Consider the following 1,153,433-nt stretch of genomic DNA (forward strand, 5'->3'; position numbering starts at 1 on the left):
AATAAAAATATTTATTGAGAGACCAATCCCTTTTACGGACCAGTAGAGAAGAATTCCTTCTCACTGGTAGACATTATCTTGGTCACAGAAGAAAAATACCAGGAGTACTGAATATAATACAAGGTTGAGCGGGGACGGCTCAACAATTTATTACATGCACGCTGAATAGACATAACGGCGGATAGGGTTGCATAACTACTAACTCACGATAACTACGGTGGAGGAAATATCACCGCGGAACGGGTGACATGACTCCTGCAAACTACAGCTCTTCGAGCGTCGGAGTGAGGCTCGAGGAGGTTTATTGCGGGTGGCGGAAGCGTATATAATACAAGTGACCAATATCCGGGATCGCACAGGACTGACTGGGACTCCTCTAGGCATCGGACTCACTATCAAACTCTTCATCCAAGAGATCGCCTTCGTCAACATCTGGCCAAATCAACAAGCCAGGTGAGTACTATGAAAGTACTCGCAAAACAGTTCGGACATAAGATATAACAAATGTAAACATGAAGCATAAGAACAGATTAACAAATGCGTTCAGACATAGAGATAATAATGCATGGGAAAATAACAGAGAAGTCGGGCGGTAGTCCTCCCGAAATCCCAAAATAAATACTGGGTGCCAAACGAGGGTCTGAATGACTCCTCGAGAGGAAAATACAAGGATAACAATGCCGCAGTCGGGCGTCAAGGCGACACCACATAAAGGGCTTATAATAGAATAAAAAAAAGCAGTGCGTGCCACAGTCGGACGTCTGAGCGACATCACATAAAGGGCTTATATTGAAAGAATAAACAACAGTGCATGCCACAGTCGGACGTCTGAGCGACATCACATAAAGGGCTTATATCAAAAGTAAATAACAAGAGTGCCACAGTCGGACGTCTGAAGCGACATCACATAAAGGGCCTAACTCAATAATTCAGTAACCCAAGAATATAAATCATTACAAGTACAAGGTAAATAAAAGGTTAGTCCATCCACAGGAATAATGTTCAGCCAATATTACTACTTTAACTCACTTGCCGGGAAGAATAATATATCACGAGGTTATGACATAGACGTGGATACGCTGATCTCGATACTCGACCTTGGATACGATGACTCGGAAGGATTTGACTCTGCAGAGTTTGTACTTTAACCACAGCCAACGGATTTCAGTAATCATGGGGACTAGTTCCGTCTACGGTGTTTTGGAAGAAACACGTCTAACCAGTACACACCCATTCAACAATCCGAAGCCAGGAATCACCCTCGGCAACGTTCAAGAAAAACCTTGAGACGGGGAGGCTACAACCTCGCGTAGCATGGGATCAAATTTCTATACGCGCGCTCTAAGGGGTGCCCCCCTCTCGGTCCCAACCGGAAACAACCATGCCCCCTGACCGGATGACTGGCTTTAATCCAGGGCCATGGAACCATCATCCCGGCCCCTCTGTTCGGTGTGTATGTGGAAAGAGGTTACCAACTTACTAAACCGCATTCTGGCAGAAAACCAGTGGTAGCACGGAAGGGGGAAGAACGATAACGTGACTCCATCCACGTTAACGTTGGAATTTGTCAGATGACGCAAGGCTGGTATGCTACAACAGTACCACCTTGCTGCCCTTCATGTCACCACATGATTAGGCCATCTCTCACCAGAGATCATCGCAACTTTGGAACATGCGGGTAGTTGCCTCACAAGCAACGAGGTACTCACCGACACTCATATGCCACGCACAAACTCTCACGCAAACATGCAAAACACCTATCATATCAAAGGTTCAAACATGCTTGCCTGGTTCGGAGAAGTCGGAGTCTAGCTCGGCGAAGTTCGCGGCTCCGTCACCTCTTTCGAAACCTACGGTATAGCGAAGAAGCATACTAATGTGAAAACCAACGCGTGCATAAAAGTTGTTCCAAAAAATTTCCAAATAAATCCAATAAAAAACTAGACAAAATTATAAGATTGTCAGTAAAAGAATCACTCAAAAATCACTTTTTTATTAAAAACTTATAAGGGTTTCTGTCCAGGGACTCATCTGTAATGAAACAGAGAAGTTCCAGGGGCTTAACTAAGAAAACAGAAAACGCTTCAGAAAGAAACGCGCCAGCTCAAAGGGAAAAAGTATTTGCCCGAAGGCGCCAACAGAAAACGTTTCGAGGGAGAAGAGAATAGAGGCTGACAGGGGGGTCCACATGTCAGGTTTAAAAAGTTCGCCGGCGCCCGAAGACTGCGGTGGTCGCCGGCGTCGAACCACGGCGAGACAGGGAGATCGGAGTGTACCAAGAGCTTCAGCGTGTCCTTCCGCGTCGGTGGGTGGTGGACTCGACCGACGGAGAGCACCACGTCGACGGCGACACTTTCTCCAGCGGACGGTGGCTCGGGTGATGGTGGAGAACTCCGGTGGGTGCTGCAAACTCCGAATTGAAGCGCGGGTCAGGAGAGTGGATGCATAGGGAAGCTACTGGCAAGAGTTGAAGGGTGGAGGTGCACGCACGGGAGCGAATCGAGCTGGATCCCGTGGCGGGTCGCGGCGGCCGGAGTCGGGGAAGAAAGCTCCCTCGGGGCTCTTCCAGTGGCTTGGTGTGGTCTAGGTGGAGTGCAGAGGCGGTGTGGGTTCGAGTTGAAGCTCGGGGCCTCTATTTATAGGCGGATCGAGGGGGCGGCCGTGAACGGGATCGCTCCGGCGAGCAATTACGGCGAGGCAGTGTCTTGGCAGGGAGCTTAAGTGGCCAGGCAGCATCAGTGAGATGTACTGGTGCCATTCCCCCGCTAATCCCAGTTGGTCTTGGCGTAATGGCGCCGGTCCACGGTGGGGTGGTCGCACGGGCACGACAGCGGCAGAGAGCGCGCTCCGCACCCAGCAGTTCACGATGAGGGTGGCAGTGCGCACTGGGGAGTGGGTGGCCACGCGGCGGCCTCCGGTGGCTTGCGCGGCGCTGGGTGGCGCCGTCTACGCTGCGCCCCTCTCTGGCGGACGCAAAGCCGCCGCTGCCGTCGGTCACGGGGCGGCGCACCTCCTCCTGCCCGTCGCCGACATCCGCAAGGTTCCAGGGGATCGTGCGGCGCAGGAACAAGGGGGAGGGGACGGGGATCAAGGCGACATCGGGGCACTGGCGAGATTGAGATCGAACACTGAAGAAAACGACAGTGGTTTGAGACACTGTTAACTGAACTTGACTGAACTTGATAGCAACAGTGTCCACCAGGTGTTCGATGAAATGATTTGGCAAGCAGAAAAATTTTCCTGGAGCTGGGACTTGGTGAGGTGACCTCTCAATGCACCCAGAGGCTGTCTGATTTTTCTCAGATTTTTAGGAGCAGGATTTGAATGAATTTCATCAAATTTGACAAATCTGGTCCAAACTTGCAGCAAGTATAGTTTGAAAAATTTGAACTGAAGACCAGTGGATCTTCATGGATCTTGGTTGAGGGTTCAAAGGACTAGGAAGGGAAATTGGTTTGGGGGCAAGACTCAAAACAGAAATGGTAGCTCCTTTGTAAATCTCCAAGGGCTAGAATAGAAGACAGAAATTGTTTTGATAAGATTTACATGGAAAATAATCATATGGGGAGGTTCAACTTGCTGGATTTGATGCAAATCATGATCCAAAGATGAGGGAAGGTTTAGGAGAGTGGATTTGCACTAAGGTCATGGCAAGAGAGAATTGTTGAAAGTGGTAAAGGATTATTCCAAAAGCTATAGAGTATTTTCAAAGGAATTTCCAAAAGGCATTTTTCCCAAGTGAAAAGCATTTTTGGTTTGAGTCCAAACAAAAGAGAGAACCTCCAAGACCAACATCAAATCTTGGGTGAATCCAAATAAACTCCTTGCCAAATAAAATATTTTGAAAGGGAGGGTTCTTTTGAAGCAAATTTTAAAACACCTCCCTCAAGTCAAATAAATTTTTTGAAAAGGCCAAATAAAATTTTGGTGTCATAACACCTACCCCCTTAGGAAAAATCTCGTCCTCGAGATTACTGCTGATCCTCAAATAGATGTGGATACTCTGCCTGAAGAAAATCTTCTCTTTCCCATGTAGCTTCATCCTCAGTGTGGTTGCTCCACTTAACTTTGAAAAATTTAGTGTTTTCTGTCGGGTCCTCCGTTCAGACTCCTCCAATATCTTTACTGGCCGCTCTTTGTAGCTGAGGTCTGGTTGCACATCAATGCTATCATGGGATACATGCTTCTCCGGGCTACTTACACATTTTCTCAATTGTGAGACATGGAATATGTCATGGACATCTGACAGCTCCTTGGGTAGGTCTAGTTGGTAGGCTACCGTGCCTCTTCGTGCAATTATACAAAATGGCCCAATAAATCGCGGGGCTAGCTTCCCCTTAATTTTGAACCATTGCAGGCCCCTCATAGGAGACACTCGTAGGTATACGGAATCACCGGGTTCAAAGCTGACCTCACGATGTTTTTGATCGTAGTAGCTCTTTTGTCGGCTCTGTGCTGTCTTGAGTCTGTCCCTGATTTGTTTAACTTTCTCCTAGGCCTCCTTGAGCATGTCTGGGCCGAAGATACGACTGTCGCCTGTTTCTGACCAATTTAGTGGGGTACAACACCTCCGTCTGTACAATGCTTCAAAGGGTGCCATTTGCAAGCTGGCTATGTAACTGATGTTGTAAGCAAATTCGGCATACGACAAACTCTCTTCCCAACTGGATCCATAGGTGAGCACACAGGCTCTCAGCATATCCTCTAGGATTTGGTTTACACGTTCCGTTTGTCCATCAGTCTGAGGGTGTTATGCTGTACTGAAAACTAGTTGCGTGCCCAGAGCTTGTTGTAGGTGATCCCAAAATTTGGAGACAAATTGGGTGCCTCGGTCGGATATTATAGTCTTTGGGACTCCATGCAAACAAACTATACGAGAGAGATAAAGCTTGGCCAGCCTTTGTGTGGAGTAGGTAGTCTTCACGGGAAGGAAATGAGCAACCTTGGTTAGTCGGTCTGTGATGACCCATATGGCGTCATTTCCGCGTTGTGATCGAGGTAATCCGACAATGAAGTCCATTCCTATTTCATCCCATTTCCACTCCGGTATCCGGTTTGGCTGGAGTAGCCCTGCTGGCTTTTGATGCTCGGCCTTGATGCGCTGACATGAATCGCAACAAGCGATAAATGTGGCTATATCTCTTTTTATACCGTGCCACCAAAATCTTTCCTGAATGTCTTTGTACATTTTGGTTCCTCCAAGATGGATCGAGTATGGAGCGGTGTGGCTTTCGGTTAAGATTTGTTGCTTGAGTTCCTCAATGTTAGGTACGCAAAGTCTGTCTCCGTACCATAATATTCCTTCACTGTCTGTGACGAACTCAGAAGCCTTACAAAGGTTCATTTTCTTTCTTATTCCTTCGATGCTGGGATGTCCCTCTTGAGCCTTCTTAATTTGTTCCACTAGGGTGGGTTGTATCTCCAGATTTGATATGGTGCCCTCAGAGACTAACATCATGTTGAGCCTAGCGAACTCTTGCTAAAACTCAGGCCTCAAGTTTTGGGGACCGTCATTGTCCGGGCTGGGATTTCGACTAAGGGCATCGGCCACTACATTTGCTTTCCCTGGATGGTAGTGAATACCAACATCATAGTCCTTGACCAATTCCAACCAGCGTCGTTGGCGTAAGTTTAGCTCCGGTTGAGTGAAAATATATTTAAGGCTCTTATGGTCCGTATATATTTCACAGCGATTTCCCAACAGTAAGTGCCTCCACTCCTTGAGTGCATGTATGACTGCTCCTAGCTCCAAGTCATGTGTTGGGTAATTTTCCTCATGTTTTCGCAGCTGCCTGGAGGCATACTCGACAACTTTGCCATCTTGCATTAGCACACACCCGAGACCCTTTCGGGACGCGTCACAATACACTTCAAAACTCTTGTGTATGTCTGGCACAGTTAAGACCGGTGCGGTTGTCAGCTTCTTCTTGAGTTCTTGGAAGCTTTTCTCGCATGCTTCCGTCCATACAAATTTCTTGTCTTTCTTGAGCAACTGTGTTATTGGCTTTGCCACAGTGGAGAATCCTTCAATAAATCTTCTATAATATCCGGCCATTCCCAGGAAACTCCGCACATCTGTCATGTTGGCGGGCGGCTTTCAGTCAAGTATGGCTTTGACTTTCTCTGGGTCTACGGCCACGCCTTCTTGGTTTAATATGTGGCCTAGGAAACCAACTTGTCTTAGCCAAAATTCACACTTGCTAAATTTGGCATACAACTGATGATTCCTCAATTCTCCCAAAACAATTCTGAGATGCTCAGCATGCTATTCCGATGTCCTTGAGTAAACCAGAATATCGTCAATGAACACCACATCAAATTTGTCCATGAATTTCATGAACACTTTGTTCATGAGGTGGACGAAATATGCGGGGGCGTTCGTTAGACCAAAAGGCATCACTGTGAATTCATATAATCCGTATCTGGAGGTGAATGCTGTTTTAGGGATATCTTCTGTCCGTACTTTCAGTTGATGATATCCCGATCTCAAATCAATTTTTGAGAACACCTTGGCTTGTGCGAGCTGGTCAAACAAATCATTTATCCGTGGCATCGGATATTTGTTTTTGATGGTGACCATATGGAGAGCTCGATAGTCTATACACAGTCTCAGTGTCCCATCCTTTTTCTTGGCGAACAACACTGGCGAACCCCATGGTGAGGAGCTGGCTCGAATAAATCTTTTGTCCAATAATTCCTTTAACTGCTTCTTCAACTCCACCAATTCTGAGGGTGCCATTCTATAAGGTTTCTTATAGATGGGAGCGGTGCCAGTGCTAGTTCGATGCTGAACTCTATCTCTTGGTCTGGTGGCATGCCTGGTAGTTCTTCAGGGAATACATCAGGGAACTCACATACCACTGGAACTTTACTCAGTTCTGAAATGTCCACTTTGTTCAGCTTTGGTTGCCGTGACCGTGGCCTTTCTTGAGCTGTAACCTTTATTGTCTTGGCGTGATGGTGGGTGAGAATCACGGTCCGATTGAAACAGTCAATGAATCCTTTGTTGGTGGTTAACCAGTCCATCCCTAAAATGACATCCAGTCCTTTATTTTCCAACACGATGAGATTTGCTTGGAACTGTAGTCCTTCGAACTCAATGATTACTCCTTGGCAGTAACTCTGAGCGATTTGCTTATTTCCGGGGGACTTGATGATCATAGATTTTTCCAAGGGAAGTATCGAAAAACCATGTTGCAAAACAAAACTCTTCGAAACGAACGAATGGGAAGCTCCAGAATCAAACAAAACCGTGGCAGGTACTGTGTTAACAGGGAACGTACTGAGCACGATGTCTGGGGCATTCTGCGCTTCTTCCCTGGTCACATGGTTCAGGTGACCCTTCCTGTGGTTGTGTTGGGATTGAAATTGTTGCGCTTGGGGGCTGGATTATTCCCACCATTGTTTGGCTTGGGGGCCGAGTTCCTCGGCTTTGGGCATTGTTTAGCATAGTTCCCTTCTTCACCACAAGCATAGCAGGTGACCCCTGGATGGTACGTGAACTCCTTGTCCCTGGCATGAAACTGCCTGACGGGCCTTAGAGCAGTAGTCGTGGATTTCCTTGCTCCTGTCCTTGGGACCTCAGTCTTGCTTCGGTTGTTGCGAGCGAGGGTCGTCTTGTCCCTTTTCCGCTTACGGATATCTTCCAGGCTGCGGCGCTCATTCTCCAAGGTGATGGCCTTGTCAACCGGAGTTTTAAAATCCAGGAAAGTGTGTACCACCAGCTGGCATCTTAGGGCTGGTGCCAGACCGTCCAGGAATTTTTCCATCTTCTTGTTCTCAGTCATATGCTCGTCGTAGGCATAACGAGATAGCTGGGTAAACTGACCATTGTATTCTGTCACTGACATGCCTCTCTGCTTCAGGTCATCAAATTCTCTCTTCTTGATTTTTATGATGCTCCTGGGGATGTGTGCCCCACGGAAGCCTTCCTTGAACTCCTCCCAGGTGATGTTGTGTTCACTGGGGTGCATGTGTAGGAAGTTTTCCCACCATGCTGCAGCTGCTCCAGTAAGGTAGTGTGGTGCATAAAGCACCTTCTCATGATCTGAACACTGAGCAATAATCAGCTTCCTTTCGATGTCGCGAAGCCAATCGTCGGCTTCTAGCGGCCTATCGGTGTGAGCGAACATTGAAGGGCGAGTTTTCTGTAACTTAGATAACTTGGAATGAGGCTGATAGGGTTCACGGTGGTTTCCCATATTGATGACGTGATTCATCATCTCTTGGTGCTGTTGCTGGCTTTGTTCGAAGAGACGACATACTTGAGACAGGGCTGCTTCGCTGTCCTGTTGACTGGATTGACCCTGAGTGAAATTGTTGCTAGTCTGTGTCCCATAAACTTGTTCTGGCTGATTGGGCATGGAGCGAGTCCACGGACGAGACATTTTTCCAGTCTAGGGGTATTATTTTGCAAAACTCATGAGAAGAACTGTGTGTTACAAGGAAAATCTTGTGAAGGCAAAACTTAAAAGACCTCAAGATTTTTCAAGAAATCATAAACGATTTTGCATGGAGACGACTGGCTTAACCCAAATCTTACACGCAAAAAGCAAACACACGATACAGCACTCAGGATGTGCGTACACAATCCTGACATGTTATTTAGACCAGCGTACTCCTCTGGAAAGCAGCAAACACACTAATACGAACTAGCGTACAGAGAAAACACATCATACAAGCAGACATAACGCGCGGCTACTCGGCTCTCTCAGTCGGAGATGGTGACGATGTCCTTCCCCTTGGCGAGGGCAACACTCAGCGGTGCAGGGGATTCAACCTCCGCCTCCTCTCTAGCAGGTTCCTGGCGCGTAGCACTGCACTGTGGTGACAGTGCGGGGGCGACAGGCGGCAGAGCGGGTGCGGCAGGCGGTGCAGCTCTGACTGGAGTAGGAGCGATGACTCGGTCGAACTCCTCAGTGGTAGGCAGACGGTGAGCAGTGGCCAAAACGGCCGGTGCATAAGAGGCTGAAGACGAGACGAATGTCAGAGGCAGTGCTGTGAGGAGAAGCTCCTTCCTGCTGGCAGTACCGCCCCGGACTAAGTCCATGCGGGCAGCCACAAGATCGTCTACGAGGTTGTCGAAAGACTCCTTTAGAGCCTTGAGATACTCCACAACCATCTCGATGGCTTCATCTCGCTCTCCCCGATGGCAGGCGAATGCATAGTGACAAGTGTAAGGCACATGGCATGGGAGGTAGCGGTAGCGGCGAGTCTTCATCATAGGAAGAATATCCCGAAGGCGAGCTATCGCCTCACGGGGGGCCACCTGCGTGGCATGCCTCTCCGTAGGCATGGCCCTTCCCACAAAACGGAAGTGGCGAGACGCGGAACATCCTCCCTTGAATTGCACCACGGCCTGGTGCATAGACACATCGTCGCTGAGCTTCTGCTGATAGAGCGTGAACTCCGGACAAGTCGCTGGCCCAATCGCGAGCTTGGTGATGGAGACGAGGAGTTTGACAAACCCCTCGGGCACATTCGTGAACACTCGAGTCTCGCAGCTGCTGCCAGCCATCTACAAAAGTGCTACAATTGCAAAATGCTGAAAAGCACAAAAGACGCTAATAACCGATTAGCGATCGCACCTAGTGGCTTCCTACAGTCAGCCTGGCTCTGATACCAAGCTTGTCACGACCGGTTTTTCAATAAAAATATTTATTGAGAGACCAATCCCTTTTACGGACCAGTAGAGAAGAATTCCTTCTCACTGGTAGACATTATCTTGGTCACAGAAGAAAAATAGCAGGAGTACTGAATATAATACAAGGTTGAGCGGGGACGGCTCAACAATTTATTACATGCACGCCGAATAGACATAACGACGGATAGGGTGGCATAACTACTAACTCACGATAAGTACGGTGGAGGAAATATCACCGCGGAACGGGTGACATGACTCCTGCAAACTACAGCTCTTCGAGCGTCGGAGTGAGGCTCGAGGAGGTTTATTGCGGGTGGCGGAAGCGTATATAATACAAGTGACCAATATCCGGGATCGCACAGGACTGACTGGGACTCCTCTAGGCGTCGGACTCACCATCAAACTCTTCATCCAAGAGATCGCCTTCGTCAACATCTGGCCAAATCAACAAGCCAGGTGAGTACTATGAAAGTACTTGCAAGACAGTTTGGACATAAGATATAACAAATGTAAACATGAAGCATAAGAACAGATTAACAAATGCGTTCAGACATAGAGATAATAATGCATGGGAAAATAACAGAGAAGTCGGGCGGTAGTCCTCCCGAAATCCCAAAATAAATACTGGGTGCCAAACGAGGGTCTGAATGACTCCTCGAGAGGAAAATACAAGGATAACAATGCCGCAGTCGGGCGTCAAGGCGTGCCACAGTGCGTGCCACAGTCGGACGTCTGAGCGACATCACATAAAGGGCTTATATTGAAAAAATAAACAACAGTGCATGCCACAGTCGGACGTCTGAGCGACATCACATAAAGGGCTTATATCAAAAGTAAATAACAAGAGTGCCACAGTCGGACGTCTGAAGCGACATCACATATAGGGCTTAACTCAATAATTCAGTAACCCAAGAATATAAATCATTACAAGTACAAGGTAAATAAAAGGTTAGTCCATCCACAGGAATAACGTTCAGCCAATATTACTACTCTAACTCACTTGCCGGGAAGAAGAATATATCACGAGGTTATGACATAGACGTGGATACGCTGATCTCGATACTCGACCTTGGATACGATGACTCGGAAGGATTTGACTCTGCAGAGTTTGTACTTTAACCACAGCCAACGGATTTCAGTAGTCACGGGGACTAGTTCCGTCTACGGTGTTTTGGAAGAAACACGTCTAACCAGTACACACCCATTCAACAATCCGAAGCCAGGAATCACCCTCGGCAACGTTCAAGAAAAACCTTGAGACGGGGAGGCTACAACCTCGCGTAGCATGGGATCAAATTTCTATACGCGCGCTCTAAGGGGTGCCCCCCTCTCGGTCCCAACCGGAAACACCCATGCCCCCTGACCGGATTACTGGCTTTAATCTAGGGCCATGGAACCATCATCCCGGCCCCTCTGTTTGGTGTGTATGTGGAAAGAGGTTACCAACTTACTAAACCGCATTCTGGCAGAAAACCAGTGGTAGCACGGAAGGGGGAAGAACGATAACGTGACTCCGTCCACGTTAACGTCGGAATTTGTCAGATGACGCAAGGCTGGTATGCTACAACAGTACCACCTTGCTGCCCTTCATGTCACCACATGATTAGGCCATCTCTCACCAGTGATCATCGCAACTTTGGAACATGCGGGTAGTTGCCTCACAAGCAACGAGGTACTCACCAACACTCATATGCCACGCACAAAATCTCACGCAAACATGCAAAACACCTATCATATCAAAGGTTCAAACATGCTTGCCTGGTTCGGAGAAGTCGGAGTCTAGCTCGGCGAAGTTCGCGGCTCCGTCACCTCTTCCGGAACCTACGCTATAGCGAAGAAGCATACTAATGTGAAAACCAACGCGTGCATAAAAGTTGTTCCAAATTTTTCCAAATAAATCCCATAAAAAACTAGACAAAATTATAAGATTGTCAGAAAAAGAATCACTCAAAAATCAATTTTTATTAAAAACTTATAAGTGTTTCTGTCCAGGGACTCATCTGTAATGAAACAGAGAAGTTCCAGGGGCTTAACTAAGAAAACAGAAAACGCTTCGGAAAGAAACGCGCCAGCTCAAAGGGAAAACATATTTGCCCGAAGGCGCCAACAGAAAACGTTTCGAGGGAGAAGAGAATAGAGGCTGATAGGGGGGGTCCACATGTCAGGTTTAAAAAGTTCGCCGGCGCCCGAAGACTGCGGTGGTCGCCGGCGTCAACCACGGTGAGACAGGGAGATCGGAGTGTACCAAGAGCTTTAGTGTGTCCTTCCGCGTCGGTGGGTGGTGGACTCGACCGACGGAGAGCACCACGTCAACGGCGACACTTTCTCCGGCGGACGGCGGCTCGGGTGATGGTGGAGAGCTCCGGTGGGTGCTGCAAACTCCGAATTGAAGCGCGGGTCAGGAGAGTGGATGCATAGGGAAGCTACTGGCAAGAGTTGAAGGGTGGAGGTGCACGCACGGGAGCGAATCGAGCTGGATCCCGTGGCGGGTCGCGGCGGCCAGAGTCGGGGAAGAAAGCTCCCTCGGGGCTCTTCCAGTGGCTTGGTATGGTCTAGGTGGAGTGCAGAGGCGGTGTGGGTTCGAGTTGAAGCTCGGTGCCTCTATTTATAGGCGGATCGAGGGGGCGGCCGTGAACGGGATCGCTCCGGCGAGCAATTACGGCGAGGCAGTGTCTTGGCAGGGAGCTTAAGTGGCCAGGCAGCATCAGTGAGATGTACTGGTGTCGTTCCCCCGCTAATCCCGGTTGGTCTTGGCGTAATGGCGCCGGTCCACGGTGGGGTGGTCGCACGGGCACGACGGCGGCAGAGAGCGTGCTCCGAGTCCAGCGGTTCACGACGAGGGTGGCAGCGCGCACTGGGGAGTGGGTGGCCACGCGGCGGCCTCCGGTGGCTTGGGCGGCGCTGGGTGGCGCCGTCTACGCTGCGCCCCTCTTTGGCGGCCGCAAAGCCGCCGCTGCCGTCGATCACGGGGCGGCGCACCTCCTCCTGCTCGTCGCCGACGTCCGCAACGTTCCAGGGGATCGTGCGGCGCAGGAACAAGGGGGAGGGGACGGGGAGCAAGGCGACATCGGGGCACTGGCGAGATTGAGATCGAACACTGAAGAAAACGACAGTGGTTTGAGACACTGTTAACTGAACTTGACTGAACTTGATAGCAACAGTGTCCAGCAGGTGTTCGATGAAATGATTTGGCAAGCAGAAAAATTTTCCTGGAGCTAGGACTTGGTGAGGTTACCTCTCAATGCACCCAGAGGCTGTCTGATTTTTCTCAGATTTTTAGGAGAAGGATTTGAATGAATTTCATCAAATTTGACAAATCTGGTCCAAACTTGCAGCAAGTATAGTTTGAAAAATTTGAACTCAAGACCAGTGGATCTTCATGGATCTTGGTTGAGGGTTCAAAGGACTAGGAAGGGAAATTGGTTTGGGGGCAAAACTCAAAACAGAAATGGTAGCTCCTTTGTAAATCTCCAAGGGCTAGAATAGAAGACAGAAATTGTTTTGATAAGATTTAAATGGAAAATAATCATATGGGGAGGTTCAACTTGCTGGATTTGATGCAAATCATGATCCAAAGATGAGGGAAGGTTTAGGAGAGTGGATTTGCACTAAGGTCATGGCAAGAGAGAATTGTTGAAAGTGGTAAAGGATTATTCCAAAAGCAATAGAGTATTTTCAAAGGAATTTCCAAAAGGCATTTTTCCCAAGTGAAAAGCATTTTTGGTTTGAGTCCAAACAAAAGAGAGAACCTCCAAGACCAACATCAAATCTTGGGTGAATCCAAATAAACTCCTTGCCAAAAAAAATATTTTGAAAGGGAGGGTTCTTTTGAAGCATATTTTAAAACACCTCCCTCAAGTCAAATAAAATTTTTGAAAAGGCCAAATAAAATTTTGGGTGTCACAGAGACGGCGTCCGTGAAGCGCGCCTGATCCGGTAGAACTCTGTGTCTGTGAGGCACGTCTGTTGCGGCGGCCGACGTTGTCGGTGGACCACCTGGTGCGGTGGACGAGGGCGTAGATGAGGTAGCTCCGGTGCGGTGGTGAAGCGCGACCGTCGTCTTCGTCGTTGTTGTCCGGCACCGAGGTGGGGAACGGTGGGGAAAGAGACGAGATGAGGGGCGATTCGAGGGTTGGCAGCGAATTAGGGATTTGAGCAATCTGGGAAGGGAAGGGTTGGTGGAGAAGAGCGATTTTGCAGGGCTGGAATTGGGGCCGCCAGATATTTCAATCTGAAACGTGGAAGCGCGAACTTATATTGGCGTCGTCCTTTTTTTTGGGGGGGAGGGGGGTGGGTGGCTAGGTGCTACGCGTCCGTCCGACAGACGTGACCACCCCGACAGGACTATGCTTCGGTGCCTTAAGGCGCCTGCCTTTGTGTCCATGACATGTGGGCGCAACAGGTGGCTGGCCCACATGTCACTGACCCAAAGGCAGTTTCCTTTAAGGCACCGAAGCAGCGTACACCCCGACACGACCCTGGTCAGCCTGGTGCGCCTACATTTGAGAATGCAAATGAATCTTCTTTCATTTCCAAACGAATCTGTATATATTACCATGCCCGTGTTTTCCTTGCAATAATTAGTCATTAGAAACGAGATACTCCATCCGTTCACTTTTGTAAGTCGTTTCAGACAACTTAAAATGAACTGTTTTGCACATTGTCTAAAATGTCTTCAAGGTCTTATAAAAGTGAACAGAGGGAGTACTATAAATTAACTAATGAGGAGTTATTTGAAAAAAAATCGAAACGATACCCACGCTAACATGGATTAGAGTGTGTGTCACGTAATTAGTTATTTGAATTAGAGTGTGTGTCACGTAGTTAGTTATTTGAATTAGAGTGTGTGTCACGTAGCGATCACCAATTCTAACGTGGATTTCGCATTTCACTGTATCCACGCTACTTTTTAATACAAATTCATATGTATATGATGAACACCATGGTAGTGAGAAAACTTTTGGATGGATTCAAACATATGACCTACAAAATAGCAAAACAAACTGAGTCAATGTCAACTTTCCGAAACTTAGTATGGCACGAATTCGAAATAAATACCCGTATGCCTGGTCCTCGGTTCAAATCTTACAATTTACACTGAATTGAAACATCGATATTAAGTCTCGTACTATGTACATTTAAATGTTGTTAATAGCCCCCCCCCCCCCGCACAAACGCTACATACTTGCTGTATCGGTCAATCTTCCTCTCCTAACCACCTTAGGAAGCTATCGGTTTCCAACACACGTTCATTCTTTCTCTCCATGTTTCGATCTCTAAGTCTCTCAACTACACAACCCCTTTTTCCACTCTGTTACCAAATGTATTTACCTCACACACCCGCCATTGCACCCCATGCCGAGCTCTCCCCCTCTCCCCCCTCTCCCTCTTACTCTCTCGCGCTAAATACATGCATTGCCTATCTAGCCCCCCAACCTCTCGTGCGCACGCACGCACGTTGTATATCTAGGTCACTCCCTCGAGACTCTCTCACTCTTTCTTCCGCACGGCGGGCCACACTCGCTCAATCTCGCTCTCGTTATCTAAGTCTCATTTAATCTCGTTTTCTTTCACACACAAATGATATATCTCCCTGTTCGGGCCTCGATCGACACACTCTATACTCTCTCAAGCAGATTGTCTATCTAGGTCAGTCCATCCAAGCCGCTGCCACTCTTTCGACCTCATGGTGGGCCACGCTCACTCAATCTCTCTCTCTCTCCGTATGTCTCGATTGACCCAGCTATTTCTCGGACAAAAACGATATATCACCATGTTTGAGCCCAATTCGACCTATTCACATTGTATACTCTCTCACGCACATCGTCTAACTAGGTCACTCTCTGCAACCCGTCTCACTCTTTCGATCGCACGGCGACCCTATGTGATCAGTTGACCTTGCTTCCTCCCACGCACAAAATATATCTACACGTCTGTGACTGGATCATCTCTCAAGCTCTATCTTACAGCCCTCACCCTTGCCAAAAAGCTCAATCGGACAATATCTCTCCAGAGCATATATATTTGTTCAATGAATGTCGGACCACACTCACTTTGTCTCTCTATCTATATGTCTCTCGATTGACCTCGCTTTCTCACACCGTATCTTCTACGCGTTCAAGCTACTACCTCTCCATCCCTCGCAAAGCTGGAGCTATTTACATTGCGAGGGGCACTCCAACCTTGGATTAATTTGTGTAGGCATTTATTCCGGTCGGTTTAGATTATATTTTCATAGCACTCGGCCCACAACTACTCCAAACACAGTTGCAACCCACGCAACTCCCCTAGTTGATTTCCCTCTGGCTCGGTCATCTCTCTCTCGAACGTCCTTTCTCGCCTTCAACGTCGCACCATGGTATTATTGAAAAAACTATGTTGTTATCTATAATTATTATAAATAAGCTACGAAACTACACACCAATAGTCCACTTGGAATGGAACAAATTTCGACCCACAAATTAAAGTGCTACAAACTACACACCGATGGCCCCACATGTCATGAAATAAATTTGGACCCATATACAAATTAAAAATAAAGGACGAGGATCGAACATGCGACTGGGATTTCAAGCCGCACGTCAATAGGCAACATACGTAGAATAGCAATGTTTGTTGTACCCCCTTTGTTCACATAATGTTTTTATATTACCACAGCCTAATTAATGGATAACATGTAATATTATTTTTAGTACTATTCGCCTTCACTTACGGGTGGGTTCCATGTGTGCTCTCTCTCTCTCTCTCCTCCCCTTCTGCGTTTAGACGCACGGGCAAACAGGAAGAACTCGCTGGCGATGTGGCCGTTGACCATGTCTGGACGCGTTCACAAGTCACGGCACTAGTTTCATGTACTAGCAGCACTAGTCAGTGTGTACGTCCAATGCACGTTAATTTGAAAGTATATTAAGTGCATGCAGATATTAACTACTAGGATAATATTTGCGTGTTGTCATGTGATTAGCACTATTTTTGGCATGAAATTAACTACACGCTAAACGTGTTGAGCGCTCGACATTGAAGCAGTCTAGGTCGTTGGATGACAAGGAATATATGTGGCTTGATGACGTTTTATATTTAATTTGATATGGCTCTAGCAGAACATTCAATCGATCAAGCCATACATTTCGTTCAGTCTGACTACGACTTTAAATTATACGACGATCGATATAAAATAAACGGAAATGATAAATGTTCGGATTTTAAGCATGGCAATCTGAACGTTTTTCATGGCAAATTAAGATTACGCGGCGGCGGCGGGGGCGTCTCGCGGTGGGAAGCGGCTCCTCTGCCGTGCTCTGTGTGTCGTCGGGCCACTGACCGACGGCGACGGCGGCGTCTTGCGCTGTTGTTGGCGTACTCCTGGACGTTGGCCTAGCTTCAACAAAGGCCAAAATGTTCTGAACTTCGGAGCAAGTCAACTGGCGGGAGGAGGCGACTGGCGTTGGTGCAAGGAAGCGGTCGACGGCGGCCATCCATGCCGCTAAGGGGGGCACTGGCACCCGCGCGCGGACAGGCGCTGTCAACGGCACGGCGGAGACATTCATGTGCACGGTTACGGGTGCGCATGTCAGTGCACGTGCAGCCGCATGCGCTGGTAGGTGCCCGGGCACCGGCACGGGCGTGCACGTCAGTGCACGCGCAGGCGCATGCGCTGGTAGGTGCACGGGCGCGTGAAAGTCAGCGGGGACCTCGTGGAACCCCGTGGGGTCAAGCTCGGCGACAATGTGCGGCTCCCAGCCCATCAATGCCACAGGGATGGGCGCTCGCGCAGTCGGGGCGACGGGAGCCGGAACGGGAGCGGGGACAGGCACGGCGTCTTCCCGCAAGGCCAGTTCAAGCTCGTCCCAAAGCGCCTTATGTTCTTGAGAATTCGGCTGGGTGTCTTCCTCCGGAAACTGGAACACTAAGGGCAGACCATCGTGATGCGGCATGGCGTACGTTTAGGTCAGGCTAGTTGGAGGTAGAGGACAGGAGAATCGGAGAGGATGAGAGAGGATTGTAGCGATACCGGGTAGTGCGGGGTTGATTTTAAACTGCGGCGCCGGCGACATTGAAAGTGGGAGCAGTTGGGGCGACGGTGGGTGGCGGAGCCTGGTCAAAGGGCTGGCCTCCCGGTGAGCCCACACAGCGGTCTGCTCGCACGCCCCCCTGACAGCCGGTGCAGCGGTCTGCTCGCACGCCTCCCGTCGACTCACACGCTTGCTTGGACGACACCTGCCAATGAGAAACGGGGACTCGTGGCGGCACGTAAACGCCCACGGTTTCAATAGTGAAAGCGTTCGCCTTAACGTGACAGGTCTTTGTTCCAAAATACCTTGGCTCTTCATTTGTGCAACTTGTCATAAGCAGCTTGTCTCAAATTGAAGAAAAACTTCCGAAGTAATATTTGTGCCATATCACGTGACCATGCTTAGTTTCAAGAATTTATGCTCACTTTTGGATTTTCTGAAATTTAAGATCCAGGATTCGAAACAATATCATAACCTGCATCATGTAATAAATTCTCAAGCCGTACATCTGTCCTGTTGTATTTCTTAAGAAAGGATTTGGTCAAACATTTTGCTTAGTTAGACTTCAGACAAGTTATATATGCAGAGTAAAAGGATAATCCCTCCGTACCAGTGCATTTCCTGATATATTAACTCAAGTACTAGGCACGAACAAACGGGCTCAATTATGTGCTCATCCTGGCGTAGTAGTAGTAGTAGTACTAGGCAATGCAGTTGACGGGTGACCTTGACGAGCGGCGACCGAGGGAATTGAACCGTGCTCGGCATGGTAGGTAACATTGTCTAGTTACTAAAGCATCCCTTCGTTGTTTATCGGTAGTCATTATGGACCGGGGACATGAGGGGAATTTCCTAGGGCTGGAATTCTGGCCGCCAGATATTTCGACTTGAAACGCTGAGGCTCGACTGGTTGGGGTTGCCTAATGTGCGTACCACGCACGCCATCGAAGGACACGAGCCCAGTTTTTTTAGGATCAACACGAGCCAAGGTCTGGCTGGTATCCCGTTGGGTCCTAACATTCGAGAATACGAAAGGAACCTTTTAAATTGCCGAACGAATCTATGTGTATTACAATACCCGTATTTTCCTTGCAAATACTAATCTCAACGTGGTAATTGATTTATGACGAGTTGTTGAATTAGAGTTTGTGATATAGTGATCTCAACGTGGGTTTCACATTTCATGGTATCCCTAGTAAGTTTTCCAATGCAAATTCAAATTTAAAAGATGAACAATATGGAGGTGAGAAAACTTTGTATGTATCAAGCATATGACAACACACACACACACACAGAGACACACACGCACGAACACAACAACAATCCAATAAGTATAGTGCATCTATTTTTCCAAACCATGCATGTATGACACGAATTCAAAAATACTCCTTCTATTCCTAAATATTAGTCTTTTAGAGAGTTCAACAAGTGACTACATACGGATCAAAATTAGCGAATCTAGACTCTAAAATATGTCTATATACATCCGTATGTGCCTGTCCATTTGAAGCCTCTAAAAAGACTAATATATAGGAACGAAGGGAGTAAAATGTAACACATGCATGGTCCTCAGTTCAATATTTAAAATGAACATGAAACTACAACATGAATATTAAGTCTAGTACTACAGTACAAGCAAATGTTGTGTTTAGGCGGAGCTATGATTGTCCAGGGTCAACCCCTCGACCTTAGATAAAATTGTGGAGCTCTATTTAGGATTGTTTAGATTATATTTGTCCCCACCCTCCCAACCACCGATTGGTTGTGCACCCCCACCCCTCCTCCCCGGGAGAATATCATGCGCCCCCATACCTTAGATGCTATATGCCGATACGAGTTGCTTGGAGCTTGTAGATCTGAGATATAGCAGCTCGCATGATGTGTCTTAATATTTTTGCAGGAAACCTTGATGAGTTTGAGAATTGCACACAATTTGTACAAAAACTACTCAGATGCCCTTTGATCCCGTATCCAACGACCTCGAAGCTCGTATCACCGTAGCAGCTAAGATGAAGGAGGACAACATATTCTCCTGTATGTAAGAATATCATGTGCTACCACACCTTAGATGCTTTGGTGATACAAGCTCTTCGGAGGCGTTGGATTTGTGCCCCCACTACTGGAATCAGCTAATTTGCCATCTGCCAGCACTTTGCCATCTGCTAGCTGACGGCAAAGAAGCTCTTTGCCATCAGCTACCCAAAAGCAGACGGCAAAGAAATGGCAGACGACAAAACAGGTCTTTGCCATCTGCGAGCTCTTTGCCGTCTGCTAGCGGACGGCAAAGAATCTTTGCCGTCCGCTAGCAGACGGCAAAGAGAGAGGTGGCCCCCACCCCCCGACCGTTTGGAAAAAACTTAACGCCCCACCTCTTTGCCGTCTGCTGGCAGACGGCAAAGAGACATAAAGGCGGACGACAAAGATTGGCGGACGGCAAAGAGGAGAGTACCTAACGGCCCCTACCCCCCCCGCCCGTTACTCTCTCTTCTCTCCCTCTCTCCTCCCCGACGCGCTCCGCCACCACATCCCACCCCACCGACGCCGCCGCCGCCCCCGCCCCCCGCCGCCGCCCCGTCGCCCCGCCACCCGCCGCCCGGCGCCGCCCCGTCGCCCCCTCCGCCCCATCGCCCCCACCCGCCGCCCGGCGCCGGCCCGTCGCCCCCTCCGCCCCGTCGCCCCCCCACCCCTCCGCCCCGTCGCCCCCTCCGCCCCGTCGCCCCCCACCCCTCCGCCCCGTCGCCCCCTCCGCCCAGTCGCCCCCACCCCTCCGCCCCATCGCCCCCACCCCTCCGCCCCGTCGCCCCCTCCGCCCCATCGCCCCCCACCCCTCCGCCCGGCAAACGCCACCCCGCCGCCCCAGAGTTGTGGCCCCGTCGCCACCATCGCCCGCCCAGCGCCCCTCCGTCGGCGAGCAACCCCACCGCCCGGCGCCCCTGGGCCCTGCCAGCGTGCCACAGGCCTCCCACCCCTGCCGCAGGTGAGCCCCGGTCGCACCCCTCTTCTCCTTTTTTCTGTTTTTTCTGTTTTTTTAGTTTAGATTACTTTTAGTTTAGTTTTAGATTTAGTTTAGTTTAGATTACTTTTCGTTTGGTTTTATATTTAGTTTAGTTTAGATTACTTTTAGTTTGGTCTTAGGTTTAGTTTAGTTTTAGGTTTATGTTTAGTAATGAAAAAAACTAAGAATAATTAGAAGAAGAGGAGGAGAAGAATAATAGCTAGGTTTAGGTGTAGTTTTTTCCTGTTTTGTTTAGGTTACTTAGTGCTAGGTTTAAGCAGCGGAAAAAGGAGAAGAAGAAGAAGAAGAAGAAGAAGAAGAAGAAAGAGGAGAGGAGGAGGAGGAGGAGGAGAAAGCTAGAGGAGAGGAGGAGAAGAAGAAGACCACCGACACCCCGACCCCGACCACCGACACCCCGACACCTGACACCCCGACCACCGACACCCCGACCCCGACGACCGACACCCCCACCCCGACGCGACACCCCGACACGACACCCCGACCCCGACACGACACGACACCCCGACACGACACCCCGACACGACACGACACGACACCCCGACACGACACGACACCCCGACCCCGACACGACACCCCGACACGACACCCCGGCACGACACCCCGACCCCGACACCCTGACACCACACCCACCCTTACCCCGGCCACCGACACCCTGACACCACACCCCGACCCACACCCCGACCCCAACCCCAACACCCTAACAGGGTCATATATTTGTGAATTATTAGTTAGGTCATATATTTTTCAATTTTGTTATGAAAACATAATATATAATTGTGTTGATCGGGTAGATTTAAATGTGCAGTTGTTTCATCGCTGCGAGGTTTGGTGGTCGACGACTTCGCGTGCGTTTGACGAGCTCTGCCCCTTCGTCCGTGGGTGAGCACAAATGACATGTCCTCCTCCACCGTTAATTATTTGCTCTATTCCGGTGTTCGTGCCGATGAAACTTGATAGCTAGCTATATATGTGTCTTGAATCATCAGTATGCGTAACCAATATGTGTCTCCCGTTCGAAAGCGTCATAGTTATAAATATGCATGCATTTGCATATTTATAACCTTGATTCTTTTGAATTGTCCAACGCTATCCATGGACAGCCCGAGTATGTTTAGATTGGGTTCGTTTTCCCATATGCTTTGCTCCGGATCTGACGCATTAGTTTCGTCAGTGCCTCCCCTGTTGTTCTCCGGGTACACATCCTCTCTGTTTATTGCAGAGACGTGTATCAAGAGAACAGCGGGGAGGTGCTGCCGAAATTTTGCGTAGGATCCGGAGCATAGCATGGGAAAATGAACCCAATCTAAACATACTCGGGTGGGATTAGGACCTATCATTATCTATTAGAGTGTAGGTTGCATGGACGTAATAAAATTGACAAAGTAGATCAACTGATGAATATATACATGGTGAATTATATATATATATATATATATATATATATATATATATATATATATATATATATTTGTTGTGTGTCTAGTAGCTCTGAAAGTCAAGATGAGTGATCATGCGTGGATGTACACCGGTCACACTGGTCAGAACAAATGGAGCACTGAATGGTTCACAAAAACCAAGGGGTTTGTGCGAGCCGCATTTGCAAATGGCCAGAGGAAAACCTGGTGCCAATGTTTACGGTGCGGCAATTGGGAAAAGAGGACAGAGGCTGAAATGGGAAAACACCTGCAGAAGAGTGGTTTTATGCCCGATTATACAGTGTGGACATTTCATGGTGAGTCTGCCCAACATGACCGAGCTGAGGTGGATCGTCGTTGCACCGACGAGCATGGTACCGGGATGGAAAACATGGTGCAAGACTTCGATGATGCTCGGGATTCGGACGAGGAGATGGAGGAATCTGCAAAGGCCTTCAATGAAATGTTGGAGTCTTCAAAACGTCCGCTCCATGAGCACACTAACCTTTGTCAGTTGGATGCCATCTCACAAGTAATGGCTCTGAAGGCTCAGTTCCACTTGGGCGGAGAATGCTACGATGCAATGATGACAGTATTTGGACGCTTTCTACCCAAAGGCCATGTATTGCTGGCAAACCTGTACCAGTCGGACAAAATCCTCCGTGCACTGAAGATGCCCTATGATAAGATACATGCCTGTGAGAAAGGATGTGTCTTGTTTAGGCTTGACTATGCGGACTTGAACTATTGTCCCGTTTGCAAGTCTTCCAGGTATGTTGTGGTAGACAACGGTATGGGCGAGAAGACACAGACCAAAATCCCCGTTAGTGTTCTTTGGTATATGCAATCGTACCAAGACTTCAACGTCTTTTCATGGTTGAAGAGACGGCCAGACAGATGACATGGCACAAAACGGGCAAAAGAACCGAACTAGATGCAGATGGGAATCTGATGATTGTACACACATCGGATGGTGTTGCGTGGAAAAAGTTTGATGAATTACATGCTGACAAAGCGGCAGAACCGAGCCATCCTCGAGTCGGCATCAGCACGGATGGGTTCGGTGTGTTTGGTATGACGGCAGCCCAATACAGTTGTTGGCCCGTATTTGTCTTTCCACTCAATCTCCCCCCCGGATAGATTACGCAAAGAAAGAACATTTTCCTGACGTTGATAATTCCAGGGCCCAACTATCCGGGGAAAAATATGAATGTGTACATGCAGCCGCTTAAGGACGAATTGCAAGAAGCCTGGGATAATGGGTTCAAGACATACGACGCCTATAGCAAACAGAACTTCATAATGCGTGTCTGGTACATGTACTCGACGCATGACTTGCCGGCGTATGCGCTATTCGTTGGCTGGTGTGTGCATGGAAGGTTCCCGTGCCCCACATGCAAGGGAGCTCTTGAGTTTCGTTGGCTTCAGGCCGGTCGCAAGTTTTCTTGCTTCGACATGCATAGACAGTTCCTGAATCCTCGCCATAAGTTCAGGAAAGACAAGAAGAACTTCATCAGAGGTAGAGTTGTCAAAAACTCTGCACCACCTGCATTGACAGGCCAACAGACCCTGGATCAGTTAAACACTCTCGAGCCAGATCCAGAGCGTCCAGGGTACTTCAAGGGGTATAATTCTAAGCACGCATGGACTCACAAAACATGCTTATGGGATCTGCCTTACTTCAAAGACCTCCTTTGCCCACACAACATCGACGTGATGCACACTGAGAAGAATATCACCGAGGCACTTTTTGGTACATTGTTCAGCATAGATGGGAAGTCAAAGGATAATACTAAGGCTAGAGTCGATCTGGAGGCGGTATGTGATAGGCCATTACAAAACATGAAAGAACCGAAAGGAAAGCAGAACTGGACGAAGCCAAAGGCATGGTTCAATCTTGGAAGGCCAGCTATGAGGGAAATTATCTTGTGGGTGAAAATGCAGTTGATGTTCCCCGATGGGTATGCAGCGAATCTAAAGAGGGGAGCCAGTCTTGATAAATTGAAGATATTTGGTCTCAACAGTCATGATTGGCACATATGGATTGAGCGGGTAATGCCGGTGATGTTGCGTGGCTTCATCCCTGAGGATGAATGGCTAGTACTGGCAGAACTCAGCTATTTCTTCCGTGTTCTTTGTGCGAAAGAACTATCGTCTGGCGTGCTAGAAGAAATGGAAGAGTTGGCGCCGGAGTTGATCTGCAAGTTAGAGAAGATCTTTCCACCGGGCTTCTTTAATCCAATGCAACATTTGATTTTGCATCTCCCGACCGAGACAAGATTGGGGGGGCTTTGCAAAATCGTTGGTGCTACCCAACTGAGATGATGCATAAGACACTTCGACAAAAATGTAAAAATAAACGTAGAATTGAAGCATCGATGGCTGAGGCATTCATCACTGAGGAGGCGGCAAACTTCGTGACAGCACACTACGAAGCCAAAAATCGTCATTTTCATAATCCGAAGCCTCGGCACAATTCTGACGACCCTAAAAAGGGTGGATCCAACCTCAGCCTATTCAAAGAGAATCTCGCACCAGCCAGTGTTTCAAATCCAGTATCTTTGGATAACGAACAATGGCGGACCATTTCGTTGTATATCTTCAACAACCTGATAGAAGTGCGGCCGTACATCGAGTAAGTTCTCGGTACATTGTTTCGCAACTTCTATTTCCTTTGAACTGCTCTTATTCCTGGATATTTCATACAGTCGATACGTCGCCTTATTCTTGTATGGAGCGGTGATCCAAAAGGATTCTGTCCAAGAGTATGAGCTTCTCGCAAAGCAAGGAGGCGGCTATCCCGGTTTCATCTCTTGGTTCAAACAAACGGTAATTTCTATTAGACAATTTCATTTCATTCGCTAATTTGTGCGTAATGCAACAATCCTTTCATATTAAACTCGTAGGCTAATTCAAAGTCTATGGACGCCGAATTGAGACAAGTCGCTAATGGTTTTGACTATAAGGTCCGTTCATTTGACAAATACGACATCAACGGGTATCGCTTTCGTACCTATGGCAAAGAGCTATCTATGGCCGACCGAAAGTCTACAAATTGTTGTGTATCTGCTATCGGCGAAGGAGGTACCGAGTATTATGGTAGATTTGAAGCAATTTATGAACTTCTATTCTATGGTGAAAACCCACCGAATGTCGTAGTCTTCAAATGTTATTGGTTTCAGCCGAAGGAGACTAGAAGGACTCATGAACATATAGGGCTAGTTGAAATCAACCAAAGCACCCATTTAGATGTTCCTGATGTCTATATTACGGCTCAACAGGCGACCCAAGTATTCTATCTACCGTGGGCCTGCCAAACTAATCCAAATCTGAAAGGTTGGGATGTCGTTTATGAAGTGCCGCCACGTGCTAGACTATCTCCCCCAAAGGAAGAGGATTATGAACCTCACATTAACCCAGACACATATGAAGGAGAATTCTTCCAAGAGACACGTCTTTCCAAAAAGCGTTTCAAGAACCGCTATACTTCACCCCAAAACATTGAAGTAGACAGCGACAGTGAATCCGACATCACCCCGGAGGAGGAACAAGAAGAGCCGGAACAAGAAGAGGTTACTGCTGCGGATGACCTGTCATTGCTTGACCGATTACGTCAAGGTGGCCTTCCACATGTTGATGCCACTGAACCCTATGAGCCCGTCATTGATTATAGTGATGATGATGATTATGCATTTATTGATGATACTGATCGAGATTATTAGTAGTGTCAGGTATTAAATTTTTTATGTTGTACTTGATGATGATACACTTAAGTGATACACATATTATTATTCATGTCAGTCTTTTTTCTATGTTGTACTAATTTCGTTTACTGTTTGTCATGGCAGGTGTTGAAAGATGGTGGGCGCTGGTCGGGAGCGCGCCAAGGCCCCTTCTTCGTCGGCGCGTGGTCTGAGGTCTTCCATTCCAGACGCACCTCTCCGCCGAGCGTTGCTGGACAGTATGGCGACACCGCTGGGCCATTCTTCGACGACCGCGGTGCCCAGCAGGGGACGAGGTAGGAAGAGAGGAGGTGGGGCACGTGGTCGCGGGAGAGGAGGTAGGGTGACTGCTACGGCGCCTTCCTCGCCGCCACCCCCAGCTGTTTCACCCGAGCACGTGACTGCTAGGGTGGACTCGTCCGAGGAGGAGGCTACACGGACTCTGGTCCACGAGCCTCCGGTCCACGGGTCTTCGGCCCACGAGCCTCGGGTCGACTGGCCTTCGGCCCACGAGAGTTCGGCCCACGAGACCCCGGAGGAGCACACGTCCGGATGGAGTACCTGGCCGGATCAGCCCGAGGAGCCGAGTGGCCATGCTGATGATGGCGGGGAGCCGACTGATATTGAGGAGGAGGGGGGCACCGTCTACCAGCGTGGTGCTACACGCCTGCCGTCCGTGCCGGCGACCCGTGAGCAGAGGTGGTTGATTTTCCCTGATGGGGAGAGGTACGTAAGTGCATTTAATATTTTTGTACCTTCTGCATTCACGTTTCTTCAAATAACTAATGCGTTGGCCTTGTCATGCTGCAGGGGTTGGGACCACCATCATAGTGTCCGCCGGCCCAACTCCGTCCTTGGAATTCTTTGCCGGCAAAACTTCCCGGGGTTTGTCACGTTGCCTAGTGAGGGTCGGCTTCTAGAGCTTGGATTGAGCTGGGAGCACTACTTGGCTGCCCCGGCCCCGCCGGATGAGATTATCGACGGTGTCTTGTGCGACACGAGGGGCAGACATGGTGATCAGAAAGTTCTGGGTAATTTCTCCTTTACACAGTTAAAAATCTTCAACTAGCTAGTTATTAATTGTACTAATCAATATTGTCTCATTTGATTGCAGACATTCTACAGGTGTGAGGAGGGATACGAGGAGGACGCGGCACATGTTATCGAGAACGTCTGCAAGCGCCTACTACAGAACTTACGGCACGAGGCTCGGGTGCAGGCTGTTCGAGACTACTACGCCTTGCGTGGTATCAAGAAGACCAAGCCGGCGTGCCGCGATAAGTTCCTGAGTAAGGAGCAGTACATGAAGGTAATTCTTAAGGCCTTCTACTTAAGTTCCTTCATTTAGTAACTCTTAGCCGTAGCGCTCAAGTTTCTATTTGCTAACTTAGGCACCTCCAAGATGGTCTGCGGATCGGATGGATTGTTGGGAGGTGTTGGTCAATGAGTGGTGCTCAAAAGAATGGCTAGCCCTCCACAACGAGGCCAAGGACAAACGTGCCGAAATGGAAGGTGTGCCACACCATCAAGGCAGCTCCAACTTATATCAGTTCGGGCGGAACTGGGTATGTGGTTTGCTTCATGATTCATGCAATTTATTCATCATGCTAGCTTGAGCCCTTTAATTACTAATTTACATTGTTTCTCTCTTTCAGGCACGCCACAATAAGGTGGATAAGGTGCCAGAGGTGTACGACCTGTATGCCATGGCCCACACTGCCTCTTTCAAGAAAGTCAAGGCTTTCTCTCAGTCTGACCTCGATGATGCAAACAACTTCACCAACATCTCCTCCCACAACAAGCTCGTGAGATATAGAGATGAGGGGAAGGCGAGGAAAGGGGAGGACTTTAACCCGAGCCAGGGTCCCATTGATCCAGAGTTGGTGATGATATCTGGTGGCGGGAGGTCCCATGGCTCCATAGCCATTGGAGATGGACTTATCCGTTGTCCTAGAACTCTCCCGGAGATCAAGGCGCGCCAGTCGAGCTCCGCTCCTGAGATAAGGCCTCATGAACGGCCAGTGCAACTCGCCATCAAGGTTAGTGATACGTACTCAGCTATCTTTCTCCATTACATTGTGTGCGCTTCCATCAATGATTACAAATGGTCATGTGAGTGCTGTTGCAGGCTGCTATACAGAGTGAGAGAGATAGAACGGAGAAACTTCTGGCGGAGGCGGCGGAGAGGCAGCAGGAGTTGGAGGAGAGGACGACAAAGATGTTGGAGGAGGAGAGGGCACGGAATGACATGCAGGCAAGGGCCATGTACGAGCTCCTTGTGGTAAGTTTCTTCTGCAGATTAGCCAAAACATTCATGTAGTGTTTGTCTCATTACTAACTAGTATGACTGAGTCGTCAAAACCAAATGTGCAGTCTGTGTGCGAGAAGACCGGTCAGACCGCTCCGCCGATGCCAGTGATTGCTCCTGGGAACACGGTGAGTTTAATTTGAATGGACATTACTTGCTAGTCTTAACATTTGAGTGTCATCATGCTAACAAGACATTGGAAATGATCTTTGGTGTAGCGTAACTCCAGACAAGCATCGCACGATCCTTCTCCAGCTACCGACACGAGCCAGCCCGCTCCTACACCTCCTGGATCATGGTAAGTTTATCTAGTGTTTTCCTTAACACATGCATAAAGACCTAGACTTAGCTTTATTTCCTCCAATGCTTACCATAATGACCTAGACTTAGCTTCTTCTCCTCCAAAATGACTTAATAAGCTTACTGACCTCCAAAACCATCCATTTTACCTAAGTTAGCTCTAAAACGATCTGTACTTAGCTTACTTAGGTCAAAAATTGCATAATTAGCTTAGTTAGCTCATAAACGATCCATTTTACCCAAGTTAGCTCTAAAATGACCCATTTTACCTTGGTTAGCTTATAAATGACACAGTTCATCCAACTTAGCTCAAAAATGACCCATTTTACCTAGATTAGCTCCTAAATGATCCATTTTACCTACGTTAGCTTTAAAATGACCCATTTCACCTAGGTTAACTCCAAAATGACCCATCTTACCTAGGTTATCTCATAAATGATCCATTTCAACTAATTTAGCTCATAAACGATCCATTTCACCAAGTTAACTCAAAAACGATCCATTTCACCTAAATTAGCTCTTAAATGATCCATTTCACCTAAGTTAGCTCAAAAAGATCCATTTCAACTAAATTAGCTCATAAATGATTCATTTCACCTAATTTAGCTCAAAAACGATCCATTTCAACTAAGTTAGCTCATAAATGATCCATTTCACCTAAGTTAGCTAAAAAACGATCCATTTCACCTTAGTTACCTCAAAAACGATCCATTTGACCTTAGTTAGCTCATAAACGACCCATTTCAACTAAGTTAGCTCATAAATGATCCATTTCACCTTAGCTAGCTCATAAACGACCCATTTCAACTTAGTTAGCTCATATATGATCTGTTTCACGTAAGTTAGCTCATAAATGACATACTCTTCTTGTTCTAGTCTTCTTCTTGTTCTACTCTTCTTGTTCTAGTCTTTTTCTTGTTCTACTCTTCTTGTTCTAGTCTTCTTATTCTAGTCACCTATTTCTCACTTTCTTATTTTGCCATTTTGCAGATTTCATTCACTTCATGGAAGCTAGCTTGCTATGGAGTGCTTGTTTATGTATGGATGGAACTTGTTTATGTATGAATTGATGGATGGAACTTGCTTATGTATGAATGGATTGAACTTGCTTATGTATGAATGTATGGAACTTATGTGCTGGATATATGTGATATGAATGCCTGTGAAATATATCTATATATGTCATATATATTTGCTGTGAAAATTGTTGGATTTAACAAAAAATAGAAAAAAAGAGCCAATATGCAGGCTCTTTGCCGTCTGCCACCGACGGCAACGGGCTCTTTGCCGTCAGCCGCGGACGGCATAGAAGCCACGTGGCATCCAGCTGTGCTTCCTGGGAGCTGACCCATTTGGTCAGTTTGCCTACAGTGGCAGACGGCAAAGAGTAAACAATTTTGCCGTCAGCGGCGGACGGCAAAAGCCTGCCATGTAGTGACGGGTAGATGACATCATACGGCGGACGGCAAAGACACTAGAAAGTTTGCCGTCTGCCGTGGACGGCAAAGGCCTGCCGTTAGCCACTTAACGGTCTGACAGCGCAATTATTGCCATCCGCTCTCTTTGCCGTCTGCGGCAGACGGCAAAGGGCCTTTGCCGTCAGCCGCCCGGAAGCAGACGGTAAAGTAGCTCTTTACCGTAGCCTACTTTGCCGGAGCCTTTTGCCGTCCGCCGTTCATGCCTTTGCCGTCCGCCATGGCAGACGGCAAAATAGCTGATTCCTGTAGTGCCCAACACCTCCTCGGTGGTTCGAATGGTTTTTTGCAGAAAATCCACAAAAGAGTTTGGCTACTGCTTACAAGCACAAAGACTGCTCAGATGCCATTGGATCTCAGATCAAACGACCTCCAAGCTCGTATCACCGTAGCATCCAAGCTGCGATAGCACCTTATGTTTTCTCGCACGGGAGAGTATGAGGTGCTCCCGCACCGTAGATTCTATGGTGATACGAGTTCACTGAGATCTAACAGCCCACAGTAGGAGGTTTGAATGTTTTTGCAATATACGACTGATAGAGTTTGGGAAATGCGCAGAAAGTACAAGTACTACGCATGTGCCATATGATCACTGATCATACGACCTAGATGCTCATATCACCGTAGCGGGTAATTAAGCTACGGGGAGCACCTAATATGACCACCGGGGAGCCGTTGGATCGAAGATGCAGCGGCACACACGAGGCCTGAATATTTTATTTGCAAAAAAAACCTTTGGAGAGTTTGGAAATTGCGCATAATTACAAAGACTACTCCCAAGCCATTGGATCTCACTTCCAACGGTGTAAAAACTCGTATCACCATAGTATCTAAGCTGCGGGGTGGATGTGATATTCTATGCCGCTGTCATTTTTGTTCGTAAACTTGCAAAATACGTGTAACTCGTGTCGTTACTTGTCTAACCGCGCAAAGTGTTTGTCCAAAAAAACCATCCTACACTGAAATATCGGAACAACACACGGGGGTCCCACTTGTCATTAGCAAATTTGGACCTAAAACTAACAAATCTGAAAGACGAGATTCGAACTGGCAACCTGGACTACAAAGCATAAGTCGATAGCCTGAAAAAACGAACGGTTGTTGGCTTTGTCCCATAACTTGATTTTATACAGTACTTGCGTTGAGTAGAGTAGAGGGAGTGCCTCGTCAACACGTGCATGACCGTTGTCTCACTTACTGGTGGGTCCCAGGTCTGCGATCTCAATCCCTCTTCTCTCCATTGTCTAACCTTTGCACGGGCACACACGAAGAGCGGTGCTAGCTTGCCATGGTGCTATTACAACTAAAACAAAAGCTTGGAAAATAGAAGAATCGCCTAGAACAAGAAACGTTGTGGCTGGTCGAGACGGAGCTAACCACATCTATCCTCCGTGCCATGTTTGCATGATGAAGCTGTGGGCTAGTGGGGTGTTTTTGACCGACTGGCTGGGTCCCGAGGTCGAACCATAGGTACTACGTCTGATACAGTATATTTTACACGCACATTTTTCCTCCGTGCCGAGACGTGGCACACCCTACCGCGTGGTTTCGGGGTCCTCCCGGGTGGTGCACGCATTTATTCTTCCTGACGTGGGATGCCCTACCGCGCGTTTTCTGGGTCCTCCTCAGTCGTAGCGCCGAAGCAAGTAAATGAGTCATCAAATCACGAAAGACCACCTTTCCCGCAGAGTACATCAGTGAAGCACGGTGGCTAGCTAGTTGGGCTAGTTTGACCGATTAGCTAGGCCGCCGCCACATTTGTTTTTTCACCCCTTTTTTATCTACTTGCCGGCAGGTAAATTTAATTATCCACCGCGGCGTTGCTCTGGTGTTTGGGTGCGGCAGGATTTAATTTTTTGATTGACTGGAGCAGGCGCGGTAGGATTTTTAATTTTTTGATTGACGGGAGCAGGCGCGGTAGCAATTAGTCACGATGACTCCGCCTGGAAAAACCCACTGCTCCCTGATGTGAGAAGTCGTCGACTAGTGTTTTACCGTGGTGAAACCCAAAAGATTCCCTGCTCCCTCCGCCTTCCCGTAGATTGCATTGCCTTTCAGCCGTTTCACCCACTTTGCTTCCTCTCCCCATTGCTTCTACCTGGTGCCATGGCGGCGCAGCAGATCACGGAGTCCGAGGTGAGGCGCCTGACACAGGAGCTCCATGTCAAGGATGCGGAGCTCAGGGCCAAGGACGTGGAGCTCCGTGAGCTCAAGGAGGAGAGGAGTGCCATGCTCCTCCGTTATGTGCGGGAGTTCACGGAGCTTCAAAAGCGGCAGGCGTCCACCACAAAGATGCTCGAGGCGTCGCCGGTGTTGCTGCAGAAAGCGGGAGATACGATAGGCCGTCAGGGGAGCCGGTTGGAGCGCGAGCGGGCCGATTGTGACAAGGTCCAGGATCGCCTTAGCCACTTGGTGAACCATGTTGCCACACACGTGTTGCGGCTGTGCGATGCCTACCGTCATGCCAGCGCGATGATGCCGGCCGTCGTGCTAAACCCGTTAGACCACCCGGTCGACTTCAACGAGTTGAGGCTTCCTGACCTGGTCTCCTTCTTCACCTATATCTCCGAGGAGCTGAGCCGTCTCCACGCGATGGTGGGGGCTGAGCTGGACAAGGAGGGGTTGCGGGCTGCCGTCGCCGTTGCCGGGCGAATCCTTTCAGGGCTCCGTCACCGGAATCCATTTGTGCCATTGGACGCCGTCTTTGACGAGCTGGCTCCCGTCGACCGGGAGCGGGCTCTGCGGGCGGTTGCACCCTGCATCACCAACGTCGTGCGCCTCGAGAAGCAGAGGGACTTCGGTGGTGTTTAGGCGCCCCCTGCATGGGCATGTCCATGTCTCGGGGCAACATGACCGTTGGATCAAACTCAGACGGTACAGATCAGTCACCGTAGCACAAAGCGTGTGGGTGTGTTTGGTTGCATTCTCATCTCAATATAGTTGTTTCCACTTCGTGTATTTTTGTCAACCTACTAGTGTGGACTCATGCACCCTTCATGCACTCTGCCAAACACCCAAAAGTGGGTCGATAAGGGAACTTTTGCTCCCATCCCGTGCACCCTTCATACACCCTGCCTAACACTATTCGTGCTTCATATGGTTCATGTTTCGTAGAGTACTATAGCACCATACTCTCCGTGCGCTGTTGACCTAGTTCTGTTAACATTGATCTCATCGTTCATTCTCGACCGGACAGTCGAAAAAGCGGTACTATGTTACATATAGGAGTAGTTGACATGCGCACAACATCATTTGTTATCCTCATATCTTACTACACTAGCAACAAGATTGTGTAGTACTGACGTACGAACCACTGCACATGCCTAGTAGTAGGAGCACTGTGTATGTTCAAGTGGTTGCCGCGTTTCGCACTCCTCCGTCGTAAGAGTGGAAACGCTTGCTATAATCATTTTTCCTTCAAAAAAACAGTGGACACGCTCTACCGTGCGGATCCTCCTCCAGCCATGCACTAAATTGCTCACTTTCGTCGACGTGTGGGACAGCCAGCACCTGGGTCCACCAGCCATGCCCTAAATTACTCCGTAGTAGAGTGACGGTAGACTACCCCGATCGAACTGCCGCAGTAATGCTCAATGAGCCGTCAAATCACAAAACCCCCTCCTTTCCAGCAGTAAATTGGACGGACAAAGCAACCATCATTTCAGTCTTCTCTCTCAGCTTCCTCTCTTGAAGAAAACCCCCACTCGCTTCACTTCTTCCTACTCTCGTTCCTCCTTTCACTCTTCTCTCTCAGCTTCCTCTCTTGGATGGACGCTGCAGCATCGGCCGACGTGATGTCTATGGCTCTGGCCAAAACCGTCGAGGCTCATGGTACGAAGAAGCGCAAGCACCCCGCCGAGACTACCGCAGACAAGCTCAAAGCCATCGCCCTGTCCAAGCCCCCCTCTCCGGGATCCCTCATTAGCCAAGTCTAGGTAATGTCTCTTGTTGACGATCTTTTTCTCGATCTTGATCGTGTTTTTTCATCTAACACGCAGTACTAGTACTGGTAGTACAACTTTCTGGGTGATCTTGCATGTGATTTTAGTGTGCCAAATGACGGTTCTAAATTCCTCTTTTGACCAAAAAATGCGAGAGGTTGACACTGATTTCTTATAGATTACTTTCAACTACTCCCTCTGTCCCCAATTTCTTGTCTTAGATTTGTCTAGATACGGATGTATCTAATACTAAAATGTGACTTGATACATCTGTATCTAGACAAATCTAAGACAAGAATTTTGGGACGGAGGGAGTACTTTATGCACATCAATGCTACCTTTTAAGACGGTATATTTGCCTCAGTAACTTGTGTTATGGATATTGCATGTAATCCCTCTGCTCTCATGCCTTTGAAGACATGTTCTAGTGTCTTTGTTCACTCATTTCTGTGCGTATATGTAGTCATATATGGAGTATAATATCGAAAATCATCTTATATTTCTGAACGGAGGTAGTAATAAAATATGGTTTCTGTTTGAATTAGAACCAGGTCCGCGGTGGAGATGAAGTTCTCAAAGTCCTGCCGTGTGAACTGGAAGACCTGGTGAGTTATACTGCTGAACTACCAGCTGCTGTGTCGTTGTCGCCACGTGTCCTGAACTAGTGTTTTCCTGTAACATTGTTGTCAGGTGTGTTCTCGAGGTTGTACTTGACCACAACAATTTCCTGGTTGTGCCTTCGATTACGAAGGGTGTGGTTCTTGTAAAGCTTCCCAACAAATCTGATGCGGCCTGTCTTCATCATCATGTTTATGAGTGGAAAGACCACTCAGTTAGGTTCTCCAAGGTTGACAAGATGCTGATGGTGCATGTAGACATCTCACACGAAGTCCATGGCCTAGTCAGTTATGCGGGGTTCATCCCGTAGGTCGGTGGCAAGAAATAGTCTGCAGAGTTTAGTTAGTGCAACTTTTCTTGTCTGTAGTAAGTGCTATTGTTCAGTACTTGATTTGTGTTTGTGAACCCTGTATTGTTTATTAGTACTGCCGCTTTTGGTGTGTGAACGGTCTATGTTAATGTCTATGTTAGTGTCTGTCCACTCAATTCAGTCTGTATATTTTAAAGTATCCAGATCACATTTTTTGTGAGGACGGTTTATCAATTATGGTTACACTCCAATATCTGTATGCATTGCAGGGTTTGTCGCACCCACCAGGATTTCCAGTCCCATGGATGTTCGGTCGATACGATTTGTCACGACCTTTGGACTGTCCTGCTTGTGGGAGTAGGCGGGGCCCCTGCATGCCACTCGTAGTTGGACGATCAATCTTCTGTTTAGTACTTCACATAGTGATTTCCTGGTAAGGATTCACTCATGTCACATCAAGTAAATCTTATTGATTTACTGTCTAAATCTTATTGATTTAATGTCATGTTTTCTTTCTTTTCCTGCAATTTTACAATGCAGGTTTTGCCATGTGACATTCATCACAGAATAAACCGTTTGTTTATCTCTACGATGGCTCTTTTTGCAGGTTTCACTTCTTATGTCGTGTCAGTAACGAAGGCACTGTCCATCACTTATATTACTGGAAAAAATTGGATCAGTCTGTTGTCTGAGTACAAGCTGAATCCCTATGATGAACTGCAGTTTGGTTTAACAAAAACGCCACAATTAGTCCTTCTCGTGTTTAAAAGAAATGAAGAAAAAAACTGGATCACGGTCACGGATCCTAGTCAAGTTAGAAAGCTGATCATAGCAGACCAGACACGATCGCCGCTGTCTCGCACAGAACGAGCACCAGCAGTTGCTCTAGCACTGACAGCGGCAGCAGCTCAGTCTGATCCAGCTGAGGATTGGGCACCGACCACGTCAGTGGATCAGTCTGATCTACCGGAGGATCGGGCATCGACACCGGCACCTGCTCCGACACCGGCACCAGCTCTACAAGGAGCACCATCTCCTGCAGCAGCAGCGGCTTCAGCACCTGCACCAACACTTGCACTTGCATCTGCTCCGGCCCGTGCAGTTGCACCGGCAACAGACTGGGCTGCAGTTCGCACTTCATATACCAAAGTCCTTACAAAAACCGACATGTCCACCTTCTTGGTAAGCATTGGCCGCCCAAGTGCATCGTTCTTTTTTCTTTCCTTGTTGTTTCACATGATTCACTGTGTTGATCTAACTGTTTGGGTATGTCTTCTTGTTTGCAAACAGAGAATTCCTAGAGCAACGAGGGAGTGGTTCAACAATCCGGGTGACCGCGGCCAAGTTTCTCTTACCGTGCGCAGCCTTGGTGTGAATGAACCTGCTCAATATACCGTAAGTACAAAGGATGGTCGCATGATGATTGATGCTAAAGGATGGTCAAGGCTCAAATCTAAATCATATCTTGCGGTAGGGGATGATGTCAAAATCGAACTTTCTCGGCAAGGAGAGCTGGTCCAAATCAACTTTGAAATTCTTCAGTAGCCGCACGCAACTGCCGAACTGATCTATCCTCCGAGAGATTTTGATGTAATAATCTCGCATGGTGAAACAAGTGTCCTCTGTGTATAAGTGGTACGGCAGTATTATTTATCACATGGTATATCGTTGATAGAATTGCAACTCTGATTGCTGGTTAGGAACTGTCATTCGATTTCATTCCAACAGCTGCCGTGCTTTATTCAATTTTGTGTATTCGCCTTGCGACAGCATCTAAAACCAGCGCCGTACCAATCGCTTGCAATATGAAAAGCGCTGAGGTAGAACACATGGGCCCCCAAACATACAGGGTCGCCCTGCGTCCCAAAGTCCAGAACCGTGAGCCTATCTAAGTATTATATTCTCAGCTGAACCCCCATAAAAAAAGCTGAACCCCCATAATGCCCGTGCGTTGCAGAGGGAGTATATTTCTCGGCAAGGTGAGCCTGTGATGTAAAAGATTTGTATATTTCTTTACAGAGGGAGTATCTCTCTGTCAAAATATATATTTATGTGTAACTAGTTACTCCTGTCTTTCTACTTCCTTTCGCTGATATGTGGGGCAACCGGCAACGGGGTCCACGTGCCATATGCACAAATTAGAGTGCACAACTTCACAGTAGACACACCCCGGTCGTAGCGCCACAGTAATGCCCAATGAGCCGTCAAATCACAACCCCCCTTTCCAGCTTTAGCAGCAAGCTGGACGGACGAAGCGGCAATATTTCACTGGGCCTGAATCCCCTTCTCCCTCATCTGCTTGTTCAGAGAAAACCCCCTCTCGCCGATTGCATAGGGTTTTCTCATGGAGAACCAGGTACGAATTCTTCATCCATCCCCGATAAATCCAAGTCCCTTGGTTGCAGGTAATCCTAGGATGGCAGCCGCCGCCGTTGATGCATTTTTCTTCCTACTGAATCTAGTGTGTTTCATTTGCAGTGCCCAAAGTGCGAGTACCCTACAGGTTTCTGCGCCCTCGGCGAGACGCCACACTTGTTACTTCTCATCCTAACACAGCATTTTGAAACGCGCACAGTATGTTCCTAGAATCCTCTTTTCTATCCGGGAGGGTGGGGGTTTTTTGAACATGCTGTGTTCTCATATTATTTTTCCTGCAGTGTATTATTTGCTCTGCCAGAACAAATGTACTCAAGATGCTCGGCCTTCCCATAACTGAATACACTAGTTTAATGGTCACAGTGAAGACAAGCCATGGATGTAAGTTCCGAGTTGGGTTCATGAACCAAGAAGATCGCTGCTTTTTTATGGCCAAACTTGGATAAACTTTCTCAAGTGTTACGGACTGAAGGTTGGCGCATGAATGTTGATCGAAATAGCAGAACCTGGTCTCATCTTCACTGCGATCTTCCAATTGTTCATCCATGTTAGTTTTGTATCTGGTTCTTGCTTGTTGCCTCGATTACTTCTTAATCCACCTCTTCTGTCTAACTAATCACAATTTAACTTTAGAAGTAGAAACGAATCACTCACGAAGAAGCTAATTCTAACTAATATTTTCTTATAATTGGTGGCACGTGTAGGTTTTTTCAGAGTTAAGCAGTCTACTCGTTTGTTACTCTGTAATAACTCGGTTGTTACTAATGGCACTGAAGTTGACTGGATCGACATCCACAAGTTCCTACACTTTATTGATCGTCTTGAGGTCCTTCTGGGGCGTCTCAATGGTGGAAGGCCACGTGGGATATGTGTGCCACTGCTGCACTCGTTGAACAGGTCCAACTGTGTCGAGAAAATTATGGTACGAGCTGTTTTCTGTTATCTATGTTGTTCATAAACTATTGCTTATACACAGTTTTACAGCTGTGATCTTCTTGAAACAGGAACAACCGAGTTCTATTGTTCCTATACAGATGCCTGACCATGGTCGGGTCAGACTTGCGCTTGGTCACAACATGATGTTTATGTCGACCTACTCAATTCCCCTTGGAGGTGAAAAGATACTTATTCATGGGTGGTCTCAAATAATGAAGGCCCATCCATCTTGGAGAATAGGACAGAAGATTATGTTCATGCTTTTCCATGGCTCCAAAGCGAATATCCTGTTTATTGACACGTTGTGAGATGAAGCCGCTTTCAGAAGGTTGTGGTTGCACGGGGTGGTGCCTGGGCCTTGTCCTGGGGCTTGGCGGCCTCACCCTTGGTTAGCTGTAGGCAAAGTAGCACTGTTCGAGGTCTGCTTTGTACGGTTGACCCTGTATAAGTACTCATCCTGCTTTCAAATTTGGTTGTTAAGTGCCCCTGCTGGTTTCAGTTATGGTTGTTAAGTACTCCTGCTGCTTTTACAGTCTGTCGTGTTTCTTCAGTCATGACTTCCTCCAGCCGCCAAAACCAAACCAGCGTCGGCGGGGCCGCCTGCTTCCGCCTCCCATGGCTGGCTGCGCCTCAGTGCATGCATCGCCGCCCCACCGTCTCCTAAATCGTTAACGCCGACGTCCTCCGCGCGCTTTGGTGCGCTCGCCTCGGCGCCGCCCTCTCGGGTTGTCAACATGGTCAACAAACAACAGGAATCGGCAGAAGTACGTGGAGAGGATGACAGTAGGGGCCCGCCACGTCAGCGTATGGAAAAATAAAATGCTTCCTCCTAGTGTTTTCCTGACATCTGGGACCCACGACATTGTGAGCGTATATAGTCAATAGACAAGAGAACAGCACAAGATCGGCTGACACCTGGGACGTACCTACTCGAGCAGTGTTTTTTTTGTTTGGTATTGTTGAGACGGAGCAGGGTTTGAACTGGGCTGTGGCCCGTCTAGACCAGGCTTATATTTTATGTTCACCATGTGACCAGCCCAGCTATTTTTTCTTTCTGAAAATGAGCCCAGTTTATTTTTTCTGAAGAATACCCAATCCAGGCCTACTTATTTTTCTACGCCCTGATGGGCTGCAACTCTTTCAAGACGCCTGCAAATCTTGAAAGTAATATGAAATGGGTTGTAAATATAAAAATAGATGACAAATTGACAATTACTTTATAATTTGTGATTTTCTTCACATTTTCAGATTCCTATTTCACTGGGCATTAACCTAATTTTAATATATCTTCAAAGTACTTTAAATCTGGCTCGACATTTCGATATTAAAAATAGGTTGGAACCCACAGAAATATGCGAAATTGACCCTGGCCAACCAAAAAAACCACTGCAATAAATTGCATAAGAAGTTGCCATGAGCTATATATAAATTATTAAAAAAAGAGGGAGTGGTCTGACTTGTGGGCCTGTTTAGTTGACGCGTATGCAAGATTTTTTTAGTTATTATATACGTCAACAAACGATTCTAGCGGACGTAACCGTTGGATGTCAATCCAACGGCCGTCGTATTTCTTCAATCTCTGATCTTCTTGCTCCAGCCGCCAAAGCAGCGTCGGCGGGACCGCCTAATCCCGCCTCCCGTGGCCGGCTGTGCTGCCGCGCAGGCCTCAGCGCCCCCTACTACTCCCACCGCTGGCCAGGGCATCCCTCTACTCACCCACACCCCCTGTTATTCTGCGGCGACGGCAGCCTCACACCGCAGCCGAACCGGTGAACCCTCGTACTCCTCTCCGTGCGGACTTCCACTGCCGTGTCTTCCCCGGCTCCGCGTCGTCCCCTTCCTAGGCCTCGCCGTCGTCCACCACCATGGTGCTCTCGGCGCGGCATGGTCAATGTGGTCAAGGACCGACTTCCATCGGAAGAGTACTGTTCGTTGAGAGGCTGACAGCTAGGTCCATGGCAGCCGCAAGGAAGTGCCTCCTTATTACGCGGAAAATAATTATTCCTCCACCTGACAGCAAGGACCCACCGGACGGGCCACCAGTACTTCGCGAAAAAAAACGTTTCCCCCTGACTGCTGGGACCCACAGGACGGGCCACCGTATTTCGCGAAAAAAACGTTCCCCCGCTGTCAGCTCGGACCACCAGAAGTGCCTCCTTATTACGCACAAAAAAATGAATACCCCCTGCTAGCTGGGACCCACCTTGGTGGGAGGCTGACTTGTGGGCCTACTAAGTTGACTGGGACGGACGCCTTTGTCAACTTTAGTCAATATATGAACGATTCTAGCTCCAGTGACCGTACGATGTCCATCCAACGGCTGCAGTGCTTCTTCAACCTCTGGTCTTCTTGCTCCAGACGCCCAAAGCAGCGCCGGTCGTGCCGCCTGCTCCTGCCACCAGTGGCCGGCTGTGATGCCGCGGAGCCCTCACTGCCCCCTACTACTCCCACCGCTGGCCAGGCCATCCCTCTACGCACCCACACCCCCTGTTATTCTGCGGCGACGGCAGCCTCACACCGCAGCCGAACGAGTGAACCCTTGTACTCCTCTACGCGTGGGCATCCACTGCAGCGTCTTCCCCGGCTCTGCGTCGTCCCCTTCCTAGGCCTCGCCGTCGTCCACTGCCCTGGTGCTCTCGGCGCAGCGTGGTCAACGTGGTCAAGGAATGGCTTCCATCGGACGTGGACTGTACGTGGAGAGGCTGACAGCTGGGTCCACGGCCGCAGCAAGGAAGTGCCTCCTTATTACGCGCAAAATAATTATTCCTCCACCTGACAGCGGGGACCCACCGGACGGGCCACTGTATTTCGCGAAAAAAACGTTTCCCCCTGACTGCTGGGACCCACCAGCTACATCTTCGCACGCAAGGAAGTGCATCAAAAAAAAAGATTCGCCCCCCTGACTGCTGGGACCCACCAGCTACATCTTCGCACGCAAGGAAGTGTGTCCGGGAAAGAAAACAAAACGATTCCACGCTGACTGCTAGGACCCAGCAGCTACACCTTCGCACGCAAGGAAGTGCGTCCGGGCAAAAAACGATTCGCCCCCTGACTGCTGGGACCCACTAGCTACATCTTCGCAGGCAAGGAAGTGCCTGACAATCTGGACCCACCTGGTCGAAGCGTACGTAGCGTTGTCATTCTGGTCGCGAACGTGTACGTACATATATACTGGTCAATGTAGAGGTGTGCACGTGTCGTAGTAGAGGCGCGTACGTGTCGTAGTAGAGGCGCGCACGTAGCATGTACACGTACGTACAGCGGCCAGGGTGCAAGAAAGAAAATACGGCCATGTACGTACATATGGGCAGGGTCTCAAACGCCTACTCACGCATACGTACGGCTAGGGCTCGTGTACATGGCTGGGTCGGAACGGAGGAACAGCGTCGTCCTCGTGTTCATGGGGAGGCAGCGGAATGCGTCGTGGTCATGGGGTGGCAACGGAATGCGTCGGGTTCATCGGGAGGCAATGGAACGTGTGGGAGCCAACCGGCTGGGTTGGAACGGAATGCGTGGTCGTGTTCATCGGGAGGGCTTGGACGGAACAGGCGATGGAAACGAGGCCTGGCGTACCGCAAAACGGAGGAAACGGCCTTGTGTTCGACCGGCCACGTTCCAAACGGGATCCTGTTCATCGGGAGGGGTCTGGCGTACCGCAAAACGGAGGAAACGGACCTCCTACGGTCGAAACGGGGGTCCTGTTGATCGGGAGGGGTGTGGCGTACCGCTAAACGGAGGAAATGGACTTGTGTTGGAGCGCTACGGTCGAAACGGGGGTCCTGTTGATCGGGAGGGGTGTGGCGTACCGCAAAACGGGACTCCACGGGATACTGTTCATCTCCACCGTCGACCTCCTCCAGCCTAACGGGCTACCTTCGACCTCCTCCAGCCTCCACTGCGCGCTACTCCACCGACTACTGTTCAACCACCCCTCCACCGTCTACTGTTCATCCAGCCCTCCACACCACGGGGTCCTGTTCAACCACCCCTCCACGGGCACCCCTCCACCATCTACTGTTCATCCTGCCCTCCACACCACGGGGTCCTGGTCAACCACCCCTCCATGGGCACCCCTCCACCGTCCACTGTTCATCCAGCCCTCCACACCACGGGGTCATGTTCATCCAGAGGCAACGCCACCGCTCAAAGTTTATCCAACCCCCCCCCCCCCGCAACGCCCACTGTCCATCCAATCGATCGGCTTCAGTTAGCAGCAGTAGCGAAGGAATCGCTCGATCGGGTTCAGTTAACAGCCATCGATCGATCGCTCGGGTTCAGTAACGCGTAGCCTGCAGTGCAATCACTCGGGTTCAGTTAGAGCCCAACGCCTCGCTCGGGTTGAGTTGGAGCCAACGCCTCGCACACACGCGCGTACGTGTACGAGAGAAACACGCATCGCTCGGCCCCCGACCTCCCACCGTAACCGGGAACTCCCCGAAATTTTCCTCGCCCTCCCTTCTACCACGGTTTTTTCCATCATGGACGGCCCAAAGAATGTCATGCAGCTGCGTCTCCGGCCCGCCCAAGACGAAAAGCCCATTTTCTGTCATGATTTTTTGTCATAGAAGTAGGAGCCCACCACATCTATGATGATACCGGGTATTGTCACAATTATCGTCATAGAAGTGTCATATGTATGACAGATAAATATTTCGTTCGGCCCAAAATGTCACGGATGTGTCTTTTTTTGTAGTGGCTATTATGACACGAACCACGTAGGCTGATTGTGGTCATCATAAAATGGGGAAACCGTAAGCATGACGAGTATAGTGTTGACCGTGGTAGTGGGATGGCAGATCTGAAGCTGCAAACCGCGCAAAGGGTAGTTAGCAACCGATATTTGCTTTGAAATAACAACTAAGATTTGGTATGGACAAGAAAGTACAGTCAACAAGTGACAAAGAAATGCAATTCTGTTGTCTCCCTATATGTCGCGACATGCCTTTGGAAACTCAAGTGGGACATTTAGCTAACCAGTTAAATGTGTTTGTTAACTAATATCAGCATCATATCACAATCATAATTGAACAACTAAGATTTGGAATTTTGAGTGTTGTGTTGTTTAGCTTGAAGGGTGGAGTAATGCTAGTATGACAGAAAGCACCTACGCAGATCATAGTAGAGTAGATAAAAGGGGAAAACCCTAAGCATCAAGAGTAAAATCAGGAAAGTGGAACTAGCTGGACCAGTGGGTGGCCCACATGCTTTTTGAAACGAATATAGGAACATTAGGTGACCAATTAAACGTTCTCTGTTTTAGTAATATGAGCATCATATCAGATTCGTATTTCAACACGTAAGCCTTCGAATTATGAGTGGCATGTAGTTTCGCTTGATGGGTTGAGGTCTTGAGGAGCAGTGCTAGCACGACACGAAGCAGTGAAGCACCTACGATGATGGTAGTGAATATAAAAGGGGGAAACCATAAGCTTCATGAGTATAGTGACCATGACATGGCGGATCTGAAGGTGCAAACTGGACAAAGCTACTTCGCAACCAATGTTTGCATTCAACTAGCCACTATGATTTCGTACGGACAAGAAAAGTACATTAAACAATTTAAGATCTATTTTTCGGGTGAGATCAATAACTTAAGCACATATGGAAGAGTACCACCTCTCTTGCGACGCCGTGTAGGGCCCTGCTGATACATTGAGGGTGCTGCGGGTGAGATGGCTGTCGGCGGCGGGGAAGAAGACTTTAGATGGTCGACGGCCGGGTCGGGGGATAAATCATGTTACCGTGGACGAGGTGGTCATAGGAGCGGCAACGGCAAAGTGGACGACGGCGCCGATGAAGCGAGACGACGCAATGAAAGGATCCTGGTCCGGCGCCGTGGATGAGAGACATCCATCTCTTGCAGTGGACGACGGGGTAGGGGTAGCGGCTCTGCCAAGGTGGAGGATGGGGTGGCGGACGGAGGAGGCTGGCCGCAGTGGGGAGGTTGTCGTGGCGCCGACGGTGTATGAATGGGGAAATGGAGGGGGAGGGGGATCTCAAACTTTGGGACGCACTTGTCTGAAATGTGGGGAAGTTACGAACTTATCCCCCGTTTAAAATTTTGGACATCACGTCGGTTGGGGATAGGACGGTAATCTTGCATCTCCCAAATATTTGCCGGTAACGATTTCGGGCGAGGAGAGGGTGTTTTGCCGCCCATGGTTGGTGCCCATGGTGTATGAATGGGGCTGACAGGTAGGGCGGTTGTGTCACGTCAGAGGGAAGTTACACATCTGCCCCTATTTAAAATATTAGCCTACATCGATTTCGGACGAGGAGAGTTTGTTTTGCCGCCCACCGTGGATGAATGGGGAAATGGAGGGAGAGACACATGTCTTTCGGACGAGCTTGAATCAAATGTGTTTTGCCGCCAACGTTTGGCGCCCACCGTGTCTGAATGGGCTCAGAGGCCGTCGTGTCACTTCTGATTGAAGTTACTAGTCTACCCCTATCGACAGCAGTGTAAATCTGGTTGATAAGGATGTCAAGTGTCACGGGTAGACAGTAATTTCCATCTCGCAAACACTTGCTTCGGGCAGCCCACAAATGATAGTGGGTGTTTAGCCGCTTCGTTCAAAACTTGGGAGAATTAGCATTCACGTTTGCCCTGGGCCCTGGCAACTAAATCCAAATCCAATTTTTATTCAATTACGAATACCCACAGATAAGTCTACGTTTTGTTATTTATTTCTTCAAAAGCACAACAAAGATTTATTCCACCTTTATATATGATTATGATTTAGAAATGTCGTGATCTTCGTATTCAGTAGGTTGGACACACTTTCAGTCAAACAGTTATTTCATCCAATACAATATGCCCACACGAAAAATAGATCACCTTGTGTCAATCATACAAGTACTGAGGATTACCTCGCCTAAAAAATTCGGATCATTACAACACATGGACAACATAGGGGGTCTTACAACATAATCCATTCAGAGACATGACACAACATGCATGTACAATCATCTAATGACAATTTCAACTGCTATCTAAAGAAGAACTGGGATTACCCTGGGCTTCAGATAGCAGAAGCAGCAGGACCTCCTCCGTCTTCAAATGCAACATTCTGACTTCCTCCCATTCTTGGGCTGCTTCATAATGCGTGCAGCTAATTGCATAATTTCCAGCTTCAAGATCGAGATTACCTCATTCGTGGCAGCCACACCATCTCTTTCTGCCTCTAGTAGAGCCTCAAGAACTATAATATCTGTGCTCAGACTGCTCTCCGGCGGTGTTGCCTCTGAACTGCTACCATCTGGTAACATGGATGGCGCACTGCTTCCACAAATAGATTCTGGGGTTGTACATTTTTTCCTACTGTGAACGGCATCCTGAAAGGTTTCCGCTGGACATAAGTAAGAGATAGTTATCGCATGATCCAGGTAGTAAGCTTACATGGTAAATGACATACGAATTATTGCCGAGCATGGCAAGCTATATTTAAATGGTTCGAAGCAGCATCAGCCGAAAAGAAATTAAAATGGTAAGATGAAACTAGGGATGTAAGTGGCAAATAAACGACATCCGCCAGTCCCATCTAGTTAGTTTTTGCTAGCTCCCTGGTTTATTTTCCTCAAAAAATAAAAACTCTTTTGAACTATCATACCACTAGTGGACTTTAATCGGGATTAAACGGGACCCAGTTGACATCCCAAGTTGAAAGGGAGTGTACCACCGCTATATTTAAGTTGCCAAGGCAGCTAAGCAGTTAAAGTAATCTGAGAAAGAACTTAACAGTGTGGCCTCATACAAACTACGAAGACAGTCTTGTGATGAAGTTCAGAGGAAAAGTTAAGGACTCAAATGAACTAGGCATGCATTTCTTTACGATAGTACAGCAGGCATTGCTGACATATTGGCCAACTCAGGTATAGCGTAACAAGTAACAAACAAGCATTCGAATCAAGCAATACAGCAAAGCAGACAACTGAACTATTTGTTCTTCTGTAGGATTACAGGTTGAGGGCACAAGCGAGGAAAGCAGCCCACATGCATTACATTTCACTTGTACTAAAACACACTGGCTTACCATATGTTGCTGTGAAGCCTCGCTGCTGTTGCAATGTTCTTTGAACATATCGTCAGCATCCCGTGGTTGCAAATCTACTTGTTGTAGTTTATTCTGCACCCTCTATTTTGGTAAAATTAATTTTAATCACATGCACTGGTTCGAATTGATCATCAATGGTTCATATAAACTAATGAAAGAAGGGTGTGTGCATACACAACAATGTATCTGCTTCCCTCTATTTTTATGCTTGTTCGAGGTGCCAGCCCCAAAAGAACAAATATTTTGCTTGATGGGGTTAGCAGCTCCATAATTAATAGAAGCATCAAATTAGTCATGCAACTTGGGAAGATCAAGAACACACAAAAAAGTAATGAACAGAGGCTCATGGCATTGATGTAATAGCTAGTATTAGAAAATGTAGGGTAAAATGAACAAAAACCAGCGGAACCACATGCTAGTTTGCTGATGTGTAATGAAGCATAGAGAACATGAAGCAGTCTGATGGAACCAACAAGTGGCATCAGAACAACACCATTATCATAAATATAGCATGCAAGAAGTAAAATAGTAGGCAGTGATATCTAGGAAGTACAGTAATACTTAGGACAAAACTAAAGCATATTAACTATCTGTGCACTTGTATGTAATTTAGCACATTTAACATGTTCACTGCCAGAAGTATGGCCCTACAGGTGCAAGCAGAATAATGCATCTCATGAAAAACTGCATGATGCCCTGAAGAAATTCAAAGGTGCGGTGCTTATGCTAAGAAAGTGAACATAGGTGCCGGCCGTTGGATAATAGTACCTGATTCTCGACGGCGTATGGGTATCGTTGGCATACTTGATAGCTAAGGATCGTTGATGGTGCTCGTGTTGCGGTTGAGTTTGGGCCGGCTGTCATCGTCGCTGAAGCGGCTCCGGTGGTACGGTTGCGGCGCCTGTCGACATAAAAGAAAGCTCATCTGTGGTAAGTGAACAGTTGCACGATAAAGAGAAAACCGAAGGAGTACAGGTCGAAATAACCTGATGAGGATGCGGCGTCGGTAAAGGATGGCCGATGGAGTTGAATATGGCGTCCGTGGAGCAGGTCCGGTGCAATGGACAAAGGCTTCGGCGGGCGCGTTGTACAGTGCTTTCGGTGAGGTGGATCTGTTGCGGCGGACGAGGGCTTGTATTAAGGGCCAGCGAAGGGACGGACGAGGGAGTTAGTGAAGGGCGTACACTGTGGTGGATGAGGGCGCCGGTTAAGCAGATCCGGTGCGGTGGACCGTGATGGCGATCAAGGAGATCTGGAGCGGTGTACAAGCCAGTCGCTGAAGCGGCTCCGGTGAAGTGGTGAGTTGGCAGTTGGGGGTTCCAAGGTGCGAAAGGTAGCTCTGTCGGGGTGTCAGGTCCACCACTGCGGCGGAGGACTAGATTCGGCGGCTTGCCGTGGTTGGGGGGTCGGGGAGGGGAAGGGGAGGGGCTCTGGGGAAGAATATTGGGGGCAATGAGGGAAAACAATGGAGTTGCCAAAGCAGCCCTTTTCCGTTCATGTGGCAGGGGTAAAACAGGAATATCGCAGGGCTAAACTTTCGGGCGCGAGATATTTCGATGTGAGCCGGAAGTTTGAAAGCTTTTGGTGCCTGAAATTATATTCTGCTCTTGTACGGCCGACTATGATATCATGGCCGAGAATTTGTTTGTTTTGCACGCAAAAAAAAGTGCAAGTTTTGAAAATCAATGTCTCCAACTCGAACTTAGATTGTCCATTCAATTCAAATATGGATCATTGAGCTACTACAAGCAAATACCATCATATGGTCCAATTCAAATGAAATTCCAAATGTGTTTAACCTAAATATGATGACAAAAGCAAAAAAAAAGTGTATGTGTATGAATAAAGTGGATGATTATAAAGTTTGAACATGCCCGTATGTGTATATCTCTAGGTTTGATATATGAATTTGAAATCACGAAATCCCGGCTTAAAAATGTACCTCCGTTTAAATGAATTACAAAAGCTAATGATGGAGTCAAATTCCAAAATTCCAATCTTAGGTTTGTAATTGTTGTACATCAAAGTATATCACGCATGTTCAAAAGTATCGTTATCTCATAGTCCAAACTGTGAAACATATTGATCAACCTTGAGTGCACACACTATTGACCATGTATATCTCAATTACGCTAAAGTCCCTCAAATATAGACACCTCACTCTTTATCTGAAGCCAACCCCCCCCCTCCTCGTTGCCCACCCCCCACCCCTCGTTGCCCACCCCCCCACCCCTCGTCGCCCCCCCCCACACATAGAGAGAAGTCGTTCTCTCCCCCAAACACCAACACACGAGCACATTAACACCCCTCTCTCTTATAAAGTCCGAACCCCACTATAGGTCTCTATCACTTTGTCTCTTGGGCATACACACATCTCTTCCCCCACTCTCTAGCTAGGTCTCCTGGCATATCTCTTTCCCAAGCACACGCACTATGTAGAGTGTATCTTTCCCATACACATAAAACGTCGCCCCCAAACGTCTATCTCCCTAGTTATGTGGTTCTCGCACATTCAGCTCACACACCACCCCCACTGCAAAACAAGCACACTTTGTCTCCTTGTGCACCACTCTCCTCTTTCTATCTCTCCCACATGCGGACCCGCCCCAGCTCCTCCCTGTATACATATATGTCGTGACTCTTTCCATAGCTCCCTAATGTATCATGATTCTTGATCTCGCACATTGTTCTCTACACCATCTATTCTAGATCTCTCATGAAGTCCCTATCACACACACGATGACTCGCTTCCCTTGCTTCTCCGTACATAGGCCAATTTCAAACAACATCAACATTGTCTCCCTATCTATTCGCCATTTATGGACACAAACGCCCCCTCTCTTCCTCTCTATCTCTCTCTCTACGTCACTAGCTCTCTCTCTCTCTCGCTCGCTCTCACACCCCTCTCCCACACACAATCGATGTCTCTTCCAAATAGTCTGCTCCCCCCGCCCGCACCCATGCTATCCCGCTACTACACATGTCACACCATTCCCCCTTCCCTTATACTAGGTTTACATCATTAGTGGTCTCTCTACTCCACATACACACACTCCCTCTCACACACAAACGCGCGCAAAAACACACACAGACACGCACAAACACCCATTAATCTGGATCCTCATCTCTCCCCATGTCCGCACGTGTATCTCGCACACTCACTCTCTAATTATGTATATGTGTCTCCATGTTACACAACACAAAGCCCCATGTACATGTCTCTCTATCCTCCACACACATAGACACAAAGAATCTGTTATCATTGCCTCAGTCTCTAGACATATCACACATGCACACTGTCTCTCTCTCTCTCGCAAACACGCTCAACAAGGGTTTCCCCGTGAATAACTTATGGTCTATTCATCAACAGTCGTGGCAGTACGGAAAACACGAGACGTGAAAAAGAATATATCTACATGTGCTTAGACCACCTAGTATGACTACTAGGACTAGAGCAAGCCAAAAAGCGCGCCGCCGTCACCCCCTCCTTATCGGCGACGGGAAAACCTTTATTTTACACAGTCGAGAAGTCATTGTGCTAAGGCATCACATGCTGAGGCGTTGAATAGAATGTAGATGCTAGTTTATGGAAACAAGTATCGATAATACGTTTGTATCTCCATACTTATATTTCTTCTCTTATAAAAAACCGAGTTGGTGATGATGGTACGCGTGCCATCTTGCAATATAGACCGTCCGATCTATATCTGACTGATGGAAATTAAACTAAAAGATACCCGCTCCCCTCTCCACATTTGCAGACAAGGCCTTCCCTCGTTCATCCTGATCTCCAACACCTCATTGTTGAGCAAGTAAGAAAGGAAGCCTCTGGAACAAACTGGCTGGTGGCCGATGCCGGCATCGTCAATCCCCATGCCTCCGCTCAGTCCGACCACCAATCACCACCACGCCCCACTCCTCTTCACCTTATCTCCTATTTCTCGAGATATCATTAGTTTTTACACATGGGATTACTCCCGCATGGGTCAATCACAACGAGTGTTTTTATAAAAAAATGCATCTTGATGTTCCGTGCAATGCACGGATCTTGCTAGTACTCCTACAGAAGACTAAGTTGGTGATGATGGTGTGTCTGCCTTCCATCGTTTGTGACCATTAGATATACATCTAACGACTGTGAGGTAAGTTGTTGCCTTTTCTCACAAACATCCCACTTGTCTACCAATTTGGAGAAAAATCAATAATTAGTATCTTAAAACCAACCACATCCCTCCCTGACCTCACCAAAACAGCCCAAGGAATATATTTAATTGAAACATAATATATCTCTAGTGATATATGTATATCAAAATTAGAGTGTTTTGTATCAAGTTTGTGAATAAGTATTATTCTAATTATGATTTCTTGCAACGCACATGAACATTGCTAGTATTTCCAACCATGCAATTTTTCCCTAGTATTCCATAGTTTCGAGTTTTCCATCAAGATATTAGTCACTCATGGTTGATATTTACTTTCAATCATGTACACATACGCACATGTAACTAGCCTTGCTTATTGGGTCCCAAAGCTTAACTTTCACTCCTACTTACAATATGTAGAGTATTTAAAAAAACTACCACTTTCAACCAGCCCTAGGAAGAATCTATTGTAGAAAAAATAGGAAAAACATACCCAAAATTTCTTAATCCACGCCAAAAACTACTACCTACCGATTAGGTTAGTTTAAACCCATTTATGACAGGGTTGGCCCACACGTCCGTGCTGACGAGACAGCTCAAACCAACACATTTTGTTTGACCGTTGACAAGAGGGACCCACATCTGACCTTCTATCCTGTTATTCCCCTGAAATCATTATTTTTCCTGAACATTACTTCAAACAATATTGATGCGTGTTCGTTAGTGGCGCCGTGATGAGCGAGTTGGCCGCCGCTCCGCCGGACGAGCCAGACGCCGCGCTGGCCTCTGCACGGGTTGGCAGGCTGGCCCGAGCGTGACTCAAGAGCGAGCAAGCCGCATGCTGGCCTTCGCTCAAGCCAGATGGCTGGCCTTAGCGTGGTGCGCGCGAGCAAGCCGCCGGGCCAATCTTGCTAGCAAACCTTGCAGACAAGCAGCTGGACGGAGCTATCTTGGCTAGCTAGCGGCCGCGAGCGCCGGACGGACCTGGCATCTGGGCTGCCGCAAGATGGGCTCCGCACCGCCGGCAGTTTTGACCTTGCCTTCTACCGGTGGCGGTAGCTGTGTCCCATGGACGAGGATGACTAGGTGGACGGGCCGGAGGTAGGAGGTCACTCGGGGATTTTTGTGCAGACTGACATGTAGGTCCCACAAGTCATAACGCCCGGTCGAATAGAAGGCGTTGACCCAGTGGGCGACATGGGCCCTGTTTGGATACTCTAAGTCAGAGGTTAGATTCTAACCCTGAACTAACTCTAACCAAATTGGTGTTTGGATGGCAGGGTTAGATTGACAACAAATGTATCCAAACAGGGCGATGGGTTGAAACGTGCCTATAATGGCACTTTGTAGAGTAGTCGTTTCTTGCTAGGGCTAGTTGGTAAGAGCATGTACAATGGTTGATAAGGTAGTCTTATCTTAAGTCTGCCACGTATGCAAGTGGTAGTAGTTTCTTAGCATTATTAGTGGTTTCTTGCATTATTACGGGTTTCTTGTAAGGAACAATGTACTACTAGCGACAAAAGGCGATTCTAGGTTGCGTTGTACTCCAACGAGTACTACTAGTGGTCACGGGAGTGTATACCTCGTTTTCTGGGTTCGATCCCGGCCGAACGCACGGCGGCCTTTTTTTTAATAGTAACTTTGCTGCGAGCCAATATTTTACATGGATAGTTTCAGTTTTGAAGTCAAACGGACGTGCGGCACCACAATCTGGGTGCACTGGATAGCCTAGCCACGTGAACGGGTTTTCCTTCCCAGCATCTCATGGCTCGTGTGCTCGCCCTAGCCGCACCTCGCTTTTAGCTTCCTCATCAGCTAGTAGAATATTTAAACTAGCGCCTCCCAATTAAGCCCGAGGTGCCGGAAAAGCCTGGCGGGGCATTGGGAACTGTGCAATATGGCTCTGTACGTAAAGTGCTCTACTACTACTCTGTAGCTTGTGGCGTTGCATGCATGGACTTCACTCATTATCGGCTCTACTATAAAAGAAATTCCTCTTGACGTGTTTTTTTTAAATGGAGGGAATAGCTTTGCTTCATCTCATTCATAAAGAAGGAATAACTAACAAAGTTGGACGAGATCCATTACACCTCCACAAATGGAAGCGTAAAGCCTAGTCTCGCTGTATCAAATAACTCAAATGTTCTGCCCCCGCAGTAACCGTCGCTAATAAACAGGCTGCTAGTGTGTGCGTGAGAGGAGCGGCTGAGTAGGCCAGCTACGTGAGAGGAGCGGCTGAATAGAGCACCGAGAGTACCCACTAGGCCACTACGTAGGTATACTTTCCCTGCATTGATAGTACAGCGATGGTTCTAGAGAACAGTAGTACCCTCCACTTCCAACTATAGCTCCTTGGCCCTGAGATTCAAGAGTTCAAAACCGGTGCACTATACTAGAAGTACAGTACATCGCACTACTAGTTGAGAAAGTAGTACTAGTACCTCTACAGTACGAGTACTTGCTCCTCCGTCACATAATGTAAGACGTTTTATGACACAAGTTGGCGTGTACAAAAAATAGTAAAAACATACCCAAAATTTCTTAATCCACGCCAAAAACTACTAGCTAGTGCCAAAAATTTCTTACTAGTGCTATTATTTACAGTATAATGCAATCCCATAACGTCCCATAATGTTAGTACTAGTAGTAAATAATAGCCTCACCCCTTCGCTAAGGAACGATCTACAGTTGGAAGGGACGAGGTCCTGCGCTTACTACGCTCGTATCTCCTCCTCGTTAGTTCCCCTCCCCCCGAAGAGAAGGCAGTTCGTCGCTGCTCCCATGGATTCGCCAGGCGGTTCTCCTCCTCGTCGGGGCTGGGAGACCTTGGACGACGATCCTCTGGGAGAAATCACACGCCGCTCCGACGTCCTCACCACCGCAAGACTCGGTGCTTCCTGCACCAACTTTTTCATGACGGTGCTTAAAATGGCTTCGGAAAAGGCCATGCTTGTTGGTCTTCCATGTGTCCTCGAGGAGAAGGTTCTTCTATGGGACAATCCTTCGAACAGTCCACCGCTCCCTGGCCATGGTTGCACGTTGAATCCACTAGAGTTGCCGATGTTGAGAGGTAGTCGGATTTGTCCGATGAGCAGGTCAGTAATGGAGTTTGATCATGTAGTTCTTAGGTATTCCATTTCCATCCCGTAATTTCTCCACTGCCCACCGTCTTATATATAGGTCTGGGTCGGTGCCAACGAAGATTGGCTTGCATACCTCCGGCCGGATACCACCATCATTTTGCACAACATCCACAGCTGTGCGGCTGTTCCGGTAGACCCCTTCTCCACCATTGGGATCGGCCTTCTGGACTGGCTGGGCTTGAATACGTATGATGATGCCTACATGAGATTGAAGAAGATAGCAATTGCGGATCCACCGACAAAGCGACGCGGCTACGATGATTACTATCTCATCACGGTGTTCGACATAAGGATTGCCATCAATGCAAGAGGCAGTAACGGCAGAGGCTGGCGCATGTTGGCGGCGGCAGATTTGTACCCCTACACGTTCGAAGACGCAGTGCGCCATCTAGGCCGCATCTTCGCGGTGACAAGCCAGGGGACTTGTTTCATCTGGTTGCCATCCTACGGTACGGGATATTACAAACAGAATGCACAAACCATCATTTGCATCCCTAACGGTACTCCATTATTTTGCAGGGACCAGTCATCCCGCGATCAAAATAAGATCGCCGATCCTAGATGTGCATTTGCATCCGCGATTCGGTCTAACCTGGAACCTTGTAGCTGACTTTGGAATATTGGGATCAACTATCTTAGTAGTCGTTACCCATGGTACCACTGATGTGCAACATGGTCACACAATCTACCACGATCGGACCGTCACCATCTACCGAGGTATTCCATTTTTTAACCCACTCGCCTTCTCTTTCATTGTTGTACTAGTACTCTACTTACGTACTAGTAGGAGTACTTTTTACCTTGGAGGACGCGTATAGCTAGCTAGGCCCTTGAAGACTTGAACCCACTAGCTGCCACCATTTTTGTTTTTCCATGTCTTACTATCTCATCCATGTAGCCAAGAGTGGCTATATATAATAAGCCGGTTATTTTACTTCCTCTATACGGGAGTAGTACTATTTGCTGCACAGTATTACTGACTGCCATATTTGAGAACAACATTATTATGCATGGACCTTGACTATGTACGTCACCATGTGTCCAGATCTAAGATGCCGCGTGTACCAGATGAACGGCGCCGAGTTCGACCCCCGCGATGCTACGTGGGTGCCGAGGAACACTCTTGGAGAGTACTCGCTTTTCATTGGGGACAGCTACCCCATTGTGAAGCGGATGCCACCTTCCGTGCACGACACGGAAGGCCTGCCGTTCATGAAGCATGGTTGTGTCTTCAGTGCGCACTACCAGATGAACGACATGCTGGGACACGCTATCCCTGATTTATGCCGCTTCAGCTTGGATGAGTCTCCATCGTGTGGAACCGGACTAGAAAGCTGCGACAATGATTCCCGTTGCCCACCGCTATGGATCGTGCCATCTATGAAGAACACATGGGACTGGAACCTAGAGGAGGACATGTAGCCCATCTATAACGTGTAAGTGGAGTACAGTAAATTGTGTATGGTAGCGTTGTGAATATATGTAGACTAGTCGTGCACAAATATATGACATGAATTGGAGATGAACTTGTGTGGCATTCTGGCATTTGTCCTTTAGAATTTCTTACAAGTAAATGTGTTATGTGTACGTGCAACTTGTGTGGTTGTTGCACGGGCTCCAACACGCTCTTTGAGAAAAAAAGGTGGCACAGCTTTGGATATACGTGACGTGGCGGCATCATATAGTAGCATCGTTCGCTATAGTTGTAGTACGCTCTTACTAGGACGACAACTCCTATAAAACCTTGCGCTTGGCTCTTTGCCTCTTCGGGAGGTTCAACAGTTCGTACTCGTGTGAACCTTGCACTTGGCTCTTCGCCTCTTTGGAAGGTCCAACAATGATGATACTACAGTACACATTATGCTTCTGGCAATCTGACAGCAATTGAACTGCTGCACGTCCACCGCGAGGGCGAGGGAGAGGGAGAGGGCGTTGTAGTCAAAACCTTCTCCTCATCCTGCGAACCACCGCGCGCGTGGGCGAGGGAGAGGCATAGTAAGCAAGCTTCTCCTCGTTCGGCGAGTTGACGGGACACATCAAAGCAGTACTAGTACTAGTCCATACTGCGTCCTTTCCGGTTAATATGGCTTAATTTGAAACAAGAAAAATACACTGGCGGTCAACGTATGTAACAATACGCTCTTTACGATCACTATATATAGTTTTGCGGTGATTATACGATCACTAGCTCATCGTAGAGCACTATATTGCACCCTACTGACCGGCCACATAGTCGACGTGGCACTTTGTTGACTGGTGAAATTGTCACCTGGTTTCTCGGTCCCACCTATCAGTTGGCAGAGCAAAGAAATCAGCTAAAAAACAAAGAGTGTAGTACATCTACACTTCCAATGCATTTAGCCTTTAATCTAAATCGATATTGATTGACTAATGCACCAAATTGTGCTCTAGGTATAGGCTACATGTCTATCCTTAATTACAGCATGCAACGACCTTCATTTAATCTTCTTCTCTCAATGGTCGCATGCACACATAACTTTTGGGCGTTAATTATGCCCTGGTCAATGTGTAAATCTCTAAATGTACAGTCTTTCACGGACGTAGGGAGTAGGTTGAGCACTTGAGCATGAGCGTGTGTGTTGCGTCGTGTGCTGTGTGCCGCATGGGTGTGTGAGTGTTGCGTGCGTCCATGTATACGTGTGAGTGTTGCATGTTGCATGCATGCATGGGGCTTACTCCCTCCCATTGACATGTTCATATTTCAAGCTTCCTTTGTTCCCTCCATATGGTGATACTCCCTCTATTCCCAAATGTGGAGTAAAATCCTCCCTCTGTTCCCAAATACGGAGTAAAATCGTCCCTCTGTTCCCAAATACGGAGTATTTGTCTTTCTAGAGATTTCAACAAGTGACAACGTACGGAGCAAAATGAGTGAAGTGAGCGTAGAGGCATTGGGATAATGTAGAAAGGAAGTCTTCGCGATCCATTATTCCCCATCTTGGTCAGAGAGAACTATTCAACTAGTCTTTGCAGTGAAGTGACAATACACGCTGCAGCAGATGGGACACTTAATTAATAAGCTGAACGAGCGTGTTGGTGTTACTAAATCAGCCTTACCCAGTACGGACATCATGTTTGCCAGTAGAGCACGCTTCTGTCCTCCATCAACTGACATATGGGCCCTCTTGTGGTAGACCCACATGTCATCGGTGTAACTATTTACACTCCGAAGGACGGTATATCCTGGTAGTAGTAGTAGAATTGAGATTTAATGCACTTTCTTCCCCGTCTTCCACTCTTCCTCCTCTCTTCCCCATCGTCGGCCGCACACCATTTCCCCACGCTCACTGCTCACCCGCCCGCGCTATCTTTCTTGGCAGCTCCCGCGTACCATATCCCCCCGCTCACTGCTCCGCCACACGAGGAGAAGCTTCTTCGCTCGCCCGCCCGAATCCACTTCCCCGCTGGCCCGCAGGCACCGAAAACCCCAATGGCAGAACCGACTGACACACGGAGCCGCGATTGGAATTCCCTCCTCGATGTTCCCTTGGAGCGGATCTGTAATCGTATGGACCTACTCAGCACCATCCGTCTGGCCGCGTGCTCGGTGTCTTTGTACCTTCTACTCGTCTGCAACTGGGCGGCTCTTTTCAAGACACCCTGCTTGCTGATGCCCGATCCTCGCAGGTGGCCCAGACACCGACTTGACGATCCTACGGAGGTTGTTGTGGTGCCCCTCGACATGCTACCACTACCCGTCCACCTGCCCGTCATGCGCGGCCACTACTGGGCGGGCATGAAGGCTAACTGGATCGTCCTCATCCACCAATCTGGTAGTCCGTGGCATCTCATGGATATCTATACCCAGCGAGAGATCACCCTTCCATATTTGGATACCGCCGCCATCGAGCCTCACGGCCCGCTGGACACTCCTGCCTACTACGCACGAGACGCGTCGAGCTTTTGGCTCGACCTCTGTTTGCTGAAGGTTGTAATCTGCGAAGTGCCCACACCATCGGAAGATTACATGGATAACAAGCTCATTGCTGTGTTCAACATGGGATTAGTCTATCTAGAATCCGGTCGCCATACATGGTTATGGCTCATCGTCGATCCTCTTCACCGAACACTTCTGTCTGATGCTATAGTGAACGATGGCATCGTTTATGCGGTCCACGCACAGATTGGCTGCCTATACTGGTGGAATGTATCGTCGTGTAATTGTTCTATCTCATCTCATCTTTACCTTAAGAATACGACTGCCTGTTCATTGTTACAAATTCAGAATATATAGTATGTCTATAACCATATCATTGCTATATGTTCCTCTCATTTCCTAGATTGTTAGAGTTGATATGAGAACAATTGGTATCAAATGATTGTTAGAATAGATATTATGAGTATAACCTCATGATTGCTATATGTTACTCTCATTTCCAGGATTTTTGTAACAACACATGTTATTGCTTAGAGTTGATATGATAACTGTAGTAAGTGCTATGGTAGAATATGAGTAGGCCCTGTCATATCTGTTTTCCTCTCATTGTTACATGATGTTTGAACCATGATATATTGCTAGAATATGAAAGCCATTGGCTTATTTTTTTAACTTGGGGTATGATTATGACCACGGCATTGCAATTCTCTGTCTACGATATGTGTCACTGTTATAATAATCTTAATTCCACACATACTCTGAACATGATTGTTTATTTTTTTCCTTTTGGTCTCCAATTTGAATTGTTGCAGCAGACGCAAATGTGCTGGCCTTCATGATTCCAGGACCTGGAATCATACCAGCCGATGGGTGGTGGTTTATCGCTCGTTCAGCTGACGGTTGTCATATGATGCTCATTTGCACGTACCAAATTGACCAAACAATTTCATCAAACCACATGCAGTACAATGCCTGGGGCGTTCGTGACATTGATGGCTATGGCTGCTTCGTGTTCGAGAAAGATCCCAGCTCCGTTGGGCCAGGCGTATTCAACTGGAGGCGGGTTTACAGCCTCGGCAACCACTCCATGTTCCTCGGGCTCAATTATCCGATCATCCAACAAATCATCGATCATATCACCGGCGATGATTACCATGCTATGCAACTTCCATTCGCCAGGGGGGACTATGTTTACACATCATACCATGGGTTTCATGAATCACCATATCCAGAGATTCGTCGACACAGCTTGTTGCGAGATAATCTTCAGTGTGTGAAAGGCATCAAACTTCCATGCGATGGATGGCTTTTGCAAACCCGACATGCGGCGATGTGGTTCATGCCAACAGCAAATATGCACAACTTGATTCGTACTAATATGTAGACTGAGCCATGTATTCTGCTGCTGTAGCACGACCCTCTTTTGTTGGATATTATGTACTGTTGTTAGTTTGAAGCACTCCTCTGGTTTGAAGGATAGATACCTTTCTGGGATCAAGTGCATCCTAACTCACCTGCGCTGGATGTACTGATAATGATGATGGAGATGCTGTGCAGTATATATATATATATATCACTTAGGCTTCAAGTGCGTACTTGTTAGTTAATCCTATGGTTAAAATGTGACACTAAATACGACTAGTAAGTAGTACAGTAGGAGTACTAGTATACGTCGGTCAAATTATTCATCATGTCCACGCATTGAATTGACGTGACAACATGTTGCGCGTGAGGTGACACAAGAATCCCGGTGGCGTGTTCGGGTATTCTGGACTTCATATTTGGAGTACCACTTATCTGTCGAAATCTTTCATCATTCACTTAAAATATTCGATTGATCATACATTGAGTACCATATAAGTAGAATTAACCCATGCAAGTCGAAGAAGGATTGGCCGGTGCTGCCGGCTGGCGTCAAGTTTGATCCCACGGATCAGGAGCTAATCGAGCACCTTGAGGCCAAAGTGAGTGCTGATAGCGCGAGATCTCACCCTCTCATCGATTTGTTCATACCAACCATCGACAGCGAGCATGGCATAACCCATCCTGAGAAACATCCAGGTAAGACACCGATCGGCCATCTACTTGCACATACATATTCCTTTGTTTATAGCTCTCTTTTTCTTTTTACACACAGACCTGGTGAAGCAATTACAATTTGACAGTTAATAAAAAGTGAAACAAGTGACTGCAACATGCCAAAGATGTTATGAAAATGCCAACTACGTACACTAAAACCTGTATTCGACAATACTGCAGGTATCACACTCAGTGGCCTAAGCAAGCATTTCTTCCAGCGCAATTCCACGGCGTTCAAAAGGGGCACGTGGACGTGTCGCAAGATACAGTCGGAGTGCGGCATGCACGCGATATGGCACAACACCGGCAATACCTTGCCGATGATGGTCAACGGTCGGCAGACGGGCAGCAAAAAGGTTCTGGTGCTGGACACCAACAAGAACTTCGACCAGTAGAGGACCAACCACTACTAGAAAAAGGCCTACTAATGGCGCACCTAATCTGGCCATTAATGGCGCATCAGTGGTGCGCCATTAGTAGCACGCCATTAGTATATTTTACTAATGGCGCACTACTGGTGCGCCATTAGTATCTGGTATACTAATGGCGCACCCCAGATGCGCCATTAGTATATACTACAGTGCGCCATTAGTATGCCTCCCAGGGGGCCATGTATACCAGGTGCTTTGGCATACTAATGGCGCACTGCAGATGGATGCGCCATTAGTAACTTCGGCATACTAATGGCGCACTGTTTAGTGATGCGCCATTAGTATCCTTTGGCATACTAATGGCGCACTGTGATGTGATGCACCATTAGTATGAATATTAGGTTTTTTTTATTTTTTATTTTCTGTTTTTTGCACAGGTTACAAAATGTATAATTGGACAAAATATAGACAGCACACATCAACAACAGATTCATCGAATACAATAAAAGATTAGTCTCTGAATAGAATTCATCATTTTAGTCTCTGAATACAATTCATCATATTAGTCTCCGAATTGAAAAGACCGAACAAAATGTATAAGTATGAATCATTATATTACAAGTCTCGAGACCGCGAGTTTGTCTTCACACTACAAGTCGATATCGATCATCTAAACTACCATCACATAGAAGAGAGCTGCGGTCATCACGATGAGCATCATCACGATGAAACTCATCTTCATCCGGTTCCTCCAACGATCCCTCCCCTCTCCCGCTAGATAGCGGGCGTATCTAGATTCGGCCTCGGCCCTAGTGGCGTACCCTTTGACTGTTACCGCTGAATTGGTGAACCTGTCTCCGACACTCCTCCAAGTCGTCGTAGACTCCGGGAACCTTACCCTTGTACACGACATACCACGGCATCGCTATGCAGTAGCCAAACGAAACGTTAGTACCAATTCATAGACAATACATAAGCAATATATAAGTATGCAACAGAACGATCGGAAGAGAAAAGCAAGACATTAATAGCATCGATTACATCTAAGTTGAAGGACTCTCGAAACCAAAGAGACATACTACAAGTTCATTAAAGTTTAATTACAACATGAGCCAATCGATGTTTCAGAACTAGACACAGCATCACTGCTTTCGACTGGACTCAAGGGACCGGAGCGTGGATGAAGCCGCCGTCTATCGTGGGAGTCATGAAACCACGGGCGTTGTCAGCCTGCATTTGTAGGATTGTGTCGATGTCATTGTTGGACGGTTGATTTCTGAGGTAGAACTGCCCCGAGGTACGAAGGACATCTTAATGGATGATTTCCGCAAACTCCGACTGGATGCGAAAGAATTCTTGTCTGATGTTCGCGTCCTGGATTGCCGACACGCTCGCGGCCCAATCTTTGAGTCTACTCGGTCCCAGTAGTTGATGATGGTCCCGTACGATCACCCGCATGTGATGGATGGCGTAGTAGGCACCCTTCTGACCGCCAGGCGGCTGCTTGACGCAGCAGAACGTCGTGTTGTGGGAGAACACGTGCTTGCCGTACTTACGAATAGGCCTGGTGAAGGTGCCTCCAGATTTGACGTAGCCGGGGAGAACATCATCAAGAACCTTCTTGACATTTGTGTAGTCTACGTTCGACTGACGGTCCGGGTCGAAATACGTGGCCATGGAATATTTGGGGCTTAGGAGGATGAGCGTGCAATGTGTGTCACTGCAGAAAACACGGAATGTTAAAAGAAAAACGATCGAAATCTAAGAATTCATATGTTACGGGGCGGTTGAGGGGAGGACTTACTCGGGAAAGTAAGGCACGAGGAAGTTGTCCTTATCTTGGTTTGCCAGAATGACGCCTTCGAGGTAAGAACTCGCGACTTGCCGGTCCCCAGCGCTGCCCAAGATCTTGGCACGCATGTAGAAGGGGTCGACTATCACGATGTCCGCGGTCTTGTCGCGAATGATCCGCATCTCCATACTCAGCGAAAATAGCCGAACGAAGGTGTAGTGCAGCGGATGAAGGTTCAACATAGCGTGGATGTCATCAAACCGCAGGATGATCGTACCCCCGATGGAGTTATCCACAAAGCCCTTGCCCTCTGGCACCTTGGCCGCGAAAACCGGGTATGCCACATCCTTCTCTCGGAGACGCCGCTTCTCCAAAGAAAGCACATTGTCATGCAGACTCCGCATAGCACCGGTTGCAGCATCGAGCATATTTCTCGGTAGCATCGGCCTACCCGCCACATGCACCCTCCTCGAGATATCCGCACTTGAAGGTGGCCCGTCCAGAGCACGGATCGTACTCGGTGCCGGCTGGCCCGCACCCTTGTTAGTCTTTCTTTTGCGTGCCTTCTTCTTGATCTCCTGTAATGGGACCGAGTTCTGCTCACAGACCGCCTTCTTGAGTGTGTTGGGGCTGATCATATTTCGCACCTCGCCTATCTGAGGCTCGGTGAAGTCGGCAGCTGGAGGCGTCTCCTGAGAGCTGAACTGCAGACGACGCCTGTTGCAACTTGGCTTCTCCGCGGTACCAGCTAGATCGCACACGTCTTTTGTTGGGTTGGGTTCTTGAGAAGGAGGCCCCATGAAGTCGCCACCATCCCCATGATCGGCAATGTACTGATCGACGTTGGCAAATGTATCGTTGTCGTCGTCGTTCTGATCTTGTGCCATATGCATGTTTGGATCCAGTGGCATAGGGATGTCCGGCACCGTTGCGGCGGTCTTGCCATGGGGCCGACTTGGCGCCGGCACGACTGGCGGTGTTGTCTTTGGGGTGGTGTCCCCCGCCCCCAAACGAATCTGGCTCTTCGGCCAAAGCAGGGGCCAGCTCAAGCAGGCGCTGAGGTTCATCACGTCATCATCGTCGGCCCCCATTGGTCGAATCGGAGGTAACACCTCGTCGCAGCCTGGCAGCACCCGAACCAGTTGAACCCTAAACAAGTTGGGTGGCATCTGGGTACCGTGGAACAAGGGGTTGCCCGGTTGAACGATTTTGCCCTTGGCGACATCGACCAACTCGTGGTTCACGAAGTGCAGGAGAGTGCACGGAACGTCGGCGGCGCCCTGCGAAAACATGTAGGGCGTTAGGGATGCCCAGTCAAAGGCAAGGAGATGAAGTCCTCGGCCGAGAGAGGCTTAATTAGTTACCGTGATGATGGCGTCGAGCTCAGCTAATGTCGAGGCACCGCCAACGGCGGGCGTGCAGTTGACGGAGGGGTCGCTTGCTGCAGAGGTGCCGGCCGGCGTACACCCGGGTGCATTAAGCTCCCGTGCCGGCGTCGGAGACACCAATGCCGGCTCCGCCGGAGACACCAATGGCCCCGCCATCGCGTTCTGCGAGTTGCTGGCCGTGAAGCTAGGAATCGGGGGCGGCCCCTGTTGGCCGCCCGCAATCCACGCACTAATCCCCTGGATCAAGGTAGGCACAATGGCGGTGATCGTCGCTCCGAGTTGTTGTGGCACTTGCTCTTGGACAATCTCCGGAATCCGCGCCACCTGTGCCCTGAGTTCGTGAACCTCGCGCGCCTGGCTTTCCGAGCTGGTCTTTTTCTCCTTTCGCCCAGCAGTGTCATAGTATGACGACCATTTTGTCGACAAGCCTTTGCCGGCCACACGACCAGCTGACGTCGGCTTACTGAGCTTATCCTTGTTCTTCATTACATTCAACGCCCTATTTAGAGTGGTGTCCCAAGGGTTGCTCTTAGTCGACCCCGCGCTACTGCTTTCAGTCGCCTGCGGAAGGAATGTGAACCATTTAGAAATTTGGCTTCATTAATTAGAATGCAACCATATGGAGCTAATTACGAGGGGGTGTATTCCTTACCAGAACAAGCTCAAGCGCCCTGGTCTTCGGATCCGTGGTATGCTCCGTTGTTTTCGGGTTCTTCTTGTACCGGGCCCTGACAAAGTTCCTGGTCTGCTTGTCACCGTATTTATCGAAGACGGGCGGTAGGCCTTGCTCGGCACGGTCCGCCTCCTCCTTGTCCCATATAGGCTCCGCCACTCTGTAACCGCCGGGACCGAGTGTGTGTTCCCCTAAGTTCAGCTCCCGCATTTCTTTCCCCCACTTACTTGATTCGGAGTTTGCGGTGCTCGAGCAATTGATCTTGAAGTCATTGTAGTCATCTTCGCTGATCGAAGGATTTTTCTCCTTGATCTTCTCATAACTCTCACCTTTCTCGACCATTCTCTTCACATTGCTTTTCCAAGTAGACAGGGCCTTGCTCATCTTCGTGAGGGCAGCATTGTTCACTTTATTCCCTTTGAGGCTTGTGTTTTCAAATTCAGCGGGGAACTTGTATCGTTCGTGCAGCTTCGTGAAGAGGAGGTTGCGCAAATTCCCTCGGTCAGGATGCCTCAGGTTCTCGGTGTTGATCGAGACGGTGCTCCGGAGAATGCACCCGAGCTGAAGCGAGTACCCCTTGACTATTCGTTCGGGCGCCGTTGGATTCCCGTCGGAGTCCACTTCAGTAACTTCCTCCTTGAGGGTGCGGAGCACGGTCGGGCGCCGGTCCTTCCGTTGCCTCTTCGGTTGGCTGCCATCTGTGCGTGCGCCCCCATCATCAGTGGTGGCATCCTCGGCGGCACCATCAGTGGTGGCATCCTCGGCGGCACCATCAGTGGTGGCATCAGTGGGGTCATCCTCGGCGGTACCATCAGTGGTCTCAGGATCGGTGGGGAAGGCGGCGTCCTCATACAAGTGAGGTTGTTCCTCCATCTCCTGGGACAGCATCCAGAATAGCTTGACGCTCGAACCCCCGGCCTCATCGTTGTTGGCCATGTTTCTCTCTAAATAGGAACAAAGTTTGGTCAAAAAGTTGGTTATTTTCAAGGAACAAGATCATGGTCTCATCATTTAGGGTTTGTCGACACCGAGGCATCCTAAAAGCTAAGCTTTTATCATTGAGGGTTTTTCGAGGCCGAGGCACCCTAAAAGCCTAAGCTTTCATCATTTCGGTTTGTATCGACACCGAGGCACCCTAAAAGCCATGCATTAGTCACAAGTACGCCGGGGCACTTGATCCTACTTAATTAACTACTAAGATACCCCGGCCCATGCATTAGTCACAAGTACCCCATATGTCCTATTTTTAGCAAACTCATGCTAAAATTCACGGAAAATTTCAGCATGACCTTTGCTGAAAATAGGACATATGGAGTACCCGAATTTGCCGGAACGGAAGTTAATCGACATTCCGGCAAACTCAAGGGCCTCTTGGGTGGACAAGGCAAAAAAGGCCTCCATCACAACATGGAAAATACACCAAGCAGTATCATCTCCAAGCAGTATCATCTCCAAGCAGTATCATATTTGTAATGACTGAAAATATTTACTTCAGGAAATATTTACTACTGTAGTTTCTGTTACAAACAAAAAAAAGACTGAAGTTTGTCCTGGCTATATTTCAGGATGATTTTTCAGTTGCTCATGCTTTTTACAAATTGTAGCTACTGTTTTTTATACCTAAACAAAATTGCCCTAGCTATATTTGCTACTGTTTTGATACCTAATTTTTTGCTACTGTTTTTTTAATTTGCTACTGCTTTTTTTTATTTGCTACTGTTTTTTTATACATACACGACCAAAGTCCAAAGAGTAACCACTTATTAGCTACCAGGAGTAAGTAAGTAACTAAATACACTTGTATAACAAAATAAATCAGAAACTTAGTTTTCAGTGTAATGAAACTAGTTTTCAGTTTTAATTTTCTGTTTTTTGCACAGGTCACTAGCTTCAGATTTTTTCCTCAGGTATAAGTTGATGCGTTTCTTCATATTTGCCATATGAAAAAATTAGGATGCTATCATCCTATATTTTGCCATGCTAAAAGATTGTGCCATGTAGAAAATTGCCATGCTACACAAACATCAATAAACTGTAAATTTCATCAGAGTTGGATTACCCATAAAAGAAGCTCACAGCACTATTCATTTTAGATTTTTTTATGATCATCTAAATCGTAGTACTCAGTAAACACTGTTGCACAAAGAAGTCCACGGTGGCCTTACAAAATTTATAAGTAGCAATGCACTTTCACTGTTCACTAGCACACAAACAAAACATAGGACATGTCACTACATTTAGATTTCCGACACTCCCAGCAAGGCAGAAATGCAAAGTTCCCAATATGGTTTCTCTAGCGAGGGAAGAAAACTCACCAAGCTGTTTCAGATCCCGCAACCTGGATGAAATGATGCAATGAAATGAACACATAATTAGGCCAACTAGAAAGTTAAAATAGGCAAATGTGCAGCGGCGATTTGGGAAAACTCAAGTCACCTCTGAAATTCCTCTGTATCCACAAATTCACGGGCCAACTGCACATCAGAGGAAGTAATTGTTAGTGAAGAAAAGTGAATAGCTTAAGGAACGGAAATTACCAGAGAAAGTGACTCTTATTACAGATGATGAATAGTTGGGAGTAGAAATTATCTACAGCTTCTATTTCTCAGTAGACATACAGAAAGTTAGTAATAAAAGTTGAACTATTTTTCCATATATATGAAATAGAGAATTAGTGTGACCATTATATACTGACTGATGACTGACCACGCATCCAAGTTACATAAAGAAATTATTATTCATAACAAGAAACAGCAGCTGTGGTGTTCTACTTGCAACGCATGCAGAGCACTGAAGCTTAAAATGGAAAACCACTTGGCCAACAGCAAGAGGACAAGGGAAGTTATGCATGATCATTAAATACTGTAGGACACAGAGAACTCCCAACAGAATCCTCAGTGGTTGAACACATTTAAGTTTTTAAAAAAGGAATGTACATATGTGCAGTATGAGATCCTGTTAACTGGTTGCAAGACTGAAGATATTCATGGCCATAAACAGAATTGACACATCACCATCTTCTTCTTCTTCTAAAATGGCATCCAACCCACTTCTCATCAACAAGAACAGAGCCTATGACTCTCACCCATGTACTGGTTAGTCAGGTCTATATTCCAAGTTCTAACTGCTATTCTAGACTTACCGTTGCCTTGGATTACAAGTACAAGATTGAGTTCTTGATCTTATGTGCAATCTAGGTGATCAACTGCATGCACCTGCACTATTATGTTCATTCTAAAAAAAACAGTATGATCAGCTACTAGTTCGGCAAAGTACTTACAAAGTCAAACACCAGTCCAGCAAAAATATGTGAACATATGCATCTATAAATAGCAGCTACAAATTGTGTCAGGAACTTATATATGCAAAGTACATCTTAAGTTCTTAGCATCAACAGTGCGCTGCAAAGCACATCCTCATGATACAGTGGAGCTTATATTGTTTTATTACCTTAGATTGCTTGCATTTGAACACCCTCTGACATGGAACAATATTATGCTTCTGTTTCTGAAGGTTGAAAAGATGATTCTAAAGCTGAGGCAGGAGAGCAGGCTGAAAATGGGTCTTAGCATTTAACTTACAAGTAGAAGTAGAACAAACAAATAGAGGGGCACAACGGTCAGTTCAAGGCCAATGTGGTGGAGGGAGAGGAAGGAGGAGTCCGGAGGGGGAGGGAGAGGTGGGGCAGTACCTGAGGAGGCGGAGGAGGCCGGAGGGGACAAGGAGGAGGTCGGAGCGGCGCGGCGGTGGCGCGGACGAGGAGGAGGGCGAGGACGAGGACGACGGGGCGGCGTCGAGGCGTCGGGGCGTCGGGGCGGAGACGAGGACAACGGGGCGGAGAGGGGAAGGGGCAGCGGCGTCGGGGCGTCGGGGCGGAGACGAGGACGACGGGGCCGCGTCGAGGCGGCGGGGCAGCGGCGTCGGGAGAGGAGAGGGGAAGGGGATCGAGGGCGAGGGCGAGGGAGAGAGAGGGGATAGGTTTGGGCCGGGGATAGGCGAGGGCGAGGGCACAATACTAATGGCGCACCACCCCTCGGTGCGCCATAAGTACATCCACACTAATGGCGCACCTCACCCTGGTGCGCCATTAGTATCTTTTTTTTCTGCTCGAGCCAACAGGTTATCTTCCACCTTGCCTGATCCACACCAAGTCCCCTCTACTAGCTCGACTGGTCAGCAGCCAGTTCTCACACCAGGAGGTCCTCGGTTCGATTCCCAGGCTCCAAATTTTTTTTATAATACAGTAATATTTTTTATAAGACAGTAATAATTTTTTATAAGACAGTAATATTTTTTTTATAAGACAGTAATAATTTTTTATAAGACAGTAATAATTTTTTTATAAGACAGTGATAATTTTTTTATAAGATAGTAATAATTTTTTTATAAGACAATAATAATTTTTTTAAAAATATCATCAAACAGTAATGCCGGTGGAGCGGGGGAGGGTGCGCGGGGTGCGGGGGGCCGGTGGACTGGGGGGTGCTCGGCGGCGAGGGGGGCCGGATCTGGCGAGGTGGGATAGCTAGCGATCGAGATGGAGGGGGATCGAGATCGAGTGTCCATGAAATTTAAAAATATTCATGATAGTTCAAAAAGTGCCCATGAAATACAATCGAGAAGTTAAGGCTACGATTTAAATACAATCGATCTTAGCTAGCTATCTGTTCACAATCTTCTTAGCCTTCTTTTTCGCAAATGGAGTTCTTCTGTGGAACGGACGTCCTTTAGGTAGGGTGGTCCTGCTTCTTCTTGTGGTGTATGCTGCTACTTCATCATCGTCGTCATGTTCGATTCTCGGGTCGCCGTACTTGTCGAAGTCTTGCTCATTGGCTACTCCATCCATTCCGATGATCTTCCTTTTGCCTCTCCTCACGACAACACGACTGGGCTTTGACGGGTCGGTAATGAAGAAGCATTGGTCCACTTGGGAAGCCAGTACCCATGGCTCATTTTTCGCGGTGACGTTTGCGCCTGCGGTCTTGGATTTGGCTTCGGGTATAACCATGGTGGTGAAATACCGGTCTTCTTTTAGGACGCTCTTGGCCCATCTGACACGGAACATCGGGACCTTCTCTCCAGCGTAGCTCAGCTCCCAGATCTCCTCGATCCTTCCATAGTATCTGTCCTTGTCGTTACCGGTGTAGGATTCCATCGTTACCCCAGAGTTCTGATAACCATCGCTCTTCATGTCCTTGGCCTCGGTGTAGAATGTGTAGCCGTTGATATCGTACGCCTCATAGGTCATCAGGTTGTGCTCGGCGCCCTGTGACAAGGCGAATATGAGTTGTTCTTCCGCGGAAGAATCCTCATGTAAAGGGTACGACAGAAGCTTCTGCGAACGTATCATTTGATGACACCATTCATCCTTTCGAACGGCATCATGCTGTGCAGGAACGTCGGCCCGAGTTGGATGATATCGTCCACGATATGGACCAGCAGATGCACCATAACGTCGAAGAATGCGGGCGGGAAGTACATCTCAAGCTCGCATAGTATCACCACGATCTCTTCCTGTAGCCTTCTGAGTTGCCTCACGCCAACAGACTTCTGAGAGATGACGTCAAAAAAGTTGCATAGGCCACATAGCGTTTCACGGACGTGCGCGTCCATGATCCCACGGATTGCAACTGGAAGTATCTGCGTCATCAGCACGTGACAGTCGTGAGACTTCATCCCGCTGAACTTCAGCTTCGCTAGGTCTAGGTATCTGCTTATCTTCCCCGCGTAACCGTAAGGAAGTTTTACTCCTACGAGGCAGGTGAAAAACTGCTCGATCTCCTCCTGACTTAGAGTGAAGCACGCGGGAGGGTAGTCATTTCCGGTCTTCTTGGCCTTTTTGCCTTTGCGACGACTTTCCGTGTCCTGCTTCGCCTCGTCATCATCATCATCATCATCATCATATATCGCGTGAAGCTCCAGCCTGATGCCCATTGATTTCAAGTCTGCCCTTGCTTTCGGCCCATCTTTGGTCCTCTCTGGCATGTTGAGCAGGGTACCAAGCAGACTCTCACACACGTTCTTCGTGATATGCATGACATCAAGGCTGTGAGGCACACGGTAGATCTTCCAGTATGGCAAGTCCCAGAAAACAGACCTCGTTTTCCATACCTTCAGCAGCGGCACTGGCGCCTTTCGCTTCTTTCCCGACTCTGGCGCCTTTTCCTTCTTTCCCGGCAGTGGGCAGTCTTTCCAATTTTTCAACAGCTCGTCTATTTCCTCGCCGCTCCTCGTACGCGGGCGTCCTCGGGGTTCGGTTTCACCATCGAATAGATCCTTCCGTTTTCTCCACGGGTCATCGTCGCGAAGCCACCTTCGATGTCCCATGAACACGGTTTTCGAAGACCCGGGATCTCTATCTAGCTGGTGATACATTGTGTCATCCATGCACCTGACGCATCCAGAAAATCCATGGACCACCTACCCTGCGAGATATCCGTAACCGAGATAGTCGTGCACCGTCGTGAGCAGCGCGGCTCTCATAGGGAAATATTCTTTCTCTGCGGCGTCCCACGTATTGGCTGGCGTTTTCCACAGCGTGTCTAGCTCCTCTTTCAGCAGCCCCAGATATAGATTGATGTCGTTCCCTGGTTGTTTCGGTCCTTCGATTAGCATACTCATGTGAATGTACTTCCTCTTCATGCACAACCAGGGGGGAAGGTTGTACATCCACACAAACACAGGCCAGGTGCTATGTGTGCTTCTCTGGCTGCCAAACGGATTGACTCCATCGGTGCTGGCGCCCAGCACGATGTTCCTTGGATCGTTCCCAAATTCTAGGTCTTCGAAGTTCAACGCTTGCCACTGGCTCGCATCCTTAGGGTGACTCAGCATCTTGTCTTTTTTATCTATCTCCGGATCATTTGCGTCATCTTCTCGCTTCTTCTCCTCCCTATCCGCGTGCCAACGCAGGAGCTTTGCTACCTTAGGGTCCGCGAAATACCGCTGCAGACGAGGAGTGATCGGAAAGTACCACACCACTTTTCGAGGAGCTTTCTTCCTCTTCTTGTATCGAGTGACGCCACACACCGGACTTATGGTAGACTCCGCGTGCTCGTCCCGATAAATGATGCAATTGTTCATGCACACATGGTATTTCACGTGCGGTAAATCCAGAGGACACACGATTTTCTTCGCCTCCTCCAAACTGGTGGGGCACTTGTTCCCCTTGGGAAGACGTTCGTGCCAGAATGACATGTTCTCGTCGAAGCATGCGTCGGTCATTTTGTGTTTTACCTTCATCTCCAGAGCCATGAGCGTTACTTTCAGGCGGGTATCCTCGGGCCTGCATCCTTCATACAATGGAGTAACCGCGTCTAACTCAAGTTGATCCATCTTGGCTTTCTCTCGGGCGGCAGCTCTTGCGTTATCCGTCTGCTTGAGAAGCAGCTCTTGAATATGAGGGTCCTGCACCCAGCCCATCGATGGTAGTGTCGTCTGCTCCGCCGGCATCATCATCTTCAAGATCATGCCCGTCGTCTGCTCCGGCATCTTCCTCATCATCATGTCCTGCATCTTCTACATGATGACTGTGTAAAGCATCACCGTCGTGATCATCTCCTGGGGATTCTTCGTCTTCTCGCCCGCCCGAGCCGCGGTGGTTGTCTTGCTGCCCTTCCTCATCATTTCTTGCCCGGCCCCCATGGACGACTTCGTAGTCATCTTCATCACCTTGCCACCGATAGCCATCCATGAAACCACGCAAGAGCAGGTGGTCCCGCACCTGCCAGGATTTCGGGTCCGCAATAAGGCTCTTCAGCTTGCATCTTCGACACGGACATCTTATCTCCGTCTCGTTCTTTTGAAGCATCTCGGCCTTCGCGGACCTCAAAAACCTATTCACGATGCCTTCGGTCATCATGCGGACCATGGTCGCCTGCGGGGTAGAGCAAAACGATATTTTAGAACCAAGAAAAAATTTGGCATGACTTTCCCTAAAAATAGGACCAAAAAGAATGCTTAATGCCAAAATTATCGCCGAAACGGAAATGAATCAACATTCCGGCAAAATATTGGCAACTATCGCATTTCAAATACCGGTACACCTCCAAACACAAACACATATGCAACACCACAAACATATGCAACACCACGAACATACATAGATCTAGCTAGGCCATAAAAAGTGCATGTGCACATTGTTGTAGGGAGAACAACATAAATATAGCTTCCCCCCTTACATACCTATCAAAACAAGGTAATTTAACCACTTAAATTGAATGAATCTATGGTGGAAATGAGGTGAAAAAGAGGGGGCACCCGAGACAAGGAGGAGGTGGAGAGAATGAAGTGGGGAGAAAGTGAGTGTGGGTAGGAGAGGCTGTCCAAAATATCTTGTTGCTGCCCACTTACTAATGGCGCACCAACTCTAGATGCGCCATTAGTAATCCAGGTTACTAATGGCGCACCTCCTGGTGGTGCGCCATTAGTATGTTTGGACAGGCGCACTAGTTAAAAAAAACTTATTATACTAATGGCGCACCCTGGGCCTGGTGCGCCATTACTAGTTACAACTAGTAATGGCGCACCGTGTGCAGGATGCGCCATTAGTATGTTTGGACAGGCGCACTAGTTAAAAAAATTGATACTAATGGCGCACCCTGGTCCACATGCGCCATTAGTAGTTTCAACTACTAATGGCGCACTGTCTCTGGATGCGCCATTAGTATGTTTGGACAGGCGCACTAGTTAAAAAAAAAAATTTTGATACTAATGGCGCACCCTGGGCCTGGTGCGCCATTAGTAGTTTCAACTACTAATGGCGCACGGTGTCTGGATGCACCATTAGTATGTTTGGACAGGCGCACTAGTTAAAAAAAAATTTGATACTAATGGCGCACCCTGGGCCAGGTGCGCCATTAGTAGTTTCATCTCTAATGGCGTATCAGAAGGTGGTGCGCCATTAGTATATACTAATGGCGCACGGCTTGTCTGGTGCGCCATTAGTGTCAATCCCATCTATAGCCCTTTTTCTAGTAGTGAACTAGGTGATGCACCAGTACCACCTCGGGGACCTGGAGCAAGAGAAGGAGCAGGAGCTGGTCCTCTGCAAGATTTTCTACCAGACGAACACTAGGGCCAGGAGTAAAAAGATTATAAGTTAGTTTGGTATTGGTACTTGTACTACCTTGTCGTCTGGAACTTGGTATTGTTGTTAACGATCTTTTGGTATGAACTTGGCACTTGCTTCCAACCATCATGTCGAGGGTCGACGTGGATATAAAGCTGAATCATTTGTTTCGAAACGAATTTTCAGGCACCTGATTTTTATTGATGGGTAGCATAAGCACCTGCCGTTCGAATTCCCAGTTCTCCAAATTTTTTGAAACAAGTGCATGCTCTTATAATCACGATGAAAAAACAATATCCCTGCTGCATCCTAGTTATCAGTGTGTACTTGCAGAATTCTCTCGTTTATTGAGCACGTATATTGTTTTTTCAGGTCGGGCAAGTTTCAACTGGGCTGTAGACTGCCCAGGCTTGGTTTTGTTTTTAACAGGCCCAACCCATGACGACAATGGGGCACAAAGATCTAGCAGGTATCTACTGGCCTTTGGCCCGCCAGCGTTAGTTATATTTTGTCTTACAACATCCGCAGGCAGTTTTTTTATTGAATCAAACACACAACCCAGTTCTATTTTCCTCTTGAAACGCATGTCCTACATCCGTTTTCTAATCTCTACCTATAGTTTTACTAGTTCATATACACGTATCATTATATTTAAAATACATAAAATTCCCTTTTCATATTTACATCCTTATTTTTGTTATTGTTTTCCCTCCCAGCGCTGATTTTTTTACCACTGGTTTTCCCTTAAACCAACTCAATTGTCCCACGTCTTATTTGCTTACAAAAACAAAACGATTTTTTTGGTAAATCAATAAGTTCTTAAAAAATGTTTATCATTTCGGGATTACAAAAGTTCATACTCCACTGAAATATGCAAAATAAGGTTGAACTTTTTGACCATGGTCCTGGGCAGAAAGTGGGCTGTAATAAATTACTTAAGAATTAGCAAATGGGCTCCAAATTATTACAAAATAGCGAATGGGCTCTATGTTGTCTGCCACAGATTTGGAGGCTGACTTGTGGGCCTACTAAGTTCATGCGTACACAAGGTTTATCAAAAAAGAAACTTAGTCAACAATCGACTCTACCAGCGTTAGACCGCTAGATGTCAATCTAACGGCAATCGTGCTTCTTCAGTCTCTGATCTTCCTGCCCCAGTCGCCCAAATGAGCGCCGGAGGAACCGCCTGCTCCCGCCTCCCGTGGCCGGCTGTGCTGCCGGGAAGGCCTCACGGCCCCATCATATACTCGCATCCCTGGACTGTCAATCCCTCTACTCACCCACGCCTCCTGTTATTTTCCGGCGATGGCAGCCGAACCAGTCAACCCTCGTACTATCCATCGCGTGGGCAGCCACTGCCGCGTCTTCCCCGGCTCCGTGTCGTTCCCTTTGTAGGCCTCGCCATCGTCCAACGCCCTGGTGCTCTCGGCACGGCGTGGTCAACATGGTCAACGAACGACATCCATCTGAAGTGGACTGTACGTGGAGAGGCTGATAGCTGGGTCCACGGCCGCACACAAGGAAATGCCTCCTTATTACGTGCAAAATAATGATTCCTCCACTTGACATCTGGGACCCGCCGGAAGGGCCTCTGTATTTCGTGAAAAAAAAACGTTCCCTCCGCTGAGAGGTCGGACCCACCAACTATATCTTCGCACGCAAGGCAGTGCCTCCTTATTGCGCACAAAAAAATGAATACCCCCTGCCAGCTGGGACCCACCACAGTGGGAGGCTGACTTGTGGGCCTACTAAGTTGATGGGGACGGAGGGCTTTGTCAACTTAGTCAATATGAACGATTCTAGCTCCATTGACCGTACGATGTCCATCCAACGGCCTTAGTGCTTCTTCAACCTCTGGTCTTCTTGCTCCAGCCACCCAAAGCAGTGCCGGTCGTGCCGCCTGCTCCTGCCTCTCGTGGCCGGCTGTGCTGCCGCGGAGGCCTCACCGCACCCATACTACTCCCACCGCTGGCCAGGCCATCCCTCCACTCACCCACACCACCTGTTATTCTGCGGCGACGACAGCCTCACACCGCAGCCGAACCAGTGAACCCTCGTACTCCTCCCCGCGTGGGCATCCACTGCCGCGTCTTCCCTGGCTCCGCGTCGTCCCCTTCCTAGGACTCGCCGTCCTCCACCGCCTTGGTGCTCTCGGTGCGGCGTGGTCAATGTGGTCAACGACTGACTTCCATCGGAAGAGTACTGTATGTGGAGAGGTTGACAGCTGGGTCCACGGCCGCAGTTGGGTCCACGGCCACAGCCCAGTTTTTTTGTGATTTGCCAAGTCGCTTTGTCAGGCCTCTTGTGCTAGAAATCTTTCAAGACGAGGAGAGCTTCATTCGGCTGGCCGAGAAAATGGCCTATTAGTAATGAGAAATGGGCTGTACATTTTTAAAACACATCAAACCGACAATTAGTTTCAAATTTCTTTTTACATTTCGAGATTTTAAATTGCATTGATTTTTATGCGTGGACAACTTGTTGGATTTTATATTGATATACATTTATTTTTAAAATCAGTTTGAATGTGACTCAAAATTTCCGGATTAAAAACAGTTCGGACTGCACCGAAATATGCAAAATTTCGTATAATTTTTTAACTGTGGCCACAATATGGGCTGTAATGCTAACAAAAAGAATATGGGCTCCAAAAAAACCTTAAGAATTAACAAATGGGCTGTAAATTATTAGAAATAATGGCAGATGGGTTGTATGATTTTCCACATATTTGAGGCTTTCCTAAAAAAAGGTTGACGCACAAGCAGTGACTGTTGGATGTCCATCCAACGGCCGTCGTGTTTCTTCAATCTCTGCTCTTCCTGCTCCAGCCGCTCAAACAAGCACCGGCGGGACTGCCTGCTCTCTCCTCCCCGCGGTCGTCTGTGCTGCCGTGCAAGCCTCACCGCCCCACCGTACTCCCATCGCTGGCATAGCCATCCCTCTTCTCACCCACACCTGTTGTTATTCTCCGACGACGGCAGATGAACCAGTAAACCCTCATACACTCGTACTCCCCTCCGCGTGGGAAAAAACTGCCGAGTCTTAACTGCCTCCGTGTCGTTCCCTTCCTAGGCCTCGCCGTCATCCACCGCCCTAGTGCTCTCGGCGCGGCCTGGTCAATGACCGACATGCATCTGATGTCGACTGTACGTGGAGAGGCTGACAGCTGGGTCCACGGAAGCATGCAAGGAAATGCCTCTTATTACGCGCAAAATAATGATTCCTCCACCTGACATCTGGGACCCACCGAACGGGCCTCTGTATTTCGTGAAAAAAATGTTACCGCCGCTGACAGCTTGGACCCACCAGCCATATCTTCGCACGCAAGGAAGTGCCTCCTTATTACGCACAAAAAATGAATACTCCCCCTGCTAGCTGGGACCCAGTATAGTGGCAGTCTGACTTGTGGGCCTACTAAGTTGACAGGGACGGAGGGCTTTGTCAACTTAGTCAATATGCACGATTCTAGCTCCAGTGGCCGTACGATATCCATCCAACGGTCGTAGTGCTTCTTCAACCTCTGGTCTTCTTGCTCCATCCGCCCAAACCAGCGCCGGTCGTACCTCGTGCTCCTGCCTCCCGTGGCCGGCTGCGATGCGGCAGAGGCCTCACCGCCCCCGACTACTCCCACCACTGGCCAGGCCATCCCTCTACTCACCCACACCCCCTGTTATTCTGTGGCGACGGCAGCCTCACACCGCAGCAAACCAGTGAACCCTCATACTCCTCTACGCGTGGGCATCCACTGCCGCGTCTTCCCCGGCTCCGCGTTGTCCCCTTCCTAGGCCTCGCCGTCGTCCACCACCCTGGTGCTCTCGGCGCGGCGTGGTCAAGGAACGGCTTACAGCGTACGTGGACTGTAGGTGGAGACGCTGATAGCTGGGTCCACGGCCGTAGCAAGGAAGTGCCTCCTTATTACGCGCAAAATAATTATTCCTCCACCTGACAGCGGGGACCACCGGACGGGCCACCGTATTTCGCGAAAAAATCGTTTCCCCCTGACTGCTGGGACCCACCAGCTACATCTTCGCACGCAAGGAAGTGCGTCCGGGCAAAAAAAAAACGATTCGCCCCCCTGACTGCTAGGACCCACCAGCTACATCTTCACAGGCAAGGAAGTGCCTGACAGTCGGGAACCACCTGGTCGAAGCGTACGTAGCGTTGTCATTCTGGTCGCGAACGTGTACGTACATACTGGTCAATGTAGAGGCGCGCACGTAGCATGTACACGTACGTACAGCGGCCAGTGTGAAAGAAAGAAAATACGGCCACGTACGTACATATGGACAGGGTCTCGAACGCCTACTCGCGCATACGTACGGCTAGGGCTCGTGTACATGGCTTGGTCGGAATGGAGAAACTGCGTCGTCCTCGTGTTCATGGGGAGCCAACCGGCTAGGTTGGAACGGAATGCGTCGTCGTGTTCATTGGGAGGGCTTGGACGGAACAGCCGATGGAAACGAGGCCTGGCGTACCGCAGAACGGAGGAAACGGCCTTGTGTTCGACCGGCCACGTTCGAAACGGGATCCTGTTCATTGGGAGTGGTCTGGCGTACCGCAAAACGGAGGAAACGGACCTCCTACGGTCGAAACGGGGGTCCTGTTGATTGGGAGGGGTGTGGCGTACCGCAAAACAGAGGAAACGAACTTGTGTTGGAGCGCTACGGTCGAAACGGAGGTCCAGTTCATCGGGAGGGGTGTGGCCTACCGCAAAACGGGACTCCACGGGATACTGTCATCTCCACCGTCGACCCCCTCCAGCCTCCACGGGCTACTGTTCATCCACCGTCGACCTCCTCCAGCATCCACATGTGACTGTTCATCCACGGGCTCCTGTTCATCCAGCCTCCACCGCGCGCTACTCCACCGGCTACTGTTCAACCAGCCCTCTCCACGGGCTCCTGTTCCACCACCCCTCCACAGGCTACTATTCATCTAGCCCTCCACCGTCTACTGTTCATCCAGCCCTCCACGGGGTGGTCCTGTTCATCTAGCCCTCCACAGGGTCCTCTTCATCGAGCCCCAACCGGCTCGATCGATCGGGGTCCTGTTCATCCAGAGGCAACACCACAGGGTCCTGTTCATCCACCCCCACCGGGAACTCTTCATCCAAACCCCCCCAGCAACGCTCACTGTTCATCCAGAGGTAGCATCGATCGGCTTCAGTTAGCAGCAGTAGCGAAGGAATCTCTTGATCGAGTTCAGTTAACAACCATTGATCGATCGCTCGGGTTCAGTAACGCGTAGCCTGCAGTGCAATCGCTCGGGTGCAGTTAGAGCCCAACGCCTCGCTCGGGTTCAGTTAGAGCCCAACGCCTCGCACCCACGCGCGTGCATGTATGAGAGAAATGCGCATCGCTCGGCCCCGACCACCCACCGTAACCGGGAACACCTCGATATTTTCCTCGCCCTCGCTTCTACCACGGTTTTTTCCGTCATGGACGGCCCAAAAATGTCATGCAACTGCGTCTCCGGCCTGCCCAGGACGAAAAGCCCATTTTCTGTCATGATTTTTTGTCATAGAAGTAGGACCCCACCACATCTATGATGATACTAGGTTTTGTCATAATTATCGTCATAGAAGTGTCATAAGTATGACAGAAAAAAAATTGTTCAGCCAAAATGTCACGGATGTGTCTTTTTTTGTAGTGAACATATAGCCCATTAGACATTATTTTCAATAATTTACAGCCCATTTGCTAATTCTTAAGGATATTTGAAGCCCATATTCTTTTTATTAGCATTACAGACCATATATTCTGGGCACTGCTAAAAAATTCAACGAAATTTTTCATATTTCGGTGGGGTCCGAACTCTTTTAATCACGAAATTTCGAGTCGCGTTAAAAATAATTTTAAAAAACTTGTATCAAACTAAAATTCAAAAAACAATTCTCCGCAAAAAAATGAATGAAATTTAAAATCTTAACTAGCAAGATGCCCGTGCGTTGCACGGAACATGGTGATGCATTTGTATGAGTAGTTTATCTTGTGGGAGCAAAGACGATCTTTTAATGTACTTGCGAGTTGGCTTCGGTTTTTATAAGAGTAGAGAATAGAGAAATCCAGAAAAAATGATATTTTAATGTAATTGCCGGATGGCTTTGGTTTAAAAATTTACAGGCCATTTCTTACAACTTATAGCCCATTTTCTGGGGAAGCCCATTTCTTACTACTTTACATCCCTCCCTCCTTGTCTTGAAAGATATGCTGCCTAGCAGGGCCGAGAAAAGCAAGTAGGCCTCGGTTTTGGTGTTCTCCAAAAAAAGAACTGGGCTAGCCATTTTCAGAAAGAAAAAAGATATCAACTGGGCTCGTCCTGTTCTTAAATAAAAGCGTAAGCATGGGCTAGACGGGCCACAGCCCCCGCACAGCGCGCAGTTGAGCTCCGTCTCTGAAATTAAAAAAACAACTGGGCGAGCTGCTGGGTCCCAGGTGTTATCCGCTCGTTGTGTAATTTTAACAAATCTGCCGCCGCGCCAGCCTATGCATCGCCGGTGTGAGATGAGACGTCGACGACTTGTCCTGGCGACATGCCGCTGTTGGTGGACTCCGCATCCCCCTTGCTGAAGTCGACTGCGTCCTCGTCCTCGTCCTCGGCGCCGCCCTCAAGGTTGTAGTACTCGTAGTAGTGGTTGCGCCAGAGCTCGCGTTGGTACTCCACCGCCGATTCCTCGACGGACAGACTCTTCTCTACCTCGACCTCGGCCACGCGCAACTCCTCCTCCTGACGCTCCTCGATCTTCGCCGCCTCCTGCATGTCCAGCTCCCGCTCGGTGACCTCATGAGGAAGCAAGTGCTCCATGGCCACCGCCGCCTTTTTCGACGTGGGTTGCATGCTGGAATCCGAGGTGGCCTGGAATATCTTGGCGTGTGCATCCTTGATCTTGGCGTGGATGCCTCGGCCCGGGCCAGGGCGACATCGGCGCCACGGACGGCAACTCGAGCACTCTCGGCGTTTGTAGCCGCCGTCGCAGCACCAGCTTCAGCCGTCTCGGCTGCCGCGGCTGCCCTGCCGGCTGCCGCAGACGCCCTCTCGGCGGAAGCGGCCGCGCTCAATGCGGATTCGGCGGCACTCTCGGCGTAGGCGGCGACGCTCTCGGCGCAGGCGGCGGCGCTCCGGGGGGACGCGGCCATCGTGCGGGCCTTCATGAAGCGTTTCCACGGTGTCATCTTTGCAAGAAGGGGGTGCGGGAATGGGGATTGGGATTCGTGGATTCGGGGGTTGCCGGCACTGGAGCAGACGAGCCGGCGAAGCTTAAGGAGGGAGACTTAAATAGACCCAGATATTTTCATCGGAAACGGTTCCTAGAAAACAACTGTGTGTGATGTTGTACATATTTTTTATTAACTTTGAAAGACGAATTTGGAGTAAAGTGGCAACGGATGGTGTTTTAAGTGAATGAGAAATTTTGTAGTACTAATACAAATGTCATGTCAAATTTTGGAAAATTTCAAGGGTCACTTGACCTTTTAAGATATTTAGGTGATTTTCTAGCAGTAAGGAATAAGGAGGAAGTATTTTTTGGCTTGTAATAATGAGGCGCCTGCTTGCGTAATGCAATGACCCAGGTGGGTCCCTACTGTCAGCCTCTCCACATACAGTCATCTCCTGATTCCTCTTGGTTGTTGACCATGTTGACAATGCCAGACGGAGGCGGGCACAGCGAGTGAACCAAGGCGGAGAACGACGGCAAGGCCTCAGACTGGAAGGAACAGCAGTCGTGGAAGATGCGGTAGTGTAGTTGCCGGTGGAGGGGAGTACAAGGGCAACAACATGCTACTCAAGCTTACAAACGGTACAAAAAGCCCAAGTATTAATTGTTCATCAATTTTTTATACAAAACCGAGATTGAACATGGTAGTAACATCTAACCCAACCACTCTTTTTCACAGTCACAAACAAATGGATCGGTCTCATCCATAAAATCAACATCCTGTGCATAAAAATTTATTGCACGATGACTACAACTTGTTGTAAATAGAAGCCGAGCACGTTTATAGGCCCATTTTTCCACCTGAAACTTCTTTTTTTGCTCTACAATGTGTCCGTCCGTGAGAAATCTCTTGCGGTAAAACTTAAGCCTCAGGGACAATAGTAACCTCGCATTCAATAGGAAGAATGTGACAAAGCTTCTATTTCCCTGGTTGGATGTGTATCCTTCCATCGTTATTGTCCTCAAACGAATGTCATGAGAACTGAGAAAATCTTGGTGCTTATTAAGCCACTGATTGGTTATACATTTTTGTCCATGTGCTTGTAGTACCTAAGTAGACATGAAGATTTGAAAACAGTTAAGGTCTGAAAAAACAGTATGTCGAAAGAGCAACAGCTGAATGGTTAATTCTAGTACAATATATATAGTCTTTCAATGTGCATGAAATCATCACCTCCACATATAAATTCTGCAGAGACCGAAAGCATCGCAGCAAGCCAATAATTATGTTCAGGTCATAACTATACATTTTGATATATAAGATCTTGACATAATCCATCAGCATTGATAGGCTATCCAAGGACGAACTCTTCACTGAGCATATAACATAATATTAGTACCCAAAGTGTACTCCAAGATGATATAAAACTTATGCGCACAAATGAAAAATGCAGCTTATGGTTACAAATGTGTAGATGATAATATACGGTGCCTGAAAAGTGAGGAGCCAAACACCAACTTCCTGTGATCATTAAAAGGATCACGAATTACACCCAAGGTCTCCAGTTTGGGCGCAGAGACGACAGTTATTTGTGAAGGTTTATAACAATTATCAAGGGCAACCTTTCAAGTGAAGGGGCATCTTCGATGATGAGCTGATGTCCTTCAAAACAAATTCCAATGCTTTTAAGGTGAGGTGACTTTATTTGGAGACAACTGATAGGGATTTTTATTCCCAAAACAATCAGCAAGCGCTCCAAGGCAGGGCAACTTGAGTGGATGATGTTGTGCAGTGAGGCCTCCGATAGATAAACCACCACAAGCGAAAGTCTTTTTAGTACTGGGAGTCGAAACATTTGTACCAGATCGTCTGGTAGATGGCACCGGGCGAAGGTGGCAGTGTGGAGAGAGGAGGAAAACCGCGAGATGGACAACAGTGGTGTGGGCACGAATTCTTGGTATGTTCGGGGTATGAAACTTTCATGGTAATGGTAGAACTCAAACTGCTAGAGTTTACCGAATTCAGGGGATGTCAGCCAAACGTCCACCATGCCGAGTATGGACAGCAGGTAGCGTGTCGGGATGCAGAGGAGTTGAACGGGGCCCTGCTGGTGAGAGGAGACGATGGCTCTGAGGAGATCAAATTCAGGAAGGACAGATATCTGATCACAATCGAGATTGAAGGGCGCGGTGCGCCATAGAGGGCACCACCGAGTTTAGAGGACTTGTGTGCGGCAGCAATCCTTGGTGGGGAGAAGCGAGATGATCTCCTCAAGGATGACGTCTGGGAGATCGCTGATGCGGTCCACCGAAGATTCTACCGGTTCCTCAGATCCGGGTGGGGGGGCTCGCCGCTTCTCCCCGCGATGCCGGGTGCGGGATCTATAACCGGCGTCGCCACTGGTGGGAGCCTCATCTTCTTGGCGCTAGGGCCAGCCGACTCCATTTTCCTTGTGGGCATGGCGCCGAGCTCACGGGTTTGAGCAAAGTAGCCAGAGACGAGCCTAGTGGCAGTGCGAGTGGGGAAGAAGGAGGGCTGGGGTTTTCTGTAGGAGTGGAAGAAGAGGAGTAGGCGTTTTCTGTATGAATGAGGAAGAAGGTGAGAGGGTTTTTTTGGAAGAGTGAGGAAGATGGGGAGCGGGGGGAATTGGGGCGAGACGGAAGCGTAAGTAGAAGCGAGGAGGAAGGAGGGTTTTCCTGGGATCACCCCATCTTCAAGAAATATGGGCTTCTCCTTGCAAAAAACAAAAACAAATGGGCTTTAAGATGGATAGGCTTTTGTATCGGCCCAGTCGGCTGCCCGTGTTTCGTACTGGAGGGCCTTGTGCTAGAGGCAGCCGGAGACACTCTCCAGCTTATTTCCCATTCGAAAGAAAAAAAGAGACGCCTCCAGCTTATGGCTACTCATCGGTAACCTTTTTCAACTTGGCATCCACAAAATTAGAGGATGCGGTACTGGATGCAGACACTCACACTGGTCGCGTAGCGTGGCAAAGTGAGGTGTCAAATAACAGGCCTACAATATTGTTACTAGATTGTGAAGGTTCACAGGCTAGTCAACATTTACATTAAACTAAGCTTCAGAAGATACGGTATGCGTACTAACATTCAGAAGAACAAAAGTTTAGCATGTTTATGCATCTCAATGATTCACCATACTATAACCAATACAAAGCTGTGAGAAGGTGTGGAAATAAAGAAAATCGGTCGATGCTTCTCTGAGCAAATGGCCTCCCTGCGCACACATTAATTTCTTGGGCATGCTTGTTTCTTCTCAATGTTGCGAGCACTTTGAGCATGTTGGCAACTCCACAGCTAGCTAGCTGCCTCATCTTGCAATTGATGTTGACACATTTGCAGCAAACACATGAGGCAATAGAGATGACTCAACATGAGTCCATATTGTGCAGTTCCCCTGAAATCATCTTCATTGTCCTGAATCTGAAAAGATAGGAAAACAATAGCTATACTTAAATGGTGTTGCAAAACAGTAGCACATATCAATAGCTCAGCATGACAAAACATGATCATCTGGACGAAGGGGATACTGAGCTGCCTGAGGAAGATTATATATAATTTCATAAGTCCTTGGTTGATTTCCACCTTCGGCTACACTGCTTGTTTGCTACTCCACACATGACAGGATCGTTCCGCACTGCAATCAGCAAGTCAATGTACGAATAAGCTTATTTCATCTTGCGGTGGTGATTGTACCTAGTTATGAATGTAGGAATACCTGGAGCACCATGAGGTTAGCTGACAATAGGTAGATGCAGCCATATAAGTTTTGTGCGGTGCTACCAAAATTGAGGTTTGTATCCCTTCCCATTATGAGAATTCTTCTTGAAGTTGGTAGAATGTGACGGCTTGTTCTTTGCATCAAACTTGCCTTTCCCCTGAGATTTGTTCTTGTTGTTTTGGGGCTGGTTGGGCTGGAAGTACTTCTCGTGTACCATGTTGGCACTAGAAGCTCTCTCAGCGACCCAAGCACGTGTGTGTTTTGCTCTCACCTTCTCTTCAAAATGAAGAGTGCTAATGAGATCTGAAACAGAAAACTCATGTCTCTTGTTTTTCAGAGAAGTAGCAAAATCGTTCGACGAAGGTGGAAGCTTGGCAATGATGGTCCCAACAACAAATTTGTCCGGCAACACACACTTGAAGTACTCAAGTTCCTTAGTGAGTGACTGTATCTCATGAGTCTACTGAACAACAGAGCGCTCATCAGTCATCTTCTAGTCATAGAATTGCTCCATGACATACAACTCGTTGCCAGCGCCCGAGGCCCCAAACGTGGCCTCGAGCGCAACCCACATGTCTTTGCCGCTGTCAAATGACATATATGAATCCATAATGGAATCGTCAAGAACACTCAGCATGGCGGCTTTGAAGAGGGTATCCATGTTCTCAAAAGCTTCTTGTTGTGTAGGATTAGGATCACCCTCAGGCTTACCCTTTGTGGCGTCATAGCAGTACATGATCTGAAACCAATATACTGCTCTTGTGCGCAACCTTTAATATTGCACCCCCTTAAAAGAAGGCGGCTTCAAAAGCACAGCAAAACCACTCGGAGTAAATTGCCTATAATCAGGTTTTTGGATTGGATTGTTGAATATATGAGCAATTTACTATGAGATGTAATCCAAATCAACAGTAAATAGATCATGACGACAATTGCAAAGATCAAAGTAAGGATGCAGACTAAACTAGGAGGACAGAATCACATATTGTATAGCGGGAGCAGAACCATTGTGGTTGATGTTGTCACTCATGTCGTTGATGAAGAGGTTACCGAGGTCGGGAAAGAAGGCTGTCATTGAGGAAGTCGTCGCTGGCAGCAGTCACAGGAGTGTGCTCCCCAAAAACCTAATCGCCCCTCTCCCGTACAGGATCACGACAGGCGGGGTTCACAGGACTGAAGTCCCTTCTCGCGGTGCACGCCGAAGGAGGGATGGAGAAGAATTGCGTGGCGGTGCTAAGATCTGGAATGGTGCGAAACCATATGATACAACGGCGGCTAGGGTAGAGCCTGTCAGGTTGGTCGTGCGAGTAAGACCAAGTAGTATAATAGTAGGCCTTTGGCCCAAACCCCATGTCCAAGTCAATAATATCCCCACTATCCAAAAGAATCAGAAACGGCTGAGCAATTAAGGCGTCCTTGATTATTAATTAATGACTTAATAAACTTTCTGACTCGCACCACACTTAGAGCATGGTTAATAGTATAGCCAACATCCGGCTATATGAAGTTGACACATCATCTAGAGCCAACCTAATACGTAGCATGCTTACAATAGTTAGTCCCTTTAGTATAATACTATATCATTAATAATGGCCCCACCTTTTGTCTCACAAAGTATGTGTAGTCTGAAATGTCGGGCGTGCGGTGGGCGGTGTCCTCGGTCGGCGCGCCACTTCAATGGCAGAAGCAGTGAGAGGTCGCGTCGCCCTTACTTGCCATCAATGTGGAGCGGCGGGCTCAGCTGGCGCCGGGCGGGAAGGTTTCGATTTTTGATTCAGTTGATGTGCTGCTACCGTCCAATATTCGTGTGTGTTTGTTTCTAGAATGAAAAAAGAAGGTACTCCTACTTATGTTACTCCCACTATGGCTAGCCTTGCGCTTGGCTCTGCACCTCTTCCGGAAGTCGAACAATAATGGTAAAAAGGCTGACCATGTCATGGCTACCATCCCGTGCTCCGTCGTTGAGTACATGCACTATTCACGTGCCATCAAGGAGAAAAAATATTGTGTATAGGAGTAGGTGCCATCAAAGTGCACGACTCACTTACGCACTGCTTATCTGATTATCTCCATTTTCTTGCATGACACGTGCACCTTGATGCTAGATGTCTCGCGTGTTGGCGAAAGGATGAACAAACGTAAAAAAAGAGTGGAAGAACATAGATTCCCGACGACCGAGAAGGAGCAAGGAACCTCCCAGTGGAGCGTCTGCAAGGAACCTTGCGCGTTTTCCCCTGTTTTTTGCCGCCTGCCCGCCTATAAACAAATAAAAGAACACGAACTCTTCGCTAACCACTAGAGACGATACATCAGGATGCTAATTTGAAGATATTTTATTAGTTTATATTGATAACCACGCAAGAAGCCACGCATGTACAGGACGCATGCAGCCACGCATGTACACACACCAACACACTAACTCATGTCGATCCAACTCATGCACAAACTGGCACAACATGGAGCACACAACGCACGTACACAACACATGCATGCACACACACTCAGCCGCAGAATGCACGTGAATAATACATGCATGCGCACACACTCGGCTGCATGGAGGCGTGCGCCATCTGCGGTGACGTCCGGTTCGTCGTGCTATGGCGAAGCTCACACACAACGGCGCCTACGCATCTCTTGCAACACCTCTTTGCCGTCGTTTCTCAACGACTAGCCAGAGACGTAGACAACCGCAGCCTCGGCCTTAGAGCTAGCACCGATGGGAAAGCACGCAGGCTGCACGCACACGAGCACGTACGGAGTGCCCACGACGTGGTGCGTCCCTAGTTGCCTCTACTCCTTCTGCGCATGTTGTCTATGAAGGCGGCTGCATGCCTAATGATGATGTGGGTGAGATCTTCTAGGACTCAGATGATGACGAGGAGGGTTTCTCCAACAGTGTTCCTCGGCTCGCACCTCTTGCATCACGGTGGTCGAGCTTGGAGCCATTCATCTGGTACACGTGGCATCTCAGATCTGGACACAAGGTGGCATGCACCGTCAAGGTCCACGGTCAAGGGGGTCAGGGTGGACGCGACCTCTCACTGCACCCGCTATTTGAAGCGGCGCGCCGGCCCAGGGAGCCGCCCGCTGCACTCCCCGCTGTACCCGCCTCCTTGCCGAATTCAAAAACCTACATTTAGAGCATCTCCAATAGCATGTGTATATTTGGATGTCTATATAGTCATATAGACAATGGTCTAAATATATTCCCTCATTTACACGTCCAGTTTTGCATCAGAACGTCTATATACAGGGACCATGACAGGTGGGTCGTCGCTGGGAAGAGAAAGAAATCATGACTACAGCTGAGTTTAGACGACGCCTTCACATTGTCCAGGCATGGACATTGTCGAGGTCGATTTAGAGGATGTGTATATTTGGACGACCATATAGACAAGCTGTTGGATGCTTGTTTTGGGCTCACGTCGTGGAAAACGAGTATAGACATCCATATAGACAAGCTATTGGAAATGTTCTTACTAGTATGTATACACGTGCAAGTCACGTCTTAATATAACATAGTGATTTGGTAAAAGGGAAAAGAAGTAATATATCTATAATACTCTATAGTGTACGAGTTTTAAATGTTTGGATCTCAAAACCAAAAAGCAATGTGAGCCATTGATAGAGTCAATCAGAGGGCTGAAAATTGTGGGATTCGCAGCTACAGTACGAGCTACAGTACTAGTGAACGTACCACTGATTTCTAGAACCATCACTATATACCGATGTAGGAAAAGTTTAACTTGCCTAAGGTTATCCATTCATGCATGTAACTCGTCAAGGTACACACACTGGCAGAGCATCCGGAACGCGCGCACTAATCGTGTAAGGGAGAAGTTGGAAATTTTCAAGAAGTTGCAAAGTAAGCTGAGTGTAGTATGAGATACTAATACTAAGCATGTAAAGCTTTATATACAGGACTAAACCCCTTCTATCAAGCAACATATATACAAAACAAAATGGCTACAATAATGAACTCGATCAAGCTTTACATGCGAAGGTACCATGTTTGGAGGGAGCAAGCAGCGTATCCATGAATTGAATTTTGCACACATATTTAAATGACGTGCAAAGCACGTACAATTTACTAGTGTGCTAATAGATTCAAAGAAAAAGAAATTATAGTGTTGTATAAATGCCGATATTAGTTCAATATTGTAAAAGCGGGAAGTAGTATTCATGCCATAAAACTGTACGTTCATTTAACAAGAACTGCACGTTGCTTCACTTTTTCCACGTGTTCTTTTTTTTAGAAATATCCACATTCTCCTACTAAACCATCTCGACTGGGCTCAATCAAACCATCTGGTGGTCATGTGGAAAACAGCCCATTGGAGCTAGTTATGAGATAGTTATGCGGGTTTAACAAAGGGGTTTGATGGAGGCGAGGAGGCGTGTTCAGCCGGGCATGCAGCGGACGGCACAGTACTATTCGATTTGACAGCTACTACTAGTATATTATAAAAACAAAGAAGAGTAGTAGAGATAGAGATAAGAGTAGAGACTAGGGAGGAGCACCATCTACTGCTTCGTGGGCTACTCCTGCGCTCCATTCGGCGGGCGCTGTTGAAATTTGGGGAGCGCACTCTCATGACTGCTAGCAGCGACGACTTCACCGACGACGACTTCTTCCCCAACCTCGGCAACCTCTTCCTCAACGACATGGGTGACAACCTCAATGCCAACAGTGCTGCTCCCGTTGCACCGTATGTGTTTCTGTCCTTCCTGTTCGAAATCGTGGTAGAATTCATGTTTCTAGTCTGTGTCCTAGATTCGATCTGTTCATCTACTATGCTAGTCCACATGATTAGTTTAATCTCTGTTATAGCCGTCATGATTTATTTTGTGCTTATTCAGACTAAATCTCGTAGTAACTTGCTCATATATTCAACTGGCGCAGCGTCCCCTACAGCCACTCCTGTTTCATGGAGGGCCTGGTCGATGCCTCCAAGGAGCCCTTCATCTACTGCTATGAGTGCCCGATGCCATTTTGGTGCTCGCCGGCGGACCTCGTGCATCACCTCACGCAGTCGTCCGTCTATCACTACTGGCCCTTGGCAGAGAACATCAAGTACGAGACGTGCTACCCGTTCACCGTGCCGGAGTCACTGGAGGATCACCGTCGCCTGCTAGTCTCGAAGGAGGATGGCAGCGTCTTCCTCTTGATCATGGGCACCGGCGAGGGCCGCGCAGGCCGCCGCCCCGTCTCTGTAGTATGCGTCAGGGGCGACGCCGCTGACGCTGACACTGACACGAGGCTGATGTATGGGTGCGTGCTCACTATTACTACCCCTCTGAGTTATGTGGGCGGCGACACTAGCTACAGGAAGCTGACTAGGACTGTGCCGAGCTGGGACCTTCCCGCCGATGTGGACATGATGGAAGACGCATGGTATGATTCCCCCCCCCAACGTGGTGCACGGGGACTCCAAGGAGGTTCACCTGGACATATGCATTACCAAGTTAAATGTTGATCATTAGTCTTCGCTCAATGTAATCCGCTGTCTAAGCATGTGGAAACTTCCATGCATGATCTTGCTGTATTAGAGTATCGCGCATGAATAAAAGTGTATCCATTTATGTTTTAGTCTAGAATCTTCCATGTATGAAATTTTTACTACAGTACTGGTGAAAGACTTATGATGAACCATTTCTTACGTCTTCTCTGCCCGCTTCCAAGTCATCCTGATTTAATCCCTCCGTCTAGGTGTATAAGGGCATGGTTAATACTTAATAGTATAGCCAACTGTTGACTATAAGAAAGTGCCATGTCATCTGTAGCCAACATGTATAACAATCGATACTCAAAAACTAATTCTTAGATATCATTTCTTGCAAAGCACAATAAGTGTTATTTCTTCAGAAGTTTTAGATGCAGGTTGAACAGTTGAACGCTCTTGTTTGCAAAAGATACTTTTTTTATCTATTTCACCCGGATGTTTGTGAGCTCTAGAGATGAAATAATATTCGAAGAAACCTATCGATACCCGTTACACATGAGATGAACTCCACATCCTTTGTCAAAATAAACAACTCCCCAATCAATGCATTTCACTGTTCCGTGCAACACACGGGCACCTTAGACTAGCCACAATGGGTAGTAACATAGAGTAGTAACATGCCCATGTTACTACTCTATGTTACTACCTCTATAGTGGGGAGTAACATATGTGTGGTAACATGCAACATTTTATTTATTAGGCTATAAACTCATCTTGCCTTGATATGTGTGATGTTACTCATACTAGTAGGAACTAGCTATGTTACCACATGGCTCTCTTTCTTCATTTATTGCTTGCCACATCATCTATTTTATCTAGATATATGTGATGTTACTACCTATGTAACTCCCACTGTGGGTAGTCTTACTATAGATTAGTACGACCAAAAATTAAACTAACATTATATATAGTACGATAAATGCTGATGCATGTCACCTAAAATTATATCATTGCAAACTATGTTCAAATATGAATCCAACGATATTGTTTTTGTTGACATGCACTAACATTTTGTCAGTTAAATATTCAGTCAAATTTAATGGGGGACTAATAAACCACAACCGATGTAGTACTAGTGTAGAGGGTGGCGCTGCACGCAAGTCTCGCCCCGCTCGTGGCGCGGCAGTAAAGCCGTCATATCACAAAACCCAACCACTCCCAGTAATAAGTGGCCTGATAAAATAAACGGACAAGCAACCATCACATCCCTCCGTCTTGATTGTTCTAGAACACAGGTGAGGTAGCAGCAGTGTACTGTTCATGCGAATCCTACTGATATTGGCCGTTGGATTTAGAAGATCAACGGTTATGATTGATGTTATTAGTCCTACTTAAAATTGGTACACTAAAACCCGCATGGAATGCGAGAAACCAACTCCGGCCTCACAAGTCCGTTTAGGAGCAGGACGCCGGCCAAGCTCCTCCTTCCACCATTTTTTCCACTCTTTCGGCGGCATCCGACGAGCAGGAAGAGCAGTTCTCTGGCATAAAAGTCGTCTGGGTGGCCCGCCGAGCCCGGCAACTCGCTTCTCCACCTACCTCGCCTAGCCTGTCGGAGGTAGTTGCCGCACTAAGCCAGCGCGTGGTTCCACAGCTGGCCTCTCCAATATAGCTCGAGGAAAAGTGCCGACTTGCTCCACGCCGGCTTGTCAGAGAGCACGACAGCACGGGCATCATCGCTGCCCTCGATGCCGCCGCGTCATACAGCGCCTCCAGTAGCCGCGACATGCAGGCAGAGAGAGAAGTCGCCGTTGATGTCGACGAGGTGATGCGGCTACGCGAATGTGGACGAGGTGACGGGCAGCACGTCCCCGCCCCCCGCCATCATCGAGGAAAAGTAGAACACGGGAGGCTGCCGCTGATTGTATCCCATGAAGGCCACCACCGAGGCGACGCCGGCGAATATAGCCGTTGTCTTCCTCGATTCTTCTTCTACCGGATGCTGGAGGAGGACAAAAAGATCGGGCAGCGACCATTTAGATTAGGTATTTTAATTCTACCAGGAAGGTTGTAATGGGAGTATTATAGGTAGTATCATGCATGCCAACTACTCCCTCCGTTCCTAAATATAGGAGTATTATAAGACCATGATTAATAGTATAACCAGCTGATGGCTACATGACACTGCCACGTCATCTATAGCCAAACTTGTAGCCTTCAAGTATAATACTCCCTCCGTCTAGGTGTCATCTTAGGCTAGTCATAGTGGAGAGTAACTTAGAGTAGTGTCATGCATGTGACACTAGTCTTTGTTACTATCTTCATAGTGCAAAGTAACATACAAGTAGTATCATAGATGATAGCATTTATTATATTATAGACTCATTTTGCTTTGGGTTGTGTTATGTTACAATAACATATTATGTTACTCCAAACACCTCTCTCCTCATTAAATATATGCCACATAAGCAAAATTTTCTTGGAATGTGTTATGTTACTTGCTAAGTTACTCCCACTATGACCAGCCTTACGAAAACCAAATAATCCCAAAATACTTAGGCGCGGTGCATTAACTTCTACCTCGTTTCTTGTTTCTTGACATAACAACCAATAAGAGATGTGGGTGTGCATGCTTTTAATGAATTGAGACTAGCAAACACGACATGCAGTGGTTAGTTCATTGCATGCAATGCTATTAATTAGCAAATAAACATTAAGTTCTCTTGTCTCTTCTGAAAGTCGAACAATGATGATGGTACTACAGTCGATAGTGTACTACTAGTAAGCAAAGCTTCTCCTCGTTTGCGAGTAGACCGGATACAGTGAAAAGTAGTGCATTAGTCTCCAAAAAGGGTTGACCATGTCCATGGCAACCATCCCGTGCTCCGTCATTCAGTGTGTGCTTCTTGTCGTTCTGCGAGTTGACGGGACAAATCAAATTTAATACGTATTCAGTACTCTCTCCAAAAAGGGCTGACCATGTCCATCAGTCCATGGCTACCATCCCGTGCTCCGTCATTGAGTACATGCACTATTCACGTGCCATCGAGGAGGAAAAATATTACGTAGTACTAGGTGCCATCGTAGTGCACGACTCACTTACGCACTGCTTATCTCCATTTTCTTGAATGACACGTGCACCTTTATGCTAGATGTCCCGCGTGTTGGCAAAAGGATGAACAAAGCTCGTGTCAAAAAAAGAGAGTAGAAGAACATAGATTCACGACGACCGAGAAGGAGCAAGGAACCTTGTGGTGGAGCATCTGCACTCATAATATTTTATATTATTTAGCGATATAAAATCAACCAATCATCTCCACAGTAGACCGGAAGAGTACGAAACACGGCAGCCCAGTGTAGATACATCATACTGTACGTGGCCAACCCACGCTATCGCCAAATTTCTTGGCCTCCGTGCGACACCTAGCTCTAGTAATCCACCAGCATATATCGCTTCTCGCTCCTCGTCTGTCTCAAAGTGCGGTGGGCTGGCGTTTTTGCTGTCTATTGAGGTCGGTTAACTCATCACATGTTAGCGACATGCCAAGAGCATTCTAAAAAAATTACCGTACTCTATTGTTATGCCAAGAAGAGGAAGCCCTTTGACCGACGAACCAAACGAGACAGGCATGCCGTTCCGTGAGTGGGTCCAGTTTCTCGTTTTGAACTTTTTTGGTGTAGTAGTAACACTTGGTTTTGACTATTGGTAAGATTTTATATACTCCCTCCGTCTAGTGAATAAGTCATCTTAGATTGTGCACCTTGACCAAGGAAGAGGGGAAAACGAGAGAAATTAATATTTATTTGCTAATTAATAGCATTGCATGCAATGAACTAACCATTGCATGTCCTGCTTGGTAGTCTAAGTCATTGAAAACATACACGCCCCACATCTCTTATTGGTGGATATGTCAAGAAACAAGAAACGAGGTGGGAGTTAATGCACCGCGCCTAAGTATTTTGGGATTATTTCGTTTTCGTAAGGTGACTTATACACCTAGACGGAGGGAGTAGGGCCTAATGTATTCTTCGAGGATGCCTTTGACTATTGATAAGATTTTACATAATTTTAAAATTATATCATTCAAAGATCCTTTCACGTTCCATTTTCAAAAAGAAAAAAAGTCCTTTCGCGTACGAATTTGACTGTATGCTTTGAGAAACTTGCATGTCCTATACTGCTCCTGTTTGGATACTCTAACTTAGCTAGAAGTTAGACTAACTCATGACTAACCCTTAACTAACTGTAGCCAAAGAGGTGTTTCGGTGACAGGGTTAGATTGACAATAAATGCACTTGATGGAGAGAGAAAAGTGATTTTTAAGTGGGCCCAAGGAGGTACTTACTGTGGGAAAGGTGAAGTGATGGTTGCTTCGCCCGAGCAACTTATTACTCTTGGAATATGGGAGTACCAGCGGATTCAAGGAACAGAGAAATAATGGTTGCTTCGTCCGAGTAACTTACTGTGGCGAAGGTGGGGCTCTGTGATTTGACTGCTCACTAGTGAATCTTTCCCTGCAGTTGTGCACTCAATATTGCTGCACGGTAGGTGGAGCCGGATGAAGGATGTCCCACATGTCGGCGAAACGAAGTTGAATTGTTTCTGGCATTGCTATCAATCCTTCAGGATTTGTTTATATGTATGCATAATTTTAATGAAATTGTACTGTGATGATATGAAGGTTTCAACTTTGGTTCCCTCAGGAACAAAAAAGGCTTCAACTTAGGATTCATGTGTCCTCTTGCCTCAAGATTATCTCGTTACAACATTCCATCAAATACAAATGAAACTACCATGGCTGCTAATGCATCTCAATGGTTCGTAGATTAGCGCCAATATTCACATCACAACTGAAGACAAAGTTGTGAGAAGGTGTACAAATAAAGAAAAAAATACAATTGATCGATGTTGTTCGTAGGCATGGGTCCATTTCCTGGGCACAGTGTTCATAGCTTGGCAGCTAGTTTCACCTAGCGCTGTAGCCAAAAAGGGGGTGTACGGAGGACACCACAATCCGATCATTTTGTGCAGCTCCACTAAAATCGAGTTGACCATCCCTGTTTGCAAAGATATCCAGTCAGTGCGATTACAATAATAGTGTAACTAGATGATGAAACATAACGCACACAAATAGAAGCTGATCACTTCTGCGATCTCTCTTTAGGACTAACTACTTGTTGGAGAAGATTAGGCACGGAGTTGGATGAGGAGGATAGCAAAACCAATCTCCCTTTCTGCAGTCCCACAGATATGTAAAAACGTTGCCCGTGTGAGATTTTGGCGAAACTGTACAAAACACTCTTAAGAAAAAAATGTGATTTGTGCAGTTCACTGAAAGGTCGCAATAGCAACGAGGTGAAATGGAAAGCCCTGTTTGCAAAAAAGAGGTAGAAAGGAAACAATTACTGGCGAATAACACGAGTTGAAGACACATACGCCGACAAAAAAGAAGCATATTCCATGTAATAAGGGAAAGATAGCAGCATGGTGGTTTATCAAAAATGGTTTGAGGACGAGATTGCAAGATGGAAAGTATGCCGGCCGAGATACGTTTTAAGCAAACAACTAAAGAAGATACACATGCAGCAACGTGGGAAGATGGGTAGTGGAGCAAGGCCGGAGGAAGCTGTACCTGAGGGTCGTCGGGATGTTACTAGGAGGGCGCCGGCGGCCGGGATCTGCCCATACTGCGGCAGCAAGCAAGTAGCAAAGGCCCTACCGTGCCGGAGCTTGGTCAAAGGGAACGGCGGGTACCGCAAATCGGGACGTGCTACCTCAACGCCGTCGAACAGAGAAACGATGCACATCCTCCCTTTTCGCCGGCGGACGGGATGCGGTCGGATGACTGACCAACGGTGAGAGAGAGAGGCCATCGCCGCCTTGTGTGAGATGGAGTGATGAGAGACAAACCCCGGCAGGCATGCTCCGTTGTATATAGTGGAGCGGATTTTTCCATTTTCCCCACGGCAATCGTTTTATATTCTGTACTACACGCCATTGAGGAGGAATATATAACTTTATTTAATACTAACGCATCAAGTCGAACTTTGTTCCGTCTAGGCGTGGTACCCGACTCTCCTTCGAGTAAACAACCGCTACACGCGTCAAATTATCACGTGGGCTGCCTTTTCGTCCAGAAATGAACTCCAGCATGTACCTGCGTGGGTGTGGCCGGGAACGAGACGTGAGTACGTGTGTCATGCGTGCACCTCTTCTTTAGGTGCAGGTACGTACGTGGGTGGGTGTGAGAGAGATGGTTTCTGCGAAACCGAGGCAATTGCCGATGATATCTCAAACAAAAAAAACGTACCATATGCAATGTGTGTGAAACAGAGTCATGGATATATCATATATAGAGGGAGCGATCCACGAGAAGAGAGTGGAGCGATCATCGGCGTGAGATATCGATAGAATCGAAAACAGGGATGAAGTGTGTGGCTGCGCGATCGATAAAGAGTGCCATCGAATTTGTGTTTTCCCACGTCAAAGATACAGGGCGGCCGGCCTACTGGAATTTGAGAGGGCAGAGGTGCAGTTTTTCTCTGTGGCATGGATACCTACCTACAACGTTTGACTATCGGTGGTGGGGAGGGGAAAGAGACCTAACTATAGAGAGGTAGATCGACTAGTATATGTGTGGAGAAGGAGAGAGACCTAGCTATGTATAGAGGGAGATCGATCGGCATCCACGGATATGTGTAGCAGGGGAATAAGGTTGGGAGAAAGACAAGGGTAGAGTGTCGGAGGGTTGGTGGTGGAGTGGTGTCTCACAAATGGTGGGAGAGGCCTGCTAGACAAACGGAGGGTACGAGTGCAATATCAATAAGAGAGGGCGGGGATGTCTGTCAGTCTATGCACGTGCGTGTGAGAGACTGGTCTGGAGGTATGCAAGGATTAAGAGGGGAGATGATATGGTTGTGGTAAGCATATGTAACTACATCGAAAGATCAACTATCATGTGTCCGAGAAAGGGAGAGACATAATTAGTGAGGTAAGTCTATCGGCGCGTGGGGAAAAAGAATTATAGTCGACCTAACTATATGTAGGGAGATCAGTACGTATACATGCATGCATGTGTTAGAAGCAAATAAGGTCTGGAGAGATAGGCAGGGGGAGAGGTGTGCGGCTAGGAGGTGGTGCGAGAGGCCTACTATGTCGAGGGGGGAGGAGTGTGCACCTGCCTGGAACCATATTGGACATAGGGGGCATGGACGGTGAGAAGAGAAGAGGGGAAGTATGTGTTTGTGGTAGGCACACTTGGCTAGAGAGGTATATAGACCGGTGTGTGCCGGAAAGAAGGAGTCGGGGGCCTACGCACACCGCGGGTGAACGACCTAAAGAGAAATAACGAACGTGCGTGATGGAGGGGATGCTGAGGGAGGGTGAGAGGGGGGCGGGCGTGTGCATTGCACGATAGAAAATTAGCACTAGCTAGCTACAAAGAGAAGAGGATCATGAAGGTGTTAAAGACGAACATAGATCATAATTCATTATAAAAAAAGTGGATACGGATACTTGAAGAAGATATCATAATGTAGAACATTGATTATAATTTGGGCTAATGTGTGGCTTTTGCAGCTCAGGGCTAAATACTTGTCATAATGTAGGGGGCGGGGCACTATACTTTGTGTGACAAACAAAGTGTACGTTTGGAACATGGTTTAGGTTATGAATATCTAGTTAGTACATCAAATGTACTATTATTTGGAATCAACATCAAGTGTATTCAAAAAATTGAATTCGAGTTCATATAGTACACATAGTTCATATCTATCTCTATAGTAATCATGTGGTGTGTTGTTAAGGTAATACACGAATGATGGTTGAAGTTGGCAACAATCATGATTGTAGATTCTTATTGAAATAGAGAAATGAATTCAAATTCAGTTCGAATGCAGCGGTAGTATAAACATTTGGAATGCACTAAAATGTTGGCATGAGTAAGTTACATGCATTATACAGCCAGCAAAAAATTTAATTGGACATAACATGGATCCATACTCCCTCCTTCCATCTATATAGGGCCTAATGCGTTTTTTAAGACCACCTTTCACACACGAATGTGAAAATTATATCATTGAAAGCTCCTTTCACACACGAATATAACGGTGTGCTTTGTGTAAGTTGCATTTCATATATTATTGCTCTAATGTTTGGTTGGTCAAATTTAGCCACGAAAAACGCAATAGGCCCTATATAGATGGAAGGAGGGAGTAGCTTTGAATAGAATTTGTATAGTAAAACGGGACAAGACTCTCTCTTTGTGTGGTGTGAATAGTTTTTATTTTTTCGTTTTTTTCGTTGAGGGAAGTGCGAATTGATTTGGTACGTACAAGTACAATATTACACGTTAGGCTTGTCCCTAAAATTCAACCCACGCCTTGTTATATCCTGAAAATTTAGATATCGTCCTCCCAAAACTGGCGCCTTCACAACCCGTGCCTTGCTATCCCAAAATTACAACGCGCGCGAAAACTCCCTCCGGCTGCCAAATCCCGACATGCGAAATCCCCCTTCTAACCCTGAGCCGAAAGGGCCGCTAGTTCAAATCGGTGGTGGTACTTTTGTAACACACCCTACATTTTGGACAAGCGCATCCCTAAGTCATGGTTCCCCCCTCCCATCGCCTCCTTTTCGCCATTCGAAATCTGCCCGCCATAACCTCTCCACTCCAGCCGCAAAACCCCACCCTCCTCCGTCCGCCACCTCACCGCTTCCCAGCCGGAGCCTCTTCCCCGACGATGTCGTCAACCGCAACAACTCGATGTGCCTCATCCGCCTCCCCGGATGAGGATCTGTCGTCCATCCCGTCGTCCCGCTGGTTTAGCCGCCCCTTCCTCCACCTACAAGGAGTTGCTCCGACGATCTCCTCGTCTATCGCGGCTGCTCCATCCCCACAGCGCCACCTTAACCTGCTCCACCAGAACCGCTGCATCCTCACCGACTCCTCGGACGAAGCCGAGGCCTACTCGGCACCACCAAAGAGGTTGTACACTCATTGCATCGCACCTTCTCCTTAACTCGACCTCCCAGCACCGACGGTGCTCCATCCCGCACCCCCATGGAGCGGCTACCTCGAAGCCGGCGCCGTGGGCGACATCTCCAAGGTGGCTCTCCCCAGTGCGAGGCCCCTTCGGCGGCGGCGTCCATACCAGCCGGATCTGCTGCCGCTGCTCCGGCTGTCGCTCGCACTGCTGCTGCTGCTCCGGCTCTCGCTCGCTCGCCTAGCTGCTGCTGCTCTGGCTCTCGCTGCTGCTGCTTCTTGGGCTCTTGCTCGCTCGCGTTGCTGCTGCTGCTCTGGCTCTCGCTCGCTCGCGCTGCTGCTGGTGCTCGCCCCTCGCTCGTGCTGCTACTCTGCTCCGATTTAGCTACACTTCAGTCGACTGAATCGACTTTCGGATCAGTCAATTTTCAGGGGGTGGTGGGTCTCGCCGGAGTTAAGGAAGAACCACCCGCAGCGGGGAGGGGAGCCCGCCGGAGAGGTACCCCACTATCTATCTTAGGTTTCTGGGTGGGGTGCTGCTCGCCTGCGGTGGGGGCGCGGTGGTGGGGCGGTGACGTGCGGATCGCCAGAGAAAAAGCTTGGCGCGGGGGGAGACTAGAGGGCTGGCCGGGGCGGCGGCGGACCGACGGTTGGGAGTTGTTTCGGGGCGGCGAGGCGGCGGTGGACCGGCGGTGGGGAGTTGTTTCGGGGTGGCGAGGCGGCACAGGGGGGTGCAGGTTGCAGATGAACTGCAGGCCCTCCCTAAACTATGCCATGTGAAGTGCCTCTCTGCTACCATTGCGTTCAGTTTCGACAGTAACATTCAGATTCCACAGTAAATTTCAGTTTCGACAGTTAAGTTCAGAGTCAGCAGTTTTTACCTCATCTGTTGTAGTCAGGTGGTTTTTGGTGATGTAAATTTTACATCTATCACTTTTTGGTAATGCATTTTACATCATCTATTGGAGATGCTATTAGAATCCCACTTCAGATTAACGATGTTTGTCCTGTGCTGCTTCAGCCTTGACGTCTTACGGCTCACCTGAACTGCTCCAACAATGGAACGATCCATCACAACAGAGCAGTGCCCTGGACGCCGTCTACAGATTGCTCGGATCTTCCTCCACACCTCTGACAGCCACCTCTGCCTCAACTTCTTCAGCGACCAACCCAATGATGCTGAGGTCGACACGGCTACCGCAAAGAGGTTGTACACTTGTCGGATCACTTATTACTCTACATTCATGTCGATCCATTAGGGCTATTGTGGTTCAACGGAAAAACATAGCAATAGGAAATTTTCCTATGGCACTCTACTATTCAATTATTCATGCATTTTGTTGAAAGGAATGGAGCAAAAAATCCACTTGGACCTACTTTTCAAAATCCTATGCATGAAAACAAGACCAAGTGCATTAGTGGCAGAATAACATTCTAACTGTACACGCTTTCATATGGTTTCACTTTATTTTGGCCATGTTTCTTTGCATTCCTCTGCTCCTCCAATTCCTGTGAACCAAACACCAAAGTTGACAGAAATCCTATCTTCACAAATGCTCTGTTTCCCATGTGCATTCCTATCCTATTCCGGTGTTTTTCCTCCTATCCCTGCGTTTTTAGAATCATGCATGCCAAATGAGCCCTTACAGAATTACTTCAGTTATAGGTAGGTGTCGAAGAAAACTTTGTGTGGTTTGTCCTGCTCCTGCCGCGACGTTGTCCGCCTCACCTGAGCTGCTCCATCGACAGAAGCATCCACCAAACCAGACATCACGACTCCTGACCGTCTTTCGCCGCCTCAGATCTCCTTCCCTGCCGCCGGCACCCACCGCAACGGCATCACCATCATTGACTCAGCAGATGAACCTGAGGAGTACAGGGGTCCACAAGAGAGGTCGCAATCTTTTGTTTCTGCTTATGTTATGCATTGCTTAATATTACCTGCTACTTTATTGTTCTGTTCACCTCTTAGACTCCAAGTCAGGTCCAAATTGATGTTCAAACTTGAGTTCTAAATTAGTTGTGGGGCACATATTGAGGTAGCAATGAATAGTATCTCTGTCTAATATCTGGTTCACTTAGGGTATGCCTAGTTGTTCATCTTGGGTGGGAAACAAATAGTAAAGCAATCGTCATCTGTTTTTTATTGAATTAAAGCAATCATCAGCCTGGTATCATTATTTTTGGATCCATCCACTGGTTGTTACCATTACTCTAGATTTCTGCATGCTCTCCTTACACAATCTCACTATATTTTTTTGTATGCATGTCAGATATTGTACACAGTCATGCTGAACATGTAGAGAAAAAGAGAAGAGTTTTGCGCAGCAATACAATGTCATGCAGTCATCACTCCATGGTGGGTTCAATGGCAAACTCTCCCCCCTCTCCAGATTGTAATCCAGAGGAAGATATCTGTTCTGAGGCGGATTCAGACGCAGCTGACCACCACTATTTACCCCCCCAAGGTGTTTGCTCTAACTTGGCATGATGATGTTAGTCATATCATGCATATGTTGCCTTGCAGTGCCTACTTTTGACATCATATATGTCATCTGCTTAGTTTAGACATGTTTTGTAATGCCACCTGTTTAGTTTCAATATCATGTATGGGAATTATGCAGTCTCATGTCTTTTAGCCAGCCATAATATATGTTAAATGTGCAATGCCATCCTGTTTAACCAGGCATCATATATTTGAATGATATCTAGCCCATCCTTTTCTTCATTAAATTTCCATTTGTCGACAATGTTTGTACATTAAACTACTCTTCCTGTGAATCAGCCATTTGAGTGGGTGATGGAAAAATCTGGAGTGAAAACAAGGCCTTCGGAGCAGACAGTGCTACCTGTCGAAGCAAATCTCTTGCTGGGTCCCGATAGCTCCTCAGAGATGGATCCAGAGACAGATGACCAGTCCTATTCCCCCACCGAGGTGTATGCTCTAACTTGGCATGGTTCTACTTCTCATATCATGTATATGGTGTCTTGCATTGCATAGTTTAGACATCATATACACAATATTCAACACCATGTTCTTAGTTTAGACATCATATATGCGAATGCCATCCGCTTAGCATATAAATCACATATGTGAATTAAATCATGCGATCCTGGTTACTTAGATAACATGTATGTGAATTATGTCATGCGATCCTGTTTAGTTAGTCATCATATCTTTGAATTATGTTATGCTATGCTATCCTGTTTAGATAGACATCATATATGTGAAATTATGTCATGCTATCCGTTTTAGTTAAACAATATGCATGTCAATTATTTAATGCCCTCTTTTTTCCACACTATCTATTGCATCTGTCTCTCATACAATGTCTGTACATTCAACTACTTTTCCTGTTTATCAGCCATTTGAATTGGAGCGGGTGATGGCAGTATCTAGCAGAGTAAAAACACGGTCTTCAAATAAAACAGTGCTACCTCTTGGTGGAGATAGCACCCCGATTGTACATGCACGAGAACCAGCCCTACCACACATAACCCAGACTCTCGCAGATTTTACCCCTACTGCGATGGATAGAGAACCAGCTTCACCCAATCTAACCCCAACCCCAGCAGATAGTTGAAGGAAATATTCCCTATAGGCAATAATAAAGTTGTTATTTATATTTCCTTATATCATGATAAATGTTTATTATTCATGCTAGAATTGTATAACCGGAAACTTGATACATGTGTGAATACATAGACAAAACAGAGTCTCCCTAGTATGCCTCTACTTGACTAGCTCGTTAATCAAAGATGGTTAAGTTTCCTAGCCATAGACATGTTGATTAGGACATCAATACCATTGTTACACCCACAGCCCCTACTGTTACATCTACTGGACCAATTACTAGAGCTCGCGCACGCCAATTAAATTACTAGGTACTTTTGTTTCTTGGTAATGATTCTAATGTTCATGAGAATATGTGCCTAAATTGGATACATTTGTTTTGCTTACAAATGAAGGGCCTAGCTTGGAGAAGGATGAACATTGGAGTAAGAACAAGCATGGAGTTCATGCGCAAGGGGAACAAGAACAGAGTTACAAGTGATGATTTCAGGAATTTGAAGCCACCATAAGGAGTGCATGAAGCCTTGGATGAAATATACAAGATGCCACTTCATAAATTTCGTCCAGAGGCTATTCTAGGTGCTATGTCACCTTATTATTGGGTCAGGCCCATGTAACTTCGAAATACATAAGTATAGGCTGTTTTCAGAGTCCGTATGTGTGGGGAAACAAGAGATAGGGTTGGTTTCGGACCCCTTCCCCAAGGGCCATGAAATTCCCCACTCTTCCTCCATATATACAGCCCTTAGGGCACCGTTTAGACTTTGGGTTTTGTTTAGATTAAAGTTCGCCATAGTTGCAACTTCACGTACTTCGTTTGTGTTCCACGACCAGACAAAGGCGTCACAGAACCCCACCTTGATCAATAAAGCTTTCCTCTTATATTCGTAATATCCAGATTGCTTAGTTTCTTGCTTGTTCTTTGTTTGCCTGCAGGAAACAGACCTTCGTGGTCAGGTTGATCGTGCTCCGGCATGGTCAATAACCTCTCGGAGTTGGTTTAGTGATTGCTAAGGCATGACGTCCTCGCACGTTCGTAGTCGGATCGTCAAAATCGACTTCCTCCAAAACGATAGCCACCATCTCATTGAAGGACGAGACACCTTTGCCTCTATCACATGTGTTGTCATTTGATGAACGGGATGACATCATTAGACAATGATGTGATGGACAAGACCCATCCCTTAGCTTAGCATAATGATCGTTTAGTTTTATTGCTATTGCTTTCTTCATGACTTATACATGTTCCTCTAACTATGAGATTATGCAACTCCCGAATACCGGAGGAACACCTTGTGTTCTATCAAACATCACAACGTAACTGGGTGATTATAAAGATCCTCTACAGATGTCTCCGAATGTGTTTGGTGTGTTGGCATAGATCGAGATTAGGATTTGTGACTCCGTGTATCAGAGAGGTATGTCTGGGCCTTCTCGGTAATGCAAATCACTATAAGCCTTGCAAGCAATGTGACTAATGAGTTAGTCATGGGATGATGCATTACGGAACGAGTAAAGAGACTTGCCGGTAAGGATATTGAACTAGGTATTGAGATACCGACAATCGAATCTCGGGCAAGTAACGTACCGATGACAAATGGAACAACGTATGTTGTTATGCGGTTTGACGGATAAAGATCTTCGTAGAATATGTAGGAGCCAATATGAGCATCCAGGTTCCGCTATTGGTTATTGACCGGAGATGTGTCTCGGTCATGTCTACATAGTTCTCGAATCCGTATGGTCCGCACGCTTAACGTTCGATGACGATTTGTATTATGAGTTATGTGATTTGATGACCGAAGTTTGTTCGGAGTCCCGGATGAGATCACGGACATGACGAGGAGTCTCGAAATGGTCAAGAAGTAAAGATTCATATATTGGAAGGTCGCATTCGGACATCGGAATGGTTCCGAGTGATTCAGGCATTTTTCCGGAGTACCGGTAGGTTTCGGAACCCCCCGGGGAAAGATATGAGCCTTATGGGCCATATGAGGGAGGCTAACCAGCCCACAAGGGACTGGTGTGCCCCCCACAAGGGAGGAGGCCGAATTAGACTTGGGAAGGGGGCGCCACCCCCTTTCCTTCTCCTACTCCCTCTCCTTCCCCTTTTCCCCCTCCGGTAGAAGGAAAAAAGGGTGGGGGCGAATCCTACTAGGACTGGAGTCCTAGTAGGACTCCCTTCTCCATGGCGCGCCCCTTGTTGGCCAGCCTCCTCCTCCCCTCCTTTATATACGGGGGCACGGGGCACCCCAAAGGGACAACAGACAATCTCTTAACCATGTGCGGTGCCCCCTCCACAATTACACACCTCGGTCATATCGTCGTAGTGCTTAGGCGAAGCCCTGCGCCGATAACTTCGTCATCACCGTCACCATGCCGTCGTGCTGACAAAACTCTCCCTCGGCCTCAACTGGATCAAGAGTTTGAGGGACGTCATCGAGCCAAACATGTGCAGATTGCCGAGGTGTCGTGCGTTCGGTACTTGGATCGGTTGGATCGCGAAGACGTTCGGCTACAGCAACCGCGTTACTAAATGCTTCCGCTTTCGGCCTACGAGGGTACATTGACACACTCTCCCCGCTCGTTGCTATGCATCTCCTAGATAGATCTTGCGTGATCGTAGGTAAATTTTTTGAAATACCACGTTCCCCAACAATAGTAACCCAGTTCCTGTTGACATAGCACCATCTCCACCATAGAGCTGCCAAACAAGAGCAGTTAGTAAGGCAGCTCCAGTGCCCAAACTGCCAGTACTACCACGGCGAACCCCAACTCCACCAGTTAGTACACCTATTCCTGTGGAGGAAGCACAACTAGCCATTCATAGTTTAGCATCTATCGCATTTGATGTTGTTAAATCCTATGTGCGTATCTTCCCATCATGGAAATATTACACTGAAGATGAAGAAAAATGCCAGTTGCAGGTGTTTGTCCAGGAGTTATGTGTAAGTAATGTTATTCATGGCAATTACTTTGCTTTGTCCCATACATTCTACCTGCATGATGGTTATAATACAGCAAATTTTCCCATTTTTCTCTGTAGAGAAGGACCGATTTGGAAACTCAGGATGAGGTAACCTATGCTAATACCTCTGCTATCTTCAAGAATGCTTGGTGGCAGTATTGGAATTACCAGAAGAAAATGTACTTCACTGGCAAAGAAACTCATCAAATTCCCTTAAGTTCTCCTGAGACACATTTACTGGACGATGACTGGGAACGCCTTGTTCTTTACTGGTCCTGAACCAAGAATATGGTAAGGTATATGAGCTCATTTTATTTTAAGTACTATATTCTTGCGTCTTACTGTACTCTGTTCATGTAGAACAAGTGTTTAAACCTGAAGAACAACTGTTCTCATTTAAGATTCCATTGCTATCATGCATACTGCTTTGCTCTTGTATCACTGTATTTACTCATACAAACTTATTTTTAAATTGAACTATCCAATGGAAACTCCAATGGCACAACAGGTATGTTTACGCATGTTTCTTTAACAGGTTTGCTCTTATAAATAGCTCTGCTGATTTCAATTTCAATTGTGTATACAGTTGACATCACATATCATGCGCATTACTAGCATCATAACAGGGCCAATAGTGTTGTTGTACATGTAGACCCGTGGTACCCATCTGAAATCTTGTTGTGCCGTTTAGTTTCCCACGCTTTGTATTCTTTTAGTGCTGCTTTCTCTTGAACTGATATGATTTGAACCGTGTCTCTATTTTGATTTGGCAAGACAATGCAGTTACCATAGGACATAGATATATGTTTGTTTGATGCTTTTATAATGTACTACTTGGCAATAGAAGACTTGGTAGTTTAATCTTGTCCACCTTACTAATGAACTGGTTCACCGAAATGAGTTTCATATACTAGTACATGCTAAACTTGTTATGTGTCTGCTTGTTTCTTCTTTTAGAATGCTGCCAGAATATTGGGGAAGAGTGCCTTATTAAGCAATGGTAAAGGAAGTAATGCAGATAAGGTTCAGGATCGTGAGACATCCTTGTTGGTCTCCAACAAAGCTGATAAAACAGCTAAGGAAAACTATCTTGAAGACAGTGAGGCAACCCCAAAGTCCTGTCTTGGTTTACTGTTTGAGTTACTGGCCACTACCGCTTGCACATGCTATTCAAGCTCACTGTCTGAACCAGTTTGGTTTCTTGAGTCTCAACTACAAGCTGAAAGACATCGATCAGCTATGCTGCGACAAGAAGCGGAAGGACTGCGGAAGTCCCTCGAGCATTCAGATGCATACTTTCTGGTGCAACAGCAAGCGTTGGAGGATTTTAGCACCAAACAGGACAAAGCTAATAAGCTTGCTAAGCTTATTGCCACATGGTGGATACCCAGGATAACGTTTCTTGAGCTCTTCTGAAGTTGTTTCAGTTATGGACTTGTTTTGCTTCCGCGTTTATTTGAACTGGTGGCCAATTTTGACAGCCAGTGTATGTAATATGCTGGTTTGTTCCCTATATTTGCACTGGTGGCGAACTTTGATGCCCAGTGGATGTAATATGTGTAATGGCTGTAATAGGCTAGTGTTAGTTGTTTTCTTATTTATTTCCTTATTGTCTTGTTTAGTTGTTTGCTTGTAGTCACTGCAGTTCTTTTTCCGCGTTTTTCTAGTGGCCACAATAACCTATTTTTGGTAACTAGGCCACAATAATCATGGCAACACACGAACTGTTGTAACCATGGGCCTCCTGCGGGCCATCGGATCTGTGGGCCTTCTACGGGCCGTGGGATCCATGGGCCTTTTACGGGCCGTAGGATCCATGGACTTTCTACGAGCCGTATGATCCATGGGCCTTCTACGGGCCGTAGGATCCATGGGCCTTCTACGGGGCATATAATCATTTCGCCAAACATGGGCCATACTATTCGTGGACCATAACGGGCCATTAATAGGCCGTATTTGATAACGCTATGAAAACAGCCCAACAGGTTAACGGGCCACAAACGGGCCGAATGTAACCACGGGCTGTATTTGGCCCACAAACGGAACAGGCCAGTAACGGACCGTATCTAACCGAATTCTAGAAATGAGCCCAAGAATAAATGGGCCCTTAGAAGGCCAGAAGTTAACACAGGCTGGAAAGGGCCGACAGAATAATGGGCCGTTAATGGGTATAAAGTGATACACTGTTCATTATGGGCCAGTTTCATCTCGGGCCTTTAATGGGCCAAGAGTTACAAAGGGCCGCTTATGGGCCAAAATACATCATGGGCCATACATGGGCCGAAAGTTACAATGGGCTGGAATCATATTGGACGGCCCAGATGAAGCTACCGGGCTTAAATTCGATAGGCCATAACGGGTCGGTAGTTAGCGAGCCGTAAATGGGCTATATATGAACAGGCCGTTAACAGGCTTTCCGTGGGCCGGCCCGTCACCTTTTGACCAAGTTAAATGGGCTGGCCTTTTGACCGGAATGGGCCTCTGTTGGGCTGTGCCACGTGTCGACGTATCATAGGCGCCTCATGTCCAATGAGTGGATGTCATCTGTCCCAACGGTGAGCCAACATGTGTTTCCTCTGGCCAATGAGAATTTTACACGTGGAAAATCCCCATTGGTCTGGGCTGTTAACGGGTTATCGGATCCAAAACCGGGCCCGATAGCTTAACGGAGACCTGTTATGGTGGATGCCATGGGTCGGTCACCCTTGACGAAAGCACTTCTATGACGCGCGATTTATCGTCATGGAAGTGGACACTTCCGTGATGACAATTTTGGTAATGTCATGGAACACTTCTACGACAGCACAGGTATGACTATCTTGATTCTGTCATAAATTTGTCATGGATATACATGCATGACAGAAACATGACCTACTGTGACAAACACGTATCATCACGGATGTGTATTTTTTTGTAGTGTTGGGTTCGAGCTTATTAGGTTGAAGTTTTTCACATAAGCATCGCAGCCCCAAACTTTAAGAAACGACAACTTGGGTTTCTTGCCAAACCACAGTTCATAAGGTGTCGTCTCAACGGATTTAGATGGTGCCATATTTAACGTGAATGTAGCCACCTCTAAAGCATAACCCCAAAACGATAGCGGTAAATCAGTAAGAGACATCATAGATCGCACCATATCTAGTAAAGTACGATTACGACGTTCGAACACACCATTACGTTGTGGTGTTCCGGGTGGCGTGAGTTGCGAAACTATTCCGCATTGTTTCAAATGAAGACAAAACTCATAACTCAAATATTCTCCTCCACGATGAGATCGTAGAAACTTTATTTTCTTGTTACGGTGATTTTCCACTTCACTTTGAAATTCTTTGAATTTTTCAAATGTTTCAGACTTATGTTTCATCAAGTAGATATTATCACATCTGCTCAAATCATCTGTGAAGGTGAGAAAATAACGGTACCCGCCGCGAGCCTCAATATTCATCGGACCACATACATCAGTATGTATGATTTCCAACAAATCTGTTGCTCGCTCCATTGTTCCGGAGAACGGAGTTTTAGTCATTTTGCCCATGATGCATGGTTTGCATGTACCAAGTGATTCATAACCAAGTGATTCCAAAAGTCCATCAGAATGGAGTTTCTTCATGCACTTTACACCAATATGACCCAAACGGCAATTCCACAAATAAGTTGCACTATCATTATCAACTCTGCATCTTTTGGCTTCAGTATTATGAATATGTGTGTCACTACTGTCGAGATTCAACAAAAATAGACCACTCTTCAAGGGTGCATGACCATAAAAGATATTACTCATATAAATAGAACAACCATTTTTCTCTAATTTAAATGAATAACCGTCTCGCATCAAACAAGATCCAGATATAATCTTCATGCTTAACGCTGGCACCAAATAACAATTATTCAGGTCTAAAAATAATCCCGAAGGTAGATGTAGAGGTAGGATGCCAACGGCGATCACATCGACTTTGGAACCATTTCCCACGCGCATCGTCACCTCGTCCTTAGCCAATCTTCGCTTAATCCGTAGTCCCTGTTTCAAGTTGCAAATATTAGCAACAGAACGAGTATGAAATACCCAGGCACTACTGCGAGCATTAGTAAGGTACACATCAATAACATGTATATCACATATACCTTTATTCACCTTGCCATCCTTCTTATCCGCCAAATACTTGGGGCGGTTCCACTTCCAGTGACCAGTCCGTTTGCAGTAGAAGCATTCAGTGTCAGGCTTAGGTCCATACTTGGGCTTCTTCACTTGAGCAGCAACTTGCTTGTCATTCTTCTTGAAGTTTCCCTTCTTCCCTTTACCATTTTTCTTGAAACTTGTGGTCTTGTTGAGCATCAACACTTGATGCTCCTTCTTGATTTCTACCTCTGCAGCTTTTAGCATTGTGAAGAGCTCGGGAATTGACTCATCCATCCCTTGCATATTATAGTTCATCACGAAGCTCTTGTAGCTTGGTGGCAGTGATTGAAGAACTCTGTCAATGACACTATCATCAGGAAGATTAACTCCCAGCTGAGTCAAGTGGTTGTGGTACCCAGACATTCTGAGTATATGTTCACTGACAGAACTATTCTCCTCCATTTTGCAGCTGTAGAACTTATTAGAGACTTCATATCTCTCAATCCAGGCATTTGCTTGAAATATTAACTTCAACTCCTGGAATATCTCATATGCTCCATGACGTTCAAAATGTGTTAGAAGTGCCGATTCTAAGCCGTAAAGCATGGCACACTGAACTATCGAGTAGTCGTCAGCTTTGCTTTGCCAGACGTTCTTAACGTCATCAGCAGCATCTGCAGCAGGCCTGGCACCTAGCGGTGCTTCTAGGACATAATTCTTCTGTCCAGCAATGAGGATAATCCTCAAGTTTCGGACCCAGTCGGTGTAGATGCTACCATCATCTTTCAACTTAGCTTTCTCTAGGAACGCATTAAAATTCAAAGGAATAGTAGCACGGGCCATTGATCTACAACAACATAGACATGCAAAATACTATCAGGTACTAAGTTCATGATAAATTAAAGTTCAATTAATCATATTACTTAAGAACTCCCACTTAGATAGACATCCCTCTAATCATCTAAGTGATCACGTGATCCAAATCAACTAAACCATGTCCGATCATCACGTGAGGTGGAGTAGTTTTCAATGGTGAACATCACTATGTTGATCATATCTACTATATGATTCACGCTCGACCTTTCGGTCTCAGTGTTCCGAGGCCATATCTGCATATGCTAGGCTCGTCAAGTTTAACCCGAGTATTCTGCGTGTGCAAAACTGGCTTGCACCCGTTGTATGTGAATGTAGAGCTTATCACACCTGATCATCATGTGGTGTCTCGGCATGATAAACTTTCGCAATGGTGCTTACTCAGGGAGAACACTTGTACCTTGAAATTTAGTGAGAGATCATCTTATAATGCTACCATCGAACTAAGCAAAATAAGATGCATAAAGGATAAACATCACATGCAATCAATATAAGTGATATGATATGGCCATCATCATCTTGTGTCTTTGATCTCCATCTCCAAAGCACCGTCATGATGACCATCATCACCGGCTTGACACCTTGATCTCCATCGAAGCATCGTTGTAGTCTCGCCAACTATTGCTTCTACGACTATTGCTACCGCTTAAAGATAAAGTAAAGCAATTACATGGCGATTGCATTTCATACAATAAAGCGACAACCATATGGCTCCTACCAGTTGCCGATAACTCTGTTACAAAACATGATCATCTCATACAATAAAATTTAGCATCATGTCTTGACCATATCACATCACAACATGCCCTGCAAAAACAAGTTAGACGTCCTCTACTTTGTTGTTGCAAGCTTTACGTGGCAGCTACGGGCTGAGCAAGAACCGTTCTTACCTACGCATCAAAACCACAAAGATTTTTCGTCAAGTGTGTTGTTTTAACCTCCAACAAGGACCAGGCGTAGTGACACTCGATTCAACTAAAGTTGGAGAAACTGACACCCACCAGCCACCTGTGTGTGAAGCACGTCGGTAGAACCAGTCTCGCGTAAGCGTACGTGTAATGTCGGCCCGGGCCGCTTCATCCAACAATACCGCCGAATCAAAGTATGACATGCTGGTAAGCAGTATGAATATTATCGCCCACAACTCTTTGTGCTCTACTCGTGCATATAACATCTACGCATAGACATGGCTCAGATGCCACTATTGGGGAACGCAATAATTTCAAAAAAAATTCCTATGCACACGCAAGATCTATCTAGGTGATGCATAGCAACGAGAGGGGAGAGTGTTGTCTACGTACCCTTGTAGACCGAAAGCGGAAGCGTTATGACAATGCGGTTGATGTAGTCGTACGTCTTCACGATCCGACCGATCCTAGTACCGAAAGTATGGCACCTCCGTGATCTGCACACGTTCGGCTCGGTGACGTCCCACGAACTCTCAATCCAACTGAGTGTCGAGGGAGAGCTTTGTCAGCACGACGGCATGATGACGGTGATGATGAAGTTACCGACGCAGGGCTTCGCCTAAGCAATACAACGATATGACCGAGGTGGAATCTGTGGAGGGGGGCACCACACACGGCTAAGACAACTGTCAACTTGTGTGTCTATGGGGTGCCCCCCTCCCCCGTATATAAAGTACTGGAGGAGGGGAGGGTCGGCCCTCTATGGCGCGCCCAAGGGGAGTCCTACTCCCACCCGGAGTAGGAATCCCCCTTGCCTACTTGGATTAGGAGAGGAAGGAAGGGGGAGAGAGGGGGAAGGAAAGGGGGGCCGACCCCCCACCCAATTCGGATTGGGCTTGGGGAGGCGCGCCCCCTCCTAGGCTCCCTTCTCCTCTCTCTCCCACTATGGCCCAATAAGGCCCATATACTCCCCGGGGGGTTCCGGTAACCTCCCGGTACTCCGGTAAATGCCCGAACTCACCCGGAACCATTCCGATGTCCAAACATAGCCATCCAATATATCGATCTTTATGCCTCGACCATTTCGAGACTCCTCGTCATGTCCGTGATCACATCCAGGACTCCGAACAACCTTTGGTACAACAAAACACATAAACTCATAATACCGATCGTCATCGAACGTTAAGCGTGCGGACCCTACGGGTTCGAGAACTATGTAGACATGACCGAGACTCATCTCCGGTCAATAACCAATAGTGGAACCTGGATGCTCATATTGGTTCCTACATATTCTACGAGGATCTTTATCTGTCAAATCGCATAACAACATACGTTGTTCCCTTTGTCATCGGTATGTTACTTGCCCGAGATTCGATCGTCGATATCTCAATACCTAGTTCAATCTCTTTACCGGCAAGTCTCTTTACTCGTTTTGTAATGCATCATCCCGCAACTAACTCATTAGTCACATTGCTTGCAAGGCTTATTGTGATGTGCATTACCGAGAGGGCCCAGAGATACCTCTCCGATACTCGGAGTGACAAATCATAATCTCGATCTATGACAACTCAACAAACACCATCGGAGACACCTGTAGAGCATCTTTATAATCACCCAGTTACGTTGTGACGTTTGATAGCACACTAAGTGTTCCTCCGGTATCCGGGAGTTGCATAATCTCATAGTCATAGGAACATGTATAAGTCATGAAGAAAGCAATAACAATAAACTAAACGATCAAGTGCTAAGCTAACGGAATGGGTCAAGTCAATCACATCATTCTCTGATGATGTGATCCCGTTCATCAAATGAGAACTCATGTCTATGGCTAGGAAACTTAACCATCTTTATTAAGGAGTTAGTCAAGTAGAGGCATACTAGTGACACTCTGTTTGTCTATGTATTCACACATGTACTAAGTTTCTAGTTAATACAATTGTAGCATGAATAATAAACATTTATCATGATATAAGGAAATATAAATAACAACTTTATTATTGCCTCTAGGGTATATTTCCTACAGATGCGTCCGACGCCACCGCGGTGGAGAGGTGGAGGGGCCGACGCGGTGGGGAGACGAGGGGGAGAGAGTGTGGGGCGTGTTGGGGAACTGTAATTTCAAAAAATATCCTACGCACATGCAAGATCATGGCGCTGCATAGCAATGAGAGGGGAGAGTGTTGTCCACATACCCTCTTAGAGCGAAAGCAGAAGCATTATGACAACGCGGTTGATGTAGTCGTACGTCTTCACGATCTGACCGATCCAAGTACCGAACGCACGGCAACTCCGAGTCCAGCACACGTTCAGCTCGATGACGTCCCATGAACTCCGATTCAGCAGAGCTTCAAGGGAGAGTTCCATCTGCACGACGGCGAGATGACGGTGATGATGATCCTACCGACGCAGGGCTGCGCCTAAGCACCGCTATGATATGACCGAGGTGGATTATGGTGGAGGGGGGCATTGCACACGGCTAAGAGAGATCAATGATCAACTTGTGTCTATGGGGTGCCCCCTAGCCACGTATATAAAGGAGTGGAGGAGGGGACGGGCCGGCCGTCTCTATGGCGCGCCCTAGGGGAGTCCTACTCCCACCGGGAGTAGGATTCCCCCTTTCCCTAGTTGGAGTAGGAGAGGAAGGGACGGAGGAATAGGAGAGAAGGAAAGCCCCCACCCCCCCCCAAACCTATTCCAATTCGGCCTCCTGCCCAAAGGGGGGCGCACCAGCCCCTTGTGGGCTGGTGTGCTTCCTTCTTATGGCCCATAAGGCCCATATCTTCTCCCCGGCGAATTCCCGTAACTCTCCGGTACTCCGATAAATACCCGAATCACTCGGAACCTTTCCGATGTACAAATATAGTCGTCCAATATATCGATCTTTACGTCTCGACCATTTCGAGACTCCTCGTCATGTCCCCGATCTCATCCGGTACTCCGAACTACCTTCGGTACATCAAAACCCATAAACTCATAATACCGATCGTCACCGAACGTTAAGCGTGCGGACCCTACGGGTTCGAGAACTATGTAGACATGACCGAGACTCATCTCCGGTCAATAACCAATAGCGGAACCTGGATGCTCATATTGGCTCCCACATATTCTACGAAGATCTTTATCGGTCAAACCGCATAACAACATACGTTGTTCCCTTTGTCATCGGTATGTTACTTGCCCGAGATTTGATCGTCGGTATCTCAATACCTAGCTCAATCTCGTTACTGGCAAGTCTCTTTACTCGTTCCGAAATACATCATCCCGCAACTAACTCATTAGTTGCATTGCTTGCAAGGCTTATAGGGATGTGCATTACCGAGAGGGCCCAGAGATACCTCTCGGACAATCGGAGTGACAAATCCTTATCTTGATCTATGCCAACTCAACAAGTACCATCGAAGACACCTGTAGGGCACCTTTATAATCACCCAGTTACGTTGTGATGTTTGGTAGCACACAAAGTGTTTCTCCGGTAATCGGGAGTGGCATAATCACATAGTCATAGGAAAATGTATAAGTCATGAAGAAAGCAATAGCAGTAAACTAAAACGATCAAGTGCTAAGCTAACGGAATGGGTCAAGTCAATCACATCATTCTCCTAATGTTGTGATCTTGTTTATTAAATGACAACTCATGTCTATGGTTAGGAAACTTAACCATCTTTGATCAGCGAGCTAGTCAAGTAGAGGCATACTAGTGACACTCTGTTTGTCTATGTATTCGCACATGTATTATGTTTCCGGTTAATACAATTCTAGCATGAATAATAAACATTTATCATGAAGTAAGGAAATAAATAATAACTTTATTATTTCCTCTAGGGCATATTTCCTTCAGTCTCCCACTGGCACTAGAGTCAATAATCTAGATCACATTGCCATGTGATTTAACATCAATAGTTCACATCACCATGTGATTAACACCCATAGTTCACATTGTCATGTAACCAACACCCAAAGGGTTTACTAGAGTCAAGAATCTAGTTCACATCGCTATGTTATTAACACCCAAAGAGTACTAAGGTGTGATCATGTTTTGCTTGTGAGAGAAATTTAGTAACCAGGTCTGCCACATTCAGATCCGTATGTATTTTGCAAATTTCTATGTCTACAATGCTCTGCACGGAGCTACTCTAGATAATTGCTCCCACTTTCAATATGTGTCCAGATTGTGACTTAGAGTCATCCAGATCGGTGTCAAAGCTTGCATCGACGTAACTCTTTACGACGAACTCTTTATCACCTCCATAACCGAGAAATATTCCTTAGTCTTCTAAGGATAATTTTGACCGTTGTCCAGTGGTCTACTCCTAGATCAAAATTGTACTCCCTTGCCAAACTCAGGGCAGGGTATACAATAGGTTTGGTACACAGCATGGCATACTTTATAGGACCTATGCTTGAGCCATAGGGAATGACTTTCATTCTCTCTCTATCTTCTGCCGTGATCGGGCTTTGAGTCTTACTCAACTTCACACCTTGCAACACAGGCAAGAACTCTTTCTTTGACTGTTCCATTTTGAACTACTTCAAAAACTTGTCAAGGTATGTACTCATTGAAAAAACTTATCAAGCGTCTTGATCTATCTCTATAGATCTTGATGCTCAATATGTAAGCAGCTTCAACAAGGTCTTTCTTTGAAAAATTCCTTTCAAACACTCCTTTATGCTTTCCAGAAAATTCTACATCATTTCGGATCATCGATATGTCATTCACATATACTTATCAGAAAGGCTGTAATGCTCCCACTCACTTTCTTGTAAATACAGGCTTCACCGCAAGTCTGTATAAAACTATATGCTTTGATCACACTATCAAAGCGTACATTCCAATTCCGAGATGCTTGCACCAGTCCATAAATGGATCACTGGTGCTTACACACTTTGTTAGCATCTCTTGGATTGACAAAACCTTCTGGTTGCATCATATACAACTCTTCTTTAAGAAATCCATTAAGGAATGTAGTTTTGACATCCATTTGCCAGATTTCATAAAATGTGGCAATTTGCTAACATGATTTGGACAGACTTAAGCATCGCTACGAGTGAGAAAATCTCATCGTAGTCAACACCTTGAACTTTGTCAAAAACCTTTTTCGACAAGTCTAGCTTTGTAGATAGTAACACTACTATTAGCGTCCGTCTTCCTCTTGAAGATCCATTTATTTTCTATGGCTTGGCGATCATCGGGCAAGCCAACCAAAGTCCACACTTTGTTCTCATACATGGATCCCATCTCTGATTTCATGGCCTCAAGCCATTTCGCAGAATCTGGGCTCATCATCGCTTCTTCATAGTTTGTAGGTTCGTCATGGTCAAGTAACATGACCTCCAGAACAGGATTCTGTACCACTCTGGTGCGGACCTTACTCTGGTTGACCTACGAGGTTCGGTAGTAACTTGATCTGAAGTTACATGATCATCATCATTAGCTTCCTCGCTAATTGTTGTAGGAGTCACAGGAATAGATTTCTGTGATGAACTACTTTCCAATAAGGGAGCAGGTACAGTTACCTCATCAAGTTCTACTTTCCTCCCACTCACTTCTTTCGAGAGAAACTCCTTCTCCAGAAAGGATCCATTCTTAGCAACAAAGATCTTGCCTTCGGATCTATGATAAAAGTTGTACCCAACAGTCTCCTTTGGGTATCCTATGAAGACACAATTCTCCGATTTGGGTTTGAGCTTAGCAGGATGAAACTTTTTCATATAATCATCACAACCCCAAACTTTAAGAAACGACAACTTTGGTTTCTTGCCAAACCACAGTTCATATGGTGTCGTCTCAACGGATTTAGATGGTGCCCTATTTAACGTGAATGCAGCTGTCTCTAATGCATAACCCCAAAATGATAGTGGTAAATTAGTAAGAGACATCATAGATTGCACCATATCTAATAAAGTACAGTTACGATGTTCGTAAACACCATTACGTTGTGGTGTTCCAGGTGGCGTGAGTTGCGAAACTATTCCGCATTGTTTCAAATGAAGACCAAACTAGTAACTGAAATATTCTCCTCCACGATCAGATCGTAGAAACTTTATTTTCTTGTTATGATGATTTTCCACTTCACTATGAAATTATATGAACTTTTCAAATGTTTCAGACTTATGTTTCATCAAGTAGATATACTCATATCTGCTCAAATCATCTGTGAAGGTTAGAAAAATAACGATACCCGTCGCGAGCCTCAATATTCATCGAACCACATACATCAGTATGTATGATTTCCAACAAATCTGTTGCTCGCTCCATTGTTCCAGAGAACGGCATTTTATTCATCTTGCCCAAGAGGCATGGTTCGCAAGAATCAAGTGATTCATAATCAAGTGATTCCAAAAGCCCATCAGCATGGAGTTTCTTCATGCGCTTTACACCAATATGACCTAAACGGCAGTGCCACAAATAAGTTGCACTATCATTATTAACTTTGCATCTTTTGGCTTCAATATTATGAATATGTGTATCACTACGATCGAGATCCAACAAACCATTTTCATTGGGTGTATAACCATAGAAGGTTTTATTCATGTAAACAGAACAACAATTATTCTCTAACTTAAATGAATAACCGTATTGCAATAAACATGATCAAATCATATTCATGCTCAACGCAAACACCAAATAACACTTATTTAGGTTCAACACTAATCCCGAAAGTATAGGGAGTGTGCGATGATGATCATATCAATCTTGGAACAACTTCCAACTCACATCGTCACTTTACCCTTAACTAGTCTCTGTTCATTCTGCAACTCCCGTTTCGAGTTACTAATCTTAGCAACTGAACTAGTATCAAATACCGAGGCATTGCTATAATCACTAGTAAAGTACACATCAATAACATGTATATCCAATATACCTTTGTTCACTTAGCCATCCTTCTTATCCGTCAAGTATCTAGGGTAGTTCTGCTTCCAGTGACCAGTCCTTTTGCAGTATAAGCACTCAGTCTCAGGCTTAGGTCCAAACTGGGGCTTCTTCACTTGAGCAGCAACTTGCTTGCCGTTCTTCTTGAAGTTCCCCTTCTTTCCTATGCCCTTTTCCTTGAAACTAGTGGTCTTGTTAACCATCAACACTTGATGCTCTTTCTTGATTTCTACCTTCGCCGATTTCAGCATCGCGAAGAGCTCGGGAATTACTTTCTTCATCCCTTGCATATTATAGTTCACCACGAAGTTCTATTAACTTGGTGATAGTGACTACAGAACTCTGTCAATTACTATCTTATCTGGATGATTAACTCTCACTTGATTCAAGTATGTAGTACTCGGACAATCTGAGCACATGCTCACTGGTTGAGCTATTCTCCTCCATCTTATAGGCAAAGTACCGTCAGAGGTCTCATACCTATCGACTTGGGCATGAGTATGAAATACCAATTTCAACTCTTGGAACATCTTATATGCTCCGTGGCGTTCAAAACAATTTTTTTTGAATTCCCGGTTCTAAGCCGTAAAGCATGGTGCACTTAAACTGTCAAGTAGTCATCATATCGAGCTTGCCAAACATTCATAACGTCTGCATCTGCTCCTGCAATAGTTCTGTCACCTAGCGGTGCATCAAGGACATAATACTTCTGTGCAGCAATGAGGTTAATCCTCAGATCACGGACCAAGTCTGCATCATTGCTACTATTTTTCAACTTAGTTTTCTCTAGGAACATATCAAAACATAAACGGCGAGCAACAACGCGAGCTATTGATCTACAATATAGATATGCAAATACTACCAGGACTAAGTTCATGATAAATTAAAGTTCAATTAATCATATTACTTAAGAACTCCCACTTAGATAGACATCCCTCTAATCATCTAAGTGATCACGTGATCCAAATCAACTAAACCATGTGCAATCATCACGTGAGATGGAGTAGTTTTCAATGGTGAACATCACAATGTTGATCATATCTACTATATGATTCACGCTCGACCTTTCGATCTCCAGTGTTCCGAGGCCATATCTGTATATGCTAGGCTCGTGAAGTTTAACCCGAGTATTCTGCGTTTGCAAAACTGGCTTGCACCCGTTGTACAAGAACGTTGAGCTTATCACACCCGATCATCACGTGGTGTCTCGGCACGACGAACTTTGGTAACGGTGCATACTCAGAGAGAACACTTGTACCTTGAAATTTTTAGTGAGAGATCATCTTATAATGCTACCGTCAATCAAAACGGAATAAGATGCATAAAAGATAAACATCACATGCAATCAATATAAGTGATATGATATGGCCATAATCATCTTGTGCCTTTGATCTCCATCTCCAAAGCACCGTCATGATCACCATCGTCATTGGCGCGACACCTTGATCTTCATCGTAGCATCGTTGTCGTCTCACCAACTATTGCTTCTACGACTATCGCTACCGCTTAGTGATAAAGTAAAGCAATTACATGGCGATTGCATTTCATACAATAAAGCGACAACCATATGGCTCCTGCCAGTTGCCGATAACTCCGTTACAAAACATGATCATCTCATACAATAAAATATAGCATCATGTCTTGACCATATCACATCACAACATGCCCTGCAAAAACAAGTTAAACGTCCTCCACTTTGTTGTTGCAAGTTTTACGTGGCTGCTACGGGCTGAGCAAGAACCGTTCTTACCTACGCATCAAAACCACAACGATATTTCGTCAAGTTAGTTTTGTTTTAACCTTCAACAAGGACCAGGCGTAGTCACACTCAGTTCAACTAAAGTTGGAGAAACTGACACCCGCCAGCCACCTCTGTGCTTAGCACGTCGGTAGAACCAGTCTTGCGTAAGCGTACGCGTAATGTCGGTCTGAGCCGCTGTAACACCCCGCATGTAACTTGCCATATTTGTAACTCCGACTCTTGCCATTTCCGGCTATGTGATATGTTTTCCCTCCGTTGTCGGGTTTTGTCTTTCATTTTGTATTTTGTCATGTCATGTATTTTTATTTCATGTCATCATGTGCATTGCATTCGCATACGTGTTCGTCTCATGCATCCGAGCATTTTCCCCGTTGTCCGTTTTCCAATCCGGCGCTCCTATCTCCTCCGGTGCACCCCTCTTGTTTTCTTTCATGTGCGTGTGTCAAACTTTCTCGGAATGGACCGAGGCTTGTCAAGTGGCCTTAATATACCACTCGGAGACTACCGGTCAAGTTTCGTTCCATTCGGAGGTCGTTTGGTACTCCAACGGTTAACCGGGCATCCGCAAAGTCCATTTGAGTATCCAGCAAAAAACCCCTCCAAAACCAGCCCAAACCCACCAAACTCTTTTCCATGCTCTAGGTCGTTCGATCACGATCGTGTGGGCGAAAACCGCACCTTATTTGGAGTCTCCTAGCTCCCTCTACCTATTTATAAGTGGGCATCCCGAAAAACGAAACTGCAGACGAACCCTAACCCTCTCCCTCCGCGCCGCGCCGGACGCGTCCGCTCCGGCAGGACAACGTCCGCCGCGCGCCCGGCCAATCGCAGGCCGCCACGTCGCTCCGCCGCCGCCGGACCTCGCCGGCACGCCGGGCCCGTGACCGGACCCCTCGGCCCGCTCCGCCGCGCGCGCCTCCCGCCGGCCCGCGCCGCCGCCCTCGCCTTCGGCCGCCGCCGCCACCATCGCCGCCGCCGGCCTGCTGCGCCCCGCCGCCGCCGGCGACCGCCGCCGCCTCTCCTCCTCTCCTTCCCCGCGCCGGCGATCAGCGCACCGGCCACCGCGAGCCCGTGCCCGAGAACTCCCTCGATCCCGATCTGGTCAAAGGAGAGGTTTGACCCGAGCCCCCCTCTTTTTTTCCCCAAGTCTTGGATATTTTTCAGCATGTGCCTAAGTTCGTGATGCCGTAACTCTGTGCATGTAGCTCCGATTCGCGCGTGTAATATGTCAAATTGTTCGCCTCGTGATGCTCTTCATTTTGTTCAATTGCACCATGTTCATTAGGGGTCATCTTGATGCCCAAATCTTCATTGGAAGAGGGCTAGTTGCTGTTAATCTCTGGTTCTTATCAGAACTTGGAGAATTGTCATTTTTGTATCATTAAATCTGTGCATCTTTTGAGCATGAGCTCTACATGTGTTTTGAAGTATGCCATGCCGTCTTTCCAGTGGTGTAGTCCATGTATTTTTGTGATCTCTGTGGTGACTAGCACAAGCATGCAAAGTAGGCCCCGTAATATTTCTGATTTCAGGGACTGCTTTCTGTAAGTCCTTGTCTGCTGTAATTTTGTTGCCATGTAAACTTGATGCTACAGAGAGATCCATGCATATGTTGGAGATGTTCAGTAAGGATGTTTTGTAGCCATAGTTGTAATTGATCCATTCCTGGAATTGTTTGCAATTATAGAGTGCTATAGCATGACTCAATCTTGCTCTACTGTTTCTATAAAATATTTCTGGCAGATTATTAACATGATATGCAATTTTGCCAAGCTTATTGTAGTTGATACATACATGCTATGTAATTGTTGTTGCCACGGTTAGCTTCATAGACATGCAATCATGCTGTAGGTATGCTTGGTTTGTCATGCATTGCTCTGTAGTGAGTGCATCAAGCTCACAAAGAGGCCTACCTATCAATATTTCTGCCATGCTCTGTTTTCTGCCAAGTCTGAAACCTGATAACGGAACTTGCTATGTTTACATGCTTGCTATCATATCTTCTGGTCCTTTTTGGCTTATGGTCAGTAAGGGACTTTTGTCATGTGCATTTAGTAGAACACTTCCATGCCTTGTTTTGCTATGTTAAGTTCCTGTAGCATGTTGATTTCATGCTCTGAACATTGCTACCTGATGCTGTTTTCTGCCATGTCCAGTTTTTCTCCAAGTCTGTGAACCTGTAATCTTTTGCACTTTTGCCATGCTAGTTTGAGCTTGATGTGTTGTGAACTAGCCGTAGCTCAGTGTTCATCTTTTGTCAAACATCTCCTGTAGTTTACTGCCATGTGCTTTGTTGCTATGTTGGGGTGCTGTAGCATTGTTACTTGTTACATTTTAAGTGCTATCTTGCTGTTAATAACAGATTCGTGTCATTCTTGTTTTGCTTGCCATTTGCAAACCGTGCATCCGTTTCCGGTGATCTTTATATCGTTTTCGACCGAAATCACCTCATCTTTCCAGTGGCATGCTTGGTTTGCAAAGTTACTGCCATGTTCATCATTTTCCTTCCGGAGCACGCATATGCATCGCATATCATACATGTTTTGCATCATGTTGCTTGTGCATTTCTCGTGCTTGATTGCGGTTCCGTTTGTTTGTGTTCTTGTCTTGGGTAGAGCTGGGAGACGAGTTCGTGAACGAGGAACCTGTCGAGTACGCTTACGAGGATCAAGCTTTCGACAACTCTGAGAATCTTGCAGGCAAGATGACCACACCTCGAAATCACTTCTATCTTTGCTATGCTAGTTGTTCGCTCTATTGCCATGCTCCGCTACCTATCACTTGCTATATCATGTCTCCTATTTCAGCCATGTCAGCCCCTAACCATCCTTTCCTAGCAAACCGTTGTTTGGCTATGTTACCGCTTTTGCTCAGCCCCTCTTATAGCGTTGCTAGTTGCAGGTGAAGTTGAAGTTGTTCCATGTCGGAACATGGATATGTTGGGATATCACAATATCTCTTATTTAATTAATGCATCTATATATTTGGTAAGGGTGGAAGGCTCGGCCTTATGCCTGGTGTTTCGTTCCACTCTTGCCGCCCTAGTTACTGTTATACCGGGATTATGTTCCGTGAGTTTGCGTTCCTTACGCGGTCGGGTGATTTATGGGACCCCCTTGACAGTTCGCCTTGAATAAAACTCCTCCAGCAAGGCCCAACCTTGGTTTTACCAGTTGCTACCTAAGACTTTTCCCCCGGGTTTTCGCGAGCCCGAGGGTCATCTTATTTTAACCCCCCCGGGCCAGTGCTCCTTCGAGTGTTGGTCCAAACCGAGCAGCCTGCGGGGCAACCTCGGGGAAACTCGAGGTCTGGTTTTACTCGTAGCTTGACTTATCCGGTGTGCCCTGAGAACGAGATATGTGCAGCTCCTATCGGGATTTGTCGGCACATTCGGGCGGCTTTGCTGGTCTTGTTTTACCATTGTCGAGATGTCTTGTAAACCGGGATTCCGAGACTGATCGGGTCTTCCCGGGAGAAGGTTTATCCTTCGTTGACCGTGAGAGCTTATGATGGGCTAAGTTGGGACTCCCCTGCAGGGTATTATCTTTCGAAAGCCGTGCCCGCGGTTATGAGGCAGATGGGAATTTGTTAATGTCCGGTTGTAGATAACTTGTCAGTTGACCCTATTAAAATACATCAACTGCGTGAGTAGCCATGATCGTCTCTTCTCGGCGGAGTCCGGGAAGTGAACACGGTCTGTGTTATGGATGACATAAGTAGGTGTTTAGGATCACTTCTTGGTCATTGCTATATGACGTCCGTTCCGTTGCTTCTCTTCTCGCTCTCATTTGCGCGAGTTAGCCACCATATATGCTTTTGCCGCTGCAGCTCCACCTCTTTGCACCTCCTTTTCCTATAAGCTTAAATAGTCTTGATCTCGCGGGTGTGAGATTGCTGAGTCCTCATGGCTCACAGATTCTACCAAAACAGTTGCAGGTGCCGACGATGCCAGTGCAGATGATGGCGTCGATCTCAAGTGGGAGTTCGACGAGGAACGTGGTCGATACTATGTGTCTTTTCCTGATGATCAGTAGTGGATCCCAGTTGGGACGATCGGGGATCTAGCATTTGGGGTTGTCTCATTTTCATCTGGATTTTGACCGTAGTCGGTCTATATGTTTGTATTTTGGATGATGTATGACATTTATTCATGAATTGTGTGAAGTGGCGATTGTAAGCCAACTCTTTATCCCTTTCTTGTTCATTACATGGGATTGTGTGAAGATGACCCTTCTTGCGACAAAACCACTATGCGGTTATGCCTCTAAGTCGTGCCTCGACACATGGGAGATATAGCCGCATCGTGGGCGTTACAAGTTGGTAATCAGAGCCATCCCCGACTTAGGAGCCCCCTGCTTGATCGAATCGCTGGCGTTGTTGAGTCTAGAACAAAAATGTTTTGAGTCTTAGGATTATATATATCGGAGAGTAGGATTCTTTTTACTCCTCAGTCCCTTCGTCGCTCTGGTGAGGTCTCCTGACGTAGAAGTTTTGACTCCTCAGATTTCACTAAAAAAAATTAGGATCACGCGGGTATCTTGGAATCGTTCCGATGGATTTGTGACGAGAACATTGTTCTTGGTGCCTCCTGTCATTTAGGGGTTGTGGCAGTGTCCCGGGGAGTTGAGCTCCGAGGTGTTGTCGTCACAATTTTATCATTGCAGTTCTGGAATACCTGAGTTTCGCCGACATCGAAATCTCTTTCATCCAGTTGTTGGTGAGATCACCTCGACGCCACCCAGTACTGGGGCGGGAGTTCGGGAGTATTGCCATAACTTGTATAACGGATGTTTTTCGAAGGTTGAGGTAAACGATTTCCGAAGGTTTCTTGGTTATGTGTTGACGGATGGATACAGCTGGATCTAGGGATTGTTAGTTTGGGTGATATATTTTGTGTCCCCTATATCCCCTACACCAGATTGCATAACCAGAAAGTTTCGGGAGTTTATAAGTGGGAATTCTAGTAGCCTTAGGATATCTTTCCGACAGACGCATGATATGAGATTGGGGTTCGATGTCTAGTGGTCCGCCTGTATACGGTTGGTTTTACAGTGGTCTCGTTGTGTCTTAAAGAGTCCATGGCTTTGCCGACTCGGGGACGCTTCGTATGTCATGTGCACAGCCTTGTACATGATGGTGATGTACGATTGAGCCCGTGTGGGCCCCACCACGAAAACTTCGGACGAAATATCTATCATATGTTTGTTCCGGCTTATTCTGCAAGCCAATACTTTGTTTTATTTTGTATTGTGGTATTCGAGTTACTTCGAATTCATATGATCATTCCATATCTTTTTCAAGTGGCTTCTCAACTTATGGAAGTGTGATGATTTACTACGGAATTCATTCGTTCATCTTCGTTCGAATGTTTATTGTGAAGACTATATGTTGCAATTTCTATCCATTGATTCTACTTATCTGTTTGTCTATCAAGATGCTAACGGATGTCACCCTCTTCAGGATGGCTCCGCCAACGCGTCAGAATCCGGATCGCAATGAAGGGAGTCAAGCGAACCCTCCGCCACCACCTCCACCTCCGGAGGCATGGCAAGCAATCATGGCAGCCACCAACGCCAATGCTCAGATGATTCTGCAACTCTTGCAAGAACGTACTCAAGGGCAAGGAAACCAAGGCAATCAAGGTCAAGGCAAATATCAGTTTCACTTTGCCACTCTCAACCAGTTTCTCGCAAATCAGCCCAAGTCTTTCAGCTACTGTGCCGAGGCCACGGATGCCGATGATTGGCTCGTGGACATCAGCAAGCATTTTGAATGTAGCAATGTCAGGCCTGAGGACTATGTCAAGTTTGCTTCTTTCCAGCTCAAGGACCAAGCTGCTGATTGGTATCAACAATACAAAGATTCCAGAGGAGGTCGTGTGATCACTTGGACTGACTTCTGTCGGGACTTCAAAGCGCACCACATTCCACAAAGTGTTGTTGAGAGCAAGCGTGAGGAGTTCCGCAATCTCAAGCAAGGAAACATGTCTGTGTATCAATACAACATTCAGTTTCAGAAACTTGCTCGCTTCGCTAAACAAGACGTTCCTGATGAGAAGAGCATGATCTATCACTTCAGAGGTGGCCTTAAAGAGGACCTGCAGTTAGCTCTCGTTCTTGTTGAGCCTACTCAGTTTGATCAATTCTACAATATGGCACTGAAGCAAGAGGCTGCTCAGCTAAAGTGTGAGGCTTCTAAGAAGAGAGTCAGGGACGCAGTCCAGTCTTCTTCTTCCTCACTTGTGACAGCTAAGCAACAGAAGTTCTGGTTGCCTCCTCCTCCTCCGTTTCGTCAGCCTTATCAGCAGAAGAACAAAGGTGGCCATGGTTCTTCAAACTCTTCCAACTCTGGCTATCAGAACAAGTCTCAGAATCAAGCTCCCAAGTTCAATGCTCCTTATCACCGTCCACTCTCAGAGGTGACTTGCAACAAATGTCAGCAGAAAGGTCACTATGCGAACAAGTGCTTCAACCAGAGGCGTCTTCCTCCTCCTCCTGTCAGATCTTCCCGCAATGCAGTGGTCAAGCATAATCCAAAGTCTGCAAAGGTGAACATGATGAATGCAGCTCAAGCGGAGGAATCTACTGATGTGATAATGGGTAATCTTCCTGTTAATGATATTCCCGCAAAAGTTCTTTTTGATTCTGGTGCATCTCTTTGTTTCATGTCAAGACCGTTTTTTGCCAAGCATGAATTCACTTGTTCTCATCTGAGTAAACCCATGGATGTCGTTTCTCCGGGTAAACGTTTGAGTTCTAGTATGATGGTTCCGGATGTTTCCATCAAGATGGGCGACTATAAATTTCAGTCTTCTCCAATTGTTCTTGGTGACTCGGATATTGATCTTATTCTCGGGATGGACTGGCTTTCTAAGCACAAAGCTCTACTTGATTGTGCTGCCAGGGAAATTCAATTGACACACTCGTCTGAGGATGTGATTGTTTTTGCCGCTCGTGATGAAACCATTCGGTTTTTCTCTCTCAATGAGAAGGGCGAATTGAATGCCATCTCTCAAATTCCAGTCATTTGCGAGTATCAAGATGTCTTTCCAGAAGAGCTTCCGAGTATGCCTCCTCATCGGCCAGTTGAGTTCGGTATCGAACTAGAGCCTGGCACTGAACCCGTTTGCAAGCGTCCATACAAGCTTGGACCAAACGAGCTGAAGGAATTGAAGAAGCAGCTCGATGAACAAGAATGTCTGGGTTTGATCAGACCGAGTTCTTCTCCATGGGGTTGTGGTGTTCTTTTTGTCAAGAAGAAGGATGGCACGGACCGACTTTGTGTCGACTACTGTCCATTGAACAAGAAGACAATCAAGAACAAGTACCCACTTCCCAACATCAATGAGCTATTTGAGCAACTCAAAGGGGCTAAAGTATTCTCGAAGCTTGACCTTCGTATGGGTTATCATCAGATTCGCATTCGTGAAGAAGACATTCCCAAGACAGCATTCAGAACAAGCTTTGGTTCTTATGAGTATACTGTCGTGTCTTTCGGCCTTGTCAATGCTCCTCCAGTGTTCTCTCGGATGATGAATTTCATCTTCAACCCCTATACCAATGAATTTGTTCTGGTGTATCTCGATGATATCTTGGTCTTCTCCAAGAATAAGCAGGATCACGCCAAACATTTGCGATTGGTGCTCGACAAGCTCAGAGAGTATCAATTCTATGCGAAGTTCTCTAAATGTGAGTTTTGGCTCGATGAAGTTCTTTTCCTTGGTCACATCATCTCTGCCAAAGGCATCGCTGTTAACCCCGAGAAGGTGTCCGCAGTTCTGGATTGGGAACCTCCTCAAAATGTCAAGCAGCTTCGAAGTTTTCTGGGTCTTGCAAGCTATTGCCGAAGATTCGTTGAGAATTTCTCCAAGATTGCAAAGCCTCTTTCCAACCTCCTACAGAAGCATGTGAAATATGTCTGGTCTCCTGAGTGTGACGTTGCTTTCAACACTCTCAAAGAGAAACTAGTCACAGCTCCTGTCTTGACTCCTCCTGATGAATCCAAGCCGTATGAAGTTTTCTGTGATGCTTCTCTCCAAGGTCTCGGTGTTGTGTTAATGCAAGAGAAGAAAGTTGTGGCCTATACGTCTCGGCAGTTGAAGCCAACGAGAAGAACTACCCCACTCACGATCTTGAGTTGGCGGCAGTTGTCCATGCATTAATTACTTGGAGACATCTCTTGTTGGGAAGACAAGTGGACATTTTCACTGATCACAAGAGTCTAGAGTATATCTTCACTCAGCCCAACCTCAACCTCAGGCAGACTCGATGGGTCGAAATGATTCAAGAGTACAATCCGAGTATCGAATATACTCCAGGCAAGGCTAATGTCATTGCAGATGCTTTAAGCAGGAAGGCTTATTGCAACAGCTTAATCCTCAAGCCTTTCCAACCGGATCTTTGTGAAGCTTTCCGCAAGCTGAATCTCCAACTTGTTCCTCAAGGCTTTCTTGCCAACCTCATAGTATCTCCTACTTTGGAAGATCAAATTCGTGAGGCACAACTCCTTGATGCCATGGTGAAGAAGGTGAAACGTGGTATCGACAAGGGTCTTTCCAAATACAAGTGCTATCGCATTGATGACAGAGACACTTTGTTCTTCGAGGACCGGATTGTGGTTCCTAAAGGTGATCTAAGGAAAGTCATAATGAACGAGGCGCACAATTCCCTCCTTTCCATTCATCCTGGAAGTACGAAGATGTATCATGACCTCAAGCAGTCGTATTGGTGGACTCGAATGAAGCGAGAAATTGCTCAATTCGTGAATGAATGTGATGTCTGCCGAAGAGTGAAAGCAGAACACCAACGACCAGCTGGTCTCCTCCAACCTCTTGCTATCCCAGAGTGGAAGTTTGATCATATCGAAATGGACCTCGTGACTGGATTTCCAAAGTCCAAGCGCGGAAATGACGCTATCTTCGTTGTCATCGACAAGCTCTCTAAAGTGGCTCATTTCCTTCCAATCAAAGAATCCATCACAGCAGCTCAGCTGGCAGAGCTCTACACCTCCAGAATTGTCTCCTTGCACGGCATTCCACAATTGATTTCTTCTGATCGTGGAAGCATCTTCACCTCTAAGTTCTGGGACTCCTTCCAGAAGGCCATGGGCACAAACATTCGCTTCAGCACAGCTTTCCATCCTCAAACTAGTGGCAAAGTCGAGCGAGTCAATCAAATTCTTGAAGATATGCTCAGGGCTCCTGTCATTTCCTTTGGCATGAAATGGGAAGATTGTCTTCCTTATGCTGAATTCTCCTACAACAACAGCTTCCAAGCGAGTTCGGGCAAGGCCCCATTCGAGATTCTCTATGGCAGAAAGTGCCGTACTCCTCTCAATTGGTCAGAGACTGGTGAACGCCAACTTCTTGGCAATGACTTAATCACTGAAGCTGAAGAAATGTGTAAAGTCATCCGTGATAATCTCAAAGCCGCGCAATCGCGTCAGAAGAGCTACTATGATAGTAAGCATCGTGATTTGGCTTTCGAGATCGGAGACCATGTCTACCTCCGCGTCTCTCCAATGAAAGGCACTCGTCGCTTCGGTATCAAAGGGAAGCTTGCCCCTAGATATGTGGGTCCTTTCAAGATCATTGGCAAAAGAGGCGACCTCGCCTATCAACTTGAGCTTCCTTCCAACTTCGCGAACGTGCACGATGTGTTCCACGTGTCACAGCTCCGCAAGTACTTCAAGACGCCTGAGCGCACTATCAACTTCGAAGAGATTGACCTTCAAGAAGATTTGCTTATCATGAGCACCCAGTTGCTATTCTTGAAGAAACTGAACGCAAGACTCGCAACAAGTCTATCAAATTCCTGAAAGTGAAGTGGTCGCACCATTCCGACCGGGAAGCCACCTGGGAACGCGAGGATCATCTCCGTTCCGAATATCCGGAGTTCTTTCAGTCCTAGATCTCGGGACGAGACCCTCTCGTAGTGGTGGAGTGTTGTAACACCCCGCATGTAACTTGCCATATTTGTAACTCCGACTCTTGCCATTTTCGGCTATGTGATATGTTTTCCCTCCGTTGTCGGGTTTTGTCTTTCGTTTTGTATTTTGTCATGTCATGTATTTTTATTTCATGTCATCATGTGCATTGCATTCGCATACGTGTTCGTCTCATGCATCCGAGCATTTTCCCCGTTGTCCGTTTTCCAATCCGGCGCTCCTATCTCCTCCGGTGCACCCCTCTTGTTTTTTTCGTGTGCGTGTGTCAAACTTTCTCGTAATGGACCGAGGCTTGTCAAGTGGCCTTAATATACCACCCGGAGACTACCGGTCAACTTTCGTTCCATTCGGAGGTCGTTTGGTACTCCAACGGTTAACCGGGCATCCGCAAAGTCCATTTGAGTATCCAGCAAAAAACCCCTCCAAAACCAGCCCAAACCCACCAAACTCTCTTCCATGCTCTAGGTCGTTCGATCACGATCGTGTGGGCAAAAACCGCACCTCATTTGGAGTCTCCTAACTCCCTCTACCTATTTATAAGTGGGCATCCCGAAAAACGAAACTGCAGACGAACCCTAACCCTCTCCCTCCGCGCCGCGCCGGACGCGTCCGCTCCGGCCGGACAACGTCCGCCGCGCGCCCGGCCAATCGCAGGCCGCCACGTCGCTCCGCCGCCGCCGGACCGCGCCAGCCCGCCGGGCCCGTGACCGCCCCCCTCGGCCCGCTCCGCCGCGCGCGCGCCTCCCGCCGGCCCGCGCCGCCGCCGCCGCCATCGCCGCCGCCGGCCTGCTGCGCCCCGCCGCCGCGGTCACGCCGCCCCGCCGCCGGCGACCTCGCCACCGCCACCGGCGACCGCCGCCGCCTCTCCTCCTCTCCTTCCCCGCGCCAGGCCGCTCCTTCCTCCGCGCCGGCGAGCAGCGCACCGGCCACCGCGAGCCCGTGCCCGAGAACTCCCTCGATCCCGATCTGGTCAAAGGAGAGGTTTGACCCGAGCCCCCCTCTTTTTTTCCCCAAGTCTTGGATATTTTTCAGCATGTGCCTAAGTTCGTGATGCCGTAACTCTGTGCATGTAGCTCCGATTCGCGCGTGTAATATGTCAAATTGTTCGCCTCATGATGCTCTTCATTTTGTTAAATTGCACCATGTTCATTAGAGGTCATCTTGATGCCCAAATCTTCGTTGGAAGAGGGCTAGTTGCTGTTAATCTCTGGTTCTTATCAGAACTTGGAAAATTGTCATTTTTGTATCATTAAATCTATGCATCTTTTGAGCATGAGCTCTACATGTGTTTTGAATTATGCCATGCCATCTTTCCAGTGGTGTAGTCCATGTATTTTTGTGATCTCTGTGGTGACTAGCACAAGCATACAAAGTAGGCCCCGTAATATTTCTGATTTCAGGGACTTGGTGCTTTCTCTAAGTCCTTGTCTGCTGTAATTTTGTTGCCATGTAAACTTCATGCTACAGAGAGATCCATGCATATTTTGGAGATGTTAAGTAAGGATGTTTTGTAGCTATAGTTGTAATTGATCCATTCCTGAAGTTGGTTGAAATTATGGAGTGACATAGCATGCCTCAATCTTGCTCTACTTTTGCTATAAAATATTTCTGGCAGATTATTAACATGATATGCAATTTTGCCAAGCTTATTGTAGTTGATACATACATGCTATGTAATTGTTCTTGCCATGGTTAGCTTCATAAACATGCAATATTGCTGTAGGTATGCTTGGTTTGTCATGAATTGCTCTGTAGTGAGTGCATCAAGCTCACAAGTCTGAAACCTGATAACGAAACTTGCTATGTTTACATGCTTGCCATCATATCTTCTGGTCCATTTTGGCTTATGGTCAGTAAGGGACTTTTGTCATATGCATTTAGTAGAACACTGCCATGCCTTGTTTTTCTATGTTAAGTTCCTGTAGCATGTTTATTTCGTGCTCTGAACATAGCTACCTGATGCTGTTTTCTGCCATGTCCAGTTTTTCTCCAAGTCTGTGAACCTGTAATCTTTTGCACTTTTGCCATGCTTGTTTGAGCTTGATATGTTGTGAACTAGCCATAGCTCAGTGTTCATCTTTTGTCAACCATCTCCCGTAGTTTACTGCCATGTGCTTTTTTGCTATGTTCGGGTGCTGTAGCATTGTTACTTGTTGCATTTTAAGTGCTATCTTGCTGTTAATCACAGATTCGTGTCATTCTTGTTTTGCTTGCCATTTGCAAACCGTGCATCCTTTTCCGGTGATCTTTATATCGTTTTCGACCGAAATCACCTCATCTTTCCAGTGGCATGCTTGGTTTGAAAAGTTACTGCCATGTTCATCATTTTCCTTCCGGAGCACGCATATGCATCGCATATCATATCGTGCATATCATACATGTTTTGCATCATGTTGCTTGTGCATTTCTCGTGGTTGATTGCGGTTCCGTTTGTTTGTGTTCTTGTCTTGGGTAGAGCCGGGAGACGAGTTCATGAACGAGGAACCTGTCGAGTACGCTTACGAGGATCAAGCTTTCGTCAACTCTGAGAATCTTGCAGGCAAGATGACCACCCCTCGAAATCACTTCTATCTTTGCTATACTAGTTGTTCACTCTATTGCCATGCTCCGCTACCTATCACTTGCTATATCATGTCTCCTATTTCAGCCATGTCAGCCCCTAACCATCCTTTCCTAGCAAACCGTCGTTTGGCTATGTTACCGCTTTTGCTCAGCCCCTCTTATAGCGTTGCTAGTTGCAGGTGAAGTTGAAGTTTGTTCCATGTCGGAACATGGATATGTTGGGATATCACAATATCTATTATTTAATTAATGCATCTATATATTTGGTAAAGGGTGGAAGGCTCGGCCTTATGCCTGGTGTTTTGTTCCACTCTTGCCGCCCTAGTTACTGTTATACCGGGATTATGTTCCTTGAGTTTGCGTTCCTTACGCGGTCGGGTGATTTATGGGACCCCCTTGACAGTTCGCCTTGAATAAAACTCCTCCAGCAAGGCCCAACCTTGGTTTTACCAGTTGCTACCTAAGCCTTTCCCCCCGGGTTTTCGCGAGCCCGAGGGTCATCTTATTTTAACCCCCCCGGGCCAGTGCCCCTTCGAGTGTTGTTCCAAACCGAGCAGCCTGCGGGGCAACCTCGGGGAAACTCGAGGTCTGGTTTTACTCGTAGCTTGACTTATCCGGTGTGCCCTGAGAACGAGATATGTGCAGCTCCTATCGGGATTTGTCGGCACATTCGGGCGGCTTTGCTGGTCTTGTTTTACCATTGTCGAGATGTCTTGTAAACCGGGATTCCGAGACTGATTGGGTCTTCCCGGGAGAAGGTTTATCCTTCGTTGACTATGAGAGCTTATGATGGGCTAAGTTGGGACTCCCCTGCAGGGTATTATCTTTCGAAAGCCGTGCCCACGGTTATGAGGCAGATGGGAATTTGTTAATGTCCGGTTGTAGATAACTTGTCAGTTGACCCTATTAAAATACATCACCTGCGTGAGTAGCCGTGATGGTCTCTTCTCGGCGGAGTCCGGGAAGTGAACACGGTCTGTGTTATGGATGACGTAAGTAGGTGTTCAGGATCACTTCTTGGTCATTGCTATATGACGTCCGTTCCGTTGCTTCTCTTCTCGCTCTCATTTGCGCAAGTTAACCACCATATATGCTTTTGCCGCTGCAGCTCCACCTCTTTGCACCTCCTTTTCCTATAAGCTTAAATAGTCTTGATCTCGCGGGTGTGAGATTGCTGAGTCCTCGTGGCTCACAGATTCTACCAAAACAGTTGCAGGTGCGGACGATGCCAGTGCAGATGATGGCGTCGATCTCAAGTGGGAGTTCGACGAGGAACGTGTTCGTTACTATGTGTCTTTTCCTGATGATCAGTAGTGGAGCCCAGTTGGGACGATCGGGGATCTAGCATTTGGGGTTGTCTCATTTTCATCTGGATTTTGACCGTAGTCGGTCTATATGTTTGTATTTTGGATGATGTATGATATTTATTCATGAATTGTGTGAAGTGGCGATTGTAAGCCAACTCTTTATCCCTTTCTTGTTCATTACATGGGATTGTGTGAAGATGACCCTTCTTGCGACAAAACCACTATGCGGTTATGCCTCTAAGTCGTGCCTCGACACGTGGGAGATATAGCCGCATCGTGGGCGTTACAGCCGCTTCATCCAACAATACCGCCGAACCAAAGTATGACATGCTGGTAAGCAGTATGACTTGTATCGCCCACAACTCACTTGTGTTTTACTCATGCATATAACATCTACGCATAAACCTGGCTCGGATGTCACTGTTGGGGAACATAGTAATTTCAAAAAATATCCTACGCACACGCAAGATCATGGTGATGCATAGCAACGAGAGGGCAGAGTGTTGTCCACGTACCCTCGTAGACCGAAAGCAGAAGCATTATGACAACGCGGTTGATGTAGTCGTACGTCTTCACGATCCGACCGATCCAAGTACCGAACGCATGGCAACTCCGAGTTCAGCACACGTTCAGCTCGTTGACGTCCCACGAACTCCGATCCAGCAGAGCTTCGAGGGAGAGTTCCGTCAGCACGACAGCGTGATGACGGTGATGATGATGCTACCGACGCAGGGCTTCGCCTAAGCACCGCTACGACATGACCGAGGTGGATTATGGTGGAGGGGGCACCGCACACAGCTAAGAGAGATCAATGATCAACTTGTGTCTATGGGGTGCCCCCTGGCCACGTATATAAAGGAGTGGTGGAGGGGAGGGGCCGGTGACGAGGACATAGACCTAGGGTAGGGCGATAGGCCTGACCTATACGTACTACCTAAGGTCCTTGTCCTAGAAGCAAAGAAGTTCAAGAGCAAATAGAGAGGGCTCAACAAAGGTGTCGAGTGCAATCCACTCGACCTACCATTCACTCGGAGATCCCTCCTTATTTAGGTCACTCGACCACTCAACCACTCGACGTGTAGAAGACCTAAAGCCACTCTGCGCAGCAACGGTCGGACGTTTACTCATAGACTTAATGACCATTTATATCACTTTATTATTGACGTTGCCTGTAACGCTCTCACTTTATGTACATTGAATCATGTGTAACGGAGGGGAGCTGGGGTCCTGGCGCACTCTATATAAGCCACCCCCCTCCTCTGAGATAAGGGTTCGCACCCCCTGTAACACACACATGCATATAATCCAGTCAACCGCCTCCGGGCTCCGAGACGTAGGGCTGTTACTTCCTCCGAGAAGGGCCTGAACTCGTAAAAATCTTGCGTACAACTTCTCCATAGCTAAGATTTTGCCTCTACATCCCTACCCCCCATTCTACTGTCAGACTTAGAACCACGACAGTTGGCGCCCACCGTGGGGCTGGTGTCTTAGAGACTTGTTGGAGAAGTTGCGATTTTTCCGATCCCCATCAGCATGGTTTCAGGCGGAGGATTGGCCGAGAGCCGCGAGATCCGTTTCGGCGCGCTCGTGTTCGTCGCCGACGACTCCGCTTGGCTCCAAGAAGCTCCACTCGATGTTGAGGCGCTCCCCGTTCGCGGGGCAACGCACTTTCGCGCGTGCGTCCGCGGCGTCCTCCTGCGGCAGCCGTCGACTCAGTAAAAGTCGGCTCCGGTGGTGTCTTCACTCCCGGCTGCCCGCCGGCACAAGCGTTATGTTCGGTCGAGGCTCCAGCGGTGGGTGAGGCACGCGGTGGCTCGCCAATCGGCCACCCCCCAAGTCGCGGCAATCGAGCCCGACGAAACTCTCTACGGCCTGTTCGACTGGCTCCGTTGAGACTGCGTTCGAGTGCGACAGCAGTGACCCCGCGGTGGAAGTTCTGATGGTCAACGGACCGCGCAGTCCTCCTAGCTTCCCCCGCGAGGATGGTGGCGATGGCGGAGGCGATCCTTCGCGTGCCCACGAGGAGTACCGCCCCGAGCCCCTCTCTTCGCAGCAGAGGGAAGAGCTTCGCCTCCGCAACATGGATGCACTTCACACTCCTATCGTTGGAGAAACCCCCGAGGCCCGGGCCTTGGAGGAGGTGCGCCTGGCCAACCTGGCTGAGCGCACTCGACTGGAGAATCTCCAGCACGCACTCGACGAGCGTGCTCGGCAGCGGATTCCTGAGTCCAGTCGACGACAACTTTTTCCGCCTCCTACTCAGGTATACCGAACTCTGATTCAGAATCTCACAGTTGCACCCCGAATAGCAGAGTCGATCCAGCCCTCCCAGTCAGAAGCTGGCGGAGCTTTGATGCAGATCAGGGCTTTACTCCGGGCAGCAGGAGAACAAAACACAGCAGTATCTAAGTCGCGGAATAGGATCCATAGCAGATCCGTGGTAGCAGACACTGTCCAGTCGGCTCACAGTCCAAGATCGCCCCCGAGGCGTGAGGGACGTGGAGACCGACGAGATCTGTATAGAAATTGTGAGCAATTTGATCACCGACTCGACCACGATGATCGTCGCCGAGTGCCCACGCCTCCCCCAAGGAGTGGGTCATATGCACCTTGGCAACACGATGACAGGCGCCCTCACAGTGGTGGGCGAAGGATTCCAGTCGACCCTCGGGAGCCAGGCTTTGACGCGAGATCCATTCTCGTTCAAGGTTTGGTTGACAGGAACAGAGCACACAGAGATGGCCACGATAGAGATTACCCGACCGGCAGCAGGGTGCATGTTTCGGGTCCCAAGTGTTTTACCAGAGCCATCAGAGCAGCAGTGATTCCACCCAACTTCAGGTTGCCGACTGGAGTCAGCAAATTCACTGGTGAGTCCAAGCCTGACACATGGCTGGAGGACTATCGAGTGGCTGTGCAGATTGGTGGTGGCAATGACGAAGTGGCCATGAAGCACCTGCCTCTGATGTTAGAGGGTTCGGCCAGAGCGAGGTTGAATCAGTTAGCACCTGGCAGTATTTACAGTTGGGAAGAGCTTGCCTGAGTGTTTGTCAGAACATTTGAGAGTACATGCAAACGACCAACGGGGCTAACTGAGCTACAGTCTTGTGTGCAGAAGTCGAATGAAACTTTGACAGATTATATCCAGAGGTGGATCACATTGCACCACACGATGGAGAATGTGTCTGATCACCAAGGAGTTTGTGCCTTCAAGGAAGGCGTCAAGTATCGAGAATTGAATTTGAAGCTCGGTCGGACCGGAGATATGTCTTTGAGTCAAATGATGGAAATTGCCACCAAGTACGCTAATGGTGAAGAGGAGGATCGGTTCCGGAGTGGCAAGCACAAAACAGTCGCCCACGAAACCGGGGGAAGGAACTCTAGTCGGAAGCAGAAGTGCAAAGCCGAGCCAGCTGCTCCTGGAGAAACCTTAGCCGTAACTCAAGGAAAGTTCAAGGGGAAGCCCAAAGGGCCATGGAACCCCAAGAAAGTAAAATATCAACATGGAAATGATGTGTTAGATTAACCATGCCACATTCACATCAAAAAAGATGAGGAGGGTAATCTCATTTACCTGAAACACACCACTCGACAATGTCGGCTCCTAATCCAGCAGTTCCGAGAGAAACAACCCAAAGAAAAGGAGAAAGAATCGGACAAAGTTGAGGATAAAGAAGAGGACGATGATGGTTACCCCCACGTCAATTCCACTCTGATGATTTTTGCTGATGTTGAGAGCAAGAGTCGACTGAAAGTCATCAACAGAGAAGTGAACATGGTCGCTCCGGTGACGTCCAGTTATTTGAAGTGGTCCTAGACTGCCATTACATTCGACCAGTCTGATCACTGTCGGAGTAAATGGCCACGGGTAGCCTAACCGACTCCCCCTGGCTCTTCGAAAAATTATCAGACCATTCGAGCCTTCAAGCATACAGAGCACGGGGCCGCCTTCCCCCGGCCAGCTATCCCCAAGGCCGACTACCAGAAGGCGACCCGGCCTCCGAAACCTTCCCCAAGAAAGCTACGAGATGGCCGACTCCAGGAAGCCGGCCATAAGAGGACCGGCTCCCAGAAGCCGGCCATGAAGAGAGCCGACTCCCAGAAGCCGGCCAAGACTACACCCACCAAGACTGCATCCACATAACAGAGATAAGATGTGGTATGGCCGCAGTACAACCCACTACCCCCGAATCCCGAAGCAGGCATGGCCACAGGCCGCCGTACGGGTTAGCCATCTCCCGTCCGGCACGGCACTGTAGCCATGTTGACCTCGATGTCACCCACGACAGGCGCCAGTACGGCCCGCGGGCGGCGGTCCCCTTTAGCCAGAGAGACACTCGAAGGCGGCCCGGCCTACCCTAGTCGGCCAGGGGTGTGGCCGGCTCCCAATAGCCGGCTACCTCCCTCCCTCGAAGCATTTGCCTCATTAAGGAGACAAGACGAGGTAAGGCTACAGTGAGAGCCCGCAAGGCGGCGGCACTGTAGCCACGCTTACCTCAACAGCCCTCGTCATCAGAGGCGAGGCAACAGTAACCAGCCGCCGACAAGGCCCCCAAGCGGTGGGGCCGGCCTGTCGGCCAAGAGGCCGGCAGCCGGCGGGACCCACCAGTCGGCGGGCCCCAATGGCCGGCGGAGAAGCCGGGGAGCATAGACACTGACGGCTGGGACCCGCGCCCAGCCGGATTACCATTGTACCCCTGGGGGGTAGGCCTATATAAACCCCCCGGGACACCCATGCAAAGGGTTGATCTCATAGAGTTTCACACACCACATAGAGAGAAAAGGAGAGCTAGCCTTGCCCTTCTTCTTACTCTTGCCAAACAGCTCAAGGAGCACTTGTAGCTACTTGTACTGATCTAGTGATCATGCGGAGACCCCGTAGAGCAGGACTAGGGGTGTTATCTCCACGGAGAGCCCCGAACCTGGGTAAGATCCGCCGGCGTGCATGTCTCTGCCTCATCCCGTTTCCAGGCACCGACGATGTCTTACTGGCTCCCACAATGATAAGCCACCCGTTGGCATATGTCGCACCTACCGCCCGACATTTGGCGCCCACCGTGGGGCCAGGTGCACCGTCGTCCGGAGACCTGTTCTGGACGGAAACCCTTTTCCTCCCCCGCGAGCGTAGCCAGCCCGCTACGCCCGATGGTGCTTGCCGTGACGCGCTACGAGGCGTCGACGACGCCTGCGCGGCGAGCTGCCTCGCCGACCTTCTTGGCGAGACTCGCATATCTGACGAGCCCGCGTCCGACGCGGGCACGGACTACCCCGAGAGCCGCCTCGTCAGCCTCCTCGACCAGCTTCACGTCTGCAGCGAGCTTGCTGTGGACTTGGAGTCGGTCGGCTCCACCGACCCGATGCTTGTCGACTCCGACACGGCATCGCTCGACGCCTACCCCTCCGACGTGGTAGTCTTGGACGACCCTCAACCTCGAGCCGACAGTGGCAGCAGCGCTGTCACTGAGGTGCTGGTCATCAGCCACGCCGCCGACTCGGGCGAGAACGCCCACGACGCCCTACAAGTGGCGATGCATGACTTGTCCGTCCCCATCCCGGCCGTCGCCAAGACTCTGGAGGCACGCTGCCTCGCCCTCATCGCGGAGGGCCAGAAGATAGCCTCCATGAGACGCCTCACTGAGGCTCACCAGCATGAAGTCGATCGCGCCGCCTTTGGTACGTCGCCTCATGGCGGGCCGAGCCGAGCCGGCCTCGTCAAGAAGCGCGGCGCGGCCATCGCCAGCATGCTGGGGGCAGACCGCCCAGTCTACACCACACCGCAGAAGAGCTGAACGGGCTGGGGGCTCATGAGCTCCCCTACATGACAAGGCGTATCCAGCAGCTGATCGACGCGGCCGCAGAACGGCATTAAGCCGGCGCCCGCACTGAGAGTCCTCCCCCACGCCGAGAACACGTCGCGACATCCCGGTCGCCGACTGAGAGCGGCGCCCGCGCAAGGAAAGACAAGGAGCCGGCTGCCAGCCGCAGCCGGACTCGAATCACCATCGAGCGCGACGCAGAAGGCCGCCCTCAAGCAGTGCAGAGCCAAGGCAATCCGCCTCCTTCCCCTCCTCGTGGGGAGAGATATCCCACCCCGCCGCCTGTCACGCATCCGACTCTCGGTGGCCGACTAGGCCACCGCGAAGGAGTCGGCGAGAACGACGCCCGCCACCGGATCGACCGCCTAGCGCGATCTCTAGCGTTAGAAGAAGAAGACGATGTCGGCCCGCCTTGCTTTGGCCCCCGCATCCGCGACGAGCCCTTCGCCAAAGGGTTCTCGCTCCCAGACACATGCCCAAGTACAACGGCTCAGTGAAGCCGGAAGATTGGCTCATCGACTATTCTACCGCTGTCAGCATAGCGAACGGCAACAGGCGCGTAGCCGTGAAGTACGTCCCTCTCATGCTTCAAGGCACGTCACGCACCTGGCTGAACAGCCTCAAGCCCTACAGCGTCAACAGCTGGCTGGACTTCACGGAAGTCTTCGTCCGCAACTTCACTAGCACGTACAAGCGGCCCCCAAAGCCCCGCCAGCTCTCCTTGTGCGTCCAAGGGCCCAGCGAATCAACTCGCGACTACCTCACGCGAAGGGTCGAGCTCCGCAACTCCTACGAGGGGGTGCACGAGGTTCAAGCCATCGAATACTTCACCCCCGGGTGCCGAGAGGGCACCCTCCTCAAGCACCGACTCCTCTGCGACGAGCCGGCTACCCTCGATGAGCTGCTGGTCATAGCCGACAAGTACGCCACGGTCGACTCCTCGATGAAGACCGAGCTCCGAGTGGAATCCTCTAGGAAGGTGCTCACTCCGGCTCCCAAGACGCTGGCTGGTGACTCCAACCGGCGCCCCTACGAGAACGACCACAAGCGCAAGGCCACTATGCCGCCTTCCACCAGTCGGCTGGTGGCCACTTTCGAAGATGAGCAGCCCGAAGAGCGGCCGGCTCCCAAGAAGAAGGGCGGCAGGCCGGCTTGGCAGCCGGCCTTCTCCTACGAGCAGACTCTCGATGCCCCCTGCAAGTTTCACAGTGGCGCGAAGCCGTCCAACCAAACGACCCGGAAGTGCCACTGGCTCACACGGATCTCCAAGGGCGAGGGGCTGGTGCTGCCTCTGCCTCCTGGCCCGCCGCCTCCAGCCCCCCAGCAGCCGACTGCTCGACCAGCAGTCGGAGCCATTCAAGATGAGTTCCCAGATGAGCACGCCGCCTACGTCGTCTTCACGAGCCAGGTTGAAGACAAGCGCAGCCGGCGCCGACAGCACCAAGAGGTCAACGCAGTCGCCTCCAGCAACCCCGAGTTCATGCATTGGTCCGAAAGGCCTATCAGCTGGAGCCGGGACGATCACCCAGAGGTGATGCCGTCTCCTGGCTCCTACGCATTGGTGTTGGACGTCACCCTCGCGACAGAGAGGCGAGCTGCCCGATTCTCCCGCGTGCTGATTGATGGCGGAAGCAGTACCAACATACTGTTCCGCGACACCATGGAGAAGTTGAACCTCAAGGCAAAGCAGCTCATGCCAAGCCGGACCGTGTTCCACGGCATCGTACCCGGCCTGTCCTGTTCTCCAATCGGCAAGATTAAGATGGATGTTCTCTTCGGAGAAAAGGATCACTTTCACCGACAAGCGATCTGGTTTGAGGTAGTGGACCTAGAGAGCCCTTACCACGCCTTGCTTGGCCGACCTGCCTTGGCCAAGTTCATAGTTGTGCCCCACTACGCCTACCTCAAGATGAAGATGCCGAGCTCAAAGGGGATCATCACTGTAGCCGGCGACTACAAGAAGTCCATCGAGTGCGCTGCAGCCAGCAGCCGACAGGTCGAGTCCCTCGTGATTGCAGAATAGAAGAAGATGCTGGAGTGAGTTGTGGTCATGGTCGGCAAGCAGCCGGCCCTGTCCCCCAACCCCAAGGAATATGATGCGCAGGGCTCCTTCCAGCCGGCCAAGGAGACGAAGAAGATACCTCTGGACCCGGAGAACCCGGAGAGGTTTGCTGTCATTGGTACAAACCTAGACAGTAAATAGGAAGGCGAGCTCGTCGACTTCCTCCATGAGAATCGAGACATCTTTGCATGGTCCCCAAAGTACATGCCCGGTGTTCCGAAGGATTTCGCCGAGCACAAGTTACACGTCCGAGCCGACGGGAAGCCGGTCAAGCAGCCTCTCCGCCGACTGTCAGAAGAGAAGAGAAGAATCATAGGAGAAGAGATAGCCCGGCTCCTTGCCGCCGTCTTCATTATGGAAGTGTTTTTCCCAGAGTGGCTTGCCAACCCAGTGTTGGTGTTGAAGAAGAACAACAAATGGCGTATATGTATAGACTACACTAGCCTTAACAAGGCCTGCCCCAAAGATCCGTTTGCTCTGCCACGGATTGATCAAGTGATAGACTCCACAGCCGGATGCGAGTTGTTGAGTTTCTTGGATGCCTACTTAGGATACCACCAGATCAAGTTGGACCCAGCTGACCGCCTGAAGACCTCCTTCATCACACCCTTCGGAGCTTTCTGTTACCTGACTATGACATTCGGCCTGAGGAATGCCGGTGCCACTTTTCAGCGTTGCATGCAGAAATGCCTCCTCAAGAAACTCGCCAGAAATGCCCACGTCTACGTAGACGATATTGTGGTGAAGACGGAGAAGCGCGGTACCCTACTGGAAGACCTCAAAAAAACATTTGCCAACTTGCGCCGATTCCAGATCAAGCTCAACCCCGAGAAATGTGTGTTCGGAGTACCAGCCGGCCAGCTTCTAGGCTTTTTGGTCTCCGAACGCGGTATTGAGCGCAACCCTCTGAAGATCAAGGCCATTCAGAGAACGAAGATTCCCACCAAGTTGCGAGACGTGCAGAAGTTCACCGGGTGCCTGGCCTCCCTAAACCGCTTCATCAGCCGGCTAGGAGAAAAGGCTCTCCCCGTGTACCGACTCATGAAGAAATCCACTCACTTCGAGTGGAATGACCAAGCAGACAAGGCCTTCCATGAGTTGAAGAAGATGCTGACCACTCCACCTGTCCTGGCGGCGCCGACTGAGAAGGAGCCCATGCTCCTCTACATTGCCGCGACTAGCCGAGTGGAGTATAGTCATTGTGGTCCAGCGCCCAGAAGAAGGCCGAGCCCAGCTACTCCACTCATTGGCGGATGCACTTCGACGGGTCCAAGATGTGCACCGGCTTGGGAGCCGGCATCGTCCTCACCTCTCCCAAAGGCGACAAGCTCAAATACACGCTGCAAATCCATTTTGCCGCCTCCAACAATGTGGCTGAGTACGAGGCGCTCATACACGGGCTCCGGCTAGCCAAAGAGCTCGGCATACGCCAGATCTTGTGTTATGGCGACTCAGACTTGGTGGTCCAGCAGTCATCTGGCGACTGGGACGCCAAGGATGCAAACATGGCGAGCTATCGATTCCTCGTCCAGCAGATCAGTGGATACTTTGAATGGTGCGAGTTCCTTCACGTGCCACGGGCCGACAACCACCAAGCAGATGCCCTGGCACGGATCGGCTCCACCCGTCAGGCTATACCAACCGGTTTTCTCTCTCCAGCGCCTCCTCAAGCCATCTATCAAGCCGTCTCCAGAATCGGACTCTATCTTCGTACCGCCCGCCCCTGATGCAGCCGGATCCGACTGGAGGAACCCAGCAGGCGGCTTGGGGACCACGACAAGCAGCCCGGGGACTGTCGTAGTCGCACCCGGCTCGGGTAGATCAGAACCCGGCCCGGGGACTGCAGCGACACAAGAAGCGGTGGCCGACTCCAACTCTCCACCACCCAACCCACCCACCCGGGTCACAGTGGCCGTACTGACAGTAGAAGAAGTCACAGCTCCATCATCGGCCCAGCCCATCCTCAACTTCCTAGTCAACAGAGAGCTGCCGACTGATGACATCTCGGCAAGACTAGTGCAACGCCGAGCCGGAGCATATGCAATAATAAACAGAGAACTTGTCAAGCATAGCGTCACTGGAGTCTTCCAGCGCTGCGTCCAACCAGAGAAGGGCGTAGCAATCCTCAAGGATATCCACCAAGGCAAATGCGGCCACCACGCAGCCTCAAGATCACTTGTGGCCAAAGCTTTCCGCCATGGTTTCTTCTGGCCGACTGCTTTGGAAGATGCCAAGGAATTAGTCAAATGCTGCAAAGGATGCCAAGTCTTCAGTTCCAAGCAACACCTGCCGGCTTCTGCACTCAAGACCATCCCCCTCACCTGGCCCTTTGCCGTTTGGGGGCTGGACATGGTGGGCCCATTCAAGACAGCCCGCGGCGGCATGACACATCTGCTTGTCGCCGTGGACAAATTTACCAAGTGGATCGAAGCGAAGCCGATCAAGAAGCTGAACGGGCCGACTGCCGTGACATTCATCGCCGACATCACTACTCAATATGGTGTGCCACACAGCATCATCACCGACAACGGCACAAATTTTGCCAAGGGAGCACTGGCACGTTTCTGCGCGACACAGGGCATCCGACTGGACTTAGCGTCAGTTGCCCACCCGCAGTCAAACGGCCAGGTCGAGCGAGCAAACGGCCTCATCCTCTCCGGCATCAAGCCCCGACTGGTCGTACCACTGGAGCATTCGGCCGACTACCCCAAACAAGTCAACCGGCTTCACTCCGTTCTTCCTTGTATATGGTGACGAGGCCGTCATCTCAACTGACATCGAGTTCGACTCGCCTCGGCTCACGATGTACACGGAGGCGGAGGCCAAGGAAGCACGAGAAGACGGTGTCGACCTGCTAGAAGAAGGCCGGCTGTTAGCACTCAGCCGGTCCGCCATCTACCAGCAGGGTTTGCGCCGTTACCACAACCGGAAGGTCAAGCCAAGATCCTTCCAAGAGGGCGACCTTGTGCTCCGGCTGATCCAGCGAACAGCCGGCTAGCACAAGCTCTCGGCCCCTTGGGAAGGCCCTTTCGTCGTCAGCAAGGCACTAGGCAACGACTCCTACTACCTGATCGACGCACAGAAGCCAAGAGCACGCAAGAGGGATGATTCAGCCAAGGAGTCGGAACGACCATGGAACGCCAACCTCTTGAGAAGATTTTACAGTTAAAAGCAGTATGTATGATGCTACCTTTTTGTATTAAGTACGAGACAATGGGCCCCCCGAGGCGCACTCGGGGACTGCCCTCCTTTATCTATGAATGACAAGTGACATACCCATGAATGTATTATTACATTTGATTTTCTGTCTGGCACCGGGTTCGACTAGTCGGCCCGGGGACTGGCCGCCTTAAGTTATATTAAAAGTTCTACCTGAAGTCAGACAAGTAGTGTGCCAGCACCCGAGCCCTCTCTTGTTGAAAGTCGCAGCTCGAAGAACCGACTGTCCGACTGGCAAGAGTCAAAGGAAGAAAGGATGCCCACACGAAAAACGGCTAAGGACTAACGAACTTATATAACACAAGCTGGCCGGCCTCCCAGCCACTTCGCTACAATCCAACAAAGCTAGAGTACTTGCCCTCCCAATGGGCCAAGCACTTATCCAGCCACAGACTGGAGAGCAGCTGTCCGGCTGGGAAGGCGGCAAAGGAAACAGCCGAAGGATGAAAAGCAAAGAACAAGGGAAATCCAAATGCATGCATAATTATATTTACACATAAGGCCTTCAACAGGCCGACAGTCAATATAGTTCGAATACACCCCCAGTGGGTGGAATTGTGCAAACTTAACAAAATACTGTTCCAAGAGTAATAAAACAGGAAAGTAGAGGTAGCAGATTAGACTAAGGGCGTAGCAGGGGAGCCAGGCTGGTCGGTGGAGACGGCGGCACCGGCTGGAGGAGTGGCCGGCTGGCGAGTCTCGGCTTGATCATCGCCGGCTGCAGGCGGTGCGCCCGCGCGTGCCTTGTTGCTGGAGGCACGGTCAAGCTGAGGCTGACCGGCCGCTCCACCATCTGGTGCGGCATCTTCACCCTCCTCCTCCTCCTCCTCACCCTCGTCGCTGGAGTCGATCTCCTCCGCCGAGTCCTCGCGGTCTGCCGGGTTCAGCCCGAACCACTCCTCCGGCTGGGCAACGCCATTGTCGTCCACCTCAGGAGCGAAGGCGCTGGTGTCGGTGTAGTCGGCGATCGCCGAGGCTCGCTAGATGATAGCCGGCCGCACTGGCTCCAGCTCCGTGTCGGCCTCCTGCCGCCAGGTGGCCAGCTGGTCCAAACTCAGCTCGGGATACCAGGCCTTGATGAACTCCAGCGCCCGACTGGCGCTGGACCGAGCTGCAGAAGCCTTCCAGGCCTCGAAGCGGCCGGCCGCCACCTCCAGCCAGTCGGCAGTCTGACTGGGGTGCGGGGAATCACCTAACCGGGCCAGAGAGCGGCCAACACCTGCGCCCCAACACGTTGAAGCCGGCGGAGCATGCGGTGAGCCGGCTGGAGGAGGGCTTGAATCGCCAAGAGCTGTTCCTCCAGCGACCGGCGAGCGTTCGGCGCGATCTCGGCGCCAGCCTGCCTTTGTGCCTCGCGGTGGGCCTCCACGACCTGGTTGGCAGCAGTAGAGTAGCCAGGGAAGTACTCTGCGCAAGAAAGAAAGAGAAAGAAGAGAAAAATACCAAGTCAGAAAAAGAACCAAACAGGAAGCGGCAAGGAAGGGACGAAGAAGAGGGCGGCCTACCGTCAACCAAGTCTTCGATCTGGCCGTAGCCGTTGATCAACGACTGCCTCGCCTCGGCCCAGCTTGCCGCCTCTGTCTCATATTCAGCTTGAAGGGCGGCCTCGCTGTCCTGCACCGTCTTCAGGGCCGCCTTGCGGCTCTCCTCCTGGTCGGCCAGCCTCTTGGCCAGGCGGTCACGCTCCTGGGCCAAGGCGTCAAACTCGGCCTCCTTAGCGCGAAGGGCGGCCTGAGTCCCACCCGGCTGCTCCCTCAGTTTGGCGTTGGCCGCTGCAAGCATGGCAGAGAAGAAAGAAGCAATAAGGAAGAAGTCGTCAAGAAAGATCCGACCCGACTGCTCAGCAGTCGGCCCAAATCTCGGGGACTACACCCAGTGGGTGCGCTGACGCGCCCCCACATGAGAAAAAAAGATGAAGCGCTTACCCCGGCTCTCATATAGATCAGCATTCTTCAGGGTCAGCTCCCGAGCCTGGGAGTTGAAGGCAGCAGCGCGGAGGTTGTGGTAGTCCTGCAAGTCAGGCAGAGAAACGAATAAGAACAAGATAGCAAACAAAGCCAGCTAAGAAGTTCCATGCCGCCTGCTCAGCAGCCGACTCGGAACTCGGGGACTACACCCAGTGGGTGCGCTGATGCGCCCCCGCGGAAGAAACCAAGATCAAAAAAGCAAAAACGGGAAGACTAACCCGAATGGCCGCTCGCGTCGCAAGGAACTCGTCATTGTATTTCCTCAGCGCCGCAGCCTGGGACTGAAGCCGGTTCCGGACTTCTTGCGCCGCCACGTTCACCATGGCCGTCCCTCCACCCGGCGTCCACCCCGAGCTGGCGCTGGCCGCTTCCACGTCCCGGGCCGACGAGCCGGACCCCGCGGCCTTCTGCGGGTCCTAAGTGGCCTTGCCCGCGCGCTGGCGCGATGGCGACTGGACCACCAGGTCCGTCCTCGCAGCCGGCTCGCCCCCAGCCGGTTGTGCCGGCGGCACATTAGGCCGGCTGCCTTGGGCCGCCCCAGTCGGCGAGGCCGGTGCCGCCTCCCTCTCCGGGACGACGACGTCGTCCTCCCTCTCCAACCCCGGCAGGTCGCCGCCGGCTTCCTTCGGCGGGGGCTCCGGGACCTCGGGCACCGCGACACGCAGAGGGGTGACAAGCAAGGCCCCCTCCGCTGTCGCCGCGGCCGCAGCCTCTGCTTGGGCCTTGGCCGCCGCATCGGCACGCGCCTTCGCCGACTCCTCCTCCTCCTGTGCCGCCTTGGCTGCAGCCGCCCTCAGCTCCTCCGCCTCCCGCTCCTCCCGCGCCTCCCGCGCATTTCGCTCCGTCGCCACCTGAAGCTCGGCGCGGGGGTCCACACGGCGGGTGCTCCTGGATCCTCCCGGCGATCCAACCACGGAGGCGGGAGCAACCCGCTCAAGAGAAAGCGGAGCCCTGATTTTTCAGAAAGGGCAAGGATTCAGAAATCTACAAAGAAAAGAAGAAAGAATATGCCGAAGAATATGCAATTACGCCGACACCGTCTGCGGCTGCTTCACCGCCTTGCGGAAGCGGGCCGCCTTCGCGGCCGCCTCATCCCGCCTTGTCACCGCCGTCCCGCCCTTGGGCTTCTTCGGCCGACTGCCGAACAAGCCCGACACGGCCCGGCGCTTTTGCCCGCCGCCCCGAGCAGACAGCGCGGCTGAGGAACCCGCGCCATGGCCGGACGCCGGCTGGTGGCGCGGGACGATCTCCGCCTCGTCGTCATTCGGCCAGTCGTCGAAGCTGACTCCAAGCCCGGAGCCGCCTGCTTCGCCGCTGGCTACGCCGCCGCCCGCCTCGGTGTTTTCGTCCATGGCGGCCGCCCCCAAGTCGTGGTCCTCCAGGTCATGCTCCGCCCGGTCGGGAAGAAATCGGCGCTCCGCCCCCGACTCGGCTGCAGGATTCAATCCTACAACTTTCGGATTTCCGCATACTAATATCTCTACAACCCTAGCGTCACCGAACCTTGAGTGTGTAAACCCTACGGGTTCGGGAGACATGCAGACATGACCGAGACGACTCTCCGGTCAATAACCAACAGCGGGATCTGGATACCCATGTTGGCTCCCACATGTTCCACGATGATCTCATCGGATGAACCACGATGTCGAGGATTCAATCAATCCCGTATACAATTCCCTTTGTCAATCGGTACGTTACTTGCCCGAGATTCGATCGTCGGTATCCCAATACCTTGTTCAATCTCGTTACCGGCAAGTCACTTTACTCGTACCGTAATGCATGATCCCATGACCAAACACTTGGTCACATTGATCTCATTATGATGATGCAGTACCGAGTGGGCCCAGAGATACCTCTCCGTCATACGGAGTGACAAATCCCAGTCTCGATTCGTGTCAACCCAACAGACACTTTTAGAGATACCTGTAGTGCACCTTTATAGCCACCCAGTTACGTTGTGACATTTGGTACACCCAAAGCATTCCTACGGTATCCGGGAGTTGCACAATCTCATGGTCTAAGGAAATGATACTTGACATTAGAAAAGCTCTAGAAAACGAACTACCCGATCTTGTGCTATGCTTAGTATTGGGTCTTGTCCATCACATCATTCTCCTAATGATGTGATCCCGTTATCAATGACATCCAATGTCCATGGTCAGGAAACCATAACCATCTATTGATCAACGAGCTAGTCAACTAGAGGCTTACTAGGGACATGTTGTGGTCTATGTATTCACACATGTATTACGGTTTCCAGTTAATACAATTATAGCATGAACAACAGACAATTATCATGAACAAGGAAATACAATAATAACCATTTTATTATTGCCTCTAGGGCATATTTCCAACAGTCTCCCACTTGCACTACAGTCAATAATCTAGTTCACAGCACCATGTGATTAACACTCAAAGTTCACTAGAGTCAATAATCTAGTCCACATCACCATGTGATTAACACTCAATGAGTTCTAGGGTTTGATCATGTTATGCTTACGAGAGAGGTTTTAGTCAACGGGTCTGCAACATTCAGATCCGTGTGTGCTTTACAAATCTCTATGTCATCTTGTAGATGTAGCTACCACGCGCTACTTGGAGCTATTCCAAATAACTGCTCTACTATACGAATCCAGTTTACTACTCAGAGTCATCCGGATTAGTGTCAAAGTTTGCATCGACGTAACCCTTTACGACGAACTGTTTTACCACCTCCATAATCGAGAAAATTCCTTAGTCCACTAGATACTAAGGATAAGTTCGACCGCTGTCATGTGATCCATTCCCGGATCACTATTGTACCCCTTGACTAACTCATGGCAAGGCACACTTCAGGTGCGGTACACAACATAGCATACTGTAGAGCCTACGTCTAAAGCATAGGGGACGACCTTCGTCCTTTCTCTCTCTTCTGCCGTGGTCAGGTCTTGAGTCTTACTCAATACTCACACCTAGTAACACAGCCAAGAACTCCTTCTTTGCTGATCTATTTCGAACTCCTTCAAAATCTTGTGACGGTATGTATTCATTTGAAAGTACTATTAAGCGTTTTTGATCTATCCTTATAGATCTTGATGCTCAATGTTCAAGTAGATTAACCCAGGTTTTCCATTAAAAAACACTTTTCAAATAACCCTGGATGCTTTCTAGAAATTCTACATCATTTCTGATCAACAATATGTTAACAACATATACTCATCAAAAATTCGATAGTGCTCTCACTCACTTCTTTGGAAATACAAGTTTCTCATGAACCTTGTATAAACCCAAAATCTTTGATCATCTCATCAAAGCGTTCATTCCAACTCCGAGATGCTTACCCCAATCCTTAGAGGGATTGCTGGAGCTTTGCATACTTGTTAGCATCTTTCAGGATTGACAAAACCTTCTGGTTGTATCACATACAACCTTTCCTCAAGAAAATCGTCGAGGAAACAATGTTTTGACATCCTATCTGCAAGATTACATAAATAATGCAGTAACTGCTAATATAATTCTAACAGACTCTTAGCGTCGCTACGAGTGAGAAAGTCTCATCGCAGTCAACTCCTTGAACTTGCCGGAAAACATCTTAACCACAAGTCGAGCTTTCTTAATGGTGACACTTACCATCATTGTCTGTCTTCCCTTTAAAATCCATCTGTACCCAACAGCCTTACGACCATCAAGTAGTTCTTTCAAAGTCTATACTTTGTTTTCATACATGGATCCTCTCGGATTTTATGGGCTCAAGCCATTCGTCGGAATCCGGGCCCACCATCGCTTCTCCATAGCTCGTAGGTTCATTGTTGTCTAGCAACATGACTTCCAAGACAGGATTACGTACCACTCTGAAGTAGTACGCATCCTTGTCGTCCTATGAGGTTTGTTAGTGACTTGATCTGAAGTTTCATGATCACTATCATAAGCTTCCACTTCAATTGGTGTAGGTGCCACAGGAACAACTTCCTGTGCCCTGCTACACATTAGTTGAAGTGATGGTTCAATGACCTCATCAAGTCTCCACCATCCTCCCACTCAATTCTTTCGAGAGAAACTTTTCCTCGAGAAAGGACCCGTTTCTAGAAACAATCACTTTTGCTTCCAGATCTGAAATAGGAGGTATACCCAACTGTTTTGGGTATTCTATGAAGATGCATTCATCCGCTTTGGGTTCGAGCTTATCAGCCTGAAACTTTTTCACATAAGCGTCGCAGCCCCAAACTTTTAAGAAACGACAGCTTAGGTTTCTCTAAACCATAGTTCATACGGTGTCGTCTCAACGGAATTGCGTGGTGCCCTATTTAAAGTGAATGCGGTTGTCTCTAATGCCTAACCCATAAACGATAGTTGTAATTCGATAAGAGACATCATGGTATGCACCATATCCAATAGGGTGCAGTTATGATGTTCGGACACACCATCACAATATGGTGTTCCAGGCGGTATTAGTCGTGAAACAATTTCCACAATTTCTTAATTGTGTGCCAAACTCGTAACTCAGATATTCATCTCTATGATCATATCACAGACATTTTATCCTCTTGCCACGACGATCTTCAACTTCACTCTGAAATTACTTGAACCTTTCAATAATTCAGACTTGTGTTTCGTCAAGTAAATATTCTCAGCATCTACTCAAATCATCTGTGAAGTAAGAACATAACGATATCCACTGCGTGCCTCAGCACTCATTGGACTGCACACATCAAATGTATTACTTCCAACAAGTTGCTATCTTGTTCCATCTTACTGAAAACGAGGCCTTTCAGTCATCTTGCCCATGTGGTATGATTTGCATGTCTCAAGTGATTCAAAATCAAGTGAGTCCAAATGATCCATCTGTATGGACTTTCTTCATGCATATATACTAATAGACATGGTTCGCATGTCTCAATCTTTTCAAAAACGAGTGAGTCCAAAGATCCATCAACATGGAGCTTCTTCATGCGTTTTACACCAATATGACTCAAGTGGAAGTGCCACAAGTATGTGGTACTATCATTACTATATCTTTTGGCATGAACACGTGTATCACTACGATCGAGATTCAATAAACCATTCATTTTAGGTGCAAGACCATTGAAGGTATTATTCAAATAGACAGAGTAACCATTATTCTCCTTTAATGAATAACCGTATTGTGGTAAACATAATCCAATCATGTCTATGCTCAACGCAAACACCAAATAACAATTATTCAGGTTTAACCCCAATCTCGATGGTAGAGGGAGCATGCGATGCTTGATCACATCAACCTTGGAAACACTTTCAACACATATCGTCATCTCACCTTTAGCTAGTCTCCGTTTATTCTGCAGCTTTTGTTTCGAGTTACTAACACTTAGCAACCGAACCGGTATCTAATACCCTGGTGCTACTAGGAGTACTAGTAAAGTACAAATTAATATAATGTATATCCAATATACTTCTGTCGACCTTGCCAGCCTTCTCATCTATGAAGTATCTAGGGTAATTCTGCTTCAATGACCGTTCCCCTCATTTCAGAAGCACTTAGTCTCGGGTTTGGGTTCAACCTTGGGTTTCTTCACTAGAGTAGCAACTGATTTGCCGTTTCATGAAGTATCCCTTCTTGCCCTAGCCCTTCTAGAAACTAGTGGTTTTACTAACCATCAACAATTGATGCTCCTACTTGATTTCTACTTTCGCGGTGTCAAACATCGAGAGTTGCTCAAGGATCATCATGTCTATCCCTCATATGTTATAGTTCATCACGAAGCTCTAATAGCTTGGTGGCAGTGACTATGGAGAACCATCACTATCTCATCTGGAAGATTAACTCCCACTCGATTCAAGTGATTGTAGTACTCAGACAATCTGAGCACATGCACAACAATTGAGCTTTTCTCCCTTAGTTTGCAGGCTTAAGAAACTTGTCAGAGGTCTCATACCTCTTAACGTGGGCACTAGTCTGAAATCCCAATTTCAGTCTTTGGAACATCTCATATGTTCTGCGACGTTTCGAAACCGTCTTTGGTGCCACAATTTTAAACTGTTAGCATCACACACTGAACTATCACGTAGTCATCAAAACGTGTATGTCAGATGTTTCGCAACATCTACAGACGACGCTCGAGGTTCAGCGCACCGAGCGGTGCATTAAGGACATAAGCCTTCTGTGCAGCAATGAGGACAATCCTCAGTTTACGGACCCAGTCCACATAATTGCTACTATCAACTTTCAACTAAATTTTCTCTAGAAACATATCTTAGTAGAACTAAAGCGTAAGCTACGACATTATTTGCAAAGACCTTTTGACTATGTTCATGATAATTAAGTTCATCTGATTATTTAATGAACTCCCACTTAGATAGACATCCCTCTAGGCATCTAAGTGATACATGATCCGAATCTACTAGGCCGTGTCCGATCATCACGTGAGACGGACTAGTCATCATCGGTGAACATCTCCATGTTGATCGTATCTACTATACGACTCATGTTCGACCTTTCGGTCTCTTGTGTTCCGAGGCCATGTCTGTACATGCTAGGCTCATCAAGTCAACCTAAGTGTTTTGCTTGTGTTCCGAGGCCATGTCTGTACATGCTAGGCTCGTCAACACCCATTGTATGCGAACGTTAGAATCTATCACACCCGATCATCACGTGGTGCTTCGAAACAAACGAACCTTCGCAACGGTGCACAGTTAGGGGGAACACATCTCTTGAAATTTTGGTGAGGGATCATCTTATTTATGCTACCGTCATTCTAAGCAAATAACATCTAAACATGATGAACATCATATGCAAATCATAAAGTGACATGATATGGCCAATATCATCTTGCGCCTTTGATCTCCATCTTCGAGGCACGGCATGATCACCTTCGTCACCGGCATGACACCATGATCTCCATCATCGTGTCTTCATGAAGTTGTCTCGCCAACTATTACTTCTACTACTATGGCTAACGGTTAGCAATAAAGTAAAGTAATTACATGGCGTTTTCATTGACACGCAGGTCATACAATAAATTAAGACAACTCCTATGGCTCCTGCCGGTTGTTATACTCATCGACATGCAAGTCGTGATTCCTATTACAAGAACATGATCAATCTCATACATCACATATATAATTCATCACATCCTTTTGTCCATATCACATCACATAGCATACCCTGCAAAAACAAGTTAGACGTCCTCTAATTGTTGTTGCATGTTTTACGTGGCTGCTATGGGTTTCTAGCAAGAACGTTTCTTACCTACGCAAAAGCCACAACGGTGATATGCCAATTGCTATTTACCCTTCATAAGGCCCCTCTTCATCGAATCCGATCCGACTAAAGTGTGAGAGACAGACACCCGCTAGCCACCTTATGCATCAAGTGCATGTCAGTCGGTGGAACCTGTCTCACGTAAGAGTACGTGTAAGGTCGGTCCGGGCCGCTTCATCCCACAATGCCGCCGAATCAAGATAAGACTAGTAACGGCAAGCAAATTGAACAAATCATCGCCCACAACTACTTTGTGTTCTACTCGTGCATAGAATCTACGCATAGACCTGGCTCATGATGCCACTGTTGGGGAACGTAGCAATAATTCAAATTTTTCTACGCATCACCAAGAACAATCTATGGAGTCTTCTAGCAACGAGAGGGAAAAGAGTGCATCTGCATACCCTTGTAGATCGCGAGCGGAAGCGTTCAAGTGAACGGGGTTGATGGAGTCATACTCGTCGTGATCCAAATCACCGATGACCGAGCGCCGAACGGACGGCACCTCCGCGTTCAACACACGTACGGTTGGGAAGATGTCTCCTCCTTCTTGATCCAGCAAGGGGGAAGGAGAGGTTGATGGAGATCCAACAGCACGACGGCGTGGTGGTGGAAGTAGCGGGATTCCAACAGGGCTTCGCCAAGCGCTGCGGGAGAAGGGAGATGTGTCACGGGAGGGAGAGGGAGGCACCAGGGCTCGGGGTGCTGCTCCCATGCGCCTCCCCACTATATATAGGGGTGGAGGGGGCTGGTTTCTTGCCCTCCAAGTCCATTGGGGCGTTGGCCAAGGTGGGGGAAAGAAATCCCATCATTTCCCTTCCCCACCGATTGTTATCCCCCTTTTCTAGGGATCTTGATCTTATCCCTTCGGGATATGATCTTATTCCTTCTAAGGTGGGATCTTGGTGCGCCTTGACCAGGGGTGTGGGGCCTTGCCCCCACTACCCACGTTCATGTGGGTCCCCCCATGCAGGTGGGCCCCACTTCGGAACCTTCTAGAACCTTCCCGGTACAATACCGAAAAATCCCGAACATTTTCCGGTGGCCAAAATAGGACTTCCCATATATAAATCTTTACCTCCGGACCATTCCGGAACTCCTCGTGACGTCCGGGATCTCATCCGGGACTCCGAACGACTTTCGGATTTCCGCATACTAATATCTCTACAACCCTAGCGTCACTGAACCTTAAGTGTGCAGAACCTACGGGTTCGGGAGACATGCAGACATGACCGAGACGACTCTCCGGTCAATAACCAACAGCGGGATCTGGATACCCATGTTGGCTCCCACATGTTCCACAATGATCTCATCGGATGAACCACGATGTCGAGGATTCAATCAATCCCGTATACAATTCCCTTTGTCAATCGGTACATTACTTGCCCGAGATTCGATCGTCGGTATCCCAATACCTTGTTCAATCTCTTTACCGGCAAGTCACTTTACTCGTACCGTAATGCATGATCCTGTGACCAAACACTGGGTCACATTGAGCTCATTATGATGATGCATTACCGAGTGGGCCCAGAGATACCTCTCCGTCATACGGAGTGACAAATCCCAGTCTCGATTCGTGCCAACCCAACAGACACTTTCAGAGATACCTGTAGTGCACCTTTATAGCCACCCAGTTACGTTGTGACGTTTGGCACACCCAAAGCATTCCTACGGTATCCGGGAGTTGCACAATCTCATGGTCTAAGGAAATGATACTTGACATTAGAAAAGCTCTGGCAAACGAACTACACGATCTTGTGCTATGCTTAGGATTGGGTCTTGTCCATCACATCATTCTCCTAATGATGTGATCCCGTTATCAATGACATCCAATGTCCATGGTTAGGAAACCATAACCATCTATTGATCAACGAGCTAGTCAACTAGAGGCTTACTAGGGACATGTTGTGGTCTATGTATTCACACATGTATTACGGTTTCCAGTTAATACAATTATAGCATGAACAACAGACAATTATCATGAACAAGGAAATACAATAATAACCATTTTATTATTGCCTCTAGGGCATATTTGCAACACCGAGACCCTGGAGGCACGCCGCCTCGCCCTCATCGCGGAGGGCGAGAAGATAGCCTCCATGAGATGCCTCACCGAGGCCCACCAGCGCGAAGTCGACCGCGCCGCTTTTGTTACGCCACCTCACGGCGGGCCGAGCCGAGCCGGCCTCGTCAAGAAGCGCGGCGCGGCCATCGCCAGCATGCTGGGGGCAGACCGCCCAGTCTACGCCACACCGCTCGAGAATCTGCGAGCCGCTCAGGCGGCCGCAGAAGAGCTGAACAGGCTGGGGGCTGATGAGCTCCCCTACATGACAAGACGTATCCAGCAGCTGATCGATGCGGCCGCAGAACGACATGAAGCGGGCGCCCGCGCTGAGAGTTCTCCCCCACGCCGAGAGCACGCCGCGACATCCCGGTCGCCGACTGCGAGCGGCGCCCGTGCAAGGAAAGACAAGGAGCCGGCTGCTAGCCGCAGCCGGACTCGAATCACCATCATGCGCGACGCAGAAGGCCGCCCTCGAGCAGTGGAGCGCCAAGGCAATCCGCCTCCTCCCCCGCCTCGTGGGGAGAGATATCCCACCCCGCCGCCTGTCACACATCCGACTCTCGGTGGCCGACTAGGCCGCCGCGAAGGAGTCGGCGAGAATGTCGCCCGCCACCGGATCGACCGCCTAGCTCGATCCCTCGCGCTAGAAGAAGAAGATGATGTCGGCCCACCATGCTTTGGCCCCCGCATCCGCGACGAGCCTTTCCCCAAAGGGTTCTCGCTCCCCAGAGACACGCCCAAATACAACGGCTCTGTGAAGCCGGAAGATTGGCTCATCGACTACTCTACCGCCGTCAGCATTGCGAACGGCAACAGGCGCGTAGCCGTGAAGTACGTCCCTCTCATGCTGCAAGGCACGGCACGCACCTGGCTCAACAGCCTCAAGCCCTACAGCGTCAACAGCTGGCTGGACTTCACGGAAGTCTTCGTCCGCAACTTCACCAGCACGTACAAGCGACCTCCCAAGCCTCGCCAGCTCTCCCTATGCGTCCAAGGGCCCAGCGAGTCGACCCGCGACTACCTCACGCGGTGGGCCGAGCTCCGCAACTCCTGCGAGGGGGTGCACGAGGTTCAAGCTATCGAGTACTTCACCGCCGGGTGCCGAGACGGCACCCTCCTCAAGCACGGACACCTCTGCGATGAGCCGGCTACCCTCGACGAACTGCTGGTTATTGCAGACAAGTACGCCACAGCCGACTCCTCGATGAAGACCGAGCTCCGAGTGGACGCCTCTGGGAAGGTGCTCGCTCCGGCTCCTAAGACGCCGGCTGGCGACTCCAATCGGCGCCCCTACCAGAGCGACCACAAGCGCAAGGCCCCTATGCCGCCTTCCACCAGTTGGCAGGTGGCCCCCGTCGAAGACGAGCAGCCGGAAGAACGGCCCGCTCCCAAGAAGAAGGGCGGCAGGCCGGCTTCGCAGCCGGCCTTCTCCTACCAGCAGACTCTCGATGCTACCTGCAAGTTCCACAACGGCGCGAAGCCGTCCAACCACACGACCCAAGAGTGCCACTAGCTCACTCGGATCTCCAAGGGTGAGGGGCTGGTGCCGCCTCCGCCTCCCGGCCCGCCACCTCCAGCCCCCCAGCAGCCGGCTGCCCGACCTGCAGTCGGAGCCATTCAAGATGAGTTCCCTGATGAGCACGCCGCCTACGTCGTCTTCACAAGCCAGGTTGAAGACAAACGCAGCCGGCGCCGACAGCACCAAGAGGTCAACGCAGTCGCCTCCAACAACCCCGAGTTCATGCATTGGTCCGAAAGGCCTATCAACTAGAGTCGGGCCGATCACCCAAAGGTGATGCCGTCCCCTGGCTCCTACGCATTGGTGTTGGATGTCACCCTCGCAACCGAGAGGCGGGCTGCCCGATTCTCCCGCGTTCTGATTGATGGCGGAAGCAGTATCAACATACTGTACCGCGATACCATGGAGAAGTTGAACCTCAAGGCGAAGCAGCTCATGCCAAGCCGGACCGTGTTCCATGGCATCGTACCCGGCCTGTCCTGTTCCCCGATCGGCAAGATCAAAATGGATGTTCTCTTCGGAGACAAGGATCACTTTCGCCGAGAAGCAATCTGGTTCGAGGTAGTGGATCTGGAAAAGCCCTTACCACGCCTTGCTTGGCCGACCTGCTCTGGCCAAGTTCATGGCTGTGCCCCACTACGCCTACCTAAAGATGAAGATGCCGAGCTCGAATGGGATCATCACCGTAGCCGGCGACTACAAGAAGTCCATTGAGTGCGCTGCAGCCAGCAGCCGGCTGGCCAAGTCCCTCGTAGTGGCAGAAGAGAAGAAGATGCTGGAGCGAGTTGTGGCCATGGCCGGCAAGCAGCCGGCCTTGTCCCCCAACCCCAAGGAATATGATGCGCAGGGCTCCTTCCAGCCGGCCAAGGAGACGAAGAAGATACCTCTGGACCTGGAGAACCCGGAGAGGTTTGCAGTCGTTGGTGCAAACCTGGACAGTAAATAGGAAGGCGAGCTCGTCGACTTCCTCCGTGAGAATCGAGACATCTTTGCATGGTCCCCAAAGTACATGCCCGGTGTTCCGAAGGATTTTGCCGAGCACAAGTTACATGTCCGAGCCGACGCGAAGCCGGTCAAGCAGCCTCTCCGCCGACTGTCAGAAGAGAAGAATCGTAGGAGAAGAGATAGCCCGGCTCCTTGCCGCCGGCTTTATTATGGAAGTGTTTTTCCCAGAGTGGCTTGCCAACCCAGTCTTGGTGTTGAAGAAGAACAACAAATGGCATATGTGTATAGACTACACTAGCCTTAACAGGGCCTGCCCCAAAGATCCGTTTGCTCTGCCACGGATTGACCAAGTGATAGACTCCACAGCCGGATGCGAGCTGTTGAGTTTCTTGGATGCCTACTCAGGATATCACCAGATTAACTTGGACCCAGCAGACCGCCTGAAGACCGCCTTCATCACACCATTCGGAGCTTTCTGTTACCTGACTATGACATTCGGCTTGAGGAATGCCGGTGCCACTTTTCAGCGTTGCATGCAGAAATGCCTCCTCAAGCAACTCGGCAGAAATGCCCACGTCTACGTAGACGATATTGTGGTGAAGACAGAAAAGCGCGGCACCCTACTGGAAGACCTCAAAGAAACATTTGCCAACTTGCACCGATTCCAGATCAAGCTCAACCCCGAGAAATGCGTGTTCGGAGTACCAGCCGGCCAGCTTCTAGGCTTTCTGGTCTCCGAACGCGGCATTGAGTGCAACCCTCTGAAGATCAAGGCCATTGAGAGAATGGAGATTCCCACCAAGTTGCGAGATGTACAGAAGTTCACCGGGTGCCTGGCCTCCCTAAACCGCTTTATCACCCGGCTAGGAGAGATGGCTCTCCCCCTGTACCAACTCATGAAGAAATCCACTCATTTCGAGTGGAATGACCAAGCAGACCAAGCCTTCCATGAGTTGAAAAAGATGCTGACCACTCCACCTGTCCTGGCGGCGCCGACTGAGAAGGAGCCCATGCTCCTCTACATTGCCGCAACTAGCCGAGTGGTCAGTACAATCATCGTGGTCCAGCGCCCAGAAGAAGGCCGAGCCCAGCTAGTCCAGAGGCCGGTATATTATCTAAGCGAAGTACTGTCCAGCTCAAAGCAAAACTACCCACACTACTAGAAGATGTGCTATGGAGTGTACTTTGCCGCCAAGAAGCTAAAGCCCTACTTTCAAGAGCATCCCATCACGGTCGTATACACCGCCCCGCTTGCCGAGATCATAGGCAGCCAGGATGCATCCGGCCGGGTGGCTAAATGGGCCATTGCGCTGGCGCCTTACACAATCTTCTACCAGCCCCGCACCGCCATCAAGTCCCAAGCATTGGCCGACTTCCTCGTCGACTAGGCCAAGACCCAGTACCTACCGCCGGCTCCCGACTCTACTCATTGGCGGATGCACTTCGACGGGTCCAAGATGCGCACCGGCTTGGAGCCGGCATCGTCCTCACCTCTCCCAAAGGCGACAAGCTCAGATACACACTGCAAATCCACTTTGCCGCCTCCAACAACGTGGCTGAATATGAGGCGATCATACACGGGCTCCGGCTAGCCAAAGAGCTCGGCATACGCCGGATCCTGTGTTATGGCGACTCGGACTTGGTGGTCCAGCAGTCATCTGGCGACTGGGACGCCAAGGATGCGAACATGGCGAGCTATCGATTCCTCGTCCAGCAGATCAGTGGGTACTTCAAAGGGTGCGAGTTCCTTCATGTGCCACGGGCCGACAACGACCAAGCAGATGCCCTGGCACGGATCGGCTCCACCCGACAGGCTATACCAACCGGTGTCTCTCTCCAGCGCCTCCTCAAACCATCTATCAAGCCATCTCCAGAGTCGGACTCTATCTTTGTACCGCCCGCCCCCAATGTAGCCGGATCCGACTGGAGGAACCCAGCAGGCAGCTCGAGGACTTCGACAAGCGGCACGGGGACTGCCGTAGTCGCACCCGGCTCGGGGACTTCAGAACCCGGCCCGGGGACTGCAGCAGTCGGCCCGGGGACTGCAGCGACACAAGAAGCGGTGGCCGACTCCAACTCTCCACCACCCAACCCACCCACCCGAGTCACAGTGGCCGTACTAATAGTAGAAGAAGTCACAGCTCCATCATGGGCCCAGCCCATCCTCAACTTCCTAGTCAACAGAGAGCTGCCGACTGATGAGATCTCGGCAAGACTAGTGCAACACCGAGCCGGAGCATATGCAATAATAAACAGAGAACTTGTCAAGCGCAGCGTCACTGGAGTCTTTCAGCGCTGCGTCGAGCCAGAGAAAGGTGTAGCAATCCTCAAGGATATCCACCCAGGCGAATGCGGCCACCACGCAGCCTCAAGATCACTTGTGGCCAAAGCTTCCTGCCATGGCTTCTTCTGGCCGACAGCTTTGGAAGATGCAAAAGAGATAGTCAAATGCTACAAAGGATGCCAAGTCTTCAGTTCCAAGCAACACCTGCCGGCTTCTGCACTCAAGACCATCCCCCTCACCTGGCCCTTTGCCGTCTGGGGGCTGGACATGGTGGGCCCATTCAAGACAGCCCGTGGCGGCTTAACACATCTGCTTGTCGCCGTTGACAAATTTACCAAGTGGATCGAAGCGAGGCCGATCAAGAAGCTGAACGGGCCAACTGCCGTGACATTCATTGCCGACATCACTACTTGGTATGGCGTGCCACACAGCATCATCACCGACAACGACACAAACTTTGCCAAGGGAGCACTGGCACGTTTCTGCGCGACACAGGGCATCCGACTGGACTTAGCGTCCGTTGCCCACCCGCAGTCAAACGGCCAGGTCGAGCGAGCAAACGGCCTCATCCTCTCCGGCATCAAGCCCCGACTGGTCGTACCACTGGAGCGATCAGCCGGATGCTGGCTCGAGGAGCTGCCGGCTGTCCTCTAGAGTTTGCGTACTACCCCAAACAAGTCAACCGGCTTCACTCCGTTCTTCCTTGTATATGGTGCCGAGGCTGTCATCCCAGCTGACATCGAGTTCGACTCGCCTCAGGTCACCATGTACACGGAGGCGGAGGCCAAGGAAGCATGGGAAGACGGTGTCGACCTGCTGGAAGAATGCCGGCTATTAGCACTCAGCCGGTCCGCCATCTACTAGCAGGGTTTGCGCCGTTACCACAACCGAAAGGTCAAGCCAAGATCCTTCCAAGAGGGCGACCTTGTGCTCCGGCTGATCCAGCGAACAGCCGGCCAGCACAAGCTCTCGGCCCCATGGGAAGGCCCTTTCGTCGTCAGCAAAGCACTAGGCAACGACTCCTACTACCTGATCGACGCACAAAAGCCAAGAGCACGCAAGAGGGATGATTCCGGCAAGGAGTCGGAACGACCATGGAACGCAAACCTCCTGAGAAGATTTTACAGTTGAAAGCGGTATGTATCATGCTACCATTTTGCATTAAATATGAGACAAACGGGCCCCCCGAGGTGCACTCGGGGACTGCCCTCCTTTATCTATGAATGATGAGTGTCATACTCATGAATGTATTATTACATTTGATTTTCTATCTGGCACCGGGTTCGACTAGTCGGCCCGGGGACTGGCCGCCTTAAGTTATATTAGCAGTTCTACCTGAAGTCAGACAAGTAGTGTGTCGGCACCCGAGCCCTCTCTTGTTGAAAGTCGCATCTCAAAGAACCGACTGTCCGACTGGCAAGAGCCAAAGGCAGAAAGGATGCCCACACGAAAAACGGCTAAGGACTAACGAACTTATATAACGCAAAGACGGCCTCCAACCACACCTACCGGCTGTCAAAACAGCCGGCTGGCCGGCCTCCCAGTCACTTCGCTATAATCCAACAAAGCTAGAGTACTTGCCCTCCCAACTGGCCAAGCACTTCTCCAGCCACATATTGCAGAGCAGCTGTCTGGCTGGGAAGGCGGCAACCAAGGGAGGGCCGCAAAGGAAACAGCCGAAGGATGAAAAGCAAAGAACAAGGGAAAGCCAAGTGCATGAACAATTATATTTACACATAAGGCCCCCAACAGGCCGGTAGTCAATATAGTTCGAATACACCCCCAGTGGGTGGAATTGTGCAAACTTAACAAAATACTGTTCCAAGAGTGCTAAAACAGGAAAGTAGAGCCAGCAGACTAGACTAAGGGTGCAGCAAGGGAGCCGGGCTGGTAGGTGGAGACGGCCCCGCCGGCTAGAGGAGTGGCCGGCTGGCGGGTCTCGGCTTGATCATCGCCGGCTACAGGCGATGCACCCGCGCGTGCCTTGTTGCTGGAGGCACGGTCAAGCTGAGGCTGACCGGCCGCTCCACCATCTGGCGCGGCGTCTTCACCCTCCTCCTCCTCCTCCTCCTCACCCTCGTCGCTGGAGTCAATCTCCTCCGCCGAGTCCTCGCCATCTGCCGGGTTCAGCCCGAACCACTCCTTCGGCTGGGCAACGCCATTGTCGTCCACCTCAGGAGCGAAGGCGCTGGTGTCGGTGTGGTTGGCAATCGCCGAAGCCCGCTGATGATAGCCGGCTGCGTCGGCTCCAGCTCCATGTCGCCCTCCTACCGCCAGGTGGCCAGCTGGTCCAGACTCAGCTCGGGATACCAGGCCTTGACGAATTCCAGCGCCCGCCTGGCGCCAGACCGAGCCGCAGAAGCCTTCCAGGCCTCGAAGCGGCCGACCGCCACCTCCAGCCAGTCGGCAGTCTGACTGGGGGTGCGGGGAATCACCTCACCAGGCCAGAGGGCGGCCAACACCTGCGCCCCAACACGCTGAAGCCGGCGAAGCATGCGGTGAGCCGGCTGGAGGCGGGCTTGAATCGCCAAGAGCTGCTCCTCCAGCGACCGGCGAGCGTTCGGCGCGATCTCGGCGCCAGCCTGCCTTCGTGCCTCGCGGTGGGCCTCAACGACCTGGTTGGCGGCAGTAGAATAGCCAAGGAAGTACTCTGCGCAAGAAAGAAAGATAAAGAAGAGAAAAACACCAAGTAAGAAAATGAGCCAAACGGCAAGCGACAAGCGGCAAGCAAGGACGAAGAAAAGGGGGGCCTACCGTCAACCAAGTCTTCGATCTGGCCATAGCCGTTGATCAGCGACTGCCTCGCTTCGGCCCAGCTTACCGCCTCTGTCTCATATTCAGCTCGGAGGGTGGCCTCGCTGTCCTGCACCGCCTTCAGGGCCGCCTTGTGGCTCTTCTCCTGGTCAGCCAGCCTCTTGGCCAGGCGGTCACGCTCCTGGGCCAAGGCCTCAAATTCGGCCTCCTTAACACGGAGGGCGGCCTGGGCCCCGCCTAGCTGCTCCCTCAAGACTGGCTTTGGCCGCTGCAGGGATGGCAGAAAAGAAAGAAGCAATAAGGAAGAAGTCGTCAAGGAAGATCCGACCCGACTGCTTAGCAGTCGGCCCGAATCTCGGGGACTACACCCAGTGGGTGCGCTGACGCGCCCCCACGTGAGGTAAAAGACGAAGCACTTACCCCGGCTCTCAGATAGGTCAGCATTCTTCTGGGTCAGCTCCCGAGCCTGGGAGTTGAAGGCAGCCGCGCGGAGGTTGTGGTAGTCCTGCAAGACAGGTAGAGGAGCAAATGAGAACAAGATAGCAAAAAGCCCGTTAAGCAGTTCCAAGCCGCCTGCTTAGCAGCTGACTCGGAACTCGGGGACTACACCCAGTGGGTGCGCTGACGCGCCCCCACGGAAGAAACCAAGATCAGAAAAGCAAAATAGGAAGACTAACCTGAATGGCCGCCCGCGTCGCAAGGAACTCGTCATTGTATTTCCTCAGCGCCGCAGCCTGGGACTGAAGCCGGTTCCAGACGTCCTGCGCTGCCACGTTCACCACAGCCGTCCCTCCACCCGGCGTCCACCCCGAGCTGGCGCTGGCCGCCTCCACGTCCTGGGCCGACGAGCCGGAGCCCGCGGCCTTCTGCGGGTCCGATGCGGCCTTCCCCGCGCGCTGGCGCGATGGCGACTGGACCACCAGGTCCGTCCTCACGGCCGGCTCGCCCCCGGCCGATTGCGCAAGCGGCACGTTAGGCCGGCTGCCTTGAGCAGCCCCAGTCGGCAGGGCCGGTGCCGCCTCCCTCTCCGAGACGACGATGTCGTCCTCCCTCTCCAACCCCAGCTGGTCGCCGCCGGCTTCCCCCGACGGGGGCTCCGGGACCTCGGGCGCCGCGACACGCAGAGGGGTGATGAGCAAGGCCCCCTCCGTTGTTGCCGCGGCCGCAGCCTCCGCTTGGGCCTTAGCCGCCGCATCGGCACGCGCCTTCGCCGCCTCCTCCTCCTCCTGTGCCGCCATGGCGGCAGCCGCCCTCAACTCCTCCGCCTCCTGCTCCTCCCGTGCCTCCCACGCGTTTCGCTCCGTCGCCGCCTGAAGCCGGCGCGGGGGTCCACGCGGCGGGTGCTCCCAGATCCTCTCGGCGATCCAACGACGGAGGCGGCAGCAACCCGCTCAAGCGAAAGCGGAGCCCTGATTTTTATGAAAGGACAAGGATTCAGAAATCACCAAGAAAAGAAGAAAGAATGTACAAAGGAATATACACTTACGCCGACACCGTCTGCGGTTGCTTCACCACCTTGCGGAAGCGGGCCGCCTTCGCGGCCGCCTCATCCCGCCTGGTCGCCGCCGCCCCGCCCTTGGGCTTCTTCGGCCGACTGCCGAACAAGCCCGACGCGGCACGGCGCTTCTGCCCGCCGCCCCGAGCAGGCGGCGCGGCGGAGGAACCCGCGCCGTGGCCGGACGCCGGCTGGCGGCGTGGGACGATTTCTGCCTCGTCGTCATCCGGCCAGTCGTCGAATCTGGCTCCAAGCTCGGAGCCGCCTGCCTCGCCGCCGGCTTCGCCACCACCCGCCTCGGTGTTTTCATCCATGGCGGCCGCCCCCAAGTCGTGGTCCTCCAGGTCATGCTCCGCTCGGTCGGGGAGGAATCGGCGCTCCGCCTCCGACGCGGCTGCAGGTCGAAGGAGAGGGCTCTGCCGAGACGTGCCCTCTGGTCAGAGTCGGCCAAAAGGAACTCTGCGACAAAACTAAGAGAAGAAAGGGAAAAGAGAACATACCGTGGGCGGGGGAGGTGCACGGGAATATGGCTCCTTGCCAAACCGCCACTCTGCGGAGAGCTTGCAGTTCGCAAGATAATTCACCATATGGGCCACCTCGTCGTGCGGCATGTCCTTGGTGCACATCCGAGTCGGATCGAGTTGGCCGCTCATCTGACAGATCAGGTGAGGGCGGCTCTGAAGCGGGAGCACCCGGCGCGCGACGAAGGCGGCCAGCAAGTCGGACCCAGTCAGGCCCTCGGACTGGATCATCACCCGCAGTCGGGCGACGGCCGCTGCTCCAGCCTGCGATAGCGTCACGGCCCGAGAGGACCACTGGGGCCGCCTCCCAGCCGGCGGGCTAGCTATGTAAGCCGGCAAGTTGACGTAGTCGCCTTGTGGGGCGACGTTCTTCACATAGAAATATGACTTCTACCAGAGCTTCACCGACTGGATTAGCGTAATGACGGGGAAGGGATTGGCGGCCGCCGGACTCCGCATCGCGATGAAGGCACCGCTCTGGGCCGGCACGCCCTGCATGCGGGTGCCCAGCTTAGATTGGACGAACTCCCCCCAGAGCTCGAGGGTGGGGAGAACGCCAAGGAAGCCTTCACACAAGGTGACGAAGGCGGATAGCAGCACCACCGTGTTCGGAGTGAGGTGGTGCGGCTGAAGTTGATAGAAGTCAAGGAAGGAGCGGAAGAAAGCGCTCGCCGGCAAGCCGATGCCGCGCAGGAAATGCTAGCGGAAGACTACCCGCTCGCCTTCCTCCGGCTCCGACGTGATCTTCGCAGGCGCGAGACGGACCAGCACCTGGTCCGCGTCGGGCAACCGCCGCGTCTTGCGGAGGAACTCGATGTGGTCCATGTGGACGTTGGAGCCGTCCCAGTCCCCGCGGTACTGCATGGTGGCGAGAAGCTAGCGAGGAAGAGTGCGGCGGCGGAGAAAGCACGGCCCTGCGGCGGCAAAGCTGCGGGGTGGAGTGAAGAATGGTGGGACGGCGCGGCGGCGAGGCGCTGCTGCAAAGGAAACCAGGAGGAAGAAGATGGCAGAGAGGAGAGGAGCGTGTGAGCGTCTGCCGCTTCCCCTCCTCCCCCTACTTATAGCCTCGTGCGGCGAAGCCGAGGAGGCGAGGCGTGGGGAGGAACGTGGGATTAACTGCACCCACTCCCCCACGACCCGCGATTATTACGCCCTACACAACGTGCGGACAGTTGTGGGCCGCAAAGAATCCGCGCCTGGGCCTAGGCGTAGGAGTGGCGGGCCCTCGGCCTGCGGCGACATCTTGTCGCGCGCGTGGGTTGGCAGGCTCTTTTCAGCCAAGGGACGCCACGTGGTTCACAGGCGGCGAGCGGCCGGCCCACAGCCCGGCACACGCGCCAACAGACTCCCGCCCTCCAACTTTAAAAAAAATTCGCCAAGACGGCGCGCCCAATCGAAGCCGGCTCCCAGCTGCTAACTTGTCAAGATAAAAAGCTGACCGAGCTTCTCGACCTTCTCTCAGCCTCGAAGCCCAACCAGCTTCGGGGACTACTGTCGGAGTAAATGGCCACGGGTAGCCTAACCGACTCCCCCTGGCTCTTCGAAAAATTACAAGGCCATTCAAGTCTTCAAGCAAACAAAGCATAGGGCCGCCTTCCTCCGGCCGAGGGCCGACTCCCAGAAGGCGACCCAGCCTCAGAAACCGCCTCCAAGAAATATACGAGATAGGCGACTCCAGGAAGCGGGCCCCAAGAGCACCGACTCCCAGAAGCCGGCCACGAAGAAAGCCGGCTCCCAGAAGCCGGCCAAGACTGCACCCACCAAGACTGTACCCACATAGCGGCGATAGGATGGGGTGTGGCCATAGTACAGCCCACTACCCCCGAATCCCGGAACAGGCATGGCCACAAGGTGCCGTACGGGCCAACCATCCCCCGTCGGGCGTGGCACTGTAGCCATGTTGGCCTCGATGGCACCCACGACAGGTGCCGGTACGGCCCGTGGGCGGCGGCCCCTTTGCCAGAGAGACATCGAAAGGCGGCCTGGCCTCCTCTGTCACGACCGGTTTTTCAATAAAATATTTATTGAGAGACCAATCCCTTTTACGGACCAGGAAAGAAGAATTCCTTCTCACTGGTAGACATTATCTTGGTCACAGAAGAAAAAATACCAGGAGTACTGAATATAATACAAGGTTGAGCGGGGACTGCTCAACAATTTATTACATGAATGCCGATAAACATAGCGGCGGGTAGGGTGGCGTAACTACTAACTCACGATAACAACGGTGGTGGAAATATCACAGCGGAGTGGGTGATATAACTCCTGAAGACTACAGCTCTTCGAGCGTCGGAGTGAGGCTCGAGGGGACTTATTACGGGTGGCGGAAGCGTATACGATGCAAGTGACCAATATCCGGGATCGCACAGGACTGACTGGGACTCCTCTAGGCTTCGGACGCGCTATCAAACTCTTCATCCAAGAGATCGCCTTCGTCAACATCTGGCCAAATCAACAAGCCAGGTGAGTACTATGAAAGTACTCGCAAGACAGTTCGGACAAAGGATATAACAAATGTAAACATGAAGCATATGAACAGATTAACCAGTGCATTCAGACACAGATAATAAATACTGGGTGGCAAGCGAGGGTCTGAATGACTCCTCGAGAGGAAACTGCAAGAATAGTAATACTGGTGCCAAACGAGGGTCTGAATGACTCCTCGAGAGGAAACTGCAAGAATAGTAAAACTGGTGCCAAACGAGGGTCTGAATGACTCCTCGAGAGGAAACTGCAAGAATAGTAATACTGGTGCCAAACGAGGGTCTGAATGACTCCTCGAGAGGAAACTGCAAGAATAGTAATGCCGCAGTCGGGCGTCAGGGCGACACCACATAAAGGGCTTTTAACAGAAAATAAAAGACATACATGCCACAGTCGGACGTCTGAGCGACATCACATAAAGGGCTTATATTATAACTCAATAATCCAGTAGTTCGAGAACATAAATTATTACAAGTACGAGACAAATATAAGGTTAGTCCATCCACAGGAATAATAATTAAACTGGGTTTACCACTTGAGCTTGTTCACCGGGGATAAATTTCCACGAGGATAGATAAGGATATACTGGTTACTCTACTTGATCATGATGACTTGAAAGGATTTGACTCTGCAGAGTTCGTACTTAACCACAGCCAACGGATTTCAGTAGTCACGGGGACTAGTTCCGTTTACGGTGTTTTGGAAGAAACACGTCTAACCAGTACACACCCATTCAACATTCCGAAGCCAGGGATCACCCTCGGCAACGTTCAAGAAAAACCTTGAGACGGGGAGGCTACAACCTCGCGTAGCATGGGATCAAATTTCTATACGCGCGCTCTAAGGGGGTGCCCCCCCTCTCGGTCCCAACCGGAAACACCCATGCCCCTGACCGGATGACTGGCTTTAATCCAGGGCCATGGAACCCTCATCCCGGCCCCTCTGTTTGGTGTGTACACGGAAAGAGGTTACCAACTTACTAAACCGCATCCTGGCAAAGAAACATGTGGTAGCACGGAAGGGGAAAGAACGATAACGTGACTCCGTCCACGTTAACGTCGGAATTTGTCGGATGACGCAAGGCTGGTATGCTACAACAGTACCATCTTGCTGCCCTTCATGTCACCGCATGATTAGGCCATCCCTCACCAGAGATCATCACAACTTTGGAACATGCGGGTAGTTGCCTCACAAGCAACGGGGAACTCACCGATACTCATATGCCACGCACAAACTTTCACGCAAACATGCAAAACACCTATCATATCAAAGGTTCAAACATGCTTGCCTGGTTCGGAGAAGTCGGAGTCTAGCTCGGCGAAGTTCGTGGCTCTGTCACCTCTTCCGGAACCTACGGCATAACGAAAACGGGCACTAACGTGAAAACCAACGCGTGCATAAAAACTCCTCCAAAAAATTTCCAAATAAATCCCATAAAAAACTAGACAAAATTTTAACTGTCAGAAAAAGAATCACCCAAAAATCACTTTTCATTAAAAAGTTATAAAGGTTTCTATCCAGGGACTCATTTTTAATGAAACAGAAAAGTCCCAGGGGTTTAACTGAGAAAACAGAAAACGCTTCGGAAAGAAACGCGCAAGCTCAAAGGGAAAGCGTATTTTCCCGAAGGCGCCAACAGAAAACGGTTCGAGGGAGAAGAGAATAGAGGTTGACAAGGGGGGTCCACATGTCAGGTTTGAAAAGGCTCGCCGGCGCCCGAAGACTGCGGTGGTCGCCGGCGTCGAACCACGGGACAGAGAGATCGGAGTGTACCAAGAGCTTCAGCGTGTCCTTCCGCGTCGGTGGGTAGTGGACTCGGCCGACGGAGAGCACCACGTCGACGGCGACACTTTCTCCGGCGGACGGCGGCTCGGGTGATGGTGGAGAACTCCGGTGGAGGGCTGCAACTTTGAATTGAAGCGCGGGTCAGAAGAGTGGATGCATAGGGGAGCTACTGGCAAGAAATGGGAGGCAGAGGTGCACGCACGGGAGCGAATCGAGATGGATCCCGTGGCGGGTCGCGGCGGCCGGAGTCGGGGAAGAAAGTTCTCCCGTGGCTCTACCAGTGGCTAGGCGTGCTCTAGGTGGAGTGCAGAGGTGGTGTGGGTTCGAGTTGAAGCTCGGGGCCTCTATTTATAGGCGGATCGAGGGGGTGGCCGTGAACGGAGAATCTCTGGCGAGCAATTACGGTGATGCAGTGGATTGGCAGGAGGTTTGAGTGGCCAGGCAGCATCAATGGGAGTTACTGGTGTCGTTCCCCCGCTAATCCCGGTTGGTCTTGGCGTAACGGCGCCGGTCCACGGTGGGGTGGCCGCACGGGCACGATGGCGGCAGAGAGCGCGCTCCGCGCCCAGTGGTTCAAGACGAGAGTGGCAGCGCGTTCTGGGGAGTGGAAGGCCACGCGGCGACCTCCGGTGGCTTGGGCGGCGCTGGGTGGCGCCGGCAGCGCCGCGCCTCTCTCTGGCGGCCGCAAAGCTACCGCTGGCGTCGGTCACGGGGCGGCGCACCTCTTCCAGCTCGTCGCCGACGTCCGCAAGCGTCCAGGCGCTCGTGCGGTGCAGGGACAAGGGGGAGGGGACGGGGAGCAAGGCGCCAACGCGGTTACTGGCGAGATCGAGGAGATGTTCTGAAGAAAACAACAGTGGGCACTGAACTGTTCTCTGAATTTTCTGAACCTGATATCCACAGTGTCCAGTAGGTGTTCGACGAAATGATTTGGCAAGCAGAAAATTTTTCCTGGTGCTGGGACTTGGTGAGGTGACCTCTCAATGCACCCAGGGGCTGCCTGATTTTACTCAGAATTTTTGGAGAAGGATTTGAATGAATTTCATCAAATTTGACCAATCTGGTCCAAACTCGCAGCAAGTGTAGTTTGAAAAATTTGAACTGAAGACCAGTCGATCTTCATGGATCTTGGTTGAGGGTTCAAAGGACTAGGAAGGGAAAAAGGTTTGGGGGCAAAAATCAAAGCAGAAGGAGTAGTTCCTTTGTAAACCTCCAAGGGTTAGAATAGAGGGCAGAAATTGTTTTGATAAGATTTAAATGGAAAATAAGTATATGGGGAGGTTCAACTTGCTGGATTTGAAGTAGATCATGATCCAAAAATGAGGGAAGGTTTAGGAGAGTGGATTTGCACTAAGGCCATGGCAAGAGAGAATTGTGGAAAGTGGTAAAGGATTATTCCAAAAGCCATAGTGCATTTTCAAAGAGATTTTCAAAAGGCATTTTTCTCAAGTGAAAAGCATTTTGGTTTGAATCCAAATAAAAGCAAGAACCTCTAAGACAAAAAAAACAAGTCTTGGGTGAATCCAAATAGAACTCTTGCCATAAAAAAATTTGAAAGGGAGGGTTCTTTTGAAAAAATTTAAATCACCTCCCTCAAGTCAAATAATGTTTTTTTTTAAATCCAAATAAAATTTTGGGTGTCACAACACCTACCCCCTTAGGAAAAATCTCGTCCTCGAGATTTCAGTTGATCCTCGAATAGATATGGATATTCTGCCTGGAGAAGATCTTCCCTTTCCCACGTAGCTTCATCCTCAGTGTGGTTGCTCCACTGAACTCTGAAAAACTTTGTCGTTTTCTGACGGGTCCTCCGTTCAGACACTTCTAGTATCTTGACTGGCTGCTCTCTGTAGGTGAGATCTGGTTGCACATCAATGATCTCGTGAGGCACATGCTTCTCCGGGTTACTCACACATTTTCTCAATTGGGAGACGTGGAATACGTCATGGACGTCTGACAGCTCCTTGGGTAAGTCTAGTTTGTAGGCCACTGTGCCCCTTCGTGCGTCTACACAAAATGGTCCGATAAATCTCGGGGCTAGCTTTCCCTTAATTTTGAACCGTTGCAGGCCCCTCATAAGAGACACTCGTAGGTATACGGAATCACCGGGTTCAAAGCTGACCTCACGATGTTTTTGATCGTAGTAGCTCTTTTGTCGGCTCTACGCTGTCTTCAGTCTGTCCCTGATCTGCTTAACTTTCTCCTCGGCCTCTTTAAGCATGTCTGGGCCGAAGATACGGCTGTCACCTGTTTTTGACCAATTCAGTGGGGTACGGCACCTCCGTCCGTACAATGCTTCAAAGGGTGCCATTTGTAAGCTGGCTTGGTAACTGTTGTTGTAAGCAAACTCGGCATACGGTAAACTCTCTTCCCAACTGGATCCATAGGTGAGCACACAGGCTCTCAGCATATCCTCCAGGATTTGGTTTACACGTTCCGTTTGTCCATCAGTCTGAGGGTGGTACGCTGTACTGAAAGCTAGTTGCGTGCCCAGAGCTTGTTGCAGGTGATCCCAAAATTTGGAGACAAACTGTGTGCCTCGGTCGGATATTATAGTCTTTGGGACTCCATGCAAACAAACTATACGGGAGAGATAAAGTTTGGCCAGTCTTTGTGTGGAGTAGGTAGTCTTCACGGGAATGAAATGAGCAACCTTGGTTAGTCGGTCTGTGATGACCCATATGGCGTCATTTCCGCGTTGTGATCGAGGTAATCCGACAATGAAGTCCATTCCTATTTCATCCCATTTCCACTCCGGTATCCTGTTTGGCTGGAGTAGCCCTGCTGGCTTTTGATGCTCGGCCTTGATGCGCTGACATGAATCGCAACAAGCAATAAATGTGGCTATATCTCTTTTCATACCGTGCCACCAAAATCTTTCCTGAATGTCCTTGTACATTTTGGTTCCTCCAGGGTGGATCGAATATGGGGCGGTGTGGCTTTCGGTTAAGATTTGTTGCTTGAGTTCCTCAATGTTAGGTACACAAAGTCTGTCTCCGTACCATAATATTCCTTCACTGTCTGTGATGAACTCAGAAGCCTTACCAAGGTTCATTTTCTTCTTTATTCCTTCGATGCTGGGATGTCCCTATTGAGCCTTCTTAACTTGTTCCACTAGGGTGGGTTGTATCTCCAGATTTGTTATGGTGCCCTCAGAGACTAACACCATGTTGAGCCTAGCGAACTCTTGCTGAAACTCAGGCCTCAAGTTTTGCGGACCGTCGCTGTCCGGGCTGGGGTTTCGACTAAGGGCATCAGCCACTACATTTGCTTTCCCTGGATGGTAGTGAATACCGACATCATAGTCCTTGACCAATTCCAACCAGCGTCGTTGGCGTAAGTTTAGCTCCGGTTGAGTGAAAATATACTTAAGGCTCTTATGGTCCGTATATATTTCACAGCGATTTCCCAACAGAAAGTGCCTCCACTCCTTGAGTGCGTGTATGACTGCTGCTAGCTCCAAGTCATGTGTTGGGTAATTTTCCTCATGTTTTCGCAGCTGCCTGGAGGCATACGCGATAACTTTGCCATCCTGCATTAGTACACATCCGAGGCCTTTTCGGGACGCGTCACAATATACTTCAAAACTCTTGTGTATGTCTGGCACAGTTAAGACCGGTGCGGTTGTCAGCTTCTTCTTGAGTTCTTGGAAGCTTTTCTCGCATGCTTCCGTCCATACAAATTTCTTATCCTTCTTGAGCAACTGTGTTATTGGTTTTGCCACAGTGGAGAATCCTTCAATAAATCTTCTGTAATATCCGGCCATTCCCAGGAAACTCCGCACATCTGTAACGTTGGCGGGTGGCTTCCAGTCAAGTATGGCTTTGACTTTTTCTGGGTCTACGGCCACGCCTTCTTGGTTCAATATATGGCCTAGGAAACCAACTTGCCTTAGCCAAAATTCGCACTTGCTAAATTTGGCGTATAACTGATGTTTCCTTAATTCTCCCAAAACAATTCTGAGATGCTCAGCATGCTCTTCTGGTGTCCTTGAGTAAACCAGAATATCGTCAATGAATACCACAACAAATTTGTCCATGAATTTCACGAACACTTTGTTAATGAGGTGGACGAAATATGCGGGAGCGTTTGTTAGACCAAAAGGCATCACTATGAACTCATATAATCCGTATCTGGAAGTAAATGCTGTCTTGGGGATATCTTCTGTCCGTACTTTCAATTGGTGATATCCCGATCTCAAATCAATCTTTGAGAACACCTTGGCTTGTGCGAGCTGGTCAAACAAATCATTTATCCGTGGCATCGGATATTTGTTTTTGATGGTGACCATATTGAGAGCTCGATAGTCTATACACAGTCTCAGTGTCCCATCCTTTTTCTTGGCGAACAACACTGGCGAACCCCATGCTGAGCAGCTGGCTCGAATAAATCCTTTGTCCAATAATTCCTTTATCTGCTTCTTCAACTCCACCAATTCTGAGGGTGCCATTCTATAAGGCTTCTTACAGATGGGAGCATGCCAGGTGCTAGTTCGATGCTGAACTCTATCTCTCGGTCTGGTGGCATGCCTGGTAGTTCTTCAGGAAACTCGCATACCACTGGAACTTTTCTCAGTTCTGCAATGTCCACTTTGTTCAGCTTTGGTTGCCATGTCCGTGGCCTTTCTTGAGCGGTAACCTTTATTGTCTTGCCGTGATGGTGAGTGAGAATCACGGTCCGATTGAAACAGTCAATGAATCCTTTGTTGGTGGTTAACCAGTCCATCCCTAAAATGACATCCAGTCCTTTATTCTCCAACACGATGAGATTTGCTTGGAACTGTAGTCCTTCGAACTCAATGACCACTCCTTGGCAATAACTCTGCGTGATTTCCTTATTTCCGGGGGACTTGATGATCATAGATTTTTCCAAGGGGAGTATCGGAAAACCATGTTACAAAATAAAGCTGTTCGAAACGAACGAATGGGAAGCTCCAGAATCAAACAAAACCGTGGCAGGTACTGTGTTGACAGGGAACGTACTGAGCACGATGTCTGGGGCATTCTGCGCTTCTTCCCTGGTCACATGGTTCAGGTGACCCTTTCTGTGGTTGTTGTTGGGATTGAAATTGTTGCGCTTGGGGGCTGGATTGTTCCCACCATTGTTTGGCTTGGGGGCCACGTTCCTTGGCTTTGGGCATTGTTTAGCATAGTGCCCTTCTTCCCCACAAGCATAGCATGTGACCCCTAGATGGTACGTGAACTCTTTGTCCCTGGCATGAAACTGTCTGACGGGCCTTGGATCGGTAGTCGTGGATCTCCTTGCTTCTGTCCTTGGAACCACAGTCTTGCTTCGGTTGTTGCGAGCAAGAATCATCTTGTCCCTCTTTCGCTTACGGATATCTTCCAGACTACGGCGCTCATTCTCCAAGGTAATGGCCTTGTCAACCAGAGTTTTAAAATCCGGAAAGGTGTGTACAATCAGTTGGCATCTTAGTGCTGGTGCCAGGCCGTCCAGGAATTTTTCCATCTTCTTGTTTTCTGTCATGTGCTCGTCGTAGGCATAACGAGATAACTGGGTAAACTGACCATTGTATTATTTCACTGACATGCCTCGCTGCTTCAGGTCATCAAATTCTCTCTTCTTGATTTTTATGATGCTCCTGGGGATGTGTGCCCCACGGAAGCCTTCCTTGAATTCCTCCCAGGTGATGTTGTGTTCACTGGGATGCATGTGTAGGAAGTTTTCCCACCATGCTGCAGCTGCTCCAGTAAGGTAGTGTGGTGCATAAAGCACCTTCTCATGATCTGAACACTGAGCAATAATCAGTTTCCTTTCAATGTCACGGAGCCAATCATCGGCTTCTAGCGGCCTATCGGTGTGAGCAAACGTTGAAGGGCGAGTCTTCTGTAACTCAGAACAACTTGGAATGAGGCTGATAGGGTTCACGGTGGTTTCCCATATTGATGATGTGTCTCATCATCTCTTGGTGCTGTTGCTGGCTTTGTTCGTAGAGTCGGCATACTTGAGACAGGGCTGCTTCGCTGTCCTGTTGACTGGACTGACCCTGAGTGAAATTGTTGCTAGTCTGTGTCCCATAAACCTCTTCTGGCTGATTGGGCATGGAGCGAGTCCACGGGCGAGACATTTTTCCAGTCTGGGGGTATTATTTAGCAAAAACTCATAAGAAGAACTGTGTGGCAGATGGAAAATCTTGCAAGGGCAACAATTTAAAAGACCTCAAGGTTTTCAAGAAAACATAAACGATTTTGCATGGAGAAAAGACTGCTTAACACAAATCTTACACGCGAAATACAAACACATGATACAGCACTCAGGATGTGCGTACACAATCCTGACATGTTATTTAGACTAGCGTACTCCTCCGGAAATCAGCGAACACACTAATACAAACTAGCGTACAGAGAAAACACATCATACAAGAAGACATAACGCACGGCTACTCGGCGCTCTCAGTCGGAGATGGTGACGATGTCCTTTCCCTTGTCGAGGGCAAGACTCAGCGGTCCAGGAGAATCAACCTCCACCTCCTCTCTAGCTGGCTCCTAGCGCGTAGCACTGCGCTGCGGTGATGGTGCGGGAGCGACGGGTGGCAGAGCGGGTGCGGCAGGCGGTCTAGCTCTGACTGGAATAGGAGCGATGACTCGGTCGAACTCCTCAGTTGTAGGCAGACGGCGAGCAGTGGCCAAAACGGCCGGTGCATAAGAGGCTGAAGACGAGACGAATGTCAGAGGCGGTGCCGTGTGGAGAAGCTCCTTCCTACTGGCAGGACCGCCCCGGACTAAGTCCATGCGGGCAGCCACCAGATCGTCTACGAGGTTGTCGAAAGACTCCTCCAGAGCCTTGAGATACTCCACAACCATCTCGATGGCTTCATCTCGTTCTCCCCGATGGCAGGCGAATGCATAGTGACTGGTGTATGGCACATGGCATGGGAGGTAGCGGTAGCGGCGAGTCTTCATCGTAGGAAGGATGTCCCGAAGACGAGCTATCGCCTCACGGGCAGCCATCTGCATGGCATGCCTCTCCGTAGGCATGGCCCTTCCCACAAAACGGAAGTGGCGAGCTGCAGAACGTCCTCCCTTGAATTGCACCACAGCTTGGTGCATAGACACGTCGTCGCTGAGCTTGTGCTGATAAAGTGTGAACTCCGGGCGAGCCGCTAGCCCGAGCGCGAGCTTGGTGATGGAGACAAGGAGCTTGACAAACCCCTCGGGCACGTTCGTGAACACTCGATTCTCACAGCTGCTGCCAGCCATCTACAAAAGTAGGCAAAAATTCTGAGTAGTCATGTCATAAATTTATGATGACCAACAGAAAATAGCTACAATTGCAAAATGCTGAAAAAGCACAAAACACGCTAATAACCGATTAGCGATCGCACCTAGTGGCTTCCTACAGTCAACCTGGCTCTGATACCAAGCTTGTCACGACCGGTTTTTCAATAAAATATTTATTGAGAGACCAATCCCTTTTACGGACCAGGAAAGAAGAATTCCTTCTCACTGGTAGACATTATCTTGGTCACAGAAGAAAAAATACCAGGAGTACTGAATATATTACAAGGTTGAGCGGGGACTGCTCAACAATTTATTACATGAATGCCGATAAACATAGCGGCGGGTAGGGTGGCATAACTACTAACTCACGATAACAACGGTGGTGGAAATATCACAGCGGAGTGGGTGATATAACTCCTGAAGACTACAGCTCTTCGAGCGTCGGAGTGAGGCTCGAGGGGACTTATTACGGGTGGCGGAAGCGTATACGATGCAAGTGACCAATATCCGGGATCGCACAGGACTGACTGGGACTCCTCTAGGCGTCGGACGCGCTATCAAACTCTTCATCCAAGAGATCGCCTTCGTCAACATCTGGCCAAATCAACAAGCCAGGTGAGTACTATGAAAGTACTCGCAAGACAGTTCGGACAAAGGATATAACAAATGTAAACATGAAGCATATGAACAGATTAACCAGTGCATTCAGACACAGATAATAAATACTGGGTGCCAAGCGAGGGTCTGAATGACTCCTCGAGAGGAAACTGCAAGAATAGTAATACTGGTGCCAAACGAGGGTCTGAATGACTCCTCGAGAGGAAACTGCAAGAATAGTAATACTGGTGCCAAACGAGGGTCTGAATGACTCCTCGAGAGGAAACTGCAAGAATAGTAATACTGGTGCCAAACGAGGGTCTGAATGACTCCTCGAGAGGAAACTGCAAGAATAGTAATGCCGCAGTCGGGCGTCAGGGCGACACCACATAAAGGGCTTTTAACAGAAAATAAAAGACATACATGCCACAGTCGGACGTCTGAGCGACATCACATAAAGGGCTTATATTATAACTCAATAATCCAGTAGCTCGAGAACATAAATTATTACAAGTACGAGACAAATATAAGGTTAGTCCATCCACAGGAATAATAATTAAACTGGGTTTACCACTTGAGCTTGTTCACCGGGGATAAATTTCCACGAGGATAGATAAGGATATACTGGTTACTCTACTTGATCATGATGACTTGAAAGGATTTGACTCTGCAGAGTTCGTACTTAACCACAGCCAACGGATTTCAGTAGTCACGGGGACTAGTTCCGTTTACGGTGTTTTGGAAGAAACACGTCTAACCAGTACACACCCATTCAACATTTCGAAGCCAGGGATCACCCTCGGCAACGTTCAAGAAAAACCTTGAGACGGGGAGGCTACAACCTCGCGTAGCATGGGATCAAATTTCTATACGCGCGCTCTAAGGGGGTGCCCCCCTCTCGGTCCCAACTGGAAACACCCATGCCCCCTGACCGGATGACTGGCTTTAATCCAGGGCCATGGAACCCTCATCCCGGCCCCTCTGTTTGGTGTGTACACGGAAAGAGGTTACCAACTTACTAAACCGCATCCTGGCAAAGAAACATGTGGTAGCACGGAAGGGGAAAGAACGATAACGTGACTCCGTCCACGTTAACGTCGGAATTTGTCGGATGACGCAAGGCTGGTATGCTACAACAGTACCATCTTGCTGCCCTTCATATCACCACATGATTAGGCCATCCCTCACCAGAGATCATCACACCTTTGGAACATGCGGGTAGTTGCCTCACAAGCAACGGGGAACTCACCGATACTCATATGCCACGCACAAACTTTCACGCAAACATGCAAAACACCTATCATATCAAAGGTTCAAACATGCTTGCCTGGTTCGGAGAAGTCGGAGTCTAGCTCGGCGAAGTTCGCGGCTCTGTCACCTCTTCCAGAACCTACGGCATAACGAAAACGGGCACTAACGTGAAAACCAACGCGTGCATAGAAACTCCTCCAAACAAATTCCAAATAAATCCCATAAAAAACTAGACAAAATTTTAAGACTGTCAGAAAAAGAATCACCCAAAAATCACTTTTCATTAAAAAGTTATAAAGGTTTCTGTCCAGGGACTCATTTGTAATGAAACAGAAAAGTTCCAGGGGTTTAACTGAGAAAACAGAAAACGCTTCGGATAGAAACGCGCAAGCTCAAAGGGAAAGCGTATTTGCCCGAAGGAACCAACAGAAAACGGTTCGAGGGAGAAGAGAATAGAGGTTGACAAGGGGGTCCACATGTCAGGTTTGAAAAGGCTCGCCGGCACCCGAAGACTGCGGTGGTCGCCGGCGTCGAACCACGGCGAGACAGAGAGATCGGAGTGTACCAAGAGCTTCAGCGTGTCATTCCGTGTCGGTGGGTAGTGGACTCGGCTGACGGAGAGCACCACGTCGACGGCGACACTTTCTCCGGCGGACGGCGGCTCGGGTGATGGTGGAGAACTCCGGTGGAGGGCTGCAACTTCGAATTGAAGCGCGGGTCAGAAGAGTGGATGCATAGGGGAGCTACTGGCAAGAAATGGGAGGCAGAGGTGCACGCACGGGGGCGAATCAAGCTGGATCCCGTGGCGGGTCGCGGCGGTCGGAGTCGGGGAAGAAAGCTCTCCCGTGGCTCTACCAGTGGCTAGGCGTGCTCTAGGTGGAGTGCAGAGGTGGTGTGGGTTCGAGTTGAAGCTCGGGGCCTCTATTTATAGGCGGATCGAGGGGGTGGCCGTGAACGGAGAATCTCCGGCGAGCAATTACGGCGATGCAGTGGATTGGCAGGAGGTTTGGGTGGCCAGGCAGCATCAGTGGGAGTTACTGGTGTCGTTCCCCCGCTAATCCCGGTTGGTCTTGGCGTAACGGCGCCGGTCCACAGTGGGGTGGCCGCACGGGCACGACGGCGGCAGAGAGCACGCTCCGCGCCCAGTGGTTCACGACGAGAGTGGCAGCGCGTTCTGGGGAGTGGAAGGCCACGCGGCGACCTCCGGTGGCTTGGGCGGCGCTGGGTGGCGCCGTCAGCGCCGCGCCTCTCTCTGGCGGCCGCAAAGCGGGCGCTGGCGTCGGTCACGGGGCGGCGCACGTCTTCCAGCTCGTTGCCGACGTCCGCAAGCGTCCAGGCGCTCGTGCGGTGCAGGGACAAGGGGGAGGGGACGGCGAGCAAGGCGCCAACGCGGTTACTGGCGAGATCGAGGAGATGTTCTGAAGAAAACAACAGTGGGCACTGAACTGTTATCTGAATTTTCTGAACCTGATATCCACAGTGTCCAGTAGGTGTTCGACGAAATGATTTGGCAAGCAGAAAAAATTTCCTGGTGCTGGGACTTGGTGAGGTGACCTCTCAATGCACCCAGGGGCTGCCTGATTTTACTCGGAGTTTCTGGAGAAGGATTTGAATGAATTTCATCAAATTTGACCAATCTGGTCCAAACTTGCAGCAAGTGTAGTTTGAAAAATTTGAACTGAAGACCAGTGGATCTTCATGGATCTTGGTTGAGGGTTCAAAGGACTAGGAAGGGAAAAAGGTTTGGGGGCAAAAATCAAAGCAGAAGGAGTAGTTCCTTTGTAAACCTCCAAGGGCTAGAATACAGGGCAGAAATTGTTTTGATAAGATTTAAATGGAAAATAAGTATATGGGGAGGTTCAACTTGCTGGATTTGAAGTAGATCATGATCCAAAAATGAGGGAAGGTTTAGGAGAGTGGATTTGCACTAAGGCCATGGCAAGAGAGAATTGTGGAAAGTGGTAAAGGATTATTCCAAAAGCCATAGTGCATTTTCAAAGAGATTTTCAAAAGGCATTTTTCTCAAGTGAAAAGCATTTTGGTTTGAATCCAAATAAAAGCAAGAACCTCTAAGACAAAAAAACAAGTCTTGGGTGAATCCAAATAGAACTCTTGCCATAAAAAAATATTTTGAAAGGGAGGGTTCTTTTGAAAAAATTTAAATCACCTCCCTCAAGTCAAATAAAAAATTTTGAAAAATCCAAATAAAATTTTGGGTGTCACATCCTCTAGTCGGCCAGGGATGTGGCCGGCTCCCGATAGCCGGCTGCCTCCCTCCCTCGAAGCAGGCGCCCTATTAAGGAGACAAGACGAGGTAAGGCTACAGTGAGAGCTCGCGAGGCGGTGACACTGTAGCCACGCTTACCTCAACAAAGCCCTCGTCATTAGAGGTGAGGCAACAGTAACCAGCCGCCGACAAAGCCCCCAAGCGGTGGGGCCGGCCTGCCGGCCAAGAGGCCGACAGCCGGCGGGACCCACCAGTCGGCGGGCCCCAATGACCGGCGAAGAAGCCGGCGAGCCTAGACACTGACGGCTGGGACCCGCGCCCAGCCGGATTACCATTGTACCCCTGGGGGGTAGGCCTATATAAACCCCCCGGGGCACCCATGCAAAGGGTTGATCTCATAGAATTCCACACACCACATAGAGAGAAAAGGAGAGCTAGCCTTGCCCTTCTTCTTCCTCTAGCCAAACAGCTCAAGGAGCGCTTGTAGCAACTTGTATTGATCTAGTGATCATGCGGAAACCCCGCAGAGCAGGACTAGGGGTGTTATCTCCACGGAGAGCCCCGAACCTGGGTAAGATCCGCCGGCGTGCATGTCTTCGCCTCATCCCGTTTCCAGGCACCGGTGATGTTTTACTGGCTCCCACAATGATAAGCCACCTGTTGGCATATGTCGCACCTACCACCCGACAGCGGTTCCAGCCTGCGACAGCGTCACGGCCCGATAGGACCATTGGGGCCGCCTCCCAGCCGGCGGGCCGGCTACGTAAGCCGGCAAGTTGACGTAGTCGCCTTGCGGGGCGACGTTCCTCACGTAGAAATACGACTTCTGCCAGAGCTTCACCGACTAGATCAGCGTGATGACGGGGAAGGGGTTGTCGGCCGCTGGCCTCCGCATCACGATGAAGGCGCCGCTCTGAGCTGACACGCCCTGCATGCGGGTGCCGAGCTTAGATTGGAAGAACTCCCTCCAGGGCTCGAGGGTGGGGAGAACACCAAGGAAGCCTTCGCACAGGGTGACGAAGGCGGACAGCAGCACCACCGTGTTCGGAGTGAGGTGGTGCGGCTGGAGTTGATAGAAGTCGTGGAAGGAGCGGAAGAAAGCGCTCGCCGGCAGGCCGAGGCCACGCAGGAAGTGCGAGCGGAAGACTACCCGCTCGCCTTCCTCCGGCGCCGGCGTGATCTCCTTCTCCGGCGCGAGACGGACCCGCACCTGGTCCTTGCCGGGCAACCGTCGCGTCTTGCGGAGGACTCGATGTGGTCCATATGGACGAGGGAGCCGTCCCAGTCCCCGCCGTACTGCATGGTGGCGAGAAGCTAACGAGGAAGAGTGCGGCGGCGGAGAAAGCATGGTCCTGCGGCAGCAAAGCTGCGGGGCGGAGTGAAGATTGGTGGGACGGCGCGGCGGCGAGGCACTGCTGCGAGGCAAAGCAGGAGGAAGAAGATGGCAGAGAAGAGAGGGGCGTGCGAGCGTTTGGCGCTTCCCCTCCTCCCCCTACTTATAGCCTCATGCGGCGAAGCCGAGGAGGCGAGGCGTGGGGAGGAACGTGGGATTAACTGCGCCCACTCCCCCACGTCCCGCGATTATTACGCCCTAACGGCGTGCGGAAACCACCGCCGGAAGACGTGCGGACAGCTCTGGGCCACAGAGGGGATCCACGACTGGGCCTAGGTGTAGGAGTGGTGGGCCCCCGGCCTGCAGCGACGTCCTGTCGCGCGCGTGGGTTGGCAGGCTTTTTTTAGCCGGAGGATGCCACGTGGTTCGCAGGTGGTGAGCGGCCGGCCCGCGGCCCGGCGCACGCTCCAACAGACTCCCGCCTTCCTACTTTAGAAATTTCGCCAAGACGGCGCGCCCAACCGAAGCCGGCTCCTAGCTACCGGCTCGTCAAGATAAGAAGCTGACCGAGCTTCTCGACCTTCTCTCAGCCTCGAAGCCCAACCAGCTTCGGGGACTACTGTCGGAGCCTAACCGACTCCCCCTGGCTCTTCGAAAAATTATCAGGCCATTCGAGCCTTCAAGCATACAGAGCACGGGGCTGCCTTCCCCCGGCCGGCTATCCCCAGGGCCGACTACTAGAAGGCGACCCGGCCTCCGAAACCTTCCCAAAGAAAGCTACGAGATGGCCGACTCCAGGAAGCCGGCCATAAGAGGACCGGCTCCCAGAAGCCGGCCATGAAGAGAGCCGACTCCCAGAAGCCGGCCAAGACTACACCCACCAAGACTGCATCCACATAACGGTGATAAGACGGGGCGTGGCCGCAGTACAGCCCACTACCCCCGAATCCCGAAACAGGCATGGCCACAGGGCGCCGTACGGGTTAGCCATCTCCCGTCCGGCGCGGCACTGTAGCCATGTTGACCTCGATGTCACCCACGACAGGCGCCAGTACGGCCCGCGGGCGGCGGGCCCCTTTAGCCAGAGAGACACTCAAAGGCGGCCCGGCCTCCCCTAGTCGGCCAGGGGCGTGGCCGGCACCCAATAGCCGGCTACCTCCCTCCCTCGAAGCATGTGCCTCATTAAGGAGACAAGACGAGGTAAGGCTACAGTGAGAGCCCGCAAGGTGGCGGCACTGTAGCCACGCTTACCTCGACAAAGCCCTCGTCATCAGAGGCGAGGCAACAGTAACAAGCCGCCGACAAGGCCCCCAAGCGGTGGGGCCAGCCTGTCGGCCAAGAGGCCGGCAGCCGGCGGGACCCACCAGTCGGCGGGCCCCAATGGCCGGTGGAGAAGCCGGCGAGCATAGACACTGACGGCTGGGACCCGAACCCAGCCGGATTACCATTGTACCCCTGGGGGTAGGCCTATATAAACCCCCCGGGACACCCATGCAAAGGGTTGATCTCATAGAGTTTCACACACCACATAGAGAAAAGGAGAGCTAGCCTTGCCCTTCTTCTTCCTCTAGCCAAACAGCTCAAGGAGCACTTGTAGCTACTTGTACTGATCTAGTGATCCTGTGGAGACCCCGCAGAGCAGGACTAGGGGTGTTATCTCCACAGAGAGCCCTGAACCTGGGTAAGATCCGCCGGCGTGCATGTCTCCGCCTCATCCCGTTTCTAGGCATCGGCGATGTCTTACTGGCTCCCACAATGATAAGCCACCCGTTGGCATATGTCGCACCTACCACCCGACAATCACCCGACACACATAGCCACCCCTGGGAGGCAAGCGTTGGTGGTCGTCCCAGTCGTCGAGGGCACTCAGTTGACTAAGGTTCTGATGGATGTTGGCAGTGGCCTGAATATACTGTATGCGGAGACCTTGAAAGGGATGGACATTCCGATATCCAGACTCAGTGAAGGCAATATGAGTTTCCATGGGGTTATTCTGGCAAGAAGGCTGAGTCACTCGGCCAGATCGCCCTCGATGTGGTTTTCGGTGATTTCAAGAATTACCGCAAAGAAAGGTTGACGTTTGAAGTCGTCGATTTCCAGAGTGCTTATCATGCTATTCTGGGCAGGCCGGCTTATGCACGTTTCATGGCTCGACCATGTTACGTTTACCTTAAATTGAAGATGCCTAGTCCTAAAGGAGTGATTACCATCACTGGCAATCGGAAGAAGGCAGAAGAGTGCTTCCAGAAGGGATCAAAGATCGCCGATGCACAAATGGCAGTTGTGGAATTACAGGAGTATAAAAAAACGCAGATCCGAGTGATTTGTTGTGAGCTAAGAAGCATGCCACGGATTCAGCATTTCAGTCGTCTGGTGAAATGAAGCCGATTCATATTCACCCGACCGATCCCAATGCTGCTCCGACTCACATCTCGACAACACTCGACTCCAAATAGGAAGAAGCGCTCATCCAGTTCCTCCGTGAGAACTGGGACATCTTTGCATGGAAACCTTCTGACATGCCGGGTGTTCCCAGGGGGCTGGCTGAGCACCATTTGCGAGTCGACCCAAAAGTGAAACCGGTCAAAGAACACCTTCGACGGTCCGCCGTGCAGAAGAGAAAAGCAATCGGTGAAGAAGTGGCTCGACTCTTAGCAGCAGAGTTTATTCGAGAGATTTACCACTCCGAGTGGTTAGCCAATGTTGTCATGGTCCCCAAGAAGGCCGACTCACTTCGCATGTGCATTGAATTCAAACATATCAATCGGGCCTGCCCGAAAGATCACTTTCCTCTCCCCCGCATCGATCAAATTGTCGACTCGACTGCAGGGTGTGAGCGCTTGTCCTTTTTGGACGCTTATTCCGGGTATCATCAGATCCGACTGTATGGACCCGATGAGATAAAAACAGCTTTCATCACTCTATTCGGGTGCTTCTGTTATGTCACCATGCCATTCGGTCTGAAGAATGCTGGAGCCACATTCATGAGGATGATTCAGAAGTGTTTACTCACTCAAATCAGTCGGAATGTGGAAGCATACATGGATGACATTGTGGTCAAGTCACGTAAAGGTTCCGACCTGTTGGCTGACCTTGCTGAAACTTTTGCCAACCTCAGAAGGTATGATATCAAGCTTAATCCATCAAAGTGCACATTCGGAGTTCCGGGCGGAAAATTACTCTGTTTCCTCGTTTCCGAACGAGGGATCGATGCTAACCCAGAGAAAGTTGGTGCCATTCTCCGAATGAAGCGCCCTGTGCATGTGCACACTGTCCAGAAGCTTACATGTTGTTTGGCCCCCTTAAGTCGATTCATTTCTCGCGTCGGTGAAAAGGCATTGCCTCTTTACCAACTAATGAAGAAGTCTGATAAGTTCGAGTGGACTCCTGAAGATGATGCAGCATATGCAGAGCTCAAAGCCCTGCTTTCCACCCAGCCGGTGCTTGCTGCCCCAATCAGTAAAGAGCCATTACTGCTTTACATTGCAGCCACTGGACAAGTTGTCAGTACAGTGCTTACGGTCGAACGGGAAGAGGAAGGAAAAGCCTATAAAGTTCAGCGCCCAGTATATTATGTTTCTGAAGTTTTGACCCCATCAAAGCAAAGATATCCACATTATCAGAAGCTTGTTTATGGGATTTATATGACCACGAAGAAGGTTGCACATTATTTCTCTAACCACTCCATTACAGTCGTCGACGATGCTCCATTATCAGAGATTCTGAACAACAGAGATGCAACTGGTCGAGTGGCAAAGTGGGCGATTGAACTCCTTCCCTTGGATATTAAGTTTGAGGCAAAGAAAGCTATCAAGTCCCAAGCAATAGCAGATTGCCTCGCCGAGTGGATCGAACAGCAACTGCCGACTCAAATCCACTCGGAGCACTGGACCATGTTCTTTGATGGTTCCAAGATGTTGAATGGTTCCGGTGCTGGGGTGGTACTAGTATCCCCCCGAGGAGACAAGCTCAGATATGTTCTCTAGATTCACTTTGATTCCTCCAATAACGAAGCGGAATATGAAGCACTTTTGCATGGGTTACGTATGGCCATCTCACTCAGCGTCCGTCGCCTCATGGTCTACGGCGACTCAGATTTGGTAGTCAATCAAGTAATGAAGGAGTGGGACGTCAGAAGCCCAGCTATGACTGGTTATTGCAATGCGGTGAGGAAGTTGAAAAAAAAAGTTTGAGGGGTTAGAGCTCCATCATATACCCCGACTGAAAAATCAAGCAGCCGATGATTTGGCAAAGATAGGTTCCAAGAGAGAAGCCATTCCCAGCAACGTGTTTTTAGAACACATTCATACACCTTCAGTTCAAGAAGATCCTTTCACTGAAGAGCCCCCGCAGCCTAAGAGTGCCACAGATCCGACTGAAGTCGAAGTCCCAGCCGTGGTCGACCTGATCACGGAGGTTTTGGTCCTCACTCCCGACTGGACAGTGCCATACATTGCGTATATCCTTAGGAAGGAACTCCCAGAGGATGAAGAAGAGGCTCGATAGATCGTCCGTCGATCCAAAGCCTTCACTGTGATAAAAGGACATCTGTTCAGGGAAAGCGTAACTGGAATCAGCCAGAAATGCATAACATCAGAAGAAGGTCGAATGATCCTCAACGACATCCACTCGGGGACCTGTGGTCACCATGCGTCCTCTCGGACCATTGTGGCCAAAGCATACCGAGCTGGATTTTATTGGCCACAGGCAAATGAAATGGTGAAAGATATAGTCGACAAATGTGAAGGCTGCCAATTTTACTCCAATATGTCCCACAAGCCTGCGTCAGCCCTGAAGACTATTCCACTCGTCTGGCCCTTTGCCGTTTGGGGATTGGATATGGTTGGACTCTTGAGGACTGGTAGGAGCGGCTTCACTCATGTGCTTGTAGCAGTCGACAAGTTTACCAAATGGATTGAAGCCAAGCCTATCAAGAATCTTGAGGCCAGTACTGCCGTCAGTTTCATCAGAGAATTGACATTCAGATATGGAGTTCCGCACAGCATCATCACTGACAACGGGTCGAACTTTGATTCTGATGAGTTCAGAGCCTCCTGTGCTTCCCAAGGCACACGAGTCGACTATGCTTTAGTCGCCCACCCGCAGTCGAATGGACAAGCAGAAAGAGAAAATGGCTTGATTCTCAAAGGACTGAAACCCCGTCTAATGCATGATCTCAAGCACGCAGCAGGCGCCTGGGTCGATGAACTTCCATCAGTTTTTGGGGATTGAGGACAACTCCCAATCGGTCGACTAGCCGAACTCCGTTCTTTTTTGTTTATGGAGCTGAAGCTGTTCTACCGAGTGACCTGCTTCACAATGCACCCCGAGTCGAGCTCTTCTCTGAAGATGAAGCAGAACAGGCCCGGCAGGACGCAGTCGATCTCCTAGAGGAGGAAAGAGAGATGGCCTTAATCCAGTCGACCATTTATCAGCAAGACTTGCGTCGAATCCACGCCAGAAACGTGAGGGGCCGAGCATTTCAAGAGGGAGACTTGGTTCTTCGAGTGGATCATGAGAAACCACACAAGCTCGCCCCTGCTTGGGAAGGTCCCTTCATTATCACCAGAGTTCTCCACAATGGAGCATACCATCTTTACAATGTCGAGCATCAGAAAGACGAGCCACGGGCTTGGAACGCGGAGCTGCTCCGCTCCTTTTATACTTGAGTACTCATTCGGATGAGATGTAATAAGAAATACCTTTGTAGTTTGTTTATCAAAGACAAGAGCTTTATAGTCTTCCTAAATGGTTGTTGTTACTTTAGTTTGTGTCTGAAATCCCCCAGTGGGTGACTTTGCCGCGAATCCGTTTTGCCTAAGTTTGAAAAATCCTACCGAGTGATGAGCAAGCCTCTCAATCGGGGGCTTAGCCACGAATCCGTTTCGCCTAAGTTTGAAAAAAAATCCTACCGAGTGGTGAGCAAGCCTCTCACTCGGGGGCTTAGCTGCAGTCCAGTACTCGCCTAAGTGTAAAAACTCCTACCGAGTGGTGAGCAAGCCTCTCACTCGGGGGCTTAGCTGCAGTCCAGTACTCGCCTAAGTGTAAAAAATCCTACCGAGTGGTGAGCAAGCCTCTCACTCAGGGGCTTAGCTGCAGTCCAGTACTCGCCTAAGTGTGAAAATTCCTACCGAGTGGTGAGCAAGCCTCTCACTCGGGGGCTTAGCTGCAGTCCAGTACTCGCCTAAGTGTGAAAATTCCTACCGAGTGGTGAGCAACCCTCCCACTCGGGGGCTTAGCTGCAGTCCAGTACTCGCCTAAGTTTGAAAAAAATCCTACCGAGTGGTGAGCAACCCTCCCACTCGGGGGCTTAGCTGCAGTCCAGTACTCGCCTAAGTGTAAAAAATCCTACCGAGTGGTGAGCAAGCCTCTCACTCGGGGGCTTAGCTGCAGTCCAGTACTCGCCTAAGTGTAAAAAATACTACCGAGTGGTGAGCAAGCCTCTCACTCGGGGGCCTAGCTGCAGTCCAGTACTCGCCTAAGTGTAAAAAATCCTACCGAGTGGTAAGCAACCCTCCCACTCGGGGGCTTAGCTGCAGTCCAGTACTCGCCTAAGTGTAAAAAATCCTACCGAGTGGTGAGCAAGCCTCTCACTCGGGGGCTTAGCTGCAGTCCAGTACTCGCCTAAGTGTGAAAAATCCTACCGAGTGGTGAGCAACCCTCCCACTCGGGGGCTTAGCTGCAGTCGAGTACTCGCCTAAGTTTGAAAAAAATCCTACCGAGTGGTGAGCAACCCTCCCACTCGGGGGCTTAGCTGCAGTCCAGTACTTGCCTAAGTGTAAAAAATCCTACTGAGTGGTGAGCAAGCCTCTCACTCGGGGGCTTAGCTGCAGTCCAGTACTCGCCTAAGTGTAAAAAATCCTACCGAGTGGTGAGCAAGCCTCTCACTCGGGGGCTTAGCTGCAGTCCAGTACTCGCCTAAGTGTAAAAAATCCTACCGAGTGGTGAGCAACCCTCCCACTCGGGGGGCTTAGCTGCAGTCCAGTACTCGCCTAAGTGTAAAAAATCCTACCGAGTGGTGAGCAAGCCTCTCACTCGGGGGCTTAGCTACAGTCCAGTACTCGCCTAAGTGTGAAAAATCCCACCGAGTGGTGAGCAACCCTCCCACTCGAGGGCTTAGCTGCAGTCCAGTACTCGCCTAAGTGTGAAAAATCCCACCGAGTGGTGAGCAACCCTCCCACTCGGGGGCTTAGCTGCAGTCCAGTACTCGCCTAAGTGTGAAAAATCCCACCGAGTGGTGAGCAACCCTCCCACTCGGGGGCTTAGCTGCAGTCCAGTACTCGCCTAAGTGTAAAAAATCCTACCGAGTGGTGAGCAACCCTCCCACTCGGGGGCTTAGCTGCAGTCCAGTACTCGCATAAGTTTGAAACACATCTTTATCCGCAAGGACGACGAGGTGTAGGTCGACTACAACCTTCTCCTCGGAGCTACGCCACAAATACAACGTACGCTCCATCCTCATCCGCAAGGACGACGAGGTGGAGGTCAACTACAACCTTCTCCTCGGAGCTACGCCACTAATACAACGTATGCTCCATCCTCATCCGCAAGGACGATGAGGTGCAGGTCGACTACAACCTTCTCCTCAGAGCTACGCCACAAATACAACGTACGCTCCATCCTCATCCGCAAGGACGATGAGGGGCAGGTCGACTGCAACCTTCTCCTCAGAGCTACGCCACAAGTACAACGTACACTCCATCCTCATCCGCAAGGACGACGAGGTGCAGGTCGACTGCAACCTTCTCCTCAGGGCTACGCCACAAGTACAACGTACGCTCCATCCTCATCCGCAAGGACGACGAGGTGCAGGTCGACTGCAACCTTCTCCTCGGAAATACACCATAAGTACAACGTACGCTCCATCCTCATCCACAAGGATGATGAGTTGCAGGTCGACTGGAATCTCCTCCACAGAGCTGCATCTCAAGTTCAAAGATTATTCCGAGTGAAGAACAAAACCCTCTCAAAGACAAACGCAAGCATATTTCAAGGTAAACAAAGTTCAGATAAATCCTAAGGTTCCGGACCGCATATCAAAAGTACTCGAGCATCAAGCCCGAAGAAGTTTAAAGATTACACAAGCACTCGGCATTCCGAGGCAAATAAAGGTGGACTATAATGTTTTTTCTGGTCACTCATCGGGAGAAGGACTGGCTGGGTCGCAGAAACTGTCAAGGTCTATGTTGTCTGCGATGCGAGTGGCAGCGTCAAGGAAAGTGTCCATAAAGGACTGGAAAGTGTGCCTTTTTGTGTTAGCAACCTTGAGCTCCGCCAGCTTGTCTTCTTTGACATCCTTGCAGTGCACTCGGACCAGAGACAAGGCGACATCAGCACCGCAGTGAGCAGATGACTTTTTCCATTCTTGCACTCGGTCAGGTATTTGGTTCAGTCGAGCCATCAGAGACTCGATGTAACACCCACGATGCGGCTATATCTCCCACGTGTCGAGGCACGACTTAGAGGCATAACCGCATAGTGGTTTTCTCGCAAGAAGGGTCATCTTCACACAATCCATGTAATGAACAAGAATGGGATAAAGAGTTGGCTTACAATCGCCACTTCACATAATACATAAATATAATTCATACATCATCCAAAATACACACATATACCGACTACGGTCAAGATCCAAATGAAAATAAGATAACCCCAAATGCTAGATCCCCGATCGTCCCAACTAGGCTCCACTACTGATCATCAGGAAAAGACACATAGTAACGACCACGTTCCCCATCGAACTCCCACTTGAGATCGATCCCATCATCTGCACTGGCATCGTCGGCACCTGCAACTGTTTTGGTAGAATCTGTGAGTCACGAGGACTCAGCAATCTCACACCCGCGAGATCAAGACTATTTAAGCTTAGAGGAAAGGGTGGTGTAATGAGGTGGAGCTGCAGCAGGCACTAAGCATATATGGTGGCTAACATACGCAAAAGAGAGTGAGAAGAGAAGCAACGGAACGGTCGTCAACTAGTAATGACCAAGAAGTGATCCTGAACTCCTACTTACGTCATGCATAACTCAAACCGTGTTCACTTCCCGGACTCCACCGAGAAGAGACCATCACGGCTACACACACTGTTGATGTATTTTAGTTGGGTCAAGTGACAAGTTCTCTACAACCGGACATTAACAAATTCCCATCTGCCTCATAACCGCGGGCACGGCTTTCGAAAGATATTACCCTACAGGGGTGTCCCAACTTAGCCCATCATAACCTCTCACGGTCAACGAAGGATAAACCTTCTCCCGGAAAGACCCGATCAGTCTCGGAATCCCGGTTTACAAGACATTTCGACAATGGTAAAACAAGACCAGCAAAGCCGCCCGAATGTGCCGACAAATCCCGATAGGAGCTGCACATATCTCGTTCTCAGGGCACACCGGATGAACACTACGTACAGCTAAAACCAATCCCCGAGTTTCCCCAAGGTGGCGCTGCAAGTGGCTCTAGTTTGGACCAGCACTCAGAGGAACACTGGCCCGGGGGTTTAAATAAAGATGGCCCTCGGGCTCGCGAAAACCCGGGGGAAAAGGCTTAGGTGGAAAATGGTAAAACCAAGGTTGGGCCTTGCTGGAGGAGTTTTATTCAAGGCGAACTGTCAAGGGGGTCCCATAAATCACCCGACCGCGTAAGGAACGCAAACTCAAGGAACATAATACCGGTATGACAGAAACTAGGGCGGCAAGAGTGGAACAAAACACCAGGCATAAGGCCGAGCCTTCCACCCTTTACCAAATATATAGATGCATTAATTAAATAAGAGATACTGTGATATCCCATCATATCCATGTTCCAACATGGAACCAACTTCAACTTCACCTGCAACTAGCAATGCTATAAGAGGGGCTGAGCAAAAGCGGTAACTTAGCCAAACAACGGTTTGCTAGGAAAGGATGGTTAGAGGCTGACATGGCAATATGGGAGGCATGATATAGCAAGTGGTAGGTAGCGCAGCATGGCAATAGAACGAACAACTAGCAAAGCAAAGATAGAAGTGATTTCGAGGGGTGGTCATCTTGCCTGCAAGGTTCTCAGAGTAGTCGAAAGCATGATCCTTGTAAGCGTACTCAACAGGTTCCTCGTTCACGAACTCGTCTCCTGGCTCTACCCAAGATAAGAACACAAGCAACGGAACCACAATCAATCACGAGAAAAGCACAAGCAACATGATGCAAAACATGTATGATATGCGAGATATGATATGTGATGCATATGCGTGCTCCGGAAGGAAAATGATGAACACGGCAGTAACTTGGCAAACCAAGCATGCCACTGGAAAGATGAGATGATTTCGGTCGAAATCGATACAAAGATCACCGGAAACGGATGCACGGTTTGCAAATGGCAAGCAAAACAAGAATGACACGAATCAGCGATTAACAGCATGATAGCACTTAAAATGCAACAAGTAACAATGCTACAGCACTCCAACATAGCAAAAAAGCATATGGCAGTAATCTACAGGAGATGCTTGACAAAAGATGAACACTGAGCTACGGCTAGATCACAACATAACAAGCTCAAACAAGCATGGCAAAAGTGCAAAAGATAACAGGTTCACAGACTTGGTGAAATTACTGGACATGCCTGAAACAGCATCAGGTAGCAATGTTCAGAGCACGAAATCAACATGCTACAGGAAGTTAACATGGCAAAACAAGGCATGGCAGTGTTCTGCTAAATGCATAGGACAAAAGTCCCTTACTGACCATGAGCCAAAAAGGACCAGAAGAAATGATGTCAACCATGTAAACATAGCAACTTTCGTTATCAGGTTTCAGACTTAGCAGAAAACAGAGCATGGCGGAAACAATAATATGAAGGCATCTTGGTGAGCTTGATGCACTCACCACAAAGCAATGCATGACAAGACAAGCATACCTACAGCAATATGGCATGTTTATGAAGCTATCCATAGCAAGAGTAAATACATAGCATGAATAAAACAACTACAACAAGCTTGGCAAAATTGAATAACACGTAAACAATCTGCCAGAAATATTTTATAGCAAAATTAGATCAAGATTGAGTCATGCTATGGCACTTCATAAATGCAAAAAAGGGCTGGAATGGATCAATTACGACAATATCTACAAAACATCCTTACTGAACATCTCCAAAATATGCATGGATCTCTCTATAGCATCAAGTTTACATGGCAACAAAATAACAGCAGACCAAGTCTCTGAAATCAGAAACATTACGGAGCCTAGTTTGCATGCTTGTGCTAGTCAGCACAGAGATCACAAAAATACATGGCATACACCACTAGAAAGATGGCATGGCATACAACAAAACACATGTAGAGCTCATGCCCATAAGATGCACAGATTAAATGATACAAAAATAACAAATCTCCAAGTTCTGCTAAGAACCAGTAGATAACAGCAACTAGCACTCTTGCAACAGAGATTTGGGCATCAAGATGGACTCTAATGAACATGGTGCAATTGAACAAAATGTAGAGCATCACGAGACGAACATTTCGATATATTACACGCGCGAAACGAAGCTATATGTAGAGAGTTATGCCATGATGAACAGGGGTACTTATTGTAAAAAAATCAAAGACAGAAATTTCGGGGGGAGAGATGAAAAAGTCAACCGACGGGTGCTTTGGATCTGGATCGGGGAAGAAGCCGCGGCGACCGGAGCTGCTGCCGGAGACGGCGTCCGGCGACGGAGGCGAGGCGGCGGGCGGAAGGAGGCTCGGAGGAGGACGGCGGTCGCGGGCGTCGGGTGGCTCCTCCGGGCGGCGGCCTCGGGCGGCCGGAGGCGGCGGCGGGCGGCGGAAGGCAAGGCGGCGGGCGGCCGCGGCGGCGCCGGCGAGGCGCAGGCGGAGGGCGGCGGCGCGCGCGGGCGAGGAGGCGCGCGGCGGCTCGGGCGAGAAGCTGGCCGGGGAGGGCCCCGCGCGGGCTCGCGGGCCGGCGGCGACGGCGAGCGGTGGCGCGCCACGTGGTAGGCGCTGATTGGCCCGGGGCGGCAGCGCGATTTGTCCGGCCGGCGGTGGATGTGTCCGTCGGCGCGGAGGGATAGGGTTAGGGTTGGACTGCGAATGTATTTCGAGAGAGATGCCTAGATATAGGTAGAGGGAGCTAGGAGAGTCCAAATGAGGTGCGGTTTTCGCCCACACGATCGTGATCGAACGACCTACAGCATGGAGGAGAGTTTGGTGGGTTTTGGGCTGGTTTAGAGAGGGATTTTGCTGCAACACACAGAAGGCATCTGCGGTTACCCAGTTAACCGTTGGAGTACCAAACGACCTCCAAATGGAACGAAACTTGACCGGTGGTCTCCCGGTGGTATACTAGGGCCACTTGACATGCCTCGGTCCATTCCGAGAACGTTTGACACCCGCACACGAAAGAAAACAAGAAGGGTGCGCCGGAGAAGATGGGAGCGCCGGATTGCAAAACGGACAACGAGGAAAATGCTCGGATGCATGAGACGAACACGTATGCAAATGCAATGCACATGATGACATGATATGGAATGCATGACATGAACAAAATGCAAAACGAAAGACAAAACCCGACCACGGAGAGAATATCATAACACATAGCCGAAAATGGCAAGAGTTGGAGTTACAAATATGGGAAGTTACATCCGGGGTGTTACACTCGAGGTCTTGAGATAGTTCCGCCTGAGGCCAGAGTTCAGTATCAACCCGAGTCATCACCGCCTTCAGGCGGGCAAGATAAGCAACCGCGTTGTCCATGCGAGATTCCAATCGCAGCACATTCATTGCGACATCATCTTTGACTGGGCAATTTATGGGGTCGAGATCTGTCTCAACCCGCCCAGTTTCCGCTTCAAAATCTTGGCAAAGCTCTGCACAGTTGAGTAAACGGTGAGTCGACGATATGATTGGGCTTGACAGTCGACCGCAATAAGTCAGTCAATCATCAGTCCTTCAAGTTTTAGGACCAGCTTTGCAGCAAGCTGGCCCAGATAAGACTCCAACTCACCCTTCCTTGCTTTGAGGCTCCCAAGCTCGTTTGTCAGCTTGTCCTTGTCTTTGTTCAGTCGCTCGACCTCCCGATTGGCGTCAGAAACAGCAGCCTTCAGTTTGGAGTTCTCTTCTTCTAACTTGCCGACTGAAGCAAGCTTCTTGTCAGCAAGCGCCGCCTTCTCTCGCGCTTCCTTCTGTGTAGCAGCAAGATCCTCATCCTTCTTCTCCAAAGCCTGCTTCATTTTCTCTAAAGAAATAACATTCTTCAGACGGGCTTGGAGTTGATGGTTTTCACTACATACATCTGCTCGAGTGGAGTCACTCGGTTCAAAAAATGGAAAGGAAAAGTGCCAGCAGTGAGATAGACAGTTGACGATTGGTAACCTCCCATGGCAGCTACTTCATCACGAGTAGTCTTGAGATTCTTCTTGGCCAATTCCAGATCAAGGTTGAGGCTAATTTGCTGTTTGTTCATTGCAGAAAGCTGAGCCCCAAGATCACAAGATTTCTGCAGTATAAGCCATATCAGTTGACTGAGATAAAAAACATCACAGTGATAGCTACTCTAAGACTACCACCGAATCAAACATTTAATGGCAGTCTCGGGGACTACACCCAGTGGGTGCACTTAGCGTGCCCCCACTGGTTTGAATAAACACTCGACATGGCCTGCCCAGCGCGAGAGTAAAAAAAAAGTTCTCAGACCATAGTCGACTGCCCGCAGTCAACCACGGTCTCGGGAACTACACCCAGTGGGTGCACTTAGCGTGCCCCCACTGGTTCTGGTTTCATTCGACCTGGTCCGTCCAGACCGAGTGACAAAATTTAGATTCTCAGACCATAGTTGACTGCGGGGACTACACCTAGTGGGTGCACTAAGAGTGCCCCCACTAGTTCAAAGATTCAATTCAAGACGACTCAAATTGCCTCGTACAACTTCATAACAGTCACACCCACTGGGTGATCGGATGAGAAGTATGATCAATCAGGAATCAACTAACCTGGACATTGGTCTACAGAGCTGCTCCGGCGTTGAAGGCCACCTGACTGGCCTCATGCACCACCTTCATTTTCCCCATCACAAGGTTCAACTGAAGAAGAGCTTCTTTGGCGGCAGCCGGTGGGTCGTCCGGAGTCTGATACGCAGTGAAAAGCGATGATGGCAGAGCAGTCGGTATTGGCGCAGCAGAAGTCTGAGCAGCTGATCCTGATGGGCAATCAGTCCACAGCGGGATAGCGAAAGTGATGTTGGTACGTGCCGGATCTGTCGATCGCTCGACTGCCGTCTCAGGCATCTCAGTCGACTGAGGAACCTGGACCTCAGGCGTCTTCCCGCTCAGTTCCGCGTCCATCCTCCTCCTTCCCCTTAGCGGTACTTCTTCTTCATCGTCCAGGAGCACAACAACGTCTCGTGGTGCTGCAACAGACAGAGAAAGTCAAAGAGATAGCTGACAAACAATCCAGTCGTCCAAATAAATTCGAGTCGGGCAAACTTACTGGCTTTGGAGGTAGCTGCATTGGCGTTTTCCTCGTCGACTGGAGTCTTGTCGATATCCATATCAGTCGCAGCCGAGGCCGGGCTGTAAAGGTTCATCATCCACTCGGTCAGTACGAGAGAATCGGTCAGAACAAGAAAATACAGGGAGAACATTTACCCAAAAGCAACAGGAGCGTCCATCTTGATTTTAGGCAGGGTCTTCCGAGCCTTCGAAGGATTGATCTTGGGCTGCTTGGTGACCTTCTCAGCCAATTCTGGAGTCGAAGACCGAGCGCACTTTTGAGATGGAGCGCCCGAGGCCACAGCCTTGCCGCGCCTGCACGCGGGATCATGGTGCTGCTTGGATCGACGTTCGGAACGAGGTGGTGAGTCGGCTACCTCCTCGTCGTCCGACTCATCGCTCTCATCCTCATCACCATCGGCTGGTGACTCCCACTCGCCGCTCTCCTCCGCGCTATCCTCGCCTTCATGGTCCTGCTCCAGAGCTTGCTCGCCATTGGGCATTGAGTACATCTCTGTATAAATCTGCAAAACAAGGAGCCGAGTGGAAATCAGTCGAATCAACAAACAGTTAGAAAACACATCCAAATTCAATCAAGTGTAGTGGCCAAACCTTGTCTGGCTGGTTGCTTTCGCTGAAAGGTTTGACCCTCCTGGCACCCCTGGGGTTGTCCTTGTTCCCGGTGATGCCCCTCAACCACTCGGCCACTGTTTTGGCCTCCACCTCCTCCGGATGAACCCGAGCGGTATCACCAGCCCCTGAGTACATCCACATGGAGTGGTCATGAGCTTGGAGTGGTTGAATGCGTCGACTGAGGAACACCTCCAGCAGATCCATGCCGGTGACACCTTGGTTGATCAGTTGAACTACTCTCTCGACCAACATGCCCGTCTCCGGCTTCTTCGCGGCGGTCACTTTCAACGAAGATGGAGTTTGAACACGATCAAGAGAGAAAGGAGGAATCCAGTCGACTGGCCTGGAGTCGCAATATCCTGGCAATAGAACCAGGTCGACTGCCAGCCCCTGACCGACTCAGGAAGAGTCGTCGTAGGGAAGGAACTCCTCTTCCTCTTCTGAATACCCAGACCCCCACACATCTGGATAACATGGGTTTTCTCGTCGTTCGAGTTCGCTTTCTTCACTGTTTGGGAGCGGATGGTGAAAATGTGCTTGAAGAGACCCCAGTGCGGTCGACACACCAGAAAATTCTCGCACATGGACACGAATGCGGCTAGGTATGTGATGGTGTTGGGAGTGAAATGATGGAGTTGAGCCCCGAAGAAATTCAAGAAACCTCGAAAGAAGGGGTGTGGAGGAAGCGAGAAACCGCGGTCGACATGGGTGGCAAGCAGAACACACTCACCCGGTTGCGGCTGTGGCTCTGTTTCCCCCTCCGGCAGCCGCGCGGACCCATGGACGATCAGCCCTGACTCGGCCATATCGTCCAAGTCCTCCTGCTGAAGCGAGGAACGGATCCAATCTCCCTGGATCCAACCGCACGGCAGCCCCGAGTGCAATGAAGATCCCCGATTCGTCTTCTTGCTTTTCGCCGCCCCGTTGCCTTCTTCACGCGCTCCAGCGCCGCCGTTTTCTCCTTCCCCATGGCGGCGGAGCGGAGGCGTCGAGAGTGGAGAAGTCGGATGGGGTGAAAGAGCGAGAGGAAGAAGAAAGAGAATGGACACGCATAGTGCGGACGCCTCGGCCTCGCCGCTTTTAAAGGCCCACTTCCGAGTGGCTGACGCGTGGGTCCAGGCGATCCTGTCAAATCCCGCAACATTCGTACACGGGATATGTGGCGAAAAAGGTGGCGCAAAAATCGAAACGCCCTGTTTATCCACTCCGCTTACTACGGCATGCTCCGCCTGGTGCGCTTTCACCAAAATTTTGAATCCCGCGAAATCCGGGATCCTCTGCAACCGATCACGCCAAAGATTTCGCGTCAAAGACAACACTCAGCGGGTGCAATTATAAAAACCAATCGGCAATTCCTGAATCGATCAAGGCGACTGAAACGAAGACGAAGTACCAACACTAGCCTCCATTCAGAGATGAGTTCTTGAGAAAGGCAAGAGTCAAAGCAAGATCAACTTCAACCTTCTTTTCACTCGGACCTCAATCCATTCGGGGGCTAATGATGAGGACATAGACCTAGGGTAGGGTGATAGGCCTGACCTATACGTACTACCTAAGGTCCTTGTCCTAGAAGCAAAGAAGTTCAAGAGCAAATAGAGAGGGCTCAACAAAGGTGTTGAGTGCAATCCACTCGACCTACCATTCACTCGGAGATCCCTCCTTATTTAGGTCACTCGACCACTCAACCACTCGACGTGCAGAAGACGTAAAGCCACTCTGCGCAGCAACGGTCGGACGTTTACTCATAGACTTAATGATCATTTATATCACTTTATTATTGACGTTACCTGTAACGCTCTCACTTTATGTACATTGCATCCTATGTAACGGAGGGGAGCTGGGGTCCTGGCGCACTGTATATAAGCCACCCCCTCCTCTGAGACAAGGGTTCGCACCCCCTGTAACACACACACACATATAATCCAGTCGACCGCCTCCGGGCTCCGAGACATAGGTCTGTTACTTCCTCCGAGAAGGGCCTGAACTCATAAAACTCTTGCGTACAACTTCTCCGTAGCTAAGATCTTGCCTCTACATCCCTACACCCCATTCTACTGTCAGACTTAGAACCATGACAGCCGGCCCTCTCTATGGCGCGCCCTAGGGGAGTCCTACTCCCACCGGGAGTAGGATTCCCCCTTTCCCTAGTTGGAGTAGGAGAGGAAGGGAAGGAGGAATAGGAGAGAAGGAAAGGGGGGGCGCCCCCCTTGTGGGCTGATGTGCTTCCTTCTTATGGCCCATAAGGCCCATAACTTCTGCCCGACGAATTCCCGTAACTCTCCGGTACTCCGATAAATACCTGAATCACTCGGAACATTTCCGATGTCCGAATATAGTCGTCCGATATATCGATCTTTACGTCTCGACCATTTCGAGACTCCTCGTCATGTCCCCGATCTCATCCGGGACTCCGAACTACCTTTGGTACATCAAAACACATAAACTCATAATACTGATCGTCACCGAATGTTAAGCGTGCGGACCCTACGGGTTCGAGAACTATGTAGACATGACCGAGACTCATCTCCGGTCAATAACCAATAGCGGAACCTGGATGCTCATATTGGCTCCCACATATTCTACGAAGATCTTTATCGGTCAAACCGCATAACAACATACGTTGTTCCCTTTTGTCATCGGTATGTTATTTGCCTGAGATTCGATCGTCGGTATCTCAATACCTAGCTCAATCTCGTTACCGGCAAGTCTCTTTACTCGTTCCGTAATACATCATCCCACAACTAACTCATTAGTTGCATTGCTTGCAAGGCTTATAGTGATGTGCATTACCGAGAGGGCCCAGAGATACCTCTCGGACAATCTGAGTGACAAATCCTAATCTCGATCTATGCCAACTCAACAAGTACCATCGAAGACACCTGTAGAGCACCTTTATAATCACCCAGTTATGTTGTGACGTTTGGTAGCACACAAAGTGTTTCTCCGGTAATCGGGAGTTGCATAATCTCATAGTCATAGGAAAATGTATAAGTCATGAAGAAAGCAATAGCAGTAAACTAAAACGATCAAGTGCTAAGCTAACGGAATGGGTCAAGTCAATCACATCATTCTCCTAATGATGTGATCCCGTTTATCAAATGTCAACTCATGTCTATGGTTAGGAAACTTAACCATCTTTGATCAACGAGCTAGTCAAGTAGAGGCATACTAGTGACACTGTTTGTCTATGTACTCACACATGTATTATGTTTCCGGTTAATACAATTCTAGCATGAAAAATAAACATTTATCATGAAATAAGGAAATAAATAATAACTTTATTATTGCCTCTAGGGCATATTTCCTTCAGGGCGGGGAGAGGATTTTTTTTCTTTGAGAAACAGATTTTTTAGGGGTCTTTGAGAAAGGGAGTGAGAGGGGGATGAGAGGGCTGGTCGTGCTGTGTCTGGCCCATTTAACTCAGTACGAGCCGTGCTGGGCTGGACTGGGACGGTCCATTTGGCTAGGTCTGCTGTTATGGGGAGACTGTGGTGTGTTGGGAGAGGTGGTGATAAGGCTGTAGGGTGAAAAAGGAAAATATTTTTTTGCAAATAAAAATAACTGTTTTTGTCTCGCTTTTGTTTTTATTATATACTGCCTCCGTACTAAAATGTAATACCATTTTTTAAACTATGATAGCGTTAAAAATGGTCTTACATTCCGGGAAAGAGGAAGTATTATAGATATTTTTATAATGCATTTTTGTTCATCAAAGATAAAAAGTGATGGATTCGGATGATGTTTCAAACATATTAACTAACATATGCACCGATGTAACAATGATGGACCGGACTGAAACACCAGGAGAAGAGGAAATAGTTTTTATTATACTTGCTCAAACATCATGCGAATGAAGCTAAAGACAAACTTCTTGATATTGCGCGAGAATTTCTTAAACTCATTAAGTAGATCTTAATAATTTGTAATAGATTTTTAGTTGGATAATCGCTCTATACGTATACATTGTCAAATTGCCTTTTTGTTATCAGTTTAAATTACAAGTGAAGTGGACTTGGTGGAAATTATCCTACGACCCTTGCTGCGTGGATGTTCAGTTCACAATTAATTTCGGGGGCATCACATAGATCTACATTTCCACCAACCCACATCTCCTCTAAGTGAGGGGAACCTTATGGATCTAGATCTTGGAGTTCTTTTGTGTTCTCCTCCCTTGTTCTTCCTCTCGTATTCCTCCATAACACTAGTTGTTTGGGTGGGATTTGAGAGTGAAGTACTTGAGCACTTCGTGTGTTTTTGCCATTGCATTAGTTTCATCGGTTTAAGTTCTCCATGGTGATTCGTGGAAATGGAAGTTGAAACGCTTATTTCTCTTGGGTGTTTGGACAACCTATAACTTGTTACTCTTGGTTGCTTGTGCGCTCTAGACGGTTGGTGTTGTCTCAAAGCTCAATCATTATGATGTAAAGCTTCGGGCAAACTTCGGGAGCCTCCAATTAAGTTGTGGAGATTGCTCTGAGCAATTTGTATGAGTTTGGTAACCGCTCTCAAGGGTCTCCATTTGTAATGGTTCCGTGATCGCCCTCAAGGGTCCCTTGGTGGATTTGGGACACCTTATTCTCATCGTGTGAGGGTCCCTTAGTGGATTCACGACACCTTTCACTGAACCGGCAACCTCCTGCTTTGAAGTACGATGCACTAACCATCCCCAACACCAAACATCACGTGATTACTTCAACCTTTTCTTTCTTTCCTTCTTTCTACTTTTCTTTTTCCCTTTTTCTTTTTTGTTTTTATTTTTTCTTCTTCCTTGTTCAATGAACCTTTTTCAAATTCATGAATTTTTTCTTCAAAATTGATGAACTTTTTTCAAACTAGTGAACTTTTTTTTATCAAATTCATTGATTTTTTTGTGAATTTGATGAACTTTTTTTTTCAAATTAGATGATTTTATTGTTCGGCGGGCTCCTGATACTTAAGAAAACAATTTTCAGCCGATCTTTTATGATTTCGTAGCGCAGCACGGGCATCTTACTCAAATATCTACTCTTATAAAAATCTAAGTTGGTGATAATGGTGTGCCTGCCATCTTACAATATAGACCGTCCGATCCATATCTGACGGATAGAAAGCAAACTACAACAATTTTGTAAAAAGATGCCCGCACCTCTCTCCACATTTGCAGATAATACCTTCCTTCGTTCATCCGTATCTCCCACAACTTTATTGTTGAGCAATTAAAAAGGAAAGCCTCTGGAACAATCTGGCATGGTGGCTGCTGCTAGCGTCGTCCATCCCCATGCCTCCACTCAGTCCGACCACCAATCACCACCACGCCCCACTCCTCCTCATCTTATCTATCCTCTTTCTCGAGATATCATTAGTTTTTACACATGGAATTACTCCTGCATGGGTCAATCAGAACAGGTGTTTTGTAAAAAAATGCATCTTGATGTTCCGTGCAATGCACGGGCATCTTGCTAGTAAGCAACTTAAATAGGACTGCAGATTGAATACGTAATTCAGCAGGAGTTTTCTGCAAAATCGCCACGACGGTAAGGTTGGATTAACGAGCTGCTCAGCTCGTTAAACTCGTGCTCATTAAGTTCGCGCTCGTTGAGGCTCGGCTCGTTAAGCTTGTTAATAAAACCCTGCTCGGTTCGGTTCGTTTCAAGCCCGTTAAGCTCGCGAGCGCTTGTTAACAGATTCTGATGTGTTGGGTCTACATGATGAGTGTGTAGATGTGGTTTTTAAAAAGGAAGATGGTGACTACAAAAGAAAGTGCACTAGTTTGTTGCTTCCTATGTAGATAAAAATATGTAGATGGGTTGAGGTGCTACAAAATTTTTGTTACGTGAGATAAAAATACGTGTTATGTTGTTACTAACGAGCTTAATGAGCTACTCGTGAAATTCGTTAGCTCGTTCGTTAAGCTCAATGAGCTTAACGAGCTCAAATCAATAATTGACTCTGTTTATTAAGAAGCGAGCCACGAGCTTGACGAGCCGAACTATGGAGCGCTCGTTAACTCCGAGCAACTAGTTTTTGATCTAGCCCTACACGAAGGTGAACTGGAAGTGGCCCAAAAAACAACCCGTTTGACCAGCTCTGGCCTCTGGGTCGCACGCGCGTATTGCGTGAAAAAAAGAAGACCAAGCAGGCAACTACCGAAACGGCCAAACCCAACACCCCCTCCCTCGACTTGTCCCCAAATCCCTAACCCTAACCCGAAGATGGCGGCGGCTGAGGAGGGGAAAGCGGATGGGAAGATGGCGGCAGCTGATGAGGGGAAAGCGGAGGGGACGATGGCGGCGGCTGAGGAGGGGAAAGCGGAGGGGGCCTCCTATCCTGACCGCTCGACCCCCCCGATCCTCGAGGTCGCCCTCGGCAAGGATTTCGTCGACATTCCCTCCAACGCCGACGAGAGCCCCGCCTGGTTGCTACTCGTCGGCGTCATGAGCGGCGGCCTACGCTTCCACCGTTTTGGCGTGGCGAGATCTGGGCGGATCTCCGGTCGGAGCGGCGACACGCTCCAGATCTTCCACGACCTCAAGAAGCGACAGGGTTGCAGCCGGAGCGCCCGCGCAGCCATGGCATCTGACGGCCGCTCGCTCTGCCTCTTGCAGCGGGTCGAGAAGGCGCAAACCGAGGCCCTTCAGCTTCAGCTGCCGGCCGAGGAGGAGCTGCCGGCCGAAGTACTGCTTCCCCCGTTGGATCCAAGCATGCGTGGCCGGTGCGTGCCCATCTCCGCCGACGGCCACATATGGGCGGTGTCCGCTAGCTACTGTTCTGCCACCAGCTTCCGTCTCGTCCTGCAACGCCTGGTCATCCAAGAGGAAGAGGGCGTGGCGGGACAACATTGGGAGCAGGTCGGCGGCCCCTTCATCCAACATTGCAAAGTCGAGCTCTCCCACCCCATGTGGAGTCCTGACTTGCTCCAGGGCTACGCAGTACTCCCTGGCCAGGGCCCTGACGGGGGCACGCTCATCCTGCTCTCCCTCGGAAACCGCCTTTTCTTCACCTTCAATTGCTCCGCCCCTAATTCAGGCTGGACCAAGGTAACCCACACCTCAAAGGACAAGTATTACGTCCCTATCCTTGGCCGTGGGGTGTATGCACAAGAAAGCAATGCTGTTTACATGGTTGGCAAAAATGTCATCTACGCATACAAGCTCAAGCTCGGGCATGAAGAGACAAGTCTGAAGCTGGATCCCCCTGTGGAGATTTGCTTTCCTTCTGTTACAAGAAACACGGCGCATAGCTTCCTCACCCATCTCGGCCGCGGGGTCATGTGCTGTGTCTGGATCTGTGTGGGGCTCCCATGCTGGCTTGACCACCTACACGCCATTATTACCACCTTCCACCTTGGTCCTGAGCCTTCGGATCTCAAGCTCCTGCACTCCACCTCCCGCCAGGTTGACATGTTGTTGCCTATGAAACACCTTGATGAATTTGAATTCTGCTTTCTCCAGTAAGTCCACTGAATCCATGCATTCATTTTGACCATTAATCCATGCATTCTTTTTGGCCATCTTGCTTACAAATTAATCTTCTGTTCACTTATCTATCACTTAGAGAGTATAAGGATGACAAGGCGCTGCCGCCTCAAGCCCATGAAGAGGGAGTACTGCTTCATGATCGTTGCAGGTCTTGATCCACAAGCTTGAGCTTGGCTTAGATATTTCATTTCAGGTTTCTTGTGCATGACATATTTTGCTTCTTGCATGCAGGCATCATTTCCCAGGAGGTCCTCCTTCTCCCTATGTGAAGCCACATATGGACAAACATCTCTTGTTTATTATCTGCGAAGCTGGTTCGCAATCATTTATCTATAAAACCAGTCTCATGGATCTGATTCCAAGGTTAGGAATAGCTCCTCCTCTCAAACCGCATTACATTGTACATGGAGATGATGATGGTCAGAGGCACTTTTTTCTCACTAGCTCAGAACTATGTGCCGTCTCATTCCTGAAAGATGGCATGCATGTGCTTAACCTGGACACCAGACGTCAGGATTTCGATCACCTTGCACGGCGGCCTGTTTCTCCATTTGATCCTTTTGTAATGGTTATCCAAGTTGGTCGCGCGACTCTTGCTCTTACTGAAACTCTCCACGTTTATCGTCAGTCCCACCTTATTCGCCCTACTGGATCGACCTCATGGGTGCGCTGCGTCGCAGATCGGTCTCAACTTCTTGACAGGAAGGTCAAGCTGTCCGGATATGTAGTAGTGAGTGATGATTCCTTTATAGTCTGTGATACTGTCACATGTTCTTGTCTTCGGTTTGACCTGAATGCCAAGCAGTGGCATGTTGTCATGCCTTGGGCTCCTTTGGGAGAATGCCTGCCAAGGGATATGTCCAGATACTCCTTCCTAAATGGCAGATGTGTATTTGTTGATGGTTTTATCTACACATGCTCACGAAATGGGCTTGCTGCTTATGAACTACTCTCTGAAAATCATTGTGTGTACCTCAAGGACCCAATCTTTTTCCCATTCTCATGGAAGAGTGAAGATTGGCAGAGTGAAAGAATGTGTTTGGATTATGCTGGAAAAGATGTCAGCTCAGGTGCCATCTTGTTTTGGGTGGTGCAAGGTGAATCTCTCTCTCTCTCTCTCTCTCTCTCTCTCTCTCTCTCTCTCTCATATGCATTTCATGAAAAAGATGCCATGGCCTCTAATGCTCTTGTATATATATAGGTTTGCAAATTAAATCTCGCCCCCTCAAGAATCAGCTATGGATCACTGCCGTCCAGGTTAAGACTGAGAAAACATCCAGCAAGAGCATGAAACCGGTGGGAATTAAGCATGTGGTCTCTGCCACACGTCTGATTGATCAAGAGAAAACAATTGATCAGAAGGAAGTAATCAGTACCAGATGTTGTGCTGTCTCTTTCTGATGCCGTATTATGGCACCTTATTTTATGGTGTTCCAATTTGCCAGTTATTTTGCTCACAAGTCAACTTGTACTTTATTTTGGTAGACTCTCATTTGACCAGCTATTGACAAGTGAACTGGTTCTAAGTGAAGTTGTACGCACCTCTTGACTGCGACCGGATAGTACCAGAGATGTTGTGCTGTCTCTTTCTGATGCCCTATTATGCCACCTTTGTGGTGTTTGGAATGGCCAGTTATTTTACTCACAAGTCAACGTGTACTTTATTTTGGTAGACTCTCATTGGATCAGCTAGTGACAAGTGTATGCACCTCTTGGTTTTTCTGTGAATTCTGTGAACCAGCTAGTGGCAAGTGTATGCGCCTCTTGGTTCTTTTGTGAATTCTGTGAACTTGTATGCACCTTGCTTGGAACTGTAAAGTTGAATTAGGGATGTGCATTGGGTTTATATGAAGTGATAAAATGGCCATTTAAATAATCACAAAGTTCGGCATTAATTATTGGGGGCCACTACAATATACACAACCTTTAATTCATTTAAGCAAATCAGGTGTTGTGTGGTGTTACATAACCTGAGGATATGTCATGCGACTGTCCCTAATAGGGCACTTCTAACCTTTCTTTTTTATTTTTGATTTACATGTTTTGGCTAACCTTCTACCTTTCTTTTTTGTTTTTGGGTTTACATGTTTTGTTTTGGCTCGCTTTGGCCCTTTTTTTTTTGCCTTAGGAGAGTTGTTTTTAGGATTGCTTCGCCAAGCCGTACTTATTGCACTTGTTTGATTCAAATCAAACAGTAAGATTAAAAAAAAAAAGCCCTCCCCCCGATCTCCTAACGAAGTAGGGCACATGTACCATCTTGATATGTGCCAAAGTCTTTTCTCCTTTTCTTTTGTGGGAACCTAAAATTACGGGGTTTTTTTTCCTTTTCTTCTGTGGAACCTAAAATTACGTCTTCTCTTTTCTTTTGTGGAACCTAAAATTAAGTTTTTTTATTTTGGGGGACTTAAGAACAAAAAATTACCGTTCTTTTATTGGAACGCAGAATTCCAGTCTCCCCTACCTACGTTCCTGTTTATTCAGCGATATATGAGTGACCTGGACCTAATTCCCGTAGAACAATGTCCGAGCTCATGCTCCAGCTGGTGGTTGAAGATGGACTCATGTTGATGCTTAGGCTAACCGCCCTAGTTCGAGTCCTGGCTTGGGCGAGGGGGGTGCTTAGAGATTTTCTCCTATAAAAATATGCCGCCAAGGGCTAGTCCTGGCCGGTCTCCTTTTTTTAAGAATCATGTTGATGCAGCAATAAAAGGACATGGTGATAGGGGTGTTATCGCTGCTATTACTGGGGAGTATTTGGGTTCCTCTATATCACTAACTTTACGGATCCGGAGACCCTCGAAGCTATGGCCTATGGCGCATGCAGGCGCTATCTCGATTGACTGTGCAATGATTCAAGGCAATCACTCGGGATCATCAGGAATGATCATCACATAAATTCAAGGTAATCACTCGGGATCATTAGGAATGATCATCAAAGAAATTCAGAGGAAGATGGAAGATTTTGAGTTTGTTTAGATTATTCACGAGAAAAGAGAGCACGTGTGTTGGCTAAAGCAGGCACTACCTTAGGCGTAGGTGTCGGTGCTGAATCCGACAGATCTCGAGGTAGGGTCCTAAGCTAGGCGTCTTGTAGCGATAGCAACATAGACACATGATTTTACCCAAGTTCGAGATTGTATTCATATACTGGGGATAGTATAGTACAGATATCTACCACGATATTGTTGTAATGAATATAAGATGTCCTATTGACTAGTGTAGTCTCGGTTTATATAATGCATCAGAGGCCTAGGGTTTAGAAGAGTCCTCGTCTTGTGCACTAAGTCTTGTGGAATCTTCCTTGTATACGTCATGGGTTGCCTGAAGTGGCCCATTCACGAACCGTCATGGGGGTCCTCTTTCCGACCTACCTGGTCGGGAGCCGACGTGGTGAGTACCCCATAGTCCAGGACTCCAACAGTAGCCCCTTGAACCGATCTTCTAGTTGGGGACGCTCCTCGGTTCTTCCGAACTGTTCTTTGTCTTCGGTCTTGAAATCTGGTTCAGCAAATCTTCTCATCTTCGATCTTCAGGATCGCTGATGTGTATTCGAAGAGTTCACACGTCAAGCATCTGAGAAGCCCCTTAAGTTCCCGACCTTTAGCAATGCCTTGTTATTTTTATGCCACACCCCGGGTTTAAAGTTTTTCCCGTGCGACAGTGTCCTCTTGCAGCCGAGTTCCAAAGCAGGACCGCATCTGAGGTGTCTCTATGCAGCCGAGATCCAACGCCGGTCTGCATCTGAGGTGTTATAGATTAACTCAATTTGAAAAAGTTGAAGGGGTTCAAGCTTAATGCCTGAAAAGTCCTATGTGAAGCTGGCCACTCACATTTGAGCTTTATGCTGGTCTGCTTCCAAGGTGGTGCACCACCTCAGCCTTGGGCTCATTTTTTGCGGATATTTTTTCTGAGTGGTGTAGTTTATTCTCTCTCGAGATGTATAACCAGTAGCCCTCAAGGTGTGTGCCGGCCTAAAATTCGAGATGCACTTGAATGATAACATAAAACCGTTGATCTCGGTAGCCCATGAGACTCAGGTCGATTCACGTAATGGTCTGAGGATCAAGTCCTTGCTCAGTAGTATACTTTTAGGAACGGAAACACGGTGCGCAATAGTTCTCGAGACTCAGACTGGGTGCGGCCGACCAACTAGAGTATCATAATCTCCTCGGAAACCATTTTGCACTTTGATTTTTAATTGAATCGTCAATGCAGTAGCCCCCGAGCCATATGTCGGGTGGCAACACCTGATCAGGGGATTGATGTACCCCTTTAATGGCTTTTAATTGAGAAGCGCGAAGCCCAGTAGCCTTCGAGCCTTAATTTGGGCACGGGTGGCCGAATTAAGGATCGACATGCGTTTGACACAAGATTTTGTTACGTTTAACACAGACTTTTTGGCAAGAGAATAAAGATCTCTTAAATAAGCTAGAGCTAATCAAAGCCAAGCTTGCCGAGTCGCAGAAAGAAGTGCCCAATGTCAAGAAATTCACCCAAGAGGCACATGGCAAGTTTAATACTTGACCTATGCTACCAATATGATGATTACCTATGCTCGAGAAGCGTGGACCATGGCTAAGAAGCACTATTGTCTATTGAAGACCGAAGTGCTTGCCAAGGTCAGCCCCAAGGGTACTGATGGGAAGGAAATTAAGGCCAACAAGAATTATGTGAACATCATGCCTGCTGCTCGGCTAACCGAACATGATTTTCTCCTCAATACCCTTATAGATGGCCTTGAATAAATTTTGTAAACAGTTAATGCTGAATGATGAATTTATGTATCTATGTGCTTTTGTCATTTTGAACGCTCATATTCGCAGATTTTATACTCCTTTAACCAGCCATCGGCTTCTACTTCCTCGTCCAGAGGACAAGGAGTGTACCCAACGTCAGCCTGAGTCCTCGGGCAGCGCTTGTAGGGAACAAGGCAATCCGGCCATAAGGTCACAAAAAAAATCCTTGCAGAGAGTTATGTTATATTGCTATTTAACACAAGTCACATCTTCAGTGAAAAATAGTTCCTCCAACAGTTCCTTTTCCTAGGGTGTCATGTTAATCACGATGAATTAGCCGATATCCCAATACACTTGCTCGAAGCCTCAACTCCAGAATATCCTCTGTGTAATAGGTACACTCTATCCCCTACGTCTAGCGCCCTTTAAAACGGCCTTGATTTTTCACTTCCTGTGTTGCCGACCAATTATATTCTTGTGACCGCCTGCTTTCGGCTTCACCGATCTGAGCTACTTGCCAGGTTGACCCAAAAGTAACAATCGCAGAGGTGCTCTCTTTACCCCTTAGACGAATTCGTCGGAAACGTAAGCGGTAAGCACATGAGTGAGGCAACCCAGCTTGGCAAAAAATCTCAAGTCAAATTGATGCATAATGTGGCTTTTATAACAATTTGTGGGAAGACATCGCTTGTATATCAAATACAAATACTGAGGATATGTTGGGCTCTCCAGGAGTCCCGAGGAGCTCGCGCCGAGGTGCCTCAAAGAGCCCCTGGTACAATTTATTGGACTCATTGTTAGGTCCAAAGTGTTTTATACGAAGAAATCGAGGTAAGTATTGTGCAGTTTTCTTTCAAAGACGACTGGACTGGTTTTCTATTAGTGATATTGGACAAGCCGAGCACCTTTATGAAAGCAAGCTTTGTGACTTATCGAAAAGTCCTTTGTTTTACATAGGCAACCTTTATCATTAATATTTCTGATCGATTGGTCGAATTTGCACATGTTTGTGACAGTCAGTTTTCGACTGTACATTGCAGGTTTATGCATGTTATTTTGACTCGACCATGACTATTTAAGATGTGTAGTTGGCCAGTCGTCGGCTTCCACCCCTTAGTAGAAACTACTTAGGGTGTTCCCTTTCTGATTGTAACCCTTAGCCGATGTCTCGGTGCCCGGAGGTGGTTATATCAGTGGGAAAACTAGGCAATCAGACTTTTAGGGCTAAAATATACACTTACTCGTAGGAGCAGTAGGTGGGTGGCAACTTAATATCCCCCAGTATATGTCGTGTCTTTAGATCAGCCGAGGTCGAACCACCTAAAATTCGTCTTTTTCGAAAAATAAAAGCCCTTCGTTTTATACGGTAGGCACTATAGGCTATATATAGTTTAACATCGCCTACGGTTCGCCAACCGATTTACGTGTATTGTGACAGTCAACTTTCGATTTTATCCATCTGAGGTAATTGACCAGTTAAATCAGAAGTAACAATCACAGTGGTTCTCCCGTTACACCCTTAGCCGAACAAAGCAGAAACATAAGGGGTAAGCACAGGAGCCGGGCAACCCAACTATTGACCAAAGACACAAGTCGAGAACAATGCATATAAGTGCGAAATACCGAGGGCATTTTGCCGAGGACTCCATGGAGTATCTTAGCTTTTAGTGGGTTTGGCTCTTGTCGCAACCCACCGTTAGTATTACCAATGATTTAAAGGCGTATGGCGTTGTATTGCGAGAGTTATGCTCGAAAAACCAAAAAACTTAAGTAAAAAAATAATCTCTAAATTAAATCAAGTTATTTTTGTGCTAATCCAAATTTGGTCTTAAAACTAATTGCATGCTTCCGTCGTGCTTTAACATGACACATCTGATCTCTAGACTTCAATTGGGTCAGCCTTCGGCTTCAACCTCATTTTTTCGAGGGCCGAGTGCTTCTCAGGTTAGTTTAGCGAACTAAACTTGAGCGGTTTTAGAGAGAAACCAAGCTATCCAACTATTTGACCATACACTTGAGTCAAAAAGGAGTAATAGAAAAAGACTTTGTAATGACTTAGAAGAAAAGTACTTAAAACTACACATATAAGTTTATGAGCCCCTAGTTAACTTGGGTAGAGTAGGCGTTTTTAACAAACTAAGTTTTTAACAATCAATGTTTTGCTTTTCACAAATATAATGCTTGGTTGAACTGAACCAAAAATATTTATTTTAAAAAATTGAGCAGGAAAGCGACTTAGCTGGTTAATGTGCTCCAGGCGTTGATTATCACTAGTAGAAAATGACCCATTTATCCCGATTACAGAGGCCCTTTAGCCCTGGTTCTGGAACCGGGACTAAAGCCCAAAACCTTTAGTCCCGGTTCGCTTATGAACCGGGACAGAAGGGGCTCCACGTGGCCGCTACGGGGCGCCCAGGCAGGAGGACCTTTATTCCCGGTTGGTAACACCAACCGGGACCAAAAGGCATCCACGCATCAGCATCTGGCAGGAGGTGGGGTTTTTGTTTTTTGAAAGGGGGTGAGGGGGTTAGGGATTTTGGAGGGTTAATTTAGGGGTTTCATATTATGTTAGCTAGCTAATAGAGAGAAGTGACCTCTCTTTATCTCCGTGCGTGGTTGACGCTAGCTACTATACATATACAGAGAACTCGACACGATAGCTAGTAAGCAAATGAAGGAACCATTAATTACACAAGATCGTCATGAACATATCATAGAGAAGTGACCTCTCTTTCTCCGAGAGATTGGTCGAACAACAAGTTTTCGTATATATATCCGACGCTACTAGCTACATATATACAATATAACATCTCTCACAATCCCTAACATCTAAAGTCTAAATCAATTTTCACATGGTATTCTCCCTTCTCATTGATGACATGGTCAAGAAAGAATCCCGCCAATTCCTCTTGAATTGCTCGTATGCAATCATGTGGTAGGAGTTCATCCCGCATCTGCCACATCTAATTTAAAGAAGGGGGTCAATACATATATATGAATCAAACTCAACACAAATGATGGTAATAAAATAAAAGTATGAATATTATTGTTTACGTACTTCAATTGTTGCTTAGAATAGCCCCGCCGCCGAGAGGTCGCGTTGTAGATGAACTAGCAAACATAGTATGCACAAATATCATTCCCGGGTTCCTGCCACAAGCACTTTACGAGAAATAGAGTTCAATCAAACTGATAATCAAGCATGATAAATGGTGATGAAACTAGAATCAATGGGAGATGCGCGGAACTAGGTAGTAGTACTTACACTCGAGTGTGTAAATCGTAGCTCCCTCGGCAGTCCCGGAACAATTCCAGTGAACTCTTTCCAAACCCTGCCAGACAAAGAAAATAATTACTTGATATCAGGAAATGAAAAAGTTGCCGATATGGTGTGAAAATGATCGATTGAACTTACTTCTGGAGCATTGCAGTCATGTCTGCATAGTCCTGGGGATCTTTTCGTCTCGAGTCTAAGACAGTTACTACTCACCGGTCAAGCTTAATCTCTAGCAGAATAAAGTGGAACCTGCGCATGCATGCATAACTCATCAATTACATTACTATAACCTCGAGTAATAAGGGAAACCGAATATGCACAAGACAGTAACACTCACAGGAAGTTGTAAGGAAAGAGTATTTTCGCTTTGTTTTGATTTTGAAGCAACGATTGTAGCAAGTTGTCCTCAGTATCTGTGACTCTATTTTTAACCGTCCATTCATGTATGATATTTGGGTTAATGAACCCAATTTCATAGATTTGTGCTTTCCTGCATTCGACGAACTTCAATCTGCATAATATAGTGATGATAATTATATATTCATGCAATGAAAAGAGCTGAGATATATATAGAGACTTAATTACAGAAGTAATAACACAGACAGTAGCAAGTCACGAGTTGTTTCTCGAGGGCTAATTGATTGTATAACTGGAATAACTCCACAATTCAACAGGCAACAGCTCAGTTCCAACGAGGTCGTGCTCCGGTTTAATTCTCAGCATCAAACTATCCTTCCCAGACTCGCTGCAGGTTTTCATGTACCATGCATGCAATTTTTGCATCATCGTTGTTAGAGGAGGATGATCAGGTTTGACGAGAGGCTGCCCGTACTGGTATCTGAATTTCTCCACCTCCATTATTTCAAACTCTACATCATCGCTCAGGTAATCAACAGGATTGGTACCGGGCACCATCCCCGGATGATTAGCGACGATATCGCTAGACACCTTGAGCGGGGGGGGGGGGGGCACGATTGGTTCACCTGTTCGCCGAGATGGGGATTTTTCCCCACTTCTCCGTTCTGCTAACCTTGCATCACTGGAAGTACTTCCCGACCGCTGCACATCTTTATATGTCTTTTTAAGATAGCGGACCTAGTTGGAATCCGGCAGAGGCGATGGTGGTCGCTTCAGGGCATCGATAGTGCGCTTCACTTTCACCGGATCTAGCGTCTCCTTCGGGGGTGGAGGTTTCTTTGCAAAAAAGTCCCTCACTTCGGCAGCACAGATCTCCTTGTTTTCCTTCGCGGTCCTCTCATATGGTAACTTTTTCGGAGCCTTGAGAGATGGACCATATCTGAATTGCTTCACGCCTCTGCTTGTACTGCTAGCCGCTAGAGCGGCGGCGTCTCTCTTCCGCCATTGCTGACGAGGCGGAGAAGGAGGCGGAGTGCTCCGACGCGCCGGAGGAGCCGGAGCGGCGGCGTCTGTCTCCCGCCGTTGCTGACGAGGCGGAGAAGGAGGCGGAGTGCTCCGATGCGCCGACGGAGGCGGAGTGCCCTCACACGTCGGAGTAGGCGTAGAAGGAGGCGGAGTGCCCGGATCACTCGCCGGAGGAGGAGGAGGTGGAGTGCCCTGACCCATCGGAGGAGGAGGAGGAGGAGGCATCCAGTTTGGAAGCTTGATGTACTCCTTCCTCAAAGCATAAACCAGCTGATTATCCCCTTCACCTGTAGGGTGGTCAAGCTCCATCTCCTCAAATCCCTCCATTATTTGATCCACCGTCACAACAACATAGCCATGTGGAATCAAACGACAGTGAAAAGTTCCGTCAGCTTGAGGAGGTGCAACAGAGTCGACAGCCGCCTTCAAAGTCAGGTTCTGCCATTTCGTCATAAGCTCGCAATGTTGAGCCTCCGTGATAGTATCCACGGGGTAGCGAGGAGCCATGAAATTGGGCCCAACGAGCTCCGTGGAAGCCACACTGCTTCTCCGCTGAGATGGTGGGGTAGCTTCGTGCCGCTGAGATGGTTGGCCGGCAGCTGCAAGTTCCTCTAGCTTTGTTATTCTTAATTTGAGCTTCTGCATTTTTCTCACCTCCGCTTTCCTCTTTCTCTCTCAGTTTCTGTAACCACCGCTGCCGGGAAACCCAACCACCCACGGAATGGAGCCTGGTGTGCCTCGTGTTATTCATCCAGGGTGCTCAGGATTCCCGAGGGCCTCAGTCAGCTCATCCTTCTCTTTGTCGGGAATGAACGTCCCTACCTGCGCTACGACGATATATTCCTAAAGCTTCGTGATGGGTATTGCAAGTTGCTCGTCCGTCCAATGACACTCCCCTGTTTCTGGGTCCAAAGTTCCCCTAACCCCGAAGAACCAAGTCCTTGAACGGTCTGGCCAGTTCAATGTCGCTGGTTCGACCCCTTTAGCAAGCAGGTCTTGCTCAGCTTTGTCCCGCAGCGGTCGGGCTTTGTAGTAGCCACCTGACCCCGTGAGATGGTGATACTTCTTCTTTGCAGCATTTTTCTTATTTGTCTCTAACCTTTTCTTACCCTTATCCAATTTCTTGTAGGCCACAAATGCGGGCCATCGGTCTCTTATCTTCTCCTATCGGCCTTTGAATTCTGGAGTCTTCCCTTTGTAGACAAACTTTGTGTTCAACTCTTTCTTCCAGTTCCTGAATAGATTTGCCATCTTCTTAAGAGAAAACGCCTTGATCTTTGGCTCTATAACTGGCTTATTTGGATCCTCCTCCGGCGAAGGGTGAAATTTGCCTTCAGCAAGGTCCAAAGATGATCTTTCTGTCTATCCTGGACATAAGAAACTTTAGGGTCGTCCTTACTCTTATTCCATTGCTGGACACCGATCGGGATGCCGTCCCTAACAATAGCTCCGCACTAAGCAACAAATGTGTCCTTGGTCCGCTTGGGTTCAATCGGTTGACCATCGTTCGCGTTTTCTTCGATCTTGAACCTTTCATCTTGGCGCAACCTTTTCTTCGGGCCTCGTCCCGTTACGGAAGTTTGGCTCGATCTAGAGGGCTATAAAAGAGAACGAAGCGTTAATATATGTACATACGAAAACAATTAATGCATCAATTATTCAGCATAGGCTTAATTAATATATATACCTCGCCGGACTTTGCAATAGCTCCCTCCCCCTTCGGTCACCGGAGCTGTCATGATGGTCTCCTTCCTCCGACATTCGGTCACCGGAGGCGTCATGATCATGTCCTTCCTCCTCCATTGTTCGATCACCGGAGCCGTCATCCTCTCCTTCCTGACCACCGATGTCGTTGAGAAACGACAAGACATCACGCCCGTCGCGGATTATATCCCCCAACAACTCTTCTTGTTCCAAGTCTCTTTGATCCATAGTTGCTGCAAATATTACAACATGGCAATATGCAAACATGAGAGATGGATATATTTTTAAGCAATTTAAGAGCATGAAAAGAACAAGATAAAGTAGGCCAAAATTGCAAACAAGGGCATGGATGGATAGAGCATAACATGGTCTTCAAAACATGATTACTGAACATCTCCAAAATATGCATAGATTTGATGGTAGCATCAAGTAAACATGGCATCATAATATAACAGATTCAGACTTAGCAGAATTTACTAAGTCTCTGAAAACAACAAACAGTGAGTAGACCACTTTGGAAGCTTGTGCTAGTCACCACAGGGCGTATCATAAGAAATGGATCACATCATTGGAAAGATGACATGATTATGCTCCTAAAACATGTAGGCATGTTGCTCAAAAGAAAATCACACAAAATGCTATGATAAAGACAAAATGCTATGAAGAGCAGAACATTTTGACATATTACACACTCCAAGTTTTCATATATATATATATATATATATATATATATATATATATATATATATATATATATATATATATATATATATATATATATATATATCATCAGATCATCATCATCATCATCATCATCATCATTTTGCATATCATCATCATCCGGTTTGGGGTGGCCTCGAGAGTTTGTCGGGTAGGGGCGGGATGGGGTAGGAGATCGACAACGCTTTTTTCTAGCTAGGGTTTGGGTGGCCTCGAGAGATCATCATGATGAAGTAACCACATTGGTCATTTGGTCACCCAACTCCTCATTTTGTTATTTTTTTATTTGGTTGTTTTAGTTTTCTATTAAAGTTTCTAACAAAAAAATTCTTTGTGAAAATTCTTTTTGCTATTAATGTTTTTAACAAAAAATACTTTGATAATTTTAGTTGCATAAATTTTATAAAAATTTAGTTTAAAAAATACTAGATGTTTATAAAATCTTTTTAGTTGATTCCTTTTGCTATTAGAGTTTTATAAAAGTTTTTTGGTTGATTCTTTTTGCTATTGAAAAATATTATAGTTTTATTTTAGTTGATTATTTTTAGTTCATTCTTTTTGCTATTAGAGTTTCATAAAAGTTTTCTAGTTCATTCATTTTGCTATTAGTTCATCTTTGAGCTAAATGACCCTGAAATTGAAAAGCACTTCAAATGAACTCTGAAAAGGATCAAAGTTGGCATGGTATCATCATTTCACCCACATAGCATGTTCAAAAAAGTTGAGAGGGTTACGACAAAAACTGGATGCACTTCGTGTACAAAATGGAAATCTCTTTCAAAGTATTAGGGTTTGGGATGAAAACTCATCTGTTACAAAGGGATTTCATTTTTTTGAACTTATTTGAACTCCAGACTTTTTGTGTATTCAAAATGCACCATTCAAAGCCACATCATCAATTTTCAACCCTTTCTGACTTCATTTGGTATTTTTCATGTGACCCTGAAATTGAAAAGCACTACAAATGAACTCTGAAAAGGTTGAAAGTTGGCATGGTATCACCATTTCACCCACATAGCATGTTCTAAAAATTTGAGAGGGTTATGGCAAAAACTGGATGCACTTCGTGTACAAAATGGACAATCTCTTTCGAAGTATCACGGTCTCGGAGCGCGATAAAATCATGATTTTTTACATGGTGTGGGCACATGTGATATAGGACGGATGGTAATTTTCATAAGTTTTGGTGATGCAGAAGTATCTAAACAGTTCCCTCTAAGCGGATTTACCTATTTTTTGAGCTAAATGACCCTGAAATTGGAAAGCACTACAAATGAGGTCTGAAAAGGTTGAAAGTTGGCATGGTATCATCATTTCACCCACATAGCATGTGCTAAAAAGTTGAGAGGGTTACAGCAAAAGCTGGACGCACTTCGTCTAAAGAGCTTTGTGAAGTTTGTAAACATGATTAGGTTTTTTGGGATTAACAAAGCCGGGGGTTGTTTAACATAAACTTCCTCCTCAATTTCACCATTGAGAAAAGCACTTTTAATGTCCATTTGGTATAAAGTGATATCATGGTGATTGTCATAAGCTAGTAAGATGCGAATGGACTCAAGTCTAGCAACGGGGGCATATGGCTCACCATAGTCCATACCTTCGACTTGAGTGTAGCCTTGAGCGACGAGATGGGCCTTGTTGCGTACAACTTGTCCATTTTCATCTTGCTTATTCTGGAACACCCACTTGGTTCCAATGACATTTTGATCATTATTGGGCTTCTCAACCAATGTCCATACTTGATTTCTCTCAAAGTTGTGTAGCTCTTCGCGCATAGCATTTATCCAATCTGGATCCTCAAGAGCTTCTTCAACCTTCATAGGTTCAACATTAGAAATGAATGAGTAATGTTCACAAAAGTTAGACAAATGAGATTTAGAGTGAGTGATTCTCCTAGTTTGAATGTCGTTGAAGATTTGTTCAACGGGGTGATCTCTTGAGATTCTTGCTCTAACTCGTGAGAGCTTTTGCTTGGGTTGGGGTGGAACATCCTCATCATGATCTCAACACATGAATAGGTGGTTCTTTCTCAGAAAATGAATGCTGGAAGTGTAGTTACGTTCTGATGGCTCTCTTGCAGATGAAGAGGGGGTGGAGGGGTATATATAGCCTCCACACAAAAATCCAACCATTACACACATTTGACCCAAATCTGTGAGACAGAATAGAAGAACTCGGTGGCACCAAAAGGTTCAAACAATGTTAGGAATCTTAGTGGGACCGACTGGAACAACTCGGTGAGACTGATGTGCTAGGGCTTAGGGCAAACTCCATCTCGGTTGGACCAACTGCGTCAACTCGGTGAGACCAAAGTGAACAAAGGGTACACAGAGAGTCTGTGAAGCCAACTCGGTGAGACTGATTGCATGAACTCGGTGAGACTGAAATAAATGCAACTGATCATAGAGCGCTGGCAAGGCTATCTCGGTGAGACCGAGATCTGTATCGGTCGGACCGAACTGTTAGGGTTTCTAGCAGGGGATATGCCATATGAACTCGGTAGGTGCGGGTCAGAACGATCGGTGTGGCTGAGTTGGAGTTTACGGTTTTGACATATTTGGATGGAGAGAGTGGCTGAGGGTTCAGGAGCAATATCACTGAGCACTTGAGCATGTTATCATTAAGCAACACCTCATCCCCTTTTAATAGTATTGGCTTTCCTGTGGACTCAATGTGATCTTGGATCACTAAAACATAAATGAAGAGTCTTTAGCTTTTGCCAATCTTTGTCCTTAGCATTTCGAAGGGGTTCCACATCCTCCTGTCCAGGCCACTCCATTGTTGAACTTATCAGAAATATACTAGATAAAATTGTTAGTCCAATAAGAGGTATGTTGGCATCAATTAGCAAAATCACCTAGGGAGCACTTGTGCTTTCAAAGCCTCCTATAGAAACCAGCATGACCAAGGAAACTATGAATACCTTTAATATCTTTAGGAAATGCATTTTCTCAATTGCATCAACTTTAGCTTTATCCACCTCAACACCTCATTCAAAAATTTTATGTCCCAAGACAATGCCTTCATTAACTTCTCCCAATTCAAGACAAGATTAGTTTGTTCACATCTGTGCAAAACTCGATTAAGGTTGCTTAAGCAATCATCAAAAGAAGTTCTATAAACGGAAAAATCATCCATGAAAACCTCAACAATCTTTTCACAAAAATCAGAGAATATAGCAGTCATACATCTTTGAAAGGTAGAAGGTGCATTACTTAAACCAAAGGGCATACTGTAACGCCCAGGATCCGATGCGCCAGGTGTCTGCCAGTTATTCGTCGTTGTTGCCATATCATTTGCTTGCGTGTTGCATCTTGCCATGTCATCATATGCATTGCACAATCATGTTTTTTCAAAACTTGCATTCGGTCCTTTTCCCCGTTGTCCGTTTTGCGATCCGACACTCTCGCACGCGCCCGTTGCACCTCACAGACCTTGTTTCGTGAGTGGCATTTAAATGTTCTCGGAATGGGTTGAAAATTGGCGTGCGGTCTTATTATAGTGTAGGTAGGCCGCCTGCCAAATTTCATCGCATTCGAAGTCGGTTTGATAGCCCAACCGTCATCCGTAGCGGCACCGTTGCCGGTTTAATCGTCGGACTTTTCTGTCTCCGAAACTGTCGCCGGGCTGCCCTTCTCTTCTCCCTCATTGCCCGAGGCCTTCTACATAGCCCAAGTCCAGCCCAGTAAACCCCCCTCCGACCGGAACCGTTCGATTGCAATCAGAGGGCTCCGAAACCCTCCTAACCCTAGCCTCTTCCATATATATACACTCCCATGCCAAATTTGGGCATTCCCTAGCCTCCACCTACCTCTAGCCTTCCCCTTCCTCAGAATCCGCGCCGCTCCAGCCTCTATCCGCCACTTGTCGCCGCCCCAATCGCCATCGCCACCGCAGCCGCTGTCGTCGGCCAATCCCATCGCGCCAAGTGGCCTCCCCGTGCCCCTGCCTCCACTCCCGCCGCCGTAGCCCTCCCGACCCAGATCGGGCCCGCCCCGGGCTGCATCTGGGTACCCGCAAGCCCGCACACCGCTCAGCCGCGCCCGAGCTGGGCTCCCACCGCCGCCGCACCTTGCCGGAGGTCACCTCGGCCGCGCCTCGGCCTCCCTGCTCCCCGCGCCATCCTCCTCGTTGACCGGAGCCCCGCCGCAGCTTCTCGTCACCGGCGCCGCCCCTGCAGGATCCCGTCGCCGGCGCCCTTCCCCGTCGCCCAGCACCCGAAGGCCGCCGCCTCCACGCCCACACCTCCCGTCGCTGTCCAGCGCCGCCCCGCGAGCTCCGTCGAGCTTCCGCCGTCGGGAATGGATGGATCCGGCCGGGATCCGCCAGATCCGGCCATCCCCGGCCTCCGCCCCTCGCCGGAGCACCTCCCCATCGCCGTTGACCGCTGGTCGCCGCCGCCCTGGTCCCGCTCGGGGTCGATCCAGGAGGACGACGCCCGCAAGTCGCTCGCGCGCGTGGGCCCCGCCAAGGTCTAGCCCAGGCGCCCTGGCCCAGCATCCCGTCCGGCCCAGCGCCCCGTCCGGCCTGCCTGGCCTCCTCTTCACGTGGGCCGAAGCCGATGGTGAGCCACCCCCCCTAAATCTCGCCCGTGCGTACTTTAACTATATGACGCTCGTATGTTTTTTTTCTGGAATTGGCCAAGTCCCTGAATCCTCATATTATGTGGGCATCTTTGCCATGCCATAACTCTATGCATGTTGCTCCGATTTGTGCATATAGTATATCAAAATGTTCACTGTGAGATGCTCTTCATTTAATTCCATTGCGCCATGCTTGTTTGAGTTCATCTTGATGCCCTAATCATCGTTGCAAGAGTGCTATATGATGTTATCTGCTGAAACTTGATATAACTTGGTGATTTGTCTTTTTCATTGCATTTTGTGTGTGCATCCTATGAGCATGAGCTCTACATGTGTTTTTAACTACATCATTCCATCTTTACAGTGGTGCTTGTCTTGTATTTTTGTGATCTATGTGGTGACTAGCACAAGCATGCAAAATAGCCTCCAAGATGTTGCTGATTTCTGTGACTTAGTCATTTCTGCCAAGTCTGTAGCTGTAACTTTGTGATGCCCTGTAAACCTGCTGCTGCTAGTCATTCTATGCATATTCTGGAGAGATTCACTAAGGGTGTTTTGTTATAAATGTTATGCTCTATCCATCCATGCCCTTGTTTGCATTCATAGCCTGCTGTAGCTTGTTGTAATCTTGCTCTCAAATTGCTAAATAATGTTGCTGTCAGTCTGTTAACATGAAGTTCAGTTTTGACATGTGTTTTTATTAGTGATCCATGCACTCTATGAACTTGTTCTTGCCATGATTAGCTTAATAATAATGCCTTCCTACTGTTGGTTACCTTTCCATGCCATGTAATGATCTGTGGTGAGTGGTTCAAGCTCACCAACAGGTCTACTTATCGTTATTTCTGCCATGCTCTGTTTTTCTTCCAAGTCTGAATCTGTTTGTGAAACTTGCTATGTTTACATGGGTGCCATAATATCTTCTGTGCCATTTTGGCTTGTGATCAGTAAGGGTATTTTGTTCTATGCAATTAGTAGATTCATGCCATACCTTTTTTTGCTACGATCTGTTCCTGTAGCATGTTGTTGGATAGCTCTAAACATTGCAACCTGATGTTATTTCTGTCATGTCCTGAAATTCTGCTAAGTCCGTGAATCTGTTATTATTTGCAAGCTTGCCAAGTCCTTTTGAGCATGTTCTATTGATTTCTGGAGATAGCTCAGTGTTCATGTTTTGTCATGCTTTACCTGTATATCATTGCCATGCCTTCTGTTTTCATGTTGAGGTGCTGTAGCATATTTTTATGATGCTTGCAATATGCCTAGTTGCTGATTTGGACAGATTGTTGCTATGTCTTGTTTGGAGTGTATGTGTTGCACCGTTGCTCCGTTTTGAGCATGTTATATAGGTAACTTGCTTAGAATTGCATGTAGTTCCATATTATCTTGCTGCATCCTTGTTTTGAGGTGTTTTCTTGATGTTTGTATGCATTTTGCATCAATGCCATGTTTAACTTGTTTTGCTCATATCTTCTAGGCCGTAGTTCCGAATCTAATGAAATTTATATGTAACTTGACTAGAATTTCGTGTAGATTGTTTTGGTGCATCTTAACTTGCTGTTTAACAACTTGAACATAAGGTTTATTCAGATCTGGACCAATTTCGAAATTTGCATATGAGGACTTACCGGAATTGTTATAGGTTGTTTCCGGCCTCATTTAAACTTGCTTTGATGTGTTGCTCTTGTATGCATCATCTCTGGACATGAGTAGCCTCATGTAGCCTTGTCATGCATCATACTTGGTTGAGAATCATGCCTTGCTCATGTGCGGTGTGTTTACCATGTTGTGTGCTTCTTCTCGATAGTTCCCGTGTCGTTGCGATCGTGAGGATTCGTTCGTCTTCGTGGCTTCATCTTCTTCATGGACTCGTTCTTCTTCCTAGCGGGATTTCAGGCAAGATGACTGTCACCTTGGATCCCACTACTATCATTGCTATGCTAGCTGCTTCGTTCTATCGCTTTGCTGCGCTACCTATCACTTGCTCTTCAAGCCTCCCAAATTGCCATGAACCTCTAACCTTTGTCACCCTTCCTAGCAAACCGTTGTTTGGCTATGTTACCGCTTTGCTCAGCCCCTCTTATAGCGTTGCTAGTTGCAGGTGAAGATGAAGATTGCTCCTTGTTGGATTATGTTTATGTTGGGATATCACAATATTCTTATTTACTTAATGCATTTATATACTTGGTAAAGGGTGGAAGGCTCGGCCTTATGCCTAGTGTCGTGGAATTGTCACGACAGATGTCCTCGTGCAAGGACTTAGTCGTGGAACCATCGCAGCTAGGAAGCTTAAAGGGGTTAAACGGGACAAGGAACACGAGGGTTATACTGGTTCGGCCCCTTACGGTGAAGGTAAAAGCCTACGTCCAGTTGAGGTGGTATTGATTAGGGCTTCGATGACCAGGAGCTAAATCATCCTGCCTGGTTATCGATCTTGTCTTTCTTGTTCCCAACCCGCCGCCGGGTCGTCCCTTTATATAGAGAGGTTGACGCCCAGCGGCTCTCAGAGTCCCGGCCGGCTCATAACAGTGTCCGGCTCGGACTCTTAACTATTCTTACCTTATACTACAAGTCTTGCCTTACGGCGGTTTATCACTACGGGCTTTAAGCCATCTCCGGGTCTTAAGCCCATTATTGACCCGCCGTCTTCAAGCTTGATACTGGGCTTCGCGTGATGACCATTATGACGTAACCCGACCCCTCCTGGGCGGATGACTCTAATGGTTATATCCTCAACATTAGGCCCCAGATTGATTTGAACCGGTTCATGTCAATCTTCCATTCCTTTGAGAGAAAAAATCTTCCGGCTTATGGTCATGCGAAGGTTATAACCCGCCGTGACGTCATCTTCTGGATTCCTGGTAACCCGCCATGACATCATCTTCCATTAAGTACATTTTTTTATTCTGTTATACTCCAACGGATCTTATCTTTATTGGCTATCCCGAAAATCGAGGCGCCTTCGTGGCACGATAATCACGACGTGGCCTCCTCGTTCCTTGCGCCCACTTATTAGCCGCACCTTATAAATAAGCCCGGCCCATGAGTCTTCCCTCACTTGTCGCCTCCATCTTCTTCCTCCTCTCGCCACTGTACTGCCGCGCGAGCTCCGCCGCCGCCGCCGCGGGTCTCCTCGTCTTCACCAACTCAGGTCGCTGCATCAACTTGACGTGACCAGAAAAACGCGACGAACCTCCGCAGTAACTCCGCATCTGTAAGTCCCTGCACCTCTCCACCGTAGATCCGCATTTAGGGTTCCGCTGTTCTTCCTCGGTTCTTCGCTGTTCTTCTCGAGTTCCTTGTAGTTCTTCCCCTACAGTCATGTTTGATCCAAAAGTAGTACGGAGCTCCTGCGGTAGTTGTTGCACATCCATTTTTATGCTAGTAGATCCCCTTTGTCTGCAATAAGATCTCGTTCTGAATCCATGAACTTCTTCTGTGTCAGTTCTAGGTCTAGAAATTTTTTCTTTTTAGCCGACCGTTTAATCCAAAATAATTACTGCGATCTGTGAAACTTGTTTGCGCCACACTTAGTCAAAAATTGCATCTGTTTAGCTATGGCGGCTCACATTTCCGGTTTAAAAGAGGCCACGCGCTGTAAAATTTCCGGCTCATTTATGATCGAGCTGTAGACAACTTGAATTACTCACGACGCCCACAGCGGCTTAGATAACCCGACGCAATCAGCCTTATGTCATTAGGCCCCTTCATAAACCGCCATTTTGAGTGTTGAACTGTAAATTTCCTCCGGCTTATAATTGAACCGGACATTTCCTTTTTTCATAGGCTTTCGTTTTTCACAATGCCACCTAAGGCTCCCAAGGCACCCATCACGTGTAACTGGATGAGATCCAATGTTACTGATGACACTTTAGCCGATTTCGTGAAGACGGGTTACCTGCCCAAGAAGGAGGTCATGTCTTATCGTGCTCCTGACCCGTCAGAGGAAAGACCTCAACCTAGAGATGGCGAGGTGGTGATATTTGCTGATCACATGAGCCGGGGCTTCGCACCGCCCGACTCAAAATTCTTTAGAGAGGTTCTGAACTTCTTTGATCTACGGCCGCAAGACATAGGACCCAATTCCGTGTCGAATATTTGCAACTTCCAAGTATTCTGCGAAGTCTATCTTGGAGAAGAGCCCAGCCTACTGCTTTTTAGGGAGTTGTTCTATCTGAATCGCCACAATGAGTGCGCCAACGGGCCTAGCTTGGAACTTGGCGGAATCTCCATTCAATGACGGAGAGATTGCCTTTTTCCTTACGCTGAACCGCCAAGCCATCCAAAGGACTGGAACCAGACGTGGTTCTACTGCCAGGACACTTCTCCGGCTGACGAGAGCCCTCTGCCCGACTTTCGTGCCCTGCGTCTGGAGCCAAATCACCCTCTGCCAGACAAACTATCTCAAGCGGAGCGTCAACCTCTGATCCCCACCATCAATAAGATCAAGGCCCTCCTGGGAAATGGCCTCAACGGCATTGATCTGGTCCGGGTCTGGATCTCCTGGCGGGTGATCCCCTTGAGCCGCCGCCCCGGCTAATGTGTGATTACACGGGCCGGAAGGATGACCCTCTGCGGCACAGCCCCAACGATCTTCCTGAGGACGTCATGGACGACATGACCAAGTCTCTCCTGAATGAGAGCTTAGCCGACTATGGGAGGACCGGCTTAAACCCCTTCTGCCAAGCTAACCCGGCTCCGGCGGTAACCACTGACCTGAACACCTTGGTTTTCCTTTTAATAGTTTTCATCTGATCTTTAAGAAATCTTTGTTGTATTTTTCAGGCTAATGACAAGTTCTGGAAGGTCAGATATGACCATGAGGCGGCTAAAAAAGCCAGGAAGGCTAAGAAAGCCGCCAGGAGAGCCGCTCCCCGCAAGAAGGGAAGCAGGCCTACTGCCTCAGAGCTGCTTCAGCTAAGTGATAGATCCGAGTCAGAGGTGACCCTTGATTCTTTAGGCTCTCCTTTTGTTTCTTATTTATTCCTATCTGCCTTATCGATACTGATTATCAGCAGGAGGACACCAGAGCGAGTAACCCGGTGACTGAAGAGGTAACTACACTTTCCTCCGACTCGGAGCCCTTGCCAAGGCTGAAAGTCCGAAGAGTAACCCGGAAAGTAAGATTTTCACATCCTTTAGCTTATCAAGATCCTCAATTTCTTTTGAAGCGACAGATTTATGAGAGCCGGCGGCACACCCGGACCAACAAGGATGCGGACCTCTCCTCCGGCTTACCTGAAGCATCAAGGAAGCGCCGGACCGAGGTTATCTCCAACTTATATCCTTTTCATCCTTTGGCGGGCGTTACTCGTCAACCGCTCAATTCTTCTGATTCAAATTATCAGGAAACTTCACCGTCCTCTGGTGATTCTATGCACTCAAATCTGCCGGCTTTCAAGACCGCACCCGGGTAATGATGATCATCTTATGTTGTGCTTATCTTTACTCATGCTTTTGTACTAACCTTTTGTCCTTGCAGTGCTCAAGCAAAGCTCAGCAAGAGGGCGAAGAAGAATAAACCGGTCGAAGAGCCGGTCCTGACTGAACCGGAAGCTTCTGCTCAAGAACCGCCATCTGCCTCAGCTCCTGAAGCCACCGCTCCAACTGACGAGCCAGTCATAAAGGCTTCAACTAACCCGGAGATCCCTAGCCCAGCTCAGCCGGCCGATGACCTGGACGTTGTAATCACCCGGACAGAATTTGTCGAGCCAGGGAGACCCACTGCGCTGGCTAAATGCTCTGCCAAGGAAGAGCTGCTAGAGCGCCGCAGGGCCAGGCTGGAGATCACTGACTATGCGAACTTGAGCATTGGAGACATTGTTTCAAGTTATATTGGTCAAGTGCACAACAGCCGGGACTTGGAGATTGACATGGTGAACCAGATATAGCAGAAATCTGAGGTACAACTCTCTTGCTTACTCCATAGTCATCCTTACCATACTAGCCCCCAAGTCTATTACTTATGATAGAATATGTTGTAGACTTAACTTCCGGCTTACCTTCGTTAACCAGCAATTAGAAAACAGAATCTTTCAGCATACATTAGCCCCCAAGTGCCAAGTGTCTTTGCTTGCAAAGTGCTTGGGACTTTAATGTTTCATAATAATTACTCAAACTGTAACCCGGAATTTGTATAGGCTGCCTGCAAAAAATTTGAAGCTGAAATCTCTGAGCTGAAGAACCGCCTGAAGACTCAGGAAACTGAGACCCGGAAGGCCAACGCCAAATTTGAGTTCAGTGTTGCTACACAAGGAAAACTGAAGAAGAAGTTTGAGACAGAGAGGAAGACTTGGGCTGAAGAGAGAGCCGCCTTGCCGAGCCGGGCCGAAAAAGCAGAGGCTGCTCTAACTGAGAGAACCGCCGAACTCTCTGGCTTAAAGCGCCATGTGTCACAGATGGTCTCCGCAATCTTCGGTAAGCCATTCTGCAAGCTTTTACCAAATTTTTATTCTTTATGTCTCATAAGTCCCCCTACTGTCTCCGGTTTACCTGACTTTGTTTAAACAGGTCCCAGAAGCTCCAACCTTAACCAGAATGTTCTGACGAAGCTGAAGGCCGTGTACACTTTGGTGGAACAACTCTACACCGGGTCACAACGTGCGTTAGCCGTTGTGGCCCTGTCCAACGAGGTTCCGACTCACCTGGCGGACGTACTCAGGCGGCTTGCCGTTCTTCCTCAGCGCTTCCAAGAGCTAAGACGGGCCTCTGCAAGAGCCGGAGCGATAGCTGCTTTTAGCCGGGCCAAGGCTTTCCTCCTGGAGCTAGACCCGGCCGACATCGCTCTTGGATACCCCAGTCTGAAGGAAGACGGCAGCCCCTTTGACCAAAAAGACTTTGCTGCCTGTGTGAAGATCGTGCGCCCGGTGGCCACCCTGATTGGGAATGACACCGACCTGACCAAGTATCAGCCGGGCTACGACGCGGAAAATCAGAGGATCCCCACTCCACGTTATGAAGCCATCAGCTTGATCCCTCTGACGTGTAAGCACACCTTCGCCCCAGAAGTTGACCCGGCCGGGTTAATTGATGACGAGGCTCAGTTTGAAGCCTTGAGCGGCATTGACTGGAAATCATCAACCTTCCAGGTCATGGAATCAGCCGGAGGAGCAGAGAGGGATGAGCCGGAAGCTTCAACTCCACAAGCACCTTGATCTTTAGCCGGCTCATGGTTATACCTTAAAACAATGCCTCACTTTTTGGACTCGGGGAGTCTTGTAATAGAGTAGGACAAACACTTAACTTTGTCGTGCCATCGTGCACGTGTTGAATGCTTAACTCCATTGAAGCTGCTTCTTCTTATTCCTCCGGGTTATAATCGATCAGTTATTTTCCTTAAGCTCGAATAGCTGTCTTTAACCATCCTGCATAGAAAACAAGTCACAAGTCTCTCGGCGGCTTACCGCACTGAGAATCATAGACCTTACATATATAACCCGGAATATGAACAAAAGTCACCAAAGACTGGCCCTCAATTATATCTTTGACGTAATCATATAGCATACTTACAAGCCTTCAAGTATACTTCCGGTTTATGTAACCCGAATAATGAGTTGAAGATCTCAACTCCGGTTCACCTTCATCAAGAATACTTTACTATGTGTTATCATCATTGTGAATCAAAATTAAGCCGGTGAAGTAAAAGCCGCCCTTGCACACTGCTGATGTGACCAAAAGAACTTGTTGTAAGTCAGAAAATCAAAACTTAGGGGCTTCCGGTTCGAATACAACCAGAGAACCGTCCCAAAGGGGTTAAGCTAAGATTTGAATGCGATCATATAGCCCCCAGTGGCTTTGGCGATGCCGATCAAGAGGGTACCGACAGCTATGTTCTCTTTGGTTCGAATACGACCCATGTTTGAACAGGAAGCCCCCAAATGACCTTAAGAGTTGTTTAACGACGCTGATTCGAATACGATCCATGTCGGTTCCCAAAGGGGGTTGAGCTATGATTCAAATATGATCAAAGAAAACTCCCCGATGAGCTCGGCAATTTGCCAATCAAGTGGGTATTGACAGCTATGTTCTCTTTGGTTCGAATACGACCTATGTTTGAACAGGAAGCCCCCAAATGATCATATTGTTTACGGCTAGATTCGAATATGATCATAAGCCGGATCCACCTCCAAGCGACCATGTGATGTTGTAATGGAAATAACACGTTTACCTTTGGAGGAGAAAAGGACAGAGGTCCTGCTTTATTATTTATCATAATATATACATGGCTATAGAAATATGTACATTATGAGAGCCGGTGGCTCAAGTGTAATAAGGCCGAAGCTGAGCTATGTTCCACGGCCGACGGGTCTCTTCCTCCGACTTACGTGAATCCTTGTGCTCCCGAACGTCGATAAGGTAGTATGACCCGTTGTGCAAGTTCTTGCTGACCACAAAGGGCCCTTCCCAAGGCGGAGATAACTTATGTGCATCTGTCTGGTCTTGGATGAGCCGGAGCACCAGATCACCTTCCTAGAAGACCCGGGACTTAACCCGGCGGCTGTGATAACGGCGCAGGTCTTGTTGGTAAATCGCCGAGCGAGCTGCTGCCACATCACGCTGTTCGTCCAACAAGTCAAGAGCATCTTGGCGCGCCCGCTCATTATCCGCCTCAACATAAGCCGCCACTCGAGGCGAGTCATGACGGATGTCACTGGGGAGGACTGCTTCCGCTCCATAAACCATGAAGAAAGGCGTGTAACCCGTAGACCTGTTAGGAGTAGTATTGATGCTCCATAACACGGAGGGTAGCTCCTCCACCCAACAACCCGGCGTCCGTTGCAAAGGGACCAAAAGCCGGGGCTTGATGCCCTTCAAGATCTCTTGATTAGCTCTCTCAGCTTGACCATTGGATTGAGGGTGAGCCACTGAAGAAACATCAAGTCGAATATGCTCTCGTTGACAAAACTCCTCCATAGCGCCCTTAGACAGATTGGTACCATTGTCAGTTATAATGCTGTGTGGAAAGCCAAAGCGAAATATCACCCTTTTCATGAACTGAACCGCCGTGGATGCGTCACACTTACTAACTGGCTCTGCTTCAACCCACTTTGTGAATTTGTCAACTGCCACCAAGAGGTGGGTCTTCTTATCCTTGGACCTTTTAAAAGGCCCAACCATGTCAAGCCCCCAGACCGCAAATGGCCAAGTGATTGGTATCATCCTCAACTCTTGAGCCGGCACATGAGCCCGTCGTGAGAACCTCTGACAACCGTCACATTTACTGACCAAGTCCTCCGCATCAGCATGAGCCGTCAGCCAATAAAAACCATGACGAAAAGCCTTGGCCACAAGAGATTTTGAGCCGGCATGATGGCCACAATCCCCCTCGTGAATCTCACGCAAAATATCTTGGCCTTCCTCAGGGGAAACACAACGCTGGAAAGTTCCAGTAACACTGGGACGATGCAGTTCGCCATTGATAATGACCATTGACTTAGACCGCCGGGTTATTTGTTTGGCCAAAGTTTCATCCTCAGGCAAATCTCCCCGGGTCATGTAAGCCAAGTATGGTACTGTCCAGTCTGGGGTGATGTGGAGAGCCGCCACCAACTGTGCTTCCGGGTCAGGGACAGCCAAGTCTTCCTCTGTAGGTAACTTAACAGAAGGGTTATGCAAGATGTCCAAGAAAGTATTAGGCGGCACCGGTTTTCGCTGAGAACCCAGCCGGCTTAATGCATCAGCCGCCTCGTTCTTCCTGCGATCAATGTGCTCTACTTGGTAACCCTGAAAGTGTCCAGCACCGGCATCAACTTCACGGCGACAAGCCGCCGTGAGAGGGTCCTTGGAATCCCACTTGCCTGATACTTGTTGAGCCACTAGATCTGAGTCGCCCAAACACCTTACTCTGCTCAAGCTCATCTCCTTAGCCACCCGAAGACCATGGACCAAAGCCTCGTACTCAGCCGCATTGTTAGTGCATGGAAACATCAACCGTAGCACATAACAGAACTTGTCACCCTTAGGGGAAGTCAACACAACTCCAGCCCCCGAGCCCTCCAATTGCCTAGACCCATCGAAGTGAATAGTCCAATATGTATTATCCGGCTTTTCTTCGGGCACCTGTAGCTCTGTCCAATCGTTGATGAAATCCACCAAAGCTTGAGATTTAACAGCAGTGCGCGGTACGTATTTCAGACCATGAGGCCCGAGCTCTATAGCCCACTTAGGCACTCTTCCTGTGGCTTCTCTGTTTTGGATGATATCTCCAAGGGGAGCAGAACTAACCACAGTGATAGGGTGACCCTGGAAATAATGCTTAAGCTTCCGGCTTGCCATGAACACACCATAAACAAGCTTCTGCCAATGTGGATACCGCTGTTTGGACTCAATGAGCACTTCACTGACGTAGTAAACCGGCCGCTGAACCGGGTACTCCTTACCTTCTTCCTTGCGCTCCACCACCACAGCCACACTGACGGCTCGTGTGTTAGTAGCTACATACAGTAATAAGGGCTCCTTGTCAACCGGAGTAGCAAGGACTGGGGGCTCAGCCAGCTGCCTCTTCAAATCCTCAAAAGCAGCATTAGCAGCATCATTCCAGATAAAGTCATCAGTTTTCTTCATCAACTGGTACAGTGGCATGGCCTTTTCACCCAAGCGGCTTATAAACCGGCTCAAAGCGGCAATGCGGCCTACTAAACGCTGGACGTCGTTTATACACCCGGCTTAGCCAGAGAGGTGATTGCCTTGATTTTTTCCGGGTTAGCTTCAATGCCTCTGTTAGAGACCAGGAAACCCAAGAGCTTGCTTGCGGGAACACCAAAAACGCACTTGGCCGGGTTAAGCATCATCTTGTAAACCCAGAGATTATCAAAGGTTTCTCTAAGGTCATCGACCAGGGTCTCCTTCTCCCTGGACTTAACCACGATATCATCCACATAGGCGTGAACATTGTGCCCAATCTGGTTATGAAGACATTTCTGCACACAACGCTGGTAAGTCGCCTGTGCACTCTTGAGTCCAAAAGGCATAGACACATAACAGAAGGCTCCAAAGGGAGTGATGAACGCCGTCTTCTCCTGGTCCTTAACTGCCATTTTAATCTGATGGTATCCAGAATAAGCATCCAGAAAACTTAAGCGCTCACAACCCGCCGTGGCATCAATGATTTGATCAATACGGGGGAGAGCAAAAGGATCAGCCGGACACGCTTTGTTTAAATCCGTGTAGTCCACACACATCCGCCAGGTGCCATTCTTCTTGAGCACGAGCACTGGGTTAGCTAACCATTCTGGATGAAAGACTTCGACAATAAACCCGGCCGCCAAGAGCCGGGCCACCTCCTCACCAATGGCTTTCCGCCTCTCCTCATTAAACCGCCGAAGGAATTGCCTGACCGGCTTAAATTTCGGATCAATATTGAGAGTGTGCTCAGCGAGTTCTCTAGGTACACCTGGCATGTCAGAAGGTTTCCATGCAAAAATGTCCCTATTCTCACGGATGAACTCGATGAGCGCGCTTTCCTATTTTGGATCCAGATTGGCACTGATGCTAAACTGCTGAGATGAGTCACCTGGAACGAAATCAACAAGTTTAGTCTCATCAGCTGACTTAAATTTCATTGCCGGCTCATGCTCCGTGGTCGGCTTTTTCAGAGATGTCATATATGTTGGGTCAACATTGTCCTTGTAAAACTTCAGCTCTTCTGTTGCACAAACAGATTCTGCATAAGCCGCGTCACCTTCCTCACACTCCAAGGCTATCTTTCGGCTGCCATGAACCATAATGGTCCCGTTGCGACCCGGCATCTTGAGCTGTAAGTATACATAACACGGCCGTGCCATGAACTTGGCGTAAGCCGGCCGCCCAAATATGGCATGATACGGACTTCTTATCTTGACCACCTCAAAGGTCAATTTTTCCACCCTGTAGTTGTACTCATCTCCAAAGGCCACTTCCAGTTCGATCTTACCAACTGGATAAGCCGACTTACCAGGCACCACTCCATGGAAAACAGTATTGGACTGGCTGAGGTTCTTATCAATCAACCCCATACGGCGGAAGGTCTCATAATAGAGGATGTTGATGCTGCTGCCTCCATCCATGAGCACCTTAGTGAACTTATATCCTCCCACCTGAGGAGCCACCACCAGGGCCAGGTGACCCGGATTATCAACCCGGGGAGGGTGATCCTCCCTACTCCACACAATAGGTTGCTCAGACCATCTTAAATATCGTGGAACCGCCGGCTCAAGAGCATTCACATCCCTCTTATGAAGCTTCTGATCTCGCTTACACAGACTGGTGGTAAACACATGATACTGTCCACCATTGAGCTACTTTGGATTGGTCTGATATCCCCCCTATTGCTGCTGATGACCCTGGCCGGACTGCTGATTAAAGCCCCCTTGAACATTCTGAGGATTGGAATTTGAGCCGCCGCCCGGGCCATGAAAGCCGCCGGTGCCTGAGCCATTGTTGCCATTAAAGGCATTGGAATTATTAAAGGCCTTCATGATTGCACAATCTTTCCATAGATGAGTAGCTGGCTTCTCCCTAGAGCCATGTCTTGGACAAGGCTCATTCAACAACTGCTCAAGCGTTGGGCCTGAACCGCCGGCTTGGGGAGGTGGCCTCCCCTTACGTCGTTGGTTGTTACCCTGTGAGCTGGCATTGGCCACAAACTCCATGCTGCCATCAGCCTTACGCTTGTTACCTCCTTGGTTCGCCAGGTTATGCTGAGGACCCTTGCCATTGCCGTTCTTCTTTCCCTTCCCTGTCCTTTCATCATCTGACGCGTGGTCCTTGGTACTATCAGAGTCGGCATACTTGACGAGAGCCGCCATCAGCGTACCCATATCATTGCAATCGCGCTTGAGCCGCCCGAGTTTCATCTTCAGGGGCAGGAAACGACAATTCTGCTCCAACATTAAGACTGCAGAGCCGGCATCCATCTTATCAGATGAATGTATTATCTCTTTGACCCGGCGAACCCAATGTGTCGTAGACTCACCCTCCTGCTGTTTAAAGTTAGTCAAATCCACAATTGACATAGACTGCCTACAGGTATCTTTGAAGTTTTGGATGAACCGGGCTTTCAGCTCAGCCCAAGACCCGATAGAATTCGGTGGCAGCCCTTTCAACCAAGTGCGGGCAGTCCCATCTAACATCATGGTGAAGTACTTGGCCATCGCCGCTTCGCTGACCTCCAGCAATTCCATGGCCATCTCGTAACTCTCGATCTAGGCTCCGGGTTGTAAATCAGCCGTGTAATTAGGCACCTTCCTAGGCCCTTTGAAGTCCTTGGGTAGACGTTCATTGCGGAGAGCCGGCACTAAACAAGGGACACCTCCAGTCCTCGTAGGGATACCCACGTCGATGGAAGCCGTCGGATAAGCCGGGGGTGGCTAGTAAGCCGTCAACTGAGGCACCTGCTCTGCCTCTTGCCGTGCTCTGTCTTGGTCTGCTGCGTGAAAGGCTCCGTTATGAGCCGGGCCGTGGCCAGGTGGCAAGTCATGGCGTCGGACATTACTTGAGCCGGTCGCTGAGACCATGTGTCTGCTATAGCTCGGGCTCCGGCCTGGACGAGGGGTTGAATGAATCCTGTCCCGGCTATAAGAGTACGCCTCTTGCTGCGCCAGAGCTATCTGAAGGAGTTCTCTGACCCGGCGGGTTTCAACCGCTGTTGGAGAGTCACCCTCAATTGGGAGAGCCGCCAGCCGTGCCGCCGCGGCGACCATGTTTTCCAACGGGTTCGCACAATGACCCGGTGGTATTGGCACGTACTGAGGCGGGGCAGGGTTCACCCGGGGAGGTCCCATCACTTGGGGCTGAACTGGCGTCCCAGCCCCGGGCACTATGATCTCCGGCGGGTTACTAGACCCTGCACCCGGCGTATTGAAGAGGTTTCGAGGATCGTAAACCGGAGGGAGTCGAGATTGGGCCTTTTGATGCCTCCTTCTCATGACCTCATTGGACGCGTTCTGATCCATCGTGAGCCGGAAGGACTGTGCCTGAATCAACTGAGTCTGGGCGTCGAGAGCCGCCCTCTCTGCAGCCATCCTGATCCCCTCCGCCGCCAGATCCTCCTTGGCCTTTGCTAGATCCAACTTTAACTGTGCCACCTCCGCGTCATGTTGAACTTGATCCGCCGGAGCCACCGCAGCGGTCAACAGGACCGTCATCTTGTCTATGAGATCCATCAGCACCTGAGCCGGCGAAGGCACCAGGCTTCCTGACCCGGAGGCGGGGTTTTGAACAGGTTGCGCGCCGGCCATGAAGATTCCAACCCGGCTCGGCGGTACAAAGGGGTCCGGAATGCTGTCACCGTCGGAACAACCCCTGAGCCTGCCATCTTGAAGTTGATACAACGAGTTTGACTCATCCGTAGACGACTCGCCGTCAGAGCCGGCGGCCGTCTCATCACCAGATCCAGATCCTTCAGAGGGTCCTCCATGGACACATCCCACAAAAGCATGCTTCAAGGCAGGTAGAGCCCGGGCAGGTCGTGCACGCTGAGCCGTCTCGATGAGATCGGCGCAGAAATCTGGCTCAGGGCCCGGCTCACCAATCTTGCCAATGAAGACATGAATTCCGCCGAAGGGGACCCGGTACCCGTACTCAATTGAGCCGGCGTCGGGGCCCCAGTTTGCATCGTCGATGTAGAGCTTGCCGCGACGACTCTTGGTCATCCGGCCCACAGCGTATCCCTTGAGCCCTTCGAAGCTGCCCTTCAAGAACTCAAATCCACCGTGCGCTGGCCCCACGGTGGGCGCCAACTGTCGTGGAATTGTCACGGCAGATGTCCTCGTGCAAGGACTTAGTCGTGGAGCCATCGCAGCTAGGAAGCTTAAAGGGGTTAAACGGGACAAGGAACACGAGGGTTATACTGGTTCGGCCCCTTATGGTGAAGGTAAAAGCCTACGTCCAGTTGAGGTGGTATTGATTAGGGTTTCGATGACCAGGAGCTAAACCGTCCTGCCTGGTTATCGATCTTGTCTTTCTTGTTCCCAACCCGCCGCCGGGCCGTCCCTTTATATAGAGAGGTTGACGCCCAGCGGCTCTCAGAGTCCCGGCCGGCTCATAACAGTGTCCGGCTCGGACTCTTAACTATTCTTACCTTATACTACAAGTCTTGCCATACGGCGGTTTATCACTACGGGCTTTAAGCCATCTCCGGGTCTTAAGCCCATTATTGACCCGCCGTCTTCAAGCTTGATACTGGGCTTTGCGTGATGACCATTATGACGTAACCCGGCCCCTCCTGGGCGGGTGACTCTAATGGTTATATCCTCAACACCTGGCGTTTTGTTCCACTCTTGCCGCCCTAGTTTCCGTCATACCGGTGTTATGTTCCTTGATTTTGCATCCCTTACGCGGTTGGGTGATTTATGGGACCCCTTGACAGTTCGCTTTGAATAAAACTCTTCCAGCAAGGCCCAACCTTGGTTTTACATTTGCCTCACCTAGCCTTTTTCCCTTGGGAGTCGCACATCCCGAGGGTCATCTTTATTTTAACCCCCCCGGGCCAGTGCTTCTCTAAGTGTTGGTCCGAACCGGGCAGCCTGCGGGGCCACCTCGGGGCAACTTGAGGGCTGGTTTTACTCGTAGCTTGACCTATCCGGTGTTGCCCTAAGAACGAGATATGTGCAGCTCCTATCGGGATGTCGGCGCACCGGGCAGCTTCGCTGGTCTTGTTTTAACATTGTCGAAATGTCTTGTAACCGGGATTCCGAGACTGATCGGGTCTTCCTGGGAGAAGGAATATCCTTCGTTGACCGTGAGAGCTTATAATGGGCTAAGTTGGGACACCCCTGCAGGGTATAAACTTTCGAGAGCCTTGCCCGCGGTTATGTGGCAGATGGGAATTTGTTAATGTCCGGTTGTAGAGAACTTGACACTTGACTTAACTAAAACGCATCAACCGCGTGTGTAGCCGTGATGGTCTCTTCTCGGCGGAGTCCGGGAAGTGAACACGGTTTCTGGGTTATGTTTGACGTAAGTAGGAGTTCAGGATCACCTCTTGATCATTGCTAGTTTCACGACCGTTCCTTTGTTTCTCTTCTCGCTCTTATTTGCGTATGTTAGCCACCATACTTGCTTAGTCGCTGCTGCAATCTCACCACTTTACCCCTTCCTTACCCATTAAGCTTTGCTAGTCTTGATACCCATGGTAATGGGATTGCTGAGTCCTCGTGGTTCACAATTTACTACAACACCAGTTGCAGGTGCAGGTTTTGCGATGATCATGACGCGAGAGCGATGTTACTTGTTTTGGACTTCTTCTTCTGCTTCTTCTTCGATCAGGGGATAGGTTCCAGGTCGGCAGCCTGGGCTAGCAGGGTGGATGTCGTTTGAGCTGCTATTTGTGTTTCATCCGTAGTCGGATGTTGATCTTATGTATGATGTATTGGTGTATTCTTGCGGCATTTGTATGCCTTGTTTGTATCCCCAACTATTATGTAATGTTGATGTAATGATATCCACCTTGCAAAAGCGTTTCAATATGCGGGTCTATCCTTGGTGGGACCTTTGAGTTCCTCGCGAATAGGGTCGCATATTGGGCGTGACACATACATCTATAAGAATAGGTTCCAAAAGGGCAAGTAAATGTGGTTTTCTCTTGATCAGGTTGTGAAACATGTATTTGAGAAAAAACCAGAATATCCATCAAGACAACAAAAGTGTGTGCGCTTAGATAATCTTTATTGCATTTGATCAATGAAAGGCAAAGGGTAATGATCTTTTCTAGTTGCATCATTTAATTTTCTAAAATCAATTGCCATTCTGTAGCCAGTAACAATTCATTGTGGGATAAGTTCATTTTTATAATTAGGAACAACAGTAATACCTCCCTTCTTAGAGACACAATGAACAAGAATTACCCAAATACTATTAGCTATGGGATAGATTATACCTGCCTCCAAAAGCTTTAATACTTCAGTTCTTACCACTTCTTTCATCCTAGGATTCAATCATCGTTGGTGATCAACAACGGGTTTAGCATCGGGTTCCATATTAATCTTGTGCTGACAGAGAGTGGGACTAATGACCTTAAGATCATCGAGAGTATATCCAATAGCAGCATGGTGCTTCCTCAGAATTTTTAATAATATTTCGTCTTGATATTCTAAAAGGTTATCACTAATAATAACATGATATATCTTTTTCTCATCAAGATAAGCATATTTCAAGGTGTCACGCAATTACTTTAATTCAAACACAGGATCACCTTTATGTGGAGGAGGTCCTCCTAGAGTTCCAATAGGCAAATTGTGTTTAAGGAGAGGTCGTTGTTCAAAGAATAGTTTATCTATTTTAGTTCTTTCACCCAAGTGCATATCATTTTCATGATCGAGCAAATATTATTCTAGTGGAATCAGTAGGAGGCATGCCAATAGAAACAAGACCAATTATTTTATCTTTGCTAGGTAATTCTTTATCCTGAGGTTGTCTACGGAATTTAGAGAAATTAAACTCATGAGACTCATCACCAAAACTAACACTCACAGTTTGTTTTTCACAATCTATCTTATCATTGACAGTGTTAAAGAAAGTTCTACCAAAGATAATGGGACAAAAGTCATCTTGTGGGGAACCAAGAACAAGAAAATCAGTAGGATATTTTATTTTCCCACAGAAGACTTAAACATCTCTAACAATCCCAAGTGGTGTGATGGTATCTCTACTAGCAATTTTAATAGTAACATCTATGTCTTCTATTTCAGCGGGTGCTATGTCATTCATATTTTCTTGGTATAAAGTGACAGGAATAACACTCACACTAGCACATAAATCACATAAACCATGATAGCAATGATCTCCTATTTTAACTGAGACAACATGCGTGCCAACCACAGGTCTATGTTTATCTTTTTCATCGGGTTTGGCGATTCTAGCAGCTTCACCACAGAAGTAAATAACATGCTCATCTATATTTTCAACCAAGAGATCTTTAACCATAGCAACACTAGCTTCCACTTTAATTTGCTCAGGGGGTTTTGGTGCTTTAATATTACTTTTGCACCACATCTGATACCTTAGCATGTTCCTCTATCCTAACAGGGAAAGGTGGTTTTTCAATATAAGAAGTAGGCACAACTGGATCAACATTGTAAATGATAGTTTCATATTTAACTATGAGCATTTCTTCAATTAATTCTTTAATAGGTGGATGATATTTAAACAACTTATCCTTAGGGAGATCAACATGAGAAGCAAATGATTCACAGAAAGAGGATACTATCTTAGTGTCAAGTCCATATTTAGTGCTAAACTTGTTAAAAGCATCGGTATTCATAAAAGATTTAACACAATCAAACTCAAGCTTAATACCTCACTCTTTACCTTCGTCAAGTTCCCAATCTCTAGAGTTGCGTTTAATTCTTTCCAAAAGATACCACCGAATTCAATAGATTTCTTCATAAAAGAATCAGTACAAGAAGTATCGAGCATGGATTGATCATCACGAGAAAGCCGAGCATAAAAATTCTGAATAATAATTTCTCTCGAGAGATCATGATTGGGGCATGAATATAAAATTGACTTAAGCCTCCCCCAAGCTAGAGCGATACTTTCTCCTTCATGAGGCCAAAAATTATATATATAATTCCGATCACGATGAACTAGATGCATAGGATTTTTTTGGTGAAGTTCCAATTTCAATCGATGCCAGTTCCAAGACCCAACATCATCGCGTAGCCAATACCATGTCAATGATTTTCCCTTCAAAGATAAAGAGAAAACCTTCTTCTTAACTTCATCTCCGGGTAAACCTGCAAGCTTAAATAATCCACAAATTTCATCCACATGTATAAGATGCATATCAGGATGTTGAGTTCCGTCTCCTGCATAAGGATTAGCTAGCAGTTGTTCTATCATACCCAAAGGAATTTCATAACCAATATTTTCAGTAGGTGCAGTAGGTTGAGGGGCAACTAATTGTGCTTCCGGTCGATGTGAACATACCCGGAACAAACCCCTCAAAGGATTGTTTTCCATAGTGACAAGTGACAATAAATTTCAGCACATAATATAAATTTTCCTTACCAAATTCCACTTACCAAGAGCGCTTCACTCCGCGGCAACGGAGCTAGAAAAGAGTCTTGATGACCCACAAGTATAGGGGATCAATCGTAGTCCTTTCGATAAGTAAGAGTGCAAACCCAACGAGGAGCAGAAGGAAATGAAAAGCGGTTTTCAGCAAGGTAATGTGTGCAAGCACTGCAATTATCTGTAATAGGTATTTTCATAACAAGATAATTTGTAATGAGCAAGTAATGGTAACGGTAAATAAGGTGCAGAAAGGTAGCCCAATCCTTTTGTGGCAAAGGACAGGCCAAAACGGTCTCTTATAGTAAGCAAAGCGTTCTTGAGGGCACACGGGAATTTCATCTAGCCACTTTCATCATGTTGGTTTGATTCATGTTCTCTACTTTGATAATTATATGTGGGTGGACTGGTGCTTGGGTGTTGTTCTTAATTGAACAAACCTCCCACTTATGATTAACCCCCTCTCAAGCATCCACAACTATGAGAAAAGTATTAAGATAAAACCTAACCATAGCATTAAACATATGGACACTACTGCAGGATGCTGCTAATGCGACACTACAATCAAAGACCCTTCAACGAAACTGTGTGCAATGCCATAATTGCAATCGGTGGTGTAAAAAACCGTCAAAAAAGGTGCAAAATGTTTGTGATGGAGGATGCATCAAACACAGTTCAGATTTTAGTTGCGTGTGTGATTAGGGGCATACGGTTGATCTGTACGAACTGTCTACGATGTGACAGAACAATAGAAATGCGCAGCCAGATCAAGGTGTGTGCGATATACGGCATACAGTTCACTCTGATGAACCGTTTGCAATGATTGAGGTGAACACAAACGATTCGCCGTAACAAGATGTGTGTGATACCCGGCAAACAGGTCGGTAAACGGAATTGTGTGCGATCATTATAGACATCCCATATGGTCTTTTTTTGTGAATTGTGAGCTCGTCAGGGCACACAGTTCAACAAACCAACCTGTGGCGATAATGTAGAAGATCTCTGTCGAATACATATTACTAACCGTTTGCGATGAGATTGACAGGATAAACAGAGATATATACAGTCTGCTTAATTTAGTCCTTCTTCTTCTTGTTGTTGTTGTTGGATGGCCCGGCGACTTCGTCTTGGCGAGGACGCTTCTTGCCGCTGACCATTGACTTTTCATCGCCGTTGTCATCGTGGTTACTGTCGTCGTCGTCCTCCTCCTGATTCGACCATTCCTCCTCATCATCATCGTCGTCCTCTTCTTCGTCCTCCGACGGCTCGTCGTCCGTCTGGTTGTCGTCTGACGACTCTGGAGGCGGCGTCCCTTCCATGAACCGGATATAATCGAGGTCTGGGCTCGACACCGGACTCATGGAAGACGAGCGTGATGCTTCCGATGTTGACCTATCATCAGTTGCTAGACTGCTGGCCGAACTGTCGTCCTCGCTGTCGCTCGACATGGCTGCAGAGTGTGTGTCAGTGTGTAGCGTGGCCTGCCGGGGACGATGAAGATGGTGGACACTTCAGAGGGGTATACAGAGAAGAGGAACTTCCAATTGAAGCGGGTTTCTTTTGCGCGCACGGGGGAGGGGGGGATTGAAGCAGGGGTTGACGTATTATCTAACCGCTAATATTATCAACCACAATTATTTGTACCCAGTCACTCCAAATTCCAGGGGTTGCACATGACTCCTATTGGCTATTTGGCTGGTTTCCTTTTTCAAGACAAAAGCAAGGAACGAGTTTTGGGACTATGCACCGGCACCGGTATGAATGGAGTAGGACAGTTGGCAAGCAATACATTGAGCTCTTCTTATTGATAAAGCCAGTAATAATCAAACTAGAAAGGAATAGAAAAATATCTGCACGAATCTTCGCGTAACATCAATGGCATAGGACCTAGATGTGCATTACTTAGAGCACATCTAGATGTGCTTTAACAATACTGTCAAACAAAATCGCTAATCATCATTGCAAACAGCGCATAGAACATGGCTAATGCGACAACCACAACTACACATGCTAGTTCCTTCTTGTCTCTTGCTTTCATCTATTGCCTGTGATTGATTCTTTCTTGCTTCATCGTACTGATTGTACATTCTAGATCAGCCAGTTTCTTCTTCAGCTTTACGTTATCTTCTGCGAGCTTGGTGATAACACTCCGAGCCCTGCCATGCCATTCTTCATCTAGCCAGTTAACAAAGGCACAAGCCTCATATCCCTGCCAATGTTAAATAGTATTCAGGATGAGCGGTGGCATTAACTGAGTAAAATGATGAACTTAATTAGCACTAACCTCTAAGGGGCAACTTAGAAACCGCCTACCAATGTCGAATCCCTCCGTGCATACACGTCGAGCGGGAGTGTGCCCATGCACACAATTCAGCTTTTGGTACTTCTCGATGGCGCAAAACTCGGAGTCGAACTCGTGTTGCGGGAGTCTGGAGTCAGATCGCTTTCCTGGGGGGGAGGGGGGGTCATTCAGGACGGATTCAACAAGGAGCTATACTTTGGACATGCTAAAAAAGATCGGGATAGATTGGAACCTGACAGGACGATTCAGATTCGTAGTACACCTGCCTTCTGATGACCTTAGGCAAGCGCTCGGCGGCGACCGCCATCGTGGCGGCGATACGAGCTGGAGCAGCCGCACCGAAATCATCAGCACCACTCGTCTGCATTCCCCCAATGTCAGCGGCACGCGAGGGAATTTGGAGGCTATGTAGGGATTTGGGGGAAATGGTTAAACTGTGGAGATAAGCTAACGGTCGGGAACTACTTATGGCACTATATATTGTATATGGCACACTGTTTATACATGTCGTTTGTGTTAGGTATTACAACGTCACACATGATTTCCGTGCAAAACCGTGTGAGAAGAAAACGTAGGTTAGATACGGTTGCCGTTACATAACCGTACGTGATGTACTACCCTGTCTATATAATTGATTTACAGTGAGATACCGTGTAAACAGCCGCTATGCGGATATCTCCGTAAAAAAAACAGCCGCTTTGCATATAGAGATGGCGGCGGCGGCCTCTAGGCAGCGGCTACCGGAGAAGAGGTCAATCCTCAGTCGATGGGCGGTGGCGGCGTCATAGGAGGTCAATCCTCGGTCTGCGGCGGGAGATAGGAGGAGGTCAACCATCGAGGTCGGTGGCAGCGTGATTCGAGCACATCCATCGCGGTCGATGGCGGGATAGTGGAGGTCGAACTTCAGGCGGCAGCCGCACTAAGCTTTGCTCCTCGACCCTGCTGTCTTGACGTGCCGCCGCATCGCGCTTGTTTGTCTGCTGGGTGGAGGTCTCCGTGCGGCTAATTAATTAAGGTATTCTTTTCATGAGTGGCTTAATTAAGGTATTCAATTCCTAAGGGTAGTGTTCTACTAGTACTCTGCGTGTAAATTGACTGGCCATTAATTTTTGTCATTGCACGTCTGGATAACAACATGGAGCGCCCTCAGTAATTATGAAAATAAAACCTGTGATTTATGCACGCATCCTTGGGCAGCAGTTAATCCGTGTATTAACGTTGTTGTTTTGTTTTTTATTACCATTCGTGTGCTGCAGATGGAACGATCTCGATGGATGAAGAATCGGAAAAATGCAGATTTTATCAGTGTCGTGACAGAGTTCATGAATTTGGCTGAAAGTACAAAGAGGAGAATTGGTGATGCGGATTACATCCTGTGTCCATGTACTGATTGTGCCAATACAGAGTCACATGAAGTTGCAGATGTCCAGATGCACTTAGTCTCTAGGGGATTCATGGACGGATATACACGTTGGACCAGACACGGTGAAGAGGAGGTCATGGATGAAGATACCCAGGGCAGCGAGATGCCAAACCCCGATCAGTGTCACATGGATGTTGAATCTAACATCAGGGCAGAGGCGTCAAGCTACCAATGGAACACCGGAAAGCCGAAACGCCCACTGAAAAACCAACACGTCAACGCAGATGACGACGATCTTGATATGCCAGATTTTGCTGCTATGATTGCAGATTTCAAGGGCCCAAAAAAGGATATGATTGGGTACAAGGATCTTCCAACCATTGATGCGGACTCCAGGAAAGAATTGTATCCAGGTTGCAAAAAGAAATATTCCAAGTTGAGTGCCACCCTGACGCTTCTCAGATTTAAAGCAGCAAACGGTCTATCAAACAATGGCTTCACAGAGATGTTAGGTCTTTTCAAAGAAATTCTTCCGTAAGATAATGTGCTCCCCAGAAGCACGGATGAAGCGAAGAAAATTGTTTACCCATTGGAACTTGAAGTACAGAAGATACACGCTTGTGTGAATGATTGTATATTGTGTCGTGGTGAGTACAAAGATTTGCGTGCATGTCCCACTTGCAAGCATGCACGATACAAGCGTAGGAGAGCAAAGGACAATTACAAATTGGAGGACGAGATCAAGACAGGAATCCCGTTCAAGGTTGTTTGGTACTTGCCTTTAATTCCAAGGTTGAGGTGTTTGTTTGCAAACCCTAGAGAGGCAAAGAGGTTGCGGTGGCACCATGATGAGCGAATTGTGGATAGGTTTATGAGGCACCCGAAAGATGGGGCTCAGTGGGAATTAATCGACAACAAGTTTGAAAATTTTGCCAAGGATCCTAGAAGTATAAGGCTCGGGGAGTGTACTGACGGGATGAATCCTTTTGGCGATATGAGCACCAATCACAGCACATGGCCGGTGCTTCTGTGCATATATAACCTAGCTCCTTGGTTGTGTATGAAGAAAAAATACATTATGATGTCAATGATTATCCAAGGCCCAAAGCAACCTGGAAATGACATCGACATTTACTTTCAGCTACTGGTAGAAGAACTGCTGACAGTGTGGATAGATGCGCCTGCTGTAAAATGTTATGATGCTTACAGGAAGGAGATTTTCAATCTACATGCGATGCTGGTGCACACCATTCAAGATATGCCGGCATTAGGCAACACATAGGGGAAGAAAACAAAGGGAGATGTAGGGTGTGTCACATGCATGGATAGGGCAAGTAGTAGAAGACTTCCCAACTCGCACAAAACAGTGTATTTGCGTCATCGTTGGTTCTTACGGAAAACTCACCCATACCGAAAGATGAAAGCTGAATTTGATGGTACGACAGAGGCAGGTGCGGCCCCAAGACCCTATGACGGGGAGGTGGTCCACAACATGGCTAAAAAAATTAATGTTGTGCTTGGCAAGAACCACCCTTTGACGGTGAAACAAACACCCAAGGGTCAAGTGTTTAAGAAGAAATCAGTGTTCTGGAAATTACCTTACTGGGAGATTCTACGTGTACGTCACTGCATCGATGTCATGCACGTAGAGAAGAACGTATGTGAAAGCACCCTTGGTACTCTGCTCAAGATTAAGGGTAAAAGAAAGGATGGTGACGGTTCACGGCTCGATATGCTTGCTGATCAATCAAAACGCAAGAGTGAAGCAGAAGATGATGACAAATTCATCAAAGCTCGCCAGAGTTACAATTTCAGTACAAAAGAAGCAACACAGTTTTCACCTATTTGTTGTCTGTTAAGATACCCTCTTCCTACTGCGCAAACATCAGAAGTCTCGTGGATGCGAGCTTAGGTAAAATGAAGTTGGGACACATGAAGTCACGCGATTGCCACGTAATGTTGACACAAATCCTCCCGGTGGCCATCAGGAATCTGATGGACAAAGATATAAGAAACACACTCATTGACCTCTGTGATTTCTTCAACCAACTATGGCAGAAAGTTGTAGATCCTGAAGAGTTGGATCATATGCAAGATGATATTGCAAGAATATTGTCCAACCTAGAGATGTTTTTCCCACCGTCATTCTTTGATTTCATGGTCCATCTCACTATGCACCTTGTCGACGAGATAAAGTATTGTGGTCCTGTGTTTCTTCGCAACATGTATCCCTTCGAGCGGTTCATGGAAATACTGAAGCACTTTGTTCGGAACCAAAACCATCCAGAGGCAAGCATCCTACAAGGTTATACCGCAGAGGAGGTTGTTGAGTTTTGCACCGAATACATGAAACAAATACCTATAGGTTTGCCCCTCTCTCGCCACGAGGGAAGGCTGAAAGGTAAGCCGGTCCTGGCTGGCACGCAAATGGCTGCACCCGGAGAATTGGCAGAGAAAGCCCATTTGACGGTACTGCTTAACAGCCCAGTTCTCAGCGCTTATGCCGAAGAACACTTGGCGGAGATACGCCAAAGCTTCTTACCAATGGTGCCTTCATCAGATGTGGAGATGAAGGAGCACACTAAGAACTACGTGAATGGCTGAAGAATCGTTTGGCACAAGGATCCATCGATGACATTTCTACGTGGTTGGCACAAAAGCCATCACCTACGGTGTTGACGTACCAAGCATATGACATAAATGGATACACGTTCTACACTGAGGAACGTGATCAGAAGACCTTGTATTAGAACAGCTCTGTTCGAATAGAATGCATGACTGTAAATGAAGCTGATAAAAGGGTATACTATGGAACCATCAAAGAGATTTGGGATCTTGACCATGTGAATGTTAAGGTGGCATTATTCAGGTGCGCATGGATCCCTCTTGGTCAGGTAAGGATTGATGAGTACATGAAGACCTGTGTTAACAGGACAACGATGGCATATCACGCAGACCCATCCATTCTTGCCAGCGATGCTACCCAGATTTTCTTTGTGGAAGACCCCTAGCATAAGAACAGCCATTTAGCGATGCATGGAAGAGAAGGGTACTGGGTGTCGACGATGTTGCCGATGAGGAGGAGTACGATGAATTTGATGAGTTGCCAGCCAAGGGATCACGCACTCGTGTAACAGAGCAGCGTAAAATCATCAAAAACCCCTTGTTCATTCGGGGTCAACTTAATGATCCCAGTTCCCCCATGAACATGAGAATTAAGCTGTAAGACTAGTCTTTATTCCTACCTTGCAACTTAATTCGTTCAATTTAGAATTGTCGCGTGTACTGAATTTGTGAGTTATGCCCGGTTTTCTGTTGATGTAAGAACCGTTAATATGTTGACCTTGATATGCTGTCAGCTCAGGCAATGAATATGAACTGTTTTTTGTTATTATTTTATTATTATATTATAGAGGTAGCACACTCAATTGATCTCACTACAGTATGTGTGAACAAATATGCAATCTGGTTTGCGAATAGCACATGGTTTGTTGATGAAAGCCGTGTGCCGACCAAATCCCGCCACCCCGCCCACGATCTGAGTCGTGCTTTCTGATTGGCCAGAACCCAAACCCCACGGATCGTACGTCTGCACCGTTGGATGCCCCCACATCGAACGGCGATCCTCATCCCTTTCGACATCACATGCAGTTCCGGTTGTAATTTTATTTTTATGCACAAAATGCACGTTATTCTCAAAAAATGTCTTAAATATAGCTAACGATAACTGAAATGCGCCAGAAAATCAAACCCGTGGTATAATGATGATTGCGTACCCTGGAAAGTTTTATGAGGCCAAACAATGAAGTCACGGGCCACACGAGTTTGAATTGACACGTCTCCTTTTGGAAACCATGATCCTTCATGTGAGATGCTCCGGTTTGGAAGGAGCGGTCATCAAAACTTGTGCCAAACTTTACCAATTTTTTTCCACGGTGTCGTGAGAGCACGCCACGGGCACACATCGATTTTGATGATGTCCGAACTCCATCTGAATTTCCTGTAATTAAAATAACAACTAGGCCTATGTCAGTGGCCGCACCTCGCGGCCGAAATGTTTGAAACTTCTCCGCGCTTTTCGAACAAATGGATGAAAACTCACAAAACGACGCACAAATGATCTGTACACCTTCTTTGCTAGGCTGATAGTAAAGGGGTATCATAGCTAGTATCATGCATGCCAACTAGGCAATTTTCATGAGTTGTCGTAGAATTAAATGAAGAAAGAGAGGGTTAAGTATCATATCATGAAAACGTATCATAATAAATGCTATGCTACTATGTGTCATGCATGACAATATAAATTATACATATACTAAATCTGACCAGGTTTCTTTTACCCTATTTTTTTCACTTTTTCTTATCAGTAGAAATCGCACCAATGGATGTGCGACACGTGTTTTAGTTTGGGATTTGGCTGTGTGCGCGCCCGTGTTCATGTAGCGATTCTGGGTGGGTCCCTGGTTCTAGCATGCAACCGGCTTGCATGTGCGTGCACGATGCGCAGTTCCCATTGGGCTGCATGTGCGATTTGTCTCCAGCAGCCGACTTGTGTGCCATGTTCCTCCGTCTTTTCCCAACGGTTTTGTCTTTTTCCGTTTGTCCTTGCTTGCATGTGCCGAATCCCATGCTGTCGTGGCCAACTTTTACGCCGTCTGTTGTTTCAAAATTGAATTTTTGTTTGCGGCGCGTGTGCCTTTGTGCAGTCGGCTGCCGCTCCGGTCGTGCTTTCTAGGCCTGGTACTTCGTCGGCTGCCGCCTTTCTTTATTCTTCTGGTCGCTTCTTCCTCACATGCAGTGGCTGTCTTTGATTTGTCTTTCGATTCGTCGTCGCCTGCTATAAATACGGGCCCTCCCATCGAGCTTCCTCTCATTCTGATTTCAGCCAGGTGCGCGTTCCTTCCTGCATTTAGTGGCAGGATTTATAGAGGCAGCGATGGTTAGTCCTCCTGTTGTTCGGTCTGGTCGGGGCCGGCGGGACGTGCTCCTGGGATCCGGGCGGCTGTTATCGCGCGTGTGCGTAATGGCTGCGGTCGTTTCCCTCCTGCGGATCGTCCAACAGTAATGGGAGAGGCTGTTGTCCGTGATGAATTGCCTGTTGTTCATTTAAGGTGTCGTTGCCGCCGTGCGGTTCGCCGGCCGTTGCGTTCTGGACGGGTTGAGTTCATTCAGCCTGCTCGAGTATTTGCAAGCTTATTTAGTATGTTTACGTATTGGTTTACTCGGAGTGTGGTCGCTTTATTTGGCTGCTTCTTTTTGTAGATGGTCAACGTTTGGTTCCCGATGGGGAAGGGTGGTCTTGATCGCCGCCGTCGAGAGATTTCTTGACTCTACTTAATGCAAGTGCGCTGGCTTCTTGCTGTGCATGCGACTGTCTCTGTCTGCTTGCGTACGTTTCTTTTTCTGCCTTGCTTACTACACTCGCTTCTTTCTTCTCTTCTCTTCCTTTTTGTGAAGGCTACACTCCTACTGCTGATTGTTCTTGTGCACTTGGTGGTCTCATGCCTGCTGCTCCGCTCGCCGGCGTGGGATCTGGTGAGTTTCTGCTTCTTCTCTGTGTATTATGTTGGTTGTGCTGGCTGCTGTAAGATGGGCATAATTTTTTTGTGTTGACGTTGGGACGGTTGGTGATGATTTTTTCCTTTCTATAAGCTGCTTGTGTGGGTCTTTGCGTGTGGTCCATGCGACATGTGTTTTTTTTTGTTTCATTTGCTTTGCTACATGGATTTCGGCCTGTTCGTCCAATGTTTTGTTGCAGCTTCCTCGGTGGCCCAGACGGTTCATGGGTCGTCTGGTTATCCTTTTTCTCTTCCTGATGATGTCCACCTTGATCATCGCTTGGTGGGTGTTCCGTCTGTTGTTAATCGTTCCAAGGGTGTGCCTTTGCGTGTGGCCGGTGCTTTCGGTCGGCCTACTCCTCTTGGTGAGTTTAGGTTCTGAAACATGCATCTGCCACTGCCTTTTTTCTTTTCTTTTTTTGTTTGTGTTGGATATGGTTCTAATTTGTATATGTGGCTGTTTTTTGAGTGATGCCTACTCCTGTCATGGGAAACTTCGTAAGCGGGCGCTGATGCGGGTTTGCATGCGGGGATCTCCTTTGCATGCCATTTTTTTTTCTGCTTGCGATCCAGCGCGCCTTCTGTGTGTCCTTGTTTTAGAGGGTTCCATATATATATATTTTTAATCCTGACTTGCATGGCGGTTAGACGGTGTTGGTCTTCACGATGGTTCTGGCGCCGCCGTGTGCATCGACGCTTCTGGGCGCCGCTTTGCAGATCGATGCTTCTGGTCGCTGCTTTGCACGATACTTCTGGTAGGGTTTGCCATCTCCGATTCGCTTCGCCTCACGAAGCGGTGTTCTTTCTTGGTGGATAGGTCGTGGTGGTTCTTGCCGAAGTGGTGCCCGCCGCCGGGGCCGTCGATACCTCGTCGGAGCCCCAACTGCCGGGATGCAATTCATCTCTCAACGCCGGTACAATCTCCCCTACACGGCCGAGTTGGCGGCGCACGCATGACATATCACCGACTACCAGCGGGAGCCATCACCGACTACTTGCAGGAGGTGCATGCGGAGGCCCCGATATGGTGGGGTTCAGTGCAGCAATCTAGCCGATGCTGCTATCCTCGGCCGTCGGTCACCGACTCTGCCACGAACCCCTACGCCGCCCCAAACACCCCCATGGCCATCCCCGTTGGCGACGACTTCTCGCGGTTTGGGTAGGGCAGCGGAGGCTACGACGGGAGGGTTAGAGGTGGCGGTGGCGGCTGAGAGGCTAAATCCAGGTTAATGTCACGTCGCTCAATCCATCTATTTTTTTCCGTGCTGGTGGCTTCCGCTCTGGTGGTAGAGGAAGCGGGGAAGGGAGGGATGGGCTGGGCCGGGCATGCCTTATAATGTATCTGTGCAGATTATAATATTTCCATCAATGACCATAATTACTATGCTCTTGAAGTTACAAAGGAAAGACTGTTCATAGCCAGAGAAAATGCACAAGCAAAGCAATGACAATTCAATATGGCCCGTCAGCAAGTAGCTACACAGCAAAACGAGTTTACGAGACAAATAATGATTCTAGCAGGAATGCGCAACAACTTTTTTAATATATTGCCACTCCGTATGTACCCTCAGCACCCAGACAGCGATGATCCTATCATCACGTACACAGGCGCGCATCGTCCTGTTGGACGTCTGCAAGAATTTGCAAAAGCTCTGTACCACTTCATCACTGGCACCAATCCTGCAGGAGGATACACCAGGATGATCTAATCCATCACAGACTGCTTCTAGCTTACTTCTACAGCGTGGTTGTGTGGCTTACTTCTACAGCGTGGTTGTGTCTCTATATACAGTTCACCACATAGAGTGGACCGCATATAGTTTGAATAATTAGTTTATCTTAGACGCGTGCCACTTCTAATAATCTGTTTGTATCCACGCATTTGCAAGAGTTTAATAAATTCACATCTCCAGTATCTTCAATGGCTCTGTATATCCGTCTGACTTGCTTGAATTAAAAAGTAAATGAGTATGCATTGATTTATTCTTAAATCAATAGACTACATATATTGCGGACTAAGGCATAGCCTAGTGGTGGGAAGGGGCTGATGCCTTTCCATCCACTCAGGTGGCACTTGCAATTTGAGTTTGTTGCACCAATTATGCTGTAGGGAGTTTCCTTACACACTAGTGCAGAACAGGCCTTTATCACCGGTTCGTAAGGGCCTTTAGTGCCGGTTCTGCAACCGGCACTATGGTGTGGAGACTAAAGGCCCCCCTTTAGCGCCGGTTCGGCTAAAGTGCCACCACGTGGCACGAGCCAGGCCCGGGTGCTGGTAGACCATTAGTACCGGTTGGTAGCACCAACCGGTACTAAATGTTTGGGGGGTTTCGGTTTTAATTTTTATTTTTCCATTAATTTTGTGTTTTTCATTTAATTCTTTTTTGTTTGCTGGTATTTTATGATACTACATATTGTACGCGTTATGCATATATATAAATAGATTTTCTCGTAGAACTGATCATATATATATAATCGAATGTCTCACAACCACCATTAATTATTCACACATACACATGTGTATATATATATACAATTTCTCCTACATGTTGCCTTGGTGCCTTCGGAGCACGATGACAAGTGGTTTATGGGGGCGGTAGTGGGTAATAGTATTCTCCTTTGGGATCTATGACCTGGTCGAGCAAAAATCCCGCTATTTTCTCTTGAAGTGCTCGTATGCGCTCCTCTGGTAGGAGCTTGTCCCGCACCTCTTTGAACTGTTAAGAAGAAGATCAATATGCATGTGTATTAGTTGTGTGACTAGATATCGACAATCATGTAAGATTTGTGAATAGTGTTCTGGCAAACGTACCCAGTCTTGTCTATCAGATCTGCTCCTTTCGGACGCCATCATGCGAATGTTCTCGCAAACGTAGTATGCACACACTTCAGTCCCCGGCGCCTGCTTCAGGGCCTTTACGACAATAGAATTTAATCAGATAATAATTAATCAAGCATGTTAATTAATTAATGGTATTGAAACAAGAATTAAAGAGATGGTAGCTAGCTAGCTAGTACTACTTAATTACTTACCTTGGGTCGATACCAACATAGCTTTTGTCGCCATTTTCCTGGAGTCACCTTGATGTACTTTTCCCAAGCCCTGCCTGCCGGCAAAGAAAATTAATAAAGGGGTTATTAAAAATAGTTCATATCAGGAAATGACGAACTAAATAGGCCGAGATATAGTTAATAATGATTGAAATAACCTGTCGACTATCCCCTTCACGATGCTGTAGTCACTATTTTTTTAAGTAGTGAGTCCAGTACTTCAACTTTTCCTTCGTCAACTTTAATGTCTAACAAGATCCAGTGGAAGCTGCATGCGCATACGTTTGCATGTATAAATTAAGCGGGCATGTGCATAACACTAATCAACTATAACCCTAAACCCTATACACTTATTAACATCTAGCTAGTAAGCAAAAACAGAATTTGTAGTACAAGACAGTGTGACTCACTCGAAGTTGTAAGGAAGTAGTATATCTTCATTGCTATTGAGGCGCTTCAAGAACTCTAGCATGCATTTCTCTACATCTTGTCTACACCATTCCAATTTCCATGTGTATTCATTAACAGTATTTGGGTCAATGAACCCAATGCCATAGCGTCCAGCTTTTTTCATTTCATACATCTTCATCCTGCATAATACCACAGAAAAGAATATATAGTGAGGATATATAATTACAGGTAATTAATGATCAATCAATGAGCACTAGAGCTAGCTTGAGACTTAAATTACAGAAAGAAATCACTTACAGACAATAGCAACTGACGATAGATTTGTCGAGTGCATCTTGATTGAATAACTGAAATAGTTCTGAATACTCAATGGCCAGAGCTTTCTTATGGAAGTAATGATCTTCCTCGACTTGCACCATGAGGGACTCTCGATTGGAAATCTTGGTAATTTTCATGTACCAATCATGCAATTCATACATTCTCGTTGGGAGGTTCTTGACCTCCTCGGGCTCGACCAAAGGTTGGCCCCGGACATATTTCCGTTTTATTTCCTCCTCTCTAAGCGGAGGCATGGGCTCGATCTCGAGGAGTTGTCCAACAGTGATCTTGAGCATTTCAGCCTGCATTATATGCTCCTCGGTTATTACCACATCGCCCAGCTCGGGAACGTAAACGGTTTGCCCACAATAATATTGGGCGCGCGTACTCTCATGTGTTGTTGGCACAACAAGCGGGGGAGGGGGGGTCGATTGCGCTGCCTGTTCTCCCAGCTGGGGCACGGTTTTCCCGCATTTTTTGACAGCTGCTTGTTGGCTCGAGCTCGAGCTCACTTCTTTCTGTAGTCGTGCTCGATGTGCCTTCTTGATTTGGCGCTCATAGTCTGAGTCAACAGGCTTGGGAGCTGGTGGTCTAGCCATACGAATGCAGTGGTCAATCTTTTCCTCAGGCACTTTCTCCCTCGGCGGCGTTGCCGGTTTCGGTCGAAAATGAGCGTCCACTTCGGCCCGCACTATTGCATCGTTTTGCTCCTCAGTCATGTCGTAAGGCCTCTGAGGAAGAGGAGCGAGGCTGCTTGGACCATATTTATATCGCTTGTCTCCGCCTGTACTTTCTGTACTACCTCGACTTGTACCGCTACGCACCATAGCTGCGGCGTGTCTCTTCTGCGATTGCTTAGGCGGCGGAGACGGCTGATGTGGCTTAGTTGGAGCAGGAGGAGTGGCCTGACGCTGTGCCGGACTTGAAGCAGGAGGTGTGGCCTGACACGGTGGCGGACTTGAAGCAGGAGGTGTGGCCTGACGCTGTGCCGGACTTGAAGCAGGAGGTGTGGCCTGACACGGTGGCGGACTTGGAGGAGCGGGAGTCTGCTGACACGGTGGCGGACTTCGAGGAGGAGTCGGCAGACGCGGTGTCGGTGGACTTCGAAAGATGATGCAATCCTTTTTCCATAGGATGAAACGATGTATGGCCTCTCCCAGTGTTTGCTCGTCGTCACCTCCAGGAATGTCAAGCTCTAGCCCCGAATATGGGCCCACCACCTCATCAACCAAGACACGAGCATAGCCCTCTGGAATCGGGGCGCAGTGGAAGGTTGCTTCGGGGGTAATTGTAAAAGCAACGGCGTTCGCCACCTTCATGGATATGTTCTTCATTTTGTAGTGTAGCTCACAGTTAGTGTTCTCTATGATGTCATCCACAGGGTATGTATCCAGCAGTGCGTCGCCCGGGGCGGAACCAACGCTACTTCTCCGCATGGATGGGACGGTGCTATCCAATGCTGGATGATCATCCGCTTGCTACTGCCGCTGCTGAGACCCCCTTTCCTGGCTAAGTGAGTCGATCTGCTGCTGCTGGAATTTGAGTGCCAAGTCCGTGTGCCTTGCTTCTAGGCCTTGAAGGCGTTCCGCGTCCTGCTTCCTCTGCTCCTCCTCCAGCTTCCTCTTCTTCTCCTCCTCCATCTTCTTTCTTGCACGGGTCCTGTAGTCGTCGTTCCATTCCGGAAAGCCCTCATACCAGGGAATAACGCCCTTGCCTCGTGTTCTTCCCGGGTGTTCAGGATTTCCCAGGGCGCTCGTAAGCTCGTTGTTCTCTCTGTTGGGCGTGAACACCCCCTTTCGAGCATCTTCTATTGCGTCAAGTAACTTTTGTTCTGCTCCGTTTAGACTTGCCTTCTTCGAAACCAGGCCTGTCTTCGGGTCCAACGCCCCCATGCGCATAGAACCAAGTTCTGCACCTGGGGGCCCAGCTCCTAGTAACTGGAGTGACCCCTGCATCCTCCATCTCTTGCTCAAACTTATCCCACTTAGGCATTGCCACCGCGTAGCCACCTGGACCCAGCCTATGGAACTGCGTCTTTTTTGTGGCATTGGCCTTGTTTTTTCTCGACCGTTCCTTGGATAATTCTGATTCCTTGAATTTCATGAAAGCGGGCCAGTGTTCTCTTTGCTTCTCCAGTGTTCCCTTGGATTCTGGAGTCTTCCTTTCTGCAGCGAGGTAGTTGGCTCATACAGTTTTCTTGTGGGTGTTGAATGCAATTGCCATCTTCTTAAGAGCAGCGTCCTTGACTTTCTGCACATCTGCATCAGTGAAATAATCTGGTAGGGTGAAATGTTCCATCAGAGATTCCCAAAGCTTTTGTTTTGCTCTGTCGTCGACCCAAGTAACATCTGGGTGTTTAGTTTTTGGCTCTTTCCATTCTTGAATGGAGATCGGGAGTTGGTCCTTCACAAGAACTCCACACTGACGAACAAACTTGCTCGCAATGTTCTTAGGCGTGAGGGTTCGCCACTAGCTTTGATGGAATCGATGTTGTACTTTACACCCTCCTTCAACTTTTTGCTCGGGCCGCGCTTTGTCCTATTGTCAGTAGAAGCAGATTTGCTCGATCCGGAGGGCTGAAAGAAGAAAGATCGATTCATTAATATATCTTCAAATAAAAAAAACATGTGATGATCACTAGATGCCTTCTTATATAAATATACCTCGCCGGTAGTCTTTGTTATTTCAAGATCAACATTGTATGCGTCATCATAATCATTGTCTGCGTCATCATAGTTCATGACTTCATCAGCTCGGTCGTCGAGATCGAATATCTTATCATCACCCTCCCCGGTATTGTTCAGATATTGGGAGCCGTCATTTGCTTCATTCAGATCATCTGGCCTGCTAGGGCTGCGTATGATCTCGAACAGGGCCTCTTCTCCCTCTCTGCCGGTATTGTCCGCCATAGCTTTTATTTAACTAATACAGAAGAAATATAAAACAATTTAGTATTCAAATTACAATGCATGGATGCAATCAATAAGAAAAAACTGAATCATATAGTACATAATATGCATCGTCTCGAATAATATATAATCTCGAATACATCATCTCGAATAATATATAATCTTGAATACATCGTCTCGAATAATATATAATCTCGAATACATCGTCTCAAATAATATATAATCTCGAATACATCACTGGCTAGGTAGCTAATAAAGATCGAATACTATAGAAGAATCTAGGCCACTCGCGGTTCCTGGGGCGCGGGCGGTGGACACCCAAAGACAAGGAACCATCACAGGATCATATCTCCGGTCATCTGCCCAAAGAACCTGCCAGGTATTGGAGAACCTGACGTCCATAGCAGCCATGTAGCGATGGACGTGCTCGTCCTCCTCCCTGACACAACGATGCACCACCTCCGGCGGGGCCGGCTCCCTCTGCACCGAATGTGGCCCATGCGAACGCCACCAAAGGAGATCAGGGTCGACGATGGGACCCGAGGCCGGGTTCCTCACCAAGCGTCGCGCCCCTCCAGGTAGCACCTCCCAGTGCCAGCCCGGCGGAGCCCAATCCCGGACATGGGTCCTCTGAAGCAGGACGTCGTCGCAAACAGGTCGACGGCGAGGATGCAGGCCGGGCATCGTCGACAACAAATACTATATGCCGCAAAAGTAAAGTAACATTTTTTAAATGATTGGATTGTGATTTCTTATATGCAAATTCTAAATGTTATAACTAAAAATATAATAAACTAAAAAAACATTGACCATATCTAAAAGTAACATTTCTAACATTTCTATAACTAAAATTGTATAACTAATTTTTCTTTAATATTTCTATATAACAAACATTTCTATAACATTAATACAGGAAAAACTAACATTTCTATATATAACTAACATTTCTATATAACTAACATTTCTATAACATTAATACAGAAAAACTAAAAACTAATAACTAATAACAGAAAAACTAAAAACTAAAAACAGAAAAACTAAAAACTAAAAACAGAACAAAAATTGTGTATGTGTGTGTATGGTGTGTGTGTATGTGTGTGTATGTGTTGTGTGTGCAGGCGACGGCGACGGCGAACCAAGGCGACGGCGCCGGCGGCGCGCGTGGCGGCTTCGATTGGAGGGAGAGGAGAGGGGGGACAGAGGCTTACAGCGCGGGCGAGGTCGAGGCGACGGCGACAGCGACGGCGACGCGGGCTGGTGCGGGGACGGGGACGCGGGCCGGCGACGCGGACGGCGCGACGAGGACGGGGGCGGCGCGGAGTCGACGGGGACGGTGCGACGGCGGCGGCGACGACGCGGGATGGGGCAGCGGCGATGAAGCAGAGAGAAGTGGGAGGAAACTGACGAAATTTTCGTAAGTGTTTCTTATATAGGATGGTCCTTTAGTACCGGTTGGAGCCACCAACCGGTACTAAAGGTCGATTTTGGCCAGGCCAAGCGGCGGGAAGCGCCCACCTTTAGTACCGGGTGGTGGCACCAACCGGTACTAAAGGCCCACCCTTTAGTACCGGTTGGTGCCACCACCCGATACTAAAGGGTGTGCGCTGCCAGGCGAGGGGCACAGAAGTTTAGTCCCACCTCGCTAGTTGAGGAGCGCCAGGACTAGTTTATAAGCCCCGACGCGGGCACTACATTGAGCTCCTCTCAATAGCAGGCCTTCTGGGCCTACCTCTCCTACTCTGCCTGTGGGCCTACTGGGCTTGCGGGCCTGCATCCTGTCCCAATTACAGGTTGGGTTTCTAGTCGTATGCAGGCCGCTCTGGCCCAGTAGGTGGGCTTTTTTATTTTCTTATTTATTTGCTTTATTTATTTTTGGTTTATTTATTTTTGAGTTGTTTTTTGCTGTATTTAGAGTTTCCTTGGGAATATTTTTTTTTGCTTTAGGTACAAAAAATTACAAACTTTCTGTTAGTGCCGGTAGTTTACAAATTTGAATAGTTTACATTTTGAATTATTCGAAATTTGTGTGAATCACTAGTTTGTGAATAACTTAACTTTGAAAATAGATTTTCAGTGATTCTTTTTTCTTATGTTTAATATTAGTGTGTTTTATCATTATATTCAATTTGGTAATGCTTAGGTTATTTAAAAAATGAAATCCCTTTGTAACGGATGAGTTTTCGTCCGAAACCCTGATACTTCGAAAGAGATTGTCCATTTTATACACGAAGTGCATCCAATTTTTGCGGTAACCCTCTCTACTTTTTTGCACATGCTATGTGGGTGAAATTATGATACCATGCCAACTTTCAACCTTTTCTGAGTTCATTTGAAATGCTTTTCAATTTCAGGGTCATTTAGCTGAAAAAATCAGTAAATGCATGAAAGAATTTGTTTGCACATAAAATTTCTTCGCGTTTCAAATGCCAAAACACATAACTACCCTAACTATTACAGAGATTCCCTCCTGGGTGTGAAACACAGAAGAAATTGATGATAGTGAAGCCGATCACATCCCAGATCTTTGTGTGTGAAACTTTTTCTTCGTGTATGTCCCTTTGCGCCGTAGCCATGGAAAATCTTCATCATTTAACTGGATGCTCGGGTCAATATTCACTATGAATGGAGCAATTTCATCAAACTTTTCATAATCTTCTGACATGTCTGTCTTGTCATCCACTCCCACGATGTTTCTCTTCCCAGAAAGAACTATGTGGCGCTTTGGCTCATCGTACGATGCATTCGCTTCCTTATCTTTTCTTTTTCTCGGCTTGGTAGACATATCCTTCACATAGAAAACCTGTGCCACATCATTAGCTAGGACGAATGGTTCGTCTGCATACGCAAGATTGTTGAGATCCACTGTTGTCATTCCATACTGCGGGTCTTCCGTTACCCCATATTGTGTCATATTGACCCATTTGCACCAAAACAAAGGGACCTTCAAATCACGTCCATAGTCAAGTTCCCATATATCCTCTATGTAACCATAATATGTTTCCTTTCCCGTCTTGGTTGTTGCATCAAAGCGGACACCACTGTTTTGGTTGGTGCTCTTCTTATGTTGGGCGATCGTGTAAAATGTATTACCATTTATCTCGTACCCTTTGAAAGTCATTATATTCGAAGATGGTAACTGGGACAGCAAGTACAGGTCATCTTCAATAGAGGCGTCATGCATGGTACGTGTCTGCAACCAGCCGGCGAAACTCCTGGTTTGTTCACGTGTAATCCAGTCATCAGACCGCTCCGGGTGTTTGTAGCGTAGAAAATTCTTGTGTTCGTCCATATACGGAGCCACCAAGGCGGAATTCTGTATAACTGTGTAGTGTGCTTCAGTGAGAGAATGCCCGTCCATACATATTTTTTGATTTCCTCCTAGCGTGCCTTTTCCATCCAGTCTGCCCTTATGCCGCAATTCAGGAACACCAATCGGCTTAAGGTCAGGAATAAAGTCAATACAAAACTCAATGACCTCCTCATTTTCATGGCCCTTGGAGATGCTTCCTTCTGGCCTAGCACGGTTATGAACATATTTCTTTAAGACTCCCATGAACCTCTCAAAGGGGAACATATTGTGTAGAAATACAGGACCCAAAACGCTAATCTCTTCACATAGGTGAACTAGGGCGTGCGTCATGATCTTGAAGAAGGATGGTGGGAACACCAACTCGAAACTGACAAGACATTGCGCCAAATCATTCTCTAACCTTGGTATGATTTCTGGATCGATTACCTTCTGAGAGATTGCATTGAGGAATGCACATAGCTTCACAATGGCTAATCGAACGTTATCCGCTAGAAGCCCCCTCAATGCAGCCGGAAGCAGTTGCGTCATAATCACGTGGCAGTCATGAGACTTTAGGTTCTGGAACTTTTTCTCTGCCATGTTTATTATTCCCTTTATATTCGACGAGAAGCCAGACGGTACCTTAATACTGAGCAGGCATTCAAAGAAGATTTCCTTCTCTTCTTTGGTAAGAGCGTAGCTGGCATGACCCTGATGTATGCCGTCTTTTCCATGCATACGTTGCTGGTCCTCCCGTGCCTCAGGTGTATCTTTTGTCTTCCCATACACACCCAAGAAGCCAAGCAGGGTCACGCAAAGATTCTTCGTCACGTGCATCACGTCGATTGCAGAGCGGACCTCTAGATCTTTCCAATAGGGCAGGTCCCAAAATATAGATTTCTTCTTCCACATGGGTGCACGTCCGTCAGCGTCATTCGGAACAGGTTGTCCGCCAGGACCCTTTCAAAAGACTACCTTCAAATCCTTGACCATATCATGTACATCAGCACCAGTACGGTGGCGAGGCTTCGTCCGGTGATCCGCCTCACCTTTGAAATGCTTGCATTTCTTTCTTACGGGATGCCTGCTCAGAAGAAATTGACGATGTCCCGGGTACACATTCTTCCTACAATTGTCCAAATATATACTGTTGGTATCATCTAAACAGTGCGTGCATGCGCGGTATCCCTTGTTTGTCTGTCCTGAAAGGTTATTGAGAGCAGGCCAATCATTGATGGTCACGAACAGCAAGGCCTTTAGGTCAAATTCTTCCCCCATGTGCTCATCCCACGCACGTGCACCTGTTCCATTCCACAGCTGTAAGAGTTCTTCAACTAATGGCCTTAGGTACACATCAATGTCGTTGCCGGGTTGCTTAGGGCCTTGGATGAGCACTGGCATCATAATGAACTTCCGCTTCATGCACAACCAAGGAGGAAGGTTATACAAACATAGAGTCACAAGCCAGGTGCTATGGTTGCTACTCTGCTCCCCAAAAGGATTAATGCCATCTGCGCTTAGACCAAACCATACGTTCCTTGCGTCATCTGCAAACTCCTTCCCGTACTTTCTCTCAATTTTTCTCCACTGCGACCCGTCAGCGGGTGCTCTCAACTTTCCGTCTTTCTTACAGTCTTCTCTGTGCCATCGCATCGCCTTGGCATGCTCTTTGTTTTGGAACAAACGTTTCAACCGTGGTATTATAGGAGCATACCACATCACCTTGGCAGGAATCTTCTTCCTGGGGCGCTCGCCCTCGACATCACCAGGGTCATCGCGCCTGATCTTATAGCGCAGTGCACCGCATACCGGGCAAGCGTTCAAATCCTCGTACTCACCGCGGTAGAGGATGCAGTCATTAGGGCATGCATGTATCTTCTGCACCTCTAACCCTAGAGGGCAGACAACCTTCTTTGCTTCGTACGTACTCTCGGGCAATTCGTTGTCCTTTGGAAGCATATTCTTTATCATTACCAGCAACTTTCCAAATCCCTTGTCAGATACACCATTCTCTGCCTTCCATTGCAACAATTCCAGTGTGGTGCCCAACTTTTTCTTGTCAGCTTCGCAAGTCGGGTACAACAATTTCTTGTGATCCTCTAACATGCGCTGCAACTTCTTCTTCTCCTAATCACTTGCACAGTTTCTCTTTGCGTCGGCAATGGCCCGACCTAGATCATCAGCGGGCTCATCTGATGCCTCTTCTTCAGCTTCTTCCCGCATTGCCGGCTCAGCTTCTTCCCCCATTGTTGTATCATCGTATTCAGGGAACCCATGGCCAGGATAGTTGTCGTCGTCCTCTTCTTCATTGTCTTCCATCATAACCCATCTTTCTCCGTGCTTGGTCCAAACATAATAGTGGGGCATGAAACCGGACTTAAACAGGTGGACGTGAATGGTTCTTGACGTAGAGTAATTGTGATCATTCTTGCAGACTAAACATGGACAAGGCATAAAACCATCCGCCCGCTTGTTTGCCTCAGCCGCAAGCAGAAAAGTTTGCACGCCATTAATGAACTCGGGAGAGCATCGGTCATCGTACATCCATTGTCGGCTCATCTTCATTACACAACACCGAATAGACCAAATTAATACAAGTTCATACATAAAGTTCATACAAGACTTAAATGCAACAAACAAATAACTCTCTAACTAAAGAATTGAAATGCAACAACAAATGCGATCAAGATCGCAACTAAGGTAACAATTGATCCAACAGCATAATGATACCAAGCCTCACTATCAATGGCATATTTTCTAATCTTTCTAATCTTCAAGAGCATTTTCTCCATCTTGATCTTGTGATCATCGACGACATCGGCAACATGCAACTCCAATTCCATCTTCTCCCCCTCAATTCTTTTCAATTTTTCTTTCAAATACTCCTTTTCTCTTTCAACCAGATTTAACCTCTCGACAATAGGGTCGGTTGGAATTTCCGGTTCACAAACCTCCTAGACAAAAATATCTATGTCAACTTGATGCGCATAATTTGTCATAAACACGAAATGCAACAACTAGTTTTAAAAGAGAATATACCACATCCGAATCATAACAAGGACGAGGGCCGACGGGGACGGATATCAAAACCATGGCACTATGTATAACAAACAACGTACGGGTAAGATAATTATACGAGTAACTATATATCCAAATCACACAAACATCAATTTGGTAATGTAAAACATTCATGAACAAGAGGCTCACCACAAGGTGGTGCCGGCGACGGAACGGTGCCGGCGATCGACTGTGGTTACGACGGAGATTTAGAAGGCACTAAGTAAACCACACCTACATATGCAAACTAAGTGTTAGTTTTGACCACAAATTGCATATAAATCAAATACTAGCACATATATTTTCTACCAAATTACTAAACTCATAAATTAATCACTATACAAAGCATTGCAAGAGCTAATCTAGCAATGAGAGATGAAAGGACAAAGTTGCTAACCTTTGTGATCATTTGAATGGATGGGGGCCTTCAAATTTGACAAATTCTGGGCAAAATGTGTGATGAGCTCGATAGGAAGAGGGGAAGAACAGAGAGGAGAGGGGAAAGGGGAAGAACAGAGCGAGCTCGGGTGGACGAAGGGTTTATGTAGGACGACCTTTAGCACCGGTTCGTGCCATGAACCGGTACTAAAGGTGCTGGAGGGGACCCGGACTGACAACATCCTGCCACCACTCACTTTAGTACCGGTCCGTGACACGAACCGGTGCTAAAGGTCGGCCACGAACCGGTGCTAATGAAAGCGGCTGGCTAGCCGTTGGAACCGGCACTAATGCACACATTAGTGCCTGCTCAAAAGCAAACCAACACTAATGTGCTTGACATTTGACCCTTTTTCTACTAGTGACAGTCTTTCTGTCAAAAAAAATTAGACTACATATATAGGTAAGTAATCACCAAGCGCAGCGTGCCGCCGCGCGGGTTAGGCTAGTAAAGTACTACATATGATACTAGCTACTCTATGATGATACTATGCATTGGACTAGCCACAGTGGGAGTAACTTCAGCAATAACATCGAGTCCAACTCAACAAATTTGCTTATGTGGCAATGAGTTAATGAGAAGAGAGATAGTTTGAGTAACTTAGCTAGTTACTGTAACATCACATGTCCCAATGCAATATGAGTTTATAACCTAATAAAATGAGGCTTTGCATGTTACCATACTTATGTTACATATACTACCCACTATGAGACTAGCCGCAGTGGGAGTAACTTCAGCAGTAACATCGAGTCACTCAACAAATTTGCTTATGTGGCAATGAGTTAATGAGGAGAGAGGTAGTTTGAGTAACTTAGCTAGTTACCGTAACATCACATGTCCCAATGCAATATGAGTCTATATAACCTAATAAATGAAGCTTTGCATGACACCACACTTATGTTACTACGCACTATGAAGGTAGTAACATAGTCTAGGGATATGTGTATGTTACTAGTGTATGTTACTATGCATTTTGGCTGGTCTGAAAGGTAGTAACATAGTCTAGGGATATGTGTATGTTACTAGTGTATGTTACTATGCATTTTGGCTGGTCTGAAAGGTAGTAACATAGTCTAGGGATATGTGTATGTTACTAGTGTATGTGTTACTCTCCATTGTGGCAAGTCTTAGAGCAGGCTAGTACAATAGAGTGACATAATTAAGCAGGCTATAAGGAATAGAATAATATATATGTGCTTGTTAGTTGGAGGAAAGAGAAGAGGGGAGAGAAGAGAAGCATGCTCTCGGTTAGTAGAGCCAGCTGCAACACGAGACTCAAGACACTTTGTGAGGATGTAAGGTGGGCCAACTATTGATAAACTAGTACGTATTTAAAACTTATTATTGTACATGCCCGCTAAGAGGTTGGCTGTAATGGTAGTATCATAAGCGGTATCATGCATGCCAACTAGACTTTCTAGATGATGTGGCACACAATTAAATGAGGAAAGAGAGGATCTGGTATCATATCATGATACCGTATCATATTAAATGTTGTACTACTTTGTGTGATGCATGACAATTAATAAGGCAACCTAAGATACTAACTTATGATACGATGCATTACGGAAGTAGTATCATACACTACTATATATATATCATACGCATGATACTAGTATATGATACTTCCCATTACAACCAGCTTTATAGGGCCCAATTCAAAAATCTCACCAACCAAGGTAGATGGTGAGTGGTGAAATACTTTTTGTAGTTTGCAAAAACACCTAATTAATGCTTTTTTCCTCAAAAGATTATGTTTTCCAATGTATTAATTGCAATACATGCATGCATGCTTAAAGTACATGCATTGGTCAACTTTCTCTTAATACTTGCATGCAATGATTTCATGCACCTTGGAATCTGAACATGTGATGGGGAACAACTAAATTGAGCCTTATAAAATGGAAAAACTAAAATTTTGAGATAAGCCGATAAACCGAAAAGGAGGAAGTATATATGCATGATACTAGTATATGATCTGTAATACCTCTATAATGCGTACATGCATAGTATCATAAGTTCGTATCTTAGGTTGCCTTATTAATTGCCATGCATGACACAAAGTAGTACAACATTTAATATGGTACGGTATCATGATATGATACCCACACCCTCTCTTTCCTCATTTAATTGTGTGCCACATCATCCAAAAAGTCTAGTTGGCATGCATCATACCGCTTGATACTCCCATATTATGACCAGCCTTATTAGGGTGGCCATAATGGGGTATCATAGTCGATATCATGCACTCGGGAATAGCAAATATGATGATGTGTAACATCGGTAGATACCGTAACATATATATATATATATATATATATATATATATATATATATATATATATATATATATATATATATATATATATAATATTAAAGGGAGGAGCGTTTCTCCACCTTTTTTTCGTCACACAGGATTTTTGTACGTCATTCGTCCGTTTTAGAAATAGAGAAAAAAAACTTGTTGCATAGACTGATTCGATTCTTTTAAACATGTATACAAATTGTTTTTTTTACGTCACCTTTTATTTTTTTTACGTTTTTAAAGTATTAATTACACTTTAAAAAGATGTAAATCATGTATTTGATTCTTTTAAACATGTATACAAATTGTTTTACAAAAAAAATGTACAATGTGTATGAAAAAATAGCGATCAAAACAAGTATTTGATGAAAATGTTAATCATGTATTTATATAATGTTAAAAATATATAAAAATGCTTCAGATGTATATAAAATTTGTACAATGTGTTTTAAAAAAAGTGGACATCAAAACATATGTTCCATGAAATTTTAACCTGTATAATGAAGTATTTCATATGTACACAGAAAATGTACAATATGTAAAAAAATAGACATCAAAACGTATATACGACAAGATGTTAATCATATATGATAAAAATGTTAAACATGCATAAAAGTATGCACAAAGTGTATTAAAAAATGTAGACATGTGTTGAAAAAAAGTAGACATCAAACATTTATTTAAAAATGTAATTATCTATTTAAAAAATGTTAAACATGTATAAAGAAATGTTCCTGATATATACAAACCAATGTACAAGGTGTAAGAAAATGTTAAAATAGTGTTAACCATGTATTTAGAAAATATTAAACACACACAATAAAAATTTCCCTTATGTATAAGAAATTGTACATTATATGTGAAAAAAGTAGGCACGTGTTGAAAAAAGATTTTTTTTTATGAAACCTGAAAGGAAAAAAGTGAAGGAAATCATAAAAAACAAAGAAAAAACAATGAAAGTGGAAGAATGAAAACAGGCTGAAGAAAAAGGAAAACCAAAAATACTGAAGAAAAAACAGGTTGCAAGCAAGGGGAAAACATAAAAGAAGATAAAAAAAATAAGGTACAATGTTGTGCCAGCCCACTATTTCTACGCGTAGGCGTTCCTAATAGGAATTAGTACAAGAGAGAAATAACCCTCGCGGTCTTATTGTGGAAAAGAGTTTTCTTGACAAAACTTTTTTTAAGCTGCTCGCTCCACAAGCCCACTGAGTTGGGCATATACCTTGCTCATCGAAAGGTCGTTTTCTCGTTCCGTCGTATATTACTTAACCTTTTTTCGTCATGCCGCACATCCTTATTCTGGATGTGTTTTGACTTTTAATGATCAAAGTGTTCGACACCTAAACTGTTCTTTCTCTCACTTACAAAAAAAGGCCTACAAATCAAGAGAAAAATATATTTAAAAATTTAGGAGAATAGTAATTCCAGGTAAGGTACAAATCTAACTCTACGTCCAAGAGTTCATGGAGCACATGTGGGACCTCTATCATCCTTCCCCGATTTGTCCTTGCCTCCATGACTCGCACCCTCATGGACATCTCATGTGCATGCAATGTGATCATACACCACTCATATCGGATTGATTTCTAATTAGTACTACGTCTGAAGACATCTTTTAAGGAATGCCTATATATATCCTTTGGCTCAAGCTTCAGTGGAAGCAGTCTCAACATCTCGGCGCGTCGTCAATGTTGATGCTACCGTGTACTTCAATACAGACAGACGCCCTAATTATCGTGACCCTTTCCATTTTTTCGATGAAAGTTCTCATTGATAACCTAGACATATGAAATTGTCCAAGAGCCGTGTCCAAGGCGGTAGCATTAGATGGGCGGGTGTTGTACGTGTACAAGGTGCGTGCATGCACACAACATAGCATCAGATCTTCACCAGCTACCGCATGAACTAGCCGACGCCCGCACTGATGCGCTTCTGTCTTGGGCGACATCGGGCAGGAGCCCACCTCATTTGCCCCACTACCATTGTTGGGTGGCATCATCCAGGAACAGTTTTAGCATGCTCTCTCTTACCCCCTCTTTTCACATGAGAGGTAAGAATATATAATAGATCTGAGTCGTTGATATCATTAATTAGTGGCTTGACTAACTCTTAGCTTCTTACCTCACATGTAAAAAGAAGGGGTAAGAGGGAGCATGTTAAGATTTGCCATCGTTTAGAGGTTGGTGTGTCGCGCTGGTGAATGTTTTGGGGGACACGATAATTTTCTCTCCCGTTGCAACGCACAGGCATATGTGCTAGTATATAATAAATGCTATACTACTTTGTGTCATGCATGGCCATAAATACGGTCATCTATGATATATACTACTCTATGATACTATATATGCACTATGAAGGTACGTACGTAGTATTATACACTAGTATTGCATGATACTATATATAGTATATGATACTCCCCACTATATAAGGCTGGCCATAGCGGTGGTGTCATAGTCGACAATGTCATGCACTCGGAAATAGCAAGTATGCTGATGTGGCAAAGAATTAAATATATATAGAGAGGGTTAGAGTAATATATAGGTAGATACTGTATCATGTTAAATGCAATGCTAATTTGTGTCATGCATGGCAATAAATATGATCTATGATACTATACTCTATGTATTATACTATGCGCTATAATTAATTAAAGGTAGTATCATACACTAGTATCATATATACTCTCCACTATACTCGTGATTTATTACCGTGGAAAAAATTGGAGGCGAAATGATGAACTCATGTTTTCATTCGAACCAAAATATGATGTTAGGTGGTTTTCAAAGAGCACACGGTTCACTCACGAAATCCGTGTGCCCACTAAACCGTGGCCGATGTCCCCCCCTCTACCACGCGCGCGATCTGAGTCATGCGTTCTGATTGGCCAGAACCCAAACCCCACGGATCGTACATCTGCACCGTTGGATTCTCCTTGATCGAACGGTGATCCTCATCCCTTTCAACAGCACATGTAAATGTTTTCAGATAGCCCCTCCCAAAAAATGCTTTCAAATAGCACACGGTTCACACACGAAAGTCGTGTGCCTACCAAACCGTGGTCGATGCCCCCCCTTTGCTGCACGCACGATCTCAGTCGTGCGTTCTGATTGGCCAGAACCCAAACCCCATGGAAAGTACGTCTGCACCGTTGGATGCTCCTAGATCGAACGGCAATCCTCAACCCTTTCGACAGGAAATGCAGTCCGGCTAGGAATTGATTTATATGCCAAAATGCACGGTAAATTCCAAAAAACATATAGCACACGAGACCTGAAATGCGCTAGCAAATCAAACCCGTGGTATAATTGTGATTGCTTTACGTGGGAAAAATTTAGAGGCGAAACGATGAACTCACGTCTTCATTTCAAAATTAGTACGTCTTCATTTCAAACGAAATTATTCTGTTTGTGCACACGAGCGCTTAGAGGCAACCGTTTGCATAGGCCTTTCCGCGCGCGCGTCGACCAGGGATATTTTCACCCTTTTCACCTAGGCCGCCAACACCCGGAGTCCCCAACACCCCTACCGTCCGCCTGGGTTTCACTCAACTAGTCCACCCAATCTCCTTTGCCAGCTCCCCCTCCCCCAGATCCACAGCAGAACCCTCTCCAGCACCGCCGTGCTCACCCCGGCCGTGTGCCCGCTCTTCGGCGTCAAGCCTACCTCCACTGCCGTTCCCAACACGCGGCGGCCTGCGCCTCGCCGTCTTCGTTTGATCGCCAGCCACCCTCGAGCATATCGATGCAGTAACCCTTGCCTCTCCTATGGTCCGGCCGGGTTTGCATTAAGAAGCCTGTTAGTTACTGCTCTCCATCGCGGTGAGGCATATTTCCTCGCAATCCCTTTTCTAATTTCGTTCCGTATGTTCCCAAATTGGCTATAAAATAACGGAGAGCGTATATATGTTCATTATCTACCTTCCTTACTACATATAAGTTGTATTTGTTTTAATAAGTTACTGCCTATTTACAGATCGCGGGCGCCCGAGTCACACAAACTTAACAAATTAGCTGTACATTTTCTAAATTATTGCATGGCATGTTTAGAAAGCTTGATACCAAGTTGTTGGTTTTATGCTTATCCCCCTTTCCCGAGTTTCGCATGTGTTCTATGTAGATGCCGAGTAGCAACGACAACACTCATGCTTCAGTCCATGTATCTTCATCTGATTCAGAGAACCCTAGGTCTTCAGCAGATTGTGAGGGATCAAGTAGTCTTGAACGGGATAGAGCTGCAACAATTACCCTTCCGGTCAGGACACGGAGGAATGCTCCAAGGAAGCCCACACACCAGCCTAAAGGTGTATATGAAGTAACCGAGATTGTTTTAAAGTCTTGGGCTCCAACTAAACTAGATAAAGCATGCATGAGGTTCAGGAGTGTGTGTGGACTTGTTGGCAGGGCAAGGCTCAACATTAATCTGCCGGGGTTTCGGAAGGCTGACACAGAAACACGGCGAAGGATAGTCCGGGAGATCATGGATCACTTCAACGTTGCAGAACAGTGGAGAATGCAGGTGGAACACCCTGCAGTGAAGAAGGCTAGGGATGCTTGGAGAAACTGGAAGCACGTGCTATCCAAGAAGTACTTGAGTGAAGGAAAGGACACAATCCCCGCATACCCCCAAATTACAAAGGCAGACTGGGCAGAATTCAAAAGGGTCAAAGCAACTAAAGAGTTTGCTGAGAAGAGTTTCAAGCAATCGGAACTTCATAAGAAGAACATACACCCCCACCGTATGGGTGTGGCAGGATACTACGACATGAAACTGATATGGGAACAGGAGGATAAAGAAGAAGTAGCGGCAGGTGGGAATCCGGCCTTTAGTGAAATCAGGGGTGAACGCGCTAGAGACTACTTGCGGGCACGTGCAAAGAGGCGTGATGACGAAACTTATTACTTTGAAAACTCACGTGATGCCAAACTATATGACGTGATGTTAGAGGCATCCAAGATCCCTGGAAGGTTCTACAGGAACTCAGGGCCATGTGACATTTTGTCCATTGCTCTAGAAAGAAAAGAGCCCCCTGGCCGTGCAAGGGGTATAGGTGTTAATGTCCCGCACAAGAGGGCTTTCACACTCAGCAAAGAAGAGAGGCTCAGCATGAAAAAACGAGGAGTGAAATGAAGCAGAATGCATTGTTTGAAAGGTTGAGGAAGGAGATTTATCCGGCTGTTCGAAAGGATGTTGAGGAGTCAATGATGATGTAGAAGACTCTAACACTAACAGATAGCCAGCTGATGGGAGGGGACGCGGGCATGGAGGATGCTGCTTATTGCGCAACAACACTGCACAAGACTAGCTGTGCATCAGGTGACCCCAGCGACACTGAGACTGCATGCTCGTGATGATGCTATATCTGATCTATCTGGAATGAAAGACAGACTGAAGGGCGTGCTTACACATTATGAAGGTACATTAAAATGTGCAACAGCCTGGGTTTGCCCACCCTTCTTGGAAGATGGCCTCTTCTTGGACAATGTGCCATTGAAGCCGAACTGTGTGAAGCGCTACGTGACTGAAGTAAAGCCTGGATTCAATGAATTTGCCCTGAAGAATGTCATAGGAGACTTCAATTAGCAAAGGACCTTGGGAGAAACACTGTTACATCACATCCAGTGGCCACAAAAGGAAATAGAGTTCATCGATGATATCCCTGAAGCCCCGCCAAGAGAAACCAGTGTCGCCCCTCAACCGGTGAAGCTCTCCTTGCCACAGCAGCTCTCGCGGGCTGATGCATCAACCAGTGATCAGCCGGCCTGACTTTGTGGCATACAGGCCATGTCATCCTCCGACCCAAAGCAGCCAGTGGCAAGGCCTACAACTGCTGAAGACGTACCACCGGTTCAGATGCCAGCTGTTGAAGCAGCAGGGAAGACCCAGCTATAGTACATGCTCAGCAGACCAACCTGGTGGAATAGACTGCTAAGCAGTCTGATGCTTCGGAACCGCCTGCTAAGCAGTCTGTAGGTCCAGAACCGACTGCTCATCAGTCCATCGGTCCGCAGTCGCGTGATCAGCATACCAATGCGTCAGCACTTCCTGCTCAGCAAACCAACACGTTGGCACGGCCTCCTCTGCACACCGACAAGTTGGCACCACCTACGCAGAAACCCGACAAAGCTTCAACGCATGGTCAGTAGTCCGATGCCTCTGCTCCTACAACCCAGCAGTCTGTCAGAGCAGCACCGCCAGCTCAGCTATCCGGCGTAGATAAACCATCTGCTAAGCAGTCCGTCCAAGCTTCACCGTTTGCTCGGCAGTCTACCTTGCAGGCAACTAGACGTTCTGCTAGAAATGCTTCACGTACCAAGAAGGAAGTGGCCAAAAAGGCTACACCCACGACCACGAGGAAGCGTGGTGGGAAAGTGAAGAGGAAAGAGAACAATTGCCTCTTACTTAAAGCACTCATCACCTAGAACCAAATTAATAGCAGCTTGTTCGAATCGGGGAGTAATATTATTTCTGACGCCATGGATGATGAAGAAGTACGTTTGTTTCTTGTTAAAAGTAAAGCAGACGTACTTCAAGCACGCAATTACGTCCATGGCCAGCCATTTCTTGTTGGCGAATACTTTGATGAGTGCAGCTCCAGTTGCCGCGAGTTACATGAATATTGCATGGATCCAATGTCAGCAGGTCATCATGGTTTGCTAGTCCACTACAGCAGAGATAATTTCCGACACGATGCTGGTTCCATCGATGTGAGTTTCGAGGACTTACATCTCTTCTTCAACTTCAACGTGCTCGATGCTACTCTTGTTAGATGCCTGATTTTGTAAGTACTTAACAAACTCTGATCAACTTCTCCATACAAGGCTGTAAATGATAAACAGCTAACTGCATTTTATTCCTCTCAGGGGATTGAACGCGCAGAGAACTAAAAGGGAGAGTGTGTATTTCATAGATCCTGAATTAGCAAATGGCACAACAATACTTGGTAAGGACCGACGGGACTGGGCCGTTAACACGGTCGTCCGTCTCTTCGAAAACACGTCCCATGAAGAATCATTTCTCTGGCCATATCATGAAGGGTAAGTCAAGTAAACAACCACGCATACATTTATTGCCTTTCATATTTCGACATAATTTGTAAGTTCATGGTTTTCTTAATATGTAGCACAAGAACACAATTTACTACATCGATTCTCTCAGAGAGTCAACAAATGCTCAGGATCGGTCATATCTTCAGCAATTCATGGATAGGTATTGAATTCTATGATGTTGAAATGAATTTGCATTCATATCTGGTTCAATAATTGATGTTGTCAAAATTCATAATCATTTGAAGTGTGCTCGCAATGTGGAAAACTAAACCAGGGAACTTGTTCAAGAGGGAACTACCTCTGCAACATGAGATCGTTTCACCGGTAACACACCGAAACCCGTTATTTTCGGAAAATTTATCCAACAGTCTACAAATACCTTTCCTTACGCTAGTCAAATGTTCAAGCTTCTAATTAAACCTCTTTCTATTTTGTCCAAAGAAAATATAATACATATAACACCTATTAGGTTGTTCCTAATCGGACAAATAGATGACTAATTCTGTACAAAAAAATCAGTGTCCTCAGCAAGAAGCAGGGACAAACCTTTGTGGATACTATGTTTGCAGACACATGATCTCCATCTGCAAATCTGCTGATAGTTGTGACGATCCTCGCGAATTAGTACCAGTAAGTCTATCTTAGTTAATATCTTCAACTCCTCTCATATGGCACATTCTGATCTTAAAAATACTGCTGCTCATCTTAAAACCGAGGACTCCTGAACCGCTCCCGACTGGTGAATTGCTGATGGTTCGGAGATTTATCAGCGACTTCTTCCTGGATCACTACATCAATCCCACTGGTGATGATGAAGATTTCAGCATGCCTTCTCCTGAAACATTGAGTAAGAGTTAGCCGCTAAACATATAACGCATGGATCCATTGTTTTCCATCTGATGAGGTCTTTGTATTTCATACACTATGATTAATTATGTAATGCATATATGTGTGGACAAATCATTGGAATTTGGCTACCATATGTTCAATTGCAATTGTTGCGAAATCTGATGACTGTTCTTCCTGTGGACACTATTTGTTCAATTGAATATTCTGGCGAATTTTCTTTTTGCGTGCTGATTCAAAATATGATATTTTTTGTTTATTTGTTCAATTGAATATTGTGGCGAATTTTCCTTTTGCATGCCGATTCAAAATGGGATATTTTTGTTTTAACCTGGCAATTGCTCCGCACACGGTTCAACTAAATGAGTGTGTGCGATCCACATCGGAAAGCATACGTCAATCATAGCGGAACCGTCAGTGATGCACAACAGATCGCAAACAATTTGCAGCGCTACTACGTGTGCATAGGGTCTCCGGAACCAGTTGTGATATCGCGTTATCGCACACGAGAACTGGGAGTAAACCGTGCCTAATGTAAAATACAATCCCAGTCGTAATTTTTTTCAGAAAACGTGTGGGATCCCAAACGAAAAGTACACATCACTCTTGCGGCAACCGTCGGTGATACCCAACAAATCACAAACGGTCTGCAGCACTTGTATGTGTGCGAAGGTGTCGGTGTACAAAAAGAGGGGTGCGTTTTTTGTACCCCTTTACCTGTGCACGGGCAGTCGGAGCCGCGCCCGCGGCCACACCAAGCAGAACAGGGGAGATGAGCCAAGGTAAGACCGAAGCCCAAGATAATAAGAGCAACGCCAAGGCCAAGACCACAAAGAGCAGAGGGACGAAGCAGGTTCCCCCGGCAAGACCCTTGCCGGGGCAGCCTCAGCAGCCCCGGCAAGACCCTTGCCGGGGCAGCTCGCCCCACACCAATAGAGCGAGCCACCCTTGAGCCCACGGTCCCCAACGCCATCATCCACATGGGGCCAGGGCTCAGGAAGGAACCTCTGTGGTGGTATGCAGATCTTTGTGAAGACATATTCAAGATCAGATGAGGATTAGAAGATGACGATCCTCGGCACGATCCTTGCCGAGGAAGGCCACCAGACCCCCGGCAAGGTCCTTGCCGGGGACGACAACGCGTCGCGGCAAGACCCTTGCCGGGCCACCCGACAAGGCCCTCGTCAAGGACGCCAGCGGGGCCACCGCCAGGCCCGCATCAACCAAGCTTCCACGGCCGTTCACATGCAGCTGCCAGCCCAACCAGCTGGGGGGGCACCTGTGTGCCGACATGCAGCTCCCAGGCCAACTCATCGAGCGCCGCGAAGGCGGCCCGCTTTCGCAAGGTGGTGAAGCAGCTGCAAACGGTTTCGGCGTAAGTGTAGATCTCTTGCATATTCCTTCTTTTCTTGTCGATTTCTGAATCCTTGTCTTGACTCAAAAAACAAGGCTCCGCTCTCTCTTGAGCGGATAGCTGCCGCCTCCGTGGTTGGATCGTCTGGAGGATCCGCAAATACCCGCCGTGTGGACCCTCGTGCCGAGCTTCAGGCGGCAATGGAGCGGAATGCGCGGGAGGCGCGGGAGGAGCGGGAGGCGGAGGAGCTGAGGGCGGCCGCTGCCAAGGCGGCGCAGGAGAAGGCGGAGGAGTCGGCGAAGGCACAAGCCGACACGGCGGCCAAGGCCAAGGCGGAGGCTGCAGCCGCAGCGGCAGCGGAGGGGGCCTTGCTTGTCACCCCCCTGCGTGTCGCGGCGCCCGAGATCCCGGAGCCCCCGCCGGAGGAAGCCGGCGGCGACCTGCCGGGGATGGAGAGGGAGGAGGACGACGTCGTCGTCCAGGAGAGGGAGGCGGCACCGCCATCGCCGACTGGGGCGGCCCAAGGCAGCCGGCCTAACGCGCCGCCTGCGCAATCGGCTGGAGGCGAGCTGGCTGTGAGGATGGACCTAGTGGTCCGGTCGCCATCGCGCCAGCGCGCGGGGAAGGCAACTTCGGCCCCGGACCCGCAGAAGGCCGCGGGCTCTAGCTCGTCGGCCCAGGACGTGGAGACGACCATCGCCAGCTCGGGGTGGATGCCGGGTGGTGGGACGGCCGTGGTGAATGTGGCGGAGCAAGAAGTCCGGAACCGGCTTCAGTCCCAGGCCGCAGTGCTGAGGCAGTATAATGACGAGTTCCTCGCGACACGGGTGGCCATTCGGGTGAGTCTTCCCATTTTTTGCTTCTTGATCTTGGTTTCTTCCGTGGGGGCGCGTCAGCGCACCCACTGGGTGTAGTCCCCGAGTTCCGAGTCGGCTGCTGAGCAGGCGGCTTGGAACTTCTTGGTAGACTTTGTTTGCTATCTTGTTCTCATTCGCTTCTCTGTCCGACTTGCAGGACTACCACAACCTCCGTGCGGCTGCCTTCAACTCCCAGGCTCGGGAGCTGACCCAGAAGACTGCTGATCTAACTGAGAGCCGGAGTAAGTGCTTCATCTTCTATCTCACGTGGGGGCGCGTTAGCGCACCCACTGGGTGTAGTCCCCGAGATTCGGGCCGACTGCTAAGCAGTCGGGTCGGATCTTTCCTGATGACTTCTTTCTTATTGCTTTTTTCTTCTTTGCCATATCTGCAGAGGCCAATGCGAGCCTGAGGGAGCAGCTGGGTGGGACCCAGACCGCCCTTCGCGCCAAGGAAGCCGAGTTCGACGCCTTGGCTCAGGAGCGTGACTGCCTGGTCAAGAAGCTGGCAGGCCAGGAGGAGAGCCACAAGGCGGCCCTGAAGGCGGTGTAGGACAGCGAGGCCGCCCTCCAAGCCAAGTACGAGACCGAGGCGGCGAGCTGGGCTGAGGTGAGGCAGTCGTTGATCAACGGCTACGGCCAGATCGAAGACTTGGTTGACGGTAGGCCGCCTTCTTCTTCGTTCCTTGCTTGCCGCTTGCCGTTTGGTTCATTCTCTAACTTTGTATTTTTCTCTTCTTTCTCTTTCTTATGCAGAGTACTTCCCTGGTTACTCTACTGCCGCCAACCAGGTCGTCGAGGCCCACCACGAGGCGCAAAGAAGGCTGGCGTTGAGATCGCGCCGAACGCTCGCCGGTTGCTTGAGGAACAGCTCCTGGCAATTCAAGCCCGCCTCCAGCCGGCTCACCGCATGCTCCGCCGGCTTCAACATGTTGGGGCGCAAGTGCTGGCAGCTCTCTGGCCCGGCGAGGTGATTCCCCGCACCCCCAGTCGGACTGCCGACTGGCTGGAGGTAGCGGCCGGCCGCTTCGAGGCCTGGGAGGCTTCTGCAGCTCGGTCAGGCGCCAGGCGGGCGCTGGAGTTCGTCAAAGCCTGGTATCCTGAGCTGAGCTTGGACCAGCTGGTCACCTGGCGAGAGGAGGCCGACATGGAGCTGGAGCCGGCGCGGCCGGCTATCATCCAGCATGCCTCGGCGATCGCCGACTACACCGACACCAGCGCCTTTGCTCCTGAGGTGGACGATAACGGCGTTGCTCGGCCGAAGGAGTGGTTCGGGCTGAACCCAGCAGATGGCGAGGACTCGGCGGAGGAGATGGACTCCAGCGACGAGGGCGAGGAGGAGGAGGAGGAGGAGGAGGATGGTGAATACACCGTGCCAGATGGTGGAGCAGCTGGCCAGCCTCAGCTTGACCGTGCCGCCAGCAACAAGGCGCATGCGAGCGCACCGCCTGCAGCCGGCGATGATCAAGCCGAGACTCGCCAGCCAGCGCTGCCATCTCCACCGACCAGCCCGGCTCGCCTGTTGCGCCCTTAGCCTAATCTGCCACCTTTACTTTCCTGTTTTATTACTCTTTGAACAATATTCTGTTAAATTTGCGCAGTTCCACCCACTGGGGGTGTATTCAAACTATGTTAAGTGCCGGCCTTTCGAAGGCCTTTTGTGTAAATATAATCATGCATGTGTTTGGCTTCCCATTGTTCTTGCTTTTCATCCTTTAGATGTTTCCTTTGCCGCCCTCCCTTGGCTGCCGCCTTCCAACCGGACAGATGCTCTGTAGTCTGTGGCTGGAGAAGTGCTCTGCCGGTTGGGAGGGCAAGTACTCTAGCTTTCTTGGATTGTAGCAAAGTGACTGGGAAGCCGGCCAGCCGGCTGTTCTGACAGCCGGTAGGTGTGGTGGGAGGCCAGCTTGTGTAATATAGGTTCGTTAGTCCTTAGCCGTTTTTCGTGTGGGCATCCTTTCCTGCCTTTGGCTCTTGCTAGTCGGACAGTCGGTTCTTCGAGCTGCGACTTTCAATAAGAGAGGGCTCGGGTGTCGGCACACTACTTGTCTGACTTCAGGTAGAACTTTTAATATAACTCAAGGCGGCCAGACCCCGGGCCGACTAGTCGAACCCAGTGCCAGATAGAAAATCAAATGTAATAGTACATTCATGGGTATGCCACTCGTCATTCATAGATAAAAGAGGGTAGTCCCCGAGTGCGCCTCGGGGGGCCCGTTGTCTTGTACTTAATACAAAAAGGTAGCGTGATACATACTGCTTTTAACTGTAAAATCTTCTTAGGAGATTGGCGTTCCATGGTCGTTCCGACTCCTTGCCGGAATCGTCCCTCTTGCGTGCCTTCGGCTTCTGTGCGTCGATCAGGTAGTAGGAGTCGTTGCCTAGGGCCTTGCTAATGACGAATGGGCCTTCCCAAGGGGCCAAGAGCTTGTGTTGGCCGGCTGTTCGCTGGATCAGCCGGAGCACAAGATCGCCTTCTTGGAAGGATATTGGCTTGACCTTCCGGTTGTGGTAACGGTGCAAACCCTGCTGGTAGATGGCGGACCGGCTGAGTGCTAACAGCCGGCCCTCTTCCAGCAGGTCGACACCGTCTTCTCGCGCTTCCTTGGCCTCCGCCTCCGTGTACATGGTGACCCGAGGCGAGTCGAACTCGATGTCAGTTGGGATGATAGCCTCGGCACCATACACAAGGAAGAAAGGAGTGAAGCCGGTTAACTTGTTCGGGGTAGTACGCAGACTCCAGAGGACAGCCGACAGCTCATCGAGCCAGCAGCCGGCTGAACGCTCCAATGGTATGACCAGTCAGGGCTTGATGCCAGAGAGGATGAGGCCGTTTGCTCGCTCGACCTGGCCGTTTGACTGCGGGTGGGCAACGGACGCTAAGTCCAGTTGGATGCCCTGTGTCGCGCAGAAACGTGCCAGTGATCCCTTGGCAAAATTCGTGCCGTTGTCGGTGATGATGCTGTGTGGTATACCATACCGAGTGGTGATATCTGCGATGAATGTCACGGCAGTCGGCCCGTTCAGCTTCTTGATTGGCTTCGCTTCAATCCACTTGGTGAATTTGTCCATGGCGACAAGCAGATGTGTCATGCCGCCGCAGGCTGTCTTGAATGGGCCCACCATGTCCAGCCACCAAACGACAAAGGGCCAGGTGAGGGGGATAGTCTTGAGTGCAGAAGCTGGCAGGTGTTGCTTGGAGCTGAAGACTTGGCATCCTTTGCAGCATTTGACTAATTCCTTGGCGTCTTCCAAAGCAGTCGGCCAGAAGAAACCATGGCGGAAGGCTTTGGCGATAAGTGATCTTGAGGCCGCGTGGTGGCCGCATTCGCCTTGGTGGATATCCTTGAGGATTGCTATGCCCTTCTCTGGCTCGACACAGCGCTGGAAGACTCCAGTGACGCTACGCTTACCAAGTTCTCTGTTTATTATTGCGTATGCTCCGACTCGGCGTTGAACTAGTCTTGCCGAGATCTCATCAGTCGGTAGCTCTCTGTTTACTAGGAAGTTGAGGATGGGCTGGGCCCACGATGGAGCTGTGACTTGTTCTGTTTTCCGTACGGCTACTGTGACCCGGGTGGGTGGGTTGGGTGGTGAAGAGTTGGAGTTGGCCACCGCCTGTTGTGTCGTTGCAGTCCCCGAGCCAACTGCTGCAGTCCCCGGGCCGACTGCTGTAGTCCCCGGGCCGGGTTCTAAAGTCCCCGAGCCGGGTGCGACTACGACAGTCCCCGGGCCGCTTGTCGAAGTCCCCGAGCCGCCTGCTGGGTTCCCCAAGTCGGATACGACTGCATCAGGGGCAGGCGGTATGAAGATGGAGTCCGATTCTGGAGACGGCTTGACGGACGGTTTGAGGAGGCGTTGGAGAGAGACGCCGGTTGCTATAGCTTGTCGGGTGGAGCCGGTCCGTGCCAGGGCATCTGCTTGCTCATTGTCGGCCCGTGGCACATGGAGGAACTCGCACCCTTCAAAGTATCCGCTGATTTGCTGGACGAGGAATGATAGCTCGCCATGTTTGCGTCCTTGGCGTCCTAGTCGCCAGATAAATGCTGGACCACCAAATCCGAGTCGCTATAACACAGGATCCGACGTATGCCGAGTTCTTTGGCTAGCCGGAGCCCGTGTATGAGCGCCTCGTACTCGGCCACATTGTTGGAGGCGGCAAAATGAATTTGCAATGTGTATCTGAGCTTGTCGCCCTTGGGAGAGGTGAGGACGATGCCGGCTCCCAAGCCGGTGCGCATCTTGGATCCGTCGAAGTGCATCCGCCAATGAGTGGAGTCGGGAGCCGGCGGTAGGTAATGGGTCTCGGCCCAGTCGACAAGGAAGTCGGCCAATGCTTGGGAGTTGATGGCGGTGCGGGGCTGGTAGAAGATCGTGTAAGGAGCCAGCGCAATGGACCACTTAGCCACCCGGCCGGATGCATCCCGGCTGCCTATGATCTCGGCAAGTGGGGCAGTGCATACGACCGTGATGGGATGCTCTTGAAAGTAGGGCTTCAGTTTCTTGGCGGCGAAGTACACTCCATAGCACATCTTCTGGTAATCCGGGTAGTTTTGCTTCGAGGTGGACCGTACTTCGCTCAAATAATATACCGGCCTCTGGACTAACTGAGCTAAGCCTTCTTCTGGGCGTTGGACCACGATGACTGTACTGACCACTTGGCTAGTCGCAGCAATGTAAAGGAGCATGGGCTCTTTCTCGGTCGGTGCTGCCAGGACAGGCGGTGTGGTCAGCATCTTCTTCAACTCGTGGAAAGCTTGGTCTGCTTGGTCATTCCACTCGAAGGGGGTGGACTTCTTCATGAGTCGGTACAGGGGGAGAGCCTTCTCCCCTAGCCGGCTGATAAAGCGGTTTAGGGAGGCCAGGAACCCAGTAAACTTCTGAACGTCTCGCAGCTTGGTAGGAATCTCCATTCTCTCTACGGCCTTGATCTTCACTGGGTTGCACTCAATGCCGCGTTCGGAGACCAAAAAGCCTAGAAGCTGGCCGGCTGGTACTCCGAACACGCATTTCTCAGGGTTGAGCTTGATCTGAAATCGGCGGAAGTTGGCAAATGTTTCTCTGAGGTCTTCTAGCAGGGTGTCGCGCTTCTCCGTCTTCACAACAATATCGTCTACATAGACGTGGGCATTTCTGCCGAGTTGCTTGAGGAGGCATTTCTGCATGCAACGCTGAAAAGTGGCACCGACATTTCTCAAGCCGAATGTCATAGTCAGGTAGCAGAAAGCTCCGAATGGTGTGATGAAGGCGGTCTTCAGGCGGTCGGCTGGGTCCAACTTGATCTGGTGGTAGCCTGACTAAGCATCCAAGAAACTCAACAGCTCGCATCCGGCTGTGGAGTCTATCACTTGATCGATCCGTGGTAGGGCAAACGGATCTTTGGGGCAGGCTTTGTTGAGGCTGGTGTAATCTATACACATACGCCATTTATTGTTCTTCCTCAACACCAAGACCGGGTTGGCAAGCCACTCTGGAAAAAACACCTCCATAATGAAGCCGGCTGCCAGGAGCCGGGCTATCTCTTCTCCTATGATCCTTCTCTTCTCCTCCGACAGTCGGCGGAGAGGCTGCTTGACTGGTTTTGCGTCCGCTCGGACATGTAGCCTGTGCTCGGCGAAATCCTTCGGAACACCCGGCATGTCCTTTGGGGACCATGCAAAGATGTCCCGATTCTCACAGAGGAAGTCAACGAGCTCGCCTTCCCCTGTGTTGTCCAGGTTTGCACTAATGACAGCAAACCTCTCCGGGTTCTCAAGGTCCAGAGGTATCTTCTTTGTTTCCTTGGCCGGCTGGAAGGAGCCCTGAGCATCATCTTCCTTGGGGTTGGGAGACAGGGCCGGCTGCTTGCCGGCCATGGCCACGACTCGGTCCAGCATCTTCTTCTCTTCAGCAATCACGAGGGAGTCGGCCAGTCGGTTGCTGGCCGCAACGCACTCGGTGGACTTCTTGTAGTCTCCGGTTATGGTGATGATCCCCTTTGAACTCAGCATCTTCATCTTGAGGTAGGCGTAGTGGGGCACAACCATGAACTTGGCCAGGGCAGATCGGCCAAGCAAGGCGTGGTAAGGGCTCTCTAGATCCACTACTTCAAACCAAATCGCTTCTCGGTGAAAGTGATCCTTGTCTCCGAAGAGAACATCCATCTTGATCTTACCGATTGGGGAACAGGACAAGCCGGGTACGATGCCATGGAACACAGTCCGGCTTGGCATGAGTTGCTTCGCCTTGATGTTCAACTTCTCCATGGTGTTGCGGTATAGTATGTTGATGCTGCTCCCACCATCAATCAGCACACGGGAGATACAGGCAGCTCGCTTTTCTGTCGTGAGGGTGGCGTCCAACACCAATGCATAAGAGCCGGGAGACGGCATCACCTCTGGGTGATCGGCCCGGCTCCAGCTGATAGGCTTCTCAGACCAATGCATGAACTCGGGGTTGCTGGAGGCGACCGCGTTGACTTCTTGGTGCTGTCGGCGCCGACTGCGCTTGCCTTCAATTTGGCTCGTGAAGACGACGTAGGCGGCGTGCTCATCTGGGAACTCATCTTGAATGGCTCCGACTGCTGAGGGGCTGGAGGCGGCGGGCCAGGAGGTGGAGGCGGCAGCAGCCCCTCGCCCTTGGAGATCCGCGTGAGCCAATGGCACTTCCGGGTCGTGTGGTTGGACGGCTTCGCGCCGCTGTGGAACTTGCAGGGGGCATCAAGAGTTTTCTCGTAGAAGGCTGGCTGCCAAGCCGGCCTGCCGCCCTTCTTCTTGGGCGCGGGCCGCTCTTCGGGCTCTTCGTCTTCGATGGTGGCTACTTGCCGACTGGTGGAAGGCGGCATAGGGGCCTTGCACTTGTCGTCGTTCTGGTAGGGGCGTCGATTGGAGTCACCAGCCGGCGTCTTGGGAGCTGGAGCGAGCACCTTTCCAGAGGCGTCCACTCGGAGCTCCGTCTTCATTGAGGAGTCGGCCGTGGCGTACTTGTCTGCTATGATCAGCAGCTCGTCAAGGGTAGTCAGCTCGTCGCAGAGGAGTCGGTGCTTGAGGAGGGTGCCCTCTCGGCACCCGGCGGTGAAGTACTCTATGGCTTGGACCTCGTGCACCCCCTCGCAAGAGTTGCGGAGCTCGGCCCAACGCGTGAGGTAGTCGCGAGTCGATTCGCTGGGCCCTTGGACGCATAAGGAGAGCTGGCGGGGCTTGGGAGGCCGCTTGTATGTGCTGGTGAAGTTGCGGACGAAGACTTCCGTGAAGTCTAGCCAGCTGTTGACGCTGTAGGGCTTGAGGCTGTTCAGCCAGGTGCGTGCCGTGCCTTGAAGCATGAGAGGGACGTACTTCACGGCAACGCGCCTGTTGCCGTTGCTATGCTGACTGCGGTAGAGTAGTCGATCAACCAATCTTCCGGCTTCACGGAGCCGTTGTATTTTGGCGTGTCTCTTGGGAGTGAGAACCCTTTGGGGAAGGGCTCGTCGCGGATGCGGGGGCCAAAGCAAGGCAGGCCGACATCATCATCTTCTTCTAGCGCCAGGGATCGCGCTAGGCAGTCGATCCGGTGGCGGGCATCATTCTCGCCGACTCCTTCGCGGTGGCCTAGTCGGCCACCGAGAGTCAGATGCATGACAGGCGGCGGGGTGGGATATCTCTCTCCACAAGGTGGGGGGGGGGAGGCGGATTGCCTTGTTGTTCCACCGCTCGGGGCGGCCTTCTGCGTCGCGGTTAATGGTGACCCGAGTCCGACTGTGGCTAGCAGTCGGCTCCTTGTCTTTTCTTGCGCGGGCGCCGCTTGGAGTCGGCGTCCGGGATGTCGCGGCGTGCTCTCGGCGTGGGGGAGGACTTTCAGCGCGGGCGCCGGCTTCATGCCGTTCTGCGGCCGCGTCGATCAGCTGCTGGATGCGTCTAGTCATGTAGGGGAGCTCATCAACCCCCAGCCCGTTCAGCTCGTCTACGACCGCCTGAGCGGCACGCAGGTTCTCGAGTGGCGTGGCGTAGACTGGGCGGTCTTCTCCCAGCATGCTGGCAATGGCCGCGCCGCGTTTCTTGACGAGGCCGGCTCGGCTCGGCCCGCCGGGAGGCGGCGTACCAAAGGCGGCGCGGTCGACTTCGCGCTGGTGAGCCTCAGTGAGGCGTCTCATGGATGCTATCTTCTGGCCCTCCGCGATGAGGGCGAGGCGGCGTGCCTCCAGAGTCTTGGCGTCGGCGTCGGCCGGGATGGGGACGGACAAGTCGTGCAGCGCCGCTTGTAGGGCGTCATGGGCGTTCTCGCCTGAGACGGCGCCGTGGCTAATGACCAGCACCTCAGTGACAGCGCTGCTGCCACTGTCGGCTCGAGGGAGAGGGTTGTCGATGATCACCACGTTGGTGGGGAAGGCGTCAAGCGATGCCGTGTCGGAGTCGACAAGCATCGGGTCGGTGGAGCCGACCGACTCCAAGTCCACAGCAAGCTCGCTGGAGACGTGAAGCTGGTCGAGGAGGCTGACGAGGCGGCTCTCGGGGTAGTCTGTGCCCACGTTAGACGCATGCTCGTCGGAGATGCGAGCCTCGCCAAGAAGATCGGCGAGGCAGCTCGCCGCGCAGGCGTCGTCGACGCCTTGCAACACGTTAGGGCAAGCGCCATCGGGCGTAGCGGGTTGGCTACGCTCGCGGGGAAGGAAAAGGGTTCCCATCCAGAACAGGTCTCCGGACGATGGTGCACCTGGCCCCATGGTGGGCGCCAAATGTCGGGTGGTAGGTGCGACATATGCCAACGGGTGGCTTATCATTGTGGGAGCCAGTAAGACATCGCCGGTGCCTGGAAACGGGATAAGGCGAAGACATGCACGCCGGCGAATCTTACCTAGGTTCGGGGCTCTCCGTGGAGATAACACCCCTAGTCCTGCTCTGCGGGATCTCCGCATGATCACTAGATCAACACAAGTAGCTACAAGTGCTCCTTGAGCTGTTTGGCTAGAGGAGGAAGAAATGCAAGGCTAGCTCTCCTCTTCCCTCTACGTGGTGGCTAAAACTATCTTAGAGATCAACCCTTTGCATGGGTACCCTGGGGGGTTTATATAGGCCTACCCCAGGGATACAATGGTAATCCGGCTGGGTGCGGGTCCCAGCCGTCAGTGTCTGTGCTCGCCGGCTTCTCCGCCGGCCGTTGGGGCCCGCCGACTGGTGGGTCCCGCCGGCTGCCGCCTCTTGGTCGACAGGCCTGTCCCACCGCCTGGGGCCTTGTCGGCGGCTGGTAACTGTTGCCTCGCCCCTGATGACGAGGGCTTTGTCGAGGTAAGCATGGCTACAGTGCCGCCGCCTGGCGGGCTCTCACTATAGCCTCACCTCGTCTTGTCTCCTTAATGATGCACATACTTCGAGGGAGGGAGGTAGCCGGCTATTGGGAGCCAGCTACGCCTCAGGCCGACTAGGGGAGGCCGGGCCGCCTTCGAGCGTCTCTCTAGCTGAGGAGGTCGCCGCCCGCGGGCCGTACTGGCGCCTGTCGTGGGTGACGTCACGGTCAACATGGCAATAGTGCCGCGCCGGTTGGGGGATGGCTGACCCGTACGGCGCACTATGGCCATGCATTCTCCGAGATTCGGGGGTGGCAGGCTGTACTGTGGCCACGCCCCGTCTCATCACCGTTATGTGGGCGCAGCCGTTGTGGGTGCTGTCTTGGCCGGCTTCCGGGAGTCGGTCTTCTTGTGGCCGGCTTCTGGGAGTCGGTCTACTTATGGCCGGCTTCTGGGAGTCGGTCTACTTATGGCCGGCTTCTGGGAGTCGGCCATCTTACGGTTATCTTCGGGAAGGTTTTTGGAGGTCGGGTCGCCTTCCGGTAGTCGGCCTGTGAGATAGCAGACCAGGGGAAGGCGGCCCTGTGTTTTGGATGCTTGAAGGCCCGATTGGCCTGGTAATTTTTTGAAGAGCCAGTGGGAGTCGGTTAGGCTACCCGTGGCCATTTACTCCGACACCGAGAAGTGTGTCTTCAGCGTTCCATCCGGCAAGCTTCTCGGGTTCTTTGTGTCACAGCGCGGGATCGAGGCAAATCCATACAAGATTAAGGCTATTGAGCAGATTGAGGCGCCCAAGCGGATCAAAGATGTGCGTCGGCTCACCGGCTGCATTGCCGGCATGAGCCGATTCATCTCCAAGTCCGCCGAGCGAGCCCTTCCCTTCTTCAAAATCTTGAAGAAGGCAGGCCCAATAGAGTGGACCCCATAAGCCGAGGCAGCATTGCAGGATCTGAAGAAATACCTTTCCTCCACGCCAATACTAGTTGTGCCTAAACCACAAGAGCCGTTGCTGCTGTATCTGGCGGCGACAAATCAAGTGGTCAGCGCCGCGCTGGTGGCACAGAGGGAGGTCGACGAGGAGGCAGCGACGGCGGCAGAACCAGCGGATGGCAAACCCAAGATTTCCCCGGCAGGGCCTGGTGCCGGCAAGGCGAGGCCCCCGGCAGAGTCTGATGCCGCCGCGGCAGTGCCCGCGCAGTCAAGTGAGGTGGTGAAGAAGAAGATGATGCAGCACCCTGTTTAGTTTGTCAGCTCCCTCTTGCAGGGAGCTAGATCGAGGTACTCACTACAAAAAAAGACACATCCGTGACATTTTGGGCCGAACGAATTTTTTTTCTGTCATACATATGACACTTCTATGACGATAATTGTGACAAAACCCGGTATCATCATAGATGTGGTGGGCTCCTACTTCTATGACAAAAAATCATGACAGAAAATGGGCTTTTCGTCCTGGGCGGGCCGGAGACGCAGCTGCATGACATTCTTTGGGCCGTCCATGACGGAAAAAACCGTGGTAGAAGCGAGGGCGAGGAAAATTTCGGGGAGTTCCTGGTTACGGTGGGAGGTCGGGGGCCGAGCGATGCACGTTTCTCTCGTACACGTACGCGCGTGTGTGCGAGGCGTTGGCTCTAACTGAACCCGAGCGAGGCGTTGGGCTCTAACTGAACCCGAGCGATTGCACTGTAGGCTACGCGTTACTGAACCCGAGCGATCGATCGATGGCTGTTAACTGAACCCGATCGAGCGATTCCATCGCTACTGCTGCTAACTGAAGCCGATCGATTGGATGAACAGTGAGCGTTGCGGGGGGGGGGGGGGGTTGGATGAACAGTGAGCGGTGGCGTTGCCTCTGGATGAACAGGACCCCGTGGTGTGGAGGGCTGGATGAACAGTACACGGTGGAGGGGTGCCCGTGGAGGGGTGGTTGAACAGGACCCCGTGGTGTGGAGGGCTGGATGAACAGTAGACCGTGGAGGGGTGCCCGTGGAGGGGTGCTTGAACAGGACCCCGTGATGTGGAGGGCTGGATGAACAGTAGACGGTGGAGGGGTGGTTGAACAGTAGCCGGTGGAGTAGCGCGCGGTGGAGGCTGGATGAACAGGAGCCCGTGGAGGCTGGAGTAGGTCGACGGTAACCCGTGGAGGCTGGAGGAGGTCGACGGTGGAGATGAACAATATCCCGTGGAGTCCCATTTTGCGGTACGCCACACCCCTCCCGATCAATAGGACCCCCGTTTCGACTGTAGCGCTCCAACACAAGTCCGTTTCCTCCGTTTTGCAGTACGCCACACCCCTCCCGATCAACAGGATCCCCGTTTCGACCGTAGGAGGTCCGTTTCCTCTGTTTTGCGGTACGCCAGACCCCTCCCGATGAACATGATCCCGTTTCGAACATGGCTGGTCGAACACAAGGCCGTTTCCTCCGTTTTGCGATACGCCAGGCCTCGTTTCCATCGCCTGTTCCGTCCAAGCCCTCCTGATGAACATGACCACGCATTCCATTCCGACCCAGCCGGTTGGCTCCCACGCATTCTGTTGCCTCCCGATGAACACGACGCATTCTGTTGCCTCCCCATGAACACAACGCATTCCGTTGCCTCCCCATGAACACGACGATGACGCTGTTTCTCCGTTCCGACCCAGCCATGTACACGAGCCCTGGCCGTACGTATGCGTGAGTAGGCGTTCGAGACCCTGGCCGTATGTACGTACGTGGCCGTATTTTCTTTCTTGCACCATGGCCGCTGTACGTACGTGTACATGCTACGTGCGCGCCTCAACTACGACACGTGCATGCCTCTACATCGACCAATATATATGTACGTACACGTTCGCGACCAGAACGACAACGCTACGTACGCTTCGACCAGGTGGGTCCCGACTGTCAGGCACTTCCTTGCCTGCGAAGATGTAGCTGGTGGGTCCCAGCAGTCAGGGGGGCGAATCATTTTTTTTGCCCGAACGCACTTCCTTGCGTGCGAAGGTGTAGCTGCTGGGTCCCAGCAGTCAAGGGGGGAATCGTTTTTTTTGCCCGGATGCACTTCCTTGCGTGCGAAGATGTAGCTGGTGGGTCCCAGCAGTCAGGGGGCGAATCGTTTTTTTTCAGACGCACTTCCTTGCGTGCGAAGATGTAGCTGGTGGGTCCCAGTAGTCAGGGTGAAACGTTTTTTTTCCGCAAAATACGGTGGCCCGTCCGGTGGGTCCCCACTGTCAGGTGGAGGAATAATTATTTTGCACGTAATAAGGAGGCACTTCCTTGCTGCGGCCGTGGACCCAGCTGTCAGCCTCTCCACGTACAGTCCACGTCCGATGGAAGCCGTTCCTTGACCACGTTGACCACGCCGCGCTGAGAGCACCAGGGTGGTGGACGACGGCGAGGCCTAGGAAGGGGATGACGCGGAGCCGGGGAAGACGCGGCAGTGGATGCCCACGCGTAGAGGAGTATGAGGGTTCACTCGTTCGGCTGCGGTGTGAGGCTGCCGTCGCCGCAGAATAACAGGGGGTGTGGGTGCGTAGAGGGATGGCCTGGCCAGCGGTGGGAGTAGTAAGGGGCGGTGTGGCCTCCGCGGCATCACAGCCGGCCACGGGCGGCAGGAGCAGGCGGCACGACCGGCGCTGCTTTGGGCGGCTGGAGCTAGAAGACCAGAGGTTGAAGAAGCACTACGGCCGTTTGATGGACATCGTACGGTCACTGGAGCTAGAATCGTTCATATATTGACTAAAGTTGACAAAGGCCTCTGTCCCAGCCAACTTAGTAGGCCCACAAGTCAGCCTCCCACCAAGGTGGGTCCCAGCTAGCAGGGGGTATTCATTTTTTGTGCGTAATAAGGAGGCACTTCCGGTGGGTCCGAGCTGACAACGGGGGGAACGTTTTTTTTCACGAAATACGGTGGCCCGTCCTGTGGGTCCCAGCAGTCAGGGGGAAATGTTTTTTTCGTGAAATACTGGTGGCCCGTCCGGTGGGTCCCTGCTATCAGGTGGAGGAATATTTATTTTCCGCGTAATAAGGAGGCACTTCCTTGCGGCTGCCGTCGACCCAGCTGTCAGCCTCTCCACGTACAGTACTCTTCCGATGGAAGTCGGTCATTGACCACATTGACCACGTCGCGCCGAGAGCACCACGGCGGTGGACGACGGCGAGGCCTAGGAAGGGGACGATGCGGAGCCGGGGAAGACGCGACAGAGGAAGCCCGCGCGGAGAGGAGTACGAGGGTTCACCGGTTCGGCTGCGGTGTGAGGCTGCCGTCGTCGCAGAATAACAAGGGGTGTGGGTGAGTAGAGGGATGCCCTGGCCTGTGGTGGGAGTAGTAGGGGGCGCTGAGGCCTGCGCGGCAGCACAACCGGCCACGGGAGGCGGGAGTAGGTGGTCCCGCCGGCGCTGCTTTGGCGGCTAGAGCAAGAAGATCAGAGATTGAAGAAACACGACGGCCGTTGGATTGACATCCAACGGTTACGTCTGCTAGAATCGTTTGTTGACGTATATAATAACTAAAAAAAATCTTGCATACGCGTCAACTAAACAGGCCCACAAGTCAGACCACTCCCTCTTTTTTTTATAATTTATATATAGCTCATGGCAACTTCTTATGCAATTTATTGCAGTCGTTTTTTTGGTTGGCCAGGGCCAATTTCGCATATTTCTGTGGGTTCCAAACTACTTTTAATGCCAGATTTAAAGTACTTTGAAGATATATTTAAATTAGGTTAATGCCCAGTGAAATAGGAATCCGAAAATGTGAAAAAAAAATCAGAAATTATAAAGTAATTGCCAATTTGTCATCTGTTTTTATATTTACAACCCATTTCATATTACTTTCAAGATTTCTAGGCGTCATGAAAGAGTTGCAGCCCATCAGGGCGTAGAAAAATAAGTAGGCCTGGATTGGGTATTCTTCAGAAAAAATTAACTGGGCTCATTTTCACAAAGAAAAAATAGCTGGGCTGGTCACATGGTGAACATAAAATATAAGCCTGGGCTAGACGGGCCACAACCCAGTTCAAACCCTGCTCCGTCTCAACAATACCAAACAAAAAAAATAGTGCTCGAGTAGCTACATCCCAGGTGTCAGCCGATCTTGTGCTGTTCTGTTGTCTATTGACTATATACGCTCACAATGTTATGGGTCCCAGATGTCAGAAAAACACTAGGAGGAAGCATTTTTTTCCATACGCTGACGTGGTGGGCCCCTACTTTCATCCACTCCACGTACTTCTGCCGATTCTTGTTGTTTGTTGACCATGTTGACAACGCGAGAGGGCGGCGCTGCGGCGAGCGCACTAAAGCGCGCGGAGGACGTCGGCGTTAACGATTTAGGAGATGGTGGGGCGGCGATGCGTGCGCTGAGGCGCAGCCAGCCGTGGGAGGCAGAAGCAGGCGGCCCCGCCGGTGCTGGTTTGGTTTTGGCGGCTGGAGGAAGACAGGACTGAAGAAACACGATAGACTGTAAAAGCAGCAGGAGTACTTAACAACCTTAACTGAAACCAGCAGGGGCACTTAACAACCAAAGCTGAAAGTAGTATGAGTACTTATACAGGTTCAACCGTACAAAGCACGCCTCGAACAGTGCTACTTTGCCAACAGTTAACCAAGGGTGAGGCCGCCAAGCCCCAGGACAAGGCCCAGGCGCCACCCCGCGCATCCACAACCTTCTGAAAGCGGCTTCATCTCGCAACGTGGTCAATAAACAGGATATTCGCTTTAGAGCCATGGAAAAGCATGAACATAATCTTTTGTCCTATTCTCAAAGATGGACGGGCCTTCATTATTTGAGACCACCCATGAATAAGTATCTTTTCACCTCCAAGGGGAATTGAGTAGGTCGACATAAACATCATGTTGTGACCAAGCGCAAGTCTGACCCGACCATGGTCAGGCATCTGTATAGGAACAATGGAACTCGGCAGTTCCTGTTTCAAGAAGATCACAGCTGTAAAACTGTGTATAAGCAATGGTTTATGAACAACATATATAATAGAAAACAGCTCGTACCATAAGTTTCTCGACACAGTTGGACCTGTTCAACGAGTGCAGTAGTGGCACACATATCCCACGTGGCCTTCCACCATTGAAACGCCCCACAAGGACCTCACGACGATCAATAAAGTGTAGGAACTTGTGGATGTCGATCCAGTCAACTTCAGTGCCATTAGTAACAACCGAGTTATTACAGAGTAACAAACGAGCAGACTGCTTAACTCTGAAAAAACCTACACGTGCCACCAATTATAAGAAAATATTAGTTAGAAGTAGCATCTTCGTGAGAGATTCGTTGCTACTTCTAAAGTTAAATTGTGATTAGTTAGAAGGAATAGGTGGATTAAGAAGTAATCGAGGCAACAAGCAAGAACTAGATACAAAACTAACATGGATGAACAATTGGAACGACGTCGGGGTGGAAGATCGCAGTGAAGATGAGACCAGGTTCTGCTATTTCCATCAACATTCGTGCGCCAAAAGTTGAAGTTGGTGCTGTTGAAGGAGGGCTCCAATGGTAGGCGCTCCCACCCCCACCCTGGCGATCGGCACCACCTCCGGTGATCTCCTCCCCTAGCCACCAAATTTCATTTCCTTTCCAATAGATCTCTCTGGCGCACTGAGATCTACGTTTTCATACCCATCTCTATGGGTTCTGCTGATGGATCCACCCTTGGCTTGGACTTCTCCAAGGGTCTGGTTTTTGCGGAGAAGGTTTTTCAATCTACGGGTTTTCCGGTGCACCCCATGGATGACACGGGCTCCTTCACCATGGTAATTTCTTTTGGCCGGCATGATTTTCGTTTGACTGAGGATTCGGTGGCAGCGGCGCTTGAGGCGGCCATCGGGGGTTCTGCTATTGAGTTCATGGTTTTTATGATCACGGAGAGGGTTTTTGGTTTTCATGTTTCTTGCAAGGCTGTGGCTTTACTCATTCTCAGGCTCCGTTCTTTCTCCTGTGATCATTTTAAATGCTTCTTTCACCTTTGGGGTAATGGTGGTCCAAATTGGGGCCGTGAGTTCAAGCTTTGGAAATTGGAATGTGATGCTGAGTGGATCATTGTTAGTCCTTCTAAACGTCGAGCTACCCTTGGCACGCTGGCTATGCACACCAAGCCCCGTAAATCTTCGATAAAATCATCGCATGGCCCTGCCAAGAAGCTCTCATTTTCACAGTTCCATACTTATCCTGCTTGTCATGGTTATCGTTATCCAGCCACGCAGTCTTGCATTCAAACTGTTGAGGAGGCGGGGTACACGCTTTCTGCGCATGAACGGGTGGTCATCCACCCTTCGCCGCCGGCTGAGCTCCGGTGGACGACAACTACCCCCTCCATTTCCTTTGGAACGGTTAGAGATCTTCAACCAGCTGCAAATGGGTCGCCGCCTATCTCGGGCGGAAACTTTGGCTCTCCAAATGTGGATGTGCCTTCCCATGTTGGGCCGTCTTCTTCACGGTCCACGGTCCAGGTGGAGGCAGTGCTATCTTCTGGGCTTTCCATTCCGTCTTCTCAGCAAGCAAACGAAGATTTTGATAAATTGGTTACGGGCATGGTAGATGAAATTTTAACGTGTCAGATTTGCTTATCTAAGGGTCATTTTGCTGCGGTGTGTACGTCTAAATTGCGTTGTACCTCTTGTCTGCGGATGGGGCATGGTAAAAAGGATTGTAACAAGTTTGCTAGCATTTTGGGTTTGGTTTGGAAACCAAAACCCGGTAACGTTGCAACTTCCGAGGATCGCTCAGCTCCCACCGAGAATATCTCTCTGGCACAGCTTTTACCCAACTTGGACTCCTTTTGCACTTCTGCATTTACTGCTTCGCCTTGTTCCATCAGTTCCGGTCCAAAAACGCCTTCGACAGCGCCGCCTGAGACCCCTCCCCCACCGGACTTCTTGCCACCTGCTTCCAGCCTGGGCTGTTCCTCTCCGATGGCTAACTTCCCTCTCGACCCCATGCTGTATGTGCCGGCTGGCCATCACATTGTAGACGGCGGTGATGCTCGTCTGCCTCGGACCTATGTGGCGCCACATACCCCACTTGTGCGCCGCCATGAGGAATTCATGCTTGCTGAGGTAATGCCCATCCCCCCTGCCGATCAGATTGGTGCTGCTAGGGAGGAAGTGGTCCAGTGGTTGCAAGCTCATGGGGTTTTGGTGAGGTCGGCTCAGCCATGGATTAGATCGGTGGGTCTTTTCGAGCTTCGGGATGCTGCAGTCAGGTTTTCTCTTCTTCAGATGTTGCCCCAACCTCTAGGCAACGATCGTTTTGTGCGTTTTATGAAGCACGATGAGGGTGATTCGTTTCGAGGTGCTTAGGGTTTCCGTCAGGGTCTGCTCATGTTCTTGGGGATTCCCCTCGATCTTCGCAATGAGGGGAATATTCGGGCAGCGGTCAACACATTTGGGAAGTTTCAACATTGGATTAGTGAGGATCCCTACCTTGTGCGCACTTTGGTTTTTGCGTCTTTTCCAGAAGATATTTTAGTACCACGAGATGTGGTGTTCATGGATTATGCTGCTTGGGGTGGTGCCCGGGTGTCTTGGACGGTGCCTCTGTATATCCTGGGGGCCAATTTTGCTGAACAGATGCCCCAGGATGAAGATTGGATGCCCATTAATGGCAATCCCCATCCCATGCCTGGTGTTCCCTTCCCGGAGATGCCACCTTTTATTTTGCCTCCATTCCCGGCCTTGGGGTGGAATGATGTGCCACCACCTCCGCCTGAACCTGCGCAGAATGAAGTGCATGAGGACAATTGGGGCAACTGGGAGGAACCTGCTGCGGAACCTGCTGCGGAGCCTGCTGTGGAGGATCAAGAATCTGTGGTTTTGAATGCCTCGGCACAACCTAGTTCTGAAGATCAACCCTAGGTGCCCCCTGCTCCTATCGTTATTTTTGATGGGGCTTCTCCTGTTAATTCAAATGATCAAATGGCAGCACCGGATATGGAGGATGCTAATAATTGGGCCATTGTGGTGTATCAACCTCCCCCTTTTGATGTCTGCGCTCTGGAGCGGCCTGTGGTTCCGATTCCTTTTGGTCCCCCTCTGCCGCCGGAAATGATTTGGAGGCGTTCGTTTGAAAATTTGCTGACTGCTCCAATGGTGTTTGAGGTGCCTAAACCTATACTACTGCAGCCCCTGTCGCCTGTCATTTTGAGCAAGAGAACCTGGGACTTTGCTTTTCAGCAGGATGCCCTTCCTTTGCTGACATGGAAGGAGTCGGTACCTGCTCGACCTGTGGCTAGAGCACATTTTGTGGATGAAACTGACAGGGTTGTGACTGTTGTCTCTCCTCCTCCTGAGCGTGCACCTGCAAGGAGGCCACGCAAAGTTTTGGCGCCTACTCCTCTAGTTGAAACTTCTGTTCGTAGGTGTACCAGAAGTTCGGCCCAGCGGGATGGGTTTAAGCCCACTTTCCATGAGCTGGTTCTGAAGCCCAAGAAGAAGAAGCCCAAGGCCATGCCCCTCTCTGCTGACAAGTCTGAAGACCCTGCATTTGGAGATGTTCCTCCGCCTACTCCCATCAGTCACCTGCAAGCTATTGGCAAGGACCTGGAGATTGATGCAGCTCTGCTCACGGAGGATGCACTTATGGTGGACCCCTCTGCTGCTACAACTCAAGACTCCAATGAATAGTGCACTCCAATACTGTTGGGTTTGGCAAACCCACAAATATGCTTTATTTGTTTGGTTTTCTTTTTCTGGTCTGGGACTATGTAATAATGCTGGTTTGAAACTCTTATGTGCTTTTGGGCATCTGGCACTGTGTGTCATGTGCATGGGTAACTTGTTTATATTATTCCTTTATGAATAATCTCTGTAGAAACTGGAATGTACTGTGCTGGAATGTCAGGGGTTTAAATTCTCAAGCTAGGCAAAGAGCTGTTAGACAAAAGATTGATGAAAGCCCCTGTGCTATTGCCTGCCTGCAAGAAACTAAATGTTCTTCATTCGATTCCCGCATGATTAAAAGTTTCTGCCCCAAGAGATTTGACAACTTTGCTTTCTCTCCTTCCTTGGGGGCCTCTGGTGGAATTTTAGTTGTTTGGAATTCGTCTATATTTGGGGGGACTTTATTGCAAGTCCAACAATTTGCAGTGGTAATTGAGTTTGTTTCTAGGCACAACAATGAGCGCTGGACTCTTGTGGTGGTCTATGGACCTTGTCAGGGGGAAGCCAGGAATAATTTTGTAAACTGGTTATATCACCTGAACATTCCTGTGGATGAGAATTGGCTGTTATTGGGGGATTTTAACTTCTTACGGTCTATGGATAACAGGAATCTACCTGGTGGTGACCTGAATGACATGTTCATCTTTAATGAGATAATTGGACACCTCGGCCTTTTGGAGTTGCCCATCAAAGGCAGGTCCTACACTTTGTCCAATATGCAGGATGATCCACTTCTTGAGCAGCTTGACTGGTTTTCCACTTCTGTTGAATGGATCTCCGATTACCCCATGACTGAGGTCTTACCTCTTGCCAGGACTGCTTCTGACCATGTGCCCTGTATGGTTACAATTAAAACTTCTATTCCCAAGTCTAATATCTTTAGGTTTGAGAACTATTGGTTAGAGTTGGAGGGTTTTATGGATTGTGTGGATTCCTCATGGCAGAAACAATCCAGAAAGGGCCATATTACTGCCAGGATAGCTGACAAATTTAAGTCCTTGAGAATGTGTCTTAAAAGGTGGCAGAAGAGCATTTCTAAACTGAAAACTCTAATCTGTAAATGCAATAGTGTTATCCTGCTCTTGGATGAGCTTGAGGAATATAGAACACTCTACAGACAGGAATCAAATTTCAGGATTGTGGTTAAATATCATGTTGAGAAACTACTCCACCTTCAATGTCTTTATTGGAGGAAACGATGTACTATCAGGTACATCAAAGTGGGTGGTGAGAACACTAAGTTCTTTCATGCTATGGCCACGGAGAGATACCGAAGAAATTCTATTGCTAGCTTAAAACTGCATGATGGTACGGTGGTCACTGATCATTCCCAAATGGAGGGTATTATCTGGGTTTGTTTCAAGAACAGAATGGGGTCTTCCAGGGGAATTAAAATGGGCTTTGATCTTTCTTCCCTTATTGAACCTGTTGTGGGACTGGATGTTCTCACTAAGCCTTTTGAGAAGGAGGAAATGGACTTGATTATCAAGCACATGCCAGTTGATAAAGCTCCAGGTCCAGATGGATTTAATGGTCTTTTCTTCAAAAGATGCTGGCACATTATTTCTCAGGATTTCTATGAACTGGCCCAGGCTTTCTTTCAGGGTACTGCCCATCTGGAGAATATCAATGACTCCTACATAACTTTGGTGCCCAAGAAACCCTCCCCTGAGGAGGTGGGTGACTACAGACCTATATCTTTAACAGGAATGGGTCTTAAGTTTCTGTCTAAAATGGCAGCCAATAGGTTTCAAGAGGTGATTATGCAGTGTGTTCACAAGAACCAATATGGTTTCATAAAAAGTAGAACAATTCAGGATTGTATTGGGTGGACCTTTGAGTATTTGCACCAGTGTCATCAGTCCAAGAAACCTATTGTGATTCTAAAGTTGGATTTTGAAAAGGATTTTGACTCCCTTGAGCATGAGGCCATTGTGCAAATTCTGAGACATAAGGGCTTTAATGATAAGTGGATCCTTTGGATGAAGCAGCTTCTCTCCATAGGTACCTCCTCTGTTCTGCTTAATGGTGTCCCTGGTAGGAAGTTCAGGTGCAAAAAGGGTGTCAGACAGGGTGATCCAGTCTCTCCTCTCTTGTTTGTCCTAGTTGCTGATCTTCTGCAGACTGTAATTAATGATATGTTCAGAAGGGGCCTTCTTCAGTTACCTATTCCTTGTCATGATCAGGATTATCCTGTAGTTCAGTATGCTGATGATACTCTTATTATCTTGCCTGCTGACAAGGGTCAACTCTTAGCCCTAAAGGATATGCTCAGGATCTTCTCTGAGTCCACTGGTCTGGATGTGAACTATCATAAATCCTTTATTATTCCACTCAATGTGGACACTGCTGTCATGGCTGAATTAGCCTCTGCTTTTGGATGCCAGATTGGGAAAATGCCTTTTACCTACCTTGGGTTGCCAGTGGGAACTACAAGGCCTAAAATGCTGGATTTTATGCCACTGGTTGATTGCATGGAGAGGAGAATGACAACTAGTTCATCTTTTCTGAATCAGGGGGAAAGGCTGCAGTTCCTTAATTCTGCTTTGTCATCTATGCCCATTTTCTACTTGTGCAGTTTGGCTGTCCCAGCTGGAATTCTTAAACAATTGGAAAGAATCCAGAGGCAATGTCTCTGGAGGAGGAATAGGGGTCAGCCTGCTCCCTCCCTAGCTGCTTGGGACCTTATTTGCAGGCCAAAAAACAGGGGAGGTCTTGGCATCCTCAACCTTGGTTCCCAGAATGTTGCACTTTTGATCAAACATGCCAATAATTTCCTTAATAAAAAGGATCTTCCTTGGGTTTCTTTAATTTGGGATACTTACTACCATAATAGGGTCCCTCAGGGAACTTCTGATTGTGGCTCATTCTGGTGGAAGGATATTTGCAAGGTCATGCATCATTTTAGAGAGTGTGCTTGGGTTCAGATTAATGCAGGGAACACTGCCCTCATGTGGTCAGATAACTTGCAGTTTGATGGTCAGGTGTCTAGCCTTCAGCTCAGATTTCCCAGGCTCTACTCCTATGTTAAGGACCCCTGGGTTACTGCTATGGAATTCTTGGGCTCTCAGGACATTTTCTAGCAGTTCCACCTCCCTTTGTCCAGCCAGGCTTTTGATGAACTGACTATTCTCCAGTCTATGTTGGATGGCCTTATTAGAGCACCTGGGTCCAAGGATATTTGGTTTTGGAAGGGCACTGCCAAGGGATACTCACCAAAGCTGTTTTACTCACATACTTTTATCTCTACATCTTTCAACCCTTTGACAGCTTGGATCTGGAAGTCCTCTTGTACAATGAAAATCAAAGTCTTTGCTTGGATGCTTATTATGGACAGGTTGAACACCAAGGACATGGTGGAGAGGAGGCATTGGCATTTGGAGGGTGGAGTGAGCTGTGTCCTTTGCCCTTTACAGACTAGGGAGACAAGAGATCATTTGTTCTTTAATTGTAACTTTAGTGTCAGAGTTTGGAACTATCTGCAAATTGATTGGTCTTCTGGTGACTCCATGGCTCATTTGGTCCTTAATGCTAGCAGGAGTTTTAGGAAGCCCTTCTTCACTGAAGTGGTGTTCATTGCTTGCTGGAATATCTGGATCATCAGGAATGCTAAGGTCTTCAGGCATGAGAGGGCTGGATTTAATAAATGGAGGTCTGCTTTTATACATGACATCAGCTTAATGCAATATAGAGTGAAAGCTGCCTACAAAGATGATCTTTTACGTTGGATTTCATTCCTGCCACCTTGAGGTTTTTAATAGTATTTTCTACCCTGTTCTTTTTCTTCTTCTCCTAGATTCTTTGATTACCTCTTGTAATCCCCCCTTTTTCTATACCTGTACTGTATATATTTTCTCAATAAAGTTTTGATATGCTGTGGGGGTTTCCCCTACAGTTCCCAGTCAAAAAAAAACATTCGTGCGCCAACTTTCATTCCGTAACACTTGAGAAAGTTTATCCAAGTTTGGCCATAAAAAAAGCAGCGATCTTCTTGGTTCATGAAACCAACTCGGAACTTATATCCATGGCTTGTCGTCACTTTGACCATTAAACTAGTGTATTCAGTCATGGCAAGGCCGAGCATCTTGAGTACATGTGTTCTGGGAGAGCAAATAATACACTGCAGGAAAAATAATATGAGAACACAGCATGTTCAAAAAACCCCCACCCTCCCGGATAGAAAAGAGGATTCCAGGAACATACTGCGCGCGTTTGAAAATGCTGTGTTAGGATGAGAAGGAACAAGTGTGGCGTCTCGCCGAGGGCGCAGAAACCTGTAGGGTACTCGCACTTTGGGCACTGCAAATGAAACACACTAGATTCAGTAGGAATAAAAATGCATCAACGGCGGCGGCTGCCATCCTAGGATTACCTGCGACCAAGGGACTTGGATTTATCGGGGATGGATGAAGAATTCGTACCTGGTTCTCCATGAGAAAACCCTATGCAATCGCCGAGAGGGGGTTTTCTCTGAACAAGCAGACGAGGGAGAAGGGGATTTAGGCCCAGTGAAATATTGCCGCTTCCTCTGTCCAGCTTACTGCTAAAGCTAGAAAGGGGGGGGTTGTGATTTGACGGCTCATTGGGCATTACTGCGGCGCTACAACCGGGGTGTGTCTACCGTGAAGTTGTGCACTCTAATTTGTGCATATGGCACGTGGACCCCGTTGCCGGTTGCCCCACATATCAGCGAAAGGAAGTAGAAAGACAGGAGTAACTAGTTACACATAAATATATTTTTTGACAGAGAGATACTCCCTCTGTAAAGAAATATACAAATCTTTTATATCACAGGCTCACCTTGCCGAGAAATATACTCCCTCTGCAACGCACGGGCATTATGGGGGTTCAACTTTTTTTATGGGGGTTCAGCTGAGAATATAATACTCAGATAGGCTCACGGTTCTGGACTTTGGGCCGCAGGACGACCCTGCATGTTTGGGGGCCCATGTGTTCTACCTCAACACTTTTCATATTGCAAGCGATCGGTACGGTGCTGGTTTTAGATGCTGTCGCAAGGCGAATACACAAAATTGAATAAAGCATGGCAGCTGTTGGAATGAAATCGAACGACAGTTCCTAACCAGCAATCAAAGTTGCAATTCTATCAACGATATACCATGTGATAAATAATACTGTCGTGCTACTTATACACACAGGACACTTGTTTCACCATGCCAGATTATTACATCAAAATCTCTCGGAGGATAGATCAGTTCGGCAGTTGCGTGCTGCTACTGAAGAATTTCAAAGTTGATTTGGACCAGCTCTCCTTGCCGAGAAAGTTCGATTTTGACATCATCCCCTACCGCAAGATATGATTTAGATTTGAACCTTGACCATCCTTTAGCATCAATCATCATGCGACCATCCTTTGTACTTACGGTATATTGAGCAGGTTCATTCACACCAAGGCTGCGCATTGTAAGAGAAACTTGGCCGCGGTCGCCCAGATTGTTGAACGACTCCCTCGTTGCTCTAGGAATTCTCTGTTTGCAAACAAGAAGACATAGCCAAAAAGGTAGATCAACACAGTGAATCATGTGAAACAACATGGAAAGAAAAAAGAACGAAGCACTTGGGCGGCCAATGCTTACCAAGAAGGTGGACATGTCGGTTTTTGTAAGGACATTGGTATATGAAGTGCGAACTGCAGCCCAGTCTGTTGCCGGTGCAACTGCACGGGCCGGAGCAGATGCAAGTGCAAGTGCTGGTGCAGGTGCCGAAGCCGCTGCTGCTGCCGGAGATGGTGCTCCTTGTAGAGCTGGTGCCGGTGTCGATGCCCGATCCTCCGGTAGATCAGACTGATCCGCTGACGCGGTCGGTGCCCAATCCTCAGCTGGATCAGACTGAGCTGCTGCCGCTGTCAGTGCTAGAGCAACTGCCGGTGCTCGATCTGTGCTAGACAGCGGCGATCGTGTCTGGTCTGCTATGACCAGCTTTCTAACTTGACTAGGATCCGTGACCGTGATCCAGTTTTTTTCTTCATTTCTTTTAAACGCGAGAAGGACTAATTGTGGCGTTTTTGATAAATCAAACTGCAGTTCGTCATAGGGATTCAGCTTGTACTCAGACAACAGACTGATCCAATTTTTTCCAGTAATATAAGTGATGGATAGTGCCTTCGTTACTGACACGACATAAGAAGTGAAACCTAAAAAATAGCCATCGTAGAGCAAACCAAACGGTTTATTCTGTGATGAATGTCACATGGCAAAACCTGCATCCTAAAATTGCAGGAAAAGAAAGAAAACATGACATTAGATCAATAAGATTTAGACAGTAAATCAATAAGATTTACTTGATGTGACATGAGTGAATCCTTACCAGGAAATCACTATGTTGAAGTACTAAACAAAAGATTGATCGTCCAACTACGGGTGGCATGCAGGGGCCCCGCCTACTCCCACAAGCAGGACAGTCCAAAAGTTGTGACAAATCATATGGACCGAACATCCATGGGACTGGAAATCCTGGTGGGTGCGACAAACCCTGCAATGCCTACAGATATTGTAGTGTAACCATAATTGATAAACCGTCCTCACAAAAAATATGATCTGGATACTTCAAAATATATAGACTGAATTGAGTGGACAGACATTAACATAGACCGTTAACACACCAAAAGCGGCAGTACTAATAAACAATACAGGGTTCACAAACACAAATCAAGTACTGAACAATAGTACTTACTACAGACAAGCAAAGTTGCACTAACTAAACTCTGCAGACTATTTCTTGCCACCGACCTACGGGATGAACCCCGCATAACTGACTAGGCCATGGACTTCGTGTGAGATGTGTACATGCACCATCACCATCATGTCAACCTTGGAGAACCTAACAGAGTGGTCTTTCCAGTCATAAACATGATGATGAAGACATGCCGCATCAGATTTTCGGGAAGCTTTACAAGAACCACACCCTTCGTAATCGAGGGCACAACCAGGAAATTGTTGTGGTCTAGTACAGCCTCGAGAACACGCCTGACAACAATGCTACAGGAAAACACTAGTTCAGGACACGTGGCGACAAGGATACAACAGCTGGATAGTTCAGCAGTAGAACTCATCATCAGGTCTTCCAGTTCACACGGCATGAGTTTGAGAACTTCATCTCCACCGCGGACCTGGTTCTAATTCAAACAGAAACCATATTTTATTACTACCTCCGTTCAGAAATATAAGATGATTTTCGATATTATACTCCATATATGACTACATATACGCACAGAAATTAGTGAACAAAGACACTAGAACATGTCTTCAAAGGCATGAGAGCAGAGGGATTACATGCAATATCCATAACACAAGTTACTGAGGCAAATATACCCTCTTAAAAGGTAGCGTTGATGTTCATAAAGTACTCCCTCCGTCCCAAAATTCTTGTCTTAGATTTGTCTAGATACGGATGTATCAAGTCACATTTTAGTATTAGATACATCCGTATCTAGACAAATGTAAGACAAGAAATTTGGGACAGAGGGAGTAGTTGAAAGTAATCTATAAGAAATCAGTGTCAACCTCTCGCATGTTTTGGTCAAAAGAGGAATTTAGAACCGTCATTTGGCACACTAAAATCACATGCAAGATCACCCAGAAAGTTGTACTACCAGTACTAGTACTGCGTGTTAGATGAAAAAACACGATCAAGATCGAGAAAAAGATCGTCAACAAGAGACATTACCTGGACTTGCTTAATGAGGGATCCCGGAGAGGGGGGCTTGGACAGGGCGATGGCTTTGAGCTTGTTTGCGGTAGTCTCGGCGGGGTGCTTGCGCTTCTTCGTACCATGAGCCTCGACGGTTTTGGCCAGAGCCATAGACATCACGTCGGCCGGTGCTCCGGCGTCCATCCAAGAGAGGAAGCTGAGAGAGAAGAGTGAAAGGAGGAACGAGATGAGGGAGAAGCGAAGCGAGTGGGGGTTTTCTTCAAGAGAGGAAGCTGAGAGAGAAGAGTGAAATGATGGTTGCTTCGTCCGTACAACTTACTGCTGGAAAGGAGGGGGTTTTGTGATTTGACGGCTCATTGGGCATTACTGCGGCGGTTCGATCGGGGTAGTCCATCGTCACTCTACTACGGAGTAATTTAGTGCATGGCTGGTGGACCCAGGTGTTGGCTGTCCCACACGTCGGCGAAAGTGAGTAATTTAGTGCATGGCTGGAGGAGGATCCGCACGATAGAGCGTGTCCACTGTTTTTCTGAAGAAAAAAATGATTACAGCAAGCGTTTCCACTCTTACGACGGACAAGTGCGAAACACGGCAGCCACTTGAACATACACAGTGCTCCTACTACTAGGCATGTGCAGTGGTTCATACGTGAGTACTACACAATCTTGTTGCTAGTGTACTAAGATATGAGGATAACAAATGATGTTGTGCGCATGTCAACTACTCCTATATGTAACATAGTACCGCTTTTTCGACTGTCCGGTCGAGAATGAACAGTGAGATCAATGTTAACAGAACTAGGTCCACAGCGCACGGAGAGTACGGTGCTACAGTACTCCACAAAACATGAACCATATGAAGCACGAATAGTGTTAGGCAGGGTGTATGAAGGGTGCACGGGATGGGAGCAAAATTTCCCTTCTCGACTCACTTTTGGGTGTTTGGCAGAGTGCATGAAGGGTGCATGAGTCCACACTAGTAGGTTGACAAAAATACACGAAGAGGAAACAACTATATTGAGATGAGAATGCAACCAAACACACCCACACGGTTTGTGCTACAGTGACCGATCTGCACCGTCTGAGTTTGATCCAACGGTCATGTTGCGCCGAGACATGGACATGCCCATGCAGAGGGCGCCTAAACACCACCGAAGTCCCTCGGCTTCTCGAGGCGCACGACGTTGGTGATGCAGGGTGCTACCGCCCGCAGAGCCCGCTCCTGGTCGACGGGAGCCAGCTCGTCAAAGACGGCGTCGAATGGCACGAATGGATTCCGGTGACGGAGCCCTGAAAGGATTCGCCCGGCAACGGCGACGGCAGCCTGCAACCCCTCCTTGTCCAGCTCAGCCCGCACCATCGCGCGGAGACGGCTCAGCTCCTCGGAGATATAGGTGAAGAAGGAGACCAGGTCAGGAAGCCGCAGCTCGTTGAAGTCGACCGGGTGGTCGAACGGGTTTAGCCCGACGGCCAGCATCGTCGTGGTGGCACGACGGTAGGCATCGCGCAGCCGCAACACGTGCATGGCAACTTGGTTCACCAAGTGGCTGAGGCGATCCTGGACCTCGTCACGATCGGCCCGCTCGCGCTCCAGCCGGCTCCCCTGACGGCCTATCGTATCTCCCACTTTCTGCAGCAACGCCGCTGACGCCTCGAGCATCTTTGTGGTGGACGCCTGCCGCTTTTGAAGCTCCGTGAACTCCCGCACATAATGGAGGAGCATGGCACTCCTCTCCTCCTTGAGCTCACGGAGCTCCACGTCCTTGGCCCTGAGCTCCGCATCCTTGACATGGAGCTCCTGTGTCAGGCGCCTCACCTCGGACTCCGTGATCTGCTGCGCCGCCGTGGCACCAGGTAGAAGCAATGGGGAGAGGAAGCAAAGGGGGTGAAACGGCTGAAAGGCAATGCAATCTACGGGAAGGCGGAGGGAGCGGGGAATCTTTTGGTTTTCACCACGGTAAAACACCAGTCGACGACCTCTCACATCAGGGAGCAGTGGGTTTTTACAGGCGGAGTCATCGTGACTAATTGCTGCCGCGCCTGCTCTCGTCAATCAAAAAATTAAAAATCCTGCCGCGCCTGCTCCCGTCAATCAAAAAATTAAAAATCCAGCCGCACCCAAACACCAGAGCAACGCGGTGGTGGATATTTAAATTTACCTGCCGGCAAGTAGATAAAAAAAGGGGTGAAAAACAAATGTGGCGGCGGCCTAGCTAATCGGTCGAACTAGCCCAACTAGCTAGCCACCGTGCTTCACTGATGTACTCGGCGGGAAAGGTGGTCTTTCGTGATTTGACGACTCATTTACTTGCTTCGGCACTACGACCGAGGAGGACCCAGAAAACGCGCGGTAGGGCGTCCCACGTCAGGAAGAATATATGCGTGCACCACCCAGGAGGACCCCGAAACCGCGCGGTAGGGTGTGCCACGTCTCGGCACGGAGGAAAAATGTGCGTGTAAAAATATACTGTATCAGACGTAGTACTTATGGTTCGACCTCGGGACCCAGCCAGTCGGTCGAAAACACCCCACTAGCCACACAACTTCATCATGCAAACGTGGCACGGAGGATAGATGTGGTTAGCTCCGTCTCGACCAGCCACAACGTCTCTTGTTCTAGGCGATTCTTCTATTTTCCAAGCTTTTTTTAGTTGTAATAACACCACGGCAAGCTAGCGCCGCTCTTCGTGTGTGCCCGTGCAAAGGTTAGACGAGGGAGAGAAGAGAGATTGAGATCGCAGACCTGGGACCCACCAGTAAGTGAGACAACGGCCATGCACGTGTTGACGAGGCACTCCCTCTACTCTACTCAACGCAAGTACTGTATAAAATCAAGTTATGGGACAAAGCCAACAACCGTTCATTTTTTCAGGCTATCGACTTACGCTTTGTAGTCCAAGTTGCCAGTTCGAATCTCGTCTTTCAGATTTGTTAGTTTTAGGTCCAAATTTGATTAATGACATGTGGGACCCCCGTGTGTTGTTCCGATATTTCAGTGTAGGATGGTTTTTTTGAACAAACACTTTGCGCGGTTAGACAAGTAACGACACGAGTTACACGTATTTTGCAAGTTTACGAACAAAAATGACAGCGGCATAGAATATCACATCCACCCCGCAGCTTGGATACTATGGTGATACGAGTTTTTACACCGTTGGAAGTGAGATCCAATGGCTTGGGAGTAGTCTTTGTAATTATGCGCAATTTCCAAACTCTCCAAAGTTTTTTTGCAAATAAAACATTCAGGCCTCGTGTGTGCCGCTGCATCTTCGATCCAACGGCTCCCCAGTGCTCATATTAGGTGCTCCCCGTATCTTAATTACCCGCTACGGTGATATGATCATCTAGGTCGTATGATCAGTGATCAGATGGCACATGCGTAGTACTTGTACTTTCTGCGCATTTCCCAAACTCTATCAGTCGTATATTGCAAAAACATTCAAACCTCCTACCGTGGGCCGTTAGATCTCAGTGAACTCGTATCACCATAGAATCTATGGTGCGGGAGCACCTCATACTCTCCCGTGCGAGAAAACATAAGGTGCTATCGTAGCTTGGATGCTACGGTGATACGAGCTTGGAGGTCGTTTGATCTGAGATCCAATGGCATCTGAGCAGTCTTTGTGCTTGTAAGCAGTGGCCGAACCCTTTTGGGGCTTTTCTGCAAAAAACCATTCGAACCACCAAGGAGGTGTTGGGTCACAAATCCAATGCCTCCGAAGAGCTTGTATCACCAAAGCATCTAAGGTGTGGTAGCACATGATATTCTTACATACAGGAGAATATGATGTCCTCCTTCATCTTAGATGCTACGGTGATACGAGCTTCGAGGTCGTTGGGTATGGGATCAAAGGGCATCTAAGTAGTTTTTGTACAAATTGTGTGCAATTCTCAAACTCATCAAGGTTTCCTACAAAAATATTAAGACACATCATGTGAGCTGCTATATCTCAGATCTACAAGCTCCAAGCCACTCGTATCGGCATATAGCATCTAAGGTATGGGGGCACATGATATTCTCCCGGGGAGGAGGGGTGGGGGGTGCACAACCAATTGGTGGTTGGGAGGGTGGGGACAAATATAATCTAAACAACCCTAAACAGAGCTCCACAATTTTATCTAAGGTTGAGGGGTTGACCCCCCACAATCATAGCTCCGCCTAAACACAACATTTGCATGTACTGTAGTACTAGACTTAATATTCATGTTTCAGTTTCATGTTCATTTTAAATATTGAACTGAGGACCATGGATGTCTTACATTTTACTCCCTTCGTCCCTAAATATTAGTCTTTTTAGAGGCTTCAAATGGACTGGCACATACGGATGTATATAGACATATTTTAGAGTCTAGATTCACTCATTTTGCTCCGTATGTAGTCACTTGTTGAACTCTCTAAAAGACTAATATTTAGGAATAGAAGGAGTATTTTTGAATTCGTGTCATACAGGCATGGTTTGGAAAAATAGATGCACTATACTTATTGGATTGTTGTTGTGTTCGTGCGTGTGTGTCTCTCTCTCTGTGTGTGTGGTCATATGCTTGATACATACAAAGTTTTCGCACCTCCATATTGTTCATCTTTTAAATTTGAATTTGCATTGGAAAACTTACTAGGGATACCATGAAATGTGAAATCCACGTTGAGATCACTATATCACAAACTCACTCTAATTCAACAACTCGTCATAAATCAATTACCACGTTGAGATTAGTATTTGCAAGGAAAATACGGGTATTGTAATACACATAGATTCGTTCGACAATTTAAAAGGTTCCTTTCGTATCCTTGAATGGTAGGACCCAACAGCGTACCAGCCAGACCTTGGCTCGGGTTGATCCTAAAAAAACCGGGCTCATGTCCTTCGGTGGCGTGCGTGGTACGCACATTAGGCAACCCCAACCAGTCGAGCCTCAGTGTTTCAAGTCGAAATATCTGGCGGCCAGAATTCTAGCCCTAGGAAATTCCCCTCATGTCCCCGGTCCATAATGACTACTGATGAACAACGGAGGGATGCTTTAGTAACTAGACAACATTACCTACCGTGCCGAGCACGGTTCAATTCCACTAGTAGGAAACTGGGCTTTGGTCACAGGGCAATATTCACATTAGTCCCGGTTCAGTCACGAACCGGGACTGATGTGAGCATTGGTCCCGGTTCGTGCGGCCAGGTGCCTGCCGGGCCTCGTGGGGGCATTTGTCCCGGTTCGTCCGGCACCTTTGGTCCCGGTTGGTGGGACAAACCGGGACCAAAGGGCCACGCTCCTGGCCCACCACCCTTTAGTCCCGGTTCATACCACAAACCAGGACTAAAGGGCTGGTCCTAGTTGCGGCCAGTGTTTAGTCCCACCTCGCCAAACGAAGGGCGCTCACACCAGTTTATAAGCCCGTCCCTCTCTGCCTTTTAAAGTGAAAATAGATGCCCTTATACAGGGAATTTGACCTAAATTCACAGTAAATTTCATAGAAATTTATTATGAATTTAGGTTGAATTTTCTCTATAAGCGCATCTATTTTCATTTTTTTATATTTATAAAATAAATAAACCTTAATAAAATAAATAAAACTAAATAAATTTTAATAAAATAAAATAAAATAAACTATAGTAACTACAATAAATAAACCTTAATAAATTAAGTAAAAATAACAGCAGTAAAATAAATATAAATAGCAGCAGTAAAATAAATAAAAATAAAATAATTAAAGTAAAATACATAAGTAATTAGAAATAAAATAAATAAGTTTTTTGTTGTAAGTAGAAACAAAACAAAACAAATAAAGCAAAAGAGAAAAAAACAGAGGAAAAAAATTATGTCACCTACTGGGCCACCACGGCCTGAATACGACTAGAAACCCATCCATGGGCCAGGATTCAGGCCCGCAGAAGGCCCAGTAGGCCCCGCAGGCAAAGAGTGATAGAATAGGCCCGTAAGCCTGCATTTGAGAGGAGCTCGAAGTGGTCAGCGCAGCTGCGCTTATAAACCATAATCGAAGCCTCTCGGCTAGCGAGGTGGGACTAAACATCCCACCGCATCGCGCCAGTTCCAGCACAAGGCCTTTGGTCCTGGTTGGTGCCACCAACCGGGACTAAAGTGGGCATTGGTCCCGGTTCGTGGCACCAACCAGGACCAAAGGCCTTTAGTCCCGGTTGGTGCCACGAACCGGGACCAAAGAGTTCCCTATATATACCCCATCGCCACAGCAGAGCACTCCAGAGTGCTCTGTTTTTTCTGGCCGACGAGGGGAGGGCATTTGGGTGCTCTAGCTCACCTCCTATGCACATGAGGTGTTCGATGAAATGTCTGAGCCACACTAGTTAATCTTTGTCCTCTCGAAACTCGACCTCCGAGCTCCATTTTCCCCGAGATTTGTCTAGGTTTAGCGGTCTGTCACGTCCCGTCCCCGTCTTCACCGCCGTCGATCGCCCGCGCCGATCTCGTCGCCAGCACCACCGTGGTGAGCCTCTTGTTCTTATCTTCTTTCTGAAAGGAAAAAAAATTCTTACTTTAGATAGTTACTTGTCTAATTTTGTTACTTTTATTATTCCTTCTTATTACATAGTGCGATGGTTTTGGTATCCGCCCCCATCGGCCCTCGTCCTGTCTATGATTCGGATGTGGTATATATTATCTTTTTATAACTATTTGGTTCATTTATTGTTTATGACAAATATACCGACCAACGTGACATAGATTTTATTTATCTAGGAGGTGGTTGAACCGGAAATTCTAACCGACCCTATTGTCGAGAGGTTAAATTTAGTTGAAGAAGAAAACAATTATTTGAAGGAAAAAATAAAAAAAATTGAGGAGGAGAAGATGATATTAGAGTTGCATGTTGCGGATGTCGTCGATGATCACAAGATCAAGATGGATGCAATGCGCTTGAAGATTAGAAGGATTAGAAAATATGCCATTCATACCGTGGCTTGGTATCATTATGCCGTTGGATCAATTGTTATCTTGGTTGCGATTATGATCGCATTTGTTTTCGCATTGAAATGTTTTACATAGTTTCAATGTATGGTTTAATTAATTAGATGCTCTGGAGAGCTATATATATGTTGTTAGATGAGAACTATGTATTTACTTTGGTTTTAATGTGATGATGAACTTCTATTAATTTGGTCACTTAATTATCTATTCATGATGTTCTGTAATGGTTTTTGACACAGTTAATTATATATAATGCACGTAGATGAACCGGCAATGGATGTATGGTGACAAACACACCTCCGAGTACATTAAGGGCGTGCATGATTTTCTCGAAGCGGCTGAGGCAAACAAGCATAATGGTTTTATGTGTTGTCAATGCCCTATATGTGGGAATACGAAGTCTTACTCTGACCGGAAAATCCTTCACACCCACCTGCTTTACAAGGGTTTCATGCCACACTATAATGTTTGGACGAGGCACGGAGAAATAGGGGTTATGATGGAAGACGGCGAAGAAGAAGAGGACGATGACAACTATGTGCCCCCTGAATACGGTGATGCGGCAACGGGGGAAGCTGCTGAAGATCAAGAGGAACCAGACGATGTGCCCAATGATGCTGCAAGGGGGGAAGCTGCTGAAGATCAAGAGGAACCAGTGCCCGATGATGATGATCTCCGCCGGGTCATAGTCGATGCAAGGACGCAATGCGAAAGTCAAAAGGAGAAGCTGAAGTTCGATCGCATGTTAGAGGATCACAAAAAAGGGTTGTACCCCAATTGCGAAGATGGCAACACAAAGCTCGGTACCGTACTGGAATTGCTGCAGTGGAAGGCAGAGAATGCTGTGCCTGACAAAGGATTTGAGAAGCTATTGAAAATATTGAAGAAGAAGCTTGCAAAGGATAATGAATTGCCCGACAGTACATACGCAGCAAAGAAGGTCGTATGCCCTCTAGGATTGGAGGTGCAGAAGATACATGCATGCCCTAATGACTGCATCCTCCACCGGGGTGCATACAAGGATCTGAACGCATGCCCGGTATGCAGTGCATTGAGGTATAAGATCAGACGAGATGACCCTGGTGATGTTGACGGCGAGCCCCCCAGGAAGAGGGTTCCTGCGAAGGTGATGTGGTATGCTCCTATAATACCACGGTTGAAACGTCTGTTCAGAAACGAAGAGCATGCCAAGTTGATGCGATGGCACAGTGAGGACCGTAAGAAAGACGGGAAGTTGAGAGCACCCGCTGACGGGTCACAGTGGAGAAAAATCGAGAGAAAGTACTGGGCTGAGTTTGCAGCTGACCCAAGGAACGTATGGTTTGGTTTAAGCGCGGATGGCATTAATCCTTTCGGGGAGCAGAGCAGCGATCACAGCACCTAGCCCATGACTCTATGTATGTATAAGCTTCCTCCTTGGATGTGCATGAAGCGGAAGTTCATTATGATGCCAGTTCTCATCCAAGGCCCTAAGCAACCCGGCAACGACATTGATGTGTACCTAAGGCCATTAGTTGATAAACTTTTACAGCTATGGAATGGAAACGGTGTACGTACGTGGGATGAGCACAAATAGGAGGAATTTAACCTGCACGCGTTGCTGTTTGTAACCATCAACGATTGGCCTGCTCTCAGTAACCTTTCAGGACAGACAAACAAGTGATACCACGCATGCACGCACTGTTTAGATGACAAAGTATATACCTGGACAAAAGCAGGAAGAATGTGTACCTGGGCCATCGTCGATTTCTTCCGACCAACCATCAATGTCGAAAGAAAGGCAAGCATTTCAAAGGTGAGGCAGATCACCGGAAGAAGCCCGCCATGCGTACCGGTGATCACGTACTTGCTATGGTCAATGATTTACACGTAATCTTTGGAAAGGGTCCCGGCGAACTAGCTGTTCCGAATGACGCTGAGGGACACACACCCATGTGGAAGAACAAATCTATATTTTGGGACCTACCGTACTGGAAAGAGCTAGAGGTCCGCTCTTCAATCGACGTGATGCAAGTGACGAAGAACCTTTGCGTGAACCTGCTAGGCTTCTTGGGCATGTATGGGAAGACAAAAGATACACCTGAGGCACGGGAGGACCTGCAACGTTTGCACGAAAAAACCGGCATGCCTCCGAAGCAGTATGAAGGTCCTGCCAGCTATGCTCTTACGAAAGAAGAGAAAGAAATCTTGTTTGAATGCCTGCTCAGTATGAAGGTCCCGACTGGCTTCTCGTCGAATATAAAGGGAATAATAAATATGCCAGAGAAAAAGTTCCAGAACCTAAAGTGTCATGACTACCACGTGATTATGACACAACTGCTTCCGGTTGCATTGAGGGGGCTTCTACCGAAAAACGTCCGATTAGCCATTGTGAAGCTATGTGCATTCCTCAATGCAATCTCTCAGAAGGTGATCGATCCAGAAATCATACCAAGGCTAAGGAGTGATGTGGCGCAGTGTCTTGTCAGTTTCGAGCTGGTGTTCCCACCATCCTTCTTAAATATCATGACGCACGTCCTAGTTCATCTAGTCGACGAGATTGTCATTCTGGGGCCCGTATTTCTACACAATATGTTCCCCTTTGAGAGGTTCATGGGAGTCCGAAAGAAATATGTCCGTAACCGCGCTAGGCCAGAAGGAAGCATCTCCATGGGCCATCAAACAGAGGATGTCATTGGGTTTTGTGTTGACTTCATTCCTGGCCTTAAGAAGATAGGTCTCCCTAAATCGCGGTATGAGGGGAGACTGACTGGAAAAGGCACGCTTGGAGGGGGGACTCAATAATATGCAGGGACGGATATTCTTGGTCTCAAGCACACTACACAGTTCTACAGAACTCTACCTTGGTGACCCCGTATGTCGATGAACACAAGAACAGTCTGCGCTCCAAACACCCGGAGCAGTGTGACGACTGGATTACATGTGAACACATCAGGACTTTCAGCAGTTGGTTGGAAACACGTCTCAGAGGTGACACCACTGTTTGTGATGAGTTGTACTCGTTGTCCAGGGGACCATCTTCGACTGTATTGACTTACAAAGGATACGAGATAAATGGGAATACATTTTACACGATCACCCAAGATCAAAAGAGCACCAACCAAAACAGCGGTGTCCGCTATGATGCAGCAACCGAGAGGGGAAAGGACACATATTATGGTTACATAATGGACATATGGGAACTTGACTACAGACATGATTTTAAGGTCCCTTTGTTTAAGTGCAAATGGGTCAATCTGTCAGGAGGCGGGGTACGGGTAGACCCACAGTACGGAATGACAACAGTGGATCTGAACAATCTTGGGTACACTGACGAACCGTTCGTCCTAGCCAATGATGTGGCACAGGTTATCTATGTGAAGGACATGTCTACCAGACCGAGGAAAAGAAAAGATAAGGAAGCGAATACATCATACGATGAGCCAAAGCGCCACATAGTTCTTTCAGGAAAAAGGGACATTGTGGGAGTGGAGGGCAAGACAGACATGTCTGAAGATTATGAAAAGTTTCATGAAATTCCTCCCTTCAAAGTCAAGGCTGACCCAAGCATCCTGATAAACGATGAAGATTATCCATGGTTACGGCGCAATAAGCAAATGACACAAGCGAAGAAAAAGTGAAGACTTTCTCCCGCAACTATTATGATGATAACATGCCAACTCTGTAATAGACGAGTATGATACCATTGTCCGTTTTGTACAAGAAGTGCATCTAGTTTTTGTCGTAACCCTCTCAACTTTCTTGCACATGCTATGTGGATGAAATGATGATACCATGCCAACTTTCAACCTTTTCAGAGTTCATTTGAAATGCTTTTCAATTTTAGGGTCTTATAGCTCAAAATAATTAGTAAATGCATGAAAAATAACAGGCCAAAAATTAAAAATTATGCCACCTACTGGGCCACCACAGCCTGAATACGATTAGACACCCATCCATGGGCCAGGATTCAGGCCCGCAGAAGGCCCAGTAGGCCCACATGCATGTAGAGAGAGGTTAGGCCCGTAAGCCTGCTTTAGAGAGGAGCTCGATAGCTCAGGCGCACCGCACCTTATAAAAAGGTGCAGCTCTCTCTTAGCTAGCGAGGTGGGACTAAACTCACCACCACGCCGCTGTGCAAGGCCATTGGTCCCGGTTGGTGGCACGAACCGGGACCAATTCCACCCTTTGGTCCCTGTTGGTGCCACGAACCGGTACTAATGAGGCTGTGGCCCCACGAGCACCTTTAGTACCTGTTCGTGGCAAATAAAGCAAAAAACAAAAGAAAATAAATAATGCAAAAAACAAAACAAAAAAACTGAAAAAAAACTATTTTTATAGTAAAGTTAATCACAAACTTGTGATTCACACAAATTTCATAGAATTCAAATTTTAACTATTTAAATTTGAAAACTAATGGCACTAAAAGAAAGTTTATAAATTTTCTGACCTAAAAGCACAAAGAATTAAAAAATAATGCAAAAAACAAAAGAAAATAAATAATGCAAAAAACAGAACCAAAAAACTGGATTTTTTTTTAAAAACTGCCATTTATTGGGCCACCACGGCCTGAATACGACTAGAAACCCAACCTGGGCCAGGATTCAGGCCCGCAGAAGGCCCAATAAGCCCACAGACATCATAGTATGACATTAGGTCCGTAAGCCTGCATTTGAGAGGAGCTCGAGAGGGCAGCCGCAGTGGGGCTTATAAACCACTCCGAACCCCTCTCAACTAGCGAGGTGGGACTAAACTTTTGGCCGCGGGCAGCGCAAGGCCTTTGATCCCGGTTGGTGGCACCAACCGGGACCAATGACCCCCCTTTAGTCCCGGTTGGTGCCACCAACCGGGACCAAAGGCCGCCGCTTCCCGCCCTTTGCGCTGCTGAAAAGGGACCTTTGGTCGCGGTTGGTGGCACCAACCGGGACTAAAGGGTGGCATTGGTCCCGGTTGGTGCCACCAACCGGGACCAAAGGTGTGCCTATATAAGCCAACACTTAGGAAATTTTCAGATCCCTCACCAGTTGCCCCCGACGCTGCCAGGCTGCCCGTGCTCGCCGTCGCCGCCCGCTCCTCGTCGCCGTCGCCCTGCGCCCTTGCCTCGACGGGTCGCCGCCTGGTGCTCGTCGCCGTCGCCCTGCCCCCACGTGCCGCCCCGCCTCGTGCTCCCCTGCTCGCGCGAGCCGCCTCGGCGCCCCAAGCCCCCTGCCCGGCCCGCGTGTGCTCGCCGGCGCCCTCGCCTCGTCCCCCCCGCGCCCCGGCGCCCTCGCCGCCCCCGCCGTCGCCATCGTCCTAGCCGCCCCCGCTGTGAGAGCCGCCGCCCTGGCTCTGTTTTTTTATTAATTTAATTGTTTTTTGATCATATATATATATAATGTATATGTGTATGTATGTGGCTATATGTTCTTGTTCATATGTGGCTATATGTTTTTTATTTTTATTAGTTTAATTTTTTTGTTCATATGTGATGTATATGTGTATGTGGCTATAATGTATATGTGAACAAAAAAAATTGTATGTATGTAGATGTTCAAAATGTATGAATATATATGTCAAAAATGTTTTTTTGTTCATAGAAAGTTTTTTGTTCATATATAGAAAGTTTTTATATATGACAATGGATATATATTCGATATATATGAGAAATGATGATCGATGGAAAAATTTTATATATGCAAAAGTTACAATTTTAGAAAAGTTTTATATATCTAGCTAGGAAGGGAAGAATAAGAAAAAGAAGGATAGGAAAGAAGAAAATAAGAAGAGGAAAGAAAGAAGAGGAGAGGAAGAAGAGGAGAAATAAATAAGAAGAGGAAAAAAGAAGAAAAAGAAGAGGAGAAGAAGAAAGGAATAGAGGAGAAGAAGAAAAAAAATAGAAAATATTCTAATTTTTCTTCTTCTCCTCTATTCCTTTCTTCTTCTCCTCTTTTTTTTTCTTCTTTTTTTTCTTCAATCGTCTCCTCTATTCCTTTCTTCTTCTCCTCTTTTTATTTCTTCTTCGTTTTCTTATGTTTTATGGGGTCTGTCGTCGTCGATATATACCCCTCCCGATAACTTCAACACGAGGGGGGATAACTTCAACACGAGGGGGGGTTGATATACACCCTCCCCGATAACATTATTTTCCCGTGTATATATGTCATCGTTGTCGATATAACCCCCTCCTGATAACTTCAACACGTGGGGGGGGGGGTCGATATACCCCCTCCCCGATAACATTATTTTCCCGTGTATGTATGTCGTCGTTGTCGATATTACCCCCTCCCGATAACTTCAACACGAGGGGGGATAACTTCAACACGAGGGGGGGGTCGATATACCCCCTCCTCGATAACATTATTTTCCCGTGTATGTATGTCGTCGTTGTCGATATAACCCCCTCCCGATAACTTCAACACGTGGGGGGGTCGATATACCCCCTCCCCGATAACATTATTTTCCCGTGTATGTATGTCGTCGTTGTCGTTATATATAACTCCCTCCCAGATAACTTCGACATGATGGACGGTCGATATTTATACCCCCTCTCGACCGTGATAACTTATACCACGAGAGCACCCCCCGGCCCTCTCGCTCGATCAAAACTCTCGAGGACACCCAAACCCTAGAAAAAAACGATGTCGGTCTCCTACCCCCTCCCGCCGCGCCCCTATCCTTGAAGCGTTGCCTAGGCCACCCCAAACTCGGAATAAGCTAGGTCTACATTTGCACTAATATATCCACCTGCTGTCATTTTGTGTAATAATTGCCATGTTGTAATATTTGCAGAAACAATGGAGCACGGACGAGATGAGCAAGCAGAAGAGGTGTTGGGGGACATAATCTTAGCCGGAGGTGATATCTTGTCGTATCTTAACGACAATGATGGTCTGGAAGAACAGGGTGAAGAAGCAGGCTACGGTGATCGAAGAGTGGAGGAGGAAAGACATGATTATGATGGCTCCGGTGACCCAATGCTGGTGCAAGAAGGAGCCCATGGTGACGGCTCCGGTGACCGAACGGAGTCCAGCCAGGTAAATATGTTAGTTAAGCCAGTGCTGACTAGCTAATTGATGCATTCATTGTTTTGGTATGTACACATATTAATTAACACTCGTCTTTCTTCTTTTTTCTAGCCCTCCGGATCGAGCACAACTGCGGTAAAGAGACGAGGCCCGAAGAGAAAGTTGCGCTCTGATGAAAGGTTTGAGATCACAACAATCGCGCGCGACGGCCAACCGATTGAACCCATCCGGACAAAGGATGCATTTGCTGCTCAGTGCGGGGTTCTAGTTAGGGACAAGATCCTGATCAGCATCCACCAATGGTATAAGCCTAAGAAGGAAGACCCTAAGGTGTCTTATGTCAATGATATGCAGAAAGATGATCTTTGGACTGAGCTGAAGGCAAATTTCACCCTACCGCCAGAGGAGGATCCGGAGAAGCCAGTTATAGAGCAATTAATTAAGTCTGATGCTCTTAAGAAGATGGCAGACCTATTCAGGAGGTGGAAGAATGAGCTGAAAACGTTTGTCGACAAAGAAGAGACACCAGAATTCATCGGCCGGTATGAGAAGATTAGAGATCACTGGCCTGCATTTGTGGCCCACAAGACATCAGAAAAGAGTAAGAAGATGTCAGCGACAAACAAGAATAATGCTGCAAAGAAGAAGCTTCACCATCGCACGGGGTCAGGTGGCTACATCAAAGCCCAACCTAAGTGGGCCAAGGCTGAGAATGATCTGCTTGAAAAAGGGATTGAACCACAGACAATGAACTGGACAGACCGTTGCCGGACTTGGTTCTTCGGGGCTGGCGGAACCTTGGACCCTGTATCAGGGAGGTGCGTTTGGACGAACGAGCTTTCGAGAATACCAGTCAAGAAGATTCAGCAATATATCGATGCAGCGCAGGAAGGGACGTTCGTTCCAGACAGAGAGAACGACGAGCTCACAATGGCCCTCGGGAATGCTGAGCACCCTGGACGGACACGAGGCACGCCAGGCTCCGTTCCGTGGAAGGCTGGTTTTTCGGACGCGGGCGGTTACAAAACCCAGGAGAGGAGGAAAAAAGTGGAGCAGATCCAAATTCAGAAGCTGCACGAAAGGGTTCAAGCGCTAGAGGAACGAGACGGCACCGACATGCCGAAACTGCCCCCGAAGCTACACCGCCATCTCAGCGGAGAAGCAGCGTGGCTTCCACCGAGCTGCTTCAGCTGGAGCATGCGGCTCCTGCTAGCTACCCCGTGGATGCTATCACGGAGTCTCAACATTGCCACCTTATGGCGGAATGGCAGAACTTCAGAGTCAAGGCGGCTGTTGGCTCTGTTTTACCTCCTGAACCCGGTGCAACCTACCACTGGCGGCCGATTCCAGAAGGATATGCTAGGGTGATGGTGGATGAAATAACGGAGGGATTTGAGGAGCTCCAGCTTGACCACCCTACCGGTGAAGGGGAGACTCGGCTGGGTTCTGCTCTGAAGACTCCATGCCTATGGCGGAAGGAGCTCATCAAGCTTCCGAACTGGACGGCTCCGGCGAGTAAGGGCACTTCGCCTCCTCCTCCGCCTCCTCCTCCGGCGAGTGATCAGGGCACTCAGCCTCCTTCTCCGGCGCGTGACGGCACTCCGCCTCCTTCTCCGCCAGCGGCGGCGCGCCAGAGCAGCCAGCCTCCTCCTTCTTCGCCTCGTCAGCAAGGGCGGAAAGACCCACCGCCGCTGCGGCTGCTCCGGTGCGTCGTAGTCCTTCTCCTCCGCCTCGTAAGCAAGGAAAGAAGACAGCCGCAACCGCTCCGTCTGCTCTGCCGGTGTCTAGCAGTACAGCTGCCAGAGGCGGGAGGCAATACAGATTCGGTCTTTCTCTGAAGACTCCAGACAAGTTACCATACGAGAGGACCGAGGAGGACAACGGAAAGATCGTGCGAGCCGAAGTGAAGAACATCTTTGAAGGGGTGAAAGCAAAGAAACATCCACCTTCGGAGGAGAAGGTAGATCCGGTGAAAGCAAAGCGCACTCTGGCTGCCCTGACAAAACCACCAAAGTCTCCGCCGAGAGGCAACTATGAGCGCATTCTTGCAAAGACATATGCCGAAGCGGAGCGGTCGGGAAGTACTGTCAGTGATAAAAGGTTAAAAGAACGACGAGCTGGGAAAAAAATTGCCCAGCTCGGCGAACAAGCGAACCAATCGTGCCCCCCGCTCAAGGTGTCAAAAGACATCGTCGCTAATGATCCGAGTATGGTGCCCGGTTATAGCAATCTTGGAGATTACCTGCCCGACGATGTACATTATGAAATCATGGAGGTGGACGAACACAAATACCATTACGGGAAGCCTCTCGTCAAAGATGAAAGATCTCTATCAACGATGATGCGAAGACTACATGATTGGTACATGAAAACCTGGAGAGAGTCTGATGGGATGGATACTTTGACGCTGAGAGTTAAACCGGAGCATGACCTCGTTGGAATTGATCTGCTGAATGTTCCATTTGAGGATTTCTTCCAGTTTTACAATCAAAAGGCCCTCGATAAAACAACGATCACTTGCTACTGTCTGTAAGTAGTACTACTTCTGTCATTAAGTCTCTCTATATAGGTCAGCTCTTTCATTGCATGTATTTATAATTACCCTCACTATATTATGCAGATTGAAGATCGCCGAATTGAAGAAAAGACAAATCGGTGATATTGGGTTCATTAACACAAATCTCATAGATGCATATACGGTTGAAAAACATCCCAAAGAAGCTGAGGCCAACTTGCTACAATCGTTGGTATTAAATCAAAACAAAGATATAATACTCTTTCCTTACAAATTCAAGTGAGTGTTACTGTCTTGTGCATATTCGGTTTCCCTTATTACTCCAGGTTATGGTAATGTAATTGATGACTTATGCATGCATGCGCAGCTTCCACTATATTCTCCTAGAGATTAAGCTTGAGCAGGGAGTAGTAACCGTCTTAGACTCGAGACGAAAAGATCCCCAAGGCTATGCGAACATGACTCAAATGCTCAAGAAGTAAGTTAAATCGATCATTATCCACCATATCAGCAACTTTGTTCATTTCCTGATATCAAGTAATTGTTTTCTTTGTCTAGCAGGGTTTGGTGAAAATTCACCTCAAAAGCTCCGGGACTACCGAAGAAGCTGCAATTTAATCACCCGAAAGTAAGAACTATAGTAGCATGTTCCGCGCATCTCCTAGTGATTCAAGCGCTAGTTTCATCAATACCATTTAGCATGCTTGCTTATCAGTTTCATTGACCTCTATTTCTTGTAAAGTGGTTGTGGCAGGAACCCGGGAATAATTACTGTGGATACTACGTTTGCGAGTCCATCCGCTACACGACCTGTGAGCGGGGCTACACTGAAGAACAATATGAAGTGCGTAAGCAATAATATTCACAATTTTATTTTATTACCATCATTTGTGTTGAGTTTCACTTATTCATATATATATGTATTGACCCCCTTCTTCAAATTAGATGTTCCGGAAGCGGGATGATCTCCTAGCAGAAGATCGTATGCGAGGAATTCAAGAGGAATTGGAGGCATTCTTCCTTGACCACGTGATCGCTGAAAACGGAAAATACTATGTGGACCATGTGTTCCTACAATTTAATTAGGAGATTGTATTGTAAGAGATAATTATTGTATATATGTAGCCGGTAGTGTCGGATAGATATACGAGAACTTGTTGTTCGACCAATATCTCGGAGAAGGAGAGGGTGGTCGATATCACTTCTCTCTGTATGCATATGTTCATGACGATCTTCTGTTTCCTTCATTTGATTACTAGCTAGCGTGTCTACTCCTCTCCATACGTATATAGTACGTAGCGTCGACCAAGCACGGAGATAAGACACGACACTTCTCTCTATTAATTAGCTAGCTAACACAATATATGAAACACCTAAATTAACCCCCCAAAACCCCAAAACCACCCCCTTTCAAAAAAAACAAAAACCTCAGCTACTGCCAACTGCTGACGCGTGGATGCCTATTGGTCCCGGTTGGTGACTCCAACCGGGACAAAAGGCCCTGTCTATTTGTCCCGGTTGGTGCCACCAAGCGGGACCAAAGGCCCCCTGCCTGGGCTGGCAGCAGCGGCCACGTGGAGGACCTTCTGTCCCGGTTCGTGTAAGAACCGGGACTAAAGGGGGGAGGCATTAGTAAGAACCGGGACAAAAGGCCCTTACAAACCGGGGTAAAAGCCCCTTTTCCTACTAGTGTTCCCTCGGTCGCCGCTCGTGAAGGTCACCCGTCAACTGCATTGCCTAGTACTACTACTACTACACCAGGGTGAGCACTGAATTGAGCCCGTTTGTTCGTGCCTAGTACTTGAGTTAATATATCAGGCAATGCACTTGTATGGAGGGATTATCCTTTTACTCTGCAGATATAACTTGTCTGAAGTCTAACTAAGCAAAATGTTTGACCAAATCCTTTCTTAAGAAATACAAGAGGACAGATGTATGGCTTTAAAATTTATTGCATGATGCAGGTTATGATATTGTTTCGAATCCTGGATCTTAAATTTCAGAAAATCCAAAAGTGAGCATAAATTCCCTGAAACTAAGCATGGTCACGTGATATGGCACAAATATTACTTCGTAAGTTTTTTCTTCAATTTGAGACAAGCTGCTTATGACAAGTTGCACAAATGAAGAGCCAAGGTATTTTGGAACAAAGACCTGTCACGTTAAGGCGAACGCTTTCACTATTGAAACCGTGGGCGTTTACGTGCCGCCACGAGTCCCCGCTTCTCATCGGCAGGTGCCATCCGAGCAAGCGTGTGAGTCGACGGGAGGCATGCGAGGAGACCGCTGCGCCGACTGTCAGGGAGGCGTGCGAGCAGACCGCTGTTCAGGCTAACCGGGAGGCGAGCCCTTTGACCAGGCTCCGCCGCCCACCGTCGTCCCAACTGCTCCCAGTTTTAATGTCGCCGGCGCCGCAGTTTAAAATCAACCCCGCACTACCCGGTATCGCTAGAATCCTCTCTCTTCCTCTCCAATTCTCCTGTCGTCTACCCCCAACTAGCCTGACCTTAACGTACGCCATGCCGCATCACGATGGTCTGCCCTTAGTGTTCCAGTTTCCTGAGGAAGACACCCAGCCGGAGTCTCAAGACATAAGGCGCTTTGGGGCGAGCTTGAACTGGCCTTGCGGGAAGACGCGGCGCCTGTCCCCGCTCCCGTTCCGGCTCCCGTTGCCACGACTGCACCAGCGCCCATCCCCGTGGCATTGATGGGCTGGGAGCCGCACATTGTCGCCGAGATTGATCCCACAGGGTTCCACGAGGTCCCCGCCGACTTTCACGCACCCGTGCACCTGCCAGTGCATGCGCCTGCGCGTGCACTAACGCGCACGCCTGTGCCGGTGCCCGTGCACCTGCGAGCGCATGCGCCTGCGCGTGCACTGACGTGCGCGCCCATGCCAGTGCCCGTGCACACGAATGTCTCTGCCGCGCCGTTGACAGCGCTTGTCCCCGCGCGGGTGCCAGTGCCCCCCTCAGCGGCATGGATGGCCGCCGTCGACCGCATCCTTGCACCAACGCCAGTCGCTTCCTCCTGCCGGTTGACTCGCTCCGAAGTCCAGAACATTTTGGCGTTCCTTGAAGCTAGGCCAACGTCCAGGAGTACGCCAACAACGGCGCAAGACGCCGCCGTCGCCGTCGGTCAGTGGCCCGACGACACACAGAGCACGGCAGAGGAGCCGCTTCCCACCGCGAGACGCCCCGGCCGCCGCCGCGTAATCTAAATTTGCCATGAAAAATGTTCGGATTGCCATGCTTAAAATCCGAACGTTTATCATTTCCGTTTATTTTATATCGATCGTCGTATAATTTAAAGTTGGAGTCAGACTGAACGAAATGTATGGTTTGATCGATTGAATGTTCTGCTAGAGCCGTATCAAATTAAATATAAAACGTCATCAAGCCACATGTATTCCTTGTCATCCAACGACCTAGACTGCTTCAATGTCGAGCGCTCAACACGTTTAGCGTGCAGTTAATTTCATGCCAAAAATAGTGCTAACCACATGACAACACGCAAATAATATCCTAGTAGTTAATATCCGCATGCACTTAATACACTTCCAAATTAATGTGCATTGCACGTACACACTGACTAGTGCTGCTAGTACGTGCAACTGGTGCCGTGACTTGTGAACGCGTCCAGATATGGTCAACGGCAACATCTCCCGCGAGTTCTTCCTGTTTGCCCGTGCGTCTAAACGCAGAAGGGGAGGAGAGAGAGAGAGAGAGCACACATGGAACCCACCAGTAAGTGAAGGCGAATAGTACTAAAAATAATATTACATGTTATCCATTATATTAGGCTGTGGTAATATAAAAACATTATGTGAACAAAGGGGGTACAACAAACATTGCTATTCTACGTATGTTGCCTATTGATGTGCGGCTTGAAGGCCCGGTCGCATGTTCGATCCTCGTCCTTTATTTTTTAATTTGTATATGAGTCCAAATTTGTTTCATGACATGTGGGCCCCTCGGTGTGTAGTTTGTAGCACTTTAATTTGTGGGTCGAAATTTGTTCCATTCCAAGTGGACTATCAGTGTGTAGTTTTGTAGCTTATTTATAATAATTAAAGAGAACAACATAGTTTTTTCAATAATACCATGGTGCGACGTCGAAGGCGAGAAAGGACGTGCGAGAGAGCGATGACCGAGCCAGAGGGAAATCAATTAGGGGAGTTGCGTGGGTTGCAACGGTGTTTGGAGTACTTGTGGGCCGAATGCTACGAAAATATAATCTAAACCGACCGGAATAAATGCCTACACAAATTAATCCAAGGTTGGAGTGCCCCTCGCAATGTAAATAGCTCCGACTTTGCGAGGGATGGAGAGGTAGTAGCTTCAATGCGTGGAAGATACGGTGTGAGAAAGCGAGGTCAATCGAGAGACATATAGATAGAGAGACAAAGTGAGTGTGGTCCGACATTCATTGAACAAATATATATGCTCTGGAGGGATATTGTCCGATTGAGCTTTTTGGCAAGGGTGAGGGTTGTAAGATAGAGCTTGAGAGATGATCCAGTCACAGACGTGTAGATATATTTTCTGCGTGGGAGGAAGCAAGGTCAACCGATCACATAGGGTCGCCGTGCGATCGAAAGAGTGAGACGGGTTGGAGAGAGTGACCTAGATAGACGATGTGCGTGAGAGAGTATACAATGTGAATAGGTCGAATTGGGCTCAAACATGGTGATATATCGTTTTTGTCCGAGAAAGAGCGAGGTCAATTGAGACATACGGAGAGAGCGAGTGAGAGAGAGAGAGAGAGATTGAGTGAGCGTGGCCCACCATGAGGTCGAAAGAGTGGCGGCGGCTTGGACGGACTGACCTAGATAGACAATCTGTGTGAGAGAGTATAGAGTGTGTCGATCGAGGCCCGAACAGGGAGATATATCATTTGTGTGTGAAAGAAAACGAGGTGAAACGAGACTCAGATAAAGAGATCGAGATTGAGCGAGTGTGGCCCGCCGTGCGGAAGAAAGAGTGAGACAGTCTCGAGGGAGTGACCTAGATATACAACGTGCGTGCGTGCGCAGGAGAGGTTGGGGGGGGGCTAGATAGACAATGCATGTATTTAGCGCGAGAGGGTGAGAGGGAGAGGGGGGAGAGAGAGAGAGAGCTCGGCATGGGGTGCAATGGCGGGTGTGTGAGGTAAATACATTTGGTAACAGAGTGGAAAAAGGGGTTGTGTAGTTGAGAGACTTAGAGATCGAAACATGGAGAGAAAGAATGAACGTGTGTTGGAAACTGATAGCTTCCTAAGGTGGTTAGGAGAGGAAGATTGACCGATACAGGAATTGTAGCGTTTGTGCGGGGGGGGGGGGGCTAAAAACAACATTTGAATGTACATAGTACGAGACTTAATATCGATGTTTCAATTCGGTGTACATTGTAAGATTTGAACCGAGGACCAGGCATACGGGTAATTATTTCGAATTCGTGCCATACTAAGTTTCGAAAAGTTGACATTGACTTAGTTTGTTGTGCTATTTTGTAGGTCATATGTTTGAATCCATCCAAAAGTTTTCTCACTACCATGGTGTTCATCATATACATATGAATTTGTATTAAAAAGTAGCGTGGATACAATGAAATGCGAAATCCACGTTAGAATTGGAGATCGCTACGTGACACACACTCTAATTCAAATAACTAACTACGTGACACACACTCTAATTCAAATAACTAATTACGTGACACACACACTCTAATCCATGTTAGCGTGGGTACCGTTTCGATTTTTTTAAATAACTCATCATTAATTAATTTATAGTACTCCCTCTATTCAATTTTATAAGACCTTGAAGACATTTCAGACAATGTGCAAAACAGTTCATTTTAAGTTGTCTGAAACGACTTACAAAAGTGAACGGATGGAGTATCTCGTTTCGAATGACTAATTATTGCAAGGAAAACACGGGCATGGTAATACATACAGATTCGTTTTCAAATGAAAGAAGATTCGTTTGCATTCTCAAATGTAGGCGCACCAGGCAGACCAGGGTTGTGTCGGGGTGGACGCTGCTTCGGTGCCTTAAAGGCAACTGCCTTTGGGTCACTGACATGTGGGCCAGCCACCTGTTGGGCCCACATGTCATGGACACAAAGTCAGGTGCCTTAAGGCACTGAAGCATAGTCCTGTCGGGGTGGTCGCGTGTGTCGGACGGACGCGTAGGACCCAGCCACCCACCCCCCTCCCCCCAAAAAAAGGACGACGACAATATAAGTTCGCGCTTCCACGTTTCGGATTGAAATATCTGGCGGCCCCAATTCCAACCCTGCAAAATCTCTCTTCTCCACCGTACCCTTCCGCGCCCAGATTGCTCAAATTCCTAATTCGCCGCCATCCCTCGAATCGCCCCTCATCTCGTCTCTTTCCCCACCGTTCCCCACCTCTGTGCCGGACGACGACGACGAAGACGACGGTCGCGCTTCACCACCGTACCGGAGCTACCTCATCTACGCCCTCGTCCACCGCACCGGGTGGTCCACCGACAACGTCGGCCGCCACAACCGACATGCCTCACAGACACCGAGTTCCACCACATCAGGTGCGCTTCACCGATGCCGTCTCCCAGCTCACCGGGGCTACTTCACCGAGCACATCGTCGCACCTCCGCCCCCGAGGCCGTTGGGGCTTCACCAACGGTCTTGTCCACCGCATCGTAGCACTCCGCTGCCACTCAAGATCTGCATCCGTGCGCGGCCAGCCAACGCCAGCGCATCACTCTCAACGGGTCTAAAGTGACCGGCACTCTAGGTAGGCGAGCATGCCCAAACGCCGGCCCGAACTAGGTATCCACACATCACTCCCTTGTGCACAGTTCCGACGATGTTTGGATATCCTTTCACTTCTATCTTAGCTTACACGCCCGTGCAACTCTGACTTTAACTCTTATTTCTTCTGGAGATATCATCTGAAACAAGCAAATCCATTTTTTAGCGAAGCATGACGGCGGTACGGGATCTGGTACACATCCTGCACACCCGTATAACCTTGTAAGTATCTGTCCTCCGGTACAACATCAAGGTCGATTCCTCTTATTGATCAACCATTCGCCGTGTCAAAAATGCAGAGGGGGATGCAAGGAGCACAAGGCCTGCACATCCAAGCAAGTGGTAACATGGACTTGTACATGGAACATCCCAAGCGCAAGCAGAGCTGCAGTGAGCCTGTACAATGAGCTAGCGTAAGTCCCTGCATTTCATTTAATTCGTACTAGCATTCGTGTACGATTTCTGTGCAGTGGCTGATCCACGAATTCAAGTTACCAGGAGCGAACATTTAACTTAAAAAATACGAAGGCACTTGCACTCCGGAAATCAACATAACTTGAGAAATGTGAAGCTACATGCACTTTGAAAACCACCTAATGATCCAAAGTAGTTCAGATTATAAACACTAAATGATGCAAGCACCAAAAAACACAAAATGCAACATGGTGTACAAGGACTACAAACATGGTCTATACCTGCTTGAATTATTCGTTCTCTGGCTGAAAATATCGAAGTGTAATTGCACGTATAACCAGTGCGCAAACTGCATATCAATATATCTATCCTGCACAAGTATGGCAATAGTTTCAAACAACAGATTAGAAAAGTATTTATGCTATGTTGTCATGATACGGGGACTTTCTGGTAGATGGCCTCGACGTTTCCTCAAGCTATGAAAATGCACTATAATTTCCTTGTCATCAATGCCTGCAAATCTCTGTCTCTCTCAACATAGTAGATCATCATTAGACACTAAATCCTTCAATGAGCTTGCAAAATGCTTGCATTAGATCCCTCATTAGACACTATATGTTCATCACTAGGAGCATGTAAAATGTTTGCATCAAATCCTTCATTAGAAGTCTGTTCATTAGACACTTCAGGCTCAAGAACAACATGAGCTTGTATGTTTGCACCGGAAACTTGATTAGATACATCAGATTCAGTCAGTTCAATATTGATTGGGGGAGTTATAAAATAAGTAGAAATTGGTTTCATTTTCTCATAGATTCCCTACATACAAGAAGTTTTACAACACCGTCAGGTTTAACTATTGGCCAGAAATTGAAGAGTTGAATTAGATATAATCAAGGATGTGATGTACCTGCTCGTTGCGCATGCTAATCTTGCAAGCTGCGACTGTCCGTTTGCACAAGCTCGATGCCATGCCCGTGCTGCCGCCGCTGCCTCCCATGCAGCCTACACCCAGGGTTGGACCTTCATCTTCTTGTCCTTCCGTTCGCTTGAAGCCCGGCAACCGCCCTCCAACGAGGGCGCGAGGAAGTGCTGTGTCGGTCTGTCCAGCGGCGGCTAGGTTAGGAGCGAACCAGACTGGAGGCTGGAGCGAATGAATTGGGATTTTTCCTGCTGTCGATCGATATGGGAGGCGCTCGTTTGGGCCGCGAGCCTGCTATAGGGCCTGCCTTGCACTTATGTTATTGGCCCATCCAAATTGAAATATTTTTCTTCATTTTTTACATTGCTTGCTCGTGCATTGGGACAAACAAAACTAGCGTGGGACAACCTGGACGACTCAAACTAGGGGTACACTTTCCAGCCACCTGAGGCGGACGCCCATACCAGCCCGTATGGTGGCGTGACCCCTTTTTGCGTGTATGATTGGATAGTGAAAAATATTCTAGTGGCGCTTTTGATTTACCCACAGAATGGTTGAATTTCTTGTTTCTATGAACTGAGTTCGCCAATAATGTGAAGGATGCCAGTCTTTTCATCCTATTGTAGATTGATTAGACCTCGATATGCCAAAAGTAATCACATGAAATATACAGTAAAAGCGAGTGTGAAGTGTTTGGCTACAACTAGTCTGACTACACGTCCTCATATAACATATCAAGGATGCACCATCTTACCAGATTAACCATTCGACTTACTCATGCAGTCTGGGCAGAAAGAATTATTGGGACTACATATCCAAGCAATTGATGCCATGGACTCCTTCGTACAACCTTGTAAGCGAAAAAGAAGTTGCAGTGTGCCTGTACAAAGAACTAGCGTAAGTTCAGTTACCTGCTTCTCGGAATTTTAGTTAGCCACTTATTGCAAAATTGTTCAATTACGTTGCTTGGCTTAATTTAGTTTGCTACTGATTACATAATGGCATAGCCTGTTAATCATATTGTAGACTGCGCCTATCTATGTGCTTGATACTTACTGTTAAGAATTACCTGTTTGCCTTAACTTAAATATCTACTTGTTTGTTTAACTGCTTTGCTGCTGCAACAGCGGGTTACAATGATGTTAATAACTACTTTTCAGCATCCAATTGAAACTCTTTAATTCCTTGTTTGTTTAACTGGTTTGCTATTATAACTCCCAGTTGAGATGTTTTGCTAACTTCAACTTTTCTGAATCCAATCGGAACTTTAATGGCAAAACAGGTTAGCCCAAGATCAAAGAGCGAGGTCCCCATGGACGTTGCATCATCCCACAGTAGTGGCACCGGCCCAATCATGCATTATGAATTGCCAACTGCTGATGCTCTAGAGGCTAAACTAGTGGTACAAAGAGATTCTGCTTCTGCACTTAGAGATGAAGTTGACATGTTGAGGAAGCGAACAACACAATCACAAGCAGTACGCAAGACAACCATTAAATATTTGGTGGATTTCAAAACGAAGCAAGCTAAGACTGACCAGATTGTTAAGCTCCTGAAGGAAAAAAGGAAATTAAATTCCTACTTGGTAAATCAGAGGTGAAATGTTCTTTCCATAGTTGAATAACCTTTGTGTTGTCTGTTCATGTAATCAATCAAACCATTTGTTTTAGAGATCATGTAATAATATTTTTTTTGTTTTTTGGTTTGTAATTTTATTTGAGCACAAGTCAGTATTAATTGATAAGACTCGGAGACATTTCATTTGGATTGCTGTGCCAGACCTACAAATATGCCAATCGGGCTGAATGTGCATTCAGCAATAGTAGTAGTATAGATGGACCATAAGTGGCACGCATCGGAAAGGGCCAAGATGCTGGCTAAAAAAGGATGCTGTTGTAGCCAAAAAAAAGTACAGCGGCCTGGCTTATGTATGTTAGTTGATATTATTGATCCATATACTCTATAGGTGTTTATATGTTTGTTAGTTCTGTACATTCTTGGTTGATTGACTCGGTATTTGAATCTTGATACATCGCTTGTGTACATATCTAAATGGGAGTACACATTATGCTGCGTCTGACATTTGAGTTGGACATGAAGTGTTCCAAATATTCGAATTCACCTTAAACTGGATTCTAGTTTCTGAATTTGAGTATCGGCATTTGTAAACCATATTCATATATGACAGTGGAATACATCTTTGTCGTCCTTTTGAGGATATATAAAAACACATAGAATGATTTATAAAGATTCATATAGGAATACAAAATGGATTCGAATTTAGTTGCCAGGGTAAACGTGGATGCTTATTGTCCCATAATTCGAAAGAAGCAGCAAAATGTCCACTCCCACGTCGGCTGCCCGAAGCCAAGTGTTTGGGAGATGGAAATTACTGTCTACCCATTACACGGACAATCCGTCGGCCCGATTTCCACTGCTCTAAATAGGGGTAGGTTAGTAACTTCAATTAGACGTGACACAACCGCCTCTGAGCCCATTCTGACACAGTCGGCGTCAAACATGGGCGGCAATACTCATTTGATTCAAGCTCGTCCAAAAGACTTATGTTTCTCCCTCCATTCCCCATTCATACACGGTGGGCGGCAAAACAAACTCAACTCGGCTGAAATCGATGTAGGCAAATATTATCAATAGGGGCAGGTTTGTAACTTCACTCAGACGTGACACAACCGCCCTACCTGTCAGCCTCGTTCATACACCGTAGGCGCCAACCATGGGCGCCAACCACCCTCTCCTCGCCCGAAATCGCTCTGGGCAAATATTGGCGAGATGCGAGATTACCGTCCTATCCCCAACCAAGGAGACGTCCAAATTTTAAACGGAGGCTAAGTTCGTAACTTTCCCATATTTCAGACAGGCGCGTCCCAAAAACATGGTTCCCCGTAACTCTCCCTCCATTTTCCCATTCATACACCGTCCGCGCTAGAACACCCCATCCCCACACCAGCCTCCATCCGCCACCCCATCCATCGCCGCCGTCCTCCACCACATCCATCGCCACCGTCCTCCAGCATGTCGGAGCGCCTACCAAGACTGCGTCGTCCACTGCTAGAGATGGACGTTTCTCATCCACGGCGACGGACCAATAGCCTTGCATCGCGTCCTCTTGCTTCATCGGCGCCGTCGTCCTCTTTGCCGGGGCTGCTCACACGACCTTCTCTTCCACCGCAACGGGACTTATCCCCCGATGCACCCGTCTACCGTCGCAGATCTGCTTCAACGCCACCGACAGCCATCGCACCCCCGATGCCTACACGGCGCCGCAAGAGAGGTGGTACATCATATCTCCTCAACTTTTTGATCTCAACCAGAAAATAGATCTTTACTTGGTTACTCTACTTTCTTTTCAGCCCTTAGAATTTAGTTCTTAGTTCGAAGCAAACAATGGATGCTAAATATCATTTCTCCGGTTCGCAGCTTCAAATCTGCCATGGCACAGCCATAATACGGTTTAATTGATCATGCTTAGGGTTTAATTGATCATGTTGGTTCCGTGGTGGTTTCTTTAGTAGAAATCGGAGGGGAAACCCTCTTTTGCTAAAAAAATATGCTTAGAGTTTCCCCCTTTTATGATCACTATACGATCAGAATACGTGCTTCATGTCATAATTACACTGCTCTACCCATCAAGCTAAACAAGCTTAGTTGTTCAAATACGAATCTGATATTATTAAAACAGAGTTGTTTAATTGGTCAGCTAAATGTTACTAAATTAGTTTCGAAAATGCATGTTTGCCGCTCGGGTGTGTATCTCTACAGGGTGCCCACGGTGGGCCGGCCCACCCTGGGATTTTGGGTCGTCCCAGGCCCTGATTCCCCTCTGTTCTGCTGCGCGCTTCCGATCTCTACTCGCCCCTAGCCGCCTGCCTCACCGGCGACTTGCCGTCCCCGGATGGCATAACTCTAGGAGGAGACGCCGGACTAACAGGAGGCCAGGAGCCGGTCGCCCAAGAGGATCACCGCTGCCCGGGCGCGCCGCCGTGCCTACCTTCCCAGTCCGTTCAGGGCTCAGGCGTGCCGCACCCACCAAGCCAACCCGATTTAACCTGAGATACGTCCTCAACACTCAGCAGGCACTCCTCATCACCCATTTTCTAATTGATTCATTACTCATTAGGCAGGACTGTCATTAGGGTTTGTTGTGTGCTCAGTGCTACCTACACTTAATGGTTCAGATGTATTTTGGTAATCTTTAGTACCTCTAAAGTTCACAGGGTTTTCAAAATTCCGGCCCTCGGAACAGAAACTAGTCATTTTGGATTGTTGGTTGTAGTTACATTGACCCTGATTACTACTGCAAGCCAGGTTTGTTGACAATTTTACTTGGCTTTCTTACTCATTTGATATAATATCCAATTATTCACGTTGATTAGTTGCAAACAATAAGTGCTAGACAAACTTATTCATTCAGATTTTGGACGGTCTCTTACTGCAGTTACAATTCTGCATACTTGTCCTAGTAAGCTCACAAGTAAATGATTGATTCACTACATGTATGCTTGCCTTGTCATATTTGTTGTCAATATTCTTTTAGGGTGGACCACCCTGTTTCTAAATACTGGAACCGTAGACATGAGTGAACAGTATTTTTCTATGTGATCTCTTCCATCATGTGTGGGTAACGAACACTGCATTGTATAGAAAGAAAGTGTCATTTCCAGCTTTTACATAGGTTTCGATCTTCTACATGGAATACAATCTGCCTACTTGCTTTGTGTCGCACTACCAACACTCCACCATTGAAGCTAAACATTACGCCACTCATAATTGCTTAGTTTATTTGTTCAAATACGATTTTCATATGATTCTAATGTTCCTACTTCAGTTTTGAAATGTGTGCCTGCCTGTTATAGAGACATAAGGGTTTCTATTTCTGTGTGTGGTCTGGTCAGCACGGTTGGGGAGGTGAACTTTGCATATGCAGGGGTTTATAGGGAGACACTCTCCGAGTTGAATCCGCAATGTATTCCATAGATAATCTGACTACTTTTTATGTTTTCATGAATCTCAGATTCTGAACAGCATCATAATGATTATGAGCTTGCGCGCATGAAAAGAATAAAGCAGAACAATGCCATGGCTGTCAAACTTGGCATTAAGGGACTGAAATCAAGTCTGGATGCAATGCAATGCAAATGCTCTCCACCTACAGATTCATGCTCAGAATATGATCCTAACAGTGATTCTGAGCTAGAGGGAGACCTAAGTCAATGTAGCTCCCTAGTGGAGGAGTCAGAGGAAGATGCCCTATCTTATTCACCCATCAAGGTACTTGCTCTAACTTTCCAAGGTTACATTGCTCGCACATATCTTGCAACTGATGCTTTGCATTGCTTCTACTTTGTTGAACTGCCATTAGCTTAGTTTACACATCGTGTATGTGAATACGCCCTGCCTATCCATTTTCAGTACATATTCCATCTGTCATCATACCATATTTATCCATTCAAATGCTGTTCTTGTGTATCAGACGTTCAAAAGGAAGAGGGCGATTGCTGATCGTGGAGGAGCACAAGCTAAATATTTGGAAAAGGTAGTGGCACCTGATAAATCAAATAGCCCATTAGGTGTAGTTGCAATATCACCTGACCCCACAAAATACCCCAACTCTAGCAGACTCTAGCCCTACTACACTGGTCATTTCTGATGCCCCAACTCAGCAGACCCCAACTGCAGCAAACAATATGATTATGCCAGTTGACATAGCACCAGCTGTACGACGCAAAACCCCCATTGCAGCAAAGAGTACACCAAATCCAGTTGCCAAATCCCTTTTTGAACCAGAGAGAGCCCCAATTGCAGCAAATAGGACCCCTGTTCCATTTCTTCCCAGTTTAGAAGACGAAGCTTATGTTGTTGTCAGGAACTTTGTGCGCATCTTTCCTTCATGGAAAGATTATACCGCGGACACAGAACAATTTCTAGTCTTCCTCCGCAACTTACGCGTAAGTAATGTACTAATGTTATTCATGGTCATTACTGCATATGTTTCTGCTGGCAGAAGACACAAGATTTCATTCTTTTAAATAGGCGAGGAGCAAACTGGATTGTGATGACGAGCAAGGGTTGGTTGCGCTTTTCAAGCACTCGTTGATGAAGTATCGTCCCTACCTGAGGCAAGCGCACTTCGATGGCAAGCCTCTGAACAAAATTTCTGTAAAGTCTCCGGTGCTACATTTATTCGACGGTGACTGGAATAATCTTGTTACACATTGGTCTCGGCTGCAACGTAAGGTACTGTCTATGATATCACATCACAATTTGAACTACATTTCTGCATTTTCCTTAATGTCTCACTTGTACGAAAACTGTTAGCAGAAGAACATTCGTTCTCAAGGGACCACATAATCTCGCAACTATACTGCACACTGCATTGCTCTTGTGAGTACCTCTTGCCCTGTATGACCATATTTACTTTCATAGCTGTTTGATTATGTAGCATCACTGCACATGTTAGCCTTGTAATCATCCATTTGGTGGACATTATAAGATCCGTATGGACTCTTACATAAATTTAGAATCAACCCAATGCTTTTGAAGAGGTTTAGCTCTGCAGTCCTCTTGTAAGGACTGAACGTGGTCTATCACTGTACTTACATTAACAGCTACTCCCTCCGTCCCATAATATAAGAACGTTTTGTACAGTACACCAGTGTTCAAAACACTCTTGTATTATGGGAAGAGGGATTGGTTCATTTTGTAGCATTCTGCATCTTATCTCCCTCGCCCACCATTTACTAAAAAAGATCATATCTATATTTAATCTTACCAACAAGTAGAATACACAGAAGTGTAGCCCATTGCTATTGTCAGTACATTTTGTCTTATAAAGCTTGTACTTCCAGGGATTGGTAGTTGATTATGTAGCATCAATCTGCATCTTGTCTTCATTATCCTCTATCCCTTCCAGTATTATCATATCTATAATTACTCTCTACAAAATGTAGAGTACAGGCAATGCTTATGAAGAAGATTCTGTGGTGAAATTCTTGAGTTATCCTTCCCTTGACATGGAGAAGGGCATTATAAAGCCGGTGTTAACTGTTAATGTAAGTCAGTCCTTCTAAAGCCTTTATCCTCAACTGCTGTTTAATTTGCTCATACTCCCTATCGTTTACGGCTGTTTAGTTTGTTGTTTCTACCAAAATGCATGTTCGTAAGAACCTTAAGTTCTAAGTTTTACTTGTAAAACCAAATTCCTTATTCATACCATGCACATTACTTAATACTCCCTATATGTATGCTTGTTTTTGTGGATCTATATTCCAGTGTGTGGTGAAGCAGCCCACGTTTGCACCTTGTCATCTCCTGTTTTATCTTACTGATGTGGCTGATGATATGAACAGCATGCCATGCACATTATCCTAAATAGGTACAATGATTTTCTTTGCCCTTCATCTATGCTTGTTATGTTGACATGGTAATCCAGTAGTGTGGTGAAGGTCCCCGCATTATGAACAATGCCAAATTATGTTATTGATATTTTGAACTTACTCTTTATTTTCTAATTTGAAATTGGATAGAATTGACAGAACAGTTATCATCTTTGTTTATACACGTGCAAAACCTGTCATCTCTCTGCTTTGTTTCAGGGTGATATGCCTGATGGCATGAACAAGTCTGCTGAAGGCTGTGAGACAAACCCAACATATATTGCAGCAAAGAAGGCAAAACATCTTGAAGATAGCGAGACAACCCCAAAGTCTTGTCTTGATGAAGTGTTCAGGTTACTTGAGACTAACAGTCAGACAAGATCACAGAAATCGTTGTCTGAATCTGTTCGACTTCTTCAGTCCCAAGTTCTAGCAGAAAGGCATTCTGCAACTCAACTTTGACTTGAAGTCCTATCTCTAAGAAAGATTGCGGAGAACACCAATGAGAACCTCATCGCCAAACAGCTACACCTGGAAGCTATGACCGACATGCTAGGCCGGTCTCACAGCCTTGCTCAGCAGCTTGCGCAGTAGTTCCCCCACAAGGCTAACCTTTCTTGGACTGCCTTGGAAGTGGTCCCGGTTCAGTATTATTTTGTTACGCTGCAATGGTGCCCAGTTTTTGTAATCTGCTTCTTCGTTGCGCTTTATGATCACTGGTGGCGAACTTTGATGCCCAGTGGATGTAATATGTGTAATAGCCGTGATAGCATAGCATAATTTGCTTGCTTATTTATTTCCTTGTTGTCTTGTTTATTTGTTTGCTTGTAGTCAGTGCAGTTCTTTTTCCGCGGTTTGCTAGTGGCTGCAATAACCTATTTTTTTAAACTAGGCCACAATAACCATGGGCTAATATTTACTGTAGTGACACTGGGCCTCCTACGGGCCGTAGAAACAGTGGGCCTTCTATGGGCCATAGTAACAGTAGGCCTTCTAAGGTCCGTAGAAACAATGGGCCTTCTACGGGCCGTAGAAACAATGGGCCTTCTACGGGTCGTATCATCAATGGGCCTTATACGGGCCGTATGATCGATTGGCCAAACATGGGCCAATAACAGGCCGCATTATGGCCGTAAACGGGCTAGAGTTGGAATCATCCGTTCATGGGCCGACCATAACGGGCCATCGTTAATAGGCCGTATTTGATGACGCTATGAAAACGGCCCAACGTATTAACGAACCACAAACGGGCCGACTGTAACCACGGGCTGAATTTGGCCCACAAGCAGAAAATGACAGTAACGGGCCGTAAGTAAACAAATGCTGGAAATGAGCCCAAGAATAAATGGGCTCTGAGAAGGCCAAAAGATAACATGGGCTGGAAACGGCCCAACGGAATAACGGACCGTTAATGGGTATAAAGTGATACACTATTCATTACGGGCCAGTTTCACCACGGGCCGTTAATGGGTGTGAAGTGATACATTGTTCATTACGGGCCAGTTTCACCACGGGGCGTTAATAGGCCAAGAGTTACATAGGGCCTCATATGGGCCGAAAGACGTCATGGGCCATACATGGGCCAGAAGTGAAAACAGGCTGGAATCATATTGGATGGCCCAGATGACGCTACTGGGCCTAATTCGAGTAGGGCGTAACGGGCCTTGGGTTAGCGGGCTATAAATGGGCTACATGCGAACAGGCCGTTAACAGGCTTTCCATGGGCCGGCCCGCCACCTTTTGACCAAGTCAAACAGGCCAGCCTTTTCACAGGAATGGTCCTCTTTTGGGCCGTGCCACATGTCGACGTATCATAGGCGCCTTCTATCGAATGAGTGGATGACATCTGTCCCAACGATGAGCCGACACGTGTTTCCTCCAGCCAATGATGATTTTACACGTGGAAAATCCCCATTGGTCGGGGCTGTTAACGGGTTATCGGATCCAAAACCCGACCCGATAGCTTAACGGCGTTCCGTTACGGTGGATGCCACATGTCGGTCACCCTTGACGAAAGCACTTCTATGACCCGCGATTTATCGTCATGGAAGTGGACACTTCCCTGAAGGTAACTTTGGTAATGTCATGGAATACTTCTACGACAGCACAGGTATGACTATCTTGATTCTGTCATAAATTTGTCATGGATGTACATGCATGACAAAAAACGCGACCTACTGTGACAAACACATATCATCACGGAAGTGTATTTTTTTTGTAGCGACTCCGGTGTGCAGAAATTGATCTTCGGCCTCCTTATGGCCTTGAGGAAGCTGCGTCATTACTTCCAAGCCCACGAGATCACTGTCGTCACCCGCCTCCCATTACAACGGGTACTGCATAACCCAGATGCGACTGGAAGGATTGTGGAATGGGCCTTGGAGTTGTCAAGCTTTGGTTTAAAGTTTGAAAGTACCTCGACAATTCAGAGTAGAGTCTTGGCGGAGTTCATTGCAGAATGGACCTCGACGCCTGACGAAGAAATCCAGGAGACCACTCTCCCCGGCAAGGAAGCAGACCGCGACTGGATCATGTACTTTGATGGGGCTTTCTCGTTGCAAGGCGCCGGTGCCGGTGTGCTACTCGTCGCACCCACCGGAGAGCACCTCAAGTACGTGATCCAGATGCACTTCCCCAGGGAGATGTCCACCAACAACACTGCTGAGTATAAGGGATTGCTTGCCGGTCTCAGGATCGCGGTAGACCTCGGGGTTAAGAAGCTCATCGTCAGGGGTGACTCGCAGCTCGTTGTCAGACAGGTCAACAAGGATTATCAGAGCCCATTGATGGAAGCTTATGTAGATGAGGTGAGGAAGCTGGAGGAACGCTTTGACGGTATCCAGGCGGAGCACGTCCCCCGAGCGGAGAACGACATCGCCGATTAGCTGTCAAAGCATGCCGCATTCAAGCTACCTGTGGAACCAGGTACCTTTTTGCTCCGGTTAACTCAACCATCTGTCGAACCATCAGCATGGCAGAACAAGCGGAGGAAAGAAGGTCCCGAGAAGTACTTTCCTATCGAGCCCCCTGGGGCTGCCGGCAAGGGTGCTGCCGCGGACGCTGAGCCTTCCCAAGAGCAACTGGCTCCGGCAGGGCGTCAAGCCCTGGCCGTAGAGACAGCCGCTCCCATGGCGGAAGAAATGCCTTTTGTCCTTGCCGTCGAGCCCCAGGCTCCGGCATGGGCGTAGCATACCGTCCAATTCCTCCAAACAGGGGAGCTTCCTGAGGAGCAGGAAAAAGCGGAAAAAGTAGCCCGTCGGTCCGCCCTGCACCAATTCCTCGATGACGTCCTGTACAGGAGAAGGCCAAACGACGTGAAATTGAAGTGCATCCCCCGAGAGGAAGGACTGGAGCTGTTGGCGGAGATACATGGAGGCATATGTGGCTCCCACATAGGGTCGAGGGCCCTTGCTGGGAAGGCGTTCCGGCAAGGTTTCTTCTAGTCCACCGCCCTCCAGGATGCGACGGCACTAGTAACCAAGTGTGAAGCGTGTCAGTTCCATTCAAAGAAGCTTCATCAACCAGCCCAAGCCCTTCAAACAATCCCTCTCTCCTGGCCATTCTCGGTCTGGGGGCTCGACATACTGGGCCCTTTCCCCCACGCTGTCGGGGGCTTTGAGTACTTGTACGTTGCAATCGACAAGTTCAAAGTGGCCGGAGGTGGAAGCAGTGAGAAAGGTGACTGCTCAGTCAGCTGTCAAGTTTTTCAAAGGTCTGGTCTATCGTTTTGGTGTGCCAAACAGAGTCATCACCGACAACGGCACGCAGTTCACAAGCCAAACCTTCATGCAATACATTCAAGACCTCGGCAGCAAGGTCTGTTTTGCTTCCGTGGCACACCCACAGAGCAACGGCCAAGCGGAGAGGGCAAATGCTGAAGTGTTGCGAGGCCTGAGGACAAAGACTTTTGACAAGCTGCACAAGAGCAGAAGGCGCTGGATTGATGAACTGCCGGCGGTTCTTTGGTCGATCAGGACGACGCCAAATCGAGCCACCGGCCAGACACCTTTTGCCCTGGTATACGGGGCAGAAGCAGTTCTCCCCACGGAACTCATATACGAGTCACCTCGAGTGCCCGCTTATGATGAGCTTGAGCAAGAGCCGTTGCGCCAAGATGACGCGATGCTCCTTGAGGAAGATCGTCTTCGGGCGGCTGTGAGAGCGGCACGCTACCAGCAAGCCTTGCGCCGCTACCATAGCCGCAAGGTTCATGCCCGAAGCTTTGAGGAAGGCGGCCTTGTTCTTCGCTGCATTCAGTCGGCCAAGAACTCCAACAAGTAGACGCCGAAGTGGGAAGGCCCTTATCGGGTGATACGAGTCACCAGGCCCGACGCAGTCCGCCTGGAGACCGAAGATGCTGTCCCAGTGAGTAACTCCTGGAACATCGAGCATCTTCGCAAGTTTTACCCATAAGGCGCGGCTTGCCGGGCCTCCCGGCAAGCCACCTTTTGTAAAAGCTTTGCTGGCAAGGCATGTGACCCTTTGTACAAAGCCAGGCGCAGGCCCTGAGCATAAATAAATGAAGCGCTGGCACCCTAACTTATAGCATGCATGCTAGGTCGAGTCTCTTCCTTGGTTAGGGTTGATAGTGCTTAGCGGCGACTAACCCCTAGCCTAGAGGTCGAGTGCACGTCTATCTGTTTCTCTTCTATCCTCTTTTGGTTCGCAGGGCACATGAGCACTTCTGCCGAGCTACTTGGAAGAAAGAAAATGGACCAGCGTCCCGACCCCGGCAAACCAGAGCTGTCGGGGGCTGCAAGCACAAGATCCAACCGCGACAAGATGGGATTGCTGGGGGGGCTGCAGATCCAGATAAGTCTTTTATCCCCTGTCATGCATTTCGGAACCGAACTGGGGCATGTGAAACCTCGTTTTTATCTCTAGGCTGCAGTGCCCCCTTTTTCCTATACCTAGGGATTATTTCCTGGGTCCGGATTTGGTTGTAGCCACGGCGGCAAGGAGGTGGAACGAGGAGCCTAAAGCCCACTTCATCCCTGCCTCCGCCGAGAGCGCGAGAACGGTCGAGTGGAGTGGGGGGACGGCAAGGCCTGCTGCCGGGCGAAAAACGTTTATCTTAAATAATAACAAGGATTCTCTCCTTGTCACGGGGTCTACCCGCGAACGAAAAACCCGGCAAGCATCCCTTTTTCATTAAACACATCCCATACAGGTACAGTTCACACGGAATGAAAAACATGAGAAAGGGGATTACAAGTTCTAAATTTAACGAAGGCCCACGGGCTTACAGACTAAAAAAAGAGATAAGGTGCCCGTGATCCCTTTCTTGTCCCTCTCCTCAGGAGGCAGGTCAAGGAGGCGAGAGGGCAAAAGGGGCGCCTAGGCGAGCTATGAGCAGCAGAAAGCACCAAGAGAACACCTCGGTGGCCGCCCACGGGTGGGCCGGTGATGACGGTGCCGGGAAAGGAGCTGGAAGACGAGGCGGCAGGACCGGCAATACGCGATGAAGGCGTCGGTACCCGCGTACTCCGAGTTGACGGCCTTGCCGCCCGCCTTCTTCCTCTTCCGCAGCCTCCCGACGCCAGCCGCCCAAGGAGACGGCCCCAAGAAGTTCAAGGAGCTGGCCCCACCCCCGCCAAACCTCTGCCGGGGGAGCGGTCTGGGGCGGGTCATGCTCCATCACCCGAGCGAACGGGGCGGGGAGACGAAGATGACGACGCGGAGGCCGGCGCAGCCTGATGAAGAACTCGCAAGGCTGGTCTTCAACGTGGCCCTCCATCGGGAAGGGCATCGTTGGCGGGGGCAAGGCCGGCGCACTGTCCCGTCCTCCTCTTCCCCAAGCGCTACGGCCTCTGCCCTGGCCTCGCCCACGGCCTCGCCCCTTCCCCTTCCCCTCGCGGCCGGTTCCACCACCGCGGGCTCAGGAGGAGGAGGGACGCGTTGTCGAGCAGCGACCCTCGCCGCCACCGTCGACGGACCGGGATTCCCCTTCTCCATGGCGGGTGAGAGGAAGAAGCAGAAGCAGGAGGAGGTAGAAGATGGAAGAATGCGGGATGTCATCCCCCCTTCCCTCTCATTATAAAGGAGCGGGGTTGGGGCTCGGCCGCCCCACTCGACAAATCCAGATACCGGAGGTGCAGGTAATCAGGACCGACCCGCTGCCCCAACCAGCGACGGCCCGATTTCCCGCCTCCACCGCTTGCCACCCCTGGCGCATGAAGGACGCGTGGCGGACGTGCAGAACTGAGGGGACGGGTGAAGCGACCTCTCCCCACCCCGTGATCGTGGGGAGTGGACGCCCCGAAGACCGTGCCCCGGCCCCGCTCAGTAAATGAGCCGCGACTCCACGCCTCCCTCTTTTTACGGGAAGGCGCGAGCCGCCTCTTTACTGCGATGTGACGCATGCGTGTGGAAACCGCCCCACGCATGCCGCCCACGTCACGCACTCCCCTCCACGCCGCGCTGCCCGCGCGGGTCATGAGAAGCGAAGCGCGCGAAGAGTTTTACCGCAGTAAAAACCGCCCCGCCAGCCCGCACACCGTTCTGGGCCTGGCCCAACAACGTGTCGCGCGTATGTGTGGCCCAGGCCCCGGGGCTCCTGTCGGTGTACAAAAAGAGGGGTGAGTTTTTTGTACCCCTTTACCTGTGCACGGGCAGTTGGAGCCGCGCCCTCGCCACAGCAAGCAGAACAGGGGAGATGAGCCCAGGTAAGACCGAAGCCCAAGATAATAAGAGCAACGCCAAGGCCAAGACCACAAAGAGCAGAGGGACGAAGCAGGTTCCCCCCGCAAGACCCTTGCCGGGGCAGCTCGCCCCACACCAACAGAGCGAGCCACCCTTGAGCCCACGGTCCCCGACGCCATCATCCACATGGGGCCAGGGCTCGGGAAGGCACCTCTGTGGTGGTATGCAGATCTTTGTGAAGACATATTCAAGATCAGATGAGGATTAGAAGACGACGATCCTCGGCAAGATCCTTTTCAAGGAAGGCCACCAGACCCCCGGCAAGGTCCTTGCCGGGGACGACAACGCGCCGCGGCAAGACCCTTGCCGGGCCACCCGGCAAGGCCCTCGTCAAGGACGCTAGCGGGGCCACCGCCAGGCCCACGCCAACCAAGCTTCCACCGCCGTTCACATGCATCTACCAGCCCAACCAGCTGGGCGGGCACCTGCGTGGCGACATGCAGCTCCCAGGCCAACTCATCGAGCGCCTGTGTGGCGGCATCCAGATATTCGTGAAGGTCCACCACCGCGCCACCTCAGCTGCCTGCCTGCCTACATGGCGCCACACGCATCACTGGCCAGGGCGCGTGTCGAAGCCAGGAGGAGCGGCGACGGACGGGACGGGCCTCGCCCCCGTCCCCAATAAAGCTGGGGGAGACCTAAGCTACGCATTAAATGTGTCTTGTCCCGTAATACGAGCGATGAGCTCAGGGCACTGTACGCCTTTCCACCTCCTGTGTGCCACTGTAGCAGCCCCTTTCGACTATAAAAGGAGGCCCATGGTATACTGGAGAAGGATTCGGCTCTTTCGAACCACACCCTGACTGCAGCTAGTTCGAGAGCTCAAGATCTCTCTGAAATACACCCACCAAAGCAGGACTAGGGTTTTACGCATCCTCGCGGCCTGAACCTAGGTAAACGATCCTTGTGCTGTCTACTGATCCTGCTCTTCTTGCAACCCTGCGCCCCGGCAACCGTAGTAGGGATTCTTGTGATCCCATAGGTGTCGTTCCACACTGACAGAAGGGGCTCTTGAACCATTTGTGATAGAACATTATTGCATACAGTAATTGTTGGCAAACGTGTGCGATGGAGTCTTGCATGGCAGACAGGTTATGCAGAAAACCCGTGTGCGATGGGGCACAAATCGCAGACAGTTCATATGTTCGCCCGTGTGCCTTACATACTATTTCCCAAACGGTTCATTCCGACAGACCGTATGGTTTCACTGCGTCATTAGAAACGTTTAATCACCGATACCACACGTGCGAAAGAATTTAGTGTGTCTTGCATCGCACACGATTACATTTTGGAAGGCCTCTGGATCACTGCTCCATATCCCCGACGGTTTCTGAGTCGTGTGGGAAGGACACCCTATCGCACACGCTCACTTGGTGACGGTCCCAAATGCCATTACGGAAAGGGCTTAAAACTGTTTGTATATCACCGACGCGCACCAGCGGGATCCAAATCAGTCCCTTACGAAGTAGCGCATAAACTAGGGTTTAAGCTTCTGTCACTCTAGCAACCCATCATCTTATAACTACTCCACAATGCATTCCCTTAGGCCCAAAGATGGTGAAGTGCCATGTAGTCGATGTTCACATGACACCATTAAGGGAATCACAACGTACATGTCATCAAAATATCGAACACATATCAAGTTCACATGATTACTTGCAACATGACTTCTCCCGTGACCTCAAGAACAAAAGTAACTACTCACAAATGATATTAATGGTAAAGATCAAAGGGGTATTAAATAGCATAATGGATCTAAATGTATAATCTTCCACCAAATAAACCATATAGTAATCAACTACAAGATGTAATCAACACTACTTGTCATGGGAAAACCACGACCACCTATGGGGCCATGAGCCCCTTTCTGGTCCGGCGGGGGATAGGAACATTGCATAAAGAGCATAGAAGCGTAGCTCAGCCCGGCTGAGATCACACGGGCAATTTTACCCAGGTTCGGGCCGCTGTGAGGTGTAAGACCCTACTCCCGCTTTGGTGGATTGGTGGTGGAATGCGGTGGAAAAAATGCAGCACTCTCGCCCGGCAGGGTAGCCTTGGAACAAGAACGGTGACATGCGTATGAGTGTACGAAGGTCTGAATCCTGTTTATGGTTGCCATGGGCCTCCTTTTATAGATTAAGGGGTCACCACAGTGGCAAATCAGTCATTGCGCACTGATTAGATAGCAAACAGTGCTATCATACCTAAGTCTATAGGCTGGCAGAGTGCATTAAATGCGCTGCTTAGTGTCACATCGCAGGGCGCCCGGCAAGCTTTGCTGGGCTGTTCTGCCAGCTTCGCACCTGCTTGCTTGACACGTCGCAGGACAGGTGTCATATGGAGGTGTTTCCTGTAGAAAGTGTCTTCCATGTGGCTCAAAGCAGCCACTTAGTCACTTTGGGGCTTGACACCACACTGATTGATGACTTGCGCTGCTTGTGAGGTGGAGCGGTGGCGTGGCTCGCCTCCGCAAGCCCCAGCAGGCCTGCCGGGACGGTTTGGAGATTTGCTTCCGGGGCAAAACCCAACCTTGCCGGGCTCGCTTGCCTGGCAAGCGAGGCTCTTTCCTTATCAATATCTTGCCCCTCGGAATCATCTTGGCCTTCCTGTTCTGCTTTGACCAGCCCCTGATTCCTCAAAGAGCTGGTCCCTTCGTGCTTGCTCTGAGCTTGGTGCTGTAATCGTGTCTCTTGAGCCAGTGCATAGTCTAGGCAACGGACCCAGGGTTTGTTGTACCGACACTACTAGTAACCCACATGTACCAATCTGAGGTTCCGGTACAAAGATTGAACACAAGAGTGAAATTGGGTTTGAGAGGAGATGGTGGTGTTGAAGATGTTGATGAAGATTGGACTCCCAAAGATGAGAGGGTTGTTGGTGATGACGATGGCTTCGATTTCCCCCTCCGGGAGGGAAGTTGCCCCAGCGGAATCGCTCCGCCGGAGGGAAAAAGTGCTCCTACCCAAGTTCCGCCTAGAGACGGGGACGCTCCTTCTCGAAAGTCCTCTCCTTATTTTTTCAATGTAAAAAGACCTTAAGTACCAGAAGAAGGGCACCGGAGGTGGGCTGGGCTGGCCACAACCCACCATGGCGCGCCTGGGGGGCCTGGCGTTCCCTGGTGTCTTGTGGTCACCAGGTGGCCCCACTCCCGTAGTTATTTGCTCTAGTATTTTTATATTTTCCAAAATAAATCTCTGTAAATTTTCCGCTCATTTGGATATGTGTAGAATAGGTATATTTTGATTCTGTCATAAAATTGTCATGGATGTACATGCATGACAGAAAACGAGACCTAGAGTGACAAACACGTATCATCACATAAGTGGTTTTTTTGTAGTGATTGGTGACACGGAGATTTTTTGCGTGGTTCTGATAGGTGGTGCTATCATACGTCCATGTTGATGGAGACTTCAACCCACAAAGGGTAATGGTTGCACGAGTCCACGGAGGGCTCCACCCATGGAGGGTCCACAAAGAAGCAACCTTGTCTATCCCACCATGGCCATCGTCCACGAAGGACTTGCCTCACTCGAGTAGATCTTCACGAAGTAGGCGATTTCCTTGCTCTTACAAACTTCTTTATTCAACTCCACATCTGTTGATGGAGGCTTCCAAGCGACACCTAGGAGACACCACTTTCCAAAATGTAATAGACGGTGTGTTGATGATGAACTCCTTGCTCTTGTGCTTCAAATGATAGTCTCCCTAACACTCAACTCTCTCTCACAGATTTGGATATGGTCGAAAGAGGATTTGGGTGGAAAGAAACTTGGGGAAGGCTAGAGATCAAGATTCTTGTGGTAGGACTGGAATGTCTTGATCTCAACACATATGCAGGTGGTTCTCTCTCAGAAAATGAGTGGTGGAAGTGTATGCTCGTTCTGATGGCTCTCTTGCAAATGAAGAGGGGGTGGAGGGGTATATATAGCCTCCACACAAAAATCCAACCGTTACACACATTTGACCTAACCCGGTGAGACCGAATAGAAGAACTCGGTGGCACCGAAAGGTTTAAACAGGTGAATGTTAGGAATCTTGGTGCGACCGACTGGAACAACTCGGAGAGGCCGATGTGCTAGGGCCTAGGGCGAACTTCATCTTGGTTGGACCAACTGCGTCAACTCGGTGAGACCAAAGTGAACAAAGGGTGCACAGAGAGTCTGTCAACCCAACTCGGTGAGACCGATTGCATGAACTCGGTGAGACCTAAATAAATGCAACTGATCATAGAGCACTGGCAAGGCCATCTCGGTGAGACCGAGATCCGTATCGGTCGGACCAAACTATTAGGGTTTCTGGCAGGGGCTATGTCATATGAACTCGATAGGTCCGGGTTGGAATGATCGGTGTTGCCGAGTTGGAGTTTAGGGTTTTGACATATTTGGATGAAGAGAGTGGCTGAGGGCTCAGGAGCAATATGACTGAGCACTTGAGCAAGTAATCCATTAAGCAACACCCCATCCCCTTTTAATAGTATTGGCTTTCCTATGGACTCAATGTGATCTTGGATCACAAAAACATAAATGAAAGTATTGAGCTTTTGCCAACCTTTGTCCTTAGCATTTCCAAGGGGTTCCACATCCTCCTGTCCAGGCCACTCCATTGTTGAACTTATCTAAAATATACTAGATAAGACTGTTAGTCCAACAAGACATATATTGGCATTAATTACCAAAAACACCCAGGGAGCACTTGTGCTTTCAATCTCCCCTTTTTTGGTAATTGATGACAACATACATCAAAGGTTTAAAAGGTGATAAGAAAAAAAGTAAGCAAAGCTTTCGAAGAACATGTAACATGGATAAGCTCCCCCTACATGTATTCAATCATGTAAATACGGGATAGGAGAGTATGTGAGTGCATAGCATGATAGAGAAGATAATGTGTTACATGTATCTTGGCTATATGCATCAGAGCAAACCATGTGATTGAGAGATGTACCTTCATTTTTGTGAATCCCTCTTGCAAACAGTATGTGCAATAGCAAGAGGTCATCATGCACATGAGTGTGATGCATATACTTACCTTATGGTCTTCGAGATGAGTCTTGAAGAACTAAACTTGAGAAAAAACAAGGTTAGATAACACAAGAAAACTTCAAGCAAGAAGGATTTCTAGAACCATAAGATTTCCAAGATTGGGATGACATGTAATAGGTCAGTATCACAGAGTGAGTACTACTTTGAGATATAGACATGTCCCCAAGGGCTTAAAGGTTTGCAATAAGTTCTAAGAATTTTCACCCCTTTAACATGGTTGCATTCTCCCTTGAATATTTTATTTGATTGTGGGAGAAGATAGGGTGAGATAAAATCAGAGCAACAAATAAGTCAATCAGAGCAAAAGATATCAAAAGATATTGCGGGAATGATCAAACATTAACATGTCTTTTACCTCTTAAAGACATGTGACTTTCTCTCCTCTTATAATAATGCATCTTATGCTCAACAGAGCTTTCTCTCCCCTTTAGGGTTAAGTTTTGGTGCTCTCTCTTAGGCTTAAGCTTTGATTCTCTCTCTCTCCCCCCTTTGACATCAATTTGCAAGAAGGGCTCTTCAGGGATATGAGTCAAGTGAGAATGGTCCTTGAGAGACACAAACAAGGCAAAGTACAGCTCAAGATGCAGACAGAGGAATAGAATCAGTGAGTAGAGCTGAAGAAAAATAGGCAATAGGAAATGGCAAAAAGTTTTCTCAGCAGTGAAATTGGTGACGCCGATCTATTTCCATCGGTGACTCTGAAATGGCAGAGTCACTGAGGGTGCTCATTGGTTAAACCGAGTTAGTCTGTGTTGGTTGGACCGGTGAACTATGTACACGAAAACCTTGTATTTCGGTCAGGCCGATGGGCTTGGATCGGTGAGATCTTGTTCAACACAGAGGAAATATTTTGTCATCTCAGCTCACTCGGCAAATGAAATCTCACAAGGATTTTCAAGGAATTTGCTTAAGGATTGATACGTCTCCAACGTATCTATAATTTTTGATTGTTCCAGGCTATTATTTATTCTCTTTTGGATGTTTAATGGGATTTACAATACACTTTTATATTATTTTTGGGACTAACCTACTAACCCAAGGCCCAATGCAAATTGCTGTATTTTTTCCTATTTCAGTATTTCGCAGAAAAGGAATACCAAACGGAGTCCAAACGGAATGAAACCTTCGGGAGCGTGATTTTTGAAACAAACGTGATCCAGAGGACTTGGAGTGGACGTCATGAAATCAATGAGGAGGCCACGAGTCAGGGAGGCGCGCCTGCCCCCTGGGCGCGCCCCCACCCTCGTGGGCCCGTCGCAGCTCCACCGACCTACTTCTTCCTCCTATATATACCATGTACCCCGAAACCAACCAGGAGCACCACGAAACCCTATTTCCACCGCTGCAACCTTCTGTACCCGTGAGATCCCATCTTGGGGCCTTTTCCGGCGCTCCGCCGGAGGGGGAATCGATCACGGAGGGCTTATTGCCACTCCAATGATGTGTGAGTAGTTTACCACAGACCTTCGGGTCCATAGTTATTAGCTAGATGGCTTCTTCCCTCTCTTTGGATCTCAATACAAAGTTCTCCTCGATCTTCTTGGAGATCTATTCGATGTAACTCTTTTTGCGATGTGTTTGTTGAGATCCGATGAATTGTTGGTTTATGATCAAGATTATCTATGAACAATATTTGGTTCTTCTCTGAATTCTTTTATGTATGATTGGTTATCTTTGCAAGTCTCTTCGAATTATCAGTTTGGTTTGGCCTACTAGATTGATCTTTCTTGCAATGGGAGAAGTGCTTAGCTTTGGGTTCAATCTTGCGTTGCTCGATCCCAGTGACAGTAGGGGAAACGAAACGTATTGTATTTTTGCCATCGAGGATAAAAAGATGGGGTTTATATCATATTGCTTGAGTTTATCCCTCTACATCATGTCATCTTGCCTAATGCGTTACTCTGTTCTTATGAACTTAATACTCTAGATGCATGCTGGATAGCGGTCGATGTGTGGAGTAATAGTATTAGATGCAGGCAGGAGTCGGTCTACCTTTTGCGGACGTGATGCCTATATACATGATCATGCCTAGATATTCTCATAATTATGCACTTTTCTATCCATTGCTCGACAGTAATTTGTTCACCCACCGTAATACTTATGCCATCTTGAGAGAAGCCACTAGTGAAACCTATGGCCCCCGGGTCTATTTTCCATCATATTAATCTCCCGTCAACTAGCTATTTCTGGTGCCGTTTATTTTGCAATCTTTACTTTTAATCTTTATCATAAAAATACCAAAAATATTATCTTATCATCTCTATCAGATCTCAGTTTTGCAAGTGGCCGTGAAGGGATTGACAACCCCTTTATCGCGTTGGTTGCAAGGTTCTTATTTGTTTGTGTAGGTACGAGGGACTTGCGTGTGGCCTCCTACTGGATTGATACCTTGGTTCTCAAAAAATGAGGGAAATACTTACGCTACTTTGCTGCATCACCCTTTCGTCTTGAAGGGAAAACCAACGCATGCTCAAGAGGTAGCAAGAAGGATTTCTGGCGCCGTTGCCGGGGAGTCTACGCACAAGTCAAGACATACCAAGTACCCATCACAAACTCTTATCCCTCGCATTACATTATTTGCCATTTGCCTCTCGTTTTCCTCTCCCCCACTTCACCCTTGCCGTTTTATTCGCCCTCTCTTTCCGTTCGCCTCTTTTTCGCTTGCTTCTTGTTTTCTCGTGTGTTGGATTGCTTGCTTGTCAAGATGGCTCAAGATAATACTAAATTGTGTGACTTTGCCAATACCAACAACAATGATTGTCCTAGCACTCCGATTGCTCCTCTTACCGATGCTGAATCTTGTGAAATTAATGCTGCTTTGCTGAATCTTGTCATGAAAGATCAATTCGCCGGCCTTCCTAGTGAAGATGCTGCTACCCATCTAAATAGCTTTATTGATTTGTGTGATATTGAAAAGTAGAAAGAGGTGGACAATGATATTTTCAAATTGAAGCATAGTATTGATTCTTGGAATAAGTGCAAAGATGCTTTTATCTCTACGTATTTTTCTCCCGCTAAGATCATCTCTCTTAGAAATGATATTATGAATTTTAAGAAACTTGATCATGAACATGTTGCACAAGCTTGCGAGAGAATGAAATTAATGATACGTAATTTCCCTACACATGGTTTGAACTTATGGATGGTCATACAAATTTTTTATGCCGGATTGAATTTTGCTTCTACAAATCTTTTAGATTCGGCCGCGGGAGGCACTTTTATGGAAATCACTTTAGGAGAAGCTACTAAACTCCTAGATTATATTATGGTTAATTATTCTCAATGGCACACTAAAAGATCTACTAGTAAAAAGGTGCATGCAATTGAAGAAATTAATGCTTTGAGTGGAAAGATGGATGAACTTATGAAACTATTTGCTAATAAGAGTGGTTCTTCTGATCCGAATGATATGCCGTTGTCTACTTTGATTGAGAATAATAATGAATCTATGGATGTGAATTTTGTTGGTAGGAATAATTTTGGTAACAACGCTTATAGAGGAAACTTTAATCCTAGGCCGTATCCTAGTAATTCCTCTAATAATTATGGTAATTCCTACAACAACTCTTATGGAAATTTTAATAAGATTCCCTCTGATTTTGAGACTAGTGTTAAAGAATTTATGATTTCTCAAAAGAATTTCAATGCTTTGCTAGAAGGAAAATTGCCTAAGATTGATGAGTTGGCTAGGAACATGGATAGAATTTCTCTTGATGTTGATTCTTTGAAACTTAGATCTATTCCACCTAAGCATGATATCAATGAGTCTTGCAAGGGTATGAGAATTTCCATTGATGAGTGCAAACAAAGAACCGCTAGGATGCGTGCTAAAAATGATTGCTTTGTGAAAGCGTGTCATTCTAGTTTTCATGAAATAAGGATGAAGATCTAAAAGTGATTGATGTGTCTCCTATTAAATATTTGTTTTGCAATATGAATCTTGATAATGATGGGACTGGAGATGAGTCAACTTTAGTTAAAAGGCGTCGCAATGATTCGGAGTTTTTAGATCTTGATGCAAAAATTGGTAAAAGTGGGATTGAAGAGGTCAAAACTTTACATAGAAATGAACCCACTATTTTGGATTTCAAGGAATTTAATTATGATAATTGTTCCTTAATAGATTGTATTTCCTTGTTGTAATCTGAGCTAAATTCTCCGCATGCTTATAGTCAAAATAAGGCTTTTACCAAACATATCGTTGACGCTTTAATGCAATCCTATGAAGAAAAGCTTGAATTAGAAGTTTCTATACCTAGAAAACTTTATGATGAGTGGAAACCTACTATTAAAATTAAAATTAAAGATCATGAATGCTATGCTTTGTGTGATTTGGGTGCTAGTGTTTCCACAATTCCAAAAACTTTGTGTGATATGTTAGGTTTCTGTGAATTTGATGATTGTTCTTTAAACTTGCACCTTGCGGATTCCACCATTAAGAAACCTATGGAAGAATTAATGATGTTCTTATTGTTGCAAATAAGAATTATGTGCCCGTAGATTTCATTTTCCTTGATATAGATTGCAATCCTTCATGTCCTATTATTCTTGGTAGACCTTTCCTTAGAACGATTGGTGCAATTATTGATATGAGAGAAGGGAATATTAGATTACAATTTCCGTTAAGGAAAGGCATGGAACACTTTCCTAGAAAAAAAATTAAATTACCTTATGAATCTATTATGAGAGCCACTTATGGATTGCATGCCAAAGATGATAATACCTAGATCTATCCTTGCCTTTATTTTTTTTGAAAGGAAAGCGGTAGGGGAAGCCCCCCACAGCAAGTTTTTTTTAAAATAATAAGAACCCAAATTCGCGCCCATGAGGACTTGAACCTGGGTGGCTGGGTTGTACATCCACTCCACTAGCCAAGTGTGCTAGGCTCACTTCCTTATCCTTGCCTTTATGCCTAGCTAGGGGCGTTAAACGATAGCGCTTGTTGGGAGGCAACCCAATTTTATTTTTGTTTCTTGCTTTTTGGTTATGTATAGTAATAAATCTTTGATCTAGCCTCTGGTTAGATGTGTTTTTATGTTTTAATTAGTGTTTGTGCCAAGTAGAACCTTTGGAAAGACTTGGGTGAAGTCTTTTTGATCTTGCTGTAAAAAACAGAAACTTTAGCGCTCACGAGATTTGCTACAACTTTTTACTGGAGAGTTATATTTAGTTGATTCTTTTTGAAGCTGATTATTAGATAAATTCCTCACGTCCAGCAATTTATTTTAGAATTGTTGGAGTTCCAGAAGGATGCGTTTGATATAGATTACTACAGACTGTTCTGTTTTTGACAGATTCTGTTTTTCGTGTGTTGTTTGCTTATTTTGATGCATCTATGGCTAGTATCGGAGGTTATGAACCATAGAGAAGTTGGAATACAGTAGGTTTAACACCAATATAAATAAAGAATGAGTTCATTAAAGTACCTTGAAGTGGTGTTTTGTTTTCTTTCGGTAACGGAGCTCACGAGATTTTCTGTTATGTTTTGTGTTGTGAAGTTTTCAAGTTTTGGGTAAAGATTTGATGGATTACGGAACAAGGAGAGGCAAGAGACTAAGCTTGGGGATGCCCAAGGCACCCCAAGATAAAATCCAAGGGCAACCAAAAAGCCTAAGCTTGGGGATGCCCTGGAAGGCATCCCCTCTTTTGTCTTCGTCCATCGGTAACTTTACTTCGAGCTATATTTTTATTCACCACATGATATGTGTTTTGCTTGGAGCGTCTTGTATGATTTGAGTCTTTGCTTTTTAGTTCTCCACAATCATACTTTCTTTACACACCATTTGGGAGAGACACACATTAATCGGAATTTATTAGAATACTCTATGTGCTTCACTTATATCTTTTGAGCTAAACAATTTTGATCTACCACTTCACTTATATCTTTTAGAGCACAGTGGTGGTTTTATTTTATAAAAATTATTGATCTCTCATGCTTCACTTATATTATTTTGAGAGTCCTTTAGAACAGCATGGTAATTTTATTTGGCTATAAAATTAGTCCTAATATGATAGGCATCCAAGATGGATCTAATAAAAACTTGCATATAAGTGCATTGAATACTAGGAGAAGTTTGATACTTGATGGTTGTTTTGAGATATGGAGATAGTGATGTTAAAGTTGTGCTAGCTGAGTACTTGTGAATTTGAGAAATACTTGTGTTGTAGTTTGCAAGTCCCGTAGCATGCACGTATGGCAAACGTTGTGTAACAAATTTGAAACATGAGGTGTTCTTTGATTGTCATCCTTATGAGTGGCGGTCGGGGATGAGCGATGGTCTTTTCCTACCAATCTATCCCCCTAGGAGCATGCGCGTAGTGCTTGGTTTTTGATGACTTGTAGATTTTTGCAATAAGTATGTGAGTTCTTTATGAATAATGTTGAGTCCATGGATTATACGCACTCCCAACCTTCCATCATTGCTAGCCTCTTCGGTACCGTGCATTGCCCTTTCTCACCTTGAGAGTTGGTGCAAACTTCACCAGTGCATCCAAACCCCGTGATACGATACGATCTATCACACATAAACCTCCTTATATCTTCCTCAAAACAGCCACCATACCTACCTATTATGGCATTTCCATAGCCATTCCGAGATATATTGCCATGCAACTTTCCACCGTTCCGTTTATTATGACACGCTTCATCATTGTCATATTGCCTTGCATGATCATGTAGTTGACATCGTATTAGCCACCATGCATATTATTTATACATGTCACTCTTGATTCATTGCCCATCCCGGTACACCGCCGGAGGCATTCATATGAGTCATATTTTTTTCTAGTATCGAGTTGTAATCATCGAGTTGTAAATAAATAGAAGTGTGATGATCATCATTAATAGAGCATTGTCCCAAATAAAAAAGAGAAAGGCCAAATAAAAAAAAGCGAAGGCCCAAAAAAAAGCGAAAGAAAAAGAAAAGAAAAAAAGGAAAAAAGAGAAATAAAAAGGGACAATGCTACTATCTTTTTTTCCACACTTGTGCTTCAAAGTAGCACCATGATGTTTATGATAGAGAGTCTCTTGTTTTGTCACTTTCATATGCTAGTGGGAATTTTTCATTATAGAACTTGGCTTGTATATTCCAACAATGGGCTTCCTCAAATGCCCTAGGTCTTCGTGAGCAAGCAAGTTGGATGCACACCCACTTAGTTTCTTTTGTTGAGCTTTCATACACTTATAGTTCTAGTGCATCCGTTGCATGGCAATCCCTACTCCTTGCATTAACATCAATTGATGGGCATCTCCCTAGCCCTTTGATTAGCTGCGTCAATGTGAGACTTTCTCCTTTTTTGTCTTCTCCACACAACTCCCATCATCATACTCTATTCCATCCATAGTGCTATATCCATGGCTCACGCTCATGTATTGCGTGATAATTGGAAAAAGTTTGAGATTACTAAAGTATGAAACAATTTCTTGGCTTGTCATCGGGGTTGTGCAAGATGAGAGCATCTTGTGTGACGAAAATGAAGCATGGCCAAAATATATGATTTTGTAGGGATGAGCTTTCTTTGGCTATATTATTTTGAGAAGACATAATTTCTTGGTTAGTATGCTTGAAGTATTATTATTTTCATGTCAATATTAAACTTTTATCTTGAATCTTTCGGATCTGAACATTCATGCCACAATAAAGAAAATTATATTGAAGAATATGCTAGGTAGCATTCCACATCAAAAATTCTGTTTTTATCATTTACCTACTTGAGGACGAGCAGGAATTAAGCTTGGGGATGCTTGATACGTCTCCAACGTATCTATAATTTTTGATTGTTCCATGCTATTATATATTCTATTTTCGATGTTTAATGGGCTTTACTATACACTTTTATATTATTTTTGGGACTAACCTACTAACCCAAGGCCAAGTGCAAATTGCTGTTTTTTTGCCTATTTCGGTATTTAGCAGAAAAGGAATACCAAACGAAATGAAACCTTCGGGAGTGTGATTTTTGGAACAAACGTAATCCAAAGCAATTGGAGTGGACGTCAAGAAATCAACGAGGAGGCCATGAGGCAGGGAGGCGCGCTTGCCCCCCTGGGCGCGCCCCCCACCCTCATGGCCCCTCACAGCTCCACCGACCTACTTCTTCCTCCTATATATACCCATGTATCCCGAAACCAACCAGGAGCACCACGAAACCCTATTTACACCGCCGCAACCTTCTGTACCCATGAGATCCCATCTTGGGGCCTTTTCTGGCGCTCCCCCGGAGGGGGGATCGATCACGGAGGGCTTCTACATCAACACCATAGCCTCTCCGATGATGTGTGAGTAGTTTACCACAGACCTTCGGGTCCATAGTTATTAGCTAGATGGCTTCTTCTCTCTCTTTGGATCTCAATACAAAGTTCTCCTCGATCTTCTTGGAGATCTATTCGATGTAACTCTTTTTGCTGTGTGTTTGTCGAGATCCGACGAATTGTGGGTTTATGATCAAGATTATCTACGAACAATATTTGGTTCTTCTCTGAATTCTTTTATGTATGATTGGTTATCTTTGTAAGTCTCTTCGAATTATCAGTTTGGTTTGGCCTACTAGACTGATCTTTCTTGGAATGGGAGAAGTGCTTAGCTTTGGGTTCAATCTTGCGTTGCTCGATCCCAGTGACAGTAGGGGAAACGACATGTATTGTATTGTTGCCATCAAGGATAAAAGGATGGGGTTTGTGTCATATTGCTTGAGTTTATCCCTTTACATCATGTTATCTTGCCTAATGCATTACTCTGTTCTTATGAACTTAATACTCTAGATGCATGCTAGATAGCGGTCGATGTGTGGAGTAATAGTAGTAGATGCAGGCAGGAGTCGGTCTACTTGTTGCGGACATGATGCCTATATACATGATCATGCCTATATATTCTCATAATTATGCACTTTTCTGTCAATTGCTCGACAGTAATTTGTTCACCCGTCGTAATACCTATGCTATCTTGAGAGAAGCCACTAGTGAAACCTATGGCCCCCGGGTCTATTTTGGATCATATTAGTCTCCCGTCAACTAGCTATTTCTGCTGCCGTTTATTTTGCAATCTTTACTTTTAATCTTTATCATAAAAATACCAAAAATATTATCTTATCATCTCTATCAGATCTCACTTTTGCAGGTGGCCATGAAGGGATTGACAACCCCTTTATCGCGTTGGTTGCAAGATTCTTATTTTTTGTGTAGGTACGAGGGACTTGTGTGTGGCCTCCTACTGGATTGATACCTTGGTTCTCAAAAACTGAGGGAAATACTTACGCTACTTTGCTGCATCAGCCTTTCCTCTTCAAAGGAATAACCTACGCATGCTCAAGAGGTAGCAAGGATTTGCAATGATTTTACTAGAAAAGTCAAATCAGAAAAGGAAATAAAGAAAAACAAATAGCATCTAGATGAAGTTCTTTTTTGATATAGAAGAGGGAAACACAATAGAAGGCAAGCAAAGAAAATGCAAGAAAAGTGAAGGAAACACTAGAGAGCATCATCTAGGGATTGTCGGCGACATAGTCACCTATGTTAGAATATATTGACTTAGGAGTCATGGGAAAGCACTTGATCATAGGTCATACTCATCATTTAAGCTCAAAATGAGGTTACCATTTTTCATTTAAGCGTCTTGATGTATTCACATCTTGTTGAGTTGCTTTAACTCATGTCTTGGAGTACAACTTCTCTAAGATGGAATGGCATTCCTTGGGTTCTTGTTGATCTTGATCATGTAGTTGAACTTGTTGTGGATGCTCAATGTTGATGTAGTCCATCAAGAGTTGGAGCAGCCTATGGATTTGAAGTTCATCTTCCAACATGGGTTAGTTTTGCAAGGAATAGAACTTGTGTATCCAAGTTGACAATCGATTGAACACTGATACCAATTGAATTTTGATATATTGAAATAGTCAAAGGATATGTCGAGTGGCTTCATGCTTCCTTGATATCAATAACCAAAGCATAGATACTTCGTGATGTTGAGATTGCTCAAGATGTGATTGATATGCAATCTCATGGATTGGGGCTCATCCAAGTACCTACAAGAGTTAGATAGCATGGAAGGGTGCAAATATATATTCAAGATATATGATCATCATTATAAGAGAAATATCAAGGATTAGTCACAAAGGCTCATGCCCTTTGCATGTATCCAAATGGAATCTCTATTCAAAGTTTGAGGCATCAATGATGTTCAATTCCCATCTCAAGCGACAAAATATCTTTTCATCAAGAGGCTTGGTAAAGATATCGCTAATTGCTTATCGGTACGAACATGCTTAAGATCAATATCACCTTTAGCAACAAGATCTCGAATGAAATGATGTCGAACTTCAATATGCTTAGTTCGAGAATGTTGCACGTGATTGTGAGAAATCTGAATAGCACATTCATTGTCACAAAGCAGTGGAACATGTTTCACATATATCCCATAATCTTTAAGAGTTTGGGTCATCCATAGTAACTGAGCACAACAAGATCCAGCGGCAATATATTCCGCTTTGGCGGTGGATAAGGATACCGAGTTTTCTTTCTTGGACGACCAAGACACATGAGATCTACCAAGAAATTGACAAGTACCCGAAGTGAACTTTCTATCAACCTTGTCACCGGCATAGTCCGAGTCAGAGTAGCCAACAAGATCAAAAGAAGACCTCTTAGGATACCAAATGCCAAAGTTTGGTGTGTGAATTATGTATCTCACTATCCTCTTTACAACCTTAAGATGACATTCTTTTGGGGCCTCTTGATATCGTGCACACATGCACATACTTAGCATAATATCGGGACGGGAGGCACAAAGATATAATAGTGAGCCAATCATAGATCGATAAACCTTTTGATCTACCGGTTTGCCATCCTTCGTCAAGTCGAGATGTCCAGTAGTAGGCATGGGTTTTTTCATACCTTTGCTTTCTTGCATGATGAATTTTTTGAAGAGATCCTTGTTATACTTTGTTTATGTAACATCCCAATTTTTCAATTTGGTATGTTATACATAGATCATCATTGCATATCATGTTTTATTGCATTTTGGCAAATCCTCGATAAATCCTAAGCAACTCAAGGACCCTCGGAGAGAGTTGGGGATTTTCTCGAATTTTCATATTTGATTTTCATCAAATAATAAGACGAGGATTTTGGTTTTAATTATTTTCTCTCCGGAAAGATATTTCATTTTAAAAATAAATGAGAGGAGAAAATATGACTTCTCCAAAACAATTGAAATACTGGAGGTAAAATGTTAAAATCATTTATTGGAATTTATTTGGATTTTATTTGCAATTTTTATTGCATTAAAAATATTGCATGTTTTCAAAATATTTATTTTGTGTTGAAACAATGTTCACCCTATTCTAGATTTTCTAACTAGACGGGGAAAATTTATTTTATATTTTTTGGACTTTTATTTATTTTTCTACGAATTATTTTCCGCGGAACGTTTTAAAAAAAAACTGCGTCGCGCCGACTGTGCCGAGCCCAGCCGAGCCGCAGGCCGGCCTGCCCGCGCCGTCCTCCTCGCGCACGAGCGCGCGCCGCCGCGCCGTGTCCGCCATGGACACGGGAGCCGCCGCCGGAGCTTGCCCCCTCCTCCAAGCCGAGCTCCCCCCCTTTATATACCCCGCACCCCCCTCTCTCTCTCACCTCGCCCGCCGCCGCCCGCACTTGCCCGCCGCCGCCGCCCGCACGGGAGCCGCCGTCGCCGCCCCTCGCCGCCCCTCGCCCTTCCCCGAGCCCCTGCACCCCCGCCGCACCCGCCGGAGCCCCGCCGGAGCAAGCCCCGACGAGGTATTGCCTCGCCTCGTTTTTGCCGGTTTAAAAAAAAACCATTCGCTTTAAAAAAAACCCTAGATCGGTTTTTTTTTGTTTTATTATTTTGCGAGCGTTCACCGAACCGTTCATTTTAATGAACGCGTTCGTCGGTTTTTCTCTGTTAACGAACGTCCGTTCTTTAACCGTTCGTCCGTTTTTCTTTTTCGTCGGATTTTTCTGCGATTATCTCAGATTCGATTTCTGATCGAATCTTCGTTTCTGTTTAACTTCTCGCTCGTTTATCGGAATCAGGCGATTCAAGCGCCTAGAGTTTCGTCTCAAAATTCTCTTTCCGTTTAACCTACTCAAACAAGTTTTTGCTACTGTAAAATTTGACCTAGATCCAGATTAGTAAACGAAGCTTCTTTCTTTCGCCGTTTGACTTTCGTTGCTTGTTTCGAGTTGATTCTTTTTGCAAACCGGAGTTCTTAAGTTGAACTTTCTGGTTGGATCTTTCATTCGAGTTTTACCTGTGCATTAGATGAGTACTGATTGTACGCTTGTTTTTTTGCGATAGAGTACCCGGAGTGTGCCGCTTGTTACTTCGAATCGCTACGTTTCGCGGATCATCAGCAAGGCAAGTAACACTTTGATCATACTTTTCCATACCCAGTTTTTATTGCATTAGATCAATACTCAAACATTGCATGGTTAGGATCTAATTAAACTGTGGGTTTTGGGAAGTAGTTGAGGTAGTACCTATTACCTGTTTTATTATCAAACCCTTGGGAGTTACTTCTACGTTTGCTATTATATTGCCATGCTATGCTCGTAGACGTGGATTGGGTTTGAGAGATTTCCATGACAGATGTGAGATTGTTAATTAATGGTTTACTTAAGGTGGCAACTAAAACTCACATCTGGGTGGATTGAGGTACCTGGGTATTCCAGGATTGCCTGTTTTTCTTTTGGACCGCCACCCAGGTTCAAAGGGATCATGAGATTATTCATGCTAGAAACTTCCGTGTGCAGCCGCAAGCTATTATGGGCTCTAGCATAGTTGACTAAGTTGTGTGAACTCTTACAGTGGTAGACTAGCAGATGTAGGGGAGAGTTGGTGTAACTGGCTACCCATACGTAAGGTGCAAACAGTTCTGAAAGACTGTGTCTCGGTCATCCGTTACTCAAACACCATGTAGTGCGAGTAATCCAACGGAGGAGATCGAGTCTTGTGGGGAAAATTGTGCAAACCTCTGCAGAGTGTAGAAACTAATCATGGTTAGCCGTGTCCCCGGTTATGCACAACTTGAGTATCTAGTACTTGGATTATCATGTGAATCTCATCACCATGTTACTTTTAATTAATTTTGTTGGGTTAATGATGATTTCTTAATTGGGATTGAGATGCTGTCAACCATCTCAATGTTTCACAACCACCATGATAGTTCAATAAAATTTATTCTTTTGTAGTAGGATAAAATTGGCTTTTCGCAAAATTGTAACCATAGAGCTTTCCACCAGCCATATATGCATGTAGTATAGCATTATTATTGTTCATTATTCTCTATGTGTTACATTGCCAGCATATTCTATGTGCTGACCCATTTTCGGGCTGCAACGTTTCATGTTGCAGACTTTTCAGACGACGAGTAAGGTGCCTTAGGTCGTGGTCTTATACTCAGTGATGCCGCTGGAGTTGATGGACTCACTTATCTTCCAAGTCTTCCGCTGTTATCGTTTTTAGATGGTCTTAAGCCATGTTTATCATACTTATTCTCTTTGGAGATATTCGATGTAATAAGTGTGTGATTGCTACTCTGTTATAAATCCTCCATTTGTACTGTGCGTGTCAGCATTACTGATCCAGGGATGACACTGGTGCACAGCAGCACAGACCATTTGAGGTCTGGTCGCTACAAAGTTGGTATCAGAGCACACGCTGACTGTAGGACACGACCACTAAGCTTAAGCCCTAGAAAGCTTCTCTCTTCTCATTTCTGACCCCTCTCCACTTTCTACTCTTTTAGGAATGGCGGATGCAAGGAGCAAGTTCATGCAACCAGATGAAGACACGCCGTTTGGACGACACTTGAAGGAAGTCACTAAGTACTTGAACATAGGAATACCAAGCATCACCGGAACCTACAACGCCACATTACCTGAAGAGGAGAGCTGGAAGATTCAAGTTCACATTACAGGAAGGACGGTTGTGCCAGTTACTGAACCCATAAGATTGGTTTTCGAAGCACCAACCTGGAGTTTAGGGAAGAGCATGGCCGCACACATCGCCATGGGACGCATTGGAGAAGTCTACCACCAGGAGCTTAAGGATACAATTTACCAGATTTGTGGACGCCGAGACGCGCAATGGGAGATGATCAGAACCAAGAAGGATGGATCAATTGCGGCTTTCATCCAGGAGCAGAACCAACATATTCGTCGCCAGGAGAACCAGATGTGCACGGACAAGGAAGAACTGAAGAAGGCATTAACCAAGATCAAGGAGCTCCAAGAAGAACTCAAGGCTACACGCGAGGATTATATGGAGGAAATCATCGCACTAGTAGGAAAGAATGACGACCTGGAGAAGAAGATTGGAGTATTCATGGGAAATCCAGTGCCAAAAGCAGAAGCCGACGAATGCACTTGTCCGGATAACTACATCATCATCGACGACACCGACTCGGAACCAAGTGAAGATGACTTTGTTGATGAAGCTGGAGCGGACATCATGGAGTCTTCAATGGATTAGAATTTTATTAGACCACCATATCAGTAGTAGTTTTCCCCCATTTAATAGTATAGTTCAAGCACTTTGTAACGCTAGTTAGATCGATTGTTTTGCCTTGTTTGAATTGATTGAGTGATATTGATTGTATTTGTCTCATGAGCATATGGGTAGTGTTTTCTCTCTAGACCTCATTCTATTCTTAACTCTCATCTTTTCTAAACCTATCAGATGCCTCCGAGACGCGACACCGGATTTGTTTTCCCACCAGAGATCACCCAGTTGATTCAGCAACAGAATGCCCTGATCCAAGTGTTAGTGCAGAACCAAGGCAACAACAACAACAACAACCCACCGCCACCACCACCTGTTGATCACTTAGCCCGTTTCTTAAGGCTAAACCCGCCGGTGTTTTCCAGTAGCACCGAGCCGATTGTTGCAGATGATTGGCTCCGCAAAGTTGGAAGGGAGTTGACCACTGCAGGATGCACAGATGCGGAAAGAGTGTGTTTTGCCGCACATCAGCTTGATGGACCCGCAGCATCATGGTGGGAGAATTATACAGCCATGCACCCTATTGACACTGTCACATGGGACCAGTTTCAGCAAGCTTTCCGTACAACTCATGTTTCAGCAGGAGCTATGGCTATGAAGAAGCGTGAGTTTCGCAACCTACGCCAAGGAGGACGTACCGTAGGCCAGTATGTGGAGGATTTCAGTAAGTTAGCATGTTATACACCAGATGACGTTGCTACAGATGCAGCCAAGCAGGAGAAGTTTTTGGAAGGACTGAATGATGAGCTGAGTATGCAGTTGATGGTAGGAACCTTCAACAACTACCAGGAGCTGGTAGATAGAGCTCTCATGATTGAAGGGAAGCAACAACAGATTGAAAACCGTAAGAGGAAGTATGGACAAGGGAAGTATAACTCAGGAGCTCAACAGAAGCCTCGTTTTGCCCCGAAGCCGGGAGGACAGTTTCAGCATACCCATGGAGGAGGTAGTTCGCACAACCATAATGGCTCTAAAAATGGTAATGGGAATGGAGGAAGCAACAGACAGAACCGCACCAACCCATCTACCCCAGCCAAGAGGGACCTGAGCCAAGTCACTTGCTTTAAGTGCTAGAAGAATGGACATTATGCCAATGAATGTCCTGAAGCCCAAAATGGAAATGGCAATAGAAGCTCTGGGAAGAAGCCGAACCCGTTCAACAAAGGGCATGTGAACCATGTGAGCGTGGAGGAGGTTGAAGCTCAGCCTGATGCAGTAATAGGTAAGTTTTTGGTTAAGTCATTTACTGCAACCATTCTTTTCGATACTGGTGCATCGCATTCATACATATCAAGGGGATTTGTGAATAAGTTTAAGCTGTCCACCAAAGTTCTCAGAACCCCTATGTTAGTAACCTCGCCAGGAGCAGAGTATATGGCAACCCAAGGTTGTTTTCAGATACCATTGGCCATTGGTAGGCATGTTTTCCCCTCAGACCTCATAGTTTTGGAATCGCAAGGTTTGGATGTGATTTTGGGAATGGATTGGCTATCGTTGTATGGAGGAAACATCGATTGTGCCAGCAAGACGATTTTGCTTACCACCCCAGAAGGAAAAAGGATCAAGTATGTATCCCGGCATATGCCGAAGAGGACTCAAGTGAATTCCTTATCAGGAATTGTACAGGAGGAAGTACCAGTGGTGAAGGACTATCCGGATGTATTTCCAAAAGAGTTGCCAGGCATGCCACCAGATAGAGACATTGAGTTCTTGATTGAACTTTTTCCAGGCACAGGGCCAATATCTAAGAGACCGTACAGGATGCCCGCAAAGGATTTGGAGGAAATTAAGAAGCAGATCAAGGAGTTACTGGATAAAGGCTATATTCGCCCAAGTTCGTCACCTTGGGGATCACCCGTACTTCTAGTGGAGAAGAAAGATGGATCGTTGAGGATGGTTGTTGATTACCGAGGATTGCATGAAGTGACCATCAAAAACAAGTACCCACTGCCGATGATCAATGATTTGTTTGACTGCCTACAAGGAGCTAAAGTATTTTCCAAGATCGATCTACGATCAGGATACCATCAGTTAAAGATTCGAGAGCAGGATATACCCAAGACGGCTTTTACCACCAGATATGGATTGTATGAGTATACCGTTATGTCATTTGGTCTGACTAACGCACCTGCCTATTTTATGAACCTGATCAACAAAGTGTTTATGGAGTTTTTGGATAAGTTCGTCGTGGTGTTCATTGATGATATTTTAATCTTTTCCAAGGACGAGGAAGAGCATGAGGAGCATTTACGATTGGTACTTGAGAAGCTCAGAGAACATCAGTTATATGCCAAGTTCAGCAAATGTGAATTTTGGCTGAAGGAAGTGGGATTCCTCGGACATGTTATTTCTGGAGAAGGAGTAGCAGTGGACCCTGCCAAGGTTGACACAGTGACAAGTTGGGAATCACCCACGACAGTTGGAGAAATCCGAAGTTTTCTTGGACTTGCAGGATACTACCGGAGATTCATCGAGAATTTCTCAAAGATTGCCAAGCCCATGACTGAGCTATTGAAGAAGGACAACAAATTCAATTGGACTGAGGATTGTGAAGCTAGTTTCCAAGAGTTGAAGAAATGATTGGTTACCTCACCAGTGTTGATTCTGCCAGATCAACGCAAGGATTGTGAAGTTTATTGCGACGCTTCTCGTCAAGGACTTGGAGCAGTGCTTATGGAGGAAGGAAGAGTTGTGTCATATGCTTCACGACAACTTAAACCCCATGAGAAGAATTATGCTACGCATGATTTGGAATTAGCAGCCGTGGTGCATGCATTGAAGACATGGAGACATTTTCTCATCGGAAACCATTGTGAGGTGTACACGGATCACAAGAGTTTGAAGTATATTTTCACGCAGAAGGAGTTAAATCTCAGACAGAAGAGATGGTTGGAGCTCATTAAAGATTATGATATGAGATTGCATTATCACCCTGGAAAGGCTAACGTAGTAGCAGACGCGTTGAGCCGCAAGAGTCATGTCAACACCCTCATGACAGGAGAGTTACCTCAGGAGTTAGCCGAAGACCTTCGCGAGCTATGTTTGGAGATAGTCCCAAGAGGCTATTTAGCGACATTGGAGATACAGTATACCTTGATGGAAAGGATCAGAGAAGCTCAGAAGACAGACAAGGAGATTGAAGAGATAAAGGAGAAGATGAGCAAAGGAAAAGCCAAGGGATTTCGTGAGGATGAGCACGATACCTTATGGTTTGAGGACCGCGTATATGTGCCAAATGATCCGGAGATCAGGAAGTTGATTTTGCAAGAAGCCCATGATTCACCGTACTCGATTCACCCAGGGAATACCAAGATGTATTTGGATCTGAAGAATACTTTCTGGTGGACCAGAATGAAGAAGGATATTGCAGAGTATGTAGCAGTTTGTGATGTATGTCAGAGAGTGAAGGCAGAGCATCAGAAGCCAGCAGGATTGCTACAACCATTGCCGATACCCGAATGGAAGTGGGATAAAATAGGCATGGATTTTATCACGGGATTACCCAGGACTCGTTCAGGCTATGACTCAATATGGGTTGTAGTCGACCGGTTGACGAAAGTGGCTCATTTCATTCCAGTGAAGACCACTTACACCAGTGCTAAGTTGGCAAAGATATACATGACCAGGATCGTATGTTTGCATGGAGTTCCGAGGACCATTGTGTCAGACAGAGGAACCCAATTTACCTCAAAGTTTTGGAAGAAGTTACATGAAACATTGGGAACCAGGCTGGAATTTAGTACAGCTTTTCACCCACAGACAGATGGACAGACCGAGAGAGTCAACCAGATTTTGGAGGACATGTTGAGAGCTTGTGCACTAGATTATGGATCTAGTTGGGACGACAATTTTCCATATGCAGAGTTTTCCTACAACAACAGTTATCAAACCAGTTTGAAGATGGCCCCCTTTCGAAGCCTTGTACGGAAGGAGGTGTAGAACACCGTTGTTACGGGACGAAGTTGGAGACCGTCAGCTGTTTGGACCAGATTTGATTAAGGAGTCTGAACAGAAAGTGAGGTTGATTCGCAATAGGCTCAAGGTAGCCCAGTCCAGGCAGAAGAGTTATGCTGATTCTAAAGGAAAGGAGACAGTTTACGAAGCCGGGGACAGAGTGTATCTTCGAGTATCACCACTTCGAGGAGTGAAGCGTTTTGGGGTTAAGGGAAAGTTAGCGCCCCGTTTTATCGGACCATACAGAGTTGTGGAACGTATGGGAGAGGTTGCCTACAAACTGGAATTGCCCGAAGGATTGTCTGGAGTTCATGATGTATTTCACGTTTCTCAGTTGAAGAAGTGCCACGCAGAGATGGCTGAGATACCACTGAGAGATACTGTGCCACTGGAAGCGATTCAGCTGGAAAGTGATTTGACCTATGAGGAGAAACCAGTTAAGATTCTTGAGTATGCCAGCCGAGTTACCCGCAGCATGGTTATCAAGTTTTGCAAAGTCCAGTGGAGTCACCACACGGAAGATGAAGCCACCTGGGAGCGAGAGGAAGATCTACGGAAGGACCACTCCCACCTGTTTCTAGCCAACCCGAATCTCGAGGGCGAGATTCATCTTAAGGGGGGTAGGTTTGTAACATCCCAAATTTTCAATTTGGTATGTTATACATAGATCATCATTGCATATCATGTTTTATTGCATTTTGGCAAATCCTCGATAAATCCTAAGCAACTCAAGGACCCTCGGAGAGAGTTGGGGATTTTCTCGAATTTTCATATTTGATTTTCATCAAATAATAAGACGAGGATTTTGGTTTTAATTATTTTCTCTCCGGAAAAATATTTCATTTTAAAAATAAATGAGAGGAGAAAATATGACTTCTCCAAAACAATTGAAATATTGGAGGTAAAATGTTAAAATCATTTATTGGAATTTATTTGGATTTTATTTGCAATTTTTATTGCATTAAAAATATTGCATGTTTTCAAAATATTTATTTTGTGTTAAAAAAAGTTCACCCTATTCTAGATTTTCTAACTAGACGGGGAAAATTTATTTTATATTTTTTGGACTTTTATTTATTTTTCTACAAATTATTTTCCGTGGAACGTTTAAAAAAAAACTTTGCCGCGCCGACTGGGCCGAGCCCAGCCGAGCCGCAGGCCGGCCTGCCCGCGCGGTCCTCCTCGCGCACGAGCGCGCGCCGCCGTACCGTGTCCGCCATGGACACAGGAGTCACCTCGCCCGCCGAGCCGCCGCCGCCGCCGCCGCACTTGCCCGCCGCCGCCGCCCGCACGGGAGCCGCCGCTGCCGCCCCTCGCCCTTCCCCGAGCCCCCGCACCCCCGCCGCACCCGCCGGAGCCCCGCCGGAGCACGCCCCGACGAGGTACTGCCTCGCCTCGTTTTTGCCGGTTTTAAAAAAAACCATTCGCTTTAAAAAAAACCTAGATCGGTTTTTTTTGTTTTATTATTTTGCGAGCGTTCACCGAACTGTTCGTTTTAACGAACGCGTTCGTCGGTTTTTCTCTGTTAACGAACGTCCGTTCTTTAACCGTTCGTCCGTTTTTCTTTTTCGTCGGATTTTTCTGCGATTATCTCAGATTCGATTTCTGATCGAATCTTCGTTTCTGTTTAACTTCTCGCTCGTTTATCGGAATCAGGCGATTCAAGCGCCTAGAGTTTCGTCTCGAAATTCTCTTTCCGTTTAACCTACTCAAACAAGTTTTCGCCACCGTAAAATTTGACCTAGATCCAGATTAGTAAACGAAGCTTCTTTCTTTCGCCGTTTGACTTTCGTTGCTTGTTTCGAGTTGATTCTTTTTGCAAACCGGAGTTCTTAAGTTGAACTTTCTGGTTGGATCTTTCATTCGAGTTTTACCTGTGCATTAGATGAGTACTGATTGTACGCTTGTTTTTTTGCGATAGAGTACCCGGAGTGTGCCGCTTGTTACTTCGAATCGCTACGTTTCGCGGATCATCAGCAAGGCAAGTAACACTTTGATCATACTTTTCCATACTCAGTTTTTATTGCATTAGATCAATCCTCAAACATTGCATGGTTAGGTTCTAATTAAACTGTGGGTTTTGGGAAGTAGTTGAGGTAGTACCTATTACCTGTTTTATTATCAAACCCTTGGGAGTTACTTCTACGTTTGCTATTATATTGCCATGCTATGCTCGTAGACGTGGATTGGGTTTGAGAGATTTCCATGACAGATGTGAGATTGTTAATTAATGGTTTACTTAAGGTGGCAACTAAAACTCACATCTGGGTGGATAGAGGTACCTGGGAATTCCAGGATTGCCTGTTTTTCTTTTGGACCGCCACCGAGGTTCAAAGGGATCATGAGATTATTCATGCTAGAAACTTCCGTGTGCAGCCGCAAGCTATTATGGGCTCTAGCATAGTTGACTAAGTTGTGTGAACTCTTACAGTGGTAGACTAGCAGATGTAGGGGAAAGTTGGTGTAACTGTCTACCCATACGTCAGGTGCAAACACTTCTGAAAGACTGTGTCTCGGTCATCCGTTACTCAAACACCATGTAGTGCGAGTAATCCAACGGAGGAGATCGAGTCTTGTGGGGAAAAGTGCGCAAACCTCTGCAGAGTGTAGAAACTAATCATGGTTAGCCGTGTCCCCGGTTATGGACAACTTGAGTATCTAGTACTTGGATTATCATGTGAATCTCATCACCATGTTACTTTTAATTAATTTTGTTGGGTTAATGATGATTTCTTAATTGGGATTGAGATGCTGTCAACCATCTCAATGTTTCACAACCACCATGATAGTTAAATAAAATTTATTCTTTTGTAGTAGGATAAAATTGGCTTTTCGCAAAATTGTAACCATAGAGCTTTCCACCAGCCATATATGCATGTAGTATAGCATTATTATTGTTCATTATTCTCTATGTGTTACATTGCCAGCATATTCTATGTGCTGACCCGTTTTCGGGCTGCAACGTTTCATGTTGCAGACTTTTCAGACGACGAGTAAGGTGCCTTAGGTCGTGGTCTTATACTCAGTGATGCCGCCGGAGTTGATGGACTCACTTATCTTCCAAGTCTTCCGCTGTTATCGTTTTTAGATGGCCTTAAGCCATGTTTATCATACTTATTCTCTTTGGAGATATTCGATGTAATAAGTGTGTGATTGCTACTCTGTTATAAATCCTCCATTTGTACTGTGCGTGTCAGCATTACTGATCCAGGGATGACACTAGTGCACAGCAGCACAGACCATTTGAGGTCTGGTCGCTACAGTTTATGAGACAAAGGTACCTTCCTTAGTTTTCTTGATTTGTAATCCAAGAAAAAACATAAGTTTACTCATCATAGGCATCTCAAACTTCTCCGACATTAGCCTTCCAAACTTTTCACAAAAATGAGGGTTAGTAGAACCAAATATGATATCATCCACATAAATTTGGCACACAAATAATTCTCCATTGACCCTTTTAGTAAAAAAGAGTAGAATCTATTTTCCCAATTTCAAAGCCTTTATCAATAAGAAACTTGGTCAAGCATTTATACCATGCCCTAGGAGCTTGTTTAAGACTAAAGAGATTTGTGAAGTTTGTAAACATGATTAGGTTTCTTGGGATTAACAAAGCCGGGGGGTTGTTTAACATAAACTTCCTCCTCAATTTCACCATTGAGAAAAGCACTTTTAATGTCCATTTGGTATAAAGTGATATCATGGTGATTGTCATAAGCAAGTAAGATGTGAATGGACTCAAGTCTAGCAACAGGGGCATATGTCTCACCATAGTCCATACCTACGACTTGAGTGTAGCCTTGAGCGATGAGACGGGCCTTGTTGCGTACAACTTGTCCATTTTCATCTTGCTTATTTTGGAACACCCACTTGGTTCCAATGACATTTTGATCATCGTTGGGCTTCTCAACCAATGTCCATACTTGGTTTCTCCCAAAGTTGTGTAGCTCTTCGTGCATAGCATTTATCCAATCCGGATCCTCAAGAGCTTCTTCAACCTTCATAGGTTCAACATTAGAAATGAATGAGTAATGTTCACAAAACTTAGACAAATGAGATTTAGAGAGAGTGATTCTCCCGGTTTGAATGTCGTTGAAGATTTGTTCAACGGGGTGATTTCTTGAGATTCTTGCTCTAACTCGTGAGAGCTTTTTCTTGGGTTGGGGTGGAACATCCTCATCATGATCTCAACACACCAGTAGGTGGTTCTCTCTCAGAAAATGAATGGTGGAAGTGTAGGCACGTTTTGATGGCTCTCTTCCAGATGAAGAGGGGGCGGAGGGGTATATATAGCCTCCACACAAAAATCCAACCATTACACACACTTGACCCAAATCTGTGAGACCGAATAGAAGAACTCGGTGGCACCAAAAGGTTCAAACAATGTTAGGAATCTTAGTGGGACCGACTGGAACAACTAGGTGAGACTGATGTGCTAGGGATTAGGGAAAACTCCATCTCGGTTGGACCAACTGCGTCAACTCGGTGAGACCGAAGTGAACAAAAGGTACACGAAGAGTCTGCGAAGCCAAATCGGTGAGACCGATTGCATGAACTCGGTGAGACAGAAATAATTGCAACTGATCATAGGGCGCTGGCAAGGCCATCTCGGTGAGACCGAGATCCGTATCGTCGGACCGAACTGTTAGGGTTTCGGGCAGGGGATATGTTATATGAACTCGGTAGGTCCGGGTTGGAACGGTCGGTGTGGCCGAGTTGGAGTTTAGGGTTTTATCATATTTGGATGGAGAGAGTGGCTGAGGGTTCAAGAGCAATATCACTGAGGACTTGAGCAAGTAATCATTAAGCAACACCTCATCCCCTTTCAATAGTATTGGCTTTCCTATGGACTCAATGTGATCTTGGATCACTAAAACATAAATAAGAGTCTTTAGCTTTAGCCAATCTTTGACCTTAGCATTTCGAAGGGGTTCCACATACTCCTGTACAGGCCACTCCATTGTTGAACTTATCAGAAATATACTAGATAAAATTGTTAGTCCAACAAGAGATATGTTGGCATTAATTAGCAAAGTCACCTAGGGAGCACTTGTGCTTTCAAAGCCTCCTATAAAAACCAGCATGACCAAGGAAACTACGAATAACTTTAATATCTTTAGGACATGGCATTTTCTTAATTGCATCAACTTTAACTTTATCCACCTCAATACCTCATTCAAAAAAATTTATGCCCCAAGACAATGCCTTCATTAACCATAAAGTGGCACTTCTCCCAATTCAAGACAAGATTAGTTTGTTCACATCTCTGCAAAACTCGATCAAGGTTGCTTAAGCAATCATCTAAAGAAGTTCCGTAAACGAAAAAATCATCCATGAAAACCTCAACAATCTTTTGACAAAAATCAGAGAATATAGCAGTCATACATCTTTGAAAGGTAGCAGGTGCATTACTTCAACCAAAGGGCATACATCAATAAGCATAGGTTCCAAAAGGGCTAGCAAATGTGGTTTTCTCTTGATCAGGTTGTGAAACATGTATTTGAGAAAAACCAGAATATCCATCAAGAGAGCAAAAGTGTGTGTGCTTAGATAATCTTTATTGCATTTGATCAATGAAAGGCACAGGGTAATGATCTTTTCTAGTTGATTCATTTAATTTTCTAAAATCAATTGCCATTCTGTAGCCAGTAACAATTCTTTGTGGGATAAGTTAATTTCTATAATTAGGAACAACAGTAATACCTCCCTTCTTAGAGACACAATGAACAAGAATTACCCATCTACTATTAGCTATGGGATAGATTATACCTGCCTTCAGAAGCTTTAATACTTCAGTTCTTACCACTTCTTTCATCTTAGGATTCAATCATCATTGGTGATCAACAACGGGTTTAGCATCGGGTTCCATATTAATCTTGTGCTGACAGAGAGTGGGGCTAATGCCCTTAAGATCATCGAGAGTATATCCAATAGAAGCATGGTGCTTCCTCAGAATTTTAATAATATTTCGACTTCATATTCTAAAAGATTATCACTAATAAAAACAGGATATATCTTTTTCTCATCAAGATAAGCATATTTTAAGGTGTCGGGTAATTGATTTAATTCAAACACAGGATCACCTTTAGGTGGAGGAGGTCCTCCTAGAGTTCCAATAGGCAAATTGTGTTTAAGGAGAGGCTATTGTTCAAAGAATATTTTATCTATTTCAGTTCTTTCACCCAAGTGCATATCATTTTCATGGTCGAGCAAATATTGTTCTAGTGGATCAGTAGGAGGCATGGCAATAGAAACAAGACCAATTGTTTCATCTTTTCTAAGTAATTTTTTATCCTAAGGTTGTCTACGGAATTTAGAGAAATTGAACTCATGAGACTCATCACCAAGACTAACACTGACAGTTTGTTTTTCACAATCTATCTTAGCATTGACAATGTTAAAGAAAGGTCTACCAAAGATAATGGGACAAAAGTCATCTTGTGGGGAACCAAGAACTAGAAAATCAGTAGGATATTTTATTTTCCCACACAAGACTTAAACATCTCTAACAATCCAAGTGGTGTGATGGTATCTCTATTAGCAATTTTAATAGTAACATATATGTCTTCTATTTCAGAGGGTGCTATGTCATTCATATTTTCTTGGTATAAAGTGATAGGAATAACAATCAAACTAGCCCCTAAATCACATAAACCATGATAGCAATGATCTCCTATTTTAACTGAGACAACATGCATGCCAACCACATGTCTATGTTTATCTTTTTCAACGGTTTTGGCGATTCTAGCAGCTTCACCACAGAAGTAAATAACATGCCCATCTACATTTTCAACCAAGAGATCTTTAACCATAGCAACACTAGCTTCCACTTTAATTTGCTCAGGGGGTTTCGGTGCTTTAATATTACTTTTGCGAACCACATCTGATACCTTAGCATGTTCCTTTATCCTAACAGGGAAATGTGGTTTTTCAATATAAGCAATAGGCACAACTGGATCAACATTGTAAATGATAGTTTCATCTTTAACTATGACCAGTTCTTCAATTTATTCTTTAATAGGTGGATGATATTTAACAACTTATCCTTAGGGAGATCAACATGAGTAGCAAATGATTCACAGAAAGAGGAATACTATCTTAGGGTCAAGTCCATATTTAGTGCTAAACTTGTGAAAAGCATCAGTATTCATACAAGATTTAACACAATCAAACTCAAGCTTAATACCTCACTCTTTACCTTCATCAAGTTCCCAATCTCCAGAGTTGTGTTTAATTCTTTCCAAAAGATACCACCCGAATTCAATAGTTTTCTTCATAATAGAACTAGTACAAGAAGTATCGAGCATGGATTGATCATCACGAGAAAGCCGAGCATAAAAATTCTGAATAATAGTTTCTCTCGAGAGCTCATGATTGGGGCATGAATATAACATTGACTTAAGCCTCCCTCAAGATAGAGCGATAATTTCTCCTTCACGAGGCCAAAAATTATATATATAATTCCGATCACGATGAACTAGATGCATAGGATTTTTTGGGTGAAATTCCAGTTTCAATCGATGCCAGTTCTAAGACCCAACATCATCGCGTAGCCAATAACATGTCTATGCTTTTACCTTCAAAGATAAAGAGAAAACCTTCTTCTTAACTTCATCTCCGGGTAAACCTGCAAGCTTAAATAATCCACAAATTTCATCCACATGTATAAGATGCATATCAGGATGTTGAGTTCCGTCTCCTACATAAGGATTAGCTAGCAGTTGTTCTATCATACCCAAAGGAATTCCATAACCAATATTTTCAGTAGGTGCAGTAGGTTGAGGGGCAACAAATTGTGCTTCTAGTCAAGGTGAAGATACCCGGAACAAACCCCTCAAAGGATTGTTTTCCATAGTGACAAGTGACAATAATTTCAGCACATAATATAAATTTTCCTTACCGAATTCCACTTACCAAGAGTGCTTCACTCCGCGGGAACGATGCCAGAAAAGATTCTTGATGACTCACAAGTATAGGGGAACAATCGTAGTCCTTTCGATAAGTAAGAGTATCAAACCTAACGAGGAGCAGAAGGAAATGAAAAGCAGTTTTCAGCAAGGTAATGTCTCCAAGCACTGTAATTGTCTATAATAGGTATTCTGATAACAAGATAATTTGTAACGACCAAGTAATGGTAAGGGTTAATAAGGTGCAGCAAGGTAGCCCAATCCTTTTGTGGAAAAGGACAGGCCAAAACGGTCTCTTATAGTAAGCAAAGCGTTCTTGAGGGCACACGGGAATTTCATCTAGCCACTTTCATCATGTTGGTTTGATTCATGTTCGCTAGTTTGATAATTATATGTAGGCGGACCGGTGCTTGGGTGTTGTTCTTAATTGAACAAACCTCCCACTTATGATTAACCCCCTCTCAAGCATCCACAACTACGAGAAAAGTATTAAGTTAAAACCTAACCATAGCATTAAACATATGGACACTACTGCAGGATGTTGCACTACTAGGAAAATGCCTACTAGTGGCGCGCCAGTTTTGCCTACTAATGGCGCACTACTGGTGCGCCACTAGTACCACGCCACTAGTATTTTTTACTAATGGCGCACCACTAATGGCGTATCTGGTATACTAATGGCGCACCAGGCAGTGCGCCATTAGTATAGGCCACGGTGCACCATTAGTATGCCTCCCACGGGGCCATATTTACCCATGTGCTTTGCCATACTAATGGCGCACTGCGGGGTGATGCGCCATTAGTATCCTTTGGCATACTAATGGTGCACGTTGGGGTGATGCGCCATTAGTATGTATATTAGGGATTTTTTTCTGATATTTGCACAGATTACAAAATATATTATTGGACAGAATATAAACAGCACCACACAGCAATAGAAGATTCATCGAATACAATAGAAGATTAGTCTCCGAATACAATTCACCATATTAGTCTCCGACTTCAAAAGATCGAACAAAGATAGAACATTACAAGTCTCGACACCGCGAGTAGCGAGTTTGTTGAAAGTAATACTAATCCTAACAAGTCCTACTAATCATCATCATACAACTTCTACTCGTTATTAATAACAAGTCATACGATCATCATCCTGATAGTCATCGAACCAACCCTACTTAATTGTTCTTAGCACATGATCATCAGTATTAGGCAGGACCTAAATACCCTATTTAAGGTAAAATAGCATAAAATAATATAGACCCTGACTCTCCATTATGGAGAATGGAGATCATCCTGTCTCCAATTCTTGCCCGACGCTTCCTTTTGCTTCCAAGAACCTCCTTACGACTGTCCATACATTTTTTCCATTCTCTGATTAGCATGTCTCCACTTCTTCTAGAAATCCGGTATGGACAGTTGAGATTCGTAGGATGACCTGGATATAAGTTCAAAACACGAAGGCTGCCATTCTGATACATCAAATGAGGCACACAATCCTCTGGGATTCTCTGTTGAAAAACATAGTAATAACTTCATAGTTAGCAATGATGTACTAGTTTTAGAAGTATGCAAAAGATGCACGGATGTCGTAATAGTAAAAAATCTTACCAAGGTATCTCCATGGTAGTTACCATAGTTCAACACGTGCACTAGTGGCACGTATTGACCATAATGTTGAGGAGTTTGATTGTAGATATTGTAGTTCTCAAGATCAGTACAAAATCCGACCAGATGATTTTTCTCCTGATAAGTTAACTCGGAGCCTTCGGTGTAGTGGATTTTGTCTACCATATTCCGCACATTTTTTTAACAATCAAAATAAGCTGTCAATGGAAATAAGTTGTCAAATATTTTGAAATAAACAATATAAATTAGTTAATAATTAACTATGTTTGAGAAACTCACATAGCGGTAAAACTGGAGGCGTATGAACAAGGACCCAAATGTCCATATTGTCTTGGTCGATGTCAGGATCACCAAGATCCATGGTGACAAGCATACCCTCATCAAAACCATACATCTTGCAAAATGCTTCCCAATTTTTGCAACCAAAATGGGTTACGCTCTCAGCATTATACAGATTTACTTGAAAATCCACATCATGATGTGTCCTTAGGTGAATTTTCTTCGTTTCAAAATTTTCATGATCTTCAAAATCCATCCTCTCTAAGACATAGCGTCTTGCATGCATGGGATAAACTATACTCGAATTGTAAAAGATGAAATTACACGTTGAAATAGTTGAAGTCATGCTTAATTATGAAAAAAAACACTTGTCGTCGTTGCGTACCATTTCAACTTCGAAGGTCTCCTCGAGCTTAATGCTGAAGCGCCGATCATCGTCAAGGTGAGGCCTGTCGCACAGACCTCTTCCGTCGTGGCACCAGTCGCACTCCCCCGGGAGACTTTCGTCGTCAGATGACGACATTTCCTATGTTCATAATTCAAAACTACATCATCTCTGTTGGGTCCAATAAGATAATCCACAGTGTGGTGAAAACACGCCCTTCGAACTGGTTTGAGCAATTGGTGAATGGAGATGGTCTACGATTTTCAGTAGTAAGAAGTGAAGTGGTAATTTTGAGAGCAAATGGTTAGGATGAGTGGTTCCTCTTTCCTGTTTAGCTTTACAATAGAATATTGTTAGTCATGCGCACTTGTGCATTTTCGGCCAGGCCCAGTGGAGTTGGCCTAAACACATTTCTTTCTTTAAGCCTGCTACATCCATCTCAAGTATTTATGGTCAAGGGTTAGCAGGGCCATCCAAATAGAATATGTGGTATGGGCTTTTTTAGTAGGTCATCCTACTAGATTAGGGTTTATCGATGACGAGCAACTGACATTAGTAATAACTATGAGTAGATATCACACTTCTATATGTATAACACAAGAGGCAGTTGATTCTACTTAATTAAGTACTAAGACCCCGACCCATGCATTAGTCACAAGTACCCCATATGTCCTATTTTTAGCAAAGTCATGCTAAAATTCATGGAAAATTTCAGCATGACCTTTGCTGAAAATAGGACATATGGAGTACCCGAATTTGCCGGAACGGAAGTTAATTGGCATTCCAGCAAACTCAAGGGCCTCTTGGGGTATAGCAGCAGCATCACAAGTTGACAAAATTCCCAAGTAGTATAGTAGCAGCATCACAAGTAGTACCAATGAACATATAGTCCAGCACATTCTGAATTTTGATAAATGACAGCAAGTTAACTCATGCTGACAGCAACAAACTTATAACAACATAAATGAAATTGTAGTTGTACGATCATAAACTTATAACAACATAAACTCATGCTGACAGCAACAAATTGCAATGATCAAGCTATCTGAAAACAGAGTCCTTGTTGATTAACTATCAAGCTATCTAAAAACAGAGTACTTGTTTATTAACTGGCAGGGTAGATAAGAGACTGCAAATTAAATAGCCATATATCCATCTTCTGAGCTATGAGCCATGGACCATCCACCCCATGAACTAGGAGTGTCATGCAGCATAAAAACTGCCAGTAGCCAGAAGAACTGCACCAAAGCAACTGCAGTTTTGCAACTATGTGATAGTGAACAACACAAGAGCTGTTGCTGCTCAGGGCTTCAATTTGAAATACTACTGGAAGATAACTAACTAAAAATATGTGGAAGTGGAGCATTACTACTCTACAGAAAGATAACGCAATGTAACAAAAAGTGGACATGTACAATAGGCTAGGCAAAGCAGGATGGGGAACTGGCAAAAGCCTCTCTACTGAGCAGGGTTACTTTATTAGGTGAGAACCTGCAGATTGTGTATTGGTCCTTGTTTGCTGACCTCTTGTTTGTTTCCTCTATGCCAAAACTTACTGTCTGGTTCTGAAACTGATACCGTGACAAGGGAAAAAGAAAATGGGCATCAAAACCAAACAATGTGCTAATAGTAGGACGAGTACTAACATGACTAAAGTCACTTCTGCAAAAAAAGGGAAAGGAGCTCTTGCTCCCATTGCCAAGAATCTTTGGTGCTTGAGAGGGAAGCTTGGTCACTTTACAAAACTGAACCCCCCACACCACCAGTAGAACACAGCCATTCCTAAAGCTAAAGTTTTTATGCTTAAAACCTTCTTAAATAGCAGTGCTTAGAACAAGATAGTCCCAAGTCCAGGCCACCTCCCCCTCCCTAGTTACGCCACAACATCCATCTAGACTCAAGTATTCTGACAAAGCAAAATGTGATTTCAAGGTGGGGTATAAGTAGGAGCGTGAGAGTAACTGTTTTCATTTTCTTCCTTTTTCATTTTTGTTGTGTGTTGACACTTATCACAGTACCCAAGTGTGTATCAAAGAAGAGAATGCAGCTTGTGGAAAGGATGCCACTGCTTTCTTCAGTTTCAGTTCAGAAGGTTGGTGTCTATCTGAATCTGTGTGTTTCTTTTGCAGGCTCCCAACGCAATGGTGGATCAGATGGGGCTAACAGTGGTGCATCGGCATATGATTCGTGCAGGGGAAAATGAGCAGGGATTTTGATAAACAAAGAGAAGTGAATTTGGGTGGAGGGGTGAGACCTGGAACACTGGAGGCTGGAGTGGGTCGAAGCAGAGGTTGAGTACGCGAAGCTTCGTCAGTTCCCGGAGCCCCTCGACATTGGCTATCTTGTTCCTGACAAAGTGCACACACGCACGCATGAGATGCGGGAGACGAAGAAGAAAACTAGAAAGGGAAGAAGAGAAGGGGAAGATGGACAACTGCGGGGTGGTGCTGCTAGAGATGCTGTCGGGGCGGCGGGCGCTGGACAAGAAGGAGGAAGGAGGAAGGAGGAGAGGGACCTGGGAGGGCGCGGCCGGTCGCCGGAGGGGTCGGAGTCGGGGTTGGGGTCGGGGTCGGCGGCGGCGGCGTCGAAGGGATGGCTCGAGGGCATCCGAGCTTGTCCGGGTCCTCGTAGTCGAAGAGGAAGACGGCGGCGGTCCTCCTGGGCGCCTCGGTTGGTCGTGGGGAGGCCGGCGGCCACGTGCTTCGCGGGTCGGCGCGGGGGAAGCGGCGCGGGGGAGCTGCAGTGGTGGTGGTGCGGGGGACCTACAGTGGTGGGGGCGCGGGGGCGGCGGGGGTGGAGTCCGGCGAGGGTCGAGGAGTTACTGGCGAGGGAGAGGGACGAAGGGGATCTGGCGAGGGAGAGGGAGGAATTAGCTAGGGGGAAACTTATTAATGGCGCACCCCGAAGCGGTGCGCCATTAGAATGTTTTTTTTAGATAGCAATGGCGCACCCACGATCGGTGTGCCATTAGTAATCTTTTTATATATAGCAATGGCGCACCGGCCAGAGGTGCGCCATTAGTAATCTTTTTTTATATGGCAATGGCGCACCAGCCAGAGGTGTGCCATAAGTAAATTTTATTTTTATTTTTTTTGCATCTAATAATTTTTGAGAAAATGAATATGAATATGAAACAGTAATAATTTTTTATAAAAACAGTAATAATTTTTTGTGACGGTGGAGCGGGCCGGGGAGGGTGCGGGGAGTCGGTGGCGGCGGTGGAGCGGGCCGGGGAGGGTGCGGTGTGTCGTCGGCGGCGGTGGAGCGGGGGAGGGTACGGGGGGTCGGCGGCGGCGGCCGGTGGAGCGGGGTAGAGGGTGCGGGGGGTGCTCGGCGGCGAGGGGGACCGGATCTGGCGAGGTGGGATAGCGATCGAGATGGAGGGGGATCGAGATCCAGTGTCCATGAAATATACACTAATGGCGCACCGGGGAACAGTGCGCCATTAGTAGTTTTGCAAAAATAAAAAAATAAAAAAATATAGTAGTGGCGCACTATGAGGCCGGTGCGCCATTACTAGTTAGAACTAGTAATGGCGCACTGTGCCCTGGTGCGCCATTAGTATGTTTGGAAAAATAAAAATAAATTTTTTTGTTACTAGTGGCGCACCGTCTGTCTGGTGCGCCATTAGTGTCTTTCACACTAATGGTGCACCAGCACATGGTGCGCCACTGCTATATAGTAGTGGCGCACCACATGTCTGGTGCGCCATTAGTGGCCATTCCATCTATAGCCCTTTTCCTAGTAGTGCTGCTAACGCGACACTACAATCAAAGACCCTTCGACGAAACTGTGTGCAATGCCATAATTGCAAACGGTGGTGTAAAAAACTATCAAAAAAGGTGCAAAACGTTTTTGATGGAGGATGCATCAAACACAGTTCAGATTTTAGTTGCATGTGCGATGAGGGGCATACGGTTGATCTGTACGAACTGTTTGCGATGAGACAGAACAACAAAAATGGGCAGCCAGATCAAGGTGTGTGCGATATATGGCATACAGTTCACTCCGATGAACCGTTTGCAATGGTTGCGGTGAACACAAACGATTCGTCGTAACAAGATGTGTGTGATACCCGGCAAACAGGTCGGTAATCAGAATTGTGTGCGATCATTATAGACAGCCCATACGGTCTTTTTTGTGAATTGTGTGCTCGTCAGGGCACACAGTTCAACAAACCAACATGTGGGCGATAATGTAGAAGATCTTGTCGAATACATATTACTAACCGTCTGCGATGAGATTGACAGGATAAACAAAGATATATACAGTCTTCTTAATTTACTCCTTCTTCTGCTTATTGTTGTTGTTGGATGGCCCCATGACATCGTCTTGGCGAGGACGCTTCTTGCCGCTGACCGTTGACTTTTCATCGCCGCCGCCGTCGTTGCTGTCGTCGTCATCCTCCTCCTCATTAGACCATTCCTCCTCATCATCCTCGTCATCCTCTTCATCCTCCGACGGCTGCTCGTCCGTCTGGTTGTCGTCTGACGACTCCGGAGGCGGCGTCCCTTCCATGAACCGGATATAATCGAGGTCTGAGCTCGATGCCGAACTCATGGAAGACGAGCGGGATGATTCCGATGTTGACCTATCATCGAGCGCTAGACTGCTGGCCGAACTGTCGTCCTCGCTGTCGCTCGACATGGCTGCAGAGTGTGTGCCAGTGTGTTCCCCGGCCTGCCGGGGACGATGAAGATGGTGGACACTTAAGCGGGGTATACAAAGAAGAGGAACTGCCAATTGAAGCGGTGTTTTTTTTGCGCGCGGGGGAGGGGGGGATAGAAGCGGGGGTTGACGTATTATCTAACCGCTAATATTATCAACCACAATTATTTTTACCCATTCTCTCCAAATTCCCGGGGTTGCGCAGGACTCCTATTGGCTATTTGGCTAGTTTCCCTTTTCAGGACAAAAACAAGGAACGTGTTTTGGGATTATGCACCGGTACCGGTACGAACGGAGTAGGACAGTTGGCAAGCAATACATTGAGCTCTTCTTATTGATAAAGCCAGTAATAATCAAACTAAAAAGGAAAAGAAAAATATCTGCACAAATCTTCGCGTAACATCAATGGCGCAGGACCAAGATGTGCATTACTTAGAGCACATCTAGATGTGCTTTAGCAATACTGTCAAACAAAACCGCTAATCATCATTGCAAGCAGCGCATAGAACATGGCTAATGCGACAACCACAACTACACATGCTAGTTCCTTCTTGTCTCTTGCTTTCATCTGTTGCGTGTGATTGATTCTTTCTTGCTTCATCGTACTGATTGTACATTCCATATAAGCCAGTTTCTTCTTCAGCTTTACGTTATCTTCTGCGAGCTTGGTGATAACACTCCGAGCCCTGCCATGCCATTCTTCATCCAGCCAGTTAACAAAGGCACAAGCCTCATATCCCTGCCAATGTTAAATAGTATTCAGGATGAGCGGTGGCATTAACTGAAGTAAAATGATGAACTTAATTAGCACTAACCTCTAAGGGGCAACTTAGAAACCGCCTGCCAATGTCGAATCCCTCGGTGCATACACGTCGAGCGGGAGTGTGCCTGTGCACACAACTCAGCTTTTGGTACTTATCGGTGGCGCCAAACTCGGAGTCGAACTCGTGTTGCGGGAGTCTGGAGTCATGCTCCGGATGCCGCGACAGCACTACAAAAAAAAGACACATCCGTGACATTTTGGGCCGAACGAATTTTTTTCTGTCATACATATGACACTTCTTTGACGATAATTGTGACAAAACCCGGTATCATCATAGATGTGGTGGGCTCCTACTTCTATGACAAAAAATCATGACAGAAAATGGGCTATTCGTCCTGGGTGGGCCGGAGACGCAGCTGCATGACATTCTTTGGGCCGTCCATGACAGAAAAAACCGTGGTAGAAGCGAGGGCGAGGAAAATTTCGGGGAGTTCCCGGTTATGGTGGGAGGTCGGGGGCCGAGCGATGCACGTTTCTCTCATACACGTACGCGCGTGTGTACGAGGCATTGGCTCGAACTGAACCCGAGCGAGGCGTTGGGCTCTAACTGAACCCGAGCGATTGCACTGCAGGCTACGCATTACTAAACCCGAGCGATCGATCGATGGCTGTTAACTGAACCAGATCGAGCGATTCCTTCGCTACTGCTGCTAACTGAAGCCGATCGATTGGATGAACAGTGAGCGTTGCCGGGGGGGTTGGATGAACAGTGAGCGGTGGCGTTGCCTCTGGATGAACAGGACCTCGTGGTGTGGTGGAGGGCTGGATGAACAGTAGACGGTGGAGGAGTGCCCGTGGTGTGGAGGGCTGGATGAACAGTAGACGGTGGAGGGGTTCCCGTGGAGGGGTGGTTGAACAGTAGCCGGTGGAGTAGCGCGCGGTGGAGGCTGGATGAACAGGAGCCCATGGAGGCTGGAGGTGGTCGATGGTAGCCCGTGGAGGCTGGAGGAGGTCGACGGTGGAGATGAACAGTATCCCGTGGAGTCCCGTTTTGCGGTACGCCACACCCCTCCCGATGAACAGGACCCCTGTTTCGACCATAGGAGGTCCGTTTCGTCCGTTTTGCGGTACGCCACACCCCTCCCGATCAACAGGACCCCCATTTCGACAGTAGGAGGTCTGTTTCGTTCGTTTTGCGGTACGCCACACACCTCCCGATCAAAAGGACCCCCGTTTCGACCATAGGAGGTCCGTTTCATCCGTTTTGCGGTACGCCACACCCCTCCCGATCAACAGGACCCCCGTTTCGACCATAGGAGGTCCGTTTCCTCTGTTTTGCGGTACGCCACACCCCTCCTGATCAACAGGACCCCGTTCCGAACGTAGGAGGTCCGTTTCCTCCGTCCTGCGGTATGCCAGGCCTCGTTTCCATCGCCTGTTCCATCCAAGCCCTCCCGATGAACACGACCACACATTCTGTTCCGACCCAGCCGGTTGGCTCCCACGCGTTCCGTTGCCTCCCGATGAACACGACGCATTCCGTTGCCTCCCGATGAACAAGACGCATTCCGTTGCCTCCCCATGAATACGACGTATTCCGTTGCCTCCCCATGAACACGACGCATTCCATTGCCTCCCCATGAACACGGCGACGACGCTGTTTCTCCGTTCCGGCCCAGCCATGTACACGAGCCCTGGCCGTACGTATGCGCGAGTAGGCGTTCGAGACCCTGCCCGTATGTACACATACGTGGCCGTATTTTCTTTCTTGCACCCTGGCCGCTGTACGTACGTGTACATGCTACGTGCGCGCCTCTACTACGACACGTGCGCGCCTCTACTACGACACGTGCGCGCCTCTACATCGACCAGTATGTACGTACACGTTCGCGACCAGAATGACAACACTACGTACGCTTCGACCAGGTGGGTCCCGACTGTCAGGCACTTCCTTGCCTGCGAAGATGTAGCTGGTGGGTCCCAGCACTCAGGGGGGCGAATCGTTTTTTTGCCCGGATGCACTTCCTTGCGTGCGAAGGTGTAGCTGCTGGTCCCAGCAGTCAGGGGGGCGAATCGTTTTTTTTGCCCGGACGCACTTCCTTGCGTGCGAAGGTGTAGCTGGTGGGTCCCAGCAGTCGGGGGCGAATCGTTTTTTTCAGACGCACTTCCTTGCATGCGAAGATGTAGCTGGTGGGTCCCAGCAGTCAGGGGGGCGAATCATTTTTTTCCCGGACGCACTTCCTTGCGTGCGAAGATGTAGCTCGTGGGTCCCAGCAGTCAGGGGGCGAATCATTTTTTTCGCGAAATACGGTGGCCCGTCCAATGGGTCCCTGCTGTCAGGTGGAGGAATAATTATTTTGCGCATAATAAGGAGGCACTTCCTTGCGGCTGCCGTGGACCCAACTGTCAGCCTCTCCACGTACAGTCCACGTCCGATGGAAGTCGTTCCTTGACCACGTTGACCACGTCGCGCCGAGAGCACCAGGGCGGTGGACGACGGTGAGGCCTAGGAAGGGGACGACGCGGAGCCGGGGAAGACGCGGCAGTGGATGCACACGCGGAGACGAGTACGAGGGTTCACTGGTTCGGCTATGCTGCCGCCGCCGTAGAATAACAGGGGGTGTCGGTGAGTGGAGGGATGGCCTGGCCAGCGGTGGGAGTAGTAGGGGGTGGTGAGGCCTCCACGGCAGCACAGCCGGCCACGGGAGGCAGGAGCACGCGGCACGACTGGCGCTGGTTTGGGCGGCTGGAGCAAGAAGACCAGAGGTTGAAGAATCACGACGGCCGTTGGATGGACATCGTACGGTCACTGCAGCTAGAATCGTTTATATTGACTAAGTTGACAAAGCCCTTGGTACGTCAACTTAGTAGGCCCACAGGCCAGCTTCCGAAATGGTGCGCCCCAGATGTCAGGGGGAGGAATCATTTTTTGGGCGCGTGAAGCTAGAATATCCGAGATTGAAGAAGAAGCACGGCATCCGTTGGATGGACATCCAATGGCCAATGCTGCTTGAACCGTGTGTTGACTATAAGTTGACAAACCCTTGCATATGCGTCAACTCTGTGTTTTTAGGGGACGCGTCAACTTAGTAAGGCCAGAAGTGTGTGGCAGAGAACTTATAGCCCATTTGAGATTTGTAAGAATGTGTAGCCCATTTTTGAATTCTAATGGAATTTACTACAGCCCATTTACAGTTTGTTAAAAGTACAGCCCATTTCAACCAACCGTTCAAAACAGAATTCAATAAAATTTCCCACATTTTGATGGGATCCGAAATATTTTTATCTCGAAATTTCTAGTCAGATTAAATACAATTTCAATATAAATTTATATTCCGTAAAAATCCAACGAAACATTGCGCTCACAACAATTAATGAAATTAAAATTTTCAATATCCAAAAATAATATTTTATAAAGTAATCACGTGTTTGGTGCATTTTTTTATAGTTACTGCCCAGTTTTTATAATTACATCCCATTTATTATTTCTTAAAGCCTACTTCCTTGTTAAGCCTAATGCATCCCTCCTAGCAATGATTTGCAGCCCAGCGGGGCGGAGAATAAGAACTTGACCTTGCCTGGGTATTCCAAAAAAAAGTATAGCTGGGCCAGCCGTTTTCAGCTTGAAAAAAATTAATATCTGGGCTGGATATCTGGCCTGGGCTAGACGGGCCACAGCCCGCCCAGTTAATACCTGCAGCGATGTTTCCGTTGTTGTTCAGAGGAGAAAAATTAATATCTGGGCTAAACATCGAAAAACTCTGCAGTGCTCACACCTCAAAAACACAAATACTGCCCGAGCTGCTTGGTCCTAGCTGTCGGCCGCTTCTTGTGCAATTCTCTCGTTTATTGACTACTACATAGGTTGACAATGGTGTGGGACCGTGATGTCAGGAAACCAGGAGGAAGCAAAATAAATTATAGTTATATATATATATATATATCTAATAAGGAGGCACTTGCGTACGTGAGACTATGGACCTGGTGGGTCCCCATTGTCATCCTCTCCAAGTAAAGTCATCTCCTCGCCCGCGCACGCTTTCCGCCCGAAACAGTCAGCGCCGCCCGCCCCGCTTCCCGGTGCAGGTGATTGCTCCGCCTTCAGACAACACAAGTGCCGTCCGTCCGTCCATCTGCCGCCTACATTAATGATACGCGGTTGCCGAGGTGGCTGCTCCGGCGCCACACGTCCGTCCCTCCGCCCGCCCACCATTTCTATATAAACTGCTGCGCCGGCCATAGCCGCAGTCATCCGCATCCGTTCCCTTTCTCCTGTCCACACCACTACTGCCCACCATGGCTTCCTCGCGCTCTAGTGCTCTTCGGGACGGGCGGACGACGGACCACAACGAGATGGCAGCCATTACTGCCGACCGGCTGGCCGGCAGGCAGCCGGAGGACGACGACGTCCCAATGGAGAACATGGTAGTCAACGATCTGGCGCCATCCCCCTCCTCCGTGCCATCCTCGCCGGTGCATTGCACCATGACCATCGGCGAGGCCCGTGCCCAATATATGGACAGGGTGAGGCAGATGCGTGAGGAGCAGTTCCGGGAGGTGCAGGCCGACGCCGCCGACAACCACCATCTCCTACAGGAGCACCTACAGGCGGAGGAGCAGATCGGCGCAGAGCGGGCAGAGCAGGAGGCGCTACTCGACTCGTACCGCTCCGCCCGCAAGGGCCGCCTCGAGCGCTGGCGGTACCGCATGCGGGTGGTGGAGGCTGCGGCCGCCTACAAAGAGGCTAGCAAAGAGGGCGATGAGGCGGGCGAGGCGCTGTTTGGCGAGACCGACGACGAGGCAGAGGACAATGCCGGCTCCGACGAGTCCCCGCTCCACTGGCGTCGATGAGGCCCTGCGGCGCCAATAACGAGGCGGAGGACACCGCCGGCTCCGCCGAGGCCCCGCCCCACCAACAACGAGGCAGAGGACATCGCCGGCTCAGCCGAGGCCCCACCCTGCCGGCAATGTGGGGGAGGATTTCCACCGCTCCGCTGAGGTGCCGCCCGCCGACAACGAGACAGAGGACATCGCCGGCTCCGCAGAGGCCCCGCCCCGCTGCCAACGAGGCCGCGCCACACAGAAAACGAGGAAGAGTAGAACACGGTAGGTCGCCGCCGCTCGGGTCCAAGTAAGGCCACCGCTGCTACCCTCCGGTTGAAGCCAAGCTAGGCGGGTTGACCATTGACGGCCGGTTAGCTACTTGGCGGCGACGTGGAGTCAGAGAGCTGCGCTGGACAGGAACGCTGCTTCTACTTAACTGCTGGTGCAGTTGGCTGACTGACACGTGGGCCCAACAGGACACATGTTAGTTATGCAACTGCACCTGCAGTTAAGTCACTGAAGCTTTTGTTCAGCTCAGCGGGACACAGGTGGGTAGCTTCAGTTAATTAATTATACCTCCAGCGCACCCCTTTTTAGTTGAAGAATGTATGAAATGTAATGAAATCCGGCATGTTCATATGAAATCCGACCGTGTAAGAATGAATTTATTTCGATTATTTCGAATTCCTGTATCACTGGCATTTGATGAACATGCAAAACAATACGTACTAGCATTATTGCCAGGGTGATCACCTCGTTTGCAGCAGTTTCACATGTACTCCCTCTGGTCCTTTCTAGTCTGCATACAAGTTTTGTCTGTAGTCAAAGTATCTCCACTTTGACCAATCTTATACAAAAAAGTATGCACTTTCACAATGTGCGAAGTAAAAAGGAACAGAAGGAGTACAAAGAGTTTGAGCAGCTTTTTAGCGTTTCTGTAAATTGAAATCAAACACACAGGCCTGGCAATTCATAGAGAAGATTCAAAACAATTGATGATTATGCATCTCAGTGACTCACATGTCAGAGGCAATATTTACTTCACAACTAAAGAATAAAGAAAATATTGATCGACGCTGCGGACAGCAAAGGGCGTCCCATTCGAAAATATCAAACGCATGCCTTGCTAAAATCAATGAGCAAAATTTGACAAGGTTGTCCCATTCCAAAATATCAAATGCCTACGATTGTGGAATGGGCAGGGTTTGCCATCAGTTCGGACATTGACATGGCACCTCGTGCTAAATAAACCAGCTGTTCTTTTTGTGCAGTTCCACCAAAATCAACCAAATTCGCGCGTAGCTTGTATGATTTCGCCCTTACATGTTGCAACGCCTTAAACTTATCGGCACCTCCTTTCTTGTGGTGGAAATGATTGATTCGATGTATTCATGAACATTTTGTGCAGTTCCCACTGAAATCAAGCTGAGCACCCCTGTTTGCACAAATACAAAAAAGTGATTGGTATAAAGCAAACTGTACTATGAATTGACAGTTTCAACAGGCACATACATGGTCCATGTAGAGCACACTTTTAGAAAAATGGAACTCACCAGAAAGAATCCTAGAACAACATTGTACTCGTGCATCACAGCAAAAAAATGGAGATTTGTCAGTCCTTCTGAGCTGAAGTTAGTTTGGTCTTGTGGGGAGTAATGTAACATCCTTCAACTGCTCCTTCTGATGAGAAGATAGACAGGGCTTCTTCCTCCTGGCATAATCGGAACTAGTCACTTCACGTACTACATATTCTTCTTCAGAGGAAGATGATCCTGTTGTGCAAAGACAAGAGGACTACTAAATGCTAGCATCCCTGTTTGCTCGAAAAAAAGGAAAGGAAATATTTAAAACAGCACAGATGAAGCACTTCTCAAGGACAATACCACTTTTTCATGACAGTATCTAAACAGTAGCACAACACCAATAGAGATGACAAAGCTCAATCATATGGATGAAATCAGTGGGCGAGTACCAACCTTTGTCAGGAGGCTTATTGTGTAGAGCATACAGATGAAGCACTTCTCCGGAACCATCTTTTGCTATCTACGGTGGTGGCCATGCTTACTATATACTCCTCGATTAGTTTAATGTTTCCAACATCTTCTTGTGCAGTTCCACTAAAATATATGGTATCTTCAAAGAAGATCCCTGTTTGCACAAGTAGAGATACTTACATATTACATTAAGAGTGGCATCAAATCAGTGACAAAACAATTGCTCGTTCCAGCCATAGCAATAAATAAAATGCAAAACTATATCATTACTTGTGTCATCACAGTTCCAGTGCTTCATTACAGCACCGGGAGTTGATTTTTGTTTTTCTTCCGCTTGTTCTTCCCCTTCGTCACCTGGTTCAATAACAGACAAGCTTCGCCTTCAATGTAAGATTTGGCATGTCAATTAGGGAGCACAAGTATAGTACTAAACTTAATTTTCTGATGAAAGTGGCAAAATATAGGCCAACGGTTGTGAAATATCCTTATCTGACCTCAATGGGATATTACGGTGCACATATAGATTGGAAGTCATGTCTCCATTTGTGCAGTTCACTAAAATCAAGCAACATTATCGTACAAGTAGCACAACATATGAAAGCACACTGCAGAATCATGTGAAAGAAGGCTAGTACTGACCTCTCATGATGCGGAATTCAAACAACTCACAAGAAGAAGATCTGAACCAAATTCGCCTTAACGGATAGGAAGTAAGATCTCCTCTTGTGCAGTTCCACTAAGATCAAGCAATCAAGCAACATTGTCGGTGTGACATTTTGGTTGAACTGCACAAGACACTCTTAAAACAAGAGTGTTTTGTGCAGTGCAACAAAAGGTCACAATGGCAACAAGGTGAAGTAGATAACCCTGTTACACAGAGGTGCAAAGGAAACAATTAGTGGTCAATAACGGTGGATGACACAGAAGCCAACAAAAAGAAGTATCTACCTTATCTAAATGGGAAAGAAAGCAAGACAGTAGCATTTCTCAAACGGTGGCATTGATTAATATTAAAATAGAGATTATATTAACAATAAAATTCGTTAAACATGTAATTTGCTTTTAAGTGTGGCATTGCATCAAATTTCCAGCGGCATTATTAGAGGGTGTTTGTTTACAGGGACATTTTGGTGTAGGGACTAAAAAACTCCGTGTGAGTCCCATCTAAACCAAACAGGAGGGACTTTTAGGGACTAAAAGTGGGCATTTGGGACTAAAGAAAGAAGACCCCGAGGGAGTCTTTTTGGGACTTTTTCCAACAGTTGCCCCTGCCACGCATCGCACCTTGTCTCTATTAGTTCATTACTAGGGGTAACATGGTCTTTTAGCATGTCATTTAATAACCTCTAGTCCATGTTTAGTCCCTGGAACCAAGCAGGTAGGGACTAGGGAGTTTTTAACCAAACAGGGCCTTAGATTAACAACAGCTAATGAGTTGCACGGGACAGTGGACGCACCAGCACCATGTGCATCTACCAATGTACTGTGGTCATGCACAGTCTGTTGCAACAAAGAACAAACATCCAAGGAGCATATTTGTGTTGGTCCCAGTTTTGTTATCTTTAGACACCTTTCCCTATGTGAGCGCGACAAATCTAGTGCAGCTCAAACTCTACAGCCTTGTCCCTTCCTTTCCTTTTTGAACTAGTACTTTCGCCCCTTCCTTTCCTCTTTGAACCACGTCCTAGATTTATGCGATACAACTTTCCCCACTACTTTCCCCCATTCCTTTCCTCTTTGAACCATGTCCTAGATTCATGCTATACAACTTTACCCCTTCATTTCCTCTTTGAACCACGTCCTAGATTCATGTTATATACAACTTTTCCCACTACTTTCCCCCACTCCTTTCCTCTTTGAACCACATCCTAGATTCATGGTATACATGCAGCTAGAGCAATGCATGTGGAGTAAGTAAATTATACCTTAAGGTTCTTGGGCGTGGTTCGGTGGGCGACGGGACGGCGGCGAAGAAGAAGGGGTCGGAGGCCCTCCCGCGCCGCCGCTGGGTGGAAAGTGAACAGCTGTGCCGGTAGTCCCTCGCCGACGGCGACAACGTTAAGCCTCCTTCCCTTCCCGGCGGACGGATCCTGCTGGCTCTTTGAGCAGCAATGAGGGGAGAGAGAGGCCAACAAAGTCTTGTTTAGATCTGGAGAGGGCGAGAGAGTGTGAAGAGAGCAACTACAAGCGCTGAGGCTCCAGCGGGAGAGGGCGAGAGAGTGTGAAGAGAGCAACTACAAGCGCTGAGGCTCCAGCGGGAGAGGGCGAGAGAGTGTGAAGAGAGCAACTACAAGCGCTGAGGCTCCAGCGTGTATATATATACTGGAGAGAGAGTGTGAAGCGTGCAAACCCTAGAAAACATTTTGACCAGTCAAAGAATCCTCCTGGCATAAATTATGCTCAAGTGTAGTTATCGAACCCGAGACCTCAAGTTTGATGAGCGAATAGGCTAACCAGCTACACAACCCTCCCGTTATGTTCAACGAGAGGGAAATAACCTTTTATACATTCCTGCATTCGTGTGACAAGCATGCCGTGTTTTTTTTGTGTGTGTGGGAGTCACTGGGATTTCAATCATAATCGTGTCATGTGGCTTTGGTGGTAAGACTATCCACAGTGGTGCAGAAATAATGCAGCCTTAGTCGCCTTACCTCTCTCCACGTAGTACGTCGGGTCCCACCAGTCAGAGGGTGAAACAAACAAATTAATAAGAAAAATTAAAAGCGCCAGCAGTGTATCTTACCTCACACATCTCGCTACTGCTCGGGAACACTATCCAATTGATCCCTCTGTTCGCTCACGTACTATTTTAAGTGAATCCTTATAATAACATGCACACATATTTTGGGCACTTATATTCGACTTAAGTCAGTGTGCCACCGTATCTCGTATACTTACTACTCCCTCCGTCTAGGTGTAATAAGTCACGTTAGAAGGTGCAACGGGACCAAGGTGCGTGCGTGTGCGTGCGTGTGTGTGTGTGTGTGTGTTTAATAGCATGTGTGTGTTAGAGAGAGCGACAGATCGACCTACTCGTACAGAGAGATGTTGTGTAGTGTACGATTTTAGCCGTGAGAGTCGGTGGATCCTCTCGTTTCCGGGCGTGTCCGGTAGGGACATGCGGACAGCTGCCACGCCCACTGCTGACTAGCCCGGCCCACCCAAAGCCCCTCCATCGCCCGTGCGCGCTTCCCGCCCGAAACGGTCAGCGCCGCTCAAAAAGAATCGGTGCCGCATTCATGCCCGGGCAGAGCGGACGCGACCTCTCACTGGCGCAAGAGTGATGGTTGCTTCGTCCGTCCAACTTACTGCTGGGTCTATGTGATTTGACAGCTCATTGGTCTTTATTGCTGAGGTGGTAGGACTGCTGGATGTCCCACGCTTTCGACGAAAGGAGGTACTACTACTAGATTACAATTTTCTCCATTCTTACAGCGGAGGCGTGCAAGAGCAGTGAAAACACGCAGGCTCAGTGATTACATGGCCCACCTCACACCATCACCGTGCGACACCTAACTCTTTACATAGTACTCCCTCCGTTCCTAAATATTACTAGATGAGTCCCCGCGTGTTGCCGCGGAACAGCGGTATATCTCTCTGCGCAAAATTATCGATTTCATAGAACTAAAAAAACTCTATAACCGCATGACAAATGTCGTAGCCAAACTAAATAAACTCCCATCATCATTTAGATCATCCCACGTAAGGAAAAAAGATCAGCCAACTCCTACTGCATAATGGGATTATATTTTTCTTTTTGACATGTTAATGGGACTTAAAAGCTCACTTACATGCATGCTACCGGTGCATGCTTGCATGCAGACATGTTGATGTGATTTAAAACCCACTCACATGCATGTGCCACGGTATTTCTGCATGCTTGCTTGTGGCTTAGTGCGGAGCCTCTCAATGTCTAGATCAGATGGCTATTATGGACTGATTTACTTCATCTAACGGCTACATCAATTTTGATGATGTGGCCCAAGGAGAGGATAGAGAATTCCTAGTAGTGGGGGCTAGCTATTACTAGTAGATAAGTCTTTGTAGAGATTCCACTACATACGGAACAAAATGAATGATTCTACACTTAAAATGCATCTATATACATCCGCATGTGGTTCATGGTGAAATCTCTACAAAGACTTATATTTAGGAACGGAGGAAGTACTAGTATAGTACGTACTGTAATTTATCAGCGAGATAAATTTGTACAATGCTATGAAGCTTCCAGCTTCTGTTACATGTATCTTGCGTCCAAGGTTGCCCGTTGCAACATTTCATCAAATACAAAGGAGACTAACATGCATGCTATTGCATCTCAATGATTGACAGATCATATCAAATATGTACTCCCTCCGTTCCAAAATAAGTGTCTCAACTTTGTGCAAACTTTAGTACAAAGTTGTACTACTACTAAAGTTGACACTTATTTTGGAATAGAGGCAGCTAAACAAAAAAAATGATCCATGCAGTCCCTAGCCCTTGAACCGTGAACCCTGACCAGGCTTCAATTTGCTGGCGACGTTCGAGCTTCCTAATAAATGAAGTTTGCAACCTTTTGACCATCGGATCATTTTGTGCAGTTTCACCAAAATCGAGATGAGCATCCCTGTGGCAAAGAAATTGAAGAAGCGTGATTAGAATAAGATTACTGGGACTAGTTGATGAGACATAAACTCATCACAAATACAGTACGTAGAAGCCAGTAGAGGTAAGTGCGGGAAAAGAAGTAGAGAAATATCCACAGGGAGTGATGTGGGCAGCTGGAGCAGTGGTGCAAGCCGGCTGTAAAGGGAGTTGTACCTGAGGGACGTAGCTCAACCTTGAGGAGGGCGGCGGGAGGAGGCAACTGCCCACGTCGCGGCAGTGAGCAAGGGACGAAGGCAACCTCACCGGCTTTGTGAGAGGGAACGACGGGGACCCCTGATCGGGACGTGCCGACAGTGGGTTTTCACCGTCGGCGACGGCCACCGCATCTACACTAAGCATCCAACCCTTCCCCAAGCGGACATGATCCGCCGGGATGTTAGAGATGTGGCCACAGTCGTTTTGTGCGAGATAGTGTGAAGAGAGCAACCCCAGCAAGCAACCGTGTAGGCTGGCCCGTCCTGACTATGTATATAGTGGAGCGGTTTCCTTTTCTCTCCATATGAACCTATCATATTGCGTACGTGCCACTGAAGAAAAAAAAACTTTATTTATAAATGACGCGGCACCTACTACTCCTTCTCCTATAACCTTGCGCTTGGCATCTCCAAAATATTAACCTTGCGATTGGCTCTTCGCCTCTTCGTGAAGTCGAGCAATAATGGTAGTGCAGTATATATCGTTCTGGCTATATGAGACCGAATGAATTGCTGCACATCCACCACGTGGGCGAGGGTCGAGGGGCGAGGGAGAGTGCTACATACGGAGCAAAATGAGTGAATCTACACTCTAAAATATGTCTATATACATCAGTGTTTGGAGTATGTACTAGTAGTTCATATTGAAATCTACTAAAGGACATATATATTCCAAACAATATGATATAATCTCTATAACCAAGGTAGTAGGGACGAGGAGTAAACGGAGGGATTAGTAAATTTTTCTCCTCGTCCCGCGAGCCACCGCGCGCATGGGCGAGGGAGCGGGCGTAAGGCGGAGCAAGCTTCACCTCATCCTGCGAGCCACCGCGCCCGTGGGCGGGGGAGACGGCGTACTAAGCAAGCTTCTCCTCGTTCTGCGAGTTGACGGGACACATCAAAAGTACTCCAGTGTATAGAGCCTTGCCTCTAAGGTAGGCCCGACATGGTTTGCCTCTTTTTTTAACATAACACGTCAAGTCGCAATTTTTTTGTTCACCCGTGGTAGACGATCCTCCCTCCACCAAGTGGACAACCAGTACACGTGCCAAATTACCACGTGGGCTGTCTTTTTCGTACAGAAATGAGCTCCACCGTGTACCCGCGCGGGTGTGGTTGGGAAAGAGACGGGAGTACGTGCGCTGTGCATGCACCTCTTCTCTTCGTGAACGTCCCCCACCTACGTGGGTGTGTGTGAGAGATACAAACCGCGTTCGTGAGTGTTTTTTGTTTTCGGGTGGGGGTTGGGTGGGGGGTTGATTTCGTGAATTATTTGTGGGAATATGTGTCGATGACATATCAAACAAAATTTTGCATCCAATGTGTGTGAAATGGAGGCCTATCCATATCATACATAGAGGGTCGGGCAATCCACGAGAAGAGAGGGAGGGGTCATAGCTATCGATAGAGTCGAAGACAGGATCAAGTGGGTGGGTGCGAGTCGATGAAGAGAGCCATCGAAATTGTGTGTGTGCAAGTCAAAGATATAGGGTGACTGGCCTACCGGAACGTTAGAGGGCACATGTCAAGTTTGTGTGTGGCAGGGAGACATGACTAGAGCGCTCGATGTATCGGTGTGTGTGTGGGGGGGGGAGGGGGTGGGGGAGGGGTAGGCAGAGGCCTAACTATAGAGGTAGAACGACTAGTATATGTGTTGAGAAGGAGAGACCCAGCTATGTCTTGAGGGAGATTGGTCGACACCTGTACATAACTGAAGGACGGGAAATATGATGGGACAGAGAGAGAGAGGAGAGAGAGAGGGAGGGAGAGGGAGGGAGAGGGGTAGAGTGCTGGATGGGTGATGGAGTTGCTTCTCGAAGATGGTGGGAGAGGCCCAGTAGACAAACTGAGGGTGGAACTGCAATGTTATCAATAAGAGTGGGGATGTGTTTCTGTGTGTGCCTGTGCGTGATAGATCTGTCGGGATGCATCCATGGATGATGATGGGGAACCATGTGTTTGGTAAGCAAACCTAACTAGATCGGTAGATCAATTGTTGTTTGTCGGAGGAAGGGATAGACACAACTAATGAGGTAGATCGATTGACGTGTGGGTAAAAACGAGTTATAAGGACCTAGCTAGCTATATGTATAGCGAGAGATCGGTCGGTGTTCGTCCATTTGTTAGAGGCAAATAAGGCCCAGCGAGACGGATAGACAGAGAGAATGGAGCTAGGAGGTGGTGCGAGAGGCCCAACTACTAGCTAGATAGGGGGAGGAGTGTGCGGTTCTGAGATCGATGAAAAGAGGGGCGAGAGTTTACACGTGTGTCTGGCCGTATGAGAGACACGAGGCAAGGACACATAAAGGAGGAGATTGAAGGTGTGTGTGTATGTTGTAGGCAGGCATCGCTGGAGAGGTTTATCGATCAGTGTGTGTCGGAAAGGAGTTGTGGAGACTCTGGGAGAATGACCTAAAGAAAAAAAATGAATGTGCCCGGTGGATAGAATGCCGAGGGAGGGGGAGGGCGAGGAGGGCGTGTGCATGGACGAGAGAAAGTTAGTGGTAGCTACAAAGGTTAGAGGATTGTGTGGGTGTAAGAGACTAATAAAGATCATAATTTGATATGAAAGCGGATTCATATATTTGAATAGGAGATCATAGTTTTTTAAACATTGCATGCATGAATATAGCGGTGATACACGTGTTGTGCACATGTTATACCATAATGTGATAATGCATGGCGTTTGCAACTCACAGCTAAATGTCGAACAATCTAACCATACTATACATCAAACAATCTCACATTTTATTTGAATTTGTGATAATGTGTGGTGTTTGCAGCTTACAACTAAATATCGAACAATCTAAACAATACTATATATCGAACATTCTCACATTTTATTTGAATTTGTGGTAATGTGTGGTGTTTGCAACTCACATCGAAATACTTGTAGGCGTAGGGGGGGGCACCATACATAACGTGATAAACACATTATACATATGAGACATGGTTTAGATTAGGAGATCTAGCTAGAGCTAGAAATGTAATGTGATTTGAAATCAAAATAAAGTGGATTAAAAAAATCTAGTTCGAGTTCATATAGTACACATAGTTCATATGTAACTCGAGACTAATCATGTGGTGTGCTGTGAAGATAATACACAAACGATGGTTTAACTTGACAATAATGATGATTGTAGATCTTATTAAAACAGAGAAACGAATTCAAATGCTTTGACTTCACAACAATCATTACTGTAGATCTTATTCAAATAGAGAAACGAATTCAAATTTAGTTCATATTGAAGCGGTAGTATATACGTTTGGAATCCACTAAAACGTTCATTTGAGTAGTAGGTTGCATGCATTATACACGTAGCGAAATATTTTAATTGAACATAACATGAATTCAAAGTTTTGAATGACATTTGTAGTGCGCATTGATTTGGTACAGTACACGTTAGGCTTGTCCGGAAATTTCAACCCGCGCCTTGTTAGCCCGAAATATTTAAGATATATCTTTGTCTCGTTGTGCTCCGACAACTCCCTCCATCTCAACCCGCGCCTTGCTATTCCAAAATTACAACGCGCGCGAAAACTCCCACCTCCTTTGAAATCCCGACATGCGAAATGCCCGTGGTACCCCTGAACCGAAAGAACCACCTCAAATCGGTGGGGGTACTTTCATAACTTACCCCACATTTCGGACAAGCGCATCTCTAAGCCATGGTTCCCCACTGTCATCCCATCCGCCCACCCATTCGTACACCGAGGCCGCGAAAACCCGCGACGAAACCCCACACCCTGCTCCGTCCGCCACCCAGCCGGAGCCTCTTCCCCGACGACGTCGTCCACATCAACACCTCGATGTCCCTCATCCACCGTACCGGATGAGGATCCGTCGTTGATCTCATCGTTCCGCCGGTTCAGCCACCCCGTCCTCCACCTCCAAGGAGCTGCCCCGACTTTCCCCTCGTCTTTCGCGCCACCTCCATTCCCACACCGCCGTCTTCACCTGCACCACCGGAAGAGCATCATCATCACCGTTTCCTCGGATGAAGCTGTGGCCTAATTGGCGCCACCAAAGAGTTTGTACACTAATCGCCGCATTTTCTTCTTGATTCGATCTCACGGTGCTGCCGGCGCTTGGTCCCGAGCCGACACGGCGCGGCTCCATCCACGGCGGCGTCGCCGGCCACTTCCTCCACGGCGTCGCTCCCTCGGCGGCGACGTCCACATCAGTAGGAGCTGCTGCTGCTTTAGCTCTCGCTCGCACTGATGCTCTGCTCTTACTCTCAGTCCCCTGCCTGGTCTGCTCTTGCTACTGCTCTTGCTCGCGCTGCCGCTCTTGCTCTTGCTCTTGCTTGCGATGCTGCTCCGATTTAGCTACACTTCAGTCGACTGAATCGACTTTTGGGTCAGTCGATTTTCAGGGGGTGGGGGGGCTCGCAGGGGTGAAAGAAGAACCAGCCGCAGCGGGGAGGGGGGCTCACCGGAGAGGTACCCCACTATCTATCTTAGGGTTCAGGATGGGGGCGGTGGTCGCCGGCGGTGGTGGGGCGTTGGCGGGGCGGTGGCGTGTGGATCTCCGGACAAAAATCTCGGCACGGGGGGGCCTAGAGGGATGGCCGGGGCGGCGGCGGACCGGCGGTGGGGAGTGTTTTCGGGGCGGGCGGGGCGGCGCACCGCCGGCCGCGGGCGGGCCGGGGGCTGCTGTTTGGCCGGTGGTGGCTGGCGGCTCAGGGGGGTGGTGGTTGAAGATGAACCGCATGCCCTTGATTTCGTATCCAACGGCTGGAAAATCGACTGACCAGAGATGAAAAAGTCAGTCGACCGACGTGTAGCCTCACCTTGCTAGTGCGTTCAGTTTCGACAGCAAAATTCAGTTTCGACAGCAAAATTCAGTTTCGACAGTTAAGTTCAGTTTCGACAGTTAAGTTCAGGGATGAGCGGCTGATGTATTTTACATCTAGCACTTTGTGGTTATGTATTTTACGTCATGTATTGGAGATGCTATTACAATTCCACTCAGGTTAACGTTGTTCGTTGTCTCTCTTGTCCTACTTCAGCCTCGGCGTCCTACAACTCACCGGAGTTGCTCCAACGACGAAACCCTCCATCACAGCGGAGCAGTGCCTCGGGCTCCATCTCCAGGCGCCTAAGATCTTCTTCCCCTCCTCCGACAGCAAAGTCAGCCGGAGCATCCTCACCGGCCAACCCAATCACGCTGAGATCGACATGGCTTCGCCAAAGAGGTTGTACACTTGTTGCATCTCTTTTTTACTCTACATGTTATCTATATTGTCCACTGAGCACATGGATTTGTTCCTTTAGTGCCTCCTTGAAAGAAAAAACGTAGGAATTTTAATTTTCACTTGTCCTCCTTTTCAAATTCCTATTCATGAAGCACAAGACTAAGAGATAGTAGCATAATAGAATTATAACCGTACATTTTCTTGTGGTTTGACTTAATCTCACCATGCTTCTTTGCATCCTATGATCTTCCAATTGTTGTGAATCAAACACCCAGATTGGCAGAAATCCTGTGTTTTTAAATTCTCTGTTTTGCACGTGCATTCCTATCCTATTCCTGTCTATTTCCTACCCCTGCATTGTTGGAATCCTCCAATTCAAACGAGCCCTTACAGAATTACTTCTCTTACAGATAGTTGTCAAAGAAAACCTTGCGTGGTTTGTCCCGCTCCTGCTGCGCCGTCGTCCACCCCAGCTCAGCTGCTCCAACGACAGAAGGGTCCACCACAGCAGGGATCCGGCCTCCAGACTGTCTTTCGTCGCCTCAGATCTTCTTCCCTGCCGCTGGCAGCCATGAAAACTGCATTACCATCATCAACCGAGCAGATGACCTCGAGGACAACACGGGTCCGCAAGAGAGGTCGCACTCTTTCGTGTCTGCTTACATTATGCATCGCTTAATATTACATGCTACTTTATCGTCCTGTTCACCGATTAGACTCTGAGTCAGCTCCAAACTAATGGTCAAACTTGAGTTTTTAAATGGTTGTGGGGTACATATCGGGGCCACCACCAATAGTATCTATCTACTATCTGGTTAATCTCCAGTGTCTACTATGAGTTTCATGTTGGGTGGGAAACAAACAGTAAAGAAGACATTATCTGTATTTTTTAACTGAAGCCATAATCTGCCTGCTATTATTAGTTTTGGGTCTATCCACAGGTTGCTACCATCACTCTGGATTTCTGCATGCACTCCTTACATAATCTCACTATGTTTTATTCCTATGCATGACAGTTATTGTAAACAATGGAACTAAACATGTAGAGCAAAAGAGACAAGCCTTGCGTGGCAATAAAATTTCATGGAGACGTCGCTCCATGGTAGGCGCAAAGGCAGCCCCCCTCCACGCATTTCGGCTTGTAATCGAGAGGAAGATATCTGTTCTGAGGGGGATTCGGAAGGAGAAGACAACTCCTATTTACCCCCTGTGGTCTTCGCTCTAACTTGGCATGCTGATGTTGGTTATATCATGCATATGGTGTCTTGCATTGCTTACTTTATACATCAAATATGTCATCTGCTTAGTTTAGACATCCTTTATGCGAATGCCATCTGTTATAATTTATTCATCGTTTACGTGAATTATGCAACACCATCTTGTTTAGCCAGGCATCATATATGTGAATTTTGCAATGCCATCCTGCTTAGCCAGTCATCTTATATGTAAATTATATCAGGCCAGCCTTTTTTTCGTTACATATTACATTTATCAACAATGTTAGTACATTCAACTGCTCTTCGTGTGCATCAGCCGTTTGACACGGTGATGGCAAATTCTGGAGTGAAAACAAGGTCTTCAAAGCAGACTATGCTATCTGACGAAGCGCATATCTCGCTAGTTACGGATAGCTCCTCAGAGAAGGATTCAGAGACAAATAACCAGTCCTATACCCCCGAGGTGTATGCTCTAACTTGGCAGGGTTATGTTGCTCATATCGTGCGTATGGTGTCTCGCATTGCTATGTCATTTGAGTAGTTTAGACATGCTTTGTGTGAATGCCACCTGTTCAGTGTCTAATTACCATATATGTGAATTATGCATTGCCATCCTGTTGCAAGACATTATATATGTGAATTATACAATGCTATCTTGTTGCAAAGGCATTCACTACTGGAATCAGCTAATTTGCCATCTGCTAGCTCTTTGTCGTCTGCTAGCTGACGGCAAAGAAGCTCCTTTGCCATCAGCTACCCAAAAGTAGACGGCAAAGAAATGGGAGACGACAAAACAGGTCTTCGCCATCTGCGACCTCTTTGCCGTCTGCTAGCGGACGGCAAAGAATCTTTGCCGTCAGCTGGCAGACGGCAAAGAGAGAGGTGGCCCCCACCCCCCGCCCGTTTGGAAAAAACTTAACGCCCCACCTCTTTGCCGTCTGCTAGCAGACGGCAAAGAGACATAAAGGCAGACGGCAAAGATTGGCGGACGGCAAAGAGGAGAGTACCTAACGGCCCCTACCCCCCCCCCCCCCCCGCCCGTTACTCTCTCTTCTCTCCCTCTCTCCTCCCCGACGCGCCCCGCCACCACATCCCACCCCACCGCCGCCGCCGCCCCCGCCGCCCGCCGCCCGCCGCCGCCCCGTCGCCCCGCTACCCGCCGCCCGGCGCCGCCCCGTCAGCCACTTAACGGACTGACAGTGCAATTATTGCCATCCGCTCTCTTTGCTGTCCGCGGCAGACGGCAAAGGGCCTTTGCCGTCAGCCGCACGGAAGCAGACGACAAAGTAGCTCTTTACCGTAGCCTACTTTGCCGGAGCCTTTTGCCGTCCACGGCTGACGGCAAAGGCCTTTGCTGTCCGCCGTTCATGCCTTTGCCGTCCGGCGTGGCAGACGGCAAAATAGCTGATTCCTGTAGTGATTATATATGTGAATTATGCAATGCCATGCTGTTTAGCCAATCATCATGTATGTGAATTATATGATGCAATCATTTTTTTGTATTATGTGTTCCATTTGTCGACAACGTTTGTATATTCAACTACTCTTCCTGTGCATCAGCCATTTGAAGCGGTGATGGAAGTATCTGGAGTGAAAACAAGGTATTCAGAGCAGACAATGCTACCTGCTGAAGCAGACATCTTGCTGGTTACAGAGAGCTCCTCAAAGGAGGATTCAGAGACTGATGACCAGTCCTATTTCCCCCCTGAGGTCTATGCTCAAACTTGGCAGGGTTATATTACCCATGTCATGCATGTTGTCTTGCATTGCTTAGTTTTTACATCATATATGGATTGCCATCTGCTTACTTGCTTACTATATAAATCATATATTTGAATTTTATCATGCCATCATGTTTACATAGTACATACACATCATCTATCTGAATTATGGCATGGCAACCCATTTAATAATGACATCATATAGTTATATCATCTCATCCTGTTTAGTGTTTACAGTCATCATATTTTGAATTATGGCATTCTATCCGTGAATGTATGTGAATTATGGCATGCCAACCTATTTAATAAACACATTATATAGTTATGTCATGTCATCCTGTTTACATAATCTCATATTTTGATCTGTCTTTCCATCTTTTTTAGTTAGCCATCATAATGTGAAATTGTGTCACGCTATCCTGTTTAGTTAGCCATCATATATGTGAAATTGTGTCATGCTATCCTGTTTGGTTAGACAACATAAATATGAATTATATCATGCCCTCTTTTATTCCCCACTATCCATTGCACCTGTCTATCATACAATGTCTATACTTTCAATTACTTTTCTTGTTTATCAGCCATTTGAATTGGAGAGCGTGATGGCAATATCTAAGGGAGTAACAACACGGTTTTCAGAAAAGATAGTGCTACCAGTTGATGCAGATAGAACCACGGTTATACATGCCCAAGGACCAGATCCACCACACATAACCCAAACTCTCGCAGATTGTACCCCTACCCAGTTGGAAAGAGAACCAGCTACACCCCTTCTAACCCCAACCCCGGCAGATAGTAACCCAGTTCCAGTTGCCATAGCACCGTCTCCACCACAGAGCACCCAAACACGAGCTGTTAGTAAGGCAACTGCAGTGCCCAAATCACGAGGACCACCACTCCGAACCCGAAGTCAACGCTTAAAGCAGAAGAAGAATTGTTCTCAGGTCAGGTTCCGTAGCTATGGTTTATACTCCCTTGCTCTTGCATTATTGTATTTACTCATACCAACTATTTTGAAATTTGATGGATGGAATTGAAACTCCAATGGTGCAACAGGTATGTTTAAAACCTGTTTCTTTAACTGGTTTGCTGTTGTAACCTGCTCTATGTTCATTTCAGTTTCAATTGAATAAACAATTATGTTCTCATGTCATGCACATTACAAGTGTTGTTATTGCTCTATAGTTACCCACACTTATATTCTGTCTATTCTACTTTGTCTTGAACAAATATTATTTGAACTGTGTCTCTATCTTGATTTGGCAACAAAAACTAGAATGATATAGACCATAAAGTGACCATGGTACATAGATATATGTTTGTTTCATGCTGTTATCCTGTCCACTTTACTACCGAACTCGTTTACCAAAATGAGTTTCATATACAACATGGTAAACATGTGATGTGTCTGCTTGTTTCTCTTTTAGAATGCGGACAAAATATTGGAGAACAGTACCGCGTTATCCAATGGTAAAGGAAGTAATGCAGATAAGGTTCCAGATAGTGAGACATCCCTGTTAGTCTCCAAGAAAGCTGATAAAAACTATCTTGACGACAGTGAGGGAACCCAAAAGTCATGTCTTGATGTAGTGTTCGAGTTACTGGCCACTACTACTGGCACAAGCTCTTCGAACTCGCTGCCTGAATCAGTTCGTCTTCTTGAGTCTCAACTTCAAGTTGAAAGACATCGATCAGATGTGCTGCGACAGGAAGCTAAAGGACTGAGGAAGTCCCTGCAAAATTCAGATGCATATTTTCTCGTGCAACAGCAAGCGCTGGAGGATTTAAGAGCCAAACAAGAGAAAGTTAATAAGCTTGCTAAGCATCTTTCCAGCATTATGGGTACCCAGGATATTGTTTCTTGAGATCTTCTGAAGTGGTTTCAGTTCTGGATTTGTTTTGCTGCGGCGTTTATTTGCGCTGGTCGCCAACTTTGACAACAATTGTATATGATATGCTGCTTTGTTCCCTATATTTGCACTGGTGGTGAACTTTGATGGCCAGTGGATGTAATATGTGTAATAGCCGTGATAGCCTAGCGTTAGTTGCTTGCTTATTTATTTCCTTGTTGTCTTGTTTATTTGTTTGCTTGTAGTCATTGCAGTTCTTTTTCCGCGGTTAGCTAGTGGCTGCAATAACCTATTTTTTAAAACTAGGCCCACTAGTAAAAAAAAGACACATTCGTGACATTTTGGGCCGAACGAAATTTTTTTGTCATACATATGACACTTTTATGACGATAATTGTGACAAAACCCGGTATCATCATAGATGTGGTGGGCTCCTACTTCTATGACAAAAAATCATGATAGAAAATGGGCTTTTTGTCCTGGGCGGGCCGGAGACGCAGCTCCATGACGGAAAAAACCGTGGTAGAAGCGAGGGGGAGGAAAATTTCGGGGAGTTCCCGGTTACGGTGGGAGGTCGGGGGGCCGAGCGATGCGCGTTTCTCTCGTACACGTACGCGCGTGTGTGCGAGGCATTGGCTCTAACTGAACCCGAGCGAGGCGTTGGGCTCTAACTGAACCCGAGTCATCACGTAGGAGGACCCCCGTTTTGACCGTAGGAGGTCCGTTTCGTCCGTTTTGCGATACGCCACACCCCTCCCGATCAACAGGACCCCCGTTTCGACCGTAGGAGGTTTGTTCGTCCGTTTTGCGGTACGCCACACACCTCCCAATCAACAGGACCCCTGTTTCGTCCGTAGGAGGTCCGTCTCCTCCGTTTTGCGGTACGCCAGATCCCTCCCGATCAACAGGACCCCGTTCCGAACGTAGGAGGTCCGTTTCCTCCATTGTGCGGTACGCCAGGCGTCGTTTCCATCGCCTGTTCCGTCCAAGCCCTCCCGATGAACACGACCACGCATTCCGTTCCGACCCAGCCGGTTGGCTCCCACGCGCTCCGTTGCCTCCCGATGAACACGACGCATTCCGTTGCCTCCCCATGAACACGACGACGACGCTGTTTCTCCGTTCCGACCCAGCCATGTACACGAGCCCTGGCCGTACGTATGCGCGAGTAGGCGTTCGAGACCCCGCCCGTATGTACACATACGTGGCCGTATTTTCTTTCTTGCACCCTGGCCGCTGTACGTACGTGTAAATGCTACGTGCGCGCCTCTACTACGACACGTACGCACCTCTACTACGACACGTGCACGCCTCTGCATCCACCAGTATATATGTACGTACACGTTCGCGACCAGAATGACAACGCTACATACGCTTCGACCAGGTGGGTCCCGATTGTCAGGCACTTCTTTGCGTGCGAAGATGTAGCTGGTGGGTGAAAGCAGTCAGGGGGGCGAATCGATTTTTTTGCCCGGACCCACTTCCTTGCGTACGAAGATGTAGCTGGTGGGTCCCAGCAGTCAGGGGGGCGAATCGTTTTTTTTTGCCCGGACGCACTTCCTTGCGTGCGAAGATGTAGCTGGTGGTTCCCAGCAGTCAGGGGGAAACGTTTTTTCGCGAAATACGGTGGCCCGTCCGGTGGGTCCCCGCTGTCAGGTGGAGGAATCATTATTTTGCGCGTAATAAGGAGGCACTTCCTTGCTGCGGCCGTGGACCCAGCTGTCCGCCTCTCCACGTACAGTCCACGTCCGATGGAAGTCGTTCCTTGACCACGTTGACCACGCCGCGCCGAGAGCACCATGGCGGTGGACGACGGCGAGGAGTAGGAAGGGGACGACTCAGAGCCGGGGAAGACGCAGCAGTGGATGCCCACGCGAAGAGGAGTACGAGGGTTCACTGGTTCGGGTGCGGTGTGAGTCTGCTGTCGCCGCAGAATAACAGGGGGTGTGGGGGAGTAGAGGGATGGCCTGGCCAGCGGTGGGAGTAGTAGGGGGCGGTGAGGCCTCCGCGGCATCACAGCCGGCCACGGGAGGTAGGAGCACGCGGCACGACTGGCGCTGGTTTGGGCGGCTGGAGCAAGAAGACAGGAGGTTGAAGAAGCACTACAGCCGTTGGATGAACATCGTACGGTAACAGGAGCTAGAATCGTTCATATTGACTAAGTTGACAAAGCCCTCCGTCCCCGTCAACTTGGTAGGCCCACAAGTCAGCCTCCCACTATGCTGGGTTCCAGCTGGCAGGGGGAGTATTCATTTTTTTGTGCGTAATAAGGAGGCACTTCCTTGCGTGCGAAGGTAGCTGGTGGATCCGACATGTCAGCGGGGGGCATGTTATTTTCGTGAAATACAGAGGCCCTTCCGGTGGGTCCCAGATGTCAGGTGGAGGAATCATTATTTTGCGCGTAATAGGGAGGCATTTCCTTGTGTGCGGCCGTGGACACAGCTGTCAGCCTCTCCACGCACAGTCTACTTCCGATGGTGTCATTCGTGGACCATGCATGTTGACCACGCCGCGCCGAGCGCATCCAAGGTGGTGGACGACGGCGAGGTCCCGAACAGCAACGAGCCGGAGATGGGAAGACGCGGGAGTAGAGTCGCAGACGGAGAGGTGTACGAGGGTTAACTGGTTCTAGTGCCGTGTGGTTCGGCAGTCGGTGGAGAAGAACAGGAGGTGTGGAGGGGTGGAGGGATGGCCTGGCCAACGGTGGAGTAGCGCTTCATAGCGAAGCATGCTAAGCAGAGCTGCTAGCAGCAGGAGGCGGGAGGTGGTCCCGGCGGCGCTGGAGGAAGAAGACGAGAGATTGAAGATGGATGCCGGGCGTTGGATGTAAATCCAACGGCTAACATGTCAGAATCATTTGTTGACTAAATTGACAACGACTTGCGTTGGCTTCGACCTATTGGCCCACATTTCAGCCTCCAAAAATGTGGCACGTATTGAACCCATTTTTTCAGAATTTACAGTCTTTTTTTTGCGCGGTAGAATTTACAGTCAATATTACCTTTTTTATAATTACATCCATTAGCTGGGCTGGGTGAACAAATAATGTAGCCTCCATGCGGCCCATTTATTTTATTTCCTAAAAAATTACAGGTCATTTGCACTTTCTTGAAATACACGATTTTGCTGGATGATTCTAATTATAATGTTGGGTTGGGCCAGCAATTTTATCAAAAAATAAAAAGGGGCTGAGCATTTTGTTATAAATATATTTAAATAATAAGTGATATTATTACATTCGTCCTTAAATCTTACCAAGCTTTTGTACACAATCACTAGGATTTTCGTGCCAAAACAATCCAGGATTTTATTTGTTAAGAAATTATTTTTATAAGTTAATAAGATGTGGGATATTGTTTTCTTACATATGTAAGTATCTGTTAAATATATGATGACAATAGAAATAATATCTAATAACATATAAAATAATTTAAATATATCTAATATAGTTAGAAGGGAAACATAAGTTGGACCTGGCGTTCCTATTCTTATATAGAAAAATAGAACAGACCTCTGCGTTTTCTTCAAAAAAATACATAAATTGGGCTGCCAAAAATAAAACCTCGGATGGGAGGTCCATAGGCCGGTCGATACATGACGGCCCTAAGAAAATACAAACAGGCCTATGGACCTCCCATCCGAGGTCGTGGGCTGCGCATGTTAAAAATGAAAGCCTAGACGGGGCAGCCCAAAACCACGTCCAACACTTGCCAAAACTTCGTCCCTCGTTTTCTCTGTGTTTCGCACACTCAACATTGTGTGGGCATTTTGACTGTGCATCATATGAAGATGTGCTATGCATGAATGTTGATCAGCATGATGTTAACTAGCCGGTAGTTCCATTTTCAACCATGAATAAAACTTCCAACATGATGTTAACCCTGTTTGAAAAGGCCGTGTTAATATAAATGCTCTGCCTCTGAAAGTTGCAGTTTCTTATCTGAAACTGAACTTGCAGTTTCTTATCTGAAACTAAAACTTGCAGTTTCTTCTCTGAGAATCACATTGTCTGCACTTTTATACTCCTACGAGACTACATTTTTTAAGTGCTAAAAATAGATCTCTAGAATTCATAAAATACTTCATATGCTCAATACTGCAAATCTGAAATTCATAAGACATTCATATCTGAAAGTACTCTCAGAATATACAACACAAAACACAATTCACAACCTGCAAATACTGATAACCCTAAGCTCCTCCTGACAATTCACAACCTGCCCGACTATTGGGCTGGGGGGGCAGCCCCCTCCTATTCCTCGGCGGCAGACAGCCGCCCCGTGAGACGATGTGAACGGCGAGGGAGACGATGACGGGGAAGCGTCATCGGGCCAACTGCTTTTCTCCTCTTGCAGTTGGGTTTGGTCGACGAAGACTCCACCGGCTCGCTCTGGCAGGACACCCTCACAAACGGCACCATGTAGATGCTCGATCCTTCAATCTCTGGTGGATGCTCCATCTGGGATCGATACTCCCACCACCGCTCCCTCACGATCAGATTCGGTGAATCTGTTTGCTCCATGGCCTAGAGGAGCAGCTCAATGTACTCCGGCGCGACTCCCTCCAGGAGTATCGCCGCCTTTTCGCTCTGTTGCAGATATTTGGCCATGGATGTCGCCGTCGCCGCTAGTTGGTCCCTGTTGTCAAACCAAGACTGTATGTCCAACATCCTAGCTAGCTTCACAGGTTCGCCGTCTGCGATCCTCACGTATCGGTTGTACTCCTCCATCGATCTACTTCTCCACAGCACCTTCACTCGCCGGCGGTGGTTTTTGAATGGAAGAGGAGAGGAGCAGCACTGGTTTTGGATTAGAACGGGAGAGGAGCGACGCTGGTTTTGGACTGGAACAGGAGAGGAGGGGCGGTGGTTTTGAAATGGAAGAGGAGAGGAGCGGTGCTGCATTTAGATTGGAACAGGAGAGGAGCGGCGGTGGTTTAAGAGGAGAAGAGCGGCGCTGGTCTTGGAAGTATTTTTTTGTTCTTTTGCGTATTTTGTGTCAAAGTTTGACCACGTACTGTATTTGACTCGTATCGTTTGGTTCGTATCTGAATGTACTTTCAAATTATATTATTTTTGCAACGTATAACATATATTTTATGTGCGAAAATCATGGTCAATTATGACCCAGAATAAAAGGGACACTAGTTAATGTGGGGTCGCTTTCTTAATTGAATGGTAAATTGATTTTGATTTTGATCCAGTCACAGCGCGCCAGCCCTCTCGTCCAATCCTAAATCGCTGTCGCACGCTCCTCTCCCTCTTCTCCATTGCAAAACCACCTCCTCTCCTCTCCATCATCTCCATTCCAAAACCAGCGTCTCGCCTCTCCCTCTTCTGATCTTCTCCATTGCAAAACCACCTCCTCTCCTCTCCATCATCTCCATTCCAAAACCACCGTCTCGCCTCTCCCTCTTCTGATCTTCTCCATTGCAAAACCACCTCCTCTCCTCTCCATCATCTCCATTCCAAAACCACCGTCTCGCCTCTCCCTCTTCTGATCTTCTCCATTGCAAAACCACCTCCTCTCCTCTCCATCATCTCCATTCCAAAACCACCGTCTCGCCTCTCCCTCTTATCTATTGCAAGACCACCGTCTCTCCTCCCATCTTCCAAAGCTAGCACCGGACCACTCAGAAGGACATCTATGGAGAGGATGCAGCAGCGAATCAGGCAGATCGCCGGCGGCGACCAGGCAAAGTTAGCCAGGTTGAAGGAGATCTGTTGAGGATATAGACCTGGGGGTCACCCGCCAGGAGGGCCGGGTTACTCCAAGGATCGTTACCAGAAGCCCGGAGCTAAGTTTCAGGATAATGGGCCAGAGATGGGCTGAGACCCGGATATGGCTTAAGGCCCGTAGTTACAATCATTGTTATAGTAGACTTGTAGTGTAAGGCAAGTATTGTTTTAGAGCCCGAGCCGGACACTCTTATGAGCCGGCTCGGGACTCTAAGGGCTGCTGGGCGTCAGCCTCCCTATATAAAGGGACGACCCGACAGCGGTTTGGGGACAACAATCTCTCCGAGAGCCGGGATAAGTGTTTAGTTCCCTGGCGATCGTAACCCTAATCAATAACACCTCGAACTGGACGTAGGCTTTTACCTTCACCGTAAGGGGCCGAACCAGTATAAACCCTCGTGTTCCTTGTCCCGCATAACCCCTTCAAGCTTCCTAGTTGCGATGGCTCCACGATTAAGTCCTAGCCCAAGGACATCTGCCGTGACAATTCCACGACAGTTGGCGCCCACCGTGGGGCCAACGCACGGTGGATTTGAGTTCTTGAAGGGCAGCTTCGAAGGGCTCAAGGGATACGCTGTGGGCCAGATGACCAAGAGTCGTCGCGGCAGGCTCTACATCGACGACGCGGACTGGGGCCCCGACGCCGGCTCAGTGGAGTACGGGTACCGGGTCCCCTTTGGCGGAATTCATGTCTTCATTGGCAAGATTGGTGAGCCGGGCCCCGAGCCGGGTCTCTGCGCCGATCTCATCGAAACGGCTCAGCGCGCCCGATCCGCCCGGGCCCGGCCTGCCTTAAAGCGCGCTTTTGTGGGATGCATCCATGGAAGGCCCTCCGATCCATCTGGGTCTGGGGATGAGGCGGCCGCCGGCTCTGACGGCGAGTCGGCCGCTGATGAGTCAAACTCGTTGTACCAACTTCAAGATGGCAGGCTCATGAGTTATTCCGATGGCAACAGTATTCCGGACCTTTTTGAGCCGCCAAGTCAGGTCGGAGTTTTTATGGCTGGTGCGCAGCCTGTTCAGAACCCCGCTACCGGATCAGAAAATCCGGAGCCTTCCCTGGCTCAGGTGCTGATGGATCTCACAGATAAGATGACGGCCCTGTTAACTGCCACGGTTGACCCGGCAGATCAAGCCCAGCATGACGCGGAGGTGGCACAGTTAAAATTGGATCTGATGAAAGCAAAAGAGGATCTTGCAGCAGAAGGGATCAGGCTGGCGGCGGAGCGGGCGGCTCTCGACGCCCGGGCTCAGTTGATTCAGGCGCAGTCCTTCCAACTCACGATGGATCAGAACGCGGCCAACGAGGTCATGAGAAGGAGGCATCAGAAGGCCCAGTCTCGACTCCCGCCGGTTTATGATCCGCGCAATCTATTCAACACGCCGGGTGCGGGATCCAGTAACCCACCAGGTGTCATTGCGCCCGGGTCGGGACCCCTTATTCAGCCACTAGTAATGGGGCCTCCCCAGGCGCCCCCTGCCCCGCCTCAGTATGTGCCAATACCCCCGGGTCGTTACGATAACCCGCTGGAGAACATGGTAGCAGCGGCAGCACGAATGGCAGCTCTTCCCGTTGACGGCAATTCTCCGGCAGCCGTGGAAACCCGCCGGGTCAGGGAACTCCTGCAGACGGCCCTAGCACAGCAAGAGGCGTACTCCTACAGCCGGGACAGGATCCACTCAACTCCTCGCCCAGGCCAGAGCCCGAGCTACAGCCGGCACATGGTCTCGGCGACCGGCTCAAGTAATGTCCGACGCCATGGCCCGGCTCATGTTGGAACCTTCTACGCCGCAGACCAAGCACGGCAAGAGGCGGAGCAGGTGCCGCAATTGACGGCTTATCAGACCCCCCCGGCTTATCCAACGGCGTCCGTTGATGTGGGTATTTCTACCAGGACCGGGGGTGTCCCTTGTTTGGTGCCGGCCATCCGTAATGAACGTTTACCTAAGGATTTCAAGGGCCCTAGGAAGGTGCCTAACTATACAGCTGACTTACAGCCTGCGGCCTGGATTGAGAGTTATGAGATGGCCATGGAACTGCTAGAGGTCAGCGAGGCGGCCATGGCCAAATATTTCACCATGATGTTAGATGGAACTGCCCGCACGTGGTTAAAAGGGCTGCCACCGAACTCCATTGGGTCTTGGACCGAGCTGAAGGCCCGGTTCATTCAAAACTTCAAGGATACCTGTAGGCAGTCTATGTCAATTGTGGATTTGACTAACTGTAAGCAGCAGGAGGGCGAGTCCACGACCCATTGGGTTCGCCGGGTCAAGGAGATCATACATTCATCAGATAAGATGGACGCCGGCTCTGCAGTCTTGATGTTAGAACAGAATTGTCGTTTTGTGCCCCTAAAGATGAAGCTTGGGCGGCTTAAACGTGACTGCACGGATATGGGTACACTAATGGCGGCTCTTGTCAAATACGCTGATTCCGATGGTACCAAGGATCCCCCTTCAGATGATGAAAGGACAGGGAAGGGAAAGAAGAACGGCAATGGAAAGAGCCCTCAGTTTAACCCGGGGAATCAAGGAGGAGGCAAGCGCAAGGCCGATGGCAGCCTGGAGTTCGTAGCCAACACCCAAGGCAACAACCAGCGACGCAAGGGGAGGCCCCCTCCCCGAGGCGGCGGGTCAGGACCTTCTCTGGAGCAGCTGTTGAATGAACCTTGTCCGAGACACGGCTCTAGAGAGAAGCCAGCGACTCATCTGTGGAAGGATTGTGCTATCATGAAGGCCTTTAAAAACTACAATGGCCCGGGCGGCGGCCCAGGCGCAGGCGGCTTCGGCGCTGGCGGCTCTCATGGCCCGGGTGGCGGGTCAAATTCCGGTCCTCAGAACGGTCAAGGGGGCTTCAATCAACAGTCTGGTCAGGGTCATCAACAGCAACAGGGGGGTTATCAGACCAACCCGAAGGACCTCAGCGGTGGACAGTATCACGTGTTCACCACTAGTTTGTGCAAACGAGACGAGAAGCTTCACAAGAGGGTTGTTAATTCTGTTGAGCCGGCGGTTCCACGCTACTTACGGTGGTCGGAGCAGCCCATAGTGTGGAGTAGGGAGGATCACCCTCCCCGGGTGGATAACCCGGGCCACCTGGCCTTAGTAGTGGCTCCTCAGGTGGGAGGCTATAAATTCACAAAGGTACTCATGGATGGAGGCAGCAGTATCAACATCCTCTATTATGAGACTTTCCGTCGTATGGGGCTAGTTGATAAGAACCTCAGCCAGTCAAATACTATCTTCCATGGTGTGCTACCCGGTAAGTCGGCTTATCCAGTCGGCAAGATCGAATTGGAAGTGGCTTTTGGTGATGAGAACAACTACAGGGTGGAGAAGTTGACCTTTGAGGTGGTCAAGATAAGAAGTCCATACCATGCTATATTCGGACGGCCGGCTTACGCCAAGTTCATGGCATGGCCGTGTTATGTGTACTTACAGCTCAAGATGCCGGGTCACAATGGGACCATTACAGTTCACGGCAGCCGGAAGGTGGCTCTGGAGTGTGAGGAAGGCGACGCGGCTTATGTAGAGTCTGTTTGTGCCACAGAAGAGTTGAAATTTTATAAAGACAATGTTGACCCAACAGATATGACCTCTCTGAAAAAGCCAACCACGGAGAATGAACCAGCAATGAAGTTTAAATCGGCCGATGAGACTAAACTTGTTGATTTTGTTCCAGGTGACTCGTCTCAGCAGTTCAGCATCAGTGCAAATCTGGACCCGAAATAGGAAGGCGCGCTCATCGAGTTCATCCGTGAGAATAGGGACATCTTTGCATGGAAACCTTCTGACATGCCAGGTGTACCTAGAGAACTCGCTGAGCACACTCTCAATGTGGATCCAAAATTTAAGCCGGTCAGACAGTTCCTTCGAGGTTTAACGAAGAGAGGCGGAAGGCTATTGGGGAAGAAGTGGCCCGGCTTTTTGCGGCCGGGTTCATTGTTGAGGTTTTTCACCCAGAGTGGTTGGCTAACCCGGTGCTCGTACTTAAAAAGAACGGCACCTGGCGGATGTGTGTGGACTACACGGACTTGAACAAGGCGTGTCCGGCTGATCCTTTTGCTCTCCCCCGTATCGATCAAATCATTGACGCCACGGCAGGTTGTGCACGCTTAAGTTTCTTGGATGCTTATTCCGGGTATCATCAGATTAAGATGGCAGTTAAGGACCAGGAGAAGACGGCGTTCATCACTCCTTTTGGAGCCTTCTGCTATGTGTCTATGCCCTTTGGACTCAAGTGTGCACAGGCGACTTACCAGCGTTGTGTGCAGAATTGCCTTCATAAGCAGATCGGGCGCAATGTTCACGCTTACGTGGACGACATTGTGGTTAAATCCATCAAGGAGGAAACCCTGATAGATGACTTAAGGGAAACCTTCGACAATCTCCGGGTCTATAAGATGATGCTTAACCCGGCCAAATGTGTTTTTGGTGTTCCTGCAGGCAAACTATTGGGCTTCTTGGTTTCTGACAGGGGCATTGAGGCTAACCCAGAGAAGATCAAAGCTATCACTTCTCTAGCTCAGCCGGCATGTATAAATGACGTTCAGCGTTTGGCGGGCCGCATCGCTGCGTTAAGCCGGTTTATAAGCCGTTTGGGTGAGAAGGCTATGCCCTTATATCAATTGATGAAGAAAACTGATAACTTTGTCTGGAATGATGCAGCTAATACCGCCTTCGAGGATTTGAAAAAGCAACTGGCAGAGCCCCCCGTCCTTGCTGCTCCGGTTGATAAGGAGCCCTTGCTACTATATGTAGCGGCAAATGCACGAGCTGTCAGCGTGGCTATTGTGGTGGAGCGCAAGGAGGCAGGTAAGGAACATCCGGTTCAGCGGCCGGTTTATTATGTCAGTGAGGTGCTCATTGAGTCCAAGCAGCGGTATCCGCATTGGCAGAAGCTCGTATATGGGGTATTTATGGCGAGCCGGAAGCTTAAGCATTACTTTCAAGGTCATCCCATCACTGTGGTCAGTTCCGCCCCTCTCGGTGATATTATCCAGAACAGAGAGGCTACAGGGAGAATTGCTAAGTGGGCTATAGAACTTGGACCTCATGACCTCAAATATGTGCCACGCACTGCTGTTAAGTCTCAGGCCTTGATAGATTTCATCAATGATTGGACAGAGTCACAAGTACCCGAGCAAAAGCCGGATAACACTTATTGGACTATTCACTTTGATGGGTCCAGGCAGCTGGAGGGCTCGGGGGCTGGTGTGGTCTTGGCTTCCCCTAAAGGTGACAAGTTCCATTATGTGCTACGGTTGATGTTTCCTTGCACTAATAATGCGGCTGAGTACGAGGCCTTGCTCCACGGTCTTCGGGTGGCTAAGGAGATGAGCTTAAGCCGGCTGAGGTGTTTTGGTGACTCAGACTTGGTGGCTCAACAAGTATCAGGCACCTGGGATTCTAAGGATCCTCTAATGGCGGCTTATCGCCGCAAGGTTGATGCCATTGCCGGGCACTTTCAGGGATATCAAGTGGAGCACATTGACCGCAGGAAGAATGAGGCGGCTGATGCTTTAAGCCGGCTCGGCTCTCAGCGACAGCCGGTGCCGCCTAACACTTTCCTGGATGTCCTATATAACCCTTCGGTTAAGTTGCCTACAGAGGAGGACTTGGCTATCCCTGACCCGGAGGCACGACTGGTGGCGGCTCTTCATATCACACCAGACTGGACAATGCCATATCTGGCTTATATAACCCGGGGAGAGGTGCCTGAGGATGAAATTCTGGCCAGGCAAATAACCCGGCGGGCTAAGTCAATGATTGTTATCGATGGCGAGTTGCATCATCGCAGTGTTTCAGGGGCATTCCAGCGTTGTATCTCCCCTGAGGAAGGTCAAGAGATCTTGCGCGAGATCCATGAAGGGGATTGTGGCCATCATGCCGGTTCAAAATCTCTTGTGGCCAAGGCTTTCCGTCATGGTTTTTATTGGCTGACGGCTCACGCTGATGCAGAGGACTTGGTCAGTAAATGTGATGGTTGCCAAAGGTTCTCCCGATGGGCTCATGTGCCGGCTCAGGAATTGAGGATGATCCCGATCACTTGGCCCTTTGCGGTCTGGGGGCTTGATATGGTCGGGCCTTTTAAACGGTCCAAGGATAAGAAGACCCACCTCTTGGTGGCAGTGGACAAATTCACGAAGTGGGTGGAAGCTGAGCCAGTTAGCAAGTGCGATGCAGCCACGGCGGTTCAATTTATGAAAAAGGTGATCTTCCGCTTCGGCTTTCCACACAGCATCATAACAGACAACGGCACTAATCTGTCCAAAGGCGCTATGGAGGAGTTTTGTCAAAGAGAGCATATCCGGCTTGATGTCTCTTCAGTGGCACACCCCCAATCCAATGGTCAAGCTGAGAGAGCTAACCAGGAGATTCTGAAGGGCATTAAACCCCGGCTCTTGGTCCCTTTGCAACGGACGCCAGGTTGTTGGGTGGAGGAGTTGCCCTCCGTTTTATGGAGCATCAACACTACTCCTAACAGGTCTACAGGCTTCACGCCTTTCTTCATGGTTTATGGAGCAGAAGCAGTTCTCCCCAGCGACATCCGTCATGATTCACCTCGTGTGGCGGCTTATGTTGAGACGGATAATGAACAGGCGCGCCGAGATGCTCTGGACTTGCTGGACGAACAGCGTGATGTGGCAGCCGCCCGTTCAGCGATTTACCAACAAGACCTGCGCCGTTATCATAGCCGCCGGGTCAAATCCCGGGTCTTCCAGGAGGGCGACCTGGTGCTCCGGCTCATCCAGGATCAAACAGATGCACACAAGTTATCCCCACCTTGGGAAGGGCCTTTTGTGGTCAGTAAGAACTTGCACAACGGGTCATATTACCTCATTGATATCCGGGAGCATAAGGACTCACGTAAATCTGAGGAGGAGACCCGTCGGCCGTGGAACATAGCTCAGCTTCGGCCTTACTACACTTGAGCTTCCGACTCTTGTGATGTACATATTTATCTCAGCCATGTATATATTATGATAAAGCAATAAAGCAGGACCTCTGTCCTTTGCTCTCTTCCAAAAATGTGTGTTGTTACATGCTGACTTACAGAAGATCCGGCTTATGATCATCTTCGAATCTAGCTGTAAGCAGTACAGTCGCTTGGGGGCTTCCTGTTCACACATGGGTCGTATTCGAACCAAAGAGAACATAGCTGTCGATACCCATTTGATTGGCAAAGTGCCGAGCTCATTGGGAAGTTGCCTCTGGTCATATTTGAATCATAGTGTAACCCCTCTGAGAACCGACGTGGATCGTATTCGAATCAGCGTCGTTAAACAAATTTTCAGAATCACTTGGGGGCTTCCTGTTCAAACATGGGTCGTATTCGAACCAAAGAGAACATAGCTGTCGATACCCTCTTGATTGGCATCGCCAAACCCACTGGGGGCTATATGATCGTATCCGAATCTTAGCTTAACCCCTTTGGACCGAGTTTCTGGTCGTATTCGAACCGGAAGCCCTTAAGTTTTTATATTTTACCACAAACTTGCTTTGATCATGTCAAAGTATGTACTGCCGGGTTTCACTTGCCGGCTTAATTTTGGTTTATCTTGTTAGTTGAGCATCATGGATGTCATCAAGACAAATAAATTCGAGTTAAGGTACCAACCGTGCTACCCGGGCTATTTAACCCGGAAGTATGCTTACAGGCTGTTAAGTGTGTCATCACAGCTATGTTCGAGTATAGTTAAGGACCGATCTTTTTTGGTTCGTATCCCGGGTTATCCATCTCAAACACCTGATTCTCAGGGCGGTAAGCCGCTTTGCGACTTGTAATTTGCCTTTCTATGCAGATATTTAAAGGCACTCTTTAAGGTTGAGAAGGACAAAGGGATAATTCCGACCCGGAGGAGCATCAAAAGAATGACTTCAAAGGATTTCAGCATTCATTACGTGCACGATGGCATGGCAGAGATAAATTGTTGCACCTACTCTATTACAAAAATCTTTCAAAGTTTCAAGGATGGGCGTTGTTTGGTGAGCCGCTAGCCAGTTTATGACGCCTGCTGAGTTGAAGTCCCGGGCTCATCTTCTGCTTCGGCTGATCCCAAGGCTTCGAAGGTCGACGACTTCCAGTTGATGCCGCTGAGAGCTTCGAACTGAGCTTCTTCGTCAATTAACCCGTCCGGGTTAATCTCCGGGGCAAAGGTGTGCTGGCGAGCCGGAGGAATCAGATTGATGGCTTCACAGCGAGGGGTTGGAATCCTCTGATTCTCCGCGTTGTATCCCGGCTGATACTTGGTTAAATCGGTGTCGTTCCCGATGATGGTGGCCACCGGGCGCACAGCTTTCACACAAGCCGCGAAGTCCTTCTGGTCGAACGCTGAGCCGTCTTCTTTCAGGCTGGGATAACCCAGGGCGATGTCTGCCGGGTCTAGCTCCGGCAAGAAGGCTTTGGCCCGGCTCAGTGCGGCGATTGCTCCGGATCTCGCGGATGCTCGTCGTAGCTCCTGGATCCGCTGCGGCAGAACTGCGAGCCGGCGCAGGACTTCGGCCAGATGAGTCGGCACTTCATTCGACAGGGCCACCACAGCTAAAGCCCGCTGTGACCCGGTGTAGAGCTGTTCCACCAGGGTGTACACGGCCTTTAACTTGGTACCACGCTCTGGTTCAAGTTGGCGCTTCTGGAACCTGTTTAACAACATCAGATGACCCGGTGGTAAGGATGAGTTAAGAGATGTAAACATTCCAATGTGAATGAAAGCCGGTGAGGCGACTTACCGAAGATGGCAGCTACCATTTGGGACACTTGGCGCTTTAGACCGGAGAGCTCAGCGGTCTTCTCAGTAAGGGCCTTCTCCGCCTGTTCTGCCCGGGTCACCAGTGCAGTTTTCTCCTCAGCCCAGGCCTTCCGCTCAGCGTCGAATTCAGTCTTCAACTTTTCCTGAGCGGCGATGCTGGAGACAAACTTGGCATTTGCCTTCCGGGTCTCCATCTCTTGTGCCTTCAGCCGGCTCTTGAGATCCGCCAGGTCTGACTCTAATTTCTTGCCAACAGCCTGCATATATTTCCGGGTTATTAACAGTCATCCTATAAAGTCCCAAGCGCTTTCCAAGCAAAGACACTTGGCACTTGGGGGCTAATGCATATTGAACGTATCTATCTATGTACGGCCGGCTCAGTTCAGTAAGCCAGAATCTAAAGTCTACAACATATTCAAGTATAAGTCCTAGACTTGGGGGCTAGAATGGCAAAGATCACTATGCGGAAAGTAAGAGAACAGCAGAAGGTTACCTCAGATTTGTGTTGGATCTGGTTGACCATGGCGATCTCGGCGTCCCGGCTCTTGTGAACCTGGCTGATATAGCCTGAGACGAGTTCTCCAATACTTAAGTCGGTGTAGCTGGAGAGATCCAGATTCACCCGGTGGGGTTGTAGCAACTCCCCCCCTGCGGAGCATTTGGCCAGCGCGGTCGGCCTTCCCGGCTCAACAAACTCCGTCCGGGTAATTACCACGTCCGGGTCATTAGCTGGTGGGGCTTCAGGCGCCGTATCCATGGGAATGGTGGCTTCAGGGGTGGAGGCGACTGGCGGCTCTTGAGCCGTCGTCTCCGGCTCAGGCAAGTCGGGCACTCCGGCTGATCTGGTCTTCTTTACTCTTTTGGTGAGCTTTGCCTGGGCACTGAAAAGGCAGAAGTGTTAGGCATACAAAGGGTAAGTACAGACAGATAATGTAAGGAGATTGTTATTACCCGGGGGCAGTCTTGAAAGCCGGCAGACTTGACTGCATGGAGTCACCCGAGGAGGGGGAGGTCTCCTGGTAATTGGAGTCAGAAGAGTTGAGTGGCTGACGGATGACACCCGCCAACGGATGAAAAGGGTACAGGTGAGAAAAAACCTCAGTGCGGCGTTTCCTCGTTGCGTCGGGTAACCCAGTGGAGAGGTCGGTGTCCTTGCGGGCCCGGGTGTGACGCCGGCTCTCGTGAACCTGCTGCTTCAAAAGAAATTGAGGGTCTCGGTGAGCTAATAGATGGGAAAAGCTTACTTTCCGGGTTACCCTTCGGACTTTCAGCTGTGGTAAAGGCTCCGAGCCGGAGGAAAGTGATGTTACCTCTTCGACCACCGGGTTACTGGCGCCGGTGTCATCCTGTCAATAAGCAAGTGTTGATAAGGCGGACAGCATCAGACAACATATACTGCAAGAATTTAAAAGATTTAAGGGTTACCTCTGATTCGGAGCTATCGCTTAATTGCAGCAGCTCCGAAGCAGTGGGTCTGTTTCCCTTTTTGCGAGGGGCGGCTCTCTTGGCGGCTTTCTTCGCCTTCCTGGCCTTCTTGGCCGCCTCGTGGTCATACTTGACCCGCCAGAATTTATCATCAGCCTGAGAAATACAGTAATGAGCTCTTAGTAAGATGACAGGTAAAACAAAATGGAAAGGTTAAAGTCAGCGGCTTACCGCTGGGGCTGGATTGGTCTTGCAGAACGGGGCTAGCCCGATTCTTCCACAGTCTGCCAGGCTCTCGTTTAAAAGAGCCTTGGTCTCTTCTTCAGCAACGTCTTCTGGAAGATCATTGCGACTGTGCCTCTGCGGGTCATCCTTTCGCCCGGTGTACTCACACATTAAGCCGGGGCGGCGGCTCAATGGGATCACCCGCCATGAGATCCAGACCCGGACCAGGTCAATTCCGTTCAGACCATTGCCTAGCAGGGCTTTGATCTTGTTGATCGTTGGAAGCAGAGGCTGGCGTTCTGCGGCAGTCAGTTTGTCGGATAATGGATGAGTTGGCTCCAGGCGCGTTGGGCGAAAGCCGGGCAGCGGGCTCTCATCAGCCGGGGACGTGTCTTGGCAGTAGAACCAAGTCATGTTCCAGTCCTTGGGGTGACTTGGCGGTTCTGCATAAGGGAACAGACAATCCCTGCGCCGTTGGATGGAGATGCCGCCTAACTCTAGACTTGGACCGTTTGCGCACTCGGTTTGGCGGTTCAAATAGAACAGCTCTCTGAAGAGCAGCAGACTCGGCTCTTCTCCAAGATATACTTCACAAAAAACTTGGAAGTTGCAGATGTTGGATATGGAATTGGGTCCTATATCCTGAGGCCGAAGATCAAAGAAGTTGAGCACGTCCCGGAAGAATTTTGAGCCGGGCGGTGCGAAGCCCCGGCTCATATGGTCGGCAAAGATCACTACCTCCCCGTCTCTCGGCTGTGGCCTTTCTTCGGACGGGTCAGGGGCACGGTAGGACATCACTTCCTTCTTAGGCAGATATCCGGATTTAACGAAGTTGGCCAGGGTCTCTTCGGTGACGCTGGATTTCATCCAGTTGCAAGTGATGGGAGCCTTGGGAGGCATGGTGACGGTTGGTGGTCTACGAGGAAGAGAAAAGTGTCCGGGTTAATTATAAGCCGGAGTATATCATTCAAGTTATAATGACGGCTTATGAAGGGGACTAATGGTATGTCTTGATACGGTGGGTTATCTAAGCCGTCGGGGTTTTTAGGATAAGTTGGTCGTATACGGCTTACTGCGGTTAAGTCGGAAGATACTACAGAGCATGATTCTCTTTAAACCGGAAAGTTCTACGGCGCGTGTTTTCTCTAAGTCGGAAATATAAGCCGCCAAGATTCAAGGACTGCAGTTTTTACTAAGTGTGGTAAACAGATTTCACATATTACAGTAACTTTTTTGGATCAAAGTAGTCGGAACAGAGAAGGTTTTCTAGACCTAAAAAACAGATGCAGGGGAGGTTCTTGAGATGGAACCCAGTCCTTATGCAGTAAAAAGAGGTGTTCTTGCAGAAGAAATGAACCTCAGATATCTACCGCGGTGGTTCTACACAAGCCTAAGGATCAACGGGGGCAGTGGCTACAGGGGTTACCGAAACTTGCGGTAACAGTGATGAACATGAAGAACACAGATGAACTCTGTCCTAGATCTATGCTAGTAAGGCAGAGGGGACTCACCGGAGCTGGAGAAGAGCGGAGGCCGCCGACGTTATCTGGTCCGAGTCAGGTTGATGCAGCGGCCGGGTTGAGGAAGACCAGTGGTGCGACGGCGGCGGCGGCAGAAGCTCGGGCAGAGGAACGGCAGTGCGAGGAAGAAGAAGGAGAATGTGAAGAAGAGAGTGCCGAGCCGGCCTATTTATAAGGCCGAGTCATAAGCGGGCGCGGGATTTGAGGAGGCCACGGCGTGGTTATCTCCCCCCTCACGGCGCCTCGATTCTCGGAAGGTCAGTAAAAGCAAAGATCCGTTGCGGATCTGGCGGAGTAAAAAAACGGATTTAGTGGAGGATGACGTCACGGCGGATTACCCGGAGTCCAGAGGATGACGTCATTCCGGGTTATGACCTTCACATGAATGATAAGCCGGAGATTTTTTCTGACTGCGGAGCTGAAGATTGACACGAGCCGGCTCAAGTCAATCTGGGGCCTAATGTTGAGGATATAGACCTGGGGGTCACCCGCCAGGAGGGCCGGGTTACTCCAAGGATCGTTACCAGAAGCCCGGAGCTAAGTTTCAGGATAATGGGCCAGAGATGGGCTGAGACCCGGATATGGCTTAAGGCCCGTAGTTACAATCATTGTTATAGTAGACTTGTAGTGTAAGGCAAGTATTGTTTTAGAGCCCGAGCCGGACACTCTTATGAGCCGGCTCGGGACTCTAAGGGCTGCTGGGCGTCAGCCTCCCTATATAAAGGGACGACCCGGCAGCGGTTTGGGGACAACAATCTCTCCGAGAGCCGGGATAAGTGTTTAGTTCCCTGGCGATCGTAACCCTAATCAATAACACCTCGAACTGGACGTAGGCTTTTACCTTCACCGTAAGGGGCCGAACCAGTATAAACCCTCGTGTTCCTTGTCCCGCATAACCCCTTCAAGCTTCCTAGTTGCGATGGCTCCACGATTAAGTCCTAGCCCAAGGACATCTGCCGTGACAATTCCACGACAGTCCTAGCCAGGTTGAAGGAGATCCTTAGTTGGTTTGACAATGAGTGTGAGATTTCGAGGACGGTGCGGGCCATGTGGCAATGTATGCGAAAGAGCAAGACGGCAGCGATGTACATGTACTCCTCGGCGGCAGTCACGCCACAGTCCTCCGAGTTCATCGAGTATCTCCTCTGGGTGATGGAGCAGACAGATTCGCCCGAGGCGAAAGTCAGGCGGAGGTGGTGGGCGTACAGGTCGAAGGTCGAGCACCCAGAGGATAACGAATCGATCAAGTATGGTGTGCCGTTCGTGAGGGTGCAGAGCCAGCCGGAGCCACAGGAGTATTCGTTCTCCCACCGCAAGAGGAGGCTGGATGGCGCGACGTCGCTTCCCCGCCGTTCTCCACGGTTCCCTCGACGCTCGCCTCGTTTCAGTGGCGGCGGTAGGGTTTAAGGTAAGCTTCGCACTAACCTAATCTTCCACCTGCTCATGCTTACAATCAGTGTGACAACTAATGAAAATCATGCTTACAATCAGTCTCCAAGTACTACGCCAATCACCCTAAAATAGCTCTGGACCTTTGGGTCAAAGTTGTGACACAGTGTACAAATAAAGAAAAATAGATTGGTGCTTCCTTCAGAAAAGAGTACTCCCTAGAAAACTGCCAATATAAGCTACTAGTATTTGGTTAGATGATTTGCTGCCAAGAAAGATCCGTCCACAGAGAGCACCACACATCCCACTGGTGGTGGTGGATGCCAATGCGTGCATGCAGCATGGTTGGTGTCGGTATTTTTTACTTGGCACACCTCGCACTCTACATATATGCCGGTTCCGTACGTACATTTGTGCAGTTCCACCAAAATGCATCTGATTAACCATGTTTGCCCAGATAATGAAAAAGCGTGATTACATTATAGTGGCACTAGTTAATGAAACACACAAAATAAATAGAAGAAAATATTGCGATAGTATCATAGTATGCCATGCTGCGAGGGCGAGATGGGCCCTGCGACGCCTCATACTGGACATCGTCCCAAGTCTCCCAGATACACCTTCTGCCAGTGATGAACGTCAGTGTACAGTGGTAGTACAAGGAGGCGCCTTGAGACATTCAAATCTCTATTTTTGTACATATCAACTAAAATTAAGCACCGCAGTTTGCAGAAACGCTTAAACATTAACAATGGGACTAGTTGATGAAACACACATTAACAAAGAGAAGCACTTTCTTTATATACATTGGAAATGAAATGATAGAGATGGCACTCGCTCTATTTTAACTGTATTATTACTTCATTTTATCAGTGACACTAGGGTCGAGCAGGTGGCAAACGAGGTGTACCGTGCGTCGCAAGGATGGAGGCCGGGGGTGCTTAGACTGGGATGCTGAAGCTGGCTCTTTCAGCCACCAACATGGATGATTCAATTCATGGGACCTTTTGGTGCAGTTCACCTAAAATGAAGCAATGTCCCGTGAGCTAGCAGCTTCTTCAATTTTTTTAAGAAAAGGGCTCCAGCCCCGGTTCCATTTCCATCAGAAAACGAAACCCACAGAGCTTCTTCTTCATTAGTTGCAATAAAAGTGAGCAACATCAAGGTTGGTTGTGAAGCTCCTGGAATGCTCAACTATAATTTGGATATCATTTGTGCAGTTCAACTATGATCGAGCGTGAAATGTATATCTCGTTTTGCACAAAAAAGGTGGAAAGGAGGGTGACTAACAAGTGATGAAACATGCATCAAATGAAAAGAAGCATGTTCCTTATCGGAATGGCAATCCTACAAGGACAGTAGCAATTTCTAAAGCACTGGCATTGCTAGATATTAGTTTGGGCATTAGGATTAACTATGACAACCGTTAAATACGACATTACTTTGGGCACGGGAGAGTAGGCGGACCAGGACAGTTGCATTTCTAACGAAAAGAACCAACTTATCTTAATCGGAAATTTTAGCAGGACATGTAAAGAAGTGCCATTGATTCATATTACTGGAGGCATTACATTGAAAACAACATTGGTTTAACGTGCCCTTACTTTTAACAGTGCGACTGCTACATTTTACCAGTGGCATTACATAAGATTGGCTCGGGGCAACAAACATCAGAACAGGATATCTGGGTTGGTTCCATTTTTGTTCGGTATAGCCACCTTATACTGTGTGAGGCTAGCAAATCTAGTGCTGGACTTACTCTGTTGACTTGTCCCCAGTCCCCACTTCCTTTCCTTTTTCAACCAATAGATCGGGTTTATATTGAGTTTGTACTGCGTTTCCCTTCATTTCCCTATTAGACCTAGAGACCAGTTGGATAGCCAGTCTCTGCTAATTTTCGCCCCCATAATTTCCTCTTTCGACCAAGTCCTAGATTCAGGTAACAAATCCTCCCCACCCCACCCCCTTTCTTCCTTGTTTGAACCAAGTAGTACTAGATTCGAGTGCATGAACTAGTTTTACCTCTTAAACGTAAAAAAATTAGGTGCTTTTCGAACAGCCGATCGATCCTATCTACGAGGGGGGCTGAGAAATAGTAAAAGATACAAATGCAGCGACGTCAGGAGCTCGGGAAGTAGAGCAAGGCCGGTTTCGAAGGAAGTTATACCTGATGGTCGCCGGGATGTCGCTAGGTGGGCGGCGGGAGGCCGGATCTGCCCACACTATGGCAGCGAGGAAGAAGGGGTCGGAGGCCCTCCCTCGCCATCGGTGCTTGGGAGAGAACGGCAAGGCGGGCTGATCGGTAGGCACCCAGCAGTGGGTAAGAGCCGTCGCCGAGGAAGACCGCGTGAACGTTGCACCTTCTCACCTTCCCTGGCGGAGAGGATCCGGCTGGATCTGTGACCAGTGGTGAGCAGAGAGAGAGAGAGAGTGTGGCCACCGCTGTCGTGTTTAGATCTGGAGAGGTCGAGGCAGTGTGAAGAGAGCAACACTAGCAAGCAAGCGCGGAGGCTCCTGCCTATATAGTGCAGTAGTACTAGTTTTCTTTTGTCTACTCGAGCCGGCTTGACCTCGTCAATGATTGTCGAGAAGTCTTCATGCACGTGTCCCGGAGGCGCAGTTGTCGTCATTTTGATCTGAAGCGCCGGATTATAACATATAACACGAAAAAATGCCACATGACAAGAAATCATAACTTCATTGCGCAAAGGAGACAACATGAATCCCGACGGACAAACTAGACGAGGAACAAAGCTCAAATTAAAGATAAACTCGTAGAAAAGGGGTCCGTCGATAGATGTCCTAATTAACATAGCCGGCTTGACCTAGATGGCAGCCGAGTAGTCACTGTTCGTGCATGTGCCCCCAATGACTAGCCCAAATCAGTTGTCGCTGTTTAACCCTCGCAGTGATCTGAAGCACATGACACCTAATTTTGCGAGATGACAAGAAACATTTTTTTAGATTTCTCACAACAACTACAACCATGTACAACACAGCCTGCACGATATGTAGACGATAGCCAATCCAGGCGTGTCTGCTGGAGTCTGGTCACATGCATGGACGAACTGATCTTCCGTGTCTTGCAGGGATCGTCCAGGCACCAACGTACTTGTAACGCCCACGATGCAGCTATATCTCCCACGTGTCGAGGCACGACTTAGAGGCATAACCGCATAGTGGTTTTGTCGCAAGAAGGGTCATCTTCACACAATCCCATGTAATGAACAAGAATGGGATAAAGAGTTGGCTTACAATCGCCACTTCACACAATACATAAATATCATCATACATCATCCAAAATACAATCATATAGACCGACTACGGTCAAAATCCAGATGAAAATGAGACAACCCCAAATGCTAGATCCCCGATCGTCCCAACTGGGCTCCACTACTGATCATCAGGAAAAGACACATAGTAACGACCACGTTCCTCGTCGAACTCCCACTTGAGATCGACGCCATCATCTGCACTGGCATCGTCGGCACCTGCAACTGTTTTGGTAGAAACTGTGAGTCACGGGGACTCAGCAATCTCACACCCGCGAGATCAAGACTATTTAAGCTTAAAGGGGGGAATGGTGCAAAGAGGTGGAGCTGCAGCGGCAAAAGCATATATGGTGGCTAACTTGCGCAAATGAGAGCGAGAAGAGAAGCAAAGGAACGGACGTCATCTAGCAATGATCAAGAAGTGATTCTGAACACCTACTTACGTCATCCATAACACAGACCGTGTTCACTTCCCGGACTCCGCCGAGAAGAGACCATCACGGCTACACACGCACTTGGTGTATTTTAATTGGGTCAAGTGACAAGTTATCTACAACCGGAAATTAACAAATTCCCATCTGCCTCATAACCGCGGACACGGCTTTCGAAAGATAATACCCTGCAGGGGTGTCCCAACTTAGCCCATCATAAGCTCTCACGGTCAACGAAGGATAAACCTTCTCCCGGAAAGGCCCGATCAATCTCGGAATCCCGGGTTACAAGACATCTCGACAATGGTAAAACAAGACCAGCAAAGCCACCCTAATGTGCCGACAAATCCTGATAGGAGCTGCACATATCTCGTTCTCAGGGCACACCGGATGAGACATCCTACGAGTAAGACCAGACCTCGAGTTTCCAGGAGGGGTCCCCGCAGTCTGCTCAGTTCGGACCAACACTCGAAGGAGCACTGGCCCGGGGGGTTAAAATAAGATGACCCTCGGGCTCGGGAAAACCCGGGGGAAAAGTATTAGGTAGAAAATGGTAAAACCAAGGTTGGGCCTTGCTGGAGGAGTTTTATTCAAGGCGAACTGTCAAGGGGGTCCCATAAATCACCCGACCGTGTAAGGAACGCAAACTCAAGGAACATAATCCCGGTATAACAGTAACTAGGGCGGCAAGAGTGGAACGAAACACCAGGCATAAGGCCGAGCCTTCCACCCTTTACCAAAATATATAGATGCATTAATTAAATAAGAGATATTGTGATATCCCAACAAAACCATGTTCCGACATGGAACAAACTTCAACTTCACCTGCAACTAGCAACGCTATAAGAGGGGCTGAGCAAAAGCGGTAACATAGCCAAACAACGGTTTGCTAGGAGAGGATGGTTAGAGGCTGACATGGCTAAAAATAGGAGACATGATATAGCAAGAGATAGGTAGCGAGCATGGCAATAGAGCGAACAACTAGCATAGCAAAGATAGAAGTGATTTCGAGGGGTGGTCATCTTGCCTGCAAGATTCTTAGAGTTGTCGAAAGCTTGATCCTCGTAAGCGTACTCGATAGGTTCCTCGTTCACGAACTCGTCTCCCGGCTCTACCCAAGACAAGAACACAACCAAACGGAACCACAATCAACAACGAGAAATGCGCAAGCAACATGATGCAAGACATGTATGATATGCAAGATATGATATGCGATGCGTATGCGTGCTCCGGAAGGAAAAAGATGAACATGGCAGTAACTTGGCAAACCAAGCATGCCACTGGAAAGATGAGGTGATTTCGGTCGAAATCGATATAAAGATCACCGGAATCGGATGCACGGTTTGCAAATGGCAAGCAAAACAAGAATGACACGAATCTGCGATAAACAGCAAAATAGCACTTAAAATGCAACAAGTAGCAATACTAAAGCACCCCAACATAGCAACAAAGCATATGGTAGTAATCTAAAGGAGATTCTTGACAAAAGATGAACACTGAGCTACGGCTAGTTCACAACATATCAAGCTCAAACAAGCATGGCAAAAGTGCAAAAGATTACAGGTTCACAGACTTAGTGAAAAACTGGACATGGCAGAAATTAGCATCAGGTAGCAATGTTCAGAGCACGAAATCAACATGCTACAGGAACTTGACAAAAGTCCCTTACTAACCATAAGCCAAAAAGGAACAGAAGATATGATGGCAAGCATGTAAACATAGCAAGTTTCATTATCAGGTTTCAGACTTAGCAGAAAACAGAGCATGGCAGAAATATTAATATGTAGGCCTCTTTGTGAGCTTGATGCACTCACTACAGACCAATGCATGACAAACCAATCATACTTACAGCAAGATGGCATCTTTATGAAGCTATCCATGGCAAGAACAATTGCATATCATGTATAGATCAACTACAATAAGCTTGGCAAAAATGCATATCATGTTAAGAATCTGCTGGAAATATTTTATAGCAAAAGTAGAGCAAGATTGAGTCATGTTATGGTACTCTAAAATTGCACACAATTGCAGGAATGGATCTAGTACAACTATAGCTACACAACATCCTTACTGAACATCTCCAAAATATGCATGGATCTCTCTCTAGCATCAAATTTACATGGCAACAAAATTATAGCAGACAAAGACAGAGAAATCACTAAGTCCCTGAAATCAGAAATATTACGGGACCTACTTTGCATGCTTGTGCTAGTCACCACAGAGATCGCAAAAATACATGGACTATACCACTGGAAAGATGGCATGGCATACTTCAAAACACATGTAGAGCCCATGCTCAAAAGATGCACAGAATAAATGACACAAAAATGACAAATCTCCAAGTTCTGATAAGAACCAGAGATTAACAGCAACTATCCCTCTTCCAATGAAGATTTGGGCTTCAAGATGACCTCTAATGAAAATGGTGCAATTTAATAAAATGAATAGCATCACGAGACGAACAATTTGACATATTATACGCGCGAATCGGAGCTACATGCAAGAAGTAATCGCATCTCGAACAAGAGCACATGCTGATGGAATTTTGGGACTTAGAAGAAAAAACTGGATCGCGAGAAAAAGTCAACGTACGGTTGAGTTGGATCTGGATCGAGCTGTTCGCTCGGGCTCGGGCCGATGGCGCTCGGGCTCCGGTGGCCGGAGCTCGCCGGAGGGAGGAAGGAGGGCGGCGCGAGGGCGGCGGTGGAGGTGGCGCCGGCGGGCGGCGGGCGCGGCGCCGGCGGGCGGCGCGGCTCCGGCGCGGCGACGGGAAGGCGTGCGGGCGCGCGGGCGAGCGCCTCGGGCGGTGGCGGCGGCGGGCCGGGCGGGCCCCTCCTGGGCCCGGCGGGCCGGCGGCGTGGGGAGAGAGAGGAGGCGACGTGTCGCCACGGGATTGGACGGGACGCGGCGGCGGACGTTGTCCGGCCGGAACGGACGCGTCCGGCGCGGCGCGGAGGAAGTTTCTAGGGTTAGACTGCGTTTGTAATACGGGATGCCCACATATTTATAGGTAGAGGGAGTTAGGAGACTCCAAATGAGGTGCGGTTTTCGCCCACACGATCGTGATCAAACGACCTAGAGCATGGAAGAGAGTTTGGTGGGTTTTGGGCTGGTTTTGGAGGGGGTTTTTGCTGGACACTCAAATGGACTTTGCGGATGCCCGGTTAACCGTTGGAGTACCAAACGACCTCCGAATGGAACGAAACTTGACCGGTAGTCTTCGGGTGGTATATTAAGACCACTTGACAAGCCTCGGTCCATTCCGAGAAAGTTTGACACACGCACATGAAAGAAAACAAGAGGGGTGCACCGGAGGAGATAGGAGCGCCGGATTGGAAAACGGACAACGGGGAAAATGCTCGGATGCATGAGACGAACACGTATGCAAAAGTAATGCGCATGATGACATGATATGAAAATGCATGACATGACAATATACAAAACGAAAGACAAAACCCGACAACGGAGGGGAAAACATATCACATAGCCGAAAATGGCAAGAGTCGGTGTTACAAATATGGCAAGTTACATGCGGGGTGTTACAACACTCCACCACTACGAGAGGATCTCGTCCCGAGATCTAGGACTGAAAGAACTCCGGATATTCGGAACGGAGATGGTCCTCGCGTTCCCAGGTGGCTTCCCGGTCGGAATGGTGCGACCACTTCACTTTCAGGAATTTGATAGACTTGTTGCGAGTCTTGCGCTCAGTTTCTTCAAGAATAGCAACTGGGTGCTCATGATAAGACAAATCTTCTTGGAGGTCAATCTCTTCGAAGTCGATAGTGCGCTCAGGCGTCTTGAAGCATTTGCGGAGCTGTGACACGTGGAACACATCGTGCACGTTCACGAAGTTGGAAGGAAGCTCAAGTTGATAGGCGAGGTCGCCTCTTTTACCAATGATTTTGAAAGGACCCATGTATCTAGGGGCAAGCTTCCCTTTGATACCGAAGCGACGAGTGCCTTTCATTGGAGAGACGTGGAGGTAGACATGGTCTCCGATCTCGAAAGCCAAATCACGATGCTTACTATCATAGTAACTCTTCTGGCGCGATTGCGCGGCTTTGAGATTATCACGGATGACTTTACACATTTATTCAGCTTCAGTGATTAAGTCATTGCCAAGAAGTTGGCGTTCACCAGTCTCTGACCAATTGAGAGGAGTACGACACTTTCTGCCATAGAGAATCTCGAATGGGGCCTTGCCCGAACTCGCTTGGAAGCTGTTGTTGTAGGAGAATTCAGCATATGGAAGACAATCTTCCCATTTCATGCCAAAGGAAATGACACAAGCCCTGAGCATATCTTCAAGAATCTGATTTACTCGCTCGACTTGGCCACTAGTTTGAGGATGGAAAGCTGTGCTGAAGCGAATGTTTGTGCCCATGGCCTTCTGGAAGGAGTCCCAGAACTTCGAGGTGAAAATGCTTCCACGATTTGAAGAAATCAATTGTGGAATGCCATGCAAGGAGACAATTCTGGAGGTGTAGAGTTCTGCCAGCTGAGCTGCTGTGATGGATTCTTTGATTGGAAGGAAATGAGCCACTTTAGAGAGCTTGTCAATGACAACGAAGATAGTGTCATTTCCGCGCTTGGACTTTGGAAATCCAGTCACGAAGTCCATTTCGATATGATCAAACTTCCATTCCGGAATAGCAAGAGGTTGGAGGAGACCAGCTAGTCGTTGATGTTCTGCTTTCACTCTTCGGCAGGCATCACATTCATTCACGAATTGAGCAATTTCTCGCTTCATTCGAGTCCACCAATACGACTGCTTGAGGTCATGATACATCTTCGTACTTCCAGGATGAATGGAAAGGAGAGAATTGTGCGCTTCGTTCATTATGACTTTCCGTAGATCACCTTCGGGAACCACAATCCGGTCCTTGAAGAACAAAGTGTCTCTGTCATCAATGCGATAGCACTTGTAGTTGGGAAGACCCTTGTCGATACCACGTTTCACCTTCTTCACCATGGCATCAAGGAGTTGTGCCTCACGAATTTGATCTTCCAAAGTAGGAGATACAATGAAGTTGGCAAGAACGCCTTGAGGAACAACTTGGAGATTTAGCTTGCGGAAAGCTTCACAAAGATCCGGCTGGAAAGGCTTGAGAATTAAGCTGTTGCAATAAGCTTTCCTGCTTAAAGCATCTGCAATGACATTAGCCTTGCCTGGAGTATATTCAATACTCGGATTGTACTCTTGAATCATTTCGACCCATCGAGTCTGCCTGAGGTTGAGGTTGGGCTGAGTGAAGATATACTTGAGACTCTTGTGATCAGTGAAAATGTCCACTTGTCTTCCCAACAAGAGATGTCTCCACGTAACCAAAGCATGGACAACAGCCGCCAACTCAAGATCGTGAGTGGGGTAGTTCTTCTCGTTGGGCTTCAACTGCCGAGAGGTATAGGCCACAACTTTATTCTCTTGCATTAACACAGCACCGAGACCTTGGAGAGAAGCATCACAGAAAACTTCATACGGCTTGGATTCATCAGGAGGAGTCAAGACAGGAGCTGTGACTAGTTTATGTTCAAGAGTGTTGAAAGCGACGTCACACTCAGGAGACCAGACATACTTCACATGCTTCTGTAGGAGGTTGGAAAGAGGCTTTGCAATCTTGGAGAAATTCTCAACGAATCTCTGGCAATAGCTTGCAAGACCCAGAAAACTGCGGAGCTCCTTGACATTTTGAGGAGGTTCCCAATCCAGAACTGCGGACACCTTCTCGGGGTTAACAGCGATGCCTTTGGCAGAGATGATGTGACCAAGGAAAAGAACTTCATCGAGCCAAAACTCACATTTGGAGAACTTCGCATATAATTGATACTCTCTGAGCTTGTCGAGCACCAATCGCAAATGTTTGGCATGATCCTGCTTGTTCTTGGAGAAGACCAAGATATCATCGAGATACACCAGAACGATTTCGTTGGTATAGGGGTTGAAGATGAAATTCATCATCCGAGAGAACACCGGAGGAGAATTGACAAGGCCGAAAGACACGACAGTATATTCATAAGAACCAAAGCTTGTTCTGAATGCTGTCTTGGGAATATCTTCTTCACGAATGCGAATCTGATGATAACCCATACGAAGGTCAAGCTTCGAGAATACTTTAGCGCCCTTGAGTTTCTCAAATAGCTCATTGATGTTGAGTAGTGGATACTTGTTCTTGATTGTCTTCTTGTTCAATCGACGGTAGTCGACACAAAGTCGGTCCGTGCCATCCTTCTTCTTGACAAAAAGAACACCACAACCCCATGGAGAAGAACTCGGTCTGATCAAACCCAGACGTTCTTGTTCATCGAGCTGCTTCTTCAATTCCTTCAGCTCGTTAGGTCCAAGCTTGTATGGACACTTGCAAACAGGTACAGTACCAGGCTCTAGTTCGATAACGAACTCAACTGGCCGGTGCGGAGGCATACCCGGAAGCTCTTCTGGAAAGACATCTTGATACTCGCAAACGACTGGAATTTGAGAGATGGCATCCAATTCGCCCTTCTCATTGAGAGAGTAAAACCGAATGGTTTCGTCGCGAGCGGCAAAAATAATCACATCCTCAGACGAGTGTGTCAATTGAATTTCCCTGGCAGCATAATCAAGTTGATCCTTGTGCTTAGAAAGCCAGTCCATCCCAAGAATTAGATCAATATCCGAGTCACCAAGAACAATTGGAGAAGACTGGAATTTGAAGTCGCCCATCTTGATGGAAACATCGGGAGCAACCAAACTAGAAGACAAAAGCTTTCCCGGAGAAACAACTTGCATAACTTTGGATAAAATCTCTGTGTCAACATTGTGCTTCGATGCAAATGGGTATGACAAGAAAGAATGCGATGCACCAGTATCAAAAAGAACTTTTGCAGGAATATCATTAACTGAGAGATTACCCATTATCACATCAGTAGATTCCTTCGCTTGAGCTGCATTCATCATGTTCACCTTTGCAAACTTTGGGTTATGCTTGACCACTGCATTGCTGGAAGATCTGACAGGAGGAGGAGGAGGAAGACGCCTCTGGTTGAAGCACTTGTTAGCATAGTGACCTTTCTGCTGACATTTGTTGCAAGTCACCTCTAAGAGTGGACGTTGATAAGGAGCATTGGACTTTGGAGCTTGATTCTGAGACTTGTTCTGATAGCCAGAGTTGGAAGAGTTTGAAGAACCATGGCCACTTTTGTTCTTCTGCTGGTAAGGCTGACAAACCGGAGGAGGAGGAGGCAACCAGAACTTCTGTTGCTTAGCTGTCACAAGTGAGGAAGAAGAAGACTGAACTGCGTCTCTAACTCTCTTCTTAGAAGCCTCACACTTGAGCTGAGCAGCCTCTTGCTTCAGTGCCATATTGTAGAATTGATCAAACTGAGTAGGCTCAACAAGAACGAGAGCTAACTGCAGATCCTCTTTAAGGCCACCTCTGAAGTGATAGATCATGCTCTTCTCATCAGGAACGTCTTGTTTAGCGAAGCGAGCAAGTTTCTGAAACTGAATGTTGTATTGATACACAGACATGTTTCCTTGCTTGAGATTGCGGAACTCCTCACGCTTGCTCTCAACAACACTTTGTGGAATGTGGTGCACTTTGAAGTCCCGACAAAAGTCAGTCCAAGTGATCACACGACCTCCTCTGGAATCTTTGTATTGTTGATACCAATCAGCAGCTTGGTCCTTGAGCTGGAAAGAAGCGAACTTGACAAAGTCCTCAGGCCTGACATTGCTACATTCAAAATGCTTGTTGATGTCCACGAGCCAATCATCGGCATCCGTGGCCTCGGCACAGTAGCTGAAAGACTTGGGCTGATTTGCGAGAAACTGGTTGAGAGTGGCAAAGTGAAACTGATTGTTGCCTTGACCTTGATTGCCTTGCCCTTGAGTACGTTCTTGCAAGAGTTGCAGAATCATCTGAGCATTGGCGTTGGTGGCTGCCATGATTGCTTGCCATGCCTCCGGAGGTGGAGGTGGTGGCGGAGGGTTCGCTTGACTCCCTTCATTGCGATCCGGATTCTGACGCTAAGGCGGAGCCATCCTGAAGAGGGTGACATCCGTTAGCATCTCGATAGACAAAAAGATAAGTAGAATCAACGGATAGAAATTGCAACATATAGTCTTCACAATAAACATTCGAATGAAGATGAACGAATGAATTCCGTAGTAAATCATCACACTTCCATAAGTTGAGAAGCCACTTGAAAAAGATATGGAATGAACATATGAATTCGAAGGGAACTCGAATACCACAATAGAAAATAAAACAAAGTATTGGCTTGCAGAATAAGCCGGAACAAACATATGATAGAAATTTCGTCCGAAGTTTTCGTGGTGGGGCCCACACGGGCTCAATCGTACAGCACCATCATGTACAAGGTTGTGCACATGACATACGAAGCTTCCCCGAGGTGGCAAAGCCATGGACTCTTTAAGACACAACGAGACCACTGTAAAATCAACCGTATACAGGCGGACCACTAGACGTCGAACCCCAATCTCATATCATGCGTCTGTCGGAAAGAAATCCTAAGGCTACTTGAATTCCCACTTATAAACTCCCGAAACTTTCTGGTTATGCAATCTGGTCTAGGGGATACAGGGGACACAAATATATATCACCCAAACTAGCAATCCCTAGATCCAGCTGTATCCATCCGTCAACACATAACCAAGAAACCTTCGGAAATCGTTTACCTCAACCTTCGAAAAACATCCGTTATACAAGTTATGGCAATACTCCCGAACTCCCGCCCCAGTACTGGGTGGCGTCGAGGTGATCTCACCAACAACTACATAAAAGAGATTTCGATGTCGGCGAAACTCAGGTATTCCAGAACTGCAACGATAAAATTGTGACGACAACACCTCGGAGCTCAACTCCCCGGGACACTGCCACAACCCCTAAATGACAGGAGGCACCAAGAACAATGTTCTCGTCACAAATCGATCGGAACGATTCCAAGATACCCGCGTGATCCTAAATTTTTTTTAGTGAAATTTGAGGAGAGAATAGTCAAAACTTCTACGTCAGGAGACCTCACCAGAGCGACGAAGGGACTGAGGAGTAAAAGAATCCTACTCTCCGATATATATAATCCTAAGACTCAAAACATTTTTATTCTAGACTCAACAACGCCAGCGATTCGATCAAGCAGGGGGCTCCTAAGTCGGGGATGGCTCTGATTACCAACTTGTAACGCCCACGATGCGGCTATATCTCCCACGTGTCGAGGCACGACTTAGAGGCATAACCGCATAGTGGTTTTGTCGCAAGAAGGGTCATCTTCACACAATCCCATGTAATGAACAAGAATGGGATAAAGAGTTGGGTTACAATCGCCACTTCACGCAATACATAAATATCATCATACATCATCCAAAAATACAATCATATAGACCGACTACGGTCAAAATCTAGATGAAAATAAGACAACCCCAAATGCTAGATCCCCGATCGTCCCAACTGGGCTCCACTACTAATCATCAGGAAAAGACACATAGTAACGACCACGTTCCTCGTTGAACTCCCACTTGAGATCGACGCCATCATCTGCACTGGCATCGTCGGCACCTGCAACTGTTTTGGTAGAAACTGTGAGTCACGGGGACTCAGCAATCTCACACCCGCGAGATCAAGACTATTTAAGCTTAAAGGGGGGAATGGTGCAAAGAGGTGGAGCTGCAGCGGCAAAAGCATATATGGTGGCTAACTTGCGCAAATGAGAGCGAGAAGAGAAGCAAAGGAACGGACGTCATCTAGCAATGATCAAGAAGTGATTCTGAACACCTACTTACGTCATCCATAACACAGACCGTGTTCACTTCCCGGACTCCGCCGAGAAGAGACCATCACGGCTACACACGCACTTGGTGTATTTTAATTGGGTCAAGTGACAAGTTATCTACAACCGGACATTAACAAATTCCCATCTGCCTCATAACCGCGGGCACGGCTTTCGAAAGATAATACCCTGCATGGGTGTCCCAACTTAGCCCATCATAAGCTCTCACGGTCAACGAAGGATAAACCTTCTCCCGGAAAGGCCCGATCAGTCTCGGAATCACGGGTTACAAGACATCTCGACAATGGTAAAACAAGACCAGCAAAGCCACCCGAATGTGCCGACAAATCCCGATAGGAGCTGCACATATCTCGTTCTCAGGGCACACCGGATGAGACATCCTACGAGTAAGACCAGACCTCGAGTTTCCAGGAGGGGTCCCCGCTGTCTGCTTAGTTCGGACCAACACTCGAAGGAGCACTGGCCCGGGGGGTTAAAATAAGATGACCCTCGGGCTCGCGAAAACCCAGGGGAGAAGGTTTAGGTAGCAAATGGTAAAACCAAGGTTGGGCCTTGCTAGAGGAGTTTTATTCAAGGCGAACTGTCAAGGGGGTCCCATAAATCACCCGACCGTGTAAGGAACGCAAACTCAAGGAACATAATCCCGGTATAACAGTAACTAGGGCGGCAAGAGTGGAACAAAACACCAGGCATAAGGCCGAGCCTTCCACCCTTTACCAAAATATATAGATGCATTAATTAAATAAGAGATATTGTGATATCCATACAAAACCATGTTCCGACATGGAACAAACTTCAACTTCACCTGCAACTAGCAACGCTATAAGAGGGGCTGAGCAAAAGCGGTAACATAGCCAAACAACGGTTTGCTAGGAGAGGATGGTTAGAGGCTGACATGGCTAAAAATAGGAGACATGATATAGCAAGAGATAGGTATCGAGCATGGCAATAGAGCGAACAACTAGCATAGCAAAGATAGAAGTGATTTCGAGGGGTGGTCATCTTGCCTGCAAGATTCTCAGAGTTGTCGAAAGCTTGATCCTCGTAAGCGTACTCGACAGGTTCCTCGTTCACGAACTCGTCTCCCGGCTCTACCCATGACAAGAACACAACCAAACGGAACCACAATCAACAACGAGAAATGCGCAAGCAACATGATGCAAGACATGTATGATATGCAAGATATGATATGCGATGCGTATGCGTGCTCCGGAAGGAAAAAGATGAACATGGCAGTAACTTGGCAAACCAAGCATGCCACTGGAAAGATGAGGTGATTTCGGTCGAAATCGATATAAAGATCACCGGAATCGGATGCACGGTTTGCAAATGGCAAGCAAAACAAGAATGACACGAATCTGCGATAAACAGCAAGATAGCACTTAAAATGCAACAAGTAGCAATACTACAGCACCCCCAACATAGCAACAAAGCATATGGTAGTAATCTACAGGAGATTCTTGACAAAAGATGAACACTGAGCTACGGCTAGTTCACAACATATCAAGCTCAAACAAGCATGGCAAAAGTGCAAAGATTACAGGTTCACAGACTTAGTGAAAAACTGGACATGGCAGAAATTAGCATCAGGTAGCAATGTTCAGAGCACGAAATCAACATGCTACAGGAACTTAACATAGCAAAAGAAGGCATGGTAGTGTTCTACTAAATGTACTTGACAAAAGTCCCTTACTGACCATAAGCCAAAAAGGAACAGAGGATATGATGGCAAGCATGTAAACATAGCAAGTTTCATTATCAGGTTTCAGACTTAGCAGAAAACAGAGCATGGCAGAAATATTAATACGTAGGCCTCTTTGTGAGCTTGATGCACTCACTACAGAGCAATGCATGACAAACCAAGCATACCTACACCAAGATGGCATGCTTATGAAGCTATCCATGGCAAGAACAATTGCATAGAATGTATGGATCAACTACAATAAGCTTGGAAAAAATGCATATCATGTTAAGAATCTGACGGAAATATTTTATAGCAAAAGTAGAGCATGATTGAGTCATGTTATGGTACTCTAAAATTGCAAAACATTGCAGGAATGGATCAATTACAAATATAGCTACAAAACATCCTTACTGAACATCTCCAAAGTATGCATGGATCTCTCTCTAGCATCAAATTTACATGGCAACAAAATTACAGCAGACAAAGTCCCTGAAATCAGAAATATTACGGGACCTACTTTGCATGCTTGTGCTAGTCACCACAGAGATCACAAAAATACATGGACTATACCACTGGAAAGATGGCATGGCATACTTCAAAACACATGTAGAGCTCATGCTCAAAAGATGCACAAAATAAATGATACAAAAATGACAAATCTCCAAGTTCTGATAAGAACCAGAGATTAACAGCAACTAGCCCTCTTCCAATGAAGATTTGGGCTTCAAGATGACCTCTAATGAAAATGGTGCAATTGAACAAAATGAATATCATATCGAGGCGAACAATTTGACATATTATACGCGCGAATCGAAACTACATGCAAGAAGTTATCGCATCTTCAACAGGAGCACATGCTAATGGAATTCTGGGACTTGGAAGAAAAAACTGGATCGCGAGAAAAAGTCAACGTACGGAGGAGTTGGATCTGGATCGAGCTGTTCGCTCGGGCTCGGGCCGATGGCGCTCGGGCTCCGGTGGCCGGAGCTCACCGGAGGGAGGAAGGAGGGCGGCGCGAGGGCGGCGGTGGAGGTGGCGCCGGCGGGCGGCGGGCGCGGCGCCGGCGGGGAGGCGGCCGGCGGCGCGGCTCCAGCGCGGCGACGGGAAGGCGCGCGGGCGCGCGGGCGAGCGCCTCGGGCGGCGGCGGCGGCGAGCCGGGCGGGCCCCGCCTGGGCCCGGCGGGCCGGCGGCGTGGGGAGAGAGAGGAGGCGACGTGTCTCCACGGGATTGGACGGGACGCGGCGGCGGACGTTGTCCGGCCGGAACGGACGCGTCCGGCGCGGCGCGGAGGAAGTTTCTAGGGTTAGACTGCGTTTGTAATACGGGATGCCCACATATTTATAGGTAGAGGGAGCTAGGAGACTCCAAATGAGGTGCGGTTTTCGCCCACACGATCGTGATCGAACGACCTAGAGCATGGAAGAGAGTTTGGTGGGTTTTGGGCTGGTTTTGGAGGGGGTTTTTGCTGGACACTCAAATGGACTTTGCGGATGCCCGGTTAACCGTTGGAGTACCAAACGACCTCCGAATGGAACGAAACTTGACCAGTAGTCTCCGGGTGGTATATTAAGACCACTTGACAAGCCTCGGTCCATTCCGAGAAAGTTTGACACACGCACACGAAAGAAAACAAGAGGGGTGCACCGGAGGAGATAGGAGCGCCGGATTGGAAAACGGACAACGGGGAAAATGCTCGGATGCATGAGACGAACACGTATGCAAAAGTAATGCGCATGATGACATGATATGAAAATGCATGACATGACAAAATAAAAAACGAAAGACAAAACCCGACAACGGAGGGAAAAACATATCACATAGCCGAAAATGGCAAAAGTCGGAGTTACAAATATGGCAAGTTACATGCGGGGTGTTACAGTACTACAACACTTCTCTAGTACTATCGCTCGTCTCCCTCTTCTATTAAGTCACCCGATTTGCGGGGCCGGAGAGTGTGCCTATGGTCGGTTCTCAAATGCAATATGATGCGCGTTCCATTCGGAGAGCAGCGTGCCAGACCGACCGACCGCCTGGGGTGCGACGCGAACGCGACGGGCGTGCTGTATACTCCGTACATCTGTACCACCGTTTTCTAGACGCTTTGCTCCATGGCGCGGGCGCAATCCATGGATACAAAATTAGTATACTGTATACTATTTAAAATTCGAGGGCGGGGCTTTTCCTGCGCGGTAGGCGGCAGGGCAGTTCCGCCTAGTCGGTTCGACAGAGACGCGAGAAGACGAGGGAGTAGGCTGCTGCAATCGTAGGGCTGTGTGATTTGACAGCGAGTTACTGCTGGACAGGTGGGGCCCCGTGATTTGACTTGCCATTATCATTTTCACTGCGGCGCTACGACCGGCGTGAGTCTCCCGATTCCTGACCACCTCCATACAGGTGCCTCTCCCAATGCTCCACCATGTAGTAGAGGCTGGCTCTTGCATGAGAGCCCACTTCTCCACTTTTTCGTTGCCTCTCTTTCCTCCACATATGCAAAAATGCCATGTAAAGCGCACTATTGTACTTACTTTTACTTGCTCCTACAGGTGCTTAAGCTTGCCACATAGGCATAAAGTTTGATGTGGCAAGTTAATCAAGAAGAGAGAGACTAGTTTGGTGACCCAAGGAAGAAACGGTGCTAAGCGCGTGTACCTAGGTGAAAAGACAATTTTGAGTCTATAGCTAATTAAATGAAGCAAACTTAGAAACACCATTTCATTAGACGAGGTCACTCCTTGGCAAATGCAATAAATACTAGTACTCCCTGTGTCCCATAATTTAAGAACGTTTTTGGCACTAGACTAGTGTCAAAACATTCTTATATTATGGGACGGAGGGAGTACGAAGAAAGAGAAAGAGAGGAGTAAAAAATACACTTATAGCCAACCTTATAGCCAACCTTGTTGTAGTATGAGTGAATAAGTGATGACTATGTATGACATGCCAACATCAGATAGCCTAACGCACCGTGTTAAATCTCCAAGGGCGCGACCGCGCGAGCGACGCGGCGGTCGTGGTAGGCGCGACCATGATACGGGCTGCTGGCAGCCCTTGGATCTGAGATCAAACCGTCACATGCTAAGTTGCTGAAAATTTGCAGAATAACCCTCCAGGATAGGATATTCACCCATAGGTCTAGAATCACGCCATGCAACCGTTCGATCTCAGATCCAAGGGCTCTCAGAAGCCCGTATCATGGGAGAATGGAAAGCCACTACCCTACCGTTCGCACGCTGGCAGTTCTCTCCTACTCGTCCCCGCTCGTCCTTCAATACTACGGTGGTTCGCTCCTAGTGGTCCCGTCCATTCACATTACGGCAGTTCCACAAATCCTAACCCTCCTCCCAAATCCATGGCGTCCCAAATCTCCACGATCGGCGATGAGTACAAGGTTAGAACCATCACCGGCGATGAGTTCGACGTCATCTACACCCGTTCTTCCGCGACGGTGAAAGGATGCCTTTCTCGCTTCAGACGCATGTTCGAAGACTCAGATGATGAGTGGGTCGCTGGTCTAGATGTTGAGTACACCACAGTCCTGGGACGAGAGAAGGATCTAAAGGACAAAGAGAGGAAGAAGCCCGCCGTGATCCAGGTTTGCGTGCATGACTTATGCTTGGTCTACCACATATGCCATGCCGACGTTGAGTGCCAGGATTTTAAGGACTTCCTCGAGAGCAACCTAGTCAAATTCGTTACTGTAGACTTTGGTAACGACAAAGAAGTCCTGCGTCGGATAGGCCTCGTTGTAGGCAACACCTTCGACCTCCAAAAGAATCGGCTGGTGTCCTCTCGTCAGCCTTCAATGCTGACCCTGGCAGGAGCCATGGTTCATCCTTCGTACGGTAAACTGGAGAAACCTCCATACACGTTTCATCGTCATGCATGGCAGCGGAATGTACTAGATATAGACCACATCCACTACGCTGCAATGGATGGCTACCTTTGCTTCAATATCTACAAGGGTTGGATGAAGAGCAACAGCCAAGTGTGCGGTTCAAGCAAAGAAGTATCGACTAAGAGGAAGAGGGACAAGGACGAAGTTGAGGACGTGGACGAGGACTCCGAGTAAGGTGGCAGTGTTGTTGCTCATGGTGGTTCTAATGCAGTGTCTACCGGAATAGTTGCAAAGTTTAATTTCAGGTGTGCTTAATTTAATTTGAGGGGTGTGTTGTGCTGAGCCCCCAGCAGAACTATGTTATGTTTCTTCTCGTTACTTTAACTCTTCAGTACATACATACTAGTATTTCTTACATTTCATCTTTTAGTTGGTATAGTACTACCACTCGTTTCTTCACATTATATACGTACAATATATATGGCCAACAACATATAGCCAGCAGTTTATTTGTCAAAGAATTTCAGGGTGCTTAGTTTTGTCAAAGAATTCCAGGATGCTTAGAGGGTGCTTGGATCCAAGAGACTTATTTTAGTCTGACTAAAAATAGTCTCTTTAAGAGGCTAAAGTTCCAAGAACCCCTAACTAAAGAGGGGCTAAAACTAGTCTTGAGACTAAAAAAATTTAGTCAGGGGTACCCCTACTAAAATGTGGATTAGTCCTCTCTCTACTCATTTAACTCCTCTCCTTTAACACAGGCGAGTTCTGGATTGGACGGTTTGGACGATAATAAATGCTCATTAACTTGATTTTAGCCTTTTTAGTATTTGGATCCAAGCATGGGTGAGGCTAGCATGTTTTAGTCCCACTACTTTTAGTCATGGGACTAAAACGTATCCAAGCACCCACTTAGTTTTATTTGAGACGTGGGTTGTGTGCTGGGCACCATTATTGTGACTAGCCTTTTTAATAGTACTATATGCATAATTTGGCGACAAGCGCTCTCAATATGTACCACCTTTTTTTTAATTTCAAGTTTTGCTCCATGGCGCAATCCATCGATACTACTGATGTACAAAAGCATACATTTTTAAAAGGCTAGAGGGCGGGGCACTCTAGCTTGGTCGGTTTCACGAGAGGCGAGGGCCTTTGTGATTTGACGGCTCATTACTACTGGAAGGCGGAGCCTTGTGATTTGACTACTCGTATAAATGCACCGACGACCTGATCGAGGAGGAGCAAAGAACCGTGCGGTATACTCAAGTTTTCCACTGGAGTAGTACTGCGACGGAGGAGCACGAAACACGGCAGCCCAGTGCCATATGGTGATAAAAATGATCTAATTTGCTAGTCATCTCATTGTTAGCATTGTTCTATTCATTCCCTCAAAAAAACCATTGTTCTATTCATGCCTCGCAGAGAACGTGACACATGCGGCGAAACACCCGAAGCAAAAGATGAAACACAGGAGCAAAAGAAGAAGGAATATTATCACCCCAAATGATCTAATTCGCCGCGGAGTCGTAACTGCTTCTTCATCGCCTCCACGACCTCCATCTCCTTGCGCATCTCCTCCACCATCTTCTTCATTCTGTCCATGACGCGGGATTTCTCGACGCGAGCCTTCATCATCTGTTCCATGGCCGCATTACGTACCTTGACAGCAGCCGGGTGCTCGATGCGGAGCTTCGCCAACTCCTCCTTCTGTTCCATGATGAGGGCCTCCAACATCTTCATCAAGGAACTACTATTCTCATGCAGCTTCTTCCAGCCAGGGTTCTTCACCTTCAACAGGTCGATCTCGTGGCAGAGCTTCGCCTTGTCCTCCTGAAGTCACAGGATTTCGCCGGTCGCCTTCTTCTCCGAGGCAATGCTCTTCTTCAGCAGCATCACCAAGCCGGCGGTCAACTCCCCCTGCTGATTGAGCTCAGCGGGCATGTCGTCGAGGCTCTCCTTCAGCAACTCCATAAAGCCTTGGATGAACTCCTTCTGCTTATTGAGCTGATCGGGCATGCCGTTGAGGGATAACGACTCCAGCTCCGCCAGCTCCGCCGGCTCGGCATGTTTGCCTCCGCGGCTAGGGCGCTCCTGGGAGCCATCGCCTGCCGGTGAGAGATCTTTCGAGGTCTCTGCGTGGCGGCGAGCCCTCTCTTTTTATTCCGCAGCCTTGGTTGCCGCTCCCTTGTTACGAGTAGTTCTCGACCTAGAGCTCTGCTCACCGGCCATGGCAACGACGGACGAAGAAGAAGCACTTATGAGGAGGAAAGGTAGAGTAATTTTCGGTTAGGTAGTTCCCCTTTTTATAACCTAAGTACTAGCACTAGTACTAATATCTGCATAGTGGGAACACGTTCAGGTTTGGTACGTACTAGTAGGTGTGAGCAGGCTTTCGAATGTGATGGGAACAAGGTAAAGATTAATTGATGGTTTTGGTTTCGAGGCCCGAAACGGCTCCCGATGAGTTTAGCGGAACATAAATTTCAAGTACTAAACTGCTCAAATGCGTAAATATTATGTTACTGTCAAAAATTGGCACAAAATACGAAGGAGACCATTGAAGTACTACTAGCAACCCACGATTTAACTACTCACATGCGCGTAGTGGAGTAATAATGTCTGTCTTCCGCCCTCACGTCCACTCAATTTGCATGCGCTGTATTAATTGACCATCAATGAAGTGAACGACTTTACACGCGTCAAATTATCACATGGGGTGGATCTTGGTACAAAATTGCGTCCGCCCATGTACCCGCGTGTGCGTGCGAGGGAATGAGTGCGTGCGTGGCGTGCGTGCACATCTTCGCTTCGTGCATGTACCGCCAGTATGGCTCAGGGAGGACAAGTACATTCTTCTGGAACCAGCAGCACGTCACTGTGATCAATCCACGCAAGGAGGTCGCGACAACGCCTCCACATGTGCCACGTGGCTTCATGAACTGTAAGAGAGACACTGTGTACCGTGCCATTGGTATTCTAATTTACGTGTTTTGCACATACTCGAAGTACTAGTAAGGTACACGTTGATTGCACGCATCAGATTTTGCAACCAAATTATGAATAAATACCACACTATAGCATGTAAGCTCTAAGTCATATATGCCTGATGTAGCCCTTCGTTTAATTCTTATAGTTCATCTCATTCAAAATCAATTAGTTTTTATAAAAAAGCTAAGAGGGCGGGAATAGGAAAAACATGGGACTATAGTGGAATGTCGTCTTGAATCCTATAGGATTGTACGAGTGTTTGATTGTGCATAGAAAAAACGCAGAATTCTTTCAAAGAGGATTGAGTGGATGGGATGTTTCCTATGAAATCTAGTGCAAATGAATCATATGGAAAAATTCCTATGGTTTAGAATCCTACGAATCAAACGACCAAGATAGGAAAAATTCCTAATGATTAGAATCCTCCAAAATTCCGTTGAGAATCCTTTGAATCAAAGAAGCCCTTAATCTATTTTATGATTCATGGAATTGTGTGTTGTAAAGCATAAAGTAAAAACAAATAATGGCAATTCAACTAGAAAAAAAGTTTGGGCAGTTATGATACGGAAGATTCTAGAACAAAAGAGGACCACTGTTGTTTTGAGGTTTGTGCATTATGCTTAAGTTCAACCATGGAGTCTGCTAGATTGTACATGTGGCAAAATCCGGTGGGGGCTTAGAAGATGGTGCGAGGGGCCGAGTGGAGGGAGACTATGAAGGAATGCACAAGTGCGAGATCGATATTTAGAGAGAGGGGGCGAACACGTGCGCTGTTGCGCGAAGTGGCGGAGCCATGAAAAATAAATGAGCTAGGGGGCCAAGCATTACTAATCCTTTACGAGGAGAGTCAATTCATGAACTTAAACCATTTTTAGCAGCAATTGTCTAATTATCACATTCATATTAGCCTCGATATATAGTGATGTTAGGGGGGAGGGGGCAGGGCCCTTACTGCCCCCTGTCTTCGCCATTGTGCACGCGTCTGAGAGATGAAGCGGAAGGCATGGATGATGAGAGGGGAACGTTGGATATATAATTAATGTGGGTGTATTAGCTATATATGTTAATCCTATATAGAGAGGTATAGATTGATCGATGTGGACGTGGGAAAGAGGGTGAGACCTCACTGGATATATCGATTGATCGGTTTGTGTGGAAAACTATGAAAGACCTAGCTATATACACACATACATAGAGGAACATCGATCGTTGCGCATGCACGCATGAGAGATTAAGAATGCCCGATATGATGGAGAGGGGATGTGTGTGGGTGTGTGCCTTCATGGGAGACCGACCTGAAGAAAAAGATTGCATGCGTGCGATGGATAATGCCGACTGGTAGTGTCTGTGCATGCATGCACGAGAGAAAGTTAGTGGTACAATTATAAAGAGAAGACTACTGTGTGGGTGTAAAAGAATAGGTGAGGTCATAATCAATGTAAAGTTGAATTCAAATATTTGAATAAGAGATCTTGATGTTTGAAACCCATGCATGCATGAATATAACGGAGATCTGCGCGGTGTGGTTTGGAAACGAGCATGTTGTAATGTATACACATTGAACAAGGTCAGACTGATTTGGATTTGAGATACCGATGGTGGACATCATTTGGCCACGTCGCATCCGTCCATGGACACACTATTCTAATTGGAGATGATGGGCGGCTTTCTCATCACATATCTATATCTATACCCCTATATATATATATTATTTTTTATATTATTTTTTATTTTGTGCGGGTAACTTTAACTTTGAAAGATGGTCATTGGATGAGGCGAATCCGATGTGCCAAAGATGGCAAATTTGAGCACTACTGGCCGTTGGATATCATCTAGATTCCACCAGATTTCGCCACATGTGTAATCTAGAAGACTCCATGGTTGAACTTCAGCATAATGCACAAATATCAAAACACAAGCACTTCTTATTTGTTCTAGAATCTTCCGTATCAGAATTGCCCAAATTTTTTTCTGCATGATTTGCCATTATTTGTTTTTACTTTATGTCTTACGACACACAATTCCATGAATATTAAAATAGATTAGCTTTCTTATAAAAACTAGATGGTTTTGAATGAAATGAACTATAAGAATTAAACGAACATCTACATCATGCATATATGACTCAAAGCTTGCATGCTATAATGTGGTATTTATTCATAATTTGGTTGCCAAATCTCATGCGTGCAATGTACGTGTACCTTATTCTAGTCTAAATGGTGTTTGTGTGTGTGTTGTGTGTGTTGAGGTGCAAATTGTCATTTTTTGGGTACACGTTAAGCCTGTTCTTCCGAAATTTCAAGCCGCACCTTGTTATGCCGAAAATTCAAGCTAGTGTCTCTGTCTATCGTGCTGCGAAACTCCCGCCTCTTCAACCCGCGCCTTGTTAGCCCGAAATATTTAAGATATATCTTTGTCTCGTTGTGCTCAGACAACTCCCTCCATCTCAACCCGCGCCTTGCTATTCCGAAATTACAACGCGCGCGAAAACTCCCACCTCCTGTGAAATCCCGACACGCGAAATGCCCGTGGTACCCCTGAACCGAAAGAACCGCCTCAAATCGGTGGGGGCACTTTCGTAACTTACCCCACATTTTGGACAAGCGCGTCTCTAAGCCATGGTTCCCCACTGTCATCCCATCCGCCCACCCATTCCTACACCAAGGCCGCGAAAACCCACGACGAAACCCCACACCCTGCTCCGTCCGCCACCCAGCCGGAGCCTCTTCCCCGACGACGTCGTCCACATCAACACCTCGACGACCCTCATCCACCGTACCGGATGAGGATCCGTCGTCGATCTCATCGTGTAACACCCCGCATGTAACTTGCCATATTTGTAACTCCGACTCTTGCCATTTCCGGCTATGTGTTATGATTTTCCCTCCGTTGTCGGGTTTTGTCTTTCGTTTTGTATTTTGTCATGTCATGCATTTTCATATCATGTCATCATGTGCATTGCATTCGCACACGTGTTCGTCTCATGCATCCGAGCATTTTCCCCGTTGTCCGTTTTCAAATCCGGCGCTCCTATCTCCTCCGGTGCACCCCTCTAGTTTTGCGTGTGTCAAACATTCTCGGAATGGACCGAGGCTTGTCAAGTGGCCTTAATATACCACCCGGAGACTACCGGTCAAGTTTCGTTCCATTCGGAGGTCGTTTGGTACTCCAACGGTTAACCGGGCATCCGCAAAGTCCATTTGAGTGTCCAGCAAAAACCCCCACTAAAACCAGCCCATAACCCACCAAACTCTCTTCCATGCTCTAGGTCATTCGATCACGATCGTGTGGGCGAAAACCGCACCTCATTTGGAGTCTCCTAGCTCCCTCTACCTATAAATATGTGGGCATCCCGAAAAACGAAATCGCAGTCTAACCCTAGCGTCTTCCACCTCGCGCCGCCGGACAACGTCCGCCCGCGCCGGACACGTCCGCCCGCGCCGGCGGACGAATTGCAGCGCGCCACGTGTCGCCGCCGGATCCCCACCGCGCCGGCCCGCCCGGCCCGTCGCGGGCCCGCCGGCCCGCATCGCCGCCGCCCGCGCCGCGCGCGCCCGCCGCCGCCTCGCCTCCCGCGCCGGCCGCCTTCGCCCGGAGCTACGCCGCCCCGCCGCCGGCCGGCTCCGCCGCGGCTCGCCGCCCGCTGCCGCTCGCCACCGCCGGCCCCGCCGGCCATCTCCTCCTCCTCCATTCGCTCAGCCCGAGCCCGAGCACGAGCCGGCCGATCCGATCTGCTCTGTACGTGCCCGTTGACTTTCTCGCCCTCCCTTTGTTCTCCAAGTCCTGGAAATCTTCAGCAAGTTCCTTTGTTCCCGATGCCATAACTCCGTGCATGTAGCTTCGATTCGCGCGTGTAATATGTCAAATTTTTCGCCTCGTGATGCTCTTCATTTTGTTCAATTGCACCATGTTCATTAGAGGTCATCTTGATGCCCAAATCTTCGTTGGAAGAGGGCTAGTTGCTGTTATTCTCTGGTTCTTAACAGAACTTGGAGATTTATTATTTTTGTATCATTTAATCTGTGCATCTTTTGAGGATGAGCCCTACATGTGTTTTGAAGTATGCCATGCCATCTTTCCAGTGGTGTAGTCCATGTATTTTTGTGATCTCTGTGGTGACTAGCACAAGCATGCAACGTAGGTCCCGTAATATTTCTGATTTCAGGGACTTGGTGATTTCTCTAAGTCCTCGTCTGCTGTAATTTTGTTGCCATGTAAACTTGATGCTACAGAGAGATCCATGCATATTTTGGTGATGTTCAGTAAGGATGTTTTGTAGCTATAGTTGTAATGGAACCATTCCTGCAATTATTTGCAATTATGGAGTGACATAGGATGACTCAATCTTGCTCTACTTTTGCTATAAAATATTTCTGAAAGATTCTTAACATGATTTGCAATCTTGCCAAGCTTATTGTAGTTGATCCATACATGCTATGCATTTGTTCTTGCAATGGTTAGCTTCATAAACATGTCATCTTGATGTAGGTATGCTTGGTTTGTCATGCGTTGTTCTGTAGTGAGTGCATCAAGCTCACAATGAGGCCTACATATTAATATTTCTGAATCCTGATAACGAAACTTGCTATGTTTACATGCTTTCTATGTTTACTAGCCGTAGCTCAGTGTTCATCTTTTGTCAAGCATCTCCTGTAGTTTACTTTCATGTGCTTTGTTGCTATGTTGGGGTGCTGTAGCATTGTTACTTGTTGCATTTTAAGTGCTATCTTGCTGTTAATCGCAGATTCGTGTCATTCTTGTTTTGCTTGCCATTTGCAAACCGTGCATCCGATTCCGGTGATCTTTATATCGATTTCGACCGAAAACATCTCATCTTTCCAGTGGCATGCTTGGTTTGCCAAGTTACTGCCATGTTCATCATTTTCCTTCCGGAGCACGCATACGCATCGCATATCATACATGTTTTGCATCATGTTGATTGTGCATTTCTCGTTATTGATTGTGGTTCCGGTTGCTTGTGTTCTTGCCTTGGGTAGAGCCGGGAGACGAGTTCGTGAACGAGGAACCTGTTGAGTACGCTTACGAGGATCAAACTTTCGACAACTCCGAGAACCTTGCAGGCAAGATGACCACCCCTCAAAATCACTTCTATCTTTGCTTTGCTAGTTGTTCGCTCTATTGCCATGCTCCGCTACCTATCACTTGCTATATCATGTCTCCCATTTTAGCCATGTCAGCCCTAACCATCCTTTCCTAGCAAACCATTGTTTGGCTAAGTTACCGCTTTTGCTCAGCCCCTCTTATAGCGTTGCTAGTTGCAGGTGAAGTTGAAGTTTGTTCCATGTCGGAACATGGATATGTTGGGATATCACAATATCTCTTATTTAATTAATGCATCTATATATATTTGGTAAAGGGTGGAAGGCTCGGCCTTATGCCTGGTGTTTTGTTCCACTCTTGCCGCCCTAGTTACTGTTATACCGAGATTATGTTCCTTGAGTTTGGGTTCCTTACACGGTCGGGTGATTTATGGGACCCCCTTGACAGTTCGTCTTGAATAAAACTCCTCCAGCAAGGCCCAACCTTGGTTTTACCATTTGCGACCTATACCTTTTTCCCCCGGGTTTTCTAGAGCCCGAGGGTCATCTTTATTTTAAACCCCCGGGCCAGTGCTCCTCTGAGTATTGGTCCAAACTGTCAGTCGCCGGTGGCCACCAGGGGCAACTCTGGGCTTGTCTATCGGAAGCTTGGACAATCCGGTGTGCCCTGAGAACGAGATATGTGCAGCTCCTATCGGGATTTGTCGGCACATTCGGGCGGCTTTGCTGGTCTTGTTTTACCATTGTCGACATGTCTTGTAAACCGGGATTGCGAGACTGATCGGGTCTTTCCGGGAGAAGGTTTATCCTTCGTTGACCGTGAGAGCTTACGATGGGCTAAGTTGGGACACCCCTGCAGGGTATTATCTTTCGAAAGCCGTGCCCGCGGTTATGAGGCAGATGGGAATTTGTTAATGTCCGGTTGTAGATAACTTGTCACTTGACCCAAGTAAAACACATCAACTGCGTGTGTAGCCGTGATGGTCTCTTCTCGGCGGAGTCCGGGAAGTGAACACGGTCTGTGTTATGAATGACGTAAGTAGGTGTTCAGGACCTCTTCTTGGTCATTGCTAGATGACGTCCGTTCCATTGCTTCTCTTCTCGCTCTCATTTGCGCAAGTTAGCCACCATATATGCTTTTGCCGCTGCAGCTCCACCTCTTTGCACCATCCTTTCCTACCAGCTTAAATAGTCTTGATCTCGCGGGTGTGAGATTGCTGAGTCCTCGTGACTCACAGATTCTACCAAAACAGTTGCAGATGCCGATGATGCCAGTGCAGATGATGGCGTCGATCTCAAGTGGCAGTTCGACGAGGAACGTGGTCGTTACTATGTGTCATTTCCCGATGATCAGTAGTGGAGCCCAGTTGGGACGATCGGGGATCTAGCATTTGGGGTTGTCTTATTTCATCTGGATTTTGACCGTAGCCGGTCTATATGATTGTATTTTGGATGATGTATGAATAATATTTGTGTATTGTGTGAAGTGGCGATTGTAAGCCAACTCTTTATCCCATTCTTGTTCATTACACGGGATTGTGTGAAGATGACCCTTCTTGCGACAAAACCACTATGCGGTTATGCCTCTAAGTCGTGCCTCGACACGTGGGAGATATAGCCGCATCGTGGGCGTTACACATCGTCCCGCCAGTTCAGCCACCCAGTCCTCCACCTCCAAGGAGCTGCCCCGACGTTCCCCTCGTCTTTCGCGCCACCTCCACTCCACACCGCCGTCTTCACCTGCACCACCGGAAGAGCATCATCATCACCGTTTCCTCGGATAAGCTGTGGCCTAATCGGCACCACCAAAGAGGTTGTACACTAATCGCCACATTTTCTTCTTGATTCGATCTCACGGTGCTGCCGGCGCTCGGTCCCGAGCCGACACGGCGCGGCTCCATCCACGGCGGCATCGCCGGCCACTTCCTCCACGGCGTCGCTCCCTCGGCGGTGACGTCCACATCAGTAGGAGCTGCTGCTGCTTTAGCTCTCGCTCGCGCTGCTGCTCTGCTCTTGCTCTCGGTCCCCTGCCTGGTCTGCTCTTGCTATTGCTCTTGCTCGCGCTGCTGCTCTCGCTCTAGCTCTTGCTTGCGATGCTGCTCCGATTTAGCTACACTTCAGTCGACTGAATTGACTTTTGGGTCAGCCGATTTTCAGGGGGTGGGGGGCCTAGAGGGATGGCCGGGGCGGTGGCGGACCGGTGGTGGGGAGTGTTTTCGGGGCGGGCGGGGCGGCGCACCGCCGGCCGCGGGCGGCGGGGGGCTGCTGTTTGGCCGGTGGTGGCTGGCGGCTCAGGGGGGGTGGAGGTTGAAGATGAACCGCAGGCCCTTGATTTCGTATCCAACGGCTGCAAAATCGACTGAACAGAGATGAACAAGTCAGTCGACCGACATGTAGCCTCACCTTGCTAGTGCGTTCAGTTTCGACAGCAAAATTCAGTTTGGACAGCAAAATTCAGTTTCGACAGTTAAGTTCAGTTTTGACAGTTAAGTTCAGTTTCGACAGTTAAATTCAGTTTCGACAGTTAAGTTCAGAGATGAGCGGCTGATGTATTTTACATCTAGCACTTTGTGGTTATGTATTTTACGTCATGTATTGGAGATGCCATTAGAATTCCACTCAGGTTAACGTTGTTCGTTGTCTCTCTTATCCTGCTTCAGCCTCGGCATCGTACAACTCACCGGAGCTGCTCCAACGAGGAAACCCTCCATCACAGTGGAGCAGTAACTCGGGCTCCATCTCCAGACGCCTAAGATCTTCTACCCCTCCTCCGACAGCCAAGTCAGCCGGAGCATCCTCAACGGCCAACCCAATCACGCTGAGATCGACATGGCTTCGCCAAAGAGGTTGTACACTTGTTGCATCTCTTTTTTACTCTACATGTTATATATATTGTCCACTGAGCACTCGTAGTAACGGGAAATACGATTATTTTATCCTACTATATGACAAGCAGTGAGGTACCAGGCAACTTAGCTATCCGTGATGGACTCTCTTGAACGCCATCATTATTTATCTATGCGCGTTTGAGTTGTGCATTTGTCGATGGGCCTAGGAGTTGAGCTAGTATGGCAGTGGCCTGGGTCCAAAGTAATAGAAGTGGCACAAAAACATTTTTTTTGTGTAGGATTTTCCTTGCTCAAGCCTGCCTACTAGAATCACCAGTGCTTGAAAGGAAAAGTGAATGAATAACATCGGAATTGGAAAGTTTCCTATGGTACTACTTTTCATGAATTTGGTGCAAAGGAATGGAGCAAAGGAAAACTGTAGGATTTGTTCCTTTAGTGTCTCCTTGAAAGAAAAACCGTAGGAATTCTAATTTCCACTTCTCCTCCTTTTCATATCCCTATTCATCAAGCACAAGACTAAGAGATAGTAGCATAATAGCATTATAACCGTACATTTTCTTGTGGTTTGACTTAATCTCACCATGCTTTTTTGCATCCTGTGATCTTCCAATTGTTGTGAATCAAACACCCAGATTGGCCGAAATCATGTGTTTTTAAATTCTCTGTTTTGCACGTGCATTCCTATCCTATTCCTGTCTATTTCCTATCCCTGCATTGTTAGAATCCTCAAATTCAAACAAGCCCTTACTCAATTACTTCTGTTACAGATATGTGTCAAAGAAAACCTTGTGTGGTTTGTCCTGCTCCTGCGGCGCTGTGTTCCACCCCAGCTCAGCTGCTCCAACGATGGAAGGGTTCACCACAGCAGGGATCCGCTCTCCAGACTGTCTTTCGCCGCCTCAGATCTTCTTCCCCGCCGCCGGCAGCCACGGCAACTGCATTACCATCATCAACTGAGCAGATGACATTGAGGACTACACGGGTCCGCAAGAGAGGTCGCACTCTTCCGTGTCTGCTTACGTTATGCGTCGCTTAATATGATGACATGCTACATTATTGTCGTGTTCACCTATTAGACTCTGAGTCAGGTCCAAACTAATGCTGAAACTTGACTTTTTAAATGGTTGTGGGGTACATATTGGGGCAGCAATCAGTACTATCTGTCTACTATCTGGTTAATCTCCAGTGTCTACTATGAGTTTCATGTTGGGTGGGAAACAAACAGTAAAGAAGCCATTATCTGTATTTTTTAACTAAAGCTATTATTTGCCTGCTATCATTGGTTTTGGGTCTATCCACAGTTTGCTACCATCCCTCTGGATTTGTGCATGCTAGGGATGGCAATGGGTAGGGTATGGGCGGGTACAAGCTTCTTCTGCCCAAACCCATACCCATGGAAAATTTACATACCCACCCACTTCAATACCCGTGGGCATAAATTGGCACCCATGCCCATACCCATCGGGTATCCTATACCCAATGGGTATCCAGTGGGTACAATATATAACATTTAAATTTTTTAAAGGTGGAGAAATGAGTTAAATTCAAGTGACGATGGGCGAGCAGTATAGCACTGACATGGCCTCCTCTGATGGGTGGCCTCTTGGAGTAGTATAATCAGCCGTTGGTGGAATCCCAATGTAGTGGAAGACGGTGGTGGGAATGGGGGATTGCTAGGTCGAGAGTTGGATAGCAGTACGGCAACGAAGGGTCAAGATTTCGTCTTTTTCAAGGAGTCGCATAGGACTTAGGAGGAGTGGAAAGCAGGTGATAATGGCCCTATGAGCTATAGTCGGTTGAAGGAATATGAGATGTAGGATGGGCCACAAGATTTTGATGTTGACCTCACATGACATAGGATTTATTTTCATTTATTAATGTTTTATGGGTATCCATTGGGTTACCCATGGGCATAATTTCATACCCATGCCCTACCCATATATTTTATGGGTATGGATACCCATTACCCGTGGGTACAAAATCTCTCCAAGTCTTGCCCATGCCTGTTGTTTTCGGGTAGGGTATCCACGAGTACCCATACCCATGGGCAAAACTGCCATCCCTAGTGCATGAACTCCTTACATAATCTCACTATGTTTTATTCCTATGCATGCCAGTTATTGTACACAATGGAACTGATCATGTAGAGCAAAAGAGACGAGCCTTGCTTGGCAATAAAATTTCATGCAGACGTCATTCCATGGTGGGCGCAAAGGCACCCCCCCTCCACCCATTTCGGATCGTAATCAAGAGGAAGATAACTGTTCTGAGGGGGATTCAGAAGGAGAAGACCACTCCTATTTACCCCATGAGGTCTTCGTTCTAACTTTGCATGCTGATGTTGGTAATATCATGCATATGGTGCCTTGCATTGCTTACTGTATACATTAAAGATGTCATCTGCTTAGTTTAGACATGCTTTGTGTCAATGCCATCTGTTTAGTTTCTTTATCGTATATGTGAATCATGCAATGCCATCTTGTCTAGCCACGCATCATATATGTGAATTTGGCAATGCCACCCTGGTTAGCGAGTCATCTTATATGTGAATTATATCATGCCATCATTTTTTTATTACGTGTTAAATTTGTCAACAATTTTAGTACATTCAATTACTCTTCCTGTGCATCAGCCATTCGGCACGGTCATGGAAAAATCTGGAGTGGAAACAAGGTCTTGAGAGTAGACAATGCTATCTGACGAAGCGCATGTCTTGCTGGTTACCGATAGCTCCTCAGAGGAGGATTCAGAGGCAGATGACCAGTCCTATTATCCCCGTGAGGTGTATGCTCAAACTTGGCAGGGTTATATTACTCATATAATGCATATGTTGTATTGCAATGCTTAGTTTTTACATCATATACACAATATTGAATGCCATCTCCTTAGTTGACACATCATATATGCGATTGCCAGGTCATTTTCTTAGTTTAGACATGCTTTGTGTGAATGCCACCTGTTTAGTGTCTAATTACCATATATGTGAATTATGCAATGCCATCTTGTTGCAAGACATTATATATGTGAATTATGCAATGTTATCTTGTTGCAAGGCATTATGTATGTGAATTATGCAATGCCATGTTGTTTAGGCAAGCGTCATATATGTGAATTATATCATGCCGTCCTTTTTTTTGTATTTCTCATTGCTTTTGTCGACAATGTTTGTATATTCAATTGCTCTTCCTGTGCATCAGCCATTTGAATTGGTGATGGAGAAATCTGGAGTGAAAACCAGGTCTTCAGAGCAGACAATGCTACCTGCTGAAGCAGATATCTTGCTGGTTACAGATAGCTCTTCAGAGGAGGATTCAGAGGCAGATGACCAGTCCTATTATCCCCGTGAGGTGTATGCTCAAACTTGGCAGGGTTATATTACTCATATAATGCATATGTTGTATTGCAATGCTTAGTTTTTACATCATATACACAATATTGAATGCCATCTCCTTAGTTGACACATCATATATGCGATTGCCCTCTGCTCACTTCCTTAGTATATAAATCATATATTTGAATTATGTCATGCCATGATGTTTACATAGACAGCATGTATCTGAATTATGGCATGCCAACCCATTTTCTAAAGACATAATATAGTTATATCATCTCATCCTGTTTACATAGTCATCATATTTTAAATTATGTCATTTTATCCGTGAATTATATCATGCCATCATGTTTCCATCAACGGCATGTTTGTGATTTATGGCATGCCAACCACTTTAATAGACACATCGTATAGTTATATCATGTCATCCTGTTTACATAGTCATCATATTTTGAAGTATGTCATTCTATCCTGTTTAGTTAGCCATCATACATGTGAAATTGTGTCATGCTATCCTGTTTAATTAGCCATCATATATGTGAAATTATGTCCTGCTATTCTGTTGGCTTAGACAACATAAATGTGAATTATTTCATGCCCTGTTTTCTTCCCTACTATCCATTGCACCTGTCTATCTTACAATGTCTGTACATTCAGTTACTTTTCTTGTTTATCAGCCATTTCAATTGGAGGGAGTGATGGCAGTATCTGTGGGAGTAAAAACACGGTCTTCAGAAAAGATCGTGCTACCTGTCGATGCAGATAGAACCACGGTTGTACTTGCCCAAGAACCAGCCCCACCACACATAACCCACACTCATGCAGATTGTACCCCTACCCAGTTGGACAGAGAACCAGCTACACCCCTTCTAACCCCAACCCCAGCAGATAGACACCCAATTCACGTTGACACAGCACCGTCTCCACCACAGAGCACCCAAACACGAGCTGTTAGTAAGGCAACTGCAGTGCCCAAATCACGAGGACCACCACTCCGAACGCGAAGTCAACGCTTAAAGCAGAAGAAGAATTGTTCTCAGGTCAGGTTCCGTAACTATGGTTCATACTACTTTGCTCTTGCATCACTGTATTTACTGATACTAAGTAATTTCAAATTTGAAGGATGGAATTGAAACTCCAATGGCGCAACAGGTATGTTTTAAACCTGTTTCTTCAACGTGTTTGGTTGTTTGCTGTTGTAACTTGCTTTATGTTGATTTCAGTTTCAATTGAATAAACAGTTATGTTCTCATGCCATGCACATTACAAGTGTTGTTATTGCTGTGTAGTGTCCCACACTTATATTCTGTCTGTGCTGCTTTGTCTTAAATAGATATGATTCGAACTGTATCTATCTTGATTTGGCAACATAAACTAGAATGATATAGACCATACAATGACCATACTACATAGATATATGTTTGTTTCATGCTGTTATCCTGTCCACCTTACTACTGAACTGGTTTACCAAAATGAGTTTCATATACTACATTGTAAACCTGTGATGTGTTTGTTTGTTTCTCTTTTAGAACGCGGATAAAATATTGGAGAAGAGTACCCTGTTATACAATGGTAAAGGAAGTAATGCAGATATGGTTCAAGATAGTGAGACATCCCTGTTGGTCTCCAAGAAAGCTGATAAAAACTATATTGAAGACACTAAGACAACCCCAAAGTCCTGTCTTGATGTAGTGTTCGAGTTACTGGCTACCACTGCTGGCACCAGCTCTTCGAACTCGTTGCCTGAATCAGTTCGGCTTCTTGAGTCTCAACTTCAAGTTGAAAGACATCGATCAGATGTTACGCGACAGGAAGCCGAAGGACTGAGGAAGTCCCTGCAGAATTCAGATGCATACTTTCTGGTGCAACAGCAAGTGCTGGAGGACTTAAGCGCCAAACAAGAGAAAGTTAATAAGCTTGCTAAGCATCTTGCCAGCATTATGGGTACCCAGGATATTGTTTCTTGAGCTCTTCTGAAGTGGTTTCAGTTCTGGACTTGTTTTGCTGCGGCGTTTATATGCTGCTGTGTTCCCTATATTATGTGTAATAGTCGTGAGAGCCTATTGTAAGTTGCTTGCTTATTTATTTCCTTGTTGTCTTGTTTATTTGTTTGCTTGTAGTCAGTGCAGTTCTTTTTCTGCGGTTTGCTAGTGGCTGCAATAACCTATTTTTTAAAACTAGGCCACAATAACCATGGGCTAATATTTACTGTAGTGACACTTGGCCTCCTACGGGCCATAGAAACAGTGGGCCTTCTACGGGCCGTATAAACAGTGGGCCTTCTACGGGCCGTAGAAACAGTGGGCCTTCTTCGGGCCGTAGAAACAATGAGCCTTTACGGGCCGTAGAAACAATGGGCCTTGTACGGGCCGTATCATCAATGGGCCTTATACGGGCCGTATGATCGATTGGCCAAACAGACCGCATTATGGCCGTAAACGGGCTAGAGTTGGAATCGTCCGTTCATGGGCCGACCATAACGGGCCATCGTTAATAGGCCGTATTTGATGACGCTATGAAAACTGCCCAACGTATTAACGGACCACAAACGGGCCGACTGTAACCACGGGCTGAATTTGGCGCACAAGCAGAAAATGACAGTAACGGGCCGTAAGTAAACGAATGCTGGAAATGAGCCCAAGAATAAATGGTCTCTGAGAAGGCCGAAAGATAACATGGGCTGGAAGCGGCCCAACGGAATAACGGGCCGTTAATGTGTATAAAGTGATACACTGTTCATTACGGGCCAGTTTCACCACGGGCCGTTAATGGGTGTAAAGTGATACACTGTTCATTACGGGCCAGTTTCACCACGGGCTGTTAATAGGCCAAGAGTTACATAGGGCCTCATATGGGCCGAAAGACGTCATGGGCCATACATGCGCCAGAAGTGAAAACGGGCTAGAATCATATTGGATGGCCCAAATGACGCTACTGGGCCTAATCCGGATAGGGCGTAACGGGCCTTGGGTTAGCGGGCTGTAAGTGGGCTATATGCGAACAGGCTGTTAACAGGCTTTCCATGGGCTGGCCCGCCACCTTTTGACCAAGTCAAACGGGCCGGCCTTTTCACAGGAATGGGCCTCTGTTTGGCCGTGCCACGTGTCGACGTATCATAGGCGCCTTCCGTCCCATGAGTGGATGACATCTGTCCCAACGATGAGCCGACACGTGTTTCCTCTAGCCAATGATGATTTTACACGTGGAAAATCCCCATTGGTCGGGGCTGTTAATGGGTTATCGGATCCAAAACCCGACCCGATAGCTTAACGGCGTTCCGTTACGGTGGATGCCACTTGTCGGTCACCCTTGACGCAAGCACTTCTGTGACGCGCGATTTATCGTCATGGAAGTGGACACTTCCGTGATGATAATTTGGTAATGTCATGGAACACTTCTACGACAGCACATGTATGACTATCTTGATTCTGTCATAAAATCGTCATGGATGTACATGCATGACAAAAAAACGCGACCTACTGTGACAAACACGTATCATCACAGAAGTGTATTTTTTTGTAGTGCAGATCGCTTTCCTGGGGGGGAGGGGGTCATTCAGGATGGATTCAGCAAGGAGCTATACTTTGGACATGCTAAAAAAGATCGGGATAGATTGGAACCTGACAGGATGATTCAGATCCATAGTACACCTGCCTTCTGATGACCTTAGGCAAGTGCTCAGCAGCGACCGCCGTCGTGGCGGCGATACAAGCAGGAGCAGCTGCACCGGAACCATCAGCACCATTCGTCCGCATTCCCCCAATGTCAGCGCCACACGAGGGAATTTGGAGGCTCTGTAGGGATTTGGGGGAAATGGGGAAACTGTGGAGATAAGCTAACGGTCGGGAACTACTTATGGCACTATATGTTGTATACCGCACACTGTTTATACATGTCGTTTGTGTTAGGTATTACAACATCACACACGATTTCCGCATCAAACCGTGTGAGAAGACAATGTAGGTTAGACACGGTTGCCGTTACATAACCGTATGTGATGTACTACCCTGTCCATATAATTTATTTATGGTGACATACCGTGTAGACAGCCGCTTTGCGGATATCTTCGTCAAAAAATAGCCGCTCTGCATATAGAGATGGCGGCGGTAGCCTAGGCAGCGGCTACCGGAGAAGAGGTCAATCCTCGGTCGGTGGGTAGTGGCGGCGTCATAGGAGGTCAATCCTCGGTCTGCGGCGGGAGATAGGAGGATATCAACCATCGAGGTCGGCGGTGGCGTGATTCGAGCACATCCATCGCGGTCGATGGCGGGATAGTGGAGGTCGAACTTCAGGCGGCGGCTCACTAAGCTTTGCTCCTCGACCCTGCTGTCTCGGCGTGCCGCCGCATCGCGCTTGTCTGTCTGCTGGGTGGAGGTCGCCACACGGCTAATTAATTAAGGTATTATTTTCGTGAGTGGCTTAATTAAGGTATTCAATTCCTAAGGGTAGTGTTGTACTAGTACTCTGCGTGTAAATTGACTGGTCATTAATTTTTGGCACTGCACGTCTGGATAACAACATGGAGCGCTCTCAGTAATTATGAAAATAAAACCTTGTGATTTATGCACGCATCTTTGGGCAGCAGTTAATCCGTGTATTAACGTTGTTGTTTTGTTTTTAATTACCATTCGTGTGCTGCAGATGGAACGATCTCGATGGATAAAGAATCAGAAAACCACAGATTTTATCAGCGGCATGACAGTGTTCATGAATTTGGCTGAAAGTACAAAGAGGAGAATTGGTGATGCGGATTACATCATGTGTCCATGTACTGATTGTGCCAATACAGAGTCACATGAAGTTGTAGATGTCCAGATGCACTTAGTCTCTAGGGGATTCATGGATGGATATACACGTTGGACCAAACACAGTGAAGAGGAGGTCATGCATGAAGATACGCAGGGCAGCGAGATGCCAAACCACGATCAGTGTCACATGGATGTTGAATCTAACATCAGGGAAGAGGCGTCAAGCTAACAATGGAACACTGGAAAGCCGAAACGCCCACTGAAAAACCAACACGTCGACGCAGATGACGACGATCTTGATATGCCAGATTTTGCTGTTATGATTGCAGATTTCAAGGGCCCAAAAAAGGATATGATTGGGTACAAGGATCTGCCAACCATTGATGCGGACTCCAGGAAAGAATTGTATCCAGGTTGCAAAAAGAAATATTCCAAGTTGAGTGCCACCCTGACGCTTCTCAGATTTAAAGCAGCAAACGGTCTATCAAACAATGGCTTCACAGAGATGTTAGGTCCTTTCGAAGAAATTCTTTCGGAAGATAATGTGCTCCTCAAAAGCATGAATGAAGTGAAGAAAATTGTTTCCCCATTGGAACTTGAAGTACAGAAGATACACGCTTGTGTGAATGATTGTATATTGTACCGTGGTGAGTACAAAGATTTGCGTGCATGTCCCACATGCAAGCATGCACGATACAAGCGTAGGAGAGCAAAGGACAATTACAAATTGGAGGACGAGATCAAGACAGGAATCCCGTTCAAGGTTGTTTGGTACTTGCCTTGAGTTCCAAGGTTGAGGTGTTTGTTTGCAAACCCTAGAGAGGCAAAGAGGTTGCGGTGGCATCATGATGAGCGAATTGTGGATAGGGCTATGAGGCACCCGAAAGATGGGCCTCAGTGGGAATTAATCAACAACAATTTTGAAATTTTTTCCAAGGATCCTAGAAGCATAAGGCTCGGGGAATGTACTGACGGGATGAATCCTTTTGGCGATATGAGCACGAATCATAGCACATGGCCAGTGCTTCTATGCATATATAACCTAGCTCCTTGGTTGTGTATGAAGAATAAATACATTATGATGTCAATGATTATCCAAGGCCCAAAGCAACCTGGAAATGACATCGACATTTACTTTCAGCTACTGGTAGAAGAACTGCTGACAGTGTGGATAGATACGCCTGCTGTAAAATGTTATGATGCTTACAAAAAGGAGATTTTCGATCTACATGCGATGCTGGTGCACACCATTCAAGATATGTCGGCATTAGGCAACACATCGGGGCAGAAAACAAAGGGAGATGTAGGGTGTGCACATGCATGGATAGGACAGCTAGCAGAAGACTTCCCAACTCGCACAAAACAGTGTATGTGCGTCATCGTAGGTTCTTACGGAAAACTCACCCATACCGAAAGATGAAAGCTGAATTTGATGGTACGACAGAGGCAGGTGCGGCCCCAAGACCCTATGACGGGGCGGTGGTCCACAACATGGCTAAAAAAATTAATGTTGTGCTTGGCAAGAACCACCCCTTGACGGTGTCGGTGTCAAAACCGGCGGATCTCGGGTAGGGGGTCCCGAACTATGCGTCTAGGATCGATGGTAACAGGAGACGGGGGACACGATGTTTACCCAGGTTCGGGCCCTCTCTGTGGAGGTAATACCCTACTTCCTGCTTGATTGATCTTGATGAATATGAGTGTTACAAGAGTTGATCTAGCACGAGATCGTAATGGCTAAACCCTAGAAGTCTAGCCTATGAGTATATCCCTATCCGGACTATGCTCTCCGGTTTATATAGACACCGGAGAGATCTAGGGTTACATGGGGTCAGTTACATGAGAGGGAATCTTCATAGTCGGTCGCCTAGCTTGCCTTCCACGCCAAGGAGAGTCCAATCCGGACACAAATATAGTCTTCGGCCTTCGTATCTTCACAGCCCATCAGTCCGGCCCAATGAATAACGGGCCGGACGGCCGAGGACCCCTTAGTCCAGGACTCCCTTAGTAGCCCCTGACCTGGCTTCAATCACGAGGAGTCCGGCACGCAGATTGTCTTCGGCATTGCAAGGCAGGTTCCCCTTCTTCCGAACTCCAAGATAGTCTTCGGTTCTAATCTGTCTACAGTTTTTACAAGACGACATTACGTCTGTCCGGCCTATTACTCACACCATACTCAACCGCAGAGAGAATATAATATTTGCACGAATCTAATCTGTCTACAGTTTTTACAACACGACATTACGTCTGTCCGGCCATAATCTCGAACTATTTTTCATCTGCCATCCCACGTTCAAGACGCGGTTGCTATTGGCACGTCTTGACGAAGCAGAGATCGTGTCCCCTTATGGCGGGATTCTCATCAATGCGGGCATGGGTAACCCAACCGTGCCATTTGCACGACCCTTGGGAATAGGCGAGTTTAAGGCGAGTGGGAAGGCGCTTGACATTCATGGCCTTTATAAGGGGGTAAGGATCCCCTTTCTTTACCCACACCTCGGTTCCTCCTCACCCCTTCCATCCTTGAGCTCCAGCGCCCGAGCTTTAGCTTTTCCCTAGTTCGAGAAAGCACTCCAAAGATGTCCGGATCCGGAGTTGGGGGTAAGTGGATGGCCTCGTCCGTCAAGAAGAAGGATATCAAGGAGCTCTGGGAGGCCTGGCCAAGGAGATCGCTCATCGACTCCCGGCCAAGGGACAGATCATCCCTACTCCCGAGCCCCACGAGAGGGTTGTGTTTCTTACACATTTCGTCAGTGGACTGGGGTTCCCTCTTCACCCATTCGTTTCACGGGTTGATGTTTTACTATGGGCTGGATTTTCATGGCCTAGCCCCCAACTTTATCCTAAACATTTCGGCACTTATCGTCATTTGTGAGGCCTCATTTCGTCCTGTGGCTGAAGACCTTCAATGTGAGGCCGAAAGTAGTGTGCTGCCAACAAGCAGAGTGCGGAGGCGCTATGGTGGGCAAGATGCCCAACGTCACCTGGCCCGAAGGCTCATTTGCGGAGACGGTGAAGGGGTGGCAGTCGGGGTGGTTCTACATCACCGAGCCGCGTGACGCCGACTGGGCGGTGGCCCCCGAATTCCAATCCGGAATCCCGATGTGACTTACCTCCTAGCAAGAGAGGGGCCTAACCTGGGGTCCTTCGGACGAGCTCACTGGGCTCCAGACGTGCATCCAGAACATGATAGAGAGGAAAATCAAGCTCGACAACGTGGTCCAGGTCATGCTTCTTCGTCGGGTCCTTTCGTGCCAACGCCAGACTTGTAATTTGTGGGAGTTCGAGCCGGCCAAGCACCAGACACTACTAGAGCTCTTCGGCACGACGCACGAAGAAATCTGGAAGGTGCTCTTCAAGGCCGGCGAGACGCCACCGCCTACGACTGAAGACCGCGGGCTTAGCTTAAAGCGCCGGCCCAACCTGGTCAGTTCCTGGAATGTTTTCAAGGAGTACCCCCTACTAGCATATTTTGGGAGGAAATTTAAGCTTCCTTCCCCTATTTTCAGGCCTGGATTAAGTTCGCCAAGGAGATTAACTGTCCGGCTCCGCTGCCCGAGGACCAAGAATTTCCATTACTGGAGAAAATGTTTTTCCTTGCACCTTACGAGGTGCCGGAGAAGACGGCTAAGAAGGCGGCCCAAGGGGCCAAGAAGAGCCTTCGCCGGAGAAGCACTCCGGACGAGACGTCCGGAAGCGAGACTTCCTCTCTGTCTGACGACGAAGAGGAACAAGAAAACGACTCCTCACCCTAAGTGGGGAGGAGGAAGAGAGCGGCCCCCATAAGTCCGGGGGCGAAAACGCCCAAGAGGGCTAGAGGCTCCCTCGCAGATAACTCCTTGTCGGACCAAGCCTCAGGCCGCCTCATAAGTACCAAAATACGAAAATGTCTGGTCTTTCTGGTCAGTGATATTGATATACCTTAAACCATGTTATTACAGTCCGGCGCGCGATGGTTCCCCGCTATCCTCGTCAGAGGAATCGCTAGACTCGAAGGAGAAGGCTAGCATGTCTCCGCCACCTGCTCATTCGGTCTCTCCCAAGGGTGATGATGAGGTGGTGACGCAGAAGACCTTCCCCAACTATGGCGAACTTCCGGAGATCATCGGGGTGGCGCCCCAGGACGATTCTTCAGTCGCCGGACACATGGGAGAAAAAGTTCCTGTGGGGACTGGTGACGGGGCCCGAGTTCCGTTCGGGCCTCAGCCGGATACCCTTCCGGAGATCCACATGGCTCCGGGGTCCAGCGAACGGCACTCTCCACAAGGAGGGAATGTGCCTGTTCCACCGGTGACCTCTATCCATCCAGAGGCACCGGATAATCTGCTGGAGGCGCTACGAGGCACCTCTATTGTGGATGAACATCGTGTCCCTATGGACGCGGTGCTAGAGAAGGTTCAGTTCGTCAAAAGCGGACTGACCGAAGCCTACACTAGCCTTCTAACGGGCTTTGAGGTAAGTTATGTAATTGTGGGAAAAATATCACAGTATAGACAATAGCCCCTGATGTTCTGTTTGGTGTTCGGGAAGAAAAGCCGAATAGAGGATCAAAAATAAATATCGCAGGAGTCTAACATGAGTTGTCTATGTGAATAAGCAGGTATGGCTGCGAGCTGCCACTGCTCATGCTGCGGAGGTCTCCGGACTGAAGCAGAAACTGGAGCGGGCCGAGGAGGAGCTCGGCCTCGTGAAGAAGCAGCTGGAGGATAGCCAAGGTATGCAGTATCCTGCGGGTATATAAAAAAGGGATAATTAGATTTATGCCCCTAGTTGTGTCCCACTCGTCTGTTTTACCCCTAATTCCCAAAAGTCACCGGTTCTGTCCAAGTCACTTTGCTCCTCTTATGCTTTTGCCCTTTGACCGTTTGACCTTCAGTTTGAAAACTTCATAACTAATTCATACTGAATCAGAAAAATGCAAATAAGATACCAAAATGTTCAGAAAAACATCACCTATATGTCAGTGTCATTTGCATTCATGAAAAAAGTGTTGGAAAGTGCACATCGGAGTTTTAGCTCTTTTGATACCACCATGAATAGTGAACTCTAAAAAAATTCAAAAAAATTCAAAAAAAATATGGTGGCGAAGAACAACAAATGTTCTAAATGCTTGCCCAGTTTCATTAGGGAACGACATACGTGGAAGTCGTGGCAAAAAAAATCTATTTTGGAGTGCTGATTGTTTTTTTTGCCGCGGCACCCACGAATGTTATTCCCTCATGAAACTTGGCAGGCACTTAAAACATTTGTCATTCTTTGCCACCAATTTTTTTAAAAAAAATTGAACTTTTTTGATTTTACTATTCATGGTGGTAACATAAGAGCTAAAACTCGGATCGGCACTTTCCAACACTTTTTTTATGAATGCAAATGACACTGACATATAGGTGATGTTTTTATAAACATTTTGGTATCTTATTTGCATTTTTCTGATTTAGTATGAATTAGCTATGAAGTTTTCAAACTGATGGTCAAACGGTCAAAGGGCAAAAGCATAATAGGAGCAAAGTGACTTGGACAGAACCAGTGACTTTTGGGAATTAGGGGTAAAACAGACGAGTGGGACACAACTAGGGGCATAAATCTAATTATCCCTATAAAAATTAATAGTCCGACTGGACTAAAGTGTCGTAAACTTTATTAGGGGCCATGGCCGAGGTGGCAACCCTTATGAAGGCGCTAGCCGAGGCCGAGGACAAGGCGGCCAAGGAACGCGCCTCACGGGAGAAGCACGAGGCCCGGGTTGGCGAGGCGCAGCAACAGCTCCAGGGCGCGATAGAGAGGTTTGAGTCCCTGGAGCGCAATTGTACGGCGCAAGAGTCCGAATATGTGAAGGCTTGCCAGAGCGCTCAGGATGCGTGAGCCGAAGCCCAGAGCGCCCTCCAGGAAATTGAGCTGGCCAAGAAGATTGCGGCGGGTAAGTTCTTCACCATGGAGAGCAAGCGTGTAGAAGCAACGTCCCTTGTACTTATCCTGAATTTTGGTTTTCCAAGGGCTTTTACAGGTCTGCCACACAGTGTATCGGATGCGGCCGAGCATTATAGAGCCGAAGAAGGGATGTCTATGGAGAAGCTGTTCTGGTCCCAATATCTGGGATCCGAACATCCGGTGCCCTTCAGCGACCAACTAAAGCAGTTGGTCGAGCTGCACAGGTTGGCAGAGTTAGCCATGAAGGACTTTATAGTCCGGCTGTGGCCTGCCGATCCTATACCCAGCTACTTCGGACTTATGCAGCGGCTTGTGAGTGCCTGTCCGCGGCTCGAAGCCGTGAAGTGGTCGGTCTGTATTGAAGGTGCGCATATGGCCTTTGCCCGCGTCAAGACGCATTGGGCGAAGCTGGATGCCAAGAAGCTGATGACCAAGGGACCGCCGGAGGGCAAGGAGCATCATCGACCCGAGCACTATTTTGATGGTGTCCTGGAGGGGTCCCGACTTGCGGCGGAGCAATGTTCGAAGGATATTATATTCCCATAAGAACATGTGTATTATCTTGCCCTGTAATATGGAACAAAGATGTTATGTAGTATAATGTTTATGATTTTAAATTTTACCTCCTATGCGGCCGTTTATTAAATCTGAGGGATGACCAGTCGTCGGCTTCTGCCCCCACATAGATAGTATGGGGGTGTTCGGGATAAATCTAAACACTCTTTACTCCACATTCTGTGTCCTTAAAGGAGGTGTTTAGCGCAACGAACAAGGCAATCACACTATGCGGCCTTTACCGCCCTCATTGAGCCATAGGAGTTTGACAATTAATAAAGTTCGCGAAGCCCCTAGTGTTCGGAAGGCCGAATTAGGGGCCTTATACACGCCTAATCGGAAGAACCAATTCCTCGTGAAAAGCAGAAAAAATCTCCAACGATTTGGAACCTCGCGAACAGCTGACCGGCTCTCGCCGCATCATGACAGTCAGTTTTCGGCTTTCTCTACTGAGGTGCTCGTCTAGAAGAACCGGGACACAATCGCAGTAGTTCTCCCTTTACTACCCTAGCCGATATAGCGGAACGTAAGGTAGTACGCACATGAGGTGGGCAACCCAACAATTGACCAAAGACATGATTCGGAGCCGATGCGGGGTGTAATGAAGCCCCTGGCGTATTAGTACGTACCATAGTGTACGTGTGCAATGAGTAATGGATACTGTGGTGAGGAAACAGAAAAAATGAAGTAATGAGCTGACGCCACCATTTATTCACCATTGTGGTGTAACGAGTACGTCGAGGCGTACTTTGTACAAGTAATGTGATGAGCTAGTAAGGCTATTTAACATGCCGTAACCAAGGGCGAGCTGCGTGTGGGTATATAAAACAAGTGTGGTAATCGTTTATTGGATATCACCTGGAAGTTCCTGTGCACGCCAAAGCTCCTTGCCTCCTTGGTGTGTTCTACAAGCGGGTTGTCCGTATAGACCTCGAAAAGAGAAGAAAACCCATAAAAAAGGAAAACCGAAAGCATGCAAATCCCAGAGTCTATCAAGCCGTACTGTGGATCGCGAGCGAGTTGTGCCTCCGTTAGTACCCATGGGGTTTCGAGTGTGTAGTTTATATGCGCGCGCTACTAATACCATTGCCTCGTCAGGGCTGGGATGGAGGCCAAATTGCTAGTTTGGCCCGTGACGAGCCGAGTTGTCCTATTGCAGTGTAGTCCGGACCCTCTTAAGGATGTCCAGGGGCTCGACAGCCGGATTATAGTGCTGCTTGAGAAGGCCACTCTGTACTTCTGCTGCTAGGGCGGCGGTGTGCTCCTCTGTACGGAGGGAGCGTTCCATCTTTCCATTTACTGTAATGACGCCACGTGGACCGGGCATCTTGAGCTTGAGATAAGCATAATGCGGCACCGCATTGAATCTGGCGAATGCGGTTCGTCCGAGCAGTGCGTGATAGCCGCTCCGAAATGGGACGATATCGAAGATTAGTTCTTCGCTTCGGAAGTTATCCGGGGAACCGAATACTACCTCCAGTGACGCCCCCGATTCAATCGTACACTAATCATACACGCAAACGTGTACGATCCAGATCAGGGACTCACGGGAAGATATCACAACACAACTCTAAAAATAAAATAAGTCATACAAGCATCATAATACAAGCCAGGGGCCTCGAGGGCTCGAATACAAGTGCTCGCTCATAGACGAGTCAGCGGAAGCAACAATATCTGAGTACAGACATAAGTTAAACAAGTTTGCCTTAAGAAGGCTAGCACAAACTGGGATACAAATCGAAAGAGGCGCAGGCCTCCTGCCTGGGATCCTCCTAAACTACTCCTGGTCGTCGTCAGCGGCCTGCACGTAGTAGTAGGCACCTCCGGTGTAGTAGGAGTCGTCGTCGACGGTGGCGTTTGGCTCCTAGGCTCCAGCATCTGGTTGCGACAACCAGGTAGAATGGAAAGGGGGAAAAGAGGGAGAAAAGCAACCGTGAGTACTCATCCAAAGTACTCGCAAGCAAGGATCTACACTACATATGCATCGGTATCTGTGAAAGGGCCATATCGGTGGACTGAACTGCAGAATGCCAAAATAAGAGGGGGATAGCTAATCCTGTCGAAGACTACGCTTCAGGCCACCTCCATCTTGCAGCATGTAGAAGAGAGTAGATGGTAAGTTCACCAAGTAGCATCGCATAGCATAAACCTACCCGGCGTTCCCCTCCTCGTCCCCCTGTTAGAGAGCGATCACCGGGTTATATCTGGCACTTGGAAGGGTGTGTTTTATTAAGTATCCAGTTCTAGTTGTCATAAGGTCAAGGTACAACTCCAAGTCGTCCTGTTACCGAAGATCACAGCTATTCGAATATATAAACTTCCCTGCAGGGGTGCACCACATAACCCAACACGCTCGATCCCATTTGGCCGGACACACTTTCCTGGGTCATGCCCGGCCTCGGAAGATCAACATGTCGCAGCCCTACCTAGGCACAATAGAGAGGTCAGTACGCCGGTCTAAATCCTATGGCGCAGGGGTCTGGGCCCATCGCCCATTGCACACCTACACGTTGCGAACGCGGCCGAAAGCAGACCTAGCCCCCTTAATACAAGCACGAGCTTACGGTCCAATGCGGCGCGCGCCACTCAGTCGCTGACGTCAAGAAGGCATCGGCTGATACCACGACGTCGAGTGCCCATAACTTTCCCACGTAGTTGGTTACACTACTGGAATCAGCCAATTTGCCATCTGCCAGCTCTTTGCCGTCTGCTAGCTGACGGCAAAGAAGCTCTTTGCCATCAGCTACCCAAACGTAGACGGCAAAGAAATGGCAGACGACAAAGAAGCTCTTTGCCATCCGGGAGCTCTTTGCCGTCTGCCAGTAGACGACAAAGAATCTTTGGCGTCCGCTGGCAGACGGCAAAGAGAGAGGTGGCCCCCACCCCCCGCCCATTTGGAAAAACATAACGGCCCACCTCTTTGCCGTCTGCCAGTAGACGGCAAAGAGGCAAAAGGGCGGACGGCAAAGAGGAGACTACCTAACGGGCGGGGGGGTACGGGCCGTTACTCTCTGTTCTCTCCTCGCCGCGCCCCGCCACCACTTCCCACCCCGCCGCCGCCGCCGCCCAGTCGCCCCACCACCCCGCCGCCCCACCGGCCCCCCGCCCCGTCGCCACTGCCGCCCCACCACCCGTCGCCCCCGCCGTCCCGGTGCCCCACCGCCCCGGCCCCCCGCCGCCCCACCGCCCCGTCGCCACTGCTGCCCCGGCCCCCCGTCGCCCCACCACCTGTCGCCCCCGCCGCCCCGTCGCCCCCGTCGCCCCGGCGCCCCACCGCCCCGACCCCCCGCCGCCCCGGGGCCCCGCCGCCCCACCGCCCCGTCGCCCCCCCCCCCCCCCCCCGCCGCCCCGGCCCCCCCCAGGTGAGCTCTACCTCATTTTTTTCCTTTTATTCTATTTTTTTAGTTTTAGGTTTATGTTTAGTTTAGATTTAGATTTAGTTTTAGTTTTAGGTTTAGTTTTAGTTTAGTTTTAGGTTTAGGTTTAGATTTAGTTTTTTCTTTTTTCTGTTTTATTAGTTTTAGGTTTATGTTTAGTTTAGATTTAGTTTTAGTTTTAGTTTTAGTTTTAGATTTAGGTTTAGTTTTAGGTTTAGTTTAGTTTGAGGAAAGAAGAAGAAGAAGAGAAAAAGAGGAGAGGAGGAGAAGAAGAAGAGGAAAAAGGAAAGGAAGAAGAGGAGGAGGAGAAGAAAAAAGAAGAAGAGGAAGAAGAAGAAGAAGAAAAAAGAGGAGAGGAGGAGAAGAAGAAGAGGAAAAAGGAAAGGAGGAGGAAGAAGAAGAAGAAGAAGAAGGAAAAAAGGAAGAAAAGGTAGAATAGGAAGAAGAAGAAAAGGAAAAAAGAGGGAAAAACCCCGACCCGACACGGCACCCCGACCCGACAGGGCACCCCGACCCCGACCCGGCACCCCGACACGACACCCCGACCCCTAGACCCCGACCTCGACACCCCGACCCCGACCCCGACCCCGACACCCCGACCCCGAGCCTGACCCGACACCCCGACCCCGACACCGACACGGCACCCCGACCCCGACCCGGCACCCCGACCCCGACACCGACACGACACACCGACACGACCCCTAGAAAGTTTGCCGTCCGCGGCGGACGGCAAAGGCCTGCCGTTAGCCACTTAACGGACTGAGAGCACAATTATTGCCGTCCGCTCTCTTTGTCGTCCGCGGCAGACGGCAAAGGCCCTTTGCCGTCAGCCGCCAGGAAGCAGACGGCAAAGAAGTTGTTTACCGTAGCCTAATTAGTGTGTATAGGCCAGTGGCCAGACTCAGATCAAATACCAAGAACTCGTTAAGCGTGTTATTTTTAAGTATCCGTGAACGCCGACTAGGGCCAGGCCCACCTCTCTCCTAGGTGGTCTCAACCTGCCCTGTCGCTCCACCACAAAGTAATAGTCGGGGGCCGTCAGGAACCCAGGCCCACCTCTACCGGGATGGAGCCACCTGTCCTTCCAGCCCCCTCATCACAATCACTTGCGGGTACTCAACGAGCTGACCCGACTTTAGTCACCACATGTGTCATGTATATGAAGTATATAGTATATACCCGTGATCACCTCCCGAGTGATCACGGCCCGATAGTATAGCATAGCAGACGGACAAGAATGTAGGGCCACTGATGGAATACTAGCATCCTATACTAAGCATTTAGGATTGCAGGTAAGGGTAACAACTGTAGAACAATGACAGGCTGTGCAGCAGAATAGGATTAACGGAAAGCAGTAACATGCTACACTACTCTAATGCAAGCAGTAGAGAGAAGAATAGGCGATATCTGGTGATCAAGAGGGGTGGGCTTGCCTGGTTGCTCTGGCAAGAAGAAGGGGTCGTCGGTGACGTAGTCGTACTCGGTGGCATCAGCGCCGGTCTCGGGGTCTACGGGGCAAAAAGGGGGGAAGAAACAGTAAATATGCAGCAAACAAAGCATAACGAGGTAATACGCGAGGCTAGGTATGCCCTAACGCCGTAGGAGGTGATACCGACGAAGGGGGGAAACATCCGGGAAAGTATCCCCGGTGTTTCACTTTTTCATACAAATGAACCGGAGGGGGAAAGTTGCGGGTTTGCTATGCTAGGGATGTGTGGCGGATGAACGGGCTGCGTATTTGGATTTGTCTCGTCGTTCTGAGCAACTTTCATGTACTAAGTTTTTCCATCCGAGCTACGGTTTATTTTATATTGATTTTAAAAGATTTAAATCACTTTTTAGCATTTATTTAATTATTTTAATCCAACATTATCCAGAACAGTGCACGCTGACGTCAGCATGATGTCAGCAGTCAACAGAGGCGTTGACTGGTCAACTGACGTGTGGGTCCCGTTCGACATTCACTGTTTAGTCTAATTAGGGTTTAACTAATCTCATTAATGTTTAATTAAACTAACTAGTTAATTAGATTAATTAAATAGGATTAATTAACTTAATTATTTATTTATTTATTTATTTATATTCATTTTTTTAAACGTTCTGGCATCGGGTAATACCCGAACAGGCAACGGGCGCCATCGGGTGGCTCGCCGGCCGCGGACGGCGCCGGCGGAGGGCGGCGGGTCGGCGAGCGGCGGCGATGCTGGGCAGCGCATGGGGGGCTGTGGACGAGGCCAGGGGAGCGGGGGCGTGGGCGAAGCTCGGTGGCAGCGGCAGGGCCCAGCCCCGAGCGACGTCCAGGGAGCGAGCGAAGCGATTGAGTGCGCGGTGCGCGGGGTGAGCGCGTGAGTGGCATGGCGCGACTGGTGGTCAGGGGGGCATGGGCACGCGGGCCCGCGAGGCCGCATCGCCGGTGAGGTGAGGCCACGGCGTGCGGAGCAGAGGCATGTGAAGGAGAGAGCATCAACGGGGGGTCGAGGCCGCAGCCGAGCGCGGGAGCGCGCAGGTGCGGGACGGCGGGCACGGCGACGTCCGAAACGGGGAAGGGGAGTGCGAGGAGAGGGTGGTGCTCACGGCGGGGCCGTAGGGGACTGGGCAGCGGGGCGTGGGGAGGATGACGGGGACGATCGGGCGACGGGGGAAACAGCCCGGCGAAGGCGTCCGGCGACGGCGGGGCGGTCCTCGGGCGGCGGCGAAGAACGGTTCCCCTCCTCGATCCCGATCCAATCGGGGGAAGAGGGGGGGATATTTTGCGGGGGGGAGTCTGGGGGTGTCGGTGGGTGAATGGGGGAGTGGGGGGAGGTTAGGGGGTGCGGGGTGGGCCGGCCAGGTGGTTTGGCCCAATGGTCTGCTGGGCCGGAGCCCGGGTGGGTTTTCTTTCCACTCTTTTTTTGTTTGTTTTCTCTTTTGTATTTTCTTTCTTTATTTATTTTATTTTTTGTTTTATTTCAATTTAAATTATTTAGGCATTTTATAAAAATGTGTTTATTACACCATATTTACATATGCAATTTTTTGTACAAACTGAACATTTTTATTTTAATGTTTGAAAACTTTTATTATTTACCAAATTTTGAATTTGAATTTTGGACCGGTTTTGGTCTAGCGGGAGATTAGCAATAGCAACCAAGGTGGCATGGCGACATTAACGTGGGATTACTGTAGCCTGATTATCCGGGCGTCACATCTACGCCTGGAATGACTCCTTTAAAGGTAGTCTTCGTGGGCTTGACTCGTGAGTGGTCAATGCTCATTTTGCGTACTGTATCCTGATAGAGCAGGTTGAGGCTGCTACCACGGTCAGGTTAGGACTCGAGTCAGGTGAAATCCGTCGATGATTGGGTCGAGGACCAGTGCGGCTGAACCGCCATGCCGGATGCTAGTTGATTGGTCTCAACGGTCGAAGGTGATCGGGAATGATGACCACAGATTGAATTTCGGGGCGACGGGCTCTACCGCGTAGACGTCCCTGAGTGCGCGCTTGCGCTCCCTTTTGGGAATATGTGTAGTGTATATCATATTCACCGTTTTGACTTGAGGGGGAAATTTCTTTTGTCCCCCGGTGTTTGGCTGCCGGGGCTCTTCGTCATCGTCCTTGCTCTGTGATTCCCTTTTTTTTGCTTCTGCTATTTACCTTGCTGGCATGTTTAAAGACCCGGGAATCTCTATTGGTATGGTTGGCCGGTTTGTCTGGGGTGCCATGTATTTGGCAAGGACGATCGAGTATGCGGTCCAAGCTGGATGGTTTTCCGCTGCTCCTTTTATAGGGCTTCTTTCGATGGCCGGACTTGGAGCCACTGAATCCGGCATGAACTGTTGTGTCATTGGTGTTATCGCCATTGCTTCGGCATTTGTTTCTGTTGCACCAGAGCTTGCCAGTGCTGTTTTTGGCCTCGGAGGGGCTTGTTTCGTTGGCCCTGTTTGTACTGCGAGCCAACCAACTTCTTCTCCCGCGCAGAAGCGGGTCATAAGTGCCGTGAGGGCTGCCATTGACCTCGGCTTTTCTTGGCCGAGGTGGCGGGCGAGCCATTCACCCCGGATGCTATGCTTAAAGGCCGCTAGGGCTTCGGCATCCGGACAGTCGACAATCTGGTTCTTTTTGGTTGGGAACCTAGTCCAGAATTTTCTGGCTGATTCTCCAGGTTGTTGAACTATGTGGCTTAAGTCGTCGGCATCTGGTGGCCGGACATAAGTTCCTTGGAAGTTATCAAGGAAAGCCCCTTCCAAGTCCTCCCAGCTGCCGATGGAGTTTTCAGGCACGCTGTTAAGCCAGTGCCGAGCTGGCCCTTTGAGCTTTAGTGGGAGGTATTTAATGGCGTGGAGATCATCTCCTCGAGCCATATGGATATGGAGAATAAAGTCCTCGATCCATACTGCGGGATCGGTTGTGCCGTCGTATGATTCCATATTGACGGGCTTGAATCCCTCGGGGAATTCATGATCCAGTACTTCATCTGTGAAGCAGACAGGGTGCACGGCGCCTCTGTACCGGGCCGCATCGCGGCGTAGCTCTGATGGAGACCGTCTGCGGCATTCAGCCCGGGCGTGGTTGAGTTTATCACGTCCAAATAGGTAGCCGTCATCGTGCCTAGAGGCACATCCTCGCAATCCATAGATTGATCTTTTATGTCCTGCTCTACTGTCCAGGGTCTGCCGAAGGTCGTACATATGGTCTCGAGCTGGTTTGTCCCTGTTTTTGCAACGCGGTGGGGCGGGCTGCTGTTCGACCTGGGTTGCCGTATTATCCTGACCGCGGGGTGGTCGGTCCGCCGCTCTATCCCGACCACGTGGTGGTCGGTCCGCATTGCGCGAGGGAGGTATGTGATCCGGTGCCTCCTCATTGAACTGAGGTAGCAGTCTGTGTTTCTGGTAGCTCTTGGCTGGGCGCTTGAGGCCGTATTCTTCAGCTGTCAGGAAATCAGTCCATCTGTCGACGAGCAGATCTTGTTCGGCTTGAAGCTGCTGCTGTTTCTTTTTCAGGCTCCTTGCAGTGGCTATGAGCTATAGCTTGAAGAGATCCTGCTCCAGAGGATCCTCCGGCACGATGAAATCATCGTTGCCGAGGCTTGTCTCCTCCTCGGAGGGTGGATGGTAACTGTCGTCCTCTTAGTCATCTTCTATGGCCTGTTCATCAGGGTTATCTTGCCCGTTGCCGTTTTCCTCCTGTTCGGATGTCGCTCCGATAGGGTCTTCATTGTTTTCGGCGTCGCCCGGAGTGCTATTTTCTCCGGTGGTGGTATTGTCGTCTTTTGAGCGTCGAGGCTTAGAGCGGCGTTTGGGGCGTCGGCGCTCGGACTGCGTCTCAGAGGGTTTATTCGCGTCTGGCTCCTCTTTGTCGTCGCCAGATCCTTTGGGTGTATCAACCATGTACACGTCATACGAGGAGGTGGCCGTCCAACGTCCAGTAAATGGCGGGTCTTGGCCTTGCTCCTTGTTAGCATCATTGTCCATATCGCGATGTCTTTGGAGACATAGTCAAGCATGTCAGTTAAGTCATCGACGGTGGCTATGAAGTGGGTGGCGGGTGGGAAGCAAAATTCCTCGTCGTCCGCCTCTAGCTCGAACCGAATATAGTTTGGCCGTGAGCCTTCCTCCAGGGACAAGTTCTTCAAAGAGCTTAATACCTCACCGAAGGGTGAATGCTCGAAGATGTCTGCGGCGCTGAATTCGAAAATCGATAACCGATCAAGCTCGGTGGGCGCAGGCGCACCTGATCCGGAACGCGTAGCCGGAGACGAGTCCGGGGTTCCGTTGACGCAGTCATTGCAGGATGGCGAGTCCGTGTGCGGCTGCTACGCCGCGGACTTTGTGGCCTCGGAGGGAACAATCTGCTTCGGTTTCTGAGTCCATTGCAGCAACAGGATCCATCTCCTGGATGCGATCCGATGACCGATTTAAGTCATGTTCATCGGAGAGAAGGGGAGCTATTTCCACGGTCTCAAATCCATCGGAGATCAAGTCTCCACGGATATCCCCGACATAGTTCAAGCTTCCGAACCTGACCTGGTGGCCAAGGGCGTACCTGTCGATCTACTCCAGATGGCCAAGCGAGTTGGCCCATAGTACGAAGCCGCCGAATACGAAGATCTGTCCGGGGAGAAAGGTTTCTCCCTGGACAACGTCATTACTGACGATCGAGAGGGCATCGAGTCCTTTGCCGACGGCATAGTGGAACTCTCAATGAAAGCAACAATGTCGGTGTCAAAACCGGCGGATCTCGGGTAGGGGGTCCCGAACTGTGCGTTTAGGATCGATGGTAACAGGAGACGGGGGACACGATGTTTACCCAGGTTCGGGCCCTCTCTGTGGAGGTAATACCCTACTTCCTGCTTGATTGATCTTGATGAATATGAGTGTTACAAGAGTTGATCTAGCACGAGATCGTAATGGCTAAACCCTAGAAGTCTAGCCTATGAGTATATGGTAATGAGTATATCCCTATCCGGTCTATGCTCTCCGGTTTATATAGACACCGGAGAGATCTAGGGTTACATGAGAGGGAATCTTCATAGTCGGTCGCCTAGCTTGCCTTCCACGCCAAGGAGAGTCCAATCCGGACACAGATATAGTCTTCGGCCATCGTCTTCACAGCCCATCAGTCCGGCCCAATGGATAACAAGCCAGACGCCCGAGGACCCCTTAGTCCAGGAATCCCTCAGACGGTGAAATCGGTGTTCTGGAAATTACCTTTGGTACTATGGAGATTCTACGTGTATGTCACTGCATCGATGTCATGCACGTAGAGAAGAACGTATGTTAAATCACCCTTGGTACTCTGCTCAAGATTAAAGGTAAAAGAAAGGATGGTGACGGTTCACGACTCGATATGCTTGCTGATCGATCAAAATGCAAGAGTGAAGCAGAAGATGATGACAAATTCATCAAAGCTCGCCAGAGTTACAATTTAAGTACAAAAGAAGCAACACAGTTCTTCACCTATTTGTTGTCAGTTAAGACACCCTCTTCCTACTGCGCAAACATCAGAAGTCTCGTGGATGTGAGCTCAGGTAAAATGAAGTTGGGACACATGAAATCACATGATTCACACGTAATGTTGACACAAATCCTCCTGATGGCCATCAGGAATCTGATGGACAAAGATATAAGAAACACACTCATTGACCTCTGTGATTTCTTCAACCAACTATGGCAGAAAGTTGTACATCCTGAAGAGTTAGATCATATGCAAGATGAAATTGCAAGAATATTGTCCAACCTAGAGATGTTTTTCTCACCGTCATTCTTTGATGTCATGGTCCATCTCACTGTGCACCTTGTCGACGAGATAAAGTATTGTGGTCCTGTGTTTCTTGGCAACATGTATCCCTTCGAGAGGTTCATGGGAATACTGAAGCGCTTTTGTGGGAACCGAAACCATCCAGTGGCAAGCATCCTACAAGGTTATACCGTGGAGGAGGTTGTTGAGTTTTGCACCGAATACATGAAACAAAGACCTATAGGTTTGCACCTCTCTCGCCACAAGGGAAGGCTGAAAGGTAAGCCGGTCCTTGCTGGCACGCAAATGGCTGCACTCAGAGAATTGGCAGAGAAAGCCCATTTGACGAAACTGCTTAACAACCCAGTTCTCACAGCTTATGCCGAAGAACACTTGGCGGAGATACGCCAAAGTTTCTTACCAATGGTGCCTTCATCAGATGTGAAGATGAAGGATCACACTAAGAACTACGTTGAATGGCTGAAGAACCATTTGGCGCAAGGATCCATTGATGACATTGCTACGTGGTTGGCACAAAAGCCATCACCTACGGTGTTGACATACCAAGCATATGACATAAATGGATACATGTTCTACACTGAGGAACGTGATCAGAAGACCTCGTATCAGAACAGCTTTGTTCGAATAGAATGCATGACTGTAAATGAAGCTGATAAACGGGTATACTATGGAACCATCAAAGAGATTTGGGAGCTTGACTATGTGAAAGATAAGGTGGCATTATTCAGGTGTGCATGGATCCCTCTTGGTCAGGTAAGGATTGATGAGTACAGGAAGACCTGTGTTAACAGGACAACGATGACATATCACGCGGACCCATTCATTCTTGCCAGTGATGCTACCCTGATTTTCTTTGTGGAAGACCCCTTGCATAAGAACTGCCATTTAGCGATGCATGGGAAGACAAGATTACTGGGTCGACGATGTTGCCGATGAGGAGTACGATGAATTTGATAAGTTGCCAGCCAAGGGATCACGCACCCGTGTAACAGAGCAGCGTAAAATCATCAAAAACCCCAAGTTCATTCGGGGTGAACTTAATGATCCCAGTTCCCCCATGTACATGGGAATTAAGCCATAAGACTAGTCTTTATGCCTACCCTACAACTTAATTCGTTCAATTTAGAACTATCGCGCGTACTAAATTTGTGAGTCATGCCCGGTTTTCTGTTGATGTAAGAACCGTTAATATGTTGACCTTGATATGTTCTTAGCTCAGGCAATGGATATGAACTGTTTTTTGTTATTATAATAATAATAATTATTATTATATCATAGAGGTAGCACACTCAATTGATCTCACTATAGTATGTGTGAACAAAAATATGCAACATAGTTTGCGAATATCACACGGTTCGTTGATGAAAGCCGTGTGCCGACCAAACCCCGCCACCCCGCCCATGATCTGAGTCGTGCTTTCTGATTGGCCAGAACCCAAACCCCACGGATCGTACGTCTGCACCGTTGGATGCTCCCACATCGAACAGCGATCCTCATCCCTTTCGACAGCACATGTAGTTCCGGTTGTAATTTTATTTTTATGCACAAAATGCACGTTAATCTCAAAAAATGTATTAAATATAGCTAACGATAACTGAAATGTGCTAGAAAATCAAACCCGTGGTATAATGGTGATTGCGTACCGTGGAAAGTTTTATGAGGCCAAACGATGAAGTCACCGGCCACAGGAGTTTGAATTGACACGTCCCCTTTTGAAAACCATGATCCTTCATGTGAGATGCTCCGGTTTGAAGGAGCGGTCATCCAAACTTGTGCCATACTTTACCAAATTTTTTTCCACGGGGTCGTGAGAGCACGCCACGGGCACACATCGATTTTGATGATGTCCGAACTCCATCTGAATTTCATGTAATTAAAATAACAACTAGGCCTATGTCAGTGGCCGCACCTCGCGGCTGAAATGTTTGAAACTTCTCCCCGCTGCTCAAACAAACGGTTGAAAAGTCACAAAGTGACGCCCAAATGAACTTACACCTTATTTGCTAGGCTGATAGTAAGGGGGTATCATACCTAGTATCATGCATGCCAACTAGGCAATTTTGATGATTTGTCGTAGAATTAAATGAAGAAAGAGAGGGTTAAGTACCATATCATGAAACCGTATCATAATAAATGCTATGCTACTATGTGTCATGCATGACAATATAAATAAAGTACTACATATGATACTAGCTAATCTATGCTGATACCATGCATTGGACTAGCCACAGTGGGAATAACTTTAGCAGTAACATCGAGTCCAACTCAACAAATTTGCTTATGTGGCAATGAGTTAAAGAGGAGAGAGGTAGTTTGAGTAACTTAGCTAGTTACTGTAACATCACATGTCCCAATGCAATATGAGTCTATAACCTAATAAATGAGGCTTTTCATGTTACCATACTTATGTTACGTATACTACCCACTATGAGACTAGCCACAGTGGGAGTAACTTTAGCAGTAACATCGAGTCACTCAACAAATTTGCTTATTTGGCAATGAGTTAATGAGGAGACAGGTAGTTTGAGTAACTTAGCTAGTTACCGTAACATCAGATGTCCCAATGCAATATGAAGGTAGTAACATAGTCTAGGGATATGTGTATGTTACTAGTGTATGTTACTATGCATTGTGGCTAGTCTGAAAGGTAGTAACATAGTCTAGGGATATGTGTATGTTACTAGTGTATGTGTTACTCTCCATTGTGGCTAGTCTTAGAGCAGGCTAGTACAATAGAGTGACATAATTAAGCAGGAAATAAGGAATAGAATAATATATATGTGCTTAATTACTAGTTGGAGGAAAGAGAAGAGGAGAAAGAAGAGAAGCAGGCTCTTGGTTAGTAGAGCCAGCTGCAACACGAGACCCAAGACACTTTGTGAGGATGTCAGGTGGGCCAACTATTGATAAACTAGTACGTATATAAAACCTATTATTGTACATGCCCGCTAAGAGGTTGGCTGTAATGGTAGTATCATAAGCGGTATCATGCGTGCCAACTAGACTTTCTGGATGATGTGGCACACAATTAAATGAGGAAAGAGAGGATGTGGTATCATATTAAATGTTGTACTACTTTGTGTTATGCATGACAATTAATTATGCAACATAAGATACTAACTTATGATACAATGCATTACAGAAGTAGTATCATACACTAGTATATATATATATCATATGCATGATAGTAGTATATGATACTCAACATTACAACCAGCCTTATAGGGCTCAATTCAAAAATCTCACCAACCAAGGTAGATGGTGAGTGGTGGAATACTATTTGTAGTTTGCAAAAACATCCAATTAATGTTATTATTTTCCTCAAAAAATTATGTTTTCCCATGTATTAATTACAGTACATGCATGCATGCATAAAGTACATGCATTAGTCAACTTTCTCTTAATACTTGCATGCAATGATTTAATGCACCTTGGAATCTGAACATGTGATGGGGAACAACCAAATTGAGCCTTATAAAATGGAAAAACTAAAATTTTGAGATAAGCCTATAAACCGGAAAGGAGGGAGTATATATGCATGATAGTAGTATATGATCTGTAATACCTTCGTAATGCGCGCATGCATATGATCATAAGTTAGTATCATAGGTTGCCTTATTAATTGCCATGCATGAAAAGTAGTACAACATTTAATATGATACGGTATCATGGTATGATACCCACACCCTCTCTTTCCTCATTTAATTGTGTGCCACATCATCCAAAAAGTCTAGTTGGCATGCGTCATACCGCTTGATACTCCCATATTACGACCAGCCTTATTAGGGTGGCCATAGTGGGGGTATCGTAGCCGGTATCATGCACTTGGAAATAGCAAATGTGATGATGTGGCAAAGAAGCAGTAACATAGGTAGATACTGTAACATATATACATATATATATATATAATAAATGATATACTACTTTGTGTCATGCATGGCCATAAATATGGTCATCTATGATATATACTACTCTATGATACTATATATGCACTATGAAGGTACGTACGTAGTATCATACACTAGTATCATATGCATGATACTATATATAGTATATGATACTCCCACTATATAAGGCTGGCCATAGTGGTGGTGTCATAGTCGACGATGTCATGCACTCGGAAATAGCTAGTATGCTGATGTAGGAAAGAATTAAATATATATAGAGGGGGTTAGAGTAACATATAGGTAGATACCGTATCATGTTAAATGCAATGCTAATTTGTGTCATGCATGGCAATAAACATGATCTATGATACTATACTCTATGTATTATACTATGCGCTGTAATTAATTAAAGGTAGTATCATACACTAGTATCATATATAGTCTCCACTATACTCGTGATTTCTTACCGTGGAAAATATTGGAGGCGAAACGATGAACTCGTGTTTACATTCGAACAAAAATACGATGTTAGGTAATGTAAATGTTTTCAAAGAGCACACGGTTCACTCACGAAATCCGTGTCCACACTAAACCGTGGCCGATGCCCCCCCTCTGCCACGCGCGCGATCTGAGTCGTGCGTTCTGATTGGCCAGAACCCAAACCCCATGGATCGTACGTCTGCACCGTTGGATTCTCCTTGATCGAACGGCGATCCTCATCCCTTTCGACAGCACATGTAAATGTTTTCAAATAGCCCCTCCCAAAAAATGTTTTCAAATAGCACACGGTTCACACATGAAAGCCGTGTGCCTACCAAACCATGGCCGATGCCCCCCTTTAATGCGCGCGCGATCTTAGTCGTGCGTTCTGATTGGCCAGAACCCAAACCCCACAGATCGTACGTCTGCACCGTTGGATGCTCCCAGACCAAACGGCAATCCTCATCCCTTTCGACAGGAAATGCAGTCCGGCTAGGAATTGATTTATATGCCAAAATCCACGGTAAATGCCAAAAAACATATACCACACGAGACCTGAAATGCGCCAGCAAATCAAACCCGTGGTATAATTGTGATTTCTTTACGTGGGAAAATTTTAGAGGCGAAACGATGAACTCACGTCTTCATCTGAAAATTAGTATGTCTTCATTTCAAACGAAATTATTCTATTTGTGCACACGAGCGCTTAGAGGCAACCGTTTGCATAGGCCTTTCCGCGCGTGCGGCGACCGGGGATATTTTTCACCCTTTTCACCTAGGCCACCAACACCTGGAGTCCCCAACAACCCCCTGATACGTCTCCAACGTATCTATAATTTTTTATTGCTCCATGCTATATTATCTACTGTTTTGGACAATATTGGGCTTTATTATCCACTTTTATATTATTTTTGGGACTAATCTATTAACCGGAGCCCAGCCCAGAATTGCTGTTTTTTGCCTATCTCAGAGTTTCGCGGAAAAAGAATATCAAACGGAGTCCAAACGGAATGAAACCTTCGGGAGTATGATTTTTCGAACGAACATGATCCAGGAGACGTGGACCCTACGTAAGAGAAGCTTCCAGGAGGCCACGAGGTAGGGGGGCGCCTACCCCCCAGGGCACGCCCTCCACCCTCGTGGGCCCCCTGTTGCTCCATCGACGTACTTCTTCCTCCTATATATACCTACGTACACCCAAACGATCAGATACGGAGCCAAAAACCTAATTCCACTGCCGCAACCTTCTGTACCCACGAGATCCCATCTTGGGGCCTGTTCCGGAGCTCCCCCGGAGGGGGCATCCATCAGGGAGGGCTTCTACATCATCACCATAGCCTCTCCGATGAAGTGTGAGTAGTTTACCTCAGACCTTCGGGTCCATAGTTAGTAGCTAGATGGCTTCTTCTCTCTTTTTGGATCTCAATACAATGTTCTCCCCCTCTCTCGTGGAGATCTATTCGATGTAATCTTCTTTTGCGGTGTGTTTGTTGAGACCGATGAATTGTGGGTTTATGATCAAGTTTATCTATGAACAATATTTGAATCTTCTCTGAATTCTTTTATGTATGATTGGTTATCTTTGCAAGTCTCTTCGAATTATCTGTTTTGTTTGGCCTACTAGATTGATCTTTCTTGCAATGGGAGAAGTGCTTAGGTTTGGGTTCAATCTTGCGGTGTCCTTTCCCAGTGACAGTAGGGGCAGCAAGGCACGTATTGTATTGTTGCCATCGAGGATAACAAGATGGGGTTTTTTATCATATTGCATGAATTTATCCCTCTACATCATGTCATCTTGCTTCAGCCGTTACTCTGTTTCCATGAACTTAATACTCTAGACGCATGCTGGATATGGTCGATGAGTGGAGTAATAGTAGTAGATGCAGGCAGGAGTCGGTCTACTTGTCTTGGACGTGATGCCTATATACATGATCATACCTAGATATTCTCATAACTATGCTCAATTCTGTCAATTGCTCAACAATAATTTGTTCACCCACCGTAAAATATTTATGCTCTTGAGAGAAGCCACTAGTGAAACCTATGGCCCCCGGGTCTATCTTCATCATATTAATCTTCCAACACTTAGTTATTTCCTTTGATTTTTTACTTTGCTTTTATTTTACTTTGCATCTTTATCACAAAAATACCAAAAATATTATCCTATCATATCTATCAGATCACTCTCGTATGTGACCGTGAAGGGATTGACAACCCCTTATCGCATTGGTTGCGAGGATTTATTTGTTTTGTGTAGGTGCGAGGGACTCGGGCGTAGCCTCCTACTGGATTGATACCTTGGTTCTCAAAAACTGAGGAAAATACTTATGCTACTTTGCTGCATCACCCTTTCCTCTTCACGGGAAAACCAACGCAATGCTCAAGAGGTAGCAAGAAGGATTTCTGGCGCTGTTGCCGGGGAGGTCTACGCAAAAGTCAACATACCAAGTACCCATCATAATCCCTTATCTCCCGCATTACATTATTTGCCATTTGCCTCTCGTTTTCCGCTCCCCCACTTCACCCTTGCCGTTTTATTCGCCCTCTCTTTTTCGTTCGCCTCTTTTTCGCTTGCTTTTTGTTTGTTCGTGTGTTGGATTGCTTGTTTGTCATGATGGCTCAAGATAATACCAAATTATGTGACTTTACCAATACCAAAAATAATGATTTCCTTAGCACTCCGGTTTCTCCTCTTACCGATACTGAATCTTGTGAAATCAATGCTGCTTTGTTGAATCTTGTCATGAAAGATCGATTCGCCGGCCTTCCTAGTGAAGATGCCGCTACTCATCTAAATAGCTTTGTTGATTTGTGTGATATGCAAAAGTAGAAAGATGTTGACAATGATATTGTTAAATTGAAGCTATTTCATTTTTCGCTTAGAGACCGTGTTAAAGCTTGGTTTTCGTCTTTGCCTAAAAATAGTAGTGATTCTTGGAACAAGTGCAAAGATGCTTTTATCTCGAAGTATTTTCCTCCCGCTAAGATCATCTCTCTTAGAAATGATATTATGAATTTTAAGCAACTTGATCATGAACATGTTGCACAAGCTTGGAAGAGGATGAAATTAATGATACGTAATTTCCCTACTCATGGTTTGAATTTGTGGATGATTATACAAAAAATTTATGCCGGATTGAATTTTGCTTCTAGGAATCTTTTAGATTCGGCCGCATGAGGCACTTTTATGGAAATCACTTTAGGAGAAGCTACTAAACTCCTAGATAATATTATGGTTAATTATTCTCAATGGCATACTGAAAGATCTACTAATAAAAAAGTGCATGCGATAGAAGAAATTCATGTTTTGAGTGGAAAGATAGATGAACTTATGAAATTATTTGCTAGTAAGAGTGTTTCTTCTGATCCTAATGATATGCCTTTGTCCACTTTGATTGAGAATAATAATGAATCTATGGATGTGAATTTTGTTGGTAGGAATAATTTTGGTAACAATGCGTATAGAGGAAACTTTAATCCTAGGCCTTATCCTAGCAATTCCTCTAATAATTATGGTAATTCCTACGACAACTCTTATGGAAATTTTAATAAGATGCCCTCCGAATTTGAGACTAGTGTTAAAGAGTTTATGAATTCGCAAAAGAATTTCAATGCTTTGCTTGAAGAGAAATTGCTTAAAGTTGATGAATTAGCTAGGAACGTTGATAGAATTTCTCTTGATGTTGATTCTTTAAAGCTTAGATCTATTCCTCCTAAACATGATATCAATGAGTCTCTCAAAGCCATGAGAATTTCCATTGATGAGTGCAAAGAAAGAACCGCTAGGATGCGTGCTAAGAAAGATTGCTTTATGAAAGCGTGTTCTTCAAATTTCTATGAAAATAAAGATGAAGATCTAAAAGTTATTGATGTGCCCCCTATTAAATCTTTGTTTTGCAATATGAATCTTGATAATGATGGGACTGAATATGATCCACCTTTACCTAGAAGGTGTTCCAAAAATTCGGAGTTTTTAGATCTTGATGCTAAATTTGATAAAAGTGGGATTGAAGAAATCAAAACCCTAGATGCTAATAAACCCACTATTTTGGATTTCAAGGAATTTAATTATGAAAATTGATCTTTTATTGATTTTATTTCCTTGTTGCAATCCGTGCTAAATTCTCCTCATGCTTATAGTCAAAATAAACCGTTTACTAAACATATCGTTGATGCCTTGATGCAATCTTATGAAGAAAAGCTTGAGTTGGAAGTTTCCATTCCTAGAAAACTTTATGATGAGTGGGAACCAACTATTAAAATTAAGATTAAGGATCATGATTTCTATGCTTTATGTGATTTGGGTGCTAGTGTTTCCACTATTCCCAAAACTTTGTGCGATTTGCTAGATTTCCGTGATTTTGATGATTGCTCTCTAAACTTGCACCTTGCGGATTCCACTATTAAGAAACCTATGGGAAGAAGTAATGATGTTCTTATTGTTGCAAATATGAAACTATGTGCTCGTAGATTTTATCATTCTTGATATAGATTGCAATCCTTCATGTCCTATTATTCTTGGTAGATCTTTCCTTACAATGATTGGTGCAATTATTGATATGAAGGAAGGGAATATTAGATTCCAATTTCCATTAAAGAAAGGCATGGAACACTTCCCTAGGAAGAAATTAAAATTACCATATGAATCTATCATGAGAGCCACTTATGGATTGCCTACCAAAGATGGCAATACCTAGATCTATCCTTGCTTTTATGCCTAGCTAGGGGCGTTAAACGATAGCGCTTGTTGGGAGGCAACCCAATTTTATTTTTAGTTTTTTTGCTTTTGCTTTTGTTTAGGAATAAATCTTTGTTCTAGCTTCTGGTTAGATGTGTTTTTATGTTTTAATTAGTGTCTATGCCAAGTTAAACCTATAGTATCTTCTTGGATGATAGTTATTTGATCTTGCAGAAATTTCCAGAAACTTTCTGTTCACGAAAACAATTGTTAAAAATCACCAGAACGTGATAAAATACTGATTCCAATTTCTGTGATCAATAAACAAATTTCCTAGGTCGTCCTATTTTGGCTGATTTTTTGGAGTTCCAGAAGTTTGCGTTAGTTACAGATTACTACAGACTGTTCTGTTTTTGACAGATTCTGTTTTTCGTGTGTTGTTTGCTTATTTTGATGAATCTATGGCTAGTAAAATAGTTTATAAACCATAGAGAAGTTGGAATAAATTAGGTTTAACACCAATATAAATAAAGAATGAGTTCATTACAGTACCTTGAAGTGGTCTTTTGTTTTCTTTCGCTAACGGAGCTCACGAGATTTTCTGTTAAGTTTTGTGTTGTGAAGTTTTCAAGTTTTGGGTGAAAGATTTTGATGGATTATGGAACAAGGAGTGGCAAGAGCCTAAGCTTGGGGATTCCCATGGCACCCCCAATATAATCTAAGGACACCAAAAAGCCAAAGCTTGGGGATGCCCTAGAAGGCATCCCCTCTTTCGTCTACTTCCATCGGTAACTTTACTTGGAGCTATATTTTTATTCAGCACATGATATGTGTTTTGCTTGGAGCGTCTTGTATGATTTGAGTCTTTGCTTTTTAGTTTACCACAATCATCCTTTCTGTACAGACCTTTTGAGAGAGCCATACATGATTTGGAAATTATTAGAATACTCTATGTGCTTCACTTATATCTTTTGAGTTATATAGTTTTGCTCTAGTACTTCACTTATATCTTTTAGAGCACGGTGGTGGATTTGTTTTATAGAAACTATTGATCTCTCATGCTTCACTTAGATTATTTTGAGAGTCTTAAATAGCATGTGAATTTGCTTAAATAATCCTAATATGCTAGGTATTCAAGATTAGTAAAAACTTTCTTATGAGTGTGTTGAATACTAAGAGAAGTTTGATGCTTGATGATTGTTTTGAGATATGGAGGTAATAATATCAAAGTCGTGCTAGTTGAGTAGTTGTGAATTTGAGGAATGCTTGTGTTGAAGTTTGCAAGTCCCGTAGCATGCACGTATGGTAAACGTTATGTAACAAATTTGAAACGTGAGGTGTTCTTTGATTGTCCTCCTTATCAGTGGCGGTCGGGGATGAGCGATGGTCTTTTCCTACCAATTTATCCCCCTAGGAGCATGCGCGTAGTGCTTGCTATTTGATGACTTGTTCATTTTGGCAATAAGTATGTGAGTTCTTTATGACTAATGTTGAGTCCATGGAATATACGCACTCTCACCCTTCCATCATTGCTAGCCTCTTCGGTACCGTGCATTGCCATTTCTCACATTGAGAGTTGGTGCAAACTTCGCCGGTGCATCCAAACCCCGTGATATGATACGCTCTTTTACACATAAACCTCCTTATATCTTCCTCAAAACAGCCACCATACCTACCTATTATGGCATTTCCATAGCCATTCCGAGATATATTGCCATGCAACTTTCCACCATTCCGTTTATCATGACACGTTCATCATTGTCATATTGCTTAGCATGATCATGTAGTTGACATAGTATTTGTGGCAAAGCCACCGTTCATAATTCTTTCATACATGTCACTCTTGGTTCATTGCATATCCCGGTACACCGCCGGAGGCATTCATATAGAGTCATACTTTGTTCTAGTATCAAATTGTAATCATTGAGTTGTAAATAAATAGAAGTATGATGATCATCATTTTCTAGAGCATTGTCCCAAGTGAGGAATATATAAAAAAGAGAGAAAGGCCATAAAAAAAGAGAAGGCCCAAAAAAAATGAGAGAAAAAGAGAGAAAGGACAATGCTACTATCTTTTGCCACACTTGTGCTTCAAAGTAGCACCATAATCTTCATGATAGAGAGTCTCTTGTTTTGTCACTTTCATATACTAGTGGAAATTTTTCATTATAGAACTTGGCTTGTATATTCCAACAATGGGCCTCCTCAAGTGCCCTAGGTCTTCGTGAGCAAGCAAGTTGGATGCACACCCACTTAGTTTATTTTGGTGAGCTTTCATACATTTATAGCTCTAGTGCATCCGTTGCATGGCAAGCCCTACTCCTTGCATTAACATCAATCGATGGGCATCTCCATAGGTCATTGATTAGCCTCGTTGATGTGAGACTTTCTCCTTTTTTGTCTTCTCCACATAACCCCCATCATCATATTCTATTCCACCCATAATGCTATGTCCATGGCTCGCGCTCATATATTGCATGAAAGTTTATAGGTTTGAGATTACTAAAGTATGAAACAATTGCTTGGCTTGTCATCGGGGTTGTGCATGATAAGAGCATTCTTGTGTGACGAAAATGGAGCATGACTAAACTATATGATTTTGTAGGGATGAACTTTCTTTGGCCATGTTATTTTGAGAGGACATAATTGCTTAGTTAGTATGCTTGAAGTATTATTATTTTTATGTCAATATGAACTTTTATCTTGAATCTTTCGGATCTGAATATTCATACCACAATTAAGAAGAATTACATTGAAATTATGCCAAGTAGCACTCCGCATCAAAAATTCTGTTTTTATCATTTACCTACTCGAGGACGAGCAGGAATTAAGCTTGGGGATGCTTGATACGTCTCCAACGTATCTATAATTTTTGATTGCTCCATGCTATATTATCTACTGTTTTGGACAATATTGGGCTTTATTATACACTTTTATATTATTTTTGGGACTAACCTGTTAACCGGAGGCCTAGCCCAGAATTGCTTCTTTTTGCCTATCTCAGAGTTTCGCAGAAAAAGAATATCAAACGGAGTCCAAACGGAATGAAACCTTCGGGAGCGTGATTTTTGGAACGAACATGATCCATGAGACGTGGACCCTACGTAAGAGAAGCTTCTAGGAGACCACGAGCTAGGGGGCACGCCTACCCCCCAGGGCGCGCCCTCCACCCTCGTGGGCCCCCTGTTGCTCCACCGACGTGCTTCTTCCTCCTATATATACCTACGTACCCCCAAACGATCAGATACGGAGCCAAAACCCTAATTCCACCGCCGCAACCTTCTCTACCCACGAGATCCGATCTTGGGGCCTGTTCCGGAGCTCCGCCGGAGGGGGCATCCATCACGGAGGGCTTGTACATCATCACCATAGCCTCTCCGATGAAGTGTGAGTAGTTTACCTCAAACCTTCGGGTCCATAGTTAGTAGCTAGATGGCTTCTTCTCTCTTTTTGGATCTCAATACAATGTTCTCCCCCTCTCTCGTGGAGATCTATTCGATGTAATCTTCTTTTGCGGTGTGTTTGTTGAGACCGATGAATTGTGGGTTTATGATCAAGTTTATCTATGAACAATATTTGAATCTTCTCTGAATTCTTTTATGTATGATTGGTTATCTTTGCAAGTCTCTTCGAATTATTAGTTGGTTAGGCCTACAAGATTGATCTTTCTTGTAATGGGAGGAGTGCTTAGCTTTGGGTTCAATCTTGCGGGGGTCCTTTCCCAGTGACAGTAGGGGCAGCAAGGCACGTATTGTATTGTTGCCATCGAGGATAACAAGATGGGGTTTTTATCATATTGCATGAATTTATCCCTCTACATCATGTCATCTTGCTTAAGGCGTTACTCTGTTTCCATGAACTTAATACTCTAGACTCATGCTGGATAGCGGTCATGAGTGGAGTAATAGTAGTAGATGCAGGCAGGAGTCAGTCTACTTGTCTCGGACGTGATGCCTATATACATGATCATACCTAGATATTCTCATAACTATGCTGCATTTCTGTCAATTGCTCAACAGTAATTCGTTCACCCACCGTAAAATACTTATGCTCTTGAGAGAAGCCACTAGTGAAACCTATGCCCCCGGGTCTATGTTCATCATATTAATCTTCCAACACTTAGTTATTTCCTTTGCTTTTTACTTTGATTTTATTTTACTTTGCATCTTTATCACAAAAATACCAAAAATATTATCCTATCATATCTATCAGATCTCACTCTCGTAAGTGACCATCAAGGGATTGACAACCCCTTATCGCGTTGGTTGCGAGGATTTATTTGTTTTGTGTAGGTGCGAGGGAGTCGCGCGTAGCCTCCTACTGGATTTTATACATTAGTTCTCAAAAACTAAGGGAAATACTTATGCTACTTTGCTGCATCACCCTTTCCTCTCCAAGGGAGAACCAACGCAATGCTCAAGAGGTAGCACCCCCCACCGTTCGCCCGCGTTTCACTCAACTAGTCCACCCAATCTCCTTCGCCAGCTCCCCCTCCCGCAGATCCACAACAGAACCTTTTCCGGCGCCGCCGTGCTCACCCCGGCCGTGTGCCTGCTCTTCGGTGTTGATACGTCTCCAACGTATCTATAATTTTTGATTGTTCCATGCTATTATATTATCCATCTAGGATGTTTTATATGCATTTATATGCTATTTTATATGATTTTTGGGACTAACCTATTAACCTAGAGCCCAATGCCAGTTTCTGGTTTTTCCTTGTTATTTAGTTTTACAAAAAAGAAATACCAAACGGAGTCCAATTGACGTGCCAATTTTTGATGATTTTTTATGGACCAAAAGAAGCGCCCGGAGTGAAAGAGTTGGGCCAGAAGAGTCACGGGCCGTCCATGAGGGTGGGGGGCGTGCCCTACCCCCCTGGGCACGCCCCCTATCTCATGGACGACTCGGAGACCCCCCTGACGTGAGACCTATGCACAAAATTCCTATAAATACCCAAACCTCTAGAAAATAACCTAGATCGGGAGTTCCGCCGCCGCAAGCCTCTGTATCCACCAAAAACCAATCGGGACCCTGTTTCGGCACCCTGTTGGAGGGGGGATCCCTCACCGATGGCCATCTTCATCATCCCGGTGCTCTCCATGACGAGGAGGGAGTAGTCCACCCTCGGGGCTGAGGGTATGTACCAGTAGCTATGTGTTTGATCTCTCTCTCTCTCTCTCGTGTTCTTTATTTGGCATGATCTTGATGTATCGCGAGCTTTGCTATTATAGTTGGATCTTATCTTGTTTCTCCCCCTCTACTCTCTTGTAATGGATTGAGTTTTCCCTTTGAAGTCATCTTATCGGATTGAGTCTTTAAGGATTTGAGAACACTTGATGTATGTCTTGCATGTGCTTATCTGTGGTGACAATGGGATATTCATGTGATCTACTTGATGTATGTTTTGGTGATCAACTTGCGGGTTCAGTGACCTTGTGAACTTATTCATAGGGGTTGGCACACGTTTTCGTCTTGACTCTCCGGTAGAAACTTTGGGGCACTCTTTGAAGTTATTTGTGTTGGTTGAATAGATGAATCTGAGATTGTGTGATGCATATCGTATAATCATACCCACGGATACTCGAGGTGACATTGGAGTATCTAGGTGACATTAGGGTTTTGGTTGATTTGTATCTTAAGGTGTTATTCTTGTATGAACTCTATGATAGATCGAACGGAAAGAATAGCTTCGTGTTATTTTACTACGGACTCATGAATAGACCGATCAGAAAATATAACTTTGAGGTGGTTTCATACCCTACAATAATCTCTTCGTTTGTTCTCCGCTATTAATGACTTTGGAGTGACTCTTTGTTGCATGTTGAGGGATAGTTATATGATCCAATTATGTTATTATTGTTGAGAGAACATGCACTAGTGAAATTATGAACCCTAGGCCTTGTTTCCTAGCATTGCAATACCGTTTACGCTCACTTTCATCGCTTGCTACCTTGCTGTTCTTATATGTTCAGATTACAAAAACCTATATCTACCATCCATATTGCACTTGTATCACCATCTCTTCGCTGAACTAGTGCACCTATACAATTTACCATTGTATTGGGTGTGTTGGGGACACAAGAGACTCTTTATTATTTGGTTGCAGGGTTGTTTCAGAGAGACCATCTTCAACCTACGCCTCCCACGGATTGATAAACCTTAGGTCATCTACTTGAGGGAAATTTGCTACTGTCCTACAAACCTCTGCACTTGGAGGCCCAACAACGTCTACAAGAAGAAGGTTGTGTAGTAGACATCAGGCGTGAAGCCTACCTCCACTGCCGTTCCAAACACGCGGCGGCCTGCGCCTCGCCGTCTTCGTTTGCTCGCCAGCCACCCTCGAGCATATCGATGCAGTAACCCTCGCCTCTCCTATGGTCCGGCCGGGTTTGCATTAAGAAGCCTGTTAGTTACTGCTCTCCATCACGGTGAGGCATATTTCCTCGCAATCCCTCTTCCAATTTCGTTCCGTATGTTCCCAAATTGGCTATAAAATAGCGGAGAGCGTATATATGTTCATTATCTACCTTCCTTACTACATATAAGTTGTAGTTGTTCTAATAAGTTACTGCCTATTTAGTATTCACAGATCGCGGGTGCCCGAGTCACACAAACTTAACAAATTAGCCGTGCATTTTCTAAATTATCGCATGGCATGTGTTAGAAAGCTTGATACCAAGTTGTTAGTTTTATGCTTATCCTCCTTTCCTGAGTTTCGCATGTGTTCTCTATAGATGCCGAGTAGCAACGACAACACTCATGCTTCAGGCCATATATCTTCATATGATTCGGACAACCCTAGGGCTTCGGTAGATTGTGAGGGATCAAGTAGTCTTGAACGGGATAGAGCTGCAGCAATTACCCTTCCGGTCAGGGCATGGAGGAACGCTCCAAGGAAGCCCACACACCAGCCTAAAGGTGTATATGAAGTAACCGAGATTAATTTAAAGTCTTGGGCTCCAACTAAACCAGATAAAGCACGCAAGAGGTTCAGGAGTGTGTGTGGACTTGTTGGCAGGGAAAGGCTCAACATTAATCTGCCGGGGTTTCGGAAGGCTGACACAAAAACACGGCGAAGGATAGTCCGGGAGATCATGGATCACTTCAACGTTCCAGAGCAGTGCAGAGTGCAGGTGGAACACGCTGCACTGAAGAAGGCTAGGGATGCTTGGAGAAACTGGAAGCACGTGCTGTACAAGAAGTACTTGAGTGAAGGCAAGGACCCAATCCCCGCATTCCCCCAAATTACAAAGGCAGACTGGGCAGAATTAAAAATGGTTAGGGCAACTAAAGAGTTTGCTGAGAAGAGTTTCAAGCAATCGGAACTTCAGAAGAAGAACATACACCCCCACCGTATGGGTGTGGCAGGATACTACGACATGAAACTAATATGGGAACAGGAGGATAAAGAAGCAGTAGCGGCGGGTGGGAATCCGGCCTTTAGTAAAATCAGGGGCAAACGCGCCAGAGACTACTTGAAGGCACGTGCAAAGAGGCGTGATGACGAAACTTATTACTTTGAAAACTCACGTGATGCCAAACTGTATGAAGTGATGTTAGAGGCTTCCAAGATCCCTGGAAGGTTCTACAGGAACTCAGGGCCATGTGACATTTTGTCCATGGCTCTGGAAACAAAAGAGCCCCCTGGTCGTGCAAGGGATATAGGTGTTAATGTCCCGCACAGAGGGCTTTCACACTCAGCAAAGAAGAGAGGATCAGCATGAAAATGCGAGGAGTGAAATGAAGCAGAATGCATTGTCCGAAAGGTTGAGGAAGGAGATTTATCCGGCTGTTCGAAAGGATGTTGAGGAGTCAATGATGATGCAGAAGACTCTAACACTGACAGATAGCCACCAGATGGGAGGGGAGGCGGGCACGGAGGATGCTGCTTATTGCGCGACAACACTGCACAACACTAGCTACGCATCAGCTGACCCCAGCGACACTAAGACTGCAGCTGCTCGTGATGATGCTATATCTGATTTATCTGGAATGAACGACAGAGTGAAGGGCGTGCTTACACATTATGAAGGTGCATTTAAATGTGCAACAGCCTGGGTTTGCCCACCCTTCTTGGAAGATGGCCTCATCTTGGACAATGTGCCATTCAAGCCGGGCTGTGTGAAGTGCTACGTGACTGAAGTAAAGCCTGGATTCAATGAATTTGCCCTCAAGAATGTCCTAGGAGACATCAATGAGCGAAGGACCTTGGGAGAAACACTATTACATCACATCCAGTGGCCACAAAAGGAAATAGAGTTCATCGATGATATCCCTGAAGCCCCGCCAAGAGCAACCAATGTCGCCCCTCAACCGGTGACGCTCTCCTTGCCACAGCAACTCTCGCGGGCTGATGCATCAACCTGTGATCAGCCGGCCCAACTTTGTGGCGTATAAGCCATGTCATCCTCCACCCCAAAGCAGCCAGTGGCAAGGCCTACAACTGCTGAAGACGCACCACCGGTTCAGATGTCGGCCGCTGAAGCAGTAGGGGGAGACCCAGCTGCAGCACATGCTCAGCAGACCAACCTGGTGGAACAGACTGATGCTTCAGAACCGCCTGCTAAGCAGTCTGTAGGTCCAGAACTGACTGCTCATCAGTCCGTCAGTCCGCAGTCGCGTGATCAGCATACAAGTGCGTCAGCACTTCTTGCTCAGCAAACCAACACGTTGGCACGGCCTCCTCAGCACGCCGACAAGTTGGCACCACCTACTCAGAAACCCAACAAAGCTTCAACGCATGGTCAGCAGTGCGATGCCTATGCTCCTACAGCCCAGCAGTCCTTCACAGCAGCACCGCCAGCTCAGCTCTCCGGCATAGATAAACCGTCTGCTAAGCAGTCCGTCCAAGCTTCCTCGTCTGCTCGGCAGTCTCCCTTGCAGGCAACCAGACGTTCTGCCAGAAATGCTTCAAGTACCAAGAAGGAAGTGGCCAAAAAGGCTACACCCACGACCACGAGGAAGCGCGGCGGGAAAGTGAAGAGGAAAGAGAACGATTGCCTCTTACTTAAAGCACTAATTGCCCGAAACCAAATTAACAACAGCTTGTTCGAATCGGGGAGTAATATTATTTCTGACGCCATGGATGATGAAGAAGTACGTTTGTTGCTTGCTAAAAGTAAAGCAGACGTACTTCAAGCACGCTATTACGTCCATGGCCAGCTATTTCTTGTTGGCGAATACTTTGATAATTGTAGCTCCAGTTGCCGCGAGTTACATGAATATTGCATGGATCTAATGTCAGCAGGTCATCATGGTTTGCTCGTCCACTAGAGCAGAGATCATTTCCGACACGATGCTGGTTCCATCAATGTGAGTTTCGAGGACTTACATCTCTTCTTCAACTTCAACGTGCTCGATGCCACTCTTGTTAGATGCCTGATTTTGTAAGTACTTAACAAACTCTGATCAACTTCTCCATACAAGGCTGTAAATGATAAACAACTAACTGCATTTTATTCCTCTCAAGGGATTGAACGCGCAGAGAACAAAAAGGGAGAGTGTGTATTTCATAAATCCTGAATTAGCAAATGGCACAACAATACTTGGTGAGGACCGACGGGACTGGGCCGTTAACACGGTCGTCCGTCTCTTCGAAAACACGTCCCATGCAGAATCATTTCTCTGGCCATATCATGAAGGGTAAGTCAATGATATGTCTCCATCGTATCTACTTAGCCAAACACTTTTGCCCTTGTTTTGGACTCTAACTTGCATGGTTTGAATGGAACTAACCCGGACTGACGCTGTTTTCAGTAGAATTGCCATGGCATTATTTTTGTCCAGAAATAAAAGTTCCCGGAATGACCTGAAACTTCACGGAGAATATTTTTGAAATATATAAAAGATACTGGCGAAAGAATCAAGACCAGGGGGCCCACACCATGTCCACGAGGGTGGGGCGTGCCTACCCCCTGGGCGCGCCCCCTGCCTCATGGGCCCCCTGGAGCTCCACCGACCTCAACTCCAACTCTATATTCACGTTCAGGGATAAAATAATAAAAGAGAAGGATTCATCGCGTTTTATGATACGGAGCCGCCGCCAATCCCTAATCTCTCTCGGGAGAGCTGATCTGGAGTCCGTTCGGGGCTCCGGAGAGGGGAATCCATCGCCGTCGTCATCATCAACCTTCCTCCATCACCAACTTCGTGATGCTCACCGCCGTGCGTGAGTAATTCCACCATAGGCTTGCTGGATGGTGATGGTTTGTATGAGATTTATCATGTAATCGAGTTAGTTTTGTTAGGGTTTGATCCCTAGTATCCATTATGTTCTGAGATTGATGTTGCTATGACTTTGCTATGCTTAATGCTTGTCACTAGGGCCCGAGTGCCATGATTTCAGATCTGAGCCTATTATGTTTTCATGAATATATGTGAGTTCTTGATCCTATCTTGCAAGTCAATAGTCAGCTACTGTGTGTTATGATCCGGTATCCCCGAAGTGACAATAATCGGGACCACTCTCGGTGATGACCGTAGTTTGAGGAGTTCATGTATTCACTAAGTGTTAATGCTTTGGTCCGGTACTCTATGAAAAGGAGGCCTTAATATCCCTTAGTTTCCAATAAGACCCAACTGCCACGGGAGGGTAGGACAAAAGATGTCATGCAAGTTCTTTTCCATAAGCACGTATGACTATATTCGGAATACATGCCTACATTACATTGATGAACTGGAGCTAGTTCTGTGTCACCCTATGTTATAACTGTTGCATGAGGAATCACATCCGACATAATTATCCATCACTGATCCAATGCCTACGAGCTTTTCACATATTGATCTTTGCTTAGTTACTTTATCGTTGCCGCTGTTACAATTACTACAAAACCGCTACTGTTACTTTTGCCACCGTTACCGTTACTTCCATACTACTTTGCTACTAAATACTTTGCCGCAGATATTAAGTTATCCAGGTGTGGTTGAATTGACAACTCAATTGCTAATACTAGAGAATATTCTTTGTCTCCCCTTGTGCCGAATCAATAAATTTGGGTTGAATACTCTACCCTCGAAAATTGTTGCGATCCCCTATACTTATGGGTTATCAGTCAAGTAAACAACCATGCATACACTTGTTTCCTTTCAGAATTCGATATAATTCATAAGTTCATGGCTTTCTTAATATGTAGCTATCACTAGATATTGGTATTCATTGTTCCGAACAAGAAAATAGTTTACTACATCGATTCTCTCAGAGAGTCAACAAACGCTCAGGATCTGACGCATCTTCAGCAATTCATGGATATGTTGAAATTAATTTGCATTCATATCTGGTTCAATAATTGATGTTGTCAAAGTTCATCATCATTTGCAGTGCGCTCGCACTGTGGAAAACTACACCAGGGAACATGTTCAAGAGGGAACTACCTTTGCAGCACGAGATCGTTTCTCTGGTAACACACCGAAATCCGTTATTTTCAGAAAATTTATCCAACAGTCTGCAAATACCTTTCCTTATGCTAGTCAAATGTTCAAGCTTCTAAATAAACCTCTTTCTATTTTGTCCAAACAAAAAATAATCCATATAACACCTGTTAGGTTGTTCCTAACTGGACAAATACATCACTAATTCTGTACAAAAACTTCAGTGTCCTCAGCAAGAAGCAGGGACCAACCTTTGTGGATACTATGTTTGCAGACACATGATCTCCATCTGCAAATCTGCTGACAGTTGTGACGATCCTCGCGAATTAGTACCAGTAAGTCTATCTTAATTAATATATTCTACTCCACTCATATTGCACATTCTGATCTTAAAAATACTGCTGCTCATCTTAAAATCGAGGACCCCTGAACCGCTCCTGGCTGGTGAATTGCTGATGGTTCGGAGATTTATCAACGACTTCTTCCTGGATCACTACATCAATCCCACTAGTGACGATGAAGATTTCAGCATGCCTTCTCCTGAAACATTGAGTAATAGTTAGCCGCTAAACATATAACGCATGGATCCATTGTTTTCCATCTGATGAGGTCTTCGTATTCCGTACACTATGATTTATTATGTAATGCATATATGTGTGGACAAATCATTGGAATTTAGCTATCATATGTTCAATTGCAATTGTTGCGAAATCTGATGAATGTTATTCGTGTGGACACTATTTGTTCAATTGAATATTGTGGCGAATTTGCTTTTTGCGTGCCGATTCAAAATGGGATATTTTTGTTTATTTGTTCAATTGAATATTGTGGCGAATTTGGTTTTTGCGTGCCGATTCAAAATAAGATATTTTTGTTTATTTGTTCAATTGAATATTCTGGCGAATTTGCTTTTTTTCATGCTGATTCAAAATGGGATATTTTTGTTTTAACCTGGCAATTGCTCCGCACATGGTTCAACTAAATGAGTGTGTGCGATCCACATCGGAAGGCATACGTTAATCATAGCAGAACCGTCGGTGATACACAGCAGATCGCAAATGATTTGCAGCGCTACTACGTGTGCATAGGGTCTCCGGAACTGTTTGTGATATCACGTTATCGCACACGAGAACTGGGAGTAAACCGTGCCCAATGTAAAATACAATCACAGTCATAATTTTTTCAGAAAATGTGTGGGATCCCAAACAAAAAGCACGCGTCACTCTTGCGGCAACCGTCGATGATACCCAACAAATCACAAACGGTCTGCAGCACTTGTATGTGTGTGAAGGGGCTCCTGAACCATTTGTGATAGAACATTATCGCAGACGGTAATTGTTGGCAAACGTGTGCGATGGAGTCTTGCATGGCAGACGGGTTACGCAGAAAACTCATGTGCGATGGGGCACAAATCGCACATAGTTCGTATGTTGGCCCGTCTGCCTTACATACTATTTCCCAAACAGTTCAGTCCGATAGACCGTATGGTTCACTGCGTCATTAGAAACATCTAATCACCGATACCACACGTGTGAAAGAATTTAGTGTGTGCTGCATCACACACAATTACATTTTGGAAGGCCTCTGGATCACTGCTCCATATCCCCGACGGTTTCTGAGTCGTGTGGGAAGGACACCCTATCGCACACACTAACTTGGCGACGGTCCCAAATGCTGTCGCGGAAAGGGCTTAAAAACCGTTTGTATAGCACCGACGCGCACCAGTGGGATCCAAATCAGTCCCTTACGAAGTAGCGCATAAACTAGGGTTTAAGCTTTTGTCACTCTAGCAACCCATCATCTAATAACTACTCCACAATGCATTCCCTTAGGCCCAAAGATGGTGAAGTGCCATGTAGTCGACGTTCACATCACACCACTAAGGGAATCACAACATACATGTCATCAAATATCGAACACATATCAAGTTCACATGATTACTTGCAACATGACTTCTCCCATGACCACAAGAACAAAAGTAACTAGTCACAAAAGATATTAATGGTAAAGATCAGAGGGGTATTAAATAGCATAATGGATCTGAACATATAATCTTCCACCAAATAAACCATATAGTAATCAAATACAAGATGTAATCAACACTACTTGTCGTGGGAAAACCACGGCCACCTATGGGGCAATGAGCCCCTTTCTGGTCCGGCGGGGGGATAGGCACATTGCAAAAAGAGCAGAGAAGCGTAGCTCAGTGCGGCAGAGATCACACGGGCAGTTTTACCTAGGTTCGGGCCGCCATGAGGCGTAAAACCCTACTCCCGCTTTGGTGGATTGGTGGTGGAATGCGGTGGAAAAACGCAGCACTCTCGCCCGGCAGGGTTTCCTTGGAACGAGAATGGCAACACGCGTATGAGTGTACAAAGGTCTGAATCCTCTTTATGGTTGCCATGGGCCTCCTTTTATAGATTAAGGGGTCACCACAGTGGCAAATTGGTCATTGCACACTGATTAGATAGCAAACAGCGCTATCATACCTAACTCAGCACGCTGACAAAGGGCATTAAATGCGCCGCTTAGTGTCACATCGCAGGGCGCCTGGTAAGCCTTGCCGGGCTGTTCTGCTAGCTTCGCACCTACTTGCTTGACATGTCGCAGGACGGCTGTCATATGGAGGTGTTTCCTGTAGAAAGTGGCAGCCATGTGGCTCAAAGCAGCCACTTAGTCACTTTGGGGCTTGACACCGCACTAATTGATGACTTGTGCTGCTTGTGAGGTGGAGCGGTGGCGTGGCTCGCCTCCGCAAGCCCCGGCAAGCCTGCCGGGACGGTTTGGAGATTTGCTTCTGGGGCAAAACCCAACCTTGCCGGGCTCGCCTGCCCGGCAAGGGAGGCTCTTTCCTTAGCAATATCTTGCCCCTCGGGATCATCTTGGCCTTCCTTTTCTGCTTCGACCAGCCCCCAGATTCCTCAAAGAGCTGATCGCTTCGTGCTTGCTCTGATCTTGGTGCTGTAATCTTGTCTCTTGAGCCTATGCATAATCTAGGCAATGGACCTAGGGTTTGTTGTACCGACACTACTAGTAACCCACAGGTACCAATCTGAGGTTCCGGTACAAAGATTCAACACAAGAGTGAACTTGGGTTTGAGAGGGGATGGTGTTGTTGAAGATGTTGATGAAGAATGGACTCCCAAAGATGAGAGGTTTGTTGGTGATGACGATGGCTTCGATTTCCCTCTCCGGGAGGAAAGTTCCGCCAGCGGAATCGCTCCGCCGGAGGGCAAAAGTGCTCCTGCCCAAGTTCCGCCTCGAGACGTACGGCGACGCTCCGTCTCGAAAGTCCTCTCCTTATTTTTTCTAAGTAAAATGACCTTAAGTACCAGAAGATGGGCACCGCAGGTGGGCTGGGCTGGCCACAACCCCCCATGGCGCGCCTGGGGGGCCTGGCGTTCCCTGGTGTCTTGTGGTCACCAGGTGGCCCCACTCCCGTAGTTATTTGCTCCAGTATTTTTTATATTTTCCAAAATAAATCTCCGTAAATTTTCCGCTCATTTGGAGATGTGCAGAATAGGTATATATGACATAGCTTTTTAAGGTCCAGAATTCTAGCTGCCACTACTAGGAAAAGGGCTATAGATGAAATGGCCACTAATGGCGCACCAGACATGTGGTGCGCCACTACTATATAGCAGTGGCGCACTAATGGCGCACCAGACACACGGTGCGCCACTAGTAACGAATTTTTTTTTTATTATTTTTCCAAACATACTAATGGCGCACTAGGGCATAGAGCGCCATTAGTAGTTCTAACTAGTAATGGCGCACCAGCCTCATAGTGCGCCACTATTATTATTTTTTGCAAAACTACTAATGGCGCACCAGGACACAGTGCGCCATTAGTTTTTTTTTGCAAAACTAGTAATGGAGCACCACCAGCAGGTGCGCCATTAGTAACCAGGGTTACTAATATGAAAACGTGGAAGGCTCCGTCTCCTCCCTTTCCCAGTCCAGTTCTGTCCTCCTCCCCCTTCTGTTTTGCTCGCCAGCAGCCGGCAGCTAGGCGGTTGCTCTCCCATCCTCCCCAATCCTCCCCTCGATCTCGTCGGAGCGGGCGGAGACCGGGCCGCGGCGATGACGGTGATCGACATCCTCACGCGGGTGGACGTCATCTGCCAGAAGTACGACAAGTACGACGCCGAGAAGCTCAACGGCGCCAACGTCGCCGGCGAGGACCCCTTCGCCCGCCTCTATGGCTCCATCGACGCCGAGATCTCCTAGTGCGTCGAGGTACCCCGCGCCTGCTCTCGCTCCCCCCGCTCTCCCTCGGCCGGCCGCGCGCCGCCCCTCGCGGCGATCTGAATCTGACCAGTCTGCTGCTGCAGAAAGCGGAGGCGGCGAGGCAGGAGAAGAACCGGGCCACGGTCGTTGCGCTCAACACCGAGATCCGCCGCACCAAGGCCAAGCTCCTCGAGGAGGACCTGTCCAAGCTGCAGCGCCTCGCGCTCAAGAAGGTTCGTCCGATCATCTCTTAGCTGACCCGCTAGATCTGCTTCTTCTGTGGCCGCTAGGACTTGCTTATGCCCATGTTGTCTAATAGCAGTAGAAGAGGCTAGCTTGCCTCGAAGGAGGAGACTGCCTAAATTTAAGATGCGCGGTTGTTCAATGTCAACGGAAAAAAATGAAGCAATTTCTGTGTCGGTGAGGTGATTTGCTGGATCACCTGGTGCAGTTTGGGATCGGCGGGACTGGTATTTTTTGCAGAATTTGCTGGGAAAGTATGTTTATGATTTCATAGGGTTTTGTAGGACGATGATTATGTGCTGATTATACAGCTCGAATTCTAATATAATCATATGTAGGAGAAATTGAGTGTCTTTTATGTTGCAATGTACTTCCATTTGGCTGTTGGCATAGATGGTGTATAGGATTATTTACATCAATGCCCACTTCTTTTGCATAAAATCAGTGTAAACCATATGGAGTCTTACCGTTATGTTCTGCTGCTTGCATTTTCTTTCAAATGCATATCTATTTATTTGAACTAGACAAGCGTGCTATTGTTGATATCAAACAATTCAATCTATTGCTGCTGTTGTCTTGGAGCTTAAGTACTCCTTACCTTGTCCCATCCTTTTTTTGTTCAACTTAGCATTTCAGTACCATTGAGTATTGACTTGATATGCATATTAGCTGCATATTGAGTTTGGTAACATGCTTTCCTTGGTCATGCATATCTCTGCGCTATCATATGGGAGGATATGCATCAGCAGTTGAGTACTGAGCGTATGACTAAAATTAAGCTTGTTGTTTTATATAAATGTTCATCTAGTTGCTGTGAGTGTATCCTCATCTTAAGGCTAACATTGTTCTGTGCCAAATTAGGCCAATTTCAATTTCCATGTGCACATGTTCCTTCATTGTTTTAGCACACAACTCTGCTTTCTGTATTAGCATTAGATGGACAAAATATGTTGCCATTATAAATTTGAATTGAACATGCATTCCGCCATGCATAAAGTTGGTTGAGCAATGTACATTGTGTCTGTTTCCTCATCATCTCTGGCCTGGCTTGTTAGATGCCCTTCTTAAATTTACTCTTATCCTCTTGAGGGTCACGAGCTAAACCTTTTAGTTTTCTCTTACCACGACACACAAAGATGGAAACTTTGATGATGAATACTTTAAGGGGACTGAAGAATCAAATAAATTTCGGCAGGAATATGAGATGCATAGAATGAAGCAGGTAAAGTTTTGATTCACCAATCTAATGTTTTTCTTCTGTTTGTTTTGTGCTTCCACTGGATACTAACCAGACCTGCTTTTTGCAATGGTATTCTGCAGGATGAAGGTTTGGATGTTATTGGTGAAGGGCTGGCAACTCTGAAGAACATGGCATCGGATATGAATGAGGTTGCGTCACGTGCTTGTTTTCTAGTTATACGCTGATTATGTGTACCATACTAATTGTTGTGATCATCAGGAATTGGATAGGCAAGTTCCCTTGATGGATGAAATGGATGACAAGGTCAGTTTGCTGGCCACCGTCATTTTTGATATTTCTTCTGACAGGCGTCTCGGCAATGCTTAATGTCTGATAAAACGATAAATGCAGGTGGATAGAGCCAATGCAGATCTGAAGAATACCAACGTGAGGCTATAGCAGACCATTCTTCAGGTAAAAGTTCACTCTTCTCCCTGTATCATACTTGGTATCGCCGCCTACCTTTACAAGTAAGTAATTTCCTTTGCCAAGCAACCACTCCGGTGGACATTCTCCTTCACTTCATTAACTAGCCTGAATTTGGACCAGCCGCTGAATGAAAGATCTAGTATTACCCCATATTCTTTACTCGCTTGCTTGATGGTTACCACATCCGTCTTGTTTAAATCACACTGCCCTGTTTGAACTCTCTAATTCTTTTGCTCCATGCGATTTTCTTGTGTCGCAGTGTGCTCAAGAAGTGAGTGAGGTGCAACGATGTGCTCATGTCGCGGTCGGTGGTGGTCTTGCATTGGCTCCTCTACTTATCATGTCCTGCTGTGATAGGCTTCAACATGTGCCACGAGTAATTCGTTTCGTCTCATCTGTGTAATATCATGGTGTTGTTAGATTATTATTTTGCTTGTTGATGAAGCAGTGATGATTATATGTGTGTTGGCCTGATGGATGTCTGATTGTATGTATATTCGGGAGTAAATTGCTTAGTAAGAGTACAAACATCATTCTTTTGTTCTAAACCTGGCCATGTATATTTGCCTTCCCTGGGGACTTTCTTTGAGTGGCATAAAGAAGTCACAGATCACAGTTAGGCCCTGAGTGTCGTGTTGGCTCCACCGGCATGGATACAAATCCAAAGGCTAAACCTGTGTTTCTTCCAACATAAAAGTGTTGCCTACATACGTGTGATTGTTGTATTATACTATGACTAGAACAATGCCCGTGTATTCTATGGGCAGAAGACGAGGAATTCCCTAGCAGACTTAAGTTTTAAATATCAGAAAAGAAAAGAAAATCCCTAATATACATACTAATGGCGCATCACCCCAACGTGCGCCATTAGTATGCCAAAGGATACTAATGGCGCATCACCCCGCAGTGCGCCATTAGTATGGCAAAGCACATGGGTATATACGGCCCTCTGGGAGGCATACTAATGGCGCACCGTGGCTTATACTAATGGCGCACTGCCTGGTGCACCATTAGTATACCAGATACTAATGGCGCACCCGCGGTGCGCCATTAGTAAAAAATACTAGTGGCGTGGTGCTAGTGGCGCACCAGTAGTGCACCATTAGTAGGCAAAACTGGTGCGCCACTAGTAAGCCTTTTTCTAGTAGTGTGCCGGTAGTCTCCTTCTTCGTGTTAACCTTGCATATTATGAGAGAAAAGGCATTAGATTACTCCAGAAAGCACTATTAAGCATAAAAACATTGTAAATAACTGTAAGAAAACATGATGCAAAATGGACTTATCAGCGGGACCAACCCGGCATAGATGTTGTGGAGGAAGAAGGGGTACACGGAGTACGCCAGGTCGCTCCGCGCATGAGAGCCTGGCCAGATCTTGGTTTCCCGCCCTTCGTTTCCCTCGTCGGCTATCAGTGGGAGCACCAGGCCTAGGTCCTCGTCCTTGACGATTGAGGGGGGCCAGATCACCGGCCCCATGGAAGATGAGCTCGCGTCGGGAGCCGTAGACTTTGCATTCTTGCTGCCCGACGTTATCGGAAGTAGCGGCTGCGAGCGAGATGAGGAAGGAGCCGCGCCTGAGATTGGATCTGGAGGAACCTCGCGCGAGAGAAAGGGGGGCACAGCAAGATGGATGCAAGGAGGAGAAGGAAGCAATGATGGCCCCATGGCATCTGCCAGGCTTTATGTCAGCCAGGGCAGTTGCCGAGGTATTATGGGGAAGTGGGGGCGTCCCGTGCCCTTGCGCACGCCAGGCGTCAAGCCTGGCCCGCAGGAGGTTGGGGCCCATGTTGCTTCTCCCCCTCTCTTTCCCTTCACCACAAGTGCAGTCATGCGCACTGCAGGCCGAGGGCTACTGTTGGGCCCGTGGGACTGGGGGTACCCAGGGCCGTCTGCTTGCAGCCCATCGTGTGGCGTCATCATAGGGCCTAGCGTGGCCCAGCTTCAAGACTTCATGAGCAAGACCCTCGCGAAGGCCCCCGCCCCGCGAGGCGAGCATTAGCAAGGGTCATCAAGAGCTCCTGAGGGCCTCACGCGGGGCGGTCTCCCGAGGCTGCCTCCCGAGGCCCCTCACGGGGCGGATATCTCTAGGCTCGCCACCCCGCCTCGCGATGCACGTGGGTGACACGAGCCACGACGAGCGGAGCCAGAAGACTGCCAGCGGGCACGGATAAGGACACTTTCTTGTTTCGTGCTAAGGGAACAACGACAGCGCTAAGGTTCCCGAAGCAATCCCCAAAGGTTGCCATTCTGGTGCAAGAAGACTAGGACAGTGGCCTCACCTGGACGAAGGTCATCGTCGAGCCCACCTGTGCATCATGGACTAAAGCTTTTGCAGGTGAAGACCACCTTTTGTTAGGATAAGTTGTACTCCTGTCCCCCTTCAAAATTGGTGGTTATGGCATCCCTTCCCACCTAGAGTTTTCGGGGGAAGAGGACCAAGGATAGGCTAGCCCTCACCGTAGAGGAGATCGAACCCTGGGATCCCCGAGGTCGAGTCCTGAGCCCTCCTGAGGCAGTTCATCCTTGTAGTCCCATACTCATCCTCCCTCGCGAGGCAATCCACACCAAGCAGGAGTAGGGTCTTACACTGCAAGGTGGCCCGAACCTGGGTAAATCTTCATGTTCGTGTTCTTCTTCCTTTACGCTCGAGTACGCCGGAGCGTCACCGCGAGGTAGTGGGTAGGAGCAAGAGCCTAGTGGAGTTCTTCGAGCACACCCCAGAGTTCAAACCTTCCTTGGGTCCCCGGAGCCCCGATTCCGACACCGGCCTGAAGACGTCAGATCAAACTCCTAGGCTCCATTAGCGGCCAAGGATCCCAGCGCAAACGACCTCGGGCGATCTCACCCCAACTCTTGTTCTGGACTTTTGTACGACCCTTGTTTGTGCTACTACGTCGGATCTAGAGCCGACCCTCGCACGGGATCCGGAGTCAGCCTTGGATCCCCTCCATATATATCATAGAATCGCCAAGCTATATACCAGACATCCTTTAGATCAATGTTGTGTACGGCCAGGCTATGGATTCCGAAGATCTGTCACACCTAAACGACATGCTCGATTGGATCCAGCGCATATCCATCTCAGATGACAAGACCTCATTCTATGACAAGATCGGCTTTAAAGCCGACGATAGGGAAATTTACATCCCACCCACCACCCACCTAGTCGCAACTATCAATGACATTACCAACATGCTTGACTACGGCGAGGCCTCGGATATGGAAAATTCCGATGGCCCCGCGGACAACACTTCGCCACTAGTAAAGACTGGCAAGTGGACCGCAACGTCTATTTATGACATATACATGGTCGACAGCCCCAACGCCCCTCCATGATGCGGGCCTAGGCATAGAAGGGGTGCCAACGGGGAGCCCAGCGGAAATAATGCCTCTGCCGAAAACGGTGACGCAGCAACTGGCAATAACAATAACCTCCGTGGGGACTTTCAAGCCTCCCCAGCACGAAACAACGGGCATGAGGATAATCCCGAGAACCCTAATCCCGCTGACCTCTTTGAGGGAGCCGGAGACAACTACATGCCAGAGTCCGAGGAGGATGAGAGCCTCAATATCCTCGCCGAGGACCCTTTCGAATAGGAACCCTTCCGGCGGCGCCTTCTTGCCACCGCCCGCAGTATGAAGCGCAAGCAGCAAAAGCTGCAAGCTAATGCTGATGCGCAGAACGAGAAGTGGGTCGAAGTCCTTTCGGCCGAGCAAGATCTTGAAAACCGACATCGCAATGCACATAAATCTTACCCTCGCCGATGTTTACTGTTGGAGTTCGGAGATGAAGTGTCCACAGAGACATCAGATCGACCCCCTAGAGGTCGAGACACACCGGTACGGGACAATACAAATACCTGACCACCCCCTCATCATCATGGCAGGGACTCCGTGGACTACCTAGATCTGCATGATGCTCGATGTCACATTGAGGCAAACCGAGCGCCTCCTTGGCCCATCTATGGGACACGAGAATGCGTGCTAGCTAGGATGGACGATTACGAAGCCTGGCTAGACAGGAACGGCCGCGCCTGGATTCATACATACACAAGGCTCTCCCCCGAGCCCTTACGTGGTACTGTTCGGTCCCGAAGTCCAGCCCACCCGATCAGTTTTACACACAGGGTAATGGAACATCAGTCCCCAGAAGGGTTTAAACCCATCAATATACAATCTTATGATGGAACAACGGACCCATCAGCATGGATTGAAGACTTCCTGCTTCACATCCACATGGCAAATGGAGACGACCTCCACACCATCAAGTACTTGCCGCTCAAGCTAAAGGGGCCGGCAAGGCATTGGCTGAATAGCCTCCCCTTAATCTATTGGAAGTTGAGGAGCCCTTGAGGACGCCTTTAGAGCAAAATTTCAGGACACTTATGTCCGGCCACCGGATGCCGATGACCTCAGGCGCGTTATTCTATAGTCAGGTGAGTCGACTCAGAAATTCTGCAATCGGTCCCTCACTAAGAGGAACCAGATCATCGATTGTTCTGGCACCAGGCCATTGCAGCATTCAGAAATTACAAACGCAACGACTGGCTGACCCGCCAGCTCAGCCAAGGCAGGCCGAGAACTATGGCTAACCTCATCGCTCTTATGACCCGCTTTTGCCCTGGAGAAGATAGCTGGCTAGCCCATAACACCCATAATGATGAGGCGTGCACCTCGGAGATGCGCGACGCCAACGGGAATCCTCGGCATAACAAAAACAAAAACAAGCATAAGAACGGGCGGCTGCAACATAGAGGATGTCGCAGTCAATGCAGGGTTCACCGGACCTAGATCGGGGTAGAAGGCAAGCCCTTTAAAGGGAACAAGAATGGACCCATCCAGTTGGACAAAATCCTTGATAGGCCGTGCCAAATCCATGGCACATCGGCCAAGCCTGCAATGCACACCAATACGAATTGTTGGGTCTTCAACCAAGTAGGCAAAATTACGACCAAGGGGCTGGATAAACCCCAACGCCGCAAAGACGACGAGGATGAATCTCGGGGGCCTAATAATAGAGGCTAGAAGAAGTTTCCTAATGAGGTGACTGAGGTCAACATCATCTCACCACCCACATACCTAAAAGGGAGAGGAAACGAGCGCTCCGGGACGTCTATGCGCTAGAGCCAGTTACCCTGAAGTTCAACCCATGGTTGGCTCATCCGATCACTTTCGACAAACACGACCATTTTAACCAGCATCAGGCACCCTGGATCGGCCGCACTAGTCCTAGACCCAATTGTCGATGGTGATTGTTGGGGATATAACCCCAGGATGTAACTGTTGGAAATATGCCCTAGAGGCAATAATAAATGGTTATTATTATATTTCTTTGTTCATGGTAATTGTCTATTGTTCATGCTATAATTGTGTTATCCGGAAATCGTAATGCATGTGTGAATACATAGACCACAACGTGTCCCTGGTAAGCCTCTAGTTGACTAGCTCGTTGATCAACAGATAGTCATGGTTTCCTGACTATGGACATTGGATGTCATTGATAACGGGATCACATCATTAGGAGAATGATGTGATGGACAAGACCCAATCCTAAGCATAGCTCAAAGATCGTGTAGTTCGTTTGCTAGAGTTTTTCCAATGTCAAGTATCTTCTCCTTAGACCATGAGATCATGCAACTCCCGGATACCGTAGGAGTACTTTGGGTGTGCCAAACGTCACAACGTAACTGGGTGACTATAAAGGTACACTACGGGTATCTCCAAAAGTGTCTGTTGGGTTGGCACGGATCGAGACTGGGATTTGTCACTCCGTATGACGGAGAGGTATCTCTGGGCCCACTCGGTAATGCATCATCATAATGAGCTCAATGTGACTAAGGAGTTAGTCACGGGATCATGCATTGCGGTACGAGTAAAGAGACTTGCCGGTAACGAGATTGAACAAGGTTTTGGGATACCGACGATCGAATCTCGGGCAAGTAACATACCGATTGACAAAGGGAATTGTATACGGGATTGATTGAATCCTCGACATCGTGGTTCATCCGATGAGATCATCGTGGAACATGTGGGAGCCAACATGGGTATCCAGATCCCGCTGTTGGTTATTGACTGGAGAGGCGTCTCGGTCATGTCTGCCTGTCTCCCGAACCCGTAGGGTCTACACACTTAAGGTTCGGTGACGCTAGGGTTGTAGAGATATGAGTATGCGGAAACCCGAAAGTTGTTCGGAGTCCCGGATGAGATCCCGGACGTCACGAGGAGTTTCGGAATGGTCCGAAGGTGAAGAATTATATATAGGAAGTCAAGTATCGGCCACCGGGAAAGTTTCGGGGGTCACCGGTATTGTACCGGGACCACCGGAAGGGTCCCGGGGGTCCACCGGGTGGGGCCACCTATCCCGGAGGGCCCCATGGGCTGAAGTGGGAAGCGAACCAGCCCTTAGTGGGCTGGGGCACCCCCCATGGGCCTCCCGCCTGCGCCTAGGGTTGGAAACCCTAGGGTGGGGGGGCGCCCCACTTGCCTTGGGGGGCAAGTCTCCCCCCTGGCCGCCGCCCCCCATGTAGATGGGTTCCAGGCCGGCGCCCCCCATTCCCAGGGGGCCTATATAAAGGGGGGAGGGAGGGCAGCAGTACTACAGCCTTTGGCGCCTCCCTCCTCCCATGCAACACCTCTCCCTCTCTCAGAAGCTCGGCGAAGCCCTGCCGAGATCCCGCTACATCCACCACCAGGCCGTCGTGCTGCTGGATCTCCATCAACCTCTCCTTTCCCCTTGCTGGATCAAGAAGGAGGAGACGTCGCTGCTCCGTACGTGTGTTGAACGCGGAGGTGCCGTCCGTTCGGCACTCGGTCATCGGTGATTTGGATCACGGCGAGTACGACTCCATCAACCCCGTTCATTGGAACGCTTCCGCTCGCGATCTACAAGGGTATGTAGATGCACTCCTTTCCCCTCGTTGCTAGTATACTCCATAGATGGATCTTGGTGATGCATAGGAAATTTTAAAATTCTACTACGATCCCCAACAGTAACCCGCCAGGCAATGGGCCGAGTTACATAATTGGTGAGTCAAGATTACAAGAATCGTGTGAACCACCGTGGAGCAGGCTGAAGATTTAGCAGAGGCCTTTCCCCATGGGCCGGCTTAAGGTCCAGCATGAAGATGGCGAGTCACGAGCCAGGAATATGAATTGCCTTAGGTTTCCTTTCCTGGGCGAGTTAGAGATGTATTCAGTCACGAGTCTAATACAGACCCGGACTCTTGTAAGCCCAAGGCCACCACCTGTATATAAAGGCGAGCCCCTGAGGCAGATAGATTAGGTTACAATCAATCAGGTACTAGGTCTAGTGATTCCGCTCGCTTGTAATCGATACTCGAGCAATAAGTAGAAAAGCAGGAGTAGGCTTTTTCATCCACCGTGAGGGGCCGAACCTGGGTAAATCGTGTCTCTCGTCCCGCTCAACCCCAACAAGTTAATCACCGTTGTGATTGCCTCATGCTTAAGTCCTATGCCTAGGACATCTGCCATGACAAAACCACGACAGTTGGCGCCCACCGAGGGGCCTCAGCACGGTGGTTTTGGTTCTTGAAGGGCACTTTCCCAGAGCTCGAGGGATACGTTGTTGGCAGGATGAGTAAGAGCCACTGTGGCAAGCTTTACATCAATGACGCTGGCTGGGCCCCCGAGGCTGATTCAATCTAGTAGGGGTACCGGGTCCCCTTCGACGGAATTCAAATCTTCATCGGCCAGATCGGCGGGTCTGAACCTGAGCCGACCATCTGCACCGACCTTGTCGAGCCGACTCGGCGCGCGCAACCCGCCCGATCTCAAGCCGCCCCAAGCATGTCTTCGTTGGATTCACACGGGGCGTGGAAAGTCTAGAAGATTAAGAGTCCGAAGGAGAGACTCTCATCTACTCAGATGGGTAGTCCTTGACCGGAGAGATGGAATCAATCCCGGCTTGAAAACGGCAGGCTTGGGGGATGTTCCGATGGTGACAGTATTCCGGACCCCTACGAGCCGCTACACCCAGCCGCCGTTTACATGGAAGGCACGGCGCCAGTTCTAAACTCAACATCCATGGGAGCAGCAAGCAATGTGAACCCATCTAGGGCGGATCCTGGATCGTCCGGCTCAACAGTACCGCTGGCTCAGGCCCTGTCCAAGTTAACTGCTACCCTGATGACCTTGCTGGGGACAGAGGTTACTATGGAAAACCAGCCAAAGCATAATGTGGAAATAGCAAAGCTGCAGGATCAGATGACCAAGGCCCAGGAGGATCTTAACAGTGAGAACAATCGGATAGCTACGCTGCAAGCTCAGATCAATGCAGAAAGAGAGCGTTTACAGACAGAGGCTTGGTGACTAAGTCTTAACCAGAATGCTTCGGATGCAGTTAACCAAAGGCGATATCAGAGTCGCATGCTGCCGGATTATGCGCCTACATGTTTTTTTGACACACCTGGGACAGGTGTGGGAACTCCAGGAGCGCCAGTTATACCCCAGTTACACCTGGGAAAGAGTCGATCCCAGACCCTCGTCTTGGCCAGGCTCAACCTTTTTTCACACCGTCAGGTCACTTTTCTAACCCGGCGGATAACCTGGTGGCAGCCACAACCCGCCTGGCTGCAATCCCGGTTGTTGGTGATTCGCTAGTTGTCGTTGAAACCAGGAACACTATTGGGTTTTTCAGACTATGATGGCTCAATAGGCCAATTATTCCTACAGCCGGCACCGTGTGCATTCAACCCCGCTGCCGAGCCGGAGTTATAGCCGGCATGCTGAGTTGTCGACCGTGTCTAGCAGCACCTGGCATCGTCGTAACCTGCCAAATTGGGACTGGGATGGATCCCAAATAGGAAAGAGCGCTCATCGAGTTCATTCGTGAGAATTGGGACATCTTTGGATGGAAACCTTCTGACATGCCAGGTGTACAGAGAGAATTCGCTGAGCATCACCTTAATATTGATCCTAACATGAAGCCTGTTCGACAGTTCCTCCGTTGTTTTAACGAGGAGAGGCGGAAAGCTATTGGAGGAGAAGTCGTCTGGCTCTTGGCGGCTGGTTTTATCATTGAAGTTTTTCATCCTCAGTGGTTGGCTAACCCGGTGTTTGCACCCAAGAAGAACAACACTTGGCGTATGTGTGTTGATTATACAGATCATAACAAGGCTTGTCCAGCTGATCCGTTTGCTCTCCCCCGTATCGATCAAATCATTGATGCAACGGCGGGTTGTGAGAGTTTATGTTTCTTGGATGCTTATTCTGGTTATCATCGGATCAAAATAGCAGTGGAAGACCAAGAGAAGATGTCTTTTATCATACCTTTTGGAGCTTTCTGCTATGTCTGTATGCCCTTTGGGCTTAAGAGTGCGCAGGCGACTTATCAACGATGTGTTCAGAATTGCCTTCATGGACAGATTGGACGCATCTTTGATGCTTATGTTGATGACATTGTGATCAAATCCAGGAAGAAGGAATCTTTACTTGAGGACTTGAAGGAAACTTTCGATAACCTTCGAGTTTACAAAATGATGCTTAACCCGGAAAGTTTGTTTTTGGTGTACGTGTAGGAAAGTTGTTGGGTTTTCTAGTCTTAGAGAGGGGCATTGAAGCTAACCTGGAGAATATTAAGGTTGTGACTTCTTCGTCTAAGCCGGCATGTGTCACTGACGTGCAGAGATTAGTGGGTCGAATTGCAGCTCTGAGTTGGTTTATAAGCTACCTGGGAGAGAAGGCAGTCCCTTTGTACCAGATGATGAAGAAGACAGATAATTTTGTCTAATGCAAGGCTGCCGACGAGGCCTTTGAAGCACTTGATAAGCAGTTGGCTGAGCCGCCTGTCTTAGCTGTTCCAACAAAAAAGAGCCTATGCTCCTGTACGTGGCAGCTAATAACAAGGGCGTTAGCGTTGCAATTGTGGTGGAGCACAAAGAGGCAGGGAAGGAATATCCAGTTCAACGGTCAGTTCATTACGTCAGCGAGGTTCTGACAAAGTCTAAACAGAGGTATCCACACTGGCAGAAGTTGGTCTTTGGGGTGTTCATGGCTACTCACAAGCTGAAGCATTATTTCCTTGAGCATCCAGTTACTGTGGTCAGTTCAGCTCCTCTAGGGGATATAACTCAAAATAGAGAGGCCACGGGCCGGGTTGCTAAGTGGGCAATCAAGTTAGGCCCACATAATCTCAAATATGTGCCATAGACTACCATTAAGTCTCAAGCTTTGGTGAATTTTATCAATGACTGGACAGAGTTGCAGACACCTGACGAGAAGCCAGATAATACTTACTGGATGATACACTTTGACAGGTTTAGGAAACTGGAAGGCTCGGGGGCTGGAGTTGTTATATCTTCCCCTCGAGATGATAAGTTTTGTTATGTTTTGCAGCTTATGTTTCCCTGTACTAACAATGCAGTTGAGTATGAAGCTTTGCTCCATGGGCTTTGCATGGCTAAGGAGATGAACTTCAGCCGGGTCATGTGCCTAGGCGACTCAGACCTGGTGGCTCAGCAAGTTTCACGGACGTGGAATTCTAAGGACCCACTCATTGCGGCTTATTGTCAGGAGGTGACTAACATTGCTGGACACTTCAAAGGTTATCAATTTGATCACATTAACCGGTGGCTTAATGAGGTGGTTGATGCTTTGTCACGGCTAGGTTCTCAGTGTAAGCCAATTCCTCCCAATGTGTTCCTTGATGTTTTGCATAGTCCCTCTATCAAGTTACCTTCAGAAGAAGACCTGGCTTTCCCTAACTCGGAGGGACGGCTGGTGGCGGCTCTACATGCTACCCTAGATTGGACAGTGCCATATTTGGCTTATTTGACTCGGGGTGAGCTTCCAGAGGATGAGCTTTTTGCACGCCAGATTTTCGTCATTCTAAGTCCATGACTATCATCAATGGCGAGTTACACCGATGCAGTGTGACTGGAGTGTTTCAGCGTTGTGTTTCTCCTTAGGAGGGCCGTGAAATTTTACAAGAAATCCACGCTGGTGATTGTGGTCAGCATGTCGGGTCAAGATCTCCGGTGGCTAAAGCTTTTCCTCATGGTTTTTACTGGTTGACGGCTCATGCTGATGCAGAGGGCATAGTGCGCAAGTGCGATGGTTGCGAGAAATTCGCAAGACAAGTTCATGTGCCAGCTCAAGAATCAAGGATGATTCCAATTACTTGGCTGTTTGCAGTCTAGGGGATTGATATGGTTGGGTCGTTTAAAATGTCTAAGGGCAAGAAGACTCACCTATTGGTTGCTGTTGATAAGTTCACCAAGTGGGTTGAGGCAGAGCCAGTCAGCAATTATGAGGCTGATTGTTAAGAAGCTGATTCTTCGCTTTGGTTATCCTCGCAGTATTATTACTAATAATGGACACATTTGTCTAAAGGTTCTATGAAAGAGTTTTGTCAGAAAGAGCACATCAGGCTTGATGTTTCATCAGTTGCACATCCTTAGTCCAATGGTCAGGCAGAACAGGCTAACCAAGAGATCTTGAGAGGAATCAAGCCCGGTTGATGGTTCCTTTGAAATGGACACTGGGTTGTTGGGTAGAAGAGCTTCCTTCGGTTCTTTGGAGCATCAGGACCACCCCCAACAGATCAATGGGTTATACACCTTTCTTCATGGTTTATGTTGCTGAAGCAGTTCTCCCGAGCGGTATTCGTCATGACTCACCCAGAGTGGCGGCTTACGTGGAGACTGATAATGAGACGGTGCGTTAGGATGACTTGGATGCTCTGGAGGAAGAGCGGGATCTTGTGGCGGCTCGTTCAACAATATATCAGCAAGACCTACATTGCTATCACAGCCGTAGGGTTAGAAGCCGTACTTTTCAGAAGGGCAACTTAGTCCTCCATTTGATTCAAGATCAGATTGGGATGCATAAGCTTTCGCCTCCTTGGGATGGACCTTCTGTGGTCAGCAAGAACCTCAACAACAGGTCATACTACATCATTGACATACGTGACAACAAAGATTCACGCACATATGAGGAGGAGACCAACAGGCCCTGGAACATTGCTCATCTTCGTCCTTACTACACTTTAGCCACTCGCTCTCATCATTGCATATATCTTCATCAATGTGTATATCTGTAATGATCAACGTAATAAAGCTAGCATCCCCAAACTTTGGGGCCTCTGTTGTTTCAGCTCATATTTTCTGCGTCCGAGTCTTAATTAATTGATTATAAGGTCACTTGGGAGCTTTCAACTCACTGAGTTTAGCTTTAATACCCTCTTGATCAGCAAATAAAAGCCATTATAGGGGTTAAACCCGCCTATTTTCAACTTGCTACTCCAACAGTTGACCCGTCGTACTGTTGACAGTCAATCTATAAGACCCTGAACTTGTCAAGATTAAAACGGCGGTTTGTCACGTGAGAGCCGGATTACAGTTGCGAGGATAAACTCAACCGTCTTCTTGGTGCTACTCTACTATGTGACTCGCCGTAGTCTTGACAGTCAATCTATAATACCCTGAACTAGTCAAGGTTAAAATGGCGAGATATATCACGTGAGAGCCGGCTGACTGGAGAAACAGTTATTATACCAAAGCTTCTTTGAAGCAAGACTTGAGCCTTAAAAGCCAGTCTTTTCTGTCGAGCCTTAAAAGCCGACTTATTATATTATTTTGCATATTTGCAAATTTATTTCTTCTATGTTTGCAGGGATTACCAATATTTGATTTTTACAATGGCTATACGCCGTCGGGTTGTTAAAACTCTGGATTACAATTTGCGGGTTATAAGTTGCCATTGGTTAATAATGACTGGGTGTTTAAAGCTCCACATTTGCTTTTAAGCATACAAGGTTTTCGGATCTTAAGTCGCATACAGGAAAGCTGCCGAGTTATTTAACAACTATGGCGGATTAAGGGTATTGCATTCAATCAAAGGCAGATAATATTTTCAAGAAAAGTAATGGCACCCAAGACAGATTGTTTACATCCAAGGATTTTGCGATTAAACATAAGGTGCGTAATGGCACAGCGAGGAGGAGCAAATATTTTTCACTAAGCCTATTACAAGGCTTCAGTTGAGCCCAAAAATTTCAAGCCGAAGTTTTTCACGAGTTAAAATATTCCTTTAAGCCGGCCGATACATCGTCTGAGTTAGTTTCTTCCTGGTCAAACACCATGCTGCTACCTTCATGAAGATGTTCATGGATCATCCTGAGCCGGCTCTTCATCATTTCCGATATGAAGATAGTCCGCAGTCCAGTCGATGCCAGTTAAAGCTTCAAAGACTGCTTCATTGTTGATGCTAGAGGAAGGATCAAGATCAGGGGCAAAAGATTGCTTACGCCTTTGAGGTGTCAGATCTAGAACATCGAAAGAAGGCGACTTGATTCTCGTGTTATTACTGTGGTAAGCCGGCTGGTACTTGCTCAGATCGAGACTTTGGGCGAGTTGACACACCAGCGGTCGCATATCCCTGATACATTCGGCGTAATTCGCCTCACTAAAGACAGACCCGTCATCTTTATATTCGGGGAACCCGCCAGCCATCTCTTGAGGATCTATCTCTGATTGATAAGCCTTAGTGCGGCTTAACCCGGCCATTGCTCTTGCATGGACGGCTGACTTCTTAAGCTCTTCAATTTGATGAGGCATGGTGGACTTTTGATCTGGTACATCTTTAATAAGCCGAGATGCCTTTTTGCCATTGGAGACAGCAACAAGAGTGCAAAGGCTACCATCATATAATTTCTCTGTTAAAGAGTAGACAGCTTTGAGCTTCATCGGTATATTTTGGCCAAGGTTGGCACTCCTGGCACCTATTCACATTCAAAACAAGAGTCGCCAGGCGAGTTACCATAGCATTGAATACATTTTCAGGCGAGTTAATTTAATAATATTAAAAGGTTACTTTACAAAAGATGGTAGCAGTCATTTGTGAGATATGCTTCTATAAGCCGGCCAATTCTTTAGCCACCGACTTAAGCTGGTTTTCAACGTCCTCAACACGCTTCAACAAGGCAGCCGACCTTTATTTTTTCTAAGTCTTCTAAAGAAGACCTTAAGCTTGACTCTGCCTTGGCGCGTTCAGCTTGTTGAGTTTCAAGACTTTTCTTTAAGTCGGCCAAGTTTGACTTGCCCAGACTTAAAGCTTCCCGAAAGTTCAGATAAGAATTGGTTCAAACCAAGAAAGCAATATGAGCATACTAGTTCAGTGGTTGACGAAGATGTTATGGCAAATATATTCAAGTCCCAAACACATTGCAAGCAATGTCCTTGGCACTTGGGAGCTAATGTACATCGTTTCTTTCAAAAAAGAAGACCTGGCTCAGCATGTATAGTTAAGCCGGCCCTTGGGGGCTACAAAAAGGCTCTTTTAAGTGGTTAATATTCAAACACCCAGCTTATCATTGACATGATAACCCGGCCCTTGGGAGCTACACTTAGCTCTTATCTGCAATAATAAACCGGACTTATTTCATGGATATAAGTCGGTCCTTGGGGGATACCGGGCAAGTTTTTCTCAAGCCTTTATCATATTTAGTGTTTCATATAATCAAGACTTAGGGGGCTAATGGATGGATATATAAGTAGAGGGAGCGAAAATACCACATTTTTCTTTTCATCATGCTAACGAGACTGGCTTCCATGTCTCGACTGGTGGCCAAACGGCTTAAATAGCCAGAGTGTAATTCATCAGCACTAAAATGTTCAAAGTTGGACAACTCAAGCTTCAATTTGCCCTTATCAGTTAAGGGTATTTCCTCCTTAGTTGAGTGCTTAGTTAGCACTGTTGAAGCTTCGGGCGCGTTAAAAGCTGACCCAATGATGGCAGTATCATTAGTATCTTTATCAACAGTAGTCTCTTCAGCCAGCTTGGCAGGAGATGAAGTAGGACTTGGCGGGTTAGGGTTATCCGCCAGGTTAGTTTCAGCATCTATGGCTTCAGCAATTGTTGCCTCAGTTTGAGGAGGCGGGTCAGGATTGTTGTTGTGGTGCGATTCAGGATCTTGAGTATGAACTTAAAGGGGTATCAAAACTTGTTCTTCCGACTCAAGATTTTCGGGGGCCTCAGAAGAGTCGCAAGTCTTTCTCTTCTTGCTCTTGGCTTTGTCCATGTGATAAAAACTGGAAGGATAAGATGCGAATAAAAATGAGCTTAGATGCTGAGTTAAGTACAATCTTACCCTGTGTTTATGACCAAGGGGGGTAGTTGAGTCAAAGATGAGCCTCCCCAAGATGGGGATGACTCCTGATCATTTGAGTCCGACAGAGAAAGGGGTTGTCTGGTAAGGCCTGCTTTGGGAAAAGACAGAGTTGGGGTATGTGGCACCTCAGCATGTCGCTTGCGAGAAGGATTATGAGTTAACCCGGCCACCAGTTCTTCGGCGCCGCTACTCCGTGTTTGGCATCTTGCATCACATTGAGCCTTTTTCAAAACAAAGTTTGGGTCTAAATAAGCATTTGGGTGAGCAAATGGAACTTTCCGGAAGACCCGCCTGATTCTCTCTGGAGGTGGTGAGCCTGAGCCGGAAGAGATAGAAATTACCTCTGGATTGTCAGCCTAGCTTGATGCACCCTCATCCTGAGAGTAAGAAGTGTCAGCTAAGTCATTAAAAAGACGGCCAAGAGAGTCAAGTTCTACCTCAGACTGGTCATCAACATTTGTACACTCGCCCACGGCAGCCGGCATAGCCACGGCCGCCGACTTAGTTTTCTTCGGTTTTGGGCCAGGCTTGGTCTCGGTTGCAGTGGCCTTTAGTTTTCTTCTCCAGAAAGAAGAATTGGACTAAGAGATAAAAGAAGATTAACAAGTGAGATGTAGAATAAATCAAGAGTAGTTAATGACAAGTATAAATTAGTACTTACAGCTGGGGCCAGGTTTGTCACATCCTGATTTTTGTCCCTTTCTTTTTCATTTGGATTTCTAAGATTTTTGCTTGAGTTTTTCTTTTTTCGTGGCTATGTGCTCTGGAAATTGGAGAAGATGACCTCTTCTTTCTTTCCAGAGTGGCTTGTCATCCTCCTATCCATCACCAGACCTTGCCATTTCCATCTTGGACCAATCCCAATAATCTTTTCCTTGGGAATATTCCTTTTTCTCTTAAAGGAATAACCCAATTTGCCCTAGGTTGTGAAGCAACCTATATTTCCATCACTCTTAAAATTCCCAAATAATTCTCATAAATTTTTTGGGTCATTTATTCCTCAAGTATGGCAAAATATTTCATTGGCCATGTTTCCCATCATGCTCAATTAATTCATTCCCTATTCTGTCCTAAATGGCACATTGTGAAGCAAGTGCTATTTATCTTTTCCCAATTGACTTCAAACATTTTGAACACCTTTTCATGTCCATATCATTGCTCGGTGCCAAATTGCAACCTCATTTTCCTAGTAAATATTCCTGAGCAATTTTTGTTGGGGATCGTAGCAGAATTTTAGAATTTTCTACGCATCACCAAGATCCATCTATGGAGTGTAGTAGCAACGAGAGGGAAGGAGTGCATCTACATTCCCTTGTAGATCGCGAGCGGAAGCGTTCAAGTGAACGGGGTTGATGGAGTCGTACTCGTCGTGATCCAAATCACCGATGACCGAGTGCCGAACGGACGGCACCTCCGCGTTCAACAAACGTACGGAGCAGCGACGTCTCCTCCTTCTTGATCCAGCAAGGGGGAAGGAGAGGTTGATGGAGATCCAGCAGCACGACGGCGTGGTGGTGGAAGTAGCGGGGATCCCGGCAGGGCTTCGCCAAGCGCAAGCGGGAGGGAGAGGTGTTGCAGGGGGAGAGGGAGGCGCCAGGGGCTGTGGTGCTGCTGCCCTCCCTCCCCCCACTATATATAGGCCCCTTGGAGGGGGGGCGCCGGCCCTGGAACCCATCTACAAGGGGGGCGGCCAGGGGGGAAACTCCCCCCCCCAAGTCAAGTGGGGCGCCCCCCACCCCTAGGGTTTCCAACCCTAGGCGCAGGGGGAGGCCCAAGGGGGGCGCCCCAGCACACTAGGGGCTGGTTCCCCTCCCACTTCAGCCCATGGGGCCCTCCAGGACAGGTGGCCCCACCCGGTGGACCCCCGGGACCCTTCCGGTGGTCCCGGTACAATACCGATAACCCCCGAAACTTTCCCGATGGCCGAAACTGGACTTCCTATATATAATTCTTTACCTCCGGACCATTCCGGAACTCCTCGTGACGTCTGGGATCTCATCCGAGACTCCGAACAACTTTCGGGTTTCCGCATACTAATATCTCTACAACCCTATCGTCACCGAACCTTAAGTGTGTAGACCCTACTGGTTCGAGAGACATGCAGACATGACCGAGACGCCTCTCCGGTCAATAACCAACAGCAGGATCTGGATACCCATGTTGGCTCCCACATGTTCCATGATGATATCATCGGATGAACCACGATGTCGAGGATTCAATCAATCCCGTATACAATTCCCTTTGTCAATCGGTATGTTACTTGCCCGAGATTCGATCGTCGGTATCCCAATACCTTGTTCAATCTCGTTACCGGCAAGTCTCTTTACTCATACCGTAATGCATGATCCCGTGGCTAACTCCTTAGTCACATTGAGCTCATTATGATGATGCATTACCGAGTGGGCCCAGAGATACCTCTCTGTCATACGGAGTGACAAATCCCAGTCTCGATCCGTGTCAACCCAACAGACACTTTCAGAGATACCCGTAGTGTACCTTTATAGTCACCCAGTTACGTTGTGACGTTTGGCACACCCAAAGCACTCCTACGGCATCCGGGAGTTACATGATCTCCTGGTCTAAGGAAAAGATACTTGACATTGGAAAAGCTCTAGCAAACGAACTACACGATCTTTGAGCTATGCTTAGGATTGGGTCTTGTCCATCACATCATTCTCCTAATGATGTGATCCCGTTATCAATGACATCCAATGTCCATAGTCAGGAAACCATGACTATCTGTTGATCAACGAGCTAGTCAACTAGAGGCTTACTAGGGACACGTTGTGGTCTATGTATTCACACATGTATTACGATTTCCGGATAACACAATTATAGCATGAATAATAGACAATTATCATGAACAAGGAAATATAATAATAACCATTTTATTATTGCCTCTAGGGCATATTTCCAACAGTCTCCCACTTGCACTAGAGTCAATAATCTAGTTACATTGTGATGAATTGAACACCCATGGAGTTCTGGTGTTGATCATGTTTTGCTCTAGGGAGAGGTTTAGTCAACGGATCTGCTACATTCAGGTCCGTATGTACTCTACAAATATCTATGTCTCCATTCGGAACACTTTCACGAATGGAGTTGAAGCGACGCTTGATATGCCTGGTCTTCCTGTGAAACCTGGGCTCCTTGGCAAGGGCAATAGCTCCAGTGTTGTCACAGAAGAGAGTCATCGGGCTCGACGCATTGGGAATCACCCCTAGGTCGGTAATGAACTCCTTCATCCAGATTGCTTCTTGCGCTGCCTCTGAGGCCGCCATGTACTCCGCTTCACATGTAGATCCCGCCACGATGCTTTGCTTGCAACGGCACCAGCTTACTGCCCCTCCATTCAAAATATACACGTATCCGGTTTGTCACTTGGAGTCATCCAGATCTGTGTCGAAGCTAGCCTCGACGTAACCCTTTACGACGAGCTCTTCGTCACCTCCATAAACGAGAAACATATCCTTAGTCCTCTTCAGGTACTTCAGGATATTCTTGACCGCTGTCCAGTGTTCCATGCCGGGATTACTTTGGTACCTTCCTACCAAACTTACGGCAAGGTTTACATCAGGTCTGGTACACAGCATGGCATACATAATAGACCCTATGGCCGAGGCATAGGGGATGACACTCATCTTTTCTCTATCTTCTGCCGTGGTCGGGCATTGAGCCGTGCTGAATTGCACACCTTGCAATACAGGCAAGAACCCCTTCTTGAACTGATCCATATTGAACTTCTTCAATATCTTGTCAAGGTACGTACTCTGTGAAAGACCAATGAGGCGTCTTGATCTATCTCTATAGATCTTGATGCCTAATATATAAGCAGCTTCTCCAAGGTCCTTCATTGAAAAACACTTATTCAAGTAGGCCTTTATACTTTCCAAGAATTCTATATCATTTCCCATCAATAGTATGTCATCCACATATAATAAGAGAAATGCTACAGAGCTCCCACTCACTTTCTTGTAAACACAGGCTTCTCCATAAGTCTGTGTAAACCCAAACGCTTTGATCATCTCATCAAAACGAATGTTCCAACTCCGAGATGCTTGCACCAGCCCATAGATTGAGCGCTGGAGCTTGCATACTTTGTCAGCATTCTTAGGATCGACAAAACCTTCCAGCTGCATCATATACAATTCTTCCTTAAGGAAGCCGTTAAGGAATGCCGTTTTGACGTCCATCTGCCATACCTCATAATCATAGTATGCGGCAATTGCTAACATGATTCGGGCGGACTTCAGCTTCGCTACGGGTGAGAAAGTCTCATCATAGTCAACCCCTTGAACTTGTCGATAACCCTTAGTGACAAGTCGAGCCTTATAGATGGTCACATTACCATCCGCGTCTGTCTTCTTCTTAAAGATCCATTTGTTTTCTATGGCTCGCCGATCATCGGGAAAGTTAGTCAAAGTCCATACTTTGTTTTCATACATGGATCCTATCTCGGATTGCATGGCTTCTAACCATTTGTCGGAATCCGGGCCCGCCATCGCTTCTTCATAGTTCGAAGGTTCACCGTTGTCTAACAACATGATTTCCAGGACAGGGTTGCCGTACCACTCTGGTGCGGAACGTGTCCTTGTGGACCTACGAAGTTCAGCAGTAACTTGATCCGAAGCTTCATGATCATCATCATTAACTTCCTCCCCAATCGGTGTAGGCACCACAGGAACATCTTCCCGCGCTGCGCTACTTTCCGGTTCGGAAGGGGCGACTATCACCTCATCAAGTTCCACTTTCCTCCCACTTAATTCTTTCGAGAGAAACTCTTTCTCCAGAAAGGACCCGTTCTTGGCAACAAAGATCTTGCCTTCGGATCTAAGGTAGAAGGTATACCCAATGGTTTCCTTAGGGTATCCTATGAAGACGCATTTCTCCGACTTGGGTTCGAGCTTTTCAGGTTGAAGTTTCTTGACATAAGCATCGCATCCCCAAACTTTTAGAAACGACAGCTTAGGTTTCTTCCCAAACCATAATTCATACGGTGTCGTCTCAACGGATTTTGACGGAGCCCTATTTAAAGTGAATGCGTCAGTCTCTAAAGCATAGCCCCAAAATGAGAGCAGTAGATCGGTAAGAGACATCATAGATCGCACCATATCCAATAGAGTGTGATTACGACGTTCGGACACACCATTTCGCTGAGGTGTTCCAGGCGGCGTGAGTTGTGAAACTATTCCACATTTCCTTAAGTGTGTACCAAATTCGTGACTTAAATATTCTCCTCCATGATCTGATCGTAGGAACTTTATTTTCCTGTCACGTTGATTCTCAACCTCACTCTAAAATTCCTTGAAATTTTCAAAGGTTTCAGACTTGTGTTTCATCAGGTAAACATACCCATATCTACTCAAGTCCTCAGTGAGAGTGAGAACATAACGATAGCCAGCGCGAGCCTCAACACTCATTGGACCGCACACATCGGTATGTATGATTTCCAATAAGTTGGTTGCTCGCTCCATTGTTCCGGAGAACGGAGTCTTGGTCATCTTACCCATGAGGCATGGTTCGCACGTGTCAAATAATTCGTAATCAAGAGACTCCAAAAGTCCATCAGCATGGAGCTTCTTCATGCGCTTGACACCAATGTGACCAAGGCGGCAGTACCACAAGTATGTGGGACTATCGTTATCAACTTTACATCTTTTGGTATTCACACTATGAATATGTGTAACATCACGTTCGAGATTCATCAAGAATAAACCGTTGACCAGCGGGGCATGACCAGAAAACATATCTCTCATATAAATAGAACAACCATTATTCTCGGATTTAAATGAGTAGCCATCTCGAATTAAACGAGATCAAGATACAATGTTCATGCTCAAAGCTGGCACTAAATAACAATTATTGAGGTTTAAAACTAATCCCGTAGGTAAATGCAGAGGCAGCGTGCCGACGGCGATCCCATCGACCTTGGAACCATTCCCGACGCGCATCGTCACATCGTCCTTCGCCAGTCTCCGCTTATTCTGTAGCTCCTGTTTTGAGTTACAAATATGAGCAACCGCACCGGTATCAAATACCCAGGAGCTACTCGAGTGCTGGTAAGGTACACATCAATTACATCTATATCACATATACCTTTGGTGTTGCCGGCCTTCTTGTCTGCTAAGTATTTGGGGCAGTTCCGCTTCCAGTGACCACTTCCCTTGTAATAAAAGCACTCAGTCTCAGGCTTGGGTCCATTCTTTGACTTCTTCCCGGCAACTGGCTTATCGGGCGCGGCAACTCCCTTGCCGTCCTTCTTGAAGTTCTTATTGCCCTTGCCTTTCTTGAACTTAGTGGTTTTATTCACCATCAACACTTGATGTTCCTTTTTGATCTCCACCTCCGCTGATTTCAGCATTGAATATACCTCAGGAATGGTCTTTTCGATCCCCTGCATATTGAAGTTCATCACAAAGCTCTTATAGCTTGGTGGAAGCGACTGAAGGATTCTGTCAATGACCGCGTCATCCGGGAGATTAACTCCTAGCTGAGACAAGCGGTTGTGTAACCCAGACATTCTGAGTATGTGCTCACTGACAGAACTATTTTCCTCCATTTTACAACTGAAGAACTTGTCGGAGACTTCATATCTCTCGACCCGGGCATGAGCTTGGAAAACCATTTTCAGCTCTTCGAACATCTCATATGCTCCATGTTTCTCAAAACGCTTTTGGAGCCCCGGTTATAAGCTGTAAAGCATGCCGCACTGAACGAGGGAGTAATCATCAGCACGTGATTGCCAAGCGTTCATAACGTCTTGGTTCTCTGGGATGGGTGCTTCACCTAGCGGTGCTTCTAGGACATAATCTTTCTTGGCAGCTATGAGGATGATCCTCAGGTTCCGGACCCAGTCCGTATAGTTGCTGCCATCATCTTTCAGCTTGGTTTTCTCTAGGAACGCGTTGAAGTTGAGGACAACGTGGGCCATTTGATCTACAAAACATATTGTAAAGATTTTAGACTAAGTTCATGATAATTAAGTTCATCTAATCAAATTATTCAATGAACTCCCACTCAGATAGACATCCCTCTAGTCATCACGTGATCCGAGTTAACTAAGCCGTGTCCGATCATCACGTGAGACGGACTAGTCAAGATCGGTGAACATCTCCATGTTGATCGTATCTTCTATACGACTCATGCTCGACCTTTCGGTCTTCCGTGTTCCGAGGCCATGTCTGTACATGCTAGGCTCGTCAAGTCAACCTAAGTGTATTGCGTGTGTTCCGAGGCCATGTCTGTACATGCTAGGCTTGTCACCACCCGTTGTATGCGAACGTTAGAATCTATCACACCCGATCATTACGTGGTGCTTCGAAACAACGAACCTTCGCAACGGTGCACAGTTATGGGGAACACTTTCTTGAAATTATTATAAGGGATCATCTTACTTACTACCGTCGTTCTAAGAAAATAAGATGCAAGACATGATAAACATCACATGTAATCAAATAGTGACATGATATGGCCAATATCATTTTGCTCCTTTGATCTCCATCTTCGGGGCGCCATGATCATCTTCGTCACCGGCATGACACCATGATCTCCATCATCATGATCTCCATCATTGTGTCTTCATGAAGTTGTCACGCCAACGATTACTTCTACTTCTATGGCTAACGCGTTTAGCAATAAAGTAAAGTAATTTACATGGCGTTATTCAATGACACGCAGGTCATACAAAATAATAAAGACAACTCCTATGGCTCCAGCCGGTTGTCATACTCATCGACATGCAAGTCGTGATTCCTATTACAAGAATATGATCAATCTCATACATCACATATATCATTCATCACATCTTTTTGGCCATATCACATCACAAGGCACATGCTGCAAAAACAAGTTAGACGTCCTCTAATTGTTGTTGCAAGTTTTTACGTGGCTTCTATAGGTTTCTAGCAAGAACGTTTCTTACCTACGTAAAACCACAACGTGATATGCCAATTTCTATTTACCCTTCATAAGGACCCTTTTCATCGAATCTGTTCCGACTAAAGTGGGAGAGACAGACACCCGCTAGCCACCTTATGCAACTAGTGCATGTCAGTCGGTGGAACCTGTCTCACGTAGGCGTACGTGTAAGGTCGGTCCAGGCCGCTTCATCCCACAATACCGCCGAAACAAGATAAGACTAGTAGTGGCAAGAAAAATTGACAACATCTATGCCCACAACTGCTTTGTGTTCTACTCGTGCATAGTAACTGCGCATAAACCTGGCTCTGATACCACTGTTGGGGATCGTAGCAGAATTTTAAAATTTTCTACGCATCACCAAGATCCATCTATGGAGTGTACTAGCAATGAGAGGGAAGGAGTGCATCTACATACCCTTGTAGATCGCGAGCGGAAGCGTTCAAGTGAACGGGGTTGATGGAGTCGTACTCGTCGTGATCCAAATCACCGATGACCGAGTGCCGAGCGGACGACACCTCCGCGTTCAACACACGTACGGAGCAGCAACGTCTCCTCCTTCTTGATCTAGCAAGGGGGAAGGAGAGGTTGATGGAGATCCAGCAGCACGACGGCGTGGTGGTGGATGTAGCGGGATCTCGGCAGGGCTTCGCCGAGCTTCTGAGAGAGGGAGAGGTGTTGCATGGGAGGAGGGAGGCGCCAAAGGCTGTAGTACTGCTGCCCTCCCTCCCCCCCACTATATATAGGCCCCTTGGAGGGGGTGCGCCGGCCCTGGAACCCATCTACAAGGGGGGGCGGCGGCTAGGGGGGGGAACTTCCCCCCCAAGTCAAGTGGGGCGCCCCCCACCCCTAGGGTTTCCAACCCTAGGCGCAGGGGGAGGCCCAAGGTGGGAGCCCCAGCCCACTAGGGGCTGGTTCCCCTCCCACTTCAGCCCATGGGGCCCTCCGGGACAGGTGGCCCCACCCGGTGGACCCCCGGGACCCTTTCGGTGGTCCCGGTACAATACCGATAACCCCCGAAACTTTCCCGGTGGCCGAAACTGGACTTCCTATATATAATTCTTTACCTCCGGACCATTCCGGAACTCCTCGTGACGTCCGGGATCTCATCCGGGACTCCGAACAACTTTCGGGTTTCCGCATACTAATATCTCTACAACCCTAGCGTCACCGAACCTTAAGTGTGTAGACCCTACGGGTTCGGGAGACATGCAGACATGACCGAGACGCCTCTCCGGTCAATAACCAACAGCGGGATCTGGATACCCATGTTGGCTCCCACATGTTCCACGATGATCTCATCGGATGAACCACGATGTCGAGGATTCAATAGATCCCGTATACAATTCCCATTGTCAAACGGTATGTTACTTGCCCGAGATTCGATCGTCGGTATCCCAATACCTTGTTCAATCTCGTTACCGGCAAGTCTCTTTACTCGTACCGTAATGCATGATCCCGTGGCTAACTCCTTAGTCACATTGAGCTCATTATGATGATGCATTACCGAGTGGGCCCAGAGATACCTCTCCGTCATACGGAGTGACAAATCCCAGTCTCGATCCGTGTCAACCCAACAAACACTTTCAGAGATACCCGTAGTGTACCTTTATAGTCACCCAGTTACGTTGTGACGTTTGGCACACCCAAAGCACTCCTACGGCATCCGGGAGTTACACGATCTCATGGTCTAAGGAAAATATATTTGACATTGGAAAAGCTCTGGGAAACGAACTACACGATCATTGAGCTATGCTTAGGATTGGGTCTTGTCCATCACATCATTCTCCTGATGATGTGATCCCGTTATCAATGACATCCAATGTCCATAGTCAGGAAACCATGACTATCTGTTGATCAACGAGCTAGTCAACTACAGGCTTACTAGGGACACGTTGTGGTCTATGTATTCACACATGTATTACGATTTCCGGATAACACAATTATAGCATGAATAATAGACAATTATCATGAACAAGGAAATATAATAATAACCATTTTATTATTGCCTCTATGGCATATTTCCAACAATTTTTTCAAAGTTTCTATCTGAGGGAATGCATTATGAAGGAAGTACTAGCTAGGGTTATCAAAATGAGTTGACATTTTGCACACTCATTCATGTGCTCATATTATCCCACTCCTCCAAATTTAAGCTCCATAACTTGATCTATGTGAGCCCAGGACCAAATCTTTTCTTCTGTCAAAATTTTCAGTTTGTGAAGAAAGTATATTTTACCTTGCTCTACTATGGCTGAAAAGTTTCCAGGACCTTATCCTATCCATATAACCTAACTCCACCAAATTTGGGAATATTTTATCTATCTATTTTCCCACAGGAATTTTCTCAAGTTTTTGTCCAGAGGAGATGTTTGTGAAGCAAGTACCATTTTGGTTTATCCATTTTGTATGAAATTTTTATAGAATCTTCATATGGCCAAATAACACTGCCATGCCAAATGTCTGCTCAAGTGGCTTCTTCATTTGAGTGCATCATCATAATCTCTATTCTGGACCATTTTGGCCAGTTGCTTTGTTTTATATTGGTCCATTTCCTTCCAAACTTCGCAGTATTCTTTTCCTTCCTATCCTAAACACCCTAGACAACTCAATTGGTTCCAAGCTATTTGCTGTTGATCACTGGACCCTGATTCAGTTTGATACAGCAAAATTCAGTGGAGTAATCCCATCTATCCAGAGCCTCTATGCTTGATCCATCACCTCCCTCAGGCTCAGTAATGCTGGGCCTAATCACCAGACATCTCACGGCATCCTCTGGAGTCTTCTTGATGCCAGCCTGCGCGGTGACCACCATTTTGGCACGCACTAGCCGCGTCCAGAGCGTCTTCTTGCTCGGGCCCCTACTCTGCTCGGCGTCTCAGCGAGCACGGGCATGTCTAGCATGTTCCCCGCGTCATCGCCGTCCTCCTAAAGCCATCTCCCCCTCCGTTAGCTTCCCCGATGAGCCGTCACCGTCGCCGCACAGTTCCGGCCCGTGACCGCGTCGTCTTCCTCCGTCGTGTCCTCTTCCTCCTCGTGTCCCCGAGCGCCGATCGTCTCCGTGACCTCTACGCCTCGTCTGCCTCTCCCCGTGCCTCCCTGTGAAGGCTGGGCGCGGCAGGGCCTCGGCCGGACATGCATGACGGCACCCGAGCTCGGCCACCCATTGCCTGGCTGTAAATAGCCGTCCCCGAGATCATCTGAGCACTCCATCGCCTTCACTTCACTCCCAAGACCCCGCCCAGCCTCTACCCCGAGCTCGAGAAGCTCTCCTGCCCCTCCCATGGCCGAAGCCTCGCCGCGGTGCTCCGCTCAAATTCGGCCAACCCAAGCCTCCCCACCACTCTCTGACCCCTCCTAGAGCTTCAACTCTCACCGGCGATCCTCCCCACCACCTCATCCCGCCACTGGAGCCCCTGTAGCCGCCGTCCCCTAGTTCGGCCACCTCATCCCCGCTTCTCTATTGCCGCAAGTGCTTCGTCGCCCAGGCCCTCCCTGCTGCTGCTGCTGTGTTAGGTGGACGCGGTGCTACCTTGGCTGGATAGGACGACATAAGCCTTGTGTGCCCGTTGTTGTTGTTGTACCCGGGTTGTCCCCGTTTGGGACCATTGAGTGTTTTGCTACGACAGTGGCCATTGATGCCATTAGTAGGCATGAGGCCACCCATGACTTTTCCCAGAAGGGATTTGGTCGGAGTGGCCGGGAGAGTGTCATGGCAGTAGATCGGTTTTGTTGGATCGCCGTTGGACCACACGTATGGGAGTGCGAGGCCATGGGTTCCGTGGTGTGGGTACAATCTACTAACCTCTGCAGAGTGTGTGTTAAATCTATCGATAGCCGCGCCCGCGGATAAGGGCCCAGTTCGTAGTTGGTCACAATATGGGTCAACAGTTATAATAATGATAATCATAACTTCATTAATAAATACCCCGGTTCGATGATGAGAGAAGTTGGTTGATCTTTATGTGATCATGAGAGGATCACCGTGGTATCGAGGATGCTGAGTTGTTGGACATTTGTGGTATTATGCGAGAGTCAAGGGTAACGGTCAAGATCCTTATGGTCATGAATGATTACTATGGTATTGTTGCTACCTCTTGAGCACTGCATTGGTTTTCCCTTGAAGAGGAAAGGGTGATTCAGTAAAGTAGCATAAGTATTTCCCTCAGTTTTTGAGAACCAAGGTATCAATCCAGTAGGAGGCCACGCACAAGTCCCTCGCACCTACACAAAAAAATAAAAACCTCGCAATCAACGCAATAAAGGGGTTGTCAATCCCTTCACGGTCACTTACGAAAGTGAGATCTGATAGATATGATAAGATAATATTTTTGGTACTTTTATAATAAAGATGCAAAGTAAAATAAAAGGCAATAAAAATAGCTCAGTGTTGGAAGATTAATATGATGGAAAATAGACCCGGGTGTCGGTGTCAAAACCGGCGGATCTTGGGTAGGGGGTCCCGAACTGTGCGTCTAAGGCAGATGGTAACAGGAGGCGGGGGACACGATGTTTACCCAGGTTCGGGCCCTCTCGATGGAGGTTATACCCTACTTCCTGCTTGATTGATCTTGATGATATGAGTATTACAAGAGTTGATCTACCACGAGATCGTAGAGGCTAAACCCTAGAAGCTAGCCTATGATTATGATTGTCCATGTCCTACGGACTAAACCCTCCGGTTTATATAGACACCGGAGGGGGCTAGGGTTACACAAAGTTGGTTACAAGGGAGGAGATCTACACATCCGAATTGCCAAGCTTGCCTTCCACGCAAAGGAGAGAGTCCCATCCGGACACGGGACGAAGTCTTCAATCTTGTATCTTCATAGTCCAACAGTCCGGCTAAACAATATAGTCCGGATGTCCGAGGACCCCCTAATCCAGGACTCCCTCAGTAGCCCCCGAAACAAGCTTCAATGACGATGAGTCCGGCGCGCAGATTGTCTTCGGCATTGCAAGGCGTGTTCTTCTCCAAATTCTGTGTACCTGTCGAGCAGTGTCCGGCTTCCCATAAATATTGCACTCCTTGGCTTCTATGCCGAATAAGGGCCATCTTCCACGTGTCGAGCGAATGCGAGAAGTCGGGGCATTTTTACATTTGCCACCCTAACCATGTAAGTAAATCGTCTATTAAAGAGTCGGGGATCCTTAGATCCAGACCACACCCTTCTCCCACATCGAGTATCCATCGGAGCGCACCCGGAAAAATCCATCCCATCATGGCCAGCCATCGCAGCTCCTCCTCTCGCTCCCGTAGCCCTAAACCAGGCGATTGGAAGAAGTGTTCCGTCCCCCACAGCCAATTAGTGGAGTTACAAACCCAGCGGTTTCTCCCTCCAGCGTATATGGTCCCTGTCGGAGCCGGACTAGCCACCTATAATGGCGGGGAGCAAGCGGAGAGCTTCGCCAACCCATCCATGGGCGAGCGGGTATGCCTTGTCCCTTACTTACTAAGGGGACTTGGATTTCTAATCCATCCGTTCCTCCGCGGGCTCCTGGAGTTCTACGGCCTCCAGTTGCATAACTTTACCCCCGCTTCCATATTACACATCGCTGGCTACGTCGCCCTTTGCGAGCTGTTTCTGGGCTGCAAAGCTCATTTTGAGCTATGGCAGAGGCTATTCTGCCTCGTGCCCCGTACACAGAAGGGGTCAATATATCAAGTGGGCAGAGCCGAAATATGGCGCATCGCCGGGACCGGATACCTGTCGGGTCCCCGAAGAAGATGTCCGAAGACTGGCCTTCGGAGTGGTTTTATATGGAGGACGTCCCCCTTCCGTACCCTATTCGCATGGGCCTTCCTGAGTTCAGTAACGCGCTTTTGAAGAAACGCTGCAGCTGGCGCCCTCGGAGCCCCCAGGAGGAAGATAACAGAGAGGTCCTTTACCTGATGGACCGGATTAAAACACTGGCCAAATCAGGATTGACAATAACCGAGGTTATGTCCATATGTATAATATGGGGGGTGCAGCCACTTCAATATCGGGGACAACCCATGTGGCACTTCAATGGAGAAGACGATGCCACCCGCTGCGGTCGTAAAGGTCCGGACTCCGTCGCTGCCACTACAAGATATATGTCAACTTGTGACCCTCACTATTGGCCACTGAAAGGTCATAGTTTTTCATTTGCGACCTTTTTTTGACCAAAAACAAAAGGTCAAAAGCTGGCAGTCGTAAACTGAAATTAACGACCTTTTGTGAAAGGTCGTTGGTTCCACGACCAAATTTTTGGTCACTAGCAGCCTCCCCAGACCACGTAGGCATCCAACGTGGCAAGCTGATGTGGCACAAGAATCAGCCCAGTCCAATTCGGTGTTTATATGGGCCGAGCCCATTAATTCAGCCCATTTATTTTTTCCCTATGAATTTTTTGTCAGCTTCATGGACCAAGCCCAACATTGCAGCCTTTTTATTTTTGGCCCATGGCCTTTTTGTCTCAACAGTTTCATTTTTTCTTTTTTTTCAGGGTCACATTCTTCATTTTCCAATTTAACATAAATAAATACACAATATTTAAATTGGGACACAAAACACACACAAAATACTTCAAATATTATGACCAGAGTCAATACAGAGTTGCTGCTGTACAAATAACTCTAACATACACTTTGCAAGCTCTACAAGTGTTATGTTCTTCAGCAGGTGTAGCAAGCTGTTCAAATAACTCTAACATACAATAGTAGAAGTCACAGTTACATGCTCCACACGTTCAATAACATGGTACTTTACAAGCTCTACAAGTGTTATGTTCTTCAGCATGGAGCTCCTTCGACAGAGATTACAAACTAGGCACCTGCTCTTCTTGCCACTGTGAGGAGGTGGATGCTCGCCATGGTGTGCTTCATGATGCACACGACCATGATCTTCTTGCCACTATTGCATCCGTGCGCTCGATGATGGGGGTACCAATGCATATAAGTAGAACAAAATTACCCGCATTAACCCACAACTTCAAGTACAAGCTAAGTATGTATCAAGTGACAACAAAAACAAGTTTATATGCTAGTACAAAATCACCATCATTAACAAGTTTATATGGGAATCAAGACAGTCATCAGTACTGGATTAAACACAATGCTATCTTCATATTAGCAAACAGAATATCGCATTTTCATATTCTCAATAAGCAAGTATAGTCTGCTTCAACCCATGTTCTAAAAAAGATGTTTATCCTAGCTTAATACAAAATGAGCAGTTGCAATTCTAGCAACAATCTGAGAACACAGTCCTCTCGGCTTGAACGAGCCAGAGAACTAAACCCAAACCAGACCAGGACACGAAATTCACAAGGAAACTGATCGCGGCAATAATTCGAACGAACAACACAAGACAGAGGCGGACAGGTGCCGGAACGGGACCAAGGCGCTTACCACGGAGACCTGCCTGACGTCAAGGTGCTTTTCCTTGTACTCCTTCCTGAAGTTGTTCCTGCAAAGACGAAACACGCACCAAATCCTCGGTCAGGACGCGACTCCACACCACAGAAGCAACATGAATAGAACCAGGAACCAAGACTGGGACTCACATGAAGATGAAGAAGGCACTCAGGGGCGCTTGGGCTTGTTGGGGTCCTTCTCGGCCTTGCTGTTCTTCACCGCGAGCCTGCGCCACCACAACAGAAACAACAACAGCAAACCAAACCGAGTCAGAACCCGACACAAAACAGCAGCAGCCACCACGGGAAACAAAAACGAGATGGGGAGACGAGGGAGTGCGGGATCGGGGCACTGACCTGGAGTCGCCGGCGCGGGAGCCCACCTTTGTTACTATGTTAAAGAAAGTTGATTTGCCAACATTGGTGTGGCACCCCGGCTCAGAGCGACTGGTTTACCATGCATTGCCAGCCCAGAGACCATGTCTTCCTGCAACACACAACATCTTGGTACAGAAAACAACCGCTTTATTGATGCTAGCGGACCAGAGTTTATATTACAACATTTGTCGAGGCCAAGCGGCACGCCCGGTGCGGCTAAACAGTATGTACATTATTTAGTGAACATAAAGGGGCCTCGATCATAACAACTACGCGGCAGCGGAATAACGTCGTAGCGGAAGCTCCATATCACAGGGACACCGATGTGGACACGATCTAGACTCGAGCAGCTCTCCTCTCCAACGAGACTTTCCTGAAATCTGGCATGACACGCCAGGTCAATACATTGAATGTACTTGCAAGCTCACAACAGGCATAATCATAATGGCAAACAATATCATGATACTTAACCAATTAATAATAATGCAACACTATATGTCCAACATGCTGTGATCATGCTCGAACGTCCCTCGGGACAACTTACCAACCGTGATCATTCTTGGATCACAAACAAACCACCAACGTGGTCTTAACAAGAGTAACTCGTGATCTTTACGGCGATCACAACCACGACCAAAATTTGGTCCCGAACATCTTGATGGCCCTTCCGCCATCATCAACAGTGCCATGTTCATAGCTTAGTGTGCAAATTTTATTAAACGTTTACTTATGGTGGGACCGACTACGAGGTGTCCGTGACCGTGGACTCGGCTATCGATAGATTATACACTCTGCAGAGGTAGCACACTGTACCCACACCACGGAACCCATGGCCTCGCACTCCCATTCGGGTGGACCAACGGCATTCTGACGAAACCCTTCCATTGCCATGACACTCTCCCGGCCACTCTGACGCAATCCCCAACGGGCTAGTCCTGGGTGGCCCCGTGTCTACCAAAGACACACCGACCACCGTCGGGGCCAAAACGATCCCACTCGGGGACCCGGTACCATAATCTCAACAACGGGCACACAAGGTTATGCCTGCTGACCGGGCCAGGGTAGGCACGACATAACCTTCCCTAGTTGGAGGCACCGACCAGAGGCAATGTCAATGGACCGAAGCAAGGCCTTCCCACAAAGGCAAATGTGGTTGCACTAGGAAAAACTCGATTCAGCGGCACCATGACCCAGTCAACAATATATTCAAGTTTAGTTATATTCAGGTTCAACTTAAAATGAAAATGACCGGTGTCATAGCATGCCATGAAATGCAGAACTACACATGCATCACTTAATAACAAAAATGACCGATGTCATCCATATTCACACTAAGCATAAACCTCAACAACTCATATTACTTTGCTGGTCAGGATAACTCACATTTTAACCAAAATAGTCTACAGCAAGTTCAATTATTTTCTCATGCCAGAAAATAACTCCGATTAATTTCTCACATGCATAGGAAAGATTATACCACAAACAAATCCTAATTTCTTTACCCACCAAGTTAAGTTCAAACATTTTGTAAGTCAAATAAAATGACAAAACAAGTACAAAACAAGTAATTACTAACATGCATAACAAATTTATTTTTATCATCACCACACATAGATCTTAGCTTTACTTCACCAACTAAGCTAGTTTCAACATACTGTAAATCAAGAATAATAACTAACAAACACTTAACAGAATATAAATAACACAATAGTTATTTAAATGCATGGATTAATCATTTCATTCAAGTAAGAAAATCATAAATATTGAAATGGCACCATGAAAATGTTGCTGTGGCTTGCCTTAGTGCAGATGAGGTTCACAAGCCTTCTAGTGATCCTCAAGACAAGCCTCACCCTCTGAAAATAATTTTAAACACAAAAAGGAAACATCAAGAACACTTCTGAAAATCACCAGAAATTCTAAACAGCTCAGAAAAATCTCATCTTTGGTGAGCTGCTAGATTTCTTTGCAAAGAACAAAATGCAAAAAGAATCAATTCATTTGGACTTATGGTTGAAGAGTTATGGCTATTTGAAGTGCATTGTAAATTCTAACGAATTTGAATAAAAATAAACAGGCTGGGGGGTGCCGTCGAAGGCGTAAAGCCTAGGGGCGCCATCACTCATACCACTTCGCGCGCGTACAGAGTGGCTGACTAGCGGGTCACACTAGTCAGGTGAGGAGGAGGGGAGAAGGAAACAGAGGGAGTCGCGGCTCCGCCGGAGCTCTCGCCGGCGACGAGCGCTCCTTGGACAAAACGAGAGGGAGGGATGGCAAGAGGGGGTTGAAGCGCACCTGCCCGTACCCGTAGCATAGCTAGGGCGGTCGGACGGCGTCGGAATCAACCTCGCAAGCGGAGGCAGAACACGGTGGTCGCCGGAGATGAAGAAGACGGCGAGCAGAGGCAACTCCAGGGGCTCCAGAGGGGTGGGACGGCTTCACCGGAGAGGGGCAGAGGCCCTGGAAGGGTCGCCCTGGCCTGGGAGGGGCTGGAGCTACCGCGGCGACCAGAGGGGATCGCCGGCGAGCTCGAGCTCAAGGACGGTGGCCCGCGGCCTGCCCGGCCGGGCTACGGCTTCCTACTCGCGTGTGAGGTGTGTGGGAGTGCTGGATGGTGCTCGAGGAGGCTGGGGGCGGCTCTATTTATAGGCGAGCGGAGAGGGGTGTTCGGGCTCCACCGGTGGACACCTGTCCACGGTGCCCGATGACGAGCGGCGTCAGTGAGAGGGGGAGAAGGCGACGCAGCTCACGTGTCAAATGTTGGCGGACGGAGACGAGCACAGGAACGAGGAGAAGGCGACGAGCACAATGCACACCGCACTGTTGGGTTGGCCAGACTGTACCCGTGCTCGCTGCGGCGAGCTCCGGCATCGGCGAACGCCAGGGAGGAGTTAATTATGTTGAGACGATGATGGTGGCGAGGTTTGGCGCGCTACGGCAGTCGGGGAAGCGAGCACGCGCGAAACAGAGCACTCGGCGGCACTCAGAGCACGTCGACACGCATGCCAGCACCCCTGGACGAACGCGGTCACCGCATGGACTATGACATCAGGCCGAGCTAAGCCTAAACTTCATGTCTGGCGTGTTGTTCGTGGTAGATTGAGATGTTACCACACTTTGGTTTGGATCCAGGTGCAGTAGAATTTTTTTACATGCCAGGTAAGTTTCTGGTCAGTAACTTTGAGAGGTTACTGAGGTCAAATGGCTGGGAGTTGGAGGTTGTGCTTTGGAGGTTAGCCAAGAGTTACTAAGGTGAAAATGCACAAGAAAACCCAGGCACAATGGAGCAAGTAAAATGGTAGTTTCTTTAGAAACCACCATTTCTGTCCAGAACAGAAAATATTTTCTGTAGCAAAAATATTCCAAAAAGTGCTGAAATATTTTTGCTCAGGAAGGTGCCCTAGGGTTCAAAGAATATTTGTGAAATACTAATCTGGCTAGGGTTTTTGAGAGAAAAATGAATATTTTTCATTTAAGAAAATATTCCAAATATTATTTTGGGGTGGATCAGAAGGGGAATGATGATTAGAGAGGGAAATGGAGCACTTGGGTGAAAGCCAAGGATACCCAAGTGTTTAAGTCCATATGAAAGGATTCAAAAACTCCAAATTTCAAAATGACTTCAAATGAAAATCAAGCAAATGAGATGGGGCAAAAACCAGGCTATCACAAACCTCCCCCACTTAGAATGAATCTCGTCCTCGAGATTCGGTTGCTTGGGAAAACCACTCTGGATAATGTGACTGTAGAAATTCTTCCCGCTCCCAAGTTGATCCTGACTCTGTGTGATGCTCCCACTGAACTTTGTAAAATTTCCTTACTTTACTGCGAGTGACCCTTTCCATTTGATCCAAAATTTTAAATGGTCCCTCTTCATAAGTTAAATCATTTGCCAACTCTACCTCAGCCATAGCAGTCCTTTTCTCACGCGGGGATATGCATCGTCTCAATTGTGAAACATGAAACACGTTGTGCACGTCTGACAATTCAGCGGGTATTTCCAATTGATATGCAACGGTACCCACTCGAGACATAACCGGAAATGGATCAATAAATCTAGGTGCCAACTTCCCAGGAGTCTGAAATCTCTTGATGCCTTTTATAGGAGTGACTCGGAGGTATACGTGTTCTCCGGGTTCAAAATGGATCTGTCGGTGCTTTGCATCATAATAACTTTTCTGTCGAGATTTGGCCAATTGCAATCTGTCTCTGATTTCCTTAACTTGTTTCTCAGCTTCCATCATGAGATCTGTTCCGAAGATACGGCTATCTCCAGTTTGAGACCAATTTAAAGGAGTGCGGCACTTACGACCATACAGAGCCTCATACGGTGACATTTTTAGACTGGTCTGGAAGCTGTTGTTATAGGAGAACTCGGCATATGGCAAACAGTCTTCCCATTTAGGTCCTTGGGCTAAAGCACAGGCTCGCAACATATCTTTGAGTATTTGATTTACCCGTTATGTCTGTCCATCCGTCTGAGGATGATAAGCAGTACTATATTTCAGTGTTGTCCCCAAGGCTTGATGGAGACGTGACCAAAAGCGGAGGTAAGGGAACCTCGGTCGGTAGTGATAGTTCGGGGTACTCCATGCAGACTGACTATTCTGGATACATACAGCTGTGCAAGTTGATCTGCTCTGTATCTGGTGCTGATCGGAATGAAGTGAGCAACCTTGGTTAGGGTGTCCACTATGACCCAGATTGCATCATTGCCTCGCTGAGTCTTAGGAAATCCCGTAATGAAATCCATACAAACGTCATCCCATTTCCATTGGGAAACCGGCAGTGGCTGGAGGAGTCCGGCTGGCTTTTGATGCTCTACCTGCACGTTGTTACATATGTCGCAACAGGCTACAAAATAGGCAATGTCTTTCTTCATTCCATCCCACCAGAATATTTGTCTAAGGTCCTCATACATTTTCGCACCTCCCGGGTGAATGGAATATGAGGACTCGTGTGCTTCTGACAGGATTTTCTTCCTTAAGTCCGGTTGATTAGGTACACAAATCCGTCCACGGAATCGGAGGGTACCAAATTTGTCCTTGGAGAAATCTGGAGTCTGCTCTGCCATCTGGCCATTGGCACGTCTTTGCAGCTCGGCGTCAGGTGGCTGGGCCTTGTGGATCTCTACCTCAAGTGTGGGGGTAACTTCCAAAATATTAGCGCGGCCAGCATCCACTATGACGAGGTTGAGCTGAGCGATCTCCTCTTGGAGTTCGTAAGGAAAGGATTTCGATATGACATTTAAGCTCACGGGCTTTCGACTGAGTGCAGTGGCAACTACGTTGGCCTTGCCTGGGTGGTAATTTATTCCAAGGTCATAATCCTTGACCAACTCTAGCCATCTTCGCTAACGGAGGTTTAAATCTGGCTGAGTGAAGATGTATTTGAGACTTTTGTGGTCGGTAAAAATTTGGCACCTTTTTCCAATGAGGTAATGCCTCCTAATTTTTAGCGCATGAACCACCGCAGCTAATTCCAAATCATGTGTAGGATAATTTCCCTCGTGGGGTCGTAGCTTTCGCGATGCATACGCTACTACCTTGCTGTCTTGCATAAGTACACAACCAATGCCTTGCCTGGAGGCGTCACAATACACATCAAAACCGCGATAAATGTCTGGAAGAGTCAATACGGGTGCGGTTGTCAGCCGTATCTTTAGCTCATTAAAATTTTTCTCACAGTCCTCCGTCCATTCAAACTTCTTATACTTTTTGAGAAGCTCTGTCATGGGTTTAGCAATCTTGGAAAACCCTTCAATGAAATGACGGTAATATCCTGCTAACCCAAGAAAACTCTGGATCTGAGTCACGGTCGTGGGCGGCACCCAATCGAGTACATCCTTTACTTTGCTCGGGTCCATAGCTATACCTTCGGCGGATAGTACATGTCCAAGAAACCCAACTTGCTTGAGCCAAAATTCGCATTTACTGAATTTGGCGTATAGCTGATGGTCGCGGAGTCGTTGTAGCACTGCTCAGAGGTGATCCTTGTGCTCTTCTTCACCCTTGGAGTAAATGAGGATGTCATCGATGAAGACTACCACGAATTTGTCGAGGAAGTCCATGAACACTTTGTTCATCATATGCATGAAGAAAGCAGGGGCATTGGTGAAACCAAAGGACAACACGGTATATTCGTAAAGACCGTACCGAGTAGTGAATGCGGTCTTAGGAATATCCTCCTTTTTAATCTTGAGCTGATGATATCCGGTCCGTAAATCGATCTTAGAGAATACTTTAGCCCCACTAAGCTGATCAAACAGATTATCAATCCTTGGTAGCGGATATTTATTTTTGATGGTGACCTCATTCAGCTGGCGGTAATCTATGCACATGCGGAGACTGCCATCCTTTTTGTCCATGAAAATAGCAGGTGATCCCCATGGTGAAGAGCTGGGACGAATATATCCTTTCGGGAGCAATTCATCAAGCTGTTTCTTTAGCTCCACTAGTTCTAATGAGGGCATCCGGTAGTACTTCTTGTATAATGGTGCAGTTCCGGGCACAAGATCTATTGCAAATTCCAGTTCCCGATCTGGTGGCATGCCCGGCAGTTCTTCTGGAAATACATCAGGGTACTCGCTGACCACATGAATAAATTCCAATTCAGCCACAGCGGTGCAAACCAATTCTAGCTTGGGTATATTCTTGCGAGCATAGAATTTGGTAGTCTGCCCATTCAGACTGGTCAAAGTGACTTCTCGGGTTGCGCAGTTTATGCAAACTTGATATTTGGTCAACCAATTCATACCCAATATAATATCCACCTTTTCAGACTCAATGATTATCAGAGAGGTTGGAAAGTAGACTCCGTTGATATTGATTTCCAGATCACGGCAGACCAGATTGCTCTTGATTATAGATCCCGGGGTTTGTACCAGCATATTTTTGCCAAAAAGCATACAAGGAAATTGGTTTTGGGCAGCAAAACTCCAAGAAATAAAAGAATGGGAAGCCCCGGAGTCAAATAAAATTACGGCAGGTATGTCATTAACAGAAAACATACCAATGACGACTTCTGGCTTCTCTTGGGCTTCATCGGCGGAGATATGATGCACGTGCCCAGTGAAGTTCTGATGGGTCGGCCATGACTCCATAAAGTTGACTTGTGGCCTAATTAGGGCATTCGCCTTGTTGTTCTTGGGGCACTGTCTGGCATAATGTCCGTTCTAACCACAATTGAAGCAAGAATTATTGCGCTGACGCTCTTCATGTATTGAGTTGGTCACGACATTCTTGACTTGAGTGGTGGTCTTGTTAACATTCTGCTGCCAATTTGGCTTGTATTCCACCTGAGTCTGCTGCCAGGTACGAGCCTTTTGCACTGGTTGCCCATCCTTCTTTGGCTCAAACTTACGCCTGTTGTCGTTGTTAACAGGCCTATTATGTGCTATAAGCTTGTGCTCCCGTTCAGCAATGAAAGCCTTGTTCACCGGACTTTGGAAATCTGGGAATCGAGCATACTGAGAGAACACCGGAGTTGCGGATTTAAGCCTCCAAGAAATCTGTCAATCTTCCTTTCTTCAGTGGCCACGTCATAAAGAGAGTAACGGGCCAGATGATTGAAATTTTGCAAATATTCACCCACAGATTGATTTCCTTTGACGAGTGCGACAAATTCACGCTGCTTGGTCTTCATAACTCCAGTAGGGATATGATATTTGCGGAACTGATCCTTAAACTTTTCCCAGGTGATTTCTTCATCAACAGGCCACATGGCTTGTGCATTTTCCCACCATATGGCAGCTGCGCCTTCAAGGTAATGAGTTGCAAATGGAACTTTATCATTTTCTTCAGTACGAGAAATCTCAAGCTTTTTCTCAATGGTGCGCAACAAATCGTCTGCATCCAATGGGTCAACAATCTGACTGAAACTGGGTGGCTTGGTCCTTTGAAAATCTAATAGTTTTGAGTGATGACCATTTGATTTCCATTCTGTCCAAGCATAGCTTGCACACTCCTTAATATTTCAATCAGATCATAGTTCCTTCTTTCCTCAAACATACGCGGAATTTGCTCGGTGGAGGGCGGATTTGGCGGTGGAGGTGGTGGCGGAACGTACGGTTCGGGAGAATGTCCTGCCTGTCGTGCGGAACGACGAACAGGGGTTCCCTCATGAACGTTGCCACTGCTGCCTCCCCGCGTCATCCTATTGTGGATTTTTCCCAAGACAACGCAATCGAGATGAGAAACATCCAAGAATAAATTTGGGGAAAAGCCAGCAACAAATGCCAGAAGAAAACAAAAGAGCGAAGAAAATACGGCGAATAAAGTCCCAACATAATTATACATAGACGCATACATGAAAGATAAACAACATGCTAGGTTCAGCTACTCTCATACATGCAACAAAACATCATGATTCGTACGACTACATATGTACATCATCCGGATGACTGCGAATACTCAAAGATACTAGTGCTCTGCTGGTGCTGCGGTGTCCTCCCCTGAAGCGGTTTTGGATCTTGAACTGACGTGGTTAACGGAAACCTCCGGGTTAAAGGTAACACGACGACGCTGCCTCGAGGGCTCTCCCTCAGGGGTAGGGGTAGGATGAAGCTTTGGGGCTACAGGAGTGGTGAGAAGTGAAACCCACTTGGCAGGAGTACTGAGAGGGTTCACGGCCGAGACGCCAGTGCTACTCGAAGGAGTAACCGGTGAGATAGGGGAACTAGAACTGGCTGGAATATAAGGGGTAAATCCCAGAGAAGATGGAGTAGTGGCAGATCTAGTAGTGACTAAAGCAGCGGCTAAAGCAGTACGGGCACGAGTCAGCTCTCGAGCCAGCTCATGGATCATAAGATAGATAGCAGTGACATAACGAGCAAGGTGGCTAGCAACACTATCAGACTCCGGATCAATGATAGGGAAACGGACACGACCATTGTCGTGCAGAGAAGGGTAGTAATAGAATCCTGGGTGGTTCTGCATTCGGACCTCGTTGTAGCGAAGCTCGACAAGGACCTCGAATGCAGCAAACTGGACAGCCTGAGAAGCGGTGGAGGCGTAACCGCTCCGAGAAGTACGAGCGTAAGAGGTGGAATCGGAACTAGTGTGCAGAGTGACCACTGCGTGATACTCATACACTGAATCAGCTAGATGCTCCCGGTACACACGATAGACTGGGTCGTCTCCGAGAGGGTATAGCTGATGCCACATGTTGTGAAGGAGGTGCGGTGACGTGTACGGCATCAGCTGCAACTGGCACGGAGACGGCACAGGAGCCATCTACACTCACAACCATTAGCAGGTTAGCATAAAGATTTATAAACCAAATGCATGCAATGCAACAACCAGCTACAATTGCTACCGGCACTCAAATTAAACTCGTATCTAACGTCCAGTTAACACATCGCAGTCTAGCATGGCCTACAGTCAGCGCGGCTCTGATACCAAGCATTGTGGCATCCCGGCTCAGAGCGACCGGTTCACCATGCATTGCCAGCCCAGAGACCATGTCTTCTGGCAACACACAACATCTTGGTACAGAAAAAACCGCTTTATTGATGCTAGCGGACTAGAGTTTATATTCCAACAGTTGTCGAGGCCAAGCGGCACGCCCGGTGCGACTCAACAATATGTACATTATTTAGTGAACATAAAGGGGCCTCGATCATAACAACTACGCGGCAGCGGAATAACGTCGTAGCGGAAGCTCCATATCACAGGGACACCGATGTGGACACGATCTAGACTCGAGCAGCTCTCCTCTCCAACGAGACTTTCCTGAAATCTGGCATGACACGCCAGGTCAGTACATTGAATGTACTTGCAAGCTCACAACAGGCATAATCATAATGGCAGACAATATCAGGATACTTAACCAATTAATAATTATGCAACACTATATGTCCAACATGCTATGATCATGCTCGAACGTCCCTCGGGACAACTTACCAACCGTGATCATTCTTGGATCACAAACAAACCACCAACATGGTCTTAACAAGAGTAACTCGTGATCTTTACAGCGATCACAACCATGACAAAAGTTTGGTCCCGAACATCTTGATGGCCCTTCCGCCATCATCAACAGTGCCAAGTTCATAGCTTAGTGTGCAAATTTTATTAAACGTTGACTCATGGTGGGACCTACTACGAGGTGACCATGACCATGGACTCGGCTTTCGATAGATTATACACTCTGCAGAGGTAGCACACTGTACCCACACCACGGAACCCATGGCCTCGCACTCCCATTCGGGTGGACCAACGACATTCCGACGAAACCCTTCCATTGCCATGACACTCTCCCAGCCACTCCGACGCAATCCCCAATGGGCTAGTCCTGTGTGGCCCCGTGTCTACCAAAGACGCACTGACCACCCTCGTGGCCAAAACGATCCCACTCGGGGACCCGGTACCATAATCTCAACAACGTGGACACAAGGTTATGCTTGCTGACCGGGCCAGGGTAAGCACGACATACCCTTCCCTAGTTGGAGGCACCGACCAGAGGCAATGTCAATGGACCGAATCAAGGCCTTCCCACAAAGGCAAATGTGGTTGCACTGGGAAAAACTCGATTCAGCGGCACCATGACCTAGTCAACGATATATTCAAGTTAAGTTATATTCTGGTTCAACTTAAAATGAAAATGACCGGTGTCATAGCATGCCGTGAAATGCAAAACTACACATGCATCACTTAATAATGAAAATGACCGATGTCATCCATATTCACACTAAGCATAAACCTCAACAACTCATATTACTTTGCTGGTCAGGATAACTCACATTTTAACCAAAATAGTCTACAACAAGTTTAATTATTTTCTCATGCCAGAAAATAACTCCGATTAATTTCTCACATGGATAGCAAAGATTATACCACAAACAAATCCTAATTTCTTTACCCACCAAGTTAAGTTCAAACATTCTGTAAGTCAAATAAAATGACTAAACAAGTACTTAACAGAATATTTTCTAGCAAAATTTTACCATTTTATTTATGTAAGAAAATAACTTTAAGTAATTACTAACATGCATAACAAATTTATTTTCATCATCACCACAAATAGATCTTAGCTTTACTTCACCAACTAAGCTAGTTTCAACATACTGTAAATCAAGAATAATAACTAACAAACACTTAACAGAATATAAATAACAAAATAGTTTTTTAAATGCATGGATTAATCATTTCCTTCAAGTAAGAAAATCATAAATATTGAAATGGCACCATGAAAATGTTGTTGTGTCTTGCCTTAGTGCAGATGAGGTTCACAAGCCTTCTGGTGATCCTCAAGACAAGCCTCAGCCTCTGAAAATAATTTTAAACACAAAAAGAAAACATCAAGAACACTTCTGAAAATAACCAGAAATTCTAAACAGCTCAGAAAAATCTCATCTTTGGTGAGCTGCTAGATTTCTTTGCAAAGAACAAAATGCAAAAAGAATCAATTCGGTTGGACTTATGGTTGAAGAGTTATGGTTGTTTGAAGTGCTCTGTAAATTCAAACGAATTTGAATAAAAATAAACAGGCTGGGGGGTGACGTCGAAGGCGTAAAGCCCTGGGGCGCCACAACTCGTACCGCTTCGCGCCCGTACAGAGTGGCTGACTAGCGGGCCCCGCTAGTCAGGTGAGGAGGAGGGGAGAAGGAAACAGAGGGAGTCGCGGCTCCCCCGGAGCTCTCGCCAACGACGAGGGCTCCTTGGCCAAAACGAGAGGGAGGGATGGCAAGAGGGGGTTGAGGCGCACCTGCCCGTACCCGTAGCGTAGCTAGGGGCGGTCGGACGGCGTCGGAATCAACCTCGCAAGTGGAGGCAGAACACAGTGGTCGTCGGAGATGAAGAAGACAGCAAGCAGAGGCAACTCCAGGGGCTCCAGAGGGACGGGACGGCTTCACCGGAGAGGGGCGGAGGCCCTGGAAGGGTCGCCCTGGCCTGGGAGGGGCTGGAGCTACCGCGGCGACCAGAGGGGATCGCCGGCGAGCTCGAGCTCAGGGACGGGGTCCCGCGGCCTGCCCCGCCGGGCTACAGCTTCCTACTCTCTTGTGGGGTGTGTGGGAGTGCTGGATGGTGCTCGAGGAGGCTGGGGGCGGCTCTATTTATAGGCGAGCGGAGAGGGGGGTTCAGGCTCCGCCGGTGGACACCTGTCCACGGCGCCCGGTGACGAGCGGCGTCAGTGAGAGGGGGAGAAGGCGACGCAGCTCACGCGGCAACTGTTGGCGGACGGAGACGAGCACAGGAACGAGGAGAAGGCGACGAGCATAGTGTGCACCGCACTATTGGGTTGGCTGGACCTTGCCCGTGCTCGCTGCGGCGAGCTCCGGAGTCGGCGAGCGCCAGGGTGTAGTTAATGACGTTGAGACGATGATGGTGGCGAGGTTTGGCGCGCTACGGCAGTCGGGGAAGCGAGCACGCGCGAAACAGAGCGCTCGGCAGCACTCAGAGCGCGTCGACACGCATGCCAGCACCCCTGGACGTACGCGGTCACCGCGTGGACTATGACATCAGGCCGAGCTAAGCCTAAACTTCATGCCTGGCGTGTTGTTCGTGGTAGATTGAGATGTTACCACGCTTCGGTTTGGATCCAGGTGAAGTAGAGAAATTTTTACAAGCCAGGTAAGTTTCTGGTCAGTAACTTTGAGAGGTTACTGAGGTCAAATGGCGGGGAGTTAGAGGCAGTGCTTTGGAGGTTAGCCAAGAGTTACTAAGTTGAAAATGCACAAGAAAACCCTGGCACAATGGAGCAAGTAAAATGGTAGTTGCTGTAGAAACCACCATTTCTGTCCAGAACAGAAAATATTTTCTGTAGCAAAAATATTTCAAAAAGTGATGAAATATTTTTGCTCGGGAAGGTGCCCTAGGGTTCAAAGAATATTTGTGAATTTTCTCAGATTTTTCTGGGCCATAAAAATTGGGGTTGCTTTGGAGCATACTGATGTGGCTAGGGTTTTTGAGAGAAAAATGAGTATTTTCATTTAAGAAAAATATTCCAAAGATTATTTTGGGGTGTCAGAAGGGGAATGATGATTAGAGAGGGAAATGGAGCACTTGGGTGAAAGCCAAGGATACCCAAGTGTTTAAGTCCATATGAAAGGATTCAAAAACTCCAAATTTTAAAATGACTTCAAATGAAAATCAAGCAAATGGGAGGGGGCAAAAACCAGGCTGTCACAATTGGGTAACCCAACCTGCATGAAACGTCAATATAAACTTCATATCTCCTCTTATTCCTCAACAGTGAACGTCAATAGTAAACTACTATGTTAAAGAAAATAACATGATGGTTCTGGAAATAGTAAACTTGCAAGACAATAAGACCACAAACACACTATTGCATTCACAGTTATTAGTAAAGCAGCAATCAAAACTAGTGATAATGCACAAGCAAGTTTTTCATATGTCTATACGATCAAACTTTACCGAAGTATAACTGTTATTCTCATCTCACTCCACAAGTGGCTCTATGAACATGCCAGACACAATACTGAACATGCAAGGAAAAACTATAAACAAGATATTTTACAGATTTAGTGTGACATATTTACCCTACATGTGAAATATTATCTCAGTCATTGTCAGCTCAAACATGTCTTAGTTTTTCCAGAGAAAATAGGCAGGAATTAAGACCCAAATGTGCATGTATACCAAAACCTATAACAACCAGAAGCTATCAGAATAAATCATAGAGGCTGGCCGAACTAATTGGCGCACTCAAACGATACAAGAGAGCGGCCCGGTGAACAACTAAGCAAGCATACACACCAAGTAAAACTACATCACCAAGGCAAGTCATGCATAAATTGTTGACAGTAAGATGTAGGGACAGGTTAATTTAGTGTTCAGCAGCATCGTCAAGCCACATTAACTCCGTGAAACAATACAAATCAATGGTGATGTTGAATCACGTAAAATAAATGTCCAAATCAGACTATGAAATATCTGTCACAACAGACAAATGATCACCGCACGGTCATATCAAATCAACTGCAGCCTAGCTATAACTATCAGGCACACCAAGAAAAATCTCAACAGAAACTATCAACAAAGATGCAGCAGCCAAATCCAGCATCCAATCAATTCAGAACACAATCATATACGCCCTATCTAGAGAGGCTTAGTGCGCACGGGCGTGTCCTTGGACCTGTACAGAGTACTACTGACTGACCCCAAAACAGAGCATCATCACAGTAAAACACTTCACCAGGAGCCATGATGCATCACAGACATGACCTACCATCCCGAGATCTCGGTTCTCACGGGAAGGAAGCAAGCAAGTAAGAAGAATAGATCCGGCGGAGGGAGGGAACAAGCACATACAAGCTAGTTAGATAAAAGGATCACATATCTACAGTACACTAAACCAATAATCCAGAGATGCATGGCAGCCACACACTAGTGCTATGATTCATGAAAGTCTCTTCATAGCTAAGTAAGTATTATATCGATTTAGTGAGCAAATACACATACAAGCATATGAGAAACACTTGACCCAAGAGATGCAACTACCCGAATGCTTCATTCAAGATTTAACACAGTAACTCTACAGGCAGAAAGTAAATTGAAGGCAACCTCTTTGCACATCACTTATTTATGAACGGAGGGAGTGATATTCAGCTTCCGCAGTCAAAGGAGACCCGTAAACTCATTGCGCACAGTTGCAAAAACACATTATGCAACAGCAATACAGCATCAGCGTGTAAGTGTGTGTGTATGTGTCGCGGTTACCTAGATATCCTACTAAGCGAAGCCGGCAGTCAGGTTGTTGGTCTTGTACTTGTCGAACTAATAATCTATGGATTTTGCAATCTAAATGAGATCAGTATAAACTAATTGCACACAATTGCAGCAGCGCCATCGAACCAACGGACGAACAAACCGACCCAGTGAGACCAAGAAGGAAAACAAGCAGATCTGATGGGAAGGGGGTGGTTACCATCCTGGCGTGCTTGCCCTTCTCCTGGATGGCATCATCCTTGAGAACCCTCTCCATCTGCCCAACCACAGAGATGGGCAGAAAAAATGTCAGGAACGCATCGCGTTGATCCAGCCACGGAGAAGAGAACTGACTGGGGGCGGTCGGGCGGGGTACCTCGGGGACGGATGACGGAGCGGACGCAGGGGAGAGGAAGAGGGCGGGTGGATCTCGTCGGGGTCCGCGGCGCACTCTGCGAGGATTCGGCAGTGCAGCAGCATGTCGTCGGCCTTGTTCACGTCGAGGTCTATGTAGTAGCTGGACGGGAGGCGCTTGTAGTGGTCCTCGAGCGCGCGGTCGAAGAAGGGGGCATCCTGGTTGCTGGCGGCCCGCAGGCGGTCGAAGATCCCACCTCCTTACTTCGGCGGCGGCCCGTGGCTCTTGGCGTCGCTGTCGGCCATCTGCCCGAGGCGGAGGCGGAGGCGAGGAGGCAGTGGAGGTGGTAGTGGAGGTGCGGCGCCGAGGGCGGGACGAGCGCGGCGAGTGAGGCATCAGGGACGGGGTGGGTCGGCGGGCGGAGGAAGAGCGGTGTGGGGTTTGCATCCTACGGGCGCGGGCAGCGGAGTGTGGTGGCGCGCGGGCGGAGGAGTGTGGTGGCGCGTGGGCGTGGGCGGCGGGATCTCAATCGGGGGCGGGAGGTAGGTGGCGGCTGCGAGTGGATCTGAATCGGGGGAGAGAGGGGAGAGGAGTGGAGTTAGGGTTTGGGTTGGCCTTCTGAGAGGTGAGTGAGAGACGTTGGATTCGCCTTGTGTGGATGGTTCAGATCACATAGAGTGGGGTGATCCGTGACAAGTGTTCTGATTGGTCCGAGAATCTGTGATTTAAAATAATTTCCAAGTACTAAAGATAGAGCTATTTTGTGAAGCAACTATCAAAAATATTTTGCAAAAGGGCATTATACACATTTTCACTCAAGTTAGACAACATTTTATGGATGAGCACCAATTTGTATGCATTTCTGATCTTTCTAGCTATATTTAATCATTTTTCGAGTGTCCAAACTGAGTTTTTTTTGTGAAGGACCTATAATATATTTGTTGCAAAATTGGACCAAATCATTTTTATAAAATACTAGGCCATATTTAATGCACAATTGACCAAATTATTGGGTGTAAAATTTTTTGATCCAGCTCTGCTGAAAAAGACAAATTTTCGCCGATTCAGTTGGAAGCGGGCCAAATTTGAACTGCGGCTGCCTCATAGTTTGCTATTTATTTTTTACAAAAATCATTTATAGGTACAAAAGTATCTATTTAATCAGAGAAACACCAAAAAGATTCCAAGATGCAACCACTAGCTAGGAACGGTCATTCCCGCCGTTTTGACCGCATTTTGAAACGTGCATAAAAAATTCAAAAATATCACAAAATTGGGAAACCTTCGCATTGTGTCATTATATGTGGCCAAGTTCCCAGGAAAAATAACAAACTTGTAATACGGAAATTATTTTTAAAAAGTGTTCTCAGAAACGAGCTATCACGTGTGGAGATCAATGGCTTTTCAAGCCAAATGATCAATCTTATGGCCACATTCATGGCATACTTTGTTCAAATGATCTCATATTGTGCACAAGGGTGCATATTGGAATGGCAAACAATGTTGCCTAAGGAGGTTTTCATTTTCTTTGGACGAAAAAACCATTTTCGATTTTTCGAGTGCCCAAAAGGAGGTTTTTTTTTGAAGGACCTCCCAAATAATTGTTGGAAAATTGGACCAAATCATTTTTCTAAAATACTAGGCCATATTTAATGCACAATTGACCAAATAGTTGTGTGTAAAAAGTTTTGATCCACCTCTCGTGAAAAAGACAAATTTCTGCCGATTTAGTTGGAAGCGGGTCAAATTTGAACTGTAGCTGCCTTGCAGTTTGCTCTTTATTTTTTCCAAAAATCATTTATAGATACATAAGTATCTATTTAATCAGAGAAACACCAAAAAAACTCCAAGATTCAACCACTAGCTAGGAACGGTCATTCCCGTCGTTTTGACCTCATTTTGAAACGGGCATAAAAAATTCAAAAAAAAAATCAAAAAATTGGAAAACCTTCGCATTGTGTCATTATATGTGGCAAAGTTACCAGGAAAAATAATAAACTTGTAATACGGCAATTCTTTTAAAAAAGTGTTCTCAGAAATGAGCTATCATGCGTGAAGATTCATGGCTTTCAACCCAAATGATCAATCTTATGGCCACATCATGGCATAGTTTGTTCAAATGATCTCATATTGTGCACAAGGGTGCATATTGGAATGACAAACAATGTTGCCTAAGGAAGTTTTCATTTTCTTTGGACGAAAAAAACCATTTTCCATTTTTTGAGTGCCCAAAAGGAGGTATTTTTGTGAAGGACCTCCCAAATAATTGTTGCAAAATTGGACCAAATCAATTTTATAAAATACTAGGACATATTTAATGCACAATTGACAAAATGGTTGGGTGTAAAAAGTTATAATCCATCTCTCGTGAAAAAGACAAATTTCTGCCGATTCAGATGGAAGCGGGTCAAATTTGAACTGCAGCTGCCTCATAGGTTGCTATTTATTTGTTCAAAAAATCATTTCTAGTTACATAAGGACCTATTTAATCATAAATACATGGTTTGGTGGCGGTGGCTGAGGGCCCCAACTCTAGAGTGCGTAAACTCGCATGCCCGCCGCGTGGTCACCGCGTGACCGTGGCGTCGCCATGTGTTCTGGGCGGCCTAGGCATGTCTACTGGGCTGGGCACTCCCCGAGTAGGTGCTAGGAAGAAAATTACAACATAAGATTCTCACGAGGAGACCGATCGATGCTCAAACATGAATTAGCAGCCAAGTGTTTGATTAGCGGTACGGGAAATGTACATGGCTAATGGGCGTGAGTTTTGGCTGAGGATGATCAGTTACTAAGAAGACCGTCTTCACAAATTTTTAGCTCAAAAGGAGGAGCCTAGGTGGTACTTGCTTTGCAAAGTACCACACTTCACATAAATACGAATGTTGAAGCTGGCCTCAAAATAATGAATGGATTGAGCTGGCATTTGGTGGAGGATGGTTATTTGGGCATAGGAAAGCACCGTAGAAAATGGATACTATTTGGACATGCCAAAGTGGTACTTCCTTCACAAAGTGTTGTTCTGAACAAAATAGGAAAATGAATATTGTTGAATTATTTTTGAACTAGGAAAGGAAGATTTTTTATGGCTTCACCCTTTAAGGGGTCCGACCATATGAAGCCCCCAGACCGCAAAGGGCCAAGTAATGGGGATTGTTTGGAGAGCGGTAGGTGGCATATGGCTTCGGTTTGCAAAAAGCTGGCAACCGACGCAACGTTGAACGAAGTTATGTGCGTCTGCTCGGGCCGTCGGCCAGTAAAAACCTGTATGGAAGGCCTTGCTTACAAGGGCCCGAGCTGCAACATGGTGGCCGCCAAGTCCAGCATGAATTTCTGCCAAAATCTGTCGTCCTTCCTCTTCGGAGATGCACCTTTGAAGTACTCCGGTAGCGCTTTTCTTATAAAGCTCTCCCTCGTGGACCTTGTAGGCTTTAGACCGCCGCACAATGCAACGTGCCTCGTTTGGGTCCTCAGGGAGTTCTTGCCTAGTTAGGTAGGCCAAGAAGGGTTCTGTCCACGGGGCGATTACAGCCATAATCACATGGGCCAAAGGCGTTACTTCGGTGGCAGAGCCACCGATTATGTCAGAGTGTTCGGTATCTGGTGTTGTGGCCAGGTCTGGACTGTTGTTGCTGGTCTCTCCTTCCCATACCACGGATGGCTTAAACAGCCTTTCCAAGAAGATATTAGGCGGGACGGGGTCGCGCTTAGTGCCGATGCGGGCGAGGATATCTGCCGCTTGATTGTTTTCCCGGACCATATGGTGGAATTCAAGCCCTCGAACCGAGCTGACATTTTGAGGACGGCGTTGCGGTAAGCCGCCATTTTTGGGTCCTTGGCATCAAAGTCTCCATTTATTTGAGATATTGCGAGGTTCGAATCGCCACACACCTCTAGGCGTTGAATGCCCATGGAGACTGCCATCCGGAGACCATGCAAAAGGGCCTCGTATTCTGCCGCATTGTTGGAGTCTGTATATAATATTTGGACTATGTATTGGACTGTATCTCCGGTGGGGGATGTTAGGACGATGCCTACCCACAGACCAGCCAGCATTTTAGAGCCGTCAAAGTGCATGATCAAATTGGAGTACGCACCGTACTCTTTAGGGAGTTCAGCTTCTGTCCATTCGGCGACGAAATGCGCCAGTACTTGTGACTTAATGGCTCGTCGTGGTTTGTATGTTATGTCGAATGGGAGGAGCTCAATAGCCCATTTAGCAATCCGGCCCATGGCTCGCGGTTATTTGTTATGTCGTTGAGTGGCACTTCAGAGGCCACCGTAATTGAACACTCTTGAAACTAGTGTCGTAATTTCCAGGATGCCATGAAGACCACGTATGCTATCTTTTGATAATGTGGGTACCGTGATTTGCATGGAGTGAGGACCGTGGATACATAGTATACTGGCTTTTGAAGCGGGAACTTATGTCCGCCCGTCTCTCGTTCGACGACAAGCACTACGCTTACAACTTGGTGTGTTGCCACTATATATAGCAGCATTGGTTCGCCGACATTTGGCGCGGCCAAGATTGCGTTGGCGGCCAAAACGGCTTTTATTTCTTCCAATCCGGCTGTGGCCACGTCCGTCCACTCGAAGTGTTCGGTGCGTCGGAGAAGGCGATAAAGGGGTAGTGCCTTTTCTCCTAATCGGGAGAAAAAGCGGCTTAAGGCAGCCACGCATCCAGTTAATTTCTGGATTTGCTTGAGGTCTGTAGGGATAGCGAACTGTGACAGAGCTCGGATTTTTGCCGGATTTGCTTCCATTCCTCTACTGGAGACGATGAAGCCCAAGAGCTTTCCGGCGGGCACGCCGAAAATGCATTTTTCTGGATTGAGCTTGATGTCATATGTTCGGAGGTTGTCGAACGTTAGCCTCAAGTCGTCTATTAAGGATTCGACGTGTTTGGTTTTAATGACCACGTCGTCTATGTATGCCTCCACTGTTTTGCCAATTTGTGTCTCCAGGCATGTCTGAATCATGCGTTGATAGGTTGCACCGGCGTTTTTCAGCCCGAAAGGCATGGTGTTGAAACAGAAGGGGCCGTATGGAGTGATAAATGCCGTTGCGGCTTGATCGGACTCCGCCATCTTAATTTGATGGTATCCGGAGTATGTGTCGAGGAAGCACAATGAATTGTGTCCTGCGGTAGCGTTGATGATTTGATCGATGCGGGGGAGGGGGAAGGGATCCTTGGGTCAAGCCTTGTTAAGGTCCTTGAAATCGACACATAGGCGCCAGGATTTGTCCTTCTTTGGTACCATCACCAGGTTTGCTAGCCAGTCCGGATGTTTTATTTCTCTAATGAATCCGGCCTCAAGTAACTTGGCTAGCTCTTCTCCCATGGCTTCTCGCTTAGGCTCAGAGAAACGCCGAAGAGTCTGCTTGACCAGCTTGAACCCCTTTAGAATGTTAAGGCTATGCTCGGCCAGCCTGCGTGGGATTCCTAGCATGTCTGAAGGATGCCAGGTGAAGATGTACCAATTCTCGCGCAAGAACTCCCGCGGTGCGGCGTCTACTGTGGGGTTTAACTGTGCCCCGATGGATGCTGTTTTTGTAGGGTCCGTTGGGTGGACTTGGAATTTGACTATTTCGTCCGCTTGTTTAAAAGAGGTGGACTTGGGTCTTTTGTCGAGTATCACGTCGTCCCTATCCACTCTGGAGCGCAGCGCAGTTAGTTCGTCAGCCACAAGGGCTTCGGATAACGCCTCGAGGGCTAGTGCGGCGGTTTTATTTTTGGTGCGGAGTGCTATGTCCGGATCACTAGCTAGAGTGATGATTCCATTGGGCCCGGGCATTTTGAGCTTCATGTACCTGTAATGGGGTATAGCTTGGAAGATCGTGAATGCCTCCCGCCCTAAAAGGGCGTGGTATCCGCTACTGAAAGGGGCCACTTGGAATGTGATTTCCTCGGACCTATAATTCTCCAGCGTGCCGAATACCACATCTAGTGTGATTTTTCCTGCACATCGTGCCTCCCGACTAGGGATGATTCCTCTGAAGGTCGTGTTTCTTTGCTCAATGCGGCTCTTGTCTATTTCCATTTTTTGAAGAGTCTCCTCATAGATGAGGTTTAATCCGCTGCCACCGTTCATGAGCACTTTAGTGAGCCGGAAGCCGTCCACAATTGGACTAAGGACCAAGGCGGCTGGTGCTCGGGCTGTTCGGAATTTAGGTTTGTCACTAGCATTGAAGGTTATGGCCGTATCGCTCCATGGATTTATTGCTACTACGTGGCAGACTTCGGCAAGGCTGCGGAGAGCTCGCTTGCGCCTATTATTTGAGGGGAACGTCTTGAAGACTGTTAATACTGTATTGTTATTTTCCACTTGGTGGTGCTCTACGGTATTGTTGATGAGGAGGTCCTCACTGCGCTTGGCCACCTACCGGAGTACCCAACATGCTCTAAGGCTGTGTTGGCGCTGTATCCGGTGTACTGTGAATTTTGCATGGCCCGTTGAGCCATCCCTCCAGTATAGTTCCACGCCCTGTGGTGGGCTTTGGTTTCTTTGTAATTGGATTGGGTGACTTACGAGAGTACACCCTTTTAGTTCGGACATGGGGTCTAATGAGAGCCGGAGGGTCCCAGAATTTTGCATTGGGTTTTCCAGGCGCTTTCCATCGCACAGTACTTCTGTACTATGGCCGCCAAGTCAGCAAAGTGTGCTATGTCACGGCGACTTATGGCGTTGAGGATTCCCTTGTCCGTGCAATTATTGCAAAAGAATGAAAATGCATCTTCCTCGTGACAGTCCTTGACCTTGCTCATTACAAGGAGGAATCTGGACCAATAGTGATGTACTCTCTCTTGGGGCTCTTGTCTAATGTTGGAAATATCACTTATATCTGGGTGGGTGGGTAGATTTAGGTCCAAACCCTGACCCGGTCTGAGACCCAGGGGCAGAGGAGTTTCCGAGCTTGGCAGTTCGGACTCTGGGATGTTGCCCAATAGATCTGGCCCGCTGTCTGATTCTAGGTTCAAAGCTTGGGCCATGTCCTCCCGTAGATGGGTATCCGGCTCGGAGAGCTCGGGAATCTGGGCATAGTTTGTCCTCAAGATAGAGGAAGAACCGCTGCGTTGCTCCTCCACCACCGCTATCTGAAGGGTGACCGACGGAGAGTTAATCTCCCTTTGGTCAGGTTTAAGCCCGATCCGATCATAGTCCGTAGCGACTCCCAGGGCGGCGATGCGATCCAAGAGCTCATTCAAGGAAGAGAGCTCCATTGGACCCATCTTCTCGGCGAATTACGAGCCGACGTGGCGACTGTTTTTGATGACCCGAGAAGTCATCGTCGGCGCAGTGGCCGAACGGGCGGTCATGACGAAGCCGCCTAGTCGGAGAGTGTGGCCTACAGCCAGGGCTCCCCCAGAGGTGATCTTGTCCTGGACAACAAGACGAGCCATCAAGCCTTATGATGAAGGCACAGTGGAACTCTCAATGAAAGCACCAATGTCGGTGTCAAAACCGGCGAATCTCGGGTAGGGGGTCCCGAACTGTGCGTCTAAGGCGGATGGTAACACGAGGCAGGGGACACGATGTTTACCCAGGTTCGGGCCCTCTCGATGGAGGTAATACCCTACATCCTGCTTGATTGATCTTGATGATATGAGTATTACAAGGGTTGATCTACCACGAGATCGTAGAGGCTAAACCCTAGAAGCTAGCCTATGATTATGATTGTTCTTGTCCTACGGACTAAACCCTCCGGTTTATATAGACACCGGAGGGGGCTAGGGTTACACAGAGTCGGTTACAAGGGAGGAGATCTACACATCCAAATTGCCAAGCTTGCCTTCCACTCAATGGAGAGTCCATAGGTCTTCAATCTTGTATCTTCATAGTCCAACAGTCCGGCCAAAGTATATAGTCCGGCTGTCCGAGGACCCCCTAATCCAGGACTCCCTCACCGGGGGCCATAGGTTTCACTAGTGGCTTCTCTCAAGAGCATAAGTATTATGGTGGGTGAACAAATTACTGTTGAGCAATTGATAGAATTGAGCATCGTTATGAGAATATCTAGGTATGATCATGTATATAGGCATCACGTCTGTGACAAGTAGACCGACTCCTGCCTGCATCTACTACTATTACTCCACACATCGACCGCTATCCAGCATGCATCTAAAGTATTAAGTTCATAAGAACAGAGTAACGCTATAAGCAAGATGACATGATGTAGAGGGATAAACTCATGCAATATGATATAAACCCCATCGTGTTATCCTCGATGGCAACAATACAATACGTGCCTTGCTGCCCCTGCTGTCACTCGGAAAGGACACCGCAAGATTGAACCCAAAGCTAAGCACTTCTCCCATTGCAAGAAAGATCAATCTAGTAGGCCGAACCAAACTGATAATTCGAAGAGACTTGCAAAGATAACCAATCATACATAAAAGAATTCAGAGGAGATTCAAATATTATTCATAGATAAACTTGATCATAAACCCACAATTCATCGGTCTCAACAAACACACCACAAAAGAAGATTACATCGAATAGATCTCCACGAGAGAGGGGGAGACCATTGTATTGAGATCCAAAAAGGGAGAAGAAGTCATCTAGCTAATAACTATGGACCCGAAGGTCTGAGGTAAACTACTCACACATCATCGGAGAGGCTATGGTGTTGATGTAGAAGCCCTCCGTGATCAATGCCCCCTCCGGCGGAGCGCCGGAAAAGGCCCCAAGATGGGATCTCACGGGTACAGAAGGTTGCGGTGGTGGAATTAGGTTTTTGGCTCCGTATCTGGTAGTTTGGGGGTACGTAGGTATATATAGGAGGAAGAAGTACGTCGGTGGAGCAACATGGGCCCTACGAGGGTGGAGGGCGCGCCCAGGGGGGTAGGCGCGCCCCCCTGCCTCGTGCTCTCCTGGTTGATCTCTTGACATGGATTCCAAGTCCTCTGTATCACGTTCGTTCCGAAAATCACGTTCCCGAAGGTTTCATTCCGTTTGGACTCCGTTTGATATTCTTTTTCTGCGAAACACTGAAATAGGCAAAAAAATAGCAATTTGGGCTGGGCCTCCGGTTAATAGGTTAGTCCCAAAAATAATATAAAAGTTTATAAATAAGCCCATTAACATCCAAAACAGAATATAATATAGCATGGAATAATCAAAAATTATAGATACGTTGGAGACGTATCAATCATCCCCAAGCTTAATTCCTGCTCGTCCTCGAGTAGGTAAATGATAAAAACGGAATTTTTGATGTGGAATGCTTCTTAGCATAATTTTCAATGTAATTATCTTAATTGTGGTATGAATATTCAGATCCGAAAGATTCAAGATAAAAGTTTAATATTGACATAAAAATAATAATATTTTAAGCATACTAACTAAGCAATCATGTCTTCTCAAAATAACATGGCCAAAGAAAGTTATCCCTACAAAATCATATAGTCTGGCTATGCTCTATCTTGAACACACAAAGTATTTAAATCATGCACAACCCCGATGACAAGCGAAGAAATTGTTTCATACTTTTTGTGTTCTCAAACTTTTTCAATCTTCAGGCAATACATGAGCGTGAGCCATGGATATAGCACTATATGTGGAATAGAATGGTGGTTGTGGAGAAGACAAAAAGGAGAAGATAGTCTCACATCAACTAGGCGTATCAACGGGCTATGGAGATGCCCATTAATAGATATCAATGTGAGTGAGTAGGGATTGCCATGCAACGGATGCACTAGAGCTATAAGTATATGAAAGCTCAACAAAAGAAACTAAGTGGGTGTGCATCCAACTCGCTTGCTCACGAAGACCTAGGGCATTTTGAGGAAGCCCATCATTGGAATATACAAGCCAAGTTCTATAATGAAAAATTCCCACTAGGATATGAAAGTGACAAAATGAGAGACTCTCTATCATGAGGATCATGGTGCTACTTTGAAGCACAAGTGTGGTAAAAGGATAGTAACGTTGTCCCTTCTCTCTTTTTCTCTCATTTTTTTGGGCCTTCTCTTTTTTATGGCCTTTCTTCTTCTTCTTTTTTTCGTCCGGGGTCTCATCCCGACTTGTGGGGGAATCATAGTCTCCATCATCCTTTCCTCACTTGGTACAATCACTACTGGAATCAGCTAATTTGCCATCTGCCAGCTCTTTGCCGTCTGCTAGCTGCCGGCAAAGAAGCTCTTTGCCATCAGCTACCCAAAAGCAGACGACAAAGAAGCTCTTTGCCGTCTGCCAGCTCTTTGCCGTCGGCCAGCTCTTTGCCGTCGGCCAGCGGACGGCAAAGAATCTTTGCCGTCCGCTGGCGGACGGCAAAGAGTGAGGTGGCCCCCACCCCTCGCCCGTTTCTGAAAAACTTAACGGGCCACCTCTTTGCCGTCCGCTAGCAGACGGCAAAGAGGCAAAAAAGCGGACGGCAAAGGGGGGCGGACGGCAAAGAGCCTACTACCTAACGGCCCGTACCCCCCACCCGTTACTCACTTATTCCCTCTCCCTCGCCGTTTCTCTCCTCCCACGCCGCCGCCCGGCGCGCGCCGCCGCCGCCCCGGGGCCCCGCCCTCACCGCCCCGGCCCCCCGCCGCCCCGGCCCCCCGCCGCCCCGCGCCCCCCCCGCCCGGGCCCGGCCCCTCGCCGCCCCAGGCCCGCCCCCTGCCGCCCCAGGCCCGGCCCCCCGCCGCCCCAGGCCGCCTCCTCCACCGCCCCGCCCCCTCCTCCACCGGCCTCCTCCACCCCCCAGGTGAGCCCCCCATTTTTCAGTTTTTTTTCTGTTTTTTTCTTTTTTTTCCTTTTTAGTTTTAGTTTTAGTTTAGATTTAGTTTTAGTTGTAGTTTTAGGTTTAGTTTTAGGTTTAGGTTTAGTTGTAGGCTTAGTTTAGTTTGAGGAAAGAAGAAGAAGAAGAGAAAAAGAGGAGAGGAGGAGAAGAAGAAGAGGAAAAAGGAAAGGAAGAAGAAGAAGAGGAGGAGGAGAAGAAAAAAGAAGAAGAGGAAGAAGAAGAAGAGAAAAAGAGGAGAGGAGGAGAAGAAGAGGAGGAAAAAGGAAAGGAAGAAGAAGAAGAGGAGGAGGAGAAGAAAAAAGAAGAAGAGGAAGAAGAAGAAGAAGAAAAAAGAGGAGAGGAGGAGAAGAAGAAGAGGAAAAAGGAAAGGAAGAAGAAGAAGAGGAGGAGGAGAAGAAAAAAGAAGAAGAGGAAGAAGAAGAAGAAAAAAGAGGAGAGGAGGAGAAGAAGAAGAGGAAAAAGGAAAGGAAGAAGAAGAAGAGGAGGAGGAGAAGAAAAAAGAAGAAGAGGAAGAAAAGGAAGAATAGGAAGAAGAAGAAAAGGAAAAAAGAGGAAAAAACCCCGACCCGACACGGCACGCCGACCCCGACCCGGCACCCCGACACGACACCCCGACCCCTAGACCCCGACCCCGACACCCCGACCCCGAGCCTGACCCGACACCCCGACCCCGACACCGACACGGCACCCCGACCCCGACCCCGACCCCGACCCCGACACCCCGACCCCGAGCCTGACCCGACACCCCGACCCTGACACCAACACGGCACCCCGACCCCGACCCGTCACCCCGACCCGACACCCCGACCCCGAGACCCCGACCCCGACACCGACACGACACCCCGACACCGACACCCTGACACCACACCCGCCCTTACCCCGACACCGACACGGCACCCCGACCCCGACCCGGCACCCCGACCCGACACCCCGACCCCGAGACGGCACCCCGACCCGACACCCCGACCCGACACCCCGACCCCGAGACCCCGACCCCGAGCCTGACCCGACACCCCGACCCCGACACCGACACGGCACCCCGACCCCGACCCGGCACCCCGACCCCGAGCCTGACCCGACACCCCGACCCCGACACCGACACGGCACCCCGACCCCGACCCGGCACCCCGACCCCGAGACCCCGACCACGATACCCCGACCCGGACCACGACCCCGACACCCCGACCCCGAGCTTGACCCGACACCCCGACCCCGACACCGACACGGCACACCGACCCCGACCCGGCACCCCGACCCGACACCCCGACCCGAGACCCCGACCCCGAGACCCCGACCCCGACCCCGACACGGCACCCCGAGACCGACACGACACCCCGACCCCCAACACCTCCTGAAAAGGTGTTCTTTGGCCTTCCCGAAGCCGACGGGGTCATATATTTGTGAATTATTAGTTAGGTCATATATCTTTCGATTTTGTTATGAAAAACATCATATATAATTGTGTTGATCGGGTAGTTTTAAATGTGCAATTGTTTCATCGCTGCGAGGTTTGGTGTTCGACGACCTCGCCGTGCGTTTGACGAGCTCTGCCCCTTCGTTCGTGGGTGAGCACAAATGACATGTCCTCCTCCCCCATTAATTATTTGATCTATTCCGATGAAACTTGATAGCTAGATATATATGTGTCTTGAATCATCAGTATGCGTAACCAATATGTGTCTCCCGTTCGAAAGCGTCATAGTTATAAATATGCATGCATTTGCATATTTATAACCTTGATTCTTTCGAATTGTCCAACGCTATCCATGGACAGCCCGAGTATGTTTAGATTGGGTTCGTTTTCCCATATGCTTTGCTCCGGATCCGACATACCTCTCCGCCGAGCGTTGCTGGACAGTATGTCCACACTGCCGGGCCCTTCTTCGTCGACCGCGGTGCCCAGCAGGGGACGAGGTAGGAAGAGAGGAGGTGTGGCACGTGGTCGCGGGAGAGGAGGTAGGGTGACTGCTAGGGCACCTTCCTCGCCGCCACCCCCAGCTGTTTCACCCGAGCACGTGACTGCTAGGGTGGACTCGTCCGAGGAGGAGGCTACACGGACTCCGGTCCACGAGCCTCCGGTCCACGGGTCTTGGGCCCACGAGCCTCGGGTCGACTGGCCTTCGGCCCACGAGAGTTCGGCCCACGAGACCCCGGAGGAGCACACGTCCGGATGGGGTACCTGGCCGGATCAGCCAGAGGAGCCGAGTGGCCATGCTGGTGATGGCGGGGAGCCGACTGATCTTGAGGAGGAGGGTGGCACCGTGTACCAGCGTGGTGCTACACGGCTCCCGTCCGTGCCGGCGACCCGCGAGCAGAGGTGGTTGATCTTCCCTGATGGGGAGAGGTACGTAAGTGCATTTAATATTTTTGTACCTTCTGCATTCACGTTTCTTCAAATAACTAATGCGTTGGCCTTGTCATGCTGCAGGGGTTGGGACCACCATCATAGTGTCCGCCGGCCCAACTCCGTCCTTGGAGTTCTTTGCCGGCAAAACTTCCCGGGGTTTGTCACGTTGCCTGGTGAGGGTCGGCTTCCAGAGCTTGGGTTGAGCTGGGAGCACTACGTGGCTGCCCCGACCCCGCCGGATGTCATTATCGACGGTGTCGTGTGCGAGACGAGGGCAGACATGGTGATCAGGACGTTCTGGGTAATTTCTCCTTTACACATTTCAAAATCTTCAACTAGCTAGTTATTAATTGTACTAATCAATATTGTCTCATTTGATTGCAGACATTCTACAGGTGTGAGGAGGGATACGAGGAGGACTGCGCAAATGTTATCCAGAACGTCTGCAAGCGCCTACTCCAGAACTTACGGCACGAGGCTCGGGTGCAGGCTGTTCGAGACTACTACGCCTTGCGTGGTATCAAGAAGACCAAGCCGGCGTGCCGCGATAAGTTCCTGAGTAAGGAGCAGTACATGAAGGTAATTCTTAAGGCCTTCTACTTAAGTTCCTTCATTTAGTAATTCTTAGCCGTAGCGCTCAAGTTTCTATTTGCTAACTTAGGCGCCTCCGAGATGGTGTGCGGATCGGATGGATTGTTGGGAGGTGTTGGTCGATGAGTGGTGCTCACAAGAATGGCTAGCCCTCCACAACCAGGCCAAGGACAAACGTGCCCAAATGGAAGGTGTGCCACACCATCAAGGCAGCTCCAACTTATATCAGTTCGGGCGCAACTGGGTATGTGGTTTGCTTCATGATTCATGCAATTCATTCATCATGCTAGCTTGAGCCCTTTAATTACTAATTTTCATTGTTTCTCTCTTTCAGGCACGCCACAATAAGGCGGATAAGGTGCCAGAGGTGTACGACCTGTATGCCATGGCCCACACTGGCTCTTACAAGAAAGTCAAGGCTTTCTCTCAGTCTGACCTCGATGATGCAAACAACTTCACCAACATCTCCTCCCACAACAAGCTCGTGAGATATAGAGATGAGGGGAAGGCGAGGAAAGGGGAGGACTTTAACCCGAGCCAGGGTCCCATTGATCCAGAGCTGGTGATGATATCTGGTGGCGGGAGGTCCCATGGCTCCATAGCCATTGGAGATGGACTTATCCGTTGTCCTAGCACTCTCCCGGAGATCAAGGCGCGCCAGTCGAGCTCCCTCCTGAGATAAGGCCTCGTGAACGGCCAGTGCAACTCGCCATCAAGGTTAGTGATACGTACTCAGTTATCTTTCTCCATTACATTGTGTGCGCTTCCATCAATGATTACAAATGGTCATGTGAGTGGTGTTGCAGGCTGCTATACAGACTGAGAGAGATAGAACGGAGAAACTTCCGGCGGAGGCGGCGGAGAGGCAGCGGGAGATGGAGGAGAGGACGAGAAAGATGATGGAGGAGGAGAGGGCACGGAATGACATGCAGGCAAGGGCCATGTACGAGCTCCTTGTGGTAAGTTTCTTCTGCAGATTACTTGCTAGTCTTAACATTTGAGTCTCATTACTAACTAGTATGACTCTGTTCTGAAAACCAAATGTGCAGTCTGTGTGCGAGAAGTCCGGTCAGCCCGCTCCGCCGATGCCAGTGATTGCTCCTGGGAGCACGGTGAGTTTAGTTTGAATGGACATTACTTGGTAGTCTTAACATTTGAGTGTCGTAATGCTAACGAGACATTGGAAATGATCTTTGGTGCAGCTTAACTCCAGAAACGCATCGCACGATCCTTCTCCAGGTAGCGGCACTAGCCACCCCGCTCCTACACCTCCCTGATCACGGTAAGTTTCTCTAGTGTTTTGCTTGACATATGCATAAAGACCTAGACTTAGCTTTATTTCCTCCAATATGCTTACCATAATGACCTAGAGTTAGCTTTATTTTCCTCCAAAATGACCCATTTTACCTAGGTTAGCTTGTAAATGATGCAGTTCATCCAAGTTAGCTAAAAAATGACCCATTTTACCTACATTAGCTCCTAAATGATCCATTTTACCTACGTTAGCTTTAAAATGGCCCATTTCACCTAGGTTAACTCCAAAATGACCCATCTTACCTAGGTTATCTCATAAACGATCCATTTCAACTAATTTAGCTCATAAACGATCCATTTGACCTAAGTGAGCTAAAAAACGATCCATTTCACCTAAATTAGCTCTTAAATGATCCATTTCACCTAAGTTAGCTCAAAAAGATCCATTTCAACTAAATTAGCTCTAAAATGACCCATTTTACGTAGATGAGCTCCTAAATGATCCATTTTACCTACGTTAGCTTTAAAATGACCCATTTCACCTAGGTTAGCTCCAAAATGACCCATTTCACCTAGGTTAGCTCCAAAATGACCCATTTCACCTTACTTAGCTCAAAAACGATGCCCTTCACCTTAGTTAGCTCATAAACGACCCATTTCAACTAAGTTAGCTCATAAATGATCCATTTCAACTAAGTTAGCTCATAAACAACCCATTTCAACTTAGTTAGCTCATAAATGACATATACTTCTTGTTCTAGTCTTCTTCTTGTTCTAGTCTTCTTCTTGTTCTAGTCACCTATTTCTAACTTTCTTATTTACCATTTTCCAGATTTCATTCACTTGATGGAAGCTAGCTTGCTATGATGGAATGCTTGCTTTTCCTTTGATGAAACTTTGCATTGTAATATATATATATGGATGGAACAATGTGTATGGATGGAACTTCCTTATGTATGAACAATGTGTATGGATGAAACTGATGTGATATGTGATATGAAACTTATGTGCTAGATATGTGTTGGATATGTGCTGGATATGAAACTTATATATGTGATATGTGCTGCAAATTGTGGGATTTAATAAAAAACAGAAAAAACAGACAATATGCAGGCTCTTTGCCATCTGCCACCGACGGCAAAGAGCTCTTTGACGTCTGCCGCGGACGGCAAAGAAGCCACGTGGCAGCCAACTGTGCTTCCTGGGAGCTGACCCATTTGGTCAGTTTGCCTACAGTGGCAGACGGCAAAGACTTTGCCGTCCGTGGCAGACGGCAAAGAACCTGCACTTTGCCATCAGTGGCAGACGGCAAAGAACCTGCCATCTAGTGACGTGTAGATGACATCATAAGGCGGACGGCAAAGACCAAAGGCTCTTTGCCGTCTGCGGCGGACGGCAAAGGTCTACCGTTAGCCACTTAACGGACTGACAGCGCAATTATTGCCGTCCGCCGCAGACGGCAAAGAGCCTTTGCCGTCCGCCGCCAGGAAGCAGACGGCAAAGCAGCTGTTTACCGTAGCCTTCTTTGCCGGAGCCTTTTGCCGTCCGCCTTTCGAGCCTTTGCCGTCCGCCATGGCAGACGGCAAAGTAGCTGTTTCCTGTAGTGAATGCTCTAAAAATGATGATCATCATCACTTTTATTTACTTACAACTCAACAATTACAACTCAATACTTAGAACAAAATATGACTCTATGTGAATGCCTCCGACGGTGTACCTGGATACGCAATGAATCAAGAGTGACATGTATGAAAGAATTATGAACGGTGGCTTTGCCACAAATACGATGTCAACTACATGATCATGTGAAGCAATATGACAATGATGGAGTGTGTCATAGTAAACGGAACGGTGGTAAGTTGCATGGCAATATATCTTGGAATGGCTATGGAAGTGCCATGATAGGTAGGTATGGTGGCTGTTTTGAGGAAGATATATGGTGGGTGTATGATACCGGCGAAAAGTGTGCGGTATTAGAGAGGCTAGCAATGGTGGAAGGAAGAGAGTGCGTATAATCCATGGACTCAACATTAGTCATAAAGAACTCATATACTTATTGCAAAAATCTACAAGTTATCAAAGCAAAGTATAATGCGCATGCTCCTAGGGGGGATAGATTGGTAGGAAAAGACCATCGCTCGTCCCCAACCGCCACTCATAAGGAAGACAATCAATAAATAAATCATGCTCCGACTTCATCACATAACGGTTCACCATGCGTGCATGCTACGGGAATCACAAACTTTTAACACAAGTATTCCTCAAATCCACAACTACTCAACTAGCATGACTCTAATATCACCATCTTTATATCTCAAAACAATTATCATGCATCAAACTTCTCATAGTATTCAACACACTCATAAGATAATTTTTACTATTCTTGGATGCCTATTACTTTAGGACCAATTTCTCAATTTAAGAAAATTACCATGCTGTTTTGTAGGACTCTCAAAATAATATAAGTGAAGTATGAGAGAACAATAGTTTCTATAAAACAAATCCACCACTGTGCTCTAAAAGATATAAGTGAAGCATTAGAGCAAAAACTCTATAGCTCAAAAGATATAAGTGAAGCACATAGGGTATTCTAATAAATTCAAAATCATATGTGTCTCTCTCAAAAGGTGTGTACAGCAAGGATGATTGTGGAAAACTAACAAATAAAGACTCAAACAGTACAAGACGCTCCAAGCAAAACACATATCATGTGGTGAATAAAAATATAGCTCCAAGTAAAGTTACCGATGGAAGTACACGAAAGAGGAGATGCCTTCCGGGGCATCCCCAAGCTTTGGCTTTTAGGTGTCCTTAGATTATCTTGGGGTGCCATGGGCATCCCCAAGCTTAGGCTCTTGCCACTCCTTGTTCCATAATCCATCAATTCTTTCATCCAAAACTTGAAAACTTCACAACACAAAACTTGACAGAAAATCTCGTGAGCTCCGTTAGCGAAAGAACACAAAACACCACTTAGAGGTACTGTAATGAACTCATTATTTGTTTATATTGGTGTTAAACCTACTGTATTCCAACTTATCTATGGTTTATAAACTATTTTACTATCCAAGGATTCATTAAAATAAGCAAACAACACACGAAAAACAGAATCTGTCAAAAACTGAACACTCTGTAGTAATCTGTAACTAACGCAAACTTCTGGACCTCTAAATATTCAGCCAAAATAGGACGGCCTAAAAAATTTGTTTATTGATCTTCTTCAATTGGAATCAACATCATATCACGTTCCGATAATTTTTAACAATTGTTTTCGTGAACAGAAAGTTTCTGGAATTTTCAGCAAGATCAAATAACTATCATCCAAGAAGATCCTATAGGTTAAACATGGCACAAACACTAATTAAAACATAAAAACAAATCTAAGAAGAGACTAGATCAAATATTTATTCCTAAACAGAAGCAAAAAGCAAAAAACTAAAATAAAATTGGGTTGCCTCCCAACAAGCGCTCTCGTTTAACGCCCTAGCTAGGCATAAAGCAAGGATAGATCTAGGTATTGCCATAATAATAGGATAGATCACGAAAACTCATTTCATATTCTCTACATTCAGCAGCAAGTTTTCTTTGAGGCAAGAAAAAGTAATAAAAAGGGCTAAATTTAATGGGACAGAAGTCCCCAAGATCCACCTTTGGAGGTATAGGTTCCTCCTTTGGCCCTTCATATTGCACAACCAATTCATCATTATAAGCGTTCTTTTGACAAAATTTTGTGAGCCTATACTCGAGAGAGTATCCTAGCTCATTATTCCGAATAGCAAAATCATTATTAAGTTCAGAAATTCTATCAACTAGAACATTGGTAGGAACCGTTTTTCTAAGGTTTTCATTAAAAGCAACATAGTCTAGAGATTAAAAACGCATTATTTCCTCTTGATCAAATAAGATAGTCTCTATGGGAGGACGGCCAGCGTCCACCCTATAGTGCACAAAGATTTATATGGCCTCTTTTATTATAAATCTAAACTCATGAGCCAAAAAGATAGTAGCGGCACGCTTAACAGAAGAATGCTCAATATTAGAAAATTCTAGGAAAATCCTTTGTATGCAAGGGTGCATGAGCATAAATTGCCTTTCAAGTTAAACTAGAAGCATGGCAATAGCGTCCGCAAGACTACTAGTTTTATAAAGAATAGAACTACCCATAGAAGGCAAAGCACCGGGACAAGTAAAGAAATCTTGAATAACCCCTTTACCAATAATGTTACCACTACCAATTCAGAATTTTTTTTGTATGTAAGATAGGGGTTCTTCAGCAGGAGCATCAGAATTTTCCATGTTATTGTTATTGTCCATATCGACAATAATTTCCCGAATTTCAGACATAACGGCAGAAAGTGCGTGGAGCAAAAAGAAAGAGGGAGGCAAACGGAAGAAGAGAGGGCAAATAAAACGGCAAGGGTGAAGCGGGGGACAGGAAAACGAGAGGCAACTCGCAAATAATGTAATGCGGGAGATAAGAGTTTGTGATGGGTACTTGGTATGTTGACTTTTGCATGGACTCCCCGGCAACGGCGCCAGAAATCCTTCTTGCTACCTCTTGAGCACTGCGTTGGTTTTCCCTTGAAGAGGAAAGGGTGATGCAGTGAAGTAGCGTAAGTATTTCCCTCAGTTTTTGAGAACCAAGGTATCAATCCAGTAGGAGGCCACGCACAAGTCCCTCGCACCTACACAAACAAATAAAAACCTCGCAACCAACGCAATAAAGGGGTTGTCAATCCCTTCACGGTCACTTTCGAAAGTGAGATCTGATAGATATGATAAGATAATATTTTTGGTATTTTTATAATAAAGATGCAAAGTAAAATAAAAGGCAATAAAATAGCTAAGTGTTGGAAGATTAATATGATGGAAAATAGACCCGGGGGCCATAGGTTTCACTAGTGGCTTGTCTCAAGAGCATAAGTATTACGGTGGGTGAACAAATTACTGTTGAGCAATTGATAGAATTGAGCATGGTTATGAGAATATCTAGTTATGATCAGGTATATAGTCATCACGTCCGTGACAAGTAGACCGACTCCTGCCTGCATCTACTACTATTACTCCACACATCGACCGCTATCAAGCATGCATCTAGAGTATTAAGTTCATAAGAACATAGTAACGCTTTAAGCAAGATGACATGATGTAGAGGGATAAACTCATGCAATATGATATAAATCCCATCTTGTTATCCTCGATGGCAACAATACAATACGTGCCTTGCTGCCCCTGCTGTCACTGGGAAAGGACACCGCAAGATTGAACCCAAAGCTAAGCACTTCTCCCGTTGCAAGAAAGATCAATCTAGTAGGCCAAACCAAACTAATAATTCAAAGAGACTTGCAAAGATAACCAATCTTACATAAAAGAATTCAGAGGAGATTCAAATATTGTTTATAGATAAACTTGATCATTAACCCACAATTCATCGGTCTCAACAAACACACCGCAAAAGAAGATTACATCGAATAGATCTCCACGAGAGAGGGGGAGAACATTGTATTGAGATCCAAAAATAGAGAAGAAGCCATCTAGCTAATAACTATGGACCCGAAGGTCTGAGGTAAACTACTCACACATCATCGGAGAGGCTATGGTGTTGATGTAGAAGCCCTCCGTGATCAATGCCCCCTCCGGCGGAGCGCCGGAAAAGGCCCCAAGATGAGATCTCACGGGTACAGAAGGTTGCGGCGGTGGAATTAGGTTTTTGGCTCCGTATCTGGAAGTTTGGGTGTACGTAGGTATATATAGGAAGAAGAAGTACGTCGGTTGAGCAACGTGGGCCCCACGAGGGTGGAGGGCTCGCCCAGGGGGGTAGGCGCGCCCCCCTGCCTCGTGCTCTCCTGGTTGATCTCTTGACGTGGACTCCAAGTCCTCTGGATCACGTTCGTTTCGAAAATCATGTTCCCGAAGGTTTCATTCCATTTGGACTCCTTTTGATATTCTTTTTCTGCAAAACACTGAAATAGGCAAAAAAACAGCAATTTGGGCTGGGCCTCCGGTTAATAGGTTAGTCCCAAAATAATATAGAAGTGTATAAATAAGCCCATTAACATCCAAAACAGAATATAATAAAGCATGGAACAATAAAAAATTATAGATACGTTGGAGACGTATCAAGCATCCCCAAGCTTAATTCCTGCTCGTCCTCGAGTAGGTAAATGATAAAAACAGAATTTTTGATGTGGAATGCTACTTAGCATAATTTTCAATGTAATTCTCTTAATTGTGGTAGGAATATTCAGATCCTAAAGATTCAAGATAAAAGTTTAATATTGACATAAAAATAATAATACTTCAAGCATACTAACTAAGCAATCATGTCTTCTCAAAATACCAAGCTTGATTGGATCCCGCGATGATCGTGTGATGTCTGTGATGCTAAGCTTATGCATGTGATGGTTACGATGGTAACCCGAGCAGAGTAAGTTGGTGCATGATAGGTTCATCCTGTTGCATGATAGTATCATCATGTTCATATGTTCATTGACATGCTCATATTGTTCTAGTTGTATCATGTTCATCTTGTTCATGCTATGACTGATTTGTTAATATTATGTTAAATCCTTGTTAACCTGTAATTGCCATGATGTTGTTTGTCTTGATTGCTTTGGTTGGTGTGAGCTTGCAAGTACATTCAATGTACTGACCTGGCGTGTCATGCCAGTTTGCAGGTCATGCCAGATTTGATTGCTTGTTTGTCGTGGATTCCTTGTTTGCGATCTAGGATAAGCGTTCCAGCCAGAGTCCCTGTGGAGTGGAGCTCATCACCGTCGTCGTTGTTCCGCTGTTAGAGTTATTCCACTGCTTCGGGTTGTTCTACTGCTTGCATGGAGCAACCGTGGCAGGCGTAGTGTCGCCGTGCCGATGTAATCCCCTTGTACCAGATAGATTGTAATCAAGAGCTGATTTGTTCTATGCTAAGCAGTGTCGTATTCCAGAAGACTTCTCCTCGATCTCTGGGCTGGAATACGGGGCGTTCCGGTTTCTCTGAGTCGGGGTGCCACAACGCTTGGTATCAGAGCAGGTCTGGCTGTAGGACGCCCTAGCCCGCGCGAGCGTTAGAATGCGGTAGTATTGACTCTGGTTGGTTTGTTGCACTTGATTGCTGCATTTGTTTGTCGCATAACATGCATATAGATTATTTTCCGGTCATTTTGTGAGGTAGGTGATAGCGGTTTTGATCCACTTCCTGCACCATCCCTATTTGCATACCTGTTTTCCGGTGTTTGGCGTCATCTCTGTCCCAGCGGAGTGATGCCATGGTACCTAGTGTTCCAGACACCATTTGTACGAGTTATGCTCAGGTATCACATCGATATCTTTTCCGCCATCCACCCATATCATTTCGGTGTTAGACTTGTTTCTAACCCGAATCGTGCCTTCCATCTCGTCCCTTTGGCAACCCTTACTGATCTTGGTTATCAGAAGAGGAGAATGCCATTAAGCCTTTCTTCTCCACCGCTACCCTACCCTGTCATTCCATTCTATGGACGTGTACGATTCCCTTTCGTACGCTTGATGATGATGTGGTAGTGACCTTGTGTCTCGCTACTTGATCACCAAGTCCGTCCCCGCCTCTGTATCTATCCAGATCCAACCAGAGTTCAGCAAGTACTTGGTGTAGCCTTGGTTACACCAACTCCTTCCACACGCCATTTCACTTTCGTGCACACCGCTATCGGATCTCGGGTTCCGGCAAAACCCTTAAGGTTCGAACTCTGGGGTGCACGCGAATCTTTCCCCCTACTGATCTACGCCCTGGCTTCGCTAAGATCTCGCGGATGAACTCAACGAACTCGCAACACAAAGGACCCAGGGATTTATACTGGTTCGGGCCACCGTTGTGGTGTAATACCCTAATCCAGTGTGTGGTGGTGGACTGCCTCTTGGGCTGATGATGAACAGTAGAAAGGGAAGAACAGCCTCCTGAGGTAGAGGTGTTCTTGTGCTTGTGCGTGGCTCAAGGGTTGGCTCAAGATTCGATCCCCCTCCTACTGTGGTCGCTAGTCCTATTTATAGGGGCCCTGGTCCTCTTCCCAAATATTGAGCGGGAAGGGAGCCAACAACGGCCAATTTGAAAGGGGACAGCTAGTACAGCTTATCCTGACAAAAAGTAGTCTTCGCTTGCTAAAGGCTCTGGTGGTGATGCTTCATTGGGCTCCATGGTGACCTCCGTCTTGCGGTCCTCATGGTCTTGGTCTCGTTGCACTGATATGGAAACCTTTTCTTGATGCCTCGGTACTCCGCGCCTGCGCTTGCCCCCTTAGCACCAAAGGGGAAACAAGGACACTGCACGCGCTGAAGCGCGCCTGATCTCGATCGTCATGGCTCACGTCACGTGAACCTCGTGAGGTTTGCCCTACCTTGATCTCTCCGCCCCTCGTGAGCCAACCTGGCGAGGCCGCTCTTGAGGAGGTCTCGTGTCGCCCGCCTCGCGAGGCTTGGCCCCTCGTGAGGGTCTTGGATGTCTTGTTGACGAAGATGGGCCGTATGGGCCTACCCGCAGAGCCACGCCGTGGGCCGCAGGCAGGCAAGTCTGGGGACCCCCGTTCCAAAACGCCGATAGGAGCCCCGGGCCCAAGGCGCGCTCGGGCTTGGCTTCATGGCGAAGCCAAAGGTAAAGCGCGGAGCACCGCGGGCCCCAAAAGCCTGCGGCCTTGGTCGACGCATGGCGGTTGATTGGACGTGGGCATCTCCGCTTCCCCACGCTGCCTCGGCAACTGCCGGACTTGACAAAAAGGCTGGCGCAGACAGCGTGTGCCTTCATTGCTTCTTCCTCGCCTTGCCCAGATCCCCTTTCTCGCTCCTTGCCGCCGAAACCTCCAGATCTACTCCAATCCTCCTCCCTTAGCGACTAATGGCGCCCAAGAAGGTCAAGCTTGCCTCGCCGCCGGCCTGCTACGAGCTGGCCCTCGACGCGCCCAATGTCTCAGGGAAGAGCCTCGCCGCCATGCGCCTGCTGACGGTGGGGGAGAGCAACGAGAGGGGGAACACTAAGCTCCGGGCTGGCTCCGCCGAGCCGGAGCCTGAGGGGAGTACCTTTTTCCCCTTCTTCACAAGTAGCATTGTTGCGGGGCTGGTTCCCCCCTTTTCTGAGTTCTTCTACGAGGTCCTCGGACGCTACAGGCTGCACACGCTGCATTTTCATCCCAATTCAATCCTCCTCTTGTCCATCTTCGCCTACTATTGCGAGGCGTACCTTAGCGTGATGCCGTCTGTAGCTCTTCTGCGCCACTTCTTCTTCCTTCGCGTCAATGAGGGTCACATTCCCGGGTGTGCCAACTTCATCGCGGCCGGCAAGGCCAACTCGATCTCGAAAATGGGGAAGAGAGCCGAAGGCTTCCGCAGCAAGTGGGTCATGATGGATGCTAAATGCGTCCACCCACGTTTGACGCTGCCGACGGAGATGCCCAAGTCCGTCAAGGCGTGGTCATGCGCGAAACTCTCCGACCTGCGGGCGACGTTGGTGTTGGAGCAGATGAATACCGACCTGAAGCTGGCCAGCACAAGGGCGACGAAGGTGACAGGGGCCATGCTCTTGAGGGAATTCTTGACGCTGCGCGTTGCTCCGCTCCAGGCACGCGCGCGCCCCTTGTGGAGGCTTGGGGATGAAGAGGACAAGGTTCGCCTGAGCCCGGAGGCCTTGCCTGACGATGAGCTGTCTGCAGTTCTGCGCCTTCTGGTTGGGGAAGATCAGGACTACCCGCCGAGTGCCTTCGTTCCCCTGTTCCGTCGCCAGGACTGGGAGTAGATCGTGGCTTCCAGGCCGACTTTCGACGGGCGCGGGCTGGTGCCGCCGGCGCCTACCGGGGCCCCTGTGATGCTGAAGCCGGTGGACCTGTCTTCTAACGAGTCCCATGGGGAGGAAGAGGAGGAGGTCAAGGAGCATGACTCGGAGGCGACTCCTGAAGTGATGGGGGAGACTTCCCCCTTGAGCAAAGCTGCCATCCTCCATGGCCTGCCAGACGACGCCGAGGCCGACGACCGCCAGGAGGAGGAAGAGCTGTCCGTTGTCCCAACGAAGAGCAGGTCTTCGCTGGTCTCCCGAGGTGCTGCCCCTGCCCAAACGACGCCTGGAGCTGCTTCCGGCCCTCCTGCCGCGCCATCTTCTGTCCCCGAAGTCTGTGTGCCCACTCCTCAGGCTCCGAAGCTTTCGGGCTTCAAGCTTCTCAAACGGAGGGTGGAATACGCCGCGGTGGACCAGTAAGTGCTCGAGCTCCCACTTGTTCTTGCTTATATTGCTACTTCCTGACGTTCGCCCTTGGTTGACCAGGCCACGAAGGCGGCGAAGAAGAGGAAGATGGATACGGCGGCCGCGCCCCTTCTGCTGAGAAAGGAAGAAACAGCACTCGCACCTCCCCAGCCCGGTCGCCCTCGCGAGGCCAGGAGGGGCATGGTCTGGAGGAATCAGCCCCCGAGGCCCCACCGGCTCCAGAGGTGCCGATGTCTGGCTCGGCTGATGAGGTCCTGAAGGCTCCGGAGCCCGCAGTCTCCCAGGCCCTGGTGACGACGACGCCTCCTCCCATTGTTGCACCTCTACTCCCAGGTTCTTCTGCCTCTGCTGCTGTCTTGGAGCGTGCTCTTTTGGAGATGACCCAGCTGCAGGCAGATCTCCTGAGCACGAATCAGCGCCTGGAGCTGGCCTTTGGCTGGCTTCACTCCAACTCGGCGGTTCGAGCGACGCTGAGCCAGGCCGCGGTGTCCTCCGAGAAGGAGAAGCAGAGCATCGTCAAAGCCGCGGCTAATCACGACGCGGTGTTGAAGGACGCCGAGACCGCCCGCGGCCGCTGCCGAGAGCTGGAGGGCGAACTGAAGCGTCTGCGCGACCAACACGTGGAAGAAGCACGCGGCCGCTAGGTGAAGGAGGAGGAGATGAGGGCCCGGGGGGACGCCATCAAGAATCGTGACACCGAGCTAGGGGAGTTGGAGAAGACGCAGGCTACTGAGCGCAGCCGGTTGGAGGAGCTGGAGCGGAAGGCAAAGGCGAAGGAGGCCGATCTTGATGCCAAGGCGAAGGTCCTGGCTGAAGACCGCGTGGACTTTGCTGATCTCGAGGAGAGGTCTCGCGTGGCACTGAAGACGCTCTACGAGAACGGCTTGGAGAGGCCGCTGACCACCGATTAGGACGGCCCCGTCCAGCTGCTTCCCTTCTTGGTGAAGGCGCTCGAGGAAGTCGTGGAGGGCATCGGTCCCATGGCGGAGGTAGAGGCGCGTGTCCTTTCTTCAGCTGCATTGACTCGCGTCTTCAGCCATCTGCACCTTCGTGACCCCAACGCTTGTCTTCACGGGCTGCTGGAGCCTGTGGCTGATGAACACTGCACGGCTACCACCGCAGCCGTGCAAGGTCAGGTGGAGGCCCTGCTGAAGAAGTTCCGCGGCTTTGCTTCCGCGCCCTTGACCGGAGGCGACACCACTGCTGCAGCTCTGGCCGGTGACCAAGGCGAAGGTGACACCACCAAGGGAGGAGTGCCGCCCATGGGCATCGATGGTGTTCAGGGGTGACCTGCAGCTCCTTTCCTGTTTTATTCCTACAGCTTGCATCAGGCCTTGTGGAGGCGTTAAACATGTGTTTGACATTGTGGGAACAATATGTCTTGTAATATTTGCTTCGGGATTTTGCGATTTTCTTCGTATTTGCTTTATGTTCTGCGTCGGCAGAGCCCGGCCCCGCGCATACCTCAACCGCCGTTGGGCCAACCGTAGACCAGGACGGACCAAGGAGTGAAGGGCTACGTGACCAGTTAGGCTCCTGAGTCGCGATGCTCAGGAGTCCCCCTTGACGCGCAAACAGCTAATAGGGAGGAGACGCGAGGATAGGTAAATGTTCTATGTCGGCAGAGCCCCGCCCCACGCATACCTCAACCGCCATTGGGCCGACCGGAGACCAGGACGGACCAAGGAGTGAGGGGCTACGTCACCAGTTAGGCTCCTGAGTCACGATGCTCAGGAGTCCCCCTTGACGTGCAAACAATCTCCATCACTTTGCCCTCGCCGAGGCTCGGCTCGGGAGGGGCGCGCGACGACCAGGTCCGGGAGACCTGTTTGGGCGGCGAACGCTTGGACGTGACCCGAGCGCAGCCCCCGTGCCAAGCCCCCTCGCGCGGCTCTCCTGAGGGTAGGCGTTGCGGTGAGGCCGGACGGTGAGCTCTGGGGCTCCCTGAGGTTGGTACGGCCGTGAGGCCGCCCTCAGTTGTTTATCACTAGCGCGGAGCATAGTGCTTCCGCTTGTGCATGGGCATAGCCGCTCCTCGGCAGTGTAGACGGCCAGCACGGAGTATGGTGCTTCCACTTGGGCGTGGGAGGGGGACTCCCTACTGGAGAGGCCCCGGGGGTGTACAGCCCCGCCCTGACATGTGGCTTGCACGGAAGGGCTGCGAGGTGTATCTGGGCACTCGTGAGCCAGCGTGGGACTCACGAGGCCCTACCTCAAGTCGGGTTGCGCCTGGTCTTGGTTCTTGTTTGCTGTGTTAGCCCTGTGAGGTGGTTAGACAATCACGCGCCGGACGAGTCTCCTGAGGTTATCGCGTGAGAGGGCCAAGCACCAACGGCCCCAGGAGGTGACGTGAACCGGGTTGGCCCGCCAGACAGAGCTCAGCCGCTGGATTTATCGACGCTGCAGGGACGGGCCCGAGCACAGATGGCGTGCCTAACCCACTCACGCGAAGGATCCTAAAGAAAGACGGACGGCGCGCGGCCCCTATGGTGGGTGACGATCGAGCAGGTGATAGTCATAGATAGATTAAGTATGGTAAACAAACTGGCTTAAGTAAATGCAAGGGAGATACATGCCACTAGGTCAGGCCCGAGCGGCTTGGGGATGATGCAGCCCGAGGGGCGCCCCCAGCAAGGTAAGCTAAAGACATAAGAAAAAGGATAGATGCCACAGGGATGGACCCACGCGGCCTGGGAATGATGCAGCCCGAGGGGCGCTCCCAGCTGAACTAACTCGGAAAATGTCACCTGGTTCTGTCGATGAAGAGATGTCAGGGCAGCTGAAGGTACGCGATGAAGGGGTTGCTCCTCACGAGCCACCGGGGCCCTGAGCCTCGGGAGGCTCTGGGGGCACAAGCGGTTCCTTGAGGACCGTCTCCACCTCCGCCAGGGCGGCGTGGTGCTTGGCCACCTGAGCGGTGGGCGCTCCTCGCCCTGTGTTCTCCTGAGGGAAACATGCCGCGAAGCACGCCTCCAAGTGGTGCCCGAGCGCCTCCCTCGTGAGGTTGGCAAGGTCTGAGGCCCTCCAGAAGGGAGCCCCCGAGCTCTGCCCGAGGAGGGCGCCGGGCACGCTTTCCTATGCAATGGAGGGAGGCGCCCCAGGTGCAGGCGCCGATCCTGACGAGGCGCCGCTGGCCTGAGGTCCTGCGTGGAGTAGCTGCTTCTTCTTCTTGGGGGTGGTCTCAGGAGGACGCTCGCCCTTGCTGTCTGGGTCATCGATTGCTGCAGCTTGGAATGCACGCTCGAGGGAGCACACTGCGTCTCTTCCTTCACATGGGACTGTGATGATTCCGCCGCTTCCTGGCATCTTGAGGATGTTGTAGCCGTGATGGATCACCGCCATGAACTTGGCCAGGGCCGGATACCCAAGGATGGCATTGTATGGTAAGCGAATGTGAGTGACGTCGAAGTCGATGAGCTCGGTGCGGTAGTTGTCGCGCTGTTCGAGGGCGACAGGGAGGCGGATCTGCCCTATTGGTGTGGTGGAGCCGTCGGTCACTCCTGAGAAGGGCTTGGTAGGTTAGAGCTGGTCATATGGCACTTGGAGGTTGTTGAACGTGTCGACGGACAGGACGTTGAGCCCTGCGCCGCCATCAATGAGGGTCTTGGTGACATGCACATTGCTGATGACTAGGGAGCAGAGCATCAGGAGAGCACCTGCGGTGGCTGCGCACTTGAGCTGTCTGCTGAACTGAAGGTGATGGCGCACTTGGACCACCTGAGTGGGCGCGTGCCCTCAAGCTTGGGGAGGACTGCATTCACTTCACGAGCAAACTGTTTGAAGATACGTTGCGAGGCTGGGGCTTGAGCACCGCCCAAGATGCAAGCGATAGCACGCGGCTCCTGGAAGCCCCCAGCCCTCTCGTCCTGATGGTGGTCGTCATTCCTTCTTGGTGGTGGCGGCAGCGGAGGAAGGCCGGCGTTGCCCTAGGGGCGATCCTCACGAGGCTGATCCCTCCAGGCGCCCTCGTGAGGCTGATCCTGCCAGCGGTCCTCATGAGGCCGATCGCGCCACTCCTGACGAGGGCCACGGTCGTCACAGCGTCCGCCACCACGTCCTCCTCCTCGACCGTAGCACTACTAGGAAAAGGCTAATTGGTGGCACACCTATTTTTGCCATTAATGGCGCACTATAGGTGCGCCACTATTATCACGCCACTAGTAAAAAATACTAATGGCGCATCTATAGTGCGCCATTAGTATGCGTAGAAGTGCGCCATTACTATCTGACTTAGTAATGGCGCACCACATAGAAGTGCGCCATTACTAACATTTTTTTTCAAAAAAAAATTCAGAAATTTTTTTCAAATTTTTTTTCGTTTTTTTCTTAATCTCGGGTCACTATGGCTTAATCTCAAGTCAAATCGCACTACGTGGTCAAACTTTCCGGAAGGTCACCCATCCTCACACTACTCCAGCCCGAGCACGCTTAACTTCGCAGTTCTATCCAACCCCAGCACCACCTCACTTAACAGGCACTTGTTGATATATCTATCATATCAATCCTATTAAACCTTGTTGGTGTCTAGGACTTTGTTCATGTTCATGAGTGTGATGAAATTTAGAAAAAATATTTCAAACTTCCCGGTCATATTACGTATCATATTTTGAAAAACAATTCCAAAAAAAAAATTGAAACCAAATTTTTTCTGTTACTAGTGGCGCACCTAGCAAATGGTGCGCCACTATTAAGTTTGAATTTTGTTTCATTTTCCCCCTCTAGATCTTAAAAGCCCCGTATCTTTCGTTCTGTTAGGTTTTTGGGGATTCTGAAAATCTTCAACGGGGTTCCCATGGGGATAATAGGCTGTGGTTAAAAGCCACTAATATTATGTAACTTTTCGAGTAGATGATTTTTCATATAAAAAACTTTTTAATCCGAGTTCGTATGCAAAAGTTATGCCTATTTTACTAAATTCTAGAGAGATTTTGCAAATAAAGTCGAAATTCATATTTGTAAATTTTCCCAACTAGACCCCATATCACGTGGGAAACTTATTTTCTTTTATTTTTTGACATTTCCATCATTTTCTTTTATTTTTTTAAAACTAAAAAGGCGGTCCACGAGGGGGGGTGCATGTGTTCAAGTCATACACATAGTAATGGCGCACCTTCACAAAGTGCGCCATTACTATGTGTATGACTTGCTCAAACGTTGGTCAAAGTTAGTAATGGCGCACTTTGTGTAGGTGCGCCATTACTAAGTTTGACATAGTAATGGCGCACCTATGCAAAGTGCGCCATTACTAAGTTTGACCGAGGTTTGACCCAGTCATACACATAGTAATGGTGCACTTTGTGCAGGTGCGCCATTACTATGTCAACTAGTAATGGCGCACTATCCCTTGGTGTGCCACTACTAACAATTTTTTTATTTTTTTCAAAACTAGTAATGGCGCACCACACACCAGGTGCGCCATTAGTAATATGTCAATAATGGCGCACCTGTATCTGGTGCGCCACTGCTATATAGCAGTGGCGCACCACATACATGGTGCGCCATTAATGTCCATATTAGCTATAGCCCTTTTCCTAGTAGTGTAGCTCCGGCCGCTGCGCTCGGGGCGTTGGCCGAAGCGACCTTCACGAATGGCTCTGAGCTCTTGACAGTCGCTGGTGTTGTGGGTGTGCAGGTTGTGGAAGGCGCAGAACGGTCGGCTGCTGTTGGATGACTCGGGTTGGTCCCTGCCGCGCTTGGTGTCCGGCTCCGCTTCGAGCACGACTGCTCCCTTGCGCTTCACGTCCTTGGCCTTGGCTTTCTTTTCCTCCGGGTCTGCGGCTGGGAGCTCGAGGAGGGAGAGGCGCCCCTCCTCAGCTCTTGCGCACTTGGTCGCGAGGTTGAACAGCTCTAGAGATGTGCACAACTCCTCGTGCATGGCGAGCTCCTCCTTCATCTTGACGTCGCGGACGCTATCAGAGAACACGGAGATGATGGCCTCGTCAGTCACCTTGGGGATCTTGAGGCGGACGTTGTTGAAGCGCTGGATGTACTTCTGGAGGGTCTCTCCTGGTTGTTGCTTGACACGGCGAAGGTCACCCGCAGCCGGCGGGCGGTCGTCAGTGCCCTGGAAGTTGGCGACGAAGCGGTCGCGCATCTCGTCTCAGGAGGAGATCGAGCCTGGCGGCAGGTTCAGGATCCAGGAGCGGGCACCATCCTTGAGAGCCATGGGAAACCAATTCGCCATGACTTTCTCGTTGCCGTTGGCCGCCTCGATGCTCAGCTCGTAGAGCTGCAAGAACTCCGCGGGGTCGGGGGTGCCATCATAGCGAGGAGGCAGATCCGGCTTGAACTTGCTCGGCCATGCGACGCTACGCAGCTCGGGGGTGAAGGCGCGGCGGCCGGCTGTGGTCATCGGGGCCTGTCTTGGAGGTGGAGCTTGGTCTCGATGGGGTCCGCGCGCTGCCACCGCAGGTGGCGCGCGGTCTTGGCGAGGCGGCGCGAGGAGCGCAGGAGCAGCTTCTCACGGCCGAGGAACTTCTTGGCAGCTTCCCTCTTCGTGCGCGGGCGCCGGACGCGGTGGGTCGCGCCATGGGGCCACGCGCCTTGGCGCTAGGGCACCGTCTTGGGGCAGAGGTGGTGGAGGCGCTCCATGAGCCATGCCGCCCGTGGCTGGTTGAGGACGAGGCAGTGAAAGGGACGGTGCAGGGGAGCCCCCTGCGGCGCTGACAAGCTCGGCGATGCAGTCGACCCAGTCCTCGTAGAGGGCGTCGACAGGGCGGTAGCGGACGAGCTCACGCGCCAGGCCCAGCGCGGCCTGCGGGTCCATGGGAGCGCGGCGAGCGTGGGAAGACGAACCGGCCGGGGTGAGCGATGGAGTGGCGGTGCGGCCATCCCGCCGCACCGAGGGGTACAGCGAGGACGCCTGCTGCTCGTTCCCCGCCGGGCCGGTGGCGGCGTTGGCGGTAGGTGATGGAGAACGTCGAGGTGGCCCGCCGACGGGAGCCATCTGAGCGACGCGGGTGGCGAGGGCCGCCCGACGCTCAGCGCGAGCACGGCGAGCGTCCGCCATGGTGACGACGGAGCAATGGAGCGCAGAACAACGGAAGGGAGGCTATGGCACACCCCTACCTAGCGCGCCAAATGTCGGATCTCGGGTTCCGGCAAAACCCTTAAGGTTCGAACTCTAGGGTGTGCGCGAAGCTTTCCCCCTACTGATCTACGCCCTGGCTTCGCTAAGATCTCGGGGATGAACTCGACGAACTCGCAACACAAAGGACACAGGGATTTATAATGGTTCGGGCCACCGTTGTGGTGTAATACCCTAATACAGTGTGTGGTGGTGGACTGCCTCTTGGGCTAATGATGAACAGTACAAAGGGAAGAACAACCTCCTGAGGTTGAGGTGTTCTTGTGCTTGTGCGTGGCTAAGGGGTTGGCTCAAGATTCGATCCCCCTCCTACTGTGGTGGCTAGTCCTATTTATAGGGGCCCTAGTCCTCTTCCCAAATATTGAGCGGGAAGGGAGCCAACAACGGCCAATTTGAAAGGGGACAACTAGTACAGCTTATCCTGACAAAAAGTAGTCTTCTCCTGCTAAAGTCTCTGTCGGTGACGCTTCCTTGGGCTCCATGGTGACCTCCGTCTTGCTGTCCTCATGGTCTTGGTCTCGTTGCAGTGATATGGAAACCTTTGCATGATGCCTCGGTACTCCGCGCCTGCGCTTGCCCCCTTAGCACCAAAGGGGAAACAAGGACACTGCGTGCGCTGGCGCCCGCCTGATCTCGATCGTCATGGCTCACGTCACGTGAACCTCGTGAGGTTTGGCCTGCCTTGACCTCTCCGCCCCTCACGAGCCAACCTGGCGAGGCCGCTCCTGAGGAGGTCTCGTGTCGCCCGCCTCGCGAGGGTCTTGGATGTCTTGTTCATGAAGATGGGCCGTACGGGCCAACCCGCAGAGCCACGCCGTGGGCCGCACGCAGGCAAGTCTGGGGACCCCCGTTCCCAGAACGCCGACAACCGCCACAGCATATTAGACCGCAATAACAGAGTTTCTGCGAAATTTCTGTGCTTATGTGTGCATGCATATTATTGTTGTGAGTAGCAGTAATATGTGATGTTGCTTGATTTTAATGTTATTAGTATGCTTGTGTGCTTTTGGCTTTCGCCGTTCCTTTCGTTTCTTTCTTTGGGCCTTCGGTGTTACATATTTTTCCCCTTATTAAAGTTGCTCGTCAAACGACACCGGATCGGAATCATCAGCAAGGAATGCATATACTTGGAAACTCAGCTAAACAGAATGGAATTCTCAGCCGACTGTAGTGAAATGCGGAATATCTGATCGTGATGCTGAGCATCAAGTTTACATTAGCACAACAGTACGGATAATTAAGTCTCCCTCAGGGTGCACTCTTCATAGCAGTAATGATCAAATCAGCAAGAAGATAAATTATGTGCAAGAGTGATAGTATATTATCAGTCAAAGGTAATCAACAGCACAAATATTAAGATGGTATGTGTATGTGGTAATCGGTCCGCATATCACAATGAGAAGCTTCTGGTGTAAGCAACCCAGTCGTTCCTCGCAAGCTACCAGAGAAGCTTCCAGTGCAAGATTCATGTATCTTCCTCGGCATGATATATGGATGACTTCCGGTGCAAGATACTCTGTCTTCTTCAGTAAGCAACCACAAAAGCTTCCGGTATAAGGTACTGAGTCTTCCCCAGCAAGTCTTTAAGGGGGGAAGCTTCTAAAGCACGATACCCAGTGTTCCCCAACAAGATACTCCCGATGGTTTCCAGCATAAGCCATCCAGTCATCCTCAGTACAACATTGGGACAAGATATTGCACTATGAATCGGCAGCATTTGGCAGTGTATCCCAAGCAATAGACCCGCAACAGTTTGGTCAGAAGCAAGAATCATTCAGAACACAAGTCTGCCTCGGAAATCAGATTCCCATATATATATATATATATATGCAGTCAGCATATCACCAAGGTATTGCAAGTCACTCGAACACAGATCTGACAGCTACATGAGGATTCTTAAGGTAAGAAAGCCAGTTATACACCGCAGTGTGACAAAGGATTATGAAGATTGACGACAACAGTGAGCTCAGTACAAGTACATGTGAACCTGGAATATGATCCCGAAGGGCCCTTGTCTTCTCTTCTCCAGTAACGGCACCACACCTATGATCTGAGCTATTTTTAGATATCCGGGTTGGATGCTGACTTTATTTCTCTCTATTCAACAACTGTCACGAGTTCTGAGCTGCTTTCCGGCCATCTCGTATAGCTGTTGAGTTTCTTTTTGTGACAGTGGCCCTTTGCTCTGAGCTGTATTTTTCAGCTATCTTAGGGAGCTGCCACGTTGTTCTTATCAACACGGTCTCATGCTCTGAGCTGCTTTTCGGCCGTCTTGAGCCGTGGTTGAGTTATTTCAGTAATGTCCTAGATCTGATTTGTAACGACCGTCTAGTGGCTACTGATTTATTTGCCGATTTCTTGCAAGGGTTCGGATGATCATTTCCCTATGGTCAGAACTTCAGAGGTGATGGACCTACCATTTAATCAATATTACCATGTCAGAAGATGAGGATAAGTGTACGCCTGTCAGAATATTGCACCCGACAGAACCTATGGTCACAAGAAGAAGTAATATGACCCCGCTCCTTAAACCAAGGATACAGACAAGGAAAACAATAATGAAGGAGCAAGACCGGTGATGCAGGTGTGAAAATTGTTGCAAGACCCACATGGTGCAGATACCTCGCACAGTCTAAGTCAGTATCGATCACCATGGATATTCACCTTAGGGGCTCTACTCAATTTTTGTAAGGCCCTCATATCCAGACAACCCGCTCAGTTAACCGCATATGCTCAGATTTGTCAGTATCGCATATCTAAGTCTGCCCTGTCAGACCAAAGGTCAATTCAACGGTTTGACCTCAGCAGCTATGGTAAAGCATCACACAACCTACTATCCCCATGGATATGCCGACCGAATGAATAACCAGGATGACGAATAACCGTCTTGAGGCATGTGTCCTCACTTATGAGGATCATCAAAGGATAGCCTGTCATGAACAAAATTCTTCTGTCAGAACCACCGTCAGTCAAGTCTACGGATACTATCATATAAGGTTGTACCCCTCTATGTTGGTCATGACAGGCGATAGTCAAACATTGGGTACGGATCTGACACTCAAGGCAGTGGAGCCAGTCAAGATGATTCAGAAACTCCGCAAGAAATCAGTATCAGTCAGAAGAACAGTTATGATCCACAACACCGTTTTGACCCCGAAGGACCCAGAGTTAGTGGAGAAACCCAATGCAAGGAGTAAAAGCTTGGGTGTCCACCAGGAAAATATGTTCACCACTTCATGAAAGGTTGTCAGTGCTGGATGACACATCCATCGAAAATCACTCTTGGACTTGTGAGACGGACATATATTCTAGACGGACATATATATCATGATAATCTATCACACTCAGCTAAGTCGGCAGATATGAAAAGAATTGGAGCCAGTATAAGCATGAACCTATAAGGTACGATCTGTCAGAATGTGGATACAGTGACACAACCCACCCCAGGGCCAGACAAACAGTCATATGAAATTCAATGGGGAACAATCAATAAATGAAAAAGGATACCCGAGTTGGAAACGGTTTCCTTAAGTCAGTATATTCATACTTGTTCCCTGAGAAACCAAATCTCGAGGACGAGATTTCTTTAAGGGGGGAAGGTTTGTCACAGCCTGATTTTTGGCCCTTTCTTTTTCATTTAATTTTCTGAGATTTTTGCTTGAGTTTTCTTTTGCCGTGGCTATGTGGTCTGGAAATTGGAGAAGATGACCTCTTGTTTCTCTCCAGAGTGGCTTGTCATCCTCCTATCCATCACTAGACCTTGCCATTTCCATCTTGGACCAATCCCAATAATCTTTTCCTTGGGAATATTCCTTTTTCTGTTAAAGGAATAACCCAATTTGCCCTAGGTTGTGAAGCAACTTATATTTCCATCACTCTTGAAATTCCCAAATAATTCTCATAAATTGTTTGGGTCATATCTTCCTCAAATATGGCAAAATATTTCACTGGCCATGTTTCCCATCATGCTTAATTAATTCATTTCCTATTCTGTCCTAAATGGCACATTGTGAAGCAAGTGCTATTTATCTTTGCCAGATTAACTTCAAACGTTTTGAACACCTTTTCATGTCCATATCATTGTCTGTGCCAAATTTCAACCTCATTTGCCTAGTAAATATTCCTGATAATTTTTTTCAAAGTTTATGTCTGAGGGAATGCATTGTCAAGGAAGTACTAGCTAGGGTTATCAAAATGAGTTGAAATTTTTCACACTCATTCATGTGCTCATATTATCCCACTCCTCCAAATTTAAGCTCCATCCCATGATCTATGTGAGCCCAGGACCAAACCTTTGCTTCTATCAAAATTTTCAGTTTGTGAAGCAAGTATATTTTACCTTGCTCTACTATGGCTGAAATTTTCCAAGACCTTCTCCTATCCATATAACCTATGTACACCAAATTTGCGCATATTTTATCTAGCCATTTTCCCTTAGGAAGTTTCTCAAGTTTCTGCCCAGAGGAGATGTTTGTGAAGCAAGTACCGTTTTAGTTTATCCATTTGGTATGAAATTTTTACAGCGTCTTCATATGGCGAGGTAACACTGCCATGTCAAATTTTAGCTCAAGTGGATTATTAATTTGAGTGCATCATCATAATCTCTATTCCGGACCATTTTGGCCAGTTGCAAAGCAACTATGTTATATATTGGTCCATTTTCTACCAAAGAATCACAGGATTCTTGTTCTTCCTATCCTGAACACCCCAGACAACTCATTTGGCTCCAACCTGTCCGTTGTTGATCACTGTAACCTGATTCAGTTTGATACAACAAACTTCAGTGGAGTAATCCCATCGATCCAGAGCCCCTATGCTTTATCCATCACCTCCCGCAGGCTCAGTGATGCAGGGACTAGTAACCAGACATGTCAAGGAAGCCTCTGGTGTCCTCTTGATGCCACCCTGCGCGGTGACCACCGTTTTGGCATGCACTGACCGCGTCCACAGCGTCTTCTTGCTCGGGCCCCTCCTCTACTCGGCGTCTCAGCGAGGACGGGCATGTCTAGCATGTTCCCCGCGTCGTCGCAGTCCTCCTGGAGCCATCTGCCCCTCCGTTTGCTTCCCCGGTGAGCCGTAACCGTCGCCGCACAGTTTCGGCCCGTGACCGCGTCGTCTTCCTTGGCCGTGTCCTCTTCTTCCTCGTGTCCCCGAGCGCCGCTCGTCTCTGTGACCTCTGCGCCTCGTCTGCTTCTCCCTCGTCGCCTTCCCCGTGCCTCCCCGTGAACGCTGGGCACGGCAGGTCCTCGCCCAGACGTGCATGGCGGCACCCGAGCTCGGCCCCCCTCGCCTCCACTTCACTCCCAAGACCCTGCCCAGACCGAGCTCATCAGAGCACTCCATCGCCTCCACTTCACTCCCAAGACCCTGCCCAGCCTCTTCCCCGAGCTCGAGAAGCTCTCCTGCCCCTCCCATGGCCGAAGCCTCCCCGCGGTGCTCCGCTCAAATTCGGCCGACCCAAGCCTCCCCACCACTCCCTGACCTCTCCTAGAGCTTCCCCTCCCACCGGCGATCCTCCCCACCACCTCATCCCGCCGCTGGAGCCCCTGTAGCCGCCGTCCCCTAGTTCGGCCACCGCCTCCCCGCTTCTCTGTTGCCGCAAGGGCTTCGTAGTCCAGGCCCTCCCCGGTGCTGCTGCTGCGTCAGGTGGACGCGGCACTCCTCGCCGAGCACGCCAGTACCCGCGCCCGCACTGGAGACGGCCGGAGTTGGCCGTGCCGGCACCGGCGTCGCGCGGCCTCGCCCCTGCCTCTGTCCGTCAGGAGGTGGAAGAAGGGACGAGGAGGAGAACGTCAACGCCCGCGGTACCCACTCGTCAGCGACCCTGGAGCCCGGCCCCGCCGCTGCTAACGTGGAGTAAGTGGACACGTATTCCGCAAAATACGTTTTCCTACACTGTAAGCGCGTTCCAACTTACTTTGGCTAAGAATACGTTTCATCATGCCTGAAAGTGTGTTTCCCTAAAATATATTTTCTGTTTTATCCTCCAGGGGCCTGTTTGTAGAAGTTATTTTACAGATTGGTCCCTGAACTTCGTCGGGCTATAACTTTTCAACCACAACTCCGAATATGGTGAATCCAACGCCCAAATCTCCGTCCCGTCGAGCCCGTTCTGCTCCTATAATTTTCACTATGTTTCAACATACTGGAAATGACCTTATTGCCCTTGCCCCTAATCAGCCCCCTCCGAGGGAGAAACCTTTCCGGCGATTCTTTCTGCGAGCCTTCCGCACTTCTCCCCGGTGCTTTCTTCATCACAAGGCAAGCCACAACCACCATTTGCATGATAGCCATGCAGTAGCCTTGGTTTTCAACTTGAATCTTTAATAAATGCATGTTTGGTTTACTACTGTTACCGTTATTTCGGTTATGCTTATGGATCGGTGTTCACCGTCATGCGATGCTTTCTTGCACCTGGTTATCATGAACTACTTGCTAGTATTACTTTCATATCGTTATGCTTTCTGCTAGTACATGTTGGATTGGTCATGTCCTTCGGGGCATGACTATTGTCGGTTACCGAGTACCGTTGATATGCATGTTTCTTTGTTGTTAGTTGGTTAACTGCTTACTTGGTAATGTTATTGCTATGTTCTTGTGTGGTATTTATTTCTGATGCTAGTAGTCATGCTATTCTCATGGTAGAGTTAAGCTTATGATATTCATGCTCGTCATTTATGCCATGCTCAGTTGGATGTGATTCATTGTGGTCATGCTCGATGATTATGTTGCACCTCCATGTTTATGTTGATATCATGCTCATGCATTGTAGTAGCCTCATGTTATCTTCATATGACTCAGCTTATTGCATTCAAGTTTAACCGGACTTAATTGAACTTGAGCAACTGTTGGCTAAGTCATGGTGCCACCAAATCGAGCTGACCAGTGCAGACAGACTTCTCTTTTATGGGAAGGTCCTAACTGGGTTTATTGTCATGCCTCTCGCCGGTGCCTCCAATGAGGGAAGGTTATGCGCGGATGCTACCTTGGTCGTGTAGGACGGCATAAGCCTTGTGTGCCCGTTGTTGTTGTTGTACTCTGGTTGTCCCCGTTTGGGACCGTTGAGTGTTTTGCCACGACGGTGGCCGTTGATGCCTTTGGTAGGCATGGGGCCACCCATGACTTTCCCAGAAGGGAGTTGGTCGGAGTGGCCGGGAGAGTGTCATGGCAGTAGATCGGTTTTGTCGGAACGCCGTTGGTCCACACGTATGGGAGTGCGAGGCCATGGGTTCCGTGGTGTGGGTACAATGTACTAACCTCTACAGAGTGTGTGTTAAATCTATCGATAGTAGTTGCTCACACTATGGGTCAACAGTAATTATAATAATAATGATAGCTTGATTAATAACAACCCCGGTTTGATGATGAGAGATGTTGGTTGATCTTTATGTGATCGTGAGAGGATCACCGTGGTATCGAGGATACCGAGTTGTTGGATATTTGTTGTATTATGCGAGAGTCAAGGGTAACGGTCAAGCTCCTTGTGGTCATGAATGATTACTACGGTATTGTTAATACCAAGCTTGATCTGATCCCGCGATGATCGTGTGATGTCTGTGATGGTAAGCTTATGCATGTGATGGTTACGATGGTAACCCGAGCACAGTAAGTTGGTGCATGATAGGTTCATCCTATTGCATGATAGTATCATCATGTTCATATGTTCATTGACATGCTCATATTGTTCTAGTTGTATCATGTTCATCTTGTTCATGCTTTGATTGATCTGTTAATATACTATTAATCCTTGTTAACCTGTAATTTCCATGCTGTTGTTTGTCTTGGTTGCTTTGGTTGCTTTGAGCTTGCAAGTACGTTCAATGTACTGACCTGGTGTGTCATGCCAGTCTGCAGTTCATGCCGGATTTGATTGCTTGATTGTTGTGGATTCCTTGTTTGCGAGCTAGGATAAGCATTCCAGCCAGAGTCCCTGCAGAGTGGAGCTCATCACCGTCGTCGTTGTTTTGCTGCTAGAGTTATTCCGCTGTTTCGGGTTGTTCTACTGCTTGCATGGTGCAACCGTGGCAGGCGTAGTGTCGCCGTGCCGATGTAATCCCCTTGTACCAGATGGATTGTAATTAAGAGCTAATTTGTTCTATGCTAAGCAGTGTCGTATTCCAGAAGACTTCTCCTCGATCTCTGGGCTGGAATACGGGGCGTTCCGGTCTCTCTGAGCCGGGTTGCCACAGGGTTGAGCTTGGAGAATGGTGGCAGTCCAACTTTATTACAATTTTCCTAAGACTCCCCAAGCAGAGAGTTCACAGTTTGAAATATTTCTTCGGGAGTAAAGTTGTCAGAGGTGTACCGCTGAGGATACTTTGACTCGCCTGAATAATCACACATTAAGCCGGTCCGACGACTTAAGGGAAGAATCCTCCACGAGACCCAACAACGGGCTAAGTCAACTCCAGTTAACCCGTTAGCTAACAAAGCAGTGACTTTCTGAACATACGAAAGCGCTTCAACATGTTCATGTGCTAGAAGCCGGTCGACGGGTCAAAATCGAAAGGAAGGCGATCGGGCCTGTAACCCGGCAGAGGATTTTCATTGGCCGGAGCGGTATTCTTGCAATAAAACCAGGTGGTTATCCACCCTTTGGGATGGCTTAGCAGGGTTGTTTCGGGAAAGTGTCGTCCCTACGTCTCTGGATTGAGATTCCGCCTAAATTCTTGCATAGGACCATTGGTACACTCCGTCTGGTGGTTAAGATAAAAGAACTCTTTGAAGAGAGCAACAGTGGGCTCTACTTGCAGATAAACTTCACTGAAATTTTGGAAGTGGCAAAGGTCTGTCACTGAGTTGGGACCTAGGTCTTGAGGATGGAGATTGAAATAATGCAAGACATCTCTAAAAAACTTTGATCCAGGTGGTGTAAAACCTCGGAGGATATGGTCAGTGAATACTACCACCTCCCCTTCACCTGGATTGGGAACATTTTTGCCTTGGCTGACTCGCAAGCCAATTTCTTCTCGAGTTGCCTGAAGACCATTGTCTTGGAAATCCTTAAGGATGATCTCAGTGACAACAGAAGGTACCCAATTGCAAATAGTGATTTTTTTCATGATGAGCCGCCTGAGGGTGGACAGAAGCTGCAAGTTCAAGAGGGAAAATTTCAGATGTATGTATTGGCAAGTCGCCCAAGAAAACAGGGACGAGTTAACCAAGGCTCGGGATTGTTGAAAATTCTGCTGAGTATGGAACAAACAAGTTTGGCAACTGATAGCTATATTTATGGATCTACGGGCAGTTCAATAAAGAAAATAATAGACAACCCTAAAAAGGTGGCGACATAAGAACTAGCAGGGATACCTATGGATTCCATCGTAAATATAAGGATGCCAAAATACAAGATAGTATGGAAACCACTACCGCAACACTTATATAGTATTTCGGATCTAAAATGAGTTCTGCTTAAGATAGAAGAACGTGGAAGGGGATGAACACCGAAGAACAGTATGAACTCAGATATCCTAATGTTGACCTGAAGAAAGAAAAGGATCGTACTTGACGGCTGTAGATGGATGTGGAGGAGCACCGCTGATTCCTGACGGCTTTGGGGCGGTGATACAATCTTGAACAAGGAGGCCGACGTGGGTCGCACGACGGCGACAGAGCTTCAGTTGCGGAGGAGCTCACGAGAAGAAGACGAAGTGGCATGGCAAAGTAAAAAGTGAAAAGTGAAGCCCTCGGGCTTATTTATAGGGGTTAACGATGAATGGCCGGTGCGAGAATCGAGGAGGCACAATAAATTTGCAAGCAAAAAGAGGGCTCAATTTTTGGAAAAGATAGATTTATGCAAAGATCCGTTATGACGTCAGGAAGGATTTCCCGAGATTGCAGGGATGACATCAACTTTTCTTATGGCGGGTTAGGATTTTCATATCTAAAGGAAGAGAAATACAAACCAGAGACTCGCCAAGTGGAAGAATGGAAGATTGACATGAACAGGTTCAAATCAATCTGGGGCCTAATGTTGGGGATATAACCCCGGGATGTAACCCGCCAGGCAATGGGCCGGGTTACGTAATTGGCAAGTCAAGATTACAAGACTGGTGTGAGCCGCCACGGAGCAGGCTGAAGATTTAGCAGAGGTCTTGCCCAATGGGCCGGCTTAAGGTCTAGTATGAAGATGGCGACTCACGAGCCAGGAATATGAACTGCCTTGAGTTTCCTTTCCTGGGCGAGTTAGAGATGTATTTAGTCACAAGTCTAATTCAGACCCGAACTCTTGTAAGCCCAGGGCCTCAACCTGTATATAAAGGCGAGCCCCTAAGGTAGATAGATCAGGTTACAATCAATCGGGTACTAGGTCTAGCAATTCCGCTCCCTTGTAATCGATACTCGAGCAATAAGCAGAAAGGCAGGAGTAGGCTTTTACCTCCACCGTGAGTGGCCGAACCTGGGTAAATCATGTCTTTCGTCCCGTTCAACCCCGACAAGTTAATCACCGTTGCGATGGCCTCATGCTTAACTCATAAGCCTAGGACATCTGCCATGACAAAATCACGACCGTTATCATCTGACGCGGGTCCTTATGGACGAAGGAAGCAGCCTCAACCTGATCTATGAAGACACGATCAGGAAGATGGGCATTGACTCATCACCGATTAAGCCGAGCACCACCACCTTTAAAGGTGTCATTCCAGGTGTTGAAGCCTATTGTATTATGCTGGAAGTAGTCTTCGGCTGGCCCAAGAACCTCAGAAGCGAAGAGTTAATCTTCGACATCGTCCCTTTTCGGAGTGGACCACGCGCTCTTAGGGCACACAGCTTGCATGCGCTTCGACGTGGTCCTTCATTACGCCTATCTCAAGCTCAAAATGCCAGGACCCAATGGCGTTATCAAAGATAATGGTAATATCGAATGCTCACTCCGGACAGAGGAGCAGACCGGGGCTTTTGCAGCCGAGGTACAAGCGTTTGAGGAGGCCGCCCGTATCGGTAAACACATGACCAGCTCTTCAAAGCGCGTGCGGGCCGTGCAATTCGACCTCGGCCACATACCCCGACACCCTAAATAGGGACGTGAGCTCCTTGTGCCCCCTCTTTGGATGGGGCATTACGTCCCCAAGGTGCATAATTTTGGGCTCAAAATTACCTGGGCCATCAAGGAGCCAAATTTAACAGATATGTCGGAACAACTTGACCGAGGAGCAATGTGGCCTTGAGCCATCACATCGGTGCGTCTCTGTCAAAGGACGACTGCCATACCCCAAGGTGGCTTAAACCACACAACAGACTGCTGCAAGACCTCCTTCACATGACACGACCAATAAACGCAATAAGCGTATAAAGGGTCGAATACAGCAGCAGTCCCCCTGAGTAAAGACGACGAGCTGGTTAACAACTCGGAGGCGCAGACGTGCGGAAAGATGCGGCCCCGGCTCCTTAAAACCCATTGACTATAGCCGCCCTATTTTTTCCCTCCTATATTTTCTCCTTTACATTTTATTCTTTTCGTTCCTCTCATTGTAGTTCGGCATGTAAAAGCTTGAATTTATATATAAAGAAATAATGCCCTTTAAAGGTCCCTGTTAGTTTTCTTTACAAGCACTGCCTCTGTGTTAGCAAGAACATCTTTAAAAGATACAATTGTTACAAAAGTATGAAGTACTCGGTGTCTCAGATTTGCCCTTATATGCATCAGTTTCGAAATCATATTTCGGTCAATAGTTGGGATGCTCGGCTCCTATGTGTACCCCTTACATTCCTGATGAATTCGGCTAAGGGTGTAAAGGGAGAACCAATGCGATAGTGCCGCCATGTCAATTGGCAGAGCGCCTCAGTGGAGAAAACCGAAAACTTACTATCTGGGTAAGCGTAAACTGGTCAGCTATCCGCAGATTGCGTCAAGCAATGTGACGGTAGAGCTCACCCGTGTTAAACGTAGGGCTTCTCTTTGTATTAGCCAAAGTGTGCACAATCATAGACCTTGATCGGCCAAAGCCGACCACTTCAAACAGCGGGGGCTCGTCACCAGCCCCCATAATTAAACTCCTATGACTAAGTGAAACTTACTCCTTCCTTTCCGGTTTATTGGGCTTATCTCAAAATTTTAGTTCTCCAATTTTATAAGTCTCAATTTGGTTGTTCTCCATCACAAGTTTATATTTTATGGTGTATTAAATGATTGCATGCAAGTATTAAGAGAAAATTGACCAATGCATGTACTTTATGCATATATGCATTGCAATTAATGCATTGGTAAACACATTTTTTAGGAAAACAAGCGCTTTAATTGAATGCTTTAGCAATCTACAAAAACTATTCCACCACTCACCATCTACCTTGGTTGGTGAAATTTTTGAATTGAGCCCTATAAACCGAAAAGGAGATAGTATAAAGCTATTATATTCTGATTGCCTAGTTCCTACGAGCATCGAGCACCTTCAGGCTCCGAGACATCGGCTAAGGACCAATGGTGCCTCGAAGAACACCCTATGTATAATCAACATTGGGGCAGAAGCTGACAACTGGCAACTTTCAGTTCAAATACAGTTGCACAGGAGGAAATTAATGCATAACACATAAAGGAACTTATAGCCACATTCATTTAAACAAAATATAAGTTTTTACACCCAACACACCTTGGCTCTTCCGAGGTGACATCTAGAAATACAAAGTGTCCTTGGTACACTTGACCTCGGTGTTTCGAGCACCCTCCTCCACCTCGGCGAAATACTCCTCCGTAGTGTGAGACTTCCCCTCGAAAGGACACGCAACACAGGACACCAGGTCAACCTTGCGGAAGTGTGTCTTGACGCAGGCATAAGCCCGTTGTGCTCCTTCAAAGCACGCAAACCTCTTCCAGCGATCCAGCTGCGGGGCAGCCAACTGCAGCCGAGCCAGTACAATGATGAGAGCCGGTGGCTCAAGTGTTGTAAGGCGTAAGATGAGCAATGTTCCAGGGCCCGTTTGTCTCCTCTTCAGAGGTACATGCTTTTTTGTGTTCACGTATGTTGATGTGATAGTATGACCCATTGTTGAGGCTTTTATTGACCACAAAGGGTCCTTCCCAGGGAGGTGAAAGCTGATGCATGCCTTTCTGATCTTGAATCAAACGGAGCACTAAGTCACCCTCCTAGAAACTCCGGCTTCGAATCCTACGGCCATGATAGCGACATAGGTCTTGCTGATAAATTGTAGATCGAGCCGCCGCAATATCATGTTCCTCCTCCAAAGCATCCAAAGCATTTTGACGCACCAGTTCGTTGTCTGCTTCGACATAAGCCGCCACTCGGGGCGAGTCATGATGGAAGGCACTTGAACCGCCTCTGCGCCATAAACCATGAAGAATGGTGTGTAGCCAGTTGATCTATTGGGGGTAGTCCTTACGCTCCAAAGAATGGAAGGCAACTCCAATAACCAGGCGTGCATTCCAAAGGTACCATGAGCCGGGGCTTAATCTCGCATAATATCTCTTGGTTAGCACGTTCTATCTGACCATTATATTGGACTTTGGATGAGCCACTGAGGATACGTCAAGCCGGATGTGTTACCTTTGACAGAACTCCTTCATATCACCTTTACACAGATTTATTCTGTTATCAGTGATAATACTATGTGGATAACCGAAGCGGAAGATCGGCTTTTTTACAAACTGAACTGTAGTTGCTGCTTCACAATTGCTGACTGGTTCTACTTCAACCCATTTGGTAAATTTATCAATTGCAACCAAAAGGTGAGTTTTCTTGTCCTTAGACCTCTTGAACGGCCCGACCATATCAATCCCCCAGACTGCAAATGGCCAAGTTATTGGGATCATCCGCAATTCTTGAGCCGACACATGAGCCTGTCGTGCAAATTTCTGACAACCATCACATTTATGGACTATGTACTCTGCATCAGCGTGAGCCGTCAACCAGTAAAAACCATGACGAAAAGCCATCGCCACCAAAGATCTTGAGCCGGCATGATGACAAAAATCCCCTGCTTGACTTTCTTGTAGGATTTCATGGCCTTCTTTCAGGGGAAACACAACGTTGAAACACACCAGTCACACTACATCTGTGTAACTCGCCATTGACAATTGTCATGGACTTAGACTGACGGATGATCTGTCTAGCAAAGATTTCCTCTTCTAGAAGCTCACCCCGGGTTAAATAAGCCAGATAAGGCACTGTCCAATTTGGAATAGCACGTAGATCCACCACCAACTATCCTTCTGGGTCAGGGATAGCTAGGTCTTCCTCTGATGGTAACATGACGGAAGGGTTATGCAGAACATCAAGGAAAACATTAGGGGGGACCGGCTTACGCTGAGAACCCATCTGGGACAAAGCATCAGCCGCCTCATTAAGACGCCGATCTGTGTGATCCACTTGATAACCTTTGAAGTGACCAGCAATATTAGTCACTACTTGACAGTAAGACGCCATGAGCGGGTCTTTAGAGTCCCACTTTCTTGAAACTTGTTGTGCCACCAGGTCTGAGTCGCCGAGATATCTAACCCGGCTCAAGTTCATCTCCTTAGCCATACGAAGCCCGTGGAGTATAGTTTCATACTCAGCTGCACTGTTAGTACAAGAAAACATGAGCCTTAAGACATAACCAACTTGTCACCTCGTGGAGACTCTAAAATAACTCCAGCCCCTGAGCCTTCCAATTGCCTGGATCAATCAAAGTGTATCATCCAGTATGTATTGTCTGGCCTCTCCTCTGCCATTTGCAACTCTGTCCAGTCATTAATAAAATCTACCAACGCTTGAGACTTGATGGCAGTCCTGGGCACATATTTCAAATGATGTGGCCCCAGCTCAATTTCCCACTTAGCAACTCTGCTAGTGGCTTCATTGTTTTGAATGATATCCCCTAGAGGAGCAGAATTGACCACCGTGATTGGATGCCCAAGGAAATAATGCTTCATCTTGCGGCTAGCCATGAACACCGCAAACACCTATTTTTGCCAATGTGGGTATCTTTGTTTAGACTCTTTCAAAACTTCACTGACATAATAAACCGGCCGCTAGACTGGATATTCGTTGCCGGCCTCCTTGCGCTCCATAACCACTGCCACGCTCACGGCCTTTTTGTTAGCCTCCACGTACAGGAGCAAAGGCTCTTTGTCAAACGGAGCAGCCAAGATAGGCGGCTCAGCCAACTGCTTCTTAAGTGCCTCAAATGCCTCATTAGCAGTATCGCTCCAGATGAAATGATCAGTCTTTTTCATCATCTGGTACAAGGGAATCGCCTTCTCGCCCAGGCGGCTTATAAACTAGCTCAGGGCTGCAATACAAACCGCCAGGCGCTAAACCTCATTGATACATGCCTCTTCTTGAGCACAAGCACAGGATTAGCCAACTAATGAGGTTGAAAAACTTCAATTACGAACCCGACAGCTAGGAGCCGGGCCACCTCTTCTCCAATAGCCTTACGCCTTTCCTCATTAAAACGACGGGGGAACTATCGAACGAGTCTCATTTTAGGATCCACGTTAAGGTGGTGCTCAGTGAATTCTCTCGGTACACCCGGCATGTGAGAAGGTTTCCATGCAAAGATGTCCCGGTTCTCATGGATGAACTCGATGAGCGCGCTTTCCTATTTAGGATCCATACCCATCCTGATGGTGAACTGCTATGAAGAATCACCAAGGACAAAGTCAACTCGATGCATGTCCTTTGCCGACTTAAATTTGAGCAGAGGGTCCTTCTCGGTGGTGGGCTTCTTCAGAGGGGTCATATCAGTCAGGTCAACATTATCCTTACAAGGCTAGCACAAGCCGCCATTGCATAAGCAGCATCACCTGCTTCACCCTCCAAGGCTATCTTACGATTCCCATGAACTATAATTGTTCCTGGTGGCCCTGGCATCTTAAGCTGCAGATAGATATAACAAGGGCGAGCCATGAACTCGGCGTAAGCCGGCCGTCCAAACAACGCCTGATATGGACTCTTGATTTTAACCACCTCGAACCACAATGTCTTGGCCCTGTAATTATACTCATCACCAAAGGACACTTCCAGAGCAATCTTCCCCACAGGGTAAGCCGACTTGCCAGGGACAACTCCGTGAAAAATGGTAGAGGATGGCTTAAGATCCTTCTCTATCAGATCCATCTGCCAAAAAGTGTCATAATATAATATGTTGATACTGCTTCCACCATCCATAAGTACCTTTGTGAACTTATAGCCGCCCACTTGAGGGGCTACCACCAGGGTCAGATGACCCGGATCATCAACCCGGGGCGGGTGATCCGCCCAGCTCCACGTTATTGTATGCTCTGACGACCTCAAATACTATGGCACCACCGGCTCAACCGCATTGATGGCCCTCTTATGGACCTTACGGTCACGCTTGCACATGCTTGTAGTGAAAACATGATACTGTCCACTATTAAGCTGCTTAGGATTACTCTGGTATCCTGACTTATTATTCTGCTGTTGATAACCGCGCCCAACCTGCTGATTATGGCCACCATAGTTCCCCTGGTCCTGATAACCGGAATTTGAGCTGCCACCACCAAAGCCGGCTCCCTGGAAACCTCCAGAGCTTGACCCGCCAGACGGCCCATTATTGTTGCCATGATGCTAAAAATATGGGTTCCTGTACTCTCACATGATATAACAATCCTTCCATGCATGACTAGACAGCTTGTTGGGATAACTATGCTTCGGACACGACCCATTAAGGGTTTCCTCATAATTCTTGGGCTTACCCCCGTTATAAGGCTGCTTGCCATTACGACGTTGATTTCTGAACCCGGCATTAGTGTTAGCCACAAAATCTGACCTGCCATCGGGGTGTCTGCGCTTTCCACCATTGCCATGGTTATTGTGATTACTATTCTGTGCTGAGGCATTCTGTTAGACCCTTGCTGCCACCGTTTTGCTTGCCCTTACTCAACTTATCCTCATTAGAGCCGGGATCCTTTGTTCGGTTAGAGTCGGCGTATCTGGTAAGTATGTCCATAAGATTGCCCATGTCCATGCACTTACGCTTAAGCCACCGTAACTTCTTCTTAAGAGGCTCAAAACAATAGTTCTTCTCCAGGATTAGAATGACTTGAGCAGCCCCAATGTTTTCGGAAGAGTGGATAATTGCAGCTACCCGGCGGGCCCAATGATGGGCCGACTCATCCTCACACTGTACATAGTGCTCCAAATCCACAATTGTCATCGGCTGCTTGCAAGTTCCTTGAAAATTTGTGATGGAGCGCTCCTTCTTCTCTGCCTAGGTGTTGATAGAATTGGGGGGCAGGTTTAAAAACCAAGTGCGAGTCGGCCCCTCCAACATCATAGTGAAATACTTGGCACATATCGCATCACTGATGTCCAACATATCCATGGCCAACTCATAGCTCTCAATCCAAGCCTCTGGAGGGAGATCCGCCGTATAGTTAGGAACCTTGCGGGGACCCTTAAAGTCTTTAGGCATGCGCTCATTACTTAAAGCCGACACTAGGCACGGCACTCCGATGGTTCGGACACTCGACCCGGCCCCCACCGAGGCTGAAGGAACCACCGGGGGCATCTGATAAGCCCCTTGGTTTGCTGCTTCTGCCCCACTCCAAGCTCTTGGATCATCCATGATTGCCTGAGCATCAGTCCTCGGGTTAAGGGGTGGGTTGTCCTGGGGCGAGTTACAACATCGTTCACTGACGTGGCTTGAATCTGCGTTGGTATTTCCCCAAAGAGGAAGGGATGATGCAGCACAGCTACGACAAGTATTTCCCTCGGTTATGAAACCAAGGTTATAAATCTAGTAGGACAACCAAGCAACACTATGTAAACGGTACCTGCACACAAAGAACAAATAATTGCAACCCAACGCGTAAGAGGGGTTGTCAATCCCTCCATGATAAAAAAGATAGATTAAATTGTATGAGATTGGATAAATAGATCTAGCATGAACACAAAATAAAATAAGTAAATAAAAAGTGCAGCAAGGTATTTTTGGGTTTTTGGAATAATAGATCCGAAAACAATAGGATAAAAGATAGACCCATGGGCCGTAGATTTCACAAGTGGCTTCTTTCGAGAAAATAGCATATGGTGGGTAAACAAATTACTATTGGGCAATTGATAGAAGAGCAAATAATTATGATGATATGCAAGGCACTGATCATGAATATAGGCATCACATCCAAGATTAGTAGACCGACTCCTACCTGCATCTACTACTATTACTCCACACATCGACCGCTATCTAGCATGCATCTAGTGTATTAAGTTCATGGAGAAACAGAGTAATGCAATAAGAATGATGACATCATGTAGACAAGATCTATTCATGTAGGAATCCTTAATAGCAACGATACATATGTGCCTCTCTACCCCTTCTGTCACTGGGTGAGGACAACTTAAGATCGAACCCATCAAAAAGCAGCTCTTCCCATTGCAAGAAAAATCAATCTAGTTGTCCAAACCAACCCAAAGTTTTGGAGAAGAAATACGAGGCTATAAATAATCATGCATATAAGAGATCAAAGAAGACTCAAATAATATTGATGGATCTAGATCTGATCATAAACTGGCAATCCATCGGATCCCAACAAACACATTGCAAAAAGTCATTACATCAGATAGATATCCAAGAACGTCAAGGAGAACATTGTATGGAGAATAAGAAAGGGAGAAGAATCCATCTAGCTACTGCCTACGGACCCGTAGGTCTATGGTGAACTACTCACCATCATCGGAGGAGCACCAATGAGGATGATGAACCCCTTCGTGATCGTATTCCCCTCTAGCAGAGTGCCGGAATAGGGCTCTAGATTGGATCTCGTGGTTCTAAAACTTGGGGTGGCTGGAATTGTGTTTCGTCGAAACCCCTAAGGTTTCTGGAATATCTGAGAGTTTATATAGATGAGTGGCGGTGGAGGAGACCTCCATGGGCCCACCACCCATCAGGGCATGCTAGGGGCCTCTGACGCGCCCAGGTGGGTGGTGCGCCCCATGGGCTTCCCCTCTGGTGCTTCCTTGGCTCCTAAGTTGTCTTCTGTCCAAAAAAATCTCCAAAAAGTTTCGTGGCATTTGGACTTTGTTTGGTAGGGATATTCTGCGAAGTAAACCACTAGCAAAAAACAGCAACTAGCACTGGGCACTACGTAAATAGGTTAGTCCCAAAAAATGGTAAGTTGCTATAAAATGAATATAAAACATCCAAGAATGATAATATAACAGCATGGAAGAATAAACAATTATAGATATGTTGGAGACGTACCATTCACTGCTTGAAACTGCCCGTGACTCAGCATGCCGGTTGTAGCTACGACTTGGCAGCGGTGTCGAATGAACACGGTGCCGGCTGTAAGAGTAGTTAGCCTCTTGAGCAATCGCCTGCAATTGGTCAATGGCGTTCTGGGTTTCAACTGCGACCGGAGACTCACCAGTCATAGAATCGCAGTAAGACGGGTTGTCGCTACTACCATGTTATCCACCAGGTTGGAGAAGTGACCTGGCGGTGTTGGAAAGTGTGGTGGTGGTGTCCAAGCAAGGCGAGGGTCTGGGACTGGCTCTCCCCTCCGGGGCGGCTCTAACGAGAGCGGTTGTGCCGCCTCTCTGCTTCCTGGTGCATCAGGGGTTAGCTGGGGTATAATCGATGCTCCTGGAGTACTAGGGCCTGCCCCTGGTGTATTGAACAAACGTGCGGGCTCATAACTCGTAGGTAGATGGCTCCGGTACCTCCACTGATGAACCGAATTGGAAGCATTCTTCTGAAGGTTTAGACGCCAAGCCTGCGTCTTCAGACGCTCCGCCTCTACGTTAATTTTAGCTTCAACTCGGCGGCCCGTGTGTTTTCAGCATTGGTATCCTCCTGGGCCTTGGTCATCTGCTCTCGAAGCTTAGCAATCTTCGCATTATGCTCTGCCTGATTTTCGGTTGTGACCTCCGTTGCCAGCAAGGTTGTCAGGGTGTTCATCAACTCAGATATAACTTGAACCAGAGGCCTGACTGAGCCGGACGCTGATGGATCTGTTATCGTTGTTGCCCCGACCGTCATAGTATTGAGAGCCGACGCCGTCCCTACCATGAAGATAGCGGCATGGCTCTGTGGCTCGTAGTGGTCCGAAATAATGTCGCCGTCGGAACAGCCCCCAAGCCCGCCGTCTTGAAGCTGGTAGATTGACTCCATCTCATTGGTTGAGGACTCATCACCTGAGTAGACGAGAGTCTCTCCTCCAGATGTGGAATTCTTCGCGGGTTCTACAACCTGCCTGAAACCAACGAAGACATGCTTCCAGTCGTCTTGGATCTGGGCGAGTTGCATGTGTCGAGCCGGCTCGACAAGGTCGGTGCAGATGTCCGGCTTAGGCTCAGACCCGCCGATCTTGCCGATGAAGATGTGGGTTCTGCCGAAGTGGACCCGGTACCTCGGGGCCCCAGCCGGTGTCGTCGATGTAGAGCTTGCCGCGGTGACTCTTGGTCATCCTGCCAACGGCGTATCCCTCGATTCCTAGGAAATAGCCCTTCAAGAACTCGAAACCGCCGTGCACTGGCCCCATGGTGGGCGCCAACTGTCGTGGTTTTGGCATGGCAGATGTCCTAGTGTGAGGACTTAGACGTGAGGCCATCGCAAACGGTGATTAAATTGTTGGGGTTGAGTGGGTTGAGAGACACGAGTTACCCAGGTTCGGCCCCTCACGGTGGAGGTAAAGACCTACTCCTGCTTTTCTACTTATTGCTTGAGTATCGATTACAAGGGAGCGAATTTGCTTGACCTAGCTATCGATTGATTGTAACCTGATCTATCTGCCCCGGGGGACTCACCTTTATATATATAGTTCGAGGCCCCGGGCTTACAGGAGTTTCGGTTGTATTACGACCCATGACTGAGTCTAACTCTAACTCGCCTTGCTCCTTCAGCAAGTCATTATACGACGGCTTATGCTTCTCGGCCGTTACCGCCGCCTTCTGGTTCCAGGATATTAGCCGGCCCATCTTGTGAGCCACCCTTCCGGTCTTGTGTCTTGATTGCCCTAGCCCATCTGAAGGGTAGCTCCAAGCGTCTCCAGTAATATGACTCGATTGTCATACGGCGGGTTATATCGTGGGGTTATATCCCCAACACGTACTCTTGGGTAGGTTCCACACATCGGTGGGGAACACGATCATCATGATCCCGTCTAGCGCGTCCGCTTGGAGGCTGTCCTCACTCGTCCGCATCCGGTCCTCGGCGCCGGTAATTGTCCACACCGGGCACGAGCGCCTCTGGAGAGGTGTGATGTGTCGGTGCAGTAATTCCTTGGCCACCATTGCTCCCATGACCTTGGCAACCCGCAGCTCCGCCATCCTCACCATGAGCGGCCCCAGCCTCGTGTCGATGAGATCTTGGTGCTCCCACCCGGAGCTCTTCACGGTCGGCGCCGCAGGAATATGAAGGAGGGGACTATATTGCTTGGCGTCGACGTAGACCCGGTGTGCCTGGTAGCCCTCCACCTTCATCAAGACCTTCATGACAATGATGCGGTCCGCCATCTTGTCCTCAAGGAGGAACGAGGTGCACCCCGAGCGCCGGTTCCCCGTGGTGATTCGCAGGCTGTAGAAGATCCTGAAGAGCGCCACCAAAGGTAGCACACCCAGGAAGCCCTCGCAGAGGTAGGCGAAGATGGCCAGGATGAGGACAGAGTTGGGCTGGAGGTGTAGCAAGTGGATTTGGTAATGGCTGAGGATGGCGTAGAGGAAGTCGGAGAAGGATGGCACCAGGCCTGCAAAGATGGAGTGGAAGAAGACGAGGACCGTCGTGCCCTCTGTCTCCTCCATCGACAGCCAGGCCGGCCAGATGTGTGTGGCCCCCCACTCGTTGTGGGCGCTGGCCACCATCGGGCGCGCCCTCTTCAAGCCCTCCTCATCCTGGATGGAGGACCTCAACAACGCTAGATCTAGCGATGGCGCTGGCTCCACCAGCCCGTTGCCCTTCATAGCTGCGGAATTCTTGGGAACCTTGGGTGCCATGGCGGGGGAAAAAAGCTGGGACAGATTGGGCGCAGGAGGAAGAAGGAGCAGGGCAGCAACGCGCAAGGGAGGCAAGTCGTGCGAGAAGACAATAGTGGCATTTGTGCTCCGCACGGGCAGTTTTATGGAAGAGCCCGCAGTTATCGAGACATAATGGGGAGGTGGGGCCATCCCCGTCCGGTCGTGCTGCCACGTGTCCCTGCCTGGGCATGATGGTCTTAGCCCCCACGTTGTTTCGTTCCTCAACGGGCAGAACCTGCGTGCCGCAGGCCCTGGGCAACTATCGACCCAGTGGGGACCAAGGTACCACATGCCATCTACCTACGGCCTAGGAAGGGCCCCCTGGCCCAACCTAGGAGGCGGCCCACTAGCGGACGCCGTGAAGCTAGCAACCTCGCGAGGACCTTGCCCCACGAGGGGCTTCTGGACGAAGGACCTCATCAAGACCACCACCACAACAAGGGGTCTCATGAGGTTCCCCCTCATGAGGCGACCTCCTGCGAGGCCTCCCGAGGAGTCCACGCAGCACGGTCGCAAGCCCATCACATGGGAGACGTTGCCGTGGCAGGCATCAGCCTGTGCGGCAGCGCCAGTTTCCCCTTTGGTGCTAATGGAGCAGTTGTGCCGACCTACCCCCAAAGCAAGTCCCAATGCCTTCCTGACAGTGTCCTGGACTAGGGGGTACTAACCTAGTCGGCCCATAGTCTTCGGGCGGGCTAGTGGGCCCGCATTCTCATGAAGCAGGACTCCGGAAGCTGCACGCCTAGATGGGATCAAGACTGCGCCAAGCGAAGACTTGACATATACTCCAAGACATCTCCTACCGCCTCCATACGATCCTTTGGATACCGACCATGTAACCCTAGATACCCTAGCTGGCATGTATATAAGCCAAGGGGTTTAGCCCGTAGAGTGGATGGAATCACTATTACATTCACCTAGCCCTAGAGTTAGACCACAATTTGCAATCTCGAGGTAAATCAACTTTGTACATGATACATCTCCATCAATATAAACAATAGCAGGATGTAGGGTTTTACCTCCTTCAAGAGGGCCCAAACTTGGGTAAATATCATCTCCCTTGTTCATGTTACTCTTGATCCGAGATCCACAGCTCGGGACCCCCTAACCCGAGGTGCGCCGGATTTCATACCGACACATGTGCTTTCATTTAGAGGTCCGGTGTGCGACCACCGGAAGGATCGATGGCCCGTCTGCAGATCAAGTTCGGGAATATATACGTCCCTAGCCAACTGTTTGTGTTTAGAAGTATGATCTTTTTGCGCAACCCGAGTAGGCCATCTGGCTTTTGTCAAAAATTACGCTCTAGGTCGGATCACGACCTTCGGAGGTCTGAACTACACCGCGGATTCCTGAGGCAAGATCGTTCTATGAGGCTAGACGCCCGGCCAGGTTCAAGAGTTATCAGACAGCGGAGGCTCGACTCCGGAACCAATCTCCTTCGAGAACGTCGAGTCAGGCTCTCTGGCCGTGCCGACGGAGCCCGACATAATGACGCCGGGCGGTCTCGCCTCAACTGCCGGCCCGGATACTAGTACTGTCCCCATCTTGGAATAAACGTCGGATTTAGAGCCGACCTTGACGCAGGATCTGGAATTGTCCTCGGATTCCATCCACATTGAAAACATTCCAAGTTATACATCGGGTGTGCTTCGAGTTATCCCCACCTATAGCCAGGCCATGAACCCCAAGGAGTTAACTCGCCTGAATGAGATACTTGACGTATCCAGAGCATGTCTATCTCAGACGACAAGACCTCGGTTTACGACAAGATCGTACTTAAAACTGACGGTCGGGAAATTTACGTCCCACCCACCACCCATCTAATCGTCATGGTCAATGACTTAACTAGCGTGCTAGATTATGACGAGGCCATGGACACGGATGAAGATGTTGATGACCCTATCGAAAGCACTTTGCCGTTGGTAAACACTGGCAAGTCGACCGCAACAATCTACTTACGATGTATACATGCACTACAAAAAAAGAGACATCCGTGACATTTTGGGCCGAACGAATTTTTTTTCTGTCATACGTATGACACTTCTATGACAATAATTGTGACAAAACCTGGTATCATCATAGATGTGGTGGGGTCCTAGTTCTATGACAAAAAATGGGCTTTTCGTCCTGGGCGGGCCGGAGACGTAGCTGCATGACATTCTATGGGCCGCCATGACGGAAAAAACCATGGTAGATGCGAGAGCGAGGAAAATATCGGGGAGTTCCCAGTTACGGTGGCTGGTCGGGGGCCGAGCGATGCGCGTTTCTCTCATACGTATGCGCGTGTGTGCGAGGCGTTGCCCTCTAACTGAACCCGAGCGAGGCGTTGGGCTCTAACTGAACCCGAGCGATTGCACTGCCGGCTACGCGTTACTGAACCCGAGCGATCGATCGATGGCTGTTAACTGAACCTGATCGAGAGATTCCTTCGCTACCGCTACTAACTGAAGCCGATCGATGCTGCCTCTGGATGAATAGTGAGCGTTGTTGGGGGTTTGGATGAACAGTTCCTGGTGGGGGGTTAGATGAACAGGAACCCGTGGCAGTAGAGGCCCTTGCCGCTGGATGAACAGTACCAGGATCGATCGAGCCGGTGGATGAACAGGACACCATGGAGGGCTGGATGAACAGGACCCCGTGAGGGCTGGTTAAATAGTAGCCGGTGGAGTGTTGGTTGAACAGTAGCCGGTGGAGGGCTGGATGAACAGTAGCCCATGGAGGGGTGGTTCAACGGGACCCCCGTGGAGAGGGCTGGTTGAACAGTAGCCGGTGAAGGAGCACGCGGTGGAGGCTGGATGAACAGGAGCCCGTGGATGAACAGTCGCAGGTGGAGGCTGGAGGAGGTCGACGGTGGATGAACAGGAGCCCGTGGAGGCTGGAGGAGGTCGACGGTGGAGATGAACAGTATCCCGTGGAGTCCCATTTTGTGGTACGCCTCACCCCTCCCGATGAACAGGACCCCCGTTTCGACCATAGCGCTCCAGCACAAGTCCGTTTCCTTCGTTTTGCGGTACGCCACACCCCTCCCGATCAACAGGACCCCGTTTCGACCGTAGGAGGTCCGTTTCGTCCGTTTTGTGATACGCCAGACCCCTCCTGATGAACAGGACCCCATTTCCACCATGGCCAGTCGAACATAAGGTCGTTTCCTCCATTCTGCGGTATGCCATGCCTCGTTTCCATCCCCTGTTCGGTCCAAGCCGGTTGGCTCCCGATGAACAGCATGCGTTCCGATGTCTCCTGATGAACACGACGCATTCCGTTGCCTCCCCATGAACACGACAACGACGCAGTTTCTCCGTTCCGACCCAGCCACAGCCATGTACACGAGCCGTGGCCGTACGTATGCGCAAGTAGGCGTTCGAGACCCCGCCCGTATGTACATACGTGGCCGTATTTTCTTTCTTGCAACCTGGCTGCTGTACGTACGTGTACATGCTATGTGCGCGCCTCTACTACCACATGTGCGCGCCTCTACTATGACACGTGCGCGCCTCTACATCGACCAATCTGTACGTACACGTTCGCAACCAGAATGACATCGCTACGTACGCTTCGACGAGGTGGGTCCCGACTGTCAGGCACTTCCTTGCGTGCGAAGATGTAGCTGGTGGGTCCCAGCAGTTAGGGCGGAAACGTTTTTTTCGCAAAATAGGGTGGCCCGTCCGGTAGGTCCCTGCTGTGAGGTGGAGGAATATTTATTTTGCGCGTAATAAGGAGGACTTCCTTGCTGCGACCGTGGATCCAGCTGTCAGCCTCTCCACATACAGTACTCTTCCGATGGAAGTCGTTCCTTGACCACGTTGACCACGCCACGCCGAGAGCACCAAGGCAGTGGACGATGGCAAGGCCTAGGAAGGAGACGAGGCGGAGCCGGGGAAGACGCGGCAGTGGATGCCCATGCGGAGAGGAGTACGAGGGTACACTGGTTCGACTGCGGTGTGAGGCTGCCGTCGCCGCAGGGCCTGGCCAGCGGTGGGAGTAGTAGGGGGCGGTGAGGCCTGCGCGGCAGCACAGCCGGCCACGGGAGGCAAGAGCACGCGGTGGTTTGGATGGCTGGAGCAAGAACATCAGAGCTTGAAGAAAGCAGGACGACCGTTGGATGTTAACAATCCAACGGTCACTGGTGATAGAATCGTTTGTTGACTAAGTTGACAAAACCCTCCGTCTGCGTCAACTTAGTAGGCCCACAAGTCAGCCTCCCACTATGGTGGGTCCCTTCTAGCAAGGGGAGTATTCATTTTTTTGTGCGTCTTAAGGAGGCACTTCCTTGCGTGCGAAGATATAGCTGGTGGGTCCGAGCTGTCAGCGGGAGTATTCATTCTTTTTGGCGTAATAAGGAGGTAAGTGCTTGCATGGGGCCATGGACCATGTGGGTCCCAACTGTCAGCCTCTCCATGTACGTCCCTCTTTCGATGTTGTCGTTTGTTGACAACATTGACCACGCCGTGCCGAGAACACCAGCGCGATGGACGACGGCGAGACACAGGAAGGGAATGACCCGGAGGTGGCGAAGCCACAACAGTGGAGGGATGGCCTGGCCAGCGGCGGGAGTAGTAGGGGGCGGTGAGGCCTGCACGGCAGCACAGCCGGCCACGGGAGGCGGGAGCAGGCGGTCCCGCCGGCGCTGGATTTGGCGGCTGGAGCAAGAAGATCAGAGGTTGAAGAAACATCACGGCCGTTGGATTGACATCCAATGGTTATGTCTGCTCCTATCGTTTGTTGTCGTATATAATAAGTAAAAAAATCTTGCATACACGTGAACTTAATAGGCCCACAAGTCAGACCATTCCCTGTTTTTTTAATAATTTATATATAGCTCATTGCAACTTCTTATTGAATTTATTGTAGTCCGTTTTTTTTGCCAGGGCCAGGGTTAAAAATTTATACGAAATGTCGCATATTTCTGTCGGTTCCAAACTATTTTTAATACCGAAATGTTAAGCCATATTTAAAGTACTTTGAAGATATATTTAAATTAGGTTAAAGCCCGGTGAAATTGGAATCTGAAAATGTGAAAAAAAAATCTGAAATTATAAAGTAATTGCCAATTTTTGATCTGTTTTTATATTTACAGGCCATATCATATTACTTTCAAGATTTGCAGGCGTCTTGAAAGAGTTGAAGCCCGCCAGGGCGTAGAAAAATAAGTAGGCCTGGATTGGGTATTCTTCAGAAAAAATAAACTAGGCTCGTTTTCACAAAAGAAAATAGCTGGGCTGGTCATGTGGTGCACATAAAATATAAGCCTGGGCTAGACGGGCCACAGCCCAGTTGAAACCATGCTCCGTCTCAACAATAAAAAAACTGCTTGAGCAGCTACGTCCCAGGTGTCAGCCGATCTTGTGTTGTTCTCTTGTCTATTGACTATATACGCTGACAATGTCGTGGGTCCCAGATGTCAGGAAACCACTAGCAGGAAGCATTTTCTTTTACCATACGCTGACAATGGAGTATATATATAACAAAAATGAGGAACTTCCTTGCGTCCAGCCATGGACGTGGTGGGCCCCTACTGTCATCCTCTCCACGTATAGTCCTCTGCCGATTCCTCTTGTTTGTTGAGCATGTTGACAACGCGAGAGGGCTGCGCCACCGCGAGCGCAGCAAAGCGCGTGGAGGACGACGGTGAGGCCTCGGAGGTGGGCGTTAACGATTTAGGAGACGGTGGGGCGGTGATGCGTGCGCTGAGGCGCAGCCAGCCGTGGGAGGCGGAAGCAGGCGGCCCCGCCGGTGCTGGTTTGGTCTTGGCGGCTGGAGGAAGACAGGACTGAAGAAACACGACAGACTGTAAAAGCAGCAGGAGTACTTAACAACCTTCACTGAAACCAGCAGGGGCACTTAACAACCATAGCTGAAAGCAGTATGAGTACTTATACAGGTTCAACCGTACAAAGCACGCCTCGAACAGTGCTAGTTTTCCTACAGTTAACCAAAGGGTGAGCCCGCCAAGCCCCAGGACAAGGCCCAGGCGCCACCCCGCGCATCCACAACCTTCTAAAAGCGGCTTCATCTTTCAATGTGGTCAAAAAACAGGATATTCGCTTTAGAGCCATGGAAAAGCAGGAACATAATCTTCTGTCCTATTCTCCAAGATGGACGGGCCATCATTATTTGAGACCACCCATGAATAAGTATCTTTTCACCTCCAAGGGGAATGGAGTAGGTCGACATAAACATCATGTTGTGACCAAGCGCAAGTCTGACCCGACCATGGTCAGGCATCTGTATAGGACCAATAGAACTGGGCAGTTCCTGTTTCAAGAAGATCACAGCTCTAAAACTGTGCGTAAGCAAGAGTTTATGAACAACATATATAATAGAAAACAGCTCGTACCATAAGTTTCTCCACACAGTTGGACCTGTTCAACGAGTGCAACAGTGGCACACATATCCCATGTGGCATTCCACCATTGAAACGCCCTACAAGGACCTCAAGACGATCAATAAAGTGTAGGAACTTGTGGATGTCGTCCAAGTCAATTTCAGTGCCATGAGTAACAGCGGAGTTCTTATAGAATAACAAACGAGTAGCCTGCTTAACTCTGAAAAAACCCACACGTGCCACCAATTATAAGAAAATGTTAGTTAGAAGTAGCATCTTCGTGAGAGATTCGTTGCTACTTCTAAAGTAAAATTGTGATTAGTTAGACATAATAGGTGGATTAAGAACTAATCGAGGCAAGAAGCAAGAACCAGATACAAAACTAACATGGATGAACAATTGGAACAACGTCGGGGTGGAAGATCGCAGTGAAGATGAGACCAGGTTCTGCTATTTCCATCAACATTCGTGCGCCAACTTTCAGTCTGTAACACTTGAGAAAGTTTATCCATGACCGGCCACAAAAAAGCAACGATCTTCTTGGTTCATGAACCCAGCTCGAAACTTATATCCTTGGCTTGTCTTCACTGTTACCATTAAACTGGTGTATTCAGTTATGGCAACGCCGAGCATCTTGAGTACATGTGTTCTGGCAGAGCAAGGAATGCACTGCAGGAAAAATAATATGAGAACACAATGTATTCCCTATATCCAAATCAAGAAATAATTTCCTCCTTCACGTAAGTGTTGACCATGGTACAATACATTTTATCTAAATATAGCAACCCAAAATTGCAAATTAGTCGATAGCATGTTCAAAAAACCCCACCCTCCCGGATAGAAAAGAGGATTCTAGGAACATACTATGCGCGTTTTAAAATCATGTGTTAGGATGAGAAGGAACAAGTGTGGCGTCTCGCCGAGGGTGCAGAAACCTGTAGGGTCCTCGCACTTTGGGCACTGCAAATGAAACACACTAGATTCGATAGGAAGAAAAATGCATCAACGGCAGCGGCTGCCATCCTAGGAGTACCCGCAACCAAGGACTTGGATTTATTGGGGATGGATGAAGAATTCGTACCAGGTTCTCCATGAGAAAACCATATGCAATCGCCGAGCGGGGGTTTTCTCTGAACAAGCAGACGAGGGAGAAGGGATTCAGGCCGAGTGAAATATTGCCGCTTCGTCCGTCCAGCTTACTGCTAAAGCTGGAAAGGTGGGGGTTTTTGTCATTTGATGGCTCATTGGGCATTAATGCGGCGCTACGACCGGGCTGTGTCTACCGTGCAGTTGTGCACTCTAATTTGGTACATATGGCACGTGGACCCCGTTGTCGGATGCCCCACATATCAGCGCAAGGAAGTAGAAAGACAGGAGTAACTAGTTATTACACATAAACATATTTTTGACAGAGAGATATTCCCTCTGTAAAGAAATATAAAGATCTTTTATATCACAACTTTATACATAAGAAAGATCAAGGGGGAGATATATAACATATAAAATTATAAAAAATAGTTTTTTAACACGGTATAGACGAGTTGGTGATGATAGTGTGCCTGTCATCCTGCAATATAGGCGTCCGATTTATATCTGACGGATAGGAAGGAAACTATGGCAATTTTGCAAAAAGGTACCCACACACCTCTCCACATTTGCAAATAAGGCCTTCCCTCGTTCATCCTTTTCTCTCATAGGATAAAATACTCATACAAATGCATCTTGATGTTACGTGCAACGCACAGGCATTATGGTGGTTCAACTGAGAAATACTCAGACATGCTCACGGTTCTGGACTCTGGGCCACAAGCCGGTGGGCCTGCATGTTTGGGGGCCCATGTGTTCTACCTCAGCGCTTTTCATATTATAAGCGGTCGGTACGGCGCTGGTTTTAGAAGCTATTGCAAGGCGAATACACAAAATTGAATAAAGCATGGTAGCTGTAGGAATGAAATCAAACGACAGTTCCTAACCAGCAATCAAAGTTGCAATTCTATCAATGATACTGTCGTACATCTTATACACACAGGACACTTGTTTCACCATGCCAGAGTATTACATCAAAATCTCTCGGCGGATAGATCAGTTCGGCAGTACTAAAGAATTTGAAAGTTGATTTGGACCAGCTCTCCTTGCCGAGAAAGTTCGATTTTGAAATCAACCCCTACCGCAAGATATGATTTAGATTTGAACCTTGACCATCCTTTAGCATAAATCATCATGCGACCATCCTTTGTACTTACGATATATTGAGTAGGTTCATTCACACCAAGGTTGCACATGGTAAGAGAAACTTGGCCACATTAGCCCGGATTGTTGAACGACTCCCTCGTTGCTCTAGGAATTCTCTGTTTGCAAACAAGAAGACATACAAAAACATTTAGATCAACACAGTGAATCATGTGAAACAACATGGAAAGAAAAAAGAATGAAGCACTTGGGCGGCCAATGCTTACCAAGAAGGTGGACATGTCGGTTTTTGTAAGGACTTTGGTATAAGAAGTGCGAACTACAACCCAGTCTATTGCCGGTGCAACTGCTGGTTCCGTTGCCGCTGCATGGGCCGGAGCAGATACAAGTGCAAGTGTTGGTGCAGGTGCCGAAGTCGTTGCTGGTGCCCGTGCCGGTGCGACTGGTAGTGCCGCTGCTGCTGCCGGAGATGGTGCTCCTTGTAGAGCTGGTGCCGGTGTCGGAGCAGGTGCCGGTGTCGATGGCCGATCCTCCGGTAGATCAGCCTGATCCGTTGACTTGGTCGGTGCCCAATTCTCAGCTGGATCAGACCGAGCTGCTGCCGCTGTCAGTGCAAGAGCAACTACCAGTGCTTGATCCGTTGTTGAAGGTGGTACCGATGTGCAGACAGCGGCGATTGTGTCTGGTCTGCTATGATCAGCTTTCTAACGTGACTAGGCTCCGTGACCGTGATCCACTCTTTTTCTTCATTTCTTTTAAATGCGAGAAGGAATAATTGTGGCGTGTTTGTTAAACCAAGATGCAGTTCATCATAGGGATTCAGCTTGTACTCACAGAATAGATTGATCCATTTTTTTCCAGTAATATAAGTGATGGACAATGCCTTCATTACTGACATGACATAAGAAGTGAAACCTGCAAAAATATCCATCATAGAGCAAACCAAACGGTTTATTTTGTGACGAATGTCACATGGCAAAACCTGCATCGTAAAATTGCAGCAAAAGAAAGAAAACATGACATTAAATCAATAAGATTTAGACAATAAATCAATAAGATTTACTTGATGTGACACGAGTGAATCCTTGCGAGGAAATCACTATGTTGAAGTACTAAACAGAAGATTGGTCGACCAACTACGCGTGGCATGCAGGGCCCCCGCCTACTCCCACAAGCAGGACAGTCCAAAGGTCGTGACAAATCGTATGGACCGAACATCCTTGGGACTGGAAATCCTGGTGGGTGCGATAAACCCTGCAATGCATACAGATATTGGAGTGTAACCATAATTGATAAACTGTCCTCACAAAAAAGATGATCTGGATACTTCAAAATATACAGACTAAATTGAGTGGACAGACATTAACATAGACTGTTCTCAGGACTCACCACACACCAAAAGCCGCAGTACTAAACAATACAGGGTTCACAAACACAAATCAAGTACTGAACAATAGTACTTACTACAGACAAGCAAAGTTGCACTAATTAAACTCTGCAGACTATTTCTTGCCACCGACCTACGGGATGAACCCCGCATAACTGACTAGGCCATGGACTTCGTGAGAGATGTCTACCGGCACCATCACCATCTCCTCAACCTTGGAGAACCTAACAGAGTGGTCTTTCCACTCATAAACATGACGATGAAGACAGGATGCATCAGATTTGTCGGGACGCTTTACAAGAACCACACCCTTCATAATCGAAGGCACAACCAGGAATTGTTGTGGTCAAGTACAGCCTCGAGAACACGCCTGACTACAATGCTACAGGAAAACACTAGTTCAGGACACGTGGCGACAAGGACACAGTAGCTGGATAGTTTAGCAGTAGAACTCATCCTCAGATCTTCCAGTTCACACGGCATGACTTTGAGAACTTCATCTCCATCGCGGACCTGGTTCTAATTCAAACAGAAACAAAATATTTTATTACTACTTCCGTTCAGAAATATAAGATGATTCTCGATATTTTACTCCATATATGACTACATATACGCACAGAAATGAGTGAACAAAGACACTAGAACATGTCTTCAAAGGCATGAGAGCACAGGGATTACTTGCAATATCCATAACACAAGTTACTGATGCAAATATACCCTCTTCAAAGGTAGCATTGATGTTCATAAAGTAGTTGAAAGTAATCAATAAGAAATCAGTGTCAACCTCTCGCATGTTTTGGTCAAAACAGGAATTTAGAACCGCCATTTGGCACACAAAAATCACATGCAAGATCACCCAGAAAGTGGTACTAATAGTACTAGTACTGCGTGTTAGATGAAAAAACACGATCAAGATCGAGAAAAATATCATCAAGAAGAGATATTACCTGAACTTGCTTAATGAGGGATCCCGGAGAGGGGGGCTTGGACAGGGCGATGGCTTTGAGCTTGTCTGCGGTAGTCTCGGCGGGGTGTTTGCGCTTCTTCGTACCATGAGCCTCGATGGTTTTTGCTAGAGCCATAGACATTACTTCGGCCGGTGCTCCAGCGTCCATCAAGAAACTGTCAAATAGAAATAAAAGAAAAGAAACCATAATCACAAACCCAAAAGAAGAACAGAGAGGAGTTATAGGCTCAGTCTCGGGGTTGCAAGACCGGCCCTTGGCCAGGATCAACACCATTGATGTGCTCACCTTTCCTTCTTTGGGAGAGAAGAACAATGGCAGAAGTAGGTCGGGGTTTTCTTGAAGAAATGAGGAACAAGATGAGGGAGAATCGAGGGTTGGGTAGAGAGGAAGCTGAGAGAGAAGAGTGAAATGATGGTTGCTTCGTCCGTCCAACTTACTGCTGGAAAGGAGGGGGTTTTGTGATATTATGGTTCATTGGGCATTACTGCGACGCTTCGATCAGGGAAGTCTACCGTGCAGTTGGGCACTCTACTACGGAGTAATTTAGTGCGTGGCTGGTGGACCCTGATGATGGCTATCCCACACGTTGGCGAAAGTGAGTAGCAAAGTTCCCGACGACCGTCGAGGAGGATGCGCATGGTAGAGGGAGTCCACTGTTTTTTCTAAAGAAAAAAAATGATTACAACAAGCGTTTCCACTCTTACGACGGAGGAGTGTGAAACACGGTAGCCACCTGAACATACACAGTGCTCCTACTACAAGGCATGTGTTGTCGTTCATACGTCAGTACTACATAATCTTGTTGCTAGTGTAGGAGTAAGATATGACGATAACAAATGATATTGTGCGCATGTCAACTATATGAACAGTAACTATATTGAGATGAGAATGCAACCAAACACACCCACACGCTTTGTGCTACAGTGATTGATCTGCACCATCTGATTTTGATCCAACGGTCATGTTGCGCCGAGACATGGACATGCCCACGCAAAGGACGCCTACACACCACCGAAGTCCCTCTGCTTCTCGAGGCGCATGACGTTGGTGATGCAGGGTGCAACGGCCCGCAGAGCCCGCTCCCGGTCTATGGGAGCCAGCTCGTCAAAGACGGCATCCAATGGCACGAATTGATTCCGGTGACGGAGCCCTGAGAGGATTCGCCCGGCAAGGGCGACGGCAGCCCGCAACCCCTCCTTGTCCAGCCCCGCCCCCACCATCGCACGGAGACGGGTCAGCTCCTCGGAGATATAGGTGAAGAAGGATACCAGGTCAGGAAGTTGCAGCTCGTTGAAGTCGACGGGGTGGTCGAACAGGTTTAGCCCGACTGCCGGCATGGTTGCACTGGCACGACGGTAGGCATCGCACAGCCGCAACACGTGCGTGGAAACTTGGTCCACCAAGTGGCTGAGGCGATCCTGGACCACGTCACGATCGGCCCGCTCGCGCTCCAGCCGCCTCCCCTGACGGCCTATCGTATCTCCCGCTTTCTGTAGCAACGCCGCCGACGCCTCAAGCATCTTTGTTGTGTACACCTGCCTCTTTTGAAGCTCCGTCAATCAAAAAATTAAAAATCCTGCCGCGCCTGCTCCCGTCAATCCAAAAAATTAAAAATCCTGCCGCGCCTGCCGCACCCAAAGACTAGAGAAACACCGCGGTTGATATTTAAATTTACCTACCGGCAAGGAGATAAAAAAGGGTGAAAAAACAAATGTGGCGGCGGCCTAGCTAATCGGTCACACTAGCCCAACTAGCTAGCCACCGTGCTTCACTGATGTACTCAGCTGGAAAGGTGGTCTTTCGTGATTTGACGACTCATTTACTTGCTTTGGCGCTACTACCGAGGAGGACCCAGAAAACGCGCGGTAGGGCGTCCCACATCTCGACAAGGAAGAATATATGCGTGCACCACCCGGGAGGACCCCGAAACCGTGCGGTAGGGTGTGCCACGTCTCGGCACGGAGGAAAAATGTGTGTGTAAAAATATATCAGATGCAGTAGTACCTACGGTTCGACCTCGGGACCTAGCCAGTCGGTCGAAAACACCCCACTAGCCACACAGCTTCATCATGCTGACGTGGCACGGAGGATAGGTGTGGTTAGCTCCATCTTGACCAGCCACAACGTCTCTTGTTCTAGGCAATTCTTCTATTTTCCAAGCTTTTTTTAGTTGTAATAACACCACGGCAAGCTAGCGCCACTCTTCGTGTGTGCCCGTGCGTCTAAAGGTTTGATGATGGAGAGGAGAGAGAGATCGCAGACCTGGGACCCACCAGTAAGTGAGTCAACGGTCATGCACGTGTTAACGAGGCACTCCCTCTACTCTACTCAATGTAATACTATATAAAATCAAGTTAAGGGAAAAAGCCAACAACCGTTGTTGTTTTAGGCTATCGACTTACGCTTTGTAGTCCAAGTTGCCAGTTCGAATCTCGCCTTTCAGATTTGTTAGTTTTAGGTCCAAGTTTGATCAATGACAAGTGGGACCCCTGTGTGTTGTTCCGATATTTCAGTGTAGGATGTTTTTTTGAACAAACACTTTGCACGGTTAGACAAGTAACGGCACGAGGTACACGTATTTTGCAAGTTTATGAACAAAAATGACAATGGCATAGAATATCACATCCACCACGCAGCTTAGATGCTATGGTGATACGAGCAAGGTTATCAGAATCGCGATTTTGAATCGGATCGGAGCTCTGATTATAGAATCATAAATCATAGAATCTTCACTACCAGGATCGTAGAAACGTAGATTTTATGAACTAAAATCATAGAATCAGATGGGTAAGTTTGGATCGTAAAGTCGTAGAATCGTATAATAGAATCGCGATTCTAACAACCTTGGATACGAGTTTTTACATCGTTGGAAGTGAGATCCAATGGCTTTGGAGTATTCTTTGTAATTATGCGCAATTTCCATACTCTCCAAAGGTTTTTTTGCAAATAAAACATTCAGGCCTCGTGTGTGCCGCTGCATCTTGGATCCAACGGCTCCCTGTTGCTCATATTAGGTGCTCCCCATAGCTTAATTAGCCGCTACGGTGATACGAGCATCTAGGTCGTATGATCCGTGATCATGGCACATGCGTAGTACTTGTACTTTCTACGCAATTCCCAAACTCTCTCAGTCGTATATTGCAAAAACATTCAAACCTCCTACTGTGGGCTGTTAGATCTCCGTGAACTCGTATCACCATAGAATCTACGGTGCGGGAGCACCTCATATTCACCCGTGCGAGAAAACATCAGGTGCTCTCGCGCTACAGTGATACGAGCTTCGAGGTCGTTTGATCTGAGATCCAATGGCATCTAAGCAGTCTTTGTGCTTGTAAGCAGTGGCCGAACTCTTTGGGGGCTTTTCTGCAAAAAACCATTCGAACCTCCGAGGAGTTGTTGGGTCACAAATCCAACGGCTCCGGAGAGCTTGTATCACCAAAGCATCTAAGGTAGCACATGATATTCTTACATACATGAGAATATGATGTCCTCCTACATCTTAGATGCTACAGTGATACGAGCTTCGAGGTCGTTGGATATGGGATCCAAGGGCATCTGAGTAGTTTTTGTACAAATTGTGTGCAATTCTCATACTCATTAAGGTTTCCTGTAAAAATGTTAAGACATCACGTGAGCTGCTATATCTCAGATCTACAGGCTCCAAGCAACTCGTATCAGCATATAGCATCTAAGGTGTGGGGGCAGATGATATTATCTCGGGGAGGAGGGGGTGCACAACCAATCGGTGTTTGGGAGCTAGGATGGGGAAAAATATAATCTAAACAATCCTAAACAGAGCTTCACAAATTTATCTAAGGTCGAGGGGTTAACCTCCGACAATCTACATAGCTCCACCTAAACACAACATTTGCATGTACTGTAGTACTAGACTTAATATTCATGTTTCAGTTTCCTGTTCATTTTAATTATTGAATTGAGGATCATGCCTGTCTTACATTTCACTCCCTTCGTTCCTTAATATTAGTCTTTTCAGAGATTTCAAATGGACTGGCACATACGGATGTATATAGACATATTTTAGAGTGTAGATTCACTCATTTTGCTCTGTATGTTGTCACTTGTTGAAATCTCTAAAAGACTAATATTTAGGAACAGAAGGAGTATTTTTGAATTCGTGTCATACATGCATGGTTTGGAAAAATAGATGCACTATACTTATTGGATTGTTGTTGTGTTCGTGTGTGTGTGTGTGGGCATATGCTTGATACATACAAAGTTTTCTCACCACCATATTGTTCATCTTTTAAATTTGAATTTGCAATGAAAAACTTACAAGGGATACCATGAAATGTGAAATCCACGTTGAGATCACTATATCACAAACTCACCCTAATTCAAGAACTCGTCATAAATCAATTACCACGTCGAGATTACTATTTGCAAGGAAAATACGGGCATTGTAATACACATAGATTCATTCGGCAATTTAAAAGATTCCTTTCATATTCTCGAATGGTACCCAACGGCGTACCAGCCAGACCTTGGCTCGTGTTAATCCTAAAAAAACCGGGCTCGTGTCCTTCTGGTGGCATGCGTGGTACGCACATTAGCCAACCCCAACCAGTCGAGCCTCCGCGTTTCGAGTTGAAATATCTGGCGGCCAGAATTCCAGCCCTACGAAATTCCCCTCATGTCCCCTGTCCATAATGACTACCGATGAACAATGGAGGGATGATTTAGTAACTAGACAACGTTACCTACCGTGCCAAGCATGGTTCAATTCCCTCGGTCGCCGCTCCCCAAGGTCACCCGTCAACTGCATTGTCTAGTACTACTACTACTACACCAGGATGAGCACAGAATTGATCCCGTTTGTTCGTGCCTAGTACTACTTGAGTTAATATATCAAGGCCCCTCAAAAAAAGAGTTAAGATATTAGGCAATGCACTGGTACAGACGGATTATCCTTTTACTCTGCATATATAACTTGTCTGAAGTCTAACTAAGCCAAATGTTTGACCAAATCCTTTCTTAAGAAATACAACAGGACAGATGTATCACTTGAGAATTTATTGGATGATGCATGTTATGATGTTGTTTCAAATCCTGGATTTTAAATTTCAGAAAATCGAAAAGTGACCAGAAATTCATGAAACTGAGCATGGTCACGTGATATGGCACAAATATTCCTTCGTAATTTTTTTCTTCAATTTGAGACAAGCTGCTTATGACAAGTTGCACAAATGAAGAGCCAGGGTATTTTGGAACAAAGACCTGTCACGTTAAGGTGAACACTTTCACTATTGAAACTGTGGGCGTTTACGTGCCGCCACGAGTCCCGCTTCTCATCGGGAAGTGCCATCCGAGCAAGCGTGTGAGTCGACAGGAGGCATGCGAGCAGACCGTTGCGCCGGCTGACAGGGAGGCGTGCGAGCAGACCGCTGCGCAGGCTCACCGGGAGGTGAGCCCTTTGACCAGGCTCCGCCGCCCTCCTTCGTCCCAACTGCTCCCACTTTTAATGTCGCCGGCGCCGCAGTTTAAAATCAACCCTGCACTACCGGGTATCGCTACAATCTTCTCTCTTCCTCTCTGATTCTCCTGCGTCTTCCTCCAACCAGCCTGACGTAAACGTACGCCATGCCGCATCATGATGGTCTGCCCTTAGTCTTCTAGTTTCTTGAGGAAGACACCCAGCCGGAGTCTCAAGAACATAAGGTGCTTTGGGACGAACTTGAACCGGCCTTGCGGGAAGACGCCGCACCTGTCCCCGCTCCCGTTCCGGCTCCCGTCGCCCCGACTGCGCCAGCGCCCATCCCCGTGGCGTTGCTGGGCTGGGAGCCTCAAACTGTCGCCGAGCTTGATGCCACGGGATTCCACGAGGTTCCCGCCGACTTTCACGCGCCCGTGCACCTGCCAGCTCATGCCCCTACGCGTGCACTGACGCGCACGCCCGCGCTGGTGCCCATGCACCTATCAGCGCATGCGCCTGCGTGTGCACTGACGTGCGCGCCCGTGCCGGTGCCCGTGCACAAGAATGTCTCCGCCGCGCCGTTGCCAGCACCTGTCCCCGCGCGGGTGCCAGTACCCCCCTCAACGGCACGGATGGCCGCCGTCGGCCGCTTCCATGCACCAACGCCAGTCGCCTCCTCCCGCCAGTTGACTCGCTCCTAGAGACCGAAGTCTAGAACATTGTGGCCTTCCTTGAAGCTAGAGCCAATGTCCAGGAGTACGCCAACAACGGCGCAAGATGCCACCATTGCCGTCACCGTCGGTCAGTGGCCCGACGACAAATAGAGCACGGCAGAGGAGCCCCTTCCCACCGCAAGACGCCCCCGCCGCCGCCCCGTAAATTTGCCATGAAAAACGTTCGGATTGCCATGCTTAAAATCTGAACGTTTATCATTTCCGTTTATTTTACATCGATCGTCATATGAATGTAAAGTCGGAGTCAGACTGAATGAAATCTATGGTTTGATCGATTGAATGTTCTGCTAGAGCCGTATCAAATTAAATATAAAACATCATCAAGCCCCATGTATTCCTTCTCATCCAAGGACCTAGACTACTTCAATCTCGAGCACTCAACACGTTTAGCGTGCAGTTAATTGCATGCCAAAAATAGTGCTAATCACATAATAACACGCAAATAATATCCTACTTAATATCCACGTGCACTTAATATACTTCCAAATTAACATTCATTGCACGTACACATTGACTAGCACTACTAGTACGTGAAACTGGTGCCGTAACTTGTGAACGGGTCCAGATATGGTCAACGGCAACATCGCCCGCGAGTTCTTCGTGTTTGCCCATGCGTCTAATCGCAGAAGGGGAGGAGAGAGAAACCACACATGGAACCCACCAGTAAGTGAAGGCGAATAGTACTTGCTAACGAGCCGGTCCCACTAATGTACAAAAAATAATATTACATGTTATCCATTAAATAGGCTGTGGTAATATAAAAACATTATATGAACAAAGGGGGGTACAACAAACATTGTTGTTCTACGTATGTTGCCAATTGACGTGCGGCTTGAAGGGCCTGGTCGCATGTTCGATCCTCGTCCTTTATTTTTAAATTTGTATATGGGTCCAAATTTGTTACATGACAGGTGAGCCCCCCGGTGTGTAGTTTGTGGCACTTTAATTTGTGGGTCGAAATTTGTTCCATTCCAAGTGGACTATCGGTGTGTAGTTTTGTAGCTTATTTGTAATAATCAGAGTTTTTTGCAATAATACCATGGTGTGACGTTGAAGGCGAGAAAGGACGTGCGAGAGAGCGATGACCGAGCCAGAGGGAAATCAATTGCGGGAGGTGCGGGGGTTGCAACGGTGTTTGGAGTAGTTGTGGGCCGAATGCTACGAAAATATAATCTACCACCAGAATAAATGCCTACACAAATTAATCCAAGGTTGGAGTCCCCCTCACAATGTAAATAGCTCTGGCTTTGTGAGGGATTGAGAGGTAGCTTCAATGTGTGGAAGATACGGCGTGAGAAAGCGAGGTCAACCGAGAGACATATAGATAGAGAGACAAAGTGAGTGTGGTCCGGCATTCATTGAAAAGATATATATGCTCTGGAGAGATATTGTCCGATTGAGCTTTTGGGAAGTGTGAGGGCTATAAGATAGAGCTTGAGAGATGATCCAGTCACAGACATGTAGATATATTTTGTGTGTGGGAGGAAGCAAGGTCAATCGATTACATATATAAAGGGAGAGAGATTGGGCGAGTGTGGGTCGTCGTGCGATCAAAAGAGTGATACGGCTTGGAGAGAGTGACCTAGATAGACAATGTGCGTGAGAGAGTATACAATATGAATATGTCGAATTAGGATCAAACATGGAGATATATCGTTTGTGTCCGAGAAAGAGCGAGGTCAATCGAGACATAGAAAGAGAGACAGAGAGAGAGGGAGATAGAGAGAGAGAGATTGAGCGAGCGTGGCCCTCCATGAGGTCTAAACAGTGGGGGCGGCTTGGATGGACTGACCTAGATAGACAATCTGTGTGAGAGAGTATAAAGTGTGTCCATCGAGGCCCGAACAGGGAGATATATCAATTGTGTGTGGAAGAAAATGAGGTTAATCGAGACTTAGATAAAGAGAGCGAGTTTGAGCGAGTGTGGCCCGCTGTGCGGAAGGAAGAGTGAGACGGTCTCGAGGGAGTGACCTAGATAGACAATGTGCGTGCGTGCGCATGAGAGGTTGGGGGCTAGATAGGCGATGCATGTATCTAGCGATAGAGGGTGGGAGGGAGAGAGAGAGAGAGAAAGAGAGAGAGAGAGAGAGCTCGGCATGGGGTGCAATGGCGGGTGTGTGAGGTAAATACATTTGGTAACAGTGTGGGAAAAGGGGGTTGTATAGTTGAGAGAGTTAGAGATCGAAACATGGAGAGAAAGAATGAACGTGTGTCAGAAACCGATAGCTTCCTAAGGTGGTTAGGAGAGGAAGATTGACCGATACAGGAAGTATGTGGTGTGTGCGCCGAGGGGGGGGGGCTAAAAACAACATTTGAATGTAGATAGTACTAGACTTAATATCAATGTTTCAATTCGGTGTACATTGTAAGATTTGAACTGAGGACCATGCATATGGGTAATTATTTTGAACTCATGCCATAGTAGGTTTGGCAAAGTTGACATTGACTCGATTGTTGTGCTATTTTTGTAGGTCATATGTTTGAATCCATCCAAAAGTTTTCTCACTACCATGGTGTTCATCATATACATATGAATTTGTATTAAAAAAGTAGCGTGGATACAGTGAAATGCGAAATCCACGTTAGAATTGGAGATCGCTTTGGGACACACACTCTAATTCAAATAACTAATTATGCGACACACACTCTAATCCACGTTAGCGTGGATACCCGTTTCGTTTACTCATTAATTAATTTATAGTATCTCATTTCGAATGACTAATTATTTGCAAGGAAAACACGGGCATGGTAATACATACACATTCGTTTGCAAATGAAAGAAGATTCGTTTGATCTCTCAAATCTCCTCTCAAATGTAGGCGCACCAGGCAGACCAGGGTCGTGTCGTGGTGGTCGCGTGTGTCGTACGGTGGCTTAGCACCTAGCCACCCACCCGGACGATGCTTCGGTGCCTTAAGGCACCTACCTTTGTGTCAATGACATGTGGGCCCAACAGGTGGCTGGCCCACATGTCAGTGACCCAAAGGCAGGTGCCTTTAAGGCACCGAAGCTGCGTCCCACCCACCCCCCTCCCTCCCCCTTCCCCCCAAAAAAAGGACGACGACAAAATAAGTTCGCGCTTCCATGTTTCAGATTGAAATATCTGGCGGCCCCAATTCCAGCCATGCAAAATCTCCCTTCTCCATCGTCCCTTCCGCGCCCAGATTGCTCAAATGCCCAATTCACCGCCAACCCAAGCAAAGTTCGAATCACCCCTCATCTTGTCACTTTCCCCACCTCTGTGCCGGACGACGACGATGAAGACGACGGTCGCGCTTCAACACCGCAACGGAGCTACCTCATCTACGCCCTCGTCCACCACACCGGGTGGTCCACCGACAACGTCCGCCGCCGCATCCGACGTGCCTCACAGACACCGACTTCCACCGCATCACGTGCGCTTCACCGGCGCGGTCTCCCACCTCACCGGGGCTACTTCACCAAGCACATCGTCGCACCTCCGCCCCCTGAGGCCATTGGGGCTTCACCAATTGTCTCGTCCACCGCATCGTAGCGCTCCGCTGCCACACAAGATCTGCATCCGTGCACGGCCAGCCAACGCCAGCGCATCACCTTCAACGGCTTTGAAGTGACCCGCACTCTAGCTAGGAGAGCATGCCCAAACGCCGGCCCGAACTAGGTATCCACACATCACTCCCTTGTGCACTGTTCCGACGATGTTTGGATATCCTTTCACTGCTCTGTTAGCTTACACGCCTATGCAACTTTGACTTTAACTCTTATTTCTTCTGGAGATATCATCTGAAACAAGCAAAACCATTTTTTAGCGAAGCATGACGGCGCTACAGGATCTGGTACACATCCTGCACACCCGTATAACCTTGTAAGTATCTGTCCTCCGGTACAACAGCAAGGTATATTCCTCTTATTTGATCAACCATTCGCCATGTAAAAAATGCAGAGGGGGATGCAAGGAGCACAAGGCCTGCACATCCAAGCAAGTGGTAACATGGACATGTACATGGAACATCCCAAGCGCAAGCAGAGCTGCAGTGAGCCTGTACAACCAGCTAGCGCAAGTCCCTGCATTTCATTTAATTTGTACTGGCATGCGCGTATGATTTGTGTGAAGTGGCAGTCCACGAATTCAAGTTACCAGGGGCGAACATTTAACTTAAAAAATACAAAGGCACTTGCACTCCGGAAATCAACATAACTTGAGAAATGAGAAGCTACATGCACTTTGAAAACCAGCTAATGACCCAAATTAGTTCAGATTATAAAACACTAAATGATGCAAGCACCAAAAACACAAAATGCAACATGGTGTACAAGGACTACTAACATGGTCTGTACCTGCTTGAATTATTCGTTCTCTGGCTGAAAATATCGAAGTGTAATTGCACCTATAACCAGTGCGCAAACTGCATATCAATATATCTATCCCGCACAAGTATGCCAATAGTTTCAAACAACAGATTAGAAAAGTATTTATGCTACGTTGTCATGATACGGGGACTTCTTGGTAGATGGCCTCGATGTTTCCTCAAGCCATGAAAATGTACTATAATTTGCTTGTCATCAATGCCTGCAAATATCTATGTCTCTCTCAACATAGCAGATCATCATTAGACACTAAATCCTTCAATGGGAGCTTGCAAAATGCTTGTATTAGATCCCTCATTAGACACTATATGTTCATCACCAGGAGCATGTAAAATGTTTGCATCAAATCCTTCATTAGCAGTCTATTCATTAGACACTTCAGGCTCAAGAACAACATGAGCTTGTACGTTTGCATCGGAAACTTGATTAGATACATCAGATTCAGTCAGTTCAGTATTGATTGGGGGAGTTATAAAATAAGAAGAAATTGGTTTCATTTTCTCATAGATTCCCTATATACAAGCAGTTTTACAACACCGTCAGCTTTAACTATTGGCCAGAAATTGAACAGTTGAATTAGATATAATAAGGGATGTGATGTACCTGCTCGTTGCGCATGCTACTCTTGCAAGCTGCGACTGTCCGTTTGCACAAGCCTGATGGCATGCCCGTGCTGCCGCCGCTGCCTCCCACACAGGCTACACCCAGGGTTGGATCTTCATCTTCTTGTCCTTCTGTTCGATTGAAGCCCGGCGACCGCCCTCCAACATGGGCGCGAGGAAGTGTTGGTCTGTCTGTCCAGCGGCGGCTAGGTTAGGAGCGAACCAGACTAGAGGCTGGAGCGAACGAATTGGGATTTTTCCTGCTGTTCATCGATATGGGAGGCGCTCGTTTGTGTCGCGAGCCTGCTATAGGGCCTGCCTTGGACTTACGTTATTGACCCATCCAAATTGAAACATTTTTCTTCATTTTTAACATTGCCTGCTTGTGCGTTGGGCCGAACAAAACTAGCATCGGCCAACCTGGACGACTCAAACTAGGTGCACACTTTTCAGCCACCCGAGGCGGCCGCCCATACCAGCCCCTATGGTGGCGTCGCCCCTTTTTGTGTGTATGATTGGGGTAGTGAAAAATATTCCAGTGGCGCTTTTGATCTACCCACAGAATGGTTGAATTGCTTCTTTCTATGAACTGAGTTCGCATATAATGTGAAGGATGCCAGTATTTTCATCCTATTGTAGATTGCTTAGATCTCGATATGCGAAATGTAATCGCCTGAAATATATAGTAAAAGCCAGTGTGATGTGTGTGGCTACAACTAGTCTGACTACACATCCTCATATAACATATCAAGGACGCACCATCTTACCAGATTAACCATTCGACTTACCAATGCTGTGTGGGAAGAAAGAAGTATTGGGATTACGTATCCAAGCAATTGATGCCATGGACTCCTTCGTAGAACCTTGTAAGCGAAAAAGAAGTTGCAGTGTGCATGTACAAAGAGCTAGCGTAAGTTCAGTTATCTGCTTCTCGGAATTTTAGTTAGCCACTTATTGCAAAATTGTTCAATTATGTTGCTTGGCTTAATTTAGTTTGCTACTGATTACATAATGCCATAGCCTGTTAATCCTATTATAGACTACGCCTACCTATGTGTTGGATACTTACTGTTAAGAATTACCTGTTTGCCTGAACTTAAATAGCTACTTAAGCACGTAGATAGCTGGTCATATGTACTTCTAGGGTGCAGCAGAATTCACGTGTAATTGACGTTCTGATACCCTGTTCGTTTAAATGGTTTGCTGTTATCACTTGTAGCACAAGTAATGTTTGCATGTTCATAGATAGACAACTGCCAGGTTTATATGAGGGACACCGTCTTTTTAACTTATATATGTGTTGGAATCATACCGCTTACATCAAAGAAATTCACAGATGTCTGTGTTGCTGGTAAACGGTACCGACTTGTTACTTTAATACGTTGCCAAGAACTTGTTAGTTTTACTAGTTCATGTGTAATTAAATATGTTGCCAAAACCGGGTAGTTTTACTAGTTTGATGTTAGTTTCTTATGGCTCTTGCAAAACTTTATTTATTCATTGCTAACATTCAAGTTTGCAGGATCAAACTCCGTTGGCACAACAGGTATGTTTTCAGAAACTTCCTTGTTTACCTGGTTTGCTGCTGTAACTTGTTGCTGTAATCATCTTTCCAACTTCAAGTTTTCGGGATCGAATTGGAAGTCCAATTGCACAGCAGGTACATTTTCAAAAATATATTTGTGTAACAGGTTTGCTGCTGTAACTTGTTGCTCTAATCAAGTTATTGACTACTCAACTTTTCAGGATCCAAGAGAAACTCCAATGCCACAACAGGTTCCTTTTGCAAAACTTGTTTGTTTAACTGCTTTGCTCCTGCAACCGGTTGCTATAATCACGTTACTGGCTACTCAACTTTTCAGGATCCAAGAGAAACTCCAATGCCACAACAGGTACCTTTTGCAAAACTTGTTTGTTTAACTGCTTTTCTGCTGCAACAACCGGTTACAATGATGTTAATAACTACTTTTCAGCATCCAATTGAAACTCTGTAATTCCTTGTTTGTTTAACTGGTTTGCTGTTATAACTCCCAGTTGAGATGTTTTGCTAACTTCAACTTTTCAGAATCCAATCGGAACTTTAATGGAAAAACAGGTTAGCCCAAGATCAAAGAGCGATGTCCCCATGGACGTTGTATCATCCCACAGCAGTGGCACCGGCCCAATCGTGCATCATGAATTGCCAACTGCTGATGCTCCAGAGGCTAAACTAGTGGTAGAAAGAGATTCTGCTTCTGCACTTAGAGATGAAGTTGACATGCTGAGGAAGCAAACAGCAGAATCACGAGCAGTACTCAAGACAACCATTAAATATTTGGTGGATTTCAAAACGAAGCAAGCTGAGACTGATCGCATTGTTAAGGTCCTGAAGGAAGAAAGAAAGTTAAATTCCCACTTGGTAAATAATAGGTGAAATGTTCTTTCCATCGTTGAATAACCTTTGTGTTGTTTGTTCATGTAATCAATCAAACCATTTGTTTTAGAGATCATGTAATAATTGTTTTTTGTTTTTTGGTTTGTAATTTTATTCGAGCATGGTAATTTTGATTGATAAGACTCGGAGACATTTCATTTTGATTGCTGTGCCAGACCTACAAATATGCCAATCGGGCTGAATGTGCATTGAGCAATAATAGTAGTATAGATGGACCATAAGTGGGACGCATCGGAAAGGGCAAAGATGTTGTAGTAGCTTCGCTAAAAAAAGAATGTTGTTCTAGCAAAAAAAAGTATAGCGGCCTGGCTTATGTATGTTAGTTGATATTATTGATCCATATACTCTATAAGTGTTTATATGTCTGTTAGTTATGTACATTCTTGGTTGATTGACTCAGTATTTGAATCTTGATACATCGCTTTTGTACATATCTAAATGGGAGTACACATTATGCTGCGTGTGACATTTGAGTTGGACATAAAGTGTTCCAAATATTCGAATTCACCTTAAACTGGATTCTAGCTTCTGAATTTGAGTATCGGCATTTGTAAATCATATTCATATATGACATTGCAATACATCTTTGTCATGCTTTTGAAGATATATAAAAACACATAGAATGATTTATAAAGATTCGTATAGGAATACAAAATGGATTCGAATTTAGTTCCCAGGGTAAACGTGGATGCTTATTGTCCCAAAATTCGAAAGAAGCGGCAAAATGTCCACTCCCACGTCGGCTGCCCACAGCCAAGTGTTTGGGAGATGGAAATTCATGTCTACCCATTACACGGACAATCCATCGGCCCGATTTCCACTGCTTTCAATAGGGATAGGTTAGTAACTTCAATTAGATGTGACACGACCGCCTCTGAGCCCATTCCGACACGGTGGGCGCCAAACATGGGCGGCAAAACACATTTGATTCAAGCTCGTCCGAAAGACCTCTGTTTCTCCCTCCATTTCCCCATTCATACATGGTGGGCAGCAAAACAAACTAGACTCGGCCGAAATCGATGTAGGCAAATATTTTCAATAGGGGCAGGTTTGTAACTTCACTCAGACGTGACACAACATCCCTACCTGTCAGCCCCGTTCATACACCGTGGGCGCCAACCATGGGTGCCAAAACACCCTCTCCTCGCCTGAAATCGCTCTAGGCAAATATTGGCGAGATGTGAGATTACCGTCCTATCCCCAACCGACGAGACGTCCAAATTTTAAACGGGGGCTAAGTTCGTAACTTTCCCATATTTCTGACAGACGCATCCCAAAAACATGGTTCCCCGTACCTCTCCCTCCATTTTCCCATTCATACACCGCCCGCGCTAGAACACCATCCCCACACCAGCTTCCTCCGTCCGCCACCCCATCCCACTACAAAAAAAGACACATCCGTGACATTTTGGGCCGAACAAAAAAATTTCTGTCATACTTATGACACTTCTATGACAATAATTGTGACAAAACCCGGTATCATCATAGATGTGGTGGGGTGCTACTTCTATGACAAAAAATCATGACAGACAATGGACTTTTCATCCTGGGCGGGCCGGAGACGCAACTGCATGACATTCTTTGGGCCGTCCATGACGGAAAAACCGTGGTAGAAACGAGGGCGAGGAAAATATCGGGGTGTTCCCGGTTACGGTGGGTGGTCGGGGCCGAGCGATGCGCGTTTCTCTTGTACATGCACGCGCGTGGGTACGAGGCGTTGGGCTCTAATTGAACCCAAGCGAGGCGTTGGGCTCTAACTGAACCGGAGCGATTGCACTACAGGCTACGCGTTACTGAACCCGAGCGATCGATCGATGGCTGTTAACTGAACCCGATCGAGTGATTCCTTCGCTACTGCTGCTAACTGAAGCCGATCGATGCTGCCTCTAGATGAACAGTGAGCGTTGCTGAGGGGGTTTGGATGAACAGTTCCTGGTGGGGGTGGATGAACAGGACCCCGTGGTATTGCCTCTGGATGAACAGGACCTCGATCGATCGAGCCGGTTGGGGCTGGATGAACAGGACCCCATGGAGGGCTGGATGAACAGGACCACCCCGTGGAGGGCAGGATGAACAGTAGCCCGTGGAGAGGGCTGGTTGAACAGTAGCCGGTGGAGTAGCGCGCGGTGGAGGCTTGATGAACAGGAGCCCGTGGATGAACAATCGCAGGTGGAGGCTGGAGGAGGTTGACGGTGGATGAACAGTAGCCCGTGGAGGCTGGAGGGGGTCGACGGTGGAGATGAATAGTATCCTGTGGAGTCCCATTTTGCGGTACGCCACACCCCTCCTGATGAACAGGGCCCCCGTTTCGACCGTAGAGCTCCAACACAAGTCCGTTTCCTCCGTTTTGCGGTACGCCACACCCCTCTCGATGAGCAGGACCCCAGTTTCGATCGTAGCGCTCCAACACAAGTCTGTTTCCTCCGTTTTGCGGTATGCCACACCCCTCCCGATCAACAGGACCCCCGTTTCGACCGTAGGAGGTCCGTTTCCTCCGTTTTGCGGTACGCCAGACCCCTCCCGATGAACAGGATCTCGTTTCGAACGTGGCCGGTCGAACACAAGGCCGTTTCCTCCGTTCCGCGGTACGCCAGGCCTCGTTTCCATCGGCTGTTCCGTCCAAGCCCTCCCGATGAACACTACGACGCATTCCGTTCCGACCCAGCAGGTTGGCTCCCCATGAACACGACGACGACTGTGTTTCTCCATTCCGACCCAGCCATGTACACGAGCCCTGACCGTACGTATGCGCGAGTAAGCGTTCGAGACCCTGCCCGTATGTACGTACGTGGCCGTATTTTCTTTCTTGCACACTGGCCGCTGTACGTACGTGTACATGCTACGTGCGCGCCTCAACTACGACACGTGCGCGCCTCTACATCGACCAGTATGTACATACACGTTCGCGACCAGAATGACAACGCTACGTACGCTTCGACCAGGTGGGTCCCGACTGTCAGGCACTTCCTTGCCTGCGAAGATGTAGCTGGTGGGTCCCAGCAGTCAGGGAGGTGAATCGTTTTTTTTGCCCGGACGCACTTCCTTGCATGCGAAGATGTAGCTGGTGGGTCCCAGCAGTCAGGGGGAAACGATTTTTTTGCGAAATACGGTGGCCCATCCGGTGGGTCCCCGCTGTCAGGTGGAGGACTAATTATTTTGCGCGTAATAGGGAAGCACTTCCTTGCTGCGGCCGTGGACCCTGCTGTCAGCCTCTCCACGTACAGTACTCTTCTGATGGTAGTCGTTCCTTGACCACGTTGACCACGCCGCGCCGAGAGCACCAGGGCGGTGGATGACGGCAAGGCCTAGGAAGGGGACGACGTGGAGCCAGGGAACACGCGGCAGTGGAAGCCCGCGCGGAGAGGAGTACGAGGATTCACTGGTTCGGCTGCGGTGTGAGGCTGCCGTCGCCGCAGGGCCTGGCCAGCGGTGGGAATAGTAGGGGGCGGTGAGGCCTCCGCGGCAGCAGAGCCGGCCACGGGAGGGAGGAGCATGCGGCACGACCGGCGCTGCTTTGGGCGGCTGGAGCAAGAAGACCAGAGGTTGAAGAAGCACTACGGCCGTTGGATGGACATCGTACGGTCACTGGAGCTAGAATCGTTCATATTGACTAAGTTGACAAAACACTCCGTCCCCATCAACTTAGTAGGCCCACAAGTCAGCCACCCACCAAGGTGGGTCCCAACTAGCAAGGGGAGTATTAAATTTTTTGTGCGTAATAAGGAGGCACTTCCGGTGGGTCCGAGCTGACAGCGGGGGGAACGTTTTTTCGCGAAATACGGTGGCCCGTCCGATGGGTCCCAGCAGTCAGGGGGAATTTTTTTCCGCCAAATACGGTGGCCCGTCCGATGGGTCCCTGCTGTCAGGTGGAGGAATAATTATTTTGCGCGTAATAAGGAGGCACTTCCTTCCGGCCGCCGTGGACCCAGCTGTCAGCCTCTCCATGTACAGTACTCTTCCGATGGAAGTCGTTCCTTGACCACGTTGACCACGCTGTGCCGAGAGCACCAGGGCGGTGGACGACGGCGAGACCTAGGAAGGGGACGACGCAGATCCGGGGAAGGCGCGGCAGTGGAAGCCCGTGCGGAGAGGAGTACAAGGGTTCACAGGTTCGGCTGCGGTGTGAGGCTGCCGTCGCCGTAGAATAACAGGGGGTGTGGGTGAGTAGAGGGATGGCCTGGCCAGCGGTGGGAGTAGTAGGGGGAGGTGAGGCCTCCGCGGCATCACAGCCGGCCACGGGAGGCAGGAACACGCGGCACGACCGGCTGTGGTGTGAGGCTGCCGTCGCCGCAGGGCCTGGCCAGCGGTGGGTATAGTAGGGGGCAGTGAGGCCTCCGCGGCAGCACAGCCGGCCATGGGAGGTAGGAGCATGCGGCACGACCGGCGCTGCTTTGGTCGGCTGGAGCAAGAAGACCAGAGGTTCAAGAAGCACTACGACCATTGGATGGACATCGTACAGTCACTGGAGCTAGAATCGTTCATATTGACTAAGTTGACAAAGCCCTCCGTCCCCGTTAACATAGTAGGCCCACAAGTCAGCCTCCCACCAAGGTGTCCTAGCTAGCAGGGGGGTATTCATTTTTTCTGCGTAATAAGGAGGCACTTCCGGTGGGTCCGAGCTGACAGCGGGGGGAACGTTTTTTCCGCGAAATACGGTGACCCGTCCGATGGGTCCCAGCAGTCAGGGGGGAAACGTTTTTTCGCAAAATACGGTGGCCCGTCCGGTGGGTCCCTACTGTTAGGTGGAGGAATCATTATTTGCCACGTAATAAGGAGGCACTTCCTTGCTGCGGCTGTGGACCCAGTTGTTAGCCTCTCAACGTATAGTACACTTCCGATGGAAGTCGTTCCTTGACCACGTTGACCAGGCCGCGTTCCGTTGCATGCATGCGTCCATGGGCGTGGTGCGTCCCCACTGTCAGCCTCGCATGTATAGTCATCTTCTGATGACTCTCGGTTGTTGACACGTTGACCACACCGTGTCGAGCGCACCAAAGGCTGGTGGACGACAGCGAGGCCCCAGACTGGCACGACCCGGAGATGGGGAAGACGGGGCAGTGGAGTCGCTGATGGAGAGGAGTGGGAAACTTGACTGGTTCGGGTGCGCGGCAGCACAGCCGCGGTGCCGCCCATGGGAGACAGGAGCAAGAACAGAGGTTGAAGAAGGAGCACAGCTGTTGGATTAACATCCAACGGTCCAGCTGCTAGAATCATTTGTTGATTAAGTTGACAAAGCCTTGCGTACACGTCCGCTTAGTAGGCCAATAAGTCAGCCACCAAATCTGATAGGTCCCAGCTGTCAACGGGAGGAATAATTTTTTCGCATAACAAGGAGGCACTTCCTTCCGTGCGAAGATATAGCCGGTGGGTCCCAGCTGTCAGGTGGAGGAAACATTTTTTTCAGCTTAATAAGGAGGAACTTTCCTTGCGTGCGACCACTGACCTCGTGGGTCCCAGCCATCAGGTTCTCCATGTACAGTCCTCTTCCGATGACTCTCGTATGTTAACCACGCCGCATCGAGCGCAGCGAGGCGGTGGACGACGGCGAGGCCCCGGACGGGAACGACTCGGAGATGGGAAGACGCGGCAGTGGAGTCGCAGATTGAGTGGAGGAGAAGGGTTATAACTGGTTCTGGTGCGGCCTGGGGCTGCAGTCGGTGGAGAATAACAGGAGGTGTGGAGGGGTGGAGGGATAGCCTGGCCGGCGGTGGGGTAGCGCTTCGCAGCGATGCGTGCTAAGCAGAGCCGCTAGCCACCGAAGGCCGGACCAGGCAGTCCCGGCAACGCATAAAGGGCATGCCGAGAGATTGAAGGTGCATGCCGACCAAGCTGACAACGCCCTACGTAGGCTTCGACCTATTGGCCCACATGTTAGCCTGCAAAAATGTGGCATATATTTAACCCATGTTTTCTAGAATGTACAGTCCATTTGCAGGGCTGGGTGAACAAATAATTTCGCGTCAATGCAGCCCATTTATATTATCTAAGAAATCCCAGCCCATGTCAGGACCGGGTTTTCGGGATATTAATTCTCCTGAAAATGGCCCTTGTGCTCACCATCCCCAGGATTACTGTTAGCTGATGAGGCACCAACTTGATACAAGAATTCCAAGCAAAGTACAAAATATGAAGTACAAGACCAATGTGGCCTATGAGTACAACACTTGGTTTTCTAGTGGTTGATGGCGGAAGCGGTTTGTGGTTCATCTGCGTCTATGGGACTCGATTTCCCACAAGAATAGCTGACCAGGATAACTCCTATCTTCGCGAGGCTGCTGTCAACACTGCGTAGGTTCCGGGGCTGTCGTCGCAACGCTCTTCTCCACGCAAGAAATCTGGCCAAGACAATAGCCAGGGACAAGCCAGTGAGTACGTTTGAATGTACTCGCAAACATCAGGAACACGGGTATAATTTATCAAAACATGCTCCAAAATATTCTATGATCATAACGTGTGTCACGAAATATACGAAATCCATGATTTACGCATGCGGGTAAAATATGAATATGCAATATAGAAAATAGAGTGTACTGATCGATTGTCTGAAATGACTCCTCGAACAGGGTGCAAATAAATTAACAATGCCGCAGTCGGGCGTCTGAGCGACACCACATAAAGGGCTTATAAAGAATAATTAGATGACAGGCATGCCGCAGTCGGGCGTCTGAGCGACACCGCATAAAGGGCTTATAAAGGATAATTAAATAATAAGCATGCCGCAGTCGGACGTCTGAGCGACACCGCATAAAGGGCTTATAAAGGATAATTAAATAACAAGCATGCCGCGGTCGGGCGTCTGAGCGACGCCGCATAAAGGGCTTAAAATATAAAGAAAATAGCAGGCATGCCACAGTCGGGCGTCTATGCGACACCACATAAAGGGCTTATAATAGAATAGTTGCAGTGGGAATCCAGGAGTTAGAACCGTCCCAGGGATACTCAATAATTAAAATAATGTAAATGGTTAGTCCACAATAATAGTAATCATAATCATCACAAGTCACAAGTCATGATCCAAGTTCTGGTTTAACAGTTTTTCCTCCGAAGACCGACACTAAGACCGACACTTGACCCATCCCAGACTGTAGTCCTTGACCATGGACACGGCTATTCGAATAGATGTATAATCTCTGCAGAGGGTGTACTCTTAACCCACGGGTAACGGATTTCTTTAGTCCATCGGGACTAATTCCGTCTACGGTCTTTTAATTGAAAACACGCCTGACCTGCACACACCAGCTTAACTTACCGGTGTCTGGAATCACCCACGACAGCTGTCAAGCGAAACTCTAAGTGGGGAGGCTACAACCTCGACGTAGCATGGGATCACAAAATTTATACCGCGCGCAAACTAGGGGAGCTACCCCTTCGGCTACAACCGAAACACCCATGCCCCCAGACCGGATGACTGGCTTTAATCCATGGCCATGGGACCCTCATCACGGCCTCTCTGTATGGTGTGTGCTAGAAAGGGGTTGACAACTTACTGAACCGTACCCTACCTATGGCAGGGACAAGTGGTAGTACGAAGCAAGTATGGGGGTTACTGGAACAAGACTCGATCTACGGCCGACTCAGGAGGTTCAAGTATTCTCTGCATGATTATCATAACATAAATATTACCATTAACAGATAAACTCACCACTCATCAAGCCTCACCATGCCATACCGGACATACTCGTCTCGACGAGGAACTAGGGACAAGCTCGTGTCTACCCAAGACCGCGACTTTCCCGACTTCCTTTCGGTATGCATGAGAAGCTTATGAGAATGATCACTATCACCAGCATATCCATTTAAAACAGCAAATAAATCTCCACTATGCACTCATGCGTATGATTTTTATCGTCACATAAAATAGCGTATGCTCCAAGTCAAGGTGATGTTGTAACCGTATCAACAACATCCAAAAATATTATGCCAGGGTTCAGAATGCTTGCCTTCAAGTGTATGCATGTGGGGGTGCACTTTTTGAAGGTTGCCTTTTTCTCCAAAATCCTATTTTGACAAATATTCAAATAACACATATTTCAAAAACAGTACAAAAAGTTGTCCCAATTTTTTTTGAAATAAATCTCAAAATAAACTAGATGAAATTTGAAAGAGGTAGGAAAAAGAATCAACTCATTTGGAGTTTTATTTGAAAAGATATAGCCAGTCAAAGATTAGTCAAAGTTCTGTTTTAATAAAATCAAAAAAAGAAAACGCTTCGGGGAAAAATACGCTTTCGAAGGAGAGGAGACGTACTCGGGAATTTTACGCTTTCCCTTATCCAGAGTGGACGGGCGCGTGGGTCACTGACAGTGGGTCCAGGGGGCCCACTGGTCAGGTTTGACTGGTCTTTCCTCCCTCCTCTCCCTCTGCCCGAACGGTGGCGGGACTCCCGCGATCGCCGTCAACGAACGGCAGCTCTTCGAGGGCACCTGAGGGCAGGTATGGACCCGCCAGACCGGGGCGGTCCTCCCGGTGGTCGTTGGGTCGACGGTGGTGGAAGGAGTCGCCGGCGGCGAGCTCCGCAGCGGAGGGGCCTTCGGGTGGTTTGGGATTTACGAGCTACAGTGGTCCTTAGTCGAGTCTGACGCGCTGGGCAGCTCCGCAAGACCATGGGGAGACGGGTGGTGGTGCTGGATGGACGGGGGAGGGCTTGGCTGCGACGTACTGTACTGGATTGCGGCGGCGACCGAACTGGCCGGAGGCGGGGAAGAAAGCTTCCCGACATCGATTGCTGGGTGTTGGGGCAGTAGGGGGTTAGAATGAGGTTGCCTGAGTGCTAGGTTGAGCTCGGGGTCCCCTTATATAGGTGCTCGAGGCCGTGGATAGGATCGCCGGCGACCGCTGTTCTGTAGCTGCAGGACTACGTGGCGGCGACGAGTGCGTGCCGACGGCTTGTGGATAGACTCGGGCTGTTCCCAGGGGGAAGTTGGCGCGCGCGGGTGGTTTGGGCGGCGCCGTCCACGGCAGAGCCCGCTGCCGACACCGGCGTGCCGCCAAGGGAGCCCTGACGGCGGCGCTGTAGGGCGCCAGGGAGGCTTGGAGGGTTCTGGTGAGTGGGCGAGGGCAGGGCGTGGCTCTGCAGGCGAGCAAGGGCCAGGGGTGCGACGCGGCGACCCGTGCACACGCACGTGCAAAACGCGCGCTCTGGCCGCGCCCAGAGCACGCACGCCAGGTGCTCGACGAAATGCCAACGCGTGCTAGAGAGCTTGGGTGATGCTGGTAGTCAACGGGCCAGGGTTAGGGATAGCTAGGAGGTTAGTGGACATGCTGGATGGGTCAGGGGCTCAAGTTCACAATGCAAACTAGAAAACATGCCAAAACTGTTCCTGCACACAGGGTGTTCGACAGAATGCCATGGGCATCTAGGCAACTCTTGGGGTGGCCAAACTCCCCAGATCCTAGTCTCGTTAGGAGCTAAAGAAGGTGGTAAGGTTAGTTTGGCAAAAACAGAAATTTGTTAGTGCAAATTTCTGAGAAAATCAGTTTTGGGCAGAAACTAAAGGCTATCATTGCATGCACTAAAAATACTCCAATGGGTCCAATCTCCTGGACTTAAGGGTTTGGTACGGAGAACTATAAGTAGGAAAAAGCTCATGGGCACTAGAGCAAAATAAAATAGGGTTGCAGTACAAATCACCAAACTGGACCAGAATGAAGATGAGGTTGATTCACTCAAAATTTTCATTGAACATCACTGGGTTTTTGCATGAAGTTGCATTATGAGCATCTACTGACATCTCCAAACACTTGGAAGAATTTTTAGAAGAATATTTAAATAGGTTGTAGTGCAAAAATACCTACTGGACCAGATTTGAAAAATTGATGTAGAGCTCAAAATCTCCAATGACCAAAGGATATTTTTGCATAAAAGTGATGTGGAAACCTCACATGACATCCCCAAATTTTGGTGAAAATTTTAAATGCATTTATCAAAAGGTTGCAGTGCAAACTTGGGCTCCAAATTTATGAAAGATCATCTTAAAAGAATAAAGCTCATGAAAAACAATTATGCAAATAAATCCACTGATAAAGAATTATTTTTATAAAGAGGGCATACAAGTCCAATAATACTTTTGGAAAGTTTCCACTTGAGGTAAAAACCCACAATATTAAAGAGAAGAGGGGTTCTGAAATCAAAGGAGAAATCCAGAAAAAATAAAAATTTAATTTTCTGGCAAAATTTTAATTGATAAAACAAGGTCAAATTTTTGGGGTGTTACAACACTACCCCCCCTTAAGAAAAATCTCATCCTCGAGATTTGCTAAGGGTTGTTTTAAAAGTAATACTCCCATTAATTGAAACCAAGAGTTTGCTCATAGCACGAATTTAGGGTACAAACATAAGCTGCAACACACAAATAAACATAGCTATGACATTTATAATGAAAACGGCAAAAGGACAGGGTCCTGAGAAAACGTCTCTGGTACTGGGGCGCACAAGCAGACATCCTTTAATAATGGTGATACAGAATCACACAATTACCAGGCGTAGAAATAATAAGGCTCGTTACTACTCGAGTGACTTAGTCTACTCCGTTAATATCTAAGCGGGCTTGCCTAGTGGACGTCGAAGCTTCTCCACGGGTTTCACCGTCAGGATTAGCCGGATGAGGTTGAGGGGCTGCAGGGTCGGGGTAGCGATGATGACCATCGCGGGGTTGTTGGCCACAACCCCTATGGAGTGTGTTCCCAAAAGACGACGAAGCACTTCTGGGACGCCAAAGCGTTTTGGCCGATGGCTGGGGCAGACCTCAAGGGCTCGATCGGGTGTCCGAACAGCACGACTGGGTTGTCGGCGTCGGGCTCCACTTCTCCTCTCGTTGGGGCTCGGTGAAACAGTTCTCCACGAGCTGCGATCAGATCAAGGGTGATTTGATCGAACAGTTCCTCTAGTGCACTTACATAGCGCACCAGATGCAATAGTGCAGGATCCGTCTCGTGATCTCCGCTGGCAACCTGGGGCGGCCTACCATACCCGTCACGACTGGGGTAGTAGTAGAACGAGCGACAGTTAACTCTGGAAGACAAGTGCCGGAGTTGAACTATAGCTTCTCGAGCTGCCAGATGGATGGCTTGTGGCTCAAAGGGAGTGGTCCTTCCAATGAGCCTGTAGGGGCGTTCTGGCGATAGACCCCTACCATAAATGTGTACAGTGGCCCAGAACTGACGGCTCTCACCGCTCATGAGTTCTTGGTACACAACATATTCTGGGGGCTCTTCTAATGCATAGGCACGGCGGGTGAGGTTTGCGAGCACGGTCACAAAACCTCCAAGGTTGGTTGCTGTGGTCTCATTGTGAACAATGGGGCCAGGCATCATGACTTGGTTTGGGAAAGAGGTTGTGCTGTGCTGGGTTGAGGCTAGCGTGCCCTATTTATAGAAAAAGGGGCGGTCCTTCCTTCGCACGCTTGCGAATGAGACAAGTTAGGTGTCGGTCACTGGCGCGTGATCGACAGGCTAAGCTGATAGGTTGGGCACCGACTGCCAAAAGCGTCGGGGTCACTGTGTGGCTATCTTACACGAGAAGCTTGGCCGGGGTTGGGTTAAGGTCTGGTGGGTTGGTTAACCTAGGTTTATTGACCTGGCTAAGATAGGGTTAGCCAATGGTCAGCCTGGCTCTAATACCAAGTCTGTCAGGACCGGGTTTTCGGGATATTAATTCTCCAGAAAATGGCCCTTGTGCTCACCAGCCCCAGGATTACTGTTAGCTGATGAGACACCAACTTGGTACAAGAATTCCAAGCAAAGTACAAAATATGAAGTACAAGACCATTGTGGCCTATGAGTACAACACTTGGTTTTCTAGTGGTTGATGGCGGAAGCGGTTTGTCGTTCATCTGCGTCTATGGGACTCCATTTCCCACAAGAACAGCTGACCAGGATAACTCCTATCTTCGCGAGGCTGCTGTCAACACTGCGTAGGTTCCGGGGCTGTCGTCGCAACGCTCTTCTCCACGCAAGTAATCTGGCCAAGACAATAGCCAGGGACAAGCCAGTGAGTACGTTTGAATGTACTCGCAAACATCAGGAGCACGGGTATAATCTATCAAAACATGCTCCGAAATATTCTATGATCATAACGTGTGTCACGAAATATACGAAATCCATGATGTACGCATGCGGGTAAAATATGAATATGCAATATAGAAAATAGAGTGTAGTGATCGATTGTCTGAAATGACTCCTCGAACAGGGTGCAAATAAATTAACAATGCCGCAGTCGGGCGTCTGAGCGACACCACATAAAGGGCTTATAAAGAATAATTAGATGACAGGCATGCCGCAGTCGGGCGTCTGAGCGACACCGCATAAAGGGCTTATAAAGGATAATTAAATAATAAGCATGCCGCAGTCGGACGTCTGAGCGACACCACATAAAGGGATTATAAAGGATAATTAAATAACAAGCATGCCGCGGTCGGGCGTCTGAGCGACGCCGCATAAAGGGCTTAAAATATAAAGAAAATAGCAGGCATGCCACAGTCGGGCGTCTATGCGACACCACATAAAGGGCTTATAATAGAATAGTTGCAGTGGGAATCCAGGAGTTAGAACCGTCCCAGGGATACTCAATAATTAAAATAATGTAAATGGTTAGTCCACAATAATAGTAATCATAATCATCACAAGTCACAAGTCATGATCCAAGTTCTGGTTTAACAGTTTTTCCTCCGAAGACCGACACTAAGACCGACACTTGACCCATCCCAGACTGTAGTCCTTGACCATGGACACGGCTATTCGAATAGATGTATAATCTCTGCAGAGGGTGTACTCTTAACCCACGGGTAACGGATTTCTTTAGTCCATCGGGACTAATTCCGTCTACGGTCTTTTAATTGAAAACACGCCTGACCTGCACACACCAGCTTAACTTACCGGTGTCTGGAATCACCCACGACAGCTGTCAAGCGAAACTCTAAGTGGGGAGGCTACAACCTCGACGTAGCATGGGATCACAAAATTTATACCGCGCGCAAACTAGGGGAGCTACCCCTTCGGCTACAACCGAAACACCCATGCCCCCAGACCGGATGACTGGCTTTAATCCATGGCCATGGGACCCTCATCACGGCCTCTCTGTATGGTGTGTGCTAGAAAGGGGTTGACAACTTACTGAACCGTACCCTACCTATGGCAGGGACAAGTGGTAGTACGAAGCAAGTATGGGGGTTACTGGAACAAGACTCGATCTACGGCCGACTCAGGAGGTTCAAGTATTCTCTGCATGATTATCATAACAAAAATATTACCATTAACAGATAAACTCACCACTCATCAAGCCTCACCATGCCATACCGGACATACTCGTCTCGACGAGGAACTAGGGACAAGCTCGTTTCTACCCAAGACCGCGACTTTCCCGACTTCCTTCCGGTATGCATGAGAAGCTTATGAGGATGATCACTATCACTAGCATATCCATTTAAAACAGCAAAGAAATCTCCACTATGCACTCATGCGTATGATTTTTAGCGTCACATAAAATAGCGTATGCTCCAAGTCAAGGTGATGTTGTAACCGTATCAACAACATCCAAAAATATTATGCCAGGGTTCAGAATGCTTGCCTTCAAGTGTATGCATGTGGGGGTGCACTTTTTGAAGGTTGCCTTTTTCTCCAAAATCCTATTTTGAGAAATATTCAAATAACACATATTTCAAAAACAGTACAAAAAGTTGTCCCAATTTTTTTGAAATAAATCTCAAAATAAACTAGATGAAATTTGAAAGAGGTAGGAAAAAGAATCAACTCATTTGGAGTTTTATTTTAAAAGATATAGCCAGTCAAAGTTCTGTTTTAATAAAATCAGAAAAAGAAAACGCTTCGGGGAAAAATACGCTTTCGAAGCAGAGCAGACGTACTCGGGACTTCTACGCTTTCCCTTATCCAGAGTGGACGGGCGCGTGGGTCACTGACAGTGGGTCCAGGGGGCCCACTGGTCAGGTTTGACTGGTCTTTCCTCCCTCCTCTCCCTCTGCCCGAACGGTGGCGGGACTCCGGCGATCGCCGTCGACGAACGGCAGCTCTTCGAGGGCACCTGAGGGCAGGGATGGACCCGCCGGACCGGGGCGGTCCTCCCGGTGGTCATTGGGTCGACGGTGGTGGAAGGAGTCGCCGGCGGCGAGCTCCGTGGCGGAGGGGGCTTCGGGTGGTTTGGGATTTACGAGCTACGGTGGTCCTTGGTCGAGTCTGAGGCGCTGGGCAGCTCCACAAGACCATGGGGAGACGGCTGGTGGTGCTAGATGGACGGTTGAGGGCCTGGCTGCGACGTACTGTACTGGATTGCGGCGGCGACCGAACTGGCCGGAGGCGGGGAAGAAAGCTTCCCGACGTCGATTGCTGGGTGTTGGGGCACTAGGGGGTTAGAATGAGGTTGCCTGAGTGCTAGGTTGAGCTCGGGGTTCCCTTATATAGGCGCTCGAGGTCGGTCCCGCGGCGGCCGTGGATAGGATCGCCGGCAACCGCTATTCTGTAGCTGCAGGACTACGTGGCGGCGACGAGTGCGTGCCGACGGCTTGTGGATAGGCTCGGGCTGTTCCCAGGGGGCAGCTGGCGCGCGCGGGTGGTTTGAGCCCGCTGCCGGCACCGGCGTGCCGCTAAGGGAGCCTTGACGGCGGCACTGTAGGGCGCCAGGGAGGCTTGGAGGGTTCTGGTGAGTGGGCGAGGGCAGGGCGTGGCTCTGCAAGCGAGCAAGGGCCAGGGGTGCGACGCGGCGACCCGTGCGCATGCACGTGCAAAACGCGCGCTCTGGCCGCGCCCAGAGCACGCACGCCTGGTGCTCGACGAAATGCCAGCGCGTGCTAGAGAGCTTGGGTGATGCTGGTAGTCAACCGGCCAGGGTTAGGGATAGCTAGGAGGTTAGTGGACATGCTGGATGGGTCAGGGGCTCAAGTTCACAATGCAAACTAGAAAACATGCCAAAACAGTTCCTGCACACAGGGTGTTCGACAGAATGCCATGGGCATCTAGGCAACTCTTGCGGTGGCCAAACTCCCCAGATCCTAGTCTCTTTAGGAGCTAAAGAAGGTGGTAAGGTTAGTTTGGCAAAAACAGAAATTTGTTATTGCACGTTTTTGAGAAAATCAGTTTTGGGCAGAAACTAAAGGCTATCATTGCATGCACTAAAAATACTCCAATGGGTCCAATCTCCTGGACTTAAGGGTTTGGTAGGGAGAACTATAAGTAGGAAAAAGCTCATGGGCACTAGAGCAAACTAAAATAGGGTTGCAGTACAAATCACCAAACTGGACCAGAATGAAGATGAGGTTGATTCACTCAAAATTTTCATAGAACATCACTGGGTTTTTGCATGAAGTTGCATTATGAGCATCTACTGACATCTCCAAACACTTGGAAGAATTTTTAGAAGAATATTTAGGTTGTAGTGCAAAAATACCTACTGGACCAGATTTGAAAAATTGATGTGGAGGTCAAAATCTCCAATGACCAAAGTACATTTTTTGCATAAAAGTGATGTGGAAACCTCACATGACATCCCCAAATTTTGGTGAAAATTTTAAATGCATTTATCAAAAGGTTGCAGTGCAAAAGGGGCTCCAAATTTATGAAAGATCATTTTAAAAGAATAAAGCTCATGAAAAACAATTATGCAAATAAATCCACTGATAAAGAATTGTTTTTATAAAGAGGGCATACAAGTCCAATAATACTTTTGGAAAGTTTCCACTTGAGGTAAAAACCCACAATATTAAAGAGAAGAGGGGTTGTGAAATCAAAGGAGAAATCCAGAAAAAATAAAAATTCAATTTTCTGGCAAAATTTTAATTGATAAAACAAGGTCAAATTTTTGGGGGGCCCATTTGCACTTCCTTCAAATACACGAATTAGCTGGGCTCGTTATATATATAATGTTATGTTAGTAGGAGCAATTAATATAAAAAATAAACCGGAGAGGCACATTTTTTATATACATAATTATCAAATTAGCGAGTTATTGCTCAAAATAAAAATGAGCGCGTTATTATTACATTGGTCCTTAAAATCTTCGCAAGCTTTTGTACGCAATCACTAGGATTTTCCTTGCCTGTGAGTCAAAACAACCAGGATTTTCCTTGCCAACTTCTGTTAAACATTTACTTTTATAAGTTAATAACACGTGGGATGTTTTTATAATGTATATATAAGCCTCTATAAAATATACGGCAATAGTAATAATATAAATATATATAATGTGGTTAAAAAAATACATTGGGCTGCCGATCTTTAAGAAAAAGCCCATAGGCCGGTATGGACCTCAAAAAATAAGTTGAAACCACTGTCACCATATGTCGTGGCCAAGCATGTTAAAATACAAAACCTATGCCTAGTTGATACTTTTTCGCCTCTAGAAAAAAATGATACCAGATCCCCGAGCGAACTGGATTATAGAGAGGGCTGGCGGCACGACTGAAGAAGCACATCAAGAGCGATTTTTTTTCTTCAGTGGATGGCTCTCGATGGCGTTTTTTACTTGCCTCTGCACGATACAACTTGTATTTTTAGCCTCCCAGTCCGTGGTGTACCAGCATCCCATTTGCTGGGCGGCCCAACCTACAGAAACCAGCACTCGATTTTTCATCAAGCCCCAAAAACAACGCAGTACTATGTTTCTTTTGAGGCCGAAAACATTACGGCAGGGGTTGAGCCGGGGAGGGGGCAAGACAGAGCAAAAATATTAAAAAGAGCTAATGCACCGTTGCTACCCTAACAAAGCAGGTGCAATTCTTCTCGGGAAGAAGGTGTGCCGTTGACACCCGCACGTCACATACCCCACAGTAGGCATACTAACAAGTTCACACACAAGCACAACAGAAAAGGTAAACATTCGTATCAAACTAAGGTTCACAGGACACGTTCATATTCATATCCAACATTCACTATCAACAACTCAAAAGATTCATATATACACAAGTTCAGCATGTCTATGGATCCAAATGATTGATAGATCACACAACAATATTCATAGATAATTCCCAAAAAGATTCAGATATACACATGTTCAGTATGTCTATGCATCCATATGATTGAGATCACAACCAATATGATCCATGGACGAACTTTAATTACCTAGGGTTAAGACTGGTAAATGCTGTTCATTCGGAGGTACTTCTTGCTAAAATTAATGCTTGTACGAGTAAACTTTCGAGTACATAAGAGGCAGCACAGACAATCTGAACTTTGCTTGTAGGTTTATCCTCAAATAGTGGCCTCGTGCCGAGGGAGGTTTGAGCAACTTGGCCACTACTTTCATCCAACTAGTTTACTGGCTCATCTTGGTCCTGTAGCTCACCAAAATTCTACATTGCATACTGGTAAATGGCGTTCAGTCAGAGGTACTTCTTGCTTAAATTAATGCTTGTACGAGTAAACTTTTGAGTACATAAGAGGCAGCACAGACAGTGTGAACTTTGCTTGTAGGTTTATCCTCAAATAGTGGCCTCGTGTCGAGGGAGGTTTGAGCAACTTGGCCACTACTTTCATCCAACTAGTTTACTGGCTCATCTTGGTCCTGTAGCTCGCCAAAATTCTACATTGCACAAGAGAAAGGAGGCGGTTGAGAAAATGAACCACCCAAATTTTTTGTGCGGTTCAACTGAAATGGAGCATCCCTGGCATGCAGACTGATTAAGTGCCAGATGAATATACGCGTCAACCAACTTGTCTGGAATCTTTAGACTCCATGCCATACAGTTCGCTACCATGTGTGCCGATAACCAAAACGCACAAGTTGGGACCAAAGACTGGACTGCGTTTTTCTAGGCTTTGCGGCAAGCAATATTTTTGGCGTTCACTCTCCTAATACTTGGAGTTTGACAATTGGTTGATGCCGGTTGATACTGAATGAATATAGGCACTTCTTCTTTTCAACATCGATGCTTGTCTGAGTGAACTTTGGAGTACATAGCAGCAGCATAAGTACATGTCCATCTGATCTTTTTGTGCAGTTCTACTGAAATCACCTGATGTAATGATTTGCCTACGAGTTCAGGCTCCAAGTTACTCCTTTATGAAATCGGCAAACAGTAGCACAATACCAAATTACCAATAGATATGACAAGCACAATAATCAGGATAAAGACCAGTACCAACCTGTGTGAGGTAGCATATCAATTACTATTTCCTTTGACTGGAAGCCGAGATAAGCCAAGCGACTGATGAAGACCCACAAGTATAGGGGACCTATCGTAGTCCTTTAGAAAAGTAAGAGTGTCGAACCCAACGAGGAGCAGAAGGAAATGATAAGCGGTTTTCAGCAAGGTATTATCTGCAAGCACTGAAATTATAGGTAACAGATAGTTTTGTGATAAGATAATTTGTAACGAGCAACAAGCAACAAAAGTAAATAAAGTGCAGCAAGGTGGCCCAATCCTTTTTGTAGCAAAGGACAAGCCTGGACAAACTCTTATATAATGAAAAGCGCTCCCAAGGACACATGCGAATTATCGTCAAGCTAGTTTTCATCACATTCATATGATTCGCGTTCGGTACTTTGATAATTTGATATGTGGGTGGACCGGTGCTTGGGTGCTGTCCTTACTTGGACAAGCATCCCACTTATGATTAACTCCTATTGCAAGCATCCGCAACTACAAAAGAAGTATTAAGGTAAACCTAACCACAGCGTGAAACATATGGATCCAAATCAGGCCCTTACGAAGCAACGCATAAACTAGGGTTTAAGCTTCTGTCACTCTAGCAACCTATCATCTACTTATTACTTACCAATGCCTTCCTCTAGGCCCAAACAATGGTGAAGTGTCATGCAGTCGACGTTCACATAACACCACTAAAGGAGAGACAACATACATCTCATCAAAATATGAAACGAATACCAAATTCACATGACTACTAATAGCAAGACTTCTCCCATGTCCTCGGGAACAAACGTAACTACTCACAAAGCATATTCATGTTCATAATCAGAGGAGTATTAATATGCATATAGGATCTGAACATATGATCTTCCACCAAATAAACCAACTAGCATCAACTACAAGGAGTAATCAACACTACTAGCAACCTACAAGTACCAATCCCAGACTTAGAGACAAGAATTGCATACAAGAGATGAACTAGGGTTTGAGAGGAGATGGTGCTGGTTGATGGATATTGGCCCTCTCCCGATGAGAGGAGCGTTGGTGATGATGATGGCGATGATTTCCCCCTCCCGGAGGGAAGTGTCCCCGGCAGAACAGCTCTGCCGGAGCCCTAGATTGGTTCCGCCAAGGTTCCGCCTCATGGCGGCGGAGTCTCGTCCCGAAAGCTTGCTTCTGATTTTTCTTCGGACGAAAGACTTCGTATAGCAGAAGATGGGCACCGGAGGGCCAACAGGGGGCCCACGAGGCAGGGGGCGCGCCCGGGGGGTAGGGTGCGCCCCCCACCCTCGTGGCCAAGGTGTCGGCCCCCTCTGGTATTCCTTCCGCTCAATATTTTTTATTATTTCCAAAAATAACTTTCGTGGAGTTTCAGGACTTTTGGAGTTGTGCAGAATAGGTCTCTAATATTTGCTCCTTTTCCAGCCCAGAATTCCAGTTGCCGGCATTCTCCCTCCTTATGTAAACCTTGTAAAATAAGAGAGAATAGGCATAAGTATTGTGACATAATGTGTAATCACAACCCATAATGCAATAAATATCGATATAAAAGCATGATGCAAAATGGACGAATCAACTGACAGCAAAGGAAGAATGCAAGCCGAGATTAGCGACTAACAGGAAAGGAAGGAAGCTGTCGAGGCAATGAAGCACCCAAAGTTTTTGTGCAGTTCCACCAAAATCGAGCATCCCTGTTGGCACATATATTGAGAGAGTGAGATTACTGTAATAGTGGGACTAGTTGATGAAACATACACTAACAAATAGAAGCACACTCATTATCTTAATGGGTAAAGTTAGCATTCCCTCCCTGCTCCACCACATGATTCACCTCCATAGCCAAACATACACACGTACGTGATTCAGCATACGGTGCTACTAAAGATTTGTTTAACTCCGACAGGAAAACTAGGCAGCAATAAATTAGTGGTACTTAAGTACAACTAATTAATTAAGTGAGACAACAGAAGTGGAAGGGCTCCCTGGAGGATCGTCTCACATGTAAGGTAGTCGTTGTCGGAGCCCTTGAATGGCCTCGACTGAGGCCTCTGGCTTCAGCAAGATCGCCTTGGCACTGTTTACTCTTCTTCTTCTTCCTCTTCATGCTCTGTTTCTTATTCTCCTCACCAGTTGGTGAAACCAAGTACATGATTTGCCTTGTATTTTAGAATTGGTTTTGTCAGTGAGGGAGTACAAGTGTATAGTAAAAAATAGCATTATTTTCTCATGGCAGTCGCAAAATAGAGATGAACACATGCATTAAATATCATTCTTACGTAAAGGAAGGTTATGGTGCCAATATGGATGATGAGGATTGGAACACAAATCTCCCTTTGTGCAGCTCCACCGAAATGAACCAACTGTTCCATTCTGACATTCCAGTTAAACAACAGAAAAGTCACTTCTTTTAAGAAGAGTTTTGTGCAGTGCACCAAAAGGTCACAACAGCAACCAGGTGAAATGGATATCCCTGTTTTCACAAAAAGCTACAGAGGAAACAGTCAGAGTCTCAAACAATTACAGGCAAAAACATTTGGCTAAACTTGCCATGGCTTATAACTGTGGCATGGCTTCATTTTTACCAAGGGCATTAGATTAAGAACTGCTAAATATTTTGTATAAGGGCATGGGACAGTGGGTGCACCAGCAATCCAGCACCATGTACCTAAACAGGGGCATAAAGTGGTGATTCATAGTTTGTTGCCCCGAGAAACAAACATCCAAGAAACATATCTGGGTTGGTCTCATTTTTGTTCACTCTAGCCACCTACTCCTATGTGTGGATAGCAAATCTAGTCCTGGTCATACCACTTTATATAGCGTTACCCCTATATTTCCCTTTTCGACCAAGAGACCGGTTGGATGACCAGTCTGTACTACTTTCACCCCCTTTCCTTCCTGTTTGTACCAAGTTCGATGTACTACATACTAAATTCCCCCACCCCCACTTTATTTCTTGTTTGAACCAAGTACAAGATTCGACTCCATGAAGTAGCTTTACCTCTAACAATAGAAGAAAAAAAAGGTGACATTGGACCATCGGATCGAGAGTGGCTGAGAGGTAGAAAATGATGCACATGCAACAACGTAGCGTGCTGGGGAAGTAGAGCTAAGGCGGTTTCAAAGGAAGATATACCTAAAGGTCGTCGGGATGTGGATAGGTGGGCGGCGGGAGGCCGGATCCGCCCACACTAGGGCAACGACGAAGGGATCGGAGGACCTCCCATGCCGGTGCTCGGCTAGAGATAACGATGCGGCCGGCAGTGGGTCTCCTCCCTCGCTGTCTACGATGGCCTAAACGCTACCCCTCCTCCCCTTCACCGGCGGAGGGGGATACGTCCGAATCTGTAACTAGCAGGGAGGATAGAAAGATAGTGTTTTTTGAAGGGAGAAAGACAGTGTTACCACCCCTATCTTGTTTAGATCTGGAGAGGATGAGAGTGTGTGAATAGAGCAACCCTAGCAAGCAAGCGCGGAGGCTCCGGCCTATATATACGTAGTGGGGTAGTTTTCCTTTTTCACTCCATCAAAACAATCGTTTAAAATTGTGTACTACGTGCCAGGTCGCCGTTTGTTTAGTTGTTGATTGTTTTTTGTGATAGCTACCTGCTTGTTCCAAGTGATGTTATGGTGTGCCAGGTCGCACTTTGTATCGTTCAAGTCTGGTAGAAGTCCCTCCATTAAATGAACAACCACCCCCTCGTAAAAATTGTGAACAAGCCCACGGCTAAAATTATCGGAAACGTGGGTTGCCCCCAACATGCATTATTATTTATATTTTCTACTCCCTCCATTCCTAAATATGTCTTTTTTTATTATCCACACCTAAGACAAGAATTTTTTTATTAGCAGTGAACCCCACATGTCATAGACACAAAAAGTGTGGCAAGATTCCCTTAGGCAAGCCAAAGTTTTTCTAACAATTTGAGAAACTCAAGTTAGGAAAGTGTGGCAAGTGTGGGAAAAATAATGTGGCAACATAAGACAAACATAGGCACAATCCAAACAGCCCCGTAATTTTTTGGGACATGCATGAAAATTTGGTTAGTTAAATTTATAGTCGAAATTTGGCAAGGTGCATCAAATCAACACATGCAAGTATCAAAAGGGAAGTCACGGCATGCATGCATGCGTTGTACTCCCTCCGTTTCCAAATATAAGTCTTTTTAGAGCTTGCAACAAGTGACTACATACGAAGCAAAATATGTCTACATACATCTGTATGTTGTAGTCCATTTGAAATGTGTAAAAAGACTTATATCGAGTGCAGTGCTTTGATCTGTCACGTCAACTCGTACAAGACCGAGAAGTTGGATTACTACAACGCCCTCTCCCTCGCGGACTGAGCTCCGATGCCTTAACTGCACCTGCATTTGGCTGCATGACAGGTGGGCCAGGCACCTATTGGTCCCACCTGTCATGGACGCAAAGGCAGGAGCAGTAAGTCAATGAAGCTGCGTCCCTCCCTCGCGCATGAGCGTGGTGGCTGGCAGGACTAGTAGGAGCTTTCGCGACATGCTTCTTGACGGCGGAGAACTTGCAGATGGAGTTGACCTTCATGTCGTCCATGCAAGAGGCGAAGCCGGCGTCGGCGAGGGCTACGACGCCGGCGGTCGCCAGCACCGTCTGGAAACGCTGCGTGGTGCGGGGCCGTAGGCCGGCGGCTTGGATGATTTGGCACAGTCGACTGCCGCTCGCGTCCATCGCCTCCATAGGTGCTTCTATATTCTGGTCACTTGGTCTTCGATTGGAGTGAGCAGTGTTGCATAGAGACTAAGGAGTAGATGGATTGGAGTGGTGGGGCGCCTTTATATGAGAATCCAAACTCTGTTGCATTCACATCGTGCTGGCTCTATTCTGCTTCTCCAATTAATTCCCTCTGCATGTAGAGTAAACTAAGGATGCATCATTGACCGTTCATCATCTCGAGAAGTGCTACCCTCTCCCTCCTTGGCATTCAAGCAACTATGGAGGCGACAGCCGCTCGCGTCTATCGCGTGTCAGGAGACGTTCCCGTCGACGACGAGGTGCCTATGGTGACTTCGTAAATTTCAAGATGATAGTACTAGTATACTCAATATTGTGCACCACGACTAAGGCCGAGAGGAAAATGAGAGAACTATGTATTTATTTACGGTGTGGATTCACTCATTTTGCTCCATATGTACTCCGTCTCGGTGTAGTCTAGTCACTTGTTGAAATCTCTAGAAAGGCAAATACTCCTTTCTGGTTTACAGGGCTATACTAGCAAGTACTAAAATAGTGGGCTCACATAGCAATTTTGTCTCATGCAAGAGCCTGGCTATATGCGTGCTCCAAGGTTCGCAACTGCCACGTTCGGGTTGCACTTGGCTCTTCACCTCTTCGAGAAGACGAACAATGATGTTACTACTACTGCTTCTACAGTATCGAATCCACTGCTGCATGTCCGTCCATCGCGAGCGGGGGGGATAGCTTGTTGTAGTACTATAAGCAAAAGCATGTCCTCGTCTGCGAGCCACCGCGCGCATGGGCGAGGGAGAAGGCGTGTAGTAGTAAAATCAAGCTTCTCCTCGTTGTACGAGTTGACGCGACACAGCATAGCACTGGCCCCACATGGTTGCCTCTAAACCTGGCTGAAAGACCCGCAGTGTACAATAATCCATTTGCTGCAACCTCTAACATTTACCCCACCACAAATTAAAATATATATTCCTGTCTTGACCAGATGAGTGTGCAAACTAGAATCACCAGGATGACAGGTAGGGCCATAAGATTATTTTAATCAAAAAATATAGCATGGAGCCGACCCCAACGATTTTAGGCTGGCCATAGTGGGGGTAACATAAGTAGTATCATGCACTTGGGACTCGCAAACATGCTTATGTGGCAGGCAACTAAAGAAGAGAGAGATGGTTATAGTAACATAGGTAGATACCGTAACATAATAAATGTGATGCTAGTATGTGTCATGCACGACAATAAATGAGACCACCTATGATACTAATCTATGATATTATGCACTATAGAGGTAGTAACATAGACTAGTAACATATGCATGTTACTGGTCTAAGTTACTCCCCACTATGACCAGCCTTAAGCTTACAGGCACGGTACACGCTATCCTAGACTAATCTACACATGAAACTGCCACACGAGCGTCCGGGCTGTGCTTGGCTCTTCGCCTCTTCGGGAAGTCAAACAATGATGGAGTACTACTGCAGTGGAGGAGTACTACAGTATGCTTCTGGCCATCTGACACTGATTGCACTGCTGCATTTCCACCGCGTGCGGGAGGGAGAGCGTGTAGCGAACGAAAGCTTCTCCTAGTCCTGCCAGCCACCACGCTCATGGGCGAGGGAGGGACGCAACTTCATTGACTTACTGCTCCTGCCTTTGCATCTATGAAAGGTGGGCCCAACAGGTCGGTGGCCCACCTGTCATGCAGGCAAAGGCAGGTGCGGTTAAGGCGAGAGGGCGTTGTAGTAATCAAACTTCTCGGTCTTGTACGAGTTGACGCGACACATCAAAGCACTGCACTCGATATATTTCAATAATGTGCGTTTACCGATGCATTAATTAAACGCAAGCATGCATGCCGTGACTCTCCTTTTGATACTTGCATGTGTTGATTTAATGCACCTTGAAGTAGTATGAATATGTGACGGTAAAGCTTTGTAATGCCCCGGCCCTAATAAAGCGAGAGATGGTTGTGCACGAGGAGGACGAGATCATGCAGACGGAACAGGACCCGACAATGGAGCTCTCTATGGACCTCACCTTGCTCCACTACTATCACATCCTAGCTAGTTCATGCATTAGAGTGTTGCATCATGTCTACTTTTCACAGAAAGTTGAAATGGGGATGACAGAAACCCCCAGCACCCCCCTGAACACAACTAGGGTTTACTAAAATCCTTTTCAATGAACCTGAAATGCTCTTCATAAATGTTCACCATCTTTGGTCCTGGCTAAACCCTCTGCCAAAAATGGTTTCATATTTTTGGAGGCTATTCTGGATTTTTGCACCAAGCCATAAGTATTTGCATTTGGCCAATTTAAATCCTATAAATATTTTAAAATGCCCAAATTATCTTGAAGGTATTTTTAGGCTGTTGAGAATATTTTGAAATGTGCCTCTGAATATTTTCAGGTTTTTCCTAAATGGAATAGTATTTCTACTATTTCAAAACACAGAACAGAAACAAACAAAAAGAAAAACAGAAAGCAGAGAGAGAATCTTACCTGGCAGCCCACTGGCCGGCCCAGCACTGTGCTGGCCCGCGCCAGTCAGCTGCTTCCTCCCACCAGAGCAGGCAGAGAGGTGACGCCGGCGTGCGCGAGCTCGCCACAGTGCCACCTGCTTGCCGCTTCGCCCGTGGACGAGCTGGACGACCTCCACGTCGCGCCCCCGAGCCCCTGGACACCTCCATTCGCCCCCTGCACCTCTCCCTCACCTCCCTCCACCATGGCCGACGCAGCCGCTGCCACCTTGCCGACGTAGCCGTAGCCACCGCCGTCTCCGTGTCACCTGACCATGTCCAGCAGCTCCGCCGTCGCCTTCTCCTTCGAGCAGGTCAGGCCCCGAGCGCTCGCTTGCCCAGAAGCCACTGCTCCGACCTCGCCTTCACCGCCCACCGCCGGAGATCCCCTTCGCCGTCACCACCGCAGCAGTTCGTCCCCGACAGCACCGCCTAGCTCATCGTCTTTGCCATGAGCTTCTGCCCCTTCCCCTTCCTCTCATTCTTGCTGCCGCCCTCTGCCTCGACCACAACAAGTAGCACCGCACGCGCCACCGCCGAGCTCGTCGCCGACGATGCTCCGGCCACCCAACGGGCATGCCACCATGCCGAACGAGTTCGCCTCGTCACGTAGGCCACGTAGGACCTGGCCTTGAGCCTCCAAGAGCACCACAATGACGGGTCCGACCTCACCCGTACCCCGGTAGCCGCACAGCTCGTCACCGGCGTCATTTCCGGTGACCCCGAGCTTCACCTCCACCACCAATCAACACGGGTTGCTCCCAGCTACGCGTAGGTGCCCTCCGCCGCCCCTTTGGTCGCCGGAGGAGGAATCCCGCAGCCTCAGCCGCATCTGGACGTCGCCGGCGGCTAAACGCCGGCGAGTCAGCGTGGTTTGACCACGGGTTTGACTCCCCAGAGTCACTGACAGTGGGGCCCGCCTGCTAATTAACTTGAGTTAGAGTTAAATTAATTCTAATTAGTTTAGCTAACTAACAGTGACACTGACACAGGGGACCCACATGTCAGGTTTGACCTGGACCGCCCCATTGACCGCTGACGTCATCATGACACACCACTGACGTAATAAACAATTTGATTACTGGAATTATTTCTATACAGGAAATTCCAGAAAATATCACAAACTTCAAAAAATCATAGAAAATAATCTATAGCTCAGAATGAAAAGATTTATATATGAAAAATGATCAGAAAAATCCATTCTATCCATCTGTACTGGTTTCATGCATGTTTAAGAAAATTAACCTGCTGTTTAATGCGGAACAAGATAAAGCACTAATAAGGGCCATTTATGAACTTGGAATTTGAATCTTTGATTCAAAATAATCCAAACCCATCTGGTCTTAGTTGCATTAGCCCAATACATCCATTTTGCCTTGTCTCATGCATGCATCATATTGTTGCACTTTGCTTGGTGTTGATTGTGCTTCGATGTGTTCTTCGTGGTAGGTTCTGCCTCCGAGGATATTCACGAGTATCCAACTGAAGGGCAGTATTCCACCACCACTCCGTCAGGCAAGCCACCCATTGATCATTTCGATACAAACCCATCTTCTCGCTTCTGCTCTCATTTACTGCATTAAGACAACGCGATTCAAACTGCTGTGTGTTGCGGTAGTTGAACCCACTTTCCTTTGCATGACCTGTCATTGCCACAGTAACTAGATGAAACCCACTAGCATGTGTAGGAGTTGATTGAGCCATGTTGTGTTCCTACAATGCTATGCTTGCTACGCTTAGAGTCGTGTCAGGTCTGGCTCATCAGGGTGATGAACTAGAGTGAAAGCATGTGTCGGTAATGAGAGTGAGGTGTTGAATACGTTTTGGTAAAGGTATCGATGAGAGGCCATGTAGGAGTACATGGTTGGTTGTTTCATTGAGACCGTCCCTAAGAACTGAGATCTGTATGCGTGATTTAAGATTCAGCTACTACCACGCATTGGGCCCGAAACCAATGGACCCCCTCGGCTTCTTAATCACCCTTGTCCTCTGTCCAGGAGTTGCACGTAGTTTCTGGTGTTTGTAGTAAGCTGGAGGCCGTGGACAGCACTGACCCGAGGGGTGGGCTGTGATGCGGTAGGCTCGTGGCCCGGTGTACCGAGTCGCCCGTTTGGTGTCTCGGGAACCCTGCACACATCGTTCGGGGCCGTATGTGGAAACCTCGGCCGGACTCCCTGCGGATGGAACCTGAATAGGCGATAAACCTGGACTAGAGACTCGAGTGTTTAGGTAGGCTGTGGCCGACACCCACGTTGGGCTTCCGCTTGAAGGTTGCCGAGTACATGTCGTGTAACGACGGTAAGTGGTGAGAGCGTGTGTGACGAAGTACACCCCTGCAGGGTATAAAACTATTCGAATAGCCGCGTCCGTGGTAAAGGACTACTTGGTTGCTTATGCAGTTCATAGACAAGTAAATGGATACTACTAAAAACCTCAAGATAAGTGTGAGTACCGCGGATGGCTCTCTCGTGGGATGGCGAGGGAGGATCCATGGTGGAGTATTGAGATGGCGATTAGTGGACTCGTGTGCGAAAACTATTTTACAAGTGGTGTCTCGTAGGGTAGCTTAGCCAAGAGTCAAAGCTGGCTTGCTGCGATAACCCCACTACCTTCCTGAGAATGTACATGTATAGTAGGATCTGTTGTAAGACTTGCTGAGTACCTTTGTACTCATGTTGCTTCAATTACTGTTTTTAGACGACAACACCGCCCCTTCCGATGGGTTCTATGTAGATCTCGACGATGACGAGTGACTTGCCACCCAGGTGGTGATCTAAGCTTGTGAAGGGCCTACGTAGATAGACAGGCTTCGTCAAGCCTTCTTTCTTTCTAGTGTCTGTACCCAGACAATTTTGCTTCCGCATGTGCTTGTATGATTGTATGACTTGAGTGTCAGGTCATGTGACCCCTATCTTTATGAACATGTTATGTATGGCTCTCCGGAGCCCTTTAAATAAAGTACTTTGAGTTGTAGAGTTTTGTTGTGATGCCATGTTGTATTTACACATATCGAGCATATTGTGTGCATGATTGAAATGCTTGGTATGTGTGGGATCCGACAATCTAGTTGTTTATCCTTGGCAGCCTCTCTTATGGGGAAATGTAGTCTAGTGCCTCCTTGAGCCATAGTAGTCCGCTACAGCCCGGTTCACCGGAGTCCTGCTAGCCCAGCACTACTGCTCTGGACACTTGACTGGCCGGCATGTGTTTCACATCGTTCCTGTGTCTATCCCTTCGGGGAAATGTCACGCGGTGACATCCGGAGTCCTGCCTAGCCTGCTACAGCCTGGGTTCGCGGAGTCCTGTTAGCCTAGTGCTACAGCCCGGATTCACACGCTGCTGACCGACACGTTCGATGTTGATTCATGTATGCCTGTCCCCCTACGTTGGTGCCGCTTTGGGTTCACGACTAGCCATGTCGGCCCGGGTTCTCTGTCATATGGATGCTAGTGACATTGTCATATACATGAGCCAAAAGGCGCAAACGGTCCCAGGCCATGGTAAGGCGACACCCGTGGGAGTACCGTGCGTGAGGCCGCAAAGTGATATGAGGTGTTACAGGCTAGATCAGTGTGACTTAGAGTCGGGGTCCTGACAGCGTTGGCATCAGAGCCGGACTGCCCGTAGGTGCGTTAAGCCAAACTGGTCGATGTCGAGTCTAGAAATGCTTTAGTTATATGTAGGGGGATTGATTGTGGGAGGGAACGTAAGGCGCTTTTACTCCTTTACCTTATGCCCTCCGATCTGAGTCATTCTCTTCTCATTCTACGTGGGTTAAGGACTAGGCTCTCTTCTCTCTATCAGGTTCACGTGTTACTAATCCGTAGTAACCTATAGGATTGTTGGTTCCATGCTTCAGTTCAGTTTCTACTACCTTTAGTATGTTGTCGGTTGAACCAGAACCTTGATATGATGTTGTTGAGTGGTTTTGCGAACTGTTGCGAATGTCTCAAATATTTTTCCGAGCATTTACAGCCGCTATGTTGTCTGAATTCTCTTAGAAATTCTAATGCCTTTGCATTATTTCGTGCTTTCAGATGGCCACCCGTTCCCAGAATCAAGTGGTTCGTCTGACCCGGTGCCTCGATGTACCTGGTCACACATCCATGCTGGTCCGAGTGATGGTTGAGACAGGCTATCGATGGTATCCCGAGTATACCGTCGAGGAGTAGTTTCGAGACTTTAATCAAAGTCAATATCTTTGCACAGTCAGGATTTACCCGTCCTATCCTGGATCCACTGAACCCCTCCATTGCTCTTATGGACTTGGGGTTACCATCGAGATGTCCGTGCAGGACGTAGCTTACTTGATGATGACTATCATACGAGCCAGAACTGCCTTGCTTCAGAACACTGACTTCCACTATATGCCAGCATCACTCCCTGGGGCACAAGGGCACTATCAGGCTATTTACTGTGATCCTACCCATGAGGATTCACTACTCCGCACCACCACCCAGATGCTTGAGGACAAGGACCGTGAGAATCGTGCCTTGCGAATGGAGCTCTTTAATGCTCGTTCTGATCACTGGGCCACTCTGACACGGTTTGCACCTGCCGTGCAGGCTGGGTATATGGACATGAGGGACTTGTACCCCGTGCGGTCTGGTCTGCCAGATTGTATGGAATGGCGTGATGTAGGAGGCATCACCCCTCCTCGTTGACCCCGTCTGCCACCGTTTGTTGGACCAAGGCCACATCCGAGTCCTTATGGACCGCAAGCTCCACAGGACCGACTGTTTCCAGATGATCATGTTCAGCTCCCAGGACATGGTGGTGATTTCTATGAACATTACTACGGAGACGTCTGAGTTGGTAGTAGTTTCACTAGTATTGTAACAGTTGTATTCCCCACAGTCCTGCGTGTCTTGTGGGATATGACTTGGTGTGTATCACGTTTCGGAGGTGTAGAAAAATAATGTATAGGAGCTTGGAATGCCTCTGATGAGATGTATCGTCTTTCATCGTAGCTGTACTCCAGCCTGGACTTGTACTATACTATGTATGGTGTGTATGACCGTTGGTATATGTATGTCAGTTGCTATATTACCATGTCATACTGATGATCATCTCTGCATTCCGTGTTGTCCATTACATTCCGTATTTCCGTGCCAACATTTAGCCATCCTTGTCTAAACCGTTGTCTTGTTTCTCCTAGGATGGTCAACACCCGCAACAACCCTGCTGTCCGGGCGCAGGGTGAAGCCAATGCAGTTAGGGGGGAGAATCTGCCTCAACCGCCTTCTCTGGCCGAAGTCATGCTGGAGGCGGAAAGAAAAAAGCATGAGACTAACCGCTTGCTAGAGCGAATTGAGCAGAATACTGCACGCCATCAGAGGAACGACTTGGTGTCCATCAATGACTTTATCAAGTTGTACCCACCGAAGTTTAACCATTCCGTCGAGCCCCTCGATGCGGATGATTGGCTTCGCAGCATCACCCATAAGCTACGTTCTGCCAACGTAGCCGAAGCTGATAAGGTTACCTACGCTGCCTATCACCTCGAAGGCCCTGCTAGCCTTTGGTGGGAAAACTTTGAGGCTATGCGCCCAGCCGGCCAAATCACTACTTGGGCTGAATTCAGTGAGGCTTTCTGTGAGCATCACATTCCGGAGGGTCTCATAGATCGTAAGCGGGAAGAATTCTGGAACTTCACCCAAGGCAGACTCACTGTGGATGCATATAGCCATGAGTTTGGAAATTTAGCACGCTATACTCCTGAAGAGGTATCCACCAACGCCAAGAAGCAGGCAAGGTTCCGCAAGGGACTTAGCCCCGAGCTTCGCCGTGATCTTTGTCTGCACGAGTGCACCTCTTTCCAGAAATTGGTCAATAAGGCCATCAGTGCTGAGACAGGTCAGACTGACTATGACGCTTCACGCAAGCACTCTCGCGATTTTGGTTCCTCATCCGGCTCCGGATCTCAGAAGCACCGGGTCTGGATTCCAAACACTCCTCTGCCACCTAGTTTCACTCCGAGGCCATCCTTTGAGGCGCCTCGCCCCAACCAGCAGTATGCACCGCCCAAGGTCTATGGTGGCCCCGCTGCTAATGCTGCTCCACGCCCCAATGTTGTGACATGCTTCAAGTGTGGAGAAACGGGTCACTATTTGCACGAGTGCCCCCGGAACAACCCCAATCAACCTAGACAGTCCGTTGCCCGTGGTAAGCCAGCAGGAAAAACTTACTACTCCAAGCCAGCCACCACTGCACGTGGCCATGTCAACTACGTTTCAGCTGAAGAAACTCATGAGGATCCCAATGTCGTCCTTGGTACGCTCCTTGTTAACTGCCATCCGGCAACTGTTCTTTTCGATACTGGAGCATCTCATTCATTTATCTCTGAGAGCTATGCTCGATTGCATAACACCACATTTAGTGACATGCCCACCTCCATGGAAATTCAAACTCCTGGTTCTAGATGGCAAACTTCTAGGATAAGCCATGGAAATGAAATTCTTGTCGACAGATTGGTCTTCCTTGCATCACTAATAGCTCTCAAGTCCTCGGATATAAACATCATCTTGGGTATGGACTGGATGTCAGCCGATTATGCTAAGATTGATTGCTCTACTAGAACTGTTCAACTCACCCATCCATCGGGCAAGACAGTCAATGTTTTGACCCGAGTGTCTAAGCGTCAGCTTTACTCATTAAATGCCAACCCTCTTCTAGACCTTGAAGATGTTCCGGTAGTCCGTGACTTTCCGGGTGTCTTTCCAGAAGAACTGCCAGGTATTCCACCTGACAGGGATGTCGAGTTCGTGATAGACCTTGTTCCAGGAACCGTCCCAATCTCTAGAAGACCCTATAAGATGGCACCCCTAGAGCTAGCCGAGCTTAAGAAACAACTCGATGAGTCCTTGAAAAAGGGTTCATCCGTCCTAGTTCTTCTCCGTGGGCTTGCCCCGTCCTCTTTGTCAAGAAGAAGGATGGTACGGATCGGATGGTTGTAGATTACCGACCTGTCAACCTAGTCACTATCAAGAACAAGTATCCGCTCCGCAGGATCAACGACCTGTATGATCAGCTCGCTGGATCCTCAGTCTTCTCTAAAATGGATTTGAGGTTGGGATACGATCAAATCAAAATCAAGAACGGGGACATTCCTAAAACGGCCTTTGTCACTCGCTATGGCCAATACGAGTACACCATCATGTCTTTCGGTTTAACCAATGCTCCAGCCACCTTCTCTCGGTTAATGAACTCGATCTTCATGGAGTATTTGGATAAATTCGTCGTGTTATACCTCGATGATATACTCATCTACTCCAAGAATGAGGAAGAACATGCCGAGCATCTAAGACTAGTATTGATGAAACTTTGAGAGCATCACCTTTATGCTAAATTCTCTAAGTGTGAATTCTGGTTGCGAGAAGTGACCTATCTAGGCCATGTAATCTCTGGTAAGGGTATTGCTGTCAAACCCGAGCGAGTTCAAGCCGTCCTTGAATGGACTCCACCTGAATCGGTCAAGCAAGTTCGGAGTTTCCTTGGCTTAGCGAGCTACTGTCGCCGCTTCATCGAGAATTTCTCCAAGGTTGCTAAACCTCTAACTGAACTCCTCAAGAAAGATAAAAAGTTTGAGTGGACACCACAGTGCGAGTTCAGCTTCCAGGAACTGAAAAGACGCCTGACATCTGCTCCCATACACATACCACCAGATTTTTCTAAGGACTTTGTTATCTATTGCGACGCCTCGCGACAAGGACTAGGTTGCATACTCATGCAAGATCGTCATGTGATTGCCTGCGCTTCCCGACAGTTGCGTCCACATGAGGATAATTATCCCACACATGATCTAGACAGGCTTCGTCAAGCCTTCTTTCTTTCTAGTGTCTGTACCCAGACAAGTTTGCTTCCGCATGTGCTTGTATGATTGTATGACTTGAGTGTCGGGTCATGTGACCCCTATCTGTATGAACATGTTATGTATGGCTCTCCGGAGCCCTTTAAATAAAGTACTTTGAGTTGTAGAGTTTTGTTGTGATGCCATGTTGTATTTACACGTATCGAGCATATTGTGTGTATGATTGAAATGCTTGGTATGTGTGGGATCCGACAATCTAGTTGTTTATCCTTGGCAGCCTCTCTTATGGGGAAATGTAGTCTAGTGCCTCCTTGAGCCATAGTAGTCCGCTACAGCCCGGTTCACCGGAGTCCTGCTAGCCCAGCACTACTGCTCTGGACACTTGACTGGCCGGCATGTGTTTCACATCGTTCCTGTGTCTGTCCCTTCGGGGAAATGTCACGCGGTGACATCCGGAGTCCTGCCTAGCCTGCTACAGCCCGGGTTCGCGGAGTCCTGTTAGCCCAGTGCTACAGCCCGGATTCACACGCTGTTGACCGACACGTTCGATGTTGATTCATGTATGCCTGTCCCCATACGTTGGTGCCGCTTTGGGTTCACGACTAGCCATGTCGGCCCGGGTTCTCTGTCATATGGATGCTAGCGACATTGTCATATACGTGAGCCAAAAGGCGCAAACGGTCCCGGGCCATGGTAAGGAGACACCCGTGGGAGTACCGTGCGTGAGGCCGCAAAGTGATATGAGGTGTTACAGGCTAGATCGGTGTGACTTAGAATCGGGGTCCTGACAACTGCCCCTTGTGCCTCCGCCCCTTGAAGCCTCCGGTGTATGAGGTTCGAATACACCTCGTCCGTTCGGCTGATCGAGCACGGTGCAGGTTTCTTGATTGATGTGTTGTTCGATTGATTTGTGCTGTGCAAGGGAGGGCACATGGCTTGCGCGGACTGCCGCGTCGAGCGCCCCGGGAACCAGCGGCAGTGCCAGAAGTGCGAGCGCGGCGGTGGCTTCGACGTGCGGAACATGGTGGTGGACACCGTCTTCTCCTTGGTGAGGGTGGAGTGCCCGCACGAAGGCTGTGGGCTCCACGTCACTTACAACAAGCTCGCCGATCACCAGAGCGTGCGTCCGCTCGCGCCCTGCAAATGCCCCATGCCCGTCTGCGGCTACGAAGGCCCGTCGCCGTGGCTCTCGCACCACATCAGCATCGTGCATCCCATGCCCGTGCACAGGATCCAGTACGGATAGGCGCTCCAGCTGCAAGTGCCACTGTCGGAGCCACGGCTCTTGCTATTCGGGGAGGAGGACGGCCGCGCGTTTTTCTTGGTCGGTAGCGTGCTCGACATCGGCGCGCCTATCGCCGTGTCGGTCATCTGCATCAGAGCGGGGGCATCCCCACTGCCACACTACATGGCCAAGCTGTGGGCGAACGGCCGCCGGGGGAGCCCAAAGGCAGGACCGACGCCGTCAAGTTGGAAATGGAGGTGACAAGCAGCAGGGATCCCGGCGACGTCGCCGTGCAGGAGCTGACCGTCTTCACAGTTCCGCCCAAGCTTCTGGTCAGGGCTAAGCTGGTGTCCCTCCACATTCAGATTGACAAGCTCACGTCCTAAATGATTCTACAATGCTAATATAGGGGTTAGCTCGGTCTACTTTAGCTTAAGAGATGGTTGGTTTTGGTGGCGATGCAGCAATTACCTCGGCATCATATCAACAGTGAAAGTAATTTTGAATAGTCGAATGGATATTTTGTGTCTGTTGGATATAAAGATCCTTTGGGTAAGAAGTAACAGCTTATATGCTTTTTTCGAAATGGAACAGCGATACTAGTATAATTCTTGTTGACATGCACTAATATTTTCGGAACGGACGTCGGGCTATAGCTAGAAGGGCGGTTGGGACGCGGCATCGGCCCATACCGCGGTGACCCCCGATTGGGACGCACCGACGTTGGATTTTCTCCCTCGCCGATGTCGACCGCGTCTACGCAGAACATTGTTCCCTTCCCCCAGCTGCGGGTTCAGGCCGGATATGTGACCAGTGGTGTGGCCACCGTCGTTCTATGCTTGTGAAGAGAGCAACCCAAGCAAGCAGGTTTGTAGCTTAGGCTCCTGCTAGTGTATATATAGTGGTTTTCTCTTTCTCTCCATATCAACCATTTTATATTGCGTACGTGTCATTGAAAAGTGAAATGATGGTTGCTTCTTCCGACTAACTTACTGTGTGATTTAACCGCTCCTTTAGTGGCCCCTACACGTACTCCCCCTACGTGTATGCAACAGTCACACGTACACATGGACGCAAAAACGTGCATGACGCCCTAATGCATGCATGTCCGAGCACACGACGGAACACACACGGTCACGCTCAAGTGCTCAACCTACACGTGCATGCACACACATACTCAGCCAGGGTGAGCTAGTGACTGTATAAACACCGGAAAATGTATATATTGAGCGCAATGAGCGTATTGTGAAGTCAACTGGCCGTATTTTTACGAATATACAGTGATAGACAGTGTATTTATCTCGTTTGAAATTAAGCCATATTAACCGAAGAGGACGCAGTATGGACTAGCATTACTTTGCTGTGTCCCGTCAACTTGCCGAACGAGGAGAAGCTTGCAGGATGGGAGAAGCTTGCGCGTGCTGGCTCGCAGGACAAGGAGAAACTTTTGACAAATGCAAGCGGTGGACGTGCAACAGTTAATTCGGTGTCAGCTTGCCAGAAGCATACACTATACTAGTACTATTATTGTTGCACTTCCCGAAGAGGCGAACAACCAAGCGCAAAGTTTACTAGTACTAGTACTACTACTATAGTCTATAGAGGCATGTACTATACTAGTACTAGAAACTGGATGGAGGAGCGTCTGCACTCTTATTGTATTTTTAAAATGTGATAAAGCAATCTTCAACACATTTGGTTCTCTTCGAGGGTTCTCGCATGTGATAATGGAAGTTGATTGCATGGAACACTCGCCACAATTCTTGTTTAATTCTGGCTCATATCCTGTTACAAATAGGAGCGCTCGGTAATATTTCCTCTTTTTTGTTATTCAGCATGTAAACAGGTCAGCCAACCTTGTGGCGCATCTTTGTGCGAACCGTGCTTGCTGCACTTTGAATGTGGCCGAGAGCTGGCTTGATGAAACACCTCGCTTCCTACTTCTTTTTTTGCGGGGTACCTTGCTTCCTAGTGACCAGTGTCTTGGCTGATCGTCCTAAGAATGCTTATATATGAATAAAGATCTCTCATTTACCTGCAAAAAAGATTAAGCCATATTAACTAGAAAGGAGGGAGTATGGACTAGCACTACTTGTTGGTGTGTCCCGTCAACTCGTAGAACGAGGAGAAGCTTGCAGGACAAGGTGAAGCTTGCTTACGCCTTTTGACTAATGCAACGTACCCTCGCCCAGACGGTGGACATGCATCAGTTCATTCGGTGTCAGATTGCCAGAGGCATACACTATAGTACCGAACATGCGGAGTACCATCATTGTTCGACTTCACGAAGAGGCGAAGAGCCAAGCGCAAGGTTTAGTAGTACGAGTAGTACTACTACTAGAACCGCATGGTGGAGCCTCTGTTACTCTTATATTTTTAATCTCTGGTAAAGTACACATTTATTCCGGAGAAGGGCGGAAAACGGCAGCCCAACATGTAATGATGATATCGGTCAACCATGCTCGAATATATCTTGGCCTCTGTGCGAGCCCGTCTGTGTGTTCTCGCTCCTCGTCTCTCTCAAGGAACGGCGAGTTGGCCATTTTGCCGTCAATTGAGATCGGTTTGCTCACACTCCGGTCCTACCTGTCAGTGATATGCCAAGAGGAGGTGCGTTGACCGACTGGCCATACACGTACTTGGTTTTGCACCTTCATACTACTCCTCCCTCGGTCACAGTTTACAGGGCGCGCTTCATTATGATGCATTTCTCTCAATGCATTTCCACCACCAGAGAGACTTTAGACGCGTTTGGTGTAATGCTCAATTAATTAGGGCATGGTAACCGCAATTTTCTCTCGATGTAGTACTAAGGAGTGGAGTAAGTGCATGCATGTGTGTACCCGGGGTGCAAGCACTGCATGCATGTGTGTATGCATTATTTCCACTAGTAATAGACGCCGTGCTATAACTACCAATGCTATTTTTCAGGCGATCGCTAGTCGCCTTGGTCCCATAGATTTTCTCTTTTTCTGAAGCGCGCTCTATAAACAGTGACGGATGGAGAGCGGATTCAAAGAAGAGCGTATTGATGGTTTCTTCTTCCGAGCAACTTACAGTGGGAAAGGTGGGGCTTAAGATTTGACTGCTCATTACTCACTATTAATGCGGCGCAACGACCGGTCGGAGTCTCCCATGCGGATGTGCACTACCCCTCAGTTCTTAAATATACTCTGGGAAGACGGGCAGTGGAGCAAGGACAGAGGGGATACATGTAACTAGGTGAGCGGCGGCGGGCGGAATCCGCCCATACCGCGGCAGCGAGCAGCTGGCGTAGGCCCTACCGCACCGGAGCTTGGTCAGAGAGAACGGCGTGTAACGCAGATCGGGACATGCTGCCTCGGCGCCTTCGAACAGAGAAACGATGCACATCCTCCCTTTCCGCCGGTGGACGGGATGCGGCCGGATCAGTGACCAACAGTGAGAGAGATAGAGAGAGGCCACCACAACCTTGTGTGAAATACTCTGAAGAGAGACAAACCAGGCAGGGAGGCTCCATTTTATATAGTGGAGCGGACTACCTTTTTCTCCATAAAAATCGTCTTATATTCTGTGTACCTGCCATTGAGCGATATAACTTTATTTAAAAATAACGCGCCAACGCATCAAGTCGAACTTTGTTTAGTGCACGCATGGTACACGACCTCCGTAGGTAAACCACCGCTACACGCGTTCAAATTAGCACGTGGGCTGCCATTTCATACAGAAATGAGCTCCACCGTGTACCCGCGCGGGTGTGGCTGGGCACGAAGCATGAGTACGTGCACGGTGCACCTATTCTCTTCTTGTATACGTACACCACCTACGTGGGGTTGTGTGAGAGAGATACAAACGTAGAGAGATATAGTGTGTGGGTTCGTGAGAGTTTTTTGGGGGGGGGGGGTCAATCAAAAAATGTAACATATGCAATGTGTGTGAAATAGAGTCCTGGATATATCATATATATAGAGGGGGCGGTCCACGAGAAGAGAGTGGAGGTATCATCGACTTGAGGTGTCCATAGAATCGAAGAGAGGGATGATGTGTGTGTGTGTGCGCGCACGTGGTTGATAAAGAGTGCCATCGAATTTGTGTGTGCCCACGTCAAAGATATAGAGTGGCTGGCCTACTAGAATGAAAGAGGGGACAGGTGCAGTTTGTCTCTGTGGCATGGATACCTACCTACAGCGCTCGACTATCGGTGTGTGGTGGGGGGAGGCCTAATTAACTATAGAGGTACAATGGCTAGTATATGTGTGGAGGAGGAGAGAGGCCTACCTCATGTATCAAGGGAGATCGATCTACCTCATGTATTAAGGGAGATCGATCGGCATCCATGCGTATGTGTAGGAGAGGAATAAGGTTGGGAGAGAGACAGAGCTAGAGTGTTGGAGGGGGTGGTAGTGGAGTTGCTTCTAATAAATGGTGGGATAGGCTTCCTAGACAACCGGAGGGCACGCCCGCAATATCAATAAGAGAGGGGATGGATGCCTATCTGTGCACGTGTGTGTGAGAGACGGGTCAGGAGGCATGCACGAATGATGAGGGGGACGATATGGCTGTGGTAAGCAGACATAACTACATAGGAAGATCAATCGTCCTTTGTCAGAGAAAGGAGAGACATAACTTGTGAGGTACGTCGATCGATGGAGGGGAATAGTTAAAGTCGACCTAGGTATATGTTGGGAGATCGATCGGTATACATGCATGTGTGTGTTAGAAGCAAATGAGGCACGGGGAGAAGGATAGAGAGAGAGGGATGCATCTAGGAGGTGGTGCGAGAGTCATACTATATCAAGGGGGAAGGAGTGTGTGAGTACGAGATTGATGAAAAGAGTGGTGGGAGTGAGGCATGGACGGTGATAAGAGAAGAGGGGAAGCTTGTGTTTGTGCTAGGCACACCTGGCTAGAGGGGCATATCGATCGATGTGTGCCATAAAGAAGGAGCTGGGGGGCCTACACACACCGTGCGTGAACGATCTAAAGTGAAAGGACGAATTTGCGCGATGGAGCTAGAGTATGCTGAGCGAGGGTGAGAGGGATGCGGGCGTGTGCATGCATGAGAGAAAGTTAGCGCTAGCTAGCTACAAAGATAAGAGGATTGTGTGGGTGTAAAAGACGAATAGAGATCATACTTCATTATAAAAAGCGAATTCGGATATTTGAAGAATTTATCATAGTGTTTTAAACCGACGCATGTGTGAATATATATAACAGTGATACACATGGTGTGGTTATGAATATGTTATACTACATATAATATATTTTATCTCTACTCTTATAAAAAAATGGAGTTGTTGATGATGGTGTGCCTGCCATCCTGCAATATAGGCCGTCCGATTTATATCTCACGGATAGGAAGGAAACTATGCCAATTTTGAAAAAGATAACCACACCCCTCTCCATATTTGTAAATTAGGCCTCCCCTTGATCGTGTTGATGTTCTGTGGAACGTATGGGCATCTTGCTAGTACTACGTATAATATATAGAACATTGATCATAATTTGGGCTAATGTGTGGCTTTTGCAGCTCAGCCTAAATACTTGTCATAATGTAGGGGGCGGGGCACTATACTATGTGTGATAAACACGGTGTACACGTATGGAACATGGTATAGATTAGAATATATAGTTAGTACATCAAATGTACTATTATTTGGAATCAACATCAAGTTTATTCAGAAAATAGAATTCGACTTCATGTAGTACACATAGTTCATATCTTTCTCTATAGTAATCATGTGGTGTGTTATTAAGGTAATACACGAATGATGGTTGAAGTTGGCAACAATCATGATTGTAGATTCTTATTGAAATAGAGAAACGAATTCAAATTTAGTTCCAATTGCAGCGGTAGTATAGACATTTGGAATGCACTAAAATGTTGCTATGAGTAGGTTACATGCATTATACAGCAAGTGAAAAAATTTAATTGGACATAACATGGATTCATACTACCTCCTTCCATCTATATAGGGCGTAATGCGTTTTTAACACCGCCTTTGACTATTGACAAGATTAATACACTACTACAAAATAGGGCTTTCGTCACAGGGCAATATTCACATTACTCCCGGTTCACCTGGGCCCTTTAGTCCCGGTTGGTGCCACGAACAGGGACTAAAGGGTGCGATGCCCATTAGTACCGGTTGGTGGCACCAACCGGGAGTAAAGGTTAGACATTTAGTCCCAGTTGGTGCGACCAACCGGTACTAATGGGCTTTGAGGCATTAGTATCGGTTCATGGCACGAACAGGTACTAAAGGTCCCATTTTCAAACTCTACCCCCCTCTGGACCGCCTTGTCAGTTTTAGAAAAAACAAAAGAAAATGATGGAAATGTCAAAAAAATAAAATAAAATAAGTTTCCCATGTGATATGTGGTCTAGTTGTTGGGAAAATTTACAAATATGAATTTCGACATTATTTGCAAAATCTCTCTGGAATTTGTAAAATGGGCATAACTTTTGCATACGAACTCGGATTAAAAAGTTTTTTATATGAAAAATCATCTACTTGGGAAGTTACATCCGATTTTAACTGGGGGAACCCCGTTAAACATTTTCAAAATCCTCAAAAACCTAACAGAAAAAAAGTTATGGGGCTTTTAAGATCTGGAGAGGCAAAAAAATTCAAAAAATTTCAAACTGTGGTCAAACTAATTATTCTAGAATATTAGTGTTACAAAATAATTATTTCAGTTTTTTTGAATTTTGGTCAAATCTGGTCAAACTGTGGTCAAACAGTGGTCAAACAATGGCGAAACTAATTATTCCAGAAATATTACTGTTACTAAATAATTATTGTTTTTTAAAACAATAGTTTCAAACTCAAACAGTGAAATGTGTCACTTCATGCTCAAGCTAAATTCCTGAGGGTTAATAGGATTGACATCTTACTATTGTCAGGAAAACAACAAGTGCAGACATGGAAACGAGGGAGAATAGAACCCAGAAGTTAAGCGTGCTCAGGCTGGAGTAGTGAGAGGATGGGTGACCGTCCGGGAAGTTAGATGATTTGGAATGATGAGGGGTGATTAGAGATTAGAGGATAAATTGAGCAGTGATGAGGGGTGGTGATTAGAGATTAGAGGTTAAAATAATTCAGAAATTTGAAAATAAAAAAAATTGGGGGAGGCATTAGTAACGACCCTTTAGTCCCGGTTCAAAAACCGGGACTAAAGGCCCTTACCAACCGGGACTTTTCTACTAGTGATAGTACATGACATGCACAATGTGAAAATTATATCATTGACAGAACCTTTCACATACGAATTTAACGGTGTGCTTCGTGTAAGTTGCATGTCATATATAATTGCTCTAAAATTTGGTCAAAGTTAGCATCGAAAACGCATTAGGCCCTATATAGATGGAAGGAGGGAGTAGCTTTGAATAGCATTTTTATAGTAAAATGGGGCAAGACTCTCTCTTTGTGTGGTGTGAATAGTTTTATTTTTTCGTTTTCTTTTTGGTTGAGAGAAGTGCGAATTGATTTGGTACGTAGAAGTACAATATTACACGTTAGGCTTGTCCCTAAAATTCAACCCGCACCTTGTTATATCCCAAAAATTCAGATATCATACTCCCAAAACTGGCGCCTTCACAACCCACGCCCTGCTATCCCGAAATTACAACGCGCGTGAAAACTCCCTCTAGCTGCCAAATCCCGACACAAGAAATCCCCCTTCTAACCCTGAGCCGAAAGGGCCGCCAGTTCAAATCGGTGGGGGGGTACATTTGTAACACACCCTACATATTGGACAAGCGCGTCCTTAAGTCAAGGTTCACCCCCTCCCATCATCTCCTTTTTGCCATTCGAAATCCCAGGCCGCCATAACCTCTCCGCTCCAGCCATGAAACCCCACCCTCCTCCGTCCGCCACCTCACCGCTGCCCAGCCGGAGCCTCTCCCCCGACGACGTCGTCCACCACAACAGCTCGACGTCCCTTGTCCACCTCGACGGATGAGGATCCGTCGTCCATCTTGTCGTCCCGCTGGTTCAGCCGCCCCGTCCTCCACCTCCAAGGATCTGCTCCGATGATCGCCTCGTCTATCGCGGCTGCTCCATCCCCACAGCGCCGCCTTAACCTGCTCCACCGGAACCGCAGCGTCCACACCGACTCCTCGGACGAAGCCGAGGCCTACTCGGCGCCACCAAAGAGGTTGTACACTCATCGCATCGCACCTTCTCCTTAGCTCGACCTCCCGGCGCTTACGGTGCTCCATCCCACACCCCCATGGAGCGGCTACCTTGAAGCCGGCGCCGCGGGCGACATCTCCACGGCGGCTCTCCCCCAGTGTGAGGCCCCTTCGGCGGCAGCGTCCATACCAGCCGGATCTGCTGCTGCTGCTCTGGCTCTCGCTTGCTCGCTCGTGCTGCTGCTGCTGCTCCGACTCTCGCTCGATCGCTCGCTCGCCCAGCTACTACTACTCCGGCTCTCGCTCGCTCGTGTTGCTGCTCTCCCCTCTCTCGTGCTGCTGCTCTGCTCTGATTTAGCTACACTTCAGTCGACTGAATTGACTTTTGGGTGAGTCGATTTTCAGGGGTTGGGTGGGCTCGCCGGAGTTAAGGAAGAACCACCCGCAGCGGGGACGGGGGCTCGCCAGAGAGGTACCCCACTATCTATCTTAGGGTTCAGGGTGGGGGCGGGGAGCCTATAGGGCTACCCGGGGCAGCGGCGAACCGGCGGTGGGGAGTTGTTTCAGGGCGGCGAGGTGGCGCTGGGGCCGGCGGTTCGGCCGGTGGTGGCTGGCGGCTCCGGGGGTGCAGGTTGTAGATGAACTGCAGGCCCTCCCTAAACTACATGTCAAGTGCCTCTCTGCTACCATTGCGTTCAGTTTCGACAGTAACATTCAGATTCCACAGTAAATTTCAGTTTCGATAGTTAAGTTCAGAGTCAACAGTTTTTACCTCATCTATTGTAGTCAGGTGGTTTTTGGTGATGTAAATTTTACATCTATTTTACATCATCTATTGGAGATGCTATTAGAATCCCACTTGAGATTGACGATGTCTGTCTTGTGCTGCTTCAGCCTTGACGTCTTACGCCTCACCGGGGCTGCTCCAATGACAGAACGATCCATCACAACAGAGCAGTGCCCTGGACGCCGTCTACAGATTCCTCAGATCTTCCTCCACACCTCCAACAGACACCTCTGCCTCAACTGCTTCAGCGACCAACCCAATGATGCTGAGGTCGACACGGCTACGGCAAAGAGGTTGTACACTTGTTGCATCACTTATTACTATACATTCATCTCGATCCATTAGAGCTATTTTGGTTCGACGGAAAAACATAGCGACCCAGCATAGCGACCCAACATAGCGATCCATTAGGGAACCCCGTTAAACATTGTCAAAATCCTCAAAAACCTAACAGAAAAAAAGTTACGGGGCTTTTAAGATCTGGAGAGGCAAAAAAATTCAAAAAATTTCAAACTGTGGTCAAACTATGGTCAAACAATGGTCAAACTAGTTATTCTAGAATATTAGTTTTACTAAATAATTATTTCAGTTTTTTTGAATTTTGGTCAAATCTGGTCAAACTGTGGTCAAACAGTGGTCACACAATGGTCAAACTAATTATTCCAGAAATATTAGTGTTACTAAATAATTATTGTTTTTTAAAACAATAGTTTCAAACTCAAACAGTGAAATGTGTCACTTCATGCTCAAGCTAAATTCCTGAGGGTTAATAGATACATCTTACTATTGTCAGGAAAACAACAAGTGCAGACTTGGAAACGAGGGAGAATAGAACCCGGAAGTTAAGCGTGCTCAGGCTAGAGTAGTGAGAGGATGGGTGACCGTCCGGGAAGTTAGATGATTTGGAATGATGAGGGTTGATTAGAGATTAGAGGATAAAATGAGCAGTGATGAGGGGTGGTGATTAGAGATTAGAGGTTAAAATAATTCAGAAATTTGAAAATCAAAAAAAAAATCGCAATATTTTTTTCAAAAAAGAATCATAAAATTTCCTTTCGTCCCGGTTGGTGTTACCAACCGGGACTAAAGGTGGAGCTCCACGTGGCCGCGGCCTTTAGTCCCGGTTCGTGTAAGAACCGGGACTAAAGGGGGGAGGCTTTAGTAACGACCCTTTAGTCCCGGTTCAAAAACCGGGACTAAAGGCCCTTACCAACCGGGACTTTTCTACTAGTGATAGTACATGACATGTACAATGTGAAAATTATATCATTGAAAGAACCTTTCACATACGAATTTAACGGTGTGCTTCGTGTAAGTTGCATGTCATATATAATTGCTCTAATATTTGGTCAAAGTTAGCATCGAAAACGCATTAGGCCCTATATAGATGGAAGGAGGGAGTAGCTTTGAATAGCATTTTTATAGTAAAACGGGGCAAGACTCTCTCTTTGTGTGGTGTGAATAGTTTTATTTTTTCGTTTTCTTTTAGGTTGAGAGAAGTGCGAATTGATTTGGTACGTAGAAGCACAATATTACACGTTAGGCTTGTCCCTAAAATTCAACCCGCGCCTTGTTATATCCCAAAAATTCAGATATCATACTCCCAAAACTGGCGCCTTCACAACCCACGCCCTGCTATCCCGAAATTACAACGCGCGCGAAAACTCCCTCTAGCTGCCAAATCCCGACACAAGAAATCCCCCTTCTAACCCTGAGCCGAAAGGGCCGCTAGTTCAAATCGGTGGGGGGTACATTTGTAACACACCCTACATTTTGGACAAGCGCGTCCTTAAGTCAAGGTTCACCCCCTCCCATCATCTCCTTTTTGCCATTCGAAATCCCAGGCCGCCATAACCTCTCCGCTCCAGCCGTGAAACCCCACCCTCCTCCGTCCGCCACCTCACCGCTGCCCAGCCGGAGCCTCTCCCCCGACGACGTCGTCCACCGCAACAGCTCGACGTCCCTTGTCCACCTCGACGGATGAGGATCCGTCGTCCCGCCGGTTCAGCCGCCCCGTCCTCCACCTCCAAGGATCTGCTCCGATGATCGCCTCGTCTATCGCGGCTGCTCCATCCCCACAGCGCCGCCATAACCTGCTCCACCGGAACCGCAGCATCCACACCGACTCCTCGGACGAAGCCGAGGCCTACTCGGCGCCACCAAAGAGGTTGTACACTCATCGCATCGCACCTTCTCCTTAGCTCGACCTCCCGGCGCTGACGGTGCTCCATCCCACACCCCCATGGAGCGGCTACCTTGAAGCCGGCACCGCGGGCGACATCTCCACGACGGCTCTCCCCCAGTGTGAGGCCCCTTCGGCGGCAGCGTCCATACCAGTCGGATCTGCTGCTGCTGCTCTGGCTCTCGCTCGCTCGCTCGAGCTGCTGCTGCTGCTCCGACTCTCGCTCGATCGCTCGCTCGCCCAGCTACTGCTGCTTCGGCTCTCGCTCGGTCGCGCTGCAGCTGGTGCTCTCCCCTCGCTCGTGCTGCTGCTCTGCTCTGATTTAGCTACACTTCAGTCGACTGAATCGACTTTTGGGTCAGTCGATTTTCAGGGGTTGGGTGGGCTCGCCGGAGTTAAGGAAGAACCACCCGCAGCGGGGACGGGGGCTCGCCGGAGAGGTACCCCACTATCTATCTTAGGGTTCAGGGTGGGGGCGGGGGCCTATAGGGCTACCCGGGGCAGCGGCGGACCGGCGGTGGGGAGTTGTTTCGGGGCGGCGAGGCGGCGCTGGGGCCGGCGGTTCGGCCGGTGGTGGCTGGCGGCTCAGGGGGTGTAGGTTGTAGATGAACTACAGGCCCTCCCTAAACTACATGTCAAGTGCCTCTCTGCTACCATTTCGTTCAGTTTCGACAGTAACATTCAGATTCTACAGTAAATTTCAGTTTCGATAGTTAAGTTCAGATTCAATAGTTTTTACCTCATCTATTGTAGTCAGGTGGTTTTTGGTGATGTAAATTTTACATCTATTTTACATCATCTATTGGAGATGCTATTAGAATCCCACTTGAGATTGACGATGTTTGTCTTGTGCTGCTTCAGCCTTGACGTCTTACGGCTCACCGGGGCTGCTCCAATGACAAAACGATCCATCACAACAGAGCAGTGCCCTGGACGCCGTCTACAGATTCCTCAGATCTTCCTCCACACCTCCAACAGACACCTCTGCCTCAACTGCTTCAGCGACCAACCCAATGATGCTGAGGTCGACACGGCTACGGCAAAGAGGTTGTACACTTGTTGCATCACTTATTACTATACATTCATCTCGATCCATTAGGGCTATTTTGGTTCGACGGAAAAACATAGCAATAGGGAATTTTACAATGGCACTCTACTATTCAATTATTCATGCATTTTGTTGAAAGGAATGAAGCAAAATATCCACCTGGACCTACTTTTCAAAATCCTATGCATGAAAACAAGACCAAGTGCATTAGTGGCAGAATAACATTCTAAGTGTACACGCTTTCATATGGTTTCACTTTATTTTGGCCATGTTTCTTTGCATTCCTCTGCTCTTCCAATTCCTGTAAACCAAACACTCAAGTTGACACAAATCTTGTGTTTACAAATGCTCTGTTTACCATGTGCATTCCTATCCTATTCCGGTGTTTTTCCTATCCCTGCGTTTCTAGAATCATGCAAGCCAAATGAGCCCTTACAGAATTACTTCAGTTACAGGTAGGTGTCGAAGAGAACTTTGTGTGGTTTGTCCTGCTCCTGCCGCGACGTCGTCCACCTCAACTGAGTTGCTTCATCGACAGAAACATCCACCAAACCAGACATCACGACTCCTGACCATCTTTCGCCGCCTCAGATCTCCTTCCCTGCCGCCGGCACCCACCACAATGGCATCACCATCGTCGACTCAGCAGATGAACCTGAGGAGTACACGGGTCCACAAGAGCGGTCGCACTCTTTTGTTTCTGCTTATGTTATGCATTGCTTAAAATTACCTGCTACTTTATCGTCCAGTTCACCTCTTGGACTCCAAGTCAGGTCCAAATTAATGTTCAAACTTGAGTTCTAAATTAGTTGTGGGGCACATATCGAGGAAGCAATGAATAGTATCTCTGTCTAATATCTAGTTCACCTAGGGTATACCTATGTTGTTCATCTTGGCTGGGAAACAAATAGTAAAGCAATCATCATCTGTCTTTTTATTAAATTAAAGCAATCATCAGCCTGCTATCATTATTTTTGGAACCCTCCACTGGTTGTTGCCATCACTCTAAATTTCTGCATGCTCTCCTTACATAATCTCACCATATTTTTTTCATATGCATGTCAGATATTGTACATATTCATGCTGAACATGTAGAGAAAAACAGAAGAGTTTTGCGCGGCAATACAATGTCATGCAGACATCGCTCCATGGTGGGTTCAATGGCAAACCCTCCCCACCCCTCTCCAGATTGTAATCCAGAGGAAGATATCTGTTCTGAGGCGGATTCAGATGCCGCTGACCACTCCTATTTACCCCCAAGGTGTTTGCTCTACCTTGGCATGATGATGTTAGTCATATCATTCATATGTTGCCTTGCAGTGCCTACTTTTGATATCATATATGTCATCTTCTTAGTTTAGACATGTTCTGTAATGCCACCTGTTTAGTTTCTATATCATATATGGGAATTATGCAGTCTCATGTCTTTTAGCCAGCCATAATATACGTGAAATGTGCAATGCCATCCTGTTTAACCAGGCATCATATATTTGAATGATATCTTGCCCATCCTTTTCTTCATTACATTTACATATGTCGACAATGTTTGTACATTAAACTACTCTTCCTGTGAATCAGCCATTTGGGTGGGAGATTGAAAAATCTGGAGTGAAAACAAGGCCTTCAGAGCAGACAGTGCTACCTGTCGAAGCAGATCTCTTGTTGGGTCCCGATAGCTCCTCAGAGATGGATTGAGAGACAGATGACCAGTCCTATTCCCCCACCGAGGTGTATGCTCTAACTTTGCATGGTTATACTGCTCTATCATGCATATGGTGTCTTGCATTGCATAGTTTAGACATCATATACACAATATTCAACACCATGTTCTTAGTTCAGACATCATATCTAATGCCCTCTGTTTAGCATATAAATCACATATGTGAATTAAATGATGCAATCCTGATTACTTAGATAACATGTAGGTGAATTATGTCATGCGATCCTGTTTAGTTATTCATCATATATTTGAATTATTTTATGCTATGCTATCCAGTTTAGATAGACATCATATATGTGAAATTATGCCATGCTATCCGTTTTAGTTAAACAATATACATGTCAACTATTTCATGCCCTCTTTTTCACACACTATCTATTGCATCTGTCTCTCATATAATGTTTGTACATTCAACTATGTTTCCTGTTTATCAGCCATTTGAATTGGAGCGGGTGATGCCAGCATCTAGCGGACTAAAAACACGGTCTTCAAATAAAACAGTGCTACCTCTTGGTGGAGATAGCACCCCGGTTGTACATGCACGAGAACCAGCCCTACCACACATAACCAAACTCTCGCAGATTGTACCCCTACTGCGATGGACAGAACCAGCTTCACCCAATCTAACCCCAACCCCAGCAGATAGTAACCCAGTTCCTTTTGACACAACACCATCTCCACCACAGAGCTCCCAAACAAGAACAGTTAGTAAGGCGGCTCCAGTGCCCAAAGGGCCAGTACTACCACGGTGAACCCCAACTCCACCAGTTAGTACGCCTATTCCTGTGGAGGAAGCACAACCAGCTAGTCGTAGTTTAGCATCTTTCGCATTTGATGTTGTTAAATCGTATGTGCGTATCTTCCCATCTTGGAAATATTATACTGAAGATGAAGGAAAATGCCAGTTGCGGGTGTTTATCCAGGAGTTATGTGTAAGTAATGTTATTCATGGCAATTGCTTTGCTTTGTCCCATACATCCTACCTCCATGATGGTTATAATAGAGCAAATTTTCCCATTTTTCTCTATAGAGAAGGACCAATTTGGAAACTCGGGATGAGGTAACCTCTGCTAATACCTCTACTATCTTCAAGAATGCTTGGTGGCAGTATCGGAATTACCTGAAGAAAACGTACTTTACCGGCAAAGAAACTCATCAAATTCCCTTACGTTCTCCTGAGACACATTTACTGGACGATGACTGGGAACGCCTTGTTCTGTACTGGTCCCGAACCAAGAATGTGGTAAGGTCTATGAGCTCATTTTCTATTTTAAGTACTATATTCTTGCGTCTTACTATACTCTGTTCATGTAGAACAAGTGGCTAAACCTGAAGAACAATTGTTCTAATTTAAGATTCCATTGCTATCATAGTTCAAAAAAGCACTAGGCATTAATTGTGCGTTTTGCCACCGCCTTGCGCTTTACTGACCAAAGCGCATGCTTATGCGCAGTTATGCACAGATTAAGCGTAGTTATGTGCAATGTGTTTCGCCAACGCCTAGATCCTAGGCACGCTTAAGAGCTCGCTTAGGCGCGCCTTTTTTAACTATGATTGCTATCGTGCATACTGCTTTGCTCTTGTAACACTGTATTTATTCCTACAAACTTATTTTTAAATTGACGGATCCAATCGAAACTCCAATGGCATAGCAGGTATGTTCACGCATGTTTCTTTAACTGGCTTGCTCTTATCAATAGCTCTGTTGATTTCCATTTCAATTGTGTATATAGTTGACTTCTCATATCATGCACATTACTAGCATCACAACAGAGTTAATAGTGTTGTTGTACATGTAGACCCGTGGTACCCATCTGAAATCTTGTTGTGCCGTGTAGTTTCCCACGCTTTGTATTCTTTCACTGATGCTTTGTCTTGAATTGATATGATTTGAACCGTGTCTCTATTTTTATTTGGCAAGACAATGCAGTGACCATAGGACATAGATATATGTTTGTTTGATGCTTTTATTATGTACTGGTACTTGGCAATAGAAGACTTGGTAGTTTAATCCTGTCCACCTTACTAATGAACTGGTTCACCGAAATGAGTTTCATATACTAGTACATGCTAAACCTGTTATGTGTCTGCTTGTTTCTTCTTTTAGAATGCTGACAGAATATTGGGGAAGAGTGCCTTATTAAGCAATGGTAAAGGAAGTAATGCAGATAAGGTTCAGGATAGTGACACATCCTTGTTGGTCTCCAACAACGCTGATAAAACAGCTAAGGAAGACTATCTCGAAGACAGTGAGACAACCCCAAAGTCCTGTCTTGGTTTAGTGTTCGAGTTACTGGCCACTACCGCTTGCACAAGTTATTCAAACTCACTGTCTGGATCAGTTCGGTTTCTTGAGTCTCAACTACTAGCTGAAAGACATTGATCAGCTGTGCTGCGACAAGAAGCGGAAGGACTGCGGAAGTCCCTGGAGCATTCAGATGCATACTTTCTGGTGCAACAACAAGCGTTGGAGGATTTTACCGCCAAACAGGACAAAGCTAATAAGCTTGCTCAGCTTATTGCCAGCATGGTGGATACCACGTCTCTTGAGCTCTTCTGAAGTTGTTTCAGTTATGCTCTTGTTTTGCTGCCGCGTTTATTTGCACTGGTGGCCAACTTTGATGGCCAGTGTATGTAATATGCTGCTTTGTTCCCTATATTTGCACTGGTGGCAAACTTTGTTGCCCAGTGGATGTAATATGTGTAATAGCGGTAATAGGCTAGCGTTAATTGCTTGCTTATTTATTTCCTTATTGTCTTGTTTAGTTGTTTGCTTGTAGTCACTGCAGTTCTTTTTCTGTGTCTTTCTAGTGGCCACAATAACCTATTTTTGGAAACTAGGCCAAAATAATCATGGCAACACACGGTCTGTTGTAACCATGGGCCTCCTGCGGGCCGTATGATCCATGGGCCATCTACGGGCCGTACGATCCATTGGCCTTCTATACGGGCCGTAGGGTCCATGGGCCTTCTACGGGTCGTACGATCCATGGGCCTTTTACGGGCCGTAGGATCCATGGCCCTTCTACGGGGCATATCATCATTTCGCCAATCATGCGTCATACTATCATGGACAATAATGGGCCGTTAATAGGCCGTATTTGATAACTCTATGAAAACAGCCCAACGGGTTTTTTTCGACATGAAAACGGCCCAACGTATTAACGGGCCACAAACGGGCCGACTGTAACCATGGGCTGAATTTGGCCCACAAGCAGAAAATGACAGTAACGGGCCGTAAGTAATGGAATGCTGGAAATGAGCCCAAGAGTAAATGGGCCCTGAGGAGGTCGAAAGATAACATGGGCTGGAAACGGTCCAACGGAATAATGGGCCATTAATGGGTATAAAGTGATACACTGTTCATTACGGGCCAGTTTTACCACGGGCCGTTAAGGGGCCGAGGGTTACTAAGGGCCTCATATGGGCCAAAAGACGTCATGGGCCATACATGGGCCGGAAGTTAAAACGGGCTGGAATTATATTGGAAGGCCCAGATGACGCTACTGGGCCTAATTCGGATAGGCCGTAAACGGGCCCTGGGATAGCAGGTTGTAAATGGGCTATATGTGAATAGGCCGTTAACAGGCTTGCCGTGGGCCGGCCCGCCACCTTTTGACCAAGTCAAACGGGCCGGCCTTTTCACAAGAATGGGGCTCTGTTGGGCCGTGCCACGTGTCGACGTATCATAGGCGGTTTGGGTCCAATGAGTGGATGACATCGGTCCCAACGGTAAGCCGACACGTGTTTCCTCCAGCCAATGATGATTTTACACATGGAAAATCCCCATTGGTCGGGCTGTTAACGGGTTATCGGATCCAAAACCGGACCCGATAGCTTAACAGCATTCTGTTACGGTGGATGCCACGTCTCGGTCACCCTTGACGAAAGCACTTAGTGACGCGCGATTTATCGTCATGGAAGTGGACACTTCCGTGATGATAATTTTGGTAATGTCATGGAACCCTTCTACGACAGCACAGGTATGACTATCTTGATTCTGTCATAAGTTTGTCATGCATGTACATGCATGACAGAAAACGTGACCTACTGTGACAAACACGTATCATCACGGAAGTGTATTTTTTTGTAGTGTCCATCGCCACCGTCCTCCACCCCATCCATCGCCACCGTCTTCCACCATGCCGGAGCGCCTACCAAGACCGCGTCGTCCACGGCTAGAGATGGACGTTTCTCATCCCCGGCGACGGACCAAGAGCCTTGCCTCGCGTCCTCTCGCTTCATCGGCGCTGTCGTCCTCTTTGTCGGGGCCGCTCACACGACCTTCTCTTCCACCGCAATGGGACTTATCCCCCGATGCACCCGACTACCGTGGCAGATCTGCTTTAACGCCACCGACGGCCATCACACCCCTGATGCCTACACGGCGCCGCAAGAGAGGTGGTACTTCATATCTCCTCAACTTTTTGATCTCAACCAGAATATAGATCGTAACTTGCAATTTAGTTCTTAGTTCGAAGCAAACAATGGATGCTAAATATCATTTCTCCTTTTTGTAGCTTTAAATCTGCCATGGCACAGTCATAATACGGTTTAATTGATCATGCTTAGGGTTTAATTGATCATGTTGGTTCCGTGCTGGTTTGTTTAATAGAAATCGGAGGGGAAACCCTCTTTTGCTAAAAAAATTGCTTAGGGTTTCCCCCTTTTATGATCACTATACGATCAGAATACGTGCTTCGTGCAATAATAGCATTGCTCCACCCATCAAGCTAAACAAGCTTAGTTGTTCAAATACGAATCTGATATTATTAAAACAGAGTCGTTTAATTGGTCAGCTAAATGTTCCTAATTTAGTTTTGAAAATGCATGTGCGCAGCTCAGGTGTGTATCTCTACAGGATGCGCACGGTGGGCTGGCCCACCCTGGTATTTTGGGTCATCCCAGGTCCCGATTCCCCTCTGTTCTGCTGCGCGCTTCCGATCTCTACTCGCCCCCAGCCGCCTGCCTCGCCGGCGACTTGCCGTCCCCGGACGGCATGACTCTAGGAGGAGACGCCGGGCTAGCAGGAGTTCAGGAGCCGCTCACCCTACAGCGTCGCCGCTGCCCGAGCGCGCCTCCATGCCTACCTTCCTAGTCAGTTCAGGGCTCAGGCGTGTAGCACCCACTACGCCAACCTGATTTATCCTGAGATACGTCCTCAACACTCAGCACTTCAGCAACCACTCCTCATCATCCATTTTCTAATTGATTCATTACTCATTGGGCAGGACTGTCATTAGGGTTTGTTGTGTGCTGAGTGCTACCTACACTTAATGGTTCAAATGTATTTTAGTAATCTTTAGTACCTGTAAAGTTCACAGGGTTTTGAAATTCTGGCCCTGGGAACAGACACTAGTCATTTTGGATTGTTGGTCGTAGTGACATTGACCCAGATTACTACTGCAGGCCAGGTTTGTTGACAATTTTACTTGTCTTTATTACTCATTCGATATGATATCCAATTATTCACGTCGATTAGTTGCAAACAGTAAGTGCTAGACAAACTTCTTGATTCAGATTTTGGACGGTCTCTTACTGCAGTTACAATTCTTCATACTTGTCTTAGTGAGTTCACAAGTAAATGATTGATTCACTACATCTATGCTTGCCTTCTCATATTTGTTGTCAATATTCTTTTAGGGTGGACCACCCTGTTTCAAAATACTGGAACCGTATACATGAGTGAATAGTATTTCTCTGTGTGATCTCTTCCATCATGTGTGGGCAACGAACACTGCATTGTATAGAAAGGAAGTGTCATTTCGATCTTTTACAAAGGCAACGATCTTTCGCATGGAATACAATCTGCCTACTTGCTTTGTGTCGCACTACCAACACTCCACCCTTGAAGCTAAAGATTATGCCACTCATAATTCCTTGGTTTATTTGTTCAAATACGAATTTGATATGATTCTAATGTTCCTACTTCAGTTTTGAAATGTGTGTCTTCCTGTTATAGAGACATAAGGGGTTTGTATTTCTGTGTGTGGTCTGGTCAACACGGTTGGGGTGAACTTTGCATATGCAGGCGTTTATAGGGAGACACTCTTCGAGTTGAATCCGCAATGCATTCCATAGATAATCTAACTACTTTTTATGTTTTCATGAATCTCAGATTCTGAACAGCATCATAATGATTATGAGCTTGCGCACATGAAAAGAATAAAGTGGAACAATGCCATGGCTTTCAAACTTGGCATTAAGGGACTGAAATCAAGTGTGGATGCAATGTAATGCAAACGCTCTCCACCTACAGATTCATGCTCAGAATATGATCCAAACAGTGATTCTAAGCTCGAGGGAGACCTAAGTTAATGTAGCTCCCTAGTGGATGAGTCATAGGCAGATGCCCTATCTTATTCACCCATCAAGGTGCTTGCTCCAACTTTCCACGGTTATATTGGTCGCACATATCTTGCAACTAATGCTTTGCATTGCTTCTACTTTGTTGCACTATGGTTAAGCTTAGTTTACACATCGTGTATGTGAATACGCCCTGCCTATCCATTTTCAGTACATATTCCATCTGTCATCATACCATATTTATCCATTCAAATGTTGTTCTTGTGTATCAGACATTCAAAAGGAAGAGGGCGATTGCTGATCGCGGAGGAGCACAAGCAAAATATTTTGAAAAGGTAGTGACACCTGATTAATCAAATAGCCCATTAGGTGTAGTTGCAATATCACCTGACCCGCAAAACACCCCAACTCTAGGAGACTCTAGCCCTACTACACTGGTCATTTCTGATGCCCCAACTCAGCAGACCCCAACTGCAGCAAACAGTATGATGATGCCAGTTCACATAGCACCAGCTCTACGACGCAAAACCCCCATTCCAGCAAAGAGTACACCAAATCCAGTTGCCAAATCCCTTTCCGAACCAGAGAGAGCCCCAATTGCAGCAAATAGGACCCATGTTCCATTTCTTCCCAGTTTAGAAGACGAAGCTTATATTGTTGTCAAGAACTTTGTGCGCATCTTTCCTTCATGGAAAGATTATACCACAGCCACAGAACAATTTCCAGTCTTCCTCCGCAACTTACGCGTAAGTAATGTACTAATGTTATTCATGGTAATTACTACATATGTTTCTGCTGACAGAAGACACAAGATTTCATTCTTTTAAATAGGCGAGACCAAACTGGATTGTCAAGACGAGCAAGGGTTGGTTGCGCTTTTCAAGCACTCGTTGATGAAGTATCGTTCCTACCTGAGGCAAGCGCACTTCGATGGCAAGCCTCTAAACAAAATTTCTGTAAAGTCTCTGGTGCTACATTTATCCGACAGTGCTAGAATAATCTTGTTACACATTGGTCTCGTCTGCAGCGTAAGGTACTGTCTATGATATCACATCACAATTTGAACTACATTTCTACATTTGCCTTAACGTCTCACTTGTACAAAAACTATTAGCAGAAGAACGTTCATTCTCAAGGGACCACAGAATCTCGCAACTATACTGCACACTGCATTGCTCTTGTGAGTACCTCTTTCCCTGTATGACCATACTTACTTTCATAGCTGATTGATTATGTAGCATCACTGCACATGTTAGCCTTGTTATCGTCCATTTGGTGGACATTATAAGATCTGTATGGACACTTACATAAATTTAGAATCAACCCAGTGCTTTTGAAGAGGTTTAGCTCTGCAGTCCTCTTGTAAGGACTGAACGTCGTCTATCACTGTACTTAAATTAACAGCTAATCCCTCCGTCCCATAATATAAGAACGTTTTGTACAGTACACCAGTGTTCAAACACTCTTGTATTATGGGAAGAGGGATTGGTTCATTGTGTGGCATTCTGCATCTTATCTTCCTCGCCCACCATTTACTAAAACATATCAGATCTATAGTTAATCTTACCAAAAAGTTGAATACACAGACAATGCCAGTGCAGAAGTGTAGCCCATTGGTCTTGTCAGTACATTTTCTCCTGTAACGCTTGTACTTCCAGGGATTGGTAGTTGATTATGTAGCATGAATCTGCATCTTATCTTCATTATCCTCTATCCCTTCCAGTATTATCATATCTATAATTACTCTCTACAAAATGTAGAGTACATGCAATGCTTATGAAGAAGATTCTATGCTGAAATTCTTGAGTTATCCTTCCCTTGACATGGAGAAGGGCACTATAAAGCCGGTGTTAAATGTTAATGTAAGTCAGTCCTTCTAAAGCCTTTATCCTCAACTTCTATTTAATTTGATCATACTCCCTATCATTTACTGCTGTTTAGTTTGCTGTTTCTATCAAAATGCATGTTCGCAAGAACCGTAAGTTCCAAGTTTTACTTGTAAAACCAAATTCCTTATTCATACATGCACATTACACAATACTCCCCATATGTATGCTTGTTTTTGTGGATCTATAATCCAGTGTGTGGTGAAGCAGCCCACGTATGCACCTTGTCATCTCCTGTTTTATCTTAATGATGTGGCTGATGATATGAACAACATGCCATGCACATTAACCAAAATAGATACAATGATTGTCTTTGCCTTTCATCTAGGCTTTGTTATGTTGACATGGTAATCCAGTAGTGTGGTGAAGCTCCCCGCATTATGAACAATGCCTGATTATGCTATTGATATTTTGAACTTACTCTTTATTTTCTAATTTGAAATTGGATGGAATTGACAACACAGTTATCATCTTTGTTTATACACGTGGAATACTTGTCATCTCTCTGCTTGTTTTAGGGTGATATGCCTGATGGCATGCACAAGTCTGCTGAAGGCTGTGAGACAAACCCAACATATATTGCAGCAAAGAAGGAAAAACATCTTGAAGATAGCGAGACAACCCCAAAGTCTTGTCTTGATGCAGTGTTCAAGTTACTTGAGACTAGCAGTCAGACAAGCTCACAGAATTCGCTGTCTGAATCAGTTCGACTTCGTCAGTCACAAGTTCTAGCAGAAAGGCATTCTGCAACTGAACTTCGACTTGAAGTCCTATCTCTAAGAAAGATTGTGGAGAACACCAATGAGAACCTCATTGCTAAATAGCTACACCTGGAAGCTATGACCGACATGCTAGGCCGGTCTCACAGCCTTGCTCAACAGCTTGCGCAGCAGTTCCCGCGCAGGGCTAATCTTTCTTGAACTGTCTTGGAAGTGGTCTCGGTTCAGTATTATTTTGTTACGCTGAAATGGTGCCTAGTTTTTGTAATCTGCTTCTTCGTTGCGCTTTATGATCACTGGTGGCGAACTTCGATGCCCAGTGGATGTAATATACCATAAATCCTTTATTGTATAGTGTAGGTTTATTCTAAGTTACTATGCCGTAATTTCTTTATTGTATAGAGTAGGTTTGTTCTTAATTCCTACTAGTTACTGCCATCATTCGCTATCTGAAAAAAAAATCTAATGTAGTCGACCGGGCCGAAACATTCGCCTCAAACGGGCCTGGTTTTTAGCGGGCCACAATTGGGCTGGCCTGCATCTTTCTTGGGCCCGAATGGCCATTGGGGCCTTCACACTTTGCGCCAGGCCCACAACTTACTCCAGCCTATATTCGGCCCAAATTTTAGTTGGGCCTTTTGTGGATCCAGCGCTTAGATTGGCCCAGGTAGCGTTGAGCCATTAACAGGCTGAATATTCTACTGGCCTTTACGGCCCAGAAGAAACCATGGGCCTTTAGCAGGCCGAAATGCATGTTGGGCCTCAATTTTCACTAGTCGTTGACGGGCCTTCAGCAGGCTGAAATGTAGACCGGGCCTTTTTTTCCCAGTTATATGACGGGCTATTACTAGGCCGAAACATATCTTGGGCCTTAGTTGGCCCACTGATATCATGGGCCTTTAAGAGGCCGAAAGCTTAGTACATGCATTAACGGGCCGAATTATACGACAGGCCTTTAACAGGCCCAAAGTCATATTGGGCTGAACTGTTGCCACCTTTATCATGGGCCGTTAATGGCCAGATGTCGTGTTGGACCACATATGGCCCGTGGGCAACACGGGCCATTCCCAGGCCGAAAGACACACCGGGCTAAAATGGGCCCATGTCTACATCGGGCCTCTAACACGCCGAAATTTACTGGGCTGTAATTGGGCCCAAATATTCGGCGAACAATTCACGGGCCAGATCTGGCTTCGGGTCGTAAATGGGCCTTTATTAAATAGGTTATTATTGGGCTGGCCCACTAGTACCTGAGTAAGTACTACGGGCCTTTGACTGGGCCGGCCTTTTTAACCTATATGGTCCTCTATTGGGCCCTACCACGTGTCGACGTATCATAGGCATGTCTCCTCCAACGGACGGGCAACATCTGGCCCACCAAGGAGCAGACACGTGTTTCCTCCGGCCAATGAGAATTTTACACGTGGAAAATCACCATTGGTCCGGGCTGTTAACGGGTTATCGGATCCAAAACCGGACCCGATAGCTTAACGGCGAGCCATTATGGAGGATGCCACATGTCGGTCACCCTTGACGAAAGCACTTCTACGACGCGTGATTTATCGTCATGGAAGTGGACACTTCCGTGATGATAATTTTGGTAATGTCATGGAACATTTCTATGACAACACAGGTATGACTATCTTGATTTTGTCATAAATTTGTCATGGATGTACATGCATGATAGAAAACGTGACCTACTGTGACAGACACGTATCATCACGGAAGTGTCTTTTTTTGTAGTGATGGTTGACACTCCTAGAAACCCGACCAGACGTCGACGTAGACGCGGATGTGGTAGTAACAGGGACCCTAGTGGCAACAAGTGCACTGCCAGCAACGGTGATGCGACAGCCAACGGGGCTGACAACCCGAGAGAGGACACTCAAGCCTCCCCAGAGCAACTTGCCAGCCCAGATGGAGTTCCCGAAGATCTGGACCCCGATGACCTCTTTGAAGGGGCTGATGACAACTACATGCCAGAGTTCGAAGAAGACAAGAGCCTCGACACCGAGGACTATATCGCCCCCGAAGACCCCTTTCAGCAGGAGTGCTTCTGGCGGCGCCTAGGCGATATCGCCCGAAGTATGAAACGCAAGCAGCAGTAGTTGCAAGCCAATACAGATGCGCTGAATGAGAAGTGGGTTGAAGTACTCTCCGCCAAAAAATATCTCGAGGAGCAACGCCACAGCGCGCCCAAATCTTATCGTCATAGGCGCCTGCTGCCCGAGTTCGATGACGAGATAACCGCCAATGTGCCCGACCGACCCCCTAGAGGACGCGACAGGCCCGCACAAGAAAATTTCCACACCGAACTGGCTCCACGTCGTCACGGTAATGATCCTGTGGACCGCCTAGACCCTCATGATGTTCGACATCGGATAGAGGCAAACTGGGCACCACCTCGGTCCATTTGCGGATCAAGACGGTGCGAACCTGTGGGACTCGACGACTACGATGCCTGGATGGACATGAACGACCTAGCTCGGGACCACTCCTACGCACGGATTTCCCCCGATATCCGGTGTGACACTACTCAGACCCGAGGTCCCGCTCACCCGATCTGTTTCATAGACAGGGTAACCCATCAATATAGAATCATATGATGGCACAACCGACCTAGCGGCGTGGATCGAGGATTTCCTCCTACATATACATATGGCCAATGGAGATGACCTCCATGCCATTAAGTACCTATCGCTCAAGCTAAAGGGGCCAGCAAGGCATTGGCTGAATATCCTGCCCCCTCACTCCCTCGGGAGTTGGGAAGCCCTTGTGGATGCCTTTAGGGCAAATTTTCAGGGAACTCACGTCTGACCTCCGAACACTGACAATCTCAGCTGCGTCATCCAAAAATCCGGCAAGTCAGCTCGGTATTTCTGGAATAGGTTCCTCACCAAAAAGAACCAGATCCTAGACTGCTCCGATGCCGAGGCCATCGCGGCATTCCAGAATAACATCCGGGATGGATGGCTTGCCCGACAGCTTGGGCAAGACAAGCTGAGGACCATGGCGGCCCTCACCTCAATCATTTCCCATTTCTACGCTAGAGAAGATAGCTGGCTGGCCCGCAATACTCACAATGGTGAGGCGTGTACCTCGGAGAATCCCGACGTGAACGTCAAGCCCAAGCATAACAAAAATAAACGCAGGTATAAGAATGGCGGGAGCGATACAGAGGACACCGCAGTCAATGCAGGGATCAGTGAAAGTAGATCTGGACAAAAAAGGAAGCCCTTTAAAGGGAACAAAGATGGACCTAGCCAGCTAGATAAGACCCTTGACAGGCCATGCCAAATTCACGACACCTCGGGTAAACCAGCAACCCTTACAAACCGGAATTGCTGGGTATTCAAACAAGCCGGCAAGATAGCAAGGAAGATGACGATGATCCTCGATGGCCAAATAACGGAGGCCAAAAATAGTTTCCTCCTGAGGTAAAAGACATGAAAATGATCTATGTCACCCACATCCCCAAGAGGGAGAGGAAACGAGCACTTCGGGATGTCTATGCGTTGGAGCCCATCGCCCTGAAGTTCAACCCGTGGTCGTCTTACCCGATCACATTTGATAAGCATGACCATCCGACCAACATCAGGCATGGCGGATCGACCGCGCTCGTACTGGACCCAAACGTCGATGGCTTTCGTCAGACGCGCGTCCTCATGGATGGAGGTAGCAGCCTCAATCTAATTGACGCTGACATGATTGGAAAGATGGGCATTGACTCATCTCAGATCAAGCCCAACCTCACCACCTTCAAAGGCGTAATTAATACCATGCATCAAAGCTCGCTGCATGGGCACTGTAATTTTGGAGGTAGTATTTGGGTCACACGAGAACTTTAGGAGCGAGGAGTTAATTTTCCACATCATACCCTTTCGTAGCGGATACCACGTGAGCGCACTGCATTCACTCACTTCAACGCGGTCCTACATTATGCTTACCTTAAGCTAAAGATGCTAGGGACAAACGATGTTATTACAGTTAATGGTAACACAGAACGATCTCTCCGAATGGAGGAGCAGACCACGGCCTTCACTGTCGAGGTATAGGCATCCGAGGAGGCAGCTCCTGCAATTAAGCATACGCCCAGCTCTTCAAAGTGTACACAGGCCACACAAGCTGACCTCGGTCGTGCATCCACTCATCCTAAATCAGGGTACGGGCTCCTCACGCACCTCCCTTGGAAGGGGCTTTATGTCCCCAGGGCGCATAAGTTTGCGCTAAAAATTCCCTGTGTCGCCAAGGAGCCAACAACAATGGAAACGTCGGATCGGCTAAACCGAGAAAACAACGATCTTCAGGCCTACACAACGGCAAGGCTCCGTCAAAGAGCTAGCCAACAATAGTATGCCTAGGTGGCTTTAACCACACACATGGCAGCTGCTGACGTCTTCAAAGGACTCGACCGACGAAAGCATCAAGCGCGTAAACGGACGAAGTTGCAGGTGGACCATATACACTTCGCCATAAGCAAAATAAGCTGGTCATCATCACGGAGATGTAGACGTGCAGTAGGAAACGGCTCGGGATAATAAACCTGATAATAAGTCCGCCCTGTTTTGATTTAATCCTTCCCCTTTTTTTCACATAACGCGTGTTGTATCTTTTCGTAATTCTTTCTGTCCAAGCTCGGCATGTACGGATTGACCATATGAAATAAAGAAACTACTACCCTCAAGGTTCTTCCACATTTCCTTATAATTACTGCCTTTGATTCGAAAATAATTAGCTATGAGCTTTGCTTCTTAATAGCATGTCCCAAATATAAGCCTGAAGTACTTAGCATCTCGAATGTTTGCACTATGTGAATCAGCTTGGAACCTAGATTTTGGTCAATAGTTGGGTTGCCCGGCTCCTGTGTGTACCCCTTACGTTTCCGACCAATTCAGCTAAGGGTGTAACGGAAGAACCACTACGATAGTGCCGCCAGCTCGCATGGCAGAGCGCCTCAGTGGATAAAGCCGAAAACTGACTATCTCGGTAGGCATAAACTGGTCGGCCATCCGAAGACCGCTTTAAGCCATGGGTTGTTAGCGACCACCCGTGTTAAACGAAGGGCCTCTTCTTCGCATGGGCCTAAGTGATCAATTGCATAGACCTCGGCTACATAGCTGACCACTTCACTCACCGGGGGCTCGTCATCGGCCCCCACAGTCAATCTCCGATGACTAAGTGAAAGTAATAAAGCCCTTATAGTCTGATTGCCTAGTTCCTATAGGCATGGACCGCCTTTGAGAACGCAGACACCGACTAAAAGTCATGAATGCCTAAAGGAACCCCTTCTGTATACTGTATTGAAGGGTCGAAGCCGATGACTGGCCACTTTCAGTTCAGCGCGGTCAAACAGGAGGTATGTTAAATAAAAACAAAAAAACTATACGATAGATTATAAAGCTGCATCCGTTAAAACAAAAGGGAGTTTTTTACATCCACGAACACTTCGGCATTCTGAAGTGGTATCTAAGTGTCTTTAAGACACTAGGGGGCCTCGATAATCCGAGCTACTACCATCACCTCGACAAGGAACTGCTCTGCAGTCCGATCCTTCCCTCCGGGGGGTGGGGGTGCCATGGCCACGGTCGCCGCCTCAACACGCCAAAAATGCATCCTCATGCAAGCATAAGCTCGCTGGCCCCCTCTAGGCACGAAGAACGCTTCCAGTGGACCACTTGCGGAACGGCTTCTCGCAACCAAGCAAGTAGCCCAAAAAGGCTGGTTGGCAACACCTCGGCTGGCCACAGGTTGACTCAGAGGTCTTGGAGCGCCGGCCCTGCCATGCGGAGAAGCTCCACTAGCTGCTTCATCCGATGATACAGCAGCTCTCGACGCGGCGACGCCTAGAATTGTTGCCTGAATGCCTTCTCCACCTTATGGCCCTCCAGCTTGCTGAAGTAGTTTGTCGGTGTCCAACATGCTCTTCGGGTGAGCCGCGAGGACATCTATGGAGCGCCACAGCTAGGTCAGCTCGACGAACCCTTTGCTGCCAAACACGCATTGAAGTAAATATGGCTTACCCGCAGGAATCTGCTCCACTTGCTGGAGCACCTCGCGGTCGGCCCTGGCTTGGGTCTAGAGCTCGGAGTGCGCCAGATGGAGCTTTTTGAGCTCTGCGCTCGCTTTATCCTCCTTGGCTTGGAGGGCATCGTGTGATTCATAGACGCCCTTCAAGTTCTCCTCCACCTCTAGGACCTGCGCCTGGTCCCTGCCCCTATCCACCTTTTCGGCAGCTAGGTCCTTCTCTGCCTTGGTGGCCGTAGCCCTCTGCTGCTGGGCCTCCTACCGAGCTTTCACAAGCTTGGCCTTGAGCCCCTCAAGCTTGAACAAAGCCTCTGTCATTCAATCAGTTCGGCATTAGCTTTTGTTTTGCACAAAACTATCCTCACGCAAAGTAAATTTCACCATGTTCTAGATTTTATCTTGCGACTGCTTGATCCATTTTCTTCTCAGATCAAGGTCCTCCTCAGACCTATCGAGCTTCCGGTTCATCTCTGTAATCTCTTCGGAGGCGGAGCTCGGCACTGAGGTCAAAACCTACAAACACACAATTTGTAATTACCCCTGTCCCAGATATCAACAATCCGGACAAAGCATTTTATGATGCCTGCCAAAGTCTTGGGGGCTCCGCCTTCATCCTTCATAGTTATCTATATCGACCCCAAGGCCAGTTTCTCAAAACTAGCCATGGGCTCAGGGGCTACTCGATGGCTATGCTGCCTAAATACCGCGTCACAATGTAAGCAAAAATGTCTTAGGGTGGATACACGGATTTCTAAATAAACCCGAACGGGGAAATTACCCTCAATACAAAAGAGAAGCATACCTCGAAGCTTCTGACTAGGCCCTTGAAGACCTCACGCATTCCGGCCTCCGCAGACCGGAAGCCTTGTAGTGCCGCGCTGATCAGTGCGCGGTGCTCTCCTTTTAGGGAGGAACTCGCAAGGGTTGCCTCCATATCTTTAGTCCACCTTGAAGTAACCTGCCCTAGGGCAGAAGGCAGGGTGGCAGAACCTTAGAGCCCAGACTCCGGCTGCAGTGCTGGCGCCGGAGTCGACTTCGGCTAGGCCAATGTCTGGCCCGGCTCTTCCTGAACGACATCGGGCGTCCCACTGGGGGCTGGCAGCCTGTTTGAGGAGTCACCGTTGAGGCGTACCTTAGGCGTACCTTAGGCTGACAGAACAAAAATACCTATATAAAGTGTATCTTGATGAAAAAGTTACTGAAAGCTGGACGAAGTGACTATGACATACCTCCGGGGTGTAGGCTTCTCCCTCCCCATCGCGAGGTCGTCGTCGTCCGAATCGTCAGGGAAGGTGCACTTCCCCGACGGGGCCGGCTTGCAAGCAGGCTCGATAGAGGCCTTGTGTGGCCTCTTTAGGCCCTGTGGTCGTGCCTCTGCTTCGGCTTCCTCGGACGCCACTCTATTCCCCTTGAGGGAAGATCTTCCCCACCCTCCTCCTCGTCGACGGTGAAGCTCCGGCAATACCTATGCATGCACACGATAGGAGTGTCGAGTAGTATACCATCCTCGAATGGGTCAAGTGAGCACGTGAAAAGGAGATGATTCACCTTTATGTGTGTGAAGTGGATGTCATACGTATCACTTGCCGAACGGACTCTTGACATGGTGATGTCTGTAGGATGTTTGGCATCAATTTGTCAAGAGCATCAAAAAGCCCTCAACTAGGAAGCATACTGAAATTGCAAAGGTACAGGAGGCTACCCGTAAAGATATTGCAAGAGCCTTTGGGATTTTGCAATATAGGTTTACCATTGTTCGTGGTCCTGCTCATTTTTTGGGACAAGAGAACCCTGAACAACATCATGACATGTTGTGTGATTCTTCACAACATGATCATCGAAGATGAGAGGGACATGAACTTGGAGTTCTTCTACGACAATGTCGGTAGCCATGTAAAGCCAGCTAGAGACCCTGGCCGCATACAAGCATTCCTTCGGACATACCGGCAGATAGAAGACGCAAACACCCACTATCAACTTCAAGAGGATCTCATTGAGCACCATTAGCAAAGGCATGGGCGGTAAAACCGACCATTTTTACATTCATTACATTTAATTCATGTGTGATTTGTATCATTGTATCATTGTTGTATTCGAGACAATTCTTGTATTGAATTTTTTTACAGCCCAGAACCGTAGAACAATCGTTCTACGGTATATTTTCATTAACAAGATAAAATTCTTGTATTGAATTATTAGTTTAATTTGGTGATTTGAATAATTACTATAATTTGGATGATTGTTGTATTTTAATATTCACATTTTACCTTATATCGAATTCATAATTCTGTGTAATATGTGACACATATGTCAAATTCAGGAAAAACCAGTTGGGAACATTTTTCGTAAACCGGAACATTTTTTCGCATATGCGAACCAAAAAATTGAAACTGGAGAAAATGTTTTTGAAAAACGTGAAACATCTTTTGAAGTTGTGAACAAATAACGGAATCCCGAACAAATTTTTAACCGCGAACATTTTTTGAAATTTTGAACAAATATTTTAAAAATAGAACATTTCATGAAATTACAAAAAAAATAAAACCGCAAATATATTTTGAATTTGTTAACAAATAGTTGAAAACGGAACTTCATGAAATATCTAACATTTTATGAAATTCCTGAACACTTTTTCGCGAATATTTTTAGAATTTCTGACCAAATTTTGCAAGCACGAACATTTTTTGCAATTCCAGAAGATTTTTTGAAATATGTACATTTTCTAAATTTGAGAACAAAAATTGAAATACATGGTCATTTTTTCAAATTCATGTATATTTTTTATATTTATGAACATTTTTAAAAAGTGGAAGATTTTTTTAGAATCTTAAAAAAAATAAGACAAATATTGACTAGAAAAAGAAAAAAGGGGAGATAAATGGAAAAAAGGGAAAAAGAAAAGAAACAGCAAAAGAAAAAGAATGAATAAAAATAAACAGAAAAACTTAAAAACAAAAAACAAAAAGAAAGAGGAAAAGAAAACCGGCTGGGAAACTCTAGAAGGTTCCCAAAACCGGAAACACTTGGCCGAGGTCATCGCTCGATCTGCAGGTGTGTGCGAAAGGTTGTAAAGTGCGTCCAATAGGAAAATCCTACATATATGGACCCAAATTCGGGGCTCTGGATTTTTGGGGCCCTGTGCGAGCACACAGCTCGCACAGACCCTTCAACGGCCCTGGTTTTAGGCGGCAAACAGCCCGCAGTCTTCTTTGCCTCACATTTCTCATACTGAGTGCTAGTTAGTAGCCGCGACAGTTCGAGAACTTCGTGAACTAGCGAGGAGATTTGTCCCTACCCTACTTTGTATTGTTGAAACTCAACTATATAGAGTTCGGGTACAAAATTTAGCAAGCACTTTGGGCTTTGATAATTCCTTTGCAGTTAGTAGTAATGGCCGGAGTGGTGGCCTTGGTATCTTTTGGAACAATCCAATAAAAGTTGAGATTTTGGGGTACTCGGTGTATCATATAGACTGCTCTATCGATGAACCAGGTTATGATAAGTGGCGAGCATCTTGCTTTTATGGGGAGGCCTGAACACACTTGAGACATCATACGTGGGACACCATGAAGGGAATAGCAAGTTCAAGCGATCTTCCGTGGGTGTGCATAGGCGATTTTAATGAAGTGTTACGTCCGGAAGAACATGAGGGCATTGGAGAACGCAGTAATGCCCAGATCCAAGGTTTTCGAGATGCTATTGATGTTTGCATGCTCATGGATGTAGGCTATGAGGGCAATTTCTGGACCTTTGAAAAGAGAGTAACAGGCGGCAGCTACACTAGGTGCAGGTTGGATCGGGCTCTTATATCGGCTGAGATGAGTGTTCTGTATCCGGAGGCAAATCTGAAACATGAAACGGCAGCGGGATCCGACCACTGTCCTATTCTGTTCAGTCTGAGAGGCGACAATGGGCGACTGCCGGCGAAGCCCCCATTCAGATACATGCGGGGAGCCAGCTAGGGTGGGGCCGACGCATGCGGAACTGAAGATCAGCGAGAGGCTCGTCGAGCTATACCATCGGGAGGAGATGATGTGGCGTCAACGGTCATGCATAGAATGGCTAGCTTCTGGCGACAAGAACACGAGGTTTTTCCATCTGAGAGCATGCCAGACGCGGAAGAAAAATATGATCAAAGCACTGTCCAACTCCTTGGGCGCCATGATCGATGACAAAGCAGCACTAAAAAAACATGGTGTCTGCCTTCTATAAAGATCTTTACTCATTAGAAGGTGTCACGGGAATCGATTAAGTGCTGCAACATGTGCCGGTCAAAGTAACATCAAGAATGAATGAATAGTTATCTGCACCTTATACGAGTGATGAAGAGAAAACATCACTCTTTTAGATGTTTCCCACAAAGTCTCCGGGGCCGGATTTCCATCACACTTTTACCAGCGTCACTGGGACTTGTGTGGGGAGGAGGTAACAAAGGCGGTGTTGAGAATCGTTCGAGGGGAGGAAAGTGCTGAATGTGTGAATGACACGGTCTTGGTGCTCATACCCAAGGTGATAAATCCAACCCTTCTTACTCAATTCCGCCCAATAAGTTTATGTAATGTCATCTATAAAATAGCGTCAAAGGTCGTTGCAAACAGGCTGAAAGTGGTACTACCAGACATTATCTCCGAAGAGCAGTCAGCCTTCGTTCCAGGTAGACTGATCACTGACAATATCATATGTGCATATGAGTGTTTAAACTTTATGAAACACAGCAAGGCAAAGTCCAACAACTATTGCGCTCTAAAGCTGGATATGATGAAAGCATATGACAGGCTGGAGTGGTCTTATCTTCAAGCAATCATGCTCAGGCTGGGTTTCAACCAACAGTGGGTGGATATAGTAATGGGGATGATCAGTTCGGTTTCATTCTCAGTTTAGTTCAACGGAGAAAGACTTGAGAGTTTTTTGCTTTCACGTGGCATCCGTCAGCGAGACCCGATCTCCCCCTATCTTTTCTTGATCGCAGCAGAGGGCGTTTCGTGCCTTTTGAAATCCAGTTCTCGATCATCAGCACTCAGTGGGATAAAGGTGGCACCCACAGCCCCGGCTGTTAACCACCTTCTCTTCGCCGATGATAGCCTGTTGCTGTTCAAGTCAAGTGTTCAGGGGGCGGCAGAGGTGTCGAAACTGTTGGATATATACTGTAATGCTTCTGGACAAAGGGTAAACCACAATAAGTCATCTACATTTTTCAGCAAGGGGACCCCGAACTTGTGAGGGATAACATCAAAAACACGCTCAATGTCCAGAATGAATCTTTGAGTGATCGATACTTAGGAATGCCAACTGATGTGGGGCAGTCGAAGATGGCTACTTTCAGATATCTCCGAGTCAGGGTTTGGGAGAAGGTTAAAGGCTGGATGGAGAAACTACTATCGACAGCAGGCAAGGAGGTACTTATTAAGGCTGTGGCCCAAGCTCTGCCGGTCTACTCCATGGCCTGCTTCAGACTACCTCGTGGCCTATGCGACAATATCACGACTATTATCCGTCAATTTTGGTGGGGAAGTAAAGCAGGCAGAAGAAAACCTAGCTGGGTGGCATGGGATGTCATGACACGGCCAAAACACCTGGGAGAGCTGGGCTTTCGTGATATGGAAGTTTTCAATCTTGTGTTGCTTGCCAGGCAAGCCTGGAGAGTACTTACAGACCCCGAGTCCCTAAGCGCCAGAATTTTGAAGGCGGCATACTTCCCGGACACAACATTGCTTGAAGCTCAACTTGGCGGTAGGCCGTCTCAGATCTGGCGGGCGAAATTGGATGGACGAGACATGCTTAAGCTTGGGATCATATGTCGCATTGGGAATGGGCAAACTACGCGTATTTGGAGCCACAACTGGCTTCCAAGACGGGGCATGATGAGGCCGATCACTTCAAGGGTCCCATCGCCGCCGACTATGGTCTCGGATCTGATTACGGTTGCAACTGCCACTTGGAATGAAGCATTAGTCCGTTCTGTATTTTTGCCAATCGACGCTGAGGCAATATTGAGCATACCCCTTTGCACACGGAACATCTCTGACTTCTGGGCATGGAGTGCGGAGAAGAAAGGTGGCTTCTCAGTCCGATCAGCGTACAGATTAATTACACAAACAAAGATCGCTAGGGAATCTTGGATTGACGAGGAGGAGGGAACCTCGGAGACTGGGCGTGATAGCAGTTCATGGTCGTTGCTATGGGCAGCTAATCTACCACCAAAGATCAAACATTTCCAGTGGAGACTAGCAAGAAGTTCGATCCCGACCGCCGATGTTCTTGTTCACAGAAATATGAGTGTTTCTGAAGCCTGCAAACTCTGTGGCGCCCGGGATTCTTGGCGGCACACGATGGTGGAGTGCACCAACGCTCACTGTATCTGGGCTCTTTCGGATGAGGCCTTAGTTGAGAAGTTGAGCCAATACAGCAATGATGACCCTCGGCAGTGGCTGTTCGCCCTGAATGATGCACTAAACGCGCAACAATTCATGTTGTTGGCAGTTACACTATGCACTAGTAGAAAAGGGGGCTTTTGTCCCGGTTGGTAAGGGCCTTTAGTCCCGGTTTTTGAACCGGGAATAAAGGGTCATTACTAATGCCTCCCCCCTTTAGTCCCGGTTCTTACACGAACCGGGACTAAAGGCCGTCCACGTGGACGCAGCCTGGAGCTCCACCTTTAGTCCCGGTTGGTGTTACTAACCGGGACTAAAGGAAATTTTATGATATTTTTTTTTAAAAAAAATTTGTGAATTTTTTTTTATTTTCAAATTTCTGAGTTATTTTAACCTCTAATCACTAATCACCACCACTCATCACTGCTCAATTTATCCTCTAATCTCTAATCACCCCTCATCATTCCAAATCATCTAACTTCCCGGACGGTCACCCATCCTCTCACTACTCCAGCCTGAGCACGCTTAACTTTCGGGTTCTATTCTCGCTCGTTTCCAAGTCTGCACTTGTTGTTTTCCTGACAATAGTAAGATGTCAATTCTATTAACCCTCAGGAATTTAGCTTGAGCATGAAGTGACACATTTCACTCTTTGAGTTTGAAACTATTGTTTTAAAAAACAATAATTATTTAGTAACACTAATATTTCTGGAATAATTAGTTTGACCATTGTTTGACCACAGTTTGACCAGATTTGACCAAAATTCAAAAAAAACTGAAATAATTATTTAGTAACACTAATATTCTAGAATAATTAGTTTGACCATTGTTTGACCACAGTTTGACCACAATCTGAATTTTTTTTGATTTTTTTTGCCTCTCCAGATCTTAAAAGCCCGTATCTTTTTTTCTGTTAGGTTTTTGAGGATTTTGAAAATGTTTAACGGGGTTCCCCCGGTTAAATTCGGATGTAACTTTACGAGTAGATGATTTTTCATATAAAAAACTTTTTCATCCGAGTTCATATGCAAAAGTTATGCCCATTTAAAAAAATTCCAGAGAGATTTTGCAAATAAAGTCGAAATTTATATTTGTTAATTTTCTCAACAACTAGACCACATATCACATGGGAAACTTATTTTATTTTATTTTTTTGACATTTCCATCATTTTCTTTTGTTTTTCCTAAACTGAAAAGGCGGTCTAGGGGGGTAGAGTTTGATGGGCCCTTTAGTACCGGTTCGTGCCATGAACCGGTACTAATGCCTCAAAGCCCATTAGTACCGGTTGGTGGCACCAACCGGGACTAAAGGACTAACCTTTAGTTCCGGTTGGTGCCACCAACCGGTACTAATGGGCATCGCACCCTTTAGTCTCGGTTCGTGGCACCAACCGGGACTAAAGGGCCCAGGTGAACCGGGACTAATGCCTTAGCCGCACGAACCGGGACCAATGCTCACATTAGTCTCGGTTCGTGACTGAACCGGGACTAGTATGAATATTGCCCTGTGACGAAAGCCCTGTTTTGTACTAGTGATGGGCGATCTGGAGTGCTAAAAGGAAAGCGGTCTATGAGGATATTCACCAATCTCCTATGACTATACATCTATTCATCCAGCGATATATTTCAGAGTTTCAGACCCAGACTAGGGTTTCTCCGGTGAGAACGTCTGACCAGGTGAATCAGAGACCGAAGCATTGGCTCAAACCGCCGCACAATATGTCAAAGCTTAATGTTGATGCAGCAGTTGCAGAGAGACGCGGCGTGGGAACCATTGCAGCAATAGCAAGAGATGAATTTGGAGTGTTCTTGGGGGCCTCAACGTTGGGGCTTCACATCGATCACCAACCCTACCACCCTGGAAGCTTTGGCAGTGAGGGAGGCTCTAGCTTTGTCGGAAGATCTCCAACTACAGTCAATCCATGTTGCCTCCGATTGCAAGGAGGTGATAGACAGCATAAAGGAGAAGAACCGAGCGGAATACGGCGCGATTGTGCATGAAATCATAGCCTACTCTAGCAGTTTTATTTCTTGTAATTTCGTTCATGAGTTTAGGAGCTCCAATGTGGAGGCTCACAATTTAGCAAAGCATGCTTTGAAGCTTGGGGTCAGCCGCCGTGTGTGGTTAGGTCACCCCGGAAACCTCTCTTTCGTCCCGGTTCAACTGATGACGACATAATAAAGCTTTGTGAATTGTCTCAAAAAAAAGTTAGTAGAGAGTTTTTTTTTTGCGGGTCAAGTTAGTAGAGAGTTGACAACAGCCATTGACTGGACTTCCTCCTGGCGGTAGAGAGTTGAGAACAGCCATCATGAAGTGAAATCTTGAATTGTTCCCACCGTAGAGAGGCCGATTTTCGTGTTGATCGACTGTTTTGTCCCCCATCTTTGATGTTGACATCTGTTGACAAGGCTGAGCACCTTCACGAGGGACTTTTCCAAATTCTATCCACTTTGTGTCGTTGCCACAGGGTCCCTAGCACTGATTTGTTAGGCTTGGGGATTTTGCGCTGCGTGCTCAGATTTTTTTATTCTTACTCTTTGCTCTTGTATTTAGTCTAAGGATGCGACACAACTGAAAATAGAGATATACCGGAGAGTGTGTGAGCTATCCGGCACTGTCATCCCAACACCACTGGAGAGCCGAGCCATTTGCAGCGGACAGAAAAGTCAACTAAGACGTGAACATGCTCACCCTACACCGACAGAAAAACTATCTACCTGACTTCAACGAGATAAATGTACCGGCTTCAACAGTTATAATATTCCTAAAGAACAATCCATACTTTTAGAAAGTAGGCTGTCCCCGACCTTAAAATGAGGCCCTTAAGTTATCACAAGATTCCGAATGAAAGATACAAGGTCCGAGGGACCAAAACACATGCGACTGAGCGCTAGAATAAAGCCAGAAACTAGAGGTGTAGGTTCGATACATGGTCACATAGAGCCGATACAAGCGACGCAGCGCTGATGAGCGGTACTCAGCGAAGATGCATAAGTACCAAAGAGACCAACCCAATGGCTCTAGACATTGCCGTCGATCTCACATCCATACTCAAAGAACCTCCAGTTGTTGAGGTCGAGCAACTTCCTCTTCCTGATCTCACATCATCTCTGTGAGTATAAACATAGACACATGGATAAACAAACAATGAGCTAGCCACAATTGGAAGCTACAAAATTGACATGAATGGGAGACATCTATTCAAAACTTACATGGATATGGATCGGTCGTCCAATCATGAATCCAATCATCCGTCATGTTTATGACGGTGTAGCAAACACTCATAAAATGTTGGAATCGAGTTCTGATCTCTATGAGCATATTGTTCTTATCATGCAATTCCTGAAAGATTGATTGACAGTACTAATTTAGTTATTAGAAGCAGAATCCGGAAAAGAATGGGATGCAAAGACTGAGAAAAAAATAAATCATGTGGCTTAGGTGTATATATGATCGTAGTCACCTCCATGGTTTATCAGGTTCTTAACCAACCTAATAATACTGAGATAGCAATATCTTGTACCATAGTTAGCTGACCAACTCCCATCATTAGGTTCCTCAAAGAACAAATTCTTTCTAAACTGGGATCCATGCTTGAAAGCTGCAAAGTCCCTGTTTGCTTTGAGTCGCTTATTACTTCCAGGGCGGATGAACGTGAAGAGATTGTAGTAGAGTTGGTTCCAGGGAACAACTCTCGAACGGATATCATGGTCACGTTCTAGTTCATCATCAAAGTCATGCAAGAAGTACCATTTAAATGCCGGGTAGCGATAGTGAATCCAATTTGAGAACCTAGCTTTCCCTGCATTGTCCAGACGCGTTACATCCATGTGGATAGCTACAAAGCACTCCAATTTTTCTTCGGCGGTGCCCAATAAAATTGGGTGCCGCAAGACAACTTCTAGCCAGTTAGGACCGTAATAATAATCAACTCTAAGTGGGTCCCTGCATGCATACCCGAATATTAGTTAGTTACACAGGGGTAGATACAAAAAGATTAATTAGTAAAACAAGTCTTTTTAGTAATAAGTCTACTACGTATACTTGAGATAGTACTTTCATTAAGGCTATAATTTACATATTTAATTAAGTTTATTTTCCACATTGTGCTGTACTACTAAGCTGTGTTATGAGATATGGCAGAAATAGTACCACATGGTCTTTGAGAGGAGAAGATCGACAAGGGTTCTCCACTCGGGATGAGTCAAACTCCCAGGGAATAGTGTGGTTACAAAATCCATAAGCTGCTGCATGTCTCTTTCTCTCCCGACAATGTGAGAATATCGCCCCATATTAATTATCTTCAGCCCATCTCGACAAGTCACATAGTTGGCAAGCTCCGAGAGGCCACCATGTCTGATATTGCACTGCGCCGCGATATGGAGAAGTTCTATGAATGAGCTGCGTGATCATCTCGACAAGTCACATAGTTGGCAAGCTCCGAGAAACACAAGAATGAATCATCTATCTCTAAACATGAGTCAACATATTAATTGTATATAAGACAACGCACCTCATCCGCTCCCGCCAACATTCTGACAACTCTAGCTCATCATGAGCAAAAAATGGTTCACTCCTTATTCCCTGAATTGAGGCGGGAACGACTGGCACATAGGCCACTATGTGTCTCTGAGCATTGTGGCAAAAAGTACTGAAATATGCTTGCACAAGTAAGTCACCACCAAAGCTAGAAAGTTTTTCAGTATGCGCCACAATTGCATCTCCGATCTCACTAGCGTTGGCCCAATCCTCTAAGATCACTACTGTGATTTCATGAGGTTGCTCAATACCATCATCGTACGCAATTATCATCGTGCCGTTATGAACATTGCCAATGGCTTCATCATCACAGTCGTACTCGAAGGTTTTAACAAACCCACCCAAGACTCTCTGCATGAATGCATGTGTTGTTAGTTAGAGGTTAGAGTAGATGTGTAATTAAATAAATACATTTGCTTACTCTATGGAATACTACTAAATAAAATGTGTTTTGATAGACAAGAATTTGTGGTTTCAATTAATACTATACAACTAACATTCTCTTATATATATCTATGTAAGAATCTTTTGTTATTAAGATCTAGTCTAGCAGAAATTTCGGTCTAGTTTTTGTGATTATGGAATTTGATTACAACCTAGGCAATGCAGATTTTATGCAATGATCATTAGAGTGAACTTGGCTTAGTTAGGAAAACATAGGGGAACTAATTGGCTTTTAACAATTCTATATATGAGCCTAACATCCAAAAATATATATGTAGTTTAGGACAAGATCCAAATGGAAGTAGGCATGGCCTTTTTACTGCACGTTCCATAGAATATATTTTTCTGAAATACATTTGATAGAATTTACGATGCATTTCTATGGCAGAAAAAAAATTGTGATCAATTTTGTGTGTTGCCCAAAAAAAGACAAGTAAAGTTTTTTTCTTGTGACTTAACATGGAAGTAAAGAAGTTTATTTTTTGGAAAAGGAGGATCTATGCACACAGCCATAGTAAAAAAGAAATGGAGGTAATATAACTTATGATTGCATATATATACTAGCTGGTGGCGCCCCCAATTTCTATTTCTCTAGGGTCCGATTCCTTCACCCGTTGACGCTGGCGGAGGCTATGGCCTCTAATCAACGGGTGGGGCTCTGCTTTGGTAGGGTTGCCGGAGCAGATTTTTTTTCTAGTTTGGATCAAGTTGGACTACATAGCTTTCTTATTTTAAAATGCATGATTGATAGAAGCTCAAAGAGAAAGAGTTAAATGATGTGTTCTTAGCGAAGGGAAACATCTGATCAAGACATGCGCTGGATGGTTAAGGTTCACTTGGCGAAGACCCCTTCAGGACAATTTCCTTCTATAGCACCAGCAGTCCAGCACCATGAATGCTATGGAGTTCCCTTTCCATCCAGAGAGGTCATGGAGCACCCTAGGTTTTCTTCACGAGCTTGTGAAGTTCTATGCCCCCACCATTCTTTGTCATAAACTTAGCTAAACTCTTGGTCTATAAGGTTTTTGCTATAAACAGCAATGCATGGCCTAGGTGGTACATATGGTTCACGATTGTAGTTGAGCTCCCACTACCATATGCAGCCATGGGCCATGGCGCATCACATCACATGTGTGGTTGGGGACTGAAAGCCTCTTCGATGGCTTTGCCCCAGAACCACCAAAGCTGTGGAGTACTCGGATGCATGGTTTGAAAGATACTTTGATAGTTTTGTGGCCTTTAGGACATCTGTTTGAAGGAGAAATGGTTGATGGGCTTGTCATGCACAAGTAAAAGATTTGTCAATCATTTTAAGTTGCTCCTAAGTGTTATGAACCTTTATGCAATGCAATTACATTGTGAGGGTAAAAAAAGACAATTACTATAACTATTCCTTTCTTTATTTTTTAAGGCAAGGAAAAAATAAACATACCTAATTATACCCCAGTTTTAGTCTATGTGATATATAGTATGAAAATGCATATAATAATAGTGAATGCTCGTTGACAAAATCATAACAACACTCAAATTAACTTTGCTAAATTTCTTTTTACAAAGCAACCATGTGTTGCCGTGTTCTTGGACAGACTTTTTTTTTGTTAGAGCAGACATCACAAAGTGTGTGTAACACCATATAAAGAGAGAAAGATTATGTACATATGGCACTTACATGTTAAGATTGAATGTATGCAATAGAGTAAACTGAATCCTTATTTTAGGGATCTCTTACAGTGCATTGTGAAACATACATAAGTTGGACCATGCATATTAAAAATACTCACTAACTAATTTTTAAGTGGTTGAGTGTTATAAGTTGGCATTTTTTTAATCCAGAATATTTTTAACATAGCTAATGCATCCATAGAAAGAGAAAAAAGACCAATAATATGTGAATGCAAGACTAAATTGGTTAAGTAAAAAGTTTACAGTAAGCACTGCTAAATTGGTTGTAGCTTATTTTTACACTAAGCACTACTAAATGATTGAAAAGTTGTCATTACTACGCTAACTGCTAAGCACTTCTAAATTGGAGTTCATTTTTACGCTAAGCACTAAAAAAGTTGCATTCAACCAATGTAGTAGTTGGCATTTTAGGCTAAGCACTACTAAATTGAAACTGTTGGTATTTTTAAGCAAAGCAAAAATGTACTCAGTTACCTTCGTCAGGTTTGGCGCATTGTTTCGTGCAGTTCTGAGCCTTTGTTGCGCCTTATGCAAGTCAATATTGAATTGTCTCTGTCCTTCCAGCGTCTACATAATAATTGACGAAATAACAAAGTAAGAGCATAGCTAATGCATCCATAGAAAGAGAAAAAAGAAAGCAAAGAGTTTGCTGTAGTTTGTACTAACCTTACGAGTTTCAGCACCATCTGCTTGAATCCACCAAGCGTTTCGCGGCCGATGCATCTGTAGTGGTGGGGTGAGCAAAGAAATGGATTAATCCAAAACTATGAACAAGAAAAAGTAAAAAAGAGAGAGGTAGCAGCGAAGAGAGAGGAGCACGAACGATAAGAAACCTCAACACGATGAAAAATCACAACACAGCAGGGATGGACTGTTAGAGGTGACTAACAATGCAGTGCAAGAAGAACATCAATAAAAAAAGAAATAGAGAGGCGAAAGCTAACCCTAAACCATAATCCAAAATATGAATAAGAAAATGGAAAACAAGAAAAATGAGAGGAGGAGAGAGGGAGGAACACTTGAGAGAGGATGAGAAACCTCAACAGACTTGGATGAAATCTCTAGATCTGCAAGAAGAGATGGAAAAGATGGACTGTTAGAGATAACTAACAATGCATTGCAAGATGAACATAAATAAAAAATTGGAAACAGAGAGAGGGACGCTAACGCTAAACCATTAGCAATCCCCTGCGCGCTGTGTGGCTACACTGGTGCCGGCCACTCCAACTTATAGAGGGCGCGGGCCGGGGAGGGGCGGGCGGGTGGGGGTAGCTCTGATATAACTGATGTTTGGTCAGAGAGAGAGAGAGAGAGAGAGAGAGAGATGTGCTATGAGACAGAGCACGCGCTACAGTGGAGAGAAATAAATATGAGCGTAAGACAGAGAGCTAGAGTAGAGACAAATAAACATATGTGAGTAGCTGTGTGTGTGAGAGAGAAAACATCTCCCACCAGACAATGTGGCCACGGGAAGGTAGTTGTAGACTTGTACTAGTAAAGAAGGAGCATCGACAATCACAGTTCTCAAAGTCTTTGCATGGCTGCTATACAAAAACCGTCTATGGTGCAATGACAGGCTGCAGAGAAGAGGCTGGCTAATTGAGTATTTCTGCCAAATGTGCATCGAGAACTTAGAATCTTCTGAGCATTTGTTTTGGCAATGCATCATCTCCACTGAAGTTTGGTCAAAAATGGGAGAGTGGTTGGGATGCCGCTGCTACACCAGCGGACAGACGAGGTTTAAAATCAATGACCCTGCTCACTCTTTGGCAAATTAGGCAGCAAAGAAATGAGTGCACGTTCAGAGGAAGAGTAGCCTGCTAAAACAATATTGTGGCGATCAGAAGATCACTGGAATTATGGTGTCAGGCAGGAGCAACCCACCTAGAGCACCCCTTTGAGGACCCTCCATGAGAAATCAGACATGAGGCCTAAGAATTTTTCCATTCTTCCTTTCTATATGCCAGTTCACCTTGGATGGCAACTCACCTTTTGTATTCCCGTATGCTCTCTGCTATTATTCAATATATGCCAGCCATCAGCTGGATCTTTCCAAAAAACAAAAAAATCACAGTCCTCCACCCATATGCGCATCCTCTATATGGTGTCACAAGTGTCATGAGATTGTAGTTGAGACAATTGCTTATTTACCATTGACACGCTCGGCTATTGCTCACTTGCGATTGAACAAACTAACTTTGCTCATATACCACTTAGAGCAACTCCAACCGGCCGACCCAAACGGACGGCGCTTTTGTCCGCTTTTTGTCCGTTTGGGTCGGCCAGGCGGACACGAACGTCCGCTTTTGCGTTTTGGTCGGCGCGTGCGCCCAACGCTGGCCCGACCCATTTTTGACGGCGCGAGAAAAAAAAAGCATGCAATAATTATACATTAAAGCCGGGCCACGAAAGCCGGCGAGAGTCCACGCGTCCGCATTAGCATTAATAAAAACTAAAATAAACTAAACTACGAGGCGGCGGCGCCGTCGTCCTCGGGGTCCGTGAGGTCGATGAGCGTCAGCGCAGGGCCGGCCCAGGAGAACGTCGAGTTCCAGAGGGCGTTCATGTCGGGCGCGAGCTGTGCCGGCGCCGGCGCGGGCTCTGCCGCCGCCTGTGCCGCCGCCGCCTGGCGCGCCTCCTCCTCGGCCTGGCGCGCCTCGGCCTCGGCGTCGCGCTCGAGCATCTCGAGGTACTCACCGTCGCAGCGCTCCTCCGCTAGCCGGATGTGGCGCCAGTGCTCGAGGTACGCCGCCTCCTGCGCCGGCGTCACTCCCACCCAGACCGGTGGCGCGCGGACCCACTCGCGCACTACTCCCGTCCAGGAGTAGCGCTCTATGGGGAACGACTCAGGCTCCGGCTCGGCTTTCACATAGGACGGCGGGGACGTCGGGGTCATCGGCGGCAGGACGCAGTCGCCCGCCGCGAAGAGGGCCGCCTCGTACGCCGCCTCCTCTTCCTCTGCCGCCGCCGCCCTGCGCCGCTCGTCCTCCTCACTCTCCCGGTAGACCGCCGCAAGGGCAGCCTGGTAGGCAGCCTCCGTCGCCTGGTCCTCCTCCCGGACGATGAGCGGGGACGGTGGCACGGTGCGGCCGACCTCACGGAAGCCGCGTCGCCTCGCCTCCTCGTGCTTGAAGGCGAACCAACGCACCCAGTTGGGCGAGTCTGAGTCGTAGGCAGCGTCGCGGCGCTGCTCCGGCGTCAGGAGCGCCCGCCGGCGCCGCACCTCCTCCGCGTGCGCCCTGGCCGACCGCGGGGCCGCCGGCACCGGGATCCTCTCCGGATCTAGGTGCCAGTCGTGCGGCAGGGTGGCGTCGGGGTACGGGAGAGGCACGCAGTGCTGTCAGTGCCACTCCGTCTGGTGCACCGGCACGTTGACGCAATACCTCGGCCGGCGAGCTGACGCCGGCGGAGGCGGGAGGAACTCCGGGGGAAAGGGGATGGCGGGAAACTTGCCTTGGCCTTGCTGCTGGTGCCGGCGCTGGAGAAGAGCCCCATTTGGCACAACTGGGGTGGCTAGGGTTGGCTAGGGTTTGCCGGCGACGGGGGAGCGAGCGTGGCTAGATGGGGACGGGGGCTGGCTGGATGAGGACGGCCCCGCCGCACGATCGGCTTAAAAAGGACGACCGCCGTCGCTAACATGTGGGCCCTAGGTCAAAAATTAAGCTGACCAGGTAGGTGGCGGGCGGTTGGACGACCGCTAGGTGGGGCCGCGGTGGACGCCGAGAAGGCGCGCGTGGCGTCCGCGCCGACGCATTTGGGGCGCAAATTTGGGCCGCAAATGCGTCGGTGCGGACGCGAAGCGGACTCCATTTGGGTTTGGGTCACCGCGTTGGGCCTCCTCTTTTGTCCGCGCCGACCCAAACGAACGCCACAGATGAAATGGGTCGCCCCATTGGAGTTGCTCTTACAAACTCATTATGTTATCAGCCGTTATGTTGGTGTGAAATAGTGAACCACATCCGTTAAAGTAAGAAAAATGATGATTTTGCCCTCAATGGCAAACTAGCAAAGAAAAATGATGATTTTTCCCTCAATGGAAAATTAGCAACCTTGCCAACTGTTACTTGTAAGCATGGTGAACCATTCTCTTGAAACTATCATAACATATTGAGATTACATATTTGGATAAAAAAATTGGTAGCACCTTGCTTGTAATTCCAAGTGTCGGTGTCAAAACCGGCTGATCTCGGGTAGGGGGTCCCAAACTGTGCGTCTAAGGTCGATGGTAACAGGAGACAGGGGACACGATGTTTACCCAGGTTCGGGCCCTCTCTATGGAGGTAATACCCTACTTCCTGCTTGATTGATCTTGATGGATATGAGTATTACAAGAGTTGATCTACCACGAGATCGTAATGGCTAAACCCTAGAAGTCCATGACTATGGTAATGAGTATTTGTCCTTTCCGGACTAAGTCCTTCGGTTTATATAGGCACCGGGAGGATCTAGGGTTACACAAGGTCGGTTACAAAGAAATGAATCTACATATCCGGTCGCCAAGCTTGCCTTCCACACCAAGGAGAGTCCCATCCGGACACGGGTGCAGTCTTCGGTCTTCGTATCTTCACACCCCATCAGTCTGGCCCCTGGCTAACAGGCCGGACACCCGAGGACCCCTTAGTCCAGGACTCCCTCAGTAGCCCCTGAACCTGGCTTCAATGACAAAGTATCCGGCACATAGATCTGTCTTCGGCATTGCAAGGCGGGTTCCTCCTTCCGAACTGTACCCGAAATAGTCTTCAGACGTACCGATGTGTCCTGATCTATAACACACACACACCACACACAACCGTAGAGAGAATATAATATTTCACGAATCCCATCCGCTGACAACTTCTTGTAATATGATATCACGTCTACCCGATCATAATTTCGAACCGTTTTCCATCTATCGCTCCATGTTTCGAGACGTGGTTTCCATTGGCACGTCTTGTCAAAGCAGAGACCGTGTCCCCTTATTGCGGGATCCTCATCAATACGGGCGCAGGTAACCCAACCGTGCCGTTTACACAGCCCTTGGGAATAGGCGAGTTTTAAGGCGAGTGGGGAGGCGTTTAACATTCGCGGCCTTTTAAAAGGGATAAGGATCCGTCCCCATCCACCCACGCCTTCTCCTTTCACTGCCCATCCATTCTTGAGCTCCAGCGCCCAAGCTCTAGCTTTCCCGGCCCTAGAAAGCACTCCAATGATGTACGGATCCGGAGCTGGAGGCAAGTGGATGGCCTCCTCCGTTAAGAAGAAAGATATCAAGGAGCTCCGAGAGGCCGGATACCTGGCCAAGGAGATCGTTCACAGACTCCTGGCCAAGGGACAGATCGTTTCTACCCTCGAACCCCAAGAGAGGGTGGTGTTCCTTGCGCACTTCGTCCGCTGCTTGGGATTCCATCTCCACCTGTTTGTCCGCGGACTAATATTTTACTACGGGCTGGACTTCCATGATCTAGCCCCCAACTTCATCCTCAACATCTCGGCATTCATAGTCATGTGCGAGGCCTTTCTCCGCATCCCGCCTCACTTCGGCCTATGGCTGAAGACCTTTAACGTGAAGCCGAAGGTGGTGAGCGGCCAACAAGCAGAGTGCGTAGGTGCCGTGGTGGGCAAGATGCCCAATATCACCTGGCTCGAAGGTTCCTTTGTGGAGACGGTGAAGGGATGGCAATCGGGGTGGTTCTACATCACCGAGCCGCGCGATACCAACTGGGCGGCGGCCCTCGAATTCTGATCCGGAGTTCCGATGCGGCTCACCTCCTGGCAAGAGAAGGGCCTGACCTGGGGATCTTCGAACGAGCTAACCGGGCTCCAGACGTGCGTCCAGAACATGATAACCAAGAAGATCAAGCTTGTCAACGTGATCCAGGTTATGCTCATCCGCCGGATCCTTCCGTGCCAACGTCGGACCTGCTATTTGTGGGAGTTCGATCCGGCCAAGCACCAGACGCTGCTAGAGCTCTTCGGCACGACACACGAAGACATCTGGAAAGTGCTCTTCAAGTCCGGCAAGACACCACCGCCTACGACCGAGGATCGTGGGCTTAGCTTAAAGCGCCAGGCTAATTCGGTAAGTTTTTTCATGTTTTCAAGGTATAGCTTTTACTGGCATATTTTGAGAAAGGAGTCTAAGCCTTCCTATCAATTTCTTTTAGGCCTGGGCCGACATAGCGGGGCGGATTAATTGTCCAGCTCCGCTACCCGAAGATGAGGAGACCCCACTCCTGACGAAGATGTTGTTTCCGGCGCCTTATGATGTGCCGGAGAAGAAGGCCAAAGGGACCAGGAGTGGCCTTAGCCAAATGGGTGCTTCGGACATGTCGTCCGAAGACGAGACTGACTCTTCGGCCGCCGAAGACGACGGCGAGGAGGAGGAAGAAGGCGGCTCCCCCCTGAGGGGGGAAGGAAGAAAAGGGGGGCCTCCACGAGTCTGGAGGCGAAGGCGCCCAAGAGGGGGAAGGGCTCCCTTGCGGATAACTCCACATGGGATGTTGATAGCATTCCGGAGCGAATGCCCCGGACCAAGCCTCGGGCCGCCTCGTAAGTACCAAAAACCCTATGCACCTCCAAATACCTGGCCTTTCCAGTTTATAATATTAATATGTTTAAATTATGCCATTACAGTCCGGCCCGCGACGGCTCCCCACGATCCTCGACAGAGGGTTCGCTAGACTCAAAGGAGATGGCTAGCATGTCTCCGCCACCCGCTCACTCTGTCTCACCCAAGGGTGATGACGAGGTGGTGTCCCAAAGGACCTTCCCATACCGAGGGAGATTCCTGAAATCGTCAGGATGGCGCCCCAGGATGACTCCTCGGCTGCCGGACACATGGGGGAAAAAGCTCCCATGGGGACTGGTGATGGGGGCCAAGTTCCATTCGGCCCTGAGCCGGATACCATTCCGGAGACCTTCACGGCTCCGGAGTCCAGCGAACGGCCTTCCCCAAAAGGAGGAGGTGTGCCTGTTCCGCCGGTGACCTCTGTCCAACCAGAGGCATCGGATAATATGCTGGAAACGCTGCGAGGCGCCTCCATTGTGGATGAACACCGTGTCCTTATGGGTATAGTGATCGAAAAGGTTCAGTCCGCCAAAAACGGACTGACTGAGGCCTGCGGTAGCCTTTTAACAGGCTTTGAGGTAATAATTGTAGAAAGAATATCACAGTGTACACAGTAGCCCCTGATGCTCTGTTCAGTGTTCGGAAAGAAAAAGCCGAACAGAGGATCAAAACAATTTTTGCAGGAGACTAACATAAGATGTCTGTGTGAATAAGCAGGCATCGCTGCTGGCTGCCGCAGCTCATACTGCAGAGGTCTCCGGCCTGAAGCAGAGCCTGGAGCGGGCCAACGAAGAGCTCGGCCTCATAAAGAAGCAGCTGGAGGACAACCAAGGTATGCAGTAACCTACGCGTGTATTTTAGGAAGGGTGAATCTTTCGTGCTGACTAAAGCGTCATTAATTTTGTTAGCGGCCACGACCGAGGTGGCGGCCCTCAAGAAGGCATTAGCCGAGGTTGAGGACAAAGCGGCAAAGGAGCGCGCTGTGTGCGAGAAGCACGAAGCCCGGGTCGGCGAAGTCCAGCAAGAGCTCCAGGATGCCGTCAAGGAGTACGAGCCCTTGGAGCGTGATTCTAAGACACAAGCGTCCGAACTTGCGAACGCCCGTCGAAGCGCACAAGAGGCGCGAGCCGAGGCCCAGAGCGCCCTTCAGGAAATCCAAGCGGCCAAGAAGATCGTGCGGGTAAGGCTTTCATTATGCAAACCAAGTCTGTGGAGGAGACGTGCCTTTTACTTACCCGAATTTGGAGCTCTCCAGGGGCGTTTATGGATTTGCCGCGCAGCGTATCAGATGCTGCCGAGTTCTATCGAGCCGAAGAAGGGAGTTCTACGGAGAAGCTGTTCTGGTCTCAATATCTTGGACCAGAACATCCGGTGTCCTTCGGCGACCAACTGAAACAGCTGGTCGAGCTGCACAAGGCGGCCGAGCTAGCCATGAAGGAGCTGCTAGTCCAACTATGGCCTGCCGCGCCGATACCCAGCAGCTACTTCGGACTTGTAAAGCGGCTTGTTGATGCCTGCCCGCAGCTTGAGGTTATAAAGCGGTCGGTCTGTATTGAAGGTGCACGGATGGCCTTTGCCCGCGTCAAGACGCACTGGGTGAAGATGGATGCCAAGAAGCTAATGACCGAGGGGCCGCCTGAGGGTAAGGAGCACCGCCGACCCGAGTTATATTCTGATGGAGTCCTTGAGGGATCCCGCCATGTGACGGGGCAATGTACGAAGGATATTCTATTCCCATGAAAACATTCGTATTATCCTGTCCTGTAATATGGAACAATGATGTTGTGTAATATAATGCTTGTGAATTTAAAAAATTTACCTCCTGTGCGGCCGTTTATGAAATCTGAGGGTTGGCCAGTCGTCGGCTTCTGCCCCCACGTAGATAGTACGGGGGTGTTCGGGATAAATCTAAACACTCTTTACTCCATGTTCTGGTCCTTAAAGGAGGTGTTTAGCGCAACGAACAAGGCAATCAGACTATACGGCCTTTATCACCCTCACTTAGCCATAGGAGTTTGACAATGAGAATTTGGGCGAAGCCCCTGGTGTTCGGAAGGCCGAACTTGGGGCGTTATACGCACCTGATCGGATAAAAACCGATTCCTCGCATAAAGCGGAAAAAATCTCTTAAGGATTTGAAACCTCTCAAACAGCTGACCAGCTCTCGCTGCATCATGACAGTCAGTTTTCGGCTTTCTCTACTGAGGTGCTCGTCCGGAAGAACCGGGACACAATCGCAGTAGTTCTCCCTTTACTACCCTAGCCGATATAGCGGAACGTAAGGTAGTAAGCAGAGGAGCCGGGCAACCCAACTATTGACCAAAGACATGATTCGGAGCCAATGCATATAATGTTATAAGTTCGGGGTGCCGAACTGTACTGAAAAAGGTGTTCGGACTTTATTGCCGTACTGCGGGGCGCGAAAGCCCCTGGTAAAATAAAATGTACCAGAGTGTACGGGTGCAATGTGTAATAAATACAAAGGTAAGGAAAAAAGAAAAATCAAGTAATAAGCTGACGCTACCATTTATTTTCCATTGTAATGTGATTAACACGTCGGGGCGTACTTGTACAAGTAATGCGATAAGCAAGTAAGGCTATTTAACATGCCATGACCAAGAGCGAGCTGCGTGCGGGTATGTAAAACAGGTATAGCAATTGTTAGCAGAGACCACCTGGGCATTCCCTTGTACGTCAAACCTCCTTGCCTCCTTGGTGTGTCCATGCCGTGATCGGTCCGATGATCGGGTTATCAGAAGAAGCCTCAAAAAGAGAAAAACCCCGAAATGAAAAGGAAAAGTGAAGGTGTGCAAATCCAGGGTCGGTCGAGCCGCACTATGGATCACGAGCTAGCTATGCCTCCGTTGATGCCCATGGGATTTTGAGTGCATAGTTATGTACGCGCGGTACAAATGCCGCTGTTTGATCGGGACTGGGACGGAGGCCAAATTGCTAGTTAAGCTCTTGACGAGCCGGGATGTCTTGCTGCAGAATAGTTCGGACTCTTTTAATGGTGTCCAGGGGCTTGGCCGCCGAACTAAGGTTCTGCTGGAAAAGGCCGCGCTGTATTTCTGCTGCTAAGGTCGTGGTATGCTCCTCGGCACGGAGGGAGCGTTCCGTATTTCCATTGATTTTTATGATGCCACGTTCTCCCGGCATCTTGAGCTTGAGATAAGCGTAGTGAGGTACCGCATTGAATCGAGCAAAAGAGGTTCATCCGAGCAGTGCGTGATAGCCGCTGCGAAAGGGGACGATATCGAAGATTAACTCCTCGCTTCGGAAGTTGTCCGGAGATCCGAAGACGACCTCTAGTGTGATTGAGCCCATACAACGCGCCTCTACGCCTGGTATGACTCCTTTAAAGGTAGTCCTTGTGGGTTTGATCCGTGATGGGTTAATGCCCATTTTGCATACTATGTCCTGATAGAGCAGATTGAGGCTGCTGGCACCGTCCATGAGGACTCGTGTCAGGTGGAATCCATCAATGATTGGGTCTAGGACTAGTGCGGCTGATCTGCCATGCCGGATACTGGTCGGATGATCCCGACGGTCAAAAGTGATCGGGCACGATGACCATGGATTGGATTTTTGGGCGACTGGCTCTATCGCATAGACGTCCCTGAGTGCGCGCTTGCGCTCCCTCTTGGGGATGTGTGTAGCATATATCATGTTCACCGTTGTGACCTGATGTCTACTACACAACCTTCTTCTTGTAGATGTTGTTGGGCCTCCAAGTGTAGAGGTTTGTAGGACAGTAGCAAATTTCCCTCAAGTGGATGACCTAAGGTTTATCAATCCATGGGAGGCGTAGGTTGAAGATGGTCTCTCTCAAACAACCCTGCAACCAAATAACAAAGAGTCTCTTGTGTCCCCAACACACCCAACACAATGGTAAATTGTATATGTGCACTAGTTCGGCGAAGAGATGGTGATACAAGTGCAATATGGATGGTAGATAAAGGTATTTGTAATCTGAATTTATAAAAACAGCAAGGTAACTAATGATAAAGGTGAGTGTAAACGGTATTGCAAAGCTAGGAAACAAGGCCTAGGGTTCATACTATCACTCGTGCAAGTTCTCTCAACAATAATAACATAACTGGATCATATAACTATCCCTCAACATGCAACAAAGAGTCACTCCAAAGTCACTAATAGCGGAGAGAATAGACGAAGAGATTATGGTAGGGTACAAAACCACCTCAAACTTATTCTTTCTGATCGATCTATTCAAGAGTTCGTACTAGAATAACACCTTAAGACACAAATCAACCAAAACCCTAATGTCACCTAGATACTCCAATGTCACCTCAAGTATCCGTGGGTATGATTATACGATATGCATCACACAATCTCAGATTCATCTATTCAACCAACACAAAGTGCTTCAAAGGGTGCCCCAAAGTTTCTACCGGAGAGTCAAGACGAAAACGTGTGCCAACCCCTATGCATAGGTTCATGGGCGGAACCGGCAAGTTGATCACCAAAACATACATCAAGTGGATCACGTGATATCCCATTGTCACCACAGATAAGCACGGCAAGACATACATCAAGTGTTCTCAAATCCTTAAAGACTCAACCCGATAAGATAACTTCAAAGGGAAAACTCAATCCATTACAAGAGAGTAGAGGGGGAGAAACATCATAAGATCCAACTATAATAGCAAAGCTCGCGATACATCAAGATCGTATCACCTCAAGAACAGGAGAGAGAGATCAAACCCATAGCTACTGGTATACATACCCTCAGCCCCGAGGGTGAACTACTCCCTCCTCGTCATGGAGAGCGCCGGAATGATGAAGATGGCCACCGGTGAGGGTTGCCCCCTCCGGCAGGGTGCCAGAACAGGGTCCCGATTGGTTTTTGGTGGCTACAGAGGCTTGCGGCGGCGGAACTCCCGATCTATTCTGTTCTCCGACGGTTTTAGGGTATATTGGTATATATAGGAAGCAGAATTACGTCAGGGGAGCCACGAGGGGCGCACGCGGGTGGAGGGCCCGCCCAGGGGGTGGGCGCGCCCCCCTGCCTCGTGCCTTCCTCGTTGCTTCCCTTACGTACACTCCAAGTCTTCTGGATTGCTTCCGTTCCAAAAATAACTCTCCCGAAGGTTTCATTCCGTTTGGACTCCGTTTGATATTCCTTTTCTGCGAAACACTGAAACAAGGGAAAAAACAGAAACTGGCACTGGGCTCTGGGTTAATAGGTTAGTCCCAAAAATAATATAAAAGTGTATAATAAAGCCCATAAACATCCAAAATAGATAATATAATAGCAGGGAATAATCAAAAATTATAGATACGTTGGAGACGTATCAAGCATCCCCAAGCTTAATTCCTGCTCGTCCTCGAGTAGGTAAATGATAAAAACAGAAGTTTTGATGTGGAATGCTACCTAACATATTTATCAATGTAATCTTCTCTATTGTGCCAGGAATATTCAGATCGAAAGATTCAAGATAAAAGTTTAATGTTGACATAAAAACAATAATACTTCAAACATGCTAACCAAGCAATTATGTCTTATCAAAATAACATAGCCAAAGAAAGCTTATCCCTACAAAATCATAAAGTTAGGCCATGTGTCAATATTGTCACACAAACGTTCTCATCATGCATAACCCCGATGACAAGCCGAGCAATTAGTTCATACTTTTAACGCGCTTCGGCCTTTTCAACTCTTACGCATAACATGAGCGCAAGCCATGGATATAGCACTATGGGTGGAGTAGAGTATAATGATGGGGGTTATGAGAGAAGACAAAAAGGTAGAAAGTCCCACATTGACGCGACTAATCAATAGGCTATGGAGATGCCCATCGATTGATGTCAATGAGAGGAGTAGGGATTGCAATGCAACAGATGCACTAGAGCTATAAATATGTGAAAGCTCAACAAAAGAAACTAATTGGGTGTGCATCCAACTTGCTTGCTCACGAAGACCTAGGGCATTTTGAGGAAGCCCATCATTGGATTATACAAGCCAAGTTCTATAATGAACAATTCCCACTAGTATATGAAAGTGACAACATAGGAGACTCTCTATCATGAAGATCATGGTGCTACTTTGAAGCACAAGTGTGGTAAAAGGATAGTAGCATTGTCCCTTCTCTCTTTTTCTCTCATTTTTTTATTTGGCATTTTCTCTTTTTTTATGGCCTCTCTTTTTTTTAGTCCGGAGTCTCATCCCGACTTGTGGGGGAATCATAGTCTCCATCATCCTTTCCTCACTGGGACAATGCTCTAATAATGATGATCATCACACTTTTATTTACTTACAACTCAAGAATTACAACTCGATATTTAGAACAAAATATGACTCTATATGAATGCCTCCGGCGGTGTACCGGGATGTGCAATGACTCATGAGTGACATGTATGAAAGTATTATGAACGGTGGCTTTGCCACAAATACGATGTCAACTACATGATCATGCAAAGCAATATGACAATGATGGAGCGTGTCATAATAAACGGAACGGTGGAAAGTTGCATGGCAATATATCTCGGAATGGCTATGGAAATGCCATAATAGGTAGGTATGGTGACTATTTTGAGGAAGATATAAGGAGGTTTATGTGTGATAGAGCGTATCATATCATGGGGTTTGGATGCACCGGCGAAGTTTGCACCAACTCTCAATGTGAGAAAGGGCAATGCAAGGTACCGTAAAGGCTAGAAAATTGTGGAAGGTTGAGAGTGCGTATAATCCATGGACTCACATTAGTCATAAAGAACTCATATACTTATTGCAAAAGTTTATTAACCCTCGAAGCAAAGTACTACTACGCATTCCCCTAGAGGGATAGATTGGTAGGAAAAGACCATCGCTCCTCCCCGACCGCCACTCATAAGGAAAGCAATAAAAGAACACCTATGTGTCAAAATTGTTACACAAATTTTACCATACATGCATGCTACGGGACTTGCCAGCTTTAACACAAGTATTTCTCAATTTCACAATTACTCAACTAGCACACTCTAGTATTACCACCTTTATATCTCAAAACACTTATCAAATATCTGACTTCTCATGATATTCAATGAACTCAATATGGAAGATTAATTTCACAATTAAAGCAAATTACCATGCTGTTTAGGACTCTCAAAATAATATAAGTGAAGCATGAGAGTTCATCTATTTCTACAAAATAAATCCACCGCCGTGCTCTAAAAGATATAAGTGAAGCACTTAGAGCAAACAACAAACTACTCCGAAAAATATAAGTGAAGATCAATGAGTAGTCGAATAATTATGCAACTATGTGAAGACTCTCTAACATTTAAGAATTTCAGATCTTGGTATTTTATTCAAACAGCAAGCAAAACAAAAGAAAATAAAATGACGCTCCAAGAAAAACACATATCATGTCGTGAATAAAAATATAGCTCCAAGTAAAGTTACCGAAGGATGAGGACGAAAGAGAGGATGCCTTCCGGGGCATCCCCAAGCTTAGGCTCTTGGTTATCCTTGAATATTACCTTGGGGTGCCTTGGGCATCCCCAAGCTTAGGCTCTTGTCACTCCTTATTCCATAGTCCATCGAATCTTTACCCAAAACTTGAAAACTTCACAACACAAAACTCAACAGAAAACTCGTGAGCTCCGTTAGCGAAAGAAAACAAAACACCACTTCAAGGTACTATAATGAACTCATTGTTTATTTGTAATTGTGTTAAAGCTACTTTATTCCAACTTCTCTATGGTTTATAAACTATTTTACTAGCCATAGACTCGTCAAAATAAGCAAACAACACACGAAAAACAGAATCTGTCAAAAACAGAACAGTCTGTAGTAATCTGTAACTAACGCAAACTTCTGGAACTCAAAAAATCCTACCAAAATAGGAAGACCTAGATAATTTGATTATTGATCTGGTGCAATTGGAATCAGTATTTTATCACGTTCTGGTGATTTTAAACAATTGTTTTCATGAACAGAAAGTTTCTGGAATTTACAGCAAGATCAAATAACTCTCATCCAAGAAGATCCTATAGGTTCTACTTGGCACACCCACTAATTAAAACATAAAACCACATCTAAACAGAAGCTAGATGGCTTATTTATTCCTAAACAGAACCAAAAAGCAAGAAACTAAAATAAAATTGGGTTGCCTCCCAACAAACGCTATCGTTTAACGCCCCTAGCTAGGCATGATGATTTCAATGATGCTCGCATAAGACATAAGAATTGAAACATAAAGAGAGCATCATGAAGAATATGACTAGCACATTTAAGTCTAACCCACTTCCTATGCATAGGGATTTTGTGAGCAAACAACTTATGGGAACAATAATGACTAGCACATTTAAGTCTAACCCACTTCCTATGCAAAGGCCGCTAGGGCTTCTGCATCCGGACAGTCGACGATCTGGTTCTTTTTAGTTACGAACCTAGTCCAGAACTTCCTGCCTGACTCCCCGGGCTGTTAAACTATGTGGCTTAAGTCATCAGCGTCTGGTGGCCGGACATATGTACCTTGGAAGTTGTCGAGAAAGGCTTCTTCCAAGTCCTCCCAGCTGCCGATGGAATCTTCAGGCAGGCTATTTAACCAGTGCCGAGCAGGCCCTTTGAGTTTTAGTGGGAGTTATTTGATAGCGTGGAGGTCATCTCCGTGGGCCATGTGAATGTGGAGAATAAAGTCCTCGATCCATACCACAGGATCGGTGGTTCCGTCGTATGATTCAATATTGACGGGTTTGAACCCTTCGGGGAATTCATGGTCCATTACTTCATCAGTGAAGCAAAGAGGGTGTGCGGCGCCTTTATGTCGAGCGGCGTCGCGACGTAGCTCCGATGGAGTTCGTCTATGGTTATCGGCTCGAGCGTGACTAGGTTTGTCGCGTCCGAATAGGTATCCATCGTTGTGTGTCAAGGCATGTCCTCGCGATCCGTAGATCGATCTTGTATGTCCTGCTCCACTGTCCAGGTCTTGACGAAAGTCATATGTATAACCCCGAGCTGTCTTATCCCTGCCTTTACAGCGAGGCGGGACTATCTGTTTTTCGGCTCGGGTTGCCATTTTATCCCGGCTGCGCGGTGGCCGATCGACCGCATTGCGTGATGCTGGTGCGGGCTCTGGCGCCTCATCATCGAACTGAGGTAGCAATTTGTGCTTCGGGTAAATTTTGGCTGGTCGTTTAAGGCCGTGTTCTTCGGCTGCCAGGACATCGGTCCATCTGTCATTGAGCAGGTCTTGATCAGCTTGAAGCTGCTGCTGCTTCTTTTTCAGGCTCCTCGCAGTGGCTATTAGCTGAAGCTTAAGGTTCTTCAGGCATGATGAAGTCTTCGTTGCCGAGGCTCACCTCCTCTTCGGAGAGCGGATGGTAACTACTGTCCTCCGAGTCTTCTTCCATAGCCTATTCGTCGGGGCGGAATTGCCCTTCTTCCCGATGGTCTTTTTCGGCAGTTTGTTCCTCCGGCTCCTCTGTCTCTTCGGCACCATCCGGGGTGTTGTCATTTCCTGTGCCGGTATTGTTGTTTCTACTGCGGCATGATTTAGAGCGGCACCATCGACGCCAGCGCTTTGGTTGTGTCTTAGGAGGGTCCTCCTTCACTGGGTTTTCCTTGTCATCGCCACTGTTATTTTTGGGCATATCTACCATGTATACATCATGTGAGGAAGTGGCCGTCCACCGTCTAGTGAATGGCGGGTCTTGGCCTTGCTCCTCGCAGGCATCATTGTCTATACCGTCGATGTCTTCAGAGCCGTAATCAAGCATGTCAGTTAAGTCCTCGACAGTGGCTATGAAGTGGGTGGCGGGTGGGAAGCAAAATTCCCGATCATCAGCCCCTAGTCCGGACCGGACAGAGTTCGGCTGTGAGTCCCCCGCCAAGGATAGGCTTTTTAATCGGTTTAGCATATCGCCCAAAGGCGAGTGCTGGAAGATGTCTGCGGCGTTGAATTCGAAGATCGATGAGCGATCGAGTTTGGCGTCCGCAGGCTCACATGGTTCAGAACTTATAGCCAGAGACAAGTCCGGAATTCCGGTGGCACAGATATTGTGCGAGGTTAAGTCCATGTGCGGCTCCAACGCCGGGGAATCTATGGACTCAGTGGTGGGGTCGAGCCTCCGATCCTTGGATGCCGCAGTGTGCTCTGGATCTAAGGCCAGAGTGGTCAGAGGAGCTATCTCCTGGATGCGGTCTGACGACCAATTTAGGTCATGTTCGTCAAGGTGGCCAGGAGCGGTCGCCGCGGTCTCAAATCCGGCGAAGATCAAATCTCCACGGATGTCCGCAACGTAATTCAAGCTCCCAAACCTGACCTGATGGCCAGGGGCGTAGCTATCGATCTGCTCCAGGTGGCCGACCGAGTTGGACCGCAGTGCAAAGCTGCCGAACACGAAGATCTGTCCGGGGAGGAAGGTTTCTCCTTGGACAGTGTCATTGTCGACGATTGAAGGGGCCATCGAACCTTTCGTCGACCGCACAGTGGAACTCTCAATGAAAGCACCAATGTCGGCGTCAAAACCAGCGGATCTCGGGTAGGGGGTCCCGAACTGTGCGCCTAAGGTCGATTGTAATAGGAGACAGGGGGACGATGTTTACCCAGGTTCGGGCCCTCTCTATGGAGGTAATACCCTACTTCCAGCTTGATTGATCTTGATGGATATGAGTATTACAAGAGTTGATCTACCACGAGATCATAATGGCTAAACCCTAGAAGTCTAGCCTGTATGACTATGGAATGAGTATCTGTCCTTTCCGGACTAAGTCCTCCGGTTTATATAGGCACCGGGAGGATCTAGGGTTACACAAGGTCGGTTACAAAGAAAGGAATCTACATATCCGGTCGCCAAGCTTGCCTTCCACGCCAAGGAGAGTCCCATCCGGACACGGGTACTGTCTTCCATCTTCGTATCTTCACAGCCCATCAGTTCGGCCCATGGCTAACAGGCCGGACGCCCGAGGACCCCTTAGTCCAGGACTCCCTCCCCAAGATCAAACAATTTCATGACACCAATATAATATTTTCACCATAACACATATTAAGGATAATAAACATGTAGCACCTTTCTCAAGTTAGCTTGCATGACAATAACATATATTAAACATATTTCTCTAAAAAAATGACAGCACCTTGCTTGTAATTTCAAAATCAAACAATTTTAACCATGACAACAATATATTTTCAACATAACACATAGTGAGGATAGTAACAGGTCTCCAAATAGACATGGTACTCACTGTCCAGTACAAGACATTGAAGTGCACAAAAGAGAGTGAAATTGCTAGTTATGAACCAAAGGGAGGGGGGTGAATGGGAGATTTTTATGAAAGTCTTTGAAACAAGGAATGTCTTCGAAGATACGGAAGGTAATCAGTTGCAAAGTATGGCAGTACTAGTGAAAAGCTACACTGGGCAAGCTACCAATGAGAAGCTAATGGCATTAGCACCATAGATAGTAGGCAAACAAGGTAGCAATAGATGTAGAACATGCACACATACAAGCAAACAACTTTAAGTACAATGAACTGGAAGATAGAAAAGAGTATCATGATGAATGTCTTCAAGCGTAGCGTTCACACATGGATGAGCAAGCAAGGTCTTCACAGTACAAAACAAAGAGTAAAGTAGTGAAGTGATAAAACCAGTTGCTCGTTGAAGAAAAATGATTTGTTTAACCAGTCTCAATTGTTGTAACAACTATACGTCTGGTTGGAGAGGCTGAGATTGAACACATAAGACTATGTCTTCACCTTATTCTCCCTGAGCGAAGGTCACTCAGACCTCGCCCAGTCACTCAGGTATATCTTCGAGGTCGACTTCTGAAACCTTCCCAAACTCATTCACCGGCAATCCACAGTGACTCTTGGATGCTCAGAATGTGATGCCTAACCGTCTAGAAGATCACAGTCTTCAAGTGTAACAGGTCTTCGGTTCACCCAGGACAGAATGTCTTTAGTGATGCTCAATCACTTTGGGCTCCGGTTGTCTGGGGTTTTTCCTCGTGGGAAATATCTATCAAAAACCTTGAAGGTGGGTTGCTCCAAGACGACAGGAGCCGTGCAATAACTCTGAGCAGCCACAAACTTATGGTGGAGGGGGTGACTATTTATGGCCAGGGGCAACCCTACATGATATGACCGAAATGACCCTGGTCAATGGCCAACCGATATGTGTACGAACCACCGGCTTTCAAACATAGGCGGCAACTTTGCTTGGGCTATAAGCAAAGCTGACTCAACCAACTCAGAAGAGATTTTCTCTCATTATCTTCACTAGAATGAAGGAAATATGCCCTAGAGGCAATAATAAAGTTGTTATTTTATATTTCCTTATTCATGATAAAGGTTTATTATTCATGCTAGAATTGTATTGATTGGAAACTTAAATACATGTGTAATACATAAACAAATACCGTGTCACTAGTAAGCCTCTACTAGACTAGCTCATTGATCAAAGATGGTTAAGGTTTCCTAACCATAGACATGTGTTGTCATTTGATAACGGGATGACATCATTAGGAGAATGATGTGATGGACAAGACCCATCCGTTAGCTTAGCGTATTGATCGTTCAGTTTATTGCTATTGCTTTCTTAATGTCAAGTACATATTCCTTTGACTATGAGATTATGCAACTCCGGATACTGTAGGAATACCTTGTGTGCTATCAAACATCACAACATAACTGGGTGATCATAAAGATTCTCTAAAGGTATCTCCGATGGTGTTTGTTGAGTTGGCATAAATCGAGATTAGGGTTTGTCACTCCGTGTATCGGAGAGGTATCTCTGGGCCCTCTCGGTAATACACATCATAAGAAGCCTTGCAAACAAAGTGACTAATGAGTTAGTTGCAAGATGATGTATTACGGAACGAGTAAAGAGACTTGCCGGTAACAATATTGAACTAGGTATGAAGAAACCGACGATCGAATCTCGGGAAAGTAACATGCCGATGGACAACAGGAATTACGTATGTTGTCATAAGGTTCGATCGATAAAGATCTTCGTAGAATATGTAGGAGCCAATATGGGCATCCAGGTTCCGCTATTGGTTATTGAACGGGGAGGTGTCTCGGTCATGTCTACTTAGTTCTCGAACCCGTAGGGTCCGCACGCTTAACATTCGTTGACGATATAGTGTTATATGAGTTATATGATTTGGTTATCGAATGTTGTTCGAAGTCTCGGATGAGATCATGGACATGACGAGGAGTCTCAAAATGGCCGAGAGGTAAATATTGATATATAGGATGATGGTATTCAGACACCAGAAGAGTTTCGGGATGCACCGGGTAGTCATCGTGTCACCGGAAGGGGTTCCGGGCACCCCCGGTAGCTATATGGGCCTAATGGGCCAACGGAGGGACAGACCAGCCCACCGGGGGCTGGTGCGCCCCTCTCCCTAGCTGGCCGACCCTAGGGAAGGAAAGGGGGGCTAACCCCTCTTGCCTTCCCCTTCTCATGGGAGAAAGGAAAAGGGGGGCGCCTCCTGCCTTTCCCCCGCACCTAAACATGGAGGGGGCGCCACTTGGGAAGAGACCCGAAGTAGAATTCGGCCTACTTGGGGGCACCTCCTAGCTGCTCCCTCCTACCCCCACCTATATATATGTGGGAGGGGGCACCTAGCACACCCAGAACAATTCCTTAGCCGTGTGCGGCGCCCCCCTCCATCATTACACCCCCGGTCATATTTTCGTAGTGCTTAGGCGAAGCCCTGTGGAGATAGCTTCACCATCACCGTCACCACACCGTCGTGCTGCCAGAACTCATCCACTACCTCGCCATCTTGCTAGATCAAGAAGGCGGAGGACGTCATCGAGCTGAACGTGTGCTGAACGTGGAGGTGTCGTACGTTCGGTACTCGATCGGTTGGAACGCGAAGGAGTTCGACTACATCAACCACGTTTTTAAATGCTTCCGCTTACGATCTACGATGGTACGTAGACACAATCTCCACTCTCATTGCTATGCATCTCCATGGACAGATCTTGCATGTGCGTAGATTTTTTTTTGTTTTCCATGCAATGTTTCCCAACAGTGGCATCCGAGCCAGGTCTATGCGTAGAACACAAAGATTTGTGGGCGGTGATAGTCATACTACTTACCACCAATGTCTTATTTTGATCCGGCGGTATTGTGGGATGAAGCAGTCCAAACCAACCTTACTTGCCCGTATATTGCATGAGCGCGGCCGCAATCGGCCAAGGCTGCCCAAACGGCCGTTGTTGCTTCTCAGGTGGCGGCAGCAACATCTGCCTCGGGGATAGCAACTGGCGAGAGTGGCACAACAGCTGTCCATTCTGCAGCGGCGGCCTTAGCCCTGATGGAGGCCACCCACGCCCAGCTCGTGGCGGTCACCACACAAAACGAATAAAGCCTCTCCGACAACGGTCGGCAACCCATGGCCGAAGAGTTGGCAATCGCCGCGAGTGTTCGAGCAGCCGTCTGTTCCTCCGCCGCATACCTTGCCACAACGGAGCCCGTCCAAGCCCAGATCGAGGCTGCCCACGCCCAGCGCGTGGCAGCCTTTTCCAAAGAGATGGCGAGATGCTTGCCGAGTATGGTGCGATGGATGCCATGGAGCCCCTTCCCTAGGAAATCATCGGGCGCGAGCTAGACATGAAGGAGGCGGCAGAGATCGACGAGCACCAGCCATAGTAGTACTCTTTGTTTTGTTTAATTAAGAGCGTCAGTCTTTAATTTGTTAGAGTAATGTTTAGGTCAGCTAGCTCAGTTTAATTGTTGAAATTGCTCGATTCAGAAGTCTGGGTGTGTTGTAGTCTCCTTTGTGTACCCAATTTATGCAATGACATGGATGACCACTGTAACGAGGGAAATTCAAACCAAAATTTTTCACGTTCGAACTCATCACACACGGGTTAAGCTATCTGAATCCTTTGTGATGTTCACATATCGTACACAGTTCTGAATAAGGGACCGTGTCTGATGAGACTTTGCGCGCCAGTTTTTTCACTGAACCGATTCAAAATTTTCGGCTCCCACGGAAATATCTGCCAACCCGCCCCTCCCCCTTACCAAAAGCCACATTTCCCCTATTTCCGCCTTCCTTTCCATGTTGAAACCTTTGCTCCTTGCTTGCAGTGTTGCCGCCTTGCCGGCGACCCTCCTTCACGCTGCTCGGCCTCGTCTATCCAAGTAGTTAATCCACACCCGACCCCCATCCTCCTCCTCCTTCCACATCCCACATGCCCCGACCGCCAGCACGACACCTTCCACCCAAATCACCGACCCCTCCACCAAATAAGCGTCGCCCTAAGCCATGGTGCACGCGGTATAGGCAGGAGCTCAAGGACCATTTGGCAGCGGAGAAGCAAGTCACGTCCGCACGTGCGGATGAGGTCGCGATGGCTGCCATTCATGCTGACCCCCAGATCTTGGAGGAGCACCTTGCCATTTGCTAGCTACGCCAGTCAAGCATGCTCGGTTTATCCGTTGCATGTGCTGCTCCTGCCTTTCCTTAACAAATTCTAGTGAATTGTGCTATCTAATTTTACCATGCAATCTGTTGCTCTAGTGTATATGTTCTATATGCCGTGCAATGTGGGGCTCACTTATTAATTGTTTGGTTAATTAGTTGTCGTCTTCAGTTAACTGTTTGGTTCAATTCTGCAAATGTGATGTTCAATTCTTCAGGCTGCAATTTTGTATTGTCTTCCATGTGAGAAATAAATTGAATTTATCTTTACAAAATACATGAGAAACGAATACAATTGCAATATTTCCAAGTTGTCAAGCATGCTTGGTTTGGTTAACTATCTGATCTTCTAGTATGTCATACATTGTGCAATGTGGTGCTCAGTTAACATTTGGTTCATTTGTTGTGGTGTTTCGTTAACTATTTGGTTCAATTCTGCAATGCGATGTTCAATAGTTGTGGGTGCATTGTGTTATTGTATACCATGTGAGAAGTAAATCGAATTCGGTTGTACTAAATAGATGAGAAAGAAATACAATTGATATATTTCCAAGTTGTTAAGCATGCTTGGTTTGGTTCACTGTCTGACCTTCTATTGGGAGTATGCTATATTGTGCAATGTGGTGCTCAGTTAACGTTTGGTTCATTTTTTGTGGTGTTTAGTTAACTGTTTAGTTCAGTTCTGCAATGCGATGTTCAATTGTTGTGGGTGCATTCTGTTATTGTATACCATGTGAGAAATAAATTAAATTTGGATGTACTAAATACATGGGAAACAAATACAATTGATATATTTCCAAGTTGTTAAGCATGCTTGGTTTGGTTAACTGTCTGATCTTCTATTAGGGGTATGTTATGTTGTGCAATGTGGTGCTCAGTTAATGTTTGGTTCATTTTTTCTGGTGTTTAGTTAACTGTTTGGTTCAACTCTGCAATGCGATGTTCAATTGTTGTGGGTGCATTCCGTTATTGTATACCATGTGAGAAATAAATTGAATTTGGATGTATTAAATACATGAGAAACAAATACACTTGCTATATTTCTTAGTTTTTAAGCATGCTTGGTTTGGTTAAGTGTCTGATCTCCTATTTAGGAGTATGTTATATTGTGCAATGTGGTGCTCGGTTAACGTTTGGTTCATTTGTTGTGGTGTTTAGTTAACTGTTTGGTTCAATTATGCAATGCAATGTTCAATTGTTGTGGGTGCATTCTATTATTGTATACCTTGTGAGAAATAAATTGAATTTGGTTGTACTAAATACATGAGAAACAAATACAATAGCTACATTTCCAAGTTGTTAAGCATGCTTGGTTTGGTTAACTGTCTAATCTTCTATTAGGAGTATGTTATATTGTGCAATGTGGTGCTCAGTAATGTTTGGTTCATTTGTTGTGGTGTTTAGTTGACTTCTTGGTTCAACTCTGCAATGCAATGTCCAATTGTCGTCGGTAGAATTTTGTATTGATGTGCATGTGAGGAAGAAATCGAATTTGGTTGCACTTAATACATGATAAACATATCCAAGTTATATATTTCCTAATTCTTAATCATGCATGGTCCGTTCTCTAATAGCACATTATTGTGCAATTTCCAGAACCATTCTAATATTTAGGTTTTTAACAATTTGGTCTTGCACACGTAGGTCCTGCTGTCAGAGGTTTTGACCCACTGTTCGACCCTTTTTGCATATGGGGAAATGAGTTGTCCATGAATATCAATCAAGTCAAGAAACTCAGAAAGATTGTTAGGATAAAGAATTTAGCGACAGAAAACAACAAGATCTTTGCCTGCACAATGAAGAAGACACCAGTTCACTACAAGATGGTACAAACTATTATGCCTTGCCTTTTTTTTGTTCCTTTGCCCCATTTCCAATATAGAGAAGATATTTATGCACATCCTTGTTTTCAGGCCTTTCGAAAGCAGTTCACTGATGATTACCTCTCAAACCACCTCTATGTTCAGGAGGCGAGGAAGGTTTTCATACAACACCCAAGATTCAATACTGAAGTGTTCATGAAGAGGACGAAGGATGGACGGTCAATCATCCACAAGCACTGGCCTAAAGTTGCAAAGACCTTCAACATCAATGAAGGCTCAATAGTCGCCTTCCGCTTCAGCAGTTTTCCAGATGAGATGGATCTGTCTATGTACCGTCTATGATGCCAATTTTGAAAGGTTCTAGATGTTGCATGTGAAACTTGGTGCTAGTGCAGTTGTGCAATGGAGTAGCTGAGTGCTGAAGCTATATGATGTTGTACTCTGATGTATTTCAACTATGAAATCATGCTTCCTTAATATGGAAATGAAATATATTGTTTGCTTAATATGAAATGTCAATTAGATTAATAATGGATTATTAATAATAGGACAATTAGCCTCCTAATTGGGTTTTTCTATTGCAAGTGGTTATTGAGAAAACACCACGAGTGATGACCTCAGGCAACGAACACAGTTTCTAGGAATAAACCGTGTTGGATCAATGGACAATCACACACGACATCCTCTTGAAAATTGTTTGCATTAGGCCACCTTGCGCAAACGTTTACCACATAAAAACTGTGTCTGATGGACAGCCTTTGCCACACAGTTTTTTCTACGCACCGTGTGTGATGCATTCGATAACGCAAACGATAAAATTGTTAATATCATGTGCAATGGCAACTATATCACAAACAATTTCATGGGGAAAATTGTGTGTGATGTACCTGTGAACGGAAAAGTTTTCCTTGGAGCGACTGTGTGGGATGTATATACGAACGGAAACGTTTAGCGGGGACTGACTGTGTGGGATGTACTTACGAACGGAACAATTTCGCCTGTATAATTGTATTTTTTAGCACTACTGTACGTATAACCGTACTTGATCGCTCACCGGTCGCACACGACCTCATTTTGCCTAGCGTGTGTGCTAGGAGGGCATATTCCCGGCGGTTTCTGGGTCGTGTGGGAAGGACCCCCTATCGTAGTCACTCACTAGGCGACGGTTCAGAATGCCATCTCGGAAAGGGGTTAAAAACCATTTGTATTGCACCTCGATGTACTAGTGCTAGCTTGGTAATCATCACTCGAAGAAGCCATCAGGTCCCACGTTGAAGTGCCGGGGAGCAGGCACCTGAGGGTCCCACTCCTGAGGCTCCTCCTCTGCTACCGCCTGGTTATTACGGTAAGCGAAGATATCATCTGGCATGATCCTGTATCCGCCCCTGGCAATAGAGTCAAACGAAGCAGGTCCAGGCAACGGAATAATATCACGAGTGTCCTCACTAAAAACCAGGTTGTAAGGAACAGGAATGTCAGTGCTCTCGCCATCGATAAACTGATGATGTGCCATAGCCTGACGATCTAAATAAACCTTGGGCAAACGATAATCATGTAAGCGTATCTGAATGTTAAAGTGACTCGCTAGGCGAGTAGCGTAAATACCACCATGAATTTTACCCTTGGATCTGTTAAGGTGTAGGCGACATGCAATGATAGCCCCTAGACTATAGGTGTTGTCGCTGTATAGTGTCCGACGTAAAATGGTGAAGTCCGGAGCACAAAGTGCACCGACCTTCTCCCTAACAATTAAGCACTTAGCTATGAACAGAGCAAAGTAATGCACAGAAGGAAACTGCAAACTAGTTGCAGTAACACCCGACACCCCTCTCTCATCCCCCACTGGCAGAGTACGGTAAAAACCATCAAACTCCGCGGGCCTAGGCTCTATTAAATCCCTATCAGAGGGAATCAAACATATCTCACAAAATTCAGTGATATGTCTCCATCGTATCTACTTTTCCAAACACTTTTGCCCTTGTTTTGGACTCTAACTTGCATGATTTGAATGGAACTAACCCGGACTGACGCTGATTTCAGCAGAATTGCCATGGTGTTATTTTTATGCAGAAATAAAAGTTCTCGGAATGACCTGAAACTTCACGGAGAATATTTTTGGAATTTATAAAAAATACTAGCGAAAGAATCAACACCAGGGGGCCCACACCCTATCCACGAGGGTGGGGGGCACGCCCCCTGTCTTGTGAGCCCCCTGAGGCTCCACCGACCTCAACTCCAACTCTATATATTCACGTTCGGGGAGAAAAGAATCAGAGAGAAGGATTCATCGCGTTTAGATACGAAGCCGCCGCCAAGCCCTAATCTCTCTCGGGAGGGCTGATCTGGAGTCCGTTCGGTTCTCCGGAGAGGGGAATCAGTCGCCATCGTCATCATCACCATCCTCCATCACCAATTTCATGATGCTCACAGCCATGCGTGAGTAATTCCATCGTAGGCTTGCCGGACGGTAATGGGTTGGATGAGATTTATCATGTAATCGAGTTAGTTTTGTTAGGATTTAATCCCTAGTATCCATTATGTTCTGAGATTGATGTTGCTATGACTTTGCTATGCTTAATGCTTGTCACTAGGGCCCAGGTGCCATGATTTCAGATCTGAACCTATTATGTTTTCATGAATATATGTGAGTTCTTGATCCTATCTTGCAAGTCAATAGTCACCTACTATGTGTTATGATCCAGCAACCCCGAAGTGACAATAATCGAGACCACTCCCGGTGATGAACGTAGTTTGAGGAGTTCATGTATTCACTAAGTGTTAATGCTTTGGTCCGGTACTCTATCAAAAGGAGGCCTTAATATCCTTAGTTTCCAATAGAGCCCACTGCCACGGGAGGGTAGGACAAAAGATGTCATGCAAGTTCTTTTCCATAAGCACGTATGACTATATTCGGAATACATGCCTACATTGCATTGATGAACTGGAGATAGTTCTGTGTCACCCTATGTTATAACTGTTGCATGAGGAATCGCATCCGACATAATTATCCATCACTGATCCAATGCCTATGAGCTTTTCACATATTGATCTTTGCTTAGTTACTTTTCCGTTGCCACTGTTACGATTACTACAAAAAACTGCTACTGTTACTTTTGCCACCGTTAGCGTTACTTCGATATTACTTTGCTACTAAATACTTTGCTGTACATATTAAGTCTTCCAGGTGTGGTTGAATTGACAACTCAGCTGCTAATACTTGAGAATATTCTTTGGCTCCCCTTTTGTTGAATCAATAAATTTGGGCTGAATACTCTACCCTCGAAAACTGTTGCGATCCCCTATACTTGTGGGTTATCAAGACTATTTTCTGGCGCCGTTGCCGGGGAGCATAGCTCTATTCTTTGAGTCACTTGGGATTTATATCTGTTGGTCACTATGAGGAACTTGAAAGACGAAAAAACTAAGATTTATCCCTCAACTACGAGGGGAGGTAAAAATCTGCCATCTAGCTCTGCACTTGATTCACCTTCTGTTTTGAGTAAACTCACGACACCTAAACCTGCTTCTGTTATTGATTCTACTATGTCGCATGTTATTGATGATGCCACTTCTGCGATGCTTGATACTTATGATGAAACTACTTCTATGCTTGATAATACTGTGCCATTAGGTGAATTTCTTGATGAACAACTTGCTAGGGTTAGAGAGAATGAAATTATTGAAACTGATAATATTGATGGAAGTGATGATGAAGATTCTCCCCCTAGATATGAACTACATGTTGTGCCTGAGGGTTATGTTATGGATGAAGAAACTGCTAGAGATTTTCTTGCCTGCAATGATAGATATGATCTTAAGAAATTATTAGCTAAGCTGAAAGAAAAAAACTTTGAATGCTAGAATGAAATATGACCCTACTTTTGCTACTTCACCTATATGTATTACTGATAAGGATTATGATTTCTCTATCGATCCTGAGTTAATTACTTTGGTTGAATCTGATCCTTTTTATGGCTATGAATCTAAAATTGTTGTGGCACGTCTTACTAAATTAAATGATATAGCCACCCTATTCACTCATGAGGTAAAAATTCGTTACTACTGTATCCTTAAATTATTTCCATTCTCATTAAAGGGTGATGCTAAAACATGGTTTAATTCTCTTAATCCTGGTTGTGTGCATAGTCCCCAGGATATGATTTATTACTTCTCTGCTAAATATTTCCCCGCTCATAAGAAACAAGCTGCCTTAAGGGAAATATATAATTTTGTGCAAATTGAAGAAGAGAGTCTCCCACAAGCTTGGGGGAGGCTTCTCCGATTACTTAATGCTTTGCCTGATCATCCTCTCAAGAAAAATGAAATACCTGATATCTTTTATAATGGACTAACCGATGCTTCCAGAGGCCACCTGGATAGTTGTGCTGGTTGTGTTTTCAGGGAAATAACTGTTAATCAAGCTAAATTGCTATTGACAAATATGTTGAGTAATGATAATAATTAGACACTTCCTAAACCAACTCCGAAGAAAAGGGGTATTCTATTTCTCAGTCCTGAAGATATGCAAGAGGCAAAGAAATCTATGAAAGAAAAAGGTATTAAAGCTGAAGATGTTAAGAATTTACCACCTATTGAAGAAATACATGGTCTTGATAACCCGACACAGGTAGTAAAGGTAAATTCTCTCTATAGATTTGATGAAGGTGATATTCCTCATTATAAGTATGCTAGCCAATGCTTAGATGAGTTTGATAATTTTATTGTTAAACAAGAAAACTTCAACGCTTATGTTGGTAGACAATTGAAAAGTAATGCTTATATGATTGAACACTTGAGTGATTATATGTCTAGAGTTAAAGGTGAACTTAAACTTATTAGTAAACATGCTTCTATGGTTACCACTCAAGTAGAACAAGTGCTTAAAGCTCAGAATGATTTGCTCAATGAATTAAATAATAAGAAAAATTATAATGATGTTAGAGTTATGACTAGAGGGGATAAAATGACTCAGGAACCTTTGTATCCTAAGGGCCACCCTAAGATAATTGAGCAAGATTCTTAGAGAACTAATGTTGATGCACCAAGTTCTTCTAAGAAGAAGAATATGAAAAATGATAGGACTTTGCATGCTTCTAGTGAACCTGTTGTTGACACACCTGAGAATCCCAATGATATTTCTATTTCTGATGCTGAAACACAATCTTGTGACGAACATGAACCTAGTGATAATATTAATGATGATGTTCATGTTGATGCTCAACCTAGCAATAACAATGATATAGAAATTGAACCTGCTGTTGATCTTGATAACCCACAATCAAAGAATCAACGTTATGATAAGAGAGACTTTGTTGCTAGGAAGCACTGTAAAGAAAGAGAACCATGGGTTCAGAAACCCATGCCTTTCCCTCCTAAACCATCCAAGAAAAAGGATGATGAGGATTTTGAGCACTTTGCTGAAATGATTAAACTTATCTTTTTGCGCATGCGTTTGACTGATATGCTTAAAATGAATCCTTATGCTAAGTATATGAAAGATATTGTTAGAAATAAAAGAAAGTTACCGGAAGCTAAAATTTCCACCATGCTCGCTAATTATACTTTTAAAGGTGGAATACCCAAGAAACTAGGAGATCCAGGAGTACCAACTATACCATGCTCCATTAAAAGAAACTATGTTAAAACTGCTTTATGTGATCTTGGAGCCGGTGTTAGTGTTATGCCTCTCTCTTTATATCGTAGACTTGATTCGAATAAGTTGCCACCTACTGGAATATCTTTGCAAATGGCCGATAAATCAACTGCTATACCTGTCGGTATTTGTGAGGATGTGCCTGTGGTGGTTGCAAACGTTACTATTTTAACGGACTTTGTTATTCTTGATATTCCCGAGGACGATAGTATGTCTATTATTCTTGGTATAACCTTTTTGAATACTGCAGGGGCTGTTATTGATTGCAACAAAGGCAATGTCACTTTTCATGTTAATGGTAATGAGCATACGGTACACTTTCCGAGGAAACAACCCCAAGTCCACAGTATCAACTCTATTGGAAAAATTCCAACTATTACTATTGGAGGTTTTGAATTCCCTCTTCCTACTGTCAAGAAGAAATATGATATTCTTATTGTTGGGGACATGCATATCCCCGTTGAGGTAACCTAGTGCTATTCAAAAATTCTCCGGTTTCATGCGATTCGGAATGAGTTTGCTAACAAGACTTGATCAACCTTGTTAGTGGATTCCTTTTGATGAGCATGAGATGGATGAAGTTAGAAAGCACAACTCTCTGTACCCTCCTTTTGCTTTCTATTATTTAGATTAAATAAAGCAAAAATAGTATTTTCTGTCTGTTTCTTAATTATCCTTGCAACAACAAAAAATACCCCGAAAATAGAAGTTCTCCAAATGCCCTGAAATTGAAATATGATTTTTTGTGGAATATTTAAGAATATCTGGAACTGAGAACACACCGGAGGGGGCCACCACCTGGCCACGAGGGTCCAGGGCGCGCCCCGTGCCCCGTGGGCCCCATGTGGCCCCCCTCCACTTATTCCAGCACCCACACACTTCGTCTTCCTCCAAAAAAACCTCCCATAGCTCAAACCCGTGTTCTAGCTCATCTTGCTGCCATTTTTGATCTCCTTGCTCAAAGCTCCATTCACAAAACTGTTTGGGGAGATTGTTCTTCGGTATGTGAATCCTCCAACGGTCCAATTAGTTTTTGTTCTAGTGCTTTATTTATTGCAAATTTTTGCTGCTTAGGTGACCCTGTTCTTGAGCTTGCATGTCAAATTTATACGGTCCAAAGTAGTTTTAATGCATGATATAGCCTCTTGGCACTTGTGGGAGTAGTTGCTATCAATTTTGTTGAGTTTTCTTCACTTTTATTTTGAGTCACTAAAAATTTTAGAAAATTTTCAGAGGGAGAAAATGTTCAAGAGATTTTTGAGAGGCTCTTCGAGCCGAAGCTCGAAGGATAAGCAAAGTGAATAGAATAAGAAGCCCAAATATAATCTTCCTCGCACCGCGGAAGTTCGTCCGTGTGAATGGCCTTGCGATGAGTTCTTGAGAGAAGCCGGGATTCATCATGACTTTTATTATTTGGCTGAGGATGCAGGCCTCATCGACTTCCTCCGCGACCAGTATCTCCTCCTCACTAATATTTTCGTGCAAAATTTTTACTTTCATGCTAAGAAATCACTACCTTTGGTGGAATTTTATTTATATGATGAGGTTAAGGAGATGTCACTATATGATTTCTGCCGGGTCTGTAAGATACCCTTTGCGGGTAGCATAGAGGAACCACATCGTAATGATGTGAAGGGTTCATTGATATGATTGTTGTAGGGGAAACGAGGAAAGTTTCCGATGCAAGAATCACTAGCATACATTTTCCTGCTCTACGTTACTTTGCAATATTTGCTAGTCGATGTTTAATTGGTTGCGGGAATAGTGGAAATCTCAATGCTCCTGATATTGTTATTTTGCGCCATGCTTTGTTTCATGATACAACTTTCATTTTAGGCGCTATTATTGCTAAACGATTAAGTCTGAAGGGCACCATCATCGGTGGCATCTTTGCTTCGCGCCTTGCTGCATACTTTAACATATCTATTAGGCATTATGAGAAAGAGGAAAAGTTGTTGCCTCCTATTTTTCTAGATTATAAGAGTATGCTGGCACATGATTTTATTGTTAAAGATAAAAAGAAGATGCTTAAATATAGATTGATATTTGATAAAAACTACTATGAGATTATTACCTTGCCTGATCCCCCTTTGTTTAACATATTTTCAGGCACGTACCTCATTCTGCCGGAGGTCGTTCATGCATACTTGAGCGTGACACCTGCTCCAGAGGCTGAGCCGGAGCCACCACTTGACCTTTATCGGCAGTCTGTTTATCAGTGGGATCCAGAAGAGATCACCAACCAGTGGCACCCCGAGGATCCTCCTCAGTACACTACAGAGGACCACTTTGATCCATGGGCATAGACCAACTTAGGCCAAAATCCTAAGCTTGGGGAGTACGTATTTCTCACAGACATTACATTCATGTTCACACATTCATGTCAGTTGTCGGTGCTCATACTTTTCATTCTACTATCCATGCTAGTTCATTTTCTTTTCTAAGCGTCTTCTTGTGTGTTTGAAAAACCTTAAGAAAAACCAAAAAAAATTAGTTGTAGCTTTTGGCTAGTTTACTTTCCATGCCTGTAGTAGTAATAATTAAAAGAAAACCCAAAAGGATTTATCGTTCTTCTTTTACTTGTTGGGAGCTTTCCCGTGTAAATAGTTTCTTTTCTTTTCTCTGGGGGTCGAGAGGAGATGACCATGATGAAAATGCTGAAGTGGCTCTTATATGCATTATTGTTGATTTAACAAAGAGCCCATATTACCTTGTCTTCTGCTTTGTTTTAAATGCTTGCAGATTCCAGCTTAGTCCAATGCATGTGCACTATTATTATTATCCACACCATTCAGTCGTGCGAGTGAAAGGCAATAATGACGATATATGATGGACTGATTGAGATGAGAAAAGCTGGTATGAACTCGACCTATCTTGTTTTTGTAAATATGATTAGTTCATCGTTCCTGATTCAGCCTATTATGAATGAAACATATTTGCAATGATAATTAGAGATTATAGTTGCTCATGCCATGCTTAATTAGCTAGGAGTTTATAATGGATTACCTTGCGTGCCAACATGCTATTAAAATGTTTGTGATGTGGTATGATAGGGTGGTATCCTCCTTTGAACGATTCGAGTGGCTTGACTTGGCACATGTTCACGCATGTAGTTGAAACAAAATCAAGATAGCCTCCACGATATTTATGTTCATGGTGAATTATATCCTACTCATGCTTGCACTGAGTGTTGATTAATTTAAATGCATGTTCACGACTGTTGTCGCTCTCTAGTTGGTCGCTTCCCAGTCTTTTTCTAGCCTTCACTTGTACTAAGCGGGAATACTGCTTGTGCATCCACTTCCATAAACCCCAAAGTTATTCCATATGAGTCCACCATACCTTCCTATATGCGGTATCTACCTGCCGTTCCAAGTAAATTTGTTTGTGCCAAACTCTAAACCTTCAAATGAAATTCTGTTTTATATGCTCGAATAGCTCATGTATCAACTAGGGATGTCTGTATCTTCCATGCTAGGCGGGTTAATCTCAAGAGCAGTGGACTCCGATCCTCACTCACGAGAAAAAGGCTGGTCACCGGGATGCCCAGTCCCATGCTTAAACCAAATCAAAATAATTGCAAACAAAACTCCCTGAGGACTGTTGTTAGTTGGAGGCACCCGTTGTTTCGGGCAAGCCATGGATTGATGCTTGTTGGTGGTGGGGGAGTATAAACTTTACCATTCTATTTGGGAACCGCCTATAATGTGTGTAGCATGGAAGATACCGAGATCTCTTGATTGTTATGTTGACAATGAAAGTATGCCACTCAAAATATTATTTATCTCTATTTCAAAAATCGAGCTCTGGCACCTCTATAAATCCCTGCTTCCCTCTGTGAAGGGCCTATATATTTACTTTTATGTTGAGTCATCATCCTCTTATTAAAAAGCACTAGTTAGAGAGCACCGCTGTCATTTGCATGCATTACTATTAGTTTACATTGAGTATGACTATGACTGGATGTCTTTTACCATGAATTACAATGTCTAGTCAGTCCTTGATCTTCAGAGGTGCTCTGCATTTATGTTTTGCGGTCTCAGAAAGGGCTAGCGAGATACCATCTAGTCATATCATATAATGATTGTTTTGAGAAAGTGTTGTCATCCGAGATTTATTATTATTGCTCGCTAGTTGATTATGCCATTGATATGAGTAAACATGAGACTTAAGTGTTATTGTGAATATGGTTGGTTCATAATCTTTGCTGAAAACTTGAATGTTGGCTTTACATATTTACAACAACAAGAGCAAACAGAGTTTGTAAAAGTTTTTCTTTATCACTTTCAGTTTGTCAACTGAATTCCTTCAGGACAAGCAAAGGTTTAAGCTTGGGGGAGTTGATACGTCTCCATCGTATCTACTTTCCCAAACACTTTTGCCCCTTTTTTGGACTCTAACTTGCATGATTTGAATGGAACTAACCCGGACTGACGCTGTTTTTAGCAGAATTGCCATGGTGTTATTTTTGTGCAGAAATAAAAGTTCTCGGAATGACGTGAAACTTCACGGGGAATATTTTTGGAATTCACAAAAAACACTGGCGAAAGAATCAACACCAGTGGGGCCACACCTTTCCATGAGGGTGGGGGCGCGCCTGCCCCCCTGGGCGCGCCCCCTGTCTCGTGGGCCCCCTGAGGCTCCACCGACCTCAACTCCAACTCTATATATTCACGTTCGAGGTGAAAAAAAAATCAGAGACAAGGATTCGTCGCGTTCTACGATACGGAGCCGCCGGCAAGCCCTAATCTCTCTCGGGAGGGCTGATCTGGAGTCCGTTCGGGGCTTCGGAGAGGGGAATCTGTTGCCGTCCTCATCATCAACCATCCTCCATCACCAATTTCATGATACTCACCGCCGTGCGTGAGTAATTCCATCGTAGCCTTGCTGGACGGTGATGGGTTGGATGAGATTTATCATGTAATCGAGTTAGTTTTGTTAGGGTTTGATCCCTAGTATCCATTATGTTATGAGATTGATGTTGCTATGACTTTGCTATGCTTAATGCTTGTTACTAGGGCCCGAGTGCCATGATTACAGATCTGAACCTATTATGTTTTCATGAATATATGTGAGTTCTTGATCCTATCTTGCAAGTCAATAGTCACCTACTATGTGTTATGATCCGGCAACCCCAAAGTGACAGTAATCGGGACCACTCCTGGTGATGATCGTAGTTTGAGGAGTTCATGTATTCACTAAGTGTTAATGCTTTGGTCCGGTACTCTATTAAAAGGAGTCCTTAATATCCCTTAGTTTCCAATAGGACCCCGCTGCCACGGGAGGGTAGGACAAAAGATTTCATGCAAGTTTTTTCCATAAGCACATATGACTATATTCGGAATACATGCCTACATTACATTGATGAACTGGAGCTAGTTCTGTGTCACCCTATGTTATAACTGTTGCATGAGGAATCGCATCCGACATAATTATCCATCAGTGATCCAATGCCTACGAGCTTTTCACATATTGATCTTTGCTTACTTACTTTTCCGTTCCCACTGTTACGATTACTACAAAAAACTGCTACTGTTACTTTTCCCACCATTACCGTTACTTCCATATTACTTTGCTACAGATATTAATTCTTCCAGGTGTGGTTGAATTGACAATTCAGCTGCTAATACTTGAGAATATTCTTTGGCTCACCTTGTGTCGAATCAATAAATTTGGGTTGAATACTCTGCCCTCGAAAACTGTTGCGATCCCCTATACTGTTGGGTTATCATTTAGTAAGTGGTATCTGATGGGTTTCAGCATATAAATTAAATTTCACCTCAGGGGGGTTATTCCTACTCAGAAAATGGAAACTTTGCACAAAGGAATTTGTGAGGAGATGATACAGTTCACACTCAGCTGCGATGAAGTCGGTGAAGCCGACATTAGCAGCAAATTGTGCAAACTCGTGACGAATTCCAGCTCCATCCATGAAGGGGTTGTGAGGCCGTTCACATGGCCGCACCCCCGCCATTCTCCGGGTATGGAGATCATTGTCCGATAACTTCCCAATAACCCCCTTGGAGTTCTTCTTGGAAGCAAACTTCGTAAAGAAACTCATCTTTTTCCTATGAACAAAATTCTGAAATTTTTACTGCAGAAATTTTTTCTCAACAAACTTCACAAGATTGATAGCAACTACTCATGGGGATGCATATAGGGCATATCAAGCATTCAAACTACTTAGAACTGTAAGAATTCAACATGCAAGCTCAACTACAGTAGCACCAAGTGTAACTAATTATTCAAAATATAAACCACTAAAGCAAAAACTAATTGGACCAATGGAGGAGTCACATACCAAGTAGCAATCCCCCAAAACAGTTTTGGAAACGGAGCTTCGAGCAAAGAGATTGAAATCCGCGGGTTTGTGAGCAAGAACATGAGGGAGAGAGCAATGATGAATTTTTTCTAGAGGTAGGGGATGACATGCGCTAAAGGGATAAGTGAGGGGGCCCACGTGGGGACCACAACCCACCAGGGCGCGCCTGGGGGTGCTGGCGCGCCCAGGTGGGTTTTGTCCACCTAGTGCAACCCCCTCTAATGTTATTTGCACCAAAAATTCTTAAATATTCAGAAAAAAAATCATATTAAATTTTCAGGGCATTCTAAGAACTTCTATTTTTGGGTCATTTTTTATTGCACTAGAAATTCAGAAAACAGACAAAACACGGCATTTTATTTTATTTAACTAAGGAAAACAGAAAGTAAAAGTAGAGAGCAGAAGGTAGTGCTTACTAATTTCATCAACTTCATACCTCTTAAAAAGATTCATTAATAAGGTTGATCAAGTCTTATTAACAACCACCTTCGATTAGCATGAAACCGAAGAACTTTCGTAAAACACTAAGTTACCTCAACAGGGATATGAATGTCCCCAACAATAAGCATTTCATATTTCTTTTTGGCAATAGGTAGAGGTAGTTGAAAACTTCCAATAGTGATTGTCGGAGATTTTTCAATAACATTAATACCATTCACTTGGAATTGTTTCTTTGGAAAGTGCACTGTATGCTCATTACCGTTGATATGAAACATGTCCTTGCTTTTATTGCAATCAATAACAGCCCCTGCAGTATTCAAAAAGGGTCTACCAAGGATAATTGACATGTTGTCGTCCTCGGGCATCTCAAGTATAACAAAGTCAGTAAGAATAGTAACATTAGCAACAACAACGGGCACGTCCTCACAAATACAGATAGGTATGGCAGTTGATTTGTCAGCCATTTGCAAAGATATTTCAGTAGGTGTGAGTTTATTCAAATCAAGTCTTTTATATAAAGAGAAAGGCATAACACTAACACCAGCTCCTAAATCACACAAAGCAGTTTTCACATAATTTCTTTAGATGGAGCAAGGTATAGTTGGTATTCCCGGATCTCCAAGCTTTTTAGGTACTCCATTCTTAAAAGAATAATTAGCAAGCATAGTGGAGACCGGTATTTTTCTCTTATTGGTGATGATGTCTTTCATGTATTTTGCATAAGGAGGCATTTTTAAGATATCAGTAAAACAAGTACGCAAAAAGACTGGCCTAAGCATTTCAGCAAAGCGTTCAAATTCTTCATCATCTTTCTTCTGAGTTGACTTAGGTGGAAAGGGCATAGGTTTTTTAACCCATGGTACTCTTTCCTTACCATGTTTTCTAGCAACAAAGTCTCTTTTATCATATCTTTTATTCTTGGGTTGTGGGTTATCAAGATCAATAGCTGGTTCTATTTCAACATCATTGTCTGATTCTTTATTCTTTGTTTGCGTGTCTGCGTGAACCTCATCATTATCTTTTTCATTATCAGAAGGTGAGTGTTCATTACTAGATTGAGTTTCAGCATCAGAAATAGATACATCATTATCAGCTTTAGGAGGTTTTCTATTTCAGGTTCACTAGAGGTATGCAAAGTCCTATCATTTTTCTTCTTTTTGTTTTTAGAAGGACTAGGTGCATCAGTGTTAATTCTTTGAGAGTCTTGTTCAATTCTTTTAGGGTGTCCCTCAGGATAAAGTGGTTCCTGAGTCATTCTATCTCCTCTAGTCATTACTCTAACAGCATGATCATTGATATTATTGTTCATTTCATCGAGCAACTCTCTATGAGATTTATCAACAAGTTCTAATTGAGTTTGAACCATAGAGGCATGCTTTCCTACACCTCTAACAACATTTGAGATTCTAAATAACAAGTCACTCAATCGAGCAATCATATCAGAATTGTATTTCAGTTGTTTCATAACATTTGCATTGAAGTGATCTTGCTTCCTAATGTAATTATCAAACTCATATAAGCATTGACTGGATGTTTATTATAAGGGATATAACCTTCATCGAACTTTAATAAAGAATTTACCTCTACCACCCTTGATGGTGGTGGTGTGTTGAGGCCATGAAATTCTTCGATAGGTGGTAAATTTTGAACATCCTCTACTTTAATACCTTTTTTCTTCATAGATTTCTTTGCCTCTTGCATATCTTCGGGACTGAGATATAAGATACCCCTCTTCTTTGGAGTGGGTTTAAGTATAGTTTCAGGAAGGATCCAATCATCATAATTTTTCAACATGTTATTCAATAATTCCTCAGCCTGTCCAATTGTCCGTTCCCTGAAAACACAACCAGCACAACTATCTACGTAATCCCTAGAAGCATCGGTTAATCTATTATAGAAGATATCAAGTATTTCATTTTTCTTAAGAGGATCATCAGGCCAAGCATTAAGCAATTGGAGAAGCCTCCCCCAAGCTTGTGGGAGACTCTCTTCTTCAATTTGCACAAAGTTAAATATTTCCTGTAAGGCAGCTTGTTTATTATGCGCAGGAAAATATATTTCAGATACGTAGTACATCATATCCTGGGGACTACGCACACAACCAGGAGCAGGAGTGTTATACCAAGTCTTAGCTTCTCCCTTTAATGAGAACAGAAATAATTTGAGAATATAATAATAGTGAATTTTCTCATCATGAGCAAAAAGGGAGCACTACTGCAGGATGCTGCTAACGCGACACTACGATCAGAGACCCTTCGACAAAACTGTGTGCAATGCAGTAATCGCAAACGGTGGTGTAAAAAACCGTCAAAAAAGGCGCAAAACATTTGTGATGACGGATGCATCAAACACGGTTCAGATTTTAGTTGCATGTGCGATTCAGGGCATACGGTTCAGTTCAATTAACCATTTTCGATGAGGAGGAACAAAAGAAACGGGCAGCCAGATGAAGGTGTGTGCGATGTACAGCATACGGTTCAGTCGGATGAACTGATTGTGATTAGGCAACACAACGGAAACGGTCTGCCAGATCAAGGTGTGTGCGATGTACATCGTTCACTCGGATGAACTGTTTGTGATTACGCAACACAAAAGAAACGGTCAGCCAGATCAAGGTGTGTGCGATGTATGACATGCGGTTCACCTGGATGAACTGTTTGCGTTGAGACAAGAGAACAGAAATGGTTCAATATAAAAAATACCATAAATATTGCACGGTTCAAATTCAAATATTACAACGCCCAAATTCAAACATTGCAAGCTGCGTCATTTCTGAAAAGGGATCAGCCGCTGACAAGTCATGTATGGGTTTGACACAATAACTTCCAATTGCTTTGCCATATGCTCTACCAATACGAAGTTCAGCATTTTTGGAGGCACTTCCATTCCACAGTACCAGCTGGCTTTGATAATCATACCATTGATCTTTCCTAATTAAATGCATGTTCAACCAAACTAGCCTCAGGACCTTTGCTCTGGCAAGAAAGAACCTGGCGAGTGTAATCTCCGGTGGGGTCCCTCGGTAGGAGTTCAAAGTAATATTTGAGAGATTCAGATCTAGGCATTCGATGTGATTGTCGTTATAAACCTCATCCACCTCCCGGACTAATATGCACTGCAAAATAAGAGAACGTGTTGGTGCCTACATGCAGTTTTGAACACTGCTACACGCCCATTTGGTTTGCAGGATTTGTAAAATGCACCAACATGCCATCTTCGACCTGGCATGATTAACATGGGAATTTGATTACAATCTAATCCCTCCGTCCCATAATGTGAGACATTTTTTGACACCACACTAGTGTTAAAAAATGTCTTACATTATGGGACGGAGGGAGTAGAAACATGTAGCCTTCTTCACAAGAGGTTGGATTGGATGATAAATTCCCTAAGAAAACTAGTACAGATGAATCCAAAGGAGAACTGATTATGGATGATTGTAACCATATGAATGAAGCAATCAATATGGGGTGGGGGTGTATGACCTAAAATCCTCCAAAATTCCTTCAGGAATCGTAGTACATTGTCATTGTAAACTTGGGAAAAGGTGCAAAAAATTAAACTCCCTTATGGTTAACTTTTAACAGGAAAGGAACATCACCTTGATATACAGCTTCTTCAGGCACGGAAAGCATCTCAGGCAACTGACAACTTGGTCCAGGTTGGGGGCGACAGAATCTAGTGCCAAGACCTTCAATGTGCCCAGAGTCTGGGTGAAGCTTCGCTGGATGACAGACGAACATGAGTCTTCAAAACTAGAAATAACGTTGATATCAAGAAGGAGAGGTATATAAGGTGACTGTTGTACCTGAAAGTTGAAGTATTTGATAGACGAGTAGCCCACCACTTTCAATTTCGGCGCAGAAATGACATTGATTCTTGTTGGACCTTGTTGATCAACTACAAGTAATCTCTCAAGTGAAGGTGTGTCCTGGATGACCATATTGTGGTCCACCTTTTGTGATCTCTTGTTGCAGCACCAGCAACACACATAAATAGTCCGGAGAGTCCTGGAGGTGATGTGCAAGGTACTTGACCAATTCATCGCCTGAAGACGAAGGAACTCGAGTACAGTACAGCCGCGGAGCAGGCGCTCCATGTCATCCTTTAGGATGCGGACGACGACGAGCGCGAGGTGTTTCAGTCGTGGTAGAAAAAGAGCGGGCGCGTCATTAAGGGGGGAATGGCAGTCCATGAACTTGGTGAGGCGCAGCGTGGGCGCGAAGCGGAGCGCGGACATTGACAGCAAGTGCATATGCCCATCATTATAACTTAGCTTCTCGAGCTAATCTGTGGCGCGGGATCAGAACCACTCGGCAAGCTTAGCTCGATCCTTGCCATTGGAACGGAACTTGCCCGTGATAAGGCCTTTGATAGGGCCATCATGACTATCGAGGATCTGGGAGAACACATCCAAGCTTTGGCGATAGCCATGGCAGAGCTTGTGGGCATCGAGGAGGTCAACAAGGGTGCGGAGCCATAGGGTGCGCCACCGCCGGGAAAGGGCGGCTGTCCTCGCCCGATATTTGATTGGGAGGAGGGATATGATGACTATCAACAGATCATCGGGGAGGTTGTTGATGAATTCTAGGCCTGAGAGTCGCTTGCGGTTCTTTCTCGACCCGCCTCCGCTTGTTGGCAGCCTCGTTCTCCACCTCATCGGCGGGGACGGGAACCTCTGTCTCCATATTCACGCCGTGCTCCGGTGCTTCAGCAGCCCCGGCGTCGCCACTCCCTCCGATGGGGCGCTTCGACGGCATCCTCGTACACCGACGGCTTTGAGGACTCAGAGCGGCGTCGAGGATGCGAGCGGAGAGAGAGGAATTGTGTGTGTGGCGAGGATGGGGGGTGCGGCCGCTCGGCGGCGCCATTAATATAGACCAGTGGGAGCGAGGCGGGCGGCGGTCCAAGGCTGTCTCGCTTCCTGGTGAGAACGACTGCTTAATCTCTAGTATGCATGAAATCTATGCTTAATTACTGAATTTTAGTTGCAAAAAATAGATAGTGCTATTGATTTTTAGCTGCATATTTTGACAAATCGCAGTGTCTCTTGGCTTATCGCCGAAGTCTGGCTTTAATTTGCATACCATAATCTGAACCGTTTGCGTTGAAGAGATGCACAAATCTTGCGTTGAACAGCTTGTACGCTTCTCGGTGAGCCTGCGCACCGGACTGCGCTCGCACGCCTCCCGTTAAGTAAAGCAGCTGTCCATACATCACCTCCTATAGCCACTAAAACCAAGACACGTGGCGTCACGTGAATGGTTAACCGAACGCACACGGTTTGAATTATACAAACATTTGAGATATTAAAGTGGCAGCTATTTTTTTCAAAATGCCTTTGTTGGCTGTCCTTATTCGAGTGCGCCTTATCTCAAAATGGACACGAAAAACATAAATGCATTGAAAACTATGTTAATGCATAAAAATGTCCAAACGAACCCCAAAAATCACAAAAATTGACACAACACTCATGTTGTTCCATGTTGACACGAGAAAATATTTGAAAGCAATAAGAGGCAATGGATATCGTTTCGTCCCCGGAAGGTGGGGCGTTCCCTACCGAAACAATCATGCTTGTTGTGAAAAGCTCTGGTTTGTGAGAAGCATATACCCAAACCTGCCCCAAATGTGACAACAAATTTACCACGGCATGTTGATGCCGCTCCATGATAGCATGCCAAGTTTCATGAATTACAGACGAGTTTTGGATTTACTAGAATTTAAAAACCAGGCATCTCAATGTTTTGCCGGCAATCAACGGTGCCCTGGTGTTTGAAATTCATTCCCATTTCTTGCATGGGACCTAAGCATGCACCCAAGGACACATATTTGATTTTCAACCAATTTATATGGACTGGAACATGTGCATGTAGATCAAATTTGAATTATGCACATAAATGCATTGAAAACTCACTTAATGCATAAAAATGTCCAAACAAACCCCAAAAATCACAAAAAATAACACAACACTCCTGTTGTTCTATGTTGACACGAGAAATTTTTTGAAAGCAATAAGAGGCAATGGATATTGTTTGGTCCCCAAAGGAGGGGCGTTCCCTACCGAAACCATCATGCTTGTTGTGAGAAGCTCTGGTTTGTGAGAAGCATATACCCAAACCTACCCCAAATGGAACAAAAAAATTACCACAGCATGTTGATGCCGCTCCATGATAGCATGCCAAGTTTCATGAATTTCAGACGAGTTTTGGATTTACTAAAATTCAAAAACCAGGCATCTCAATGTTTTGTCGGCAATCAACGGTGCCCTGGTGTTTGAAATTCATTCCCATTTCTTGCATGGGACCTAAGCATGCACCCAAGGACACAGATTTGATTTTTCAACCAATTTATATGCACTGGAGCATGTGCATGTAGTTCAAATTTGAATTATGCACATAAATGCATTGAAAACTCACTTAATGCATAAAAATGTCCTAACGAACCACGAAAAAATCACAAAAAATAACACAACACTCCTGTTGTTCTATGTTGACACGAGAAAAAAATTGAAAGCAATAAGAGGCAATGGATATCGTTTCGTCCCCAAAGGTGGGGCGTTCCCTACCGAAACCATCATGCTTGTTGTGAGAAGCTCTGGTCTGTGAGAAGCATATACCCAAACCTGCCCCAAATGGGACAAAAAATTTACCACGACATGTTGATGCCGCTCCATGATAGCATGCCAAGTTTCATGAATTTCAGACGAGTTTTGGATTTACTAGAATTTAAAAACCAGGCATCTCAATGTTTTTGCCGGCAATCAACGGTGCCCTGGTATTTGACATTCATTCCCATTTCTTGCATGGGACCTAAGCATGCACCCAAGGACAAAGATTTGACGTTTCAACCAATTTATATGCACTGGAGCATGTGCATGTACTTCAAATTTGAATTATGTACATAAATGCATTGAAAACTCACTTAATGCACAAAGATGTCCAAACGAACCCTGAATAATTCCAATTCTTTTATGATCACTGCAGATAAAAGGTCTAGCAATTCAAACATCGTCCATGGCCGCTGTGACCCCATTATGTAATTCAATTCAAGACGAAAAATCAAGTAGACCCCACACTGTTTATTATAACCAACCGTGTGAGATGCAGCACAAAATATCTTGGAGCATCGTACCGTGAGAAGGTGCGACGGCTACAGTCCATAGCCCGCTCTGAATAAGGGACCGTGTCTGATGACACTTTGCGCTCCAATTTTTTGGCTGAAGCGATTCCAAATTTTCGGCTTCCGCGGAAATATCCACCTCCCCGACCCCTCCCCCTTACCAAAAGTCACATTTCCCCTATTTCCGCCTTCCTTTACAAGTTGAGACCTTCAGTCCTTGCTTGCAGCGCCACCGCCTCCTTGCCTACGACCCTCCTTCATGCTGCCCGGCCTCGCCTATCCAGGGAGGTAATCCACACCCGACCCCATCCTCCTCCTCCTTCCACCTCCCACATGCCCCGACCGCCGGCATGAGCACGACACCTTCCACCCAAATCACCGACCCCTCCACCAAATAAGCGCCGGCCTAAGCCATGGTGCATGCAGTATAGCCAGGACCTCAAGGAGCATTTGGCAGCGGAGAAGCAAATCGCGGCCGCACGCGCGGATGAGGTCGCGATGGCTGCCATTCGTGCCGACCCCAGATCTTGGAGGAACACCTCGCCATCGAGGCCACCATTGACGCCTCGCGCGCCAACGCCGCGACGCGGTTGGCTGCTTTAAACGATAGTTCGTGGCGTTTTCTCGAGGCCACCGTCGGTGCCTTGGACAAAGACTACGAGGTGTTTTCTCAGCGTGCACGTGCTTACCTCATCTCAAGAGCAGCAGGTTGGTGCCCGGAGCAGCTCAGGTAACTCACCACTACAACGAGGGCACCCGCGATGCGGAGGCCTCGCCCTCTTCCATGTCCAAGGAGCCAATCGTCATCGATATCTCCGACAATGAGGAGTAGCTTGTCTTATTAGCTCACTACAAGGACCCATGTTCAGTTTGCTAGCTACTGCCTTTCCTTAACAAATTCTAGTGAATTGTGCTATCTACTTTTACCATGCAATCTTCTGCTATAGTGTATATGTTCTATATGTCGTGCAATGTGGTGTTCAATTAACTGCTTGGTTCAATTCTGCAAATGTGATGTTCAATTCTTCAGGGTGCAATATTTCCAAGTTGTTCAGCATGCTTGGTTTGGTTAACTGTCTGATCATCCATTAGGAGTATGTTATATTGTTCAATTGGTGTTTAGTTAACTGCATGGTTCATTTGTTGTGGCTTGGTTCATGTAAGTGCATCTAGTGCCACCCCTAGTTGGTTTTGGAGTATTGATGACAAACCTGGTTGAGGGACTAATGTGTTTGTGAGAATTGCAGGATAACACAGGTAATAGTTCCTCATTGATTCGGTTTACCTACCGGAGATGACCCCTAAAAATGTATGAAGACATTGAAGGCAATGGTGGCATGTGAAGATATTCACATTGAAGACTATGACAGAGAAGACATTGCGTGAAGTCTATGGAGCGCGAAGACTTAGTTGTTTCCTTGTTTCCTTTTCTTCTTTGTTGAGTCATAGGAACCACCGTACTGTTAAGTGGGGTCCCAGTGAACAAAGTCAGAGTGACTGCAGTGATGCTCAACCAAATCCTATGTCTTCGAGCGAAGACAATGAGAGCAAATCTTATCCAGAGTTGGATGAGTCAGCTTTACTTGTAGCCCAAGTTAAGCTGTCGCGTGTGTTTGAAATCTAACCGTTGGAACACGTGTCAGTTCCTTAGTGACCCAGGGTCATTTCGGACAAATCAGGTCGGGTTGCCTAGTGGCTATAAATAGCCGACCCCCTACACCATAAATTGGTGGCTGCTCAGAGTTAGTGCACGGCTTTTGTCATTTGAGAGCAACCCACCTCCGAAGCTTTTGAGAGAGAGAAATCCTTGCGAGGACAAAGCCCAACCACCCAGAGCCAAAGAGTGTTAGGCATCACTGAAGTCTTTCTGTCTGCGTGACCTGAAGACTTGTTACACTTGAGGACTGTGAATCCTCCAGCCGGTTAGGCGTCACGTTCTGAGCATCCAAGAGACATTGTGGATCGCCGGTGAACGAAGTCTGTGAAGGTTTGGAAGTCTACCTTGAAGACTTACCAGAGTGATTGGGCGAGGACTGGGTGTCCTTAGCTCAAGGGGAATAAGGTGAAGACGCGGTATTCTCAGTTGAATCTCAGCCTCCCTAACCAGACGTACAGTTGTCACAGCAACTGGAACTGGTCCAACAAATCCCGCGTCCTCAACAAGTGACTGGTTCTATCCTCTCCCTCTCTTTACTTACAGTTTCTCTTCGTGAAGTCATTGCCTGTTTGCTTTACCTATTTGTCTTCACTGTGTGACTACTATCGTTGTTTGGCTTCATACCATCTTCTATCCTGATCCTTACTACCTAGTTGCTATTAGTCTTCGTGCTTTCACTTCATTGCATACTTGACTATGGCTTGCTCAGTGTAGTTTACCTTCTGCTGCATATCAATAGGTTCATTTCTATTGTTTGTTTTCGAAACTCTCAGGTTTTGAAGACTTCCATAAAAATCGCCTATTCACCCCCCCCCCCATCTAGTCGATAACTAGCACTTTCAATTGGTATCAGAGCAAGGTACTCCCTTGTTCTGTGTGATTCGGTTTAACCACCTGGAGTTTTAGCTATGTCGACTGCAGGGATAATCAAAGTCTCCGCTGCTTGCCCCGTCTTCGATGGAACTGAATATCCCTATTGGAAGAATAAGATGCGCACGCATCTTGAAGCCATTGATGTCGACCTCTGGTATGTCGTCAAGAATGGCGTTCCCAAGACTGGTGAAGGTGTTACCCCTGCGGATGTCGAGAAGTTCATTCAACTGGATTCTACTGCCAAGAACATCATCTGTGGTCATCTGACCAAAGGACAGTATGGCCGTGTGTGTGCTCTGGAAACGTCAAAGCTAGTCCGGGACTGGCTCTCCAAGGTCAACAAAGGCGTCTCAACCCGGAGAGATCAAAGGATCAGTGTTCTTCGCAACCTCTTCAACCGCTTCAAGAGAAACGACAATGAGAATGTCCAACTCACGTTTGATCGCCTCACTGACATCACAAATGAGCTTCGTGCTCTCGGCGCCACTGAGATCACCAAGCATGAAACCGTCAAGACACTACTGCAGTTCTGGTGATCCTGAAGACATTGGAAAGGAGCTTGCTATTCTTGTGAAGAAATTCCAGAAGTTCACTAAGAAGAAGGGCTTCAAAAAGTCTTCACGATCCAGCTCAAGAAATGATGAAGCTTCCACTCATGATTACAAGAAGAGAACATGTCACAAGTGCAAGAAACCTAGACACTATATCTCGGAATGTCCACAGTGGGACAATGAGAACAAGAAGAAGAAGAAGAGCAAGGAATATGATTCTGATGATAAGAAGAAGAAGAAATCTTCAAAGTCTTCTTCCAAGTCTTCGAGTCTTCATCACACAAGAAGAGCTCATCTGGCAAGGCTCATGCTTTTGTTGGCAAGGAGATGGATTCAGAGGAGGAGTCTTCTTCTGAGGAGGCGGAGGTGGAGTCTGAGGAGGAGTCCGACTCTGGCATTCCAAGTTTGGATCTAGCTACAGCCTACGTTGCCAAGTACATCTTCAACACTGAAGACAATGGCCCCGTCAACAACGCTGAAGCTAATGACAAGGACGACTCTGCTCCCACCTACCGCTTCATGGCACGTGGTGCCAAGGGTATGACACCTCATGATTCAGAATGGATTATGGACAGTGGATGCACTAATCATATGACTGGTGATCGAAGTCTTCTCATGGACTCAACCTTACGTCCATCTGACAAGAGTCACATCACATTTGCTGACACTGGTAAAAGCAAGGTATTGGGTCTAGGTAGAGTTGCAATCTCAAAGGATCAGCACATGGATAAAGTGATGCTTGTTGAATCCCTTGGTTTCAACTTAATGTCTGTCTCAATGCTTTGTGACTTGAACATGATTGTGATATTTGGAAAATATCGTTGCCTTGTACTAATGGAATCTGACAAGTCTCTAGTCTTTGAAGGGTACCGGAAAGATGATCTGTACATGGTAGATTTCTCAGCAGGGCCACAACTTGCCATATGTCTTCTTGCAAAAGCTTCAGAGTGTTGGCTCTAGCATCGGAGGCTAGGGCATGGTGGCATGAGGAACTTACATACTCTCGCAAAGAAGAAGCATGTCATAGGCATTGAGGGCGTCAAGTTCAAGAAGGATCACTTGTGCGGTGCCTGCGAAGCTGGAAAGATGACTAGGGCCAAGCATCTCTCGAAGACAATCATGACGACATCTCAACCCTTCGAGCTGCTACACATGGGACTTATTTGGCCCTACTCACTACTCTACTCTCACTACTACTGCTTGCCTCTATGGCTTCGTCATTGTTGATGATTATTCAAGATATACATGGGTGCACATAATTCTCTACAAGACTGAAGTGCAGGATGTCTTCAGACGCTTTGCCAACCGTGCCATGAACAACTATGGCATCAAGATCAAGCATATCAGGAGTGACAACGGCACAGAGTTCAAGAACACCGGCCTCGATCTTTACTTGGATACATTAGGCATCACTCATGAGTTCTCAGCTCCGTACACACCTCAGCAGAATGGCATCGTGGAGCGCAAGAACAGAACACTCATTGAGATGGCTCGGACGATGCTCGATCAATACAAGACACCAAGAAAGTTCTGGCCTGAAGCTATTGGTACTGCATGCCATGTCATCAACCGTGTTTATCTTCACAAGCTTCAGAAGAAAACATCCTATGAACTGCTCACTGGTAAGAAGCCAAATGTCAGTTACTTCAGAGTATTTGGTGCCAGGTGCTGGATCAAGGATCCACATCACACTTCAAAATTTGCACCAAAAGCACATGAAGGTTTTATGCTCGATTACGGAAAGGATTCACACTCCTACAGAGTCTTCAACCTCTTTCACTATAAAGTGGTTGAAACTATGGATGTGCGGTTCGATGAGACTAACAGCTCGCAAAGAGAGCACCTGCCAAATGTGCTAGATGAAGTTCCACCCAGTGAATCCATCAAGCTAATGGGAACTGGAGAAATCATATCGTCTGAAGCACAGCCGGAAGAGGAACTTATCATTTCTGCACCTAATCAACCTGAAGACAATGCTCAGCCTGAAGACAATCCTCCGAACGATGACAATGATCAGCAAGAGCAAAATTTTCGTCCAGTTCATCCTCGTGTTGCAAATGAAGTACAGATTGAGAATATAATTGATAGCATCAATGCGCCTGGTCCACTCACTCGTTCAAGAGCAACACAGTTAGCAAATTTCTGTGGGCAATTTGCTTTTGTCTCAATATCTGAACCCAAGAAAGTTGTTGAAGCCTTCATGGAACCAGAATGGATTCAAGCTATGCAAGAAGAGCTTCAACGGTTCAAGCTAAACAATGTCTGGGAACTTGTCAAGCGTCCTGACCCCCGCAAGCACAACATAATAGGCACAAAATGGATATATCGCAACAAAAAAGACGAGCATGGCCAAGTTGTCAGAAACAAGGCTCGTCTTGTTGCTCAAGGATACACTCAAGTTGAAGGGATTGACTTCGATGAAAAATTTGCTCCTATGGCTAGGCTTGAAGCTATTTGCATATTGCTAGCCTATGCAAACGATCACAACATCTTGCTGTATCAAATGGATGTGAAGAGTGCATTTCTCAACGGCAAGATTCAAGAAGAAGTGTATGTTGCACAACCTCCTGGCTTTGAAGATCCAAAACATCCTGATATGGTGTACAAGCTAAACAAGGCACTATATGGCCTCAAACAAGCCCCTCGCGCTTGGTATGACACACTCAAAGACTTCCTGAAGAGCAAAGGCTTAAAACTTGGTTCCCTGGATCCCACACTCTTCACGAAGACATATGATGGTGAACTGTTTGTGTGCCAAATATATGTGGATGACATTATCTTCGGCTACACCAACCAGAAATACAGTGATGAGTTTGGACACATGATGCAAGAGCAATATCAGATGTCCATGATGGGTGAGCTGAAGTTCTTCCTTGGTCTTCAAATTTGTCAGCAAAGCAATGGCATCTTCATATCTCAAGAGAAATACCTCAAAGATTGCCTGAAGAAGTTTGGAATGCAAGACTGCAAAGGTTACACGACGCCAGTGCCAACCAAGAGTCATCTGGGTCCTGACGCCAATGGTAAAGAGGTCGATCAAAAGGTATACCGCTCCATGATTGGTTCTTTACTTTATTTATGTGCATCTGGGCCAGATATTATGCTTAGTGTTTGCATGTGTGCTCGATTCCAAGCGGCACCAAAGGAATCGCATCACTTAGCTGTGAAGCGAATTCTTCGATATTTGGCTTACACCCCAACATTAGGATTATGGTATCCAAAGGGCTCAGAATTTGATCTAGTTGGATTCTCGGATGCTGATTATGCTGGTGACAAGGTGGATCGCAAGTCTACATCAGGCACATGTCACTTTCTGGGACGATCACTTTCCTGTTGGTCTTGAAAGAAGCAGAACTGTGTATCACTCTCCACTACCGAATCTGAATACATTGCTGCTGGATCTTGCTGCGCTCAGCTTCTATGGATGAAGCAAACACTCAAGGACTATGGCATCCATCTGAAACAAGTACCACTCTACTGCGACAACGAAAGCGCCATCAAGATTGCCAACAACCCAGTTCGGCACTCGAAGACAAAGCACATTGAAATTCGTCATCACTTTCTCAGAGATCATGTCACGAAGGAAGATATTGATATCATACACGTCAACACTGAAGAGCAACTGGCAGATATCTTCACAAAGCCCTTGGATGAGAAAAGGTTTTGCAAGTTGCGGTGTGAGCTAAATATCTTGGAATCCTCAAATGTTCTGTGATCAGGCACACATCCTAACACTTATGCATGTTGATGACTTAGATGTGCAGCACACGAAGTAAAGTATATCTTCAATCAATGAAGACTTACATTCTAAGTGTGAATACATTAACGCGGCATTTGACTCCGGAGCGCCACGATAATTGTGCGCCGTGTCTGGGTCTAATACTTCCTATACGGTGGGTAACGCCACCACCAAATTCTCTGTTTGAAGTGTTTTTCTCATGGCGTTACATTTGCTATGTCTTCGCATTTTGTTTGTCTTCAATTTCAACATGTCTTCATGATTATCTTCACTATGTTGATTTGGTTGTATTCTGATATATACATATATTAGTGTTCTGTCCTCTACAGCATTCACTTATAGCTATGTCTTCTCGTTTGAATCTTTTGAACTAAGTGAATGTGATCGGACCCTAACCTCTCTCTTCTTTCTACCTCAAACTCTATCTATCCAAATCATATGCATTCTGTTGAAACTATCGAATGTCTTATCTGCGTCCTTGTCAGCAGAAGATACAGAGACAAACATTAAATCTGTTTTAAATGTTCAATTCTTATTGCCTGAAACCCGGAGATGCCGGAACGACCATCCGACAGTCCAGGCGGGCGTGGGAACGTGGGACAACTCCCAATGTGTTGCATGTTCGCCACGTGTCCCTCAGATGTGAACCGCCAGGGGCACCTGCGTAATTGCACTGTGTCATCCCTTTCCCTATAAATACACATCCAATCGTGGTCAAAATCTTTCTTCCACCTCTCCACCTCGACAAACCCTAGCGCCACCGCTAGCTCTCGACGACGCCGGCGACGAAGCGCTTAGCTACCGCGACCTCTCCGGCACCGCCTTCACGCCGGCGGCGGACATCGTCTTCTCCGCCGCCGCAGTAGGTGTCCTCCGTCGCCAAGTTAGGGCACGGAAGATCGAACTGCTCGGCCTCATCTTCTACTCCGTCTAGCAGTTCATCGTGTGGTCAATTAAAACCCTCCTTTTACCGTATTTTTGATCCTATAGATTCATCCTTTCTACCAAAAGTGGTTCCTGCCTCCACAAATTTGGATCTATCCTTTCTGCATCTCATATGATGCCTAGTATATTCACTTATGCTTCACACGTAGTTAGATTCCTCACTTGTACTTATTCTTGGATTCATACAAATCTGGAACCAACTCTCAACATATAAGTGAATGTCTTCGCGCTATGAGGTCAATGTCTTCTAAACTGATTTATCTTCAAAATCTTCTGAGAATGCATATGACCTCTTCCCCTTCCCTCGCATCTCTAATGTTGTCACAGGTACATGTCCGTGGGAGAATCCCTTGGTTCTCATAGTCTGCATTCATTTGCAGAATTCTTACAGCATCACATCAACTCTCCCGAACCCAGTTCCTGTCTGACCAGCAGACGGAAGCCTTTGACAGTGTTGAAGCCATTCAATCTGAACCTCATGGCAACAGAGAAGTCTGCAAGGAAGGGTGGCAGACAGCGCCGTGGGAACACATCAAGAGATTTGCCTCCTGACCTCTATGAGATGTACAAGACAGATCCAGAGGAGGACTACAATCAGCGAAAAACCCGAATCCAATGGATTCGGAGATATTGGGCAGAACAATGGTACAAGTACAGGTTCGTGACCCAGGAATATGCTGAGAAGAATGCCATCAAGCGACCCTGGGGAGACATCTTGTACAAAAATCTTCCACCCAGGTCCAGACTGAAGCCATTGAACAAGGCTTCTATCCTTGCATGGTCCGTGGACCACAGCCTGCAGATGCCGACCCATCATCATTGCTATGGTGTCATGACGACAATCTGTTCAAGCGCTACTTCCAGTTTGCCAAGAACTCGGCCAAAGAAAACAAGAAGTCGCGGGGATTAGACTTCAACCCCGGTCCCTCTGCTCCTCGTGTCGATGGCACACGCGAAGCTGAACCCAATCTTGTTGGGCCCTTCTACAACCTAGAAGGTCTCATCACTCATATTATGGTTCAAGGGACAACCATGGATGAACCTGCAGACGACGCTGATTCTGATGAAGCGCCTGCACCACCGGAGCCAAAGAAGCTGAAGAAACCCAAGGCTTCGAAGCCTTCCACTGCACCAAAAGCTTCACGAGCGAACCCTCTGGCCACTGCTCCTCCTGCACCAAGTGTGCAGTCTGAAGATCTCTCACACATCTCCAAGTCTGAGAAGAAGAAAAAGAAGCCTATGAACACCACTAGTCCAGCTCTGACCCCTGCTGCTATTCTGAGGAATGAGAATGATGCCGTTGATCTTTCAAGTGACGACAATCTTGCTGATGACGCTCTTGAGCAGCTGATAAAGAGCAAGCAAGAGGCGGAAATCTTCAATGATTTGCCTCTCTTTGGGTGGAAGTATTGAACAACTTCATTGATGAGTGGTTTGACACCCCCAATCTCAGCTTTGATGATCTGCAACTTCCCATTGGCCTAAGCGTCTCCTTCCATGGAGCCATTGCTCCTGAGCTGGCTCTCGCTCAGAAAATTGTTGAGCTGAAGCATAAGATCGATTATGAAAAGGCTCAGTTCAAGAGCACATGGCCAAGCTCAGCGTGGCAGACGTCCAAAACTTCAAGGTCATGCTGCATGAGCTCAAGGAAGCGTTTCACAAGAAACGTGAAGAAGCCAAAGGTTCTCGTGAGTGCATGAAGATTCTCGCTGCCAAGTGTGTTCAAGCTTACAATGAAGGTTAGAAGCGCAAGGCACTTGGGCGTCCTGGCATCGACCCTAAGATGGTTGCCAAGCAGAAGAAGAAGCCTGATGTGGACCAAGCTGAACCATCCAGGCGGGAAGATCCTCACATTGTCTTCCCTGCTAGTATGACAGGCGTGAAGCCTAAGGTCCCCACAGTGGCTTCAGAGCTTCAGAAGACAAGGGCAGCTGAAGCCAAAGCTAGAAAGCGCAAGACCAATAACACCACTGATGACGCTCCACCCACCAAGAAGCGCAAGACCAAGAAGAGAGATCGGGCTGCTCCCAGAGAGCTCCTTGTCGTCGAGCCAATTTCTGTTGCTCGTCCTCCATCTGCACAACAAGAACGTCATTTGATAGTTCATGAGCCTGCTTCCCCAGAGGCTCCTAAAGCTGAAGACATTCCAGCCGTTGACCCCATCGCAGCTGAAGACATTGGTCATCAAGACAATGTTGACGATGATGAAGTCCTTCCTCAGATCGAGCACAATGTGGTATCATCGCCTGTTCTCACGAACAACAAACTCATCAGCATTGGTCGTCCATTGACACCAATTGCTCAGGATGACTCATGGGCTGATCACCCACAAGACTCCCCTCGTCAAGCAGAAACACCAGTTACTCCCCCAACTCAAGTCACCACTCCGGTGATTGAAGATGAAGACTTTGTGGCCCAACCAACTCCATCTCCACAAGCGTCGCCAGCGTTCTGCAGGCTTCGCAAAGGACCAAGGCCATAGGTCTCTCTATCAAGTGTTCCAGAAGGAGAAGAGCGCCAATCCGTTTCACGCCAAGTCTTTCCTGAAGCCTCTCCAACTGTGAACAACCCCGAGACTGAAGCCAAGATGGCTGAAGATATTTCAGCTGTGTCAGCCGATGACCAAGAAGAACCAAGAGAAGAAGAAGAACGTATTGCTACACCCCCAACCAACCAAGTTGTTCTTGAGGAGAATGTGTCTGACCCTCCAGCTACTCAAGTGGAGGTTAACAACATTGAGGCGACCACCAACACCAACACTGAAGCCAATGACGTTGTCATGGCTGAAGCTAATGTGGCGCCTGAAGTCAATGTGGTGCCCCAAGTGATAGCACCTGAAGTCAATGCTGCACCTGATGCAAATCTGCAGTCTGCAGTCACTGCCACTGCCACTTCTCCTGTACCGCCTCCCAGGTCACATACTATTGAGCAAGCATACAACTCTGGTCAGCTAGTCACTTTCAGTTGGCCTATTCTGGTTCCTCCTCCTGCTGCTGGTCCACAATTTGATTATCATGTCGAGCACAGGCCTCAGGTCCAGAAGCCAAAGCCAAGATTGCCCAGGTTTCCAGGTACTGCCACTTCACCAGGGTCCTTCAATGCAAATGGCTTCATTGCGCACAACACTTTCTTTGATAGCGCCAAGAACCCCTATTCCAAGCCAAGGATTTCATTAGATTGGTTCTGGAGCTATCAGCAGCGCATTTATTATTCTTGTGTTCTTTATGATCAAGGGCGCATCTTCCCTCATATGCGTCTTGACTGTGAAGCCATTGCTGGACTGCCATGCCTTGAAGAAGCCCTTGACTGCTTCCGTGATGCTGGATTGCTAAATTTTGTGACTGATAAGGAGCATTGGAATGAAGAGCTTCTGCTGCAATTCTATGCCACCCTCCACATTCGCGGCTACAACAGGGATCCGAATACATGGGCCCTTGAGTGGATGACAGGCAACGTACAACATGAAGCTAAAGCTTTTGACATTATTGAGCTCACTGGTCTGCCCACTCCAGGTGAACTATATGAACCTGGTTGTCAGCTTCACCGCAATGCTTTGGAGAGCATCTTTCAGAAGCCAGAGCCCAACATGAGCTAAATGCTGAGCATGATGAAGCCTTTGCCACATGACGCTGATTACCCAAAGGAGTTCTTTGTCGAAGACCTAGAGTATCTGCCCCACACTATTTATCATATCATCAAGTGAACTCTATGGCCTGTCAAAGGACATTCTTCAGTAGCAAAACTTGAAGGAGCAATGAAGACTTTGGTCTTTTATATCTTCAACGGCATCAGCTTCAATGCTCAAGACTTCTTTATCAGGCAGTTGGCTGCATCAGGCTCTGATCTCTTTGGACTGAAGTTCTACGCTCCATGGGTCATGCGCCTCATCAAGCTACATTCAGCTGTCAACTATCAGCCCTCTGCTCGCAACCATCTGATCTTTCTGCCAGAGGTTGATATGTCAGTTGAAGCCATATACCCAGAGCCTGCCAAGGAGCCTGTTTGTCTTCACAATGCTGATCACCAAAGCTTCACGCAACCCATTGAAGGAGTCCAGGCAGTCACTCGTGTTTATCCTTTGGCTACCAATACACGCTTACCTCACCGTGCTCAAACTGAAGCCACTGAAAGCACTATTGCTCAAAGGCCTCGGAAGCGATCTCGTGTTCTCAATAACCGATAACTTCTCGTTGCCCTGCATCAGAAACAGGATGAGCATCACTACTGGCTGAAGCGGCAGATGCAAAGCCTCTTGGTGGACGTCAATCGCATTCGCAATCTTGCCACCAAGAATGCCTTTGTTACACATGAAACCTGTCAGAGGTCATGGAAGAGTTTGACATTGTTGAGTGCTGAAGCGGATCTTCAAGATGATGGCTTGACTGAAAGATTCAAGTTTGACTCCACTACTCCAAGGAATGTTGTCTTGCGTCGAACTCCGTCTCTTGAAGACTCTAATTATCCCTCCTCTGCTGCAATGGTGAATGCCAGAGTGATAGATGATCAAGATGATGCTACTTCACCACCTCCAACTTCAGCGTGTATCGACACTGCTCCAAGTTCTTCTGCACCGCCAAACCCAGACACCGACCCTGCATCTTCTCCTACTCCTTCTGGGAACGAGTAGAGGCTCTATGTCTTCAAACCTTTTTGGTCCTTACTAACAAAAGGGGGAGAAGCATATGAGTTGATAGTCTTCAAGCGGGTCCATATGGGCGGTTGCTTTATATTTTGCCTAGTGCTTACAACTCTCGCTTTTGATACATTTGGTTCTTTGAGTTGTAACACTTAAACTTGATGGTCGTCTGCTACTTGTTTGCTATTCTGTGATGCGATGATAAATTCCGCATGTGCGATGATAAATCCCACACGAAGTCATATTGCAGACGTCCATTTTTCATTATGCATATCATTTTCTTCGTTATATCAAATCATGCATGATGAATTGTCTTCATAAGTTGAAGAGGATCTCCACAAGTACAACCTGCCATGTGCATTTGCATTCCAAAAGCAAATTACTTATATGCACATCTTCAGGGGGAGCCTTTTGCTACTTATGAAGACAATACCTAAATCCTTTACAATTTCACATACTTTTATCCCCGTTGAAAACTTCAACCAGTTTGTCATCAATCACCAAAACGGGGGAGATTGTAAGTGCATCTAGTGCCACCCCTAGTTGGTTTTGGAGTATTGACGACAAACCTAGTTGAGGGACTAATGTGTTTGTGAGAATTGCAGGATAACACAGGTAATAGTCCCTCATTGATTCGGTTTACCTACCGGAGATGACCCCTAAAAATGTATGAAGACATTGAAGGCAATGGTGGCATGTGAAGATATTCACATTGAAGACTATGCAAGAGAAGACATTGCATGAAGTCTATGGAGCGCGAAGACTTAGTTGCTTCGTTGTTTCCTTTTCTTCTTTGTTGAGTCATAGGAACCACCGTACTGTTAAGTGGGGTCCCGGTGAACAAAGTCAGAGTGACTGAAGTGATGCTCAACCAAATCATATGTCTTCGAGCGAAGACAATGAGAGCAAATCTTATCCAGAGCTGGATGAGTCAGCTTTACTTGTAGCCCAAGTGAAGTTGCTGCGTGTGTTTGAAATCTGACCGTTGGAACACGTGTCAGTTCCTTAGTGACCTAGGGTCATTTCGGACAAATCAGGTCGGGTTGCCTAGTGGCTATAAATAGCCCATCCCTACACCATAAATTGGTGGCTGCTCAGAGTTAGTGCACGGCTTTTGTCATTTGAGAGCAACCCACCTCCGAAGCTTTTGAGAGAGAGAAATCCTTGCGAGGACAAAGCCCAAACACCCAGAGCCAAAGAGTGTTAGGCATCACTGAAGTCTTTCTGTCTGCGTGACCTGAAGACTTGTTACACTTGAGAACTGTGAATCCTCCAGCCGGTTAGGCGTCGCGTTCTGAGCATCCAAGAGACATTGTGGATCGCCGGTGAACGAAGTCTGTGAAGGTTTGGAAGTCTACCTTGAAGACTTACCAGAGTGATTCGGCGAGGACTGGGTGTCCTTAGCTCAAGGGGAATAAGGTGAAGACGCGGTATTCTCAGTTGAATCTCAGCCTCCCTAACCAGACGTACAGTTGTCACAGCAACTGGAACTGGTCCAACAAATCCCGCGTCCTCAACAAGTGACTGGTTCTATCCTCTCCCTCTCTTTACTTACAGTTTGTCTTCGTGAAGTCATTGCCTGTTTGCTTCACCTATTTGTCTTCACTCTGTGACTACTATCGTTGTTTGGCTTCATACCATCTTCCATCCTGATCCTTACTACCTAGCTGCTACTACTCTTCGTGCTTTCACTTCATTGCATACTTGACTATGGCTTGCTTAGTGTAGTTTACCTTCCGCTGCATATCAATAGGGTCATTTCTATTGTTTGTCTTCGAAACTCTCAGGTTTTGAAGACTTTCGTAAAAATCGCCTATTCACCCCCCCTCTAGTCGATAACTAGCACTTTCAGTTCACTTGTTGTGGTGTTTAGTTAACTGCTTGGTTCAATTCTGCAAAGCAATGTTCAATTGTTGTGGCTGCATTCTCTTATTTTATACCATGTGAGGAATAAATCGAATTTGGTTGTACTAAATACATGAGAAACAAATACAATTGCTATATTTCCAAGTTGTTAAGCATGCTTGGTTTGGTTAACTGTCTGATCTTTTATTAGGAGTATGTTATATTGTGCAATGTGGTGCTCAGTTAACGTTTGGTTCATTTGTTGTGGTGTTTAGTTAACTGCTTGGTTCAATTCTGCAATGCGATGTTCAATTGTTGTGGCTGCATTTTGTTATTGTATACCATGTGAGGAATAAATCGAATTTGGTTGTACTAAATACATGATAAATAAATACAATTGCTAGATTTCCAAGTTGTTAAGCATGCTTTGTTTGGTTAACTGGCTGATCTTCTATTAGGAGTATGTTATATTGTGCAATGTGGTGCCGAGTTAACGTTTGGTTCATTTGTTGTGGTGTTTAGTTAACTCCTTGGTTCAATTCTGCAATGCGATGTTCAATTGTTGTGGCTGCATTATGTTATTGTTACCATGTGAGGAATAAATCGAATTTGGCTGCACTTAACACATGAGAAACATATACAAGTGCTATATTTCCTAGTTCTTAATCATGCTTGGTTTGGATAAATGGGTTTTCCATGTGGTGATAACCCACAAGTATAGGGGATCGCAACAGTTTTCGAGGGTAGAGTATTCCACCCAAATTTATTGATTTGACACAAGGGGAGCCAAAGAATATTATTAAGTATTAGCAGTTGAGTTGTTAATTCAACCACACCTGGATAACTTAGTATCTGCAGCAAAGTATTTAGTAGCAAAGTAGTATGGAAGTAACGGTAACGGTGGCAAAAGTAACAGTAATAGTTTTGTAGTAATTGTAACAGTGGCAACGGTAAAGTAAATAAGCGAAGAACAATATGAAAAGCTCGTAGGCATTGGATCGGTGATGGAGAATTATGCCGGATGCGATTCCTCATGCAATAGTTATAACATAGGGTACACAGAACTAGCTCCAGTTCATCAATGTAATGTAGGCATGTATTACGAATATAGTCATACGTGATTATGGAAAAGAAATTGCATGACATCTTTTGTCCTACCCTCCATGGCAGCGGGGTCGTATTGGAAAGTAAGGGATATTAAGGCCTCCTTTTAATAGAGTACTGGACCAAAGCATTAACACTTAGTGAATACATGAACTCCTGAAACTACGGTCATCACCGGGAGTGGTCCCGATTATTGTCACTTCGGGGTTGCGGATCATAACACATAGTAGGTGACTATTGACTTGCCAGATAGGATCAAGAACTCACATATATTCATGAAAACATAATAGGTTCAGATCTGAAATCATGGCACTCAGGCCCTAGTGACAAGCATTAAGCATAGCGAAGTCATAGCAACATCAATCTCAGAACATAATGGATACTAGGGATCAAACCCTAACAAAACTAACTCGATTACATGATAAATCGCATCCAACCCATCACCGTCCAGCAAGCCTATGATGGAATTACTCACGCACGGTGGTGAGCATCATGAAATTGGTGATGGAGGAAGGTTGATGATGACGACGACGATGGATTCCCTTCTCCGGAGCCCCGAACGGACTCCAAATCAGCCCTCCCGACAGAGATTAGGGCTTGGCGGCGGCTCCTTATCGTAAAACGCGATGAATCCTTCTCTCTGATTTTTTTCTCCCCGAACGTGAATATATAGAGTTGGAGTTGAGGTCGGTGGAGCCTCAGGGGGCCCATGAGACAGGGGGGCGCGCCCCCACCCTCGTGGAAAGGTGTGCGCCCCTGCTGTTGATTCTTTCGCCAGTGTTTTTTATAAATTCCAAAAATAATCTCCGTGAAGTTTCAGGCCATTCCGAGAACTTTTATTTCTGCACAAAAATAACACCATGGCAATTCTGCTGAAAACAGCGTCAGTCCGGGTTAGTTCCATTCAAATCATGCAAGTTAGAGTCCAAAACAAGGGCAAAAGTGTTTGGAAAAGTAGATTCTATGGAGATGTATCATGTGGCTTGAATTATTCTGATGAATCTGCAATGTGCTTATTTTTCATCAACATATTTTGCTGATAGCATGCGAACCCTTACTTAACGTGATGACTAACTCCCTTATATGTGTTGCAGGGAAACAATGGGAAGCACTGAGGTTTACAAGATGGTACTAACTATTATACCTTGCCTTTTTTTATTCCTTTGCCCCGTTTCCAATATAGAGAAGATATTTATGCACATCCTTGTTTTCAAGGTTCACTAATGATTACCTCTCAAATCACCTCTGTGGTCAGGAGGCGAGGAAAGTTTTCATACAACACCCACAGTTCAATATTAAAGTGTTCCTAAAGAGGTCGAATGATGGACGGTCAATCATCCACAGGCACTGGCCTAAAGTTGCAAAGACCTTCACCATCAATGAAGGCTCAATATTCGCCTTCCGCTTCAGCAGTTTTCCAGATGAGATGCATCTCTCTATGTACCATCTATGATGCTAATTTCAAAAGGTTCTAGATGTTGCATGTGAAACTTGCTGCTGGTGCAGTTGTGTAATGGGGTAGCTGAGTGCCGAAGCTATATCATGTTGTACTCCGATGTATTTCAATTGGGAAATCTTGCTTCCTTAATATGGAAATGGAATATATTATGTGCTTAATATGAATGTCACTTAGAATAGTAAATGGATTATTAATAATAGGGAAATTAGCCCGCTAATTGGCCATTTAGTTTGCTAGTTGGGTTTTCCTATTGCAAATAGTTAATGAGAAAACACCATGGGCGATGACCTCAGGCAATGCACACAGTTTCTAGGAATAAACCGTGTTGCATCAATGAACAATCACACACGACATTCTCTTCAAAACTGTTTGCGTTACGCCACCTTGCGCAAACGTTTTCCTTGTAGTGACTGTGTGGGATGTATATACGAACGGAAACGTTTAGTGGTGACTGACTGTGTGGAATGTACTTACGTCCAGAAATGATTTCGCCTATATAATTGTATTTTTAGCACTACTGTATGTATTTCTGTATTTGAGTGCTCGCCGGTCGCACACGACCTCATTTTGCCGAGTGTGCGTGCCAGGAGGGCATATCCCCAATGGTTTATGGGTCGTGTGGGAAGGACCCCCCCTATAGCCCACACTCACTTGGCGACAGTTCCAAATGGCGTCGCGGAAAGGGGTTAAAAACCGTTTGTTTAGGACCGACGCGTACCAGTGGTGGCTATGTCATTCAACTTAGTAAGGTGTGCCACTACAGTTTCAGTTTCATAACCATGGAAAGGATCAGATTCAACCAAAGTAATTAATTCTGGGTCGACAGAGAATTCATAATCCTTATCATGACCAAAGATAGGTGAAGTAGCAAACTTAGGATCACAATTCATTCTAGCATTCAAAGATTTTTCTTTCAGTTTGCATAATAATTTCTTAAGAACATACCTATCATTGCAAGCAAGAAAGTCTCTAGTTGTCTCCTCATCCATAACATAACCTTCCAGTATCTTAGGCAATTCATATCTAGGAGAACTAGATCTAATAGGTGTTTCAAGATTTTTAGTTTCAAGCTCTTCATCAGTTCCAATATTTTCATCAGTTTCAGCATTCTCAAGAGCTTTAGTTCTAGCCAGTTGTTCATCAAGAAATTCACCTAGTGGCACATTATCATCAAGCAGGGTACTAGCATCATCATGAGTATCATTCATAGCAGAAGTAGCAACACTAATGATTTGCGACATATTAGAATTAATAGCATGTCGTGGTGTTGCAAGTCAACTTATAACAGAAGGTGAATCTAAAGCGGAGCTGGATGGCAGTTCCTTACCTCCCCTCGTCTTAGAGGGAAAAATCTTAGTCTTAGCATCCTTCAGATTCTTCATAGTGATAATTTTATAATAATCCCAAGTGACTCAACAGATAAAGCTATGCTCCCTGGCAACGGCGCCAGAAAAAAGTCTTGATAACCCACAAGTATAGGGGATCGCAACAGTTTTCGAGGGTAGAGTATTCAACCCAAATTTATTGATTCGACATAAGCGGGACCAAAGAATATTTGCAAGTATTAGCAGTTGAGTTGTCAATTCAACCACACCTGGAGATTAATTATCTGCTGCAAAATGATTAGTAGCAAAGTAGTATGATAGTTTTAATAGTAGTAGCAACAGCAATAGTAACAGTAACAGTGATAGCAATGATTTTGTAGCAAGGGTAACAGTAACGATAGCAATAATAACTTAGCAAGAACAATATACACTACAAAAAATACACTTCCGTGATGAAACGTGTTCGTCACAGTAGGTCGCGTTTTTTGTCATGCATGTACATCCATGACAAATTTATGACAGAATCAAGATAGTCATACATGTGATGTCGTAGAAGTGTTCCATGACATTACCAAAATTATCATCACGGAAGTGTCCACTTCCATGACGATAAATCGCACGACACGGAAGTGCCTTCGTCAAGGGTGACCGACACGTGGCATCCACCGTAACGGAATGCCGTTAAGCTATCGGGTCGGGTTTTGGATCCGATAACCCGTTAACAGCCCTGACCAATGGGGATTTTCCACATGTAAAATCATCATTGGCTGGAGGAAACACGTGTCGGCGCACCGTTGGGACAGATGTCATCCGCTCATTGGACTGAAGGCGCCTATGATACGGCGACACGTGGCATGGCCCAACAGAGGCCCATTCCTGTGAAAAGGCCGGCCCGTTTGACTTGGTCAAATGGTGGCGGGCCGGCCCACGGAAAGCCTGTTAACGGCATGTTCGCATATAGCCCATTTACAGCTCGCTAACCCAGGGCCCGTTACGCCCTATCCGAATTAGGCCCAGTAGCATCATCTGGGCCGTCCAATATGATTCAGCCCGTTTTAACTTCCGGCCCATGTGTGGCCCATGACTTCTTTCGGCCCATATGAGGACCTTTGTAACTCTTGGCCCATTAACGGCCCGTGGTGAAACTGGCCCGTAATGAACAGTGTATCACTTTATACCCATTAACGGCCCGTTGCCAGCCCAAGTTATCTTTCGGCCTTCTCAGGGCCCATTGATTCTTGGGCTCATTTGCAGCATTCGGTTACATACGGCCCGTTACTGTCATTTTCTGCTTGTGGGCCAAATTCAGCCCGTCGTTACAGTCGGCCCGTTTGCGGACCGTTAATACGTTGGGCCATTTTCATGTCAAAAGAACCCGTTGGGCTGTTTTCATAGAGTTATCAAATATGGCCTATTAACGGCCCGTTATGGTCCATGAATAGTACGGCCCATGATTGGCGAAATGATGATACGCCCCGTAGAAGGCCCACGGATCCTACGGCCCGTATGAGGCCCATGGATAGTACGGCCCGTAGAAGGCCCATGGATCGTACGGCCCGTAGAAGGCCCATGGACCCTAAGGCCCGTATAGAAGGCCGAGGGATCCTATGGCCGGACGAAGGCCCATGGATCATACGGCCTGCAGGAGGCCCATGGTTACAACAGCCCATGTGTTGCCACGATTATTTTGGCCTAGTTACAAAAAATAGGCTATTGTGGCCACTAGAAAAAAAACAGAAAAAGAACTGCAATGACTACAAGCAAACAACTAAACAAGACAATAAGGAAATAAATAAGCAGGTAATTAACGCTAGCCTATTACCACTATTACACATATTACATCCACTGGGCATCAAAGTTCGCCACCAGTGCAAATAGGGAACAAAGCATCACATTACATACACTGGCCTCAAAATTGGCCACCAGTGCAAATAAATGCGGCAGCAAAACAAGAGCATAACTGAAACAACCTCAAAAGAGCTCAAGAAACGTTATCCTGGGTATCCACCATGCTGGCAATAAGCTTAGCAAGCTGATTAGGTTTGTCCTGTTTGGAGCTAAAATCCTCCAACGCTTGCTGTTGCACCAGAAAGTATGCATCTGAATGCTCCAGGGACTTCCGCAGTCGTTCCGCTTCTTGTCGCAGCACAGCTGATCGATGTCTTTCAGCTTGTAGTTGAGACTCAAGAAACCGAACTGATTCAGACAGTGAGTTTGAATAGCTTGTGCAAGCGGTAGTGACCAGTAACTCGAACACTAAACCAAGACAGGACTTTGGGGTTGTCTCACTGTCTTCAAGATAGTCTTCCTTAGCTGTTTTATCAGCTTTGTTGGAGACTAACAAGGATGTGTCACTATCCTGAACCTTATCTGCATAACTTCCTTTACCATTGCTTAATAAGGCACTCTTCCCCAATATTCTGTCAGCATTCTAAAAGAAGAAACAAGCAGACTCCTAACAAGTTTAGCATGTACTAGTATATGAAACTCATTTCGGCGAACCAGTTCATTAGTAAGGTGGACAGGATTAAACTACCAACTCTTCTATTGCCAAGTACTAGTACATAATAAAAGCATCAAACAAACATATATCTATGTCCTATGGTCACTGCATTGTCTTGCCAAATCAAAATAGAGACACGGTTCAAATCATATTAGTTCAAGACAAAGCAGCAGTGAAAGAATACAAAGCGTGGGAAACTACACGGCACAACAAGATTTCAGATGGGTACCACGGGTCTACATGTACAACAACACTATTGGCTCTATTGTGATGCTAGTAATGTGCATGATATGAAAGTCAATTGTATACACAATTGAAATTGAAATCAACAGAGCTATTGGTAGGAGCAAACTTGTTAAAGAAACATGCGTGAACATACCTGTTGTGCCATTGGAGTTTCGATTGGATCCTTCGATTTAAAAATAAGTTTGTATGAGTAAATACAATGATACAAGAGCAAAGCAATCATAGTTAAAAAAGGCGCGCCTAAGCGAGCACTTAAGCGCGCCTAGGCTCTAGGTGTTGGCAAAACGCATTGCGCATAACTACGCATAATATGTGCATAACTGCGCATAAGCATGCGCTTTGGTCAGTAAAGCGCAAGGCGGTGGCAAAACGCACAATTAACGCCTAGCGCTTTTTTGAACTATGATAGCAATGGAAGCTTAAATTAGAACAGTTGTTTTTCAGGTTTAGGCACTTGTTCTACATGAACAGAGTACAGTAAGACGCAAGAATATAATACTTAAAAATAGAAAATGAGCTCATAGACCTTACCACATTCTTGGTTCAGGACCAGTACAGAACAAGGCGTTCCCAGTCATCGTCCAGTAAATGTGTCTCAGGAGAACGTAAGGGAATTTGATGAGTTTCTTTGCCGGTGAAGTACGTTTTCTTCAGGTAATTCCGATAGTGCCACCAAGCATTCTTGAAGATAGCAGAGGTATTAGCACATGTTACCTCATCCTGAGTTTCCCAATCGGTCCTTCTCTATAGAGAAAAATGGGAAAATTTGTTGTATTATAACCATCATGGAGGTAGGATGTATGGGACGAAGCAAAGTAATTGTCATGAATAACATTACTTACACATAACTCCTGGACAAACACCTGCAACTGGCATTTTCCTTCATCTTCAGTATAATATTTCCAAGATGGGAAGATACGCACATACGATTTAACAACATCAAATGCGATAGATGCTAAACTACGACTAGCTGGTTGTGCTTCCTCCACAGGAATAGGCGTACTAACTGCTGGAGTTGGGGTTCGCCGTGATAGTACTGGCCCTTTGGGCACTGGAGCTGCCTTACTAACTGCTCTTGTTTGGGAGCTCTGTGGTGGAGATGGTGTTGTGTCAACAGGAACTGGGTTACTATCGGTTGGGGTTGGGGTTAGATTGGGTGAAGCGGGTTCTCTGTCCATCGCAGTAGGGGTACAATTTGCGAGAGTTTGGGTTATGTGTGGTAGGGCTGGTTCTTGTGCATGTACAACCGGGGTGCTATCTCCACCAAGAGGTACCACTGTTTTATTTGAAGACCGTGTTTTTAGTCCGCTAGATACTGGCATCACCCGCTCCAATTCAAATGGCTGATAAACAGGAAACATAGTTGAATGTACAGACATTGTATGAGAGACAGATGCAATAGATAGTGTGGAAAAAAGAGGGCATGAAATAGTTGACATGTATATTGTTTAACTAAAACGGATAGCATGACATAATTTCACATATATGCTGTCTATCTAAACTGGATAGCATAGCATAACATAATTCAAAGATATGATGAATAACTAAACAGGATCGCATGACATAATTCACCTACATGCATGTTATCTAAGTAATCAGGATCGCGTCATTTAATTCACATATGTGATTTATATGCTAAACAGAGGGCATTCGATATGATGTCTGAACTAAGAACATGGTGTTGAATATTGTGTATATGATGTCTAAACTATGCAATGCAAGACACCGTATGCATGATATGAGCAGTATAACCGTGCCAAGTTAGAGCATACACCTCGGTGGGGGGATATGACTAGTCATCTGTCTCTGAATCCATCTCTGAGGAGCTATCGGGACCCAACAAGAGATCTGCTTCGACAGGTAGCACTATCTGCTCTGAAGGCCATGTTTTCACTCCAGATTTTTCCATCTCCCACCCAAATGGCTGATTCACAGGAAGAGTAGTTTAATGTACAAACATTGTCGACAAATGGAAATGTAATGAAGAAAAGGATGGGCAAGATATCATTCAAATATATGATGCCTGGTTAAACAGGATGGCATTGCACATTTCACATATATTATGGCTGGCTAAAAGACATGAGACTACATAATTCCCATATATGATATAGAAACTAAACAGGTGGCATTACAGAACATGTCTAAACTAAGCAGATGACATATATGATGTCAAAAGTAGGCACTGCAAGGCAACATATGCATGATATGACTAACATCATCATGCCAAGGTAGAGCAAACACCTTGGGGGTAAATAGGAGTGGTCAGCGGTGTCTGAATCCGCCTCAGAACAGATATCTTCCTCTGAATTACAATCTGGAGAGGGGTGGGGAGGGTTTGCCATTGAACCCACCGTGGAGCGATGTCTGCATGACATTGTATTGTCGCGCAAAACTCTTCTCTTTTTCTCTACATGTTCAGCATGACTGTGTACAATATCTGACATGCATACGAAAAAAATATGGTGAGATTATGTAAGGAGAGCATGCAGAAATTTAGAGTGATGGTAACAACCAGTGGATCGGCGTTTTTCTGTTGAACCAAAATAGCCCTAATGGATCGACGTGAATGTATAGTAATAAGTGATGCAACAAGTGTACAACCTCTTTGCCGTAGCCCTGTCGACCTCAGCATCATTGGGTTGGTCGCTGAAGCAGTTGAGGCAGAGGTGGCTGTCGGAGGAGTGGAGGAAGATCTGAGGAATCTGTAGACGGCGTCCAGGGCACTGCTCTGTTGTGATGGATCGTTCTGTCGTTGGAGCAGCTCCGGTGAGCTGTAAGACGTCAAGCCTGAAGCAGCACAAGACAGACATCGTCAATCTCAAGTGGGATTCTAATAGCATCTCCAACAGATGATGTAAAATGGATGTAAAATTAACATCACCAAAAACCACCTGACTACAACAGATGAGGTAAAAACTGTTGACTCTGAACTTAACTGTCGAAACTGAAATTTACTGTGGAATCTGAATGCTACTGTCGAAACTGAATGCAATGGTAGCAGAGAGGCACTTGACATGTAGTTTAGGGAGGGCCTGCAGTTCATCTTCAACCTGCACCCCCCTGAGCCGCCAGCCACCACCGGCCGAACCGCCGGCCCCAGCACCGCCTCGCCGCCCCAAAACAACTCGCCACAGCCGCCCCGGCCAGCCCTCGAGGCCCCACGCCACCCCACCCTGAACCCTAAGATAGATAGTGGGCTACCTCTCCGGTGAGCCCCCGTCCCCGCAGCGGGTGGTTCTTCCTTAACTCCGGCGAGCTCCCCAACCCCTAAAAATCGACTGACCCAAAAGTCGATTCAGTCGACTGAATTGTGGCTTAATCGGAGCAGAGCAGCAGCACGAGCGAGGGGGAGACCAGTAGCAGCAGCTGGGCGAGCGAGCGATCGAGCGAGAGCCGGAGCAGCAGTGCGAGCGAGCGAGCGAGAGCCAGAGCAGCAGCGGCAGATCCGGCTGGTATGGACGCCGCCGCCAAAGGGGCCTCACACTGGGGGAGAGCCGCCGTGGAGATGTCGCCCGTGGCGCCGACTTCAAGGTAGCCGCTCCATGGGGGTGCGGGATGGAGCACCGTCGGCGCCGGGAGGTCGAGTTAAGGAGAAGGTGCGATGCGATGAGTGTACAACCTCTTTGGTGGCGCCGAGTAGGCCTCGGCTTCGTCCGAGGAGTCGGTGCGGATGCTGCGGTTCTGGTGGAGTAGGTTAAGGCGACGCTGTGGGGATGGAGCAGCCGCGATAGACGAGGCGATCGTCAGAGCAGCTCCTTGGAGGTGGAGGACGGGGCGGCTGAACCGGCGGGACGGCGAGATGGACGACGGGTCCTCATCCGGGGAGGTGGACGAGGGACGTCGAGCTGTTGCGGTGGACGACGTCGTCGGGGAAGAGGCTCCGGCTGGGCAGCGGTGACGTGGCGGACGGAGGAGGGTGGGGTTTCGCGGCTGGAGCGGAGAGGTTATGGCGGCCTGGGATTTCGAATGGCGAAAAGGGGGCGATGGGAGGGGGTGAAGCATGACTTAGGGACGCGCTTGTCCAAAATGTAGGGTGTGTTACAAAAGTACCCCCCACCGATTTGAACTAGCGGCCCTTTCGGCTCAGGGTTAGAAAGGGGATTTCGCGTGTCGGGATTTGGCAGCTGGAGGGAGTTTTCGCGCGCGTTGTAATTTCGGGATAGCAAGGCGCGGGTTGTGAAGGTGCCAGTTTTGGGAGCACGATATCTGAATTTTCGGGATATAACAAGACGCAGGTTGAATTTTAGGGACAAGCCTAACGTGTAGTAATATTGTACTTGTACGTACCAAAACAATTCGCACCTCCCTCAACCAAAAAGAAAACGAAAAAAATAAAACTATTCGCACCACACAAAGAGAGAGTCTTGCCCCGTTTTACTATACAAATGCTATTCAAAGCTACTCCCTCCTTCCATCTATATAGGGCCTAATGCGTTCGATGCTAACTTTGACCAAATATTAGAGCAATGATATATGACACGCAACTTACACAAAGCACACCGTTAAATTCGTCTGTAAAAGGTTCTTTCAATGATATAATTTTCACATTGTGCATGTCATGTACTATTAATCTTGTCAATAGTCAAAGGCGGTCTTAAAAATCTCATTACACCCTATATAGATGTAAGGAGGGAGTATGAATCCATGTTATGTCCGATTAAATTTTTTTGCTTGCTCTATAATGCATCTAACCTACTCATACCAACATTTTAGTGCATTCCAAATGTCTATACTACCGCTGCAATTCGAACTAAATTTGAATTCGTTTCTCTATTTCAATAAGAATCTACAATCATGATTGTTGCCAACTTCAACTATCATAGTTTCCTTGCTATCCGCCAGATATAAATCGGACAGCCTATAATGCAGGATGGCAGGCACACCATCATCAACAACTCCATTTCTTTATAAGAGTAGAGATAAAATATATTAAATGTAGTATAACATGTTCATAACCACACCATGTGTATCACCGTTATATATATTCACACATGCGTCGGTTTGAAACACTATGATAAATTCTTCAAACATCCGAATTCGCTTTTTATAATGAAGTATATATGATCTCTATTCATCTTTTACACCCACACAACCCTCTTATCTTTGTAGCTAGCGCTAACTTTCTCTTGTGCATGCACACGCCCGCATCCCTCTCATCCTCCCTCAGCATTCTCTAGCTCCATCGCGCAAATTCGTCTTTTCACTTTAGGTCATTCACCCACGTTGTGTGTAGGCCCCCCCCCCCCAGCTCCTTCTTTACGGCACACATCGACCGATATGCCTCTCTAGTCAGGTGTGCCTAGCACAAACACAAGCTTCCCCTCTTCTCTGGTCACCGTCCATGCCTCACTCCCACCACTCTTTTCATCATTCTCGTACTCGCACACTCCTCCCCCCTCGATATAGTATGCCTCTCGTACCACCTCCTACATGCATCCCTCTCTCTATCCTTCTCCTCGTGCCTCATTTGCTTCTAACACACACATGCATGTATACCGATCGATCTCCCAACATATACCTACATCGACTTTAACTACCCCCCCCCATCGATCGACGTACCTCACAAGTTATGTCTCTCCTTTCTCTAACAAAGGGCGATTGATCTTCCAATGTAGTTACGTCTGCTTACCACAGCCACATCGTCCCCCCTCATCATTCGTGCATGCCTCCTGACCCGTCTCTCACACGCACGTGCACAGACAACAAGCAGCCATCTCCTCTCTTATTGATATTGCGGGCGTGCCCTCCGTTTGTCTAGCAAGCCTATCCCACCATTTGTTAGAAGCAACTCCACTACCACCCCCTCCAACACTCTAGCTCTGTCTCTCTCCCAACCTTATTCCTCTCCTGCACATATGCATGGATGCCGATCGATCTCCCTTAATACATGAGGCAGATCGATCTCCTTAATACATGAGGTAGGCCTATCTCCTCCTCCACACATATACCAGCCATTGTACCTCTATAGTTAATTGGGCCTCCCTCTTCCCCCACCACACACCGATAGTCGAGCGCTGCAGGTAGGTATCCATGCCACAGAGACAAATTGCACATGTCCCATCTCACGTTCCACTAGGCCAGCCACTCTATATCTTTGACGTGGGCACACACAAATTCGATGGCACTCTTTATCGATCGCGCGCGCACACACACACACAGAGATCATCATCCCTCTCTTCGATTCTATGGACACCTCAAGCCGATGATACCTCCACTCTCTTCTCGTGGATCGCCCCCTATATATATGTTATATCCAGGACTCTATTTCACACACATTGCATATGTTACATTTTTTGATTGACCCCCCCCCCCAAAAAACTCTCAAGAACCCACACACTATATCTCTCTAGGTCTGTATCTCTCTCACACAACCCCACATAGGTGGTGTACGTATAAAAGAAGAGAATAGGTGCACCGTGCACGTACTCACGCTTCGTGCCCAGCCACACCCGCGCGGGTACACGGTGGAGCTCATTTCTTTACGAAATGGCAGCCCACGTGCTAATTTGAACGCCTGTAGCGGTTGTTTACCTAGGGAGGTCGTGTACCACGCGTGCACGAAACAAAGTTCGACTTGACGCGTTGCCGCGTTATTTTTAAATAAAGTTATAGCGCTCAATGGCACGTACACAGAATATAAAACGATTTTTATGGAGAAAAAGGTAGTCCGCTCACTATATACAATGGAGCCTGCCTGCCTGGTTTGTCGCTCTTCAGAGTATCTCACACAAGGCTGCGGTGGCCTCTCTCTCTCTCACCGTTGGTCACTGATCCGGCCGCATCCCGTCCGCCGGGGGAAAGGGAGTGCGGTGGCCTCTCTCTCTCACCGTTGGTCACTGATCCGGCCGCATCCCGTCCGCCGGGGGAAAGGGAGTGCGGTGGCCTCTCTCTCTCTCATCATTGGTCACTGATCCGGCCGCATCCCGTCCGCCGGGGGAAAGGGAGGAAGTGCATCGTTTCTCCGTTTGACGGCGCCGAGGCAGCACGTCCCGATCTGCGGTACACGCCGTTCTCTCTGACCAAGCTCCGGCGCGGCAGGGCCTACGCCACCTGCTCGCAGATTCCGCCCGCCGCAGCTCACCGAGTTACATCCCGACGACCTCCAGGTATCCCCTCCGGCCTTGCTCCACTGCCCGTCTTCCCACGTTGCTGCATGTGGATCTTCCATAGTTCTTTGCCCAAAACGTAGCTCGTCCGGCGTACTTTCCATATTGCATTCTCGTCCTCACACCGTTTTAGACAAAAACAACCATGTTGTTATCTTCCCTTAGGACAAGGAATATGCTTCTTTTTTGTCGTCGCATGTGTCATCAACTGTTATTGGCCAGTAATTGTTTCCTTTCTACTCGTTGCAATTGCGACCTTTTGGTGAACTGCACAAATCACTTTTTTCTTAAGAGTGTTTTGTGCAGTTGTACTAAAATGTCACATGGGCAACGTCTCTACATTTCAGTGTGACTGCACAAAGGGAGATTGGTTTTGCTCTATCCTCCTCATCAAACTCCGAGCCTAATCTTCTCCAACTAGTTAGTCTTAAGAGAGGCTGCAAAGGTGACCGGCTTCTATTTGTGTGTTTATTGTTTCATCAGTAGTCCTCTATTATCGTAATCACACTTAATATCTTTGGAACAGGGACGCTCAGCTGTATTTTAGTGGAACTGCACAAAATGATCGGAATGTTGCATGCTCCAGACAGCTACTTTTTTCCCAACATGCCTTGTTGATTTAGACAGAGCTGGGGGGACGTTGCTGCCAATGAAAGCATGGATCAATTTTAATTTAACACCTTCTCACAACTCTGTCTTCAGTTGTGATGTAATTATTAGCTCTGATCTGCTAATAATTGACATGCATTAGCAAGGAAGTTAGTTTTTTATTGTTTCCGAAAGAGCATCGATGGCAAGACACGTGAAACAAAAGCTGAAAGCTCACACCATTGTACAATTTCATGTCGCTAGAAAATTATTTGTATAGTACGTCAATTATGTAAACAAATGATGGAAGCTTGATAGCATTGCCAGAAGCCTCTTCATCATTCGGGTCCATGTGCCATGCACAAAAATATACTCCTTCGTTCCTAAATATTTCTCTTTTTACAAATTTCAAACGGGCATATTTTAGAGTGTAGATTCACTCATTTTGCTTCGTATGTGTGCTCCCTCCGTTCCTAAATATTCTATTCGTCTTTCTAGAGATTTCAACAAGTGACTACATACGGAGCAAAATGAGTGAATCTACACTCTAAAATATGTCTATATACATCCGTATGTGCCAGTCCATTTGAAATCTCTAAAAAGACAAATATTTGAGTAGTCACTCGTTGAAATCTCTAGAAAGATAAATACTCCGAAGTATATTTAAGAACCGAGGGGGTAGTGCACAACCGCATGGGAGACTCAGCCCGGTCGTTGCGCCGCATTAATAGTGAGTAATGAGCAGTCAAATCATAAGCCCCACCTTTCCCACTGTAAGTTTCTCTGAAGAAGCAACCATCAATATGCTCTTCTTTGAATCCGCTCATACTACTCCATCCGTCACTGTTTATACAGCGCGCTTCAGAAAAAAGAAAAAAAATCTGTGGGACCAAGGCGACTAGCGATCAGCCCGAAAAATAACATTGGTAGTTATAGCACGTCGTCTATTACTAGAGGGAATAATGCGTACACACATGCATGCAGTGCTTCCGCCCCGGGTACACACATGCATGCACTTACTCCACTCTGTAGTACTCCCTCCGTTCCTAAATATAGGTCTTTCTAGAGATTTCAACAAATGACTACATACGGAGCAAAATGAGTGAATCTACACTCTAAAATATGTCTATATACATTCGTATGTGATAGTCCATTTGAAATCTCTACAAAGACCTATATTTTGGAACGGAGGGAGTAGTACAGTACATGCAGAGAAAATTGTGGACTTGATTGCGGTTACCACGCCCTAATTAATTGAGCATTAAACCAAACGCGTCTAAAGTCTCTCTGGTGGTGGAAATGCATTGAGAGAAATGCATCATAATGAAGCGCGCCCTGCAAACTGTGATGGAGGGCGGAGTAGTATGAAGGTGCAAAACCAAGTACGCGTATGGCCAGTCGGTCAACGCACCTCCTCTTGGCATATCACTGACATGTGGGACAGGAGTGTGAGCAAACCGATCTCAATTGACGGCAAAGAGCCAACCCGCCGTTCCTTGAGAGAGACGAGGAGAGAGAACATGCAGACGGGCTCGCACAGAGGCCAAGATATATTCAAGCATGGTTGGTTGATCGATATCATTCATTACATGTTGGGCTGCCGTTTTCCGCCCTTCTCCGGAATAAACGTGTACTTTATCAGAGATAAAAAATAAGAGTACAGACGCTCCACCATGCGGTTCTAGTAGTAGTACTATTGTACTACTGCGCTTGCCTCTTCGCCTCTTCGTGAAGTCGAACAATGATGGTACTCCGCATGTTGGGTACTACAGTGTATGCCTCTGACAATCTGACACCGAATGGACTGATGCATGTCCACCGAGGGTAGGTTGCATTAGTCAAAAGGCGTAAGCGAGCTTCACCTTGTCCTGCAAGCTTCTCCTCGTTCTGCGAGTTGACGGGACACACCAAAAAGTAGTGCTAGTCCATACTCCCTCCTTTCCGGTTAATATGGCTTAATCTTTTTTGTAGGTAAATGAGAGGGCATTATTCATATATAAGCATTCTTAGGATGATCAGCCAAGACACTGGTCACTAGGAAGCGAGGTACCCCGCAAAAAAAGTAGGAAGCGAGGTGTTTCATCAAGCCAGCTCTCGGCCACATTCAAAGTGCAGCAAGCACGGTTTGCACGAAGATGCGCCGCAAGGTTTGCTGACCTGTTTACATGCAGAATAACAAAAAAAGGGAAATATTACCGAGCGCTACTATTTGTAACAGGATATGAGCCAGAATTAAGCGAGAATTGTGGCGAGTGTTCCATGCAATCAACTTCCATTATCACATGCGAGAACCCTCTAAGAGAACCAAATGTGTTGAAGATTGCTTTATCACATTTTAAAATTATAATAAGAGTGCAGACGCTCCTCCATCCGGTTCCTAGTACTAGTATAGTACGTACCTTTATAGACTATAGTAGTAGTACTAGTAAACTTTGCGCTTGGCTGTTCGCCTATTCGGGAAGTCGAACAATAATAGCACTAGTAGTATAGTGTATGCTTCTGGCAATCTGACACTGAATTAATTGTTGCACGTCCACCGCCTGAGCGAGGGAGAGCTTCCATTAGTCAAAATTTTCTCCTTGTCCTGCGAGCCACCTCGCGCAAGCTTCTCCCGTCCTGCAAGCTTCTCCTCGTTCGGCAAGTTGACGGGACACAGCAAAGTAATGCTAGTCCATACTGCCTCCTCTCCGATTAATATGGCTTAATTTCAAACGAGATAAATACACTATCTGTCACCGTATATTTGTAAAAATACGGTCAATGGACTTCATAATACGCTCATTGCGCTCAATATATATATTTTCCGGTGTTTATACGGTCACTAGCTCACCCTGACTGAGTATGTGTGTGCATGCACGTGTAGGTTGAGCACTTGAGCGTGACCGTGTGTGTTCCGTCGTGTGCTCGGGCATGCATGCATTAGGGCGTCGCGAGCGTTTTTGCGTCCATGTGTACATGTGACTGTTGCATACATGTAGGGGGAGTACGTGTAGGGGCCACTAAGGAGCAGTCAAATCACACAGTAAGTTAGTCGGAAGAAGCAACCATCATTTCACTCTTGAATGACATGTACACAATATAAAATGGTTGATATGGAGAGAAAAAGAAAACCACTATATATACACTAGCAGGAGCCTAAGCTACAAGCCTGCTTGCTTAGGTTGCTCTCTTCACAAGCATAGAATGATGGGTCTAATCCCGCAGTTGGGGGAAGGGAACAATGTTCTGCGTAGACGCGGTCGACATCGGGGAGGGAGAAAACCCATAGTCGGTGCGTCCCAATCGGGGGTCACCGCGGTATGGGCCGATGCCGCATCCCAACCGCCCTTCTAGCTACAGCCCGACGTCCCAGGTAGTCCATCTTCCTTTTGGAGCCGGCTTGCTCCACTGTCGTAGCTCCATCTCCATGTCGATCTTTCTCTACTTCTACCGGCTTCTACTTGCGATGAGTTTATGTCTCATGAACTAGTGCCAGTACTATTATTCTAATCAGACTTCTTCAATATCTTTTCCATCAGGGATGCTCAGGTCGATTTTAGTGGAACTGCACAAAAGCATCGTATGATCCGAGGGTGCCAGCCGTCTTTCCTTCGACAGGTTCTACCTGGCCAGGAAATTAAATCATGTTTAGGGTTTAGGGTTTAAGTCGTAGTGACCCCATCAGTAGTTTTTCTTTCGTACATGCTCTCACAACTTTTTTCTTTAGTTGTGAAGTAAATATTGGCTATGATCTGTGAATCATTGAGATGCATCAGCATGCGTGTTAGTTTTCCTTTGTATTTGATGGAATGTTGTAACGGGGCAACCTTGGAATAGGACTGGAAATGGAGTGGAAAGTTTCCATTTTTCTGGAGAAAAAATGGAAACGGAGAGAAACCAACGTTTTGTTTCGTTGGATCACGCCATCGAGCAAAACCAACGTTTAAATCACGTCTGTCGTGTTCGTGTCTCACCCTCCTCCACGGCTCGACCCCACACGGTCGCTCGGCATGCCACTCACCGCAAACCGAGTATACGATAACTTTCCCGCCTGCTTGTCGATGGATCGCGCCATGGAGTACTAGCACTACTGGAAGAGATTGACGAGTTGGGGGAGGACAGCTAGCTGTAGCACGGACTCCCAAGAACTTTTTACATGCATGTTGTAGCCGGCTATTGCGACCTTTGAACGTGGAGCAGCCACGTGCACCCGGAAGCGGCGCGGGCGACGCTCTCTTGGCCGGCGCCCCGCTTCAATGCCGGCGCCAGTGAGAGGTCGCGTCCGCTCTGGCCGGGCATGAATGCGGCACTGACCGTTTCGGGCGGGAAGCATGCGCGGGTGATGAAGAGGGTTCGGGCTGGTCAGGACCGGCCGTGGCAGCGGTCTGGACGTGCGCAAACAAGAGATGTTGTACGTTAATATTGCTGCGTATATAATTAACAACGTAAATAATGTGCCAGATGGACAAATATGATTGGAGATGGAGATGGAAATGGAATTTTACATAAACACGGATATGCATGTCTATGTCTATGTGTGTGTGCGCGACGACTCCCGCGACCTGGAAGCGGGCGCGTGTTTTTGATCGAGTTTTCTTGGTACGTTAGAAAATCAGTTTGTCTAATTCACATCTAGATGTTATTTAAGGATATCACATCTAAGCTCCCACAAGTATATAATGTAGCAACAAGAAACAAAAAATAGGAAAAAAATAGACCACAAACAGAGTGGACATCAACTTAGATGTGACATAACTATGTCACATCTAGATGTGTCCTAGACAGACCCTTAAAAAATTGTCCGCCAATTTTCGTTTCTTTTTTCTAGGAACGCGTGTATTCTATTTAAAACCACTGCTATGGAGAGATTTTTTTACTCCATTATAGCCTCTTGTTTGATAGAGTTTCTCGCGTCTCGCTCTCTCACCCTCTCCATATATGTTACACGCTGGAGGCTCAGCGTTCATTTGCTAGGGTTTGCTATATTCACAGTCTCTCACCCTCTCTTCACCAGATCTAAACAAGACTGTGTTGGCCTCTTGTCTCTCTCTCCCCCCTCATAGCTGGTGAAGGAGGCGTCCGTATCCCGTCGTACCGGGAAGGGGAGGAGGTGCAGCATTCACTCTATCGCCTCCGGCGAGGGAGGCAATCCACTGCCGGCTGCGTTGTTCTCTTTCACCCAGCGCCTGTGCGGGAGGGCCACCGACCCCTTCTTCCTCGCTGCCTTACGTAGTGTGGGCAGATCCGGCCTCCCGCCGCACGCCTTGCCACATCCCAACGACCCTAAGGTATAAGTTTCTTTGAAACCGTCGTTGCTCTAGCTGCATGTAGATCTTTTTCGATCTTTAGTCGAATCTAGGTCTTGGTTCAAAGAGGAAAGAAGGGTGCAGTGGGCTGGAGCAAGAATCTAGGACATGGTTCAATGAGGAAAGGAGGGGCGGAAAGTAGTATAGACTGGCTATCCAGCCGCTTTGTAGGTCAAAAAGGGAAAAAGGGGGTAACCCAGTACACACATCTGTAAGGAACCGATCTCTTTGTTGAAAAGGGAAAGAAACTGGGGGGTCGGGTAGTTTGTGCAGGACTAGATTTGCTGCCCTCACATAGGAAGAAGGTTCAAAGAGAACAAATATGGGACCAGCGCATATATGCTGCTTGGCTACATACTCTGCATCACCCATTTATACGTGTGGACACACATGGTGCTGGCATGTCCCATACAGCTATTTTGCTGTTGTTAATCTAAGAATGCCGCCGGAAAATTGAAGCAATGCCACTGTTAAAAGTAAATTACATTTTTTAACGAATGTTGTTTCAAGAGAATGTCTCTGTTAATATGAATCAATGCAACCATTTTAGAAATGCTACTGTCCTACTTTGTTCTCCATCCAAGATAAGTTAGATGCTTCTTTCTGTCACCGTTTGTTTCATCCTCCTTTATCGGCAATTAACTGTTTCCTTTTTGCCTCTGTTAAAACAGGGCTATCGATCCAACTTGTTGCTATTGCGACATTTTGCTTCGCTACTCGAAACACTTATGTTTTAAGAGTGTTTTGTGCAGTTCAACTTGAATGTCACACTGGTGACTTTGCTTAATTTTGGTGGAACTGCACAAAAGGAGATCGAGATCGTATTTTATCGTTGTCGTCTCATGAAAGGTCAGTACAGGCCTTCATCCACATGATTGTGCAGTGTGCTTTGAGATGTTGTGCTACTTGTATTGGTACTGTTTTAAATAAATGTTGAATTGAAGCTATTGTATTGCTGTCTTTTCCCATTAAGTAGTGAACAAAAATGGGACCAACCCAGACATGATGCTTGTAGCTTTGTTACAACAAACTCTGCATCACCCCCTTTATAAGTAGATGGAAGCACATACTGTTGTTGCGCCCACTCTCCCCTGGAACTGTTTATGCTTTTCGTTAATCTAATGCCGCTGGTAAAATTAAGCAATGCCACTCTCAGAATTAATTAACTACTGAATCTTAGTTCAAAACTACAGCACTTGTTAGGAATGGTACTATCCTGCTTTGTAGTTCTTTCTACATGTTTAACCAAGGTATTGTTAAGATAATGTCTCTGTTAAAATGAATCAGTTGCATTGTTTTAGGAATGGTACTTTTCTGCTTTGTCGTTCTTTATACATGTTGAAACAAGGCATTGTTAAGATAATGTCTCAGTCAATATGAATGAATCACACTGATGGAGAATTGCTACACTCCTACTTTGTTTCCCATTAAGATAAAGTGGATCAGTAGATGCTTTTCTTCTGTGAGTACAAGTCATCAATCGTTATTTCTCAGTAATTCTTTCCCTTATACCTATTGTTGCTTACAGGGATATCAAAATTAAAGCTCGGTTTTATTCCGACTTCGATTTTAGTTGAACTGCACAAAAGGAGCCAATGTGTGCAAGGCAAACTACTGCATTACTGGGTCCAGTTGGTCGTTCCACTTTGCAGAAAGAAGCAGTCACTGTTTGCGCTACATTACAGAAGGAATAACCGAGAAGCTTTACAGAGTATTATTAGACACCGGTGACATGACTAGTCTGCAGAGACCATTGGCAATTTAACAACACGTGGAGTGCCCTGGGCAAAAAGTGCCCAAACAAGTACAAGAAGCAAAGACAGGACTCCACGATCATAGGCATTACATATTTTGAATGGGAAAAGCTTGTCAAAGTTTAATCATTGATGTTAGCAAGAAGACGTTAGTTTAATATATTGGAATTGGAAAACCTTGTCAAAATTTGCTCATTGATGTTAGCCAGAAGACATGCATTTGATAGTTTTGAGTGGGACGCCCTTGCTGTGAGCAGCGTCGAGTGTTTTTTCCTATTCCTGTGTTCAGTTTAGAAGTAAATAGTTACTCTACTGAGATATTCCTGTGTTAAGAGTTTGTTCTGAATATTGTCTATGTAATGCCAGGCCTTGTGTTTGATTGCAAAGTTGAGCTTGGAATGTTGTGGCATGCGGCATCACGAGCTGTTCACCGTGCCTCCTGAGAATAATGATTCGTATTGTTTTGCTTGTCGATCTAATGCCAGTGATTTGCTTGTTAAGAAGATCATCCTCTTCTGTTGTTTCCGTGCTTAAGAAGTTCACCGTCTGATGTTTCATTCATAGCCTATACGACAAGTCGGGTAGGTTAGACGTGAAACCATATGATCTTCCACCAAATCATGATATAAGGCCGTGATTGGATCGTCGTTTTCCAACCAAAACCGCTTGTAAAACTGACGCTTGTAAATTAAAGCAGATGGTCTCGGGCGAAGGCGCTTGGTTGGTCGATTTCGACTAGTAAAAATATCGGAAGTACTTCACACACGATAAAAACGCTGAACGACACTCGGACGATTGCTAATCCAGCCGTTAGCTGCTGTTTCAGCCTTGCCCATGGATGGCATGATACGCACGTCGTGCATGTATCATCTGGTAATGTCGTCCATATAGCAGTGCTCGTAAAATATACACTGGTCTCTCAAATTGCACGCGTAACCCGCCGGTTTTACTTACAGACCTCGGGCCCTCAGTTTCATTACGCCTGTATTTTACGCGTTGTTTCCGATGACGAGTAAATTACACTTGTATGTTAATACAGGTTTGAAATAAACCAGAGCTCCCAAGCGCGGCTTACCGTTTCATGCCGTCTCAGTTTCTCGAAGGTGCTCATAGGTGTCCGATGACCCTAGCTTCCTGAATGAGCAGCGGGCGCTGTATCAGACCATCCGTCGGGCCCGCGAGGCCCTCTTCGTTGTCCTTCGAATTGTTGCGCTCGCCGTCAACGAACATGAGGATTCAGGAGATGACTTTATTTTGACTGGATGACACTAGGGACCCACTAGGGCCATAGCCGTACGTACGCAAGTGCCTCCTTATTATGTACAACTATATATTTTTTTGCTTTCTCCTGATTTCCTGACATCACGGTCCCACACCATTATCAACCTATGTAGTCAATATAAACGAGAGAATTGCACAAGGTGCGGCCGACAGCTGGTACCAAGCAGCTTGAGCAGTATTTGTGTTTTTGAGGCGTGAGCACTGCAGAGTTTTTCTTGGCGATGATTTCGTTGTTGTTCAGAGGAGAGCATGGTATTAACTGGGCGGGCTGTGGCCCGTCTAGCCCAGGCCAGATATCCAGCCCAGATACTAATTTTTTCAAGATGAAAATGGCTAGCCCAGCTATACGTCTTTTTGAGGAATACCCAGGCAAGGTCAACTTGTTATTCTCCGCCCCGCTGGGCTGCAAATCTTTCCTAGGAGGGATGCATTAGGCTTAACAGGAAAATGGGCTTTAAAAAATAATAAATGGGATGTAATTATAAAAACTGGGCAGTAACTATAAAAAATGCACCAAACACGAAATTAGTTTATAAAATTTTATTTATGGATTTTGAAAATCTTAAATTTTCATTGTTGCGCGCGCAATGTTTCGTTGGATTTTTACGTAATACAAGTTTATATTTAATCTGACTAGAAATTTCGGGATAAAAATATTTCGGATCCCATCAAAATGTGGGAAATTTTATTGAATTATGTCTTCAACGGTTGGTTGAAATTCTTAACCGTTGTTCTAGCTAGAAAATGGGCTGTACTTTGAACAAACTATAAATGGGCTGTTGTAAATTCCATTAGAATTCAAAAATGGGTTGTACATTCTTACAAAACGCAAATGGGCTATAAGTTCTCTGCCACACACTTGTGGGCCTACTAAGTGACGCGTCCCCTAAAAAAATAAGTTGACGCGTATGCAAGGCTTTGTCAACTTATTATAGTCAACACACGGTTCTAGCAGCAGTGGCCGTTGGATGTCTATCCAACGGATGTCGTGCTTCTTCTTCAATCTCGGATATTCTTAGCTTCGGCCGCCCAAAAAATGATTCCTCCCCCTGACATCTGGGGCGCACTGTTTCGGATGCTGACCTGTGGGCCTACTAAGTTGGAGCGTACCAAGGGCTTTGTCAACTTAGTCAATATAAATGATTCTAGCTTCAGTGACCGTACGATGTCCATCCAACGGCCGTAGTGCTTCTTCAACCTCTGGTCTTCTTGGTCCAGCCGCCCAAAGCAGCGCCGGTCGTGCCGCCTGCTCCTGCCTCCCATGGCCGGCTGTGCTGCCACGGAGGCCTCACCGCCCCCATACTACTCCCACCGCTGGCCAGGCCATCCCTCCACTCACCCACACCCCCTGTTATTCTGCGGCGACGGCAGCCTCACACCGCAGCCGAACCAGTGAACCCTCGTACTCCTCTCCGCGCGGGCTTCCACTGCTGCATCTTCCCCGGCTCCTCGTCGTCCCCTTCCTAGGCCCCGCCATCATCCACCGCCCTGGTGCTCTCGGCGCGGCGTGGTCAACGACCGACTTCCATCGGAAGAGTACTGTACGTGGAGAGGCTGACAGCTGGGTCCACGGCGGCAGCAAGGAAGTGCCTCCTTATTACGCGCAAAATAATTATTCCTCCACCTGACAGCGGGGACCCACCGGACGGGCCACCAGTATTTTGCGAAAAAAAATCGTTTCCCCCTGACTGCTGGGAACCACCGGACGGGCCACCGTATTTCGCAAAAAAGCGTTCCCCCCGCTGTCAGCTCGGACCCATCGGAAGTGCCTCCTTATTACGCACAAAAAAATGAATACTCCCCCGGCTAGCTGGGACCCACCGTGGTGGGAGGCTGACTTGTGGGCCTACTAAGTTGACGGGGACGAAGGGCTTTGTCAACTTAGTCAATATGAACGATTCTAGCTCCAATGACCGTACGATGTTCATCCAACGGCCGCAGTGCTTCTTCAACCTCTGGTCTTCTTGCTCCAGCGGCACAAAGCAGCGCCGGTCGTGCCGCATGCTCCTGCCTCCCGTGGCCGGATGTGCTGCCGCAGAGGCCTCACCGCCCCCTACTATTCCCACCGCTGGTCAGGCCCTGCGGCGACGGCAGCCTCACACCGCAGCCGAACCAGTGAACCCTCGTACTCCTCTCCGCGCGGGCTTCCACTGCCGCGTCTTCCCCGGCTCCGCGTCGTCCCCTTCCTAGGCCTCGCCGTCGTCCACCGCCGTGGTGCTCTCCACGCGGCGTGGTCAACGTGGTCAAGGAACGATTTCCATCAGAAGAGTACTGTACGTGGAGAGGCTGACAGCTCGGTCCACGGCCACAGCCCAATTTTTTTGTGATTTGCCAAGTAAGTCGCTTTGTCAGGCCTGTTGGGCTGCAAATCTTTCAAGACGAGGAGAGCTTTCATTCGGCTGGCCGAGAAAATGGCCCATCAGTAATGAGAAATGGGTTGTACATTTTTAAAACACATCAAACCGGCAATTAGTTTCAAATATCTTTTTTTCATTTCGAGATTTTAAATTACATTAATTTTTATGCGTGGAGAATTTGTTGGATTTTATATTCATATACATTTATTTTTAAAATCAGTTTGAATGTGAGTCGAAATTTCCGGATTAAAAATAGTTCGGACCGCACCGAAATATGCAAAATTTCATATAATTTTTTAACCGTGGCCACAATATGGGCTGTAATGCTAACAAAAAGAATATGGGCTCCAAAAAAAAACCTTTATAATTAGCAAATGGGCTGTAAATTATTAGAAATAATGGCAGATGGGTTGTATGCTGTTTTCCACAGATTTGAGGCTTTCCTAAAAAAAGGTTGACGCACAAGCAGTGACTGTTGGATGGCCATCCAACGGTCGTCGTGCTTCTTCAATCTCTGCTCTTCCTACTCCAGCCGCTCAAACAAGCGCCGGCGGGACTGCCTGCTCCCTCCTCCCCGCGGCCGGCTCTGCTGCCGCGCAGGCCTCACCGCCCCACCGTACTCCCATCGCTGGCCTAGCCATCCCTCTACTCACCCACACCTGCTGTTATTCTCCGGCGACGGCAGACGAACCAGTAAACCCTCGTACAGTCGTACTCCCCTCCGCATGGGAAACAACTGTCGAGTCTTCCCTACCTCCGTGTCGTTCCCTTCCTAGGCCTCGCCGTCGTCCACCGCCCTGGTGCTCTCGGCGGGGCTTGGTCAATGTGGTCAACGACCGACATGCATCTGAAGTGGACTGTACGTGGAGAGGCCGACAGCTGGGTCCACGGCCGCACGCAAGGACATGCCTCCTTATTACCCGCAAAATAATGATTCATCCACCTGACATCAGGGAACCACCGAAAGGGCCTCTGTATTTCGCGAAAAAATGTTACCGCCACTGACAGCTCGGACCCACCAGCTATATCTTCACACGCAAGGAAGTGCCTCCTTATTACGCACAAAAAAATGAATACTCCCCCTGCTAGCTGGGACCCACCATGGTGGGAGGCTGACTTGTGGGCCTACTAAGTTGACTGGCACGGGGGCCTTTGTCAACTTTAGTCAATATGAACGATTCTAGCTCCAGTGACCGTACGATGTCCATCCAACGGCCGTAGTGCTTCTTCAACCTCTAGTCTTCTTGCTCCAGCCGACCAAAGCAGCGCCGGTCGTGCCGCATGCTCCTTCCTCCCATGGCCGGCTGTGCTGCCGCGGAGGCCTCACTGCCCCCTACTATACCCACCGCTGGCCAGGCCCTGCGGCGACGGCAGCCTCACACCGCAGCCGAACTAGTGAACCCTCGTACTCCTCTCCACGCGGGCTTCCACTGCCGCGTCTTCCCCGGCTCCCCGTCGTCCCCTTCCTAGGCCTCGCCGTCGTCCACCGCCCTAGTGCTCTCGGCGCGGCGTGGTCAACGTGGTCAAGGAATGATTTCCATCGGACGTGGACTGTACGTGAAGAGGCTGACAGCTGGGTCCACGGCCGCAGCAAGGAAGTGCCTCCTTATTACGCGGAAAATAATGATTCCTCCACCTGACAGCTGGGACCCACCGGACGGGCCACTGTATTTCGCAAAAATAACGTTTCCCCCTGACTGCTGGGACCCACCAGCTACATCTTCGCACGCAAGGAAGTGTGTCCGGGCAAAAAAACGATTCGCCTCCCTGACTGCTGGGACCCACCAGCTACATCTTCGCAGGCAAGGAAGTGCCTGACAATCGGGACCCACCTGGTCGAAGCGTACGTAGCATTGTCATTCTGGTCGCGAACGTGTACGTACATACTGGTCGATGTAGAGGCGCGCACGTGTCGTAGTAGAGGCACGCACGTAGCATGTACACGTACATACAGCGGCCAGTGTGCAAGAAAGAAAATACGGCCACGTACGTACATACGGGCAGGGTCTCGAATGCCTACTCGCGCATACGTACGGCCAGGGCTCGTGTACATGGCTGGGTCGGAACGGAGAAATAGCGTCGTCGTCGTGTTCATGGGGAGCCAACCGGCTGGGTCGGAACGGAATGCGTCGTCGTGTTCATCGGGAGGGCTTGGACGGAACAGCCGATGGAAACGAGGTCTGGCGTACCGCAGAACGGAGGAAACGGCCTTGTGTTCGACCGGCCACGTTTGAAATGGGATCCTGTTCATCGCGAGGGGTCTGGCGTACCACAAAACGGAGGAAACGGACCTCCTACGGTAGAAACGGGGGTCCTGTTGATCGGGAGGGGTGTGGCCTACCGCAAAACAGAGGAAACAGACTTGTGTTGGAGCGCTACGGTCGAAACGGGGGTCCTGTTCATCGGGAGGGGTGTGGCGTACCGCAAAACGGGACTCCACGGGACACTGTTCATCTCCACCATCGACCCCCTCCCGCCTCCACGGGCTACTGTTCATCCACCGTCGACCTCCTCCAGCCTCCACCTGCGACTGTTCATCCACGGGCTCCTGTTCATCCAGCCTCCACCACGCGCTACTCCACCGGCTACTGTTCAACCAGCCCTCTCCACGGGCTCCTGTTCAACCACCCCTCCACGGGCTACTGTTCATCCAGCCCTCCACGGGGTGGTCCTGTTCATCCTGCCCTCCACGGGGTGGTCCTGTTCATCCAGCCCCAACCGGCTCGATCGATCGGGGTCCTGTTCATCCAGAGGCAACACCACGGGGGTCCTGTTCATCCACCCCCACCGGGAACTGTTCATCCAAACCCCCCCAGCAACGCTCACTGTTCATCCAGAGGCAGCATCGATCAGCTTCACTTAGCAGCAGTAGCGAAGGAATCACTCGATCGGGTTCAGCTAACAGCCATCGATCGATCGCTTGGGTTCAGTAACGCGTAGCCTGCAGTGCAATCGCTCGGGTTCAGTTAGAGCCCAACGCCGCGCTCGGGTTCAGTTAGAGCCAACGCCTCGCACACACGCGCGTACGTGTACGAGAGAAACGCGCATCGCTCGGCCCCCGACCTCCGACCGTAACTGGGAACTCCCCGAAATTTTCCTCGCCCTCGCTTCTACCATGGTTTTTTCCGTCATGGACGGCCCAAAGAATGTCATGCAGCTGTGTGTCCGGCCCGCCCAGGACGAAAAGCCCATTTTTGTCATGATTTTTTGTCATAGAAGTAGGAGCCCACCACATCTATGATGATACCGGGTTTTTTCACAATTATCGTCATAGAAGTGTCATATGTATGACAGAAAAAAAATTCGTTCGGCCCAAAATGTCACGGATGTGTCTTTTTTTTGTAGTGATAAGAGAATACATACGCATTGGATCGGTGAATTCGTTGGATGATATTCATCATATAACAGTCATAAACTAGGGCGATGCGGCAATAGCTCCAGTTCATAAATATAATGTAGGCTTGTATTCTGTAAATAGGCATACATGCTTATGGAAAGAACTTGCATGACATCTTTTGTCCTACCCTCCCGTGGCAGCGGGGTCCATATGGAAACTAAGGGATATTAAGGCCTCCTTTTAATAGAGAACCGGAACAAAGCATTATCACATCATGAATACATGAACTCCTCAAACTACGGTTATCACAGGGAAGTGTCCCGACTTCTGTCACTTCCGGGTTGCCGGATCATAACACGTAGCAGGTGACTATAACTTGCAAGATCGGATCTAGAACATAGATATAATGGTGATAACATACGGTCAGATCTGAAATCATGGCACCCGGGCCTAAAGTAACAAGCATTAAGCATGGCAGAGTCATAGCAACATCAATCTCAGAACGTAATGGATACTAGGGACCAAGCCCAAACAAAACTAACTCGATTACATGATAAATCTCATCGAACTCCTCACCGACCAGTGAGCCTACAAAGGAATTACTCACTTCCGGTGGGGAGCATCATGGAATTGGCGATGGAGAAGGGTTGGTGATGACGAAGATCAAAGATCCCCCTCTCCGGAGCCCCAAAAGGACTCCAGATCTGGCCTCCCAATGAAGAACAGGAAGTGGTGGCGGCTCCGTCTCGTGGCATGCGATAATTCTTTCTCCCTTATTTATTTCTCCAAAAATGTGAAGTTATAGCGTCGGAGTTAGGGTCTGCGGGGCTACCAGGTGGGGACAACCCACCTAGACGCGCCAGGAGGGGGGCGTGCCCTGGTGGGTTGTGCCCACCCAGGTGCCCCCCCTCCGGTGGTTCTTGGCTCCAGAAATTCTCTTTTATTGTATAAAAAATCCTCGCAAAGCTTCGTTCCAATCCGAGAAATTTTATTTCTGCACACAAAAAACACCATGGTAGTTCTGCTGAAAACAGCGTCAGTCCGGGTTAGTTTCATTCAGATCATGCAAATTAGAGTCCAAAACAAGAGGAAAAGCGTTAGGAAAAGTAGATACGACGGAGACGTATCACGGCACTTTCTTTTTCTCGGCCCGACCCTGAGAGAACAATTGCATCTTCTTCGCCAGTGCAGCCTCCGAGGCTTCCGGAGCGCCCTTCGCGTCCGGCCGCCGTGGCCTTTAAGGCAAGCTTGAGGGCCAGGAGTGCATCCTTGGTGTCTCCCACCACAGTAAGGATGTCGCTGCTCCAAGGCATCTTGATGACGTTGTAGCCTGGGTGCGTCGCCGCCATGAACTTGGCAAGGGCTGGATACCCAAGGACGGCGTTGTACGGGAGGCCGATGCGGGCGACGTCGAAGTCGATGAGCTCGGTGCGGTAGTTGTAGCGCATGCCGAAGGTGACGGGGAGGCGGATCTGCCCCAGAGGAACGGTGGAGCTGTCGACCACCCCTGAGAAGGGTTTGGTGGGGGCGAGCTGGTCGTAAGGCACATGAGGCTGATCGAAGGCTTCCATGGAGAGGACGTTGAGGCTAGCGCCACTGTTGATGAGGGTCCTGGTGACTCCAACGTTGCTTATGGTGGGGGTTCAAAGCATGGGGACCGCGCCGGCGCTGACCGTAGTCTTGGGGTGATCCCTGGAAACGAAGATGATGCCGACCTCAGGCGCTTCCCGCCCTGGGAGAGCCCCTTGCCGTGGCTGGGTGACCCCCACCTACCGGAAGAGCTGCTTGACGTGGCGGCTTGAGGCTGGTTGATAACCCACAAGTATAGGGGATCAATTGTAGCCTCTTTCGATAAGTAAGAGTGTCGAACCCAACGAGGAGCTAAAGGTAGAACAAATATTCCCTCAAGTTCTATCGACCACCGACAACTCTACGCACACTTGACGTTCGCTTTACCGGAAACAAGCATGAAACTAGAAGTACTTTGTAGGTGTTTTTGGATAGGTTTGCAAGAAGATAAAGAGCGCGTAAATAAAATCTAGGGGCTGTTTAGATAAAGACACAACTAAATTAGTTTTAGTAGAGAGCTTTTTGTCACAAGAAAGTTATTTGTCCCTAGGCAATCGATAACTAGAACAGTAATCATTATTGCAATTTTATTTGAGGGAGAGGCATAAGCTAACATACTTTCTCTACTTGGATCATATGCACTTATGATTGGAACTCTAGCAAGCATCCGCAACTACTAAAGATCATTAAGGTAAAACCCAACCATAGCATTAAAGTATCAAGTCCCCTTTATCCCATACGCAAACAACCAACTTACTCGGATCTGTGCTTCTGTCACTCACGCCACCCACCATAAGCAAATCATGAGCATATTGCAAACCCTACAGAGGGTATCCCTCACGCTTGCACGACACGGAGAGCACCATAGGACAGCACCAATAATAAAACATGCAACTCAAACCAATCACGATCATCAATGAACCCATAGGACAAAACAGATCTACTCAAACATCATAAGATAGTCATACATCATTGGGAAATAATACATAGCGTTGAGCACCATGTTTAAGTAGAGATTACAGCGGGTAAGAGAGAGGTTACACCTCTGCATAGAGGGGGGAAGATTTGGTGATGATGGCGGTGAAGTTGTTGGTGAAGATTGCGGTGACGATGATGGCCACGGCAGCATTCCGGTGCCACCGGAAGAGAAGGGGAGAGGGGGCCCCTTTGTCTTCTTCTTCCTTGACCTCCTCCCTAGATGGGAGAAGGGTTTCCCCTCTGGTTCTTGGCCTCCATGGCGTGGGAGGGGCGAGAGCCCCTTCGAGATTGGATATGTCTCCCTGTCTCTCTCTGTTTCTGCGTTATGGGATTCTTCCCTGGCACCGTTTCTTTTCTATCTGGAGATCCGTAACTCCGATTGGATTGAAACCTTCGCCCAGATTTTTTCCAAAAATTAGCTTTCTTGCGGCCAAAGTAGAGCATCAACCGCCTTACGGGTGGCCCACGAGGGTCAGGGGCGCGCCCCCTGCCTCGTGCCCCCCTCGGGCATCGTCTCGTGATGATTCCACTTCCCAAAATTCATAAATATTCCAAAATAAATCTTCGTCAGTTTTTATTCTGTTTGGTATGGGTTTTCTGCGAAACAAAAAACATGCAACAAACAGGAACTGGCACTGGGCACTGGATCAATATGTTAGTCCCAAAAATAGTATAAAAAGTTGCCAAAAGTATATGGAAGTTGTATAATATTGGCATGGAACAATCAAAAATTATAGATACGACGGAGACGTATCACTGGTGCCTACGACCCACTAAGAAATGGCCGCAATGGCATTGGGCACCGCTGTCGCGAAGCACGCGATGAACAGATGGCGCAACTCCTCCCAAGAGGCCACCGAGGACTCCGGGGGGTTGAGCTGCCAGGAGCACAACACACCCATAAGAGCCATGGGAAGCCAGTTCGCCATGACTTGGTCATCGCCGCCCAGACGGCCTCCGCGTACACCTGGAGGAACTCCGTGGGGCCCACCGCCCTGTCGTACCACGGGGGCAGCTCCGGCCTGAACTTCTGTGGCCACTGCACCCGCCGCGGGCCGGGAGTGAACGCGCGGAGGCCTGCAGCACTTCCGTAAGCTCCTGGCAGCGCGGCGGGCAAGGCGGCATCCGCCATGGTAACGACGAGGCATGGGCGGAGCGAGGTTGACGAGGAAGCAGAACTTCGACACGCCCCTACTTGGCACGCCAAATGTCGGATTCAGGGCTCCGTAGACCCAAGGAAGGTTCGAACTCTAGGGCGTGTGCGAAGAACTCAACCTATCCAACCAACCAACCCGTTGCTCCACGACCTAGCTCGATGAACAAGCAAGAAGATGGACTCGGCAGTTTACCCAGGTTCGGGCCACCTTGCGGTGTAAGGCCCTACTCCTGCTTTGTAGTGGATTGGCCTCACGAGGGATTGAGGATGAACAAGTACAAGGGATGAACAACCTGATGAGGTCTGCTCTGGGGAGGGGGTGAGTCGAGAGGTTTCGGCTTGGGATTCCCTCTATGGTGGTGGCTATCTTATACTTATAGTGGCCTTGGTCCTCTTCCCCCAAAGTGTAGGCGGGAAGGGATCCCACAGTGGCCAATTTGAAAGGGGACAAGTAGTACATCCTATCCTGACAAAAGGTGGTCTTCGCCTGCTGGTTGTGATGCCACGGTGGGCTCGGTGATGACATTCTTCCTGTCGTCCTGGTGGTCTTGGTCTTGATGCACTGGAATTGAAACCTTTGCCTGATTCCTCGGGAACCCACACCTGTGTTTTCCTCCTTAGCACCAAAGAAGAAATTGTCTTCTCTGCGCCCGCTGGCGCCGGCCTGGCCTTGATCGTCATGGCTTGCGTCACCGCAACCTCATGAGGTTGTACGCTTGCATAGGAATCTCCGCTCCTCAGGAGCAGCCTGGGAGGCCGCTCCCTCAGGAAGTCTTGGCGTCGCCCGCCTCGCGAGGCTTGGCCCCTAGCGAGGGTGTTGTCCTGATGACCTTGTAGATGGGCCGTACCAGGCCGTCGAAGGAGCCACGCCATGGGCCGCAGGCAGGCAGGTCTGGGTCCCCTGGTTCCCAGAACACCGACAAAGAGGAAGAGTGAGACTCAAAAAACCATCATCAACTTTGCAAATGAAGCTCAACGTCAACATGAAGCAAAGATTTTGATGATTAGAAGTGACAACGGCACCAAGTTCAAGAACTACACCTTGGATGAGTTTCTTAGTGACGAGGGGATGAAACACCAATATGGTGTGGCAAAAAGGAAGAACGGGGCGTTGATGGACACGGCAAGGACCATGATGGAGGAGTTCAAATCTCCGTACAACTTTTGGGCTGAAGCCATCAACACCGCATGTCATGCATCCAATAGGCTCTACCTCCGCAAAGGCTTGAACAAGACTCCATATGAGATACTTACCGGCAACAAGCCCAACCTCAAGTACTTCCAGGTGTTCGATTGTAAGTGTTTCATTCTCAAGAAATGTGTTCGTTTGTCTAAATTCGGACCTAGAGCTCAAGAGGGCATATTTGTTGGTTATGCTACAAACTCTCATGCTTACCGTGTCCTCAACAAGTCCACCGGACTCATTGAGGAGATGTGTAACGTGGAGTTTGATGAAAATAACACCTCCCAAGTGGAGCAAAGTGGTCTTTGTGATGTAGGTGATGAAATTCCTCCCCAAGCCATAAGAAGAATGGGGATTGATCAAATACTCCCCATTGAGGAACCCCTTGTGGCCGAAGGAGAAGGACAATGCTATACTCAAGTCGAGCCTTTACCTACGCTAGACCCACACGCTTCCGAAGAACAAAGTGAAGGCCCTCAACCCCATGAGAAAGATGAAGGGCAAGATCAACCCCGTAGAGATGGTGATGCACCAAATGATTCCCAAGATCAAGTTCATGCCTCCGAGCTCGCTCAAGATCAAGAGCAAGCTCAAGACGGTGCTCAAGATCAAGAGCAGGCCCAAGATCAAGAGCAAACTCAAGACGGTGCTCAAGATGAGCAAGATGATCCTCAACTGCCCAACGAGGAACCTTTGGAGCGCCGTGCCGCCAAGGTGGCTTCCAAGCTCGAGCGTCAACAACATGTCATGGAGAATGTGCTTAGAAGCTTGAGAAAAGGGGTAAGTACTCATAGACAATTGTCGAACTTATGTGAACATCACGCGTTTGTTTCGTGTGTTGAACCCCAAAAGGTACATGAGGCGCTCGATGATGAGGATTGCCTTGAATCCACGCATGATGAACTCAACAACTTCGAGCGCAATCAAGTTTGGGAATTAGTGCCAAGGCCAACGAAGGAACACAATGTCATCGGGACCAAATGGATCTTCAAGAACAAGCAAGATGCGAACGGTGTGGTTGTTCGAAACAAGGCAAGACTAGTGGCACAAGGCTACTCCCAAGTCGAGGGTATGGACTATGGTGAAACCTTTTCCCCCGTGGCACGTCTTGAATCTATTTGCATGCTGCTTGCATTTGCATCTCATCATGATTTTAAGTTGCAACAAATGGATGTGAAAGGTGCATTTCTAAATGGTCCTTTGAATGAGTTGGTGTATGTCAAACAACCTCCAGGATTCGAGGATTCCAAGCTCCCCAATCATGTATAAAAACTCAACAAGGCGCTCTATGGCCTTAAACAAGCCCCACGTACGTGGTATGAGCACCTTACCGAGTTGTTGCAAGATCGTGGGTTTGAAATTGGGAAAATCGATCCCACTCTTTTTACTAAGAGGGTCAAAGGGGATTTGTTCATATGTGATACGTCTCCAACGTATCTATAATTTTTGATTGTTCCATGCTATTATATTATCTGTTTTGGATGTTTTATATGCATTAATATGCTATTTTATATTATTTTTGGGACTAACCTATTAACCTAGTGCCCAGTGCCAGTTTCTGTTTTTTCCTTGTTTTTGAGTTTCGCAGAAAAGGAATACCAAACGGAGTCCAGACGGAATAAAACCTTCGCGATGATTTTTCTTGGACCAGAAGACACTTAGGAGACTTGGAGATCAAGTCGGAGGAGCCACGAGGCGGCCACAAGGGCGGAGGGCGCGCCCCCTGCCTTGTGGGCCCCTCGTGACTCCCCTGACCTAATTCCTTCGCCTATATATTCACATATATTCCCAAACCACCAGAAGTATCCACGAAAAAACTTTTCCACCGCCGCAACCTTCTCTACCCGTGAGATCCCATCTAGGGGCCTTTTCCGGCATCCTGCCGGAGGGGGATTCGATCACGGAGGGCTTCTACATCAACTTTATTGCCCTTCCGATGAAGCGTGAGTAGTTTATCACAGACCTACGGGTCCATAGCTAGTAGCTAGATGGCTTCTTCTCTCTCTTTGATTCTCAATACCATATTCTCCTCGATGTTCTTGGAGATCTATCCGATGTAATCTTGTTTTGCGGTGTGTTTGTCGAGATCCGATGAATTGTGGATTTATGATCAGCTTATCTATGAATATTATTTGAATCTTCTCTAAATTCTTTTATGCATGATTTGGTATCTTCGTAATTCTCTTCGAACTATCAGTTTGGTTTGGCCAACTAGACTGGTTTTTCTTGCAATGGGAGAAGTGCTTAGCTTTCGGTTCAATCTTGCAGTGTACGTTCCCAGTGACAGTAGGGGAAGAAAGGCACGTATTGTATTGTTTCCATCGAGGATAAAAAGATGGGGTTTACATCATATTGATTGAGTTTATTCCTCCACATCATGTCATCTTACTTAATGTGTTACTCTGTTCTTCATGAACTTAATACTCTAGATGCAGGTAGGAGTCGGTTGATGTGTGGAGTAATAGTAGTAGATGCAGAATCATTATGGTCTACTTGACACAGACGTGATGCCTATATTTCATAATCGTTGCGTTAGATATCGTCATAACTTTGCGCTTTTCTATCAGTTGCTCGACAATAATTTGTTCACCCACCGTATTATTTGCTATCTTGAGAGAAGCCACTAGTGAAACCTATGGCCCCCAGGTCTATTTTCCATCATATTAGTTTCCGATCTACTATTTTGAAATCTTTTACTTTCCGATCTATAAACCAAAAATACCAAAAATATTTATTTTATCGTTTATCTATCTCTATCAGATCTCACTTTTGCAAGCAACCATGAAGGGATTGACAACCCCTTTATCGCGTTGTGTGCAAGTTGTTTGATTGTTTGTGCAGGTATTGGTGATTTGTGCATCGTCTCCTACTGGATTGATACCTTGGTTCTCAAACTGAGGGAAATACTTATCTCTACTTTGCGGCATCACCCTTTCCTCTTCAAGGGAAAAACCTATGCAAGATCAAGAAGTAGCAATATGCCAACTATATGTTGATGATATTATTTTTGGTTCTCCTAACAAATATTTCAATGATGAGTTTGCCGCACTAATGACCGAGAAGTTTGATATTTCTATGATGAGAGAGTTGAAGTTCTTTCTTGGGTTCGAAGTCAAGCAAAGAAGAGAAGGAACATTCATCAACCAAGCCAAGTATACCCAAGACATGCTAAAGAGATTCTAGCTAGATGATGTCAAGCCCGTCAAGTTTCCCATGCCCACCAAATGCAAGCTTGACAGTGATCCCAATGGTAAAGCGGTGGATCAAAAGGTATATCGCTCCATGATTGGATCCTTGCTTTACCTTTGTGCATCTAAACCGGATATCATGTTGAGTGTGGGAATTTGTGCACGGTTTCAAGCCGCACCTAAGGAAAGCCACTATGTGGCGGTCAAGCGAATCATTCAATATTTGTCTCATACTCCAAACTTTGGCTTATGGTACCCTAAAGAAGCAAGCTTCGATCTCATGGGTTACTCGGACTCGAGATTGTGTGGAGAGGAAGTCAACTTCCGGAGTGTGCCAACTCCTTGGTCGCTCTTTGGTGAGTTGGTCTTCGAAGAAGCAAAATTGTGTGTCTCTCTCATCCACCAAGGCCGAGTATGTAGTCGTCGCAAGTTGTTGTGCACAATTGCTATGGATGAGGCAAACTTTAAAGGAACAATGTGTCACATGTGGCAAATTGCCTCTTCTACTCCCTCCGTTCCTAAATATTTGTCTTTCTAGAGATTTCAACAAGTGACTACATATGGAGAAAAACGAGTGAATCTACACTTTAAAATATGTCTATATACATATGTATGTGGTAGTCCATTTGAAACCTCTAAAAAGACAAATATTTAGGAACTGGGGGAGTATGTGACAATGAAAGTGCTATCAAGATCTCTCACAATCCGGTGCAACATAGCAAGACGAAGCACATTGAGATTCGTCATCATTTCATTAGGGATCACATCAAGCGTGGAGATATTGAGATCATCTACATCAACACTCAAGAGCAACTAGCGGATATTTTCACCAAGCCTCTAGATGAAGCAAGATTTCGCGAGTTAAGGCATGAGCTAAACATCATTTATTCGAGCAATGTGGCTTGAATATAGGCACAACCCACCACACTCATCATTATATCTTGTTCTAGATGTAGGCATGGACATAGGGGGAGTGTTGTTCCCTCAATGAACTCTCCCTCCCCCCATTATGCATAGATTGATCAAATCTTTCACATTAGCCATTTTTTATGGTACTTGTGCTTCAAAGATGAGTTTTGGTCATGGGCCCAAGTTCAAAATCTTCGCGTTGCCATACCAATTAACTCAAACATAGGTGGCTTTGGCCACCGGCCTCTCCTTTAGAGGTGTTCAGTTTTCTTCGATCGCTCCTAGTCGTCTAGTTTTGTGTTTGTGCTTTGAGTCTCTCCTTGGGTCCTTCTCCTAGTTTGGTTGTCTTTTGCTCTTGAAGTTGCTCCCTCGGTTCATCGGCGTTTCATTGCCCTTAGCTAAGCTTTTTTTTCTTCTTGTCTCTTCTTGTGGTCGCTGGGCGGCACTACCGCTATGGAAGGACGGTACTATCGCTCATTAGCATCAAGCGGTACTGCCGTTGTGAGGCAGGGCTTGGGGGCTATGAATCGGGTAGGGGGAGTTTTACTCCCTCGTATCCATTCTCCTTTCTCCCCCTCGTCTCTTCCTCTCTCCAGTGATGAACAAGCCGCGGGGGGCCGCCGTCGGACCGCCGTCTCTGTGTCGTCTTCTATGTTTCAGTCCGGTGGAATCGTTCCGTACCTTCTCCTTTTGCCATGGATGCCGGTATTGCCTCGGTTTTCCTCTCCCTTGGTTCTCTTTGTTGAATCTACGCTTTAGGGCAATATTGTTCGCATTCATCAATTTTTGGCTAAATCGAGGCTTGAGTAGGGCATAGAAGTATGCTAGACTAGGTGGATTGATGATTGGTAGGAGTATTTTTGACTTGGCACACCCCCGGTAGTACCGGATCTAACAGCGGCAGCGGTCAGACTGCCGTCCTTCGCCTCGGGCGGTACTACCGCTCCCCTGGAGCGGTACTACCGCTTGTGGGCAGCACTACCGCTGCCTCGAGGCGGTACTACCGCTCGGGATGCCAGCCTCCACTTTTCTTGTACCAATCCTTGATTCTTGTTGTTTCCTTCTGCTGGCTTATGCTTTGTGTTTCTTTTGCTTTCCTTGCGATTATGTGTGGTTCCAGGTGATGGCAATACGGAGCGTCCAGTTCGTCGCATCAACCCCGAGCGTCCTGGAGGTTCAAAGCGCTATCGCACTTCTGGGGCGGCAGCTGCATCATCAAGTGTTCAACCAACTCAGCCCCAGCCACTTTCCAATAAAATTGCAAGCAAACCAAAGCCAAAGTTCAACTCTGTGTCAGAAATGTCTGCTAAGGAGTTCTGTGTGGCCCGTCGCTGCAATCCGTATTCCTAGCTTCAAGATCCGGCACTTGTCAACCGCCCCTTCTAGAACCGGCAGCAATGGTCTATCTTCTTTGATGTGCTCAAAGCTAAGAAGAATCTCTTCATGGATGTCTGTTCCATTGGCATTCCTCATTTGGAGAAGGATCGTGCCTACTTTGGAGAGGCTCTTGATATGTGTGCTTAGATGAACATCCTCAAGCTCATGGATTTCAACAAGGATTTTGATGCTGAAATGGTGGCTCAGTTTTATGCCACTGTTCACCTTGGCACTGATGAGGAAAGCACCTTGACTTGGATGACAAATGGCAGACTTCTCTCAGTCAAATGGAAGGCGTTCATGGAACTATTGGGTGTTGAAGATCAGGGGCTTGACAACCCGATTGGCTTTCGTCCCCATAAGGCGGTTACTTCTACTCACAAGTCGGCTCTTTAGCCATACAACATGGTGAAGGTTCACCCCGACAAGCAGAAGAAGACATATGAGCTGCTTCCTTTTCTGGATATTCTTCATCGCATCTTCAGGAACACCCTTTTCCCTCATATTGGGAACTTGGATCAGGTTCATTCTTATCTAGTGGATATGTTGTTGTTCTGCCAGCATGAGAAGGAGACCAACACAGGAGAGTCCTTGGATATTTCTCATGTCATGTGGTCAGAGCTCCTCTCTGCCATCACTGAGCGCAAGTGCCCCATCTATGCCCCTACCTGATGTTGCTTATTGAGAAGGCATGGGCACACTCTTATCCTGATGTCAGGCTGGAGACCGGTGACTTGGTCTCTCATGAGATTAAGCGGCTAAGACAGAAGGAGCACCGGGGCATGATGTCGCTTGAAGCTACGTCGGTATTTCCCCAAAGAGGAAGGGATGATGCAGCACAACGGCGGTAGGTATTTCCCTCAGATATGAAACCAAGGTTATCGAACCAGTAGGAGAACAAAGCAACACAACATAAACAGCCCCTGCACACAGATAACAAATCCTCCCAACCCGACGTGTTAAAGGGGTTGTCAATCCCTTCCGGGTACGGCGCCTCAAGATGGCAAACGGATGTGAGATGGTAAACTAGTGGCTTCTCTCGAGAAAAATAGCAAACAGTGGGTAAACAAATTACTGTTGGGCAATTGATAGAACTTCAATAATCATGACGATATCCAGGCAATGATCATTATATAGGCATCACTTCCAAGATTAGTAGACCGACTCCTGCCTGCATCTACTACTATTACTCCACACATCGACCGCTATCCAGCATGCATCTAGTGTATTAAGTTCATGAAGAAACAGAGTAATGCAATAAGAACGATGACATGATGTAGACAAGATCTATCTATGTAGAGATAGACCCCGTCGTTTTATCCTTAGTAGCAATGATACATACATGTCGGTTCCCCTTCTGTCACTGGGATCAAGAACCGTAAGATCGAACCCACTACAAAGCACCTCTTCCCATTGCAAGACAAATACATCAAGTTGGCCAAACAAAACCAAAATATCAGAGAAGAAATACGAGGCTATAAGAGATCATGCATAAAAGAGATCAAAGAAACTCAAATACCTTCATGGATATAAAAAGATATAACTGATCATAAACTCAAAGTTCATCAGATCCCAACAAACACACCGCAGAAAGAGTTACATCATATGGATCTCCAAGAGACCATTGTATTGAGAATTCAGCGCGAGAGAGGAAGCCATCTAGCTACTAACTATGGACCCGAAGGTCTATAAAGAACTACTCACGCATCATCGAAGAGGCACCAATGGAGGTGGTAAACCCCATCCGTGATGGTGTCAAGATTGGATCTGGTGTCTCTGGACTCTGCGGCGGCTGGATCAATATTTCGTCGACTCCCCTAGGGTTTCGAGAATATTGGGGTATTTATAGAGCAAAGAGGCGGTCCGGGGGCACCCGAGGTGGGCACAACCCACCAGGGCACGCCTGGGCCTCCTGGCGCGCCCTGGTGGGTTGTGCTCTCCTCGGAGCACCCCCCAGGCGCAGCCAGGGCCCATTATGTGTCTTCTGGTCCATAAAAAATCTCCGCTAAGTTTCGTTGCATTTTGACTCCATTTGATATTGATTTCCTGTGATGTAAAAAACATGCAGAAAATAGCAACTGGCACTTGGCACTATGTCAATAGGTTAATTAGTACGAAAAAATGATATAAAATGATTATAAAGCATCCAAGATTGATAATACAACAGCATGGAACAATAAAAAATTATAGATACGTTCAAGACGTATCATGGCATTCCTGTTCCGGAGACTGAGACTCATTTGGGAGGTGATGAGGATGAGGCCGATGATGATGATGAGTATGAGCCCTCTGGAGTGGAGCCATCTTGGGCTAAGAAGCTCAAACTGAAGATGAAGAAGCTTTTCTGTATGGAGTCTCGCGGGCAGTATATGGCCCGTGTGTTGGAGAAGAAATCTCGCAGTCGTCACAAAGCTCTTATGCGTCAGCTTGGTGTTGAAGTTAATAGTTGGTCAGAGGACAAGATCACAGACGAGGAGGAGTGGATCTCTCAGCACTATCTCTGGACGGATTCAGCGGCCGATCAGCCTACTACTGCAGATGATGGAGGCGCGAGCAGCCATGCGGACCTGTGAGGATGGGGGTCTCCGACATTGCTATCACATGTTACCTTTGTAGCACTCTGTGCCCTTTTGGTGTCTCGATGCCAAAGGGGGAGAAAGTTAGGGATTTGCCGAGTTGCAAGTGCGTCTTATTTGTTGTGATTTTCTCGCTCGTGAACTCTTTTTTCGTCCGTTTGCTTTGGTTTGGTTTGTGCCTGTGAGACTTGGTTATCCTACCATATGGTGTGAGACATATGCTACCTTATTATTATCCTATGGTTATCTAGTACCTTGGTAGTTTGTGAGATGCATGCTTATATTATGTTCTTCTTATGCTCACTTTCTACTTCTTGCATCCTAGTTTACGTTTCCCATATTAATGCAAGTGTTGCCGGTCTATAAAATATAGGGGGGTGTTGATCCTAATGTGTGTGCTTTGCATTCCAAAAGCACTCTTAAATTAAGTGCACACATCTAGGGGGAGCCCGTCTATATTTTGTAGAATCTGGGGTTTGCTTTCTCTAGTTATATCTCTATGCAAATCTCGTGTTGTCATCAATTCACCAAAAAGGAGGAGATTGTTAGGGCATATTCCTCTCTTGGTGGTTTTGGTGATTGATGACAATTGGGCGTTTCAGATATTCATTCATATGCCACGAGACAATTTCTTCCCCTCGGTGCTTAAAGTGAAGATGGTGCAGTTCTCATTCGTTTCAGTTTTGGTGGACTTGAGTCATAGGAGATACCGTACTATCAAGAGGGGGTCCGTATCGGAAAGGCTATGGTGGAATCAACACGTACACATCTATTTTGCACCCTCAGCTCCTTTCCTCATATTTGGAGGATCCCTCATTATCGTGGAAGTGACATACGAGACGTGCCAGCGGTAGTACCGTAGCCTGGAGCGGAAGTACCGCCGAGAGCAACAGGCGGTAGTACCGCTGTATCAGCGGTAGTACCGCCCAGAGCTTCAGGCGGCAGTACCGCTCCGGTTTCGCGCTAGTACCGCCTCGACTCGAGACCTGCGTTTCTTGTGTCGGGTTCAGTGGAAGTAGCAGGGGCAGTAGGAGCGGTAGTACCGCTTAAGCGCTCTTAAGCGGTACTACCGCACCTACCACCGCTACTAGTTCCGCTCAGAGGCCCGCTACTATGTCCCTTCTCCTTCGTAGGTGTTGTGCACGGTCCCAGCGGTAGTACCGCTGGGCCAAGCAGCAGTACCGCTGGGCCAAGCGGCAGTACCGCTGAGGCCAGCGGTAGTACCGCTCGCTACGGGCTGAATGAGGGGATAACGGTTGGATTGCCCCCCTGTTGGGGAACGCAGTAATTTCAAAAAAAATCCTACGAACACGCAAGATCTATCTAGGTGATGCATAGCAACGAGAGGGGAGAGTGTTGTCTACGTACCCTCGTAGACCCAAAGCGGAAGCGTTTTATCAACGTGGTTGATGTAGTCATACGTCTTCACGATCCGACCGATCCTAGCACCGAACGTACGACACCTCCGTGTTCAGCACACGTTCAGCTCCATGACGTCCCTCGTACTCTTGATCCAGTTGAGGCCGAGGGAGAGTTTTGTCAGCAGGACGGCGTGGCGACGGCGATGATGAAGTTACCGGCGCAGGGCTTCGCCTAAGCACTACGATGATATGACCGAGCTGTGTAACTGTGGAGGAGGGCACCGCACACGGCTAAGAGATTGTCTGTTGTGCTTTGGGGTGCCCCCTTGGCCACGTATATAAAGGAGGGAGGAGGAGGAGGCCGGCCTAGGAGGGGCGCGCCTATAGGGGGAGTCCAACTAGGATTCCCAATCCTAGTTGGAGTCCCCTTCCTTTTCCAAGAGGGGAGAGAGGGAAGGAGTAGGAGAGGGAGAAGGAAAGAGAGGGGGGCGCCGCCCCCTCCCTAGTCCAATTCGGACTTGCCATGGGGGGGCGCGCGGCCACCCCTTGAGGCCCTTCTCTCCTTTCCCGTATGGCCCATTAAGGCCCACTACTTCCCCCGGCAAATTCCCGTAACTCATTGGTACTCCGAAAAATAACCGAATACTTCGGAACCTTTCCGATGTCCGAATATAGCCTTTAAATATATCGATCTTTACCTCTCGACCATTTCGAGACTCCTCGTCATGTCCGTGTTCTCATCCGGGACTCCGAACAAACTTCGGTCATCAAATCACATAACTCATAATACAAATCGTCATCGAATGTTAAGCGTGTGGACCCAACGGGTTCGAGAACTATGTAGACATGACCGAGACATATCTCCGGTCAATAACCAATAGCGGAACCTGGATGCTCATATATTTTTTTTGACTATTTACTGTGAAGCAACAGCTCCACAGTCTTTTATTCAAATAAATAAAGAGAGGACCACCTAATTACAAACTAGCAAGGAGTTGGGTAGAAAGAAAGAAACTTACCTACTTACCTATGTTAGAAAGTACAACAATCTAAGGTAGGTTGTTAACCCAAGATAAGAATACAGGTTTAACACTCTCCCTCACTCTATGATACAACAAGGAGATATCATGTACATATTTACTCCTCCACACACCAAAAGAAGCCCTCTCTGATATGAAGATCTTCCCATTCCTAGTAGTCCAAATGCACCAGGCCGCAGTGAGCATAACCTCAAAGAAGAAAGGGTGCTAGAAATTCTTCTTGGCGTGCAAAAGGCATGAGGTTAAGTCCCGTCCCCCCATCCAGTCAATCTGCAGATAAGACCATACCCTTTGACTGAAATTGCAATTGAAGAAAAGGTGAAACCTATCTTCATGCAGGCGTGTAGGACAAAGAACACAGAAATTGTCATCTTGGTCAGTCCTTCAGTGCCTCCTGAGAAGTAAGTCCCGTGTGTTTAGACGATCGAAGAAGAGCAACCGACCAAAAACCTTGATTTTCATCGTGCGGGAACATCTCCAAAGCCAAACACAAGGAGTAATTGTCGGGAGGTGTGATGAATGATGGTGTAGAAGCTCTTTGCAGAATAACCAAACTTTGAAGGCCAAGACCACACATCAGGTACAGTGGCATCTCTCTGCAACAAAGTAACCCATTGGAGGAGGTGCTGTAATTCTGAAGTTGTTGTGTTTGAGATTGGTAAGTGAAACATTGATGTCACATCCTCAGATTCCAGAAAATACATGGCAGAGATCTTATCATCTTTGACAAAGGAAAATAAGTGAGGCAGACGGTCTCGAAGCGGTCTGTTTGAATTGTTCAATATCCAACTGTCGGACCAAAACAGAACAGAGTCCCCTAGATTAACTGTGGCTGGAGAAATTGCTCTGTAAGAATCAGCCATCTTGAACACGTCCCTCCACCAAAAGGAGCTGCACAACACCGTGGCTTGGGGTACTACACCATCATAATAGGTACTCCAGATAAGAGAGACCCAAGGGGCATCTTCCTTGTTGAAAAATTTATGGAGATGCTTAACGAGTAAGCCTTGATTCTGCAGGTGCAAATTGATAATGCCAAGACCACCTTTACCCTTGGGCCTATAAACCAAATCCCATGCTGCAAGGGACTGCCTGGGGGTGTCAGAATTGACACGCCAAAGGCATTGTCTTTCAATTCTTTCAAGTTGCTTAATTATGCCAATTGGGATGTCCAAGGTACAAAGGAAGTAAATGGGCATAGAGGACAACACATAGGTAAGCAACTGAAGCCGGGAACCCTGATTCAGCATGGCAGAGCTTGCAGAAAGTCTTCTGTCAACCCTATCAACCAAACACATAAGATCTACAATCCTTGGCTTGGTACTTCCCATGGGAAGGCCCAAATATGTGAAAGGAGGCGTTCCCAATGATCATCCAAACACAGCAGCAAGCCTAGTGGCCTCCTCAGCATCCACATCAAGGGGCACCATTGTGGATTTTTGGAAATTCACCTTGAGTCCAGTTGAAGCATAGAAGACATCCAGCATTTCCTTGAGAGCAATGAGTTGGGAGTCCACTGCAGATACAATTAGTATAGTATCATCAGCATATTGGATGACAGGAAAATGTGGATCATGGGAAGGTATTGGCTGGGTGAGAACTCCATCAGACAACATTCTGTTGACCACTGATTGCAATAGGTCAGCTGCAATTACAAAAAAGCAAAGGAGATAAAGGATCCCCTTGCCTAACCCCACACTTGCACTGAAATTGCTTTCCTGGCACACCATTCAACAAAACCAAAGACGAACCAGAAGATAGAATTTCCTTAACCCAAGCTAACCACCTAGCATCAAAACCCTTGTGTTGCAAAATTTGCAAGATGGCCTCATGTTCAATTGTATCAAATGCCTTAGCAAAATCCATCTTCAAAATCAGGATAGGCCTTCGAGATTGCTTGCACTGATGAATGTACTCGAATGCCCATGCCAGGCAATCTTGAATGGACCTTGACTTCAAGAATCCATACTGATTCTTGTGGATGCATTTAAGTATCACTGTATGCAACCTATTGGCAAGTAACTTGGTTAAGAACTTGAGGCATGTGTTGGTCAAGGAGATTGGTCTGAAATCTCCCGGGCCCTAAGGAGCAATCATTTTAGGTATAAGAGTAATCAGAGAGCCATTGATCCCCTCAAGGCTGAGCGAGCCAGCAGCAAATTGCTCGATCAAGTTCAAAAAGTCCTTCTGAATAATGGGCCAGCATTTCTTAACAAAATACCATTAAATCCATCAGGCCCAGGGGCCCTATCCGTTGGCATTTCCTTCAAAACCGTATCAATTTCAGCTTGTGAGAAAGGCCTAGAAAGATCATACATGCCATCAATGGGTTGGATGAGATCTGCCAAGCAAAAGCCCATTTGGATGCCCCTAGATTGGTCCATCCTTGATTTGAAAGAGTGCCAAAGAACTCCCGCCATTTGGTCATGATCATGAACAGTAACACCATCATCAGACACCAGGCTGGCAATATTGTTTTTTCTAAGCCTTTCAGATGCCATTGCGTGGAAAAATTTAGAGTTTTCCTCTCCAACTTTAATGTAACGGATAGTGAAGCGTTGCTTCCAATAAATATACTGCAACCGAAGCAAATCCTCATGGTGGAGCTTAACTAATTTCCTGAAATTAAACTCCAGAATGGTGAGGGGCCTGCATTCTTCCAGAGTATCCAAGCAAAGGATCACTTTAGAGCAGTTAAGAATAACTTTCTTGATGGAGGCAAGATTAATATGCCATCGCTTAAGATCACTCCTAAGTCGCTTGAACTTCTTAGAAAGAACAACAGCTGCCGAACCAGAGCAAGCTAAGGGAGCATTCCATGAAGCTGTGGCACAGTCCATAAAACCAGGTAAATCCACCCAGTAGTTTTCAAACCGAAAAACCTTAGCTCGTGGGATGGTGGTGTCAATCGAGACCAAACATGGGATATGATCAGAGCCAGTGCGAGCAAGGGGGTGCACAACCGTGTTAGGGTACAGTGAGATCCAAGAACTAGTCGTGAAGAACCAGTCCAACTGTTCAAGGAGAGGTGGTTGCTGCATATTCGACCGGGTATAGGCCCTGCCCTTCAGCGGCAATTCCAATAAACCAAGATGCCCAATAATCTCATTAAACAGAAAGATATCATTGATATTACCACCTGGTAGATTCCTGTTGTCCAGAGACCTGATGAAATTAAAATCACCCAGCAACAGACAGTTATCATCAACAGGTATTTGAAGGTGATATAACCATTGGACTAAATCATCTCGCAAAGGGCCGTCGCATGGGCCATACACAGAAACCAGAGTCCAAACTTCAGAATTATGGACTGAAGTAAAGGATACCACGACTGCGAAACCCTGGATTTCTATGAGACAACCAGAGAAAAAAGCTGAATTCCATACATTAAAATGCCTCCAGAGGCCCCATGCGAGGGAGCAAACGCAAAATTATCGAATCTTCACGGGCAAAATTGCCGGATAGACTTGAGATCAAAAGATTCACACTTTGTTTCTTGTAAACATACTATGGAGCAATTACTTTCCTCAATCTTAGCACGAACATCCCTCTGACGTTTCTCAGAGTTCAAACCACGCACATTCCAGCACAGAACCTTCCAATTACGAAAGCGCGGATTATCCATAAAGAAACAAGAAGAAATAACCAAACATCTCTACTGCATAATAGAGGAAATAACTGTCGATAGAGTCATACAGGAAATTATCTAAAAGGAGTTCAGACATAGACCCAGTGCTGACAACGCAAAGAACATAAGCAGACCACGGCTTAAGACATCGAGGAACAGAGGACAGTTCAGACTGGAGGTACAAAATAAAGAACTGACACACACAGGTCCCACAGCAAAAAAGGAATGACAGCGCATTCCCGCCCAACAGACAGCTTGGAGCTTCACTTGTCATCACGATCCTTGTGCTGGTCCTCCTTCTCTAGACTTGCCATAAGCTTGTCCTTGGTGAGCTTCTCAGGTGAAATCCCAAGAGACTCTCCAATGTGCTGCATGAGACAAATTGGGGTTGGTGGTGGGACTGCCGAGTCTGAACCATTGTCCTGCTCCTCCGCAGCAGACGAGCTCTCCTCCTGAGAAGCAAAACCATACCTAGGCTTCTTAGCCCGTGGACGCCGAAGAGAAGAGGGCTTGTTAGGAATTGTAGTCGTAGGTTTGAAGCTAGATTACTTGGCGCAACTGCGTGTCATTCGCGTGGTGGAAAAATCCTCTAGAGAACAAACCAGCTTGGTTCCCTGACGACGGCCACATTTATGTTTGCCTAACATGGAGGGAGTCTTGAAGGTGAACTCAAAATCATCCTGCTGAACTGAAACCACAGAAAAAACCACAGGTAGATCCGTCTGTGTTGCAGCTTCTTCAGGCGTCCCAGCAGAATCCTTGCCAATCAGAGACTGCAAAGATTGCTCAAGCTCTTGTGGCCAAATCCTCATGGGCAAAACAGCAGGTGGAAGCACCGAGAGACAGACAGGCCTGTGTATGTTCTGAACTTCAAATTCAGGCAAGAGGTTTCTAAAAGATCGCTCCCCCACCATGGCAGGTGGAAAAACCGGACCAAACACCACCCTGACAATACCAAGGTGGATTGGATCAAGAATAACCACTGGTGGATGGACGGCTGGAGGAATGTAGGGGACAATTGCTCGTTCCTAGTTTTCCTGAACCACAACCTGCTGGATAACTTCAACGTCTGCTTGCTGGCTATCAAAGGAACTATTGGACCCCATGGATGGATTTAACACCATGGACTTCAGGCTCATGCGGTTGAGCATTCTGAGCAGCCACAGCCTCATCCTAAGGGCCCCATCCATTAGCATTTTGCTCAGGCTCTTGCTGTTGCTCTGGTTGGTCGACGCCCCAAGCATGATGTTGCTCTGGTTGATGCTGGGCATTTGCAGGATTGGTGTCCCAGCCCAAAGCAGGAAAAGGTGGCATTCCCCAAAAGGGATGTGGTGGCACATGACCTAGCATAGGATGAGGATTTCCATCAAGGGGCATCGGGTCTTCGTCAGCACCCAACATAGCTTCCGCAAAATTGTCAGTGAGGATATAAACTGCAGCAGACCACGAGACAATAGTACCTCCCCAATTTGCATACTCACGAAAAACCACTGATCGAGGCACCATAATATTATTTGGAAAAGAAGCATAGATCAAAGACCGAACTAGACGCCGATCCGGTTCATCCCAATAATGAAACTGACCAAAAGTACTGACAACATCAGACAGGTATTGGGTATTCCTGTAATCCAAAGGTACTCCAATGAACATTAACCAACCCGTTCTGTGCCCATGAATAGCCCTAAAACCCTCCTCCTGGTTGTGTGGTATGAAACGCACAAAGAACTCACGGCCATCTTCATCTAAACCCATGGGGAAAGGAGGATGCCGAGTAAACCAAGATCTCATCACAGGACTAGCCACCTCAAATAACCCAACCCCCTGGAACCAGGTCTGAGTAGAGCGAACAATCACCTGGAGATCCTCTTGCAAGAAGTTGAGCACTTGCTCCCGTCTGATGGCCACTAGATGCGCCGGCGGCAGAGGCTCGAGATGGCCACCATAAACTGCTCATGCGCTCTTGGGGGCCCTGCATCGGGGTGTAGAAGGTTCGTGGCAGTCGCTTTGCCCCTCCATCGATGATGTCATGGCCAGCAGGAAGAAATCGCCGGGGATCAAGCTCATAGACAGCCATTGGTGGAGTATCAGCTGCAATCGGCGATGGTGGAGGCGATTGGGGTTTTTGGGCAGATTGGTTCTGTGGAGGAGGGGAGGAGGTGGAGTCGGGCGGTGGAGGCAGCGAACCCGAAGCGCCGGGGAGGGGTTCTGTCAAGGCGCGAGGCTCGAAACCTAGCGACAGGACTTTAGGTACCCAAACAGTGGAACCAGCATTAATACCAAGGCAGTCTTTCTTAACGTGACGGGGCCGAAAACACAATCTGCAGCGTACACGATTCGTGCACGTATCGGAGAGGTGACCCATACCCAAACAATGCTGACAATCCCAGTATTTGACTGCCAAATCCTCAATCATTTCATTGAAACTCTGTAAATCATCCACAATTTCCTTTGGTGACGGAAGACAAGCCGGAGATGTAGTGCCAGACGAATCATCATTAGATAACATAATTGGGCTGTCCAAGGAGGATCCATGGGCCATGTCCAAAACATGTGGTGGAGTGTGAGGACTGTCTGCGGAGGATCCATGGGCCGGGCCTAAAGCACATGATGGAGTGTTGGGGCTGTCCGAAAGGAAACTAACCATTGGAATGGGCCCAGGTGATTTTGAAATCCCAGGAGATCCGGGATTACCGCTTAGCGAACCAACCGATCCCGGATGGAGGAAAGGATCCAAACTGAATTGTCATCGGCGGCGAGGTTGGGCTGGCTGGAGGGGATGATGGTAATGGAGAGCTGCCCGGCGTTGTGGAGGCCGGGTTTTCAGGATAGTCAACAACATAACCACCCTCGCGGATAGTCAAACTACATCAGCAGTGGGGCAATAGCAATAACCCTTACAAGCATCATACTTCATGAAAGTAGCAAATCTTAGCCTCTTAGCAGGGCTAGACCTAGAAGTAGAGCGAAGAGAGGACTTGACAGGTGGATTTTTCATGGCTAATAAACCTAGATTGGCACGATGCTTAGATGGACTAACCACTGTCCACTCCTCATTACATTCAATCTACCATAGACAAAATTCCTTCGTCCAATCCGGGCCACCATGGCCCCAGAGATGGAAGAAACACTTAAACTGAGGGCAAACAAAGCTACATTGATGCAGAATAAAAAAAAACCAACTTCTTTGGAAGAGACATGAAAAGAGAAAACCTGATCACATAGGCATGAAACCTTTAGCTGAGAACAATATCCACCAATTGTTGATTCCAAAGCCAAGGCTACATTCTCCTCGGATAATCTGAAAGAATGCCTAGCGAACGAGACAACCATGATGAAGTGGCCAGAATCTTCCTATGGATGAACAAGACGGTGAAAAGAGCGCCAGATCTCCTGAGCCAAGCCCATCCCTGGGTTGAAATCAAACCCTAGAGAGATGGACGCGTGAACAGCCATTGAGATGACAACCAGGGGCTTCGGGAGAGGACGCCGGAGACGATGAGTGGATTAGATGGCAAAAACCACGGCTAGGCGTGGAGATCGCCGGTGGGGTGGCGGCGGCTAGGGGTTAGGGTGGGTGGGAGGTGGGAGTCGCCATCTTTCGAATGAAAATCTCTGGATGCTCATATTGGCTCCTACATATTCTACGAAGATCTTTATCGGTCAAACCGCATAATAACATACGTTGTTCCCTTTGTCATTGGTATGTTACTTGCTCGAGATTCGATCGTTGGTATCATCATACCTAGTTCAATCTCGTTACCGGCAAGTCTCTTTACTCGTTCTGTAATGCATCATCCCACAACTAACTCATTAGTCATATTGCTTGCAAGGCTTATAGTGATGTGCATTACCGAGAGGGCCCAGAGATACCTCTCCGAAACCCGGAGTGAAAAATCCTAATCTCGATCTATGCCAACTCAACAAACACCATTGGAGACACCTGTAGAGCATCTTTATAATCACCTAGTTACGTTGTGATGTTTGATAGCACACTAAGTGTTCCTCCGGTATTTGGGAGTTGCATAATCTCATAGTCATAGGAACATGTATAAGTCATGAAGAAAGCAGTAGCAATGAAACTGTAATGATCATAATGCTAAGCTAGCGGATGGGTCTTGTCCATCACATCATTCTCCTAATGATGTGATCCCATTTATCAAATGACAACACATGTCTATGGTTAGGAAACATAACCATATTTGATAAACGAGCTAGTCAAGTAGAGGCATACTAGGGACACTCTGTTTTTGTCTATGTATTCACACATGTACTAAGTTTCCGGTTAATACAATTCTAGCATGAATAATAAACATTTATCATGATATAAGGAAATAAATAATAACTTTATTATTGCCTCTAGGGCATATTTCCTTCACCCCCCCCCCCCCCCACTATAAAGGGGGGGTCTTCTTCCTCAAGAAGACCCACCTCTTCCTAGCCTAACTCAATTGTTGCTCTAAAAGCTTATTTTCGCCCGATCTCTCTTCCTAGCCAATCAAACTTGTTGATTTTCTAGGGATTGGTTGAGAAGTCCCGGATCTACACTTCCACCAAGAGAAATTTGATTCCCCCCACTAATCCCTTGCGGATCTTATTACTCTTGGGTGTTTGAGCACCCTAGATGGTTGAGGTCACCTCGGAGCCACATTCCTTTGTGGTGAAGCTCCGTGGTGGTGTTGGGAGCCCCCAATCAAGTTGTGGAGATTGCCCCAACCTTGTTTGTAAAGGTTCGGTTGCCGCCTTCAAGGGCACCACTAGTGGAATCACGGCATCTCGCATTATGTGAGGGCGTGAGGAGAATACGGTGGCCCTAGTGGCTTCTTGGGGAGCATTGTGCCTCCACACCGCTCCAACGGAGACGTACTTCCTTTCAAAGGGAAGGAACTTCGGTAACACATCCTCGTCTCCACCGGCTCCACTTTTGGTTGTCTCTTACCTTTACTTTGTGCAAGCTATTGTTGTGTTGTATCCTTTGCTTGCACTTGTTGTTGTCATTGCTTGCATCATATAGGTTGCTCACCTAGTTGCATATCTAGACAATATATTTATTGCTTTACCTATTTTGTGAAGAAAAGCTAAAAATTGTTAGTTGCCTATTCACCCCCCCCCTCTAGTCAACCATATCGATCCTTTTAGATGGGGTTTGTTCATATTGATTGGACCTATCCCTCTACATCATGTCATCTTGCTTAAGGCGTTACTCCGTTCTTGTTAACTTAATACACTAGATGCATGCTGGATAGTGGTCGATGTGTGGAGTAATAGTAGTAGATGCAGGCAGGAGTCGGCCTACTTGCCTCGGACGTGATGCCGATATACATAATCATTGCCTTGGATATCATCATAACTATGCGCTTTTTGATCAATTGCTCAACAGTAATTTGTTTACCCACCGTATGCTTTCTTTCGAGAGAGAAGCCTCTAGTGAAAACTATGGCCCTCTACCTTTTATCATATTGCTTTCGATCTATAAAATCAAAAACACAAAAATACCTTGCTGCAATTTATTTACCTTTTATTTTATTTTGCACTTTTACTTATCTTTTACACCTATCACTATCAGATCTCATCCTTGCAAGTAACCGTGATGGGATTGACAAACCCTTTATTGCGTTGGGTGCAAGTACTTGTTTGTTTGTGCACGTAGAACTATTGGAGACTTGTGTGTTCCTCCTACTGGATTGATACCTTGGTTCTTAACTGAGGGAAATACTTATCGCTACTTTGCTGCATCACCCTTTCCTCTTCAAGGGAAAAAACAACGCAAGCTCAATAAGTAGCATTATCTCGTCTTTACGGCGTCACGAAAACTTTAGCATTATTTTCAAGAATGCTCGATAAATGTGACGTATGAAGTCCCCTCGGTGATATAATTAGCAACAGGGATGCTACAGGGCGTATAGCCAAATGGGCCATCGAGCTCTTGCCCTTTGAGATAACATATCGGCCGCGTCGAACTATTAAATCTCAGGTGTTGGCACACTTCATAGCCGAATGGACAGAAGTCGAACTCCCTATAGAGTACAACACATATTTCCATTGGACCATGTACTTCGACGGCTCAAAAATGCTCGCTGAGCTAGGTGCTGGAGTAGTGCTCACATCACCAAACAGGTGATAGTATTCGGTATGTGTTGGAGGTATAACCCCTCGGTGTGACCTGCCCAGGAGGGGTCGGGTTAGACTGTTGGCGACTCAAGAGTAAAGGCTTAAATGGGCCTAAGAAGATATGAAGACTGGAGGCGGCTAAGAGGCGGGCCTCTTGAGGACCCAAGACTTGGAGGTGTGAGCCGCCCGATGGCGACTTGCCTGGCAAGGTAGGGCGGCTTAGAACCCGAGTTGGTCACGTTGTGTGATCTGACTTAGACTCTTGTAAGCCCAGGGCCTCGACCTGTGTATATAAAGGTGAGACCCTGCGATGGGTTAATGGAGGAAACAATTAATCGATAGCTAGTTCAAGCGATTCCGCTCCCTTGTAATCGATACACAATCAATACAACCTAAGCAGGACGTAGGCTTTTACCTCGTTGTGAGGGGCCGAACCTGGGTAAACCTTGTGTCTTTCGTCCCGCTCAACCCCTTCAAGCTAACCTACGCCGTGATGGCTGCACACCTAAGTCCTTTCACTAGGGCATCTGCCGTGACAAAACCACAACAGTATGTACTGCAGATCATGTACACTGATGCTAATAACGCGGCCGAATACGAAGGCATCTTGCATGGGCTCCGGATAGCAGTCTCGATGGGTGTAAAACGCCTCGAGGTCCGCAGCGATTTCAACCTTGCTATCTCCCAGGTGAATGGCGAGTTTGACGCCAAGGACCGAAAAATGATAGCTTATCAAAACGCAGTACTAAAGATCTCGGGTAAGTCCGGACCCGAAGTTCAAGGACGTCGTTATTGGCGTCGAAGACCAGTTCGGGGGCTACAAACAGTGTCCTGGACTAGAGGATACCAACCTAGCTGGCCCGTGGACTCCGGGTTGGGCTTAGAGGCCCTTATTTGCGTATGGAAGGACTCCGAAAGGCTCACATCTAGGCGTGATCGAGAGCACATTTACCGAAGACCTGACGTATACTCCAAGACATATCTTGTCGCCTCCATGCGCATCCCTGATCTGTAACCCACTATGTAACCCTAGATACCCTGCTTGGCGTGTATATAAGCCAAAGGGTTTAGCTCGTAGAAGGGAGATATACACAAACTCATTCACCTAACCCTAGGGTTAGAACCATCCTTACGATCTCGAGGTAGATCAAGCTTGTACTCAATACATCTCATTAATATAATCAGAAGTAGGACGTAGGGTATTACCTCTTTGAGAGGGCCTTAACCTGGTTAAACACCATCTTCTTCATCCTTGTTACCATCGATTCGAGATCCACAGCTCGGGACCCCCTACCCCGTGGTCTGCCGGTTTTGACACTGACAAGTTTCTTGCCCAACTTCATACCTCGATCATGAGTTTTTTGATTTCTCCAAGCAATCACAAGGGAAACTGAAAATGATGGTGGCCTATCCCATCAAGTTGTCAACCTCTTCCTCCAGATTTATACTAAAGATGTGGAAGACTTATAATCATCTTCTTTAAGCAGAAATACTTAGCATACAGCAAGGTCTAAGATTCAAAGCAAATTCAAGCAAAACATCAACATGAAGCATCCATCTAATCATCCATGACTCATTGGATGAGACTCCTCCCTTAGTCTAGGAAGCATGATTGTCCACATTTATTTAAACCAAGCAAATGGCTTCTAATTGAAATTTTAACTAAAAAGCGACATTGGATACAAAGGGCCTCAAAATCCCCCCAAGCTTAACACGCTAATTTGGGTGGATTCATTTATTCTCCGTTTTTATTGATACTTGTATTTTTATCTAGTGGTGGTATGGTGACGCTGGTGAGGGCGTTAATCAAAAGCTTGTTGCTGACCTCCAGGTCCGTTATACAAGAGTGGTACATGCGCAATGTTTCATCTTGGTTGGCAAGGATCCTCAAGCTCGTGTTCAGGGCCTCACGAGTCTTAGTAGCCAGCGTCACTTGTAAGACGAGGAGTGGACAAATACCTGCTTTGTGGATGAGGATGGGAAGAAGCTCTGGTGGCCACAGGGAATGGCGACGTCCTTGATGCTAGGAATGGCGACATCCTTGGTGGGGGGAGGGGAAAACGCTCAGATGGGCACAAATGGCGGTTTTGTGTGACAATGGAGGTGGGTCAATGATTCTGATGCTTGGCAAACGTTTTTATAGAAACCAAAAGCGCCTATCAATTTGGCGGCGAGAGAAATGACAATACTTGAGGATCTGGCTACTTTACTAAACGGGAGCCTTACACAAAAATTCAGATGGTCTGCTAGTGTAAAATAAATCGAACGCTCTGCCCAAAGAAGACACGTCAGTTTGTCAGGCAGGCCCGCAGGAACACTCCAGTATCATACTAACTACGTCCTGGTTTATTAGTCCCCTTAGTATTTTGTGCCAAACTTTAACCATAGATTTAATTAAAATAATAATAATACATGTCACCAAAAACTATATCATTGGATTCGTATTTGAACATAGTTTTCAATGATATTACTTTTTGGTACATGTATTAGCATTTTATTAGTTATATCTAAGGTCAAAATTTAGCACAAAATACAAACGGGACCAGTAAACCAGGACAGAGGTAGTAAATATAAATGCCTACTAAAAAGGCGTTTACATATTTCAAAATCCTAACGTTATAGCGGTACATCGAAAAAAAATAGCGCCATTTAGTCAGTTGCGTCACGTCAGCGCCACACTGGCGGCAGGACCGACGCCTGTGAGCCGTCAGTGGTCAATGGCGCCTTGGCGTGCGGCGGCTTCACGTGTAAGTTAGGCGCCTATCGGGAAGGCGCGGATGGAGGGGTCCGGCGATGAAATAAGTTTTGGGGGCGAGGTTAGTGAGCGAAATAAGATCCTCCAAGGGCCATTAAGTAAAAAATAATACGACAAGAGTGAATAGCATAAAACTACCATAATTCGTGTTAGAGTTAATAAAAGCTACTAGAAATTTGTTTTGACTAATAACTATCAGAATCCGCGTCGTTTGTTTAAAAAACAGATGAGCAGGTGTTTTACTTTTGATCGATTATGACAGGTCGGGCCAAGGCCTAAACGAACCGTCTGTTTGACTAGTGTTTGACCATTAGCTGACATGTGGGGCCCACATAGCAGTGTCTCTTTTACCGATTATGACATCCGGTTGACCAATTTCCATATTCATATCCGCGGGATTCGTGTAAGTGCATACCATATTCTTAAAAATGGATGCGGATGCGGATGCGGATTCGGAACAGAAATTATCTGTACCATTTACATCCCTAATGTCAGCTAACGGTCAAACAAACCGTTCGTTTAAGTGCGGGCCCGACCTATCATAATCTCGGTCAATAGTAGAACACGCGCCCATTTGGGTTTTTTGAAACAGTCGACTCCGATTCTGATAGTCATTAGTCAAAAATAAAGTTCTTCTAGTTTTTTGAAACCCTAACGCGAATTGTGGTAGTTTTATATTATTAATCTAAGGGGGGAGCAAACATAAAATCCAGTGAGATCGTAAAATCTCTTCTGACGCGTCCTGCATGCCAAAGCCAATCGATCGTCCCTCATGTTGAACTTGCCACCTTTCACGCGTCTATGACATTCATCACAATCGATGAGGGAGCGTGCCTGGTCAAGGCTGCGCTGCGCAGGTGCAGCTGCTAGCTTGCACTCCATGCCAGACTCACGCGGATGCACGTGTTTGGCGTCACGTCAGTCATGGCACCTTTCACGGATAACTATTGAGTCGGGCAAGCAACCCACTGGCGTTCATGGTGACCCAGCGAACGAGCCTGCCACTCCACGGCCTCGACGGCGTCACGTCACGTGCCGCTGCTATACGTCTAAGCTTGCACTCCATTTTCCTCCTCTCTTTTTTAGCTTGCACTCCATTGGATGTCTAATTTATGAGCATTGGCATAGCCACCAGGCATCAGAACTGACTTTGCTGCAGCCTCCAAGGAGTAAAATAGTTTACACGAGCAACTTCAAGCATTAAAATCAACCCCCGAGTATGGCGTAGGGTAGTATGGAGTAGTTGCTAGCCTGTGAAACTTGAGCTGAGCTGTGTAACGGGACGCCCCAAGGCGTGCGTCAGTCAGTTTGTTTGTTACCAGCTTCAGTAACTTGCTTGGTGTGTGTGTGTGTGTGTGTTTGCATTACGTGTGTTTGTATGATGGCCTAGTCCGAGCTATTCTAGGGGAGGGAGTAGGCCAGCTGGGCATGTTTACTTTAAGATGGATGTAAAAATAGATAGACAAAAATAAGAGGCTGTGTTAGATAGCACGGTACCAAACTTTCCATCAACCCCTCCTCTGTTGTTGTCCGCAGCCAGGAAGAATAAGGGAGGAGCGTAAAATCTCACCCAAGGAGCATAAAATCAAGTCCAGTAAGATCATAAAAAATTTGTGGAGCATGGCCAAAAACACATGCACTACTTCGCCAAAAATATATATATATAATGCACTACCATCCGCGTCGAGGACACGTCCGGCCACGGGAACTACTTATTATTCACTGGTCAATCACAATCATGGTCATCAAAAGAGCAGGCGTCAGTTCACTGGTCAATCACATTCATGGTCATCAAAAGAGCAGGCGTCAGATAACGCTGCTAGCTTGCACTCGGTCAGGCTGTGGAGCTGAGAGAGTAGGACGGCGTCCGTCCTGGCATTTTGTCGGGCAACACACTGGCCGGCCTATCACATTCATGCCACTCAAGCGAGGCGGGCGTCATGTGCCGCTGGTAGCTTGCACTTTATGGGATGTCTCATTTATGAGTTGGAGCATTGGCAGCAGGGATAGATAAGAGATGGGCAGGCATCATGAAAAGATATTATGGATAAACATACTCCCTCCTATCCTATTTACTCGGTGAATTATATTTAGGTCAAGTCAAACTTTGCAAAGTTTGACCAAATATATATTAAAAAGTATCAACATCTACAATGCCAAATATATATACTGTGAATCTAACAATATTGATTTGGCATTGTAAATATTGATATTTTCTTCTATAAGTTTGCTCAAAGTAGAGATGCCTTGACTCCGGGAAAAACATATATACAGACTAAAAAGGACCGAAGAGAGTACGAGTCAGGATTCGGCCAACCAGGCTTGTTGAGCATATTTTGCAATCTAGGCTACACAAAACAATTCTCTCTCAAAATGCTACACAAAACAAACACTTATGACCAATGACCTAAGAGCATCAACAGCCGGAATTGCCAAATCCGGCACCCTATACGCCCGTCGGCGCATCCGCGGACAGTGACCGATGAGTCCTCAAATCCGCACGTCCACAACCGCGTATCTCATATCCGACACCTTATATTCAAACAAAATCATTATCTGGCACCTTATATTCATACAAAATCATGCAACATAGTGCGTAGATCACCTTACGGGCAAAATCGACAAGAAAATGACTCTAAACCGATAGCAAACGAGCATAATTCACATATAAACATCACCAAAAGATCATCTGACAGTCATAGTTCACACAGTTCAAACTGTCCGACAAATTCTAACTAGATAATAGGAGCTAGCTACTACGAGCTAGATATGAGAGGACGGAGCTTCACCACTTCCTCGTCGGCCCTTTGCCCTTCCGGTCGTAGGCGTCTGCGGTAGGAGGTGAGTCGATGTTGTAGCCGTCGAAGTTGGACCCGTCGTCGGAGGATGAATCGGAGATGACGACGTAGCCCTTCAAGCGCCGTACCCATGCGGTCCTACTTACGCTTCAGCTTGGCCACCCTTGCCGCCCCTGACGCCTCCCGCTCGAATTCCTCAATGCCGAGCGGGAGCTGCTTGGCGTTGATCCTCCGGGGCCACGGGCGTCCGTCTTCGCCATCGTAAGTGACCGGCGGTACACCCACTAGAGGAGACACTCATCCTCGTCGGGCACCGCCGACATCACGCAACAGCGATGGGAGGACTGCGCAGCCACATCTGACGCGGCTCCCATTTTCCTTGCCCTTTGCTTCTCGTGGAGGCCCGCGGGTACCTCCGATTCCGGAGTCCGCATCCGCAGCGCCGGCAGAGCGGGGACTACAAACCACCGTTGCCCGCATGGAGCAGCGGCCGAAGGTGGAGGAGGTCGCCGGATGGGCGGCTTCGATAGAGCTACCCTCATAGATCCGTGCGCGGGGCGAGAAGTGCCGGCGCTAGGCAACATGCAACGTCACACCTGAAGTGCACCTGAACCGGAGCTGCCGCCCGTAACCACCCGCGAGCGCTCCAGCGCGATACGGAGCGCCAACTCGTCCTCGTCTCTGGAGGTGCCGTCGGAGTGGCTTCCAGTGATGGACATGGTCGCGGGCGCTCGAGATTTGGCGGATTGGAGAAAGTGGAGTAAAGCAGGGTGAAGTGAGGCTAGGGTTTGCTCCGGAGGGGGGTTTTGTGGGGTCGAGCTGGGCCAGAGGTGGGCCGGGCGGACGCGCCTGGGCCGCCTTATATCTGCCCTAGATTTGGGCTGGATAAGAGGGGTGTCGATCAGCCGGGGCGTTTGAAGGCGGTTTGAGGTGTTTGGTTAGGTCGGTTTCTCGTGACTAGTTAGTGACCGGTCCACCTGTCCGGGCATCTGAAACGGTTTTGGGGCGGACGGCTGTATAGGAGCCGGATCCTCTGACTTGCAAGAGGCACAATATTTCTTTATATAAAATGGAGAAGAGAAGTCGGGGGTCACACACCGTTCTGCAAATCAAGGTAGATGTGTTACTGTCATGAATCTTTGTTGGCGATTACCGTTTACAAATCACTGAGTTAGCTCATAATTTCTAGAAAGCCAACGAAGGGAAGTTAGGGCAGTGTTGCATTGTCTGACTTCCCTCCTAAAGGCTCATTCGATTTGAGGAAATCAAAATGTAAGAATTATGAGTAGTATAAGAATTTGATAGAATGACACTTGCCTCTTGGAATTGATTTGCCTCGTTCCTACGCGTAAAATGAACAAGTGGATGTGTAATTTTCTTCAAAAGCATAGAAAATAAATAGTATTCATACAAACCAAATGTATCTATAGAAAATTTTGCTCTGAAATCCTTATTTCTATGCTTTTTCTATGAGAATCCTCCGAACCAGCCTAAAGCCAGAGGAACTGGATCCGGCTGTATAAGGCTACTGTTTCACGCCGTCTGGTGCAGCTTTTGGAAAAGCAAAACTACTAATTGTGCTTGCAAATCACTCTGCTCTTCATGCGCCTGCTCGCCGAATCTGTCCCAAGGAGCCCTTTTAAATTCGAGCGCGGCAGAGCAGGATGGGTATGCGGGAGCAGCGTAGTGGGTGGCGCGCAGGGTTTGGCAAGATAGACGCAGCCCACCCCTACGTGTCGATCAGAGAGAGGCGCCAGTCGAGTTAAAGAACGCCGTTGCTAGACGCTCCCTGCCTATGTTGAGGTAGGCAAGCAGCAGGTGGAGCCAAGCCAATGGTTCAAGCCTTCAAGGTACCTCTGGATGTTGGGCGAAGCAAGCAGGCGGTGGGTGAACAGTATCAGCGTGTTGTCCTATATGCAACTGGAAAATGCAGCACGCGGTGCATCGTACGTCTGTGAAAAAAGGACAAATGATGGACCCGTGAAGCCTGTGACCTGGTTTTTGGCATTCTGATTTGGTGCAGACTACTTTAAGACTGACGCCCGCACAAATAAGGAAACACGTACTATTGATTAAAGCTCATGCACTAGCCGTGTTACACACACAATCGATGCACGGGATACACATTGACAAGCGCGCGAAAGTGTTGGCATTTTTGGACAGTGTTACGACAGAAAGGATGGGTACAAATTGCTTCACTGCACGACGACGACCCGATACTCAATTATCAGCATTAACAAAATCGCTAACCAGATTCTGCCTTGTCGCCTTGCTCGGGTTCTGTTATGAGTTAGAAAAATGGTCGAGGCGGCCGGTGATGGATGCTTTCTATCCTACTAGATATGGTTCACTGTTTCCTAAAGGGCAAAGGTCCTGGGGAATCTGTTTGTATATGTTGTTCTGAGTTCTAGGGATGTCGCACAATCTGCGGTAAATCTGGAATTGTGTAAAAAGAACTTTTTGCAAAACAAAACATGTTGACATAATGCATGTTTACAACTAAAAAAGGAGCTTCTGATTTGCATGATTTCTTATTGCTGTTGCTGTTTGTGTGGAGTTCTTCCAGAGGGTTGACGGTGTGTGTTCTGACGTTGACCTGCATTCTTGGTTGCAACTTTAGGGGTGGAACCTGGCATCGACCAATCTCCTGTCAATTTGCTGAAACTGTTCCTGCAAAAACAACTTTTTTTCTTTTTAAAAAAAGGAGGATGACCCCCTACCTCTGCATCTGTGCGATGCACACGGTCACTTTATTAATTATTCTCACAAGACCTTACAAAGCCATACAACAGCAAGATTAAAGCCACAGTCTAAGCAACAACTGTCGCTACACCTATCCAATTAATGAAGGGGCGCATATAGTCTGGGCCTAATACCAAACAGACATCACAGCCAAACCTAAACATCTAAGACCTGAGGTCCCAACCAGGACGCCTGCCGGGTATGGGGCACCTACCAGTCCGATGCACTCCTCAACCAGGACCTGCCGGGTATGAGGCCGCCACAGCCACCTGCCACCAATTCATCTTTAGAGCTGTATTGTTGCATGTACCATGCCAGGTCTCTCTGCCATCGACGCCACCACGACGCCCGACAGCGTCGTCCTCCTGCGCGAGTCCATCCTCCCACACCGAACTCCGAATCTGCACTGCGCCACGCCGTCAAGATCCGTCGCCATCAGTCTGTAGGATGAATCACCGCTCCATCAAAGAATCTGTCCTCTGGTCCCTCGATCACGTGTGTACCTCCAAGAATGACGCCCCCAAGGGAGGAACAACACCAGAGCGCCGCCGTCATCCGATCATCCGATCTAAGGTTTCCTCCGGAGATAGCAGAGAGTGGCCTTGAACTTCTCCACGGCGATGCCTTCAAGAAGGGAACGACGCAGATAGCGCCGCCACCGCCGGCCTTAGCAGACGCCGAAGGCAAGTTTTCATCCAGACCAGTTCGAAGGGATCCAACTCTCGTGCACGGGCCGCCGTCACCATCAGCACCACCAGGCAGAACCCTGGAGCACCGGCAGATCAGCGAGCCGCCGGCACCACCGCATCCAGATCGCCGGCCACGCCGGGCCGCCGCCATCCCCCGCGCCGTCTGGGTCAGAGACGGAGCCGCCGACCGCGCACAGTGACCACCGCCGCCTGCACACGCGGAGCGCCGCCGAGAGCCCAGCGCCCGCCACCGCTTGCCGAGGGCCGCCGCCGCGCGCCCCAGCGGACTCCCACGTACACCAGGGGAAACCGCGAGCGTGAGCCCTGCCGTTGCCCCAAGCCCACGCCAGCGCGCCCTGCCTCCAGCGCGCCGTCAAAAACCGCCGCGATCCGCCCGCGCCAGATCCAGCGAGTCATGGGAGAAGAGATCCCGCCGACGCCGACGCCGACCGGGCTTTGCCCGGCGGCGGCGAGGAAGAGAGGTCGGGGGAGGGACGAGGACGCGGCGGCGCTAGGGTTCCCCCGATCGCCGCGCAGGGGCGACACGGGATGAGTCAGAGTCGGAAGTGCATTGGTTCAGAAAACCCAGATACTCTTTGCCGTTATAGGAAACCTCTTTTGTGTAATGGATCTCTTGTAGTCGACACGTGGACTGATTCGGGAGGAGATATTTCCAGCTTTTTAATACCGTCGCCACAAATTCGGCTCTGGTTCAGACTTGTGCTTGCTTCTCATTGACATGGTCGTCACTGCATCTGCATTCCTCATGCCTGTCCGTTTCTGTTTACAAGGCCATCTGCACACCCTGTTCTCTGCTTCAGCTGTAGTTCAGACTGTGTGCTGATAATTCAATTCCGTATTGCACTGATAATCCATCAGGTTAATGTTGTCGCCACGAAATTCAGCTCTAGTTTCATACTTTTTCTCCTCGTTGCTATGATTCTCACTGCATCTACTAGCTTAGAGTGATAATCTTCGTCAGGGTAATACTCACTCCCGTCCCTTTTTTTTCTGTGTATATGCAGGGCCATCTGCACACCTACAGGTTCTGCGACGTGTGGACATTCATCCTGACGGACGCGCAGTTCAAGAACGAGGAGACGACCGAGCAGGTCGGCAAGGTGAAGATCGTGGCCTGCGACTCCAAACTACTCAGCCAATAAGCAGCTCACATGAGCTGGCTCCCGGAGGCGGGGCTCGTTCGATCCCCGCCTCCGCTAGAGAAGAACTCCACCACCACCACCACCGCCACCACATCCCCCTCTTCATAATCCATGGGTACCTGTAGAAGAAGGATCTCATGCTCTGCGATCCTAGAGCAGAGCATCGCATCGCAGCCACAGAACTTTTTTCGATCCGTGTCGTGTACTGTTGTTTCCTGAACTTTTGATATAACTGGTGACTGGAATGAGCAGTAGCAATCAAAACTTTGTTTGGAAATGTATGTGACATTTAGCAGATCTTGTGTGCTGCCGGTGTTTCCCAGCCTGCCATATTATTATTAATATGTACTCCCTCCGTAAATTAATATAAGAGCGTTTAGAACATTAAAATAGTGATCTAAACGCTTTTATATTAGTTTACAGAGGGAGTAGCTGGGATTGTTGGCTGGGAAATGCTTGTTTGTGCCAAGAACAAGCAGAAAGCAGAGCATTTTTCTTGGCTTTGCATTGCAGTTTCGGGTGGAAAAGTCAAGAGATGTGTGTGCCGAGCTGAGCTCCAGTACCAAGCCGACACCAGCATGCTATTGTTGCAACTTGTAATGGTGGCAGAGAAGAGAATCAGAGATGAGCTGAGCACATGCACAGCTGAGGCGAATGACCGGTGACAAGAGTGAGCAGAGCTGCTCTGCCCTGCTCTCTTCTCTGCTTTTTTGTAGGGCCAGAGGGTAGAGAGAGAGAAGGAATAATAACTGCATGCATGAGGTGGCTTCCACTGGCGATGGCCACCTTTCAGTTGAGGTCAGAGATTGCTACTGACCATGAAAGATACTGTAACACACTTCTCCAACCACTGTTGCCCTTGACAGAAAACACAGGGGAGAAAAATCAAGTATGGCCTCCCAACAGTTTACACAGTGCAAGAGGAAGCTGGGGTGTGTGATTCTTGTCTTGAATCCTCCAATCAGCAACCTACACATGTCCATTCATGGCAAGCTCCCACTCCCCTTCCTTCCCATTAAAACCATCATCATCATCATTGCAAAAGAAAAAAAAGGTGCCATTTTTTAGTGTAAGAAAGTGGCATGTAGAAAGCTCAGCCGGGGGAAGACTTGTATGAGATCTCACATTAGGTGAGATCGTGAGATCAACCCTAAAAATTCATATTTAGACATGTCGTAAAAATCTGAAATTATTTGATAACATTCATGTGGGGTATGTCTACAACTCCAAAAAAATTCAGCTCAAAACTCGAAGTATATTTGGAGATTCAAAAATGACAAATTCAGATTGAATAGTGACAGCTTTGGGTGAATAGTATCTTGGCACTATTCACGTCCAGTTTTGTCTTTTTTGTTTCTATTAATGTAGGTTGAATTAGGAGTTGAAACTTCTTGAGGTTGAACATCATCCGTTGATGTGTGTCTACAATTTTTTTAAGAATGTTTGAACGTGTAGATTTAAAAAAACGATCACATTGATGTCACCTAATGTGAGATCTCACACAAGTCTCCCCCGCCTTGACGGCCACACACTTGTTCACCACCATATCCGACGTTCACCCATGGGAGGACAAAAAAAACAATCCAAAATCTTTTCCATGTCCATGTGCAAGATTGAGCCAGACAAAAGCTCTCTTCCATGTCCACTAGATCGGGATCGCGCCTTGGCGCGAAGGTGCCGGTCCCACCATTTTGATCAAGCGCGGTATGCTAAGTCAGTAGTAATTCAGATTTAGCATATGCTATTAAATTATGATCAAACTTTAGTTTCTTTGCGCATTCCTATAACAAAATCCAATCTACACGAAAATGATTTTAAACTTACTGAATGTTATTTCATGAAAACAAATGGTTAAAGCAATGAAGCTTCAAAATAGGCACTTCTCCAACACATGTTCAGAATATTCTAATTCCGATATAGCCAAGTGCAAACCTAAACTTACGAAAATAATATGAATCTGAAAACATCCAGGAATGTAAGTTGACCATTGTGTTGATGAATGCTGAAAAGGGACGATCCTCAATGGAGATTACACTTGCTACTCAAAAGGCAGTGGTGGAATCCCTTCCCCTGGCATGAGTTTCAGACTGGTGATGGCACTTCTTCTTGCCTGTTGAGGATCCTCAATGGAGAAGAGAAGGCATCAGCACCATAAAAACCAAAAAAAAAAAAAAAACTCTGAAAACTGAAAGGACCATGGGTTGCTGCTTACCTGAGGAGCCGTAGAGGTGGAGTTGGCCCTTGTACACGACGTGGTCGCTGGGCCAGCTCGGCCGCACCACATCGGTGCAGACGACCGCGACAGCGGCTAGCGACCAAGGCACCGTTCTTCCGTCCAGCTCGACCATGTGCGGGGCGTCGACATCAGTGTGGAGGTCCCGGTGGTCGTCCTCATCCATGGAGGGTTCCTGCTGCTCCGAATCGAAGAAACAGGTAAGGGGATCAATCAATCCATGAAGAGAAGAAATAAGAGGAGACACGCACGTACACATACTGCTGCTAGTATATAAAGAGCTGGCTGTGTGTCTGCTTGAGTACGTATGTGGTTGGGCTCCTGAAGTACACGAGCCAGTGTTCTAACTAAACGCAAACAGAGCATGCCATTGGGCGAGCCGCTGCCGTCCTCCCCGGCGGCGCCGTTCTCTGCAGGGGCCCGGAGACAAACAGGTGAGCCCACCGAACATGAAACCGAATCAGTAGATCAATTAACAAAAAAAAAGATTAATGCTATCTCTGAACTTCCAAAAGATGGACAAACAAAACCACTACAAAAGGTAGCTTTGCCAACTACAGCAGGCTTCTTGAGTTATATGAACACGTTAGGTCATCAAATACCAAACACGCAGATACATATTTCATATAAAACATACCTCCGAAGTTCTTATAACCCTAAATTGGTTGGTCGAAGTTATTTTTGTATATTCGTGTGAACATGTCATGTAGCCTAGAACGGTCTAAGCACTCATTTTGAAGCAAACATTTGAAAGTAATGTCAGATCCAATATCTCTACAGCCCAGCATTCACATGGCCTGTTCCAAAATTCCATGGTTGCCTAAAATTCCATTTCAAGAACTAATGCAAAAGATTAACCAACCTAAAGCTAGTATTACCGAAGCTCAATGTGGGAAATTAAGAAGAGTTTGAGGTTAGAGCAAACCTGCCCAGGTCCACCACCATATCCACCATGTTTGTCCTGAAACAATTATAATCAAGCCACCATAGAAGAAAAAAATGGTAATATTCAGAAATTACTGTATCTGCAAATGGGTATCTTCGGTGCTTTAATTATGTATGACCAATACTACTTGTATTTTTCCGAAAACAAAATCATGGATTAAAACAGGGGAGCATACCTCTATATCATTTCAAGTATACTAATAGAAAATAGCTGCCCATTATATTAGAATTTATGTATAATGGATAAACTCAATTTGTTATTTATTTTACAGAACCAGTAGAGGATGTCCATATAGAACATGACAAGTACAGTTGCTGATCTGAGCTAAGATGTGCACAATCTGGAAATGCAAAATATCTGAAGTCATCCGGTTGTTTCCTGACTAACAGACTGCTATTCTTCTCACACAGCGAGTCATTTTTTTGGTGTGAATTCCATTCAATGAAAGAATATAGAAGGCCTAGCTATGATATATATGCATTACTCAGTTTATTTCGAAAGCAAGAAAACAAGTGTGCTTGCATGGTGGATTACACAAATCAAATGGATAATGGCAATGGTAAATCTTGGCATGAAGTGCACTAACCAGTCCAGTAGCCATGGATGAACTTCAGGTAGGGGAACTGCAATCGAAGTGAATCCTTATACCTGTAAAATATCATCTCCCTCAATAAAAAGATGGGAAGTGAAATAACATTGAGATCACATCTGCGAAGGTAATGAGATACTCCATCTGCTCGAGTACTTAAATATGTATGTCTTAATTATGACTATTGGAGTGCTTGATATTATTTAATCAAGATATAGCCATGTACTCTAAGATCAAATTGTATGGAGAAGTGTTCATAAAACCATAAGCACATGGTATATGTGTGTATATAAATAAAGTCTGGCACAAGAGCTTATACAGGATAAATGTAGAGAAGATGTGTCAACAACATTAACAGGTCACTCCATGTCATAGTCCTTGGCCAAGGTCAGGGGACCTTGATTCCTAGAAATCTGTAGAGGAGGCATCATCAGGAGCAATCTATCACAACTCACAAAATCACCCGAGAGGCAGATACAGACTATGTTAACCATTTATGTGGACATAATATGTTAACTTGCACCACACCGGAGAAATTTCTAACCGGCAGTGGATTAATTAATTTTCTGATTAACACACAAACTCGAGCCAACCACGAACGACACGAGGACTACAGGACACTCGCCTCATCCAGCTACTTTAGGGCCAAATCCCTGCTGGTAACAAGGCACTGAAACTAAGTTGAATGATTGGATTACTAACTGGTTGATAAAAAGAGTTACACGATAGCCATTTATATAGCCAACTAACTTGATCCATAAGCCAGATCATAGTACGAACTCTTTACAGAACCATAACTCTTATCTTCCTAACTTGATATAAATTTTCCTAGCCTAAAAGACCTACCTCAGGCTGTATCCAACACAATTACCTACATTAAGTCTCTTTCTACCGCTAAGCATGTGTTAGCCTATGACTACACAAATGTGCAGTTGTGCACACATAAGGGTGCTATCAAACATTTAGGCTGAGCCCAAACTGTTAACACTGCTCTCGTTTGCTACATCACTGTTAGGCACAGGGCAGACTACATATATGCAGTTCCAACAGAGAAAATTTCAATCATCAAGGCCCCTGAATTACACGTTGTAGCATCCATCAGATTTTGCACTACATTTTAATCAATGGAACCTGAGGGACATATGTAATTTTGTTGATGCAAATGTCAGCCAGCAAAAAATAAGATTAAATTAAATGGTCACAGTGGAGCAACGCAGGACACTGGTCACCACCAAATGCATGTTAAAGCTTCATTACTCATCTACAAATTTGATTAAGATGAGCGAATACCGAATAGTCTAGCATACACTGACATAATGGAGCCGCTCCAGGCCCTGGGTGAGAGCTTCTTCTGCCTGCTGCAATGACTTCTCAAGGCTGCAGATGCCAACCATTTGCTGTTCAGTCAAGGGATCAAGCTGAGGTGCCAGTATCTGCAGCAACAGTGGGAAGTATGTACTTTCATTAGGATATCATTAGTTTACTTCGAGAGTTTGTTTGGCAATTCGGTTCTTGAACCATCAAATGAAACTATGAAATGGAAATGATAGTTGATTTCGTCTCTATTTTTTAGGAATAACATTGCTAATGTTCAGTGTAGTTAGATGCACATGTCTTAAAGAGGGCCGGAAGCCGTCCAATCAACAACAAACTATAGTTCCATAATAACAAGTGATTCCAATTAAACACAAGTGCCCAGAACCATGGAACTTGAGCTTTTTAAAATCATGCTGCTAATTATCTTAGCCACCAATTAAACTCATATGCGGACCATGGTCAACTGTGGGTTTATACACTCGTCTGAAATATTGGCCACTAAAAACATAATAGCATTAATCCAGTCAACACATACCTCAAGTACTGAAGGACTGAGGCACTGATCATCTGTTTGACTCGTTTTCACTTCTGCATACGCTATTTTTTATAAAGTGATCGAGCAGGGGCGCAGCATCGTTGAGCAGGGGCGGCGGCGACAGCCAGACCACCTTGAGCACCACGGTCTGGAAACCAAGAGCATGAGCAGACCAAAATCAAAATGGATTAACCAGGAAACCCTAGACAAATTCCTAAAAACAACAAAGCCCTTGATGAGCACATACACATCACAAAGGGAAAGACAAACAAGGGAGCCAATAATCACCTCAGCCATCTTATAAGGCCACTCGGTGTGCTCCTGTTGGGGAACGCAATAATTTCAAAAAAAAATCCTACAATCACGCAAGATCTATCTAGGTGATGCATAGCAACGAGCGGGGAGAGTGTGTTCACGTACCCTCGTAGACCGAAAGCGGAAGCGTTATATCAACGCGGTTGATGTAGTCGTACGTCTTCACGATCCGACCGATCCTAGCACCGAACGTACGGCACCTCCGTGTTCATCACACGTTCAGCTCGATGACGTCCCTCGTACTCTTGATCCAGTTGAGGCCGAGGGAGAGTTTCGTCAGCATGACGGCGTGGCAACAGTTATGATGAAGTTATCGGCGTAGGGCTTCGCCTAAGCATTACGACGATATGACCGAGGTGTGTAACTGTGGAGGGGGGCACCGCACACGGCTAAGAGATTGTCTATTGTGCCTTGGGGTGCCCCCTTGGCCACGTATATAAAGGAGGGAGGAGGAGGCCGTCCTAGGAGGGCGCGCCTATAGGGGGAGTCCAACTAGGATTCCCAATCCTAGTTGGAGTCCCCTTCCTTTTCCAAGAGGGGAGAGAGGGAAGGAGTAGGAGAGGGAGAAGGAAAGAGAGGGGGGCGCCGCCCCCTCCCTAGTCCAATTGGGACTTGCCATGGGGGGCGCGCGGCCACCCCTTGAGGCCCTTCTCTCCTTTCCCGTATGGCCCATTAAGGCCCATTACTTCCCCCGGCGAATTCCCGTAACTCTTCGGTACTCCAAAAAAATACCCGAATCACTTGAAACCTTTTCGATGTCCGAATATAGCCTTCCAATATATCGATCTTTACCTCTCGACCATTTCGAGACTCCTCGTCATGTCAGTGATCTCATCCAGGACTCCGAACAACCTTCAGTCATCAAATCACATAAACTCATAATACAAATCGTCATCGAACGTTAAGCGTGCGGACCCTACGGGTTCGAGAACTATGTAGACATGACCGAGACATATCTCCAGTCAATAACCAACAGCGGAACCTGGATGCTCATATTGGCTCCCACATATTCTATGAAGATCTTTATCGGTCAAACCACATAACAACATACGTTGTTCCCTTTGTCATCGGTATGTTACTTGCCCGAGATTCGATCGTCGGTATCATCATACCTAATTCAACCTCGTTACCGGCAAGTCTCTTTACTCGTTCTGTAATGCATCATCCCACAACTAACTCATTAGTCACATTGCTTGCAAGGCTTATAGTGATGTGCATTACCGAGAGGGCCCAGAGATACCTCTCAGATACACGGAGTGACAAATCCTAATCTCGATCTATGCCAACCCAACAAACACCTTCGGAGACACCTGTAGAGCATCTTTATAATCACCCAGTTATGTTGTGACGTTTGATAGCACACAAGGTGTTCCTTCGGTATTGGGGAGTTGCATAATCTCATAGTCTGTGGAACATGTATAAGTCATGAAGAAAGCAGTAGCAATGAAACTGTAACGATCATAATGCTAAGCTAACGAATGGGTCTTGTCCATCACATCATTCTCCTAATGATGTGGTCTTGTTCATCAAATGACAACACATGTCTATGGTTAGGAAACATAACCATCTTTGATAAATGAGCTTGTCAAGTAGAGGCATACTAGGGACACTCTGTTTTTGTCTATGTATTCACACATGTACTAAGTTTCCGGTTAATACAATTCTAGCATGAATAATAAACATTTATCATGATATAAGGAAATAAATAATAACTTTATTATTGCCTCTAGGGCATATTTCCTTCAGTCTCCCACTTGCACTAGAGTCAATAATCTAGTTCACATCGCCATGTGATTTAACACCAATAGTTCACATCGTCGTGTGATTTAACACTCTATAGTTCACATCGCCATGTGACCAATACCCAAAGGGTTTACTAGATTGAGTAATCTAGTTCACATCGCCATGTGATTAACACCCAAAGAGTACTAAGGTGTGATCATGTTTTGCTTGTGAGAGAAGTTTAGTCAACGGGTCTGCCATATTCAGATCCGTATGTATTTTGCAAATTTCTATGTCAACAATGCTTTGCGCGGAGCTACTCTAGCTAATTGCTCCCACTTTCAATATGTATCCAGATTGAGACTTAGAGTCATCTGGATCAGTGTCAAAACTTGCATCGATGTAACCCTTTACGACGAACCTTTTGTCACCTCCATAACCGAGAAACATATCCTTATTCCACTAAGGATAATTTTGACCGTTGTCCAGTGATCCACTCCTGGATCACTATTGTACCCTCTTGCCAAACTCATGGTGAGGTACACAATAGGTGTGGTACACAGCATGGCATACTTTATAGAACCTATGACTGAGGCATAGGGAATGACTTTTCATTCTCTTTCTATTTTCTACCGTGGTCGGGTTTTGAGCCTTTACTCAACTTCACACCTTGCAACACAGGCAAGAACTCCTTCTTTGACTGTTCCATTTTGAACTACTTCAAAAACTTGTCAAGGTATGTACTCATTGAAAAAACTTATCAAGCGTCTTGATCTATCTCTATAGATCTTGATGCTCAATATGTAAGCAACTTCACCCAGGTCTTTCTTTGAAAACCTCCTTTCAAATACTCCTTTATGCTTTCCAGAAAATTCTACATTATTTCCGATCAACAATGTCATTCACATATACTTATCAGAAAGGCTGTAGTGCTCCCACTCACTGTTTGTAAATACAGGCTTCACCGTAAGTCTGTATAAAACTATATGCTTTGATCAACTTATCAAAGCGTATATTCCAACTCCGAGATGCTTGCACCAGTCCATAGATGGATCGCTGGAGCTTGCACATTTTGTTAGCACCTTTAGGATTGACAAAACCTTCTAGTTGCATCACATACAACTCTTCTTTAAGAAATCCATTAAGGAACGCAGGTTTGACATCCATTTGCCAAATTTCATAAAATGCAGCAATTGCTAACATGATTCGGACAGACTTTTAAGCATCGATACAAGTGAGAAAATCTCATTATAGTCAACACCTTGAACTTGTTGAAAATCTTTCACGACAAGTCGAGCTTTGTAGATAGTAACACTACCATCAGTGTCCGTCTTCCTCTTGAAGATCCATTTATTCTCAATGGCTTGCCGATCATCGGGCAAGTCAACCAAAGTCCATACTTTGTTCTTATACATGGATCCCATCTCAAATTTCATGGCCTCAAGCCATTTCACGGAATCTGGGCTCATCATCGCTTCCTCATAGTACGTAGGTTCGTCATGGTCAAGTAACATGACCTCCAGAACAGGATTACCGTACCACTCTGGTGCGGACCTTACTCTGGTTGACCTATGAGGTTCGGTAGTAACTTGATCTGAAGTTTCATGATCACTATCATTAACTTCCTCACTAATTGGTGTAGGAATCACTGGAACTGATTTCTGTGATGAACTACTTTCCAATTCGGGAGCAGGTACAATTACCTCATCAAGTTCTACTTTCCTCCGACTCACTTCTTTCGAGAAAAACTCCTTCTCTAGAAAGGATCCATTCTTAGCAACGAATATCTTGCCTTCGGATCTGTGATAGAAGGTGTACCCAATAGTCTCCTTTGTGTATCCTATGAAGACACATTTCTCCGATTTGGGTTCGAGCTTATCAGGTTGAAGCTTTTTCACATAAGCATCGCAACCCCAAACTTTAAGAAACGACAACTTTGGTTTCTTGCCAAACCACAGTTCATATGGCGTCGTCTCAACGGATTTAGATGGTGCCCTATTTAACATGAATGTAGTTGTCTCTAATGCATAGCCCCAAAACCATAGTGGTAAATCGGTAAGAGACATCATAGATCGCACCATATCTAATAAAGTACATTTATGATGTTCGGACACACCATTATGCTGTGGTGTTTCAGGTGGCATGAGTTTGTGAAACTATTCCACATTGTTTTAATTGAATGCCAAACTCATAACTCAAACATTCGCCTCCGCGACCAGATCATAGAAACTTTATTTTCTTGTTACGATGATTTTCCACTTCACTCTGAAATTCCTTGAACTTTTCAAATGCTTCAGACTTATATTTCATCAAGTAGATATACCCATATCTTCTCAAATCATCTGTGAAGGTCAGAAAATAATGATACCCGCTGCGAGCCTCAACACTCATCAGACCGCATACATCAGTATGTATTATTTCCAATAATTCAGTTGCTCGCTCCATTGTTCCAGAGAACGGAGTCTTAGTCATCTTGCCCATGAGGCATGGTTCACAATCATCAAGTGATTCCAAAAGTCCATCAGCATGGAGTTTCTTCATGCGCTTTACACCAATATGACCTAAACGGCAGTGCCACAAATAAGTTGCACTATCATTATTAACTTTGCATCTTTTGGCTTCAATATGTGTATCATTACGATCGAGATTCAATAAACCATTTATATTGAGTGTATGACCATAGAAGTTTCTATTCATGTAAATAGAACAACAATTATTCTTTGACTTAAATGAATAAACGTTTTGCAATAAACATGATCCAATCATATTCATGCTCAACGCAAACACCAAATAACATTTATTTTAGGTTCAACACTAACCCCGAAGGTAAGGGAGTGTGCGATGGTGATCTTATCAACCTTGGAATCACTTCCAACACACATCATCAGCCCGCCCTTAACTAGTCTCTGTTTATTTTGCAACTCCTGTTTCGAGTTACTACTCTTAGCAACTGAACTAGTATCAAATACTGAGGGGTTGCTATAAACACTAGTAAAGTACATATCAATAACATGTATATCAAATATACCTTTGTTCACTTTGCCATCCTTCTTATCCGCCAAATATCTAGGGTAGTTCCACTTCCAGCAACCATTTCCTTTGCAGTCGAAGCAATCAGTTTCAGGCTTGGGTCTAGCTTTGGGTTTCGTCATGGGAGTGGCAACTTGCTTGCCATTCTTATTGAAGTTCGCTTTCTTTTCCTTTGCCCTTTTACTTGAAACTAGTGGTCTTGTCAACCATCAACACTTGATGCTTTTTCTCGATTTCTACCTTCGCCGATTTCAACATCGTGAAGAGCTCGGGAATCGTTTTCGTCATCCCTTGCATATTATAGTTCATCACGAAGTTCTAGTAGCTTGATGATAGTGACTAGAGAACATTATCAATCACTATATTATCTGGAAGATTAACTCCCACTTGATTCAAGAGATTGTAGTACCCAGACAATCTGAGCACATGCTCACTGGTTGAGCTATTCTCCTCCATCTTGTAGGCAAAGTACTGTCAGAGGTCGCATACCTCTCGACATGGGCATGAGTCTAAAATACTAATTTCAACTCTTGGAACATCTTATATGTTCCATGACGTTCAAAACATTTTTGAAGTCCTGGTTTTAAGCCGTAAAACATGGTGCACTAAACTATCAAGTACTCATCATATCGAGCTTGCCAAACGTTCATAATGTTTGCATATACTCCTGCAGTAGGTCTGTCACCTAGCGGTGCATCAAGGACATAATTCTTCTGTGCAGCAATGAGGATAATCCTCAGATCACGGACCTAGTCCGTATCATTGCTACTATCATCTTTCAACTTATTTTCTCTAGGAACATATAAAAATAAACGGGGAGCTACATCGCGAGTTATTGATCTACAACATAGATATGCTAATACTACGAGGACTAAGTTCATGATAAATTAAAGTTCAATTAATCATATTACTTAAGAACTCCCACTTAGATAGACATCCCTCTAGTCATCTAAATGATCACATGATCCAAATAAACTAAACCATGTCCGATCACCACGTGAGATGGAGTAGTTTTCAATGGTGAACATCACTATGTTGATCATATCTTCTATATGATTCACGCTCGACCTTTCGGTCTCCAGTGTTCCGAGGCCATATTTGCATATGCCAGGCTCGTCAAGTTTAACCCGAGTATTCTGCGTGTGCAAAACTGGCTTGCACCCGTTGTATGTGAACGTAGAGCTTATCACACCCGATCATCACGTGGTGTCTCAGCACGAAGAACTGTCGCAACGGTGCATACTCAGGGAGAACACTTATACCTTGAAATTTAGTGAGGGATCATCTTATAATGTTACCGCCGTACTAAGCAAAATAAGATGCATAAAAGATAAACATCACATGCAATCAAAATATGTGACATGATATGGCCATCATCATTTTGTGCCTTTGATCTCCATCTCCAAAGTACCGTCATGATCTCCATCGTCACCGGCATGACACCATGATCTCCATCATCTTGATCTCTATCAACGTGTCGTCACATGGTCGTCTTGCCAACTATTGCTTTTCCAACTATTGCTATCGCATAGCGATAAAGTAAAGCAGTTATATGGCGCTTGCATCTTATGCAATAACAATAAGGCTCCTGCCAGTTGCCGATAACTTTAAACAAAATATGATCATCTCATATAACAATTTATATCTCATCATGTCTTGACCATATCACATCACAACATGCCCTGCAAAAACAAGTTAGACGTCCTCTACTTTGTTGTTTGCAAGTTTTACGTGGCTGCTACGGGCTTAGTGTTGGGGAACGTAGTAATTTCAAAAAATTTCCTACGCACACGCAAGATCATGGTGATGCATAGCAACGAGAGGGGAGAGTGTTGTCCACGTACCCCCGTAGACTGAAAGCGGAAGCGTTAGCACAACGCGGTTGATGTAGTCGTACATCTTCACGATCCGACCGATCCAAGTACCGAACGTACGACACCTCCGAGTTTAGCACACGTTCAGCTCGATGACGTCCCGCGAACTCTGATCCAGCAGAGCTTCACGGGAGAGTTCTGTCAGCACGACGGCGTGATGACGGTGATGATGTTGCTACCGACGCAGGGCTTCGCCTAAGCACCGCTACGATATGACCGAGGTGGAATATGGTGGAGGGGGGCACCGCACACGGCTAGGAGAGATCAACAGATCAACTTGTGTGTCTAGAGGTGCCCCTTGCCCCCGTATATAAAGGAGCAAGGGGGAAGAGGCGGCCGGCCAAGGAGGGCGCGCCAAGGGGGGAGTCCTACTCCCACCGGGAGTAGGACTCCTCCTTTCCTTGTTGGAGTAGGAGAAGGGAAAGAAGGGAGAGAGGAGGAGAAGGAAAAAGGGGGCGCCGCCCCCCTCCTTGTCCAATTCGGACTAGAGGGGGAGGGGACGCGCGGCTACCCTAGCCGCCTCTCCTCTTCTTCCACTAAGGCCCATTAGGCCCAATATACTCCCCGGGGGGTTCCGCTAACCCCTCGGTACTCCGGTAAATGTCCGAAACCTCCCGAAACACTTCTGGTGTCCGAACATAGTCATCCAATATATCGATCTTTACGTCTCGACCATTTCAAGACTCCTCGCCATGTCCATGATCATATCCGGGACTCCGAACTACCTTAGGTACATCAAAACACAAAAACTCATAATGCCGATCGTCACCAAACTTTAAGCGTGCGGACCCTACGGGTTCGAGAACTATGTAGACATGACCGAGACACGTCTCCGGTCAATAACCAATAGCAGAACCTGGATGCTCATATTGGCTCCCACATATTCTACGAAGATCTTTATCGGTCAAACCGCATAACAACATACGTTGTTCCCTTTGTCATCGATATGTTACTTCCCGAGATTCGATCGTCGGTATCTCAATACCTAGTTCAATCTCGTTACCGGCAAGTCTCTTTACTCATTATGTAATGCATCATCCCGCAACTAACTCATTAGTCACATTGCTTGCAAGGCTTATAGTGATGCGCATTACCGAGAGGGCCCAGAGATACCTCTCCGACAATCGGAGTGACAAATCCTAATCTCGAAATACGCCAACTCAACAAGTACCTTCGGAGACACCTGTAGAGCACCTTTATAATCACCAAGTTACGTTGTGACGTTTGGTAGCACACAAAGTGTTCCTCCGGTAAACGGGAGTTGCATAATCTCATAGTCATAGGAACATGTATAAGTCATGAAGAAAGCAATAGCAACATACTAAACGATCAAGTGCTAAGCTAACGGAATGGGTCAAGTCAATCACATCATTCTCCTAATGATGTGATCCCGTTAATCAAATGACAACTCATGTCCATGGCTAGGACACTCAACCATCTTCGATTAACGAGCTAGTCAAGTAGAGGCATACTAGTGACACTATGTTTGTCTATGTATTCACACATGTATTATGTTTCCGGTTAATACAATTCTAGCATGAATAATAAACATTTATCATGATATGAGGAAATAAATAATAACTTTATTATTGCCTCTAGGGCATATTTCCTTCAGTCTCCCACTTGCGCTAGAGTCAATAATCTAGATTACACAGTAATGATTCTAACACCCATGGAGTTTTGGTGCTGATCATGTTTTGCTCGTGGAAGAGGCTTAGTCAACGGGTCTGCAACATTCAGATCCGTATGTATCTTGCAAATCTCTATGTCTCCCACCTGGACTAGGTCCAGGATAGAATTGAAGCATCTCTTGATGTGCTTGGTTCTCTTGTGAAATCTGGATTCCTTTGCCAAGGCAATTGCACCAGTATTGTCACAAAGATTTTCATTGGACCCGATGCACTAGGTATGACACCTAGATCAGATATGAACTCCTTCATCCAAACTCCTTCATTTGTTGCTTCCGAAGCAGCTATGTACTCTGCTTCACACGTAGATCCCGCCACAACGCTTTGTTTTGAACTGCACCAACTGACAGCTCCACCGTTCAATGTAAACACGTATCCGGTTTGCGATTTAGAATCGTCCGGATCAGTGTCAAAGCTTGCATAGACGTAACCATTTACAACTAGCTCTTTGTCACCTCCATAAACGAGAAACATATCCTTAGTCCTTTTCAGGTATTTCAGGATGTTCTTGACCGCTGTCCAGTGATCCACTCCTGGATTACTTTGGTACCTCCTTGCTAAGCTAATAGCAAGGCACACATCAGGTCTGGTATACAGCATTGCATACATGATAGAGCCTATAGCTGAAGCATAGGGAACATCTTTTATTTTCTCTCTATCTTCTGCAGTGGTCGGGCATTGAGTCTGACTCAACTTCACACCTTGTAACACAGGCAAGAACCATTTCTTTGCTTGATCGATTTTGAACTTTTTCAAAACTTTGTCAAGGTATGTGCTTTGTGAAAGTCCTACCAAGCGTCTTGATCTATCTCTATATATCTTGATGCCCAATATGTAAGCAGCTTCACCGAGGTCTTTCATTGAAAAACTCTTATTCAAATATCCTTTTATGCTATCCAAAAATTCTATATCATTTCCAATCAGTAATATGTCATCCACATATAATATTAGAAATGCTACAGAGCTCCCCCTCACTTTCTTGTAAATACAGGCTTCTCCAAAAGTCTGTATAAAACCATATGCTTTGATCACACTATCAAAACGTTTATTCCAACTCCGAGAGGCTTGCACCAGTCCATAAATGGATTGCTGGAGCTTGCACACTTTGTTAGCTCCCTTTGGATCGACAAAACCTTCCGATTGCATCATATACAACTCTTCTTCAAGAAATCCATTCAAGAATGCAGTTTTGACATCCATTTGCCAAATTTCATAATCATAAAATGCGGCAATAGCTAACATGATTCAGACAGACTTAAGCATCGCTACGGGTGAGAAAGTCTCATCGTAGTCAACTCCTTGAACTTGTCGAAAACCTTTTGCAACAAGTCGAGCTTTGTAGACAGTAATATTACCGTCAGCGTCAGTCTTCTTCTTGAAGATCCATTTATTCTCCATGGCTTGCCAATCATTGGGCAAGTCAACCAAAGTCCACACTTTGTTCTCATACATGGATCCCATCTCAGATTTCATGGCCTCAAGCCATTTTGCGGAATCTGGGCTCACCATCGCTTCTTCATAGTTCGTAGGTTCGCCTTGGTCAAGTAACATGACCTCCAGAATAGGATTACCGTACCACTCTGGTGCGGATCTTACTCTGGTTGACCTACGAGGTTCGGTAGTAACTTGATCTGAAGTTATATGATCATCATCATTAGCTTCCTCACTAATTGGTGTAGGAGTCACAGAAACAGATTTCTGTGATGAACTACTTTCCAATAAGGGAGCAGGTACAGTTACCTCATCAAGTTCTACTTTCCTCCTACTCACTTCTTTCGAGAGAAACTCCTTCTCTAGAAAGGATCCATTCTTAGCAACGAATGTCTTGCCTTCGGATCTGTGATAGAAGGTGTACCCAACAGTTTCCTTAGGGTATCCTATGAAGACACATTTCTCCGATTTGGGTTCGAGCTTATCAGGTTGAAGCTTTTTCACATAAGCATCGCAGCCCCAAACTTTAAGAAACGACAACTTTGGTTTCTTGCCAAACCACAGTTCATAAGGCGTCGTCTCAACGGATTTTGATGGTGCCCTATTTAACGTGAATGCAGCCGTCTCTAAAGCATAACCCCAAAACGATAGCGGTAAATCAGTAAGAGACATCATAGATCGCACCATATCTAGTAAAGTATGATTACGATGTTCGGACACACCATTACGCTGTGGTGTTCCGGGTGGCGTGAGTTGCGAAACTATTCCGCATTGTTTCAAATGTAGACCAAACTCGTAACTCAAATATTCTCCTCCACGATCAGATCATAGAAACTTTATTTTCTTGTTACGATGATTTTCCACTTCACTGTGAAATTCTTTGAACTTTTCAAATGTTTCAGTTTTATGTTTCATTAAGTAGATATACCCATATCTGCTCAAATCATCTGTGAAGGTGAGAAAATAACGATACCCGCCGCGAGCCTCAATATTCATCGGACCACATACATCAGTATGTATGATCTCCAACAAATCTGTTGCTCGCTCCATTGTTCCGGAGAACATCGTTTTAGTCATCTTGCCCATAAGGCATGGTTCGCAAGTACCAAGTGATTCATAATCAAGTGATTCCAGAAGTCCATCAGTATGGAGTTTCTTCATGCGTTTTACACCAATATGACCCAAACGGCAGTGCCACAAATAAGTTGCACTATCATTATCAACTCTGCATCTTTTGGCTTCAACATTATGAATATGTGTATCACTACTATCGAGATTCAACAAAAATAGACCACTCTTTAAGGGTGCATGACCATAAAAGATATTACTCATATAAATAGAACAACCATTATTCTCAGATTTAAATGAATAATCGTCTCGCATCAAATAAGATCCAGATATAATGTTCATGCTCAACGCTGGCACCAAATAACAATTATTTAGGTCTAAAACTAATCCTGAAGGTAGATGTAGAGGTAGCATGCCGACGGCGATCACATCGACTTTGGAACCATTTCCCACGCGCATCGTCACCTCGTCCTTAGCCAGTCTTCTCTTAATCCGTAGTCCCTGTTTTGAGTTGCAAATATTAGCAACAGAACCAGTATCAAATACCCAGGTGCTACTGCGAGCTCTAGTAAGGTACACATCAATAACATGTATATCACATATACCTTTGTTCACCTTGCCATCCTTCTTATCCGCCAAATACTTGGGGCAGTTCCGCTTCCAGTGACCAGTCTGCTTGCAGTAGAAGCACTCAGTCTCAGGCTTAGGTCCAGATTTGGGTTTCTTCTCTTGAGCAGCAACTTGTTTGCCGTTCTTCTTGAATTGTTTCCCTTCTTCTTCCCTTTACCCTTTTTCCTGAAACTGGTGGTCTTGTTGACCATCAACACTTGATGCTCCTTCTTGATTTCTACCTCCGCAGCCTTTAGCATTGCGAAGAGCTCGGGAATTGTCTTATCCATCCCTTGCATATTATAGTTCATCACGAAGCTCTTGTAGCTTGGTGGCAGTGATTGAAGAATTCTGTCAATGACACTATCATCCAGAAGATTAACTCCCAGTTGAATCAAGTGATTGTTATACCCAGACATTTTGAGTATATGTTCACTAACAGAACTATTCTGCTCCATCTTGCAGTTGTAGAACTTATTGGAGACTTCATATCTCTCAATCCGGGCATTTGCTTGAAATATTAACTTCAACTCCTGGAACATCTCATATGCTCCATGACGTTCAAAACGTCGTTGAACTCCCGATTCTAAGCCGTAAAGCATGGCACACTGAACTATCGAGTAGTCATCAGCTTTGCTCTGCCAGACGTTCTTAACGTCGTCAGTTGCATCTGCAGTAGGCTTGGCACCCAACGGTGCTTCCAGGACGTAATTATTCTGTGCAACAATGAGGATAATCCTCAAGTTACGGACCTAGTCCGTGTAATTGCTACCATCATCTTTCAACTTTGCTTTCTCAAGGAACGCATTAAAATTCAACGGAACAACAGCACGGGCCATCTATCTACAACAACATAGACAAGCAAAATACTATCAGGTACTAAGTTCATGATAAATTTAAGTTCAATTAATCATATTAGTTAAGAACTCCCACTTAGATGGACATCCCTCTAATCATCTAAGTGATCACGTGATCCAAATCAACTAAACCATGTCCGATCATCACGTGAGCTGGAGTAGTTTTCAATGGTGAACATCACTATGTTGATCATATCTGCTATATGATTCACGCTCGACCTTTCGGTCTCAGTGTTCCGAGGCCATATCTTCATATGCTAGGCTCGTCAAGTTTAACCCGAGTATTCTGCGTGTGCAAAACTGGCTTGCACCCGTTGTAGATGAACGTAGAGCTTATCACACCCGATCATCACGTGGTGTCTCGGCACGACGAACTTTGGCAATGGTGCATACTCAGGGAGAACACTTTTATCTTGAAATTTAGTGAGAGATCATCTTATAATGCTACCGTCAATCAAAGCAAAATAAGATGCATAAAGGATAAACATCACATGCAATCAATATAAGTGATATGATATGGCCATCATCATCTTGTGCTTGTGATCTCCATCTCCGAAGCACCGTCATGATCACCATCGTCACCAGCGCGGCACCTTGATCTCCATCGTAGCATCGTTGTCGTCTCGCCAACTATTGCTTCTACGACTATCGCTACCGCTTAGTGATAAAGTAAAGCAATTACAGGGCGATTTCATTGCATACAATAAAGCGACAACCATATGGCTCCTGCCAGTTGCCGATAACTCGGTTACAAAACATGATCATCTCATACAATAAAATATAGCACATCACAACATGCCCTGCAAAAACAAGTTAGACATCCTCTACTTTGTTGTTGCAAGTTTTACGTGGCTACTATGGGCTGAGCAAGAACCGTTCTTACCTACGCATCAAAACCACAACGGTAGTTCGTCAAGTTAGTGCTGTTTTAACCTTCTCAAGGACTGGGCGTAGTCACACTCGGTTCAACTAAAGTTGGAGAAACTGACACCCGCCAGCCACCTGTGTGCAAAGCACGTCGGTAGAACCAGTCTCGCGTAAGCATACGCGTAATGTCGGTCCGGGCCGCTTCATCCAACAATACCGCCGAACCAAAGTATGACATGCTGGTAAGCAGTATGACTTGTATCGCCCACAACTCACTTGTGTTCTACTCGTGCATATAACATCTACGCATAAAACCAGGCTCGGATGCCACTGTTGGGGAACGTAGTAATTTCAAAAAAAATCCTACGCACACGCAAGATCATGGTGATGCATAGCAACGAGAGGGGAGAGTGTTGTCCACGTACCCCCGTAGACCGAAAGCGGAAGCGTTAGCACAACGCGGTTGATGTAGTCGTGCGTCTTCACGATCCGACCGATCCAAGTACCGAACGTATGGCACCTCCGAGTTCAGCACACGTTCAGCTCGATGACGTCCCGCGAACTCCGATCCAGCAGAGCTTCATGGGAGAGTTCCGTCAGCACGACGGCGTGATGACGGTGATGATGTTGCTATCGACGCAGGGCTTCGCCTAAGCACCGCTACGATATGACCGAGGTGGAATATGGTTGAGGGGGGCACCGCACACGGCTGGGAGAGATCAACTTGTGTGTCTAGAGGTGCCCCTGCCCCCGTATATAAAGGAGCAAGGGGGAGAGGCGGCCGGCCAAGGAGGGCGCACCAAGGGGGGAGTCCTACTCCCACCGGGAGTAGGACTCCTCCTTTCCTTGTTGGAGTAGGAGAAGGGAAGGAAGGGAGAGAGGAGGAGAAGGAAAAAGGGGGGCGCTGCCCCCCTCCTTGTCCAATTCGGACTAGAGGGGGAGGGGCCGCGCGGCTGCCCTGGCCGCCCCTCCTCTTCTCCCACTAAGGCCCATTAGGCCCAATATACTCCCCGGGGGGTTCCGGTAACCCCCCGGTACTCCGGTAAATGTCCGAAACCTCCCGAAACACTTCCGGTGTCCGAACATAGTCATCCAATATATCTATCTTTACGTCTCGACCATTTCGAGACTCCTCGTCATGTCCGTGATCATATCCGGGACTCCAAACTACCTTAGGTACATCAAAACACAAAAACTCATGATGTCTACTACGCAACCTTCTTCTTGTAGACGTTGTTGGGCCTCCAAATGCAGAGGTTTGTAGGACAGTAGCAAATTTCCCTCAAGTGGATGACCTAAGGTTTATCAATCCGTGGGAGGCGTAGGTTGAAGATGGTCTCTCTCAAACAACCCTGCAACCAAATAACAAAGAGTCTCTTGTGTCCCCAACACACCCAATACAATGGTAAATTGTATAGGTGCACTAGTTCGGCGAAGAGATGGTGATACAAGTGCAATATGGATGGTAGATATAGGTTTTTGTAATCTGAAAATATAAAAACAGCAGAGTAACTAATGATAAAAGTGAGCGTAAACAGTATTGCAATGCTAGGAAACAAGGCCTAGGGTTCATGCTTTCACTAGTGCAAGTTCTCTCAACAATAATAACATAATTGGATCATATAACTATCCCTCAACATGCAACAAAGAGTCACTCCAAAGTCACTAATAGAGGAGAACGAACGAAGAGATTATGGTAGGGTACGAAACCACCTCAAAGTTATTCTTTCTGATCGATCTATTCAAGAGTCCGTAGTAAAATAACACGAAGCTATTCTTTCCGTCGATCTATCATAGAGTTCGTACTAGAATAACACCTTAAGACACAAATCAACCAAAACCCTAATGTCACCTAGACACTCCAATGTCACCTCAAGTATCCGTGGGTATGGTTATACGATATGCATCACACAATCTCAGATTCATCTATTCAACCAACACAAAGAACTTCAAAGAGTGCCCCAAAGTTTCTACCGGAGAGTCAAGACAAAAACGTGTGCCAACCCCTATGCATAAGTTCACAAGGTCACTGAACCCGCAAGTTGATCACCAAAACATACATCAAGTAGATCACGTGAATATCCCATTGTCACCATAGATAAGCACATGCAAGACATACATCAAGTGTTCTCAAATCCTTAAAGACTCAATCCGATAAGATAACTTCAAAGGGAAAACTCAATCCATTACAAGAGAGTAGAGGGGGAGAAACATCATAAGATCCAACTATAATAGCAAAGCTCGCGATACATCAAGATCGTATCACCTCAAGAACACGAGAGAGAGATATCAAACACATAGCTACTGGTACATACCCTCAGCCCCGAGGGTGAACTACTCCCTCCTCGTCATGGAGAGCGCCGGGATGATGAAGATGTCCACCGGTGAAGGATTCCCCCTCCAGCAGGGTGCCGGAACAGGGTTCCGATTGGTTTTCGGTGGCTACAGAGGCTTGCGGCGGCGGAACTCCCGATCTATTCTGTTCCCCAATGTTTTTAGGGTATATGGATATATATAGGCGAAAGAAGTCGGTAAGGGGAGCCACGAGGGGCCCATGAGGGTGGGGGCGCGCCCAGGGGGGCAGGCGCGCCTCCCTGCCTCGTGGCCACCTCGAAGCTTCCCTGACTTCAACTCCAAGTCTCCTGGATCACGTTCGTTCCAAAAATCACGCTCCTGAAGGTTTCATTCTGTTTGGACTCCGTTCGATATTCCTTTTCTGCGAAACACTAAAACAAGGGAAAAAATAGAAACTGGCACTCGGCTGTGGGTTAGTCCCAAAAATAATATAAAAGTGCATAGTAAAGCCCATTAAACATCCAAGATGGATAATATAATAGCATGAATACTTCATAAATTATAGATACATTGGAGACGTATCAACTCATAATACCGATCGTCACCAAACTTTAAGCGTGCGGACCCTACGGGTTCGAGAACTATGTAGACATGACCGAGACACGTCTCCGGTCAATAACCAATAGCGAAACCTGGATGCTCATATTGGCTCCCACATATTCTACGAAGATCTTTATCGGTCAAACCGCATAACAACATACGTTGTTCCCTTTGTCATCGGTATGTTACTTGCCCGAGATTCGATCATCGGTATCTCAATACCTAGTTCAATCTCGTTACCGGCAAGTCTCTTTACTCGTTATGTAATGCATCATCCCGCAACTAACTCATTAGTCACATTGCTTGCAAGGCTTATAGTGATGTGCATTACCGAGAGGGCCTAGAGATACCTCTCCGACAATCGGAGTGACAAATCCTAATCTCGAAATACGCCAACTCAACAAGTACCTTCGGAGACACCTGTAGAGCACCTTTATAATCACCCAGTTACGTTGTGACGTTTGGTAGCACACAAAGTGTTCCTCCGGTAAACGGGAGTTGCATAATCTCATAGTCATAGGAACATGTATAAGTCATGAAGAAAGTAATAGCAACATACTAAACGATCAAGTGCTAAGCTAACGGAATGGGTCAAGTCAATCACATCATTCTCCTAATGATGTGATCCCGTTAATCAAATGACAACTCATGTCCACGGCTAGGAAACTCAACCATCTTCGATTAACGAGCTAGTCAAGTAGAGGCTTACTAGTGACACTATGTTTGTCTATGTATTCACACATGTATTATGTTTCCGGTTAATACAATTCTAGCATGAATAATAAACATTTATCATGATATGAGGAAATAAATAATAACTTTATTATTGCCTCTAGGGCATATTTCCTTCACTTAGCAAGAACCGTTCTTACCTACGCATCAAAACCACAACGATTTTTCGTCAAGTGTGCTATTTTAACCTTCAACAAGGACCGGGCGTAGTCAAACTCGATTCAACTAAAGCTGGAGAAACAGACACCCACTAGCCACCTGTGTGCGAAGCACGTCGGTAGAACTAGTCTCATGAACGCAGTCATGTAATGTCGGTCTGGGCCGCTTCATCCAACAATACCGCCGAATCAAAGTATGACATGCTGGTAAGCAGTATGACTATTATCGCCCACAACTCTTTGTGTTCTACTCGTGCATATAACATCTACGCATAGACCTGACTCGGATGCCACTGTGTTGGAACGCAATAATTTCAGTAAAATTCCTACGATCACGCAAGATCTATCTAGGTGATGCATAACAACGAGCGGGGAGAGTGTGTCCGCGTACCCTCGTAGACCGAAAGCGGAAGCGTTATATCAACGCGGTTGATGTAGTCGTACGTCTTCACGATCCGACCGATCCTAGCACCGAACGTACGGCACCTCCGTGTTCAGCACACGTTCAGCTCGATGACGACCCTCGTACTCTTGATCCAGTTGACGCCGAGGGAGAGTTTCGTGAGCACAATGGCGTGGCGACGGTGATGAGGAAGTTACCGGCGCAGGGCTTCGCCTAAGCACTACGACGATATGACCGAGGTGTGTAACTGTGGAGGGGGCACCGCACACGGCTAAGAGATTGTCTATTGTGCCTTGGGGTGCCCCCTTGGCCACGTATATAAAGGAGGGAGGAGGAGGAGGAGGCTGGCCTAGGAGGGCGCGCCTATAGGGGGAGTCCAACTAGGATTCCCAATCCTAGTTGGAGTCCCCTTCCTTTTCCAAGAGGGGAGAGAGGGAAGGAGTAGGAGAGGGAGAAGGAAAGAGAGGGGGCACCGCCCCCTCCCTAGTCCAATTCGGACTTGCCATGGGGGGCTTGCAGCCACCCCTTGAGGCCCTTCTCTCCTTTCCCGTATGGCCCATTAAGGCCCACTACTTCCCCCGACGAATTCCCGTAACTCTCCGGTACTCCGAAAAATACCCGAATCACTCGGAACCTTTCCGATGTCCGAATATAGCCTTCCAATATATCGATCCTTACCTCTCGACCATTTCAAGACTCGTCGTCATGTCAGTGATCTCATCTGGGACTCCGAACAACCTTCTGTCATCACATCACATAAACTCATAATACAAATCGTCATCGAACGTTAAGCGTGCGGACCCTACGGGTTCGAGAACTATGTAGACATGACCGACACATATCTCCGGTCAATAACCAACAGCGGAACCTGGATGCTCATATTGGCTCCCACATATTCTACGAAGATATTTATCGGCCAAACAGCATAACAACATACATTGTTCCCTTTGTCATCGATATGTTACTTGCCCGAGATTCGATTGTCGGTATCATCATACCTAGTTAAATCTCGTTACCGGCAAGTCTCTTTACTCGTTCTGTAATGCATCATCCCGCAACTAACTCATTAGTCACATTGCTTGCAAGGATTATAGTGATGTGCATTACCGAGAGGGCCCAGAGATACCTCTCCGATACACGGAGTGACAAATCCTAATCTCGATCTATGCCAACCCAACAAACACCTTCAGAGACACCTATAGAGCATCTTTATAATCACCCAGTTCCGTTGTGACGTTTGATAGCACACAAGGTGTTCCTCCGGTACTCGGGAGTTGCATAATCTCATAGTCTGAGGAACATGTATAAGTCATGAAGAAAGCAGTAGCAATGAAACTGTAACGATCATAATGCTAAGCTAACGAATGGGTCTTGTCCATCACATCATTCTCCTAATGATGTGATCTCATTCATCAAATGACAACACATGTCTATGGTTAGGAAACATAACCATCTTTGATAAACGAGCTAGCCAAGTAGAGGCATACTAGGGACACTCTGTTTTTGTCTATGTATTCACACATGTACTAAGTTTCCGGTTAATACAATTCTAGCATGAATAATAAACATTTATCATGATATAAGGAAATAAAAATAACTTTATTTTTGCCTCTAGGGCATATTTCCTTCAGCTCCCTCTCCGGCCGACCCGCAAGACAGCCTCAACGCCACGCCACCGTCCCAACCGTGAAACAACCAGAGAAGCAAGGAAGATGGTAAGAACAAGAGAAATAAAAGATAGTGTGCTCCAATACAAACATTAACCATCCTAAAGACACTGTTATTAGAAACATGACACCGTGGTTTATGCTGGTTTATCAACAAATTAAAACAAGCCATTGAACCGACAACTTGATTACTCTTAACCAGATGAAATCAAGGACCAACAACAAACAATAAAAGTCAAGAACAACTTATATGCAATAATGGTATGAGAGAGAAGAAATATTCACATAAGACAGTTATAAACACTGGAGCATAAATAAGCAACACCTTTAAATACAAATAAAAAGGGTTCAGGGTTAAATGCATAGTGGGCTAAGATTTGCCTTTCCTCGATCATATAACCTACCCCCGCAATCTCTTGTCACTAGATTAATCTGTTTATACAGTGGAGCTGCCCTGGTTATCACTGAACAAGAATGATCATCCAAGGACAGAACAATAAGTATCACAGGATCAAAAAGGATTCTAGAGACAAGAGGGAGGATCCAACTTGATACCCACAGGCCCCTTGATTGCTCAAAGGCACACCTATTTCAGCCATGGCTAATCATCATCGCCCTAGCAAGAATGGCATTCGACCGGTGGGGCACACGAATTACAGGCGGTGGCACGAGATATTTCACCGCGGGAGTAACTACTCATTGCTACAGGAGCTCGGGTTCGATCCGACGGTCGAGGTCCTCCAGCGCCTCGATCCAATGGCCCAGATCTCATCAAGCCAACAAAATGGACGGCCAGATGTTCCAAATCGCTGAGAGCGCCCGTAGCCCCCCTCCGTTCTTGTCTCTGGATGGTTATCACTCATCAGAAATGACCATGCAAGTACAGAGCCACTAAAATAAGAATGTGATCAAAACGGCTCAAAGAAATGAGGGGGTCCAACTTAATACCCCCAGGTGCCTCGATTGCTTGAGAGCATGCCTATATCAGCCATATCTGATCATCATAGCCCTGGCCATGTCCCATACAGTAGCCAAAGCAGAGGAGCAGGAGGAAGTTGGAGCTCATCGAGGGAGGTTGTAGCCGAGGCAGTACTCAGTGGGCGCCGGGGTTGCGCCTGAACACCGTCCAGCCGGCGAGGAACCGCTTCCTACACCGCACATCCACGCCGCTACATGAAGTGAAACTCTCCTGGCAAAGCAAAGTAAAATCTTATGACCAAATGTAATGGAAAATGTAAATATTAATTGCAAAACTTGTCTGCCTTTTCAGATACTAATATTTATTGGAAAATGCGAGGGCGAGCACAGGCGGCGGCGATGGCGAGGTAATCTAGGAACTAAAATAAATGAATTCCTTACCTACTGCATTTTGTGAACCAGAATAAGTGGGACCATATCTAGAGTATCATTCTCATGTTCGCCTTGGACAGAGGTTAATCGACGTGGTGTATTGAAACTCAGTTATAATTAAAAAGATTCATATTGTGGACTGTTGAATGACTTGTACACAGGTTAATCGACGAGGTGTACCGAACCTCAGTTATAATCTAAAAGATTCATATTGTGGACTATCGAAGCATCCTACCGCTTATTTTGCTAGAAGAATATACAATACAGCCTAGATTTGAAGACATGACCAACAAATGCTCAAGGTAAGTATGTACCTAACAGGCATGGACATGAATATTACATAGTAGCACAAATAAGCAGAGCATACCCTTACATGTCAGTCCTAGTGCTTGGTTCATGTTAAGATGTAGACCTTGGAGGTACCCGGACTGAATACTCAAGTCCCATGGTAGTCATAGTAACTCTTTAGATACTAAAAAAGTAGGTGTTCTCTCAAGAAAAAAAGAGGTGCATACCACAAACTTTACACTCAATACTCCAGTTACATGCCAGTCCTAGACTCCTAGTGCTGGTTCATGTAATCAAAATCGCTAAAGAAAACAAAGGGCATTAATTGCCAGCAACAAAAAACCAGAATGACATGAACATAAGGAAGCTGCAGATCCACACTCACCTAAGATGAACCGGGGCATGCCTATATGTGCTCCATTCAAATGCTTAACGCTACTCAGATCAAGATGGAAAGGAACAAATCAAGTAGAAATCAACTCACCCACATTACCAATATAAGAAACAAACAAAAGATATTTTCCCACGATAACACGAACCTGCAGCCACAGCACAAAAGCCTCCTGGAAGTTGAATTTGGCATCGACCTGGACTGCGAGCTATGAGAAGGGCTGCTCGGAGATCACGTCTCCTCGGCGACACATGCCATCTCAGGGAGTCTAAACACCTCTCTCCAGGCCATAGCTGGCACCACTACAAACAAAAGGGGAAGGTTTCAATTAGTACAAGTAAATGAAGAAAAGTCCAACAACAATTAAGTAAGTGAATAGTTGCCATACTTTGAGGATACTCTTATCAGAAAAAATGAAGCTAAATATGTAAATAATAGTTTCAGACCTATCCTCTGTGCAATTATCAGAGTTGTTATTTTTAGTAATCACTGTATCATTGGTCTCAAATTTGCATATCTGCTTTTGCAGCTGTATCGACCACAAAATAACAATCCAAAAATTTACCATTAAAGACATTCCACATCACACGTCCATAAATCATGAATCGCACAAACGAATGAAAAAGACGGGAGGGAGGTGGTATACCTGAATTGGAGAGGTTGCCGGCAAGGAAGTACAACTCTGTACAATGACAGCTACACCTTTGGGATAGCCGTGCTGCACACGAAACAGGCTCCTGTCACGGAATTGAGCGCCACGGAGAGGAGAGGTGGCCAGTAGTGCGACAATGAGAGAACACCTACAACAATCGGCGAGTGAGCATAGGCCTAAAATTCATGTAGTTGCATTCTGCAAGACCTAGGTTGTTATTTGAAACTCATAAGGTGATAGGCCTGACAAATAGATGATCTATGAAGAGCAAGAGCATGTAGAAAGCATCTGATCTATATATACAGAAAAAACAGAGTAAAATGTAGTCAACTATAGCCTATATAGATCCAAAGGATATAACCTACAAACCGGCGCCATGTCAAATTTTTAACTTGTTCAGAATAAGAATTCATATGCCTGACAAAAAGATGCCATCCCATAGCAAAGCTTTTCTCTTCTCTTTGTTACCTTGAGCTATTGCATTAGCTTCTCATTTAATTATTTATACTATATGAAGAGAAGCACTATTTTAATAGATATGTTTGATAGAACTGACAATAATTCTTTCAACTCAAGACATAAAATAGACAAGCCTTCCAGTATGGGGACTGGTATTTCCTAGCTGCAAGTATTTAGAACCATTGACAGAACTGCTAGTCTATTTAGTCACAGAAATTGGCACATATGTAAACAACAGATCTAGATTTAGGAACACTGCAAACACACGAAGCATAGACGAATAAATATCTAATAATCTGTAAATCATACTTTCTATGGTATTATCTTTAAGAGATGCATGTGATCTGATTGAGAAAAACACCTAGTGTGGCCATTCTGCTAGTGAGACCACCCCTGTTCCTCACTAATGCAAACATCAATTAAACCATAATTGCAATTCAAGATTTGGAAACTCAGATCATGACACACTTGCCTTGGTTATTGTTGAATCATAGGAGCACAGTAGAATGAAACAATAAATAAAACAAGCAAAGGAACACAATCACCAACATTCCATGCACAAAGGTGAAAGGACCAACAATCATAGGCCCTACAAAGATCCAGACAAGGAACAACAGGCATATATCCAGGCTCCATTAAAAACAAGCAGTGAAGGAAGGAAACGACAAACATCCAATGCACAAAGACAAGATACTTTTGGCCTTTAACAGAAAGGGCATGACCTACAAGCAGAACGGAGCGAGGCAAAAAATGCATACTGCCATACAATCCTACACCTAGGTCTGGAAAGAAGAGGAGGGGAAAGGAGGAGAAGAGGGGTTGACCCGCAGATCCGTGAACGAAGATGGACGAGGCTGCTAATAGACGATGTGCACGCACAGATCGAAGGAGTCACCAACCAGGGGATTGACCAGAAGATCATGAATCGTGGACCAATCTGCATGAAAAAAAGATGAAAAAAAAGATTAGCAGCAGCCAATAACCAAAACGGAACAAAATAGTGACATACCTATGGATCGACGAGTGCAGCAGAGGTGAAGCACCATGGTGCAGTGTGCTTGCGGCCCGAGCTACGGTGCAGCCGCGACGCCGAGTGGCAGTAGCAGCCCACGCTCGGAAAGCAGAGCAACAGACAAGGACCGAGGAGGAGGGGCACCTCTGGCACGAGCAAGGGACCGCGCTGCTCGCGTCGAGCACTGGCGCGTCTCTGCAGCTCGAGCCCGGCGACGGGAAGTGCGAGAGGAGATGGGGAGGCCGCGGCATGAGAGAGGCAGCAGGGAAACAAGCACAGGAGAGGAGGGGGCTAGGAGATCGAGCGCGGGATCGAGTGGACGGCAGGAATCCACCGCCGCCACGGACGCCATCGCCGGCGCCGCTGATCCGCCGCCCTCCTCCGTGGCCGTTGTCGCCGTCGCCGTGGTTGGTGGGAGCCGCCTAGGCGTGCGGGGCCGCGGGGGGCGTGTTGGGGGAGGAAGAACGCGGGCGCGGGATCCGCCGCCGCCGCCGGATGAGGAGCGAGCGAGTGAGGGAGGCGGCTGCGTGGGAGGGAGGGAGGGAGGCGGTTGCAGGAGCGAGCGAGGGAGGAGGCGGCTAGGTCTCCGTTACAGGAGCGCCCACCTTTTATACCCAAGTGCACGAAATGACGAAAATGCCCCGCGCGCGGTGGCACGACCGGGGCGCACACAACGGTCTCAGTTTGATCCGACGGCCGAGATCAATCCGGGACGAGATCCGACGGTCCAAACGACATCAAGGAAACGATCCGACGGCTGAGAAGCTCTAAGCTCTGAGGAGCGCCCGTGAGAGCTTCGTTTCTTCTTTCTGGATGCCATGTGGTGGCTGTGGTCCTGTGAACTGTGGTGGTGGCCGTCTATCAGATTGTTTCCACTCCTTCTCCTTGGTTGGTGAGGTGCAGACTTGCAGTGCGTGTGCGTTGCTGTTCCCTTTGATGTTGGGTTCTTCTTTGCAAAGCTTTCTCCTAATGAAGGATGGGTCTGCCGACGATGATCACTGAACTGAGTTGTGCCTGTCCTGCACATGAAGCGCTTACTGTGCATCGCCTTTCTTGAACTTTACGTAGGACAGCATGGATGGATGGTATATGGTCCATGACTCGCTTCCAAGATGATTGCCCGCTTGATTAACTACTGTGGCCGACTTGCTGGTCTGGTGCGTGCCCAGGAAAGAGAATCCGAATCCTTTGTGGTGTCCTCGCATGCACCCATAGGGCTGCGCAAATGTTGTGATCGAGAGTGATGGTAAACTGCACATGCACAATTCAAACACCAACAAGGACCGACGAGCATGCACCACCTCGGTCGTCACCAGAAAGCACGGAGAAATAAATAGGAGAATGGCATGGTTTCGGGTTCGGTCAGACTCGTACGACGCTGGGGTGCGTCCCAAGGAACGGAACCAGCGAACGGACGAGACAAGCCATCGTCGGTCGGTCGGTCGGGAGGCAATCAATCGAGGCGACGGCGACGCGCGCATGCATGGAGTGGAGTACCATATTTAAGGTCGCGGCGACGTTGCGCTCGGCACGAACCAGAACCAAACCGAACCCTGTCGCGCGGGCGTGGCAGTGGCCCCTGAACCTGAACGGAATCGAGTGACCCGGACGGAGGCCATTCTGTGCGGGCGGCGAAGACGACCGCGTACCCGCTGCTGCTTCCGCGCGCGGCGAGCGTGCCACACGGCGATGTACGGAGTCGCCGCTGCGACATGCCCGGCGGTTGGGGGACGTTGCGGAGGGTGAGGCGTCGCCGCTTTTGTCGTCGTTTCGGGGGAGCCGCGCGTCCTATTTGGCGCGCAGGTCGCCCGTACCTCAACGAGTGCGCTCCATCAGCGTATGGGCCAGCCCATTATAGGTATATTTCCTCAGCGGTTTTCAAAGGTTTTTTTTTTTGTATTTTGTTCCGGATTTTCCTTTCTTTTTCTTTTTTCCTTTACGTTTCGTTTCCTTTTCCTTTACTTTCGTTCCTTTTTCCTTTTAATTTTTCTTATTTTTACACAATTTTTCTTCAAATATGTAACATCTTTATTAAATCGCGAATACGTTTTCATATTCATGAACATTTTTTACTATCGGGATCATTTTCTGAAATTATGAACATTTTTTCTTTTAAATTGTATTTTTCTAAATTCCTGAATATTTTCTAAATTCGTGAACATTTTTTAAAATCTTAATCATTTTGTAAATCATGATATTTTTTGAAATTGCGTTCATTCATTGGAACATGTGAACATTTTATGAAATTTGGGATTTTTTTAATCCAGGTTTTGTTCTGTCTTTTACGGAAAAAAATTAGTTCATGAATATTTCCAGAAATCAGCGAATATTTTTTGAAAATTCTAATATTTTTTAAATTTGGAACATTTTTCAAAATTCACAAAAAATTCCATATTGTGATTTTTTCTACTCCCACCGTCACATAGTGTAAGACATTTTTTGACACTACACTAGAGTGAAAAAGGTCTTACATTATGGGATGGAGGGAGTAATAATTAATGAACTTTTTTAAAATTACAAACATTTTTTAATAGATGAACATTCATTTTGAAATCGCGAGCTTACTTTTGAAATCCATAAGCATTTATGATTCCCCAATTTTTTTGAAAATAATCATTTTTTAATTTACGAACATTTCGCAATTTGAATCTTTTTTGAAATCCCAAATTATTTTTGAAAGGGAAAAACTTGAAACAGAATAAAGCAAAGAAAAAAACATACTAGGGGCTTCCCGCTCCGCGCATGGGCCTGCCCATGAGAGGGGGGGGGGGGGGGGTGCGGGGGTGCACGCTCTTGGTTTTACGGGGCAGATCCTATTCGGCGCTTGGGGCGCCCGTTATAGGCCAGTTTGCAAACGGGCGTACACTCGCCCTCCCTCGAGCTGGGCCAGCCCGTTTAACCTTTTCTTTCTTTTTTGTTAATGAACAAAAAAAGGTTCGACAACATGGTTGGTACCAGACACCTCTGGTTCAGAATTCCTCAAGAAAAAAAAGACACCTCTCGTTCAGAGCATGGACGTGTAACCATTAGGCCATCTCGATCGATTGTGCCAATTCACATATTTTCTAACTTCTATACTCTCCTGTTCACGTAACTTTTATATTCTTTTTCCTTTTTTCTTTTTTCTTGAAACGTTTTTGTTTGATTTTTTATTTGATTTTTCCTTAAAGGTGTGAACTTTTTCTTCAAATTCATCAATTATTTTATAAATTGATAAAATTTTCATCAAGATCGATGAACTTTTTTTCAAAGTCGTGAAATTTTTGCAAAATTGATGAAGCTTTTTTCCAAAATTTATGAACATGTATAATAATCAATGAACTTTTTTCAGAGTTGATGATTTTTAAAAGTTCCGGTGGAATTTTTACAAATTCATTAATTGTTTATCAAAATTAAGATTATTTTTAGAAATTGTTGAACTATTTTCAAAATTTATGATAATTTTTTTATATTTTATGAAAATTGTTTTCTGAAAATCCGATGATTATTGTTTTCAAAATTCTGAACATTTTCCAAAAATGATGAACCTTTTAGATTTGTGAACAATTTTTTGAAATACGTAAATTGATTTTAAAAATTGATGAACTTTTGTTTTAAAAGTAATTTCTTTGCCAATAATACGTGATATTTTATCAAAATATTGATAATAGGACAGAAACAAGAGTCAAATAACGGTGTCTTTGGATATAAAACGTCAAAGTCATCGGATTGCAGTGGTTGTTGCGATCCTATTCGGCGCCTGTTATAGGCCTGTTTGCAAACGGGCGCGCACTCTCCCTCCGGCGAGCTGGGCCAGCCCGTTTAACCTTTTCTTTCTTTTCTATTAAAGACCAAAAAGGGTTCGACAACATGGTTGGTACCAGACACCTCTGGTTCAGAATTCCTCAAAAAAAAAAGACACCTCTGGTTCAGAGCATGGACGGGTAACCAGTAGGCTATCTCGATCGATTGTGCCAATTCACATATTTTCTCCCTTCTATACTCTCCAGTTCACGTAACTTTTATATTATTTTTTCTTTTTTCTTGAAACTGTTTTGTTTGGTTTTTTATTTCATTTTTTCATTAAAGGTGTGAAATTTTTCTTCAAATTCGTCAATAATTTATAAATTGACGAACTTTTCACAAGATCGATCAACTTTTTTTCAAAGTCCTGAAAATTTTCAAAATTGATGTAGCTTTTTTCCAAAATTTATGAACATTTTTCAATAATCAATGGACTTCTTTCAGAATTGATGATTTTTTTCAAATTCTGGTGGTATTGTTACAAATTCATGAATTGTTTCTCAAAATTAAGATTATTTTTTAAAAATTGTTGAACTATTTTCAAAATGGATGATAATTTTTATATTTTGTTAACATTGTTTTCCGAAAATCCGAAGATTTTTTTTCCAAAACTTCTGAACATTTTCCAAAAATGATGAACCTTTTAGATTTTGTGAACTATTTTTTGAAATACGTAAATTGATTTTTAAAAATTGATGATTTTTTAAAAGTAATTTCTTTGCTAAAAATACGTGTTATTTTATATAAAAAAATGATAATACTACTGAAACAAGAGTAAATAACACTGTCTTCGGATATAAAACGACAAAGTCATCGGATTGCAATGGTTGTTGCGATCCTATTCGGCGCTTGGGTCGCCCGTTATAGGCCAGTTTGCAAACTGGCGTACACTCCCCCTCCCGTGAGCTGGGCCAGCCCGTTTAAACTTTTCTTTCTTTTTTGTTAATGACCAAAAAAGGGTTCGACAACATGGTTGGTATGGGACACCTCTGGTTCAGAATTCCTCAAAAAAAAAGAGACACCTCTGGTTCAGAGCATGGATGTGTAATCACTAGGCCATCTCGATCGATTGTGCCAATTCATATAATTTCTCCCTTCTATACTCTCTAGTTCACGTAACTTTTATATTCTTTTTTCCTTTCTCTTGGAACGGTTTTGTTTGGTTTTTATTTCATTTTTTCATTAAAGGTGTGAACTTTTTCTTCAAATTCGTCAATAATTTATAAATTAATGAACTTTTCATCAAGATCGATGAACTTTTTTCAAAGTCGTGAAATTTTTCAAAATCGATGAAGCTTTTTTCCAAAATTTATGAACATTTTTAATAACCAATGAACTTTTTTCAGAATTGATGATTTTTTCAAATTCCGGTGAAATTTCTACAAATTCATGAATTGTTTCTGAAAATTAAGATTATTTTTAAAAAATTGTTGAACTATTTTTAAAATTGTTCATCATTTTTAAATTTTGTGAACATTTTTTCTGAAAACCCGATGATTTTTTTTTCAGAAATTCTGAACATTTTCAAGAAATGAGAACCTTTTTATTTTTGAACAATTTTTTAAAATACGTATATTCATTTTTTAAAATTTATGAACATTTGTTTTAAAAGTAATTTCTTTGCCAAAAATACGTGTTCTTTTATCAAATAATTTATAATAGGACTGAAACAAGAGTCAAATAACCGCTGTCTTCGGATATGAAACGTCAAAGTCATCGGATTGCAGTGGTTGTTGCGCTAAGTTCATCGACGATGGCATGCACGTTAAAACCCCACTTCTTGCACAAGAACAGTGTTAATTTTTTTTTCTTGCTGAACGCGAGTGATGCTGGCCTGGCCCATGACCGCTTGACTTCGAGCGCCAACTAGCCTAAGCGGCGCAGAGGCGCCGACCAGCAGCTCCAGGCTTCCAAAAATAAATTAAACATGTCTAAAAACATGCGTCTGATGTATACGAAAATTTATATTGCGGGAGAGAAAAATAGACATTTGTTGCGAAAAAACCAGCAATGAAACAGAGAAAGGAAAGAAAAAATGAGAAAGGAAAACAAAATAAAATAAAACTGTGAAAACCGAAGGAAACCATAGCAAAAAAAAAAAGTGAAAACAAAACCGAAGAAAAATGAAAGAAGCCAAAACAAACCTGTTGAAAACCTTAAGAAAGGGTAAAATGTTTGTTTATGTTAGTAGTGTCACAGGCGCACAACACATCGCATTTATACCTAGTTATCTTATTTGGAAGGAGAATATAAGAATCTTGATATCTCTCAACTCACAAGTGCTAGTGAAAAATCAGTTACTTACTCGAATTATAAAGTGTGTAATAAGATGTCTATAGACTTATCTATCTCGTATTTTCAATCAATATAGAAATATAGAAGGACAATCTCTTTCTCGACCAGTCGGATAAGTGAGGAAGAGGAAGAGCACTAGACGGCAATGCCCAGGGATAAGTGGCGAAGCCAGCCGAAATAATCTATGGGTTCATTACTATTTTCTAGATTTTTTCATAGTCTACAATAATTATTTTAGGCTACATTTAGTTGTGATGTCAGCTGACACGCGGCTTGTACGTAGAATTACCACTACCACACATAAGAGAGATAGGTGGGGCCGAAGAGGCGGTGATAGACATGAAAAAATAGATGGTTCAAAAGAGGCATGGATACCTATAGGGGAAGTGAGAGAGAGGAGAGAGAGAGAAAAGAAAGCGCTTCACTCTAGAAAAATACACATGAGCTCCCCTATACGAAAAATATGCATAAAAATTCCCAGAAAATAAAATAAAAATCCAAAATTTCGGGATGTCATACCTGGTTTCCCAATCTACTTCCGTGTGAAATTTCGTGAAAAAAATACCAAGAAACGTATCCGTAGCGAAGGAATTACTGTCCGAAAATAAATGTACCCAAACAGTGTTTTGCTATACATAGGAAATTTTTGTCTTTTTTTGCCGCGAATACGTTTCCTGTTATTTTTTCACCAAATTTCAGACCGAAGTACATCGAGAACCCACGTTTGATATCCCAAAATCCCAGATTTGTTTTCAAATTTCTTGGTTTTTTTTCCTGGTATTGTACGTATAGGGGTGCGAAGCACCCTAGAGCTCTAAATCCTCGTCCCTTCACTCTACTCCTATAAAAATGTCCGTTGTTGATGATGATGTGCCTGCCTTCGCGTCATGTGTATCGTCCGATCTGAAATGTATGGCTGAGATTGAGATGGGCTGTCCTCTAGCCACGTGACTCACACTCATGCGAAAACACCCCTGTATCGGACAGAACATTGGGGAAGACTTCCGAAACACAACACCAGTATTCCAGATGTTTCACGGTCAAAAGAAAAGTATTCGGGACGTTTATCCTCCCCTCGCGACGAAACAAACGAGGCTTCGAGAACCCTGCCAAATTCAGATCGTTTTCCCCTCGAGTCTCGTCCCTGTTTTCCTCTCGTCCCTGGCGGCTAGAACCCTAGCCGCCGCCAGGGGAGGCCGATCTTTCAACACCGCTCTCCGGCGGCTCCCCTCCGCCGGCGACCTCGGTCGTTGGTGGTGAGGGGGGTCGCCGGATCCACGCGTGTGGATCGTTTTTACTCTCTCGTAGTCTAGGTTTTTAGGTTGTTCATCGTCTTTGCTTCGGCGGTGACGATGACAACGCCGAATAAAGATTCTTCGGATCCTTCCCTGACGAGGCCATCGGTCCTATGGTTGGGGATGGATTTGGAAACCAGTCTGTTCAAGCAAGGATGGCGTGGCGGCGGCGGCATCCTCATGGTGGACCTGTGTCCTCAGGCTCCGCCATTGCGACGGCGTTTGCTCTAGTGTCGGCGCGTAGCTTGGGAGGTAGTCCAGGAGCAGGTTCAGATTGTTGTCTGCATCGACGACATCTGGAAGACGGAGATGTGCTGGGCTTGTGGTTCGTGGATGGCAGATATGGTTTACTCCTTCGGCATTTTAGTCGTGGTGGGGTGCTAGATCTGGAGTTCGATGGCGTGTCCGGGGTGTTGCCCCGGTCTGATTCGTTCGACGGTAAGGGCTTCACTTTTGGTGAGCCACCTTGGAGGTCCGCAAAGCTGCATATCAGCGATGGAGCCGCGTCGAGCTCGGGTGAGAAGGTGATTCGTCATTCTTTTCTTCGGTGGCTACTGTGGTGGTGCCGGAGGCAGGTGACGGGCGTTGGTGTCAAGCTCAGAGATGTTCTGCTATCTTTTCAGTTTTATCATGTCGGTCTTTACGTGACTTGTACTTTGTTCTTTATAATATGAAATGAGACACGTATTACCATGAAAAAAAAACTCCTCGCCATCGGTCCCTCGCCTCCCTTTTCCGACGACCGCCGGAGTTGAGTGGGGCGGGCAAGGGTCCCTCCTGTTGTATAGCCATGGTTGTAGTTAGGGGATCTCAGCAAATCGGATTTGTCTTTGAGCTTGCCCCGGTATCTCTTTCTAGGCTATTTTTTTTAAATAATACATTTTTTATTAAATTATAGAAATATTACGCTGAAAAAAGAATTTTCAAAAATAATACACCGTCGGCCCGCTGCAGGCCGACTGAGCCCAGTCGGCCCACAGCAGGCCGACTGGTGGCCCATCAGCTTGCTGCTGGCCGATTGGGCTGTCGGCCACCAGATCAAGCCCAGTCGGCCTGCAGTTGGCCGACAGGGTCCAGTCGGCCTGCAGTTGGCCGATAGGCCTGCAGTGGGCCGACTAGGCTCAGTTGGCCTGCTGTGGGCCGACTGGTGCATGCCACCATTTTTTTTCCGAATGATCGCTGGTTTTTTTGTGCCACCCGTTTCCCGCCACCCGTTTCCGGCCACCCGTTTCCCGCCACTCATTTCCCGCCACCCATTTCCCGCCAACCCTTTCCCGCCACCCGTTTCCCGCCACCCATTTCCCGCCAACCCTTTCCCGCCATACCGCAGTCGTTCTTTCCCGCCATTTTCTCCTCTCTACCTATAAAACCCCCTTCAGACGGAGGTGGATAAGCATTGCAGTGTAGTGTAGTTGAGATGTCCCATTATCCTTTCGATCGTAGTTTTCACCCTGGGATGAGCAGGACTCTTCTGAGGCTAGCTACCGATTTCAGGATGGATAATAGGATAGTTCCATGGGACGAACTCACCGGTAGTGACACCATAATGAATGAGTTGGCTCACCAATTACGTAGGTCTGGGTGGCCTGAAAGGACCTATGAGGAGGTACGTAAAGAACTTCTTAGGTTGCATGACAGGTGGAAGAAGGTAGTGGTGCCGAAGAGTGAAACTTTCAGAAGGATTGCAGCAAATAATCCATGTTTATGGACTGAGGAGAGCGAGGACGAAGATGATATCTTCATGCCGCCGCTTCCGGGTTCTGCATCGTCGAAGGGCAAGAGTTCTTCATCATCGAAGGGCAAGGTTTCTGCATTGTCGAAGGGCAAGAGTTCTTCATCGTCGAAGGGCAAGAGTTCTGCATCGATCGAGGATGACGATGATGACTTCATGTAGTTTTTATGCTGTATGTTGTGAGTTCAGTTACGTACCATTACCAATTAGATGTAGTTCTATCTAGTTGTTTGTAATGTCTCGTTGTATGAATATTATGTTCTATCTAAATATGATGTTGTAGTTCGGATAACAGAGTACTAAAATAGAGTAGGCATATGTCTCGTACATAAGAACATAGTCATTTGTCTCATATACATAGAATAGACATAAGTCTCACACAGAAATAGATGGTAATGTCTCTACTGATAGATAGAAGCGTCAGTGATGACGTCTGGCCTGGCGGAGAGGCGGATCTCGAATGACAAATTCATCACATATAACCCGGTTTCCTGCAGCAATGCAACTCAACAACCCTTTTCCATTCCCATTCGCTCAGCATTTCTTGAATCTTGCCATCATCAGTTATGTCAATCAATTTTCTTTCCCCAGGGCCATCTGACTGCTTCCTGCTGACGTAGTACACAAAATCGTCTTCCTTCAACCCTTGCTTCAACATGAATTTAGTCTTCAACCAATCAAAAGTGAGGTCCACTTCACTAACTTGCACAACACTTGGAGAAAAGCCTTGGACATGAACAATAGGGCTAAGCACCCACTGAGTACCCTTAGCCATCTGCAACACACAAATCGCATTGAGTACCTAACCTACCCCTTAGCCATACTACCGGAGCACCTACGAAAAATAAAATGTGGGCTGAAATATACCTTTGAAGCGTGCGTGCGAACGAAGAACGACGAACGGCGGCCACCAAACTGCCGGTGCTCCGCTTCCAACGAAGAACGACGAACAACAGCTTCACCTCCACCACACTGCCCCAACTTCACCACCACCACACTGCAATGCTTATCCACCTCCGTCTGAAGGGGGTTTTATAGGTAGATAGGAGAAAATGGCGGGAAAGAACGACTGCGGTATGGCAGGAAAGGGTTGGCGGGAAATGGGAGGAGGGAAACGGGTGGCGGGAAATAGGAGGAGGGAAACGGGTGGCGGGAAACGGGTGGCAGGAAAAAGTTGGCGCGAACATATGGCGGGAAAGGGTTCTTCATCATCGAAGGGCAAGGTTTCTGCATCGATTGAGGATGACGATGATGACTTCATGTAGTTTTTATGCTGTATGTTGTGAGTTCAGTTACGTACCATTTAATTTAGATGTAGTTCTATCTAATTGTTTGTAATGTCTCGTTGTATGAATATTATGTTCTATCTAAATATGATCTTGTAGTTCCGATAACAGAGTACTAAAATAGAGTAGGCATATGTCTCGTACATAAGTACATAGTCATTTGTCTCATACATAGAATAGACATAAGTCTCACACAGAAATAGATGGTAATGTCTCTACTGATAGATAGAAGCGTCAGTGACGACGTCTGGCCTGGCGGGGAGGCGGATCTGGAATCGGGGACCATCCCAACCTGTCGGGTGCCCTAATGTGACGAGGAGGAATCTCAGACTCTCCCTGGTCATGCTGTGTATCCTGTGTGGGGCCTGGTGGAGGAGTCGAAAACATGTTCATCCACTGGGTGTGCTGCGACATCTGAGCCTGTATGTTGTCCTCGGGATGTTGATCACTCCCCAACGTATCATGTGATGCCGACATAGACGCCTGATATCCATAGGCTCCTACGCGATGGAACGTTTCATCATGAAGAATGAGGTCGCGTCAATTAATATTGAAAACAGTAAATATGAAGACACATACCTGCTGGCTGTGACGTCTGCCCCGGCTCAAACACGAAACTGGATGAGGGACCGTGCTGCTGTGGCTGTGGAGATAACACGAAGCTCGATGAGGGACCGTGTTGCTGTGGCTGTGGAGAAAACACGAAGCTCGACGTGGGACCATAGTGATGCGGGTGCCACGTAGAACTGCCAGGTTGGTCAGGACGTGGTGGCCTGGTTGTCGGCTGATGTGCTAGACGTGGACGTGGTTGATGTCGGTGCATGGAGTGACGCGGCTGCTCCTGCTGGTGCTGAACAACATCGGTTCTCCGGGTGCACATGATAGCCTCGTACACAGTCCGTATCTTATTCTAAATTCTTTCCAAGAAGGGCTGTACCACTGGACGATGATGAAGAAGAGGTCCAGACAATAGTGATCGTCCAAAGGTGGTCACGTCGTCGTAGAGTTCGCGTGTCAAGGTAGCCTGCAAATTTCCATGACGATTAATAATGTCTGTCTCTTGCACGTCAAAGTATGTGACAACATTACGTAAAGAAAATATATCTTACCGCGTACTGCCTAGAGCCCGAAGTATCATAGCTCGGGTACATATCCGACGGAGTAGGATCCGGTATCTCCTCTGGGTGGGAGTACTCAACAATGCGTAACCGTGTTCCGGTCATGTAGCGCCGCAAATAGAGATTGAATTCATCGAGATCGAAATTGTGATTCTCGTGCCATAGATTTGTGTTTGCTGTCTCCCATTCTATAACATACGGCTCTAGTCTAACTAGCCAGTCAGCAGTTGTCCTGTTCATGCCCTTCCTTGTCGTCCTAAAATTGTGGTGTGTGTTCAACAATTACCTAAAGCTTCGAATGGAGTACTATGAAAGATAATGCAACATTGAAAAACTGGTTAATACCTGTGGATGTGTGCTGGCACCGGGTTCTCTTTAGGGGGAGCTAGCTCCAACTGCAGAAGACCAAATTCCCTCATAACCCTCTGTTGTGCCATCTCCTCGACGAAGACATCGAAGATGATCTTATATTTTGTCATCCAGTAATCTCGGTCCCTTGTGCATAGCACAGACATACCACCAGGGTATCTCGCTTGTATGGCTGCTTCCGTGTAGGGCTGCCATATGACCCCGGTGTACGCATCGAACTGCTTGTTCAATGCTGTGTATGCCTTCCTGGTCTGATCACTAGCAAAGCGTCTCTGCAGAGAAGAAAAGTTAGTAGCCGCTAGCATCGAACTATCTCTTGTGCAGAAAAAGTTGCATTAAACTACAACACGGTGCATACCTCGCGACGAGTCCAACACAGACCGAAAGTAGGCATGTCGATGCCGTCAACATCAAACATGGCGTCTATAGGCTCATGAACACGTACATCTGGTCGCCCTATAGAGAACCTCTCCCACGACCACAGCTATAGGAATAGAGGGCATCCAAGAAGGGCTGGCTTTCTCGATGTAAGCTGGCAACCGTTGCACATACCTCGGTATGTAGCCGCTAAGACCGCCGAACCCCAACTCCTCTGTCTGATCTGATCCGCCGTCTGAGCGCTCGCTATCTCGAGTGCCATAGGGATGTAGAGGGCGCTAATAGTGGTGACATGGTTCTCCGTGAACATCACCTTGCCGAAAAGCCACAGTAAGTAGGCCTCCAGGCTCCGAGTGATCTGTTCCGCAGTCAACGGCGCCCGGAAGTTCTGGATCTGCATTAAGCGAAGAGAAAGTTTTAGTAAGCCGCAATTATTTTCTGTAAAACTTTATGCACGATAACTTGAAGATAATAGGTAGGGGAAATTACCCGGAAATTTAGCAACCACTCATACTTCGGTCCGTGATGCTCCCATACCGGATCCGGAGCATCCGGAAAAATACCATGAAAACGTTCTGTAAGAGCTCGCTCCCAACCAGCCGGTGCGTCCAACGGTCCTACGGCATGACCTGCCAACGGTAGTCCGAGCAAAAGTGACACATCCTCCAGAGTAGGAGCCATCTCTCCCCATCTGAAGCGAAACGTGTGGGTCTCTGGCCTCCAACGGTCCACTAAGCAGCTCAGCAAAGACCCATCGATGGCGAGGCGTTTCTCACCCGGGATAGACTCAACCAGACGCGCGAAAGGTAAAAGGCCGGCCCATTTCAACCTTCATCAGAGAACTTTTCAGTTAGTGTCTCCCGTTTCAACCATTAATATGCATGTCAGTGTGCAAATTAATAAAGCACGTACCGCTGAAGCCATCCTGAGTGTATCTTCCAGTTTTCCTTAGGAGTGCGAGTGACCAGAGGCTCAAGCTTGCGCTCATACCATATCGCAGCACGATGACCCCTATCAATGTCCCCGTTCAGCAACCACAATCCCGACATTCCTGCACATACAAAATTCAGAACATAGTGCCACACTTAATAAAAATTCAGAACATAGTGCCACACTTAATACAAATTCAGAACATAGTGCCACACTTAATACAAATTCAGAACATAGTGCCACAGCACACTTAATACAACTTCAGAACATAGTGCCACACCACACTTAATACAAATTCAGAACATAGTGCCACACTTAATAAAAATTCAGAACATAGTGCCACACTTAATAAAAATTCAGAACATAGTGCCACACTTACTAAAAATTCAGAACATAGTGCCACACTTAATACAAATTCAGAACATAGTGCCACACTTAATACAAATTCAGAACATAGTGCCACACCACACTTAATACAACTTCAGAACATAGTGCCACACCACACTTAATACAAATTCAGAACATTCTACTGCTAGCTTAGCTTCTTCCTCTCGCCCTTACTCCTCTACTGCCTCTACCTCCTCTTCTTCCCCGGTTGCCTCGTCCACGCCCAGTGACGAAAGTGAGACAATTAGTGTCCCTATGGCCAAATTCATTGCATAGAATGCATTGCCTAGTCGGACCTCCTGCTTCAGATTCATCCATATCATTTCGGATGCGCTGACACTGCCGTCTGCCTCTACTTGTACGCATATGCTCTGGGTTTGGAATGTAACGCCTTTCGGCGGGGTTGACGCTGTTGAAATTACCCATTGATCGAAAACCCATCAGCTCACCTGTCCAGGTATTGAGGACAGACTCTTTCAGAAAATATGGAGACACAAACGATATTGCATCCATTCCAAGCTGCCCTCAAGCAGCAAGTACATGTGAGCAAGGTAGGTGAAGCAATTTCGGTTTATTGCATGTGCACTCACACGTTGGCCAGGCTTCATTGCCAATTTTCACCTCATGCGTCCTCAACTCATTTGCACATCTGAATTTGTTGTTGGCTAAGCGGACCTCAAACCTTCTTTCTTGATTACCGATGGCGACTACAGTGTGTGACCTAGCTTTTTGCATCTTGTTGTCCATGTACTTCGTGACTCTTTCACAGTACCGTGTATTTGGGTTGTTCAAGATATGCTGCTCTGCTATTTGACGTCTGTCTCTGAAATACTTGACAGTGCCATAGAAAATACCCTCAACGATGGCTGTAAGTGGCAATGCCCGGTTTCCTCTGAGGACAAAGTTGTATGTTTCCGCGAGGTTCGTTGTCATGACACCGTACCTTGCTCCATGTGTGTCATGTAGCAAAGACCACCTCTCCAGAGGCTCATGCTCTATCCACTGCTCGAAGGTTTTAATCGACCTCCCGAGCCTTCTCCTAGTACCAGGTGGGTCAAAGCCTGGCAGGTCACATAGTCCAACAGGCTCCTCCTCCACGGCCGCTGTTCCTGTTGCCAACTGTGCAGCTACTACTTCAACATGTGCCCTCACCGCTGCATCTCTTGTAGCTTTCCTGTCCCTCATGTGTCTCTGCGTGCACACATTAAGTCTGTCGCGTATCAAATTGTACTTCCATAACTGGTTCTGCTTGCAGAGTTTTTTGAACAGATTCATCAGGTTCTTATTTCTAAACTGCGAGAAGAAATTAGCCCCCAGATGGCGCATTCACCAACGACTCTGCAAGTCCTGCCATGGAACTTGTTCCTCAGGGCCTGGGTTTGTTAGTGTCCTTATCGCACTGAGTATACCTGCATGCCTGTCATGAAGGATGCACACATTGGGCTTCTCCTTCACAACTGATATTTTCAACTGCCTGAAGAACCATGTCCAACTTTCAATGTTCTCACTCTCCACAAAAACAAATGCCAGTGGGACGACTTGATTTTGGCCGTCTTGACCTATGGCTGTCAGGATCTGACCCTTGTACTTGCCTGTGAGAAAAGTACCGTCAACACATATCACCGGTCGGCAATGCCTAAAAGCTTCGATGCATACACCGAAAGAGAAGAAGAGACGATGCAACACCCTCACAGTTGGGAACTCTGGCATGAACATGTCTTGGATATCGATATAGGTGCCTGGATGCCACTGCTGCAGGGTGTGGAGGAGGTGGACAACAGAGTCATATGCATCAAAATAAGAACCAAATCTCCTCTCAAGCGCTGCATTCTTAGCCGTCCAAGCCTTGCCATAAGAAATTCTGTACTTGAACCTGGCGAAGACTTTTGTCTGGACTGCCTTCACTTCCATAGCTTTGCCCTGCACTATCTCATCGTAAAACAATCGAGCAATAAGCGTGGATGAAAGGTTGGCATGATCTTGAGGGATGCAGGGAATAAGACAAGTGTGATTAACTAAGTCACTTATCACCCAACTTGTGCCATACTTAGGGAGAAAGCCGTGCACCCTGGCGGGACAATCTGCGTTCTTGCATACCATTGTCAGGAATTTTTGACTGGACACCTGAGCTGTGAAAACCCTTTGCGTGGACATTGCCCAATTAATTATTACATCCTTCAGGGCTTGCTTGTTCGGATACATAGCACCCGTCGCAATATTGTTCTGGTGATATTGCCAGGCTGAATCATGTCCATCATTCACGGTCATTGCAGATGATAAGTCATGATTCCACCATGCAGGATTCGGGACCTCCTCTGCATTTTCTTCTCCATCTGACTCGCCAGAATCATCGGCATGACCCCTTTCAACATCGGTGTCTTCTTCTTCCATCTGGTTCTGCATGTGCCCATGTACCTCGTCAGCGTCCACCTCGCCATTGTAATCACCATCGGCATTTCCTCCTTCTACCTGACTACTCTGCCCTGGTTCATAACCATAAGCATTTCCTCCTTCTACCTGACTGCTCTGTCCTTGTTCGTAACCATAAGCATTTCCTCCTTCTACCTGACTGCTCTGTCCTTCGTAGCCACCCTCGCCTTCATGTGCAGTGACCTCCTTCACGACGGGAAGCACTAAAGCAACAGGATTGCATCCCCTTCGTTCACAACCTTGTAACCACCGCACCCAATCGGAGTCTCCCTCTATTGGCCTCAAATAAAAGTAAATTTTTGAACTTGACCGTGTCCACAATGCATGAACCCGACGGTGTGTGTTTTAGTATCAAGACCTAAACTTGCCGCAATCCATTCTTTCATCTGACTAACAGACCGTGTTTGTGGTGCGCTCATTGCCACCTCTATGTGAGTAAATTCACTCAGATCTACTCCCAACAGCTTGTCTTCCACATCTAATTCACGGGATCTCCGATCACAAAGAATAGGTTACCACTGTGAACCACTCATATTGTGGGTCTCATACCCATCTCCCTCGATGCATTATCTATCACATTACGTGATAGACCCTTTGTAAAAGGATCTGCCAGATTTTTAGACGTTTGGATATAATCCAATGCAATAACTCCGGAGTTTCTCATTTTCCTGACAGACTTTAACCTTCTCCGAACGTGTCTTGATGACTTCATGTTATCCTTTGAGCTGCTCACTTTCGTGAGATCACAGTTTGATTGTCGCAGTTCATAAGGATACCCGGTACAGGTTTCTCAACAACTGGCACGTCATTCAAGAGTCGGCAAAGCCAATCTGCTTCGACCGTAGCTGTATCTAGTGCTGTGAGTTCTGCTTCCATTGTTGACCACGTTAAGATGGTCTGCTTGCAAGACTTCCAAGAAACAGCGCCACCTCCATGAGTGAATACATAACCGCTCGTGGCCTTTATCTCATCAGCATCTGAGATCCAGTTTGAGTCACTATACCCTTCAAGCACCTTTGGGTGCCCGGTTTAGTGAATTCCATAATTCGCAGTGCCTTCCAAATAACACAAAACTCTCTCTAGAGCTTTCCAATGCACATCTCCTGGTTTTGAGACAAACCGACTCAGTTTGCTAACAGCAAAAGAGATGTCAGGTCTTGTAGCACTGGCTAAGTACATAAGCGAGCCAATAATCTGAGAATACTTCAATTGGTCTCTAGCAATTCTTCGATTCTTTCGAAGCAACACACTAGCATCATATGGTGTTGGAGAGGGCTTGCAGTCACTGTAGCCAAAGCGACTCAAGATCTTTGCCACATAGTGAGATTGAAGCAATGTGATCCCTCCATCATCATCTCTCAACAACTTGATGTTCAGAATGACATCAGCCACTCCTAAATCTTTCATCTCAAAACAGCGAGATAGAAAATCCTTGACCTCCTTAATAACATTCAGATTTGTTCCGAAAATCAGTATGTCGTCAACATACAAGCAAAGGATAACTCCCTCGCCCCCACCATGGCAATAGTACACACATTTGTCAGCTTCGTTTACAACAAAGCCTGCAGTTGTTAAAGTTCTTTCAAACTTCTCATGCCACTGTTTGGGTGCTTGCTTGAGTCCATACAAAGACTTCAGCAACTTGCACACTTTTCTTTCCTGACCATCTAGTACAAACCCATCTGGTTGTTCCATATAAATTTCCTCGTCCAACTCTCCATTTAGGAAAGCAGTCTTAACATCCATTTGATGAACGAGAAGACCATGCGAGGCAGCTAGTGAAAGTAGAACTCGAATAGTGGTCCGTCGAGCCACAGGTGAGTAAGTATCAAAGAAGTCTTCACCTTCCTTTTGGGTATAACCCTTAGCCACGAGCCGAGCCTTGTACTTTTCAATAGTACCATCAGGCCTAAGCTTCGTCTTGAATACCCATTTGCATCCTATAGGTTTGCACCCATAAGGATGATCAGTTATCTCCCAAGTTTCATTCGCCAAGATGGAATCCATCTCGCTATGAACCGCTTCCTTCTAGTAGTCAGCATCTTCAGATGCATAGGCCTCTGAAATAGAACTGGGAGTGTCATCTAGGAGATACACAAGAAAATCATCACCAAAGGACTTTGTAGTCCTCTTTCTCTTGCTCCTAATAGGAACTTCATTGTTCTCCTCCACAGGACTTTCAAAGTGTTCCATCGAAATGGTAGGCTCGGTAATTGGAACTGGTTCCTGATTCGATTAACTAGGCATCTCCTGATTAGATGAGGTAGCCATATCCTTCATGGGAAAGATATATTCAAAGAAAGTCGCATCATTCGACTCCATGATCGTACCGACATGCATGTCAGGTACCTCAGATTTTACCACCAAGAATCTATAGCCAATGCTATGAAAAGCATATCCCAGGAAAACACAATCCACAGTCTTTGGTCCAAGCTTCCGATTCTTTGGAATTGGAACATTGACTTTCGCCAAACAACCCCATGTTCGTAGATAAGAGAGTTTTAACCTTTTCTTCTCCCATTCCTCGAATGGAGTTATCTCTTTGTTCTTTGCGGGAACTCGGTTTAGGACATGACATGCCGTCAATATCGCCTCCCCCCACCATGCCTTGGAGAGACCCGATGTGTCTAACATGGCGTTAACCAAATAAGTTAGAGTACGGTTCTTTCTTTCGGCCACCCCATTTGACTGAGGTGAATAGGGAGGCGTCCTCTCATGGATTATACCATGTTCCGCACAAAAAGCATCAAATTCATTGGAAAAATACTCTCCACCACGGTCGGACCTAAGCCTCTTGATTTTCCGATCAAGTTGGGTTTCCACTTCAGCTTTATAGATCTTGAAAAAGTTCAAAGCCTCATCCTTATATTTCAGAAGATACACACGGAAGTATCTAGTGGAGTCATCAATTAACATCATGAAATATTTCTTTCCACCTTTTGTCAAAACACCATTCATTTCACATAGATCTGAATGTATGAGCTCTAGTGGTGCAAGATTTCTCGTTTCCGCAGTCGTGTGAGACTTACGAGGTTGCTTAGCTTGCACACACACTTGACACTTAGATCCCTTGACAGTGGTGAAACTAGGGATTAAGTTCAACTTCGCAAGTCGCGACATGCAACCAAAGTTAACATGACAAAGACGTGAATGCCACACATTTGAGTCACTATTGTTGCAAATATGATTAACAACTTTATTGCAAACGTCTGATAAGGATAAACGAAACAGACCTCCTGACTCATAACCTTTACCAACAAAGATTCAATACTTGGATATTACAAATTTATTCGACTCAAAGACAAGCTTGTAGCTATCTCTACACAGAAGAGATCCGCTAACAAGATTTTTATTGACGGAGGGGACATAATGCACGTTCTTCAGCCGCACGATCTTCCCCGAAGTAAACTTCAGATCGACCGTGCCAACACCACGAACAAAAGCACTTGAACCGTTGCCCATCAGCACAGTTGAAGTCCCTGAGGTTTGTTAAGACGAAAACATGGAAATATCACCGCATACATGCACATTCGCACCCGTGTCAATCAACCAATCAGGAGAATGACATACTGAAAGAATAGTGGGAAATATACCATACCCAGCATCCTTCATGTCAGTGTCTCCAATGACAACATTAGCGGTCTGGCCGCCTTTCCCAGGATGACGCTTGTCATAGCGATTAGGGCAACTAGGAGCCCAATGATCAGGATCCCCACACACATGACAAGCACCTTTCTTCTTGTCATTCTTCTTCTTGAAGTTCGTGTGTTGCACAACCTTGTTCTTCCCATCAAACTTTGCTTTACCATCAAACTTGCCCTTGTTCTTGAACTTGTGGGGCTGGAAGTTCTTCTTCTGTTCCAGATTGGCACTAGATCCTCCCTCAATACCTCGAGCACGTGTGTCCTTTGCTCTCGCCTTTTCTTCCACATCAAGAGTACCAATGAGATCCGGGACGGAAAACTCCAGTCTCTTATGCTTCAGTAAGGTAGCAAAGTTCCTCCATGAAGGAGGAAGCTTAGTGATAATACCTCCGGCAACAAACTTGTCTGGTAGCATACAATTGAAGTGCTCAAGTTCTCTAGCAAATGACTGTATCTCACGAGCTTGCTCAACCACGGAGCGCTCTTCAGTCATCCTGTAATCATAGAATTGCTCCATGATGTACAGCTCAGTGCCAGCATCCGAGACCCCAAACTTGGCCTCGAGTGCGTCCCACATATCTTTTCCATTATCAATTGATGCATAGGCATCAACTATGTTCTCACCAAGAACACTCAAGAGAGCAGCCTTAAACAGAGTATCAATTTTCTGAAAAGCTTGTGCCTGTTGAGCATCAAGCTCTCCTTCAGGTTTGCCAAGAGTGGCGTCATAGCAACTCATGGTTTGAAACCATAAGACTGCTCTCACGCGCCACCTCTTATAGTGGATACCCTCAAACATAGGAGGTTTCATGGAAGCAGCAAAACCACTCGGGGTAAATTGCCTATAATAAGGTTTTTGGATTGTTGGAAAAATGAGCAATTTACCAAATGATTTTATTATCAGAAATACTAGATAAAGCACGACTAGTATAGCAGTGATAAAACAAGTCATGCGATTTGATAAAGAGAAGGTAAACAACATCTTCATATATGAACTGTAACTAAACACATCTAGAGCAGATAGTATAGCAAGTTGCATATATGAAACAGAGTCTAACATATCTAGGGAAAACACTAGAACAAGGAACTGTAGCAGGGTCTCTAACAGAAAGAGGAAGAACACGTACGGGACAGCAGCAGCAGAAGCACTGGACTTGGGGTCGACATCCTCTCCAGCCATGTCGTCGATGAGGTTGTCGACGTCGAGGAAGAAGTCGTCGTCGGGGAAGTAGTCGTCGGAGTCCGTGACGGAAAAGTCAGTAGTCGCGCGGAGCGCTCCCCAAAAACCTTATCACCCTTCTCCCGTACATGACTCAAACTGGTGCGGTTTCGGAGGCCTACTGTCCGGACTCGCGGTGCACGCCGCAAGCCGGGATGAGGAAGACAGCAGCAGCTCAGAGATTGGAACCGGTGGCGAGAGGAAGAAATAGTTCTGTTGCGTCTCTCTGAGAGGAGCGACCTCCCTTTTATAGGCGCAAGAGAAGGAGGTGAGAGGGCAGCGACGGGAGGCGAAACGAAGAGACGGAGATGAAGCGAACAGCCGAAGGGCTGCACCGTTCGCAAAAATCTTTTTAGCTTCCGTGTGACCTTTCGTATACCCGTGGTGCGTGGAAAAAATTTAGACATCAGCTCGGCTCATTCCCGCAACCCGCGGCGCGTCGTGACGAGGCGTGGCGTGGCGAGGGCGGGCGGCGGAGGAGGAGCGCGCGTGGATGTCCCTCTTGTTCTCATGCTCATACAAGTGGGGAAAGAACCTCCCTTATAAAGAGGTCCAACTCCCTCTAAACTAGCAATGTGGGACTAAACTTTTGTTCCACCTCTTGCCTTGCACGAATGGGCTGCGTGGGCCTCTAGGATTTATTAGGAATTTCTGAAACTGCTATTGGGCTAGGCCCAAAATAGACAAAATTCTAGCAATCCCCCACCAGATCCCAGAGGCACACAAAAGTTTGCCTTTGGTTCCAAAACACTGTTTTATATACCGGTACTGCAGTGGAGACTGTTAAGTTGAACTTCCACCTAGAACTCTATGCTACACTAGTAAGCAACCTGAACAGTGGACTGGGCCTTGAACTGCAAGTTTTCTGCGAATCTAGCTTCACATAAAGCCTTGACCGATACGTGGCTACCGTGGGTCTTCCCCGCGGGTGGAGCTTATGCGTCATACTCCGACCTTTCATGAGTTTATTAGAGAGAACCCTACTCTCATAGATTGCGACGTTTAATAATCAGACTCATATAGGTGCGTTCTTCAAAAGATGTTCTGCAGGACGACATCTCTGCTTCAATGAGCCACTTAGAACACATTAAGATATACATCAACCTGCCATGCAGATTAGGAGAGTATTGCATCTTCATGGAGTGGTATTGTTAATAGTAAGGATACTCTCCTCTCAGTTGATCAAAGCTTGTCTTCCACATCTAATTCACGGGATCTCCGATCACAAAGAATAGGTTACCACTGTGAACAACTCATATTGTGGGTCTCATACCCATCTCCCTCGATGCATTATCTATCACATTACGTGATAAACCCTTTGTGTCGGGGATATACCCCGCGGTGTAAACCGGCCGGAAGTATAACCCGGCCGGACTTGGCGGTTTACTTGAGACCTGACTGACACTTGGCAATTCACTGGCGACCCGCTCTGACCTGGTGGTTTACAAGCAACCCGCCTGGTCATTATGACTCACTGGTGACCCGGCGGGCGGGTCAGACGGATGACAAGGCCCAAGGCCCAGAAGGCCGGTTTATGTTAATGGTGGGCCGGTTTAAGAGGAAAGGCGTGAAGAATATTTCCCATATAAGGAGTCAAGACTAGGACTTGTATCCGGTTTGTATTAGAAGGTAGACTAGTCTTAATCCTAATAGGACTCCACATGTAACCCGCCCCTTCAACTTATATAAGGAGGGGCAGGGCTCCCCAAAGAAGGACAAGCAAGAAGAAACAATCTCTAGGGCTAGACACAAAGAGCCGGTTTACCGGCGACTCCCTGGTGATGATAATGAGACCTAGCCACAAACAACATGTAGGGTTATTACCGGATGATGTTTCCCGGGGCCCGAAGCTGTCTAAATCCTCGTCTTGTGTTGCGTTTCTCAATTCCGCTCAACCCCTCTCAAGCTACTACATAGATGCGTTGGCCTCACGACTAAGTCCTGACACTAGGACATCTGCCGTGACAATTCCACAACAGTTGGCGCCCACCGTGGGGCTTGCGCACGGTGGTGTTGAGTTCTTGGAGGGATCAATCTTAGGGTTCGAGAAGTTCATGATTTTCAGATGAAGAAGAGCCGGTTTGCGTTTGTGTACACCATCACACGTGACCAGGCGATATATTATGGTCGGATCACTTTCCGCAGCGCCACCGCGAGGAGCCAAGGGCAGAGAAGGTTCCATTAGTATAGATCAAAATCATCAAATTACGTTGTTTTTCTCGGATTCGCTAAGTCGCCGCCGCCGCTTACAGTATGGGAATCGGAGAGACCATTACCTGAAGCCAGATCGGGTTTTTGTTTTGTCAAATCTAGTTGCTGTACGCATACAAGGAATCTACCAGGAGAATAATACATGGCTCTGGCTCGTGGTTATCAAGAAAAAAAAGAAAAAGGATGGCCACGTCCTGAGGATGTGGACGTGGACTGGTCGACTGCCCACGATAGATCAAGTCGCCCCGCCTCGTCACTCCGTCCTTGCGATGAAGCCGCCTCGCTTCCAGGCGCCGCCCTTGCCGGAGCGGCCTCGCCGCCGCCACGGCTCACCTCGCCACTGCACGACTCCGTTTCTGCCTACGCTGTGTGGTCCCGAGCTGTCGCCTTCCAAGCCCGAATTCACCTCGCCAGGGGGCTCGAGCCGCTCTTGCCAGCGCCGCCTCGCCTTGACCCCTTCACGACCCGACCTCGAGTCATCCTGGTCTCCGCCTTCAAGCCATATCCACTCGGATTCGCCTTCACCGCCCCTGCTCGGACTTGCCTTCGCCACTCCAAGTCATCCCGGCCGTGTTCCGAAACGTCCACGGCCACTTCTGAGTCGATTTGCTTCAGCCACCACGCCAAGTGGCCCCGACTCAGCGAGCCGTCCTAGATTCATCCCGGCAGCGCTCCGTTTCTACTCCTGGCCACCTCTCCCCCGCAGCCTTGCGCTAAGTTGCCGCCGCCTCACCTCATCTGTGGCGCGTCGTTTCCACCTCCACTAGGCTGCTCCCCTCGCCTCGTTGCTCGCTTCCGCATGAGAGACGCCGTGTCAGGCTCCTCCTCGTTCTGCCCCTGTCGCCTGCCGAAATTGTTACTGTGGCGTCTCCTCGTCGGTGTTGGATAAACCGCTGCTGTCCCGGGCCGCCTTGAGAGGCCTTGCCGTCCGCCGCAAGCCGGTGTCTCCACCGCCGCACCACCGAGCCGCCTTTGCTGCACGCTGCCTCCGAGCTGCTACTCTGAGCCGCCGCCTTTGTTGCCGCCTTGAACCGCTGTTCTGAGCCACCGCTGTGAGCCGCCACGAGCTGCCCTAATTCAACGCATCTCTGCCTCTGCCGTGTATCCGGCTGTGCTGTGGGTCACGTCCATCAAATTTGCCGAGTCACCGCCGGGTCAAGCTGCATCGTCCTCGCTGGTTGTGGCCCACCTTGGCCTTATTTCTGCGCTTGCGTGCCCGTCGCCGAGCGGCCGCACAAGCCACCCGTGTGTGTTACGACGTCGTGCCTACGCCCGCTGTTGTTTCCATTTTGGAGCTGCATGGATTGTCTCCCTCACGGTACTCCGGCCCGCTGGCTCCGCTTCTACTAGGTGTCAAGTTGCCCGTCGCCGGTTACCCACTAGGCTCCCGCGCGACCCCGGCTGCGCCCTTGCATGCTCACTTGAAAGCTGCTAGCTGTTTCCTGAAGAAAGGAAAGCAGGAGCGGACTGGGAGGTTGAGAAAGAAAAGAAAGAGGCTGCAGTTCCTCGGAATTACATCAGATTACTATTTTTGCTGTTGTTGGTTATTTGTCTCTGGCTGATAAAGCTACAACACAACACTGGTTTTGGCACTGTCCAATGGACACAAGTGGAGCCTGTCGGCAAAGAAAAAGAAAAGGCGAAGCTAGTGTTACAACAGAAGCATCAATGCAAATATTCCAGTACGGATAAGCCGGCCAGAGAGGGCTTAAATCGCCATTGAAATTATTGAAGATCATCTACGGACGTCATACACAAGTCATTTGGGCAACTCAGGTGATATTTGTCCAAGTTTATTATATTAGCACATATTGTTTTTATCAAAGAACAATTACTTGGTCTATGATATTTTTTTTCGCAGGACCATTATTCCTTACAAAAAAGGTGTTGCAAAAGGGGCGTGACAAAATATTTTTTTTGCACTAGCACTCATCCTGCGCAGGTTGCCACCCCCACTACATCAACACATGCGATTGACTTATTGTCTGCCCCAGCAGCCGATTCTCCCGCCCACGCCGGTTTACAACGCCACGGCCGACTCATCTGTCCGAGCTGCCTCTGATGTTGTGGTCGTCTTTGTTGTCCGTTTCTCGCGGCCTGGTCTACATCAACATACCGGGCCGCACCTGTCTGCATGAGCTGTTTATTGAGTATGAGCAAGTCACAGCTTGGGTAGCCCGGTTTTTCTTTCAACAAAATGGAGGCAAATTATCATATACTATCAACCGCCGTCTGCACTGGGTGGCTCAATGGGCAGGCGCACAAGTCGCCGCCACTACAGTTTGGTTAACTTCAAATCACCAGTTGGAAGGAACCATTGGCCGAGTTGCTGACATGGCTCATACAGGATCATTTACAACCCGCAGCAGTCACCTCAACCTTCTGTGGATTCACATCGTGCTATCAACACCAATGATATACAAGTTATGCCGGTTTATATCACGGTCAAATATGGAGAGTTTCAAGCCAACTCATCGAGTCACCTTTGAGACTCGGGGGCTACGATGACATGACTCAGCAAATCTTGCCAGTTTTAGCAAATTTAAGAACCCCAGGATGATGGAGGGAAAGATAACCCGGTCCCGGAGGCTACTGCTATATTGATGAAAATTTAAAGACCGTCAGAAAATTTCCGGCTTAGAAAGTATATGACAGTTACAAAATCCCGGCTCAATGAAGAAGTTCCGGGTCATCAGAAAGGATTCCGGTTTAAAATCCGGTTCAAGGGAAATCTGTCTCCCACAAAGCTCTGAAGCTCTCAAATCCGGTTTGAAAATGTCCGGTTCAAAAAGGAATTAACTTCTCGCAAGTTCGAGTTTAAAGGCCGTCAGAAAATTTCCGGCTGAAAATGAAGATTCCGGTTTAAAATCCGGTTCAAGGGAAAATATGTCTCCCACAAGGCTTTGAAGCTCTCAATATCTGGTTCAAAATCCCAGTTCAAGAAGAATTTATCTCTTGCAAAAAGTTAAAGGTTGCCGAAGAGGACCTGCTGCCATGATGCGCGGTTCAAACATGGGTATCCTGCCTTATTGGCTTTCATATTATTGATCACGTGGGGGTTTCTATTTCATAAAGCGGTGTCTGGTTTACCCTTGATTCAGCTTATCAAAGCTTTATACAATATCACTTGGGGGCTTGGTCGTATCCGAACCATAGCTACACCTCTTGATCGGCGAAATGCCACAGCATCACTTGGGGGCTTGGTCGTATCCGAACCATAGCTACACCTCTTGATCAGCGCAATGCCACATCATCACTTGGGGGCTTGGTCGTATCCGAACCATAGCTACACCTCTTGATCGAATTTGGGGCCTGGCAGCCCGTGAAAAGCCTCGACTACAACGGTTTTTATTTGCCTTTTGCTGAGTTTTCTTTGTTTCCATAAGATTTGTGACGTTTTTAAACCGGTGTTTATCAACCCGGTTAGGCTGTCAACTACAAGTTGACAGTATACAATCAAATTATAATCCGGAGACTATCAGCCCGGTCTGGTTTTGGCTCAAAGTCACCAGTATGGAATAAACCAGTGTTTATTACAACCCGGAATGAAGTCTTGGATGAGATTTCTACTGTTTTGATCAACCGACATTCGTTCACCCGGTTTGAATTTCAGTTACAAGTTGTCAGTATATGATCAGTCATAATCCGGATTTGGACTATAAGTCGCCAGTATATATTTGGATTGCGCCATTGGAATCATGCGCTTATAAATCATTGGGTTATATTATTCAAATAGCCAAACTTGGTTGAATTTTCATTATGATATTGAATGAATAAGGTTTTCATACCGGATTATATTATCTTGAATAGCCAACATGGCTAGATTTTATTATGGTTATTAATAACCGGTATTATTGAGGTTTTCACAATGGAAGGAATAGTGCCGAGTCGCTGCAGGCTTACGACCCGGCACTTGGGGGCTACATTATTCAAATTGAGATTACATGCAAGTCTCATGTCGCTGCAAGCATGCACCATGACACTTGGGGGCTAATGCAAAGTCATTTTTATTGGCCTTATTGAAGACCCGACTCATCACATCATAATGAGCCGGCCCTTGGGGGCTACCAATTGCTCCTGTCAACAATTCAAGCCCCATGGTGGGGTTACATCATATGATGTTCTTTTCAAAGAAGTATATATAAAGTACCAGCTCAATATTATCTTACTGAGCCGGCCCTTGGGGGCTACACGTTATTGTTCAAATCTACATGATCATATTTATAAAGTCCCTGCTCATTATTGCATAATGACCCGGCACTTGGGGGCTACATATATGGAGTATTTAGTTTTTAATAGTGGCTGAGATGAACAACATGGGTTTCTTCAAAGTGGCAGTAATTATACGGAAACAAGTTTTAAGCCATCACTTTGTTCTGCTCAAGACTTGGGGGCTACAGGTAATATGGATATAAGGGAGAAAAATCTTCAAATTCTCAGTTCTGAGCAAACCAGATTGACGCGGTGTTTGCAATTATGATCCGGCGTCGGTAACAATTATGACTCGATGCCATCCATATTTACAAACCGGTAATTTTGGTAATATTAAACCAGCAAGTTTTACATCTTCAAACCGGCTGAATATCAGATGAGTATTTCAAGACCAAATATTTCTTAAGCCGGCGCTTTGGAAGCCGACTCAAGTGGATTATTCTTCACAACATTTCTCTGTGAGAAACCAATGTCAGCAAATTGAGTATGAAGCTAGCTTATTGACCTGGATTTTCTAGAAGAAGGAAATGACAAAGAGTTAATGATGATCAGGTGCCGGTTTACAAGAATTCTTAACCCGGAGCATAATCTGTCAAGTTTGTTCTTGTGTTTATTTTACATGATCAGTTTAACATGGATAAATCCAAATTAAACTGGGGGCTAATGTCGGGGATATACCCCGCGGTGTAAACCGGCTGGAAGTATAACCCGACCGGACTTGGCGGTTTACTTGAGACCCGACTGACACTTGGCGATTCATTGGCGACCCGCCCTGACCTGGCGGTTTACAAGCAACCCACCTGGTCATTATGACTCACTGGTGACCCGGCGGGCGGGTCAGACGGATGACAAGGCCCAAGGCCCAGAAGGCCGGTTTATGTTAATGGTGGGCCGGTTTAAGAGGCAAGGCGTGAAGAATATTTCCCTTACAAGGGGTCAAGACCCGGACTTGTATCCGGTTTGTATTAGAAGGTAGACTAGTCTTAATCCTAATAGGACTCCACATGTAACCCGCCCCTTCAACTTATATAAGGAGGGGCAGGGCTCCCCAAAGAAGGACAAGCAAGAAGAAACAATCTCTAGGGCTAGACACAAAGAGTCGGTTCACCGGCGACTGCCTGGTGATGATAATGAGACCTAGCCACAAACAACATGTAGGGTTATTACCGGATGATGTTTCCCGGGGCCCGAAGCTGTCTAAACCCTCGTCTTGTGTTGCGTTTCTCGATTCCGCTCAACCCCTCTCAAGCAACTACATAGATGCGTTGGCCTCACGACTAAGTCCTGACACTAGGACATCTGCCGTGACAATTCCACGACACTTTGTAAAAGGATCTGCCAGACTTTTAGACGTTTGGATATAATCCAATGCAATAACTCCGGAGTTTCTCATTTTCCTGACAGACTTTAACCTTCTCTGAACGTGTCTTGATGACTTCATGTTATCCTTTGAGCTGCTCTCTTTCGTGATCACCGTTTGATTGTCGCAGTTCATAAGGATACCCGGTATAGGTTTCTCAACAACCGGCAGGTCATTCAAGAGTCAGCGAAGCCAATCCGCTTCGACCGTAGCTGTATCTAGTGCTGTGAGTTCTGCTTCCATTGTTGACCTCGTTCAGATGGTCTGCTTGCAAGACTTTCAAGAAACAGCGCCACCTCCATGAGTGAATACATAACCGCTCGTGGCCTTTATCTCATCATCATCTGAGATCCAGTTTGAGTCACTATACCCTTCAAGCACCTTTGGGTGCCCGGTGTAGTGAATTCCATAATTCGCAGTGCCTTTCAAATAACACAAAACTCTCTCTAGAGCTTTCCAATGCACATCTCCTGGTTTTGAGACAAACCGACTCAGTTTGCTAACAGCAAAAGAGATGTCAGGTCTTGTAGCACTAGCTAAGTACATAAGCGAGCCAATAATCTGAGAATACTTCAATTGGTCTCTAGCAATTCTTCGATTCTTTCGAAGCAACACACTAGCATCATATGGTGTTGGAGAGGGCTTGCAGTCACTGTAGCCAAAGCGACTCAAGATCTTTTCCACATAGTGAGATTGAAGCAATGTGATCCCTCCATCATCGTCTCTCAACAACTTGATGTTCAGAATGACATCAGCCATTCCTAAATCATTCATCTCAAAACAGCGAGATAGAAAATCCTTGACCTCCTTAATAACATTCAGATTTGTTCTGAAAATCAGAATGTCGTCAACATACAAGCAAAGGATAACTCCCTCGCCCCCACCATGGCAATAGTACACACATTTGTCAGCTTCGTTTACAACAAAGCCTGCAACTCTTAAAGTTCTTTCAAACTTCTCATGCCACTGTTTGGGTGCTTGCTTGAGTCCATACAAAGACTTCAGCAACTTGCACACTTTTCTTTCCTGACCATCTAGTACAAACCCATCTGGTTGTTCCATATAAATTTCCTCGTCCAACTCTCCATTTAGGAAAGCTGTCTTAACATCCATTTGATGAACGAGAAGACCATGCGAGGCAGCTAGTGAAAGTAGAACTCGAATAGTGGTCAGTCGAGCCACAGGTGAGTAAGTATCAAAGAAGTCTTCACCTTCCTTTTGAGTATAACCCTTAGCCACGAGCCGAGCCTTGTACTTTTCAATAGTACCATCAGGCCTAAGCTTCTTCTTGAATACCCATTTGCATCCTATAGGTTTGCACCCATAAGGACGATCAGTTATCTCCCAAGTTTCAGTTAGAGTACGGTTCTTTCTTTCGGCCACCCCATTTGACTGAGGTGAATAGGGAGGCGTCCTCTCATGGATTATACCATGTTCCGCACAAAAAACATCAAATTCATTGGAAAAATACTCTCCACCACGGTCGGACCTAAGCCTCTTGATTTTCCGATCAAGTTGGTTTTCCACTTCAGCTTTATAGATCTTGAAAAAGTTCAAAGCCTCATCCTTAGATTTCAGAAGATACACACGGCAGTATCTAGTGGAGTCATCAATTAACGTCATGAAATATTTCTTTCCACCTTTTGTCAAAACACCATTCATTTCACATAGATCTGAATGTATGAGCTCTAGTGGTGCAAGATTTCTCGTTTCCGCTGTCGTGTGAGACTTACGAGGTTGCTTAGCTTGCACACACACTTGACAATTAGATCCCTTGACAGTGGTGAAACTAGGGATTAAGTTAACCTTCACTAGTCGCGACATGCAACCAAAGTTAACATGACAAAGACGTGAATGCTACACATTTGATTCACTATTGTTGCAAATATGATTAACAACTTTATTGCAAACGTCTGATAAGGATAAACGAAATAGACCTCCTGACTCATAACCTTTACCAACAAAGATTCCATACTTGGATATTACAAATTTATTCGACTCAAAGACAAGATTGTAGCCATCTCTACATAGAAGAGATCCGCTAACAAGATTTTTATTGACGGAGGGGACATAATGCATGCTCTTCAGCCGCACGATCTTCCCCGAAGTAAACTTCAGATCGACCGTGCCAACCCCACGAGCAGAAGCACTTGAACCGTTGCCCATCAGCACGGTTGAAGTCCCTGCGGTCTGATAAGACGAAAACATGGAAATATCACCGCATACATGCACATTAGCACCCGTGTCAATCAACCAATCAGGAGAATGACATACTGAAAGAATAGTGGGAAATATACCATACCCAGCGTCCTTCATGTCAGTGTCTCAAATGACAACATTAGCGGTCTTGCCGCCTTTCCCAGGATGACGCTTGTCATAGCGATTAGGGCAACTAGGAGCCCAATGATTAGGATCCCCACACACATGACAAGCACCTTTCTTCTTGTCATTCTTCTTCTTGAAGTTCGTGTGTTGCACAGCCTTGTTCTTCCCATCAAACTTTGCTTTACCATCAAACTTGCCCTTGTTCTTGAACTTGTGGGGCTGGAAGTTCTTCTTCTGTACCAGATTGGCACTAGATCCTCCTTCAATACCTCGAGCACGTGTGTCCTTTGCTCTCGCCTTTTCTTCCACATCAAGAGTACTAATGAGATCCGGGACGAAAAACTCCTGTCTCTTATGCTTCAGTAAGGTAGCAAAGTTCCTCCATGAAGGAGGAAGCTTAGTGATAATACCTCCGGCAACAAACTTGTCCGGTAGCATACAATTGAAGTGCTCAAGTTCTCTACCAAATGACTGTATCTCGTGAGCTTGCTCAACCACGGAGCGCTCTTCAGAATTGCTCCATGATGTACAGCTCAGTGCCAGCATCCGGGACCCCAAACTTGGCCTCGAGTGCGTCCCACATATCTTTTCCATTATCAATTGACGCATAACTATCAACTATGTTCTCACCAAGAACACTCAAGAGAGCAGCCTTAAACAGAGTATCCATTATCTGAAAAGCTTGTGCCTGTTGAGCATCAAGCTCTCCTTCAGGTTTGCCAAGAGTGGCGTCATAGCAACTCATGGTTTGAAACCATAAGACTGCTCTCACGCGCCACCTCTTATAGTGGATAACCTCAAACATAGGAGGTTTCATGGAAGCAGCAAAACCACTCGGGGTAAATTGCCTATAATAAGGTTTTTGGATTGTTGGAAAAATGAGCAATTTACCAAATGATTTTATTATCAGAAATACTAGATAAAGCACGACTAGTATAGCAGTGATAAAACAAGTCATGCGATTTGATAAAGAGAAGGTAAACAACATCTTCATATATGAACTGTAACTAAACACATCTAGAGCAGATAGTATAGCAAGTTGCATATATGAAACAGAGTCTAACATATCTAGGGAAAACACTTGAACAAGGAACTGTAGCAGGGTCTCTAACAGAAAGAGGAAGAACACGTACGGGACAGCAGCAGCAGAAGCACTGGACTTGGGGTCGACATCCTCTCCAGCCATGTCGTCGATGAGGTTGTCGACGTCGAGGAAGAAGTCGTCGTCGGGGAAGTAGTCGTCGGAGTCCGTGACGGAAAAGTCAGTAGTCGCGCGGAGCGCTCCCCAAAAACCTTATCACCCTTCTCCCGTATGACTCAAACTGGTGCGGTTTCGGAGGCCTACTGTCCGGACTCGCGGTGCACGCCGCAAGTCGGGATGAGGAAGACAGCAGCAGCTCAGAGATTGGAACCGATGGCGAGAGGAAGAAATAGTTCTGGTGCGTCTCTCTTAGAGGAGCGACCTCCCTTTTATAGGCGCAAGAGAAGGAGGTGAGAGGGCAGCGACGGGAGGCGAAACGAAGAGATGGAGATGAAGCGAACAGCCGAAGGGCTGCACCATTCGCATTCGAACTCCACTTTTGCAAAAATCTTCCCCGCTTCCGTGTGACCTTTCGTATACCCGTAGTGCGTGGCAAAAATTTACGCATCGGCTCGGCTCATTCCCGCAACCCGCGGCGCGGCGCGGCGCGGCGCGTCGTGGCGAGGCGTGGCGAGGCGGGCGGCGGAGGAGGAGCGCGCGTGGATGTCCCTCTTGTTCTCATGCTCCTACAAGTGGGGAAAGAACCTCCCTTATAAAGAGGTCCAACTCCCTCTAAACTAGCAATGTGGGACTAAACTTTTGTTCCACCTCTTGCCTTGCACGAATGGGCTGCGTGGGCCTCTAGGATTTATTAGGAATTTCTGAAACTGCTATTGGGCTAGGCCCAAAATAGACAAAATTCCAGCAATCCCCCACCAGATCCCAGAGGCACACACAAATTTGCCTTTGGTTCCAAAACACTGTTTTATATACCGATACTGCAGTGGAGACCGTTAAGTTGAACTTCCACCAAGAACTCTATGCTACACTATTAAGCAACTTGAACAGTAGATTGGGCCTTGAACTGCAAGTTTTCTGCGAATCTAGCTTCACAAAAAGCCTTGACCGATACTTGGTTACCGTGGGTCTTCCCCGCGGGTGGAGCTTATGCGTCATACTCTGAGACCTTTCATGAGTTTATTAGAGAGAACCCTACTCTCATAGATTGCGACGTTTAACAATCAGACTCATATAGGTGCGTTCTTCAAAAGATGTTCTGCAGGACGACATCTCTGCTTCAATGAGCCACTTAGAACACATTAAGATATACATCAACCTGCAATGCAGATTAGGAGAGTATTGCATCTTCATGGAGTGGTTTTGTTAATAGTAAGGATACTCTCCTCTCAGTTGATCAACAACTTGTCTTCCACATCTAATTCACGGGATCTCCGATCACAAAGAATAGGTTACCACTGTGACCAACTCATATTGTGGGTCTCAAACCCATCTCCCTCGATGCATTATCTATCACATTACGTGATAGACCCTTTGTAAAAGGATCTGCCAGATTTTTAGACGTTTGGATATAATCCAATGCAATAACTCCGGAGTTTCTCATTTTCCTGACAGACTTTAACCTTCTCTGAACGTGTCTTGATGACTTCATGTTATCCTTTGAGCTGCTCACTTTCGTGAGATCACAGTTTGATTGTCGCAGTTCATAAGGATACCCGGTACAGGTTTCTCAACAACCGGCAAGTCATTCAAGAGTCGGCAAAGCCAATCTGCTTCGACCGTAGCTGTATCTAGTGCTGTGAGTTCTGCTTCCATTGTTGACCTCGTTAAGTTGGCCTGCTTGCAAGACTTACAAGAAACAGCGCCACCTCCATGAGTGAATACATAACCGCTCGTGGCCTTTATCTCATCAGCATCTGAGATCCAGCTTGAGTCACTATACCCTTCAAGCACCTTTGGGTGCCCGGTGTAGTGAATTCCATAATTCGCAGTGCCTTTCAAATAACGCAAAACTCTCTCTAGAGCTTTCCAATGCACATCTCCTGGTTTTGAGACAAACCGACTCAGTTTGCTAACAGCAAAAGCGATGTCAGGTCTTGTAGCACTAGCTAAGTACATAAGCGAGCCAATAATCTGAGAATACTTCAATTGGTCTCTAGCAATTCTTCGATTCTTTCGAAGCAACACACTAGCATCATATGGTGTTGGAGAGGGCTTGCAGTCACTATAGCCAAAGCGACTCAAGATCTTTTCCACATAGTGAGATTGAAGCAATGTGACCCCTCCATCATCGTCTCTCAACAACTTGTTGTTCAGAATGACATCAGCCACTCCTTTATCTTTCATCTCAAAACAGCGAGAGAAAATCCTTGACCTCCTTAATAACATTCAGATTTGTTCCGAAAATCAGTATGGCGTCAACATACAAGCAAAGGATAACTCCCTCGCCCCCACCATGGCGATAGTACACACATTTGTCAGCTTCGTTTACAACAAAGCCTGCAACTGTTAAAGTTCTTTCAAACTTCTCATGCCACTGTTTGGGTGCTTGCTTGAGTCCATACAAAGAATTCAGCAACTTGCACACTTTTCTTTCCTGACCATCTAGTACAAACCCATCTGGTTGTTCCATATAAATTTTCTCGTCCAACTCTCCATTTAGGAAAGCAGTCTTAACATCCATTTGATGAACGAGAAGACCATGCGAGGCAGCTAGTGAAAGTAGAACTCGAATAGTGGTCAGTCGAGCCACAGGTGAGTAAGTATCAAAGAAGTCTTCACCTTCCTTTTGGGTATAACCCTTAGCCACGAGCCGAGCCTTGTACGTTTCAATAGTACCATCAGGTCTAAGCTTCTTCTTGATTACCCATTTGCATCCTATAGGTTTGCACCCATAAGGACGACCAGTTATCTCCCAAGTTTCATTCGCCAAGATGGAATCCATCTCGCAACGAACCGCTTCCTTCCAGTAGTCAGCATCTTCAGATGCATAGGCCTCTGAAATAGAACTGGGAGTGTCATCTATGAGATACACAAGAAAATCATCACCAAAGGACTTTGCAGTCCTCTGTCTCTTGCTCCTAATAGGAACTTCATTGTTCTCCTCCACAGGACTTTCAAAGTGTTCCATCGAATTGGTAGGTTCGGTAATTGTAACTGGTTCCTGATTCGATGAACTATGCATCTCCTGATTAGATGAGATAGCCATATCCTTCATGAGAAAGATATCTTCAAAGAAAGTCGCATCATTCGACTCCATGATCATACCGCCATGCATGTCAGGTACCTCAGATTTTACCACCAAGAATCTATAGCCAATGCTATGAAAAGCATATCACAGGAAAACACAATCCACAGTCTTTGGTCCAAGCTTCTGCTTCTTTGGAATTGGAACATTGACTTTCGCCAAACAACCCCATGTTCGTAGATAAGAGAGTTTTAACCTTTTCTTCTCCCATTCCTCGAATGGAGTTATCTCTTTGTTCTTTGTGGGAACTCGGTTTAGGACATGACATGCCGTCAATATCGCCTCCCCCCATCATGCCTTGGAGAGACCCGATGTGTCTAACATGGCGTTAACCAAATCAGTTAGAGTACGGTTCTTTCTTTCGGCCACCCCATTTGACTGAGGTGAATAGGGAGGCGTCCTCTCATGGATTATACCATGTTCCGCACAAAAAGCATCAAATTCATTGGAAAAATACTCTCCACCACGGTCGGACCTAAGCCTCTTGATTTTCCGATCAAGTTGGTTTTCCACTTCAGCTTTATAGATCTTGAAAAAGTTCAAAGCCTCATCCTTAGATTTCAGAAGATACACACGGCAGTATCTAGTGGTGTCATCAATTAACGTCATGAAATATTTCTTTCCACCTTTTGTCAAAACACCATTCATTTCACATAGATCTGAATGTATGAGCTCTAGTGGTGCAAGATTTCTCGTTTCCGCTGTCGTGTGAGACTTACGAGGTTGCTTAGCTTGCACACACACTTGACACTTAGATCCCTTGACAGTGGTGAAACTAGGGATTAAGTTCAACTTCACTAGTCGCTACATGCAACCAAAGTTAACATGACAAAGACGTGAATGCCACACATTTGATTCACTATTGTTGCAAATATGATTAACAACTTTATTGCAAACGTCTGATAAGGATAAACGAAATAGACCTCCTGACTCATAACCTTTACCAACAAAGATTCCATACTTGGATATTACAAATTTATTCGACTCAAAGACAAGATTGTAGCCATCTCTACATAGAAGAGATCCGCTAACAAGATTTTTATTGACGGAGGGGACATAATGCATGCTCTTCAGCCGCACGATCTTCCCCGAAGTAAACTTCAGATCGACCGTGCCAACACCACGAGCAGAAGCACTTGAACCGTTGCCCATCAGCACGGTTGAAGTCCCTGCGGTCTGATAAGACGAAAACATGGAAATATCACCGCATACATGCACATTAGCACCCGTGTCAATCAACCAATCAGGAGAATGACATACTGAAAGAATAGTGGGAAATATACCATACCCAGCGTCCTTCATGTCAGTGTCTCAAATGACAACATTAGCGGTCTTGCCGCCTTTCCCAGGATGACGCTTGTCATAGCGATTAGGGCAACTAGGAGCCCAATGATGAGGATCCCCACACACATGACAAGCACCTTTCTTCTTGTCATTCTTCTTCTTGAAGTTCGTGTGTTGCACAGCCTTGTTCTTCCCATCAAACTTTGCTTTACCATCAAACTTGCCCTTGTTCTTGAACTTGTGGGGCTGGAAGTTCTTCTTCTGTACCAGATTGGCACTAGATCCTCCTTCAATACCTCGAGCACGTGTGTCCTTTGCTCTCGCCTTTTCTTCCACATCAAGAGTACGAATGAGATCCGGGACGAAAAACTCCTGTCTCTTATGCTTCAGTAAGGTAGCAAAGTTCCTCCATGAAGGAGGAAGCTTAGTGATAATACCTCCGGCAACAAACTTGTCCGGTAGCATACAATTGAAGTGCTCAAGTTCTCTACCAAATGACTGTATCTCGTGAGCTTGCTCAACCACGGAGCGCTCTTCAGTCATCCTGTAATCATAGAATTGCTCCATGATGTACAGCTCAGTGCCAGCATCCGAGACCCCAAACTTGGCCTCGAGTGCGTCCCACATATCTTTTCCATTATCAATTGACGCATAAGCATCAACTATGTTCTCACCAAGAACACTCAAGAGAGCAGCCTTAAACAGAGTATCCATTTTTTGAAAAGCTTGTGCCTGTTGAGCATCAAGCTCTCCTTCAGGTTTGCCAAGAGTGGCGTCATAGAAACTCATGGTTTGAAACCGTAAGACTGCTCTCACGCGCCAACTCTTATAGTGGATACCGTCAAACATAGCAGGTTTCATGGATGCAGCAAAACCACTCGGGGTAAATTGCCTATAATAAGGTTTTTGGATTGTTGAAAAAATGAGCAATTTACCAAATGATTTTATTATCAGAAATACTAGATAAAGCACGACTAGTGTAGCAGTGATAAAACAAGTCATGCGATTTGATAAAGAGAAGGTAAACAACATCTTCATATATGAACTGTAACTAAACACATCTAGAGCAGATAGTATAGCAAGTTGCATATATGAAACAGAGTCTAACATATCTAGGGCAAACACTAGAACAAGGAACTGTAGCAGGGTCTCTAACAGAAAGAGGAAGAACACGTACGGGACAGCAGCAGCAGAAGCACTGGACATGGGGTCGACATCCTCTCTAGCCATGTCGTCGATGAGATTGTCGACGTCGGGGAAGAAGTCTTCGTCGGGGAAGTAGTCGTCGGAGTCCGTGATGGAAAAGTCAGTAGTCTCGCGGAGCGCTCCCCAAAAACCTTATCACCCTTCTCCCGTACAGGACTCAAAGTGGTGCGGTCTCGGAGGCCTACTGTCCCGACTCGCGGTGCACGCCGCAAGCCAGGATGAAGACAGCAGCAGCTCAGAAATTGGAACCGGTGGCGAGAGGAAGAAGAAGTTCTGGTGCGTCTCTCTGAGAGGAGCGACCTCCCTTTTATAGGCGCAAGAGAAGGAGGCGAGAGGGCAGCGACGGGACGGGAAACGAAGAGACGGAGATGAAGCGAACAGCCGAAGGGCTGCACCGTTCGCATTCTAACTCCACTTTCGCAAAAATCTTTTCAGCTTCCGTGTGACCTTTCGTATACCCGTAGTGCGTGGCAAAAATTTATACATCGGCTCGGCTCATTCCCGCAACCTGCGGCGCGTCGTGACGAGGCGTGGTGTGGCGAGGCAGGCGGCGGAGGAGGAGCGCGCGTGGATGTCCCTCTTGTTCTCATGCTCATACAAGTGGGGAAAGAACCTCCCTTATAAAGAGGTCCAACTCCATCTAAACTAGCAATGTGGGACTAAACTTTTGTTCCACCTCTTGCCTTGCACGAATGGGCTGCGTGGGCCTCTAGGATTTATTAGGAATTTCTGAAACTGCTATTGGGCTAGGCCCAAAATAGACAAAATTCTAGCAACCCCCCACCAGATCCGAGAGGCACACAAAAGTTTGCCTTTGGTTCGAAAACACTGTTTTATATACCGGTACTGCAGTGGAGACTGTTAAGTTGAACTTCCACCTAGAACTCTATGCTACACTAGTAAGCAACTTGAATAGTGGACTGGCCTTGAACTGCAAGTTTTCTGCGAATCTCATTACCGGCAAGTCTCTTTACTCATTCTGTAATACATCACCTCGTGACTAACTCCTTAGTCATTTGTTTGCAAGCTTATGACGTGTATTACCGAGAGGGCCCAGAGATACCTCTCCAATACTCGGAGTGACAAATCCTAATCTCGATCTATGCCAACTCAATAAACACCTTCGGAGATACCTGTAGAGCATCTTTATAATCACCAAGTTATGTTGTGACGTTTGATAGCACACAAGGCATTCCTCTGGTATCCGAGAGTTGCATAATCTCATAGTTGAAAGAATATGTATTTGACATGAAGAAAGCAATAGCAATAAAACTGAACGATCATTATGCAAAGCTAACGAATGGGTCTTTTCCATCACATCATTCTCCTAATGATGTGATCCCGTTATCAAATGACAACTCATGTCCATGTTTAGGAAACCTTAACCATCTTTGATCAACGAGCTAGTCAAGTAGAGGCTCACTAGGGACACGGTGTTTATTTATGTATTCACACATGTATTTAGGTTTCCGATCAATACAATTCTAGCATGAATAATAAACCTTTATCATGAATAAAGAAATATAAAATAACAACTTTATTATTGCCTCTAGGGCATATTTCCTTCAGTCTCCCACTTGCACTAGAGTCAATAATCTAGTTCACATCACCATGTGATTAACACCCATAGTTCACATCGCCATGTGACCAGTACTAAAAGAGTTTACTAGAGTCAATAATCTAGTTCACATCGCCATGTGATTAACACCCAAAGAGTACTAAGATGTGATCATGTTTTGCTTATGAGAGAAATTTTGCCAACGGGTCTGCCATATTCAGATCCGTATGTATTTTGCAAATTTCTATGTCTACAATGTTCTGCATGGAGCTACTCTAGCTAATTTGCTCCCACTTTCAATATGTATCCAGATTGAGACTTAGAGTCATCTAGATTAGTGTCAAAGGTTGCATCAAGGTAACTCTTTACGACGAAATCTTTATCACCTCCATAACTGAGAAACATTTCCTTAGTCCTCTTTAAGGCATCTAAGATAATTTTGACCGTTGTCCAGTGATCTACTCCTGGATCACTATTGTACCCCCTTTCCAAACTCATGGCAAGGCACACAACAGGTCTGATACACAGCATGTCATACTTTATAGAACCTATGGCTGAGGCATAGGGAATGACTTTCATTCTTCTCTCTATATATCTTCTGCCGTGGTCGGGCTTTGAGTCTTACTTAACTTCACACCTTACAATACAGGCAAGAACACCTTCTTTGACTGATCCATTTTGAACTACTTCAAAATCTTGTCAAGGTATATACTCACTGAAAATTTGTCAGAGTAAATGGCCACAGGTAGCCTAACCGACTCCCACTGGCTCTTCAAAAAATTACCAGGCCAATCTGGCCTTCAAGCATCCAAAACACAGGGCCGCCTTCCCCTGGTCGGCTATCTCACAGGCCGACTACCGGAAGGCGACCCGACCTCCAAAAACCTTCCCAAAGATAACCATAAGATGGCCGACTCCCAGAAGCCGGCCATAAGTAGACCGACTCCCAGAAGCCGGCCATAAGTAGACCGACTCCCAGAAGCCGGCCACAAGAAGACCAACTCCCGGAAGCCGGCCAAGACTGCACCCACCAGGGCTGCGCCCACATAACAGTGATGAGACGGGGCATGGCCACAGTACAGCCTGCCACCCCCGAATCTCGGAGCATGCATGGCCACAGTGCACCGTACGGGTCAGCCATCCCCCGTCCGGCGTGGCACTGTTTCCATGTTGACCGTGACGTCACCCACGACAGGCGCCAGTACGGCCCGCGGGCGGCAGGCCCCCTCAGCCAGAGAGACGCTCGAAGGCGTCCCGGCCTCCCCTAGTCGGCCTGAGGCATAGCTGGCTCCCAATAGCCGGCTACCTCCCTCCCTCGAAGTATGTGCATCATTAAGGAGACAAGATGAGGTGAGGCTACAGTGAGAGCCCGCCAGGCGGCGGCACTGTAGCCACGCTTAACTCGACAAAGCCCTCATCATTAGGGGCGAGGCAACAGTAACCAGCCGCCGACAAGGCCCCAGGCGGTGGGACCGGCCTGTCGACCAAGAGGCCGGCAGCCGGCGGGACCCACCAGTCGGCGGGACCCAATGGCCGGCGGAGAAGCCGGCGAGCACAGACACTGACGGCTGGGACCCGCACCCAGCCGGATTACCATTGTATCCCTGGGGCGTAGGCCTATATAAACCCCCCAGGGCACCCATGCAAAGGGTTGATCTCTAAGATAGTTTTAGCCACCACGTAGAGGGAAGAGGAGAGCTAGCATTGCCTTTCTTCCTCCTCTAGCCAAACAGCTCAAGGAGCACTTGTAGCTACTTGTGTTGATCTAGTGATCATGCGGAGACCCCGCAGAGCAGGACTAGGGGTGTTATCTCCACGGAGAGCCCCGAACCTGGGTAAGATTCGCCGGCGTGCATGTCTTCGCCTTATCCCATTTCCACGCACCGGCGATGTCTTACTGGCTCCCACAATGATAAGCCACCCATTGGCATATGTCGCACCTACCACCCGACAAAATCTTATCAAGCGCCTTGATCTATCTCTATAGATCTTGATGCCCAATATGTAAGCAACTTCACTGAGGTCTTTCATTGAAAAATTCTTATTCAAGTATCCTTTTATGCTATCCAGAAATTCTATATCATTTTCAATCAACAATATGTCATCCACATATAATATCAGAAATGCTACAGAGCTCCCACTCACTTTCTTGTAAATACAGGCTTCACCGTAAGTCTGTATAAAACCATATGCTTTATCATCTCATCAAAGTGTATATTCCAACTCTGAGATGCTTGCATCAGTCCATAGATGGATCGCTGGAGCTTGCACACTTTGTCAGCACCTTTAGGATCAAAAAAACCTTCTGGTTGCATCATATACAATTCTTCTTTAAGAAATCCATTAAGGAATGCAGTTTTGACGTCCATTTGCCAGATTTCATAATTATAAAATGCGGCAATTGCTAACATGATTCGGACAGACTTAAGCATCGCTACGGGTGAGAAAGTCTCATCATAGTCAACTCCTTGAACTTGTCGAAAACCTTTCACGACAAGTCGAGCTTTGTAGACAGTAACATTACCATCAACATCAATCTTCTTCTCGAAGATCCATTTATTCTTAATGGCTTGCTGATCATCGGGCAAGTCCACCAAAGTCCACACTTTGTTCTCACACATGGATCCTATCTTAGGTTTCATGGCCTCAAGCCATTTATCGGAATCTGGGCTCATCATAGCTTCGTCAAAGTTCGTAGGTTCGTCATGGTCTAGTAACATGACTTCCATGATAGGATCCACTCCGTTCGACCTACGAGGTCCAGTAGTAACTTGATCCGAAGTTTCATAATCATCATCTTTAACTTCCTCTCTAGTTGGTGTAGGCATCATGGGAACGGATTTCTCTGATGTGCTACTTTCCAAATTGAGAGAAGGTACAATTACCTCATCAAGTTCTACTTTTCTCCCACTCACTTCTTTTGAGAGAAACTCCTTCTCTAGAAATGTTCCATTCTTGGCAACAAAGATCTTGCCTTTGGATCTATGGTAGAAGGTGTACCCAATTGTTTCCTTAGGGTATCCTATGAAGATGCACTTCTCCGATTTGGGTTCGAGCTTATCAGGCTGAAGCCTTTTGACATAAGTGTCGCAATCCCAAATTTTAAGAAATGCAGCTTAGGATTCTTGCCAAACCACAGTTCATATGGCGTCGCCTCAACGGATTTAGACGGTGCCCTATTTAAAGTGAATGTGGCTGTCTCTAATGCATAACCCCAAAACGATAGTGGTAAATCAGTAAGAGACATCATAGATCACACCATATCTAATAAAGTGCGGTTACGACGTCCGGACACACCATTACGCTGTGGTGTTCCAGGTGGCGTGAGTTGTGAAACAATTTCACATTGTTTTAATTGAAGGCCAAACTCGTAACTCAAATATTTGCCTCTGTGATCAGATCATAGAAACTTTATTTTCTTGTTACGATGATTCTTCACTTCACTCCGAAATTCTTTGAACTTTTCAAATGTTTCAGACTTGTGTTTCATTAAGTAGTTATACCCATACCTACTCAAATCATCTGTGAAGGTCAGAAAATAATGATACTTTCCGCGTGCATCAACACTCATCGGACTGCATACATTGGTATGTATTATTTCCAATAAGTCATTAGCTCGCTCCATTGTTCCGGAGGACGGAGTTTTAGTCATCTTGCCCATGAGGCATGGTTCGCAAGTATCAAATGATTCATAATCAATTGATTCCAAAAGTCCATCTGCATGGAGTTCCTTCATGCGCTTTACACCAATATGACCTAAATGGCAGTGCCACAAGTATGTTGCACTATCATTATCAACTTTGTATCTTTTGGCATCAATATTATGAATATGTGTATCACTACGATCGAGATTCAATAAACCATTCACATTGGGTCTATGACCATAAAAGGTTTATTCATGTAAACAGAACAACAATTATTCTCTGACTTAGATGAATAACTATATTGCAATAAACATGATCCAATCATATTCATGCTCAACACAAACACCAAACAACATTTATTTAGGCTCAACACTAATCCCGAAGGTAGAGGGAGTGTGCGATGGTGATCATATCAATCTTGGAAACATTTCCAACGTACATCGTTGCTACCTCTTGAGCACTGCGTTGGTTTTCCCTTGAAGAGGAAAGGGTGATGCAACAAAGTAGCGTAAGTATTTCCCTCAGTTTTTGAGAACCAAGGTATCAATCCAGTAGGAGGCTACGCGCGAGTCCCTCGTACCTACACAAAACAAATAAATCCTCGCAACCAACGCGATAAGGGGTTGTCAATCCCTTCACGGTCACTTACGAGAGTGAGATCTGATAGATATGATAGGATAATATTTTTGGTATTTTTATGATAAGATGCAAAGTAAAATAAAAGCAAAGTAAAAGCAAAGGAAATAAATAAGTGTTGGAAGATTAATATGATGAAGATAGACCCGGGGGCCATAGGTTTCACTAGTGGCTTCTCTCAAGAGCATAAGTATTTTACGGTGGGTGAACGAATTACTGTTAAGCAATTGACAGAATTGAGCATAGTTATGAGAATATCTAGGTATGATCATGTATATAGGCATCACGTCCAAGACAAGTAGACCGACTCCTGCCTGCATCTACTACTATTACTCCACTCATCGACCGCTATCCAGCATGCATATAGAGTATTAAGTTCATGAAAACAGAGTAACGCCTTAAGCAAGATGACATGATGTAGAGGGATAAATTCATGCAATATGATAAAAACCCCATCTCGTTATCCTCGATGGCAACAATACAATACGTGCCTTGCTGCGCCTACTGTCACTGGGAAAGGACACCGCAAGATTGAACCCAAAGCTAAGCACTTCTCCCATTGCAAGAATGATCAATCTAGTAGGCCAAACCAAACTGATAATTCGAAGAGACTTGCAAAGATAACCAATCATACATAAGAGAATTCAGAGGAGATTCAAATATTGTTCATAGATAATCTTGATCATAAACCCACAATCATCGGTCTCAACAAACACATCGCAAAAAGAAGATTACATCGAATAGATCTCCACGAGAGAGGGGGAGAACATTGTATTGAGATCCAACAAGAGAGAAGAAGCCATCTAGCTACTAACTATGGACCCGAAGGTCTGAAGTAAACTACTCACACTTCATCGGAGAGGCTATGGTGTTGATGTAGAAGCCCTCCGTGATGGATGCCCCCTCCAGCGGAGTTCCGGAACAGGCCCCAAGATGGGATCTCGTGGGTACAGAAGGTTGCGGCGGTGGAGTTAGGTTTTTGGCTCCTGTTCTGATCGTTTGGGGGTACGTAGGTATATAGGAGGAAGGAGTACGTTGGTGGAGCAATAGGGGGCCCACGAGGGTGGAGGGCGCGCTCTGGGGGGTAGGCGTGCCCCCTACCTCGTGGCCTCCTGGAAGCTTCTCTTACGTAGGGTCCAAGTCTCCTGGATCTTGTTCGTTCCAAAAATCATGCCCCCGAAGGTTTCATTCCGTTTGGACTCCGTTTGATATACTTTTTCTGCTAAACTCTGAAATAGGCAAAAAATAGCAATTCTGGGCTGGGCCTTCGGTTAATAGGTTAGTCCCAAAATAATATAAAAGTGAATAATAAAGCCCAATAATGTCCGAAACAGAAGATAATATAACATGGAGCAATCAAAAATTATAGATACGTTGGAGACGTATCAATCGTCACCTCGCCCTTAACTATTCTTTGTTTATTCTACAAATCCTCTTTCGAGTTACTAATCTTAGCAACTAAACCGGCATAAAATACCCAGGGGTTACTATGAACACTAGTAAGGTACACATCAATAACATGTATATCAAATATACCTTTGTTCACTTTGCCATCCTTCTTATCCGCCAAGCATTTGGGGCAATTCCACTTCTAGTGACTATTTCCTTTGAAGTAGAAGCACTTAGTTTCAGGCTTAGGTCCAGCTTTGGGATTCTTCACGGGAGTGGCAACTTGCTTGCCATTCTTCTTGAAGTTCCGTTTCTTTCCCTTTGCCCTTTTTCTTGAAACTAGTGGTCTTGTTAACTATCAACACTTGATGCTCTTTCTTGATTTCTACCTTCGCCGATTTCAGCATCGCGAAGAGCTCGGGAATCATTTTTTTCATCCCTTGCATATTATAGTTTATCAAAAAGTTCTAGTAGTTTGGTGATAGTGACTAGAGAACTCTGTCAATCACTATCTTATTTGGAAGATTAAGTCCCACTTGATTCAAGTGATTGTAATACCCAGACATTTTGAACACACGCTCACTGGCTGAGCTATTCTCCTCCATATTGTAGGCAAATTACTTGTCAGAGGTCTCATACCTCCCAACACGGGCATGAGTCTGAAATACCAATTTCAACTCTAGGAACATCTCATATGCTCCATGGCATTCAAAACGTTTTTGAAGTCCCGGTTCTAAGCCGTAAAGCAAGGCGCACTAGACTATTAAGTAGTCATCATATCAAGCTTGCTAAACATTCATAATGTCTACATCTGCTCCTACAATAGGTCTGTCACCTAGTGGTGCATCAAGGACATAAATCTTCTGTGCAGCAATGAGGATAATCCTCAGATCACGGACCCAGTCCGCATCATTGCTACTATCATCTTTCAACTTAGTTTTCTCTAGGAACATATCAGAAAAATATAGGGGGGCTACATCGCGAGCTATTGATCTACAACATAATTTGCAAATAATAACAGGACTAAGTTCATGATAAATTAAGTTCAGTTAATCAAATTACTTAAGAACTCCCACTTAAATAGACATCCCTCAAGTCGTCTAAGTGATACGTGATCCAAATCAACTAACCCATGTCCGATCATCACGTGACATGGGGTAGTCATCAATGATGAACATCTCTATCTTGATCATATCTACTATTCATGTTCAACCTTTCAGTCTCCAGTGTTTCGAGACCATGTCTGTACATGCTAGGCTCGTCAAGTTTAACTCAAGTATTCTGCATGTGCGAAACTGTCTTACACCCGTTGTATGTGAACATAGAGTCTATCACACCCGTCATCACGTGGTTTCTCAACACGATGAACTGTGGCAACGGTGCATACTCAGCGAGAACACTTTTATCTTCAAATTTAGTGAAGGAATCATCTTATAATGCTACCGCCGTACTAAGCAAAATACGATGCATAAAAGATAAACATCACATGCAATCAAAATATGTGACATGATATGGCCATCATCATCTCGTTCTTTTGATCTCCATCTCCAAAGCATCATCATGATCTCCATTGTCACCGGCTCGACACATTGATCTCCATCATTGCGTCGTGGTCGTCTCGCCAACTATTGCTTCTACAACTGTCGCTAACACATAGTGAAAAATTAAAGCAATTACATGGTGTTTGCATTTCATACAATAAAACGACAACCATAAGGCTCCTGCCGGTTGCCGATAACTTAGAAAACATGATCATCTCATACAACAACGTATATCACATCATGTCTTGACCATATCACATCACAATATGCCCTGCAAAAACAAGTTAGACGTCCTCTACTTTGTTGTTGCAAGTTTTAGTTGGCTGCTACGGGCTTCTAGCAAGAACCGTTCTTACCTACGGCAAAAACCACAATGGTGAATTATCAAGTTTGCTGTTTTAACCTTCTTCAAGGGCCGGCCACAGTCAAATTCGATTCAACTAAAGTATGAGAAACAGACACCCGCCAGCCAACTTTATGCAAATCTAGTTGCATGTCTGTCGGTGGAACCGGTCTCATTTACGTGGACATATAAGGTTGGTCCGGGCCGCTTCATCCCACAATGCCGCCGAATCAAAATAAGACATTGGTGGTAAGCAGTATGAACATCACCGCCCACAACTTCTTTGTGTTATACTCGTGCATATCATCTATGCATAGACCTGCACTAAAAAAAGACACATCCGTGACATTTTGGGCTGAACGAAATTTTTTTCTGTCATACTTATGACACTTCTATGACGATAATAGTGACAAAACCCGGTATCATCATAGATGTGGTGGGCTCCTGCTTATATGACAAAAAATCATGACAGAAAATGGGCTTTTCGTCCTGGGCGGGCCGGAGACGTAGCTGCATGACATTCTTTGGGCCGTCCATGACGGTAAAAACTGTGGTAGAAGCGAGGGCGCGGAAAATATCGGGGAGTTCCCGGTTACGGTGGGTGGTCGGGGGCCGAGCGATGCGCGTTTCTCTCGTACACGTACGCACGTGGGCGCGAGGCGTTGGGCTCTAACTGAACCCGAGCGAGGCGTTGGGCTCTAACTGAACCTGAGCGATTGCACTGCAGGCTACTCCGTACTGAACCCGAGCGATCGATCAATCCCTTGCTGTTAACTGAACCCGAACGAGCGATTCCTTCGATACTGCTGCTAACTGAAGCCGATCGATGCTGCCTCTGGATGAACAGTGAGCGTTGTTGGGGGGTTTGGATGAATAGTTCCCGATGGGGGTTGGATGAACAGGACCCCGTGGTAGTAGAGGCCGTTGCCGCTGGATGAACAGTACCCCGATCGATCGAGCCGGTGGATGAACAGGACCCCGTGGAGGGCTGGTTGAACAATAGCCGGTGGAGGGCTGGTTGAACAGTAGCCGGTGGGAGGCTGGATGAATAGTAGCCCGTGGAGGGGTGGTTGAACAGGACCCCTGTGGAGAGGGCTGGTTGAACATTAGCCGGTGGAGGAGCGCGCAGTGGATGCTGGATGAACAGGAGCCCATAGATGAACAGTCGCAGGTGGAGGCTGGAGGAGGTCGACGGTGGATGAGCAGGAGCCCGTGGAGGCTGGAGGAGGTCAACGGTGGAGATGAACAGTATCCCGTGGAGTCCCGTTTTGCGGTACGCCACACCCCTCCCGATGAACAGGACCCCCGTTTCGACCATAGCGCTCCAACACAAGTCCGTTTCCTCCATTTTGCGGTACGCCACACCCTTCCCGATCAACAGGACCCCGTTTCGGATGTAGGAGGTCCATTTCCTCTGTTTTGCGGTACGCCAGACCCCTCCCGATGAACAGGATCCCGTTTCCACCGTGGCCGGTCGAACACAAGGCCGTTTCCTCCGTTCTGCGGTACGCCAGGCCTCATTTCCACCGCCTGTTCCGTCCAAGCCGGTTGGCTCCCGATGAACAGCACGTGTTCCGTTTTCTCCCGATGAACACGACGCATTCCGTTGCCTCCCCATGAACATGACGACAATGCAGTTTCTCCGTTCCGACCTAGCCACAGCCATGTACACGAGCCCTGCCCATACGTATGTGCGAGTAGGCATTCGAGACCCCTCCCGTATGTACGTACGTGGCCGTATTTACTTTCTTGCACCCTGGCCGCTGTACGTACGTGTACATGCTACGTGCGCGCCTCTACTACCACACGTGCGCGCCTCTACATCGACCAGTATGTACGTACACGTTCGCGACCAGAATGACATCACTACGTACGCTTCGACCAGGTGGGTTCCGACTGTCAGGCACTTCCTTGCGTGTGAAGATGTAGCTGGTGGGTCCCAGTAGTCAGGGGAAACGTTTTTTTTCACGAAATACGGTGGCCCGTCCGGTGGGTCCCTGCTGTCAGGTAGAGGAATCATTATTTTGCGCATAATAAGGAGGCACTTCCTTGCTGCGGCCGTGGACCCAGCTGTCAGCCTCTCCACGTACAGTGCTCTTTCGATGGAAGTCATTCCTTGACCACGTTGACCACGCCGCGCCGAGCGCACCAGGGCGGTGGACGACGGCGAGGCCTAGGAAGGGGACGACACGGAGCCGGGGAAGACGCGGCAGTGGAAGCCCACGCGGAGAGGAGTACGAGGGTTCACTGGTTCGACTGCGGTGTGAGGCTGCCATCGCCGCAGGGTCTGGCCAGTGGTGGGAGTAGTAGGGGGCGGTGAGGACTCTGCGGCAGCACAGCCGGCCACGCGAGGAAGGAGCAGGCGGCACGACCGGCGTTGCTTTGGGTGGCTGGAGCAAGAAGACCAGAGGTTGAAGAAGCACTACGGCCGTTGGATGGACATCGTACGGTCACTGGAGCTAGAATCGTTCATGTTGACTAAGCTGACAAAGCCCTCCGTCCCCGTCAACTTAGGAGGCCCACAAGTCAGCCTCCCACTATGCTGGGTCCCAGCTAGCAGGGGGAGTATTCATTTTTTTGTGCGCAAAAAGGAGGCACTTCCTTGCGTGCGAAGATATAGCTGGTGGGTCCGAGCTGTCAGCGGGGGGAACGTATTTTTCGCGAAATACAGAGGCCCTTCCGGTGGGTCCCAGATGTCAGGTGGAGGAATCATTATTTTGCGTGTAATAAGGAGGCATTTCCTTGTGGGCGGCCGTAGACCCAGCTGTCAGCCTCTCCACGTACAGTCCACTTCCGATGGATGTCGTTCGTTGACCATGTTGACCACACCGCGCCGAGAGCACCAGGGCGGTGGACGACAGCGAGGCCTACGATGGGAACGACACGGAGCCGGGGAAGACACGATAGTGGCTACCCACGCGGTGGGGAGTACGAGGGTTGACTGGTTCGCCTGCCGTCGCCGGAGAATAATAGCAGGTGTGGGTGAGTAGAGGGATGGCTAGGCCAGCGATGGGAGTACGGTGGGGTGGTGAGGCTTGCGCGGCAGCACAATCGGCCGCAGGAGGAGGAAGCAGGCAGTCCCGCCGGCGCTTGTTTGAGCGGCTGGAGCAGGAAGAGCAGAGATTGAAGAAGCACGACGGTCGTTGGATGGACATCCAACAGTCACGGCTTGTGCGTAAACTTTTTTTAGGAAAGCCTCAAATATGTGGGAAACATCATACGACCCATCTGCCATTATTTCTAATAATTTACAGCCCATTTGCTAATTCTTAAGGTTTTTTTGGAGCCCATATTCTTTTTGTTAGCATTACAACCCATAATGTGGCCACGGTTAAAAAATTATACGAAAATTTGCATATTTCGGTGCGGTCCGAACCGTTTTTAATCCCGAAATTTCGAGTCACATTCAAACTAAATAAATCTATATCAATATAAAATCCAAAAAATTGTCCACGCATAAAAATTAATGCAATTTAAAATCTTGAAATAAAAAAACGAAATTTGAAACTAATTGTCGGTTTGATGTGTTTTAAAAATGTACAACCCATTTCTCATTACTGATAGACCATTTTCTCGGCCAGGCGAATGAAGCTCTCCTCGTCTTGAAAGTGAAGGAAATATGCCCTAGAGGCAATAATAAAGTATTATTTATTTCCTTATATCATGATAAATGTTTATTATTCATGCTAGAATTGTATTAACCGGAAACATAATACATGTGTGAATACATAGACAAATAGAGTGTCACTATTATGCCTCTACTTGACTAGCTCGTTAATCAAAGATGGTTATGTTTCCTAGCCATAGACATGAGTTGTCATTTGATTAACGGGATCACTTCATTAGGAGAATGACGTGATTGACTTGACCCATTTCGTTAGCTTAGCACTCGATCGTTTAGTATGTTGCTATTGCTTTCTTTATGACTTATACATGTTCCTATGACTATGAGATTATGCAACTCCCGTTTACCGGAGGAACACTTTGTGTGCTACCAAACGTCACAACGTAACTGGGTGATTATAAAGGTGCTCTACAGGTGTCTCCAAAGGTACATGTTGGGTTGGCGTATTTCGAGATTAGGATTTGTCACTCCCATTGTCGGAGAGGTATCTCTGGGCCCACTCGGTAATGCACATCACTATAAGCCTTGCAAGCATTGTAACTAATGAGTTAGTTACGGGATGATGTATTACGGAACGAGTAAAGAGACTTGCCGGTAACGAGATTGAACTAGGTATCGAGATACCGACGATCGAATCTCGGGCAAGTAACATACCGTTGACAAAGGGAACAACGTATGTTGTTATGCGGTCTGACCGATAAAGATCTTCGTAGAATATGTAGGAACCAATATGAGCATCCAGGTTCCGATATTGGTTATTGACCGGAGAGGTGTCTCGGTCATGTCTACATAGTTCTCGAACCCGTAGGGTCCGCACGCTTAAAGTTACGATGACAATTATATTATGAGTTTATATGTTTTGATGTACCGAAGGTTGTTCGGAGTCCCGGATGTGATCACGGACATGACGAGGAGTCTCGAAATGGTCGAGACATAAATATTGATATATTGGAAGCCTATGTTTGGACATCGGAAGTGTTCCGGGTGAAATCGGGATTTTTCCGGAGTACCGGGAGGTTACCGGAACCCCCCGGTGACTTAATGGGCCTTAGTGGGCCTAGGTGGAAGAGAGGAGAGGAGGCTAGGGCAGGGCCGCGCCCCCTTCCCCCCAGTCCGAATAGGACAAGGAGAGGGGGGCGGCGCCCCCCTTCCTTCCTCCCCTCCACCTCTTCCCCCTTCCACTCCTAGTCCAACATGGAAAAAGGGGGGACTCCTACTCCCGGTAGGAGTAGGACTCCTGCTGGCGCGCCACACCTCCTTGGCCGGCGGCCTCCCCCTTGCACCTTTATATACGGGGGCAGGAGGGCACCTCTAGACACACAATTGATCTACGATCTTTTAGCCGTGTGCGGTGCCCCCCTCCACCATATTACACCTCGATAATATCATAGCGGAGCTTAGGCGAAGCCCTGCGTCGGTAGAACATCATCATCGTCACCACGCCGTTGTGCTGACGAAACTCTCCCTCAACACTCGGCTGGATCGGAGTTCGAGGGACGTCATCGAGCTGAACGTGTGCTGAACTCGGAGGTGCCGTGCGTTCGGTACTTGATCGGTCGGATCGTGAAGACGTACGACTACATCAACCGCGTTGTGTTAACGCTTCCGCTATCGGTCTACGAGGGTACGTGGACAACACTCTCCCCTATCGTTGCTATGCATCACCATGATCTTGCGTGTGCGTAGGAATTTTTTTGAAATTACTACGTTCCCCAACAGTGGTATCAGAGCCTGGTTTTATGCATTGATGCTATGCACGAGTAGAACACAAGTGAGTTGTGGGCGATATAAGTCATACTGCTTACCAACATGTCATACTTTGGTTCGGCTGTATTGTGAGATGAAGCGGCCCGGACCGACATTACGCGTACGCTTACGCGAGACTGGTTTCACCGTTGCGAGCACTCGTTGCTTAAAGGTGACTGGTGGGTGTCTGTCTCTCTCACTTTAGTTGAACCGAGTGTGGCTACGCCCGGTCCTTGCGAAGGTTAAAACAACACCAACTTGACAAACTATCGTTGTGGTTTTGATGCGTAGGTAAGAACGGTTCTTGCTAAGCTCGTAGCAGCCACATAAAACTTGCAACAACAAAGTAGAGGACGTCTAACTTGTTTTTGCAGGGCATGTTGTGATGTGATATGGTCAAGACATGATGCTATATTATATTGTATGAGATGATCATGTTTTGTAACCGAGTTATCGGCAACTGGCAGGAGCCATATGGTTGTCGCTTTATTGTATGCAATGCAATCGCCATGTAATTGTTTTACTTTATCACTAAGCGGTAGCGATAGTCGGAAAAGCAAATGTTGGCGAGACAACAATGATACTACGATGGAGATCAAGGTGTCACGCCGGTGACGATGGTGATCATGACGGTGCTTCGGAGATGGAGATCACAAGCACAAGATGATGACGGCCATATCATATCACTTATATTGATTGCATGTGATGTTAATCTTTTATGCATCTTATCTTGCTTTGATTGATGGTAGCATTATAAGATGATCTCTCACTAAAATTTCAAGATAAAAGTGTTCTCCCTGAGTATGCACCGTTGCGAAAGTTCTTCGTGCTGAGACACCACGTGATGATCGGGTGTGATAGGCTCTATGTTCAAATACAACGGGTGCAAAACAGTTGCACACGCGGAATACTCAGGTTAAACTTGACGAGCCTAGCATATGCAGATATGGCCTCGGAACAGGGAGACCGAAAGGTCGAGCGTGAATCATATAGTAGATATGATCAACATAGTGATGTTCACCATTGAAACTACTCCATCTCACGTGATGATCGGACATGGTTTAGTTGATTTGGATCACGTAATCACTTAGATGATTAGAGGGATGTCTATCTAAGTGGGAGTTCTTAAGTAATATGATTAATTGAACTTGAATTTATCATGAACTTAGTACCTGATAGTATCTTGCTTGTCTATGTTAATTGTAGATAAATGGCCCGTGCCGTTGTTCCGTTGAATTTTAATGCGTTCCTTGAGAAAGCAAAGTTGAAAGATGATGGTAGCAATTACACGGACTGGGTCCGTAACTTGAGGATTATCCTCATTGCCGCACAGAAAAATTACGTCCTGGAAGCACCGCTGGGTGCCAGGCCTCCGGCAAGAGCAACACCAGAAGTTATGAACGTCTGGCAGAGCAAAGCTGATGACTACTCGATAGTTCAGTGTGCCATGCTTTACGGCTTAGAACCGGGTCTTCAACGACGTTTTGAACGTCATGGAGCATATGAGATGTTCCAGGAGTTGAAGTTAATATTTCAAGCAAATGCCCGGATTGAGAGATATGAAGTCTCCAATAAGTTCTACAACTGCAAGATGGAAGAGAATAGTTCTGTCAGTGAGCATATACTCAAAATGTCTGGGTATAATAATCACTTGATTCAACTGGGAGTTAATCTTCCGGATGATAGCGTCATTGACAGAATTCTTCAATCACTGCCACCAAGCTACAAGAGCTTCGTGATGAACTATAACATGCAAGGGATGAATAAGACAATTCCCGAGCTCTTCGCAATGCTAAAGGCAGCGGAGGTAGAAATCAAAAAGGACCATCAAGTGTTGATGGTCAATAAGACCACTAGTTTCAAGAAAAAGGGAAAAGGGAAGAAGAAGGGGAACTTCAAGAAGAATAGCAAGCAAGTTGCTGTTCAGGAGAAGAAACCCAAGTCTGGACCTAAGCCTGAAACTGAGTGCTTCTACTGCAAGCAGACTGGTCACTGGAAGTGGAACTGCCCCAAGTATTTGGCGGATAAGAAGGATGGCAAGGTTAATAAAGGTATATGTGATATACATGTTATTGATGTGTACCTTACTAATGCTCGCAGTAGCACCTGGGTATTTGATACTGGTTCTGTTGCTAATATTTGCAACTCGAAACAGGGGCTACGGATTAAGCGAAGATTGGCTAAGGACGAGGTGACGATGCGCGTGGGAAATGGTTGCAAAGTCGATGTGATCGCAGTCGGCACGCTACCTCTACATCTACCTTCGGGATTAGTATTAGACCTAAATAATTGTTATTTGGTGCCAACGTTAAGCATGAACATTATATCTGGATCTTTTTTGATGCGAGACGGTTATTCATTTAAATCAGAGAATAATGGTTGTTCTATTTATATGAATAATATCTTTGATGGTCATGCACCCTTGAAGAGTGGTCTATTTTTAATGAATCTCGATAGTAGTGACACACATATTCATAATGTCGAAGCCAAAAGATGCAGAGTTGATAATGACAGTGCAACTTATTTGTGGCACTGCCGTTTAGGTCATATCGGTGTAAAGCGCATGAAGAAACTCCACACTGATGGACTTTTTGAATCACTTGATTATGAATCACTTGGTACTTGCGAACCGTGCCTCATGGGCAAGATGACTAAAACACCGTTCTCCGGAACTATGGAGAGAGCAACAGATTTATTGGAAATCATACATACAGATGTATGTGGTCCGATGAATATTGAGGCTTGTGGCGGATATCGTTATTTTCTCACATTCATAGATGATTTGAGCAGATATGGGTATATCTACTTAATGAAACATAAGTCTGAAACATTTGAAAAGTTCAAAGAATTTTAGAATGAAGTTGAAAATCATCGTAACAAGAAAATAAAATTTCTACGATCTGATCGTGGAGGAGAATATTTGAGTTATGAGTTTGGCCTACATTTGAAACAATGCGGAATAGTTTCGCAACTCACGCCACCCGGAACACCACAGCATAATGGTGTGTCCGAACGTCGTAATCGTACTTTACTAGATATGGTGCGATCTATGATGTCTCTTACTGATTTACCGCTATCGTTTTGGGGTTATGCTTTAGAGACGGCTGCATTCACTCTAAATAGGGCACCATCAAAATCCATTGAAATGACACCTTATGAACTATGGTTTGGCAACAAACCAAAGTTGTCGTATCTTAAAGTTTGGGGTTGCGATGCTTATGTGAAGAAACTTCAACCTGATAAGCTCGAACCTAAATCGGAGAAATGTGTCTTCATAGGATACCCAAAGAAGACTGTTGGGTACACCTTCTATCACAGATCCGAAGGCAAGACATTCGTTGCTAAGAATGGATCCTTTCTAGAGAAGGAGTTTCTCTCGAAAGAAGTGAGTGGGAGGAAAGTAGAACTTGATGAGGTAACCGTACCTGCTCCCTTATTGGAAAGTAGATCATCACAGAAATCAGTTTCTGCGACACCTACACCAATTAGTGGGGAAGTTAATGATAATGATCATGAAACTTCAGATCAAGTTATTACTAAACCTCGTAGGTCAACCAGATCAAGATCCGCACCAGAGTGGTATGGTAAACCTATTCTGGAGGTTATGTTACTAGACCATGACGAACCTACGAACTATGAAGAAGCGATGGTGAGCCCAGATTCCGCAAAATGGCTTGAGGCCATGAAATCCGAGATGGGATCCATGTATGAGAACAAAGTATGGACTTTGGTTGACTTGCCCGATGGTCGGCAAGCCATTGAAAATAAATGGATCTTCAAGAAGAAGACTGACGCTGATGGTAATGTTACTGTCTATAAAGCTCGACTTGTTGCGAAAGGTTTTCGACAAGTTCAAGGGATTGACTATGATGAGACCTTCTCACCCGTAGCGATGCTTAAGTCTGTCTGAATCATGTTAGCAATTGCCGCATTTTATGATTATGAAATTTGGCAAATGGATGTCAAAACTGCATTCCTGAATGGATTTCTGGAAGAAGAGTTGTATATGATGCAACCGGAAGGTTTTTTCGATCCAAAGGGAGCTAACAAAGTGCGCAAGCTCCAGCGATCCATTTATGGACTGGTGCAAGCCTCTCGGAGTTGGAATAAATGCTTTGATAGTGTGATCAAAGCATTTGGTTTTATACAGACTTTTGGAGAAGCCTGTATTTACAAGAAAGTGAGTGGGAGCTCAGTAGCATTTCTGATATTATATGTGGATGACATATTGCTGATTGGAAATGATATAGAATTTCTGGATAGCATAAAGGGATACTTGAATAAGAGTTTTTCAATGAAAGACCTCGGTGAAGCTGCATATATATTAGGCATCAAGATCTATAGAGATAGATCAAGATGCTTAATTGGACTTTCACAAAGCACATACCTCAACAAAGTTATGAAGAAGTTCAAAATGGATGAAGCAAAGAAAGGGTTCTTGCCCGTACTACAAGGTGTGAGATTGAGTAAGACTCAATGCCCGACCACTGCAGAAGATAGAGAGAAGATGAAAGATGTTCCCTATGCTTCAGCCATAGGCTCTATCATGTATGCAATGCTGTGTACCAGACCTGATGTGTGCCTTGCTATAAGTTTAGCAGGGAGGTACCAAAGTAATCCAGGAGTGGATCACTAGACAGCGGTCAAGAACATCCTGAAATACCTGAAAAGGACTAAGGATATGTTTCTCGTTTATGGAGGTGACAAAGAGCTCATCGTAAATGGTTACGTTGATACAAGCTTTGACACTGATCCGGACAATTCTAAGTCGCAAACCGGATACGTATTTACATTGAACGGTGGAGCTGTTAGTTGGTGCAGTTCTAAGCAAAGTGTCGTGGCGGGATCTACGTATGAAGCGGAGTACATAGCTGCTTCGGAAGCAGCAAATGAAGGAGTCTAGATGAAGGAGTTCATATCCGACCTAGGTGTCATACCTAGTGCATCGGGACCAATGAAAATCTTTTGTGACAATACTGGTGCAATTGCCTTAGCAAAGGAATCCAGATTTCACAAAAGAACCAAGCACATCAAAAGACGCTTCAATTCCATCCGGGATTTAGTCCAGGTGTGAGACATAGAAATTTGCAAGATACATACGGATCTGAATGTTGCAGACCCGTTGACGAAGCCTCTTCCACGAGCAAAACATGATCAGCACCAAGACTCCATGGGTGTAAGAATCATTACTGTGTAATCTAGATTATTGACTCTAGTGCAAGTGGGAGACTGAAGGAAATATGCCCTAGAGGCAATAATAAAGTATTATTTATTTCCTTATATCATGATAAATGTTTATTATTCATGCTAGAATTGTATTAACCGGAAACATAATACATGTGTGAATACATAGACAAACAGAGTGTCACTAGTATGCCTCTACTTGACAAGCTCGTTAATCAAAGATGGTTATGTTTCCTAGCCATAGACATGAGTTGTCATTTGATTAACGGGATCACTTCATTAGGAGAATGACGTGATTGACTTGACCCATTTCGTTAGCTTAGCACTCGATCGTTTAGTATGTTGCTATTGCTTTCTTCATGACTTATACATGTTCCTATGACTATGAGATTATGCAACTCCCGTTTACCGGAGGAACACTTTGTGTGCTACCAAACGTCACAACGTAACTGGGTGATTATAAAGGTGCTCTACAGGTGTCTCCAAAGGTACATGTTGGGTTGGCGTATTTCGAGATTAGGATTTGTCACTCCGATTGTCGGAGAGGTATCTCTGGGCCCACTCGGTAATGCACATCACTATAAGCCTTGCAAGCATTGTAACTAATGAGTTAGTTACGGGATGATGTATTACGGAACGAGTAAAGAGACTTGCCGGTAACGAGATTGAACTAGGTATCGAGATACCGACGATCGAATCTCGGGCAAGTAACATACCGATGACAAAGGGAACAGCGTATGTTGTTATGCGGTTTGACCGATAAAGATCTTAGTAGAATATGTAGGAACCAATATGAGCATCCAGGTTCCGATATTGGTTATTGACCGGAGAGGTGTCTCGGTCATGTCTACATAGTTCTCGAACCCGTAGGGTTCGCACGCTTAAAGTTACGATGACAGTTATATTATGAGTTTATATGTTTTGATGTACCGAAGGTTATTCGGAGTCCCGGATGTGATCACGGACATGACGAGGAGTCTCGAAATGGTCGAGACATAAATATTGATATATTGGAAGCCTATGTTTGGACATCGGAAGTGTTCCGGGTGAAATCGGGATTTTTCCGGAGTACCGGGAGGTTACGGGAACCCCCCGGTAACTTAATGGGCCTTAGTGGGCCTGGGTGGAAGAGAGGAGAGGAGGCTAGGGCAGGGCCGCGCCCCCCTTCCCCCCAGTCCGAATAGGACAAGGAGAGGGGGGCGGCGCCCCCCCTTCCTTCCTCCCCTCCACCTCTTCCCCCTTCCACTCATAGTCCAACATGGAAAAAGGGGGGGAGTCCTACTCCCGGTAGGAGTAGGACTCCTCCTGGCGCGCCACACCTCCTTGGCCGGCGGCCTCTCCCTTGCACCTTTATATACGGGGGCACCTCTAGACACAAAATTGATCTACGATCTTTTAGCCGTGTGCAGTGCCCCCCTCCACCATATTACACCTCGATAATATCGTAGCGGAGCTTAGGCGAAGCCCTGCGTCGGTAGAACATCATCATCGTCACCACGCCGTCGTGCTGACGAAACTCTCCCTCAACACTCGGCTGGATCGGAGTTCGAGGGATGTCATCGAGCTGAACGTGTGCTGAACTCGGAGGTGCCGTGCGTTCGGTACTTGATCGGTCGGATCGTGAAGACGTACGACTACTTCAACCGCATTGTGTTAACGCTTCCGCTATCGGTCTACGAGGGTACGTGGACAACACTCTCCCCTATCGTTGCTATGCATCACCATGATCTTGCGTGTGCGTAGGAATTTTTTTGAAATTACTACGTTCCCCAACAGAAAGTTTGCAGCCCAACATGCCTGACAAAGCGACTTACTTGACAAATCACAAAAAAACTGGGCTAGCCATTTTCAGAAAGAACAAAAAAACTACTGGGCTGGTTTGTGGTAAACATAAAAGAAAAGGCTGTCTAGACATGTCAGAGTGCCCCGCACAGCCCAGTTGACACTCTGCTTCTGTCTCAAAAACAAATTAGATAAATGCCACTCCAATTATGGCGATTCATAAAAATGCCACTGCAACTTTCAAACTCTGAAAAATGCCACTGCAATTTTTGCAAACTTTGAAAAACGGCACTGCAATTTGCAAACTTTGAAAAACGCCACTCCATACTTCGAAAAATGCCACTGGAAATGGCATGAAATGGCATTTTTCAAAGTTTGGAAATTGCAGTGGCATTTGTCAGAATCACCAGATTTGGAGTGGAATTTATCAAATTAACCAAAACAAAAATAACTGGGCGAGCTGCTGGGTCCCTGGTGTCAGCTGATCGTTGTGCAATTCTCTAGTTTATTGACTATGTTGACAATGGCATGGGACCCAGAGGTCAGAAATCCATTAGGAGGAGCCATTTTTTTATTGGCTTCAAATAAGGAGGCACTTGCTTGCGTACTGCCATGACCTTGGTGGGTCCCCGCTGTCATCCTCTCCATGTACAATCGTGTCCTGATTGTGTACGCGTCAACCTGGTAGGCCCACAAGTCATCCTCTAAACCTGTGGCGGACAAATACAGCCAATTTAAAAAAATAACAGCCCATTCCATACGTTCAAATGGAAAGTTCAACATTCAGAGCAAAGTAACAGGTCTGATCCAGATATAGAGTACTGAACTTCCACGTTGACAACCATCATAGCCAAGTTAACTCTCTACTCCCACTAATACTCTAGTAGTGCACAAGTACTAACTTACTCTTAGCTAACTAGACGATGCCAGCCGCCATCTGCGGTACACGCTAAACGCCGGCACCAGCATCCTCCGCCTTGACTCGGACTTGCCAGAGGTGCGATAGGGTGCGTTGCTCACGCGCGTTGGCCCTTTCCATGCCGGCGTGGTCCACCGAAGCTTCGGCCTCTAAGCAGGAAACCCACTTGACGAGCTTGTAGTAAAATTCGGTGTCGCGAACGCTTGCGTGCCCGACAGCCTCCAGGGCTATTTGCCAGGCGCCGGCCTCCACGTAGTAGGCCCAGTTGCGGGCGCTCTGCTCGCGACTCAGAGCGTCGGTGCGCTGCTGCTCCATGTCCCGCTGGCGGCGCAAATCGGCAATACGCTGCTCCACCGCCAGGCGGTCGCGCTCCAACAACTCCTCATACTCCGCATTGCCATCTAAAGACTAATAGAATGCCTCCTCCCTCCGTCTGCCTTCCGGTGAAAAACCGAACACTAGTTCCGGCGGTGACCGCCACGGGCATCGCCTATCCCGGACGGGCGGGGGGATGGCCGACGTGGCGAGAGCGAGGATAAGTGGCGAGCGACGTCGGGCCGGTGGGGCCTTATGAGGATAGGGTGAGTTGGGTGATGGTGCCACCGGAGAAGCTTGGAAAACAGTAATATATAGGCGGAAGGTAGGCGAACTAGCGTGTCGTGGGAAACGCGACGGTCATCGCGGTCATCGGAATTCAATGCATAAGTAGGCATGGCTTAGCGTGCCAACTTGCCGTGGAAAACTAGAAAAACTGAAATTATGACTGTGCCGTCCTGTCCCGTCAGTGGTGCGTCCCGTTCGTGCTGGGTCGCACGCCGGCATGACGGTCAAACGAGTGCACTCGAATCATCCAGATGAGGTACTCCCTCCTTGTCAAAAATGATTCCACGGATTAAAAAGGCCCTCAACAATTAAAGCGCATCTTTTTTCGCATCAGTCAGGTGCCTTAATTACGGCCGGCTGCATGCAGCCACTCAGAATCGCTCGCAGCCAGTACGCGGAGCAACATGCAACGAGTCGCAGCCAAGGGCACACATGCAGCAACTTAAATCGCTGGAATTAATAAGGCTTAAACTTCTGCATGCAGTTAATTATTGCCATGCCTTGGTCTTGCTGCTTTGGCTCACGGGACTAATAAACCCAGACGGAGGGAGTACCTTGGTTGGTTAGATTTTTGAATTAAGCCCTACAAACCGGAAAGGAGGTACTAGTATGTGCGTGATCCACTATTTATTCGTGTAGGATCGAGTAGGTCGTTTCTTGAATTGAGCCCTGCAAACCGGAAAAGAGGTAGTACGTGTGTGATCTATTGGGGAACGTAGTAATTTCAAAAAAATTCCTACGCACACGCAAGATCATGGTGATGCATAGCAACGAGAGGGGAGAGTGTCGTCCACGTACCCTCGTAGACCGTTAGCGGAAGCGTTATGAGATCACGGTTGATGTAGTCGTACGTCTTCATGATCCGACCGATCCAAGTACCGAACGCACGGCACCTCCGAGTTCAGCACACGTTCAGCTCGATGACGTCACACGTTCATCCAGCAGAGCTTCGCGGGAGAGTTCTATCAGCACGAAGGCGTGAAGACGGAGATGATGTTGCTACCGACGCAGGGCTTCGCTTAAGCACCGCTACGATATGATCGAGGTGGATTATGGTGGAGGGGGGCACCACACACGGCTTGGAACAATCAACTTGTGTGTCTATGGGGTGCCCCCCTCCCCCGTATATAAAGGATTGGAGGAGGGGAGGGGCCGGCCCTCTCTATGGTGCGCCCTAGGGGAGTCCTACTCCCACCGGGAGTAGGATTCTCCCCTTCCCTAGTTGGAGTAGGAGAGGAAGGGAAGGAGGAGTAGGAGAGAAGGAAAGGGGGGCCGCCACCCCCAAACCTATTCCCATTCGGCCTCCTGCCCAAGGGGGGCGCACCAGCCCCTTGTGGGCTGGTGTGCTTCCTTCTTATGGCCCATAAGGCCCATAACTTCTCCCGGGGGATTCCGGTAACCTCCCGGTACTCCAAAAATGCCCGAACCACTCGGAACCTTTCCGATGTCCGAATATAGCCTTCCAATATATTTATCTTTACGCCTCGACCATTTCGAGACTCCTCGTCATGTCCGTGATCTCATCCGGCACTCCGAACAACCTTCAGTACATCAAAACACATAAACTCATAATACCGATCGTCACCGAACGTTAAGCGTGCGGACCCTTCGGGTTCGAGAACTATGTAGACATGACCGAGACACGACTCCGGTCAATAACCAATAGCGGAACCTGGATGCTCATGTTGGCTCCAACATATTCTATGAAGATCTTTATCGGTCAAATCGCATAACAAGATACGTTGTTCCCTTTTTCATCGGTATGTTACTTGCCCGAGATTCGATCATCGGTATCTCAATACCTAGTTCAATCTCGTTACCAGCAAGTCTCTTTACTCGTTCCGTAATACATCATCCCGGAACTAACTCATTAGTTGCATTGCTTGCAAGTTTTATAGTGATGCGCATTATCGAGAGGGCCCAGAGATTCCTCTCCGACAATCGGAGTGACAAATCCTAATCTTGATCTATGCCAACCCAACAAACACCTTCAGAGACACCTGTAGAGCACATTTATAATCACCCAGTTACGTTGTGACGTTTGGTAGTACACAAAGTGTTCCTCCGGTATTCGGGAGTTGCATAATCTCATAGTCATAGGAACATGTATAAGTCATGAAGAAAGCAATAGCAACATACTACACGATCAAGTGCTAAGCTAACGGAATGGGTCAAGTCAATCACATCATTTTCTAATGATGTGATCCCGTTAATCAAATGACAACTCATGTCTATGGCTAGGAAACTTAACCATCTTTGATTCAACGAGCTAGTCAAGTAGAGGCATACTAGTGACACTCTGTTTGTCTATGTATTCACACATGTACTAAGTTTTCGGTTAATACAATTCTACCATGAATAATAAACATTTATCATGATATAAGGAAATATAAATAACAACTTTATTATTGCCTCTAGAGCATATTTCCTTCAGTCTCCCACTTGCAGTAGAGTCAATAATCTAGTAAACATCGCCATGTGATTTAACACCAATAGTTCACATCTCCATGTGATTAATATCCATAGTTCACATCGCCATGTGGCCAACACTCAAAGGGTTTACTAGAGTCAGTAATCTTGTTCACATCGCCATGTGATTAACACCCAAAGAGTACTAAGGTGTGATCATGTTTTGCTTGTGAGAGAATTTTAGTCAACGGGTCTGCCAAATTCAGATCCGTATGTATTTTGCAAATTTCTATGTCTACAATGCTCTGCATGGAGCTACTTTAGCTAATTGCTCCCACTTTCAATATGTATCCAGATTGAGACGTAGAGTCATCTAGATCAGTGTTAAAACTTGCATTGACGTAACCCTTTACGACGAACCTTTGTCACCTCCATAATCGAGAAACATATCCTTATTCCACTAAGGATAATTTTGACCGCTGTTCAGTGATCTACTCCTAGATCACTATTGTACTCCCTTGCCAAACTCAGTGTAGGGTATACAATAGATCTGGTACACAACATGGCATACTTTATAGAACCTATGGCTGAGGCATAGGGAATGACTTTCATTCTCTTTCTATCTTCTGGGCTTTGAGTCTTACTCAATTTCACACCTTGCAACACAGGGAAGAACTCTTTCTTTGACTGTTCTATTTTGAACTACTTCAAAAACTTGTCAAGGTATGTACTCATTGAAAAAACTTATCAAGCGTCTTGATCCATCTCTATAGATCTTGATGCTCAATATGTAAGCAGCTTCACCGAGGTCTTTCTTTGAAAAACTCCTTTCAAACACTCCTTTATGCTTTCCAGAAAATTCTACTCATTTTCGATCGACAATATGCCATTCACATATACTTATCAGAAAGGCTGTCGTGCTCCCACTCACTTTTTTGTAAATACAAGCTTCACCGCAAGTCTGTATAAAACTATATGCTTTGATCAACTTATCAAAGTGTATATTCCACCTCCGAGATGCTTGTACCAGTCCATAGATGGATCGCTGGAGCTTGCATATTTTGTTAGCACCTTTAGGATTGACAAAACCTTCTGGTTGCATAATATACAACTCTTCTTTAATAAATCCATTAAGGAATGCAGTTTTGTTTATACATTTGCCAGATTTCATAAAATGCGGCAATTGCTAACATGATTCGGATGTACTTAAGCATAGATACAAGTGAGAAACTCTCATCGTAGTCAACCCCTTGAACTTGTCGAAACCTTTTGTGACAATTTTAGCTTTGTAGATAGTAACACTACTATCAGCGTCCGTCTTCCTCTTGAAGATCCATTTTACTCTCTATGGCTTACCGGTCATCGGGCAAGTCAACCAAAGTCCATACTTTGTTCTCATACATGGACCCTATCTCAGATTTCATGGCCTCAAGCCATTTTGCGGAATCTGGGCTCATCATCGCTTCCTCATAGTTCGTAAGTTCATCATGGTCTAGTAACATGACTTCCAGTACAGGATTACCGTACCACTCTGGTGCGGATCGTGCTCTGGTTGATCTACGAAGTTCTATAGTAACTTGATCCAAAGTTTCATGATCATCATCATTAACTTCCTCACTAATTGGTGTAGGAATCACTGGAACAGATTTCTGTGATGACCTACTTTCCAATTCGGGAGAAGGTACAATTACCTCATCTAGTTCCACTTTCCTCCCACTTACTTCTTTCGAGAGAAACTCCTTCTCTAGAAAGGATCCATTCTTAGCAACAAAGATCTTGCCTTCGGATCTGTGATAGAAGGTGTACCCAACAATCTCTTTTGGGTATCCTATGAAGACACACTTCTCCGATTTGGGTTCGAGCTTATTAGGCTGAAACTTTTTCACAAAAGCAACGCAACCCCAAACTTTAAGAAATGACAGCTTTGGTTTCTAGCCCAACCATAGTTCATGCGGTGTCGTCTTAACGGATTTATATGGTGCCCTATTTAACGTGAATGTAGCTATCTCTAATGCATAACCCCAAAACGATATTGGTAAATCGGTAAGAGACATCATAGATCGCACCATATCTAATAAAGAACGGCTACGACGTTCGGACACACCATTATACTGTGGGGTTCCAGGTGGCGTGAGTAGTGAAACTATTTCACATTGGTTTAACTGAAGGCCAAACTCGTAACTCAAATATTTTACCTCTGCGATCATATCGTAGAAACTTTTATTTTCTTGTTACGATGATTCTCCACTTCACTGTGAAATTCTTTGAACTTTTCAAATGTTTTAGACTTGTGTTTGATCAAGTAGATATACCCATATCTTCTCAAATCATCTGTGAAGGTAAGAAAATAACGATACTTGCCGTGAGCCTTAACACTCCTCGGACCGCATACATTAGTATGTATTATTTCCAATAAGTCTGTTGCTCGCTCCATTGTTTCGAAGAACGGAGTCTTTAGTCATCTTGCCCATGAGGCATGGTTCGCAAGCATCAAGTGATTCATAATCAAGTGATTCCAAAAGCCCATCAGCATGGAGTTTCTTCATGCGCTTTACACCAATATGTCCTAAACGGTAGTGCCACAAATAAGTTGCACTATCATTATTAACTTTGCATCTTTTGGCTTCAATATTATGAATATGTGTATCACTATGATCGAGATTCAATAAACCATTCACATTGGGTGTATGACCATTGAAGGTTTTATTCATGTAAATAGAACAACAATTATTCTCTGACTTTAAATGAATAACCGTATTGCAATAAACATGATCAAATCATATTGATGCTTAACGCAAACACCAAATAACATTTATTTAGGTTCAACACTAATCCCGAAAGTATAGGGAGTGTGCGATGATGATCATATCAATCTTGGAACCACTTCCAACACACATCGTCACTTCACCCTTAACTAGTCTCTGTTCATTCTGCAACTCCCGTTTTGAGTTACTAATCGTAGCAACTGAACCAGTATCAAATACCGAGGGGTTGCTATAAACACTAGTAAAGTTGTAATGCCCACGATGCGGCTATATCTCCCACGTGTCGAGGCACGACTTAGAGGCATAACCGCATAGTGGTTTTGTCGCAAGAAGGGTCATCTTCACACAATCCCATGTAATGAACAAGAATGGGATAAAGAGTTGGCTTACAATCGCCACTTCACACAATACATAAATATCATACATCATCCAAAATACAATCATATAGACCGACTACGGCCAAAATCCAGATGAAAATAAGACAACCCCAAATGCTAGATCCCCGATCGTCCCAACTGGGCTCCACTACTGATCATCAGGAAAAGACACATAGTAACGACCACGTTCCTTGTCGAACTCCCACTTGAGATCGACGCCATCGTCTGCACTGGCATCGTCGGCACCTGCAACTGTTTTGGTAGAATCTGTGAGTCACGGGGACTCAGCAATCTCACACCCGCGAGATCAAGACTATTTAAGCTTGTAGGAAAGGATGGTGTAATGAGGTGGAGCTGCAGCGGCAAAAGCATATATGGTGGCTAACTTGCGCAAATGAGAGCGAGAAGAGAAGCAACGGAACGGACGTCATCTAGCACTGACCAAGAAGAGGTCCTGAACACCTACTTACGTCATACATAACTCAGACCGTGTTCACTTCCCGGACTCCGCCGAGAAGAGACCATCACGGCTACTCACGCAGTTGATGTATTTTAATTGGGTCAACTGACAAGTTATCTACAACCGGACATTAACAAATTCCCATCTGCCTCATAACCGCGGGCACGGCTTTCGAAAGATATTATCCTGCAGGGGTGTCCCAACTTAGCCCATCATAAGCTCTCACGGTCAACGAAGGATAAACCTTCTCCCGAAAAAACCCGATCAGTCTCGGAATCCCGGTTTACAAGACATCTCGACAATGGTAAAACAAGACCAGCAAAGCCGCCCGAATGTGCCGACAAATCCTGATAGGAGCTGCACATATCTCGTTCTCAGGGCACACCGGATAAGTCAAGCTACGAGTAAAACCAGACCTCGAGTTTCCCCGAGGTGGCCCCGCAGGCTGCTCGGTTCGGACCAACACTCGAAGGAGCACTGGCCCGGGGGGGAGGGGGGGGGGTTAAAATAAGATGACCCTCGGGCTCGCGAAAACCTGGGGGAAAAGGCTTAGGCGGCAAATAGTAAAACCAAAGTTGGGCCTTGCTGGAGGAGTTTTATTCAAGGCGAACTGTCAAGGGGGTCCCATAAATCACCCGACAGCGTAAGGAACGCAAACTCAAGGAACATAATCCCGGTATAACAGTAACTAGGGCGGCAATAGTGGAACAAAACACCAGGCATAAGGCCGAGCCTTCCACCCTTTACCAAATATATATAGATGCATTAATTAAATAAGAGATATTGTGATATCCCAACATAACCATGTTCCGACATGGAACAAACTTCAACTTCACCTGCAACTAGCAACGCTATAAGAGGGGCTGAGCAAAAGCGGTAACTTGGCCAAACAACGGTTTGCTAGGAAAGGATGGTTAGGGCTGACATGGCTAAAATGGGAGACATGATATAGCAAGTGATAGGTAACGGAGCATGGCAATAGAGCGAACAACTAGCAAAGCAAAGATTGAAGTGATTTCGAGGGGTGGTCATCTTGCCTGCAAGATTCTCAGAGTTGTCGAAAGCTTGATCCTCGTAAGCGTACTCGACAGGTTCCTCGTTCATGAACTCGTCTCCCGGCTCTACCCAAGACAAGAACACAAACATACGGAGCCACAATCAACAACGAGAAATGCGCAAGCAACATGATGCAAAACATGTATGATATGCGAGATATGATATGCAATGCATATGCGTGCTCCGGAAGGAAAATTGTTGAGGATATAGACCTTGGAGTCACCCGCCAGGATGGCCGGGTTACCCTAAGGGTCATTACCAGAAGCCCGGAGCTAAGGTTCAAGATAATGGGCCAGAGATGGGCTGAGACCCGGATATGGCTTAAAGCCCGTAGTTATAATCATTGTTATAGTAGACTTGTAGTGTAAGGCAAGTATTGATTAGAGTCCGAGCCGGACGCTCTTATGAGCCGGCCGGGACTCTAAGGGCTGCTGGGCGTCAGCCTCCCTATATAAAGGGAGGACCCGGCAGCGGTTCAAGGACGACAGCAATCTCTCCGAGAGCCGGGATAAGTGTTTAGTTCCCTGGCGATCGTAACCCTAATCAATAACACCTCGAACTGGACGTAGGCTTTTACCTTCACCGTAAGGGGCCGAACCAGTATAAACCCTCGTGTTCCTTGTCCCGCATAACCGCTTCAAGCTTCCTAGTTGCGATGGCTCCACGATTAAGTCCTAGCCCAAGGACATCTGCCGTGACAATTCCACGACAGTTGGCGCCCACCGTGGGGCCAGCGCACGGTGGATTTGAGTTCTTGAAGGGCAGCTTCGAAGGGCTCAAGGGATACGCTGTGGGCCAGATGACCAAGAGTCGTCGCGGCAGGCTCTACATCGACGACGCGGACTGGGGCCCCGACGCCGGCTCACTGGAGTACGGGTACCGGGTCCCCTTTGGCGGAATTCATGTCTTCATTGGCAAGATGGATGAGCCGGGCCCCGAGCCGGGTCTCTGCGCCGATCTCATCGAAACGGCTCAGCGCGCCCGATCCGCCCGGGCCCGGCCTGCCTTAAAACGCGCTTTTGTGGGATGCATCCATGGAAGGCCCTCCGATCCATCTAGGTCTGGGGATGAGGCGGCCGCCGGCTCTGACGGCGAGTCGGCCGCTGATGAGTCAAACTCGTTGTACCAACTTCAAGATGGCAGGCTCATGAGTTATTCCGATGGCAACAGTATTCCGGACCTTTTTGAGCCGCCAAGTCAGGTCGGAGTTTTTATGGCTGGTGCGCAGCCTGTTCAGAACCCCGCTACCGGATCAGAAAATCCGGAGCCTTCCCCGGCTCAGGTGCTGATGGATCTCACAGATAAGATGACGGCCCTGTTAACTGCCACGGTTGACCCGGCAGATCAAGCCCAGCATGACGCGGAGGTGGCACAGTTAAAATTGGATCTGATGAAAGCAAAAGAGGATCTTGCAGCAGAAGGGATCAGGCTGGCGGCGGAGCGGGCGGCTCTCGACGCCCGGGCTCAGTTGATTCAGGCGCAGTCCTTCCAACTCACGATGGATCAGAACGCGGCCAACGAGGTCATGAGAAGGAGGCATCAGAAGGCCCAGTCTCGACTCCCGCCGGTTTACGATCCGCGCAATCTATTCAACACGCCGGGTGCGGGATCCAGTAACCCACCAGGTGTCATTGCGCCCGGGTCGGGACCCCTTATTCAGCCACTAGTAATGGGGCCTCCCCAGGCGCCCCCTGCCCCGCCTCAGTATGTGCCAATACCCCCGGGTCGTTACGATAACCCGCTGGAGAACATGGTAGCAGCGGCAGCACGACTGGCGGCTCTTCCCGTTGACGGCAATTCTCCGGCAGCCGTGGAAACCCGCCGGGTCAGGGAACTCCTGCAGACGGCCCTAGCGCAGCAAGAGGCGTACTCCTACAGCCGGTACAGGATCCACTCAACTCCTCGCCCAGGCCAGAGCCCGAGCTACAGCCGGCACATGGTCTCGGCGACCGGCTCAAGTAATGTCCGACGCCATGGCCCGGCTCATGTTGGAACCTTCTACGCCGCAGACCAAGCACGGCAAGAGGCGGAGCAGGTGCCGCAATTGACGGCTTATCAGACCCCCCCGGCTTATCCAACGGCGTCCGTTGATGTGGGTATTTCTACCAGGACCGGGGGTGTCCCTTGTTTGGTGCCGGCCATCCGTAATGAACGTTTACCTAAGGATTTCAAGGGCCCTAGGAAGGTGCCTAACTATACAGCTGACTTACAGCCTGCGGCCTGGATTGAGAGTTATGAGATGGCCATGGAACTGCTAGAGGTCAGCGAGGCGGCCATGGCCAAATATTTCACCATGATGTTAGATGGAACTGCCCGCACGTGGTTAAAAGGGCTGCCACCGAACTCCATTGGGTCTTGGACCGAGCTGAAGGCCCGGTTCATTCAAAACTTCAAGGATACCTGTAGGCAGTCTATGTCAATTGTGGATTTGACTAACTGTAAGCAGCAGGAGGGCGAGTCCACGACCCATTGGGTTCGCCGGGTCAAGGAGATCATACATTCATCAGATAAGATGGACGCCGGCTCTGCAGTCTTGATGTTAGAACAGAATTGTCGTTTTGTGCCCCTAAAGATGAAGCTTGGGCGGCTTAAACGTGACTGCACGGATATGGGTACACTAATGGCGGCTCTTGTCAAATACGCTGATTCCGATGGTACCAAGGATCCCCCTTCAGATGATGAAAGGACAGGGAAGGGAAAGAAGAACGGCAATGGAAAGAGCCCTCAGTTTAACCCGGGGAATCAAGGAGGAGGCAAGCGCAAGGCCGATGGCAGCCTGGAGTTCGTAGCCAACACCCAAGGCAACAACCAGCGACGCAAGGGGAGGCCCCCTCCCCGAGGCGGCGGGTCAGGACCTTCTCTGGAGCAGCTGTTGAATGAACCTTGTCCGAGACACGGCTCTAGAGAGAAGCCAGTGACTCATCTGTGGAAGGATTGTGCTATCATGAAGGCCTTTAAAAACTACAGTGGCCCGGGCGGCGGCCCAGGCGCAGGCGGCTCCGGCGCTGGCGGCTTTCATGGCCCGGGTGGCGGGTCAAATTCCGGTCCTCAGAACGGTCAAGGGGGCTTCAATCAACAGCAACAGGGGGGTTATCAGACCAACCCGAAGCAACTTAGCGGTGGACAGTATCACGTGTTCACCACTAGTTTGTGCAAACGAGACGAGAAGCTTCACAAGAGGGCTGTTAATTCTGTTGAGCCGGCGGTTCCACGCTACTTACGGTGGTCGGAGCAGCCCATAGTGTGGAGTAGGGAGGATCACCCTCCCCGGGTGGATAACCCGGGCCACCTGGCCTTAGTAGTGGCTCCTCAGGTGGGAGGCTATAAATTCACAAAGGTACTCATGGATGGAGGCAGCAGTATCAACATCCTCTATTATGAGACTTTCCGTCGTATAGGGCTAGTTGATAAGAACCTCAGCCAGTCAAATACTATCTTCCATGGTGTGGTACCCGGTAAATCGGCTTATCCAGTCGGCAAGATCGAATTGGAAGTGGCTTTTGGTGATGAGAACAACTACAGGGTGGAGAAGTTGACCTTTGAGGTGGTCAAGATAAGAAGTCCATACCATGCTATATTCAGACGGCCGGCTTACGCCAAGTTCATGGCACGGCCGTGTTATGTGTACTTACAGCTCAAGATGCCGGGTCACAATGGGACCATTACAGTTCACGGCAGCCGGAAGGTGGCTCTGGAGTGTGAGGAAGGTGACGCGGCTTATGCAGAGTCTGTTTGTGCCACAGAAGAGTTGAAATTTTATAAAGACAATGTTGACCCAACAGATATGACCTCTCTGAAAAAGCCAACCACGGAGAATGAACCAGCAATGAAGTTTAAATCGGCCGATGAGACTAAACTTGTTGATTTTGTTCCAGGTGACTCGTCTCAGCAGTTCAGCATCAGTGCAAATCTGGACCCGAAATAGGAAGGCGCGCTCATCGAGTTCATCCGTGAGAATAGGGACATCTTTGCATGGAAACCTTCTGACATGCCAGGTGTACCTAGAGAACTCGCTGAGCACACTCTCAATGTGGATCCAAAATTTAAGCCGGTCAGACAGTTCCTTCGACGGTTTAACGAAGAGAGGCGGAAGGCTATCGGTGAAGAAGTGGCCCGGCTTTTGGCGGCCGGGTTCATTGTTGAGGTTTTTCACCCAGAGTGGTTGGCTAACCCGGTGCTCGTACTTAAAAAGAACGGCACCTGGCGGATGTGTGTGGACTACACGGACTTGAACAAGGCGTGTCCGGCTGATCCTTTTGCTCTCCCCCGTATCGATCAAATCATTGACGCCACGGCAGGTTGTGCACGCTTAAGTTTCTTGGATGCTTATTCCGGGTATCATCAGATTAAGATGGCAGTTAAGGACCAGGAGAAGACGGCGTTCATCACTCCCTTTGGAGCCTTCTGCTATGTGTCTATGCCCTTTGGACTCAAGTGTGCACAGGCGACTTACCAGCGTTGTGTGCAGAATTGCCTTCATAAGCAGATCGGGCGCAATGTTCACGCTTACGTGGACGACATTGTGGTTAAATCCATCAAGGAGGAAACCCTGATAGATGACTTAAGGGAAACCTTCGACAATCTCCGGGTCTATAAGATGATGCTTAACCCGGCCAAATGTGTTTTTGGTGTTCCTGCAGGCAAACTATTGGGCTTCTTGGTTTCTGACAGGGGCATTGAGGCTAACCCAGAGAAGATCAAAGCTATCACTTCTCTAGCTCAGCCGGCATGTATAAATGACGTTCAGCGTTTGGCGGGTCGCATCGCTGCGTTAAGCCGGTTTATAAGCCGTTTGGGTGAGAAGGCTATGCCTTTATATCAATTGATGAAGAAAACTGATAACTTTGTCTGGAATGATGCAGCTAATACCGCCTTCGAGGATTTGAAAAAGCAACTGGCAGAGCCCCCCGTCCTTGCTGCTCCGGTTGATAAGGAGCCCTTGCTACTGTATGTAGCGGCAAACGCACGAGCTGTCAGCGTGGCTATTGTGGTGGAGCGCAAGGAGGCAGGTAAGGAACATCCGGTTCAGCGGCCGGTTTATTATGTCAGTGAGGTGCTCATTGAGTCCAAGCAGCGGTATCCGCATTGGCAGAAGCTCGTATATGGGGTATTTATGGCGAGCCGGAAGCTTAAGCATTACTTTCAAGGTCATCCCATCACTGTGGTCAGTTCCGCCCCTCTCGGTGATATTATCCAGAACAGAGAGGCTACAGGGAGAATTGCTAAGTGGGCTATAGAACTTGGACCTCATGACCTCAAATATGTGCCACGCACTGCTGTTAAGTCTCAGGCCTTGATAGATTTCATCAATGATTGGACAGAGTCACAAGTACCCGAGCAAAAGCCGGATAACACTTATTGGACTATTCACTTTGATGGGTCCAGGCAGCTGGAGGGCTCGGGGGCTGGTGTGGTCTTGGCTTCCCCTAAAGGTGACAAGTTCCATTATGTGCTACGGTTGATGTTTCCTTGCACTAATAATGCGGCTGAGTACGAGGCTTTGCTCCACGGTCTTCGGGTGGCTAAGGAGATGAGCTTAAGCCGGCTGAGGTGTTTTGGTGACTCAGACTTGGTGGCTCAACAAGTATCAGGCACCTGGGATTCTAAGGATCCTCTAATGGCGGCTTATCGCCGCGAGGTTGATGCCATTGCCGGGCACTTTCAGGGATATCAAGTGGAGCACATTGACCGCAGGAGGAATGAGGCGGCTGATGCTTTAAGCCGGCTCGGCTCTCAGCGAAAGCCGGTGCCGCCTAACACTTTCCTGGATGTCCTATATAACCCTTCGGTTAAGTTGCCTACAGAGGAGGACTTGGCCATCCCTGACCCGGAGGCACGACTGGTGGCGGCTCTTCATATCACACCAGACTGGACAATGCCATATCTGGCTTATATAACCCGGGGAGAGGTGCCTGAGGATGAAATTCTGGCCAGGCAAATAACCCGGCGGGCTAAGTCCATGATTGTTATCGATGGCGAGTTGCATCATCGCAGTGTTTCAGGGGCATTCCAGCGTTGTATCTCCCCTGAGGAAGGTCAAGAGATCTTGCGCGAGATCCATGAAGGGGATTGTGGCCATCATGCCGGTTCAAAATCTCTTGTGGCCAAGGCTTTCCGTCATGGTTTTTATTGGCTGACGGCTCACGCTGATGCAGAGGACTTGGTCAGTAAATGTGATGGCTGCCAAAGGTTCTCTCGACGGGCTCATGTGCCGGCTCAGGAATTGAGGATGATCCCGATCACTTGGCCCTTTGCGGTCTGGGGGCTTGATATGGTCGGGCCTTTTAAACGGTCCAAGGATAAGAAGACCCACCTCTTGGTGGCAGTGGACAAATTCACGAAGTGGGTGGAAGCTGAGCCAGTTAGCAAGTGCGATGCAGCCACGGCGGTTCAATTTATGAAAAAGGTGATCTTTCGCTTCGGCTTTCCACACAGCATCGTAACAGACAACGGCACTAATCTGTCCAAAGGCGCTATGGAGGAGTTTTGTCAAAGAGAGCATATCCGGCTTGATGTCTCTTCAGTGGCACACCCCCAATCCAATGGTCAAGCTGAGAGAGCTAACCAGGAGATTCTGAAGGGCATTAAACCCTGGCTCTTGGTCCCTTTGCAACGGACGCCAGGTTGTTGGGTGGAGGAGTTGCCCTCCGTTTTATGGAGCATCAACACTACTCCTAACAGGTCTACAGGCTTCACGCCTTTCTTCATGGTTTATGGAGCAGAAGCAGTTCTCCCCAGCGACATCCGTCATGATTCACCTCGTGTGGCGGCTTATGTTGAGACGGATAATGAACAGGCGCGCCGAGATGCTCTGGACTTGCTGGACGAACAGCGTGATGTGGCAGCCGCCCGTTCAGTGATTTACCAACAAGACCTGCGCCGTTATCATAGCCGCCGGGTCAAATCCCGGGTCTTCCAGGAGGGCGACCTGGTGCTCCGGCTCATCCAGGATCAAACAGATGCACACAAGTTATCCCCACCTTGGGAAGGGCCTTTTGTGGTCAGTAAGAACTTGCACAACGGGTCATATTACCTCATTGATATCCGGGAGCATAAGGACTCACGTAAATCTGAGGAGACCCGTCGGCCGTGGAACATAGCTCAGCTTCGGCCTTACTACACTTGAGCTTCCGACTCTTGTGATGTACATACTTATCTCAGCCATGTATATATTATGATATAGCAATAAAGCAGGACCTCTGTCCTTTGCTCTCTTCCAAAAAAGTGTGTTGTTACATGCTGACTTACAGAAGATCCGGCTTGTGATCATCTTCGAATCTAGCTGTAAGCAGTAAAGTCGCTTGGGGGCTTCCTGTTCACACATGGGTCGTATTCGAACCAAAGAGAACATAGCTGTCGATACCCATTTGATTGGCAAAGTGCCGAGCTCATTGGGAAGTTGCCTCTGGTCATATTTGAATCATAGTGTAACCCCTCTGAGAACCGACGTGGATCGTATTCGAATCAGCGTCGTTAAACAAATTTTCAGAATCACTTGGGGGCTTCCTGTTCAAACATGGGTCGTATTCGAACCAAAGAGAACATAGCTGTCGATACCCTCTTGATTGGCATCGCCAAACCCACTGGGGCTATATGATCGTATCCGAATCTTAGCTTAACCCCTTTGGACCGAGTTTCTGGTCGTATTCGAACCGGAAGCCCTTAAGTTTTTATGTTTTACCACAAACTTGCTTTGATCATGTCAAAGTATGTACTGCCGGGTTTCACTTGCCGGCTTAATTTTGGTTTATCTTGTTAGTTGAGCATCATGGATGTCATCAAGACAAATAAATTCGAGTTAAGGTACCAACCGTGCTACCCGGGCTATTTAAACCGGAAGTATGCTTACAGGCTGTTAAGTGTGTCATCACAGCTATGTTCGAGTATAGTTAAGGACCGATCTTTTTTGGTTCGTATCCCGGGTTATCCATCTCAAACACCTGATTCTCAGGGTGGTAAGCCGCTTTGCGACTTGTAATTTGCCTTTCTATGCAGATATTTAAAGGCACTCTTTAAGGTTGAGAAGGACAAAGGGATAATTCCGACCCGGAGGAGCATCAAAAGAATGACTTCAAAGGATTTCAGCATTCATTACGTGCACGATGGCACGGCAGAGATAAATTGTTGCACCTACTCTATTACAAAAATCTTTCAAAGTTTCAAGGATGGGCGTTGTTTGGTGAGCCGCTAGCCGGTTTATGACGCCTGCTGAGTTGAAGTCCCCGGCTCATCTTCTGCTTCGGCTGATCCCAAGGCTTCGAAGGTCGACGACTTCCAGTTGATGCCGCTGAGAGCTTCGAACTGAGCTTCTTCGTCAATTAACCCGTCCGGGTTAATCTCCGGGGCAAAGGTGTGCTGGCGAGCCGGAGGAATCAGATTGATGGCTTCATAGCGAGGGGTTGGAATCCTCTGATTCTCCGCGTTGTATCCCGGCTGATACTTGGTTAAATCGGTGTCGTTCCCGATGATGGTGGCCACCGGGCGCACAGCTTTCACACAAGCCGCGAAGTCCTTCTGGTCGAACGCTGAGCTGTCTTCTTTCAGGCTGGGATAACCCAGGGCGATGTCTGCCGGGTCTAGCTCCGGCAAGAAGGCTTTGGCCCGGCTCAGTGCGGCGATTGCTCCGGATCTCGCGGATGCTCGTCGTAGCTCCTGGATCCGCTGCGGCAGAACTGCGAGCCGGCGCAGGACTTCGGCCAGATGAGTCGGCACTTCATTCGACAGGGCCACCACAGCTAAAGCCCGCTGTGACCCGGTGTAGAGCTGTTCCACCAGGGTGTACACGGCCTTTAACTTGGTGACCACGCTCTGGTTCAAGTTGGCGCTTCTGGAACCTGTTTAACAACATCAGATGACCCGGTGGTAAGGATGAGTTAAGAGATGTAAACATTCCAATGTGAATGAAAGCCGGTGAGGCGACTTACCGAAGATGGCAGTTACCATTTGGGACACTTGGCGCTTTAGACCGGAGAGCTCAGCGGTCTTCTCAGTAAGGGCCTTCTCCGCCTGTTCTGCCCGGGTCACCAGTGCAGTTTTCTCCTCAGCCCAGGCCTTCCGCTCAGCGTCGAATTCAGTCTTCAACTTTTCCTGAGCGGCGATGCTGGAGACAAACTTGGCATTTGCCTTCCGGGTCTCCATCTCTTGTGCCTTCAGCCGGCTCTTGAGATCCGCCAGGTCTGACTCTAATTTCTTGCCAACAGCCTGCATATATTTCCGGGTTATTAACAGTCATCCTATAAAGTCCCAAGCGCTTTCCAAGCAAAGACACTTGGCACTTGGGGGCTAATGCATATTGAACGTATCTATCTATGTACGGCCGGCTCAGTTCAGTAAGCCAGAGTCTAAAGTCTACAACATATTCAAGTATAAGTCCTAGACTTGGGGGCTAGAATGGCAAGGATCACTATGCGGAAAGTAAGAGAACAGCAGAAGGTTACCTCAGATTTGTGTTGGATCTGGTTGACCATGGCGATCTCGGCGTCCCGGCTCTTGTGAACCTGGCTGATATAGCCTGAGACGAGTTCTCCAATACTTAAGTCAGTGTAGCTGGAGAGATCCAGATTCACCCGGTGGGGTTGTAGCAACTCCCCCCTTGCGGAGCATTTGGCCAGCGCGGTCGGCCTTCCCGGCTCAACAAACTCCGTCCGGGTAATTACCACGTCCGGGTCATTAGCTGGTGGGGCTTCAGGCGCCGTATCCATGGGAATGGTGGCTTCAGGGGTGGAGGCGACTGGCGGCTCTTGAGCCGTCGCCTCCGGCTCAGGCAAGTCGGGCACTCCGGCTGACCTGGTCTTCTTTACTCTTTTGGTGAGCTTTGCCTGGGCACTGAAAAGGCAGAAGTGTTAGGCATACAAAGGGTAAGTACAGACAGATAATGTAAGGAGATTGTTATTACCCGGGGGCAGTCTTGAAGGCCGGCAGACTTGACTGCATGGAGTCACCCGAGGAGGGGGAGGTCTCCTGGTAATTGGAGTCAGAAGAGTTGAGTGGCTGACGGATGACACCCGCCAATGGATGAAAAGGGTACAGGTGAGAAAAAACCTCAGTGCGGCGTTTCCTCGTTGCGTCGGGTAACCCAGTGGAGAGGTCGGTGTCCTTGCGGGCCCGGGTGTGACGCCGGCTCTCGTGAACCTGCTGCTTCAAAAGAAATTGAGGGTCTCGGTGAGCTAATCGATGGGAAAAGCTTACTTTCCGGGTTACCCTTCGGACTTTCAGTTGTGGTAAAGGCTCCGAGCCGGAGGAAAGTGATGTTACCTCTTCGACCACCGGGTTACTGGCGCCGGTGTCATCCTGTCAATAAGCAAGTGTTGATAAGGCGGACAGCATCAGACAACATATACTGCAAGAATTTAAAAGATTTAAGGGTTACCTCTGATTCGGAGCTATCGCTTAATTGCAGCAGCTCCGAAGCAGTGGGTCTGTTTCCCTTTTTACGAGGGGCGGCTCTCTTGGCGGCTTTCTTCGCCTTCCTGGCCTTCTTGGCCTCCTCGTGATCATACTTGACCCGCCAGAATTTATCATCAGCCTGAGAAATACAGTAATGAGCTCTTAGTAAGATGACAGGTAAAACAAAATGGAAAGGTTAAAGTCAGCGGCTTACCGCTGGGGCTGGATTGGTCTTGCAGAACGGGGCTAGCCCGATTCTTCCACAGTCTGCCAGGCTCTCGTTTAAAAGAGCCTTGGTCTCTTCTTCAGCAACGTCTTCTGGAAGATCATTGCGACTGTGCCTCTGCGGGTCATCCTTTCGCCCGGTGTACTCACACATTAAGCCGGGGCGGCGGCTCAATGGGATCACCCGCCATGAGATCCAGACCCGGACCAGGTCAATTCCGTTCAGACCATTGCCTAGCAGGGCTTTGATCTTGTTGATCGTTGGAAGCAGAGGCTGGCGTTCTGCGGCAGTCAGTTTGTCGGATAATGGATGAGTTGGCTCCAGGCGCGTTGGGCGAAAGCCGGGCAGCGGGCTCTCATCAGCCGGGGACGTGTCTTGGCAGTAGAACCAAGTCATGTTCCAGTCCTTGGGGTGACTTGGCGGTTCTGCATAAGGGAACAGACAATCCCTGCGCCGTTGGATGGAGATGCCGCCTAACTCCAGACTTGGACCGTTTGCGCACTCGGTTTGGCGGTTCAAATAGAACAGCTCTCTGAAGAGCAGCAGACTCGGCTCTTCTCCAAGATATACTTCACAAAAAACTTGGAAGTTGCAGATGTTGGATATGGAATTGGGTCCTATATCCTGAGGCCGAAGATCAAAGAAGTTGAGCACGTCCCGGAAGAATTTTGAGCCGGGCGGTGCGAAGCCCCGGCTCATATGGTCGGCAAAGATCACTACCTCCCCGTCTCTCGGCTGTGGCCTTTCTTCGGACGGGTCAGGGGCACGGTAGGACATCACTTCCTTCTTAGGCAGATATCCGGATTTAACGAAGTTGGCCAGGGTCTCTTCGGTGACGCTGGATTTCATCCAGTTCCAAGTGATGGGAGCCTTGGGAGGCATGGTGACGGTTGGTGGTCTACGAGGAAGAGAAAAGTGTCCGGGTTAATTATAAGCCGGAGTATATCATTCAAGTTACAATGACGGCTTATGAAGGGGATTAATGGTATGTCTTGATACGGTGGGTTATCTAAGCCGTCGGGGCTTTCAGGATAAGTTGGTCGTCTACGGCTTACTGCGGTTAAGTCGGAAGATACTACAGAGCATGATTCTCTTTAAACCGGAAAGTTCTACGGCGCGTGTTTTCTCTAAGTCGGAAATATAAGCCGCCAAGATTCAAGGACTGCAGTTTTTACTAAGTGTGGTAAACAGATTTCACATATTACAGTAACTTTTTTGGATCAAAGTAGTCGGAGCAGAGAGTTTTCTAGACCTAAAAAACAGAGGCAGGAGAAGTTTTTGAGGTTGAACACAGTTCTTATGCAGTAAAAAGAGGGTTTCTTACAGATGAAATGGGTCTCAAACCTCTACCGCAGTGGCTCTACGCGAGGTTAAGGATCAACCAACTACGGTGGCAACAAGAACTACCGAGTTTGTGGGCAATGGTGACGAACACGAAGAACTGAAGGAACCCTACCGCAGATCTATTCTAGCAAGGCAGAGAAGACTCACCGGAGTTGAGGAAGAGAGGAGGTCGCCGGCGTTATCTGGTCCGGGTCAGGGTGATGCAGCAGCCGGGTCGATGAAGATCAGGGGCGCGACGGCGACGGCGGCGGCAGAAGCTCGGGCAGAGGAACGACAACGCAAGGAAGAAGAAGGAGAGTGTGAGGAGAGAGTGCCGGGCCGGCCTATTTATAAGGTGAGTCATAAGTAGGCGCGGGATTCAAGGAGGCCACGGCGTGGTTATCTCCCCCTCACGGCGCCTCGATTCTCGGAAGGACAGTAAAAGCAAAGATCCGTTGCGGATCTGGCGGAGTAAAAAACGGACTTAATGGAGGATGACGTCACGGCGGATTACCCGGAGTCCAGAGGATGACGTCACTCCGGGTTATGACCTTTACATGAATAGAAGCCGGGGATTTTTTTCTGCAGAGCTGAAGATTGACCCGAGCCGGCTCAAGTCAATCTGGGGCCTAATGTTGAGGATATAGACCTTGGAGTCACCCGCCAGGATGGCCGGGTTACCCTAAGGGTCATTACCGGAAGCCCGGAGCTAAGGTTCAAGATAATGGGCCAGAGATGGGCTGAGACCCGGATATGGCTTAAAGCCCGTAGTTATAATCATTGTTATAGTAGACTTGTAGTGTAAGGCAAGTATTGATTAGAGTCCGAGCCGGACGCTCTTATGAGCCGGCCGGGACTCTAAGGGCTGCTGGGCGTCAGCCTCCCTATATAAAGGGAGGACCCGGCAGCGGTTCAAGGACGACAGCAATCTCTCCGAGAGCCGGGATAAGTGTTTAGTTCCCTGGCGATCGTAACCCTAATCAATAACACCTCGAACTGGACGTAGGCTTTTACCTTCACCGTAAGGGGCCGAACCAGTATAAACCCTCGTGTTCCTTGTCCCGCATAACCCCTTCAAGCTTCCTAGTTGCGATGGCTCCACGATTAAGTCCTAGCCCAAGGACATCTGCCGTGACAATTCCACGACAAAAATGATAAACATGGCAGTAACTTGGCAAACCAAGCATGCCACTGGAAAGGTGAGATGATTTCGGTCGAAATCGATATAAAGATCACCGGAATCGGATGCACGGTTTGCAAATGGCAAGCAAAACAAGAATGACACGAATCTGCGATTAACAGCATGATAGCACTTAAAATGCAACAAATAACAATGCTACAGCACCCCAACATAGCAACAAAGCACATGGAATTAATCTACAGGAGATGCTTGACAAAAGATGAACACTGAGCTACGGCTAGTTCACAACATTTCAAGCTCAAACAAGCATGGAAAAAGTGCAAAAGATTACAGGTTCACAGACTTGGTGAAAAGCTGGACATGGCAGTAAAGAGCATCAGGTAGCAATGTTCAGAGCACAAAATCAACATGCTACAGGAACTTAACATAGAAAAACAAGGCATGGAAGTGTTCTACTAAAAGCACATGACAAAAGTCCCTTACCGACCATAAGCCAAAAAGGACCAGAAGATATGATGGCAAGCATGTGAACATAGCAAGTTTCGTTATCAGGTTTCAGACTTAGCAGAAAACAAAGCATGGCAGAAATATTAATATGTAGGTCTCTTTGTGAGCTTGATGCACTCACTACAGAGAAATGCATGACAAACCAAGCATACCTACAGCAAGATGGCATGTTTATGAAGCTATCCATGGCAAGAACAATTGCATAGCATGTATGGATCAACTACAATAAGCTTGGCAAAATTGCATATCATGTTAAGAATCTGCCAGAAATATTTTATAGCAAAAGTAGAGAAAGATTGAGTCATGCTATGGCACTCCATAATTGCAAACAATTGTAGGAATGGATCAATTATAGCTATAGCTACAAAACATCCTTACTGAACATCTCCAAAATATGCATGGATCTCTCTGCAGCATCAAGTTTACGTGGCAACAAAATTACAGCAGACAAGGACTAAGGAGGAGGAGAGGCGCGGCCGCCGGCGGGCACGGGCGGCGGGCCGCGGGTGGCCGGAGGAGGGGCGGCGGCGGCGGAGATGGCGGCGGCGGCGGGGCCGGCCGGCGGTGGCGCGGGCGGGCGGCGCGCTGGGCGCGGAGGCGGCGGCCGGCTCGGGCCCGGGAGGGCCGCGGTCGGGCCTGCGGGCCGCGGCGGCGGGAGGCCGGAGGCGGGCCACGTGTCTCCACGGGATTGGACGAGGCGCGGCGGCGGACGTTGTCCGGCGCGGGCGGACGCGTCCGGCGCGGCGCGGAGGGAGAGGGCTAGGGTTTCGTCTGTGATTCCGTTTTTCGGGGGAGATGGAGTTTTATAGGTAGAGGGAGCTAGGAGACTCCAAATGAGGTGCGGTTTTCGCCCACACGATCGTGATCGAACGACCTAGAGCATGGAAGAGAGTTTGGTGGGTTTTGGGCTGGTTTTAGAGGGGCTTTTGCTGGACACTCAAATGGACTTTGCGGATGCCCGGTTAACCGTTGGAGTACCAAACGACCTCCGAATGGAACGAAACTTGACCGGTAGTCTCCGGGTGGTATATTAAGGCCACTTGACAAGCCTCAGTCCATTCCGAGGAAGTTTGACACACGCACACGAAAGAAAACTAGAGGGGTGCACCAGAGGAGATAGGAGCGCCGGATTGGAAAACGGACAACGGGGAAAATGCTCGGATGCATGAGACGAACACGTATGCGAATGCAATGCACATGATGACATGATATAAAAATGCATGACAAGACAAAATACAAAACGAAAGACAAAACCCGACAACGGAGGGAAAAACATATCACGTAGCCGAAAATGGCAAGAGTCGGAGTTACAAATATGGCAAGTTACATGCGGGGTGTTACAACACTCCACCACTACGAGAGGATCTCGTCCCGAGATCTAGGACTGAAAGAACTTCGGATATTCGGAACGGAGATGGTCCTCGCGTTCCCAGGTGGCTTCCCGGTCGGAATGGTGCGACCACTTCACTTTAAGGAATTTGATAGACTTGTTGCGAGTCTTGCGCTCAGTTTCCTCAAGAATAGAAACGGGGTGCTCATGATAAGACAAATCTTCTTGGAGGTCAATCTCTTCGAAGTTGATAGTGCACTCAGGCGTCTTGAAGCACTTGCGGAGCTGTGACACGTGGAACACATCGTGCACGTTCGCGAAGTTGGAAGGAAGCTCAAGTTGATAGGCGAGGTCGCCTCTTTTGCCAATGATCTTGAAAGGACCCACGTATCTAGGGGCAAGCTTCCCTTTGATACCGAAGCGACGAGTGCCTTTCATTGGAGAGACGCGGAGGTAGACATGGTCTCCGATCTCGAAAGCCAAATCACGATGCTTACTATCATAGTAACTCTTCTGACGCGATTGCGCAGCTTTGAGATTATCACGGATGACTTTACACATTTCTTCAGCTTCAGTGATTAAGTCATTGCCAAGAAATTGGCGTTCACCAGTCTCTGACCAATTGAGAGGAGTACGGCACTTTCTGCCATAGAGAATCTCGAATGGGGCCTTGCCCGAACTCACTTGGAAGCTGTTGTTGTAGGAGAATTCAACATAAGGAAGACAATCTTCCCATTTCATGCCAAAGGAAATGACACAAGCCCTGAGCATATCTTCAAGAATTTGATTGACTCGCTCGACTTGGCCACTAGTTTGAGGATGGAAAGCTGTGCTGAAGCGAATATTTGTGCCCATGGCCTTCTGGAAGGAGTCCCAGAACTTAGAGGTGAAGATGCTTCCACGATCAGAAGAAATCAATTGTGGAATGCCGTGTAAGGAGACAATTCTGGAGGTGTAAAGCTCTGCCAGCTGAGCTGCTGTGATGGATTCTTTGATAGGAAGGAAATGAGCCACTTTAGAGAGCTTGTCGATGACAACGAAGATAGCATCATTTCCGCGCTTGGACTTTGGAAAACCAGTCACGAAGTCCATTTCAATATGATCAAACTTCCATTCCGGAATAGCAAGAGGTTGGAGGAGACCAGCTGGTCGTTGATGTTCTGCTTTCATTCTTCGGCAGACATCACATTCATTCACGAATTAAGCGATCTCACGCTTCATTCGAGTCCACCAATACGACTGCTTGAGGTCATGGTACATCTTCGTACTTCCAGGATGAATGGAAAGGAGAGAATTGTGCACCTCGTTCATAATGACTTTCCTTAGATCACCTTTAGGAACCACAATCCGGTCCTCGAAGAATAAAGTGTCTCTGTCATCAATGCGATAGCACTTGTATTTGGAAAGACCCTTGTCGATACCACGTTTCACCTTCTTTACCATGGCATCAAGGAGTTGTGCCTCACGAATCTGATCTTCCAAAGTAGGAGATACTATTAGGTTGGCAAGAAAGCCTTGAGGGACAACTTGGAGATTCAGCTTGCGGAAAGCTTCACAAAGATCCGGTTGGAAAGGCTTGAGAATTAAGCTGTTGCAATACGCCTTCCTGCTTAAAGCATCTGCAATGACATTGGCCTTGCCTGGAGTATATTCGATACTCGGATTGTACTCTTGAATCATTTCGACCCATCGAGTCTGCCTGAGGTTGAGGTTGGGCTGAGTGAAGATATACTTGAGACTCTTGTGATCAGTGAAAATGTCCACTTGTCTTCCCAACAAGAGATGTCTCCACGTAATCAATGCATGGACAACTGCCGCCAACTCAAGATCATGAGTGGGGTAGTTCTTCTCGTTGGGCTTCAACTGACGAGAGGTATAGGCCACAACTTTCTTCTCTTGCATTAACACAACACCGAGACTTTGAAGAGAAGCATCACAGAAAACTTCATACGGCTTGGATTCATCAGGAGGAGTCAAGACAGGAGCTGTGACTAGTTTCTCTTTGAGAGTGTTGAAAGCAACGTCACACTCAGGAGACCAGACATACTTCACATGCTTCTGTAGGAGGTTGGAAAGAGGCTTCGCAATCTTGGAGAAATTCTCAACGAATCTTTGGCAATAGCTTGCAAGACCAAGAAAACTGCGGAGCTGCTTGACATTTTGAGGAGGTTCCCAATCCAGAACTGCGGACACCTTCTCGGGGTTAACAGCGATGCCCTTGGCAGAGATGATGTGACCAAGGAAAAGAACTTCATCGAGCCAAAACTCACATTTTGAGAACTTCGCATAGAATTGATACTCTCTGAGCTTGTCGAGCACCAATCGCAAATGTTTGGCATGATCCTGCTTATTCTTGGAGAAGACCAAGATATCATCGAGATACACAAGAACGAATTCATTGGTATAGGGGTTGAAGATGAAATTCATCATCCGAGAGAACACTGGAGGAGCATTGACAAGACCGAAAGACACGACAGTATATTCATAAGAACCAAAGCTTGTTCTGAATGCTGTCTTGGGAATATCTTCTTCACGAATGCGAATCTGATGATAACCCATACGAAGGTCAAGCTTCGAGAATACTTTAGCGCCTTTGAGTTGCTCAAATAGCTCATTGATGTTGGGAAGTGGGTACTTGTTCTTGATTGTCTTCTTGTTCAATGGACGGTAGTCGACACAAAGTCGGTCCGTGCCATCCTTCTTCTTGACAAAAAGAACACCACAACCCCATGGAGAAGAACTCGGTCTAATCAAACCCAGACGCTCTTGTTCATCGAGCTGTTTCTTCAATTCCTTCAGCTCGTTAGGTCCAAGCTTGTATGGACGCTTGCAAACGGGTTCAGTGCTAGGCTCTAGTTCGATAACGAACTCAACTGGCCGATGAGGAGGCATACCCGGAAGCTCTTCTGGAAAGACATCTTGATACTCACAAACGACTGGAATTGGAGAGATGGCATTCAATTCGCCCTTCTCATTGAGAGAGAAAAACCGAATGGTTTCATCACGAGCGGCAAAAATAATCACATCCTCAGACGAGTGTGTCAATTGAATTTCCCTGGCAGCACAATCAAGTTGAGCCTTGTGCTTAGAAAGCCAGTCCATCCCGAGAATTAGATCAATATCCGAGTCACCAAGAACAATTGGAGAAGACTGAAATTTATAGTCGCCCATCTTGATGGAAACATCCGGAACCATCATGCTAGAACTCAAACGTTTACCCGGAGAAATGACATCCATGGGTTTACTCAGATGAGAACAAGTGAATTCATGCTTGGCAAAAAAGGTCTTGACATGAAACAAAGCGATGCACCAGTATCAAAAAGAACTTTTGCAGGAATATCATTAACAGGAAGATTACCCATTATCACATCAGTAGATTCCTCCGCTTGAGCTGCATTCATCATGTTCACCTTAGCAGACTTTGGATTATGCTTGACCACTGCATTGCTGGAAGATCTGACAGGAGGAGGAGGAGGAAGACGCCTGTGGTTGAAGCACTTGTTAGCATAGTGACCTTTCTGCTGACATTTGTTGCAAGTCACCTTTGAGAGTGGACGGTGATAAGGAGCATTGGACTTGGGAGCTTGATTCTGAGACTTGTTCTGATAGCCAGAGTTGGAAGAGTTTGAAGAACCATGGCCACCTTTGTTCTTCTGCTGGTATGGCTGACGAAACGGAGGAGGAGGAGGCAACCAGAACTTCTGTTGCTTAGCTGTCACAAGTGAGGAAGAAGAAGACTGAACTGCGTCTCTGACTCTCTTCTTAGAAGCCTCACACTTGAGCTGAGCAGCCTCTTGCTTCAGTGCCATATTGTAGAATTGATCAAACTGAGTAGGCTCAACAAGAACGAGAGCTAACTGCAAATCCTCTTTAAGGCCACCTCTGAAGTGATAGATCATGCTCTTCTCATCAGGAACGTCTTGTTTAGCGAAGCGAGCAAGTTTCTGAAACTGAATGTTGTATTGATACAGAGACATGTTTCCTTGCTTGAGATTGCAGAACTCCTCACGCTTGCTCTCAACAACACTTTGTGGAATGTGGTGCGCTTTGAAGTCCCGACAGAAGTCAGTCCAAGTGATCACACGACCTCCTCTGGAATCTTTGTATTGTTGAAACCAATCAGCAGCTTGGTCCTTGAGCTGGAAAGAAGCAAACTTGACATAGTCCTCAGGCCTGACATTGCTACATTCAAAATGCTTGTTGATGTCCACGAGCCAATCATCGGCATCCGTGGCCTCGGCACAGTAGCTGAAAGACTTGGGCTGATTTGCGAGAAACTGGTTGAGAGTGGCAAAGTGAAACTGATTGTTGCCTTGACCTTGATTGCCTTGATTGCCTTGCCCATGAGTACGTTCTTGCAAGAGTTGCAGAATCATTTGAGCATTGGCGTTGGTGGCTGCCATGATTGCTTGCCATGCCTCCGGAGGTGGAGGTGGTGGCGAAGGGTTCGCTTGGCTCCCTTCATTGCGATCCGGATTTTGACGCGTTGGCGGAGCCATCCTGAAGAGGGTGACATCCGTTAGCATCTTGATAGACAAATAGATAAGTAGAATCAACGGATAGAAATTGCAACATATAGTCTCCACAATAAACATTCGAACGAAGATGAACGAATGAATTCCGTAGTAAATCATCACACTTCCATAAGTTGAGAAGCCACTTGAAAAGATATGGAATCAACATATGAAAATATACTTTTGTTCACTTTGCCATCCTTCTTATCCGCCAATTATTTGGGGTAGTTCCGCTTCTAGTGACTATTCCCTTTTGCAGTAGAAGCACTCAGTTTCAGGCTTAGGTCTTTAGCTTTGGGCTTCTTCACGGGAGTGACAACTTGCTTGCCATTCTTTTTGAAGTTCCCCTTCTTCCCTTTGCCCTTTTCTTGAAACTAGTGGTCTTGTCAACCATCAACACTTGATGCTTTTCTTGATTTCTACCTTCGTTGATTTCAGCATCACGAAGAGCTTGTGAATCGTTTCCGTTATCCCTTGCATATTATAGTTCATCACGAAGTTCTAGTAACTTGGTGATAGTGACTAGAGAACTCTGTCAATCACTATCTTATCTGGAAGATTAAGTCCCACTTGATTCAAGTGATTGTAGTACTCATACATTCTGAGCACATGCTCACTAGCTGAGCTATTCTCCTCCATCTTGTAGGCAAAGTACTTGTCAAAGGTCTCATACCTTTCGACATGGGCATGAGTCTAAAATACTAATTTCAACTCTTGGAACATCTCATATGCTCCGTGGTGTTTAAAAAATATCTTTGAAGCCCCGATTCTAAGCCGTAAAGCATGGTGCACTAAACTATCAAGTAGTCATCATATCGAGCTTGCCAAACGTTCATAACGTCTGCATCTGCTCCTGCAATCGGTCTGTCACCTAGTGGTGCATCAAGGACATAATTCTTCTGTGCAGCAATGAGGATAATCCTCAGATCACGGATCCAATCCGCATCATTGCTACTAACATCTTTCAACTTAGTTTTCTCTAGGAACATATCAAAAATAAAACAGGGGAGCTAAACGCGAGCTATTGATCTACAACATAGATATGCTAATACTACCAGGACTAAGTTCATGATAAATTAAAGTTCAATTAATCATATTACTTAAGAACTCCCACTTAGATAGACATCCCTCTAATCATCTAAGTGATCACATGATCCATATCAACTAAACCATGTCCGATCATCACGTGAGATGGAGTAGTTTTCAATGGTGAACATCACTATGTTGATCATATCTTCTATATGATTCACGCTCGACCTTTCGGTCTCCAGTGTTCCGAGGCCATATCTGCATATGCTAGGCTCGTCAAGTTTAACCCTAGTATTCCGCGTGTGCAAAACTGGCTTGCACCCATTGTATGTGAACGTAGAGCTTATCACACCCGATCATCATGTGGTGTCTCGGCACGACGAACTGTCGCAACGGTGCATACTCAGGGAGAACACTTGTACCTTGAAATTTAGTGAGAGATCATCTTATAATGCTACCGTCGAACTAAGCAAAATAAGATGCATAAAAGATAAACATCACATGCAATCAATATAAGTGATATGATATGGCCATCATCATCTTGTGCCTTTGATCTCCATCTCCAAAGCATCGTCATGATCACCATCGTCACCGGCGCGACACCTTGATCTCCATCGTAGCATCGTTGTCGTTTCGCCAACTATTGCTTCTACGACTATCGCTACCGCTTAGTGATAAAGTAAAGCAATTACATGGCGATTGCATTTCATACAATAAAGCGACAACCATATGGCTCCTGCCAGTTGCCGATAACTCGGTTACAAAACATGATCATCTCATACAATAAAATTTAGCATCATGTCTTGACCATATCACATCACAGCATGCCCTGCAAAAACAAGTTAGACGTCCTCTACTTTGTTGTTGCAAGTTTTACGTGGCTGCTTCGGGTTGAGCAAGAACCGTTCTTACCTACGCATCAAAACCACAACGATATTTCGTCAAGTATGTGCTGTTTTAACCTTCTCAAGGACCGGGCGTAGCCACACTTGCTTCAACTAAAGTTGGTGAAACTGACACCCGCCAGCCACCTATGTGTGAAGCACGTCGGTAGAACCAGTCTCGCGTAAGCGTACACGTAATGTCAGTCCGGGCCGCTTCATCCAACAATACCGCCGAATCAAAATATGACATGCTGGTAAGCAGTATGACTTGTATCGCCCACAAATCACTTGTGTTCTACTCATGCATATAACATCTACGCATAAACCTGGATCGGATGCCACTGTTGGGGAACGTAGTAATTTCAAAAAAAATTCCTACGCACACACAAGATCATGGTGATGCATAGCAACGAGAGGGGAGAGTCTCATCCACGTACCCTCGTAGACCGTAAGCGAAAGCGTTATGAGAACGCGGTTGATGTAGTCGTACGTCTTCATGATCCGACCGATCCAAGTACCGAACGCACGGAACCTCCGAGTTCAGCACACGTTCAGCTCGATGACGTCCCACGAACTCTGATCCAGCAGAGCTTCGCAGGAGAGTTCCGTCAGCACGAAGGCGTGATGGAGGTGATGATGTTGCTACCGACGCAGGGCTTCGCCTAAGCACCGCTATGATATGATCGAGGTGGATTATGGTGGAGGGGGGCACCGCACACGGCTTGGAACAATCAACTTGTGTGTCTATGGGGTGCCCCCTCCCCCGTTTATAAAGAAGTGGAGGAGGGGAGGGGCCGGCCCTCTCTATGGTGCGCCCTAGGGGAGTCCTACTCCCATCGGGAGTAGGATCCCCCCTTCCCTAGTTGGAGTAGGAGAGGAAGGGAAGGAGGAGTAGGAGAGAAGGAAAGGGGGGCCGCCACACCCAAACCTATTCCAATTCAGCCTACTGCCCAAGGGGGGCGCACCAGCCCCTTGTGGGCTGGTGTGCTTCCTTCTTATGGCCCATAAGGCCCATAACTTCTCTCGAGGTTTCCGGTAACCTCCCGGTACTCCGGAAAAATGCCCCAACCACTCGGGACCTTTCCGATGTCCGAATATAGCCTTCCAATATATTGATCTTTACGTCTCGACCATTTCGAGACTCCTCGTCATGTCCGTGATCTCTTCCGGGACTCCGAACAACCTTCCGTACATCAAAACACATAAACTCATAATACCGATCGTCACTGAACGTTAAGCGTGCGGACCCTTCGGGTTCGAGAACTATGTAGACATGACCGAGACACGTCTCCGGTCAATAACCAATAGTGGAACCTGGATGCTCATATTGGCTCCCACATATTCTACGAAGATCTTTACCGGTCAAACCGCATAACAACATACGTTGTTCCCTTTGTCATCGGTATGTTACTTGCCCGAGATTCGATCGTCGGTATCTCAATACCTAGTTCAATCTCGTTACCGGCAAGTCTCTTTACTCGTTCCGTAATACATCATCCCGCAACTAACTCATTAGTTGCATTGCTTGCAAGTCTTATAGTGATGTGCATTACCTAGAGGGCCCAGAGATACCTCTCTGACAATCGGAGTGACAAAACCTAATCTTGATCTATGCCAACCCAACAAACACCTTTGGAGACACCTGTAGAGCACCTTTATAATCACCCAGTTACGTTGTGACGTTTGGTAGCACATAAAGTGTTCCTCCAGTATTCGGGAGTTGCATAATCTCATAGTCATAGGAACATGTATAAGTGATGAAGAAAGCAATAGCAACATACTAAACGATCAAGTGCTAAGCTAACGGAATGGGTCAAGTCAATCACATCATTCTCTAAAGATGTGATCCTGTTAACCAAATGACAAATCATGTCTATGGCTAGGAAACTTAACCATCTTTGATTCAACGAGCTAGTCAAGTAGAGGCATAATAGTGACACTCTGTTTGTCTATGTATTCACACATGTACTAAGTTTTCGGTTAATACAATTCTAGCATGAATAATAAACATTTATCATGATATAAGATAATATGAATAACAACTTTATTATTGCCTCTAGGGCATATTCCTTCATGATCCACTATTTATCCGTGCAGGATCGAGTAGGTCGGATAGTGTACGTGTAGGATTGAGTAGGTCGGATGGTGTACGTGTACGATCGCATTAGCTGATGAACGTTAGCTGGGAGATAGGGCATTTGCGAATGTTTTTGCTGGCAGTTTCTTCAGATTCGCATGGCATTTTTTCAGAGCAGCTTGTCAGTTTCTTTAGAGGTAGGCATTTTTATTCAAAAAACTCCCACTTCAGATCTTGCGTCGCAACTAAAACTGCCAGGAGCGCATTAGTAGGCTAGCTAGTGATCGATCAGTAACTTGTAAACACGGAGCGAACAGAAGTAAGGAACTGTTAGTAACTTGTAAACACTGAGAACAAAGAAATAAGGATCATGCTGTGCACAGCAGTAAGAGCCGATTCGTTCGAAATGTTCACACGAGACTCACATGCCTGGCATTGTAATATGTTCACATTAGTAGCCCAAATTCGAAACCAACTAGTATGATTCCCATACATAAGATCAACATGTTAATGCATCTCAATGATTCACAGATCATATACAAATATGCAGCTCCAAAAGCAAAGATCTAGAAATACATCTGTTCTTCCTACTAACATAGATGCTTCTCTTGGCCAACATTCAGTATAGACTGAAAGACAAATTTGTTTGTCAAGTCTACAATTCCTCTTGCAAACATAAGTGGCTTCACCAACAGCTGGAACCATGAGAATGAACCACACATGATGGAGGAACATCCACTGCAATATGATTTGGTCTTCTCTCGATCACACGGCGAGACTATTTTCGGAATACAAACTTTAACTTAGGCAAAATGATGCCCATTGTATAATCAGACCAAAACAATGAAGCACCTAGTGTTGGCCAATAAATAGTACAGTACTACTTTTCTGCAGTCCATGAAGTGACTATCCAATCTTTCTATGTCTATTTTCAAATGGCACTGCATCACTACAAAAAAAAGACACATCCATGACATTTTGGGCCGAACGAATTTTTTTCTATCATACATATGACACTTCTATGACGATAATTGTGACAAAACCCGGTATCATCATAGATGTGGTGGGCTCCTACTTCTATGACAAAAAATCATGACAGAAAATGGGCTTTTCGTTCTGGGCGGGCCGGAGACACAGCTGCATGACATTCTTTGGGCCGTCCATGACGGAAAAAACCGTGGTAGAAGCGAGGGCGAGGAAAATTTCGGGGAGTTCCCGGTTACAGTGGGAGGTCGAGGGCCGAGCGATGCGCGTTTCTCTCATACACGTACGCGTGTGTGTGCGAGGCGTTGGCTCTAACTGAACCCGAGCGAGGCGTTGGGCTCTAACTGAACCTGAGCGATTGCACTGCAGGCTACGTGTTACTGAACCCGAGCGACCGATCGATGGCTGTTAACTAAACCCGATCGAGCAATTCCTTCGCTACTGCTGCTACCTGAAGCCGATCGATGCCGCCTCTGGGATGAACAGTGAGTGTTGCGGGGGGGGGGGGGGGGTGGATGAACAGTGAGCGGTGGCGTTGCCTCTGGATGAACAGGACCCCGTGGTGTGGTGGAGGGCTGGATGAACAGTAGACGGTGGAGGGGTGCCCGTGGAGGGGTGGTTGAACAGGACCCCGTGGTGTGGAGTGCTGGATGAACAGTAGACGATGGAGGGGTGCCCGTGGATGGGTGGTTGAACAGTAGCCGGTGGAGTAGCGCGCGGTGGAGGCTGGATGAACAGGAGCCCGTGGAGGCTGGAGGAGGTCGACGGTAGCCCGTGGAGGCTGGAGGAGGTCGACGGTGGAGATGAACAGTATCCCGTGGAGTCCCGTTTCGCGGTACCCCACACCCCTCCCGATGAACAGGACCCCCGTTTCGACCGTAGGAGGTCCGTCTCGTTCGTTTTGCGGTACGCCACACCCCTCCCGATCAACAGGACCCCCGTTTCGACCGTAGGAGGTCTGTTTTGTCCGTTTTGCGGTACGCCACACCCCTCCCGATCAACAGGACCCCCATTTCGATCGTAGGAGGTCCGTTTCCTCCGTTTTGCGGTACGCCACACCCATCCCGATCAACAGGACCCCGTTCCGAACGTAGGAGGTCCGTTTCCTCCATTGTGCGGTACGCCAGGCCTCGTTTCCATCGCCTGTTCCGTCCAAGCCCTCCCGATGAACACGACCACGCATTCCGTTCCGACCCAGCCGGTTGGCTCCCACGCGTTCCGTTGCCTCCCGATGAACACGACGCATTTCGTTGCCTCCCCATGAACACGACGCATTCCGTTGCCTCCCCATGAACATGACGACGATGCTGTTTCTCTGTTCCGACCCAGCCATGTACACGAGCCCTGGCCGTACGTATGCGCGAGTAGGTGTTCGAGACCCCGCCTGTATGTACACATACGTGGCCGTATTTTCTTTCTTGCACCCTGGCCGCTGTACGTACGTGTACATGCTACGTGCGGCGCCTCTACTAGGACACGTATGCGCCTCTACTAGGACACGTGCGCGCCTCTACATCCACCAGTGTATATGTACGTACACGTTCGCGACCAGAATGACAACGCTACGTACGCTTCGACCAAGTGGGTCCCGACTGTCAGGCATTTCCTTGCCTGCGAAGATGTAGCTCGTGGGTCCCAGCAGTCAGGGGGGCGAATCGTTTTTTTTGCCCGGAAGCACTTCCTTGCGTGCGAAGATGTAGCTGGTGGGTCCCAGCAGTCAGGGGGAAACGTTTTTTTCACAAAATACAGTGGCCCGTCCGGTGGGTCCCAGCTGTCAGGTGGAGGAATCATTATTTTCCGCGTAATAAGGAGGCACTTCCTTGCTACGGCCGTGGACCCAGCTGTCAGCCTCTGCACGTACAGTCCACGTCCGATGGAAGTCGTTCCTTGACCACGTTGACCACGCCGCGCCGAGAGCACCAGGGCGGTGGACGACGGCGAGGCCTAGGAAGGGGACGACGGGGAGCCAGGGAAGACGCGGAAGTGGAAGCCCGCGCGGAGAGGAGTACGAGGGTTCACTGGTTCGGCTGTGGTGTGAGGCTGCCGTCGCCGCAGGGCCTAGCCAGCGGTGAGAATAGTAGGGGGCGGTGAGGCCTCCGCGGCAGCACAGCCGGCCACGGGAGGCAGGAGCATGCGGCACGACCGGCGCTGCTTTGGGCGGCTGGAGCAAGAAGACCAGAGGTGGAAGAAGCACTACGGCCGTTGGATGGACATCGTACGGTCACTGGAGCTAGAATCGTTCATATTGACTAAAGTTGACAAAGGCCCCCATCCCAGTCAACTTAGTAGGCCCACAAGTCAGCCTCCCACCGTGGTGGGTCCCAGCTAGGAGGGGAGTATTCATTTTTTTGTGCGTAATAAGGAGGCACTTCCGGTGGGTCCGAGCTGACAGCGGGGGGAACGTTTTTTTCACGAAATACGCTGGCCCGTCCGGTGGGTCCCAGCAGTCAGGGGGGAAACATTTTTTTTCACGCAATAAGGTGGCCCGTCCGGTGGGTCCCTGCTGTCAGGTGGAGGAATAATTATTTTGCGCGTAATAAGGAGGCACTTCCTTGCGGCCGCCTGGACCCAGCTGTCAGCCTCTCCACATACAACACTCTTCCAATGGAAGTCGGTCGTTGACCACATTGACCATGCCGCGCCGAGAGCACCAGGGCGGTGGTCTGGACGACGGCGAGGCCTAGGAAGGGGACGACGTGGAGCCGGAGAGGAGTATGAGGGTTCATTGGTTCGGCTGCGGTGTGAGGCTGCCGTCGCCGCAGAATAACAGGGGGTGTGGGTGAGTAGAGGGATGGCCTGGCCAGCGGTGGGAGTAGTACGGGGCGGTGAGGCCTCCGCGGCATCACAGCTGGCCACGGGAGGTAGGAGCACGCGACACGACTGGCGCTGCTTTGGGCGGCTGGAGCAAGAAGACCAGAGGTTGAAGAAGAACTACGGCCGTTGGATGGACATCGTACGATCACTGCAGCTAGAATCGTTTATATTGACTAAGTTGACAAAGCCCTTGGTTCGCGTCAACTTAGTAGGCCCACAGCTCGGATTTGGCAGAGAACATATAGCCCATTTGATATTTGTAAGAATGTACAGCCCATGTTTTAATTCTAATGGAATTTACTACAGCCCATTTACAGTTTGTTAAAAGTACATCCCAACTTCTAGCTAGGACAACGATTAATAATTTCAAACAACCGCTCAAAACAGAATTAAAAAAAATTCCCACATTTTGATGGGATCCGAAATATTTTTATTCGAAATTTCTAGTCAGGTTAAATATAATTTCAAAATAAAGTTGTATTACGTTAAAATCCAACGAAATATTGCGCGCACAACAAGTAATGAAATTAAAATTTTCAAATTCCAAAAATAATATATTTTTCAAACTAATTACGTGTTTGGTGCATAGTAACTGTCCAGTTATTATAATTACATCCCATTTATTATTTCTTAAATTCCATTTTCTTGTTAAGCCTAATGCATACCTCCTAGGAAAGTTTGCAGCCCAGCGGGGCGGAGAATAACAAGTTGACCCGGATATTGTGTAAAACTGTCGGCCCAGTTGCATTGCTGATGTTGAAAAAAAGGCCTGTGTAGTACAGTACAACCTAACATGGTTACTCAGCCCACATTCAGCGACGCCGGAAAGGCCCAAACAAGGCTTCTATACAACTTTTTGAAGTCATTGAGCTCAATTAATAACTTAAGAAAAAAGTTAGATTACAGTGGAACCTAATTAAAAGCTATCACGAGCAAATAAATAATTCAACGGGTCCCACTTGTGCGTGTGCGCGTGTGTGTGCGTGTGCGTGTGTGTGTGAGAGAGAGAGAGAGATAGAGAGTGAGACCCATCGGTCGATGCTCGTAAATACATCTTTCAGCCATATGCATTGCTGATGCTCAGTAAAAACTTATATAGTTGACACAATCATATAGAACATCATAGCACACTGAACTTGCATACAAAAATTTCACGCAGGCGGCACAATCAGGATGGAAGTAGTGGATCGCTACGGGAATGGCTATGTTGAAACCAATGAAGTCGTACATAACGGTTCATCGTCTTTATCAATGACGGGGAAATATCTTGAATGTTGTGCAAAGAAAACAAACAGACAACACAATAAGTTCTGCTAGCACATTAAGTTGACGTACAACCCTTTCTAAAAAAAGTTCAGGTACAAAATTAGAACAGGTCAATATCAAATGTACTGGCATATCAGTGCTTCACACCCATAGCTCGGATTTAACTAATATCTGACAAGATTCAGTTGTTACCTCAAATTAGAGCACATCCAGGCAGCCATCCCTGCCTCTTCTCCCAAAGAAGCAGTGGCCTCCGCCGCGCGATGGAGTAGGCCCTGTGCCATCCATCGTTCCGAGCAACACGGGGAAAGTCTAACGTTGACTCCTGTAATGGACGTCGTCGACGGACCCTGGCACCAGCGGTGGCGGTAGGACTTCGATTGATGGATTGACCACTTCTTCGACATGCACGAACACTCGATACAGGTACATCCCTAACGTGGTCCACGGCGGCCTTGGTGGCGACGAATAGTATAACCCGGTTCCTGCACCGGTATCTCAACACCAATCACCTTCGGTATGGTGGACGGCTTCTTCATCCATGCCATAACCGTCAGAGCCCAGCTGTCTGGAGGAACAAACATACTTACGAGCTCGCCTCCAAGGTCCTTGATAACCTCGTTCATGGACTCGCTGTTCCAAGCATATCGAGGCATGCCGTGGAAGGTAAGCTTTGTTAAAAACTCAAGATCAGAGGGCACCGAGCCCCATCTTGGGTGCCACCGATCAAAGCTCACCAGTGCGCCATCACAGAACAAACGCCGGGAAGATTCGAACACACGACTGCAGTCGAAAGTTGTCTGGAACCTGACGAAGAAATCAGCCGGTGGCGGACAGACTTCGACGAGCAAGTCACTTATTTGGATGCCGTGCGCAATGCCAAGAGCTTTGACAAGGTCGTCCGGCGAGACGGGAGGCCGGTCGCCGTTGATGGTTACCATCAGCACTTTGCCGGCAAACTGGTCGTCAAGAGCCGCCATGCCACTTTTGAGCGACAGCACGCAGCGACCGAAGGCAGGACGGACCTCGGGATCTCCGGCTCGGAGATCCGCGTTGACCAGCGACATGATAGTGCTCTTGAGTACAGGGAGTACAGGAGGGGTATTTGGGGGAACTGGAGTAGGAATCGAGATTCCAGAGGTGGGGGAGGGGCGGGAGACTGGGGATGAAAAGGTAGCATGAATTTCGAGCACAAGCCAATATGCTCTCGGCGCGCAAGCACACGAAAACACTGGTGGCGCCCACATGTCAGCCTAAGAGTCCTTATTCTTTATTTTTTGGAGAGCCCGGCCTTTTTTTTCAGGATCTTTTGAGAGCCCGGCCTGAGAGTCATAATTGACCTGTTTGGCATTGCGTTACTACTCGGCCCATATTCAACGACACCTCACTGGTCCAAACAAATGTACATCATCGAAAAGACACTGAGCTCAAATTATATTACTTGAAAAAAGGAGATATACTCTCAACACTTGAGAATGGTGATGCCCTCATTTAGCCCACCAGTAGTTCGAGATAATAATCAGTTCGAAACAACGATATATACAACATTCATACACTGACTAGTGACTACTACTGACATAAACAGCAAGACATGATAGTTCATAAGAAGTCTTGCTACACCACCAAAACGCACCCATCTGCAGCGCTCAGACTCTCGTGATACAGACGAGAATGACATTCTAAACAGAAGCAACTATTACATAGTAAGAGTGACATAGACGAGGATGACCAAATGACAAGGAATATGCATAAGAAAAGAAAGAACTACCCATCCAGAACCAGCAGCAAAGACAACAAAGTCATTCGAAGAGATGATCCAACACCATCATAATTTGCAGCCCCACTTCAGCGACCAATGATCCGGAGACACCAGTACTCCACCCTTTCGATGCAACAGCCCAATTACCTATCAACCTGAAGGCTTGAACCACATCACTGCCTGTCGTAATTGAGACATCCAAGGATCAAAGTTAATCCGGATGCCTTTGTCATTCTCACCTTCTTTTGGCTGCAGGCTATATCGTTGACAATCAGGGGAGTTTGCTCCCGAACTCCTAGGGCTCGCCGTGTAGACACAGTTTTCCATAGCAAACAGAGCCTCTCTGCCATCAAGGTCCTTGACAACGGTGATCTCCTGGTTAATCGGATAACTGAGTCCGAGAAACAGAGAGTGTGTGTGACGCCCCCGATTTGACCGTACACTAATCATGCACGCAAATGTGTACGATCAAGATCAGGGACTCACGGGAAGATATCACAACACAACTCTAATGCATAATTAAGTCATACAAGCATGATAATACAAGCCAGGGGCCTCGAGGGCTCGAATACAAGTGCTCGATCACAGACGAGTCAGCGGAAGCAACAATATCTGAGTACAGACATAAGTTAAACAAGTTTGCCTTAAGAAGGCTAGCACAAAAGTAGCAACGATCGAAAAGGCAAGGCCTCCTGCCTGGGACCTCCAAACTACTCCTCGAAGACGAACTCCATGTAGAATCATCCTCGGGATCTCTAGCTCCTGGACTCCAGCATCTGGTTGCGACAATCAGGTACAGAAAGGGGAAAAGAGGGAGAAAAGCAACCGTGAGTACTCATCCAAAGTACTCGCAAGCAAGGAGCTACACTACATATGCACGGGTATATGTGTAAAGGGCCATATCAGTGGACTGAACTGCAGAATGCCAGAATAAGAGGGGGATAGCTAATCCTGTCGAAGACTACGCTTCTGGCAGCCTCCATCTTGCAGCATGTAGAAGAGAGTAGATTGAAGTCCTCCAAGTAGCATCGCATAGCATAATCCTACCCGGCGATCCCCTCCTCGTCGCCCTGTTAGAGAGCGATCACCGGGTTGTATCTGGCACTTGGAAGGGTGTATTTTATTCAGTATCCGGTTCTAGTTGTCATAAGGTCAAGGTACAACTCCGGGTCGTCCTTTTACCGAGGGACACGGCTATTCGAATAGATAAACTTCCCTGCAGGGGTGCACCACATAGGCCAACACGCTCGATCCCATTTGGCCGGACACACTTTTCTGGGTCATGCCCGGCCGCGAAAGATCAACACGTCGCAGCCCCACCTAGGCTCAACAGAGAGGTCAACACGCTCCCATGCGCGCAGGGGTCTGGGCCCATCGCCCATTGCACACCTACACGTTGCGAGGGCGGCCGGAAGCAGACCTAGCCTAGTAGGCGTTCCAGTCCAATCCGGCGCGCGCCGCTCCGTCGCTGACGTCAAGAAGAGCTTCGGCTGATACCATGACGCCGGGATACCCATAACTACTCCCGCGTAGATGGTTAGTGCATATAGACCAAATGGCCAGACTCAGATCAAATACCCAGAACTCGTTAAGGGTGTTATTTATCCAGGAACGCCGACTCAGATCAAGTAACAGTCGGGGGCCGTCAGGAACCCAGGCCCACCTCTACCGGGGTGGAGCCACCTGTCCTTTCAGCCCCCTCATCAGAATCACTTGCGGGTACTCCTCGAGCCGACCCGACTTTAGTCACCACATGTGTCATGTATATAATGCATATAGTATATACGAGTGATCACCTCCCAAAGTGATCACGACCCAGTAGTATAGCATGGCAGGCGGACAAGAGTGTAGGGCCATTGATGGAACACTAGCATTCTATACTAAGCAGTAGGATAGCAGGTAAGGGTAACAACTGTAGCAACAATGACAGGCTATGCATCAGTATAGGATTAACCGAAAACAGTAACATGCTACACTACTCTAATGCAAGCAGTATAGAGAAGGAATAGGCGATATCTGGTGATCAAGGGGGGGGCTTGCCTGGTTGCTCAGACAAGAAGGAGGGGTCGTTGGTGACGTAGGCGACCACTGGGGCATCAGCATCGTCACGGGGTCTACCGAAGAGAAGAGGGGGGAGAAACAGTAAATACATAGCAAGCAAGTGCATAACAGGACAACAGGCAGAGCTAAACGTGTTCTAACGCGGTATGAGGTGATACCGGTGAAGGGGGGAAACATCCGGGAAAGTATCCCCGGTGTTTCACGTTTTTGGACAGATGAATCGGAGGGGAAAAGTTGCGAGTTAGCTATGCTAGGGATGTGTGGCGGACGAACGGGCTGCGTATCCGGATTCGTCTCGTCGTTCTGAGCAACTTTCATGTAGAAAGTATTTTCATCCGAGCTACAGATTATTTTGTATGATTTTCTAAAGATTTAATCATTTTCTGAATTTTAATTAATTATTTAATTCAACATTATCCAAAACAGTGTTGCGATGACATCAGCATGTCATCATGCTGACGTCAGCAGTCATCTGACACGTGGGTCCCACATGACATAGACTGATTAGGGTAATTAGGGTTAACTAATTAATTGACTATTAATTAAATTAACTAATTAATTAGATTAATCTAAACAGGGTTAATTAACTTAATTCATTAACTAATTAATTAATTATTTTTATTTTTTATTTTTATCTTTATTTTCTTTATTTATTTATTTATTAATTTTTATTATTTAATTTATTATTATTAATTTTTTTAATTCCTTTTTTTATTAAACGTTCTGGGTCGAGCCCCACATGTTTGTGGCCCCGGGGGGCCAAACGGGCGCACGGTGGCGATTACGGGCGCGGTTGCAGGCGCCCATCGAGGGCGAGGCCGTGGCCTCGGCTGGGCACGCCCGTGTAGTAGGGGGGCCTCGGCCAGGGCCGGCGATGGCGCAGGGCGGTCGCCGGGAGCGGCCGCGGCCGGGTTCGGTGGGGGGTTGCCGGCGGGACTCTGTCGGCGAGGTCCAGCGACGAGGTGTCCTCGGCAGGGGGGCAGTGTGGTGGTGGAAACGGGAGGCGGCAGGAGCACGGCCACGGGCAGCCGCGGGCGCAGCCAGGGCATGCCCTGTGTGTGGCAAGCGGAGATGGGGCGCACGGGGAAGGTCGCGGCGAGCGAGACGCGGGGGCGGGGTGAGCACGGGCGTACGTAGAGGGTGGCGGTTAGATCCGGCGACGGGAGCAGAGGGGAGAGGAGGAGCCGAAGGTGCTCACGGCAGCCGTAGGGGTTCGGGCAGTGGGCTCGGGGAGGAGTCGGGGTCGATGGTGACGAAGAGGAGGCAGGCCATCGAGGTGGAGTCGACGAGGTGGCCGCGGCGGTGGCGGGTGGCGATGCGGACGGAACGACGTCGGCGGGAAGGAGGTCGAGGAGGCGAGCGCCAGCATGGTGGCGAAGGGGGCGACGCCGACGATGCTGGCGAGTGGCGCCGAGGCGCTCCGGTGGGGAGGTGGCGCCGGCGAGGTGGTGGAGGGAACTGCGGGCGAGCGCCCATGCGTGCAGGCATGCCCGGCCACGGCCTGGCGTGGCCAAGGGAGGCGCGTGGCGTGAGCGGCACCAGCGAGGTAGAGGCGGGGCGAGCGCTGGGTGTCGGGGTCGACGGGATCGGGGCCGATCCCGATCCAGATCGACGGGGGGGGAGCGAGGGAGAGAGGGGAACGTGGGAGGAGCGAGTGGGGAGTGGGGTGCTAGGGTTTGGTGGTGGGTGCGGGTTAGCAGCCCAGCGGGAGGGGGGGGGGGGGTTCGGCGCGGGTGGGCTGGCCTGATGGCCTAGCTGGGCCAAGGCCCAGTGGGGGGGGGAGGGGGTTCTTTGTTTTTATTTTTTTATTTTATCTATTTTCCTTTTCTATTTTATTCATTTAATTTCTGTTTTATAAAATATAAATACAACTCCTAAATTAATGTTATAATTTATTCTACTGCCCCAAAAAGATTGACACCTAATTAAAATAGTTTGCATTATTATTATTTTTAAAAGGCATTTAATTAATTGTCATAGCTGCTGTTTTAATTACTTTAGAGCCTTTAAATATTTTATAACAGTGTGGTTTCTCAACAATAATTACCTATGCATTATTTGGCAACACCCCAACATTTTAGTTTTAATATTTGAAAATCTTTACCGTTTGACTTTATTTTAAGTTTGATTTTCGAATCGATTTTGAACTAACACGAGATTAACAACAGTAACCGTGGTGATGTGGCATCATTAACGTGGGATTACTGTAGCCTAATTATCCGGGCGTCACAATTCTCCTCCACTACAAGAAATCTCGTCCCGAGATTTAAGAGGGAAGTAAAGGGGGAAGGTTCGGTTTACGAAATTCTAGGGAGTGTTCTTGGTCCTGGTTGTTCTTCTCGACGAGGTTGATGCATTACATTGATGTCTTCATTCTGCTGTTCAGGTCATCATGATAAAGTTGTAGTCCTTTCTTCAGGAACTCCATCGTACTTACGAAAGAATAAAGGGTGGTTATTCCGGAAGAACGGACCTCTGCAAGGTTGACTACCTGGTAGCTAACATCAGGGAAAGGTGGCGGAAAGTAACTCTCGAACTAAATCTTAAGAAAAACCGAGAGCAAGTAAGAAAGTACCATGAGAAGTTTCAAACGGGTAGGCAATCGTTCGAAGCCTGAAACAAAGTGTGCAAGGGGTTCAAAGCAATCGGAATAAGTATTATGTCTGATGCCAGTATAGGTCAATAGGACGGTGGTCCGTGAATTACATACGAGGCCACGCGCGATGAATAATTTTGGGAACAGGGGGTGCACAGGAGAGTTAGGTTTCGATCCTGTGGAACTGTGGGTTATGGGCCCACCATGTGGGTTAAAAGTAGGAAGGGCGGTGACATCTTGCACGATCATGATAGCAAGGCATGTCAGAGGGTAGCCCGTCAGTTATATGTCAGCAACATCGTCGGTACCAAGGGCGAGGGACGAAGAGAACCATTTTCCTGCTCGTTGAAACGAGGCGGACCATTAGGCAAAGTTCTCGTCCATCGGTGGTTACCGAAATGTCACCAACAATAGTAACAGGGCCTTACTGACAGAGTTGTACACCGAGGTGTTTACATAAGCAGGGGAATATTACTGCTTAGATCATATAGATCACCAGAAAGGTTAAACCAAACAATGGAAAGGAAAATATGATTATCAGATTAAACAGAAGAATGGAAAGGAAAATGTGTTTAAACACATATTTCAATGGTAGATCCTTCCCAAGGACAAGCAGAGCATGATATCCATGACATGATATAATGTAGAAAACTCTTTAGGTACGGGAGAGAAATTTCATGACATTACCCATACAACGGTGTTTGGATAATTGAGCAGGAAACAATTAGCTTTGGGCTTCAAATGTTCCTGTTGAAAATCAGAGTACCATAGACATGCTTCGAGATAGCATTGATATGGTGAATAGGTAAGATCAGGCCATGGATACACAAAGGATCCATCAGGAACAACTTATAGAGTAAGTCTTACAATTTCCTCATGGAAGAATAGTTAACCTTGCTAAAAAGGAAATTTTAACAAAAGGTCCTCTGGCAGGGGTGCTAAGCAAAGACACCACCTTACCGGGTTATGTAGAGACCAATGTTATAACTCTTGGAAATATGTTCCCACCATCATATCTGACCGAGATTTAGATCTGATTGGTGTCAGGATACCTCAGACTTAGGATGCCTGAGAAGAAAAGGTGCGGCACAATTTGACGAGATGACATTGTAAGATTCTCGGGAAATGAACTATGGAAGCGAGTTCCGAAACAAGAGTCCCTCAGTAATCCAACGAGAGGATGAGGAGGTGGCTGATGGAATCAGCGACAATTCATCGAGATTATCAAAAGATGGATTTGCACAACTATGTGAACAAGGAGATAACATTTGTCAGATCAAATGGTATAATGATGTATGCTCGAGGAAAACATACAGAATTAAACATTGGTTGAAAAGGGGCACCCGAAATATGGGCTGGGTTGCACGACCAACGTCGGAATGGAAATTTAGCAACCAACACACTACATTGGAATTATTGTCCATTAACTCTGAGGTAACAAGGTTGCTAGAGATATTAAATTCTCATAACAGAGTTCACTCAACACGGGGACCAAGAGAAGAATGATGATGGTGAGAAGCATCATTGTATCAAGAATTTCTTAAGAGGTGGTGAAACTCTCACGACATTCTTGGCATAAAAGATGGTAATATTCCAAGGTAAAGAAGAACAATTGCTGGATAGCAAGGAACTCAAGGTATAACACCAAACACGAACAAGTTTGTGTTGGAGGGAAGGCAGTAAAGTGGCCGATGATAACACAAATCATCAAGGGAAAGGATGGTCTTTCTCATCATGAATTCAATCGATATTCCGGAAGGACTCAGAATGCTCATGATGATCACGACACATTTGTCGAGAGATTCCATGAAGATGCAATCACTCGGGGATGACATCAAGTCAAAGGAATGATGAAGCGAAAGGTTATTGGAACCCTGGGTACGACACAAACTCGGAATCAAGCTTGTTGTTCAAGGCGAAATGATATGACGAGGAAAGTCGGCGTAAGCTTAGCTCATCGTCGAAAATCATGCTTCGGAAAGAAGGACCAGATAGCACTGTTAAAAGTTGCATGATAATGATATAGCCGATCGGGCTAGGAATGACTTGAAGGGTTATTAAATCATAAGCAACGAAAATTACTTAGAGTTATTGAATCGGAGTGCGGAATCGATTCACTTATCGGTGTTCTCGAGTGACTAATAACTTAGAACCCGAGGGGAATTGGAATTGGCGAGAATAATAGTTGACGAAGAACTCATAAGAAGTTATGTAGTTCCGTGGTATTCTTGAGATACCAGAGTGTAATGCTCGACGGTAGATCAAAGTAGAGGTTGGACTGGGGTATTGCTCTGCAGAAGACAAGTGCTCAACTTGTACGAGAAATGGTATTTAAAGGAGAACATGGTCGGAACCACGATTGCAAAAGGCCAGATCCCAGATATAAGATGAACTTATACCAAGGGAATAATTAATTTAAGAGAAGCTTTTAATGATAAGATCTACATCGTGTCCATGGGCATGAACACAAAGTTCAAGGTCGACTCCCACTTCTCCAATGCATATCCTTTCATTTACTTCTCGCGTTCGATGAAGTTGTAGTGTTGAAATTTTATATGGCAAAATACCAGAAGAGTATGACTCGTGAAAACTTTCGAGTTCACACATATTAAGGAAGGCATAGGTTCAAGCCATCGGGGCTTCTTAGAACATATACCACGAACTTCGGAGTAAATAATACAAGCTCGAAAGTAGAGCATGGTTCACAAAGCAGAGGATACAATTTACCAAAGGCATCATGTATCCGAGGAAAATCTCACCAACTTACTTAATATGGAGGACATTGTCGGATAAAATCCGACAAAAGGGTCTGGTGGTCCACAAGGGATCTGATGTGAGCATCAGTACTCAACCAGAGGAAGAAAGAATGCAAGGAGATCAGACTATAGAAACAACTGACTACTCAACAGCTCAAATGCAAAGGAATTATGACTTCCAAGACAAGGGATCAGAAGCAATGCTCTGATTAAGGATGGATAAGTTGAATAGCCTTAGGGGTACAATCGATGACGATTTGATTGGTCGAGATCCAGCTCATGTTAAAGATGTCTGAGCCGGAAGGATGAATTCTAGGATCTGATTGAGGATTGCGAGCATTCGCAACATATTGAATCAATGGACTCAAAAAGATAATGACAAAGGGTGCCAATAAGATTTCGAGACTTATGGGATTAATCATAATGCTAGTAAGCAAGAATTTCAAGAGCAATAGGCTGCTCAGGATTTTCGGAAGTTCAAATAGTATTTCAAAGGCTTTTGTGAATTACTTGAACCAACTGGGGATGAGCGGATACTCGGTAAGTGCGAGAATTATCCGTAGGGGTATTTAGGTGACAAGGAACAACAAGGCAGTAAGCTCAAAGGATTCTCGGAACAACAGAGAGAATTTCGGGGTATCTTGTAATAACAAGATCAACGGGGAAACATTGTATGAATGGCGAGTATACGTGGTTATCCATAGGAGTTTATCGATGGAAGGGAATTGCAAAAGCGATGAACACAAGTTCTCGGGTTATCGGCGGAGAGTATCTTCAGGGTCTTCACGTGCAGCAGACGATCATCAGTAATAAGGGTCTCTCCGGGTGAAAGTGATCACGAGATCCTAATGTTAGATTTAGCAAAATTCATTTAACCCGAATAGGAGAGAGATCAGAGTCCCAGAGTAAAGGTCGAGGAGTAAAAGATCCTAGTACCACCCAATGGTGACGTGGGCCCGTAAGCCACACAGCCATGTTAGTAAAAGTTTTTCACTGACTAGACTCAACTTCGGCCAAGGAGTTGGAAAGGGGGATTCCTACAGGCAGTCGGCTCTGATACCAACTTGTGACGCCCCTGATTTGACCGTACACTAATCATGCACGCAAATGTGTACGATCAAGATCAGGGACTCACGGGAAGATATCACAACACAACTCTAATGCATAATTAAGTCATACAAGCATCATAATACAAGCCAGGGGCCTCGAGGGCTCGAATACAAGTGCTCGATCACAGACGAGTCAGCGGAAGCAACAATATCTGAGTACAGACATAAGTTAAACAAGTTTGCCTTAAGAAGGCTAGCACAAAAGTAGCAACGACCGAAAAGGCAAGGCCTCCTGCCTAGGACCTCCAAACTACTCCTCGAAGCCGAACTCCATGTAGAATCATCCTCCGGATCTCTAGCTCCTGGACTCCAGCATCTGGTTGCGACAATCAGGTACAGAAAGGGGAAAAGAGGGAGAAAAGCAACCGTGAGTACTCATCCAAAGTACTCGCAAGCAAGGAGCTACACTACATATGCACGGGTATATGTGTAAAGGGCCATATCAGTGGACTGAACTGCAGAATGCCAGAATAAGAGGGGGATAGCTAATCCTGTCGAAGACTACGCTTCTGGCAGCCTCCATCTTGCAGCATGTAGAAGAGAGTAGATTGAAGTCCTCCAAGTAGCATCGCATAGCATAATCCTACCCGGCGATCCCCTCCTCGTCGCCCTGTTAGAGAGCGATCACCGGGTTGTATCTGGCACTTGGAAGGGTGTATTTTATTCAGTATCCGGTTCTAGTTGTCATAAGGTCAAGGTACAACTCCGGGTCGTCCTTTTACCGAGGGACACGGCTATTCGAATAGATAAACTTCCCTGCAGGGGTGCACCACATAGGCCAACACGCTCGATCCCATTTGGCCGGACACACTTTTCTGGGTCATGCCCAGCCGCGGAAGATGAACACGTCGCAGCCCCACCTAGGCTCAACAGAGAGGTCAACACGCCGGTCTAAATCCTATGCGCGCAGGGGTCTGAGCCCATCGCCCATTGCACACCTACACGTTGCGAGGGCGGCCGGAAGCAGACCTAGCCTAGTAGGCGTTCCAGTCCAATCCGACGCGCGCCGCTCCGTCGCTGATGTCAAGAAGAGCTTCGGCTGATACCACGACGCCGGGATACCCATAACTACTCCCGCGTAGATGGTTAGTGCGTATAGACCAAATGGCCAGACTCAGATCAAATACCCAGAACTCGTTAAGCGTGTTATTTATCCGCGAACGCCGACCAGGGCCAGGCCCACCTCTCTCCTAGGTGGTCTCAACCTGCCCTGTCGCTCCGCCATAAAGTAACAGTCGGGGGCCGTCAGGAACCCAGGCCCACCTCTACCGGGGTGGAGCCACCTGTCCTTTCAGCCCCCTCATCAGAATCACTTGCGGGTACTCCTCGAGCCGACCCGACTTTAGTCACCACATGTGTCATGTATATAATGTATATAGTATATACCCGTGATCACCTCCCAAAGTGATCACGGCCCAGTAGTATAGCATGGCAGACGGACAAGAGTGTAGGGCCACTGATGGAACACTAGCATCCTATACTAAGCAGTAGGATAGCAGGTAAGGGTAACAACTGTAGCAACAATGACAGGCTATGCATCAGTATAGGATTAACCGAAAACAGTAACATGCTACACTACTCTAATGCAAGCAGTATAGAGAAGGAATAGGCGATATCTGGTGATCAAGGGGGGGGGGGCTTGCCTGGTTGCTCAGACAAGAAGGAGGGGTCGTTGGTGACGTAGGCGACCACTGGGGCATCAGCATCGTCACGGGGTCTACCGAAGAGAAGAGGGGGAGAAACAGTAAATACATAGCAAGCAAGTGCATAACAGGACAACAGGCAGAGCTAAACGTGTTCTAACGCCGTATGAGGTGATACCGGTGAAGGGGGGAAACATCCAGGAAAGTATCCCCGGTGTTTCACGTTTTCGGACAGATGAATCGGAGGGGAAAAGTTGCGAGTTAGCTATGCTAGGGATGTGTGCCGGACGAACGGGCTGCGTATCCGGATTCGTCTCGTCGTTCTGAGCAACTTTCATGTAGAAAGTATTTTCATCCGAGTTACGGATTATTTTGTATGATTTTCTAAAGATTTAATCATTTTCTGAATTTTAATTAATTATTTAATTCAACATTATCCAAAACAGTGTTGCGATGACATCAGCATGTCATCATGCTGACGTCAGCAGTCATCTGACACGTGGGTCCCACATGTCATAGACTGATTAGGGTAATTAGGGTTAACTAATTAATTGACTATTAATTAAATTAACTAATTAATTAGATTAATCTAAACAGGGTTAATTAACTTAATTAATTAACTAATTAATAAATTATTTTTATTTTTATCTTTATTTTCTTTATTTCTTTATTTATTAGTTTTATTATTTAATTTATTATTTTTTTATTATTATTTTTTTAATTCCTTTTTTTATTAAACGTTCTGGGGTCGGGCCCCACATGTCTGTGGCCCCGGGGGGCCAAACGGGCGCACGGTGGCAGTTACGGGCGCGGTTGCAGGCGCCCATCGAGGGCGAGGCCGTGGCCTCGGCTGGGCACGCCCGCGTAGCAGGGGGGCCTCGGCCAGGGCCGGCGATGGCGTAGGGCGGTCGCCGGGAGCGGTCGCGGCCGGGTCCGGTGGGGGGTTGCCGGCGGGACTCTGTCGGCGAGGTCCTGCGACGAGGTGTCCTCGGCGAGGGGGGGCAGTGTGGTGGTGGAAACGGGAGGCGGCAGGAGCACGACCACAGGCAGCCGCGGGCGCAGCCAGGGCATGCCCTGGGTGCGGCGAGCGGAGACGGGGCGGACGGGGAAGGTCGCGGCGAGCGAGACGCGTGGGCGGGGTGAGCACGGGCGTACGCAGACGGTGGCGATTAGATCCGGCGACGGGAGCAGAGGGGAGAGGAGGAGCCGGAGGTGCTCACGGCGGCCGTAGGGGTTCGGGCAGTGGGCTCGGGGAGGAGTCGGGGTCGACGGTGACGAAGAGGAGGCAGGCCATCGAGGTGGAGTCGACGACGTGGCCGCGGCGGTGGCGGGTGGCGATGCGGACGGAACGGCGTCGGCGGGGAGGAGGTCGAGGAGGCGAGCGCCAGCATGGTGGCGAAGGGGGCGACACCGACGATGCTGGCGAGTGGCGCCGAGGCGCTCCGGTGGGGAGGTGGCGCCGGCGAGGTGGTGGAGGGAACTGCGGGCGAGTGCCCACGCGTGCAGGCAGGCCCGGCCACGGCCTGGCGTGGCCAAGGGAGGCGCGTGGCGCGAGCGGCACCGGCGAGGTAGAGGTGGGGCGAGCGCTGGGCGTCGGGGTCGACGGGATCGGGGTGGATCCCGATCCAGATCGACGGGGGGGAGCGAGGGAGAGAGGGGAACGTGGGAGGAGCGAGTGGGGAGTGGGGTGCTAGGGTTTGGTGGTGGGTGCGGGTTAGCAGCCCAGCGGGAGGGGGGGTTCGGCGCGGGTGGGCTGGCCTGATGGCCTAGCTGGGCCAAGGCCCAGCGGGGGGGGGGGGGGTTCTTTGTTTTTTATTTTTTTATTTTATCTATTTTCCTTTTCTATTTTATTCTTTTAATTTCTGTTTTATAAAATATAAATACAACTCCTAAATTAATGTTATAATTTATTCTACTGCCCCAAAAAGATTGACACCTAATGAAAATAGTTTGCATTATTATTATTTTTAAAAGGCATTTAATTAATTGTCATAGCTGTTGTTTTAATTACTTTAGAGCCTTTAAACATTTTATAACAGTGTGGTTTCTCCACAATAATTACCTATGCATTATTTGGCAACACCCCAACATTTTAGTTTTAATATTTGAAAATCTTTACCGTTTGACTTTATTTTAAGTTTGATTTTCGAATCGATTTTGAACTAACACGAGATTAACAACAGTAACCGTCGTGACGTGGCAGCATTAACGTGGGATTACTGTAGCCTAATTATCCGGGCGTCACAGTGTGAACCAAGGCTGTTTACCCGCCTCCAACTAAAAAATCCTAAAGGCCCCAACAAGCTGGTATCCTGCTCATAGACGTAACAACCACTGTCCGAATACTCACGTATTACACGGTGCTTGTATACAGTGGGGTTTTTGCAATATAACTTTTCCGGCTCATGTGTCCGAATGATCATCAGTCTTTTGCTGTCGTCTGATCGAGCGAGGAACCAGTTGTGCTTCCCTGTTTTTGGCAAAGGTGGTGTGATTACAAAGGGCAGTAACTGTAGGGACACTGCATCATATCAAAAAGGACAAGCATTGTTAATGTAAGATCAGCATTGTTCAGAGTATGAGTAGGATAAGGCAAGAAACAGCATTGATATGTCCCTGTTGGAATTGGGAGGAAAATACAGGGAAATGTATACTGGGTTCGAAAATATAGAAGTGCCATGCATGGTTATACTCATGTTATCTCGCAATCGATTTTTCACAGGAAACTACCATGTCATGCATGTTATGTACTCCCTCTGTTCCCAAATATTTGTCTTTCTAGGCATTTCAAATAGACACAACATACAGATGTATGTAAACATATTTTAGAGTGTAGATTCACTCATTTTGCTCCGTATGTAGTCACTTGTTAAAATCTCTAGAAAGACAAATATTTGGGAACGGAGGGAGTAATCATGTTCTGTCCTCACAAACAAATACTACAAGGGAACTAACAGACCATGCATTGTTATATACTCCCTCCGTTCCTAAATATAAGTATTTGTAGTGATTTCACTACGGACCACATACGGATGTATATAGATGCATTCTAGAGTGTAGATTCATTCATTTTACCCCGTATGTGGTTCATAGTGGAATCTCTCCAAAGACTTATATTTAGGAACGGAGGGAGTACTCGTGTTCTGTGGGCAAAAATTTTGTGAGGATATTATTCTAGCCATTGATTGCTGAAGGGCGAATATAGGTATGTACACATGGTAAGCGTTGCATGATTTCACTACTTCCAAATATAGAGTTCTCCATATGCACATTTACTTCCCTAATGTATGGTTAGATGAAACCAATAGTGTGGCGCATGTTTCTACATCATGAAAATGAGGAAACTAACATGGCCGTTGATACACACTCATATTTAGTAGTAGTATATAGATTACTATAAAATAAGGATAATATCCATATATTCCTAACCGTTTGATTATTCAGGGTACAAATTGGCTATAATGACATGGTCACAATCGCATGAATTAAATCATTCCAAATATAGCTGATTTACGGCGTCTCTAATACATTGCCATAGTTCTACTCAAATTCTGCTCAAACAGGGATATGCCAATCATCACAAAAAGTTCAAACAGTGTCATGGCGTCATCATTAACATGAGATGGAAACAACTTACACGCGTCGTCCCAGCAATACGTGGTGCCATCTGCTTTGTCGATCGCGTAGATGATGCCATTGTGTTCAATAGCATCACAGAAGTGTGTATCAGCTTTGACGATGATCCACTGCGAGCCGAGTTGTCTCCAGCTAAAGAAGGCACCGGCATAAAGATAGGCGAGTCCGCGGTCGAACAAGGCGATTAGCTTGAAGTCTGCGTAATTCGCATGTCGTGTGGGCACTTGGCAGATTACAATCTTCTGCAAAACAAGGTCCGTCCAACTGACGTAGTAATCTAGATGACTTGGACCACGATGGTAATACTCTATATAATCCAACGGAGGAAGGATAATCTCATGGGAGGTCTGGAAGTTCACGAGCACCAACTTTTTACCTTCTTCTCTGAAGGCAGCCATCCAGTGGGAGTTCATGCCGACCCAGTACATACCTGCCAAGAAGTTTCGGGCGATGGTGATCGGATCGATGTCGAGGGAAATGATGTACGACGACCCACTACATACCTGCAAAGAAGTTTCGGCTAATGGAGATCGGATTGAAGTCGGGGGCCATCATGCACGCCTCCGTATCATGGTGAGCCAATCTCGCAAGACCAGATAGCAGCAAGCAGGGTGTCTTGAAAAGCTTAGGAATCGCTTCGACGATGGCCGTGTGCATGTCCTCGAGCATGCAGCCAGCCGTAGGGCACTCAACATATCCATACACGAACAACAGAGGTCGAGGATGTCACTGGGGAGATTGCTCCAATCGCGGCTCATATGGATGCTGCACGGTTCACGTTCGGCCATGGTGGAGTTTGGAAGGGGGCTTGATTTATGGGGGAGAAGGATGTCGGTGCTGGAGCAGCTAGCGAGGGAATAGTGGTACTGGGGGAGGCGAGTGAGGCGACGGTACACGGGGGCACAGTGAGATGGAGACGGAGACGGAGACGGAGAAGGAGATGGAGATGGAGTGGTGCTATGGGATCAGAGAGGGAGACGAGGCGAGGCGCCAATGTGCTATACAGCGGCGGTGACAGACTGCATAGTGCACAGGGTGAGGATGACTTTGGTAACCCAAACACGCCGCCTGGAGTAGTGTCAGGCGCAAGGTGTTGTCACTTCACAGTGAGAACCGGATGAATAGTATTTTGACCATCAAGTGTACCACAGTTGTACTACTACTACTACTAGTAGGAACATGAGTACTCCAGTATTGTATAGCGGAAATAGGTCTCCCGTGCTAGCATGCCTGTTCACTTCATCGTTCAGGTATCATCCATATTGCGAGCAGAACCAAATTCTCGTGCATGCCCAATCAACGCCCTGCCGCGATGCATGCAGTGGTCGTTCTGGTGCATCAAGGACGGCATGCAGATCGTTCCACACTTGAGAAGAGGAAAAATGGAAAGGTAGAACGCGGCAGCAGAGGAAGAGAACGCTGGCTAACGAGGCTGGGAGGGGATCAAGCAGGAAGTTAATGCTCCATGCCTAAAGGTTTTGGGAAAACCTGATTTTCATAAGGTGACTTATACTCACCTAAACGGAGGGAGTATTCCTTAACCAGAGAATGTTGTGTCTCCCACTCACGCGCTCAAAAAAAAACTACGACACATTTTTTATCTGTTTGCATAGGTCCCACCTATCAGGAAGGATGGGCACGTACACGAACAGGTACGACTCATCAGTCTACCTGCATAGCCTTTTCGTTTAGTCTACCTAGCCGTCTAATCAACTGTCTGCACGCCACTTCTCCCATTTACTTCTCCATCGGGAACCGATTCTCCTCAGCTTCTTCACCTCCCCTTCGTCTTCATTTGCATCCAAACCCCACTGTGTTCACATTGTTTTATCCTCTTTAAATAATCATCTACTACTTCAGTTAGACTAGCCATCTAATCCTAATTATCCAAACCATAGCCCTCCGTTCCAGCGGTTCCAAATGGCGAAAGAGATCGAGATGCAGGTTTTTAGTGTCCAACATGTCCTCGTCGAAGGCTCGATGCGCATAGTTGCCACCCTCACCGTCCACCCAAGGGTTGTTCGGCAGTGGATCAACAAATGTATCCAACTCCCTCAAAAAGGTAGAGACGAGGGTCATCGGTCTCGACGTAGAGTACACGGAGCGTGCCCCTGGGAAGATCCAGCGCGCCGCCGTCCTTCAGCTGTGCCTCGAAGATGATGTTTTGGTGTACCACATCATACACTCGCCCTCCATACAAGGCGAGCTTCACGATTTCTTGTCTCGGGAGGACGTATACTTCTGTGGGGCAGCCATCGAAGGGGACAAACAGAAGCTGGAGCCGTACAACCTTGATTTGAAAAGCACCGCTGACCTACAAACCAGAATCAAAATTCCTGTAGAAGATTGTGATAAACAGACACCATCCCTATTCGACGTAGCAAATTTTGTGCTCGGTACAAATCTTCAGAAGGGTGACGAGACGGTGGCATTAAGGTCGTCTGGATGGGAGAATTATCCCTTGACGTACGAGCGGATAAAATATGCTTCCCTCGATGCCTGTGTGAGTTTCGAGATAGCTGCAAGGACCAAAGAGCTTGTTGCGAAGCCGTCTCCCACAGAGAATGAGAACAAGAAGAAGAAGAAGAAGAAGAAGAAGAAGAAGAAGAAGAAGAAGAAAAGGATGCACCAGCAGGAGGGCATTATGGATGGATGAACTATTTCCTCTCTTGTAAAAAAAATTATTCCCTCTCGGTGTATATTGATATAGATGGACTATTTCGATGGTGTGCATGTCTTTGGAACAGAGTAGTAGCGTGGGTCCGCTTGACTATAAGGAACTATTTATCCGCATATATAGCTTTCTCTGCTACTCATTCCAGTGATCGGTATGCAGTGCATGTGTCCGTAGACTTGACAGCTTGTCCATGGAAGTACAACTACGGCGACCATCAAGTTTCATCTCGCCATTCCCGCGACGCCTCTCCAACCCACGGCACCACGCCCCCCGACGTGCGCCTCACCCCTCTCGGCCGCACCACCCCTCTGCCTTTGTGTGCATGACATGTGGGCCACCTAAAATGCGGCGAGCATCAAGTTTCTACCACAACCACCCGCGATTCCCACGACGCCACTCGAACCCATGAAACCACACGTCCTCAGAACTGCGGCTCACCCCTCTTGGCCCCACTGCCCCTCTGCCTACGGGAGCATTACATGTGGACCAGTCACCTATCGGGTCCACATGTTATTGACTCAAAGGTAGGTGTAGTAAGGCGCTGAAGCTCAGTCCCGACGGCCCTGAGAGGGAAATGTAACTCCTGCACCAGGGCTTGTGGTGCTCCCGCAGCACGAACTTGTGCCAAACTCGAGATTTGTTTCTTTACTATACATGCACGCAACGATTTAATGGACATTGTAATCTCAACATGTGATGGGGAGCTCTAAATTTGAATTTGAAACTTATAAAACGAAAAGATTCAAAACAAATAAACTGGGAGAGAGGGAGTATATCGTAGGATGTGTCCCATACAAAATAAGTCCCCTGGTTTGTCACCGCGAAGATGTGGTTAGAAAGGAGCACATCGTCTTCCTACTCGTACGGCAACAAATCGGCCGCAGACAGCATGGTCCGCCTTTGACCGCCATGTGCAAGGTTCGTGCTATCTTAGTCAATCTCACCGTGGTTTCATCGTACCAATTCATGCGGTGGCCCGTTGCATGGCTGATCCCAATGTTGGACAAAGGTTCTATGGGAACGGTGTCACCGTTGTAAATGTTGTGCAAATTGATGTTGGTACCCTCCCGTACATATGCAAGCCAATCTCCACTCACACCGAGGCTAACCTGTGAAACAGTGGGCAGGGGGAGAATTAGGAAATGGACACGAAAGTAGTCTTTAGAATGCATTTACTACATGATCAAACTCATCTTACCTGCTCATTGGAGGAAATCCGAGTTCCCCTCAACGTCGGCATCTCAAGGGGTGTCAACTTGCAACTACGGCCACGCCGCGCTGGAGAGACCCCCAAGGAAACATCCTCGTGCGTTCCACGGAACATCAAGATGCATTTGTATGAGTAGTTTATCTTTTGAGAGAAAAGGATGAACGAGGGAAGGCCTCTAGAGATAGAGATGGACACTACTACTACCAATGTGCTGGCCCGTGCGTTGCAATGGATCCAAAGTAGTAGAATAATACTTGTTCAGGTGCTTGAAATATAAACACTCTAGTTTTGATATACATGTGTCAGCAGACATGACAGCTTGTCCATGGAAGTTGAACCACGGCGACCATCACGTTTCTTGTTTCTACCACTGCCACACCCACACGCGATTCCCACGACGCCGCTCCAACCCACGGCACGACGTCCCCCGACGTGAACATAGATCCTCTGACGTGGCTATCACTGCCTTGCCCTGCCTTTCCTTCGCTGACAGGTGGGATCCACGCTTATGGGTCCCACATGTTAGTGATAGAATGGTAGGATTGTTCGCGTCAGGGGATCCTCATCCCCCCGACGTGCCCCTCATCCCTCTCGGCCCCACCGCTCCTCTGCCTTTGTGTGCATGACATGCGGGCTAGCTGAACTGCAGCGACCATCAACTTTCTACCGCAGACACACCCGATTGGACGCGGTTTGCCTGCTCCGCTGCTGTGCTCCGATCCGTACTCCCGCACCATCGAATTTTCATCCAGCGGTTATGACACATTTCGTCCCGGGCATCAATCCTCAGCTGGAGTACTTATGTACTACATGTAGTACCCGCCGGTGTGGCCATCTATGCCTCGTAACGCCCCGACGCCCAGCTGTGGCACCCTCGCCACGGCCACGCCACCACCGGCCAGTTCATCTCGAACGAGTGAGTCGCGAACCACGCCACCACCATGAGAATGACATGTGGGCCAGCCGCATTTAAGGTCCGCATGTCATTGACTCATAGGCCGGGCACTAAGCCACTGAAGTTCGGTCCCGTGGGCCCCGAGAGGGAAATGTAACTCCTGCGGCAGGCCTTGTGGTGCTCCCGCAGTACGAGCTCATGCCAAAACTGGAATTTGTTTCTTACTACTACCAACCAGTACTAGTAAGGTACATGTGCATTGCACGCATGAGATTCTGGTGGTTTGTGGATTATGCTTCTACATGTGGAGCTTTCTGGATTCTAACATGTGGCAAAATCTGGTGGAATGTAAGGTTAGGCAAGTTTGATTAACTTAGGTGAGTGTTTGGTTCAAGCCACACCTTAGGCAAGCCACACTAAGGCCCCACATGACATACACACAAAAAATGTGGCAAGATTCCCTTAGGCTTGCCAGCTTGTGGCTCTCATTTTGAAGAACTAATAACTTTGCCTAAGCTTAGTTGTGGCAAAGTTAGTCATGAATTAAGTTCAACCATGGAGTCTTCTAGATTATACATGTGGCAGAATCTGGTGGATGATATCCAACGGCCAGTAGTGCTCAGATTTGCCATCTTTGTACCGTCGGATTGGCTTCATCCAACCACCCACTTTCAAAGTTTTCACACACTATATAGGGGGTATAGATATAGATGTGCCGGTCCGTTGCAATGGATCCAAAGTATATCTATTTAGTGGAGTGCACTCTAAACACATTATCTATTTATTTTTCTCTAACCTTCCGTAGCCAGGCAACCAAGCCACATAAGCTTCATGGGTGCCCCCCACATCATATTATCCATACTACGTTGATTGAAAAAAAGATAAATCACCCAAAACAAGATCTTCCCGTTTTTTGTTCCTACGATGTTGTGCCGTGCACGTACCTACTAGTTGTATAGTGGTAGTACTAGTAATATAGTATTAGGAGTACAAACTTGGTACTAGTAGGAGTAGTACTAGTACTATCAACGAGCCCCGTCTGACACCAAATTTCTTGGCTTCCGTGCTACAGCTAGATCTTCCCCTCGTTTCTGTTTTCCAACCCGGCGGCGGGCGGGGTGTCGGTTTGCTCAACGGCGGTCCCACATGAAAGTGAAAATGCTAGGCAACAGCCTTCCCTAAGCTATGTGTCGTGCCGGACGGGCCGTGTTGTACTCCCGATTCCCGGGCGTGTGGGGGTGCGACGCGAACGCGGCAGGCCTTTTGCTTTTACCAGCAATGTGCCCGTGCGTTGCGATGGATCCAAAGTAGTAGAATAGTAGTATTTGTTCACAAACTTGAAAGAAATCACTATTGTTTTGATATACTCCTAATATATTAGTCCCTCCGTACCTAAATATTTGTCTTTTTTGAGATTTCAAATGGACTATCACATACGGATTATATAGACATATTCTAGTGTTTCTAGCAAGATGCCCGTGCGTTGCACGAAGTTGATGGAAAAGGTAAGCACAACTTATAAATTGACGGATGGAGTACTAGTTACAGTGATGCATATAATTAAGCAAAGGGATCGCACATGTCGGTATTGACTGGAACCAGAATGCAACATCACAATAGGAATTAAGGCCACGATGATGCGATCGCAGTGGTGGTTACAGAAGGCAAGAAGAAAGATGGGTCCACGAACGTACGACCTCCTCCTCCTCAACTGAGTGCGCCGGGCCACCGACCGGTGGCTAAGGAGCGGCGGCTTTTGTGGCGAGGTCGAGGTGCTTCTCAGCAAAGGCATCCAAGGCTTCCAGCCGGTTGAGGAAGGCCAACATTGTAGCGTCCTCACTGGCCTTGTAGATACCTATGTACACGATTTGCTCGTACACGTGGATGTGTAGGTCGACGAATTCTTGCAGGGTGAGGCGCCTCGCGGCGAGCGCGACCTCCAGGTGGACATTCTTCGTGGTGTCGGCGGGCAGTCGCAGGGCCACCAGTGCTTGAAAGAGGTTCCGGCCATGGAGGCCGATTAGGGTGGCAGGCAATGAGGAGCCCGGGCACGCGGGCTGGAGGAGTACGGCGATGTCGTCCGCGAGCTTCTTGAGTACGGTGAACTTGTTGCTGGTGGCAACGATCATCTGGTCCAACTGAGAGTCGTAGTTGGCGTCGACGGCGGCCATCCACCAGCCGGTCTCCAACACCGTCTTGAGACGATCCTCGGCGCCATGCCGCAGGCCGACGTCGTGGACCATCTGGCGCAGCCGCTGGCCGCTCACGTGCATCGCCGCCATGGGTCTGGAGTGAGCTCTTTTGCGCTTAGTGTAGGTGCTTAGGCAAATGCTTAGGTGCGTACGATGTGGTAGATGCATTGGAATGGAGGGGCGCCTTTATATGAGGGCAATGAGGGCAAACTGCGTTGCATTCACATCGTGCAGCCTCTTTTCCCGGACCTCCTCCCATTACTTCCCTCATGCATTAATTGAAGGAGGATGCATTGGCCGTTCAACATATCGGGAACCACTACTCCCTCCCTTGTCTGCATTAAAGCCGTATCGGGAACTGCACTGCCCGCTGTCAAATCGAATACTCCCTCCGTCTTGGTGAGTATTAAGTCATCTTACGAAAACCAAATAGTAAACACATAGGCGTGGTGCATTAACTCTCACGTTGTTTCTTATTTTTTGACATAAATAGAGCAATCAACCAAGAAGAGATGTGGGGCTTGTATGCTTTTAATGACTTGAGACTATCAAACATGACATGAAGTGGTCAGTTCGTTGCACAAGAACAAATACAACCCACGTCAGCACACACGCATCTTATATAGCATCACATCCAATGGCTATAAAATATGAATGAGACCAAATTATATCTCATCTAGATGAGTTCTAGCAAAATTGTATTAATAATACTTAGTACTCCTGTGCCATGTATCATATATTAGTATCATGTAGTACTTTATTTATTGCCATGTATGATACATAGTACTCAACTCTCTCTCTCTTCCTTCATTTAATTCTATGACACCTCATCAAAATTGCTAAGGCTAGTACCATTACAACCAGCCTTAGAAAATACTCCCTCCGTCCCATAATATAAGAGCGTTTCTTATATTATGGGACGGAGGGAGTACTAAACATTAAGTTCTCTCATTTTCCTCTCCACCTTGGTCACCTAGACGGAGGGAGTATACTGCACGGGCTTTTCCTGCGCGGTAGGCGGGGCAGTTCCGCCTAGTCGGTTCGACAGAGACGCGAGAAGACGAGGGAGTAGGCTGCTGCAAACGTAGGGCTATGTGATTTGACAGCGAGTTACTGCTGGACAGGTGGGGCCCCGTGATTTGACTTGCCATTATCATTTTAACTGCGGCGCTATGACCGGCGTGAGTCTCCCGATTCCTGACCACCTCCATATAGGTGCCTCTCCCAATGCTCCACCATGTAGTAGAGGCTGGCTCTTGCATGAGAGCCCACTTCTCCACTTTTTCCTTGCCTCTCTTTCCTCCACATATGCAAAAATGCCATGTAAAGCAGACTATTGTACTTACTTGCTCCTACAGGTGCTTAAGCTTGCCACATAGGCATAAAGTCTGATGTGGCAAGTTAATCAATAAGAGAGAGACTAGTTTGGTGACCCAACGAAGAAACGGTGCTAAGCGCGTGTACCTAGGTGAAAAGACAATTTTGAGTCTATAGCTAATTAAATGAAGCAAACTTAGCAACACCATTTCATCGGAAGAGGTCACTCCTTGGCAAATGCAATAAATACTTGTACTCCCTGTGTCCCATAATATAAGAACGTTTTTGGCACTACACTAGTGTCAAAAATGTTCTTATATTATGGGACGAAGGGAGTACGAAGAAAGAGATAGAGAGAAGTAAAAACAATAAATACACTTATAGCCAAAACCTTGTTGTAGTATGAGTGACTAAGTGATGACTATGTATGACATGCCAACATGAGATAGCCTAACGCACCGTGTTAAATCTCCAAGGGCGCGACCGCACGAGCGACGCGACGGTCGTGGTAGGCGCGACCATGATTCGGGCTGCTGGCAGCCCTTGGATCTGAGATCAAACGGTCGCATGCTAAGTTGCTGAAAATTTGTAGGATAACCCTCCAGGAAAGGATATTCACCCATAGGTCTAGAATCATGCCATGCAACCGTTCGATCTCAGATCCAAGGGCTCTCAGAAGCCCGTATCATGGGAGAATGGAAAGCCACTACCCTGCCATTCGCACACTGGCAGTTTGCTCCTACTCGTCCCCGCATGTCCTTCAATACTACGCCGGTTCGCTCCTAGTCGTCCCGTCCATTCACATTACGGCAGTTCCACTAATCCTAACCCTCCTCCCAAATCCATGGCGTCCCAAATCTCCCCGATCGGCAGTGAGTACAAGGTTAGAACCATCACCGGCGATGAGTTCGACGTCATCTACACCCGTTCTTCCGCGACGGTGAAAGGATGCCTTTCTCGCTTCAGACGCATGTTCGAAGAGTCAGATGATGAGTGGGTGCTAGATGTTGAGTACACCACAGTCCTGGGACGAGAGAAGGATCTAAAGGACGAAGAGAGGAAGAAGCCCGCCGTGATCCAGGTTTGCGTGCATGACTTATGCTTGGTGTACCACATATGCCATGTCGATGTTGAGTGCTAGGATTTTAAGGACTTCCTCGAGAGCAACCTAGTCAAATTCGTTACTGTAGACTTTGGTAACGACAAAGAAGTCCTGCGTCGGATAGGCCTCGTTGTAGGAAACACCTTCGACCTCCAGAAGAATCGGCTGGTGTCCTCTCATCAGCCTTCAATGCTGACCCTGGCAGGAGCCATGGTTCATCCTTCGTACGGTAAACTGGAGAAACCTCCATACACGTTTCATCGTCATGCATGGCAGCGGAATGTACTAGATATAGACCACATCCACTACGCTGCAATGGATGGCTACCTTTGCTTCAATATCTACAAGGGTTGGATGAAGAGCAACAGCGAAGTGTGCGGTTCAAGCAAAGAAGTATCGGCCAAGAGGAAGAGGGACAAGGACGAAGTCGAGGACGTGGACGAGGACTCCGAGTAAGGTGGCAGTGTCGTTGCTCATGGTGGTTCTAATGCAGTGTCTACCGGAATAGTTGCAAAGTTTAATTTCAGGTGTGCTTAATTTAGTATGAGGGGTGTGTTGTGCTGAGCCCCCTGCATAACTATGTTATGTTTCTTCTTGTTACTTTAACTCTTCAGTACCTACGTACTAGTATTTCTTACATTTCATCTTTTAGTTAGTATAGTACTACCACTCGTTTCTTCACATTATATACGTACAATATATATGGCCAACATCATATAGCCAGCAGTTTAGTTGTCAAAGAATTTCAGGGTGCTTAGTTTTGTCAAAGAATTCCAGGGTGCTTAGTTTATTTGAGGGGTGGGTTGTGCACTTGTGATGGACACCATTATTGTGACAAGCCTTTTTAATAGTACTATATGCATAATTTGGCGACGAGCGCTCTCTATATGTACCACCTTTTTTTTTAATTTCAAGTTTTGCTCGATGGCGCAATCCATCGATACTACTACTGTACAAAAGTGGAGTATATACATTTTTAAAAAGGCTAGAGGGCGGGGCAGTCTAGCTCGGTCGGCTTCACGAGAGGCGAGGGCCTTTGTGATTTGACGGCTCATTACTGCTGTCAAATCGAATAGTACTGCGCCGCCCGCTGCACGCCCGCCGCCTCCATTAAACCCCTCCGTTAAACCCGCATGCAAACCGAGAATCCTACTCCTGCGACACGTCCATTCATGAGCGGGCCGGAATTAAACGCAACACCGGCCGAGCTCCTCCCGTCCGCCCTCAGTTTAAACGAGGCCAGACGCCGGCCAAGCTCCTACCGTCCGCCCTCTATTTACACGAGGCCAGACAGACAGCGGGCAAGAATCGCACCCCTCCGCTGCTCCCCTATCTCCTCCTTCACCATTTTCTCCACTCTTCCGATGGCTTCCGATGAGCCGTTCTCCGGCATATTACCCGGCTGGGTGGCCCGCCGAGCCCTCCGGATACGGGCGAGGCCACTCGGTGCTTCACCAACCTCGCTTGGCCCGACGGAGCCAGTTGCCGCCCCAAGCAGGCGCGTGGTTCAGCAATTCGCCGCTCCAGTTCAGCTCGATGAGGAGTGGCGAGTTGCTCCACGCCGGCACGGCGGCTAGCACGCGGGTACGGGCGCCGTCGCTGCCACGTCGTACCGCGCCACCAGTGTCTGCGGTGGCCGCGCCTCCCGTGCCTGCGGCAGCGCCATGCGGGCAGAGACAGAAGCCGGGTGCGTGGAGAGCGACGAGTCGGTGGCCAGCTTCTCCATGTCCGCCGCCATCGTCGAGGAGAGGTAGAACACGGGAGGCCGCTGCCACTTGGGACCCATGAAGGTCACCGCCGAGGCGACGACCGCGGATTCAGGTGGTTTCTTTGCTGCTTCATCTCTTCCGAGGACCTTTGTCGACCCCGCAAGTGTCTGGCGGACATGAGGAAGACAAAGGGATCCGTGGGCGGCCATTTAGAACTAAAATAAGTCTAGATACATCCATTTCTAGGACATGTATTTCCGGACGGAGGGAGTATTAATTATACAAGAGAGCCGGATTGGCACCTCTTAGTTCATGTAAATGTAATGAAATCCATCATGTTTATATGAAGATCCAGCTTTTTTATACGAAATCCTTCATGCTTATATGAAATCAGTCCGTGTTTGCACGAATTGCATCTGGTTGGTTAGAGTTGTAAAAATGTATGCCGCTGGCGTTTGATGTCGTCCTCCGCTTAAGGAAGCGGGAGGAAATTTGCTGGCTGCCGTTGGAGATGCTCTTTATGCTGGAAATAATAGAGTGACATCCAATCCATTTGAGTTAATTGCCTGTATGATTGTCCCTCTATAAAAAGTTAATTGCATGTACAGTGTACACGTGACTTGCAGGGTGGCTACAACTTCGTATAGAAAGTTAAAAAGAAACAAGTCCATCCTTAATCTTGTATTCTAAGTACTCTGTGGGTTCCACTGTCAGTACAGTAGAGAAAGAAGTATATATTAAATAAGTAGAGTAATATATATTATAAAAATATAAAGTTAAAAGACAGAATTTGAACTCATGTTATCGCGTTGCGAGCATCCGGCGCCAACCAGTCCAGCACATTTTTGTTGTAGACCATGCTGGAGATATATCTCCATGTCTACTCTTATATATACTCCATTCGTTCCTAAATATTTGTCTTTTTCAGATTTCAAATGGAATACCACATACGGATGTGTATGTAGACATATTTTAGAGTGTAGATTCACTCATTTTGCTCCGTATGTCTTTTCAGGAAGGGGTCAGATTTGTCCTTGATTTATTTATGAGGTATCCAGATGGCACTGCACCGCCAAGAAAAGAGGGTAACATCAAAATTATGGACTACTTTTTTGAGTATGTTGGTAAGGTCCGGTCATAGTCACTTGTTGAAATCTCTAAAAAGACAAATACTCCCTCCGCCCGGAAATACTTTTCATCAAAATGGATAAAAGGAAATGTATCTAGACGTATTTTAGTTTTAGATACATCTCTTTTTATCCATTTTGCTGACAAGTATTTTCGGACGGAGGGAGTAGAAAACAGAGTTGGTGATGATGGTGTGCATGCCACCCTGCCATATAGGCCGTCGGATTTATATCTAACGGATAGGAAAGAAACTATGGCAATTTTGCAAAAATATACCCACACGTCTCTCCACGTTCGCGAATATGGCCTTTCCTCGTTCAACCTTTTCTCTCACAAGATAAACTACTCATACAAATGCATCTTGATGTTCCGTGCAACGCATGGGCAGCTAGCTAATTTTTTTTAAAATAGTTGCTGCGATAATTGGGTTGAAGTGATTTATTTTATGTCTGCCCCAAATGATTTCAGATTCACTAGTAGTAAGAAAGAAAAGGTTGCCTTGTTAATTAACAGAAAACAGGGTGAAAACTATCACATGAGGCCGGTAAAAACAAGGCACACTGGGTTCAGCGTCATGGTCACTACAGCTGTGCGCGCGAGAAGTCTACATATCGAGGGGGCTACCGAGCGAGGCACCGAGACACAATGTTTGAGAGAGAAACCAATTGACAGATTATGATTAGATCGAGTTGTCACCCTTCTGCTGTCATTGTTGGGGGGGGGGAGGGAGAGAAAGACATATCGAGAGTGTGCGCGGTAGGCACGGAGGCACAACTAGCGAGTGTGTGTGTGTGTGTGTTTGAAAGAGGAGTAGATAGATTATTATCAAGATCGATGTGCCACCCTACTCCTTCGGTGCCTGGTAGTGTGTGTGTGTATGTTTGAGAGAGAAGCCAGTCGATAGATTGGTATCAAGATCGAGGTGTCACCCTACTCCTTCAGTGTTGGGAAGTGTGGGTGTGTGTGGGGGGGGGGGCAGTGACACTCACATATCTCTACTCTTATAAAAAAACAGAGTTGGTGATGATGGTGTTCCTGCCATCCTGCAATATAGGCCATCCGATTTATATCCGACGGACAGGAAGGAAACTATGGCAATTTTGCAAAAAGATACCCACACCCCTCTCCGCATTTGCAAATAAGGCATTCCCTCGTTCATCCTTTTCTCCCACAAGATAAACTTCTCATACAAATGCATCTTGATGTTCCGTGCAACGCATGGGCATCTTGCTAGTAGGGAGAAGGAGTTTGTGTGACACATATCTAGCTATATTAAGGGATAGGTAGATAGCATATGTGTGAGAGACATTATTATACTTTGAGACATTAGTGGCTGTGGGTGGGCGGAATTAAAGGGGTGGGCGTGTTAGACATAGAGAGCGTGTGTGTTTCTGTGTGAGAGACTTGTAGGACGGGGTAGAAAGACGAATTTAACCCTGACGGAGGGAGATAAATACACGAAGTGCGCGTGTGTGATTCCGATGCCCACAGGGAAATGAGATATGTATGCGTGTGAGAGAGATTGCACAATTCATTCACGTATCACTATCTAGCAATCGTGGACGTGCATCGCTTGAACATAAGTCAATATCTACTTCGTATCGTGGCCAAAGGTACAATATCGATTCAATGCTATAAAGATTGGACACTCACATATCACATTTTTCTATTTAAATAAACCTTTTCAGTTGTGCATGCCAAAGTTACACTGATGTTTCTTCTAACAACCAATGTAGCTATCATGTATATGCACCATTGTTACTCTTGCATTCAAATTCATTAGTCTTGGATGATTTAAGTTTCTATTTTGAAGTAATATATGTAATATTCATATATGAATTCAACGGGTACGCAATTTATGAAATGGAGGCTATGTAATCATATGAGGTAACACTTTTAAGTAGCTGACTACAATATCCATTTCTTTTTGTGCGCCTCTACACTAACACGTCAATGCATTATGTTTAAAGTAAATAACCAATGGCACTAAATTATCTATTTACACGAGAAATACATAGGCTGAGCGTTTGATCCCTTTTTTGTGAACGCGCCACTACACCCGTACGATTGGCCGCGCCCGTGTGAACGTCCAAGTTCTGGGGTGGACTTCACACCAGTTATTAACTGCTGACACGTGCCCCGTGTACACAGTCTAGCATGACCTTCCCGTTAGCATGGTCCAAAATTAGTTGAAACTGGATACGAACGATCCCGCGGGCGGCAAAATCTCCCGCCTCCTTCTAAAATTTCCGCCACCTTAGTCTTTAGCATGTGAAATCCTCCTTTTGTCCTTGGTGCACGGAGACCAACTGTTACAATACCGCCCTCATCTGCATGATAGGTCGGGGCTGCTTTGGTAACTTCCGGTTCCCCCACTACACGGCACCCCCATTTCCTCTCCCCCTCCCGCAAAAACGACTAACTCCACAGCACCAGAGCATCTTACATCACGCCATCCGTACTTCATCGCCCTTTCTCCCCTCCCCTCTCGAAACCCTAGACCGCTCATCCACCGGCGTACCATAGCCCATTCACTGCCAGCGGCGTCCACCTCGCTGGATCTGCTTCTGCGGCCGCCTACCCCTCCCACCTCCCCTAGAAACAAGTAGACTGCTCATCCACCACTGTACCACAGCCCATTCAGTGCCGGCCTTGTCCACGGTGTTGGATCTGCTTCGCCGGTACTCTCGTCAACCGCCGCGCATCTGCAGTGGCTCATTCGTACTCCCCACCGGAGACGCTTCGTCCACACCCCCCGGAGCCGCCCCACCGACGCCCCCGTCGACGGCCTCTGATCCTCTTCGCCGACACCTTCCTCAACCCTACCGGAGCCGCTTCGCCGACACCTTCCTCAACCCTACCGGAGCCGCTTCGCCGACACCATCGTCAACCCTACCGGAGTAGCTTCGCCTATACCATTCTCAACCATACCGGGGCCGCTTTGCCAACTTACAGCCGCAGATTCGCATCGTCGACACCACCCTTAACCCAACCACTGGAGCAGCTTCTGACGCCCCGTCCACGGCCGCAGATCCGCATCGTCGACACCATCCTTAAACCAACCACCGAAGCAGCTTCTGACGCCCCGTCCACGGCCGCAGATCCGCATCGTCGACACCATCCTTAACCCAACCACCGGAGCAGCTTCTGACACCCCGTCCACGGCCGTAGATCCGCGTCGTAGACACCATCCTTAACCCAACCACCGGAGCAGCTTCACCTACGCCCTCGTCCACGGCCACAGATCCGCTTCGCCCACACCGTAGTCCACCCTACCGGAGCCGCTCCACAAACACCCTACTTGATGGTTCTAGATCTCCATACCGGACCCCGACAGCCAGCGCAGCGTCATCACCCTCAACGTTTCTAACCTGAGTCCCACCGTCTGGAGAGATGCCAAGCACCCGCCACGGCCTAGGTACTTTTCACCTTTAAACCGGTCCAGCATCACCTGCCCGATGTACTTCAAATATACTAACCGGTCGCTGTTACCTGTTATGCAGCTGGCAAAAACTACAAGGACGATGTTTCTTCTGGATCTAACAGCTTGGCCAACCAAGATCCTGGACTGAGGCATTGCTATGATCTTGTAAGCGCGTCTCTCTCTCTCTCTCTTGTATTGTTCTGTGCCTGCCAGCGTGCTTTGCTAGGATTTTCGACCAGTAATCCCTTTGTGCAGACAATGATTTCTACTACTAGCTGCTAAATTAGATATGTAGATGTCATACATGATACTACCTCGTACCTCCGTTCCTAAATATAAGTCTTTCTAGAGATTCCACTATAGGCTACATACGGAGAAAAATGAGTGAATCTACACTCGAAAATGCATCTATATACATCTGTATGTGGTCCATACTGGAATCTCTACAAAGACATATATTTAGGAATAGGGGCAGTACATTACACAAAATCGTAGGTGGCATGTAGGAATTCCAGTGCACTACATTAGGCTCCCTTAGAGTGCCTGCTAGTCCAGCATACAGAGTCATGGCTAGTTTATGGTACGCACACAATCGTTAATTGGTGGTTTAAATATGCGCAAGGGATATGCAATGTAGTATCATGTAGAGATGTCTGAAATTAGCCGTGTCAACTTGCAGATAGGGTTACACAATGAAAAAGTACAAGATGTATGTGGCAATTTCATAGAACATCGCAAAAAAAGGAGAGGCAGCGGTGAGCCTATGCGGTGTGCTATGGTACGTCACTCCTCCATTGCAATCATCGTGACATGTTATTTGTATGCCAGTTCTATTAGCCAAGTTTCTTAGGGACAGTTATTACGAGTTATCCTAAGAAAATAAGCACCTGTGAATATAAGCTCCATGTAATAAGCCAACCAGTTCTTTTCATTGCGTTTTCAGCTTATCTTTGGTATGATCAGTGGAAAGTCTAGATTGCATTATATTTTTTTCATTTTGCTGCCCATATGGAAATTAATTTGACTTGCAAACATCACAAATTGAACCCAGTGCAGTAATTAATATGATAGGAAAACAGACCATCACTATTTGCTCAAAATGCAAATACAAAGATACCATCTACTTGGCACAATCTACTTTGGTCAATGTTTTCCATAGAGATCACATTGCCTAATTTAAACAAAGAACGCATGACCCACATTTAAATGAAGAACAATTATTTATTGAAATTCGATGGTCCAAGTGGCTGGTTATTATCGTATAGTAGCACCACCTGAAAGCATCATATAGCAGCAGCAGTAGCTCATAGCAACTCATCATATAGCAGCAGCAGTCTGCAATTCATCATATACCAGCAGCAGCTCATAGCAATTCATCATATAGCAGCAGCAGGAGCAGCTCATAGCAATTCATCATATAGCAGCAGCAGGAGCAGCTTGTAGCAACTCATCATATAGCAACAGCAGCTCATAGCAATTCATCATATAGCAGCAGAAGCAGCAGCTCATAGCAACTCATCATACAGCAGCAGCAGCTCATAGCAATTCATCATATAGCAGCAGCATGAGCGGCTAATAGCAATGCATCATATAGCAGCAGCAGAAGCAGCTCATAGCAATTCATCGTATAGTGGATCAGAATGAAAATTTGGCAAAAAATCAGAGGAGATCCTCACCTTGTTGGATGAGCTCATCCTTCAACAGCACCTCAAGGCCAAGGCCTGGGAGGAGGGGAGGGGGAATAAGGTGCCTTCTACCGCAGTGTGGCATCAGCCGTAGTTGTGTAGCACCCGCCGGAGTAGTGCGTTGGACGAACCACGGTGGAGCAGCTACTGGAGACCATGAGAATGAGGGGCGGCGCCAGAGGGAGGAGCAGCCAGGGAGATTTGCCCCTACCCGCTGGCCATGTAGCCTAGCTGGACATAGCATCGTCGAGGACAAGGCCAGATGGGACCAGTGGCGACGGCTCGTTGGAGGAACCCTAGTGCTGTAGGCAGGGGATCGAGGTAGAGGGAAAGGGGAGAGGAGATGCAAGCGGGCAGGGCAATGCATGCTTGCGTGTTTGTTTTTACTTGAGGGTCAGGTGTGACACGGGCGTCAGCAGTTGCATTTTGAGTGTAATATAGGCAGACAACAGAGTTATTTCACTATTCCCCTTCCCTTCAATTTTTAGTGAGGTTCTACCCCAAACACCCCCCCTCCAAAGCAAAATTAGTTAAGCCCAAGCCCATAACTCAAAAATGACTTCTTTACATCTTTTATGGCTTATGTTGACAATATGCCCCGAAAAGGCGGAATTGAACTGGCCCTTAACCTGCAATTCAATTGTGCGTGCAATGATGAATCACTCCTGCCTGCTATCTGTACATTTAGGCATCATCATACATGGCATAACCTAATACATGTGCATTCCATTGTAGAATCTGGAATGTGCAATGTTTATGTCAGTTCATACGTTGCACATGTTGTTTAAATGCCCCTTAAATCTGGTCAGTCAAGTGATGGTCTTTAAGCCTCCTTCTTTGCTTCTTTTCTTGATATGTAAGATTTGCTCACACATCTGTTCAATTGCTTGTTTGCATCAGCCAGCCATACTAGGACTGTTTGCTTTGATTACTTGCTGTTCTTGACCTAACACTCTAACAGAGCTTGTCAACGATTTAAACACTAAGGGCTGCTGTAGTGGGGCCTTGTCTAACACATAGGTGACATAAAGGCTTGGCTGTACACTACAGTAGGCTCTCCAAGAGTACCTGGAGATCCAGTTCGAAGGTATGCCTAGTTTTTACATAGTGCAAACATAGTAAATGCTCATTTCATTGTGTGCAAGTGCAAGAGATGTGGCATGTTTCATTATGTGGTGTTGTTTTGTTATAATCTCATCCTTTTGTGTTCACAGACTGGAAAGTATGCATATTTATCTTCCAAGGAGACGAGTAACTACTTTGTGTCACCTTGCAGAGGGGGTGCAATGAAGATAAGATTGAGGATTTCCAAGTACAAGATGTTAGGAAGGAGCCTTGCAAGAGAAGTAGGAGCTGCACTGAGCCTCTTCAACCTGCTAAGGTAAGTCACTGTATGCAACTCAACAGTTGAATTCCTTGTTTGTTTCAGGCATAGTTAATTTTCTCTTTTCAATTGCTTTATTTGTCCTCAATTAATGAGATGCCCAAATAATCATGCCTGATGTTCGGTACTTGTATCACTATTAGTTGACATAATTAAAGGCCTTACCATTTAATTACTCTGCCGAAGTGTGCCGGAAGCTTTGAAGTCTATTAACCAACTATTATTGCATGAGGCTCACAATCTAGTTTATACTACGCTAATGATTGCATAGTTTTGCCTGCTGTAGTATGTTTGTATGAAACCCTCAGCTGTTCATTATGCTCCCTAAGACTTTAATTGAGGCACAGAATGGCCAACTGCTTGCTTACTTATACGCAACGTGCTGTCTAAATTTGTAACTTGTCTGTGTTTTCGATTGGGCCCCAACATCATGCTCCTTTGGTGAGCTAAGAGGGATTTCTATATGCAGGCTGCACAAACTATCTTTTTTATAATTTTTAAAATATCACCTGCTTATGCTTCATGACGTGTAACATTTTTTTTGAAAGTGACGTGTAACATTATTGTTAGTCCTGTTTTGCCATGTAGTACAAAATAGTGTCTTGTTCGCTTCACTGTTGTAACTATATTTTTGCCCTAGTCATGTGTACTTACAGAAACATTCCAGGATGAAGTGACATCAACAAAAAGATCTGCGAGCAGTGCGGCATGGCCGTTACCGAATGATTATGGATTGGAATTGGAATGTGCTGATGTTCTCGAGCATCAACTAGAGGTGGCAAGACAACGTGTACATGATTGTCAACGTATAATCAACAAGTTGAGACTGGACATGCAGGTATTAGATGCAGGAGTCAAAAAATGAAACAAGACACTGAGGTAACCATGAAGGAATTGGAGATTTTGCAGACTGAAATTTGTGCTATCTGAATCCGGCCAATCCTATTTTCTGAAGAGATTATAGTTCAAATGGAGTTAAGTTGATGCGCGTCCATGATGTATGAGCTGTATTTGCCCAGTGTATGTAATTTGCTGTTTGTGTATGCTTTATTATCACCTGTGCCGAACCATAATGCCCAGTGGGTATAATCGGCTGTAATTTCTTTATTGTATAGTGTAGGATTATTCTACCTTTCTATGCCTTGATCTCTTTGTTGTATAGTGTATGCTTTTTAGAGGTGATAGTATTGAGTAGGATAATTCTTTGAATATGCTACATCGTTCAAACGGGGGCCAACTCGCCCGACCATGGCCCCTCATGGGCCGTCGAATCCATGGGCCTTCTACGTCTCGTAGGATCCATGGGCCTTCTACGTCTCGTAGGATCCATGGGCCTTCTACGTATCGTAGGATCCATGGGCCTTGTACGTCTCGTAGGATCCATGGGCTTTCTACTTCTCGTAGGATCCATGGGCCGCCGACTCATTTATGGGTCTTGTACGGGCCTTTAATGGGCCATAGACGGGCCTTTAATGGAAATCGTACGTTTTCTGGGCTGACCATAACGGGCCGTTAATAGGCCGTATTTGGTGATGCTATGAAAATGGACCAACAGACTAACGGTCCACAAACAGGCCGACTGTAACGACGGGCTGAATTTGGCCCACAAGCAGAAAATGACAGTAACGGGCCGTAAGTAATCGAATGCTGCAAATGAGCCCAAGAATAAATGGGCCCTCAGAAGGCCGAAAGTTAACTTGGGCTGGAAATGGCCCAACGGAATAATGGGCCGTTAATGGGTATAAAGTGATACACTGTTTATTACGGGCCAGTTTCACCACGGGCCTTTAATGGGTGTAAAGTAATACACTGTTCATTACGGGCCAGTTTCAGCACGGGCCGCTAATGGGCCAAGAGTTACAAAGGGCCTCATATGGGCCGAAATACGTCATGGGCTATACATGGGCCAGAAGTGAAAACGGGCTGGAATCATATTGGATGGCCCAGATGACACTACTGGGCCTAATTCGGATAGGGCGTAATGGGCCTTGGGTTAGCATGCTGTAAATGGGCTATATGCGAACAGGCAGTTAACAGGCTTTCCATGGGCCGGCCAGCCAGCTTTTGACCAAGTCAAACGGGCTGGCCTTTTCACAGGAATGGGCCACTATTGGGCCGTGCCACGTGTCGACGTATCATAGGCGCCTTCTGTCCAGTGAGTGGATGACATCTGTCCGAACGATGAGTCGACACGTGTTTCCTCTAGCCAATGATGATTTTACACGTGGAAAATCCCCATTGGTCGGGGCTGTTAACGGGTTATCTAATCCAAAACCCGACCCGATAGCTTAACGGTGTTCCATTACGGTGGATGCCACGTGCCGGTCACCCTTGACGAAAGCACTTCTGTGACACGCGATTTATCGTCATGGAAGTGGACACTTCTGTGATGATAATTTTGGTAATGTCATGGAACACTTCTACGACAGCACAGGTATGACTATCTTGATTCTGTCATAAATTTGTCATGGATGTACATGCATGACAAAAAACGCGACCTAATGTGACAAACACGTATCATCACGGAAGTGTATTTTTTTGTAGTTGGTTGAACTGCACAAGAGAATAGTATGGTCACTGCATGCATGCAGTGACTGTACTATTCTCTTGTGTAGTTCAACCAAAATTGCGGTCACTTTGTTTGTTTGCCAAATAGGAACGGGCAGACATCTCTGTCTGCACAAATATCAAGCAGCTAGCAAACATATACCCCACCTTGTATTTTCGGTTTAAACACATCTCTTCCGCTTAGCATCTGTCATGTTTTGCACTGGACAATTTGATACAGTCATGTTTTGCCCTAGACAATTTCATACTGAATTGATTTGCTAGTTCAGAGCAGAAATATAGCGCCTATTCTTCATCAGACCAAGGATATCCATGTTCGCAGTGATGGAAGAGGTGAAATCGATACAACCGAAATTGAGCATCCAATCATTGAATCCTGTCCTGCACCTCCAATGTAGGTCCACCCTGCCAATAAATTCACATGCAAACCACTAGTATTACTATCTAATGACAGTACAAAAAGAGTAGCAAGATAGTAGCAAACCATGTACCTTCGTAATGAACAGCTCATAGTGCCACCAATTGGATATAAAGGTTTGGAAGAAAACATGCTCCTAATGTTGAACCATTTGGACTTTTTGTGCAATTCCACTAAAATTGAGCATCCCTGTTTGCATAGATATTGAAAGTGTGATTACTATAAAAGTGGCACTAGTTGAAGCATAGACTCACAAATATAAGCATTCCAATTTCTAAATGGGAAAAGGTAGCAAGACTGTTTCTAACCACCTATTTGAAGGAATAAATAAGGCAACATCGGCTGATGTCAGGAAGGCATATATAGTTCTTTCTGGAAGAATGATCAATTCCTGACCTTTCCTCTTCTTTTAAGCATATTTTGTGTAGTTCAACTAAAATAAAATGCCATCACCACCTTGACAATTCAGTGACACTGTACAAAAGGAAATGACTTACATTACATCATGATGTCAGGTATGTAGTCGACAGGCATTAGAGCCAAACATATAGACCTCCTCCGATAACATAATGAACATTAATTTTAACAAAGGTGTGACTAGCTTTACCGGGATAATTTGAGTGAACTCTACACCCTCTGTTCCTTAATATAAGACGTTTTCGCAGTTCAATTTAAAGTACCCAACGTCTAGTATTTAGAAAAACAGGTAGTAGTTTTCTTGAGCACATATCTAGGAAAGCTTGCCACACTTTATTTATGTCCATACGCTAATGCAACACCATTTGAATAGTACAAATATACACTAATCCAGTGGCTAGTGCAATAGTAGAATAGTTATTTTATTACAAGGTACAGTACAATGGTTTTACTGAACAGATTTCAATAAACTCTAGCACTGGAAGATTTCTATAAGAATTAACAATACAAAATGTAAAGGTAACAAGTTTCAGCATTGGTATACTAGCTATGCATGAGCATTAAACCAAATACAAAAGTCTGAAGGTAACTAGCATTATTAACTAACGACAGTATAAAAAAATTGCAAACCATGTACATTCAAGGTAAATTTCATTTCGAACTTGAGGTGACCTAAAAATTGCTATCCCAATCTTGATAATCGGTCAAACATAAAAACTTGATCGAACGAATCAAGAGAATAGCCAGAGGAGGAGGTACCCACTCTTGACCTTTCCTCTTGACACTGTACAAAAAATTGACTTATCTCATGAAAGTCGGGTATGTAATCTATAAGCATTAACAATGCAAAAATCTTAAGGTAGTAACAAGATTCATCGTTGGTATACTGGCTGTGCAACAGGATTAGAATGCCTTAGCTAAAAAATCTTTAATACATCCACAATCAACAGCTAACTCTGAAATAATCCAGTGACATTAAATGGCATTGCTTAAATTTATCGGTGGCATTAGACTGAGTGTGGCATTAGTTAAATGTGGCATCACTTTAGCAGTAGCATTGCTTGACTTGACTGCTAGCGTTATACTAACAGCAAAAAAGTGGCAATAAGAGCATGGGAGGCCCATTCAGACAGTGGGCGCACCAATACAATGTACCTCCACGGACGCATAGAGTGGTGAGGGAGGTATGGTTGCCCAGAGCAACAAATATCCAGGCAGCATATGTGGATTACGTCCCATATTTGTTCTCTTTAGCCACCTTTTTCCTATGTGAGAACAACAAACCGATCGACCTGGTCATTCTCCATTAGTTGTCATGCCTTTCTACCCTTCTTCAACCAATAGACACGAAACTCGTTCCTTAGCTACTGATTTTCCCCTTTTCAACCTAGATGCGGGTTCGTTGCCTACTCTCTTGGACAGTCTCCCTTCCTTTCCTTATTCAACCCAGACATGGATTAGTCTGCATGAAGTAGGGTTTCCTTTAATAGTGCAAATTAAGGTTTTCGTCTGCGTGACCAGCAGAGCAGAGCATAGCAAATTGGGAAGATGGTGGAGTGGAAAAAGATCCACATGCAGTGACGTGGCAGATGGGGCAATAGAACAAGGGTATGGTTCGAAAAGAGGTAGCATACCTGAGGGTCGGCGGGAAGTGGCTTCGCTTGTGGCCGTTGTCCTCCGCACACACTACGACAGCGAGCTTGGGGACGGAGGCCGTCCCGCGCGGGCGCTAGGTCTGAGAGGACGATCTTGTCGTCAGTGCGTGATCTCGCTCGCCGACTAGGAGTGCGTCAATGTTGCACGTCCTTTTCTTCCCCGGCGGATCTGTGACCACCGGTGAGGAGGGAGAGAGAGGCCGTCTTTTTTAAATCTGGAGAGAGGGTGATAGTGTGAGAAGCAAGTGGGCAGCCCTTAGCAAGAAAGCGCTGAAGCTCCAGCCAATATATCTTTTTTATACTACTAGTACTAGAGGTGGAGTAGTGGTAGAGTAGTTTATATTTTCTCTGCATACAGTACCAGTTAGTCGTGCTTCAAAATTGAACGACACGCCATTAAAAAAATAAAGTTGAGAAATAATGCGACACTTCGGGCCAACGCGGCCAGATCGCATTTTGCACGAGAAATGACACACCATGTTTCGTTGACATGTGGTCCCGTTCCAACATGTCAGTGAGACGACGGTGAATCCTTTTGTACCATTTCTAAACGGACGTCTATGTAGGCCGGGGCGCCTCTTCGTGTACCGTGGCAACCGTCCACCGCCTCTTTGCCTTCCCCTCTCGATTTGGAACTGCTGTCGCACAATCTTCCTCCCTCCTCCATTTGACTTCACCCTTCCTTCTTCCATTGTTGAATCGTCTTGTCCATGGAGGGAACAAGCCAAAAACGACCCCGTTATTCATGCCCCGATCTGAAATATGACGTGGCGGAGGAACTCATTGATCGGTGCGACGTCATCACCTCGGCTAGCATGGCAGGTTCGTTCAAGACCATTCTCGACTCAACTAATAACATCATTACAAGGAACCCAAGGGTCCAGGAGCGGTTTGATCTCCCTGATCTTCTTTGCTATAAGCTTGTTCGCATGGGCGCGGATGACGGAGGCCTCGCCTTGTGCAAGTTGGTGCCGCTTGATAACGATACGTGTGATGCAAGATGCCATCGCTTAAGGGTAAGGCCTGGGCTGGCGCAAATGGAGATTGGGTTGTTTATATTGGGTACAATTGCGAGTGGGAACTTGTGAATGTGTACACTCGTTAGCAGATTCCACTTCCAAAAATCTCAGAGTGCCCTGAGGTTGAGCACACAGATGATGTACGTACGTTCAAATACGATCATGGTGGCTGTCGTCTACGGAAGATAGCAATTTGTCGAGTTCCCAACCGCTCTTGGAATTATGAGAACTATGAAGTTGTTTCTATCTTCGACAAGCTTGTTGCCGTCGTTACTGATTCCATGGTTCGTCCATGGATATTGCTCAAAAATCAGTTTCTGTACACGGATGAGTATTGTGATGCAATTGAATACGAAGATCTTGTGTTTGATGCCACCACTCGTAGCACTATTTTTGCATGGGATCCTCGTAGTTTCGGTATGTTTGTCTTCCACCGTAATTATAATTGTTTCATCCACATGCATCAGGGTTAGCAAGTTTCCCTTTACTAATTAACCTTCTTGTGTTTCCAAGGTCCTGTGAACATTCCACCACCTATACTTGAAATTTTTTATAACCAAGGGGGAGATGACGATGGTGATGATCACGAGCATGAGGACGAGCAGAACTTATGTACTTAGTGGCGCCTGGAAACTAAATCCGATGGATCACTTCTTCTTGTCTGTATATAGTGCATTGAGATTGTTACTACTTAGGGAGCACGTGTTGTCTCCCATGGTCGCTGTCTGTGTTAAAACCGGCGGATCTCGGGTAGGGGGTCCCGAACTGTGCATCTAAGGTCGATGGTAACAGGAAACAGGGGACACGATGTTTACCCAGGTTCGGGCCCTCTCTATGGAGGTAATACCCTACTTCCTACTTGATTGATCTTGATGAATATGAGTATTACGAGAGTTGATCTACCACGAGATCGTAATGGCTAAACCATAAAAGCCTAGCCTGTATGACTATGGAAATGAATGTCTCCTCCGTACTAAGTCCTCCGGTTTATATAGACACCGGGAGGATATAGGGTTACACAGGGTCGGTTAAAAAGAAAGGAATCTACATATTTGGTCGCCAAGCTTGCCTTCCACGCCAAGGTGAGCCCTATCCGGACACGGGTGCAGTCTTCAGTCTTCGTATCTTCACAGCCCATTAGTCTGGCCCATGGCTAACAGGCCGGATGCCCGAGGACCCCTTAGTCCAGGACTCCCTTAGTAGCCCCTGAACCTGGCTTCAATGACAAAGTATCCAACGCATAGATCTGCCTTTAGCATTGCAAGGCGGGTTCCTCCTTCCAAACTCCAAGATAGCCTTCGGGCGTATTGAACGTGTCCGGACCTGTAACACAAACACACCACACAACCGCAGAGAGAATATAATATCCCACGAGTCCAATCCGCTGACAACTTTTTGTAACATGACATCACGTCTGTCCAGTCATAATTTCGAACCGTTTTTCATCTGCCGCTCCTTGTTTCGAGATGTGGTTGCCATTGGCACGTCTTGTTGTAACATCCCAAACTTTCAATTTGGTATGTTATACATAGATCATCGTTGCATATCATATTTTATTGCATTTTGACAAATCCTCGATAAATCCTAAGCAACTCAAGGACCCTCGGAGAGAGTTGGGGATTTTCTCGAATTTTCATATTTGATTTCCATCAAATAATAAAACGAGGATTTTTGATTTTAATTATTTTCTCTCCGGAAAAATATTTCATAAAAAAATAAATGAGAGGAGAAAATATGACTTCTCCAAAACAATTAAAATATTGGAGGAAAAGTGTTAAAATCATTTATTGGATTTTATTCGGAGTTTTGTTTGCAATTTTAATTGCATTAAAAAAATATTGCATGTTTTCAAAAATTTATTTTGTGTCAAAAAAATGTTCACCCCGTTCTAAATATTCTAACTAGACGGGGAATTTTTTTTATCTTTTTTGGATTTTTATTTATTTTTCTACGAATTTTTTGGCGGAACGTTTTAAAAAAAAAAGGACCCGCGCCGCGCCCGACCGGGCCGAGGCCCAGCCGAGCCGCCGGCCCACTCCGCCGTCTCCCTCGCGCAGCCGCCGCCGCCACCGCGCCCGAGTCCGCCTCGAGCACGGCCGCCGCCGCCTTGCCCCTTACCCACGCCACCAGCCCCCCCCCCCTCATAAATACCCCGCCGCCGCCGCCTCCCTCTCACCCGAGCCCGCCCGAGCCGCCGCCGCTGGGAGCCCGCGCCGCCGCCGCCTTGCGCCGCCGCCGAGCTCGCCCGAGCCGCCGCTGGAGCCGCCCCCGCCGCACCCCGCCGCCCCTCGCCGGAGCCAGCCGAGCCCCGCCGGAGCCCGTACCGACGAGGTATTACCTCTCCGTCGTTTGCCGGTTTTGTTAAAAAAAACCGTTTGTTTTAAAAAAACCCTAGATCGGTTTTTTTCTTCGGTTTTGTTATTTTTTGAGCGTTCACCGACCCGTTCGTTTTAACGAACGCGTTCGTCAGATTTTCTCTGTTTTCGTGAACCGTTCGTCCGTTTTTCTTTTTCGTCGGATTTTTCCGCGATTATCTCAGATCTCGATTTCTGATCGAATCTTCGTTTCTGTTTAACTTTTCGCTCGTTTATCGGAATCAGGCGATTCAAGCGCCTAGAGTTTCGTCTCGAAGTTCTCTTTCCGTTTAACCTACTCAAACAAGTTTTTGCTACTGTAAAATTTGACCTAGATCCAGATTAGTAAACGAAGATTGTTTCTTTCGCCGTTTGACTTTCGTTGCTTCGTTCGAGTTGATTCTTTTTGCAAACCGCAGTTCTTAAGTTGAACTTTCTGGTTGGATCTTTCATTCGAGTTTTACCTGTGCATTAGATGAGTACTGATTGTCTGCTTGTTTGTTTGCGATAGAGTACCCGGAGTGTGCCGCTTGTTACTTCGAATCGCTAGGTTTCACGGATCATCAGCAAGGCAAGTAACCCTTTGATCATACTTTCCATACCCAGTTTTATTGCATTAGATCTATTCCTCAAACAATTGCATGATTAGGATCTAATTAAATTGTGGGATTTTGGGAAGTAGTTGAGGTAGTACCTATTACTTGTTTTCTTATCAAACCCTTGGGAGTTACTTCTACGTTGCTATTATATTGCCATGCTATGCTCGTAGACGTGGATTGGTTTTGAGAGATATTCATGACATATGTGAGATTGTTAATAATGGTTTACCTAAGGTGGCAACTAAAACTCACATCTGGGTGGATTGAGGCACCTGGAGAATCCAGTGTTGTCTGTTTGTATAAGGACCGCCACCCAGGCTCAAAGGGATCATAAGATTATTCATGCTAGAAACTTCCGTGTGCAGCCACAAGCTATTATGGGCTCTAGCATAGTTGGGTAGGTTACATGATCTCTTGAAGAGGTGGGCTAGCAGATGTAGGGGAAAGTAGGTGTACCGGTCCACCCGGAGTAAAGAGTGATTGTTCCTGAAAGACTGTGTCTCGGTCATCCGTTTCTCAAACATCATGCAGTGCGGGAATCAAGCGGAGGCGATCGAGTCTTGTGGGGAAAAGTGCACAAACCTCTGCAGAGTGTACAAACTAATCATGGTTAGCCGTGTGCCCGGTTATGGACAATTTGAGTATCTAGTACCTGGATTATCATTTGAATCTCATCACCATGTTACTCTTAATTAATTTTGTTGGGTTAATGATGACTTTTAATTGGGATTGAGATGCTGTCAACCATCTCAATGTTTCACAACCACCATGATAGTTAAATAAAATTTATTCCTTTGAAGTAGGGAAAAATTGGCTTTTCGCAAAAACTTAACCGTAGAGCTTTCCACCAGCCATATATGCATGTAGTATAGCATTATTATTGCTCATTATTCTCTATGTGTTACATTGCCAGCATATTCCATGTGCTGACCCGTTTTCGGGCTGCAACGTTTCATGTTGCAGACTTTTCAGACGACGAGTAAGGTGCCTTAGGTCGTGGTCCTATACTCAGTGATGCCGCTGGATTTGTTGGACTCACTTATCTTCCAAGTCTTCCGCTGTTATCGTTTTTAGATGGCCTTAAGCCATATTTATCATACTTAATCTCTTTGGAGATATTCGATGTAATAAGTGTGTGATTGCTACTCTGTTATAAATCCTCCATTTGTACTATGCGTGTCAGTATTACCGATCCAGGGATGACACTGGTGCACAGCAGCACAGACCATTTGAGGTCTGGTCGCTACAATTGTCAAAGCAGAGATCGTGTCCCCTTATTGCGGGATTCTCATCAATACGGGCATGGGTAACCCAACCGTGCTGTTTACACAACCCTTGGAAATGGGCGAGTTTTAAGGCGTGTGGGCAGGCGCTTGATGTTCACTGCCTTTATAAGGGGATAAGGATTCCCTTCCTTCACCCACGCCTTCTCTCTCTACCCTCCCATCCTCGAGCTCCAGCGCCCAAGCTCTCAACTTTTCCGCCTCAAGCAAGCATTCAACCATGTCCGGATCCGGAGGGCAAGGTAAATGGATGGCCTCCTCCGTCAAGGATAAGGACGTCACCGGGCTTCGGCCAGTCGGGTACCTGGCGAAGGAAATCACCCACCGTCTTCCAGCCAAGGGACAAATTGTCCCCACCCCAAAGCCCAACGAAAGGGTGGTGTTCATCCCCCATTTCGTCCGCGGGTTAGGGTTTCCACTCCACCCTTTCGTCCGCGGACTGATGTTCTATTACGGGCTAGATTTCCATGATCTAGCCCCGAACTCTTTCCTCAACATCTCGGCATTCATTGTCGTCTGTGAGGCTTTCCTCCACATCCAACCCCACTTCAGGCTATGGCTCAAGATTTTCAACGTGAAGCCGAAGGTGGTGGACTGCCAACACGCGGAGTGCGGAGGAGCCATGGTGAGCAAGATGCCCAATGTCACATGGCCCAAAGGTACTTTTGTGGAGACTGTCAAGGAGTGGCAGAAGTAGTGGTTCTACATCACTGAGCCACACGACGCCAGTTGGGCGGCGGCTCCGGAATTCAAGTCTGGAGCTCCAATGCGGCTCACCTCCTGGATAAAGAAGGGCCCCAACTGGTCTTCATCAGACGAACTGACTGCGCTGCAAACGCGTATTCAGAGCATGGTCGTTAAGAACGTCAAGCTCGTCGACGTAATCCAAGTGATGCTGGTTCGTCGGATCCTCCCCTGCCAAAGCCGAAGTTCCCCTTTATGGGAATTTGATCCGGAGAAGCACCAAACCCTAGAGAGGCTCTTCGGAACCACTCACGAAGATGCCTGGAAGTTGCTCTTCAAGGGCAACGAGGAGCCGCCGGCCATGAATTCGGACCGCGGGCACAAACTTGCCCGACCCGCCAATGCGGTAAGTCCTTCATGTCTCAAGGTGCATCCTCCCCTTAGTTATTCAAGGAAGATATCTAAAAACTTTACTGCTCGCTTTTCAGGCATGGACAGAAACAACGGAGCGGATTCGATGTCCGGCTCCGCTGCCCGAGGAACCAGTCATCCCACTACTGGAGAAGATGTTGGTTCCAGCGCCATACAAGGCACTGGAGAAGAAGGCCAAGAAAAAGGCCAAGGGGGTCCGAAGTGGCCCCAGTCGCAAGGGAACCTCGGACATGTCGTCCGAAGACCAAACTCACTCGTCGGCCGCTGAAGACGACGACGAGGAGGAGGAAGAAAGCAACCCCCCTTGAGGGGGGAAGGAAGAAGAGGGCGGCCTCCACGACTTTGGAGGCGGAAGCGTCCAAGAGGGGGAAAGGCCCCCTCGCGGATAACCCCGCGTGGGATGTTGAAAGCACCCCAGAGCGGCGCCCCCGAAACAAGCCCTTGGCCGCATCGTGAATACTAAGGCTCGTATGCATCCACATATTGGTTTCATGGTATTAATATGCTGAGTTATGCTGTTACAGTCCGGCCCACGACAGCTCCCTGCGATCCTCATCAGGAGGTTCTCTAGATTCAAAGGCGATGGCTAGCGAGTCACCGTCGGCCGCTCACTCTCCCCCGACCAAGGGCGACGACGAGGTGGTGTCCTAGAGGACCTTCCCAGACCAGGGAGGGGTCCAGGAGACCGTCAGGGCGGCGCCCGAGCATGACTCCTCGGCTGCCAGACACACGGGGGAGAAAGCCCCCATGGAGACTGGCGATGGGGGCCATGTCCAATCCGGTCCCCAGCCGAATACGCTTCCGGAGACCTACACGGCTTCGGAGTCAAGCGAGCAGCCTTCCCCGAAAGGAGGAGGTGTACCTGTTCCGCCGGTGACCTCTATCCAACTAGAGGCACTGGATAATCTGCTGGAAGTGCTGCGAGGCGCTTCCATTGTGGATGAACACCGTATCCTTATAGGTACGGTGATTGAGAAGGTTCAGTCCGTCAAGAGCGGACTAACCGAAGCATATAGCAATCTGCTGACCGGCTTTGAGGTAAGCGACGCAAAATAGAAAATCCCAATATAGACAGTAGCCCCTGAGACACTGTCCGGTGCTTCGAAAGAAAAAACCGGACAGAGGATCAGTCCCTTATTGCAGGAAACTAACTAAATTTGTCTAAAATGAACACGCAGGCATCGCTGTTGGTCGCAGCCTCGCATACTGCCGAAGTCTCTGGACTAAAGCAGAGACTGGAGCAGGCCGAGGAGGAGCTCGGCCAGGTGAGGAGGCAGCTCCAAGAAAAACAAGGTATGTAATAACCTGTTATATGTTCGAAAAGAGTAAAGTGATATACATTGACCGAAGTGTCATGATATGTGTAGAAGCGACGACCAAGGTCGAGGCCCTGAAAAAGGCCCTGGCTAAAGCCGAGGGGAAGGCTGTCAAGGAGTAGGCCGCCCGTAAGAAGCTCAAGGCCCGGGTCAACGAGGTCCAACAGGAGCTCCAGGACGCGTTGAGGAAGTGTGAGACCTTGGAGCGCGATGCGTCGTCTCAAGAGACCGAACTCGCCAAGGCTCATCAGAGTGCGGAGACGGCCCGAAGTGAGGCCTAGGGCGCCCTCCGGGAGTTCCAGGAGGCCAGGACGATCGCGGCGGGCAAGGCATTTAGTATGCAAAGCAAGTATGTGAAGAGAAAGTATCTTTTACTAACCTGGATTCGGAGTTCTCCAGGGGCTTTTGCTGATCCGCCACGTAGTGTGTCCGACGCCGCGGAGTTCTTCCGAGCCAAAGAAGGGAGTTCTACGGAGAAGCTGTTCTGGTCACAATATCTTGCGCCAGAGCATCCGGTGCCCTTCAGCGATCAGCTAAAACAGCTGGTCGAGCTGCACAGGGTGGCTGAACTGGCCATGAAGGATTTAATAATCCGGCTGTGGCCAGCCGAAGCTATACCCAGCAGTTACTTCAGCCTCGTGAAGCGGGTGGTGGATGCCTGTCCTCGGCTGGACGCCGTCAAGCGGTCCATCTGCATCGAGGGCGCGCGCCTGGCCTTCTCCTATGTCAAGGTGTGGTGGGCGAAGATGGACGCCGTCAAGCTAGCGACTGAAGGGCCGCCCGAGGGCAAGGAGCACCGCAGACCCGAGCGATATTTTGGAGACGTCCTGGAGGGGTTCCGCATTGTTGCGGAGCAGTGTGCGAAAGACGTGATCTTTGAATGAATACATTCATATTTTTTCTCGCCCTGTATTATGAAAACAAAGACAATTTATGTAATATAATGCTTTGTGTTAGATTTCTACCTCCTGTGCGGCCGTTTGTATTAAATCTGAGAGTTGGCCAGTCGTCGGCTTCAGCCCCCCTAAGGAAATACGGGGGTGTTCGGGATGGAATCTAAACACTCTTGATCCAATTTTTTGGTCCTTGAAAGAGGTGTTTAGCTCAACGAACAAGGCAATCAGACTATAATGCTTTATCACCCTCACTTAGCCATAAGAGTTCGATAATAAAGTTTTAGTCCCAGCCCCTGGTATTCGGAAGTCTGCATTGGGGGATTCTGTAAACACCTGATCGGATAAAAACCGATTCATCACATAATGCGGAAAAAACCTCTAGCGATTTGAAACCTCCGAAGAGCTGACCGGCTCTCGCTGCATCATGACAGTCAGTTTTCGGCTTTCTCTACTGAGGTGCTCAGCCGGATGAACCAGGGCACAATCGCAGTAGTTCTCCCTTTACTACCCTAGCCGATATAGTGGAATGTAACGTAGTAAGCACAGGAGCCGGGCAACCCAACTATTGACCAAAGACATGATTCAGAGCCAATGTATATAATGCTAAATTCGGGGTGCCGAACTATACTAGAAAATGTGTTCGGACTTTGTTGTCGTATTACAGGGCGCTATAAAGCCCCTGGCAAATGTACACTCTGTTACGGGTGCTATCTGATAAGGTTTATTAACAAAGAATAAAGGAAAACAGAAAAGGAGAAAAGGTATGAGCTAGGGCCGCAAAATTTGGGCCACGAACTGTTTTCATTGCAATTTTATTAATACGTCAAAGCGCATTGATACAAATCGTGCGTTAAGCAACATGCTATTTAACATGCCAAAAACCAAGGAAGAGCTGCATGTGGGTCCTGAAAACAGGTAGAGTGATTGTTAACGAAACCACCTTGAAATTCCCCAATACGCTTGTGCTTCTTGCCATCTTGGCGTATTTGTCCTTCGAGAGGACCGGTGATCTAGCCATCAGGGGAGGTCTATGGAAAAGAAATCTGAAAAAAGGAAACAATTAAAGTATATGTTTCTGGGAGCGGTCGAGCCGTATTGTGGGTCACCGGCTAGTTATGCCTCCGTCTATGCCCATGGTATTTTGAGTGCGTAGTTATGTACGCGCGGTACTAGTGCCGCCACCTGATCGCGACTGGGACGGAGGCCGAATTCCTAATCAAGCTCTTGACGAGCCGAGCTGTCATGCTGCAGGATGGTCCGGACTCTCTTGACAGTGTCCGGGAGCTTGGCCGCCGAATTAAGGTTCTACTTAAGAAGGCCATTCTGTACTTCTGTTGCTAAGGCAGCGGTGTGTTCTTCTGTACGGAGGGAGCGTTCCATGTTTCCATTAACTGTTATGATGCCGCGTGTCCCGGGCATCTTGAGCTTGAGGTACGCATAATGAGGCACCACATTGAATCGAGCAAATGCGGTTCGTCCGAGCAGTGCGTGATAGCCGCTGCGAAAAGGGACGATGTCAAAGATTAACTCCTTGCTTCTGAAGTTGTCCGGGGATCCAAAGACAACCTCTAGCGTAATTGAGCCTGTACAGCGAGCCTCTACACCTGGTATGACTCCTTTAAAGGTGGTCTTTGTGGGCTTGATCCGTGATGGGTTAATGCCCATTTTGCGTACTGTATCCTGATAAAGTAGGTTCAGGCTGCTGCCGCCATCCATAAGGACTCGCGTTAGGTGGAATCCGTCAATTATTTGGTCAAGGACCAATGTGGCTGAACCACCATGACAGATACTGGTCGGATGGTCTCGTCGATCAAAAGTGATCGGGCACGACGACCATGGATTAAATTTTGGGGCGACTGGCTCTATCGCATAGACGTCCCTAAGCGCGCGCTTGCGCTCCCTCTTGGGGATGTGTGTAGCATATATCATGTTCACCGATTTGACCTGGGGGAAATTTCTTTTGTCCCCCTATGTTCGGTTGCTGGGGCTCTTCGTCATCGTCCTTGCTTTGTGATCCCTTTTCTTTGTTCTCGGCATTTAACTTGCCGGCCTGTTTAAAAACCCAACAATCTCTGTTGGTATGATTTGCTGGTTTATCAGAGGTGCCATGGATTTGGCACGGACGATCGAGTATGTGGTCCAAGCTTGATGGTCCCTGATTGTTTCTTTTATATGGCTTCTTCCGCTGACCGGACTTGGAACCACTGAATCCGGCATTGACTATCGTGTCATCGGTGTTGTCACCATTACTTTGGCGTTTGTGTCTGCTGAGTCGGAGCTTGCCGTTGCTATTTTTGTCCTCGGAGGTGCCCGTGTCACTTGCTGTATTTTTGCTACGGGCCAGCCAACTATCCTCTCCCGCACAGAAGCGGGTCATGAGTGCCGTGAGGGCTGCCATGGATTTTGGCTTTTCCTGGCCGAGGTGGCGGGCGAGCCATTCGTCACGGATGCTATGTTTAAAGGACGCTAGGGCTTCGGCATCCGAACAGTCGACGATCTGGTTCTTTTTAGTTAGGAACCTAGTCAGAAATTTCCTGGCTGACTCTCCAGGTTGCTGGACTATGTGACTTAAGTCATCGACGTCTGGTGGCCGGACATAAGTACCTTGGAAGTTGTCAAGAAAAGCTTCTTCCAAGTCCTCCCAGCTGCCAATGGAATTTTCAGGCAGACTATTTAGCCAGTGCCGAGCTGGCCCTTTGAGTTTTAGTGGGAGGTATTTGATGGCGTGAAGATCATCCCCGCGGGCCATGTGGATGTGGAGAATGAAATCCTCGATCCATACCGCGGGATTGGTTGTTCCATCGTATGATTCGATGTTTACGGGTTTGAATCCTTCTGGGAATTCATGATCCATTACTTCGTCAGTGAAGCAAAGAGGGTGTGTGGCGCCTCTATATCGGGCCGCATCACGATGTAGCTCCGATGGAGTCCGTCTGCGGTTTTCGGCCCGGGCGTGAGTGGGTTTGTCACGTCCGAATAGATAGCCGTCCTCGCGTGTCAAGGCACGTCCTCGCGATCCGTAGATCGATCTTGTATGTCATGCTCTACTGTCCAGGTCTTGACGAAGGTCATATGTATAGCCCCGAGCTGTCTTATCCTTGCCTTTACAGCGAGGTGGGACAGTCTGGTTTTCAGCTCGGGTTGCTGTTTTATCCCGACCGCGCGGTGGCTGATCAACCGCATTGCATGATGCTGGTGCGGGCTCTGACGCCTCATCATCGAACTGAGGTAGCAATTTGCGCTTCGGGTAACTTTTGGTTGGGCGTTTAAGTCTGTATTCCTCGGCTGCCAGGACATGGGTCCATCTGTCATTGAGCAGATCTTGATCAACTTGAAGCTGCTGCTGCTTCTTTTTCAGGCTCCTCGCAGTGGCTATTAGCTGAAGCTTAAAGCGCTCCTGCTCGAGAGGTTCCTCAGGCATGATGAAGTCTTCGTTGCCGAGGCTCAGCTCCTCCTAGGAGAGCGGATGGTAACTACCGTCCTCCGAGTCTTCTTCTATGGCCTGTTCGTCAGGGCTGACTTGCCCATCTTCCCGATTGTCTCGTTCAGCAGTTTGTTCATCGGGTTCCTGTGTGTCTTCGGCACCATCCGGAGTGTTGTCGTTTCCTGTGCCGGTGTTGCTGTCTCTACTGCGGCGCGATTTAAAGCGGCGCCGCTGACACCGACGCTTTGGTTGTGTCTTAGGAGGGTCCTCCTTCGCTGGGTTTTCCTTGTCATCGCTGCTATTATTTTTTGGTGTATCTACCATGTATATGTCATATGAGGAAGTGGCCGTCCATCGTCCAGTGAACAGCGGGTTTTGGGTCTCCTCGTCTCCAGCATCATCGTACATACCGTCGATGCCTCGCCTTGTGCAAGTTGATGCCGCTTGATAACGATACGTGTGATGTCAAGATGCCATCGCTTAAGGGTAAGGCCTGGGCTGGCGCAAATGGAGATTGGGTTGTTTATATTGGGTACAATTGCGAGTGGGAACTTGTGAATGTGTACACTCGTCAGCAGATTCCACTTCCAAAAATCTCAGAGTGCCCTGAGGTTGAGCACACAGATGATCTACGTACGTTCAAATACGATCATGGTGGTTGTCGTCTACGGAAGATAGCATTTTGTCGAGTTCCCAACCGCTCCTGGAATTACGAGAACTATGAAGTTGTTTCTAACTTCGACAAGCTTGTTGCCGTCATTACTGATTCCACGGTTCGTCCATGGATATTGCTCAAAAATCAGTTTCTGTACACGGATGAGTATTGTGATGCAATTGAATACGAGGATCTTGTGTTTGCTGCCACCACTCGTGGCACTGTTTTTGCATGGGATCCTCGTAGTTTCGGTACATTTGTCTTCCACCGTAATTATAATTGTTTCATCCACATGCATGCGGGTTAGCAAGTTTCCCTTTACTAATTAACCTTCTTGTGTTTCCAAGGTCCTGTGAACATTCCACCACCTATACTTGAAAATTTTTATAACCACGGGGGAGATGACGATGGTGATGATCACGAGCATGAGGACGAGCAGAACTTATATACTTAGTGGCGCCTGGAAACAAATTCCGATGGATCACCTCTTCTTGTCTGTATACAGTGCATTGAGATTGTTACTACTGAGGGAGCACGTGTTGTCTCCCATGGTCGCTGTCGGTGTCAAAACCGGCGGATCTTGGGTAGGGGGTCCCGAACTGTGCGTCTAAGGTCGATGGTAACAGGAAACAGGGGACACGACGTTTACCCAGGTTCGGGCCCTCTCTATGGAGGTAATACCCTACTTCCTTCTTGATTGATCTGGATGAATATGAGTATTACAAGAGTTGATCTACCACGAGATCGTAATGGCTAAACCCTAAAAGCCTAGCCTGTATTACTATGGTAATGAATGTCTCCTCTGGACTAAGTCCTCCGGTTTATATAGACACCGGGAGGATCTAGGGTTACACAGGGTCGGTTACAAAGAAAGGAATCTACATATTTGGTCGCCAAGCTTGCCTTCCATGCCAAGGTGAGCCCTATCCGAACACTGGTGCAGTCTTCGGTCTTCGTATCTCCATAGCCCATCAGTCCGGCCCATGGCTAACAGGCTGGACGCCCGAGGACCCCTTAGTCCAGGACTCCCTCAGTCGCCCTTTCCGGACCTATTCCAACACCCGTTGCAGGGTATTCGGGATGGATACTAGTGTGCTAGCGCCAACACCTTCTCCCTGGTTCAGTATTGATAGTCTTGGAGAAAACTCGCTCTTCCTTGGACAAAACTATCCAATAATGGTGAAAGGCGATCCAGCTGTTGTTGACACAACGTTACTACCATTTATGAGAAGCAACTGTATCTATACCTCGGACATTGCGGTGGTTCCCTATCCTGGTCCTGATATATGCCGCTTCAGCCTGGATGATCAGTCCAGCGTTGCTCTCGATATTGACAATAGCTGGCCCTTCCCGGAGCGCCTATGGTTCAAAGCAAGCGTTTCCAACGCCGAGGATTGGTTGAGTTGAAGTTCATTTGATTGCTTGTTATTTCTTGTGTGATGAAAACTTCAGTATTTACTAGAATGTTTTGTTGGAAATAATCTATAATCCAACATGTATCCTCGTTGTCGCTGTGTGTTGATGAATTGTTGTATGTAATGAATGGTACATTTGCAAATGCATGTCATAGACTCAATTTATGAATGGCTTTCGAGTCACTTTTTGGAATGTGAGTACTGTAGTAGTATAGCCAGCATCCGGTTAGTATATGAAGTTGCCACATCACATAGAGCCAACCTAATATTGGAGTATGCTAGCCCTCCACCGGCGCGCCGCTTCAAATGGCGGACGAAGTGAGAGGTCGCGTCACCTTGTGTCCAGATCTGAGATGCCACGTGTACCAGATGAATGACTCCAAGTTCGACCACCGTGATGCTAGGTGCGAGCCGAGGAACACTGTTGGAGAGACCCCCCCTCATAATTTTCCTACATTGGTCGTTTGATTCATAGGATAGAATGCTATAGGATTTTTTCCTATGTAATCATGTTTTAATTGGCAATCTAGCATCCACTCCAACTTTTGTTTCACTTCCTTTGTTCCTACGAAGAGAGTACTTGCTCTAAATGATGTGCCGCTGCAAGAGCCGCCTATATTAATTAACCATGCTCTAAAAAGGTGGACCAGCTTTGGCTACAGTAGTACTGTACTAGGTTAGTAGGTGACCATGCGCTTGGCTCTTCTCCTCTTCCGGAAGTCGAACAATAATGATGGTACTACAGTAGTACTTCTGGCAATCTGACACCAAATGAACTGCTGCACGTCCACCACTTGTAACAAAAGTTTCTCCTTGTGCTGCGAGCCACCGCACACGCGTTGGCGAGGGAGAAGGCGTAGTAAGCAAGCTTCTCATCGTTCTGCGAGTTGACAGGACACATCAAAGTTACGTATTTATTAGTACTCTCTTCAAAAAGGGTCGACCATGTCCATGGCTACCATCCCGTGCTCTGTCATTGAGTATGTGCACTATTCACGTGCCATCGAGGAGAAAATATATTGCATAGTACTAGGTGCCATCGAAGTGCATGACTCACTTATGCACTGCATATCTCCATTTTCTTGCATGACAGGCCACCTTGATGCTAGATGTCCCGCGTGTCATGGAGGCATATAGTATGATTTTTAAAATGGAGGCATATGGATGTCCCGCGTGTCAGCAAAAGGATGAACAAAGCTCATGTCTTAAACGAAAGAGTGGAAGAACATAGATTCCCGACGACCGAGAAGGAGCAACAAACCTCGCGGTGGAGCGTCTGCACTCATAATATTATATATTATTCAGCGATATAAAATCAACCAAATCTCTCCACGTTCCTATACCATTCTATAGTATGAGAATAATTTTGAACGTAAGCCATTGATTCACTCTATCCAATGGTCATAGTTGGAAAATCCAAATAAAACCAAGCATTGGATCAACTCTTTTAGCACTTAGATTGTTGCCGCCTGCCCACCTAGCCCACCTATATATCTGCTCACGTGTGACGACCACAGGAGCTATCCAGTCAGATTGTATGTTTAAAAAATAAAGGTCGATAACTAATGCGACACCTCAGGCCAACACGGACAGATCGCATTTTGCACGAGAAATTACACACCATGTTTCGTTGACATGTGGTCCCGTTCAAACATGGCAGTGAGACGACGACGAGTCCTTTTGTACAATTTCCAAACGGACGTGTATGCGGGGCGCCTCTTCGTGTACCATGGCAAACTGGCAACCGTCCACCGACTCTTCGCCTTTCCCTCTCGATTTGGAACTGCTGTCGCATGCTCTTCCTCCCTCCTCCATTTGCCTTCACCCTTCCTTCTGCCAATGTTCGATTGTCTTCTCCATGGAGGGAACAGGCCGGAAACAACCATGTTATTCTTGCCCCGATCTGAAAGATGACATGGTGGAGGAACTCATTGATTGGTGCGACGTCATCACATCCGCTAGCATGGCAGGTTCGTTCAAGACCATTCTCTACTCAACTATAACATCATTACAAGGAACCCAAGGGTCCAGGAGCGGTTTGATCTCCCCTATCTTCTTCGTCGTGACCCTGCTGACTGGCGCGAGGACGAGGGAAGCCTCGCCTTATGCAAGTTGATGCCGCTTGATAATGATACGTTTGATGTTAAGATGCCATCGCTTGAGGGCAAGGCTTGCACAGGCGCAAATGGAGATTGGGTTGTTTATATTGGGTACAACTGCGAGTGGGAACTTGTCAATGTGTACACTCGTCACCGGGTTCCACTTCCAAAAATCTTAGACTGCCCAGAGGTTGAGCACACCGGTATTCTACGCACGTTCAAATATGATCATGGTGACTGTCTTCTACGAAAGATAGCAATTTGTCGAGTTCCCAACCGCTCTTGGCATTACAGGAACTATGGAGTTGTTGCTATTTTCGACAAGCTTGTTGCCATCCTTAGTGGTTCGACTGGATGGATATTGCTCAAAAATCAGTTTCTATAAACGGATGTGTACTGTGATGCAATTCAATACGAGGGTCTTGTGTTTGCTGCCACCACTCGTGGCACTATTTTTGCATGGGATCCTCGTAGTTTCGGTATGTTTGTCTTCCACCGTAATTATAATTGTTTCATCCACATGCATGCGAGTTAGCAAGTTTCCCTTTACTAATTAACCTTCTTCTTGTGTTTCCAAGGTCCTGTGAACATTCCACCACCTATACATGAAATTTTTTATAACCAAGGGGGAGATGACGATGGTGATGATCACGAGCATGAGGACGAGGAGGGCCCATATACTCAGTGGCGCCTGGCAACTTATTCTGATGGATCACCCCTTCTTGTCTATATACAGCCCACTGCTGCTGTTACTACTAAGGAAGCAGGTGTTGTCTCCCACGGTCGCACTCTCCAGACCTATTCCAACACCCGTTGCATGGTATTCGGGATGGATACTAGTGTGCTAGCACCAACACCTTCTGCCTGGTACAGTATTGATAGTCTTGGAGAAAACTCGCTCTTCCTTGGACAAAACTAGCCAATGATGGTGAAAGGCGATCCAACTGTTGTTGACACAACGTTACTACCATTTATGAGAAGTAAATGTATCTATACCTCGGACATTGCGGTGGTTCCCTACCCTGGTCGTGTTATAGTAGGCCGCTTCAGCCTGGATGATCAATCCTGCGTTGGTCTCGAGATTGACAGTAGTTGGCCCTTCCCAGAGAATAACTTGTGGTTCAAAGCAAGCGTTTCCAACGCCGAGGATTGGTTGAGTTGAAGTTCATTTCATTGCTTGTTATTTGTTGTGTGATGAAAACTTTAGTATTTATAATGTATCCTCGTTGTCATTGTGGGTTGATGACCTGTTGTATGTAATAAAATGATATGCCTGTGATAAACTTACTAAATTTATGAATGGCTTTCGAGTCGCTTCTCTGAGTGGGTGCTGCGACAAGGCAAAAAAATATTTTCCGAATACATAATTGCACGTGCATTGCAACAGGTTATCGGATGAGGCCAATCAACAATAGTACACTATTTGTACTAGCTTCACATGCTGCACTATCTCTACGTCTACGTACGCAATACAACAAGTTTTAAACTTGAGACTAGCCACCCACCCTCACAAAGAACACTTTTTAACCTAGCATAGACTCCAGGAAATTTAGCCATAGTGTGAGGTGGGCCATATGTTAATGTGTCCGCTGTACGTAACCAGCACCTCAAATCCTTGATACTACTACTATTATATACTACTACTTGGAGTACTAGTAGGGTGGCATGGGCCAGAACAAGCATTCACGTCCAAGAGTACGGCACACGCCACTAGCACGACTTCCATCTGACACCATATTTCTTGGAGTCCGTGCTACAACTATCTCTTCAACCTCGTCATTTCTCTAACTCAGCCATCACGCGGCGGGCGAGGTGGGGGTTTGCCGATAGTTGGTTTCCTCAACTGCGGTCCCACTTGTAAGGCCAACTCCAATGCACGACCCCAAACGGACCTCCATTTTGCCCGGATTCTGTCCGTTTGGGTAGGGCAATGGGGTCGTGTCCGGGCCATTTCTCGGATGCAGTGGCCGTGCGCCCAACGCACAGACGCATCCCGGCCGCGTACATTTTTCTTTGCAAACACATATCTTTTTTTCATCATTGATTTTTGGTACATGGAAATACATCACCAAAATTTGACTAGAAAAGCAAGACCAAAGAAAACAAGAACCACAAGAATACATTTTAGAAGATATCCAACTTCCATAACTGCTCCTGTAAGTTGGATTAGTGCCTTCTCGATGCATTCATTGTTGATCTGCGGAGGCTCGATCTTGCGTGCTTCTTTCTTCTTCGAGTGTAAAGAAGTAGACGTTGCTTCCTCGCATCTAGTCTCATGTCTAGCCTCTATTCTATCAACAAGTGCACTAGTCTCATCTCTATCCTCTATGCTAGCTAAAAGTGCTACAACATCTACTAAATTGCGCTCTATCAATATATCGATGTATTCTTCTTCCCAATACCAAAACTCGCATCCATTCTACACAATAAAATTTTAAGTTAGCACAACAAGTCTAATCTGAGAGCACAACCGAAGCTAAAGTAGCACATACCCCATCGGTTGAGCACTTGATGAACACCCATCCGGGATGTTCCGGCATTGTAGACACACGGTGTAAGACCTTCTTTGGGCAGTCATCGCACGTAATGAGTGGCAACGGTGCGCCGACGAGCTTTTGGGCCAGCACCGAGCCCGGCCGACTGCCATTCATGTATCTGCCGGTGGACCGCCGACGTTGTAGATCCGAGCGGCTAGAGGAGGAGTCAGTACCTGCATGCGGCCTTGCGGCCTTGCCGGGGCCTTGCGGCCCGATGCCCGGCCAGTCCATGGCGTGCCGCGGCCTCCCACAACCGGGCGAGCTCAAGCCCGACCGGATCCGCTCCAAATCCGGCCGCCGGGTGCGCAAAACACGTAGCCGTGGTTGGGTACCTCCGGGGCGTCGAGGGAAAGGGGGCTGAGCGAGCGCGCGTACGAACTGCACACGCTGGAGTTGGCCTAGCGGCGTGGCGGACCAACCATGTGGGGGTGCCAAGTGGCTTCGCTCGTGTGGGGGACGAAAGCCATCCCGTGCGGGCGCTAGGTCTGACAGGACGGCCTTGTCGTCAGTGTGTGACCTCTGTGGCAACCGTCCACTCCCCACTAGCCTCTTCGTTGACATGTGGTCCCTTTCTCACATGTTAGTGAGACGACGGCTAGTCCGTTTGTACAATTTCCGAACGGATGTCTATGTAGGCCGGGGCGCCTCTTCGTGTACCGTGGCATGGGCCATAACTAGCATTCACGTCTAGCAGTAGGACACTCGCCACCCACACAAGTCCCATCCGACACCAATTTTCTTGGAGTTCGTGCTACAACCATCTCTTCTCCCTCCTATTTTCTCAGCCATCGTGCGCTGGGCGGGGTGGGGATTGCCGATAGTCGGGTTGCTCAACTACGGTCCCACTTGTATGTGAAAATGCAACACAGCATGCATTCCCCCTTGAGCGGCGCACCGGACCAACCGTGTGGGCAGCGGGGTGCGACGCAAACACGACAAGCTAGCTTTTCCTTTTGAACTTGTAACTTGTAAAATTTGGTTCTGCTCCATGGCGCGACCGATAGATAGAAATAACGATTTTCCCTAGAGTAATGAGAAGGTAGGTTCTGGCGCGGTTCATGCATGGAGTGCGTACAAAAATTATGAAGTTGATGTGAAAGGTAAGATAATTACTAGTAGTACCGTATACTACTACATGGACTTGATGGAAAGATAAAGATACATACGGATCCATCAACGACATCCTCACGCCCTAGTGCGCCGGATCACCAACCGATGTGTGAGGAGCAGTGGCGTTGGCGGGGAGCTCAACGTGCTTCTGAACAATGCCGTCCAAGGTTGCCTTGCGGGTCAAGAAGGCCAGCGGCCTATTGTCCTCCTCTGGCACGTAGTAGTGCTTGTGGACGATTTGCGCGTAGACGTGGGTGACTATGTCGACAGTGTCTTGCTGCGCTAGGCGCTGCGCGGCGAGCGCGACCTCAAGGTGGACATTCTCTGGCGCGACGGCGGGCAGTCGCATGGCCACCTGTGCGTCGAAGAGGTTGTCACCATAGAGGCCGTTGAGGGTGGCGGGCATCACAGAGCCTGGGCGCGTGGGCTGGAGGCATACGTCAAGGTCATTCACGAGCTTCTTGACGACGGTGAACTTGTCGAGGAAGCCGACGAGGACCTTGTCGAACAAGGAGACGAAGCTGTCGTCCAAGCGGCCTCTCACCCTGGCGGCCTCAAGCACGACCTGGAGACGTTCCTCGGTGCCGGGCCGCAGGCCACCATCGTGGACCATCTCGCACAGCCGGCTGATGCTCGCGCTCATCGCCTCCATGGGTCTAGCTTCTAGTCAACTGATCTTGCGATTGGAGTTATCACCCTTGCCCTTGGTTAGGGTGCGTAGGTGCGTAGGATTTCTTAGATTGGACTGGCGGGGAGCCTTTATATGAGAAGTGCAGACTGCGTTGAATTCACGTGCGTGTTGGCCATCTACTCCTCGGCCCTCTACTGCGCCTGCCTTTGGCTGTATGACAGGCGGGTCAGCCACCTGTTGGGCCCACGTGTCATACGATCAAAGGCAGGTTCAGTGAGTCAATGAAGCTGCGTCCCCCTCCGTGCCGGTGTAGTATAGTCATCTCACCGGACCTCTAGTTGGGGCCAAACGAGAGAACTTTGATGTTTACTGTTTTATTTGTCCCCTTTGCATTTTGCGCCAAGTTTTGACCTTTGATTTAACTAATAAAATGTTAATGCATGTAACCAAAAATGTTGTGTAATCCCAAAACACTTAGGCACGGTACATTAACTCCCTCCTCATTTCTTATTTCGTGACATATCAACTAATGAGAGATGTGGGTCGTGCATGCTTTCAATGACTTGAGACTACCAAACATGACATGCAGTGGTTAGTTCATTGCATGTAATCCTATTCATTAGCAAAAAGACATAAGTTCTCTCGCCGATAGGAATAAAACAATACACCATGTATTTATTTACAGAGGGAGTAGTACATTTTTTGTGACATGCATTACTAGATATTGCTAGTCAAATACTAAATCCAGATGGACGTGGTACTACTACTAAATCCAGACGGTGGTGCTAGTACTAGTAGTAGTACTACCAATGTACTAGTAGCACTGTACTACTAAATCCAGACAGTGGTGCTAGTACTAGTAGTAGTACTACCAATGTACTAGTAGTAGTTCTACCCGTTGGTCAAATTATTACGTGCTGCTCCTCACAGTGAAGTGACAAGACCCTGCACCGGAGATGACACCTGAGTATAGGCGCCGTGTTCGGCATACCATAGTCAGCCTCACCGTCTGCAGTCACTATCATCATGGCTGTAGAGCTAGCCTGCTTACAACTAGCCGTGTTCGACATAATTTCCCGTGCGTAGATGCCCGTGCATTGCATGGAACACCAAGATTGGGGGTGGATGGCGCCGGTAGCGGCTATGCACCAGATTTTTTCCATGGCCTTAGATGTGGTTGGGAGGAGATAAGGCTGATTGTGAGAGACAAGGAGTTGTTTGTAAATAGGGAACAAGTGCGGGCATCTTTTTGCAAAACTGGAGAAGTTTGGTTTGTATGCGTTAGATCTAGATCCGATGGCTATTGGTGCAAGATGGCAGGCACAACATCATCACCAACTCAGGACCTCTTTGATTCGCAGGATTTTGAAAATGCAGGAATAAGACACGGCAATAGTACAAGTTTCAAACTGATATTACAAATTTTAGGAGTAATGCTGCACCTACGAAGAGGGAATTACTAGGAAGTTTACGTAAGAACTTTGGTTACTTTAGGTGGATGCAGCATTATCGTACAAACTAAAATCCACCGCCCTGACAAGTCACAAATGGGCAAATAAATTTTCGAGTCTCTAGCCACTTGATGTTTCAAAAAAAATTCAGCTTCTGCGGAGACTTTGTCATTTAGGCTTAGACGCTTGCGGTGATCATCACGCCATTCATTGTTGCACCAGAGAACACCAAACCTCATTACCTTGAGCACACTTGCCTCCAGAACAAAGAACCTGGCCAATTTAATCTCAGATGTGCTGCCTCAGTAGTCGATCAAATCAATTTCTGTAAGATCGAGATCAAGGCATTCGATGAGATTGTTATAGTGCAACACATTTTTTTCAATTTTGGGTCTTTTTTATCTGCAAAAGAAGAGAACATATTAGAGCAGCTGGCTGTATAAGATTGCCGTGTCATCAAGAGGTACCAATATCATTCGCTCATATGATAGGGTTGGATGGCTAGTGATATGTTTTCACTCTCTCTCTCTCTCCTTCTCTTTCCTCTCATTTACATTGGAGCACGTGAAGAGCTTGGGCATTTGTTGCCTTCCACTATGTGGCCCATGCCATATTTCTCAAAAGTATGCCACATAATACGCATCGATGTCAAATCAAAAGATTTTGGCACCGCTCTCGCGATGTAAGAGAGTTGGCACCGCTGTGCACACATGTATAAAAAAATCAATCAAACCAACGACACCAGCCTCTCACTCTCCCAAGCAAGTGTTTTGTTATTACCTCAGTCCTCTCTCTCTCCCACGCAAGTGTTTTATCATTGCGTGAGTTAATTTGGCACCGGAGCAGAGTAGGTGATCCAGATTGGGGCACCAGGTGAGCAATGGAGGGGCATCGATGCCAAATGCATCACAAGTGAATTTGGCACATGTTTTGGCCTACATGGTGGAGGGCTGTTATAGCCCACTTTTGTACTACCTCGTATTTAGTGTAAAATTTTGACCATAGGTTTACCTAAGAAAATGCCAATGCATGTCACCAAAAATTATACCATTTGAAATTATGTTCAAATACGAATCCAGCGATATAATTTTCAGTGACATGCATTAACATTTTGTCAGTTAAATCTGTGGTCAAATTTTGATACTACAAAATAGGAAGAGTAAACCAGGACGGAGGTAGTACTTGCTCTTAGGGTAACCATAGAGTTACTAGTCTAAGTTATTTTCCACTATGACTAGCCTAGGCTACCATAGTAGTACAACAAAATAACGATGCAGGTGATCACGTGAGAAAAAATACTAAAAACATTTCTTTTGGTGCAGTGCGTAGATGCAATTTTGAACACTACACTTGTCATCGTAATTTGGGAAAATTACGAAAAAATTGAGCTACGTTGTGATTACCGTTTACTAATAGGAAAGAAGTTTGACCTCGTGAGTAGCTTCTCCGTGCACGGAAAGCATGTAAGGAATCCAACAACTTGATAAAGATTGGGGCTGATAGATTTTATTGCCAAGATCTTCACTGTGCGCATAGACTGGGTCAAGCTTGTGGGAATCATTTTCTGGAACACGGTCGTAAATACATCAAGAAGAAATTTAAAAATGTGAATTTCAAGAAGACGGAGAAGAAGATGAGTGCTGTACCTGAACGATTACGGATCCAATAAAGAGTTTGGAGAATTTGGCAGACGAGTACACCAGCGCTGTCAATTTTGGCGCGTCAATGACCCAGATTTTTGTTGGACCTTCTAGATCAGATACAAGAAATCTCTCAAGGAAAGGCGCATTCTCAATGACGATAACATGGAACAGCTGGAGTGCTCTCTTCCCAATTGATGTCTTGTTGCGGGGCCAGCAAGACAGAAAAATCCATCAGAGATTCGTCGAGGCGATGTGGAGGCTAATGAACCCGTGGATCTGCTCAAGATGAAGGTACTCAAGCGTAGTACAGCTGCGGAGCAGGTGCTCCATAGCCTGCTTTGAGATGCCAACGTCGAAGAGGTCGAGCTGCTTGAGTTCAGGGAGAAGAAGGGCGGGCGCAACATTAATCTGGGGAAGATACCAGGAGCTGAAGCTGGCGCCACGCAGCGTTGGCGTGAGGATAAGAACCAGGGCGACATCGTCCAGCTTCAAAGCTGAGCTCCTCGAGTTGATCTAGGGCGGGGGATAAGAACCACTCGTCAAACTTGTGTTGGACCTTGCAGTTGGTACTGAACATGCGGATGTCAAGGCGTCTGGCTGGCCCAGGGTGCGATGAAAGGATCTTGGAGACTCCGGCCATGCGTTTGCAGTCCCCGTCGCAGAGGGAGCTGTCGACGGTGAGGTTGAGGGGGACGCGGTGCCAGAGGGGGCGCCACCGTCGGGAGAGTGAGGCGGTCCGCACGGCAGATTTGGTGGGGAGGAGGCCGATGATGACAAGCATCATGTCGTCGGGGAGGCTGCTAGTGAAGTCCAGGCTCGCCGGATGTGGTTTTGGCTCGAGCCGCCTCCGCTTGTTGGCTGCCTCACCGTCCATCTCAACCGGTGGCGACGCCGGTATACACGTGTGCTGGTCTGTGTTGTGTGCTGGCCGGCCTGCTGGGTGTGCGCGAGTGCGTCTTCTGTGCATGCCGCCGCGCAGTAGTGAATTGTGCGCGAGTGCGTCCTTCACGCGGAAGAAGTGTGTCCTCAATGCGCCCTCAATTTACTAGCGTGCGGGGTGCTACCTCGAGTGGTTTCAACTTTGTTTACTTCACTGCGTGTCAGATGGGCCTCTAGTTTACTTATTTTCACCCACTGCCACATGGGCCAGCACACGAAGATAGAGGACATGAGCTGACAAGGCAGCATGTGGACTGGTTGACCGGTCAACTAAACAATATACAGAGCTATACGCTGACACGGTGAGCGTATAATCCATCGGTATAGAGAGTTCGAGTGAGAGGGGAGGCCCGTGAGAGATACTCCCTCCGTTCGATAATGTAGTGCCAACATTTTTTTTAAAGTCAAACTTTTGAAACTTTGACCAAGTTTATAAAGAAATTACTTATATCTACAATACCAAAGATAAATGATAGTATGAAGTAAGTACATGTTGTGATGAATCTAATGATCGTTCCAGATGTAAATGTTTTTCTCCACATATACCTGGTCAAACTTTTCTGAGGTTTGACTTTTCAAAACATCCATATGCTTATGGATGTGAGAGAGTCCCTAACTAGAGAGAGAGAGTGTGTGTGTGAGAGTGTGTGTGTGTGTGTGAAATAGAAAGAGTGAGTAAAAAAGTGTGTGTGCGTGTGTGAAAGAGACATGGACAACACACGATAAAAGTAGAGAAAAGGCGTGTGTGTCTTATGCAAACATATCACACATGCATCTTTGACAACGGAAGCAAGGTGAGGAGATAGTGTGTGGTTGTTTGCAACTGAGAGAGAAGACCCCTAGCAGGTGGCCAAAAGGGGTCTGACAAGCAAGGGAGAGAGGTCGAGAGAGATGTACGGAGAAAATGCAGACATGGGGAGGAGAGAGTGTATGTATGTGATAGAGAGATCCCCTGGAGATCGTGATGGGACTGCATGGGTGGGAGATCGAATGACAAGGTGTGTGAGCGATAGAAGATACCCCGAGAGATATCCAGATAGACATATGGATAGATGGAGACAATACATGTGTTCCTGATGGCTAGTGAGAGATAATTATACTGAGGGGGGAGTGTGTACGCCTATGATGGAGTGAGGGATTATGGTACTTAGGGGGGTGCGTGTCACATAGAGAGAGAACAAGGGCGGAGAGTGTTGGATGGGTCTATATGTAGCGCGAGCGAGACATGTGTATGTGTGAACCAGAGAGATATAAAGTTTGAGAGAGATAGAGGAGGCCCAATAAGGCTGAGTGGTGTGTCAGATAGCTGAGAGGGGAAAGAGATATTCCATCCGCTCGATAATGCAGTGCATGTAAATTTTTTTAGAAGTCAAACTTTGGAAACATTGATCAGGTTTACGCAAATGTTATTTATATCTACAATACCAAAGATACATCATATGAAACTACATCTCATGATGAATCTAATGGTATATGTTTGCCGTTCTAGATGCATATGTTTTTCTCCACGTACATGGTAAACTTTGTGATGTTTGACTTGTCAATAAATCTATATGCTATGGACCGAAGAGAGTGCCTAAGTCGAGAGAGATCAAGTGCGTGTGAAGGAGAATGAGTGAGTGTGCAAAAAGAGTATGTGTGTGAAAGAGAAAGGGACAACAAACGATAAATTAGAGAGTGAGTGTGTTTTTTCGTTTCTTATGCAAACATATCACGCATGCATCTCCGAGATAGAAAAGCGAGGTGAGGAGATACACGAAGATAGCTAGTGCGTGATTGTTTGCAACGGAGAGAGACACCCCTATAGCACATGTCCAATAGAGGTCTGGCCAACAAGGAACAAAGGTCGAGAGGGACACATGGAGAACATGGACGCATGGGGAGGGAGAGAGGGTGTGTTTGGGATAGAGAGATCCCCTCGAGATCGTGAGGGGACCTATATGGGTGGGAGATCAAGGGAGGTGCGTGCAAGATAGAAAGATGCCCCGAGAGAAATCGAGAAAGACCATGCACGTGTTTGTGATGGAGACTAAGATTAGCTAGTCATATACATATAGGGGGGACTGCGTGTGCCTACATTTGAGTGAGAGACCATCATAATTGGCTAGGCATGAGATTGTGTGTGTGTGCGTGTGAGATTGTAGCGACCAGACCTCAGACGGTCAAGTCTCTATGCATCAGTGTCATCCCTGGATCAGTAATGCTGACACGCACAGTACTCGAAGGATTTATAACAGAGTAGCAATCACACACTTATTACATCAAATGTCTCAAAAGAGAACTTAATACAATAAATATGGCTTAAGGCCATCTAAAAACGATAACAGCGGAAGACTTGGAAGATAAGCGAGTCCATCAACTCCAACGGCATCACTAAGTATAGAACCACGACCTAAGGCACCTTACTCGTCGTCTGAAAAGTCTGCAACATGAAACGTTGCAGCCCGAAAACGGGTCAACACATGGAATATGCTGGCAAGGTAACACATAGAGAGTAATGAACAGAATAATGCTATACTACATGCATATTTGGCTGGTGGAAAGCTCTATGGTTACAGTTTTGCGAAAAGCCAATTTTCCCCTACTGCAAAGGAATAAATTTTATTTAACTAACATGGTGGTGGTTAAACATTGAGAATGGGTGACACCATCTCAATCCCAATTAAGTTTCAACATTAATCCTAACAAAATTAATTAAAGTAACATGATGAGATTCACATGATAATCCAAGTACTAGATACTCAAGTTGTCCATAACCAGGGACTCGGCTAACCATGATTAGTTTATACACTCTGCAGAGGTTTGCGCACTTTTCCCCACAAGACTCGATCTCCTCCTTTGGGATTCTCACACTACATGATGTTTGAGAAACGGATGACCGAGACATAGTCTTTCAGAAGCGTTTGCACCTTACGATCGGGTAGACAGTACCACCTACAACCCCTACATCTGCTAGTCTACCACTGTAAGAGTTCACACAACTTAATCAACTATGCTGGAGCCCATAATAGCTTGTGGCTGCACACGAAAGTTTCTAGCATGAATAATCTCATGATCCCTTTGAGCCTGGGTGGCGGTCCATAAAAACACAGGCAATCGCTGGAATACCCAGGTGCCTCAATCCACCAAGATGTGTGTTTAAGTAGCCACCTTAAATTGAACCTTTAATTAACAATCTCACATCTGTCATGGATACACTCACCCAATCCACGTCTACTAGCATAGCATAGCAATATAAGCAAACGTAGAAGTAACTCCCAAGGGTTTGGTAATAAACAGGGCAATAGGTTCTACCTCATCAGCTACTTCCCAACCCACAATTTAATCAGATCCTAATCATGCAATTGTTTGAGGATTGATCTAATGCAATAAAACTGGGTATGAAAAGAGGTATGATCAAAGTGTTACTTGCCTTGCTGATGATCCATGAAACCTAGGGATTCGAAGTAGCAAGCGGCGCATTCCAGGTACTCTATCGCAAACAAACAAGCATACAATAAGTACTCGTCTAATGCATAGGTAAAACTCAAATAAGAGATCTAACCAGAAAGTTCAACTTAAGAACTCCGGTTTGCAAAAAGAATCAAATCAAACGAAGCAACGAAAGTCAAACGGCGAAAGAAACAAGCTTCGTTTACTAATATGGACCTAAGTAAAATTTTACAGTAGCAAAAACATGTTTGAGTTGGTTAAACAGAAAGAGGGTTTCGAGACGAAACTCTAGGCACTTGAATCGCCTGATTCCGATAAACGAGCGAAAAGTTATACTAGACGAAAATTAGATCGGAAATCGTGATGAGAAATAATCGCGGAAAATCCGAGAAAAAGAAAAACAGACGAACAGGCTAACGAATGAACGTTCGCTGTCTGCCAAAAAAATGAAAACCGTTCGTTAAAACGAACCTACGGACGAACGTCCGCTAAATAAACGAAACCGAAAAAAAACAGATCTAGGTTTTTTGAACAAAACCAAACGAAAAACCGGCGGAAAAACCGTATGGTTTTCTCGAGGAAAACCGCCGGCGGCGGGGGCGGCGGCTACCTCCGGCGTGGGGCGGGGTCCGGCGGGTGGGGCGGCGGGGTCCGGCGGGCGGCGGCGGGGTCAGGCGGGACGGGGCGGCGGCGGCGGCTCCGGCGTCGGGCGGCGGGACGGCGGCGGCTCGGCGGGCGGCGGTTAGGGTTAGGGTTGGCGCGGGGCTCGGGTGGGCTGACGGGCTCGGGGCGGCGCCTTACAAAGGCCCGGCCAGGCGGAGTCCTGGCCGAACACGGCCCAAAGTCGGATCGCGTTTTTTTTAAATAATTTCATGCAGAAAAAACAATAAAAATAAATACTAAATAGACTCCAAAAATCCCAAAATAAATTTTCCCCGACTTCTAAAATCAAGCCGGAGAAGATGAACATTTATTTGGGGCCTAAACGCAATTTTGAAAAACGCGTATTTTTTCTAAATTCAAATAAAATAGCGAAAAACTCCAAAATAAAATCTTATTTTATTTTTTATTAAATCCTCAATATTCCTTTATTTTGGGAAAGTCATTTTATTCCCTCTCTCTTATTTTTAAAATTGGAATAATTGATGATAAAAAAATTAAATCAAATGATCCTATTTTCAAAATTCGAGAAAACTCAAATATGAAAATAACGAAATCCCCAACTCTCTCCGTGGGTCCTTTAGTTGCGTAGAATTGCTAGGATCTAGCCAAAATGAAATAAAATGTGATATGCAATGATGCTCTAATGTATAACATTCCAAATTGAAAATTTGGGATGTTACAAACCTACCCTCCTTAAGATGAATCTCGCCCTCGAGATTCGGGTTGGCTAGAAAATAGGTGAGGGTGGTCCTTCCATAGATCTTCCTCTCGCTCCCAGGTGGCTTCATCCTCGGTATGGTAGCTCCACTGAACTTTGCAAGACTTGATAACCTTGCTGCGGGTGACTCGGTTGGCATATTCGAGAATCTTAACTGGTTTCTCCTCGTAGGTCAAATCACTATCCAACTGAATCGCTTCCAGCGGTACTGTATCTCTCAGTGGTATATCAGCCATCTCTGTGTGGCACTTCTTCAACTGGGAAACGTGGAACACATCGTGAACTCGTGACAATCCTTCGGGTAATTCCAACTTCTAGACAACTTCTCCCATACGCTCCAAAACTTTGTATGGTCCTACGAATCGTGGCGTTAACTGTCCCTTAACTCCAAAGTGCTTAACTCCTCGAAGTGGAGATACTCGAAGATAAACTCGGTCTCTGGCTTCATAAACTGTCTCCTTACGTTTTGAATCCGCATAGCTCTTCTGCCTGGACTGGGCTACCTTGAGCCTATCATGAATCAACTTCACCTTCTGTTCAGATTCTTTAATCAAGTCTGGTCCAAACAACTGGCGGTCTCCAACTTCATCCCATAACAATGGTGTTCTACACCTCCTTCCGTACAAAGCTTCGAAAGGGGCCATCTTCAAACTGGATTGATAACTGTTGTTGTAAGAAAACTCTGCATACGGCAAATTGTCATCCCAACTGGATCCATAATCTAGCGCACATGCTCTCAGCATGTCCTCCAAAATCTGATTGACTCTTTCGGTCTGTCCATCTGTCTATGGATTAAAGGCTGTACTGAATTCTAGCCTGGTACCCAAAGTTTCATGTAACTGATGCCAGAACTTTGAGGTAAACTGGGTTCCTCTATCTGATACAATGCTCCTCGGAACTCCATGCAGACATACGATTCTGGTCATATAAATCTTTGCCAACTTAGCACTGGTGTAAGTGGTCTTCACTGGGATGAAATGAGCTACTTTGGTCAAAGGATCGACTACAACCCATATTGAGTCATAGCCTGAACGAGTCCTGGGCAATCATGTGATAAAATCCATGCCTAACTTATCCCACTTCCATTCGGGTATCGGCAATGGCTGTAGCAATCCTGCTGGTTTCTGATGCTCGGCCTTCACTCTCTGACATACATCACAAACTGCTACATACTCCGCAATATCCTTCTTCATTCTGGTCCACCAGAAAGTATCCTTCAAATCCAAGTACATCTTGGTATTTCCTGGGTGAATCGAATACGGCGAATCATGGGCCTCTTGCAGAATCAACTTCCTGATCTCCTGATCATTAGGCACATAAACGCGGTCCTCAAACCATAAGGTATCGTGCTTGTCCTCACGAAATCCCTTGGCTTTTCCTTTGCGCATCCTTTCCTTTATTCCGGCAATCTCCTTGTCTGTCTTCTGAGCTTCTCTGATCGTATCCATCAGAGTAGACTGTATCTCCAATGCTGCAACATAGCCTCTCGGAACTATTTCCAAACATAGCTCGCGAAGATCCTCGGCTAATTCCTTCGGTAACTCTCCGGTCATGAGTGTGTTGACATGGCTCTTGCGGCTCAGCGCATCTGCTACTACGTTAGCCTTTCCGGGGTGATAATGCAATCTCATATCATAATCCTTTATGAGCTCCAACCATCTCCTTTGCCCGAGATTCAACTCCTTCTGCGTGAAGATGTATTTCAAACTCTTGTGATCCGTGTACACCTCACAGTGGTTTCCGATGAGAAAATGTCTCCATGTCTTCAACGCATGTACTACGGCTGCTAACTCCAAATCATGCATAGCGTAATTCATCTCATGGGGTTTAAGTTGTCGTGAATCATATGAAACAACTCTTCCTTCCTGCATAAGCACTGCTCCAAGTCCTCGACGAGAAGCGTCGCAGTATACTTCATAATCCTTGCGCTGATCTCGCAGAATCAACACTGGTGATGTAACCAAATGTTTCTTCAACTCTTGGAAACTAGCTTCACATTCCTCAGTCCAGTTGAACTTGGTGTCCTTCTTCAATAGCTCCGTCATGGGCTTTGCAATCCTCGAGAAATTCTCAATGAATCTTCGGTAGTATCCTGTGAGTCCAAGAAAACTCCGGATCTGTCCAACTGATGTGGGTGATTCCCAGTTTGTTATAGTGTCAACTTTGGTGGGGTCTACTGCTATTCCTTCTCCGGATATAACATGTTCGAGGAATCCAACTTCCTTCAACCAAAACTCACATTTGCTGAACTTGGCGTATAACTGATGTTCTATGAGCTTCTCAAGTACCAAACGCAAATGCTCCTTATGCTCCTCTTCATTCTTTGAGTAGACCAAAATATCATCAATGAACACTATGACGAACTTATCCAGAAACTCCATAAACACCTTGTTCATCAGGTTCATGAAATAGGCAGGTGCATTAGTCAGACCAAATGACATAACGGTATACTCGTACAGCCCATACATGGTGGTAAAAGCCGTCTTAGGTATATCCTGCTCTCGAATCTTCAACTGATGGTATCCTGACCGCAGATCTATCTTGGAAAATACCTTAGCTCCTTGTAAGCGGTCAAACAGATCATTGATCATCGGCAGTGGGTACTTGTTTTTGATGGTCACTTCATTCAGTCCTCGATAATCAACAACCATCCTTAACGATCCATCCTTCTTCTCCACTAGAAGTACTGGCGATCCCCAAGGTGAAGAACTTGGGCGAATATAGCCTTTATCCAGCAACTCCTTAATCAGCTTCTTAATCTCCTCCAAATCCTTTGCGGGCATCCTGTACGGTCTCTTAGATATTGGCCCTGTGCCTGGCAAAAGCTCAATAAAAAACTCAATGTCTCTATCTGGTGGCATGCCTGGCAACTCCTCTGGAAATACGTCAGGGAAATCCTTCACCACTGGTACTTCCTCCTGTACAACTCCTAATAAAGAATTCACCTGAGTCCTCTTCGGCACATGCCGAGATACATACTTGATCCTTCTTCCTTCTGGGGTGGTAAGCAAAATCGACTTACTAGCGCATTCAATGTTCCCTTCATACTTCGATAACCAATCCATGCCTAATATCACATCCAGTCCTTGCGATTCCAATACTATTAGGTCCGAGGGAAACACGTAGTTACCAATCCTTAATGGTAACCAATCACACCATAGACTAGCCATATACTCTGCTCCTGGCGAGGTTACTAACATGGGTGGCCTAAGGGCTTGGGTTGGCAATTTATACTTATCCACAAATCCCCTTGATATGTATGAATGCGATGCACTAGTATAAAAAAAGAACGAGTGCGGTAAATGACTTAACCAAAAACTTACCTATTACTGCATCTGGCTGGGCTTCAACCTCCTCCATGCTAACGTGGTTCACATGTCCTTTGTTGAAAGGGTTGGGCTTCTTCCCAAAGCTTCCATTGCCATTTCCATTCTTAGCTTCAGGACACTCATTAGCATAATGTCCAGTCTTCTGGCACTTGTAGCAAGTGACTTGGCTCAGATCTCTCTTAGCTGGGGTCGATGGGTTGGTACGGTTCTGTCCGTTGCTTCCTCCATTCCCATTACCATTCTTGGGTCCACTATGGTTGTGCGAACTACCTCCTCCATGGGTATGCTGAAAATATCCTCCCGATTTCGGGGTAAAACGTGGCTTCTGCTGAGCTCCAGAATTGTACTTCCCTTGTCCATACTTCCTCTTGCGGTTTTCAATCTGCTGCTGCTTCCCTTCAATCATGAGAGCTCTATCTACCAACTCCTGGTAGTTGTTGAAGGTTGCTACCATCAACTGCATGCTCAGCTCATCATTCAGTCCTTCCAAAAACTTCTCCTGCTTGGCTGCATCAGTAGCAACATCATCTGGGGCATAACGGGCTAGTTTACTAAAATCCTCCACATACTGGCCTACGGTGCGTCCTCCTTGGCGTAGGTTGCGAAACTCACGCTTCTTCGTGGCCATAGCTCCTGCTGAAACATGGGCAGTACGAAAAGCTTGCTGGAACTGGTCCCATGTGACAGTGTCTAGAGGGTGTGTGGCTGTGTAATTATCCCACCACGATGCTGCGGGTCCATCAAGCTGATGTGCGGCAAAACGCACTCTTTCCGCATCTGTGCATCCTGCAGTGGTCAACTCCCTTCCAACTTTGCAGAGCCAATCATCTGCAACAATAGGCTCGGTGCTACTGGAATACACCGGCGGATTTAGCCTCAAGAAACGGGTCAAATGGTCAATAGGTGGTGGTGGTGGGTTGTTGTTGTTGTTGCCTTGATTCTGTACTAGTGCTTGCATCAAGACATTCTGCTGCTGAATCAACTGAGTGATCTCTGGTGGGAAAACAAATCCGGTGTCGCGTCTCGGAGGCATCTGATGGGTTTAGAAAAGATGAGAATTTAGAATAGAATGAGGTCTAGAGAGAAAACACTACCCATATGCACATGAGACAAACACAATCAATATCACTCAAATCAATTCAAACAAGGCATACAATCGATCTAACTATCGTCACAAAGTGCTCGGACTATACTATATACATGGGGGAATGCTACTACTGATTATGGTGGTCTACTAGAAATTTTGATCGGTCGAAGACTCCATGATATCTGCTCCAGCTTCATCAACAAAGTCATCTTCACTGGGGTCCGAGTCGGTGTCGTCGATGATGATGTAGTTATCCGGGCAAGCGCAATCATCATCTTCTCCTCCTGGTGCTGGGTCTCCCATGAATACTCCGATCTTCTTTTCCAGGTCGTCATTCTTCTCCACCAGTGCGTCGATTTCCTCCATATAATCCTTGCGTGTAGCTTTGAGTTCTTCCTCCAGCTCCGTGATCTTGGTCAATGCCTTCTTCAGATCTATCATGCCTGTGCACATTTGGTTCTCCTGGCGACGAATGTGTTGGTTTTGCTCCTGGATGAAAGCTGCAATTGATCTATCCTTCTTGGTGCTGATCATCTCCCATTGCTCATCTCGGTGCCCACAAATCTGGTAAATGGTATCCTTAAGCTCCTTGTGGTAAACTTCTCCAATGCGTCCCATGGTGATGTGGGCTGCCATGCTCTTTCCTAGACTCCAGGTTGGTGCATCAAAGGAAAACTCTATGGGCTCGGTGACGGGCATGAACGTCCTTCCTGGAACTTGAACTTGAATCATCCAACGCTCCTCTTCTGGTAGTGTGGTGTTGTAGGTTCCGGTGAAGCTTGGTATTCCGATGTTCAGGTATCTAGTGACTTCCTTCAAGTGGCGTCCAAAGGGTGTATCTTCATCTGGTTGCATGAACTTGTTCTTTGCATCCGCCATCCTAAAAGAGTGGAAAATGGAGAGGAGTCCGAAATGAGAAGAGAATAGTGATCTAGGGTTTAAGCTTAGTGGTCGTGTCCTACAGTCAGCGTGTGCTCTACCATCTTGTAGCGACCAGACCTCAGACGGTCAAGTCTCTGTGCATCAATGTCATCCCTGGATCAGTAATGCTGACATGCACAGTACTCGAAGGATTTATAACAGAGTAGCAATCACACACTTATTACATCGAATGTCTCAAAAGAGAACTTAATACAATAAATATGGCTTAAGGCCATCTAAAAACGATAACAACGGAAGACTTGGAAGATAAGCGAGTCCATCAACTCCAACGGCATCACTGAGTATAGAACCACGACCTAAGGCACCTTACTCGTCGTCTGAAAAGTCTGCAACATGAAACGTTGCAGCCCGAAAATGGGTCAGCACATGGAATATGCTGGCAAGGTAACACATAGAGAGTAATGAACAGAATAATGCTATACTACATGCATATTTGGCTGGTGGAAAGCTCTATGGTTACAGTTTTGCGAAAAGCCAATTTTTCCCTACTGCAAAGGAATAAATTTTATTTAACTAACATGGTGGTTGTTAAACATTGAGAATGGGTGACACCATCTCAATCCCAATTAAGTTTCAACATTAATCCCAACAAAATTAATTAAAGTAACATTATGAGATTCACATGATAATCCAAGTACTAGATACTCAAGTTGTCCATAACCGGGGACTCGGCTAACCATGATTAGTTTATACACTCTGCAGAGGTTTGCACACTTTTCCCCACAAGACTCGATCTCCTCCTTTGGGATTCTCACACAACATGATGTTTGAGAAACGGATGACCGAGACATAGTCTTTCAGAAGTGTTTGCACCTTACGATCAGGTAGACAGTACCACCTACAACCCCTACATCTGCTAGTCTACCACTGTAAGAGTTCACACAACTTAATCAACTATGCTAGAGCCCATAATAGCTTGTGGCTGCACACGAAACTTTCTAGCATGAATAATCTCATGATCCCTTTGAGCCTGGGTGGTGGTCCATAAAAAAAGCAGGCAATTGCTGGAATACCCAGGTGCCTCAATCCACCCAGATGTGTGTTTAAGTAGCCACCTTAAATTGAACCTTTAATTAACAATCGCACATCTGTCATGGATACACTCACCCAATCCACGTCTACTAGGATAGCATAGCAATATAAGCAAACATAGAAGTAACTCCCACGGGTTTGGTAATAAACAGGGCAATAGGTTCTACCTCATCAGCTACTTCCCAACCCACAATTTAATCAGATCCTAATCATGCAATTGTTTGAGGATTGATATAATGCAATAAAACTAGGTATGAAAAGAGGTATGATCAAAGTGTTACTTGCCTTGCTGATGATCCGTGAAACCTAGGGATTCGAAGTAGCAAGCGGCGCACTCCGGGTACTCTATCGCAAACAAACAAGCATACAATAAGTACTCTTCTAATGCACAGGTAAAACTCAAATAAGAGATCTAACCAGAAAGTTCAACTTAAGAACTCCGGTTTGCAAAAAGAATCAAATCAAACGAAGCAACGAAAGTCAAACGGCGAAAGAAACAAGATTCGTTTACTAATCTGGACCTAAGTCAAATTTTACAGTAGCAAAAACTTGTTTGAGTTGGTTAAACAGAAAGAGGGTTTCGAGACGAAACTATAGGCGCTTGAATCGCCTGAATCCGATAAACGAGCGAAAAGTTATACTAAAACAAAAAACAGATCGGAAATCGCGATCAGAAATAATCGCGGAAAATTCGAGAAAAGGAAAAATGGACGAACAGGCTAACGAACGAACGTTCGCTGTCTGCAAAAAAAATGAAAACCGTTCGTTAAAACAAACGTACGGACGAACGTCCGCTAAAGAAAGGAAACCGGCGGAAAAACCGTACGGTTTTCTCGAGGAAAACCGCCAGCGGCGGGGGCGGCGGCTACCTCCGGCGTGGGGCGGCGGGGTCCGGCAGGTGGGGCGGCAGGGTCCGGTGGGCGGCGACGGGGTCCGGCGGGACGGGGCGGCGGCGTCCGGCGGGTCGGCGGCGGCGGCTCCGGCGTCGGGCGGCGGGACGGCGGGCGGCGGCGGCTCGGTGGCGGCGGTGGCGGGTTAGAGTTAGGGTTGGCGCGGGGCTCGGGTGGGCTGACGGGCTCGGGGCGGCGCCTTATAAAGGCCCGGCCTGGCGGAGTCCTGGCCGAACACGGCCCAAAGTCGGTTCGCTTTTTTTTAAATAATTTCGCACAGAAAAACAATAAAAAGAAATACTAAACGGACTCCAAAAATCCCGAAATAAATTTTCCCCGACTTATAAAATCAAGCCGGAGAAGATGAACATTTATTTGGGGCCTAAATGCAATTTTGAAAATGCGTATTTTTCCTAAATTCAAATAAAATAGCGAAAAACTCCAAAATAAAATCTTATTTGATTTTTTATTAAATCCTCAATATTCCTTTATTTTGGGAAAGTCATTTTATTCCCTCTCTCTTATTTTTAAAATTGGAATAATTGATGATAAAATAAATAAAATCAAATGATCATATTTTCAAAATTCGAGAAAACTCAAATATGAAAATAACGAAATCCCCAACTCTCTCCGTGGGTCCTTGAGTTGCGTAGAATTTCTAGGATCTAGCCAAAATGCAATAAAATATGATATGCAATGATGCTCTAATGTATAACATTCCAAATTGAAAATTTGGGATGTTACAGAGATGGAGAGAGAACGAGGGAGAGAGATAATGTTTTAGATGGGTCTATCGAGTGCGAGTGAGATATGCATGTTTATGTGTGACCCAGGTAGATGGAGAGTTTGAGAGAGAGAGGGAAGAGCTCTGAGACGACAGAGTGGTGCGTGAGAGAGTTACGTGCAATGAGCCAAGGAATTTGTGTGCGTACAATGAGTGCACCCAAGATATTTATCTTGGACTAGAGAATCATACATAGTGTGCGAGAGAGACCTATAGATGGAGTATATATGCATGCGAACTAGAAAGACCCCCCCCCCCACACACACACAAAGAGAGACGGAGAGAGAGGGAGAGGGACCAACAAGGTTTGTGTGTTGGATGCGTGCCCCAGAATTGAAGATTGTCGGCGAGAGAGAGAGAGAGAGAGAGAGAGAGAGAGAGAGAGAGAGAGAGAGAGAGAGAGAGAGAGAGAGAGAGAGAGAGATAGAGAGAGAGAGAGAGAGAGAGCAGGAGTCCGGGAGAGGGGGGTCGCGTTTTATGCATCAAAGACTGATATAAACCATGTTTCGATATAAACTTGCATTCAAATATTTAAATTGGAGAACATGTTGTCTGCAATCCACACATGAACGGAGATATGTGTATGTCAAACAAGTTCATTAATTTGAGTCTCAACATGTTCATGGAGTACTATAATACTGTACAACATGCTACTCGATTGAGGTGTTTAATTTTGGATTTAGTTCACTATTTTGACCTGGTGAACGAGCTATTTCATTGAATTGAGATATTTCATTTTGGGTTTGATTCCCGTTTTTGAGTGGGTCAACTATTTGTCATATAGTAAATCGCTAGCAACGAGCATGTAAAAACATATTACTCCCGAGCATCATCTCTCCGTCTAAAAAATAAGTGGCAAGCTAATATTTCAAAATTTGATTCGAATCGACTTGGTAAGGTAGACGTGGATGCTCATTCTCCCAAAATTTGAACGAACCGTTAAACACCCTCTGCTCGGTGGAATTCGCCCGAGCAAATAAATGGGAGACGCGAAATTACCGGCCTATGTGGGACACGCATCAATTGGCCCATTCTACATTGAGGGTAGGTTCGCAACTTCATCCAAGCGCGCCTTCTCCTCGGACGAAATGACATGTGCCGAATAATTCATAAACCATGGTCAGCAAAACACCCTCTCCTCGCCCGAAATAGCTCGCGCCCATTATTTCAAAACACGCTCTCCTTGCCCGAAATCGCTCGCGCCCACTATATTTCAAAACACACCCTCCTCACCCGAAATCGCTCGCGCCCACTATATTTCAAAACACGCCCTCCTCGCCCGAAATCGCTCGCGCCCAGTATATTTCAAAACACACCCTCCTCGCCCGAAATCGCTCGCGCCCACTATTTGGGAGAAGCAAAGTTACTCTACTATCCCCGACCCTCAGTACACAGACCCAAGCCGAGAAGCCTAAAGGCAGGGGTAGAACTGTAACCCCCCCCCCACACATTTCAGACAAATGCGTCCGTAAACATGGTTCCCCCTCCCAATTCCCCATTCATACCCCGTGGGCGCCAAATCACCTTCTCCCCGGAAGCTCCCTTCTCCCGAGCCGCGAAACCTCAGCCCCTCCTCCATGGCGCCCCCACCGCACCAAATTCACAGCCGCCCTCCCCTCTAATCCCGGAGACGCTATCCATTTGCCGTCGTGCACTGGGTCGTGTGCTCTTACTCCGTGCTGCCGGAGCTGCCTCATCGACGGCCGCGTGAACCGTACCGGAGCCGACTCACCCCCACCGTTGTTCACGGCACTGGAGTGGCTCCAACTTTGGACCCGTCCAGAGCCCCGGCGCTGCTTCCCTGTAGCTGTCGACCATCGCGACATCTCTACTTCCCTGCCGCCAGTAGCCACCGCAACCACGCCAGCCTCACCGACTAGGCAGCTGGAGCTGCCTACTTCACCGGGCCGCCAGATAGGTCGCACCCTCATCTCAAATCACTTTATTTGCGCATCAGTTGTCTGAATTTTTATTCTGGGCCAATCAATTCCCAATGGGAAGCAACACCCCTCGAGCCGGCGGAGCTCCTAGGCTGCCGGTTGGCTGGTGTCTAACGAAAGGGTGCAGGGGTGCAAGTTTGCCGCGGAAGCAGCGCTTAGATGGTTATCTTAGAGTTGCATGGGTTGAAGGTACTACCGCCGCCGGATCTGGATGACGGAGAGTCTTTGTTGATTGGCCCGGGGCAGCACAACCACGGCAGTGCGGTGGGGCGGGGAGCGGGGTTTTGGTCGGGGCCACGGACGGCGGAGGCAGGCTGCTCTGCCGGTGGTCGCTGGCTCTTCGGGGAAGATTCCGAACAGTGTCACCCGGGAGGCACAAGACGGCCATCAAGCCATCCCACGTAGATCGGACAGTACCAAAATAAAATAAAATCGTGTGACCCCATTAGTCTTCAGTCAACAGACGTGTGACCACTCCCGTATCTTGCTGTTGATCTCTTAGGGTATTTCTTCAGATCAGAGAGATGTGTCGTTCTTAACATTATGCGTTTTCTGCATCTTCAGCCACACCGTCTTCCGACTCACCGCAGCTGCTCCAACAAGGGAAGCAGGCACCAGAAGGGAGCTATAGTCCCCACTCAACAGTTCCCTTCATTGAATGTGCATGCCCGACATGGACAACCACAACAACTGCATGGCCATCGACAAGTTAGCACATGATGCTCACTCCTATGGATGGCGGCCAGATAGGTTGGACCCTCATCTTACTTGTGTGCAACATTTATGGATTTTTTATTCATCTAAGCATTGAAAATAGATTATCACATTTCACTGTATATTCATGCTGATCTCTTACGGGTCTTGTTCAGGAGTTAACGTCGTTCCATAGTTCAGCTAAGAGACTTGTTATTTAGGTAACGTTGTTCTAGACTTATCATCCATCAGCCAATGCTATCCCACAGACCCACAGGCTGGTGATTATAGTATTATACCACTTCTAGTATAACCTATGTTGTTCCTTAATACTTCTGTGTGCCATCTAGTTAATCTCAAGTACAAATGATACATATTTTGTATCTTTCATCTATGTTCTCCCTTTAGTTTTTGAGACCTGTTGCTGATAGTTAACCCCAGCCCTACTATTTATGTCATCTCCTACAGGCACTCATTACATAAATCTAACTACTAGTTGTCTTCCATGCACGTCAGATATAATTGCACACACTGATTTATCCACAAGAACCTCACGGAGCAATGTAATGGCCAACAAACTTGACATCGATGATACCAAATATGATGGAGCATGTAAAGGCAGTTCTTCACAAGACTTGCAGAAAGATGATGAATCCTATTCACCCCATAAGGTCCTTGCTCTGACTTGGTCCTTGATATGGGTACAACATGCATATAATGTCCTGGAGTGTATCTACTCTGTTGCAATGCCTTGTGCTTAGCCTGCTGATCATGCATGTAAATATGGCATGCCTTCCTGTTTTTCAGTACCTATTCCATTCATGATAACATGTTTTCAAATTCAAGTACTGTCATTCTACTCTATCGCAATGCCATATGCTTAGTTTGGACATCATGCTTCTCAATATCTTATGCATTGTTATTCATCAGTATGTACTTCATCTGTCTACCATACCATGTTTTTTTACATTGAAGTGTTGTTCTAGTGGTCTCTTGCAATGCCATCTTAGTTTCCCAATCATACACGCATATGTTGCCTCAGTGTTTTTCTGTATGTATTCCACTAGCATACAGTTTTACATTCAAGTAATTTTTTTACACTGTTGTCCTGTCGTATCCCTAGCTCTTACATCATACTCCCTCCGTCCAGATTACATGTCGCAGAAATGGATAAAACTGGATGTATCTAGAACTGAAATACGCCTAGACCCATCCATTTATTTCCGGATGGAGGGAATACATGTCAATATGTCATACCTTTCAATTCTTCGGTACCTATTCCATCTCTGTTGTAGCATGTTTTATAATTAAAGCACCATTCTTTTATATAAGGCATGCAAGGGGAATACGTCTATGTTAGAATCTAAAGGGTTAGAAACCAGGTCTTTGCAAAAGATCCAAACGCCAGGAGTTAATAAACAAACTCCAGTTTTCATAGATACTGCTCCAGGACAGAGAAACCCAACTCCCACTCATAATAAGCAGATTCCAGTGGCCAAAGAACTAGTCTGCTCCAGTCCAGCAAAAATATGTCAACTCCATTCTAAGAAGAGTGTGCGTATCCTCGCATCATGAAATTTTATAGCGTTCTGATCATATTTTCTACATGTTTCTTACCCATCTCTCTTTTAGAAAATAAGCCTAAATGATAGAAGAATTTCTGCACTGGGATCGTATTCGAGGAAACTATCTTGCGGGAATTCTCTGTGCTCCAATGCTGATGTAAGTACCTGTTGAATATCACTATATTTTTACATCAGCATGTATTTTGTTAATCGGCATGAATCCAACCTTTATCCGATCTAAATTTAGTTGTAGCAAAATGTATAATTAAAGGTGACAATGTTGATTTTTTGTAAGGAAAACTTCCTGGTAATTTTGCATACTGAGCTGCATGAGTTTACTATCTCATATCATGCACATTACTGAATAGTAGTGCTGCTCTGGTTGCCCATTCATTCATTCATTGTGTCAATGTTGCTTTCGTACTACCTTACCTGGCTGATGATAGTTGTGCCATATTGTGTTAATTTGGTGTAGGCTGGTGTGGTCTGGTTGCCCAAACGTTCGTTGTGTCAATGTTGCTTTCCTATTACCTGACCTGGCCAATGATAGCAATGCTAGTGTGTTAATTTGGTGCAGGATGCTGAAGATAAGAAGACAAACTCTGAAAACAGCAAGGCAGCCCCATTGTTTCTTTGCAATAAATCTAGGCCAGGTAATATGGTAATAACTCTTGATTAATCTGTTCGGTTCCCCTCCTAATTTATGTTATGATGCAGTGGTCAAGACACTCTCCACTATCAATAATACAAGCCTGCCAAAACCGCCATCTGGATCTGTTCAGTTTCCTCTGTCTCGAATGCAACGAAAAAAAATGTATGTTTGTGAACCAATTAATGGCTGAAGCAATGATGGAAATGGTGGAGGAATCAGAGGTGTACATTCGTGCCCAACAACAACTGATCAATGTTTTCAGAGACAGTGTAGCAAAGCAGCAAGAACTTGCCCACATGCTTATGAGTGTCATCCGCGCTGAGGTTGCAGATTGTGACATTGTAAATCGTTAGGTTCTGTTCATTTATTTGCACTGGCATCAATCTTTGATTGCCCAGTGGATGTAATTTCCTGTAATATATGCTGGATCTGCAACGTTTTTCCCTGTATGTCGTACCTTTGCTTGATCGGTTTTGGTCCTGTGCATATTTGATCGTCGTAATGGGCTCAAATTATCTAATTGGGCCTAAAGACATGTATGAACTTTAGTGGGCCCATTAAGTTAATGGGCCGTTACCAGGCCGAAAGTTAATGGTCGGCCCTCTTACCTCTCAGGTCGTTAACATGCCGACATCGAAGCGGGCAACAGGTGGGCCCATTTGATTTCACGGGCCGTTAACAGGCCATTACTAAGGTCGGGCTACATATGGCCCAACTATACTGTGGGCCTTTAGCAGGACAAAAGAGACAGCGGGCTCGTACTGGACCATGAAGAGCATGGGCCGCTAAGAGGCCGAAAGTCAGGTCGTACTGTAAATGGCCCAACTATGTTGTGGACCTTTAGCAGCCGAAAGAGAAACTAGGCTGGTATTGGACCATGAAGAGCATGGGCCGTTAAAAGGCCAAAACTCAGGTCCGACTACAAATGGCCCAAATCATTTATGGGCCGTCAACAGGCTGAAAGACACACCGGACCGGGAATTGGCCCAACACTTAAATGGGTCGCTAAAAGGCCAAAACTAAGGTCCGACTACAAATTGCCCAACTCATTTATGGGCTGTCAACAGGCTGAAAGACACACCGGGCCGGAAATTGGCCCAACACTTAAATGGGTTGCTAAAAGGCCGAAAGATGTACATCCTGAAAATTGGCTCATCCCTTGAATTGGCCGTTAACATGCCAAAATCACATCGGGCTGATATCGAGCCCAAATATATAGCGGGCTGTTAACGGGCTCAAATTGACGATGGGCTGCAATGGTGTCAAATCTTTAACGGGCCGTTGACGGGCCAAATTGGCACATCTCGTATGGGCCGTGGGCTTAAATGGACCTGACACAAGTAGGCCTTATATGGGCCAGCCTGCTAATTTTTCACTTGTGATGAATGTCAAGGATGCCCGTAAGTACGTCGCATCTTGTGATGAATGTCAAAGAATAGGTAATATCGGTAAGCGTCAAGAAATGCCTATGAATTACTCACTTGCTGTTGAACCATTTGATGTTTTGGGGATTTGACTACATGGGACCTTTTCCTTCCTCTAATGGGTATACACATATTTTGGTTGCTGTTGATTATGTTACTAAATGGGTAGAAGCTATTCCAACCAGTAGTGCTGATCACAACACCTCTATTAAAATGCTTAAGGAAGTTATTTTCCCAAGGTTTGGAGTCCCTAGATATTTAATGACTGATGGTGGTTCACACTTTATTCATGGTGCTTTCCGTAAAATGCTTGCCAAGTATGATGTTAACCATAGAATTGCATCACCCTATCATCCTCAGTCTAGTGGTCAAGTTGAACTTAGCAACAGAGAAATAAAATTAATTTTGCAAGAGTGTTAATAGGTCCAGGAAGAATTGGTCTAAGAAATTAGATGATGCACTTTGGGCTTATAGAACAACATATAAAAATCCTATTGGTATGTCTCCTTATAAAATGGTTTATGGAAAAGCTTGTCATTTGCCTCTTGAGTTAGAACATAAAGCATTTTGGGCAGTTAAAGAACTCAACTATGATTTCAAACTTGCCAGTGAAAAGAGGTTATTTGATATTAGCTCACTAGATGAATGGAGAACCCAAGCTTATGAAAATGCAAAATTATTCAAAGAAAAATTTAAAAGATGGCATGACAAAAGAATCCAAAAGCGTGAGTTTAAAGTTGGAGAATATGTTCTTTTGTACAACTCTCGTTTCAGATTCTTCGCAGGGAAACTCCTCTCAAAATGGGAAGGCCCATATGTCATCGAGGAGGTTTACCGGTCTGGAGCCATCAAAATAAATAATTCCGAAGGTACTAACCCGAAGGTTGTCAATGGACAACGAATAAAACATTATATGTCATGTACGCCCATTAACGTTGAAAGTAATATTATCCACTTTGACACCAGAAGAACACATAAAAGAGTCCTTCCGGAACACTCCAGAATCGTGAAAATAAGGAGGTACGCGATACGGTAAGTAAACTGACTGAAAAATCCGCAAAAATATTTTTTATGAGTTTTGGAATATTTAAGAATTTTGGAAATAAAGAAACTCCCAGGAAGCGTACCCTGGTGGGCACAATACACTAGGGCGCACCAGGCTTGCCTGGCGCGCCCAAGTGGGTTGTGCCCACCTGGGACACCTTCCATACTCCGTTTTTCTCCTGTATGCTTGTCCTCCAAGATAAAAAAATCTATATATACTTCCCGAACCTGTTAACCACCATATCGCGGAGAAAATCCTCTATTCTCTTTTCTTGCTGTTTCCGGTCAGATTTATCAAGCCAGGCATCATGTCTTCCTGCTCCTCCAACCACATGGAAGAAGATGCTTGGCTAGTGAAGATCGAGACGAAGAGGAAGGAGCCTACGGACGCTATCATGGGAGACAAGGTCCAGGAAGCTACCATAGATCCATCCCCGGTGGCATCACAAGCACTGCTAGCCGAGGAGGAGGAGGAGGAGGATATCCTTAAACCCTACCTTACTCACCTTACTCCTGCTAAGATTGAAGCTTTTCGCGTCATTAAAATAGTTCGCATATAAAATAAGTACCTCACTCGCGAAAATATTCTGTATCAAGAGCATATCACCTATCTCCGGAGCGTCATCCGTCGGTTGGAGAATCTCTTGATCCTTTAGGATAGGATTTCTTCTTCACCACCATCATCCTCTTCACCACCAAAGGAAAACTGAGTATTGGGTATGGGCACTCCCCTTGGCTTCCGCCAATCTTGGGGGAGGTGCCCCAGTATCATATCATCCCACTATCTTTTTGCCTTTACTTATCTTAGTTCAATCTTTTGCTTCAGATGAAATAAAGTTAGTTCGATCCTTTCTTATCTGAGAGTTTGCTTAGTGATCTATCATTGTAATCGTGTGCAAGTTATATAATAAAGTTTAGTCTGAGTTTTTTCTTTCTTTACTTTCATGTTGCAAATAAAAGAAAATAAATAAGAAAGAAAAAGAGAAAGGAAATAAATCAATAAGATCATATACTAATCCTATTGTAGGTGATAGCACCACATAAGGAAAAGTATAAGTAGGAAATTTTATTAGAGATTGACAAACATAGCATTAGTCAATGATGCAACTCATGAAAGAATTAATAAGGGAAGAGAAGATTCACATATAAATATACTATCCTAGAAATCTTTTGTGATTGTGAGCCCTCATCAAAATATTATATGCCAAAATTGTTGACGTTGGACAAGGAAGATAACTTAATGGTTTATGTTTGTTTATATTCACATAGAAGTCATATTGTCATAGATCCTTCAACATGTGGTGCTTGCCCCTATCTTTAATAGCCAAAAATTCCGCACTAAGTAGAGATACTACTTGTGCATCCAAAAACCCTTAAACCCAAATCTTATTTTCAAGTGTCCACCATACCTACCTAGGGATTGAGCAAGATGCCTCAAGTAAGTTGTCATTGGTGCAAAAAGGCAATAAAAATTGCTTCTAAAAATGTGAGATCATTTAGTGTAAGAGAAAATTGAGCGTTGTACGAACTTGGATGACAAACAATAAAAGTGACAGACTGCATAATAAAGAAAGTCATCTTAAGGGGCAATACAACGTGACGTTCTCTTGCACTAAGGGATTGAGCATACAAACAAATAAGCGCATGGCAACCTCTGCTTCCCTCTACGAAGGGCCTATCTTTTACTTTTATGTATTTACTTTTATGCAAAGAGTCAAAGTTTTCCTTCTATTCCTTTTTATTTTTCTCCTTTGGCAAGCATCATGTGGTGAGGAAAGATCTAGGCACATATGTCCAGTTGAATATAGATAGCATGAGTTATTATTGTTGACATCACCCTTGAGGTGAGTATGTTGGGAGGCGAAACTATAAGCCCCTATCTTTCTATGTGTTCGGTTGAAACGTTTTGCTCATGGATACGAGGTGAGTGTTAGCAATTGTAGAAGACTATATGATGGTTGAGTATGTGGACTTGCCTAAAGGCTCCGACACGTGACCCTTCCTGAAAAGATGATGAATTGTAGTTGCAAAGTTGACTGAGAACATAGTTTGTTGGTTTCTAATAGAGTTTTTGCTTTATACTTCGATTATGTGATGAACTGTTACTTATTCATGAGAACTGTATGATAGAAGTTCTATGATAAAAGTCTTATGTTTAAATTTGTTGTTGTTATAATAATCAACATGATGCTTCTATGTCCGTATTTTGTTTTTATTAACACCTCTCTCTCAAATCATGTGGACATGTTTTTCGATTTTGGTTTTTGCTTGAGGACAAGCGAGGTCTAAGCTTGGGGGAGTTAATACATCCATTTTGCATCATGTTTTCTTACTGTTATTTATAATGTTTTATCTATAATAATGCTTTTTGGAGTAATTCTAGTGCCTTTTCTCTCATAATTTGCAAGGTACACACCAAAAGGGAGAATTCCCGCAGCTGGAAATCTGGACCTGAAAAAGCTACGTCAGGCTACCTATTCTGCACAACTCCAAATGAGCTGAAACTTCACGGAGATTTTTTATGGAATATATAAGAAATATTGAAACAAATAACTACCAGAGGGGGCCCACCAGGTGGGCACAACCCACCTGGGCGCGCCAGGGAGCCCAGGCGCGCCCTGGTGCGCTGTGCCCTCCTCGGCCCACCTTCGGTGCCCATCTTCTGGTATATAAGTAATTTTTACCTAGAAAAAATAAGGAGAGGACTTTCGGGATGGAGCGCCGCCGTCTCGAGGCAGAACTTGGGCAGGAGCACTTTTGCCCTCCGGCGGAGCGATTCCACCAGGGGAACTTCCCTCCCGGAGGGGGAAATCATCGTCCTCATCATCACCAACAACTCTCCCATCTTGGGGAGGGCAATCTCCATCAACGTCTTCAACAACACCATCTCATCTCAAACCCTAGTTCTTCTCTTGTATTCAATCTTGTTACTGGAACTATAGATTGGTGCATGTGGGTGACTAGTAGTGTTGATTACTGATGTCTACTACGCAACTTTATTCTTGTAGACTCGTATTGGGCCTCCAAGCGCAGAGTTTTGCAGGACAGTAGCAATTTTCCCTCAAGTGGATGACCTAAGGTTTATCAATCCGTGGGAGGTGTAGGATGAAGATGGTCTCTCTCAAACGACCTTGCAACCAAATACAAGAAATCTCTTGTGTCCCCAACACACCCAATACAATGGAAAATTGTATAGGTGCACTAGTTCGACGAAAAGATGGTGATAAAAGTGTAATGTTGATGGTAGAAATATATTTTTTATAATCTGAATAAATAAAAACAGCAAGGTAGCAATTAGTAAACGGGCACAAAAACGGTGTTGCAATGCTTAAAACTGAGGCCTAGGGTCCGTACTTTCGCTAGTGCAAAATCTCAACAATGCTAACATAGTTGGATCATATAATTGTCCCTCAAAGTGTAATAAAATGTAACGACCCGACCCGAAATCGGTCAAGTCTCTGTGTAGCTGTACCATCCCAAGATCATGCTGGCACACACAGTACATTGATGCAAAGATTCAAAGTTCAATCACACCTGAATTTATTACACGATTCTCATATCGAGTCTTTATTACATCATAATAAATTTGGCCGAAGGCCAACTCATGAGAAATAAACTAAATAAAGCTGCGGAAGCGTAGACGAATAGCGAGTCCATCCGACTCCATAGGGCAATCGCCAAGCGTGGATCGTAGCCTCACTCCTGATCGGAAAACTCCTCTGCAACATAAGACGTTGCAGCCATGTAGGTCAGCATTTTGAATATGCCGGCAAGTCATGAAGAGAAAACAACAATAAAATTACTAATACTATATGCAATTTGGCTGTGGGGCTCTAAGTTTCATTGTTTTGCGAAAAAGCCGGTTTTTCCCTACAACAAGGACTTGTTTGCAATTACTACAAAATTGTTGGTAGTTATTGAGATGGTTCCGCCAACCAATGTCTCGTTCCCAATTATTAAATAACCCCCTCAATTAATTTATTAAGTTCAGTGTTGAGATATCCGAAATACTCCAATTCCAGAGGCTCATTTGTTCGTAACCGGGGACGCGGCTAATCGATTAGGTTGTTACTCTGCAGAGGTTTGTGCACTTTACCCGCAAGAATCGTTCCCTCCTTTAAGTCTTCGCACTGCCTGGTGTTTGAAGACGGGACGAACGAAACAGGGTCTTCCGAAGAGTTCCTCTGGGCCACTGCCGGTGCCCATCCAATCCTACCGTTCTTCTACATCTCGTAGCACCATCCGGCCAGAGTCACGCCTAGGGTCGACCAAGCCAGAGCCCATAATGGCATGCGGCTACACAGGTAAGCTTCCGGTCAATGGGGTATCCATCCGTCTCTTCGTGGCTGGGTGAAGCTTTCCGCAAGATGTCATGGCGCTTCTCCATGCATCCCGGCCATCCGCTGGTTTCTCCAGGGTGCCCGTCAACCGTCCTCCACCCAGTAGTGAATTTTGAAGTCCATCTTGAGCTTGATGTCATGGGGTTTTCATCATCTTGACTCTCGCATCTCCCTTATGAATCACTCAACCAACCCCGTCTACAAGCATAGCAAAATAAACTACATCGTCCCGGGCATTGGTAACAAGGGAGAAGGGTTCATCCTACCTCATGATACTACTCAAGAACATAACTTAACAAAATTCTCCTACTGCATGCATGGTGGGGAGGTATAACTCTAATGCAATAAAATCATAGGTATTGTAAAAACATGATCAAATGACTTGCCTGGCTGACGGTCTTCGAAAGCTAGCGACTCGTAATAGCAGGCTTCGCACTCCGGGAATTCTACCGAGTCAAACAATAGCACAAATAAGTATAGCACAATATAACATAATAGCAAGTTGAAGTAAAACACCCACGTACTCAAACCAAAACCAAAGAAAAACTCGGAGAAAGCAAACCAAGGTTTTCATCATATCAAGCAACAACTAAGAAATAGTTTTACACAACTAAAACTTTTCTTAACAGAACCTAAGCATTGGTTTTGCTAACTAACAGAAGGGAAAATATCATACAAACTAGGAGCAAAAAGAATCACATCAAAAGCTATTATAGAACTCCTATTATGCCTAAAACAATCCTAGCAAAGAAAATAAAATAAAAACATTTATTCTACTGTAAATAAAAGTTCATCCTCTGTAGCTACAGAAACTAATCTAAAATAAACTATAAAATAATAAAAATAAAATAATTTACTAGCTAGAACAGTAGGAAAACAACAGCTAGCTAAATAAAGAAGAAAAACTTGATTTCGACATAAAACTAATTTTTTATTAAATCTAAAATACCCAAACAAGTTCCTACTGCTAGGCATGGTCAAAACTAAGCAGTAGAAAAAAGAATCACTAAAAAATAATAATCCTAGCTCAATTTGTGGCAGAAAAACTAATCTGTCTAAATCTAATATAAAACTATTTCTAATAATTTAAACATGGCTAAACATATTTTCTACAGAAACTACAACAAATTTGCAAACTCACAAAAAAAGAATCAACTAAAAATAATGAACCAACTAAAAGAAATAGCAAAAACAAAAACAAAACTATTCTGCTAAAAACAGAAACTGAAAAAAAAAACAAAAAAACAACTAGCGCTGCTGGGCTATCTAACGCTCAGGCGTAATATAACCTAGAGGTGCCCGCGGCTAAACAGAAAAGCGACCGGTTCGATCTAAAAAAATAAACCATACTAAGCCGAAAAAAAGTCCGAACTACTCTAACAAAAAAACCTAACTGTTCACTACTTCTAATCTGCGCCGTAGACTGTAGATCGAACGGTGGAGGGCGGCTCCGGCGACTTATAGTGTGGCGAAGACGGCGACGGACGACGGCGGCTCAGGCGTGGACGGCGCGGCTGCTCCGGTGGTCCTGGGCGGCGGCGGCGACGTCGGGGAGATGCGGCGGAGCGTGGCGAGGTCGAGGGTGGTCTCGGTGATGGTCGAATATGACGGAGGCGAGTGGGACGAGCTTGGCGGGGCTCCTGGTGCTCTGCAACTCCGGCGGCGGGCGGTGATGCTCGGGGCGGAGGCTTCGGTCGTTCCTGGGCGACCAAACCTTGTAAAAAAGGTGGGAAACGGCGAGCGGAGTGCTTGGATGGAAAGAGGGTTCGAGGTGGTGCTCACCGGCGGCGAACGGGGCGGCGAACCGAGGCGGCGGCGGCGAGATGCGAATGGCGATGGCGCGCGCTGTGGTGGGTTTGGAGCGTAGGGTTTTTGGGGGGTTCGGAAGAGGAAAGCGAGGGGAACTTATAGGACATGGACTTGGACGAGGGGGCGACGCGGGATCGCGATCCCGAGAAGATCGCGGTGTCGGGCGCGCTCTGCGCGTGCTATGGTGCGGCGTGCCGTGCGCGAGGGGAAAGAAAGAGGTGGGGCCAGCGCGTCAGTGAGAGAGAGAGAGGAAGAGGGGATCGGGCGACCGATCGGGAGAGGGTTCGGGCGTGCGGGCGCGCTGGGGCAGGCCGGTGCGGTCGGCTGGCCGGGCCGGCTGGCTCCTGGGTGCTGGGCCGGTTGGCCTGGCCAGCTCGGGGGCTTTCTCTTGCCTTTTTTTTGAAATAGAGGGAACGAAAAATATAAAAAAACATATATATTATTTTTATATAGGACATATATATATATATCAAAATTCTCAGGGGAATTAATCCTACAACGTGGACATTTTTCCAGAGGTAAAACTCAAACTAAAAAAACAATTTCTAGAAATCCCAAATAAAATTCAAATTTGAATTCAAACTTTTTGGCAATACATTTATTCTGACATTTTTGGAGTGTCATGTTAGCTCCTCTCATACTTTTAAACAAGTATTTGTCAGGGATATTTGAAACAAATTTCGAATGCCAAGTTGAATTCAAATTCAAATAAAACTCAAATGCCTCTGAAAATTTCCAAATGCCACTCAATTCAAACAAAATGCATAGATGCTTAGCTAATAATTGTAAAACATTCCAAATTGAAAATTTGGGATGTTACATAAAATCACTCCCGAGCTCCTATTAGCGGAGAACAAAAGATAGATATTGTTCGTAGGGTACGAGACCAACTCAAAGCTATTCTTTCTGTTTGATCTATTCAAGAGTTTGTACTAAAATAACACAAAGCTATTTTTTTCGTTCGATCTATCCTAGAGTTCGTACTAGGATAACACCAAAGCAAAATCATATTCATAATACTCAATCCACACAAAGAACTTCAAAGAAACCCCGAAGTTTCTACCGGAGAAAAACATGCATCTACTCCTATGCATAGATTACCCCAATATCACCGCGGGAATCCGCGAGTTGAATGCCATAACATATGTCAAGTGAATCAATAAGATACCCCAATTGTCACCTCAAGTATTCATACCGCAAGACATATATCATGTGTTCTCATCTCTGAATATTCTATCCGACAAGACAAAACTTCAAAGGTTAAAGATTCAATCCATCATAACAAGAGTATAGAGGGTAGAAACATCATATGATCCGACTATATTAACAAAGCCCATGATATAGATCACGAGAGAGAGAGAGAGATTAAACGCATAGCTACTGGTACAAACCCTCGGCCCGAGGGTGGACTACTCCCTCCTCATCGTGGTGGCCGCCGGGATGATGAAGATGGCCACCGGAGAAGATTCCCCCCCCCCTCCGGCAGGGTGCCGGAACGGGATCTTGATTGGTTTTCACGAATACAGAGACCTTGCGTCGGCAGAACTTCTGATCTAGCTTAACCCCGATGGGTTTCGGAATATTTGGGAAATTATAGTGCAAAGAAGGGGTGCGGGAGGCCACCGAGGAGGGCACAACCCACCTGGACGCGCCAGTGGGCCTGGCGCGCCCTGGTGGGTTGTGCCCCCCTCGGGGCACCCCCAGGTGCAGCTCTGGCCCATTGGGTTCCTTCTGGTTCATAAAAAATCCGCGTGGACTTTCGTTGCGTTTGGACTCCGTTTGGTATTGATTCCCTGCGATGTAAAAGACAAGCAAAAAACAGCAACTAGCACTGGGCACTAGGTCAATAGGTTAGTCCCAAAAAATGATATAAAGTTGCTATAAAATGATTGTAAAACATCCAAGAATGATAAAATAATAGCATGAATACTTCATAAATTATAGATACGCTGGACACGCATCAGCATCCCCAAGCTTAATTCCTACTCGTCCTCGAGTAGGTAAATGATAAAAGAAATAATTTATGAAGTGTGAATGCTAGCAAAGTGCATAAGATTGATCAATGATAATTTCAATCACTTTTTCTAGCATCATAACAGCAATTCGTTGTTATAAAACTTCTCATGTTATAGTAGCAACCATTCACATGTAAGGTTCAAACAATGAACTCTCTTGAAATTCAACAACCTATGTTCTTAGTCACCAAGCAATTGCAATTCACCTTATTCAACGGAGTTTAAGTAAGGGCTCCACATACTCAACTATCATATAGTCTTCTATGATTTCTAACACTCACCTCATACACATGAGCAAAACGTTTCAACCGGACACATAGAAAGATAGGGGCTTATTGTTTTGCCTCCCAACGTATTCACCTCAAGGGTGATGTCAACAATAATAACTCATGCTACCCATATTCAACTGGACATATGTGCCTAGATCTTTCCTCACCACATGATGCTTGCCAAAAGAGAAAAATAAAAAGGAATAGAGAGAATAACTTTGACTCTTTGCATAAAAATAAATACAGAAAATTAAAAGATAGGCCCTTCGCAGAGGGAAGTAGGGATTTGTAGAGGTGCCAGAGCTCAAAGCGAAAATTGAGAGATAAAAACATTTTGGGTGGCATACTTTTCCCACCAACCAAAACGACTTAGAGCTCCCAACACTTTCCATGCTTATATCATAGGCGGTTCCCAAATAAAAATAAAGTTTATTCCTTTTTCCACCATACTTTCACTTTCAATGGCTAACCGTATCCACGGGTGCCCTCCATACCAACACTTTCCAAGGAATTTATTATTTGACAACATAAAGTAAATTCATTTTTCATTTCGGGACTGGGCATCCCTAATACCTTTGCCTTCCTCTCGTGCAATGGCAAGTGAATAAGCACTCATCGTGAGAATAACACATCTAGCATGGAAAATATTGGCCACCCCTCACCGCCTCGCGAGCGGTACGAGCACACAAAAGAGAAATTTATTTTGAAATTTAGAGATGGCACATACAAATTTTCTTAGAACGGCAAAATAATACCGCATATAGGTAGTTATAGTGGACTCTTGAAAATAAGATTTGGGTTTAAGGGTTTTTGGATGCACAAGTAGTATCTCTACTTGGTGCGGAATTTTTGGCTAGCAAAGATGAGGGGCAAGCACCACATGTTGAAGGATCTATGACAATATGACTTCTATGTGAATATGAGCAAACATAAATCATTACGTTGTCTTCCTTGTCCAACGTCAACAATTTTGGCATATAATATTTTGATGGGGGCTCACAATCACAAAATATTTCTAGGATAGTGTATTTTCATGTGAAAGTTCTCTTCCTTATACTAATTATCAGTGAATTGCTTGTATGACCAATATTGTGATTGTCAAGCCTCAAAAGGTTTCACTTTCTAAACCCAAATGTGAAGCTACCACTAGACATGATATGATTTCAATTTCATGATATTCAATTCATTCAACAATTTTACTCATAGGATATAAGTGAAGCACAAGAGTAAATGACAAACTACTCCAAAAAGATATAAGTGAAGATCATGCGAGTAGTTAAATACATAGATAGCTATGTGAGGGCTCTCTCTTATTTAAAACTTTTAGATCTAAGTATTTTATTAAAACAGAAAGCAAAACAAAAAATGACATTCTAAGAATAGCACAACTCATGTGAATAAGCAAAAACTTAGGCTCAACCGATACTAACCGATAATTGTTGAAGAAGAAAGGTGGGATGCCTACCGGGGCATTCCCAAGCTTAGATGCTTGAAACTTCTTGAAATGTTATCTTGGGTTGCCTTGGGTATCCCCAAGCTTGAGCTTTTGTGTCTCCTTAATTCCTCTCATATCACAGTTTTCCTAAATCTCAAAAGCTTCATCCACACAAAACTCAACAAGAACTCGTGAGATAAGTTAGTATAAGCCAATGCAAAAACCTTATCATTCTATATTGTAGCAAATCACGAAAATTATTATTCAACATTGCATACTACATGCCTCTGCATATTTAATACTCCTATCCTCAAATAGATTCATTAAACAAGCAAGCATATGCAAACAATGCAAACATAACAGAGATCTGCCAAAACAATACAGTCTGTAAAGAATGCAAAAGTATAAATACTTATTCAACTCCAAACATTATGAAATTATACCACACTGTAGAAAATTTATCAAATCTTATTATGCAAAAAGATTCAACATTTTATCACATTCTGACTTTCCTCGGGAATTTTTGCAACATCGATAAACTTTCTGTTTTCAAACAGCAACAAGTATACTTGCAAGATAAGCATGGCAAAGGCTATCAATGCCACTTTTATTGAAATAAAAGATGCAAAACATTATTATAAATAACGGCAAGAAAATTCTAACAAAATAAATTGACACTCCAACTAAAACACATATCATGTGACGAATGAAAACATAGCTCCAAGTGAGGTTACCGATAATGTTGAAGACGGAAGAGGGGATGCCTTCCGGGGCATCCCCAAGCTTAGTTGCTTGGATATTACTTGGATATTAACTTGGGGTGCCTTGGGCATCCCCAATCTTAGGGTCTTGTCACTCCTTATTCTCCTCATATCGATATCTCACCCAAAACTTGAAAACTTCAATTACACAAAACTTAACGAAACTTTGTGAGATAGATTAGTATGATAAAGAGCAAACAATTTCACTTTGGTACTGTCAAAGACAAGATTCATAATTGTTTTCACACAATTCTTACTGTATCATATCATTTCCACAATTTATATTGAGCAATATAAGCCATAGAAACTAGAAAGCAAGCAAACTATGAATTGAAAACAGAATCTGTCAAAAACAGAACAGTACGTAAAGATCTGAATATTAGTCATACTTCCGCACCTCAAACAATTCTGAAAAACTAGGAAAACGTAGACTATTTGTATATCAATCATCTGTAAAAAATTCAGGATTTTTAGACGCTCAAGTGAATTTAAACAATTCTGTTTCTGGAGGCAAAAGTTTCTGTTTTTGCACAAATTCAAGTCAACTATCATCCACACTATCCCAAGAGCTTTACTTGGAACTTTATTGAAACAAAACATATAAAACATGATTACTACAGTAGCCTAATCATGTGAACACATAAAAACAGTAGGTAAAAGTATTGGGTTGTCTCCCAACAAGCGCTTTTCTTTAATGCCTTTCAAGCTAGGGATGATGATTCGATGATGCTCACATAAAAGATAAGAATTGAAACACAAAGAGAACATCATGCATCATAAGTTCCTCTCATAATAATTTTCAGTGGCATCATGAATAGATTCATCAATATAACCATTACATAAAGCATCCTTTTCATGATCCACAAGCATAGAAAATTCATTACTCTCTATGGCATACATGTCATCATAATAATCATCATAGAAAGCAACTTTATTGCCATAGTCAGTTGAAACCTCTTCCAAAATAGTGGATGTATCACTAAATAAAGTCATGACCTCTCCAAATCCACTTTCATAAATATTGTAATAAGATTCAACACCCTCCAAAATAGTGGGATCACTACTACCTAGAGTTGACACTCTTCCAAACCCACTTTTATCAATGTAACCATCATAAATAGGAGGCATGCTATCATCAAAATAAGTTTGATCATTCAAAGTAGGGGGACAAAAAGATCATCTTCATTAAACATAGCCTCCCCAAGCTTGGGACAAACATTAATTGCAGCAAATAAATTCTCAAACATATGTCATCCTCATCAAACATAGCATCCCCAAGCTTGTGGCTTGGCATATCATAACCATAATCACTCTTATCATTAATAGTATGAATAGCACCAACGGTATAACAATTGCTATCATCATAATTTCCCAAGTTGGTGCCAAAAAGATTTCCAATATTATAAGAAGTATCATTATCTTCCCAATCATAATCATCATAACAAGCAATAGGCATAACAAAATCATCATCAAGTGTATCATCTCCCAAAATTATTTTTGATTCATTTTCATGAGGCACAACAATAATAGGAGCACAATTATTTGGAGAGATACCTTTTTACCTCTCTTCTTTCTTCTTTTCTTCTTCTTCACCACATTATGTGTGGGTTCATTAAATCTTTTCAAGCTTCTTATTGATGAGATTGGTTGAATAGGGAGCTCATCCTCGTTACCTGATTCATCATAATAAACACTAGGAGGGTATTGGGAAATATTTTCCCTTTCATTAGTACTCTTTTCATATTCTATTTGTTTTCTTGACTTCAGATAGTTGGCAATATAAGGATTCTCAATGCAATTTACCGCACAAAACATATGAAATTCTTCTAGATCAAAATCAAGAAATCTCACAAGATTAAATTTTGGAATACCCTTAGTTATACGTTTCATTTCTTCATACCCCAAAAGAAGACTAAGCTCTTTATGATGCTCAAGGGTAATCAAGTTATCACAATTTTTGGACACGATTTGATCATGAAAGAATTTTCATTGGAGATTTAAATGACCATGTTCATTGCAAAGTTCACAAGGATGACGAAAAAATTAAATCTTTCAGCACAATCATCTAGCCTCTCTTGCAACTTTTTCGTTTCTAAATATTTATGCTTCTTACAAAATCTATCTTCCCTTTTTGGTGTGCAATTGCACTCCCAATTCACTCCACAAAAAGTGACATGCTTATAAGAAACATTTTTGTCATGACTTGTGCAATCATCATTAGCATTTTGAGTATTCAAAGAATTCGCACTAACAACATTGCAGTCATGATCAGCATTCAAATATTTTGTGCCAAGCATTTTATGGACTTCTTCTTCTAACAATTGAGCACAATTTTCCGAATCATCATTTTCAAGAAAGATATTATAAAGATGATCAATAATATGATGCAACCTAAATTCCATCTTTTTTGTAGTTTTCTTTTATAGACCAAACTAGTGATAAAACAAGAAACTAAAATATTCAATTGCAAGATCTACAGATATACCTTCAAGCACTCACCTTCCCGACAACGGCGCCAGAAAAGAGCTTGATGTCTACTACGCAACTTTATTCTTGTAGACTCGTGTTGGGCCTCCAAGCGCAGAGTTTTGTAGGACAGTAGAAATTTTCCCTCAAGTGGATGACCTAAGGTTTATCAATCAGTGGGAGGTGTAGGATGAAGATGGTCTCTCTCAAACGACCCTGCAACCAAATACAAGAAATCTCTTGTGTCCCCAACACATCCAATACAATGGCAAATTGTATAGGTGCACTAGTTCGGCGAAGAGATGGTGATAAAAGTGTAATATTGATGGTAGAAATATATTTTTATAATCTGAATAAATAAAAAAAGCAAGTTAGCAATTAGTAAACGGGCACAAAAACGGTGTTGCAATGCTTAAAAATGAGGCCTAGGGTCCGTACTTTCGCTAGTGCAAACTCTCAAAATGCTAACATAGTTGGATCATATGATTATCCCTCAAAGTGTAATAAAGAATCACTCCCGAGTTCCTATTAGCGGATAACAAAAGATAGATATTGTTTGTAGGGTACGAGACCAACTCAAAGCTATTCTTTCCGTTCGATCTATTCAAGAGTTCGTACTAAAATAACACAAAGCTATCTTTTCCCTTCGATCTATCCTAGAGTTTGTACTAGAATAACACCAAAGCAAAATCATATTCATAATACTCAATCCACACAAAGAACTTCAAAGAAACCCCGAAGTTTCTACCGGAGAAAAACATGCATCTACTCCTATGCATAGATTACCCCAATATCACCGCGGGAATCCGCGAGTTGAATGCCATAACATATGTCAAGTGAATCAATAAGATACCCCAATTGTCACCTCAAGTATTCATACCGCAAGACATATATCATGTGTTCTCATCTCTGAATATTCTATCCGACAAGACAAAACTTCAAAGGTTAAAGATTCAATCCATCATAACAAGAGTATAGAGGGTAGAAACATCATATGATCCGACTATATTAACAAAGCCCATGATATAGATCACGAGAGAGAGAGAGAGAGATTAAACGCATAGCTACTGGTACAAACCCTCGGCCCGAGGGTGGACTACTCCCTCCTCATCGTGGTGGCCGCCGGGATGATGAAGATGGCCATCGGAGATGATTCCCCCCCCCCTCCAGTAGGGTGCCGAAATGGGGTCTAGATTGGTTTTCGCGGATATAGAGACCTTGCTACGGCGGAACTTCGCATCTAGGTTAACCCCAATGGGTTTCAGAATATTTAGGAACTTATAGTGCAAAGAAGGGTGCGGGAGGCCACTGAGGTGGGCACAATCCACCTTGGCGCGCCAGGTGGGCCTGGCGCGCCCTGGTGGGTTGCGCCCCCCTCGGGGCACCCCCAGGTGCAGCTCTCGCCCATTGGGTTCCTTCTGGTCCATAAAAAATCCCCGTGGAGTTTCGTTGCATTTGGACTCCGTTTGGTATTGATTTCCTGCGATGTAAAAAACAAGCAAAAAACAGCAACTGGCACTGAGCACTTGGTCAATAGGTTAGTCCCAAAAAATGATATAAAGTTGCTATAAAATGATTGTAAAACATCCAAGAATGATAAAATAACAGCATGAATACTTCATAAATTATAAATACGTTGGAGACGTATCAATTACATCTTGTAGTTGATTACTATATGGTTTATTTGGTGGAAGATTATATGTTCAGATCCACTATGCTATTTAATATCCCTCTGATCATGAACTTGTTTATCATTTGTGAGTATTTACTTTTGTTCTTGAGGTCACGGAGAAATCATGTTGCAAGTAATCATGTGAATTTGGTATGTGTTCGATATTTTGATAGTATGTATGTTGTGATTCCCTTAGTGGTGTCATGTGAACATCGACTTCATGAAACTTCACCATATTTTGGGACTAAGGGAATGCATTTTGGAGTAGCAATTACACGATGGGTTGTGAGAGTGACAGAAGCTTAAACCCCAGTTTATGCGCTATTCCGTAAGGGACCGATTGGATCCAAAAGTTTAATGCTATGGTTAGAATTTATTCTTAATACTTTTCTCGTAGTTGCGGATGCTTGCGGGAGGGTTAATCATAAGTAGGAGGTTTGTTCAAGTAAGAACGGCACCTAAGCACCGGTCCACCCACATATCAAATTATCAAAGTAGCGAACACAAATCAAACCAACATGATGAAAGTGACTAGCTGAAATTCCCGTGTACCCTCAAGAACGCTTTGCTTATCATAAGGGACCATTTTGGCCTGTCCTTTGCCTCAAAAGGATTGGGCTACCTTGCTGCATAATTTTTACTATTATCGTTAGTTGCTCGTTACAAATTATCTTGCTATCAAACTACCCCGCTACTTACAATTTCAGCACTTGCAGACATTACCTTACTGAAAACTACTTGTCATTTCCTTCTGCTCCTCGTTGGGTTCGACACTCTTACTTATCGAAAAGAGCTACAATTGATCCCCTATACTTGTGGGTCATCACCCTCTCGGTGTGACGACATCCATCATCGTCTGGCCAGACACATTTGACTATGTCACCGGGATGTCAGAACACTTTAACGAGAAAAAAGAACAAAACCGGCAACGAGGACGGAGGTATAAAGAGCATGTGTATGACTTAGGAGGATACCAGCACACCTTGGGGTTTGTAAAGTATTGCGGAGCAAAGGGATCATCACATGATAGCCAAAGGTTCACTCAAATGCCATTCGTGTAATCATAGGGATCGATATGGGCGTCCAAAGTTCCGCCGTCGATCATTGAACAAAGGGCTTTCATTCATGTCTATGATTTCCCGAATCTACGGGTCACAAGCTTAAGATAATCATGATATGCTAAGTGTTAATAGGACGAGAGTCTCGAGGATTTATTTGTGGAATTGTTTCATTAATATGCTAAATAGTTTCAAGAGGAACCGAAAGCGTTTCGGGGTCACCGGAATGGTTTCAGAGTTTATCGGGCAATACCGGGTACTGCTAATAAATATTGTAGAGGTGAAAAATGTTTCCAGAGGTATTAAATTAATAATAAAAAGCTCTAGTAATTGTTAGGAGGCTTTTATATTTAATTTAATACCAATGGGTCTTAAAAGGCCTAGTGGTGGAAGGAGAATTGGGCCACCATGGCCCAATTATAGGAGGCGCCCCTCAACCCCTCTCAACCTATATATACTAGAGGTTTTTTTGGGCTATTTTGAACACACAACTTTTGGAGCCTCCTCTAGTCCTCTACTTCTAGTTGTAGTTGATCCTAATTGATCAATTAGAGCTTGACTTAGATACCCTAATCCTCATAATGAGAAGCCTAGTGTGGTTCTAATCTCCTTTATGTAATTCTCCGGCGATGAATAGCTCTGGACGGCGAAGCGCTGCCGGATCATGAAGACCGTACGCTTGCAACCTAGTAGAGAGATCGTGCTTTCGGTCTTCTATTCGAGGGCGGTTCGCGGGACCATTCATCAACTCGTTTACTTCCGCCACACTTTGGAGTCGGTAACGATGGTGATCCAGACCGTGTATGCATCTTCATATTGTTCATGGGTGTTCGTAGGGCAATTTGTTTTGTTTTCTATTACGTTTCCCATCAGGACCAGCCCAGTAGCGACCTAGTTTGGCGACACCGATATCACTTTATTTTTCTCTCAACCTTTATAATATTTTTATTATTAGAATTTTAAAAAAACATAAATTTTATTAAATGTTTTAAAAATCATGAAATTAAGAAATATTGGGATAGATTAATTATTGTTGACGCAATTTTAGAAAATGTTGATAGTTTATAGAAATAATGTCTCTGTGTTTCAAACAAATTTATGTGATTTTTGTAAATACGTATGCAATGTACAAATAGATGTTTGATAAAAAATGGTTCATGCCATTAGAAAATGTACGTAACATTTTAAAGAAATATTCTCATGTTTCAAAAAAAATATGTCATGACATTTCGAAAATGTTTATGCAAATGTAAAAATATGTTCTTGTTGTTAAAAAAAATGCTTATTACCATTTGATAAATGGACATGACATTTTGGGAAAATATTTTCACAGTTCACAAAAATGTTCATGACTTTAAAAATATATTTAAACAGTGTAAAAGAAATATTTGGCGTTTAAAAAATGTTTATTACCACTAGAAAATGTAACAACACATGGTTTTGAAAATGTTAGCGTGTATTCAAAAAAATTCAAAACATGTATTTTTTAATCATGTAACTAAAAAATGTTAAATGTATCTAAAAATAATGGTTCAGATCTTTACCAAAAGTATATAATGTGTATGAAAAAGAATGGAGATCAAAACATGTATTTTAAAAAAATCTTACTTTAAAAATGTTAAATGTGTACAAAAATAACAGAGCGATGTATACAGAAAATGTGCAAATGTGTTTGAAAAAACTAGACATCAAAATAATATTCGAATAAGATTTTAAATAATGTATTGGAAAAGTGTTAAATGTGTATAAAAATCATGTTTCAGATGTATACAAATAACGTACAAATGTGTATGAGCAAGAATAGATATCAAAACATGTATTTGGGAAAAATAATGATAATCATCTATTTGTAAAATGCTAAACGTGTATAAAAATAATGTTTGCTTTTTCTGTGGGGAAAAATATTTAAATAATAGACATCAAAACATCTATTTCAAGAAATTGTAATGATGTATTTGAAAAATATATTAAACATGTATACAAATAATGTTTCAAGTGTATAAAAATGTACAATATGTATGAGAAAAATAGAGATCAAAACATGTATTTAAAAGAAGAACATGCTCCTGATGTGGATGAAAAATGTACATTACGGGAGAAAAGTAGACATGTGTTGCAAAAAACCCCGCAATGAAACAGAAAAAGGAAAGAAAGAAAGAAAAAAAATGAGAAAGAGAAACAAAATAAAACATTGCAAACCAAAGAAAATCATAGCCAAAAAAAGTGGAAACAAATGAAAACCAAAGAAAAATGAAAGAAACAAAAAAACCCAAAGAAAACCATTACTAAAGAACAAAAATGTTATTCTTCTTAGTATTGTCACATGTGCAGAACGTATCACATTTATACCTTTAGCGACCAGACCTCAGACGGTCAAGTCTCTGTGCTTAAGTGTCATCCCTGGATCGGTATTGCTGACACACACAGTACTCGAGGATTTATAACAGAGTTCAACGACACACTTATTACATCGAGTGTCTCAAAAAGAGTATTGTGTGTGTTAGCAATACCGATCCAGGGATGACACTTAAGCACAGAGACTTGACCGTCTGAGGTCTGGTCGCTACAAGATGGTATCAGAGCATACGCTGACTATAGGACGCGATCACTAGGACAAGCCACAGGATACTCTTCTCTACTCATTTCTGACTCTTCTCCATTTCTACTCTATAGATGCCGGACCCAAGGAACAAGTTCACTCAACCAGATGACGACACCCCTTTCAGACGACACTTGAAGGAAGTCACTTGGTACCTGAGCATCAAAATACCAAGCTTCACCGGGACCTACACCGCCACTTTACCAGAAGAGGAACACTGGATGATTCGAGTTCATGTTCCAGGAAGAACGTTCGCGCCAGTTACCGAGCCCATAGAGTTTTCCTTTGATGCACCAACCTGGAGTCTAGGAAAGAGCATGGCCGCCCACATCGCCATTGGATGCATCGGCGAGGTGTACAACAAGGATCTTAAGGACACCATCTACCAGATATGTGGACGCCGAGATGAGCAATGGGAGATGATGCACCAGGAGGGATAAATCCATTGCAGCCTACATCCAGGAGTTAAATCAGCACATTCGTCGTCAGGAGAACCAAATGTGCGCCAATATGATAGACATGAAGAAGGTGCTGATCCGGAACATGGAGCTAGAAGAGGAACTCAAGTCTACACGCGATGGATATGAAGAAGAAATTGCTGTACTACTGGAGAAGAATGAAGACCTAAAGAAGAGCTAGGAATATTCATGGGTGATCCCGAACCTGAGGACGACATCCGTTCTGAAGACTACGTCATTATAGACAACACAGACTCCGACCCCGACAGCAATGATGAAGACAGTGATGACTATGAAGACGAAGCTGGAGCTGATATTATGGAGTCTTCCACCGATCAAAATTTCTAGTCGACCACCATATTACCATTAGTGTTCTCCCATGTATATAGTAATAGTCCGCGAGATTTTGTAACGGTAGCTTAGACCGATTGTATGATCTTGTTAGAATTGAGTGGTGTGAAATGAATGTGTTTGTCTCATGTGCATATGGGTAGTGATTTCTCTTTAGGCCCCACTCTATTCTATTCTCATCCTCTAAACCTATCAGATGCCTCCGAGACATGACCCTACATTCGTCTTCCCACCGGAGCTCACTCAGTTGATCCAACAACAACAACAACAACCCACCGCCACCACCTCCAGTTGACAACCTAGCCCAGTTTCTAAGGTTGAATCCGCCGGTGTTTTCTAGTAGCACCGAGCCGATTGTTGCTGAAGACTGGCTCCGCAAGATTGGAAGGGAGCTGACCATCACAGGTTGCACAGATGCTGAGAAGGTGCGCTTTGCCGCACACCAACTGGATGGACCCGCAGCCTCATGGTGGGAAACTATGCTGCCACTTTCCCCGTGGCGAATGTCACTTGGGATCAATTTCAGCAAGCATTCCGCACTGCACATGTCTCAGCTAGAGCTATGAGTATGAAGAAGCGTGAGTTTCGCAACTTATGCCAGGGAAATCGTACTGTGGCACAGTATGTGGATGAGTTTAGCAAGTTAGCTCGCTACGCCCCAGATGATGTGGCCACAGATGCCGCGAAGCAGGAGAAGTTTATGGAAGGGCTGAATGATGAGCTGAGTATGCAGTTGATGGTGGAAACATTCACCAACTATCAAGAGCTAGTAGACAAGGCTCTCATGATTGAAGGCAAGCAGCAGCAGATAGAGAGCCGCAAACAGAAGTATGGACAACGGAAGTACAACTCTGGAGCCCATCAGAAGCCTCTTTTACCCTGAACTTTGGAGGACATACCCATCATAACCATGGAGGCCATACTCACAATGGAGGAAGTTCACAGAACCATAGCGGCCCTAAGAAATGGCAATGGGAGTGGAGGAAACAACAACCAGAACCATTCCAACCCAGCAACACCCGCTAAGAAGGATCTGAGTCACGTTACCTGTTTCAAGTGCGGGAAGACTGGGCATTACGCCAATGAATGTCCTGAGGTGAAGAATGGTAATGGGAATGGAAGCTCTGGGAAGAAGCCCAACCATTTCACCAGAGGGCAGGTGAACCACGTCAACGTCGAGGAAGTTGAAGAGCAGCCCGATGCAGTTGTTGGTAAGTTTTTTATTAAGTCATTTACTGCTATTGTTCTTTTTGACACTGGTGCATCGCATTCATACATATCAAGGGGATTTGTGGATAAGTTTAAGTTGCCCACCGTAGCCCTTAAGACACCTATGTTAGTAAGCTCACCTGGAGCGGAGTATATGGCAAGCAGAGGATGTTTTCAGATGCCATTGACCATAGGTAGCCATGTTTTCCCCTCAGACCTTATAATTTTGGAGTGACAAGGATTGGATGTGATACTAGGCATGGATTGGCTATCAATGTATGAAGGAAATATCGATTGTTCTAGTAAGTCAATTCTCCTCACCACCCTAGAGGGTAAACGGATCAAGTATGTGTCTAGGCATGTGCCAAGGAGGACCCAAGTAAATTCACTCTCGGGAGTTGTTCAGGAAGAAGTGCCAGTTGTAAAGGATTATCCTGATGTATTTTCAGAGGAATTACCAGGCATGCCACCAGATCGAGATATAGAATTTTTGATAGAGCTATTGCCAGGCACCGGACCAATATCGAAGAGACCGTATCGGATGCCTGCGAATGATCTAGAAGAAATTAAGAAGCAGATTAAGGAGTTATTGGAGAAAGGTTATATTCGACCAAGTTTGGGGAGCCCCAGTGCTCTTAGTTGAGAAGAAGGATGGATCCTTGAGAATGGTTGTTGATTATCGTGCACCGAATGAGGTGACGATCAAGAACAAATACCCACTACCGATGATCAATGATTTGTTTGACCAGCTGCAGGGAGCTAAAGTATTCTCCAAGATTGATCGACGATCAGGATACCACTAGTTGAATATCCGAGAACAGGATATACCTAAGACAACTTTTACCACAAGGTATGGGTTATATGAGTACACGGTCATGTCTTTTGGATTGACTAACGCCCCAGCCTATTTTATGAGTATGATGAATAAAGTGTTCATGGAGTTCTTGGATAAGTTTGTTGTGGTGTTCATTGATGATATATTGGTGTACTCGAAGAATGAAGAAGAACACAAGGAGCATTTGCGATTAGTTCTCGAGAAGCTCAGGGAACATCAGCTATACGCCAAGTTCAGCAAATGTGAATTTTGGTTGAAGGAAGTTGGATTTCTCGGACATGTTATATCTGGAGAAGGTATAGAAGTAGACCCTACTAAGGTCCAATCTCTCACAGAGTGGTTGCACCCACCTCAGTTGGAGAGATACACAGTTTTCTTGGACTCGCAGGATATTACTGGAGGTTCATTGAGAATTTTTCCAAGATTGTGAAGCCCATGATAGAGTTATTGAAGAAGGACACCAAGTTCAACTGGACTGAGGAATGTGAGGCCAGTTTTCCGGAGTTGAAGAAACGTTTAGTTACAGCCCCAGTGCTAATTCTTCCGAATATACGCAAGGATTTCCAAGTATATTGCGACGCTTCTCGCAAAGGACTTGGAGGTGTACTTATGCAAGACAGAAGAGTTGTTTCATATGCCTCACGTCAGCTTCGACCTCATGAGTTGAATTATGCCACGCATGATTTGGAGTTAGCAGTCGTAGTGCATGCGCTCAAGACCTGGAGACATTTTATTTTTGGAAACCGTTGTGATGTATACACGGATCATAAGAGTTTGAAGTATATCTTCACGCAGAAGGAGTTGAATCTCAGGCAAAGGAGATGGTTGGAGCTCATAAAGGATTATGATATGAAGTTGCATTATCATCCAGGAAAGGCCAATGTTGTAGCAGACGCTTTGAGCCGCAAGAGTTATGTCAATACCCTCTTAATCGGAGGATTACCTCAGGAGTTAGCCAAAGATCTCAGGGAACTTCGTTTGGAGATAGTTCTTAGAGGTTTGTTGCAGCATTGGAGGTTCAGTCCACATTGTTGGGAAAGATTCGAGAAGCCCAGAGGAATGATAAGGAGATTGCGGAGATAAAGGAGAAGATGAGTAAAAGTAAAGCCAAATGTTTTCGTGAGGATGAACACGAAACTTTGTGGTTTGAGGATCGTATATATGTACCCAATGACCCAGAGATCAGGAAGTTAATACTTCAGGAGGCTCACGACTCGCCATACTCGATTCACCCCAGAAACGCCAAGATGTATTTGGATTTGAAGGAATGTTTCTGGTGGACAGGTATGAAGAAGGATATTGCCAAGTATGTAGCAGTATGCGACGTCTCTCAAAGAGTCAATGTTGGGGAACATAGTAATTTCAAAAAAATTCCTACACACACGCAAGATCATGGTGATGCATAGCAACGAGAGGGGAGAGTGTCGTCCACGTACCCTCGTAGACCGTAAGCGGAAGCGTTATGAGAACGCGGTTCATGTAGTCGTACGTCTTCACGATCTGACCGATCCAAGTACCGAACGCACGGCACCTCCGAGTTCAGCACACGTTCAGCTCGATGACATCCCATGAACTCCGATCCAGCAGAGCTTTGTGGGAGAGTTCCGTCAGCACGAAGGCGTAATGACGGTGATGATGTTGCTACCGACGCAGGGCTTCGCCTAAGCACCGCTACGATATGATTGAGGTGGATTATGGTGGAGGGGGGCACCACACACGGCTTGGAACAATCAACTTGTGTGTCCTAGGGTACCCCCTTGCCCCCGTATATAAAGGAGCACAGGGGGAGGCCGCCGGCCCTTGGGGCGCGCCAAGGAGGGGGGAGTCCTCCTCCTAGTAGGAGTAGGACTCCCCTTTCCTAGTCCAACTAGGAAGAGGGAAGGGGGAAGGAAAGAGAGGGAGAGGGAGAGGGAAAGAGGGGCCGCGCCCCCCTCCCCTAGTCCAATTCGGACTCCTCATGGGAGGGGGCGCGCCACCTCCTGGGCTGCTGCCCTCTCTCTCCCCTCAGGCCCAATACTTCCCCGGGGGGTTCCGGTAACCCCTCCGGCACTCCGGTTTTCTCCAAAACCACCCGAAACTCTTCCGGTGTCCGAGTATAGCCATCCAATATATCAATCTTTATGTCTCGATCATTTCGAGACTCCTCGTCATGTCCATGATCATATCCGGGACTCCGAACTATCTTCGGTACATCAAAACACATAAACTCATAATACCGATCGTCACCGAACGTTAAGCGTGCAAACCCTACGGGTTCGAGAACTATGTAGACATGACCGAGACTCATTTCCGGTCAATAACCAATAGCGTAACATGGATGATCATATTGGCTCCTACAAATTCTACGAAGAACTTTATCGGTCAAACCGCATAACAACATACGTTGTTCCCTTTTTCATCGGTATGTTACTTTCCCGAGATTCGATCGTCGGTATCTCAATACCTAGTTCAATCTCGTTACCAGCAAGTCGCTTTACTCGTTCCATAATACATCATCCCGCAACTAACTCATTAGTTGCATTGCTTGCAAGGCTTATAGTGATGTGCATTACCGAGAGGGCCTAGAGATACCTCTCCGACAATCGTGACAAATCCTAATCTCGATCTATGCCAACCCAACAAGTACCTTCGGAGACACCTGTAGAGCACCTTTATAATCACCCAGTTACGTTGTGATGTTTGGTAACACACAAAGTGTTCCTCCGGTATTCGGGAGTTGCATAATCTCATAGTCATTGGAACATGTATAAGTCATGAAGAAAGCAATATCAATATACTAAACGATCAAATGCTAAGCTAACGGAATGGGTCAAGTCAATCACATCATTCTCTAATGATGTGATCCCGTTAATCAAATGACAACTCATGTCTATGGCTAGGAAACTTAACCATCTTTGATTCAACGAGCTAGTCAAGTAGAGGCATACTAGTGACACTTAGTTTGTCTATATATTCACACATGTACTAAGTTTCCGGTTAATACAATTCTAGCATGAATAATAAACATTTATCATGATATAAGGAAATATAAATACCAACTTTATTATTGCCTCTAGGGCATATTTCCTTTAGTCCCCCACTTGCACTAGAGTCAATAATTTAGATTACACAGTAATGATTCTAACACCCATGGAGTCTTGGCGCTGATCATGTTTTGCTCGTGAGAGAGGCTTATTCAACGGGTCTGCAACATTAAGATCCATATGTATCTTGCAAATCTCTATGTCTCCCTCCTTGACTTGGTCGCGGATGGAATTGAAGTGTCTCTTGATGTGCTTGGTTCTCTTGTGAAATCTGGATTCCTTTGCCAAGGCAATTGCACCAGTATTGTCACAACAGATTTTCATTGGACCCGATGCACTAGGTATGACACCTAGATCGGATATGAACTCCTTAATCCAGACTCCTTCATTTGCTGCTTCCGAAGCAGCTATGTACTCAGCTTCACACGTAGATCCCGCCATGACGCTTTGCTTAGAACTGCACCAACTGATAGCTCCACCGTTCAATATAAATACGTATCCGGTTTGTGACTTAGAGTCATCCGGATCAGAGTCAAAGCTTGCATCAACGTAACCATTTACGACGAGCTCTTTGTCACCTCCATAAACGAGAAACATATGCTTAGTCCTTTTCAGGTATTTCAGGATGTTCTTGACCGCTGTCCAGTGATCCACTCCTGGATCACTTTGGAACCTCCCTGCTAAGCTAATAGCAAGGCACACATCAGGTCTGGTACACAGCATTGCATACATGATAGAGCCTATGGCTGAAGCATAGGGAACATCTTTCATTTTCTCTCTATCTTCTATAGTGGTCGGGCATTGAGTCTGACTCAACTTCACACCTTGTAACACAGGCAAGAACCCTTTCTTTGCTTGATCCATTTTGAACTTCTTCAAAATTTTATCAAGGTATGTACTTTGTGAAAGTCCAATTAAGCGTCTTGATCTATCTCTATAGATCTTGATGCCTAATCTATAAGCAGCTTCACCGAGGTCTTTCATTCAAAAACTCTTATTCAAGTATCCTTTTATGCTATCCAGAAATTCTATATCATTTCCAATCAACAATATGTCATCCACATATAATATTAGAAATGCTACAGAGCTCCCACTCATTTTCTTGTAAATACAGGCTTCTCCAAAAGTCTGTATAAAACCATATGCTTTGATCACACTATCAAAACGTTTATTCCAACTCCGAGATGCTTGCACCAGTCCATAGATGGATCGCTGGAGCTTGCACACTTTGTTAGCATCCTTTGGATCGATAAAACCTTCAGGTTGCATCATATACAACTCTTCTTCCATAAATCCATTCAGGAACGCAGTCTTTACATCCATTTGCCAAATTTCATAATCATAAAATGCGGCAATTGCTAACATGATTCGGACGGACTTCAGCATCGCTACGGGTGAGAAAGTATCATCGTAGTCAACTCCTTGAACTTGTCGAAAACCTTTCGCAACAAGTCGAGCTTTGTAGACAGTAACATTACCGTCAGTGTCAGTCTTCTTCTTGAAGATCCATTTATTCTCGATGGCTTGCGGATCATCGAGCAAGTCAACCAAAGTCCACACTTTGTTCTCATACATGGATCCCATCTCAGATTTCATGGCCTCAAGCCATTTTGCGGAATCTGGGCTCATCATCGCTTCCTCATAGTTCGTAGGTTTGTCATGGTCTAGTAACATGACCTCCAGAACAGGATTACCGTACCACACTGGTGTGGATCTCACTCTGGTTGACCTATGAGGTTCAGTAGTAACTTGATCTGAAGTTACATGATCATCATCATTAGCTTCCTCACTAATTGGTGTAGGAGTCACAGGAACAAATTTCTGTGATCGACTACTTTCCAATAAGGGAGCAGGTACAGTTACCTCATCATGTTCTACTTTCCTTCCACTCACTTCTTTCGAGAGAAACTCCTTCTCTAGAAAGGATCCATTTTTAGCAACGAATGTCTTGCCCTCGGATCTGTGATAGAAGGTGTACCCAACAGTCTCCTTTGGGTATCCTATGAAGACACATTTCTACGATTTGGGTTCGAGCTTATCAGGTTGAAGCTTTTTCATATAAGCATTGCAGCCCCAAACTTTAAGAAACGACAACTTTGGTTTCTTGCCAAACCACAGTTCATAAGGCGTCGTCTCAACGGATTTAGATGGTGCCCTATTTAACGTGAATGTAGCCGTCTCTAAAGCATAACCCCAAAACGATAGTGGTAAATCAGTAAGAGACATCATAGACCGCACCATATCTAGTAAAGTACGATTACGATGTTCGGACACACCATTACGCTGTGGTGTTCCGGGTGGCGTGAGTTGCGAAACTATTCCGCATTGTTTCAAATGAAGACCAAACTCGTTACTCAAATATTCTCCTCCACGATCAGATCGTAGAAACTTTATTTTCTTGTTACGATGATTTTCCACTTCACTCTGAAATTCTTTGAACTTTTCAAATGTTTCAGACTTATGTTTCATCAAGTAGATATACCCATATCTGCTCAAATCATCTGTGAAGGTGAGAAAATAATGATACCCGCTGCAAGCCTCAACATTCATCGGACCACATACATCAGTATGTATGATTTCCAACAATTCTGTTGCTCGCTCCATAGTTCCAGAGAATGGCGTTTTAGTCATCTTGCCCATGAGGCATGGTTCGCAAGTACCAAGTGATTCATTATCAAGTGATTCCAAAAGTCAATGAGAATGGAGTTTCTTCATGCGCTTTACACCAATATGACCTAAACGGTAGTGCCACAAATAAGTTGCACTATCATTATCAACTCTGCATCTTTTGGCTTCAATATTATGAATATGTGTATCACTACTATCGAGATTCATCACAAATAGACCACTCTTCAAGGGTGCATGACCATAAAAGATATTACTCATATAAATAGAACAACCATTATTCTCAGATTTAAATGAATAACCGTCTCGCATCAAACAAGATCCAGATATAATGTTCATGCTCAATGCTGGCACCAAATAACAATTATTCAGGTCTAAAACTAATCTCGAAGGTAGATGTAGAGGTAGCGTCCCGACCGCGATCACATCGACTTTGGAACCATTTCCCACGCGCATCGTCACCTCGTCCTTAGCCAATCTTCGCTTAATCCGTAGTCCCTGTTTCGAGTTGCAAATATTAGCAACAGAACCAGTATCAAATACCCAGGTGCTACTGCGAGCATTAGTAAGGTACACATCAATAACATGTATATCACATATACCTTTGTTCACCTTGCCATCCTTCTTATCCGCCAAATACTTGGGGCAGTTCCGCTTCCAGTGACCAGTCCCTTTGCAGTAGAAGCACTCAGTCTCAGGCTTAGGTCCAGACTTGGGCTTCTTCACTTGAGAAGCAACTTACTTGTTGTTCTTCTTGAAGTTCCCCTTCTTCCTTTTACCCTTTTTCTTGAAACTGGTGGTCTTGTTGACCACCAACACTTGATGCTCCTTCTTGATTTCTACCTCCGTAGCTTTTAGCATCGCGAAGAGCTCGGGAATTGTCTTATCCATCCCTTGCATATTATAGTTCAACACAAAGCTCTTGTAGCTTGGTGGCAGTGATTGAAGAATTCTGTCAATGACACTATCGTCCGAAAGATTAACTCCCAGTTGAATCAGGTGATTGTTATACCCAGACATTTTGAGTATATGCTCACTGACAGAACTATTCTCCTCCATCTTGCAGCTGTAGAACTTATTTGAGACTTCATATCTCTCAATCCGGGCATTTGCTTGAAATATTAACTTCAACTCCTGGAACATCTCATATGCTCCATGACGTTCAAAACGTCGTTGAAGTCCCGGTTCTAAGCCGTAAAGCATGGCACACTGAACTATCGAGTAGTCATCAGCTTTGCTCTACTAGACGTTCATAACATCTGGTGTTGCTCCTGCATCGGGTTTGGCACCCAGCAGTGCTTCCAGGATGTAATTCTTCTGTGCAGCAATGAGGATAGTCCTCAAGTTATGGACCCAGTCCGTGTAATTGCTACCATCATCTTTCAACTTTGCTTTCACAAGGAACGCATTAAAATTCAATGGAACAACAGCACGGGCCATCTATCTACAACAACATAGACATGCAAAATACTATCAGGTACAGTTCACGATAAATTAAAGTTTAATTAATCAAATTACTTAAGAACTCCCACTTAGATAGACATCCCTCTAATCATCTAAGTGATCACGTGATCCATATCAACTAAACCATGTCCGATCATCACGTGAGATGGAGTAGTTTTCAATGGTGAAACTCACTATGTTGATCATATCTACTATATGATTCATGCTCGACCTTTTAGTCTCAGTGTTCCGAGGCCATATCTGCATATGCTAGGCTCGTCAAGTTTAACCCGAGTATTCTGCGTGTGCAAAACTGGCTTGCACCCGTTGTATGTGAACGTAGAGCTTATCACACCCGGTCATCACGTGGTGTCTCGGCACGACAAACTTTCGCAACGGTGCATACTCAGGGAGAACACTTATACCTTGAAATTTAGTGAGAGATCATCTTATAATGCTACCGTCAAACTAAGCAAAATAAGATGCATAAAAGATAAACATCACATGCAATCAATATAAGTGATATGATATGGCCATCATCATCTTGTGCCTTTGATCTCCATCTCCAAAGCACCGTCATGATCACCATCGTCACCGGTGCGACACCTTGATCTCTATCGTAGCATCGTTGTTGTTTCACCAACTATTGCTTCTACGACTATCGCTATCGCTTAGTGCTAAAGTAAAGCAATTACATGGCGATTGCATCTCATACAATAAAGCGACAACCATATGGCTCCTGCCAGTTGCCGATAACTCGGTTACAAAACCTCATCATCTCATACAATAAAAATTAGCATCATGTCTTGACCATATCACATCACAGCATTCCCTGCAAAAACAAGTTAGACGTCCTCTACTTTGTTGTTGCAAGTTTTACGTGGCTGCTACGGGCTGAGCAAGAACTGTTCTTACCTACGCATCAAAACGACAACGATATTTTGTCAAGTATGTGCTATTTTAACCTTCTCAAGGACCGGGCGTAGCCACACTCGATTCAACTAAAGTTGGAGAAACTGACACCCACCAGCCACCTATGTGTGAAGCACGTCGGTAGCACTACAAAAAAAGACACATCCGTGACATTTGGGCCGAACAAAAATCTTTTCTGTCATACTTATGACACTTCTATGATGATAATTGTGACAAAACCCGGTATCATCATAGATGTGGTGGGGTCCTACTTCTATGACAAAAAATCATGACAGAAAATGGGCTTTTCGTCCTGGGCGGGCCAGAGACGTAGCTGCATGACATTCTTTGGGCCGTCCATGACGGAAAAACCATGGTAGAAGCGAGGGTGTGGAAAATATCGGGGAGTCCCCGGTTACGGTGGGTGGTCGGGGGCCGAGCGATGCGCGTTTCTCTCGTACGTACGCACGTGTGTGCGAGGCGTTGGGTTCTAACTGAACCCGAGCGAGGCGTTGGGCTCTAACTGAACCTGAGCGATTGCACTGCAGGCTACGCGTTACTGAACTCGAGCGATCGATCGATGGCTGTTAACTGAACCCGATCGAGCGATTCCTTTGCTACTGCTGCTAACTGAAGCCGATCGATGCTGCCTCTGGATGAACAGTGAGCGTTGCGGGGGGGGGGGGGGGTGGATGAACAGTTCCCGGTGGGGTGGATGAACAGGACCCCGATCGTTCGAGCCGGTTGGGGCTGGATGAACAGGACCCCGTGGAGGGGCAGGATGAACAGGACCACCCCGTGGAGGGCAGGATGAACACTAGACGGTGCAGGGCAGGATGAACAATAGCCCGTGGAGGGGTGGTTGAACAGGAGCCCGTGGAGAGGGCTGGTTGAACAGTAGCCGGTGGAGTAGCGCGCGGTGGAGGCTGGATGAACAGGAGCCCGTGAATGAACAGTCGCAGGTGGAGGCTAGAGGAGGTCGACGGTGGATGAACACTAGCCCGTGGCTAGAGGGCTCGACGGTGGAGATGAACAGTATCCCGTGGAGTCCCATTTTGCGGTACGCCGCACCCCTCCCGATGAACAGGACCCCCGTTTCGACCATAGCGCTCCAACACAAGTCTGTTTCCTCCGTTTTGCAGTACGCCACACCCCTCCCGATCAATAGGACCCCCGTTTCGACCGTAGGAGGTCCGTTTCCTCCGTTTTGCGGTACGCCAGACCCCTCCCGATGAACAGGATCCCATTTCGAACGTGGCCAGTCGAACACAAGGCCGTTTCCTCCGTTCTGCGGTACGCCAGGCCTCGTTTCCATCGGCTATTCCGTCCAAGCCCTCCTGATGAACACGACAACGCATTCCGTTCCGACCCAGCCGGTTGGCTCCCCGTGAACACGAAGACGACGCTGTTTCTCCGTTCCGACCCAGCCATGTACACGAGCCCTGGCCGTACGTATGCGCGAGTAGGCGTTCGAGACCCTGCCCGTATGTACGTACGTGGCCGTATTTTCTTTCTTGCACCCTGGCCGCTGTACGTACGTGTACATGCTACGTGCGCGCCTCTACTACGACACGTGCGCGCCTCTACAATGACCAGTATGTACATACATGTTCGCGACCAGAATGACAACGCTACATACGCTTCGACTAGGTGGGTCCCGACTGTCAGGCACTTCCTTGCCTGCGAAGATGTAGCTAGTGGGTCCCAACAGTCAGGGGGGCAGTTCGTTTTTTTTGCCCGGACGCACTTCCTTGCGTGCGAAGATGTAGCTGGTGGGTCCTAGCAGTCATGGGGAAACGTTTTTTCATGAAATACGGTGGCCCGTCCGGTGGGTCCCCGCTGTCAGGTGGAGGAATAATTATTTTGCGCGTAATAAGGAGGCACTTCCTTGCTGCGGCCGTGGACCTAGCTGTCAGCCTCTCCACATACAGTCCACGTCCGATGGAAGCCGTTCCTTGACCACGTTGACCACACCGTGCCGAGAGCACCAGGACGGTGGACGACGGCGATGCCTAGGAAGGGGACGACGCGGAGCCGGGGAAGACGCGGCAGTGGATGCCCACGCGTAGAGGAGTATGAGGGTTCACTTGTTCGCTGCGGTGTGAGGCTGCCGTCGCCGCAGAATAACAGGGGTTGTGGGTGAATAGAGGGATGGCCTGGCCAGCGGTGGGAGTAGTAGGGGCGGTGAGGCCTCCGCCGCATCACAGCCGGCCACAGGAGGCAGGAGCACGAGGCACGACCGACGTTGGTTTGGGCGGCTGGAGCAAGAAGACCAGAGGTTGAAGAAGCACTACGGCCATTGGATGGACATCGTACGATCACTGGAGCTAGAATCGTGCATATTGACTAAGATGACAAAGCCCTCCGTCCCCGTCAACTTAGTAGGCCCACAAGTCAGCCTGCCACTATACTGGGTCCCAGCTAGCAGGGGAGTATTCATTTTTTTGTGCGTAATAAGGAGGCACTTCCTTGCGTGTCAAGATATAGCTAGTGGGTCCAAGCTGTCAGCGGCGGTAACGTTTTTTCGCGAAATACAGAGGCCCTTTCGGTGGGTCCCAGATGTCAGGTGGAGGAATCATTATTTTGCACGTAATAAGGAGGCATTTCCTTGCGTGCGGCCGTGGACCCAGTTGTCAGCCTCTCCATGTATAGTCCACTTCACATGCATGTTGGTCGTTGACCACGTTGACCAGGCCGCGCCGAGAGCACTAGGGCGATGGACGACGGCGAGGCCTAGGAATGGAACGACACGGAGGCAGGGAAGACTCCGCAGTTGTTTCCCACGCGGAGGGGAGTACGACTGTACGAGGGTTTACTGGTTCGTCTGCCGTCGCCAGAGCATAACAGCAGGTGTGGGTGAGTAGAGGGATGGCTAGGCCAGCGATGGGAGTACGGTGGGGCGGTGCGGCCTGCGCGGCAACACAGCCGGCCACGGGGAGGAGGGAGCAGGTAGTCCCGCCGGCGCTTGTTTGAGCGGTTGGAGCAGGAAGAGCAGAGATTGAAGAAGCACGACGGCCGTTGGATGGAAATCCAACAGTCTCTGCTTGTGCGTCTACCTTTTTTTAGGAAAGCCTCAAATCTGTGGAAAACAGCATACAGCCCATCTGCCATTATTTCTAATAATTTACAGCCCATTTTCTAATTCTTAAGGTTTTTTTCGAGCCCATATTCTTTTTGTTAGCATTACAGCCCATATTGTGGCCACGCTTAAAAAATTATACAAAATTTTGCATATTTCGGTGCGGTCCGAACTGTTTTAATCCCGAAATTTCGAGTCACATTCAAACTGATTTTAAAAGTAAATGTATATCAATATAAAGTCCAACAAATTGTCCATGCATAAAAATCAATGCAATTTAAAATCTTGAAATGAAAAAAAGAAATTTGAAACTAATTGCCGGTTTGATGTGTTTTAAAAATGTACAACCCATTTCTCATTACTGATAGGCCATTTTCTCGGCCAGCCGAATGAAGCTCTCCTCGTCTTGAAAGATTTGCAGCCCAACAGGCCTGACAAAGCGACTTACATGGAAAATCACAAAAAAAACTAGGCTGTGGCCGTGGACCCAGCTGTCAGCCTCTCCACGTACAATACTCTTCTGATGGAAGTCGGTCGTTGACCAGATTGACCACGCCGCACCGAGAGCACCAAGGGGGTGGATGATGGCGAGGCCTAGGAAGGGGACGACGCGGAGCAGGGGAAGACGCGGCAGTGGAAGCCCGTGCGGAGAGGAGTACGAGGGTTCACTGGTTCGGCTGCGGTGTGAGGCTGTCGTCGCCGCAGGGCCTGGCCAGCGGTGGGAATAGTAGGGGGCGGTGAGGCCTCCGCGGCAGCACAGCCGGCCACGGGAGGCAGGAGCATGCGGCACAACCGGCGCTGCTTTGGGCGGCTAGAGCAACAAGACCAGAGGTTGAAGAAGCACTACGGCCGTTGGATGGACATCGTACGGTCACTGGAGCTAGAATCGTTCATATTGACTAAGTTGACAAAGCACTCCGTCCCCGTCAACTTAGTAGGCCCACAGGTCAGCTTCCGAAACGGTGCGCCCCAGATGACAGGGGGAGGAATCATTTTTTGGGCGGGTGAAGCTAGAATAGCCGAGATTGAAGAAGAAGCACGGCATCCGTTGGATGGACATCCAACGGCTACTACTGCTAGAACTGTGTGTTGACTATAAGTTGACAAAGCCATGCATACGCGTCAACTCTCATTTTTTAGGGGACGCGTCAACTTAGTAAGGCCACAAGTGTGTGGCAGAGAACTTATAGCCCATTTGTGATTTGTAAGAATGTGCATCCAATTTTTGAATTCTAATGGAATTTACTACAGCCCATTTACAGTTTGTTAAAAGTACAGCCCATTTCAACCAACCGTTCAAAACAGAATTCAATAAAACTTCCCACATTTTGATGGGATCCAAAATATTTTTATCCCGAAATTTCTAGTCAGATTAAATATAATTTCAATATAAATTTATATTACGTAAAAATCCAACGAAACATTGCGCACGCAACAATTAATAAAATTAAAATTTTCAATATCCAAAAATAATATTCTATAAAGTAATTACGTGTTTGGTGCATTTTTTATAGTTACTGTCCAGATTTTATAATTACATCCCATTTATTATTTCTTAAAGCCCATTTTCTTGTTAAGCCTAATGCATCCCTCCTAGGAAAGATTTGCAGCCCAGCGGGGCGAAGAATAACAACTTGACCTTGCCTAGGTATTCCTAAAAAAAAGTATAGCTGGGCTAGCCATTTTCAGCTTGAAAAAAATTAATATCTGGGCTGGATATCTGGCCTGGGCTAGACGAGCCACAGCCCGCCTAGTTAATAGCTGCAGCGATGTTTTCGTTGTTGTTTAGAGGAGAAAAATTAATATCTGGGCTAAACATCGCTCAAGAAAAACTCTGCAGTGCTCACACCTCAAAAACACAAATACTGCTCGAGCTGCTTGGTCCCAGCTGTCGGCCGCTTCTTGTGCAATTCTCTCGTTTATTGACTACATAGGTTCACAATGGTGTGGGACTGTGATGTCAGGAAACCAGGGGGAAGCTAAAAAAAATTATAGTTTTATATACTAATAAGGAGGCACTTGCTGTCATCATCTTCAAGTAAAGTCATCTCCTCATCCTCATGTCCGTTGACCATGTTGACAACGCGAGACGGCGGCGCCACGACGAGCACAAAAACTCAAAGGACGACGGAGAGGGCCCCGCGGGCCCTACGGATGGTCTGATACAGCGCCCACTGCTCATTCGGGAAGCCAGGATCATAAGGCCACATGTCCGCGACGGCATTGTCGTTCGCTTGTTCACCGGTGCTCGTTGAGGAGATGGAGGTTGCAGCACAGGTCCTCCTGTGCTGGTAGCTCTTCCGCCATTAGGGCATCGAAGTGTGGCTGCACCTGCTCTATGGTGAACACGGCATGAACCGGCTTGGACAGTGGCGCCGGCTCCTGGTCGGAAGCTATGTCCATCGTCTGATTGTCGTCGCTCAACTCGGCAAGGTAGCTGGCGAGCCAGCATGTCCGGCTGCTGGACCGACCCGCTGCCAAGCACGAGTCTGACTGCCCTGGCCCACCCAGACCACCTCCCTCGCCCGCGCACGCTTTCCGCCCGAAACGGTCAGCGCCGCCCGCCCCGCTTCCCGGTGCATGCGATTCCTCCGCCTTCAAATGACAAAAGTGCCATCCGTCCTTCTGCCGCCCACATTAATGATACGCGGTTGCCGAGGCAGCTACTCCGGCGCCACACGTCCGTCCCTCCGCCGCCCACCATTGCTATATAAACTGTTGCGCCGGCCATAGCCGCAGTCATCCAAATTCATTCCTATTCTCCTGTCCACACCACTACTGCCCACCATGGCTTCCTCGCGCTCCAGCGCTCTCCGGGACGGGCGGACGACTGACCACAAGGAGATGGCAGCCATTGCTGCCGACTGGCTGCCCGGCAGGCAGCCGGAGGACGACGACGTACCAATGGAGAACATGGTAGTCGACGATCCGACGCCAACCCCCTCCTCCGCGCCATCCTCGCCGTTGCATTGCACCATGACCATCGGCGAGGCCCGTGCCCAATATATGGACAAGGTGAGGCAGAAGCGTGAGGAGCAGTTCCGGGAGGCGCAGGCTGACACTGCCTACAACCACCATCTCCTCCAGGAGCACCTGCAAGCAGAGGACCAGATCGCCGCGGAGCGGGCGGAGCAGGAGGCGCTGCTCGACTCGTACCGCTCCGCCCGCGAGGGCCGCCTCGAGCGCTGCCAGTACTGCATGCGGGTGGCGGAGGCTGCGACCACCTACAAAGAGGGCGATGAAGCGGCCGAGGCGCTGTTTGGCGAGACCGAGGACGAGGCAGAGGACAATGCCGGCTCCGACGAGTCCCCGTTCCGCTGGCGTCGACGAGGCCTGTTCCGTCGAGGCCCCGCGGTGCCAACAATGAGGCAGAGGACACCGCCGGCTCCGCCGAGGCCCCACCCTGCCGGCAACGAGGGGGAGGATTTTCCCCCGCTCCGCTGAGGCGCCGCCCGCCGGCAAAGAGATAGAGGACATCGCCGGCTCCGCCGAGGCCGCGCCACACGGAAAACGAGGAAGAGTAGAACACGTTAGGTCGCCGCCGCTCGGGTCCAAGTAAGGCCACCGCTGCTACCCTCCGGTTGCTGGCACTGATCTGTACATCATGTAGCAATTCTATGATTACAGGCTGATTGAAGAGCGCTCCGTGGTTGAGCAAGCTCATGAGATACAGTCATTTGCTAGAGAACTTGAGCACTTCAGTTGTATGCTACCGGATAATGTGTGAAGTAAAAAGGAATAGAAGGAGTACAAAGAGTTTGAGCAGCTTTTTAGCGTTCCTGTACATTGCAATCACAGCGATTCACATGTCATAGAGAACATTCAAGACAATTGATGATTATGCATCTCAGCGATTCACATGTCAGAGCCAATATTTACTTCACAACTAAAGAATAAAGAAAAAATGGATCAACGCTGCTGACAGCAAAGGGCGACCCATTCAAAAATATCAAATGCATGTCTTCTTGCTAAAATCAATGAGCAAAATTTGAGAAGGTTTTCCCATTCCAAAATATCAAATGCCTACGATTGTGGAATGGGCAGGGTTTGCCATCAGTTCAGACATTGACATGGCACCTCGTGCTAAATAAACTAGCTGTTCTTTTTGTGCAGTTCCACCAAAATCAACCAAATTCGCGCCTAGCTTGTATGATTTCGCCCTTATATGTTGCAACGCCTTGAACTTATCGGCACCTCCTTTCTTGTGGTGGAAATGAATGATTCGATGTATTCATGAACATTTTGTGTAGTTCCCATTGAAATCAAGATGAGCACCCCTGTTTGCACAAATACAAAAAAAGTGATTAGTATAAAGCAAACGGTACTATGAATTGACAGTTTAAACAAGCACCTACATGGTCCATGTAGAGCACACTTTTACAAAAATGGAACTCACTAGAAAGAATCCTAGAACAACATTGTACTCGCGCATCACAGCAAGAAAATGGAGATTTGTCAGTCCTTCTGAGCTGAAGTTAGTTTGGTCTTGTGGGGGGTAATGTAACCATCCTTCAACTGCTCCTTCTGATCAGAAGATAGACAGGGCTTCTTCATCCTGGCATAATCGGAACTAGTCACTTCACGTACTCCATATTCTTCTTCAGAGGAGGATGATCCTGTTGTGCAAAGACAAGAGGATAACTAAATGCTAGCATCCCTGTTTGCTCGAAAAAAAGGAAAGGAAATATTTAAAACAACACAGATGAAGCACTTCTCAAGGACAATACCACTTTTTGATGACAGCATCTAAACAGTAGCACAACACCAATAGAGATGACAAAGCTCAATCGTATGGATGAAATCAGTGGGCGAGTACCAACCTTTGTCAGGAGGCTTATTGTGTAGAGCATACAGATGAAGCACTTCTCCGGAACCATTGGTTGCTATCTACTGTGGTGGCTATGCTTACTATATACTCCTCGATAAGATTAATGTTTCCAACATCTTCTTGTGCAGTTCCACTAAAATATATGGTATCTTCAAAGAAGATCCCTGCTTGCACAAGTAGAGATAATTACGTATTACATTAAGAGTGGCATCAAATCAGTGGCAAAACAATTGATCGTTCCAGCCATAGCAATAAATTAAGATGCAAAACTATATCATTACTTGTGTCATCACAGTTCCAGTGCTTCGTTACAGCACCAAGAGTTGATTTTTGTTTTTCTTCCGCTTGTTCTTCCCCTTCATCACTTGGTTCAATAACAGACAAGCTTCGCCTTCAATGTAAGATTTGGCATGTCAATTAGGTTGCACAAGTATAGCACTAAACAATGACATTAATTTTCTAATGAAAGTGGCAAAATACAGGCCAACAGTTGTGAAATACCCTTATCTTACCTCAATGGGATATTACGGTGCACATGCAGATTGGAAATCTTGTCTCCATTTGTGCAGTTCACTAAAATCAAGCAACATTACCGTACAAGTAGCACAACATATGAAAGCACACTGCAGAATCATGTGAAAGAAGGCTAGTACTGACCTCTCATGACGCGGAATTCAAACAACTCCCAAGAAGAAGTTCTGAACCAAATTTGCCAACACGGATAGGAAGTATGATCTCCTCTTGTGCAGTTCCACTTAGATCAAGCAATCAAGCAACATTGTCGGTGTGACATTTTGGTTGAACTGCACAAAACACTCTTAAAACAAAAGTGTTTTGTGCAGTGCAACAAAAGGTCACAATGGCAACGAGGTGAAGTAGATAACCCTGTTTACACAGAGGTGCAAAGGAAACAACTAGTGGTCAATAACGGTGGATGACACAGAAGCCAACAAAAAGAAGCATCTACCTTATCTAAATGGGAAAGAAAGCAAGACAGCAGCATTTCTCAAACAGTGGCATTGATTAATATTAACAGAGAGATTATATTAACAATAAAATTCGTTAAACATGTAATCTGCTTTTAACGGTGGCATTGCATCAATTTTCCAGCGACATTATTAGAGGGTGTTTGTTTACAGGGACATTTTGGTGGAGGGACTAAAAAAACTCCGTGTCAGTCTCATCTAAACCAAATAGGAGGGACTTTTAGGGACTAAAAGTGGGCATTTGGGACTAAAGAAAGAAGACCCCGAGGGAGTCTTTTTGGGACTTTTTCCAACAGTTGCCCCTGCCACGCATCGCACCTTGTCTCTATTAGTTCACTACTAGGGGTAACATGGTCTTTTAGCATGTCATTTAATAACCTCTAGTTCATGTTTAGTCCCTGGAACCAAGCAGGTAGGGACTAGGGAGTTTTTAACCAAACGGGGCCTTAGATTACCAACAGCTAAAGAGTTGCACGGGACAGTGGACGCACCAGCACCATGTGCATCTACCGATGTACTGGGGTGATGCACAGTCTGTTGCAACAAAGAACAAACAACCAAGGAGCATATTTGTGTTGGTCCCAGTTTTGTTATCTTTAGACACCTTTCCCTATGTGAGCGCAGCAAATCTAGTCCTGCTCAAACTCTACAGCCTTGTCCCCCAAAACAAAAGATCAGTTCGTTACAGATGTGCGTACTGCATTTGTCATTGTTTTCCCTTTTCGACCAACGTAGGTGCTGGATAGCCAGTCTGTACTAGTACTTTCCCCACTTCCTTTCCACTGTGAACCACGTCCTAGATTTATGCTATACAACTTTCCCCATTACTTTCCCCCATTCCTGTCCTCTTTGAACCATGTCTTAGATTCATGCGATACAACTTTCCCCACTACTTTCCCCCTTCCTTTCCTTTCTGAACCACATCCTAGATTCATGCTATACAACTTTTCCCACTACTTTCCCCCATTCCTTTCCTCTTTGAACCACGTCCTAGATTCATGGTATACAACTTTCCCCACTACTTTCCTGTTTGATCCAACACCTAGATTCGAGTGCAGAAGCGGAAAAAGCCCACATGCAGCTAGAGCAATGCATGTGGAATAAGTAGATTATACCTTAAGGTTCTTGGGGTGTGGTTCGGTGGGCGACCGGAGGCCGTTCGACCCACACTATGTACGGCGGCGAAGAAGAAGGGGTCGGAGGCCCTCCCGCGCCGCCGCTGGGTGAAAGTGAACAGCTGCACCGGTAGTGGATTCCCTCCCTCGCCGATGGCGACAGCTTTAAGCCTCCTTCCCTTCCTGGCGGACAGCTCTTTGACCAGCAGTGAGGGGAGAGAGAGGGGCCAGCGAAGTCTTGTTTAGATCTGGAGAGGGTGAGAGAGTGTGAAGAGAGCAACTACAAGCAGACCAGCAGTAAGGGGAGAGAGAGAGGCCAACGAAGTCTTGTTTAGATCTGGAGAGGGTGAGAGAGTGTGAAGAGAGCAACTACAAGCACTGAGGCTCCAGCGTGTATATATATACTGGAGAGAGTGTGAAGAGTGCAAACCCTAGAAAACAAGCGCCGAGGCTGCAGCTTATACGTGATGAGGTGATTATACGGTCACTACGAGATTGTATAGCTCCGTAACCATCCATTTTGACCAGTCAAAGAATCGTCCTGGCACGAATTATGCTCAGTGTAGTTATCGAACCCGAGACCTCAAGTTTGATGAGCGAACAGTCTAACCAGCTACACAACCCTCCTGTTATGTTCAACGAGAGGAAAATAACCTTTTATACATTCCTGCATTCGTGTGACAAGCATGTCGTGTTTTTTTTTTGTGTGGGAGTCATTGGGATTTAAATCATAATCGTGTAATGTGGCTTTGGTGGTAAGACTATCCACAGTGGTGCAGAAATAATGCAGCCTTAGTCACCTTACCTCTCTCCATGTAGTACGTTGGGTCCCACCAGTCAGAGGGTGAAACAAACAAATTAATAAGAAAAATTAGAAGCGCCAGCGGTGTATCTTACCTCACACATCTCGCTACTGCTCGGGAACACTGTCCAATTGATCCCTTTGTTCGCTCACGTACTATTTTAAGTGAATCCTTATTATAACATGCACACAATTTTGGGCACTTGTATTCGACCTAAGTCAGTGTGCCACCATATCTCATACGACTCCCTCCGTCTAGGTGTAATAAGTCACGTTAGAAGGTGCAGCGGGACCAAGGTGCAAGCAGATTGGAGGAGAAGGACAAACTTGACCGGTCATTCCTCCAATCAAAGCCCTGATTTCTGTCTCTAAACACAACAATTAATCCAAACAACTAAGAGATGCCTCTTCTCTTCATGTACGTACTACATTTGTATCTCACTTCCTGTGGCTTCGCACTCGCACGATTTTCCTATTCTATGAACCTGTGTGTGCGTGTGCGTGTGCGTGTGTGTGTGTTTAACAGCATGTGTGTGTTAGAGAGAGCGACAGATCGACCTACTCCTACAGAGAGATGGTGTGTAGTGTACGATTTTAGCCGTGAGATTCGGTGCATCCTCTCGTTTCCTGGCGTCCGGTAGGGACAGGCGGACAGCTGCCATGCCCGCTCCTGACCAGCCTGGCCCACCCAAAGCCCCTCCATCGCCCGCGCGCGCTTCCCGCCCGAAATGGTCAGCGCCGCTCCAAAGAATCGGTGCCTCATTCATGCCCGGGCAGAGCGGACGCGACCTCTCACTGGCGCCTGCGTTGAAGGGAGAAGCGGATTCAAGAGTGATGGTTGCTTCGTCCGTCCAACTTACTGCTGGGTCTATGTGATTTGACGGCTCATTGGTAATTATTACTGAGGTGGTAGGACTGCTGGATGTCCCACACTTTCGGCGAAAGGAGGTACTACTAGATTACAATTTTCTCCATTCTTACGGCGGAGGAGTGCAAGAGCGGTGAAAACACGCAGGCTCAGTGATTACATGGCCCACCTCACACTATCACCATATTTTCTGGACACCGTGCGACACCTAACTCTTTACATAGTACTACTTGTATAGTATGTACTGTAATTTATCAGCGAGATAGTAAAATGCTATGAAGCTTCCAGCTTCTGGTACATGTATCTTGCGTCCAAGGTTGCCCGTTGCAACATTTCAGGAGACTAACATGCATGCTATTGCATCTCAATGATTGACAGATAATAGCAAATATGTACTCCCTCCGTTCCAAAATAAGTGTCTCAACTTTATGCTACATACAGAGCAAAATGAGTGAATCTACACTCTAAAATATGTCTATATACATCAGTGTTTGAGTAAGTACTAGTAGTTCATATTGAAATCTACTAAAGGACATATATATTCCAAACAAGATGATAATCTCTCTAACCAAGGTAGTAGGGATGAGGAGTAAACGGAGGGAGTACTAGTAAAAATTTCTCCTCGTCCTGCAAGCCACCGCGCGCGTGGGCGAGGGAGCGGGCGTAAGGCGTACAGTACTACTACTACTCATGCAGTCCCTAGCCATTGAAACAGAGATAGCTAAAGAAAAAAACGATCCATGCAGTCCCTAGCCCTTGAACCGGAAACCCTAACCAGGCTTTAATTTGCTGGCAACGTCGGCGCTTCCTAAGAAATGAAGTTTGCAACCCTTTGACCATCGGATCATTTTGTGCAGTTTCACCAAAATCGAGATGAGCATCCCTGTGGCAAAGAAATTGAAGGAGCGTGATTAGAATAAGATTACTGGGACTAGTTGATGAGACATAAACTCATCACAAATACAGTACGTAGAAGCCAGTAGAGGTATGTGCGGGGCAAAGAAGTAGAGAAATATCCACATGGAGTGATGTGGGCAGCTGGAGCAGTGGTGCAAGCCGGCTGTAAAGGGGGTTGTACCTGAGGGATGTCGGGACGTAGCTCAACCTAGAGGAGGGCGGTGGGAGGAGGCAACTACCCACGTCGCAGCAGTGAGCAATGGACGAAGGCAACCTCACCGGCTTTGTGAGAGAGAATGGCGGGGACCCCTGATCGGGCCGTGCCGACAGTGGGTTTTTGCCGTCAGCGACGGCGACCGCATCTACACTAAGCATCCACCCCTTCCCCTGGCGGACGTCATCCGCCGGGATGTTAGAGATGTGGCCACATTGGTTTTGTGCGAGAGAGTGTGAAAACTGAAGAGAGCAACCCCAGCAAGCAACCGTGTAGGCTCGTCCTGCCTATGTATATAGTGGAGTGGTTTCCTTTTCTCTCCATATGAACCTATTTATATTGCATACGTGCCACTGAAGAAAAAAAACGTTATTTATAAATGACGCGGCACCTACTACTCGTTCTCCTATAAACCTTGCGCTTGGCATCTCCAAACTATTAACCTTGCGATTGGCTCGTCGCCTCTTCGGGAAGTCGAGCAATAATGGTACTGCAGTATATATTGTTCTGGCTATATGAGACTGAATGAATTGCTGCACGTCCACCACGTGGCGAGGGTCAAGGGGCGACGGAGAGTGTGTACTATTACGTCCGTTTCAATATGGACTACATACGGAGCAAAATGAGTGAATCTACACTCTAAAATACGTCTATATACATCAGTGTTTGGAGTATGTACTAGTAGTTCATATTGAAATCTACTAAAGGACATATATTCCAAACAATATGATAATCTCTCTAACCAAGGTAGTAGGGACGAGGAGTAAACGGAGGGAGTACTAGTAAAATTTTCTTGTCCTGCGAGCCACCGCGCGTGTGGGCGAGGGAGCGGGCGTAAGGCGTACAGTACTACTACTAGTAAGCAAGCTTCACCTCATCCTGCGAGCCACCGCGCCCGTGGGAGGGGGAGACGGCGTACTAAGCAAGCTTCTCCTCGTTCTGCGAGTTGACGGGACACATCAAAAGTACTCCAGTGTATAGAGCCTTGCCTCTAAGGTAGGCCCCACATGGTTTGCCTCTTTTTTAACATAACGCGTCAAGTCGCAATTTGTTTTTTCACCCATGGTAGACGATCCTCCCTCCATCTAGCGGACAACCAGCACACGTGTGAAGTTACCAGGTGGGCTGCCTTTTCGTACATAAATGAGCTCCATCGTGTATGGTTGGGAAAGAGACGGGAGTACGTGCGCCGTGTGTGCACCTTTTCTCTTCGTGCACGTCCCCCACCTACGTGGGTGTGTGTGAGAGATACAAACCTAGACAAATGGCTTGTGCGTTCGTGAGTGTTTTTTGTTTTTTTTGGGGGGGGGGAGGTTGATTTCGTGAATTTATTTGTGGGAATATGTGTCGATGACATCTCAAACAAAATTTTGCATGCAATGTGTGTGAAATGGAGGCCTATCCATATCATATATAGAGGGTTGGGTGATCCACGAGAAGAGAGGGAGGGGTCATAGATATCGATAGAGTCAAAGAGAGGATCAAGTCGGTGGGTGCGAGATCGATGAAGAGAGCCATCGTAATTGTGTGTGTGCAAGTCAAAGAAATAGGGCGACTGACCTAGCTACCGGAACGTCAGAGGGCACAGGTCAAGTTTGTGTGTGGCAGGGAGACATGACTAGAGCGCTCGATGTATCGGTGTGTGTGTGTGTGTGTGTGTGTGTGTGTGTGTTTGCGAGGGGGTGCGAGGGGGTAGGGGAGGGGTAGGCAGAGGCCTAACTATAGAGGTAGAATGACTCGTATATGTGTTGAGAAGGAGAGACCCAGCTATGTCTTGAGGGAGATCGGTCGACATCCATACATAACTGAAGGACGGGAAATAGGATGGGACAGAGAGAGAGAGAGGAGATACAGAGGGAGAGGGGTAGAGTGTTGGATGGGTGATGGAGTTGCTTCTCGAAGATGGTGGGGAGGCCTACTAGACAAACTGAGGGTGGAACTGCAATATTATCAATAAGAGTGGGGATGTGTTTCTGTGTGTTCCTGTGCGTGATAGATCTGTCGGGACACATCCATGGATGATGAAGGGGAACCATGTGTTTGGTAAGCAAAGCTAACTAGATCGGTAGATCAATTGTTGTTTGTCGGAGGAAGGGAGAGACATAACTAATGAGGTAGATCGATCGATGCATGGGGGAAAACGAGTTATAAGGACCTAGCTAGCTATATGTATAGTGGGAGATCGGTCGGTGTACGTCCATTTGTTAGAGGCAAATAAGGCCCGGCGAGACGGATAGACAGAGAGAATGGAGCCAGGAGGTGGTGCGAGAGGCCCAGCTACTAGCTAGATAGGGGGAGGAGTGTGCAGTTGTGAGATCAATGAAAAGAGGGGCGAGAGTTTACACGTGAGTGGGACCGTATGAGAGACACGAGGCAAGGACACATAAAGGAGGAGATTGAAGGTGCGTGTGTATGTTGTAGGCAGACATCGCTGGAGAGGTTTATCGATCAGTGTGTGTTGGAAAGGAGTTGTGGAGACTGTGGGAGAACGACCTGAAGAAGAAGAAAATGAATGTGCGTGATGGATAGAATGCTGAGGGAGGGGGAGGGCGAGGAGGGCGTGTGCATGCACGAGAGAAAGTTAGTGGTAGCTACAAAAGTTAGAGGATTGTGTGGGTGTAAGAGACTAACAAAGATCATAATTTGATATGAAAGTGGATTCATATATTTGAATAGGATATCATAGTGTTTTAAACATATGCATGCATGAATATAGTGGTGATATGCGTGTTGTGGTTTTGCACATGTTATACCATAATGTGATAATGCATGGCGTTTGCAACTCACAGCTAAATGTTGAACAATCTAAACCATACTATACATCGAACAATCTCACATTTTATTTGAATTTGTGATAATGTGTGGCGTTTGCATCTTAGAACTAAATATCGAACAATCTAAACAATACTATATATGGAACATTCTCACATTTTATTTGAATTTGTGGTAATGTGTGGTGTTTGCAACTCACATCTAAATACTTGTAGGCGTAGGGGGCGGGCACCATACATAATGTGATAAACACATTATACATATGAGACATGGTTTAGTTTGTGAAGATCTTGCTAGAACTTGAAATGTACTATGATTTGAAATCAACATAAAGTGGATTCAAAAAATCGAGTTCAAGTTCATATAGTACACATAGTTCATATGTAACTTGAGACTAATCATGTGGTGTGCTGTGAAGATAATACACAAACGATGGTTTAACTTGACAATAATGACGATTGTAGATCTTATTAAAACAGAGAAACGAATTCAAACGCTTTGACTTCACAACAATCATTATTGTAGATCTTATTCAAATAGAGAAACGAATTCAAATTTAGTTCATATTGACGCGGTAGTATATACGTTTGGAATGCACTAAAACGTTCATTTGAGTACTAGGTTGCATGCATTATACACGTACCGAAATATTTTAATTGAACATAACATGAATTCAAAGTTTTGAATGACATTTGTAGTGCGAATTGATTTGGTACAGTACATGTTAGGCTTGTCCGGAAATTTCAACCCGCGCCTTGTTAGCCCGAAATATTTAAGATATATCTTTGTCTCGTTGTGCTCCGACAACTCCCTCCATCTCAACCCGCGCCTTGCTATTCCAAAATTACAACGCGCGTGAAAACTCCCACCTCCTGTGAAATCCCGACACGCGAAATGCCCGTGATACCCCTGAACTGAAAGAACCGCCTCAAATCAGTGGGGGTACTTTCGTAACTTACCCCACATTTCGGACAAGCGCGTCCCTAAGCCATGGTTCCCCACTCCCATCCCATCCGCCCACCCATTCGTACACCAAGGCCGGGAATCCCGCGAAGCCCCACACCCTCCTCCGTCCGCCACCCAGCCGGAGCCTCTTCCCCGACGATGTCGTCCACAGCAACACCTCGACGTCCGTCATCCACCGTACCGGATGAGGATCCGTCATCGATTTGGTCATCCCGCCGGTTCAGCCACCCCGTCCTCCACCTCCAAGGAGCTGCCCTGACGTTCCCCTCGTCTTTCGCGCCACCTCCATTTCCACACCGCCGTCTTCACCTACACCACCGGAAGAGCATCAGCATCACCGTTTCCTCGGATGAAGCTGTGGCCTAATCGGCGCCACCAAAGAGGTTGTACACTAATCTCCGCATTTTCTTCTTGATTCGATCTCACGGTGCTGCCGGTGCTCGGTCCCGAGCCGACACGGCGCGGCTCCATCCACCGCGGCGTCGCCGGCCACTTCCTCCACAGCGTCGCTCCCTCGGCGGCGACGTCCACATCAGTAGGAGCTGCTGCTGCTTTAGCTCTTGCTCGCGCTGCTGCTCTGCTCTTGCTCTCGGTCCCCTGCCTGGTCTGATCTTGCTCTTGCTCTTGCTCGCGCTGCTGCTCTCGCTCTTGCTCTTGCTTGCGATGCTGCTCCGATTTAGCTACACTTCAGTCGACTGAATCGACTTTTGGGTCAGTCGATTACCAGGGGGTGGGGGGCTCACCGGAGTTAAGGAAGAACCAGCCGCAGCGGGGAGGGGGGCTCGCCGGAGAAGTACCCCACTATCTATCTTAGGGTTCAGGGTGGGGGCAGTGGTCGCCGGCTGTGGTGGGGCGGTGGCGTGGGGATCGCCGGAGAAAAAGCTCGACACGGGGGGGCCTAGAGGGATGGCCGAGGCGGCGTCGGACCGGCGGTGGGGAGTGTTTTCGGGGCGGGCAGGGCGGCTGTTTGGCCGGTGGTGGCTGGCAGCTCAGGGGGGTGGAGGTTGAAGATGAACTGCAGGCCCTTGATTTCGTATCCAACGGCTACAAAATCGACTGACCAGAGATGAAAAAGTCAGTCGACTGACGTGTAGCCTCACCTCTAGTGCGTTCAATTTCGACAGTAAAATTCAGTTTCGACAGCAAAATTCAGTTTCGACAGTTAAGTTTAGTTTTGATGGTTAAATTCAGTTTTGACAGTTAAGTTCAGAGATGAGCGGCTGATGTATACATCTAGCACTTTGTGGTTATGTATTTTACGTCATCTATTGGAGATGCTATTAGAATTCCACTCAGGTTAACATTGTCTCTCTTGTCCTGCTTCAGCCTCGGCGTCGTACAACTCACCGGAGCTGCTCCAACGACGAAACCCTCCATCACAGCGGAGCAGTACCTCGGGCTCCATCTCTAGACGCCTAACATCTTCTTCCCCTCCTCCGACAGCCAAGTCAGCCGGAGCATCCTCACCGGCCAACCCAATCACGCTGAGATCGACATGGCTTCGCCAAAGAGGTTGTACACTTCTTGTGGTTTGACTTAATCTCACCATACTTCTTTGCATCCTGTGATCTTCCAATTCTTGTGAACCAAACACCCAGATTGGCAGAAATCCTGTGTTTTTAAATTCTTAGTTTTGCACGTGCATTCCTATCCTATTCCTGTCTATTTCCTATCCCTGCATTGTTAGAATCCTCAAATTCAAACAAGCCCTTACACAATTACTTCTGTTATAGATATGTGTCAAAGAAAACCTTGTGTGGTTTGTCCTGCTCCTGCGGTGCTGTGTTCCACCCCAGCTCAGCTGCTCCAACGATGGAAGGGTTCACCACAGCAGGGATCCGCTCTCCAGACTGTCTTTCGCCGCCTCAGATCTTCTTCGACGCCGCCGGCAGCCACGACAACTGCATTACCATCATCAACTGAGCAGATAACCTTGAGCACTACACAGGTCTGCAAGAGAGGTCGCACTCTTCCGTGTCTGCTTACGTTATGCATCGCTTAATATGATGACATGCTACTTTATCATCGTGTTCACCTATTAGACTCCGACTCAGGTTCAAACTTATGCTGAAACTTGAGTTTTTAAATGGTTGTGGGGTACATATTGGGGCAGCAATCAGTACTATCTGTCTACTATCTGGTTAATCTCGGGTGTCTACTATGAGTTTCATGTTGGGTGCAAACAAACATTAAAGGAGCCATTATCTGTATTTTTTATCTAAAGCTATTATCTGCCTGCTATCATTGGGTTTGGGTCTATCCACAGTTTGCTACCATCACTCTGGATTTGTGCATGCACTCCTTACATAATCTCACTATGTTTTATTCCTATGCATGCCAGTTATTGTACACAATGGAACTGAACATGTAGAGCAAAAGAGACGAGCCTTGCGTGGCAATAAAATTTCATGCAGACGTCGCTCCATGGTGGGCGCAAAGGCAGCCCCCCTCCACCCATTTCGGATCGTAATCAAGAGGAAGATAACTGTTCTGAGGGGGATGCAGAAGCAGAAGACCACTCCTATTTACCCCATGAGGTCTTCGCTCTAACTTGGCATGCTGATGTTGGTTATATCATGCATATGGTGCCTTGCATTGCTTACTTTATACATCAAATATGTCAACTGCTTAGTTTAGATATGCTTTGTGTGAATGCAATCTGTTTAGTTTATTCATCGTTTATGTGAATTATGCAATGCCATCTTGTTTAGCCAGGCATCATATATGTGAATTTTGCAATGCCATCCCGCTTAGCCAGTCATCTTATATGTGAATTATATCAGGCCATCCTTTTTTTCGTTATGTATTACATTTGTCAACAATGTTAGTACATTCAACTACTCTTTGTGTGCATCAGCCATTTGACACGGTGATGGAAAATTCTGGAGTGAAAACAAGGTCTTCAGAGCAGACTATGCTATCTGACGAAGCGCATATCTCGCTGGTTACGGATAGCTCCTCAGAGGAGGATTCAAAGGCAGATGACCAGTCCTATCCCCCCCCGAGGTGCATGCACTAACTTGGCAGGGTTATGTTGCTCATATCGTGTGTATGGTATCTTGCATTGCTATGTAATTTGCTTAGTTTAGACATGATTTGTGTGAATGCCACCTGTTTAGTGTCTAATTACCATATATGTGAATTATGCAATGCCATCTTTTTGCAAGACATTATATATGTGAATTATGCAATGCTATCTTGTTGCAAGGCATTATATATGTGAATTATGCAATGCCATGCTGTTTAGCCAAGCGTCATATATGTGAATTATATCATGCCGTCCTTTTTTTGTATTTCTCATTGCTTTTGTCGACAATTTTTGTATATTCAACTGTTCTTCCTGTGCATCAGCCATTTGAATTGGTGATGGAGAAATCTGGAGTGAAAACAAGGTCTTCAGAGCAGACAATGCTACCTGGTGAAGAAGATATGTTGCTGGTTACAGATAGCTCTTCAGAGGAGGATTCAGAGGCAGATGACCAGTCCTATTATCCCCCTGAGGTGTATGCTCAAACTTGGCAGGGTTATATTACTCATATAATGCATATGTTGTATTGCAATGCTTAGTTTTTACATCATATACACGATGTTGAATGCCATCTCCTTAGTTGACACATCATATATGCGATTGCTCTCTGCTCACTTCCTTAGTATATAAATCATATATTTGAATTATATCATGCCATGATGTTTATATAGACAACATGTATCTGAATTATGGCATGCCAACCCATTTTCTAAAGACATAATATAGTTATATCATCTCATCCTGTTCACATAGTCATCATATTTTGAATTATGTCATATTATCCGTGAATTATATCATGCCATCATGTTTCGATCGACGGCATGTTTGTGATTTATGGCATGCCAACCACTTTAATAGACACATCGTATAGTTATATCATGTCATCCTGTTTACATAGTCATCATATTTTGAAGTATGTCATTCTATCCTGTTTAGTTAGCCATCATACATGTGAAATTGTGTCATGCTATCCTGTTTAATTAGCCATCATATATTTGAAATTATGTCCTGCTATTCTGTTTGGTTAGACAACATAAATGTGAATTATTTCATGCCCTGTTTTCTTCCCTACTATCCATTGCACCTGTCTATCTTACAATGTCTGTACATTCAACTACTTTTCTTGTTTATCAGCCATTTCAATTGGAGGGGGTGATGGCAGTATCTGTGGGAGTAAAAACACGGTCTTCAGAAAAGATCGTGCTACCTATCGATGGAGATAGAACCACGGTTGTACTTGCCCAAGAACCAGCCCCACCACACATAACCCAGACTCACGCAGATTGTACCCCTACCCAGTTGGACAGAGAACTAGCTACACCCCTTCTAACCCCAACCCCAGCAGATAGTAACCCAGTTCCCGTTGACACAGCACCGTCTCCACCACAGAGCACCCAAACACAAGCAGTTAGTAAGGCAGCTACAGTGCCCAAAGTACGAGGACCACCACTCCGAACCCCAAGTCAACCCTTAAAGCAGAAGAAGAATTGTTCTCTGGTCAGGTTCCATAGCTATGGTTCATACTACTTTGCTCTTGCATCACTGTATTTACTCATACCAACTAATTACAAATTTGAAGGATGCAATTGAAACTCCAATGGTGCAACAGGTATGTTTTAAACCTGTTTCTTTAACGTGTTTGCTATTGTAACTTGCTCTATGTTGATTTCAGTTTCAATTGAATAAATAGTTATGTTTTCATGCCATGCACATTACAAGTGTTGTTATTGCTGTGTAGTTTCCCACACTTATATTCTGTCTATGCTGCTTTGTCTTAAATAGATATGATTCGAACTGTATCTATCTTGATTTGGCAACATAAACTAGAATGATATAGACCATACAGTGACCATAATACATAGATATATGTTTGTTTCATGCCGTTATCCTGTCCACCTTACTACTGAACTGGTTTACCAAAATGAGTTTCATATACTACATTGTAAACTTGTGATGTGTTTGTTTGTTTCTCCTTTAGAACGTGGATAAAATATTGGAGAAGAGTACCCTGTTATGCAATGGTAAAGGAAGTAATGCAGATCAGGTTCAAGATAGTGAGACATCCCTGTTGTTCTCCAAGAAAGCTGATAAAAACTATATTGAAGACACTGAGACAACCCCAAAGTCCTGTCTTGATGTAGTGTTCGAGTTACTGGCTACTACTGCTGGCACCAGCTCTTCATACTCGCTGCTTGAATCAGTTCGGCTTCTTGAGTCTCAACTTGAAGTTGAAAGACATCAATCAGATGATATGCGACAGGAAGCCGAAGGACTGAGGAAGTCCCTGCAGAATTCAGATGCATACTTTCTGGTGCAACAGCAAGTGCTGGAGGATTTAAGCGCCAAACAAGAGAAAGCTAATAAGCTTGCTAAGCATCTTGCCAGCATTATGGGTACCCAGGATATTGTTTCTTGAGCTCTTCTAAAGTGGTTTCAGTTCTGGACTTGTTTTGCTGCGGCGTTTATATGCTGCTTTGTTCCCTATATTTGCACTGGTGGCAAACTTTGATGCCCAGTGGATGTAATATGTGTAATAGCCGTGATAGCCTAGCGTAAGTTACTTGCTTATTTATTTCCGTTGTCTTGTTTATTTGTTTTCTTGTAGTCAGTGTAGTTCTTTTTCCGCGGTTTGCTAGTGGTCGGAATAACCTATTTTTTAAACTAGGCCACATTAACAATGGGCTACATATTTACTGTAGGCCTCCTACGGGCCGTAGAAACAATGGGCCTTCTAAGGGTCGTAGACACAATGGGCCTTCTACGGGGCGTAGACACAATGGGCCTTCTACGGGGCGTAGACACAATGGGCCTTCTACGGGCCGTATCATCAATGGGCCTTCTCGGACCGTATGATCGGTTGGCCAAACATGGGCCAATAACAGACCACATTATGGCCGTAAATGGGCTAGAGTTGAAATTGTCCATTCATGGGCCGACCATAACAGGCCGTCATTAATAGGCCGTATTTGATGACCCTATGAAAATGGCCCAACGTATTAACGGGCCACAAACAGGCCGACTGTAACCACGGGCTGTATTTGGCCCACAAGCTGAAAATGACAGTAACGGGCCGAAAGTAAACGAATGCTGGAAATGAGCACAAGAATAAATTGGCCCTAAGAAGGCCGAAAGATAACATGGGCTGGAAACGGCCCAACGGAATAATGGGCAGTTAAAGGGTATAAAGTGATACACTGTTCATTACGGGCCAGTTTTACCACGGGCCGTTAATGCGCCGAGGGTTACTAAGGGCCTCATATGGGCCAAAAGACGTCATGGGCCATACATGGGCCGGAAGTTAAAACGGGCTGGAATTATATTGGACGGCCCAGATGACGCTACTGGGCCTAATTCGGATAGGCCGTAAACGGGCCCAGGGTTAGCGGGCTGTAAATGGGTTATATGCGAACTGGCCATTAACAGGCTTGCCGTGGGCCGGCCCGCCACCTTTTGAGCAAGTCAAATGGGCCGGCCTTTTCATAGGAATGGGCCTCTGTTGGGCCGTGCCACATGTCGACGTATCATAGGCGCTTTGGGTCCAATGAGTGGATGACGTCTGTCCCAACGGTGAGCTGACACGTGTTTCCTCTAGCCAATGATGATTTTACACGTGGAAAATCCCCATTGGTCGGGGATGTTAACGGGTTATCGGATCCAAAACCGGACCCGATAGCTTAACGGCGTTCCGTTATGGTGGATGCCACGTGTCGGTCACCCTTGACGAAAGCACTTCTATGACGCACGATTTATCGTCATGGAAGTGGACACTTCCATGATGATAATTTTGGTAATGTCATGGAACACTTCTACGACAGTGCTACCTCTTGAGCACTGCGTTGGTTTTCCCTGGAAGAGGAAAGGGTGATGCAGCAAAGTAGCGTAAGTATTTCCCTCAGTTTTTGAGAACCAAGGTATCAATCCAGTAGGAGGCTACGCGCGAGTCCCTCGTACCTACACAAAACAAATAAATCCTCGCAACCAACGCGATAAGGGGTTGTCAATCCCTTCACGGTCACTTACGAGAGTGAGATCTGATAGATATGATAGTATAATATTTTTGGTATTTTTGTGATAAAGATGCAAAGTAAAATAAAATCAAAGTAAAAAAGCAAAGGAAATAAATAAGTGTTGGAAGATTAATATGATGAAGATAGACCCGGGGGCCATAGGTTTCACTAGTAGCTTCTCTCAAGAGCATAAGTATTTTACGGTGGGTGAACGAATTACTGTTGAGCAATTGACAGAATTGAGCATAGTTATGAGAATATCTAGGTATGATCATGTATATAGGCATCACGTCCGAGACAAGTAGACCGACTCCTGCCTGCATCTACTACTATTACTCCACTCATCGACCGCTATCCAGCATGCATCTAGAGTATTAAGTTCATGAAAACAGAGTAACGCCTTAAGCAAGATGACATGATGTAGAGGGATAAATTCATGCAATATGATACAAAAAACCATCTTGTTATCCTCGATGGCAACAATACAATACGTGCCTTGCTGCCCCTACTGTCACTGGGAAAGGACACCGCAAGATTGAACCCAAAGCTAAGCACTTCTCCCATTGCAAGAAAGATCAATCTAGTAGGCCAAACCAAACTGATAATTCGAAGAGACTTGCAAATATAACCAATCATACATAAAAGAATTCAGAGAAGATTCAAATATTGTTCATAGATAATCTTGATCATAAACCCACAATTCATCGGTCTCAACAAACACACCGCAAAAAGAGGATTACATCGAATAGATCTCCACGAGAGAGGGGGAGAACATTGTATTGAGATCCAAAAAGAGAGAACAAGCCATCTAGCTACTAACTATGGACCCGAAGGTCTGAACTAAACTACTCACACTTCATCGGAGAGGCTATGGTGTTGATGTAGAAGCCCTCCATGATGGATGCCCTCTCTGGCGGAGCTCCGGAATAGGCCCCAAGATGGGATCTCGTGGGTACAGAAGGCTGCGGCGGTGGAATTAGGTTTTTGGCTCCGTATCTGATCGTTTGGGGGTACGTAGGTATATATAGGAGGAAGGAGTACGTCGATGGACCAACAGGGGGGCCACGAGGGTGGAGGGCGTGCCCTGGGGGGTAGGCGCGCCCCCCTACCTCGTGGCCTCCTCTTTTGTTTCTTGACGTAGGGTCCAAGTCTCCCGGATCATAATCTTCCTAAAAATCAAGTTCCCGAAGGTTTCATTCCGTTTGGACTCCGTTTGATATTCCTTTTCTGCGAAACTCTAAAATAGGCAAAAAACAGCAATTCTGGGCTGGGCCTCCGGTTAATAGGTTAGTCCCAAAAATAATATAAAAGTGAATAATAAAGCCCAATAATGTCCAAAACAGTAGATAATATAGCATGGAGCAATCAAAAATTATAGATACGTTGGAGACGTATCAAGCATCCCCAAGCTTAATTCCTGCTCGTCCTCGAGTAGGTAAATGATAAAAACAGAATTTTTGATGCGGAGTGCTACTTGGCATAATTTCAATGTAATTCTTCTTAATTGTGGTATGAATATTCAGATCCGAAAGATTCAAGAAAAAATTTTAATATTGACATAAAATAATAATACTTCAAGCATACTAACAAAGCAATCATGTCTTCTCAAAATAACATGGCCAAAGAAAGTTATCCCTACAAAATCATATAGTCTGGCTATGCTCTATCTTCACCACACAAAGTATTTAAATCATGCACAACCCCGATGACAAGCCAAGCAATAGTTTCATACTTTTGACATTTTCAAACTTTTTCAATCTTCACGCAATACATGAGCGTGAGCCATGGACATCGCACTATATGTGGAATAGAATGGTGGTTGTGGAGAAGACAAAAAGGGAGAGGATAGTCTCACATCAACTAGGCATATCAACGGGCTATGGAGATGCCCATCAATAGATATCAATGTGAGTGAGTAGGGATTGCCATGCAACGGATGCACTAGAGCTATAAGTATATGAAAGCTCAACAAAGGAAACTAAGTGGGTGTGCATCCAACTTGCTTGCTCACGAAGACCTAAGGCATTTTGAGGAAGCCCATAATTGGAATATACAAGCCAAGTTCTATAATGAAAAATTCCCATTAGTATATGAAAGTGACAAAATGAGAGACTCTCTATCATGAAGATCATGGTGCTACTTTGAAGCACAGGTGTGGTAAAAGGATAGTAACATTGTCCCTTCTCTCTTTTTCTCTCTTTTTTTTATTTGGGCCTTTTCTATTTTTTTATGGCCTCTTTTTTTCGTCCGGAGTCTCATCCCGACTTGTGGGGGAATCATAGTCTCCATCATCCTTTTCCTCACTTGGGACAATGCTCTAAAAATGATGATCATCACACTTTTATTTTCTTACAACTCAACAATTACAACTCGATACTTAGAACAAAATATGACTCTATATGAATGCCTCCGGCGGTGTACCAGGTTATGCAATGAATCAAGAGTGACATGTATGAAAGAATTATGAACGGTGGCTTTGCCACAAATACGATGTCAAGTACATGATCATGCAAAGCAATATGACAATGATGGAGCGTGTCATAATAAACAGAACGGTGGAAAGTTGCATGGCAATATATCTTGGAATGGCTATGGAAATGTCATGATAGGTAGGTATGGTGGCTGTTTTGAGGAAGGTTTATGGTGGGTGTATGATACCGGCGAAAAGTGCGCGGTATTAGAGAGGTTAGCAATGGTGGAAGGAAGAAAGGTGCGTATAGTCCATGGACTCAACATTAGTCATAAAGAACTCATATACTTATTGCAAAAATCTACAAGTTATCAAAGCAAAGTATTATGCGCATGCTCCTAGGGGGATAGATTGGTAGGAAAAGACCATCGCTCGTCCCCGACCGCCACTCATAAGGAAGACAATCAATAAATAAATCATGCTCCGACTTCATCACATAACGATTCACCATACGTGCATGCTACGGAATCACAAACTTTAACACAAGTATTTCTCAAATTCACAACTACTCAACTAGCATGACTCTAATATCACCATCTTCATATCTCAAAACAATTATCAAGCATCAAACTTTTCTTAGTATTCAACACACTCATAAGAATTCTTACAAATCTTGTATGCTTAGCATATTAGGATTATTTAAGCAAATTACCATGCTATTTAAGACTCTCAAAATAATCTAAGTGAAACATGAGAGATCAATAGTTTCTATAAAACAAATCCACCACCGTGCTCTAAAAGATATAAGTGAAGCACTAGAGCAAAACTATATAGCTCAAAAGATATAAGCAAAGCACATGGAGTATTCTAACAAATTCCAAATCATGTATGGCTCTCTCAAAAGGTGTGTACATCAAGGATGATTGTGGTAAACTAAAAATCAAAGACTCAAATCATACAAGACGCTCCAAGCAAAACACATATCATGTGGTGAATAAAAATATAGCTCCAAGTAAAGTTACCGATGGAAGTAGACGAAAGAGGGGATGCCTTTCGGGGCATCCCCAAGCTTTGGCTTTATGGTGTCCTTAGATTATCTTAGGGGTTCCATGGGCATCCCCAAGCTTAGGCTCTTGCCACTCCTTGTTCCATAATCCATCAAAATCTTTCACCCAAAACTTGAAAACTTCACAACACAAAACTTAACAGAAAATCTCATGAGCTCCATTAGCGAAACAAAACAAAAGACCACTTCAAGGTACTATAATGAACTCATTCTTTATTTATATTGGTTTTAAACCTACTGAATTCCAACTTCTCTATGGTTTATAAACTATTTTACTAGCCATACATTCATCAAAATAAGCAAACAACACACGAAAAACAGAATCTGACAAAAACAAAACAGTCTGTAGTAATCTGTAACTAACGCAAACTTCTGGAACTCCAAAAGATCAGCCAAAATAGGAAGACCTATACAATTTGTTTATTGATCAGCAGCAATTGGAATCACTATTATCACGTTCTGGTGATTTTTAACAATTATTTTCGTGAACAGAACGTTTCTGGAAATTTCTACAAGATCAAATAACTATCATCCAAGAAGATCCTATAGGTTTAACTTGGCAGAAACACTAATTGAAACACAAAAACACATCTAACCAGAGTCTAGAACAAATATTTATTGAATAACAGCAAGGAAAAATATTGGGTTCTCTCCCAACAAGCGCTTTTCTTTAAAGCCTTTTAGCTAGGCATTGATAATTTTAATGATGCTCACATGAAAGACAAGAATTGAAGAACAAAGAGAGCATCATAAAACACATGACAAACACATCTAAGTCTAACATACTTCCTATGCATAGGCATTTTATAAGCAAACAAATTATCATAGCAAGCAAAAATTAGCATATGCAAGGAAGAACAAAGAGACGATAGCAATCTCAACATGACGAGAGGTAATTTAGTAAGATACAAATTTCTACAACGATATTTTCCTCTCTCATAATAATTACATGTAGGATCATAGGCAAACTCAACAAATTAGCTATCACATAACATATTCTCAACATGATCCACATGCATGCAAAGTTGACACTCTTCCAAAATAGTGGGATTATCATTAACTAAAGTCATGACCTTTCCAGACCCACTTTTATCAAAAATATCATAAGATTGAACATACTCCAAATATGTGGGACCTAAAGTTGAAACTCTGCCAAACCCACTTTCAGTATTATTGCAAACACTATTATCAATCTCATATTCATCATGGAGCTTAAATAAATTTTCAAGATCATAAGAAGAATCACCCCAATCATGATCATTGCAACAAGTAGTAGACATAGCAAAACTAGCATCCCCAAGCTTAGGGTTTTGCATAATATTAGCACAATTGACATTAAGAGAATTTATAATAGCATCATTGCAATCATGCTTTTTATTCAAAGATCTATCTTGAATCACTTCATAAAGCACTTCATCACAATTTTTAGATTCACGGATTTCAAGCAAAACCTTATAAAGATAATCTAGTGCACCCAAATCACTAGGAACTGGTTCATCATAATTGGATCTCTTAAAAAGATTGGTAAGCGGATGAGGATCCATAGATCTTTGCTTCTCTGTTTAGGAATAAATACTCAACAATTTCAACCAAACGAGCAAACGTGCCAAGTAAGACATCAAGGCAAACGAAAAGATGAATGGAAAAAGAGCGAATAAAACGGCAAGGGTGAAGTGGGGGAGAGGAAAATGAGAGGCAAATGGCAAATAATGTAATGCGGGAGATAAGGGTTTGTGATGGGTACTTGGTATGTTGACTTTTGCGTAGACCTCCCCGGCAACGGCGCCAGAAATCCTTCTTGCTACCACTTGAGCACTGCGTTGGTTTTCCCTTGAAGAGGAAAGGGTGATGCAGCAAAGTAGCGTAAGTATTTCCCTCAGTTTTTGAGAACCAAGGTATCAATCCAGTAGGAGGCTACGCGCGAGTCCCTCGTACATACACAAAACAAATAAATCCTCACAACCAACACGATAAGGGGTTGTCACTCCCTTCATGGTCACTTACGAGAGTGAGATCTGATAGATATGATAGGATAATATTTTTGGTATTTTTGTGATAAAGATGCAAAGTAAAATAAAAGCAAAGGAAATAAATAAGTGTTGGAAGATTAATATGATGAAGGTAGACCCCGGGGCCATAGGTTTCACTAGTAGCTTCTCTCAAGAGCATAAGTATTTTACGGTGGGTGAACGAATTACTGTTGAGCAATTGACAGAATTGAGCATAGTTATGAGAATATCTAGGTATGATCATGTATATAGGCATCACGTCCGAGACAAGTAGACCGACTCCTGCCTGCATCTACTACTATTACTCCACTCATCGACCGCTATCCAGCATGCATCTAGAGTATTAAGTTCATGAAAACAGAGTAACGCATTAAGCAAGATGACATGATGTAGAGGGATAAATTCATGCAATATGATAAAAACCCCATCTTCTTATCCTCGATGGCAACAATACAATACGTGCCTTGCTGCCCCTACTATCACTGGGAAAGGACACCGCAAGATTGAACCCAAAGCTAAGCACTTCTGCCATTACAAGAAAGATCAATCTAGTAGGCCAAACCAAACTGATAATTCGAAGAGACTTGCAAAGATAACCAATCATACATAAAACAATTCAGAGAAGATTCAAATATTTTTCATAGATAATCTTGATCATAAACCCACAATTCATCAGTCTCAACAAACACACCGCAAAAAGAAGATTACATCGAATAGATCTCCAGGAGAGAGGGGGAGAATATTGTATTGAGATCCAAAAAGAGAGAAGAAGCCATCTAGCTACTAACTATGGACCCGAAGGTCTGAAGTAAACTACTCACACTTCATCGGAGAGGCTATGGTGTTGATGTAGAAGCCCTCCGTGATGGATGCCCTCTCCGGCGGAGCTCCGGAACAGGCCCCAAGATGGGATCTCGTGGGTACAGAAGGTTGCGGCGGTGGAATTAGGTTTTTGGCTTCGTATCTGAACGTTTGGCGGTACGTAGGTATATATAGGAGGAAGGAGTACGTCGGTGGAGCAATAGGGGGCCCACGAGGGTGGAGGGCGCGCCCTGGGGGGTAGGCGCGCCCCTACCTCGTGGCCTCCTCTTTTGTTTCTTGACGTAGGGTCCAAGTCTCCCGGATCATAATCTTCCTAAAAATCACCTTCCCGAAGGTTTCATTCCGTTTGGACTCCGTTTGATATTCCTTTTCTGCGAAACTCTGAAATAGGCAAAAAACAGCAATTCTGGGCTGGGCCTCCGGTAAATAGGTTAGTCCCAAAAATAATATAAAAGTGAATAATAAAACCCAATAATATCCAAAACAGTAGATAATATAGCATGGAGCAATCAAAAATTATAGATACGTTGGAGACGTATCAGACAGCACAGGTATGACTATCTTGATTCTGACATAAATTTGTCATGGATGTACATCCATGACAGAAAACGTGACCTACTGTGACAAACACGTATCATCACGGAAGTGTATTTTTTTGTAGTGTAGAACCAGTCTCGCATAAGCGTACGCGTAATGTCGGTCCGGTCCGCTTCATCCAACAATACCCCCGAATCAAAGAATGACATGCTGGTAAGCAGTATGACTTGTATCGCCCACAACTCACTTGTGTTTTACTCATGCATATAACATATATGCATAAACCTGGCTCTGATACTACTGTTGGGGAACGTAGTAATTTCAAAAAAAATTCCTACGCACACGCAAGATCATGGTGATGCATAGCAACGAGAGGGGAGAGTGTCGTCCACGTACCCTCGTAGAACGTAAGTGGAAGCATTATGAGAATGCGGTTGATGTAGTCGTACGTCTTCATGATCCGACCGATCCAAGTACCGAACGCACGACACCTCCGAGTTCAGCACACGTTCAGCTCGATGACGTCCCACGACCTCCGATCCAGCAGAGCTTCGCGGGAGAGTTCCGTCAGCACGAAGGCGTGATGACGGTGATGATGTTGCTACCGACGCAGGGCTTCGTGTAAATACCGCTATGATATGATCGAGGTGGATTATGGTGGAGGGGGGCACCGCACACGGTTTGGAACAATCAACTTGTGTGTCCTAGGGTGCCCCCTTGACCCCGTATATAAAGGAGCAAGGGGGAGGCCGGGCGGCCCTTGGGGCGCGCCAAGGAGGGGGAGTCCTTGTCGGGTGGTTGGTGCGACATATGCCAACGGATGGCTTATCATTGTGGGTGTCAATAAGACATCGCCGGTGCCTGGAAACGGGATGAGGCGAAGACATGCACGCCGGCGGATCTTACCCAGGTTCGGGGCTCTCCGAGGAGATAACACCCCTAGTCCTGCTCTGCGGGGTCTCCGCATGATCACTAGATCAAGGAAAGGTTGCTACAATTGCTCCTAGAGCGGTTGGGTTCAAGGGAGAAGAAGAACAAGGCTAGCTCTTGCTTCTCTCTATCTCTATGGGGTGTGTGCTATGCTTAGAAGCTAACTCTTTGCATGGGTGCTCCGGGGGGTTTATATAGGCCTACCCCCCGGGGGTACAATGGTAATCCGACTGGGCGCTGGTCCCAACCGTCAGTGTCTACGCTCGCCGGCTTCTCCGCCGGCTGGTGGGTCCCGCCGGCTGCCGGCCTCTTGGTCGACAGGCCGGCCCTACCGCCTAGGGTCTTGTCGGCGGTTGCTTACTGTAGCCTCGCCTCTGATGACGAGGGCTTTGTCGAGGTAAGCGTGGCTACAGTGGGCCGCCTCGGGGGCTCTCACTGTAGCCTTACCTCGTCTTGTCTCCTTAATGGGGCTCCTGCTTCGAGGAAGGGAGTAGCCGGCTTCTGGGGGCCGGCTACGCCTTTGGCCGACTGGGAAAGGCCGGGCCGCCTTCACGCCTCTCTCTGGCTGAAGGGGCCCGCCGCCCGTGGGCCGTACGGGAGTCTGTCGTGAATGACGTTGAGGCTAGCATGGCTACAGTGCCGAGCCGCACGGGAGACGGCCGTCCCGTACGGCCTGCTGTAGCCATGCCCGCCTCGGGCTTCGGGGGTAGTGGGCCGCACTGTGGCCACACCCCGTCTTGTCACCGTTATGTGGGTGTAGTCTTGGTGGTTGCGGTCTTGGCCGGCTTCTTGGAGTCGGCGCTCTTCATGGCCGGCTCTGGGGAGTCGGCATCCTCTTTGGCCGGCTTCCTGGAGTCGGCCATCCCGTGGTTATCTTGGAGGGGAGGTTGCTGAGGCTGGGTCGCCTTCCGAGAGTCGGCTTCAGTGGTAGCCAGCAAGGGAAGGGGGCCCAATGCTTAAAATGCTTGAAGGCCCAAAGGCCTGATAATTTTTTAGAAGAACCAGGGGTAGTCGGTTAGGCTACCCGTGGCCATTTACTCCGACAGTAGTCCCCGAAGCTGATTGGGCTTCGAGGTTGAGTAGGAGTTGAGAAGCTCGATCAGCTTCCCATCTTAGCAAGCCGGCAGCTGGGAGCCGGCCTTGGTCAGGCGCGCCGCCTGAGTCGAAATCTTCCGGAGTCGGAGGGCGGGAGCCCGCTAGTGCGTGCACCGGGCCACTGGCCGTCTGCGAACCACGTGGCCCTGCTTGGCCGGAAAGCCTGGCAGCCCACGCGCGTGACGGGACATCGCCGCAGGGAGGGGGCCCGCCATGTCCGCGCCCTGGCCCAGACGCGGATTGTCTGCATCCCGAAACCGCCCGCACGTCCCGTGCGGCAGTTTCGGCTCGCATTTATGCGCAATAATCGCGAGGCGTGGGGGGCGTGGGTGCAGTTAATCCCGCGACTCCCCCCATGTTCGGCTTCCCCAGTCCTGCCTTGCGAAGCTATAAGTAGGGGGAGGTGGAGGGCGGCAGGCCCTCGCACGCTCCTCCTACCTCCACCATCTTCTTCGCTCTCCCGTTGTTGCGACAGCGCCTCGCCGCCGCGCTCTTCCACTTGCGCATTCCTCCGCCACCGCGCTTGTTTTCGCCATGCCTCCCGCCATGGAGCAGCATGGCGGGGATTGGGATGGCTCCAACGTCCACGACGACCACGTCGAGTTTCTCCGCAACACACGGCGGCTGCCCGGCGCGGACAAGGTGGAGGTCCGCCTCGCGCCGGCGAAGGAAATCACGCCGGAGCCGCAGGAGGGCGAGCGGGTGGTCTTCCGCTCGCACTTCTTGCACGGCATCGGCCTTCCAGTGAGCGCCTTCTTCCGCTCCTGGCTCGAATTCTATCAGCTCCAGCCGCACCACCTCACCCCGAATGCGGTGGTGCTGCTGTCGGCCTTCGTCACCCTGTGCGAGGGCTACCTTGGCGTCCTCCCCACCCTCGAGCTCTGGGGGGAGTTCTTCCAGTCCAAGCTGGGCACACGCATGCAGGGCGTGCCGGCTCAGACTGGCGCCTTCATCGCGTCGCGGAGGTCGGTCGCCGAAAACCCCTTCCCCGTATCCCGCTAATCCAATCGGTGAAGAAGTGGCAGAAGTCGTACTTCTACGTGCGGAACATCGCCCCACGGGGCGACTACATCAACCTGCCGGCTTACGTAGCCGGCCCACCGGCGGGCAGGCGGCCCCAGTGGTCCTTCCGGGCTGTGACTTTGACGCCGGCCGGGTCCGCAGCCGTCGCCCGAGTGCGAGTGATGACCCAGTCGGAGGGCTTGACGGGGGCTGACCTTCTGGCCGCCTTCGTCACACGCCGGGTTCTTCCGCTCCAGAGCTGGCCTCATCTGATCTGTCAGATGAGCGGCCAGCTCGATCCGAGCCGAATGTGCACCAAGGACATGCCACACGAGGAGGTCGCCTATATGGTGAACTACCTTGCGAATTGCAAGCTCTCCGAAGAGTGGCAATTCGGCAAGGAGCCATACAGCCGAGCCAATCCACCGCCCACGGTATGCTCTCCCTGTGTCTTCTTTTTCTCTCGACTTCGTTGCCGGGTTCCTCTTGGCCGACTCTAACTTAGTCGGCTTGTTCTTTGACAGAGTCCTCTTCTCCGGCCGGCCGGCGGGTCAGACACGGAGCGTCGATTCGTCCCCGACCGGACGGAACACGATCTGGAGGACCCCGACCTGGGGGCGGCCGGCATGGACGACAACATCGAGCCGGGTGGCGGCCAAGCCGGCGGCGAAGCAGGCGGCTCCGGCCTCGGAGTCACCTTCGACGACTGGCCGGACGACGACGAAGCCGAAGTCGCCCCGCGCCGCCAGCCGGCTTCTGGGCGCGGCGCGGGCTCCTCCGCTGCACCGCCTGCTCGGGGTGGAGGGCAGAAGCGTCGCGCCGCCCAGGGTTTGTTTGGCGGTCGGACGAAAAAACCCAGGGGCGGGGCGGCCGCCACCAGGCGGGAAGAGGCGGCTGCGAAGGCGGCTCGCTTCCGCAAGGCGGTGAAGCAACCGCAGACCGTGTCGGCGTAAGTCCGAATTTTTCTTTGTGTACTCTCTTTCTTTCTTTTCTTTGGTGGTTCCTGAAACCTTGTCTTTTTTCTCCAAATGATCAGAGCTCCGTTGTCGCTTGAGCGAGCGGCTGCCGGCTCCATCGTCGAGTCGCCAAGGGGGTCTGGGAGTACCACTCGCCGCGTGGACCCCCGTGCCGATCTTCAGGAGGCGACAGAACGGAACGCGCAGGAGGCGCGGGCGGAGCGGGAGGCGCGGGAGGAGGAGGCGCGGAAGGCGGCTGCCGCCCAGGCGGCGCGGGAGGAGGCGGCGAAGGCGCGCGCCGATGCCGCAGCCAGGGCCCAGGCGGAGGCTGCAGCTGCAGCGGCGGCGGGAGAGGTCTTGGTGGTCACCCCGCTACGCGTCATAGCACCTGGGGGGACATGGAGCCCTCGCCAGAAGGGGCCAACGGCGACCAGCCGGGACTGGGGAGGGACGACGACGTCATCATCTTGGAGAGGGCGCCGGTGCCGACCCCGCCGACTGGGGCGGCTCAAGGCGGCCGGCCTGAGCCGCCGCCTGCGCGGTCGGCGGGGGGCGAGCCGGCCGTGAGGACTGAGATGGCAGTCCGGATGCCGCCAAGCCGGCGTGCGAGGAAGGCTGCGTCGGAGCCGCAGAAGGCTGCGTCGGAGCCGCAGCCGGCCGCTGGCTCCAGCTCGTCGGCCCAGGATGCGGAGGTGGCCAGCGCTACCTCAGGGTGGACGCCAGGCGGCGGGACGGCCGTGGGGAATGTGGCCGCGCAGGACGTCCGGACCCGGCTCCAGGCCCAGGCTACGGCGCTGAGGCAGTACACCGACGAGTTCCTCGCGACGCGGGCGGCCATCCGGGTTAGGCTTCTTATCTTGCTTCTTCTTGATCTTGATTTCTTCCGTGGGGGCGCGTCAGCGCACCTACTGGGTGTAGTCCCCGAGTTCCGAGTCGGCTGCTGAGCAGGCGGCTTGGAACTTCTTAGAGGATTTGTCTTTGCTATTCTTGTTCTTACCCCGATCTTCTGTCTATCTTGCAGGACTATCACAACCTCCGTGCGGCCGCCTTCAACTCCCAGGCTCGGGAGCTGACCCAGAAGACCGCCGACCTTACTAAGAGCCGAGGTACGTGCTTTGTTCTTTGTCTCATGTGGGGGCGCGTCAGCGCACCCACTGGGTGTAGTCCCCGAGATTCGGGCCGACTGCTGTGCAGTCGGGTCGGATCTTCCTTGACGACTTCTTCTTACTGTTCTTTCTTCTTCTTCTGCCGTCTCTGCAGCGGCCAACGCCAGTCTGAGGGCACAGCTGGGGGAGTCCCAGACTGCCCTTCGTGCCAAGGACGCCGAGATCGCTGCCTTGGTGCAGGAGCGCGACCGCTTGGCCAAGAAGTTGGCCGACCAGGAGGAAGGCCACAAGGCGGCCCTGAAGGCTGTGCAGGACCGCGAAGCCACTCTCCAGGCCGAGTTTGAGACGGGGGCAGCTGGCTGGGCCGAGGCCAGGCAGACTCTGATCTCTGGCTACGGCCAGATCGAAGATCTGGTTGACGGTAAACCGCCTACCTCTTCGTCCTTTCTTGCCATCTGCCACTTTGGCTTGTTTTCTGATTTTGGTGTTCTTTTCTTCCTTTCTTGCGCAGAGTATTTCCCTGGCTATTCTACTGCTGCCAACCAGACCATCGAGGCCCGCCGCCAGGCGCGAAGGCAGGCTGGCTTTGAGATCTCACCAACCGCCGGCCGTTCGCTGGACGAGCAGCTCTTGGCGATCCAGGCCTGCATCCAGCCGGCTCACCGACTGCTCCGCCGTCTTCAACGTGCCGGGGCGCAGGTCTTGGCCGCCCTCTGGCCCGGCCAAGTGGTTCCTCGCACCCCCAGTCGGACTACCGACTGGCTGGAGGTGGCAGTCGGCTGCTTCGAAGCCTGGAAGGCCTCGACGGCTCACTCCGGTGCCAGGCGGGCGCTGGAGTTCGTCAAGGCCTGGTATCCCGGCCTGAGCCTGGATCAGTTGGCTACCTGGCGGCAGCAAGCCGACACAGAGCTGGAGCCGGCGCGGCCGGCCATCATCCGGCGGGCTTCGGCGATCGCCGACTACACCGACACCAGCGTCTTCGCCCCCGAGGTGGACGACAATGGTGTCGCCCAGCCGGAGTAGTGGTTCGGTCTGAACCCGGCGGATGGCGAAGACTCGGCGGAGGAGATCGACTCCAGCGACGAGGGTGAAGAAGAGGAGGAGGAGGAGGGTGAAGACGCCGGCCTGACCGCACCTCCAGCACCATGTCGAGCGCGAGTGCGTCACCTGCCGTAGGTGGTGATCAAGCCGAGACCCGCTAGGCGGCCACCCCTTCAGCCGGCGAGGCCGCCTTCACCGACCAGTTCGGCCTCCGCATCGCGCCTTAGTCTGCTATCTTTTGTTTTCCTGTCTAGTTGCTTTTGGAACAAAGTTTGGTTAAATCTGCACAATTCCACCCACTGGGTGTATTCGAACTTATGCCTGTTGTCAACCCGTTGGGGGCTTTATGTGTATATATAACTTATGCATGCATTTGGCCTTTCCTTGTACTTTTGCTTTTTGTCCTTCCGCTGTTCCTTTGCCGCCCCCCCTTGGATGCCGCCTCCCCAGTCCAACAGTTGCTCGGCAATCTGAAGCTGGAAGAGTGCTTGGCCGATGGGGGCGGAAGTATTTTAGCTTTACTGGACTAAAGCTAAGTTTTTAGGAAGCCGGCCAGCCGGCTGTTTTTGACAGCCGGCAGGCATGTTTGGAGGCCGTCTCTTTACTATATAGGTTCGTTGCTCCTTAGCCATTTTTCGTGTGGGCATCCTTTCTGCCTTGCCTCTTGCTAGTCGGACAGTCGGTTCTTCGAGCTGCGACTTTCAACAAGAGGGGACTCGGGAGCCGGCACACTACTTTTCTGACTTTAGGTAGAACTTTCAATATAGCTCAAGGCGGCCAGTCCCCGGGCCGACTAGTCGAGCCTGGTGCCAGACAAGAATTCAAATGTAATAATACATTCATGGATATGACACTTGTCATTCATAGATAAACAAGGGCAGTCCCCGAGTACTGCTCGGGGGGCCTGTTGGTTTGTACTTAATACAAAAAAAGGGGTAGCATGATACATACTGCTTTCAACTGTAAAATCGTCTCAGGAGGTTTGCGTTCCATGGTCGCTCCGACTCCTTGCCGGAGTCGTCTCTCTTGCGTGCTCTTGGTTTTTGTGCGTCGATCAAGTAGTAGGAGTCGTTGCCGAGTGCCTTGCTGACGACGAAGGGGCCTTCCCAAGGGGCCGAGAGCTTGTGCTGGCCGGCTGTTCGCTGGATCAGCCGGAGCACAAGGTCGCCCTCTTGGAAGAATCTTGGCTTGACCTTGCGGTTGTAGTAGCGGCGCAGCCCTTGCTGGTAGATGGCGGACCGGCTGAGTGCTAGCAGCCGGCCTTCTTCCAGTAGGTCCACGCCATCTTCTCTTGCTTCTTTGGCCTCCTCCTCCGTGTACATGGTGATCCGAGGCGAGTCGAACTCGATGTCTGTTGGGATGACAGCCTCAGCACCGTACACGAGGAAAAACGGAGTGAAGCCGGTTGACTTGTTGGGTGTAGTGCGCAGACTCCAGAGGACAGCCGGCAGCTCTTCGAGCCAGCAGCCGGCCGATCGCTCCAGTGGTACAACCAGTCGGGGCTTGATGCCAGAGAGGATGAGTCCATTTGCTCGCTCGACCTGGCCGTTTGACTACGGGTGGGCAACGGACGCTAAGTCCAGTCGGATGCCCTGCGTCACGCAGAAACGTGCCAGCGCTCCTTTGGCGAAGTTCATGCCGTTGTCGGTGATGATGCTGTGCGGCACGCCGTACCGAGTAGTGATGTCGGTGATGAATGTTACGGCAGTCGGCCCATTGAGCTTCTTAATCGGCTTTGCTTCGATCCACTTGGTGAACTTGTCCACCGCGACCAGTAGATGTGTCAGGCCGCCGCGGGCCGTCTTGAAGGGGCCCACCATGTCCAGTCCCCAGACGGCAAAAGGCCAGGTGAGGGGAATGGTCTTGAGTGCAGAAGCCGGCAGATGTTGCTTAGAACTAAAAACTTGGCATCCTCTGCAGCTCTTGACTATTTCTTTAGCATCCTCCAAGGCTGTCGGCCAGAAGAAACCATGGCGGAAAGCCTTGGCCACAAGGGATCTTGAGGCTGCGTGGTGGCCGCATTCGCCTTGGTGGATGTCTTTGAGGATTGCCACTCCTTTTTCTGGCTCGACGCAACGCTGGAAGATTCCAGTGACGCTGCGCTTCACAAGCTCTCTGTTGATTATTGTATATGCTGCGGCTCGTCGTTCCACTAGTCTTGCTGAGATCTCATCAGTCGGCAGCTCTCTGCTGACTAGGAACTTGAGGATGGGCTGGGCCCATGAGGGAGCTGTGACTTCTTCTTCTGTTAATGTAGCCACCATGACTCGGGTGGGTGGGTTGGGTGAGTCGGCCACTGCTTCTTGTGTCGTTGCTGTCCCCAGGCCGACTGCTGCAGTCCCCGAGCCGGGTTCTGAAGTCCCCGGGCCGGTTGTCGAAGTCCCCGTGCCACCTGCGGGGTTTGTCCAGTCGGATCCGGCTGTATCTAGCGTAGGCGGTACGAAAATGGAATCCGACTCTGGAGATGGCTTGATGGACGGCTTGAGGAGGCGTTGGAGGGAGACGCCAGTCAGTATGGCTTGTCGGGTGGAGCCGATCCGTGCTAGGGCATCTTCTTGGTCGTTGTCGGCCCTTGGCACGTGGAGGAACTCGCACCCCTCGAAGTATCCGCTGATCTGCTGGACGAGGAATCGATAGCTCGCCATGTTCGCGTCCTTGGTGTCCCAGTCGCCAGACGATTGCTGGACCACCAAGTCTGAGTCGCCGTAGCACAGGATCCGGCGTATGCCGAGTTCTTTGGCTAGCCGGAGCCCATGTACGAGCGCCTCGTACTCGGCCACGTTGTTGGAGGCGGCGAAGTGGATCTGCAGCGTGTACTTGAGCTTGTCGCCTTTGGGAGAGGTGAGGACAATGCCGGCTCCCAAGCCGGTGCGCATCTTGGACCCGTCAAAGTGCATCCGCCAATGGGTAGAGTCGGGACCCGGCGGTAGGTACTGGGTCTCGGCCCAGTCGACGAGGAAGTCGGCCAATGCTTGCGACTTGATGGCGGTGCGGGGTTGGTAGAAGATTGTGTAGGGCGCCAATGCAATGGCCCATTTTGCCACCCGGCCGGATGCATCCCGGCTGCCTATGATCTCGGCGAGCGGGGCAGTGCATACGACCGTGATGGGGTGCTCTTGGAAGTAGGGCTTCAGTTTGTTGGCAGAGAAGTACACCCCATAGCACATCTTCTGGTAGTGCAGGTAGTTTTGCTTTGAGCTGGATAGCACTTCGCTGAGATAGTACACCGGCCTCTGGACTAGCTGGGCTCGGCCTTCCTCCGGGCGCTGGACCACAACAACAGTGCTGACGACTCGGCTAGTCGCGGCGATGTAGAGGAGCATGGGCTCCTTCTCAGTCGGCGCCGCCAGGACAGGCGGAGTGGTCAGCATTTTCTTCAACTCATGGAAGGCTTGGTCGTCTTGGTCGTTCCACTCGAAGTGAGTGGACTTCTTCATGAGTCGGTACAAGGGGAGAGCCTTCTCTCCTAGTCGGCTGATAAAACGATTCAGGGAGGCTAAGCAGCCAGTGAATTTCTGCACATCTCGCAGCTTGGTGGGAATCTCCATCCTCTCGATGGTTTTGATCTTGACGGGGTTGCACTCAATGCCGCGTTCAGAGACCAGGAAGCCTAGCAGCTGGCCGGCTGGCACTCCGAACACGCACTTCTCGGGGTTGAGCTTGATCTGGAATCGGCGCAAGTTGGCGAATGTTTCTTTCAGGTCTTCCAGCAAGGTACCGCGCTTCTCTGTCTTCACCACAATGTCATCTACGTAGACGTGGGAATTTCTGCCGAGTTGTTTCAAGAGACATTTCTGCATGCAACGCTGAAAAGTGGCACCGGCATTTCTCAAGCCGAATGTCATAGTCAGGTAGCAGAAAGCTCCAAAGGGTGTGATGAAGGCAGTCTTCACGCGGTCCGCTGGGTCCAACTTGATCTGATGGTACCCTGAGTACGCATCCAAAAAACTTAACAGCTCGCATCCGGCTGTGGAGTCTATCACTTGGTCAATCCGCGGCAGAGCGAACGGATCCTTTGGGCAGGCCTTGTTCAGACTGGTGTAGTCTATACACATACGCCACTTGTTATTCTTCTTCAGAACCAAAACGGGGTTGGCAAGCCATTCTGGAAAGAACACTTCCATGATGAAGCCGGCGGCAAGGAGCCGGGCTATCTCTTCTCCCACGATTCTTCGCTTCTCTTCTGACAGTCGGCAGAGGGGTTGCTTGACCAGCTTTGCATCAGCTCGGACATGTAGCTTGTGCTCGGCGAAATCCTTCAGGACACCAGGCATGTCCTTTGGGACCATGCAAAGATGTCTCGATTCTCACGGAGGAAGTCGACGAGCTCGCCTTCCTATTTACTGTCCAAGTTCGCCCCAATGACAGCGAACCTCTCCGGGTTCTCCGGGTCCAGAGGTATCTTCTTTGTCTCTTTGGCCGGCTAGAAAGAGCCCTGCGCATCACAATCTTTGGGGTTGGGGGACAAAGCCGGCTTTTTGCCGGCCATGGCCACAACCCGTTCCAACATCTTCTTCTCTTCAGCCACCACGAGGGACTCGGCCAGCCGGCTACTGGCCATGCGCACTTGATGGACTTCTTGTAGTCGCCGGCTACTGTGATGATCCCCTTCGAGCTCGCCATGTTCATCTTTAGGTAGGCGTAGTGGGGCACAGCCATGAACTTGTCCAGGGCAGGTCGGCCAAGCAGTGCATGATAGGGGGTCTCCAAATCCACTACCTCGAACCATATTGCTTCTCGGCGGAAATGATCTTTGTCTCCGAAGAGAACATCCATTTTGATCTTGCCGATTGGGGAGCAAGACAGGCCAGGGACAATACCATGGAAGACGGTGCGGCTCGGCGTGAGCTGCTTCGCTTGGACGTTCAGCTTCTCCATGGTATCGCGGTACAGTATGTTGATACTGCTTCCGCCGTCTATCAGGACGCGGGAAAATCTGGCAGCTCGCCTCTCCGTCGCGAGGGTGACATCCAAGACCATTGCATAGGAGCCAGGCGAAGGCATTACCTCTGGGTGGTCGGCCTGGCTCCAGCTGATTGGTTTTTCTGACCAGTGCATGAACTCGGGGGCGCTGGTGGCGACTGCATTCACTTCTTGGTGCTGTCGGCGTCGGCTGCGCTTGTCGTCGGCTTGACTAGTGAAGACGACGTAGGCGGCGTGCTCTTCGGGGAATTCGTCTTGGATGGCGCCGACAGCCGGCCGAGCCGCCGGCTGCTGAGGGGCTGGAGGCGGCGGGCCGGGAGGCGGAGGCGGCAGCATTCCCTCGCCCTTGGTGATGCGGGTGAGCCAGTGGCATTTCCGGGTTGTGTGGTTGGACGGCTTCGCGCCGCTGTGGAACTTGTAGGGGGGTCGAGAGCTTGTTCATAGGAGAAAGAGGCTGCCAGGCCGACCTTCCACCCTTCTTCTTGGGAGTGGGCCGTTCTTCAGGCTGCTCGTCTTCAACTGTGGCCACCTGCCGACTGGAGGAAGTCGGCATGGGGGCCTTGCGCTTGTGGTCGTTCTGGTAGGGGCGCCGATTAGGGTCGCCAGCCGGCGTCTTAGGAGCCGGAGCAATCACTTTCCCCGAGGCGTCCACTCGGAGCTCCGTTTTCATTGAGGAGTCAGCTGTGGCGTACTTGTCTGCGATGACCAGCAACTCATCGAGGGTAGCCGGCTCGTCGCAGAGGAGTCGGTGCTTGAGGTGGGTGCCCTCTCGGCACCCGGCGGTGAAGTACTCGATGGCCTGGACCTCGTGCACCCCCTCGCAGGAGTTGCGGAGCTCGGCCCATCGCGTGAGGTAGTCGCGGGTCGACTCGTTGGGCCCTTGGACGCAGAGGGAGAGCTGGAGAGGCTTGGGAGGCCGCTTGCAGGTGCTGGTGAAGTTGCGGACGAAGACTTCGGTGAAGTCCAGCCAACTGTTGATGCTGTAGGGCTTGAGGCTGTTGAGCCATGTGCGCGCCGTGCCTTGCAGCATGAGGGGGACGTACTTCACGGCGACGCGCCGATTGCCGTTGGCTATGCTGACGGCCGTGGAGTAGTCGATGAGCCAATCTTCCGGCTTCACCGAGCCGTTGTACTTGGGCATGTCTCTGGGGAGCGAGAACCCTTTGGCGGGCCGACGTCGTCTTCTTCTTCTAACGCCAAGGATCGAGCAAGGCGGTCGATCCTGTGGTGGGCGTCGTTCTCGCCGACTCCTTCTCAGCGGCCGAGTCGGTCGCCAAGAGTCGGGTGTGTGATAGGCGGCGGAGTGAGGCGTCTTTCTCTTCGAGGCGGGGGAGGGGGAAGATTTCCTTGGTGTTCAACCGCTCGAGGGCGGCCTTCCGCGTCGCGCTCGATGGTAATGCAAGTCCGGCTGCGGCTGGCAGCCGGCTCCTTGTCTTTCTTCTGGCGCACGCCGCTCGTAGTCGGAGAGCGGGACGTTGCGGCGTGCTCCCGGCACGGGGGATGACTATCAGCACGGGCGCCGGCTTCGTGCCGTTCTGCAGCCGCGTCGATCAGCTGCTGGATCCGTCTTGCCATGTAGGGGAGCTCATCGGCTCCCAGCCCATTGAGCTCTTCTGCAGCCACCTGAGCGGCTCGCAGATTCTCGAGCGGGGTGGCATAGACGGGGCGATCTGCCCCCAGCATGCTGGCGACGGCCGCGCCGCGCTTCTGGACGAAGCCGGCTTGGCTCGGGCCGCTAGGCGGCGGCGTACCGAAGGTGGCGCGGTCAACTTCGTGCTGGTGGGCCTCGGTGAGGCGTCTCATTGAGGCTATCTTCTGGCCTTCGGCGATGAGGGCAAGGCGGCGTGCCTCCAGGGTCTCGGCGTCGGCATCGGCCGGGATGGGGACGGAGAGGTCGTGCATTGTCGCTTGCAGGGCGTCGCGGGCGTTCTCGCCCGAGTTGGCGACGTGGCTGATGACCAGCACCTCGGTGACAGCGCTGCTGCCGCTGTCAGCTCGAGGGAGAGGATCGTCGAAGATCAGCATGTCGGAGGGGTAGGCGTCGAGCGATGCCGTGTCGGAGTCGACAACCATCGGGTCGGTGGAGCCGACCGACTCCACATCTGCAGCAGGCTCGCTGGAGACGTGAAGCTGGTCGAGGAGGCTGACGAGGCGGCTCTCAGGGTAGTCCGTGCCTGCGTCGGACGTAGGCTCGTCGGAGATGCGAGTCTCGCCGAGCAGATCGGCGAGGCAGCTCGCTGCGCAGGCGTCGTCGACGCCTTGCAGCGCATCGAGGCAAACGCCATCGGGCGCAGCAGGCTGGCTGCGCTCGCGGGGGAGGAAGAGGGTTCCCGTCTAGAACAGGTCTCCGGACGACGGTGCACCTGGCCCCACGGTGGGCGCCAAATGTCGGGTGGTTGGTGCGACATATGCCAACGGATGGCTTATCATTGTGGGTGCCAATAAGACATCGCCGGTGCCTGGAAACGGGATGAGGCGAAGACATGCACGCCAGCGGATCTTACCCAGGTTCGGGGCTCTCCGAGGAGATAACACCCCTAGTCCTGCTCTGCGGGGTCTCCGCATGATCACTAGATCAAGGAAAGGTTGCTACAATTGCTCCTAGAGCTGTTGGGTTCAAGGGAGAAGAAGAACAAGGCTAGCTCTTGCTTCTCTCTATCTCTGTGGGGTGTGTGCTGTGTTCAGAAGCTAACTCTTTGCATGGGTGCTCCGGGGGGTTTATATAGGCCTACCCCCCGGGGGTACAATGGTAATCCGACTGGGCGCTGGTCCCAGCCGTCAGTGTCTACGCTCGCCGGCTTCTCCGCCAGCTGTTGGGTCCCGCCGACTGGTGGGTCCCGCCGGTTGCCGGCCTCTTGGTCGACAGGCCGGCCCCACCGCCTAGGGTCTTGTCGGCGGCTGCTTACTATAGCCTCGCCTCCGATGACGAGGGCTTTGTCGAGGTAAGCATGGCTACAGTGGGCCGCCTCGGGGGCTCTCACTATAGCCTTACCTCGTCTTGTCTCCTTAATGGGGCTCCTGCTTCGAGGAAGGGAGTAGGCGGCTTCTGGGGGCCGGCTACGCCTTTGGCCAACTGGGAAAGGCCGGGCCGCCTTCATGCCTCTCTCTGGCTGAAGGGGCCCGCCGCCCGCGGGCCGTACGGGAGTCTGTCGTGGATGACGTTGAGGCTAGCATGGCTACAGTGCCGAGCCGCACGGGAGACGGCCGTCCCGTACGGCCTCCTGTAGCCATGCCCGCCTCGGGCTTCGGGGTAGTGGGCCGCACTATGGCCACACCCCGTCTTGTCACCGTTATGTGGGTGTAGTCTTGGTGGTTGCGTTCTTGGCCGGCTTCTTGGAGTCGGCGCTCTTCATGACCGGCTCTGGGGAGTCGGCATCCTCTTTGGCCGGCTTCCTGGAGTCGGCCATCCCGTGGTTATCTTGGAGGGGAGGTTGCTGAGGCTGGGTCGCGTTCCGAGAGTCGGCTTCAGTGATAGCCAGCAAGGGAAGGCGGCCCAATGCTTAAAATGCTTGAAGTCCCAAAGGCCTGATAATTTTTTAGAAGAACCAGGGGTAGTCAGTTAGGCTACCCGTGGCCATTTACTCCGACAGTCCTCCTCCTAGTAGGAGTAGGACTCCCCTTTCCTAGTCTGAAAGTGCGCTATATCAACTAGAGGGGGGGTGAATAGGCAATTTTTATGAATTCTTCACTGAAGAATTTGCGGGTGAGGAAATTCCTTAGCGAAAAACTACTTGCAGTGGAATATGTACTCAAAAGTAAACATAACAGAACACAAGCATGGTCATCATGATGAAATGAAGACAAGCACAGAGTACAGAAAGCGTAAACACAGGATAACACAGGATGAAGACAAACAGACTGAAGAAATTGAACTGAGGAAATTGAGAAAGTCTTCAGTCAAAGTCTTCAAACACAGATATGAACAAGTGCACAACACAGTTATGAGGAAATGAAAGAGTTGAGGAAATCGAACCAGTAAGCTTGGTGAAGACAATGATTTGGTAGACCAGTTCCAACTGTTGTCTCAGTTGTACGTATGGTTGGAGCGGCTAGGTATTTAAACCTGAGGACACACAGTCCCGGACACACTATCCTCACCGTATTCTCCTTGAGCTAAGGTCACACAAACCTCGCCCAATCACTCGTGGTAAGTCTTTAGGTGACTTCCAAACCTTCACAAACTCGATCACTCAGCGATCCACAATTCCTCTTGGATGCTCTAGACAATGACGCCTAACCGTCTGGAAGAAGCACAGTCTTCAAAGGTAACAAGCGTCAGATACACGCAGGATCAATCTCTTCAGTGATGCTCAATCACTTTGGGTTTGTAGGTGTTTGGGTTTGGGTTTTCCTCACTGGATGATTTTCGCTCAAAGTCCTCGGAGGATGGGATGCTCTCAATGACAAGTGTTAGTTTCTCTCAGAGCAGCCAGCCAACTAGTGGTTGTAGGGGGCGGCTATTTATAGCCTAAGGAGTAGCCCGACATGATAAGACATAAATGCCCTTCAATGATATGATCGTTAGGTGGTTAGATATTTTGGGACAGCTGGCACAAGGCACAGCAACGGTTGGAAATTTGAATATCAAATTCCTCAGGGCTATCATGTTCCTCACTGTGTAGGCAATCCGCACTGGCGAATTCCTAACTCCTCAGTCAGAAAAAATTCCTCAGAGACCAGAAGAACTTCATCTCTGTCACTGAAGAATATGACTGAGCTGTATGAGATTTCCAATGGCTTCACTCGAAGGGATTGGTAGGTGTAGGATTTTGAGTTGAGCATCACTTGGAAAATTTTCCTTAGTATTTCCTCGACCCCCTTTAACAGTACGGTGTTTCCTATGACTCAAGAAAGAGAAAATGAAAAAGTCTTCACGCTTCATGTTCCTCGAATGGATACCTAGTCTTCAAGGTCACACATATTTCTTCATTTTCAAAGTCTTCAGAAAGTCTTCAGAAATCCAAAGTCTTCAGTCGAAGAACTTCATTTTTAGGGGTCGACTTTCTCTGTAAATATCAAACTCCTCATAGACTTATAGACCTGTGTACACTTATAAACACATTAGTCCCTGAACCTATAAGTCTTCAATACACCAAAATCACTAAGGGGCACTAGATGCACTTACAATCTCCCCCTTTTTGGTGATTGATGACAATATAGGTTAAGTTTTCAACGGGGATAAACATATGAAGTGTAAATACTGAAATTGAGGAATTTGATTGCAAGATATAGAAGAACTCCCCCTGAAGATGTGCATTGAGGAATTTGCTTTTGAAGCAATGCACACTTGAAGAGTAGAATCATGGAGATCTCCCCCTATATCTTGTAATTCATACACGCATTTGACATAATATATGAAGAATTTGAAATGCATGATGAAATATGGTGACTGGTGAAATTCAGCATGCGTGCATTAACATTAACGAGGAATAAGCATGCAGAAAAGCTCAGCAAAAGTATCAGGCCACCATAGAGTTTAAGTTTACAACTCGATCGAATAAAGTCTCAGAAGAACAAGAGTTGCAACTTGGCAAAAAAACGCCCATATAGGTAGACCCGTTTGAAGACTAACTCAAATTTCTCCCCCTTTGTCATCGAATCACCAAAAGGATCGAAAATGAGGACTAACGCCCCTGAAGAATATCAAGTTGATGAAGGAGCGTCAGCGTTGTTGGGGTCGTTTGTTGTTGTAGGGCTTGCCGCAGTGTCGTCCAAGTCTTCATACTCATCGGTGTCGTGTGATGAGGAACAGGAGCTGGCCACCAAGGAGGGAACCTTGACCTTCTTGTATTTCTTTGGTGGTGGTGCAGACTAGTCAAAATCCTCCTTGAGACCCATTTGCTTCAGATCTTCTTCACCATATAGATGTGACAGAACAGCCCAGGTGCGACCAAAGATTTCATGGAGGTAGTAATGGTTTTTCTTCACTGCATTATGTGTAGCAGTCATGTTGTGAAGAATGGAACCAAACTGACGCTTGACCCATTTATGGTTTCGATCGACCTTCTGGTGAAGACTAAGAAGCAGCTCACGGTCAGTCATCACTCTTGGAGCTGTGGCTTGAGGATTTGGCTTGGATGCATTAGCAGTAGAATCATGAGTGGCAGAGTCATCATTGGTGGAATAAGAGGCAGCTTTGCGAAACTGACCATCCAATGGACGAATGCCTTCATCAATAATAGTTGGTGCCTTGCCCTTCTCATCGGCTAAGGAATATCTCCGCTTGAGGACTTCAATTGGGGACAAGTAGCTGAGGTGATTCTGAAAATCAGCCTTGTAGTTGAGTGAAGACCTTGTTCTGAGGAATCTCATAATCCAAGGAGCATAAGGCTTCAACTCAAATGGAGAGAGTGCAACATTTGCTAGAGTCCTCATGAAGAAATCGTGATAGTTGACAGGAATGCCATGCATGATGTTGAACAACAGATTCTTCATCATGCCAACAATTTCCTCATCAGACGAGTCGTGGCCTTTGATCAGACTCATTGTCTTCGTCAGAATGCGAAAGAAAATTCTTGGCACATAGAGCAATTCCCTCACGAGGAATTTGGTCCTTGGGGCTTGACCAGGCTTCAGAGGCTTCATAAGAACTTGCATATAATGGGTAGTGAGTTCAGGCTCTTGGTACAGGCAACGAGCTCCTTCAGGTGGAGGACTGATTGGCAGGGCATGAAGCAATTCAGAGGCCGGTGCCTTATAATGAGTGTTTTCGGTCATCCAGTACAACACCCAAGTATTGATATCGTCAGCGTCACCTGTGACATGCAGTGTTGCGTAGAACTGAAGAATAAGCTCTTCATTCCAATCTACAATGTCAGAGCAAAAATTGAGGAGGTCTGCGTCATGAAGCACACTGAGGACTGGAGAGAAGCACGGTAGGGATTCCATGTCCACATGAGGAATGTGTTCGTGGTCGAAGACTTTATCCTTGTTGAAGAGCAGTGAAGAATAGAAGTTGGCCTGGCTAGCAGTCCAGAAGTGCTTCCTTCTAAGACGAGTAGAGTCGTAAGGATTATAGTCAGTGAAGAACACGTGCTCGCCGAAGAAGTCATCAGCCTTAAATTTCTGCTTCTTCGAGAATGGATCCTTTTGCTTGGGCTGAGGAGTATCAGTCAATTGCATCACCACCTCAGGAATCGCAATCTCAGGCTCCACAGGCTGAGGAATTTCAGGTTCTTCTTCAGTGACAGCCTGGGTCTTCAATTCTTCATTTACATTTTCTTCAGCACTAGTGGCTGGAATTTCCTCATGGACAGACGGGGTTGCACGAGGTTCTTCAGATCCCATTTGTACTTCAGTGTTGATAGGGGATTGAGGAATTTGTTGAAGTGGTGTGAAGAGAGGAGAGTTGGGGTGATGACTTTCCCAAAAGTCATCATTTAGCACTGGTGTTGTACACCCAATATCCACATCTTCATCTTCTTCTTTTTCTTCAACGCCGGCCTCTTTAGCAGTGAACTGAGGCATGGGCGATGAGACTTGTGGGGTTGAAGGGATTGCATCCGCTTTAATTTCTTCATCCAGCTGCTCTGACGAAGCAGCAAAGGGAATGTCATCATCAGATTCACTTGGAATCACATATTCTTCATCAAAAGGAACAAGGTCCTTTGATGGCATGGAGGAGACTGGAACAGCATCAATTGGATTTGCAAAAGAGCTGGTCAATGGCTTCATCTTCTTCGGAGCTGAAGAATCTGATGAAGTTGATGCCTTCCTTTTCTTCACAGTTGCACGCTCTGCAGCCTTGGTCTTCTTCACATCTGATGCAGATGGAAGGATCGGAGTTTGAGTAGGCGCAGGAGGAGCAGAGGAATGTGGTGCAATTTCTTCAAGCACAACTGATGCAGTTGCCCTGACTTCTTCATTTTCTTCAGGCGCAACACTATAGGATGCCCTGGCAATTTCTTCAGCGGCTGGAATGCAGTCATCAGCCTTGGTACTCTAAGATTCATCAGCAGCATGATTTTCATCAGCGGTGCTGGCATTTTCTTCAGTCGGCTGAGCAGAAGCCTCAGCCTGAGGGTTTTCCTGTTGCGTTGGGGCTGCAACCTTTGAAGTGAACTTTTCAGTCAAATTCACAAATCTGACTTTGGCTCCAAGCCAGTCAGCATAGTAGCGATCAAATTCATCACTCAATTGCTTGATCTGCGCTTTCTTCAGGGGAAAGCTTCAGAACATTTTGCTTTAGAAAGCGCTGTTTCTTGTACTGCGCTTTCTTCACTCTTCTTCCTTGTTCAAATTTCCATTTCTCTTCTTCAATAAAGGCAGTCAAAACATGACTTTGACCAGGAGTGAGGTTCATCTCCGGCAAAGGTGTGTTGGGGTCCTTGTGCCATAGGTCGATGAAGTCTAGGATCAACTTCGGATCCAGAAGCAATGGCACATTGCTGCCTTTGGCTCTAGCAGCCTTGACCTGCCTGTCTCTGATGATTTTAGCAAGTTCATCATCATCAGCTTCGTCTTCATCAGATGGCACTTGAAAGGCGACCTGCTTCTTGTGAGGACTTGGTCTAGTGCCTCGTCCAGCAGTGGCCTTTTTCTTCAGCAGAGAGGGGCCAGTTGAAGAATTTGGTGGAGCTGAGGAACTAGCAGATGCTCCTGAGGCAATAGAGATGCCTGCTGTCCTTTGGCACGTGGCGAGATGCACGGGTGCTGAGGATTTGAATGGAGCAGCTGAGGACTTTGATGGAGGAGCTGAAGGCTTTGACGGGGCTGGAGCAGGGGGTGTCAATCTTTTGAATGCGCACCTTGCGCTGATTTTTATCTTCCTCAGGGGGTGTGCAGTACCCAGCATAGATGTCATCAGGGATTTCAAATGCTGTGTTGACCTCAGGTCTCTTTCCTCCTTTCTGTGGATTCTTACCGTCAGCCATTTCCTTCAGCTGAGGAATATGAACAACTGAATTTTCTGAAGATGTGTGTAACTTTTCTTCGAGGAACGCTGGAAATGAGTTAAGTTGATGAGAACCTAGTGATTCAGCAGCGGACATGGGTACCTATGAACAGAGTATAGTTGCGAGGAATTTGGAGAGGTCATATGCGTTCTCAGAAGGTTTTTCAAAAAGAACAAGTTTGAGGAATTTGACCAGATGTGTCTTGAAGAATTTCACTAAGCGTTCTTTGTCTTAGGTTCCAGAGTTGTACAGATCAAAAATCCACACAATAGAGGAATGTTGAAGAAAAATGTTGCTTAGAGAAACGGATCAAGAACAGATGACATGCGAGGTGTTTAGTGCATGTGAAATTGAAGAATAAACACCTTTGAAGATTTTGTAGGAAACATTTGAATCAAAGAGGGCAGTAAAAGTAACTTTTAATTACCCTGGACGAAGAACACGATGAAGTGGGAAGTGTAGATGTGAAGTTCGTCAGTTCAGATCTTCCACGCCCTAACTCGGCAGAGGAAGACAGCTACGGCGGCGGCGGAGTGAAGAAATCCGCAGCCGGCGCGAGTATGACGGCGACGAGGTCGAGGCAGTGAAGCTCTTCCTCACCGGCGACGATGAAGTAGCGGCGGCGCTAGGGTTTGAGAAGCTCGAGCAGAGTAAAAGTGAAGTGAGGAAGGGAGGGTATTTATAGTAGGAGTGAAAAACTGTTCGCCCGAAGAAATTGGACGAACGTGCCCCTGACCCTTCTCATTCGCTTGACATGTGTCACCCACGCACAGAGTATGGAGATCGTGTGAGATCGTGGGTGAATCGATAAACATTACATAGAATGCGGAACGGTTTGAGCGGCAAAGCCAAAAATTTAGATAAGATAAGTTTTAAAGTGTCGTTCGCAAATTCTTCAGCTGACAAGGACACAGTGAAGATTTTGAACGAGTTTCAAATAGAACGCACATGAAAAATTTGTGAATAGATTGGGTTGAGTATAGCATAGAGGGGGAAGGGTCCGATCACATTCACTTAGCAGAAAAAGCAACTTGAAGAATTAGCAATAAGTGAATGCTGTAGAGGACATAAACTCATATATATATATAGCCAATGAAGAAGAACGATGAAAATGGTGAAGACAATGCAAAGTTGAAGAAAATGAACAACTGAGGAATTTCAGAAACTGGAAACTCAAATTGAAGATTTTCAACTTTTGGTGGTGTCGTGACCCACCGTATAAGAATGATGATTTCAGACACCGCGTACAATTGTCGTAGGGCTCTGAGAATCAAATTCTTTGTTAATTTCTTCAAACTTAGAGTGTTAGTCTTCATTGATTGAAGAAAACTTTACTTCATGTGTTGCACATCTAAGTCATCAATTTTGCATAAGTGTTAGGATGAGTGTCTTTTTCAAAGAACATTCAAAGATTCTAGGATATTTAGCTCACACCGCAACTTGCTAAATCTCTTCTCATCCAAGGGCTTTGTGAAGATATCGGCTAGCTGTTCTTCAGTCTTCACATGCTCAATAGAAATGTCGCCCTTCAACACGTGATCGCGAATAAAATGATGACGAATTTGAATGTGCTTAGTCTTCGAGAGCTGAACTGGGTTGTGAGCAATCTTGATTGCACTCTCATTGTCACAGTAGAGAGGCACATTCTTCATGTTGATGCCGTAGCCCTTGAGAGTTTGCTTCATCCATAGTAATTGAGCACAGCAAGAACCAACAGCAATATACTCAGCTTCAGCAGTAGACAGTGACACGGAGTTCTGTTTCTTCGAGGACCAACAGACCAAAGATCGTCCGAGGAAATGACATGTGCCAGATGTTGACTTGCAGTCCACACGATCACAAGCATAGTCAGAGTCTGAATATCCGATGAGATCAAAAGCCGAACCCTTGGGATACCATAATCCAAGTGTTGGTGTGTGAGCTAGATATCGAAGAATATGCTTCACAACCTTATGGTGTGATTCCTTCGGTGTAGCTTGAAATCGGGCACACATGCAAGCACTAAGCATAATATCTGGCCTAGATGCACATAAATACAATAGAGAACCAATCATGGAGCGGTATACCTTTTGATCGAAGTTAATACCAGTTTCATCAGTGCATAGATGGCCATTTGTGGGCATTGGAATTTTGACCCCTTTGCAATCTTGCATGCCGAATTTCCTCAGAACATCCTTGAGGTATTTCTCCTGAGATATGAATATGCCATTGCGCTGTTGATGATTTTGAAGACCTAAGAAGAATTTCAATTCTCCCATCATAGACATTTGATATTCTTCACTCATCATATAGGCAAATTCATCACTGTAACGTTGGTCAGTACAGCCAAAGATAATATCATCAACATAAATTTGGCACACAAACAATTCACCATCATAAGATTTAGTGAAAAGATTAGGGTCAAGTGAACCGGGTTTGAAGCCTTTCTTCATGAGGAATTCCTTCAAAGTATCATACCACACCTGAGGGGCCTTCTTGAGGCCATAGAGGGCCTTATTGAGTCTGAAGACTTTGTCAGGATGCTTTGGATCTTCAAAACCTAGGGGTTGAGCAACATATACTTCTTCCTCAAGCTTACCATTGAGGAATGCACTTTTCACATCCATTTGATATAAAGTGATATCATGATGGTTAGAATAAGCGAGTAGTATGCGAATAGCCCCAAGTCTAGCAACAGGTGCAAAAGTTTCATCGAAATCAACTCCTTCAACCTGTGTGTAGCCTTGAGCTACAAGTCGTGCCTTATTCCTCACCACAAGGCCATTTTCATCTTGTTTGTTGCGGTAGATCCACTTTGTGCCAATGATATTGTGCTTGCGAGGATCTAGACGTTTGACCAGTTCCTAGACGTTGTTGAGCTCGAACTGATGTAATTCTTCTTGCATAGCTTGAATCCACTCAGGCTCCAGAAATGCTTCATCTACCTTAGTGGGCTCTCTGATAGAGACGAAAGCAAAGTGCCCACAAAAGTTAGACAAATGTGAAGCTTTTGAGCGCGTGAGAGGACCTGGTGCTTCAATGTCATCGATGATTTTCTCAATCTACACTTCGTTTGCAATGCGAGGAAGAGCTGGTTGTCGTCGAGGAATTTGATCAGCATTTTCTTCAGCACCATTTTCTTCAGGTGCATTAGCTCGACGTTCTTCACGTTCTGGAATGAATTCTTCAGCAGATTCTTTGGTAGGAATGACATCCTCAGTAGCCTTGAACTTGATAGTTTCCTCAGGTGTTGGTTCATCTATCACAGAAGGTAGGTGCTCTCTTTGTGAGCCATTAGTTTCATCGAACCGCACATCTACAGTTTCAACAATTTTGTGAAGAACGTTGTTGAAGACTCTGCAGGTGTGCGAGTCCTTTCCGTAACCAAGCATAAAACCTTCATGTGCTTTCGGTGCAAATTTTGAGTTGTGATGAGGATCTCTAATCCAACATTTAGCACAGAAGACTTTGAAATAACTCACATTGGGTCTCTTGTCAGTGAGGAGTTCATAAGCAGCCTTCTTAAAGAATTTGTGAAGATATACCCTGTTGATGATGTGGCACGCAGTATCAATTGCATCAATCCAGAAACGACGAGGCGTCTTGTATTCTTCAAGCATAGTGCGAGCCATCTCAGCAAGAGCCCTGTTCTTGCACTCCACGACTCCATTTTGCTGAGGAGTATAAGGAGCAGATAACTCATGAGTAATACCGAGTTCATCAAGATAGTCATCAAGACTAGAATTCTTGAACTCAATTCCATTGTCACTTCTGATGTGCTTGATCTTCACACCAAAGTTGGTTGAAGCCCTCGAAGAAAATCGTTTGAAGACATCCTGCACCTCATGTTTGTAAGTGACAATATGCACCCATGTGTAACGAGAGTAATCATCAACAATAACAAATCCATATAGAGATGCATCATTTGAAACTGCAGAATAATGATTAGGACCAAAGAGATCCATGTGAAGCAATTCAAATGGTCGAGTGGTAGTCATGATTGTCTTCGCTGGATGCTTGGCCTTGGTCATCTTTCCAGCTTCACAGGCTCCACATAAGTGATCTTTGAGGAATTTGACATTCTCAATGCCAATGACATGCTTCTTTTTCGTGAGTGTGTTCAGATTCCTCATGCCAGCATGACCAAGTCGTCGATGCCATAGCCAGCCTTCTGAAGCTTTTGCAAGTAGGCACACGGCTGGTTGAGGTCCTGTAGAGAAATCAACAATATACAAGTCTCCTCTCCTAAAGCCTTCGAAGACTTTGGAATTGTCAGCTTCCATGATCACAACACAACAATATTTGCCAAAGACAACAACCATATCAAGATCACAAAGCATTGAGACAGACATGTGGTTGTATCCTAAGGACTCGACAAGCATGACTTTGTCCATGTGTCGATCCTTTGAGATCGCAACCTTGCCTAGACCCAATACCTGACTTTTGCCTTTGTCAGCGAAGATGATATGCTTCAGATGTGATGGAGATAAGGGAGCATCCATCAATAGATTCTTGTCACCAGTCATGTGATTTGTACATCCACTATCAAGGACCCACTCACTGGCTTTGGATTGATCATCCTGCAGATGAATTAGTACAACTTATGAACTCATATATTTCATCAGTGAAGAATATGACATCAATTCATCAGATCAATTTCATCAACCAATAGAACAGATAAAACAGAATGAGGACATGAGAAATGAGGGTTCATTTCTTCATGATTAGCATGCGTCCTTTTAAGCATTCTCAGGTCTCCAGCAAATTCTTCAGACGTTTACGCACGTCTGGAGACCTGACCCTGCAGAAGAAATTAGTTCTTTTTCTTCACCTGGCAAAGAGTTCATCACTCTACGAGCTCCATACGAGAAAGGTGGCATAGAAGCCAGTCCATTTCGTTTCACATAAGAGGAGTTAGGATAAGCATATGAATAAGCAGAGAAATTCTTCGAGGACTTATGAACATAATGGTTTGAAGAATAATGCTCATATTCATAGCCCTTAACTCTTCCCTGCGAAACAGAAGTGTTAGCACGATGATGTTCATATGAGGACTTTGATCCTTTTGAGGAATTTGATCCACGTGAGGAATTTGGTCCGTACACTACAAAAAAAAAAGACACATCCGTGACATTTTGGGCCAAACGAAAAAAACTTCTGTCATACATATGACACTTCTATGACGATAATTGTGACAAAACCCGGTATCATCATAGATGTGGTGTGCTCCTACTTCTATGACAAAAAATCATGACAGAAAATGGGCTTTTCGTCCTGGGCGGGCCGGAGACGCAGCTGCATGACATTCTTTGGGCCGTCCATGACGGAAAAAACCGTGGTAGAAGCGAGGGGGAGGAAAATTTCGGGGAGTTCCCGGTTACGGTGGGAGGTCGGGGGCCGAGCGATGTGCGTTTCTCTCATACACGTACGCGCGTGTGTGCGAGGCGTTGGCTCTAACTGAACCCGAGCGAGGCGTTGGGCTCTAACTGAACCCGAGCGATTGCACTGCAGGCTACGCATTACTGAACCCGAGCGATCGATCGATGGCTGTTAACTGAACCCGATCGAGCGATTCCTTCGCTACTGCTGCTAATTGAAGCCAATCGATGCTGCCTCTGGGATGAACAGTGAGCGTTGCGGGGGGGTTTGGATGAACAGTGAGCGGTGGCGTTGCCTCTGGATGAACAGGACCCCGTGGTGTGGTGGAGGGTTGGATGAACAGTAGACGGTGGAGGGGTGCCCGTGGAGGGGTGGTTGAACAGGACCCCGTGGTGTGGAGGGCTGGATGAACAGTAGACATTGGAGGGGTGCCCGTGGAGGGGTGGTTGAACAGGACCCCGTGGTGTGGAGGCCTAGATGAACAGTAGACGGTCGAGGGGTGCCCGTGGAGGGGTGGTTGAACAGTAGCCGGTGGAGTAGCGCGCGGTGGAGGCTGGATGAACAGGAGCCCGTGCAGGCTGGAGGAGGTCGACGGTAGCCCGTGGAGACTGGAGCAGGTCGACGGTGGAGACGAACAGTATCCCGTGGAGTCCCGTTTTGCGGTACGCCACACCCCTCCTAATGAACAGGACCCCCATTTCGACCGTAGGAGGTCCGTTTCGTCCGTTTTGCGGTACGCCACACCCCTCCCGATCAACAGGACCCCCGTTTCGACCGTAGGAGGTCCGTTTCCTCCGTTTTGCAGTACGCCACACCCCTCCCGATCAACAGGACCCCCGTTTCGACCATAGGAGGTCCGTTTCCTCCGTTTTGCGGTACGCCACACCCCTCCCGATCAACAGGACCCCCGTTTCGACCGTAGGAGGTCTGTTTCGTCCGTTTTGCGGTACGCCACTCCTCCCGATCAACAGGACCCCCGTTTCGACCGTAGGAGGTCCGTTTCCTCCGTTTTGCGGTACGCCACACCCCTCCCCATGAACACGACGCATTCCGTGGCCTCCCCATGAACACGACGCATTCCGTTGCCTCCCCATGAACACGACGACGACGCTGTTTCTCCGTTCCGACCCAGCCATGTACACGAGCCCTGGCCGTACATATGCGCGAGTAGGTGTTCGAGACCCCGCCCGTATGTACACATACGTGGTCGTATTTTCTTTCTTGCACCCTGGCCGTTGTACGTACGTGTACATGCTACGTGCGCGCCTCTACTACGACACGTACGCGTCTCTACTACGACACGTGCGCGCCTCTACATCCACCAGTATATATCTACGTACACGTTCGCGACCAGAATGACAATGCTACGTACGCTTTGACCAGGTGAGTCCCGACTGTCAGGCACTTCCTTGTCTGCGAAGATGTAGCTGGTGGGTCCCAGCAGTCAGGGGGGCAAATCGTTTTTTTTTTTGCCCGGATGCACTTCCTTGCATGCGAAGATGTAGCTGGTGGGTCCCAGCAGTCAGGGGGAAACATTTTTTTTGCAAAATACACTGGCCCGTCCGGTGGGTCCCAGCTGTCAGGTGGAGGAATAATTATTTTCCGCGTAATAAGGAGGCACTTCCTTGCTGCGGTCGTGGACCCAGCTGTCAGCCTCTCCACGTACAGTCCACATCCGATGGAAAGCGTTCCTTGACCACGTTGACCACGCCGCGCCGAGAGCACCAGGGCGGTGGACGACGGCGAGGCCTAGGAAGGGGACGACGACGAGCCGGGGAAGACGCGGCAGTGGAAGCCCGTGCGGAGAGGAGTACGAGGGTTCACTGGTTCGGCTGCGGTGTGAGGCTGTCGTCGCCGCAAGGCCTGGCTAGCGGTTGGAATAGTAGGGGGAGGTGAGGCCTCCGCGGCAGCACAGCCGGCCACGGGAGGCAGGAGCATGCGGCACGACCGGCGCTGCTTTGGGCGGCTGGAGCAAGAAGACCAGAGGTTGAAGAAGCACTACGGCCGTTGGATGGACATCGTACGGTCACTGGAGCTAGAATCGTGCATATTGACTAAGTTGACAAAGCCCTCCGTCCCCGTCAACTTAGTAGGCCCACAAGTCAGCCTACCACTATACTGGGTCCCAGCTAACAGGGGGAGTATTCATTTTTTTGTGCGTAATAAGGAGGCACTTCCTTGCGTGCGAAGATATAGCTGGTGGATCCGAGCTGTCAGCGGCGGTAACGTTTTTTTCGCGAAATACAGAGGCCCTTTCGGTGGGTCCCTGATGTCAGGTGGAGGAATCATTATTTTGCGCGTAATAAGGAGGCATTTCCTTGCGTGCGGCCGTGGACCCAGCTGTCGGCCTCGCCACGTACAGTCCACTTCAGATACATGTCGATCGTTGACCACGTTGACCAGGCCGCGCCGAGAGCACCAGGGCGGTGGACGACGGCGAGGCCTAGGAAGGGAATGACATGGAGGCAGGGAAGACTCGGCAATTGTTTCCCACGCGAAGGGGAGTACGACTGTACGAGGGTTTACTGGTTCGTCTGCCGTTGCCGGAGAATAACAGCAGGTGTGGGTGAGTAGAGGGATGGCTAGGCCAGTGATGGGAGTACGGTGGGGCGGTGAGGCCTGCGCGGCAGCAGAGCCGGCCGCGAGGAGGAGGGAGCAGGCAGTCCCGCCGGCGCTTGTTTGAGCAGCTGGAGCAGGAAGAGAAGAGATTGAAGAAGCACGATGGCCATTGGATGGCCATCCAACAGTCACTGCTTATGCGTCAACCTTTTTCTTAGGAAAGCCTCAAATCTGTGGAAAACAGCATATAGCCCATCTGCCATTATTTCTAATAATTTACAGCCCATTTGCTAATTATTAAGGTTTTTTTGGAGCCCATATTCTTTTTGTTAGCATTACAGCCCATATTGTGGCCACGGTTAAAAAATTATACGAAATTTTGCATATTTCGGTTCGGTCCGAACTGTTTTTAATCCCGAAATTTCGACTCACATTCAAACTGATTTTAAAAATAAATGTATATCAATATAAAATCCAACAAATTCTCCATGCATAAAAATTAATGTAATTTAAAATCTCGAAATGAAAAAATAGATATTTGAAACTAATTGCCGGTTTGATGTGTTTTAAAAATGTACAGCCCATTTCTCATTACTGATGGGCCATTTTCTCGGCCAGCCGAATGAAAGCTCTCCTCGTCTTGAAAGATTTGCAGCCCAACAGGCCTGACAAAGCGACTTACTTGGCAAATCACAAAAAGATGGGCTGTGGTCGTGGACCCAGCTGTCAGCCTCTCCACGTACAGTACTCTTCCGATGGAAGTCGTTCCTTGACCACGTTGACCATGCTGCGCTGAGAGCACCACGGCGGTGGATGACTGCGAGGCCTAGGAAGGGGACGACACAGAGCTGGGGAAGACACGGCAGTGGAAGCCCGCGCGGAGAGGAGTACGAGGGTTCACTGGTTCGGCTACGGTGTGAGGCTGCCGTCGCCGCAGGGCCTGGCCAGCGGTGGGAATAGTAGGGGCGGTGAGGCCTCCATGGCAGCACAGCCGGCCACGGGAGGCAGGAGCATGCGGCACGACCGGCGCTGCTTTGGGCGGCTGGAGCAAAAAGACCAGAGGTTGAAGAAGCACTACGGCCGTTGGATGGACATCGTACGGTCACTGGAGCTAGAATCGTTCATATTGACTAAGTTGACAAAGCCCTTCGTCCCCGTCAACTTAGTAGGCCCACAAGTCAGCCTCCCACCAAGGTGGGTCCTAGCTAGCCGGGGGAGTATTCATTTTTTGTGCGTAATAAGGAGGCACTTCCGGTGGGTCCGAGCTGACAGCGGGGGGAACATTTTTTTTGCAAAATACGGTGGCCCGTCAGGTGGGTCCCAGCAGTCAGGGGGCAAACGTTTTTTTTGCAAAATATGGTGGCCCGTCCAGTGGGTCCCTGCTGTCAGTTGGAGGAATCATTATTTTCCGCGTAATAAGGAGGCACTTACTTGCTGCGGCCATGGACCCAGCTGAGACTCTCCATGTACAGTATACTTCCAATGGAAGTCATTCCTTGACCACGTTGACCTCGCCGCGTTCCATTGCATGCATGCGTCCATGGGCGTGGTGCGTCCCCACTGTCAGCCTCTCATGTACAGTCATCTTCCAATGACTCTCGGTTGTTGACCACGTTGACCACACCATGCCGAGCGCACCCAGACTGGAACGACCCGGAGATGGGGAAGACGGGGTAGTGGAGTCGCAGATGGAGAGGAGTGGGAAACTTCACTGGTTCGGGTGCGCGGCAGCACAGCCGCGGTGCCGCCCACGGGAGACAGGAGCAAGAACAGAGGTTGAAGAAGGAGCACGGCTGTTGGATTAACATCCAACGGTCCAGCTGCTAGAATCATTTGTTGATTAAGTTGACAAAGTCGTGCGTACACGTCCTCTTAGTAGGCCCACAAGTCAGTCACCAAATCTGACGGGTCCCAGCTGTCAACGGGATGAATAATTTTTTTCGCAAAACAAGGAGTCACTTCCTTCCGTGCGAAGATACAACCGGTGGGTCCCAGCTGTCAGGTGGAGAAATAATTTTTTTGCAAAACAAGGAGGTCCCTCCTGTAGCTGGTTCGAATCCAAACCTAGACTATGACTATATATGGTGCTATGCTACTCTGCAAGTAATGGAACTGACATATCCAACGTTCGCTTCTCCTCTTCTCTACTTACTCTGCCTAGCATCAGAAGCTCTGGCCGCAGCAACCATGTCCGCTGGCTGCTCGTCCACCTGCTCTTCAGCAGGCAACAACCAGATATGCGCCAAGTTGCCACCCGTACCATCGCCTGTGGGTCTCATCACACCCCCGCCGGCACGCGCACCGCAGCCGATTGCTCATCGCAACCCGCTGCCGTTGGTGTGGTGCCACTGCTGCAAATCATGCAGAGTCATCCGTCACGTCTCAACCACAATCCGCAACCCTGGCCGAGTCTTCTACAAATGCCCGAATCATGGGGTAATAATATGTTTAAGTGTTGTTCTGCTGCTTTCAGTTGCTGATTTTTTTAATAGTTTGGTTGATGATCTTCCAATTTGATTTGTGCAGAAAAGGGAAGATTCGTGTGATTTGTATTTCTGGGAAGTTGTTGATGTGGGGGAATGCAACTACGCTGATTATTTGGTTAGCCGAGGAATCCCAATACCAGCAGGTTGGGGTGTTGGACAAGTAACTGAAGGAACGGCAGAAGAGGAAGATGCAGAGCAGAATGTTAAAGATGCAGTTCCTCTTATCATGGCCAAGCAACAGCTGCTGAACGGCCTTGACAACAATGAGGAGATGAAAGAGCTTGTGAAGATAATGGGAAAAATCGATGTGCTCTGTAGGATGATTGTCTCTTTATTTGCAGTGTATGTAGCACTCGTGATGTATTCAGTGGCTACGACATGAGCACTTTGATGAAACTAGTAATGAATGAAACCTGTGTAGCAGGCTGGGCATAGTGTTGTGAACATCTAATGATTTCTATTAACGGAAATCAGGGGGGTATCCCCTTTTGCTCATATAAATAAATAAATAGCAGAGGCCCTGTCGGGTCAGCTTTGTTCTCATTCGAAGACGTCGAGCAAATTGCAGTCCAACAGCAAACTATGTCATCAAATTCAAGTTTCACAGCCAAATATGAGTACAACTAAACAACAATGTCATCATGTTTTAGTTGTCATACAATCACCAAACACAAATCATCATACATAAGAAGTGATGTTCTCACAGCAAAATACTAAACAACATGTTCATCAGGTTTCAGTTGTCATAGCAAACACAATTTCACATAGTAGATAAAAAACGTCTTCTGACAGGCAAATACGACAAAAGCAATGTAATCATCATCCGCAGCAGTAGCGTCAACATCTTCGCCATGTGTATTCGTCTGAATGGTAATTCCCCACGGTGTCATCTTCTTCTTCGTCCTCAACGTCCTCGAACGTTGGCTTCTTCTTGATCAACTCTTGTATGTCCACAGCACGACAGGCAATCTTTTCGCCGGCGTCATTGACGTGATGGTTCTCAAAGATATTAGGAACATCTGTGTTATCTTGTACATCAGGAGCAGTGTAAGCATCATCTTGTTGTGCAACTTCATTAAATGAATTCCTCTGCTCAAACCTTTGCAATACTCTCCAGTCATCGCTACGTGCAAATGTGTCTTCCAAGAAAAATAACTGTATTGCTTGATTTGCCAAAATAAAAGGCTCGTTGGTCTGGTACGCCGCCTTGACATTGATGGATTTGAAATAATCATCAGCTCTGGGTTTTGCGATCCTGGAAAACAGGTTATACCAACGACAGCACAACAGAACCACACACCGATGATCCTCAAAACTGGAGATATACTGCAACTGAACAATGTCTGTTATGTTAGCATACATTTCAATTGTCTCTTTGTCATACGTATCCGTGCTCATGATGGCACTGTTTTGTGTCTTCCTGCCTTCGTCTCGTGCAAGGGTGTTGTAGCGCACATCTCCAACAACGCAAGATTCATAATGTCTTACCCGAGTATTAGGACCCATTGCTAGTGAGTAAAGGGCATCATCAACTGCCTGCCCATCCTCCCGCATCTTCTTAACCTATGGTTAGCAAATAGACAAGCTGATCATCTTATGTACTCAATATATTAAAAAAACTGACAGTGCACTTCAAAAGCTTACATGCTTCTTGAACCATTTCGCAAATCCCGCCATAACCAGTTTGTCAATGTTTCTTGGATTTTGCGGCAGTAACTCCTCTTTGTAGATGCTGCACAACATAGTGATCGCGTCAAACATCTAAATATATAAGAATGTGCTGCAAGTTTAGTAGATTACGATGTATAAGCTGCAGTACTGCACTTACTTGATATAAGGTAGTATCTCAGGACAGTTATTCAACACATACCAAACCATTTTGTCCAAATCTTTAGGTTTGTCCTCTTGTCGACTCTTCCCTGTAACTCGAACAGAATAATCGAAAACATTGAGCCCGGGATTGTCTTCACCCACCTCTTTGCTAAGATGATCAGCTGTTTCAATGTATTTTGAGCAGAATGTCAACGCTTCTGTAGCAATGTAGGCCTCTGCAATGGAACCCTCGGGTCTAGCTCTGTTCCTAACATAGCCCTTGAAAGTGCCTAGCCGCCTTTCAATAGGGTACATCCAGCCATACTGTACTGGACCTCTAAGTAGTGCCTCATCAGGTAGATGAACAGCCAAATGCACCATCACATCAAAGAAGGCTGGAGGATATATCTTCTCAAGGTCACATAGGATAGTTGGTATCTTGTCTCTAAGACGCTCCAAAGCATCTATCCTGATATTCCTACTGCAGAGTTCCCTAAAGAATTGTCCCAACTCTGCAACTGCTCTGTATAAGTCAGGGCGGCCCAATCCTCTAAGGATAACAGGTAAAACCCTTTGAAGTAGGACGTGGCAGTCATGAGTTTTCAACCCTTGTACCTTGTTTCCATCTGCACTGACTCTCCTTTCAGGGTTGGAAGCAAATCCATGTGAGAATCTCACACGTGGCAGGACCTCGCAGAATTCTTTTCTTTTTACCTTGTCCAAGACGTACACAACTGGTGCCATATCCCGTGGTTTACCTTCATCTTGCACATGCAAATCCTTTCTGATACCCAGGTGTGTCAAATCAATCCTAGATTTTAAGGTATCTTTCGTCTTGCCTTCAATATTAAGAAGTGTGCCGATAATTCTGTCACATATATTTTTCTCGATGTGCATCACATCAAGATTATGTCGCAGATCCAAATCTTTCCAATACTCCAAGTCCCACAAAGTGGACCTGCGGGTAAACAATAATCTCTCTTCTACCCTGCCACGCTTCCTTTTCCCGCTACCATTACCAGGATGGTTTCCTGGTGTAATATGCCTGACCTTCTCTAATTCCACTTGCAACTCATCGGCGGTGAGCCTCTTTGGCGCATCACGGTTTTCATGCTTTGCATTGAACACATGTCTTCGGTATTTTCTAGGATGCGGCTTGTCCTTGGCAAGGAAACGGCGGTGTCCAATGTAACAGATCTTGCTAAGTATTGCGTATGACAGCGGATTCCTGTCACAGCGAACACATGCATTGTAACCATGTGTCGTTCGCCCTGACATAGTGCCCAAAGCCGGATAATCATGGATGCACCAAATTATAACAGCACGCAGAAAGAAATCAGCTGGTGGGCTGCTATATAGGTCTCGAGTGAGAACACCCTTCCATAGCTGTTGAAGTTCCTCCACAAGAGGCTCCATGAACAAATCAAAATCCTTTCCAGGACTTTTTGGACCTGGGATGAGCAAGGGCATCATGTAGTTTGATTCTTTGGTGCAGACATTTGGAGGCATGTTGTAAGGGATAACAAGCACTGGCCACATGCTATATGTGGCGCTCTGGTGGCCAAATGGGTTAAATCCATCTGAAGCTAAGCCAAGTCTAATGTGTCTCGGGTCAGCAGCAAACTCTTTGTGTTTATCATTGAAGCTTTTCCACTCGCTACCATGAGATGGATGGCTCATTACATTCTGATCCCTGTACTCCTGGTTCCTAGAATGCCACAGTACATCCTCTCTTGTTTCAGCATCATGAAACAACTCTGCAATCTTGGTATAATTGGAAAATGTCTCAGAACATTATGAGGAATCCTCTTCACAGCATCGCCATCTTTCCATCTTGATGATTTGCATTTCGGGCATTGACTTAAGTTGGCATAATCCTTCAGGAACAGAACACAATTATTCTTACAAACATGGATCATATCATATCCAATTCCAACTGCACGAAGGAAATTCTTCATTTTACTGTAGGTGTGTGGCAGCTCAGACGCATCTGGGAAAGATTCGCGGAAAGCAGCCAACATCGCATCGAATGATTTGTTGGTCATCCGCTCAGATGTCTTCACCTGAAGAAAGGTGACCATAGCTGAGAATACTGGCAGCTTATTTCCTGGGGTGACAGCAACGTTGCATTGTTCCAACATGCGGGCCCACTGTTTTTCTTCTGCAGGTGAAAGTTCACGGAATGCACGAGCATTTCGTAGCATTGTTTCAATGTTGGACAAACTCACTGGCTCCGCCACCACCACCTACTCCTCCTCTTCCACCTGAGCATCAGGCAGATCAAGATGGTGATCTGCTAGCTGCTTCCACGTAGTCAATAACATTGACGTTCACAGCTTCACCATGATGAACCCACCTAGCATATGTGACCGACATCCCATACAAGTGTGGATGATTTTGCACAGTTGACTGGGGTCTTGTAACTGAATTCATACAACTGCTACACGGGCAGAGCACATCTGATTTCAGACCACCGTACTCAGCTCTGATAAAGTTCATGAAGTTTTCAACCCCCTCGACATATGCAGCGGAGAATCTTCGAGCAGAAGTTATCCAAGTCATGTCCATCTGTTAGACAAACAAATTAGTTCTTCTACTAGATATTACAGGAAAAACATATATGTTTTTTTATGAAGTCCAGAAAAAAATTACCTAGGTCGATGTCTAAAGCTATGGCAAGATATTTGGACAAGCAGATCTAAGTAACGAAATATATGTAAAGCTAATTCAGCAAACAGATTTGAGTGCCAAATTATGGCAGGCTGTTTCAGCCAATGAGGCCGAGCACTCAGCCATCGAACTATCGAAGGCCATCGCAGCAACAAAGATCGAGTATAAAATGGTGTGGAGCTATTTCACCTAACAGATTGGCTACTAGACCATGGCAATCTACGTCACAATAAATATATGGCAGGATATTTTAGCAACTAATCGGCCTTGACATGCCATCTCAGCTAAGCAGATTGAGTGCAGAACAGGGCAAGGAAGCTTCTTAAGCAGAGCATATTGACAGTAAACTACTTCGGCAAACAGTGAGATTAACAGCGTCTATCAGCTAACATTCAGCGCTACACCGACATGAACGGGGCCTCAGTCTAGAATGCGCGTACTGTGGGAGAAGTTGACCGCCGTGCGTCTCCACACGAACATCGCCAGCGGTGGCGGCGCTGACCGCCGTGCGCCTCCACAAGAACGTAGCCAGAGGTGGCGGCGCGGCTAGAGGACGGCAGTCTACGAGAGCGTACTGTGGGAGCGAGGGGATCGCCGAACCGCGGCGCCGACGTATCGGCGCGGCGGGGAGGCCGGCTTTGGTGGAGCGAATGGAGTGGAGGGGGACAGGGGGAGGGGGGTTTGGGGAATATTATTGGCTAGTTGGCCGAAGGGCGGTTGAATCGGATTTGGGGGGAATTTTTGGGTGTGGGGGGAGGATTTTCGCGCGGTGGGCGGGGGGAGTTTGGCGTGTGGTCCGTTTCTCCAAGTGCAGTCCCATGTGTCAGTGAAGAGGCAAGTCGAAGCACGTTCCGTTTGTGTGAGCCGTGTGCAGGACCGAACGTGTGTGGGGTGCAATGCGACCGCGACAGGAGTGCTGTGAGTGTACCGCCTTTTTTCCTTTTAAACTAGGTGCTTCGCCCCCTCAAAAAAAATTTGTTGCTTCGCGCGATCCATCGATACTACTACTAGTAATCCGGTAATCCCGACTAAAACGGCGCGGCCGGGTCTTTTCCCGCGCGATATGCTAGGAGGTTGGCTTAGTTGGGTTTTTTAGGACGAGTAATGCTACACCTACGTAATCCCAGTTACGTAATTAACGTAATGTGAAACGTGTGAGCTGTTGATTGTAGATTGGGGGAGGGAGGGGCCCACCACCATGTATATTATTGTGAAAGTTCATATACACCGGCCGAGATTAATGCAAACACGGCAGATTTTCATTACATTTCGAACTTTTATAGGACAGAAAAATAAAAGAAACCCGACCCTAAACCTATTCTACGGCGGCGACCGACGTCCTCCATCTCCGATCTCTATGTACGGGGGCGGGGTTCAAGACCCGTGATGTGAAGGTGCGGTCCCCGGCGAGGAAGAGTAGAACACGGGATACGGACCGGCCAGTTGGCACACCATGCCCTGCCGCCTCCCATGCCCTACTCATCCTTGGAGGAGTCCCCGACCTCGGCGGTGCCGGACGTTGGACGGCGGCAAGTAGGACGCGTGGCTGACGGTGCTCCCATCATCGGCCGCCAGCGTGGCCACCGCTTATGCAGTCGTGTCCGCGTCCGGCTACGCCGCTATTGCGTCGCGAGAGGCGACTTGAGCGAGGGAGGCGACCTCGAGCTTCATCCCCGAAGACAAGCTCTCCCGCAGAGCGTTCGCACTTGCGGTCATGGCGGATGTGGTGCCAGGTAGGAGGACGATGCGCTATGGTGTGGAGGTTAGCTGGGCGTTGCCGCTTTAAGTAGCGCATTCCGGTGAGGCCAAGCGTCCGGGTGCGTCATTAAGAGCATGGTTAATAGTATAGCCAGCTGCTGGCTATAAGCCAGTGCCATGTCATCTACAACCCATCTTATAGCCAACATGTATAATAGTAGATCAAAAGAGTGTACTACTTTTTTATTATGTGGCCCACCTTTCATTGTCACAAAGTGCCTAGGAGCACGTGCTAGAGCTGGCTCTTCATGAAGAGCCCGCTTACCTTCTCTCTCCTCTTCTCTTTGCTCCAACTAAGCATAAATATACAAGTTTATTCCTTATAGCCCGCTGACTCAGCTCTACTATACTTGCTCTAAGTCGCCGGAGTTGGTTCCTCGGGCACCGAGCCTCTTAACGACGACATACGAACGGACGGCATGAATGATGGCACCTGGCGCCGGCTGGGAATGCACCGCGCGACGGCGCGAGGGACGAGGGTTTTGGTGTGCCAGGGTAGTCAGCTGTGGTCGTGGCAACGTTGGAGATGCCCTTTGCTCACATGCGATCCCCGCATGTCATTGAAAAAGCAAGACGACCCGGCATGGTCTCAGGTCCAGAGGATGCAGTTGGCCGCGCTACACCACTCCGCGGACGTGTCGCGGCGCCCCGTGCATCCTCGACGAGTCGGGTGTTGGGGTGTGTTTGGATTGTGGCCAAAGTGCACCTTACCAAAATTTTGGTCATGACCCAAAGATTGGTCTTTGTTTGGATGGTTGCCATTTTTTTGGCATGCCAATGAACTCTAGCCAACTCTAGTTCATTTTTCTTGCCAATGTCGGCCAAATCATGGGCAACCAATACCTCAACCAAAATTTTGGTCATGACCCAAAGATTGGTCTTTGTTTGGATGGTTGCCATTTCTTTGGCATGCCAATGAACTCTAGCCAACTCTAGTTCATTTTTCTTGCCAATGTCGGCCAAATCATGGGCAACCAATACCTCAACCAAAATTTTGGCTACCCAATGCTTTGATGGGGCAACCTTGGGCACAAACCAAACATACCGTTGGTCGTGCCACAGCACTAACGCCACCCTCGGCACACTGAAACCGACCGTGTCTAGGGACGATATGAGTGTGTCGCTCACCGCGGTCGCCGTGTCCAGAGGCGGTGCTGGAGCTGCGCCCCGTTGTTGGCCCCAACAACCCACATGAACGGTTGTCGGTGGCGAGGAGGTCGTGGGCTAGCTCCTCCATTGGACTAGTCTGCGCTACGTCGTCCCGATGGGTGTGCCCCACATGTCGGTTTCCCTGTTTTCCCGGCCATATTCGAGCGTCAGTGCTCCGCGTTGCGCATTAGGCCTTTCACTATGTAGGCCAAGCGAGACAACTTATTGTTTATTTGAGCCGTTCAAGTATAATCATGTGGCGTTTGCTTATTTCTCATTCCTCTCCAACCCTCTTCTACATCGATCATGTCACCCTCCAGTCGAGTCCATCCTCCCGCATGCCTCATTTGAACATTCCGCCGAGTAGCATTCGCATGTACCCACCCTAGTCCTCTTTCAGTAGATCTCCGGACCCCGAGATGAAATCGAGAGGGAACGAGTGGGGGCACGTGATACCTAAGGCGGATTCAAAATTTTGAACCGGTGATCATAGCATCCGCAAATCATATATAAAGGGTATCCAATGTTCGTTTCGTTTTTTAACGTACAATATACTCCCCCTATCCTTTCTAGTTTACATATAAGTTTTATGTGTAGTCAAAGTACCTCTACTTTGATCAAAAAGGTATCAACATTCAACAACGCCCAATCAATATTATTAGATTCGTACGTACTCCTAGATTTGTACTCGAGATGGTTTCCAATTTGACTATTGACAAGATTAATAGTACATGAGATGTATAATGTGAAAATTATATCATTGGAAACTCCTTTCACATACGAATTTGACCATATGCTTTGTGTAAGTTGCATGTCATATATTATTACTCTAACATTTGGTCAAAGTTAGCCTCAAAAAATGCATTAGACCCTGTATGCTTTGTGTAAGTTGCATGTCATATATTATTACTCTAACATTTGTGTAAGTTGCATGTCATATATTATTACTCTAACATTTGGTCAAAGTAGTATAGTGGAAGTGGATCCTCTGGCGTAGGTATCCCTGCCTTACCCTCCCTCTCGGTCACTTACTGGCGGACCCCATGCTTGCTAGGCCCCGCATGTCAGTTACTCAATGGATTCGGCCACGTCAGGGGATCCTCATCCGTAGTATAATCCCTCTGTTTTTATTTACTCCGCATAAAACGGAGGGAGTGGTGGTATAATAAATGACGCGGGCGGGGGAGGGGGAGGGACGTCGGTTTGCTCTCAACTCCGGTCCCACAAGCGAGCGAAAATGCAAGACGAAGCGCGTTCCATTCGGTGAGCGACGTGGAGGGTCCAACGTGCCGGGCTGCAACGCGAACGCGACAAGAGCGATGTACAGTCAAAACCGATTGACCGGTCATCACCGGAACCACTATTCACACCAAAACCTTCGCTGCTCGGCCTACGCCAGCCACTGCCCTAAAACCACACCAAATCTCCAGCCCATTCCCCCACCTTTCGACACCCTAGCCCGCATCAAGCGTCCCCTAGTTCGCTGAAAAGCCATGGTGCGCCGCAAGATCACTTACTACAAGATGCTGACGCCGGAGCGCCGCGCAGAAATCGCGGCGGCGGTCGGTGCCACAGACCTCCGTTCCCAAGCTCGCTTTGCAGCGGGCCAATCCCCGAGTTCTCTGGAGCCAAGCTACGAGGAGGAGGAAGCCGATCCAATGTTCATGGCGGAGGTCGCGGCGCAGAAGGCCCCCGATGGGTATGAGATGATGGACGTCGACTTCGTGCCGGCGTCCGAGTCCCCCATGGTGCAGGCGGACCAGCGGTTCAACATGGCGATACTAAAGGAGGACTGGGAGGCAGAGGCTCAACTCGACGCAGAGCGCGCGCATGCCGCTGCCATCGAGGCTCTCCTGCAGGCGGAACCGGATGTCGTGGATGTGAACCGGGCGGCGGAGGCTCAACTTGAGGCGGAGCGCGCGGATGCTGCTACCATCGAGGCCCTCCTGCAGGCGGAACCGGACGTCCTAGACTTGAACCGGGCGGCAGAGGCTCGACTCGACGCAGAGCGCGCGGATGCCGCTCTCATCGACGCCCTCCTGCAGGTGGAACCGGACGTCCTGGACTTGAACCGGGCGGCGGAGGCTCGACTCGACGCGGAGCGCGCGGATGCCGCTGCCATCGAGGCCCTCCTGCAGGCGGAACCGGACGTCCTCAACTTGAACCGGGTTGTGCTCTTGTCCGTGGAGAGTGCCCGCACGCTCCACTTGAACGAGTAGCTGGAGGTCGAGGACAACCACGGTGCGGAGACACACGTCGGCAGCGACGGCTGGTTTGCGCCGGCAGCCAAAGACGACGAGGCCATCTCTTTCCGCGAGCAGTGATAGTTTTTCTTTATGTTGTTGTTTTTATGGATCTTTTGCTGTGTAAAAACATATATTTGTTATGCAAGTCGCCTGACTTGGGTCAGTCTACCATTTCAGGCGGTTCGATGAATATCCTACGTCTCCTAACCCTTCTTTCCTTCTTCCTCACCTCTTCTTCTTCCCCAACAGACAACCGCACGGGCCGTACGGATACTCCCCAACATGTGGTTCGATAAACATACTCTATGAACAAAAATTATGTGTCAGCAATAGGATGGCTGAGTTTGGTTTGTTCACATGCGACAGCACGTGTCAGTGAGGGTGTGTTCCCTTGTTTGAGTTTGCGGCGTGCAGGAGCGACTGTGTGAGGGTGCGGTGCGACCGCGGCGTGCAGGAGCGACCGTGTGAGGGTGCGGTGCGACCGCGACAGCCATGCGCAAGTGTACCTCCTTCTCATTTTGAAAACTTTAGGCAAGCTTGGCAAAAATGTGTGGCGAAGTTTGGCAATGCAAGGCCTAGACCCAAACAGGATAAGTACGTACGTACTAGGAGTACTAGTGTTAAAAAAGAAAGGCGGGGTTTTCCTTCGCGGGATTTAATCGATACAGATCCTCGTTTCACGTGTCAATTAATGCGTATTTTTTTCTCCAAAGACCAAAGAGCTAACCACCTCACTCCTCATCGCTTGATTAATGCAGCGCCATGCAAACCAACCTTCTCACTTCCCCATGCATGCAGGGGATATTAATGTCCTTGGTTGCTAACCCCATCAATTTTGCCTCGATTAGTGTTAGTGGCCCTTTGCAAATTGTAATTTTGATATACTGGCCTTGTGTACAAAAAAAATGGAGGTAGTAACTATATTTGACTTCCTTCCCCATTGCGGTGACATCGACGATATCTTTTTTTTGGTGGTTTGGCGAAGTGCGTTCGACGGAGAACACCATTGAGGGAGACCATGGTAAGTCGTTCGCAAGTGCCGCCTGCAAGCCGAGACAACCGCCATATTTGCATCCAGGAAGTCCTTTACTAGTACTACTAGGAGTACTAGTGCAGTGAGATGGTTTCTCGAAGAAGACGATGGAGAAGCGGAGTCAGCGAAGAGTGAAATGATGGTTGCTTCGTACGTGCTTTTGTGATTTGACGCCTCACTGCTTTGTGATTTTTGATAGAAGGGACAGGGGAGTTGACTCTGTGCTCTATACTGTACTACATGCGTCCAAGCATGGGAGAAAGAGGAGAGACGTTGCATTTTTCTATTCCTTCAATCAATCAATCAGGGAGCTTCGGTTCCATCTTTTTGGCTTTGGCAACACCGTCCACAATGGTTCCCACGATGTCAAAAGCTATTTTCACATTTGGCTACACATTGTGGATGCCCTTAACTGTACCACTTGGTTTTGCTCCTGTGTGCTATCTATACAATCTCAATTATATTGATCTAAAAAATTATAGAATCAAGATTAGTAAAAAGGAGGTGATTTTGCCGCGCGGATGGCGGGGGAGGTTTCTTATTTGAGCAATGCTACATCCACGTAATGGTTTACGTAAAGTTACGAACTGATGTGATGTGGGACTATTTGATTGGATTAAAGGAGAGGATTAGGCCCACCCCACCTGAAAATCAGGGGGCATATATAGATTAGATGGAAAGTATACGTAGCAGCTACGTAGCCCTTTGTAAGTCTAGGATTAGGCTTCTTATTTTCGGAGGGCGTTGTCCTGGCGGTTTGCTAACATGCGGTCCCACGTGTCAGTGCTTTACCAAGCCGATCCGCATCCCACATGAGGCAGAACAACGGCAGAAGCAACACGTGGTTAAGTTGAAGAAGATGAGGCAGAAGCGGATTTAGCAACGAGTGAAATGATGGTTGCTTCGTCCCTCCAACTTAACTGCGGGAAAGGTGCAGCTTGTGATTTCACGCCTCATTGCTCATTACTACACCGGCGCCATGACTGGGGTGCTTCACCCCGGCTGCTCTGCACTGTATTCCGGTATGGCACGTGGACCCGGTAGCTTGATGTCCCACATGTCGGCGAAAGGGACTAGAAGATTTATGAAAGTGAGCGCTCCACTCTTACGACGGAGGAGTAGACGACACGACGGCCTAGTGAACTGTCACTTGTAGTACTGTATAGTACTATAGTTTTGCTGTTTCGCATGATCCATCGATACAAACCCGATTAAACAAGAAAGGGCAGGATTTTTCCCGCGCGGTAGATGATACTGGCCATACATTTCAAAGGCAATTTTAATGTATGCAAACTGAATAATTATAAGTAACAATATGATATCTAGTAAAACTAAAAACACATATGATTTATTGTGTTAGAGTGTAGTAGTAGTGCTGTATTGCATACTTGTTAGATGTAACATTCAAGAACATGTAGAGATGTAGTTTTGGAGGGCCTACAGAGAGAAAAGCGTAATACGGTCACCGAACTTCAGAATAAGCTGATTACGGTCACTATATACGTTTTGCGGTGATTATACGGTCACTTGCTCACAGTTCAGCATCGGATTGCACTCTGTTGACCGGCCAAATAGTCTGCGTGGTGCCATGTTGACTAGTTAAATTGACCACGTTCCTTGTGGGTCCCACCTGTCAGTTCGCATAGGCAAAAGGTCAGATAAACACAAATTTACGCAGGCGCGACAAGGCTCCAACCCGTGCGCGGGAATCACCTGGTTGTGTATGTGTCTGTCAGGGCCTGATGTGTGCGCATGCACGTGTAGGTTGAGCACTTGAGCGTGAGAGTGTGTGTTGGTCGTGTGGTGTACTGGTGTGTGCATGCATGCATGCGTGTGTGCGTGTGAGTGTTGCGTGCGTGCGTTGATGCGTGTGTACGTGTGAGTGTTGCGTGCGTGCGTGGGTGGGTGCATGTGTTTGTGTGAGTGTTGCGTGGATGCAGTTCGTGTGCATGCGTGCGTGTGTGTATAATCACCACACCAGCTCCTGTGTGTTAAAACAGACGGCTCAGCATACCAATACAAGGCCACCTTGTCCGCTGTGCCCGCAGTCATGACTTCGAACCACCGTCCAAATATTTTTTTTGTCGTTTGTTTTCATTCTTACTAGCAAGATGCCCGTGCGTTGTATGTAACATCAAGATGCATTTGTATGACTTGTTTATCTTGTGAGAGAAAAGGATGAACGAGGGAAGGCCTTATTTGCAAATGTGGAGAGGTGTGTGGGTACCTTTTTGCAAAATTGCCATAGTTTCTTTCCTATCCGTCAGATATAAATCGGACGGCCTATATTGCAGGATGGCAGGCACACCATCATCACCAACTCTGTTTTTTATAAGAGTGTATTTTATGTATTTTATAAGAGTGTAGATGTAGAGTAGATACAAGTCGACAGGTGGGCACGATGGTAGTGAGATAATGTGATGCAACACTAGAGGTGCCACGTGGAGCGTTTAACTGGTCAACTAGTCATGTCATGAGCAAATACAGAGTTGTACGGTGAGCCCGTGACTGTATAATAACCACTAAACGTAAATGGTGTCCGTAATGAGTGGATTCTGAAGTCCAATGTATGTATCGTGCTTTCGCTTCAAATACAATGATCGTCATTGCATATATCGCGAGAGAAAGATGAAACATGTGTGAATTTTCTGGGGGCTTACTTTTAGAGGACCTGGAGATAGTTTTGTGTGCATACGTGAAAGGGGCGTACAGGGGGGTATGCGCGGGAGAGAGAGATGCTCTTCGTTTCTCTTTATTATGCCTAACTTTGTATATAGTATAAAAATATACAAATTCACAGTGCGGAATAAATATCATTGTGGGCACCATGCAATGCAAATTAGTGTTCGTACTCCTCCATATAACTTTGTAATGTTGTATATATGTAGAAACTCTAAAATATATTTTTGGCCACACTTTATTCAAAAGGAATGTTGTATGCGAAATAAACGTGAAGAGAGGGCTTTTTAGATCAATGGGGTACGTGATGTAACATGTGTGAATGTGTAGTTGATGCATTTGGCGGGGCCTAGAGAGGTATGTGTGTGTATTACGTATTCAAGAGAGGCATGGATAGAGGGGCCGACCAGGGGGCGTGGGAGAGATAGCACGAGAAATGAGAGTGGTCTAGAGAGAGAGAGAGAGACAAATATGACGTCATGACAAGAGATTCCATTCCCTTGAGTGTGTATATGCAAGGGGGGAGGGAATAGAGGCACAAGGAGAAATTTTCTGTGTGTGTGGTGTTTGTGTTGGTATGTGTGGGTGTGAGAAGATAATGAGACGTGGGGGCAGAGGGTGCGTCACCGCGTGAGGTCCGGTGGGTCGAGGTGAGGCCCTTCATTCGGTTCCGACCTGCGCCACATTGGTCGGCCCGTGACGCATTTAGGAAGACCCATGGATGACTAGTCGTACAAGACAAAGATAGCAGAATTGTGAAGGACTCTATGTCCACTGACAAAGCCGGCTAGGATTTGTAACCCTAGGTTCTCGGACTAAGGTAACCCCTTTATCTCTGATATTACTATTCATCCAACCTAACTTTAAGGGGCATCCTACAGAATGCTCTGCTAGAATCATACTCGTCGATTAGGAAGAGAGGTGGAGAGGTGTGAGACAATGCGTGAGAGACAGGCGTAAAGATAATGTGCGTACATGAGACACGTAGGCAGGTCCATGTATATAGAAAGGGTCAATGAGGATTGAGCGTGTGTATGTTTGCGAGAGGAAGAGTGCTTGTGATAAAGGTTAGTGAAAACAGTTGTAAATGGTTACGAGAGGGAGGGAGGGTTATATCTAGAGCATGTGTGCGAGAAAGACACCTCGGGAGAGAGTGTCTGAGCATGTGTGAGAGACCACCGATGGAGAGTGAAACTACACGTAAAAGACTGCTCTACACATTGATTAAAGATATAAATTGTATCCAAATATTAGGATGGGATCATGATATTTGCAATTCGCGTAAGGAGCGGTCATTCATCCATCAGACATCTAGATTCTATCGAATTTGAGCATGTCTATGTTATTACTCGACGCAATTGATCCACATAGTTAGTATTTTGAACTCCAGACAATGCATCGCTTTAGCAATCGAATATAAACGTGAGTATAGTTCATGTTGTGTGTGTAAAGCACATTATACATACGAAAGTTACACAATGGACATTATAAATAGCTACCTATGAACTAGCATACATTTGAATTCAACTTAAGGTGGTTTAAAAAAATCGAATTCAACATGAAGTCCATTCAATTATTTGAATTTGATATCATGGCATTTGTAAACCATACCTAAATTATGGGGGCACCAATCTTTGCTCTGATTTTGTACATAATAGCATATGTAGTCGTGTACAAAATAGATTCAAATTTAGCTCCGCCATTCCAAAATAATCATAGTTATAGGATTTTTAAGTGTCAAAATTTCAAAAAGGAGCGGATAATTTAATGAGGTTTTCAAACATACAAGGTCAAATATAACGTTGTCTATTTAGGTCAATCCTCATAGTTCAAGAGTACTCTAAACGTGAATGCTTGTGTTTCAAAATTTTGAACGAAGCGCCAAAAGAGTCTCTACTCGCCCGAAACCGCGTGAGACCAATGTTTGGTAGTGCAAGGAAATTACTTTTCTAATAACTCCGACCCGTGAAACCTACCGGCCCGACGTCCAAAGGTCTAAACCGGGGTAGGTTTGTAGCTTCATCTAGACGCCACGCAATCGCATCCGAAAAACATTCATACACAATGGCTGCCTAAGCACACATGCACGAGGCCGAAATCGCTCCCGCCCACTATTTGGGACACCTGGGATTACCATCCTACCCCCGACCCGCAGTAGGTCCAAAATTTCAGAGGGGGGCAAAGTTTGTAATTTCCCCAAATTTCAAACAAGCGCGTCCCATCTTCTGTTCAAAAAAGCCAAAAACAAGCGCGTCCCGGACCGAAACATGGTTCCCCCCCCCACCCGTCTGATTCCCCATTCGTACTCCGTGGGCGCCAAAACTACCTCTCCACCAGCCGCAAAACCCCGACGTCCTCCGTCCGCCACCCCATCCCACCCATCAACCGCCGCTCTCCTCCATCACGCTGGAGCCGATACCCCAACGTCGTCGTCCACCGCAACCTCAACCGCAACGCCCTCCACGGCTAGTAGTTGAAGCCGAGGCCGAGCTGTCCGTACCCGAGCCAGTTCAACCACGTCGTCCTGCACCTCACCGCTGCCGCACCAACTTTGCCACCCTCCACCGCACCGGAGCTGTTCCTGCTACGCCGTCCTTCGCCGCCTCGGATCTGCTTCCCCTCCGCCGACATACGGCCATGGCAACACAGTCAACAATTTGGCCATGGGTTCATCCAAGCCTGCACCCTCCAGAACATCGATTTCCCCGGTAAAAAGAGGAAGATCGGCGCGACATGTGGAGGTGACCACACCGGCAACCGAAAAAGGTACTCCTCTTCCCTTATTCATGCAAATCTTACGTCTCTGCTTGCACGGTATTCATCCCACAGAAGACACTAGTTGACCGCTTCTTCTTGATACTAGATGTTCCTAGTAACTCCGATGCACAAGGTTTCTCCTCATATACTATTTCACCTTAGCTAGAGGTCCGTCGCCCCCCTGAATTTCAATTTCTGGCCAGTTGATTCCCAAATAATGGAAGCATTCCCCGGCGTAACAGGCGCTAGTACGCCTATTACGCCGGGGAAGCAGCGCCTTGGTGTTTATCTTAGGGGCGTGTGCGGCCTAGAGCTACTGGCGCCCGATCTGGAGTTCGGCCGGGATTAAAGGGATGGCCTGGGGGCGCTGCCAAGCACGGCGGTGGTGTGAGGTCGATGGGAGGGCAGGGCGGCGGAGGCAGGGGTCTGGGCCGGTGGTCGCTGGTGGTTCGAGAAAGATCATCAACAGTGACTGGCGGGAGATAGACGAAGGCCATCTGCCCGTTCCTTATAGATCGGACGGTTCATTAAAAAATCGACTGACCTATTTATTTTTAGTCGACTGTTATCTTAGATATGACCACATGTGGTGGTGTGCTGGAGGAGTACCTGCATTTCCTGTGTTCATATATTACAAAATCATACGGAGTAGAATCTAATTTGGTTTGCCATGCAATGTTGTAGAGCTATCATATGTCTCCTGTCATTTATTTTTCAGCCACCTGCTATCTGCTACTTTTACAGTGCACTAGTTCTGCACACACTTCACCCTTACTCTCCCTATTGTGTTTTTATGCAAGGGTATTTCAGACTCTACTGCCAGGAGAGAAGCCAAAAAGAAAAGAGAGAAGTCGCTCCAGCTTCGTGTGCGGGTAGGCAAGACACGTTACAGCGCTATAAAGGGTGCAGTGTCAGCAGATGGAGAGGGTAAACGTAGCTCTGGAGTTGATGACCTCACTCGCAATGAACCACCATCCCAGGTGCTTGCTTTAACTTTGCGGTGTCATATGTGGTTGCATGTTCCATATGGTGTCTAGCTTGTATTCGAAAGGCCGAAGTCAGTAAGATAAGGAAAGATATTTTTTTACATGAACCACCATCCCGTGAGCACCAGAAGACAAATAGCTAGTCAGGGCACTGGCCGAGCTAGTGACAAGCCCAGCAAAGATAGGCATCACCTGGAAGCCAACTAAAAAGCTGCGATGGTGGCGAAGCAGCCCGCCTCCCACCAGGCTCTCAGGTCCTAGATGATCATGCTCACCACTCCAGCCGGATGTCTAGCTTGTATTGCTTCCAATTTGGTTAAATTGCATCTGCTTAGCTTACACATTATACCTTTGAATATGACATGCCTTTCTGTTTTTGGTACATACTAGTACATCTGTGTATTAACCATGTTCTTACATCAAACTAATGTTCTTGTGTATCCCTCATCAATCACTTATGACGAGGCAGGCAGGCAGGCAAGGGGACTACTCCTCATTTAAAGAATGCAGCGTCAGCCTCCCGACATGATTCTCAAGAAACAGAAATGCTAGATGAAGATAGTGAACGTAGCTCTATAGTTGATTACAGCATTTCCCCTACACTAGCATCGCAGGTGCTTTCTCTAACTTGGTAGCGTGATATGTGGTTGCATGTTGCATATGGTGTCCAGATTGTAATTCTTCCAATCTGGTTAAACTGCATGTGCTAGTCTGCTTAGCTTATACATTATACCTGTTAATATGACATGCCTTCCTGTATTTAGTACATAGTACATCTGTCTATTAAGCATGTCCTTACATAAAACTATTTTTTTGTATCCCGCATCAATCAACATGACGAGACACCTTTAGTATATGCAGTGCGATATTAGTTGCATCTTTCATATGATTTATAGCATGCGCTGCTTCTAATTTGTTGAAATTCCATTTATGATGGGACGCTTTTAACTTGGCAGAGTCATATTGGTTGCATCTTTCATGTGGTGTCTAGCTTGCATTGCTTCTTATTTGCTGGAATGGTTTCTGCTTAGTTTACACAAATAGTTGTGAACATGCCATGTCGTCCTATTTTTCGTACATATTCCATCCTGGTATCATGTGTTTGCCTTATATCAAAGTAGTGATTGTCAGTATCATGCATGAATGAGTTCTGAAGAGAGAATTTTATTGCTTTTTCTTGTCGGTTTTACTTGACAATTCAAAATCAATAAAGCGGAAGGAAGTTAGCAAGGAAGCGGATAAAGGTGCTCCTTCCGAATGGAGGGCCTCTACAGTTTCTACTCCTCCACACCCCCAAGATGATTTCCAAGACAACACATGCATAGACACTCAACAAAGTTGTGTTTATGATGAGCTCGTCTCCCCTAGTGCAGCATCACCGGTGCTCCCTCTAACTTGGCACTGTTATATGTGGTTGCATGTTATGTGTGATGTCTAGCTTGTATTGCTTCTAATTTTGTTGAATTCCATCTGCTTGCTTTACACATTATACTTGAATAAGACACGTGTTCCTGTTTCTAGAACATACAATATCTGTCTATCACACCATGTTCTTACATCAAATTACTACTGTTGTGTAACCTGCAACAATCACTTATCATAAGACACGTTTGACTTCGGAGTGTGATATAGGTTACATCTCACATTCTTTTCTAGCTTGTACTACTAATTTGTTGAAATGGCACTTATGACGAGATAGTTTTAACTTGGTAGAGTGATATTCGTTGCATCTTTCATATGGTGTCTAGCTTTCATTGCTTCTAATTTGTTGAAATGCCTTCTCCTTAGTTTACACATCATAAGCTGTGAATATGCAATGATGTGAATATGCAATGGCACTAATGACGAGAGGCCTCTAACATGGTAGTGTGATGTTGTTTGGATCTTGCATATGATTTATTTCTTGTACTGCTTCACATTTGTTTAAACGCCATTTATGATGAGACACTGTTAACTTGGCAGAGCGATATTTGTAGCATCTTTCATATGGTGTCTACCTTCCATTGCATTGCTTCTAATTTGGTGAAATGTCTTCTTCTTAGTTTACACATCATAGTTCTGGTTATCTCTTCCGTCCTATTTTTCATACATATTACATCCTCCTATCATGTGGTTGTCTAACATCAAAGTTCAGTTCGTCTGCATCACGCATCAATTTGTTCTGAAGAACTAAATTGTTATTCATTTTTCTTGTCGGCTTGACTTAACATGGCACAGAGAAAGAGGAAGAAACACGGAATGGCAGGGAATGAGAAGCGGATGAATCCTGCAGATTCTGCTGGTACTGATGGTGCAATAGAAGGTCAAAGTCCAGCAGAAAATTCTACAAACACGGCATCACATGCTACACGAGTTGCAAAAAAAGCCAAACAGAAACAAATAGCTGCCACCAAACAAGCAGAGACAGCCCTAGTTCTTGCAACACCTACCACAGTACTACCAGCTGCACGACTTACTCGTGCGTCAATTGAGCTAGCAGCACGTTCCCAAGCTCCCTTGCCACCTGACACTACTTCCCAAGCACTCTTGACACAAGACGAGTTGGCAATATCAAATGAACCTTGTGAGCTTCAACAGCAAGAAGGTAGTTGCTGGAGTCAAGTTACAGTTGCATGCTTCTTTATATGTAGTCTCACAGTTTGATGTACACTAACACTTCCTATGTTCGTTGTTGGACTAGCACCTAGGTGCAAGAGGAAAGAAACATCAGGGATAATGCTCGATAGGTTAACTAAATCTAGAGGAGGAAGAATGGAGATCCATTTTGAGGCAGGTTTAAAAAGGCCACGTGATGCTACAGAGTCAGCCAAGTTAGTATCAGAGGCAGCAGTTGCTGTTAGGTGTCATGTACGTATCCTCCCAACATGGATTCAGTACAGGAATGACAAAGACGAAACCCAGTTCAACACCTTCCTCGACCATTTATCTTTAAGTATGGTATGTATGGAAACTAGTAATATCGTCTTGCTCTGTCCCATACTTTCTAGTTTGCTGATAATGAGACTCCCATAATTTTCAACAGATGAGGTTCAAGTTGGATAGCCAAGATGATGCAACCAGACAAGCTTGCACCCTTGTTTTCAAGTCTGCTCTGCGACAGTATCGGTATAACTTGAGGAAAACTCACTTTGAAGGCAAGGCTAACACTGAACTTTCCCAAACATCTCCAGTGGAAAATATATCGGATGAAGACTGGAGGGGCCTTGTTAAACACTGGTCTAATCCGAAGTATCAGGTACATTATATATATGTGATCAAATCACATGTTGAAGTCCTATTTACACATGTGCCACACAAATCTATCTTCTTGTAGGTGAACTGTTCAAAGAACAAGGCCAACCGTACGAAAGTGAAATTCCAACAGATGACAGGATCTCGTAGCTATATTGCACACTGCGAGGCTCTTGTAATTAGCTGATGTTTCACTCTTTTCGCTGTACCATATTATCATATCTATATTGACTTGTTCGAAATGCAGAGGAAAGCCCGCAAGGACCAAAAAGTACCTGAACCAAATGTTGTGGAAATCTTCAAGGACTGTCACACCAGCAAGAAGAAGGGCATGACTACACCAGTCAAAGCAGCTGTTGTAAGTCCTTAATCCTCATGCCTTTTAACTACTACTTACTCTGACTTGTGCCTTGAACTGCATGGTTTGCAGCCAATGTCTATTACTCTTTTCAATTTTATACACAATTGTCTTAGCGTATCATTGCACATTATAAGGTTTAAAAGAGAGGAGTGATGTTCCTTTGATCTTGACCCATAATCTAGTTCCGTATTGGACTTGCCCACACAACGTTACAATTGCCTGTTTGTCTGTTCTTAGTTGTTTTGTGATATGAATGATGTCATACTATGCTTACCGTATTATAAACTTCGTCTCTTTATCCTTAGCCCTCGATACAATGTGAAGAAATAGACAATACATTAGTGATGGTACATGGTCATATGTTTGGAACCTGGTTTTATTATGTACTTTGCAATAAAATACAACTAATATTTTACATGCGTTCACCAGAATAAGTTCTATATATAGACCAAAGCTATTTTGTTTGGTTTTGCTGCCTCCTTAATATCTTCTGTTCTGGTACTACTAATGTAAAACCTCAACTTTTCAGCAAGCTATGGAAAAAATGGTGGAACCGCCATCTTCTGAAGGTGGCGAGGCAACTATAACCGCAATGTCAGCTCTTGCTACACTGGGTCAGTACCTGTCCACTAACAGTGCCAAAAGCACGTTCCTGCGTAATACTGGGTTGGTTGTTAAGGCAATATCGTCCAAACTGCCTCATGATCAAGATATGCAAGCTCAAAGCAATGTTGTATCTGCGCTCCAGACACAAGTCCATTCCCTAACAGAGACCCTTTGTGAAACAAGGATAAACATTGCTCAATGTCGTCAAGATATGCATGGTTTTGAAACCAGACTATCAGACATTTTCTATGTTGTTCAGGAGCCTAGGGGAAATGAAGGCGAGGGTTATGGTGCTCCATCGGACAATACAGCATGAAAACGTAACAGTCAGGTCAAATGAACTGAGCTTCTGAACTTCTGGTGGTGCATTTATCTGCTAGACTGTTAAGTTTTATGCCAACCTTCCTTTTGTTATATAGTTGTAATTTGTTTTGGTGCGATACAAAATTTATTCTTAACGTGCAGCCACCGGCTGAAGAAAACAGCAAGCCATTTTTGTATAGTGTAGGGTGTTCCCTATATTTGCACTGGTGGCGATCTTTGATGCCGAGTGGATGTAATCTGTGCAATCGCCTTAATAGCCTAGTGTTAGTTTCGGCCTTATTTATTTCCTAGTCTTCTTTTTCCCTGGTTTGCTAGTGGCCGCAACTACCATGGGCCATATACGGGCCATAGGATCCATGGGTCTCCTACGGGCCCTCGATAAATGGGCCTGTAATCGGTGGGCCTCGGGCCGTCGGATAAATGGTATCAGCCCAGCACGGTAACAGGCCGTAGGACAGCAAAGGCTTAATTCTGTCACAGGCATAACGGGTTGTTAATGGGCCAGAATATAGGACGGGCTGGAAACGGCGCAACGGGTTAACAGGCCAGAAACGGGTCGACTCTTGCCATGGGTCGAATTTGGCCCACTAGGGTAATAGGCCAGTAACGGACCGACTCTTGCCATGGGCCAAATTTGGCCCATTAGGGGAACAGGCCAGTAATGGGCCGACTCTTGCCATGGGCCGAATTTGGCCCATTAGGGGAACAGGCCAGTAACGGGCCGGAAGTAATCGAGGGCCGAAAAGGAGCCCAAGAACGTATGGGCCGTCAATAGGCCGAAAGCTAACACGGGCTGGAAACGGCCCATGTAAATCACGGGCCGTTAACGGGTATAAAGAAAATTACTGTTCATTATGGGCTAGAGTCACCGTGGGCCTGTAAAGGGCTGAAAGATACGAAGGCCTCATATGGGTCGAAAGACGTCGTGGGCCATACATGGGCCGAAAGTGTAATGGGCTGGTGTTATATTCGACGGCCCACATGACGTTGTTGGGCCGATTTCCTTTAGGGCCTAATGGGCCGTGAGTTAATGGGCCATAAAATGGGCTATTTGCGAAGAGACCGTTAACAGGCTTTTCATGGGCCAGCCCGTTAACTTTTGACCAAGTCAAACGGGCCGGTTTTGTAAGCTAAATGGGCCAGCGGTGGGCCGTGGCACGTGTCGACATATCATAGGCGCCTATCTGACCCACTGACGAGCTGACACGTGTTTCATCCGGCCAATAAGAATTTTACACGTGGAAATTTCCCATTGGTCGGGGCTGTTAACGGGTTATCAGATCCAAAACCCGACCCGATAGCTTAACGGCGTTCCTTTACGGTGGATGCCACATGTCGGTCACCCTTGACGAAAGCACTTCTGTGACGTGCGATTTATCGTCATGGAAGTGGACACTTCCGTGATGATAATTTTGGTAATGTCATGGAACACTTCTACGACAGCACAGGTATGACTATCTTGATTCTGTCATAAAATCGTCATGGATGTACATGCATGACAAAAAACACGACCTACTGTGACAAACACGTATCATCACGGAAGTGTATTTTTTTGTAGTGGTATGAGGACCTGGATCCATATGAAGAATTTGGTCCATATGAAGAATTTGATCTGGGGTTCCTATTCTTCACTGGTGGTGTCATGATGACATTCACCTGAAGACTTTCAAGACACTTTTTGGGAACCCAGATTTTCTTCATAGGGGAACCATTCCTGCAGTTAGTGCCAACATATCTAGCAAATACTTCACCATTCTGATTTTTGAACAGTTTATAGTTGGAGTTAAATGACTCATCAGAAGAATGAGGAGATTCACATGTAAAGCTAGATAGATTAGATGGATCTACTGGAGGTCCCTTTGCAGCAACCCATGAAGTTTTGGGGTACTGCTCAGGCTTCCAATAAGTTCCATCAGCATTGATTTTCCTCTCAAAGGCAATCCCCTCTTTCCTAGGGTTCCTGTTGAGGATCTGCTTTTTAAGCACATCACAAAGAGTCTGATGCCCTTTGAGGCTCTTGTACATGCCTGTCATGTATAATTCCTTCAGCCCTGCAACATCAGTGATACTAGCAATGTCCTGAGATGAGGAATTAGTGATAGCAGAGGCAGTTGAAGAATTTGTAGCATTAGAATCATTTGAACATTCAGGTGAAGAATTAGCAGATTCGCGTTCAATGCACTTCAAACATGGAGGAACAAATTATTCCTGAGCAGCGCTGATTTGTTGAGCAAGCAATGAATCGCGCTCCTTCTGAAGATCTTCATAACTCACTCTTAGGTTTTCAAGATCTTGCTTTCTTTGAAGAAATTCATAAGAAAGCTTCTCATGATCAGATAAGAGAGTGTTATGATGACCTTGAAGGTTGTCAAACCTAGACTGAAGTCTCTGAAGATTTTCAGTCAAGGTTTCAGTGCGATCCATTTCTTCACCCAACATATCATCACTTTTGTCTAGCATGTTTTGAACCTTTTCAAAAGCCTTTTGTTGTTTCACAGCAATCTTAGCAAGTTTAGAGTAGCTGGGCTTGAGGTTTTCATCAGATTCATCCTCACTTGATTTAGAGGAGGTGTATTTGAGTACCTTGGCACCCTTTGCCATGAAGCAATAGGTGGGAGCGTAGTCATCATTGTCTTCATCAGCCTTGTTGGTGAAGCCATTTTCTTCAGAGTTGAAGATGGACTTGCTGACGAATGCAGTAGCGAGAGCCAAACTCGCCACGCCAACTCGGACTCCTCAGATGCCTCTTCCTCCTCATGTTCCTCAGATTCAGCCTCAGAGTCCATTTCCTTGCCAATGAATGCCCAAGCCTTCTTGGAGCTGCTCTTCTTGTGAGATGAAGACTTCGAAGATTCTGATGATGAAGACTTTGAAGATTTCTTCTTCTTCTTCTTCGCGTCATCAGAACTGTAATCCTTGTATTTCTTCTTCTTTGATTCCTTTTCCCACTGAGGACAATCTTGAATGTAGTGACCAGGTTTCTTGCATTTGTGGCATAGCCTCTTCTTGTACTCACTGGATGAGGAATCATTGCTCCTTGAGGATTTCCAAAGCGACCGCGTCTTGAGAACCTTTGGAATTTCTTCACGAGCAGTGCTAGCTCCTGACTCAGTTCTTCAGGATCACCAAGGCTACTACCAGAATCTTCACCTTCAGATTCAGAGACGACCTTGGCCTTCAGGGCACGTGATCTGCCATAGCTCGAACCATAGAGATCTCTCTTCTCAGCAAGCTGGAACTCATGAGTATTTAGCCTCTCGAGGATATCAGCGGGATCAAGTGACTTGTAATCAGCACGCTCTTGTATCATCAGTGCCAGAGTATCAAATGAGGAATCAAGCGATCTCAGCAATTTCTTCACCACCTCATGGTCGGTGATGTCAGTAGCACCAAGTGCTTGAAGCTCATTTGAGATGTCAGTGAGGCGATCGAATGTTCGTTGAAAATTTTCATTGTCGAGTCTTTTGAAGTGGTTGAAGAGATTGCGAAGAGCGTCAACTCGAGAGTCACGCTGTGTTGAGACTCCTTCATTTACTTTGGACATCCTATCCCAGATAAGCTTGGCAGTTTCCAAAGCACTCACTCTTCCATACTGCCCTTTGCTCAGATGGCCACATATGATCTTCTTCGCTTGGGAGTCGAGTTGCTTGAATCTCTTCACATCAGTAGCATTCAGAGAAGGTGTGACTGAGGGAACACCATTTTCCACAACATACCAGAGATCATTATCAATTGCCTCAAGATGCATTCGCATCTTATTCTTCCAGTAGGGGTAGTCCGTCCCATCGAAGGTAGGACACCCAGCAGAGACCTTCATCATACCTGCGGTCGACATAACTAAAACTCGAGGCGATTAAACCAAAATCACACAGAACAAGGGAGTACCTTGCTCTGATACCAATTGAAAGTGCGTTATATCGACTAGAGGGGGTGAATAGGCGATTTTTATGAATTCTTCACTGAGGAATTTGCGGGTGAGGAAATTCCTTAGCGAAGAACTACTTGCAGCAGAATATGTACTCAAAAGTAAACATAATAGAACACAAGCATGGTCATCATGATGAAATGAAGACAAGCACAGAGTACAGAAAGCGTAAACACAGGATAACACAGGATGAAGACAAACAGACTGAAGAAATTGAACTGAGGAAATTGAGAAAGTATTCAGTCAAAGTCTTCAAACACATATATGAACAAGTGCACACAGTTATGAGGAAATGAAAGAGTTGAGGAAATAGAACCAGTAAGCTTGGTGAAGACAATGATTTGGTAGACCAGTTCAAACTACTGTCTCGGTTGTACGTCTGGTTGGAGCGGCTAGGTATTTAAACCTGAGGACACACAGTCCCGGACACACAGTCCTCACCGTATTCTCCTTAAGCTAAGGTCACATAGACCTCGCCCAATCACTCGTGGTAAGTCTTCAGGTGACTTCCAAACCTTCACAGACTCGGTCACTCGGCAATCCACAATTCCTCTTGGATGCTCTAGACCATGACGCCTAACCGTATGGAAGAAGCACAGTCTTCAAAGGTAACAAGCATCGGATCCACGCAGGATCAATCTCTTCAGTGATGCTCAATCACTTTGGGTTTGTAGGTGTTTGGGTTTGGGTTTTCCTCACTTGATGATTTTCGCTCAAAGTCCTCGGAGGATGGGATGCTCTCAAATGAAAAGTGTCAGTTTCTCTCGGAGCAGCCAACCAGCTAGTGGTTGTAGGGGGCGGCTATTTATAGCCTAGGGAGCAGCCCGACATGATAAGACATAAATGCCCTTCAATGATATGACCATTAGGTGGGTAGATGTTTTGGGACAGCTGGCACAAGGCACAGCAACGGTCGGAAATTTGAATATCAAATTCCTCAGGGCTATCATGTTCCTCACTGTGTAGGCAATCCGCACTGGCGAATTCCTAACTCCTCAGTCAGAACAAATTCCTCAAAGACCAGAAGAACTTCATCTCTATCACTGAAGAATATGACTGAGCTGTATGAGATTTCCAATGGCTTCACTCGAAGGGATTGGTAGGTGTAGGATTTTGAGTTGAGCATCACTTGGAAATTTTTCCTTAGTATTTCCTCGACCCCTTTAACAGTACGGTGTTTCCTATGACTCAAGAAAGAGAAAATGAAAAAAGTCTTCACGCTTCATGTTCCTCGAATGGATACCTAGTCTTCAAGGTCACACCTATTTCTTCACTTTCAAAGTCTTCAGAAAGTCTTCAGAAATCCAAAGTCTTCAGTCGAAGAACTTCATTTTTAGGGGTCGACTTTCTCTGTAAATATCAAACTCCTCATAGACTTATAGACCTGTGTCCACTTATAAATACATTAGTCCCTTAACCTATAAGTCTTCAATACACCAAAATCACTAAGGGGCACTAGATGCACTTACATAGTCCAACTAGGAAGAGGGAAGGGGGAAGGAAAGAGAGGGAGAGGGAGAGGGAAAGAGGGGCCGCGCCCCCTCCCCTAGTCCAATTCGGACTCCTCATGGGAGGGGGCGCACCACCTCCTGGGCTGCTGCCCTCTCTCTCCCCTCAGGCCCAATACTTCCCCGGGGGGTTCCGGTAACCCCTCCGACACTCCGGTTTTCTCCGAAACCACCCGAAACTATTCTGGTGTCCGAATATAGCCATCCAATATATCAATCTTTATGTCTCGGTCATTTTGAGACTCCTCGTCATGTCCGTGATCATATCCAGGACTCTGAACTATCTTCCATACATCAAAACACATAAACTCATAATACCGAGCGTCACCGAACGTTAAACGTGCAGACCCTACGGGTTCGAGAACTATGTAGACATGACCGAGACTCGTTTCTGGTCAATAATCAATAGCGGAACCTGGATGCTCATATTGGCTCCTACATATTCTACGAAGATCTTTATCGGTCAAACCGCATAACAACATACGTTGTTCCCTTTGTCATCGGTATGTTACTTGCCCGAGATTCGATCGTCGGTATCTCAATACCTAGCTCAGTCTCGTTACCGGCAAGTCTCTTTACTCGTTTCGTAATACATCATCCCTCAACTAACTCATTAGTTGCATTGCTTGCAAGGCTTATAGTGATGTGCATTACCGAGAGGGCCCAGAGATACCTCTCCGACAATCGGAGTGACAAATCCTAATCTCGATATATGCCAACCCGACAAGAACCTTCGGAGACACCTGTAGAGCACCTTTATAATCACCCAGTTACATTGTGACGTTTGGTAGCACACAAAGTGTTCCTCCGATATTCGGGAGTTGCATAATCTCATAGTCATAGGAACATGTATAAGTCATGAAGAAAGCAATAGCAATATACTAAACGATCAAATGCTAAGCTAACGGAATGGGTCAAGTCAATCACATCATTCTCTAATGATGTGATCCCGTTAATCAAATGACAACTCATGTCTATGGCTAGGAAACTTAACCATCTTTGATTCAACGAGCTAGTCAAGTAGAGGCATACTAGTGACACTTAGTTTGTCTATATATTCACACATGTACTAAGTTTCCGGTTAATACAATTCTAGCATGAATAATAAACATTTATCATGATATAAGGAAATATAAATAACATCTTTATTATTGTCTCTAGGGCATATTTCCTTCAGTCAAGGCAGAGCATCAGAAGCCAGCAGGATTATTGCAGCCTATGCCGATACCCGAATGGAAGTGGGATAAGCTTGGCATGGATTTCATCACCGGATTACCCAGGACACGATCAGGATATGATTCTATTTGGGTAGTAGTTGATCACTTGACCAAAGTGGCTCACTTTATCCCCGTGAAAACCACTTATACGAGCGCGAAGTTGGCGAAGATATATGACCAGGATCGTATGTCTGCATGGAGTTCTAAGGACCATCGTATCAGATAGAGGAACACAGTTTACCTCGAAGTTTTGGAATCAGTTGCACCAGACTTTGGGTACCAGGCTAGAATTCAGTACAGCCTTTCATCCGCAGACAGATGGACAGACCGAGAGAGTCAATCGGATTCTGGAGGACATGTTGAGAGTTTGTGCGCTAGATTATGGATCTAGTTGGGATGATAATTTGCCTTACGCAGAGTTCTTGTATAACAACAGTTACCAGGCTAGTTTGAAGATGACCCATTTCGAAGCTTTGTATGGAAGGAGGTGCAGGACACCGTTGATGTGGGATGAAGTTGGAGACCGTCAGTTGTTCGCCCCAGATTTAATCAAGGAGTCTGAAGAGAAGGTTAAGTTGATTCGAGATAGACTGAAGGTAGGCCAGTCCAGGCAGAAGAGTTATGCTGACACTAAACGCAAGGAGGTAGTCTACGAAGTCGGAGACAGAGCATATCTTCGTGTCTCACCACTTCGAGGAGTTAAATGATTTGGAGTCAAATGGAAATTAGCCCCAAGATTTGTAGGACCATACCGAGTTTTGGAACGTATGGGAGAAGTGGCCTACAAGTTGGAATTACCTGAAGGATTGTCAGGAGTTCATGATGTGTTTCACGTTTCCCAATTGAAGAAGTGGCATGCACAGATGGCCGATATTCCTCTAAGAGATACAGTGCCCCTGGAAGCAATTCAGTTGGAGAGTGACCTAACCTACGAGGAGAAACCCGTCAAGATTCTCGAGTTTGCCAGCCGAGTTACACGCAGCAAGGTCATCAAGTTTTGCAAAGTTCAGTGGAGCCACCATACCGAGGAAGAAGCCACCTGGGAGTGAGAAGAAGACCTACGGAAAGACCACTCACACCTATTTTCTAGCCAACCCGAATTTTCAATTTGGATGTTAATCATTAGGTCATCATATGCATCCATGATTCTTGCATTTTGGATTGGTTTTATTTGGACATTTTGATCCTAGAAGACCTTAAGCAACTCAAGGACCATTTGAGAGAGTTGGAGGTTTTCATAAAAATTCCACTTTTGAATTTTCAAAATTTGTAAAATTGGATCAAGGTGATTTTTTTATTTGAAATTATTTTTCCAATTATTTAAAAATTAATAAATAATGAGAGAAGATAATATGACTTCTTCAAAACATAGGAAATAATGGAAATTTAATTTTAAATAAAAATATTTATTTTATTTGAGATTTTATTAGGTTAAATTAGGAAAAATTGCATTTTTGCCCAAAAAATGTTCACGTGGTCCTAAATATTAGTAGAGGACCGTGAAGATTATTTTTGAGATTTTTAGGATTTTTATTTTATTTTATTTTGATTTTTCCGTTTCACGAAATTATTTAAAAAAGAAAATTTCGACCGACTGGGCCGAAGCCCAGCGGGCCCGCAGCGTCGACGCCTCCCCGAGTCCGGCTCCCGTCGGAACCGCGCCGCCGCCGAAGTCCACCCGGACTCCTCCTCTCCGCCGCCGCCTCGCCTTGCCCCCTCCCCAAGCCGGCCGCACCCCCCTCCTTAAATACCCAAGCCGCCGCCCCCTCTCGCCCCCAAATCGCCCTGCCGCCGCAGCCGCACACCGCCGCCTGCCGCGCGCCGCCGCCCGCTGCTAGCGCCGCCGCCGCCTCGCCCCGCTCGCGAGAGAACGCCGCCGCCACCAGTTTTCCACACCGAACCGGTAAAAGCCGAAGAAAAACCCGCCTGTTTTTTTAGTTCGGTTTTATTTTTTTAGGGTTCGTTTATTAGCGAACGTTCACCCCATCCTCTCTGTTAGCGAACGTATTCGTTCGTTAGTCTCTGTTAGCGGACGTTCGTCCGATAGATTTTTCTTTTTCTGTTTATTTTCGGTCAGGGACCTATCCGTAATTATTTTTATCGCAGATTAGTCCCTGATCTTCAAATCTTCGCTACTTTTTGCTCGTTTATCCAAATCCAGTGAAACCAACGCCAAAATCTTCGTCTCGATCCCCTCTGTTCAGATAAATAACTTGAACATGATTTTGAAAATTTAAAATTTGGTTGCATATTTGAATTTGAACTTTTTTTATCGTAGTTTGAGTTTCGTAGCTCCGATTCGATTGATTCTTTTTGCAAATCGAAGCTCTTCATTCGGACTTTCTGTTTAGATCTTTTATTTTGGGTTTTACCTTTGCATCTTATGCTTGAGTGCTTATGTATGCTATTATTTGTTCACGATAGAGTTTTCGGAGTGCGAGGCTTGCTACTACGAATCACTAGGGTTTTCCGATCGTCAGCAAGGCAAGTAACACTTTGATCATATCCCTTTATTACCTGGTTTTTATACATTAGTTCAACCCTCAAACATTGCATGAGTAGGATTGATAACATGTGGGTACTGGGAAGTAGTTGATGAGGTAGGAACCTATTGTCTTATATCAAACCCAGGGTATTATTTACTATGTTATGCTTTACTGCTATGCTATGCTC

The 1,153,433-nt window shown here is 47.2% G+C and overlaps 2 long non-coding RNA genes and 2 other non-coding genes across 4 annotated transcripts; 3 read left to right on the plus strand and 1 right to left on the minus strand.

The window, feature by feature from the left end:
* Positions 1-202,892: 202,892 nt before the first annotated feature.
* On the plus strand, positions 202,893-205,951 carry LOC109758291 (uncharacterized). Its single transcript, XR_012203364.1, has 4 exons — positions 202,893-204,195; positions 204,300-204,371; positions 204,455-205,320; positions 205,425-205,951. It is a non-coding gene; the product is annotated as an uncharacterized protein (transcript).
* Positions 205,952-247,698: 41,747 nt separating this feature from the next.
* On the plus strand, positions 247,699-250,217 carry LOC120973764 (uncharacterized). The gene is made up of 2 exons (XR_006670638.1): positions 247,699-248,438; positions 248,544-250,217. It is a non-coding gene; the product is annotated as an uncharacterized lncRNA (long non-coding RNA).
* Positions 250,218-499,335: 249,118 nt separating this feature from the next.
* Positions 499,336-501,797, plus strand: LOC109744044 (syntaxin-71). Its single transcript, XR_012201536.1, has 7 exons — positions 499,336-499,491; positions 499,587-499,715; positions 500,837-500,947; positions 501,046-501,114; positions 501,185-501,229; positions 501,317-501,379; positions 501,654-501,797. It is a non-coding gene; the product is annotated as a syntaxin-71 (transcript).
* A 196,319-nt stretch (positions 501,798-698,116) lies between these two features.
* Positions 698,117-703,159, minus strand: LOC123497402 (uncharacterized). Its single transcript, XR_006671104.2, has 6 exons — positions 702,808-703,159; positions 702,641-702,697; positions 702,449-702,541; positions 699,461-700,198; positions 698,521-699,253; positions 698,117-698,418 (listed from the first exon to the last, which is right to left on the minus strand). It is a non-coding gene; the product is annotated as an uncharacterized lncRNA (long non-coding RNA).
* Positions 703,160-1,153,433: the final 450,274 nt, after the last annotated feature.

The sequence above is a fragment of the Aegilops tauschii genome, chromosome 2, assembly GCF_002575655.3.
Source record: "Aegilops tauschii subsp. strangulata cultivar AL8/78 chromosome 2, Aet v6.0, whole genome shotgun sequence".
Taxonomy (NCBI): domain Eukaryota; kingdom Viridiplantae; phylum Streptophyta; class Magnoliopsida; order Poales; family Poaceae; genus Aegilops; species Aegilops tauschii.